Source organism: Dicentrarchus labrax, unplaced genomic scaffold (assembly GCF_905237075.1).
Source record: "Dicentrarchus labrax unplaced genomic scaffold, dlabrax2021, whole genome shotgun sequence".
Lineage (NCBI taxonomy): Eukaryota > Metazoa > Chordata > Actinopteri > Moronidae > Dicentrarchus > Dicentrarchus labrax.
In genome coordinates, this window is record NW_026136713.1 from 10,836,478 (window position 1) to 11,986,915 (window position 1,150,438).

The 1,150,438-nt window shown below is 40.3% G+C and overlaps 58 protein-coding genes and 4 long non-coding RNA genes across 111 annotated transcripts; 36 read left to right on the forward strand and 26 right to left on the reverse strand.

The window, feature by feature from the left end:
* The first annotated feature begins 72,769 nt into the window (after window positions 1-72,769).
* LOC127375121 (serine/threonine-protein kinase 4-like) lies at window positions 72,770-82,182 on the forward strand. Its single transcript, XM_051420956.1, has 11 exons — window positions 72,770-72,867; window positions 73,862-73,999; window positions 74,738-74,822; window positions 75,285-75,388; window positions 76,788-76,871; window positions 78,214-78,275; window positions 78,369-78,455; window positions 78,600-78,654; window positions 78,980-79,154; window positions 79,225-79,241; window positions 80,250-82,182. The coding sequence occupies exons 2-11, from the start codon at window positions 73,877-73,879 to the stop codon at window positions 81,204-81,206; spliced, it is 1,749 nt and encodes a 582-aa protein (XP_051276916.1). The 5' UTR covers window positions 72,770-72,867; window positions 73,862-73,876; the 3' UTR covers window positions 81,207-82,182.
* Window positions 82,183-112,684: 30,502 nt separating this feature from the next.
* LOC127374915 (testican-1-like) lies at window positions 112,685-213,054 on the forward strand. Of its 3 annotated transcripts, none has more exons than XM_051420611.1 (13): window positions 112,702-112,868; window positions 113,413-113,550; window positions 162,020-162,028; window positions 165,241-165,286; window positions 176,591-176,671; window positions 188,013-188,127; window positions 191,704-191,836; window positions 195,138-195,258; window positions 207,603-207,722; window positions 208,080-208,301; window positions 209,170-209,232; window positions 209,799-209,936; window positions 211,620-213,054. In XM_051420611.1, exons 2-13 carry the CDS (start codon window positions 113,416-113,418, stop codon window positions 211,814-211,816), a joined length of 1,380 nt encoding a protein of 459 aa, XP_051276571.1. In that variant the 5' UTR covers window positions 112,702-112,868; window positions 113,413-113,415; the 3' UTR covers window positions 211,817-213,054. The 3 variants fall into 3 exon arrangements, with proteins under 3 accessions (XP_051276573.1, XP_051276571.1, XP_051276572.1); XM_051420612.1 differs by having other exon boundaries at window positions 113,416-113,550; XM_051420613.1 differs by lacking the exon at window positions 162,020-162,028 and having other exon boundaries at window positions 112,685-112,868.
* A 4,483-nt stretch (window positions 213,055-217,537) lies between these two features.
* bicc2 (bicaudal C homolog 2) lies at window positions 217,538-228,830 on the reverse strand. 2 transcript variants are annotated; one of them, XM_051418918.1, is made up of 19 exons: window positions 228,104-228,826; window positions 226,943-226,989; window positions 226,480-226,549; window positions 226,246-226,325; window positions 225,842-226,003; window positions 225,698-225,751; window positions 225,236-225,451; window positions 224,628-224,879; window positions 224,303-224,434; window positions 223,801-223,990; window positions 223,405-223,538; window positions 223,097-223,302; window positions 222,428-222,533; window positions 221,857-221,896; window positions 219,917-220,080; window positions 218,849-219,068; window positions 218,591-218,757; window positions 218,275-218,374; window positions 217,538-218,158 (listed from the first exon to the last, which is right to left on the reverse strand). In XM_051418918.1, exons 1-19 carry the CDS (start codon window positions 228,366-228,368, stop codon window positions 218,028-218,030), a joined length of 2,736 nt encoding a protein of 911 aa, XP_051274878.1. In that variant the 5' UTR covers window positions 228,369-228,826; the 3' UTR covers window positions 217,538-218,027. The 2 variants fall into 2 exon arrangements, with proteins under 2 accessions (XP_051274878.1, XP_051274879.1); XM_051418919.1 differs by lacking the exon at window positions 217,538-218,158 and having other exon boundaries at window positions 218,351-218,435; window positions 228,104-228,830.
* Window positions 228,831-233,106: 4,276 nt separating this feature from the next.
* On the forward strand, window positions 233,107-240,674 carry dele1 (DAP3 binding cell death enhancer 1). 2 transcript variants are annotated; one of them, XM_051418921.1, is made up of 12 exons: window positions 233,107-233,302; window positions 235,017-235,134; window positions 235,582-235,684; window positions 236,730-236,874; window positions 237,064-237,303; window positions 237,420-237,502; window positions 237,613-237,706; window positions 237,880-238,022; window positions 238,146-238,304; window positions 239,209-239,301; window positions 239,525-239,681; window positions 239,825-240,674. In XM_051418921.1, the coding sequence occupies exons 1-12, from the start codon at window positions 233,272-233,274 to the stop codon at window positions 240,079-240,081; spliced, it is 1,623 nt and encodes a 540-aa protein (XP_051274881.1). In that variant the 5' UTR covers window positions 233,107-233,271; the 3' UTR covers window positions 240,082-240,674. The 2 variants fall into 2 exon arrangements, with proteins under 2 accessions (XP_051274881.1, XP_051274882.1); XM_051418922.1 differs by having other exon boundaries at window positions 239,828-240,674.
* A 308-nt stretch (window positions 240,675-240,982) lies between these two features.
* LOC127374008 (amyloid beta precursor protein binding family B member 2) lies at window positions 240,983-281,613 on the forward strand. Of its 6 annotated transcripts, none has more exons than XM_051418914.1 (14): window positions 240,983-241,319; window positions 245,090-246,369; window positions 247,070-247,275; window positions 247,724-247,867; window positions 248,377-248,462; window positions 248,600-248,660; window positions 251,402-251,548; window positions 251,818-251,945; window positions 271,646-271,760; window positions 276,658-276,733; window positions 278,837-278,917; window positions 279,026-279,141; window positions 279,279-279,461; window positions 279,709-281,613. In XM_051418914.1, exons 2-14 carry the CDS (start codon window positions 245,121-245,123, stop codon window positions 279,883-279,885), a joined length of 2,769 nt encoding a protein of 922 aa, XP_051274874.1. In that variant the 5' UTR covers window positions 240,983-241,319; window positions 245,090-245,120; the 3' UTR covers window positions 279,886-281,613. The 6 variants fall into 6 exon arrangements, with proteins under 6 accessions (XP_051274874.1, XP_051274872.1, XP_051274873.1 ...); XM_051418912.1 differs by having other exon boundaries at window positions 240,984-241,319; window positions 247,067-247,275; XM_051418913.1 differs by lacking the exon at window positions 240,983-241,319 and adding an exon at window positions 241,376-241,716 and having other exon boundaries at window positions 247,067-247,275.
* Window positions 281,614-281,621: 8 nt separating this feature from the next.
* On the reverse strand, window positions 281,622-301,861 carry LOC127374010 (putative methyltransferase NSUN7). Its single transcript, XM_051418920.1, has 13 exons — window positions 301,451-301,861; window positions 300,444-300,830; window positions 295,692-295,750; window positions 292,977-293,107; window positions 292,703-292,855; window positions 291,888-292,071; window positions 290,741-290,975; window positions 289,986-290,129; window positions 289,375-289,476; window positions 287,775-287,913; window positions 287,089-287,212; window positions 282,651-282,918; window positions 281,622-282,404 (listed from the first exon to the last, which is right to left on the reverse strand). The coding sequence occupies exons 2-13, from the start codon at window positions 300,793-300,795 to the stop codon at window positions 282,007-282,009; spliced, it is 2,289 nt and encodes a 762-aa protein (XP_051274880.1). The 5' UTR covers window positions 300,796-300,830; window positions 301,451-301,861; the 3' UTR covers window positions 281,622-282,006.
* Window positions 301,862-304,529: 2,668 nt separating this feature from the next.
* Window positions 304,530-311,435, reverse strand: LOC127374441 (neuronal acetylcholine receptor subunit alpha-9-II). The gene is made up of 6 exons (XM_051419728.1): window positions 311,171-311,435; window positions 310,346-310,491; window positions 309,150-309,304; window positions 308,329-308,509; window positions 307,826-308,177; window positions 304,530-307,210 (listed from the first exon to the last, which is right to left on the reverse strand). The coding sequence occupies exons 1-6, from the start codon at window positions 311,217-311,219 to the stop codon at window positions 306,426-306,428; spliced, it is 1,668 nt and encodes a 555-aa protein (XP_051275688.1). The 5' UTR covers window positions 311,220-311,435; the 3' UTR covers window positions 304,530-306,425.
* Window positions 311,436-315,131: 3,696 nt separating this feature from the next.
* ube2ka (ubiquitin-conjugating enzyme E2Ka (UBC1 homolog, yeast)) lies at window positions 315,132-321,190 on the reverse strand. The gene is made up of 7 exons (XM_051419650.1): window positions 320,756-321,190; window positions 319,838-319,931; window positions 319,555-319,613; window positions 319,354-319,436; window positions 318,781-318,880; window positions 316,569-316,697; window positions 315,132-316,467 (listed from the first exon to the last, which is right to left on the reverse strand). The coding sequence occupies exons 1-7, from the start codon at window positions 320,816-320,818 to the stop codon at window positions 316,393-316,395; spliced, it is 603 nt and encodes a 200-aa protein (XP_051275610.1). The 5' UTR covers window positions 320,819-321,190; the 3' UTR covers window positions 315,132-316,392.
* A 569-nt stretch (window positions 321,191-321,759) lies between these two features.
* Window positions 321,760-328,674, reverse strand: klb (klotho beta). Its single transcript, XM_051419616.1, has 6 exons — window positions 327,397-328,674; window positions 325,346-325,859; window positions 324,976-325,244; window positions 324,606-324,862; window positions 323,544-324,475; window positions 321,760-323,046 (listed from the first exon to the last, which is right to left on the reverse strand). The coding sequence occupies exons 1-6, from the start codon at window positions 328,159-328,161 to the stop codon at window positions 322,616-322,618; spliced, it is 3,168 nt and encodes a 1,055-aa protein (XP_051275576.1). The 5' UTR covers window positions 328,162-328,674; the 3' UTR covers window positions 321,760-322,615.
* Window positions 328,675-329,644: 970 nt separating this feature from the next.
* On the forward strand, window positions 329,645-333,387 carry tlr1 (toll-like receptor 1). Of its 2 annotated transcripts, none has more exons than XM_051419622.1 (2): window positions 329,645-329,973; window positions 330,681-333,387. In XM_051419622.1, the coding sequence occupies exon 2, from the start codon at window positions 330,688-330,690 to the stop codon at window positions 333,091-333,093; it is 2,406 nt and encodes an 801-aa protein (XP_051275582.1). In that variant the 5' UTR covers window positions 329,645-329,973; window positions 330,681-330,687; the 3' UTR covers window positions 333,094-333,387. The 2 variants fall into 2 exon arrangements, with proteins under 2 accessions (XP_051275582.1, XP_051275581.1); XM_051419621.1 differs by having other exon boundaries at window positions 329,653-330,069.
* ints10 (integrator complex subunit 10) lies at window positions 333,292-340,730 on the reverse strand. 2 transcript variants are annotated; one of them, XM_051419623.1, is made up of 18 exons: window positions 340,041-340,730; window positions 339,850-339,917; window positions 339,663-339,766; window positions 339,423-339,562; window positions 339,243-339,324; window positions 339,015-339,155; window positions 338,683-338,857; window positions 337,978-338,147; window positions 337,735-337,874; window positions 337,421-337,574; window positions 337,171-337,253; window positions 336,744-336,899; window positions 335,790-335,898; window positions 335,310-335,389; window positions 335,044-335,206; window positions 334,798-334,891; window positions 334,434-334,502; window positions 333,292-333,924 (listed from the first exon to the last, which is right to left on the reverse strand). In XM_051419623.1, the coding sequence occupies exons 1-18, from the start codon at window positions 340,167-340,169 to the stop codon at window positions 333,768-333,770; spliced, it is 2,214 nt and encodes a 737-aa protein (XP_051275583.1). In that variant the 5' UTR covers window positions 340,170-340,730; the 3' UTR covers window positions 333,292-333,767. The 2 variants fall into 2 exon arrangements, with proteins under 2 accessions (XP_051275583.1, XP_051275584.1); XM_051419624.1 differs by lacking the exon at window positions 334,434-334,502 and having other exon boundaries at window positions 340,041-340,728.
* A 53-nt stretch (window positions 340,731-340,783) lies between these two features.
* Window positions 340,784-345,390, forward strand: slc25a51b (solute carrier family 25 member 51b). Of its 6 annotated transcripts, none has more exons than XM_051419642.1 (3): window positions 340,796-340,926; window positions 341,351-341,487; window positions 342,657-345,390. In XM_051419642.1, exon 3 carries the CDS (start codon window positions 342,731-342,733, stop codon window positions 343,664-343,666), a length of 936 nt encoding a protein of 311 aa, XP_051275602.1. In that variant the 5' UTR covers window positions 340,796-340,926; window positions 341,351-341,487; window positions 342,657-342,730; the 3' UTR covers window positions 343,667-345,390. The 6 variants fall into 6 exon arrangements, with proteins under 6 accessions (XP_051275601.1, XP_051275602.1, XP_051275605.1 ...); XM_051419645.1 differs by lacking the exon at window positions 340,796-340,926 and adding an exon at window positions 340,933-341,174; XM_051419647.1 differs by lacking the exon at window positions 340,796-340,926 and adding an exon at window positions 340,933-341,070.
* Window positions 345,391-347,116: 1,726 nt separating this feature from the next.
* On the reverse strand, window positions 347,117-372,537 carry frmpd1b (FERM and PDZ domain containing 1b). 3 transcript variants are annotated; one of them, XM_051419613.1, is made up of 17 exons: window positions 372,194-372,536; window positions 364,495-364,645; window positions 362,094-362,204; window positions 360,224-360,396; window positions 358,526-358,628; window positions 357,972-358,017; window positions 357,532-357,636; window positions 357,252-357,347; window positions 355,984-356,109; window positions 355,665-355,784; window positions 354,994-355,127; window positions 353,740-353,866; window positions 353,264-353,356; window positions 352,940-353,122; window positions 352,399-352,600; window positions 351,226-352,194; window positions 347,117-350,949 (listed from the first exon to the last, which is right to left on the reverse strand). In XM_051419613.1, the coding sequence occupies exons 3-17, from the start codon at window positions 362,198-362,200 to the stop codon at window positions 348,374-348,376; spliced, it is 5,160 nt and encodes a 1,719-aa protein (XP_051275573.1). In that variant the 5' UTR covers window positions 362,201-362,204; window positions 364,495-364,645; window positions 372,194-372,536; the 3' UTR covers window positions 347,117-348,373. The 3 variants fall into 3 exon arrangements, with proteins under 3 accessions (XP_051275573.1, XP_051275575.1, XP_051275574.1); XM_051419615.1 differs by having other exon boundaries at window positions 352,453-352,600; window positions 372,194-372,535; XM_051419614.1 differs by lacking the exon at window positions 364,495-364,645 and having other exon boundaries at window positions 372,194-372,537.
* LOC127374412 (uncharacterized) lies at window positions 365,592-371,475 on the forward strand. Its single transcript, XR_007887029.1, has 3 exons — window positions 365,592-366,036; window positions 366,641-366,784; window positions 369,357-371,475. It is a non-coding gene; the product is annotated as an uncharacterized LOC127374412 (long non-coding RNA).
* Window positions 372,538-373,538: 1,001 nt separating the features above from the next.
* tomm5 (translocase of outer mitochondrial membrane 5 homolog (yeast)) lies at window positions 373,539-374,562 on the forward strand. The gene is made up of 2 exons (XM_051419652.1): window positions 373,539-373,771; window positions 374,259-374,562. Exons 1-2 carry the CDS (start codon window positions 373,651-373,653, stop codon window positions 374,291-374,293), a joined length of 156 nt encoding a protein of 51 aa, XP_051275612.1. The 5' UTR covers window positions 373,539-373,650; the 3' UTR covers window positions 374,294-374,562.
* Window positions 374,563-374,710: 148 nt separating this feature from the next.
* LOC127374397 (zinc finger and BTB domain-containing protein 5-like) lies at window positions 374,711-378,156 on the forward strand. The gene has a single exon (XM_051419627.1). It carries the CDS (start codon window positions 375,875-375,877, stop codon window positions 377,873-377,875), a length of 2,001 nt encoding a protein of 666 aa, XP_051275587.1. The 5' UTR covers window positions 374,711-375,874; the 3' UTR covers window positions 377,876-378,156.
* Window positions 378,157-378,193: 37 nt separating this feature from the next.
* Window positions 378,194-381,467, reverse strand: grhpra (glyoxylate reductase/hydroxypyruvate reductase a). Its single transcript, XM_051419640.1, has 9 exons — window positions 381,204-381,467; window positions 380,746-380,876; window positions 380,314-380,386; window positions 380,071-380,187; window positions 379,847-379,935; window positions 379,637-379,738; window positions 379,315-379,450; window positions 379,036-379,166; window positions 378,194-378,932 (listed from the first exon to the last, which is right to left on the reverse strand). The coding sequence occupies exons 1-9, from the start codon at window positions 381,287-381,289 to the stop codon at window positions 378,811-378,813; spliced, it is 987 nt and encodes a 328-aa protein (XP_051275600.1). The 5' UTR covers window positions 381,290-381,467; the 3' UTR covers window positions 378,194-378,810.
* A 214-nt stretch (window positions 381,468-381,681) lies between these two features.
* si:ch211-203d1.3 (protein phosphatase Slingshot homolog 3) lies at window positions 381,682-394,374 on the forward strand. Of its 2 annotated transcripts, none has more exons than XM_051419629.1 (17): window positions 381,682-382,755; window positions 383,853-384,017; window positions 386,115-386,152; window positions 386,261-386,447; window positions 388,057-388,172; window positions 388,320-388,388; window positions 389,282-389,347; window positions 389,557-389,739; window positions 389,836-389,929; window positions 390,040-390,168; window positions 390,430-390,476; window positions 390,634-390,780; window positions 391,618-391,818; window positions 391,970-392,180; window positions 392,270-392,371; window positions 392,478-392,567; window positions 392,895-394,374. In XM_051419629.1, exons 2-17 carry the CDS (start codon window positions 383,970-383,972, stop codon window positions 393,015-393,017), a joined length of 1,851 nt encoding a protein of 616 aa, XP_051275589.1. In that variant the 5' UTR covers window positions 381,682-382,755; window positions 383,853-383,969; the 3' UTR covers window positions 393,018-394,374. The 2 variants fall into 2 exon arrangements, with proteins under 2 accessions (XP_051275589.1, XP_051275588.1); XM_051419628.1 differs by having other exon boundaries at window positions 381,687-382,755; window positions 392,267-392,371.
* A 44-nt stretch (window positions 394,375-394,418) lies between these two features.
* On the reverse strand, window positions 394,419-396,077 carry mrpl18 (mitochondrial ribosomal protein L18). Its single transcript, XM_051419651.1, has 4 exons — window positions 395,799-396,077; window positions 395,477-395,645; window positions 394,799-395,033; window positions 394,419-394,706 (listed from the first exon to the last, which is right to left on the reverse strand). Exons 1-4 carry the CDS (start codon window positions 395,875-395,877, stop codon window positions 394,629-394,631), a joined length of 561 nt encoding a protein of 186 aa, XP_051275611.1. The 5' UTR covers window positions 395,878-396,077; the 3' UTR covers window positions 394,419-394,628.
* Window positions 396,078-396,659: 582 nt separating this feature from the next.
* Window positions 396,660-406,305, reverse strand: tcirg1b (T cell immune regulator 1, ATPase H+ transporting V0 subunit a3b). 2 transcript variants are annotated; one of them, XM_051419619.1, is made up of 21 exons: window positions 406,141-406,305; window positions 405,050-405,172; window positions 404,651-404,729; window positions 404,400-404,548; window positions 404,161-404,256; window positions 403,969-404,033; window positions 403,720-403,846; window positions 403,495-403,577; window positions 403,309-403,402; window positions 402,888-403,100; window positions 402,638-402,788; window positions 402,062-402,201; window positions 401,774-401,931; window positions 401,597-401,687; window positions 401,370-401,488; window positions 401,034-401,247; window positions 399,760-399,870; window positions 399,594-399,680; window positions 399,375-399,495; window positions 399,007-399,178; window positions 396,660-397,563 (listed from the first exon to the last, which is right to left on the reverse strand). In XM_051419619.1, exons 2-21 carry the CDS (start codon window positions 405,164-405,166, stop codon window positions 397,470-397,472), a joined length of 2,481 nt encoding a protein of 826 aa, XP_051275579.1. In that variant the 5' UTR covers window positions 405,167-405,172; window positions 406,141-406,305; the 3' UTR covers window positions 396,660-397,469. The 2 variants fall into 2 exon arrangements, with proteins under 2 accessions (XP_051275579.1, XP_051275580.1); XM_051419620.1 differs by having other exon boundaries at window positions 405,050-405,187; window positions 406,141-406,293.
* Window positions 406,306-407,256: 951 nt separating this feature from the next.
* Window positions 407,257-413,464, reverse strand: prpf19 (pre-mRNA processing factor 19). Its single transcript, XM_051419632.1, has 16 exons — window positions 413,274-413,464; window positions 412,949-413,098; window positions 412,383-412,459; window positions 411,915-412,056; window positions 411,680-411,753; window positions 411,506-411,571; window positions 411,359-411,400; window positions 411,150-411,224; window positions 410,956-411,031; window positions 410,737-410,846; window positions 410,421-410,576; window positions 410,218-410,287; window positions 409,958-410,131; window positions 409,685-409,767; window positions 408,179-408,284; window positions 407,257-408,081 (listed from the first exon to the last, which is right to left on the reverse strand). The coding sequence occupies exons 1-16, from the start codon at window positions 413,290-413,292 to the stop codon at window positions 407,984-407,986; spliced, it is 1,518 nt and encodes a 505-aa protein (XP_051275592.1). The 5' UTR covers window positions 413,293-413,464; the 3' UTR covers window positions 407,257-407,983.
* On the forward strand, window positions 408,280-409,182 carry LOC127374411 (uncharacterized). Its single transcript, XR_007887028.1, has 3 exons — window positions 408,280-408,362; window positions 408,650-408,695; window positions 409,080-409,182. It is a non-coding gene; the product is annotated as an uncharacterized LOC127374411 (long non-coding RNA).
* Window positions 413,465-414,117: 653 nt separating the features above from the next.
* On the reverse strand, window positions 414,118-420,914 carry LOC127374399 (uncharacterized). Of its 2 annotated transcripts, none has more exons than XM_051419631.1 (11): window positions 420,809-420,914; window positions 420,374-420,431; window positions 418,605-418,619; window positions 418,382-418,512; window positions 418,165-418,300; window positions 417,222-417,506; window positions 416,718-417,056; window positions 416,423-416,604; window positions 415,364-415,465; window positions 415,176-415,274; window positions 414,118-415,090 (listed from the first exon to the last, which is right to left on the reverse strand). In XM_051419631.1, exons 2-11 carry the CDS (start codon window positions 420,423-420,425, stop codon window positions 414,875-414,877), a joined length of 1,557 nt encoding a protein of 518 aa, XP_051275591.1. In that variant the 5' UTR covers window positions 420,426-420,431; window positions 420,809-420,914; the 3' UTR covers window positions 414,118-414,874. The 2 variants fall into 2 exon arrangements, with proteins under 2 accessions (XP_051275591.1, XP_051275590.1); XM_051419630.1 differs by having other exon boundaries at window positions 414,118-415,093.
* Window positions 420,915-423,898: 2,984 nt separating this feature from the next.
* Window positions 423,899-430,822, forward strand: LOC127374402 (uncharacterized). The gene is made up of 7 exons (XM_051419638.1): window positions 423,899-424,154; window positions 425,006-425,272; window positions 426,364-426,651; window positions 426,785-426,945; window positions 427,065-427,163; window positions 427,262-427,300; window positions 429,988-430,822. The coding sequence occupies exons 1-7, from the start codon at window positions 424,046-424,048 to the stop codon at window positions 430,138-430,140; spliced, it is 1,116 nt and encodes a 371-aa protein (XP_051275598.1). The 5' UTR covers window positions 423,899-424,045; the 3' UTR covers window positions 430,141-430,822.
* A 137-nt stretch (window positions 430,823-430,959) lies between these two features.
* Window positions 430,960-438,976, forward strand: LOC127374401 (uncharacterized). Of its 4 annotated transcripts, none has more exons than XM_051419633.1 (8): window positions 430,960-431,802; window positions 433,244-433,510; window positions 435,081-435,362; window positions 435,524-435,684; window positions 435,804-435,902; window positions 436,001-436,045; window positions 436,354-436,401; window positions 437,539-438,976. In XM_051419633.1, the coding sequence occupies exons 1-8, from the start codon at window positions 431,694-431,696 to the stop codon at window positions 437,695-437,697; spliced, it is 1,170 nt and encodes a 389-aa protein (XP_051275593.1). In that variant the 5' UTR covers window positions 430,960-431,693; the 3' UTR covers window positions 437,698-438,976. The 4 variants fall into 4 exon arrangements, with proteins under 4 accessions (XP_051275593.1, XP_051275594.1, XP_051275597.1 ...); XM_051419634.1 differs by having other exon boundaries at window positions 435,527-435,684; XM_051419637.1 differs by lacking the exon at window positions 436,354-436,401.
* Window positions 438,977-440,773: 1,797 nt separating this feature from the next.
* On the reverse strand, window positions 440,774-444,617 carry si:dkey-74k8.3 (transmembrane protein 109). 2 transcript variants are annotated; one of them, XM_051419648.1, is made up of 4 exons: window positions 443,563-444,617; window positions 443,082-443,141; window positions 441,546-441,648; window positions 440,774-441,268 (listed from the first exon to the last, which is right to left on the reverse strand). In XM_051419648.1, exons 1-4 carry the CDS (start codon window positions 443,800-443,802, stop codon window positions 440,913-440,915), a joined length of 759 nt encoding a protein of 252 aa, XP_051275608.1. In that variant the 5' UTR covers window positions 443,803-444,617; the 3' UTR covers window positions 440,774-440,912. The 2 variants fall into 2 exon arrangements, with proteins under 2 accessions (XP_051275608.1, XP_051275609.1); XM_051419649.1 differs by lacking the exon at window positions 443,082-443,141 and having other exon boundaries at window positions 443,563-444,610.
* A 186-nt stretch (window positions 444,618-444,803) lies between these two features.
* Window positions 444,804-455,649, reverse strand: rnf20 (ring finger protein 20, E3 ubiquitin protein ligase). Of its 2 annotated transcripts, none has more exons than XM_051419618.1 (22): window positions 455,633-455,649; window positions 453,283-453,463; window positions 453,106-453,174; window positions 452,878-452,976; window positions 452,624-452,771; window positions 452,348-452,533; window positions 452,108-452,223; window positions 451,619-451,765; window positions 451,430-451,504; window positions 451,207-451,326; window positions 450,931-451,110; window positions 450,680-450,815; window positions 450,437-450,558; window positions 450,140-450,296; window positions 449,660-449,984; window positions 449,024-449,141; window positions 448,678-448,827; window positions 448,377-448,589; window positions 447,844-447,969; window positions 447,555-447,695; window positions 446,564-446,668; window positions 444,804-445,602 (listed from the first exon to the last, which is right to left on the reverse strand). In XM_051419618.1, exons 1-22 carry the CDS (start codon window positions 455,644-455,646, stop codon window positions 445,426-445,428), a joined length of 3,105 nt encoding a protein of 1,034 aa, XP_051275578.1. In that variant the 5' UTR covers window positions 455,647-455,649; the 3' UTR covers window positions 444,804-445,425. The 2 variants fall into 2 exon arrangements, with proteins under 2 accessions (XP_051275578.1, XP_051275577.1); XM_051419617.1 differs by having other exon boundaries at window positions 450,931-451,140.
* A 278-nt stretch (window positions 455,650-455,927) lies between these two features.
* On the forward strand, window positions 455,928-458,954 carry aldob (aldolase b, fructose-bisphosphate). Its single transcript, XM_051419639.1, has 9 exons — window positions 455,928-456,091; window positions 456,810-456,922; window positions 457,012-457,223; window positions 457,327-457,381; window positions 457,476-457,636; window positions 457,748-457,831; window positions 457,959-458,133; window positions 458,222-458,421; window positions 458,681-458,954. Exons 2-9 carry the CDS (start codon window positions 456,811-456,813, stop codon window positions 458,774-458,776), a joined length of 1,095 nt encoding a protein of 364 aa, XP_051275599.1. The 5' UTR covers window positions 455,928-456,091; window position 456,810; the 3' UTR covers window positions 458,777-458,954.
* Window positions 458,955-459,580: 626 nt separating this feature from the next.
* On the reverse strand, window positions 459,581-469,384 carry tmco6 (transmembrane and coiled-coil domains 6). 2 transcript variants are annotated; one of them, XM_051419503.1, is made up of 21 exons: window positions 469,167-469,384; window positions 468,139-468,245; window positions 467,943-468,055; window positions 467,677-467,860; window positions 467,472-467,576; window positions 467,069-467,160; window positions 466,874-466,990; window positions 466,648-466,762; window positions 465,600-465,780; window positions 465,074-465,168; window positions 464,761-464,928; window positions 464,528-464,662; window positions 463,586-464,450; window positions 463,226-463,345; window positions 462,588-462,762; window positions 462,218-462,359; window positions 461,994-462,104; window positions 461,767-461,823; window positions 461,523-461,672; window positions 461,318-461,431; window positions 459,581-460,677 (listed from the first exon to the last, which is right to left on the reverse strand). In XM_051419503.1, exons 1-13 carry the CDS (start codon window positions 469,249-469,251, stop codon window positions 464,433-464,435), a joined length of 1,515 nt encoding a protein of 504 aa, XP_051275463.1. In that variant the 5' UTR covers window positions 469,252-469,384; the 3' UTR covers window positions 459,581-460,677; window positions 461,318-461,431; window positions 461,523-461,672; window positions 461,767-461,823; window positions 461,994-462,104; window positions 462,218-462,359; window positions 462,588-462,762; window positions 463,226-463,345; window positions 463,586-464,432. The 2 variants fall into 2 exon arrangements, with proteins under 2 accessions (XP_051275463.1, XP_051275462.1); XM_051419502.1 differs by having other exon boundaries at window positions 463,226-464,450.
* An 85-nt stretch (window positions 469,385-469,469) lies between these two features.
* LOC127374322 (nucleolar and coiled-body phosphoprotein 1) lies at window positions 469,470-477,814 on the reverse strand. 3 transcript variants are annotated; one of them, XM_051419498.1, is made up of 8 exons: window positions 477,653-477,814; window positions 474,263-474,324; window positions 474,140-474,189; window positions 473,995-474,053; window positions 473,738-473,888; window positions 470,768-472,039; window positions 470,575-470,684; window positions 469,470-470,422 (listed from the first exon to the last, which is right to left on the reverse strand). In XM_051419498.1, exons 1-8 carry the CDS (start codon window positions 477,674-477,676, stop codon window positions 470,390-470,392), a joined length of 1,761 nt encoding a protein of 586 aa, XP_051275458.1. In that variant the 5' UTR covers window positions 477,677-477,814; the 3' UTR covers window positions 469,470-470,389. The 3 variants fall into 3 exon arrangements, with proteins under 3 accessions (XP_051275458.1, XP_051275456.1, XP_051275457.1); XM_051419496.1 differs by lacking the exon at window positions 477,653-477,814 and adding an exon at window positions 475,810-476,075; XM_051419497.1 differs by lacking the exon at window positions 477,653-477,814 and adding an exon at window positions 475,819-476,074.
* Window positions 477,815-484,233: 6,419 nt separating this feature from the next.
* arsia (arylsulfatase family, member Ia) lies at window positions 484,234-487,408 on the forward strand. Its single transcript, XM_051419501.1, has 2 exons — window positions 484,234-484,552; window positions 485,301-487,408. Exons 1-2 carry the CDS (start codon window positions 484,239-484,241, stop codon window positions 486,697-486,699), a joined length of 1,713 nt encoding a protein of 570 aa, XP_051275461.1. The 5' UTR covers window positions 484,234-484,238; the 3' UTR covers window positions 486,700-487,408.
* Window positions 487,409-491,154: 3,746 nt separating this feature from the next.
* LOC127375176 (receptor-type tyrosine-protein phosphatase F) lies at window positions 491,155-549,069 on the forward strand. Of its 10 annotated transcripts, none has more exons than XM_051421049.1 (21): window positions 491,155-491,274; window positions 491,405-495,739; window positions 497,978-498,298; window positions 498,466-498,521; window positions 501,906-502,089; window positions 502,166-502,393; window positions 502,470-502,978; window positions 503,938-504,131; window positions 506,294-506,480; window positions 507,046-507,172; window positions 507,540-507,685; window positions 508,436-508,577; window positions 509,225-509,413; window positions 541,143-541,253; window positions 543,612-543,881; window positions 544,538-545,119; window positions 546,264-546,400; window positions 546,477-546,612; window positions 547,016-547,255; window positions 547,346-547,471; window positions 548,414-549,069. In XM_051421049.1, exons 9-21 carry the CDS (start codon window positions 506,478-506,480, stop codon window positions 548,485-548,487), a joined length of 2,283 nt encoding a protein of 760 aa, XP_051277009.1. In that variant the 5' UTR covers window positions 491,155-491,274; window positions 491,405-495,739; window positions 497,978-498,298; window positions 498,466-498,521; window positions 501,906-502,089; window positions 502,166-502,393; window positions 502,470-502,978; window positions 503,938-504,131; window positions 506,294-506,477; the 3' UTR covers window positions 548,488-549,069. The 10 variants fall into 10 exon arrangements, with proteins under 10 accessions (XP_051277009.1, XP_051277011.1, XP_051277017.1 ...); XM_051421051.1 differs by lacking the exons at window positions 507,046-507,172; window positions 541,143-541,253; window positions 543,612-543,881 and adding exons at window positions 510,962-511,072; window positions 512,260-512,271; window positions 512,720-512,989; XM_051421057.1 differs by lacking the exons at window positions 507,046-507,172; window positions 507,540-507,685; window positions 508,436-508,577; window positions 509,225-509,413 and adding exons at window positions 519,106-519,251; window positions 538,431-538,572; window positions 539,598-539,786.
* Window positions 534,438-566,086, forward strand: LOC127375177 (hemicentin-2-like). The gene is made up of 4 exons (XM_051421060.1): window positions 534,438-535,284; window positions 562,823-562,893; window positions 564,168-564,488; window positions 564,674-566,086. Exons 2-4 carry the CDS (start codon window positions 562,845-562,847, stop codon window positions 564,949-564,951), a joined length of 648 nt encoding a protein of 215 aa, XP_051277020.1. The 5' UTR covers window positions 534,438-535,284; window positions 562,823-562,844; the 3' UTR covers window positions 564,952-566,086.
* LOC127375175 (hemicentin-1-like) lies at window positions 549,573-607,980 on the forward strand. The gene is given in 17 exon segments (XM_051421047.1): window positions 549,573-549,637; window positions 553,653-553,798; window positions 554,359-554,500; window positions 554,865-555,053; window positions 558,097-558,366; window positions 558,779-558,804; window positions 558,806-559,358; window positions 572,138-572,386; window positions 572,481-572,591; window positions 584,879-585,202; window positions 590,188-590,436; window positions 590,531-590,641; window positions 597,476-597,799; window positions 597,946-598,194; window positions 603,928-604,140; window positions 604,274-604,381; window positions 604,646-607,980. Coding segments are annotated over 17 exon segments (3,501 nt in total). The 5' UTR covers window positions 549,573-549,588; the 3' UTR covers window positions 604,834-607,980.
* Window positions 607,981-611,713: 3,733 nt separating this feature from the next.
* Window positions 611,714-615,502, reverse strand: cdx1a (caudal type homeobox 1a). The gene is made up of 3 exons (XM_051419603.1): window positions 615,002-615,502; window positions 613,754-613,899; window positions 611,714-612,387 (listed from the first exon to the last, which is right to left on the reverse strand). The coding sequence occupies exons 1-3, from the start codon at window positions 615,351-615,353 to the stop codon at window positions 612,202-612,204; spliced, it is 684 nt and encodes a 227-aa protein (XP_051275563.1). The 5' UTR covers window positions 615,354-615,502; the 3' UTR covers window positions 611,714-612,201.
* A 4,791-nt stretch (window positions 615,503-620,293) lies between these two features.
* Window positions 620,294-646,374, forward strand: pdgfrb (platelet-derived growth factor receptor, beta polypeptide). Of its 2 annotated transcripts, none has more exons than XM_051419577.1 (23): window positions 620,294-620,930; window positions 630,346-630,423; window positions 630,881-631,201; window positions 631,743-632,000; window positions 632,649-632,779; window positions 633,239-633,404; window positions 634,686-634,866; window positions 635,610-635,725; window positions 635,927-636,050; window positions 636,205-636,416; window positions 636,873-636,967; window positions 637,122-637,254; window positions 638,315-638,419; window positions 638,710-638,820; window positions 639,321-639,477; window positions 639,697-639,863; window positions 640,371-640,483; window positions 640,924-641,046; window positions 641,291-641,402; window positions 642,219-642,318; window positions 642,422-642,527; window positions 643,510-643,802; window positions 644,762-646,374. In XM_051419577.1, the coding sequence occupies exons 2-23, from the start codon at window positions 630,375-630,377 to the stop codon at window positions 644,907-644,909; spliced, it is 3,321 nt and encodes a 1,106-aa protein (XP_051275537.1). In that variant the 5' UTR covers window positions 620,294-620,930; window positions 630,346-630,374; the 3' UTR covers window positions 644,910-646,374. The 2 variants fall into 2 exon arrangements, with proteins under 2 accessions (XP_051275537.1, XP_051275538.1); XM_051419578.1 differs by having other exon boundaries at window positions 630,349-630,423.
* A 545-nt stretch (window positions 646,375-646,919) lies between these two features.
* csf1ra (colony stimulating factor 1 receptor, a) lies at window positions 646,920-657,738 on the forward strand. Its single transcript, XM_051419579.1, has 22 exons — window positions 646,920-647,110; window positions 647,382-647,501; window positions 649,166-649,453; window positions 649,658-649,945; window positions 650,049-650,185; window positions 650,263-650,428; window positions 650,522-650,723; window positions 651,119-651,234; window positions 651,379-651,490; window positions 651,637-651,836; window positions 652,105-652,196; window positions 652,295-652,421; window positions 652,635-652,742; window positions 652,887-652,997; window positions 653,175-653,337; window positions 653,446-653,528; window positions 653,645-653,751; window positions 654,069-654,191; window positions 654,292-654,403; window positions 654,492-654,591; window positions 655,669-655,780; window positions 656,208-657,738. Exons 2-22 carry the CDS (start codon window positions 647,450-647,452, stop codon window positions 656,352-656,354), a joined length of 2,946 nt encoding a protein of 981 aa, XP_051275539.1. The 5' UTR covers window positions 646,920-647,110; window positions 647,382-647,449; the 3' UTR covers window positions 656,355-657,738.
* Window positions 657,739-662,472: 4,734 nt separating this feature from the next.
* hmgxb3 (HMG box domain containing 3) lies at window positions 662,473-674,917 on the reverse strand. 2 transcript variants are annotated; one of them, XM_051419576.1, is made up of 21 exons: window positions 674,729-674,917; window positions 674,050-674,213; window positions 673,746-673,920; window positions 672,648-673,154; window positions 672,407-672,514; window positions 672,103-672,237; window positions 671,725-671,963; window positions 671,209-671,318; window positions 671,038-671,118; window positions 670,742-670,824; window positions 670,494-670,601; window positions 670,210-670,350; window positions 669,498-669,805; window positions 669,209-669,336; window positions 667,187-667,318; window positions 666,852-667,036; window positions 666,417-666,639; window positions 666,142-666,275; window positions 665,566-665,685; window positions 665,153-665,362; window positions 662,473-665,034 (listed from the first exon to the last, which is right to left on the reverse strand). In XM_051419576.1, the coding sequence occupies exons 2-21, from the start codon at window positions 674,187-674,189 to the stop codon at window positions 664,450-664,452; spliced, it is 3,852 nt and encodes a 1,283-aa protein (XP_051275536.1). In that variant the 5' UTR covers window positions 674,190-674,213; window positions 674,729-674,917; the 3' UTR covers window positions 662,473-664,449. The 2 variants fall into 2 exon arrangements, with proteins under 2 accessions (XP_051275536.1, XP_051275535.1); XM_051419575.1 differs by having other exon boundaries at window positions 671,209-671,321.
* Window positions 674,918-676,299: 1,382 nt separating this feature from the next.
* On the forward strand, window positions 676,300-677,721 carry LOC127374385 (SLC35A4 upstream open reading frame protein). The gene is made up of 3 exons (XM_051419608.1): window positions 676,300-676,412; window positions 676,761-676,859; window positions 677,239-677,721. Exons 1-3 carry the CDS (start codon window positions 676,398-676,400, stop codon window positions 677,434-677,436), a joined length of 312 nt encoding a protein of 103 aa, XP_051275568.1. The 5' UTR covers window positions 676,300-676,397; the 3' UTR covers window positions 677,437-677,721.
* A 270-nt stretch (window positions 677,722-677,991) lies between these two features.
* On the forward strand, window positions 677,992-679,393 carry slc35a4 (solute carrier family 35 member A4). The gene is given in 2 exon segments (XM_051419598.1): window positions 677,992-678,036; window positions 678,038-679,393. Coding segments are annotated over 2 exon segments (978 nt in total). The 3' UTR covers window positions 678,971-679,393.
* Window positions 679,384-684,124, reverse strand: si:dkey-201i24.3 (kinesin-like protein klp-20). Its single transcript, XM_051419588.1, has 18 exons — window positions 684,108-684,124; window positions 683,977-684,031; window positions 683,820-683,887; window positions 683,679-683,729; window positions 683,469-683,597; window positions 683,313-683,387; window positions 683,144-683,226; window positions 682,911-683,021; window positions 682,584-682,712; window positions 681,547-681,683; window positions 681,257-681,468; window positions 681,086-681,151; window positions 680,880-680,979; window positions 680,678-680,802; window positions 680,380-680,499; window positions 680,027-680,194; window positions 679,666-679,816; window positions 679,384-679,520 (listed from the first exon to the last, which is right to left on the reverse strand). The coding sequence occupies exons 1-18, from the start codon at window positions 684,117-684,119 to the stop codon at window positions 679,447-679,449; spliced, it is 1,866 nt and encodes a 621-aa protein (XP_051275548.1). The 5' UTR covers window positions 684,120-684,124; the 3' UTR covers window positions 679,384-679,446.
* A 146-nt stretch (window positions 684,125-684,270) lies between these two features.
* LOC127374375 (toll-like receptor 2) lies at window positions 684,271-687,807 on the reverse strand. The gene is made up of 2 exons (XM_051419595.1): window positions 686,710-687,807; window positions 684,271-686,526 (listed from the first exon to the last, which is right to left on the reverse strand). The coding sequence occupies exon 2, from the start codon at window positions 686,497-686,499 to the stop codon at window positions 685,159-685,161; it is 1,341 nt and encodes a 446-aa protein (XP_051275555.1). The 5' UTR covers window positions 686,500-686,526; window positions 686,710-687,807; the 3' UTR covers window positions 684,271-685,158.
* A 128-nt stretch (window positions 687,808-687,935) lies between these two features.
* Window positions 687,936-693,693, reverse strand: cd74a (CD74 molecule, major histocompatibility complex, class II invariant chain a). Its single transcript, XM_051419599.1, has 8 exons — window positions 693,481-693,693; window positions 691,947-692,116; window positions 690,414-690,511; window positions 690,126-690,263; window positions 689,941-690,019; window positions 689,115-689,315; window positions 688,940-689,002; window positions 687,936-688,828 (listed from the first exon to the last, which is right to left on the reverse strand). Exons 1-8 carry the CDS (start codon window positions 693,564-693,566, stop codon window positions 688,821-688,823), a joined length of 843 nt encoding a protein of 280 aa, XP_051275559.1. The 5' UTR covers window positions 693,567-693,693; the 3' UTR covers window positions 687,936-688,820.
* Window positions 693,694-699,432: 5,739 nt separating this feature from the next.
* ndst1a (N-deacetylase/N-sulfotransferase (heparan glucosaminyl) 1a) lies at window positions 699,433-740,217 on the reverse strand. The gene is made up of 15 exons (XM_051419580.1): window positions 740,015-740,217; window positions 712,746-713,768; window positions 710,714-711,196; window positions 709,882-709,969; window positions 709,327-709,481; window positions 708,042-708,227; window positions 706,746-706,874; window positions 705,219-705,401; window positions 704,633-704,729; window positions 704,186-704,309; window positions 703,102-703,276; window positions 702,739-702,909; window positions 702,250-702,359; window positions 701,644-701,746; window positions 699,433-701,515 (listed from the first exon to the last, which is right to left on the reverse strand). Exons 2-15 carry the CDS (start codon window positions 713,289-713,291, stop codon window positions 701,396-701,398), a joined length of 2,670 nt encoding a protein of 889 aa, XP_051275540.1. The 5' UTR covers window positions 713,292-713,768; window positions 740,015-740,217; the 3' UTR covers window positions 699,433-701,395.
* Window positions 740,218-742,199: 1,982 nt separating this feature from the next.
* On the forward strand, window positions 742,200-747,152 carry rbm22 (RNA binding motif protein 22). Its single transcript, XM_051419596.1, has 11 exons — window positions 742,200-742,316; window positions 743,554-743,607; window positions 743,714-743,743; window positions 743,864-743,996; window positions 744,123-744,223; window positions 744,438-744,610; window positions 744,781-744,981; window positions 745,134-745,298; window positions 745,738-745,826; window positions 746,046-746,174; window positions 746,420-747,152. Exons 1-11 carry the CDS (start codon window positions 742,263-742,265, stop codon window positions 746,572-746,574), a joined length of 1,284 nt encoding a protein of 427 aa, XP_051275556.1. The 5' UTR covers window positions 742,200-742,262; the 3' UTR covers window positions 746,575-747,152.
* Window positions 747,153-752,679, reverse strand: LOC127374381 (myozenin-2). Of its 2 annotated transcripts, none has more exons than XM_051419602.1 (6): window positions 752,524-752,679; window positions 751,913-752,019; window positions 750,085-750,245; window positions 749,448-749,529; window positions 748,616-748,799; window positions 747,153-747,756 (listed from the first exon to the last, which is right to left on the reverse strand). In XM_051419602.1, exons 2-6 carry the CDS (start codon window positions 751,995-751,997, stop codon window positions 747,573-747,575), a joined length of 696 nt encoding a protein of 231 aa, XP_051275562.1. In that variant the 5' UTR covers window positions 751,998-752,019; window positions 752,524-752,679; the 3' UTR covers window positions 747,153-747,572. The 2 variants fall into 2 exon arrangements, with proteins under 2 accessions (XP_051275562.1, XP_051275561.1); XM_051419601.1 differs by having other exon boundaries at window positions 749,376-749,529.
* A 1,427-nt stretch (window positions 752,680-754,106) lies between these two features.
* LOC127374370 (soluble guanylate cyclase 88E-like) lies at window positions 754,107-763,003 on the forward strand. 2 transcript variants are annotated; one of them, XM_051419582.1, is made up of 19 exons: window positions 754,107-754,199; window positions 754,344-754,549; window positions 754,735-754,875; window positions 755,673-755,812; window positions 755,974-756,108; window positions 756,396-756,519; window positions 756,622-756,741; window positions 756,878-756,962; window positions 757,372-757,458; window positions 758,259-758,376; window positions 758,966-759,095; window positions 759,267-759,413; window positions 760,179-760,325; window positions 760,412-760,568; window positions 760,644-760,753; window positions 760,880-760,969; window positions 761,621-761,779; window positions 761,887-762,024; window positions 762,200-763,003. In XM_051419582.1, the coding sequence occupies exons 2-19, from the start codon at window positions 754,430-754,432 to the stop codon at window positions 762,347-762,349; spliced, it is 2,298 nt and encodes a 765-aa protein (XP_051275542.1). In that variant the 5' UTR covers window positions 754,107-754,199; window positions 754,344-754,429; the 3' UTR covers window positions 762,350-763,003. The 2 variants fall into 2 exon arrangements, with proteins under 2 accessions (XP_051275542.1, XP_051275543.1); XM_051419583.1 differs by having other exon boundaries at window positions 762,224-763,003.
* A 2,986-nt stretch (window positions 763,004-765,989) lies between these two features.
* Window positions 765,990-775,042, reverse strand: arl3l1 (ADP ribosylation factor like GTPase 3, like 1). Of its 3 annotated transcripts, XM_051419607.1 has the most exons (13): window positions 773,513-773,592; window positions 773,287-773,341; window positions 773,106-773,174; window positions 772,881-772,925; window positions 772,623-772,655; window positions 772,275-772,532; window positions 772,020-772,118; window positions 769,858-771,044; window positions 768,772-768,915; window positions 767,500-767,616; window positions 766,963-767,013; window positions 766,668-766,853; window positions 765,990-766,455 (listed from the first exon to the last, which is right to left on the reverse strand). In XM_051419607.1, exons 8-13 carry the CDS (start codon window positions 769,873-769,875, stop codon window positions 766,408-766,410), a joined length of 564 nt encoding a protein of 187 aa, XP_051275567.1. In that variant the 5' UTR covers window positions 769,876-771,044; window positions 772,020-772,118; window positions 772,275-772,532; window positions 772,623-772,655; window positions 772,881-772,925; window positions 773,106-773,174; window positions 773,287-773,341; window positions 773,513-773,592; the 3' UTR covers window positions 765,990-766,407. The 3 variants fall into 3 exon arrangements, with proteins under 3 accessions (XP_051275567.1, XP_051275565.1, XP_051275564.1); XM_051419605.1 differs by lacking the exons at window positions 765,990-766,455; window positions 766,668-766,853; window positions 766,963-767,013; window positions 767,500-767,616; window positions 768,772-768,915 and adding an exon at window positions 774,904-775,042 and having other exon boundaries at window positions 770,477-771,044; window positions 773,513-773,579; XM_051419604.1 differs by lacking the exons at window positions 765,990-766,455; window positions 766,668-766,853; window positions 766,963-767,013; window positions 767,500-767,616; window positions 768,772-768,915 and having other exon boundaries at window positions 770,477-771,044; window positions 773,513-774,996.
* rgs14b (regulator of G protein signaling 14b) lies at window positions 774,999-786,546 on the forward strand. 3 transcript variants are annotated; one of them, XM_051419590.1, is made up of 15 exons: window positions 774,999-775,105; window positions 778,359-778,380; window positions 778,521-778,672; window positions 778,806-778,898; window positions 780,351-780,494; window positions 780,597-780,761; window positions 780,862-780,943; window positions 781,047-781,111; window positions 781,246-781,464; window positions 781,750-781,826; window positions 782,178-782,304; window positions 782,900-782,981; window positions 783,804-783,847; window positions 784,606-784,684; window positions 785,440-786,546. In XM_051419590.1, exons 1-15 carry the CDS (start codon window positions 775,091-775,093, stop codon window positions 785,709-785,711), a joined length of 1,638 nt encoding a protein of 545 aa, XP_051275550.1. In that variant the 5' UTR covers window positions 774,999-775,090; the 3' UTR covers window positions 785,712-786,546. The 3 variants fall into 3 exon arrangements, with proteins under 3 accessions (XP_051275550.1, XP_051275549.1, XP_051275551.1); XM_051419589.1 differs by having other exon boundaries at window positions 775,002-775,105; window positions 784,606-784,705; XM_051419591.1 differs by lacking the exon at window positions 774,999-775,105 and adding an exon at window positions 775,804-775,964 and having other exon boundaries at window positions 784,606-784,705.
* Window positions 786,547-787,464: 918 nt separating this feature from the next.
* LOC127374386 (uncharacterized) lies at window positions 787,465-793,245 on the forward strand. The gene is made up of 5 exons (XR_007887027.1): window positions 787,465-787,623; window positions 792,198-792,278; window positions 792,461-792,538; window positions 792,622-792,675; window positions 792,853-793,245. It is a non-coding gene; the product is annotated as an uncharacterized LOC127374386 (long non-coding RNA).
* A 2,981-nt stretch (window positions 793,246-796,226) lies between these two features.
* Window positions 796,227-810,977, forward strand: slc34a1b (solute carrier family 34 member 1b). Of its 2 annotated transcripts, XM_051419587.1 has the most exons (13): window positions 796,227-796,296; window positions 797,509-797,582; window positions 797,686-797,868; window positions 798,316-798,462; window positions 800,139-800,282; window positions 802,146-802,257; window positions 802,771-802,966; window positions 803,228-803,323; window positions 803,524-803,590; window positions 803,702-803,869; window positions 804,102-804,218; window positions 807,966-808,090; window positions 809,347-810,977. In XM_051419587.1, exons 2-13 carry the CDS (start codon window positions 797,522-797,524, stop codon window positions 809,938-809,940), a joined length of 2,010 nt encoding a protein of 669 aa, XP_051275547.1. In that variant the 5' UTR covers window positions 796,227-796,296; window positions 797,509-797,521; the 3' UTR covers window positions 809,941-810,977. The 2 variants fall into 2 exon arrangements, with proteins under 2 accessions (XP_051275547.1, XP_051275546.1); XM_051419586.1 differs by lacking the exon at window positions 796,227-796,296 and having other exon boundaries at window positions 797,470-797,582.
* A 32,655-nt stretch (window positions 810,978-843,632) lies between these two features.
* Window positions 843,633-846,363, reverse strand: adra2db (adrenergic, alpha-2D-, receptor b). Its single transcript, XM_051419597.1, has one exon. The coding sequence runs from the start codon at window positions 845,961-845,963 to the stop codon at window positions 844,692-844,694; it is 1,272 nt and encodes a 423-aa protein (XP_051275557.1). The 5' UTR covers window positions 845,964-846,363; the 3' UTR covers window positions 843,633-844,691.
* A 13,163-nt stretch (window positions 846,364-859,526) lies between these two features.
* On the forward strand, window positions 859,527-867,546 carry simc1 (SUMO interacting motifs containing 1). Its single transcript, XM_051419581.1, has 10 exons — window positions 859,527-860,180; window positions 862,506-863,837; window positions 863,972-864,219; window positions 864,374-864,443; window positions 864,665-864,813; window positions 865,115-865,207; window positions 865,378-865,509; window positions 865,903-866,059; window positions 866,282-866,366; window positions 867,202-867,546. The coding sequence occupies exons 1-10, from the start codon at window positions 860,013-860,015 to the stop codon at window positions 867,411-867,413; spliced, it is 2,646 nt and encodes an 881-aa protein (XP_051275541.1). The 5' UTR covers window positions 859,527-860,012; the 3' UTR covers window positions 867,414-867,546.
* A 254-nt stretch (window positions 867,547-867,800) lies between these two features.
* LOC127374374 (CCR4-NOT transcription complex subunit 6) lies at window positions 867,801-883,937 on the forward strand. 2 transcript variants are annotated; one of them, XM_051419592.1, is made up of 12 exons: window positions 867,801-867,952; window positions 869,002-869,123; window positions 869,585-869,771; window positions 870,360-870,445; window positions 870,543-870,722; window positions 870,844-870,912; window positions 871,936-872,093; window positions 872,969-873,123; window positions 876,115-876,269; window positions 876,490-876,723; window positions 878,468-878,670; window positions 878,897-883,937. In XM_051419592.1, the coding sequence occupies exons 2-12, from the start codon at window positions 869,012-869,014 to the stop codon at window positions 879,110-879,112; spliced, it is 1,755 nt and encodes a 584-aa protein (XP_051275552.1). In that variant the 5' UTR covers window positions 867,801-867,952; window positions 869,002-869,011; the 3' UTR covers window positions 879,113-883,937. The 2 variants fall into 2 exon arrangements, with proteins under 2 accessions (XP_051275552.1, XP_051275553.1); XM_051419593.1 differs by having other exon boundaries at window positions 870,543-870,647.
* A 61,385-nt stretch (window positions 883,938-945,322) lies between these two features.
* LOC127374363 (A disintegrin and metalloproteinase with thrombospondin motifs 2) lies at window positions 945,323-1,051,247 on the forward strand. Of its 2 annotated transcripts, XM_051419573.1 has the most exons (23): window positions 945,323-945,642; window positions 947,327-947,736; window positions 994,320-994,500; window positions 1,025,434-1,025,639; window positions 1,033,210-1,033,293; window positions 1,034,954-1,035,110; window positions 1,036,081-1,036,186; window positions 1,036,404-1,036,547; window positions 1,036,827-1,036,959; window positions 1,037,687-1,037,716; window positions 1,038,840-1,038,953; window positions 1,039,053-1,039,198; window positions 1,039,472-1,039,647; window positions 1,041,782-1,041,915; window positions 1,042,008-1,042,131; window positions 1,042,664-1,042,744; window positions 1,042,838-1,043,001; window positions 1,043,140-1,043,296; window positions 1,043,429-1,043,564; window positions 1,043,728-1,043,935; window positions 1,044,313-1,044,442; window positions 1,044,594-1,044,680; window positions 1,047,859-1,051,247. In XM_051419573.1, exons 1-23 carry the CDS (start codon window positions 945,555-945,557, stop codon window positions 1,049,985-1,049,987), a joined length of 5,325 nt encoding a protein of 1,774 aa, XP_051275533.1. In that variant the 5' UTR covers window positions 945,323-945,554; the 3' UTR covers window positions 1,049,988-1,051,247. The 2 variants fall into 2 exon arrangements, with proteins under 2 accessions (XP_051275533.1, XP_051275534.1); XM_051419574.1 differs by lacking the exon at window positions 1,037,687-1,037,716.
* A 128-nt stretch (window positions 1,051,248-1,051,375) lies between these two features.
* si:dkeyp-72g9.4 (uncharacterized) lies at window positions 1,051,376-1,058,539 on the forward strand. The gene is made up of 2 exons (XM_051419600.1): window positions 1,051,376-1,056,312; window positions 1,057,397-1,058,539. The coding sequence occupies exon 2, from the start codon at window positions 1,057,399-1,057,401 to the stop codon at window positions 1,058,209-1,058,211; it is 813 nt and encodes a 270-aa protein (XP_051275560.1). The 5' UTR covers window positions 1,051,376-1,056,312; window positions 1,057,397-1,057,398; the 3' UTR covers window positions 1,058,212-1,058,539.
* Window positions 1,058,540-1,063,597: 5,058 nt separating this feature from the next.
* On the forward strand, window positions 1,063,598-1,064,709 carry LOC127374389 (C-X-C motif chemokine 6). The gene is made up of 4 exons (XM_051419611.1): window positions 1,063,598-1,063,785; window positions 1,063,936-1,064,056; window positions 1,064,171-1,064,248; window positions 1,064,373-1,064,709. The coding sequence occupies exons 1-4, from the start codon at window positions 1,063,722-1,063,724 to the stop codon at window positions 1,064,458-1,064,460; spliced, it is 351 nt and encodes a 116-aa protein (XP_051275571.1). The 5' UTR covers window positions 1,063,598-1,063,721; the 3' UTR covers window positions 1,064,461-1,064,709.
* A 3,815-nt stretch (window positions 1,064,710-1,068,524) lies between these two features.
* On the forward strand, window positions 1,068,525-1,076,479 carry kiaa1191 (KIAA1191 ortholog). The gene is made up of 8 exons (XM_051420413.1): window positions 1,068,525-1,068,768; window positions 1,069,792-1,069,910; window positions 1,070,021-1,070,208; window positions 1,070,397-1,070,508; window positions 1,070,788-1,070,915; window positions 1,074,064-1,074,215; window positions 1,074,389-1,074,570; window positions 1,075,231-1,076,479. The coding sequence occupies exons 2-8, from the start codon at window positions 1,069,883-1,069,885 to the stop codon at window positions 1,075,434-1,075,436; spliced, it is 996 nt and encodes a 331-aa protein (XP_051276373.1). The 5' UTR covers window positions 1,068,525-1,068,768; window positions 1,069,792-1,069,882; the 3' UTR covers window positions 1,075,437-1,076,479.
* A 2,410-nt stretch (window positions 1,076,480-1,078,889) lies between these two features.
* On the forward strand, window positions 1,078,890-1,080,233 carry LOC127375149 (uncharacterized). Its single transcript, XR_007887314.1, has 3 exons — window positions 1,078,890-1,078,930; window positions 1,079,324-1,079,389; window positions 1,080,070-1,080,233. It is a non-coding gene; the product is annotated as an uncharacterized LOC127375149 (long non-coding RNA).
* Window positions 1,080,234-1,084,271: 4,038 nt separating this feature from the next.
* Window positions 1,084,272-1,102,328, forward strand: gfpt2 (glutamine-fructose-6-phosphate transaminase 2). Its single transcript, XM_051420393.1, has 19 exons — window positions 1,084,272-1,084,428; window positions 1,085,523-1,085,630; window positions 1,086,424-1,086,531; window positions 1,087,038-1,087,163; window positions 1,089,113-1,089,171; window positions 1,090,245-1,090,379; window positions 1,091,437-1,091,498; window positions 1,093,477-1,093,556; window positions 1,095,720-1,095,837; window positions 1,096,051-1,096,214; window positions 1,096,598-1,096,693; window positions 1,097,153-1,097,250; window positions 1,097,400-1,097,520; window positions 1,097,624-1,097,781; window positions 1,098,017-1,098,131; window positions 1,098,285-1,098,412; window positions 1,098,597-1,098,764; window positions 1,098,912-1,099,073; window positions 1,101,111-1,102,328. Exons 1-19 carry the CDS (start codon window positions 1,084,422-1,084,424, stop codon window positions 1,101,153-1,101,155), a joined length of 2,058 nt encoding a protein of 685 aa, XP_051276353.1. The 5' UTR covers window positions 1,084,272-1,084,421; the 3' UTR covers window positions 1,101,156-1,102,328.
* A 701-nt stretch (window positions 1,102,329-1,103,029) lies between these two features.
* Window positions 1,103,030-1,118,839, forward strand: mapk9 (mitogen-activated protein kinase 9). Its single transcript, XM_051420303.1, has 12 exons — window positions 1,103,030-1,103,256; window positions 1,108,839-1,108,985; window positions 1,109,663-1,109,792; window positions 1,110,920-1,110,978; window positions 1,111,095-1,111,233; window positions 1,111,647-1,111,812; window positions 1,113,730-1,113,801; window positions 1,114,692-1,114,874; window positions 1,115,339-1,115,463; window positions 1,115,547-1,115,610; window positions 1,116,380-1,116,451; window positions 1,116,642-1,118,839. Exons 2-12 carry the CDS (start codon window positions 1,108,870-1,108,872, stop codon window positions 1,116,776-1,116,778), a joined length of 1,263 nt encoding a protein of 420 aa, XP_051276263.1. The 5' UTR covers window positions 1,103,030-1,103,256; window positions 1,108,839-1,108,869; the 3' UTR covers window positions 1,116,779-1,118,839.
* Window positions 1,117,759-1,121,407, reverse strand: si:ch211-247j9.1 (uncharacterized). Its single transcript, XM_051420305.1, has 2 exons — window positions 1,120,168-1,121,407; window positions 1,117,759-1,119,263 (listed from the first exon to the last, which is right to left on the reverse strand). Exons 1-2 carry the CDS (start codon window positions 1,121,151-1,121,153, stop codon window positions 1,119,026-1,119,028), a joined length of 1,224 nt encoding a protein of 407 aa, XP_051276265.1. The 5' UTR covers window positions 1,121,154-1,121,407; the 3' UTR covers window positions 1,117,759-1,119,025.
* Between the last annotated feature and the right edge of the window lie 29,031 nt (window positions 1,121,408-1,150,438).

The following is a 1,150,438-nucleotide window of genomic DNA, read 5'->3' on the forward strand; positions in this document are numbered from 1 at the left end:
AGAAAAGAATAAAAAAAAGAGAACAAAGCCTGTGAAGGGATGATGGGATAAGGACAAAATGAATGTGAATTTTTTTTGCGATCAAATATTTATTGCCATGAATATAAAGCTTCGAACCAAAAGCACGGCTTGTTTTTAATATGACAACAATAAAAAAAGTGCATACTGAGGAAACAGGGGAACTATATACAAAATGCAGAATAATACTCTGCTCAGAGAGAGAGAGATAGAGAGAAATAAAGAGAGAGAGACAGAGAGAGAGAGAGAGAGAGAGAGAGAGAGAGAGAGAGAGAGAGAGAGAAAGAGAGAGAGCAGACTTGGCTCCATTGTGGCACTGTGGACTGACTCACTGTCTTGAAGTCCGGAGCGAGCTGCTGTCTTCACACTCCTCTGGCTTTCTTTAGAACAGTCACCCATCCAAAACCCCATAGAGACTGTGTCTGTCCCCGACCACCTAAACTATTTAAAGAAATAAAACAAGAGGAGTTCAACATAAAATCTAATAAAAATTAAAACCAACTCCTCAGTGCACAAAATAAGGAATGAAATGTGGGCTGTTAAATATCGGTCTCTGTCCTCTAAAGCTGTTCTAGTGATGAATTAATATCGTTATGATATTGATTTACTTTGTCTTACTGAGACCTGGTTGTCCCACGGGAGTATGTTAGCCTAAATGAATCCCCCCCGTCTATTAATACTCCATTCCTCGAGGCACAGGCCGAGGAGGTGGGTGCAGTTATATGATTCGGCGTTTTAATCGACCCTAAACCTAAACTAATTATAATTCTTTGAAGCCTTGTTCTTAGTTTTCTCACCCAAACTGGAAACACTGCAGCCAGTTCTATTTGTTATAGTGTCGGCTCCTGGACCGTACTCTGATTTTATATCTGATTTTGAGTTTCTATCAAGCTTAGTCCTTAAATCAGATAAAGTAATTATTGTAGGTGATTTTAATATTCTGTGGATGTTGACAATGACAGCCTTAGTAATGCATTTTATCATTAATAGACTCAATTGGTCTGTCAGGTGTAAATAAACCAACTCATTGTTTTAATCCACTCTTGACCTTGTTTTATCATATGGCATTGATATTGACATTTAATAGTCTTCCCACATAATCCTTTCCTATCTGACCATTATTTAGTAACTTTTGAATTCATACTATTAGATTATAAGCCATTAGGCAAACTTCCTACAGCAGATGTCTATCTGACAGTGCTGTAGCTAAATTTAAGGAGGAGATTCCTTCAGTGTTTAATTCAATGCCATGTCTGAATTTAACAGAGTCCTATAACAACTTTAGTCCCTCTGAAATTGATAATCTTGTCGATAGTGCTCAGGCTCACTACGTCAACATTAGACTCTATCGCTCCTATAAAAGGAAATTATTAAAACATAGGAGACTAGCACCTTGGTATAACCACCAAACCCGCCAGTTAAAGCAAATAGCTAGGAAATCTGAAAGGAAATGGCGCTCTTCCAAATTATCAGAATATCGCTCAAATTGGCAAGATGATCTTAAGATTTATAGAAAGGCCCTCCGTAATGCCAGAGGAGCCTATTACTCGCACTAATAGAAGAAAATAAGAACACCCTAGGTTCCTCTTCAGCACTGTAGCCAGGCTGACAGAGAGTCCAGCTCTATCGAGCCACATATCCCCATAAACTTAAGTAGCAATGACTTCATGAGCTTCTTCTATAATAAAATTATTACTATTAGAGAAAAATTAATCACCAACTGCCTCACAGTTATCAGTGGCTCTCCAGTTCAGGGACTTCTGTCAATGTAAACTTAGATGTATATTTAGACTGTTTTTCTGCTATCGTCTTCATCAGTTAACTTCAATCATTTTTCTCGAAGCCATCAACCTGTCTGTTAGACCCGATCCCAACTAGGCTGCTTGAAGTTGTTCCCTTAATTGGCACTTCTTTACTGGATATGATTAATCTTTCTTTATTATCAGGATATGTACCCGTCCTTTAAAGTAGCTGTAATTAAACCCTTCTTAAAAGTCTACTCTTGACCCAGGGGTTTTAGCCAACTATAGACCGATTTCTAACCTCCCGTTCCTCTCTAAGATTCTGGAGAAAGTAGTCGCCAAGAGTTGTGTGACTTTCTACATAACAATAGTTTATTTGAGGATTTTCAGTCAGGATTTAGAGTTCATCATAGCACAGAGACAGCTCTGGTTAAAGTTAATAATGACCTTCTGACTGCTTCTGACAATGGACTTGTCTCTGTACTTGTATTATTAGATCTTAGTGCTGCATTTGACACCATTGACCATGATATTCTTTTACAGAGACTTGAGCATCAAATTGGCATTAAAGGAACTGCCCTAACCTGGTTTAAGTCATACTTATCAGATCGTACTCAGTTTGTACATGTTAACGATGAATCCTCCATAAATACTAAGTTAGTCATGGAGTTCCACAAGGTTCTGTACTTGGACCAATACTATTTACTTTATATATGCTCCCTTTAGGCAACATTATTAGGAATCACTCCATTAACTTTCACTGTTATGCAGATGATACGCAGTTATATCTATCAATCAAACCCAATGAAATTAATCAATTATCTAAATTACAAACATGTCTTAAGGACATAAAATCCTGGATGACCTGCAATTTTCTGATGTTAAACTCAGAAAAACCGAAATTCTTGTTCTTGGCCCCAAAACCTTAGAGACTCATTGTCTAAAGATATAGTCACTCTAGATGGCATTAACTTGGCCTCTAGCACCACTGTCAGGAATCTTGGAGTTATCTTTGATCAGGATTTGTCATTTAACTCCCACATAAAGCAGACCTCTAGGACTGCCTTCTTTCATTACGTAATATTAGAAAAATTAGCACATACTATCACAGACAGATGCAGAAAAACTAATCCATGCATTTGTTACCAAGGCTGGATTACTGCAACTCTTTATTATCAGGTTGCCCCAATAAGTCCATTAAGAGGCTCCATTAATTCAGAACGCTGCAGCACAGTACTGACAGGAACTAGAAAAAGGATCACATCTCTCCTGTACTAGCTACTCTGCATTGGCTCCCTATAAAATGTAGAATTGAATTTAAAATACTCCTCCTCACCTATAAAGCTCTTCTGGTCAGGCCCCTTCATATTTAAGAGCTCATAGTACCCTATTACCCCACTAGAACACTACGTTCTCTGAATGCTGGGCTACTTGTGGTTCCTATAGTCTCTAAAAGTAGAACAGGGCCAGAGCCTTCAGTTACCAAGCTCCTCTCCTGTGGAACCAGTTCCAGTTGTGGTTCGGGAGGCAGACACCCTCACCACTTTCAAGAGTAGGCTTAAGACATTCCTCTTTGATAAAGCTTATAGTTAGGGCTGGATCGGTGGTCCTGAACCATCCCTTAGTTATGCTGCTATAGGCCTGACTATCGGGGATTTCCCATGGTGCACTGAGCTACTCTCTTCTCTCTCTTTCTGCACTCATTCATGTCCCTTTAATGCATGTTACTAACTCCACTTCTCCCCGGGTTCTTGTGCTTCGTCCGCGGTTCTCATGGATCCTGGTGGGCCTCCTGCCTGGTCCTGCTTGACTGCCATTGAATACTGTTGTTGCTGTGCACCTGTCTGTCTCTCTTCTCTCTTTCTCTCTCTCTCTCTCTCTCTCTCTCTCTCTCCCTCCTCTCTCTCCCCCAACTGGTCGAGACGACGACCCCCACCTAGAGCCGGAGGATCTGTCCTAGGTTTCTGCCTTTTAACAGGGTTTTCCTTGCCCTTGTGCCAGTGCTTGCTCTGGTGGTCTGTTGGGTCTCTGTATTAATGTTAAAGAGTTCGGTCTGACCTGCTCTATTTGAAAAGTGTCCTGAGATAACTTCTGTTATGAATTGGCGCTATACAAATAAAATTGAATTAATTGAATTGAATTGAAAGTCACACAAACAACATTTCACACAAATAAACACACAAACAAGCTTTGACAAGTTGTACAAATACCTGCCTACATTCCAGCTCAAGGAAATCCAAGAAAAGTGCGTTCTAAAGCTTTCACCATTCAGGTATTTCAGAGACTCTTTTAACAAAGGGAAGTCTGACATTTAGCCAGAAGACCTTCCAGGTCCAGCGCATCTGCACAATGACATTCCACTAATTGGAAGTTGACTTAGCCATTTTACTGATACAACAGAAAGTAGCGATTTAAATCTTTGACTTCGCTGCTCACCTTCAAGCAGACCTGTGATACCGTGTTTGTATCCAAGCAGGGAGATTTTCCTCTTGTGCTTTCTTCTTTATTAACAAAGGCATGTTTGATGTGGCCTCTGTCCTTCAGCTTTCTTCCAATCCCCAGTTTCTTCTGCAGAAACACGCTTTCCCCTAGTAAAAAAAACATGCCCTGACCTCTGAAACAACCCATTAGCTGCTGTCTGACAACGATTTATTTTTTTAATCCTTTGGTTGAATAGCACTGAAATTTTCACTACAGCAGCACTGAGAGCCAATGTTGTGTGTTCAAGAGCCGGCATACGTAATGACTATAGTGCTCATTTACGCATTCACAAGAAGCAATTTGCCTGCAAAATGTGACTTTTCATTAATATTTAATTAATATTCTTGTGGCTACATCACACTCATTTTTGCTCTTGTGTCTGAAGGATAAGATTTACTATACATAACTGCCTATAGTGTTTAGGGATGCGTATTGCCTTTTTTTTCAGTCAATACGATAACAGATAATTTCCTGCTCATAATAACTTCATAACCTGCAGTTTATTCACACCAGAGGGTAAGAAAGGCCAAGATGTAGTGAGCAAAGATGGATGATCTAATATTCAATAGCTCTGCTCCAACCAAATCTAACTGATATTATTGAACAACAACTGTTTATTTCTGTGTGCTATGTTCATCATAAAACTTCACAAACATACTTTAGCTTTTATAGGACATAAAGAGTTTTGCTTGGCATTAAAATGAAAAGCTAATTATTATTAATATGCATTGGTCTATAATTTAATTAACGGGATCATTTATAATAATATACAATTTCCATTATCCACAGATAATTTATTGGCCCTGACGATTATCGTGAATCCTTAATAGTATTAGAAAATTGACATGGAATTAAAATTTAATAATACAATTGATTCGATTTGATGGATTATGTCTTTACATTCAAAAAACTAATTCTAAAATTTTAATTACTTTGTGCATTTTTTTTTCTTCTACCAAAATAAACTATTCAGGAAATACGAACACAAAATGAAGACAGCATTCTGTGTTAAGTAATTAAAACCAGTAAAGTGGAGAAAGTGGGTAAAACAATTTTAAACAGCGCAGTGCATCCTGAAGTAGGGAAATGCTAATAAGCTGCAGACGGACATGTTGCCAGAGGGCCATCGGACAGATGCCAAGGGGTGACCAGTCGAGTATAGTCTCTGAAATTTCCCGTTAGAGTCACAGTGAGACACTAAAGTGTCTACTGTGCTTTGGTATTAATGAAGGCCCAGCAGAGTGAATGTGAGGCCATTCTTCCTCCAGGCAACAGGGTGCCACTGCTGATTGTGACCAATTACAGTCAAGAGATCTGAAAATAAATAATGGAGCTCCGTGACACTGTTTAAAGTTTTCCAACGTTTGCCTACAGTGATTTTTGCATTGTCAGCTCTGCACGGACTGTTTTAACTGCTAGAAGTCAACCCAGCTACTTTAAACCTCTAACTGAATTCACTCTTTGCAGATATACATTTCGTAGAGATTATATATTTCTGTGGCCAAACTGTCAAGTCGTTTACTGCCATACAGAGAGATAAGGAACCTGTTTAGTAGGTTGATGCTGGTCCAAAATATAGCTACATATTTATTTACTATAAATATAGCACTGCTTACTGTTTGCACTGTTAACTGTGTTATAAGTTAATTTTATTTTATTTTTCAATTTAATTTTAATGTATGTTTAATGTATGTTTAATGTATATTTAATGTGTGTCTTGTATGCTACTGGATACTTGAATTTTCCTCGGGATAAATAAAGTATCTATCTATCTATCTATCTATCTATCTATCTATCTAAGATGTATAATATCATTGGACCTTCAGTATAAAAGCCTCCAACTCATCTGAGCAATCACGGTATTATCAGCCCTGAAGTAAATTATTCTTGGCAACAGTCAATTCTTGCCAATTAGATTCAAGCACACTGAGATGATCAATGCCCACCCTTATCCACACGCAGCAGGTATAAACCTGCTTATCACAAACCTCTCCGTCCATATAGGTATGGGTCAGTAATGGACCAAAGGAGATGAGCTTAACCAAACTGTACCCTCAGCAAGCTTTATTTTGAAAGAGTAACTGGACATTATATATTTATTATTGCTAATCTGACTGCGGAATGAGAACATGCTGAAAACATGACATGGCCACAGTGGACCGGTGTGTATATTTTGTTTGTATGTTTTGGCGAGATACTGTGTTGCATATGTCATCAAGGTCATTAAAATGTTATGCCAAAGGCTTTTGTAAAACATTGATATGGATTGTTTTTTTTTAATGCATTAACACACATGCATTAATATAGATTGTTGTTCAAATTTAGAGAACGAGCAAGCAAGCAAAGAGGCTAAGAGACACGCCTCTAGCTACTCATTATGACTTTTATTCTGGGCTATGAAAAGATATTCAACAGAAATGAGTGAAAATTTAAAGCAATGCAGGTTGGAAATTAATGATATACAGTAAGAAATAGGCATATATAATGTGTCTAGATGGAGTAGCCAATGCCTAGGTGACTGCACTGATGAGGAGATGCACGGTATACATACAGACAAAAACAGCAGCATATAGCTGCCAGGCCTATAAATGTTTAAAGGTAAGCTTATTCCATCATCAGGATAGTGCTTTGGAGGTGATGCATCAGTCATAAAAGACCTATCAGAACAGTGGACAGCTTCAAGAGGCGAGGAAGAGAGAGGGAGTGAGGGAGTATGTGTAAGAGACACATTTCTTCACAAAGCCAGCATCATGTGTCCAAATGAGGGGAAATTTCCCAAAAAAAAGAAGAAGCAGCTAAATAGCTCTCTTTACTGCAAGAGTCAGGCATCCTGCTGGTTTAATGTTGACAGTCACATATCTGTAATAATTTCTACTCTGCATACTGATACCAATACCTTGAATTTGATACAGATTCTCTAAGATTCATTTAACAAAAAGAAAATACATTATACATTACAGTACAATTACTCACTTCAAAGGAGGAAGTGGTTCAAAGACTTGGAGCAGCTGGAGAACTGTTTCCACTCTGTGCACTTTAATCAACCTTGATAACTGGACTACAATGATGAAACTGAATGTCTGCAGTGTTGGACTACATAAAAACTGTCAAAAGGAACATAAATAACAAAACATTATGACAGTACATCAAGTTTAATCCAAAAAAAAAAGTGAAGAAGGGGATGACTGTGTGGGGGACATTTATGATACTGGGAAATAGTGGCAGAGTGAGACCTCTGTGCTAGAGACCAGCTACCCTGTGTCTGACAATAATCCACCATCAACTTCAGTGTGTTTCTCTACTTTTACCTGTGGGTCTGTAAACAACATCATGCCATCGGAAATTCTCTCTGCCCCCGCTTTGGCAAGGAGAGGATGCGCCGAGGTTTCCATCCCAGCGGACGATGAGGTCAACAGACTGACTGAAGAGCAGATACAAGTTAGTTGCACTGGCTAGCTAACAAGCAGCAAAAAGTTCACTTAGTTGTCTGTGTATATAAGCAGCTAGCGGTAAAAATAAATAAATAAAAGCCCTGTGCATAAACATAGTGTTTTACCTGCACGCCTCTACAATGTGTAACATTAGAAAGCCAGATGTGTGCTTATTGCCACATGGATGCTGATGAGTTTTACTCTGTTGGTATCGACATTTTGGGATTTCTTGATACTCTGTAGTATCGAAGCAATCTGGTCGGTGCTATAACAGTATCGAAGTTATGTTCCCATCCCTATCTGTCACTGAAAGGTAAATAGTAATGCCTTACTTCAATTCATCACAGAGAAATGACACGGTGGCCCCCTAGAGTTTACGGCTTTTGGAAAGACACTACATGATCTGGTAAAGATAAAAGATGGTTTGAATATTAAATGAGGGACCTTTTCTTCCTCCTTCCCCAAATGTGTCACACTCCCTCCCCTGTGTGTTTCTGTCCAGACACAACATGGACATTTGAGAAGTATCTGGGGAGATGTTTTAAGTCTGTTTATGGTACTCCATTCACACTAACGTCTTTTAATACAGACTGAACTCTGGAATTGTAGTTTCCAATATAAAAACCATAGTCCACAGCAATTACTAGCTTACTTTTCCCTTTTACAATATTTACTATGCTGAAATATTTAAATACATGCCACAGAGCTGTGAGGGCAGAGTTCACTACTTAGTAAATTATGCCCTGGGCATCTGGACTGCCCAATAACATTTTAATGTAGTTAATGTAAATTGCATTAGAGTCTGTCTATGTGCTCTGACTCTGCAGCTCAGCAAACAGTACTGAAATACTGAAAGTCAATGTGTTCAGACTGATATTTACACAATAACACACACACGCACACATGAGCAGCCAGCAGGATACTTCATTTCACTGGTTCCCTACCGGTATGTGACGCACACAATGCCCCACACACACACATACTGCCCCACACACACACATACTGCCTGCAGGTAATGCCAGAGGTGGCCAGCATTCGTCTCATTTGTGTCTCATCTATCCGCTGAATCATAATAACCACGGAGAAGCAGAAGCATGGCAGGGAAACAAATGGGGAGAGCCACCGAACCATTTGGTCAAATTTAATAAGGAGCATGCAGAGGAGGGCAAGTTTTGTTTTCCAACACTTTTTTTTGTTCCTGGCACAGAAGCCGGAACTAAAATATATTAGATTGATAAATATTCCCTCATTGTACTCAAGTGTGACATTGTACACAGATTTCAAGGTTTCACTTTGAAAAGTTTTAGTAAAATAGATTTTGTAGGAAATACCTTCTTGCTGTTTTATTTTTTTTTATTTATCAACTCAGTCGAGTGCAAAGTTTCAGGCGTCAACTGGGTCTACAAAGACATTTCAGGTTTGGCATTACTGTAAGTTTGAAATGTGCATGATGGTCAATAACCAAGACTGCACAACTCTCTGCCCATTATGTAAAAGCCTGTTAGCCTCTGAGAAACTACAGCCGAATATGCCAAAACAGAGGCCGTGTTAGCTTTTATAATTACATGCTCCTGTAAATACCCTTATGTTGTTCTGCGGAGGAAGATATTTAATCTACTGCCCACATGTTAACAATGTTTGTAAGTCCCGAGCTACAGCTTTCATGTTAGCATGCACTAACAGACCATGATGTCAGGATTCAGGCTAACCCTGGAAATAGCTCCATGTTACTGAAGGGGCTAGCTTTGATCCTACTGTGTGCATTAGCCACGGCTCTATCTGGTTCAGATGACAGGCTGTAGGCTTGGTTATCACACTGCTCCACAATGACCTCTCTCCACGCTTCTGACACATGTGGAGTTCTAATTGCACAAAACGCTACTGTACACCAAAGCTAAAGCATCAGTACTTACTGCAGTACGAACTGTGTGAGAGAAAGACCTGAAGTCCTGTTGTCAACCAACCATTACCATACCAATCCAGTAATGAAGAAGAAATGTGTCATTAGAAAATCAATATGTGAATGTGTTTAGTCCGAATCTTTATGCCAGAATGGTCACAGTGGGAGGATGGTGGGTCAGGTTTGGAGTGAAGCTTTTGGCAGACACTACAGTAAAAGAACAAATCAATACAATGAAAAGACAGGAGGGATGAAAAACAGACAGACTTCCCTCAGTGGGCAACGCTTTCTGTGTGTGTTTGTGTGTGTGAACAAGACCACGTATGAGAAAAGTTGCACTGTTTCTTGGACATCCAGGCTAACAAGGAAGACAATTTGTGTATAGTTTTTATAAATGATGGACCCCTGGCAGGTTGAGCTTCTCTCTCAAAGACAACACAAAAGAGCAGATTAAAATCAACCTGACCCTGAGCCTTTTATTGGCAGACATCTATCTAGATAGTAGACAAAATGTAACACTTCAAACCAAGCTTACGGTGTCATTGTACTTAAATGTTATATATACGAAATTCAAATGCCACAAATTTCCACTAGATGTCAAACTAGAACTCCAGCATCTCAGACCATAACAATGGGCACTACGGCCAACCAGACTCTACAGACAAAACCAGAAATTTTACCAAGAAGATAATTGTAAAACTTCAAACTGGATTGAAACATCATAAAACACCAAATCTTTGTTCGGTTTTCCACCGCATTGGCTGCTATGGCTGCAATAAAACGTTGGCTAATCCTTGGGGACAAATGCGGCTGTCAAAGTACATCCACTTAAAGCACTTTGAACTTTTTTTAACCAGAAACAGACGTAATATCACTATTGCTCGCAACCAGACTCCATAGAATGGTCCATAGTCATTTTGCCTCGCAATAACTTTAACATCATAACAAAGTGAACAGAAACAAAATAAAACTCACCAAAATCATCTTAGTTGTTTTTGTTCCCACTGTTTTAACAACCAAAAACTCTGGTTTGGTCAGAATAAATCCTTAATTCACCAATAAATGCAGTAATTTCAGTTGCTCTCCTCAGTTTGAAACGGAGGGACTAAAATGCATGCACAGCCAGACCAGATTTGTAAACAAAGCACAGAGAGCTGCGATAGCAACACAGGCAAAGAGAGTGTGACGTTATCCTCTATTCCGAACACCAGGACGACACTATATCTTTACCTTGTTAGTTGAATAGTTGATGCTGCTATATTAATGTTTTATACCATATACGTTAATAGTCTGGAGCTTTTGCTCACATTACACAATCTTCTCGAGCCATTGTCATGGAGTTGTAGATGCTCAATTTTTCTGTGCACTTTCACTTTCCCGCTTGTTGTCCATGAACAGAATTTAAAAAAAGCTGATCTTCGGTGTGCTGAATAACATCAGAACAGCTACTAAATGGACCTTGTAGTGAGATTTTTCTTTTGTCAGCCACTTTTTCTGGGGTCAAGAAGGAACTTTCTAGCTCAACTTTAAAGCCAACATAGACATAAAATCAGAAAAATTGTAATTTACATTTACAATTTCATGACAACTGAGAAACATATATCTGCTGATAAAGATCATGTAATATGATCAAAAGCTCCAAAACAGTTTCAATGACCTCGTGGTGAACTACACTACATGTTACTTCCAGTCCAAGCTCAAAGGAACCATTATTACCAAGACAATATAATGAGCTAAATCAAATATATTAAGGGCAGGAAACAGGCTGATCATCGATACAAATAGATTTATGCGAACACAAAATACAAAGTCATGCACCTTTCATCAACCCCTTCACACACACACAGACTTCAAGCTATGACACCACACCATATGGTGATATGGTGGCAGAGCCTGAGGGAGGGAGCAGAGCAGCGAAACATTGAGGGGTACTGGGAGTATTTCATGTCTGTCTGTAGGCTGTGACATTAACAACCAAAGGTGATTTAACTTCCTAATTCATCCACCTCCTTTATTTATGAGCCAGCAAGGCTTTTTAGCGAGCACTGATGGATCTCTCTTGCTCTTTATTCTCCCCCCCGGAGGATCTGGTAGCAGCATAAAAATTGAGAAGAGGGGGAAAGGGAGGTGGAGAAAAGTGGGGAACAAAATAGTGTTGCAGAGGTGTGACAGGGTCATGGTTTGTTGCTAAGTCACCCAGGACAACACATTTCATTTTAGATTAGCCCTTTATTTGGTCCTTGTTCCCAGGCTTCCCTCCATTTCTATCATTCTCTTGCTCTGTCCATTCTCCGACATCCTTTTTCTCATCATGAAGTGTCTTTCTTATCTCAAAGTTATGCTCTCCTCAAGTAATCTGTCTCTCTACAAGGTCTAGGCCTGTATATATCCTTCCACACACACACACACACACACACACACACAAACACACGCACCGTCTGGGTATCTCTTGTCTCTTCCCCCCAGTGTCGCTTAACTTCCCGACGTTTGGCCTGAAGGCTGCTGTGATCTTCACTTCAGACTCTTTGCTCATCACATTGCCTGGAGAGCAGAAGTGTCAGGATCCAACAGACACAGAGTACACACATGCACACAAACAGAGGCATGATTCGTCGTGATTCGTCTACTTCATCTAGATTGTGTGTGTTGTGTTTTCCTATTCTAAAAAAAGGCCAGTTTGATACCATTTATATACCAAATTTGCTTCCTGATCTCCCTACTGACAGTCAACGTTGGTTTCTTCAAACCATGAGCCTGATAGTTCCCTGATCTCAAACACTCCATTCTGCTGTAAATGTTACCTTCATTTCCTGAGTCACCATCCCCTTTACTAAATGTTAACAATGTTTTCTCCAAACTGACTGCAAATCTAAGCTAAAACAACATGTTACTGCCTAAGATAACCATGTATATTAGAGTTTAATGTGCATGAAATAATAGAGTTATACATGATTTTTCTTTGTTTTTATATCAGCACCATATTTCTGCCATTGGTGACCCTGCCACTGAAAAATCCATATATGTCGACCACTACGCTGACATAAATATCAACTTGGGTTTACAGGGAGTAGTTCATTCAAGGAAATTCCACAAGAAATAAATTTGAAAACATCTCAGCACAGGCCATTATACTAACTAAAATAACAAAATTAGTACCAAATGACATTCCTTTCTGAAAAGAGTCAGAATCAGCTTTCAGTGTACTTATACACAGTTACAAGGACACTTTTCAGGAAGATACTTGTTTACATGCATGTGTCATTATGGAGGGGAGTTACAAAAGCACAGTTTAATTTGGAGATTTTGTTTCCAATCCATTCTTTCCACACCTATCAATATTTAACAGCCATGGGATCATTTTCACTGAAATGACAAACATGTGCGCAGCAAACAACACCCCTGATAGTTGTGACATTGTGTGTATGTGTAGTAGTTTTCATTCATTTTCTGTCTCAACAGGTTCCACATCGCTGATTACTGTGACTGGATAATGTGTTATGTGTTTTGTTGAGGTGAGACTGTAGGATTTAAAAAAACAAGCTGTAAGAATTTTGTTCTTCAAGCAGGGAGATGGGAACTCAGCTTGAGGTCACTGTATTTTTTTGGAGTCACTTTCTATGATGTGACCAACAAGCTATCAAAATCAGAGTGGTAAACAAAGAGTAGAGAACACCCAGAGAGCGAGCTACAAACCCTTGGCATATTAAAATTAAATGAGATTTGTTCTTGCTGTGATTCTTCCTCCATTTAATACAATGCATGGTACCTCCCGATACAGATCCGAGGCACTCACTATTGTTTTTCTGACTTTTCTGTCACTTTTCATTTGTTAGACTCTGTTTTCAAAGTTCCATTAGTTAAAATGCTTTCTAATCATGCCTGGAGTTGTGGTTGAGCATGAAATCAGGTTTGACACTACTCAAACCAGAGCCAAGTCAGAGCTACTGCATTTAATTTGCCCAATCACTATCAAAACAACATTTTTAAGCTCCTGTCTTCAACAAAACCAACCCCTGTTGACAGTGACACCCATTTTGTTCCATATCTTATTCCTGGTGGGCCATTAGCAGTAAGGTAGTTGATTTATAGATACAGCCAGTCATACAGAACAGGTGTTTGTGCATGTATTCATGATGAATGATACCACAGATTAATTCCTGTAAAGTGACCAAGCATTTGATCCCATAAATGCTTTCCTGGTTTAGATTCAGCACACACTGGAGGAGTTGTTCTATTTTTCATGTTGAGTATTTTGATGTTAAACAAGCTCTGTTCCAGCTCTTGTGACGTGTAGGGCTTCTTTGCTGGCTATTGCATTTTGTACATAAGAAGAAAGCAAGTGTTCTGTTGCATTTTCTGCATGACCAGGTCACACATACCCAGGGGCAATTCAGAAAGGGAAGCCCTCTGCACGCCTTAGGGTTGAGCACATTTCCTCAGGCAGACTCTCTGCAGAATCCGATACTTAGTTCAGTTTACTTTGGTTTTGTAAACACATGAAACCTTTTAGCAGGCTGACAACTTGGCAAGCCTGAACAGAAACACAATGTATCGGGGTTGGGTTCCACGTCTCTATTTCAGCTGCACATTATATTCAGAAATAGCAGCTAAACACGGACTGATGGTGCATGTAATCCTGTAATCCAGATCTGTCTCACTTTCACCCCTCCCTCTTTTTATACAGTTTATATCTGTGTTGTGTCGTCTAGTTGCGTCTCTGTGCCAGTTTGACTCTCCGGTGCTCCTCTGGATGGCCTGTGATAATGGGACACTGCTTGACATTTGTAATCTTCCCTTTGACTCTTTCACCAGCTAATGCATTACAAATACACAACATGCATACCCCTATACAGGTGCCCAGAATGAAATTACAAGCCAACCAAGTCTTTACAGTACTGAGTTACTAGTAATCAGTACTACTGATACTAGTACATACATATATATATATATAATTTCTATAATTACATTATTAGTATTAGACCTGTACTGTATACTCAAAGCCCTGTCTAGCCTATATTCTTCTGCTATATTAACTGCTGTAAACTGTGCAATATTCTATATCAATCCCATCTGTATAAAAGCTGTATATACAACTCTAATTCTACTTTTCCATATTTCATTATATCTTGTATTTTTCTGTTTTATTTTTACTATTTAATGTGTACTTATTTTTCTTATCTATCTGGAGCTGCTGTAACGTGTGAATTTCCCCAGTGTGGGATCAATAAAGTCTATCTTATCTTAACTACATACACTTGTGTTTTTCTGCTTAAGCTCAGAAAAGTTACAAACAAAGCAGAGTTAAAAAGGAAGGCAAGTACTAAAAAACAGTTGGGTGCAAATAATCTAAATGCGCAACACATTTCAGAAGTATTGTTCTGAGACAGTTATTTCAATTTATTTATTTGTGTTGAGTTTAAGTTTGAGCAGATATTGCCTTCTAGAAGAATTTATTTGAAAGAACAGCTCCATCTAAACCAAATTAAATATTCAGTCTTTATTCATGTATTACTTATTATTATTATTATTATTATTATTATTATTATTAGTTATCCTCCTCATATATTCAGCTGCATTCTTACCTTTAGACATATTCTACACTTTTTCCTGCTCAGCTACACTCTACTGTGCATTGACTAAAGGAATCTCTAAGATAGCAGTTAATTGAAAGTAATTAATTGGACATGAATTACGTAGTCTTTTCCAGGAAACTCCAGGAGAGTAATTTTACAGTTCCAGTTCATATTCAGGAAATTATAGGAAACGATGGGACATTTATTGATGTAAAGCAGAATAAAGTAGATGAACAGCACGTATACATAACTAAATACCAATTATTGAACCTGGTGGAGAGGTTATCATTACTAGGATCCATAAATAAAAGTTTAATTCAAATTTTAAATTCAAACACACATAAAGTATGACTGTGAGACTTAATGTTTGGAATATCAAAGTGTAGATCCAGCAGCAAAACCTTACCTTAAATCCTCGGTCTGAGACTCAAATCTGTTTGATATGCTGTTGGTCATATCAAGTCCCCAAGATGCAATTTTCAATCAGTGTTTAAAAGGACATGCCCCTGGTGACTGAGACAATGTTATCTCCAAACTTTTACGGTCTGATCTGATTTCGGCCTCTGGCGTGAAAGCTACACCACTTATCTCACCATACATTATGTAAATCCTCGCTTGCTGATCCAGGGTCAGCTGAGGGGAGTGGTGGGAGACATGTGAAGCCCTGCAGGATCCGATGTGAGTTCAGCAGATGTCTGGTTAAACCACCCACAGGGCAAGCAAGGCTGTCTGCAAGATACGGCCAAGACTGACCTCAGAGCTGCCTGTCACCTTATCTCCCTCCACAGGGACGCAAACACACACACGCGACACACACACACGCACACACACGTGCCCACACACCCACACACACACACACACACACACACACACACACACACACACACACACACACACACACACACACACACACACACACACACACAACCTATTTCCACCTCCATATATATTTACTGCTTTTAGTGGAGCTTCTCCTTTTAGACTTATATTCAGTATTCAGATGACTTTCTCATCCAGTTTTCTTACAGTAAGTGAAACCATAAAAGAACCTAAACCTTCTAAATAATCACCAACATCTGAAACAGCCAGGAAAAAAGAGCTGTGACATAATGTAATCAAGGAGGAGGATTGGGATATAAGTGAGATAATAAAGGTTGATGTACCATATTGGTTTTTGAAATTGCGAGTTTTGTGTACATGACACAATATAATTCGGCTGTGTGAACCAGATTAGGAAGACCGTTTTATCATTGTGAAGCCAGGAGAGAGAAGAGGTGAAGCTGAGTAGAAAACTAAATTGCCAGTGGAAGCAAAGAACAAGGTGTTCAGGCCTGGACCCCAGCCAATAAGTATGGGGGGCCTTGATAGCGTGTATGCGGCAACAGGGATTTGAAATTAAATTTCAACAGGCATTCAGCACCTTTACTGAATGCACCTCAGAAAAGGACAACATTAAACAATTTGGAAATGTTGAAGGCAAAGGAGTGCTGTGGCATTGTAGGTGAGTTGTAAGCTAGACAGAAGATTTTGAGGGCCTGGCTAATAGGATGTCGGCTGGCTCATTTCAGTGACACCACTGTGCTGACAATGCAGGACAATGCAGCAAAAGAAGCAACTTTACTGTATATAGAAGTGCATTGGCCAATAAAACACATGCAAGCACAATTCCTGGTAGATCACTTTGTAACATCAATGAATTAACACAACTGAGACATACGATAAAAATAATTGTCGTCAGGGTTCTATTACTCAAACTGGATTGTCATCATCTCACCAGTACCTGTAAGGACTCCGCCGACCAACAAATTTTATTTTTTATTTTTTATACAGAGCCATTTTCTTTCATAAATGCTTTTCTGAACATCCTCCAACTTTTATTCACTCTCATTTGTTGCAGCTTTGCATATTCAGAAACAACCAACTATGACGTATGTTTTTTCCACGGCACTGTCTGCAACTAAACTGGTAATGAAAATTTGAATTTGAATCATTAACTGCCATATTCAGCCTGGCAGTGCAACCCAACCTGGCGTACATCTGTCAATATCAGAGAGTGGGTTGGCGTGGTTATGTGGAAGGTTGGCTGGACAGGAAAAATACTCTCAGTACAAAAAGCCAATATTTAAAACATTTCTCAAAGAATAAACAAACTAATTACTTGCCCTCATTCCCTGCTAAATCTCATTTTGAAAACTAAAAACAAATCCAAAATATTTCAGTAATTTCACAAATGATCAGACATCACCTTTTTATTAAATATCAGTGCATTTGATCACCCTTATTCACATGAGCCTTGAGTCTGAACATCACCATTCAAAAGAAGAGTGCAAAGATGGAGCAGAGAAGTAAATGCTAATATTTACTGCAGGACAATAAAGCTGATGGAAGATGAGACTGAAGCCACTAGAGACCAATTATGGAGAGAATGCGAAACTAATAACTAAACCTCTTTAATAAAATATGAATGTATGAAAACTGCTAACAGATTATTCCCAAAAGCTTTAATTGTGTCTGTGTGTGCAGTATATGAGTGTATTGTGTTTATCCACTGCCTTCCGATGCTCATGCAAGACCATCACCATGTAATGCTTGTCTCAAATATGAACTTTGAACTCAATATGTCAGAAATCATATGAAGCATGTAAGCATAGAGAAAAGAGACATCTGGGAGGAAAGGCTGAGAATCAGAAATATGTTGGGGGAATGGAAACAGAAAATTAATCCGGAGAGAAAAGGAGAGTTTCAGCCAGGAATAGAAAATGAAAGAGAACAAAGGAAGAGGGACTATAATGAGTGGAAAAAAAACAGATGAGTGAGACCACAGGCTTAATGCGGTGTCCTCTCTCTGCAACAAAGCAAACTAAACAGATAAGCTCTTGTAACTAAGGCACTGCCCATTTAATAAATTACCCGCCCTGAAAAGAATATTGTACAATGCCAACAACACTATTCACAATAAAACACTGGTGGGGAAGAAAAGTAATTAAAGCGACTATACAAACAAGACAGAGACGGATTATTTAATAAAACAAACAGGGAAGTGTGGGGGAACAGGTCCCCATTTAAACAGAGGTGTTGTACTTTAAAAAGACTTTACTACCCTCCTAGATCCCCTCACACACAACAGAGTCAATACAGAGTCAAGAAATAAAACCAACAACGCCATCCTGACAAGATAATAATAGAAATACATTAGTGAGATAGACCGCGTGCTCAGGAGGATAATACACACCATAGCTCAGTGTGATCAGCAAACTGCAAACAAACTTTTGCACCTCATTAAGTCAAAGTAATTAACAATAATTCCAACCACAATGCAGTATGGGGAATAAGTCTTACCACCTTTAATCTAGCATTAACTACTTTATCTTTGTCCCATGCTACAGTGAAGCTGGTTATTTTGAAAGACTTATAAATGACAATCACTGCAATCATGGAGGAGTTCCACAGCAATCTAGCAATCATCCCCATTAAGGTGTGTGAGCGCATAAAACAAGGTCAAGAGAAGTTGGAGGAGCTATTATGTACTTGTAATTAACATAAAGGACCTTTCACTGTTGCCATAGCAAGCCGTTGTTGGTTGCAGATTACCAACTAAGCAGACACCATCCCGAACACCCACACATGCATTTGATATTTACTTGTAGGATGTGGGCTTAGCTCTCTCACGAGTATACACAATACGCTACAAGAGGTATAACCAATCAAGAATCTATTAGACAAGATAAGTGGTGAGTTTACACATCATCTCTCTTGTAAACAGAAACAGGATCTCATGTCCCACTTTACTTTAGTGGATGTGAAAAGTAAGTGATGACAGCAGATGATGTGGCATGAAGGCAAACTTACAATTCAACATTTTCACCCTGTTAGATATTGTTACTCATATTCCATCAGGACACATACAGTATACAAGAAGGGATGTTAACATGGACAACGCCTATATGCTCACAACTACATTATAATACGCAGTACTGTCTTCTAGAAGTTGACTCTAACAATAAATTCACATTAGGCCACGGATTGCCAATTTGAGAGTAGTTTGTGTTAAGGAATCTCCCCTGAGTCTTTTTGTTTTTACTCTCAGGTTTGAAGATAATAAATGTCATCACAGTCCATTAATTATCAAACTAGGATCACTATAAGTTACAACTAGTCGAAATGACCAACCCTATTTCTTCCCTTGTTGATCTAACTTCCAAAAAATAAAAGTAAAAGTTAAAATATTCTATTCCCCTTTTGCTGGGCACCCCCTACAACCCACTCACTGAAATTCCATTTATATATTGTTTTATATATATTATGGGAAGATATAAGATATTACCATTCCATTTCCATCCAAATGGTACATTTTAACTGAATTTCGAGTAAAACGGCAAAAGAAAAAGTGAGAACAGAGTTATGCGATTATTGGAGTTGGTTCATCACGATAATCAGTAGTATCGTTTGAGATGTGACTGGCACTCTTTTATTGACGTCACCTTGTTGCACCTCATTAAGCACAATAACTCTTCCAAAGCCACCTCAAGCAAGCATAATTTCTTTTGTACATTTTGCAGTGTCCATCAACCATCCTAAATGTATACTTCAAAATGCACATCAAAATGCATTGATGGAGAGGACAATAGAAACAATAGTGACTAACAAGATCCACTGGATCCATTCAGTTTTTTCTGAACTTTAGTCATTCATCATCTCCAATCCAGAAACAAAATATTTTGGGGTCTATACAGATCATTTCAGATGCTTTCTTTTTCACATAATTATTCTCTGTAATGCAGCATATGAAAAGGACACACTGAGAGATGATTTGCAAAGGTGCATAATCACATTCTCAAACACACAGCCAAAATTACTTTCATATTTGGAAAAGAAAGATCCAAACAACACTTTGCCTTCTTCTTCAGACATTTAATTTCTTTCTAGTTTCTCATTATTACTCAGTTTGTCCCTGTCTCTATCTTGTGCTTGAAGTTGCGTTTGCACTGAATTTCATGAAAACAGAGCCTAACTACTTTTTATACGCAAACATAACAGACCACAGGGGAGTCAGTAAATTCTGTCCCTTTTTCTTTTTCTGGGTTTCTCTTCCACTCTTTCACTCTGGTCTGTGTTCATGAGAGCAAATATAGCAGAAAAGGAAAAAGTCACCAACAGAATGATGGACAGAAAGCCGTAGAACAGAAGTAAGGAGAAAGATACACTGACCTGGACGTCAAGCTCGACTAAGCAGAAACTTTTTACAAAATGGACAAGGAGAAACAGACAAATCTCTTTCTTTTTTTCTCTCTCTCTCTCTCTCTCTCACTCACACTCACACACACACACACACACACACACACACACACACACACACAAACAACTCTTGCACTTAGGAACTGACTGGCCGACTGAATTATTCCTGTGGTGCTTACTTTAGTCTGTACCTCTTATTCCTCTCATTGTGTCTCCATCTCCCTTTTCATATTACTCCCCTCTGACTGAGTTAGACTCAATTAACCTTTATGAAAGTGCGAAGGACAATTTTATCATGATATTATAGTCTGATTCAATGAGAGTTCTGACTGAAATTTAAAAGTACATCACCATTTAAACAAGTGAAAGCCAATTACTTTAGAAACCTATTGGAATACATCAAGCTTTTGTTCAACTTTGCGAATTGAACAGAAATGGTGTCAACACAAGACTAATCCAACTGTGAATATGACTGTTCATCTGACTGTGTGTGTATAACCCAGCTTTTTACCAGAGGGTGATTCTAACATGCATGTTTTGCGTAAAAAAAATAAACTGGAAATGTAATCAAAGACTGGATCCGTTGCTCAAACTCCCAAAAACAGATTTATTTTTCTAACCACTGGGGGCAGATGAAAAACTATTATCTCTCAAACAGTGAATTAATTAATATAAGGGCCCTGGAATAATTATAGGCATTCAGTGAGTTATAAAGGAGGCCAGTGTGGAGTGCTGATGTGGGAGCATTTAACCATAAGTTATCATAAAAAAGGTTTATGCCTCATCTAACAAAATGCTTTATAAAATATCCCTCATAATGTAAATCAGGACTGTAAGAGGCTTTACAGTAAAGTCAGTGCAGCTGTGCCCACACTGCACAGTGGTATATAGTTTCCTAAACAAACTACAATACATTGAAAACTCAGCTGCCCATTTGCTCAACCACTCCCGCGCCAGAGATCACGTCACCCCAGTGATTCATTGGCAACAAAGAATCCAGTTAAAAATTCTCCTCATCCCAGACAAGGCCCTCCGCAACCTAGCCCCCCTCCTAACTCACTGACCTCCTGCACAGACATACTCCTGCCTGCAACCTCAGATCCGCCGACACCCCTCTCACTCGGTCTAAGCTCTGACTTGGGGGAACAGGGCCTTCTCCTGTCAAACTTTCCTCCAACATCTCAGACATCCTCCCTCACTCTCCTCTTTCAAAACTGCACTCAAAGCACAACTATTTTATGTTGGCAGTTGTTTATATACTGATATTGCTTTTACTGTTTCTGTTATTGTCTTTTTTACCAAGTGCCTTTGTATCTTTTAGAAGGCTATACAAGTAAAATGTGTCATTATTATACTGTATGTTAATTTCATTCAAAAAAGGCCAAAATGCTTCCTCAACAGATGGTGTCTTACTCAAACATGGTGTTGCTTTTCTGACTATAACAGACCAGTCAGCCAATTCATCACCAAAAGAGGAATTATTTCTTATATATACTTGATGCTTTGATAGTTTGTAACAGAAATAAGCAGTTAAGCAACATTATGTCTGGCCAGCTTCAGCTACAGCTCTGCAGCAATGCCGTGTGACAACATCCCCACTGTGACAGAAACAAGTTTGGCAAGATCCTGCTGTGAATTTAAATATGCTTATCAAAGCATAACAATAGTGGATTAATAACTCAACTGGACCTACTTTAAATTCAATGTAATTTTATTTGTATATCGCAAAATATATCAGAAGGTCTCTAAGGACAATTTTCATATATGGTCGAGACTGTACTCCCTATAGAATACTATAAAATATTACTTGCTATAAATTATATAATAAATAATTTGTGAGGACTGAGGAGAGACACGGAGGAGAACGGTTTCAGGGAAAGGTTGTTAATGTTTACATACGTGATGTTAATCTGATCTGATGAAGGTGCCAAGTTTCTCCTGCTGAATATAGAACAGAGACAAGAAATTTATTTAACAGCTGATTCAAGGAGTCACGACTTTGTGACGCACACAAGCACAGGAATACACACAGGACAGTCACCCCTCCATGTGATCACATGTCCCTCCACTTGCGAGAGTGACAGGCTCTTGACAGACATGTCTGACATAACGGAGATACACGGTGTGGAGGAGGAGATTGAGGGAAGCGTGGAAAAGGTGGATGACGAAGATAAGGAAAAAGCTGTCCTCATTATTTGATTTGTTTGTGCAGAAAAGATCAGAGGGACCCAAATCAAAAGTTGCAGGCACAGGATATATTTACTCTACTGCAGGTGGGAGTGTGTAATTACCATCATTATCTCAGTACGACCACATGATAACAATTCATATAAATCAAAATATAAAAGGACTGGGGTGTAGGAAAATATCGCTAAATATCGTACCTCTATATTTTGTTTTGTGAAAAAAGTCTCAAAAAGTCAAAAAATCTAGTTTTGTGTTTATACCCCAAACTGCTAGATAGAAGTTATGTAAATGTAAATTGAAGGCTGTGAGGTTACCGGCACTGTGATGAATACCATTTTCCTAAAGTTAGTTTAAAAATCTTAATATACCTCCCTTACAGTATTGTAACATATTGCAATATATTGAGTCATAACCTCTGTATCGTGATAGAAACATTGCCCTCTAGTAAACTAGAAGCCTCTAAACACAACTAAATACAAATAAAGTAAAAAATCATTCTCTTGCTCATCCACTCATATATTGCTATCTTTTTTTGAATCGATAAATGAGTTTTTGTTTTCATTTTGTTTTCATGTTAGTGAAATTAGAAAAAGGTTAACCCTAATCCAATTTGATTTGAAACCAATAACACTATCACTGACTGACGTCTGAAGCTGGGGATCTGGTCTGTCTGTTTGAAACAACATAAACTACAAGAGAAACAGAAACAGCTACAGCTATATTGATAGAATATCAGGATGTAGTCTCAATGAAATCCGCCTTGATATTTGTATGTGTCTGCTTGTTTGCATACCGGTGTGTGTGCAGGTTTATCTGGAGACCATCAAAGCACAGGACAGCTTCCAGTAAGAATCCATTAGTCCAGTAACGACCACATCAAGCCCAAACGGCAGCTGTCAGCTGAGAGTCAGAGCGGCCCGGTTAATATTTGAAGACTTCAAAGATAAAACACAGAGTACAGACTCACATCTGTAATGTCATGATGAAAAGCAAACTGGACCAGTTCCATCGATAATAACACACTGACTGACTCAAAGTCTGAATTTTACTTTGGGTTTGTACATCACAGGCTTGCATCATGGTGCTTTAGAGTATCTTTGGAAGCGACTTTGCCAAACTTTCAGGTTCACTTTAATTTAAATGGATCTCATCTGGATTATAAGGATTACTGTGATTTTTTTAAATGATGGAACAGACTTGGTATAATTCATTGCTGAGCCGTGAACAAACTGCGATACACTGTGTGTTCTGACACCTTTCTATCAGAACTTTTTAAGCAGTTTGAGCTACAGTAGTTCATCTGTTGGATCGGACCACACAGGCCAGCCTTCGCTCACCACATACATCAATGAGCATTGGCCACCCATGACTCTGTCTCCAGTTCACCACTTTTCCTTCCTTGGACCTATTTTGATAGGTACCAACCACTACAGACCGGGAACACCCCACAAGAGCTGCATTTTTGGAGATGCTTTGACCAAGTCGTCTAGTCATCGCAATTTGGCCCTTGTCAAAATCGCTCAAATCCTCATGCTGCCCATTTTTCCTGCTTCTAACACATCAACAAAATGTTAACTTTAATATATCCCACCCACAGACAGGTGACATGATAACAAGATAATCAATGTTATTCACATGGTCATAATGTTATTATATATATATACACATACAACTAGTCTTACTATACTACACTTTACAAGTGCATCAAGGACAATGTGGTAACCAAGGCTGACATTTATGAGATAGAACACAAGGATGTATGAAATTAGAGGAGATTAGATTAGAAACAACAAAATTATGAAAAAACAAGGATAGTAGGAACGTATGTAAGCTGGAGGAAGGATGATGGGAGTGCTTAGGAGCAAGACAAAAGGGGAGACGGAAAATGACAACACTGCAGAGAAGCAACAGATGGACAGAGGAGAGGAGATGTGAGGAGGAACTTCAAGGAGGAGAAGTTGAGATGGGAGGAGGAAGAACAGAGAGAGAAGGAGAGGAAGTTAATAAGAGATGCAGCCCATCTGAATTCTATCCAGTATTCATGTCTACAGCGTCGGGATTGACAGGCAGCGTCTGATTCTTATGAACAGACAGGTAACTCTAAATATTAGATGCAGTGCTGAGGAGATGAAGCAACACACACAAAACAACACAAAATATGCATACTTAATAATAATAATCAGTACTTCACTAGCAGATACTCAGAAATACACAAAGGCAGCACATACATTTTCCAATCAATAGTCCATTAATAGATAAAAACGCACACACCTAAGAGTAAGAAGACCGTGCAACTAAATTTCTGACCAGACCCAAACTGAAACTCCAGCCAATGCTCATCCTCCTAAGACACCGAGGCAGAGAAACAAAACGAAAAAAAATCAACATCAAGCTCTTTGTGTTTTCTGACAAAAAAGTGACTGGTGCATCAGTTGGTAGTATTAGGGGGAATTTGTGCTGATAAAGAAGCTCCATTAGCGGTAATTGAATCCATATATTTGCATTGATGAGCTGGGAGGAGACACTAATGAAGGGAGATAAATGAAAACACAGGAGCAGAAAGGAGTAAATGTAATATTTTGATAACATAATAGTACATTTTCTCTCTCTCTTCACAACTCTGAAGCTATCCCAATGGCGATGCTGTGGTGATGGGCCACGTGTTGAGCCAGTGAGGCACATACTCTGTTATCTGTCTGCTCCTATAGGAAAGACATGGGATGAGCTCAGAAGGAAGGAAAGATAAAATGTCCTTTCTTCACTGAGTGCACTACTCTAGTATGCAACCATGACTTATCCTGCTCCAACCTATCATGCTAATTTCCCTTTTCACTCTTTTATTGGACTTCTTCTCTGATAACCTCTCTCTTACTCAGCGTGAAATGACTTTATTTGCACCTGCATTACCAGATCTATGCCACCTTTCTCGTTTCATAGAGTCGTATTTTTTGCGTTAACAGATAACAGCGTACGTTTGTAAGCATCGAACCAAATTGAATTAATATGCTAATTCTCCTTTAACGTTTCTGAGACTTACTGAGAAAAAAGAGTGGAGAATAAAAGGTGTTTTTTTTGGGGGGTGGGGGTCGGTGTAGAAAAATTCAATTAAAGTACAAACAGTAGTTAATGTACCTTTACAGGGAAAATGGGCTGCCGTGTGTGTTTGTGTGTAAATACCCTTGTTTGCTTTAAAACCGAGGGAACAGACAAATCAAGGATTCTGCTCTCTTTCATGTCCTGAGTAAACCCAGGGGGGAGAGAGGGAGTCACACCACACAGGAACAAGACTGAAAGGCAAGAAAATAAACAAACCACGTTTGCCTCCATGAATGATGCAGAACCTCGGGGTAGCTGCTAACAAGTTGCATCATCTCTACATTGAAGTTTCATCAAAGCTGGACCAGTAATGTTGTTGTTTGATTTGACCTTTTCAATATAGCACCCCCAACCATACAAAGTATTGCTGTTTTAAACAAGAGGACCGCCACTTTAGAACACTGTCCCAGGGTTAAAAGGTGAAACATTAACACTTAACGACTTTGGTATCTTCTTCACCAAAATAAATAAATCGGGACAGTTCAACTTCAAGCGGTGAGTTAGAAATAGTTGGTTAAATTAGAGTCGTTCTGCAGCTGGAAAACATTGTTGTCGACTGAACATTGTCTCAACATCAACACAGCAGGAGCATAAGCACAGCTACCGCATTATCACTGATCAAAGAGGGAAGATTTCAAAGACTAATTCCTCCTCAACACGTGCACATGATCAGCTCTCAGACACACAACAGCTGCGATCTCATTTCACAGCAGGTTAGAGGAAGCAGAAAGTCTTTCTTGGGTACAGAGTCAGGACTGAAGACAGAAACAAACACAGAAAGTAAGAAAAAAGGATAGATGGATAACACAGGTAGGCGACAATGCAGCTGACAAGGTCAGCTACTGTACAACAAAGAGACTTCTTTCTCAATAAGCACAATACACCAAATTTAAAGTCAGTTACATTGTAGCTTTAGCTGCATACTGGCAACACATCTGAGCCCAAGATATAATACTGAGCATACTTACTAGTACAGCCAGCAAGTGGTGCAATTGAAATCGAGTAAAAAATAAAACTGTGAAGGATTCCTTAAGAGTGGCTGCCAACAATGGAGAAATGACTGAAACGATGGCATTAGAATTACCCAACAGGGACATGGTCGCAGCTTGAAACGGCATGAAAACGGCTGATAAATGTTGGAATGGGTTTTAAGTTTAAGTCTAACATATTCAATACAACAACAAAAAATGTGTTTAATTACAACTTCCTTGGAATCACTGATTTGGGTATTTTGTAAAACATTTACACAATATAAGTCCACTGGAAGTCAAATTTGAATTATTTCTAGTGCTGCACAAATAATCAAAATAATCGCAATATGACCAAATGCAATACGCAAATCGCAGAAGCAGCAAAACGTATGGAAAAACAGCATCATAAAGAATCACTGCAGTGCTGCGGAGATTCCCAGTCTTGTTCTCCATCTTTACGAAAACGTGCTTGTTTGTTTCACTCCAACAAATGTCACATCATTATGATTTTAATCAGTTTTTCGGTGAAAATTAAATTTGCGATGCAGTCATCATCAAATCATTCCCACACTAATCAAGAATCATATCACAATGGCAACATCTGTCAAAATACTCACAATATGATGTTTTTACCAAATCGGGCAGCCCTAATTATTTCCCAGTCTTATTTATAATCAGTATAGTTATTTTTCTGTTGTGCCATTGTATATCAAAGGAGTGATGCACCAGTCCCTAACAGCATATAACTTCAAATCCTAAAAGCATTTCATTTCTCTCAGCCCACACTCCAAGGTATCTAATGAGCCCTCTTGAGAATATTCCCCCCACTGGATTATGTTCAGTCTGACTAGGGGAGGGAGGCCTGGTTCCAGCTCACATGGTTGAGGAGCCAGACAATGCCAGCAGTCTGTTTAATGCTGTTCTGTAGCAACTCGGGGAGACATCATCACAAGAACATCACAAGAAGAAGAAGAAGAAGCCCTTCCTGGCTGCAAAATGATTGCAAAATACAGCCCGACAGTCAGTTTGCATCAGCAACTGTTGATGATGCTAGAAGTAAAGAGGAATTTTCCTTTTTCTGCTCAGATCTGAATCAGAATGTTGGCCTGAGTCACTTTTGCCTTTCAGCTGGGCTCCAAGAAAGCCGTTTTTATTACACATATCATCAAAGTGAAACTCCATCAGCTGCTGTTTGGAACGCACTGTGGAGTGATTTATTCAACATATTTCACTCACTCTGTGAAGTCTTCTTGCCTGCTTTCCAGTACGGACCACTGGAAGGACTTGAAGGCCTCACAAACTCTTCTGTACTGCTGTACCTAAACAATCCTCTCGGGGCGACTTAGGACAACATTTCCATGCCGTAAATGATTTATCTGATGCAGCTTTTTGCGAAGCGCGGGCTATAGCAACAACAACCACTTAGACAGACAGCGGGCTGAAACTTCCTGTTAAAGCCTGTCAAGTCTCAATTCCACAGGCACTTCAAATCATTAACTACATGAAATAGCTGTGCTTCTGTGTACAGTAAATAGCACTTTTATATGAATGTTATTCTGCACTGACAAACTGGCACTGTGGAAAACTTTTACACTGAATAGCACTTGCTCTTTATGCTTTGTTTGTATTTTTCCTGCTGGATATCGATGCTCATAAAATACAAAAATGAAAATATAATACAACAATTCTTAACAACATTTTCCATACAAAGGCGAGCTGGTGAAACCAGTTATACTGTAGTCATCTGCACTATAGTCAGTAATAAAGGTAGTTTAAACAGATGCTCAAACAGAAAAAGATGTCATATGCAAACTAAACCATATATTTGCAGCAGTGAGGAATGAGTCTATTTCATTTTCCTGTTTTGATTGTGAGTTAAGTGGTGTTAAACAAGAATAGTAGATCCCTGTGTACTTAGGTCCTCACATACTATGTTTACTGTTGTTATGACAATACAGATTCATTAATTTTACAAACATTCACAACAAAAGACATCCGTCTAATGTTAAAGAAATATTCAATCATCCCACGTTCTTTCTTTCCGTCTTCAACCAGATCTCATTCCATATCAACCACTTCTACATAAATACACAGGAGATTATATGTTATGCAAAAGCGTGTGTCTACATGAGTCTCTCTCACATACGGTATTTGTGTCATCTGTACAGATTACTGAAAATAGGAAAACTCTTCAACAAATAAAATGAGAGAGGGGTAAACATAGAGAGAAGAGGGGATAAGACAATGCAAACAACCAGAGACACCACTTACAAATATTAATGTGGCCAAAACAAATTGAGGTCTTATTGCACTTTAATGATTATAAGAAGCTTTCCAGGCAGAAAATAAACAGAAAAATCGATGTTCCCTATAGCCATATCTATCCTGCTCTGACTTAACAGGGAACAAGAGCACCTCTGGTATTTTACTCTGATCAATAATAAATAAACAAGGCCAGTCACTCTCCAGATGAAGGAGGTGTGTGTGTGTGTGTGTGTGTGTGTGTGTGTGTGTGTGTGTGTGTGTGTGTGTGTGTGTGTGTGTGTGTGTGTGTGTGTGTGTGTGTGTGTGTGTGTGTGTGTAAAATGCTGAATATGTATTGCCTGGGAAAGCTTGCTGCTGGGAAAATTACCAAAAAGTAATTATATTATAGTTAATTTATTAAGATGTTATGTATAAAGAACTAAGTAGTATACACTAGCTAAGGTAATAGTTAGAAAAGAACCAAAGGTAAAGTAAAAGTAAAGTGGTGTGTGTGTGTGTGTGTGTGTGTGATGTGTGTGTGTGTGTGTGTGTGTAAAATGCTGAATATGTATTGCCTGGGAAAGCTTGCTGCTGGGAAAATTACCACGTCCCTCTCACTCTTATTGCCTTATTACGAAAAACTCATTTTGTCTTCATTGTGAAGGATTCTCGTTTTGATGCAATGTGCCTAAATTATATAAAGCACACATATCATAGCTAAATGTGAATCAGTGGGTGGTCTTTACAAGCTTTCTTTGGCTGTAGTGTGAGTGTAGCTTCAGAGTTTTTTTGTTTTGTTATGTCAAAGCAGGAAAGGCACGGTGTGTAAATAATACAATTAATAACGTCCATATTGGATTTAGCGGCTTCAGTTTCAGCCTCCTGTTATAGGTCATGCTGGCTCACTGTCACTTTGATAGAACAGAGCCATCATCTGCATTATAAGTTACAGCTCTGCTTCTATGACAAGTCAAAAATGTCTGCTGTGAAAAAGGCCTGTATCTATAAATCTTGGAGAATTAAGATGAGAATCCCGCTTTGACATTTTTCACAGGTTACCCTTTCATTGATAGATGTGCCAAAGTCAGCCTCCTTATCCCAAGTGAAAGACAATTATTTTCGTATGATAAAAGCACTCACTGGAGCATGATTTCCGAGAATATTGGTTTTACTTTAAGCTATGCTGGGCTCTGGGAGTAGTACGGTTGGTTATGTCAGATATCTTGACAAATGGCATGGACTGCTGTGAAATTTGGTCCAGACATTAATATAAATCCTACTGGTCTTTTTTACTAAACAAGTGAAATATCTTAACATCTACTGGTTGGATTAACACAATTGTTGGTTCAGAGTTTCTTGGTTCACTAACAGTGTATCCTTTGGTGGTCAGCTGGTTCTCATTTTTTTAAGCTCAGAGTAGATTGTCTTGGAAACTAGACATTTCACTGTGAAATGCGTAGTTGGCACACACACACACACACACACACACACACACACACACACACACACACACACACACACACACACAGGTGGGACAGGTGTGGTCTTGTTAAGCTCATTCTTCTCTCCTCTGTTGTTAATTTTGGACAGAATGAGTCGAGTGCAGAGGGAGCTGGCTGGTACAATGTACCAGAGATTGGGGTTCAGTCAATAAGCAGAGTAATCAAAAACACAACCATCATCATCACAGCAGTTATGATCACCATAATTATAGAGCTAACACAAGTGGTAATCAAAATGCAGATAGTAGAGTAATTGAATTTGACGGGATATTTTTTCTCTATTCTCTCCATTGTTACTTTTTATCAGAACAAATGACTAATTTTAGAAAGATATTTGCTGCATTTTAAATGACAAACTTGAATTACATGTTTTTCTAAAATGGAGCGGAGGCCAAAATTACTTTTCAGTGAAGACCAGTGCTGGTTTGGGTTGCTTTTAGCAGAAAATAATTGATAACAGATGACAACGGGAACCTTATTTTTTTTTAATTGCTCAGTTGTAAGGAACTGCTTCACTTTTCTTTATCCCTGATGATCCTCTCTGACTGAGCCAGTAAATGAAGTAAAGAATATGACTCTAGATGAAGTCTTCTAATTGGCCTGCTGGGTTACACTGGATCCACACAAATATGTTTTCTCTCTTGACTGTTTAGATGATTAACTAACCTAACTGGAACATATTTGTAAATGATATAAAGAGTAATTTAGAACAAACAAAATGCTCCCTTATTTCCCAGACAAAAATTGTTACAGGGGTAGGTATGGAAATAGGTTCCATCTACTTTTTTGGATTGAAGTAGAGCTGAAAAGGTTGGTCAATTAATCAATTAGCTGAGTAACAGAGAATTATTGAGCAACAATTAATCAAATCATTATTTATGCTATTTTTGTAGAGCAAAAAGGACAAAATGTACAGGTTCCGGCTTCTTAAATGTGCATATTTTTTGGTTTTCTGTGATAGTACTTTTGGGTTTTGGAGTGTTTGGACAATCATGAGAAGCATTTTCACTATTTTCTAAAATGTACTCATGTTACAGTCAGATTAATTGATAATAAGATAATCATCATAGCAGCCCTACATTGAAGCAATCGAAAATAATAACAAAACAGGAAATATTTATGGCAGCATAATTTTGTATTGCAGGATGAACAGTGAAGGGTTGGGTGATTTTTATTTACAGTCATTGTGCTTAAACATGTTATGCTTGGCTTGATATGTTATTGATTGGGACTGTTCCGATGGTGATTTGAGACTGGAAGATAAATAAAATGGCGCTGTGAATTACTGTGGCTTTGAAACCCAGACAAATTCACAACAGTCACTGTGTGGCAGAAGAGAAGAGATTGCAACACAACAACAAAAAAGGCAAAGAAAGCCCCAAAAGCAATAATATCAGGGGTGCTCTTGTTGTAAAGTAGATAAAAACGAATGCCACGTTTCCTCTATAGATGACAGTAGTTTTGTCCAGATTGCAGCATGCTGGAGGCAATCACAAACACAGCGAGATCGAGAGAGAAAGAAAGAGAAGACAAGAAATTAAGTTTGTGGCTGTGGAGGTTGAGGTTAATGAATAAAGTAATGACAAAAAAATCACGTGATGGAAACCATCACATGTCCCACTGGTTCTCTGATAAAGTGTGGATGTGGTGTCTGACCAGACACAGAAAATCACAAGTGACATTCAGGCTGCAGGCCAAACAGCTAATAGGCTCTACCCTGCTTATCAGTATACCGCACTGTCTGCCAGCCCAGAGGACACACACACGCGCACACACACGCACACACACACACACACACACTCAAAAGAAATGAGTGACAGAGCTGAATTTCTAATTCTATATGTATATGTGTGGGTCTCTCAACACAGGGCAGAGCTGATTTGCTATTTTCAGTCACTGTTTCTATTATTTAAAAGATGTATTTGTGTGTATGCAGTCATCTGCGGATCAGGTTGTTCGGGTCACGTCGGTCAGTCGCTGTATTTCATTAAACCAAGTACTGTAAAGTTTGCCAACCACCGACAATTAGAAATATCTTGCTTGTTTTTTGTTCAATTATTTCTGCTGTACTTTTCACTTTTCTGCTGACCTTAGCAGAGGCATTTAAATTCCCCAATCTAGACTGGTATGGGTGATACTGTTCAAGACTTAGCACAAATATGGCTCTAACATGGTGTTTCACAGTCATTCAAATAAATTGCATTATGCTTCCTGTCACAGTTTCAGTGAAGTAGAGTCAGTCAGCGAGAAGAAAAGTGGAAAAGTGAGAGTAAGAAAATAGGCGAAGAAGGTGATAAGATGGGAGGGAAAGGGAGAAAAGCAAAAAAAAGAGGGAAAACAGGCCTTAAAGAAAACACAGCCGTGACAGAAAAGCAGGTAAAAGAAAGGGCAAGGGAAGGGAGGAGGGAGCGTTGCAAGGAAAGAGAGGAGAAACAACAACTATAGTAATGATGCAAGAAGAAGAAGCAGGACAAACAACAGACATTGCTCATCTTTTCATCCCTTATATTCCATCATTCTCATTCTGTCTATTTGCTCAGAGCTACACTTCCCCACACCGCAGCAGCTGCTTCTTCTTCTCATCACTCTCTCATTCCCTCTTCCTATTAAGATAGGATTTGTACATTTGTTCATTCAGCTGCTGTCAGCTCCCAGCAATTAACCATGAATCATTATGGACAATTTTAATTCTCTTCAAATTCACTAAGTCTGGCCAAGAGAAAATAAAAAAAAGCACACATTACAGTAATAGGCAGATTTGAAGTTCATTAACAGAATGAGACACGGAAAAAACAAACAGGAGATTATTTGTCATTAAAATCTCATGTAATGATGGCAACAGAATGAGTGATTATTTGTGCATCTCATCCTCAATGGCTAGAAAAGTCTCCATTTTTCTCCTCCGGTTACTTGTACATTGTAGTCATTATTTTACACGATGCCCCACAAAGACAAACATTACTCTTCTTTACAGTATTGTTATATTTACTGTAGAATACTGGTCCATAAAAAAAACAAAGCACCTTGTTTTCTCAACTTATCCATTCATCTAATTTACTGTGTTTATTTGTTGGTCCTAGGATCTTTTAGTTGGAGCATTAGGATTCATTTCTACCACTAATTAATTATCGTATCTTAATGGGATGGTAAATTGAGATTTCATTAGGAAGAGTTACGTCTTTCAATAAATGAACCAACACGTTACTATCTTCCTTCTCTCCTCTCAATTTCTCTCTCTTTTTTAACTCGCCTCGAGCAAGCGAAGAGATCTCAAACTCAAACTGAGTTTTAAATCATCTTTAAATAACAGACTTTGAGGGAATGAAAAAAAGTTGAGCTTATCAAGGCGCAAAGTCATCTCTTACCGATTACTCTTCCAGCTTCTTATCCATACTTGTGCGCCGAATATAATGTAATATGTGCGTTCATATCCACAGAGCTAGCACAATGTAACACACTTTTACCCTGCAAGTCTGTCTCTCCGAGGGAGGAAGTTATTTTTGGAAGCAAGAAAAACCTCATTGTAATCTGCAGTATGAACCTGTATCCAACTCCATGTGAGATGGAATAATAAGCCTGTAGCTTTAAAAGTTTCCGAACACAGTCCTTAAGCAGGCTGCGATGTCTGTTGACCGACCTCATAAAAATGATAGTGGTGAAATCACACTTGACAGAATATGAGTAAAAACCTGAAAGAGGGAAGGATGCGAAGGGTCAGCCAAACATCAGCCTGAACATCAGCAGGAGCAGAGGTTCAGCCTGCTAACGTACCGGTGTGTGACTCCAGAGTGAAAACTCAAATCACTAGACATCAATACTGACGCACTGACGAAGCAACCTTCAGTGTGTGATGCTTCGAATATCTTTATTGCTCGTGTGCTGTATGTCTGGTGGAAAACACAGCACAGTGCATTTTGAGGTATACTGAGCACGGAAATTAAACTATGTACCAGTTAAGTACTTGAAATACATAATATACATAAGTTTTAGTGTAAAAATCTTGTCAATGCGTTTGGATATTTTCTCCATATAAACAAACAGCTGTCACATCCACTACGTGCCATCAATTTGTTTGTGTGTTAGACTGAGGTAACAGTTTTATTGTACAGCTTGACATGCTGACACCTTCACTTGACTCTTCTTAACAAGGTTTTTTTTTAAACCCTCCTTATACCACTGGAGCGATATCTTATCTGTATTGCAGAGTAAATTAAAATGTCAGTCATACTAGAATGTTAAAGTCATGACTTTTCATTATTGTTGACAGATTTGTGTGTTTGCAAACACCTGAAAAAAAAAACAGTAAGTATGTGCGAGTATGCTTGTGGCTTCTATTTCGCTCATATGAGGTTTCTCTAGTTACTTGTAACATATTTCCAATGTTGGTTTCCAATGATCTGATTTTGGTAACAAAACAAAATAATAATTTCTGTGGTTGTCTGACCTACAACATTCCCATGAGCTCTATCTGAGCTTTCTGTTTAGTGCCAATTAGCAAATGTTAACATGCTAACATCCATAACTAACTTACCTGCTCAACGTCAGTGTGCTAGCATTATCGTGTGTGCAGGAGTTTTCAAGAAAAAGTGGAGCGTGACTGGAGTGGAACTGGTGGTCAAACGTTTGGCAACAGGTCAAGAACCACAAGTTAATGTCCAACAGAAACAGACACTTAATTAGTGGCATGTTTTGCCTGAAAAGCAATAAGAGCCTCTTGCCTGCAGCACCTAATCTAATCAGCTCACTGTAGCTGCTGCTTCTTTTACTGTCCCTCCCTGCAATATTTAAAACTGACTTGCTGACCAAAAAGTACCAAATATGTTGTATGCACCAGGGAGTTAACAGTCACCACTGCTGGTATTTAAAAGACACAGGAAGCTGTAGCTCCTTCACAGTAAAACCCTAAAATTGTGAGGCCATCCTGCAACCAAAAAGACAACGAACATGGAGAGAATGCTGATAAAATGTCCTGACTCCACTGGTAGGAATGACAGGGTGATGAATTTCAGGTAAACCCATAACGAGAAATGAAACATACCCCACTAAGGTTGGCTGACAGCTTTGAAAGATACAAACACACACGCAGGCACATTGAAATTACAGGTCAAACAACAAGGTGACATGTTACATGCTGATTGGCCTTGAGGGAGATGAATGCTTCGATGGGGGATGACATTTTGACTGCTGCAGTTTTGTGGTGTTTCCTTGGAGAGGAGAGTCTCATAATTATGCCCTATAAATCTGTACCTGTACATCAAAATTACATTTTGATTTTAATTAGAGGCTCATTTGAGTCACTTGGAGAGGGGGATAATGATTCAAAACCCTTGATTTCTCTGTTGGACTCTCACTGATGAAGAGATTAACAAGTCAGGCACAACCAGGAGATGACTGGCCACAGTGCCGGTGTGTTTGTGTGTGCACGCGCACTGATGTTTTCAGGCGAAAATCACAGCCGTCTTTATGGTGTTGATTCAAACAACCCCTCTGCCACAAACAAAGCAATGCATGCTGCACACGTGCACACACAGGACAGCGGCTTTGAATATCTTATCGTCTGGTTGCTGCTTCCCACACCAAAGGGAGCCAGAGCAATTTACCTCTGACACAAACACAGTTTGCAGAGTCAGCAACCCACACATGCACACAACCAAGCACAGCATTGTTTACAGCCTGAGTTCTCTGGCATACTTACAGAAATAAAAGGTACAAACTAGAAGAGATACTGTGCTTTTAGAGAAATCCTGTAAAGTATAGCAACTATATCAAGGACAGGACACATCCACATACATACACACACATAGGTGCCCACACATACACACACAGTTTAGTAGTTCTATTTTTTTACAAATAATGGGAGATTAAATTGGATTGCATAATATTGAATTATGGTTCTATTTGTGTATTTGTTTTATTGCACCATAACCAGTTTGATTCTATCTGATAGCTAAACTAAACAGAGCCCGTTCATTTTTTCCACATTGAAACTATGCAGAGAATAAAATAGATGTTATGTGTGGAGAAACTTCCAGAGGCTTATTCAGTCAGAGCAGGCAAACAACCTGGAGCTGTCCATGGTGGTGAGATACAGAGGTACAATAATACTCTAATCTAGAGGGTAACACACTACAGCTGAACAATGTTTTTCAGATGGTGATTACTAGAAACTAATCTAATCTAACTTGCTTAAACACATTCCGAATAAATAGACCATCTTATTAAAGCCATCTCATTTTGTGTCACTAAAGAAACAGGACTTATGTAGTTAGGTTACACTTTGCGCTACATGAATCACAACTAAACATCTTCTTTACAGTGCTCAACATTAAAACTCTCCAGACTAGCAGCACTGCCTTTGCAGTCTTGCTCCCATAACAACAACACTGCAGCAGGAAATAACATAGCTTAGGAAAACTAAGGACTGCAATAATCAGACTTGGCACATCTTTCTGTCAACTTCATCTTTCTGTCCAACTTTCTTTTCTCGAACCTCAACCTTTCTGTCACTGTCATTCTTTCTCTTCTTCTCCTCCTATTTATCGCTCACTACACACACTCGAGAGCAACACAAAGCAACATGGCAGTTCTCTGAATTATTGAAGCAGACATGGCACTCTCTCTCTCAGACACACACACACACAGACACACACACAGACACACACACACACACACACACACACACACACACACAGACACACACACACACACACACACACACACACACACACACACACACACACACACACACACACACACCAAACTTGAATGTCTGCCCTCGTGGGATAAAAGTAGATAATGACCAATTCAATTTGACATGGTTCTAGAGCACACAAACATCTGAAAGAGAGAGACAGACACAGAGGAAGGCAGGACGTAAAGGTGAAGAGACATAACAGAAAAGAAAGACACTGTAGGAGATAAGCAAAAGATTAAAGATTCAACAAAAGAAGACAACAGGGTACAGAAGGAAAGAAATAGGGAAAGAAATAGGAAGATGACTAGAGACTGAGAAGGGAGTTTAAAGTTTCCAACACAAAAAGAACAACCAAGGACAGCTGATTATGTACTTTACTGTGGAACAGACAAGGTTTAGACGGACTAATTTAAAGTGTGGTCTGAGAAACATTAACAATGACCTTCTTGAGTCAGATGTCAATGTGTAACTTTCCGTATTGCTGTAAAAGGCAAAAATGTACTTTTGGATATTTTATGTTGTTAAAATGTGCTTTTTCAGTCTGGATCCTGATTCCAAGCCTTTGCAAATTACTACTTTTACAGTAACACTGCAAAATTAATCAGGCTGTGGCATTAGTATTCCCACAATCAGGAAGGGAGAGACAGTTAGAATAGAGTATAACATGAGCATATTGGCGTAATTTATTTTAACATTTAACTGTGGAGGGAACACCATAAATAGGTGAAAACAGATTAAATTAAATCAATTATAACATTCTCATAAAAGAGATGATCATATCAACATTATTAGAGTTATTAATTATTACAACAATATTCAGCAAAATTAGTTCTTATATATGCAAAAATACCACACAATTCCAGTCAGGAAAGCTAAGTGGGCCAACACTCACTAAATAAATGAGCAGCAGGAATGTGACACTAAGGATTGGGGGACATGTCCCCCTCACTTTTACACTTTAAGTTTGATAAATTAATTAAACTTCCTCTAAACAGTGTCCTCTTACTATCCAACTGCCAACATCCAGATGAGAGAAGCTCATCGTGAGAGTTGATGTTGACACACTCATCTATATTGCAGTAGTTTCAGTTATTATCGTTTGCTTACAGTAATTACATTTTATGAACAGTAGCAATGTACACGCTGTCCTGTTCTCTTGGGCTGGCTGTTGTGGCCACATGCTGCATGTTAGGATGACTGCAGACACTTCTCAGGACTGAAAAAACAAACTATTCACTTAGTTGATAATTGTCAAAAGTTGTTTGAATTTCTTGTCAAACATTATTATATGACATAATTACATCAGGTCTCTGAACATAATTAGGATGATTATATAATGCAGCAAATTATGTGTATTATATTTATGTATTCATACTTTTTAGCATGCACACACACACCATGCATGCTTATTTTGCAAGAAACTAAAACCACATGCAGTGTGCACCCAAACATACAAAACAATATGTGACAACAATGTCACAACTTATCTTTGATCAAATCAGTCTACACAACTGAGTTGCTCTGCTCACAGCTGCTGAGATTCTTTTTAGATTTGTTTTGAGAAATTTACAGCACCTCGAATAGATTTCTGATCTTATCCAAAAACAAATCCACATCAGTCTTATAAAGTAGAGTCACAGATGATTTTACTGGCTGCCTGTCATTATTAGCATAATGCATAATAATAACGATAATAACTTAAAGCAGTCACCATGAAGATGAAATACAGTATGAGAGAAAAGCACTCACTCAGGACAGCTTGAAGCTGTTGGTACTGCAGTACTGCATGCAGGGTAACGATGATAAATGAGTCAGGGAATTAGGTTTTTCCCTTATACTGTTAATATACCTTGCTGTAAAGAACAGAAAGGAACAGAGAATGTGATGTATGTAAGAGAAATAGTTTCTAAAGTGGCAGCAAGGCCCTGTCTACAGCTAGCATCTGTTTTTTACCATTCTGGTCTACTGTAGAAACATGCTGGTTCAACATGGCGGACTCCATGGAAGGCGATCTGCGGCATCTGGAGATAAAAAGGCTCATTCTACGGTAACAAAAAACACAACTACCCCTTTATTCAGGCGGTTATTAACATAACTATTAATATTAAATTACATTTCTGCCAATGCATCCTGAATGTTACACACTGGACCTGGAACTAATTGGACGGAATCTACAGAATCTCAAGGTAGAATGGTAACGGGTTAATCTTAACTTCAAAGGAAACATTAGTCATGCACAACCTTTATGTACTGCTATTGAAATGTTGAAAGAATTGAGGAGTGTTTTTGGGTTGTGACCCCCTGTAACCCCACCATCTCTCTCTGCAAACAGGCTTACAGGCAAGAGAGGCAGAATGTGTGAGCTGGGCTGCTGTATAAGAGAATACATGCAACACTTCCTCAGTAATTAATGTAGCATGAAAGGACAATAACAACAAATTTACCCCCGGGATCAATCAAGTATTTCTGATTCTGATTCTGAGAGAGTGAAGAGCCAGGAGCTTGAGAACTAAAGATAGAGTGGGGGGGTGTACAGTTGACCAAAAAGGGTAGTCCCCTCCCCTTTGAGCTGTAAACTGAATTATATGACTGTACTATGATGAAACACACCAATGCTTATTACCAAATTTATCAAAATCTGCATTTTGCGTGCAATGTTTAATATGTGGATATGACCACCAATAGATCCTCCCTCTCTCTCTCTCACTCTCTACACAAAGAAAAGAAAAGTGTATGAGGAAACATAGGGTTTGCAAAAGCAGCTCCGCAGCAGCCACACAGCTGACAAGCTCTCAGTGTGAACAAAACGAGCGAGCCAGACGCAGCCATCACGCGCAGCAGACGCCATTAAGAGGGAATTTTTCTTTGTCATTTCTTTTGGCAGATATTGTTAAATACGGGCACCATATAACTGAGGATGCAAAAAAATGACATTTTTCCTTCCACATGGACTTTTCATAAATTCATAACTCTGTTGTGCATCTTCTTAAGTGGTGGCAATTAATATACTCCTTTATATCTGTCAGTTTCTTACTCTCAATGTAACCCTGATGCAAAGCACAGGCAGACTGGGCTGCCACCAATTTAAAATGAATACACATTGTTAGGTTCTTAAGCGTTTAAGTGTGAAACCACTTGAGGAAAAGGTTAGCTTCGAGATGTGTCAAAATCTGCTTTTGGATGTAATCGCTGAAAACGACTGGGAGTATAAATATGCAATATCCACATGGGGGTACACACACACACACACACACACACACACACACACACACACACACACACACACACACACACACACACACACACACACACACACACACACACACACACACACACACACACACACACACACACAGTGAAAGACGTTATAGCAAATGGCAGCTCCTGAGAGACTGTCAGAGCTTGGCAAAGAAATGACTGCTGATAAAAGATGACAATATCTAATCCTTGTCGAGGGACTCCGCTGAGACAGGCTCTCTGTCTCTTTTATACATACAGAGAGCAGACAGGTTTGGACCGGGTGGGTGACACACGAGCACACGACTAGACATATGATGCTTAGAAAGACATTATAACACACAGATAGAGATGTAGATGCAGAAGTATGCCTCACAAGTAATGTGCATGCTTTCCTTGACAGCACTTAGGCAAGTAAACAGTGTAACTTCTTGTCACCACTGCAGAGAAAAGGGCAGGAACGAGCAAGACTGAGAGAGAAGGAAGACAAGTAGGGGGACAGGCAAGGAGTAAAAAGCCTCTGAGGAGAAGCAAACAATGAGCTTAGAGACAGACAACAACTTTTCCACCTCTTTAGGATCAAAGTAGGGATGTCTGATTGGCAGCAACAGGCTTTCTGCCACTGTTTCCATGCAGATATTCTGACAAGAGACACTGAAGAGGTGGAGAGGAAAGAAAAGTGTGGAGGAGATGCCTAAGTTACCTAAAGCTCAACAGGGATTTGACATATTCCCTGGTAAACCTCATACACACACACAATGTCCATCCAACTGTCCTTCCCTCTAGCCATCCGTCTAATTAATCTCTTCAGCATCTTCAGGGTCGACAGCAGGGTCTCCTCCCAGTTAGATATGCCCAAAATGCCTTGATTCAACCTTAACTGGTTTCTCTCAACTCTTTTTTTGATGGAGCATTAGATCTACTCTGAATTCCTCAACCTGTACCTATGGGTGAGCACAGACACCCCAGCAAAGGAAACTCCTTTCAACTGCTTGTATGTGCAATCTCATCTGTTCAGCCAATACACACAGCTCCTGACCACGGGCTAAAATGGATTTCAACTGGTAACCCCTCAGCTCCTTCGTCAACACGACTCTCTGGTACAATGGCTGCATCACTGCGGACACTAGAGCAATCTGCCTGTCAACCTTATGCTTCAGCTTACCCTTCCCTGTGCACCGACCTGCTGATTCTCAAAAGCATAAATGTCCAATCCAAAAGAGAGACAAGACAGAACTTAAAAATACAGTATGTGTTACTTCTCTGTATATCTCTCAAATTGTTCAAGGTTGTGATCTTGTCAAAGTGAGACATTACTTGCTATTCTGATTGGTGACTGCTGCTTATGTTCTCCATGAAAGGTTGTAGAGAAAAAAATCCTTTGGTCAGGGCAGTGTTGAAACTAGAGGGTTCCCGGTTCGTCCTTTTAACGCCCAACTGCTCCGGGAAGCTCAGTGACCAACATGTGTGCAACTGTGTGAACAGATTATAACTCTCAGTGAAACAAAGTCACTCCTCAAAGAAAAAAAGAGGATATTGAGGATTACTGGCAAACAGATGAAGAGATAGTGATGACACAGAAGAAAAAGAATCCTGAAGAACAGTAAAAACTATATAATGGAAAAGACTTACAAACTCAATACTAAAATACACTAGGAATAGAAGTGGTGTTTGAAGAAATAAGATACTTACTAGTCTAAATTGTAACCGTAGTTACTAGAATTCAGGACTGTAATAAACTGCATCACTTAAAGGATTACAGTGTCGGTCTGTCTGGTTTTAAATATTGGCGACATGTAACCACAGCAGATTTGCTACCAGGAAATAAGTGTTGTTTCTTCACTTTCCTGTGTATCCACAGGGAACTCACAGCCGTCAATGCATCACTGCTTCCTTGCTATGTTTGCCTGACACATCTTTTCACAGTGCATTTCATCACCTGTATTTGCTAGACATAGTTGAAAATGTGTAGATGGCATATAAAGGAGAAGCCTCTCTTCTGCACTCCTCTTGTGTTAAGCGCCCAACAAATAACATTCATTCTGAATACATCTGAAATTGCTTGCGTCCAACAAACACTCCGAAACCCAAAGATAATTTATTTACTCTGATGTCACAAAGAGCAAAGCAGAGAGAAATTAGAAGCTGAAACCAGAGAATGTTAGGGATTTTCCCCTTGAACATGAACAAAACATGAACAATGATATAGTGAGCTGCAAGCTGCTGACTAAGTAAAAAAATAAGTGTAGTCTCTAAACTTATAACCAAACACATATTCTTGGTATCACTGGATGGCCATGTGTTGTTACACTACCGTATGGTTTGTTTAGTGTGTAATGTGAGTTTGGTTGTGTGTGTCTGTATGGGTACTGTATTGAATCAGTCCTCTCAAGAAGACACAGCTTTGACTTGTGTTTTCCTCTGAGAATTTCCCATGGACCACAAGCATAAAGGTGAGCTGGGTTATCGCTGATCAATACTTGGAGCACATTGAAACTCAAATTGATGTGGATCTTTGATTTTTCTTTACTCCCCACATCACTTTGCCAGTGTGCCATCCCAGCCAGTTGAAATGGATTTTCTTTGAAAGGCGCCTTGTTGACTGCTGCTATAGGCTCATTTAGCCAATGTCCTTTAATGAATGCAGCTGTGGGCTATATTTACATATAGATCAATTCAGACACATGGATGTGCATGTACATAAACATGCAGAGACACTTACAGTGGCTATTATTTCCCACACTAGCACTAAAATATGTTCATGCATATGTTACATTTGAAACTAAATACCTCAGTACACCGTGTGGATGTGCTTGTACTGTACTGTACATAAATAATAATAGTTATTTATTTTATTAGCAATACCTAGAAAATAGAGAAGAATACAAAATGAAATAGCAGAATAAGTTTAGTATTAAATCATTAGAATGTAGTTGGGAGATCTTACATTTGAAAAAATTACATTTACATTTACAAAATTACAAATTGTTTTGACCAGTCATAAATAAATTAATGTTATATGCAATGTGAACCACCAACAAATTGTTATTTACTAACCAACATTTATGCCAATACTGATATATTAGTGACATTCTGTGAAGTAAAAGCTGGTTGAAAATCTCCAGAATAAATAAATAATTAGGGATAGTCAGTTCCCACTCCCTTAATGACTGCTTGCCAACTCTGTGGGGGCTACAATAAGATACCCAGGAAATAAATCTTTGTGTGTGTGAGTCTTTAACACTGCATTTTCTACAACCTTGTAAGATGTTTATACATAAAGGTCCTACCCCATATGACTGTACTCCATGTGGAATGTACAACAGTCAATTATTATAGATGACATCAAAGGCAGCCGGCTTTATTCGATTTCCTAGCTGCTAATAAAATCCTGGTGCACCAAGCCACTTTGGGAAATCTAGTCTTTCTATTGTGTACCAGCTGGTCAGCCCTGTTGAATCCAGATGCTCCCAGGGGACTGATTATCCGATGCCCGAGTCATATCAACCAGCTCACCTCAATGAGAAGCTGGAGAAACTCAGTTCACTCAAGGTACCTCCTGATTGCAGAGCTCCTCATCCTGTCACGACAAGTTATTGCCCTACAGAGAAACCTCTTTTCAGCCGCTTGTGTATGTGGTTTAATTTTTTTAGGCCACCACTCCATGAGCCATGTTTCATCACTTCAATCCTTTCCCATTCCCTGGGGATCACTTTCTGCCGCCCTCTTACCCAGTTCACATGTTTAACAGCCAGAGACACAGAGGGAAAAAGGTAGCTGGAGCACAGAGCAGAGACCACTCACTGATGCTTCAGTATCCTTCCATCTGTCCTTCAAAGCCTCTGATACAATAGTGGAGCATTGGTGTGTCCGTGAATTTAAATGTTATCAGTGTAAGTGGTTTCAGTGTTTCACTTAACCTAAATGTTCTTTATGCCTTCAATTCATTAGAAGATATCTGACACATATTCAACGACAAAAGCTGACTACACACAACACATTCAAAAAGAAAGAACAATAAAAAGCAACACTTCAGCTATATGTGCCTGCATGTGAGTGAAAAAAAAAAACACATTGACGACTATGTGTCAAATATTAAATAATGTGTTTTTCTACTTTGTCTACAGTGTTAGTTCCCAGTGCTGAGATGAAGAACACTGTCGGTAACATTCGTGGCACTGGGGAATGGGTGTCTACTGGATGGACCAACAGACTTGTAGTAAAATAAGCAACTATTTGATCCTAGACCCTGAATTTGTAGGTTTTTTATTTTTAAATTTACTCCCATTAATTAATCAAATATAACACAAAGTCAAATTCCAGTGTGGTATTTCTATTCTTTTATTGAAGTTTACACGGATCTGAGTGTTGAATAAGTGTCTGGACTACAGGGCATATGAAGTCCTATTTTTATTCATGTGGAGATAAATTAGCTTTTCTAAGCATTCAAAAAGTTCAAACATGACAAATGAAATGTTTCACACTAACTGTGTGTATGTGTTTCTTTACTGGCAGTGCCTTTGTGAGTTCTGAATTCTCTGGCTGAGAAAGTGGCAGCTGTGATTTGTAACTATACCTCCCTTTTTCTCTGAGGCTCAGGCTGAGTTTCATTTCATCACTGTTTTATATTTACTTGGCCAGTCACCAAAGAGCATAACCATTGATATAACCCTTTAAAGCTAGTGTGGAGTTCAGCAGTCATGATGGTCCCTATAAAACTACACAACACATCAGGTTTTTACCCTAAAGCTGTATCTGCAGAATTCACTGAATAGCTTTATTGTAGTTTTGTCACAAACACATGCACAGCCAATCCCAGTAATGTGTTTTGTCACTGTAGCTGAGGAAATTATTGCAAAGCAATCCCTATACACACAGTTTGAATTTACACAAAGACTGCCTGACCAGCAAGGGATAGTTAAATCTGTTATGCTTCATTCTGTTCCACAGTGCATTCCTCTTTTATGCTCAGCTCTGTGTCTAAATAGTCATCCTGGGATTTATCCCTGGGAGACATTCTCCCGCATAGCATCTGTGTAGCAGACGTACAAAAACCCACACACAGAGAAACACAGACAGAAGTGAGAAGCTGCCTGTGATTGATATTGTTTGCGTTACAAACATTTGTGCCACAGATCCCTGCTCTCCCTTCACGTCTCATTACATTGTTGCCTGTGACGCTTGTCACAACGACAGAATGGCTGTCACCCTCATACAATGACTGCTGTTATGACAGGAGAAGAGAAGAAGAAATACTCCTCCTGAGGCTTTCCAGATGGATGAGAAAAAGTCATCAACCTGGAGCTGGAAAGAGAGATCTGCTCTGCTGCTACAGCATCGCTTTGGTTTTTGTCCATTTCAGTCAAGGTTTTATGTGCTTTGTTCTTGTAGAACAGAAAATCACAAAACTGTGGGTGCAGTTAATGTAGCTGTGGTCACTGGTTGAGGAGATAGTGAATAACATACTTGACATGACGAATCAGGAAGTGTCCGTCTTTGAACTGAAAGGCTGTCTGTCTAAGTGGGCACTGTTGATGTTATTGATTATTCGGAGCACCTCTCCCTTGTTGCTCAGAGAGCTGCAACCAAAACAAATCTGCATTTAAAGCAGGGCCTCTGGAAATGTTATCAAGCTCCTCTGTGGCCCTGACTGAATCACTGTAGTGGCTTTCTGACATCTGAATCCAGAGATTGTACAAAAAGCTTCAAGCACTGATTTAACATGACTGTAAGAGTTGAGGCTTCGGTATAGAGATACTGGATTTGTACTGTAACTGCTTCATTTTAAAGGCCAGTACAATATGACTGACTTTGGTTCACTAGCGATGCCACGCTCTGGTGTGTACAAATATGCAGGGTTTTCTTGTTACCATCTCAAGGGTTGTATTTTGAAGACAGGTGTGACAGTTGCTTTCTTGTTTAGAATAAAGCTACACTGATTGGCTTAAAAACAAGTGGACATGCCTCCATACCTCCAGCTTCGCAATCAGTCATTTGTCTGATTTTTTGTCTGACATCCAGCAGACATAAAACATCAATTTTCATTTGGTGTTGTGTTTCTGGCCACCAACTCCTTCTCCTCCTGCTTGTAGAGGTTTTAAAGACCTGAAACCAAAACAAGGAGATAAAACAGAATGAAAAGCTGTCATGTGTTGGTACAACTAGAAAAAGATCTGTTTTCGTGGCTTTTTTCTTTGATACCTGCCCAATTTCTCAGAGCCATACAATCAAGAATTTGGAACTTGATCTTGATCCCTCTCCCCTTTGAGCCACATATCCAGTAGATCACAAACATTGCCTTCTTTCGCCTACATGACTTCCTATTTTATCTAATTCACCTGCTGAAATCCTTCCTACATGCTTTCGAAACATCCAGAATGTACTTTTTTGAAGTGCTTTTCTCTGGCCTACCCATAACAGCAACAAAAAGTCCACATTTGGTCCTCACAAGATCTAAGAACTGGCTTCCAATACAAGTGAGCAGTGATTTCAAAACCCATCTTCTGATCTGAAGGCCTTAAATGGATTGCCTCTTTCATGCATCTCTAGTCTTATTTTTCTATATACTCCATCACATCCCTAACATCTTGATGCTGGTTATTTAACTGCTCCTTGATTTAACAGAAAATCTTTTCGGAGTAAAGCCTTTGCCCATCGAGCTTCCCTTCTTTAGAGTAAGCGTCCACTGCATATTCAAGACTCTCTCTCTGGTGAGGTTTTCAAACCCAGGCTGAAAACACATCTTTTCTTTATATGCTATTGCCTATCCAAGTTTCACTGGCTCGGAAATTATCAACTGATTTCATGTTAAACAAGTAGTTGACAAGGTAATCTTTGTTCTGTTGCTATGTGCTTTATTTTTTAATTCCTAAATTCACAATCCTGTTGTTATATTAGCATTATTACCTGTATGTTTGAATGTGTGTGTGTTTTTCATGTGAAGTCTCATGCCTGATGTCATGTTTCTTTAACCTGTAAGGCATGCAAAGACGGGCAATGTGCACTTTAAATAAACTGAAGTTAAGGTTGACTAAAGAACTGCAGATCTTGAAGTTCATTGCCTGTGATTTCAACACTACAGATGACCCCTTTTAAATAATTTGACTGAATATGAAAATAAAAACATATTGATCAGTGCAGGTTTAAATACCTATTATGTGATGAAAGGCATTTGCTTTGTAGCTATAAAGTTACTGATGGCTGTGTTGGGCCACCTAAAAGGCAACAAATCAGAATGCCCTTTAAAGCCTGAAGCTGGATGTTCGCCAAAGCATTGGAACAATAAAGCACACACACAGACACACACACAATCAGAAAAGAGTCTTTTCCCAAGAAGGGTCATTGGAGCCCCTTTGGTGTTGGTCAGAGACCTGAGATAACAGAGGTGAGGATTGTGGAAAAGAGAATAAATATAGTGCAGATTGTCAGGTCAAAATGAGGTCTGTCCCTTCTTTCTTTCTCCTTTTATCTTGGTTCTCATGTCTCTAGTTAAATTTAATGTGAAGGCCTCAAGTAAATAGTTGTGACCTCACATTACTATAGTGTGCACGGAGTGTGTGTGTGTGTGTGTTTACCATGTGTCTGGGGCAGTCTATTCGGCTCACCTGTGAGGGACCTAACAGTCTGTGGTTTTATGGGTTTAATTCCAGTGGGCTGGTGTGAGCCAGTCAGCACTTTTACAGCAACCTATCTGAAGGTGGTCCCTCTTCTAGCTGAATCACCACTAATCTATCAGACACTATCTGCAGACCACGACATTTCACATGAACACATAATCAGAAAAGGGAGGGTTGAAGGTGACAGTAAAGTAAAGGAATGGGACACAGTATAAGGCTATGCAGTAAAGGCTAAGCATGTGCCATTCTCTCTTCTCTCTCTTTCATTATCGAGTGGAAATACTGCTGCTTTTCTCTGGAGTTTCAAGCTGCGGTGATCTATGAGATAGTTGGATGTAGACTGTTATCAGCTACTAAGACTAGGAGGTCCAACACCCTCTTAGTTCAGATGTTACTGTGTACCTAATGGCTTTCTTTTCTGTTGTTGCCTGGTTCCCACTCCTGTTTGAGAGAAGGCTTGCTTTAACAAACTCAAAACCGTCATACATTATCATTCCACAAAAAAGCATTCACATTCACCCCATTCACTTGCCCTTTATACATACAACCTGAAGTAAATTTTCAAAATCAAAGTCTGTTTTCCTTCGCTGTCCGTGTGCCAAAACATGGGTACCCTACAGGCAGAACGGTGCCTGGACATATCTGTACCGACACAGACGAAGATCTGAAGCTGTAGCTAATGCTCTACTTACATGCCAACAACACCAAAAGTGGCAACATAGTGCAATGTTGGACACAATTTTAGTGAATAATGAAGGGGTGGGGAAGTGGAACCCACACCTTTTGAAAATGCTTGTCCATATGAACTTATTAACTCATCTGCCACATGCTGCAACTGCTGATGTGTAAACAGGCGTGGAGCTGATGTCTCACTGCAGAGGGGGCGAGCACCTGTAGTGGACCCTTAAAAGTGCTAATGGAAAGCAGAGGATTTATTATTAAACAGCGATCTGCTGATATTTAAGAATTCTAACCTTTAACAGGCTATTTCAGAACCATGGATAAGGATGAAAAAGTAAGGTTGACTAAACTAGTGAGCATTCAGCCATTGACATTCACTGATGCTGGATGCCCTTACAGCCACACAGCCTACACAGTACAGCAACATAGTCATCCCACACATGACAACAAATTAGGCTACAAGTCTGCAAGCAATGTGTCCTGCCATTAGACCACTACAATAACCAAGCAGATATAGCAGTCTACAACAGAAGCAGCAACAAACAACATTATTTTTTAAAATGACCAGATAGTCAATATCTACGGCCACCCTGTCATCACAAATAATGAATATGAAACAACTTACCAATGGTGTTTTCATCCAGCATGTGTGTATGAAATGTCCAAACAACATGTTTGAACACAACAAACTCTACATACTCCACCATCATCATCATCATCATGATTGCTTTCAACTATCTGCAGCTAACATTTTCAGATGCTGGCTAGTAGAGCTAACAGCAGGACTCCATCATTGTTGAGTGAAAAGACGTTTCTGAGGGAACACATGAGGCAACAAGATTCGTCCTCTGCTAGCAAGATAAACAAAAATACAGCAGGCAGGCTGCAAGCTTTTAAAACTCCCAGTGTTGAGCCTGTGCACATCCAAATCGACCGCCGGGGGCCCTATTAAGGGGGTACTAAGGGGGTGGAATCAGCGACAATACAAACAGGCCACTGTGCGCCCGCTGGTGCTGGCTGCTGCGTACCGTCAAGAACCTCTTAGGAACGGTCAGGGCTCGTCACTGCTGCAGAAGACTGTTCTGAGTCTGACTTTTATGTTTTGCCGCAATCAAGACACAAAAAAAAAAAATAAATTCAACTAAACAACAAAAATGCATGTTCAGTCAGGCAGATTGGGTGAAATGTGGGCCCCTAGAGAACCGTAATTATTATGGTTGGGTGTTGGTTGACCACTGTGTTGATGCAAAATGATGTTGATTAATATGACCCTTAATATGTTTTTTACAATAACCTTCAACTTTCCTCCAATGTGCATGTGTGTGTGTGCCTCCCCCTACTCTCTCAGGCCCTTATTGATTAAATCAATGTTCAAATCAAGGCTGTCAGTCAGTACAGATTAAGTAATTGATCACTCTATGGATCCCTTGATATGTAGCTAAGTGTGCGTGTGTGAGCATGTGTGTGTGCGTGTGTGAGAATGGGGGAGAGCAGGGGACGAGGGGGTCGGTCAGTTGTGGTTTCTTGAGTGTATTTGTTCCTCAGTGATTTTCCTCCTTGTATTACTCAGAAACTTCCCCTTTCTTCATGTTTTATTTTTAATTTTAGGCAGTGACCTCCACATACACACACACACACACACACACACACACACACACACACACACACACACAGATACACACAGTGAGACCTTGTTTCATGGGGAAATGTATATTAGCTTCTGTTTGTGCTTGAATTGATTTTCTGTTGTCCAATTTGCCCACCTAACAGAAACCTAATCTTTCTCTGTCCCTCTTTGTATTAATGACCACAATATGTGTGTGTGTGTGTGTGTGTGTGTGTGTGTGTGTGTGTGTGTGTTTTGTGTTAAATTAGACAGGTAAATGGAGTGAGAAAGGACAGCCTGTAGGCTTTTCTCTGCCTTTAATGTTCTCTCTTTTGTCTCTAAGTGTAGAAAATGTGCAGTTACACGATCACAAACCATTCGTTTGTGATCCTAGAATCTGCAGAGTAAGGACGCATTGATCAAATACTCATGAGGATCAGTAAAGGTCATTTCTAACAAATATTGGTGTTTCAGGATTGTTCAAGCTGCGCTGTGATCAGTGACAAAGACTTCCTGGGGAGGGAGATGATGCAAAATGTGTAATGAATCACTTTAATGAATGCAATGTGTCACCCTTAAAACTAAATTGCACTAAAAAAAATGCTTTCTCAGGCACCCAGTTGGCTCGGTGGGTAGAGCTGGCGACCCATGTACCGAGGCTCAGTCCTTGCTGCAGTGGACAAGGGTTCAAATCCGACCTGTGGCCCTTTGCTGCGTGTCTTCCCCTCTCTCTGCCCCCCTCTCCTGTCTGTCTTCAGCTGTCACTAAAATAAAGGCAATAAAAAGCACCCCACCCCCCAAAAAAAGCTTTCTGAATTCAGTCTTCACAGTACGATGATTGTACTCACAGTAGTCTCTAGAGTTTACACAATGAAGGAAACAGCCAAGGTATTTCTTCTTATAAAAACCAAAAACATCAACAACAACAAAAACAAACTTGTAGTAGTATACTGACAAAATGCAAGCTACTCTCCTGTAAAGGGGGTTGGCTCTTTCAAAATAAGATATTTTGTAGTGCTGTCAGTTAAAGGCGTTATTAACGGCGTTAACGCAAAACCCATTTAAATTTTTTTATCGCGAGATTAACGTTCTTTTTGGCCTCGCACACTTTGTAGTTTTTTTTCACATGCTGTTGCAACAACTAGTAACGTTACAAAAACTACAACGCCACACCGGATCTAGCTAGACCGGAAACAAAACAACAGGCACGCAGCACACACTTGTTTAAGAGTAGTAGACGTTGACGCTGAAATGGATGCCAATAATATTCTGAATTGAAAGTTTACTTTTAAAAAGTTGCCAAATGGTTCCATTGACAAGACCAAAGTGATCTGTGTGTTTTGTCGTTGTGAACTGAGCTATCATCGCAGCACGTCCAGTCTGAAATACCACTTGATGGCCAAGCACATAGCTGTTTTATTTTATTTTCACTTTTCCATGTTGATAAGAGCATTAAAATGAGAAAAAATAATGGGACAAAAAGAAATCAAGGGACATTTAGAATAGACAATGCAATTAATTGCGAGTTAACTATGACATTAATTGATGATATGATTAAATATTTTAATCGTTTGACAGCACTAATATTTTGACTTTTAATTACCAGGCTAACGGAGAACACTAGAAAAAACACTCAATAAAAAAAAGTATGATCAAAACTGTAACCATGGTTACTGAGATATCATGTTTAAGAGGAAATTCTAACATAGTGTAAAGGTATTTTTCACTTTGTTAATGAATGATTTTCATTAATGGGATGACATCTCTGGAATGAGAAAGATGTTTTCTTATTTCTCAAACTCTACCTTGATCTGGTTTGGAAAAGCCTGAGAGGCAGAGATGAATTTGCGCGTGCGCACACACACACACACACACACACACACACACACACACACACACACACACACACACACACACACACACACACACACACACACACACACACTAAAGACAAGCTTCGAACCTTCCTTCTCTCTGACATTTGCTCTGTGGCCAAGAAGTCAGAAACAAGAGAGTGGAGGATTGTAGATCAGCTCTAATGAGCTGATAGGAAAAAGGAGTTTCTTTATAACAATAACTTGAAGAAAGAATCTACACGATTATTATCTTCACTATTAAATTCTTAAAATAATGGGTGAAAACTGTATTGACAAAAAAAAAAGACGTTTTACTTTGACTGACAGTGGTGTACAATGTGCTCATTCGCATTTCCCCCCATTTTCAATGTGTAGGGACATAAAATTTCGGCAAAAATTGAAGATTGAAACTTCCTCGCTTCATCCTCTCCTTCCAAGTGCGAAGGAGAAATTATGGCGGCAGCGAAATACCCGAAGAATGCAACAGCCCTACCTGGAGTCAATGTTTGGTTTGTCTGTGAATATTATTCCATTTCTGCCAAAAGATCATCCCAAATGTTACACTCTGGATCTTTAAAGTGAAATTGATAGAAAACAAAACAGTGATTAGTGGAATTCAGTCATTCAATCCTTACTGCAGTCCAGAAATCCATCGAATTGACAAACTGTGGCCTTTCTCACATCAAGTTGAGTATGGATATTTTCTCCTCTAGTCTATAAACAGAATGATGGTACATTCATTTATCTCCCCATTCTGAAACTTTCATTAGTGACGCACACCTAATCAATGCAAATGTATGGATTCAATTACTATTTTATTTATTACTAGCCACCCCCATCCTCCTACCAATACCGCAAACTGATTAACCATTTACATTTGAGTAAGGACAGAGGTAAGGTATGTAAAACATACAGTATCAGGCACTGAAGTTATTTGGAGAACATAAGGAAGAGAGGAGAGTAGATGGATGTGTTGAGAAAAGCAGATTCAGCACTGGGAGGACAGATGTGTGTGGCATGTTTCTCCCACTATAGGCTTCCACTAAGTTATTAATAGCTGTAGATAGACACACAGTAACACACCCAGAAAGCTGCAGTATAGAAACAGGTGGGCCATTAACAGCTCATAATGCAGGCTCTATACGACCATAACCTGCTCAGTGCTGATGAGATGGAAGAGGAAAAGTCTGTCAGCTAGAAAACAGTGAAACAAGAACTGCAAAAGGAAAGCTGAGACCAGGGGCAACCTGGCAACAAAAAGCAGCCGGGGAATTTGCTGTCAAGCAGCTCAAATTTGATACACAAAATTAATTAAATTCATGATGAATACTCCAACCTTGACAGGGGCAAAAACATATGTGGTGCATTATGCAATATACTTGCCATTCATTCTCTTTCTTGTAATGCAACAATTTGATAGTATGAATGATGTACTGTGCTCTAATTTACTTTACAGTCATAAAATAACTTTAAATAGTGGACCTCTGATTGCATCTGTGATGGTTCCTGCTCTCTCCTCCTCTAACCTTTCTCCTTCTTGTTCAGATTCATGTTCACCTGTAGGAGGGACGTCAACATACCAGAAATTTAGAGTCGATACCAATTCAAGCTCGTTATATTAGCTATCTTATTTGTCTTTTATACAAAAGATATATTTAACATATTTATCTTATTTGTATTATAGTATAAACGTTTTTTCTCTCTCTTTTATATTTGCAAATCTTTTATTAGACTGTACATACTGCCTCCCCTTTATTCCTGTTGTGCTATGTGCCATTGCAATGTAATTTCAATTTGATGCAAATCCAAATGACAAATAAAGTCTGTCTAAGTCTAAGTCTAAGTCTAAGTCTAATTCCAGTGAAATACCACAATTCTCAATGTCAATTTGATACCATGATAAAAATGTCCCAATCAAGATTTTTGCCACTGATCCTCATTTAATATTGAGCATCTGCTGATAACGAGTCCCAATCCAATACTTGTATTTTCCTTAATAATACAATTGAATAGCTCTGCATTGCATAAGAAAAAATGACTGCAACCAACATGTCCCTTACTGTTTTCATACATAATATATTAATATAGCCTATTATATGTATATATTTTATACTAAATAACTAATAAACAAAGTAGGCTACGAAATAGCCTAACAAACTTTCTCTTTAATCTTTTTAGATTTAGTCAATCTTGTCTTGTCGCTGTCTAGGGGGAATTTATTTCACTTTAAAAGTGAACATTTTGTCATAACCTTTATATTGTGGTTGCTATCCCTTTAGTTTCTTTCCTTTGAATTTACCATATGATATCTATGGAAAATGATTTATTATTTAAGTGAGCCAACTTTGGGTTGCAAGGTAAAATGGTAAAACTATACATACAGTCAATTAAACGTGAAAACCACTTAAAACGAATCACACTTTTCAAAGTAATGCCTTGAGTTATACACCAATCAGCCATAACATTATGACCACCTGGGCACCCTGGTGGTCATGATGTTAGAAATGTCTGACACCTTTCTATCAGAACCAGAATTAACCTTTTCAGCAGTTTAAGTTACAGTAAATCGTCTGTTGGATCAGACCACACGGGCCAGTCTTCCCTCCCCATGTACATCAATGAGCCTTGGCCACCCATGACCCTGTCTCCAGTTCACAGCTTTCCCTTCCTTGTAGCACCTTTAATACGTACTGACCACTGTAGACCAGGAACAGCCCACAAGAGCTGCAGTTTTGGAGATGCTCTGACCCAGTCATCTAGCCATCACAATTTGGCCCTTGTCAAAGTCACTCAAATCCTCACGCTGCCCATTTTTCCTAAATCTTACAAACAGAGCAATCATAATAAAACATTTTCCAAGAGACTCCTGTGTTTCTATGTTGAGGAACTTTGAGGACAAAACGTTCACTTGCTGCCTGATATATCCCACCCACTGACAGGTGTCATGATACCCAGATAATCAGTGTTATTCACTTCACGTCACTAGTCATAATGTTATGGCTGATTGGTTTATGACAGCTACATTAGCCAGCAATTCACTGTCCTTCTGTGCACTTCTTCTTATTTTTTAATGTAATTATGTCTCCACTCTCTTTGATGCTACTCACATTAGCTTCTGTCTTTTATTCTCTGTCTTGATCACAGTTTTTTTCTCCACTCTCCTCCCCTTTGTTGCTCCTTCTAGTATAAACAATGTCATATTGCTCAGCACCCTTCTCTTTCCGTTCACAGTCACTTTCAACACAAATTTGCCTTTGACAATGTAATTTCCCTAGAGGGCAGATGCCTCCCATAAATGCCATATCTGTTTTTTGTTTGGGCTGGCAGTTTGTGCATTTGTGTATGATGATGCATGTACTGCTCATACCGATTTTTGGCTTGGCTAAATAGAGCTTCCTGATAACTGCAGAAAAGTGTAAAATGATCAACTCTAAGGAATTAGTCTGATAGGGGAGCCCATCCTAGCAACAGACATAGAACTACCAGAAAATCATGAAATTTTACCGTGGCAAAACTCTTTTTAGGAGTAAATGAAAAGCGTCAAATCAGCAAACAAGCACAACATCCTCGAACAAGGTTATTTATTCAAATCACAGCATTCTTGTCATTTAAATTTAAAATATCATAAAACTCCTTCTCTTTGCTGTTGACATTAAATATTACAGAAGGAAAAACTGTTTGCCATCTTATCCACAGTCAGATGAGAAGATCAACATAAATTTCATTTCTGTCTTAAGCACAGAGATTGGTTCAAGCTGTTTGTTGCCTTGCTCAGCCCAAAGACTGGAAGCAGGGAAAAAGGTTACCTTCCATCAAAAGTGCCTCCCGACAGCTCCATCACTATTCTAGTTATATGTTAGCTAGCAAATGGCAACCAATACATCAGAGAATAACATGGGATTCATGAGCTGGGAGTGGCGACAGGTTGAATACATTACATACAGATACAATTTTTATGCAACTACAGCACACATTCCTCCCTACAACAGCAAGCAAGTGCGGTTTCCATAAGATCATTGGTAGTTAAGTGTTTTCTGCAACTTTTGGAACAGCTACAAACCTTTCCAGCTACAGTGCATCATGCGCTGACTGGACAGAATGACTCCAGCCTTCGACTGCAGTTGTCCAACTTTTTAAAGCCTGGATTGCAGCTTTTCCAAATGCAACGTGATTAACTAGTAAAGGCGGTTTACAAGATTACTCATGGAGAACTTTCCACTTTCACATGGGGACAGTTCTGTATCACTTGTCCTTTACTTTTGTTTCTGCCTATTTCAGCCTCTTTTTTGTGTTCTTATTTTGTTACATCTTTCCCGTTTTCCCTCTCTTCTTGTTTTTGCTGCCTCAACATTTACACACTATTATTCACATGTAAATCACACTTTTTGTTTCAAGAAGACTAGCAGAGATGCTGATCTCTCTATCCTTTTATGTACTTAAAATACTTTGGAAAACAGGGCACAACTTTAGAAGAGAGGGCTTGAGCTAAATGATACTGTAGTAGAGGAAAAGGTAGAAAGGGAATAAAGGCAGTGCTTGTTTTGACAAGCGTGAAAAGAAAGAATGAGTTATTTTGACTGACAGAGTGCAGTCTGTAGCTGACTCAAGGTTTTTCCCCTAATTACTTTGAATGAGGAATGAGAGTGAAGTGAAAGAAGAGGTACGAGCAGAGAGAACAGGACATCAAGGAGAAAGGACAGAGAGAAGTAGGAAGATATAGTGATGTTTGGCTCAGAGTCAGTGTTTGGTGCCTCGATCAGATCTCTAGTTTTAAAAAGAATCAGACACGCAATGGACACCAAACACAGGCAAGCCTTAAGTAAATATTGGCCATTAAAATTTGGGTTTATTTACAGTAATATAAATGGATAGCCTCACTTCAGAGATTCAAAGCTGAGCACTGGACCTAGTTCTAGTCCTGCTGTGCACTTTGCATGTTCCCCACACATCAAGGTATACAGTTAATGTGACCTGGATACTTTAAATTACATCAATGTGTTTCTCTGTGTGATGACCTGTGATGTTACCTGTCACAAATGCATGCTCAGATCACATGATCAAATGACCCCAAAATGGAACATGTGGGTACTGGAAAATGACCCTTGTCAATGAAATAAATGTCTACATCCCTTTAAAGATTAGACAATGGGTTATGGCCCAGGGTTAAAAGTACATGGAAGAGTTGAGGTCTAATTATCTGTATGTATTTTGAACCTAATTTGTCTTTTCATATGCATGACATTCTACTTATTTATCACAGAAATTCTGCATTCACCCAAACTTTCTCCTTTGACCACCTTCTCCTCCCACCCTGCCCCTCTATACCCGTATTTCCACATTTGAACCCCTAAAGAAAATCAGACAGACTACCCACCCCACTTATAGATCTATCTACTTACTACCTCTCATTCACCCTCTCTCTCATCCTTTCCTCTTTCCATTCTCTTGCCTATAGTCCCTACTCTGTGATCTTCCCTCATCGACATCCGTGTCCATGTTATCTGATCTTTCTTTTCCTCGCCTCCATCTTTTACATCCTATCAATCTCTCGCAGACTGGGTAATACTGAGACAAAGTGAAACAAGTGGAAAAGAGCCCATGCGTCCAGTTAAGAAAGAAGAAAGTCCCCCCTAAGGCAGTGGTGTTAACTAATCTTAAGACTGTCTAGGCCTTTTGCCCTTTTATTATACAGCAGGAAGAAATGTAAGTACACTGTATGATGAAACTATATTAATTCTAATAGTAAGCCTTTAGCATTACTTAAATAGCCTGAAGCATTACTTAAATTAAAAGCTAAATGAAGGCTAACTAATTGTCTTTTGAGCAGCCCTTAGCATGTCTTCTACTTTGTGTATGTTTTGAAAGTTTGTGTGTACATACATAAACGCCTCCAAATTATTTGCATCAATATTAGTAAAATTGGCAAAGTCATGCTTGAAGTGCTAACTGATGATGTCACAGTCAGGGTGCCATGTTGAGGCTAAACAGCATTAGAGATTAACTGCCTGCTTTATTCATTTTATTCATGGGCCTGGAGTCTTGCCCATCTCCACACATGGCTTTGCCTGGTTTTAATATTAATGCAAATATTTGTTGTGCAGCATCACACATTCAACATACACACACTCACATACACTCTCACTCCACACACACACACACACACACACACACACACACACACACACACACACACACACACACACACACACACAGTTCTCTGGCTTGAGCGCATTGAGAAATGGGTTTCTATCACGCAGTTCCACTGAGAATAACCATTCAAACTTAAATGATTCCTACTTTAGTGCCAGTGAGAATCCATCCTATTCTGTCTGACTGTGTCACTAATAACACAGAATCCCTCAGCACTGACTAACATTGCTCCTGTCCCATCATTTAAAAGGATAAATCCAATATATACAATAATTAGGGCCCCAGCACTGACCATGTGAAGGACCTATTGTAATTGAAGGAATTATTATTTATTATTATTTTTCCTCCCAAACGAACGCATATTTGGAGGCTTTCCCGTGCTCGAAAACTCATGAAACACGGTACACGTGTCAGTCGTAGCAAAAAGTTTAGTATTTTTAAGGGGTCCACTATGAGCATGGCAAAATGGCCCCTAAGGGGCCCATAAACTGTACCACCCGGGGCCCATTTCACCAATATGCATAAAAATTGGCACACGCATATATCTTATCCAGGCGAACAAAAAATCTGGCGGGCCCGTGGCGTGGAATTTCAATGACTCGCCATGAAAGAGGGATTTGTCATAACTTCTGCGTACATGATCCGATCTCAATGAAACTTCACGATTGGTAAAAGTCCCGCCCTGAACACGTCTATGTGATAATATTCAGTAATAGTGAGAGCGCCACCTAGTGATGAAAGGAAATGTCATTTTTTTCATTCCATGTCCTACTCCTAGCAGGATGATCAGATCTTGCTGAAAGTCAGGAAATGCAAAACATGTTGTTGATGATATTTCATGAGTGTGGTGAGTTTTTGTTAAAAGGCGTGTCTGTGGTGTGGCATCAAATTTTGATGTACCGCCAGAACACACAAATTTGCCATAACTTGAGTGCACATTGTCCATTCAGCTCTAAACTTCACTTGTCTGATAAGAGTTACATCTATGTGATAATATTCACTAATAGTGAGAGCGCCACCTAGTGGTGAAAGTGAAAGAAACTTTGCACCAATTCCGTCGTGGAGAAGGCTAACGTACTGTTTTGGTCCTGTAGATGGGCATCGCAAAATAGCTTAGCCACGCCCCCCAGGATCAGCCCCCAAGACACGTATGAAATTGGTACGCATGCGTATCATGATGGGACAAGCAAAAAAGCCTCTTGGACCCATGACCCAAACCCAACAGGAAGTCGGCCATTTTGAATTTCAAGGTCATTTTCAAAACAAACTGCAGATGAAAAGTTGAGCTATTTGTGACTGTACGTCAAACAGCGTGCCCGTGGCGTTGCGTCGATTTACGACCATTCGCCATAAAACAGGTACTCATAACTTCAGTGTACAATGTCCAATCTCCACTAAACTTCATATATTCTGTAACAGTCCCATCCTGGACACGTCCTCATATCTTCAGTGTACATGGTCCAATCTCAATGAAATTTCACGTTTGATAAGAGTCCTGCCCTGAATACATCTACATGACAATATTCAGATATAGGGATAGCGCCACCTACTTGCAACAGGAAGTAAGTGCTGCATGGCAATTTTGTGTTACGCCGGCACGTGACGGGGCTGGCGCACCCCCCCCAAGTTGCGCTGAGTGCGAGGGCCCGTTCACCGTTGCCTGCAGCTTTAATATTCACATTGTAACTTCCCCCAGTGCTAAAAACCTCAAAGTTTCCATAAACATACAGAGGACGTGAACTTTCAGTTGTTTATGCTCCCTTCACAGGCCTCAGGTGTGGTTGAAAATGTGTCTTCTCTGCACGTATCTAACCAAGAGTTCCTGTCCCTTCACTGTGAGACACACTGAAAAAGAAAGCACAACTTCTGTTATATTAAAAGAAATGCACAATGTTTTCCACCAAAACACTGCACAGTTAACCCTTTAGGTTATTTCAGAGGGCTCTGGCTTGAAAGTGGTTTGAGATAGAGACAAAGTGTAAATGAGACAAATATTGAGAATGACCTAAAGTTTATCTAGGGAGTAAATTTTCCCGTCTAATTTGCATATTATGACGTCATATGGCGGCGGCCATATTGGATTATGTAATTTTCATGAAATACCTGATATTTTGAAAGAGAGTTGAACTTATTTCATCAGATTCACCCCCCTCCATCTATTTGTTATGTTGTCCCAAACCAAATGAACAAGGAAAAAGTAAATTGTAAGCCAACAGTCGTAAACTAGAACTATTACTACACCACAAAACTCATGTAAACAGTAGGCATTTTTTTTTTTTTTTTGTGCCTACAGAGGCCTAATGTGTGCCTATCTATCCAGATGACACTGTTTATAGTTTGTCAGAGTGTGGAACCTCTCATTACATGGCACAGCACACAGGCCTACCCCACACTGATTGCACCTGTACTGTGTCTGATGACGACCTTTAGGACGGGTACGATCGGAGCAAACTATGCAGTCTGGACGATCGCCAGTGTCACGGAGCCAGTGGCGTTCTGTAAGCCTCTGTGGCATTTCTCCCCCCTCTGCTGAACGCCTTCCCCGTACTTTATTTTCTCTCTTGGAGAAGCCCTCAAGCGAAGCAGTGATGATGTCCTGCACAAAGGCCTTCAGTGGCTTGTGTGGACCGGCAGTCATGCTGCTGTAAATCATATGGGCATTGACCATACTTATGCTCAGAATGGCGTTCACTATGCGATTGTACCATTTCTTTGACCGATGTGGAAAGAGGTAGGTTTTCATCCTCTGATCAGCAGTGTCTACTCCCCCCATGAATGAATTGTACCTATCCACACACACAGGTCTGTTTACATCCCTAAACCCACTGTCTGTATGTTTGGACCTGATCCGTTTCCGGACACACGAGTTCCCATGAAGAGTGGACAACAAATGGAAACGCTTTACGTCATGCCATGCACACGCCAACATTTTGCCACGCCTCATGAACACTGGGTCATCTCCTCTGGCCAAGGGCAACTCGGTCTTTCTCAGGGCCTTTGGCATACCTCGCCTTTGGCTACTGACTGTCCCACACAAACCAGTTTCATCATTTGCCAACTCAGTTGCTACAGCTGGTGACGTGTAGTAGCTATCCATGTATAACTCATGCCCTTTCCCTATGTGCTGGGCCATCAGCTGCCAAACTAGAACATGGGTGGCACCTAAATCAGTGATCTCATCACCATGCTGTCCAGTGTACAAAGACCACTGCAGAACGTATCCTGACTTGGCTTCACTTAAAACAAATGCCTTATAACCATATTTGTCCGGTTTGTTCGGATTGTACATTTTCAAGGTGGACTTTCCCTTGAAAGCTATGGTCATTTCATCCAGTGACAGTTGTTTGTGTGGGCCATAGACAGCTGAGAACCTTGAACAGTCTATCATAGCCTGGCTGGCCCCTCTCAACATACTCCTCATTATTGGCAAAGTGGAAGAAAGACAGGATAATTTCAAATCTGTTCCTAGACATCACTTTCCCAAATCCTGGTGTAAAAGTTGGCCAAAATTCTGCCCAATAATCCTCGATCTCTAATTTATGTACCAGGCCCATGCTCAAATGGAGTGACAGGAAGGCTTTCATTTCAGGGACAGTGACATCATACCATTCATGAAACCGTGAACTTGGCATTAGTTCATGAGAGCCTAAATACTGATGAGCATACCGATTTGTCTCCATTGTAATGTGACTCCAGAATTCATCAGTCAGAAAGAGGGACAAAAAATCTATAGGCCTTGAATCAGTGCTAAGCTCTCTGTCACCACGATATCCAACTTGCTCATCAAAGGACTTTATCCATTCCTGATATACTTCCTCATCTCTCAAGTTAGCCCAGCCACCATTACCATCATCATCGTCATCAATTCCAGCCCTGTTCTACCTTCCCCTGTTGCCTCTACCACGTCCACCTCTCCTATGGACACTGCGACTTTGTGTACCCCTGCCCCCCCTTCCATTTTGCAAAGGGTTGACAGACTCATCATCACTACTTTCAGCCCTATTCAGACCCCCCCTGCTGCCTCTACGACACCCACCAGCCCCTTCCTACGTCTCCCCCTGCTATCCCCACTAATGTTGGGAGAAGAGTTGGACTCTTGTTTTTGTGCTGGTGAACACTGCTGCGTCTCACAGACACACCACTCCCGCGCATGGACGCACCACTCCCGCAGGGGGGACGCACTGTGACCGGCGCTGTAAAAAGAGTGAACGCTAACACCGCTGGTCCCAGCGCTATTCTCACCAACCCCGCTACTTCTACTAGCACGCTCGCTAATCGACCGATCATCATCTCCCAAAGGTGGATTTTCCCCTTCAGAATCAGGATCAGCGAATAGGAGACCCATCACTTCCCTAAGCGTCAACTTTTTGCTTGCCATTTTCTCTCAATAACTCCTAAATCCAGCAATACCGCTTCAGCATAAATAGCTTTGTGGCACACTATCTCCGATTTCTCACCCAACAACTCCTCAGTAGCTATTCGCTGTCCTAAAAGTCACCTAATTTGCTTAATTATTTTGTGTGAGAGTGAAGAAACTTTTACATTTACACCCCGCTCTGTATGCCAGGGCAAGAACGGCGGCGCATGCGTGATTCATTTGCAGCCTGGACGCGGAGTGGTGTGTGTCTCCTCTCTGCTCTGTCTGCAGGCTGGGACTGCTGCGCGGGGCTACTGTGAGACTGACCGCCTGTGAGTGCTTTTGGACGGGGGAGGGACTCACGGCAGCACCCGCTGCTCATTGAGCACACTGCAGAGTGATACGTGCTTTCACGTCAGAGTCTCCAAACACCACAAAAGTCTCCAATAAGACCAGTAAAAGTCGCTAGATTTGACGCTAGTCGCTTTTGACAAAAAAGTCAAGTTTGGATGGGATTTCCTCGAACATTTTGCATTGAAGCATGACGTTTTTCTGAGCTAAGGTCTAAGTACGGGATGTCTGCCAACTAGTGGAGGGGAGTATGAATGAGATATAACACTCTATTAGGAGAAAACAGCTGTTTGATTCAGTACCGCGTCCTGTCGCAATTTTGCGACTTTGGCGCTTAAAGGGTTAAATGAGCTGTTAGTATTGTATTTGTCTTTGGGGTTTTCAGTTAAATTGTCTTGATTGGGAGTCTTTTACCTTTTATCTATATTTGCTAAATAACTGCGGCTGCCACATGTCCTCTGGTTAGCAAGTCTGGAGAATGTGAATTTTCTTCCTCAATCCACAATTGTCCACGAAAATGAATCAACTGTAACACCACTTTAAAGTGAACGTACTCTGACAGTTAACTGAAACTAAATCTGTAACGATAATATAAGTAACGGTAGTTCTGGTTTTCAGTCATAATCAATCCCAGATAAAATCATAGTTCTCTTCTATTGGTGGAACAGGTTGATCTGTTGTGGAGTACATGATTTTAGTGGCTGTTTTAGTGATAACTGATTTGTTTATGGATTTGATACAGGAAAACAGGAGAGACATACCAATCAGGATTATACAACCAAACAAAACAAAATCAAAAACAAAATTAAAGCTGCAAGCAGCGATGAACGGGCCCTTGCAATCCACGCAACTCGGGGTGTGCTGCAGCCGCGTCACGTGCAAATGTAACGTGCAGACCACAACATGAATATTTGCACTCAGATGCATTTAGGCTCTTAACAAAACTTGTGAAGTTTGGGTCCAAATGGAGAATCTGTACTGCAGTTAGGTTTAGCAGTAGGGTTAGGGTTTCCATTGTCATGTCAAGGCTGATTTTTGGAGACACCGTATGACCGAATATAAAGATTTTAATAACGTAACATCCTGAAATTCTCTGCGTTGTATTCACCAATTTTGATGTTGTTCCGATCAATTCACTAGGAGGAATTAGTTAAAATAGAAGCCCTGAAATGCCGGAAATGGCATCACAGTTTGACTTTTGATTCAACCTGGCCAACTTTGACGGCACGCCACAGACACGCCCTTCAATGTACAGTCACAAATAGCACAACTTTAAATCAGCAATGTTTTTTGACTGTACTGACCAATTTTGAAGTAGATCTGATAAGTTCCCTATGAGGAGTTAGTTCAAATACAAGGCGAAAAATTTGCCAAAAATGAATACACAAATCAAAATGACCGACTTCCTGTTGGGTTAGGGGTATGGGTCCAAGAGGCTTTTCTGTAAGTCTCGGCATGTTACGTGTGCCTACTGAGTTTCATAAATGTCGGTGAAACGTGGTCCAGGGCTGCTTGGTTGAAATATTGTAGGTGGCGCTATGGAGCCAATTTGCCACACCCATGTGAAAAACGCATATGAGACGTAAGGTCTGACCACTGCAGACATGTGGACCAAATTTAAAGAGTTTTGGAGCCTGTTTAACCCCTCAAACATGCTGTAAGATGTTTTTGGTTGGCAACAACCGCCCAAAATTCATGATTTTTCTTCTTCACAATAAAATCGCTATCTAGTGTCATATTTGTACCATACTTTTCACATATCCTCAGGAGGGCATATAACACGACTGGCAAAGGTTTTGGGTAAATCGGATTACTTTTCGTCACCATATGCGCAACTTACTCTTTTGACCTCAATGTGCAGGAAATTATCATCCTATAACTTGCACATCTTTTGGACTATCGGAATTCTTTATATAACTTTGTGTCAGGCTTGTCCACAGATGCTATGTACAAAAGTTCATGGAGATCGGACTAAACGCCTAGGAGGAGATAGAAAAATAGGTTTTGCAAATTTCGCCATTTTGTGTGGCCTATATCTCTGGATTCAGGTCAATTTAGGGAACATTTGAATATTTTTAGTGTGCCATGTAGTATGTGAAAGTTGTCTCCGCACAGTATCACCTTGTTATTTAAACTGCCACAAGAGCGCCACCGAGTGGCGGATTGTTGACACATTTTTTAGCGAGCCTCAGGGAACCATGGGCAATCATTGCACCAAGTTTCGTTTTTAATCACACGTGCCGATGTGGAGATATAAACTTCTTAATTTTAAAGAGTGCCACCTTGTGGCGATGGCCACAAATTGCGTACGATGCCTAATGAAGACATGGGGAACTATGGACCCAAGCTTGGTGTCAATCGGACATACCAATGTGGAGAAATGCTCCACTTCCTGTTTTGACCATTATCTACAGGAAGTGCTAATTTTTTAACATGCTTAGTTTTTAAAATATATAAATTATTTTCATAACTTTTTTGCCAGGACGGTCCACAGATGCTACATGAAAGATTTTGTGCGAATCGGACAAAACACATAGGAGTAACACCAGAAAGTAGTTTATGGACATTTCGCGCTCTAGCGAAAAAAAATTATAGGCGGAAATGGGCGTGGCCTATATGGGGAGATGCAGCTCCATTCACCAAACGCGTGGATATAAGGTTTTTGAATGTGCAACAAACGATGCAGGAGTTATTAGCCTAAACACACTTTTCTTAATAGTAGCGCCACCTAGTGGCCGACCTCAAAGCAACGCATGGATAAATATATTTTAATGCTATCCGACCATATTTCTTGTACATGTACTTTACAGGGCCGGTAAACTTCTCCGTCCCATGTGTTAATATTTAAATAGTGCAGTGTAAATTAATTTCCTGGAACATACAAAAGACTTAGACTTCTCTTTATTGATCCTTTTGGGATGACTCCCGCAAGGAAATTGAATTTCCAGCAGCTTACAGAACAGTGTAGAAAAATAAAGAGGTATAAAAAAAATACAGTACAAGATAAACAATATAAACAATAAACTCTTTGCTAGATATAGAAAGTAGACAAACAGTAAACAATAAACTCTTAGCTATATATAGAAAGTAGAGATAAGAATAAAAATAAAATAAGATAAAATTCACAGAAAATGAAATCAAATAAGATATAACTGTATAGAGGATACATATAGATAAATAAAGATAAATATATAGGACAGTATATGGCATTGTGTTGTTATACAGTCGATAAGTGGCATTGTGTTGTTAAACAGTGGATAAATGACATTAAGCAGAAATTAGCAGTTAAATTAAATTATTGCACTTAAGTGCTGGATCAAGTTATTGCACAAAAAAATAAGTAAGAAAAAAGTAAGTAAGAAGAGTGTCCAGGTATGTATGAGTAGATTATTATTGCACAGTTTTTGCACAGTTAAGGACGTGACCTCTCTGTTCTCAGGCTGTGTGGTTGAGAACGTGTCTTCACTGCATGTATCTAGTTCCTGTTCTGTCCTATATTTGGTTTTAGTAGCTATATTTTATAATGACAGTGTGTCGCTCAGTCCCACTGAATGAACAGCAACTCAGGATTAAATACATGCAGCCACACAGAGTAACACAGAAGATACAACATACAATATAACATACAAGATAATCCACAGAGGTCACCTCTTGTCATTATATATTTACAGCATTTTCCAAGGTGCAGTATATGGAGGACTGAAAGTGCCACAATTAAATAAATAAATACACCATTAAATAATTACTTAAATGTGTCATTCATTAATTAAAATTGGAATTAAATACATAAATGTGTTATTCAATATGTCATTAATTAATTCAAATACCGATTAATTTTATGTAAAATACATATATAATTATTTCACTATTTACATTTCCATTTCATGGTCCTGCGTTGCAATACTTCATGAATTACTTAAAACTGTCAAAGCCAGCCATCAAAAGTTGGTAGGTGGAACCTAACGCCTGATTGGTTACCCTGTGCATCAAGCCAAGACAAATAAATTCCAGATAATGGATCGATGCAGAGCTAGTGAACACATTCCAATACACTGGGTGGCGCTTTTGGACTACTTCTTCTAAATCTGCAGTCACTCTGTGGTCAATATATCGGTCAGAAAGTGCGGAAATAACTCCAAGAACTTCAATAAGTTCCTCTGCTTTACTCGCTACATGCTCTGGGTCAGCAGCTCCTGCTTCCACATCCTCTGCTAAGTCTAAAAAATAAAATAAAGTGTTTAACTTTGAAAAATAAAGTGTAGCAGCAGCTTGAGTTTCCCTTTTTCTTTGTTAACTGTTTCATATCTTGATTAACAGTCTCAACAAATTTTATAAATGAATATCAACAAATCTTTACAATTGAACAGTTTCTCTTTCTTTCCCTTTTATATCTTTCTATACACTTTCTGTTGTTCAGTGAGAGAATTGAGCTCTAACCTCTCTCCCTCGTTGGGCAGTGAATGAATGGGTCAGGATCAGTGTTGGTCATCTTACTTTAAAAAAGTAATTAGTTATAGTTACAAATTACTTATCCCAAAAAGTAACTGAGTTAGTAACTCAGTTACCAATTTGTAAAAGTAATTAGTTACTCAGCAAAGTAACTGTAATGTTATTTTTTATGGTCTATAATTACATTCTATAACATCTTCTATAACATTAAAGATGTTTATAATCACTGAATAAAGAATAAAACACTATATACAGTATTTTAGAACATTTGGTATTTATTTGAACTCAATAGATTGCAGCCGGCCATATGCATAGAAATAAAAATATATACAAAATAAATATTGAAAATAAAATTCACACATGTTACATAAACATTCTTGCCTTTAACTTCAGTAAGCAAGTAGTAGTGTCGGTACTTCCAGTTTGATATCGCTACCTTTGAATTTCCCTATCTCGTCGCCATTGTCTCAGTCTTGGCATCCACCCACCCAGCCAATCATCATCGCATTTGCAACGGTGTCATCATCACCACCCTGCCCTCTCCCGGCAGCTGATGTGTGGCTGTCAGAAAGCCTGACACCGCTGCGCTTCATTCAACCACATTGTAGGAACGCAAGTAACACGCCACTTTACATTCTCAGTAATGGTAACGGCGTTGCAACGATGGGAAAAGTACTTAATTAGATTACCCCGTTACTGAAAAAATAACACCGTTAGTAACGCCGTTATACTTAAACGCCGTTACTCCCAACACTGGTCAGGATACTGGTTGATTGATCATATTGGGATCTGAGACTGCTTATTTTCTGTGACCTTGTTCAGACTCGAGTGGGTATGTTTGATGAAAACTTTGTATTTTGTCTCATAGTGGCGTTTCACACTGGCACTTTTAATCAGCGCATACTGGTTATGTGCTCCCAGTGGGAAGAATGAATATGAATGAATCTGTCCATTAAAAGCTCGATTTTCTATCCACTTTTCTCTTCTTAGAGAGTGCCATTATTTTTCTGTTGTCTCGCGCTCACTCATCTCTCCGTTTCCTCTCCTTGTATCTCTGACTTTTCTTTCCGTCTGTCTCTCCTCTCTCATCGCTCTCATCTCTGTATTCAGTCGCGCTGTTTAAACAGATTTGATTGGCTGAGCAGCATCACGTGGGATGGCTTAACTAGCATGCGATTGGTCTGTGAGCTTCCTGATCTGCTAAACAAATACCGTAAAGACTAAAAAAGCTGTGCTGGTTAAAATAGAAGCTCCCCATCAAAATTAATAATCCTCAATAATTAATTGATTATAGGTCTGGGTCCGCATAGGACGGTGTCTGGGTCCAGACTCGCCTGTTAGCGACCTCTGCCCTAGAAAGTTCATGAAGATCTTCCAGGCACTCTACTTCAGACCAAAGCAATGGATCAGGCTAGATTTGCGTTGGCCCCACCCTCTGAGTTTGATGGCTGGCTTTGACAGTTTTAAGTAATTCATGAAGCACTACAACGCAGGACCATGAAATGTAAATGTAAATAGTGAAATAATTATATATGTATTTTACATAAAATGAATCGGTATTTGAATTAATTAATGACACATTTAAGTAATTATTTAATGGTGTATTTATTTATTTAATTGTGGCACTTTCAGTCCTCCATAGCAGTAGAATCCATGAGTAAAATAAACGCAACCACCATGAATCTCTTTTCCTCTGTCCATTTTGTCCAACAGTCGTTACAGTAGTGCTCTGAGTACATATTCCAAAAGTTATTTTAAGCCATTTCTCTTGAATTAAGGCAATGTAAATATGGATTTTACAGTAACCAGGTTACAATGGAGGCCTATGTAAATAAATCTGATATTCTGCATCACCTGATATCTCCAAGTAACATGGGGTTTTTATATGCATTACAACACCACAATATGGTCACTAAATCATTTATAACAGTAATTAGAAGCCCTTTCAATTAAAAATACATACTTTAACAGAGATGTTTAAAAGTTGTGCTATTTACGTGGCGTGGAATTTCAACGCCTGTCCATGAAAGAAGGATTTGTCATAACTTCTGCGTACATGATCCGATTTCAATGAAACTTCATGTTTGATAAAAGTCCCACCCTGATAGCGCCTCCTAGTGATGAAAGGAAATGTCATTTTTATACTTTTATGTATATCTTCCAGCGGATTGACAGATGAAAATCAGCTTTTGTGTTAACATTTGAACACTTTTTGGGGTGCGAAACATGGCCGAAAACTCATGAAACTTCAGAATTCAGTTCTGGCGAAGGCTAACGTACTGTCTTGGTCCTGCAGATAGGCGTCGCAAAATGGCTTGGCCACGCCCCCCAGAATCAGCCCCCAAGACACGTATGACCGACATGTATGAAAACTGGTACCCATGTGTATCATGATAGGACAAGCAAAAAAGCCTCTTGGACCCATAACCCAAACACAACAGGAAGTCGGTCATTTTGAATTTCGTGGTCATTTTCTGCATTTTTTTCACGCTGTATTTGAACAAACTCCTCTGAGGGAATTTATCGGATCAACTTCAAAATTGGTCAGTACAGTTAAAAAAAATTGCTGATTAAAGTTGGGCTATTTGTGCATGTACGATGAAGGGCGTGTCCGTGGCGTGGCATAGAAGTCAGCCAGGTTGAATCGAATGTTAAACTGCGATGCCATTTCTGGCATTTCAGGGCTTCTATTTTAACCAACTCCTCCTACAGATTTTTTCGGATTGACTTCAGATTCGATCAATGCAATCTAGACACATTGGTGAAGTTTTGCAGTGAAGAGTCTTACTATGAACGCAGAAGTCTTCTTGCATAGTGTCTGAAACGCGGGACGTATGTCTCTCTACGAATGTAGAGCTGTCTCCCTCAGCGTCCGGTTGATGAGGGTTTGGGCGTGGGGCGAAGTGGTGTGGCATGGCTGCAGCAGGCAACAGCCGTACAGGCCCTGACGTGGGGAGATGGCGAGGTCCTGCCCAACGCTGCTTGCAGCTTTAATTACATTTATGTTTTGTTTTAGACTAGGAATTAAGATAACGTCTCTCCCAACGAGGTGATGCAGAAAGTAAGGGGCATTGTTGACTGTGGTTGATATGACATACACAAGTAATTTATAAAATTGTATATTTACCTTGTCTTCAATACTGTCAGCAAAAAAGATTCATAGAATAGGACCTCCTCTCATTAGAAATTCTTTAGGATCTGATTCTGTGTGTTATCCTGGTGCTGAGTGCAGATCCTTTAGCGCTCTTTTAGTGCTTTCCATGAAAGTCCTCTTGTTTTGTGAATTAAACGTATCCATTTGCAACTTATAATCATGAGCGTGAGCACTGTAAACTTGTGAATGAGTTAAAGCAACATTGTGGAAAAATTGGTATCGTTTGCAATTTTGCGCCCTACAGTGTAACCAGTGCAATTCACTCACACACCACTGTCATAAATATGGACATTGACAAGTAATGGTAAATGGTAAATGGTACTTATATGGCGCCTTTTCTAGTCTTTCGACCACTCAATGCGCTGTACACTACATGTCACACTCACCCCATTCACACACATTCATACACTGATGGCAGTGGCTGCCATGCAAGGTGCCAACTGCTCACCATAACGGAAACTAATCATTCACACACACTCATACACCGATAAACAGCACACAACACAGGTCCAGTGTCTTGCTCAAGGACACTTTGACATGCAGCGAGGAGCCAGGGATCGAACCACCAACCTTCCACCACCCACGTCTGGTCCTTGTTGTTATTTGTTGTCTTGTTCAATTTATTTAAGACCGTTATCAGCAACCATATTAAATATTTGGCCTCTTGCTTTCACTTTACACTGTTTGTCTTGTGACATCCCCACCTTGCTGCAAACTTCCTCAAACCATTCTAGTTTTCTCGCCTTTAATGTGTTGATCTTTCTCGACTTTAATGTGTTGATCAATACGTTTTTTACATTGTACTGTACCAAAGATAAAAGGAAAACTTCCTGCAAACTTCCTCAAACCATTCTAGTTTTCTCGCCTTTAATGTGTTGATCAATGAGTTTTTTTAAATTAAAAGGGGTACTCGACCCAAAACTGTGACTGTGACCCACCTTAATGCAAACTTCCGTGAACCGTTCTAGTTTTCTCAAGGCCATTTCAAAGTTTACTTTTAATGGTATCCTAATGGTCAACTTTGATTCTGAAAAATCCAGACTGACACAAAATCCCAAACAGTCACCAACAGCAGAACAAGCAACATTTTCAGCTCAGTGATGTTTCTCACAGAAATGCACCTTGGCAACAGAGTTATAGTTTCGGATTTCATTTTTATTTTTTGTTTCAGTTCAGTTTGGTTTCAGTTAGTTTTAAATTGTCAGTTACGGTACATGTGCTTATTTTTGTTTAGTTTAATTTTAATTGTTTAAAAATGTTAAGTTATAGTCCAGTCTTTATTGGTTTTAGTATTAGTCTTAACTGACAGCCGTGGCCGGAGACATTAGGTTTTCGGGTCAGTCAGTCTGCCCATCCTTCTTATAAATGAACTGTTGGTCTTAACTGCTGTTCCACATATCAACGAGCCTCATCTGTGCTGGAAAATACTGCTTCTGTGCCTGGCAGTGTTCCTAGCGGGTGCAGCGTTTACCGCGATCTGTGGTAGATCCCAGAATAGATGCAATTATCTTCATATTTCAGAATTAATGACTTAATTCCAGGCTTGATTGACTACGTTATATGGATCAATTGCATTGGTGGAAGTTCTCTCTGATAGACAATGATACACAGATGGTTCATCCAATCACCTGCCAAGTATATTTTGAAGGTGCCGGCCCTATTCCAGTTCCTTTCCAATGACAACTTCCCAGATGGTTCTGTGTATGGTCAAGTTGGGTAATTGTCAAGGGCACAATTTAAGAAGTTTAGAATAGGCATTACAATGCAAACACACCATTTTGTAAAGGCAAGTCACTCACAGTCATGTGACATTCCAGTCTCAATAAATATATGTACCAATGCTTTTCTCGTGCTTCTTGTGTTGACAAATTTGACCACATTGACAAAGACTAAAACTACCATTTGTTGAATATGTTTCTAGTTTTGTAAATACACAATGTTGTTTTGGTTTTCATCTTTTATTAAAGTCTATTTTTTATTTTATTTCAGTTAAAAGTATTGTATCTTTGACATTTTATCAAAGGTATTTTCTAGTTGCCCATTTCTTTAAGAAATAATTTATGTTTTTATCAACTTAAAAATACAAATACTCTTTGGACCATAGCAGTTTTTACCAATGTAATTAGAATGGTACTTTCCCACCATCTGACACATCAATGCACATAATGTATGAGCTCAACAACTCTTTACAGGCTGTGATAGGATGATGCAAAATGACAGCCCTGTGTGGGTGAAGACCTTAATATTTAGTTTCATTTCTCAATAGAAGGTTCACTTTTGGTTGTTAGGAGAGCAGCTTCACTGCTGTTGCTGTCATCCAGGGGTTTTGCATTTTGGTATGTATTGTGCTTGTGTGTTATTATAATCTAAATTATCATATTGAAAGGATTTATTTTCTATTGTTTTGTTTATATCAGACAGATCAAAACAATTTATACAGAGTATCTATTATTAAGTTAAGACTGTGAAGGTAATTACTCAGAATTTAAATGTGATTAGCATTGTAACATATAAAATAATAAAGAAAAATATAAAAAAGGTTCAGCAACAATTCAACAAAATCATTCGTATCATGACAATAACAAAAGGCAGTGGTTCCCAACCTTTTTCCTTAAGGGACCCCGATTCTATCATTGGGTAAATGGATATTACTCATATCAGTAATATTTTATGGATATTTCATATACATACTGTAAGAAATTGTAAAAATTAGTTCCTAGTTCAGTAAAATATCAGTGAAGCTCATCTCTGATGCAATATTCACGTGATATAACTTCCTGTTTTGCAATAACTTCCTGTAGTTAGTGTGTACAGTTTATCAGATGTGAAAATAACAGTACAGAACAACTGATAGACAGGAAGTTTTTGAGGAAGTCTTTACTGATATTCTAAGGAACTAGGTACTTACAATTCTCTCTCTTACTTTTACAATTTATTCCAGTCATACATACGTAACAGGCATCTTTTTCTTTTCTTTTTTTTCTTTCTTTTACAAATGCAGTGTTTTCTTTTCCCTAACGCTTGGCCATTGTTAGCTCTTTGGTTTCTTAACTCTGTTCCTTTCTAATGCAGTATGATGCTGTTTATCAGAGACAGAAGGCTCTGTGAATATAGCTAGTGTTCAGGTCTTCAGAGTTTAGATCTTAAATAATAATATTAGATAATAGATATAGGCATACTGTATATATTTTTTTTAAAGTTTTCAAGAAGGCCTTGTGACCCCTTGTAAAACTTTGACGACCCCTAGTGGGGGTACCGACCCCCCACTGACATAATGTAAATGATGCTATTATGCTATTTGTGTTGGCTTCATCATTTGTGTGTCATTAGGTAATAACAGCAAAGATGGGGACAGAAGAGAGTACCCTGAAAAAGAATGGCTACGAACTAGAAAAAGAAACAGAAAATGCTGTTGTTGCTACAAAGGGAGATGACAAATTTATCATAAAAAAGATCCTTTTAAAGCAGGTAAGTAGACAGTTCCTAAACCAATCTTATCCAAATCTAGAAGCAGAACTAAAAACCAAACTAGAACATTTCTCAAGAAATTTTGAGTGTGCCTGAATGCATGTGAATGTGTATCCCAAGAGAAAAAAAGTTACTGTTTGGGAATGTATTTTGAAAAACGGAGTACATCCCTAATCCGTAATGTCAAGGTCCATGTGTGTGTCTGTTTGTGGCACACTGAATAATCAGTAAACAGAACAACTACATAAGTTGTCAACTAAATCAATCAAATTCGCTATTTACACTAGTAGACTACTATGGTAGTCTTTATGTTGATCGTGTGGTGCAGTGCAAAGTTCATACTCATGGTGACATAAAATTGTGGTTGCCTTAAACCTGCTCAGAGCACCTAACAAGAACAAGCCAGTATCTCCCGTTCTAAGACTGTATTCAGCCTCTCTTCCACGTTGTGCCACGTTATCGCCAAAACTTGCAAAAACTGTTGATATTAATGTGCATTTGTGCTTGCGTTTGCATCCAGTTTCCTGAAAGTAGAACCCATAATTGCATTCATTTCATGTAGTTAGTAGAAAGAGTGACCTGACTTTGCAAGCCCAAATGGGAGGCATCAGGTAGAAGTGCAAACAAAAGGTTTTGCTAAAAGGATCTTGTTTGCCAACTAGGCGTACAACTCTAACTTGTTAGGTGCCCATCACTCTGACTACTAGGCCATTCTCATGGAAGTTGTGTTTTTAACAGACACCTAGAGAATTAATCTCAGAGATAGAAGTCTACAAGACAACAAACCATCCTCATATTGTGAACAGCAAGAACTCTTTTAAAGGTAAGTTTTGACAAATCTGCATCTTGCTGTTATCATAGCCATGTCTGATATAGTTGCCATTTCACTTGTGCATGGACTCACCTCTTCTGTCATGTTGGTAATGTTTAGCCCTCTAAAAAGACATTTATTCAACACACAATGACATTTCAAATACTATCCACATCGACAAACTGAGGAAAGAATACTTAAATTCTAAAAATTCTGTAGTTGCAAACCTGACTAACTTGAGGGGTGTTGTGGAGTCTAATATTGACAAGATTTATCTGTAGCATGTTCTAAAAATAGACGCATTTTAAAAAATAACACGCATCCCGAATTTAAGTTTTAACAACTCAACAGTGAGCTCAGAGAAAATACAAAACCTTCAATAGTTTGTATTTATTTGTATCTTACACTGTTAAAAAATGAAGATTACTTGTTATAAGATACTAACAGAATCTCTTTTCTTCTTTTGCCATAAAGATGAAAACGTATACTATGTAGTGATGGACTACTGTCAGGGAGGGAACCTTGCTACAAAGATCAGAGAGAGTGTGGATAAGAAGCAACCTTCTGAAGAGTCTCAGGTACAGTAGCCTTATGCAAAAGACATTTCAGATTACATCAGTGAAATATACTGCAGCAGGCCTGGAGTATTTTTTTACCTTTGACCTTTGTTAAATACAAATGTATTGGGGCATCATAGCCAAAATATAGGGCACCAAGGGCATGTAACATACACATTAATGCATCAGTAACCCAATAAGATCATATATAATAGTAAAACACTGACAGGGGCCATTTTACTGCAAAATGAGAACATTTTGGTATAATACTTAGATACTTTTGCCTTAGTAAGGTTTAGAATGCATACCTTTTACTTGTAGTCAAGTAATTCTCAGTGGGGTTGGTATTACTACTTTTGCTTAAATAATGGCCATGAATACTTCCTCCACGTCTGGTTAGCACAACCACAACCCAACTGCTGCTGTGTGTTAACAGCCGAGCCTTTCCTTTTAAGGCCTGCTCCACACTGCCTGCCTCTGCAGTGCATGTGCATGGCAGAACATCTTAGTTTTTATTTCAGAGGCCATGTTAACAGATTTTTATACACAGCACCTACTGTATCTGTTTCAGATTAAAAGCTCTCAAACATTTCTGTAGACAGAATCAATTCATATGTTAACAAGGCTTTTAGTGTTTTGTATTTATCAAAGGGAAACTCAATGTAGAAAGATAGGGTGGGCAGCGTCAGCTTTGCAGCAGAAACACTCTCTGTGTGGTCACCTCAGGGGTGCGAGACACAGCAGTTCAGCAAGTCAGCCGTCACACCAACTATAGGAAAACATCTCTGAAGCGCATTTGTGATAGGGATTGACCGATATGTTATTTTCAGGGCAGACTCCGATACCGATTGTTAGTAATCAAGGAGCTGACTTACCGATATTTGGAGCTATAGGCTATACAATAGAAATACAAGATAGATTTCACAACTTTAACAACTGTACACTGTTTATGCAGTCCACATATGGATTAAATAGTGATGGAAGAAGGACTCCAATACTACAGTGTAAAAATACTACACGTAAAGGTCCTACATTCAAAACCTAAAAACCTATCTACAAAACTATCAGCATCAAAATATGTATTATATTACTTGATTATAATGATTGATGTATTAATGTGTTCACTTTACATACTGCTGGGTACAACATACATGGGGTACATAGGTAATACATACATTTATTAATTTATTTTTATTTTTCTAAACTGGATCTGTAACTTATAGCTAGTAACTGAAGTTATTAAATAAATATGGGAAGTGAAGTCTAGGACACTAGATTTGGACACTGAAGGGGCATCTAGAGTACTGGCCATTTGGCCGTGGTGTAATTCCTGCCCTGCTGCAGTAGTGTACATATTTTGCAATTAATTGCCATTCATTTATTCATTGGCCGCTATGTAGTACCATAATGTGTTTTGTAGGTACTGAGCTGGATTGTTGAGATCTGCATGGCTTTGAAAACCAGTCATGATAAAGGCTTGCTTCACAAACATCTGACGCCAGAGGTACTACACATATTACTACGTGTATACGATTAAAAGATTGTGTGCTTCCACAGAATTTAACCATTAGCTATTTTAAACCATCACAATGTAAAAAATATGTATTGATAATGTGTTATTATCATTGAAATTAACCTTTCTTTCTATATATTCTTTTCATTTGGAAAAAAGGGCTTTTGGGCTGTCAAATTTAAACTTCTATTTTTAAGTGTTCTCAGTAATATTAGGGATGCACAATGATATCAGAACGCCATCGATACCGTTCAATAAAGGCTTTAAAATGAAACATCGGCATCTGCAATTTCTCCCGATATGACAGACCAATAGGATGAGGCTTGAATCATACTGTTAACTAGGCTACATGCTTGACCCAGCACAAGGGTGCACAAGCCAAAGCTGGCGTCATCGCATCTGTGAGCATGTATGTCTGCTGTGTGAAGGTCTTTCTAAAGTTTCCAAAATAGATAGCAAAGTGTTCATCATTCCTTTAACATTAAAAATATAATGGCATTCCAATCATTACTACAAATTTGGGAAGAACAAAGGGAGACACCTGTCAGCAGCCTATTCTCCAGTCTGTAAACAAAGCCAAAAAACTTTACCGCGATCCCCCCAGGACCAAAGGCATCAGTCTCATTGAGTGTATTGTTCTGGACAACCAGCTGTTACCGTTCATTGAAGATGTAGGGATTTGTGGTCTATGTTAAGCCACATGCTACATGATGCCCAGGCGCGGGTATTTTTCAGGAGTTGCAAGCTGACATCCTACGTTTGAATTAATTTATTAAATAATATATTATTAAGTTTAAGCAAAGGTCTGTGAAGCATATGTAGCCCTAATAATTAAGGATAATTTGTTCAGCAATGTGAAAAAGAGTACACTATGTCTATAAATGTTCTTTCTTGGCTTTAATTGCTGTTCAGTTGTAGAATCCACTTACTTTCACATCCTAGTGGACGGAGATTACATTTATTCACTTATTTTGCAACTTGTGAAATAGGTCAAACTTGCCGTGGTTGTTGTCAGGGTTGATCATCCAACCATGTTAAAGAAGCCAGAATTTTACAGTTTGAATGTAATTGTGTATATTTCAGGCCAGTGGGCAATCACAATAAGAGTTGGTATTAAAATTGGTTAATTCCACTACAGTAGAGACTTGATGTTCTCTGGAATTTGTTTGAATGTGCATATATCATGCCAAAATGAGTCGGAAAATGTTGGCATATCTGATATCGGTAAAAGTCCAATAATGTGCATCCCTAAGTAATATACTTGTGTAAATTCTTAAAGAGTGACTTAACTAGGCTATTGAAAGTTACAGTATCACCATTCCTCTTTTCATAGAACGTGTACTTCACCGAATTTGGAACAGTATGCTTGGGCGAGTTTGGAAAAATCCATGAAAAGTACTGTACACTGTAATTTTGCTATATATTTTTGTCTGTATATACACACAAACCCAAATACATCAATGCAACATGTTTTGTTTTTTCACACAGTTCAAAAAACACCAAGTCAAATCGGTTGAAAACAATAAATTATCTGGCACCAGAAGTCTTCACACAGGGGACCTATGATGCTAAAAGGTAAAAAGGTTTTTACCAAAATGAGAATGACCTTGATTCCCAACACAACAACGACTCTACTTGGTTTAAAACTATTATTATTATTATTATTATTAATATTATTAATATTATTTATTTATTTATTTATTTATTCTTTATTTATAGTGACATTTGGTCAGTGGGATGCATACTGTATGAGCTCTGTACTCAAACATCAGCGGTAAGTTACCTACGTTTGCAAGTCATCAAGGCATTACGTAATCAATCAATTTAATAAAAGCCTGCTTTAACTTAGTACTGAACAAGATATTGTATTTTCTCGCAATGTGAACGAATGCAATGCAAAAGATTATTTAGGAATGGGTACACAAATATATATGTATGAACATTAAAAAATACAAGAAATATTTATTTTAACAAATTAAACTCTGTTACTGTATATTTCAGATCTAAATAACAAAAAACAATCCTAGGAGAAGACTAAAAAGTAAATAGAAACCAATTATAATTAGTGTTAGAGTTTTCTAACAATAACTCTCCTTCAGTTCACAGCAGAGACTCCAGTCAAGCTCATGCCCAAGGTAATAGGTGGCCCTTACCCATCTATCCCAGATACTTTCTCACCAGAGCTTCGTGAACTACTGAAAGATATATTGGAAAAAGACCCTCAATCAAGACCAACAGCCAGTGAGATCCTGGAGCATCCTGTGGTTTTAAGCTGTTCATAGAAAAGGTACCGCATCTGTAAAGTACTGACAGTCTGGCCCCCTTACACCCATTTGTTTTCAAGTTTGTCTCATAGAAAAGGTACCACATCTGTAAAGTACTGTACAGTACTGGAACCCACTCTCTTAGAACAAACTATATCCAACATTTCATTTTTATCTTGCTAACTTTCCATTTAGAGCTGCACCATTCTTAAAGGGACATTGTGTAGTGTTTTAAGTATTTTATTAACTAAAATCAATGTCTTCATTCATAAATGTGTCCTCATTGGTGTAAAATTACCTCTGCCAATGATCTGACTTATCCTCGTAAGCGAAGAATCTCTTATCTGTATACATTGGACGGGCAAGTCCATGGAGGCTTCCATGTCGTTCCGCCATTTTGAAAAACTATAATCGCTGACAGGGACGTAAAGCACTAGCTTACCTGTCTAGCTAATCCACAACGCGTTTTCGTTCAGAGCCAGCGTCACGTGACTGAAACCAGCTATAACGGAGAAGGAGATCAGTGAGAGGCGCATATATATATTTGGAAAGCAGCACTACTGCTTCTTTCAGTCTCACAAGTTTTTGCATACATTGACCACTGCATGTCAGAGAAGATACTAATCAAATGTAGTTTATGGCCAATTTTGGCAGCAGTTGTGTGAACCACAGCCAACACTGATTTCACAGGGTGCTACAGTTTATTCATTTATTTAAGGATCCCCAATAATTGATGCCATGGCAATCACCTAATCTTTTTGGGGTCCATTACCAACATAAAATCCATAACACATGATGAACATGAATTGCATTAATAAAATTACATGAAAGCTTACATTCATATAAACTCCAATGCCAGTCTACACTGTACATATATGTAACTGTATATAGAATACTAATTAAAAATATAGTACTGAAAACTAGCAGAGTTAAACCTCCAACTATTCAGTCTGTCATTAAAATCTTAGAGTACACTTGTACATAATTTCAGCAAGGTGAGAATAAACTCTCGCAAAAACACATTTTACAGGGGTTTTTAAGTTGCTCTTTATTTAGAAGCTCTGGGTATCTTGCTTTCTGCTGACAAACTATGCTTCTTTAATAGTGCAAAACAACTGTGAAGGAACTCCAGGAAAAGTTGAAACAGCTAAGGGATCTGGCTGACGGTTTGGAAAGTGTCCACACAAACACCACCATCGGGAGTCTGACAGGAGGAGTGATTGGAGCAGCAGGAGGGATTACAGCTATAGTGGGACTTATACTGTCCCCCTTCACTTTGGGAGCTTCTCTTATTGTCACTGGGGTTGGAATAGGAGTAAGTACACTTGGTGGAGTCACTGCTGGTGCCTCAAATATCAGAAATTTAGTCAAAAGCTCCTCTGATCGCAAAGCTGTCAGAACTATCATTAAAGAGTTTGAAGAGAAAATGAAAGCAGTCATCACCTGGATCAAACAGATTAATGAAAGTTTACAGGCAATCAGGAGCAGATTTGAGTCAGCTGATCTCAGCACTGAGCATACCGAGTTCAGTCCAGAAAACCTCGTCAGGCTTGGCTCCAGGGCGGGGAGGGGACTAGGTGGCATTGCAGAACTGGTTCGTCTAGTTCAAGTGGTGAACGTTGGCAAGATTGTAGCACAGACATCCAGGGCAATACGTGTGGCAGAGGTAGCAACAGGTGTGTTTTCTGGGTTATTTTTGGCAGTGGATCTCTTCTTCATTGCCATGGATGCAAAAGAGATTCACCACATTAGACAGGCAAAGGCAGCAGAGAGAAGAGGTGAAGCTAGTTCTGAGTCAGTGTCCGAGACTGAAACCCCCTCTGATCAGGCTTCACTAGTGCCCAGCTCACCGATGCAAGAGTCTGAAGAATCAGAGACACAGGACCAGTCTTCCCAAAATACCACTCCAATCAGATCTGAGCTCATGAAATTTGTCCGATCAATCAGGGAGGCAGCAGACAACTTGCAGAAAGTCTTGGATGACTTCAAAAGCGTCATCTCATCTATCCCTTCACTTCAGAATGAGAGAGAGCATGGATGGAGAGATATGGAATTAATGTAACCAAAAGGTTGGTTGATTGGTGGGTCGACATGCTCTTTGTCTTGCTCTTGTAACTTTCTTCAGTCACTGTCTAATAATGAATACTGCATCATAATGATTTTGAGCTTTACACTTCTTGTTATTTTTTATTTGACTGTCAATAATAATTCAACTCGTGTTAGGCTACTCATTAAAGTAATGTTGAATGTGTATTGTAAGGTAAAACTATGCATTTCTTTTTCATGAAGTTTTACAGTGCTAGCAACCTGAAAAAGGGGACATTTATAGATGGTATGTTTATTATATATTTTGCACCACAAACACAGAATATTGGGCACTGTTAGTACACATAGCATACCACTTTGCTCCAATGCATACTGCAAATCAACTGCCAATGTACAGTGCAATCCTCTAATGTATGATGTGGTTATTTTAAAAAAGTCACAAATTGACTAGTTTTATTCAGGTAGGAGCTCCACAGTTGCTAGCAATCTCAACATTTAGTTTACTTTTTGTCTCTTCTTCAAATATTTTGTACATTGATTAATTTCTTTATTTTTTTAAATACAGTCAAAGCCCTAATGTGTAGAATTTGAAATAGTTTTACTTTGATGGCACTGTGGCACATCCCAGTGCACATGGATTCAGATCTGACCCTGGAACAAATGGGCTTAAAGCCACATATAAACTTCTTTCTACAAACAATAACTTGCTTTTGAAACAAATCAAACAATCAAACAAACTTGTTTTTGAAAAAGGATTGTATCACATTGATATTCTACAAAAAGGGGCTTTGAAGCCCCAAAAGGGGCTTTGACTGCATTCAAATGTGCACGCTTATGGGTCATTTGCCAAGCAAAATCTTTGTACTAGATAATTTTCTGTAAACATGAAGCAATAAACTACAAGCTTTGCATTACCATATTAATGCATTTATAATACATACATTACTGTAAACATCTGTACTGATGAAAATTAAATGCAAGCTGAAACCTGCTGAATGCCTTTTGATGACCCTAATTTCACCTTTTGATAATTGCTTTGCTGTTTAGTAAGTGGCTGACTAGCTCTAACCCATACATAACTCGGGTTAACGTGTTACTTTTAAGCGTACTGACCGAAATACATTTCATACAATTCATGTTAAATACGGTACACTTCATTTAATGCATACCATTTCAGTACATGAGAGCACATCTGGGTCAGGGGATAGAGTACAGAGAGAAAGACAGAGACTAACTTCAGGTCACCCCTGCAACAAGTGACAGTGAGTCAGGACACGCAGGCTTTGTAATGCAAAATCCAGTCCCCTGCAGCAGCCACAGCTAACGATGAGACTAAGTCAAGCATCGTCATCTTCAGGTACTTAATTAGTTAGTTGGATACATTCTTGCTGGAGGTAAAATGAACTGTCAACTCACACACTGACTGGGAGACTCACGCAACTGAAAATGTTCACAAGGTCTAATGTCGCTTGTCCCCTGTCTCACACAGTTCTCACACAGTTCTCACACAGTGAAAAACACATTTATAACTGATAACAGCACAAATAGAGGACACTTTGAGTGCATGAACAGACCAGAGTCACTGTCTCTCCCCATTGGTACCGGTATCGATTCAAATGTGAATGGTACCCAACCCTACACATAACTTTAAAATATGCATTCTTGAGATCTTGGTGTCTGGATGCCACAGTGACTCAGTGGTTAATACTGTCAGCTCACAGCAGAAAGGTCTAGGGTTTAAATTTACCAGCATTCAGTGTTAGGCCTATGATAGAGCCACACTGAGTTTATTTCCATCTATTTCTGCCATACCATGTTTTAGCTTAAGTAATTTGTTCATGGAGAAGCTTTCCTTAAAATTAAAAGTGCAGATCATACAAACATACTCTAGTTGCCCTGACACCTTGATTTAGCTGTAGGGACTCAATCAAGTGAACAGAAAGAACTTTGTACAATCTAGAAGCAGTTGTTGAGGACAAATGTTAATGTGGTAAGACTCACCCATCAATCTGTTCTCTTTCGTACTGACATATTTTCTGGACTGGACTTTAAACTGTTGAATGTAAATGTTTGGTTTAAGAATGTATAATCAAACAGGATCAGACGAGGCTATCATATGTAACAGGGGTTTAAGATCAAGAAGATTGATGTGCCTCTTCCAATAAGAGCGGCTAAAACAACACTACCCTGTTTGCCATTGACCTGGTCCTTGCAGCCGGTAGACGGATAGTACAAAATGCAGTCACTTTTGACACAATAATTGAAACTGGTTTGCCACTGCCACACACACTGTGCACATCTTATCCCACATCAGTCCGCATCAAGTCACAAAAATACCAAGTGAACCCTAAGAAAAATCAGTGTGTCACAGGAAAATATCAGACACTTCACCTAACAACACAACCGCACGACACCACAAACACATGGAAAGGTGTAAACAAACACACCCACTTGTGTACACACATCAGTGCTGCAACAGTTAAAACACTTACAATTAATCAAGGAAATGAAGACAAACATCTTCCGCACTAGAATGTTAAAAGGTGTTTCTTTCTAAACTATTATAGAATAAATGAGAATAAACAGCCAGTAGTAGGTGAGCTGTGGTTTTAATTTGATACTTAATTTAAATGAATTCACTCCTAGTGCACACACTTCATTCAAACCAGAAAAGGCCATTAAGCTATGGAATGTGAACCTCATTTCTCAGTACTTGTGCATAGGAAAATATGGGACCAACCGAAATGATTAAATAACCAAGTAAAGCTTTCATACCAAACGCATTGCTTAATTACTCCTAAGAGGATTCACACTATCTTTTTTCCTTGTATTAGGAGTACCTCAAGTGTATTTTGCATGTATTAAGCAATACTTGTACCAGAAGTGCACTCTGAGGTTTTCTCGACTTTACAGATCTGCAAACTCACTGCCATCTGTGTCTGTCCATTCCACCATCACAGCACCCTGGGGCTGTCAATCACCCGGTAAAGGACAGTGGTCAGACATATCACTTGGTGTGTGTGTGTGTGTGTGTGTGTGTGTCTGTCCCTCTGCAGTGGGCATTCACACAATCATGTGGTGATTGGCACACACACACACACACACACACACACACACACACACACACACACACACACACACACAACCCACGCCATTGACTTTTTCCATTCTTATCAGCTGAGCCATTCTGAATGCTGTGTCTTTTCACAGCCTCTGATGAAGAACCATCACATTTATTACACACAGGCACATACACACAAATACACCAACACACTCCAATGTTTATTTGGCAACCTCGCATCTCATTTATCAACAACAGAAGACCTTACTTCATTTAAACCCCCCTGATAGCGTAGCCAAGGCAACCACCACAGAGAACAGAAGGAGCTGTGAAATTGCTGTGAAAATTAACTTTATCATTTCAGCCCAGCGACTGAACAGAGAAATCATGTGATTCATACAGATCACATGAACTCTCAGATGAGTGTAGAGTTGAAGAACAGGAGATTGTGCTTGACTGATGTGTATTGCTCTGCATGGAATATGAATTGTTATGGGTGCTAATCCCAATGACTTTGAAGCTTTTGGAGAGCTTAAACATGGTTTTATTGATCTGTGTTTTAATATCTCAATGCAAACTTGGTTTAGTCTCCTTTGAACTGACACTGACAAAAGTACCGTAGTCGTTTTCATTTAATGAGGGTATTTGTGATAAAGTTTTAAAACAGGAATGCCTCTGTAGGATGATGGGTGGTGGCTGTCAGAGTCACCATAGCCAGAGGTTGACACTCTATAGGCACTGAAAAATGAATTGAATTTACAAAAAATATTCTTTAGCTTTAAATTAAGAAGATGGTTGCTGTCGAATGCATATGTGCAGCTGTCAGTCTAATCACATTTGTACACCTTTTGACAGTTGAGGAAAAGAGCCACTTTCTGCCTGCATGCACTCAGGCGGTTACCGGTCTAGAGCTCTCCATCTGCTTATAAAGAAACATCAACTGAAAACATACTTCGTTCACTGTCTGACAACATCTGTCCAATGAGAGTCTACAGTCAAGATGAAGCGGACAATAAAATAAATAAATACTGATATTTTGGTGTGCTGCCTTTCTATTCTGAATACAATTGAAATTCATGGCATCAGTAATCTTTATGGCAGAAAAAAAAGCCTAGGCTTTTAGCTGCAATTCATCTTAGCTTCACTGTCTAAAAACTGTTTCCATCACATGACCCACTTCAGAAGATGCCTATAGTAGTCAGGTCAAGGTATTTAGTTTCAATCCCATGCCCTTTATAGAACTGGAAATCTTAACAGATAAAATAATAAAAACGTTTATAATCTATTGAGTACTTAGCAGCTTTCTGTTATAAATGTTGATTTAAATATCCTTGCATATCTCTCAGTCTGTTCATATGTACAGTTAAAAATGTTTTAATGTTTCATGTTACCAGCTTTAGGTAGTTTTTTCTCCTTTACAAACACACTCATTTCTCAGCCTGTGAGATCAATAGGTTCAACAAGAGAACAGATCAAGATACCTCTGTTTCTTTTTCCATCTTTACTCCAACTGTACTAAAAGCTACATTCTCTTTATTTTGCTGCCATCTCCTTTCTTTCTTCTACCAAGCTTGTTTTTTCCTTCTCATATGTCACCTGAATTTGAGTTTGTGCTTTTAGCCTTGTGTAAAATGACACAATGCTCAGAGTCAATAAGCTGCTTTGAACTCTGTCGCCTTGGACGGCTGCCAGTGGTGCCACAGAAAGAATAGTCCTTATTAAGTTTTTCATGCTTTAAAAAAAATTGACATGTCTTTTGTTATTGTTCTTTTGATCCTCACCCTCTTTTTCTGATTTTCTGACATTCTTTTTTCTGTTCTATTCATTGTGTTTGATAGACAGAAGAACTGAAGAACAATTGGCTTCATCTAAAAATTGAAACAAGTTTCATGTTTGCTTTGTGTATGAGAGTAGACAGTCCTCCTGCAGTGTGAGCTAACAATGTCTTCATTTTTCAACATTTCGTTAATTTAGGAGGGGAGATACAAAGAACACATTGAGTTTAAACCTTTGCATGGATGTACATAGGTTGGTGGTCTACATGATGACTGAGAGTATTTGTTCAAAGTTTGTTCTTTTGAAGTTCTGAGACAGTTGTTTTCAATGATGATTAGATTTTTAGATGTTATTTATAATGTTGAGTTCTCTCAAGGCCTTTAACGTCAAACTTGAAAGGTACTAAGCCAAATCTTGCTAGTATTTTATTATCTTTAATATCTTATTATGGATTTTGTTTGTACTATCATGAGGCTATTTGAGGTACAGCTTCTTTGCAAAACAACATTGGTGCTCAGAGGTTTTCCAGGTAAGATAGTTGTTTCAGCTTTTTGTTTTCTTGCTTATTTATCCTGTGTGATTACTTAATATCTTGTAAATGCATCAATTCAGAACAGTAATTTTAACATTTTCACTTGTATCCTTCTGATTGTTACAGTTAATGACTGCTAGTTGATTTTGAATTAAGTTTAAGTAAAGTTCTGTTTGCTGAGTCTTTCAAACTAATTCACTTGGAAACTTACTTTCCGACCTGTAGTACTCACAAAGGCTTTATAAATAAAGAGTTATAGCGATTCACATAATGATTCTCAAATGGCAAACTTAAACTAATTAAATCTTCAAACAAACATTCTTCACAGACCTGTGAAATGTGTGAGACTGTATTAAATAAAAATGTTTTTAAAAGTTTTCTAACCAAAGTGCTATGAAAACCAAATGTTTATTAAAAAAATTAAAAAAATGCACATGTATAAAACAGTAAATTGGTTTTAATTTTTTATTATTGGGGTTTCTGGGCCAGACTGCATACATAAAAACATCCCAGCACTGTGCAGCATTGCATGAAACATGTAATCACCACGTTTAAAATGTGATTGCATGCTACGCTAATGGCGCTGAAGCTATAAATTGTGCTATAGACTTTGTAGACTTTGTAGACAGGTTGAATCTTCTGGATTGTAGTTCAGCAACAATGATAGATGATGAAAGATGAAACAATATGCTCTGATTTCACAGATTCTGCAGTTTTCCATAGCAAAGGCCACTGAAGCTCATGGGTGCTGTAATGTTGAGTCATTTGCCAAACTCATTAAGTGTATTATTTAATTACCCAGGAGACCCCTGTGATACTATGTGGAGAAGCATTGAGGTCATCATAAGTCCACCTTTCTTAAAAGGGAAGGCTAAATAACACACAGGTGCCGTTAGGTTGTGGGTGTGCTAACTAGAGGGGGATAAGTATTCATGTCCATTACTTAAGTAAAAGTACTAATACCAACCGCACTGTGAACATACTTCACTACAAGTAAAGGTTCTGCATATTAAACCTTACTAAGGTAAAAAAAAAAAAAGAAAAAGGTATGTATTATTACAAAATTAGTCGTGACTGTATGTAAAATAGTCCCTGTCATTTTTTTACTATTATATATGATGTTTTGGTGCCCTACTTTTAGGTTGTGATGCCCCAATACATTTTTATTTATCAAAGGCCAAAGTGGCCTTGTCCTAAAAACGACTTCATTCAAGGCTTTACAGTAAGGAAATACTTCAGAAGCTTGTGGCTCCACATACTTTGGTTCTCTAATATGCAGTTCTTGTCTTTTCCTTTCTCTAATACTGTGAGGCAGCTCTTGCCAGATGTGAGCCACTCAGAAATATTCTTGACAGTGTGGGGAGGGGGAAGTTTCTTAGGGAAAGTGGCAGCTGGTTTTGACAGCTTCATAGCAGGATGATATTTAACACATTACTGAAAGGGCAGTGCATATGCGTACTGCAAATAGTCCACCCATCCATCCAACCTGCAGTGCACAATAAGGTTATTAATAAGACATAAGACATAGAAGGGTCTGATACTAATACCTTCTGCAGCTCTTTACTGTACGGTGCATGTGTTTTTGGCATTTTCTGGCCTTGGAAATCCATAGCTCAGTACACACAGATGTGTTAAACACACTTCAGCTGTGTTGGGTTAAAGCTATAGGAGAACATCAAGAGAGCAGAAAGAAGGACTTGATGGGAAGAGAGGGGAAGAAATAAGAGCAGAGACACAAAGATGAAGAGGACAATTGCCAAAGCCATTCCTTGTAGATGATTCTAATGACAGTGAATGTGTCTTTGAGTTTGATGATTATAACCAAGGAGGCAGTTCAGACTTTGTCACTATTTCTATGTTATCATATAGCAGTCATATAACTAATATTTTATATAAATGATTTTCCTAATTTGGCACATGCAAGGACTTCACTGCTTTATCTAAATGCAGTTGCAGACCACAGTCACCTTTAATGCTGTCACTTAAATACAGACCAATGTAGAGCAGCAGCTGTTGTGACTTGATGGACACGTCAACAGGAGTTTTATTTGAAGTTAATAAAGTTAATAAATTGTCAATTTTACTCAACTTATTTCAGTTAGCAAAAAGCCAAGAAATTGGGCTTTATTTTTCAAAAAACGTCTCACTGTAGCATGAATCTATGTCGTATCTGCGCTGCTAACATACTGCATACTGGCAGAGCAAATAAGGCCACCTTTGTATAATATGCCTGTGGATTGGTTTCATTGTTATTGTGAGGAGAAAAGTGTTGAGAAAAGTCACATGGGAAATGTATGGCGGCTCTAGCCAACACCTTCGCCTCCAAGTCGAGTGGTCCCTTACTCCCTTTTCATTTCCTTTTCTCTTATCATGCTACTCATCTGTCTACTTTTCTCAATGCAGATAGCATTTCAGGTTGTTCCCTTAATAAAATACATTTTATTCATAAAACATTTTCAGTGACACAATTTTGTATTTTATGTACTTCTGTGCAATTGTTGTCACTCTATTGTGCCTGATAGAATAGATCGTGTTTTCCTATCCTACTGTGTGTTGTGTACTTTACTTACAGTTCCTTCCTGAAATCTCAAGTTTCTTTTTACCTCACCTAACCTCTCGCGCTCCTCTCCCACCCGCCCCTTACTTTATCTAAGCTTTCTTCCCCTATCTCCTGTTGTCACTCCTTTGCTGCTGCCCCCTTCCTTTCCCCTTCTGTCATTTTTATTATGATAAAATGACAAAGGAATCTCAGCCTAATAGTAAAAATGCCCCTTTTTTTTTTTTTTTTTTTGTTTTACCAACAAACCCTCTCACATTTATCTTAACATGACCTCATCCATTCTGAGGATAGAAAGCAAAGGCTGATTGAAGTGTCAAGAACCCTGGTGGTTTAAAAGAAGGCGAGGAGCAGGAAGTGGATCACAATGATATTACACTATTCCCATGGAAGGGTCAGAGAAGACAAAGAAGCAGAATAACACAAACCAGTGGGGTCTTCCAGTGGTTATAGTGAGAGTGATAGAGTACTGGTATATTAATAAGTGCCTCTGCCCCCACCTAAAATCAGAAGTGGGCCCACTAGTGAGCTGTTCTTTATGAGGAAGCCAAAGACAGATCTCGATTTATCCCTTTGATTATATAGACACACACACACACACACACACACACACACACACACACACACACACACACACACACACACACACACACACACAACCTTGACCCTTCATACTCCAGATCCTATTAATATGAAAGTGTTCCCATCTCTAGAGAATTCACAGACCAAATCCAATGCCTCCCCCCTCCTTTTCAGCCATCATTCTTCTCCTCTTCACTCCTCCTACCTTTTTCCTGAACAGTTCTTTTTTATTTCATGTCATGGCTGTTTTTCCAAACCATTTCCCAGCAATCTCTCTCTGGTGCTTTCTCTCCAAGTTTATGCCTCACTCTCACCCCCCCCCCGTCCCCCGTTTTGCCCTCATATTTCATTCTGGCTCTGCCTCTCATTAGGCCCTCTATCTCTCTTGTCCACTCGTCTCTCTCTCTCTCTCTCTCTCTCTCTCTCTGTATCCTGCCTTACTCCCCCTTCTCTCCACTTTACTGCTGCCTATCCCCCAGTACCATTCTTTTTCTTAACCTTCTCTCACACTCTCTTCCTCTCCCTTTTTCACTCTCCTATCTTCATGCTGCATTAAGTCAGTGAGCAGTGTATAGAAACCATATTAACCCAGAGAGGGGGAGAGAGAGAGAGATTGAGAGAGAGAGACCTAAAAAGAGTCTCAGAAGTTCTCAGTGTGCTGACAGTGACTGCGGGAGGTCATCTATCTTCTGGGTTTTCCCTCTCGCCTCTTCGCTCTCCAGACAGCTAATTCAATATGTTGAGAACAGGATAGAGCACTGTTCCTTTGTCAACAAATTTCATTAAGTAACATTAGCAGCGCTATCAAAGAGGTGACAGGGAGGAAATGATGGATTCAGATTAGAATATTGAAAATGAAAGTGTTGGAGAAGCAAAATGGCTGTTGTGTGTGTGTGTGTGTGTGTGTGTGTGTGTGTGTGTGTGTGTGTGTGTGTGTGTGTGTGTGTGCACACAATCTCATACTTGCCACACTTGTCCCCAGCCACTTAACAGGCAGAATTTACATAACCCATTTGAATTTTCATTATTTCTCTTAGAAGGATTTTGTAATTGGATTTTTTTCCCACAGAAATTCTTAGCCCACACTTGCACAACACAAGAGGAATACTGTTAAATTACTGTACCTTTTGAAGTAGTTAAAGCTAGGTGTGGTTTGCAAATATTCTGTCCTGACAGGGTTATTAACATCTTGTGGAAAAGGAACCACTTTAGCATTGCTTTCCTTACATTCATGTTAACGCTTTCGCAAATGAATCCATCTAAAAAATATTAAAATGGAAATAATTTGCAATCACATTTGCCAAATTTTCACTTCCTAAAATGATACGATAGTACTAAAATGTAAATGTACAATCCATTACACAGATTGTTGCTGAAAGGGCACAGAACGAAGGATGGCATGGTGATGAGACATTTTTTTCTACTGTATTTTAGAGAAACCATAGTAGAAAAACTCATTGACTGAAATAGCACACTTTGACTTAGCTTTTTTTTTGTTTTAATCACTGAGTTAAAAGTTTGTGATCATAGTTAGAAATAAAAAGTTACTGTACTTATTTAGTGCTGGTTGCACAGAGGCCAGTCTGAATCACAGTCCTTTAGTTGGTCTACTTTTTTCTGTCAATTGGTGAAATGAAATATAATAAATAAAATATCTGATTGCCTTCGTCTGCCCAAAATGTAGATTTATGACTTGGCCTGTTGAAACAAAGTTACTAAAGAAGGTCACCACCCTGACTTTTACACTTTTCAGTGTACATCAGCGTCTCACTGTCTGCAGCGGCAATAAATGTTGCAGAATGGTTGCATAAGAATATCCCAAACAGAAAATCCGAACTGTATTGCAATTCAAACAGTTTCCATCCCGTTTTGTCACCTCCTCTTCCCTGTGTTTTTGTTTTTTTTTCTTCCCTCCCTCTCCTCCCTCATCTGGCTCTTTGGCAGCTACAGGGAGCAGTGACAGAGTGAGTGTGTGTGTCTTATTGTTTGTCATGAAAATAGGATTTTAGCAGATGGATGGAGAGATTCTGGAGGAGAAATACAATCTAAAAGAAGTACACACAGAAAGAATGGATTGTTATGGTTACCAGCTTCCTCTTTCCCACATGGGGGAGTAACACACTATTGTCCTTTTGTGTGTGTGTGTGTGTGTGTGTGTGTGTGTGTGTGTGTGTGTGTGTGTGTGTGTGCATGTGTGTGTGTGTGCGTGTGCGTGTGCGTGTGTGTGTGTGTGTGTGTGTGTGTGCATGAGTGCACGTACAAACACATTAGTGTGGTATCTGTGATATGTGCTGGCATGTGTCCTAATATAATTTGAATTCATGTGTGTGTGTGCTTGACGTTTGACTTGTGTGGGAGGTGAAATGGGGAGAGCAGAAATGCATTCCTGTATTGACTACAAAAGAAAAGAAAAACCTGTGCAGCGAGACGCTAAAGGAATGAATCCTAATCTGGTATTTGCAATCAAAAGCAGACATAGCTACCTACACGCTGATATGGAGGGATTATCTTGTTTAGTAGACGCATAGCTGATTGTTTGTATACCACCCTTAAGATGTTAAAACAAATTCTGTGTGTTTTTGAAAGAGTGACTGGGAGAGAATAAAAGACAACGTGTATTTCCCATATTAATGCTGCTCTCCGCCACCTCCCTCTGAGATGTTGAGTGATGCAGAGACAATGAGCCAAATTTCCCCATGGGGATTATGAACAATTCATGTTGTTTTATCTATATTCATATTATTTCATCTTTTCTTCTTTTTATATTATGACTTTATGAATATGTATTCTGTTTTGATAGGGAGCTGTCTACATTTTAGGGATGACAGAAATTCTACTGCCTAGATAGATAGATAGATAGATAGATAGATAGATAGATAGATAGATAGATAGATAGATAGATAGATAGATAGATAGATAGATAGATAGATAGATAGATATCTCTCCCTCTCACATGATTTGACATATCTACAGAAGAGTATCTGAGACAAGACAATGCAAATACATTTGTAAAAATATGATTCACTTTAATTCAAAGAAGATTTAATGCTTTAAAAATCTATATTTTTAAATCATAAGCATATGACTTTATCATCAATTATCATTATTTCCTTGATTTTTATTTTTAGAAACACAGCAGAAAACTGTCTCGTGCCACACAACCAGCAGTAAATGCAGACAGTGATACAGTGGTACTTTTAAACCAATCCCTAGGAATGACAGATTTTAGGGGCCCCAACTCCTCCCAACATTAGCTGCTAAAAGTAGCATTATTTTCCTTGTGCGCCTCTTTCTTTCACTGTAGGACTTTTTCCAGTAGAAAGCTTTGGGGATAAATAAAGTATTTCTATCTATCTATCTATCTATCTATGAGCAGTATGTGACTGGAGAATGTATCCGCCATAAACTATATCACCATTATTTGTTTGTGTTATTAAAAGCATGTTAATGTTATGATGTAGAAGTAATCCAACACCACATGTGGCTCAGATTCTACATACGCACACACACGCACACACACACACGCACACACGCACACACACACACACACACACACACACACATATATTGGTATTCTGCCTTTATGGGTCTTTTTCAAGCACTCTCTGATAAGCTAGCATGAATCCTGAAGTTCATCAGGAACGTTTAATACAAAAGAAAAGCCTCTACCAATTAGTGTCAACTCTCTCTTTATCTAATTCTCACCTTCATTAGTTTATGGCTGAATGATGGAGGGAACAGAGACTGTGCTTGAATGGAGAAGTGTTTTACCAACTTGACTGCTGCCTAATTAATTCCTCCCCATCTTTGTTCAATAGAAACTATAATTATGTGTTTGGTTTGCTGAGAGCTTGGCTGTGGGAGTTAAGAGAGTGGATGAGAAGAGAAACACGATCTATTTCCAGATTTGGACTGTATCAAAACCATTACACTGATTTCCTGTGTTTGCTCTCTGCTTCAACTGTGAGCTTCTTCTTTATGTCAAACAAACTAGTATTGTATCTCTCTCTATCTAGCTCTCTCTATTTTTTAAGTACAACTGTGTTTAAAAGTCTACGTGAGTATGTATAGTCGCTTACACCGATCAGCCATAACATGTTACACAGCTCCCATACACAACAAACTGTGACGCACTGTGTGTTCTGACATCTTTCTATGAGAACCAGCATTAACTTTTTCAGCAGTTTGAGCTACAGCAGCTGTTCTGTTGGATCAGACCACACGGGCCAGTCTTCCCTCCCCATGTACATCAATGAGCCATGGCCCTGTCTCCGGTTCACCTCTTTCCCTTCATTGGACCACTTTTGATAGGTACTGACCACTGCAGACCGGGAACACCCCACAAGAGCTGCAGTTTTGGAGATGCTCTGACCCAGTTGTCTAACCATCACAATTTGGCCCTTGTCAAAATCGCTCAAATCCTCACGCTGCCCATTTTTCCTGCTTCTAACACATCAACTTTAAGGACAAAATGTTCACTTGCTGCCTAATACATCCCACCCACTGACAGGTATCATGATAACCAGATAATCAGTGTTATTCACTTCACCAGTCAGTGCTCATAATGTTATGGCTGATGGGTCGCTGTGTAATATTGTTTATTATCTACCCCTCAACCTCCCATTTCTGTGGCTCTGGTCTTGTTCTTTTTCCTTTTGTTCCCTCCTGTCTTATCTATATATTCTGTTTTTGCTTGACATACATTGCTTACTTTATGTTTGCCTCTTGATTCTGTTTGATGTCTTTTTACTGTTGTGGATAACATGACTTTTGTATCTGCTAATAATGCTTATTGGGGTGAGATTTCTTCTACAAGCCTCAGGTGGGGGTTTAAATCTCATCTGCACAATTTGCTTCCTTTTTCTTGTTTGTGGTCCTGCTGTTGTGTTTACTAGGCAAATAAATAAAGCAAAACAGTTAATTTTATATAACTTATGCTTGCTTTTGATTAGAGGTAGTTGAGAATGACCAGCAATCTCCAATTATACCATATCTTACCTTTACACTGCAACTTTTCCGTCATCTTAAGCCCTCACTGTTTTGACTGCATTGTCTCAATAAATAAACTTTATATAATGCACAGGGATGCAGGATCTCTAAGGGCAGAGTTGATGCTGTCAAATATCATGCAGATTAAGTATTTCTGCTTCATGCTTGCTGACAACACCTATTTTCTTACCGAGTGTGTGTGGTGGGGTGTTTGTCAGTCAAACCTCCCAATCTCATCTTTTACACTCACTTTTTTGCTATATCTCACCCATTTATGTGCTGTCAACAACTTTCATATCCATCATTTCCCAGTCCAGCTATCTCACTTTCTGGCTCCTCTGCCCTGCTCCTATTTCCTTTGTTTTCCTTCCACTGGGTGGTCAGTAGCACGGGACAATATGCAAAGATGACTCACTGTGAAGGAAGGCATGCCAATTTCACTCATTTACTACCATAGACTGCACTATACCACATTATAATTAACCCATCATGCTAAAATCCATCCCACAATATTAATAAAAATATTTTTTTTTGCTGAAATTAATACAATATGGCTCATTTAAGCACGATTACATATAAAATACTAAAGTATTAAACTGTGTCCTAAAAAGTCCTCACACGTTCTATAACAAAAGCCTCACTAAGTAATTTTCATCACAATTGCCTCTTTAATTTGGACATAAGAATTTTGTAAAATGATGACATGATCATATGATAGAGGATTTCAAGAGAATACCTTTTATATGAGCTACTACAGTGTACATGATAGCCCAGGTATCCCATGATTCTGTCTCTATGTGTACATGTAGATTATTTAAATTATTAAAGTTAAAACCATTTTTAGGGAGTTGTAGCCACAGATGTGTACACTACCTCCCTGTTTTCAGGAAGGTTTTTAGATTTTTAAATAACATTTTACATTGTTGTCATATTTGCCATGACTGTCAAATAATTCAAACAATTTTGTCTGCAAACTAGTATGTTTCCTCTGTTCTCTCAAGCTTCTTCCTCCAAATGCAGGTCTAAAACCCATGCAATTTTACCCTTAATCACACACGAGAGCCACAGAAATGTGCCTGCCAAACCACACACACACACACATCGACGAGATGCATCTATTGTGATAGAGGTACAAAACATAATAAGGAAGCTGTGTTAAGGACGGAGCAGAGGGACGGGGAGTGAAGGTGTAGATGGCAAGAAAAGCTTGAAACGATGAGAGACAGTGTGAGACAACACAGCTGAAACATCAGCCGGGATAAGCACTGGCTGGTATGCCAGATTTACTCATAAATCTTGATTGATTACAATATTATGTTAATATGGAACATTACCAGAGGTACAGTTACAATTTAAACTAAAACCCTCACCCTAACAACCAGTATACAGTCTATTCGGTATTATACTATAACAATACACTTTATTAATACACAAGCAGTCACAGTGATTGCCAGAAATGTCCCATAAACAGCGAGTAAAGGGGGAAAATGTCTCCCTTACACACTAATGTGGCAAAAAACAACAGCAACAACAACTAGTAAAAAGTGAGGCCAAAAGACAGGAAATTATAACAGCATAATACATCATGCCTCGCTGTCCAATTACTCAATTTCCAAAGAACTCAAATGTGTTGAACATTGTTTAGTTAAGGTTCTGGTTCAGTTACTAGTGTTAAAAAGAGTCAGAAGCATTTGGGCCTAATACACTGCAATGCAGATACAAAGGCAGAAATTGTGTGTCAGGTTCACTGTAAAGAGCTTCACTATGGATAGATTTTAATGCATCATACCACATCCAGTTAACGCCATTGTTTAACTGGAGCTAATCACAGCAGGCTCTGCAACCAACGAAATAACGTTACAGCTGCATTGTCTCAAGGTTTGAAGGTCAGAAGTAAGCTATTAGCAGTAGGCTAATTCAACATAAACACGCCACTAATAACATGCAAAAAAAACTTTAACTTGACTTACAGTTTGAAGGTCTACTTCGTGTCCAGCTTAACTTTGATGGCTGAGTCGTCCTTCCTCTTTCCAGGTGTTTAAGGTAGTTTTGTCTGAAATAACACAATGTTAGGCCACTTCTTTTGCTGAGACACACTGCAGCTTGCTAGCTAGGTAATATCAATAGAAGGGGTTTTGTCATGTGAGGTCTTCCAGAACAAGTTCAATTAGCTAAAAGTTAGCACCAAAGTTTGTCAGATTTACCTGGCTCTCCTGAAAATAGGTGGGTTTCCTAGCAACGCCATCTTGAGGTTCACGTGCACAGGGGGCCGTCAAAGGCCACGCCTCCTACGGTGGGAAATACATTCGCCTTTTTTTCACTTATTAGAGAAACAGAAAAATGCAGATAGATTTGTTCTGTAGCAGGTTGTACAACATATGAACATAAATCCAAATCCCATCCTTCATGGAAAGGAAAGGGATGCCAAAAGGAATTATCAAAGGACGTGTATATATAGCCTTTTTGCAGCAGAATACATTCTTTTATTGATGATAACAAATATGAATTTGCTTCTGTCATTTAAATGATGATGAGAATGATAAGAAAACAACCTTATTAATAATCATGGCTTTCACATTGATATTTAAGGCACATAAAATCCACAAAATTCACTGTCAGTGTGGTAAATAGCAAAATGATGCTGGTGACAGTTTCTACTAATGGATAGCTGTACACTCATACAGTAACATCCATAAACATGACTGTGGTGTTCAGCTAAATCTTAGCCTGTCCCAGATCAAATAGGTTGGTTATTTACAGACTACACTAAACCTAATCCGGTGTTTCGATCAAATATGAATAGATCGGTCCGGATTAGCAATACTTGGCCTCTGTGTTGGGTCAATGATACACTTGGATGACTGAAAGGCGTAATGGCCGACCAATCAACCTTAATTAATGATCGCAAACATGCAGGTTCAGGCATGGTAGCAAAATACTTTTTAGACATGTCTATAAAACAGAGGTTTATTTAATATGAAATAAATGCATACAAACTTGTAAAAATTGTTATCCAAACACGATATATTGCACTGACATCTGTTCAATCTTCAGTCTATCCCCCAAAAAGGGGTGCAGCCATGACATTTTACTCAAATATTTTACTTATTATTATTATTATTATTATTATTATTATTATTATTATTGTTGTTGTTATTATTATTATATATACTGCTGGGTAGCTTGTGGAACTCCCCCTGGGGATGAATACATTCTTATTGAAATAATAATACTATAATATTTTATATTTGTTGATAACATTTTGTATTATTAATCTGAATCTGGAAAGTGCTAAACGTATCAACTAGATATTCACCTCTAAAATGTAGTGGAGCAGAATTGTAGCAGAAAATGGACACACTCAAGTAAAGCACAAATACCTAAAGGTTGTACTTAAGTACAGAACTTGAGTAAATGTATTCAAATACTTTACACCCCTGACGATCATATGCAGTAGCTTTTAGCATGTACTTCTGGTGTGGTGTTTTTTCATATAGTCCTATTTGATGATTAAGAACCATCGATTCAAGATAATAGTTAATCGTAATTGAGACTTGAGAGGCTCACTTATGACTTTTACTGGAATTACTTTTTTTTAAATACAAAGCAAGGGAGGTGATATATTCATATCCTACTACACATTTTCTCAGTTTACCCAATAAAAAATCACCAGGCTTATTGGAAATTGTGATATCCTTGAGACACATTAACACAAACAATTCACATTGTTCCATAAGAAATAATGATACAATTAAATTTCTCTGTTCTCCTTACAATACCGAAACCCACCAGGACCATCCCTTCTCAACAAACCTCTCTTTGTGTTTTCTTCCAAAAACAATGGGTTACCAGGGCAACAGAAGCATGAGCAGTTCTTTCCAGAAGGCCTAACAATATTAACACATAAAAACATTTTAGGCTACAGTACATATGAATACAGTATTTTATTAAAAGGTCTGTTCCTTGTTTATTTACAAATAATACAAGCACACACAAATAACTCCAAACAATTACAAAATAAAGTCTGTATTGTTGTTCTTAGAAGTAACAATTCTGAGAGATTGCACGAGTGATAGCATTATTAGCAAGGCAGTCTTATCAAAAACCTAAAGATTCACTCAATATCAATAACCATTACATATTTAATTATGAATTGCTAATGTTTGTAATATAATACCTCATCTTTTGGCCCTGTCTTAAAAATGCCAGCCTGTTTTAATGCCATGTAGTGTTCCAGCATAAGATTACTGCTTAGTTTTTGTTAGTATAATGACTGTATGGTTCACTGTGTTTGCGGCTCTTGCTGCATGCAGATGCAGAGACTTGGAGGTGTGGTGGGGGGTCAGCAGGGGCCCATCAATATGGAGCTAGAACAGTGACATTTCATTTTGGCATCAAAATAAAATTTGGCATTGAAAATAAAAAGTAAACACTGGCATTGAAAAACTTGTATTGGAACTGAAATGTGTTTAACAGAAAAAAATATATTTCATTTTACTTTGATATTTTTTGTATTCTGGTTGTTCAATGACAATCTGTGTTTTTCCTTTATGTTTGTCTTTGTTCAGTGACAGTTGTTCATCCTGTTTTTTTAGTGCCATTCATTTTTAGTTTCAACTTTCTGTCACTGTTTTTGTGTAGAAAAAGGGGTTTGAGGGGTGGGGTAGGGAGGGCATGATTTACATATCTGCATACCAATGAGAAAAAGTCACCTCTGAACGTGAGATCAGCTGCATAGAAGCCTCTGATCACAACATGCAGAAATGGCTTCAGGAGTTCACCTGAAATTCCCAAAGTGCAACATTTATGTGAAAAACAATGGCAGAGAGAAACAGAGTGCTTGTACTTTGGGACTTATAGGGGAATTTGTGAAAGCCACTCCTCAGGTGTGTGGTCGAGCCATGCCAGAGGCTTTATGTATACGGTCAGTGGTCTATTTATGCAGTTATGGTGCTTGGAGCAGCCATTGTATCTGTATTGGGCATTTTAATATGGGGCCTCATGGAGATTGATGACTTCTGTTGCCAGCCTCAAGTGGCTTTTCGAAGAATTGCCGTTTTTGTTACTTCCATGTTGGTTCCATTTGCCAACCAAAGGGGTACTTGATATATTATTGTGTCACAACCTGGCCCAAGGCTGGACAAAGAAGGGGAGAACACACATAAGTTGTAACTAAAAATTGCCTACAGCTTATATAGTCTTGTCACCAGAACAGGTAAACTGAATCTTGCTGAGGACCTGACTCCACCCACGAGGCTCTTGGAGGGAGAGACCTGCTGAGAGGGTCGTCACACATTGATTTACACCGGCTCTCCCTCTATCGACTGCCTTTGGGTCCCCATTCCTGTTGTCCTGCTCACAGCAGTCGTGACAGATCCACTTTCTGTGGCTTACCATGTATTCAAGCATGGCCTTGAGTGGCTCACCATCAAGCATCTATTATAGGTTTAAAGCAGATTGGACTCAATGCTCTCTTTCTGCATCTCAAACTCTTGAATGGCAATCTAAGATTTCCTTCACAGTTCTCACGTGCTCAGTGAATTTGAACGAACAAACAAACTTTGGAGGCTTCTGCAGCATTATCCCCTTATATTATAACCTGATCCCATTCCACTTACATTTGTGTAAGAGCAGCAGCAATCTCCCAGGATCAGGAACTTGTTTTTCTTGTCCTTCATGCTACTTGCTTTTTATTACCCACTCTTATAGCCACTGCCTTTATGGGTAGAATCATTAGTTCATTCGAGTTACAGAAACACCTCTACTGTAGACTGCAGTGGCTTTTTTCGAAAGCCATCGACTGGTGATGGGAGCCGATGACCTTCTAGTTACAATCTCAGCTCTTAGCCTTTCACATCCCAATGGTTGTTACTGTAGCTCCTTTTTAAAGTGTAGGTTTGCTTTAGTTATAGGTTGTTTTACTGTAGTTTTATCTGTGTATCCACCATTATATTCTCTGATAACATCTTACTCTAAGAGGGTAATAAACCCACCTTTTACTGGAGCTGTAACCACTGTGGTTTGTAGTAATTTGTTGATATCAGTTTGACCTGTTGTTTGTCAAATGTCTCTATTCAAAATGATTACATTATATTATATATATATATATATATATATATACACACACACACATACATACATACATACATACATATATACACACACACACACACACACACACACATATATACTGTATAAACCTTGTATCAGTGGTGTAAGATGTATTCAGATCCTTTACTTAAGTAAAAGTACCAGTACTACAATATAAAAATACTCCAATACAAGTAAACATCCTGCAACAAAATCCTACTTAAAAGTACTCATTCTACAGAAAACCTATTAATTAATTACTAACATTATTAGATTGTTAATAGCAATGCATCAGTGTGTAAGTAGTATTTTAGAGCACACAAATATTTTTAAACTTGTCCGAAATGTTGTGGAGTAGAAGAATAAAATAGCATAAAATGGAAATTCTCAAGTGAGTAGACGTGCCTCTAAAGTGAATGTACAGTGTATGAGTAAATGTACTTCCCTCTGTTGTCTTGTATGTACTACTGCAGTCTCACTTGTTTATTCTTATTTTAACAGTTGCTTTATGTATTCTCCATTGTGTCTTTTTCCAGCCTCATGTGTTGTTTTGAAGTTACTAGATGCAGATAAGCTGTCAACCTGGCAACCCTGTCTGTGTTTCATTTGTTTTTATCCCTTTTTCTACCTTTCTCTCTTCTCCTTTCACTACTGATTCATTTGCTTTTTTTCCATAGAAAGAGATGAGGGCAAGAGGAAGGCATCTTCACAGGTGGCTCCTGTGGTAACAGAAGGTGGGGATTACATTTCACACCCTGTGTGTGTTTGTACGTGTGTAGAAAGTTATTTCTCAGTGTGTGATAAGAGAATATGGACGATCTAAGCCATTGCCCCAGGTAGAGTTTATCACTGCCTCTAAATCTGGCTAACACACAGGGTATTCATGGTGCATAACAGATCCTGCCAGACTCCACTCCTCACCTGGTCAATTCTTCCTTCTGCTTTCTTTGTATTGAGCATTTTGCTTCTAGGTCTTTCTTTATGAAGTTCTACACATTTTCTCCAAAGAATTTTTATGGCTCAAATCCCCATGAGGCCTGTGTTCAATATAATCAATATAATCAATATATACATATATATATATATATATATATATATATATATATATATATATATATAATCAATCAATATAATGGATGTTCTGTACTGACAACGGCAGCATAATTAAAGTTCTGCTCTAACTGTGCAACCCATGAAATCTCTCCTCTGACCTTGTAAAGGTTAGGATGCTGTTTGTGTGTCTGACATCTAATGTATAAACCTGTCTGACCCTGCTGTGGAATTCAAAGACAGACAGTTAACTGACTGTGTTGTCCCTGTGATGTATCCTTGTATCGGTGTGCCTCTCAGTGCATGAATGTTTTGAACTACAGCTTTCTGAATCATTGCCTAACAAAAGGACCTCTGGCACAGGCAACCATGACATGCCTGTCCAAAACAATTTGGGTCACACGCAGACACAGATAAGAGGGGTTGTCTGAGACTCATCCTGAGCCATGATGCAAAGTCTACAGAGAGCTGAGGCATAGCGATTGAGAGACGGGGCAGTGAGAGTAATATAAAGTCTGAGGATGAAAAAGTGCAGAGAATGAACAAGAGATGTACTTCAGCATGTTAAAGTTGTAGGGGGAAGTGGAGACAGAGATGAGAGAGGAAGCCTGCAGTTGGAGCAATTTTGGGTTGTGGGAGCAAGAAAAAAATGAGAAACTCTGACAAAGACAGAAATAGTCAAAGATGAGTAAAGTAAAAGAAGAGAAAGGAGAATGACAGGCTGGATGATCAGACTCTTGAAAGAACTGAGGATAAACTAGAGAGAAGACTCAAGTGAATAACTCAAGGGAATAGTTCTGGAGGAAACGTGAGGAAATCTACCAACACTTAAATGAGCTGAGGAAAAAATGGGAGGAACGATCTGCACAGAACTGTCATTTCCACATATATCTGAATCTGAAGCAATACATGCTCCTTAGGCCCATAAATGTGAAACTACCTTAACCCCCCCCCCATCAAAATGGATTGTTACCAAGCTTAAAACAAGTGTTTTTCAAAGTTCATGAAAAGTTGGCATGCACAACGGAGATGCATTGTTGGTACAGTAATGACAAATATGCAACTTCATAATAATATCATTTTAATTTAGGTTATTTTCATTATATGTCTCCTATGGGCTTATTTTCTGATGACAGATATAAAGGAGCAATGGTACCACCAGCAAATCTCAACATACATTGAGTAAAGGTCTGTAAAGGTAATTTAGGCTTTATTAAACACACATTATTTGAACAGATTAAAAAGCTGCAGAAACAATGTTAAACTATTAGTTCACTGGATAAAGCAAGATTCTCCAGTAAAGAAATCCTTCTGCCACCACTATTCTTGCAACCTGTAGAAACTGTGTTAATGTATAAATATACATGGATAACAAGCAGGGCTTTATATCCAAGGCAGAGCCAATTAGGTGTTTGAAGGGAATTTGAATGTTTTAAAAGATTATTTTAAAATATTTTGGTGATTTAAATGCAGCAATAATACAATCATAAAGCTTAGCCAGTCAGGAAGACTATCCTGATGCTTACTCATATTTATTTTCATTTCTCTTTCATTTTCCAATTATATCAGCTCACCAAGAATGGTCACATTCTTCAATTCAACAAGTCATGTTTGCTGTTATATTTTAAAACTGTTTCTTTCTCTGCCTTTATCAGCCGGAATTTGAGTGTCAGATACATGCGACCCACCAGCTGTTCACTGAGCTTATCTGTAATCACATCAATCCAGATCTTTAGTTGTTCTTCACTTCTGTACCACCACCAGTGTCTAGACTCCATCAGGGGAATATTTCTGCACAACTTGTAGTGTGATAACTAAAAATACCTTACATATCTCTTCAACTATTCCTGTTATGCACACTGTATCAAAGAAATTAATTGAATTACTCTTCAAGCTCTTCTTTCACTTAGTGTCTCCTGATTGAAGCATGGTGTGAATACTCAAGTGCAGAGACTGATTTGCCAGAATTGTTTACAGGCTTCTGGGCAGGCAGCAGAGGGAACTGGATTTCCTGTGTGGTTCAGCTATATGCAGCAGACTACAGGCCTGAATCAACAACACTAACCATCCTCTGCATCCTGGGTTTTTTCTGTTGCTGCAAAACGCAAACACACAGCTGAAGATCCCGTCTCCTTTGTGTGGTAGACCTCCTCAAGGAATCTCAGTGAGGTTATTAAATGTGCAAATATTTTATATGTAGGATTTACATATGTATATGATATAACATACCTGAGATGAAATATGATATTTACACAGGGATAAGTCTTGTTTTGAGACAGTTTTTGCGTCTTTTATAGTTCATGAGCCAGTCATTTCAGATATGTAGTTTTGTAGACACATACACCAATTTCTTATTCTTTTATTTCACTTGTCTTGCCTGAAGGATCGGTGTGTCATTCTGCGCTTGAACTTTTAAGAAACTGCCAGTTGAATGTTAAACGCCTTCTTCTGGAATATTAATACATTTTCCATCAGGCATGCCAAGATTTCGTCTTTCAGATTGACTGTCTTGGTCCGATGCGGAGAGTGCTCCTAATGGATTATTTTGACCTGCACAAAAGAAAGAACGAAAGGAAAAAATGTAGAGATAGATTGATAGACAGAGAGGGAGAAAAGTCTTCTTAATTGGCAGTCAGACCCTGTCAGAGTCAAATGTTTGAAGGATTGAGTGATTTGTTGAACAGCGAAAGAGACTGATTTAGACTGACAGTATCTGCAAATATGGCACAGGTTTGAAGGAGTTTAGGGAGCCGTTTTTGAACATTAATTTAATCATATTAAACCAGATCTCTGCAGGGATGATATGTGGACACTATTGCAGACCTTCCTTCTTTCCTCTGGTCTTTAGTTTCTTTGTTTTGTTTTTCTGTTTTGATTATTGGCAGCAAGATCACAAAATCCACATAATGCTCTTATGTCAGTAGTAAGATTTGCAGGCAACACGTACTGCACATGTTCTCACATACCACATAATATGATTACACACAAAACAGAACTGTAAATAAAGCTGTGTGCACATATACCTGTCAGGAAAGTTCAGAGATAATAAAATGTGAGGGATCAGTGGGTTTTATAGTCGTTCTCTGTGGATCCAGAGTATAATTAGCTTTCGCGGCTGCAACTTTCCTTTAGAAAACCTTGATAAGGGTAATCTATTTCCTCCCACTCAGAGGCAGCCATGAACCCACCACTGTGGTCAGTAACAAAATTTCCTCTCTGTCACTGTGGTTAGGGAAGACTCTGTATTTTATCAAGCTGGGAAGCAGTGACGACGGAGGATTTTTTCACACCTTTATTTTAGATCATCACGGAGCATTTTTGTTGTAGTTGGTTCACACGGCCTGTAACTCAGCAATAGGAATAAAGAATACTTAAATGTGATCATTAATAATGGCTGAAACTTTTCACAAATAACAGATAAGGACCACTACAAAAGTGTCCTAAAACATTATCGAGTAAATGGTTGTCAATAGTGGTAGAAACATCAGCACACTGTAGTTCCCTTAAGGCATCTTAGTCTGCCTCAATGCTTGGTCAGCATTTGAGCAGCATTTTCAGCATCAATCACAATACACTTACAAGGCTCATTTTAACTAAACAAAACAGGCAAAATTTTCTCTCTTATTTTATTTCAACGTTTTACTATTTTATTGTCTGTGAAGCACAAAGATAAATTCTATAGGTTGTAATAGCATAAACACTCAGGAGTACGAACATGGAATATATAATGAGGTCAAAAAGCATGATTAACACACATAAACTTCCTGATGGGAATAGTTCTCAAAGTTGTTTATATGTGAAGTAGGTGAAGAGGGGGTTACTATGCTTCATTGCAGGTAATAGCTCTGACATGGTGTCAAACATCCCTCCCTGGGGTCCCGGTCTCTGGTGAGAAACTCCCCCTGAGAAGGGCTCTCTAAACTGCCTAAGTCAAGAAACCTTGGTGGCCTTGCATGTTGCCTCTCCACTCCTTCCCTTGAGGAAGGCCCAGCAGTTTTTGGTGCTGTGCTGCATTGCAGTGCATGTCTCTTTCTGTTGTGTCCTCTCGAACAGTGTGCTGCTGTAAGAAGATAACCTCTGTGTCATTGCTGGTTTATAACACTAAACTGTTTTCTCCTCTCATGTGTCCTCTGCTCTTCTGGAATATCTTGGGAGTCTTTAGACTCTGAACACAACACTAGCAGCGAAGGGCAGTGCTGAAAGACAGTGGTTCTCAAGCTGGGTTCTGGCATCCCACAGGGCTCCTTGAGGGAGTTCCAGGGGTCCCCAGAATAATTCTGTTCATAGGTTTTGCACTCTTCACTGTTTATCTGCCTTATAGTTTATGGAATAACAAAATCTTATCAGACAGATATCTTTAAGACTTTATCTAATTAAATACAGGTACGTGACCTGAGGTGTATCAATTTGGCACCAAAAAGATTGAGAACCACTTCTGTAAGACACTGCACCGCATATTTTTAAAGCACCAACAGATTGACAGTGCTTCTTCATGTTCATGTGACAAGCATGATTAGTTAATCAGAGCTGCTTGGACAGTACAGTACATGTGCTCTAAAAGAAGATACTCCTGTAGTTGGAGGCCAAACGAAGCTAGAAGTTATCTGGAATCGAAGTGTCACTAAGTCAACTTGTAACAATGGTTATTTTTTGTTTAAAATAATTTGTGTTCTTATCTATAATTGGCTGTTGTGGTGTTATCAGTGTCACCCCCCAAAGATGTCTCAAAATCAAAACTAGCTGACATATTTTTCAAGTATAAATGTTGCCCTTTTAATCCATTTATTTAGGGTGTTAGTGTTCATATTGTTTTCTTTTTCAGTTTTCTCCCCTCTTAAAACAGCTTTTTAGCTCAACAAAGAAATGGTGTGATAATTTAGAACTACTACAAACCTTGACAAACCAGCTTTTCACACAGATGTGAAGGGAAATGACAAAAAAGGCAACCATCTCTTTGCTTTGAAAAAGATGACATATAAATGCAGTAGTGCCCGAACGACAGAGGAAAACATCAAAGCTCATTGGGGGTTGTTTCTAAGAGTCAGATGTCTGTCGTGATTTAATGTGTTTACATGCTGAACATTATCCTATTATTATTTGGATGCTAAATTAGTCCTGTTTTTAGATTGAGCTAGTCAACAACATATTCTGTTTACTGTCACTGAAGTCCTTGATGAGGAACTGATTAGGATACATACAAAAACATCTATCGGGATGCTGAGACATTTATACTCTTTATCCCATTTGCTGGTGGGTTTCATGCTCTGTGAGTTTTCTCTTTTCATCCTATGTGGAACGTCAGATGTATGATTGGATTTACAAATGCCCCCGAGAGTACTGAGCGGAAATGGGAATTGTTGTGTGATGGAAATGCTGCATTTTGCAACATTTTGCACCGTGCACAGTGGGACAGCCCAGGCAGATATCATCAAGGAGCCTGATATGCTTCATGATCATCGTCCGTTCTTAGGAAGACTGATGGAGCTTTTCTCTGGAGTCACTCAAGTGGAACTGAAGTTCTCATGCACAAGTTAAGTTACAGACACACAGCTCATTAAGAAACAGTCTATCACACCCCACTGCTCACTTTCAAACATCACCCGCACACTTCCCCTTCTTGTCTCTCTCTCACTTGTCTCCAGCACACCTACACACACACAACCAAACACACACATACACACACACAACTTTAATCTCATTTCATCATTCTTGTTTTGGTTCTCTCCCCCTCCCTCTTTTCCTTTCACCATCTGCAATGTGGGGTGTGTACGACAGTAAATTTACTGCCGGGACACTGCTCCCCTTTGCTTTGTTTCATATATTTTGATCTTTATTATTTAGAATTGGCCCCCCTGCAGCTGCTCTTATCCTTCATCATTCAGAGCCCCCCTCCCCTGGTGGATGCTGGGATTTAGAGAAAAAGAGCAAGAGGAAATCAGGGGAATATCTGACTGAAGTGGGCCTGCATTGGATCCTTTGAACTCAGAGAGTGGTGAGTCTCTGGCTAAGCTGCTATAAAAACACAATAACAACGAACACTGGTCAAAAATGATGAAAGTATATGGCACCAGGTTCTCAAAATATCATAATACATTCGAAATATCTTGAGGTTACATCAAGCATGAAGGCATTTTTCCCCAAGCATTTAGGGTTCAGTCAACTCTGAAACCAGCAAAAGCTTTCTGACCTCTGATGCTTACTGTAACACATCCATCAACACACCCATCATGTATATTAGTTTAATTACTAATTAAAACTAACTAACTAATAAACACACAAGTTAACACTATGTGAATAGATCATTGTGCAACAGGTAGCCAGTTCTTTTCTCCAGTATTTTTAATATATTTGTCATTAGCATCAGAATTTTCAGTAATTTAGATAAAACAACAATTTAGATGCATTTAACTTGTCAACTCTACTTTACACAGTGTATTTTGAAGGCCAACATTTCTGCTATTTGAATATTCTATTACTTTATCTTTATTGGTGTTGTGCACGTTGTTAAGTCTCTCTGAGATAGAGCTAAAGGGTTAAAATGGGAATGTAAATAAGCCATTTGGCTTAAGCTGAAGGACAAATGCTCGATCTCATTTCCAAGAATGGGACAAGAGTGTCCCAACTTTACCCAGATTTACTGTAAATGTCAGGGTACTCATTTAACACAGGCTACATAACTGTTAACATATACTGCATATAAATGTCTTCTAAGAGCTTCTAAATGTCAAAACCAAGTGTCTCATAATCATTCAGCTCATAAGCTGCTTATTGGACTTTCCAATTCCACCACTCACAGAGTACTTCACAGAACAAGATGACAGTGAGTGAGAAACTGCAGTGTTTTTAAAGAGAAAAGTCTCATTATTTGCCTGCATCATGCAGACCTTCACTTCCATCCTTTCACTTTATGATGTTGATGTGACAGCTGTATGTAACACAATGAGAATTTGTTTTTTTAAGAATGGCAATAACAACAAGCTGTAAATGTAATCATTTCTGAGCCTTAAATCTCCATAAGGGACTGTGGGCTCCTAGACTTTCACTCACATTACTAAAACACTCCATAACCAACCTAAATCCAGATAATTCTAAGAACATCTTTTATCCCTAATATTAAAGCATGAGGTACAGTGCAATTGTAGATATAAATGAGAAGCAAAACTCAAAATAACATTTTAATGTAAGCACATTTCCTCATAAAAAGGGGGTGTCATTGCTTGGATTCCGATTGTGAGTTAAAAGACTATTTTAATGTAATGTTTTGCAGGTTGTCTTTGCTTTAGTTGTTTCCTCTTCATAATTATCTCTTTGTGTATTTATTTATCAAGCATTTGTCTTGCAATGACCAAAAGAAAAAAGGCTGGAGGTTTTGGACCTGAAAATCACTGCATTTTCTTTAAGTCTTGTGCTGTTAATGATCTCTTACTGAAAAAATAGATGTTGCGATACAATAATTTAGTGTTTCATTCAAAAGATAAGTAAGGTTCAGGAAAAAGACCAAGCCTAACTCATTAATCCTATCACATGCGCCTCACTAATTAAACCACCTGTGCTTCTCTAATTCAACCACCTGGGCCTACCTATCAGAATCAGAACCACAATCAGTTTTATTGCCAAGTAGGTTTTCACATACAAGGAAGTTGCCTTGGTATATTGTTGCATAACAATATGAGAAAAATATAAAGATGTAGTAGAGACAAAAAAAAGAGACAATATATACAAATACAAAAAGACAACATGTACAATTTGACTATTTAAATAAATTAATGAAGACCTGTACAGTTGTGCAAGTTGGCAGTATGAAGCATAAAGGATATTTGCAATGTGCAAGATATAATCCAAGAGACGTGCATTGATGTAACACATAGATTTGATTAGAGATTGGTGGGTATAGGAGTCGGAGTCAGTGGAGGTCCCAGGCCTTGTTGATGAGGCCAGCTGCAGATTGGAAAAAGCCTTGGGGTCCTGGAGGCGTACAGGTCCTGGGGGGATGGCAGATTGCAGCCGATCACCTTCTCAGATGAGCAAGTGATACGCTGCAGTCTGTCCTTGTCCTTGGCAGTGGCAGCAGCGTACCAGATAGGATAGAGGAGGTGAGGATTGACTCAGTGATGGCGTTGTAGAAGTGCATCATCATCGTCTTTGGCAGGTTGAACTTCTTCAGCCACAGAAAGTAGATCTTGTGTTATGATGGTGCCCAGGAAGTGGAAGGACTTTGCACCGTCACACACCAGGTGATGGGTGTGGGTGGGGCTTTCTGGAGTCCATAACCATCTTCACTGCCTTTAGAGGGTTGAGCTCCAGGTGGTTCTGGCTGCACCAGGTCACCAAATGGTCAATCTCTCGCCCGTAGGCGGACTCATCTCCACCAGAGATTAACCCAATGAGGAGGTGTGTATAGAAGTGTTTCTAACCCCTCTCTCCTGTTTGACTCAGTTCTCACAAGCCTCCTCCACAAACCCAGTTCTTCTCTCTTCCTTCTCAGTGGGCAGCATAGTGGCTCAGCAGTAAGCACTGTGGCCTCACAGCATGAAGGTCCCCGGTTTGAACACTCTGCTATCCCAGGTCCCTCCCATGTGGAGTTTGCATGTGTTCTCTGTTTGCATTGGTGCTCCAGTTCCTCCCACCATCAAAGACAAGTGTGTTAGGGTTAATACTTCCATCTAAGTAACTTTTCTTCACACCCTGAGTCTTGACCCCCGGGTTCCTAGCAGCCATATCATGACTTTAATCGGCTCCCCAATGCAATCGATGCCCTTTCATCCCTCTCCTCAACCCCTTTCATCCCTTCCCTGGACCGCACTATGGCATGGTCTTTGTTATCGAGTCTGTCAAACGTACCAGTCATCACAATGCTGAAAAATAAATGGGGCCACCTGTGAGTTTCCCATTTTATTTTTTGTAAACATCCACTCTTAGCTTATGTTGATCCCATAGATGTTCATGCATATGCAGTCACAGCTGAATGCAAATAAATTCTTTTCACAAGTGGCCTTGGAGCACTTCATCTTATCTTGTCTCACTCTGTATCTGTCACAAAACACTGAATAGTGGAGATTACTACTGCAGACCAGAAACAAATATCACCACTAAATCACAATCAAACTAATTCACTCTGAAGCAACTGCTACTGTGAATGACAAACCAATAACTAATAACTACTTTTATATACTGTGCATATAGGTTACTGTATTTGTAAGCAAAACATCTACTGCTACTGGGAATGCACCATTACATCTCAATAAACTTACCAGTAATTACCATGTTTGTGTCCCCTCAAGAAAGGTAGAGAGTAATCCTACCCAAAAAACAAATTTACCATAACTGGCTCGGAGTCATCCATTTATACAGTATATTGTATATGACATGACATGCACAGATAAAGTGATCCAAGATGCATTCAAGCACTAGAACAACAACCAAGTTGTATTTTTACAGTCCCAGTGAAATCAAGAGAAAAAAATATTAGCCTCTGATGTAGTAGGTGTTTTTTTTTAAGTTAAACTAAAATTTCAGCACCTTGAACAGTTCCTCAGTCCGCAGTGTTTACCTGCTTCATTAATTAAATCTCACAGGCCTGCTGGAACAATCCTGATTTGTGTATTTTGAAAACACCACCAGACACCAAAACACTGAGGCATTCATGAAGAGCAAGCTCCATCCAATTAATGTTTCAAACTTTTTGCTCCACACATTGTGGTGAAAACATTAACAGTATTTCATAAATAAAGCTTTTAGATGTCTCTTAAGTCCACACTGCAGCAAACACAACATGCAAAGTAATGTTTATAACTTCTTTGTGTTTAACCTGTTTTATTTTTAATGAGCCCTGACTCTGGACCACAAACAGGAAATAAAAAGAAACACTGCAGTAGGCTCATAACCCATAAGGTTTAGCTTTCCTGGAGGAAACTGGGTAACAAAGCAATCCGGAGTCATTAAAATAGCATAGTAAAATATATATAAATATAAACCTTCCTTGCAGGGGCAGTGGGTTTTTGCAGCGTAGCAGGTCAAAACGAATACAGAATTGAGAAAGGAAACAAGGCTTTTCTTCTGAATCCTGTTCCTGACGAAATTAAACCTGATAATACTTTCCAAAAGTGCAAGCAATACAAAAGAGAATTGTGATGTCAGCCAGAATAGTTAGAATATGAACTACTGAGCTGAACCACATAGAAAGGATATGTGTTGTCCTGCTCACCACAGACACTGAAACGGGCACCAAAGCTTTAGTGAAACAGCAGACACACTCCCCGTCACAGAACTCCACACATCCAGACACACATTATGCAAAGAGAGGGGGGAAAAAGGAGAAACAAGAGTGTTACCAAAGCGAACAAAGCCCAGAGAAAGCCAAAGCAGAGTCGCAGATTAAATATTTAAACACATATCTTTATACCCCCCCTCCCCCCCCTCCAAAAATAAAAAATAAAAAATGAACGCCCTAGTTATGTGGCCTATTTATGAAATGTGTTTTCACTAAAAACAGCGTTTCATGTGGCCTGCCTCTGTCCATGGTGCTTAAAAAGAAAGAAAGAAGAAAAAACGCGCACTTACACCCTCAGCGGGTCTCTTCAGGCGCACACACAGCGCCGATTGTACGTGTCTTAATTGTGTTTGTCGCGGTGGACACGAGCTTGAATAACCACAACAGAGACGCGTGACTAAAATGAAATTTGTGTTTGTACACCCAGAACAGCGCTTTGACACGCGGCTCCCGAAAATCCTGCTTGCGCTCTGCTGGCGTGAACATGAAAAAAATCCCCCCGCTGAAAATCAATGACACGGTTAGTGCGTACTGGAGAGAGAGGGAGAGAGAGAGAGAGAGAGGAGAGAGAGAGAGAGAGAAGAGAGAGAGAGGAGGCGGTGTCTGGTGACCGAGGAGGAGGAGGAGAAAGCTCCCGGTCCGCGCGTCCTCTCAGCTCCCTTTTTTCTGCCGTCAATCCTACAAGCAGTCGGGTACCACCGGAGTGCCCGGGGCTGTGGACTTATTTTTTCCCCCGGGAATCGGAAGTGGACGCAAACAAAACTATCCCAGGTAGGTGAAGCGGCGCTGCCTCGGTGCGGCTCATATCAAACAAGTAGAAACTGGTGAAACGAAAAAGTCAGTAGTTGCCCGTTTGTCTGCACTTTCGTGGCGCTGAGGAAGGATGGATGGAGAAAGCGGATGAAAGCCAAGACAAAGCTCCGTGGGGGCGGCAATTGTGTTGACGCCGCTAATTGCTTTTTAAATTGGCGGAGATGGTGGTGGGGGGGAGGAGCTCGCGAGCTAATCGTTACGCGGTGCCCCATCTGCCGCGGTGACAACTCTCCAATGTTTCTAATCCGATTAGATGAAGGATCAGCCATTTGATAAAAAAAAATTAAATAAAAAATTCGTTTATCTGGTTCTTTCTGCTCCGTTGTGACACTCTGACCCACCGTGCGTCACAATGGGAGAGTTGTGTGTTCTGTAAAGTGCACAACCTCACTTCACTCTGTCCCTGGCACACTTTGCTGCATTCTCCTCTCCTCTGGGCTCTCTGTTTTTCTCACCCCCCATCTTTTGTCTCATATTTTTTCTCCCTGTCTTTTGCTTTCAGAAGATGTTCTTCTTTCTGCTACCTGTCGTGGCTCTCTTGCTGAGCAGAGAAACGGCGGTCTCCGGTAACAGTAACGACAAATGGCTGAGCACCGTGGCTCAGTACAACAAGGACAGATCCTGGAACAGATTCAGAGATGTGAGTTGCACTGAGAGACACAACATCTAGCCAAAGGGGGTCTCATAATTAGCTTAATTGTGTGTGTGTGTGTGTGTGTGTGTGTGTGTGTGTGTGTGTGTGTGTGAGTGAGAGAGAGTGTGTGTTGTGTGTGTGTGTGTGTGTGTGTGTGTAGAAGAAAGAGGGGGAACGCACTCCGCCCTTGATACACCCTGTGAGTACTTGAGCACTTGCCAGCAGGCATAATCCACCTTGTAGAGACTCAGCAGGTCCAAACCCTGGTTGAGAGAGAAGCAGACTCATAGAGAGACAACATTAGAGTTCAGCACATTGCGGAAAAACAACCTTTATAGCTAAGAATTTGATTGACTGAAGGATTTCCTATCCAAATTTACTTTTTACTTGCCAATGTTGATATTTCATCATTTCATTCAGTTTCTTTGGGCTTTTAGAACTGGTGATCAGTCGATCAGCATCAGGAGAAGTGAGTCTGTGACTTATTATGTGCAGCTTTAGTCCAGTGGCATTTCATACAATGCTTTATGTGTGGTCTTTCTGTCTTTATTTTTATGATTTCTCTGAAAAGGAAGGACACAGTGCCTGTTATTTATATAGTCTATATACAGTAGGAGCTAGTGCACCTTTGTGAAGGGGTTTGTGTGTAGTTCAGATGTACATTCTAAATCCAAAATAGAGAATTATCAAGGCTTGTTTCTTCAGGGATATTAGCTTTTCAGAAGCCAGTTTAGCTCTACAGCTGACTGTAGGCCAGCTGACTCAGTGTGCTCAGTGTGTATAAACCACCATGATTGCCGGTGATTTGGGTCATGGTTTGAAACTGCTTGCTCTTAAACTTTGACTCCAGAAGGACCCAGTGAATATAGTAGGTGCTCCACATAGAGAGGCTGAAAGTCACTTTGAAGTCAAAGCACGATTCTCAAGTGCTATCTGCAGTGACACCAACATGTAGGTCTAATTCTTGTAAAAAAAAAAAAAAAAAAAAAGGAACTAAAGCATCTGCTCAGCCAGTTTCTGTGCAGACATATTGTTCAAACTCGAATTTCGGCTGGTGATTCTCAACATTTCAATGATGCCAAATATCAGGCAGGGAAATGTGTATAAGATGATGCACAAGACATAGAGAGAGAACCAACATCCAACATGTCATGAACAATATTGGTCTTGTACATTTCCAAAACATGCTTTCCTGGTTGGACAGTGCATTACCTCCACCTGCCATCTGCTGGTGACTCCTAACTGGGTTTGGATACCTCTCAAGCTCTTGGAAATGTCCGGCCTAAACTGCAGAATGTCAACAATGATAAACTAACTCTCCAGTCTAACAAGTCTCCATCAGGTTGACTGTGCCAGAAGAGTAACCATTTCCTTTCCACTCCGATACCATACTCTTAACATTATGATGTCCTTTGCTGCCTGCTAACATGTTCTCCAGAGATTTCAGTGGACAGTGGGCTAACTTTGGCCTTATTAGAGCTGGCCTTCCCCATACAGTATTGTAGTGGTGATGTGAGCTTGTATTAGTCATGTCTGTATACACTCAGCCAAGGCTCAGCTGCCTGCAGTGTGTGTGTGTGTGTGTGTGTGTGTGTGTGTGTGTGTGTGTGTGTGTGTGTGTGTGTGCGCGCTGCCCACTGTTTATTTCTCGCTGTGGTCTCCTGTGCGAATGAAACTCATTAACAGGAAGCTGTCAGTGGAGGGGGTGGAGGACAGGGGGCATAGAGGTGGGAGGTGGGAGGGAAAGGAGGGGAGATGAGGAGCAATGGATAGGGGAAAAGGCTGTGACATTTATGTTTCATATTTCAAGCAATGCTACCAACCAAATGCAGGAGCTGCTGTTGTGTTTATGTGTGTGCACGTATTGTCTACCCTATCACACAGGGAAACCTGCTGGTCGTAATTTGTCTCCTGCAACATTGGCTGTCTTTTGTCCCACTGTGTCCTCTTTCCTCCTCCATTCTTTGTTAGTCATTTCTCTCCTCCCGTCTCTGGCACCAAACCTTTTAATATCACAGACAGCAAGACCTTAGATTAGGGAAATGTGGTTCTAAATAAATGAATTTCAAACTGCAAAACAACCATACTACTAAATTTGAAGGTGGAGGAAAGCCTTAAGGTACTATAGTTGTGACTGTGATGTGCTCAGTGGTCCCTTTTACACTGTGCAAGTTTTGCCTGTCTCAGATGACTGTTGTGCTGAAATCACTGGTCGTCAATCATAATAGGTGGTCTTAAATCATACTGTGTAACACGACCATGAAGGCGTGTTTAGCTTAGCTTTGCTGAACAGGCTGCTTCAAAGTTCTGAAAATGTAGGACTGAAATGTGAATGATGCCACGACCCACGTTTACAAACTGGCTAATCAGAATATGACTTGAAATTACACACATTACATTAGCGAACTAGCATAATATTTACCTTCATTCTCTCGCCACGGCTGCGTTTCTCTTCCTCCTCATCTTTTTAGGTTTTTAAAGTGCCAGTGTTACAGCACACATGTTCAGGATGTAAATGATAACAAAGGATTCAAATCTGGTGGCCAGTGATGGCATCAGATTAACATAATTTCATAGTAAATGGAGATTAACGTCACCTGGAAAACAGACGGAGCTCACTTGATACTCAAGTGAAAAAAGGACGGAAACAAGAAGACATTTTAGTATTTTCTGTCACTCAGTCAATCTCACCCCCTCCTCTCAATTCTCATTGAGTCATGAACTCCACATTTTTCTTCCACGCTTCTCTCTTTCCTTTTTTTTTTTCTTCCTCTGTCTCTGGAGCGGTGAATGACCCTGTGCTTCCTCAACCATAGCTCTCTCTATCTCCCCCCACCCTCTCCCTCTGCCCTCACCCATGACTCCTCCTCTCCGCTGTTCTCCTCTGCCTGCCATGTTTCACTCTGCATCCCTGATGAGCCACTTGCTCCCTCCTGCATAATGTATGAGCGTCCATTTGTTGGCAGGGGAGCTGGTGCAATAGTTTAACAGTCAAAGTTCAGGTGGCTTATCTTGGAAACATAAGGAAAATGGGATGTGATTTATTATTTTGCAGAGTCACACTCCTAATAACTGGACTGTAATGTGTTGTAAGATAAGTGTAATGCAGACGGAGACACTTTTATTCTAGTCCATTTCTACTGAGAAGGGACATGCAATAGAAATGGAAATAAAATGTCCCTCATTACCATCACATTGTGTCATGTTCAAAAAAAATGTTTCTTCAGTCAAAACAAAACCATTTGTCTGTGTTACTTGCTTGTAGAGCTGATGCAGACATTCATTTCAGATGGTTTGTAGAAACAAAAGGACGTATGTGTGGAATAAATGACACACTGCATTGGCTTCAGACTGAGGTTTGTAAGCAGCTTTGCCAGCTGAGCTAGACTAATAAACCTTTTTCACAGCAGCCATTTGGCGTGAAATAGTAGGATAAACACAGGTGTAACCAATGATATTGATTAAGGTTCTGTTCCATTCAGGTCAAACAGTCAGGGTGCTGCTGTTGTACACGTTGCCTCACTGGAGAGGCTCTGCTACACTAAATGTAACGCACCTTAATTAGCATCATTGGTAATACCCGTGTTTACCATATCTCATGTCAAAATGGCTGCTGTGAAAAAGGTCTGTTCTCCACCATTCTCTAACTGTCTGGATTTGGTCTATAACATGATTAGCTGTCTCATGGAAAAGTGGATTTATTTTATTTTTCTAGTGCAGTGTTTACTGTATGTCATATGGATGGTTTGGAGCTTGTTACCTAAATGTTTTCGACCAATTAAATCTTTTATAATCCTTAAATTCGCTTAACCACCTTTGTTGCTCTTTTGCCAAATCACTTGTTGTTGTAATTAATGCCAACAGTATTTCCATTTCTTTCCACATCCTTAGGTTACAATTACCACTTTAATTTTTCTGAGCTTTTATGCAAATAAAGTATAGCTGCAGTGAATACACACACATTTGTATGCAGCGCTGAGTTCAAGTGTGTTTCTGTTTCAGGCAGGGGCAAGCCTGCAACTGCCTTGTGTTGTTGGCTACATCAAAGTATTCTGGTGAGGACAAAAATAAATACGAGGGGTCCAGCTGGAACAGTGGTAGACACAGCAGCAGTAGTAACAGAAGATCTCAATACCAAATCCAAATCTGGTTGCACCAGCTCGCCGGGCTGAAGCCATCTTGCGTGAATGTGTAACCATCTCTTTATGCTAATGCGCAATACATTGCAAATAATATACATAATGCATTTGTGAGACATTCATGCTCTTCAGCGCTCCTCAGACAGATTTACAGTCAATATATCTATCTAGTATAGTGAATCTGAGGAGAGGTGTTCTGACAGTAATAGACATAATTTTAGCTAATAATTATAGTCCTTGACTCTATGCCCAATTACTTCACCTTGTTCACTTTATGTGTCGGAACTGCTGACCTCAATCTTATGTGGTCTCTGCAGTGAAAGGAGGAAATACTTTATAATTATAATTTATAACAAACCTATTTTTTTTTTTAACATGGTAGAGTTTATTGAAAGGCAAAGTCATAAGATTGATATATTATTTAACACTGAATAATAACAGTTTGAAAGCTCCTGGTGTAATTGCTTTTTATAGAGTAGTGATGTCTGCTAATACACATTATGGTCTATTGCTGCGCTGGCCGGTTCAGGCCAGCTATTTTGGCATGAGTGAGCCTATTATTGGTGGATTTAAGTGGTGAAGGGAAATTATTGGGTGGTTTGTGAAGTAAAGGCACAGTAAGTGATGGAGAGTCAGTGTGTGATCATAAAGACTGCTGGAAATGTCCTGAGTCTGATAAAACATCTGAGATCTCAGCCATGTGTGGGTACATAGACACTGATCCACACACTTGATTCATCTCAGCTCGTCCGGTGTTTTCTGAACTGAAAGGCACTGAAAGTCGGTGTAATGGTATTGAAAAAGGTGTCGTTTTGGTAATTGGTAATCATATCAGTACTAGTATCTAAACATTTCAAACACACTCAGCCCTGGTGTTTTCTCAGGTTGTCTTGTGTTGTATAATCTTGTCTCATTTTGTCTCCTGTCATCTCCCCTCCTGTCCTCCTGTGTCTCTTGTCAGAATCTCTTTTTGCAAACAGTGACAGAAAAGCTGTCATTGCCATTCAGGCAGCCTCAACTTTTATCCTCAAGAGGAAGAAAAGTTGTTATTCACTCTTCTGAGCTTGTTGTTTGTTTCTCCTAAAAGGGGCTTTTCTTGTCCCTGTCCTCATTCCCTTCCTTTTCTGTCTTTTGCTACTAAAATTCTGTCTTCCACCTTGCTTGCATGCTGTCAGGTTTACAGAAATGCACTAAATCTTATTTGTGAGGGACATCGGATGTGTGCTGCATATTTCCTCATATTCGTGTAAATGCATGCCATCCCCAGACTGTGTTCATTAGCTGGTAGACCTGGTGGCAGCTTGAAAATCTTGGCAACTCAGAAACCGCTGTGTATGTGGTTGTGTGTTTGTGTTATGACTGTGTGTGTTAGTGCGTGCGGCCTGTCTCAGCTCACTCTCATGGTGAGAATTAAATGTTGTCATCCTTTATCATTACTGTTCTCTCTTCCAAGACGACAGTCTCTCCGAGGCTGCCAGTCACAGACCCCCGCTGTCTCTTTTTATCAAAACAACTGTGTGTGCATGCGTGTGTCTTTGCATGTGTGTGTACAGCAGTTTTTGAGTTACTACGTGTTTTCTCTGCAATGGAGGCAGCTGCGGTGACACTATTATTTTCATTTCAAAGCTGGTCGGTGTGGTGGCTTGTATTACATGTTCTCCCCTTTTTGCATTTATGGAGGAAAGGGTTTTGCTGAGCTTTCACATTCTTTTTCAACCGCACTCTGCCTCCGGTGAACACATTCACACCTGGGAGCTTCCCACTGCATCAAAATGAACTGGCCGTCTTCTGTTATATCTATGTTTGCTCCCCGGTGTGTTTGTGTGCGTCCTGATTGGCTGGTTGCACAGCCAAGGGGGAGGGGCAGGGTGCAGGTTTAGAGAAGCAGCTTAGACAAGACGAACCCTGGAGTCACCTTCACCTTCTCTCACACGTACACATAAACCTATTGAGTGAATACTTCCCAGCAGACATACAGTATTTCCGTCAATTAAGCGAAGACTTGGCGGAACACCTGTCATTCTTTCTTATCTCTCTCCTGCTCTGTCCTCCATTTCTCTTTTTACTCTTAAGCTGCCTCTGTACCTTCTCTTCAAACCGTTTATCACCTCCTGGCTCTTCCGTCTTTCGTTTTTTACTCGATGAATACCTGATGAAACAGTGCCCTTCAAAATAAACCTTCTCTCTCTCACGCTTTCTGCTCCTTTCATCCCTTTTCTCTTTCCATTCTCTCCTTCTGCGTGCATATTTCTCAGTCTGAGCTATTGATTTCAAATGAGAAAATGCTGATTCTCATCTCTGCACTGAAGGATTGTGGTTGTGTGTGTGGAGAGAGACAACTTTTGTTGCAAGTGCATTTTTCTGTGTCATGTAGTACCTCTTTAAACTGACTAGTGGAACATTTTCACATATCTCTCTAAGTGCTGTCTCTGCATGTGTATGAAGGCCCACACAAACACACACACACACAACACACACACACACACACACACACACACACACACACACACACACACACACACTGCTTCCCATCCACCCTGAGGCTCTTGGAGAGATCGATCAGTAAGTTTACAGGGCCTGGTAACCCTGATTGGAGCCATGATATAATCAATAAGAGTGTGAAAAGACAGGAAGACACACACACAAACACACATATGCAGGCACACACACACTCAAACACACTCAAGGACAATTCTGTCACAGGCTAGACAAAGGTCACTGTCCCCTATGACCAGGATAGATAGGTTTTGAGTGTGTGTGTGTGTGTGTGTGTGTGTGTGTGTATGTGTGTGTGTTTGTGTGTTGGAGGGTAGAACAGAGAAAGACGGACAAGGCAGGAGAGCTAAAGGATTGCCAGTATAATGTTGGCTCACAATAAAAAAGAGGAAATGGGTGAAAGGAGAAATGGTAGGAGAAGAGAGGAAGAGGAGGAGCTTTAATGTGCAGCCCATCAACACTGTGGGCAGAACAGATGGACAGACAGTGGATGGGAGAATGGGTGAAATGTGGAATCCATAATCAATACGTGTGTGTGTGTGTGTGTGTGTGTGTGTGTGTGTTTCATGGCATCCCTTCCAAACCCCCCTCTCTCTCTGTGGGGATTGTCTTTCTGTCCGTCTATCTGGCACTGATATGAAGCTCTCCTGCTAAGCTGTTGATTCTTTTGAAGAGATGCTGTCTGATTCGCTGCTTTTGTTTAAAGATTTACCAACACAGAGAAACCACCCTTGGACCACTGGAAAAATATAGTCTATATCTGTATGTGGATCTCTTACTTTGAGGGATATTTTATTAAAGACCAGATCTATTTTGAACACATTTGAACAAATAGACAAAATCTTTTCTCTATTCTTATAAGAGGGACTGCATTGGATCTCCTACACTGTACATACCAAACTAATCTTTGTATTTAGCTCCTGGCATTACTAACCTTTAGTAACCTACATTTAGAGAGAGGCGATATACCATGAGAATTTCTACATTTGTCTACCATCAGATATTATGCTGTTTATACTGAGGTAAACCCCTTTAATATCTCTGGACGTGTTCAATTATTGTGGAAAATGTATCAAACCAATCAGCCGGAATGCTTCATAGCAATATTTGCCTTTTAGCATTGTTAGGGGCATGAACATGCTGTGGAGATGGCAATGTCGGTATGCTTTTGTACAGACATTTATGGTTCCCAGTAGTAGTAGTCCCTAGTGGTTCTAACTATTGGTTGGATTGCCATGAAATCTGATACAGACATGTACCTCTCAGGATACATTGTGATAACTTTTGACCTGTGAAAGGTACTATATTAATTATTACAAAAATTAAGGGATGAAACTTTGATTTATGACCAAATACCTGCAATACTAATGACATTCCCTTCAGCCTCAGCGGTACTGTCTCATACAAACAACATTAAGTTCAATTCAGTTTACAATCATGTGAAACTAAGAAAAGCTGCATGTCTAGTGAAAGTTCATGTCAGCAGTTTGATACAAAAATTTAATCTTCTGTCTGATCATCAAATTTATTATTCGGGCAAATCATTTGCGCAGTAAAACAGATTCATTCTGAATTTAATTTCCTGTGGTAATATACCGTTAACTGTGCACGCAGTTGTGATCCATATGGCTTCAAGCTGTCCTCACAATATTTCCACTATGTTTTCAGGGTTTTGTGCCGTCTTGTTAGAAAATCTCAGACTAATGACAGCCAGCCTGCTTTCGAACAACAAATGTCTATAATATTGTTGGATTTTCACAGCTGGTTTTGATGGATATGGGGAGAATATCAGTGCATGTGTCTAAACCTGCGTATGAACTAAACTGTGTGTAGTTTCATGCAAAGAAAAATATAGCATGTTTTGATCATCATGCCTACATATCAAAGTAAAAATGTAGATATCTGTCAGAATAATTTAGTATGCTTTTGTGTGAGAGTTTCTGTTGCCATTGCCATTAGTGAAGCTGTCGCCCCCACTGTGCGCCGGTTCTAGTGTATGATCAGATGTTTCCTCCTCGGGGTTTGGCTCCTTCTACAGCTCTACACATGCCAGCATTTGATTTGTCTTTTTGTAATCTGTTTTATAAGTTGAATCTACGAGTGGAGATGAGCCATAGCAGCCTTATTTCCCCGCTTGTTACTCTGCCAAATAGGAAGTTCCTGTTGGCACAGTGATGGTGTTGTTGTGTTAGAAGTGTGGGGTCTTGGGTTCATGCCTGCTCTCTGCTCTTGGATTCATTGCTTCTCTTCCTTTGAACCTTTTGTTCTGAAAGATGACCCTATAATATTACACAACAACAGACATCTGAAATAAAAAAATGCATCTTTTTATACAGCAATAATGTTAAATTCTGTAGTTATGATATCCTCTGTCTTTTTTGAGGTAACAAATCTGAGCTTTTAAATATTGATGATTGGACATGATTTTTGACAGCAAAAAGGGAAGAGTGGATTTAGAAGCCCATGCAAGTCGGGCAAGCAAGAGAATCTTTTTGATCTGTATTTATTTATTTTCTTTACCTCTATCACATCATCTCTTCCTTTGGTGTGGTGTCTCTTTCTTTGATTCTCTGCTCAACATCAACATGCTCACAATGACAATGCTAACATGCTGAAATTTAGCAGGAATAATTTACCATGTTAACCATCTTAGTTTAGGAGCTGAGGCTGTTGGGAATGTAATTTTGCTGTTATTTAGCAACAAACCAAAGAATTGGACAAATTCTGTGCTGATGTTGCTGCAAAGTGAGCACAATTCCTCTGGAGGCAATGAATGTCTGTAAGAAATTTCATAGCAATCCATCCAATTGTTGTTGAAATATTTCAATAAAAATATCAATATCAACCTGCTGGTAGAGGAAAAGTCAGGGGATCACCAAAGTCATGAGAAATCATGCTCAAGGGACCTTTTTTTTGGGGGGGGTTGCCCTTTATTACATAGGACAGCTGAAGAGGATAGACAGGAAAAGGGGTAGAGAGAGCGGGATGACATGCAGCAAAGGACCACAGGTCAGACTCGAACCCTGGGGCGCTGCAGCAAGGACTCAGCCTTTGTGCATTGGGCGCCAGCTCTACCAGAAGCTACCAGGGCACTTGGACCTTAAATATCTTCAGCAACTTGCATAGCAGTCAAAACAGACTGACGTTGCGGTCCCCAGAGCCATGCTGCTAGCATAAAATAGCAAAAAAGACTTTCAGTTAAGGTTTAATAAATAATAATTGTCATTCTAACAATCTTTAGTAGGTGCAGTTAGTATGTTAATGCGAACTATTAAAAAACACACATACTGCACATCCTGATAGGTATGAGTTGTAATGTGAACATGAGACAGAGGCAGGTATTTAGTAGTGTTAACTTTGTTTTTCAGCCATAATAATCTTTTGTATCTTGCAATATCTTGCTGGCACACTCTGGACCAACATTTCCCTTTTTTCACTATCATCTAATGAGGTTATATCTTTTGATTTATAAAGCAGCTTCATGCTTTGATTGATATTATGTGTCTGCCTCTGCTTGTTCCCTGTAATCACAGTCGTTGTTATTGAAATGATGGACGCAACCATCGCTTTGCCCATCGTGATAGCTGATGCAGATGATCATACAAACAGTATTCAAATTACAGATCGGCCTTTTGAATAAATTGTTTGGCTACGTATTGTGTTTCAGGGGGAAGTCTAATCAATTATGTAATGCAGCAGATTTTATTTACCAGCGGGACGTCTTGCTCAGATCACATTTGAAAGTATCCCTCCCAACCCTGAGTGTCACAGTGTGAAATAAATCATGGGCAGTCTGTTTCTCTTTTTCACACCTCCCCAGTCCTCCTTTCGATTAATGTCAGCACCCCCCCACCCCCACCCCCACCCCTTTTCTTTCACTCTGATGTTTATGGTCTCTAAAACCATGTCAGATTGAATTGGTCATTATCTCATTTTCCCCCTGAGGGCAGGGATACAGTTACTGTTTGTGTGTATGAGTGTGTGTGGGGGTTTGAGAGATGTCTTGTCTGCTTCAATAATTCAGGAGGTTTCTGCTACTGCAGCTCATGTGATGCTCCTGGGAGAGAGGGTGAGGGGGGAGAGAGATAGAGAGGGAAGGGGAACTGGAGGGGACGGAAAGACTGACACACAGATGTGGCAGATCGGTAACTTGTAGCTTTTAGTGCCTTTCCAAATTCCTTACTGCATCATTTTGTAGTTCTCTACAGCTAAGTAACTCCCTGCTGCGCTCTTGTTTATGACAGACAAACTCTTGGGAATTGTAGGTAATGGTAACGACTAGTTGGGCCCTGAGGTGTTGAAATGAATACCGCATGTAAAGTCATGGGCTCTCTGTAAGTGTGTGTGGACAGTAAAACCAATAGCCCTCTGGGTAATGTAGTTAGAAAGTGTTTGTTTCTCCTAAGACTTACTGGAACCTAGGTCAAAATGAAGCGACGGCACCAGGAGACTGGTTACTGACAGTTCTGTGAAGAGCTGGTCTAAGATCTAGGATTTATATTGTGTTGTGTTATATATTTATACATTAGGGTTGGGTGATAAAAAATTATATAAACTTCCAACCAGCCACCGTCAGTCCAACAGCCGGCGAGTGCCCATGAATTCACACAATTGCATGTGTGCTGCATGAACTATAGCTGAGGCTGATGGGAATTTCATTAGTTTTGTACCTATTTGGTCATATAGCAAAGTATTTGACAAATTACAATGTTGACCTGATAAAAGCGTTAGAGGATGAGTTAAACAATCACCAAAATGATTCAAAAATTGTACTCTCAAGGTCACATGTTTACATGTTTATGCAAAATCGTATGGCAATCCATCCAATAGTTGTTCATATATTTCGGTCTGGACGAACATGGTTCACCCACCATTGACATCCATAGACTGGCTAAAAACAAAATGTTACAAAGAGACATAAAAATTAGGAATTATATAAAATGTCCTCTTGTGTAATGCATGTGCTTGTGTCCTCCAGTTGTTATCCAGGCATCACATTTCAGCGCAATGTTGTTTTTGTCCGCTCTTAAAGGAAAATAATCCAGTTGATTGTTATACTGGTGTGTTTCTGCTGTCAGAGTGGGGTGAGTGAGTCATTTCTGCTCTGTGTTCAGAAATGAAAGGTTCAGGTGGATAAAAACAGTATTGGACACAATGTTTGACTTTAACCCCTTAGACACACTGCTGCTGATCTGAGTGATGGCGATGGCGGGATTAGAGTAAGTTTTAGCCCATCACTGCCAACTTCACATCCATTTTCATTGGCACTACAGAACCACTTTCCAGTCAGATGCCGTTGAGTTGTCAGAGTAACAGCTGGCTGGATGTCCTGTTTCAGGCTGACTTTCAAACCCAGAGAGACATGAGTAACCAGATTTAAGCCAGATGGTGTTTTTATCCCTTGTATCCTATTTAAACTTTTTGATTTTGAATACATATATACAAGTCTGAAGGATACATTGAAGGAGTGATTTTTAATTTTAAGTATTTCTATTGTAAATTTTGTTTCATAGTGAAATTTTTTTAAATGATACAGTATACCATAATTGCTTATAATAATTAAATTAATTATATAACTAAATAAAGTATGATTAGTAAATGGACTTGGTTTTATTAAAACTGGTTTGTTGTATTAATACTTAGTACTTATAAACATAAAGAGTGAGCCACCAGCATCATCTACTTCAACATCCACAATACCTATCTCTCTCACTCTCCAAGGGACTCACTTGAAGCTGTTTTATAACACAATCTGCATAATCATAATGCATAATCCAGCTAAAGGAAAGTGATTTGTTCAGAGCTAAATGAAACACAAATCTCTAAATACAACATAAACCTGTATACGATCAAAAAAAGATTACCTGAATTAATTGAAAATATGTTATTATACAACTTCTTAAATTTACAAATACTCCTACAAGGGTGTGACTGTTTGTACATGGAGCACCATTCAACAAAGCTTGATTGCCTTGAATCAAACTGAAATATCACACTTACTAATTGGCCAAAAATACATTCTGCTACAGGAGCAAGCAGTTTATTTTTCTCTTTCGAGTTTTTCTCCTGATCAGATCAGATGGATCCTGACTGGGAAGTTGACTTATGAATTTCAAACTCTTTATTCCCCGTGAAACCATTACGTCTACACCAAGTTTGTGTTGGTTTTTTGATGCAAAACAAGATTGTTTCATGTTGATACACCAAAGATTATGTGGTCATTAAGTCATAAAACTTGGAGCAAAGTAATTAAACACTGGGCTGCTGATGGGTCTATGAATACGATAATTAGAATCATGTGCAAAGCAATTTCATAACTCTTTGCAGCTACACAAACAAGATGCTCATGTAATGTGCTGTATGTGCTTGAGTTTTTAATGGGTCATCATGGGACACTGTGCTACCAAGGTGTACAGAAGGTGGCAACATGTCATTTGAATTTGAATGAGATGGCTGTAATTGATGCCCAGTAATGTTATGAGAGCAAACAGCACTCACAAACACACTGCAGACACTGCTGCAGACATGACTGATGAAACTAAACAAATGCTTGTTTGTCATTCAGTATATAGGATTAACCATAAAATCTTTCAGTGCTTTCTTAAGGGTAAAAATACTTGATTCTGTACTTCCCACACAGTATTTTGTTTTATTCAATTAATAAATAAAAATACAGTTTGATCCCAGAAGACTGTTGCCAACTCAATTTTCATGTGCTGTCTTCCAAAACAAAATTGAATTAACAACACATATTCAAATTATATTCATAGGTAATGCTTCAGCAGAGAGATATCACACTGAGAGCAGTCCTTAGTCACCGTGAGGCGAGAAAAGTCTCATTTCAGTAATACCTCTGAGTTGGCACAGAGGGGTGCTGCCACAGACGAATTACAAAATCAGACATGTATAACAACAAACATTAGTTGTTATGTACAGCAGGCTAATTACTGTTGTGTTAAAATGTCCTTAAATTTAGTCCTTAAAATCCATACAGACAAAATTCACCTCCTCTCATCCCATTAGGCGTGCACCAGGAGTTTACCAGCCTGGTTGAGCAGCGTGTAGACAGATGGTAGACTAAGTAGAAGAACAGCTCTTTATTCTAGTTTTGAAGCAATTAAATTTCATTTTATTTTCGGAAAAAACGACCATGGTCTGGATCTCAGTGTGTTCAGTGATAGCTTCCTCCCTGCAGGTCGTGTTTTCTGATCACTGGAAACCTTCATAACAACCAGGGCAATGGACTCAGCTCCCTCATTTCGTGACTCTGCCTCTCCTACATCTCCCATTGCTGTACGGGTGTGGTGATACAGGCACGTTGTGTGTGTACGGCAGTCCCAGTGATTAAGCAGTGGGTGGAGGAAAGACATGGGAAGAATAGTGAAGCCAAATGGCTAGTCATGTCTTCGGGATAAATAAAGGGAGATTGATTATGAGAATGTCACACTTCAATTGATGGGGGGGGGGCAGAGTGAGATAGGTGTGGGTATAAAAATGAATACAGTTATGCATATGCATGTTGCAGGGTGACACAAGAATTGTTTGACAGCTTTAATTAAACTCAGCTGAGTCAGCCTCTGAGCTGCAGCTTCAATCACATTTTAATGAGCCACACACCCAGAAGTCCACATGGAATAAGGTCCGTCTCTTTAAACCTCCCCTCTTCTCTCCGTCTGCCTTTGGTTTGTGTGTGTGTGTGTGTGTGTGTGTGTGTGTGTGTGTGTGTGTGTGTGTGTGTGTGTGTGTGTGTGTGTGTGTGTGTGTGTATTGTGTATACACTTCTAACCTTGAAAGCACCAGCCTTTGGCACATACCCAGTGACATTCTCATGGATTTTGAGTTGGATAATAAGGTGAGCTGGGATGCCGGTGATCAATACTGGGAGCTTCTTTTATCTGGAACTGACAGATAAAACTGGTCCATCCTTGCCAATACTGGCAGACATTTAGCCACAAGTTTTCATTTCAATTGCAGTAGACCTGATATATATAGATACTATCAGATATAATGTAATAAGCATATATTGGAAGATATGCAAATTGAAATTGCTTGTTTTTTCAGGTGTATTGTGATATGCATATATGTATGTTGGAAGAGTTTCTGTCTCTGTAGTCATTCCTCCTGTCTATACTGGCAATTAAAAGCTAAAAAACTTCACTTTTTTAGTTGTTAGTGATAGAGTCCTACCTGCACGCATTTGATGCCAAATTTAGAACAGCTTTAGTTTTTTCATATGATAGATTTCTGTGGTTGTGTTTTTTGTATGTGCTCTCCTTACTGGTTTAAAGTAGCAGGGGTTGGGTTGGCAAAAGGTAATGTTATTTATTTCTGTGCACCAATGGCTGTTTCTTTGTAGAAACATCTGAATCAAAGTCTGACAACAGCTGGTGGGTGGTTTGCTTATGTTTTCAGGCCACTGTCAGTCAACTCTGATCAAACCACACCCACACAGTTCTGACAAAGCTTTTGACGAGATCTGAAGATCGAGATCTGAAGGTCGGGATCTGAAGATGAGTTTAACACTGAAGTGTTAAACTCATGAGTCATATTGTTATGAAGAAATACAAACACCTAGAGTAGCTACAATCAATATTTTTATATTAACAGTGAATTGGATGGAATCACATGATTGCTTGTATGTGAAAGGGATCGCTCATGAACGTATGGAGAATCATGTCCGAACTCTGCAGTTCCCCTTAGCTCTATACAGAACTTCATAGCGTGTTAATCTTTTCGGCCAACAGCTTTGAGATAGTGAAGACTAAAAGAGACTGTATGTCTGTGTTGTGCTCACAGCTTGTTTCTGCTGACATATTGCAAGTTTAAAGGGATAGTTTACCACTTTGCCTTGCCATTAGAAATTTCTTCTGATTGGAAATTGAGGCCATTGTATTGCTTCCTCCAAAGACACAAGACTCTTCAGTTTCAGAAAGGAGAGCAAGAAAAAGTCTACATATTCCAAATATAGAGTACATTTAAACCGATTTAGTTGGCTGAATTAAGTTTTTCTCCTGACCCTGTCTACAGCATTGCATTGCTTAGCTTCCGTGCTGGTACTCCTGTCTGCTTCCTCAAGCTTGGGATGTGCTGAGCACAATCTACTGTAGGTAATACACTGACTGTAGATAAGTACCTCATACAACCCCACTTCAGTAAATCTGAACTATCCCTTTAAGTGATTTTGTCATAGCATAATAACCGTAACCAGTGGAAGAGATGAGGACCACAATCTATAGATTAGAGCAACCGATGACTCTTTTAGTGTACATACTGTATGGGGATGTGAGCACTGTTTTAAGACGCAAAAATAAACCTAGCCTTTAATGTTGTTTACAGTTCAAAGTGAGCTGTTGTCCTGTATTTACTGTCAATCTGATCATAAACTTAGTTGTTGAACCATAACATTTGCGGGATCCTTCCCAAAAGTTTATGTTTTGTGATTATGTTAAAATCAAACATCAACCAATATATCTTTAACTCTAATATATAGGTATTGGAAATTACCCCAAAAATCAGTAATTAAGGGTGCACACACACTCGCACATACACATTTATATTTTATATATAATACAATCAGGCTGACATTTCATATACTTTAAATGGTCTGTTTAATGATCTTCAGTTGATTGCATTTTAAGTAATCAGCAACACTGAACAACTTGCATTCAGTGATATTAATCCACACTGGTGCTCGCACGCACACACACACACACACACACACACACACACACACACACACACACACACCCACCAATCAAATGAAAATGTTCATGACCCCTTACTTGTATGTCTTCTCACTTTTATTACTGCAACTTTTCATGGTGAGAGCTCTGACATTTAGATGGAAACAGCTAATACCAACCCACTCTGGATTTCTCTGTCTGGTTCTCAGAGAGTGGGTGAGAGTTTCTGCAGCTCTCTTTCAGTGAAGGCAGTTTTCTTTTATACTTTTTCTTTATCATTATGTGTGCCTGTATTTGTGTATAGTATGTGTGCACACCCATATGGCACTCAGCATGTTGTTTGCCAGACTTGAAACTCTGTCACCCGAGCTTTAGTTGTTTCACTTCCTGGGATACAGGAACTGCATTACCTTGCCATGATGACTGTAGGATCTCTGGGGAGACTGGTTTTGTGAGCCATCCTGCTGAAAGCTTGGATCTTGGTTTGACTGCACCAGAATGGTGATAATTGGTTCATTTGCTAAAAAACAGAATGGCTGATGGCACTAACACTGTTATTCTAAGGCCAAGAAAGTTTTGCGTGTTCAAACCCAGAAAATCTAATATTTGGTAAAAGGCTGAAGCAGGATTTATGGTCATTGGAAGGGGTTAATAGGAGCGACATGAGACGAATGTATTGTACAAAAACTGTTAGAGGTCACCACTGGCTGAGGTTTGGTTATGTGTAGACTTGGCTAGGTTTAGGAAAAGATCACGGTTTAAGTTAAAATAAGTTCTTTGTTAAGGTTAGTGATTCTTTATCGTCATGGTTACAATAGTCAAGGTTAGGTATAAATAACATTGACTGTCGGTTGTAAACGTGGAGCAAATGTACAATGTTTTGTTTGTATCATCTATCCACCCTGTCCTCGCTAGGCAGGCTTCACTCTATAACAACATCACCTGACTTCCTCCTTTGCTCCCCTCAAAAGTATTTGTCACGACCTCTAACAATACTGGTGGACTCAAATGCACGACTCTGGGACAGACGAAGATGTAGCAAAAATTATATTTATTTATCCAAAATAAAATTCAAACAAAAGGCGCTCTCAAGTATGTGCAAAAAAGTGCAGAACAAAAGCTCACGAGGAGATCAAAAACTCAACACAAGCCTTAATCATCAGATGAAAAACTCTGGTTGGAACACATGACAATACTCTTTCTACCAACTGAACAAGACAAACTGACAAAGACAAAGGGAGACAAGGACTATTTATACCAGGTGTAAGCGAAAACAGGTGAAAGCAATCAGGGGCAGGGCAGACAATTAGGTGGGAAAATTACACAAAGGGAGGGAGTCAGGGTCTGAATTGTGAGGGAAAAAGGTGAGTACAAAATAAAACAGGAAGGACTACACATGAAACACTAAACATGAACATGACTAAAATTAACACACTTGACGAGACACAACAGTATTAAGATGTCTAGAGGGCTTTGTCACTTCAAAGTAAACATATGTCGCTTTGTGGCACAGGCTTAAATGACTGATGCTGTTGTTCTTCTTAGGACTATTTACATTCATTAACTTAAGGTAGGAAAGTCTGCTTTGTTTCATTGCTGAACATGGGACTCTCGAGCGATTGCCGTGTTTACATTCTTTCATTCACTGTGATAGAGAGCAGTGATTGTGGTGAGAAGAAGGTTTGCATTGGAGACGGCTTTGCTAGATGTGTGATACTGACAGGTATGTGTGTTTGTCTGATATTTGTTCCACAATGTTCAAAAGTCAGTAGCGTGTGTGTGTGTGTGTGTGTGTGTGTGTGTGTGTGTGTGTGTGTGTGACTTATTCACATTTCTTACACTTGTGCCTCCATCCTGGTTTAACAAGGACACGCAGCAAGGGAGTGAGAATGAGAGGGTCAGAATTTCCAGACTGTGATATTCCTGACTCAGATTTTAAAGTTGGCCTACTTTTATACTTCTGCAATGAAGGTCAAAGTAAAAGTCAACAATTGGTGAAGGCGTGGGTACAGTATACCTGTGTGCTTGTGTGTATGTAATTTTTTCTTCCTTTGACTGCTGATGTTACTGAACAGAGGCAAAGAAAATTCTTGGTAAAAGTACAGCAAGGTCTGATTACTAAGAACATATTCACTTACTAGAATAAAGATCAGTGTTTCCCACAGGTTGAGAATTAACTTGTGGTGGTAGGTGGCACGGAGTGTGACACGTGGATGGTGGGCGATACAACCTAATATTTATATCATGGTATTTGTTTTTGTTTTTTTACAGTGACAGTATTATATCACAGTATGACAAAAATGAAATGGATACTCTACTCAAAACATGGTTATACATATTTTCACTCTATTGGCAATGTATCTTTGTGTTTTGGGAGGTGTAGGCTGCCCCATAATGAAGGTTAATCTCAGAGTTCGACAAGTGATAGGATGTGGCATCTCAACAGCATGTCTTTGGCAGAAAACAAATATTTGAATAATACATTTTTTTTTATATTTTAAAGAATATAATACCCCTACTTCTAGTAGGTTATTTCTTATTTCATCATTTTAATTCTACTTAATTCTTTACCTCATTTTAATGTTTACTCACAAACTACTCTCACCATGCTTTTCCCTTTTCCTCACTCTCTGCACATTCACTGTCCACGCATCTTTCTCTCACTATCTCCCCGTCCAGCTTGCTCTCACTCACAACTTGACAAATACTGCTGCCAATGTCCCCCAAAAACTTTTCACCCGCAATTCCGTTTTTACATAAAGATAAAAAAATGCTAACCTGTCGGCAAGCCAATGAGTGGGAAACACTAAACATGAAAGCAATGAAATACATCCTTGTACCAGATGGTGATTTGATGGATTTTAGCACTTGCAGATTTTGTGAGCACAAAACATGGAGCCCTGTGTGTTTGTGTGTGTGTTTAATATGTTTGCTAGACGAGCAGCGTCAGGATGTCAAACTGTAACCTAACATATTAATTTGCTTTCTTCCTTTCATGTCTGATCCTTCTCTTTCACTGACGTTACAACAGGTAAGTCTGTATTTTCTGTTTGTTTATTGTGTTGTTGTTTAGTGTGTTTGAGGGAGAAATAAAGAGACAAATGGATGAAGATCTCCAAATCTCTGATAGCTGTCAGCTAACAGTAAACTGTAGCACAAAACGTAGTGCTTGAATTTTAATGGGTGGATTTGTGTGTTTTTGTGTGTGGTGCTATGCATGTTTGCTGGTTGTAATTGTGACTGCAGGGATTTGTGCCATTTATTTTAGCCTGGGTAACACAGACAAACACATCCACACACAACACACACACACACACACACACACACACACACACACAGAGAGAGAGAGAGAGGTCTGTGCCGCTGGCAAGATGGTTTGTCGACTTTGAGCCTGTAAGTGTGTTTGTATGTGTCTTAGCAGGTACAGCCTTGGTTACTACTATACTGGCCTCCAGGCTGGAGTGTGGCAGCTGAGATTTGTAGCTGTGTGCTCGGCTCTCCCCTGAGCCTCCACACTCACAGTGCAGTTTGATTTCACTATAGACAGTGAAAACTCATTGGCCTCTAGTTTGACTGCTGTTAACTGGCGCAATTGGCCAATAGCACTATTTGCAGGGTTTGGACTTGATGATGAAATGTCCCTCTAGCACCACCAAGTTACCACGTCGCAGCGTGTGACAATCCTAATGTGGTCATCTGATCATCTCTGACTAGTGTGTAACCACCTGCCAACTGGCAAATGCGTCTCAGTATTATTTGGAGAACCTCTGGACTCAACACACAGACTAAAAAGCTAGCAAGGTGCTCTATTATACAAACATTCCTTCTAATATTGTACTGACTTATGTACATTAATGTCATTAACTTACTGGTTAAAATAGTATATTATATGGTAAATCATAATAATTAGGTAAATTGGATAGAGGGAAATGAATACACCTCTGCATTACAATTATAATAAATTATAATATTTTAAAATGCTGTTGTGGTGTTGGAAATATTTAGAATATGATAAAGTCACTGAATCCTGACATTTGAGTTCTTTGTCATGGCATGAAATGATAAACTAAGTAAATATAGCACTATGGAATTTGTATTTATTTATGTTTTTATGTTTCAGTACAAGCAATTTCCCACAAGCACAATACTTACCTTTGAAACACAATCTGAACCAGCAGGCTGTAAAGTTTATTTATCAAGAGAAGCGTCTATTTGTTTGGATGGATGCTATCCAAGTAATAGAAAGTCACTATCAAAGCAGTAGGTTACTGGTGGTGCATAAAATTATACTTTTCATGCAGCCTTGCTGTACAGTTGTATACATCTCCTGCTGCATTCAGGTCACAGAAGAAGAAGAATAACAAATGTCCCACTCAGTGGTTAAATGAACCACTTTAGAAACAAACTGAGAAAGGCTGTAGCTCAGGTGATAGAGTAGTTTATCCAATGATAGTTAGGTCTGTGGTTTGAACCCCACCGCCTCTTATGCACATTGACAATGAACCCCAAACTGCTCTTAATTTATGTGTATGGAAAAAGAAATATGGTTTGCTAAAAAATAAGATGCTTTAGACAAAAGGGCAACAGCAAGTACGCAATGTAAATAGCAATTAGAGACAATTAGAGGTGTTTTCTTTCTTATAAGACAATATTGGATCCAGCATTTCCCCTTGATTATGCTGTATGCTCATGTAATTTCTTTTTTTCTTACTTAATTACTTTGAAATAGCGTTTTATTTAGCTAGAAATTATATCATTAACTTATAGCTGTTGCACAAACAAACCCATGCACCTATCTTGTTATCAACAGCTTAACTTTACCAATACCACTGCTATATGTCAGCACTTGTTTGCTCTGAATAATTAGAAGCCGGTGAATTTTGATACAACCCTTTTAAAAGCCAGTATACATTTACTGAGGTTTGATGGTGCCTTTTAAACATGAAACAAATATACAGTAGATGCTTAGAATGGTAACGAAGACAATTATACTTTGTTTATGGCACTATTGTGTTAATAACAACACATAAAACACGAATAGGCTTATGTAGTAACTTTAAGTTTATATGATATCCCTGAGAGTGTGTAGCAAAGAATGAGTATATCCAAGAAAGATGGAGAGACAATGAAATAGTGAAATATTGATGTGACCATGTACTGTACAGAAATTGTAGAATGTAGTAGAAGAGGAAGGGAGGACAGGAACCAAACAGAAGAGTATGAGTTTTGAAAGTGACAGCTCCATTACTGCTATCATCCATTAATAACCAGCCAGGTCATTAGTGTGAGAAATGAATCCAGGCGCTTGCAGAGACAAACAAACACAATGCTAATCTCTGTTCTCAAACAGTGTGTCAACAGCCCGACATAAATGAGGGGAATGGAAAGTGAGTGGAGAGGTCAGGGTGGAGAGAACTAGGGAAGGAGACGGCGAAGATTATGAGGGAAGAGAGACTGCGAAAGACAAATGAAAAACTGATGTTTGGAAATTGATCTAGAAGATATATCAAAAAAGAGTAATGAGTGAGAGAGGGGAGACGCAGAAAAGAGGGAGAAAGAAGGGGAAAGAAGTTTGGACAATGACAGCCCCATTATTTCCAACATATGTGAAGAGCCAGCTAAGTCATTAGTGCTAAAAATGAGTCCTGCTGCACGGAGACAAACAAACACAGCGCTAATCTCGAGCTTCAAACAAGAATGCCAATCAACAGCCACATGTGTTTGTGATGAATGGTAATTAAATTGCGAGAGGGGCAGAAAGAGAAAGAAGTGGTCTGTGGTCTGTCCTACGTGTCTCCTTGCTGCATCATTACCAAATAGGACTCAGCAAATATCACATTTCAGGGTGAAAAGCCTGTTTCCTCTCTTTCGTTCACCCTATCGTTCTAATTCTTATACTTTATTTCACTTTACTCGTTCACTCTCTTTCACACCTTTTTTATGTCTGCCTGTCACTGCCTTCTCTTCTATTATTCTCTTTTATATAATTGTTCTATTATCATCCCCACCCATTCCGTACACACTTTCCACAGGTCTTTCTTTCTCTGTTTCTGAAAAGGAGAATCATTCAATTGTACTTGATGGGTTTGAAGTACAATAGCAGATTTCTTGCTGTTGGGGAAGGACAAAACCTACAAAAAACTGTTTGGGTGTGTCCGTGTGTGTGTACATGCCAGTAGACAACAGCTCCAAACTAAGTCTGCAGGTGTTGCTGACTATATAAGATGAGATAAGACAATATGAAATTGTATTGATCCTCATGAGGAAATTGGATCTTTGCAGTATCTAAAGTAATATACTGTAGGATAGGACTTAACCGCAGAGGTGAAATATAAAGCAATAAATACAACAATATAATACACAGGCAAAATAGAATATAAAAAAATCATGGAGGAGAGTCAACATAGAATCAAAGGCAAACAATAATTTAAACACACGTAAGTGTACTTGTGGGGGTTTATATTATCCATTTTGTTTGCACTTACTGCTTGTTTTGTTTTCCCCAAAAATTACAATTTGTATGCCTGTAGTTCTTCTGTGTGTACAAAATCCTTTTAATTTCCTGCCTTGATGCAAATGCAGCAGCACAATAGTTAGTGTGATGATTTGCTTAAAAGACCCAAGATGAATGTGGTTCACTGATAGCTGTAGAGTAATTAGTTTCTGATTTGCAGATCTAAATGTGACGGCGAGTGTTTAGTTCTTCTGAAATTTCTCTTTGACTTTCTCCCTGACATTATCAAGTGTTGACAGAATATGTTGGCAAACAAATTAAAACACGACCGTAACATTTACACCTTAGATTATGTAGTATAATGAGTTTGGCTTTAATATATAACCTAAAAGTGTGTTATGTGTGGGAAGTTGGTAACATTAGCATATCCTCGCCTCAGTGAAACGCAGACACGTATAATCACAAATGTTTACTTATGCCACTTTTGAGGAAATTACAATGTTAATTTCCTGGAGACTTATCATAACAGCCACTTATCTAACCCAAACCCTAACCTTAACCTCTGACCCCAAAAAAAGGACATTCCATTGACTTACATCAATCTCCTGGAGACTTACATTTCCTGGAGACATACCCTAACCCTAACCACTTGTCTAATTAATTAATTTATGAATTTATTTAATATTCTTTTTCAATTATTTTCATTTATCTTAGTCACCTGTAGGCCATCTTGGAGGCGTGCCCCACCTTTTAACATGTGGGGGTGACACCGTACTAGCTGGGGACAGAACTCCCGCTGCCTTCCTGTGTGGTCGAACCAATCCTGTCCTTTTTAATTAAAATTTATTTTAATTAATTCATTTTATAATTTTACTCATTTTATTTTAATTATTTTAATTCTCCCCCCCACACACACACACTAAGCCTAACCTGAGTTTTTATGAGGTTAGTTTATCATTGTAGGAGTTTTTCTATTAATTGAACCTGTGCCAGTGCACCTTCGAGCTACAACCACAGGCTGTAGATCACCTTCTTTTAAAGTTAAAGTTCCTCGTGTTAAAGTATGTAAAAAACACTCTGCTATGATTTAGAATTAATTTAACATGAAAGAGCAGTGCTCGCAAGATGGCTCGCATTAGAGGAAACTTCAGTTTTAGCCTCAGTCAGATGCAAACTCAGATGAGGAGTATGTTGTGTACCAAAATGTGTAGTGTAGTTATCACCTTTTATTTTGTTTATGTTGGTTGATACCTTGTTGGCTTGTAACTGGCAAAGGCTGACACAGCGTTAGTGGTTGTGAAACATACAATAATATACACTATCTATATTACAGTGTGTTCACATTGTCACATTGTTACTACGTAGTAGATAGTGGAAGGAAGTTTCAGGATCCGGTTAACATCCAAAAATTGTACACTGCACCATGTTTGCTGTCAAAGCTTTCACTGTGCTAGTGCAAACTACCGCTCTCTGTACTGATAAGTCCACTCTGCACTGGAGGTTTCAGGTTTCTTTGGCGGTGGCATTTGCATATTAGACAGTGATTGGCTTTAGAATTTGTTATGTGCCAAAGCTAGCTTGTGTGTACGGACATCTCAGCCTTTAGTAGAGGAATTTGAAAACACCACTCTAGTGGCAAACTTTGGACAGATAAAAGTTCATCAAAATTCAAACATTTTAGTTGACATAAACATAAGAAAAATCTTGAGTTGAGCTTGAACCCTTCCCTAAACTTCAACCAAGTCTTCACCCTAAAATGTAATGATTTACGTTATGGGGGCTTGTGTTTGGTCCCTAAATAGAAGGCAAGTTCCCACAATGTGACTGTGGAAACTGATTTGTCCCCACAATGTGAGAAAATACATGTCCTGACACGCACACAAAGGCTGGCAGTTTTGATCAGTTCGATTCTGCTTTGTGGTGCAGAGTCTGAATTGGATTTGTGTTTGGAGCCAGCCTGCAGCCTTATTACTGCGTTGTCATCACACACAACACACACACACACACACACACACACACATAGACACACGTATAGAAAGGTGTGACCAATTAATTTTTCCAATTCTGGTGGCCAGAGGCAGAAGTGCAGCCCTGGCACCGAGCAGGATGAGCACATTATTAGTAGGAGGAATACAGTATTAGAAGGTGGAGTTGGGGCGAGCTTCAATATAAAGACCAATCACTTTAGCTTTTCTCACCCCCTTTAATTGCAGTAGACAGCTTTCTAATGAGCCAGGAGGAGAGTCTAGGTCATGCTCTCATCAGAAAAACTTTTCTGGGAGCAGTGAGAGTACAATTACAGTAACTTGTGTTTCATTATTACTATCTGTATTTCTTCTTTAATTAAGAGATTAACATACAGGACTTGCTTTCAGTCAGTCATATATGGGTACTTTTACAATAATGCCACTCCTGCTAATACTGTGAGTTTAGCAATAGTCATGCATAAACAGACACCTCCCCATAATATTTCAGTTTATTAACATTATGTATATTATATTTTTTTATAAGAGCTCACCAGTCTGCACAGAAACACACACAAGGTCTATGGTCTTGGTTATATGTTAATTATAAAGGTGCACACAAACAAGCACCTTGCTGCTGTATAATGGCAACAGTATTTAATCAGCTCAAAGGAAAGACCTGAGAACAAGGACTTCCATCATTATTCTTACCCAGTGAAGGCCTCAGTTGCAATAAAAACGGCATTTGATATGCATTAACTAGAGTATTTTAACATGTATATTTGCATGCATTAAACAGGATGGAAAATTACAGAAATTGAAACGAAAGCGACAAAGCTCATATCGCATACATTAAAGAGCTTTATTTTACTGAGAGCTGTGCGTGTGGTCACCCCAATTAAGCTGCAAAAATTGCTCTTTGTGCTTGCCTTTGCGATAAGAGGTGGTGTAAGCGAGCCGATACACAACCAAAATTTCATGCTAAACGGAGAACTTAAATTGCACTTTGCCGCCTGATTTGCATAAACACAACCTCCATCCACCTCAGCGCAAAACGGTTTCATTTGAGACCATGATTTAAGAGCACGAGCACAAAAGAACAGACTTGCGACCAACGACAATGTAACTAGGTTTGGGTAACTATCAACTTTGCTTTAGCAGGAGATAGAGGTCCAAGTATGTTATTTTCCAGCCACAGTCTGGAGCTGGTTCTCGTTGACTTAATCAGAGTACTGCTTCTCTCCGCTGCATTGTCTTATTCTACAGAATATTTGTTAGACAGGTGTACTGACAATTTTCCATTTAGGACCTCTCTGTCATCATGTTTGTCAGCTTGCTGTGATGATCCCATGAGATTGGACTGTGTGTGTAATTGGGGAGCCTGAAATTATTTGATCCTGGTCTACCACTGGAGCGTGTGTGTGTGTGTGTGTGTGTGTGTGTGTGTGTGTGTGTGTGTGTGTGTGTGTGCTGTGTGTCTGTGTGTCTGTGTGTTCTGCTGTTGTCCTTTGCTATCCTTCATTTACGAATAAAATGGATATTGCTTCAATCCTAAATTTAAAAAATGAATGGATGGAGAATAGGGTGAAAATCCCTACTGTGAATAAAATAACCTTGCAATTACAGTATTACACTGCATGTTCCCCATTCAGCCCAGCCCCTGCAGGGATTATTCCTGTGGTATTTAATCGATGGCACTATTTTTTAACTTTGCCTTGACCTCTGACCTCATGTGCCGTGCACTTCACTTTGATTTGTTTACTGTTCGTCTGTTGCTGCGTTCTATGACAAGCCACACTACAGCAGTGAAACACATCCATCCTGGTAGATCTGAGAAGAGAGCAAAATCATCCAGTCTTGGGTGCAGAGGAAACATCTAAAGATTGATTTGACTATCTCTGTGCTGATACAAAATACACATAGCCCAAAATGCTTGTCCAGTGTGTAGGATGTAGCGACATCTAGCCATGTAATTGCAGCTCGCAACTCCGTTGCTTTATCCTCCACTTCCAAGCGCAAAGGAGAAACTACTGTGGCTGCAAAACCCTATCTAGAGTGTTGTCCCTTCTGGGCTACTGTAGTAACATCGGCTCAGTCTATTATACACTAATGAAAACATACCTATGAATATTATATTTCACTTCTGCCAATAGATCCTCTTAAATGTTACACACTGGACCTTTAATTATGTTTTCTTTCTGTCACACCACAGGTACAGTTGTACTAGTAAAATTAATTGTTGTTAGTTTCAGGGGATTTAATTACCATTAAGCCTTATTGCTGTATCAGCTACTAACAGGCCATAACATACACTAAAATGCCCTTGGTTACCACCAACAAGACAATGAGTAAGGCTTTATCTGAACCTAGAAGCTAACATAGAAGTGTATAAAATGTGGCTTAAACTGCTACTGTGTAGACAGGCTTTAAGCTGTAATTGGTTGAGCTCTTTCAGCAGTTGTAGAATCAGGATTATTTTCAAGTACAAAAGCACATTGGTGGCAAGAAACACACAAGATACTGTAAAGTCCGATGTAACATCCTACAGTGAGACACATGACTGATGATACGTCAAAGGGTATTCCATCAGGTATTATAATTAACAACAGTGACCATAAAAATGTACTTGTTGCCCTGGCAACCATTGGCCACAATGTCAAAATAAAAGTGTCAGATGTCTAAAATGTTGTCCAGGCGTATTATTAGAGTAGCTAAGAGCAGTTAACTGAAATTGAAGAGCTTTTGCTGCCCTCCAAAATAGGAATACAACGCTTCTCTAAACATCAGAATTGTGATATGCCAGTACTTCAAATTAGTATACCTGTTATAATTAGAATGTATTATTTTTATGCTCGATTATCATACTGTACATCTCTGCCCTCTTTGTTTTGCTCTTGGGCCCTGAACATTACACTGTCCATTATGATGATCTGAAGTACTCTTACAGTATAAGAGCAAAGTAAAGGCATTTATTTTAACAGGCTGTGTGTTTGCAGTCATGCCTAAAAAATGTGTAATGCAGTGTTCTACCTAAAGCCAGATATAATTGAGGTATTAAAGTGAGTAGTTTCAGCTTCAAGTTGCTTTTGTTGCGTAATAAATAAGATGTTTTGCTGGGTATTTGTTAGGGTGTAGGGGGTCTGAAATCTGTATTTGAAGCAGGCCTCCAAACAGCAAAAGCGTGCATGTTGTCGTCAGCCCGCAGACATATGGAGCTTAATGTGTTGTCACCCAGAGAGATAAAACAGAGCTCATTGACTTATCTACACTTTTAACAAGTGCACTCCAGAGAAAATATAAGCCCCTTTTCATCCTTGTACAAATCTTACACACTTGGATTTTGGCAAACATTTTCAGATGGTTTTTAACACTTGTTTTTTTTAGCAATGAGTTATTTGATAATCAGAATCTTCAATTTGTCAAGCAAATTAGCTGCTGCTGTGTGCTCTTTCACCTCTGTTATCAAGTCTTGTGGGGACCTGTTCTCTTGCAGGATCTGATCTTGCATTTCTCCAGCTTGAATGTATATTTTTCATGCTCTTCACATTGACACCCTGAGTTACAAATTTGTGGAGACTAAAGAAGAAGCAGGCTGCAGCATTCACTTATTACTATGGTTGATGTGAAGGTTTTGGCAGCCCAGCTAGAACTTTACAGTCCTCAAGATTCAAGATGATAAGAGCGTGGACATGTTGTGTAACATCACACCGAGGCACTTGGCAGTCTGGCCGGGACTCACTGTCATGTTGTCAGCGGTGATGGAATGCTCTTGAAGAAGATAAGATTCACATGGGAAAAGAGCAGCTCAGTTTTGGCAGTCCACGTCGAGCTTCAGGTGGTGGGAAGCTGTCCAGTTCGACTCAACATGTCACCTCGGTGAGCAGAAATTCTACCTCATGAAACAGAGTGTGATCAGCACTAATTCAATCTTTTATTTGGCCACGCCTGGACATTATTATCAATTTCCAATTATGTCTTTAAGTAATTCAGCAAAAATCGTCCAGTGTAAGCTTCTCAGATTTGAATATTTTATGTTTTTCTCAGTCTGTATGACAGTGAGATGAATATCTTTGTGGTTTGAAGTGTTTGTACCTCTCCCCTTTCGATCTTTTCAATTATAATTTCCAACATCCTCTTTCAATATTGACTACATCTCTGTCCCTGCTGCATTGACACACACATTCATGCTCAGATGCACACTTACAAACATGCAGCAGTCTCACAGGCATACATAATGTAAAAGAGGCTCCCTTGCTTCACATTTGTAAGTCTTGAAGTTGAGAAAAAAAAAACCTTCAGCTTTAAAATGGAGATAAATACCTTCACATCCATTTCAATTACTTTCCCACTCTACTATCAGCATTTTGATTAGCGTCCCTGTCAGCTTTATGATTATGATGCCGATTATGGTGATCATAACTGTTGTGATGATGGTGATGATGATTGTGTTTGTGATTACTCTGCTTATTGACTGTGGCCGTGTCACAGACGCAATCTTTCAACCGCTCAACTCATTCTGTGAGGAATTTTAAGTCTGAAATGGGGAAGGAGGAGCTTTGACTGGTCCACATAGAGATGATACTGTGTCTCTGTGGGAGGTGTCAAACCAAAGTGGAGGATTTTTGAAAACATGATTTCCATTTAGCGGGTGCATAGATGTGGAGGGGTAGAAATTTTGCATAAAATATAATTGAAAAATAAGTAGATAATCATAAAATATAGATACAAAATGAAATTCTCAGTTGTATGGGAGTGTGGGGGGAGTAACATACTGACTAAATTAGACATCCCATCAGGATTACAGAAAGAAATAAGAGCAGCATAATCGCCCTGGTAATATGGTATTTTTTTTATCATATGGAATATTCTGTCCTCACACACACACTTTCAACATCATCACCACCCCTCCTTAATTTCTTTTGCTGTTTAGAAGCCCCACACCCATCATATGCATCTCTCTCAGTGTGGGAACTCTTGTATAATAGTATTTTGAATAGTTAAAAAAAGTTATTTTAAGCTTGTAAATTGTGTGGACTATAAAATTTGACTACAGTACGTAACTTTTGCTGAACAGTGGCACTGTAGCTGCAAAAGGCAATTTGGGATAATCTTAAAGGGAACACATAAAAGGAGCACAGGTTGAGAGAAGTCAGTGAATTGACTCAGTAATATCAGTCGTGCAGCATTATCAAAAGTTTGCTAAAAATTAGCTAACGTTAGCCACCATAAGCTACTGGGCATACCATGCAAAGTGCAAAGCCCCTGAGTGTTTTGAATTAAGCAAGAGCAGCTCTCATTGTTTATGAATTTAACATTTTATTTGTAAGAGGAAGAATGCTATTATATCTTCAAAAAGTAGAATGGCATGATGCCAAAAAAATCTCTCTGTATCTGTTTTCTCTCTCTCTCTCTCTCTCTCTCTCTCTCTCCTCTGTACACATCAGCACATGCCAATTGCGCTACAACTACATTATAGAAAAGTACCAGCAACAATTTGCAACACCATGTACCAGAAATAAATCAATAAAACCAAAGCAAAAATAATTATTTATAGGAGAGAGAGTTGTTTCAGAGCTTGGGCATACCTTATTTAAAACGCCACTCACATCGACGGCCTTTCTGTGACGCAAACAAGTTAATCACCATGTCAAACTCCACACTGCTGTACCTCACCATCAGCTCACCTTTCAGTTTCTTCCTGCAGATCATTGGGTAATGTGCACATGCAAAGACAACAAGTGCATGGCTTTCTCTAAGCGAGCCTTTGACTTCTCGACCATTAAGTCACAGCACTGTGCGGCTACTGACACATTATCAGAGCGCCGCATCCTGCGCGGCGTTACAGCGGCTGCAGCTGTGTCCGCATCTGGATGTGGCTGATTTGTCATCTGTGATCAGCAGTTCAGATATGAAGCATGAAAAATTCTCCAGGCCCTGTCTCGTTTTAAGAGAATCTGTGGTCTTAGACGTGTACTTTGCAACCTGTGTGTTTGACAGGTGATCGGCTAATTGACTGTCTAAAAAAGAGAACTGGTCGCTGCTGGAGTGAAGTGGGAGATTCATCGGACCCCCGCAGGGCGAGCTTGTGTCCCCACAAAATGTAATACAGTCCACAGTCCGTGATAGTGAATGCCTGTTTTTTCTTTACCAGCTCCTTGTGTCTCTGTACAGGATGCGGTGACCCTCATTAAGCTGACAGGTGATGTTCACTTTACCCAGCAATGACAGCTTTACGCTATTTCCAATGTGGCTCGTGCTGCATTCATGTTTCCTAATTTTGTCAGATAAATATTTTATATCCACAATTCCTTGTAGGGTCCAAGTCGTGTCTCCTCCAAAAAGCAAACATGGGAAACACTTGCTGTTAGCCAATCCGTTAGCTGAAACCACGTAACACTAAATTATGATTTTGTCGTTTGTCCTTTTGTGTTATTTGAACATTGTTTGGATGATGTGTTCCCAATCTCTGTACTTCCAATTTTTCCTCCAAAGACTTTAAAGAAAATTTTATTTTTTGATTAGAAAGTAAATAATCCACCTCGTTCATGTTCATGCTAACGCCCGCCATACTACAAACTAGCCTCACTGTACTGTAGCTACTGCGCTGTGATTGGTCGAAGGTCACTGTACTGTAGCTACTGCGCTGTGATTGGCCGAATGTCAGCCTTTGGCCTGAATGAATTTAGCCCAAATGGGGGCGTGTCACGACACCTGTCAATCACAATCAAATGGAAGCTTACCCTACTGTGCTTGGGCTGAATACATTTAGCCCATTCACAGGAAAAAACCCAAAATATATAATATATCCAGGGTTTCACTTTTTGGTGCTGTTGCTGCTCTAGGTTCTACCAAAATTCAAAACAATATGTTCTAAGGTTTTTAATAGTTTTTCATCTTTACTGTAAAAGATAAGGGGGGGCTTAGCCCTGTTAGCCCATATATACCAGCCGTCCCTGGTGGTGAGAGAACAAAGTAATGATCAGAAAACAACTCACTTCCTCAGAAACGTTTCCTCTTGTTTCACACATGGTGCTTTGTGAATTGGGTGTGAATTGCTTAAGTGCACTCCCGCAAGAAAAGGGTTTAAGCATACACACAAACACACAGACACGTAGAGGTTAGGACCTATAATCACAACAGTAATTTGTGGAGGAAAAGAAGAGCACGGTAGAGGAAAAACAAAGGAAAAAAATCAGCTTGTCAGTGTCGCCTTTGCATGCAGAAGCTCAAGTCTCATTTAACAGCTATCAGGAAGAAATGGAAAGAAGCAGAGGATGTAAGGAAGAAAAGATGACATGATAAATGGGTGCGTTAGGATTTTACGTCATCAGCTCAAGAAGGAAAAGGAAATCACCAGTGAATACAAAACATGACAACAATCATAACTAGCTGCGGAAACATGTCCCTAGTCAGTTTATTTTTCCTTTTGGTGAATAGGGTTCCAAATATGATGAAAGACAGACTGTATGTCATTGTGCATTCTTAATAGATCTTATTTGATGAAGAGTCTGCAGGTAACCCACCTGACAGGGCTACGCAGCATGTTTCAGTCCTCGTACTGAACGTCAAACAGGCTGTCCATCTAAGTGAATGATGTAGGTCTTATTGGTTATTCACAGGAGCTCTCTAAACGTCACACTCCCGACTCCAAGAGCTTCAACCAAAACAAATCTGCATTTACAGCAGGGTTTCTGGAAACACTGTTAAGCTCCCCGTCACCATGACTGAATTACTGTACCAACAGCATGACAGGAAGAGTGTGTGAGGGGCGTGGGGGAGTTCTTTACAACGGTTCACAACATCTCAATCCAGAGAGGTTTTGTATAAAAGCTTCAAGCACAGATGACTGTAAAAATCCACTGAGTGCTCCTCAGAGGAGCCACTGTTGTTTAAAGTGAGTGGATTGCTTCAAGCTTCAGTATCCACTCAGTATCTTTAGCAGCAGCCCTCATGTTTTCAGTCTAATTATACTGATCTCATAATTACACAGCAAGAAAGAAGGATTTTAATAGAAGCATTAAGGCTGACTTGACTGATCTAAGTGGATATAAAACGGTGAATAAGCCACTGAACTCTGTTGCTGCCGAGTGTAGAAATGAAAGGTTTTCCAGTGAGCAGCTGGAGAGACTCAAGTTGATGGTGCATGTAAAAGCACCTCCTCTGCAGCGCGGCTGTAAGACGAAGGACTAGACTGATACTGTGGTTCAGAACTGAGAGAGCAAAGCTTTTACTCACCAAAGAAAGTTCACGCTCGCTGTTGGAGAGCGCATGTAAAATTCAGAATAATCAACATTGCAAATGACTTTAAAATTACAACAGATCAGAGGACACAAAGATCAACTGCTGTGTGACATCGCATTCTAGAATCCAACAGTGCAGTCACATAGAATCAGGACTTAAATAAACAATGAAACTCTTTTACTATAAAAGCCCAAGAACCCACAATACTTTATCAAGGTTTAATATATATATATAGCCTGGGCATCATCTGGAATCGCCTGGGGATGCCTCCACCCATGGAACCAATCGTCACACTGGTCAGTCAGGCTTTGCAGAACAACATTACCTGTCACATAATTCGTATGAATAGTTTTTGTAAAAGCACTTCCACGCACTTACAATTTATTAGTAGCAGTCAAGTATGAATAAACAAATGGAGGGATGTGTTGGTTCAAGGTAAAACCAGGTATGGACCTAGCCAGTTTTCAGAAGACAAGTGGCAAGTGTTCAGGTGCACATTTGAACACAAGATCCAACAAAGCTGTTTCAACAATGAATTACTAGCAAGGATAAATAAATGAATGAATGGATGGATGGATGTGTGTGGTTGCTCAAGGTAAATGTAGGTTTGGAGACACGTTTTAGCACTCAGTTTTCAAAAGCCAAGTGTTTGAGTGAGAGGAAACCAGATCATCCCTAATGTTAAACAACTGAAAGCTGTGTCAGTAATAGCTCTACTCAGTAATATCATACTGGGTCGATATTGAACGTGTGCATCTGCTATCGTATGATTTAAAAATTCAGTGTTTTCCTCTGGTTAGCAGAGGATATAAAATGGTTCTTAAACTCTGGTGAGAGCATATGTACAGCAACATGAGGTAGAATATATTCAAATCCAGTGCATTTCAGAGTCAGTTTAACACTGAATATTGCTGTAAATAAATGTCCTTTCTTTTGTAGTAGCTCTCCCAATATAATTTTTAGATAATTTGTTAGTTTAGGGTAGTAGAGATAAATAGCATTGATGAAAGAACAATAACGCTGTTCTGCACATACATGTAATAGTGTATCTTGTCATTATATTTTGACATAAACAAATTGATGGATTAAAATTATCTTTTATTTGTTCTGGAATGGATAACATACTCAAAATACTCTTCACTGTTTTTTACTGTAAAATATATTCATTTATCCTTCTAAAATATATATGAATAGAGGTTTTGAGAAGAGACGGTTCTGCTATCTAACTGAGGCTATAATTCTAGATCTGGCACATTAAATACCCCCTCCAACTAATGGAGATGTATAACCTTTCTTTCATATTTTGTTTTTGCCCCATGTTGGAACTGTAGAAAAACTGTCCATTTAATAAGTAAAATCTCATATTATTGAGTTACAAAGTAAAATTATTTTATATATTTGTTGTTTGCTATGTTGTTCGCTATTTTGTTATGTTTTCTATCTGCCATCATTTCTGTTTTGTCCACATTCACTGCAAGACTACTGAATATAGGCAAAGGCAGTATGGATCTTAAAAAAACAGGTAAGTACATCAAGAGATCATCAGCAAATAAACTAAGTTTAGATTGACGTTTACCTCTACAGACACCTGTAAGTTTTGAATCTTGTTTGATTCTCTCTGCTAGCGATTCTATTGCCAGAGCGAAAAGGCGTGGGGAAGTTGTGCAACAAAATATGACTTTCTTAATGCTTCCTGGCTGTGCTATACATCATCACAAATGCGTGAACAAAATAATTGGCTTTGTATATGATCAGGAACTGTTGCAAATCCTCGTCTCACCTCTAAAGGGTAAAATAAGGTTTCCATCGACCAATGAAAGCAGAGGGAGGGCGCTTCTCCCAGGAGGGCTCATTAAATTTGATTTTGTTTTCGTTAACTCGGAATAAAGAAGAAAGACCTTTCTCTATGTCATTTCAGACATGGCTCAGGCTTCAAGTAATAATATTAGGGCCCCTCCATACAATACAGTTATTCAGAGGCAGTTGCAGTGTTTTGATGGAAAGTAATAGTTTTGACTAGATCATCACGTATCACCCCTGCAGAGTGAAAGCCCTTCCTTCAGCCAATCAGTGTAGAGATCACTCGGTTGGAAGGGCCAATCCCCATGTGGGCTTGTTAGGGGCCTGTTGTTGTTTGTTTGTCAAGAGGCAAGAGAGAGAGAGAGACAGATTTGAGATAATAGCAGGTTAGACTGATAGAGGCGATGAGGAAAACACAGCAATTTTGTGTGTATATGGTTCTGTCTCTTTCTGTCCTGTGTCTGAAGAGTGTAATGTGTTTGGTTCTGTGCTTCTCTGGTCCAATGTGGGAAATGGTTCAGTGACAATAGGTGAAGAGATAGTTAGAGAAATTGGCAAGGAAGGACTCGCATCTCATCGCTCCATTGATAGGGTTGGGTATTGTCGTCTTAAATATTTATGTCGTCTAAATGCAGGAAGCCATTTAAGAACTTGAAAAATGGCCTAAAATAAGCAAATCATCAAAGAAACGCGTTCAGATTTGATGCTAGCCCTTGCTAATGGCATGGGGGGTGCTATTGCATATGTGTGGATAGTATAGGTGTGCTTGCATCTATTTGGTTGGTCAAAAGGTCATGTGAAGGAAAGTGCAAAGTGGGAGAATTCTGCTCCACCCTTGAAATCCAGAAGAGGCCGACCCCCTGGAACAGATCTGACAGGATTAACCCGCTCAGACTGGAAAAGGTCAAACACCATCTGGGTTCATGTGTCCTGCTGATCCTAAAAGAGCTCTGTTCCTCTGTTGGTTGGATCCGTCTCCTTAATGGAAACCCACTGGACCACAAGGTTGACTGGGACACACCTAATTTACACTGGCACTTACCCTTCTAGTGAATCATCAATATGGAATAATTTGTCTTAGTATGGAAATGTCTACTGCTTCTCCTCACACCATACCAAGCAGGTCAAATAAAATAATTCTATGTAAAGGATAACACTGCAACACTTTCTAGTAAGTGAATAATTACTGTGAATTATTCATGACTTTTCTTCATATTATTCTTTTAATGTTTTACTAATGAGGAAGTTATGATTACTTAATTCTCACCATTTTGATAAACATTTACATATTGTACGTTATCTTGACTGATATGAATTCCCAGTGATAGCTGTAATTAGTTAGTTGAGAAGGAGTTATTTTATAAAGATAAACACTTGAATTCCTGACGATTTGTGCAAGCATGAATACCCGTTATGTTATGAAAGTCACGTAATACCAAAATGTGCAGTAAATCAAGACACCAGCATAAATCTCAGCAGTATAATATTAAAATAAAAAATAAAAAAAATCCCTTACTTTTTCAAAAACTAAGTTGTAACGATGGAATTGAGCCTCAAACAGTGTTGACAGAACAATATCTGTACCGTTCAGTATGAAAAGGATCTAGTGCATTGTTTGTGCAGGCTTTAGTTTTGATGGAGTGAGCTTATTTAGATAAAGATGTCTCCCAGCTGTATTTGTAGTTCTCTGCAAATACGTCTTAGATCAGCCACCATGTTTGCTTCATCTCTCTCCTTTATGCTCTTCTCCTTTCCTCCTTCTGTGTGGTTTTTATCCAGCATTCATCTTTCCAATTTATTCTTCTTCTTATTTTCCTTCATCAGCACCTTTCCCACTTTTCCCTTTGTTTCCCTCACTGACTCTGTTCCTGACTAAGCCTTTTAAACTCCCATGAGACTGTGTGAAATTAGCTCTTGGCGGCTGTGGGTGGTAGAGTTGTGTGTGTGTGTGTGTGTGTGTGTGTGTGTGTGTGTGTGTGTGTGTGTGTGTGTGTGTGTGTGTCAGTGAGTTGTCCTGGTACTCTTCACTACAAACTTTGATCAGACATATTACACGCTGCTGTTTCCCTGTTGTGTTTATGAGACAGTTGGTGTAACAGTGAAGAACAATATTTGTCCAGAGTGCTGTCCTGCTTAAAATACTCTTTCCTTCCCTCAAGCACCAGCAGTGCTGTGTTCGCCTAAAAATACCCACATTATTCGTCCATCTGTGTGTGTGTGTGTGTGTGTGTGTGTGTGTGTGTGTTGGATCTGTTGTTATGGCCAAGTTCTCTTACTGTGGGTCAAATCTTGACTTTGGCCCTCTGCAGTGTTGTTTCCTTGTGCAAGATGCACCCTGAGGTGATAAATATGGAAATCAAGTACAGTATTCTTGTACATACATAGTTTTTCATAAGCACACACAAACCCTTTAATTTTTTTTCGCCGCTAGCATTTCTATTGTGTCTGCTGTGAAATATACATGCTGATAAAGTAGGACACTAATTGAGGATTTATAGTATAAAGGGTCAATTTGTGCGTGAGGATGTTTTCTCTTTTGTCATTCTTCACACAATTACTTCTGTCACTCTTTGTATGCCCAAATGATCGCAACGGGAAAAATTATGGCCATTTGAATGCTCTATGTGTCTTGCCTATCTGTATGATGACAGCCTCTTTGGGCTATTCAGAAGAGCTATGAATACTTTTGTCTTCAGACGTGGTCGGACGGCACATCGAACCAACAAACTCGTCTCAAGCAGGCCCCTGCCTGACATGTGATTATAGGACCAAGAAATAACTAAACATGAATTTAGTTGATTTGTGATGCACTTAAGTGTTTAATGGTAAAGTGCAGTTTGAATGCAAGAAGAGCTTGGTAAGTTAAGCAGAATGCACGATGAATATAAAACCTTTGATTTTGATAGATACATTTTTTTCAGTCCATTTTAAAGCAAAATTACTAAACATTATGGTTCCAGATTCCCCAATGTTTCTACTTTTCTATGTATTAAATTGTTGTTAATTATCTTGGTTGCTGAACAAAAAATACGCATTCATCCCCCTTGGGAAATTATGAAAAATGTACAGGTACATGAATTATGATTGATGATGAGAAAATTATTGTTAGTTGCAACAACTTGCAAACTGTAAATATTCAGTGAGCTGAAATGCAGCTCTTAATCTCCTTGATCTTGAGACCCACAAATACTTAACTGGTGGTGTTGTGGTGTCAGTGCTTTGGTTAGATGAGAACTAAACCAGGATGATTTAGCATGAATATCAGACTTTCTGTTTATAAAGCGCACCATAAGCTCTGCCAACATATTACTGTCTTTGTATATTGATGGGAGTGTAGGTTATATGTATTGTTTTGGATTACGACGGAGCTCAGCTTTTACTGTAAATATAGTTTGGGTGACCTCCAGAAAAAAACAACATGGTGGGGGAAAAAAAAAAGACCATAATTTTTCCATAACAAAGTGAAAAACCGACATGTGTTTATTTCCCGTTCAAATGCAGCGAACATAAAAAACACTTTATGAAAAGTTTAGTGTGAGAGCTTGTCTGGGGCCCAGTGTGGATGTTGTGTCTGCATTCATTTGACTTGCATTTAGTTTGACAAAGCCTTAGAGACAGGTATGTATCTGCACAAAGACACACACACACATTAACACACACACACACACACACACACAGAGTCTTCCCACAGGCTTCCTTTGAACTTTCTACTGGCATTTACTCTGTGAACAGACAACAACACAAGCAACAAGAAGAAAGACAGAAAGTGTCAGAGCAGAATGAAAGCGACTGAAGAAGAGTTGGGAAAAGGGAAGTGAGGAGAAGCTGAGCACAGGACTGTTCTGACTGGTTCAGGACAGCTCCAACATGCTGAGGGAGGAGGAAACTTATTGAAGGGAACTGAGGTGGAGGAAAAAGATGAGGAGGAGAAAAGGATTAAACAGAGCAGAGTAATGCACTTGGAGTAAAGAAAGGACATTTATCTATCCATCCTCCTGAGCTTTTCCCTTGTTTCCCCAGTGGAGCAGACAGATAAGAAAGCCTGTGTATGATTGGCTTAACACTTGGCCCGTCGCCACGGCTGCACTATCACCGTGGGATACCGACAAGAGCTGAGGGATTCTGTCAGATAGGATGGTGTTGAAAAAAGATAGGATCGTTTTGTACAGGAAGTTAGCTGACTGAATATAAATCAGAATATTTGAATTCTGTGTGTGAGCTTGAGCTAGAACAAGAACTTCCCAAAATGCACAGCTGTAAAACGTCTATCATGGTTCCTATTACACACTTTTTGCATAATTTCCTCCACTTTTGATACTTTTTCACAGTAGATCTCTGTTCAGGGTACTAACTGTCTTGCCGAGGGACACACAAAGAGAGAGAAAGACATAGTTGCCATGTGAAAATATTATTTCTGTTGTACCCTCTTGCATCCTTTGCCCTCATTTTTTGTGCTTTACTCATCTGTGTTTTCATTTATCTCCATTTCGGAGACTTTATGGAGCTCATCAATGCAAATATATGGATTCAATTACAGCTAGTGTATCTTTTTAGGTCTCCTCTAATTCAACTAATTGAAGCTACCAGAGAAAGAGAGATGCTCAGCTGCATTATCTTTCTTCCTTTCCAAGTATCACTTTCTGTACCACTTCCACACAGATTATTCAGCTTTGGGTGTTTTCATGTAGTGCAGACAACACGAGCAGAACACAGCAGAAGCAGGTGGGCTATTAACAGTTTGTAATTTTCACCCCAAAGATCTATGTCCTGCTCAACAGTGACAATGTAGCAACATCTGTCAGCTACAGGAGGGAGAGGGAAAAGGAAACTGAAATGTTCAGAGCAAGCTGTTGAGTATTTTTGGTTGGAGCTGGGGGAAGAGACAGCTACGGCTTTGTTTTTCACACCAAGGAGAGGTTATGGAAGCATGGCAGCCACAGGAAAGCACTGTGTGAGAGCTGTGACTATAGCAGCCAGCAGAGTCTATTCATCATCATCTAGCTCATGGCTGCACGCTCGCTGGTGGAGCTCAACTCACAGATAAAAAAACCAAGGGCTCATACTTGCAGTACACTAGTTTGACAAACCTGTAGTCAAATAGACAAAAAGACAAAAAGTAGCACTAGCTGTTGTTTTTTTGCAACCCTCGGCAACATACCTGTCAACATAATCTAATGACATGGTGTCTTATCTATTATTTATTACACTGTGTGTCCACAGGCCTGTGTCTGCCCCAACCATAGATCAATTGGTTGACCTCGACAGGCCTGTGAGATGCTATAAGGCTTACGTGGTAAAGAAACGCTGATCTGACAGCCAAAAGTGACTCAGAACAGTAACAAGCCTGAGACTTAGCTAGGTGTGTGGAGAAAATGTCGGAATCACAAGAAAAGTGTTTCAGACTTTTTTATTTCTTCCATGTCAGGTTCCTTCTGCCTCGGCTTTGATCTAATTTTCCTCAGTTCTGTCTCTGTCACTGTGTTTAACTCAAACGTGGGGCCGATATTTTCTTCAGATTGTCTCCCTTTATCCTTGTCACTTACTGACTCGGTCACTGTTTCGGGCAGTCTGTCAGTCAGTTGTTCATCCATTTACTAGCTCAGCGATGGGGACACACTTATATTCACATTTCTTTCTACAGGTTCTTGACAAACCTATAAGTATTGGCACATACAGTAAATGAAACAAATGAACACAGTAGTAATTATACTAATATTTTAACTAGTGCTCAAATACAGATAAAAATGAAAGATTCAATGTTTCCAGTTTCTGAAATGTGACAACAGGCTGCTTCTCTCAGTTTTATATCATCATAAATGATGGAAATGTAATATCTTTGGGGTTTGAATATCTGGTCAGACAGGCAAACTGGAGATATCACTGGCTGGAAAACTGTGGCTTTTCTGACATTTTAAAGACTAAACAAGAAAAAATAATTAATTCAATCAATAATGAAAATAATTATTTGCTCCCCAAAATGTAACCTTTCTTCTCTATCAGAGAGATGAAATATGTCCTTCCATGTGAGCAAAAAACTGTTTAATGTGATGTAATGTGTGTTATTCTATTAGATTTCAAGTAATTACATCTCTACCTGCTACACAATTCTAACAAGGGTGAACAGGGTGGAGTAAAGGCACCAATATACTCTTCTTAAACAGTGTCTGAAACCCCTTCCTCCCACGTCTTTCCTGTGTGAAAAATGTGGGAGGAGGAGGGCTGCATTCAGCAATTTCTCTCTCACAATGTGACAGCCCTATACTCACACTCACTGCATGCAGAGGTTAGCCAGGTGTTCAGAAGTGCGAAAGTAAGCAGGATTTGAACTTCTCTTTCAAGTTCTCTCTTTTCATGTACAAATGAGTGAAACAGTACTAATGTCTTCCATGTCTGAAAATGAGCACCATTATCTCCATATTTAAATGGTTATCATGTCTCGCCCTTCTCTATGGCAACATACCTGTCACGCCGCCTTGAAGAGGTTGAACAATATGTCACACAAACTAGTTCTATTTAAGCTTCCAGATTCCCCTGGAATCGTGTAGACATCAAATAGGATACAATTTTAGATTTATGTATCCAAAAATGCACTAATTGGGTTGAGCCCAATGTCAGCAAGAGAGGGACATTTTTGGAAGCTAGATATCATTACAACGAGGCTTTTCTTACTCATTATCCTCTTCTTTCCTTCATTAGCTGCCTCCTGTGTACATTCAGTTTGTTACACTCACTTTAGGTAAAAGGGATTTTGTTGTCAAATTATTCCACAAAAAGCTTGCACAACACTATTCAATGGTCCCCTTTCTGCACTGGCTAATGTAAACTCTTCTCATTCATTTTATTCTTTGCATATTTTCAAAAGTTTGGATAGAAATATAACTGCTGATCTCCTGACAACCAGTCATTTAGATAAGTCCAAAGTGTCATTCATCTACACATCTCTCTCTCTGAACCAATTGTTTCTGTCATTTATGCTCTATCTGCTTTGTCACTTTGTTTCTTCAGTATTAAGTGCTTTCTCTTACTGGGAATATGCAAAAATGGCTGTTCCTCAGAGCTCCAGCATCAGTTTTCCTCCTTTCTTAGTCCTCCCTCTCTAAGTTTCTAGTTAAACTAACCCTATCTCATTCCACCACTCCTGTACCACTCTATTGATTGATTTTCATGTTCAGTATCCTACAACTGACAGGAAATGCGAGGAAAAGGAAAGGAAGCCAGCTTGGAGAGGGTATTGGAAAGAAGAAAGAAATCTGAAGAGTGTGAAGATGGAAAGGAGATTCGGAATAACAGGTGGCTCAGTGAAGGTTTTTCCCTCATTAACGTGAAGAGAAAGGACAGAATGAAGAGGAAGCATATTTTTTATGTTTGGCTATGAGCCACATTGTTCAGTTGAGGGATGTTTTCAGCAGTAAAAAAAAGAGGAGCAGGGGAGAGAGGAAGAGAGTTGATGAATGAGGGAGGCTATAAAAATAGAAAGCCAAGGGGGGAAGTAAGCAGGAAGAAAAGAAGTCATTTGTCTCAGTTTAGAGAAGCTGGATTGGCTGTGAATACAAATGTTGTCATTGGTTAGTCAGACCCTTACGTAGCATTACAGTCGGGAAGCAATTCACTGTTGTAATATGATAGAGCCACGTTTGTTTTTAGCCTAGTGTGTGTGTGTGTGTGTGTGTGTGTGTGTGTGAGAGAGAGAGTAAGAGAGAGAGCAGGCGAGGAAGTCTGAGTACACTCCAGTAAACTATTAATTTGTAGCTATCCTCAAATGCAGGTGCAAACTTCTGTGTGTGCGATGGCGTGCTGTTTCATCTTCCCAGCGCCGCATGTAATATTCAGTGTTACCTGTCTGTTCATATGAATGAGATGCTGTCAGTCAATCTTGAGGCCCTAGACACGAATACTGGATAGACTCTGGCGGAGCTGCCCTACAGGAAGGCAGACTCCCATCTCTGTTCTTCCTCTCTCCTCTTCTCTCTCCCTCGTTCTTCTTACTCTGCGCTGCCTGTTCTTCTCACCCCTTCTCCTTCCCCTCTCTGCTTACATTTCCTTGTCATCTTCCTTCCTCTTCCGCAGTTGCCAATTCCTCCATTCCCCTCTTATTTTCTCTTCCTCAATCTGTGCTTCTCTTCCCTTTTCTTTACTGTACATCTCCATAAATCCATAAATTGGATTGAAGACATGGCATCTCACTTGTAAACCAATGCAGTAACTCTGTCATGTATCTTAAAGATTTTACTTTTTAATGTTTTTGCCAAGAAATATGCCTGGGACAATGTGTAGAACATGTTACATGTTGAAAATATGTGATATTGAAATCAAAACGTTATAAACCAAAAAAACATCAACTTAAAGGTCCAGTATGTAGGATTTAGTGGCATCAAGCGGTGTCGAGGTAGATTGCAACTCCCTTGCCAGATGGGAAAAACCATCTGTTTGTCCATTCGGGCCTACTGTAGAAACATTTCGATAAAAAAGGCAGATCCTAGGGAAGATGACTGTAGATATAAAACATCTCATTTGAACAAAAACACAACGATTCTTATTTTCAGGTGATTATACTCTAATGAAAATATACCAATGAATATTATATTCCATTTCTGTCAATAGATCCTCCTTAATGTCACACACTGCACCTTAAAGTTCAGTTTGAATAGAAAGTTTTTTACCTGGGAATCACCGAAACCACACTGAATGTTCTGTGCTGTTATCAACTGCTGAGAAGCTGAAAGTAAAATCCTCAATTCTCTGCTCCATGAAATCTATTTCACCTTTATTCATCTACATTACATCCCCTCACATTTCAGCTCTGAGCAGCATGCCGACAATAGGCCAACAAGGGACTTCTAAAAACCATAAAGTCTGCCTGTTGTGTGCTGCTGATCTCTTGCAAGCTGGGCTGGTTACCAGCCGTGACAGTGTGTGGCTGGTATTGTTTTCACCTTGTGAGTTTTTGTGTGTGTCATCATGGCTAAATGTGATCCTGTAGACACCTACTACAGCGCCAACAACCATAGAGTCTGTCTGTGAACAGATTTTGTCAGTGCAATATTGTCACCACTGTGCAAGATGCAGTGACAAATCTTTACAGGTGTGTAGTTGAAGATTTAATTGAGGGTTGAGAAAATGGATTTGGTCCAACCCATGAGTACTCATTGTATAACATAGTTATATATGTATGTCATTTTTTCCCAAAACCTGTGTCATGACCAGTTTGTTTTTAGACTGAATAACATTCACACATTTATCCAAACAGCTCTGCTTCTACTGTTGGTATAAATTTGTTCAGTTTGATTCTGTCATCATTGTATTGGTGGCACTTACAGATTAGTTTTTTACTCACATTAGTCAGTTAAGGCTACATGACCTCACATTGCTGTGGGTTTGAGTGGAGGTCAATGTTAACCTCAAAGTAATTTAGCAAACCACTGATCCGTAAGTAATCTGTCTATATAAAACAGCTATATAAATAGCTAATAACCCTATCTATAAGGCAAGTCAGTATATTTTCTCTTTGACAAGCAGAATATTCATGATATATATGAACAACAGTACTAGTTTTGGTGATGGTTTTTTTTTTTTTTGACCGGGTTGGTTGACTTCAGTGCACAATTTTATGTTTCACAAATCTGATATTTCTTTTCCTACTAATGAGGACAAAGTTTCTAGAGAGAACTGGCTCATTAGATGTACCATTCCTCTCTCCGGTTGTTTCCACTACAATATTGATGTTCAAGCAAAACTGGATCCTATGGTCCTACTCAGCATTCCTCTCTTCTGCAGAGGCGTAACAGTAAAGTCATCTGATGCAGTGTGTCTCTAAAATCCACTCTCTGCGCAGCTATCTACTCACAAAGCTCATATATCAGCTTCACAGGATGCTGATCAGATCCCAGACCAGTGCTTGTCTATAAGTAGGATGTAGCCTAAGGAGGAGAGCAGAGACTTGGTGGAGAGGAAGGAACGAGAGGAGGAGGAGGAGAGGGGAATGAATTAAAGACTATGGGAAAAAAGATGAGGGAGGGAAGGAATTCGGCAAGTTTCCAGATCCATGAATAAAATGCATAAAGTACACAGTAAATTTTTAATGCTGTTTAGTTTTCACCGAGAGGCCAGATTTGCATCCTCATCCCCTGATTATGACATCTTCAGTCAGCACTCTGGGCATGGCTTTGCCTATTTTAATGTTAATGCGAGTATTTGTGCAAACCAATACCAACTTGAGAGTATGCATGCGCGCACACACACGCACGCAGACACACACAGAGGAGGTTACTTCTGCTGAGAGAAGCTAATCCGGCTGAAGCCATTCCCACTTTGGTTCCTCTCTGAATCAATTCTGTCCCCTCTCTACCTTTTCCTGTCACGGACTTCCTCAGGGATCTGCTATCAGATGAGATCTCAGACCCATCTCTTTAAACTGCAAAGGGGGAAAAAATGGGCTGACCCGCTGTAGACCCAGGAGACAGAATGGCTGTGAAGAGGTCATCACAGAAATGAAAGACTTTTTGAGACTGTCCTCACGACTAAAACGAAAACAGTACTACTTTATTTGTTCATATGGCTTAAACAACCCAAGTGACCTCATGTTGCAGTGCAAATAATGAGTACATTTAAATACACACTAGTACTAGTATTGTATTGAGTGTTGTCATGGTTTTGATCATATTCGGTATATGCTGTTTAGAGGAACCCAGTTATTATTCTCCTTGTATAATAGCTTTCACATTGTCTGCGGTCCGGGTTTGGCTTTTATTCTTTCATATCCAGCAAATTTGTCATTTCTGTCCCGACTAAGTTACCCTAACAGATGAGAATGAACCCAGTTTGGTTGCTGGCTGCCTTGATTCTGCTGCATTTACTTTTTGCTGGATTTTGCTTCTCCATCTGATCAATAGTAATGGAAGATGAAAGCAACGATAAAATGAATCCTCTGCATTACAACTAGGGACCCACCAAACCTGCTTTTTCTCTACAGATACCAATTCCAATACCTCAGCTCAAGGTACTGATCTGATACCCATTTTCTCTCTTTTCCTGTTTTAAAATCTCACCTCAGTGTGTGGAATTATTTTTATATAAGGTAATAAGATAACATAAGGCCAGAGATTGCTGTGGCACCAACAGCTGAGAAACTTTATTAATGTGGATAGGTCACTTCTGCTGGATACCCAATCCATTTAATAAGGTTAGTATCCAATACGGATCAGGCATGTTGGACCAGTGCATTCCTCTTTATTAGTGTCAAACTTTTATATGTGGACTGCCAATACATAATTCAATGAATGTCCTCTTCAGAAGAACAACAGCCTTGGATGTTTGTCCTAATTTTATTTGTTACCACGACACAAATCTGATTTCTGACTGAAAGTCTAACTTTGACACTAGAATCTCGGGTTCACAATGAGCACAACACAGCCAAGTAACCATATTACCAAGTGTACCGTGTAGTTGTCGCTCTCTTCCTACTACATTTCCTCATTGACATTTCTGCCCCTTTTCTTCCCCTGGGGAGACTGAACACTGCGGCCTAGTTTAACTTAATAATCCAGCTGCTTAACAACAACGTCTAATAGAACTACTCACTGCGACATGAAGGTGTTTGAACACAGACATGCAGACAATTAGCCATAATTAAAATGGAGGCACTGCTAAAAAAAACTGCATCATGTAGAGTTTTATAATAAAGGAATCCCATTTTCTCTGACAGCTGTTGTGCTACATTTTAAACTGATTTTAATTGAACTCTAAAAAAGATTTAATTAAACGATTCACATTTTTGCTTGGCAACAAGTTCCTGCATGTGCAGCTTTAAACGGACACGGTTGAAAGACTTCTATCACTGTGTAACTGACTACTGAAATTTCCAGCACCACCTCCAACAAAGACGATATGATTATAACGGCACAGTTTTATTTCCTTGTAATCACTTTAAAGGGTTTGAATGACATTGGGGCAGTGTCGCAGCGAGCATAACAGCCAGTTAATGCTTTTGAGATGAGTGCACTAAAATATTAATGGGGGTCCTAGGCAAGGAAAGGTCATCCCTGAGACTTAGATTGAATAATAAGAGGGCTAGTAGCAACTGCCGTGAACCTTAAGTAACACCAGCTAGTAAGGCACAGCGAAAGTGCATCTCAGGCAACAGTGGTGATGCTGTAAGTGCTGTTATCTGATAATAGATTAAACACTTTCTTTTGCATACACAACGTGTACACACATGCTTGTAGCTGAAGGTTGAAATAAACTCAGCAGCAAACACCACCATGTCGCATATTGTCCAGATGGTCCAGAAATCAACCAGACAACAAGTTAATTTATTCCACAGATTCTGGTTCAGATATAGCCACTCGAGATTATTCAGTGTTAGACTCAAATGGGCTATAATCCATTATGGTGACTTGGTTAGCCACAGTAACAGTGGCTGTTGTAAACAGGTACAGAAAAGGTAAAACAGCGTGGGTTAAGATAGAATGGGAAGCTCTGTATTTTGATTGGTATCAAGTCAACTCAAGTGAATTTTATTTTCATAGCTTAAATAAAAAAATAAGAAATTCACCTCAGCAGGCTTTACAATCTGCACAACACTGATCTAAAAAGGCAGACAACAGTAAATACAGAAGCAGTGAAATTGAGAAATAAAAAGTTTAAAAAGTTTTGGACTACCCATAGAAGACCTACAAATATACTGGAAATATTGCTCTTTACCCGTAAGCCTTCTTCAGGAAAAACACAGTAACTACAAACAAAATGTCTTTTCCATGTAAAGAAAAACTGAAATCAACAATAAATAAGTCTAGAATTGAATACATTGACATCATGATTGAATTTAGACTCATTTAGGTATGTAGAATAATACATTAATAAACAATATATTTTTCATAATCCAGTTTCTTGTGTTGTAATAATTTTGAATTACTAAGATACTAATGGATAGTTTTGAAATAGTACATTTTGTTTTAGCATTAGCTAAGGCTAGCGGTGGCTATATACCTAGCTATCTCTAGTTTTAGATGTCTCTCTATCTCTATAAGTTCTATATCTTTCTGTCACAATTTTACATGCTATTTTCACAAAATGATACATTTATATGGCACATGTTTTATGATAAAAACAGATGCTAAAAAGTCAGATTCCTTTTGTAACTTAATTTTGAAATATGTAATTACTGTGTTTTGTTTTTTTTAAGGTCAGAATATACAACACTGTCAATCCTATACCCTCATTCAAATAAGAAAAACCTCAACAAAAATTCCCTTAACCCTCTCCTCTTCTCTCCTTTCACACAGTTTAGTCCAATAAAAAGGCACTAAATTCATAAAGCTTTTTTCCTCTTGCCTCTACTTTTGCACAACTTCCCTGCCTCTCCATCTTTTTTCCCCCTTTCTCTTTCCTTTATGCTGTGCCTCAACTCTAAGCCTGTACAATTTGCCCTCGATGTGTTTCAAATTACATGCCACATCAAATAAAGCTACAAGCGTGAGTGCAAGTGTGTGTATGTGTGAGTCCTTTGGTATTCTACCACCTTCAGAAGCAGATTCCTATTAAATGAATCTCTGGAGTTGAGCTCAGTGTTCAGAATGAGTAACACAGTGTTGTAATAGATCTGATAGACATTGCATACTGTGCCGTTATCTCTGACCTTTCTTTCTTTCTCTCCTCTCTCCCCTCTATTCCTCTGCCTCTCTCCTCTGCAATCATTTAAAGGAAGCGGAGGTAAGTAAATCCATTGTGTTTGTAATTGAATAATACTATTCAGAAACATACTGCAGTACCTTCCTGGAAGCCCCAGACATTGTAATATTTTGTCTGATACTTGGTTTAAGGCATTGTTGCAGAGCTGGAGTGGTTTAAATGCACAGCCGGTTGGGTGCCACAATGTAGTATAGTATTACATATTAAAATTCTGCTTTTGTTGTTTGATAGGTTTCATAGATGCAAACATTGCTTCAATCACAGTATATCAAGTTTCAAAAGTATTATCAGTCAGTACACACTACAGTTTTCAATAACCTTAAACTCACAAAAATTTAAATTAGACCTTTCTTGGGAATTAGCTAGTGTTCATGTCAGGGAACCTTATATTACATGGGCAAAAGTATGTGGACACCCACACATTATGCCCATATTGATTGTTGATCCGCTCATCCTTCTTCTGGGAAGACTTTCCACAACATTGTGTAACCTTGCTGCAGACATTTTAGCCACAAGAGCTTTAGTGAGTCCAACACTGTTGTTTGATGATAAGGCTTCATCCGGTGTTGGATGGGGTTGAGGTTATCGAGTTCTTCTATACCAAACTCTGAACATAATTTCTTTATTGATATTCTTTGTGCACACGGTCATTGTCATGTTGCTACTGTATAGGGCTGCACATTTAATACAAATATTATCTAAATCATTATATGGACAAGTGCAATATCAAAATTGCAGAAGCTGCAATATTTTGATAAAGGTGAAACGTCTGACAAAACAATTTTTGTTTGCTGAAAGCTCAAGAGAAAAGGGGACCTACACACTGAATTGACGGTCCCAAAAACACAATATATTAGGCATAATTACTCATTTAAATTATTAATTGCATGAATTACAGGTTCAATCTGGGATTCATACCTGGGTTGAATCAGGTGTATGTATACCTTCTTGGTCTCCTAATTAATATTACCTGATGAAGACGTAATGTTGAAATGTTGTAATTCACTGTTCATATAAAAGATATAAAGCATTCCCTGAACAGAACTCGGCTCTGATATTTAATGACCTGTTAGAGTTTACTTACTGTATATATGCATATATAGAGAGAATGGATTATTCAAAGCATGGACAGTCTTTATCACTCTCTAAGAATAAAATTGTTATGATTTAACATTTGTCTAAAATGGTGTAGGCCTCAGTTAGAACTTTGCAGAAATTACTTTTTCCACAGTTACTGTGCACTTTCACAGCCGTGAAGAATCATTTTATAATAAAGAAAGAGCAGGAGAGATGGACAAAATAAGAGAAAAAAAAGAAGTGAGGACATGAGTGAAGGAAGGACCTAAGGGGGAAGCTAATTAGGTTTCATCTCATCATTTCAAACTTTTGCGTTGGCTCAAGTGTCGGCAGTTGTCATTTATAGAACAAGTACTGGATGAGTGGGTCAACTGTCCATTTTCTGTGGACTGTTTCCTATAACTGCCTAATTTAGCCTCTCTCTCTTTCTCACGCCTTCTCTCTCACTTTTATTCAATAATAAAGGAGGTAGAGATCAACGCAGCAGGTCTTCTCTGCCTCGTTCACATAGTGTCACTGACACAGGCTTACTCCCTGCTGACACACATATGGTTCGCCCTGGGCACTACTTCAGATGCAGACACCACCACTGTGTGGCTGTGTGTGTGTTTGTGTGTGCAAATGCATGTTTTTGTTACCTACTGGGGACCTTTTCTGGTATAATCACTAACCTTGTCAAGACCAGTAGTCCTCATGGGGACCAAAGACCAGTCCTAATGCAGTAAAAGCTAATCCTGGTTAGGGGTTAGGAGTACAGTGTAAATTGATGTTAGGTTAAGGTTAGGGTTGGGCATGAATTTGATTAGGGTTATGTTCGTGTGTGTATGGGCAAGTATGGCTCACAATATCACATTGACTTACACTGGCACTTAACAGTCGAGTGTGTAACATTTAGGAGGATCCTATTGGCAGAAATGGAAAGAAATCTAATAGTCATAGGTATGTTTTCATTAGTGTATAAACCCCTTAAAATAAAATCAGCTGTTTTTATTTACAGACGCTATGGGTCACCTTTTGTGGAGGCTGCCACATTGAGCTGCCATGTTTCTACAGTAGCCCAGAACAGACAAGCCAAACACAAAGATAGGGCAAATTTTTTGCACGATTCACGGCCACTGTAGTTTCCCCTTGCACTTGGAAGGGTGAACCGACTGAGTTGCAGTCTGCAACTACACTGCTACATGCCATCAGCTGATCATCACCTGATATACCTGAGCATCAACCTGTTCACATACCAGAGAGGTCTATTGAAATGCACATTGCTTTTGCTGCTGCTATTCTTACTCAGTGGCTGCTACTGCACTGCAAGTCCTGCCTTCATCTACATGTTAGTCCTATGAACTGATTCACAGATTATTAACTAATATTTTCACTTGTTTGTGTGCTATGCACATAACACTAAACAACAATGCTTAAGCGGTATCTCTTTTCATAATGGGCTTTTTAATTGCTCTACAGAATAGAATATGTCTGTAGCTGGGCAGGGAATCTGCTCTGAATGAAACCATTGAATCAAAGTGTAAAAACCTCTTCTCAACTGAGCTTAGCTGTGACAAGCCAATTATTTTCTCTTTTAATATTTTCAGTTGATGAGGCTTTCTCTGTGTCTGCAGACTATACTGTATCTGGACAATAAGAATAATGTGCGCTTGTTAAAATATGGTTTTGGGAACATCCCAACAGCTATAATGTGACACCAACTATCTTTCCCCTCAAAATCCCTCTTCTCCTCTTGACATTTTTTCCTAAGAACAACAATACTTTGAACTGTTTTTCAGAGCAGAAGTCTATTTTGACCTTGACTTTAAATGTTTTTGTCCAAGTTAAACCCCCTTTTTTTAAACTAGAGCCTGTAACTTTCTTTGCTCCCTAGTGTCCTGCAGATTTCTCTGTACTGGATATTTGGGGCCTATTTTTAAACGTCCAAACAAGCTTCTACCTTTACCAATATCTTTCAGTTTTCTGCTGCAATCATTCATTTTTACAAAACACAAGTATAAAAGAACAAAAGAAGAGAAGAATGAGGACAGGATTTCTCAGTAGTGTGGTTTAGTATTTGGGCTGTTCTCTCTGTGCTCTACAAAATAATTCAATGATATTCTCGGCATGGAGTTATTTTTTCATAACCCAGTTTCTTGTGTTGTGTTTCCACTCAGGATGACTACTTCAAAAGCTGGGCTCCTGCCAAGTCTCTAGACCAAGGTGAGTCCTGCTGTTTGTGTGTGATTCTATATTTATATTAATGCATATTGTATATGAGACTTACGGTGGATATTACACCTCAGTTCTTTTTTGGTACTGATCAAAATGTGTCTGTAGCATCAAACTTTAAAAGCTGTCAAATATTGAACGTTTACATTGAATGCTTGGCCACATACTAAACCTTGTTTTATTTGATCAGATACAGTATATAGAGATCTAAATCCAGAAATAAACAACATGAAACATTATTGCAATGAGAGGTTTGACATATTTCATTAAATTACAAAAGCGATTTACAGAAAAATATATACATTCCTCAAACAAGATTTAGTATCAGATAAGTCAACGGATATATCCTCTATTAAATCCAGAGTCATTTTTTGGTAGAAGCTAATTTGGCATCATTACCACAGGACAATCCTTAAAGGACTGCTCATTACTTTTACATTTTCTGTTCCTTTCAAGTTAATTGTAGCAGTCTTTAAAAACATGTGGTCTACAACTGATATTTGCCACAAGATATTTTTATCAGTTTTACCAAACATATCAGGCTCGTTCACTCCCATTCAACTTCAAAGATTTAAAATGACTTTGAAGAGTTCTAAATCAGGTAAAGGCTATCCATCGTTGTTACCTTTATATATCAAACATGGTAAAGTACATCTACACCTTCTACACCAGTGGTTCCCAACCTTTTTCCTGAAGGGACAGCTTTTCTAGTATTAACTGATGACCCCCAACAAAGGGACATATTTTATTTTAATGATATTTCATTTTACATAACAATTACATTACAGAACAACTAAACAATGAACCCAAACAGTGGACACAATAACTACAGGAAGTTTGTGTAAAATGCAATTTGGATGAATTTTGAGCAGATTATTTCCTGTTAATATTGATCAGAGATTAGTTTTCCTTATATGTTAAGGAACTTTTTACGCAATTCTCTGTCTGTGTTATGTTTTTTTTTTTTTTTTTTTAACTGTCATACATTATTAATAGGCCTCTTTTTTTTTGACAAATTCAGTGTTTGAATTGCTGAGATATAGGACTACTGTGTATATTCTTTAAGTCTTCTTACACTTAAAATCAAGAAGGCTCTGCGACCTTTGGCGACCCCTAATTGGGGTCCTGACCCCCAGGATGGGAACCACTGTTCTACACTAATGTTAGGACCTGTGTCGTGTCACAACCAGGGAACAGACAAACTGAAGCAAGAATCGAACGCATAACATTAAACAGGAAATAATACTGGATTTTAATCAGAACCTAAATCATATGCAGGCAGTATAATAAATATTATCAATGGTTAAAACTGTATCTCCTGAGGCAATAAAAGTAGTAAGTAGTAGTAATAAAAATCGTCTACTGAACAGTGATTGATTTAAAACAGTATGGTGAACAGTGTGTGTGTGTGTGTGTGTGTGTGTCTTTTTCCAAGGCCAAATGCTCCTACTTTTAACAGTTACCTAGTGCTTACGGACTTACTATGGCAACAATGCCAAGTCCACTTCATCAATCACACTCAAGTGTGTAATGCTCTTAGACCCCCAGTAACTCTTGACTAAACTCAATTATTACAAACACTCGCTTACTCTCACTCACACTCAAACACTTCTAAGTCTCAACGTTTCACACATACCTACACACACACACACACACACACACACACACACACACACACACACACACACACTGACATGTACATTATGGGAGTTGATTGGACTGCACCTCTCTGAATAGACTTTAAATCTTACTACCACAGAGTATGTTCTGTGCTGTTCGGGCTTGGTTTTGCATATCTAGCACAGTAACTGTAACTCTTCAGGGAGAGACTTGCTGAGCAGGTTTATCTGGGCCAGCTCCACATGGATACTGAGCCTAATGAGAGCAGCCTCGCCTCAGTGCATCAAAATCTAGACTTACTCTCTAGTTTCTCAGAGAAAACTACAGTAAAGACAGAAAGTAAACAGAGCTTCATTCTTCTAACAAGGGACTAAATTCAAATTATGAAGGATTCCTTTGTCCCCAAATCCAGGAGTTGCACATGTACAGAAGCTTGATTTAACAGCTAATGCAAAAATTTACTAACTGGATGTTTTTTATTGTAAAGCTACTGTATAGCTGACACATTGTTGTCCAAACTTGGCGGCTGTTCTTTGTTTCCCACTAAGGCCAAACCTTAAGTATCCAGTGTCTATAAACTATAATATTTTCCCTAAAACTTACAACATTGTTTTTATGCCTAAATCAAACCAAATATTAACCAAAGCTTTGGCACATCTAAAAGCTTCTTTACTTTTCAAAATTGATAAAAATAACTATTTTGGAAGGAACAGATATTAGATAGATAGATAGATAGATAGATAGATAGATAGATAGATAGATAGATAGATAGATAGATAGATAGATAGATAGATAGATTACGTTGTCCTGCTGAAAACACACAATGTTTTGTTGGGCATAGACAAACCTATTTTTAGCGAGAGATGTCAGTAATTACTTTGTTTACATGAGTATAATGTTGTTACCAATAGAACTGATAGACAGAGCTAATTGTGGCCGGGGATGGGCTTTAGAAGCTTACAGTTTTTATAATTTTTTTTCAATATTTCCTACATTTAGAAAAATGCTTAAAATCTTTCCTGAAAACCTTTCCTTCTCTAAGTTTTCTTTAGGCTTTTACACTGCCCACTTCACACAGTACACTACGTGCATTTAAGTCACTGTAACATTTTGAGAAGACATAGTGCAGTGACTTTCTGCTCTTCTGTCTGTGTGCTTTGTTCTCTAGAGAGACGTTCAATGTACTTGAAGCATAGAGCAGCTTTGTGCCAATTAGACTCTTTATGGGCGTGCATAAAGGCATTTTTCTCAATCTTCTTTTTATCTTCACCTGTTCTGCCGCAGCAATGCACTTCAGCTGCAATATGACTGCTCCCCTGCTGCAGAGCTGCTAACGTCACTATGCACAATGCAGTTACTCCTACACAAACAGCACACCTGGGAGTAATGGACAGAAAAACAATTATGCAGCGAATAAATAACGGGAATCAGCCAGACAATCTGGTCCGCTGCTGGAACATTTGCTGTTTTTATGTGTCTGAATTGCTTCTGGTGGGACATCACACTTATAACTGTTAACTTCACCTTCTGACTCCAGCCAGTGTCAGCATAGTAGGCTTTTAATATGAGTCATCCAGTGAGACACATAATAATGGCAAATGCCTGAATCATTTTCTAGAACAAAGCTCATTTGTCTTATTGATTTCTTCATTCTATCAGAGCACATTTAGATTTTTGATGGGTGAGGATCACTTTGTAGATAATTGTAGATAATTGATCATTGTAGATAAGACGTAATAAAAACAGAGTCAGTTTGAGTGTTGTAATAAAATCTGCGGTGTCTGGTCTGATTACAAAAGTCGTGTCTGACTACACCACTTGGTTTGTGGTCAGTGCAGCCGAAAGTATAGCGGCATCAGTCACTACTTGCTGATCTCAGTTTGACTAATGAATCACTGGTCGCCCTTGGAGACTAATCAGCAGCAGGAAGGTTGATGGGGGGAAATCCAGTCCCCTAATGAATCACTTGCTGATTTCCGTAGCCTCTAATGAATGAAATCAGTAAGATCAAAAATTACTTGTTGGTGATACTGAACAGCAAGCTATCAGACTCAGACTGTTCTTGCGGCTTATTGAGGTCCAGCAGTTGATATGTAGCTTATTGTGGAGCAGTGGTAAACATGTGTTCGAATCCAAACCAATCCTACTGAATTTGAGAAAACAGTCTGTAGGTCCAGTTGGCTGCTTAACCTCTCTGAAGTGGTCGTATGTTGCAACTCATCAGTATAGTGATATTATCAACATCTCGGGATTATGCTGTTGATTTAGTTTTGCATGTATTCCTGGTTTCTGTGTAATTCTGTTTCCTGTATCTGTTTGGCGACAGCAGGCCAAACAAAATTTTCAAATAAAACAGGGACTTTTTCTTGCAACAAAATCCTGATTTTATATATAGCTAGTGTGATTTTCCCAGCCTGTGTGGCTGGTGTTATGGAATAATTTATTCTGTTTTTTGTAATTTAAACCAACGTTTAAACCAAGTTCTTTAATTAGCATATGACTATAGTTTTGATAATTGCTTTGGGATGATAAAGTCGGTTTTGCCAGTTTTTATGTTTGAAAAAGGCAATTATTTGGCATATTTGGTCATACTTTTATGAAAGTGTTTGCTCTCTAAGAGGCTCCATCACCATATATACTGCTGTAGAAGCTGTTCATAGGCTGTGATACTGTAAATGAATTTTAGATACCAACAGAGTAGGATGTACGCCAGCAGTGTCAAAGACCCTGTTTACACTATGTTTTAAAATACAGCCGAGGAACATCGCCCTTTTCACCTGAATCTGTCGCGTGTCTCCAAGGTCTCCAGCTGACCAAGTGTGTTCAGATTTTTGTTACTGTCTTCATCATTTCCGTTAGAAGGTCAGAGGGCCCAGCGCATTACCTTACCAGTCATTACCTCAGTATGTCACCAGACAAGCAGCAAATTTGTTTTTTTCGCATGGGCTAGCTAAGAAAACAAAAAGGTTTCACTCCAGCCATGTACATCTGTTCTCTCCATTTTTTCAAGTGTTGCCGTACTGTCACCAAGACCACTACCACGTCCTGCATTTTCCTACATCCTTGTTGGAGACGCATCAGGATTAGCACTTACCCTACAAAAGAAATGCGGTCAAATGCATCCCAGACCACCTCGGCAAGTGGTTTGAGTGATTGGATCACAATGCGTCCTGATGATCTTTGACACTTCTACTGAGTGCTGTCCGCTTGTGATCCGATTGCCCAAGACGCAAGTGTAGACATGTCAAATAGTTACCACGCTTTAGTAGTCTGGTAATGTTTTAAAATAGTATGGTATGGGTGGACCGCTTTTACGTAAGCATATGTGAATACATTTGTGGATTTTCATTTGTGGTCTAATCCAGTTCCCTTTGCTGTCTCCATATATCCATTGTTTATATAATGTGGATGGTGACAACATGGGAGCACATTTTGAGCATATGGTTTGGAAGACTGGAGAAGTCACAAACTTCGCATCCTGTGGAGGTGAAGTTTTTATGTCAGTTTTCTCTGGCAGGCAATTTACTAAACCAACAGAATCTTATACAAAGTGCCACTTCCCACAAAATATATTATTCATGCAGAATACAGTATACCCTGCATCAACTCTGCTTTATGTGTTTCTCTTTCACTGCAGTCACTGTTTTCTCTCTCTCCTTCTTTCTGCTTTTTCTTTAAACATTACTCTCATTTTATCTTAAATTCTTCACTTGTTCTTCTTAATTCAGTTTTTTTAGGCCATCTATCTCTCTGTTCTATTGTTTCTGGCATATTGAGTTCATCAGATGGAAATTACATAATGATGAACAATAGGGGACTGGGAATCAACATACCACAGTGACGTAAACACACACACACAGACGCAGACACACCAGCACAGACTGAAAGCCTTTGAGAATTAGTTGTTAGTCGTTTTAATACATATTTGATTAACATTTGAAGAGGTTTGGTTATTATTATCACATTCCCCATGTGTAATTGCAGTCTTGTCCCTTCTCTCTTTTCTTTCATCAGCTTCTTTTGCCCTGCAGGGAATCTTTAGTAGAAAGACTCACCAACACACTGTCCCTTCCAGCTCCACTTAGACATTATTCATTTTGACAGATACATATGCCTTTTATGTGCACTATCATTTTTGAACTGGTCATGAAGTACAAGTCAACCATGTGTAAGTATTTTGTACTTTGCATTTGAAGGCATGATTTTTGCTTTGCAAAATATTAAAATTTTGGACCATATTGATGAATAATATTACACCAGTTGTGAATGGAGCAGTGATATCAATATTGCAGTAACAATACTGTGAAGTTTACTTGCCCGTCCTTCATTTTGGCTGCTCATTGAACTTCTTGAAACAGTACTCTCCAGAGAAAAGCAAATACTAGTTTGTATTTCAGATGTCGGTCCTTTGGTCAAAATACACAGAGTGTAATATTAAAGGATAGGAAAACAGTGATTAAATTAAAGGGGTTTTTGGAATTACATGGCGCAATATAATGTCACAACCCCTCTAGTCTCCATTATGCATGTGGATCAGAGAATCCCACATGAACTTGTTTCCATGGTGACAGCTCATTGACCTGTCGTTGGACGGTTAACCTGTTAGGCCCCTGTACATGTTGTGCTTAATGATGAGTTCTATAGTTCTGTAAGGAGGTAGCTGTGTGTGGGTGACACTGGCCTGTGTCCCAGAAAACCCAGCTTGCCCCGTGGGTGTGATTAAAGAGACATCTGCTGTGCTCAGATCAGGGCTTCATATGTTCATACTGCGGCAACACACTGCCCAAAGCTGACCCAGGACCAGTGAGTGGGAAGTAATGTCCTGTGGAAAAGGGTAAAAGCTTTACCCTAGATAGTTCCACCGTCAGCCTTGGTTCCACTAGTTGTAATCTTCAGCATTTCTTTCATCAGTATGAAAAAATGAAGCATGGTCCTGGGCTTTACTTTCCATATAAGACACATCCACTACAGCCCTAGCATTTAGAAAGTTAAACGATTACTTTGTGAACGTACAAAAAGCAACAGCTCCAATTAAAATATACCAGCTCCACAGTGTGGGGTTTGTCCAAATCAAAAAAATTCAACAAGGTTATCAAACATTTTAGTTGAAATCTGTGCTGTCTAAAAACGTATATGTATATACAAACGGAGTACGGTCCTCTCAGTCCTGCTTTTCTGACAGAAATAATAAACAATATAAGAAATCTCAACATAGAGAGTGCAACACATTGCACACTGTAGAATAAGATTTTTTTGCATTATTACAAATATGGGATTTCTCCCATTTTAAATCTTATTTCACTAAAACTACAGACACAAATTCAACTTACTGGAATTTCTGGACCTTTCAACCACATTGCATCATCTTTATCAGAGGATGGAGATAGCTCAGATATCTTCCCGTGACCGTGAATGATGATTGTTTATGATTGTGGAATGTAGTTGAAAGCTCCAGAAAAAGCTAGTAAGAGGACCTTGGGTGAAGATTATTTTGTCAAACTACCATTTCCGAGTTCACGAAAGAGTTGAGCTTTATATAGAGAGTAACATATAAGGGAATTGCTTCTCCTTAGGGGTTTTAATTTTCAGTAAACTGCAGCTGCAAAACTTTCTCTAGAGAAGATTTTAAGATTTATAATGAGTTTCACTGTTGAAGCAAAATCCAATATCTTGGGAGTTGTGTCCATCATAACCAGGCAGAGAAATATGAGCACACACACCCACGTCGGTCTTTTTTGTTCATACACTACACAAAATGAGTTCATAAACACGCAGGAACACACACACACACACACACACACACACACACACACACACTTTGGTTGTTGGTTTCGCTCTCCGCCCACCTGTGACTGACTGCAGCAATCTGGAGTGAGAGCGGCTGCCTTGTAGTCATTAAAATATCAGCCATGTCCTGACATTTACTTTTAGTTTTTCCATTTACAAGCAGGCAAAAATACCTGCTGTCAAACAGTCTCATACACTCCCTCACATAAGCTGAAGTCCATTGTGGACAATAAAGCCACACTTTTCTGTCACGAATATAACAGTTTTTACTTCTTTAACTAAGCTGTGATACGATAAGAACCAACTGTTTCTCGAGCCGTGTAAACACACTACTCCAGGTTACAACCATGTGTCCTCCAGGTCTGCTCAATCAAGTCAAACTCTTGAATTTTAATTTATTACTGGTTGTCTACATCTGCATCATTTTCTGCTTGGTCCCATCTGAAATGTTTGAATAGTTGCCCTGAAAAGGCCTTTAAGCCCGAGTAGAGACACAGAGACGAGAAGGGAGAAAGAGTCCTTGGCAACAGATAACAGTTGTACTGTCAGCAAGACCGATGTTAGAATCAGTATTCTGGCTATTTCATTCTGGGTTCTTGTATATGGGCATGCCCAACAGATTTGTAAGGCTGTGATTGCAATGCATTATCCAAAGAGCGGAGTCAAAGGGAGGATTACAAATGGCAACCAGTGCCCCATATTATCACAGCCAGTCCAGAGGAGCACAGGAGAGTCAAATTGGCACTGAGACACAACCAAGAGGACACAGTTCAGACAGACGGAAAACAATACAAGTTAAGTTCACAATTTACATTTTTAGGTGTTTAGCACTCTTGTCCGTTTGTCTAATTAGATTACATAGTGAATAAGTGGTTGCTATGGGAACCATTTTGGCAGCAGAAATAGAAGTCATTTGTGATGCACTCCGGTTTGGCAGTAGCAGCCACAAACAAAGCCTCCAAAATCTGGAGCTTCCAAATTGCCAATCAGCCTGATTAGACGTGACATTGTGTTTTCCCAGCAGAGTGTTCGTCGTTGTTATATATTTCGTCAGCTATTCCTCCAACTCTCTAAGCCTATGTCTCTCTGAAGATATGCTGCCTGTCTGCTCCCATTTCTCATTGGTCCATCTTTAATCTAACCTAACTCTGTCACTGCTTCTTAATACATTCTCATATAACCATCTTTGATCTGCGCCTGGAGGAGCTGAAAGAATCTGAAAGAGAGAAACTGATAAGAAAAGAGACAGGACAACAAACAACAGTGCGCACCTCGGGTCTGTGTATTAAATGGAGTGTGAGTTGGAGCAAGAACAAATATCTCATTTCAGTGTAATGCGCTAAAGGCTTGCAGCTCGCTCTCCAGGCGTTCTTTAAACATTGTTTACCGCTCTGATTTTAATGGCTTGTTGGCCACATCATAAAAAGTGACTCAATATCCACGACCCTCGGCTCAGCTCTTATCTCGCTCTTTCAGAGGGGTGAGCACTCGCAGTGTTGAGTCTTAACACACAAATGGGACTATCAGCTGAAACGCACACGTACATGCTACAGTGATTTCAGGCAGTAAATTAGCCAGTCACAAACACACACACACACACACACACAAGCGGTAATCAATGATACCTGGAGCCTGCTGAGACGCCGAGGAAGGAAATACACAGTCACACCGAGGGTATTGTTAATTTAATGAACAGATGAAGCCAATCATATCAGCAAAGCAGTTAAGTTCTGTTGTTTAGAATGGAAAAGAAGAAATGTTATGGAAGAAGAGGCACCGAGGAACTAGTACCCGGGAGAAATGGTGATTAAGTAAGGGTAAATGTTGGCAGATGGAGCCACACTGAGAAGAGTGAATTGTTACTGCCCTACACTTCCAGTTTAGAAAGGCAGAGCCAAAACCAACAACAAACCCAAAGCAAAATGAAGCTGTGAATCAATGGACTGCAGTGTGTGAACGCTGCTGAACAGGCTGTTTTCAAGGGGAAATACACACAACAGTAGATCACATAGAGGGAAGACTGAATGTGTGTGTTTGTGTTTTGATTCTGCCCTTTGTGCCCCGTAGCGAACAGAGACTCCAATGATCATCGTAAATTAGGATAAATAAAATTCAGAGGATGTGAGCGGACAGCCGTTGCCGTAGCGATCATAGCAGGAGCCCTCAGGCTAAATGCCAGCATGTGAAAGTGACAGTGGCAGCGGAGAGTCTCGAGGGAGGGAGGGAGGGAGGGAGATACAAAGATATACAGATGCAAGGCCTACAGAGAGCACTTGAGAGAGATTGCTTGCAGAGAGGATAACTTGGAGATAAGAAAGTCAGCCAATAATGAGGAGAAGAGGGGTCTGGCAAAGAGGAAAGAAAGGAAAGAGAGGAAGAATAATGAATAGAGGGCATATTGACAAAAAACAAAGTTGGACTAACTTTTTTTTGCCTCCACACACACACAGACACACAAGTCTCCTTACTTTTTCAAGTCATTATATACAGACCATGGTCAGTCCTTGCTCAAAAGCCTTCCTCACTAATAAATACAGTAGATGGATGAGTTCTGAAGTTAATCATCTCAGGGTGTTAATGTCACAGCCTACAGACAGACATGACAAACTTCCTGTACCTCAGCGTTTGGCTGCTCTGCTCCCTCCCCGAGGCTCTGCCACCACTGGCCTGCTTCCATATGGGATGTTGTTCCACAGTTCGTATGTGTGTGCGAGAGAGGATGGATTAGTGTTGTTGTGTCTAGATGGATGGGTGCATTACTTTGCTTTCCCTTGGCTGAGTCTACTTGTTTTTGTGTTCAGTAATGGCGCTGCTGTGATTATTCCGTTTCAGACGAGAAAAATTATGTTTGTGTCACTTTGCAGCACCACCAAGTCTGCCTTGGGATTTCAGAATGTCTTTCAGGACATTAATACAACTATATCAAAACATACTTGTACTTTGGATTGTGAAGTTGGGGACCTTAAAACAACACCAGGAAATATTTTCTTATTTGCTTACTTTCTAAGAGTAAGATGAGAAAATTGACACCACTCACATGCCACAAAAAAAAGTTTTCATCCACTTTGACTGTGTTTGTTTGATAATCGATGTAAACACAGAGTCTGCCTCCCCTCTAGCGGCTCAGAACACAGTCCGCCCGTCGCGGATCTGGGATGATGATGGAACAGGTCTCAGTAAAGATGTGGGCACAACAGTCTCTGATTTCCCATATTTTGGCCAGCTTGAGTCCCATTTCGTCCAAAATGAACATTAGCCAAAAGCAGCCTTAAATCCAAGCTGGGCCAGCATAGCTCCTATCCTGGCTCTCTTCCCTCTCCTCCTAGAGTGATCACAGCACCCACTGGGGTGGCTCATCCAGCCTGTCTGTCCTGCTGAAGCATCTAAATGCACAGCTGTTGCCATAACAGTATGAAGGGGCTGGGAGGTGATTAGCTTAGCTTAGCATAAAATAAGAAGCAGGGTAAAAAAAGTAAAAAAAAAAAACAGCAGCTCTAAAGCTTAGTAATTATTGTATCTTGTTTATTTAATCTGTACAAAAATATTAACATTAACACAACAACTTGAAGTTTTAGGGTGGTTGTAACATATTGTAAAATTTCTTGGCAAACAACAGCTGAGCACAGTGGTTGGTGCCATGCAGCCAGCAGATATGTTAAGTTGTAGTTTTTACATTACTGTTTGTCAAAAGATTAAACATAAAAAAAACCCATATTAAATAGAGAGCTTTAAAGATGTTTTTTCATTCTTTCTTAGTTTTTATGCTAAGCTAATTGACTTCTCTATTAATGACATAACGGTGGAACTGATCTTCTCTTCTTACTATTAATCTAAGCATTAATTCATGTATGTAAATGATTCAGTTTGTTTTGTTTTCTCTTTTTTTAGAGCGAGAGGCTGAACCTGGCAGATATGGAGACCCAGGAACTACAACTCACTCCAGCTTACCCAAGAAGACAGTTCAGGATGGTGAGTTCGGAAAACATCATTTTCTTCAGGGTGGGGAGGTTTTTGTAGTAACCATCCTGTATTTTGTTATTACAGCTGATTTGGTTAATCTGATTTAGCTCCAATATTCTGTATGTGTTGTATAAAGATCTCAGTGCCGATCTGTTTGTCAGTCAGATTACCAGGTTTGCTGAGAAATAAATGCTTTGATAGCCATCATAGTCATTGATAGATAGATATATGATAGATAGTCATTGATGTTCCACAACAGATTGTAGCATTACTTTACATTTTACAAATTGTTCTGCCCTGCTGTCTCAGCTGTAAATCCCATAAAATGGTGGGTATAATACAGAAGGGTTTAGCACAATTAGTTCTCCACCCTATCTCAGGTTGTGTGCGGAGATGTCAGTATGGACGAGAGAGATAACCAAGCTTGCAGCTCGTTGTCTGAACCAGATGGAGCCATGGCTAATGCACACAGGATGATCAAAGCTACCCCTTCAGTAACATGGAGCTATTTCCAGGCTTGAGTACTAACATCATGCTCTCTTAGTGCAGGCTAACATGAAATTTGTAATTTGAGATTTAGCAAGTGGGCAGCAATATAGAGAGGTATAGATTTCCTTCTCACCTGTCAGCTCTGGTGTTTGTGCTCGCAGCTTAGCAGAATTTAACAAACTAACGTGGGTGTAGTGGGCTGAAATCCTCTGTAGTATTGTTTGTTTGAGATTACCGAAGGAAACATCAAATGCATTTAAATAGCCTCTTCTCAGTAACAAAACATTTAATTGAATTTTTCAGTATATGGAAAAGCTTCATTAACTTTTGGTCAGTTTTTGATGTCCACAAAAATTCATGCATGTTGGCATCATGTTTTTATTTCAATCAGGAGAGACTGACATTTTGAATGAACAAATATATACCTAATTGATATGTGCACAATGGAAGTTGAGAAATGTGAAGGGGTTGGTGAAGCTGTGATTAGTAAAGGAAACCCCCTGATGGAGTCTAGACACTGGGGGGGGGTGATGAAGGAGTGAAGAAAATGCTGCAGATCTGGATGTGATGAGGAGTGGACTTCTGATGAGCTCAACCTGGGCACTGGATATGATGAACTGGAGGTGAATGGTGTCGAGAAGGGTCGCATTGATTTCACACTTAAATGACAGCTGAAAGCAGCAGAGAGGACAATGAATGTAAGGTTTGACAGCAGCAACATGATTGGCTAGGAGAGATTGTGGTTAATTCTGATTGGTGTTACTGAAAGAGTAAACGCCCATAGTCAGCTGATTAAGAAGGAGTGTGAGAGGATTATGAATGAATGAGGCATAATGAGATAGTCTTCCTGACTGAACTTGACTGAGCTTCATATCTACTGCACAGCACCTATTATTTTATGTTTTGGGGATTGTTTGCATTTAGTTTGACTAATTGAAAATGCTGAGACATTAAACATTGAAAAACACTGACCTATACTTACAAGTACTTACTTACTTGTAATACATATTACAGATGTATAAGGAAGCATTTGCTAATGCTGTAAAAACCCAAATTAATAAAATAATTTAATAAAAAAATGTCCACTCATTTGAACTTGCTGACATGGCACATCCATAAAACTGTAAATATAGCAGAACAGAGTTAGTTAGTTCCAGAGATAAACATGTTGAGTAAATGAGCGTACTCATTACACTACAAGGCGGCTAGGTTTTGCCACAACAAGGCTCCAAAGTGCTGCATCAATTATATCAGAATTGGCAAATGGAAAACTAAATGGGGAACCAATTTGGTAAATCAAATGCAATTTGAAATGTGACGGATGCACACATTGTGTTCTGTTCGTTAGGTAATTACAAAACCAATTACACGTGTTTTGATGTTATTCAGTGGGAGATAAGCTGCATGGTAACACAGAGTAATCCACAGTATCAAATCCTAGATGAATCTACTAAAAGAGCCGTTGCCATGTTGTGCTGCTGTGAGATTCAACCTGACATTGTTTTTCAATACATCTTCATTTATTTGAGTCAGTTCAAACACAGATGTCTGTGGTAAAGATTTGGTTATTTTTAGTTATTTACAGTTTCTCTTGTTTTTGATGTCAGCTCTGATGAAACCTGTGTCACAACACTGTAGGACTGCGTCTCTTTCAGTTTTCAGGGATTGCTGCTGTCTTGTAGAAAGCTGCAGTTCAGAGATTTAAATTAAAACTTGTGCTTTTGATTGGGAGTGCCTTTGTTCTGAAATAGAGTAAACATGTCAGGCAGGGAATTGTGATAATCTCAGTAGTTTATGTAGAAATGTAAATGAGTCACTGGTGTTGACCCCTCGTGTGCTATAACCGTAGTCATTTTTCATTTAAAATAAGCAAAATGTGATTTTGAATTATATATCGTATGATTCTTCCCTTGTCTCTGTGGTTCGAGTCACTGTGTGGTGTAGTAGTCTTGCTGGAGGCGTAATGTGTTGTTCAGCACATGGACTTTGTCTTCTAGAAAAAGGCTAAAGAAAAAGGAGACAGACAGAGGTGTTTAAACTTAGATAAAGTCTGGTCTTTCTACTATTTGTCACTTTATTACCTGCTGTAAGTAAAAGGATGATCTAATGGACACACAGAGCTTTGGTATCTCATATCAGACACTGCTGTTTGTATATTTGTTTTTGAGTAACATTAATAAAATGGTCACTATGAGTGGATAATGACAGGAGACGGAGCCGTTGAAGTCTGGGAAATACAGGGCTCTGATCTACTCTTGCTCACTCACGCTCACACACACATGCACATACACACACACACCCTTCAGCTTCAGATAAATGAATGTCTCAGTCTAGGACAGTGCAAAAACATTTAATTATCCCTGACACTGAAGGTGAGGCAAGAAGCCAGATCAGTCATCCATTTATGCATGTGTGTGCGTGTGTGTGTGCACGTGTGTGTGAAAAAGAGGAAGAGATCACAGTGTGTCAATGAGCCAAAGAATCAGTCTGTAAGTCAAGTGTGTGGTCTTTCTTTGTGACCTCTCCAGAAATTGACTAAAGGTCAACTTGACACAAACGCGTCGTCTGGCAGCAACACATGGTCAGTTAAAAGCTTAGGCTCTTAAAGCAGAAGAAAACAGACCACTTGACATTGTAAAAAAATAAAAAAAAAGTCTATTCCATTACTGTACAGCTGCAAACCATTCACTTCTAACCCTGCTGTGATCAACACACCAAAAATACAGCAGCTGTAGCTTTAAATGGTTGCCAAGTTTGATTCCAATTCAAAAGAAGAAATTTATTCTGCATTAAAATATGAACATTCAGAAACATTTTACAATCAGGATAGTGATGCACATTGAAGTGACCTCAAGATGTGTGCTTGGTGTAGCTCTGGGGATGGCAGAAATATCTCAACAGCTATTGGATAGATTGACACAAGCTTTTTAGCAGACATTCATGGCCCCCTAGATCCTAATAACCTTGATCTGCTGACTTTTCCTTTAGCGCCGCCATGAGGTTGAGATTAGTGGTTTTGAGTGAAATGTCTCAGCTGCTGGTTAGATTAGCATGAAATGTGCGGAAAGCTGGTTGAGGATTATGGAAGCTGAGTATTTATATTGAATTTAAGGTAATCCAACAGATATCCTGTTTTCAAATGAAATGAAGCCCTGTTTATACCACTATACACTGACCTGAGCCAAGATGAAGACCTTACAACCTGGTTTAAATGTTATCAGGAGTTGTTTCGGCTGACTTCCTGTTCTTTCTTTGTGAGGGTTGACACAGTTAGAGTCTCCAGTATTGTTTGTCTTTCTCTGAGTGTGTGCATGTTCTTTCCAGCACGCCAATTTCATGCAAATTTTACTTTATTTCTTCTCTCTCAGTTCACTGTGATGATGATAGAATTGTAAACACACTTAAAGCAGAACAGGTTATGTATAACTTTATTTAGACTGTGACAATTAGCAACTTTCCCCTGAAATGAATGCCCTCTTGTTTGCGTAAGTTGTCCTTAAATGCATATTTGCTCTTTTGCTTTGAAGCTGTCTTCAAAGACTGTTTGATTATTCGCTTTCATTGCGTTCCTTTAAAAATGCTTCGCTACCAGCAACAGCTTCACAAAACATCCTCTTTCAGGGCTTTTCACAATAAAGTGTGAGTATGTGTGTGTGCGCTATTGGTGCTGCTGTATGTATAATGGCTATGTGGCCGTGATGAATATTCAGTTTGTAAGCGATAGTCAATAGCCTCACTCTCTCCAGATATTTTTCTCCCGTAAGCCACTGTGGTTTCTTCTGACATTCAAACTGAAAGAGCCTGTTTATCTTCTCCATTCCTCAGTTACATCCACAATAATATGATTTGCCCGTGTTTTCAATAATTAATTTTATGGATGGTGGATTCATTCTATCACTGCATCCTCCCAGAGGCCCTCTCTGTGCTTTCATCCCTCCATCATTCCTCTCTGTCATCTCTCACTCCAGTGCCTCTCATAGGCCAAACAGTCGGACCCTGAGGAACGTTCAGAAAGCAGAGTGAGAATCAGATTTTATCTGCTCCTGATCTGTTTGTCTTTCTGTTCTCTTTCTCCATCTCTTGTTTTTCCTCCCTGGCCCCCCAGGTAAAGGAGCCGAAACACCTTTTTAATTAGTTTATCAAAGCCTGAAAGTGATGCTCATTTTTCTAATAACAGTCGAGAATTTGTCCTTTGGGAATGGTTGTTGAAGCTCTTGTTAATTCAATTTCAAACTTGTTTATTTGCTATTAGAAACAGTAGCTGGGGAGAGCAAACAACGGAGAGCAATGGAGCATGGTGTCGATAAAGAGGCACACACACCCGTACTCACAGAAACACCCCGTTGACCTATGTCCAGCTCAGCAGCAATTAATTTGAGGTCACCCCCTACTCTTTGACAGGGCTTGTTGGCTATGTGGCCTCTTCTATTGGACTCTGACTATCTTTATTATCCAATCACTGCACTCCATTCTGGCCTGTGTCCAGTATTAGAGGACACAGGAAGAGTGTTTTATCTTACCCTTCTATTCTCTAGTCACTTAAGGGTAAGAAAAAGGAGAGAAATTCTTGAGCAGACAAAAAGTGGACGAGTAGGGCAATTTACTGTCAACTTTAATTTAATAAAATTTTACAGCTTTAAGTATAATGTGCTTTTCTGCCAGGAATCCACTTGGAAGTTTTACGTTATTATACCCTATGTTCAGGGTTGGATCATCCAGCAACTTTTTAAAGCAGGATTCTTTACACACGTTAGACAATAAACTGCCATTTTTGCAGCTTGCCTTAATAAATAATAGTGCAATGATACAGCAACATTGACACACTAATGCAGTTAACAGCTCCTGTAGACAGATTCTAAATTTGCCCTGTGAAGGCATGGATAAAAACCATGATCTTGTGTATTGCAAAAAATTGCACACCACACAATTTCCCTACTGTATCTCATTGAGATTATCCATTTAAACAAAGGACGTTACAAAGCACTGATTGTGATTTAATGTCTACATTTACTCCAAATAACTTGTTTCCTATTGTTTTTGTGCTGGTGTCCATGGCATACAACTTTCAGTCTTCACTATGTATGCAAGTTTTTGCTACAACTGTAGTTTCTCCTACACACTTTCCAGCCTCTTCTCATTGTCAGGCTGTCCAAACAAACGCGAGCAGTGTTCAGTTAGTTGCAATCTGCAACTTTACTACTAGATGCCACTTAATCATGATTATAAGAAGTAGCTGCAGAGTTTTTAAATTCACCAATAAAAACTATTTGTTAGTTATCAGGTTGTTCCCAATTCGTACCTTACTAACTACTCACAATGTTTGTGTCGCCTACTGTATTGTGTTTCCGGAAGAACCTTTATTTCAAAATCAAATGTCCGGTGTTTGAAAGCTTGACATTTAATAAAATTGCTGCTGCATCAAAAATGAAACAACTTAAATGTAAAGAACAAAGCAGATTTTCACATTTATTATTTCATTTTAATATATACAGGAGCCATACTCTGAATAAGAATGGGTCTCTTAATTTTCTTATGCCAACAATAAGTTTCTAGATCTCCTCTGCCTGGCTGTGTTTGCCCTGTGGCTCCCTGCAGGCTGTGGGCTTGGAGAGAGGGAGGGAAGGAGGTGATGGAAGTCAATATATGAACCTACTTCATCTGCAGTTGGGGAAATGGACACACAATGTGCACAGGAGAGCACTGTAACTGTGGTAACAGCAAAGGCATAATGGTGGTACGCAGCCAGAGGAACTAAGAGGAGGAGCGCTGTTGTACTTCTAAGTCACAAATCTCTTTCATTTACTAAACAAGTCCTGGTATTACTGGTAATAAGTCTACTGCCATTTACTAAAACTACTGCACAAATAAAAAAAAGACAAATACTTTGTAAACAAATTAAAAGAACAGAAGCTCTCACGTAGAATCCACATATCCCTTTACATGCACACAGAGAATTTTAGATAATGTATATGGACATTATTTTGACATTAACTTGATGAAAATTACTTTGACTTTTGGTCAGATGAAGGTTTTTTTTTCCAAAGATGCAGCACAACTTTTGATTTCAGCAGGGAATACATTTTCTTTTATTTACTTGCTGTGCTTGCTGAGCATGAGCTACCAACCAAGGAGTATATTGATTCCCCCCCAGTATATAAAAGCAGATCTGACCAGATGGTAGCTTGGTTGATGCTGGGATTACAGCAACAGCAGAGTATTCAAAAGCATGCAGCAACACAGCAGTGAAATGTACAGCAGCCACGAGGTGTCCATTTTAACCGATTTTGAAAGTCAGATTGTAAAGGTCGTACAACTCAGCATTGTACAATGGCAATCCGTCCCAAAAGAGAGCTGCTGAATGGACACAACTTTCCCTTTAAAGGTATAATATTTCTGCAGACATTAGATGGTCTACATTTTGTACTTATATTATCCCAAATGTTTCCAACAATTCATGGTGCATATGCTTGCTTGCTTGCTACTTATGTGATTAAAGCTGTAGATGCTGCACATAAATAGATTATACTGTATATAAACAGAATATATGAGATCACTTCAGTTTTATGTCAAGGTATTTCCAAATACATTTAAAAATGTATTTTAAACAGAATTTTCTTCATAAATGGAGCACAGCTTTTGTTCATACAGAGTGCTGTAGTCACGCTTGCATTTTGCTGCTCAGCTACCAGCTGACTAGTAACAACCAATCACCCCAACCTCCTCCTAATGGCCACTTCACACTGTGCAGGCGAAAGTTGACAACCGTAAGAGAAATATGATAAAACCACTGGTCATCAATCAAAAACGGTAGTCAGATCACACTGAGAGTCCACCAACAGCTAATTTAGAGCTTTAGTAACCAGATTCTGACAGTGTCAGAAATCTAGGACCAAAATCCCACAGCATGTCTCAGCTTGCATCACTTATTCATCTAATAAAGTTAGATGGATCTAATATTAAATCCACATGGGAGATGCACTTAATTTTTAAGATGGTTGTTATTGTAGAGTCCATTTTTTTTGGGGGGGGGGGGGGGGTCTTTTGGTGGCATTTCCACCAAATGAAACTATATGACCATTTGCTCTAAATGATTTGACTGAAATGCACATTCATTTAACGGGTTTACACCGGGATATAGTGTTTATATTCCAAACAGCTGCTTGAAAATGACAAACAGCACCAAACTGTGTTTAGAGAAGTAAATAAATGTAAATGTGCCCAACTTGAATTCAAACTGAGGACATTTGAGTTCATTTGTTAATGATCTGCTGTCTTGTACCCTCACCACCCTCAGCTGCAGCTCTGCCAACTCTTCCATCCGTCTCACCCCTACAGACTGGTATCCCCGCACCAAGGGGTCATCAGTCAACCTTACATATGGCCAAGGACAATGGACAAATTGGTACCGGTGTCTATGTGCAGAACTGTTGACCTTCCTCACAAACCGTAACTGTAACATTATAGAGGATACACACACATAGACTTCTCCCTATTTGTTCCTCCCTTATCGGCTACCAGTTTCAAAGCACTGCGCCGTCACCGCCTCTCCATTAATGAAGAATCATAATACTTCACACACACACGCAGGCATGAATCCTTTACACTTGTTCATTTGGCAATGTCTTATCAGCAGCAGACAACCTTGTTCATTTACATAAATCAATAACATTTTCAAGGTAAAAATGGGGTTTAGAGTGTGAAAAGGAGTTTTACTTGGCACTTTGGAATGAATATGTATGCAATAAGGCATGTCAAGTTATATTGCTCACGCATATTGACTTATTCACACACTCTCACACACACTCACACAGGGATGAGAATAAAGTCATACTTAAGATTATAAAGAAGAGGGAAATAAAAGGAGATGAGAGACTTGTATTGAGGAAAGTGAAAGAGAGGTGGCGAGAGTGTGCTGCAGTGCTCCTGCATTACAATTGATTGGCTGGTTTAACCGCCGAAGCTGCTCACTCAAGCTTTAAATAGATGGATAAAACTCTCTTTTACCCTACAATCTTCTATTCGCTTCTCTTCCCTGCCTCCTCCTCCTCCTCCTCCTCCTACTCTTCATCATGTCGTTTTCTCCTTTCCTTTCCTGCCCTGTTTTCCTCTCCTCTTTTCTTTTCTCCTCCCCTTTATTTTTCCTCTCCTCTCCTCATCTCTCCTCTCCTCTCCTCTCCTCTCCTACTATATATACCATAAATATTCAAGTCGCATCAATTGAAAACGATTTCACATTCAGGGCATCATTGTCTCTCCAAATGAACTTTTTTACAGTTTATGAGAAAGTTTTATCTTTGTAATCATGTACATGTGATTTGTGAATTTGTGTGTGTACTGTAGGTGGATAAACTTACTTGCTCATTTGTATGTGTGTGTCTGATTTCCAATTTCTCTGAGAGTGGAGGTCACACCCTAATCCTAAATTGTCCTCCAATCCTGTTAACCAGATACGAGCCTCCCTTTTCCTCGATCCTTCCTCTCTCTCCCTCTCTCCCTTCATCTCTCATTTCCTCACAGTGATAAAGTAATTTTGCAGTGAAGTGAAATAAGATGGGTTTCCTGCAGCACTGATAGATGGAGGTGAGGACAGGCCCAAATAAGCAGGCGACAGAAACACGCAGCAGAGCAGACAGCTATCAGGAGAAAGGTTGACATATCATCTCTCTGCATTCTGGGGAATATGAGAGGGCACTCGGGCTTCTTAATGTGTTTTTATATCTGTGTATGTGTTTTACAGATTGTAAGGAAATAAGTGTGTTGCTCAGTTATGACAGATGTGTGCAGTGTACTATGAATCTCTTCCCTTGAGACTATCTAAGCTTCACTATCTTTATTGTGTGTGCTCATTCTTATACCTCAAAGATAAAGAAAGCTCTCCCATATCTTCCAGACAGCTCCAGATATATTTTGTATGTAATGTTAAGAGCTGATATGTGTAGGTGTTCGTTCATTCGTATAGATGGTTGTTGAGATTACAGCGGTACTGCAAGCAAAGACAAGAAAACCGCCATCGTGTCTGACTCTCTGGCTGATTTAATGTTGATAAACCAGCATGTAAACAGCAGCGTAGTGTGCGATCAGGTCAGAAACTAGTTGATGTTCACAGCGGACACCAGCTGTGGCTCAAACACAACCCATTAGGCCCCTAATGGAGACAAGGCCACTCTCATTTTATGATGTTAGCAGCCACATGCTAATGACTTCTACGCTTTGATCTATACAGTACACTCTGTACACTGTATCTTGATTAAATCATCTTTACTTTGTTCACCATGTTGACTATGTAGTTTAAAATTCACTTTGTAATTTCTGCTGTGTTTTTTTCATTTTAAGGGCTTTATCTTTCTTTATTGCATATCTGGTAGAGCATTTGTGATTGACAGGGTCACCAGTCCAAAGTCCACCTGATGTTGGTATGTCTTTATTTGTACTAATGAACTCTAATCAACTGTCAAGCCTACTTACACCTGGTTAACACATCCTGTGCTGTTTGTCTCAGTTTCCTTGACAACAAACTGTGCTTTTTGCTTAATCGCACCCTTGCATCAATCTAAAAAGTTGCACTAACACCTCTTTCATGCACAGTTCCTGGAAATGCACGAAACACTCCCTCATCTTCGCATCAGCCGTGTTTATATTCACATCTGAACCCAACTAAAAGGGAAAGGCATTCCCCTTAAGGTCTCATTTACTAGCCTGATGTGGCTACACATTTTGACAAATAAACACAGGTCTCAATTAGACACCTGGTCTGGATTTTATAGAAATTCTTTGGATGTATAAAACCTTTTAAAGCCCACCGGGTCGCCCACTTGAGGGAATTCTAAGCTGCTTGGATCGCCTACACAAATATAAATTTGTTTGGTTCATTTTACAGAAACCATGTGAACCAAAGAATCAAAAGGATTATATGTAATTTATATGTTATCTAATTTTTTGATTTTATATAAGTAATATTCATACCCACTCTTTCTTATCGAAACAGGGAGAATTACTCGATTCTGGTTACACAAGCATTTTCACCAAGTCCTACATATTTCCTGCACATCTTGAACACTATTCCAACCATCCCCTCCACAGTTGCTGGTCATCTCAAGCATATCGCTCCTACATTTGTTACAATCTTAATTTTCTCCATCAAACTTTGGCACATAATCGGCTCAGACAACTTAACTGCTGAGACGGATCCCCATCCTTCAATACATCCATCCAGATCTTAATGGACGACTACCTCCTCCATGTTCATCCCCTTTCTCACATGCCTTGATCCATCTTAAACATCCAGTACTTCATCATTTCAGTAAACCGTTAAACTGACATTGTTGTGCTATGGTCCTTGTTAGTGAAAAAGCTTGTGTCGCTGTCTTTTTCACCTCCACCTTCTGTTTTTTCCCTTTACTTCTGTCAAATGAAAGTGGGTTTTTGCTGTTAGCCTAGTGTGAAATGACACAATGCTCAGAGTCAATGAGCTGCTTTGATCTTTTGTCACCCTGGACACCAGCCAGCTGTGCCTGGCTGCCACGGCGATAATGTCACTGTAGAGATTGATTTGGAAGAGGATGGGGTCGACGCTCAGAGAGAATAGTCCTCATTAAGCAGCTCACACTGCGGAAAACTCAACGTTTACTTCATACCTTTTACCATTCTTCTTCTCCGTCTTTTTCTCCAAGTCATTATTTTTCTGCCTGCTTCAGTTATTTGAACGTAAGAATCTGCCAGCTGGAAAACCAGAACACCTTGATTATTTGAAGCATCAACTTTCAACTTCAATGCTGGATTGTGCTTTCCTACTCTGCATGTTTCCACCAACTTTCTTTTTTGTTGCTCAGATATGAAGTTTATCCCTGATCTCTCCCTGTAGGTCCAGACGCCACCAAGGACCCCTGTCTGAAGGTGCGCTGCCCTCCTCACAAGGTGTGTGTCAGCCATGACTACCAGACAGCCATCTGCACCAATCGCAAGCAGCCAACTCACAGGTAAGAACCAGTAATGTTGTTAACATTAGCTTTACTTAGTGGGCAGCTATAATGTGGAGCGGGCCATCCCCTAATGACAGGGTTAGCGATTTGATCCATAGCTCCTCTAGTCCAGTGTCCTTGGGCGAGACACTGAACCCCAAATTGCTCCTGATGATCAGGCCAGTACCTTGCATGGTAGCTTACTGCCATTGATGAGCATGTGAATGAGTGTGTGAATGGGTGAATTAAATGAAGGGCTTTAGGGAGCGATATACAAATGCGACCATTTTACTTTCCCATCGTTTGGGGTCTCACAGACCCCACTGCTGTAGGTGTGAAATTAACATTAACAAATCAACCTGTTTTCTACCTTTAAAATATTTTTCATGTTCCACTACCCGATTGGTAGAAAAGTGTTGAAGTGGTCCTCTCCTCTTTGAGAAAACAGTGCTTGCGCAGTTGTCAAAATACAGAAGTACTACTGAAACATAAAAAGTGAGTTTTTAAGGAGAAGTCATGAAGTATAAGATGATAAAACAATATTAATATGTTGTTGAGTGGTTAAAGAGGGCCCCAAACACAATTAGTGTTGTGTTGATTCAGAATCAGTTTTATCTACAAAAGAACAGTGGAGTTTAATGCTTAGTCCTTAATATGGAAATATTACTAAGTTGAAGTGAACACCTGTAACTCACAATTACAATGCAAGGTGGAACCCCTGTATGCTAAAGCCCTCGGGGCAGGTTATACAAATTACACCCACCAGGAGCATGCAATAAAGTAGCATTTTGTGTTTTGTGTGCTAACAGTGTGTAAAAATCCAATCTGCTTCAGTGACAGATATACAGACACATATTCTCAACACCAGTTTGTTTCAATAAAACTCCAATTTGTTTGTGTTTCCAACCTTGTTATGGTGCCAGTTTTAAGGTTTTTCAATTTTTCAGTTCAAGAAGCATTTCCCCCAAAAGATATCTGAATATTTTGTCTGTCTTGAGTTTAATTGATTTCCTCAAGTCATTAGTTCCTTAGATACTTGATTTTAATGCTTTTCTTTGTATTGCGTTAATTACACGTCGTATTTGCTGCTTAATATGTCAAACTATTCACCTGAAACCTGTATTTTCCCAACAGCATCATTCACTGAAGCTTTGGACCATGATATTATTTTATCTACGAGTTAAATTAGTTGTAGTAATTAGCATAACACAGATTTATTGTCCTCTCAGAGGGCAAATCCAAACTGTGTTGCTCTCAAGACATTTGCAAACAGGTGTTGAGAAATATAGTTAATGTACACTATGCCGCAGCATGTATATCTAGGAGATGATTCATCATTGTTAGTCACTGCTGTAACAAAATTGCCTTCTTTAAAATGCACTATACACACTTTTGTGTTACTGTTGTGTTTACTAAAATCCACAAGCAAATAAATTTTGTCCTCTATTAAGAAGGTGTCAATACAAAACTCCCAGGCATAACTTCTTGCTCTTCTTGTTAAAACTGATATAGTTCTGCACAGACTTCCTGACTTCCCTTATGAGGCAATAATGTTTGGCTGCAGGCTTGGATGTCTACATTAGCTGAAAGTTATATTTCAAAAAACATTATGGAGGCTTGCAGTGTTAATTTGTGTGCACCTACGACCTGCTGTGAGGGGGCTGTGGTCCCGTCAAATCAAACATTTTCCATATTAGAGCAACATGGAGACTCTCAACAGGGGGTTGAAGCTCAGTGGTATATGAGGGAGTGAGAGAGAGATCATTTTCTTGTTTCTGTTTGAGATTAATATGTCTATAGATCATATATCCACTCTTCTCTCTGTAGCTGTCTCTCCCAGTGAATATTTGTCATGCATAGACTAATTTCCCAGGCCAAGCAAATCCCACCCTTCAAAACACACTTATAACTTGAACACATACTTGTGCTTCACTGCATTTATGCAAAGAGCACTTGATAAGAGAGTAGGAGAGGCACTGGATTTGGTAGATGAGGGGAAACATCTCAAACATCAACCTAGTTTCATCATACCTTGATCTAACCATATCTGCCGTTTTATTTATTGGTGCAATGTGCATATCTAATCTGCCGTGGCAATAATTGTGGCTCTGACAGTAAGTGTGACACATCTAAAGAACCAATAAAGTGTCTGGCACGCTGCCAGGGATTTTAATCTTCTAGTTTTACAGAGTGTAGATGTCCACAAAGGGAGTGAATAATGAACTCTTACTTACTGTGATGTTATAATCTGTTTGACTTTGGTCTTATATCCAAGCTTTTAATGTTTTTTAATGTTGCTCTTAAATTAGTCCAATGCAAGTTTCACAAAAATAAAGACTGACTTATTTTAAACCTTAAAAGTTAGCCACTGTACCCACATGCTATAGGTATCAACAAACATCAATCTTTAGTTGGATTTGTGTGTTTTAGTATTCCTGTATTATCTTGCCCATATTTCATTTTAATTTCATTTTATACCTTGGATAGTCTGGTTCTACAAAATAGACAGCATACGTTTATACATTTTTGTAAATATTTAGGAAGTCAAACAACTTGATAAGGTCAAACATAATTTATTGTACATTAAAGGGATTTAATCATTTTCAGAATATTCATGTCACAAAGAGATACTGAATTAAATTCCATTTTTGAAAGACATTAAGAAAGTCTATGTACCTATTCAGTTTGCGTTCACCACAGTTGCTTTCACTGCAGTCTGTGGAGGTCCCCTCTTTTAATTTGTAGACATCAGTCAGGGTTATTAATTTTTTTTTTTTTTTTTATTGAACAAATTGAAGTACATTTATATATATATTTGTTTAATATTATGAAAACCGACCTTAAAAGAAAAATGTCTATTGCATTTTATTTTATTATTTATTATTTGTGGTTCACAATGATAATCCACTGTAGGTAATGTAGGAAGGTATGTGACCGAAATGTTGTATATAAATAAATATTCAAGAAATAACCGAGACAGTGTGCAGGAGGTTTTAGATTTAGATTTTGGAGCGTAGGTGTGGAAGAGTTTGTATGACTGTCCACCTGTTCACTTAAGTAACTGATGTTCATTTTGCATCATTTGTTTCATCACATTAGTTTCTGTGTAAAGAGTCTGTCTCTAATTCCATTTCTGCTCGATGGATCAGGAGAGGCAGCAGGGTGTTCAGTGAGAGCACTTAGATAGAAAATTGCTGCAAGATTTGGATCAACCATAATTACACTCGTTATAGAAAAGTCCTCGATGGACCAATCAGGATTCACTCTGCGTCAGCTGACCCTGACAACCAGAAACACTTTCTGCTCAGTAGAAAACTGATTCTAATAGTTTGGATAATATCCCTGCCTGGAAAGTTATTACTGCACTTCAATTTTCTCTCATACATAAATTTATGAGAGTAATGTTAGGGAAAATGCAATATATACATTAGAAAGGTTTTGGTTTCAAGCACTGTAGATATTATTGTTTGTATGTGTTTTCATGTATGTGCAGGAGACCTCGTGTTTGTTTTACTGACATCGTAATTCAGACTCATTAGTCTCTAAGTAGTATTGTTAACTGAGTATTGTTGCCCCTCTCTCTGTCTCTCTCAGTGTGAAACCCAGGAAAGGCAGTGCAGGCCACAAGCACAGGCTTGAAGCTGGTGCTCATGGGAAATGTAGGCTCTGCTCGGCGATCCAGTCAACTCCTGTGTGTGGATCTGATGGACACACGTACTCTTCTAAGGTGAGACATCCGTTTTCCATTTATCTCTCTTTAAGTTTCACACTCTTCTTCCTCACTGCTTTTCTCTCACTTAAAGCTGCAGTAGGTAACTTTTATATAAATATGTTTTTGTCATATTTGCTGAAACTTTCACTATATACGGACAGTAGTACATGAGACAGATAATCTGTGAAAAAAACAGGTTCTTCTTGCTCTTCCTTGAGCTCCTAATGGAATTTGCAAGAATCAACGGCAAACTGGTTGAACATAAACAACCAATCAGAGCCTAGAAACATATAAAGATGCTTTGGGTTGGTGGCTTGAAGTCGGTATTTGATGACCTGGGAATGAGACTCAACAATAAACTATCTTTCTTAAACTACTGTCAGGATATAGTTTCAGCAAATATGACAAAAAGTACCTACTGCAGCTTTAAAGTATGTAATTTTCTCAGCTAATATTATTTATCAATAATTCAGTGTGTTTTCAACCATAAAATCAAGGACAGGATTGCTTCAAGACATACAACAGTGCTTGAAGAGCCACCGAGTTGGATAATTTATAGTGTAAATATTTGAAATTATTCGTACTTTTCTTTCTTTTTCTTGATAGATGATATTTTAATCATCCCAATCTGCCACCTTTTCACCCCTCTGCTTCCCCATCTTTCTCCTGCCCCCTCTTCTCTTCTCTGCTGTCACATTTTCCCATCTGTGTATTGACTCCTGTCCTCCTCCACTGTCTTGATTTCAGCAGTACTTTTCTGTGTTACACAAATGACTGAGAACAAGGACAGCTCTCAGCAGGGTCTTTTCAGCCACTACAAATCTTCTCTGGATGATTTGGAAAATATCTCTGACCTTCATCTTCTCATCTGACTCTAGCTTTTTTTCCCAGCCACTGACCTCTGCTCATAATCTCTTCCTCAGCTACATTAAATTACACACAAACTCTCAATGTCATGTCATGATAGGGAAGAAGGTTTGACCTTTGTGATTAGTCATGAAGGAGAGAGGAGCAGAGGAAGGTCAGACTAAGAGTGAAATCCGTGGCTGGAAAAGACATAAAGAAGTGAGGCATTGTGGGTCTGTCCTTGGATTCTTATTGACATCCACATTTTTTTGGTTGCCAGGGGTGACGCACAATCCAATACACAGGCACCTCATACAAATAGACAATATAAGACATCTCTTGAGTGTCCTGCGCAGCTGAAGTGTTTGTGACAGCAATATTCACAAAATAGAGTAAGCTTTGAGCTTTCAGGACACCTGCACAGTCACTTGCTTAGTATTATTTATTAATTGCAGCATTTCAGTCAGTCATCCTTAAATATATAGTAGTGCCTGAGAAGACAGAATCAATAAAAATCAAACTTTTGTGAGAAGGAGTTCAGCTGCGGTCATGTTTTCTTCACTGGGAAGCTCGCTGTCCATCCACACATCAGCTGTGTTTTTCAGCTCAGCTCTGCAGGAAATGAATGGACTTCCAGACATTTGGTGATCCTGCTGTTTTCGGTTTAAATGTGGGGTTAAGCCTCCACCCGAGGTTTGAAACAGCCTGAGATTAGGAGCTCCAACTCCTTGCGTATGGGGAAGTCAGGACATAGGCTTTCCTAATGACCTACCTGCCTGAAGCTGTGCTGAGGAGAAGTGTTAGAGGAGAAACAAGAGGAAGAACAAAAAGGATGTGGAGGGCTGGGAAGTCCCTCTGCTCTCTGCGGTAATTTAGTTGGAGGGGTTCAGTTAGCTGGTGGAGTGATGGGTCCCTGTGGCCCAACTTAAACTCTGCTCACCAGTGAGCTGCTGGTCTCAGGCTTATTCATGTTTTATTATTACATTACATGCCTCCCTCATCGTAGCCACACACACATACTCTCTCACACACTCAATATCCTATTAAGAGGACAGTGCTCTTTTCTCCTGAGAGGCTTCAGCCCACTAAGTTAAGTCCATTACTTCCCTCCCCTTAAATCATCCTTTCTCTCCCGTCCTCTTCTCTTCTTTCTTCTCTTCTCTTCTCTTCTCTTCTCTCCTCTCCTCTATTTTTACTCCACCAAGTCAGGTGTTAAAACACTGTTTCATCAAAACCACATTAACCCCTGGAGAGAGACAAACATAAAGATTCATGGGGCCTCTCAGTGTGCTGACAGTGACTGGGGGAGGTCATCCATTTCCTGGGCTTTCTCTCTCCCTCCCTCTCCCTCTGTCTCTCTCTTCGTCTCTCTCTCTGTCCCCCTTCCCAGACAGCTAATTCAATATGTTGAGAACAGGACAGAGCACTGTTCCTTTGTCAACAAATTTCATTAAGCAACATTAGCAGCGCTATCAAAGAGGTGACAGGGAGGAAATGATGGATTTGAATTAGAACATGGGAAATGAAAGTGCTGGCAGGATAAGGCTAAGCCTGTGTATTGCATGATATTTGTATAGATGTTTATGCGCAGTCATGGTCTCACCCTGACGAAACGTCGTCATCATCTCGCAAACAGAATTTACATAACTCATTTCAGTTTTCATTATTCCTCTTGGAAGGATCTTGTAATTGGATTTTTTCCCCCCAACTAGTCCAAACAATTTCTTACCCCTCACTTACCTGAAATGAGATTTATACTGTTAAATTACATTCTGAAGTAGTCCATCTTGCTTTTTGCATTGCATTAGATTTGTACTGCAGTGAATAATAGAATGTCACTGGGCATCTCTGTGTCTAATGGTGTGTCTACATGGCTGCCTAATGGACACATCTGTTCATCGAAGATAAATGACCAATCCTGTCTCAGCAAATATTTACTTTAATCAGCCCAACAAACAAACTTAAATATTCAAAGTTTTTGTTGTACTAATATACTGATTATAACAATTCATGATTCTTTGGTTTAGTTTTATTTTCTTTAAAGCGTTGCCCCAGTTTAGTTTTGCACTTCCATAAAGTAAGGCAGACATGAATAAGAACGAAGAACTCAATAGGACCTCTTCATCAGACATTCAATGCCTGGTCTTTGTCTACATCTTTTGAACTCCATGCATATTTGTTGTCTGCAGAAAGGTAGTTATGTTGACTGTTTTCTGGTTAGGTCAGGTACAAGATAATAAATTCAACAGGAAAAAATGCAATATTTTTACCTGTAAATACCTGATGAGGTAAAAATACTGTTTTTGATACACTTTTCCTTTAGATATTATCCATTGTTTTTATATGCCAAGTTATGTATAGTCAGTCAAGTGCCCCTTTTGTCCCTTGGAGATCCCAGCCCTCAAATCTGTGAAATAAAGCCTCCATTAAACTTGTTTCTTTGTGTGTGTGTGTTTTTTTTTCTTTACAGTGTAAGTTGGAGTTCCAGAGCTGTCTGTCTGGGAAGACGATCTCAATAAAATGTGATGGGCTGTGTCCCTGTTTGCCTGGTCAGGAGCTTACCAAACAACCACATAAGACTGAAAAGGCTGGTGAGTACAGCTCTCTCTTTATATAAATAAACTGTAACTTTCTGTTTAGATAGTTTGCTAGCTTGTCATTTAGGGTGTTACATAAGTCTTCTTTGTCACTCTGCTCATTTCATCTGCTGCTGCTACTAAATAAACAGTACGGGCCAGTCGAACCTCTTTTTTGTATTTTTCTGGCAATCTGTACGGGTGTTCAGTATGGATGTATAGATGCTTGGATGGGTAAATAGAGGTGGCAAAGCAGGATAGCTAGACAAAGGGATGAGTGTGCCAATGGAGAAATGGTTATCTGTATTTTAGCTATTTTCAAGTTCGGATAGATGCCTCACAAACACACTGTTATGACTATACCACACACACACACACACACACACACACACACACACACACACACACACACACACAAAAACCTTTCACAGGTAATCCCTCAAATTCTCCGGTGATTCACGGTGTTTCCATTCCTTTCCTGTCACCTCTCCCCTTACTCATGTTATTTTCTCCCCCTCCCATCCCATCACCCCGCTCACCCCCACCTGTTTTCTGACAGCTGCAGGGAGCAGTGACGGAGTGAGTGTGTGTGTCTTATTGTTTGTCATGAAAATGGGATTTCAGTAGATGGATGGAGAGATTCTGGAGGAGAAATGCAATCTTAAGGAAAGCAGCATGGAAAAGGATGGATTGTTATCGTTACAGACTTCCTCTCTCCCAGATGTGGGAGCAGTGGGAGGGTTTTACTTTGTGTGTTTGTGGCGAGTCTATCTATTTATGTGTCTAGTTGGAATATTGAATATTTGGACATACCTTTCATACACACATACATCTTCTGCCCTCTCAGGTCTTCTCCAATCACTCGCTGATTAGGAAGCATTTACAAGAATCCCGAGGTTCATCGGGCACAATTAATAAAAGGGAAAAGTGTCTGCTAATTAATGACGGCTCTCTCTTTATCTTACACTCTCCTTCATTAGTTAATGGCTCAATGATGGAGGGAACAGAGAGTGATGGAGTAACAGAGAAGTGTTTTACCAACTTGACTGCTGCCTAATTAATTCCCCTCCATCTTTGTTCAATAGAAACTATAATTATGGTTTGGTTTTGCTGAGAGCTTGGCTCTGGGAGTGAACAGAATGGATGAGTTTGTGTGAAGAGAATGAAAATCTAGATCTTGGACAGTGTCATCATGCAGCATTATTCTTATTTCCACTGTCTGCAGCTCTGCTAAGACTTTTTTCTTTAAGTTTAGTGTTTAATCTCAGTCTTTCCCTATATTCATATTTCTTATTGAACGCTCTCTTTCTCTCTCTGGCTCTGTCTTCTTCTCATGAATGTCACTGTACTTTTTGGCACATCCTGTTCTCAGACCATCCGTGAGATAGCATGTCCAAATGTTTGTGCATTCAGAGGTAGCAGGGATGAGTGAAGTGTGTGTGTTTGTCGCCTCTCAACCTGATAGAATCTCTCATTAGATCAGGAACACAAAATGGTAAGCAGATGGATGTGGCAGTAGGTGAGGGAAACACTGTGTGTGTCAGATTGTGTTCCTATGGTAACAGTCAAAAGATTGCTAAAGTTTTGGTATGTGCAGTCGCTCCTCTATGTTTATTGATAACCACAGGTTCACACCAGGTTTGAATATTCATAGTCGACTGTTAAATGTCTCTGTTCAAACAACACCTGCACCACTTTTACAGTAAACAGGGTTGTTGTGTTTCCACACCACAGCAGGGATTTCTTGTAATGGTGCATTTAGACTGGAGATTCAGAATATCAGATGGTGTTGACAATATTTAAATGTATCTATAGGGATGTGACATTAGTCAATTTAAGTATGTATCCTGGTAAACAAATAGATACTCTGTAGACATTTCAGTTGTATTGTAATTAATGTTGCAATAATTGGTACAAACACAATTGGGAATACTGGTAAAATACACATTTATCATGGCTGAAATGAGAGAAAATAATGTTTTAAAGACAGGGAGACATTCATAATTAAAATTTGTTCGCATTTTCAAAAAAAATGATGGTTTTAAATTTGAAAGAATATTTTGGCATATTTAAAAATATACTGGTTTGGTTTTATGACATTCCTAATCACCATTTCATCTTGATCTGTGATCCGTGATGAGATTTTTTTATTTTTTATTTTCTGTGTGAATATTTTATCAAACAGGAGAGCTGCATTTAAGAAAGAAGTAGAAATATTCAATTAAGTTGGGTGTGTGTGTGTGTGTGTGTGTGTGTGTGTGTGTGTGTGCATGCTCATCTGCGAGGAGGGCAGATGAGGTAAGTGTCTTGCTGAGTTGACATCAGGGGAAATACAGTTGGACAGCCAGAACTAAGATAATTAAAGTGGCAATGAGCTAGACTGTTTATATCAAGCAACAGTAATCGAATATAGCATACTGTATCCGTTAAAGGTGCCCCCAAAAATTATATATAGATTTAAAAAAAAGGACAGAGCTAGCCTTATGAGACTGCAGCAGAAATACTAACTCAAGACGATGATATATTGCCCATATTAAAATCACCATTATTATGAGTAGTAGTAGGATTTAAAAATACAACTTTGATTGTCATGAATTTCAACTCCCATGCGGAGACAGTATGTCTGGTCCACTACTGTGTGTGAAAGAAAGCTGGACTCACATTCAACAGACATTAGTAGGCAGTTTGGCACCTTGAAAAGAGCTCATTCTCTATTAAGAATTGAGGGAGAGGAGGAAGAGGTGAAGCTCTGTCTTCCCAGCTCCCTCAACTTTGATTGATAGTTGTAGATGATACAGTAAGTGTGTGCTGCAGTATACTGTTTATATGGAGTGCAGGGCGAATATTGGTTTTTATATGACAAGGGAGAGTGGAAGGCTTCAAATATCATACCGTTTGAGTACCTCAGCCTCAACCACACTAATAACCTTTATTTTTCACAGTGTTAGTGGGTGTGTGGGGAACATGTCACTGTATGTTTGTCAGTCATAGTGCTCCCACACTCTTTCTCCTCACTCTCCCATCTCTATCTGTTGCTCATTTATTTTCTGTCTCAAGCCTCCAATCTATCACTTTGCAAAGTGTTGGGTTAAAGTTCCACCTCCACTTTTTGTCTTTCTCACATTTCTCCGCCCTTTTAGTCATTGCACAAAAGACAATGTGGGATGCATCTTTGAATATTACAAATAGAGTTCTACTCTTTTCATAACTTTTGACTTTGGGTCAAATTGGCACAAACTGATCCTGCAAATCCTCTACAGTATTGTAAACGACATAGGCAGACACATAAGACAGAAACTGAGATAACATTGATTTCTTCAAAGATTGGGCTATATTCGCAGGTTAATTGTATATGTTAATTGCTAAATTGTGTGCAATCTTTGTTTTAATAAGTAATTAAGATTTTTCTTAATGATCACATAAACCCTATTTGCAAAATCTGTTGCTGCTGTTTGCCTGTTTGTCAGCAAAGGTTAACACATTGACACAGAGGCACTGAGATTGAATTGGATTTGTCATCCACCCTTGAGGCAGCACTGCCGTGGCGTTGAACATCATCGCTCTCTCATCAAACAATGACTCAAGATGACACAATGTGATCCTGCTGGTGATCCTGTGTAAAGGCCTGTACTGGTTCTGTCAGCTGCTGTTCAACAAAGACATTGACAAAACAAAGAGAACCATTAGAGGCTGAATGGGCTAAATCCCCTAAAAGGAAAAAATTTAATTTTTCCTGGCTGGTCTGTCTTGCAGCTCCACAGAGAGCACGCAGGAGGACAGATTGTGTTGTCCTCTCTTCTGCCTCCACACTTCCTATCCTCTCCTAACACACGCCAATTGCTTAGGGATTTTTTTTTCAGAGTGCTAACCAGTGTGAAGAGTGCCTGTAGAGCATTTTTTTCAGTAAGTCCTATTGAAATTGTCCTCTGTTTTTTAACCGTTTAACCACATTTACGTCATATATTTCAGTCGGAAAATGATACACATGAATGTCTACGTTGTTCCGAGTCTGATTTATCTGAAATTTGTGACGACACAATATCTCCCACTTGGTGAAAAGAATTAATAGAGGTGTGAACAAAGCGGTGGTAAAATAGCTGTAAAGTCACCATTGCAAGCAGTTACATCAATATTAACAATAATGCAACCAACTCAGTTAATTTAAATGAAGCTGTACCCTGTTTGTATTTGGTTTCACTTGTTAATGAACTGCTCTTAATATGTGAAACAGCTAAATTAGCTAATTTAAGGTATTTATCTGTGATAGCAATGGAATTACCCTCGACTGAATAATGCATCAACATCCCAAATCATATGTGGTTCTGTTCTGCAGCATTTACTAAGTACTTTTAGATTCCTATAATTATCCAAACTTTAAAGGCACTACGCACCCACTGTTCAACTGCACGTGTTTTCACTTATTTTGCTTAATTAGCTCTTCTCTCAGTAGAGTTTGACTGTGTAAAGACTGTCTTGATTGACATCTCCCACATGGATGTGGACTTTGGTTACCTTACCTAATAGGCTTTTTTGATAGGAGACACTTGAACATGTCACAGTGGGAAGGCACAGGTATAAATGATCAAATTATTAATGGCTAAATTCAGTTTAGCTGCTTCAGTTTCAAGGTCCATTGTATTGTGTTATGTTAGCACATTGTCACACTGATAGAACAGAGCCATCCTTAGATTTATTAGTCACCCCTGCTGTGAAACTAACACCCCATATAGACCTGGTAATAAATAGTATACAGATAATAAATGATCCGATCTTACCTTTGCAAATGCATTCTCGTTATCCTCATTGAGATAGGCCAATCAGCCACAGACTCCCTTAAAAAATCATGGAGTTTCGTGAGTTGTTGAGGTAGAGTAAACTTTGTAAGCGTTGTGAAATGCTGTCAAAGACAAATTCTTAGTTTCTCTTATAAATTTGGCATATGTAATATATTAAACTATTCCTATCATTGTACACAAAAATATTGTGTCTGTTTGTTCCAGTCTGTAGGCTGCTCTATATGCCTTGTTAACAGCAGATCAGCAGCACAGAGGAGTGCAACGTACACCATCACACACAGAGTTCTTAATGTATATCATTAATTTCCCACCCATCTTGCTCTTATGTTTCACTCAGTTCTGTTGAATAACTTTCATGGCACAGAGTAGACATTTAGAGTGCTCTGTAAATTTATATGACCTATATTTTATACTAGATCTTATCTTTAAGCTTAAACAAATATCTGTATCAATGTAATGTTGTGTACACTTACTAAGCTTACTGTTTCATGCTACAAAATAAACCTAATTCAAAAAAATAACCTAAACAGCAAAATGATTGAAGAGGCAAATAATGTGAACGGAGCTCACTTTGTTAATATATACTTAAAACTTAAACTGGTTCTCTTTCTGGCTCTTGCTTTGTACTTGTCTTCCTTCTATCTGTACCTGTCTCCCTGTCCATGCAGACAGTGTATTACCGATCATTATCTGGGATAACCTTAACTCACTGCCAGTGAGATTGTTTCTGGAGAGCTGATAGCTTGGGGCAAAGAAAATCAAACATACCCTTGTATCTCTTTAATGAATCTGACCTTCTATCTTTCTCATATCTCCTATCTGACTGTCTCAGTTCATTTCTTTCTCCTTCTGTTACCTTGTTAAGAAGTGTCACCTCAGTCCACTACCTCCCATTTCTCCTGTCTCTCTTTCCATCTGCCTTTCATCTTGTTCTGATCAGACCACGCTCCTGATGTCTCAAGGTGATCACCACCCACCTTTCCCCAGTCTGGATTTAGAGCCACTCCTTCTCTTTTATATGACAAACTTAGTTAATCATGTATAAATGATAAAAGAGATCCATGGAGGGATTCAAAGCCTGACTTCCCCTGATGGTTGGAGTTATATATTAGGAAATCTGGAGGACACATTTATCTCATGACCTGAACCAGCCTGGAGGGATTGTCTACATATGTAACTTGGAAAGTTGCATTCAATCACCTCCTAATGGCAGTCACAACCACTACATCTGGTGATACATATTTGTGGCAAACTAAAAGGGAAGTTGCTCGTTAAACTGACAATTCTGACAAATCGATTGATTGATATGTATGATACTGCTTAGATAAACAAGTGCAAATTTGCAATAGGTGCTACCACATACAGGTATACACACAACCTCACAAACACTTGACCATCATGCAAAATTTAACCTCCTGGGGCAAAAACTGTGGCCCCCAAACTAGTAGGAAATCTTTGTCGACTGACTGAGCTATAGAGCTCTTAAAAGATCACATAACTAGCATTTTTAATATCGTCTGTGTGTTTTTTCTGTGTATTTCCATGTCAATACATGTTGGAGTATGTGGGAAGTTTATTTGGCTTTTCTATTCATTTAATTAGCACCTCTAAACAAATTACTGATAATCCTATGATAGCCATTGTTACCTGAATAATTACAGACAAGCTACCCTTTAACTTTTCATGGCTCATGAGAAAGGACACATTAGTTTTCCAATATTTAACTAAAACCATGACCTTTCCCTCACCTTACCCCAGAGGTTTTCAATCTGTGAGGCGCGCCTCCACAGGGGGGCACAGGAGAGTTGAATGGGAAGTGTGGAAGGAGAGACGTGAGGCAAAGATACCGCGTGAGGAGAAAGGGAAGGAAGCGAAAGCCCACTGATTTAGCCCACTTACCAACACTTGCTCCAGCAGTTGGAGCTACAGCAGTGGCAGTGACACACAGGTTAATGGAGACAATGAAGGTTCTTTCAAACCTTTAGCACCTGAATGCAAGTAATCTCAACACAAAGAGATTATACATTACTCAGTGTGACTCACGCCTTGACAAACATAAATCTGCTTAGAAATAATACCAAAAAGACCTGCTTATAATTTTCACATTTTTTTATTTATTTTTTTGTAATCCAAATAATCCAGTGATAGTTGTGTGTACGTCCATGGCTACATTGCAAACATAAATTACTCATTCCTGTTTCGGCATACATAATTTATGCGAATTTGCAAATCTAAACAAATGCAGTCTTTAAAAAAGAAATAAAACATGGATAAAGTTGAGGAGGCCCATTTTCTTTTAAGAGATTAGGGTTGTTGTTGTGATTCAGAAGCACATATGCTGATGCAGCTCAGTGATTAGTGATTCATTGTGATGACTTTTTCTTCAACCCGCTGTCCACATCTTCCCCAAAATCCGAATGATAGCTGCTTCTCCATTGCACATTGTCTTTTCTGCTTAACTCAAAGAAGTACCCTTCTAGCCATCTTATATGTGACTCTATGTCTTCAAATGATCCGATTGGTCTCTGTAAGTTCGTGAATGTTGTTCTTTTTTGCCCGAAAAAATCATCGCATAGCATTACTTTTTCACATACACCTGGTAGTTTGTGTGCGTCAGTCTGTGAAAAACAATGGCTTGTGGGGTTTTTTTTGCTGCCAGTTTCTACTGATTTGAGTTTGCAGACATGAAAGACAGCAGAAGTAAGGAAGTGTTGGGTGAGAGTGCAGGAGAGAGGAAGGAAGAAGGATAAAAAGTACATTCCCAGCCATGATTCAGTGTTTGATATTTGACGCAACTCTGATCGATTCAGCTTCTTCTGTCTGCTACCACTTCATGCCGGCTAAAAGTTCAGACGATCTGTGATGGTTTGGAAGTGGAGCCAATAACATCAGTTCTGGCAACTTTAGCCCTGTATCTCTGTGGATATGATCATATCAGCTGGAACAATTAGGAAGTAGCTGTTTGGCTTAAGGATACAGCAGTTTTCATATTTGAAGGGGAGAGAAGAATTTCTCTCTCAGATCTGACATGGCAGCTTCTTAACCAAAGGCTTCTAGCTGTTCTGATAGCAGTATTTTTATTTATAATTTACAGTTATAGTTGCTGCTAAAACACAAAAGAATCACAGCAAGTTCCTCCAGTCCGTTGAATCTGATAAGGTGCCAGTCATCAACTTTGTTTCTTTCTCATGTTCTTGCTGCAGAATGTTTAGGTTTTTTTCGGTAACACAGGAAGAGTCATGAGTAGTTACAGATGGTTGCCATAGTGACAAGGTGGGTTTACTCTCTGTTTTACACAACTGTTGCATCAGTTATCGTTTCAAAGGGCCTCTTTCATTCTACGCACGGGCCGTAGTGTTTTTGGCAGTATCACATTAAAAAGAGTAAGCCTTTTGAGAATTGAATGCATTACAAAAAAATTGCTATAAATTGAAGAATAGCCAAATTAATTAAAAATATAGCTAAATTAATATCTGCTTCATTGAGCATAACGTGAGATATGTCTACAAAAAGTTAATTAATAATGGAAACGCATTTTGTAAAATGAATAATGGTGGAGGCTTTGCATAATCAGCCAGACAAATTGTTCCTTCAGTGTCGTGGTTTCCAATCTTTTTGCCATATGACCCCTTAAAATTAAGCAATGTCTAATTTAAGCCCCTTATCACATGTTGCATAATATGTCTTTTAGTTGTGAGCAGGTCTAGAGGGATTTTCCTTTTTCAGTTTGTTGGTTGTTTGATTTAAACAATGTTTTTAGGCCTGCAGAGGTAAAACTATCAGCATTTTAAAAGAAAAAAAAGCAATGATTTGACCTATGTTTTCCCCCTTTCCATATCCTGTTAATCATCTCATGACCCCCTAAGATTTATCTTGTAACTTCTTGCAGGAATATCAGCTTCCAGACTGGGAACATCTGATTCAGTGTACAATACTTGAAAAGCAGCTTTGGAAAGTCCAAAATGTTTTTTATGGTTCTGTGGATGGCAACACCGGTTGATTAGTCTGTCGGTCCACCACTTTGATCCAGACTAAAATACTTTAACAACTATAGCATGGATTGGCATGAAGTTTTGATATCCATGATAGTCCTCAGGGGATGAATCCTAATGACTTTGGTGATCCAATTTTAATGTAGCCCCATCCTCAAGTCAAAGCCAATTGTGTAAATGTTAGCATGCTGACACGCTAAAGATGGTGAATATGCTAATTATTAGATCTGCTAAACATCAGTGCGTTAGCTTGATAACATTTGCATTTAGCTCAAAGCACCTCTGAGCCCGTAGCTTTTGTTAAAATATCTGTGTACCATGTTTTCTTTGGCCTGTACAGCCAGTTGAAACAACAAAATGACCAAAATGACTGATTGACTGACTGGAGAATAGTTAAATACTAAATGGCACTTGTGCTTATCAAGCGTCTTGGAGTAGGAAATTAGTCAAACTATATAAAAAGAAAATCATAGTGAGCAAATGTGCCTCAAGATTCAGGTTTAAGAGTAAGAGCAACCTCTGCTCCAGCCATCGAAAAACCCAAAGTCAAACTTGAGTATCTTGATCAGGTTTTCTACTGACAGCAGCAACATCACTTGTTGAGCCTCACATCAAACCCAGTTCTGACGTAACATTGTAATCTTTGTAACTGCCCGTGGAAAAGGCTTTGATGTTGTTTGTGTGTCTGACATATATAAGTCTGCCTGACCCTGCTGTGGCTTGGAAAGACAGAGAGAGAGAGAGAGAGAGAGAGAGAGAGAGAAATGGTTAACAGGCCATTTTATCTCTGTGTGTTGTGTCCTTTGGCGCATGAATGTTTTCAGCTCCAGCTTTCTGACTCATTGCCCAACAAAAGGACTCCTAACACAGGCAGCAGTGTCGGGCCTGTCCGAAACAATTTGAGTTGCACTGAGAGAGAGAGATAAAGATAAGAGGGATCCATCGAGACTCATAGTGGGCCGTAGTGCAAAGTCCAAGAAACTTGAGAGGAAAAGATGGAGAGAGCAGTGGCGTCAAATGTGGAAAAAGTGAAAGAAAGAGAAGAGGTTCATAATAAGTGGATATCAAAGGGAACAACAGAAACACTTAAATCGTTGGTCTCTATAGGGAGATGTGCTAGGAGAGAGATGGGAAATGAAGCATTCAAAGCAATTTAGGTGAGAAAAAGAAATAGAAGAGCAGGGAAAAGTGGTCTTCTAAGTATTAAGAGAAACTGAGTTAGGAACAGCCAGGTAAGTGGCTTCTATTGAATCTGAGCAAACAGTGCTGGGAGGGAGGGAGAGAGAGAGAGAGAGAAAGAGAGATTGCAAATGAACAGGCAATAGGGGGAATGAGCAAGAATTCCTCAAAGGCAACAAAAGAATCACAAAAGCAGAGAGTGCTTCAAAGTGTGGGAGTGGGAACAGAAAGGAAGACAATAAGAGTAAGACTTGCTGTGGGGATGAAGAACGGTCAAATAAATGAGCATGAGGGATAAAGCAAGAGCAATGTGCTACACTTCTGCCACAGGACGGATTTAATTGAAGACAGATAATGTTTAGCTGTTGGTATTTTGCTCCCTTTTTCTCTGCTCCAGACTGTGGAAATGAAGAGCACTCTGAAATGTTATCTGTCTGGTCCTGAAGGGTTATATTTCTCTCTCTCTCTCTCTCTCTCTCTCTCTCTCTCACACACACACACACACACACACACACACACACACACACACACACACACACACACACACAAACACAAACACACCACCTTGTGATTCCAGAGGTAATGTCACATGGATAGCCAGCCCAGATAAATGTTATTTGTCCTCTCCGCAGATCCAGTCTTTTACCTTGGGCGTTCTCTGTTATATAGCACCTTCCATAATGACACAATCCCAGACTATAACTATAACTATAAAATATGTATGCGTGTGTGTTTTTGTGTGTGTATGCACATGTTTGCATCCTTTCTAGGATTCAGGACATGATTTGACAACAGAATGGGGAATATGATTCAACAAAATCTCCTCTAATAAGAGAGATGGCAGTGTAGTATGGAAAGACCTGCTTAAAAATTCCACTGGCTCTGTGGTGTTTGTGTGTGTATGTGTTGTGCTTGTGTGTGGGACATGCCCGTGTGTGTGCCGTGCATGCACCTCCTTTGATGTCATGCTGCAGACGTCTTTATCCACTGACAGCAAAGTGTGGTCTAGGTCTTCACGTAGGGACCAATCTGCTCTGTTCTCTCTATTAGAGTAAATACCTGTGTGTAATTCATTGTGTGTGTGTGTGTGTGTGTGTGTGTGTGTGTGTGTGTGTGTGTGTGTGTGTGTGTGTGTGTGTATGTATGTGTGAGAGTCAGAGAGAGAGAGACTTTGGATGAGATTATCTGTCTGTGCCTGATGTGTCTATAGGATTCAGCGTATTTGCATGTTAGTAACAGAGGGTTTTTCCTTCTTTTGTGATTTCTAGCACTACATCCAAGAATTAGAAGTCATTCTCAGGATAAAATCCTAAAATCCTGATCTGGATTTAGACGTGACTCTTTGAACACCGAAAACCGTCACATATGTTGCCGGAAATTGCCTCTGAATTCTGAAAATAAGTGTGCCACAGGAATATTAACAACCCCCTTCTGTGTAAAGCTTGAGTACGAGGTGGAGAATGGCTCTTGTCCTTCAGGCACATTTATCAAGCTCTCAAAAGAAACAGAATGGGAAAAAAATATGCCAATCAGAAGCAGGAGAGAAAGAGAAAGGAGGACGGAGATTGACAGACAGAGGCGCAGAAGGAGACAGGCAGAGGCAGAGGTCTGCTTGAATTGCAGGCAGACCTTGTCAGTCCCACAGGGATGGCGGAACGAGGGATTTGATGGGCAGCAACAGAGGCTGGTTTATACTTTTAATTAGGGGTATCATTAAATATACCGTTCAGTTTGTGCTCTCTTTGAGTAGTAGCACTGACAGTAGTATCAGCTTGCTTGACGCTGTTGAATCAGCTTTCTTTTTATTTGCGCAGAGGTGTGTGATCATGCATAAAAACACAAACACACACACACAGATCCTCCACAGAGGATAAACTGCGACGATCAAGTGGCCTCTCACTGCAAGACATCAGTTTGTCTTTCCTCTAGGGGGAAGATAACATTTGGGATTTCAAACAAACCTTTGCCCATTGGTTGTGTGTGTGTGACGGAGCGTGTTTCCCACACGGATAAAATCATTAATTTAAACAGGAACACTAAATGGTGAAACTCCAGTGTGTACTGTATTTGTATGTGTGTGTACATATAAATATAAGATTGGGTTCCTATGGTAACTGTCAAGAGATAGCAGCAGGTCAGTATGTGGTATCACTCCACTGTGTTTACTCAAGGAGAAGAGTTGGATGAGAAAAAGAAAAGCGAGAACACAGAGAGGAAAAGTACACAGCAGAAATGAAATGAGCGTTTGATAAGGAGCAAGACATTTTTTTTTTTTTTTGTCCTCTGATGACAGCTGTAGATTGACAGCTTCCCCTCTCCTCATTATTTTGTGTGTGTGTGTGTTTTTCTTTGTTGTGTGTGTGTGTGTGTGTGTGTGTGTGTGTGTGTATAGCCTGCACTGACACAGAGCTTCACAGTCTGGCTGCCAGACTGAAGGACTGGTTTGGAGTTCTCCACCTCGATGCCAACAGAGACCTCAAATCCTCTGACAGCTTCGACTCTGCCACTGGACGTGAGTACATCCTACCACAGTGTGTGTGTGTGTGTGTGTGTGTGTGTGTGTGTGTGTGTGTGTGTGTGTTTGTGTTGGTGTATGTGAGTGTGAACAGCCACGCTTTTCAGTCCTCATGAGGGCTGGCGGTGATGTTGACAGCGACCCTGCTCTGTTCTCTGTAATGTCAACATGCTTGAACATATCTCAGCTCTGCCACTGCACACACACACACACACACACACACACACACACACACACACACACACACACACACACACTCAAATCTGAGTGTTGGAAAAATGACCTGGACATATTCTGCAGTTTGAAAAATGTTCACTTCACCACTTCTTCCTCTTGGTGTCTTTTCTCCTTTAGACTTTGACACCAGCATCTTGCCCATCTGTAAGGACTCACTGGGCTGGATGTTCAACAAACTAGACATGAACTTTGACCTCCTGCTGGACCAGTCAGAGCTGAGTGCCATTTACCTGGACAAGTATGAGCTGTGCATGAAGCCCCTCTTCAACTCCTGTGACTCCTTCAAAGATGGAAAGCTTTCTAACAACGAGTGGTGCTACTGTTTCCAGAAGCCTGAGGGTGAGGAGGGGGAGAGGGCTGAATAAGAAACTGTGGTGACTTACTTGCAAGGCATGTCAATTATCACATGATCAAGCAGGTATTCAGTCTTTGCTGAGGAGAACAGAAACCAATGGATACATGAAAAGCACCAATCTATCAAACTTTATTTAAACACATTTTTTTAAATATTTATTTTATATATTTTTAGTTAGGAATATGGATAGCACTTTTCATACAGGTTTGTGAAATTCAAAGTGATTTACAGATGACTGACAAGCTGATAATAAGATAGCAAAGATGTAAATGACAGTAATGCAATTTGAGACTAATTCACACAAGAAATGCAATTGATGAAAATGATAAAAATAAATAGATATTTATAAATAGATATTGCAATTAGTGGAACCAGTTGTCTTGGTACCAGTAAGATGTGCATCTTAACAAGCTAAACCTTTACGTGGACGATGGATTGAGGAGGATACAGAATGAATTCAGGCAGACTGAAAAATTAGTTGTAGTTCAGTCAGACAACTAACATTTAAAATGTTTATTACAGCAGTTTAACATAGTTAGATTTTGATCTAGGCCCACAGTTGGATGCTGGGGTAGCTGGGAAGTTTTGCTGCCTAAATAGACCGCCAGATTGGGTGGGTGTGCTTGGTTTGTGATTATGGAGAGCGAGGCATGTCAGGTGTGTATAGCAGTGCAGCTCGAACTGACTGCCTGAACTAGCTCGCAGGCGTCGCTCCATATGTGAGGACAGAGGTTATTCAGGAGGATGGGGAAGTACCTATAGAGACAGAGAAAGAGCTGTTTAAGTTAATGTTGGTAGAAAGACAAAACAAGCTCTATTAGTTAAACTACTTTGTTTGTTCTCTGCTTGTAGGACTGCCCTGCCAAACTGAGAAGAGCAGGATCCAGAACCAGAGTCGAAGGAAGAGCCTCATAGGTCAGTGTGGATGATTGACAGCTATCAGTCACTGACCTCTGTCTGACGATCCAACATGGCCACCTGCAATGCTAACAAACACACAAATCAGTAGCATTACATATACAGCACTCACACCATAAAGCACATCCTGACATTTTTGTACGCGTGTCATCTGTCCCCACTGGGCAGATTGTTCCGTGCTTCAGCTCACAACAAAACAGCATGAAAAATGAGCTTGGTCTGGGTCAGATGAAGGTAACAGAACTAGGTGTGTGTTTCCCCGTGTGTGTGGGTTTTTGTTTGCGCGTGTTACTGAAAGTGACTGCTTCCCTTTAAGCAGGATGTATGGTTGTCGTCCTGCAACCTTCACAGCAGTAATTGATTGTTGATCTCCTTCTGTGAATACACAAGAACGTCGGACACAGGACACGCAACCTCTGCTGAGGAGGGATCAGATTCTACCACCCCTTTTATATCCCCATTTTCTTACTTACCTTTTGCCCACTCCTTCCTTCCTTTCTGTTGTTTTACTTCGTCTTTCCTATCATCCACTAACCTCTCCTCCGTCCTCTCTCCATCTTTAGGCTCTTATATTCCTCGTTGTACTGAGGAGGGATACTTCAAATCAACCCAGTGTCACGGCAGCACCGGCCAGTGTTGGTGTGTGGACAAATATGGCAATGAGATTGCTGGCTCCAGAAAACAAGGCAACCCCAACTGCGGTAAGACCGCAACACACACTAACACATGCACACACCCACGTGTTCACTTACAGCTACACAATGGTTTTGGTTTTGTTGTGTTTGCTCTTATTGGCTCCCATTTGTCTTGCTGTCTTTCAGAGTTAGTGCTTTGATCCAGGTGGACTGCTGTACATCTGTGTTCTCTCTCCTTTTTTAATCTGGTGCTGCTACACACAAGAAAGGCTGTAGATCTTCTCTTTAAAACATAACGTACCACTGAAACACGAGAACCCCCACAATTCCTACTTTGTTCTATTTCTATGCTCAGTATCTCTCCGTGTCTCTCTTTATCTTTACCGGTATCTATGCATCAGTGATCATTTAGGAAATAGATAACATTAGGCATGCCTCTGGAGCCAGTCTGGCTGGTTTAATATCAGTCATATGTCTGATCTGCCTCTGATATTCTGCTCATGTAGCTTTGATAAAACACCAGTGCCTTGCAAGTCAAGTAGGAAAATCCATCACACTTGTCAGCAGAGAGCAGCGTCAAAAGATTTGTTATAAACATGAATTTGTTGCAGAGACTGAGTTACACGCTTAAGAATAAGCTCTTGAACTGCTGGCTGATGTTGGCATCGAAGAAGACGCATTTAGACAAAGAAGATATATAATTAAATATTTCGGTTTGTCAGTGTTGTAGTAAATTCAAAGCGGACGGTCAAATAGCCAATAGAAGCACTTTGCCGCAAATCAGTGGCCATGGGATTTGACTGCAACAACGAACAATAATTAGCAAGAAAGAATCCACGCAGACATACTGATTACCAATCAAACAGCCAACTCGCAGTCACAGATTACGGCTCACTCGAATGCCAGTCTAGTCCAAAGCCAGTAATTGCAGCTTCCAATATTGATGAGGTGTCTCTCTGGTCACCACACACACACACACACACACACACACACACACACACACACACACACACACACACTGACAGCAGCAGTCCTTTGTCTCCGGTCTAACAAGCTCATCTAACTCTGGCTGAGTGGCCTCAGGCTGGAGCAGCCTGGAGTTCTCCCATTCGGCCTTGAATAGAACAAACAGGTAGCAATGCTGCAGCACGCCGCTCGATAGCCTAAACACAAGGACACCAAACGGATTTTAACACTGCAAGCGCCATTCAACCAGAGTACCCAGGTGTAAATGGGCTGTTCTGAACTAAGCTCAGAAGGATTTCAAGGTCCCAATTTCACAAAATGCTGGAGGCAGCAGCTGAGATAATGACTCCTGTTCACACTCTAGCTACACATTAGTGCCAAAAAACATTTATTTAACGTCAAAATGTTTACAGGTGTAATTTGATGTAACCGAGCTCAGTCAGACACCACCGAAGCTGGCTAGTTAAGAAACCCCTTGACTCTGTGTTGTGTTGTGTTGTGTTGTGTTGTGTTGAGTTGAGTGGAGGAATGATGTCAGTCTAACAAGACTAAGAGTCTATAGCCCATCTGGCGGCTCTAAATGCTAACACATCTAAATTAGCATTTGCTAATTTGGACTAACCACAAATATCAGAATCAAAGTCAGGTATCCAATAGCTGTTGAGTTTAAAAAAATAACTTGACTAAGGAGCTGTCTGAAACCCAAATATTTTTTAATTTTGAACTGTCAATGTCACACAATCGCCAGCAGCTTCTAATCTGTCTGTCTGTGTCTCCCTACAGATGAGGACCAGGAGACATCGGGGGATTTTGGCAGTGGCGGGGCAGTCATTCTCCTCGATGACCAGGAGGAGGAGCCATCACAGAGCGGACGGAGCCGGCAGAAGAAGAGACGGGGCCGGATTCACCCCAGAGGAGCCATTGAGGACGATGAGGACGAGGAAGATGATAAGGATGACGAGATCGGCTACGTTTGGTAGCTCCACTCCATTTTAATCTGCCATCAGCCGACCAGGAAACTCCGTTAACTCAGCTCAGATCTGAAGCCATTCCAATGTCTCCTCCTCCAGTTACCGTGGCAGCAGTCCATTTTTTTTGGCTCCTGAACTTGCTCTTCTAATCCCTGTCCCTTATCCATATCTCTCTCTTCAGTGAACCTCATCTGACCTCTTCCTTTTCAAGTGTTTCGCTCTTTCCTCAGACAGAAAACAGAGAGCCTATTAGATTTCACCAACAACTGTCGAGACCCTGTCAGATATCTGCTCAAGCTGTCCACTTTCTGCTTCTGCCTTCCCCCCAACTTGCAATCTTTAACCTCTTCTAACATGGACTCACTTCTCTATTTTCTCTATCACTCCCTCTATCTCCTCCTTTCCGTCGTTCTGTCCCTCTCTCCTATCTCTGTATGTCCATGTCAGAGCCTCTGGTAAGTCTGTGAGCCCAGATACATTAGCTGATGTACTGGATGTAAATATGTTTCCTCCAGGAAGGCCAGATTGTGGATTATCTTCCCTGTACCTCCATCAGCGATTCATTTTCATGTTCTGTGTTCCACCGTTGGGCTCCTTCCAGTGTTCAAAGATGTTTCCACAACACGGTCCCAGGCTCTGAGATGCTCCCCCTCTCTCTGTTATTTTATGGAGGATTGTAAATTATTTAAACGTTGATCTTGAATGTCCCAGAAAGCCCAGGAAGCAATGAGATTAATGATGTATTGTCGTTGTTGTTGCATGTTTCTCATCGTGTTTCTGTAAAAGAGAGATTAACCTGGCCAGGTCTAGCTCTATGCATCTCAAACAGAAAGTGATGCCTATTTGGCTGCTACAATACTTTGTTGCTATGTTGATGCTGTCTAGTGTCTTTTTGGTTCTTCTCCCAATCTCAGGAGGTAGGAAGTTGCATTGCAGAGCGATAGCAGTGTAGAAAAGCGAACTGCAATGCCTACAGTCCAAATCTGTGGTGTCTCAACCAGCTATGCTTTTACTAATTGGTCAGTAGGGCTGCTGAGACTGTGCAAGGACACTAGAGGAAGAAGCTGCTCCTGAGCTGGGAGGACATATGAAGTCGGGCGTGCAGAGAAGAGGCTCTGTTCTGCCTCCCAACATTGGATATGTTCAGTGATTTAAAATTGAAATCTCACCATGTCAACTAAGTGAATTTTTATTTGTAACTTTGAAAATTTAAGTAAAGTGGCACTTTGGGTGTCTTTTGAACCTTACAGGTCTGTGTCCATGTGTCTGTTGTTCTCCTGATGTACCATTTCCAGCACAAGCCTCACATTTCATCTTAATTCACCAAATCATGATGAAATAAATACACATTTCTTTCCTCACTGTGAAACCTCAAACACATTTATGTGAGTTTCTCATGCTTTTTGGTTTTATTTTTTCTGAAGCTCAGATTTCTCTGCAGTAGAACAATCGAAGTCCTCCATCAATTCTGACCTTTTCCAACCTTGAGAACGCAGCCTCCCCTGTTAGAAGCAGACATAAATGGTAGCAGCAGAAAATACTCTTATCACTTGCCTCTGAGAGAGGAGAATCACAAAGCCGACAGTGCCCAGAAGAACATAAAAGCTTAATGAGTGTTTTTGTAATATCACTGGCTAATGGGACAGCTGACCCCACTGGCATGAAACAGCCCGCTCAGCACTTTGAAAACACATTGTACCAACAATCGGAGGCTAAAAGGACAACCAAATCTTCTGGCTTGAAACAGCAAATTCAGCAGTTCACAACACACTGTCATACCCAATAGACAATGGGCTTAACTATGTGCATCAAATTATGCCAGAAGCTGTGGAGGGTGTATAATCACCCGGTTCTGGGACCCTGGCTACCACAGCTTCTTCTGTCATAACAAAAAAAAAAAACTGAAAAATTACTGAGACAATGTCCCATTCATTCATCTTTCATCACATGCATAGTCTGCAGCTTTTTTTCTGAATTATATCCACCTTATTTCTTATCTTGTGTGAATTATGGGCCTGACTTCCAGCTATTCCTTTCACTAAAGCTGCGATTGCTAGAGTAAGCAGTATGATACAGGTGTTGTTTTTAAATGGGAAGCCACCACCAGCAAACGGCTAACTTGGCTTAGAGCCCAAACCTACCAAAACCTCTGAAGATAAAATTAATACTATCTAATTAATAATAATTATCCATCTCCTCTATTTAGCCATGACAGCATTTTCCCATTTCCAGTCTTTGTGCTGACCATTGGCCAGTAGCTTCATATTTAACATACAGACATGAGCTTGCTGTCAATCATCTAACTTGTGGCAAGAAAGAAAATTGCCACAAATTTTTGTGGCATTTCTAAAAATGTCCAACATTTTCTTTAAAAGGGATAATTGATCAGATCTGTGGCTTTTGTTAAGCCTTATCAAAGAAAGGGAGACCTGAGAAGTGGCCTTGGATAGCAGTAGCACACACAGACTAACTTAGCTCAACATTAGCCAAATTATGTGGTGACAAGTGAATTTCAGGCACTGACTTGGCTCTATGTATGCTTTGAGAAAGACAAGGTTTTGTTCCACCTCTCTTAATAAAACGGTCTGGCTATATACAGCCATAAATACATCACTTCACTGTTGCAACAGAATCAATAAAGTAGCTAAATATGCTACTGTACATTATACTAAGGCCACTTCTTCAGGTCATCCTCCCTATCTTTGGTTAAAGAAGGCGTGACAGACTGTGTTCCCACATCATTTATTTCTCCATATTTCTGCTAGTTCAGTGAAAGACTTATAATTCATGTAAGGGATCATGGGGCTGAGAATGAGGTGCATATATTCAAATTCACATATTTTTAATGGCAGTTTATTTTTCCTCCTAACTTCAGTCACCACAAGGCACATCTATTACGCACCAGCACTCTCACATGCATGCTTTATTGTTTCTATTTCCCTCCACTCTCCAACTCACTCTCCTGGAGTGAGTTCCATCTTCATCTCAGTGAGGGAGATGCGTGGTTGTGTTTTATCCTCAGGGCACTTTGTTACTCCGTTTCATTTTTCTGGCTGCTATTTTATTATCCACAGATGGTTTCCCTGTCAGGTGGCTCCTCCCATCGGCCCGGGGTCTCCATGGAGACTGGTGATTGGCTTCGAGTGTGGGGGTTTACGCAGTTGGTGGTCTTTATTCGGACAAAAGGGTGCGCGACTTGGTGAAGTGTGCCTTTTAAAGTGAGATGTTTGCTCTTAATGATTAGTGTGGCCCATGACAAAGTGCATAAAAGATAGAAGATGTGCAGGTTTTCACATACAATGAATTTGCCTTGGTAAATTGGTGCATTACAATAAACAAAGAAAAATATAAAGATAAATATAGAGATAATGGATAGATAGATAGATAAAAAGAAAGAACAATAAATACAAATATAAAAAGAGAGACAATATTTACAGACAATAAAACTGTTATTTAAATAAATTAATAAGGAGCCATACAGTTGCAGGAACATGCAAAATACTGTTTACGGAATGTGCAAATTAGCAGTGTGACATATAATAATATTAACCAATAAGATAAAAACCAAACAAAGTGCATTAATGTAACAAATAGATTCAGGGTGCGTGGTGGGTTTAAGAGTCAGTGTCAGTGGGGGTCCTGGGACTTGTTGATCAATTGCAGATGGGAAATAACTGTTCTTGTGGCGGGAGGTCTTGGTTCTGTGCAGCCTCCTGCCAGAGGGAAGTGTGTCAAAGAGTTTGTGTCTGGGGTGGGAGGGGTCAGCCACAATCTTACCTGCACACCTCAGGGTCCTGGAGGCGTACAGGTCCTGGAGGGATGGCAGATTGCAGCCGATCACCTTCTCAGAGGAGCAAATGATACGCTGCAGTCTGCTCTTGTCCTTGGCAGTGGCAGCACCGTACCAGATGGTGATGGAGGAGGTGAGGATGGACTCAGTGATGGTGATGTAGAAGCACCATCATCGTCTTTGGCAGGCTGAATTGCTCAGCTACCACAGGAAGTACATCCTCTGTTGTGCCTTGTTGGTGAGGTCCTGGGTTATGATGGTATCCATCATAACGTTTACTGCTTCATCTACAGACCTGTTGGCTTTGCAGGCGATCTGCACAGGGTCCAGGGGTGGGTCGGTTATGGTTTTGAGGTGGGATGATTTTCACATCAACATTACCATTTATTTGGAGTATCCACCTGACAAATCTCCTATATTCACTCTCCTATTAACTCCACTATTTTTTAAGGCAAATATTTGGTTCTTTAGATACTAAATACTCTACTTTGTTTACCATATAGTCATTAGCCTATCTAGAGCCAGTGCTTGGTTTGTCCCTTCTGGACTACTGTAGAAACATGGCCGTTTGACACGGCAGACTTCATGGAAGATAACCATAGATAAAAACGTCTTATTCTAAGGTAACACAATAATTCCAATATTCAGGTGATTATACAGTAATGAAAACATACCTATGAATATCACATTTAATTTCTGCCAATAGATCCTGCTAGACACTGGACTTTTAAATAAAAAGACCAGGCTGCAAATGGAGTTTGCTCACATGTTCATTTAGCATACTCTGTAACTGAGCCATGTGTCAAGATAGCCACTTTAGCAGGTGAAAAGTCCAAGTGGCTCTCCAAAGTCCTCAGGGTCCAGACAGCTGCTGGCTCTTCCAGGTAGTTTTCATTCTAGCTGTGTGATCAAGAACCGGTTAGACCCGCTACCACAGGAGAGTACAATTAACTACCTGACAGAATAGAAATCCAGCAGTGCTCCAGGGCCCAAGGACCAGCTTTGAGGATCACTGGTCTAAAGCCTGCCTATGTAATTGGCAGAGACATTGTAATAAGCAGGGATCATCTCTCTCTAATCTGTCACAGCCCACCACTTCCACTCATACTCTCTTTCATGCTTAGCTGCCACTGCACCATCCAGCTTGCAGAGCGTCTGAATGGATCAGACCCCCTCATGCCCCCCGGTGGAGGTTTCTTGGATCATTCGCTTCAATGTGGTAACCAACAACACTATTCCAAATTTGCAAATTCAGGGAGAGATTATACCGTTCTCGTTAATACTCTGCCAGTGAGGTCCCTCTGCTAGCACTAAATTGCTGGGTGTAGCCCTCTGCTAAATAAATTAAACAAAAAACTACTCATAAACGGTTCCAGTGGCTTCACTCCTAGCAACAGTGATAAATTAAATTGGAACTTTCAGGTGAGCAGTCAGGCGAGACCGAACCACATTAAAAGGAGTGTCACATTACTCTCACACCAATAAATGTATTTACCTATTTGGCTTTTCTAATTAATTTCTTTTCTTTATCTGATTGTTGCTACTGTATGTTTCAAAGCCAACTTCACCTTGTCCACCAGGAGCCCTAATGCTGTTGCCACTGTGTTTCTTCCTGAAACAAATCCATTATTTTTCCTGGAACACAAATGTGACTTGAATTTCTAAAGACAGTGTGTGACACCAGTGCCCCCTGGTGGTCTAGTCCCTCTTTGAGTAGAAGACCAGTTCACGCTGCAGAAGGTTACATATGGTTTTGAATGAAAAATGGTGCTCTGAGGGGTGCCCTGGTGGCTTAAGGGGTTTAAGGCACTGACCATATAATTGGAGTTCCCCTGGTATGAGTCTGAGTCTGGCTGTGGACATTTTTTTGCATTTCATTCACCATTTTCCTCTCTCCCTCCCCTTCTGGTCAACTCTCGAATAAAAGTGTACATACAATCTAGATGGAAAAACTTTAATAGCAACATTTTATTCATTGTCTCTATCATCATTGTAAAATGTAATTTTTTTTGTAAATATCTATTTACAATTGCATAAATGTAGTGGTTAACATGGACACATGATCGAAGCATAGGAGTGATAGTTTGCATAAGGAAGGCACTTTAAGATGACAAAAGACATCAACATGGTCCCACGTTTCTTTGTGTTTCATACAGATTTTTTCCCATAGAATCAGAGGTTTGGAAAGGAAGACCTCCTTGTCTTGATTTTGTATTAACGCTTTGGGGTATGGCTGTGACATAAAGGCACTGGATTCAAATGTTTACATAATGTTTGCTCCTCTTCAGGGCAACCTCATGCTTATCCGTTTATGGTAAATAACAAGCAGATTAGACCTCTGCACTGGCAACAGCATCACTGTATACGTTTTTAGAGGCTGAATAGCTCCACGTCGGTCAGATGGAGCTCAGAGCTGCTCGGTGTTTCCTTTCACCAGCGATTACTCTGAGCAGCAACTTCCAGATCCATGATTCGGGGTAGACGACCACTTGCGCCGCCTTCCAGATAGCCAGGCTTCACTGCGGGTGTATCTGAGAGCCTCCTCTTGCTCTTGTTCAAGTCTAGATAGGAAGATAAATAACTTAATCATTTTCACAAGAGGAGGCAAGTGCCACCTACCACGTTACCAGATGGAGAAGAAGAACTGAGTCCAATCTATAGGACGTAAGATTCTCACCTGAGATTGCCAATAACATCTTGCGTCTGGCTCCAAAGGTGGAGACACCCACTTCCTTCAGATCTTCATCAGACAGAGTGAGGAATGTCTGGTAGTCAATCTGGATGAGCACAGACAGCAGTTGCATCATGATGCTCATTCATAATGCAGAACAGTTTTGGCTGGGGGGATGAGAGTGTGTGAGCTAGTTTGTTTGTGTGTATCTGTGTTCCTCTGCAGCAAGTTCTCCCACGCAGCCAACCCAACTTAATACCAGGGTATTGCAAATGTTTGCACACAGAAAAAGGATTCATTGCAAGAATCTGCATATGTTTACCTCTTGTTGTTCAAACACATCGATGTATTTAATTAGGCCGAGTTGACTGAGCAGCTCAAGCAGGTCGTCTGTCATTTGGGGTGAGGGGCTCCGCTGGCTGCAGGTTGACGCCCTCCTCGATGAGCACACACCTTCAAAGTAGCTGCTGCTGCTCGAGAAGCTCTCCACTAGACATCAGAGGAAAAGGTGACAAAGTGGCAGAGATTAAGTGGCCCGCTTTGTTTTGTCGAGCTTAAAAAACAGACGAGTCAGACTTACAGGGTTTGTCATTTCTGCTCCTATTCACTGAGGGTGCAAATGCAGGGAAGGAGGAGGTGGATGAGGAGAAAGTACATGGCGGTGAGGAAGGGGAGGAGGAGGAAGAGGAGGATGAGGAGGAGGAAGAGACAGGCATAGATGACGATGTGGATGCCCGTCTGTCCCTCCAGTTCTCAGAGTTGCTCCCATTATACACCTTCCCTGTCTGAGCAGTCCATGACTAGTAAGAGAAACAGAGACATTGTGAGGATATTTAAAATGAACTAGTGTTTCTTTGATCTGCAAACAGTTCACATTAGCAGCTTGTACTTCTGTCACTCCCCCTCTTTCATCTCTCTTCTCTTTGTCAGTGCTAGAGGTCATGAGACAAACAGTTACAAGTGATCACAAATTCTCCTGTGTGCCGAAGGTTTCAGTGGACATAATGTGCATAGATCCAAAGATTTAATAAAGAAGGTGATTAATTATGTTTCTAGCTCATTTCCCCCTCTTGGCTGACCTGTGATAGCAGCCCTCTCTCACTGGAAATTATCAATGCAGTGGGCATAGTGTATGCTTCCTCCCAGCTGCCTGGATCTCATAAGAAAATTGAACACACCAAAGGAATGCCTCTTGCTCTTATTAACCTAAGTGAGTCTGCTTCTCCATCACTGGCTACTGAGCAGTCAGAGAGCAGCCGGTCAGGATCCTTTTTAAGAGAGGGAGATAAACTGAAACAGCTCAGGTAAACTGGTTGCTGAGTGTGTTGACTGAGGCGATAGTATCAGACCCCAGGTAATTGAGCGTACAAATTGGTAGTACTTACCACACAGTGAGATAAATGCCTTAAACTGTTAGAGGGCAATACCAATAAATGAGACTGTGTTGGTAGGGATGCAGTAGGGGTGCTTGTTTTACCGCAATGCAACAAAAAACTGCTTTGGCAGTTTAAAAGAATTAATAAAAGTTCAGCAAAAGTATATAATCAAGTCAGCTCAAATTAAAATTAACAATCAACCTGATCCATGGTAAATTGGAAGTTGATTTTATTTTAGTTTGTTAAAGCAGACATTGATTAGTTAGTTGTACCTGATGCTGGCTGTTAATGGTGCTTAGGTAGGGTTTGTAGCTGCGTCGGCTGATGTTGCGCAGCTCTTTGACCGCTTCAGCTGGCATGGACTTGGAGAAACCAAGGCCACTCCAGGTGTCTGTGGGCGTCCGGACCTCTGTGACCACAGGCTTCCTTTGCATGGCTGACATTACACATACAAACACACACAGAGGGTAAATATCAACATAAAAGCTGCATAAACAGATTTCTTAGTGGCAAGAAACACAACAAAGAAATATCACCTCATGTGTTAGCAAACATTTGCTGATTTACATGAGCGTATGCAGAGTGATATTAGCATTCATTTTAGATTTGTGCTCCTGTGCACTTGTTAAATGCAAATCCAGTCTTATAGCTGCTAAATGTTCGGTTCAGTTGATCAGCTAGTTACTTTATTTGCCTGCAGTTTAGTGGTGGGCAGGAAGCATACAATGATGAGAGCAGTGAGTGTTAAATAAAGTTACATAAAACCAAAACAATGAGCTAAAAAGACACTAACAAGATATGTTGTGCTAAGAGGAACAACAGATTCAAGTGGTAATTCTCTGTGAGTTTGTCATTGCGAGCGACACCTTTCACCAATACACAGTCAATTTGAACCATTGTTAATTTAGAAATATGGATTATAGCACATTGATGTAGCTGACAACAGGGCATATAGCCCCAGTCTGTCCATCATGAAAATGCATTGCAGGTTTTGCATGTCTCCTCTGATATTGTGAATTGGACAAGCTGGGTTCAGGTGTTAAATAATGATTCACAAACCGTGCTTCTTCTTGCCAGCATGTGGCAAACTTAATAAAACTCAAATTGCTGAGACAGATACACACACCGAAATGACAAACAGGTGACCCCGGGCCACTTTTGGCACTGGAACACGATCCATGCGTGAATGTGTGATAAAAACCGTAACAGCGATCCAAAGAGTACGATATCAATAGGATTATAAGTAGTGGGTTGTCATTAGTGTGCATATGTGTGTGTTTGTGTGAGTAAATGTCCCATTCATATACTGGCATATGGGTGTCTTAATGACTGTGAGGCAGATGGCCCATTCAAACTGCTAATTCATAATCCCATAAAGCAACACTGAGGGAATTTAGTACCATTTGGCTGCAGATCTTCCCAGTATCTCTCATTCTGCATGATGGATGAGGTGGTGTTTCCTCTCTCTCTCTGTGTGTGTGTGTGTGTGTGTGTGTGTGTGTGTGTGTGTGTGTGTGTGTGTGTGTGTGTGTGTGTGTGTGTACACGTGGGCATATCAGAGTGCACACTGTGTCTGGACGCATGTGTGTGTTGTCTGCATTGTGTATCTGCCCCATGTGAATTAAGTGGGAGTGCCTGTGCTACTCTATTATAACTTTGGCACAGTGCAGCCCATAAACAGGTCCCCTTCATCAGTTGTCTTGGCAGTGAGCAGCACTGAAATGGGCCCCCTCTATCAAGTCTCTGCCTCTTCTCAGGATATTAATGTGTTCTCTCCATAATGTGCTTGAATAAACTAAAAGGGCTACTTCATCCTAGATAATCATATGACATTAAATCATGTTCTAACAACATAAAGACCAAAACTTGTGCACTTTTACAGAAAACAAAATAATTCTGTTGATTTAGAGGAGCTGACTTATAGTACTTTTCCACTGTGTGTCCCATTCAGCTCCAGAAACAACAGCTTGGTTGTATATAAGTGGCTGTTTGACAAGCAAAACAACAATATGCAGTAAGATTTTTGGACCTAATTCTCCTGCCAAATGTGTTTTTAATATATATATTTATCTGCAGTATACAGCAACTTAAGATCAATAAAAAAAGAACTACTTGCTTAGCAGTGCCTTAATTGTTGCTGCAGAAGCCTGTGCAGAACTCCTGAAAACCACAGTAAGACAGGAAAAAATATTAAACATTTAGGAGCACTAACCTCTGGTCGCCAGCAGTTTCTTCTTTTCATAGTCATAATCCTACAAAGCACAAATAGGAAACAGAGTGGGTAAATAATGCATGAAATTGATTTTTTTTCTATGGTTACTGAGGACAGGCACTGGGAACCTAACACATCCTGCTGCTGTGGCAGTAAACATGTTAATCCTCTATGCAGTAACCTCTGAGAGTGGGAGATGACAAATTCGAAGGGAAGCAAACAACAAAAAACATCGATTCACAAAATTAAATGACACCGGGGTCAGGGATATGACAATAAATAGATAGAATAACATCACAAATAAAATATTCCTAGTGTTTTCTGTCTATCTGTAGCTTATTGTAAATATTCTGCTCTTTATCTCTCTCATACACCCGCCTCCTCTACTTGTAATTATCTCTAAAACATTACTTTTTACTATACTTTCAGTGTCAAGTCTTTCAGGGATTTAAAAAGACTTGATTGTCTTTCCACTGACATTTAGTTGTAGCCAAATAAGGTTGTCCATAGATGCAATGCATCATTTTTGTGGGGGCAAAAAAAGAGACCTACAATTCCTGTTTTTCCTCACCTCAGCCTTGGATGAGTCAGCGCGAACACCCTGAGCCGGCATCATGTCTCTCCTCAGGCTGTTCCTCCGCTCACTCCTCCCTCCCTCAATCTCTGCGTTCTGCAATCTGGCACATTCAGGAGACACACAGACACACACACACATACACACACACAGATCACACAGATAGAAAGGTGAAATTGTGATGGCTATGTGCAACATTTGAAAGCTTATGACTGAGCTCTTTTTCTCCCAGGAGCAACAGCAGCAATACTATAGGAGGATATCAAAGACAGTGTCATGATGCTGTATAATTATGGATCGCACAGTATTACTAAGGGTTTTTTTATCCAGAACCACAGAAACCACAACAGGACTCAGCAAAATGCAAAATATAGATTAAGTCGACAAGCTGTCTGTTCTCTAACTTGGTTTTCTGTTGTTGTTGTAGATTCTTGACAGATCTGGCACATGCAGGTGTGTGTTTGTATTAATCACACTGTAGGGGGCAAAAATCTGCTCCTGGTCAGTGTGAGGACTCATTTTTCATCTGGGGACAAAACCTTGGTCCCCACAAGGTCAACGATATATGCTGTGGTTATGACTTACACTTCATCAGGGCATTAATGTAGGCCAGTGCAGTGCCCTCACAGGAGACAAAAACAAGTGTTTGTGTCTGTGAATGCTCACCTGTATGTTAGCGCCTGCCCTGTTGAATGCCGTCTGCCCTGGACAAAAACCTTGGTAATTTCAGGACCCTGGAGACTCCCCCTGCGACCCATGAATCCCACCCTGCTGACGCTGCTGACTGCATCACACATCTCAGATGATGACATCATCACAACCTTAGAGCTCTCATCGTCCGATTGGCCAGACAGGTCCTCATTTTCTAGGATCTGAATAAGAGGAGATAATTCAGTGCTTGGTTTTGTTTTCTATTGATCTGTCAAGAAGGATTTGTTTTGTACTTAGCAGTTTGACCATAAACGTTGACAAACCTTCTCCAGTGGCCGGCTGTCTGCTCCCTTCAGTCCTGTCCTCCCCTCGTCAGCGGGAGGGGTGAGACCTGGTGGAGGGGAGGGACGGGGCTTGGTACCATTCAGCACCTCTGGAGTGAGACCAGGAAAAGAGCCTGAAATCATGACAGTGAGTAAAAGATCAGATTAGTTTATACTACTGAATAAAACAGGAAAACATAAATACATACACATTTCTCCTTCACCAGAAAACCCTGAAACAAAAACACTGAAGCCACCAGATAATATGTACGTAACATACATGCAGCATTGGGTGTGAAGCAGAAGTTACATATTCTTGTTTTTCCCTTTTTAGAGTTCTAAACACAGAAACACTCTTCAATGGATAAATATATATAAATGTGTGTGCATGCTCACCCTGCTCAGAGAGACGAAGCTGCTGCAGCAACATGTTGAGCCAGTAGCTAGTCAGCCCGCTGCCAGCTAACATGGGGTCAGGGGTCATCTCGGTTACCTTGGCAGTCTCACAGGAATCCAACCCGAGAAGCAGACAGCGGGCCTCATAAAGACAGGAGATGTTCCTTTCCAGACCTTTCACCACCACTGACTGATAAATATACACCAATACAGATTTTACATCAGTATTCTAAGCACGACAGCATGTGAGACGACAGGGCAGAGCAGTCTTTCATCCAAAATGTAAGTGAACATTCAAAAAATACTTCAATAGACATTTCTTATTTAATCCAGTACACATGAAATAAGCAATCGCAACACTCTACAGCATAGTCCTAGATTGAAAGTGAATTGAAACAGATGGAACTGGTAGCCGACAAAACAACACAATTACCGTTTATTCCTCAGATGGGAGCGATTCTAACAATAACAAAGCAGCAAAGCTACATTGATAACGTTGTACCTTGCTGGTCTGTTTTACTTTGGGCTTGACACTAATGAAGACTCCCAGGTTTTGCATCATCTGAGCCAGCTTACAAGGATCTGCCTCCCCATCCTCACGCATGTCAAACATCAAACACACAGGCAGACAGTCCTAGATGTGCACACAAAGACACATATCACACAGAATGTAAAATAACAACAGATAAAGAAATCTTTTTTGTTGTTACAGCAGCAAAGGAAGATACACAGATCACACAGTAACACAAGAAGCATTAATGAAAAAGAAAAAAAAAAAAAACCTCTCAGGATAATACCTGAACAAAAACAACAACACCACACTTTACCATGAGCTGCTGCCGAGCCAGACACACTCCGTCAGGGTTGCCCTGGATCAGCAGGGAGGGAGGGCTCTGAGGAGCACTGAGGTCTGGTAAGATGATCTGGGTCTGGGTCTGGTGCATGACACTCAGGAAGTGAGCTCCGTTCTGCCCCAACAGGAAGACATGCTGCTGGGAGGTGACATCCAGCTGGCTGCTCACTATACCGCCTGTGACCTCTGACCCCAGCAGCAGGTCCATCAGGATGCAGGTCGCCTTCTGACATGATATTATGTGATATACGTTAATTAGAATGTATTCTAATATGTATGAACTGGATTAAAGGACCATTGTGTAGGATTTTGTGACATCTAGTGGTGTATTTGCAGATAGCAACTTCATCCAAAAACTACAGTTGCCACTAAACTCGCATAAAAAACGCCTCCTTGGAAGGCGACACACACCTCTGTAGATATAAACGGCTTATTGTAAGGTGACGAAAACAATGTAATGTAACATTCAAGTTAATATACAAAAATGAAAACATCGTTATGATATTCCATTTCTTCCAAAGAAGCCCCCTAAATGTTTCACACTGGACCTTTAAATTCCTCCCTGAAATGTTGGACACTAACCTTGACAGCAGCTGCATTTCCCTGCAGGCCCCAGACGGTGCAGCAGCTTTCATAGAAGGTGGGTTGTGCCTGAGGGTGGGGAGGCACTGCCCTGAAGCTCACACTGACCCCCAAAGTCTGCACTACCTGCTGGATGAGTGGGGAGCCTGCATCTGGCAGAGTCTGGGGCACCATACTGACAGGGAGGTCAAAGGTCAAGGACAACGGCTGCAGGTCCTAAATCGAGGAAGATTAGATGTAAAACAATGGACAGAGTGTGATGGAGAGCCGCGGGGCAAATATAGAGATGTGACGAAGAAAGACAGACAGCAGCTTTTTGACAAATATACCTGTCTTCTTTATGTCAGCCATTCTATTAATCATTCTATTGATCGCTTTGTTTTGACAGGAGGGAAGAAATTGAGTTTTGAGACAAAAAAAAAAATCTATCCTGGGTAGTCTCAGTTCAGATTGACCACTTACTCTTATCCTCCTCCTGGCTGCCTCCACTCCTTCTATGGGCCCAGCAATGGAGACCTGGTAAAAGTTGAAAAAAGAAATGTTTTTTTTAAATAAGGTTGATTTCAGTTCCGTGATTATCAACATAACTGCCTTGATTAGTGTTACCTGGTTGCTTTTCTCTCCTGTAGCGTTGTGGCGATTGGAGTCGGGGAAGTGGATGTGACAGGATGTTACCTCCATCACCTTTTTGATGTTTCCACCACCTTTCCCAATCACGTGGGAGTGCTCTGTATAGGCCACGTCCATCTTTAGAGTCACCTTGTTCACCTGGATTTTATAGAAACAGTGGTGTCATTTGTGAAGATTACTTTTCAATACTTAGATGCCATCAGATGTCCATGAAGGCAGATTCAACATAAAAAGTCTCTCTCTCCTACAAGTTAAACTTTAATATCTTCCAATAAATTTAAAGGGAAGTAGTGGCAAAGCAGAAAACATGTAAAAACAGGTCTTCATCTATTTATTCTTGACATAATTGTTCAGAAAAATTGTGAAAATACAGTCCGTACCCTGGTTTCCAACACCTCTAGTATCTTCTTTTTGGCTTCCAAAACATTGTCTTTCTTCCCTTCCACCTTCACATGTGGATCTAGATGGAAATATGAGTTAAGTTTAAATGATATACATATGAGTATGTTACAGTAAATGTGTAATGGTAAATCAATTTGTGGAAACATGCAACAGGAAGGAGATGAAACACAGAGCAGTGACAGGGTGTGACTGAAATATCAAGAATTTGTCACCTTTCTTTGACTTGGCTCCAATCTTCAGCTTGGATGGCCACTTCACCTGAGTGTCAGTTTCTCTCATCACCTGTGGAGGCACAAACAATAGGAAAGGGTGAGAAATAAAGACAGAGCTGTCATTGTATGCCACCTAAAGACACACATACAACCAGAACACACACATAAAAACATCCAAAAACACACAGATCTCTTCGATCTAAGAATACAAAGCCTCATTTGCATTTGAAAGACTGCAATTATCACCTCCATAAAACCAGTAATCATTAGATGCAGAGTATGGAACAAATCTTTAAATGGTGGCAGGGATGCTCTTGCTGATCTGTAAACTACATTTAAACGGGAGACTTCATGCACTGATGATTATCTGTGGCTTTCACTGAGGAGAGCTGCTAAATTCTCTTTTTCTTTTTCAGATTTTGGTTCATGAAGTAAATGTTTCCCAGTATGGGGTTCTACTTACTCTCTCAAAAAACTCCTCTCCTGTCTCACCATCTCCATGCTTTGGAGCTGAAAGACACATAGCAAGCAAACATAAAGAACAGATAAAGATAAGCACACATTTTAGAATTCCTACAGTGTGATTTATCACGTTTTGTTGGTCAGCAGGACAATATTCCTCTGTTTATAGCACAAGTGTTCAATATCAAGCATGTGTGTAGAGTCAACATTTGAATGTTGACTTGGCTGAAATTTGCCAAGCAACTGGAACAAGAGATTGCCGGGAACATAAACAATTTTAAAAGGCCATCGCTCCGCAGTGACATTTACAGGGTACGGGGGGGGACTCAGGAACGCCTTCAACCCCCCTCATCACTACGGGTTACGCTGGCCAGAGCTGAGGAATGGGAAGAGAACAGTATGGGGCGGAGAGAGAAGGTGGTGGTTGGGGGGGGCAACCACAAATTAGCCTAGAGACAGCTAATCACATCAATGGCATTTGCTGACGCAAAGACCTCCCACTTGACCAAAAAATTAAATAACAACTGCAAAATCAAGATGGAATGTGTGAAGAAGAAAAAAGCAGAGCACTCCTCAGAGTGAAGCCTCAATTGCAGTCTGACAGATTATCACCTAAAGGGATGAGATACAATATTTACTGCCTGACTGAAGGATGCTCAAACAGCTGCAAAAGCCCAGTCCCTCCTGCACCCACAATAAAACAACACACAGTTATCAGGGTTCAAGCTTTCCCATCAAGAGTCTGTGTAAGGACAGACAACAGACGAACATCAGCCTCTCTCTGCAGCTGGAGCACAGTGTCAGAAAGAATTTCCCCAATAACACAGGGGAGGCATTTGTCATAATCCTGCCAGGCAGCGATAACTAATAGTGGCAGCTACCTCTGCTTCCAAGATAGGAATGATAATAGCAAAAAAGACTTGTGAATGCATAAGCCATTGCAGCTCATAAATCATGATGATACAGCAACAGGAGTTTAGTGGATACTGATGGTGACAACAAGGGCGCAGCCAGTTGAAGGCCTTGACAGACCCACTGGGGTTAGGTAGATGACAGAGGCTTGTGAGGAGGAGCACACAGGGAGGCCATGATGGGCATCAAAAACAGAATCGGCAGATAGTCGAGTTCAGGTGAATGATATTTAACAGCTCAGCTCACTCACCATACAACATGTTCTCCAGCTTCTTCCTGTCGATCCTGAACCTCTCTTCCACCCACTCCGGGTCCAAAGTCTGCCCTCTTGTGTTTTCCTGCCCGGGCCCCCCTTCCTCCTCCTCCTCATCCTCTTTTTCCTCTCTGTCACGCTGGGCCTCGCTGGGCTCAGGCTTTGCTGCTGAGCCGGGTTCTACACTAGTTTCCAAGTCAGGCTGCTGGGGTGCTATGGTGGCCGGGACCGGAGAGCTCTCCTCGGTGGTGGTGGTGGCCATAGCAAGACTGAGCCCTCGTCAGTGTTTGTGAGTGTGTGAGGATGTGTGCATGTGTGTGACCAAGGAGACCGGCAGGGAGAGAGAAAGGGGGAGAGAGGGGCAAGAAACACCCCCCTGTGCCTTTTCTTTAAATCCCCCGCCCCCTTCACTTAATTTAGTACACAAATTCAACTCTCTCTCTCTCTCTCTCTCTCTCTCTCTCTCTCTCTCTCTCTCTCTCTCTCTCTTTCTCCCCCTTCAAGCTGTTTGAGGTTTGAAGGATTTGCTGCTATGGCCTTGGATTGCACAGATGTATAGAGAGTCATTTCTTTACTACAACACAGGTCATGTTTTCTCTATCTGAAGGGCTACAGGCAGACAAACAAAATCTTTGCCTGAGGCTCACTCTGCTTTGTACAAATCCTCAGTAATCCTCAGTTCCACGTCCACAGATTGTGTGAATGTAGATGGTCAAGGCCTTTGATATGACAAAGATACACATCGCAACCCCCCCCCCACACACACACACACACACAAACACACATCCTGGAAACCATCCTCACACCAGCACACACAGCTAACAAAACAAACGGGGCATCCAGTTGGGTTCCGACGCACGTCCATCGATGTCTGCCCTCCCTCCCCTTCCTCTGAATGAGAAGTACGAGGGCTTGAGATTCCAGAGGTCAGGGTGAAGGGAGTGGAGGGGTGTATCGCAGCAGTGAGCGTGCGGTGTTTGTGTGAAGGGGGGAGCTTGCAACAATACTTGGGATAAAAAACCCTCCAATCAGTGGAGGAAGAAGTGCTCAACTTAAACTTAGTTAAAAGTGACATTGGAAAAATACCCTTTCACAAGTAGAAGTCTTCCATTATTAGCAAAACATACTTAAGGTACTCAAAGTTAAGGTACTTAACATGCGGAAAAAATTGTTGTGAGCTTATCAATGGGGGAAAATTAAGAGGAGCTAGCAAGAAAAAACATTAAAAAGGGTATTTGTTTTTTTGGAGTTTTCTCTAATCTGTGAAGTATTTGATCATTTTTCCTCTTTGGGCCTCGACTTTAAAGAGGAAATTGCTCCAGAGTAACAGCTAACAAGTCTGATATCTGCACACTGTCAATTACTGCTGGGCTATTTATTAATTTACAACATAAGCGAGAGTGTGTGGGAGTTTTCTTTTTTCTATTCAAAATGTATTCAAATGTGCAGATACTTAGGCATCTGAAACATGAGGAAACACTGCTTTTCAGTTATAGTTCACAAGCTAAAACGGTTTGGAAACACTGGTTTAGTCTTTAGTCTAACAATGCATTGTATTTTTTGTAAAAAAAAAACAAAAAACTAGTAATAGCTAGTAGCAAAGAGAAAAAGTAGCATAGTATCTCAAAGATGTACTTAAAGATCCCCTCCAGACATGCAATAAGACAAATTGTCTGCTTGGAACAGACAATTTATTTCACAAAAAAATATAATTTCCACTTTAAAAACCTAAAAGGGTAATCTATTCCTTTTAAGTCATTATAAATATGCAAATTATGTTATTTCTAAAGTTTTCCTGCTGGACACAAGATGTCTCCTACTTCACTGTAAAGTCCATTCTCAGTGTACATGCACTGGTGGCTTCAAGTTTCTGCATCACACTTTGATGTTGCATACTGGATCAGAATTGACTTCCAAACTACTTGTAATTTCACAAATCATGCTTGTTGGCCCCGACCATTAAAATCAGCTTTTCAATGAGCACAGAGAGACTTTCCACTTTTAGCAGCTACATACAAACATGTAGTGTCAAAATCTGCACATCATTCTGCACAGTGAAGCTCAAACAACTGCAGGAACAAAAAGAAAAACATCTTTGAGTGGAAGGGGACACTAAAGTGCTTGAAAATGAACTTGGTTATTTTCTACCAATGCATTCAGTAATACCCAGCTCCATTACTATGTTTGCACCCACTCTCTAGAAATTGTTTGTGAGCAGCTAGAAAGTTATAAACTCCAGTGATGGGAGAGAAATGGTATAAAAGTTGCAAAAAACAGCAAATGAGATTTCAAAAATTGCTTAGCACTTATTACATGCCCTCCCCGCTTTAAATTTCTCAAACTTGATAACTCGAGTACAGACTGAAACATGAGTAAAAACAAACTGCTCAATTAGTCAAGTCTTGTGGGACTCTGTTTCCAACTCAATGCCGTGTTTTCCATATTGCCCAGACAAATTTGGCCCTAGGCGACTCAGCAAACATTATTTGGCAGTGCAGAGATCTTGCTAACATTACAAACTACCGCAGGCTAGACTTATTTGCCCGAGGAGGACGGTAAGTGAAAGGCATGATGACTGTGTCACCATGGAAACTGGTCAAGAAATGAATTATTCCAAGTTTAATCTGACTTCACAACTGCAGATCTCCTCCCTCCAGCCCCTCGTTAAGCCCCCATCTGACTGGAAGAGTGTGTGTTTCCAGAAAGTGTCAGGGCGTGCGTCACAGTTTGACCCATGGGCAGAGGAATGAAAAGCCAAACCGTCCAGCAGAGTGACTGATGAGCTCTGGACCGTTTACTAAATCAACCCCTGAACCCACGAGTGAATCCTTTATTCATCTATAGATAGATGATTATGTGCCCTCAGAGAAATTGTGTTTGCAAGAGAAGCAAGAATTAATGGCAAAACATTGGTTAAAAATGGTTTTGATTAGACACCATCATAAAGCCTGGTGGTCTCTATGCCTTATTCATGAGCATGTAAAAACCTCATTTGAAAATAAAATGTAGCTTCCCTCGGTGAGGTGATTGAGTATGAATTATTGACTTTAGAAATTGAGGTATTCAATACATATTCTTTCAAGCATTTATATTTTAACATCGCTACAATGTGAAACTATCTAATGTTGAGGTACTTGTTTTTGAATAGCATTTTAAAAATACAGTTACCTATTTATGCTGCCTGTTTCTCAAATGTACAAGTGAGCCTGTATTTAAAAGAATAGTCTACATTAGTTTGTTTGTTGCAATTCAAACCCTGCAGCACACAAATCAGGAAAATATCCAGCTAATAGCCAGGATGTTAGAGATATTGACACCACCTCTCAAAAAAATGTGACCAGACAAAAACAAAGTATCTAAAATCATTTAATAATTTGAATTGATTATTTTTATTTATTTGTTTAAGTTTTAAATCGTGTTTTTTGGGTTCACACCTTTTCATACCTGCATCTTGTTCCATAAATGTGATGTAATGTTGGAATAAACCCTGAGTCATAGGCCTTTTTCAGGGAAGACATTTTGACAAGTCACAGTAGAAAAAGCAGAGGTGTAACTAATAATTGAATTCCACTGAGCTGCGTCTGTTTCAGGGTCCTGGTATTGTGCATGCATGGCTCACTGTCACACTGTCGTGACTAACTGGGACACTTGAATAGAACAGAGTCATTGTTAATGTCATTGTAACACCTGTGCTTTTAATTAAAATAATGATAATTTTGTTTGCCTTCTTAGGAGCACTCTATAAATGTGTCACTCAGTTATCATCCCCTTTGCACGAAGAAAATAAAATCTGTTTGAAGACGCACAAACAGGAATTTAGACACAACATGTTGCCAAAGCAAGTGAAATTTGCCAGAATGAAGTTCTTGTAGGAAATCTTTATTAATGTGTTTATTTATTTTGATTGGCCTACTTGAATCCATCTATAGTATACCCACTGTGTGCTGAATGAAGGACGTGAATTAATGAAATAATGACCAATGCCTTGTGGAATTATTCAGACGCACAATCAACAATAAACCAAAAACTCTCATATGTATGCACACAGTATCTAATAACACAATATATTGACCGCATACAAATTTAAACAGCCACCAGTCCCAGGAGAAATGCAACAATCGAATTTATGCAAATAAATACATACAAACAACCTCAGATAAATACAAAATATACAAAATATAAATGTATGCACCAGTTCATGTCATGGTACCACACTATGTCTGATTGCATTCATGAATAAATAATATACAGCCTATCATATCTTTATCTATCATCATTTTTTTTTTTTCATTTTCCTGTTCAGTGTTTCAGAAATATATTCAGGGCGTTATTGTTATTGTTGTTATTATTATTTTTTATTAAATATTTGATGAAAACCTGGTTATAGAAGTGAAATTACTGAAACTTCACTTAGAGTACAACTCCACACCCCACACATTCTCTCTCTCTTTCTCTCTCCCTCTCTCTTTCTCACACACACACACTTCAAAATTGCTTTATTGGAATGAACAGCACAACATCAATGCTGCAGCAGAGAGCATCAAGAATCAATGAAGCAGAATAAATATATTTCATAAAAACAATTTTCAAAACTTGTTGTGTGTATGCTTATATTTGTGTGGGTGTGATTTTGTATGAAAGAAATAATCATTAAATAAACAAATAAAAACAATAAGCATTGATGTTATTGCGATAACTTAAACAAAGAAGCAACAACAACAAAAGATAACTATCTTCTATTCTAAACTTTGTTTCCACTAGTTGTTCTCAAGTCAGAGATGGATTTTGTTGCATTTTTGAGGGATTTCTCGCAGTAAAAAGCGAAGTTTCTGCCTTTTGATTCAAATTCGGGGTACATTTTATAGCAGTATTTTTTCTCTTATATTATATAAGTCATATTTTAGGCATTGGCCACTCTCGGGCTGCCATTCCCCACCAAACCACGCGGTGGTGCTGTGACGCTCTAAACCACCTTCTCACACTCAGTTGCGTCACCTGAGACACTTCCGGGTTGCACGCTTCCGACACATCTCGTGACAGCCTTTATTTACTGCTGCTGTAAATAGTGAATCTGTGGCAGTCGGTTCTCATGGGGGGCGGACGACCCCCCACCGATGAATCTAAACATGGGTTTCTTCACTTAAAGCTGCTGTAAAGGACGAACCATGTGGCGAGTTAAAGGTTTCGTTGGACGAGGTGAGAGAAATCCTCCCCTTGTTAACCCAGTGCCATGTTGTTTCTTTACGTAGGTTAATTATTACCAAGTTTTACCAAGAAAAACACGCTTTTTATTGTGATTAGCGCAACTTTAGCTGTCCACAGAGGTTGGCTAACAGTGCTAGTGAAAGTCAGTTCATGTAAAAAAAAATTAAAAAAAATAAAGGAAAAGTCAGTTACTTTCTATTTACAGTTACTACTCTGGTGGTTTATTTTGGTCGATGTCGGCTCCTGTTACTGAGCGACCACCTGTCACAACCGGTCTGCAGAGTCTGTGTGTGTGTGTGTGTCTGTGTCTGTGTGTGTGTGTGTGTGTATGTATGTATGACTGACTGAACTGTTTTACACACAAACACAACCTACCTTACAGTGTCCAGTGTGCACACTTGCATGAAACAGACACACATAGACACACAGACCGTGTATATTTAAATTCAGTGTGCAGACATTGTGTTAAATGCATCTCTTTGTCTTTTTGTTTTTACTTAAAGCTGCAAAAGGTTTTATAAAAAATATTTGCTGAAACTTTGACTCTATCCTGATTGTAGTACACAGACAGACAGAATCAGGTTCCTCTGGCTCGTTGTAGTTCTCCTAATTTGCACAGCTCTGATTGTTTTTGTTTTTTATTGAGGCCTGGTGGATTCTTGCAAATGCCATTATGAGTGCTAGGAGGGAAGAAAAAAAAAGAGAAGCATTTACATACACATAGATTCCTGCACACTGAATTTAAATAGATACACTTTATATGTGTCTGTATGCAAGTGTTTGATGACAGAAAAGTTATTTTTATACAAATTACCTACTGCAGCTTTAATTTTAATCTTCACCTTAATTATTATACCAATGTCAGGATTTATGCATTTTATTACTTTTTAATTGGCATGCCATGTATTAACTTATTATTTATTACTAATTTTCAGTTATATTTGTGTTTTACTGAGCTGTATATGTGTCTGTGCACACATATAGTTGAAAACCTATGTAACATTAGTATTGCACTGCAAACTTAATTTATTGTCATGCTAGTCAGTGTATAAACAAGTTAACCATTCAGATCACATTATTTTGGTTCTTGCCTCCTTTGTAAGACTCATTTGCATGATGAAAAAAATAGCCTATTCCTTACTCTTAATAGGAATATATTTTAGGACTTTGATACTGCAGAAGTGCAGCTGAATCCGGCCTGCTACCACTTTATTTTTTTATGTCCCGGAGTTAACTATAATTTCATAGAAATGAACTGATTAGTGGTTAATTCATAGAAAGGTTCCTGAATAGGACGTTGTGGTTTGGTTCTTATTACGGGCAAAAGTGAGACAGTGTTCACTTCCAGTGAATTAATTCCAATTAGTACTAATGTATTATCAACAGAGTGTCTTTGTCAGAGTGCAGCAGGTCACTACATGTGCAAATGTGAAATTTATCTCCAGTCAATCATACAAATCAGCATAGAAGGAGAGTAAAGTTTCCAGTAATAAACAACTAGTGAGTGAATGTTTACTTGGGTTTCAATGAAGCAGTTCTCCTGAGAAAATCCCTTTTGGAAATCAGCAATTGCATACAAACTACAAATGTGACTAAATAACTCTCAGATCCTAGTCTCTTTTCTGAGGAGCCTCCCTCTCTGGCATCCTCACAGTGGACATTAATGTGTAATTTCTGCTGTTTTTGTCTTCCCACCACCTCTCAGTTCTGCATCGATGCTATGGCAACAGCCCTCTGCGACTGCCACAGAACCACCATGTGGAGGACGAGGTCATCAACAGCTCGACCGTCCTCTCTACCTCTCGACACACCTCTGACATCAGGTACTGTCCACACCTCCAACAGCTTTCTTTTCCACTGTTCACACTGAGTCTGGTATACAAAATCCTAGAAAGAAATAGAAAGGAACATTTTGAGCGTCTCACTTTGATCTCATGACTTCTTTGCCCTCAAACAACTGGCCATACTATTAGCTGATGAAAAGAGAACCTTTGAATCAAGGTCAAACCTCAGAGACTGCTGTCATCTCTATCCTTTCTTGTTCCTTTACCCCTTCCTTGAACCCATTCTTTGCTGGAAGCCCACTGGCTGCCTCCGTTTCAGCTGGTTGCATCACCCAGCAGCATCTGCTGTAAGCATGGACAGGGTTAGCTGAGGGAACAAAGCCATCCGTCTTAAACAGAGTGTCTCTGTGATGCCCAAATATAATACACTGGAAGTAGAAACAGACATGTAATTCTTATATTTTATTTGTGCCGTTTTTCTGTCAGCTCTCAGAAGGAGGAGGATGGAGAGAGGAGGAAGAAACGGAGGACCTTTCAGTTTGGCTATGCTGAGCTTCCACGTTACACAGCTCTGGATGCAGTGGGATGGGTATGGGTTTTTTTGTTTCCTTTTCAAATGTAAAATACCTGATACAATTACTAGTATGTGCAATATGACTTCTGAATGTCAGTTTTTCTTTAAAGAAAGAAGTCACGCAGCTGCTCACTGAGGGTTTAAACAGTCTCTGGACTGATGGGACAAATATTGCATGATGGCCTGTCTTTCATGTTCTTTTTGACAGCTGACTAGTATTAAATAGATGTAGATTAAATTGTGATCAGAATAACCAACTTCAGCTCTCATGACAAAAAGAACAGCCACTAGAACAACCAGTCCACCAAAAATCATCTTTGCTGCACACAAAGCTGTGCTGCTGTTCTCCCCCTCACTTCTCTATGTAATACTCCAAGTGCTGTGTATTTAACGCAATCATACACTTGACTCTCAAAACTAAATACTTTCTAAATATTTAGTATACTTTTGCCACAATGTGAGAGGGCACTCACAACATGATGTGGTTCACAGTATCTCACATACACTCCTTCTCCACACATACTGTCAATCTTGAACTAGCAAATTCATTCCTTTAGCACCACTTAGTGGTCTCACTTGATAACTGCTTTTAAAGTACACAACAGAGGTGAGCAACAGTCTGAAGGTTTTCATCTTAACCGGTGTTACTCAGATGTTGCTGCAACTAAGTTACTACAGTTGTAAATGTGTCATCTGATTACCTTAAGAGCTTCATATCTATTCATAGAGGGGTTACCCTGCATAGAGAATTTCCAAAGGGGGCCACCTCCGTGTGTCTTCATGGAAAATACTATTTTCTAACAAGCGTTGCACTTGGTGGAAATTGGGCATTACCTCAATGTGGTGGTGGTTGCAAATGATTGAGTGTTGATCTAAGAATACAAAGAAATTGTTGTATTTGGCATACACTGTTAAATAGGGGTACAATATAACTGAGGATACAATATTAAAGGGTTCATTTCACCTGGACTTTAATATAATAAAATATGATTTGCATGATAATTGTCATTTTCTCATATAATTTGTAGAACACCTAAAATATATTGCTTGTTCTCCACAGGGTGCTGCAGCAGTTCTGTTCATGCAGTTCTGTAAGAGGATCCATTCCCAGCTCTCTTCAGGGTCCGAGCCGAGTCCGATCCCTGGAGCCCGGACAGCACCCTCCACCCTACACAAATGTGGCTACCGCATCCTGCTGGATATCTGTGAGTCCTTATCAGATTATTGTAACTAAACCCATTAGTCCCACTGATGGTTCACCATTATTATATCAGCTGATGAAACCCATTACAAAGATATTTCTACACAGCAGACCATCTCACCCCTTTTTCCTTTCGACCTCCGGTGATCAGAATCCTGACTTTGTTCTGTTGTTCACTGTCTGTGATCTCCAGTGTCCAAACGTGATGTCCTGCCCAGAGGAAGGAGTGTGTTGTGTCTGCAGGGGGTGCCAGAGAGTCAAAACCAAGATCAGTCCCTGTCTCAGAGAAGCAGCAGCAGCAGCAGCAGCAGCAGCAGCAGCAGTGCAGGTGACACTAGTCTTCACAGCAGTAGTGAGCAGCACCGTCTGACTTCTGACTGCTCCATCTCTGACCTACAGAGGGCACTCCTGCACCAGGATTCATCTATACCCGGTTTGTACTGTACTGTGCTATTCATAGTTGTCAAAAACAGCATTTTAAAATTAAAATTGTATTAACCAAGTAATTTAGGGGCAGGAAACTAAGATCTTTTCCTTCCTGACTCACAGAGGAATCACTTCTGTCAGTATCCTGTCCTCTGCAGAATGATGCCAGCCAAGACAACACAAAGACAACAGATGCTAATGACAAGGTGGGAGACTCCTTTACTTTATGTCAAGTTTATTTTTAAGAAAGCAGCATGTTTTTCTTTATCTTTACAAAGGACTGACTGACTTTTTTTATCCTCCTCTTCATTTTCAGGACATGTTGTCGGGTGAGGAGAGGCTGGCAGAAGCAGCACTGAACCTCAGACATGTGGGAGACACCAGTGTTCCTGTTATCCTAAACATCATTGGTAAAGTCACACACCAAATCATTATCACACATTGATTTATACTCAAGACAATCCATTTTACACAAACCAAATGTCATATGTTCTCTCTTTAACAAAGTATTTTAGCTAAATTAACCCTAATCATTTTTTTCCTCTACTCCTAGCTAATATCTTCATCTCTCTGTTTATGGCAGGTCTAGAAAGTGCCAAGAGTGAGAACTACGAGGAAGCTTTTATATGTTTTGTTGCTGCAGCTCGGCAGGGTTACAGCAAAGCCCAGTTTAACTTGGGTGTGTGCTACGAGAAAGGCAGAGGAGTTAGCAAGGACAAAGAGAAGGTGAGACTCCAGGCAGCACAGTTTAGTTTCTGAGTGCTTCATCATTCTGAAGATCATCGTACTTACTCTTCTACAACGAAAGGAATCAGTCTTAAGATGATTCTCGTGTGTTTTCTTTTCAAGGCTCTGTATTACTACTGGCAGGCAGCAGCTGGGGGTCACAGACAGGCTCAGTACCGCTATGCAAAGTTGCTCATGACCAGCAGGGGGCACCAGAGTTTAGAGGAGCTGAACGCAGCCATCAGCTTACTGGAACAGGCTGCTGCAGCTGGACTCACGGAGGTAGAAATCATGACATAATCTTAGTTCTTGCATAGAATATCTTTAGCAACTGTAGTGCAAATACATTCAACTTCTGTTTAACAATACTTATAGTAATACATTTCCAACAGTGTTTTATCACATTATCTTTATTATGAGATATTACACTATAATATCACTGCTCATTTAAGAACTTGTCTACATACTTCACAGGAGGCATTTTGACATGTCAAAGTAGGAAAAACAAAGGTGTAAATAATTAAATCTATGATGGCTGAATTCCATTTAGCTGCTTCAATTTCAGAGTCCTGGTATTGTTCATGCTGTCACTGTTGTTAATGTTATCAGTAACACCTATGCATTTTGACAAGTGAAAATGTCTACTGTGAAAAGGACTGTTATACATAACTTGTTCAAAAGAGCAAGTGAAAACTGCTCCTGGAAATATGTCTCTTATTCATGATGGTAGATAATAAACACTACAGTCCCCAGGACTTTCTAATGATTATTTTCATTATCAATTACTCTGCAGATCATTTTTTTGATTAAAAAATTCATTGGTTGCCCTATAAAACGTCAGATAAGATAAGATCACAATTTCCTAAAGCCCAAGGTGACAACTTAAAATGTTTTGTTTAGTCCAACAAACGGTACAAAACCTCCAGTTATTCAATTATATATCGTATAAGAGAAAGACCTTATTAGTGAATCTTTGACATTTTTGCTTAAAAACCAACTGACAGTATGTACCGATTATTTTTCTGTCAATCGACTAATTGATTAATGGAGTTATCTCCTCAGCTCTGTTTCTCACTATTTGCCGTGTGTGTGTGTGTGTGTGTGTGTGTGTGTGTGTGTGTGTGTCACTTGGTACTGGTGTATTCTTACAGAAGTGAACCAACTCTATGTTTCTCTCCCTCTGCAGGCTCAGGTCTGCCTGGCCTCGGTCTACTCTCAGGAGCTAGTGAGAGACGGGAGCAAGTCTGTCCAGTACCTGAAGATGGCAGCAGAGAGCGGAGTAAGTGCCCTTCTAGATGCTTCTAGAGTTTTATTTATGGCTTTATTTCTCAGATTTCACCTCCCACTGTACAATCTATCATTCTGCATTAGAAAACAGAGTACCCCCCCGTCCCTGCCTGTCTGTGCACAAATGCCACAAAACCAAGTTCTTGTACATTACAGAATATTGTTCTTGAAGTTGAAAAGGCCAAAATCACATTTATTTTTTCTCACGTGTGCAGGACGACACTGCTCTGCTGTTGCTGGGTCAGTGTTTTGAGAGCGGCTTTGGTGTGCAGCAGAATCTGAGGACAGCAATTGAATACTACAAACGAGCCGCTCGAGCTGGCAACAAGCAGGCTAAGAGCTTACTGACGCCTCCTAATGACATGCTTAAGGGTAAGCACACACTGATATTAGTCATTAGATTTTGTGCATTTGTGAGTGATGGCACTGCATGTGATGAGCATTTAATGAGCCAAGACAAAAGTGCTAATATCTGTGAGAATGAGCAATTTCTCCTGTCTCCCCTTCCTCTTCAGCAGAAGAAGCAGTGCTGCGCTCCATCCGTTCAGCTCCATGTTTCTCTGTAGCCGATCATTGGCTCCAGCAGCCGCTCTCCTCTCTGGCCAGTTGCATGGCTCCCTCCACCGGTCACGCCGTGGCCCTTCCCCTCCTGCCTCACTCCTGGAGCACCGGGAACCTGTGTGCCCCCCCCACGCTGTCTGCCGCGCATCTTCACCTCCATCCCCAAAGTGCTGAGGGAGGAACCTGCCAGTGGACTGTAGGGATAGGATAGTTGACCTTTGGCACAGGCCAAACTGAATAATGTGTTTCATGTGAATGTATTTTCCCCAGAGGAGAAAGGCCAGCGTGTTTTAGGTGTGTACATAATTGTGAAGTCTGAGTTAGAGTGAATAGTTTTTATACATAAAAATAAGTGGGGTTTTTTTTATAAGTCTGAAAGAGTGGTTGGATACAAAGTCTTACAATATTATGTGTAGAATGAGATGGAGGCTTTTTTTTAATTATTTGTTTCTATACAGTACAGTGTTCAGTGAAATAAGTTCTCCTGTGGTTAAGAAAATGTGATCTCGTGCCTTTGGGAGGGGTGAAAATATCAAGCGGTGACTTGTTTCTCTCTCTACTAATGAGGGATAAATTACTCTCTGTGCTTTACATTAGTGTCATATTTTAACCTTCAATAATACTGGTTGCTAAATCAGTGAAATGGTCCATTGTTGTCTATTCTTGTAAGAGACAAAAAGGGAAATCACTACATTTTTTTTATAGTCCAGCATAACTAAGCCAAAGTGAATTATGATGCACTGTGAGGAGGATGTTCTACTGTTATGCGCACAAGTAAAATAAAGAAATAATCCTAAAAGCCTATTGGAGGCTGTGTGGTTACTTTGTTATTCAGTGATGAGCAAAAACAGTATTTCATGGAGCAAAGATCATTGTAATCTGTATTCACAATGCTTTTAATTCAGCAATAGTGAAGTATAGTTAACTGTTATCTCTATGGAAATAACTTTACAGATGGTAAGTTTAAGGAGCACTTTAAGTCAATCCGATTTCAGGGTGTGTTTGAGGGGCAGATCTGATCATGTGCAGCACTATAAACCATTCATATATTTTCTCAGACTACCGAATGACGTAAGACTCCGATGATGTGTGATTTCATTACCTGAGTAGCAAAATAACACCGGTGGATTTATTATGGTTGCGTCTCCTCTGTGCGCCGAGCGTCCTGCGTCCGCGGCTCTGATTGGCCGGCCGGGTGAGAGAGCTCCACAGCGCCGCGCCGCTCCGGGATCCTCTGGCGCAGAGAGAAAGCGCAGCTTTGGCCGCCAGCGAGCACCTAGTCGGGCTGGGAGGGCAGATGATGTGATGTGATCCAATACGGGCGGCCGGCTGCAGCTACGGGGCGGACTGGCACTTAAAAGCGTCTGTCGACCTCGGCCCTGCTCACTACTGTGTGTGTGTCGTCGTGGGAGCGGAGGCGCAGAAGCCCGGAGGCTGACCGTAAGAGCGGTGAGTGGATGTAAATAGATGCTCTCGATGGGATGTGCTCCCCTCCCAGTGCGGCGACGGTGGTGGTGGTGCTGGTGGTGATGGGGCTGGAGAGAGAGGAGGAGAGGGATGCTGAAGATTTACTGCGTTTCACGTATCGACAGCTTTTGCTTCCGCAATATTGGCAACTCCACCTATACATCCTCTGCGATATGGTGGATTTAAAGCTGATCTAACGCTGCTTCTGATACACCAGAGAGGGAGTTTATGGAGGGGGGCTAGATTACTCCACCCATGACATCATCGACTTTTTCAAGTTCATTTTCTCCCCAGCTCGCGCTTTCTCATCTGTTGCATTTCATTCGTGAGGCAGTGGGTGCAGTTGAGAGTTGAGGAGAGAGGCCTGCCATCACAGGGAGTAAGTTGATACAGGATGCTTTCCTCTGACAGGCCGAGATCTCTGTCAAGAAACGATATGATGATGAGGAATCTCCAAAGCATATTATTGACGTGAGGTGATGAGAATGTGATCTTTCATTTAGGGTGACCTTCAGGTGAAATAGTCTTGTCTGTAAATCTGTAGCCTCTACAAGGTGAGCAGACAGTATAAACAACTAGAGCAGATAAGGATCCTGTTTTAACACCTCGCTCCAAAAATAGAGAGGGAACATTTTATTTTGTCTGTCAACAACTTTTATTTTTATTCATCCTTTGTTTTCTTTTTTATCATGCAAGTAAATGTGCAGGAGACGACCTGACTTGTATAATATCTGCTTGTTTTCTGTCATGTATACATTTTACTGTGATGCAAACAACAGGAGGAAGAGCAGCAACAGGAACAATAAAGCAGAAAAAGATCAGTTCAATGAGACATGATTGTTTTATTAGTATGGTTGTATTCTGTCCTGTGACCAGCTGCTAAAATCTCGTGCATTTCATCGTGAATGACCTCTGCTGTTAGAGAGCACAACACATTTATTGAGGAGTTTAAGTACCTCTGTGTGTTGACTGTGCCCCCACTGTCCTGCAAACTGCTGTGTCATTCTCCTCGCTTTCTCCCTCTGATAACCGTTCTTTTTTTCCCCCTTCCTCCCCGCTCCCCTTGCGTCCTCTCCTCGCCCCACTTTGTTTAACTAATGGAGATCTGGCTGCATTGTCTGCTGGGGGGGGAGGGAGGGAGGAGGAAAGTGAAGGCTGCTATCTTCTGATCCAGTTTGTCTGCAACTCAGACGTTATTGGAAAAAAAAGAATAGAAGAAAGGGACAATGGGGAGTTGAAATGCTGTTTGTTTATTACTCCTTGTCAGATTTAGGGGGGTTGTGTCAGGATGTGTAATTCGTCCTCTGAGTCATGCAACATATTTGCTGTGATTTTCAGCTTCAGTGGCTCGTGGCACAATTTGTAGCTAGCCTGGTGGAAAGCTTGTATCTCCAGCTTTTGAGGCTTTTAGCTTGGGGTTGACATCATCTTATTTTGAACGGTTTTTTATAAGCCCCAACATTTATGAAATTAATTTGAGCTGACAGATGACGATATAGTCCATCAGTTAAGGGGGGGAGGGGGGTATTTATGTGACAGTATAAGCTGGTATTCAGATGAGGCCGCACGCTTCAGTGCAGGTAGTTTGTACCTGTTGACTGTGTGTCTGAGTCACAGGCCTGGAGCATGAGCGCAGATTCAGCACAAACAGGTTGTTGTGGTTGTCTGGCTCAGTGACAGAGGGACAACAACACAGCCACCCCGGGAGAGGGGAGCCGATCGGGGCCCCGCATGAACAAAGTGCACTGCTCAGGGATTCTGCTGCTTCCAAAATCCTGCCTATGTGTTTTCCCAAGATCTTGTCGTGCTTTAAAATCTGCTGCGTTTGTATTTTCCATGTTTCTGAGAAAAGGCGCCGATGATGACTGCAGCATTGTTTCAGGTGTATGTGTGTTTATGATTGGACGACAGGATGTTTATACATTATGCTTGCGTGCCTGGACATGTTTTTCTACCTGCGTTCGGCCTCTTAGCAGCTTTCCACAGGGTTGCAGTCAAATTAAGTAATCCAAAAACAGAAGTGACAGTGATGCAACCCATACATGCGCCATGTCTTAAGATCATAATGATTCTCTGCCACTGTCTTTGTTGCTATCCATCTGTCTGTATTCAGCATCGCAGGGATGATCCACCCAGAGATAAAAGAGACATGGCTAGCTAGTTATCAGGCGCTGGCTGCCACTTCTCCTCCCCACAGACTGGCTTACTGCTCAGCCCCAGCTTTGAATGTCAGTCCTGGATGAATAAATCGAGGGTCTGACTCACTCCCAGTATCATGCAAATGCAATCCAGCTCCATCACTCTGATGCAGTGTTGTTTTCAACTCTTCAACAGTGACACTTTGTGTGTCAAAAAGGGCACGAGGCTGGAAAAGAGTGCACCATATTGTGTATCAGTAAGTGCCCCCCGAGACTGGCCGAGCCGCAACCAGAGAGAGCAAAGAGAATTTTATCAGCTTCACGTTCGGTTGTAAGATCAGAGAAATGCAAATGAGTGAGTCTCAGCTTGATGACGTCACCCCTCCGTGATGATGTCAGAGACACATGGAGAGATACAAACAACAGTATATTATATTTTTTGTAGTCTTAATAGTTTAGTACAGCATATAAGCAAACAGGCCAGAGAAACAAAGCTTTTTAAAAATATACTGACCCAGTGACCAACCATTAACCAGCCATACAGATTTAGGCATAAAAGACGCTTGGAAGTACAAGAAGAATGAGTGTTATTGTACTCTCACTGACCCAGAAAAAGTAGGAAGTGAGGAACACTTCCTTCTCTATCTTTTCAAAAATCTATGTTTGAAAAATGTTCCTGAGCATATTCTTAACATTACGGCTCTGAACTTGACACGTGAGGTAGAAGAACTCTGTGGGGTCCTTTTAAAATTGTATTCAGAAAGCTTTGTAGGTTTTATGTTCCAGAAAAATCATTACGAATCTCACTCTCTTCATATTTACTCCTACTATGTATTTCATTCAGTCTAAATCTATTTACATTTACATTTATTTTCAGATCTACATATCATGTCAGTGAAACTCAATTAATTAAAATTAATTTGATTGAAGGCATTGAAGTGTCACAGATTAAGTGGAGCCAGGCTGATAAATTGACAGACAGATATTAGCTCATCACAAATATACTGCATCAGTATCTGTTGTACATATATGACTGCCAATAGATAATAAATAATCCTACCAAAAACGTTATAAGATACATATTTATGTTGATTTATGGGCCTTACCTACATGGCTGCCATAGCTACACAGTAGTGCTCCACTGCAAACCTTCTGCTCACTGCAATCCCCAAGCTCACCATGGTCAATGAAGGAACATCAGCAGTAGTCTCCTATTCAGTAATATATACGGTGAAACAAAAGTTACCTTCCAGTTCTCTAAGTACACTGCAGCCCACTGTTGCTCTGCATCACAGAATTAATTACACAATGTAAACACTGTTATTGTTGGGAATATAATTATTGCACAATGCGGCTGGATCACATATACATCCATCTGGACCTGCGTTGGTTTCCTACTAAGTGAAATCTGATGCTTAACTATAAATAAAAACGTACGCCAAAGGTATCTATTTTGTTAACCCCTTTCATTAACCATAAATTAATCTTAAGGGATCTAAAAATGTAATGTTGATGTAAAAGAAGAAGGATATCGGTATCGATATTGGCCTATATTGTGTAGCACATTAAATTATGCATACATGACTTCTGACAGTGTGTGTCCTCTCTCATCAGCTCTACCACGGCAGTGTATTTCCTGTCAGCCATGATGTCAGTACAAACCCCCCCTCTCTCCCGCTCTGGGTCCTCCCCCTCTAATGTGGGTCTGGCCAATCGCAGTGCCCCCTCTTCAACCCCTCCCACTTCCCTCAGCCTTCGCTCATCATACAACCAGCTGCTTGGACGAGACATCATCAAGGAGTCCATGGAAACCGGAAGTTCGGCCACCTTGCCAAAGAGCCGTCAGAGGTACGCAATGACCAGTGTGCGGAGCGCCATGGGCATAAGTGACAACTTGGCTTTGTCTTCTAAAAACCAACCTGTAACCAGAGGGAGGGGTCTCCCCACAAAGTCCTCCTCCAGTTCTGCCCTCTACTCCTCCTCTTCCTCCTCTTCGCTGTTTAATACCACCAACCCCAAACTAGCCAAGAATGGTGCTAACATGCAGAGACGAGCTGAGAGTCAGCAGCTGGAGCTGAGCAGGGCCAATACAGAGGGTAAAGTTCACAATGATCTGATCAATAACCCCAGTTCTGACTGGCTAGAGTCTGGAAAAGACAACTCACAGCTGCCCCCATTCCGTAGAAGGACCAAGAGCTTCTTGGAGTACCATGAGAAGGGCTGGGATCTGGACCTCAGTTGGGTAAACAAAGAGGACAAGGAGGAGAAGAAGCAGCAGCCTTCCCCAGAGAAGGAGCAGGCCAGCCCTGTCAAAGAGAGGGAGAGCCAGAAGGAGGAGAAGCCCAGTAGCAAGCAAAGCTGCCAGGAAGAGAAGGAGGAAGTGGAGCCAGTGGTGGAGGAGGAGGAAGAGGAAGATGACCCTACACCAACACCAAGACAGCCCCTGCTTCCTGTGGTGGTGGAAGCCCCTCTTTCCTGCTCCTCCTCCTCTTCCACCAATAGCCCAGAGTGGGTCCCAGATAACCAGAACCAGGCTCCAGCCCAGGTCCGAGAGGAGCTCTGTGCTCCGGTTCAGGCTAGTCCACGCAGTCCTGCAAAACCACCTAGGAGCTCCCAGCCCCGGGTGATCAAGGTGGAGCTACACCCAAACAACGAGAATCAGTTCCTGCAACAGTACCCACCTTCTTCTCCTAAACAGGCCCGGGCTGCGGAGAGGAACACCCCTACAAGAAGCCGGGCACCCCCTGCCCTGCCAGATCCTGAACCAGAGACTGGGCTCCCTAAAGTGGGTTTAAGAATGGATCTGACTCCTGACACTCCATCAGAGGATGAAGACTCCAGCTGGACCACCCTGTCTCAGGAGACGCCCTCTCCTCAGACTCCACGGGAGACAGGTCTGTGTGTTTGTCTTTTCATCTGATCTTTCTTTTGAAACAAAATAGCACCTCTATGTCAGCCTTTAATCTCGCCTCTGTTACACCCTCCTTTCACTCCCCCACTTTCTCTCTCCCTCCCTCTACCTCCTACAGACTATCTGATCTGGAAATTTACCAAAAGCCTCTTCTTGAGCAAACAAGTCTCTCCGGCAATACTGCTGGAACCTTTAAGGCCCCTGTGAGCCACCTTATGGCGCAGAGAGTCATTAGGATGGACGGAAGGATAGGATACTGCAGATAGCAGGGTGTGAAAGAGGAAGGAAAAAGGAAAGAGAAAAGAGCAGAGCTGGATTTAGTAAGAGATGATTGCCTTGGATGTAAGGCACAAAGCAATAGTCCGAGAATATGAGGGTATGGAGGAAAATATAAGAAGGCAGACAGGGAAAGGAAAACCAGAAGAGAGAGGGAGGGAGAGATGCCCATTGGGTCCTACTACAGGGGATGAGCCCCGGAGTTGCTATGACAACCGCAAATAAGTAGGGACAGGCTGACCATCTCTGAAATGTATCCTGTCCATCCCTATGTGTGTGTGTATGTGCATATGTCATGATCGTATGTGTTTTTGCAGAGCTCGCCTGTGTGTAGGCATGCATATGTATGTTTGTGTGATACACTCACATGCAATATGTGTTTGTGTATCGCTGTCATCCATCAGCAGATGTATGGGGTGATGGGGACCTGCCCCCAGGCTGGCGGGAGATCTCAGACTCATCAGAGGTCTATTTCTGGCACGTTCCCACCGGCACTACACAGTACCACCGACCTGTTGCCTCTGGCAACCAACACACCTCTCCCGACGTTGAGCCAGACACTGAAAATGACCCACAACAGGAATCACAGGGCTCCCTGAAACCACAAAACGAGGTGACAAGACCCACAGCCTAAACACACCTTGTGGTCAAACATATTTATATTTTTTCAACTGACAACTCCTAATAATAAACTAATTAGCAAACACATTTATTTATAAAGTTCAATCATAATCTTGAGAATAGTAGTTGGACAAAACAGTCTTAACTCAAGGTCCTTGGTTTTAACCACGTTTCAGTGATTGAAAGTAAGTGGACCTTGAGTTAAGATTGTTTTGTAAAAATTTGTTAAATGTAATGACTTTAAAAAAGAAGTTTAACCACAGGTTTAACAGTTTTCTGTGTAGCTGTGGTAAGGGAACCTCCACAATATCAAAGGTTTACACTATAACTGACAAATATATAATCTTTGTCTATTGGAGAGTCGTTGGTGATCAATGACGTACCCGCCATTGTCTGTTTGTCTCTCTATCTTTATCCGTCTCTCTCTCTCTCTCCCACAGCGCCCCAGCAGTCTGATATCTGACAGCTCGGTGGAGCCGGTCCCCTCCCCCTCTGGCTCCTCCCCCTCCTCCTCCTCCTCCACCCCCTCCAATGATGTCACCTCTTCTGGACCAAATCTCAACATCACCACCTGCGCAGCCAAGGTGAGACACAGAGTCACATTTATTTGGGTGTTCACTCGTTGGAACTGCCACTCTCTGTAGAAGTTCATATACGTTTTTGTGATATTTTTAAAATGGTTTTATTGATTCATTTTTGTCTGAATGGGAATGTTGGGAATGGGAAGTGTCTTTTGAAATTTAAAGAAAAAACTCCTTTATTGTTATCAGCAAGAAAATACAGCTTTGACTCATCTGAGTAACATTTTGCTTTAGTCTGCATTTTCCCTAAAAACGTGATGGTATTATCATTATATGTCTGCTTTCACTGCTGCATTTATTAAATTGAAATGAGCACACAGGAATCTTTGTTCAGGTGAGCCTGAAGTGCATATTCAACAAAGATGAATATCTCTCATATGAAGTTAAAATGAGTGTTAATCTCTTCAGTTATTACAAAGCAAAAAGATCAAATAAGTTGGCAAAATAGATTTTAGAATCTGCCAGTGTCAGTGTCTGCTAATGTCTCTTTCTGAATGTCTGTCTTGCTTCAGGAGCTAAAGGACTATCCAGTCTACCCCGATCCCAGTCTTAAGGCGTTTGAAGGAGCCACCCTCCGCTATGCTTCACTTAAACTCAAGTAACAACACACATACTCTAAAGTAGAGAAATATGTATAATTTATAGTTTTTCCAATAGATTTGTGTAGCAAGGCCTGAGCCATGATGTTTTTTTACTTTACTGTGACAATTCCTTATGTCTGATGTGTCTCTGCAGCCCGCCAGCCCAGCTAGAGACAGTGGACCTCAACAATACCTTCTCTGATCCAGAGGCAATGGTAAGATCATAACAAGAACATGTAACAACAACATACTTAACGCTTGAGTATGAAATAACTGTGTTACCAAGACTTTTACTGGATAAATTATAAATATTTTTTTATATTTTTTTTAATTTTTTTTATTATAATTCTAATGGCTGTATGGTGTCACAGTTTGCAGATTTATATACAGCAGACAGGCACCTTTATATTTGACATTTGTTCATGGACACACAATATGTGTGGTGACCAGTCAGGACGAAGTCACAATTACAGACAAAAGCTTCAGATTATATATAACTGAGGATTCAAATATTCCCACAAAGTTATAAGCCAGTGTGCTGAGTAACCATGAACCCAAATACTATTCAGATACTACTCAGTATACCACCTATACATGATTATAACATTTGATGAGCACATATTCCAGTTATTTAGTCTGACCTTATTTGTTAAACGACATATCAGCCTTTCAGGAAATTGTGTATTTGTTGATAAGGGGAGATCACCAGGCTTTGTTTGCAATGATGTAATGAACCTGCTCACTGGCATCCTGTCCTCTTTCTCTCTCTCTGTCTTTCTCTCTGTTTGCTGCAGCGCCACTCAGTGGTTACTTTGTGAACTGAGCTCTGCTGAATTTGTTTAAAGCCAAACGGTTAGCATATAGAAAGGCTCAACCAGCAGCAGACGTGTGGATGGATGATCACAATGAAAGTAGGAGCAGATAGATGAAGGAGCTGAGGAATGAAGAATCTCTCTGGTTAGGTCTGGAAAAAGACAAGACGGGAACCACAACAAAAAATGAAAACTGGGGAGCTGGATGGAAGTGGTCGGTCTGACATTTTTGGACCTTTTTGATAGTAAACAAATTTTACCATTGTTGCAAAGGACATATTTAATTAATCCAACATACAATAGTGATGATACAATAGGGGGTGATATTTTAGATTCCAAAACCAAAGTATCATTTAAGTTTTATTATTGTCTTTTTCCAAAAAGAACAAACTTAAATCACAAAGGACAGAAAATAAGACTTCTCAGATTCAAGAGAAGCTTGAGATCTCAGAGGAACCCAGAAACACTGGGGATAAGTGTGGGAATTCAGATATGATCTCAGAATGTGTGAAAGTTTAATGAGGAAGTAACCAAGAGAGAATAATATGGTCAGTGGCAGAGAGAGGGATGATGTGTGATTGTGTGTGCATGTTTGCTCGACACTGTTACAGGGAATGTATCCTGAGGTTTTCATCAGCGGAGAAGAGCTCCCTGTTGTGGTAGAAAGAATGAAAGATAAAGGGTTAAAGGAAGAGAGGAGAGTGGATAGAGGATAGAATAGCTGCTGGCCTGGGGCAGTCTACACACACACACACACACTCACTCACACACACACACACCAAGTCTTTCATATTTCATGTGTTGTCTTCCCCAATCAAACCTCTCTCAGTTATTGCTCTGATGGCTGGCTTGCGATGGTACAGTAGCTGTCACTGAATACTGTACTGTACCTCTGTGAGCAAGAACAGGAACTTTATTTGAGTTACTTACTGTTTGTTAGTATGTGGCTACTTGGGTTGCGTTTAATTCAGAATTTAAATTATGTGAAGACTGACTTGATTTGAAGAGGATTAAAGGAAAATTTCAATTTAATTAAACTCAGATCTTTTTTTTGTACATTTGGTCATGGTTTCTATCAGTTATGGTGACAATCTACTTACCAAGTTAATTACGAAATCACTGAAGGAGATGTTAAAAATTGTGAGGGGGGAATTATTTTCCATAAAATAAAATAAATTGATTTAAGCCTGCAATAGCCTCAGAACAGGCTAAATAACAGCAACATAAGGCTACTGTTTCAAAATTGAATAATACATTTATTTATTGTAGCACATAAGAATGTAGCACTAGCAGAGCGCTAAATATTTTTTATCTTTTGAATTATTCTCATGATGTCAAAATCAGCAGTTTGCGACTTGCAGCTCTCTCTTACTGGTCAACTGTCCCTTCGCATCCCTGTCCTCTACGCACAACAGACAACACTGTCCAACATTCTGAAACAACAACTAAGCGATAGTCTTTTTGCTATTTGTCTAGTGATTCATAAAGCTTAAACAGAGGGGGCACAAATCTGACGGGGACAAACCCCCTTTAAGACCCCCAGGGGCCAGGCCTGGACAGTGGTGACATTGCTGTAAAGAAATTCAACAGGTCAAAAACCATGAATTATCAGAGGCTCAGACAGGTTTTAAACAAACAGATTAGCCAAACTTTTGTTTGAGAGAATAAAGTTAAATTATTACCCAAACTGTTTGTTCATCATCCATCACAGCTGACAGTCTTGTTTCAACTTTGACCTAACTTACTTGCCCTAATCGTGCACACACAGTTTTCCTGTGCGATGAAGTACTATTCCAACATTTTAGGTGACATTGTTGCCTTTAAAAGTAGATTACTATTTATATAAGTGTGTTATTTCTTACAAAGTGGTTTTTGATAATCTGGCTGAATTTTGGCTTGTTTATAACTTTTCTACTCGTCTGACTAGTCTTGTTTTTTTCCCCTGAAACTATTGTTGGGTCAATGACGCCCTGTTATGCAATCTCACCAGTTATTTTGGTGGGCACAGTGATATAACCAACAAAATGATAAGACCTGAGTTTAATTATCCCTTAAGGATAGAGGTTAGGGAAGGATATAGAGTCAAAGGAATATTGTGATTCCTTAAGTTTAACGAAAACAAATGTGTGTTGTGTTTCTTCCAGTCATTTCCAGTGCGATCTCTGGGCTGGGTTGAGATGGCAGAACAGGACCTATGTGAGGGGAGGAGCAGCGTGGCCGTCCATCACTGTATCAGACAGCTGTCCTACTGCAGGAGGGACATACGAGACTCAGCCGGTGTCTGGGGAGAGGTCAGTGTGTCAGCAGAGGCAGACAGTTACATGCAATATACAGTGTGTATACCAGAGAGGGTTTCTTTCTTGACTTTTTGGCTTGTGAGTGAAGAACAACATGTTATATTTTGCATGTCTCGCAAGTTCAACCACAGAGTGATTTGTCTTCTCATTTTAAACGGTGTCTGTAGAAGAAGAACTATGTTTAATGCTTTTGTAACCCAGTGGGGGGTCCTGACCCTCCAGATTGTGAGCACAAGCTGTAGCTATTGTTTGTGGTCTTGCAGGGTAAAGGGATGCTGTTAGTGCTTCAGGACCGCATGTTGACCCTGGTTGACCCAGACGATCGCAGCCTGCTCCACTCTCAGCCAATCAGTAGTATCCGTGTCTGGGGCGTCGGCCGAGACCACGACAGGTAGGTGGACAAAACAAACATTGTTCTTCTTCTATGACACCTTTCTTTTGTCGTTGTTGCTTGGCGAGTATGCTTGGCTATTTGATCCCTTTCTTTCAGCAATTCCAGATGTATTATGTCTTCTTGAATTTGAATGAGAACACACAAACATGAAATTCATGTTACAAACACACACATAAATGTGCAAACACACAGTATGCACAGTAACAAACTGTAAAATGTATGTGTGGAACATTCTCGCTGTTAGAAGCTGATTCAGGAGTTTCAACTAATCATCAGAGAATAAAATGACTCATTATTATTCAGTGCATATTTGCACAAACTGCATTCAAAACACCATAATTATGCTCATTGCTCCGTGTTTCTGTTCCAAACTGAGGACCTATGGGGCCTTCAGTCATTTGGCAATGTCCCATGGTCTTAACCTTTCGCTATTGAGCTGACAGTGTGCTGAGGCTAGCATGGCTGCTAATGGGGATGGGGGGTGTGTGTGCACCTCAGGGTTTCCATTAACCCTTCAAACACAACCACCTATACATATCTGGAAACATAAGTGTTGATGTAATATACATACGCACATAGATTTAATATGTATGAGACATGTAGTGTTATTTGAGTGTGTGCATATATATATAAAAGCTTAACACATACACACGCCATCCTGATACCAGTGCAGATGTCTTATGAAAATCTCTCTCTAAAAGCTAAGAGACTTTGGGAGGTTCACTTTGGAGATGTGTCACACAATGACCTTACAAATGAGAAGAGTGGTGGAGGTTTGCACTGCAAGAAGCTGTCTGGTCCTGACATGTGTAATCAGCTGTTAAGGGATTGGGTGAAAATGGAGTTTAAAATAGCATCTGTATAAAAGGCTTGATCTCACTTCGCCTGCCCAAACTCGTAGTGTCTTATTACCTTTTTATTTCTCTTTTCCTGTCTCTGTGTCTCTCTACACTGTTTTTTTATGATGTTTCCTTTGTGCTGCCATAGTGTCTGTCACACACAGAGGGATGCTGTGGGATGCACACTCCCACTCTTCTTCTCTCTCTCCTGTCTTTCTCTTTTTTTCCTTTCCTTCAACAGTAACACCACCACAACATTAGCTGTGTGTGTGTGTGTGTGTGTGTGTGTGTGTGTGTGTGTGTGTGTGTGTGTGTGTGTGTGTGTGTGTGTGTGTGTGTGTGTGTGTGATAAAAAGAGGGAAAGAAAGAAAGAGAGTCCCTCCACCCTCCTCCGTCTCAGAGGATTGAGAAACTTTTCAGTGGCTGTGTCTCTCAGCGGTAATGGATAAAGCATGTAGTCGAAAGAAGAGGGGAGGGTCGGCTCAGGCAACCTCTCCCTCTTATCCTTATTTTCTCTCACTCGATCTATCTCTCTCTCTCCCTCTCTCTCCTACAGCATTACAGCTTCCACTCTGTTCATCCTCTGCTCCCACCAGCACTTTAAAATCTGCAGCGTACAGTCTGTACTCATCTGTTTGGTTTCAGGCTCATGACTTTGAATGAACTATAATTCCACCCTGGATGGGAGTGTGTATGACTTAGAAGATATTTGATGCTCTGAGACCACAATGCACTTCTCATATATGCAGTCAATTGTTTTATAGTATCCCACAGTTGCAGGGGGAAAGTGTGCGTGTGTGTGTTTTTCTGAGACAAGAACATATTTTACTAGAGGTTGAAATAGCTTACTCTGGCCACTAGAGTGCACTATACTCAAAGTCTGCATCCTGAGAAGCTCAACTAGTGACACTGAGTACACGTACACCGATCATCCATAACATACCATACCAACAAACTGTGATGTGTTCTGATACCTATAGCATTCACTTTTTGAGCAGCTACAGTAGGACCACACGGGCCAGTCTTTGCTCCCCACGTACATTAATGAGCCATGGCCCTGTCTCTCGTTCACCGCTTTTCTTTCCTTGGACCACTTTTGATAGGTCTGACCACTGCAGACCGGAAACACCCCACAAGAGCTGCAGTTTTGGAGATGCTCTGACTCAGTTGTCTAGTCATCACAATTTCTGATCTTGTCAAAATCGCTCAAATCCTCACGCTGCCCATTTTTCCTGCTTCTAACACATCAACTTTGAGGACAAAATTTTCACTTGCTGCCTAATATATCCCACCCACTGACAGGTGTCATGATAATCAGTGTTTTTCACTTCACCTGTCAGTGCTCATAAAGTTATGGCTGATCAGTGTAAGTATGTAGACACCTCTGTCCATGTGTACTTTTGGTCTGGAGTTGTTTTTCATTATTGGAACATCTCATTCATGTTATTTATGTTCAGGATAGATACAGGATATACTCTATAGTGTGTTGGTGGGGGTTTGGGCTGAGACCCAAAAGTGGGTCTCGGAGTGTGTGTGGACAAAAATACAAATAAATGCTCAGTTTTCTGATGTCTGACAGAAAAGCTGCCACGAATGTCTGTTAAGTGAAAACAGCTCTTTTTGTGGGCCTTACTTATTTTGTGTATAAACACAGTGATGCAGTTATTAGGTTAATTTTATTCATAAAAATCAGGAGCACACAGTTGTGATGTTCATAGTTTATTATTGGAGTAATGTGCTCTGATTGCAGATATGAAAAAATATATATTTTATGTAAAAAGATCATGATGACAGTGTATATATGTTTACTAGCCTATTTGAAAAATAAATTTGCTTGGTGTGAATTCTGTAAAAATGGGTCACGATTTAATGACCATGGGAAGATATTGGTCCCAAGTTGAGAGCAGATGAGAACCACTGCTCTAAAGAAACATATCTGCTTATCTGGAACATTTTGGGGGGAAACGAGAAGACTGAATAGATTAAGCCTGGCTTATGGGGAATGTGTTTGTAGTGACCCATGTGGTGGAGTTGTCTGAACTGTTCTGTACTTGTGTTAGGAGACGATCATTATATTACTGGTATAATTCCTGATGTGTAGGTGGGTTTATTTCTAGCCAAGAGGCTCATTGTATGTCAGTGAATGAAATCTGAAATATATTATAGTTTATTTTATTATTATGATTATTGTTTCTCTCTGTATTATTATTTAATACGCGTGTGGTCTTTGTATGAGTTGGCTCTGGCATTTATGGTGAGTCATGAGTTGATTCTTTTTAACTTGTCGCTTGGTGTGTCTGCCGAGGGCTGGTGCAGTGATAGTGGACTGAGAGGGTGCTGTAATCTCGGTTGGTCTGTGTTGTTAGGTTCCTCTAATTATGTGGATTATGTTTTCTTCTTTTTCTTTAAAAAAAATAAAACAAAAACAAATCTTGTGTGGAAGAACTTGACTGTTCAGGAAACAGCCTTGACCTCAACCCCATCCGGCACCTATGGGGAGTAAACAATTCATCACCCCTGATTGGGAGCAAATCTTTGCAGCCAGGTGCATAAATCTGGATTGGAGGCTGTTATAGCAACATATTAATGGATTCATGGTTTTGGAGTGAGATGCTGAACAATCAAACCATGGGTGTAAAATTTGGTTTTCCACATACTTTCCACTCACAGTGTCCACTCACTCATTCACACTGCATAGTGTGTGACTAATCGTAGCTAATTGACTGAAGGTGGTAGACGTTGATGGGCAGGAAGAAAAGAAGAACGACACCTTTCTGAATTATGTAAAGGAAAGAGGGGTAAAAAAGGGGGAAAGAAAAGGGAGCACAGAATTTAAACAAGTAAGCTAAAGAAAGGGAAGGAGTGAAAGAAAGACGGAGATGTTTTTGAATGCATGGAGGGCTCTCTTTCCGTCTCCTGTCTCTTTCTCTATCCATCTATCTGAGGAATATTCCCAGTCTTGTCCTGAATGTTCTCTCTCTCTCCTTCAGCTTGATTCAATATGAATGAGCCCTCTTGTCTCTTAAGCGGGGCGGGACGAAGGGTGGTTGGTGGGGGGGGGTTAGATTCTCGATGAAGTCATGAAGCTATATCTGGAGCACTCAGCAAGTCCAACTATGTGCAAACCTGTGTGTGCGCGTACACATGTTTGCATGTGTGTATGTGTCTGCACGTGGGCTTGAATTGATGAGGTCATGGGTCTATATCTGGAGCACTCTGTTGGTGTGTGATGGTGAATGAGTGGGTGTGCCTGTGTTTCCCCCCCCGACTTCTCCATCCCCTCTTTCTGTCTGTAATGCTCTTGCGCTATTTCTACTCTTTGTCTCCAGCGGTCTTTCTGCCTCCCTCCTGTGCCATTGGCTGCACAGCTTCGCCTCTTCTTCTTTCTGCCTCTCTTTGTTTGTCCTGTCGTTGCACTTTAGTGGGGTGTAAGCCTTCCCTTTTTTTCAGCTTCAGTAAGACAAGACAGGGAGAGACAAAGATAGCAGCAACTGAGGAAGAGGAGAAGATACTCAAACAGGGAGAGCACGGGGGGGGAAGCAAGAGTGGCAGTGCTTTTGAGAGAGAGTGAGATATAAACAGAGCGATGGAGAGCCAGTGAAGGAGGACGAGGCAGTGCATGCTTCCCTGCTTGCACTAAGCAGGACACAGGAGGACTTTGCAGGACACTCTTCGGACCAGGCGAGCAAAGCAAAGGAAGCCAACCGTAGAGGAAGATAGGCAGAGAAAAGGTGTAGCAGAAGGGAAGAGGAGGAGGAGGAGGAGAGGGAGACGCAGGGGGAGGGGAAGGAAAGAGGGAGAGGGGAAGAGGAAAAGGAGCCCCAGAGGATTAAAAAAAAAGAAGAAGAAAAAGAGAGGAGGCAGACGGGAAGAGATTTACCCCCGGGTTCCACGGCGAAGGGCTGTAGCAATGTCACCGTGGCAGAGGAGCTAACGAGGCAGGGAAGTAGTCGTCTGTAACGGGGCGAGCATGTCTGCCTGTGTGAGTACCCCTATCTCTTATTCATTCACTCCTCTAGCTCTCCTCATCCATCCCCTTTACTTACAGTCATCCATTACTGCCTCTCTTTCTCTCTCAACATTACCCCCGTCTTTCTCCTCTCCTCTGTTGATTTCTCCCAGCCCTGCTTTCATTCATCAGCTTTGCCTCTATTTTTTTTCACTCATTTACTTCTCAGCCTCCTGCTGTGTGTTTGACTTCAAGCTGTGTACTTTGTCTCTCTCTCTCTCTCTCTCTCTCTCTCTCTCTCTCTCTCTCTCTCTCTCTCTCTCTCTCTCTGGCTAGCTGTCAGGTGTAGGGATGTAGGCTGGCAGCAGCAGCAGCAGCAGCAGGTTTGCAGCCGGAGTCACACAGACATGAGCAAGATGTTCAGGGAGCCAGATAAGAAAGAAAAAGCACAAGAGTGAAAGAGAGAAAGAGAGATGAAGTGAGCAAACGGGGGGATTTAGAAAGACAGGATTAAAGAGAGTGTGGATGTGCTGGGGGATCTTTCAAAGTGTATATCACCGCTGTTTGTTGCTGTTATGCACTTTGATATTGCACTTGGGGTGTGTGTGTGTGTGTGTGTGTGTGTGTGTGTGTATTCTGCAGAACCAAATATTACTATTTTTGACATATGCATCTTGGGCTGCATTTTGAATTTAAGTGAGGATTCATAGGAGAAGGTGTGTGTGTGTGTGTGTGTATATATGATAAATGCCTTCACTGTATGCATATTTGCCCCCCCCCACAATAAAAGGAGGAGGAGGAGGAGGATGAGGAATGAGCAGAGAAACACTAAGCGAAGAACAAAAAGCCAGAGTGAAATGATTTACAACATCAGGGCGGCAGTTCCTGCTTGTTTTCTTGTCCTTGGCGTGTGACACTTATTAGGATTGAGATAACACTGTTTAAAAGCTGAGGATGTGTGCTACTGTGATGTTCGCCTTTAATAGTTGCTTTGTATAGCAATGATCTCTGTGTGTGTTAAAGTGAACTATCAGTACACACCGTTCCCACAATTCATTCATATTCATTAGTGGGCAGCAATGGGGTTCTGCTTGCTTATTCCCTTCGGCTCTCACTTATTTCCCCCCAATGCTGACCTTCTGTGGACAGCTGTGGCACGTAGAAAAAGAGGGGAAAGAGAAGAGAAGAGCAGAGAAGAAAAGGAGAGAGAAGAGACACGCAAGCCTCCAGTATCATTAATATTTTAATGCTGAACACACTCTAGCAATCACCTCCATTTATGTCAATGAAGTTAGTTTGCATGTGCATGTTTAGGTTGTGGCAGTCACTCTTCCTGTCCTTCCAGTCACGACATCCCAATTGAACCCATTATTTGCTGATGTCAAGGGCCCGGTAGTTGCCTTAATTAACATGCAGGGCCCCTCTGACGGCCCACAGGGACGGACCCTGAACACCTAGAGCCACTCGATAGACGCCAGGGTGATTGATGGCCTTTCCTCCCCACTCCTGCTCTGATTTGAGCCCCACACCAACCTCTCTCTTGCCCTGCAAGTCCACACTCCTCCATGTCAGCCCTTTCCATCTTCCCACAATCCATCACTCCCACTTCTCCACACGCTCACGCCTCATGTCCAGGATATGTCCACCCAGCCTCCAAGAAACCCTCATTTTCTAAAGGGTCATTATGGCAGGAGCTGTGTTTGAGTCATATGTTACGCACAGAAGACACTCAGGTTCACAAAAACCTTACAAAACATTTCTTCTTCCTCTCTTGCATTTGCACACACCTTCTCTTTCTTTCCCTCTCTCTTTCTTACATTAGCATTGTTAGGCACACCTGCTATAATCCCTGTCTTCCTGACGGATTACTCCTCCTGTTCCTCCTCCTATAGATCCCTTCCTTTGCCCCACCAGCCAATAAATCTCCTCCCGATAAAACCCTCACCGGTCCTGGGCTGTGGCGGGCAGTGATGTGAGGTGATGCTGATGTTCACTGATCATACAGGACTGAGCACAGCAGGGCGCTGGCGCAGTCAGTGTTTGCCTGTAGCCTGTCTATCTATTCAGACTAGACTGTTTAAGATGAATATATTTGAATACTCAACATGTTTGGAAGTGCTTGATGTAGGCTGTTGATTATGTTTTCAGTGGGGCAGCTGTTGATGTGCTTTTCAGAATAAATGTATTAGGTAGTAAATTAATCTCCCCTCAGTTATATCCGAATCAATATCACACTCACAAATAATTTATGATGAGAGTATATTTAAAGGTACACATTTATCACTTTTGATGATATTTATTAAAAATATTTCTGCAGCTCAGCATTAAATTACTTTTACTCATAAACCAATGATTTGCAAATAGATGCAGGCAAGTTTAACTGAATTTGAGGACCCCACAGGAAATAAGAGTCACCATACTTGACCCTTAATTGGCTCACAACCCCAAATCCTTCATTTCAAATGAGGCAAATCTGATGACCTGATCATTAGCAGAGGGTTTTTTTGGCAAGATTTTAGCAAATGATTTGCTATGGAACCCAATCAAGTCAAATTATTTGTTTACACATTGATCAGAGGTAGTTTGAAGCTGCAGAAGTTTATAACACTCTCCAGCCGATGAAGATCATGTGATATGATTGAAAGCTCCACAACTGGAGCTTGATGTTGTTTACCTGAATAAAAACATTTAATAACTCAAAAAGTTTTGTATCACTTGCTCTGAATGTATGTTGCCATTTAAAGAGTTAGTTCACCCAAATGACAGAAACATGTGTACCTTTTGTGGTATCAAGTCATAGTCAAGTTTTGGTTTTGAAATATCCATCATTGAGATTTCTGCCTCAATAATTCAACAGCAACCTGTCCTTCCAGGAACAAAGTCTCTGTTGCTGGTTCTCTGGATGAGCCACATAACACACAGTCAACAGCTTTTATGGGGACTATCAACAGAAAGAGGTTTTAATGAAAATTGTAAATCGTGGAGATGAATACCTCAAATAAAACCCAAACTAAGCAACAGTCGACACCGCCGTTGGTAATTCTTCAATTAATTGAAAAAAATTGCAAAAGAATGCCCATTACAATTTGCTATTTAACAGTTCACAACACCAAAGTGATCAACTTACTGTCACATAAAACAAAGCTAATGTCACCACAGGGCAGAAACCTTGCAGGTCCACAGCTGTTACTTTTCAGGACATTAAACACAAATTGTTGGTTTTAATACTTGTTATTGGTTAAATATATATCAAACCCACAGACAGTGACCAATAGCATTGATTTATTAAAAAAAAAAAAAAATGAAGACATATGGAGATGAAGAGAATATTAAAGTTTCTTCCCAGCAGCTTGAACCAGGGAATGTTTGGTATTTTTGCTTGAAAAAGAACTCAAAATATTAGCCAGTTAATTTTTGTAATTTGGGTGAAGCAACCCTTTAAAAAATTCAGTAGAAAGAGAGCGATACAACTAATTACTGTATCCTGTGTGCATGAAACATAATGATTTATGGCACATGCAGCTAATTAGGTTACATGCATACAGTATGATCCAAACTGCACTGTGAGTAGAGCTCGGCATAACTCAACACCAACTCGACACCAAATCCCTGCGCTCTCCCACACACTCTCCCTTATCTCTCTCTCTCTCTCTCTCTCTCTCTCTCTCTCTCTCTCTCTCTCTTTCTCTTTCTCTCTCTCTCTCTGTCTCACACACACATTAGTAAGTTACTTGAATGGGGGCGTCTTGCTGAAGTGACATCTCACTGAAGCTTTATCTCGGTCGAGAATATCAGCACTTGTGTACAAAGTCACATGCACACAGCCACACACACACTCCACAGCAGTGTGATGTATAAATGATCAAGAGCTGAGAGAACAGCAGGACATCATCTTTCTCCCTCTCTCGCCCACCCAGAATCCTTCTTTCTCCCCCTCATCCCCCCCCCACACACACACACACTTTCTCTCTCTCTCTCTCTCTCTCTCTCTCTCTCTCTCTCTCTCTCTCTCTCTGTCTGTCCTTCCATCTCTCCCACCCACCTATCTCTGCTCTTAAATATGTAATGAAATACGACGACTGTTGACACATGGGTACTGTGTGTGCGTCCTCGGCTTGTTGCCCCTCCCTCTCTCATTTGCCTCTCTGCCACACCGAATACTTGGAATTGGGTCACAAAGCTGTGTGAACATAAACTGTGGTTTTGCGTGTGTTTCTCCCTTTTTAGTAAAACACCATTTCTCCATCAGCTCTAAAAATCTGCACGTTTTTTTCTTAGAAATGATGCAGAGGTACTGAGGGTGAATCAAACTAAAGGCGTAGGTGCTGCTGTAAACAACATCAACTGTCTGCTCAAATCACACAGGCAGCGCCATGTTCTGTGTACGCTGTTTAACACACGTAGACAACAGTTTATTTTTATTTCCACTTGATTTTGTCCTAGTTCTTTACTGCCTTGGGCAATATTGGTGATTGTGTGTGTGTGTTTCTATCTGTCTGTCTGTCTGTGAGTGTGTGTCATGTGGTACCAGTGCCAGTGCAAAGAGCGCCTCCTCCTCCTTCGTTCTGCCCTCTGGCCCTGGGTGCTCATTTTGCTGCTCATCTTGGTGCTGTAAACAAGTTTACAGTGTGGAGAGGTAATTAGGCACAGACATTCTACATTAGGCCTAATGGCTGTGGGCCATGACTAATTCACCAGGTCGCAGAGGGGTTTACCCTGTTCAGTTGTCACACACAGGCTTTAAGTACTCCAGGGCCACTGTGGATGAAGAGGTTTTACTGGTGTTACTTTTAGTGAAATCCAAATTAACTCCAAAATCCAGCTCCAAAGACACTTTTTGTGTCCTTGTGCCACCTCACTATCTAGGGAATTGTTCAACATTTTTGGAAATTTGCTTTTGTACAGAGAGTTAAATGAGAAGATTGATACAACACTTATATCTGTGTCAGGAGATTATTATCTGTGTAGCTTAGCATAACAAATAAAGCCAGCCTGGCTCCGTCAAAAGATCATTAGCAACACCTCTAAAGCTCACTAATTAACACCATGTGTTAGAGAAATGTAAAAAAAAAGGTTTGTGTTGTGTGTTTTAAGTGATTGGGAAGGATTGGTCAGTCTCACTGTGAACACATCAATAGCGCAGGTCCTGAGCTATCATAAAGTTTGGTTTTGTCCCATTCTACCTAGCAGAAGAGGCTGTAAAGAGCTCAATGAATAGTTGTTGACGCTTGTTGACCCTTGACCCCTATATCACCAGAAAGATAAGGGACATGATTTGATTTGAGTAAAACTTACTTTGATTTAATCTTTTCGTTTTCTGTTTGTAATGAGACTGTTCCTGTCAGTTTCACCAATAACCTCACAGACATCATTGATTGGTCGGATTACTCTTCTGTAATTAGCTGTCATATTCGACAACTTCAGAATTCTGATCAAATCCAGTGTCATAATCACAATTTTAAATTTCTTCTCAAGTCAAATAAATCTTCATTTTCAAATAGTCCTAGTTATTCAGTACCACAAAGTACCACAAACCTGGGACTGATGATAATGTTTTTTTATTTTGTTATATTGTAATTATTTTTTTGTTTACTCTCAAACATTGATAAACGGTATTGGCCTCAAACACTCAGTATTAGTCAGGCTCTAATTAAAGTATTGGATATCTAAGCATGTTATAGACACAACTGTAAATACCAGATAGAGGACACTTTACAGGGCCATCAATAGTGCAGTACTGTAAAACTGAGCCAATATCTGTCAGCCGCTTTGTACAATCCTATTAATGGCTCTGTAAAGTGTGTACTTTGCGTCTCTTCTTCCTGGTTTTTATCTTTGAATTTTATTGGGCTTTTTATCACCATATTCTACATACCATTACAATAAACTACAATTAACTTTAGTCACAAGCAATGTTTTCTGTTTTCTGCAAACACAATTAACAGCACTCGGGTCCAGTTTTTAAAAGCAGTTTCCTAACAGCAGTGTTTTGCAATGTTTATTGAGTTTGGACAAATTAAAATGGAGAATTTTCCAGCAGATTATAAAGGTCAATCAAGAGGACTTGAATTGATCTAAATAAAAACTCATTTTTTCAGCACTTACAACAGGAGCTTTAGGGGGTATTTTTCTGGATTTAGTATAATTTTCATGAATATTATAATAGCTGTCATCATCATGTGTTTATTTTGCCTTTGTACTGACTATATTATTCAACTTAAAGAAACTGCAGAGTGCTTTGCTTCACTGGGAAGGATTTCACGCTGCATTGGATGTTTAAGTAAGCTCATAAAACAAAGACTTTCACACAACTGTTGCAAAAAAAAACTGCTTTTTAAAGAAGAATAATTATAGGGGAACAGCTGCTAAATATAAATATACCTGCAAGGCGTTTAGTTATTCTCTTTACAGTGTGATGAAAGGGCTTTCCTCTAAATCACCAACCGTCTGTTGTTTCCACTCTAGCGTTTCTCTCGCATGTCACAGTCCAGCGCTGAATCTGACTGTGAAACTGGATCAGATCCACATCCACTTTGGACTGAAGCCAAAGTCACAACCCTGTCAGCAATCGTGGAGTTACCAGTTCAGTTGCAATCAATAAACATATTTCCCAGCAAACACACACACATACATCGCGCACACACCTGGCCCTCGCTGCATCGCACCGTCTACTTCTTGCTGACAGGAGAGTCACAAGAACTTCCTCCTCAGACATTTCCAATCAGCATTTGCCTGTGCAATTAGCGTATGTAAGTGCATTAGCATAGCGGCCGGCACTACCCAGACACTCTGTAAAGCTGTTTGATAATGGAAGTCTGTGTGAAGTGTGTGTGATGCACTGGTGCTGTGTGGGTTTGTGTGTGAGTGTGACAGATGGTTTGGAGAGGACACGAGTCTCTACTGAGCGATACTGGAAGCTACAGAGCAGAGCAGGCTGGGGACTAGTTACATTTGTGTTGTTTTCTCTGCCTCTTAAAAGGCCTCTTTTACTGCAGCAGTTGTGGACACTTTAGTTTTATTATGCCGTTTTACTACCTGAAGATGCATAGTCAAGTTATTCTCTATAAAGTTTTTTCGAAACTACTTGAATTTAAATAATACAGTATCATCAGTGAAATCCCTGTTTTTATCTACATTAATGAGCACTACATGTGCAAATTGCAATGCTTATGGTAAAACACGAGAAGGGGAAAAACAATACAAAACATCTCTAAAAGCAGTTACTGCTGATGGGCCTTTATTCTACTCCTATTTTGTGGTAATTTTATTTTTAAGGATAACTGGTCAAGTAAACAAAAGTAAACAATGTGGAGTAAGAGCCTAAAATGAAGCTACTATCTGTATCTGTTTATTTCATAAGTAGTTGCCTTATTTTCTGTATAAAATTGTTTTCTACTGCCATTTATGCTTCTTCATAGTATGTGTAAGTTTATCTACTCACAAAATGTACAAAATAGCATCATGTTTTATTCATGTACTTTCATTAATAATCAATAAAAAATCAACATTTGTATGTGAACCACACCTTCAAAAAAAACAAAAACGTGTTTAAAGATATTATATATAACAATTCTCCATTAAAATGTCTATAAACTCTAGACCTATGTCATATATTGTATTGAGTTGTGTACTTACGTTGTCCCAAATGTTTCCCACAATGTTCAAACCCAGAGAAATATGTCTTATATTTTATTCAAGTTACGGTCGCCTGTCAGTGGCATCATCCTCTTTGCATTGTGGTTGTCTGCCAGAAACTGTCATGAATATACTTTTTATCCAGTTTTAAGCCACATTTTCACCATACACTTTTTATATCTTGGTTGTTTTTAACTACACCGATCAGCCATAACATTATGGCCACCTGGGCACCCTGGTGGTCACAATGTTATGCTTCCCTATATGCAACAACAAGGTGTTCTGACACTTTTCTTTCAGAACCAGCATGAACTTCTTCAGCAGTTTGATTTACAGCAGTCTTCAGTCCCAACATGCATCAGTGAGCCTGTCTCTGGTTCACTGCTTTTCCTTCCTTGGACCACTTTTGATAGGTACTGACCACTGCAGACTGGGAACACCCCACATAACTGCAGTTTTGGAGATGATCTGACCCAGTCGTCTAACCATCACAATTTGGCTGCCTAATAATTATACATCAGTTATAATACAAACAAGTTGAGCTCACTGCAGTAGCAGTTCGGCTGACAGGCCCTCTGATACATCGTTTGTCAGTTGGACAGCGTCAGAGAAACACTGATTTTCAACGTTTATTCAGTGTTTTTATCGGTTTTAATCACAGGGTCCATTTGTTTTGCAGAGGAGGAGGCCTCTGCGGATAATTCGACTCCCAATGAAAACCTCTTGAACAATGGACAATGAAGGAAGCCTAACTGGGATAATCAAACTACAGTGATGGCAATGGTGGCACTCCCATGATCACAACACAATCAAACTTTGTCTTTCGTTATTGTTTTGATGTGAGAGACCCCCTAGTGGCAGAAATTACATGTTGTACGTTTAAAGCAAATCTTCACAATCACAGTCTCATTTTCTTATTTAGGTCATGTAGAGTCATCTGTGTGTCTTTTAAATTAGTGTCATAACCAGTTAAAAACTCCTTATACTAGGTTTAAATAAAAGCTGTGCAATGTTAATGGCAATCTTTGTGCACCTTTAAGACAATCCCTAACTTCAGCTCGTCATCACAGCTCATCAACGCTACAAGCAGCAATCAAATCTCAAACAACAGTGGGGGAAAGTCAGGTTTGGGTTGCAGGTTCCTTTACACTAACAATCAATTCTTATTTAAAAACCATTATAAAGGTGGCAAAATCATCCATTACACAACCAACCTCAGCATGAGTGCTCTACAGTGTTTAGATTTCCTTTTCACATTTCTTTTTCTAACAATTTACAGCAGTGCATTTCCTTTGTACATCCTATTCAGTGGCTTTTTTGTGTAATTAAATGAATGGGAAAATCATCATCTAAACATATAAGTGAAATCAAAATATGTGGGATCAAGCATTGAATTATGTGAGTGGGATTTTCCTTCAACTGTACATATGCTAATGTTATTACTACACACCATGCTGTTAGTACCACTGATGGTGGGCGACTGATGTCAGAGCTGCAGACACTGACGGTTTCTGCGCGTCTTTCTTAGAACCAGTTCACCATACATCTGCAGATATGACCTAATTTAATCTCCGGGTTGTACACATCCTCTCCAGCAGAGCCTGCCTCACAGCCATAAGGATCAAAGAGAGATTGGTTGTAGTGAGTCAGTCATCCTTTATTCAGCTCGGGAAAAATGTGGAGCACATAGAGAGAGAGAGTGAAAAAGGAGAACACATGAGTGGTGGGAGTCTTGCTTTAACTCATCTCTCTGCTTTGGTGCTTTCATACCTTTCATCTCATACCTCTTTTTACCTCTCTTTTTCTTCTCCACCTCTCCGTCCACCACCCAGCCCCCAGTGAGTCTCCCACCTCGTTCCCATTCCTCTCTACGCTCCCACCTTTTCATTTTGGCTTTCTGGCCTCCTGCATTCTTCACTGCCCTCTCTCAACATTTTATTTATCTATCGTCTCTCCTCACTTTCCTGCCAGAAAACTCTCCCTACATTTCTGAGGTCTATGTGTCATTCATCTTCAGTTGTTGGTTGATTCACTGCCAGTCTGTCTCTACCATGTGTCACCCTTTCCATTAACTGAGGTCAGGGAAAACTGTTCCTCAGTGCCATAGCAAGCCAACAACTCTGTCTCCTATTTTTCCTCTCTACACTAAAACACTGTTTATGTGTGAAAACAACATAAACACACACTTCCGTTTTCAGGTTGTTTTTGTGTAGATATTAATAGGAAAATTACTATTATTTGCTGTTTTTCCTGATTTGGTTGCCAAACTATAACAGATTGTGTTACAGACATCATGTAGACAGGTGTCGACAGGACACTAAGGTCATGTCCTTGATAATATTTTACCAATTGTAATGCAGATTTACATTATAACACACACATTACACATTTAGTGTTTCTTGAGGCTGATTTACATTAGACAAAATAGACAAAACTGGTCTCTTTTGAAGGCAACGAAATTTAAATGAAGGAAACTTTGTTTCCCTCAGCAGAATTACACACCTGGCACCAGAGTATAATGTAGGAACAAGGAAATTATACATTCAAACAGTTAAATGAATAATAAAATATGTTGATATAAAATCAGGCATATGCTGTTTTGCAGGGGGCTTTGGACTAATGACTTAAGTATTTCTAAGTCCTTGCCAGCCCTGAGTTTTGGACAGACACAGCCTAGTTACTCTGTTGACTCTCAGCTGGTTAAATCTCCATTCTTTCATTCATTCTGTTCCCTCTTGCTCTTCATCAACACCTACACTGCTTTGTTTGTCAGACACCTGCATGGTTATAAACTATGGTTTGATTGCAGCTCATTGAGCAGACAAACAGTATTACCTGCACTCATCAAATCACCTTGAAGGCAAACGAAACATAAATACGACTATATGACAATGTCTGTCTTGTGTGTTCGGCTTTACTTGCATTAAATGCTTTACATTTTGAATCACTGATCATAGACAAAGTTAGACACACCAAAAAGGTAGCTGTGTAATTGTACTGCCTGAACAGGCTGAAGTCATTTTATGCCAAAATCTATTTTTTTCCTGTTTTTGAAACTCGTCAGGTGTGAAAACCCACTGGTGTAGTGTTGACAAAAGGCCAAACCTGAGAGAAAAAAGATGCATGTCCAGTTGTAGTTGGCTTAGTCTTAGTATTGTGCTGCCAAAGTCAAATGAGGTCAGTTTAAGGGTTTCTGGAAGATAGGAGTCTGTTCTTGGTTTGAATCAGCTCTGATGTGGTTCTTCCATCTGTATTAAATAACTTGCAACACTTTAAGTCTGACACTCTCTTGCAAATCAGCTGTAGAGAGAGAAGAATGGGGTGTAGTGTTGAGGTAAATGGAGAGAAGCTGTTGGGCCATTGAGAATTTTGACCCCGAAATCCAATTCCACCAAAGTGTCTGGCAGTGAAAAAAGCATGGAGTCTGAATTTGAAATGGAGCAGAAGGAAGTAGAATGGGAAGTAAATGGACTCATGGACTCAAAAATCATGAATGAAATTCAAACAGAGAGAAAGAGATGCATTTTAATGCAGCGTGTGCAGACACATTTGTATGTGGCGAGCGAGAGCTTTTAGGGAGTTTATACATGTGTTGATTTAGCCTCCATATGTCTGTGTGTTTGTGTTGTTGTGTGTGTGCATGTGGGCGACCACCGGCTGTTTGGAGAGCAAGTTGAAGCTGCAGCTCTGATGCTCTGACTCTGAAGATTCCTGTTTGAAATAATGTGCCAGCTGCTACCGCTCACACACATACACACACTGCTTCTTACTAAGTGGATCATCAAAGAATCAAAGGCAGTCGCTGTTTGAATTAGCCCTCTGTTCTTTATTCAGACTGTGCCTCCTTTGTTGTGTTCCTGATAATAGATAGAAGAGTGTTACAGACTATATGGAAGAGAGCAGCTGTGATAAGTTACAGTGTTGATGTGAATCATTCGGTCTGGCATCTTTTTTTTCTTTTTTGCGGGAAGAGTGAGGAGAGGAGAGATGGAGAGAGCTGTGGAAAGGGAAAGGAAGATTAAAAGAACGAAAGCAAAGAGCGGGATGAAAGAGAGACTGAGAGGGGGAGAAGGTAGAGGGAAACAGGGAGTAGGGGGAGGAAAAGCTGCGGTAAAAACACGGTGTGTGTGTGTGTGTGTGTGTGTGTGTGTGTTTTTGTGTGTGTGTGTGTGTGTGTGTGTGTGTGTGTGTGTGCGCGAGTATGTTGGCACATCTAACAGTAAAGGTGTGCTGTGTCATAATGTAGCGGAACGCTAAGCCACTGAAATGAATACAGAACTGAGCTCCAGTGCACACATACAACACACACATACACACACACACACACACACACACACACACACACACACACACACACACACACCTCACGGGAAGCTAGAGATTGAGGTGAAAGAGTGTCTGTTTCTGACTCACTACGCTGTGTGTATTAACTCTTGTTTTTTCCCCTTGCATTTTCTATCCCACCTTCCGCTCCTGATTTTCTTTTTCCTTTTCATTTTTTTGCTGTAATACAATTTTCTCATCCACTTTCTTTTTTTAACTCATTTATTCTTTCCTTACTATTTCCCCCCACCATCCTCCTCTCATCCCCTTTCATTTCCTTCTGCTTCCCGGGACCCAGAGAAAGGTAACTGCTCTTCGTGGTGTGCTCAAATGTGATCGTGCTTCTCCGTTCTTTTCAGTAATCGTTGTGTCAAGACTCCCCACCCCCTCCTCGTGCAATCACATCTGTCACTCCAGGCATCAAATCAGTGGCTTTGCTTCGCCCAGAGTCACTGTTGCTCTTTGCAGGAGTGCAGCAGCAACTACTGAAGGTCTAAATCACTGCTGTTAAATCATCAGCGAGCCAGACTGGCCATAGGCTATTTCCTATTAAGAGTTGCATGCTGTTTTATAGTGTTTTGATCCCCCAGAGAGGGTACAGAAGTCATAAAAGAACCATTTGTAGTATGCGAGGCAAGGCCACTCATGCTGCTTTGGTGACACACTGCTCAAATGTCCCTGAACGAAGCGCACTGGATGCATACACTCACCACACACACACACACACACACACACACACACTCACACACCATTGCACTTTCCTTTCTGGCCACAGGCGAGGGGAACATTATCGACCCAAAGTGTGTGAGCACACAATTAAGCAGAGGAGACGGGCCGGATAATGGACTCATAAACACAAAGAGCCCGCTGTGATAAATGCCGGCTGTGTTTGCCATATTTCTGTTTATGTCTATGGTTATTTGGGAGTGTGCACTGTATGTGTGTGTGTGTGTGTGTGTGTGTGTGTGTGTGTGTGTATGCATGGAGCTGTTCAGCTGCATCTGGTGACCATCCAGTTGGCTCCTCTGCATGTTCCCACTCCCCTCTTTCACTCTGCTTTACCTGTTTCATTTCAGTCCGGGCTGGAAACACATCCTCCTACCTTTTGTTCTGCTGCTTGTCTCACCTGTTAACAAGGAAGAAATCTTTCATCTTGTGTGTGTGTGTGTGTGTGGGTATATGTGTGTGTGTGTGTGTGTGTGTGTGTGTGTGTGTGTGTGTGTGTGTGTGTGTGTGTGTGTGTGTGTGTGTGTGTGTGTGTGTGTAGCATCTCCCACATGTAGCTATGTTTCATCTCCCACCCACTCTCTGCATAAAGTTTCTTTCTCTGTGGAGCTTCTTCTCTCAGTCTCACCGTCGTACTCGTCATTTTCCCCTGCCATGTGGCACCACTTGGAAGCGCTGGGCTCATAGTTTCCTCAGGACACACATCTGCCTCGCTGTATACTTATGTATACCTGTGCGTGTGTGTGGGTGGGTGTGTGTGTGTGTGTGTGTATGTGTGTGTCATTGTAGCCAAAATTGGCAAGCATCATTTTCCGACAGTGAAACCTGTTGTTTATGGATCAACAGCACACAATATGCCACATGTTAAAGGGGCTTTAAGGTATCTGTTTATCAAATAAACCTCAACTGGTGTACAAGCAATTGTAGCAATGCCAGCAAAGCTTATTGCAGCCTTTAGGTGACACAAATAATGAAGCAACATATTCACAATAAATGAGTGAGCTAATTAGAGCAGAGCTCCAACAAGAAATGTCTAGAGAAGAGGTAAATATATCATGATGCAAAGTGGGGTAACAATTATTTTGTGTTGCCATTTGCTTTTCTAACTTGTGCATGAAATGTCTTGCAACTCATTTAGCTCCCCAACAGCTGACAATGCAAACAGGTGCAGCGAGGGGGTTGGAAAGTTTTTGTTTCAGGACAGAAGACAGTTCCAAGGACAGACTTTTTTTTTTTGACGTTTGCAAAGGGTCACCTCCTGACAACACATAGAGAATGAAGAAAAGATCTAAAACCCTCTCCAACAGAACAGTTCTTCATAAGGGGAATGAGAATAAATGAGAATAAAATCCCTGGGAAAATGGAAAGTAATAAAGATATTTCCAGAGGCCACTGATAATGCCAAAATTGAACCCAACAAACTCAAGAAAAATGTTGAAGGGAATGTAAAATATAAATTGGCAATCATATCCACATATTGGCCCTAAGCTAGGTGCCCTTTGGGAAGAGGTATTTCAAGCCTTTACAGAAGATAAATTCTTCCCCAATATACAACAATGTCCAAAAGTGGCTCTCCAAGGAGTAATATCAGGCGGCTTTGAGAGGAAAAATATAATCTATTTGCTGAAAAACCAGCGAGTAGCAGATATTTATTAAAATTAAGTGGATAACGCCTGCCTCTCCCACATACAATATATGGAATGGAAAAGCGATGAGATCATTATGGAAAAAAAACACAAATTAACAAAGAAATGGAATTCTGTGATGGGTTTATTAATTCAATGAGGTTATTTATCAAATTTCTTAACCCTAAATAACCAACAATGATTCTCTCTCCTCTCATCAGACACACAAATACAAACCCTTACCTCATGATAAAAAGTCCCTTCTTATGGAGGAAACAACCTGCCTTCTTTTTTCTTCATTTTCAGTTTTGTGTGTCCTTTCACATATAAGCTTAAGAGTTAATTGGAAATGTGTACAGAAATGTGCATAAGTCACTGAAATGTAAATAGAAAAATAAGTGTACAGGCTGTAAGATCACCCACCTGGTGAAGTATAATGATTGAATCACCTGCATTATGGGACAACAGAGATGCTCACTTATAGCCCCTTTAACAAAGCAACATGTTTTGGTATGTCTGCTGTAGAGGTGCGTCATGTTTGTTAATTACTTGCATTAGAAATGTGTGATAATTCTTGTGTGTCTGCCGTACCTGTTTCAGGGACTTTGCCTACGTGGCGAGAGACAAAAACACACGGGTGTTGAAGTGCCACGTGTTTCGATGTGATACTCCTGCCGCAGCTATCGCCACAAGTCTCCACGAAATCTGCTCCAAGGTGGGTGTCATTACCATCGCTGCCTCCGCATGAGTGAGCTTATCTGCTACTCTGAAACAAGCTATCAAGCTTTAATTAGGGTGACTATTGAAGAGAGCAGGAAAATCTTTTTCCTGCTGATCCAGTGCTACGTTTTGAGGTTGTAACTCCTGCATGCATGTTTTGGAAAACTAATAGCCAGAAATTCAAACACAGTGGCAGTGCCCTGACAAGATTTCTGTATTTTTCTAGAGAACTAAGAGCTGAGGAGAGAGATACATGGAAGTCTTAAGGGCCAGTGAGCAGAGGAGATAAGATTCAGGTTACAGAGCACATGCAGTATTTCACTAGTGTGTGTGTGTGTGTGTGTGTGTGTGTGTGTGTGTGTGTGTGTGTGTGTGTGTGTGTGTGTGTGTGTGTGTGTGTGTGTGTGTGTGTGTGTGTGTGTGTGTGTGTGTGTGTGTCTGTGTGTCTGTGTGTAATCCCAGATCCTTAAAGGTGCAAAGCTTCAGCATTAAATGAAATCACACATTTGATTCACACGCTTTCTCTCCACTATCTATCTATCTATCTATCTATCTATCTATCTATCTATCTATCTATCTATCTATCTATCTATCTATCTATCTATCTATCTATTGCTGCACTAGGCTACCACAAAGACTAAGGCTCAGGGTGTTTAGTGCCATGCTTCCTACACAATGTTGTACAGATCACAGTTGGTTAAGTATAGGCAAAAAAACTATTTGGTTAGGTTTAGGAAAATATTAGTGAGGTACCTGACAAGTCAATGTCGAGGTTCAGTTTCACATGGGACTGGAACAGCTGTCTCCTTATTGAAAGTCCCGTACTGCTTCTTTTGTGGACTTTTATACTGCACCATCATACACACGTGTGCTTTTCATGTCTAGGTGAGTCAAAATGTGACACTGACACGGTATCCTCTTGTGCAGTGGCTCTCAAAGCTGTTTCACTTGAGGTATCTGAGGTCAATACTGAAGCTTAGTGCAGATTCACTCTTCTTCTTACTCTGAAGGAAACCAGATCTTCAAGTCCTGACACATTCAGTTCGGAGCCATAAGATATTTCTTCTAAATTCTGAATTATATCATATAGGTAACCTCTATGGAACAAAAGTTAGGGGCTGTACACGAGTCCAGTGTTACTTTCAGATTTTGTCGTCAGTCTCTTTAGAAAATTAAATTTTTAGTCAAATTTAGTCATTATATAATTTTTTTTGTAAACAGAAGCTAAAGACATTTAAGTCCAGTTTTCATCAGTGACATTTTTTAATTGTATTTTTTAATATTTATGTCTTCTAAGCTTTTGAGGCCGTAGCTATGTAAGCCATCTTCGTTGTGCACAGTTACCGTGGTTACAGGTGTCATTCTCGTTTATCGCAAGGTTAGTGGAAAAGTTAAGTTGTTCACACAGTGCCCAACACTCTGCTCTGCAGTCATTTAACAGACTGTCTCCCCTCAGTAAATCCCCTCCACTGCAGAGCGGCGCATCATTCAGAGGCTTAAATGTCGGCGTGCTGGATGTTTTCCTAGTTTGTCCCAGAGGTTTTGTTGACACTTCCTCTCTAATTCTTCTTCTAATATTACTCACACAGAGAGAGAACATTATTGAAGGTTATATGTGTCTTATTAATGGTGGTGCAAGGTCAAAGCTAAATCAACTATTTTGGGCAGCGGAGGGTACATGTTTTACTAATCAGGAGCAACAGCGTGATTCTATAGATGAATGCAGGTCGTTGAATAAGACTTTGCTTTATAACAGTAATTAGTCCATTCGCCCATCTTTCACATTATCGTTTATTTTTAGTCAGCGTTCTCGTTTTCAGTGGTTATTTTAATTTAGTTTTAGTATCGTTTTTTGCGATTAAAAATGCATGAGTGACACTTTATTCTGATATCCATTAAAATCATATGCCCACTTACATTGAAGACAGGGAATAGTACCCCATTCAGACTGATGTGGGTCCCACTGTTTCATGATGTATGTATGAAACTACACTGAAGGCTACAGTCTCTGCTTACAGTGACAACCAGAGTGACAGCTATATGAATGGGTCCAGTGTGGGTCCAACTAGCATTGAGTTGACCAGTATTATGTGTGTGTCTACTGTATAAAAGGGGTACAATTAAGAGTATCTTCACCTGGACCCTCCAGAAATGAGCAATGTGCATCTGTCATTTGGTCGCTACACTACTTTGGTCCAGACTCCAGACTGAAATTCATCAACGTCTACTAGACAGACTGAGATTTAATTTTGTACAGACATTCATGGTCCCCAGAGGATTATTCCAACTGACTTTGGTGATCCCTTGACTTTTCCTCTAGCACTTTAGGCTTTTTATGCAATATCTCAACAAGTATTGTATGGATTAACAATACATTGTTGTTGTTTTGTTGACGTTGGTAACTTTGGTGATCTGACTTTTAATCTAGCTCCATTAAACAGTTCAGAATTTAAATTTGCTTTATGATCAAATACATGCAACACTTATGACATTCCCATGATTCTGAGCTGTACTTTGTGTGTAATGCTAATTAGCACATGCTACACTAAGATGTGCTACCATTTAGCTCAAAGCCCCACTATGCCTAAGGACAGCCTCAGAGCCGCTAGCATGTGTGTCAACTCTTGTTTTTCTTGTTGTTTGACAGTTTGACCTTTTCAGACTCTTTCTGTCTTGGCATTAATTGTGTGGTGTATTAAGATAAATTGCCTACATGTGACTATAGGAATTCAATATTCTATATTTTCCTACTGTCAACAAATCCCATGAAAAGACTTTATTTCCTCTAACGAATATTAACTGTATAGTCCTGATATATTCCTCTGTGCATAGAGCTCAATTTTTGTGCAATGTTTTGTGTATTTTGTGCCAACCCCACATACACCATTCAGCTGCCAGAAATAATCACAAGCGAGCAACAATTGTGTATTAATCCGCAGCTGAAAAAAGTGCTTAACACATTCTTTATTTACTCCTATTTGAGTAATGTTTGCTAAATGAGCTTTTTTTTAAAAAAGAAATGTTATATTAATAGCAATTTCTAAACAAATGTGTCCTCAGTAAGAACACATGGACTTGATTCAGAAAGTCACAGTTGGTTTGGTCTATTTTATGGGATTTATTGCTGATAACACAAATATAGAACAACACCTGAGCTCATTAAAATACTTTAAAGTATGTGTGCAGCCAGCTACATCTCCAGTCATACACAATATTTGTACTGATTGCTATCACAAGTATGAGAAGTGCATTGGTCAGCGTTAGTCTGTCTGTAACATAATGAAAGCCAATGAATGTTTTATTGCTAGCCAATGCATACTGAGGTGTAATGTTAATATATTAGATCCTTGGTACTTGTATAACCTAGACATACACTGTATAAGTCACTTGTTTAGAAACCCTTTTCCCTCTCGCACTCCCTCACACGCACACACACACACACACACACACACACACACACACACACACACACACACACACACACACACACACACACACACACACACACACACACACACACACACACACACACACACACACACAAAGCCTTTTGTACACAAAAGGAAACCAGTCTGTCCTCAGGCCAGCAGTGACCTTGTAAAGGATGAATCTACCTGGAAATACAGATTTTCTCTTCTCCCTTAGAGGCATGTTGACCCATTTAGAGAGAAATGTTTTTTTTCTGTTAATTTCTTCTTATCGCCTACTCCAAATTGAAGGAGGAGAGTGTACATATCTGTATGTGTGTGTGACCATGACTCTTCACACCGCCTATTTTAAACATAGCGGTAGTTTTCTCTTTACTGCAGCGGAGAAACTTGGTGACCCGAGTCTTGCAGCTGCGCAGCGAACTGAGCGGGCTTCCTTTGTGTGTGTGAGAGAGCGTGTGTGTGTGTGTGTGTGTGTTGTGTGTGTGTGTGTGTGTGTGTGTGTGAGCAAGAGAGAGAGAGAGAGAGAGAGTGAGAGAGAGTGTGTGTGTCCATGCGTTTTCTTGCATGTTCCCCTGTGAGCAGAGTTGCAGACTCACCATAGACTTTGATTAATGACACCTACAATTAATCAAGTATCTATAGCAGGAAGGGTGCAGTAGTTCGGTGCAGGGGCCATGCAGACTATTCAAGACTCTTTAAAGAGTGTGTACACTGCAGCAGAAGAGCAGGAGGAAAGAAAAAAGAGCTTCTTTTCACACTGTTATGTTTAAATATATAATTTTAAAGAGAATATTTTAAAGGATAAGGCTGGTAAAATTATAGATTTTTCTTATTGTCAACAAAAGATCAAAATAACAATGAATTGATTAAAGTATTACCTGAGTAGCCATATCCTGATACATCTTATTCATCTGTGCCATAAAGCTCCCATTGTTGTGCAACATTAACACAAACACTGTAGTTTTTATGGAGTCAATCCCACAAACACCATTCTGCTGCTGCAAATACTACACCAAATCCAAAATTAGTCCTAAATACGTACACAATTTGTGCCTATTTGAGTAACGTTGGGAAATGAAAATGAAAATATATATTTGTGAAGATCTTCAGAAGAAATGAATGGGCCTGGGGATGAGACAGGGAAGAGAAATAGGAAAGAAGAGATGTAAAGTGAGAAATGGACCAATCCATTGTTGGTTTTAGTATTTTCATGGAATTTGTTGACAGTAACAGAAATCTATAATATCACCAGCCTTATCCTTTAAATTGTGTTTTTTTGTTCATCCATACCTTTCCTTCTCTTCTCCCCATTCAAACTCTGGTTGCTTACCTCTTCTCTCTTTCTCTCTCACCCTTTTGTCTCTTCTCTTCCTTCCCCCTTCTTTCCTCTCTCTCATTTTGTCCTGTTATTCCTGTTTTATCCTCCTGTCTCCATTTTTCTTTTTCTCTCCCCTCGTCTAGATTATGGCTGAAAGAAAAAGTGCCAAGGCTGCAGCTGGCAGCTCCTCCCAGACCGGCTCCGATGTACCCCTACAAGGTATACACACACACACACACACACACACACGCACACACGCACATCTTTTTCTTTGAGTCTTGTTCTTTTGTAGTTCCCTCGTGAGAGAATTGGATTTGTCAGCCGTGTGCTATCTCTCCTGCTGTGGTTTCTTGTCTCGCGTTACAGCGTTCCTCATCTAAAACCATGTACTGTATATGTTTTTAAAAAATGACCTTATCGCCTCAGGAACGACTGTGAACATTTGTTAATAGAAAAGATAGCAGCGTTTGGTTCAATTACACACAGATACCGCTGACTCCAGAACAACTCCTCGCTCCACAATCACTGAGCTTTATCCTCCCAGTGTTAATTCTATTCACTGTTTCCCATTTCGCTAAGTCCCACTGCTTGTTCCTCTCAGTCCCAAGTAATTATAGGAAGAAAGAGAAGAAGCGCCAGCACAATTCATCCTCTGCTGTAACTTCAGCTGGTGTGTGTATCTGCTGAGCGTGGAGGAATGGAGCTCCGGCATCAGAATATAAAAGAACTGTATCGGTTGTTCACTTACAGAGGCAGTCGACCTCATTAAAACCCAATTAGTGCATCTTTGAGGCAAGGCCTGATGCTCCACAGGACCCATCTCAACCCCAGGATCAAAGAACGTATTGGGGAAACATCCCTCATATCTTTTAAAGCTATAACTTGCTTGAACTCATAGTCTTTTAACTGAAAAAAACAGCTTGGTATCCAGTGAGAGGCAATGCCCTTGAAGTAGACACACCGGTCCATTAGCTCTAGAGGTCCATTCACCAGTGGATGGAAAACAGTTCTTGTTCTCGCCCGGATTAGATCTCTTCAGCGTATCTGGGACGGCACAGTCCCGTGTTGGGACGCATTTTAGGAGATTAGCACCGAATGATTACACCAGGATAATGGCCCCGCTGTATATAATATAAAATTCATGTATGAGAAACTCTCACTATTCGTCATTCATGGACCTTTAGCAGTACATACTCTACACTGGCAGCAGCGATGAGGTGAATCCAGCAAAAAGTAATAATCCTTGATTGATTTCCCTTACTCAGTCCATACCGAACTACGGAGATGAGTTTGTGATGAACTGTTAATCTCTGAAATTCAGTAATTAAGATGTGGATTGTTCACAATGGGCTGAATCTCAAAATGAGGATAACCACTGCTTGATCCAGACTTTCTTCCAATATTTCCAAAATGTCTTGCATGTTTGAAGACGTCTTACCACTTCTAAACACAATAGTACCAGGAGTGTCTTTAAATTACAGCAGGTATCATCTTCACATCAGTCAACTGATTGATTTGTTTGATCAGTGCGCCATGGGTTGTTCGTTTTAAAAACACATTCTAAGACTGCCAACATTAGAGTATTCCCGGTTGTTGGAGAATGTTTTTTTGGTGTGTCATGCCTGTTACGACCTATTGTATCTAGGGTTGCACGAATCAAAGTTTTCATACTACAATTATATATTACAGCAGTTATCCACTGTGCTGGATTCAACAATCATTAACATTTCGTCTCAATAATAACTTCATGTTGCAATTGGCCACTCAGTTTTTAAGTCCATTCTCTGTTTTTACCTTTTAGTATTGTGTTGTATTTGTATTATTTTGTCTTTTAGCACAATTGAGAATTAACAATCTTTAAACTATGAAGTTTAACCAACATTAAACCACTTTTAATCTTCTGCATTTTACCTTGTCAAAAACTGTCTCAAGCTTACAGTATGTAGCTAATTGCACAGTGCGTCAATAACAAGGTCCTCAGGGTAAAGGATGTTAACGTCTGTGCTGATTGAAATGCAGGTGATACATCTTTGATCATCCTCATTCACAGTGTACAGCAATCTTCTCTGCCTGCAGGCCGCTGTGTAAACAGGCACAGCTGGGTTTTCATGCAGCAAACTCTGAAATCCTGCATGCCCTAATCATGTCAACAGCACCCTAAAATATTAAAATATTCACCAGTGTTTGTTTATTTCTCTAGTTTAAGCCAATTATCATGTGTGGACTTCTCTTTTGGAACTGCGTTAGATGTTGTTGTGTGATACAATTCCCTGCGGATGATCTGTGAGTGTGTTTTAATGTGAGTGTGTTTTCTCTCTGCAGAGTTTCCCATGCCAAAGACTGAGTTGGTGCAGAAGTTTCATGTGCTGTATCTGGGTATGACATCTGTGACTCGCCCCATAGGTAAACCTGAAGTGATACTGGAACCCATACACACATTATAACACATCCTGTAATAAATTCTGTCACGCACTATCTCGCTGTTCAGACTCTCCTGTGTTTTGTCCTCAGGTATGGACATCATTAATGGGGCCATAGACAGCCTTGTGTCCTCCACAGGCAAAGAGGACTGGACTCCTGTCATACTGAGTATTGCTGACACCACTATGGCTGTCATCAAAGAAAAGGCAAGGGACTTTTAGTTGCTGCCCTGAGGAGTTACAGATAAATAAAAGATGTGAATGTGCTTGTTGATTAGAGAGGAAGATCTAATACAGCAGAGTTAAGAGCCTAAATCTGATTCTCCTCTTGGCTGTCTGTGCAGGAAGAGGAAGAGGAGGTGTTGGTGGAGTGTCGTGTCCGCTTCTTGTCCTTCATGGGCGTGGGACGGGATGTGCACACATTTGCCTTCATTATGGACACTGGGAGCCAGCATTTCCAGTGTCATGTGTTCTGGTGCGACCCCAACGCAGGCAGTGTGTCTGAGGCTGTGCAGGCGGCATGTGTGGTAAGTTCATATTTAATTCTTTCGTTGTGATATTGTGTCATATATGTTGTTTTGTTGTGTAACTCTCCCTCAATGGATATTAAAAGAAGGTTTTGTATTTAAAGGAAAAGTTTGACATTTTCGCAACAATTTTTTTTTTCAAACAGTTTGTTTAATCCATAAAAAAACAGTAACATACAGCTTGCGTAATGTTTCCTCTAAAACCAAGTCATAAAAACATATCTAACCCTGTCCTCTTCTTTTCCAGCTGCGGTATCAGAAGTGTCTGGTGGCACGGCCGCCCTCCCAACGTGCTGGCTCCTCCTCCTCGCCCTCTCCAGACTCTGTGACCCGCCGTGTGACCACCAGCGTGAAACGTGGCGTCCAGTCTCTCATAGACACTCTGAAAACCAAGAAACAGCCATCAGAACTCCCCCAACAATGACCGTCACCAGTGACCACAGCACACCCCCCCGCCCCCCCAGCCGACGCCTGGACGCCACTCACACACTTTTGCCACAACAACACGTAATCAGTACCAGCCATGGTAACCAATGATGTACATATATGTTAACAAACACCACCGCAGATTAAGGAAAGTGGAGCAATCATCCTGAGGAAGAAAAAAAAAAAACAAGAAAACAAATATGTTTGATGAGGAGGAATGGAAAAGCTGGTGTCACTGGGTGAACTTTGACCTTTGAACGCTGCTGTGTCCAAGTGGAAACCCGGCCTCCACTGTATGTGGATTTCTGGACTAGACGGATTACCTGATCACGCACTCGACAGACAGGAGGCAGGATAACCCAGAAGAAAAAGATAAATTTCTATTAAGAGACTGGTTACACTTTCTTTCACACCTCTCTGTAAAAGCAGCCATCAGCACAGTAAGGGCTCCTGCACTGGACCCATGAGACGCCAAGCTACGGGAGCCTTCCTGGACAGAAAAGGTGTCATCTTGCTGTCATGGGATTTTTGACAGATGAATACTAAAAGCAACCAAGACCAGACAGACAAGACCTGTCAACATGCCCCCTACCTCCAAGCGGCATAGAAATGTTTTGATCCCTTCGATGTGTGACAGACTTGAAACAGACAAAAACTTAACATCTCCTTTGAGGATGAATGAAGTGATTGTAATAATGAAGTGTATGTAAATGATTGTATGTAGGAAGAGAGAATTTAGGGCACAAGACTGGAGAGATGAAGACTGGAGAGATGAAGACTGGAGAGATGAAGACTGGAGAGATGAGGTGTTAGTGACAGAAAAGGGAACAGATGTGGGTTTTGATTTTGCATGTTTTTTTGATGGAATATGTTTTATGTTGATGAGTTGAACAAGGGTCTCGGTAAGAAGAGTGGTGAACACACAAGAAATAGATGCTCTCAGCACAAGTCATCTACACTTGACCATGACTGGATTTACGCTGGCACAAAGAAATCTGGCCCATCTCTAACCCACACTTGAATAAAAGGTTAAAAAAGGTAAAAAAAACAATTTTTACTTTCCATTCCTTGATGGATGAGTAGAAAGGTAATAGTTTTTAATGTCTTTTGAAGCTTTAAATTAGTTAAGATTGTAATTTTTTTGCATATATTATAGAAAAACTGAGCGTAAAAGCTCAAGAATGTTACATTGCTTAAGTTCAAATGTTACAATTTCCTCAGGAATCTTTATGCATACACCCAAGATTTATGTTGTAGCAAGAAAGTCCTTTGCCTTTTGCAGATCTGAAGCACTCGTGGCTATGAATAGTGGTACACAGTAGTGTTTGCTCTGCTTGGACAGCATGGAGAAGATACAAATCTGTGCCAGACAGTAAGGGTTAATTATATTTCCTCTTCCTCAGTAAATCCAGCCAGTCCCTCACTAACAAAATACACACACATAAATATGCACACCGCAGCAAAATTGTCTGCTGTCACTGCTATCAAAACCTTTACACTGCTCCTATGGCTCGGGGCCACCACCTGCACTCGACATGAACTCTGTGAATGCAGTCCGATCTAAATGAAAAAGACACACACACACACACACACACACACACACACACACACACACAAAACAAACAAGAGAGATGCTGTAAATCATTTCAGTTCTGTTCTTCACTCATCTCTACACCATGTAAATGTAACCTGTTGTGACAATAAATGCATTACCAAAAGAAAAAAAGCTTTAGCTTCTTGAATATGTCCTTTTAATTTTTCAGGTCAGTGGAACCCCGTGTAATTGCTAAGTATTCATCATGTAGTGACATTCAAATGACATTAGCCCAGCCCTATAGTTATATGCAGTTTTATTATATTCTGAATGTGGCAAGGTTGTTCTTTATGCTACACAAAGACACTGTGATAATGACATTGTATTAATGACAAGTTATAATGGCTCTAGAAGCACTTAAGGTGACTTACATTTTCACATGCTCTATGTAATCCGGCAGTTCAATAACACTGTATACATGTTGGCATTAGACACTACTGACTTTATTTGGGTAAGCATTTGGCACGAAAGTAAATACTTTTTTTTTTATATTTCATTTTTATATTTATGTGGGTTGTTTTGAGCTCAGAAAAGAGGCCGGGGTTTGACCATAGCATCCTTGGAGAGACTACCACTGGAGCGGGACAGGGGTACAGTTTGAGTAGGGCTCCTCCACTTGTTGTAGTTGAAGCTGGGGGTGAATCCCGTTCGGTTGTTCTGAGGTGGGAAGAAGCTGGGGAAGTGAACAGGCGGCAGGACGAGCACCACAGGCTTCAGCACCTCCTGAGGAACTCTGCGGGGACGGACAACCGGGGTCAGCGGGGTAGAAGGAGGAGGGGCAGGAGTCAGGGTGGTGGTGGAAGTTGTAACGTTGAATACGGGGGTGATGCTTTTCTTGCTGGTGCTGTTTTCTAGTTTGGAGGAAGAGAAGGAGCTGGACTCAGTGTTCTTTGAGGCCCGCAAGCGCACTGCTTTGGCTTTTCCTGAAGGACAAAGACAATGAGATAGAAGTTGGAGGTAGTGCGCCGGACCAAACATTGAGAAAAGGGGATGAAGAATAATAGTAACAATAATTAGATATTGAACTACTTCTGTTTAAACCAAACTGTATTCAGTGTTACTCCTCTTAGCCAGGAATAGAGAAGATTGATACCACTAGCGGTAATAATATAATTACAAAATGTCTCCAGCCGTATGTACCCCTTGAAATATAGGACTGAAATACCCACCTTGTGTAGACTGCCGCCTGTTAGTAAATTCGTGATGTCCACACAAAGTAGTGCTGTTGCTGCCCTTTGTCTCTTGGTTTTTGGATTGAATACTAACAGAGAGGTTGGGCTGAGAGGTGCGAGCATGGGTTGTTTTAGTCATCCTGATGGTATGTCCATGCTGATCTTTTCTGGTTAGCTGGTGGTTGGAACCGATCCTGTCCAGTATGCCTTTGGCATTTGCCCTGTCAAGCACTTCGTGTGGTGCCTCTTTGACGACTGGCTCAGGCTGTTGAGAAGTGACAAAGCAATATATATTATTTACTGACCAAATAATTGTAAGGGTGAACATGTATTGGTGAATGAAATATATTTTATACTGAAGCATAAAGCCAGCCCTCCACGTACCATAAATTACTAAATTACTAAACTAACTGACAGGCCACCCAGACACTCCAGAAAAAAGTAAAGAAATATTGTACATTCTTATATTACAATGAAAAAGTAATGTAGAAATGTGTGCCGATGCAATGCTTTATCTGCCCTGTAATCATATATCCACATTGTTAGATGGACTAAGCAAACTGTTTTCTGAAGCCCGTGCCTGCTGTATTTCTGACTATTACCGCCCATTCCCGCAATGTGTGTTTCACTTCCGCCTGCACCTGCTAACATTCAGACAATTCCCGCCTGCATAATAGAGTTCCATTGATTTTGTCTCTTCTATTTTACTGTGTACTATTAATAAAGAGATGTATACCTGTCAGTAATAACATTGCAAAATCACGTTCTCCTCCTCCGCATTTAAACGTAACACAAAGTGTCAATAATCCCTTTACGGGTGAAGAAAAGTGCTTTGTCTTTGAAACAGAGCTCACTTTGACCTGGGAGAATGGAGCAGGTATGTCACCTCAACCCAGAAGTGCCAAATTTGAACCTGGTGTAGTCCAATACTTTTGAACATTTGTACTCCAATTCGTTTCCATCTCTGTCAGTAACAACTGATACATTTGTCAGACTTCCATATGCTTTGTTTTTGTATTGTAATGAACTGCTTTGATCTTCATTTGTTATCTCCTTCCTTCAAGTTAACGCTAAATCCCGCAGTTTATTTTTTGACCACCCGCTCCCACAAGATTTGCAGTCCTCTATAATTTAATGCATACACTAAAAATACATTTGTTTACCATATCAAAAAATAGAGAATTAGTGGTCTAGGTGCTGTACACCATATATAATATTGGTAAAAAAGAGGAGAGGAGAGGAAAGAGAGGAGAGGAGAGAGCCACCATGTCCTTGATGCTGGCTGCAGGGTCACCTGCTGTCTCAGCACCAGCCCACACAGCAGCCAACTGCTCTCCCCAACGCCTGAATTATTCACAGGCACAGTGTACACTATGGGGACATGCAGCCTGTGTGGGTTTATGTGTGTATTTTGTTTTTAAGTGCTTGCTTGTACTTTAATGCAAATGTGTATATGTGTCTGTTTGTAATTCTTTGTACACAGGTGTGTGTACATATATACTGTAATGTGTGTATGTTAATACAAGGAGTGCACTTTGCACATGTGCAATGCACTGTGGTGATACGCTCTGTACACACAGGTAAACATGCTTCAGAAGCACCGCTGTAATGCAGTCTTTGGTGGACGCCCTGAACTTCATTGATGCTAACTCATACGGACAGGGGGCGCTGAATTATTCAACAGACACTCTCCCTTGCCTCCCTTGCTTCCCCCTCACCCCTGTAAATCTCACTTCCTCTCCATCTTCACTAACCAACTATGCCATACTCTGTAAATTTCTAATTTCCTTCAACACTCTGCCAAACTTAGCTGCCACAGCTTACCCTGGAGCTGAACCCATACAGAGGTCAAAATCATTACTACCACTATATCTCACAAACTACATCCAAATTTATGAGACTTATCCTAATCAATGAAGAAAATAAAGTCAAAGTGAAAAGTTTAGGGGATCTGGATTTTAATATTGTCTTAATTCGTCCTTCAGAGACTGGGAACTTTGAGAGGAAAGCCCACCTGTGATGTACTCTGCTTCCTCTGGAAATTAGGCCAGAAACACATCACTTGACTGTGTTTATTGTTCCCAGCTGTTTCTGTATGGAGGCCTCATAAAGAACTTTACTATGCACCGCTATGACAGTCGATGTAAGCCAGACAGCAGTCAAACACTTATATAATTGCTATTTTTATGGCGCTTTTCAGAGTGCCACAATAACTTTTGATTAGCTGAGTTTATTAGAGGCAGGGAGGAAAAAATCCTGTTTGAGGCACCATTACAGCAGTTTGATTATCTTTTCATTCCTATCTGTGGAGGTATAAAACATGATGGATGGCTGGAGAGGAACAGAAACTACAGTGCGAGAGAGCTCTGTCACACCCGGTGGGGTTAAGATGGCTTAATAAGCGTAAGAGTAGATTTCATAATGTGGGGAGAGTATGTTGTCGATTATGAGGATGTGGGGATCCCAGTCACACAGACTCGATGAGAGTTGCGGATGCACCTTTACCAAGCCTGTAGATCCACTGCAACACACTGCACTTACAGCTGGTTAGAGCTGGGCCTACTTCCTGTAACAGTCTTACTGTCTCACTTAACAACAACCAACAAAAATAATAAAGAGTTAGAGGAGGAGAGAGCTTTAGACAGAGAGAGAGACAGGTGATAGTAGAAAGGAGAGAGGGTCAGTTTAGATGAAATAGGAAAACAGAAAGAGAAACTTAATTAAGAAATGAAAGCCTGTCAGAGAGAGCTACAGCGACATCCCAACAGACCTTTTTCACAGCAGCCATTTTGACATGAAATATTAAGGTAAACACGGTTGACACTAATTAAGGTTCTGTCCCATTTAGTGTAGCAGAGTCTTTCCAGTGAACCACCATGCAAAATAGCAGCACCCTGACTCTGTTTGACCTGAATAGAACAGAATCTTAATTAGTATCATAGGTAACAGCTGTGTTTACCCTACTATCTTATGTGGAAATGGCTGCTGTAAAAGAAGTCTATTAATGTTAATAAAAGAGCCAGAAAGATTCTTTCAGGCATTGACTTTGTTGAAACTGTTACAATAAACCGAAATCTAGAGTGCCTAATTTTCAAGTATAATTCATTAACACCTTCTCGGACATATTCACACACCAACAGATCCAGTTTCCATGCAGTGCAATGCTCTGAAGCCAACATCAACCTCTCTCACGCTTCTGATCCTGTAATTTCATCCTGATTTCCCTGATTTCTATTTCTAAACCATTTTGGCATTCATTCACACTCTTTCTGCCACCTTCTCCTCCTACATCTCGCACTTTATTTTCTGATGGCTAATTAGGCTCGGACGACATTCTCATTTCTTCTAGCAGTCTGAACTCTTCACTCCTCTACCTTTTTTCTGTCTTAAGGTTTTGAACAAGTACCTGTCACAGCCTGTGATGCTCATTTTCACCTGATTTCATCTTCAGTAGCCTCGTTCCCTGCTTCTCCTTTCTGCCCAAACAAAAAGACATTCAAAGGGCCCTGTTTCTACACTTAAAAGACAAGCTTCAGTTTTCCAGTGGATGAATTGTTCCTGACAGATAGCAGGCTGCACAGGATACCTGCTTCATCATAATTCCCACACTTGTCTTAAAGCACACCAATAAAACTTCTCTCTGCCGTGTCTGCTTGTCATGAGAGAGCCAATTGCACGAATAGCTTTTGAGCTCAGAAGAAAGCAAGTGAAGTATAAGGGAGTTCCTCAGCAGTCATAAGGGACGAGTCAATGTTTAACTTCAGTGTTCACTGTATTGTATTTATGTGTGTGTATAGTGTGTGTATGCATATAAGAAATTATACTAAAATAAATATGTTCTATTTCAAACACTTTGAATACTGAACACTCACACAATGAACAGCCAGCCAAATAACACTTTGGTATCACACTGGGAAAGCCAATGGTTAGGTCCAAGGCTAATGTTGGATCTTTCCTGACATTGAAAACCAGACAGCTTGCCAGGGCCAGATGCTAAATGAGCTAAATTTATCACTGCTTGTCTCTTTGGCTGCCCCAGCTGAAAGGAGCAGCAGCAGTCGACTGGTGGAGTAACTTTTTGAAGCTACAATAGATTATTTTCAAGAAGTAAAATGATTATATAGAACATGACATCTTGTGGAAGAAGATCTTGACTTTGCATTTTGAGAGAGATGTTGGAGGTTTTGCTAATCCTTCCTTGGCAGCTCCTCAAAAATGTTTATATTGGCTTCAACATTGAGTCATGGTGGTCACTACCATGCCTAATATAATGTTAAACGCTAAATTGACCCTTGACTTCCTGTGGTAGATAAGTCTAGTGTTGAGAGAAATAACATAGTAAATATCGAGGATGCAGATATCATGCTTTCTTTGTGAATTCATTGGGGTTAACCACTGCTTTGCTCTGTGAGCTTTCTGTTTAAGTGATGCTGACCTCTCTGTTGAGAACAGCCAGGAAGCAGCCATTGCTCTCTTCAGAGGGCTCCAACATGAAAAAGGGGTCTGTTTCCTCTGGGCCCTCTGCATGATCAGGAATGCTGAACGGGGATGGACTAAGCCTGGATGAAACACACACAGAAAAATACAGTATACAAAATTACACATATGGGCAGCTGCTTTAAATACAACAATACGTAAATGCGTATAAATCCACCAGTTATCTAGGTAAAGCCAGTGCGATCCATACCAGTAATATTACGTGTGTTTTATTTATGATAGCCTGAGGCTTTGCTAGCACGCCAGACCAGCATACTGCAGTCAGGAGTTAAGGCTACAGGAATGGTAAAACTTCAAAAAGTCTTAAGTTCTTCAAACCACACAAACACACACACACACAAAACATACAAAGTATGTCTATGCCAAGCTGTCTGAAAATCTTTTTCCTGCCCTTTTCACAGCACTTAGACACATAAAATGGCACCTTTGATTATATTTTCACTGAATCACTTTCAGTTCCTGCCTGAGGTGTGCTGAGACTTTGACAGAAGCCTGTCTGAAGGGAGACAGACAAACAACCCAGCAAGGCTGACAGACAGTGAGGCAAACAGGCAAAGAAAGACAATGACAGAGACAGATGCACAAAGTGCACCTGGGTACTAAGGTACAGAGACTGAGGCTGACCTGAAGCTAGCTTGTTTTGGTTGTTCCCCCTCCTGCTCTGAGTGGGCATTGGCTTGCTCCAGAGCTCTGCTCACCACCTCAGCATTCTCCTCTGGGTATGACGAACAGGTAGAGTATACCACTGCCAAAACCTTTGGGACTACACAAAAAATGTGTGCATTAAAGCAACAGTATGTACATTTTCTACCTTAAAATAACACTTTCAAAATTACTTTGATGCTATATTAACTTAAAATAGGGTGAATGGGGCCTCGGCTAATTATTTAAAGACAATTATAATAAATCTGCTTCACTGACACGAGACCACATCCATAAAAAACAAACTGATTTCATGTTCAATTAAAGCAAAAGGACAGACAAGCACACACACTTTCAGTTTAAAAGTTTCTTCTTCTCTTTCTATGACAATTAAATTTGATTATTCAAACTAAACCATCCTCCTCATCAAGCTCTTCCTTTGAAGAAATGTCTCTTTAATATTAATTTCTTTGCGCTGTTTACGTATGTACATGGCTCATCTTATTCAACTGCTGCTGGCTTGTAGATTTGTGAAGCTATAGGCCGTTTGATTTCCTTCATTTGAGCTTTGATTTCTTTCTTGCTCACTAATTATAGCCCGACAGAAACAATTAACACTGAGCTGATAACAAATAAAACCTACTCGGATGTGGCAAATTGGCTCCAAACAAATGTGAAATATTGCTTCTGAGGAAGTGGAACTGAGTTAAAAAGACGAGAGGACTGAGGCGTGACGCAGAAACATTTGTCATTCAGGTGTCCTGTACTACAGCACACCCACCTCACAGCTGGGACATTAAACGCTATGGAGGTGCATCTGTGTGAGCACTTGTCTATGCGTGCACCTAGAGACACTGAAATGAGACCATCGACTCAACCAAGGCAGGGCACTCGATACAAACCCACCATTAATTAACAGTCCTATTAGAAAGTATCTACATTGGCAAAAACGTAGACCAAGGCCGATCGATGGCGGTGTGATTAGAGGAGCTGGTTTTCATTGCCCCTAACAGAAAGACCCCACCTGCTCGATGAACATGACCCAGACCAACACAGAAAGAAGAGCGCTGAACAATACAAGACGGACTGAGGCTAATGACTGTAGATCATGGACACAGATTAACACGCAACTGAATGGGATAAAATACACATAGAACACAACTGAGCAGAGCAGCACGGACTGCAGAATATAACTGTGTTGTGTATAGAATAGAATAAGATGTAAGAATAGAATAAGATGTAAAGTAGGTCCGTCTGTCATATTCAGTTCTACAGAATGTTTGCAATACAAAGCAGATCCCTAATCACTTGTTTAAAATATGCAAGGAATGCTGCAGCAGACTGTGTCTGACCGGCGCAGAGCAACATTAGCATTCCCAATTAAGACTCAGACGATCTCCCAGGGATACCACAGGCTTCATTCTAAAGGCAAGCAAGATTAGATAATTAGGAAGTATAAGCTACATTGTGTCAGAGAAGGTGAGAGGGGCTACGCGCTCCAGAGTGAGCTCATATGGTGTGTGTGTCTGACTGTGTTTGTGTGTGTGCATGTCAACATGAGAGCAGGTGGTTCGACACTCACACTTCAAGGCGTGATCAATATCCTTCCTCTGCTGGGCTACCAGAGCTTCCAGTTTGCTCTGGGCTATGGAGCCCTTTGATAAGTCCTGCAGCAGGTCTGTGTCTGAGAAAAACGAAGAAGTATTTTAGAGAAGAATCTCTGTTTTATTAACTGAGATAACAAGTTATAAGTTATATAAGAGTTATATATAAGCAACTCTAATATAAATAACCTCCACATAAGAAGATGGAAGGGCTTGAGCGGTTAGGATGTGCAGCCTACGAGAGGATTGTGAGTGGATCATCAGTAATTATGTTTAAAACATCAAACACAGTGATAAAATGGAATTTTTTATTCACAGTAATGCTCTTCATCTTCTGTTTAAACACAAAAAAAAGAAGTAATGGGGACTCAGTTGTTTTAGAAATTGTTCTGTTTTATATTTATGGATTAAATCATGGTTTAGTAGATTTTTTTTTCTTTAAACCTAAAATACCACTGTAGCTACAAAACGTTTAGATTTATCGACTTTTTTGAAAATATGAAAGTGGTAGAACTACACAGGGTTAGGGATTTGCATAATTTGCCTTTAGAGAATATGAGTTTGCTGTGGTGCACGGATCGCTATGTACCTCCATTCTCTTGCAGTATGAATTCAACTGGGTTGCTGACTGCAGACACAGAACACTTGGGGGTTAAGAGGATGACGTGCACCTTCTGAAGTCGCTTATCACTGCCGTCCAAAGACTGGAAGTCCTCTGGTATCAGCTTCACATCTGAGAAGAATGCACATAACTTAATGATAACCACAAACACACATTTGCTCAATGCTTAAAATCTGTTCACAAAGTCCCACTATATCTCTTTGTAGAAAAATACCTTGCCTGAGGGCGTCTTTTGTAATTACAGAAATGGCAGCTTCGTCACATGTGCCAAATTGTTTCCCTAATGACTTGCTGAGAAGGCAGCCACTATCAGCATATGATATTTACTCACAGCTCAGAATCATTGTCTGGTACGAGTCTGAGAATTTGCTGACAAAAAAAACAACTGGCAATCATTTTTTGTTACAGTTGTTGGCACTCTGTCTAAATATCCTAAATCTTTGTTGTAATTGGTCAGCTCATGAAACATTTGTCACATTTGTTCAAATTTAGTCACTTCACTTTAAGTGTCCATTTGCTAAAAAAAAGCAGTTTGAAGAAATAATGGACCAGTGTGACCAGTTTCCCATTCTCCCTTATAAATGAAAGACACATAAAGACAAAGAAGTCATTAAAACAAGGACAGTAAACTTGGGTTGTCTGCTTCCATCTCTGTCTGTCTCCTTTTTTCCCTCTCATACTAAACACAGTTGCACCCATGGACACATCCATTTTATGCCTACTCTTGCAGCCCATGGCAGTCACAGCCTGCTGTAGCTCCTCCCTCTGAGCATCTGTACGATCGCTGACACAAACGTAGAGTGTAGGCTGGTTGTTGCCCTTGGCTTTATGTTTCTCTGCAATTAGGGAGGCAGTGTGGGAGACAGTGAGGCCGGAGAAGCAGCCCACCATAAGAACACCTCCTTCCTCTGGCAGCAGGGAGCATACTGCATTTGGGCCCAGGCTGCAAGATTTATCCTACAGACACATTGAGCAAAAAGCATTAGTTTGATAAAGAGACCAGCAGACTGACTTCTAGATTCAGGTTCAGGTAGATACACCCTGGAAACTAATGAGACACAAGCTAGGATAAGAGAAAGTAGGAGGGAAAGTTGCACTGTATGAGAGCAGTAAATAGAATTGAGGTGGGAATTGATGAGAGAGGAGAGGGAGTTTGGAGCAGATGTTGCAAAGCAGGTACTCAGGGCAAGAGGAGCTAAAGAGGAATACAAAGGAAGAAGGAGAGTAACAGTGCAGTCAGATTACAAGAGAGATATCCTTCAATCAGTGGGGTCCCCTCTAGAAATAGTGCTGAAAGTATCCCTGCGGAACCACTGGGCTGGCTTGAGTTTCTGTACTTAGTATCACAGGGTTTGTCAGGAAAGACAAACCAGGGTGGGGAAGAACAAGGACATTTGGAAAGACAGAGGAGAGAAAGTGTGATGGAGGCTCATAAAATTGAGAGAAGGAGTGGTGATTAATTAGGCAGTGGTGTTGAATATTTGATTGAATTTGGCTGCAAAATCTGATTTAATTGTGTTGTGGTGCTGTGTGCTGCTTGCAGTTTGTATGGCAGCTTGACTTTAATGGAAGAGAAATTAAATGATTAAACTGCTCTCCCCCTCCCAGACCGGAGAATTCTTTATGGCAAGAAGTGAAATATGAGAAGCAGTGGTGTGAAATATTTGTATCTGCGCAAACTAATCTTAGTTGGCATAAGGGATCTCAGTCTTATAATCAATTCGAGCAAGTCCATTACCAAAGTGAAATCATAAATATCAGAGAAGATTGATGGGGCTGAGCAGATTTCCACAGCTATGTTAAAGTCTACAGGGAGAAGGCTGCTCTTGTAAGGAACCTCCTATCTCTCTCTCTATGTGCAGCTTGTACCTGGATGATGAGTTTGTGGTCGCTAAGCAGCTTGGTGGAGTACAGCTGAGCCTTCAGCTGAGCAGGGAATACCAGTATATCCCCACAGTGGGGATCCTGGCAGAAGGTCTGGCCCTCCAGCTGCCCAATCGATTTCACCTGCGAGAAGCCCGCACTCTTCAGCACACTTAGGACCTCATCAAGGCTAGAAACAAAGGAGAGGAGGAGGGGGAGATAGAGCAGATTAGAGGAAGCCCAAGAGAAAGGATGAGGGAAGGAGGGAAGAAGGTGAGAGGTGGAAGAAAGAGGAAGACTGTCATCATAGATAATAATAGTGTGTAGAATTGCTATGTGGCCTTTTACAAGACTTAAAAGTAAAATGTGCTATAAGAGCCATTTAGGGTACACACATGCACCCACACACACACATACACACACAACTAGTCCCAACAGGTGACCTTTACAGTCCCAGAGCTTGCTGAGGGTTGTTGCTGATTGAATCTGTCCACAGCAGCAGGATTTACACCTAACTGAATCAGCCTGTCGGGACGCGTGCAAGAACACATATTAGAACACACACACACACACACACATACAACGACACACAGACACACACAGGGGTTTAATTGGATGTCAGCTGGGCACCTGGCCTATAAAACATTAGGTAGCACCCCAAGTTAAAGGTCTGTGTGTAGATGTAATAGTGTGTGTGTAGAGGCTAGCACACACTCTATACATGCTTACAGTGCATTCCTGTGTGCATGTACAGGTGGTAGTTACCTGCTTCTGTGAGAGTGAGTGAGTGAATGGTCTATGTATGTAGATGCTCAGCTGACCTGCTCTTCAGCATGTTGATCCATGCGTAAAGCGGAAGACTGATTGATCTCTCCTGCATGGTCTTCACGCTCTCAGGCAAGATACACTCAATGGACAAGAGATCATGTTTGATCCTGCAGCGGGCCAAAGAGGCTGCCAGCTTGGTTTTAAACCTAAACAAAACACATACAAAAGAAAAATATTTAGATCTATATCTATTTGTACTGCCTTTTAGCATTCCACTTCAAGTTTGGGATCTTCTTTTTTGTCATTATTTTATTTATTTGTCCTCACCTGAGGAGGTGGTTCTCGGCATCTCGAACTTCCCGTATGATCTCCTCGTCCCCCTGGCGTTCCCGTGGGAGGAACTTTCTGTCCTGGAAGTCATAGAGCATGACGCCAACAAGGCTCATCTGATCATCTGGCTAGAGCATAAGAACAAGAAAGTACAGTTAATAGGTGACTTCTGTTTTACCAAAAGAACAAAGAAAAGGGAGGAACAAGCATAGAGGCTGCAAGCCCAATAGACAAACTGAAAAACTTTTCTTAAGCTTTTATTTGGTGTATTATGCCTCAAAGGGTCCGCTGCTTATGGTACATACTGTATCTACAATGTACACAAAACCAAGACAACACTATCTGACATTTTCTGATTCAGTGTACTGGCAATTACTCTATTTTGGTTACCTAATGACTAAATTATCCCGTTTGTAGAAACGAACACACACACTTTGCTCAAGGATGTCCTGCCATGACCCCACTGCTGCCACTTAATTAAACATCGGAGGAAGCCTGAGTTATGTCTCTACCTCTCCTCCTCTTCAATTATCTCCATCCCTTCAGCTCTCTACCCTCTCTCTCTTTTTCTTCCTGTGTCTACGTCCCTCTCTTTCTCTCTCTCTCTCTCCCTCTCCCCCTCTCTGTCCCTAAGGGTGGGAGGGCACCAGCCGCACTAGTGGCAGATGGTGTTCCACGGCTGCAACAGCTTGCAACATTCTCACTACTGGGCTAATGGGCCGAGAAGTTAGAGCGCTACAAGGGTTTATGCGGCAGCTAAGGAATTAGCCAACACTTATTATTCATTCCAGGGGCTATTAATTTCATTTTTGGAAAGGTCGGTTTCAGAAACAGGTTCTGGCCTTCCACTTTTCCTCTCTCATCTCTCTACCTCAATTTCCACTTGCTCTTTACCAAGGTTAAACCCTTGGGTCTGGGGAAATTCCCAGTCATTAAGTTGCCTGGCAACTGTGTCTCATGGTGGGAAGACTGGCCAACAGTAAACATGTGGGCTATGTTTAGTTACCTCAGATGCAGGTCTGTGACATAAGAAATGGACTTGAGCTCGCAATCTTATCACACGAACATAAACTGGATTTAAAAATATTGTTAGTGTTAATGCTAACCTTGGCTAATGGTAAAATTCAATCAAGTATAATGAGACAATGAGACATTAATATGTTCCACTGATGAATTCAAAGTTGATACATGTTGATTTTAAACATTAGAGAGAGGAAACTACAATGTAAACGAGATGTAATTAAAGTTTCATATGGCTCATTGTACACAACACTCACATCTACTTTGTCACTCAGACTCATGGACTCATGTCCATCCTCCACAGGATTTAAGCTTAATTTGCTCTCTCCACTGTGATCAAATGCACCTTGGGCTCTTTCAGGACGCAAGTCTATCAATATCTTAATTTTTCATTCTCATTTTATCCCCTCATGTACCCCCCTTTTTTAAGCCCGCCTATTCCCTCTTTCTCCTCTCTCTATCAAGGTTGAACTTTATAGATGCCGGCAGTGTAAAAGGAGGTGAGAGTGAGTTCTAAAGACTGTCTCATTGTGTCTGGGCTTTATTGTCTCGCCAGAGGGATGCAGAGTAACGACCTGCCACCAACACATAGGGAGACCCATTCATTTCACCCAGGGCCATATTTCACAAAGCTACAGTGTGAATGTACTGTATGAGTCCGTGTTGGGATTGCTTTGCAAACACAATTCATGTGTATTAATGTCTGTATATATTTGCGCCCTCGCTGAAGACATTGGTTGTCTACAATCTGTATACTCGGTGACAGCTTTGTTTTCTGTTTACACATTCACCACCTCTTGCTTTCATTACTCTTCTTCTCTACCAGCTATGTGCACGCAGACTGGCTTTGTGCATGTTTTATCACCATCCAGACTGTTAGGGAAGAACGCTAGAGCAGCCCTCTTTCCACAGCTTCTTTTATGTGGAATGTTAAAAGTAGGGCAAAAGTACATGCCAATCTCCACCAGAGGATACCTCTTCACTTAAGTAGAAGAGCGTTTTTCTTCTGTCTAACAGCCGCTGGTTCACAGAGAATGTGCAGGGAATCTTTTTTATTTTCACGCCTACAAAGCATAGCCTTAGTATCACTAATAACATTCAGCACACTGGTTTGAGGACATATATAGGATAGACACCGTGCAGAATAAACTCAGATGCCACATTCGAAAACACAGCCCCTAGGTTGTTACGGCATTTTGATTTCACCACTAATTAAAGGGATTTTTTGTTTGAGAAAAGTAATAAACAAAAAGGCACATTCTACCACATAGTACCTTTGAGATTTGCCACTCCACAGGGAGCGATTGTCGCTGATTAGGGTGGGGAATATAAAAGACATGAGGTGCTTTGTGAGTTGATGAAAGTAGTGTATCAGTGTAATACATCAATATTGCTGGTCCTGATTAGAGGTCTAGAGACAGAACAAAGACTACATGGAATATTAACAGCAAGACATGAATATTGGAGAACACTGAGCGAAACACTGTCAAAGGATTGTGAGTGAAAAGAAACAGCACGAGGTAAACAAAGCTATAAACAAAGGAACAGCATGGTAAACTCCTAAACTTAAGCCTAGTTAGGCTTTGAATAAAAAGTAAATTGAAAGTAACAGATGTGCATCTCACCAAACTAAGACATTAAACATAAAATACTGCTGTATTAAAATATATGGTCTCTATGAAACTCTCTTACCAGTGGTTGAGTGAGGTAAAAGCCGCTGTCAATCATGATGTCCTCCAGCAGTTCTTGATCTGTGCAGAAACAAAGTTAAAATGGGTTAGGTGTGTAGAAGGATAGAAATGGAGTAATGTGGATTTCCATTACTAATTATGTGTCTGAGTAATAATGATCCATATTAGTCCCATCTTTTGTATCAGGGTCTAATTATCCCTGGAAACCAACCCCAGCTCCTTCATTTGGAGAATGAGATCGAAGCACGGGAAATTACTCCTATCCATTAACTGGTAAAATATATGTGACGAAGGACGAATCCATATCTAATGATGAGAAAAATGTCTAGAAAAAAAAAGAGAGAAACAAGATTAAAACAAAGAGAGGCTCCTAGAGGCACCCCCAAATGATAGTGATTTAATTTGAAAAGATAATTCAATTAGATGGGGGGCAGGGGGGGTAATTTGCCGTGATTAAACACTTATTTGGTGCTTAATTAAAAGTAATCTGATTCTTCATTTGCCTAATTTCCTTCATTTATTGTGTCTGTGCTGAGTGGGTGTGTGTAATCGGAGAAAGATTGACATTAATGACATCTGAAGTAATAAACAGGCTGCATCTTAACATGATCAGTAAAACCAGATGTAACAAGCACACATGGGTTTCATATCAGAGTAGACTGTGTTTGTATGAATGTTGTTATCTTCTTTTTTTTATCCAACACCTGTTGCCTGCAAATAATGTAGTAGTGACCTGATGGGCACACATGATTGTCTAGTTTTACACTTTTATATTATACAGATTAAGATACTTATAGAAACTTGGGTCTGCTACGTTTTTGTGAGTTTTCCTTCCTAGGTTATACAATTAAACTTTGCTTGACCTTCTTTATCAAATCTGGACAGAAGTCTGAAAAAGGTAACTGAACTGTGGTGAGAGCTGCTTATCTGATACGCATGGTTTACAGAGTTTTTTCATCCTCTTCCCTTGGCTGCCATATCATAAAAGCAGCAACTGTCTCACTAGCCAACAGGATGCTTTCTCTCTGCAATATACATAAAAATACACACAGACTTATCTTCCATTCCCATCTGTGAACTGTGGGCTCTCCATTTCAGTATGAGGGAGATAGAGATCTAGTTTATCACATTAGGATCAAAGACTTTTGCTTCTTATTCTTGACAGACAAACCTCTGAAGCTGTGAATAAAAGGTGAGCACAGGACAGAGCCCGTCCACTGCAACACCATGGAAACCACAGCCACTGCTGTTAACTTATCGCAGCATCTCAAATCATGCCAAAAAAACTGTACTCAGGGTCTCGGCCAAATGCACACTGCATAGAGAGCGTGCAGTACTGGACAAACACACACATCAGCATGCAGTTATACATCCACATACACACACACAAAAACAGCCGGGAACACAAATAAATGTTTGCACATAATACAGCTTATCTTTAATTGATGAAACAAATGTTTGCCATCAGCAGTGGTCTAATTTACAGCAGATGCAGGTCAATGGGGTTTACAATAGTGGTCATTACTGCAGAAGGCCTTAAAGATAAGCCCTGAGGAAAATAACCACTCAGTGCACACAGAGCAGCACAGACCCCAGACGGAGCCATGATGGTTTGGTCTGTAGAGGTCATAGTCTTCCACTTGCTATAAATCACACACAGCAGGTTGAGTAAAACGCAGAGAAAATTCAGCTATAAATCACTTACAGTAGACATCTTTACACAGCAGATACAGTGCCTGGGTTTTACTTGTAAGACAGGACAGAATTACTCAAATCAGAACTCCTGACTCTAGAAGTTGATGAGCAAAAAATGACTTGAAATCAGTCTAACAAGAAATTAGTCCTACACCAGCAGGAGGCACCAGTCATTGCAGGACTTGTTTTGAGGTTGTGTGCTTCCTGGCTTCCATCCAGGGATTACACAATGAGTAGTGACTGATGGTGACTATAGTCAAACAAATCCTCAGTGAAAGAAGCAGACCTGAATGCAGGCTCCGCGCCTCTTCAGCCAGGTCTTTGTCTCACAGTATTCCGCACCAGTGCGCCCGATTGAACATTAATCTAACAGTGGACCAGCCAAAAAAGGTACGTGCCATAAGTTATACAATCACCATCGGACTAAATAGCAAATCTATCTTACATACTAACCACCTGCACAATTTAATATTTGCCGAGGTTTACTGATGCTCTGATTGTGGAAGGAAAAAGATGGGTAAGAAGACAGTCCTCTCTCCCACAAAAGGTGGTCCAAATAACCTTTCTAGTCGCACAAAGAATACAGCAGCTACAGTCATCTGAAAAGGGTGTCTGGCAACCCAGTTGGACAGTATGGACAATGAGGAAGAAATACTCAGAGGCCAATGGAAAGAAAGAGGGAGGAGGAGGAGGAGGAGAAGAGGATGGTGTTCTCATGGCCAGTGACAATTAAATCAACTCAATTTCTACTAGTAAAAACTCACACAAACATTACTTTGCGTAGTTTAACCTCTGCACATTCCTCAAGCACCGAGAACACAAGGTATACGACAGCAAGAAATGAAACCATGACAACATAAAACTGCCTCTAGGTCAGCGATCAAGCAGACTGTCACTCAGATATGAAAAAAGGCCTTTTAAAAAGTCGTCATAATAAGGTCAAAGAAATTGAAAGGCCCTGAAGATATAAAATAAAGACAGAATGAAGTGAAGGGGGAGAGACAGAGAACGCAAGACGAAAAGAACTTGACTGATAAGACTTGTCATTTGGGCGATTTTGTCTATGAAATCATCATCACCAACTCTCCTTCCATATTCTAGTATTGACAGACAATCAAAGCAACAGACAAGTGTGTGTCCTCAGCCACCGATACGGAGCTTACTGAGCGGCTTTTTTGTTTTAAGCAGATAAGAGTCATAATCACAAGATCAATACCAGAGCTTATTGCCATTTTACTCTGTGTGTTTTTCGCTGCTGAAGCATTTCTTCTTTAAGTTAACAACTGACCTCAGCTCAATTTTGGATCAGTCATTCCGAGGCTGTGCACGAATGATGTGTCTTTTGTGCGCGTGGGTATGTGTGTGTGTGTGTGTGTGTGTGTGTGTGTGTGTGTGTGTGTGTGTGTGAGACTGCCAGCATGGGTGTGTGTCACTAGCAAATCAATTTCTGCACCAAAAGTCGGGCTGTTCGTTGGAGGAGGAAGGGGAGAGATTTACATTGGCTTCAAGGCTGTGTCATTTCATCTGCACCCAATTTCACCACACAGCCAACACGAGCGAATCGAACATGTGACCAAAATACGTATGTGAACAGGGCAAGACAACAAGCATGCCTTTCGAGCACGAGTAAACTTTCATTAATGATCAGTACCAAGCGGCTTTTCTTATATAACAATGACGTACTGTTAATTTGCTGTGCAAATACACCAACACCTTAAAATGCAAATTTCACATCAGATACAGAAAAACTCCTTCTTCTCTTTTCTTTTAGAGCATGATCCTAAAAAAAAACTAAAATCAAAGATCATAAATAATATAACCAGTGCCGATATCTGCCTATAATAATGTAAGCTATCCAATGATGGCTTTTGTAGCTCCTCTTTTTGTTAAGTTATCTCTGTTACATTGTCCCAGTATCTGAAATTCTACAAATGAGCTAATTCTAGAAATGTCAGACTTGGGGACCTGTAGAGAAGAATTGTACTAACATGTCACCAATAAAAAAGAGAATATCTGTCTTTGAAATAAGCTCTGAACAAAAAGGGGATTACATTTAACAAGAGATGCAGTATATATTGTAATTGTTCTAAGCTCAAGAAGGCTGTTTTTCCCTACAAGGAGAGCTCAAGTTCAAACTCTTGAGCAAATTAAGATGTTTTGTGCCTGCATTAATAAATTCCACATACTGGCTAGTGTATACAGGAATTCTCTTATAGGGTAAAAAAAGGGTGACGGATGAAAACAATGCCCTGGTTATAAGATCTCTAAGTTCTCTCTGATTATTCTAAGCAATCTAGTCGATTTCACCAGATAATGTAAGTGCTATGACCTAGAGCTGTAAAACTAATTTAGGTTACTGCAACAAAGGTGGTGGGGCTTGTTATGATGGATATTCTGAGGTGATCTGCATTAATTGTGGGACATGAAGCCCGAGGCTTATCCAAGTTCAGCGGATGGATGGTTAGAAGGAACAAAATCATTCATGGCTCTGAGGGTGTTCCTGCTACACTGACCTCTCCTTCCACTGAGAACGCATTCAATCGATTCCAGCCATCTTCCTGCACTGACAGCCGGCTCACCTCCCCTCCCTTATCACCATGGTGATTACACACCCCTGTGACTTCGGTCACCCAGACTCCACCCTGGTCCCAGATAACAGATTATGGGCCAAATTGATTTGTAGCATCACACAGATCCCCGCCTAGTCATTCAAGCATTTTTTTTCTCTTCTACTTGCCCTTCATCAATCTATCTATATCCAATTCTACCTGTCAATTAACTTCCCCAGAGCTATTCATTCTCATTATAAATGGCTGTTTGTTTGCCCGGAATCAACTAGGTTTTATTTAATGTACCTGAAATTAATTAAAATAGGGGTTGCTGAACACCCTTTGCTGGTGTCCTCACTCCAAAGTTGCCCAAAACACACAGTTTAAGTGTATAAAGTGTGTGGATATACAGACATGCAAGGAAGGAACATAAGAGGGGAAAAAACAGTAGTGACAAAAGGTTCAAAATATCCAACCAACTTCACTCTACCAGTCACTTCCACACTCACATTTAAGTGTATTGAAGGCCAACTCAAAAGCTGCACGTTGCATCTCCTCATCTTTGACTTTAGGTAACGAGAGCCCTCTCTCGTTGCCGTAATTCACCAACCGCTGGGCTGCAGACTTCTCCAGGTGGTTATTCTGGAAGATGACTGACGCCAGCAGGTAAATTCTGTCTGGAAAGCCCAGCTGACCTTGACCGGTGGTCTGGGGCTCTGGAGAAACAGAAGCGGCGTCACTGCCGGCGGGGTCATCCACAGGAGTCGGGTCCTTGCTGCTCTCAATCTGGGAGCCAGACTTTTTTGTCTTGCATGTGGAAGAGCGATTGGCACGCCCTCCAATGTTTTTATTTTTCACCATCTTCTCAGAGATGAGATTAGTTTTCTCTCTGACACCTGAAAACACACCATAAAATCTTAAATAATACACAAACCACTCACACGCAAGATTCTATGTTTGTGATTTATGGCAATACAAACTGACTTCACCCATATAACGTTAGTTAGCTCAGATATATAGGCATAATTGTGTTAGTTTATTTGTGAATAAATATCCAGCTATATAAATATTATTGCCAAATGTCAACATTATGACCATGGTGTAAAATGTATAATTTTTAAATTTTGATTTAGTACATTTTCTATGGGTTATATTATCTTTGTTTAATTTAATGTTAGCTTACCAGGTTTGTAGAAACTTTTAAGTTAAACACTTAAACAAACATTATGACCTAGTTAACTAACGTTAGTTAACTATTGAATTAAAGCTAGTTAGCTAAAAGTGCCACAGACTGGAGGCACACATTGTTATTTAACATTAAATAAATAAATCTCTGACTCTGTTTTAAAACAAGTGTAGTAGTTAGCTAACGAATAACTAACGCAGGTAAAATTAATGAATGTGTTAACTGCTAAAGTGCTCTAACAGCTACAGTCAGCCAGCACAAAACTAAAACATTGATTTAGATGAAGTTAAGCAGGCGTCTCTGTCTATAAACTACTTAACGTTAACTTACCTTATGAGAAGAGTGTCCTGTATTCTCTGGCCAAAAGATCTGTAGTCTTCATATTTACCGGTGCGAGTGTTTAGTCTATTAACGTTAGCTTGGCTGTTAACCTTGTCTCGACGCAAAGTCTGTAACTTTAAATAAATCTGGCTCCGTTATTAAACGATGGGCGTTTCCACAGATGTTTACTGCAACCCTCCCCCCGAGCTCCGACACCCTTCAGTCTCTTTCTCGTTAATTCAATAAAAATAAACCACGCGTTTTGAAGTCGCTGTTGATATACAGGGTTGTTGTGTCTCCAGTTAAAAACAAACTTTTCTAAATGTCTGTCAACATTGTGGAAGCGCTCTGGATTAGCGTGCTTCCGTCACCACGGCAACCGCATGCTAATTTCAAGGTCCTGTTCTTCACGGATCAAGAATTAATCTCCTTAACGCTGGGTGTCCTCTGGACAACACTGTGTGCTTGTTAAAGTTTTACAGAGCATTATGTCAAATGAAAGCTAGTGACAACGCTGATGGACAGTAAACATAAATGCAAATGAGTTGCAGATGGCCTGCAGCTGCTGTGGTCCGTGAAGGAAGTTTGTAAACAGGGGTGTATAGGTAAAATAGGTATTATGGCTCTTATAACTTCCTCTCCTCTTTGCACCCCAGTTATTCCACCTGAGACAATAAAAGTAAAAGTATAAAGTATTTCTGATTCTTCCATGTTGTTCTCAGTAACACTCATGTTACATAATTTGGTAATGATTCATTTGTATAATGTGTCATTGTTTTGTATGTATATTTGGCCCTAAGACTATTTCTAATGTAAAGTGAACGTTTTATACACTATAAGTCCAGACACCTTTTCATAAGGTCAGTCAGTGACCCTATTCAAATTTGCACAATAGTCCAAAGAAGGTATGTCATTCTGTTTTTATTTTTTAATTTGATTTTAAAGCCTGATAAAGAGCACCAAATAACATGTTAAATCTCTTCCTTGTAATAAAATAGAGAATAATATTAATAATGTAATTTAAATATAAAGTTAGTCTCAATAGAAATTGTGAGTAATGTATCTATTGTAAGTATTAAATACAAAATATACTTGAAATATGCGCAGAATTATGCAAAGTGGCCCCTCTTAGAGTATTATATAGACATGTACAGTATATAATAACATTGTATGATGTAGATTGATGAATTAACATGTCAGCAGCATGTTAATGTTGTAGCTGGTTGAGGTGGTGTAATTTTAACTGCTTTATACTATCGGACAATTAAAGATGACTATATGTTTTGAATGTAAAAATCCTAATCTGCAAAGGAACTATATGTATAGCTGTTAGATAAATGTGGTACAGCACAAAGTACATGTACTTCTCTTCAAAATGTCCTTAAGAACAGTTACATAGTATAAGTAGCCTACTTAGATTCATTCCACCTAGAGTTCAGTCATTGGTGAGTTAATTGTATCATCACAGTGATTTTTCATTTTGTATGTAAATCTAAGTGGCGAGAGATAAATCTTATCCAAGTGAAATTCTGTAAAGTACTTTGTAATTTGCCCAGCAGTCTTTTCCATCAGTGCCTGAGCTGCTATGCCTGTCCAAATTACATGGTTTGCACTTCTCCTGGCCTCCCATGGTGATTACAGCCTGTTGTGGCCCCTGTGGCTTACTGAGCACTAATGGAACGCAATGCAGTCGGTGGCTTCCCTCAGACAGAAAATGCAAGATATTCTCACACATCAGACGGATTGTGCTTCAGAATAACAATCTCTTTGGAGAGGAGGATAAAAAAAAAACTATGACTCCTCTGCCTATTTGATTTCTGCTCAACAGATCCCACACTGGGGAGACTCAACAGAACAATCAACAGGCGTGCTGTCCTGCTGCATTTGACACTGACAAACTCACTTCCATTAATAGCCTCCAGATTTAATTATTTTAATTGTAGCAAGAAAGATGTATAGTCACTTACCATGCAATAACCCAGAGGAGTAATAAACAGTGCACCAATAATCTTTCTCCTCTCAGTAGTAAAAATGTGTGAGTGGATCACTGTAGATGATAGAAGGAATAATTCTGGGATGCACATCTTGTGCACTTACGTTTTGCCACATGCAGCTTCAAACAGTACGCCTTAGGACATCCACCACCAGAGTGGTATGTGGGAAAATGAGCACCCTCTACTGTACGATTAAGGTATTGTAGTGAAAAAAATCTGGGAGAGATCATTACTTAAAAATCATGTTTTATTTTGTTCCATTCTGACTCTTCTGTGTATTACATTCCCAACCAACTGTAGGGGGTCATTTTTAAAGAGGTACTGGAATAGGGAAGGAGGAAAAATATAAGTATATGCCAGTGGTGGAAGAAGTATTCAGATCCCTCGCTTAAATAAAAACACACAGTGTATAAAATACTAAATCACAACTTAGTCAAGTCTGGTCTTCATATTGTCAAAAAATCTCAAGAAAGGACCAAAACCAACAATGAACTGATCCCAGTAACAAGTGTTTCCTGTGTAGTCAAAGTCTGACATAGCTAATTCTGCTGTGTGACATATTGCTTCATCACAATGAACATGAGCACTTCAGTTTATTTTGAGTCAATCCCAAATACACAAATCCCGCTGCCATAAATACTAGCACACCAAATCCACCGCTGAAAATAGTCTCCAAAGAACACACTGTTTGAGATACATTTGCCAGAAACTACAGTACCCAGATGGTTTAGGAAATTACTTTGGCTTTTTCATATAAAGACAAAGGGATATACTTATGACCAGTTTTTACAGATTTAGTATTGTAACAGAAAAGCACATTGTTATTTTGGTCTTTTTATTGGATTTGTTAACATTCATCTGTCTGTCTGTCTGTCTGTCTGTCTGTCTACTATTTATCTGTCTGTCTGTCTGTCTGTCTGTCTGTCTGTCTGTCTATTGATCTATCTACTATATATCTATCTGTCTGTCTGTCTGTCTGTCTGTCTGTCTGTCTATCTGTCTGTCTATTGATCTATCTACTATATATCTTATATAGTTTGGTTACAGTTTTTCTCCATTGGTTTGGCTCATTTCTCGAAACAGAAATTACATTCTCAAAACTCTAAGATCATTTGGCAAAACAGTCAGTTCAGCACAACACCATAGCTCACTTGCAAAAGTGCATATCTCTCCCAAAACAGTTCACTCGTGTCAAAACTAAATTTCTTTCTCATATAAATAGTCAGTACCTTCAAAATGCATCGTCCCTTTGGCATTGTGTGAGCACTGGAAGTCAAAATGTTTAGATGTTTTGTCACTATGGCAGAGGACCATATCCCTCATGTCCACCTCTCAGTCTTAGCCCAGTCCTTCATTCACAATGGTTACTGTACTAGCTTTTTTTGTCAAGCTAACAGAATACAATTGTGTATAAAACTGAAAAAATAAAAAAACAGGATTTTAGGGTAAGAGTAGCCTCTAAGGTTTGACATCACACATTGCACTCACACTGCCAAGGAAAGGTAGCCATTTTTATTCACACACATAAAGTAATCTCCATATCAGAGTAAAAAGAAAATGTATAAAGCATAATATACTGTTATATAAATACATAAACAAAAACAAGGAAAATTATATGTAGCCTACAGTGCTGTAAATAAATACAGTATATGGTATTCATGGTATTATGCTGATATGATTATGTTGACTAATTTTGACGATTGAACAGACTATTGTGCATGTGATGACTTATAGAATGAAATGGAAATTGTGCTAAATGTAGGCTAACTGTACTTAATCATTTGCAAAGATGTAGTAATACATTTGCAATGTGATGAAATCAATGAGAAATACAATTCTGTTGTGAACAATTGTCAAGTGGTTTGGAGGTTTGTCCATGTTGTTTTGAGAATGTAATTTCTGTTTCAAGAAATGAGCCAAACCAATGCAGAAAAACTGTAATAAATCTATAGCAATACATCATATTTATAAATGTATAAAAGTGTTTTATAAAAAGTATAAGATTTCCTTCAGAAATATAGTGGAATTGAAGTAAAACTCTACTTAAGTACAGTACCTAAATTAATGAAACAATCTTAGGTTTTCTTCCTTTCCCTATTGTTATTTATTCTTTCTCCCACCTTGTTCATGTGTGTGTACACACACATTCACTTGACTTTCCAAGTTCAAGGTATGGGGTTTTGGGTAGAGGGGGGTGTCAGAGTGTGTTGTGTTACATAATTGATGCTCCTGATATTACCTTACATCCTCACTGCCCTGGCTGTGCTACAAACAAAGCTTGCTCATTAACTATTCACTGGATGATTTTGAACAGAAAAATGATTCTGCAGATCCGGAGCGTGGACTGACGCTGTAACTCTCAGCCCCAGGCATCCCATTTCACACTAGTGAATAAGACATGTGCTGTCTCCACTGGTCATATTTTAACTTGACAGTAGATCCCCTTACATGTATTCAAGGGTCAGATAATGAAGTACCTGTATATACTTGACAGGGATGGTAATAGACTGTACATTTGCAACATGCTATCAATAGAGATGGTGGGGATTGTATAGGAAGCAAACAAACGCAGGCAGAGTGGTCGCCATCAGAAAACAATGATTGAACAACTATCATTTGTTGCGCCCTTTCATTAGAAGTTATCTACATTGACAACATACATTATTAAAGTCTGTCCCATTGTGCTAGGTTTTAGATGAAGACCAATGTATATAATGTTGCTATGTATAGGATGCTAAATTATCAAGTGTGTAAGAAATCATGGGTTTTAGCATTGCATGTACATGGCCAAAACAATGAATGCAAAGTACATTTTATTTATTTTCAAATAAATCATTGTAATCTATACTGTTATTATTAATAAAGAAAAAGCCACAAAGTCCATATATCTTTCAACGTACAGCATGTTTATAAAACACAAAATAGTCCCTTGGATGTTTTTATTTGACAAAAAAAAGTTCACTGAGTCAAATATATAAAAACCCGTAGCATCACTGCGGTGCCTTGCCAATGATGAGGATGCTCATGAGGAAAACCATGACGAAGAAGATCCACATGAAGAATCTATCCATCACCTTTGCGATCTTCTTCCATTCTGCCCCTTTGGCGCAAGTGGCCCTCTGCTCTCGAAAACAGTTGGCGATATATTCAACATTGCGCACCAGCTTGGTGTCCGCACCAGGGATGCCACTGCCATGGCTACAGAACACGCAGGGGCCAAAGGTAACTGTAGGGCCTTGAGGTGGAAGCTTTTTTTCATCAGGGCAGCAGGGAAGCTTTTGGTCTTCAGGATAGCAGGGGACTTTCTGATCTTCTTTACAGCAATCACCTGTAGGGATTTTACCATTAGAGCCTTCATATTTCCCGGGTCCATAGTTGGAGGGGTGGCTCCTATCTTCTCTAGTGATGTGGTGCTGCGCTTTCACTCTGGGATGGTGCTGCGGCTTGGGCGTCTGAGGTCTGGGGTATTTGTGACTCTGCCAGTCCTGTCGGCTACTGTGGCTCCCTGGTTTGCCATTTGCGTGAATGTGGTGCTGGTGACGGATGTCATCCTGGGGGAAGTGAGAAGACGAAGAAGAGGAGGAGGAGGAAGCAGAGGCACAGTTCTCGCCCACCTCATAAACAAAGAAAATCTTGGACATGTAGTCAATGATGAGGACTTTAGCCCAGTGGGGGACTGGTTTGGCCTCTGCACCACAGAAGTGGATGTTCATGATGAAGATGGTGAGAGACGTGGATGCTGTTACCATAGTCATAGTGGCAATATAGTACTTCCCTGTGTGACAGACAGGTACATAAACAGACAGGAGAGAAGTTTGCTGTTAGAACTCTCACAAAGATAGATACTTCTGACTTTTGTTATAATTCCTCAACATTTGTTTATTTTCATTTGTGGAACGCCATCACTGAATAGCTGCAATCAGAGTGAGACTATGTTCATCATGTCAGATTCACGCGTTAATATGCTAACTGCTAATTTAAACAAAACACCAAGTAAAGCTAAGGCTGCTGGAACATACATATTTGGACATAAATATCAGACAAATTAAAACTTTGACATGATTATTGTGCTATATGTAAGATAAAAGGATCACCAAAGTTATAACAACAAATATGAAGGGAAGCTTTCATTCAAACTACAAATGTCAGTCTCATGGCAGAAGTCAATTCAAGGAATCATTAGCTCATTAGGATACATTAGCTTTGGACAATTCCAGTGTCTTTACACAATCCATCCAAGAGTTGTTGAGAAACTGGACCAAAGTAGTGGGCTGACATTGCCACCCCTAGGTAAGTATAATAATCCTAAAGACGCTATAATCACATAAAACTCCTATACATGTTGGCTTGAACACAATCGTAAACAAACAAACACACTCCTATTCCTTACCTATGAGCGGCACACTCTCAGATGGAGGCATACTCTCAGCCACCATTAGCTGGAACACAGTGAGAGCCAGAAGAACCGTCACTCCGAGGGAAACCTTCTCCCCAGAGTCTGCAGGCAGGTAGAAGCCCAGAGGAGCCAAGAAAGAGATGAGGAAGCACGGGAGGAGGAGGTTGAAGATGTAAAAGGAGGAGCGGCGCTGCAGGAGCACTGTATAGGTGATGTCTGGATACGGGTCAGAGCAACAGCCGTACATGATGACATTCTTGGTGGCCGGCATCCCGTGGCACTCCCACTCCACATTTTCTACAAAGTCTGACAGATCGCCACTGTCCATGCCCATAATGATGTCTACCTGGAATTAAGAGTAATGGATGAGTAGGTGTAGAGGCGGCACGCAAGAAAATACAAATTCAGCAAAAACACACATATATGTGACCACAGAAGAACAGCTCTATATATCAAAGCAAGAATCTCAGTTACCCCCTTATTGCACATGTACAAACCTGGTTGCCATTGTAGGTCCAGGAACCAAAAGTCAGGTTACATTCCTGGCTGTCAAAGGGGAAGTAGGAGACATCCACCACACAGGAGCTCTTGGTGATGGCAGGAGCATCCCAGGTTATCTCTCCGTTGTAGCGCAGCCTCACATTGGTGTCCATCGGCCCTGAGAAGTCATCGTCCGCCCTGGAGGAGGAGAAAAGGTTGACACAAATTGTCACATGTGTTATTTGGCTAGATGGTCTATTACAGAAGTTAGCATGAGAACTGGAGATTGTTAAAAAAAAATTGTTAAAAGTGGGTTTTTTTAAGCTTTTGACACTGAATTGCCTGTTTGTTAAACACACCTTTACGCTCTAATACAGCCCCAAAAAATAAGTTCCTTCCACCCCTCTTATGTATGAATTCAAAGTTTTCTTTTTATTTGAATCCTCTATAATACATTTTTCTTAATATATTTAAATTGTACTTTGTTAACTAAAGAACTTTGTAACTCTGTAGTTGTAAAGAGTCATATAATTTAAGAAGATTATTACTGTAAAAGTATAATTATGATCTCACAATTATTCAGATTACTGAAGCACCCTTGAGTAATGTTCGTAAGGCTGCAGAAGTGGTTAGCTCCCAAGGATGTGTGTCTAATCCTCCCGCTTGCAGGAACCAGTCTTTTAAGACGATGCTGCAGTGCCACAGTGTTCCTACTCTACTACAAAGAGGTTTTGATTAAAATTGCCACACACGACCCTATGAAACAGAAAGATCCAAAATTATAGTATTGTGTGTGTGTGTGTGTGTGTGTGTGTGTTTGTGTGACGTACTGGCGTACTTGTTATAGAGGACGAGGTCAGGCCTCCACACCAGGCTGCTGGGTATGTGGATCACCTCCAGTCCGTCATAGTCCTCTTTATCCCACTTGAGGTATGCATCGTTCCACGTCTGCCTGATCCACAGGTAGGCAATCAGCACCTGGTTCCTCTCATCCTTCATCACACACACACACACACACACACACACACACACACACACACACACACACAGGTCATAATCACACAAGTGAGAACAGACACACACATACACAATGGATATATACTAACAGCAGCTTAAAGAGCGATCCTCTTGGTCTCCTCATTTCTCTGTTGCTCATTAACTCTCTATGAGCATTACGAGAGCAGATACGCTTCAGATTATCACGACAACTGAAATCCAGACCTGTCTGTCAATATCAGGTGGATGAGCAGACGTGGGTAGGTGGGGGGTGCTTTTGGTATCGCTGCCAGAGCTTCGCTGAAGCACCAAACCGAAGAAAACAAACGCTTTGAGTAATAGGACACTCCAATGCACACACTTATTTGTCGTCTGGCTCTGACTCCTGTCTTCTCAAATATGACAGACTGGTGTACCACAGAGACATTACAGTCGGTACGAGAGCTGTATCCTGCCTTCAACCACGCATGCCCAAACACACGTGCACAACCCAAGCGATAATTCACTGTGGGTTGACACAGCACTGAACCTGAACAGGAACCTGAGCCAGCCAGAGTAACAGTAGGCCCGACCTGTACAGCAGGAGGTCTGTCATTCATACACATCAGCACCTACAAACTCTTCCTTTGGTGACTGCTGTCTTTGCAATGATTAAGCGCAGGAGTGCAGTAAGACTAATTTATCAGACATTTTATGTTGATTATTGATTTGTTTATGGTTCTGTAATGAGGAATGAGCTCTTAGTAAATACTGAAAATAGTCACATATTAGGCATCAAAACAATATTCAAACATGACCTCTTTAATAAGAACTTTGTGTGCATGATGGATTCATCTGAAGCGGTGCTATAATATTGGCGAGACAATTCTACAGATATTTCACTTAATCAGTTTAGTAAAGATAATGTTTTAGTTGTGGACAGTGCTGTTGGCTGGTTTGAATAAATATGGTTTATTTTGATCACTTAAACCATACAAACAGTGCATATAATAAACATTTAAGAATTTAGAGGGATCTTGCTGATGAGCTTGTACCCACCATGTCTTTGATCTGGGAGAGGGTGATCTGTAAGGTGACGTTGAGGGCTCTGTCTGTGTCCTCCACAGGCCGCAGGGCGCTGGAATAATTTTCCATCAAATCATTCAGAAGTTTCTGGGCATAGTGACCCTCCGCTGAGTGAGCCACTGTACGGGGAAAGACGTGATCATCAGTCATTTTGAAGTTTTTGACAAACCGACTGTTGTGCTTTCAGTGTGGTTTTATTTACCAGAACTTTTGAGATAATTCTACAAATGTGGAGACCATGAACAACCCACTTGGTTAAACAGTATTATTTTTCCTTTACATTGTTTGAAATGATGCATTTCAGTTAGTCTTAAAACAGTTATGATTGTTTATTATTTCATTTTCTTAATTCCATTCTTGTTTAGGACATAAATGCTATGCATTTGTTTTTAATTTGTATTAGGATAAAGGATTGTAGTTATAATTAGTTCCTTTTTGTTGAACCATTACAATCCCCCTCTATGGAGGTCCAAGTCCATGGAGTTTAGGGCTTTATAAAAAAAAAATTTCATACATTCTCAAACAAATGTGTTTGCCTTCAAAATATTCTTTAAATTGTTTGGTGTATTGGACTGAAAGCCAACATTTTACATCAATGTGACTGCTCTTTACCTGAAAGGCACCGCGGTTTGTGCGTAATTACGCGCACAGCAATGTTGACCGATAAACCTCGGCGGTTTCTGTCTTAACCAAAGGAAAAGCATGTATGCACAAGTTTAAACCAGCACAACGTCTTTAACTCAGTAACAACTGCACACAGACGTTTCATTTGCCTGCATGCAGGAGCGTCTGACTCACCTTCAGGAAGCAGCATCGCCAGACAGATTATTGGAATCATCTTGAGCATTTCTGAACACCCCAAGGATAAATAAAAGTTAACTGCGACCAGAAATCTAACGGTCCTTTAGTTTCTTCCCCTAACAGGCCTACATGATGCCCGTTCAACCCCAGTTGAACTCAGGTGCAGATAGCAGGACACCGTTTCATCTGGACGTCCTCGCGGTCAAGCCAGCTCTTACCGCTTGGCAGGAGAGGCAGCATGTCTGCTGACTGAGACAGGGAATAAAACTCCAGCTATCACATAGCCGCAGCAGCAGACAGAGAGAAACAGGATGCCCACGAATCATCGCCTCACCACACACTGGGCTATTCACCTGTCAATCAAACGCCTGCTGCCCACCTGGCTGCACGCTTCCTCCGACGACATATGGAGGACACACGACGGGAAAATCATCATACAAACCATAAAACTTCATATTATGGAAGTTCTTTAGATGTGGAAAGAAATTATTAGTAATAACTCTAGTCATGACGGCAATTGTAAAGTGACGGCAAAGCTGTCTGCAAGTTGTCTTCTCTACTTTAAAAGTTGCAAATAATTAAATAAATAAAAATTGTTTTTGTTTACAGTTAAATCTGAATGCCAGTCATATGTTCTGCTGAAGATACTGATGCACCGCAGGAAGTACAGGTCAGTCAGGGCCAGTCAGAAAAAAAACATGAGGTAAACATCAGATATGAATGAAAAAGCACATTCATTTTATTCAAAAGAAATAACACAATTTTAATTTATTTTTTAATTTTAATTAATTATACGCCTATATATACCTTAGGGATTTTACACTATTGATCAGAGAAACTCAGCTAGGCCTATTTAAAACATTTAGATTCTCTAGGCCCTCCAGTGGGAGTTGTAGACAAAACTCATTAATAAAAGGTCGTAGATCTCTTTCTTAACAAAGATATTATGCCATCTGCAATTCGAGATGTATCCTCTATTGTTTAAATGGGGCAGGTTTAAATGCTATGGGGGCTTTTTGCAGACAGATGGGAGTCAAACATCGCAGGAGGGTTTATGGATTCATTAAAGTACTAGCTAAACATTAAAAATAATAATAATAATAATAATACATACTGCCCTACAGCAGTACTATAAAAATGTTAATCTAAACGGACAAAACCACACAAAAGTAAATTCAATTTAGGAGCAGTATTGCCATAATAAAGGTTTTTTTCCCTAAAAGGCCATAACCTCACCGTTACATCACAGATGAAATAATTCCCAACAGCAATACTGTGTGAGTCATTTCTATTTTCCAATGTGTCCAAAAATCAAAATGAATCTATTGTGGCATGACTGGAAACGTGTATCCAGGGAGATATGCTGTGGAGGAGTCAGTACTATAGAACCTTTAAAACTTTAATAATCAAGCAACTTAATTTGTTTTGAGCGTGTTTTAACAGCGCAGAGAAGTCACTATCTCAGTGGCATTAGATAAGCCAGGAAGTGTGCTCTTTTTTTCCCCCATGTATTCAGCTCTATGTCGAACAGTCCTCCGCGCTGGGATGCTTGGAGGAGTTCCAGATGGTAGATATACTAGAGAGATATGCCAGCATCCAGTGGAAGGATACTAAATGAGCTTTTGTCACTCGGGATGCCTGGGAAACCTGAGGCTGGTTTAGCGTGCAGCAGGTGCACTGCTGTAAAGTTAAATGCACTCTGATATTGTCACTGACATCCCTTGATGGAGCTACAGCACACACTGCTGTTGATGAGGACACATAAACTCATCAGTGGCGTCTTTTCTCCTGTTTTGGTGCGAGTATGCGGTGTTCAGATTACTGCCAGGGTTTCTTGGAGAGGTTCGACATGGCACAACATGCTACCAAGCAGGCCATCTGTTGTTGTGCTCATCCTCACTGTGCCCACTATCTAAAGGTGATCTGAACATTTTAAGTGCCTGTATCACTTCCTCACTGAGGTTCTAAATGCACAAAAAAAAAGAGTGCTTGCACAACCTTACGCAACTGCAGTGCAATGCTACTGTACAAGTCCAAAGTACAAATGTACAGAAGGGCAAACTCCCAGTATATACATAATCCAATCGTCTGTTCTTCTGCATGCACATTCTTCATCTAAATTGGCTTGCCAGCTCTGTTTGCACTGGCAAGGTTACTCCCTGTAGGTTTAATTTCAGTTGGTCCTGTAAATCTAGTGTCTCACCCTAGTTTTTATTCAAATTAATGCACAGTCAAACAGGCTTATACATACAAGTCTAGGGTTTTCACAGCTTTTTAAGATTTAAATTCAAGCACTTTTCTAGGTACCTAAACCAAACATTTCCAGCCTTGAAGTCTTTATCATCATCTAAATTGTTACTAAATCCAATTGTGAAAGATGCGTAGTTTACAGTATTCCTTTACACCCACAGCAATCAAAGTATATTGTTACTTTGTTTATTTTATGAGCCGTTCTTATTAATGCTGTATGTTTTGATCATTAGTATTTAATGCTTGCTAATTTACAGAGGGATTAACAGAGGATTTATCTACCCATGAACGGTGAGTGAACAAGCCAGGCAAACAAATATGATGAGGGGATTGTTTTATTTCAATTAAAACATTTTTGGTTTAGAGGAGATTTTATGAATTTAAGCATATTCCCAACAAGGTTTGAAATATTTTCCCTCAGTGTCCCAGAATTGTCCTAAATTGTACTTTCGGCTGTCCCAGACTTAACAATTGTCCCAAACTGAAGTTCCTTATTTTCCATTCTACATAATAACTATAATTGAATAACTCTCCCATCTCCCATTATTTCATTGAGTAACTAAGGGCGGCTGTGGCTCAGAGGCAGAGCGGGTCGTTCCTTAATCGGAAGGTTGTGGGTTCGATCCCCGGCTCCTGGTGCCACATGTCGAAGTATCCTTGAGCAAGATACTGAACCCCGAATTGCTCCCGATGCCGTGCATCGGTGTGTGAGTGTGTATGAATGTTAGTTTCTGTTCGATGGACTTTGCCATCGCTGAGTGAATGTGTGTGAAAGGGTGAATGTGGCACGTAGTGTAAAAGCGCTTTGAGTGGTCGGAAGACTAGAAAGGCGCTGTACAGGTCCATTTACCATTTAACTCTGGTCTGCCATGGAAGTTCTGCTAGTTGTTCCTTCCACTTTTATCTGAATAAAACCTTTTTCCTGGGGGTTTGGCCACAATCTGTTTCCATTAGTCTTCTAGTCATTGGTTGAGTTGCTGTTCCTTGTTTAACTGATCGATAAATGCATCACTGCAAACTGCAGTACAAATGCAAACCTGTTTCTGATTGTTATACGGCAATACGTTCCATACACAAACTCACTATAGGGGAATTGTATATTTGAAGTAAAAAAATAAATTAATTAATTAAAATTTACAAAGCTCCAGAGATCCAGAGAGAAAGAGTGAGAGAGGTCAAATGTTCCCCATACGCCACACCGACTGACTGCACAAGAGGAGAGAGACCCTGCTGCTGTTGGTAGTAGACTGCAGCAGAGAGCACCACGCATGGGAATGAATTACAATATACTTAAGATATATTTCACCCCTTTTCCATCATAGTCTGAATAAGTCGCAAAATTTGCCGCTAGTTGCTTTTTACAAAAAGTCGCGAAGACGGTCAGAGAAGTTGCTACACCTAGTGAGAGAATTTTCTGGTCTCTCTTTGACTGCAACGGTTAAAATTAAGCATTTTCCAAACTTTCAAGACTTTTCAAGACTGATCAAACCCTGCATATTGAATTGTAAATACTAACAAGCATAAGCAGTTTCTCTATTTATCAATATTGTGACTGAGTTTAAGCTAGCTGCGATATACGGACAGAATGTCACATTGTTGTCAGGTAGTTTTTTGTTGTTGCTTGCTTCCTAGACAGTGGGAAATTATTCCAGTAGAGAATAATCACACAACGCTGCAAAGACACATCAATAAAAGGACAGAGTGCGGATTAATTTACACAGACTTTAATATCTTTATTTACAGATTAATCATTTTGACATATTTATCTGTTGGCGTAGTTAAGATGATGCAATATTTTTCAAACTCGTTTTTGAACTATTTCCATCCAGACTTGGTGACAAGTTGTGTTACAGCTGAACATGTTTTTTTTTTTGTTTGTTTGTTTGTTTTGTGTTCTTTCAGTTTAAAAACAAGAATCCAAATGTATTCCTGCAGGAGGCCAAAACCAAATAAAAGTTTTAAAAAATGTGGGGGACAGGTGAAGTAAGCCATGTCAAGAACAAGTGTGGGGATTGGGTGCTGGGGTTTGCTGCTTTGGGCTCGTCAGACAGTTGAAGAGGGGGAAACGTGGCATGAGAATGAGTATGGCTACTGTGTGAACACCTCAGTGACACTTGATAAGCTGGTTTCCAGAACAGGGAATAAGACTCTTCCAATTACGGGTGAATAACTCCATATTTTCTATCTGATGCACTACATTTACTAAAGTGAAAGATGTTCCCCAAAAAATCCCCAGTGATGGAACAAGATAATGATTCAGAAGAGTCCAGAAATGTCTATTTACTACTCATTTTAGAGTACCCCCAAAATACTGAGTGTTTATTGTATAAGGATGAGTGAACATAGTGATGTTGGACACAGCACAAGAACATTTTATAAGAGATATCAATTTAAAAATGTGGTATATCTAGGACTCAATCCCTGTTTAGAAAAGCAGCCCAACAGTGTGTACAAATCATAACCATGTTCAAAAGAGCCTCCTAGAACGGCTCAACTCTCTCCTACAAAAAGGTTTTCACAAATGAAAGTAAATGCACTGCATAGGCAAGGATAAGCCACAGCCGCTTCTTGGACACAGCCAGGAGAGCTGGGAGACTGGTGGGCGTGGGCGGGGTCTTAAGTCTGGCATTTGCTTCAAAAGGGGGGGGGATGTGGTTGAACTTCTGATTGTAGCACGGAGTGGAATGTTGAATGGATTTAAAGAAACCAGAGATAAGAGCTCACAGAGCGAACTGGAGTGCGGTACAGCAGAGGTGATGAGCGCGGAGGACAAGATGCCACACAGAGGGGGATAAAGGAGGGAGAGGGGTGGAGAAGAAGGGAAGCGTGGAGGTGAGGAGTCCACTGCGAAACAGAGTGCAACAGGGGAAAAAGACGCCTTGAGACAGCAGGAATTTGGAGGAGAGAGGGTGTGACTGTGTGAGGAGGAGAGATAGGGATCAAGAGGAAGATGAAGAGGGTGTCAAGATTCAGTTACTGAGCAGTAGCTCTGTCGCTGTCTCCACGTCCCAGGATTTCGACGACAACGCCACTATTACTGCATTCTGGGAAGAGAAACAAAAACCATTCAGAGAGCATTCAGTTCAACTTTGCAGCAGAATTCAGCAGTGCAATGCACAGTAGTGCAGGAGGAAGAGAGTCTTACTTTTTCAAAGCCCATGGCACAGAGTTTGTCTATTTTGCGTGTGTACTCCGGACTGGAGACGGGAGCGCCTGCATAGACATGAGACCAGAGCCTCGCTGTCTGTTTGAACATCTCTGGGTTCTGCTTGTACTGTGTGATGAACAAATGTGGAAAAACAACAGCAGGTTTGTGTGAAAGGGGTTCAGCATACCACTGTCAACAGCTAAAACATGGTGCTTTTCTACTTAGTTTAGATCCCCCAGCACATATGTGTCTTCAAGCAGAACAGTAGAGGACTTAAGAACCATCTATAAAATATTTTGTAAATGTTGCTCCACAACAGACTGCCAATAAAATAATTCACAGCACATTTTAAAGCTGCTGAGACATTCGGAGCCAGAGGAACAAGTAGAGCTGCAACCAGTGTTCTGTTTCTACGCTGTGTTTGCATTTCTTTAAATGTAATGCAGATTTCCAATCATCATAAATTGTTAGTATTTAAACTGTAACGTAAATAAAAAAGAAATAAATGACAGCTTTGTCTCAGGTTTTGGACTCAACAACTCACTTCGAAGTGTCAGAATAACCACATAATGTTAATGCAGTGTTTTCAATGCAGCTATAAAAAGAATTTTAAAAAGGTCCGACATCTTCCAACCCACCCTGAACCGCCTCAGGTTTCTTCACCATTTTGGGGCCTCTGACCAACTGCTTAACATTCAATAATGTAAACTGGGTTTAAAAATATCACCGGACAGCTACAAAACAAAAACCATCTTGTACTGTACTAAATATTATCTAACCTTATTTCATTCCTTCAAGTATGTTTCATTGGGATGTGGGTTGGTAAGCGATAGATGACTGTTACTACACTAGGGATTGGTGATAGTAGGTAGGTGTTATAATGTGTTCAGTAGAGTAGGGCAAACAGCTTACTGCCTAAATACATTTCTCAACAGTTTCCCTTTACTAGTATTGCACTGATTGCTTAACATGCAACAATTAACTGATGTGCAACACAGAAAAAGCATAACACATCCACCTATATAAGAGCATGTAGAGTAACAATCCAGGGCAACACACAGGTGAACCTGACATAAACGTCTAAACAAAAACTTCATGACAATTAACATCAGAGTTGCATTAAAGAAACCTAACAGTATAGAAATTAGATAACGGTTACTAAGGATCATCCTTTAATGTCCAACTAGTTTTTGTCCAAACCCATTCACAGGATTTTGATACATCCTGCTGACAGGGGCAGATGTGTGAGGGTTAGGTCCCTGTCATACAGTCCATGTACTTCCTATTGTCAACTTATGGCAAACATGTCTTGAGGTAGAAAAAGCAAAAGGACCTTCCTGCTCTAATCACTCGTTCACAGCAGCCTGGGGCAACAACTTTGGAATACATTTATTTTTTTTGTCAATAAATCATAAAAATCCACATCACAATATCATTGAACCCCAGGTGACTTAATCAAACATCTTATTTTGCGCGACCAACAGTTCAAAACCCAACGATATTCCATTTACTATAATGTAAGACCAAGAAAGGGAAGCAGGCAACATCTCACATTTGAGAACTCGGAACTAACAAATTTGGGGAACTTCTGCCTGGAAAATGCCTTAAAAAAAATTAGTTGATTATCAGAATAGTTGCAGATTAATTTTGTGTCGATCGACAAATCAATTAATTGAACCAGCTCTATAGCAGTCTATGAACAAGCTCCATTCACTAGCTGGAAGTAGTAAATAGTTGGCCTTGGCAGGTGCAACAGTAGCATTGCATCATACTGACACCAATTAACACAATATTTTTGACCAATTCTTCCACTGAGGTGACATTATTTTGGGTCCAAGGAACAATCATTAGCAGTGTGGACATGTCCAAGCAACTGGAGGATTTTTCTACTCAGTCAAACACAGAGGTCCCCAACCGTACCAGGGTTACATTAACAGGACATCACTCTAAATGCTAAGGTTATGAGAGTTATTAAACTGTCATAATAAGTTGGGAACTGCTTGTGTAATCAGTTCAGAAAATTGTATCATATAACTGTAACTGAAGCCGTTACAACAAGGAAGCATTCGAGCTGTATCACAATCACAACAGAATTCCTTGAAGATATTTAGTGTCAGATGGCGGTAAAACAGTTATCCATATCCATATGTTGCTCTGCTTGAAAAATTAGACACAAATCAAAAACATAAAACAGACATGCAAAACCCACCTGATTGGCTACCACTGCGTCCTGTGGATCATCTGGTTCTGCGGCTGCCAGTAAGGCTTGTAGTGACAGGAGGACCGTCCTCAGTGTCATAGCTGCTGCCCTGAAAGAACATACAGGTGACCGTTCAGTGCAACGCCAAAATGACGTCAACTTTACTCCGACAGCGTTACCTCAAAGGTTTCTACTGTTGCATAAGAGCAGTGGAGGTATCTTTTTAACACTCAACATGACACTGGACCAATTAGTTAAAATACCTTTGGCGTAAATATGCCTGCACACTTATTGTTTATAAAAACTGGGATTAATGATAACAACAACTGCTTTCCACATCACCAGGCTCACTCACCTATTTAACTTTGTTGTACCTATGTTTTATATTGTATTGTAATAAGGTTAGAGTTTGTATCAATGCATATTGGTGGTATGTGCACAGCTTTAAAGTTGGCATTAGAACAGTAACTTAGCAATGGCTCTGGCTGTGGTAGGGAAAACACTTACACTACTAGGAAAGTATTTCATGATGGATGTATGATGGATGAAGAATGTCAGGAATGCTGGCGCACAGTCACTCACCACTGGTCTTTGAGAATGTCCAGACATATTGCACCTGTGACTGAGCTGATGTTGGGATGCCAGATCTTTGTGATAAACCGCACCTGAGAGATTAATTGAAAACGAGACAAAGAAAATCATTTGCAGATTTGCACGGTGATGGCAAATTTCTTTAGGAAATATCCAGAAAGAACAGCAGCAACAACAGTAATTAATCCCTACCTTGGGTGGATTGAATGGATACGTCTCTGGAATTTTAATTTCTAGTTGATATCTACCCCCTGGAAGAAATGAGAGGTATAATAATTATTTAAGACTTGTGTGTCAAGCATGCAATAATAAAAAAAAAAAAAAAGAGTGGTTGTTAAGAGGCAAGATGTTTAATCTACATTATTAAAAGGGGTTAAATAGTTAGTTGGTTAGTCATTGTCAGTGACTCCTGTGATCACACAACGACACTGTGCAACCATGCATACAAGTTAGTGTGTCTAAATGAGCCCCTCACCTTCATATGGTGTGTCAGGTGGCCCTGCTATCTCCCCCTTAAGTTCTGTGAAGTTCTCATCCACCAGATCCACCTTTATCTGGTTTTTGCTCGTCTGAAAAGAGTGAAAAAGGGCAAAAAGAAGCATTTTGACTTCAGCAGACTGAAAAGTGTTAAGCTAGCTTGCTGTCAAACTCAAACATGCCAATGCAGCATAAGTTGACACCCCCCCAACCCCAACCCAAACCCACCCAACCCTCTCCTCCTCCTCCTCCTCCTCCTCACACCGCAGCATTAGCCAAAGTTGACCTCAACTTGTTGCACACGTTTTACAGATCTACATACAATGAGGTGCTTTAACGTGAAAGGTGAGACGAATGTAAGCAGATGCAGGAGGACGAGAGTGAGTGCAAACCCCTCCAGCACTCACACACACACACACACACACACACACACACACACACACACACACACATCACTCTTTGCTAACACAGCTAGCATGGTCACCATAGCAGGGCATGGTAAACGAGCCAGTTACGTTAGCAATGTGAACTCGAGGTTTTCCGGCGATGCTCCCTAAAACCTGATATAAAGAAAACAAACAACAACAGCAACGTCCTTGGCTTTAACTACCCCCTCCTCTATAGTGACACACGGACAGCTAGCGTTAGCAGCTACTGGTGAAAGCCGGATGCAGCGCCGTGTCTGACACAGTTAGCTACAAGCTAACAGCTAACAGCTAACAGCTAGGTGATTAGAAAGCTGACAGCTGAGCAGCGACGCGTCATTCAGATTCAACCCTGCTAGTCAAAGAAAAGGTGGAAAAACAAAACACACACAAAAGAGAAAAAAAAGGGGGAGTGGGGTGAGGAGGAGGAGGAGGAGGAGGAGGAGGAGGAGGAGGACAGTAACATTAGCTAGCAAAACGTGACAACCAACCTCTTCGCTTTTGAGCACCTCCTTGAATTCCCGTTTTATCCTCTGTACTGCGATGTTGGCCATGGTTTCCCCCGTGTTTCCCGTCCGGTTGGGGCCTCGCCGCCGTCCGACCTCACTGACGTTAAGCTAGCTCGCTCTGTCTCTACAGTAGCTCTCTCTGCACACTTTTTTTTTTTTTTTGTCTTTTGTTTTTGTTTGTGTGTGTGTGTGTGTGTGTGTGTGTGTGTGTGTGTGTGGATACAACCTCAAAAATTAACAGCTGCAACGTTGTTCACCGCCAGTGTCGTCAGTCCCTGGTTGCCAATGTGGTTGGTATAAATCGCCCCTCAAAAAAAAAAAAAACAAACCCAGCTCAGCGTGTATCTATCATCTCAAATGTGTAACCACACAATGGTTGGTGCTACTGAAAACATTTTAATACCAAACTGCATGCAGTCTGGAGGAGAGGAGGTCATGTGATCTGTATTGCCATCCCGAGCGCCTTCTCCCATTGGCTGCTCGGTTCGTGATGAATTTATTTATTCCAATTATTATTATTATTATTATTGTTGTTGTTGTTGTTGTTGTTAAAATCTTTTAAAACCTTATAATGTGCATATGAATTGTATATATATTGAAAATAAAATAAGGTCAGTGTGTCGTTTTAAATCAGATTTTAATGCATCTTAGAACAAACCTGGAGAGTAAACAGGGGTTTTCCACACAATAACTAATAGATTGCATTTGATCATTATTATTTATTTATTTATTTTACACTAATTTATACTAAAAAAATAAGGAAGTTGGGCAACACTGTTACAGTAAGCAGCCCTCAAGTCTAAAGTATGTATCACATGCAGTCTTGTGAACCTTTAAGAGTCAGTTACTTTCATTTGCTGCAGCAAGGAACTCCTTTTCATCTCATGATCCCAGTTAAACCGGTGTGTCTGTCTCTCTTATACACAAATACATACAAAGATGGAAATCATGGGGTGTATGCTTTTGAAGACAAATAAGGACAACGATGAGTTGAAATTAAATTTAAATCCTCAGAGAAGCACAATTAAGACAGAAAACTCATCCAGGTGTGTTACATGCTCAGGTGTACTCTAATGTAGGCTGAGCCACTACCAACAGCTATGTCAGCTTCTGAAATGCAATATCTCAGTGGTCCACAATCACAGACACTGCTGGACACTAACACGTGAGCTTACATTGGTACCTTTTTGGTATTCTTCCCATTTTTTTAATCAAAAGCCTTCCGTCTTTCATTTTGTTCCTTCAGAGCTTCAAACTGTGACACTAGGGGGCATCATTGTCCCATGGACATTCATACAGTCTGTGACTGTGAAACACTTCTTGTGTTTGAGTAAAGTGGATACCACTTGAAAATACGTGTTTACAAAAATTGGCGCAATCCACAATTAAATCTGACCTGAACTTACCATATAAAATATTATATTAAAGTTACACTTTAGTCTGAACTACACAATATAATCATCACTGACCAACTTTATTTCATTATTAGAATAAGGCATTCACATATTTTCTGCATAATTGAGGCAAGATAAGCCATTAGGTTAGCATTTTGTCTTCTTTATAGAGCTTAAATAATCAATTATCAGCTTTTGTAAAAGAACATAATACATACATACTAATAAAATAGCTTTTACTAACTAATTGCCCTTCATCAAAATAACCCTTTATTACAGTAAAACTAATGGTGACACTTTTTCTTGACAGTAATTGTTGGTAAACTGATCACACATTTGTTAAAAGCACAGATACAATCAATCCTGGACCAGACACAATTATAGATCTTCTCTGTCAATGAGCCATCCACAGTTTGTCTGCTACATTACAGCGTCATTGTCTCTACAGTCAGCGCTTAACAGGTGGACATGAGCATACAGGAACTCCTTCCCTTCTTCTCCTCCTCCTCCTCATCCTCCTGTTCACCCCCCTCCCCCTGCCTTTTGTTTGATTTCTCTTGGTGACGATGACAAAGATCACAAGCCCTGCCAGCATTACAGCTGTTATCAGGAGGCAACCTCCAAACACCAGCATCGCTTTGTTCTTGAACATCCATGCACATAAAGAGCAAGGTTCATGCAGGTCACTAAACCTGCAGGTCTGCGTGGTGTTATCCCCAGGGAAACCGCCATGAGTGATGATTTTTCTGTAGACAGTGATGGAGGCTTTGGCTTTGGATTGGTGGCGGGCTGAGGTAAAGAGGCCAAACTGGGGGACGTGTCGATCTTGCAGCTCCCACACGTAGAAGCCCTGCAGGTTGACTCCATCTAGTTGGCGAGCTGGAGACAAATAGAATAAAGGAGGCAAGTAAGATAAGAATCACCCATCGACCCTTGACTCAAAACAATATGAATCACCCAGATATACGTACATATATGTATTTTACATTTAAAAAAACAACCAAATGTAAAGAATACATGCCCAATGGTGAACCCATGTTAGAAAACAACACCAGTGCAAATACACGTTAGCTAAGGGCCATAAAGGGCAAAGTATGAACACAGAGCTCATCAACACTGTCACTGTACACTGTTTTTCTCTCCACTCCTCTTTTTATGATCTTCATGGTTTCTCATAAAGTCTGGGTTTTATGGTAGGAAGCAATATGACCGTAAAACCTGTATTACCTGTGGAGCTGTGCCACTTTCTCTCAACACCCTGAACACTGCATTTTGTTCCTACTAAAAAATAATCACACAGAGCATTGGATTGAAGGGTAACATTACATATTGGCAGAGTGATTGAGATGGAGGATCCTAAATAATGCATGTCCCACCTTTGAAGGCCTCCTGCAGATAACGCCTGAGAAAGTGTTGCCTGAGTTTGTCCTCCACTGGAGCCTGGTCATCAACGCCACTGGCCGTGACGATGATAGGCAGGGCCCTTCCGTATCTCTGGTTCACCCAGTTCAGGATCTTCCGTAGGCCCCAGGGTACAAGAGCCTGCCCCTGCCTTGAGGAGAGCCAGGTGGGGTCAGAAAGTGTCAAACAATCATGATCAGGGGGTTGTTTCTGCTGAAAATTGGCCTGTGTGTGGGGATATGGAGAGACCAAACGGGTGGTAAAATGGTTCAGGGCAATAAAACTCAATGTCCCTCTCAGCTCTTCTCTCTCAGTCTCAGTAAAGTTAGGAAGAGGAGATCCAGGGAGGCCCATTACTCTAGATCTCTCCTCCAGGTATGCCTTCATTTCTTGCGGGTAGTCCCCCTTGCTATGCTTCTCCTCATATCTACTCCCCAGCAGTGGGTCTAGGAAACGACCAAGTTCAAACAAAAGGAATCTCTGTGCTGCTGCTGTATGCGAGTCCAGGAAGGGGTTTGCAGGTTCGGCCCAGTCAGCATGTAATGCGAGGGATACCAGCGCGCTCTGTTGACTGGAGTGCTCCCTCTCATACAGCCTCCAGGCTTTTCCATGAGCCAGAAGAAGATTATGAGCTGCCTGATGCCTCTCTTCCCCACTGGAATAAACATCTACCAGTCTGTTTGGCTCATTGATGGTGATCCAGTATGGAACCCAGGACCCCAGTTGTTGGTAGCACAGTGCTGCATATTCCTGAAAAGCCTCCACGGTGCTGCTGTTGAGCCAACCACCAGAGGCATGCAATGGCCCAGGCAAGCCCAGATTTGGAACTCTTTTTGTGGGGTGGTAGAGAATAACGACAGCCTTCAGGTCCAGCTTCTTGAGCTCAGTCAGGACACAGCGGTAGTACCTTTTAAATGTAATAATGTGAAACAGGATTATAGCATCAGGAGTTAATGTGTGTAGACACAAAGAGAGACTGAGTCAGATATTGAAATTAAATAGTGATAGTCCATGTTTGTGTGTTTGTGTATTTCTACCTCAGAGCTTCAGTGTTCACATTAGAGAGGTTTCCCTGGGGTAAAATCAGAGACCAGTTTAGGGCAAAGCGGTAGTGAGATGCCCCAGTGGACACAAACAGGCGAAGATGACCACGGATAGCTAAGTAGTCAGTGCACTGGGCTCGTCTGGTGTGCATCATCACCCCTGGGACTGGACGCAATGATCCGTCTCCTGTGAGGTTCCAGCTGTACAAATGGGGGTCAGTAAACTGTGGTGAGAAAGGGTAGAAGTGGACCTAAAATAGTGAAAGAAAAGACATAAAAGAATAGGAATCAGGGTAAATATAACAAAAATATTATTGTTATGTAAAATCCCTCTTTTGTCCTCTCAAACTCTCTTTCTTCTTACCTGTAAGGTGGAGTCAGCAATACCCCAGTGAAAGTCACAGGGGAAACGGCCTTTGAGCTCTCTGGCGGTTTCATCACTGGGGAAACCATTGTCAGTGACAACACGCCTGTAGTACTGAGCAGAGGTTTTTGGGGTCCTGGTTCGGTTTGGTTGGCTGAAGTCAATGTAGAAAAGGCCTCTCCTCACAGTGAAGCCATAATTCCACTCAAATCCATCCACCAATGACCAGGCAGAGTAGCCAAACACCTGCACACCATCAAACCTAACAGCTATAAAAGAAAACACAGCAATAACAAGTGGAAGGATTTTTTTTTTTACTGACTTCATTACATTTTCTACATTTTATTTGGTTGTCCTTTTCATTTCTTACCTTGCAGGACCTGGTTGATAAACCTCTTCATCAGGTAAATGGCCACTGTGTCCTCCTTCCCCTCACTGGCTTCAGAAAACCAGCCTCCCTCAGCCACTAGCACCTTCGGATCTCCATACTCTAGCTTTATCCAGCCCAGTATGCGCCTCAGGTCTGGGGTTACAGTCTGCCCATAGTGGACCAGGCCCCGGCCAAGACGGAGGTTGTTAGGCCCGAAGGACAGAGCAAAAAAGTCAGCTGTTGTCTGCACCCAGAGCTTCTCTTCAGGAGAGAATGTCGGCAAGAGGGCCCCATGCTTGATTTTTAAAGAGACTGGGTAGTCCCCATGACCAAAGATAGGGTTGGCAAACCAGCCAAGGACAGCCTCTATTGACTGCTGGCAAAGTTCAACATTAGCATCTGTGGCTTGGCCTCTTTGAGGTTCAACCCAGTGGGATCCCAAAACAATGGACACTTTACCCTTCTGAGCTGGACGGAAGTGGGTGTTGTAGGTATGCCATGCTTTAGCGTGTGCCTGGAAATTACAGCAGACACAGTGTTATGATGGACTGTACTGTATCTACAACACAATCACAATAGTACAATAGACCCTTTTCAAAGAAGACATTTTGACATGTCACAGTAGGAAAAGCACAGGTGCAAAAAACATTAATAATGGCAGAATTTAATTTTTAGCTTTCGTTTTGGGGTCCTGGTATTGTGCACACTGGCTCACTGTCACTTGAACGGAACAGAAGCATCATTAATGTTAATAGTAACACCTGTGCTTGTGAAGTCAAAGTGGCCTGTTATGCTTTTAAAACACTGCAAGAGCACACACAGAGTACCTATCTCTGCTGATAGCTACACAAACCTCTGAATTTGTTATTTTAATGATACCTTTAGAAATGTTTAATACAAATCTGGATCCGGGTCTGCATTAAATGACAGAGTGAGAGACAACATTGTAACAGATTGTATTTATTTAAGTACTGTAAATTCAGTTGTTGATAAGAAAATAATAATTGCTTTCCCCCCTGTCTTAATGTTACGACGGAGTATTAGGGCCAGACTAAGAGAAATAATGATATACGTTAGTTTACCTGTTGACTATACGGTACGACTGAGACAAACAGCAGCTGCTGGGCTCAGGCTGAGGCTGCTGTTTGGTTGAGCTGGTCACGTCAGATCTTGATAACTCTATCGAAGCTTTTTTCTCATTAAAACGACTTTTTTTCTTGTAATATTATGACTTTTTTCTGGTAATGTTACAACTTTATTCTCGTAATTTCCCCAAAAAAAATTTAATTTTTTTTTCTCTTAGTCTGGCCCTAATACTCCGTCGTATAATGTGGGCTCATTTTCCACAAAATGTCATTCAAAGTTGTGCATCATTTCTTGAGATATTGTGCTAACTAACATATAAAGAAGGAACAAACATAATCAGCTTAGTGGATGTAATAGTGTAATCATAAAAATCTATTAGGCACCCGAGAATTACTATTTGCTCATGCTATCTGCACAATGTTAGCTGTACACATAACATCTGTGCTACACTGCATAACCGTAAGTGATTATTAATGAGGCATATCTCCATGACTTCCTGCGACACATGGTTTCTGTCCAGCAAAAAAGTGCTGATGTGGTGGACTTTGATCTCAATGTCTCTTTAAGTGTCCTGTTTACTGATCACAAACCTGTCCAAATAAAATATGATCAGCTACACATAAAGGAAATAAAAATAAAAAGTGAGCATTAACACTTTGCACTTGGCTGCACCAGTTATATCTTGCAACCCAATAAATCAAACTTCATAGTCTTTATTGATTTAGTTTATTTGCAACAAAATATTTGAGCACTGGTGTAGTCTGTGTTTGCTTCACGGTCTTGTGACCTCAAAATCATCTGCAGGATGCAAACATTCGTTGACAATCATAAACGAATAGAGCTGCAGTTCAAAGTTTACAGACAGTGTCTTCATTTACTGTCATTTACAGCCAGGCAGATTAAGCACAATATGAGTACACACTATATTCATCTACAGATTAATCAACTGACCCTGTCTAACTTACCCTGATCAGGTTGTGGGCCACAATGAGAGAGTTAGCGGGACCCCCTGCTTCTCCAGGAGCGTGCACACCTGTCCCATACCCCTGTACAGCCACCAGGTATGGATTATGCATTGTGAGCCAGTACCTAACACGACTCCCAAATGTCCGGAAACAAAAGGCAGCATACTCTTCAAACAATCCCACCACTGTGTCATTTCTCCAGCCTCCATAGTCCTCCTGAAGGACTTGTGGAAGGTCCCAGTGATAGAGAGTGACGATGGGCTCAATTTTCTTTTCCAGAAGCCTCTCTATGAGACGGCCGTAATGTTCCACAGCAGCTGTATTTGGCTGACCTCTGGCATTCCCATCAGGAAAGATCCTGGGCCAGGAGAGAGAGAAAGAGTAGGATCTTACACCCAGATACTCCAGTGCCTCCAGATCTTCTTCCCAGTGAGTGTAGCTGTCACTAGCCACATCGGCAGTATCGGTTGTCAAATTACCACTGACAGGGGAGTGGGTGAAATGGTCCCATATGGATGGGCCTTTCCCCTCCTGATCCCAGGCACCCTCAGTCTGGAAAGCAGACGTCCCCGAACCCCAAAGGAATCCTGAGGGGAAGCTGCCATGAAGGAAAGACTGGTCCTTGCTGATAGGGTCCGGTTTGGGCTGTTGCCAAACCTTCCTGCCCTCCCCAAAAGAACAGGCTGCCTTGTTCCAACCACACACCAGTAAGAAGAGGGAGAGTAATAGGCACTGACGTGTGGGAGGTGAAGGATGGTTGAGCATACTGAAAGAGTCTACCTTGTTTCAGAAATCCACTTGAAGAGGGTAGGTGGTGTCAGTCCGACCAATTGCTCTGTTTAATATATATCCTCTTGTGACACACAAGAGATCCATGATGGTGGAGGACAGATGAGAGTGATCACAGCCAGGAGAAAGGAACATCTGAAGCGTCGAGGTGCTGTAGTATCCATCTGACCTGGTCAGACTTCCCTATCTCTCCCTCAGTGTACTTGTGCTCCCACTCAGCCCCTCCCTACCACATAATGTTCATACAAAGGTTGACTCATATCCTCACAGGCTTGTATTAATATATTGTTGAGAGGTTTTCGGTGAATTGTTTTTACCTGTAATTTCAGAAAACACAAATCTTTCAATTATATAAAAAATAGACCACTGAAAAAGAGAGGATTAACAGATAAGAGGATATTACTGAGCTGTGAGGACATACACACACAGCCCTAAACGTGCTGTTGATTGCTGTAAAGAACTTTCTTGTGTCAATAATTAGCTTGTACTCTGATCTTAGTTCAATGACTAAGAAGTAGATCACATTGCAGTCTAATTCCCACAATCGCGTGTTTTTTTCACCCCTGTTGAACTAAGTTAACCCAAATAAATTTCACATTTGATTTAATGGATTTCATTTTTCCAATAAGAATTCAGCAAAGAAATGTGAATCGAAATGTGAATTCTGGTAAACATTGCTGTTTAACACAAAAACATACTGTATGAGAGTTGACTATCAGATAGGAATGTGAAAAGTGATCTTTGTGTTCATGTCCATTTGATATTTCAGATGAAAAACAAGGGGGGACGACATGATGCAGTGCAGCCTGAAACTGAAAATAAACAGGTTGTTCTCTGTTGTCTCATGGCCAGAAGCTGCTAAGCACCTCCGCAGTGATCTTCCCAGATTTGATCAAACCACGCCAGATGAGAACAGTGACACCAGCCTGTATGACCTTATTCAATTTAGCTCCACTTGCCACATGAGTAACAGTCAGTGACCCAAGAAAACAGCAGTGCTGCTAGACTAAAAACATTGCTGGGAAGCGTGTGTGTGCATGTGTTGGTGTGACTGTATTTGATAAAGCCTCCCAATCACAATGAAACAGGTCAAAGCCCATCAAAAAAACCCTTCCTTATCCTCCTTCATTAAAGGCAGTGTCTATAGACGTCTAGAGTAAACAGTGTAGTTGCCCAGGATACACACTGCCTCAAGGCATTAGTGGGAGTTAAGTTAATTGAGTTGGGAAATGGTCATCTACCACTCAGACTGACCTCAGTATGGTGGCTATAAAACTACAGGAAAGATGCCCTTGGTTCTTTGTGTGAATGAGTGTTTTTATAATATATTGAACAGAGGACTGACAACTTCAAACACAGCACAACTAATAAGAGCACAAAAAGAACAGTAAGTTATTCAAATTGTAATAGATTTAAATCCCAATAACTGAGTAGACTTAAATACTTTCTCTGCCCTTTAATATTAACTTATTTGTATGCAACAAGCATCTTATCATGAAGTGTAACAAATAAAGAAGTTTATAAAGAAATAAAAACGTCTGTATGGTAAATAAAAAGGGGAAGTGAAAAGAGGATGTATGAGAGAAACGTGATTGAGTTTCATTTCCATGTGTATCCTCTCTGCACCATTACCATAAAGTCTGCAGAGCTTGTATCAAAAAGCAAATGAAAAGAACAGGGGCAGATTCTGACCGTCATTTATGTAAATTTTAATCTCTGCGACTGAGACATTCTCACATATTGAGCACAGATACCTTCAGCTACTTCATGTGACTGTTGACTTGGAAAGTAAGTAAATATGATGGACTGCAACATATCAACTCATTGAAAACTCAACAAATCAACAACAAACTTCTTCTGAAAAACCATCTGACTTCAGTACAGGTTAGTGCACTCTTTTGTCTGTCTATTAACTGTAGCGTGGTTGGATATGGTTGTATTAAGAATTAATTTATTTAGAGTTTTATTTCATCAATTTAAAATTGTATTTTACCACCGCGGTCTATTCAGATTGAGATGACACACAAGTCTTACACAAGTCAATATGAACAGACGGAAACAAAAGTCTAGAAAAGCATAAAACAAAGCTTTAGAAACATAATGGTTAAAACTTTGCATTAAACTCCATTTTCTCAATTGATGTCTCAAATGTGACAATGGATTTACAGAAATGTGTATATAAATTTGTTGCAGGATGTGAGGATGTGGAACTGACTGTTTTGTCCAGGCTATTTTGATCAATGAGGATATGCTAAATAACAAAAATACCAGTTTCAGGCAATACAGCTCAACAGCAACACAAATTACATCTTTTAAAATAACCATGAAGTTGATACCTCTCTAATAAAGTTAAATTATGACTTTGATGAAGGGAGGATTTATTTTAGGAGTGTTGTATTAGACTGAATTTATTTAGGCTTTGTGTACCTAATAAACTGCAACTGAGTGAATGTATCAATAGTAACACAAATGTTTATTTCCTTACTTTTACACAGGCAAACAATGAGGCCTGTGACTACTGCCCTCTGGGCGACTGCCATGTTGGTGGGACTCCAGCTGAGTGCTTCATCCCCTGACATCGTAGACCTCTCATCAAAAAACCTCTCCTCTGTCCCGAGAGACCTGCCACAGACAACAGAGATTTTGGACCTTTCATGCAACCACATACAGCAGCTTCACCGAGGAGACTTCAAAAACACCACTCTTCTGAGGTTCCTCAACATTTCCTGGAATAGTTTGGAGGAGATCGATCGACAGACGTTCCTTGACACGCCACTCTTGGAGAATCTAGACCTGTCGTACAACAGGCTGACGAACCTGACAGGTCAGCAGTACCTCCTCCACACACAGAACCTTGTGGTGCTAAATCTGACCCGCAATGCGTTTCTCACAATGACACTGGGGAGTGAGTTCGGTTCCCTAGTAAAACTGGAGAGATTAGCACTTGGAGCAAAAAACATCAGTATGGGTGATTTCAAGAATATTGCTGAAGTGAAGCTTCATACACTGACCCTTTGCCTTGAGGATGCACTGGGTTATGAAAGAGGCAGTCTGAATGATGTTCATGCTCACAGGCTTCAGATAGCCTCCCCTGGGCATCAAATAATGGGCTGTGATCTGTTTGCTGATGCTCTGTCACTCTTTGTTGAAGTGGAGTTGACAAATTTGACAGAAGGCTACAAAGACCTTAGTAGGCGGATGAGTGAGAGAGCAGAGATCCACACATCTCATCATTATCTCACCAACATATCAATCACATGGGCTGACTTAACTCACTATGTAAATACGGTTCTGCGTACATCTATTGCCCATCTGAGTGCCTCTGATGTGATCATGTCCAAATTGCCTTATATAGACACTGAGGTGGTCAAAACATCTAAAATGAAGTCCTTCACAGCCAGAAGGGCAGTGGTGAATTCTTTCTTCTTTTCACAGGAGGCTGTATACAACTTTTTTATCAATCTGCCAGTTGAGACTTTAGCACTCGTTGAGACTTCAATCATACACATGACGTGCCCCAAGTTGCAGAGTCCCATCCTTGAGCTGGACTTCTCCTTTTGTGCTCTATCGGACACCATCTTCTCCAGAGTGGAGGGTCAACAAAGAGTTGAATGTGAGAATTTGGGTAATGTAAGGAAATTGACTCTGGTAGGCAACAATCTTAAGAGCCTTCAGTTGTTGAGCAAACGCGTGCAAAACATGAAGTCCCTGCAACATCTGGACCTCAGCCTCAACTCTCTGTTTTATGACGGTCTTGAAGAATGTGTTTGGCCGCCAAACATCACCAATATGACTCTGTCGTCTAATGGCCTGACAGACTTGGTTTTTAAATGTCTACCAAAAGGAACAGAGATACTGGACCTCCAGAACAACCAGGTTTCTGTGATACCGTCAACCATCTTGGAATTAAAAAACCTTTCATTTCTGAATCTAAATTTTAACAGGATGCGGGACCTGCCAGCTTGTAACGGTTTTCCTTTGCTGAATGAGCTTCTGCTCAAGTCAAATTCCCTCCACGCCCCATCTGTGAACAAACTGGAAAGCTGCCCCCAACTGAAAACCCTGGATGTCAGTTCGAACCCTTTCACCTGTACCTGTGCTCTGAGGAGTTTCATAAGTCTTGGCATCAAGTCTGAAAAGAAGAAAAGTCACACAGGAATTGAACTGTTGAGCTGGCCATTGGGCTATCACTGTACCTACCCAGAGGTAGTCAGAAACTCCGTCTTGAACAAAATCTCGATCCTAGAGGTGTCCTGTAATGTTGGCCTTCTAGCTGCCGCCATCTTGTGTCCAGCAGTGGTCATGATTATTGCAGTTGTGTCCCTGTGCCATCGTTTGGATGTTCCCTGGTATATAGGCATGATCTGGCAGTGGACCAGAGCCAAACATCGTGCCAGAACGCGACACGTTCGACCCGAAGATCTGGTGGGTATTGAGTTTCATGCTTTTGTGTCTTACAGCCAGCATGACGCAGACTGGGTGCACAATTATCTTCTCAATAACCTTGAAGGCCCCGCGGGAGGGCTCCGAATCTGCCATCATGAGAAAAACTTTGTGCCAGGGAAGACAATTGTTGAGAACATCATCAACTGTGTGGAGAAAAGCAGACGCTCCGTGTTTGTGCTCTCTGGTCATTTCGTGAAGAGCGAGTGGTGCCACTATGAGCTGTACTTTGCCAGCCACCAACGCATGGCTCAAGGCTCGGACAGCGTTGTGCTGGTACTGCTTGAGCCTCTGCCTCAATACCTGATCCCATCCAAGTACTACCAGCTGAAGTCCATGATGGGCCGACACACATACTTGGAGTGGCCTCAGGACAGGGCCAAGCACAGGTTGTTCTGGGCTAACCTCAGGGCTGCCTTACAGGCGGACCTGCCAAATACACCAGTCACAGAACTAGAGGAGTGACTGTGGAAGCAAGACTTAATAAAGATAAGGAAGTGGGAAGAGGAAGTGTGAGTGTGGTACAGTTGGGTGTTCATTTTCCAGTATCCTTTAACTTTTACTTTTTTTGAGCTATGGCATATAATTATTAATCTTGTACCATGAGCTAGAGATTAACTGACTGTTCTTGTAATAATTCATATAATTCCATGTCATAACAACTTCTTTAAATCACATTTAATGGAAACATTTACTTAAACTAACAATTTGATCAAGTTTGTAACAAAAACAATAAACTTTACCCAAGAATATCAAAAAGCAGTTAATTCTTTTCTCAATACTGACTTCCACACAATGTCACAATATGATTAAACATCTTGCAATGCTGTGAAGCAGATGTTGTAGTTGACACCACTAAAGAAGAAAAACTACACACATAGCATGAAAACTTCATGAGCAATATATATATTCAGGAAACCAGTATTCTCTTCAACCCTCTGAAAAGAGAGATCCACTAATAAAGCAAGGAGATGTATTCTTTCTTCAGAGTTCAGTGGCAGATGATAAAGACATGAGTGATGGAACGGTGTCCTGTGTTGGGAAACAGCTGTTGGGGGTCATAAAGTCAGTCCAGCTGCATTAAAACTGTGGCTGGAGTATCAACTATAAAAAAGGGTTCAAAAGTCACAGACAAGGTGTCAAGGAAGAGACTGAATAATGATGATTTTCTCATTGATGCAGAAACGGTGAAGCACACTGAACAGGTTCTCTCCACAACGTGACACCTGTCTCTCCATGGCCAGGCGGAAATCTTCCTTCACTCCTTTGGTGATTCCCCGAGTCACTGTGTGATGCCTGAAAAAACAATACAAAATTTAAATAATTAACACAAACATACATATGGTTAAAAATGTATTATTATGAGATGATTTGACGTAAACAAAAGAGCTCTATTTAGTAAAGACAAAATCATGGAAGCAGCGTGTTACGTTTTCCTTACAGACACAAATCAGCCAGTCAAGATTACACAACAAAGGTTTCATCATCATAAATAAAAACCACATAAAACATGTCCACAAATGAAATGAGATCATGTGTTATGAAAAGGCAAAAAACTAAATTGACTGCACAACAAGACCAACATCATCCTCAAATAACAACAACAACAACAGTGATGACAGAAAGAGGAGCAATGGCTCAAAGAAACAAACGCCGACAGGAAATTAAAGAACGACTAATTCTTGATGTAAAATGACAAGGCCCAAATCAAAACTGGGGAGATGACAAGCCTTGAAGTTGGGAATGAAGGCGGGGTGACTGGTGTGGGGGAGGGATGGGACTGTGGGAGGAGGGGCCTGGGGTACCTGTCCATCGTCTGCACCCCTTGTAGGAGAAGGGTATTTAACTCCACCCCCAGGGCGGGACTAGGGTTCCTGAGGGACAGCAACATTCAACAACTCTCGGTCAGTGAGGGTGCATTCAAGTGTCTTTACTTCTGCAGCAATGAATGAAGGAGTTTGATAGAAGCTTTATTTTAACCATAAACCCCTTCTGTTTCTAACGCCCGCTCCCTTAACAGCATTTTCATGTTCAAAGTACAGTTTTCCCCACAGGCCATGTCTACTTATATCATCAATCAATAGCACTGTTCTCCTTGAAACAGCAACAGAACGGGAGTGTGCAGAGTCACGATGCCAACTGAAATGTTTCTGAATGTGAGGCGCTTACTTGATCAGCATTCCTTGATTGGGCAGCAGCTCCAGTTGAATCCTCCCCCCCTCCGGAGTACGCAGGTATGCAAACTCCTCCAGCATGTCAATGTCTGACATTAATTATGAGCTTATGGAAACTAACATCTAAGAAAAGAGTATACAGACGAAGTAACCACAAAGTAATTGGTCTATATATCGTATTAGCCTATTCGTTCTTGTCATCCTCTATTGTGGTTGTGTGAGCAGTTACACAAAAGGATACTGGTAACATAGTTGAAGAAATTCTCATACTGGAAACTGCCTTGCTGACAGATCTTATCCACTGCTTTTAAAAACAGCATCTCGCCCTGTGGCCATTCGTGCTGCAGGAGCACCACTACATGACCAAGGGCCAGGTCGTCACGACTATCTGTGAAGGCACGGAGCTGATTGGACAAAATGAGGAAAATAGAAAAAGTGGGTTATACATGGTTTAATATATAAATAGTCTAAATATCAGACTTAATGAGCTAGTTAATTAGTGAATACCTTGAAGCAGGCCAGCATCAGCTGGAGACAGAAGGGCAACACAGCTTTGCTGGTGCAGGGAAGCAATCTCAGGTCATTACCTAGATAAGACAAAAATGAATCACTGCATAATGTTTTGATAATCACAGTTGCATACTTCTGTCCCAAAGTGAGGTGTTTATATTAGGTTTGGGTTTTATCAAGGTATTATGGTTATAATCCCGAGGGTATGATTTTCAATACGATCAAAAAGATCCTCTTTCAGGTTGTTTCTTTTTTTTGAGGTTGTTTATTTTCTGTGTGCTTTGTTCAGATTTAAATGGGTATATTCAACTGTCTCCAACTCACTGAGCTGAGTGCACATGCTTGAAATACAATGACTTCTATCACCAGCAGCTCAGCTTTAACTTTTTTTCCTTGTATATTACAAGTTAAAAGCTGTTCATGGGTCAGAATCAGTGACTGAACGATGTTTTTTACAAAAGTAGGAAGTGTTTTTACCTTTCCTCGCTTTGGTCTTGACTCTAGCCTGATCCTCTGGGGTCTTTGTTGGTTCTTGGTTTGGGGGCACCAGCCCAGTGACAACATCAAGCAGCTTCTCACAGGCCATCTAAATAAACAGATACAGTAAAATACAGACATCACATGTGTTAACAGGACAGGGCTATTACACAAACCTTTGTGCAAAACGTCTATAAATGATCTGCATTTATTTTATAATTTGTACTCTGAATCTCGTTTGTAACTGTGTTAGGCCAAAACCTTTTCTGAAAATTATTGGTGATCATACATCAAGTTTTTACATCTGGGAAAGTTTATAGATAATTTAGGTATGCATGTAAAAAGATGCTGTATAATAAAGCTTTGCATGTTCAAATTCAAGGAGTATGAAGGTAAAGTAACATAAACAATAAACATAAAGTACATGTCACTCAGTCAGAATAATTAAACTGAAGTATTTAGCAAAGTCAATATCATATTGTACTAAACGTCAGAATTCTGTAATTTGGACTCTGCTGCAGCTGTGTGCCTCTAAAATTGACTTTAACACCACCTACAGGCCAGTTGGTGTTTTACATCCAATTTTTACTTGTATGTGTAATATGTTAAAGGCAAAACAACCTCCAACATATATAACAGTAAAACATAATAGCGGAAATTAAAATTTCAATATGATGTAAAAGAGATTATATATATATATATAAAATAGTATAAAAACAATATATTTCGAGGCTGGCATTCAAAATATAGAGGAGAAAAAAAAGATGGAATAATTAAGAAATATGCAACCTGTGTGTTTACTGCGGCCCTTTGCTGCGTGTCATCCCCTCTCTCTGACCCCCTTTCCTGTCTATCTTCAGCTGTCACTATAATAAAGGCAATAAAAGCCCAAAAAATAGACTTAAAAAAAAAAAAATTATATATATGCATGTGCTTGTGTGTGCGTTTGTGTACCCTGTACTCTCCCAGTGCGTAGTGGCAGGAGGCCTGCTGTATGAGTGCCCTGTGGTGCTCCAGACTGGCCTGACCTGAGGGGCTCTGCTGCCCAGGCTGGGGCTGCTGAACAGCAGCCATCTGGTGCAGGCTGGAGAGGGCCTTACGGTACTGTCCCTGGAGACACACAAACACACACGCACACAATAACTCATGAGGCACATGGAAAGATATTTTAATATTTATAAATATCTCCCAATTATGTAAATGATATATTGTATTGATTATATTATTTCCCTCAGTTTCCTCCATGTGCTGTCATCAGCTGTGTTATGTTTATCTATTTGCCCCATTCTTTAAATACTATAGAAATTAAGTTATATGCATTGCTTATAATTATCTTGTACAGTATGAAATAAGACTTTAAAAAATATATACTGTTTCTTGCCTGGTATATGATCATGTCGGTGAGGAATATTCTGAACCACAGCCAGCTGTCCGTCTTCCAAGAGGCACAAATCTTTTTGAACTCTGTTAAAATACAATGTTACATTCAAATGCTAAGACTTTTTTCCCCTTATCCCTTGTTAAGGAGAAATTAATAAAGTTGTTTAGAGATTTTTTTAAGCTATGACAATCCCTCTGTAGCTATTGTGGTTGCCAATTTATACATGGGTAAAATAAAAACAAGTGTTTACCTGATTCCAGGCCATCGTGAGAGTGAAGAAGGTCCCAGCTTTCCCTCGCTGTGCGGAAGCTGTCCAGACTCTCAGACCAGTTGGGCATCTCAGTCTTGTTCACTAAAATGTGTCGACCGCGACCTTTTCCCAAGCCTTCCTCATCATCTGAGCTCTACAGGGACACACACGCACACAGAGTAGGAAAGGGGAAAAGACACTAGTCATATAATTTTGTTGTAAATATAGGTGATTAAATGTCACATCATAAAAGTCTGGACCTTTGAGTAAGAAGTTTGTGAAACCCTTATCTAAATGTTTTTATCTGTCCTCACCATGGTCTTCTCTCTCCCATCTGCCAGTTTGCGTTTCTTATGTGCATGTTTCACGGCTCCTCTTTCCACCTCCACGCCGTTATACACCGAGCTCAAGTCCTCTACAAGGATCCACGGCCCCAAACTCAACACATTCACACCTGCCAAACATGAACACATCATTTGATCATTTAACCTTTCATTGAAAAGACAACAGAGATCTAGAAGAACTACAGTGAAATGACGGCAAAGACAGAGGCTGACCCTGGAACAGTGCAGGCTGTACAGCTGAGACATAGAGGAAGGCACTGCGGAAGAGGACGAGTGCAGCACAGATGACCACTTGACTGCAGCAGCGGGACCTGGTGTCTCCTTCCAAACCAGGCAGGTAGCGACATAGCTCCTTTACTCTCTGAAGCATATCCACATAACTCCTGGAGCAGAAGGTACACACACAAACAAAGAAACGCCACTTTTTAAAAAGATTTACACTCACATTCAAAGGGCCAATGCTATTTCCCTATGTCTCTCATTTTTACAGACTTCTTAACACATGCTCGAAATGTCTTTTGCACATATTGAACTCCAAAATTATTAAATTTAATAATATTTTTTTCCAACACTATATATTAGCATTCTGTTTATTACAGACCATTGTGTAATATACTATATATACATGTAGTACTAGCAAAACTGCATCCTTGCATATTCCCACACTACTATATTTGTAAAACATGCGTTGCCTTGCAACTAAATTTCATTATGATGTATTCTGACAGCTGTGTCTCTGTCTCTGATATGAGCTGACAGCAAACTCTATTGATCAATTTATATCAATGACAGCAGACTAAATATTATAAACACTATCAGGTGAACCTAATAAGTGACTGTGTTTTACAAGAGTCACGTGAATACAAAACAACCCAGAAAAACATTACTAGGTGTTTGACAGGCTGACAGATAGACTACCTCTGTCCCTTGTCTCCCTGCCACTCGCAGCGTGCTCCAACCACAGCGAGGATGTCTAACAGCCTCTCCCAAGGCTCTGCTACCACTGACGACTTTTCCGACAGGCCATCAATCACATAACGCTGGGAGCCTCGGGACACGCTGGGTGACTTCAGAGACCCACCTTCTTGAGAGCCTGAAACGAAAAACAAGAGGAACAGAAAACAAATGTCAGACAGGCGGTGAATAGAAAAAATATGTAGGCAGACCCTACTCTTGAGGTTTAATGGGACTAAATTGGGTTAGCGCTAAGAGAAAGGGAAAAGAACAGCATCGACACAGTGCAGCCTTACCCTGTATCTGAACATCAGGTGAGGGTCCACGAGTAACATAGCCGATGTAGAATTCAGCTGCTTTCAGCATGTACTTCTGCATCAGGCTGGCCGGTAAGCGCATGTCCATGTTGTTTATTACCAAAGGGAGGACATCACACACTGGAACAATAAGAAAGAGTTAGTGTGAAAGTAAGCAAGTGGTGTTAGCAAGTGAATGAAAAGCAAGTTTTTAAACGTTTCACTCACCAAAAAGTTTTCTGAAGCAGTTGACAGGAGTCTCCACATTCTCTGATGCCTCCGCCTCCAACAATGTTTCTCCGAGACTGACCTACACGTACAGCAGAATGTAATCGTTGACTGTTTCAGTGCCATTTACTCCAACTTCAAATGTCAACACAATGTCAGGGCTATGTTATCATTACGTACCCCATGTTGGACCACAGACTCTGGAAAGCGCTTAAGAAGCAGGAGCAGCATTTCTGCCTTCTCCAAAGTGTTGAAACACTGCTCTGTGGCTTTCAGTAGCATCTCACACTGCACACGGCCAGGCAGCGTCTCAAAAAGCCCTGAGGGAAACAAGACAAATAAACACTCTTCAGATGTCCAAACATTCACACTCCTGACAGTAGGGATGTTGCAGTGTATAATCAGTTAAATTCCTCTCACCTCGTAGAAACTGGGCATGTTTGTCCTGAGAGTCACTGCGCAGGGCGGCTGTGATGACACTGATCTCTCGCCATACAATGGGCTGATCTGGAAAGTTTATAAACCTAAAAAGGATGGAGGAATCAGACTCAGCAAAGGACAATTATCATTTACAACAGCAGCACAGACATAGTACACTGTAACTCACATGTCATACAGCAGTCTCCCTGCTGAAGCCGTCCTCTCTGCATTGCGTTCAATGATGTACATTTCATACTGTGAAAACATGCCAAACAAGATTCATAACAGATCCACACATTTCACGTGATAATGCTTTAAATAAGTTCATATTAATCCACTGGTCGGACTGTGACTAGCTGAGGTGTACATTAATGATACCTGTATGTTGAAGTCTGCAGGGTAAAGGGTTCTGGCTGTTATGAGCCAGGCTTTGGCGGCACAGGGATCCTCAGAGACCAGCTCCCGGGCTCTTTTCACCAAAAACTCGCAGTCTTTTTGCGCTGACATTTCACCGAGAGACACAAACTGACCCCCACAAGCAGTTCGGGTTGTAGTTTAATGCGTGCGGTTGTATTACAGGCAGGAGTGTCGGTGGATAGACTTTGAAGCTGTAGCCGACGTTAGAAGAGAGAAGAGCTGTTCTGTGCAAAATGTAAGCCTTCAGCTAGCAAGTAGCATATCAGCCAGTTCGCGTCAGCTGTGAGACTTTAAATTAACATCTTCGCTAAAGGTGTTCAACAGCGCGTGCTCTGTTATTCACTTATTTTACACACGTGTTAACAACCACGTCTATCGACAGGAATAAGAAGAAGAGTCCTGACAGAGATAACCGGTCGCTAAATCTTTATTTACCGACACATTTCTGACGTTCAGACGACGACGTCACGCCGTAGTCGTAAAAAAAAAAAAAAAAAAAACGAGGCTGCGTCCTGCTTTACGACCCACGTTCAAAGTCGCACCAAAACAACACGAAGAAAAAAATATCTTACCGGACTAATTCACCCAACATTACCCAGAACTACCACCTGTTTATACCGGACTCTACAATAAACTGCGCAAATGTGAAAGAAGCTCTCTGGAGTCAGCCTCTCAGCGCTGCAGTAGTGCGCATGCGCTAAAGATGCATTTCTGCCGTCACCTGCTGCTCATGGGGGGGGGGGTGGGGTTGCAGACACGACCTACAGTTGTGTCCCAATTACCCTGCGAATAACAACTGCAGTCCACCTGTCCGGGGACGGGACTCACGACCGGTGCACACGGAGAGGTAAAGACTCGTTCATGAAGCCGGTGGTCGACCGAGCGACACGTCAGACGGTTGTTTTACCTCGTGACATTCAGCCGACGAAGAGTCTGCAACCAATCATCAACCTGCGCCTTATGTTAGCCACTTAGCATGCTAGGCAGACAGGTATTTCTCTGTAGCATGCGTCTTTTTTTTTTTTATACCCGACCCTGTTGTCGTGTCAGTGTCAGTTCTTCCTCTCTGTACCTCAAACAAACATCTGACTGTCGGTAAGAAAGCCGAGGAGGCCCATTCCCACTGTGGAGATAGCTGTATTGGCTAACCAGCCTAGCATTTGGGTGTATAGCTATTGGGCTACGCACGCTAGCTCGTCGGTGATTTGTTGATCTTTTAGTTAATTTGTTCATACAGTAACTAATGTTGCTTTGTGTGCTTGTTTTAATAGCACCGTTAAATGAGATTAGACCTCCTGTGTCCGCCCATGCCTCCTGACTGACAGCATACTGGGACAACAGGATACAGGAGTTGAAGCATTGCACACAGAGGGCGTGATCGCCTTGGATTTAGTTGGGAAATCATTACGTAAGGCTCTTCTGCGTAAATCTGTTGAGTTAGTTTAAATATCGAAATCATAGTGGGATTGTTTTACGTTTGTGTTTTAATGTTATCCATAATGGGACAATCAAAGTATTCAAAATAAACTGTATTTCACTCTCTGTGTTAAAACACTGCCTGTAAAAAGTATTGGGATCAAACAGCAATGTGTACGTGCTGTTGAGGTATTAAGATTGTGTTTTATTTATTACATTATAGTCTTATTGTGCTTTCTTTTAAATTCCATAAAAGGCTGTAGGCACATCAGTGGCCGGGTTTGTCACACTGACCTCAAACTGTGTGTAAGGATTTCTGGAGCGATATTTTGGTTGACTGGCCTGACCTCTAATGACCTCACTGCTTTGCCACCACTATCTCCTCCTTGGTCTATTCTTAGACAGCTCCTAAACAACTTGCTTTATGTACTGAGTCTTTATTTTTCTAAATTTTCTTAGGACCTTCCTTTCACTTGAGCTAATTGGTTCTCGCTATTTTATGTGATAGGTAGGGTGTCTGTGTGTGTAGCTTCTTTAATACTTACATACTCTACATTAAACACTTACATACATGGTGCTGTGCAATGTACATGACATGAAGAGACAGTGTGTCTTCTGTCACTCATAGTTTTGCTCTCCGCCCCCTCAGTTCACACTTATCAGTCCGTTAAGTTGCATAATAACTCTTATCAGTGGCCAGTTGGGGCTGCCTGATTATACAAGTTTAGGGCAGGTGGATGAGGTTAAACGGTTCATTCTGTGTAAGCCAACATGGAGGATGTACGGGCCATACAATGTAGACCCGATCGATATATTGTATATTATAGAAAATATTTTCACAAGTAAATTGTATCAGCACATTTTGTTTTGATTAGTCAGAGAAATACATCTCTATCAATGTTTTTGTAAACATTCAGATGTTGTTATGTCGTGTTGATTGTACTTCAGTTGAATCCCATTTGTTCTTTTCCAAAATGTAGGTAAGTGTGTGTGTGTGTGTGTGTGTGTGTGTGTGTGTGTGCGTGTGTGCGTGTGCCCATTTCCATTTTGGACATCACTGTCTCACTCTCCTGTGTTTTCTGTCAGCTTTTACTATCATACCAGAAAAAAAGAAGACATAAATAATAAAGATTAATCGGATATTTCCACTCTCTTTCACAGGGTATATATCTTAACAAAAGAGTGTGGTGCTGATGTAATGCTGGAGGAACAGGCTGTGGAGCACTGAGCCTCCCATGGCTGTTAGCACCATGGACTCTGAGTCAGCCCGGACACCTCAGCCCCAGGCTACCCTGACAAAAGGACACCCCTCCCTGCTACCTGCTGGGGCTCTGAGTGCCAGGCTGGGCCATCATGGGAAGCACTATGTCTGCGGCTCCATTGCAGCTTTTACCAACATCGTGGTGACGTTCCCCATCCAGAAGGTGCTGTTCCGCCAACAGCTGCATGGTGTGTTGGCCACTGAGGCAGTGCGGCAACTCCAGAGGGATGGGCTGAGGAATCTTTACCGGGGCCTGCTGCCCCCGCTGCTCCAGAAGACCACCACAGTGGCCATCATGTTTGGCCTGTACGAGGACTTCTCTAGAGTCTTATTAGACCGGGCTGGTGGCAGCGGCGTGCCAGAGCTGGTCACCCGAAGCTTTGCTGCAGCATTGGCAGGAACCACAGAGGCCATCCTGACGCCATTTGAGCGCGTGCAAACACTCCTACAAGACCATCGGCACCACGGGCGCTTCAACAACACAGCCCACACCTTCCGGACACTTCTGACTGAGTATGGTGTCAGAGAGTGCTACCGTGGCCTCGTGCCCATACTCCTCCGAAATGGCCCTAGCAATGTGCTCTTCTTCGGGCTCCGTGGACCCATCAAGGAGCAGCTCCCGGAAGCCACTAGCCGGGCAGGTCACATGGTTAATGATTTTGTGTGTGGAGGCTTGTTGGGAGCGGCCCTCGGCATCATGTTCTATCCATTAAATGTGGTTAAGTCCCGTGCTCAGTCTCAGGTTGGTGGAGCCTTCCAGCCTTGCAGGAAAGTGTTGCTAACAGTGTGGAGAGAAAGGGGTGGCAGTTTACCCATGCTCTTCAGAGGGGCTCACCTCAACTACCACCGTTCACTTCTCTCCTGGGGTATCATCAATGCCACCTACGAGTTGCTGCTGAAGCTCATGTGAGAGGGGGGGGGGGGATTGGAGATGAGATGTAGAGAGGAAGAGAACAACTGTAAAGGGAAAAATACCTGTATAGAGTGATGAAGCCAGTTTGTTGAGAAGAAAGGAAATTGTAAAGTAAAGCCGATGCACTTGCTGTCTGGCACTATTTTTGGGACGCTGGGGTTTCCATGACTGAAAGACAGCAATGAAGTTGCACTTCTGACAGGGGCCAACAGTCAGTGTGAGATACACCACCTGCCATTGTTACTATTTACTGTTGTCAAAGTGTTAAAAACATGCTTTAGCCTATACAAAACTTGTGCCAGGGTCCAATTGAAATGCCCTCATTTGCTCTGTCTACAAAAATTTGGGGGAGTAAACTGAACTCCAGCGCTTTTTTTCTGCTTCCACAGTTTCAGGCAAACGTTACGTGACTGGATTAACTGTTTTGTAGGAGACGCTGTTTCTTCGTATGTGCTGTTTGCTGTGGTGTGTCTTGTTGACAATATCTGTCTGTGTAAGCAAGAGCACTTCCTCTGTGAGGCTGTATTCTGCCACTTAACTGAAACACTTTTGTACTTTTTGAAATACCCCAAGATTTATTGTCAAGTAGAGTGTCGGTCGTTTAATTTCTCTTCACCTATTCGGCCCATGAGTTGAGGAGATCAGAAGGCTAATACTTTAGAAATGATTGAAATGAGTATCATATACATGTTCTTGGAAATGCTGTCAACCAGACACAGGGGGGCTATTTTAAACAGTTTCTTCTTTCACCCATGATGCTGCCAATTGGAAACTATTTGGTCTTGTTTTATTTCATGAAGTGCTACTAGCAGGTTGTATATGTTATTTGACTTTAGACAAGTGCCCATTGATGTATAAGTCAGTAAAACATACAGTTACACCCAGATCTGGTCTGTTTTTATAATTTATTAGATGGTACAGAAATAATATTGAATCTAGACTTTTGCAACAAATAAACCCGCAGAAAACATTTGCCCTTTATTTAAGATATAATGTTTTAACAAAACCATGGCAGCTTCAGAAGAAAACTTTGGATATTAATTTGACTATGCACCATTGTTGCATTTGTTCAGTTTTGGGCTTTTGATTGTTATAGACTATAAAACTCCTCAATGTTTATTTCCCTTTTTCTAAACTTCAATATTACTTGTTTTATACATGTATCTCCCTCCCTCTGCTCACTATATCCTTCCTTATCTCACGCTTGCTCTCCTCTCTGTCTGTAACATCTGTTGACATAATGGGCTCAGATTTCAAGCTCGAGTAGGTGCAGTCACCACGCAGCAGCTCTGGCTGGGTATGACAGCCCAAAGAGGAAAGGCATGGTGCTTGGACACTGAGAGAGAGACTGAACAGCGATAGCAATGGTGCTGAGAGAAGACAGGGGCAGAGGGTAATGTTCAGTGGCACAAAAAGCTCAAGCTGCCTTGTAAATGGATCACTTGGCCTATTTCTTCAGTTTCTTTTTTCTTTATGACTGCCCACACTGTTCTGTTTCATGAGATCTTTTCAGGGTTTTCTAGGTTTTCCTCTTTGAAAATAAGACTTGGTATTGAATTGGGCTTGGAAAAGTGGGACACCTTCGCTTATATTAAATGCTGTTTATAATTGCCACTCATAGCCTGAAGCACAAGTCACCAAATAAATATGAAAATGTCAAATTAATGATTGCAACCAAATGAAATGTTTCAAATCAATACATTAAAAGTGTCGACAGTGAATATGTCTCTTATGTGGGTGTTTGTGGGGATAAATTAGTTTAAGCTTGCCAAAAAAAATGACAAATTATGTTTTACTTATGTAAGAGAGGCCCTCAATACATTATGAAACCATGACTATTGTGTGTCTGTCAGTTCTCCCTACTTTACAATAACATGTCTCATCTATCTGACCCAAATATGCACCATAATCAGTCACAAGCTTCACCATTACAACCGTCTATTGTAGTCGAGCTGAATAGACACAGCACAAAATGAAGGACAGAGCAAACACTGCACTGTCAGACAATGTTTTTAACATGTGCAGAGTGAGACTTTCTAGATTACTGTGTCAAGAAGTCAGACTGCAGATAATGATCAGATTAAGGGCAATCTGACATGGGGACTTTGGATCAGGGAGGGTTGAGCTGCCGTAGTTACAAAGCCTCTCAGCTCGCTTGCTGAATCTTTTCATCCTCACAAATGTTCTCCGACTATCATCTTAGGTGAAATTTTTATACTCAGATTCATTATTTAACTATGTGTTTTAATAATAAGAGTGGAAGTGTTGCTCTAACTCAGCTGGCTCTGTAAATAATTTAGAGACGTTCCCAGTACCAAATAAAAGAAAGAGAAAAGGGAAAGGAGGACTCGGTGCTACATGAATAGACGAATGCTGCCTTCGTGGAAGTACAGCAACTCAATGCTGGGAAGAAGAAATCCCACAATAATCCATTAATAGTATTAGTAGTGCAGTGATTTTACTAATGGAGAGGTTAATTACATTCCCATGGAACAGCTTCATATCAGTCTCTGTGCTCTTGTTTAAATGTTCACCCTGGGTCTTCTGATCTGATTCGTAGACTCAATACTTATGGAGGGAGCTAATATGACCTGGAAGTTGGTACATGAAATTAGTTAATAACTGTTCTATAGACAAACCCAAACACCCAGATGTTCAACATTGTTAAGGTCAATGTGTAATTTATTCCCAAACAATACATTTCTTGGTACATTGACTTCATTGTACGTGAGTACGGAAAAGTGACGGCTCGTGGAAATACACTGTCCTCTCTGAAAATGAAATGCTGTTGATACAATTTTAGCGTACAGAAACAAAACAAATAGGTGACACAGGCTCTCTTTCCAATTCAGGCCTGCTGGTTGAACAACTAGAGTGACACATGTCGTGATGTTAGTGCTGTGATGGACACTGCTACTGGACATTTGCCTCCATGGTAACTGAAATCTCACACAAGGAGACCAACTTTCTTATTTTTCAAGCATGGCTGCCTTGACAAAAATTTCCCTCTGTCATCTATTCGGAAGATTAAATATACAACCTATCTCTTCACCAACTCTCTCTGAACACTAAAGCCTTACTTCAGCTAATCCCCTTATATTTGTGTAAGCAACCGCTGACTGATTTTGCCTTAATTACCTTTTTGTTGTCGTAGATGGCTCAAGTAAATCCTCCAAATTGGATGGCTCATTAAATGAGTTGGCATCATGTGATATGGACAAGCTGATTAGTGAACACTGTACATCAGCAAACCGATCGAGCAATGTAATCTATTTTTACTGACAATTCACAGACATCAGTATAGACAGGAGTTTTTATATTGACAAATGCTAATGCCATGCAACTTTGCAAAACGTTGCAATCCATAATGCAGTAACTTTTCCCGAAACAAGACAAAAGGCCAACATTCCAAACAAAGAAAGCACCCATTATATTCAGACAAAAACATAATGCAGCTATTGTTGTTTTTAATGTTAGCACAAAAAACAAGAATACAGTATGTGTAGGGTGGGGAGTTTATGTTTGCATAGCCATAAACTAAGGTAGAGACAGAACAGGACACAAAGATATAAATGTATATCTACACTTCTGACCGCAGCATACAGCAGTCAGTCCATCTGTCAGTATGTTATTAATAAGGTGGTGTGCCCAAAGAGGAAACTGTAGTGGGGAACAGTTGTGGCTCAGTGTTTTAAGACTTTGGATCTTTGCTACATCTGGACATAGTTTAACAGTCACCCTTGTGCCGAGTCAAAAACATTTATTTTTTTTAACTACATAAATAAAGTCCCCTGTTTTGCTCCCTGGGCCTCATCCACACATTCACAGAAAATATATGTAATGTCCTTTGGATGAAAACTACATTAATGTTATAATACTGCATACGTTTGGGTAATGGAGTATTTCCAAGAAGCATTCAGTCAGACCGGGAAGGGGTAGAAAAAAACACTTTGCACAAGGGTATGTGTCTCATAAAAAGGTGCAATCTGTAACAGTCAAAAGTGCTCTCCCTGCTTTGTAATGGTATAGTTTTGTATCCCATTTATATGTGACTGTAATGTTGAAAAACTAAATCCTTAAAAAGGTGCGATCCCTGCAAATATAAAACAAATCAGTTAATAACTGTATTTTGCAATTGTGATAAAGTATATATTTTGTCAGTAAAATGTCCTGTTAAAACTTGAAAAATGACAATTTACAGATTACACCTTGTGGAGTGGAGAAATCTTTAAAGCAGCAAAAGATAACATAATACTGTCTCAAAGAGAAGGAAAAATAAAAATTCCAGTGACATCCATAGTTTTTTTTTCCACCAGAGACCTGCACATCACAGACCATGGTGCAAATATTGTAAAAATAAATACATAAATACATACATGGGTAATTCATCCTTACATACATACACATATTGTATCATAAAATAAGAGAATTGTAATAATTATAAAATTCATATGTACAAATGCATAGTCCATATGCGTCCAAGAAGAGGCCAAGCAATGAAGTTTCTTCTCTTCGTTTAGGGTTTTGTTTGGTGTATGTGTTTTCCATGTGGCTATGTGTAATGTGGGTCGAAGTTTGTGTGCTGTGGTGTGCATGGCACTTACAGTACAAGAACACAGGGGTTACACACCAGATCGCTCTGTGCTGTTTCTTCTTGTATCACCTCTAGAGTCAGTGGGTCATTAGTGGGTAAGAGTTCACAGGTCAAAAGTTGAGAGGTACGTGTCCAGGCGTGTCCGAGGTGTCAAGTGTGCGTGTCCGGAAGAGCTGTGTGAGTGCGAATACAGAGGAGATTAGCACAGTGCAGCGTTTGGCTAAGAGCCTTACCCCGTCACTCTCCCCCTGACCCTGTCCAGACCCAGTGAAGCCCACACTCTTACCCCCAACCCCAGCACCAGTTCCAGCTGTCTCAACAGCCCCAACAAACTCCCGGTACAGACCCACTATCTCCTTTAGCTTGTCCATGGGTTCCTGGCTGTCATCGTCCTCATCCCTGTGGACCAGACTCGCATTATGGCAGATGTCACAACCAGGGCAGGGGTTTGTTCGCAGGCAGGCTGCTGACAACTTAACCAGGGCACCGAAGCTGTTAGATAAAGAACGTAGGGCTTCATCAGGAGCCCAACCTACACGTGTGGCACGCTGACACCCAGATGCTAGTCGTCGAGCCTCTGCCTGGAGAAGACTCCTTTCTGCCTCTGTCAGGGCAGCGGTGCTTGTTCCAGTACAATCTGGGCTCGGTCCTGGTGTAGTACTGCCTTCATTTCCATTGTGATTGAGGTCAGGCCCTACTTTTATGCCTGTGATATCCTGCTTTGAGTCTTCACATGTTTGTTGCGGTTGTTCAAGTGCTCCCCTCTCTAAGACCAACAGAAGTTGGTCTATATCTTGGCGTAGGGAGGCAAAACCTCCTTTCAGCCCACCATAATTCTTGTTGGTAAGTGAACGAAGAGGACAACCAAATGAGGTTGTGGGGGAAACCGGACGTGAAACGAGGGGACTGAGTTCAGAGGAGGCAGTGGAGAAAGTAGAGAGCGGGCGGGGGTTGTCCTTAAGCAGTGAGAGAATATTGGGGTTTGGAGGCGGGGTTGTTGGAGAAGACACTGGTGCGGGTTTGGCAGGTTTGGGGCGTGTGCGACGGGAGAACTCGTAAACCGTAAGCTCCTCATCAAAGCTTACACCATCCTCAGTGTCTCCACTGAAACAGTTGGCGTAAACTGTGCGGCAGCCACAAGCCTCCCGTTGCTGTTGAGGGGGAGTACTATCTGCGAGTGAGGAGGTTGGTGAATCACCTCCAATTTGCATGCTGGACACACCTCCCAACCCTACTGCTGAATGGGACCGGGACTGTGGCTGCTCCGATGAAACACTGTCGCAGTGCACACTATTCTCTTTTAAACTCAGATTAGGGTGGGAGCCGTTTGTCCCATTGGCTTTTTTCATGTGTGAGGTCACTTCCTGGGCCTCTTTGATGGTTGCTATGACAACCTCAGCTCCATCCTCTAAAATGTTTCCTTTCCCTCCTGATTTTGAAGTTTCAGTCTCTTTTTCCTTGACAGGGGTCTTGTTTAAGTCTGATAAACCACTGGCTACAGACAAACCAGAGCCAAATCCAGATGTGTCTCCATTGATGGAGCTAGAAGAGGGATAGTCCAGAGTTCCCAAAATCTCCTGGGAACGGGTCATATACCAAGGCAGAGCCTGGATCTTCCCTCTCAGAGCAGAAGCTGGTAGTCTGCCTCCCAGGCTGGTAAAGCTGGTCCTCAGGTCTGATCCTGATCCAGATCTTCCAGGTTCTCTGCTTTCTAGGCCCCCAACACCTTTGGAGTTAGTTGAGGTGAGGGAGGTGGTAAGGGTGAGAGGTGCATCTGTATTTTTGGGTGACAAGCTTTCATGACTCAGAGAGACCCTCCTGGGTCCTGACTGAATGCTGCCATTGCGGCTGCTCCAAGGGTGGATTCCATTTGGTGGACTGACGCTATCCTTAAAGATCCCTTTATTTGGATCAGTTGGGGAAACAGGAGAGCTAGCAGGTAGTGATAAGGGGTGGAAATTGGAGGGAGAAGTGGGTTTGGGTGGTACTGGAGGGGGAATAGCTAGCTTTGTGCCTGAATCAGAGCGAGGGATAGGGGGTAGGTTTGGTGGCTTTTTGGAGGGTAGGGCAGTCCCATTGATTTTCCCCTCAACTTTAGGAGTTTCCTTTTCATCAGAAATGCATGCTTTGTCATTGGAAACAATATGCGCTCCATTCTCATGCGTAAGATCTTTATTCCGTTTTGGGCTGTTTTCTTGCCTCTTCATCTTTTCCTCAGTTTGTGGTGTTGTGATGGGTTGTGGTTGCTTGCTGCACCGCACTGCTGTGATCAGGGGTGACGACAGGGGGAGTCCACCTGCTCCAGATGTGACAGACTTGAACTCCATGGTGTCTGGCTCCATTTCCAGGAGTTCAGAGGACAGACGTCCAGAGGCATCCCCATTGCAGTGGGCGTACGATCTCCCATGCTGCGGCGATTTGGGAGGAATGATCTGAGGTTTGGGAGGCAGCTGGGGCTTAGGTGCCAGTGGTGGTTTGACCTTAAGTTCAGGTTTCTGAGATGGTTTTGGTGGACTGGGCTGCTGGTTGGTAAGTTGATTTGCGGGGCCTTTAAGTGTCTCCACTTCCTTCTTGATTTTAGAAATTTGGGCTTTATTGGCAAGTGGGGAGGATGGCTCTTTCCCTGGAAGACCATTCCAAGTTCCACTCAACCTATTAGCATTTCGCCGGTCAGCCAGCTCAGCGTCTGAGAGAGACAGAGATAAATCAAATAAAAAGGACAGAAAGAGAAAGGCATCAGTGGATTTACACAAATCTTGCCCATACTTCCTTTAATCACATGGATGTCACTGAGAAATCTCAGAAAATAAAACAAACATATACTGTTGCAAACTGCAATTTTCCCACTGCTGGACGAATAAAGGTTTTCTTATCTTATCTTATCTTATCTTAAACAAAGGGCATTCACAAACATGTGACATGGACAAACTGCGAGGTTCTAACAAACATGCTGTAAACAAACCTGATAGATCAGGAACTGGGGGAGTAAATCTCTCCTGTGCATCAAAAAACTCATCCTCAGACTCTGAGGCAGTCTCTTTGACAAATAGAGCTGGTTTGGGGTTGGGTGAAGGTGTCAGGAATAGACCCTCTTCATCCTTGGAGAGGCGATGCTCAACCTGTCCTGCTTTGTTCCTAGGAATTGAGCTTGTCCTTAATGGGACTTTGGGAGGGATCTTTTTCTTTCTTTTAATGGGTGATCTGTCAAAGGGTGTGCTGTCAATCATTCTCAAATCTCTTGAACTAGGGATCTTAGAAATGCGTCTCAGTTCCTCCACTCCCCGCTCCTCATCCTCATCATCGTCATCGTCATCATCGCTAGTAGCCTCAGGCGGGCTAGGGAGGAAATCGGCCTTGGAGAGCTCAGCAAAGCAAAGGCAAGAGTTGTCATTGCCACGGTAATTGAGGTTGGTGGGTCGCAGGGGCCCTTGGTGGCGTTTTGGCTCCAGGAGGTAGGGGTGGTGAACGTCCAAGCTTGGTAGGTCCTCGCTTGCGCATGGTCCACGGAGTAAATCCCGACGAGTTGGGGCTTTGGCTGCAGCACTGCTCTCCTCCAGGGCAGCACTTAAAGAGCCACTAGATAAGCTTGAGAAGCTGCTGGTGACCCGTGGGTCAGTGTGGTACCAGGTGGTCTCCAGGTTCATTTCTTCATCCATAATACTGAATTTACGCATACCACTTCCTGCCGCACCTCCTTCCTCTTCACCTTCATTTTCCTTACCTTCTGTTGTCACTATTATTTTCACTTCCTGTTTGCCTTTGTGCTCCTCTCTCTCCCTTCTTTCTTCCTCTCTCCTCTTTTCTTCCTCCTCTCTTCTCCTCTCTTCCCAGTCCTGACTTGCTGGGTCTGGCCGTTTGTAATTCTGAGAATCCATTGGGTCATCCTCATCTGTTGAGTCATCTGAGTCAGTGCAGCAGCGAGACACGTAACCTAATAACACCAGGAAAGTACAGACAAGCATCGGAAGACAATGTGTTAGTCCACTTGCAGAAAGGAATAAACTTAAAATTTTGATGGTATAACATGACAGGCTTTTCTATCCGTACCCATACTGGCTGGTGACATACCATACAATGTCTATGAAAAGGCCAAAGCCAGAAAGTAATTATTTTAAGTGAAACAATTTTTGCTCACTTGATAGGGATTCATAGCACACGCCCTCTATTACGGCGAACCTCCCACACACACCTTCTTCAGCAGGAATCCGGTGCACCCTCACTTTTGGGCGCCCCAGACGGAAGACACTGACATTGGGATCCACCATGAGTTTGTAGTAGCCTCCCAGCAAACACCCTAAGTCTTTGGCTGCCAGAGAGTCCATCAGTAAGGCAAATGGCTGAGAGGGGGAGGGCATAGCAGAAGATAAGGTAAAGCGGTAGTGATTAAAGCCAAAGGGTAAGGGAGAAAAGGCAATGGAGTGGGAGAAAGAGGGAGAGAGAGTCACCTTTGAGTCCAGTGAATTAGCCTTATATAGCTACCACATACCCCTTTAGGCTGTATACTGCTTGTGTAGTGAAGGAGAAATGCTTGACCTATATTTACTCTAGCGTGAGCTTTGGTGCTAATTTAGTGTGGTGAGTGAATATCCATTTTTCATATCTGTGTCAGTGCCTACATGTTTATGAATAATAGAGTATCCTGATGACCATGTAAATGAATTCAATGTCCACCATACCTTCATGTCGTGCAGTGAGATGCGCAGTAGGCTGACTTTGTCCGACTCCGACAGCAGCTCCACTCGGCTGATGCTGCTGAATTCCACCAGTGTAGAGATCACATTGAGCTTGTGGTTGATGATCTGACTCATCCCATACTTGGCTCCCACCAGCAGGCTGACCAATACCTCTCTGTCCTGAAGCTGAGTGTAGGCAAGAGTAAGAATAGAAAAGGGAAAGGACATAGATTAATGTGTTGAATAATGACATGAGGTAAATTATATTATATTTTAATCATTGGAATTGGTCTTATGGTGTATGCTAAGGACCCTCCTAACCCTTACCATCATCGTAGCTGTATATGATCGTCCCCCATATGAAATGAGCTCCCCCAGCTGAGTGAGGTAGGCCAACCGTGCCTGAGAAGCAGATATTACCTAAAACGCAGACAGTGGATATGGGAGAGGAGAGAAAAATAAGAGTGAGAGCACGGCAGGCAGACATGCAAGGAGACAGGATGAAAGAAAACCAAAGAGAAGTCATGGTTAACTCACTGACCAAAAAAGTGTTCTCCACAGAGAAATATGCTCCAAGGAACACTATCCAAGCCCCGGACCTACTTTTTCCTGTCTAATTAGCCTCCCATCCATCATCTATCTGTCTCCCAACCTGCTGCCGCTCTATATACAACTTTAAATCTCAGGATTAGTCACTGTAAGTGTCAACTAAAAAGTACCCTAAAGCGACCACTAAACTGTCACTATCTATCTCCTTACGCCTCTCAGTGCTTCCTTCCACTCATCCATCAGGCTGTATCTACCTTCTGACGTGGCTCTAGTAGGGACTGAATCTTTTTGAGGTGGTAGCTGATGGCTTTCCTCAGGTCCTTCTCCCTCATGTTGCCCAGCAGCGTGGGAGAGATGAAGCTGTCCAGGCCAAACTCCTTCCTGTCATCACCCACACACACACACACACACACACACACACACACACACACACACACACAGATGAATAAAAAGCACATAAGAACGGTCACTTCAATGCCTGCTAAAATTGTACAGTACCCTAAATGCAGTGTTCACTTTAATTTCCCTGAAACCGTGTAAATATTGGTGCAGCACTTGAAAGTTTAGTCTCATAAACTAGCCGACTTACGTTTTTTGATTCATCGTAGCACTTAAATTTTTCTTTTTGAACTGTACTCGAATTATGTTTTGTCTTGCCATTTGACAGGTTACAGAAATGAATTACACATATGAATCTATAAAAGTAAGGTTACATTAGCTTTTCTGCATAGCTAGCAGTGTGTGCTTGTTGAAGATGTGGGTGGTGTTACAATGTAAAATTTTGTAATGTTGTGACATATGTAGTCTCACGTTTCATCATCAGTAAGCTTACCTAACAGTAAATAAGCTTGATATTTGTAGGCTGCATTAAAACCAAAAACAGACTTCACAAAAATTAAAAAAACAATAGACATATCTGCTGATGTTGCTTTTTCCCCACAGCAGCCGCTAGATGTTACTGAACAGCTATACAGTCATTTAACTGAATCCCCTGTCAGTGAAACTGTAACCATGACTGCATCATCAATTTAATTTGAGGTGAGAAAAAGCCTGCGTCTGCGATAAACAGAGTATTTATGACTGCAATGACGTATATAACTATATTAATCTGTGACCGGTGCGTCAGTGAGGTGGTTCTTTTGGGGAATACATCTTTGCTTATGTGTGTTTGTGTATTTATAGATTTTACATAAGAGAGACAGCGAAAGACAGAATGAGGAACATTTGAAAAAACACTGTAAGAAACCTTTGATGTACACACAGGAAATAGGACAAATACACACCCCTGTTCACACACACAAAACATTTTCCAATCACATTAATAGATTATGCATTGAGTGTGCACCATTATCCCACACATATTACAATGATTGCAGAAGCACAAGCTCAAACCCCTAGACGGCCAAAATTACAAAAAACCTGTAATGAGGAGTGCTGGAGTTAAGGCTGTTAGCGTCCTACCAGTGTGCACCTAAAATTGCATGTACACACAAACACATATGACTCACGTAATGCTCTTGATAGAGGTCCTGGTCTGTCCACAACTATCTAGTCTCTCGTGCATGTGCAGGGCAGCCAGGCGGAGTGCAGTGTTACACTTCATCTCTACTGCAAAACGCTCCTGCAGCACGTCCCCGACACTCTGGAAACACACACCGTCACAGCATGAAGCATTCAGACATTACAAATACACATGCACAGTTCATTAAACAGCATACCCATATACAACTGAAAAGCTTCATATATTTATATTTACTGGTATACAGTAATACATCAACATACACCATGTCAAACATTGCAAAATACACAGCTCATGAGCGTCTTTGTAAGTAAACTAACACTGGGACACTCAAGCTGCCATTTTAACAGCAAAAACAAACACAGCAAGAGGCAAAGACTCCTCTTAGAACAATAAATCAACATGACATAAGTAGCACTCCCAATGCTTTACTGTGGAACAAAATGACCAAGTTCTTAGAGCACACTAGAGTAAGTTGGGTTTGGGTTTTTTAACTGTATGCACATTTAGACTTAGTTTCCTCATGTAAGCAAGGCGATAAAATTTTGTTCGAGGTTGTACAACACAAAGTCTCTAAGATGGAGACAAGGACACAGATAGAAGATGAGAGAGGAGACAAAGGTAGATAGTACTGTAAATAAGAGAATTAGATTATCTGACCTGTAAAAAGAGGTACTCAAAGGCAGAGGGGTCATCCTGCAGCAGGTCCGTGGGGTCTCTGGGGATGAAACACACCCTGAACAGACATCTGTAGTCATGGGAGTCTTTTTTCTGCACCACCTAGTCACAACAGAAAATAGAGGTATAAAGATTAAAGCAAGAATCTTGGCTGGGTTGTACCTTTTTGTCAGCAGGTCTACTGTAAAAGTTATGATTTAAAGTTAGAATAAAAGTAAAGTAAATTACACCTTACGTAAACAGCCATCCACAACTAACTGTATGTTTGTCTGTGGATTTGTGCATCAATAGTTTCCCTTACCTTTTGTATGAGCTCGTCTTCGTGCAGCAGAAGTAGCTTGCTGATGCTGTACTGTTGCTCTAGCACCAGGGCAAAATACTCGATGGCCCGGATGGACAGTTTATCCTTCAGAGTCAGAACAATGTCCTGGAATGATGAAAAACCAACAGTTCAGACCCCCTTAGACAAACAGTGCTGATGGCAGATGGTCAAATCTGATTCCCCTCTAGGTTTCCCTTAGCCTGGGAATACAAACTGAAATACAACTACAAACCCTGCTGCAACAATTATAATGTGCTCATGAAGACAACAACAAACAAGGACCTACTGGTGATGAGTTACTGACCCAGTGATCTAACGCCCATCTCATAGTGATAACTGTATACAGTAAATCTCTCAAGCTGCACATGCCCAACTAGACTTAGAGAAGATATCTAGAGTTACTCACAAAATGCCGCTTTGTCCTCTTAACAAAAATAAATGCTTCTCACTGTAATATGGCCCTGAACCACTGCACACTCGTCTCACTTTAAAAATGTTTAATAACTTCCTCCTCCACAAAGTGCATTATATAATTAATAGTCTTTTGTATTATTCCACGACGAAGAACAGCTAAGAAGAGCCTACCCACACTCTGACAACCTTGAGGCAATCACACCATAACTTGTGGTGTGTTTAATTGCAAAATACTCCCACTTGTTTCAAAGAAGCCTTTCACGACTACAGTAGATCCACTGTTTGGTCTCATATTGCTTATAAGAAACTGAGTGGGCCAATGAAATGATCTTCTGAGGGCTACGATGTAGGCAGCACATTAGATATAGTCAAACTTAGCAATTTGCATTAATTAACAGGGAGGTAACATAATTTATCTATCTAACCATACTATTCTGTTTTTTTATTTTGTGTCTAATTGTTGCTTGTTGCGATTAAGATAGGGGTCTTCAGCTTATTCAGCTTGCTATGGATTTGAACGTATAGCAAGTTTCTTCTCATTGGCTTTCATAGAGCACACTGGTATTGACAAACATGTCAGCCGCTCCAAGAATGATGTTGCCATCTCTTGGACCAACCAGTAACAAGATGCATCATCCAATTACCCATGCTGCATTCACGATTAATCAGAAGTGACCCACGAGTGGAGCCGTTAAGGTCCTTCAAAGTTTCACATTTTTGCCTTCTATTAACAATAAACACCCAAAATGTTTTTACAGTAAGTTATAATTCTAGGTAAAATTTGCCTCTCTCTTCTTAGATTCATTCATATCTAACATGTGTTTAATACATACCTTGACAGTGGTGTTGTTGTCAAACTTGAAGGCCTTGGTCTGTCCGTTCTCTAAATAGACTTTTAGGACGTTGGGCAGGAAGAGAAGAGAGTTTCCCTGATGGAGAGAAGAGCACATATCAATGTGGTTAGACAGGAATCAATATCAAACAATGAAAGATAAAATAGCAAGAGGGCTCCATGACAGCTTTGAAAATAAGACCAAATAAAGACTGAGCGATACAGAAATGGGAGTCATTCATCAGTGGCTCACAATAGCCTTGATTCTGTCTTTTTCCTACCTGAGTGTGCCCGTTGACCACCACCTCCTCTGCGAAGCGCACTTTAACTGGATTATTCCTCAGACGAGCTCTCTTCTCTGCCGACATAATGGATGACTTGGGATTCTGCAACACAAAGACACGTGCCAGGTCCATTACGCGAGAGCTGGGTAGTGGACTAAGACACACACACTTGTCGATCTCAAACCGGTGCAATGACACAGTTCATTCTGAGACCAACAGGCAAGCCAACACAGTCGACACACACGTTTACATTTGCATTTATCAATCTAGAAGCAATGTGAAGGCAGTTAATCCTGTCAGAAGTTGCAAGGTTACAGTCACATGGTTGGAAACACACAGTGAGATTATATTTAAATGAAGGATGGTGTAATGACTTGTGATTGTGTGTGTTTTTGTTATGTTGAGGAGGGGTTCATCAATGTCTTATTTGTACTCACTGTCATGTGCCGCAGGATAGTCACAGTGATACAATCCTCCAAGTCCCTGGTTGGAGACAAAATACACGCACAAACACACACACACACACACACACACACACACACACACACACACACACACACACACACACGCACACAAGGGACATCATTATCTTTCTGTCCTGCTGTCAAGTAAGCACTTTCTCCTCTGACCTTTGCTCTTAACTTGCTAAGCCTTTCTCACACAAGCGCACACACACACACACACACACACACACACACACACACACACACACACACACATACACACACACCCTCCTACATGAATCATCCACACACACACTCAGGAATGTATTCCAGCAAACAACTATGACAACACATTTAGTCACTGGATGGACCGGACACACTGGTAATAGGATGCTGGTTCCAGCTAAACTTGTATTTTTATTTTAGATAGATAGATAGATAGATAGATAGATAGATAGATAGATAGAGATAGATAGATAGATAGATAGATAGATAGATAGATAGATAGATAGATAGATAGATAGAAGTACTTCTACAGTTCTTCTCACCTTAAGATGTTTTCCACCTGCTCGTCGCTCAAATCCTCCATCACTGTATCATTAATCTGCAGCACCTGGTCCCCTGGGTAAAGTATCCCATCTGCAGGACTCCCTACACACACACACACAGACACACACACACACACACACACACACACAATGAAAAGTCAGCGCTTGCATAAAACAAAAACCCAGCTGCGCACGTGGGCTTGTACTTTCATTTCAGATAAAGGGAGATACTCACACTCACATAAATGCACAAACACACACAATATGACACATATGGTTACTCAACATGGCTGACTCAACAGTTCAGCTGAGCCTGGCTCTCCAGGATGTGAGGGGTTACAGTTATTCTGGGGCTCATCCAGCTCGGCTCCGCTCTGCTTTCTCTAGTTATTTATACTCATTTGTCTTCAGGCAAAAGAGCACGACTGAGGCACCACAGTTTGAGCTTATGGTAACACACGTCACACACACACACACACACACACACACACACACACACACAATAACGTACAAAAACATACTTAGTGTATGTACGTGTAAACACATACACCCATGCACACTTTTTTTCTTACACACCCTGTCTGCCCAGCAAAGCCCCGTCTGTCCCTGATTTTTGACCCAGTGACTGCCTCCTACACTGCTTGAAAGCTGACACACACACACACACACACACACACAAACAGAGGCTACACTTGCACACATTCTCTCTCTCTTGCCAGACAAACCAACCCCCTCCCCCCCACCGCCAGCCCCGTCAAGCTTTCATGTCAGCTCTGCCAATATCCTGATCTTTGCGGTTTTTCAAGTTCCCTCCCTTCCTCCTCTTTCTTTTTCTATCCTTCTTCCTCATCCACCACTTTCCTCTCACGTTCACCTCCACACCACCAGGACCTCGCTGACTCCTCCCACACCCAAAAGGCGTCACCCATCCTCCCTCCCCCTTTCCTGCACTCTGCACACTTTCACCCTCATTATTTTGCTGTCTTTGGCCATATTTGCACTTCACACTTTGTGTATTCCCTGCTGGGTCTTCCTGCTGGCATCTTCTCTGTCTATTAAATCTTGTCTTCTGTTATCACTTCTCTCTCTCTATCTAACTCATGCTCTCTTTTTTTGGCAGCAGATAGCAATTATAGAGCTGGTGTGGAGTGGGACCCTCCTCAGGGCATTTATCAGCTTATTTTAAAGGATAGATATAAAAGTAATGAATCAGCATCTCTCTCTCTCTCTCTCTCTCTCTCTCTCTCTCTCTTTATCTATCTATCTCTCTCTCTTTCTCTCTCTTTATCTATCTCTCTATCTCTCTCTCTTTCTCTCCCTCTCTCTCTATATATCTCTCTCTCTCTCTTTCTCTCTCTCATATCAAAGTTGCCTAAATGAAAAGTGATTGAATTTAGAAAGGATGAGCAGGTGGCTCTGTTGTTTCTGTGGCTTCTCTGGCACCGTGCCTTGCAGTTTGAGTGCCAGGAGAGAGTCAATGCGTGTGTGTGTGTGTGTGTGTGTGTGTGTGTGTGTGTGTGTGTGTGTGTGTGTGTGTGTGTGTGTAAATCTGTCCTGCTGCAAGCGGCGCACTGTTGCATAAAGCAGGTGGCCTTTTGGAGAGGAAGCAGGAAAACAAAGTGCACTCATCCACACAGATAATCACGACACACTCTAGACAGACAAACACACATCATCACTGCACGCGCGCCCATGTACCTGGGGCGACGTCCCTGACCAGCAGGGGTGCGTTTGTGGTGAGGGTGAAGCCATGTCCAGTGCTGCTGTCCAGGACCGGGTCCCTGGTGATCTGCAGTGTCAGCTTGGCCTGGAAGTTCTGATTGGACAGACTGTTGGAGCGTTGCGACCTCCCATCGCCTAGCAACCGCTCTCTGAGGAGGTCAAACAGAGTCACAGGTTAGCCGACTGAAGATTAAAACATTGTGGACATCAAGGGATGGATTCAGGCAGATCAAGGGTAGACATGGTTCACTGTTGTGTCCCTGTACACCGTCAGCTTACAAAATCATTGTCCTTTTCATTAGTCTAATGGCTGACTGTTAAAAAGTAGTAGTGAAAACTCAAATTCAACCAGATCATTTTAACCCTTTTCACCTTATAGTTATACAAACTGGTGGTTTTTACAAAGACTTTCAGGCTGCAAATAAAGAATGTTATATCAATGAGTCATTGGTCATTTTGTAGAACATCAGAAAATTGTGAAAAAAGCCCAGTATAACTCCCCTTAGTCTAAGGTGGTATATTAAAATAGTTTGTTTAAAAGAGAGACACAAAACACAAACAAAAGCAGGAAATACTCAAATTTAAGACACAAACTACGGCCGATGCTGAAGGGAATGTCATTAGATTTACAGGTATTTGATCATAAATCAAAGTATAGTAAAAATCTAAATGATTCTATGTCAAAAAGTTTCAGAGACACTGAATATCTGTGGCACATTTCACAGCAATCCATCCGATAGTTGCCAAATATTTCCAACATGAAACCAAAAACCGTTGATAGCATGCCTAAAAACATCAGATACTCTGGCAATGGTGCTCTAATGTAATATACGTTTTTATTTGCCTGGCTACTAACATTAATTAGCAGGCCAAGTACTGTATCCTTCCTCAGATATGGCCATGAGCTCAGAGATCAGAGGTCACAGCCATACAAACTGCTATACATCATCAGCTCAAATGCACCCTGGGAACTCACAGTATCTCTATATGTTTAACTGCTGTCCTGGTCAGCTGCTTGTGACATTATAGGACCTTTTCCCAAGCATGACTATACGGGGAGTTCACTGGGCTTCTTCTCTGCACTGCCTCCTCTGCTGAGAACGAAAACCACTCAACAAGCGAGTGAAGGCCTCTTGAAAGCATATTTGTGGTCCACTCTGGGGTGTGTTTGTGTGTGCGAGAGGGACAGTCAGGTTTTGAAAATGTACTCAACTATGTGTTGGTGTGGGGAACGGATCGATCTGGTGTGTGTGTGTGTGTATGTAAGAAGTCAACTTTATTCTTTCTCAATTTCTTCTTTTACATTCTTATGTTACTTTCATTTTCTTTTTTTAGAGCAATTTCAATTTACTAACAAAATAACAAGTTTTCTAATCTAAAAAACCTACTATTTGTAATCTGTTTTTTATTAAATGATATATACCACACATCCCACACTTCTTCCCCACTACAGGATCTGGCAGAAAGCCTAGAAGTTGGGTGATGCTGTTTCTCTCCACTCTTTATCCAAACTTTATTGTTTAGGTTTTTTTTTTTTCATATATATATTGTTTTATTTGTTATCGACGCAGTGGTTTGTGTGGGGTCGGCATTTTCTGCTACAGTCGGCTGTGTGTTGCCAACATTTTCTACTGCATACTCTGTTGTTTTCCCACCAACATCTACTCCATTTTCTCACTCAAAACACACTGGTCGTAAAGCTACCTTGAACAACTAAAGTGACCCATGAGGTGTCACTATTCATGTGTGAATATTTAACAGTTCAATGGCTAAATATGAATGAAAGTGGGATTCAAAAAGGGTGTATTTTTCAGTCCAACTTTTAACTTATAAAAACATTTTGTACCTGCTAAGTGACTCTCGTGTGCGACGTATTATTGTTCCCACCACTTGCTGCACCCGACTGGCCCCCCGAGCTGGAGACCTGCTCCTACATCGCTCCTTCTCCTCCATTTATCTGAAGAGACAAAGAGAGGGAAGGGTGTGAGTTACAGACATAATCTCAAAACACGGAGCAAAAAAAGGAGACGTGGAAAGAAGATGAAAGGATTTGGAGGGAGAAAATAAGTTAGAAGCTGTTTAGACTTTAGCTGTGTCTCGACGGCTGTGCGCTGAGCGGCAGAATTGTGCTCCAGCTGAAATTAGCATCTGCTCTGTTTTTATATTCAGAGCATGTAGCCTGCCTTGAATACGATGAATAATATGTGAACAGAAAGCAAGAAAGGCCGAGAGAGAGAAAAAGAGAGGGGTGAAGTGTAGCCGGCATGAACAACAACACATGTCACGCACGTTTGCCTGACTGACCTGATTCCCAACAACAACTGAACCATCACACAATAACAGGATTCACAAAGAGCTCGATATAAATATGCTACAATCTGTTTGTTCACTACAGCTCTGCAGCTGTGTGCTTTCTGCTTAGCCTGCCCTTTAAACAGGGGAGTGTTCGGGACATAATGAAGAATGGAGGGCTCAGTCGAACCCCAGGGAGGCAAAGCTGGTCAGCATTGAATCCTGACCAAATCTCAAGACTTATGAGTCCCCTCGACTGTGTTTTGTTCCCGTCAGCCAATCAATATGCTGGCATTGATGCTTGTAGAGCTTCTGAAAACTCTTTGACAGGGTTTATTATATATTGCTGAAAATATACTCTACAAGGGGTGCTCGGTTAAATATGTTCATGTTTCTTTGGTGTCAGATGTAAAGAAAGATCCTGGCAACAAAGATTTTAGAGGGCAGGGGTGTGTTTCAGATCTCAATGTGTTTCTGATTATTTGAAGTATTATTTGTTTGCACCATTACGGTAAAGCAAGTCCCCTTTTTGTTTTTAATTTCAGCAGATATTGTTTTGTTGCTGTCTTGTGATAGTCTTCATCTGCTGCTCAAGGCTGTGTTTGACCCCACGAGGCAAAGAAAAGGGAGGGAAACTTTGGCAGGAACGGGTAGAATAGCGACTTAGATTTGATCAATACAGCTAACGATGATGAATGTTCTCCTGCACCTAATGATCCATACCTTGGCCTCTGCAGCCAGCTGCGGAGAGCTTAGTTTTATCAGCTCTCTGAAATATGGAGGAAACTTCTGCAAGCCAAGACTTTTGTGGAGATCTTAAAAGAAGCACAACAGTTTTCTGGCAATCTGCCACAGATGTATGGGGCATATTAAAACATGCCTTTGTCCAATAAATAAGGGGAGTAAAGTCATTACAGCACAATTAAGTCTTCTGTGTTACTGGGAAACAATACACTCTGCCCTGCAATCAATAGAGGATGTTAAGCAGTGCTGCTGTGAGTAAAGTCGTATTCAAATAGAATACAAAATTATAATTTTTTTTTTTTGGTAGCTAAAACAGCAGGACTTCAGCTCATCTCTGTTAAAGTGATCGCCGGTTGTGGGCCAATAACGACTGGCCTCCCTCAGTAGTAGTAAAGCACGCAGTGTAGGTCTGTCCTTTAAGAGGATTAGAGGCCCTCATTCTGCACGGGCCCTCACTGGTCAGGGTGTCACTTTAGCACCTCCCGCTGATCCAGATTGAGGCAGATTGACGTGGATGAGGAGGGATGAGTGAGGCTCGGTAGCTGACATCTGCATGCGAGGAGCCGTTCGATCATTGAGAGGAACAGATACCAGCGTGTCAATCAGCGTCGTACAGATCATGAACCCTTGCCTCGTGTTGAATGTGCAGCATGCTAGCAGGTGTAGGAATGTATGTGTGCGTGCTGTAGTGCTGCAATCAATGCTGAGTCAGGTGGTGTTTTTGCTGTCATTCTCCTTCTTTCTCTCTTCTGTCTTTTATTTTCTCCTTTCTCTCCTCTCTCTCTCTCTCTCTCTTTCTCTCTAACCCTCACTGCCCTTGCCGAGTCAGGTAGTCGTCTCAGATGACAGTCTCTCTGGGCAGCAGCAGCCAGCCATTTTTTTTATATACATGCACATCCTAAGCACTTGATCAAGGGGTTTACAATAACACCCCCACTTTTAAAACATTTATAAAGCACATAGTTAAGCAAGGGCAAACATGCTGGGTGTATTTTTAGTGTGCATGATTCAACCCTTGAAATGCTTAAGCGTTTAACTATACTCTACATTAATTACATGTAGTAAGCTTCTGGAAAGGCAGAAAAAGATTTGAAATGTATTCTGTCCTCAAGATACCAACACATCCAGGCGCTTCAGTCTTCTCCACATATTTTAAGAAAAGCAACACAATGTCCCACATTTTAACTAAAGACTGTGAGAGCGTGACTCACCGTGATGTGGCTTGTCTCTTCAGGACTCCAGAACACAAATACCCTCTCGCCCTCTGAGACATCAGCTCTGCAGCCCCTCCAGGATTGGCTGAAAAGAGGTGGAGGGGGGTCCTTGTGATCATCAGGGCCAATCCCAATCTGGTGCGGCCACCTGTGCAGAGCAGAGCAATGCTATCAGGGAGACCTGTCAAATCCTATAAACAAGATGCATAACCCCATGACGAGTTTATAATTAGAACGGAGCGTGAAACGGCCACTTATCAAGTCTGTTAAGTTGGATCAGCTGCATCTGCATTGGGTTTAACCTGTTTCTAAGTAACAGAGCTGCATTCCAGTTGTTGATATTTTCCGAGTGAACACGCAAGTGTGTCAAGCAAAGCAGATGTGAGTCCAAAGCAGCTATGTGGTTGTGGTTTTCCAAGAGGCCCCTCCTCTGGTCCCCAAGGCTCTGTCTTTCTTTCTCTCTCTCACTCTCTCTCTCGCTTTCTCTTGCAGCCTCAAAAGCACATGGTGAAGTGGAGTCGAGGCACTCCATCTCCGTCTGGTTGTCTAAATTAAAATTTCATACCGCCCAGTTCAGTTAACAGTTCTTACTGGGGTGGGCTCTAAAAGCAAAGAGGACAGCCTGTGAATCCTGATGTGGTGAAGAGAGAAATGCTGCCAGGCAGTCAGAGATCTTGGCCAATAATAAAAGAGGACAAGTCTTTCATATGAACATCAGGGCAGATATTACTGAAACCTTAGCCGGCCTCTGGTTTGGGGAGAAAAACACACTAGGGGAACACTTTGTTGTGAAAACCCTGGCTGTTGAATTAGGAGAGACACTGAATAAACATTCTTGATCTCGTCTAAGGAAACCGCCTCACTTTGCACTTGAATGTTGATCTGTGAAGTAAACTCTCGGGGCTTTCATCTACAAGAGGGAGCAGAAATCGAGGAATTTAGTCCCATCTGTGCAGCTCGTCCATCAGGCCCTCTGTCCCGCACACAGAGCTCTTTCACAAGGCCCATGTGTCCCAGTGAAAAGCCAGCAGAAGACCTAGACCCACACAGACTGCAGGGCACATGAATAATGCATGGTGCTAATGCAGCTAGCTAGGCCTCCGACCGCCTCCTTCTGCCACTTTGCCAACACAGGCAACAAGAAGAGCGGAGCACAGAAGAAGAGAGAGAGAGACACACGGGAAAGACGTATGGGGGGGAGTTGCAGGGGTGAGCAGGGTGGGAGAAGGGAGGGGGCTCTGAGGGGCTGAGAAAAGGGGAAGGGATACAGAGAGCAGAATTGGTTAAGGCAAAGAAAAGAGAGAAAGGACAGGATATTGGACGGGGGACGAAAGGGGGAGGAATTTAAAGAGGGTGAAGAGGGCAGCGGCAAAGAAACGGGAGAGTAAAGCTGCAGGAGAAGGAAAGAAAGAACAAAAGTATCTACAGTGAGACCTAAAGGACTCTGTCCTCAAGGAGGAGTGGAGAAAAAGCTGATCAATGCAGCATTTCTCCACCAACTGAGAGCACACAAAGCCAGGCAGCAGACATTGATGTATGGTAGGTCGTTAAAAAAATAAATAAATAATACAGCAGACCTGTAGCATTGCTACCATGTGTCACGCTGTTTTTATTCCTCCGTCTTCCCACTACTGTACTAGTGTCTAAAATGAAGAGATTGTCCCCTCTTTCTAATGATGTGACAGCATTTTCATTTGATCCAAGATCCAAAGCCTTGTGTGTCTGCGAGCTTGTGATGAGTCTGCTGCTAATCTGGTTCTGAATCAATAGTAATTGTGAATCCTGTCCTCCGCTGTCGTGTCCTTTAAGTCCCCAAGCTGCCCTCACACAACACAGCTCATCAGCAGGCCTTGTAGCTTGTCTGGCCTTTCACTCATTCTCCCGTCTTTCCTCCCTTTTTTCCTTCCACCAATCTTCACCGTACATGGAGAATATGTGTATATGGTGATGTTAGGTAACTTGTCAATCCCTGTGTTTCGATGTGTGTGTCTTGTTTCTCTGAGACAATGCCTCCACTCCCCCTCTCTGCTCATTTTCCCACACAATGTCTCTCTGTCTCCGACAAAACAGTCAGTTATTCAATCCTGTCGCCTGCTATGAGCACACATGGAGTTCATAGAACTACTCCTCTCTCTCTCCTCAGGGGTGGAGAGGTGGCACTGAACTGGCAGCTTCTGTGCAGCCAGCTGGATAGAAAACAGCCCAATTAGCACTGCTGGGCCAGACGGGGCCACGGCAGGTCACACCAACCTGGACGGGGCCCAGTGAAGTTGCATTAGGAGACAAAGTAGGTGCAAAAAAAAAAAAAAAAAAAAGGCACATATACAGCTGCTGTTCTGTTAAATAACATAATCCAAGCTAATGGATATGACAATCTGACTGACAGGGTGAACTTCTCTGTAACATACTTAAATTCATGTCAATCAGCTGTTCGCACTAATAAATGAAGGCTGGAATCAGGACTGTGGCACTCTGTTAATGCAGTTACAAGCACTCAAGCACACGCCACATGGCATGCACACACACACACACACACACACACACACACACACACACACACACACACAACTCACAGGCCTTAATATGATAAGCAAGTGGAGCGTTACACAATTGGTAACCAGACTCTAGCAGAAGCTGTGCTCACTGACTGAACGACAGATTTTATTTAGAAAGGACCAGTTGGCTGTTATTGACATCTTGTTCCCAATCTGTCCCCCACACACTCCACAGCCAAACACGAAACACCGGACACAGCTGTATCACATGAGGCGTGGGGTAGCAGCAGCAGCAGCAGCAGCAGCAGGGGTTGGTTCAGCAACTCCACAATTCATTTTGGTTCACGGTCACTGCCAAAAAAGTTGGACACAGAGCTCTACAAACATTCAGTCCAACAGCAGCAAACTTGGCAGAAAATCTGTGTGTGTGTGTGTGTGTGTGTGTGTGTGTGTGTGTGTGTGTGTGTGTGTGTGTGTGTGTGTGTGTGTGTGGATATCTGGATGACTTGGGGTGGGTGAGAGTGATTTAGGTTTATGTGAGGCAGCTGGATTGCTTCAGATTTCACAAATGTGAAGTTGTAAATGTTAGGAAGTAGAGCAGACATTGAATACTCCAAAGATTCATTTCTGTCTTGCAAGAGGCTGTGGACGAATGAAATACAGATGATAGTCTGCGCTTTACGGAGGTTAACCCTCGTCGATTGTTACATTTACGTAAATGCAAGGAAGGTTACAAAAGCCAACTTATATACATTTACACTTGTACTGTAAACATACTATTCTGTGCTGCAGATAGTTTTGTGTTTTTCATGATCATATTATATGAAGTTACTGTGCAACCTGATGATAATAAGCAGCGTCTTCAATAATAAATCAATGACATTGGGAGAGGAAGCTTATAATATCTCACCACTGTTCCCATGAAATCAAATATGTAAAGGTTTTTATCACTTTATTAAACTATCCTTAACATCTAAATAACCAGGCTCCTCAGGCTCTCAGTGTGTGCCAATAGGTAACTGTAAGGTGTCCTTTCATAAAACCCCTCTGAATAGATGTGATTTTAAGAGGAACAATACATGTATATATAATATGTAACCACAGATCTCATAATTTTAAACTTGAGTTAAAACAGTTTTTTAAAGAAGGATCATTAATGTAGTAATTAATGATAAATCAGGTGATTTTGCACAGGTAGTCCATAAGGGCGTTACCCTGTACCTTCGTCCCGATGGTAACAACTCATACTCACTACAGAGAGGATGTGCTACACCCCCCTTTCCTCACCCATCGGGACTCACCATTTGGTACAGACATTTATTCCCTGTAGGAGATGAAGTCTAATAACCTTGGTGATTCTTTCTTTCATCTAGCACAACTTATCCAGTAAAATAGCTCAACCTTTTCTAGATGGATTGGCACAAACTCCTGGGACAGACATTCATGGTTAGCAGAAGATAAATCTTGATGAGCTTTCCTCTAGTAGCTACGGAAGCCGAGAACAGCCATGGATTTTTTTTATATTTCATGCACTGTTATATCGTGAAAACAATTATCTCATTATCTCGATATAACAAAGTTTGTTTTCTTGTGATAACGAATTAATTATTTCGTTATCTCGATATAACAAAGAACGGCTTCCAGTCAAATAAACAAACTAACGTAAAGTGTAACTTACCGGTAGGCTGCAGCCACAGCCAGTGGCTACGGAAGCCGTTCGTGGCAGCTCTACTAGGTTGAAATCAAGATGAACACATTATTAACACATTAGTTATCACGAGAAAGCGATTTTTGTTATATCGAGATAACAAGATAATAAGTCGTTATCACGAGATAAAAGTGTATTAAAAAAAGAAAAATCCATGGCCGTTCTCGGCTTCCGTAAGTAGCAACAGCAGATTTACATTTGTTTTTTTGTGAAAACTATTGGATGGATTGTCATGAAATTTGGTCCACAACATTTCATCATCAGGGCAAAACACAAGTTTGTCCATTACTTTTGTTTATGACTAAATACCTGGAGAACGTATTCTACCAGTTTGTTATGTTTGTTTGTTATGTTTATTAGCAAATGCTAGCAGGCTAACATGGTAAACTGAGACAATGAAGCAGGTTAACATCACCTGTTAAATAAATATCAGCATGTTAGCACTGACATTGTGAGCATGATAGCTGTACAGCCGCACAAAGCTGTTTGCGTTGTTAGCACTTGTTTGTGTTTCGTTGTTTTGTTCGAGGGACGGGTGTTGTGAGGAAACGTAGGCTTTATATGCTGTTGCACGTGCTACGTTTCTATTCCCATAAAAAGCAAACATTAACAGTCCCACGCTACTTAAAAATGTGTTTTTCTTTTTATTCCTGCAGTTGGATGTCCGAGCTTCCGTGTGCAGAATGATGTACGCGCAGAGTTTGACACTGGAAGGATGATTTCACATTCATGCAGAAAGTGGAAAGTTTCTCTGTGCTCACTGAAAACCTGATTTTTAATGGGCCAACGAGCATGATTTGTGACACCACAAATAGTTTTGGAAATCAGTCCTGGTCCAGAATTTAACGTACACTTACACTCACATCCACTTTTTAATGAGGTAGGAGGAGTAGAGGCCTTAGACACACATTATGGTTCCAAGCAGACTATTTGTAATTGTCGTAATATATGTCTGGAGGGGATCTTTAAAACAAAGTAATCCACCAAAGAAATGAAAAAAAAAAAAACATTATTACAGTCAGCTTGTTTAAGTCCTTTGATTGCCACTGTTGCTTGTTGTGGTTATTTCTCTGTAACCTGTCTTCCAGACATAATCACATCTCCTGTTTTTCATTCAGCCTGTCAGCTCATTCCATTAGCATCGTGAAGACAGGACTCACCGTGCGCCGCTCATTTCATTTCCCCTTTCATCAGCGACCTGGCGAGGCTTGCGTTCCCCAGTGCACCATTAACTGGTGGGTCTTTTTGAAGATTAATAGTGTGCTGCATTGTGTTACAGATCTCTATAGATGGTTCTGATGGTTCCGGTAGACAGAGGCGTACAGCAAGACAGACAGAGAGAGAGAGGAAGATCTTAATGTCTGAGGAAGGTCTTTGGATGTTAGACGGTGATAGATGTTACAAGTCTGGAAAACTGTCTGCCTCACTTCTTCTGTTGCTGTCTGAGCCAATTTCCTTCAACTCAGTGATCCTTCAAAAACTGCACAATAGAGGGCTTATCTTTAAGTAAAAAGTAATATAAGGGCAGCCAGTAAGTCAGCAGCTACAACAGACCTCTGGGCTCTGGAATAATACTTACGTACAACTTTAATATTTCATATCACGGCGGAGAATAGAAGAGTTATATGGAGCTGATGATTAACTTTGGCTTTATGGTTTTCATACTCTTAATGTTTTGCTATGTGTTCATAAATAGAGTTGGCCTACATTATGGCGCCACTGCCAGTCATTTGTGCCATCACCATGGAGCTGTCACATCAATGAGGTCACGTCTCCTGTTTCCTCTGTAGGAGTAACACTGGTACAGTTTGAGGAGAAAATACACATTTACAGGATACTCTACATCCTTTAATATCCATCTACAAATATATACATCTATCCACAATCACACACCAATGCAACCCCTGACCCATGAATTAATATAATGAATTTACTGAGAAAGCCCAGGATTGATTGATCAGCAGCTTCCAGTTTCCAGAAGCTGCAACAATATGAATAGCATTCCTGAACAGCTTCAATTATCAATTGATCTAATGATCAGTTGGTCGAGGCCTCCGTGCTGGAGCAGCCAAAACACCATCCCAGAAAACACAGTGTGTGCCCTGGAGACACAGAGCTAAGACCAAAGAGGAGGAGAGAGGGAGAGGATGGCTGGCTGACTGCAGTAAGTGGGACAGAGGAGCAGTCAGCGGGGCAGATCGAGGCTAATGCACCCAGGCAGCAAGTCTTTCCTGATGTGCAAGTTCTGCCCGTCGTGTTTCTCCTCTGGCAGTGTGACCTAGGGAGCAGCAACTACCATCACATGTTGTAGCATACATCCCTGAGTCACAGCACAAAGGCCTGCAGCGGTGGGAGAGCACAGCCACGCACAAAACTCTCAGTGCACACAAGCGTGAAAGCAAAAACACCGAGCATCCACAGCTTTATTCCACACAGGGCTGCAACATCCATTCATCCCACAATATGATGCTGTTTATTGAAGAAAAAATAAATAAATACTCAATGATCCAACTTATGTGATGTCTATATGCACACTGAAGGCTGCGATATTACACGTGTCTTAATGGAAACGCAATCGGCGGGTCATATTAAATCATGTCATGCATTAAATGAAGGCCCCAGAACAGCAAAACGCATTGTTCCGGTCTAGTTGTGTTGCGCTTGTCATGCCTGGCACGGCACGGAAGAGCGCGGGGAAGGAACTGCTGCTGGTCAAATGATACGAGCACAGAGGAGGGGAAGGAAAAAAAAGGAGAGGCGACTGTCCCAGAGTGGCTGCACATCGCCTACGCCCATTCACAATGTGCGTGTTTTACTACCCAGACTCCTGGCACCCCCCCACCCACCCACCCTGATGATCCGTCAGGATTTAGTCCGTTCGTTTCCAATCTGTAGCCAGTGACTGTGATTTCACTGCGCACACGGGCAGCATGGCTCTCCACTATCCCCGCATGAGACATGTGTTAGTGAATATGTACAATGAAAATGTCATTCTCACGGTGCACAAATCTGCAGGATTTTTCGGACCGTGGTTCTGTTTAGTTGCCCAGTATCATTAATTAAAATGAGGATGGACAAACCGCGTATCGATCGTGTTTTATCGATCATTAATGCTTTATAAATGCTCCCTTAAAATAATCAATATTTATCATCGCACTGACCAGACACTAACTTTGATCAGTGGTCGCAGCCACGCCACTCAAACCAGGAGGCTTAACAAAGAAAGAAAAAAAAAAAAAAAAAAGGTCAGTCTTTTGTTGCTTCCTTTATAATTTTAATCGGATTTAAATATCTACACCGCCCCCCTCCCTCAAACAGGGACACGCGTTGGCTATATTCAACATTGTGGAGACGACAATCGCTTAAATTATTCATTTCGAGGTAAATATCAGTCCGAAATGGGCAGGAATGGATGCAAGGTGCAGGCGCCTCCGTACACAGCCGGGCGCTCCTTCATCAGACAATAACACCGGGAAACACCGAGAACACTCACCTCGTGATGTGAAGAGGAGACAGACGGACCGGGAGTCTGGGAGGGTTGTCCCCCAAAAAGATCAGCGACGTGGAGAATTAGAAAAGGGGGAACCGAGATGTGTTTCTCTTAAATATCCGCGGCGTCCTCCCCGGCCGGATGATGATGGTGATGTGGTGTGTGTGTGTGTGTGTATGTGTGTGTGTGTGTGTGTAGGGGGGGTTTGGCTATATGCTGGATGCTGTCATCGTACTGGGACTGCTCTCTGCTTAATCCTCGGCCCTGAGCTCAGAAATAACCCACCACCCCCCTCCTCTCTCTGTTCGTCTCTCTCTTTCCTCCCTGTCTCCTCTGCTGTCTGCCTGGAGGACCCCCACCCCTCCTCCGCAAGGTCAGCTACAGCCAATAATAATAATAATAATAATAATAATAATAATAATAATATTTAAACCAAAACTATAATATTTTACTATGTATAAAATCCAGTTTCTCAGCTAACTAATTTATAATATTTTGTCTTAATAAAGGTCGTTTTGACTGTAAACTGAAATAAATCTTCTTTTTAAAATCTTTATTTATAAGGACTATGATTTTATTCCTGATGGTATGTTACATAATCTTTCACCAGTTTATGACCTTGATTGAGCCCCATAATTCAAATTAACAAACAGTCCACAGGCAGGGCTGAGAAACTTCCCCAGGGACCCCACAGGCCCCATATCCATTGTGTCTCAGTTCATTTAATTAATTGCATATTTGTTTGGCAATCTCCACCACTAAATCCAAAATATCAGCTCATGATATAATCTTCTGAGGCCCCGTGTCACAATGTACATCGGGCATACTCCAGGTTATTAACCAGTTTATTAAAAACAGGGGGAGCACAATGCTATTTTCCCCCAAAGGCCCAAAATTCATTTAATTTTTCAGGATATTGTTTTAAGCAGACTTCGACTTATTAGCCGTAGACAGCCTGTAATGCTGTATTAAAGTGTATTAAAGACTATTTTAAGTGGATTTTACTTCCCAAAAGTGTGTACACATTCACATCTGCTACATCTACAATTTCACATCTCTTTAATAACGTTAACAGCAACATAAATAAAACTGATCATACAGGAGATAAAACAAGTTTCAATTTATTTTAAATAAAAGACATTTAAAAAAAAATTATTTAACAAATTAAATAATACAGCTGTGTCGTCATTAACCAAATAAATTAATATCCAAGCTCACCAACCTGTGGTGTAAATATAATGTGTAAATATAATGTGTAAATATAATGTCTACGTTCAGGGGGACACATTTAAACTTCGCCTTCTGGTGTCTCGTGCGGTTTGTCCCTCCGGGCTCACTGTCCTCCTTCGTAACTTCCGTTCTCACGCACTTCCGGTTTAGCTTATTCCATCCATGCTCCCGAAACGGTGAATTTTACAACACGAAAGGGAAGAAAAAGACCCAGAAAACCCACCGCGAAAATGTTCAAACTGGAGGGACTCGGACCTAAAATGGATCCGGAGGAGATGAAGAAGAAAATGAGACAAGACGTCATCTCATCTTTACGAAACTTCCTTATTTACGTCGCCCTTCTCAGAGCCAGTGAGTACAGGCAGATGACATTGACGTGCAGATAAATACCAATAATACTGACTCTTTTAACTGTGTTTACTCCACTGGTCTGTAGGACTTTGTTTGGCCACCTCATGCATGTTTATTCTCTAAAGGAAACACCAGTATTCCCAGTTATAGGTTATTGATTTGTTATTTAATGTGATACAGTGTCTCTTAAGAGTGCAAACATCACAGCAACATTAGCCATCTTGTCCTGATCCCAGAGAGGGTAAAAGTATCTTAAAACGCACTATAAACACTCTGAAAGCCCCTGTTTGAGACCTGTAGGGACCTGTAGGGACCTGTTTGAGACCTTTAGGGACCTGTAGGGACCTGTTTGAGACATGCAGGGACCTGTATGAGACCTGTAGGGACCTGTAGGGACCTGTTTGAGACCTGTAGGGACCTGTAGGTACAGGCTGTGCTGCTAAATCTCTCATTATCTAGAATGAATCTGTGTTTTCTGTGTTTACAGCTCCGTATGTGTTAAAGAAGCTGGACAGCATATGAACAGAGCTGGTGTCTTCTGCCGTCATCCACTGAGAGTTTACCGCATCAGAGACACCGAGGACCATCATCAGCAGGCGGCTGGGGCCTTTACAGCAGATCCTGTTGAAGACGACCGTCGTCTGTCCACCACTGCACCTGAGGAAACACCTTGTTCTCATTTATAGTCTGCCTTTTTCTTCTTAAACATCTTGTGATAGTTGTTGAATGCAAAGTTTGATAGTGTGTACACTGTATGCCTGCCATGTGCACACAATAAAGGGGAAACCATGTTTGTTTTGTTTGTTTGTTATTAGATAGGAGGTGCGCTCAGTCCTGCACACATGTTGAAATGGAAACTGTTAAACTTACAGGTTTTACAGTAACACCCTAAACATGTTCACTGCAAGGTTTGTGAGCATTTTTATGAATGAGTTTTAATATAATCATGAAAATAAAACAACAAAGAAAGGAATGGGAAGTGTCTCACTGTCTGTGTTTAATTTTTATAACATCTGAGACTTACACTACAGCCGTCTGTGTTTAACTTCAGAATTGGCCTTTAAATGTGTTTTTACCTGTGTCTTCATTTATTTACAGTGTATGCCTCAGTGCTTAAATATACAGAAAGGTTTTTAATTTGTGTCTTTAATGACGATTTCTTTGAGAAATTATAGTTGACAGGTTTTTCTGTCATTAACTTCAGTGATGGCTGCCGGCAGTCTTTGGTTGTTCTACAAGCTGTGTATTAATTTAAGAGACTGACACAATACAACATATACAATAAAGTCTTAAATTGATTCTGCTACCAGAGTCTAATTAGAGCAATAAAGACCACTGACAATTAAAAATATATTGCAAACAATCAATTATTTGACTTTTAGTGTTTTTTTAAATCAGATTTTAAACTGGTTGACAATTACCTTGAATGATACAATAAATATGACCTCCAGTGTGCAGTAACCATTGTAAGACAACCATTTATTTAATGAGATTTAACAAAGTACGATAAAAGCTGAAGTGAAATTCAACATAGATGCACTCACTCATATCACCACATGGTGGCGCTGTTGTTTTATTCTGAAAGTCGAAGAGACGACAAGTGATAGAGGCGCCGACTCTGGATGCTAAACCGGGCTGCTCGCTCTGAATCAGAAACATTAGGAACTACTACGAGAACTATATATATATATTATATTATATTATATTATATTATATATTCGAGTTGCGGCGGTAGGAGGAGGACCAGCAGTGCAGATATCGAGGCTGTTCTCGGAGACAAAGCTTGAGACCGCGCCGCATCCTTCCGTGTTATTGTTGGACCCGGCCCGCCCATACTCCAGAGCATCTCCAGGAAACCCGGCTACAGACAGACAATACGGTGCTATTATCCATCACAATGGAGGTAGGCTGTGAAATGTCCGGTCAGTCTGACGCCGGTTTCTGCAGATGAGATGTGGATAACGAGAAGCTGTCCCTGAGTAGCTGGACTTTTTTTTTTTTTTTTACAATGACCTTGGTTGTGTTGTTTTATTTCCAGGAGCACGACGGTCGTTAGGAAATAATACCTGTAATACTAAATAACAATAAACTCCACCACCTATTATGGACTTTCCAGGTCATTTCCAGCATATTTTCAAGCAGCTCAACCACCAGCGCCTCCATGCTCAGCTGTGTGACTGTGTGGTGGTGGTTGGATGCCAGAGCTTCCAGGCTCACCGCTCCATCCTGGCAGCATGCAGCTCCCACTTCAGGGCTCTTCTGAGCTCTAATGACAGCGGGGAAGATGTTGGAGCTGGTGGCCCCAGTGTGATGCAGCTGGATCCAGAGGTGGTGACCCCAGAGGCCTTCTCCACCTTGCTGGACATGATTTACACCTCCACCCTCTCTCTTGGGGCCTCCAATGTGATGGATGTACTGTTGGCGGCATCGCACCTGCACCTCAACACTGTGGTCAAAGCCTGCAAGCTCCATTTGTCCAGGAAGAACTTCCCAGCGTCGCCGCCTAAAGGCTGGAGGTCAGTGCAGCAGCAGCAGCTGTGTCCATCTTCCCAGGCAGAGGGATCAGTCACATCTGTCATGGAGGAGGACATCCGCGAGGAGGAAGTGGGAGTGGAGGTTAGTCAGTCTGGTGGGGTTGAAGACGACGGGGTGAGGGGGACAGTCGGTGGCGAGCAGAGCGTGGCACCCTTTTTGAGACACAAGAGAAAGTCACACGAGGACAGGCCCAGTGGCAGAAAGAGGTCCTGCAGGCTGCCTGAGGAAAACTATAAAGAGTGTTCACCTACTGTTACCAGAAGCACCGTCAGTATGGAGGAGGGAGGAGAGGAGCTGCTGAAGACAGCCCACGGGCTCTGGGAGGGCCGAGGTGAGGAAAAAGAGGAGGAGGTGGAGAAGAAATATGAAGCAACCGGGGGCGAGTCGGAGGAGATCCAGCTACCGAGCCAGTCGGACAGCAGCATGGGAGGTATGGGTGTGTGGGAGAAGGGCGGAGATACAGATGGAGACACTGTGGTCAAAGTTAAGGTGGGAGAAGAAGGGGAAGACGATGGAGAGGAGCCGAAGATGGTGGTGATTGAGGTGAAAAAGGAAAATCTGAGCTCATACTCTCCAGATTTGGAAACGGTACCAAACAATTCTCCCCCATCTCCACCACGAGACTGCACAGACAATTTGGATACGCAACTAAATGATGAGAAAATGTCCACAGCCTGTCCAGCAGAGGACGATGTGAGCTCTTTGCAATCTCAGCTGTGCACAGATCTTCAAACCGATGCACAGAGAGAGGCTGGAGACTTGGGCGAGGACTCAGTAGACGGTGAAGGCCTGGACAGCCTATCAGAGCTGGCCTTTTCCTGCTTCCTCAATCCCAGTAGTGACAGTGTAATGGGAGCTCTGGAAGAAGAAGACAGCCTAGCCAGCCTCACTGCTGCTGCCACTGCCGCCGCCGCAGCTGCCAGTGATGCTCCTGTGGCTGCTGGAGACGAGCCGTGTCAAAACTCAGAAGCTCAATCTTCTGATTCCTCCTCACTGGTTTTTCCAGTAACACCCGTCCCCTTGCAGCAGCTTCTCCCAACTCAGGGTCCTGGTTTTAACGACACACTCATCCTCCAGACCACCCAGAACTCTTTAGCAGAGTTCCTGAGGGGCATCAGACCGGGCCTCAGTTTGGAAACCCCCGTAATGCAACCCTCCAGGGGTGGGAAGAGCTCAGGGCCAACAACCTTCCGTCGCATCGCCCCCAAAGTGCCGCCTGGATCAGAAGCCGGCACAGATGGTTCCTCTGCATCGGCTGGGGATTCTGCTGATCGGCCGCTTCTAACCAGAGCTTCGGAGGACGTTCTCTCCAAGTGCAAGAAAGCAGCTGCCGAAGACCACGTGCTGCTGGTGGAAGGGGAGAAGAAATACGCTTGCAAAATCTGCTGTAAGACCTTCATGAACCTGACTGACTGCAAGAAGCACATTCGAGTCCACACGGGAGAAAAGCCCTATCCCTGCCCAAAGTGTGGCAAACGCTTCAGCCAGTCCTCCCATCTGTACAAGCACTCAAAAAACACCTGTTTAAACTGGAAAGATGATCAGTCATTCTCAGATACCCTGCTCTGACCTGCACTCGACTAACAGACATTTGATGATTCAGTTTGAGGCACAATTCTTTGTGAAAATGCCCTCTGTAAAATTCATTATTTATTACCCCATACACTTGATTTTATGTTACATAAAATTCAATTAGCTTATGTAATTGCTGTTTTTTTCAACCATGCTGTGATTTTGTTTCATTATTCCATGAACTGAAACAGATAAATTGTTGCCAAACTTTTGTGAATGCACTGAACATATTCTCAAACCGCTGTGAATAAATGATGCACTTGTTCATTTGTACTGATCTTAAGTCCATTTTGAACATTTCTAAAACACATTACATTTAAACCACGCCTACAGTTTCTTCTTTCATTCTTCAGACAAAACTTTTATTCTTTACACAAAACTGGAGTGTTGTACTGCTCTGTTCCAGTAGACATGGAGCATTTACATCAGAGTAAAGTGCAAACATAATAAGTACAATGCTAACCTTTATAGCAAAAATGATATTTAGAACGAGAGAGATAACCAACCACATATTCCATTTGACACAAACATTAAGGTTTTTCAGTTCAACTGCAATTTTCCAGTTAAAACTTGAGCATGAATGGTGTGTTGTGATAAGAACTAAGGTCAAGGAGTGCTGATAGTCTGCTCATTAGCCTCTTTTTCAAGAACTTCTATAAATCTCTCCGAAATGTCAAAACCTTGCACTGAGCACTTCCTTACTTCTATATTAAAAGTGCAATCCATTATTAACTAACAGGCTCATCAATCAAGTTAACACTCATAGGATGTAAACATGTATCTGAGCATGTCTGAACTACATTAGTATTCTTACTATTCTTCTCATCCTTTCACATTGGAGACCATTACTAGACCAATACACTGTTGTTATCTGTTATCCATGCAGCACCAGAGGAGGCAGTACTGTAGGCACAGCGGCTCACTTCCAGGCACTAGTAGGTGAGTTCACTGGGCATGTCTGTGCCCTGTAGACCTCCCAGCAGGTTTTGAGCTGACAAAGCTGCCATGATGCCTCTTGTGGAATAGGTGGCACTGCCGATGTGCGGCAACACCACTGCACGATAAGAGAGGAGAGGAAATTTAAAAAATGTAAATGTTACAAAGTGGGAAAAAGAAGTTAAAAACATGTCTACGTATTGCTCATCCTGTCTACTCACCGCAGTTTTTTAGTGTAAGAAGGGGGTGGTTTGTTGGGAGTGGCTCAGGTGTTGTGACATCCAGTCCAGCTGCAGCTATCTGCCCACTGCTCAAAGCCTCGTACAGATCCTCCTGGTTCACCACAGCTCCCCTAAAACCAGTAATTCACCACATCTTCATCCTTGTTAATTATAACTGCAAACATAGCTGGTGTCAACAACACATGACAAACCATCTACACCCAAAGCAATGCTTTCCCCTGAACGCACACCCAGGTTTGCGCTGCTTTAGACGTCTACCTGCTTGAGTTGACAAAGACGGCTGTGTTTTTCATCTTGCTGAAGAAGGCCTTGTCACAAAGCCCCTGGGTTTCTGGCGTCAGGGAGCAGGAAACAACTATGAAGTCGCTCTCAGACACAAGTGTGTCCAGGGGAACTGAGGACGATGAATACAAAGGGAAGAGAGGAAACAGATAATCAAATATATGTAGACCTGCAAACCAAATTTTTTATTAGATAGTTTAATAATAATATCAGATTTCCACATCTTCCTTCCTGTCATATCTCACTGTGCTCTTAATTGTTCCCCTTTCTCAGAATTAGTTTCTGTCCTTTTTCTTACCAAACTCTCCATTCACCTCAGCAGCGTGGGCCTTGGCTGTTCTCCCAGAGTACAGCAGCCTCTTCACTCCAAACGGCATGAGTCTCCGTGCAATGGCCATGCCTGAACACAAACACCATCAGTTTTCACCTACACCTTCGGCTACAGGGTCTAGTTGTTTGATACAATAGTAAATAGAAAAGTAAATGAAGCAATAACAGCAAGTCTTACCAATGCGTCCCAGTCCAATGACTCCCACTGTGCTGCCGGACAGGCCATAACCACACAGCCAGAGCGGCTTCCACGAGCTCCAGCCACCACTGAGTGAGAAAGAAAAAGACCACTGTGCGGCTCAATTAAGGCAATTACTGGTACTCGTGGTTAAAGAGTTACAGGAACAGTCACAATCAGAGTAGACGCTGATCTGTGTAAATGTGTAACTTGGTGAGACTGACTTTTTGACCTCCTCCACGCCCTCCGGCAACCTTCGAGCGGTGGCCAGCAGCAGAGCGACAGTCAGTTCTGCCGTGGCATCAGTCAGGACATCTGGAGTGTATCCGACACGTATACCGCTGTAGAAAACAAGCAGTAATATAACATAGAGGCCACGAGACACTTCATACTCCTAGTCGAAGGTTGGCTTTGTTGAGTGTGAGTTAGGGGGGTTGTTGTTGTTGTTTGTTTTTAATGTAACTTACCGTTTTTTGATTTCGTCAAGAGCCAAGTGGTCAAATCCCACTGACAGAGTGCTGATTACTTTCAGGTTGGGCCCTGGAATCAGAAACACAAATCTAAACACTTGTACACTTAAACACACTATTTCTTCCATTTTATATGTTAAAAAGCTGAAACAATTTGTGGATTGGTCGATTTGTTAAGGGACAGAAAATTAATCGGCAACAATTTTTTTCAATTCATAATTTTATACAATTTATTAGACAAGAAATGCAAAATTAGTAATGTGGATTTGTTGCTTTTCTGTTTCATATCATTGTAAATTATAGTGTCTATAAAAAGTATTCACTCCCCCTTGGAAGCTTTCATGTTTTATTGTCTTAAAACCTAAATTATTATTATTATCATTCCCAGTATTGTATATTTATGTAATCAGCACAATGTCCCAGTTCTACCTGCAGCATCCAGGACCTCAGCATCGATCTTATCCGACAGCAGACACAGAAGACCGTGAGCCCCCTGCACACCTTTGAGAAGCTCCTCTCTCGGCACAGGTTCATCCGAGTCCCACAGAGACACCTCACACCTGTTTCCATGGAGACAGAAAGGGACCAAAAGCATGTAATACAGGCACACAGACTGATATACAGGCGGTAATGGTGGATACATGTGTCCCGGCCCCGAGAGAGAGAGAGAGGTCAGTCACACACTGGACTTTAATTTGACTGCAGAGAAGTGTAACAGGACACCAAAGCGAAATTTAATGGCCGTCTTTAACGCACGGCTGAGTGAGACTGGAAGGAGAAGACAAGTGTGCAGGTACACGGTCAACGGTCGGTCTGCAGCTAGGTAACAAACGCTGCGTCGTCAATGTCAAATAGCCGTTAGTTAGCCGTTAGAAAAGACTGCGTACACTCCAGCCGTTGACAGGATCTTCATCCCCTCCGGCGGGATGCGCCTCGTCAGGAACACCTTCATGAGTTTACCGGCCGTCTGCATCCCCCGTTACCCGCCCAAATGAAGTCCTCTTCGGACAGGAGACCGTGTAACTTTGTTGGGTAGTTGTGTGGGAGGGGAGGGGAGGGGAGGATGGACGTCTCTCTACACTTCAAGGTCTGCTCTACTCTCTGTGGGAGAACTACACTTCACAAGCTCCTCCACACATCAGGAAGTACTTCGTTTTATAGCACTGCGCCTGCGCGGAGATGAGCGCCTATATCCCATCGGTTGGGTCGATGTGTGTCTCTAAAGGATCTTTTATTGGCATTTAGATCTAATTAAATATTAAATATACAGTTAACACAGTTCGTCTTGTCATAGTCTTGTTGGTTAGAATATCAGCTGTGTTAATTAATTGTAAAAAAAAAAAAAATTAAGTTAACATGAATTAATCTTTAGTTTATTAACACTTGGCTCTTTGCCTTGCCTTTGCTCGTTTTATTTATTCATTTATTTTTTGGGGAATTTGTGAATCTCCCGAAGCATCTCATCCCAGTAAGGGCATGTTTATGTTTCTCCTCTGGTTCCGCTTCCTGGGATCATGTAAAAAATGAAGGAGCGGACAACGTCGTAACACCGACAAGCGTCAGCTGGAGGACGCATGAGCACTGAGACTAATAATTCACAACGTTGAACACATGCAACAGCATAAAGTGGTGGTGAGTGAATGACTTGCATACAGCATGAAGTAAAAGTACAAAAGTATCTGCAGTAAAACAAACAAAGCACCAAAAAGTACTCATGTTGCAGAATGGTCCATTCAGAGTGATGTATTGGATTATAATTACTGATGTGTTGATGTGTACATTACTTCAAAGGTGGGGCTTATGTTAATAACTTTATACAGACCCACTGCCTGAAATACTGTAGTGGAAGAAGAAGTGCAGTATGTCCCCCCCCACCCTAGTATAGAAGTATAAAGTATAAAGTAGAAATTGAACTACTTAAGAACAGTTTTATATATACTGTCAATGAGTACAATACAAGAGTAAACCACTGGAATAACATTAGCCTATAATAAGTGCATATTAAGCTTTTACACACTAGAAACATGGGTTAATAAATTCTGATGCACTAATAGACTATTAAACTCCTACAACAGCCTTTAATGACTTAATAACTAGATCACCTGACTACAGCTACACCACACCCCTCACACGGTAACATGTCACCAGATATATCCCCGACACTGGTCATTTTGCTGTGTAAGTGGCGCTGATAATATATAATTATTTTTTACTTCTTTGTGGCCCACTGCGGGTAAAACGTATGACGTCACCGTCCGCTCCCTCGCGGTGCCGTCCTCGCGGGCAGCAGCAGCCGCCGCACTGCTGTAAATGGTGAAGTCCTCAGCGTCGAGTACAGCAGCGGAGGGCGGACTGAGGAGCGCTCCGTACTTGAGGAACAAAACAAGAAGCCGTTTTTAAAAAGCAGGAAATTAGACTTCGGGACTTCGTGTGAAAAAGGTGAGAAATAAAACATATATTTATATACATTAATGTCGTGGACACAGTGGTTATCGACAGCTGTTAGCGCCGCTAACAGGTTTGTTTGGGGTTTAGTTGCAGAAACGAACCGAGGTGTTTCTTTTTTTTTTTTTTTAGCGTGTCAGTCAGGATCAAAACACTTCTTTTTTTTATAATTACTCATCTATTGACAATGCCAGGATATAAGTCAGTGTATAATCTGCACGCAACGAGCTGAAGACACATATTTGCTGCCGTATAAAGCAGGCACTATTCATACCCTGATGATGGTCAGCAGTACACAGAGTCGAGAAACCCCTCAAGGCGAGATTTTAGTGCAGACATTAGTCTCATTATGCTCACTTCCGGTTACTGGTATGTCATTTGTTTTATATCCTTATACTTTAGACACGCTAAATCTGCAAGACTGCACTTTATTAACAGTCATTGCAGCCTATATAATAAGCTCAACCACAATACGAGACAGGCTTTATGTCTTTTCTACTAGTTTGTTTTTAATGTGTGTTTTTTTATTATCTGGCACTAAAGGAATGCAGTTGAATTTCTATAAATGGGAACAATGACAATAAATCCGAGCTTAGATGGGAGATATGTGTAATGTTATAGCTTGATATGTATTGTAAAAGCATAATGTGTTTTATTTTCTTTCAACTCAGTTGTGTAAGCCTTTATAGATTAAAATATAGAGGTGAAATATCACATATTGATTGATCCTGTGAATCCAGTTATATCATTGCTGGCCCAATACAACCAGTTACGACTAAACCTCTGACTATATATATATATATATATATATATATATATATATATATATATGTGTGTTATATATATGTATGTATATATCTATGTGTTATATATACATATATATGTATGTGTATATCTATGTGTTATATATACATATATATATGTGTGTGTGTTATATAACCCTACTTTATGTCTGTTGGGTTAAACAATGAAAATCCTGTAAAAAAAACAACAACAAACAACTGGCATCCTCAGACTTTTCTTCAGAAATCACTCATATAAACCCTTTTTATTGGATGTAATCAAACCGTAATATCCATGTGTTATTTCAGATTGAAAATACCAGCGTGTCGCTCCACCCACCGCACACCTTTGGCTGAGGAACTTGCAGAGCCTGTCGGAGCTTGCCAGGAGCAGCAGGTTTAGTGGAGAAATACCTGTAGAGTGCAATGGCTCTGTTGACCCTGCATAGGATCCCATCCATCTCCACGGCTCCAGTGAGTTCAGTAATCCCCGTGCTTTGTAGTACACAGTTGTTGGCATGTTGCGTCATATACACAGACGTAATATTGTTTAACTTTTGCTTAACAAAGAGTTCATTCATGCTGACCCCTACAAGTTTTGCATGAAGAGCAGTTCTTCCTGATTGTGGATATCATCGCTGCATTTGCCAGAATGATAAACAAGCTGTTTTGTTTTTCAGTTGCCAAGGATGTGATTGCATTGATTACTTACTAACTTACCACAGATATAGCATCATCAATGTGATTAAGCTCCTGTTCACATTCATTACAGTGATATCAGAGAGTGATTGGATCACCTTCTGTCTGTCACACTGCTCTCCGACACTGTAGTTCTTTAATGCTAGGGCTGTGCCGGACGTCATGTTATAACACTCAAAGCGTGTTTTGGTTTGCAAATGCAACTTCAAATGTTTGGCGTCATATTTTATGTCATCAACCGAGAAAAAAACATCCTCAATTTGAATGAAGTGATTCATTGGATTAAATGAGTTAGTCTTTTTATAAACCACCTGTCTTTAATGAATGGTGTAGGGAGCAGCCTAATCCAATAAGGGCTTAAATTAATCATGAAATTCAGATACAGAATATGATTGTTGTTTTTTTAGCAATTTAAGTAATTTACTATAATAGTGTTTGAGCCAAAATAGGCTTTTTATTGTGTTTATAAATGTAATTTATGGTGTTATTAGACTGCCTGTTAATACAGGTGCTGCAGTGAAAATGTTGTTTTTTTAAAATCTAAATGCCAAAAAAATATGAATTTAAGCAGAATATTTCATAAGATAAAAACAAGTTGTACATTTAGGAAATAATTACATCTTTTCTCAAAAAATTTAACTTTTGGATTTTACAATACTCAGGGGAGAAAAGTTTGGATCACACAAGTATGAAACAATCCTACGCAGCCGTGGAATCTAATTTTACAAATGGTATGATACTAATAATATTAGTGTAGCCTAATCTTTATCTGCAGCTGTGCAGGATAAATAGACATGCAGCATATGACTGTTGATTTAGAATTTGAATGTTAAGAATGAAGCTTTGAACTGTTCGGTACAGCCCTGTTTAATGCACACATATGAACACTGTACAGTCAGCCACTGTCTTCAATGTTATCTCCTCTCATTCTGTCACTCTGTCATGAAGTTTATTTAACTTTACGTCCAATGCTTAACTTTTCTTCTGGTGTTTGTCATTGCCAGCTAAACCATAAATGACCTGACTGTGGGTCCAAGTCTCATTTTTTCACAGAATCTTATCACTCTACTATCTTAACTTGTGTTTTCTCCCTTTTTTTTTTCTTCTTCAACCCTCATCGTTCCTCTCCTGGCTCCTGCCCACTTCTCCTCTTTAATTTGTTTTTTTTTGTTTTTTTTTTACTCTGTCTGGACTTGTCAGTTGCGTAACAGGTAATGTTACTGTCTCAAGTTTCTTTCTCCGTAAACCCTTGTTACTACTGCTTCTTCTCTCTCCCTTTCTCTCGTTTCTTTCTCCCTCCGCTCTCTTGCATTGTATTTCTTTTTTAATTTCTTATCCTTGTATAATTTCACTGCCAGTATCTTTGTTTTTATCCCGCCCCCCCTCCTAGTGCACGCTTCCCTGTGCTTACACATCACTCTTTGTGTCTGTCTCCTCACATCACTCTTCCACTGCACCTTATCTGTGTTGCACCACATTTCACCCGAGAAATTACTGAACATTTTTTTTTTAGCCTTTTGTGTCCACACTTTTCAGTAGGAAAAACATCACACACACACACACACACACACACACACACACACACACACAGCCTCCAATGCTCCCAGGAAGTTTGTTACAGCGTTTAAACACTTTATCAAGTTTGAAATGTGCCCTTTTGGGAGCATTAGAAATAGTATGATATGTTTTCTCATATTAATTAGTGCAGTTTGTTCTTTGGGGTGTGCATATGTAAACTCTTTTTCACATTTACACACAACCTGCACAACAGAAATGTTACAGCCAAATGTTACAGTGGAATATATAGTACAGTTATAATCATTAAAACAAACACTTCTTGATGAGGCTTGTGGCTTTATTTTATTTTTTAAGGATGAAAGCCTCCAAAGAAGAGGGAGACTTCAGAAAAGGTAGATGTACGCAAGTATTATTGTTCATCTAATTACAATCCTACCAAAAGGATTCCCTGTTAGTAGAGTACAGCAGCGTTATACTAACTGACTTCTATCCCTCTCTAGGGAGAGCTTTGCCCTTGTGAAGGGGGCTGTCCTCCTGCTGGAAGATGGTGACAGGGCAGACATTAATGAGGAGACTTCTCCAGCTCCAGCGTCTCCTGTGAAGGAAGGGAATAGAGGGTCAGACACGCGCAGCAGACAGCTTCATGCCATGGTTGAACTTCTCAGACCAGAAGATACCATCAAGCTGGTGAGGCGTACCTCGTGTTTACATGCATGTCGAAAATCAGATCAGGAAAACCTGACATGTGCTACACAGAAAGAATGTTTGTGAACTTCCATCAACACGTTTAATCACACAGTTATAACATCAGTATGCGATCTCCTTGCATTATGGGTACCTTGTGACATACACAGGATTGGTATTGGTATTGATACTAAAAGTAATGCCTATATTCTATTTAATCTATTCTTGATTCCACTTTAAATACTTTGAATTATTTATTTTTGAAGTTTCTTTACTTATCTGTATACTTATTTCTGTCCTTGTGCTGCTGTAACAACCAATTTCCCCCAATGTGGGATCAATAAAGGATTATTTTATTTTATTAAGTAGATTAGGTATCTGCAACGCTTTGCCCAATCCAGTTTCTTTGTTAATGTCATTATAAAATTCAATATTGCTGCTAACATTCATTCAGTCACGGCAGGTTGCCAGTCTCAGTTTTTAGTGCCACTGCCCCCCTGGGACCATGATACCAAAAATAATTCCAATAAATTCCAATGCAGTGAGGTTCACAGATTTTGGGACATAAAAGATCTCTGGTATTAGATTGTTACTCGGTCACAAGAGAGAATAACTCGGACAGTTCACCTCTAACATTTGAGAGCACTCCGGACTATTGGAGTAATTAACTTCTTCTGTATTGGAACTAACTGTCAGAGAGTAGCTGCATTTGTAGAAATGTTATTGCATTCATCAGAAACTAAAGGCAATAACATCTCACACACTTGAGATTATTATAAGATGTATTGTGCAGATGTAGGGGGACAGTGTGCTGTGGATCAGTAACGTATTCCTGATGCTTTCCAAAGCATTCCACTTAAAGCACGATCTTGAGATAGACCAGTATGTTTTGCAGGCAGCTGCTGGAATAATTTCTGCTCTAAAATACGAAAACATTCTTGATATGGGTAATCCATCACTCGGAACATTTAGTGAGATTTATTTTTTGTGTCAGTTTTGTTATTATTGCGTGGTAATACAGCTGAAATCATGAAAAAAATCAGATATATAAGATAGCAAACAATAAAAATATTAGATTAAATGATTTATTGTTCAGCAGTCAGCTCTTAAAGTCATGGGTTTAAGAGCTTCCCTCGAGAACTTGAACGCACAACTTTATTTTCAGCTATATTACCATGCATTAGTTATATTAAAGAAATAAAAGTGCGATCAACTGCCCAGAAATGTTTTGAAACCAGAGGCTGTGTTAATGGCAGAAAAAGAAATCTATCAATCTAAGCTATAACATGGTAATTGTGAGTTAATGGGCTCAAATGTACAAAAGAACACAACTGTGGTCCTTTAAGTGGACTATAGCCAGTATCTGTGTTTCCCTGCAAACACAACATTTACTTCCTTGATTTGATTTTCCCAGGAAGGCCAGGGGAAAATATTTTGCACTGTGTGTAATGGGACAGGTTTATTTGGTTTAATGGGTAACTTCAGACTTCAGAGGAAACTGCAACATGTAAAGAACATTAACTTGGCCTCACTCCTCATGCCCTTCTCCTTTCTGTCTCTCACATCCTCTTGTCCCCCTGCCGCTCTCTTCCTCTGCGCTCTCGTCATGCAGGCGGTGCAGTTGGAGTCAGTCAGCCCGACCAGAGTCAGGTATCTGATCGTTGTCTCCACCCTCGGCAACAAACAAGAGAGCATCCTGCTGGGCATGGATTTCCCCAACTCAGACAGGTGTGTGTAACCAAGATGCTGGTGTACAATGACACAAAGAGCGCACAAGATAAGATTTCCATTCAGTTAGTAATTTCTGGTTTAGCTTTGACAAGTTAAACTTCCTTCCTTGTCTTATGTCTCTGTGTCCTCCCTGCTTCTTTGCAGTGATCAGTGCACAATCGGCCTGGTTCTGCCAGTATGGAGCGACACACAGGTGTACCTGGACGGAGATGGGTGAGAAATATTTAAAAGAGGGTTTGAGGGTTTTGTAAAAGCACAAGCAAGGAGTTTATTAGACTGCAGCACAGACGGTGAGGCCTGATGTCTGGGATTCTGGCCAGAGATAATATGAATGAGTAATGTCTCTATTTTTGGAGCAGTATCATTCTCCATAAATTACAATTGCTCCTATCACTCAGTCAGACACTTACATAAGCAAGGAGATCATGTGTTTTTGCAGTGAAATGAAAGGAAAGTAGGGTTGGCTTCTTTCTGTGTGAGTATGAAAAGGTCAGTAAGAGTTTAGCTGCTGAAAGCTCTGGTAAATACACTTCCTGGTTGCACTGCGGTGCATCAAAAACCCCAAATGACCACTCGAGCTCACTTTTACTGTTAATCTGAATGAACACAGGATTGTTAGCAACCGGCTGTAATTTGATTAAATGGTTGAGGCTGCGGCTTGTGGTTACTCATTACAGTGTTTGTTAAAAATGTGGCAATCTATGCTCAGAGGAGGATGTAGAGAAGGGCACTATGAAACTGAGACTTAGCAGCTCTAAGAAACCGTCGGGCTAACACGGTGTGGCGGCTCGTCTGTCGACTGCTGTGTTTGAACTAATCTGCTGTCACGTGCCAAGTGTCATACGAGACGCTTCGATTGGCTGCCGTGTCAAACCAGCATGTTCACCCTCATCACACCTCCAACTGTGCTAATTTCTCTCTCTCTCTCTCTCTCTGTCCTCACATTTTCATTCCTCCCTTCCGTCACAAGAACCATCACTAATTTACACTGAATAATCTCTCTGTCTGTCCAGCGATCAGTATTAGTTCCTCATTCCTCTCTTTCTTCTCTTTATCTTCCCCTGACTTAATTATTGTAGCTTATATTTCTGTCTTTTTTTCCGCAGTGGTTTTAGCGTGACGTCAGCTGAAGAGACCAGAATTTTTAAGCCTGTTTCCATGCAGACCATGTGGTGAGTGAAAGAGCTGCCACCCATGTGTTAATGTTAAAACATTAATGGCACCCAGCATATCACTTCCTAAATTGCCTCATCAACGACTGCATGACTTTCCGTCTCTCTAAATCTTGAGACTGCTATTAACTTCCGTAGCCTCTCTTATAGACTTTTACTGTCCTCAAATATACGCCATCTTCTGTCCTCCCCCTCCCCACTGCTGTAAGGTCAGTGCTGCAGGTGCTGCACGGCTGCTGTGAACGGGCAGTCAAGGCAGTGGTGATCCCAGGCAATGGCCTTGAGTGGGCCCAGCACTACCACCAGCACGTCGAGTCAGACCGCTTCTGCCTCAACGAGTGGGAGGCCATGAACGACCTGGAGTCGGTTCGCAGAGACGGTGATGGACAGACGTAAGAACAAGTACCTCGAAACTGTAGTTAGGTTTAGTACTTGAGTGAATGTGTGTAGCTAAAAATTTAAGTTTCACTTTTTCTTCGCATGGGAAGCTCGGCAGACAGAGTTTCCAACGAGGGACTGATAAAAGAGCACCTGAGAGACATCATGAGGACTGAAGACCTCGATAACCTTACGTCTAAAATGGTAACACATGTGGGCAGATGTGAAGAGGAAGTTGGCTTACATGAAGTCAGAGAACTACTAGAGTGAAGAACGTATCCCTATATAAGTAGATCTTTCCTTTGCTACTTTAGGTGCACTCTGCCCTGGAGACCAGAATAGGCTTTGACATGAGACCTTATAAGGAGTACATTGACAACGAAATCCTGGTCACCATGGCGCAGATGGACAAACCCTCCAAAATATTTGACTACCTTTACCTGGTGAGTGATTGCTCGGCTACAAAGAGAAAAAGACAAAAACAGTAAGTAAGCTTCATTTTACCACCGTCGTGAGAAGTCTTTCTCATGCTTCGGTCAGTACACTGACGGAAGTGTGCTTTCACCAGGATGTTGTCATGTGACTATAACTTCCCCTTTGTGGGAGATCTGTGTTGACAGTGATAGGGAAGGCGACTCTGCAGTCCCTTTCCTTTTTGTCCTCTGTGACCTCGACTGAACCTCTCTTTCGTTATCTGGTTTCAGGGCTCCGAGTGGAACGCAGCTAACTTTGAGGAGCTGCAGAAAAACAAGTCAGTGTGTTCACCTGCAACATTTCCCATAGCTCTGTGTATTGTTGTTGCCCATTTCTGTTTCCCATTGTCTCATGACACGGGTAATACTCAATTGTTTGCTGTGTTTTGCTGAGTCACCGCAGTGTCTCTAAGGTTGTGTCTGTTTGCTTTTCAGTGTGGGCTATATTCTGAATGTAACGAGGGAGATTGACAACTTCTTCCCAGAGTCCTTCAACTATATGAACATCAGAGTGTACGATGTGGAGGCCACCGACCTGCTCCCTCACTGGACAGACACATACAACTTCATCAACACTGCAAGGTAGTCCTGCAACCCTGAACACATCAGAAGACACTTAAAAGCCAAACTTTTGAAGAAGCACACATTTAGATTTGTTCAGTTTCTATATGTAAATATAAGGCTGGACCCAAAGACGGTTAACTTGGCACAGAGACTGGAACAACAGGGAAACAGCTAGCCTGGCTCTGCCCAATCGTAACACAATCTGCCTGCCGGCACCTGTAAAGCACACTAATTGCTGGACTATTTCTTGGCTCTCAGCAGTTGCCAGGCAACCAGCCGAGCCAGGAAGTTACTGTTACTGTAAAGTACATTTTTATTCATATAGCCCAAAATCACAGATCGCAATCTACCTCAGGGAAAACTCACTCAAAAAAACCTGTAATAGGAACAAATTGAAGATTATTACATTATAAACACATTTTGATGAAACAATTTCTGATACATGAAGTTAATTCGTTTTTGAGAGGCTTTTAGGCAAAACAAATTTTTACTTGCAAGCTGTTTCCTCCCATTTCCAGTCTTTCTGCTAATCTAAGGTAATTTAGCTTCTGACTTTAGTTTCATATTTAGTGTACACACAAGGGTTACATCAGTCTTCTCATCCAACTCGGTGGCAGAAAGTTCAGGAGTGTTTTTTCTCAAAATGTTTCAAACTATTCCTTTACATCATGTTAGCTTTGCCTCAGTCAGGTCACTGGGAAATGTCTTGACAGCAGTGTTGCAAAGAGAATAACACAAAAAGAGCGCTTCTGTAGTTTTCAGTTGTTGTAGCAGGATGTCTAGTCACTTCCACTGTTTGTCAGGGAAAGTCCTTGAACCACTGAGGGAGCTTCTCTTGATCTCTGTGTATCGCAGGAAGAGCGGACAGGCGGTGTTGGTGCACTGTAAGATGGGCGTTTCTCGCTCTGGGTCCACGGTGATTGCCTACGCCATGAAGCAGCAGCACTGGTCACTGGACGTGGCATTGGCCTACGTTAGGGATCGCCGCTCCATCGTCAAGCCCAACGAGGGCTTCATGAAGCAGCTCCAGACCTACAACGGCATCCTCAACGCAAGGTCAGGCATTGCTGACGTGAAAATTAGAATTATTATTATTATTAAAAGACAATGTCTATCTTAAGAAAATATCAACCATTCTCGAGTTATTTTTTAGATATTGATTTGTGGGCTCCTGAAGATTGTGCTTTATGTTCCTCTGTCACTCCAGCCAGCAGCGTCACAGCGCACTCTGGAGGCGAAAGTCTAGAGAACAAAGACAAAAGTCAGTACGCAAGGAGGAAGGAGGGGAGGAAGGAAAGCCAGAGGAGGAAGAGGAGTACGATGAGGGACTCGATGAGGGACTCGATGAGGGACTTGATGATGAAGATGACGATGTGGATAGTCCGGATGAAAAAGATTATTCAGAGGAAGAAACAGAGGTAATTAGTTACATCAGTTATATGTTCTTAGCATTTTAAATCTTGCAGATTTTAAATCTTCAATCCTTTTATCTTTCCAAACAAAGCAGGTGTTTGAAGGGCACAACCCTCAGCCTGATACCAACCAGAAACCCGGGCAGACAGAGCCCACAGGAGTCAGCCCTGTTATAACAGTGAATGAACCAGACAAGGTGAGCAGTACATCTGAAGCTGTTTATCTTCACGTATGTCTTCATGTGCAGCTCTCCTTCCTTCGCTAAACATTTGGAGTTTTTGTTTTTTTCTTTCTCTCTCAAGGTCGCTCCGAGTGTTAATCGCAGTGGCAGAATGAACCTCTTCTCCCTCATGCAGTCCATTAGCGAACTAGATGATGTGGATAAAGGACAGGTACGTGATGCTGAGTGGCAGTCTCTCTTTCTCTTCATAGTTTAGCTGTTGCACAAACAAATGGCTGATTTGTAAGTTGTGGAAATGTGGAGGAGCCTGATGTTTAAATGAACTCAGGAAAGAGTCATTAGATACTTGGACCGCTGTAATTACTGCTGATATTTCGACAAGCATATCAGTTTAGTTAAAGTGAAAAAGTTTTTATCAATAATGCCGGAAATGGTGTTTTATTTTAATGATTTAATGTTAAAAAACAGTCAAAATGCGACGCTCACTAAATGTGGCCGCTCTATAAGCTACTCTTCCACATCTTTGTTCTTTCTAAAGATTCCTGGCAGTCCGAGGCGGAGACGTAGTCACGGGCGAAGGGGTCTGATCCACCAGAGAGCATATGTGGATGTTTCACCTGAACCTCGAAGCCTGCCGGACGCCGGTCAAAGCAAAACCTAAAGAGATCAAAAAAGATGGAAGAGCAGGGAGTTACAGGAGGGAGAGTGACCTATAAAGGAGGCAGAGAGGAAGTTCTGAAGGAGACAACACCTGAAGGAAAGTGTGCTCCGGTAACATGCCAAGGTTTTTTTATACACTGATACGCTCTGGCTTTATATTTTAGATTATTTAAATGATGAAAGTTTTAAAGGTCTTTCTCTATCACATTATTATTATTATAACTGATGGTTCAAAGTTAAAAAGGATCTTGCTGCAGTATTGCTATACCAGTGTAAGCCAGAATATCTGATGGTTAAAGTGATTTTCAGTGTATATTGTTGTATTATCATGTTTATTTTCAGTGTTTTTAGAAACATATCTTGCCACATATACGGTCTCTCCCTCCATGTAGCGATCTGCCCTTCTTCATTTATCTGGCACCACTCCAGACTTCATATCTATGCAATTACTGTTCTTTTATGAGGCTGTATGCTGCCAATCCAAGGTAGACGGTTTAAAAATGTGTGGAATATTCTCTCATCAGAAGACGTTAACGTTGTTCACTGAGTGGAGGATTTCACTGTATCCAAGCTGTGCATTATGGACCAAGTCAGGGCCAGTTCTATGGCACAAACCTGTCTGCCAAACAATTTATTCCAGTGTGCCAATGAATATATTTAACTGCAAATCTATGTCAGTATGTTAAGAAACAATGTCACCCCTTTTATTTTTATTCCCTCTATTTAAACACCGGGACTTTATGAGTGCCTTCAACCTGAGAATGAAATATGAACTCTGACTGGTGTTTTTAATGTTTTTACTATGAAGTGATGGCTGCATATCGTATCTATCTTTGCTGTTTCTCACTTGGTTTGATTGCAGTATAAATGTGACTTCCCAAGGTTTTTGCATGTATGCGTAATGCATATATAGCAGCACATAACTGCTGATGACCTGGGTGCATGCGTTTTTCTACCAACATGTGAGAGCAAATTGTTCAGGGTTTTCTCATGTATTTATATTGACACTTAATGGGTCGAGATACATTATTCAGTATACTGTTTTCAGACTTCTGGTCACTAGATGCTGATGTGAAATATTCTTATTTCATGCTGGTGTTACTTTTGATCCAGTGAACCCCCAGCTAAAGCTTACCCCGTTAAACCCGCATGCTCACCGTTAAAAAAACATGCACTTTATAATCCCACAACACACACTGTTCCCACAGCCTGAGCCAACGTCACACTGTATTCTGAGTAAAGAATTGAATACTCTTGTCTCTATGCCTTGTTGTGTTAAGCTCACCACTGTCTGCACCTCTCTCGTTTACAACAAGCCCTGTGAGTGACAAATAAAATGATGATACTCTTACCACCAACCCCTTTGTTTCTTGATTAAATAATACACCAGGGAAGAACTGAGTCTGTTCAGAAACATTTTATCCACAAGAGACAAAGCACAGGGACAAGCAACCTTACTCTCATCACTCATTTTGATTCTCTTTATATCGTCCTTCACTGTAGCGCTCGTCATCTTGATATCGGTACAGTCATAATTAAAAAAGAGCCGAGAGGAAGGGATACACAGGATGTTTTTTGCAAAACAACAGATGTAATAAGATGACAGATAAATTCAGGTATCGATGTATTTCCTTCTGGGTTCACTGAGAATGACTCCTCCCTCTTTCATTGCTGCCCTGAAAGACTGAACCTGTGAATGAGAGAGATAAATATGAAGCAGGTGACGCCTTAAAGGGGGAAAAGGACACAATTCCAACAGCAGATGTAGCTGGTTGTACTCACAGCATCAGAGCGGTATGTCCAGGGAATCTCCCTGTACACCATCCTGGTGATGCCGGCCTGCTGGCATCGCTGTGCCAGCACCTCGCCCACAGCCTGACACGCTGCCACACAGTTTGTGGAAGGCAGCTCCCTCTTCAGTGCCCACTCTTTGGTCGAACAGGTAAGCACCGGGTTAGGTGAGCTGCTGGAGAACACCTTAGCTGTCACATGGTGCTGGGAGCGAGAAAACTCCAACCTGCAAGGATGAAACAGAAGTGAGAGAGGTCCGAGGAATTCAGATCTGCAGGATTAAAGAAGAAGAGGATCCCCTATAGGATTTTGTCTATAGGGGACTTAGATAAGGTTGTATCTATGCATGCATGATCACAGTTTACTACAGGCTAGGGAAGAGCAACACAACATGTTCATTTAAAAAGAAAAGTGATAGTGATTCACCATTTTAGTGCCCAGGTTTACACAACATCAGCTTTCTAACTAAACAGATTCCCCAAACGCAGATGAATCTGATGGACGTCAAACTGGGAGATTTAACACACTCAGCTACTATGATGCACCCAAATCTGACAGGAGAGAAACTGTTGTTGACACACACACACACACACACACACACACACACACACACACACACACACACAGACAGAGACAGACAGAGACAGACAGACAGACAGACAGACAGACCTGTGGTAGAAATGGCGGTGGGGCCAGGTCGTTTTCCAGCCCCGGTCCTTCACAGCCAGGGCCATCTGCTCCAGGTTCCGGGGGTTTCTGTTCACAAAGGTCGGGTTCACGTCTTCATTTTCATCTGCGCTGGGCTCCGGCTGAGAGGCTCCCTGACTCAGACACCGAGCTAACACAGACAACAGTTTTTAAATAACAATAAAGATAGTGTGTGTGGATATTTGAGTTAAACTAACAATATAATAATAATGATACTAACAATAAATACCCCTGAACTGCTCACACACTATGATACAGAAATAAAGGACTGCACTCAACGTACCTGTCTGGGTGACCGGACGACATCGGTGAATTTGACCTACCAGCCGCCGTACACTGCGAGTGAGTTCACTCAAAGCCATCTCCTCCTCCTCGACTGTGTTCACCTCATCAATCAAAGTCAATGTGCCTGGTAACGCGGTGTGTCCCTAACAACCATGGAAACTGGCTCTTTTACTCTCGTAGAAAAGAAACTACCGCGACATGGGAGGTGATACAACGTTATATACCGTCAGTGCATGGGAACCGCCATCTTTGACATTCGGACAACATCCGGTTCGCCAGGTGCTACTTTAGAAGCGGCACTGACGGAAACACCAGCGAGGACGCAGTTCCGTTTACGTGTGTGCACATTTCTGTCCATACAGTATCTTTCATTGGTAGTAAGTAGATTAAAAGAGTAATTTAGTACAATTCTGAGGTACTTGTACTTCCAGTTTAAACTTTTTTACTCCACACCACAGATATCTGACAGCTACAGTAACTAGTTAGTTAGTTAGTTTGTAGATTAGAATAGTTTTAAAACTTTTGGAGGCATTATTAAAAATGTACCTATATACTTTATGGTAGGGTAGTTAAATAAGTTCCATCTATGTCACCTACATTAAAATGCATTTTACATGTTAATGAATCAATAATAATCAAATAATGTGAACTATATATATCACTTTGCCTAATAGGTATTTTTACTTCTGATATGTACAGTATACAGCAATAATATATTTAATGCTATTTTTACACTTTGGTAATGCTCTTTATACTTAGTAAAATATTTGAATACTTCTTCCATCATTAACATCATAAATTAATCATACATAACACAATAAATGGTTTCCTGTTTAGTGAATGACTTCCCACAATTAGATTAAACAAGGAGATCATATTTAATTTCAGTTCAAATTCAATTCATTTTACAGTGCAAACCGGCAGAAAAACAAACAAACAGATAAATGTCCAGGCCAGAGTTTTGTTTAAAATAGTAGCATGATAATGGATGTTATGATCTGTCCAAAAGACTTAGTGGATAAACAAGCACTCAGTCCCAGTAAGGCACATTACAAAACACTTATTACCAATAAATACCTGTGTTGTGTTTGGAAGACATGACAATGAGGGGGAAAAGTATCTTTGGCTCATGAAGATCATTCAGATAATTCCCTGCCATAATTTGAAGAATCCTACAGGACCAGCTTATTAAAGCACAATACACCAATTCAACAATCATACATTCCCTTAAACTGCAGAACAGATTCATTAATTGATGTGGTTTCCCTTTTTATAATTGATGTCTCTAATATATGTTCATACAGTGAAGAGTAACTGATTACTATTTTTTGAGCTACTTAAAGAGTAATTAGAAAGCAGTACAGGACACAGATAGTGAAAGAAATAGCAAGGGATACAAAAGTATTTTTTTTTTCATTTCATATATAATGCATTTGTAATTCATTATATAGAGACTCATTTTCATTCTGCTGATGCAAAAATAACAGTCGGAACCATCATGATCATTGTGCAAGTGAATTCAACCATTTCATAGCCTAAAGACATTATAATACCATGGTTAGGACAGGGAAACAAAGTCATTCCGACGTGTGTAGTTGTAGTCCAAGTACTCAATAATATACATAAGTTAACGTAACCTTTTGGCAATCCTAACTCATCATTTGGCCGATCATATAGCGGCAGATGCGTTGATCAGAGATGAGAAAGAGAAAGGGCTCAGCTTGTAGCCTGTTCCACTGTAGAACTTGTTCTGAAACTCCACCCTGTAAGAGAGACAAGCAAAGTCAACAAGCAAATACAATTTACAGCACATGATCCAATGTTGTCCACCCACTCCATTTCTCTACATCTCTTCACCAACAACCTGTCTGTAGTTTATTCTAAAACTTTTGTTTAAAAATAAAAAATAATAATTTTGGTGATGCTCTTGTATGATACCACTGACATAGACCGTGACATGACAACATTTTAATCCATGTGAGGATGAGAAAATAAATAAATGTGGATCTTCATGGTTTCTAAATGGTTGGTTTGGCAACCTCTGAGTCCTTTCTGTAGCACCTCCACAAAGCAAAATTAATCCATTAATACATAAGAAATATCAAAATGTAATGTCCATGAAATGTGCTGGGCACTTTCATCCTACCTAAAGGAGGAACCTTCCCTGTCAGTAACCTTTATAAAACTAACTTTTTGTCATATTCACTATATCCTGACAGTAGTACATGAGGCAGATAATCAGTGTAAAACAGTACAGTTCCTGTAGCTTCTCCTAGTGCTCCTAATGGCAAGAGTCCACCGGGCCTGAGTGAAAACAACCAATCAGAGCCGACAAAGATGGTTGATGGTTGAGTTTCATTCCCAGGTTGTCAAATACCTGTTGCTTTGGCTCCCAAACCTTTAAACCAAAAGGTCAACTTTACATGCAAGATGGAAAACTCAATAAAAATAAGTAAACTGCCATGACTGCACATTGATCACCCCTGTCACATTGGTCAGGTGACTAGGTGAATGGACAACAGAGTGCAATGTGTGCAACTGTATAACTTTGATAAGTGAAACCCAGGACTCCTCATGTATAAGGAAGGTCTGTTAACATTTAGTTCAAGCCTAAATTACAAACTACTGTATGATGAAAAACAACAACAGTGCAGAGCTTCATGTGAAGCAGAAAGTCTAAGATCTCTCTGTGTACACAGTTATGTTGAATAGTGCCATTAGTTATAGAAACTGGCAGGCTAAGAGTTTATGTGATTTAGGTGAGACTGAAGATGAAGTGCAGTTCATATTTTATTGTTCATTAGACAACAATTTGAGGGCTACACACGGTGCATTTGTTATTATGATAAGTTCTACTGGTTGGATGATCAAAACTTGAGTTGTGTTTTAGGAAAGAAAATTTTCTCTGTGGCTTGTTGGGACAGGAGACAAAGTTCCTTGTTTGCAATGTAATGTTGAAGTTCTGTACTTGTCTGTTCATAATTTCTGTGGGTTTGGTGTCTTAGAAGTTCATAAATAACATAGAATATCTAGCTAACCCTTTTAAACATGGACTCTCAGTGTAGATATCCAGCCTACGTATTTAATCCTGCTTTGTGAGACATGGCCATGGACGTTTAGAGGCAACCAAGACCATCGGCATAAACCTTTAAAATTAAGCAATCCAGTATTTTATAACACCTTCTTCTCCTTCCTCCCATCCTTACCAGTGCAGACGGAGTGCGTGCAGGAAAGCGGAGAGTCCCTCCATAACCAGCAAGATGGAGATGGTCAACACACCGAAGAAGGCGAAAACCACAAAGAGGACTGCAGATCCCACATAGCCCTGCCACCTCAGGGCAATACGCATCACCATCACCCACAACACCTCTGACAGCTCTGCGGGAGACAGACATAACTCACTGTGAGACAGCCACGTGTGTATGAATAACTGGCTGAAAAAAGAATAGTGTGTTTTAGAGAGGAAGTCTGTGTGTGTGTGTGTGTGTGTGTGTGTGTGTGTGTGTGTATCATGTGAGTATGATGGTGTGTGTGTGTGTGTGTGTGTGTGTGTGTGTGTGTGTGTGTCACTAACGTGCGTGTGCCAGACTGAGAGCCCAGAGTCGGAGGTAAGAAGCAGTGTTGGAGATGCAGCCCAGGCAGTACTCTATGGTGTGGATGGCTTGATGCATGAACACGTCGGCCGCATCAAACTCCTGCAAACAGAACAGTTTAAAACACAAGAGTCACAACATCACGTGCATCTCTTACCAGATTTAATATGTTTAGGAAGTTACTCAGGCTTCTCCCTTACCTCCTCTTCAACTGTTCCTCCCTCCACCTCCCCCTGACGAGTGTTGATAGAGCCTCCGTCAGCCACCAGCGGACGTCTGTCTTCCTCCTGATGAACAAAAAATCATGTCAGAAAATACATCCAACTCTAAAGAAAGGGTTAAAGTTCCAGTCGAACACAGACTCACCACTTGACGTCGTCTTTTCTTGAATGAGACGTATTCACACATGGGTTTCCCTAGCAGGAGGACCGGGACAGAACACAGGGCCAGCACCACCAGGACCTTCTGCACCACAATCTACACATGGAGAGTTACAGGAGCAGCTGTTAAGCCTTTGAGCAACACATGCTCACTTTAGCAAGCTATAACACTGGTGTTTTGTGCAAATTATTGTCCATTAATTATAAACAGTGCATGCTTTTCACTTCTGCAAACCATTTTCCAAAGCATACCATGGGGTTTTTTTTTAGGTTTAAGGACTTTTATTTTCTACCTTCCAGATGTTCATTGGTTTCAGTTCATATCTGTAAAGTATGAAAATGAGCTTGCAGAGACATGAAACATTGATATTATTCCTCACAGTGAAGCATTTCATTGTCCTTTCGTCTTGTTACATTATTGTCGTTTAAAAAAAAAAAAAAGAGCAAGAATTAATCGATTTGTTGTTTGATCCATAAAATATCAGAAAATGGTGAAAAATAATGATCACTGATTCCCAAAGTGACGTCCTCAAATGTTCAGTTTACTGTTAAGAGGACTAAAGAAACCAGAAAATATTCATATTTGAGAAGCTGAAATCCGAGAATTAATCAAATATAAAAAAGGTTGCCAATTAATTTAAAAATTGACAACAAATAGATGAATCGATCTCTGTTGTTAATGCAGTTAAAGCATTGATTTTTTAAAGAAGTCTATTGGTGTGATCACGTGTTTATAGACATTCTATTCGACATCTGAGGTTTGAGAGTAAACTGCCAAACAATGTATGGTAACTTAACAATTTTGGATAATTTTCCAACATATCCTGGAAAAATTAAATAACCTTGACAAAAGACAATACAGACTAAATGTTCACTGTGATGGGTTCCATGTCTCAAGCAGGTTTCATGCATCTTCAAGGTGAGTCTTCCAGGAATGTAGGAAAATGCATTCTTCAATATAAAACCTATGGCATGCTTTAAAAATGGCTGGTGGCTATGTCATGCATAAGCAACCACACACACACACACACACACACACACACACACACACACACACACACACACACACACACACACACACACACACACACACACACACACACACACACACACACACACACACACACACACACACACACACACACACACACACACACACACACACACACACACACACACACACACACACACACACACACACACCACACACACACACACACACACACACACACACACACACACACACACACACACACACACCTGTCCTGTATAGAGAGGTGGATTCTCTGGGTTGTCTGTGAAGAGGAACATGTCTATGAAGTGGATAAGTATACTGGGAGCGATTTTGGACTGGGCAGGAGTGTAGGCGATCCACTTGAAGACCACCATGAACACCAGATATCCAAACAGACACACCATGAAGAACAGTTCAGGGATCAGCACAAAGAACACACTGCTAATCTTGCCAAAGTGCCTGGAGGGAACACAGCAACAACAAGGGAAAGCAGGAGTGAGGAAATGTGAAGGCAAGTCAGAATAAATATAAAAAGAAAAAAAATTGACCCAAAACATCAAGTAATAGTAGTAATTACTTACCAGTAGTTGAAGAATGACAAGCAGACTCCAAAAGTCATGTGAATGACACCGATGACGACTGACATCTTCATCTTGTACGAGTTAAGGAAAGTTAGTTTGTTGTTGGACAGCCCCCAAATCTGACAAAGACACAAAACAAGAAAGAATTAGGATGGATGCAGCGACAAACAAGATGACAGCATGAAAGAAAATGGAGTCATGAAGGAGGAGGAGTGTGACAGCCATACCGGGTCAATGCCAAATGGATAGGGGCTGGTGAAAACACCAGACACAACAGGATCCATGGATAAGTACTGGTTCTCTGCCAGGACGGATGAACTGGAAGAAATAAAATATGAATAGGTAAGATGGACAATAAAAACAGAGTGAGAAGACTGGACTTGAGGGTATAAAAACATCCTCACTTCCATATGTTCTTCTCAAACATCGGGCCGACGTGCCACGATGAGCTGAAGGTAGTGAGGCCTCTGCTGAAGCACTCGTTGTAAATGGCGCCCGTGTAGATAGAGAACAGTCCCATCAGCAGAATCAGATACCTTCCTCCAAACATCATCCTCCAGATCTGGAACACACAGACGGATGCTCTTTTGTTTTAGAGTTTACATCTTACTTAAGAAAACATTTCCTTATGTTGAGCGCGCGCAGTGTGTGTGTGTGTGTGTGTGTGTGTGAGCAAATGTCCTCTGAATTACCTCGTTGTTGTTGTTCTTAAGTTTGGGGTCCTTTTCCTCAAGGACCATCCAGAGGGCACCGAGAGTCATCAGTAAACCGTGACCAACATCCCCAAACATCACAGCAAACAGGAAGGGGAATGTAATTATGGTGTACACCGCTGCAGAGGCATTGAGAGGAAAGACTCAACTTTTAAAAACTGCTGTGGCTTCTGGCAGAATAAACTTTTTAGAGCCCAACTAGACATTGGCTTATTGCAGACATATTGATATCGACATATATGTCATCCAATATGCGTAGTTTTTTTCCAGTATATAATGCAAAAAAGTGTTTTTACAGTATTTATGTTAAGCTTTTTGTTTTATTTATTATTTATTTTCTCAGTGTTTGTGTTTTCTCATTTCTGGAATTGGTTGATAATGTAGCCTGTATGTAAAATGTAATAAAGACAGCAGCCTTATGCAGTATATCTTCAGTCTATTTTCATTCCAGCTCAAAATCAGCCATAATATCTTGTAATTTGGTGAATTTCTCCCCTCTAAAATCAGTATCGGTCTCAAAAAAACAATATTGGTTTGGCTCTTATGCTGCTGTACCTGGATTGACTTCACGGTAGGAGGCCACTCCGTAAGCATCGACAATGTTTTGGAAACCAGCTGTGAAAGAGTTGACGGGAAACAGGGTGGGGGGAGGTGTGGAGGAGGGCAGGCGGTTGTAGAAAGAGTCGACCCCACTGCCGCTCTTCCGCTGAGGACAGAGAAGAGGGTTGGATAAGAATGAGGAGTGTGAGAAACAAGGCAGATTTGCACATCTCCAACTTTTCCATGTTTTTCTCTACTGTCTCACCCCTCCTTCTCTCAGAGCACTTTGCAGCTCAGGCAGCTTGGCAGTGGGACACCAGGCCTCAGCGATCAGGCATTTGTCGGTGACGGAGGGGCTGCAGAGATTCAGCACCATCTGCACCGCCTTACACTTCTGTACCCGCACCTTCCACTGGGGCAGCACAGCCACAGCCCGCATCAGCAGCTGCTGCAGGAAGGACTCGGTCTGTGACAAGACCTGGAGAAGAAGGAAGTGAGAGTGAGTGCATAAGCAACATGTTTCGAAAGTACTAAGCATACAAAAAAAAGAAAGAAGAAAACCCACATTACTTCTATTTTTGTGCTTTCTAGTATTTTTAGTTGTGATATAGAAATGACAAAAGAGAGCGTAAATCCTGGTGATTGCATCATTGTTCACTGTTTTTATCATTATGCGCTACACTTACTGATTTAATGTCTTCAATTCTGCCTTGAAGTCCCTGGAGAATCTCCTCTCTCTCTGCAGTGCTCTCAGGGTATGCAAATGTCTGTGTGCGGAAACTGTGAGGAAAGGGGAAAACAAAAAGATATTCAACAGCTTCAACGGACACTGCAGTGTGGAAATCTGAACTGATCCACGGGTATATACCCACCAATCACATATCTTCTTGACTTTCTGTCCGATCTGATCTCCCCAGTAGGAAATGAGGAACACTGTCCATTGCACCATTTCCCCCTGCAAACAAAGAATCCACTTTGACAAAATATCCACAAATCCCTCATTAGATGTTACATAATCATCAGAGACTTTCCCTGAAACAGAAATAACTTTCACATCTATCTCTCAACCATGATCCTCCCCTTCTCCCAGTTCCCACCGTGTCCGGGTGCTCAAGTCGATCCCCCATTTCTCTGAAATCCACAATAATATAACCGCGACATGCCCGCCATAACAACCGTTCAAATGATGGGACCTTCCAAGGATGGACCACCCCTGCCACAAAACTGAGAGAGAGGAGATGCAGTGGGAGACGTGTTAAATGTAGATTAAAAACTCATACTGGCAACCCTCTTGTTCCCAAGCCAGACTGAGCGAATTGTGCCCCTTTTTAGTAAATCAGAGCTACCTGAGGTGGACATCTTGGCGGTTATCAAACAGGCCCTGGCTTTCCAGTACAGGCGGTGGTGGTGCCTGTGAGAAGAATTTGTTTGTAGATTTAGTTTACAGACATTTGTTTGCTCACTCCAGCACCGTAATTTAAGGAAAAGTTCATAAATGATGCCAGAATTGTTGCAGAAATGTAGTGTTTTTTTTCCACCTGCGAGGCTGTGAGAGAGTGTGTCCTGGTCAAGACTCCTCGGTACTGACAGAGCTGGGTCAGCTGAGCCCGGAGGCTGTCTCTGTTTCTTGAGACCTAAGTTAGTTAAAAAAAAAAAAAAAAAAAAACACACAAAAAAAATGTCTCTCAAGCCAAAAAGTTCAACCTCTTTTAGTGCGCTAATGAGACAACAGAGGCTCGTCTATAATTTATCATGTCAGCATCGTTTAAGCGCTCACCTCTTTGAGCTCTCTGGCCAGCCTCTCACATTCCTCCTCTATGGTGATGAGTTCACGGGGCTGAGGGGCCAAAGGTGTCGGGCACGGAGGAGATAGGGGACCCTGCAAGGGTGGAGACAGGGAGCGATTGATCTCCTGCTCCAGGAAGGCTGAAAGGGCAGATAAAGGAGGTCAGAGCAGGCAGGAAAAAAATAAATAAAATAAAGAACGTGGACGAAAATGTTTGTTGGGAATAATGAGTCAGTACTTACTAAATGTTTTCTCAAGTTCCTCGCATCGTCTGACCTCACCGACAAACTTCCTCTGGAAGGCGTTCACATTGGGATTTAACTAAAACATGAGGAGAATGGAGACAGGGTTACTCATCTGATCACTATGAGGAGGAACATGTTGCTGTGACTCAGTGACTCAAAGCAGCCATCAGTTCACCATCTGACCCTAAACTCAGATTCAGCTGTAAATAGATCAATTACTGTGCATTACAGAGAATTAGAACAATGATCGGTTTGTGATATGAGCCAAAACACACAAAAAAACATGGGGAAGAATTTAAGGCATAAATGTGGTCAGACCAATTGCACATTCTGGCCCAAACAGTAGCTAACTAGTAGAGCGTTTCACCACAATATCACAATCCAAAAGTTACTCACGTCTCTAAACTCAACGAGGCCCAACTCTCCCAGCTCACTGACACAGTTGTAGGCCGAGCCGGACTGAAGGAAGAGCTGCACCAGGCACACTTCCTCACTGCGAAACATGGAGCCCATAGTTGCCTGCACGACAAAGTACTGTCGTTTATAGTTGAATGAGAGGAGGAGGAGGAGGAGGGTGGAAGTTAGGACAATAAAAGCCTCTCAGTGACAATAGAGAAGCTTATGAGTGGAAACTGAAAAAAAAAGGGGAAGCATCAGCTCCTCCTGATCATCACAGGATCAGGTGGGATTTCCATTCTTACAGAGGCATCTTTCTGTCCATTTTGCAAGAGTTTGTTCATTTGTTAATAAAAAAACACTATGATACACTAAAAAAAACAAATATACAGTCAGTTACCAGTTGAAAGAGTAAAACTAAGGCACTGCAATAAACTCATCTCATACTGTTCTGGAGAAGTGTGGATTGAAATGTTGTGTCTATTTTGAAGGCTGCAGTTTGCAGTGGAGCTGTACGGTGTTATATTTAGACTAACTTCATTGATATAAAAGAGGTGGAGGAAATACCACAAAAAGCACCAAAAACTACAGCCTCCAAAATGACCAAACACTTTTTTTTTTTTAACCAACAAAACAACTGAACATTGTTTAGTGTATGTATTACAAGTGAATGCATCAAGTTGTAGGGACTGTTACTTAAATAAACTTTAAAGGGAATCAATACAGTTATTTCTAAGGTAACTTTGGCATTTCCTTTAACAAACAATAACCCTCCTGTTTCACCTCTATCATGTCTGGCTCTGTCCATACATTTCTTTTTCTTTTTTCCTGTAAAGTTTCGTTTTTAGTCACACGCCATGACAATGAAACGAGGCTTAACGATTAGAGATCGAACAAAGGATGTTAAAAAAAAAAAAAAACATTAAGTGAAACATGATCGATTAGGGTAATACCACGAGGAGAAAAGACAAGTTGCTCACGGATTTGATTCAGCGTTAAATCGTTAACAATAGCGGTGCACACACGGTGGATAGAGACAGAAAACAGCCTCATGTGAGCACAAAATGAGGCGGAAATATTACATGTCTCACCTGTCTGCCTCCTAAAATCCGTCGGACTCCAACCCCGCTGTCTTTCAGGCTGTCCAGGCACCGTACCGACCGACAGACAGGTGACTGTCTGTGACACAACAGACGTGTTTATGAGAACTTCTCGGTACTGGTTCACACTTCCCGTTCGGCAAAGTCACGTTACTGCGGCCTCACGTGACAGTTGACGTTCGTCTCTCATTTGGCCACGAGAGGGCCCCGAGATTTTAACGTTACTTAAATGGCGGTAAAAGACGGTAAACGTTAGTTGTTGTTTGTGTTTTTTTCGGACCAGTCGATGGTCTAACGTCTAACGTTAGCTAGATGATTATTATTATTATTATTATTATTATTTAATAACAAACGCTTAGTTAATAGATGTCATGTGTGGCGCTGTTGGTTTTGCTAAACACTAGTTGCTAAGCGACGCCATAATTAAATGAGTGGCATGACTCTCATTTAACTGTCCGAAACCTTTCCGCCGTTCAGAAACAAAAACAACAAAGAAGAGCAGTGAATTCAGATTTTGTACTTTCAAGAGCAGCGACATCCGAAAAGTTTCAGAAGTAAGAAAATAATGCATTTTGTGGTATTTCCTGGGTTTAATTCTATGCAATTAAATATCTCCATACTTATTTTTAAACTTATAAAAACATAGCCTGCTTGGGATATGTTGTGTTCAGTTACCATATGGAAGATTAATACAATTACATCTACTTCAAAAATTCAAAATGCATTCCTCACTGTATATTTCTGCATTTCCACATCCAATTAATCCAATTAATTAATGGCATACTGTACCACGAATGCAGTTGTGACTTCTACACATCTGTATCAGCTGAACGTAAAAGGTCTTCTAGTATCAAATTGCACATATACATCAATTTGTAATAGAGCTCACACATAAAAGTAACAAAAGCAAAGCACAAATTTTAGTGCACCAAGGGAGACTCCTACATAAGCATACTATTTAGTTTGAATTGGATCACATGGCCTCTGTGGGTTTACTGAGCACTGTGTGTGTGTGTGTGTGTGTGTGTGTGTGTGTGTGTGATCATTTTAATTCCAGCAGAGGACCAAACAGCCCCTCTCTCAGTCTTGATCTGACAAACAGATGAATGGCCATACAAAAGATATTTCATTTTATTGTAAAAGGGCTGCGTGGCAACAGGTAAAATAGCATGTAATGAGAAATATACAATTGGAAAAAGACAAAAGTTTAAACGGAACAAATGAAACAGGAAATGAAATTGAAGGGAGGTCAAAGAAGACTAAAAATTTTCACAGAGGAACATGAATCTCACACACCTGTTTATTATCTGCTTAACTGTACTGCACATCACTACAGGTGTATTTTATTCTTAACCCTAAAGATACTTGATGAAGCTGGTCTACATTAAGAATTAAAGCAGATTGTGGTCACACCAATTATAGCTCCCAACAGTGTACTACAACACGTTGGAGTTGTATTACAAGCAACTTTAGATCCCCCACACACACACAAAAAAAAAAACAAAGCCTACAGTAAAATCATATTTGCTGGTAAATCACCATCTTCTGTATCTCATTTCACATCATTTACACTTCAGACTTACAATGCCAACAGACATGTTATCCTAAACATGATGCTGTGGTTCTTACAGCCGACAATTGTATGGGATCTCCTGGACATGAGGACAAACACTAATGAAGCAAAGTTAGCGGTGATTTTTTTTCTCTCTTCTTTTCCTACAAAATGTAAGTCTATGCCAAGTCAGTGTCCAGGATAGTGACTGCTCAGACATAGAGACCATTCTATACTCCTCTCAGTTGTCCTCCTCCCTTCAGCCTGAAGTTTATTCCTTTTCTACAAACTGTAAAACTTTAGACTTCTGTCCATTCCTGCAGAGGTCAGGAACTGCGCGTTCTCTCCAAAGGCCACTCCAGTCACCAATCCTGTATGGTCTACACATAGAGAGTAGAAACAAAAAGGTCAATGCTCCAATGTGACATACATACAGGACGAACATTTCACAAGAGATTGGCATTTCCTCCTCCTCACCTGTGAAGTTAAGGACCTCAGACCACTGCTTGCAGATGTAGACACGGATATCAGATCCTCCTACAGCGAGGTAGGTACCGCTCTGGTCAAACACGAGGGACTTCACCTGAAAACAGAAAAAACAAAAAGGAATGAGATTCAGAAGCACAGAGGAATGAGAGGTTGGAGAACAGAGGAAGGAGAGGTTGGAGAACAGAGGAAGGAGAGGTTGGAGAACAGGAAGGAGGTTGGGGGAGGTTGGAGAACAGAGGAATGAGGTTGGAGAACAGAGGAATGAGAGGTTGGAGAAGAGGAGAATGAGGTTGGAGAACAGAGGATGAGGTTGGAGAACAGAGGAATAGAGGTTTGGAGGAGAGGAAGGAGAGGTTGGAGAACAGAGGAATGAGGTTGGGAAAGAGGATGAGAGGTTGGAGAACAGAGGAAGGAGAGGTTGGAGAACAGGAAGGAGAGGTTGGAGAACAGAGGAATGAGGTTGGAGAACAGAGGAAGGAGAGGTTGGAGAACAGAGGAAGGAGAGGTTTGGAGAACAGGAAGGAGAGGTTGGAGAACAGAGGAATGAGGTTGGAGAACAGAGGAAGGAGAGGTTTGGAGAACAGAGGAAGGAGAGGTTGGAGAACAGAGGAAGGAGGTGGAAAAAAAGAAAGGGAGGTGAAAGGAATGAGGTTGGAGAACAGAGGAATGAGAGGTTTGGAGAAGAGAGGAAGGAGAGGTTGGAGAACAGAGGAATGAGGTTGGAGAACAGAGGAATGAGAGGTTTAGAGAACAGAGGGGGGTTGGAGAACAGAGGAAGGAGAGGTTTGGAGAACGGAGGAAGGAGAGGTTTGGAGAACAGGGGGAGAGGTTTGGAGAACGGAGGAAGGAGAGGTTGGAGAACGGAGGAAGAGGGGGTGAACGGGGAGAGGTTGGAGAACAGAGGAAGGAGAGGTTGGAGAACGGAGGAAGGAGAGGTTGGAGAACAGAGGAATGAGAGGTTGGAGAACAGAGGAATGGCAGCAAGGACAAGAGAAAAGATCACAGCCAATGTGCTCAATAACATCTTCGTATCAACTGAGAGACTCTTAAGTCTTCTTAATGACATGAAATGTGTTTATTTGCTTTGTTGTGAGAGTCAGAAGCGAAGATTAATACTTTCATGTCTGTATGATAAATGTGATACTAGAGCCTTAACATGGTTAGCTTAGCTTAGCATTAAGACAGGAAGAAGTGGTAAAACAGCTAGCCTGGTTCTCTCCAAAGTTAAAACAATCCACCTACCAGCACCTTTAGATTTGACTAATAATTACATTTTATCTGGTTCGTTTCACACAAGGTGACGTCAAGACATCATGATGCCACAGCGCCCAGCCAAGAAATAGCTTCTATCTCTCTGCTAAGATAACTTAAACTGCCTGCAGCTTCTTTCTTCACAGACAGACATGAGCACAGTAGCAACTTGACGCTAAGCAAACAAACCTCCAAAAAACTTTTAACTATTTCTTCATATGAGAAATACCTGCATTTATTTACCTCATAGTTGTTGTCCAGGGTGATGGTCTTGAAGTTCTTCAGTTTCCTCAAATCCCACAGTTTCAGAGAGCTATCCTGGGCACCTGGAGCGCAGCACAAGGATGTTACACAATTAAATATAGTTTCCAAAAATGGAGGACTTTAGATGTTTAGTTGGTCAGTGTACATCTTAATATGATTTGTATTTTTCTGCAACATTTCCACCTGATGTAATTCACTTTGCACTGCAAACATTGGCAGCAACAGTGTGAAGCTGCTGTTAGTAGCTCTAACCTGTGGCCAGATAGTATCCGTTCTCAGAGAAAGCAATGGAGGTGACGGGACCAGAGTGGCCTGGGAAGTTGGCCACGTTGGTGCGCTCCTTCAGATCCCAGATCTTGATTTGGGAATCAGCCGTCCCGGTGCCAAAAATAAGACCATCAGGGTGGAACTGAGCACAGGTGAGAGCTGTAGGGACAGACAGAAACATTAACCACCGGGAGCAGGGAGACACTTATTGAGATTGCCACACAAGTTAACATAGAGACACTTACCGCAGCCAGCACTTTCATCAGTGACTTTGGTGAGGACTCTACCAGTCTGGATATCAGAAAAGGCCCAGTACTGCAGGACAGTAAGGAAATAAAATGGTAAAAGGTCAGTGTGGTGAAGCAATTAACCTGTGAAGAGATCACTTTTACTTCAGTGTTAAATACAGCATAAAGTCAGTCAGTATTTTTATCAAGCAAACACACACCTGATCCTCAGAGGAGCTGAGCAGGTAGTCCCCAGTAGCATGTAGGGAGAGTCCAGTGACACCTCCCTCGTGGGCACGCACCACCTGGACACAGTTGCCCCCGGCGACGGACCACACACGGATGGTGTTGTCTGGAGATGCAGAGAAGACCACAGACTGGAGGGGAAAAGACAGAAAGGGATGAAAAATGAGTAAAAATATCAGATCCTACTTAGCAGGTCTCTGAATAATTCAAACAGAGAGCAGTGCAGTCACAGGATTGGTTTTTTGAAATAAAGATTTGACTATTTTTTGTCAGCGACAAAGAAAACATTACCTGGGATGGATGGTAAATGACAGAGGTGACCTTCTTGGTGTGACCCTTAAGCGTCGCCACAATCTGCTCCTCGTTCTTGTCAAACACCACCACGTTCTTATCAGCTCCACCTGGGGAACACAAGAGAGAGGATATCAAATAAAAAGCCTTCAAAATGGCTTGTAATGTGTAAACAAATGACAAAAAGATGCAGCTGAGCACTGGAAGAAATCAATGTACCGGTAAGAACTTTGTTGGTGTCTGAGGGACACAGATCCAGAGCCAGAATACCAGGGACACTAGCACTATGAAGACCCTGAAGACAACAAGGAGCACATGTTAACATCAACTCAATCAAAGCACTGTTTCAGCCTTCTGATTAAAGGGGTAAGAAAATGTAATTTATACTCCAACAGACACTAATCTATACTTACAGCATGCGAGGCCACCTGGCGGTATTTGCTGAGATCCTCAGCTCTAACCAGCTCCTCTGGGACAGTTTTTCCTCTCTGGAGAAATACAGATAAGCAGTTAAAGGGTGTATGACGGTATATGACATAGTAACACAACTGTTATAGAAGAACAAGTGTCACACATTGAGATATTACAGCAGAAATTAGTTAATAAAAGAGCCATATAATACCTTCTTTCTTTCTGTAGTGAGGATGGTAGCTTTGTCTTGGAGCTGAAAACAGAGAAAAAGCATATTGAAACAATCTTAAGACTTGCTAAAGAAAATGGAAAGCTTATAGCCCAATAATGACGTATGTAGGTAAATAAGTAATCTTACCTTCTGGATGATCTCTGGGGTCATTCCCACCTGTTCACTGATCTCCATAGGCTCTCCACCAGCACCCTGAGATACAGACAGCAGAATAAGAGGTTATTAGGAGAGGTACAGCAAAAGAATACCATAAGCATTTCTCAGTATCTTATTAACTGGAATAAAAAGTTGATTACTCACTGCTGCAGCCGGCTGAGAGGCGGGAACTGCCTGAGGGGCAACCAATCCAGCTTGGGGTTTGAGTGTGGCCAGAGCTGTAAAGAGGAAATGGACCCCATAAGAAAAGAATGCTCTCATAATATTGTCTATAAAACCATGTGGGTGTAGAGTGGAGCAGAATCTGGAGAGTGTTGATGTGCTTTACAACTGGATGTACGCCCTGCAACAGAGGACACACAAACTGCTGCCAACCAACCTTCTCTCGCAGCGGTGACCTCTTTGGTGAGTCGAGCGATGACTCTGCAGGCGGCATCGTGTTGGTAGAGGGCGTGAGAGAGTTCTTGGCGAGTAGTCTGTAGCTGCTGCCGCAGGGTGAAGCTATGAAGCATAACAGCATCCTAGTGCGGAGAAGAGACAACAGGGTTAAGGAACATCTCATATAAACTTCAGAATAATCAACTTGGTACATAATTCCTGAAGATATTTTAATATTTTGGTGCATTTTATGTCTCTTTCAGTCAAGTTGCACGGTGCTCTACTAAAGCACAAAGTAATTTAAAAGATTAGTATATTCCCCAACTAAGGTTGACTAGTGTGCAGAATACTTCCTTCAAAGCAAAAAAATAAATTAAAAAAACCACCAAAACCGAAATTCTGGGTGATATTATCAGCGTGATGAAGGTGTTTTGTTGTGGATTTCTCCTCGTTGGTTAACTACACTTACCCATTCATCTTGAAGGGACTTGAGAATGGCGGGGATGCTTGTTGCTGATGGTGCCTTTGGTCTAATAGGATGGGACACTAAAAAAAGAGAAAAAGTTTTAACAATCTTGATAGTCAAATAATCATTTTTAAAGCAAATAATGGCAAACATTCTGTAATTACAGCTTCTTGCTGCTTTTCATTGTCTTATGTCACAGCAAACTGAATATTTGGGGGTTTATTCTCCTGGTTGGATTAAACAACCATCATGAAATCATTTTTTAGGCCTTTCAGATACTCTGACGGCCACATGTTATAAACCCAATGATTTATTAAAGAACATAAAATCAATAAATAATTTAACACCACATCAAACTTCACCCTGCAGACGTGAACACAAAAGATGAATGAACCTTTTTACTTTAAACGAAACTGGACATTATGACCTCCACGAGGATTCATTAAAAACTTACGTTACTTTTTACACATTGTTAACGAGGTGTATCCAGTAGTTGAGTGCAGATCTCCAGCTGCTCCCAGTCCCTCACATCTATCCCCAACTAGAAATATCACGCAGAAGTAGTTTACCTTTGATATCTACGAGCTGTTCCTCGGACAAGGGTTGTCCGTTCATCGGGTCCGTCCCATTCTCCGCGATGTATTTCTCAATCAGCCTGCGTTCAAACACCTGGTTGGACACCGGGGACACACACGGGTGCTCCGGGACCTCGTTGGAGACTAGAAAACAACGCAAACACAGCTTTAAAAAAAAAAAAACACACAACACGAACAACAAACGCGAACTATCCGTGAGGTAGCGGGCGGCATTGCGTGGCCGCTAACGTTAGCTTAAATGAGCTAGTAGCGTTAGCGCGCTGCCTCCGTCGTATGAATGAATTCAACTTTAACTTACTTGCACAAACCAAAGCCATCTTCCCGACGCAGTCCGTGTACTCTCTTCTGGAGGTTGAATTACGCTCGTCCTGTATTTAGATGGTTATTACCGCTAATGTACTGACTTTGCTTATGTTTTACTCGATTTGTAAGTAACACGCTGTCTTTTCATTGCCGCTACAAACGGGGTTCTTCTTCTACGCTTTCTTTCCGTCTGTGAGCGTCCGAGGCTCACAGGTCCTCCACTGCCCTCCACCGGCGGGACAAACATACTGCTCTGATCAATACACCAATAACTGGTGCAGAAATGATGGGTCGATAGATAGAAAATTAATTGTCAACAATTTTTTACGTTGATCAAGCACATTTCTTAATGTACAGCTTTTTAAGATGTGAATAGTTTCTTTGGATTAAAATCTGTTGAATTGTTTAGGTTTTGGATTATTATTATTATTAATAATAATAATAATAATAATAATACATTTAATTTATAGAGCGCTTTTCAAGAAACTGAAAGGCACTTTACATAAGTTAAAAGGAAAAGAAAAAGGTAATAAAAAAACAACACACTAAGAAATTATAGCTTTATCTACAACACTCAACAATGAATTATTCATTAAAAGCACTTCTGAAAAGGGGGTTTTGAGCAGTGATTTGACAGGAGGTTGGCTTCAGAAGAGCAAAGGCTTCGGGAAGGAGTGTGGCGATGGACCAGGTCTGCAAGGTGGGAGGGGGCCTGGAACGATTGTCGTTTTATATACAAATTATTCATTAAAAAAAACCTTCCACACATGAATCAGTAAATGGAAATAATGCTTTGTGACGGCCAAACATACAGTATATTGGAGAAAAACCATCTCATATGTGTGTGTTAAAGATATATTTTATTGTTTGGTAGATGACATTTTCATAGTCCAAAAATATCACAAGCAGCAGTCAAACTATTTTGTCACTAGAGTGATTTGGTAGAACAATATTATCCTGTACACAGATTAATAGGATACTGGTGGAACACGTTACTTTTTACATAATTATTACTACAATTACCTCAAGGGCAAATACACTATATCATTGCAAAAATCAATGACCTGCAGTACAGACATTTAACATAATAATTAAATGTTGTTGCAGCCAGGAATGGTTAACATTATGGATAGAGAAAAACACACCAACTAACTCTCTATTACTGTACAGTACTTAGGAATTCCCTTTTGCAAACTTTTGTATCACAACTCTAATTTCTAGTAGCCCTAGAGATCACACTACTCTCACAAACATACATGTACCATCACTTAGAAAAATCCAGTGCAGCTCATATTGGTCCTGAGGGTCTGGAGGTAGGTAACAGCAGGAGATTTCAGGAGCATCATCAACGGTGTCGAGAAATATATTATGAGATAGGAAGGCTGATGCTCAAACTCATGCTTCAGATAAAATTACATGACAAAAGTGACATGCAATATTGATACTGAACCAGTAAAACTAAGATAAGATGCAAAAGGCACAGGTGAGGTTTATCTTTTTCCGTAACAGCTTCACTCCATTTGAAAATCTTAAACTGTAGTTTCTCGGTGCCTTACGTTTCTTCTTCCTTCATTTCAGCTCCAATTCTGTGTTTGATTAGAAGTTCAGTTTTTCCGAAGTGTAAACACTGCTGGATTCAGAGGTGTCCATATCTAGTGGCAGTGTGGAAAAGTACTCCTGTGTTCTGCTCCAGCTTTCTTTGTTCCCAGCTTTCTTAATCTGGAATTGGACACAGTCCTCAGAGGAGTGGAGGCAGTCTGAAGCCCCAGGCACTGGAAAGGAAATGCTTTTCTCTTCCTCATTAGATGTGTCCTGCTAGGAAGGAATTAAGACATATGTTTAAAAGATATTTCACTCTGTTAACGGAAAAATACTCACAGTTTGAGTGTAGTATTACCTCAGTAGTTGAATTATGAATTGGGGAGCTCTCAGCTGCCAATCGGTGTCCTTCCTGGTTCTGAGCTCTTGGAGTTCCTACCATTACCGGACTGTAACCCTGGAAATAGAAGCAGCAGCACACAAGCACATATGGTTCATGCACACAGACACAATTTACACTAATTTAATTCAGTTAATCGGCCTTACAGAGTGAGTAGGACTGGCTCTTGGAGTCCATTTTCTTGGTGTTCCATGCTGCTGAGAGTGACTGTAGAAGCCTGAGGGCTGAGTGCTGGGTTGGCTGTAGTCCTGCACAGACAAACACACACAGACACATAAAACTCAGCACAGCCACTTGGTTTGGTAACACAGCTGTAGAGACTACAAGGGGCAAAAAACAATACACATTTCTTTATTTTTTAACGGATTTGAGTCAAACATGCTTTGGGGTTTTTTTTAGGTTTTTTAGGTACCTGAAATGTGCAACCATATCACATCATATGACGTACAGATGGGTGTTCGACTGAGAAAAAAAGAACAGAAACTAGACACCATGAAACACAAGAACCACTTTAATGCTCCTTGTCATAGATTCTCCAAGTGTTTCCTCATTTGGTGTTTTGATGATGGTGGAGAGTGTCTAACACTGTCCACAATCTCTCATAGATTCTCACGCCCTTCCTCTCCCCGCACACTCTCTATGGAAGCATCTACATTTGCTATGTTTATGATTACAGTATAAAAACGCTGTCACATGGATTAAATCACATATGCAAAAGCCAAAGAGGTTGTCCTGTAATGGTCCTTTCAATGTCATATGGGTACTTATGTTCCATACTCTCTCTAACTACTCACATGGCATACATTGTCTAATAACCAAAACGAGGCAAGACCAGATTTATTTTTAAAACATGACAAGAAGCTAAAACCTTAGACCTTATGTATTAAAGGACCAGTGTGTAGGGTTTAGTGCCATCTAGCGGTGTAGTTGTTGACTGCAACTCCTTTGCTTCACCCTCCCTTTCCAAGCCTGAAGGAGAAACTATGGTGGCTGTTCTGGGCTACTGCAGAAACATGGTGGTAACAAAGACATAGCAATTCTTATTTTCAGATGATTATACACTAATGGAAACATACATGTGAATATTATATTCCATTTCTGACAATAGATCCTCCTAAATGTTGCAGAGTGGACCTTTAATTCTCCTGCCTGCACAACTACCTCCACCGATAGGTCCACCAACCGGATTCTCCTGATTGTCTCACCTGGATGTTGACCCTCGGAGGGTTGGCTGGCGGCGCGCGGTTTCCTCTGAGGCAAGCGATGATCTGCGTGAGGCTGCAGTATGGGTATCGCTTCATGAACAGGATGAAACCGGCAAGGGACACAAACATGCCAGAAGGGACAGTGATGGACTTGAGAAGTGCTCGCCATCTGCCTCCCCTTTCTGGAGAGAGTAGAGTCACAGAGATGGGACGGATGTCAGTATGAATGGCGTGAGTGAGGAAGCAAATAATTCAGATACAACAAAACAACATTTAAACACATGCTGTCACTCACCGATCACCTGCAACGAGGTGGAGGATACCAGGTTGCCATTCCCATCTCTGATTTCATACAGCCCATCGTGCCTTGAGGTCAGCCTCGCTATGACCACCTCATTGATGGTGCCGTTCCTGCCCAGAGAGATGAGGCCCCTGTAGCGCATGTCATGGTCCGTTATCTGGCCCTCGCGGATCAGCTGCACAGGGCCACGAGGGGGTTTGGGGTCAAAAGGGCCCAGGGAGGATTCATCAGGGTATCGAGTGGGGGTAAAAATGAGATGGGCATGAGGGATAGGAAGAAAGAGGGGCAGGTTTAGAGACTCCTTGGTGAAGCGGGTGACATTAAAGGAGCGCCCTGCATCCACATGCAGGATAATGAACACAAAGGAAGGAGTGCAGATGAGAGGGTGTCAAATGGAAAGGGAAAGATAAAATATAAATGTTACAGTTGACAAGATCCTAAAGTTAAGAAGAAATTCATCCGTCAGTCTGAAAACTCTTATCCTCGGTCTCTGCTCACCGCGGACAGTGAGGGTGCTGCGGGACACGACCTTCCCCATGCTGTCTCTCACAGTGTAGTTGCCTTGGTCAGCTTGCGTCACTCTCTCAGCCACCCAGACCTTCCCGGACCGCAGCAGGCGCCCCCGCCCCACGTTGCTGGTCTCAGGGTCTGTCCGGTTCCACAGCACAACTGGCATGGCCTCAGGTGGAGCACCCCGTGGAGAAAACTCCAGTAGGGAGCCATCTTCAGGGATGTTGTGCTCAAAGTTCTCCCCGTAGTTTCTGTGGTAGGACTTAATGCACTCTGAAGAAGGATGAAGGAGTGAGGGATCAGAAAGAGGCAGAAGGAATGATCGACAGAAATGGAAAGAATATATTTACTCAAAGTGTTTCAATTTTATGCTGCTTTATACTTCCACTTACTACATGTCAGAGGGTACTTTTAAATCTAATACACTGAAAGTTGTGGTTAATAAATACTCTTAAGACTACCTTTTGCAAAAAGAAAGCATATGATAAGCTTCAAATATAGAATGCATTTTTGAAGATTAAACCTGGAGTGCCCTTCATCTTTGCCTTGTAACCCCTGACAAAAAAGTGGTGTATATTTGTTATATTTCTGAGGGTTATGGGTTATTAACATTTTAATCAAAGAGACATTTCCTCTCTAAACTTCAGAATAGATAAAAGTTGAATAAATGAATATGCATTTGTGTAGCATAACTTTCATCTTTAATCATCTCGCAACCCCTCAAATTAGTCTTGTGACCCATAAGTTGGGAACCAAACTACCTGACTGTACATGAAGAGGCCATTTTCTGCAGAATGAGTACTTTTACTTTTTCTTACTTTAAGTACATTTTGCTGATAATACTTTTATTGAAGTACATTTTGAATAAAGTACTTTTACTCATAATTGGGGTGTTTTTACTTTGAAAAACAAGAAGAGGAAACTATCACACCTGAAACAGTCAAACGAACAGTCTCGTAGGTGAATCCAGATGACAGTTTGATGGCATAAAGTCCCTGATCACCGTGAGTCACTTCTTTCAGGACTAACATCTTATCTCTGGTCCACTCAAACCTTGGGTCCTTCACCTGCAGATGTAAAGTAAATAGGTTTTGGAAATCTGTACATGCAACAAACAAACAAAAAAACACAAGCATCTGCACACTCACGGTGGTTTTGTCCAGCAGGATACGTCTCGGCCCCTCAGAGTTTGGTGTAAAAGTCACCATTCTGGATGTCGAGTACACAGGCAGACGAAATTCCTTCCCGGCACACACCATCTGGGCTTCTTCTCTTTCGCCTGTTGAAGTGGGGAAAGAAAGTTAGCAACCTCTTCATATAATATGTTTTGTAGGTGAAGGATGTGTGACATAAATGTGGGATTTGACTCACCCAGTACGACCCAGCCTGCGGGGGAGAGCAGATTCAACATGATTACCTTCTCCAGCACAATGCTTAGAGCTCACATACAATGAAATGTCACTGAGGAAACTATGGTACCACTTTCTCAATAAAGTTTATAATTACACTTGTATTGGGTTTATAAGTAATGAATGACTTTACTAATAGTTAATAAATCATCATTGTTTTTCAGTCAGGTTTTAGAGCTCTACACAGCACCAAATCAGCCCTTGTTAAGGTCGCCAATGACACTTTCTGGATTTTCCTTGCTATTAGATTTGAGCGTAATTTTTTGATACTTAGACAGGTTATACAGAACCATGATATTCACTGTTCCACTTAATTCCACTAACAACCACTTGCCTCACTAACTGAATGCTGGATGTCCCAAAACTTCCCAAAAATTAGTAATGATAAATCAGTCATTCTTTTCAGAGCTGTAATGTTAAACTGTAATTTTTAATTTTTAAAATCATCTTGATGAACAAGTCAAGAAGGTTATCTAGTCATTCTTTTTGTTGTTATATGATTTGCTAGTATAGTAGTATTTTCACCTGGACCAACCAGCAACCTGGATTAGAACTAGCACCAAGATATATGAACATGTGGGGCACCAGGAGAGCTCTCCTGGTAGATCTGGCGCCCCATGTACCAAGGCTGAGTCCTTGCTGCAGTGGCCCAGGGTGCGAGTCCATGCTGTGGCCCTTTGCTGTATGTCATCCCCACTCTCTCTTCACCCTCCCCTTCCCGTCACCCTTCAGCTGTCACTATCCATTTAAAAGGTATAATAAAAGTTGGGTGCCCGGTTAGCTCAGTGGGTAGAGCTGGCGACCCATGTGCCGAGGCTGAGTCCTTGCTGCAGCGGCCCAGGGTCTGAATCCGACCTGCGGCCCTTTGCTGTGTGTCATCCCCTCTCTCTGCCCCCCTTTCCTGTCTGTCTTCAGCTGTCCTATCAAATAAAGGCAATAAAAGCCAAAAAAAAAACTTTAAAAAAGAAGGTATAATAAAAGCATAAAAGCCCATATTACATTTTCATATTCCCCAGTGTTTCCACTTTTCAATCTCCTGTGTTTGATGATCTCATTGTTTGTTTTTCCTTTGCCTCCAGTATTAGCTTTTTTATTTTTCTAGTTTTTAGCTCTTTAATTTGGCACTATTATGTACTGAACCTCTAAAAAAAAACACAACAATGTCGGTATTTATCAGGAACAAAGTCAGGAAAAGGCCGTACCCAGAGGTTAAAAAAAGTAAAAGAATCATATTGTGTAATAAAAGTGCCACTTTTTCCTGACTTTGTCTTTGGGAAATATTGAACCTGGAATTGACTGTTTGACCTCTGATTTACTGGGAAAGAACTGCAGATTATAATTATTATTAGACTGTAATTTATTTAACAACAACTTGAGAGATTATGTTAAAAACCATTTAAAAAAAATAAAAGTAGGTTAATTAATACCTACTTTTATAATTGCATTTGCATTTATGATTGTACATGACTTACTAGCTCTGGCTGTAGGCTTCTTGATAATCGGGATTTATTAATGACTTTATTAACATTTAATAGACAAACCAATGAGGGTTTATCAACATAAGTTGGGAATCAAATGAAACCTGGCAGTCCAGTTGTTTTCTCATAGGAATGGCTTGTAACTGCTTTATAAAGCATTAATAAATAATTATTTAACAATTATTTAAGCCATTACTTACAACGTATAACAACCTTATTAAAAGAGGTGACAACATTATACTCAAGCACTTACCCACAGTAAGAGGAAGGGTAAAAAGGGCAGTGAGTAGGACAGAGAAGGGCATCGTCTCCTGTGAAGACAAGTCAGATTGTTTCATCTACAAACAAACAGTGGACAGCGACGCACACTTGTCTTGTCATTTATCCCCACCCACCGACCCATCCGTCCATCCGAGCCCCGGGACAGGCGAGCATCCATCAACAAGCCACACAGCAAGAGGAGCTGACAGACAAGTGTGGTGATTTATCACCGATACATACATCCAAAAATAATCAATACTGTCACAGTCCGACCCCCCCGCTGTTAGAAGTCATGTCCACTCAGGTGTCCAACACGTCCCCCAGCAGCCGATGGACATTCACAGCAATAACGAGCAGCATTAGACCACCAGTCACTGTTAATATAGGCTGCTAATGACAGTGTGGGACAGGTTTCATCTAAACTCACCTGCAGGATGTGCGAAGAATAAACCCACCGCTGTATATTTATATTAGTAAATGTTTATGTGAATGGGGATAACAACGTCCTCTGCAGAGCGCGCATGCGCATTGGTCCCCCTCTTTTATTTATGGCGATGTTAGGTTGTATTCTCAGCTGCTGCTACGCAACATGCGTCACATATTGCGTTATGTTTGCCAGCCCGCGGGTAGAAATACGCTATTAGCGCACAGTGACAAGGTGTGGTATTTCTAATGGGCTGTGTGCCAAAAATAAACCTAAAATGTTCATGACAGATGCACACTGATGATATTTACTCTCCAGAGAAATGTACTGAATTACAGATGTGAGGTAGCCAATATTATACTTGTGACTCTTGTGATACATTTTAGGCTCATTAATAAGAGTAGCCAGTTGAAATTAGCTTCATCTCGACAAACTACAACAGTAAAGTGCTAAATATGCATCAGTGATAATAATCTAATAAAATCATTTATAATTGTATAACACTTTCCTATCTTTTATCTACTTTTTCAATCTAATGGAGTTTTTTTTATATTGCAGCCTATTACTTCTTCCAGCACTGACCTTATTGTAAAAGGTATTACCAATAATCACAACAGTTAAGAGTCAGGACCAGTTTTAACCAATTTCTAGTTTCACATCAGGTGTTTATACAACTAAAAAAATAACAAACCAGCAAGACTTAAACAATTGTTACATTTCAATATGAATCGTGTTACTTGGTGTCTGTGAAAAGCACACTGAGAAACACATCTCAGTGACACAGTTTTACAATTTAACTTTAGTTTGTCCACTTTATTTAAGTGAACAAAGTCCTCTCACTTATAGGGATGATTTTTCTTCTTCTACTGACTAAAATGTAAGTGTGCATAACAAAGGAGCGGATCCTCATCACCAATCCTCCCACTGCTGCCTTGTGGACTGTTACTTTTATCCCTCAAGGGGAAATTAACCCCATAACATTAATGAAATAAGGCAATCTGTACACAGAAGATGACTGGATCTCAAGGCCTTGTAGAGGGAGGATTCAGGTTGTGTGTGATCGCACAGGCATTTATCCTGTGGAAAGTGAAGATGCTGACACCTTTGAGTTCAGAGACTTGCAAATCAACGTGGCCCAGACGGTGCTGGTGGAGTTAAAGCCTGGTGAGCAACACAGAGGAAGAATGTATGAACAAACTGTTACTGATGATTCAAACTTTGACTTCATTGGGGTGGTGGGGCACCTAACTATTGCTATAAAGGGCTAGTGTGTAACATTTTAGAGGATCTATAGGCACCAGACCTAGGGGGTTAGGGTTAGGGTAACCCTAACCCTAACCCCTTACAAACAATTTCCAGTCACATTTTCAAGCTTTCTGATTTACTGTAAGTGCATGTCAAATTCATACCAAAATATTTCACAAATGCTGTAACTAAACTACAATAAATAATATAAAACATTTTGTCTAAATTGAAACAAGTTTACATGAATTCAAAAGGAAGGTAACCCATTACAAATAAACAAAAAATTGGCTTAACTTAAAATACTAATCAAAATAATAAAACTTAAAAGACACAATTACTTTATAACCTTCATTATGTTGAACTGCCATGTTTCTACGAGAGATGTTCTGATGCCGATACCAGAATCGGAAATTCTTTTGGTAGTGCCTAAAATGCAATATTTGATATCAGTGAGTTTGTGACTACATCCCAGCAGTATCCCATTTGCCATAATTTTCCTGAAATCATGATCAGCCCTACTCTGACTGACTCTGACAAAGTTTTTACTGGAGCCAAGCAATGCAACAGTGATAGCAATCACACAATACACAAACAATAATATATGCAGTATATATATATATATATACTGCATATCTAGTTATTAAAGCATATGTATGGGAATGGTAAACAGTATCTATATATAGTTTCTACAGTAGCCTTTTGCATTTAGCCACCGTAGTTTCTCCTCCATGCTTGGAAGGCAGGTGGTCTTCTGATAACTTCACCACTAGATGTCACACAATCCAACTCACTGGCCCTTTAAGACAGACTAAAAAAAAGAATTGACTGCCTAGGACAATACATTTAAATCTGAATATCTCACACTTATTATAAGTCTGGATATGTCCTTTCTTTCAATAGAAATACACCCACAAATGAGGTGTGATCAAAGATTGAGGCCAGTACAGTTTAGAGTGAAGCAGTAGAGGGTAGGAGGAGTCAAATCAAGACATAAATCAATTCAAGTCTTTTCCTATTGGGCAATTTCTTAGGTCTTGCTATTTTTGCTTTTTTTCTTCTTCTCAGGTGAGAAAGAATAAAGCTCACTCAGTGTATCTCCATGATGTAATTCTTTCAGCTGTTTCATCCGTCATAATCAGGATATCAGTCTAATGGGTATTATTACTATTATTATTAATAATAATATTGGAAAACTGACCTAAGTATCAAAAGTGTTTCTTCATTGTTACACGCAGAAGATTTTAGTGTTGGTGTTTTTGTTTTGATTGTGGTTTTAAGTTAAAGTGGCCCCAAGGGGAAAAGGTGATGTTTTGGTGTATGTAGGTGAGTCTTCCAAAGGTGCAGGAATGAGCTACAATGGTTGTGCGTTTTGCAAAGAACGTGAAATGCGCCTATCTAGTGCTAGTGTTTGGTTTCTCTTATTTGGACTACTGTAGTAACATGGTGGTTAAAGATGGCGGCCCCCTTGGAGGGAACTCTCCTGTAGTTAAAAACGGCTCATTCAAAGGTAACAAAAATGCAACAATTCCTATATTCAGGTGATTATACACGAATGAAAACACAACTATGACTATTATATTCCTTTTCTGCCAATACATCCTCCTTAATGTTACACACCAGACCTTCAAGTGACATTGGGTAAAAACATTATTTTGGGTGAGTTAAATATATAAGAGTAGTCTCATATGTCACATGTTTACAACAAAAGGTGTTTATCTGATTAAATTCCTATACCCACTTCCCTCAGGAACCACTACACCACTGGATGTGACCGTGCGAATTGGGGGAGTTAGGGTTAGGGTTCACGGATGGTATAGGCACCTCCCACAGCACTTGAACGCACAACGGGTTTCCCAGTAGAAACGCCCTGATGGGTGGGTCCTGACAAAGCGCCCCAACTCCGGCAGAAGAAAACAGAATAGATTATGTGAGATACACAACTCTGTGTCTCAATATTGTGCAATATCTTTAGTAAAGTAATCGATAAAACAAATCATGCGATCAGCTGATCGACGACGGTACACACGAGACTCCGGTTTGTGTTTCCAACCACGGCACGTTATGATGCTACTGTTGCTGTTGCTGGGTGCCTGTTTCTGTGTGGGTGAGTAAGAAGAAAATAAAAACTAATATGAATCCTTCTTAAGCGAGACTACGTGTAGGTTTAGGCTGTTTCCCAGAGTAAGAAGACTCAGTAATAAAATATACAATTAACATTAGTAGGTAATTAGTAGGTAATTAGTAGGTAATTAGTAGGCTGCATTTGCTCTGTTACTGTACTGAAACAGTTTTGAGGCATTTATACTTTCAGTTTTATCTTACACTCCCACTCGACTACATCTCAGATTGAAAGATTGTTTACTTTCTCCTTCTACATATATATATATATATATATATATATATATATATATATATATATATATTTTGTTTTTGTTTTTACAGATCTTACAGATTTTATATCATCTGATTTTTCAGTTTCCGTGGCTGAGTTGTGTAAAACTATGTGTGCTTGCTTGGGTTTATGTATGGTCGTCATGTAGTAAAGATACATTTGTGACTTGTGCTGCAACAAAACGGGAAATCACACGGTCTCATTAAATTTATGATGTTGCACAACAATAATTTGTGTAGATAAGATCAGATTTTTATGTAGGACTTACTTATAACAACCTTTACATTAATATTATTGCTGCTTTTGGATCTGAATACTTCTTCCAACACTGTAGCTGGTTAGTCACGATGAGCAGTAGTTGTAATCTTGACGTATGTGCATCCATTGAAAAGTTATTTCTGGATTATAACTTGTTCCCAAGTAAACTAACATACAGATGCATGTTCAAATAGTTGAACTACATAATATATAGAAATAATAATAGAAAAACAATGCAAAAAAAAGGTCTTTGTTGACGTTCACAAGATTTGCATTCAGTGTTTTTCTGTTGACTTCCTTTCTAGGCATCTCATATGACGAGGAGGACTATGGGACCACACTCAGGATAAGGCTGTCCAGAAGGGCTGTATCCCTGGAGTTCACCCCGATGTACAGCTCTGATGTGACAATCTTGTGGAAGCGTGATGACCCCCCAGCCCAAGAGGACCAAAGGAGGAAGGAGATGGGCAGCTACTTTGTGATATATTATTCAACCCAGGGAGACAGTGGCAGCTACAGAACAAAAGACAAACATGGGCTCAGTGTATCTCGCACAAACATTAGGGTTGTAGGTGAGGATTTTTGTCAAGACACTGTGGCTGTATAACTCTTCACTTGGTAGTTTGGACCTTTTAAGTGTGATATCATACCAACTGTAGGTCAAAATACTAAATAACATCAACTAAAAATGTCATGGTCCCACAGTTTTTTATACTGGTGCATGGCCTTATGGGTCAAGTGAATACTAACTAACTAACTTAAATAACTCTAAAATGCATGATAGTCAACCTAAAAAGAAGACTGTATTTGATTTATTTTGAACTCTAAAGTCTTTATGACTTGTGATTTCACTTGAACTCTTTTGACTTGAAAATACTTGATACGTTTCCCCAAGCCAAAAGTTTTAAAAGTATGTTATTGAAAATGGGTACCACAAATCAATTAATTTCAACTAACTTAAACTCTAATAATTTCTTCAGTAAAGATAACAATGGAGGATGCTCCAATTTGTGCAAACCAACACACATAAGATGTTTTTGAATACTACTACTATGACTAAGATACAAATGTTTTGGAACGTGAGCATATGGATGGAAACTTATCTTCATTGAGGTCCAATGTACCTGACATGAATTTAAAGGAGCAGTTCCCCATTTGTGGGAAAGTTGGTTATTCACTTCTTGCTGAGAGTTAGATGAAATGATTGAAGCTGCTCTCTCATATCTGTACAGTTAATATGAAGATACAGGACACGGTTAGCTTAGCTTAGCACAAAGACTGGAAACAGGGCAAATGGCTATCCAAAGGTAACAAAAATCCATTTACCAGCCCTGAAGTGTGATGACAAGCTGCAGTTTTAGTGGGAGTTTTATGCCGGACTAGATTAGGTGTTTCCACTTTCTGTGCCATGCTAAGCTAACCATCTGCTTTATAGTCACTGTACAAAAAGGAGTGAGGTATCTAACTCTCAGCAAGAAAATGAATAACCATATTTTTTATTAAAATGTGGGGTGAATCTTTTAGGACGATCACAGGTGCCATGTGAAAGAAAAAACTATAAACTCACACTTAGAACCAAGACTACACAGGTTGTTTGCTGCTCAAAAGAATTTGGGTTGATAATCACTTTAATATGCTCTGTCTTGTGTGTCCTCTCTTCCAGCAATAAAGAAGTTGTATAAAGTGAAACTTAATGACATGGTCAAGTTCGTTTTCCCCCTGGAACTAAACTCCTGCAACATTCAGTTCTTCCACGAAAGCGACGAAAGAGGGACTGAGATTGTTAAGCATGGTCAGCAGCTGGATTTCTATGACTCTGAATGCACAGGGTGGGAGATGATAAGGCCATGTAGCCTTGGAATAAAACATACCCAAACGGCATGCAGCGGGCGCTATCTGGGCGTAGATCAAAATGGCCATACAGCCTTAGAGGCGACACTGGAAGTGGAGTGTAAGTAACCTGTGTGTTTTAGAATAAGTGTCAGATGACTGTTATTGATTACAGATGTACATACACATACATGATTAATCAATTATCCCAGTTTTTGTTGCCGATACATTTTTTGAAATCGAAATTGTTTCAGCAGCGCCTTTTGATGCATCTAAAATCGGTATTGGAATTGGTATTTCGTTTGCGGTTACTGCCTTCTGTACCTGCTTGAAGTGCTGCTGCTGTGGAAAGAGCTCCTCCAAAAGTGACGAACCTGAGACTCCGGATGAGGAGCCTGCAGTGCAGCACCATCAGGTGAACACATTCTGCATTAAAGTTACCTGACACTCCTGTGTGTGTACATTGATGTTAAGTTACATGTCCTGCTGTTGATACCATGTGCATATTGTGTTTCTGTTTAATTCGACCTGCAGTATGACCATGAGCCTGTTGGACCGAGCCGAGAACCACTGAGTCCTCCTGCTGAAACACACTACCCTGCTCACCCCTCTTATACTCCGACTGGTCCATTGGTTAGTGTGTGTTGCATTTCATAGAAAGAACTTCACCTCCCTTGTTTATTCGCTTCTCTGGCTTCTACTAATGTGTTATGTGTCACTTCACTCTGCAGATACACAATCCTCCTGCAGTGGATGTACCGCCATCTGAGGTATGACCTGTTGTTCATATCACAGATATTTACAGAACAAATTGGGATTTCTTTCAAACCTCACTCGGTATCTCACTATGGGAAGCGCCTCCTGGCATGACCAATCATGGAAGCTCCAATGTCCTGAGACAGACCAATCATCTTCAGATGCACGTGCCTGCCCGTCCCCCTTTATAAACACCCCTGGTGCCACCCAGCAGCATTCTTGCTTTCTTCCCCGTGAAGATCATTTGAGCTGCTCAACATCTTGGTGACTGAAAATTCATTCAACTGCTCTCCGATGCAGCCGCCAAGGTAGTCACCAAGCCTGGATATCTGGGGTCAGGATATTTTGAATTTAATTATTTTGTCAAGAAGGATTTTAATTATTACCAGTTCGGGTGGATTGTTGCATGTTATGGCGGGGTTCCATCCTGAGCTTGGGTTTGGATCAGGCTAGCATGTCGAGGTGAGCATGGCCGCTTTTACTGCTAGTGTTAGCTGTTAAGGTTGTGGGCTAGCTATGGCAGCCACCACATCCTCTTAATGGGACTGCTGGCGGCGGCAAGGTTAAGGACGTGCATCGCCTGTATCGCTGGCGGACTCTGAGTCCTGTGAGCACTGCTGCGCCATGCCACTGAGGATTCTGCTCAGTTGGTGGGGAGGCTCAGCCTTCCTCTTCTCCTCGAGAGGTGGACCTGCACGAGGTGTGTAACTGAGCGGCGGCCAGGTTGGCTATTGACTGGCCCGTGTCGCAGGGCGACAAGGGAGAGGAGAGGGATTTGTATGATGGCAAAATCCTGCCTTCTCATCAGGTCTCCACCAGGCAGTTGCATGAAGGAGATGAAGCGGTATTGGGGCAAGCCATTCCGACACAGAGTTCCCGTCAAGAGTTACTCTGGCCTGGACATCGCTAACAGCGAGGGTCTGGGGCTCGGTGGCGTACCATCTCCATATCAACCACTGATCCACTATCGCCTCGGCGGGACCCGCCCTTCCAGGTCAAATGGAGCTCTTCACCGCCTCCATATACCAGAAGGTGTACAAGTCTGCAGCCCAGTCTATTAATACTCTGAATTTGGTCACCCTGCTCACAGCTTACCAGGCTGAGCTGTTCCAGGACATGGGTCACCTTTTGAATAAGAGCTCCCGTAGTCCGGTTATTTGGGAGGAGATACGTGTTGTCACAGACTTTATTCTCCAGGTGTCCAGAGGCGCTGTACAGGGCTGTGGCCGCGTTATGGGCCTGGCTGTGGCGGGAGAGAGATTGTCATAATGGATTCTCCGTTCAACACGTCACAGGATAAGGGCTTGTTTGGTGAAGCTGATACCGCCATGCAACAGGCCAGCGACCTGAGGAAGAAGCAAGGGGAGGCCTTCGATCTTTGCCTTCCCCGCAAGACAACACCTCGCCCACCACCGCCAACCTGCTTTGGTTTTAAGGCTGCGGTGGCGGGAGCTTTAAAGGCCCCAGATTTCAGGCACCTGAGCAGCCAGCGCACCAGCAGGGCTCCCAGGGCTGCTGCTACTTCAGCCATTATGCCGAGCCGCTCATCCTGCCAGCCTGAAGGGAGGAAGAGGCAGGCGACTTAGGAGCTGTGGTTAGAGGCTCAGCAGTCAGCACTCAGAGAGATCCCTGTCCTTAGCCCCCCGGGGACAGACTGGCAGTTTCCTCTTCCCCTCAAGAGGAGGAGAGATGAGTTGGACCAGTGCCCTGATCAGCGCTGTGCAACAGCCCCTGTTCCCCCTGTTCACAGGCGTGGAGAAGCATGAGTTGCCTCAGTGCTCCCCAGTTCAGTTACCGAGTGAGGTATCTCACAACACTGCCCTACTTGCATGGATAGGGTACGTGGAAGAAATATGCTTGAGAATGCCGCTGGGTGGCACCAGGGGCATTTATAAAGGGGGATGGGCAGGCCCGTGCATCTGAAGATAATTGGTCTGTCTCAGGACAGAAGTGGTGTTATTGGAGCTTCCATGATTGGTCACGCCAGGAGGCGCTTCCCATGGTGAGATACCTCACTCTTTTTTCAGAGAACTGGGGTTACCCTGGTAACCAAAAGATTTCTTAGTAGCTCTCCAGTGTGTTGTTTGTGCTATTGTGTTTCTTTAGATTAAAGTATCCTTGAGGCTTAACACGTGTTGGATGCATTTTTCTTCCTCAAAAAACATTTGCAATGCCAAGTTTTGTTGTTGCATTGTTTCCATCCATGTTCACTAGTTAGCACTCTTGCCTGCCTTTGCTGTTTGCCTTTGTCGATGCACAAGGACAAACAAACAGGAGACACCACTCATAACAACACTGCTCGTCATGGTACCTTTAACACCACATTGATTATGTGGCCACTCAGCACCTCCAATTGACCTCTGTCAATATATCGTGTTGATTTAACTAATTTGTGAGGCTGTATTTAGTGCTGTTGTATTGAAAGGTATTTGTTGAAATCACCTCAAAATGATGATGATCACATCTCTTTGAAGTTTTGAAAACAAAAACTGAAGATAATAAGCTTCCAAAAGGTTAGATTTATTGCAGACTTGTTGCATTGGATTGCATTGACCTATAACAGGTTAAGCTCCAACTGGTAAATCAGTATATTGTGCCTCAGAATATCTGTGGTCATAATTTGACATGAATATTCTCCACGCAGCACCTGTAAAACAACAGAAGCTAATATTTGTGCTAATATTTTATCTTTTTCTCTCAGATTTCAGCTCCAACTGTCCCCTTCCTCTCTGAGCCCGGGGAGCGGTTTGAACTGAAGGGGAAGGCCTTTTCTTCTTCTTCTTCTTCTGCCCCACTCAGCTCGGACTCACCTACCTGTTATGTTTATACCTCAGACAAATTAAACTTCCTCTGAAAGCCCGGATTTTGAAAGGTACACTCAAATGTGTAAACTGACTCTTTAGAGCGACATTAAAGAATTAGTTCAACATTTTGGGAAATACACATTTTCACTGGTGGCTTCCTGTAGCCTCTGCCGGTTGCCTGGCAACTGGTCCCAGCAAAGAAATAGTCTGGCACAGGAGCCCCCCCATAAAACAGCGCATTGTGACTGTTTTTTTGTGGATAAAGAAACAAGTATAACGTTAAATAACAAGCTTTAGAGGGGCTCGTAGGACAGTGGGGCTAACTATTGCTTTATAGGGCCAGTGTGTAACATTTTAGAGGATCTAGAGGCACCAGATCTAGGGGGATATCTGGACCAGCAGCAAGGGTTACATGGGCTAGGGAGCATTGTGTAATATATATAAACAATATATAAACTATAGGTTGATAGAGAGATGACGAAAGTTAGCGTCTTGCTCATGCCAGAGCTTGTTTATTTCTGACACATTTACAAACGATTTCCAGTCACATTTTCAAGCTTCCTGATTTAAGTGCATGTCAAATTCTTACCAAATTCACAAATTAAACAACAAATGCTGTAACTAAACTACAATAAATAATATAAAACATTTTGTCTAAATTAAAACAAGTTTACATGAATTCAAAATAAAGGTAACACATTACAAATAAACAAAAATTGGCTTATCGTGAAAGATTTGTGTGTTTGTGTTTTTGTTTTGGTCTTATGTTTAAGTGGTCCTAAGGGAAAACAAGTGATGTTTTGGTGTATGTGTGTATTAAACAGTGCAGAAAGTATATGTAAAGGAAAGTAATAATAACATTATATTATATAAACATTATATAAACATTATAGATATATGAAGGAATAATTTACATTTAGTGGTGTAGTTGCAGATTGAAACCGTTTGAATACCACTAAGTCTTCCAAAGGTGCAGGAATCAGTTACAATGGTTGTGCATTTTGCAAATGAACATGAAATGCGCCTATCTTTTATCTAGTGTTTGGTTTCTCTTATTTGGACTACTGTAGTAACATGGTGGTTAAAGATGGCGGCCCCCTTGGAGGGAACTCTCCTGTAGTTAAAAACGGCTCATTCAAAGGTAACAAAAATGCAACAATTCCTATATTCAGGTGATTATACACGAATGAAAACACAACTATGACTATTATATTCCTTTTCTGCCAATACATCCTCCTTAATGTTACACACCAGACCTTCAAGTGACATTGGGTAAAAACATTATTTTGGGTGAGTTAAATATATAAGGGTAGTCTCATATGTCACATGTTTACAACAAAAGGTGTTTATCTGATTAAATTCCTATACCCACTTCTCTCAGGAACCGAATGGGGGTCAGTTCACGGACGGTAAAGTCACCTCCCACAGCACTTGAACGTACCACGGGTTTCCCAGTAGAAACGCCCTGATGGGTGGGTCCTAACAAAGCGCCCCAACTCCGGCAAAAGACACGAGAAAAAAACAGAATATATTATGTGAGATACACAACTCTGTGTCTCAATATTGTGCAATATCTTTAGTAAAGTAATCGATAAAACAAATCATGCGATCAGCTGATCGACGACGGTACACACGGGACTCCGGTTTGTGTTTCCAACCACGGCACGTTATGATGCTACTGTTGCTGTTGCTGGGTGCCTGTTTCTGTGTGGGTGAGTAAGACAAAAAAAAAACCAAAAACTAATATGAATCCTTCTTTTGCGGGACTGCATGAAGGTTTATGCTGTTTCCCAGAGTAAGAAGACTCAGTAATAAAATGCTCATAACATTAGTAGGTAGGTCCGTGTATGTTTTGGTCATTGGATTTTCCTTTCAGAAACGGGTATTAAAAAACAGAAAACGAGTGGTTATTTGATTTTCGTTTTAAAATACAAAAATTAATTCATTTTCTATTTCATATAATACAAAAATAAAATCACTAGAAAACAGAAACGGAAAAAAAAGCCTGTTTTTTCATATTCTGAGACCGGATGTTGTCATTTACAGGACGGTGCTGTGTTGAAGAAACAGTAGACTAGTAGACTGCGGTCAATCCAGCCGTGAGTTCGATCTCCGTGGTCAAATCAGCCGCACTTAAATTTAGAGTGTACAAGTATTCTCAGCATTATGGTAAATGCGGAGAAACAGCGTATTTACTTCCGGTTTTCAAAATAAAGGTATTTAGAGCCGTAAGCTGTTGTTGTTTGTTGTGGTTTAACTTCTCTATCGCCTCAATGCACCTCAATCGATTTTCGAACTTTTATCTGTCTGACTATAGTGAGAGACCACAAACTCCCACTGAAGGTTCCCAGGATGGTGACACAGACCCACAGAAAGAGAAATGACTGATTCACTCCACCTGCAAGATTTATTTGCATCAACACAGGATACAAGCAAAACCAAGTTGTCCCAGGATACAACTGACTACAACAAAGAATATCACTCTATTATATGCCTCTTTCCCAAGGGTGTCTATTGGTGACGTCTAATGTCTGATAAACAGTATTCATAACACATCTGATGCCCTACTCTCCCTAAGAAAGCCTTGGTCTTGTGCTTTAGCTCGTGGCACAATGAATAACAACTCTCCTAACTAGTGTGAGACAACCACAATGTGAATACATGAAGATGAACATACATGAACATAAAATATTATACTGTAAGCCTGTAACATTAAACATGGAATAACACAATATAGTTTGCTTCATGTTCACAGAACCTTATTCCTGAATGCATTTTCCAACTACAGTAACTTGTGCTGCAACAAAACGGAAACAGATTATATTTGTTATAATGTTGTACATCAATAATTTGTGCTGATAAGATCAATTTCCGGCGGGCATTTCACGTAATGAACACTTTTACTGCATATAGTACATTAAGCTAAAAAATACTTCTACTAGTAGTTCACCAGCAGTGTACAAAATGAGTTTTTAATGTAGGACTTACTTATAACAACCTTTACATTATTAACTAACATACAGATGCATGTTCAAATAGTTGAACTACATAATATATAGAAATAATAATAGAAAAACAATGCAAAAAAAAAAAGGTCTTTGTTGACGTTCACAAGATTTGCATTCAGTGTTTTTCTGTTGACTTCCTTTCTAGGCATCTCATATGACGAGGAGGACTATGGGGCCACACTCAGGATAAGGCTGTCCAGAAAGGCTGTGTCCCTGGAGTTCACCCAGATGTACGGCTCTGATGTGACAATCTTGTGGAAGCGTGATGACCCCCCAGCCCAAGAGGACCAAAGGAGGAAGGAGATGGGCAGCTACTTTGTGATATATAATTCAACCCAGAGAGACAGTGGCAGCTACAGAACAAAAGACAAACATGGGCTCATTTTATCTCGCACAAACATTAGGGTTGTAGGTGAGGATTCTTCTCAGTTCTCAATTGATCTAATTTCCTTTCTTTTCTTTCTTCTTTTTTGTCAAGACACTGTGGCTGTATAACTCTTCACTTGGTAGTTTGGACCTTTTAAGTGTGATATCATACCAACTGTAGGTAAAAATACTAAATAACATCAACTAAAAATGTCATGGTCCTACAGTTTTTTATACTGGTGCATGGCCTTATGGGTCAAGTGAATACTAACTAAGTAACTTAAATAACTCTAAAATGCATGATAGTCAACCTAAAAAGAAGACTGTATTTGATTTATTTTGAACTCTAAAGTCTTTATGACTTGTGATTTCACTTGAACTCTTTTGACTTGAAGATAATTGATATATTTCCCCAACCCAAAAGTTTTAAAAGTATGTTATTGAAAATAGGTGCCACAAATCAATTCATTTCAACTAACTTAAACTCTATTAATTCCCAGTAAGACGATGTTCAGTTCTACTTTGTTTGAACCGACCTGACAGCACCCAGTCAAGTTGCAGGAGAGAACCATAAAGAAATAACATTTCGTTACTGAGTGCCAATTTGTTCATTGTTTGTTTTGTTAAAATGGCACTTTATTTGGTGAAGAGCAGATTACGACTTGTTTTGGATTTGAAACTCAAGGTTTGGGACCTGGAACTTGACTTGGCACTTGAGATTTACTAGTGACTTACAAAATAATGACTTGGTCCCACCTCTGGTGTTTATAGTCAACATATCTGTAGTATGAACTGAATGTAGGATGAGAGTTTTATTTCTTCCCCACTGCTCCTCCATTCACTCTTCCATTGACCAGTCTGCTGAATTCATTGTAGTGTACCGATTGGCTCCCAGGTACATTGCTCAAACAGAGATTTCTTCAGTAAAGATAACAATGGAGGATGCTCCAATTTGTGCAAACCAACACACATAAGATGTTTTTGAATACTACTACTATGACTAAGATACAAATGTTTTGGAACGTGAGCATATGGATGGAAACTTATCTTCATTGAGGTCCAATGTACCTGACATGAATTTAAAGGAACAGTTCCCCATTTGTGGGAAAGTTGGTTATTCGCTTCCTGCTGAGAGTTAGATGAAATGATTGAAGCTGCTCTCTCATATCTGTACAGTTAATATGAAGATACAGGACACGGTTAGCTTAGCTTAGCACAAAGACTGGAAACAGGGCAAATGGCTAGCCTATCCAAAGGTAACAAAAATCCATTTACCAGCCCTGAAGTGTGATGACAAGCTGCAGTTTTAGTGGGAGTTTTATGCCGGACTAGATTAGGTGTTTCCACTTTCTGTGCCATGCTAAGCTAACCATCTGCTTTATAGTCACTGTACAAAAAGGAGTGAGGTATCTAACTCTCAGCAAGAAAATGAATAACCATATTTTTTATTAAAATGGTGGGCGATTCTTTTAGGACGATCACTAAGCCATGCCATGTGAAAGAAAAAACTAGAAACTCACACTAAGAACCAAGACTACACAGGTTGTTTGCTGCTCAAAAGAATTTGGGTGCACAATCACTTTAATATGCTCTGTCTTGTGTGTCCTCTCTTCCAGCAATAAAGAAGTTGTATGAACTGAAACCTGATAACGTGATCAAATTCCCCCTGGAACTAAACTCCTGCAACATTCGATTCTTCCAAGAATACGACGAAAGAGGGACTGAGATTGTTAAGCATGGTCGGCAGCTGGATTTCTATGACTCTGAATGCACAGGGTGGGAGATGATAAAGCCATGTAGCCTTGGAATAAAATACGCCCAAAAGGCATGCAGCGGGCGCTATCTGGGCGTAGATCAAAATGGCCATACAGCCTTAGAGGCGACACTGGAAGAGGAGTGTAAGTAACCTGTGTGTTTAAAATAAGTTTCAGATGACTGTTATTGATTACAGATTTACAGTCTGTCCTAGGGTGACCCAAGATACACATACATGATTAATCAATTATCCCAGTTTTTGTTGCCAATACATTTTTTTGACTAATCAAAATCATTGTTTCAGCAGCATCTTTTGATACATCTCCAATCGGTATTGGACTTGGTATTTTCTTCATTGTAACGGGCTGCTGTGGCTGCTTGAAGCACTGCTGCTGTGGAAAAAGCTCCTCCAAAAGTGACGAACCTGAGACTCCGGATGAGGAGCCTGCAGTGCAGCCCCGTCAGGTGAGAGCATTCTGCATTAAAGTTACCTGACACTCCTGTGTGTGTACATTGATATAAAGTTACATGTCCTGCTGTTGATACCATGTGCATATTGTGTTTCTGTTTAATTCGACCTGCAGTATGACCATAAGCCTGTTGGACCGAGCCGAGAACCACTGAGTCCTCCTGCTGAAACACACTACCCTGCTCACCCCTCTTATACTCCGACTGGTCCATTGGTTAGTGTGTGTTGCATTTCATAGAGAGAACTTCTCCTTTCTTGTATATTCGCTTCCCTGGCTTCTACTAATGTGTTATGTGTCACTTGACTCTGCAGATACACAATCCTCCTGCAGTGGATGCACCACCATCTTATTCTGAGGTATGACCTGTTGTTCATATCACAGATATTTACAGAACAAATTGGGATTTCTTAGTAGCTCGCCAGGGTGATGTTTGTGCTATTGTGTTTCTTTAGATTAAAGGTGCGATGTGGCGTATTGTGTGTGTATCCTTGAGGCCTAACACATGTGTTGGATGCATTTTTCTTCTTCAAAAAACATTTATATCTTATACTCCGACTGGTCCATTGGTTAGTGTGTGTTGCATTTCATAGAGAGAACTTCTCCTCCCTTGTTTATTCTCTTCCCTGGCTTCTACTAATGTGTTATGTGTCACTTGACTCTGCAGATACACAATCCTCCTGCAGTGGATGTACCGCCTCCGTCTTATTCTGAGGTATGACCTGTTGTTCATATCACAGATATTTACAGAACAAATTGGGATTTCTTAGTAGCTCTCCAGTGTGATGTTTGTGCTATTGTGTTTCTATAGATTAAAGGTGCGATGTGGCGTATTGTGTGTGTATCCTTGAGGCCTAACACATGTGTTGAATGCATTTTTCTTCCTCAAAAAACATTTGCAAAGCCAATTTTTGTTGTTGCATATTTGCCATCCATGTTCACTAGTTAGCACTCTTGCTTGCCTTTGCTGTTTGCCTTTGTCGATGCACGAGGACATACACTCATAACAACATTGCTCCTCATGGTACCTTTAACACCACATCTCTTTATGTGGCCACTCAGCACCTCCTGTTAGTGGTGTCACTCCATTTGTTGTATAGTTTTGTCTTTTTAATTATGCAAAACTAGAAGTAGAAAGTGAGTTTTGCTGTGAGTTTTCAATTGTTCCACCATCTGCCATTTTTTGGGGAACTCAGAAAGCGATGCGCTGCTTTTGTCCTGTGCTCTAAGCAAGGGCTGTCCTTTGGACTATAAAGCATTCCAATGATTTCTCATGATATCTGATCTAGCAGCACACAATGTAAAATACAACTTAAAATCCTCTAAACACCTGTTAATAAAAACAATCTTTCTATAAGGTTGATTTATTAGCTGTGATTTTTTTTGCTTCTGTGCAATTAAAGGACTTAAATTAATTAAAGGAAATAGAAAGTTTATTCTACTATTGCTGCGTTCTACTATTGTTCAGTTTTTTACGTCAATATATCAGAATGGTGTTTATTTAACAAAATTGTGAGGCTGTATTCAGTGTTATTGAATTGAAAGGTATTGTTGACCGGCTTTACATACGATGAGCATACTGTGTGGAAAAAAACACTTCTCAGTAAAATCACCACCACCTGCTACAGTCTCAAAAATATTCACATCTCTTTGAACCTTTAAAAACAAAAACTGAAGATAATAAGCTTCCAAAAGGTTAGATTTATTGCAGACTTGTTGCATTGGATTGCATTGACCTACTGGTAAATCAGTATATTGTGCCTCAAAATATCTGTGGTCATAATTCTCCACGTTGCACCTGTAAAACAACAGAAGCTAATATTTGTGCTAATATTTTATCTTTTTCTCTCAGGTTCCAGCTCCAACTGTCCCCTTCCTCTCTGAGCCCGGGGACCGGTTTGAACTGAAGGGGAAGGCCTTTTCTTCTTCTTCTTCTTCTTCTTCTGCCCCACTCAGCTCGGACTCACCTACCTGTTATGTTTATACCTCAGACAAATTAAACTTCCTCTGAAAGCCCGGATTTTGAAAGGTACATTCAAATGTGTAAACTCACTCTTTGGTGCAACGTTAGAAGAAATAGTTCAACATTTTGGGAAATACACATTTTCACTGGTGGCTTCCTGTAGCCTGTATTTCCCAGCAAAGAAATAGTCTGGCACAGAAGCCCCCCCCCCCACTAAACAGCTAATTGTGAGTGTTGTGTGTTTTTTTGTGGATAAAGAAAAAAGTATAACGTTAAATAACAAGCTTTAGAGGTGCTCGTAGGAGAGTGGCATCAATCTTTTCTATTATTCTTTTAACATTGACACAGTTTTTGTGGGACCTGCACGTCAACTCCTCACACAGCTACATCTGTTCTTCCAGATACTGCAATTTCCACAGTGTTTAACTGGGCCAAAGAGTGAAGACCATTTTTTGCATCTGAGTCAGTCCCATTTATTTCAGTTTTTTAGGGTCTTCTAAAGCTGCATGTGTCACTAACAGAGTATAAAACTTTGTATCCCAGGATCACAGGTTCAAAGCCATAGGCAAAAGGGAAATTTTCACTTAAAAACATGTACTTGAAATTGACAGTGCCTGCATTATGGACAGTAATGTTCTACCTCATGAGTCTCACTTAAATAGAGGTACAGGTTTTCATAGTACTGAGTGAATAACTTTCTCATCCATGCACTTCTGTCAGGGATGCAGCATGTTTTTCCAGACCAGCTTTACTTTTCAGGGAAGAAACAAAGACAAAGTAGCCTTATATCTGCAAACTCTCTGTATTTATATATTATATATATCTATATCTCTCTGTATTTAAAAATAGAAGACATTTCCCTTTCTGTTGGGATTGCTGTAGGTGTTTATATATACTGATACATAGCTAGTGTATTGTGGTGTAGATAAATGTTTTTTAAATAAGATTTATATTATATTGTGTAAAGATATCACGTGCACTGCTGGCCTTTTATTTGTGCATATTTTCAATGGTGGGTCGCACAATGGTATATAAATACCTCTGTGCTGCACTCATATCAATGCAAGTCTAAACTTGACGACAGCAGCAATGTGTTTCTTTCTCCATTTTATCACTCAAATATAGGAAATACTAAACACAACAGGAAGTTAAATATTTATTCCTTCAATAGATATCTGTTATTTAATTTAATTTAAATTGTTTATTTTTGCATGTCACAGAAATACGACATGATATTAGACATTTCTGTGAGCATCTGGTGTTTGTATGTTAGTGTATTTAGACCTTGTGTCAGGTGCATTAAAGCTAATAAAATCCTCCTGAATGATTTGTTTGTACTTGTTCCGCTGTCTTCACGTCTTCACAAACAACATAATTTACTAGTAATTCTGTGACACCGCTACAAGCACCACCCAGCCAACACGTCACCACACATGCAAAAGCTCATCCAAGCATGTAAATTCTTTCCCACCATACCAACTGGTTCACAGAGGGAAGTCAACTGAGGAGGAGTTAAAATACGGCGACACCTTTTGTGTGTTGTAAAGAAAAACTACAGAGCCGTAAATCTGTTTGTTGTATGAGACAATAACCAATTCTTTGCAGACACATTTGTTACCTTTAGATCCTGAAAACCTCTAATGGTTAATCACATAGGATTAAAGTGGATTCATGTCTGCAACGTGAATTTAAGATGTCTCTGTAAATGGAAACAAATGATAAACTTAACACCTTTAACACCATAAAAGAGAGAAAAAAACAACATTCAATAACATTTTGAAATCTATCTTTTAATCACGTAATCTCTAACCAGATTAAATTATAGATAGATTTGGGATCTAAGGTTAGATGTTATACAGGCACCTATTAATTTATTCAATGTAATTATGTTAAATCTGTTAGAATACCATAAGTTACATTACACCTTACATAAAAAAACGTTTTAAACACTATTACACACAGGTATTGAACGTTTTGTTTATGTTGAACTATGTTTTGTCTCCCCATTCTTGAGTCTTAATGTTCTTACCAAAGTGAAATGTTTCTGTATTTAACAAATCCATTAAAGGATCCTCTTTATTATTCTGTCTTGTATTCATTTGCTGCTTTAAAATCAAAGGTGCCATTTAAACACATATTCTGTGCGACTGCGACCTTCTCATATTAGGCATTTATAAGATTATCATCAAGTAATCCTTTTTCTAATACATTCAGGTCTAAAATCCCATGATCATCGCTCTCTATCTTTGTATCTGTGATGATGCAGAGAGATGGTGACACAATGAGTCCTCACAGTTAGCTTCACTGTGGATTCTTATCTGGCCCACTTGGCACTCCACCACAGCAAAGTGTAGGAGGGAAGAGAGTTTTGCTGCTGCAGAGTGAGCTAACTAACAGGAGTGATAATTCTGGCACCAGGGTCAGGTTGTTCCACTCGGTTGGAGTGGCAGTGGGGGTGAAGATTGTTGGTGTGAACCCGGAGGATCAAAAAAGCTTCCAGCTGACTGAGCAGCAGGGAACCAATCAGGCTCAGGGGACTGAAGAGACGGTCAACAGGTCAGCTATAAGCCTTGTTTATCTACAGATGCTGCCGGTCGCTTTCCATGGAGGACGTAATTTCTCTACAGTAGCCCAGAACGTACAAACCAAAAACGGGCAAGGGAGTTGTGATCTGCAATTACACCACTAGATGCCACTAAATCCTACTTTAATCATTAGACCATTACATTTCATACTGACATTTGGCACCCAGAGGATACATCCTAATGACTTTTTATTTAAAGCCACCATCAGATCAAACTTTGTCTAATACTTTAGAATTATTTCCATGCAGAAACTAATGACATTCCCATCCCATAGTACTAATTAGCAAATGTTACCATGTTGAAATACTAAACTAAGATTGTGAACATGGTAAACATTATACCTGCTAATGTTAGCATTGTACCTGTGAGGATATTAGAAGTGCAATTGTGGAAAGGTTTTAACAGAAAGAAGAGAGTTTTCAGTCTGACTTGTGAATCATCTGTGCACACTAGTCTTACTATTGCAGCCTTTCAATATCTTTGTGTGTTTATCCTTGTAAAAGTATTCTGTGTGGGCAAAGGCAAACACAAAAAGAGCATTTCTGATTAAAAATCCCAGAGACTTTATTTCCCATGATAGTTTGACACACATATAGAAACCATCAATTTTAACTATTTTCTTAACCGACATTAACCTTTGTCCATCTTAACTCCTTTCCCCTCCACCCTCTCCGGTCACTATTCCCCTTTCCTCTTCTCTACTGCTTTCAGCCGGCCCTCCAGGCTGCTCAGCCGGTTGTCCACTACACAAGTCTTTTCAGAGCCCGAAGTGAGCAGAGTCAACAGGACGCATCCCAGCACCAGGCCGCCCAGTCGAACCGCCGTGGTGTCCGCAGTGGCAGTCTTGTCGGTCACAATCAGTCCGAAAAGCCAGAGCGACAAGACGGTTTTCACCACCCAGAACACTCGCCTCACCACGCAGATGAACAGACGGAGAACAATGGTCAGCACCCAGTAGCCAATCAGGGCCACCAGACCCCACTTGGCAATGGCGGTCACGCCCTCTGGAGTGAAGCGCGGCAACGTCAGTGCAACTGCGGAAGGAGGAAATCCAGCTTAGGCATATTTTAATGAAGAATAAAAGCTTTCTGTAACACAGGAAGCCACAGAGGTAAACACACACATTTAAAAAGGAGTGGCAGACAAATTGCCCGAAGGAGAGGCAAGGCTGCATATTTTCACTCGCACTTTTATTGCCACAGATTCTTTCTTCAGCAGACAGTTTGCAGTGAGCTACACAAAAGCAAGGCAGTGAAGCCTAAACACAGTCAGTAGCTCAGTCACACACACACAGGCCATCCTAGTACCCACCGTCGAATCCTGTGACCCTGAGGATCTCTGTGACATAAACAGCGATGACGTTCAGGCCGCTGGCAGCTCCTTCAGCCAGGAATCGAATCACCATCTCTAAAAACTGTGGTCGGGTGGAGGGAGGGAGGAGGGTGGAGACATGTTTTTACTTAACACAGTAAAAATGAAGAGAGACAACATTCTGATCACATTAATAACCATGCAGTGAAGACATACAGATCCGTTTACTAAAAACAGAGCTAACCTAGATGTATCCTCATAGCTCTAAATGCACAGGTTCATATAAACAGCAAGACTGATATTCACAGCACCTTAAGATAGAAGAAGTGCTGTATTGTTGACTTGGACAAACAGCTGTGCATGCAAGTGACAGCTGGACAGTGCCCCTCTCTATTCCTGTACAGTCTCTGCGCACCCCCCCCCCAAAATCACAAACACACACACACACACATATATATACACAGTGCAGCCTCGTCAAGCGAGGTCAAGGGTAGCTCAGTAAGCTGGACGAGTATCTTATCTGCACCTGTTGCTCTACACACTGGCACATACGTGAGGACTGTCCAGCATGTCAGAGCAAGAGTCAAGCATCTGTCACTCCATGTCAATGTGTGTAAATCACTCGAAAACACACTTAATCATTTACTGCTCTGTGGTATTATGAGGCTCAGTTTCCCGAACCAACACACTTCAAGGTTTTAATGAAGACTGATCAGTTAATGCCAACAGTCTGGTGTAGCCACAGACCTTTTATAAAAGGTGTGATGCAGCCTGTAAAAGGTAGTTAAAATGGTGTAAGTTTCAGCTCTTTGTTTTCAACAAAGAAAAAGCTGAACATACAAATTGCATTGTGTCTTTCTGTGAGCTTCGAACAGACAATACTGTACTTTCTTTTAGTTTACCTGCAATCTCATATTAATGCATAAAAGCTGACTTGAGGATTACATGTGTGCAGTGTGCAGAGCATGCACATCTTAAAAAAAAAAAACTGAAGGCAAAAGTTAGACAAAGGATATCTGCACATTGTACTCATAGCTCCCACTATATTTACAAAGCAACGTTATCAAGCAATGCCTGTCAAAGAAATGTTGTGTTACATTAAAGTTAACTGATGACCTTTAAGTGCCGTGTGCAGATCTTGTGTTTAACTTTTGGCTTAAGGTTATCTGATTTTAAACTGGGTTTTCTATCTGGGATACGGCTCCATTTCAATTCGGGCACTCATTAAAAGTCTATTTCTCATCCATGGATCATGTACACACCCTATATTTTCCATCAGAGATACCAACTGAGTCATGTTGAACAGTTTCAGCCTACTTACCAACACAGCATCTTATCACTACAAGCGGGCCTATATTGTGGCCTCTCATGCAAATATCACTGTACAGAAACACACGTATGGCAACAGTCATGCTCGTACTCACTGCACTAACTACAGGGTGACATGAGCTAAACAGAGCCACATGAGAGGACTCTGTTTAAGGGACCATGTCAGCCGGGGGCAGGCTATATGGAGACGCCCAGGAGGTTTCTTACCATGGCCACTGTATAGATGTTCTCCTGACCAAGCAAAGACTCAAGAAACAACACTGCACTCTGGGGAAAAGGGAGCCGCAGCAGGGTTGGAAGCAGGGAGACAGAAAAGTGTGAGGGGTGTGTGTGTGTGTGGGGGTGAGAGAGGGGGGATGCATGGATATAAGAAGACATGAAATGAGGGCAGAGAAGATGAGGGGATCAGGGAGGGAGATTAACAAGTTGAGGAGCAAGGGGGAAGAGGAATGTGTGTAAAGGGTGAGGAAATGGATGGAGAGAGATGACAGGAGTTGGAGTTTAAAAATTAGTGATCAGGTACAGTTATTGATCAATAATAGTGACACAGTGAAGTTAGAGCAAACACCTAGTAGCCTACAACAGGATAGATATTAAGAATAAAAGAGGAAAGTGTAGAGCCAGTTCCTGGTGCAGGGAGAGAGAGAAACAGTCGGGTATCAACCGGTGGTGCACCTCCTCTCTGTACCTCAGCAGCTGACCGTATCACGCCGCTTCCCACCACCGACTCCGCGTAATGCTGGACCTCCTGGCAGGTTCCGGTGATCAGAGTATGGAGGGTGACAGGTGGTGGGCTTCCCGCGGTCTGATCGGCCTGCTCAGCTCCAGCCCAGCCCACCGACGACCCGAGCACCAACACACAGATGGAGAGGAATACCAGAGCCATGGCACATCCACCGCGCCCAGAGTCAGACGCACAAAAAGTCATTGTTGGAGAGACAATCGTGTTTAAAAAAAAAAAAGAAAAAAAATGTATGTGCACAGGTTAACGCTGCAGAGCCGGAGCCGGTTGAGCAGCTCGTGTTCAGAGACTCAAAAACAAGCTTGTAAATCAAAGACTTAAAAATGGCTTCTGTTGAGAGCAGTCATTGGCTACGGAGCGGTTTTAAATCAACATGCTTCAGTTCACAATGGGCAGAAAAATATGACCGCGGTCAGCTTCTCGCTTCTTCTTATCCAACTTGTAAATTAGACTAAAATTATCAGGCAAAAAAACAACAACAAGCAAACCCCAAAACAACCCAATGACTCAAAACAATCTGAGTATTTAATTATAAACTTTGGCAGCGCCTCCAATAGCCAATCTAGGCTCGCTCCGCTCCGGCATTAACAGTGGCTATATTTGGTAAGAAACTGTTAAAGGCTTACATCCAGCGGTGGTCGAGATATCTGATCATCAATGAAAATGCAGCAAGGAAGTTAATAAAAAAAACACAAGATGTCAGAAATGTGTCCCCTAAGTTTGTTTGCAGCGTAAAAAGAAAAAACGTTAAAATAAAAAACGCGCTGACGTTGTGAGCCGACCACGAGCCTCCTAAAGCCTCTTATTTTTGAGCTCCACACCACTCAAGTGTTTGGTTCCTTTGTCCCCGAGGCTTGCATCAAACGCACTGCTGCGATGGATTATATTGCACAACCCTTTTTTTTTTTAAAGAAAACTCCCTTGTCGATGTTCCCGCATGACGCTCCCTTCCTTCCAGCGTTTGTAACGACAGTTTCCACTATGCAAACACGTCCACACCGGAGAGAGGGGGAGGAGGGAGAGAGTGGAGGAGAGAGGAGAGAGGAGGAGGGGGGAGGAAGGCGCTCTGCACACGGATAAACAGAGATTTGCACACTGGGACTTGTGGTTTCATCTTGCAGGTCAAATGTTAAAGAAATTCACAGGGTTTGATTAAAAAAAAAGGTGAAATGGAAGCAGAAACTGGACACTTTTAGTCAGTTTAATAACTAGTACAACAGCAATTACACAGCATCGAGTCAGAGGTTTTTTTTTTTGAGATTTTGTAGAGAAGAGGCAGATTTCAAATAAAAAAATGAAAAAAAAGTAATGACATACATTATGTACATACACACCGATGTTACACAAACATCCGCTACACTGGGAAGAATCTTGTTTTCTTGATGCACTAATCTTTGTCTTTGTATATTGGTTTGTGTAGTTGCTTGTTTTCATACACGCGCGCACACATACATACACACACCCACAAACACAAGAAATTGTCTGTGATGCAAACACGCAGAATCTCATTCCCTACATTCTTCCTGCACCAATATCAGAAAAAAACGCAGTAAAGTAGTGGATACTGGATGGGAGAAGCTCAATTCAGTCATTGTTTAAAAGCGTTCAGTTCAGAGCATCACTGCGGCCCTACGAGGCTGGCATCATCGAGAGATATCACACTGATAGTGCCCTGTATTCACAGGAGGAGGAAGAGGAGGAGAAGGAGTACATGTTCAGAGAGGCGAGTCTAGCTCCCGGCAGTATTCGTACTACTGCTTATCTTGCTGACCCCTTTTCCTCGCCAGTATACGTGGGCAAACCGCAGCTTTAGCCGATGTAAATGCGGTGGAAGTCGTTTGCTCCGAAGGCGGCGTTGCACTTGGGGCACTTCCTCTGACGTGTGTCGTAGCGTGTCTTAACGCACTCGAAGCAGAAGACGTGGAAGCACTTTGTCAGCACCGCATCCTTCACCCGAGAGTTGCAGCACGGACACGTTAAACGTGCCTGAGGGGGAAGAGAGAGAGAGAAAAAGAGAGGGGAGGGGAAGGGAATGGATTGAACAATAAACTGAGAAGCCATTTTTGTCATGTGCACAAACATCTTCCAAGGTCAACTGTCCTTAACCGGGACTACTGATGTCAGGAAGACACCACATGATATAAAGGCTAATTATAACCCCGCTGGGACTATGATTGATTATCAAGACGAAGGACAGTACAGAGAATAGCTGACACACAGATCTGGTGGTATGGCAGGCGTATAATCAGAGCATTCAGACCCTTCATCATTATATCAAACCACTTACAGGTTTATGACTCAATCTGATTAGAGCCAGTTAGATTTTAGTAGCTGAAACAGAAACTACACTGACTACAATTGTCATTTTAATGTGTGATGTTGAGTCTTCGCACAGTTGGTCGGAATTTTAAACGTTTTTGTGCGTTCCCGTCAAAAGAGTGTGATCACGCTGACAGCTGGTCTCTTTTGGTGGAAACCGGAGAGATAAAGATTACTGTGGTTCATTCAATAAAACTGCCCACTTACAAGACAAACAGAGCCTCAAGAGTCCCACCAACCTGTGTGTTCAGAACTTAGCTGTTCTAGAGAGTTAGAACATTAATACCACTGTTATGTATTTACGGTAAATATGATGTTACAGCCGACAACAGTCCAGCATATAATGTCCCATAAAATGTCAATTGGTTGTTTTTATATTAATACAAATTAAACAATAAGAGATAACATTAACATGTTAATTAGTGAGTGCTCGTACATACATAACTTTCAGACAACAGAGCCAGACAAGCCATTTCCCTCTGCTTCCACTCTTTGTGCTAAGCTAAGCAGCTGTTGCCTGTAACTTCACATTTAGTATATGACATAAGAGAGGCACAAATCTTCGCATCTAACTCAGAATAAGTGAAAACAGGTTGTTTTCAATATATTTTCTGTCACAGAAACCAACCTTATAGTCATTGATTTCTTCATTTAGGATGTCATCTCCATTGCTGATTTTCTCTGCTGGTTTCTTGGCCTTCTCGATCTTTCTCCTGAGTTTGGAGATGTCCTCCTGAAACACATAGTTAACAGCTGTAGGTAAAAAGAGTCTGTGTTCCATATGTTACTTTCATTTGACAAGAGATGGTATGAATGCAATGCTCTTTAGAGGTCAATATGAGCAATTAGAGCTTTCCACCATCACGTGAATGCACAACACGAAAACAACAAAATTGAAACTGGCAACAACTATTTAGCCTTAATACAGCGAGGAAGAAAACAGAGGGTTTTAATGCATAAATCTAATTTGTCATTTGAAAACATGCAGTTGCACTGAGCTCCTCCCTTCCTCTCTCTTTCTGCACTCATTCATGTCCTATTATTGCATGTTACTAACTTCACTTTTTCCCCGGAGTTCTTGTGCTTTCTCGTCTCACAGGTTCTTGTCGATCCTGGTGGAGCCTCCTGCCATGGTCCTGCTAGATTGCCATTGCCAATACTGTTGTTGCTGTGCACCTGTCTGTCTGTCTGTCTCTCGCTCTCTCTCTCTCTCTCTCTCACCCCAACTGGTCGAGACAGACGACCACCCACCTAGAGCCGGAGGATCTGTCCTAGGTTTCTGCCTTTTAACAGGCAGTTTTTCCTTGCCCTTGTCGCCAAGTGCTTGCTCATGGTGGTACTGTTGGGTCTCTGTAATTAATGTTTTAAAGAGTTCGGTCTAGACCTGCTCTATTTGAAAAGTGTCCTGAGATAACATCTGTTATGAATTGGCGCTATACAAATAAAATTGAATTGAATTGAAATTTTATTAAAGAGTCTTATGACAGTCAGAAAATAATAATTTGTTCTTCCTCTGTTGACTACAATAAGCTTAAATGCATCTTGTTTTTGGTCAATCTGACCAATGTTTGATCAATGTTTACTGCTTATATAATTTTTCACGTGTGTTGTGTTGTTACCTGTGCTCGTCGGGCGTTAAAGGACTCCTTCTCCCTGGAGATGCTGTTCTCGACGACTTCCTCTCTGACCAGGTTGAGCCTCTGCTGAACCTGCTCCAGCTGAGTGCGCACCTCCTCCGACAGCAACGCAGAGTCCTGAGCCTGCCGGACGAACAAAGAGATGTTTTTATTTTACGTCAATGGGAATGTTATTCCTACTCATACTGTACAATCCTTTATGTATATACAGTATAGTGTGTGAATATATGTTTAGGATGTGCATATGTTAATGTCATTAGAGCTGTGTTACCTTGCGTTTGTTCATGTCCAAAGCTTGTGTTCGAAGTGCCAACTCTCTCTCAGCAGTGCTGATGGTGCCCTGCAGGAGGCGCTCCTTTTCCTCAAGCTTCCTCACCACCTGCAGCTGGGCATCGACCTGACAAATGGCCACAATCCCAAAAAGTTATAATAGCAAACAAAGATTGACAAAAAGTCCATTAGTGATAGAAGACAAATGTGACATTTTGAATAAAAAACAAGAAATTGGGCAAACAGATAGAAGCAGACACACGAAAGAGTAATAGGGAAAAGCAGTTTGTACAATATGTGCACTTTTTTAAACTTTTATTTGTTTAGTGACAAGCTAAAATGGTTGTTTGTTGAATATAATCAGTAGGGCAATGGAAACAAAAGTAAGAAACCACTGCAGATGGTTTTCACTACAATTCAATTGAACTGCGTGTTCCTCTGCAGTCGTTTCTATGGTTTTGTATGCCACAAAACCAGCAGGTACAAACCCCTATTCTCGAAGATGGCACCTTACAGTGTCGCCAGGTGGCTCACCTGAGTTTTTAAAGTGAGTAGTTGGTCGGCCAGCTCCTCCTTCTCCTCTTTTAGCAGCTTGTGGATCTGGTTGGACTTGATCCGCTCGCTCATCAGCTTAAAGTTGGCATCGTCTTTTTCTCTGAGCTGCTGCATCAGACGGATATTCTGTTCCTGCATGTCCTCGAAGGCCTGGCCTGTCACATCCATCTCACTCAGCAGCGCGTCCTCCTCCTGCAGGGGGAGCGCGGAGGTGACACAGTGTCAGAGAGTGAAAGGACGCTTTGTTTGTGCGTAAAGACTAAATGAGTAGCTCACACACCTGTTTTGCTATGGAGAGTTTCTTGTTGAGGATGTCGATCTGCTCCTCCACAGAGCGGATCTTCCTCAGAGCTTCTTCATCTGCCATTTTCTTGCCCTCCCTCCTCTCCCTCTCCTCCAGCTCCCTCAGCCTCTGTCGCAGCTCCTCTCCCTGGAATCAATTATAAACTGTAATTCTTGGAAACTTCTACAGGAAACAGATGCTTAACTTTGTCAAATTATACATACAGTACATTCTGCTTCTGAACACCCACTGGGTTAACGTGTGTGTGTGTGTGTGTGTGTGTGTGTGTGTGTGTGTGTAACTGCGTGTAGGTGACTGTTCAACAGTGTGCCGCGTTGATCACCTCTGATTTCGACTTCTTCTCCGCAGCCATGAGCTGGACTTTGTCCCTCTGCTCCTTTGGTGCTGAGCGGTACATGTCCAGCAGCAGCTTCATCTCCCTCTGGGACTCCTGGGCTTTCCTGCAGAGTCAAAGCAAGAACAAAATGATCAGAATCACCCAAAATCATAAAATCCACCACGCAGGGTCAGAAATCAATAAAGGCTTTGCATAAATCATGCTGCAGACAATTATTATGGAATGGTATGGGTGTCATTGTACACAACAGCCTGAACTTGATCCACAGAAACCATAGCATCAACAAAAACAGACCAAAGGAGTTGCTGAACATGTCTCAACCAACTTTGGTGTGAGAAGTATATTATGATTTCAATAGGAAAAACAGGCGTGGTTTAACGCTAGGTGTATAAGAAGTGACCGTTAAAAAACAACAACGGTGGCTGCAAAGAAGTTAGCATCGATGCTGCTGGCATCACATCAGAGGTGGAGAGTATTTCTTCATTGACAGAAGAGCAAAAAACCTCACTGACACAAATGACGACTTCCCCAATTGTTCTGTGTAACAAACCATCTGGTGCAGTCGGGTAAGAAAATCAGCATTATCTGAAATAAAAACTAACTTCCACACATGCTACTTACTTGAGTTCTGTTCGGACAATCTTCAGCTGCTCAATCTCCTTCCTCTTTGACCCTCCGACCATAGACAGGCGCTCCCCAGCCGACTCCTCAGGTTGGCTGCTGCTTCCCGGCTTCTCCTTCTCTTCCTTTATCACACTGCTGCTCCCGCCACCGCGGGTCGGCCTCTCTCTCTCCTTTTCCTTCTCTTTCTCCCGCTCTCTGTCTTTCTCCTCTTTCTTTATAATGTCCTTATCTTTCTTTTCCTCCTTCTCTTTTTTCTCCTCTTTCTCCTCCTCTTTTACTGTCGCCTCAGTTTCTACTCCAGGCTCTGTTTTCACAGAAGCTCCTAAAGAAAGAACATAAAACAATGTGAAGACGGTTTCAAACAGGACAGTACTAATATGTATCACAGTGAAATCAGTAAAAAGCTGTTTTAGGTTTTTATATTTCTAAACAAAAGGGAACAAACATGTCATAGTCAGTCAACTAGACGTTTATTACCGGTGCTGCTCGGTGTGGAGGAGCCGTTGTCAGGCTCTGTCTTGATCACAGGTTCCCCAGAGACGGCCGGGGTGGACGGAGAGGTTGTCTCATCTTTCACGTCCATCTCTGTGCTCGACTGGGATTGGAGGATGGCGTTGCCCTTTGAGGCGCGGACCTGCAGAGGCAACAGATGAATGTGTTTCAGTGCAATGTGCAGTTGTGTTCTTTTTTATTAACCCTATAGGTAAAAGTGAACCATTTCATTTCTTTTGATGGTGAGAGGTGACAATTTCTCTTTGTCTCCTTCTGACCTACCTGGTTGAGCTCAGCTTGTGTTTCTCTCAGTCTGATCTTGTATTTCACCACCTCTCCCTTCATCTGCTGATTGTGGGTTTGCAGTGTGCTGATGAGGTGACGCATCTCCCTGTTGATGGGACCTGAGCGAAAGAGAGAAAAAACAGAAGAACAAGAGATGAAGGCTGGCTATCTTAGTAGTATTGCCTTTTCAACAAAATTCATGCACCTCGTTCATGTTTTAAGCCAGGACCTGTTGGTTACCTGCTTGTTCGTTGGCAGCAAGAGTCTGTTCAAATTCGATGCGCAACATCTCATACTCCTTCCTGACCTGAGCCAGCGTGTCCTCCAGCTGAAACACCTCTGTACGAACTTTCCTCTGCAGAGCCACTTCATCATTCTGCACGCAGAGGGGATGAGAGTAAGAAAGAGGGAGAAAGATCACACAGACAGACACCAACACACACAGACAGACACCAACACAGACAGACACTAACACACACACACACACTAACCTCCATGTGCTCTAGCTGTCGAAGCCTTGCCGTCCTGGTAGTGTTGAGACGAGCACGGGTTTCATCTAACTGAGACTTGAGGATCAGAGACTCATTGTAGAGCACAGAAAACTGCGACTGCAGACAGCGATACTCAGACGTCTCTTTTACCATGCCCTCTGCTCGATTCAGCAGCTCCGTCTGAGAGGGACAGAGGAAAAGAAGGAAGTCCTACGGTTTAATTTAGCTTTAATACTTTCAATAGATTAATGGGCCATTTCCAAATTAAAAGTCCACCTTCATGCTGTTGTTCTCCTGGTGCACATTCTGCAGGTCCTGCTGAAGCTTCTGCAGCTCAATGAGGCGGTTGTCTGCCAGCTCCCTGCTCTCCTCCATCTCACTGTTCATTTCTTCAAACTTTGAATAAGAAAATTGTCAACAGGTATGAAAAGCTAGTTGTAGGAAAAAACAAAATTAAGATTTTGTTATGATCTCTCACTTCACTCTAAAAAATACCAACCTTTCTCTTGTTAATCGTGATGGTGCCACAAACGCTGCTGGCCTCCCCACACACCTTATAGCCTTTGCTGTTCACCTGGGATGCATTACAGGGAGTGTTACAACATACTTCAGTATAAACATCGAAACATTTGCGCAACACTGTTGCATAGAAATGAGACATACAGACGCATAGAGAAGACATCCTCACCCTCTCCAGTATCTCGATCAGGTGCGCATTCAGTCTGTTCTCTCGACGACGGATCTTCTCCATGTCCCACTGGAGCTCCTCGATGAGAACTTGCAGCTCGCTGACGCGCTGGTCTGCTTTGTTAGCTGCTCGACCCAGAGGCCGGGACTGGATAAGACAGGAATACAGAGACTTGACACCGCGCACACACAAGAGTTAAGAGAAACATTATGCTTCTTAAGATATTACTCTTTTTTCTTTTTTAAAAAAACAAATGAACAATCATAACGTACTTTACATAGTGAGCTACAGTGTGATAATGCTTTTGGTTTAATATATAAAGACTTGTTGTGCAAATACAAAACAGCCACCAATTAGATAGAAAGTCAGAAAGGAGTGCAGTAGACACAGCAATTCTCAAGACTTACACATTTACATGCATTTATAACAGTTAAAGGACGGTTATATCTGAGAAATAACATATATAGAATAAGGAAGGAAGGTTTGTACCTCGCTTGTCATGTGACTGTGCTTCTGCTTGAGGTCCTCAGTCAGCTGTTGCAATCGCTCGTTTTCACTGGTCAGGAGGGAGTTCAGTCTGGAAGCTGCCTTCCATAAAGTGCCCTCTGGAAAGAAAAGCAACAATAATAAACACAAAAACAACTCCCACATAAACTGATTTGATGAATTTCACCCTCAGCTGTGCTCTATATCTGGAATTTCATCATGTCTCCCTCCGTTTTATCTCACCGGCTCCAGAGTCCAGCTCTGCCTTTAGTTGGTCCACGGTGCTCTTCAGACACTCATAGATCTCCACCACATGATTAGCCTGCTTCTGGCTGGACTCGACCCTCTCCTGCAACTCAGCCTCCATCTCCTCGCTGCTGCTGCTCGCCAGCGTGGCCAGGAAGGAGTTGGCCGCCTCTCCCTGTTGGCCTGTGCGAGAACAGCAGGGAAAGAGGTCTGTGATCTCTGGGTTGTTGTTCAAATCTCTACGTTTTCGCTCTGTGTCAGCTCCAACTTTACCTCTGTCCTTGGCCCTCTCCTGGTTGGAGTCGCCATCAGGCTCTGGAGTTTCCGGCTTGAGGCTCCGTCCCTCACCCGCCACAGATTTATCAGGTTCGCAGCTTGCTTGGTCATAACGCCTGATGGTCAGTTTAATGTTTTCATCAAACTGAGGGAGAGAGAACAGGATCCCATTTCAGCTCTTTGATCTTTACAGGAGAGTAGAAGTTGTACAAGCAATGTTTACTTTTGCTTCTTTGTCTGAATTTGTTTACCTGATTCCAGTATCTATTGAGGATCAGCAAACTGGCGTCATCGGTGGCTTGCCGGGTCTCCAGTCTCTCAATTCGCTCTCGCAATTCATCCTCAATCACCTGCAAACCAACAAACCAAACAGGATGAACCTTTCTCCAAACAAGAGAGCACACACCCGTAGCTTCCTCTATGTGTGTGTGTGTGTGTGTATGTTAGTTAACAACAATAATATGGAAGAGTTCATTTACCTGTCTTTGATCGAGAGACTCTCCCAGCTTTCGGTTCTTAGTCTGAAGAGCTCTGATATCTTGTTCTTCCTGAAAAATAATTCAAAACATGAGCACAAAATGAATGACACTTTACACTCCTGAGGTTAAACATATACGTGTATTTGCAGTAAAGGTGTGTGGGGGGGGGGGGCTCACTGAGTTGGACACTCCTCCCAGTTTGATGACTGTCTCCACCGCCGTGCTCCCCCCGGCAGCGGCGCTGACACCGGGTCCTCCATCCTCTCCTTCCCTCTCCCTCCGCTTCTCTGGGGGCGCACCGGAGGACGAGGAACCGCTGGGGTCAGCAGGACGCTTCTGTCCCGACATCCTCAGACTCCTGAAACAAACAGAGGCAGAACAATACACAACTGAGACCAACACAAACAGAAAACGTGGAGGAGCGGTTCAGATGGTTCCGCTCAATGAACCACAACGCTGTGTTGTTACATGTAGCTAGCTGACACCAGATTGTCCAAGATAACCGCCTTCACGTTTACTCTGAAACCTCACTCCTCTATCTAAGTGACGAGCAGTCCAAACACATGCACATAAAAGTGATTTATCTCATTATAAACCCCGAACAAGCTGATTAAATCAGGCAATGTAACGTCAGGCTAACGTTAGCCGTTTGCTAACGTCAACTTTAAAACGCTGCGCATGCTCAGACGACCTCGGCTCTGAGCCGGCGGATCGATGCATTTACTTTAACATATTGTCAATATCACTCCCGGCTAATCGAAGTCTTACCGCTTTTAATAATAAGAGTTTAATAAGGAACTAAATTTGTCTGTGGCTGTTGTTGTTGCGGCTCCTCGCCTCTCGGAAACGGAAGTGTTAATGAGCTCAGTGGGACCACCTTCAGCGGACACCGCGCCCCCTAGCGGCGTGGAGGAGATTATAAAACTCTCTGCAACATTTATTCACTCTGAGGCCCCAAGTGGCAAAAAAACAACAACAACTTTTCCATGAAGTGGAATGCACACAGCTAATTATATATGTTATATTCATTATATAAAGCACAGAGACAGAAACCAACCAGTACGTCTACACAGGAATACACCGCGGCCGAGGTTTACTGCACAGATAGTGTGTGGTGATTCGATGAGGGTCACAAGATTACATAACAGTTACAGCCACTTTGATTTAATTTACCCTGTTAGTGACTAAGCCCTGTATATTAAATGCAGTTTAATGATATGGAATTAAATAAGGAATTACTTTGTTTAGCTTCAGAGGGCTGCATTAAGGGATCTTAGCTGACACCAGTGAACAGGGCACTGAAGGCCGATGTGTTTTCAACTAGTGTCACAAAGTCCCCTCTAGCCCTTTTCTCTTTTTAAGCATCTCCAGATACATGCTGAGCGACCCCTGACTGGAGTTTTTGGTGACTTTGTGTTTCAAACGTTGTGTTACAACCCACAAAAGTGAAAATCCCTTTAGATATATTATTACAGCCATTTCTAATGCACATGGCTGATTTCCCTTTATTTAAACTGCTGAGACAAGCTTCACTTGGCTTCACAGTGGAAATACTTTGTGTTGCTGCAGTGTTTGATTGCAACTCCCACAAATCCATGAATCTATTAGAGTTGCAGTGTTTTCTTTTTATATTGTAGCAATTATCTGGCAACCAAAACAACAAAACCAACATTCCTCTGGTGCTATCTTTTTTTTAATTTAGTTCACATACTTGTGAGGGTAAGAAAACGTGTCTCGACAACATTTCGCACTCCTCTGAAACTCTTTTCCTCAGTCAGACATTGTGTAAAAAGGAACTCGTGGACAGAGACAGAACTCTGATAAGCAATATTAAAATGTACATTGCACAGTGCAGAGTCCAGGTTGTGTAAAAGCAGGCTTGTCATTATTTGTGAGTTACAGATCTACCCTCTGTTCAAATACCCCGATCTGCTGAGGTCACTCATGGATTGGTGAGAGCATTACAAACAACCCCTGCATGTTCATTTGGGCCATTCTCAGCAATCGATATGGGAACTGTTCATGAATGACGTGCTTGAAAAGCTATGTGACGCAAAAAGGCAGATACACAAGGTTGCATTAAAAAAAGTAGATTTTGCTGTGGTAACTGTTGGCATATTTGTGCCCAATGCAAGAACTAAGCTTAGACTGGGTTCTACACTGGTGTGATTACACTATGTAGAAAATAGCACTCCCTAAATTTACATTAAACATGACAGTGAATTAATTATAATGACATAAAGTAAAAGTTAATAAACGTTTCTGCTGTAAAATGTGGACAGACCTTACAGCAGAAGTTGCATTTCTTGTTGAAAATTGAGGTTTGAGGTTTAAATCTAATTAATAATGAAAATCCATGTGCAGGGCTTTAAAAAACAAATGAACACTGTACAAAATATATATTACGATGTAAAAAAAAATTACAGTTTGTGTTCTGCAAGAGGACCTTTATATCTGATGTTGGGAAAGATGAAGATTAGATCCTATCGTATCCTGTAATCTACACTTTCAGGACAAAGAAACAAACCTGATTTGCAGCATTGCAGCAGGCCTCTCACATTGCAGTTCATCATTTTCTTACAGTGAGGCAACAGTGACAGAAAGATGGAGGTGGGGCTGCGTGAGGACGGTGTGATGCGTGCCTGTATGCATTCAATTTTATTAACTCGTTCAGGCGACACACGGTGTTCCCTACTTGTTTTCAACTCCTCGGTCCAGGTTCTGACATGAGCCTAAAGTCCACAAAGGCGCATTGATGCAATAAAGCTCACAAAAGGCCGCCCCTGTCTGTCTGTCCGGGCCAATTGCGTTACCGGGGAGACTCACGCCCCGCCACATCACGGGCACCTCCTCCGCAGCACCGATCAGACCATAAATACAGCTTTGTGCACAGTGTTCGGCCTTCTCAATCAGTCCAATTACTGTTTGGAGGCTGTTGGAGCCGTCTGTCACTTCTGTTGCCGTCGCTGTTTGACATAACTCTCAAGTAAGTATGTTTTCAAGTTTCTTTTAAAAACTTTTTGCAGGTTTTCCTTTTGTTTTTATGAAAAGTGAACCATGCCTTGCCTGGTTTCTGCAAAAAATAAGTGCGTGTTCGGGGTTCAGGTGTGCAGCGATGGAAGTAATGTTTCACTTATGGAATTAAGCTGCAGGTTTTTAACAGTCTCACCTTAGTAAAACTGGATGAACTAGTTGTCTTGTGTGTATGCTCGAGAAACTAGGATGTATGAAACGTATTTGCAGTATGGATCGGTGGGGATTTTACTTTGAAAGGCTTGTATGTTATGTAAATGTCGACGTGTGACATCTACTGAAGATTGCAGTAGGCTTCATTGGGTTTGTGCAAATATTTGACAGCAAACACACATCCACGTTAAACCTGCAGTTTATGATCACTTATTGTATGTCTGCACATCTTAGCCTTCATATTATGTTTATTTACACTTCTGCAGAAAATATTGGGGAAAACGTCATGCAGACAACAACGCTCAGTGAACTATGAACTTGTGTTACAACTTATCTGTTTTGAAGGCCAAAGTTCAACCATTTAAGCCAAATATTTACAGAGGTGGTGCAAGAGATGCAGGAAGTTAGAGGCAGTTGTTCATTGTGTTTGATTAGGAAAAAAAGGGCTTCCTCATACTTGCTAAAGTCTTGAAGAGTTTTGGATTTATCTGTGAAATAACTTGTTTTCTGTCCTCTAGGATGACTCATCAGTTCCCATCCTTGTCTCCGGAGCAGAAGAAGGAGCTCTCTGACATTGCTCAGAGGATCGTGGCTCCAGGAAAGGGAATCCTGGCTGCAGATGAATCCACAGGTGAGCCCCCCTGAGATCTCGGTAACTGTTCACTGGCGAGAGGTGAGTGCAGAGTGCACAACTGAAATGATTCCTCCTCTCCTTTCAAGGAACCATGGGAAAGCGTCTCCAGAAAATCAACGTGGAGAACAACGAGGAGAACCGTCGCTACTTCCGTGACCTCCTCTTCTCCTCCAGTCCCTCCATGTCCAACTGCGTGGGTGGGGTAATCTTCTTCCACGAGACGCTCTACCAGAAAGCGGACAGCGGCAAGCTCTTCCCCCAAGTTGTCAAGGATCAGGGCATTGTCGTCGGCATCAAGGTGAGGAACCTACAAGTGGAGCCCAGTTGAATGCACGCACCTTCAGGTCTTCCACATGTTGACCCTTGTGAGTTAATGCATGTGTTTGGTTTTCTTGCTTCAGGTGGACAAAGGCACAGCTGGTCTAAATGGAACAGATGGCGAGACCACCACACAAGGTAAAACAACGCAACTCTACTTAACTGCAAAATCTCTGCAAGTGTAAGCATAATGCAGAAGAACCATAACATTATTTGTCTCATTTCTCTATAGGTCTCGATGGCCTCTCAGAACGCTGTGCCCAGTATAAGAAGGACGGTTGTGACTTTGCCAAGTGGAGGTGTGTGCTCAAGATCTCAGACGGATGCCCATCAGCTCTCGCCATTGCAGAGAATGCCAATGTCCTTGCCAGATATGCCAGCATCTGCCAACAGGTGTGTGTGGCCATATTCTCTACAGAAATTACTTGAATTCATTGTGATAGCAAATATTTGCTGCAAGTAACAATTTTTTTTTTTTTAAATCTGCATTGATGTACCCACCAGAACGGCCTGGTGCCCATTGTGGAGCCAGAGATCCTGCCTGATGGAACCCATGACCTGCTGCGCTGCCAGTATGTCACAGAAAAGGTTGGTTCATGATGGGTTTTTTTTTTTTTTTGGCTTAGTCGGCCAACCACCAGCAGTGAAATATTTCCCCATTGGATGATATTTTTGAAGCATGTGCAGTAATAAATCTGCCTCTTCATCTTTTTAGGTTCTGGCTGCTGTGTACAAGGCTCTGTCTGACCACCATGTGTACCTGGAGGGCACTCTGCTGAAGCCCAACATGGTTACTGCTGGACACTCCTGCGCCAAGAAGTTCACCCCTCAGGAGGTTGCCATGGCCACAGTGACCGCTCTGAGACGCACCGTCCCTGCTGCTGTCCCTGGTGAGTGTCACAAGGAAAGCGGGGAGGACTTAAGTTTCTCAGTCATTTTTAAAGTACAAGTGTAAAGCTGCTTTCTGTGTCTTTTCAGGCATCTGCTTCCTGTCTGGAGGCCAGAGTGAGGAGGAGGCTTCCCTCAACCTGAACGCCATCAACCAGGTACCCCTCCATCGCCCCTGGAAGCTGACCTTCTCTTACGGCCGTGCACTCCAGGCCTCTGCTCTTGCAGCCTGGCAGGGCAAACCCGCCAACAAGGCAGCTGCACAGGAAGCTTTCTTCAGCAGGGCCAAGGTGAGCATCAGGGGTCACGAAGAGCCATCTCTAACCATGAATGAACGCTAATAATTAATTCACTTATCAATTTGTAGTTGTGGACTGTGCACAAAACTGGCTATTAAGTCACTCTTATCTTACATTACCTAGCTTTATACTGACTGGTAAATCATTATAAAAAGCTTTGTGTCTGTTCAGTCTTGTGGTTTAGGTAACCTGGCTGATCATTAACACTCAGATTTGACTTTGCCCCAACTTCCCCCCTCCCCCCCTTCAGATCAATGGCCTGGCTTCCAAAGGAGAGTACAAGCCCACCGGCTCAGCTGACCAGTCCTCCATGAAGTCTTTGTACACTGCCAGCTACGTCTATTAAATACTGTGAACATTAAAAATAAAAATAAATACACGTGGACCAAATATGACAACAAATTCCTCCGCTGGATTTCCCTCTTCCCTACACTACCAACACCAGGGGGAGACTTCTGTTTAAAATATTGAACTACTGTTTGTCTATTCAATAAAATGACTGGAAATAAATTAAGTGACCAGAATGTTGTTGTTGTCATGGGAGTTTTTGTAGTTCGGGATCTAATGCAAATACTTCAGAGCCATAATATTAAACTTATACATTTTTCTATAGGATTTTTTTCCTTTACTGTCAGTGACATAAGTGTGGTTTTTGGCATAAAGCAGCTATTCAGTCATGTCGGAATCACTAATGTCAGAGTCAAATGCATTTGAATCTGTTCTGAGTAGAGCAAACGCATGCTTACTTCATGAAACAAAGACTGGAGGGAAAAACAGTTAGGATGTTGCCAATCTGATTGCGCAACAGTCATGGGGAGATACTGACACATTTAAAGACACAGTCCCGCTGATCAAGGGAGTTGCTCCAGAACCAAAATGTAACAGATTACAACAGGGTAATTTTCATGAGCCAAAGCAAGAAATGTTCTGATGCTAATCAGTTTAACAAAAATATTCATTGTTCATCTGTGATCAAAGCTATTCAATTATACACATTTTAACCTAATTAATGGTGGCCTTCAATTTGGTATTTTTGTCTTCTATATGTAACTAACAATAATTTATAATGCAGTGTGTGTGAGGTTTGACTTACAGAGTGTGTGTTAGTGCACATAGATTTGTGTGTAATATGTCAACAATCTGAGCATCATTTATTTTAAAATGTTTATTTAACAAGACAATACACATTACATTTATTGCACTATATAGCTAAAAGCTAAAGCTAATCCCTTGAAAAATGTTTCCCTGTCCAGGGACTGTCTTTTTCACACATTCACAAAATACATGGCAACAGGTTTACAAGCAGGCTGTTCATATCAGTCATGTAGATGAAAATACTGAACTACAAAAACATACACATCAAGTCACAAGCTTAGAAAAATATGCTGCATGGATGTCACTATAAAAACCCAAATGTATTCAAATATACTGTCACTTCTTTTAAACGTCTGTAAAGTTACAGTCGCAGGTGGATACAGAGTGTATACAGAGGTTCACAGTGATTCTCAAAAGCTGCAAGTAGAGTCTAAACTATGCCAACACTGCACATACTGTAATAATGCAGATAATGTACAGACATAAGGGTTTATGGGGTAACAGTAAGTGACCACAATATATAATTAAAATATAAACTGAGTGGTTATTCAACTTATGGTTAGACTTTTTCTGGGTTGGGGTGTTGTGGAACAGAAAGAAAATGTACTTCTGATTTATTTTAATGTAAATATAGAAGCATGTGCTTCGGTCTGACTTTACCAGTGTTAACTAACAACACTGTATATTATTGTTGGTACAATATACATAAGATTAGGCGATATAACATTACCACAGAGTTAATCAGTTGACTCTATTGATAGTTATCAATACCATGTAAGATCTGTTCATCTTGAGGCTTTAATTCAAAGTAATGTAACATGTTTACTGACCCATACAGTAACAAACATTGCTAGATAAATTAGTGGTTAAGATCTTCCCTTATAAGTGCATGTAAAATAAATGTATTCAGCATTACACATACGGTAGCTGTAGGTAACTTAAAAAAGCTGCGGTGGGGTTATTGGGCTACTGCCTCTAAGTGGAGTAACATTCACGTGCAATATACTGCACAGGATTCTCACATATTTCTTTCACAGAAGAGGAGTGCTGCAAGCAAACCAGTGTTAGTGATTGTAGAACAATGCTTCAGAAAGGTTGATTTTAGTTTGATGTTGTGTCATTCCGTGGTGCCGGTATGTGCTGGACAATGACCTGTTGAAGATACGGAGCGGGTTGTTAGGGAAGAGGACAACAAGAAAACAGTAAAGTGATGACTGACACACAGCTGTGTATGTGAAATATGTCTCTCACGACTCTCTTTTGCATTCATTCGGGTTCGTACAGAAGTGAACAAAGTGTGGAAGAAATCCAAGAATGGTTATTTATTCCTTGTAAAACAAAATATTCAATTTGCAGCTTTAATTTGCAGAATGTTATAAAAATATCCTGTTACATCCTGTGATAAAATATCTGTGGGATGGCACATTATGTTCCCCTCCCTTGTGTACACAAAGTTAATTTTAAAACCCTGGAAGAAACCACAGGCCCCTACTTTACAGATATGGAAAGAAATGATGGGATGATTTTTGAAGAGGGGATGGGTATATGTGTTATATGTAAGGTGAATGAATGTGATATGACTGTCCATGTGTCTCATATCTTGCTCATATGTTTTGTATATGCACTGATACTGATGTCATGTTAGATTGAGACCATCATGGGACAGTATACTATCTTATACATCAAGTTTTATGATATATATTTGTTGACAAGAGATTGTTAGCAAAACCTCATGGTGTAAAGCATGAATTTAAATAAGACAATTATAAGAAAAAAAGGGAAAATGTTTTACCTGAGTGTTTGTGGACTTCAGAGCTAACCGTGCGATGACGCACAAGAAGATGAGAAGCACTGACACACACAGAGAGAAAGTGAACAATATGCTTTCGACACCAAAAAGCTGCTCCTAAAACAAGAGTGAAAGAGAAAAGTTACGCATATACTGTAACAATGTGCATGTCTTCCATTCAGTCTAACAAATGTATGCTGCAACTCACCGCTCTCTGTGAGGCCCAGTCCCTGTCTTCATCCACCCACTTCGCCCTGTACCTTAAGTAGTTAATAGTGGAGAGGCAGAATATTCTGTAGCCAACAGAGACTGCGATTCCCAAGAGGGAAACCACATACATGGCCAAACACACAGTCACCTGGGAGAGATAAGTCCCACAAGATTAGATGAGTTATCAATAACGAAATGAAGATTAAGGGTGACTAAAAAAGATAAAACCACAATATACCTACCATCTTCTTGGATGGGTGCATCTCAGTGTAGATAGACAGGTTACCACTGACAAGAAACTTTTAAAAAAGCAGATGAAAAAAAAAGATTACCACAGTATATTACTTATCCAGCCTTGTTCACACGTCATGTCTCTGTAGTCAAGTCATTTAGTCGAGTCAGCAATTTGATAAAGATTATATTGCAGAATGTGATAAAATCAACTGCTAACAAATCAAATGTTATGTACCAGAAGTCCCTGCCAGAAGGGAATGTAGATTTTACCAGACGTTGGCACACCTTCACTGACCAAAGAAAAGCCCATCAGGACCTCTGCACACCCGAAGATCACAATGGCAATCTGGGAGGGAGAAGAGGAAGTGTGTGTTAAAGTACTGTCCGTACAGCTCTTTATGTATATGTCTATTTCTATACACTTATTTATTACTTATGGCTGTTATTTTGCTGTGTTACCCCAAGAGCTCTGGGCTCTTTTTGGACAAAGCGATGCAGAGGCTTGCTGGACATCAGCATCAATTGATCCACAGCCTTTTTCCCATCCTTTCCTGTTGTTTTCTCCCTAGTTGTTGACTCAGCACCCTCCATGGCCAGTACACTATACGATGTGTTTAGTTGTGTGAGGAGAGAACAAGAATTAATCAAACCACATGTAAACTCTCCCCTTCCACAGCACAGACGGTATTTTGAGACTGCTAAGCAGATTTAAAGAGACAGACTATTTGTGGCGTAGCAGAATTACTCCAGATGCACGCTGCATGCAAGATTATAAAAGCAGCCTTAAAGAATGCAGTGATATATTATTCAAAAACCTGAATTGACCCACCTTGTTCTAGTTTTTCATGTAGAGAAGCAGTGTGAATGATAACGGAAAGGGAATGTAGTGGGTCGTCAGAGGAAGTGGGGTAATTTGAGAGTAGCTTTTTCCTTTTTTCAATAGGGGGAGGAGCTGAACACTTGCAGTTCCTCAGTACAGTCCACACAGTCAAATTCACATTCCCCTGAAATCCAGAGACAGATAATCACATTGCACAACAATGTCAAATGTTAAAATGAAACAGTAGAATTTGGAAATTTCAACACAACAGAACTGTCCACCTAGTATCTAATAAATCTCAGCTCTGTGATGTTAATTCACTCTACACTTTTTTCATTTAACAAACATTATCCAACCATATTTATTTAAACTAAAAGTAAAATCTGGACTTTGAATGTATGCATTATGATGCACTCAGGTTGAAACTTGATTTAAATTTGTTTCATTATCAATCAATCTGCCAAATAAATTGATTATAATGATCACTTATCAGAATAGTTGCTGGTTCAAATGAGTCACTATGTTTCAGTGGAGCCCAGTCCCCATCACCTATAGGACCTACAATTCCACATTAGATGCAAAATACATTCTTCCTTAACTACTCACCATTATTAAAAAAGAGGAACATAAGAGATGTAATGACTAACCTTTTTTTTTTGGGTCGAATTAATAGCTTTACCCCGATCTCACTCGAACGGAAAAGAAGCTCCTGAGTGCAATTTTGAGGAAGTGGAACTGGGAGCACTGTGTACTGGTAGTTAGTGTTTCTCACAAGAGATAAAATTACACAATACAATCTCATTAATAGCACATATTACCCCTATAAACCATGACAGGCTGCACATAACACAACATCTGGAACTGGAATAGAAACACTGATAACATATTTAGCTATTTTCTGGGCCTGCAATCTTCTACATTCATTAGATCTCTATCCAACCACAGAATAATCATCCCCACAGAAGCAAGAGCAACCCTACTAGGTGACATATGACAAAAATCAATACCTTGGAACTGAAGAGAAATGCTGTTATCACTGACAACAATCGGATAGCCATGTGATGGAAGGATGAACAACCACCTACATTTGCTAGATGGATAAATTAGTGTAATATAGACCAAATGAAGGATAATGTGTGACTCTAGTTGTCAACATAATACTCCGTTCATATTCATTTTAGTATTTACACAAGAAATTAGTGGCCGGACCTGAAGCGGGTGGTTGGTGGTGGGAAGGAGGAAGTGGTGGCCTGATCTGGCATCTATGTGATGTTTTTGTACATCGTTGCATTATTCAGCCGTAGGGCGGTTATGTTACAAAACCAATAAAATTTTTTGCAAAAACTTTAATAACGTTATCTAGAGAAGATCTTACTCTCAAAAAACAGTTTTAAGGTGATATCAATTCATTTGATGAATATACAGTCATTAATAACATTGCATTATGGGCATGATACGATAAATACTTTATACTATTTACAGTCATGTAAACCCTCTAGGTGTTCAAGTTTCAGACTTTGATGATCAAAAATACATCAGTCTTCTTCAGTCTCTCAACTGATGGTGTCACAATAAGCAACAGAAAGAAAGTTTGTGACATTGGTGAATGAGTGTAAAGACTCTCTCAGGTCTCAGGTATTAAAAAAATATATTATATTAAAAATACCTACATGGATAACAACAATGAAGATGGTGGTCAAAATACCAGTAGTTTGTGTTTAAAAAGGTATCAAAAATTACTTTAAATATACCAACATTGTTTGTCCATTACACAGATTGCAAAATGTAAACAAGAAGTCTCGTATTTTCAGGTGTGTCCTCGAGGTACCAGTGATTTGTCAGGTGCTTGTTGGTTCAGGAACATGGGGTGTCCTGCAACATAACAAATAATTAGTATTTTAACTTCAGAACTAGTACAGATTCACCCAACAAAACAACCAAATCTTTACCGAGCAATAGGATGAGTAGGACAGAAGGTGGTGCTCCAGGAGATGCGTTGCTCTTCGTCTGATCTCTCCTTCGCTGTTGTACTGAATGGCTTCTAACAGTGAAACTCCGCCTTGCCTTACAAACTCCTCTGCCACCTAAAGGGATGGAATAACTGGTAAAAACTGCTAATCATTCTCTACTTGGGTTAGTCCTAACGGGCAGCATCATAGTTTAAAAGGTTTCACCAGTTTACCTGTGGACCACTAACTACCAGCATGAACAGGACATCCATACTCAGGGTCACCATCTCTTGGTCGGCCATTTTCAGTGTGGCACAGAGTGCAGACAGCAATCCAAGATGAGCCAGCTGGACACAGAACTCCTTTTTCTTGTGGGCAATATTTGCTAAAACCCTCAGGATCTGAGTATAATGAGAAGGACCAGTGAGACGGAGTGTAACATTGTGGACTGAAGGAGCCAAAGAACATAGTTCATCATTATAGAGCTACAATGATAGTTAAATACTCTATGAAGGCAATAATATAAAAATAAAAACTTGTACAGACCATGGTATTGATTCCTTGAGAGAAAGGAAGGAGCTGGATCAGTCCAGGGATCAAGTTCAGAGTCAGCAGAGCAGAGCACAAAGCACTGGAATAAGCTGTGGCAGTAAGATTAGAACAAACTCCAAATAAATATATCAAATCAATCCAAATATCAATCCTCAATGTAAATTCTCAATTCCTAGTACAGAAGGAGTTCCCACCACCTCCACAATTTCATATGCAGTAAAATGAACCACCCACATACATTTAATTTATCATTTGAATCAGGTGTGTATTGTAATTGTAACAATTATTCAGTTTTGTTCAACAGGTTCCAGGTGGCTTGTTACTGAAAATAGAATCCAAACTAAACTCATCATATATCATGAAATATCAACATTGCTCAGGTGTAAAATATTACTTTGTGTGCTTACAGTTGTCCCTAAACCCACTCTGTTCCTGAACCCAGAGAACATGTGAAACAGAAATCCCAGTTTACACAGTTTAAAGACCACAATAAGTGCAGAAGTATGTCTATTATTCGAACCTGTGAGGTTGTTGAGGACCCAGGCACTCTCTCTGGCCAAAGCTGGCTGGGTCTGTAAGTAGGCCTGAAGGAGTGCACACAGAGCAACCACGATACCGACATCACCCACTTGAGAGTTCAGGGTTTCAACTGGGCAGGAGGACAGGAGGTTTCCCACACACCTCAGCAGAGGACAGATGAGCTAGAGAGGAAGAGCACATTGTAAATCTTCATGTCAGTTAAAATACCATACTGGTTATTTTTTATACTTTCAGCCTAAAGATTACAAATGGTGTATACTTTAAATTGTGGTTGATTTACTTTGCCTCCTGCTTTTCAGTATAAAAATCAATGATTCCTTTAGATAAGTAAATCATCAGTGAGTGAGTAGGGCTACTTTCTCATCTTAAATTGTATTATTTTATCATCATTAGAGGTAATATAGCACCACACCACCAAAATAAATTAAAGCATAAACAGTTCACTGTGATGGATCATCTCAAACATGTTTCAAGATCATTCCATGCTGATATAATCTGACACCAACAAGGTTTTAGAAGGTTAGAATTAGGGATTAAACAATACTTTTCTCATGATTTAAAAAATAATAATAATAACAATAATAATAATAAAAGAGATTGAAGATAAATTATTATTTCTCAGACAAAAATCTACAAAATATATTTTCTCTTACATTTGTTTATCAAATTATAGAATACTTTTTTAAATTCTTAGATACAAGATGATGCATATTCCCTTTTCTATCTTAAATGTGATGTCTTTCTGGCTTGATACAGCTACTGACATGAGTGACAAAGGAAGCTGAACAAGCAAAGTCAACAATAAATAGCGCCCTCTGCTGTTTAAAAAGACTATCACTATCATACGATTCATTTTATGTCACATATTTGTATCATGATTTAACTCTATATCTTTACATTTCTTTCTCATATATGTGATTTGTTTTAAAATGGAAAAAATTCAATTGAAAACAACAACAAAAAACCAAGAGAGTGAAAAAGCAAAAAAACATAATGAAATACTGTATTTGATCCATTTATGTCCTTACCAGCTCCATTCCTTCTTCTTTGTTTCCCTCTGCCACAGCGCCACCTAGTGACACTAACAGTGAACTGCACTTCAACAGAGCCCCACGAGACAACAGCACTGTGTTATCCTCAATGCTATGTAGTGAGACAAAGACAGAAAGCATATCATCTATTACTAAGATACATGAAGCACAAGTAAATATAACAGACTTCTGACACCTGCTGAGGATACCCTTCAGCTCTCACCTGCATGTGAGGTAGTGCAGACACCATGCACACTCTATGGCAGGTGCCAGGCCAAACTTTGGGTCAGGAGTCAGGACTGATAACAAGTGTGAAGGTAAGCTGGAGGCCAGGATCATCCTGCAGACACAGATGAAGAATATTATATAACTAACAGTGTTTCATAGGAGAATGAACTGGTGTCATCAGAGTGCTTACGGGATTATTTTATCTGCTGCATCTTTGGACTGGAGAAGCTGAGAGAGGGTGAAGCCCACAGCTTCCACCACCGCAAGGTTATGTCTCTGGTTCTGGACACAGACAGAAACACCAAGAGAGACATGTTAATATTACCTACAAGGTTCGGGGCCACTTTCAATCTATGAAATGCCAGTTAAATTTGGTAAGAGTGTCAACAGCACTGATGTGTTTCATCACAGTACAGTCATATAATTTAGTTTATAACTCAAAACACATGTTTAAGTGTGGACAACCTCTTTAGCACCAGTTTAAGGTTATGTGAGAAATTAGAATGTGATTCAGTTTCTAAATGATTTAATAAAGATCTACTGACATATCAACAAGGCAAAGGTGTTGGTGTAGCTTGGGTGTTAATCTTTACCTCTATACAGCTGGCCAGAGCTGGTATGATTCCCTGGGCCAGGAGTTTCTCTTTTACAACATCACTGTCTGGACATAAGTTACCCAGTGTGTAGAGACACAGCTCCTGCAGACACATGGAACATACACACAAATGGAAAGTCAAAACATCTCCTGGATAATTGGGGGATAATAATGAACACTGCCTGGTATGAGTGGGTATTCACAGTGAACTTGGTGCTCTGGCCAGACAGATAGGTGAGCAGGTAAGGGGTGGCAGGCAGACAGGCCGGTGCCACATTGGTGTGGGCAGAGTGAGACAGCTCATGAAGACACCGAACGGCCTGCAGACGGCACGTAGCATTGGAGCCGGTGAGGAGACCAACCAGAAGATGCATGCTATTCTCCTGCCTAGAAGGAAGACAGATTCATACATGAGAATCAGAGATACAAATAGCTATAACGTTATTTAAATTCCACGTTTCCACCGTACTTGATGAAGGTGAGCTGTGCCGATGGGTCGCGGAGAGCTTTACTCAAGGCTTTCAGGTGGGCCTCCCTCTCCGGCCCGGTGTGTTGAAGTTTGTGGAACAAACTGACCACGTCCTGGGGGAATGATGAGCATATTCAGGTGGTATGTTTTACATGAAGACCTGCCAAAACACGACCTATCTCAACGTCTGTCTCACCTGTTCCCCTGAGTTAGTGTCCATGGTGACCTCCGGCTGGTCCTCATCTTCATTCAGCAGGAGTCTCTTGCTCACAAGCTGTCTGTCTCTGCGGGCCTGTCTCAGTGCTATGGCGGGTCACAGAAAAATATCACATCACTTCTGAGAGTAGCCTGTCTACTTAACTAGATATCATAACTATATATCAACTTATTCATTTTTTCCTATGATTATGTAAATGAGATTATGTTGTTGTCTTAAATATTATAAAACTCAATGGCCCCATGGTATCAACTTGTGTAACATTACACGGATTGTATTTCTTAGAGACCATAACACTATTATTTTATATTAAAATGTTACAAAAGAAAAAGGTCGATGTCTCTGCACTGAATGAAGTCAGGTTGCTCTGAGTAGATTTAGACTGCATGCTTGTTAATTTAAATCTTTATCCAATTAACTACACAGGAGCCTCTCACATCTTGTTTATGGGGTTAAGAAACATTAAATGAAGTTAGCTAAATGAAGACATAACGTTAGTTAGTGTGATTTGATAGGTAACGTTAGGTCAACTGGATGCATTTTTTAGGTGACTGGTATATTATATTTGTTATCTAAGCTGGCTAGTTACATTATTTGACATTAATGTATGAAGCCAAGTTAAATTGAAGACTAGCTGTGCTTTAGGGCGGCGGTTCCCAACCTTCACTAATAATACTTGTATAAAAATATCAGGAAAACTAATCTCTGATCAATAAATAATCAGATCAAAACTCATCCTAATCGCTCGTTTTTACACAAACGTTGGTTCATTGTAACGTTACAGTTTATCAGTTGTTATTGTTGAATATATGCTGCTTCAGGGCACAGCTAACAGGGATCCTAACAAATAAACAAACAGAGGTTAGGTGTCGTTATTTCTCTTGTAAATTAACTGTAAACTGTTTCTCCCCAAACAGCCGTTAACAGCCGTTACAATACGTTAATAAGACACGCTAAAGTTCGATGTAAACACTCCATATTCGAATTTTAACGTTCGAACAACTCACCTTTCTCGCGCTCTCGCCGCTTCAACCGGAGCTCGCTGTCGCCCTGTCGCGCAGCTTTGTGGCGAACTTTGTTTAACCTCCACATTTAGATAATTTAAGGTCAATAACAGTTCAAACTCTTCGCTAATCGCTGGGTGCTTGTTTCTCAGTGGGAGACGTCGCTGTGGATACTGTCAATGGGCTTGACCCATGTTGAAAGTGTTCTTCGGTGGTTTTTGTCCGACCGCAGCCAGCTACTGCAGCGCCGTCTATGGGACACATCCGGTCTGACAACACAACCATCAACTTAAAAGACAGGGAGCATTTACAAAAAACTATGGTTTAATTTGTATTAAAAGCACAATTTACAATGCATATAGGAAATCTTTATCAAACATTTAAAACTTTTGTTTAAAAAAACATGATTTTCACAACCATAGGACTGTAACCCAATGCCAAAATAGGCTTTTAAAACTGTTTTCCATTATTTTTTGAATAAATATAAAACTATTTGTTTTTTTTTCTCCAGAAGAGCGGAGTTCGGAGGCGTATACTGAAAACAAATAAAGGTCCAGTGTGTAACATTTATAAGGCTCTAATAGCAGAATACTATACTATATTAACGCTAATGTTTTAATTGCTCTATAATCTGCTGAAAATGAGTTTTTGTTACCATAGAATGAGTTTTTATCTATAGATGTTTCTACAGTAGCTCAGAATGGACAAACACTGGCTCTACCATAGTAGAGTGAACCATAGTAGTTTGCACTTGGAAAGGGTTGATGAAGCAAGGGAGTAAATCTACAACTACACCGCTAGATGCCAAAACTCTTACACACTGGACCTTTAAGATGTCGGACTATCATGGGAAGAATTCCTGAGACTGTAAGTGTTTATGAAATTTGAAATGTGTTCAAGAGAGACATTATTTGGTTCAATCAATGACTGATGAAAAAAGACTAGATGACATATCATGAGAGGGATCATCCATTCCATCAAACAGGTAATAAATCCCTTTAACATATTCATGCCATTAAAATGGCAATATCATATAAAACAAAAAAATAACAGTTGTGGCATAGTAAAAGAGTAAAAACATAAAACAAATGAAAAAGTTGAAAAAAGTACCAAAATAAAAAAGTAATTTTCTCTTTACAGTTTTAAGCGATCTTTTTAACCATTAAAATATGATTCGAAATCGGATGGAAAAGGATGCGTTGTCTTCATCCTTTGGTTCTGCGTCTTCATGACTCAGTGCTCTTGGAGGATTTCTTTTTCTGTGGAGAATTACAGAAGGATTAGTAAACTTATGATTACTTATCAATGATCCTCTCGCACTAAAATGAATAACACGCTACTCTGAACTGACAACAGTGACATGATCGCTCTGTGAGAATTTGAACTTGTTGAGAGTACAGTGCTGCGACACCTTTTTCTGGGTGTCCCTTGAGGGTGTTTGGAGGGTTTCTGCTGCTGCGGCGTCTTGGACAGAAACTGCTGATGTTTCTGAGCTGTCATCAGATTTCAACTTGCTTTTCTCTGAGAGAAAGACAAATGACCAACATTTATAAATGCTCACAAAAACACATTTTGTTCACGTCTGGTGTTACTTATCTACTCACTTTTCTTCTTCTCTGTCTGAGGACTCGGTGTGTCGAGGTCGGGTGGAGGTAGTGGTTCTGTATCAACTGAATCATTTTTCAATGATGAGTTCTTTTTTTTCTTCTTCTTCTTCACTTCAGTAACCTGCTCCGGCTTTTCTTCTCCGTCGCTGCCCTCGGGTTTATTTGTCGTCGCGTTTTCTTCCACCTGCTCCGACGTCTCCTCATTATGATTGGCTTTGTCCTTTTTTTTCTTTTTCTTTTCTTTTACTGTTTCCTCTGAACTTTCCTCACAATCAGTTTTCTCCTTTTTCTTTTTCTTTGCTTTCTTTTCTTCAACTATCGGCTCTGTATTTTCTTTGACCGGTTCAGCCACCTGCTCTGGATTTTCCTCACCATCAGCGGTCTTTTTTTCCTTCTTTACTTTCTTTTCTTCAGCTGTTTGCTCGGAATTTTCTTCACCACAAGTTTTCTCCTTTTTCTTTTTCTTTGATTTCTTTCCCTCAACTACTGGCTCTGTATTTTCTGTTACGTTTTCAGCTATCTGCTCTGCTGAATCTTCCTTGTCTTCTTCAAATTTCTGCTCTGATTTTTCCTCGCTGTCAGCTTTCTTTTTCTTCTTTACTTTCTTTTCCTCCACTATCTGCTCTGAATTTTCCTCACCATCAGTTTTATCCTTTTCCTTCTTCTTGGATTTCTTTTCGGGCACTATTGGCTCTGTAATATCTTCGTTATCAACGTTACCGATGTTGTTTTTCTCCATCATTTCTTCTTCAGTCTCATTCTGTTTCCCATCTACTTTTGACCCTTTTGTTTTTTTCTTTTCCTCTTTGCCTTTTCCAACATCACCAGTCTCATTTGTGCTCTCTTCCACTTTCTCTTCAGTTGTCTCCTTTTTCTTCTTCTTCTTCTTGGGCTCGGACGACGTCTCATCAGTTTTGTCTTCACTGGGAGTCACAGCTTTCCTTTTCTCTTTCGTTGGTGTCTGTTTTGATGGGGAGACAGTGGCTGCAGCTGGTATTTCCTCTACAGGGTTGATGTTTTGCTCTTGGCTCGGGGTGGCTGAGGAGATCACAGGTGCCGTCTTTTCTGGCATGCTCTTCTTAGGTCTACCAGTCTTTGTTGGTGTTTCCTCCACTTTTCCTTTCTTTGCAGCCGTTGCCCTTTTCTGTTTAACAGGAGTGTCTGTTTTTGCGGCAGGCTTAGCCCGGGGTTTCCTCACTCTTTTTTTCGCGGGCTGCGGTGCAGAGGAGTCCAGAGCGTCGATGGTGTCCATCTTGGCTACGTCAGCCTCTGTGAACAGAGTAAACACGGTGAAGACGCTGAACAAACATGGCTGGCTCGGTGGCACAAACATTTAAAAGAAAAACAAAACATCAATGGCAACCACACAGCTACTGTACATAGCTCTGTTTGTGTGAAATCACTGTTTTCCATGGTGAGGTTGTTCATCATGGGTGGTGCTGTCCTGCCTGGTGGCTGTCTTTCTCACTTTAAGTGAAAGGACCCAGCTCTCCCTCTCTTTTCATCTCCCAACATTTCCAGCATTTTCCAATCCTCTTTACTTTCTCCACCCACATCTCCAGCCGTCACTCTGTCTGCTCCAATGTGAAAACCTCCAACACTCCTAACTTGGAGTCTTATATCTGATCTCTAAATGGTATCATATATATCTATTAGCAGTAGCAGAAAGTGTTGAAGGTCCAGTGTGTAGGATTCAGTGGTTTGTCCATTGTGGATTAATGTAAAACATGGCAGTTCAACATGGCGGCCTCTGTAGAAGAAGACCTGTTGCTCTGTAGATAAAACCGGCTCATTTTAAGGTAACAAGAACACAACCATTTATATTTTCACTTGCATCACCACAATGGTACAATTTTATCTTGCCAAAGTTTGGTGGTTTAACACAACTACTTATGCTGAATTGCTCTTGCAAAATTCGCTTCGCATTGAAAATGAATGGTGCAATAAATCCTAGAGGATCATACACTGAACTTACAACAGACAAAATGCCTCTTCTAGTGCATCTTGTTTCTTCAGTGAAACCTGAAATGTGAACTTCACTGACCACTGGATTCCAAGAGCGTTTTCAATAAGAAGGTCATCAGAGTCTAAGTCTAGGCTTTTTATTTCCTTTGCTCTGTCTTCTTTGGGAATAAAGGCCAAAACATCTCTGCTATTATAGACCAAATCCACCCTGGGAACAAAGCATGATCTAAATTGTGTCAGTGCTTTCTCTTATATATATATATATATATATTAGCAGTAGCAGAAAGTGTTGAAGGTCCAGTGTGTAGGATTCAGTGGTTTGTCCACTGTGAACTAATGTAAAATATGGCTGTTCAACATGGCGGCCTCTGTAGAAGAAGACCTACTCACTCTATAGATAAAAATAGCTCATTCTAATGGTAACAAATTCAATTCATATTTTCAATTGCATCACAAAAATGGTATTTCTATTGCAAGATGCATTTCCCATTGAAAATGAATGGTGCAATAAATCCTAGAGGATCATACACTGAACAAAATCAATGGGAAGGTCATCAGAGTCTAAATCTAGGCTTTTTATTTCCTTTGCTCTGTCTTCTTTGGAAAATAGAGGCCAAAACATCTCTGCTATTATAGACAACCTGTGCACAAAGCATAGGCTCCTACAATTATATTCAGTTTCTGCCATCAGATCCTCAAAAATGTTACATACTGGACCTTTAAGAAATTAGTTAGTCACAGCTATCACTGCAAACAGTTTCTTTGTTGTGTTTTGGCAGAATATATATCGTGCCATAAAGCTGTTCACAACACTTCTAAACCCTAGTGTGCTCACTAAAGTACTCTAGGCTTCAAAACCATCAGTCTAAAACTATCCGGACAGATAAAAAACACTCAGAGTAACAAGGAAAATATGGTTTGTTGTTTCTTTATATTTCTGGGATTCTCCTCATCACCTCATCTTTTGCATACTTGCACACTCTTTCTTTCACGCACACATACCTGTCATTTGCAGGACCAGTTTCTTCCATTTCTCTACATCCAAACTGCTGTCAGAGTCTGAATCATCTCCTCCAGCAGTTGTTTGGGTCTTTGATTTCTTCGCATTTTTTGCAGACTTAACTTCACTTTTTTTCCTTTTCGCTGGCACAGACTGAAAAAGAAAAGAATGAACAGCCCACTTAATAACCAGGACCGGTCCTTGAACCAGTAGCTGAACTTCTGCATTAAAAAATTAAAACAAAATAAAAAAAACTCACCTTCGTTTTTGGTGTTTCTGATTTTTTTGCAGGTTTATCCTTCTTTTTCCTTGCCGTCGCTGGACATAAAAAGTGGGTAGAATGTGTTAGATCCTGTCCATGTTGCATATTTGAGGTTGTAAGAAAAAAACAAACCGTCATATACCCTTAGCTGGAGTCTTGGCTGAGTCAGGCTGCCTTTTCTTTTTCGAGTCCCTGAGAGGAATAGAGACAATACTTAGCACACGTGTCATCACTACCAACAAAATCCAAGAAAGATCACACTCACTTTAACCAGGAATTGTAGATATCCAGTAATGAGGAGTTAGGGTTAGATATGCTTGTCTCCCCCTGCAGATATCAAAACATCCCATAATTAGGCAGTTTATTAGGTATAAGATATAAGACATAAGATTATACAGTTTTGATGTTGATGGCCTTACTAGCACAAGAGAACTTTAATCCCATGTGAAATAGCAGGACAAGCACACATGAAACTAATCACAATCATAATGCCTCCATTCAACCAATTAATGCAATGCAGCAATTCATAATGTCATTAATTACACCTGTGTTTGACACTCAAAAGATTGTGGAAGTGTTTACCCCTGCTGCCCAACCACCCCCAACCCAAAGAGTTTGGGAACCGCTGCACTAAACTGCAGAGGGATTAGACGTTGCTGGGTGTAAACTAACTAACACCTGGATGGATCTAATAAACAGACCACTGGCAGCTCAGTCTATCAAAAAACAATAGTTCTATCTTTAAAAATATCCAGTTTAACATAATATCCTGGTTATACACTGGCAATTATTTTTTATTATTATTATTTTTTTTTTTACTATAATTTAAATACTTAAAATATTTGTGGGCAGCAATGGTCTGGGACAATACACAATCTTATAATAACTTTATTATTTTTGAGCTATTTGTTATTTAGATCAACATTTCTTCGAATCAAACTTGAGACACAACTGGGTGTTGCTAGGCTGATAATAACAGCTCCTCCATGAATGAACATGAATGAACGTGAATGAACAGAAACTACAGAGAAAAAACACAACTAACAGTTTGAAAACAACTTAAAGAAAAGTGTGAGTCAGCAAGGAAAGAGTGTAGGCAAGCACGTCAATTACACTAAATATATATATTCTTTTAGCTTTTCATGACTCATAACTTCAGTATGGCGATAACAGGAAGATAGTTTAGTGGGTGACAAGAGTTTTGTATATATAATGTATACTTCACAGTAAGTGATAGTGTGCAAACTACTGAATGGCTCTCAGGGATGCTCACTTTTTTTTTTTACTGACTGTGACTTACAGGATGCTGACTACAAAACAGAAAGTAATAAAGTGAGAATGTTTATGAAATTGCAATCGAAGGTGTTCACAAGAATACCATGCATAGCCTACTTATATGTTTATTAAAGTGCATTAATGAGAAATCACCATCATGCATTAATTAGACATCAATAAAAACTCATATTAACACATGATCCATGGTAATGAAGATACAGAAGTTAAGTTAATATTAAGTTAATATTTTAGATTCTTTACAAACCATGTTTTCAGGGGAGCTCATGTCCTATTATATATTATTAAGAGTAGTAGTTCACACCCTGGTGATCGTCTAATAGTAAAGTCTGCTAATGTACAGGGTAAGTAAACTTTGCAGGTTAATGATCACAGTTGCCTTTTTCCCAAATTGTAACATTACTGTGCAGCAACTGAAACATTGTTGCAAACACTTCCTATCTGTCTGTCACTATATATTACAGTCAGTATACGTGTGTGTGTGTGTGTGTGTGTGTGTGTGTGTGTGTGTGTACACACAGTGTTGACCTGTGGGTTGTGCCTCTGTAGCTCATCTGCAGCTGAGTGGAAACCATGCTCCTTCAAATATCGGTAGATCAGCTGGATCAGCTCGTGCTTTGATGCGTTCACGGACATACTCGACACACGAAGAAGCCGACGGATAAACACGCAACAGTAACGACTAAAAGTAATTTCATATTAAAACCGGACATATAGAGTCACGGCTAATCCTCTAAAACACGCATGTGAGCAGATTGAACTTTCAACTCAGGATGTCGTTCTTTTTACCGCTGCAATGCACCACGGGAGACGTAGTACTTACGTGAAACTACTTCGGCTGCCGCTGCTGCTTCTTCAGGTTTTAATGAAGATTGGTAAACTAGCCTGTAGGCGCATTATCGCCACCTGCTGGACTGGAGTGTGGAGATGTAGAAAAAAATATAGAAATGATTCCATGATTTCTTTCCAAGTAAATTCTCCAATCTAACATCTAATCCCCCCTTTCTTGACCATATTAGCTGCAGTCTATTAATACATGTGTGACATTTTCCAGTTTATTACAATGAGTGGATATCCACATGTGTGTTTGCCTCTGATATGGAGTGTATGATTTAATGTGTCCTGTTCTCAGACGGGTGATGATGTCTTCCTTTGGGCTCCTGCTCGGTAATCCACCGATGCCCACGTGTTTTCGTATATTGTAAAGATGTCTTCCAGTGTCACATAAGTCCCACTATTCCTGCCAACTTTTGTGCACGTGATCGTTTAAACTGCCTCTATTCAGCCATGGCACAGGCTGTCATCGGTCCATGCAGGGCCGGACTGAAAAATACTGTGCAGAAAAGTCTTCCTGGAGTCCTTTGCAGTTTCTAGTTGGTATCTGTAATCCACAGTGTACTCTGCTTCTACAGTGGGACATTTCACATATATCTGCTTTTTTAAGTTGGACAACACAACAGTCAAAGACCTGTTCTCTTTCCATCTCTTTCTTTTCTGTAACTTTCCAATTTTGGTTAATTTCAGCTCAATAACAGCTCAGTTGCACGTCCTGTCACAGGAAGGAAACATCTGTGAACAGATGAGCCACTCCCTTAATTCAGTCAAGGCCTGTATGATTTGGATTAACCTACTCTTATAGGACATTTTTCCTCAGAGCAATCTGACTTTACTGGAGGAGACCATATTAGTGATCTGATCTGTCTTGAAGACTCCCTGAAGCAGCTGCCTCAAGGTTGTTTCTTCAAGACTTTCTGCTGACGCTTGTTTGGTTTCTGGTGGTTCTACATAATTGAGAACCGCCACGCTGGCTCCAGTAAAAGCTTAGACAGTTGAGTCAAATAACCGATCTGATGGCATGGCAAAAGAGCAAGTTTAAATAAAAATGTCAATCCCAATCATTTTCATTTTATTCTGTTGGAAATTTTGTATCTACTTTTTATTTCAAAGATTTAAAAAAAAAAACTTCGAAACCGTTTGTCCCAAAATAAAACTGATCCCCTGAAATCATACAGTATGACAGGTGACTAAGGAGATATTAAACCTACTACCCAAACCCAAACCTACTACAAGGAGTTTTTAGCTGGACCTATAAAAGCACACAAAATCATCAGAGAGAAGATTGGATATTTCTATAGTTTTATAGTTATTCTTAATGCCTGCCACCAGGTCGGATTCTGTCCAATTCTCCTTGAAATCAATGAAACAAGGTGGTGGAAACACTACTGCTTTTGTCCCACAGGGGCTGCCAGAATCAAGTAAAAGTTTCAATTATATAAAAACACCTGCATTCAGTAGCTCAAGTGAAAGTTTAAAAGTATTATCAACCAAATGTACTTAAAGTTTCAAAAGTAAAAGTACTCACATGCAGCAGAAAAGACCCTGTCATTTCAGTGTTTCAATCTGCAAAGTAACTAATTTACAGTTAATCACAAAATCACAATATTGCTTTCTGAAATACTTGAGTACAGGTTCCTCAACATTAGTATAGTACTTGAGTAAATGTACTTAGTCTAAATGGCAACATCATCTGGAGCCTTTCAATCCTGGATAGCCAGCAAAGCCAGCCCACATATATAGGAAGTGATGACTGTTAGCGCATACTAAATGGTGAGAAACAAAAGGAGGAGGCCACCATAGACCACTGGCTCATATTAAAGGAAATGACAATGACACAAGTCTTAAAATAAACCACCTCTTCTTGTCCATTCTGGCTGTCATTTCAGCTGTTACCCTTGTGGCTCTCGGCTTCTTGACTCAGCTTTCTTCTTTAATCTCTTCATGTTGGAAAAACATCCTTCAACCACAGAGCCACACGATCCACAAGCTTTCCAGTCAAATTGACAAATCAGAAACTTTTCAAAAGTTGCCAGAAAGCTCCCATCAATCAGGTGTTTTTGGATAAAAGCGTGTCTTTTTCCGGCTAGTTGGTTTGGGAACCGAAAACGAAAGGCGTCTGGGCTGCCAGGCTGCCAGGCAGTGGATCTGAGAGAGCTGGTGGTGAGACCTTGGGTCACACTATAGAGGAGAGTACTGGGTAAGGAGAGGGTCAGCAGGAGCAAATGGCTGAAAGAGTCCCATTCATGGAGCAAAACCAGGAAAGGAAAGCAGTGTGTATTCCAAACTCAACGTCAGGGCTCAGTGGGTCTAACCAAGCTTGATTTCACCATCTATGAGGCTGACTCAGCTCCCATTCTCGGAGTGTTGATGGGACAGACCACCAAGGTTTTATGGAAGAATAACTATTTGTGAAATCAGAAATTAAATATTTCCTCTGCCTACATTTCCTATAAATATCACAATATATCAGTATATTGAACTAATAACTGATGTGTGAGAGTGAGGTAAAATTATTAATTATTTGTAGAGCATTTCCCTTGGCTTTGATGACATGTGGCAGTAAAAATGACTGGGATATTTGTACAGGTTACCCTCGTAAATGGCACTCTGTTTCACAGGAAATAAATCTACTTTACATTCCACACGTTTAGCGGCTCACATCTGCGCTCACTCTGCACGTAATTACCTACAACTACAGCCAGTGAGATTTGTTATTACTGGGGACCTTTAGTGTGTCACAACCTGTCAGTGCCGCCTTTCTGGACGGTAGTAAAACCATTTTAAGTAAGATGTATTAATATCTCATTCTAAAAGATTATGACTGGTTTATTAATTAAAACGTAGGAACCCTTTGAAGAAATTTCAAATACACCTACGCACAAAGTCCCATAGTGATTTCTGCTCATTCAGTCCCCTGTTAGATGTCCATCCAGCTCCAGGTGGCTTTGCTGGAGGTTCATAATGAAGTGTTGTGTCTGGCCTTCCTGCCCAGGTGTTGCTGCGGCTCCGTAAGAGCCAAATCAAACACACCTTCAGTCAGAAGCCAAAAACCTGGATGCTGCCTCGCCTGTGAGGTCCCACTTAGTTCAGCATGATATGTGGACACTGAGTGACATTGATTGAAATCATGCTCTTCACCTTGTTTAATCTCTTTACTTTCATTAACACATGCTTATTTCCAGCACTGCAGATCAACTGACTGCAGTGGTCGTTGTGGAGGTTTAGGCTGTTTAGGCTGACATGTTACAAGGAAACCACTTCCGCTGGTAGAGAGAGAGGCCCACGCCCAAATGCACACTTATTGTCTGATCACTGGCATTGTGGTTTTGCCGTTTTGATCTAGAGGGGGAGTGGCGTTTTGCACTGCTATGTTTCTACAGTAGCCCAGGACGGATGAACCAATGCTTGAAACGGGAGAGTGAGGCGAAGGCATTGTAATCTGCAACTACACTGCAAGAAGCCATTAAATCATACACACAGGTCCATTAAGACTTGAATCAAACTTTTTGAGATATGTTGTAATATACAAAGTTCATTCAGTTGTATGATATCTGTAAAAACAGCTTTTTAAATCAGTAGTAACAACAAAACAGAGCAACAGACCAAGTCAGTAAATCACAGTAGTTTATTGCACTAGAGAAACAGCCAACTACACAGCTAATGCAAATAGTGCTTTAGGCCCATCAAGTGAAAGTTAGCCTTAGCTAAATTAAAACTGAATTCTGTAAAAAAAAAAACGTAATTTCATATAACTAGACAAAGCAGTTAATCCAATCATCTTCCATCTCAGCTTTTGAGTCACGTGATTTGTGGTGTGGTTTAAGAGAAATAAAATAAGTTTAAAGTTAAATACGTTTATTTTCTTAAACAATATTGTTAGTTTGTACGGAACAGTATTGCATTCACTTGAAAAAAAAAAACGTACATTGCTGATCTGAATGGGCTTTCCTTCTGAACATCCGCAAAATCCTCAGATGCCTGCGTAGAGTCGACAAACTAATAATAATGCCATCTATATGACTTAAAGACAGGACTATTGCTGCACTACACTTTCCAACTTGGGCTCTGGGTTTACGAGACAAATGGATAGCACCATATCTCCCAGTGTCTTAAACCCAGATCCCCAGAAACCCAGAAGTAAAACTTGATTGAACTAAACAAGCTGGTTATGTTTGTTTCCGTTAAATCGAGCTCTCAATAAAGGAATGAATGCGTCTATTGTATCAAATGCTCTCTAAACTCCAAAAAAAATATTCAGAAAATCAGAAAAAAATTACTCAGAAAACAAAAAAAAAAAAGTACTCAGAAAAACACAAACAATTTCTCCAAAAAACAAACAAAAAAATAAATTGTCATGTGAATGCAATACGCTTCCGTAAGTTTGGACATGAAAGCTGAAAGAACATTGTCCATGGCACCTCACGTTCCCTGAAGATTATCCATTAAACAGATTACAGTATCTTCACTCATGCATCTGCAGTTTTAGGTACTTATGTGGGTTTCTATGGTAATTATTTTTGGGGTAAAATAATGAACCTTAAAAGGTATAAAATGAAGGCATTATAACTGTTCTATCTGTTACACCATTTACAAGCCAGCCTGAAAACTTTAAACCCCTTTCTTTCAACTTCTGTGTAGTTACTCCTGCCTGCCCTTTAATGGCATTTTTTGACATTTACATCAGTGAAGCCTGTAAAGTTAAACTAAAATGAACAGAAAGAGAAAGTATCTTTTGCCCTAAAATTACCCCTGACGAACTGATGTTGACGAAATGATAACAGATGGAAAAAGGGATGTTGAACAACTCTAGAAACAAAGGTACTTTTGTACATGGTCAGTGGTGACATGCTGAATACAGCACTATTGATGTAAAGGTTTTGGCTCTGAGGTTGGCGCACAGGAAGAAAGAAAACCTCCATCAAGTCTTACTCAGATTAGAAAATTGGGGTAAGAGGGGAAGTAATGTGCAGGTTTACTGGCAGGCCTGCGTTGATTAGAAAGGGGGTAGTGTTCATGGTGAAGGGGAGCAGCAGTATTCAGTAACAGCACCTCTTCCTTTAGCCAAAGCCAACATGTGGTGCCGACCGACACAGAGCAGCAGTGGCAGCAGCAGCAGCACCCCCAGTTTCTGCTTCCCTTTCAGTTCATTATTGCATTTCACGGTTCCCCAGAAGAAGGCTAAGAATGTGGTTTAAAAGTGATGTAAAACTGAGAACATGTTTTGAGCGTGTAGGAGGGTAATGCACAACCAACCAACACACCACAGATGTTTGACTTTCTGAAGTAACAGACTTAAACTTAAATTTCCACACATATGGGTCAATGGCAACACAACTGGTTCATTAAACTAGAGTGACCTTCTTTAACATACCATAACATCGACCTATCAACGTTTTTTCAGACGATGACGAGTATTTGGGCACATGCTTATGTTAATATTTGTTTTTGTGTGTGAGTCAGGTGAACTATCACAGTTACACCTCTGACCAACAGAAAACAGATGAGTCACATTTCATAAGTGTGGCTGCCCAAAGATGTAAAGACTCTTACTTCCCTAAGCAACACACACACACACACACACACACACACACACACACACACACACACACACACACACACACACAAACACAGATCACACAGATATGTTCCCCTCCATGGTGTGTCCATGTTATTTCACTCACTCGGGGACATCACTGACTATCTGTCTGCTTCTGCAAGTTGTAATTAAAATACATTGTGAACTTACTATGATCAATAATTTCGAGGTCCCTCTGTGTGATTGCACAACATTTCTCTGGTTTTTGGTGGGATTTTTGCAAAGACCTTTAGCAGTCCAAGCCACTCGGCCGCTCCCTCTAGGAAAACTATATAAATAAACATGAGGGTGTAAAACTTCAGGTGCACCTCAATCATTTTTTTCTTCTTGGTCTTTCCCGGCTTGACCTGCCTTAAACTCAGAGGCTCTGCTCCAAAGATGCCTTTGCTGCTGCTGGCTGGCAAACCTCATCGGCTGCAGTTTCATGCCCTTTACGGGAGGCTCACACTTCCTTTGGCTGCCCCGCGACCTTCATGCCCACAAAACCTCTGTAACCAATATCAATATTTGCAAGGTATTGTATTGACCAATTCCTGACTTCGATAGATTTCATTATCACATATGAACCACAATGAACGTTCAAAGGATGAAAACATTAGGGCCTCTTTTAAAAACTATGAAATATCTTAGGCCTGCAATTACACTGCACAATTTCAGCCCAATAATGGTTGAATCCTACGTACGTGGGTTATCAGGAATCATAATGTTGAATGGGACAGTTTATGGTTTTATTCCATGCTTGTAGCACACTTCACAAGGCCTTCTGTCATCTACTTTGACAGCATGTACACCATACCCCATGACACCACGGTTGTTGATAGTTCTGATCCTTTGTGTCCGTAACATTGACATAAAACAGCAAAATTTAGTTTGATTAATTGATTGATGATTTGAATGTCTTACAAAAATAGCATGTGAGGATTTGAAGTTGTTTAATCATGACACACATGAGAAACTGTATGTTTTTGACAAAGTGGCTTACCATAGTAAAAAAGCAGCAGAATTAGTCCAGGTTTCATGTATCAGTTGACTTGTCTCGCACCCGGTAACAGGAGCAGCTCAACAACTAACATAGTGAACATGATGAAAGACTAAATGTTGTGTCATCTCATCTCGAAAGCTCCAGCATTAGATGTGTTGCATAAAGGACCAGTGTGTAACATCAAGCTGTCTAGTTGCAGATTCCAACTTCCTCATTTCACCTGAGCGTGAAGGAGAAACAACGGTAGTTGTGAAACATGTGCAAACGTGCAATGGGCCTATCTAGGGTCAGTGTGTGGTTGTCACGGAAGGTGACCCGCAGCATCTGTAGATAAAAACAGCTCATTCTAATGATTCATATATTCAGATGATTATACACTAATGAAACATATGCATATAATAATAATTTCTGCCAATAGATCCTCTTAAATGTTACTGGACCTTTCAAAATCCTTGTGGCACATCATCTTTTCCTGATCTACATATCCCCCTTTGTTATTGGCATAGATTTAACAATGCCCTCGATATTATTATAAAATACTCATTCCTTCCTTGATTCCCAGTCAAAGTGATTCTGCAGCGAGATGAATGTCTACAAGATGCCAACATGCACACAGGAGCTGTGGCTGAGGCTGTGCAGTCCCGCTGCTTTCTGTTGACCCGCTGGATGATTTGTAAAGTGGTTCTTTGACGCCTGGTTGGAGATGTTATCAGAGTCTGGGAAGTCTGCTCTGTCTCTCTCCTCAGGTCTGCAGCACTCATAAAACAGCAGTAATAATAAGAGAGTGTTTGTGAGTGCAGTGGAGAGGAGTGAGGGAACAGTGTCTGGGATTGTGTCTGTAGGGCCCCGTAGGGCCCCGAGACTCAAATCTCCCCCACACACCGTGTTTTTTCTGGGTGGGGGTCTTTCTGTAGAGTCTCTGTGATCCACTGCTAAACCAGGTCAGATAGGAAGGAGTTTTCTTTCTTGCTTTCTAGTAATTTGTAAAGTTGGCAGCATGGTTCATTGAATTCAAATTACCATGAAGTTAGAGGATTGTGCATGAGGTGAGGCTTTTTTTTTTGCTGCTTTCATGTTTAAAGCATGCTTTTACACTGAATGAAAATAAATGTGACAAATCTACAGTCATCAAATTCCTAAGATTGTTCAGAATAATATCCTCATTTAACAGAACTGTCAGTGCCTCCTACGTAGATATTAAAAAGAAACCACACAAGATCCAGTGAGAGGTGTAAACTCACTATTAACACCTGGATGTAGTAGAAACATGTCTCTGTGTGTTTGTGCTTGGTAGGGGGATGATGTTATTTCAGTGAGGTAGCAAATGGGCGGGGTCAATGGGACCACTAGGGAAAGTTAAATGCTTTGGCTGAAACAGTCTGGACAGTCAGTGGAGGTGTAGCTTTTCTTTGTAGGTGCATGCACTGAGCGCATATAGTGACATCTGATGAGTTTGAAACTATTTAATCCTCACTGCACAATGATTTGGTGACAATATAGTGAATACTCGCTATTTTGACTGTCACAGGAACCATGGCAACGACAGCTCTGACCGGGTTCTCTATGATGAGCCTGCTCAGCCTCGGGTACCTGACCTGGGACCTGATGAGTCCTAATCAGGTGGAAAACGAGGGAGAGCAAACTTTCGTTGACAGATCTCCTGTCCAGCAGCCTCCTCACATCATTTTCATCATGACAGACGATCAGGGATTCAACGACATCGGCTACCACAGCTCTGACATCAGGACGCCGGCGCTGGACAAGCTGGCAGCGGACGGAGTGAAGCTGGAGAGTTATTACATCCAACCCATCTGCACCCCGTCCCGCAGTCAGCTCATCACCGGCAGGTAGAGGGTTTGTGCTCAGAGTTTAGACTCGTCTAAAACACAAATATGCTAAAGTTTTTCCACAATCTGTTGTTCAAAAAACAAAGACAAAAACTGTAAGATAATTATACATTTATACATTTATACATTATACACATATATAAGCATATAAGCATATACCATTCAATGCAGCTAGATTTTGATTTTTTTATGTTCTCAATGAATAATCTACAAACAAATTAAACAAACATAAAAGTATGACTTGGCAAAGAACCTCAGTGATCATTTTTTAATTGAGATTTCACTGCGATTTGAAACGAAATTTTGTTGTATAAAAAACCGAATTATTACAAATCTGAATGGAAATTATGGATTATTTGTTGAAAACCTTTAGCATAAACTTTAATGTGAGATCTGAGAATAATGTCATCATTTTGATTAAATATTTCTGTGGTTCTGATGATACAAGTACTGTGTATTTTCTTTTTTTAATCTGAATTATACATACCTGAGATAGGTAAAACAAATGTTATAAATAAACTCAGATGAAGTGTCAGACAAAAACAGCACAACAAAAGTGTGGGCAACAAACCTTTTTCACAGCTCTTTATGTGGCTTCAGCTGTCTTCACTCTCACAGTATTTGTTAACCACACATGCAGCCAAGGGAGGAAATGGTAACAACCTCCTTCTACCCTCATCTTGTACCTTACCATCTGATGGATCAGATTATTGTTAACCGACAGGTTTCTTTATCATTAACCCTACAGGTACCAGATTCACACCGGCCTGCAGCACTCCATCATCCGGCCCCGCCAGCCCAACTGCCTGCCCTTTGACCAGGTCACCCTCCCCCAGAGACTGCAGGAGCTCGGCTACTCCACCCACATGGTCGGCAAGTGGCATCTGGGCTTCTACAAGAAGGAGTGCCTACCCACTCGCCGTGGTTTTGACACATACTTTGGCTCCCTAACGGGCAGTGTGAACTACTACACCTATGACTCCTGTGACGGCCCTGGGATGTGTGGCTTCGACCTCCATGAGGGGGAGTCGGTCGCCTGGGGTCAGAGGGGCAAATACTCCACCCATCTATATACACAGAGAGTCCGCAAGATCCTGGCAACCCATGATCCTCAGTCCCAGCCGCTGTTTATCTTCCTCTCCTTCCAAGCTGTTCATACACCATTGCAGTCTCCGCGGGAGTACATCTACCCGTACCGTGGGCTGGAAAATGTGGCACGCCGGAAATATGCTGCCATGGTCTCAGCCGTAGACGAGGCGGTGCGCAATATAACATATGCTCTCCGCAAGTATGATTACTACCAGAACAGTGTCATCATCTTCTCTACTGACAACGGTGGCCAACCATTGTCTGGCGGCAGTAACTGGCCACTCAGAGGACGTAAAGGCACCTACTGGGAAGGTGGTGTGCGCGGTCTGGGGTTCGTCCACAGCCCTCTCTTGAGGAAGAAGAGGAGGGTGAGTAAAGCCCTGGTGCACATCACTGACTGGTACCCCACACTGGTGGGATTAGCAGGTGGCAATGAGTCGCTGACCGAGGGGGTGGATGGGTATGATGTTTGGGAGGCCATCAGTGAGGGGAAGGAGTCACCCAGGTTGGAGATCCTCCATAATATTGATCCTCTGTATAACCATGCACGCAGTGGCTCCCTGCAGAAAGGATTTGGGATTTGGAATACAGCTGTGCAGGCCTCCATTCGAGCTGGAGACTGGAAACTACTGACAGGAGACCCTGGCTACGGAGACTGGACACCACCACAGATGCTTCCAGGTTTCCCCGGCAGCTGGTGGAATCTGGAGCGCCACACTGAACCCCGGAAATCTGTCTGGCTTTTCAACATCTCCGGAGACCCCTATGAACGTTTTGACCTTTCTGAGCAGAGACCAGATGTTGTCAAAGAGCTGCTGGCTAGATTGGTGTACTACAATCGCACTGCTGTGCCAGTAAGGTACCCATCAGAGGACCTACGGGCTGCCCCCGACCTGAATGGAGGTGCCTGGGTGCCCTGGGTAGCAGATGAAGAGGAGGACAGCTGGGACAGTGTCTACCAGAAAAATAACAAGGATTGGAAGAAGAAGCTTAAACTGTCCAAAAGCAGGTCGTTTTTCAGGAGACTCAACACAAGGATCATGTCCAACAGGATATAGAAAGGACATGGTGCTTCGGAAGGACAAAGTCATATGAAGGAGAGTTCTGTTTGTGGATGGAACTTTTTGAAGATGTGTTTGTGTTTGTGTTTGTGTTGAACAAATAACCAAGACTTTTCAGGCTCCGGCTACAGTTACTGTTCAGTCTCTGTAGAAGAACTGATGAAAGAAGTCCGATGAAAGCATTAATTGTTCAACTGGTTTGTATCCACTTTAAATAAAAAATATGTGTGACCCTAAATTTAATATTCAGTTCTGAAAAATTAGGGTTGATTCCATCTTACAAGATGATACAAGTATGTAAGCAAATGTGTTTTGTTAGCGTACAAAAAAACTGTTCTCCAGAGAGTGTGAGAGAAATACAAAATTGTTTTTTATATAATGACAATCACTGGGTTTGACACGGATGACAAGGTGACAAAGACAAATCATCTGCAACCATTTGTAACTATAATGAATACAACTGATGACTACCTCTCTGTCAATGTGACATTAGAATGATTTATTGAAACTCCAGTTCTAAACTTATTCTATCTGTTGATTTAGGTAATTTAAAATAGAAGAATAATATTAGAAGAATATAATTTTTTTACTTGTTGGGGAAAGCATCTTGATAAAAGTTTACAACTCTGAGTCTTTATGCCAAGTGTCCTTTTCTGTTCATCATATTCTATTTATCACATTTTGAATTAAAATTTGCTTAAAGGTCCAGTGTGTATCATTTAGTAGGATCTATTGGCAGAAATGGAATGAAATATTCATAAATATGTTTTCTTTATAATGTGTAATCACAACAATTGTTGTGTTTCTGAATGAACATTTTTTTATCTACAGAGGGAGTGGGTCCTCTTCTATGGAGGCCGCCATGTTGAATGGCCATGTTCATGTACAGTACCAACAAACCACACAGAAAGGACAAACCAAACACAGGCTCTAGATTTCATGGCCACCGTAGCTTCTCCTACGCACTTGGAGGGGTGAGCTGTATTCAAATGCAATTTGCAACTCCACCACTAGATGCCACTGAATGCTATACACTGGGCCTTTAATGGAATTAAATAATATTTACTTTTTTGTATTCAGTTTTTCACAAATGTCATTTTAAATGTCACTTCTTTATAAACCTAATGAACCATTATTTTCACATAAATAATTTTTGAAAGTTACTTTAAAGTAAAAAAAAATATATACTTCATGACATTGTACCAACACTTCATTGCTGCTATCTGATGCTTACCTTCACAGGAACCTTTAAAAACCCAAGACACCATGACTTTATGGTTGTACCATTACTTAAAATGTAAATATTCTAAATGTTTTTTTCATCTTTTCATACACATTTCCGTCTACTGACCTTTGTGTTTTTGTTACTTCAGAATGAGCCTTGAGGGGGTGGTTCCTCTTCTGCCAAGTCCACAACTATTTGCAGTTAAGTGCAATGCATCACGGCAGCAATTTAACCTAGAATCAAATCATTATTCTTGTGGAAAGAAGTTTGGATCATGTGCTCTACAAGCAGACACAAAAAGCATCAAACAGTTCAAAACTGTCTGTTCAGCATGTAGAAGGTTGTCCACAGAAATGGTTGCTGGTCTGGAACACAGAAACTTATAAAGTTGTCCTTCTACACACCGGGATTAGAGTTAAGGTTACCCTAACCTACAGATAGATCTGTAGGGAACTTGTGTCCCCATAATGAATTCTGACATTTTAATTGTTACTTGGCACTGACAGATCTCAGGCCTCTAAGGTTAACTACAAACATCATTTGTGTTTGAACAGTTTCAGTTTTGCAGTCGACCACATTTGCATGTGTGCGTTATTATACTTGTCACTTCCATTTTTTAACTTTTTTTTTTTTTTTAACTTTTTCTTTGGCAAGTTAATACTTCAAAAACAAAATCTTGCAAAATAAAACAAAAAGTTGCCTTGGCAAATACTTCCCATAAACTGTGGCTGGAACATGATGCAATTGTTGTCCCAGTCACACGATGTTACTTAATGCAATCCTGAGATTTGACAGATGAGATTTCAACAAAGACATACTGTAGCCATTTTATAAGATCACCTCACTGCAGCATGATGTGGAAGTGAGAACACTTCATTTCCTGCGTCCTAACCGCTGTACCAAACCGTCACCCCTTTAACATTTCTTGTCATCTTGTACAACCTCTGGGCTGATGCTCATCATCTTTGTTTCATTGCATTAGCTCTAACACTGCTTAGTTCATCGTTTTTCTGGAGAACGAAGGAAGATGGGGCAAGTTATCATTCTTCTTGTGATATTAGCCGGAGTAACGTCAAACGGTAAAACCCTCACTTAAAAAGCACTTTTCAGAAACATTGCAATGATGTGCAAAAGATGAATTATTCATACGGATATTTTTTGAATATACTTTTTCTTTTCTTGTAACTTTCTTCCCAGCTGCTGAGACTATGTGTAATGCCATGCACAACACATCTCAGTGCACTGTTACCCTCGGAGGCTCAGTGTATATCCAAATTATGACCAATGCAAGCGGCTATAAGGTGCGATGTCAAAAACAGCTTCCCACTGCATCCACAACTGTGTTATATATGAACAAAGACAAGGTAAAGATAGAGGGGCCATTGACCGACAGGGCAAAGTTTTACATCAACAACGGGACGCTGAAGATCACAAACGTGGAGAGGAATGATTCTGGACTATACACCGTGGACGTCTTTAATTCCGATGGGGTCCGCGTGCAAAACATTAATATAAACTTGGATTGTCAAGGCAAGTGTTTTGAAATTGAATCCTCATCGTCCAACTTATTTACCCCTTTATATTCTTGTATAATACTCTACAGTTAATCAAAACTGTAATCATCGTGGGGGAATGAAAAAAATACAAAACTCAAGTTTGAATGAATGAAAGCAGAAAACATGAGAATCATCTATCATTAATCATGTTCTGCAGCTTTTTCCAGATTGTTCATTGAGAAACACTTTACTTTGTTTAAAATACCTGCTGATATGAAGGCTGGGTTGTGTTTCTTCTAAGAGCTATTTCCAAGAACTGGTTTATATCTTCATTAGGTGACATTTCCTATTGCTATTCGTATTACTAGTAGTACTATTAATACTGTGTGACTCAAATTTACGGAAGTTGGTGACAAATGTGCTTGCAATTATTTAAAATTCTTTTAATTTATTATTATTGTTATTATTCATTTTTATTATCATGTGTTCATTTTTGTTATCTTGAGAAAATAAGCTTTTTTATCTTGAGATTATCAACCAGTTATCACAAGAAAACAAAAGGTTTCCTCTTATTACTTGTCAGAGATCAGGAGTTGCACACCAGAATGTATGGGATTATTATAGATGTTTATGTCCATGTAAATGTCAATCTTCTGATGTATTTCATCAGTATTGCATAACATTGTCAACAACTCTTTCAGTTTAGTGATCTCTGGAAAACCAAAAGTCGTTTTCTCTTGATAAATTATCTTGTAGAAATGTGTTTTATTTTCCGAGATAACAAAATAATAAACTCTGATCTCTGATCTTAAAACAGCATTGGAAAAAAATAAGCAATTGCAAGCACGGCTGTTCTGGGCTTTCACAGAAAATCTACTTACATATGATAAAAATATAACTGGGTCTTGCATTGCACGGCAGCACATTGCACCTGAGAATATGTTTAAATGTAGACAGAAACTCTCCATTTAGTCTCTGACTATTTTTACATTTACAAAATATAGGCCTACTCTGTGGGTGACCTTTGAAAGAAAGTTCCTTTTTTGCTCTGCTCTCATCAGTGCACATCAGGAACTTTCTGTGTTTGGCAGCTTGGGTGTTATTCTCAGTTTGTCCATTATGATTTTGGCCATGATAGTATTTTACTCCCAAAACAAATAATCAATCAGAGTAAGGTGTGTGAACCTGCTATAGTTTTTATACAACAAATATCAGCCAATAAAGTTAAATCAAATAACATTTTTAGCTTGTCAGTCACCTCAAAAACCTGTAGTCTTTAAGTGTATAAACCAAAAATAAGCACAGAATGTTTTCCTCTGGACATTCATCTAGCTCCTGTACTATAGAGCTGTAGATGTCAGATTATCATTGATACTTGTATTTGGATCTGTTTGTAGAGCCCTTAGTTATTGCATAGTGGTAGTTGGAAAAAAACAGCAGGATGTGTACCTTCTTAGGATATCTTATGTTTTGCAATAATGAAACTACCGTAACCAACCGGGGCACACCCACAGTTGAAGTGGATCTCCCATGTTATGCAGTTTGCCACAATACAGAGGAAGAATACCTTTTTTCTGATTCAAATCACTTTCATATTCTGCATAAGTTAGCTGAGGGAAAATGACCAAAATGTGATATATGAATAACAAAAAAAAAAAAAAATAAGGCATGTTTAAATGCAGTACATGCTGTAAGTCTGTATAATTACCATTGTGTTTTTTTTCTCCCCAGAATCTGATTTGCCCCTCTATATCTACATGGGTATTGCAGCGGGTGCTCTAATAATAGTGGTGATAGTGGTATCGATATGTTGCTTTGTCTGCAAGAAAGTGAGACATGATAAGAAGCCACGTAAGATTTCTCCAGTCTGTTTGTATTTCAGCATTCCACTCATTACCATAATATATTGATGGAAACATCAAAGTCTTTTTGTTCTGCTTTAACTGCACAATCATTGTACTTTATTCTATCTTTTGTGCAGCCACAGTTATATATATATAACTGAGAATAAACACCTTCAATACGAGGACTTTGACGAACTGGACCAAACCGAGGACTGGCAATGGCAAACAACACTTTCAGCATCACTTGTGAGCTGTAAAAATCTTTGGAGCTTTCTTTTTGTGTCTTGAATTAGTGTTGAAAAAGATTAATGGCATTATAATTGTAGTGCAACAGCGGCAGCAGCAGCATATTGTAACACCATATCAGTACATTTGTAAATCACTGTAGTTTGATCTGCTCTTTGTTAAACAACAGCAAAAGATTGCTGATCATAATTCACACACCAGATGTCTTTTAAGGTCTTAAGCATGTACTTGATCCATTTCAAATACTGGGATATTGTTATATTCTATATTTTTGCATTATTATTACCACCATTTTATTGATATAAACAAACCTTTAATAGCACCAGGTAACATCACTAACAATTAAAAAAAGATATATTGCACAGATAAACACAGAACAAAGGCAGACACATTGAACCCTAAACTAAAAAACAAACAAACAATACAAATATACTAATAATAGCACATAAAACATACTAATAACAAAAGAAATGTTACGCTAAAGCCTGCCAGTTACTGCTGCTCGGCTTGGCTGTGTGTGTGCGTATGTGAGCACATGAGTGTGTGCGTGACTCTGCAGGAAGGAGTGAGAAAAAAAAAGGGAACCAAAAAGGAAGATTAAGGAGTGACGTTTTTAATTTACAAATCAATTAAGGAGGTGAAGGAGAGGGATTTAAGACTAGAGAGAGAAAACAACAAAACCGACAAAAAAAACAAAGAAATAATAATAATAATAATAATAATAATAATAATACAAATAATTAACTATATAAGCGGCCCACCCAAAGTAGACATAAAAACACCAAAAGAAAAAACAAAACACATGTGTAGTAGTATGTAATAGTAATAATAATATTAATCAGTATACAAACCAACATTATCATACAGTAAAAATGTGTAATAAAACATCACTGACGATGATTTAGATCTGGTGTGCTTTTGCTGAAATTCATATCAGTCAAAGACTTAAAAGATTACCAGGAACTAGATGGCTGCAGTAGTTTATTTCTAACTGTCCAGCTGGTTATTAGGTGATGCTGAAGCTCATTAGTCATGTTGTGTTATGACGACATCTGCTGGCTGTGTTTGGGTTTCACTTGCATTATGTCATAGTTAACTAACATTACTTTATATATATCTATATATATCTATCTATCTATATATCTATCTATATATCTATATATCTATATATCTATATATCTATATCTATATCGATATGTATATAGATGTTTGTTTTCATAATATACTTTGTAGTTACAGAGACTTCACAGTTGTTTGCAATATTTGTTTAATACTTTTTCTATGTATATGTTGGAAGTTATTATCACTGTAAATATTCACTGAAATATCCAATAACCTATGTCTAGTTTTAATTTACACAGTCACACTGTGTACACATTGTGTAAATGTTTTAATCCAAATGTTCATCCGTGTCAAATCCCAAACCATGATTCAATTGCCCGAATGTAGCAGCCAGGAATAATAAAATAAAACAGAGTTTTGTGGCAGAAGCTGGGTGTATGGTTGCTATTATATGGCAGTTTTATTTATGCTTGTTTTACTTCCTTTATAGTTGAGTGCAAAGAGGGTCTTTCCTGAACATCTTATCTCAGCACACACAATTTGAGAAACTATTTACAAGCTTCTGTTAAAAGGTTCAGTCTCCAACATCAACAAGGACACATTCTCTTAAGCTTACGTAATAATTGTTGCACAAACCAGTGAAAAATAAGCTCTTGAATTACTCAACATGTTTCCAACATAAGTGCGGAAATGAGGAGACAGATAGGCTGCAATGTCCTGGTTTCTATATGATGAAATATTACTGTGATGTTGTTTGAATGAAATGAAACATGAGTGTGGTGATGGCCTGAGACTAAAATGACTTCATACAAGTTTCAATATAATTGAATACAAACATCCTGGGTATGGAAATATCAATACAATATTATATTAATATATTAATTAATATTCGTAGGCACGCCCGCCGATAGGGGGGGACAAACGGGTCTGTTGTCCCGGGCCCAGGGTACAAGGTACCCGTCAGAGAGTCTGAGCAGAATGGATCAGAGACTGATCACACACACTTAATTTCAGCGATCCTGCATTATGGCCAACTAGAATGACCGACTCTGATTCAAGATTCAAGATTCAAGAAGCTTTATTTATCACGAGGGAAATTACTGTGCAACAGTTTCAATACAAAGGTGTTAAAGTAAAGTACTACAGGGTAAGAGTAAAAATACGCTAACATAAAATAAAATAAAGGCTAACATAAAATAAATCAAACAATTAACTAAATAATAGAGTGAACCTCGTACATGTGATGGCGCCTTTCTCAGAGAGGGCAAAGGAATTGCCAGCAGATGCAGAGGTCAGGGAATTCCCAAACTATCTGACATATTCCACATCCCACAATGGAAGGGAAAAAAATCGACAGGGACTGGATAGTATATAGCAGCTCCAAAAAGGCCTTATTTTGCCTACCATGCTTGCTGTTCTCCTTTGAAGTAGAGAAAAAATGAACTAGGGCACTAAATTCCAGAATTTTACAGAAAGCTTTATGAGAGATTTCCAGAACATGAAAGAAACCGTGCACACAAACATTGCTATTGGAAGGAGAGGAAGAGCAGAGGAAAAGGCGAGATCTGGGCGTGGGGGGGCCCATCTAAGATGATCTCGTCCCTGGCCCAGGCAAGACTGTCAGCTGGCCTGTTTGTAGGTATGTTTTCCCAATTCCCATTTTTTCTAATTCTAGTTTTGATGGTTTAAAAAACATTTGTACACAGTCATCATGTACAATTATAGATGAGATATAAACCAGGAACATTACAGAGAAATATAGCTTGAGTAATCAGACCACTGTGGCCTATAGCATGATATGAATGTACATATTTTAGCAACTTGGGTCTGTATTTGTCTTAAAAATAAGGAACTAAAATCAAAAAAATCTGTTGAGTTATACACCAATCAGCCATAACGCTGCCCCATATGCAACAATTGTGTGATGCACTCTGTTTTCTGACACCTTTCTGTCAGAACCAGAATTAACGTTTTGTCTCTGTCGTCTAACCATCACAATTTGGCCCTTTTGAAGTCGCTCATATCCTCACTGGCCCATTTTTCCTGCTTCTAACACATCAACTTGGAGGACATAATGTTCACTTGCTGCGTAATATATCCCACCCACTGACAGGTGCAATGATAACCGGATAATCAGTGTTATTCACTTCACCTGTCAGTGGTTATATATGATTCTGACAAAAGATAAGATAATAATCCTCTGACCGCAGATTGGTTTTATCAAAGGAATAAAGAATAGGGACATTTTGCCTGCATCTCTTCTGGCACTTTCTTTTAGCTGGTTGTAAACAAAACATAAAATTGAAAAGAAATACAAATTGATGAACGTATAATAAAGTCTTAATGCAGAGCCTGAGACATGAACATAATGTTCTGAACATAAATGAGTAACTGACGTGAGCAGTTGGCTGCAATATACTGTTTCCTTTCTGTGAAACAGAAAAATAAATGCTGTTTTACTGTAATCATGTATTGAGTCTGATAATATATGTATGTATATGTTGTCGATGATACTAAAACACCTTTATGTTGGTAGAATTATTTCAGTCCATTTGGCAAATAAATGTGGGTTTAATTATATTATGTTGACCCTGAAAAGCATCGTCGATGAACACATATACGTTTTACAAGACTTTCTGGTTTACAAGATCTTTATAGTAATTAAAGCAGTGTAACTTCAAAGTGGAAATTAATTTGAAACAAAAATACTAGAAACATTTTAATGATGTTACATCAGATATTTTCTGAGCATTCAATTTGCATTCATTTTGGCTCTGCCTATCAAAAATAGAGGAAAAGATAGGTACAAAGTGGTGGTGTGTATTTGTCTGATAACAGAAAGAAAATATGGTTGCAACTGAAGAATGAGAAGTTATCAATAAGCAGAAAACTAGTGGTTTCTGGGGCTTTTTTAGGGTGGATGACTTTGCTACATTAACTGTCCTTCCTTTTTTTCCTCTCAACTGTTGTCACAACGCATAGTCAGGGGAACTTTCTGACGCTGATCACTAAAAGGAGACGTTTCAGGCTGCTCAGAGTGTGCACATGTTAGATATTGAATAAAGTAGAGAGGTTTGTCTGGAAGCTGCTGACTGGATCAAAACACTGAGGAGACATGGAAGCTGCGATTGGACTGTTGCTGTTGGTACTCGGAGTCTCAAATGGTGAGATGTTTAACTTGTTTATGAAGCTGTGGCATCAAGTAAATTTAAAAAGTACAATCTCACGTCATCACACTGGGGCCAAATTAAAACAAGTACAAATTATGACATACAAATTAAATATAATTTCATATAATGTTCAATGACTGCCATAAATCTATGATACTGAAAAAACCTGAAACCTGTTCTAGTGTTTTCTTAACTGATGGCTCGTATATAAATTCTATAAACATATGGCGGTATATTCAATCTTTTTCTGAAATTGAAACTGAGATACAAATAACAGATACAGAAGATATACAAGATGAAATTAATGATTATGATTAAATCTCTCGTCCAAAAGCTTTTTTTAGTTATTAATTTTATTCTCACTCAATTACTGTAAATAAGAGAACTGCAACTAAGTTATAAAGTAAATGTTGAATCCTAATCCTAATCACGCATTTTGGCTCGATTGCACAAGAACATGTCTGCATTAAGAGAGTAACACAGGTATAGTTCACCGATAAAGTTTTAAGTTTAAAAAAAAATCTAAGCTCTAACATTTAGGAGGAATATAATATTTGTAGGTATGTTTTCCCTAGTGTATAATCCCTTCGCTGTGTTTTCGTTACATTAGTTTAGAATAAGCCTCTTTATCTATAGAGGAAGCAGATTTCTACAGAAGCTCACTTAGCGCCTCACAACCCACTCGGTTCCTTCTTACCATTTCACCCTTCCGTCCATTCATCCATCCGCCAACAAACCCCCTTTCTTCCATTCGTTCATCCGTCACCCTTCCTTACGATACCCCTTCATTCCTCAACCTTCAAGCCTTTATCCCTCAACTCTTCATCCCCTCATCCACCATCCCTCAACCCCTACCACCATCCCTCGACCCCTACCACCATCTTGACCCTCATCAGCCATTACGTGCAATAAACCTTTCTAAATTCCTCATGTTCATAGGCGTGGTCTTTGTTAGTGAATATACTACATATATTAATTGGATTATTAGTTGTAGCTTTGTAATGTTGGCTAGTTTTAGCTAATTTACAGTTTTACAGATTGTTAGTTTTGTCTATGTCAGTGCATCATATTTTGTTTTTATGTTAAGAAACATTCTGAAATAAAGGTAATGAATCGGAAACCGATTTGAATCGGAAAATCGATTTTGATTTAAAAGATGCGAGTGCATCGGTACACGGACTAATAAATCGGTCATAATGTAGCTTTAACCGGCCGATGGCCCGATTAAAAAGTTATAAATTGGTTTATGCTGCTGAAAACCGCGTCTCTCTCTGACCATCTCTCGCTCCCTCCCTTTAAACTCTCGTGAGACTTGTTGCAGTTACGTCAGATAGCGCTATGAGTTTGTGAGGGAAAGTTTAAAAAATGGCTGACTCGGGCAGGATTCGCAACGCTCCGGCAAGTTTAAAGTCTAAAGTGTGGAAGAAATTAGGATTTTATTTAAAGAATGGAGTACTGGATAAAAGCTTCGCTATATGCAAAGACTGTAAAACTGCAATAAAGTACTCCAGTTGTACGAAAAATTAAAAGCATTAAGCATACATGAACTTCTTCACTGCGTGTATGGGATGAACATAAAATGGTCAAGTTTGTGTGCACGTGTGAGTGCACCAAGCATACAGTATTGGACACTGTCTCAGAAGAGTGAGAATTCTTCTTCTTTGAATTTAATTGACGTTGGAGAGCTCTTATGTGTTGTTACATGTTAATAAACATGACAAAAACTACAAATACACTTCTTCTCTTGTCTTTGATAAATCTTTTTGAAGGAAATGCCACATTTACAAGTTAATTCATTTTATGAAATGATTGTCTACTTTCAACAAGAAATCCATTGCATCATACCCTCTCGAATTGAGCCATGCCACATCGAATCGAATCGAAATCCTTCTGAATCAAACTGAATCGAATCGTTCCATTTTAAAATGTATCGTTCCTGAATCGTATCGCACCCCATGTATCGAGATACGCATCGAATCGTCTTTTATTGGAGAGATGCACACCCCTAGTACTTTAGTAAATGTACTTACAATATTTACATTACACCGCTGCTCAAAGGCCTGTGTAACTCTCAGTTACACAAGAATAACTTGCTGTTGGCAAACTGTGGTCTGAGAGAGACACAGCTGCTCCACTGTTTCTTGGGGTTGGACTATATCTCATTGTAATTGATTTTATAGACACTGAAGGAACAAAAATTCTTTACTTTTTTTCCCCTAACTTGTGTTTCAGGTGTGGAAACCTACTGTGATGGCAGACAGGATGGAGCTCAGTGTTATGGAGCTTTGGGAGGAACTGTGGTCCTCCAGCTGATGGACAGTGCCTCAGAAATATTTAGATACATATGGTCAAACAAACAAAGGATGATGCTGCATGGCAAACATAACAGGACAGTGTATAATCTGATAGCAGACAGATCTTCATTTACTCCCAGTGATGGAACATTTAGGATCAATGACCTGAGCAGGACTGATGGAGGTGAATATACTCTCATAATCTCTGATTCAAATGGACGCACATCAGTGCAGCGGACTCTACAGTTGATCATTCAAGGTAAAACAAAAAATTTCATAGAAATACATGTTAACTTCTATTGGTAAACTACATTATCTCATATTCTACATACTATATATGTATATGTACCTATTCTGTATTATATGTTGTATATAATGACTAAGATTATGTTACTATGAAAAGTAATCTGAGTGTGTTTCCTTCAGCTCCTGTGTCCTCTGTGCTGCTGGTTTCTGAGTGTCTGTCCAGGGGAGAGATGAAGGTGTCCTGTTCCTCTGAGGGAGGAGAAAGTCCTCAGTACAGCTGGACTCTAGATGGACACACACTGACAGACACTCAGCTCCTCTCTGGAAATAATGAGACTAACAACATCACTCTGAAACCAGACGTCTCAGGAAAACTGGTCTGCTCAGTCAGGAATCACATCAGTGGGATATCTACCTGTGGTGAGTCAGAACGTGAGTGAAGAACAGTTTGATAGTTATGACACTGATGATTAACTGTACGTCTGTTTGTTTCTTATAGGCTTCAGGTTCACTGACTGCAGCTTATCCAACGGGACACACATATTGCAGAGTGTGCGTGTATCCGGAAACACCCAGTGCATTGAGCCAACATCAGCCTCTACCACGATTACAGACACTTCTGAGGGTAAGGAGACTGGCGTTACGGTGTCAGTTAAACCCCCCACTAATATCCCATCCTCCAATCAAACTGTGACTTCTTCCAGCACAGACGACTCATGGCACTTAAGTAAGTAAAAACTAACTCTCCTGTCACATCTATAACATGTATGACATGTAATGTTTGTGTCTCTTTATCTGAACAGATCACTCCATGCTCATATTTGGTTTGCGAGCAGCTGTGGTGATTCTTATATTGAGTGGGATTGCTGTTTATTTTGTCTGGAAGAAGAAGAAATACGAGAAAGCTGAAGGCTCTGCCGTCTCTCGAAAGAGGGATCATCAAGAGAACTCTGTTATAATGGTTGAAATGAGAAGTTCTGCATCTGAACTTTAATTTTCTGGAACCAGAACCTTTGTGTCGCCTCTCACCTGCTGTGATCGGTCATGTGTCTTTATGGACGTGAAAATAGAGTTTAGAGCAGAAACTCTTCTGTTTTTATTCTTCTCAGATTCACTTCTTAGCAGCTCACTATGAATATCATAAAAAGGTCTGTGAGTGTTTTCTGCATTTGTATCAGCGTGGAAGATAAGATAGAACAAAGGTTATGTATTGTGTTAGTGGAGCCGTCTGACTCTTTTTTAAATATTATATTTTAGGGCATTTGAGTTTAATCAATAGTTGCCAGTAGAGGGTGGCAGACTCTAACAAGACAACAGAGAGACAGGAAGAGAGAGAGAGAGAGAGAGAGAGAGAGAGAGAGAGAGAGAGAGAGAGAGAGAGAGAATTACATAAGAGATTCAAATCAGGAACATTACAGAGACATATTAACATCAGACCACAGCGGGCCGATAGCACAGTATGAATGTGCATATTTTAGCACCGTGGGTGCGTATTTCTCTAAAAGTGAGGAACTAAAATAACCAGTTGAGTTAATTAATCTTCTTTCTTGTTATGTGTTGAACTATACGAAAACCATCAGTCAAACCAACAGTTACATAAACAACATCTCCATGAAGCGTTTGGCATGAACTTTCAAGAAGAGAAACTTGCAGTTCTCCTTGGTGAAAGGGTCATATTGAGACATTGTATTAAATTATATTTGTTGTAAATTAATTGTAACAAAAAATATCGTATATGACAACTATGTATTTACTATGTATGAGATATGTTATTATTGTTAATTGCTTTGGAAACACGTTTTTGTTCACGTCAATAAAGACCTTTGAATTTGAATTTGAATTGAATTGAGAGAGAGAGAGAGACAGAGAGCGAATGTAAAGAAAGGAGAAAAAAGAAAGACAGCTATAAAACCAAAAACACAGACACCAGTTGGACCCAATACTACTACATGAATACTTTGAAACTGTAAAACAGAATAAACAAACCATTAGACAAAAGAAATTCCACCACACCAACGAAAGGCTTCAGGAAATTGACCAGGGTCAGTTCTGGGAAATATTGAAACTACTAGCAATACAATAGAATGAAAATGAATGAAAAATATCAAACATCTGATTGTATGTATACCTTACACACTTTAATTAACACGAAAGAAAGAAAACACAAATCATGATCTTCCAGAACCCAGATGTTTTGAAAACAAATACCCATTTACTCTGAACAACACTCAAATTAAAACACACACAAAATTACACTTACTTTGGTTTTACCATATCTGCATCAGGAAGTTTCAATGTGGCAGTAAAAAAAAAAAAAAAAGGACTTAGGGCTGGATAAGCTGATAACTTGTTGTTTCAGGGGCTTTTAGTGTGGATATCTTTGCATTTAGTGACCACATTAACCGTGGTTCCTCTTTTTCCTTTCAACTGTGCTATTTTTTCAACACTCTGGTGAGAGTTTTCACACCTTCTTATCTGAAACTGATCACTAAGAGAAGGCAATTTAGGCTGCTTGGTGTAAGGGGACATGGAAGCTGTGATTGGACTATTGCTGATGCTCGCAGTCTCTCACGGTGAGATGTTTAACTTGTTTAAATTTACACATTGTGTGAATCTCTTTGATATATTAAAAAGTACAGTCTCACATCATCTTCACTGATGTGTTTTACAGCTCAAACACTGATGCACACTAGAAGAAAGTTCATACTAGAATAATAACACATAAATTAATTTGATATAATTTAATTAAATACAATCAAAGATAATGTTCAATTGACTACCATAAATCTATAATGCTGAAGGAACCTAAAATCCCTTCTGGTGTATTTTTATGAATTTACATTACACCACTGGTCAAAGGCCTGTGTAACTCTCAGCTACACAAGAATAACTTGCTGTTGGCAAACTGTGGTCTGAGAGACACAGCTGCAGCAAACCCACTGTTTCTGTGGGTTTGACTATGTCTCATTGTGATTAATTTAGTAGAAATTGAAGGACTATATTTGTTTAATTGTTTTTGGAACTTATTAATTTATATTATTTTTACATTTTTTCAGGTGGGAAAACCTACTGTGATGGCAGACAGGATGGAGCTCAGTGTTATGGAGCTTTGAGAGGAACTGTGGTCCTCCAGCTGATGGACAGTACCTCAGAAATATTCAGATACGAATGGTTAAAGAACAAAACAACATCAGTACTCAGAGGGGGTAGGAACAGGTATGTGTATAATCTGATAGCAGACAGATCTTCATTTACTCCCAGTGATGGAACATTTAGAATCAATGACCTGAGCAGGACTGATGGAGGCGACTACACTCTCATAATCTTTGATTCAAATGGACACCAATCAGTGCTGCAGACTCTACAGTTGATCATTCAAGGTAAAAAACATTTTGCCTACTGGGGAATTTAGTAATATTCATATAAATACATGTTATATTCCGTTGCTAACCTACAGTATTGTTCTTTACTGGATTATATAATTGTATATATTAATTGTATATGTTGTATATAATGACTAAGATTCTGTTACTATGAAAGGTCATCTGAGTGTGTTTCCTTCAGCTCCTGTGTCCTCTGTCCTGCTGGTCTCTGAGTGTCTGTCCCAGGGAGAGATGAAGGTGTCCTGTTCCTCTGAGGGAGGAGACAGTCCTCAGTACAGCTGGACTCTGGATGGACACACACTGACAGACACTCAGCTCCTCTCTGGAAATAATGAGACTAACAACATCACTCTGAAACCAGACGTCTCAGGACAACTGGTCTGCTCAGTCAGGAATCACGTCAGTGGGATATCTACCTGTGGTGAGTCAGAAAAGTGAAAAACAGTTTGATAGTTATGACACTGATGATTAACTGTACATCTGTTTGTTTCTTATAGGCTACATGTTCACTGACTGCACCTTATTCAACGGGACACACATATTGCAGAGTGTGCGTATATCCAGTAACACCCAGTGCATTGAGCCAACATCAGCCTCTACCACGATTACAGACACTTCTGAGGGTAAGGAGACTGGCGTTACGGTGTCAGTTAAACCCCCCACTAATATCCCATCCTCCAATCAAACTGTGACTTCTTCCAGCTCAGACGACTCATGGCACTTAAGTAAGTAAAAACTAACTCTCCTGTCACAGCTATAACATGTATGACATGTAATGTTTGTGTCTCTTTATCTGAACAGATCACTCCCTGCTCATATTTGGCTTGCGAGCAGCTGTGGTGATTCTTATACTGAGTGGGATTGCTGTTTATTTTGTCTGGAAGAAGAAGAAATACGAGAAACCTGAAGGCTCTGCCGTCCGTCGAAAGAGGGAACATCAAGAGAACTCTGTTATAATGGTTGAAATGAGAAGTTCTGCATCTGAACTTTAATTTTCTGGAACCAGAACCTTCGTGTCGCCTCTCACCTGCTGTGATTGGTCATGTGTCTTTATGGATGTGAAAATAGAGTTTAGAGCAGAAACTCTTCTGTTTTTATTCTTCTCAGATTCACTTCTGCTTACTGTGTGTGCAGCTTAGCAGTTACTGGAATACCTTCCCTTAAAAACGTTCTGTGAGTGTTTTCTGCATTTCAAGCAGGAGAGACTTCCTTTCGAATAAACAAATAAATTGATATGTGCACAATGAAGATGAGAAATGTGAAAAGTTTTGGCGATTAGACCCTATCGTGATGTCATCATGTTTGAAGGGGTAAGTGAAACTGTGATTAGTACAGAAAACCTTATAGAAGTGTAGACCTCTGATGAGCTCAACCTGAGCCTCATTTGTAGCACTGAGGAAGCTCTGATAGAATAAAAGTTAAGTATTGGGACCCTAGTTCAATGATCGACAGTGGAGCTCTTTTATTTTTTTATATTTTTCTTCAAAGAGAAATTGTGTTATGGTGGCAAATTGTTTAAACTGTTTAGTAGCTATGTATGTAATGTAAAACCTCTCAAAGCATTTCACAGCGAGACCTTTCATTCAGTCACGTGTCTCAGTCAGTTTAGATAAGCTAGCATTTTGTTGATGTTTTGATCATGAACTGCTCCTCTAATGACTGCTGAGAATTAAATCGCACTTTCACACTCATTATAGTATTAGTATGCTCTACAGAGGAGTTCCTGTTTATGGATAATTCTGTTTTTAGTAAAAGTGTTGAAAAACTGTTGAGAATATCTAAACATTCAGGAAAAATAATGATCAGTAATAAATCATCTTAAAGCAAGTCTTAAGAGACTTTACTCATGTGTTTATTGCTGCAAGGACAAAGTCAGTGTTACGTCCCCAGTTGTGGGGTCCAGGGGAAAAGAGAAGTAACAATTAATAATTTACCCGGGCGTTTAAAGAAGGATTGGAAACATAAGGATTTGTGCTTTTAAACTATTTATTTTAACGTAAAAGGGGTCCAAAACGTAAACACAAAACAACTTCCTAAAAAGAAAGGAAGTGAAAACACACTTAACCAAACAAACCACTAATACAATAAATAAACAACGCTATCCCTCCACTGAGGGAATAGTGGTTACACGCAACACAAGCACCACACAGCTCTGTTTCACACCCGACAGCGACACGCCTCTATGTGGTAGTTCTTTTGGCCCACTGGCCCCGTCTGCTTCTATCACAGCAGCTTTATAACAATCCTCCTGATTGCTCTGGTTCTGCAGGTGTGCCTGACCAGTTGGAGGGGAGGGCGGTACCTGGAACAGGACACAAGACAGCAGAGGCAAAAACATACACACGTAACAGTCAGTATTATATTTTAAGGTGTTTGCCTTTAATGAACAGTTGCCAGTAGAGGGGGGCAGACTCTTACAACAGAGAGAGCGAGAGAGACCCACAGAAACTGGAAGACAGACAGGTGAGGCCGCCCAGAGAGGAGCGTGTATTCAACAGGAGAAATAGAAACAGAGATGCACTTTCTCCTCCACTGTGAGAAGGTATCTTCACTAAGAGACAAAAATATAAGAAAATATCAGATTTTCTAAGATCCTCCTTGGTGAAGGGACAACAGCTCCTCTAGCAGCCCAAAAAAATTATATTGAGTAGGTGTATTAAATGACATGTATTGTAAATTAACATTGTAAACAAAACTGTATACAACACGTATTAATATGTAGCCTATCTAATATGAAATATGTGATTATTGTTAACTGCCTTGGCAACACGTTTTTGTTTGTTGTTTGCCCTTGAGTGAGTGAGAGTGAGTAAGTGAGAGTGAGTGAGTTCAAACCAACTCAACCAAACCAACAGAAATTGCTTCAGACCACAGTGAGCCAACAGTACAGTGCAAATGTCCACATCCCAGCATCAGGGGCGTTTCTAGACCCCCTGGGGGCCCTAGGCAAGAAGGACCATGGGGCCCCCCAGAATCATGATGAATGAAGTCCAGGACTACGGATCAGTAAAGAAATCTTTTATTAAACAATTAACATATGAAATAAATAATAAATAACATAACTATCTGAATGCAAACTTTATATACAATATATAAATAATAGAAAAACAAACATAACTGAAATGTGCAACATTTTCAGAATGATAAAAACGCAACCAAGCAAGAAAACAAACAAACAAGGAATTGAAGTGGAAAGGAAGAACTTAAGACTTGCTGTGACACCTTGGTCCTAAATCCACAGTCCAATAGTAGTGCCTTTTTTTCCTTAAAACTGCTGCTTGCGGGCCTTGGCTTCTGCAAATGCAGCCACTATGTCTTCCATATCTAAGGACCTCCGAACATCTCTTTCTATTGAAATCAGTGCCAGTCCTGTGAGCCTCTCCTGGCAAATGGTTGACCTCAAATAGGTTTTGATCAACTTCAAAGCAGAAAAGCTCCTCTCACCAGAGGCAACAGAGACAGGAAGAGTCAAGAGGAGATGCAATGCAATGCTTAGATTACTGTACAGATCCAGAAGGTTTTCACTGTAAATTAATGGAATAATTAATGAACATCCATTTGCAGTAACAACTTTAATGCTTCATGTTAACATTTTATTTAATGTAACATTTAGGCTATAGAAGAAAATGTATGGATATATAGCATATACTTTATTTATCCCCGAAGGGAAATTCAGTTGTCCAGCAGCTCACATTTAAAAAACATAATTCCAAATACAAATTAGCACCAGTTTGGACAGACTAAACTGACAGCAGAATTGATGCTGGTATGGGTTTTAACATTTGACAACAAATGCTTTATTCTGGGAGAAAATATCATTGGCATTGGCAGCAAAGGACTAACTTATTGTGTGGCTATGAATGTGTTTAGAAGAAAATGAATTCACTTTACACGGACTTTAATGTGCAGTAAACTTTTTTGGTGCTTGGTGGATGACTGGGAGTTTGGGATAAAGTGGCAGGCTGGCTGGCAGCACTACTTTTTTATAATGTAACACACATAGCTTACACATTCCCACTTACCACTGTCACGTTTTTTCTTTTCATCCTCTTCTTGTTTTGTTTTTCTTTTCGTGTGCCCAGAGAGATATGTTCGCTTCATTTTTTCATCTGTGTGTTTGACCGGGACCGCACGTCGATGCCGGCTAGTAAGGGGGCCACATTAGGGAGATTCCCGACGTGTCATTGCAGTGTCTACAGGGGTTTCAAGTTGTGTCGCTGATATGGAGCGATATCAGCCGTCTGTCGGGGCCCCCTTCAGCTCGGGGCCCTAGGCAATTGTCTGGGTTGCCTGTCCAGTTGCGGCGTCTCTGCCCAGCATATTGTCTGTGTACTTCTGTCAAAAATGAGGAACTAATAATCCTCAGACTGTAGATAAATGAGGAACTGATATGACCAGTTGACATTTCAGTTTTTGATATCGCACAAATCTAAAACACTTTCTGGTTTGCAAAATCTTTGTAGTAGATGAAGCTGTGTCACTTCAAAGTCAATAGACACATTTTTGCTGATCAGAGCCCAATTTTTTTTGTCAGTTGCAAAGATTAAGCAAGAGTTTACTTATCTCCCCAATGTCTGTGCTTCCTCTTAACTCCTTTAACTGTGCTATTGTTTTTTACAACACAGTTCCCATGCCTTCTTGTCCGAAGCTGATCACTAAGAGAAGACATTTCAGGCTGCTCTGTGTCAGATGTGCATGTTAGATATTGAATAAAATAAAGTAGGTTCGTCTGGGAAGTGACTGAGGCTGAACACTGAGGAGACATGGAAGCTGTGATTGGACTGTTGCTGATGATACTCGGAGTCTCTCATGGTGAGCTGTTTAACTTGATTAATTTGACACATTTTATGCAGCAATTAAATCAAATATATTCATAAAGTATAGTTAAATATTATATTCAGTGACATGTTTTACAGCTCATCACTGATGCACATTGTAACCAAATTCACAAAAGAACCATGACACATATAATTAAGTATGTTTTTAAGTTTTCCAACGTTGATCTTCAATTGACTGCCAAGGAAACAAATAGCAGATCCAAAAAATAGAATACAAAAGATTAATGAAAGATTAAATCTCAATGAAATTCAAAGGCCCAAAATCTGAAAGATAATATTTATTTTATTATCAATCAATTGGAAAACTTAGTAATAAAGTTAATGTGGAATTCTAATCTAAATCACAATTACAACATGCTGTTACACCATAATAATAATTATTAATTTATTTAATAACGAAAGGAATCTTTTAAGAGGAGGGATTTCAAATTTCTGTTATGTTGTTAAGTGAAATATTTGGATGCTACCACATATTTGTATACAGCTTTATTGCACAAGAACATATTTTTGGGGCTTTTTGCTTTTTTCGGATGGGACAGCTCAAGATTGACATGGTTGGAGAGAGAGGGGATGACATGGAGAAAAGGGCCACAGATCAGAATCAAACCCATAACCCATATTGCAGCAAGGACTCATCCTTGGTAAATGGGGCACCAACTATACCAGGTGAACTATCAGGGCGTCCCTGGGGGATTCTTTAAGGCAGAAGCAAGATCATTTATTCTCACTGGTGTGCTGAGAAACTTACATAAGCTGTGCTTGGTTAAATTATAACAAGTGGGTCTTGCATGGGCTCCACCACAGAAGGAGCAGGTGTGGAGGAAACGGCAGCTTGAAATGTTGCATCCTAGGTCACTGAAGTGAGGTTCTACTCAATGAACACAAACATAGACATGAAAATAGAAATAGAAATGTAATAGCTACGTACTATTTACCAGTATGTAGCTATTGAAGACAGGCATGAAAGTCTTGTGAGACAGAGTTTGGGCTTTGTGTGTGCTAATGTCTTTCTCCCTCTCTCTGTCTGTCCTAGCACTCCCAGAGTTCACTAAAGTTCCTGTCGACCAGATTGGCGTCTCAGGGGGCGTGATCTCGTTTGTGTGCCAGGCAACGGGGAACCCCAAGCCGAGGGTAAGCTGGATGAAGAAAGGAAAGAAGACACAGAACCAGCGTGTTGAGGTGAGTCAATGAGCACTGCTGCACTCTCAGGGCGAGGAGGGCAACTTTATTGTTACTGTACTGTACTATGTCACTAGGGATGTCCAATATCTCACAGTAGGCTATGAGTTTTTAAACAGGTTTTGAAAGTGTTGATGTCTACTAAATGTTAGTGATATGTTTAGTTGCATTGAGCAGTGAGATTGCAGATTGCAACCAACTGAAACCATTGCCTCAACGAAAAACATCTGGGAGAATCTATGGTGGCCACAAAAAATGTGAAGGCTGTATCTAGAGCCAGTGTCTGGTTGGTCCTTTCTAGGCTACTGTAGAAACATGGTGGTTCAACATGGCAGGTGGAAGATGATGGGTAGAAGAGGTCCGCTCCTTTTGTAGATATAAAGGGCTCATCTGAAAGTAATAAAAACACAGGGGGAATCAAGTGATTAATGGAAATATACTTATGGGTATTGTGTTTCATTTCTGCCATATTCTGCCAGTAGATCCCCCCGAACTCTGATTGGCCAAAGTCTCTCGTCACAGGGCTAGATTTTCTAAAGCCTAAAAAGAAAGCCAAGAGGACACGCAGAAGTCTAGTTTTCTTTGAGACCACTTGAATTACAATATGCTGAAAAGTTATTATTGAATCTTTTCCCCAATAACGGCAAAAAAACCAAAAAACAAAACACTACCTAACCAAGCTTTAACTTCAAAACAGGCACTATTGCTTTAAGAATGCACACATCTGACTTATGACTCTCTATCCTACAGGTCATTGAGTTTGATGAAGGTGCCGGCTCCGTACTCAGAATCCAGCCTCTCGGAGTGTCACGTGATGAAAGCATCTATGAATGCGTTGCTGAGAACAATGAAGGCAATGTCTCTGTCAGTGCTAATCTGTCAATCATCCGAGGTGATTCTCTAAATAGTTTTCAAATAAATATAGTAACTTCTGATCAACTCAAATCAATTTCAGACTTGTTTAGAAATAAACATCTTCTTCTCTACTTCTGTTTTAATCCTCACTTCGAGTATGGAAACAGATCATTTAGTTGGTTGAACAAATACTGATGACAGTGGACTTGTTCATCCCTAGTCTCAGTTAAGTATTGAAATATTGAAATAAGACACATGGTCCTTAATAGACAAGCTAGTTGAGTGGGAATACAGTTTATGAGTATCCGGCTACAGGAAAGTTTCTCTAACTAGTAGAATGCTAGTTTATTTGCTGAGAAAGAGGAAGTGAAAGAAGCACAGTGCTTGCTATTCTTGTGTTGTTCTTAAACCTCTTCAGTGCCTCAACACAGTCCTCTCTGAGAGCCTTCTATCCTCAGCTGGTTTGTTATGTGGCTACTGTATATGGCTAATGTAACACTCCTGAGGTGCACTTGTCTCAGTGGTCAAAGGTTAATTTGGATAAGGAAAGTCTTTTGAGATAATAAAAATGTTGAATACAAATTGGATTACATTAGACTCTATTGTCTATTTATTGTTACACTTTTGTATCTTCTTTTATTTTAATCACTATTGTGTTTTCCTCTTTTCCTGTTCTTGTCACAGAGGACCTACTCCCACCAGGCTTCCCTACCATTGACATGGGTCCTCAACTCAAAGTGGTGGAGCGCACTCGAACAGCCACTATGCTCTGTGCTGCCAGTGGCAACCCTGACCCAGAAATCACCTGGTACAAAGACTTCCTGCCCATTGACCCCAGTGCAAGTAATGGGCGGATAAAACAGCTACCTTCCGGTACGGCCCAAGCATTATGTTCCTACATTTTCCCCTCTCATTAACTTGAGCACTTAATTTGATTTCCCAGGACATTTTGGGGAAAAGTTAAAATGGTTGTTTTTGTGTTTTGCAATGTGCCTGTAGTGTCTAATCTTTTTTTCTTCCAAAATGTTAGATTAATATCAAATGTGTGATTAAGAGCACTTTAGCTTTTCAGCAGACTTATATCTCCAACTTGGGAGCACATAAAATTATTTGATAAAGATCCCATCAGGTACTGCAACACTGACTGAAACAACAGAATAAATTAGGAAAAATTATGCTTTGTTTTTGGTCAATGCCAATGTGCATTTATCCCAGAGCCGAGTTTACCCAACTAAATTCAATTCAATTCAATTTATTTGTATAGCCCCAATTCATAACAGAAACTATCTCAGGACACTTTTCAAATAGAGCAGGTCTAGACTGAACTCTTTAAAACATTAATTACAGAGACCCAACAGTACCACCATGAGCAAGCACTTGGCGACAAGGGCAAGGAAAAACTGCCTGTTAAAAGGCAGAAACCTAGGACAGATCATTCGGCTCTAGGTGGGTGGTCGTCTGCCTCGACCAGTTGGGGTGAGAGAGAGAGAGAAAGGAGAGAGAGAGAGAGAGAGAGAGAGAGAGAGAGAGAGAGAGAGACACAGACAGACAGGTGTACAGCAACAAAAGTATTGGCAATGGCAATCTAGCAGGACCATGGCAGGAGGCTCCACCAGGATCGATAAGAACCTGCAAGACGAGAAAGCACAAGAACTCCGGGGAAGAAGTGAAGTTAGTAACATGCATTAATGGAACATGAATGAGTGCAGAAAGAGAGAGGAAGGGAGGAGCTCAGTGCACCATGGGAAATCCCCCGATAGTCTAGGCCTATAGCAGCATAACTAAGGGATGGTTCAGGACTCACCTGATCCAGCCCTAACTATAAGCTTTATCAAAGAGGAATGTCTTAAGCCTACTCTTGAATGTGGAGAGGGTGTCTGCCTCCCGAACCACAACTGGAAGCTGGTTCCACAGGAGAGGAGCTTGGTAACTGAAGGCTCTGGCTCCTGTTCTACTTTTAGAGACTATAGGAACCACAAGTAGCCCAGCATTCAGAGAACGTAGTGTTCTAGAGGGGTAATAGGGTACTATGAGCTCTTTAAGATATGAAGGGGCCTGACCATGAAGAGCTTTAAAGGTGAGGAGGAGAATTTTAAATTCTATTCTACATTTTACAGGGAGCCAGTGCAGAGAAGCTAGTACAGAAGAGATGTGATCTCTTTTTCTAGTTCCTGTCAGTACTCTTGCTGCAGCGTTCTGAATTAAATGGAGCGTTTTTTAATGGACTTATTGGGGCAACCTGATAATAAAGAGTTGCAGTAATCCAGCCTTGAAGTAACAAATGCATGGATTAGTTTTTCTGCATCTGTCTGAGATAGTATGTGTCTAATTTTTGTGTCTCCTTGCTTCCTTTCCCTTCTCTCACTTTTTCTCTCTCTTCCCCCTCCTTTCTTATCTTTGTTGCATGTTGTCATTTTCCAGGTGCCTTGCAGATCGAGAACAGCGAGGAGTCCGACCAGGGGAAGTACGAGTGTGTGGCGTCTAATGTGGAAGGCGTGCGCTACTCTTCCCCTGCTAATCTTTATGTGCGAGGTAGGAAGCAACCTGGCCACAGAGCCAGCACAAAAAATAATAACATCTTCCACTTATAAGAAGAGGTGTAAATCTTCACTCACCTAACCATTTGATTTGATTACAAATCACCTGGAATGCAATCATGCATCTCAATATATGTTATGCATGTGGTTACTTTTTAATCAGCAAGAAGTCAGATACATCTGAACTCCCATTTTATTTAGAAAGTGCTTTCAAAAATCAGACTTAAACAGTATATAAACTTTTACATCAGTATGTATGTGACCCACTTCAGTACACAAACCTTATCAAAACAAATCCTGTGCTGTAACAAAATGAACAAAAGTGTTTTCACATAGCAGTTCTAAGACAGCGCTCTTCCTGAATGTGGCAAACATCATAAACATGTCTCAGAACATAACAGAGCAGACAACAGTAATAACTCTAATACATGGCACTTCCTGCTGAGTTGGCTTCATGATGGGGCACCAGGGGGAAGAAAAATAATTTTACATGAGCAAACTTCCTGACTTGAACTGCAACAACCATGTTGGATGTGTTTTCTTTCACCACCACTATATCTTTATCTGTTAACTTCCGTTCTTTCACGACTTTTAACAGTATCTCCGTCAGATGAGAACATGTGTGACTGTGATAAATGTGTCTTGTCAGCAGCACATGCAATAAAATTCGCCAGTTGTCCTTTCTCATATAATTTGCAGTTAATATTACATACGAGTCAGTCGCAACATAAGTCCAGGCCTCACATTCAATGGTTATTTGACTATCTTTATTCATTGACTAGGCTTCTTTTACTCTCTCTCAGTTTTTCTGTATTTTCTCTTTAATTGGTTTCCTTCTCTAACAAAAGCAAATACTACCACCATAAGAGCCTCTCCCTGTGGCTATAAGAAGCTTGTGAAATTTTTAATTATGGTATGCTTGATTTGATTCCAATGGTGCCTTAATATTTATTTTTTCTTACCAAACATTGCTACTGGGGTGATTGTTTTGGTTCAAAGTGTATTGAAGGGCGGCAAGCAAGTGTACTTTCAAGACAGGTGTCACTGATTGCAGGGACAAGAGGTAAAGATTTAAATGTTGCTGCAGCTAAACCGTTTTTACCCCTCTCTAAAATAGATTTCTCTATTTTTCTCTTCTCCTCATGTTATCGTGTTCTGCACTGTCCCCTTTACATCCCTCAGAGCTAAAAGAAGGTTGGTGTTTTTTCTTCTACTTTTTAACCCACATTTGAAAAAAAATAAATTGTGTTGAATATGTAAAACTTTGCTGTATTTGCCTCTTACATACTATATTACTAATCATTTAAAGGTGGTGTATGTTTTTCTGGAGAAATACCATGAGAAATGTTAAAAAGATATAGAGCTAACAACGACACAATAAGTAATGTAATGTCAGCTATGTTGTGGGTTACAATTGATTACAAATATCTAACGGTGGAATTAGAAACGTTAACACGTGAAAAACAGTCCTTCCACCCTGTGACATCTGTTTCACCTGGACTTTATAGGAATCAAAAAGGTTTGCCTGCGCCTGTTTCTGTAAAAGATGTGGGAACAACAGTTTCTGATCTAACGCTGTTCAACCCGCCCAAGTCAATTTTTGTTTTCTATTCCCTATTTTCTCCTATCTTTATCCAATTAGTGAGAAGAGTCCCACCTAGATTCTCCATTCCACCCACCAACCAAGAGGTGATGCTAGGCGGCAGTGTCAACCTGACATGTGTAGCAGTAGGCTCGCCAATGCCCTACGTAAAGTGGATGATGGGCTCGGAGGATCTGACCAAGGAAGAAGAGATGCCAATAGGACGTAATGTGCTGGAGGTCACCACCGTCCTTACGTCAGCAAACTACAGCTGTGTGGCCATGTCGTCTCTGGGCATAATAAAAGCCACAGCTCAGATCACTGTCAAAGGTGAGAGTTGTTGTTGAGACAAATTCAGACCTGTTGTACTATCTCTCTCTGAGTCAGGTTGCTGCTGTAACAATGTGAACTGTTGATTTGAGTCACCAACAGATTTCTGATATTTTTGTTAATGGATTGTTTTAAAACAGAATACTATACATATTTTACCACTGCCCCTGTGCTGTGGCCTGTGTTTTTTTTTTTTTTTTAAATTAAAGACCTTTGCAGGTGCTTTTTGCAGTCTCTTTGTCAATGTTGTATGTGTCTCTTTCTACATGTTTGTTAAGACAGCACTAGAACGTATGAAACAATAATTTCAGTGCTATGAGTTACAGAATGGAGTAATCAAGTCATTTCGGCTGTATTGTGCCTACAAGTCAATTTTTGATACCAAATCTAATACCCTGCTTCTCCCTCCTCAGCCTTGCCAAAGCCCCCAACCTCCCTCATTGTGACTGAGACCACAGCCACCAGTGTGACTCTCACCTGGGACTCTGGGAACCTTGAACCTGTCTCCTACTACGTAATCCAGTACAGAGCCAAGTCCTCAAACAATGACTTCCAGGAGGTGGATGGTGTGTCAACAACCCATTACAGTGTTGGTGGACTAAGGCCCAACTCTGAGTATGAGTTCCGTGTCTTGGCTGCCAAAACCTTTGGCCGTGGACTTCCCAGCAATCCTGTGGAGGTGCACACCAGTGAACAGGCCCCCTCCTCGCCACCTCTGCACATCCAAGCACGCATGCCGAATGCCAGCACAATGCTGGTCCAGTGGGAACCACCAGAGGAACCCAATGGTCGAATCAGGGGTTACCGGGTCTACTACAGCTCGGATCTGACGACTCCACTCAGCGCCTGGCAGATACAGATTACAGAGGACAGTATGACTACCATCTCAAGCCTGATTCCTGACATCACCTACGGCCTCAGGGTGCAGGGCTTCACCTCTGTAGGTGACGGGCCACTTTCCGATATGGTGCAAGTCAAAACCCAGCAGGGAGGTGAGCAGCAGAGTTATTAGGGGTCAGTTAGTAGGGTCAGAGCAGTAACACTGCGAGAACCCTATTGGTTTACATTACCAAGTTACATTACCACTACCAGTACAGCATTTGCTGCCTCTACCCCAACACAGAGCATGAAATCAGCCATCAACACAATCAGTCTGTTTCCTCCCACTGAGCCAGCAGAAACCCGGACCTTTCTTGTCATTAGGGCACAAGCTTTTGTACCTCACTATCTGTTCCTCTCAATTCAATTCCCTCTAAACCTAGGGACTTAAAATATGAATGTGTTCATTTTGTATGATTAAACCTTAACTTTTACCATGACGGTCACTTCCTGTGACCTCTCTTCAGGATGCATTATGTAGTACATATTTTTCATAGTGGTATGCAGTATGAATTGAATTGTATTTTACAGGCTCTGTCAGTTTCTGCTGAATGTGGAAGAAAACAATAGATGAACATTTACCTGAGAGATGGGTAACGCCTAACTGAGGGTTAGAGGGAACCAGACCGAAGTTGCTTCACTACAAATATAACGTGTGCTTGAGCTCATTCTATGGTCAAAAATGTTTTTTTTAAATGTATTGGGAAATTTATTCATTTTTGAGTTTGGCAGTATCGGCCCTACATACAAGGGAACTGTAATATTAATTATAATTATTATTTATTTATTATCTTTCACAGTCTGAGTCAGACTCATATTTCAGCCCGGGAGTGTCAGGTTTCATTTCACAACCTATTATATTACAGATACTGTATGATTCATTATTAAAGCTTTATTTTTTAGTTCCGTTAGAGTGTACTATTCTCTATAACCTTGTTATTCGGTGCTAATAAGTTAAGCTTCAAGGTGTCAGTTTGTAAATTGGGGCTGGTGCCTAGAGTTTATTTATTTCCCTTTTACTTTTGTTCATATTTGATTTTCCTTGTCAACAGCAAGTTAACTTTATTCTACTGGACAGGGACCAAAAAAATCCATCACCTGAATTAATTCCAGTATATCTGTTTATCTTATAGATGGCAGAAAAACAACAGAATTATTTGAGCCAGTCAGCTTAAAATAAAAGAAGTCTTATCATATTATATTGCTTAGTTACATATAATTGTATGGATGCCTCTTCTGTATTATAAATATGCACATAATGACCAATATTCTGTTATATCACAATTAATCTGAGTGTGTTTCCTTCAGCTCCTGTGTCCTCTGTCCTGCTGGTCTCTGAGTGTCTGTCCCAGGGAGAGACGAGGGTGTCCTGTTCCTCTAAGGGAGGAGACAGTCCTCAGTACAGCTGGACTCTGGATGGACACACACTGACAGACACTCAGCTCCTCTCTGGAAATAATGAGACTAACAACATCACTCTGAAACCAGACGTCTCAGGACAACTGGTCTGCTCAGTCAGGAATCACATCAGTGGGATATCTACCTGTGGTGAGTCAGAAAAGTGAAAAACAGTTTGATAGTTATGACACTGATGATTAACAGGGCATCAGTTATTGATCTGTTTATGTCCCATAGGCTTCATGTTCACTGACTGCAGCTTATCCAACGGGATGCACATATCACAGAGCGTGCGTGTATCCAGTAACAGCCGGTGCATTGAGCCAACATCAACCTCTACCACAATCACAGACACTTCTGTGGGTAAGTAGAAAGACATCCAAGTATTCATAAAACTCTACACTCACATCACACATATACCAATCAAATATTGCTGTAAATCAACTCTCCTGTCAACAATTACTTGACATGTAATGTTTGTGTCTCTTTACCTGAACAGATCACTCCATACTCATATGCAGTTTGCGAGCAGCTGTGGTGATTTCTATATTGAGTGGGATTGCTGTTTATTTTGTCTGGAAGAAGAAGAAATACGAGAAAGCTAAAGGTTCTGCCGTCTCTCGAAAGAGGGAACATCAAGAGAACTCTGTTATAATGGTTGAAATGAGAAGTTCTGCATCTGAACTTTAACTTTCTGGAACCAGAACCTTTGTGTTGCCTCTCACCTGCTGTGATTGGTCATGTGTCTTTATGGATGTGAAAATAGAGTTTAGAGCAGAAACTCTTCTGTTTTTATTCTACTCAGATTCACTTCTTAGCAGCTCACTATGAATAAGTTCCTATAGAAAGGTCTGTGAGTGTTTTCTGCATTTGTCTTAGGAACCTTTTTACTTGGTCACTTGACTGGTTGTTGACTTGGTGAAAGTTTACATATTTACTTAATGTGGAAAGACTGTCTTGTTGTAAAGGTTTCAGTGCACTGCTGCATTTGGAGAGTGCTAAAGCATCCGGAGGCTCACAGCAGTTTATCCTGAAGTCAAGAGTCATGTTTTGAATAAAGCTTATATTGTTATATTAATAGTGCAACTAATTTCAATGCAATTTGGGAATAAGTAACATTACAGAGAAATATAGCATATATGCAGATTGTTTTTTTCAAAGGAATAAAGAAAAGAAAACAATTAGGTATAGCAACAAATAAAAGCCACAAAGACATGAATAAAGTCTGAAGCTGTATCATACCATTTACTACTGTATCTAGAGGCTGACATGATGTAAAAATATAACACTGCAATCATTATTATTAACCATTAAGCTGTCAAAATCACTTGATAACAACTCAAATTCATGCACACTACATTGATTCAACAGTGTATAGTGGATCATGTTTTCTAATATTTTAACGGTTTAATCACTTTTTAGCTTGATAGTTGAACTGAAAACACAAATTTTAATTAAAATGTATCTGAAATTTTGTTTTTTGTAACCAACATCTCTGTGTGTAAATAATTGTGTCCAGCATGCTCTTATAATAATAATCTGCTATGGCGTTAGGTGCAGTATGAGAGGTTGCGGCAGCATCTGTCAGTTTCAAATCCTCTTTTAGTATGAAAGAGGAATGTTTTCATCTCTTCCAGTCAGTCCATCCTACCCTTGTGTCTCTCTCCTTCTGGGCTAAAAGGGAAGTAAAACTAACATTGCTTAATTTTTCTGCTCTCCTCTCTGAAGTTGATCACTTTTCAGGACACATTTTCTCAGTGTAGGATGTGCATGTTTGCTTTTAAGTAGAAAGGTTTGTCTGGAAGCTGCTGACTGGATCAAAACACTGAGGAGACATGCAAGCTGTGATTGGACTGTTGCTGATGCTACTCGGAGTCTCTCATGGTGAGATGTTTAACTTGTTTAGTCTGACATATTTTATAGTCTGGCATCATCTTCAGTGATGTTTTTAACAGATTAATCACTGACGCACACTGGAACCAAATTTAAACAAGACACATAAATAAATTAAATACAATTAAATATCTTTGGTGTATAAGTGATGGCTTATGTTTAACCACTATTTATGTATGAAATTGTAACCAAGAAATTCAAAGGCTCAAAAGCTCAAAATCTATTTTATTGTCGCTCACTGTACGTAAAAAGGAGGACTGCAAACTCAGTTATAAACGTGGAATCATAATCTCAGTAAGAATAAAAACATGCTGTTACAACAGAAATACATTCCCTTTGATATGTAAAGGTTCTTCTAAGAGTTGGGAATGAAAAGAATTATATGTGCATTTGAAAACGTAATTTAAAACATAATTTTATATTCTTCTCCAGTGAACTAGGATTTTTACACATAGGCTACAGGTTTGCTGAAATTTGCTTTAAAGTAAGAAAAAAAAAACCCTTTATGACATTGTAACGGCACTTTATTGCAGGGACACGTTGCTTACCTTCACAAGAAACACTGCATACTATTATACACATGAGAAGCCGAGATGTTGAACAATTGTTCAAATTCTAATTTGAACATTGTTTTGTTCAGTCAGTCAATTTCAGAGGGAATGTATAATGGTTCCTCTTTTTTAACCTTGTTGATAAATAATTCTGAAAAAAGACAAAACAATAATCCTCTGACTACAAAATGGTTATAATAAAGTGTAGGGGCATTTTCCTCTGGCACTTTCTTTTAAGCCCACAAACTGGTTGTAAACAAAATTTGAAATTCTTACAAATTGATGGCCATATAATAAAGTCTTAAAGCAGAGCCTGATACATAAATAACATCCTAATGTCCTCAACATAAATGAGGAACTGATTTGATCAGTTGGCATATTCTGTTTCTGTACCATGTTGTGAATAACAGAAGAAGCATTACTGTGATGTCTGAGGAGGTCGTCTGAGGTTTGACTGTTTGAAGCAGTCCAGTATTGAAATTGATAAAGATAACCTGAGCCCTGATGATGATTATGGCCACTGTGTTAAAGTGATTTCATACATGTTTCCATATTAGTGAATACAAGAATCCTGGGTATGGAACAAAATATTACCTGATGATGGTTTAAGGACCAAAAGAATTGTCAGTAAAGTTGTTTCAGTTTTTGATCTCGCACACACGTCTAAAACACTTTCTGGTTTGGAAAATCTTTGTAGTAGATGAAGCTGTGTCAATTTAAAGTGAAATTTTTGTTAGATCATAATTTTTGAGCATTCAATCTGCATTAATCTTTTCTGTTTCTGTCGAGCGCACGAGTTAGTGTTTACCTGTTTTGAGTTACTTGGATATATTGACTTTCAGTGTCAGCAATAAGTCCTGACAATACTAACAGACATACATCGGGACTCGAACAGCAACACCTAACAAAGTCAGTTCAGTAAACTTTGTAACAGTCTGTTCTTTCTTTCCCTAAAGAGGGCTTCAGTTTTGTGAGTCCAGTCCTTTTTTTAATTGATTTGCATCCCAAGGTAATTGTATGAGGTCACTGTCTTTAATTAAACTCCTTGGACAACCAGGACAGGAGACCTGCTGTTCTTCTTGTAGTCCACCACAAGCTCATTGGTTTTGCTGAGCCTCAGTTGCACCATATGATGATACTCTTTATCTGTCCTCTCTACTCCCTTTAAAAATAGTAAGTGAAGACAGAATGTTGTCCTTAGTGCCTTTTTAACTTTCTAATAAATTTGTTTTCTGAACAAAGGCTGGACTCTGAAGTGAAATGGATCGGTACATTGGTCATTGCCACTGTCAGCCGTGTCAGAAAATGGATAAACGACGGGCATGAGAGTCTTGGAAGACAAGTTTGGGCTTTGTGTGTGATAATGTCTTCATCCCTCTTTCTGTCTTGTACTAGCACTCCCAGAGTTCACTAAAGTTCCTGTCGACCAGATTGGCGTCTCAGGGGGCGTGATCTCGTTTGTGTGCCAGGCGACGGGGAACCCCAAGCCGAGGGTTAGCTGGGTGAAGAAAGGCATGAAGATCAGCTTCCAGTATTTTGATGTAGGTCAATGAGCACTGCTGCACTCTCAGGGAGAGGAGGGCAACTTTATTGTTACTGTACTGTACTATGTCACTGTAATGTAGGGATATCCAATATCTCACAGTAGGCTATGAGTTTTTAAACAGGTTTTGAAAGTGTTGATGTCTACAAAATGTTAGTGATATGTTTAGTTGCATCGAGCAGTGAGATTGCAGATTGCAACCAACTGAAACCACTGCCTCAATTAAACATGTGGGAGAATCTATGGTGGCTACAAAAAATGTGAAGGCCCCATCTAGAGCCAGTACCGGGTTTGGCCATTGTAGGCTACTGTAGATACATGGTGGTTCAACATGGCAGGTGGAAGATGATTGGTGGAAGAGGACCTGCTCCTTCTGTTGATATAAAGGGCTCATTTGAATGTAGTAAAAACACAGGGGAAATCAGGTGATTAATGGAAATATACTTATAGATATTGTGTTCCTTTTCTGCCATATTCTGCCAGTAGATCCCCCCGAACTCTGATTGGCCAAAGTCAAGCCAAGAGGACGCGCAAAAGTCTAGTTTTCTCTCCGCCCACTTGAATTACAATATGCTGAAAAGTGATTATCGAACTGTAACACTACCTATCACTTTAAAAACTATTATTACTATTGCTATTAGAATCCACACATCTGTCTAACCTAACCTTATGACTCTCTATCCTACAGATCATTGAGTTTGATGAAGGGGCCGGCTCCGTACTCAGAATCCAGCCTCTCCGATCGCCACGTGATGATGCCATCTATGAATGCGTTGCTGAGAACACCGAGGGCAATGTCTCTGTCAGTGCTAGGCTGTCAGTCATCCAAGGTGAGTCTTGCATTTTGAAACAGCCTTGAGTGGGAATGCAGTCCAAGTACCTGGCTACAGGATGGTTTCTCTGACCAGTAGACTGCTGGCTCTTTTAAAATCTTTAAATCTTAAACATTTTCTGAGAAAGACGAGATGAAAAAAAGCTCAATGCTTGCTATTCTTGGTTGTCTTTCTTAAACCTCTTCAATGCCTCAACGCAATCCTGTGGGAGAGCCACATTCTTAATTCATTTGCAGACACACAATCAAAAAGAGCAGGTAAAAGACAAAGACAGGAAGTAAAACATCACAAGAGGTGAAAAACTACTAAATAAAACAGGAAATATCACATGAAAGGCTTATTAGACAATAAAATAACGCTCATGTTTATGACAGACATGACATTTACATGTTTATTCAAACCTTCTATCCTCAGTTTGTTTATTATCTGTATATGGCTGACTATGATTTAACACTCCTGAAGTGCACTTGTCTCAGTGGTCAAAGGTGAACTGGGATAAGGAAAGTCTTTTTTGATATAAAGCAAAATGTTGGACACAAATCATTAGACTCTGTTGTCTGTTTAATGTTACACTTGTTACACAATCCCAATGTGAAAATAATTTTAAGATGTAATGTAACATTTAATTTAAAAATATTTATAGAATAAAAACTGATATCACACACTACACAGTTAGCAATTGTTCTAAAATGTCACACCAAGGAAAATCCTACATGTTGTAGAAAATACAGTTTGCAAATTTTCTTTAAAGTGAGTGACCAGATATTGTGACGACCACAACTGCAAAAAGGTGTCTGTAAGACTCAGTCACTGCAGTATAACCATTTATTGTGTCTTAAATCACTCTTGTGTTTTCCTTTTTTTCTGTTCTCGTCACAGAGCATCTACTCCCACCAGGCTTCCCTAACATTGACATTGGCCCTCAACTCAAAGTGGTGGAGCGCACTCGAACTGCCACTATGCTCTGTTCTGCCAGTGGCAACCCTGACCCTGAAATCACCTGGTACAAAGACTTCCTGCCCATTGACCCCAGTGCAAGTAATGGGCGGATAAAACAGCTACCTTCAGGTACAGGAAGCCCAAGGATTATATTGCTACCTTTTACCTTGAGCATTGGTAATTAACTGGTAATAGTTAACATGGTTGTTTTTGTACTTTGCACTGGGCTGCAGTACCCAGTCTTTTTTTCTTACACAATGTTAGATTAATGTCAGAAGTGTGATTGAGAACACTTTAGCTTTCCAACAGATTCATATCTCCAACTTGGAAACACATATAATTGTTTGATAAAGATCACATCAGGTGCTGCAACACTGACCAAAACAACAGAATATGTTGAAACATTTTAGGAACCAAAAACTATGCTTTGTTTTTATGTTAATAACAATATAATATATTTTTTCATTATAAATTTGCACCTGCTTTAGGGGCACCACCAGTGAAGAGCTTTGCAAAAGAAAATTAAGTCTCACTCAGTTTACAGTTCTCCATTACCTTTGATCACACTTTCATCATTACTTTCTCCACATTACACTTTTAAATAAAAGTCATGTCTTACACAAGTTGAACCACCATAGCAACCAACAAATTTAGTGTGACTGATTCAGTCATCATTTCTATTTATTTAATTCCTCCTCTTTTTATCTGTGGATGGCTGAGGCTGGAGAAGAACCCATTTTGTCTTGACAATCTGAATTGGTATTGCAGAGAGAAACAGTTCTTGACAAAATAATGCTGAGAAATTTCAAGATACCCTCCATTAAGAACATTTTCTCCTTTAAGCATTGACACTGACAGATCAACTAATTATTTCCTCCTGACTTCCTTTCCTTCTTCTCTTTTACTCTCTCCTCCCCCTCCTTTCATGTCTTTGTTGCATGTTGTCATTTTCCAGGTGCCTTGCAGATCGACAACAGCGAGGAGGCCGACCAGGGGAAATACGAGTGTTTGGCGTCTAATGTGGAAGGCGTGCGCTACTCTGTCTCTGCTAATCTTTATGTGCGAGGTAGGAAGCAACCTGGCCACACAACAAAAAAAATAATAACATCTGCCCCTTGTAGCTTAAGTTGTTGCTGGGTAGCTAACATGCAGAGAGGATGAGACGGTTTCACAGAGCCAGCCAGGGACAGATGTTGAGAAATATTAATAGGTTGGCCAGAGGGTTGAGTGGGGAAATATTTGCTGATTTATTTGTAAACAAACAATCACATATATTTGCTTGGAAAATCCTCCAAATGATTGATTACAAATATCTAAAGGTGGCATTAGAAACCAATAAATTGTTTTATTGTTTTATTAATTTTATTAATCATTAATTTCACTTTTCCAAATATATCTTTTTACACTGAATTTAAGCCTGCCACTTTGTCTAATATGTGGCCATAACAGAACATTAAATTATATGTGCAAATTTTAGTTCTTTTGACAGTTTATTTTTTTATACTACATCGGTTTGTATAATGAAATAAGAGTTTGCGGTTCCTTCATGCCACATTTATAGGACAAGATAATAAAGAAAGAAAGAAAGAAAGAAAGAACACACTTATAGAATACACACTTTCACATTTTATAGACTTGCTAACCAGAGGACATATGGCAAGACCGCATCCTTATGTAAAGCTTTTTATATTTATATACACCTGGGAAATAATTCTTCAGTGAATCTTTTAAATTTGCGTCCGGGTGAACAGCAGCAACAAGATAGAAAGAGTCTAAGTTGGGCCAGTATGGCTCCCATCCGATTCTCTTCCCTGTTGTCTTGGGGTGACAGCACCCGCCATGGTGAGCCGGTTCCATCCAGTCGATCTGGCTGGGTCCACAGCTTTCCAATAAAAACCCAATGCCTCCCTGCAGACCATCTGTACCACAGGTAATGCACGTCCCAGCAACAAAGCTGAACACAGAACAAAACAAAAAACAGAGAAGTTTGAAGGAGCTACCCTCCATCTGAATGGGCAGCCGCTGCTATAGTCAAGATCTCCTGATCCAGTTGAGTTAAACTGTTTTTTGTCTTAGCCCTTAAAAATTAAATCCAACGAGACATAATTCAATGATGTTTATCAATAGAGCCAAAAGAAGGAATAGGAAGATATTCACCAAAAATAACTGAGTTTAACCTATGGTTGCACTCCTATCATTCCCATTGTGCTCACCTGCACATTTGGATGAAAGCGATCAGTTGTCAAATCTATTAGCTTTCCTGAGTCAGCGTTTAGCCTTGTGGTGTTTTAAGGGACATGATCATTGATGAAATCATAAAAATGTACCATATTCACCTTATACCTTACACCTCTCTCATTACAATTAGTGAGAAGAATCCCACCCAGATTCTCCATTCCACCCACCGACCAAGAGGTGTTGCTAGGCAGCAGTGTCAACCTGACATGTGTAGCAGTAGGCTCGCCAATCCCCTTCGTAAAGTGGATGATGGGCTCTGAGGATCTGACCAGGGAAGACGAGATACCAATAGGACGTAACGTGCTGGAGCTCACCAACATCCTTGAGTCAGCAAGCTACACTTGTGTGGCCATGTCCTCTCTGGGCGAGATAGAAGCCACCGCTCAGATCACTGTCAAAGGTAATGGACTGTTATAAAACTGAAAAAAACACAAATGGCATCTGGAGCCTTTTCTGGAAATTTCCACTGCCCCTGTGCTGTGGCCTGTGTTTTTGCTGTTAAATTAAAGAAATGTGCTTTTTGCAGTCTCTTTGTCAATGAGCCTCAATGTCAGTGCTTGTATGTGTCTCTTTCTACATGTTTGTTAGGACAGCGCTAGAAAGATTAAAGTATGAAACAATAATTTCAGTGCTGTGAGCTATAGAATGGAGAAATATCCATTTTTTGTACCAGATCTAATACCCTGCTTCTCCCTCCTCAGCCTTGCCAAAGCCCCCCACCTCCCTCATTGTGACTGAGACCACAGCCACCAGTGTGACTCTCACTTGGGACTCTGGAAACCCAGAACCTGTCTCCTACTACGTAATTCAGTACAGAGCCAAGTCCTCAAAGAATGAATTCCAGGAGGTGGATGGTGTGTCAACAACCCGTTACAGTGTTGGTGGACTAAGGCCTAACTCTGAGTATGAGTTCCGTGTCTTGGCTGCTAAAACCTTTGGCTGTGGACCTCCCAGCGACCCCGTGGAGGTACACACCATTGCTGTCCACTGAAAACAGTATAATCATGTGTGCCTTCCATCAGTTTAGGCAAATACCTTTTTGTTGATATTTTGATCATGAACTGTACCTTTAATGACTTTAATCATCATCACTATTAGTATGCGTAAGTTTCCCCTCTACTGGAGTTACTGTTGTTTATGAATAATCCTGTATTCATTGAAACTCTCTCTTGAGAAACATTTCAAGAAAAATAATGATCAATAAAAATTAAACATACAGCTGTTTCTGCATTAAGAGGCTTTACCTGTGTTTTTCTCATTAGATATTGAATGTAAAATGTACCTGTTTATTGCAAGTACAATGTCTTTTAATATTTTATGGCAACAGTTGCCAGTGAAGGTAAACAGACTGTAATCAATCAACAGAGAGAGAGAGAGAGAGAGAAAGAGAGGTAAAAGACATGAGGAAGTATACAGATGAGCTTCAAACCAGTAACATTACAGAGGAATACAGTATATATGCAGATTGTTTTTTTTCAAAGGAATAAAGAAAAGAAAACAATTAGGTATGGTAACAAATAAAAGCCACAAAGACATAAATAAAGTCTGAAGCTGTATCATACCATTTACTACTGTATCTAGAGGCTGACATGATGTAAAAATATAACACTGCAATCATTAATAACCATTAAGCTTTCAAAATCACTTGATAACAACTCAAATTCATGCTCACTACATTGATTCAACAGTGTAAAGTGGATCATAATCCGTACTCTTCAGACAATTTATTTTCTAATATTCTAATTGTTTAACCTACTTTTTAGCTTTATAGTTGAACTGAAAACACAAAATCTATTAAAAATGTCTCTTTTTGAAAAAACAAAACAAATATTTTGTAACCAACATCTCTGTGTGTAAAATAATTGTGTCCAACATGCTCTTATAATAATAATCTGCTATTTAATCTGCTCACATTTTCTCAGTGTAGGATGTGCATGTTTGCTTTTAAGTAGAAAGGTTTGTCTGGATGCTGCTCTCATGGTGAGATGTTTAACTTAGAGACCACAATATGGAGTGTGGACTGGTAGCTGGAGAGGTGCCAGTTTCACCTTCTGTGCACTGCTGATGTGCCCTTGAGCAAGGCAATCTAACCCCAAGAAACTGCTCCTGTTGGCATGTCCACAACTGCATGAAGTGTGCATTTCAGCCTGTGTATGTGTGTAAGAAATAAAAAAAGAGTGAAAAAAAGAATTTGGCTCTCTCCTTCTGGGCTAAAAGGGATTAATAAAGTATATATCATCTTCTTCTGATGCTACTTGGAGACTCTCATGGCGAGATGTTTGATCTGACATATTTTATAGTCTGGCATCATCTTCAGTGATGTGTTTTACAGATTAAACACTGACAAACACTGGAACCAAATTGTGGAGGTGGGTGTGGTTTGCGCTCAGCTACAGGAGAGAGAGGTGTGGGAAAGGCTTGGCAGAGCGCCACCAAGATTCAAGATTCAAGATGTTTATTTTCATATAAAACAAAATAAAGCAAGTTTTCCTCTGTGCAATGAAATTCTTTCTTTGCTGTGCTGTCCACCCTGATACCGACGCATTAAGTACAATAAGTAACACAAAAAACCCCACAATACTACCCAATTATAGAGTAGTAAAAAAAACAATATTACAATAAGTACAGTAAGTAAAGAAAATAAAAATAACTCAATATTACAGTAATTTTAAAAGTGTCTGATTTGCAATGAATGCCATGGGATGTAAACAGTTGTGCAAGAGCGCAGTTGTAAACAGAAGTACAGGTGTAAGGTGACGAGGTAGTACATTGATGTGACTCCTGTCAACTGTTCAGGAGTCTGATTGCAGAGGGGAAGAAAGAGTTTTTGAGTCTTGTTGTTTTGCATTTCAAACTTCTCTACCTCCGGCCTGAGGGTAGAAGTGTGAACAGTCCGTGTTGTGGATGGGTGGGGTCTCTGAGCATGGAAGCAGCTCTCCTGTGCACTCTGCGGTGGTAGATGCTCTGCAGAGAGGGCAGTGGTGTCCTGGTGATCCTCTCAGCAGTCTTAACCACTCTCTGCAGGCGACTGTGGTCCGCAACAGTAGTGTTGCCGTACCACGCTGTGATGCAGCTGGTTATGGTGATCTCAACCACGCAGCTGTAGAAGTTGCTGAGGATCCTGGGCGACATGCCAAACTTCCTCAGCCTCCTCAGGAAATACAGTCGTTGTTGGGCCTTCTTAACCAGCTGCGAGGTGTTCAGTGTCCAGGTGAGGTCCTCACTGATGTGGACACCCAGGTATTTGAAAGTGCTCACCCTCTCCACTTCAAGGTCCCGGATAGACAGTGGTTGATGAAGTCTCCTCTTCTTCCTCATGTCCACTATCATCTCCTTTGTCTTGTTGTGTTGAGGGAGAGGTTGTTGTCATCACACCATGCCACTTATCCGGCCACCTCCCTCCTTTAGGCCGCTTCGTCACCCCCAGTGATGCGACCGATGAGTTGATTACCTCACCTGCTGATCATTACCTAATGTCTCTACCTTTATCTCGGATATATTGACTTTTAGTGTTAGCAATAAGTCCTGACATACTAACAGACATACATCAGGACTCGAACAGCAACACCTAACAAAGTCAGTTCAGTAAACTTTGTAACAGTCTGTTCTTTCTTTCCCTAAAGAGGGTTTCAGTTTTGTGAGTCCAGTCCTGTTTTTAATTGATTTGCATCCCAAGGTAATTGTATGAGTTCATTCTTTTCAATTCAACTCCTTGGGCAACCAGGACAGGAGACCTGCTGTTCTTCTTGTAGTCCACCACAAGCTCATTGGTTTTGATGAACCTTAGGTGCACCATGTGACGTTGCTCTTTATCTGTCCTCTGTACTCCCTTTAAAAATAGTAAGTGAAGACAGAATGTTGTCCTTAGTGCCTTTTTAACTTTCTTTACAAGCTTTCTTTTACAAACTAACTTTTTTACAAGCTTCAGTGAAACATTGTTCTGGTAGATCTTCTGCTCAGTTAACACAAAAATAGAAAGTCTGGACTCTGAAGTGAAATGGATCGGTACATTGGTGAAGTCAATGTCACTGTGAAATACAAAATTTGCCAAAATCCAACTGACATTGACTGTGTCAGAAAATGGATGAGGAGGGCAACTTTATTTATTACTGTACTGTACTATGTCTCTGTAATGTAGGGATATCCAATATCTCACAGAAGGCTATGAGTTTTTAAACAGGTTTTGAAAGTGTTGATGTCTACTAAATGTTAGTGATATGTTTAGTTGCATCGAGCAGTGAGATTGCAGACTGCAACCAACTGAAACCACTGCCTCAACTAAACATGTGGGAGAATCTATGGTGGCCACAAAAAATGTGAAGGCCCCATCTAGAGCCAGTGTCTGGTTTGTCCTTTCTGGGCTACTGTAGAAACATGGCGGTTCAACATGGCTCCGAGCACTACGTGATGAGAGCCTCTATGAATGCGTTGCTGAGATCATCGAGGGCGAGGTCCCTGTCAGTGCTAGGACGTCAATCATCCGAGGTGATTCTCTAGATAGTTTTCAAATAAATATAGTAACTTCTGATCAACTCATATCAATTTCAGACTTAAATAACCAACTTCTGGTTAGGTCTGCTTACTTCTGCTTTAAGCCTCACTTTGAGGACGTATACAGATCATTTAGTTGGTTGAACAGATACAGATGATGATGTACTCGTTCAACGTGTCCAACTGTCTTTAATCCTTTCAACCAGTGTCGATGTGACCCACCTCAGTACATAAACTTTACAAATACAAATCCTTCTACAGTGCATTACAAGTATGCTGTAATGAAATGAACATAAATGTTTTGACATAGCAGCTCCAAGACAGGACTCTTCCTGAATGTAGGAAGGAATAACAGCAATACCATCAAACTGCTCAGTCGTTTTTAATTGTATCTTTCTTTGTGTGTTACTTATTCATAAAAAAAATGACCATTAAATTACATTAAACTGTAAACCAAAATAAATGCTTTAAGACTACCCAAACCTTTGTTTCAACATTTGGTGAGCAAGACAGGCGTCATTGGGAAACAAGGTAAAAGAGATTACAGAAAAGGGATGTTTTGTAAACTGTTTTTTACCCTCTCTAAAATAATTTTCTCTATTTTTTTCTATTCCTCATGTCAGTGTGTTCTGCACAGTCTCCTTTACGCCCCTCAGAGCCTGAAAGAGGTTGGTGTATTTTCTCTTTCACTTTTTAACCCACATTTGAAAAAAAATTGAACATGTAAATTTTTGCTGTATTTGCCTCTTACATAATTTAATATAATAAATTGATTACAATCCGTTAAAGGTGGTGTATGTTATTCTGGAGAAAAATACTATAACAAATGGTAAAAAGATATAGAGCTAACAATGACATAGCAAGTAATGTAAGTAATGTCAGCTATGTTGTGGGTTAACAAACTGTTGCTGAAGTTCTTTAGGAATCTAAAATGTAACAAGGATGAGACGGTTTACCAGAGCCAGCCAGGGGCAGAGAAATAAAAAAAAATGTATTTCCTAATCTTGTGACATTTTTCTAAATACATGTCTTTTTTCACTTAGTCTAAAATATGGCCATAACAGATCATAAAATCATGTGTTAAATTGGAGGATTGAGGATTGAGGGTGGGATTCCCCTCTTGTGTTCTCTCCAGAGCCAGCCAGAGGCAGATCTAGAGAAATATTAATAGGGTGGTCTGAGGGTCCCATGGAGACTTTAAGGGGTGGTAGAAATATTTGCTGATTTAATCGCAAACCATCACATATCAACATTTGCTTGGAAAATCCCCCAAATGAAGATATTTGAACTCACTTTACACTATTGTGGCATATTTATAAATTTGATAACAAACATCTAACAGTTGAGACATTTTTCCAAATACATCTTTTTCCACTGAACTTATCACTTATCACCAGTGTGTAGGATTCAGCGACATCTAGCGTTGAAGTTGAAAAATGGAAAATGAGCGAAAACTAAAAACACAATTACTTAAAACAAAAATACCAAAAATTGGGGTAAAGGACTAATCATTTGCACATAAAATGGCTGAACCACAAAGAGGACTAAAAGCAGGGGAAGTACAAAGTCACCTTATTTAGGGAATCTTCCAACACTGGCCATTTGCGTCTGGGTGAACAGCAGCAACAACAAGGTAGTGATGATAATATGGTTTTATTGCAAACAGAGACGTTCAGGAGCTACCCTGCATCTGAATGGGCAGCCGCTACCATAGTCAAATTCCTGATCCAGTTGACTTGAACAATTTTGGCTTAGCCCTTAAAAATCAAATCCAATCAGACATAATTCAATTATGTTTTCATCAATAGAGACAAAATAAGTACATAGTAAAACGAAAATGTTGCAAGTTTGAAGGAGCTACAGGCTGCTGTATATGCATGCACTGTCTTTGCAATGGTAAAAGGAAGAGGAAGATATTCAAAAAAATAACTGATAGAAAAGTCTGGCTCTGGTCCGAGTTTGTGCAGAAATTCTTTGGTTATGCAAACCGATTGTTGCAGCAGCTGTCCGGGTGGCTGGTCTCAGATGATCTTGGAGGTGAAGATGCTGGATGTGGAGGTCCTGGGCTGGTGTGGTTACATGTGGTCTGCGGTTGTGAGGCTGGTTGGATGTACTGCCAAATTCTCTGGAACGCCTTTGGAGACGGCTTATGGTAGAGAAATGAACATTCAATTCACGGGCAACAGCTCTGGTGGACATTCCTGCAGTCAGCATGCCAATTGCACGCTCCCTCAAAATTTGCAACATCTGTGGCATTGTGCTGTGTGATGGAACTGCACATTTTCGAGTGGCCTTTTATTGTGGCCAGCTTAAGGCACACCTGTGCAATATCCATGCTGTCTGATCAAATTAGATCTCTGAATCCTACAACAGTGACTGGGAAAGGGCAGAGAAAACTAACTTTGCTTCTCCCAGGAAATCTTTTTTGTCACTAGCAGATACCTACAATCCCAGGCTGGGGTGCCAAAAGGACAAAGGGATGTGATGATTACATTCCCAGGCTGGGGGGTGGTGACTGTATGGACACACATCTTGCACATTGAAAGAAACAAGGGGAACTGGATTTAACCAGATGAGAAAACAAAGAGAACAGGAGAGAGAGATGGCAGAAAGAATTCTCCTTCATCTCTTATCCCATCTGGTGAGAAGGACAAGATACAGAGAGGTTTGACCGGAGGTACCAACAAACGGACCACAGGCAATCATAGGAGACAGTGGGTGCAGGTCAGAGTATTGAATAGAACACAGGCATAGACACAGAGACACACAAGGAGAAGATAAATGATGACAATGACAAGCCAGTAGTTACATACTAATGATATTCACAGTTAACACTAGACACTAAGACAACTTTAGGTTAACTCTGAGTGTACTAAGTGGCATTGTGAGATTCTTTGTAGACTCAGGAGCAAATGTCTCCATAGTCAAAGCATTGCTTTCAATAGTTTCTGATTGTTTGGGGACTTGAAGTAAGTTCTGATTTGGGGGAAATATAGAGTGCAACTCTATTTTAGACCATGTAAAAGAATATATCACCTCAGCCTTGAAGCTGTTGAAGACATTGTTTCTGCCTCTCATAGATGAAAGAGCCAATGTTGAAGGTAATCATTCACCATGTAATCACCCAATGATGCTTGTAAAGAGACCAAATAGGGGTTGGAAATCATTTGAAGATCTTAGGGGGATAAAGTAAGATGTGAAACTGGACCAACAGTCACTAATGTCACAGGTTCCAGCAGGATCCTGGTGGTGTTGTAGGAAATTAATTTAGTGAATGCAGACTTAGCATTCTTGTGAAACAGTTCTTGTTTGTTTTTACTTGTAAGGGGTAAAAGTGGACACGGATGGCACAGGGTTTCTCTTCAGTTTAATTCTGTCGCTGCGACTGTAGCTGAGGGCCTTGTACATTGGTAGCCACCATGCTATAGTACATTTGTTCAGTAGGTTGATGTTTTTAGTGTGCTCCCATACAAAAAGGGGTTGTCAAACTGACAGTGTCTTTGTTTTGGTTTAGATAGAAGCAACTCATTTTGCAATCAGTGCACTATGGCCTTATCTGGAGGTTTGAAAAGTAGGTCAGGACCACATCTACAATTTAGAAAATGCGTATTGAAAATGAATGATATCATGAATGTGTGGAGATCTCCCGACCACTATGACATCATTCATGGGGAGGACTTTTGACAAGACTGACTTTTAGACTCCTGAGGCAACAACAGCCTTTCATGACTTGTAGAAAGAAGAGGGATAAAAAAGAGTGAGGAAAGTTGAACTTAGCTCCCTTTGGCTAGGATTCTTAGACCCTATTGTGTCATCTAAATTATATGTCCTGTATGCAGTATATCTCTAATCTTTTATTCAAAGCCTGATTAGAACTTCTTTAAATAAAGGAAATCCAACTTCCAGCTAGTGGAGGTATATATGTATAGTGAAAAGACCTTATAAGACCAGGAAGAAAAACCTGACAGCATGCCGTAGACAAACAGCTGTGGGTGGACAGAGGTGCTAGTCAGGATTCCACAGGCTTGTGGAGGAAACATGAGGGATTGATAGTGGCACCCCCTGATTTGCTAGGTCTAATGTGTGTGTCTGTGTGCTTTCCAGGATTTCTGGAAAGTAGGGAAGAGCTCTTCCAGTTGGGAGGGATTAGCCCATGAATTTAACCTCGTTAGAACAATTGAATAGTTTACCTAGTCTAAAGTAGTGCTCATAGGATCTTAATGTAAGGCTACGTGCTAAATTAGTTGACTCAAACTGTATGGCAAATTAGGAATGAAAATTGGTTGAGGACTTTGTTGGGGTTAAACAAGTGAAGAGAAATTTAATGACAATAGATAGGCTTTGTGCTTCTCTTCCGCCACTCTCTGTGTGAAAAAGATCTGATGTTCATATGCTGGAATGTAAGAAACAGGGGCGGTGTAGCAGTGATGGGAATTCAGGCTCTTCTTAGAGAGCTGTTGATTTTTTGTTGCTTAAATTAATTTATTACCAAATTATGTGTAAAACGAATTACTAATGTAAATACATACATTATATAAAATGTTTATTATTTATATGGATTTATTAATATACTCAACATGGAACAGAGGGCTACAAAAATTAATTATAAAATACAGAAACAAAGACCCATCTCAATTAGACAAAAAGCTGCTCCATATGGAATTTTTAACTCTGCACAGTCTACACTCTGCCTTTGAACTGTCTATCAGTAAATTCAAATGTGTCCAAACTTCACTACGTTTCCTGTCACTTCTTTTCCTCACCTTTCCAGTGGGTAGTCTCTGTCTATGTAGTAGTTCTCTCGCTCTCTCACGTCTCCCTCACTCCTGTTCACGTGCTCACTGTGCCTTGTGTGTCTGTAACCCCTCCCCACCTCCCCCTCCTGCTCAGTGTACATACACAGACCCCGCCACACATCTTGACCAATCACGCGGCTTTAACAGAAAAAAACGGGGAAAAAATCTGGATCTTAGAGCCGGATCGTTCACTAGCCCATAGTGGGTGATAGTGCACCGCCCTCCTTCAGCCACACAAAAAAAGAGTGGAAAAAAAGACTTTATTTTGCCGGTCTAAGTCTTAATCATAGACTGTATAAAGGTAAGAAACATCTGCTTCATGTACATGTTTGTTTTCATATGTAGGTAAAAAGACAGTTATATTTATGTCAGTTGTCATGTAAGGAGATATAGAGTACAGACACAGCGAGCGTACAGACTGCGTCGTCGCAGCAGAGCAGGCGCAGAAAAAATGATGGCAAGTAAGTAAGAGTTGGGAGTAGAGCAATTAACATAGCAGGAAATTCCTTTAGTTTTATAGCCTGAAGAATGTTTACATTCGACTATATAAGTGCCGGACTGAAGGAAATAGGGGAATTCGGCCAGAAGATGCATCTGACACACTCACTTGTTTTTGTTTAATAAAGTCCTAAAATAAAGCAAGAAGAGTGGTGGACCTTTTCTTTTTCAGTCATCCACAAATCAACTTTTGGCAGCCACGAAAATACACCACAGTGTTTTATGGGGCACGATCATTGAATAGTCCCACCCAGATTCTCTGTGTCAACCTGACATGTGAGGCAGTGGGCTCGCCGATGCCCTAGGTAAAGTGAATGAGAGAGCAGGAATAGCTGACCAAGCCAGACGAGAGGCCTTCCATCAGTTTAGGTAAAAATCTTTTTGTTGATATTTTGATCATGAACTGTACATTTATTGACGGTTGAGAATTAAATAAAACTTCCACACTCATCATCAGTATTATTAGGTGTAATTTTTCCCTTTACTGGTTTACAGAGAAGTTACTGTTGTTTATGTATAATCCTGTATTAGGGTTAGGATAACTTCAAACAATGTTTAAGAAACTGCTATGAATTTTTCAGGGTCACTTTTCTGCACATTTACAACAATATTTGTCAACTTAGAGATATTTTAAATAGTTAAATCCAAATATTAAATGTTAAACCTAGATGTTAAATGTTAAATCTAAATGCTAAATCTAAAACTAAATGTTAAATTTAAATCTAAATCTAAATGTTAAATCTACATCTACATCTAAATCTAAATCTAAATCTTAAATGTAAATGTTAAATCTAAATCTAAATCTATATGTTAGATCTAAATGTTAAATCTAAATCTAAATCTAAATGTTAAATCTAAATCTAAATCTAAATGTTAAATCTAAATGTTTCGGGTGAAACTAAATATTTAACTAATATGCAAATTCAAAATGCCGGTAACCGGAAGTACCAAAATAAAAGCTTGAGGAGGTCAGTGTGTGTTTATAGTGTCAAATAACCAAAAAACCATCTCATCCGGGGAAATTGACTCTTGGACATGGATTATCGTGATAATAACTACTTAAAATAATAAACACGTTTGGAGAAACTGTATTTGAAGAATACTAACATTTAGATTTAACATTTAGATTTAGATTTAGATTTAACATTTAGATTTAACATTTAGATTTAATATTTAGATTTAACATTTAGATTTAACATTTAGATTTTACATTTAGATTTAGATTTAGAATTAAGATTTAGATTTAACATTTAGATTTAGATTTAAATTTAACATTTAGTTTTAGATTTAGCATTTAGATTTAACATTTAACATTCAGGTGTAACATTTAATATTTGCATTTAACTATTCAAAATATCTCTAAGTTGACAAATAATGTTGTAAATGTGCAAAAAAGTGACACTAAAAATTCATACCAGTTTTTTAAACATTGTTTGAAGCTAAATGTGACAAAATGTTGCTGTTATTTTCAGCGTGAGCCACTTTACAAACGGCTCCCCATAGACATGATTTAAAAATATAACTCTGCAATCATTATTATTAATCATTAAGCTGTCAAAATCACTTGATAACAACTCAGATTCATGCTCACTACATTGTCATACTGATTCAACAGTGTAAAGTGGATCATAATCCCTACTTTTCCAGACAATTTATATTATAACTGTTTAACCTACTTTTTAGCTTTATAGTTGAACTGAAAACACAAAATATATTAAAAATGTCTCTTTTTAAAAAAAACCTAAGTTTTTGTTATCAACATGTGTGTAAATATTTGTGTCCAACATGCTCTTATAATAATAATCTGCTATGGCGTTAGGTGCAGTTTGAGAGGTTGCAGCAGCATTTCAGGCTGTGAATTTTGATTAACCTGAACTTCATTCATTTAGGAATCAGAAATATAATGTATCATATGCTTTTTTAAAATTTTTTTTTTTTTAGAAATTATGACATGAAGAGATGGCATGTGTTTTTTTTTCAATCATTTCTTCGTTAATGTTGGAACATGGACATCTTATCATATCATCTGTCAGTTTCAAATCCTCTTTTAGTATGAAAGAGGAATGTTTTCATCTCTTCCAGTCAGTCCATCCTACCCTTGTGTCTCTCTCCTTCTGGGCTAAAAGGAAAGTAAAACTAACATTGCCTAATTTTTCTCCTCTCCTCTCTGAAGTTGATCACTTTCAGGACACATTTTCTCAGTGTAGGATGTGCATGTTTGCTTTTAAGTAGAAAGGTTTGTCTGGAAGCTGATGACTGGATCAAAACACTGAGGAGACATGGAAGCTGTGATTGGACTGTTGCTGATGCTACTCGGAGTCTCTCATGGTGAGATGTTTAACTTGTTTAAACTGACATATTTTATAGTCTGGCATCATCTTCAGTGATGTGTTTTACAGATCAAACACTGACACACACTGGAAGCAAATTCATACAAGACACATGAATAAATTAAATACAATTCAGTCAGACAACTCACGTTTAAAATGTTTATTACAGCAGTATAGCATATTTAGATTTTGGCACCTAGGCCCTGACCTCATCATTCCCCGCAGATATGTTTACATAGAGATATTGGAGAGTGATGAACAAATATCTTAAACCCCTAGCTGGAGCCTACAGGTGGATGCTGGGTTGGTGGTGGGACTTACAGCGCAGCAGGCAGCAATAGCTTACAGAGCAGCAGCAGTAATACGGATGCAGGGCAACAGCGGCATTGACAGAGCAGAGGGAGAGCTGGGAAATTGTGCAGTTTAAATAGACTGCCAGATTGGAAGGGAGCGCTTGGTTAGTGACTATGGAGTGAGGCAAAACTATTTTGCAGGCTTCGCTCCATTTAAATATCTTTGGTGTATAAGTGATGACTTGTGTTTAACCACTATTTAAAGTGGGATCATATTCTCAGTAACAATAACAACATGCTGTTACACCAGAAATACATTTCTTTTAATAAGTAAAGGTTCTGCTAAGAATTGGGAATTAAATAATTATATTTATGTTTCAAAAAGATATTTAAAATGTACAGATATAAAGCTATAAAATCCAATGAACTATGCGTTTAAAACTTCATACATAAAATATAGAACAAAACTTAAACATAAACAAGAAATACCCTTTATAACATTGTACAGACACTTCATTGCAGGGACATGTTGCTTACCTTCACAGGAAACACTGAATACTATTATACACATGAGAAGCTGAGATGTTGAACAACTGTTGTCCAACAAATTCTATATTGATGGCAGAACATTGTTTTGTTCAGTCAGTCAATTTCAGAGGGAATGTATATTGGTTCCTCTTTTTTAACCTTGTTGATAAATAATTCTGACAAAAGACAAAATAATAATCTTTTGACTACAAAATGGTTTTATCAAATGAATAAAGTGTAGGGGCATTTTCCTCTGGCACTTTCTTTTAAGCCCACAAACTGGTTGTAAACAAAATTGGAAATTCTTACAAATTGATGGCCATATAATAAAGTGTTAAAGCAGTGCCTGATACATAAATAACATCCTAATGTCCTCAACATAAATGAGGAACTGATAGCATATTCTGTTTCTGTACTATGTTGTGAATAACAGAAGAAGCATTACTGTGATGTCTGAGGAGGTCGTCTGAGGTTTGACTGTTTGAAGCAGTCCAGTATTGAAATTGATAAAGATAACCTGAGCCCTGATGATGATTATGGCCACTGTGTTAAAGTGATTTCATACATATTTCCATATTAGTGAATACAAGAATCCTGGGTATGGAACAAAATATTACCTGATGATGGTTTAAGGACCAAAAGAATTGTCAGTAAAGTTGTTTCAGTTTTTGATCTCGCACACACGTCTAAAACACTTTCTGGTTTGGAAAATCTTTGTAGAAGATGAAGCTGTGTCAATTTAAAGTGAAAATTTATGTTAGATCACAATTTTTGAGCATTCAATCTGCATTCATCTTTTCTCTTTCTGTCGAGCGCACTGGTTAGTGTTTACTTGTTTCATGTTTTGAGTTACTTGGATATATTGACTTTCAGTGTCAGCAATAAGTACTGACAATACTAACAGACATACATCAGGACTCGAACAGCAACACCTAACAAACTCAGTTCAGTAAACTTTGTAACAGTCTGTTCTTTCTTTCCCTAAAGAGGGTTTCAGTTTTGTGAGTCCAGTCCTGTTTTTAATTGATTTGCATCCCAAGGTAATTGTATGAGTTCATTCTCTTCACTTCAATTTCTTGGACAACCAGGACAGGAGACCTGCTGTTCTTCTTGTAGTCCACCACAAGGTCATTGGTTTTGCTGAGCCTCAGTTGCACCATATGATGATGCTCTTTATCTGTCCTCTGTACTCCCTTTAAAAATAGTAAGTGAAGACAGAATGTTGCCCTTAGTGCCTTTTTAATTTTCTAATAAATTTGTTTTCTGAACAAAGGCTGGACTCTGAAGTGAAATGGATCGGTACATTGGTCATTGCCACTGTCAGCCGTGTCAGAAAATGGATAAACAACGGGCATGAGAGTCTTGGAAGACAAGTTTGGGCTTTGTGTGTGATAATGTCTTCATCCCTCTCTCTGTCTTGTACTAGCACTCCCAGAGTTCACTAAAGTTCCTGTCGACCAGATTGGCGTCTCAGGCGGCGTGATCTCGTTTGTGTGCCAGGCGACGGGGAACCCCAAGCCGAGGGTTAGCTGGATGAAGAAAGGCAAGAAGATCAGCTTCCAGCATTCTGAGGTAGGTCAATGAGCACTGCTGCACTGTCAGGGTGAGGAGGGCAACTTTATTGTTACTGTACTGTACTATGTCTCTGTAATGTAGGGATATCCAATATCTCACAGTAGGCTATGAGTTTTTAAACAGGTTTTGAAAGTGTTGATGTCTACTAAATGTTAGTGATATGTTTAGTTGCATTGAGCAGTGAGATTGCAGATTGCAACCAACTGAAACCATTGCCTCAATTAAACATGTGGGAGAATCTATGGTGGCCACAAAAAATGTGAAGGCTGTATCTAGAGCCAGTGTCTGGGTTGTCCATTCTAGGCTACTGTAGATACATGGTGGTTCAACATGGCAGGTGGAAGATGATGGGTAGAAGAGGTCCGCTCCTTCTGTAGACATAAAGGGCTCATTTGATTGTAATGAAAACACAGGGGGAATCAGGTGATTAATGGAAATACTACTTATAGATATTGTGTTCCTTTTCTGCCATATTCTGCCAGTAGATCCCCCCAAAGTCAAGCCAAGAGGACGTACAAAAGTCTTCCCCCTTGAATTACAATATGCTGAAAAGTGATTATCGAACTCTAACACTACCTATCACTTTAAAACTAGTAATAGTATTGCTAGGAGAATCCCATCAGTCTAACCTAACCTTATGACTCTCTATCCTACAGATCATTGAGTTTGATGAAGGTGCCGGCTCCGTACTCAGAATCGAGCCTCTCCGAGCGCCACGTGATGATGGCATCTATGAATGCGTTGCTGAGAACACCGAGGGCAATGTCTCTGTCAGTGCTAGGCTGTCAGTCATCCAAGGTGAGTCTTGCATTTTCAAACAGCCTTGAGTGGGAATGCAGTCCAAGTACCTGGCTACAGGATGGTTTCTCTGACCAGTAGACTGCTAGCTTTTTTAAAATCTTAAAATCTTAAAAATGTTCTGAGAAAGACGAGGTGAAAAAAAGCACAATGCTTGCTATTCTTGGTTGTCTTTCTTAAACCTCTTCAATGCCTCAACGCAATCCTGTGGGAGAGCCATGAGGTATATTTTCTTCTGATAATACATACATTAAATCTCTCTCTCTGTGTGAAAAACAAATGATGTTCACATTCTGGAATATAAGAAACATCTGCTTTTATATTCATGGTTGTTTTCATATGCAGGTAAAAAGACAGCTATATTTATGTCTGTTGTCATGTAAGGAGAATATAGTGACCGTTGGGAATAGAGCAATTCCCATAGCAAGAAATTCCTTTTGTTTTATAGCCTACAGAATGTTTACATGCAACTATATAAGTGCCGGACTAGAGGAAAGAGGAAAATTCGGCCAGAAGATGATCATCTGACACACTCACTTGTTTTTGTTTAATAAAGTCCTAAATTAAAGCAAGATGAGTGTGATTATCTTTATATGACTGACTATGATCTAACACTCCTGAAGTGCACTTGTTCACAAAGGTGAACTGGGATAAGGAAAGTCTTTAGATATAAAGCAAAATGTTGGATACAAATCATTAGACTCTGTTGTCTGTTTAATGTTACACTTGTTACACAATCCCAATGTGCAAATAATTTTAAGATGTAACGTTAACATTTAATGTCAAAAGATTTACAGAATAAAAACTGATATTACACACTACACAGTTAGCAATTGTTCTGAAATGTCACACCAAGGAAAATGTTGCAGAAAATACAATTTTCTTTAAAGTGAGTGAAAAAAGACCAGATATTGTGATGACCACAACTGCAAAAAGATGTCTGTAAGACTCAGTCACTGCAGTATAACCATTTATTGTGTCTTAAATCACTCTTGTGTTTTCCTTTTTTTCTGTTCTCGTCACAGAGGACCAACTCCCACCAGGCTTCCCTACCATTGACATTGGCCTTCAACTCAGGGTAGTGGAGCGCAATCGAACAGCCACCCTGCTCTGTGCTGCCAGTGGCAACCCTGACCCAGAAATCACCTGGTACAAAGGATTCCTGCCCATTGACCCCAGTGCAAGTAATGGGCGGATAAAACAGCTACCTTCAGGTACAGGAAGCCTAAGGATTATATTGCTACCTTTTTCCCTCTCATTACCTTGAGCATTGGTAATTAACTGGTAATAGTTAACATGGTTGTTTTTGTGCTTTGCACTGGGCTGCAGTACCCAGTCTTTTTTCTTACGCAATGTTAGATTAATGTCAGAAGTGTGATTGAGAACACTTTAGCTTTCCAACAGATTCACATCTCCAACTTGGATATGTTCATATAATTGTTTGATAAGGATCACATCAGGTGCTGCAACACTGACTGAAACAACAGAATATGTTGAAACATTTTAGGAACCAAAAACTATGCTTTGTTTTTATGTTAATAACAATATAATATATTTTTTCATTATAAATTTGCACTTGTTTTAGGGGCACCACCAGTGAAGAGCAAAATTATAAAACAAATGAATTCAACCAGTCAATTAGTTTCAGAAGCCATGACGATTAAAATACTCAGGTCAACGACGTGTTCTAAATGAGAATTTTTTTTGATTCACCTTCTACAACATAGAATAAATGGAATGAGTGACAATTAATAATAACAATTTAAATAAAGTAAGCAAACAATGTCTGTGGATGATGAAGTATATTATGCAGTAAAGCGCAGCAGCAGAAATGCTGTCTGTGTGGTCACAACAGGCATGCGAGCTGTAGCAGTTCATCAATGCAGCCGTCACACACTGCTCATGCGTCATGCATGTGGACCAACTGTATTAGATATGTCTTACTCTTTGTTAGTCTTTGAACTATCTAACTGCAGAAGGGATCAGCTACTGCATTATGCACCATGCCATTATTCATTTGGACATGAACAATATGTATAGATATTTTTGCTTGACCCCTGTCTCACCCAATACACACAAACTCTCCCACTGAGTGCAATGTATAAGAAACTTTGATCTCACTTTACAGTTTACAGATCCATCTCAACACAGTTTTCCATTACCTTTGATCACACTTTTATCATTACTTTCTCCACATCACACTTTTAAATAAAGGTCATGTCTTACACAAGTTGCACCACCATAGCAACAAAGAAATTTAGTGTGACTGATTCAGTCATCATTTCTATTTATTTAATTCCTCCTTTTTTTTATCTGTAGATGGCTGAAGCTGCAGAAGAACCCATTTTGTCATGACAATCTGAATTGGCATCGCAGAGAGACACAGTTCTTGACAAAATGATGCTGAGAAATTTTAAGATACCCTCCATTAAGTTTAACAGTTTCTGACTCCTTCAAGCATTGACACTGACAGATCAACTAATTATTTCCTCCTGACTTCCTTTCCCTCTTCTCTTTTTCTCTCTCCTCCCCCTCCTTTCATGTCTTTGTTGCATGTTGTCATTTTCCAGGTGCCTTGCAGATCGACAACAGCGAGGAGGCCGACGAGGGGAAGTATGAGTGTGTGGTGTCTAACGTGAAAGGCGTGCGCTACGCTTTCGTTGCCAACGTTTATGTGCGAGGTAGGAAGCAACCTGGCCACAGAGCCAGCACAAAAAATAAAAACATCTGCCCCTCGTCGCTAAAGTTGCTGCTGGGTAGCTAACATGCAGAGAGGATGAGACGGTTTCACAGAGCCAGCCAGGGACAGATGTTGAGAAATATTAACAGGTTGGCCAGAGTGTTAAGTGGGGAAATATTTGCTGATTCATTTGCAAACAGTCACATATATTTGATGGAAAATCCCCCAAATGATTGATTACTAATATCTAAAGGTGGCATTAGAAACCAATAAATTGTTTGAGTTCTTTATCTTTAATCTCACTTTTCCAAATACATATTTTTTCATTGAATTTAAGCCTGCTACTTTGTCTAATATGTGGCCATAACAGAACATTAAATTATATGTGCAAATTTCAGTTCTTTTGACAGTTTATTTTTTTATACTACATCGGTTTGTATAATGAAATAAGAGGTTGCGGTTCCTTCATGCTACATTTATAGAAAAAGATAACAAAGAAAGAAAGAAAGAACAATTCATAGAATAACAGAAAATAAATAAAACTAACCAATATATATATATATATATATATATATAACCCACTCCCTCTGCATGCCTGTCGCTTTCAGGAGCCTTTTTACACCCCCTGGAACCCTACCTTGTATGGATGGGTGGTTGGTGGGATGTTTTTTTAAAACTACGGTATCCCATGGGGGACAAACAGCGTGATGTGCTGGACTTTCAGTATGAACAACAGCGCAACAGTGACACCAAGTGACCTACCAAGACCACTTCCTTATGTAAAGCTATTTATATACACCTGGGAAATAATTCTGCAGTGAATCTTTTAAATTTGCGTCTGGGTGAACAGCAGCAACAAGATAAAAAGAGTCTAAGTTGGGCCAGTATGGCTCCCATCTGATTCTCTTCCCTGTTGTCCTGGGGTGACAGCACCCGCCATGGTGAGCCGGTTCCATCCAGTCAATCTGGCTGGGTGGATTGTCCCAAAGTCCACGGCTTTCCAATAAAAACCCAATGCCTCCCCGCAGACCATCTGTGCCACAGGTAATGCACGTCCCAGCAAAAGCTGAACACAGAACAAAACAAAAAACAGAGAAGTCTGAAAGAGCTACCCTCCATCCAAATGGGCAGCAGCTGCTATAGTCAAATCTCCTGATCCAGTTGATTTGAATAGTTTTGTATTAGCCCTTAAAATCAAATCCGATCAGACATAATTCAATGATGTTTATCAATAGAGCCAAATAAAGATATTCACCAAAAATAACTGAGTTTAATCTATGGTTGCACTCCTATCATTCCCATTGTGCTCACCTGCACATTTGGATGAAAGCGATCAGCCCTCCAATCTATTAGCTTTCCTGAGTCAGCGTTTAGCCTTGTGGTGTTTTATGTTTCGGGCTCCACGTCGTAGGGTGTTAGAGTGGTCTAACTGCATTAGTTTAATCAATTAATGGTTATCAAAAATTATAATTATCAACAGATAATAGAAAATTACTTTAATTAATATTAAAGATTCTCGGGGCACCACCCTTAAATAAGGGAAACGATAACCAATAATCGACTGATCAGTCTCATAAGAATACACTAAACTATTAATTCAGAAGTCAGATAAATAATTCAATTAATAACTACAACCAAAATGATTATTAATAGCTAAAGTGGGAGCTTTGGAGTTCTACATAGAAGAGGTTAGTATCACTCACTCTTGTACGAAATTAAATAGGCCAGCATATATACACAAACATTTAATAAAGAGATATAATAAAAGCAAACGGAGGAAAACACACTATATACAGTCTAACTTAAAGGAACTAAGTTAGAGGGAAAATGTGTGTGTGTGTGTGTGTGTGTGTGTGTGTGTGTGTGTGTGTGTGCGTGCATGGGGGTTGCGCGCCAAAAGGGTGTGTGTCCTTTGTCCTCTGACCAGATGTTTCAATGTATGAAACGTGTTGGTGAGAGACAAAGAGCAAGGAGAAAGTGGAGAGTTTGAATCCCTCTCCTAGTGTGTGTGCTAAGGTTTAGGGCCGAATATGTGTGTGTGTGATCTTAGATTAACAGTGCCGTAAAAAGGGAGATAGTGCATGCAAATACAATGTCTTTGTGAAGCATTAAACTAACATCACCTTAGCACTGTCTCAAAGACTACAGTTACTACAGTAACCTCAGTTAATCAAATCAACATCACAATACCACAGTAACCTAGATAAAACACATTAGCAACATTAACAATAATTAAACAGTCCTTGTTTAGCCGTTAACTCTGTTAAGTTATCTGTCTATGCCCAGTATGTTACCAACAGTCCAATGGAGATGAAAAAGAGTTGCGGTTTTCTCCTGCACCTCTGCTTCGTCCAATTAGTGAGAAGAATCCCACCCAGATTCTCCATTCCACCCACCGACCAAGAGGTGATGCTAGGAGGCAGTGTCAACCTGACATGTCACGCAGTGGGATCGCCGCTGCCCTACGTACAGTGGAAGATGGGCCTGGAGGAGTTGACCAAGGAAGACGAGATACCAATAGGACATAACGTGCTGCAGCTCACCAACGTCCTTGAGTCAGCAAACTACACCTGTGTGGCCATGTCTTCTGTGGATGTGATAGAAGCCACCGCTCGGATCACTGTCAAAGGTAATGGACTGGTATAAAACAGAAAAAAACACAAATGACATCTGGAACCTTTCCTGGAAATTTCCGCTGCCCCTGTGCTGTGGCCTGTGTTTTTCAATTCAATTCAATTCAATTCAATTTTATTTGTATAGCGCCAATTCATAACAGAAGTTATCTCAGGACACTTTTCAAATAGAGCAGGTCTAGACCGAACTCTTTAAAACATTAATTACAGAGACCCAACAGTACCACCATGAGCAAGCACATGGAGACAAGGAAAGGAAAGGAAAAACTGCCTAGGACAGATCCTTAGGCTCTAGGTGGGTGGTCGTCTGTCTCGACCAGTTGGGGTGTGAGAGAGAGAGAGAGAGAGACAGAGAGAGAGATACGAGAGACAGACAGACAGACAGGTGCACAGCAACAACAGTATTGGCAATGGCAATCTAGCAGGACCATGGCAGGAGGCTTTTGCCGTTAAATTAAAGAAAGGTGCTTTTTGCAGTCTCTTTGTCAATGAGCCTCGATGTCAGTGCTTGTATGTGTCTCTTTCTACATGTTTGTTAAGACAGCACTAGAAAGATTAACGTATGAAACAATAATTTCAGTGCTGTGAATTACAGAATGGAGAAATGTCCATTTTTAGTACCAAATCTAATACCCTGCTTCTCCCTCCTCAGCCTTGCCAAAGCCCCCCACCTCCCTCATTGTGACTGAGACCACAGCCACCAGTGTGACTCTCACCTGGGACTCTGGAAACCCAGAACCTGTCTCCTACTACGTAATTCAGTACAGAGCCAAGTCCTCAAACAATGAATTCCAGGAGGTGGATGGTGTGTCAACAACCCGTTACAGTGTTGGTGGACTAAGGCCCAACTCTGAGTATGAGTTCCGTGTCTTGGCTGCCAAAACCTTTGGCCGTGGACATCCCAGCGACCCCGTGGAGGTGCACACCGGTGAACAGGCCCCCTCCTCGCCGCCTCAGCACATCCGATTACGCATGTTGAGTGCCAGAACAATGCTGGTTCAGTGGGAACCGCCAGAGGAACCCAACGGGCAAATCAGAGGCTATCGGATCTACTACAGCTCGGATCTGACGGCTCCACTCAGCGGCTGGCAGAAACAGATTACAGATGACACCATTATGACTACCATCTCAGGCCTGACTCCTGACATCACCTACGGCCTCAGGGTGCAGGGCTTCACCTCTGTAGGTGACGGGCCACTTTCCGATATGGTGCAAGTTAAAACCCAGCAGGGAGGTGAGCAGCAGAGTTATTGTAGTTTTCACTCATTTATATTTTGATTTTTTGATTTTTTAAATTTTATTTTATTTCAGTTTAGTTTCAGTTAGTTTCCAGAGTAGCTTGTTTAGTTTGTATTGTTTAAAATGTTTAGTCTTAATTATTTTTTATTGTTAGATTATTTTTATTATTATTATGGGGATTATTTGTAAGAATAGGTAGGCTATTACAATACAAACACATTAACTCAGTTATGTGAGTCTTCACCAATGCCTTTTAATGCATAGTTGTGCTTACAATTTTGATTAAAACTAAAGACATTTCCTGCATATATTTATTTATTTAGTTTTGTTAGTAACGTTTTTTCCCCCAAAGCGTAGTTTGTATTTTTATAGTAGTTAACTAAAATGTTTAATCAAACCTAGTTTTAGTTTTTAGTTTAGTTTTACTATGATAACCTTGGTGAGCAACCAAACATCTCTGATGTGGATCTGTGTATTAATTAATAAGTGTATTCTATTTTCATGTAAAATCATATGTTTTTTGTGCGTCAGTTTTGTACAGTATTAATGTTAGGCATAATTAGTTAACTGAAGGTCGTGTACTTTATTTGGCTAATTCTGCCTCCTTTTTCCTTCTAGTTTTGTTACTCTAACAGCAGATATGGTTACAGAAACATTACCAGTGTGACCATTTACCTGGGACTCATCCAGTGTAAAACCTATTACCCAGATAGACATGGATGACATGACCACTACCAGTACAGTATTGGCTGCCTCTACCCCAACACAGAGCATGAAATCTGTGTCTCGGGCATCAACACCATCAATCTGTGTCCTCCCACTGAGCCAGTAGAAACCCGGACCTTTCTTGTCATTAGGGCACAAGCTTTTGTACTTCATTATCTGTTCCTCTAAATTTAATTCCCACTAATCCTACGTCAATTTATGCCAAATCTCATTATGCTCATCATGTCAGTATATAACAAACATGCTCTTTTATTAAGAAATAACTAAAAAGGAAAATACAGCTACTCACATTCTCAAGATTTTTCTTCCAGTGATCATTGGACAGTTCCCCTTCAATGTATATATAACATTGCTGTCCATGTCTAATTTCTAGTAGCATGTCCTGCAACAATGTTCTCTTATGCGTTCTTCAGTTCCAGGTCAGCCATACAAATTCCAGGTTGGCGCTGTGTCTGACACCAGCATTGAACTGACCTGGGAACCTGCCTTTGAGACAGATGGAGTTAAACATTATGAACTTCAGTACATAGGCCTCAGTTCGGGCACCGAGGTAAGACTTTCAGTGTTTCATTTAAAATCTCAGTGCCTTTTACACACTTGTTAATATCTTTAATCTCCATCAACAGATGAAGGAAACATTTGCACCCACAAATTCCTATGTTGTGGAAGATCTCCGCCCAAACACAGAGTACCACTTCTACTTGGCAGCCATCTCTAACCAAGGCATCAAAGGCTTCGCCAGCAGTATATTACAGAAGACCAGTATGTAGCCCATTATTCAGTCTTCCATCTTGTTCTCTTTGTGGGTTTTCCAACAAAGGGATTTTCCTGGGTTAAGCCTTAACTTTTATCATGATGGTCACTTCCTGTGACCGCTCTTCAGGTCAATACCAATGGATGCAATATGTAGTACATATTTTTCATTTGAAGTATTCAGTATGAACTAAACAGTTAACAATAGTACAGCTAATGGCCAACCATCACTACTGTCAAAAAGTTAAGAATGTGGATTTTCTTGATTTTTTCCAAAGATGAACATTCACTTGATAGATGGGTAGGATTTTACTGGTTACCGGCTCTTCATTTTAAACTGCATATAATGTGGACATTATATGCAGTTCTGGTTCTGTTAATATCAAAAGTCATCTGTGTATGTTTCCTTCAGCTCCTGTGTCTTCTGTCGTGCTGGTCTCTGAGTGTCTGTCCCAGGGAGAAATAAAGGTGTCCTGTTCCTCTGAGGGAGGAGACAGTCCTCAGTACAGCTGGACTCTGGATGGACACACACTGACAGACACTCAGCTCCTCTCTGGAAATAGTGAGACTAACAACATCACTCTGAAATCAGACGTCTCAGGACAACTGGTCTGCTCAGTCAGGAATCACGTCAGTGGGATATCTACCTGTGGTGAGTCAGCAGTTGAGTGAAAAACAGTTTGATAGTTATGACACTGATGATTAACTGTACAACAGTCATTGATCTGTTTATTTCCCATAGGCTACATGTTCATTGTCTGCACCTTATCCAATGGGATGCACATATCACAGAGTGTGCGTGTATCCAGTAACAGCCAGTGCATTGAGCCAACATCAGCCTCTACTACAATCCAAGAATTTTTTGCGGGTAAGGAGAGTGACATCAATCCATAAAACTCAAATTGCACACACCAATCAAACTATTGCTTCCTCCAACAGAGATGACCTGTGTTACTAATGAAAGTGTAAATGAACTCTACTTTCACAGCAAGCACTTAGAGTAGAAATTCTCTTTTTTTCTCACCTTCACTTCTTAGCAGCTCACTATGAATACTTGTAAGTGTAGAAAACACTCATAGACCTTTTTATGAGTGTTTTCTACACTTACATCAAGTTGAACTGTGTAACTCTTTTCACTTTATTAGTTGCTGACTTGGTGAAAGTGGGTCAGAGTAACCTTGACATATTTACAGATTTACTGAAGTCAAATATCATATTATGAATAACGCCTATATTGTTATATTAATAGTGCAACTCATTTTGATGCTATTTATAAATTATTGTACTCTAGATTTCCACATTGCTGCCCATTAAAAACAATCTATCTCCAAATTTTTTAGATAAATTGAAGGAGAAAATAATCTTTGGAGGATTGTGTATTGAATCACAAATTGTAATTATACTAACTATGTAAATATGTACGATTCAAAACCTGTCAATCAATCAGTCATGTGTTATCCGTCAGTTTAGGTAAATACCCTTTTGTTGATATTTTGATAATGAACTTTACCTTTAATGACTCTTGAGAATTAAATGAAACTTCCACACTCATCATCAGTATTAGTAGGTGTGAGGTTTCCCTTTACTGGTTTACAGAGGAGTTACTGTTGTTTATGAATAATCCTGTATTCAATGAAACTCTCTGTTGAGAAACATTTCAAGAAAAATAATGATCAATAAAAAATTAATCATACAGCTGTTTCTGCATTAAGAGGCTTTACTTGTGTTTTTCCTCATTAGATACTGAGTGTAAAATGTGGCTGTTTAGTTTTGTTAGTCCTGTCTTTTGATAATCCATTTATTCTTTCAGAAACTTTAACTAAGGTAGGGCGTATGTTGGATTGGACCACATGGCCAGCCTTCACTCCCCACGTACATCAATGAGCCTTGGCCACCCATGACCCTGTCTCCAGTTCACCTATTTTCCTTTCTTGGACCACCCACAAACTCACAAGAGCTGCAGCTTTGGAGATGCTCTAAACCCAGTCGTCTAGCCATCACAATGTGGACCTTGTCAGAGTCGCTCATATGCTCACTGCTTCTAACACATCAACTTGCTGCCTAATACATCCCACCCACTGACAGATGTCATGATAACCAGATAATCAGTGTTATTCACTTCACCTGTCAGTGCTCATAATGTTGCTCAAATGTATATTTTATAGTGGGGGGGGGATTAATAAAGTCTGAAGCTGTATCATGCTGTTTACCAATGTATCTGACATGTAAAAAATATAACAGTACAATCATAGTATTAATCATAAATTATCAATTAGTCAAAATCTCTCAAAAAAAATGCATGCTCACTACATCGATTCAACTTTGTATAGTGGATCATAATCCTTATTTTTCAGACAATTTATTTTCTAATATTTATTTGTTTAACCTACTTTCCAGCTTAATAGTTGAACTGAACACACAAAATTTAATAAACATTTTTCTGAAATTTTGTTTTTGTAACCACCATCTCTGTGTGTAAATAATTGTGTCCAACATGCTCTTATAATAATGATCTGCTATGGTGTTAGGGGCAGTTTGAGAGTTTGACGCAGCATTTCAGGCTGTGAATTTTGATTAACATGAACTTATTCATTTAGGAATCAGAAATATGGAATATCATATGTTTATTTATTCAGAAATTATGACATGAAGAGATGGCATGTGTTTTAATAATTTATTATATTATTTTTTAGAAATTTCTTGGAAAATGTTGCAACATGGACAATATCAGCTGTCAGTTTCAAATCCTCTTTTAGTATGAAGGAATAATGTTTTCATCTCTTCCAGTCAGTCCATCCCACCATTGTGTCTCTCTCCTTCTGGGCTAAAAGGGAAGTAAAACTAACATTGATTCCTTTTTCTCCTCTCCTCTCTGAAGTTGATCACTTTTCATGACACATTTTCTCAGTGTAGAATGTGCATGTTTGCTTTTAAGTAGAAAGGTTTGTCTGGAAGCTGCTGACTGGATCAAAACACTGAGGAGACATGGAAGCTGTGATTGGACTGTTGCTGATGCTACTCGGAGTCTCTCATGGTGAGATGTTTAACTTGTTTAATCTGACATATTTTATAGTCTGGCAGCACCTTCAGTGATGTATTTTACAGATCAAACACTTATGCACACTGGAACCAAATTTAAACAAGACACCTAAATAAATTAAATACAATTAAATATCTTTGGTGTATAAGTGATGGCTTATGTTTAACCACTATTTATGTATGAAATTGTAACCAAAAATTCAAAGGCTCAAAAGCTCAAAATCTATTTTATTGTCGCTCACTGTACGTAAAAAGGAGGACTGCAAACTCAGTTATAAAAGAGGAATCATAATCTCAGTAAGAATAAAAACATGCTGTTACAACAGAAATACATTCCCTTTGATATGTAAAGGTTCTTCTAAGAGTTGGGAATGAAAAAAATATATGTGCATTTGAAAACGTAATTTAAAATATCATCTTATATTCTTCTCCAGTGAACTAGGATTTTTACACATAGTCTACAGGTTTGCTTAAATTTGCTTTAAAGTAACAAAAAAAAAACAACCCCTTTATGACATTGTAACGGCACTTTGTTGCAGGGACACGTTGCTTACCTTCACAAGAAACACTGCATACTATTATACACATGAGAAGCTTAGATGTTGAACAATTGTTCAAATTCTATTTTGATGGCAGAACATTGTTTTGTTCAGTCAGTCAATTTCAGAAGGGTGGTATAATGGTTGCTCTTATTTAACCTTGTTGATAAATATTTGTGACAAAAGACAAAACAATAGTCCTCTGAATGCAGAATGGTTTTTATCAAAGAAATAAAGTGCAGGGGAATTTTACCTACGTCTCCTCTGGCACTTTGCCCACATACTTGTTGTAAGCAAATTTTTAAATTCTTACAAACTGATGACCATATAGTAGTAGTAGTAGTAGTAGTAGTTTAAGTATTAAAGCGGAACCTGAAACATGAACATCTAATCATAATGTCCCCAACATGAATGGGGAACTGTCAGCATATTCTGTTTACTTTACCATGTTGTGAATAACAGAAGAAGCATTACTGTGATCTCTGAGGATGTCGTCTGAGGTTTGACAGTTTAAAGCAGTTCAGTATTAAAACTGATAAATATAACATGAGCCCTGATGATGATTATAATATTGATGACGGCCACTGAGTTAAAGTGACTTCATACAGGTTTCCATATTTGTGAATACAAGAATCCTGGGTCACGACCCGGCTCTGGAACTGTGACAAAAACGAGGAGACGCAGTTAAATGACACAGGAACAAAATATTACCTGATGATGGTCTGAGGACCAAAAGCATCCTCAGTAAAGTTGTTTCAGTTTTTGATCTTGCACAAATCTAAAACACTTTCTGATTTGCAAGATCTTCAATTTGAATTAAGAGTTTACTTGTTTCACTCTTTGAATTACTTGGATATATTGACTTTAAGTGTCAGCAAGAAGTCCTGACCACGTGACCTGTGTTTCCTCTTAAGTCTGATAACTGCTTTTTTTACACTGCTCTGGTAAGAATTTTCACACCATTTATCTGAAGCTGATCACTGATGACACTGATGACATTTCAGGCAGCTTGATGTAAGATGTGCATGTTAGATTATAAATAAATATGGAGGTTTGTCTCTACTGAGAGCTGCTGACTGACTCAACAGAGGCTGAACACTGAGGAGACATGGAGGCTGTAATTGGACTGTTGCTGATGCTACTTGGAGTTTCTCATGGTGAGATGTTTAACTTGTTTAATTTTACACATTTTATAAACTGTAGGATCAAGTATATTTAAAAAATAAGGTCTAACATCATATTTATGTATTTTACAGCTTATCACTGATGCACATTGGAACCAATGACACATAAATGGTCTTAATATAATTAAGTAGGTGTATAATATATATTTTCTTTACTTTGATCTTCAATTGGCTGCCATAATTCTATGATGCTGAAACAATCTGAACGCGTTCTCTGGTGTATTTTAAGTGATGGCTTTCGGTGGTACAATTTACACATGAAAGTAAATTCAGCTGTTTTTTTCAAAACTGAAATTGAAACCGGGATACAAATAGCAGATACAGAAAATATACGAGTACATAAAATGAATGATTATGAATAAACCTCAAGAGATGTCAAAGGCCCAAAATCTGAAAGATGCTATTTACTTTACTCTCGCTCGATTACTGTACCTAAAAAAGAGGGTGGCAAACTCACTTAATAAAGTTAACGTGGAATCTTAATCTCAATCATAATTATAAATTATTCAGTAACTAAAGTTTAGCAATTGTTTTTGAATAAAAATTCCTGAAAGTTCCTTTATTATGTAAAATTGTTAGACCTCCGTTTCATTTTTTTTGTTCCAAGAATTTTCAAACCCAGAGAAATATTTAAAGTTATTTGTTCATTAAAAATCAAAAATTTTGAATCTCCTTTCATTATTTCATACACATTTCCAAAAAACACATCATAACTAATTATGTGTTATCTTCGGAAACTTCACTAGAATTTAAAAATGAAATCCGGCTGATTTGAAAAAAACACTTGTACACAGTTTGCTATGGCTGGATGAGGTTAAATTGACTTAAACACAGAATGTTTTACAGAAGAAATATACTTCAGATGCTAAACTTTAACAGTTTTTTAGTCAGGGCCAGAGACAATGGCGGTAAAGTCCCCCACCCTGTTTTAATGACTTCAAGGGGAATCCCACCAAAATCTACCTGGTGAAAGGCATTAAGAATAACTTTACAGAAAAAGCCAATTTTCTCAATGATGGTTTTATGTAGGTCATATAAAGGCATCAGTATTAAATTGAGACTGTTTCATAACTCATTGTAAAAAACTTCTTATATTAGGTTCATTATTAGAGGATTCAAATTAAAACTACTCACCACATTGTATGGCCCCATGGTTGAATATATATTATCATTTAGTCTATAACATAGTATTATGGATTGTAATTGATGAGTAACAAGTTTTAACTAATTTAAACATCTTTGCAGACTACTGATTTGTTTCATCTATGTCAATGCATATTTTTTAAATGTATTTTATATTGTAGTTATGTAAAATATCTTCCTGAAAAGTAATTATAACGGAAGTATAACTGTAAAATAAATTTAGTGAGGTAAAGAATACACAAAAAGTAAAAGTGGCATAAAATGCAAAGTACAAGTACCTCAAAACTGTTCTGTAGCAGAATCTATCATTAAATATAATATAAAATGTACAACTGACTGCCATTTTTACGTACTTTAATTCCACCACTGCTCAAAGGCCTGTGTAATTTTCCATTACACAAGAATAACTTCCTGTTTGCAAACGGTGGTCTCAGCTGCAGCAAACCCACTGTTTCAGTGTGTTTGACTATATCTCACTGACATACTAACAGACATACATCAGGACTCAAATAGCAACGCATAACAAAGTCAGTTCAGTGCATTTTGTAACAGTCTGCTCTGTCTTTTCCTAAAGAAGGCTTCAGTTTTGTGAGTCCAGTTCTGTTTTTTATGAATTAGTCCACTCTCTTCACTTCAACCCTTCAGCAACCAGGATGTTTCTCTTGTAGTAGTAGTAGTCCACTACAAGCTCATTAGTTTTGCTGAGCCTCAGGTGCACCATGTGACAGTGCTCTCTATCTGTCCTCTGTTCAGACAAATGCCTAGAATGAACTTAATTTCCAACCTAACAACAAAATTATACACACGCACCACTTGAATCATTCTTCAGTCAAAGCAGCAACCACACACTAATGTACTTTATACAAATCACGGATGTCCTTAGTACTTTGTTTACCTTTTTAACTTTCTCATATATGCTTCAGTGAAACATTATTTCGGTAGATCTTCTGCTCAATGAACACAAAAATAGAAAGGCTGGACTGGGATCAGTACATTGGTGAAATCATTGTCACTGTCAGATTTAAAAGATGTGCGAAATCAACTCAATAACAGGCATGAAAGTCAAGACAAGTTTGGGCTTTGTGTGTGATAATGTCTTTCTCGCTCTCTCTGCCTGTCCTCCCTTGTCCTCCTCACAACCTAGCACTCCCAGAGTTCACTAAAGTTCCTGTCAACCAGATTGGCGTCTCAGGAGGCGTGATCTCATTTGTGTGCCAGGCGACGGGGAACCCCAAGCCGAGGGTTAGCTGGATGAAGAAAGGAAAGAAGACACAGAACCAGCGTGTTGAGGTGAGTCAATGAGCACTGCTGCACTCTCAGGGCGAGGAGGGCAACTTTATTGTTACTGTACTGTACTATGTCACTAGGGATATCCAATATCTCACAGTAGGCTATGAGTTTTTAAACAGGTTTTGAAAATGTTGATGTCTACAAAATGTTAGTGATATGTTTAGTTGCATTGAGCAGTGAGATTGCAGATTGCAACCAACTGAAACCACTGCCTCAATCTAGAACCAGTGTCTGGTTTGTCCTTTCTGGGCTACTGTAGTAACATGGCGGTGAAAAGAACTCCTTCTGTAGATATAAAGGGCTCATTTGATGGTCACAAAAACAAAGTGGGATTCAGGTAATTAATGGATATTGTGTTCCATTTCTGCCATATTCTGCCAACTCCGATTGGTCGAATTACAATATTCTGAAAAGTCATTATTGAATTTTTGCCCAATAAAGGCAAAAATCTAATAAAAACAAAGAGTACCTACACCAGCTGAAATTCAAAACTATTATTACTATTGCTATTAGAATCCACACATCTTTCTAACCTAACCTTATGACTCTCTATCCTACAGGTCATTGAGTTTGATGAAGGTGCCACCTCCGTACTCAGAATCCAGCCTCTCCGAGCGCCACGTGATGAGAGCATCTATGAATGCGTTGCTGAGAACAATGAAGGCAATGTCTCTGTCAGTGCTAATCTGTCAATCATCCGAGGTGATTCTCTAAATAGTTTTCAAATAAATATAGTAACTTCTGATCAACTCAAATCAATTTCAGACTTAAATGAACAACCATCCTATATTCGGATACCGCATGGTTTCTCATGTTTATTCAAGCCTTCTATCCTCAGCTGGTTTGTTATGTGGCTACTGTATATGGCTAATGTAACACTCCTGAGGTGCACTTGTCTCAGTGGTCAAAGGTTAATTGGGATAAGGAAAGTCGTTTGAGATAAAAAAAAAATGTTGAATACAAATTGGATTACATTAGACTCTGTTGTCTGTTTATTGTTACACTTTTGTATCTTCTTTTATTTTAATCACTATTGTGTTTTTCTCTTTTCCTGTTCTTGTCACAGAGGACCTACTCCCACCAGGCTTCCCTACCATTGACATGGGCCCTCAACTCAAAGTGGTGGAGCACAATCGAACAGCCACTATGCTCTGTGCTGCCAGTGGCAACCCTGACCCAGAAATCACCTGGTACAAAGACTTCCTGCCCATTGACCCCAGTGCAAGTAATGGGCGGATAAAACAGCTACCTTCCGGTACGGCCCAAGCATTATGTTCCTACATTTTCCCCTCTCATTAACTTGAGCACTTAATTGAATTTCCAGGACATTTTGGGGCAAAGTTAAAATGGTTGTTTTTGTGTTTTGCAATGTGCCTGCTGTGTCTAATCTTTTTTTCTCCGAAAATGTTTAAGAACATTTTAGCTTTTCAGCAGAATTATATCTCCAACTTGGAAGCACATACAATTATTTGATAGAGAAAGAGGAGTGAACAACAGAATAAATTAGAAACTAAAAACGATGCTTTGTTTTTTGGTTAATGCCAATGTGCATTTATCCCAGAGCTGAAAACTAAAACGGTTTGTTGACCCAACTAAAGCTATAACTATAATACTATATTACTATAAACTTGGGCATTTAATATGTGGCATTGCAGAGAGAAACAGTACTTGACATAGTGATTGCTGAGAAATTTCAAGATACCCTCCATTAAGAAGATTGTCTTCATTCATGCTTATATTGTCTCACTGAATTAGTCCATCCTCATATGTTAGTTTGCTTCCCTGCTCATTTCTCCTTCATTCAGTCCTTCATGTACTGTCAACTAATTATTTATTACTGACTTCCTTTCCCTCTCACTTTTTTTTTTTTTCCCCCCTATATCTTTGTGCATGTTGTCATTTTCAGGGCCTTAGAAGAACCGCCGGGGAAGCACATACAATTATTTGATAGAGTTGTGTGGGTAGTCATGCAGAGAGGATGAGACGGTTTCCCAGAGCCAGCCAGAGGCAGATGTTGGGAAATATCAATAGGGTGGCCAGACAGTTGAGTGGGGGAATATTTGCTGATTTATTTCTTAGAATGAGGTGTGACTCTTACCTCCCCTTTCCTTTTATTTTTATTTTTAAATAAGGGGTTGAAAACAATCATGCATGAATAAATTTATGAAACTTAAAAACAGAAGCAACATCAACCCCATTTATTTAAAAGTGCTTTCAAAAATCAGACTTAAACAGTATATAAACTTTTACATCAGTATGTATGTGACCCACTTCAGTACACAAACCTTATCAAAACAAATCCTTCTGCAAGTGTGCTGTAACGAAATGAACTAAAGTGTTTTCACATAGCAGCTCTAAGACAGGGCTCTTCCTGAATGTGGCAAACATCATAAACATGTCTCAGAACATAACAGAGCAGACAACAGTAATAACGCTAATACATGGCACTTCCTGCTGAGTTGGCTTCATGAGGGAGCACCAGGGGGAAGAAAAATAATTTTACATGAGCAAACTTCCTGACTTGAACTGCAACAACCATGTTGGATGTGTTTTCTTTCACCACCACTATATCTTTATCTGTTAACTTCCGTTCTTTCACGACTTTTAACAGTATCTCCGTCAGATAAATGTTTCTTGTCTGCAGCACATGCAATAAAATTCGCCAGTTGTCTTTGCTCATATAATTTGCAGTTAATATTACATACATACATACATGCATTTAAAACCAGAGTAACATAAAGAAAAGTACTATCAACATGTGTTCATAAGTATACAGTGCTTTGCAAACGGTAATTACCTTATAAAGGGGAATAGTAAAGGGAGAAGGATGAGGAAAACACACATGCAGCTCTTTCCTTCACTCGTCTGTATTGAATGAGGAAGAGGAGCGCGATCCCCCTACTGGAGCTCCGAGGCAGATCGACGAACCATTAAACCACACAGATAAGGATCTGATCGGATTACCTATCTGCATTCCTCTTCTTGGTATTACTCTATCATTGCATAGTCTTCATATACATTTACAACTACCATAAATTAAATTACATATTCTAAAAATAGATACTATAGTAACTGTGATAATATCAAACTGAAATTAGCTTTTGAAATGAATTATGTTTAACTCAAAATAAATTGTATGTATGAATAAATTGTTATATACAACTTGTCACAAGTGCAGGTATAGCCATTTTGATAAAGTGAGAGTGACTGAGGAGATAAAAAGGATTTCCTTGTAGTGAATTTACAGAAACAGAGTCAACTGCTTGTTGTTGATTTTTTGTTCACAAAGCAATATCCACTTGAGATTAGCAGCTATGGTAAGCATCAATATTTATCTGGGGAGTACTGTACCAGGTAAAATTAAGATTACTACTAAGCAGCAACCATGATGACTGTGTTACTGATTAGCCTCTAACCACATTTATGGTAATCAGTTTTTCTGATTTTCTCTTTAATTGGTTTCCTTCTCTAACAAAAGCAAATACAACCACCATAGAGCCAAGAGCCTCTCCCTGTGGCTATAAGAAGCTTGTCAAATTTTTAATTATGGTATGCTTGATTTGACTCCAATGGTGCCTTAATATTCTTTCTTTCTTACCAAACATTGCTACTGGGGTGAATCTGATTGTTTTGGTTCAAAGTGTACTGAAGGGCGGCAAGCAAGTGTACTTTCAAGACAGGTGTCACTGATTGCAGGGAACAGAGGTAAAGATTTAAAATGTTGCTGCTGCTAAACCTTTATTACCCCTCTCTAAAATAGATTTCTCTATTTTTCTCTTCTCCTCATGTTATCGTGTTCTGCACTGTCCCCTTTACATCCCTCAGAGCTAAAGGAAGGTTGGTGTTTTTTCTTCTACTTTTTAACCCACATTTGAAAAAAAAAAAAATTGTGTTGAACATGTAAAACTTTGCTGTATTTGCCTCTTACATACTATATTACTAATCATTTAAAGGTGGTGTGTGTTTTTCTGGAGATATACCATGAGAAATGTTAAAAAGATATAGAGCTAACAACGACACAATAAGTAATGTAATGTCAGCTATGTTGTGGGTTAACAAACTGTTGCAAGTATTGATTACAAATATCTAACGGTGGAATTAGAAACGTTAACACGTGAAAAACAGTCCTTCCACCCTGTGACATCTGTTTCACGTGGACTTTATAGGAATCAAGAAGGTTTGCCTGCCCAGGTTTCTGTAAAACATGTGGGAACAACAGTTTCTGATCTAACGCTGTTCAACCCGCCCAAGTCAATTTTTTTTCTATTCCCTATTTTTTCCTATCTCTATCCAAGTAGTGAGAAGAGTCCCACCCAGATTCTCCATTCCACCCACCAACCAAGAGGTGATGCTAGGCGGCAGTGTCAACCTGACATGTGTAGCAGTAGGCTCGCCAATGCCCTTCGTAAAGTGGATGATGGGCTCGGAGGATCTGACCAAGGAAGATGAGATGCCAATAGGACGTAACGTGCTGGAGGTCACCAACGTCCTTAAGTCAGCAGACTACAGCTGTGTGGCCATGTCCTCTCTGGGCTTAATAGAAGCCACAGTTCAGATCACTGTCAAAGGTGAGAGTTGTTGTTGAGACAAATTCAGACCTGTTGTACTATCTCTCTCTGAGTCAGGTTGCTGCTGTAACAATGTGAACTGTTGATTTGAGTCACCAACAGATTTCTGATATTTTTGTTAATGGATTGTTTTAAAACAGAATACAATACATATTTTACCACTGCCCCTGTGCTGTGGCCTGTGTTTTTTTTTTTTTTTAAATTAAAGACCTTTGCAGGTGCTTTTTGCAGTCTCTTTGTCAATGTTGTATGTGTCTCTTTCTACATGTTTGTTAAGACAGCACTAGAATGTATAAAACAATAATTTCAATGCTATGAGTTACAGAATGGAGTAATCAAGTCATTTCGGTTGTATTATGCCTACAAGTCCATTTTTGATACCAAATCTAATACCCTGCCTCTCCCTCCTCAGCCTTGCCAAAGCCCCCCAACCTCCCTCATTGTGACTGAGACCACAGCCACCAGTGTGACTCTCACCTGGGACTCTGGGAACCTTGAACCTGTCTCCTACTACGTAATCCAGTACAGAGCCAAGTCCTCAAACAATGACTTCCAGGAGGTGGATGGTGTGGCAACAACCCATTACAGTGTTGGTGGACTAAGGCCCAACTCTGAGTATGAGTTCCGTGTCTTGGCTGCCAAAACCTTTGGCCGTGGACTTCCCAGCAATCCTGTGGAGGTGCACACCAGTGAACAGGCCCCCTCCTCGCCACCTCTGCACATCCAAGCACGCATGCCGAATGCCAGCACAATGCTGGTCCAGTGGGAACCACCAGAGGAACCCAATGGTCGAATCAGGGGTTACCGGGTCTACTACAGCTCGGATCTGACGACTCCACTCAGCGCCTGGCAGATACAGATTACAGAGGACAGTATGACTACCATCTCAAGCCTGATTCCTGACATCACCTACGGCCTCAGGGTGCAGGGCTTCACCTCTGTAGGTGACGGGCCACTTTCCGATATGGTGCAAGTCAAAACCCAGCAGGGAGGTGAGCAGCAGAGTTATTAGGGGTCAGTTAGTGGAGAACCCTATTGGAAGTTTACCAAGTTACATTACCACTACCAGTAACAGCATTAGCTGCCTCTACCCCAACACAGAGCATGAAATCAGCCATCAACACAATCAGTCTGTTTCCTCCCACTGAGCCAGCAGAAACCCGGACCTTTCTTGTCATTAGGGCACAAGCTTTTGTACCTCACTATCTGTTCCTCTCAATTCAATTCCCTCTAAACCTAGGGACTTAAAATATGAATGTGTTCATTTTGTATGATTAAACCTTAACTTTTACCATGACGGTCACTTCCTGTGACCTCTCTTCAGGATGCATTATGTAGTACATATTTTTCATAGTGGTATGCAGTATGAATTGAACCGTTGAATCAATGTATTTTACAGGCTCTGTCAGTTTCTGCTGAATGTGGAAGAAAACAATAGATGAACATTTACCTGAGAGATGGGTAATGCCTAACTGATGGTTAGAGGGAACCAGACCGAAGTTGCTTCACTACAAATATAACGTGTGCTTGAGCTCATTCTATGGTCAAAAATATATTTTTTAAATGTATTGGGAAATTTATTCATTTTTGATTTTGGCAGAATCGGCCCTAAATACAAGGGAACTGTAATATTAATTATAATTATTATTTATTTATTATCTTTCACAGCCTGAGTCAGACTCATATTTCAGCCCGGGAGTGTCAGGTTTCATTTCACAACCTATTATACTACAGATACTGTATGATTTATTATTAAAGCTTTATTTTTTAGTTCCGTTAGAGTGCACTATTCTCTACAACCTTGTTATTCGGTGCTAATAAGTTTAGCTTCATGGTGTCAGTTTGTAAATTGGGGCTGGTACCTAGAGTTTATTTATTTCCCTTTTACTTTTGTTCATATTTGATTTTCCTTGTCAACAGCAAGTTAACTTTATTCTACTGGACAGGGACCAAAAAAATCCATCACCTGAATTAATTCCAGTATATCTGTTTATTTTATAGATGGCAGAAAAACAACAGAATTATTTAAGCCAGTCATCTTAAAATAAAAGAAGTCTTATCATATTATATTGCTTAGTTACATATAATTGTATGGATGCCTCTTCTGTATTATAAATATGTACATAATGACCAATATTCTGTTATATCACAATTAATCTGAGTGTGTTTCCTTCAGCTCCTGTGTCCTCTGTCCTGCTGGTCTCTGAGTGTCTGTCCCAGGGAGAGACGAGGGTGTCCTGTTCCTCTAAGGGAGGAGACAGTCCTCAGTACAGCTGGACTCTGGATGGACACACACTGACAGACACTCAGCTCCTCTCTGGAAATAGTGAGACTAACAACATCACTCTGAAACCAGACGTCTCAGGACAACTGGTCTGCTCAGTCAGGAATCACATCAGTGGGATATCTACCTGTGGTGAGTCAGAAAAGTGAAAAACAGTTTGATAGTTATGACACTGATGATTAACAGGGCATCAGTTATTGATCTGTTTATGTCCCATAGGCTTCATGTTCACTGACTGCACCTTATCCAACGGGATGCACATATCACAGAGCGTGCGTGTATCCAGTAACAGCCGGTGCATTGAGCCAACATCAACCTCTACCACAATCACAGACACTTCCGTGGGTAAGTAGAAAGACATCCAAGTATTCATAAAACTCTACACTCACACCACACATATACCAATCAAATATTGCTGTAAATTAACTCTCCTGTCAACAATTACTTGACATGTAATGTTTGTGTCTCTTTATCTGAACAGATCGCTCCATGCTCATATTTGGTTTGCGAGCAGCTGTGGTGATTCTTATATTGAGTGGGATTGCTGTTTATTTTGTCTGGAAGAAGAGGAAATACGAGGAAGCTAAAGGCTCTGCTGTCCCTCAAAAGAGGGAACATCAAGAGAACTCTGTTATAATGGTTGAAATGAGAAGTTCTGCATCTGAACTTTAACTTTCTGGAACCAGAACCTTTGTGTCGCCTCTCACCTGCTGTGATTGGTCATGTGTCTTTATAGATGTGAAAATATGTGAGTTTAGAGCAGAAACTCTTCTGTTTTTATTCTACTCAGATTCACTTCTTAGCAGCTCACTATAAATAAGTTCCTATAGAAAGGTCTCTGAGTGTTTTCTGCATTTGTCTTAGGAACCTTTTTACTTGGTCACTTGACTGGTTGTTGACTTGGTGAAAGTTTACATATTTACTTAATGTGGAAAGACTGTCTTGTTGTAAAGGTTTCAGTACACTGCTGCATTTGGAGAGTGCTAAAGCATCCGGAGGCTCACAGCAGTTTATCCTGAAGTCAAGAGTCATGTTTTGAATAAAGCTTATATTGTTATATTAATAGTACAACTAATTTCAATGCAATTTGGGAATTATTGTACTGTAGGTTTCCATATCACCGTCCACTGAAACTAATAAAATCATGTATGCCTTCCGTCAGTTTAGGTAAACACCTTTTTGTTGATTTTTTTAATTATGAACTTTACCTTTAATGACTGTTGAGAATAATAATAAAAATAAAACTTCCACACTCATCATCAGTATTAGTAGGTGTGAGGTTTCCCTCTACTGGTTTACAGAGGAGTTACTGTTGTTTATGGATAATCCTGTGTATTCAATGAAACTGTTGAGAAAACATTTCATTTTAAAGCATCTAGAGGCTTTACTTGTGGTTATCCTCATTAGATATTGAGTGTAAAATGTTTTGTTTCGTTGCAAGTAAAGCTACAGTAGCTTTCAATTTCTCAAAACCACTTGAAAAAACTCCAATTCATGTTCAGTACATTTATTCTTTTTGCTTTACAGTGTTTAGTGGATCATAATCCTTAATTTTAAGACAATGTATTTACTAGTATTTAACTGTTTAACCTAATTTGTAGCTTTAAAGTTGAACTGAAAACACAAAAATCCACATCATAATTTTATACAGATTTTGTGTATATATACTTCACTATCTGAAGAAGAATTTAAACTACTGTATTGTGTGTAAATAAATGTTTTGTGTTCAACATGCTCTTATAATAATGATCCGCTAGTGGGTTAGAGACAGATTGAGATTTGAGCATCTCAGGCTGTGAATCATTTATTTATGAATCAGACATATGGTGTTTCATATGCTTATTTTTTCAAAACTGATGAAATTCAGATTTTTTTAAGAATGAATTACTTTTATTTTAATATTGGAACAGGGACATCTTATAAATATCAGCTGTCAGTTTCAAATCCTCTTTAATTATGAATCAGGAACGTTCTTGTCTCTTCCAGTCAGTCCATCCCACCATTGTGTCTCTCTCCTTCTTGCTTAAAGGGAAGTAAAACTAACATTGATTCCTTTTTCTCCTCTCCTCTCTGCTTCGTCAAAGTTTTCCCACATTCTCATCTGCAGTTGATCATTTTTCAGGACACATTTACTCAGTGTAGGGTGTTTCATGTTTGCTTTTAAGTAAAAAGGTTTGTCTGACACTGAGGAGACATGGAAGCTGTGATTGGACTGTTGCTGATGCTACTCAGAGTCTCTCATGGTGAGATGTTTAACTTGTTTAATCTGACAGATTTTATAGTCTGGCATCATTTTAAGTGTTTTAAAGATCAAACACTGACGCACACTAGAACCAAAATCATACAAGAACCATGACACATAAATAAATTAAACACTATTTAATATGTTTTTTCTGCTTTGATTTTTAGTTGTCAAACTGAAAGCTTTCTTCTGTCTATAAGTGATGGCTTGTGTTTAACCACTATCTCTGTATAATGGTAAATTGAAGCTGTTTGTATTGAAATTGAAACAAAGAAATTCAAAGGCCAAAAGAACAGAAATTTCTTTTTTATTCTTAATCGATTACTATGCGTAAAACGAAGGATTGGGAAGTCAGTTATTTAAGTAACACTGAATCATATTTTCAGTAACGATTACCACATGCTCTTACACCAGAAATACATTTCTTTTAATAACTTAGGATTTTGCTGAGAGTTGGGAATGAAATACAAATAAATCCAATGAACTGTCATTTTTACCTGAAACATTTCAAACCTGAAATCACTTTAAAATAACAAACAAATACCCTTTATGACATTGTACAGACACTTCATTGCAGCTACACATTGCTTACCGTCACAGTAAACACTGAATACTACTATGGATCAACAATCTAGTCAAAAAATAAATGATACAAATTGTGATATTATCATAATTTATTTTTGTAAATGTCCAGGTGTGGAAACCTACTGTGATGGCAGACAGGATGGAGCTCAGTGTTATGGAGCTTTGGGAGGAACTGTGGTCCTCCAGCTGATGGACAGTACCTCAGAAATATTTAGATACGAATGGTCAAAGAAAACAACATCAATACTCAGAGGAGGTAAGAACAGAGCAGTGTTTAATCTGATCAAAAAAAAAATTTCCTTTTTTCCCCGGGAAGGAAAATTTAGAAAAAAAAACCCAGAAAGGAAGGAGGGGGGTGAAAAAAACCTTAAAATTTTTTATTTAAAAGGAACCAAAAAAAAGAAACAAACCCTATTTTTAACCAACCAAAAATAAAAAAAATTTTTTTTTTAAAAAAAAAAAAAAAATATTTAAAAAAAAAAAAAAAATAAATTTTAAAAACAGTGTGTATCATATTCTACTAGGGGTTTAAGGTATTTGCTCATCAGTCCCCAATATCTCTGTAAAAAACATATCTGAGGGGAATGATGAGGTCGAAGCCTAGACGCCAAACTCTAAATATGCGATACTGCTGTAATAAACATTTCAAATGTGAGTTGTCTGACTGAACTTATGTTTACATTTTTTCAGGTGGAGAAACCTACTGTGATGGCAGACAGGATGGAGCTCAGTGTTATGGAGCTTTGGGAGGAACTGTGGTCCTCCAGCTGATGGACAGTGCCTCAGAAATATTTAGATACGAATGGTTAAAGAAAACAACATCAATACTCAGAGGAGGTAAGAACAGAGCAGTGTTTAATCTGATAGCAGACAGATCTTCATTTACTCCCAGTGATGGAACATTTAGGATCAATGACCTGAGCTGGACTGATGGTGGCGAATACACTCTCATAATCTTTGATTCGAATGGACACCAATCAGTGCTGCAGACTCTACTGTTGATCATTCAAGGTACTTTTTTTGCCTACTGGGGAATTTAGTAATATTCATAGAAATACATGTCATATTCCATTGCTAAACTACAGTATTGTTCTTTACTGGATTATATAATTGTATTTTATGTATTTAATAATTGTATATATTGTATATAATGACCATTCTTTTAATATGAAGTAATATGAGTGTGTTTCTTTCAGCTCCTGTGTCCTCTGTCCTGCTGGTCTCTGAGTGTCTGTCCCAGGGAGAAACGAGGGTGTCCTGTTCCTCTGAGGGAGGAGACAGTCCTCAGTACAGCTGGACTCTGGATGGACACACACTGACAGATGCTCAGCTCCTTTCTGGAAATATTGAGACTAACAACATCACTCTGAAACCAGACGTCTCAGGACAACTGGTCTGCTCAGTCAGGAATCACATCAGTAGTGTCTCAAAAGAAGAGAGGATATATACCTGTGGCGTGGGAAATCATGAGTAGAAAACTGGTGATATTGATCTGTATAACATGGATGAATATGTAATTTATCCATAGTTTAGCCAGGGGGACTCACAGGTAACCGTGAGTGTTCAGTTACTCTTTTAAAGAAGCAACAGCCTACCATAATATGGTGTTGTAGTGTATTTTTTATTGATACTTTATTGATACTACATTACATTAGCTGTATATGAAACCTTTGACTTGGGTAAGGAGACTGGCAGCTTTAGTGTCCCTTAAACCCTTCACTCACATTAACCTTGTTTTAGATTTCTCCAGTCAGAGTATTGACAGCACCTCAGTATGAACATCAAGAAAAGGATTTTCATTTGCTCTGATAGAACAAAGGTTATGCACTGTAACCCTAGTTCTATGATCACAGCTGGAGCCCTCTGACATTTTCAACCTGTCACTTCTTTGACTTGATGAAATTGGGATCATGACACCCTTCATAAAGAATCAGTCCAATTGGAAAGAATGTTTGTTCTGACTGACTGATCAAACACATGGAAATGATCAGTGAGTTGCTGCCTTTAAAGAGTGCCTGAGGCCCACATATCATCATATTATTATAGAATAAACTGCATGGACAATATTCAATGTTTTCTTTGTTCCCTTACTGCTGAATTAAATGGCATCACGATCAAAGACACAATTAGGGCTAAATGTGCTAATTATATCAACTTTAGGTGAGGAAATCTGTTAATCCTAAAGTAAAATGTGACATAGTAAATAAATTACTGTCATGTTCGCAATGCAATGCATGTTATTTGGAAATTAATTTACTCTAGATTTGAATGTGTTTTGCTTTCGTACAGCTATACCACAATTGATTTTGGCATTTTTAAAAAGAATATGTTGTGTATATGGTGTGCAATTGGTAAGTTACAGGTATATTCACAAATATATAAAGTGTTTGACTTATAGATACTTGTAGATGATCAAATGATGTAATGATTCATTATTTTATTTCTCACCTGATCAGAATTGAAAAATGTCTGTTTCAGTTCCATGTTTCATTGATGTAAACAAATCTTTTTAATCATGAAATATTAGACAGCCAATTAGTCATGTTTTAAGATTGTACCTTTAACTGTTGAGTTTTATTTTGGCCTTGAATAAAAGTTCTTGACTCATATTGGTAGGTATGAGCTGTCCCTCTCCTGGTTTATAGAACATTTGCTGATAATTTTACTCTTAATAAAACAGTTTCTGTTGAGCAAGCAAAACTAGAAGAAGGCATTAAAAAAGCCAATGAAAACAACATTCAGAATTATGTCTGAATGGCTATTACTGCCTCTAGTGGCTTAATTGAAACAGTTCACCTGTCTAGATTATGAATGTAAAATATTGGTTCTTTCAAGTCTTTTGATATTTTTATGGCATTTCCTTTCTTCAACAGTTGCCAGTGGAGCGACACATAATCTAATGAGACATTTGCAAGAGGGAAAGAGAGAGCATGATATGACAACGTTAAATGATACGCTTCAAAAAAGCTTTAGACTACTAGGCCATCAGGACACTTCTGTTATCACATAGCATGAGTTCTTTCTTTGTGAATGAGAAACTAAACTTATGGTATGAGCAACACAACAAACATCTTTTTTTTAGGGTGAAGTTTGAAGCAGTCTAGGATTTACAGTGCAATGAGAATAAAACATCTGCTACTCCAGCTGTAATGGAAACATTACAACTAACATGCTGCAGACTTTTGTTATAGTGTTAAACTGACTTTGTACATTTTTGCTTCATAAGAATCAGATTCAGAATCAGCAGAACCAATGTTGAACTACCAGTTCCCATATCTTCAAATTCCAGTTTGACTGGTTTGAATAAATAATCTTTATGTATATTTGCATCATTCTGAAGCAATGACAACTTAATTTATTGATGTTGAGGATGGCTTAAGATACCTTTAGATTTAAACTTTGAAAGTTAAACACATAATAAGAAACAATGGTTTAGCTGTTTTTATGTAAAAGTATATTAGTACAAAGACACATTTGACTCAATAAACATTAAAAAGGAGAAGAACAACAGAACAGTAAAAATTAGACAAATGAAAGAGCAGAGGCAATGAGGAAGTATTATAATTAAAAACTGGGTGGAGGAATTGTGAGGTTTATCTCAAGTAGTCAACACGTTGACTTTACTTCCTCCCCCCATCTCCATCTTTAAAAATGGTACATGAATGCAACAGCATATTGCCTTCTCAGAGTGTTCACAGCTTCTCCTAATCAGTAACGGGGCATGTTTCAGACATTGAAACAGTGTTTGGACGATTGGTGATCGGATTTGGTACTGAGTGACTAAAAAGTTTTGTGTTAAACAATCATTATTGGGGATATTATGCAGTCACAAGATCAATTATTATCATTCCTTGCTGATGTGTAATGCAGCTCACATCCTGTTCCAAGGTACTGATAAACTATTAACTTAAAAAAAATTATCAACTGTTTCTATGAAGCTATCACATATTTACCAGCATGTGCTTAAAAAAGAACAATGGTCATACGCTGAGAATGTGCCCACCCTTTTAATTCAGAGTACAAGCTGTTACCATCTTGAGTTCCTCGATTGCCACAAAAAACAGGTACAAGAATTCTTTCATCCCTGTCTCCATTCAAGCCCTGAATGCTAATGTCAGGAGGAGGTAGCAGCTGGTGTCAATAAGTCAACTACCTTAGTACTGGGAATGGCGATGGGGATGGTGGTGATGTTAATGATGATTTGGAGACAGTGACAATTATGCTTTTTTAAATATATATATATATTTGATGTTGTTGAAGTGGATTATATTTAACTCTATATTTATGTAGTGTGAGTCATGTTGTGTTGGTGGAGATGTATATTACATTGTGAATGGGTATGTCTTGGTGCTGTTGACAATATTCAATGCTCATTATACTATTCACAGGCTCTGCAAGGTTTTAGTGGACTATAACCTGCTTCCCTCTTAAGTGACTTATATGATTTAATGCTCATGCTGATTGTTGTTTGTTTCTGTTGCTGTATTGTGTGTTTTTATGCCTGATGCAGCACAAACTGCCCATTTGGGACAAATAATAAAATAATTGAATTGAATTAAATTGATAGACAGCAGCTCAAAGGTATATAGTGGTTAACGAAGAGGAACAATAGTCAGTGGGAGAAAGAACAGAATTGCATCTAATCTAAAAGAAAAAACAGATCCTCATTTAGTCCCAGTGGTGGAAAGTTTAGGATCAACAACTCGATCTGAAGTGATAGTGATAGAATATACTCTTAGAATTTCAAGTTTTACAGTGAAAACATAATCAATAATGTTATTTCACAGAAGTTTTGTCAATAAGGCTTTCGGTTTTATAAGAACTTCATAGTAATTCAAGTTGTGTAACCTCAAAGTGAAAATGGAATTAAAAAAAAAATAATAGAAAAAAAATGACCTGATGTTACATCACAGTTTTTCAGCATTCAACTTCTTTGGTCTGCCTGTCAAAAATAGAAGGAAATTCTTTTTTTTAATTTTCAGTTAGTTTGATAAGTGCAAGATTAAGTGCAAAGTTCAGTGATATTCTATATTTGTCTCATAACAGACAACAATATGGCTGTAACTGAAGAATAGTTATGTATTAGATAAGTGGACAGATAACTTGTTGTTTATGTGGCTTTTAGTATCAGCAGCTTTGCAAGTTAACATTAACTGTGCTTCCTCTTTTTCCTCTAACTGCTATTTCTACAACACCCACTAAGAGAAGACGTTTCAAGCTGCTCAGTGTCAGATGTGCATGTTAGTTATTGAATAAAGTAGAGAGATTTTGTCTGGAAGCTGCTGACTGAATCAAAGGAGGCTGAACACTGAGGAGACATGGAAGTTGTGATTGGACTGTTGCTGATGATACTCGGAGTCTCTCATGGTGAGATGTTTAAAGATTTTAATTTTTACACATTTTATGAAGCTGTTGAATAAGGTTTACTAAAAAGAAATACAGTTTGACATCTTCAGTGAATCGTGACACATACACTGATCAGCTATAACATTATGAGCACTGACTGGTGAAGAGAATAACACTGATTATCTGGTTATCATGACACCTGTCAGTGGGTGGGATATATTAGACAGCAAATGAACATTTTCTCCTCACAGTTGATGTGTTAGAAGCAGGAAAAATGGGCAGCATGAGGATTTGAGCGACTTTGACAAGGGCCAAATTGTGATGGCTAGACGACTGGGTCAGAGCATCTCCAAAACTGCAGCTCTTGTGGGATGTTCCTGGTCTGCAGTGGTCAGTAGTACCTATCAAAAGTGGTCCACGGAAGGGAAAGCAGGTTATGGGTGGCCAAGGCTCATTAATGCACGTGGGGAGTGAAGGCTGGCCCGTGTGTTTTGATCCAATGGACGAGCTACTGTAGCTCAAACTGCTGAAAAAGTTCATGCTGGTTCTGATAGAAACGTGTCAGAATACACAGTGCATCAGAGTTTGTTGGTATGGGGCTGCACAACATTATGACCACCAGGGTGCCCAGGTTGTCCTAATGTTATCAGTGTAAATGAATTCAATATAATTATTAAATATAATTAAATAAAATATTCCATTGACTGCCATAAATTTATTGTGACCCCACCCAGGTTACAACAGGGACCGATACCCAGAATAGAACTATACCAGCCCTAGACACCAACCATCTGAGCATTGACACAATTTTTAAAGGGTTCAAGAAAAGTGGGAGACGTGCATTCAGCTCTCAATAATATTTACTAAAAATAAATTATACGGGCAAAAGACCTGAAAAAGAAAAGAGAAACCATAAAACTAGGCAAAATTATTTTATTCCACAATACTAAAATAGTTGAAACAACTAGTGTATAAATAGCAAATGGCTTCACCATAACATAATACAATAAGAGCTTAAATGGTCGCGAGAAATAGGCAGGACAGGGAGACGCTATCACAGACCCCAATAGAAATCACCTTGTGTGCACACTGATCACTACAAACACTACAACTTACACTGCAAGGAAAGTCAAACCTACAAACCAGTGAAGTGACCACTACCCTTCAAACATACTACACTGCATGCAAGGAGGGGTGCATATCCCACGACTACTCCCCGCAGGTCGTCCTACTACCTAATCAAAACAAAAGACAGAAAATACAATGAGATTCAGTTGGTTCAGATTCACAGACAGTCAGTGTCACTACACACAATATAAAAAGACAATATTCAACCATCTACAGATTATTTAAGTTGTACAGTCTGTAATACATTCGCCAACCGCCTTGGCGAACTGGCTCAGGCAAAGCAGCAGTCTGGCCTTAAATCTGCAGTAAGGGGAAAGGAAAACATAACCAAAGTCAGTCTCAGCAGCTGACAACAACATACCTTAGAGAGCATGACCCTCCTACATTACCATACTGGTTTCACTTACCTTGTTCATGTGGGGATCTGCTAAAAAGCAATGCAACAGTTGAAAGGCTCTACTCTGGCTTAAAAGGGGAGATGGAAGAGCTGAGTCTTTGCCTGAAGAGATTTTATCATATTAGTGATATATCTACAATTTAATGAAACCCCACAATTCACTGAGACATACCTCTTCAGCACAGGGCTACAGAGCATGCTCTGTCTGGATCACTCAGGACAGTCACACCACAACTAAATATACAAAAGATCTCATCAGATTTCTAATAAAGCAATATAAGATCTTTCTCCTTTTTCCCTTACCTGCATGACACAGCAATCCTGCCACACAACCAGGCCTAAGACAAAGAGGCGCTAATTGCCCTCACCTGTCCTTATGAAGGTGGGGAGCTCCCTCTGACTCTACCTAACAGGGCGGTGCTTTAGATTTAGATGCCAGCCCTCACACTATGATGCTTTATCTGGTGTATTTTTACGTACTTACATTCCACCTCTGCTCACAGGCCTGTGTAATTCTCAGCTACACAAGAATAACTTCCTGAGAAACAGTTACAGCAAACCCACTGTTTCCTACCGATTTAGAAGGAATGACTAAATTGTTTACTTACTGTTAACTTACTGACTGATGGCAGATAAATGCTGCAGTTTGAAACTCTTATTTGAACTTTTCTAAGGATGTTTTTTAATCAATTTAGGCAAATCCAGAGATCGGTTTCACGTCACAAGTATGAACTTCCACTTTTTTATGAATAATTCTATTAAATTATACTTTTAGGATCCCAGACAGTTCAGATATTTAATTAATCCTGTGAAACCTGAAGTCACTTCATGGTTTAAGATAACACTGCATAACATTGTACCATAATAGAATAACTGTAAACTGACTAAGGCTGGACTTCTCTCGATATTTTGTTGATAATTTTATAGATTTTTTCCAAATACAGCATGAACTATAATTCACTATCACTAGAAAAGTTGTGATCTTTGCTATAATTTAAAATAAAGTTCTGCAGGTGTGAAAAAACACATCATCAGTTTATAATGACTGGATGAAAAATGTGAAATACCTCTGTTAGCTACACCTGAAATGTTTAGTCGTTTAACATTCAGCTCTAACAATAAAGTCTGTTTTCACAGTGTGGTCAGAGAGAGACACAGCTGAACCAAACCACTGTTATTTGTTTAGATCGATAGTTGCATAAGGCCAAAATATTGTCATGGTCATGACTTTTGTAAATTCAATTGTTGAACAATTATGAAAAGAGTTATATTTACATTATTTAATTTATTTTTATTTTTTTAATTTCCAGGCGTGGAAACCTACTGTGATGGCAGAAAGAATAATGGAGCTCAGTGTTATGGAGCTTTGGGAGGAACTGTGGTCCTCCAGCTGATGGACAGTACCTCAGAAATATTTAGATACGAATGGTTAAAGAACAAAACATATACTACATCAATACTCAGAGGGGGTAAGAACAGGGCAGTGTTTAATCTGATAGCAGACAGATCTTCATTTACTCCCACTGATGGAACATTTAGGATCAACAACCTGAGCAGGACTGATGGAGGTGAATATACTCTCATGATCTCTGATTCAAATGGAAGCATATCAGTGCAGCGGACTCTACAGTTGATCATTCAAGGTAAAAAATAATTTTGTCTACAGGGGAATTTAGTAATATTCAAAGAAATACATGTTATATTTTATTGCCAAAACTATATATATCTACTGTATATAATGTACAAGATTCTGGTAATATGAAAATGAATCTGAGTGTGTTTCCTTCAGCTCCTGTGTCCTCTGTCCTGCTGGTCTCTGAGTGTCTGTCCCAGGGTGAGACGAGGGTGTCCTGTTCCTCTGAGGGAGGAGACAGTCCTCAGTACAGCTGGACTCTGGATGGACACACACTGACAGACACTCAGCTCCTCTCTGGAAACAATGAGACTAACAACATCACTCTGAAACCAGACGTCTCAGGACAACTGGTCTGCTCAGTCAGGAATCACATCAGTAGTGTCTCAAAAGAAGCGAGGAAATGTGAGTGAGAACATGAGTAGAAAACAGTTTGATAATTATGACACTGATTATGATCACTCTGTGCATCAGTGATTGCTCTGTTTCTTTCCCATAGGCCTTTTCATCAACTGCACCTTAACTAATGGGACAAACATATCAGAGTGGGTGCTTGAAGCCAGTGACATACAGTGCAATCAGCCAACCACGAGTAAAGACACTACTGTGGGTAAGGAGACTGGCATCATGGTGTCAGTTAAACCCCCCACTAAAATCCCATCCTCCAATCAAACTGTGACTACTTCCTGCACAGATGACTCATGGTACTTAAGTAAGTGAAAACTAACTCTCCTGTCACAGCTATAACGTGCATGTCATTTTTGTGTCTCATTTTTGTGTCTCTTTATCTGAACAGATCGCTCCATACTCATATGTGGTTCACGAGCAGCTGTGATGATTCTTATATTGAGTGGGATTGCTGTTTATTTTGTCTGGAAGAAGAAGAAATACGAGAAAGCTGAAGGCTCTGCCGTCCGTCGAAAGAGGGAACATCAAGAGAACTCTGTTATAATGGTTGAAATGAGAAGTTCTGCATCTGAACTTTAACTTTCTGGAACCAGAACCTTTGTGTCGCCTCTCACCTGCTGTGATTGGTCATGTGTCTTTATGGATGTGAAAATAGAGTTTAGAGCAGAAACTCTTCTGTTTTTATTCTTCTCAGATTCACTTCTTAGCAGCTCACTATGAATATCATAAAAAGGTCTGTGAGTGTTTTCTGCATTTGTATCAGCGTGGAAGATAAGATAGAACAAAGGTTATGTATTCTGTTAGTGGAGCTGTCTGACTCTTTTTATAATATTCTTTATTTGTGATATGTTTCTTAAAAGAGAAAAGTTGAAGTTCTGGAGATAAATTGTTTTCACTATTGTATCTGTATTTGTTTTAGTAGCTACGTATATTTTAAAAAGATAAATGGCATCTAAAGTTGTCTTTAACATTGTGTGTTAAATGCTAAACATTAATTTTATGCCATAAAAATTGTTGACATATTCACATATATGATTGAAGAGTAAATATTAGGTAATAATAATTTAGAGTTTTTGTCAAATCATTAAAAATAGGCCTATAAATCTGTTTTTCTTTAGTGTAAGAATGTAATGCATTTAATAGTAAGAGGTTTGAGTTAGTGGCTGCCCAGAGAGGAGTGCTTATGCCCTCACTTTTCAACAGGAGAAATAGAAACAGAGATGCAATTCCTCTTCCACTGTGAGAGGTTTTCTTCCATTACAGGGAAATAGCCCAAAAAATACCAGATATTCTAACATTAACACCAGAGAAACTTGCAGTTCTCCTTGGTGAAGGGACAAAACATCCTTGTGGAGCTAAATATGTATCTGCCTTCCCCCACCCCCCAAAAAGCTATTGAGTAGTTGTATTAAAGGATATGTTTTGTAAATTAAAGTATTGTAATGCAAAAACTTTTCTCTGTCTGTCAAGTGCAGGAGCAAGAGTTTACTTGTTTACTTTTTCAGGTACTTGTATATATTGTAAAAGCTCTGTTTTAGTGTCAGAAGTAATTTGTTTGTGTTAGATATTGAATAAAATAAAGACGTGTGTCTCTCATGTTGAGATGTTTAACTTGATTAATATGTCTCCTTTCGATTGGCTCAGAGGTGTATAGATACCAGTGGTTAAACAAAGAGGAACAATAGTCAGTGGGAGAAACAATACCACTGAAGGTAATCTTCTGCTTGTATCTGTATCTATGCCTGTTCTGTATTAGAAACTGTGTACAGTGCTTGTTTCACCCAGAAGGGGGCGTGGTCGTTCTGAAGACAAGAAAGTGAGGCATGGCTGCTCTCCTCTATTGGGCCTCTCTGGCTTAGCTCTCGTGTCCGATTGGTAAATTAAATTGTCTATCAAGAGTCAGAGCTGACAGGCTGATAAAACAGACTGAATATAAATCATCTTTTTAATCGCAAAAGTTTAAAAATAAACCCAAGATCTCCTCCTGCCAATAAACATCTCCAGATCAGAGCAGAATCCAGTTGGACTATGGGTGTTTATGTAGTTTATCCAGTTCCTGCTGTGCACCCTTGCACTGCTGTGGCTCTCTATTGCAGAGCTCGTCATTTACATTGCCTGGTTGACTTTGGACGCAATCTACCCGCACAAATAATAATTATTATTCGCCTTGGTTGGACCGCAGCGTAAAAGTCTCCCTCTCTATTTGTGTGAGTGCAGGGGGGATCTCCCTCTGTGGCAGAAAGGCCTGTTTTTCTCCCTGTGGCTTGGTCTGGCTTCCTCATTGCTCTATAAATACAATAACAACTCCTAATATTAATATTATACGGTACTGTAATTATTATTTTTATATATCACTTTGAAGTGACTAATGTCACCAATGTACCATGTATGTCAATAATAATAACTTAAATAATAATAATTCAAATTAAATAAAAAATGTAATTAAAAGTATAAAGATGAAATTGAGACACAGCTCAGGATTAATAATGTGGACTCTGTCTGGGATAGCATAAAAACCATTGTAGGACTCATAAAAGGTAACAGAAGTATCCCTCCTTTGATGATCGTTGTGTGATCAAGTGTTTTAAAGGTTGTAAACCAAGAAAAAGCTCAGGCCTGGATAATATAGGTAGCAGTTGGATTACAGTGTAGCACCCCAACACTCAGTAAGTGCCCAAATTAAAGGAACTCACCTTGGACTTGAATGATGGGGTGTTTGGGTTTGATTTATTAAGGTAGCTACCATGAAGGTTTACCTGTTTTGTGTGAAACCTTTTATAGCCTAATACTTTATGAATAATCAACAACACTGTTAGACTAAGCAGTGGCTCTATTCACATGTACTCTACACTATTTCAAATAACTGACCCCAGACAACTCTTTCAAATAAATAAAATATTTTACTAACCAGTTGTTTTTCAGTGTAACACAAATAATATTTATTTTGTTATTTAACAAATGAACAAAAATGAGATAACACAACTACTCAAATTAGACTTCTTTAAAATAAAATATATTATAGTTGAAATATAAAACTGTAAACAAATGTACCTTTACCAAAATTGGTAAAACACTGTAGAAAATCAGACACTTATAATAAGCAAAATAGAATTGGCAATATCAAAATACTATTCAAAACTATTAAATACTATTCAAAACTAATTATCTCAGGTCTCTAAAATTCCTAGTTCTTACCACTTTAATACAAAAGAAAAAAAGTTGCAGGCCTGTGTGTTGCTCGCTGCAGCAGGGAAATCCTTATCCTCAGTAGCAATTAACAGTCACACAGAAAATCCAACTCATGGTCTGGAATAAGTCCTGGAGAAACAGTACATGAAGAGATGGAGATGAAAGCAAACGGCAGCAGAAGCAAAGTCCTCCTCAGGAAGCATGAAACAGTCCTTCCCGTTCAGCAATGGCGTCCTCTCGGCTAGCAGCTCGCTGGCTTTAGATTAGTTAGCACAGTCACTCTTGTAAACTCAAGCGCCCTAATCCACTGTGATTAGGCAAGAAAGGCACGTTACTGTCCTCAGCTACCTTTATGTTACTTAAACATTCAGCAAGTTATCTACCATATAAAAAACTGTAGGAGTAGGGAAATAATGAAAAACACTATGTACAAGAGAAAAATCAGTAAGAATCCACAAACAACAGATAACACAAATAACACAAATAGTAGCAGCAGCAGTTGCACATGGGCAATAGATTGCACAGTAATTATTGCACATTAATTATTGCACATTATTATATATATATGAAACAGCATAAACCAATGACACAAATCTGAATATTCATGTTTTGTTTACAATACACTTTTCTTCAGCTACTATATAGAGCAGTTTAATGTAACTACTTAATTAACTATTTACACTGTACTTTATTTATTATGAATTTATGTTTATCTCTCGTTTAGTTCAGTTTATTTGCATTACTGAATTATTTAATTAATAAATTCAATTCAATTCAATTCAATTCAATTTTATTTGTATAGCGCCAATTCATAACAGAAGTTATCTCAGGACACTTTTCAAATAGAGCAGGTCTAGACCGAACTCTTTAAAACATTAATTACAGAGACCCAACAGTACCACCATGAGCAAGCACTTGGCGACAAGGGCAAGGAAAAACTGCCTGTTAAAAGGCAGAAACCTAGGACAGATCCTCCGGCTCTAGGTGGGTGGTCGTCTGTCTCGACCAGTTGGGGTGAAGAGAGAGAGAGAGAGAGAGAGAGAGAGAGAGAGAGGCAGAGAGAGAGAGAGCGAGAGACAGACAGACAGACAGGTGCACAGCAACAACAGTATTGGCAATGGCAATCTAGCAGGACCATGGCAGGAGGCTCCACCAGGATCGACAAGAACCTGTGAGACGAGAAAGCACAAGAACTCCGGGGAAGAAGTGAAGTTAGTAACATGCATTAGTGGGACATGAATGAGTGCAGAAAGTTAGAGGAAGGGAGGAGCTCAGTGCACCATGGGAAATCCCCCGATAGTCTAGGCCTATAGCAGCATAACTAAGGGATGGTTCAGGACTCACCTGATCCAGCCCTAACTATAAGCTTTATGAAAGAGAAGTGTCTTAAGCCTACTCTTGAATGTAGAGAGGGTGTCTGCCTCCAGAACCACAACTGGAAGCTGGTTCCACAGGAGAGGAGCTTGGTAACTGAAGGCTCTGGCTCCTGTTCTACTTTTAGAGACTATAGGAACCACAAGTAGCCCAGCATTCAGAGAACGTAGTGTTCTAGTGGGGTAATAGGGTACTATGAGCTCTTTAAGATATGAAAGGGCCTGACCATGAAGAGCTTTATAGGTTTGGAGGAGGATTTCAAATTGTATTCTACATTTTACAGGGAGCCAATGCAGAGAAGCTAGTAGAGGAGAGATGTGATCTCTTTTTCTAGTTCCTGTCAGTACTCTTGCTGCAGCGTTCTGAATTAATTGGAGCGTTTTAATGGACTTATTGGGGCAACCTGATAATAAAGAGTCGCAGTAATCCAGCCTTGAAGTAACAAATGCATGGATTAGTTTTTCTGCATCTGTCTGTGATAGGATGTGTCTAATTTTTCTAATATTACGTAAATGAAAGAAGGCAGTCCTAGAGGTCTGCTTTATGTGGGAGTTAAATGACAAATCCTGATCAAAGATAACTCCAAGATTCCTGACAGTGGTGCTAGAGGCCAAGTTAATGCCATCTAGAGTAACTATATCTTTACACAGTGAGTCTCTAAGGTTTTTAGGGCCAAGAACAAGAATTTCATTTTTTTCTGAGTTTAACATTAGAAAATTGCAGCTCGTCCAGGATTTTCTGTCCTTAAGACATGTTTGTAATTTAGATAATTGATTAATTTCATTGGGCTTGATTGATAGATATAACTGCGTATCATCTGCATAACAGTGAAAGTTATGCGAGCGATCTGATAAATATGACTTAAACCAGCTTAGTGCGGTTCCTTTAATGCCAATTTGATGCTCAAGTCTCTGTAAAAGAATATTATGGTCAATGGTGTCAAATGCAGCACTAAGATCTAATAATACAAGTACAGAGACAAGTCCATTGTCAGAAGCAGTCAGAAGGTCATTATTAACTTTAACCAGAGCTGTCTCTGTGCTATGATGAACTCTAAATCCTGACTGAAAATCCTCAAATAAACTATTGTTTTGTAGAAAGTCACAACTCTTTGGCGACTACTTTCTCCAGAATCTTAGAGAGGAAGGGGAGGTTAGAGATCGGTCTATAGTTGGCTAAAACCCCTGGGTCAAGAGTGGACTTTTTAAGAAGGGGTTTAATTACAGCTACTTTAAAGGACTGTGGTACATATCCTGACAATAAAGAAAGATTAATCACATCCAGTAAAGAAGTGCCAATTAAGGGTACGACTTCTTTAAGCAGCCTAGTTGGGATCGGGTCTAATAGACAGATTGATGGCTTCGATGAAGAAATTGAAGTGAATTGAAGTTAACTGATGAAGATCGATAGCAGAAAAACAGTCTAAATATATATCTAAGTTTACATTGACAGAAGTCCCTGAACTTGGAGAGCCACTGATAACTGTTGATGGCAGTTGGTGATTAATTTTTTCTCTAATAGTAATCATTTTATTATAAAAGAAGCTCATAAAGTCGTTGCTACTTAAGTTTATGGGGATATGTGGCTCAATAGAGCTGTGACTCTCTGTCAGCCTGGCTACAGTGCTGAAGAGGAACCTAGGGTTATTCTTATTTTCTTCTATTAGTGCTGAGTAATAGGCTCCTCTGGCATTACGGAGGGCCTTTCTATAAATTTTAAGATTATCTTGCCGAATTGAGCGATATTCTGATAATTTGGAAGAGCGCCATTTCCTTTCAGATTTCCTAGCTATTTGTTTTAACTGGCGGGTTTGGTGGTTGTACCACGGTGCTAGTCTCCTATGTTTTAATAATTTCCTTTTTATAGGAGCGATAGAATCTAATGTTCTTCGTAGTGAGCCTGCAGCACTATCGACAAGATTATCAATTTCAGAGGGACTAAAGTCGTTATAGGACTTATATTCAGACATGGCATTGAATTAAACACTGAAGGAATCTCCTCCTTAAATTTAGCTACAGCACTGTCAGATAGACATCTGCTATAGGAAGTTTTGCCTAATGGCTTATAATCTAATAATATGAATTCAAAAGTTATTAAATAATGGTCAGATAGGAAAGGATTATGTGGGAAAACTATTAAATGTTCAATATCAATGCCATATGATAAAACAAGGTCAAGAGTGTGACTAAAACAATGAGTTGGTTTATTTACACTCTGACAGAAGCCAGTTGAGTCTATTAATGAGATAAATGCGTTACTAAGGCTGTCATTGTTAACATCCACATGAATATTAAAATCACCTACAATAATTACTTTATCTGATTTAAGGACTAAACTTCATAGAAACTCTGAGAATTCAGATATAAAATCAGAGTACGGTCCAGGAGCGCGGTACACTATAACAAATAGAACTGGCTGCAGTGTTTTCCAGTTTGGGTGAGAAAGACTACGAACAAGGCTTTCAAATGAATTATAATTTAGTTTAGGTTTAGGGTCCATTAAAACGCTCGAATCATAAATGGCTGCTACTCCACCTCCTCGGCCAGTGCCTCGAGGAATGTGAGTATTACTATGACTGGGGGGGGTGGATTCATTTAGGCCAACATACTGCTCGTGGGACAACCAGGTCTCAGTAAGACAAAGTAAATCAATATCATAATCTGATATTAATTAATTCACTAAAACAGCTTTAGAGGACAGAGACCTGATATTTAACAGCCCACATTTCATTCTCTTATTTTGTGCTACTGAGGAGTTAGTTTTAATTTTTATTAGATTTTTATGTTGAACTGCTCTTGTTTTTATTTCTTTAAATAATTTAGGTGGTCGGGGGACAGACACAGTCTCTATGGGGTTTTGGGTGGGTGACTGTTCTAAAGAAAGCGCAGAGAAGTGTGTAAGACAGCAGCTCTGCTTCCTGGTCCTAACTCTGGACTGTCAGGTTTTAGAAATAAACTTCGCCATGTTGCTAGATAAGAGAGCCGCTCCATCCAAAGTGGGATGGATGCCGTCTCTCCTAATCAGACCAGGTTTTCCCCAAAAAGGCTTCCAGTTATCAATGAAGCCCACATCGTTTTCTGGACACCACCTTGACAGCCAGCGGTGGAATGACGACATGCGGCTATACATGTCATCACTGGTCACATTGGGGAGGGGTCCAGAGAAAACTACGGAGTCCGACATTGTCTTAGCATAATTACACACCGACTCGACATTAATCTTAGTGACCTCCGATTGGCGTAAACGGGTGTCGTTACCGCCGACGTGGATAACAATCTTACTGTATTTACGTTTATCTTTAGCCAGCAGTTTTAAATTTGATTCAATGTTGAAAAGCTGCTAAAAGAAGGAGAAACTCCGAGTGCTTAGGTAGAACTAGTCTACGTTTAAATGTTAAGCGGGAAAATAACCGCTGTAACGAGTATAACAAATTTAGATTTTAGCGTTCACTGACAGAGCTACAGCACCAAACAGTGTACACAGAGCAGGAAGTGAACCGGGAATGAGTCAGTACGCTTACCGTAGCACGTCACGACCGAAGTGTGTCTTAATTGAAATAATGATTTGTTTTACTTACAAATTAACTTGTTTTAACCCCTGTACTTTTACAACGGGCTACAATAGTATGTAGAATAAATGTGGATTTAATTAGATCACGTTGATGCAGTTTTACAGTGAACATCACAAATATTACCTGATGATGCTCTGAGGGCTGATAGCATAATCAAATAAAGGTATTTCACAGAAGTCTATAGGCTTTCTGGTTAACAAGACCTTTATAGTAATTCAAGCTGTGTAACCTCAAAGTAAAAATTAATTCAAAACAAAATAGTAGAAAGAAAATACTTGAGAATTTTCTGCCTGTCAAAAATATTTTTTATTTGCAAAGTTTAGTGATGGCGTATGTCTGACAAGAGTCATACCAATATGGCTGTAACTGAAGAATAGTTATGTATGAGAAAATAACAACTGGACAGACAACTTGTTGTTTGGGAGGGCAGCTTTGCAAGTTTACATTAATTGTGCTTCCTCTTTTTTCTCTATTATTGTACCAACACTCGTCAGTGTTGGTGAGTTTTCACACCTTCTTATCTGAAGCTGATCAGAAGACGTTTCAGGCTGCTCAGTGTCAGATGTGCATGTTAGCTATTGAATAAAGTAGAGAGGTTTTCTCTGGAAGCTGCTGACTGAATCAACGGAGGCTGAAAACTGAGGAGACATGGAGGCTGTGATTGGACTGGTGCTGATGATACTCGGAGTCTCTCATGGTGAGATGTTTAACTTAATTTGGCACATTTTATGAAGCTGTTGAATAAGGTTTACTAAAAAAATACAGTTTGTCATCTTCAGTGAATCGTGACACATACACTGATCAGCTATAACATTATGAGCACTGACTGGTGAAGAGAATAACACTGATTATCTGGTTATCATGGCACCTGTCAGTGAGTGGGATATATTAGACAGCAAATGAACATTTTCTCCTCACAGTTGATGTGTTAGAAGCAGGAAAAATGGGCAGCATGAGGATTTGAGCGACTTTGACAAGGGCCAAATTGTGATGGCTAGACGACTGGGTCAGAGCATCTCCAAAACTGCAGCTCTTGTGGGATGTTCCTGGTCTGCAGTGGTCAGTAGTACCTATCAAAAGTGGTCCAAGGAAGGAAAAGCGGGTTATGGGTGGCCAAGGCTCATTAATGCACGTGGGGAGTGAAGGCTGGCCCGTGTGTTTCGATCCAATAGACGAGCTACTGTAGCTCAAACTGCTGAAAAAGTTCATGCTGGTTCTGATAGAAAGGTGTCAGAACACACAGTGCATCAGAGTTTGTTGGTATGAGGCTGCACAACATTATGACCACCAGGGTGCCGAGGTGGTCCTAATGTTATCAGTGTAAATTAATTCAATATAATTTTATTGAATTTAATTAAATATAATGTTCAATTGACTGCCATAAATCTATGATGCTTTATCTGGTGTATTTTTACGTACTTACATTCCACCACTGCTCACAGGCCTGTGTAATTCTCAGCTACACAAGAATAACTTCCTGTTTGCAAACTGTGGTCCGAGAGAAGCAGTTACAGCAAACCCACTGTTTCCTACTGATTTAGTAGGAATGACTAAATTGTTTACTTACTGTTAACTTACTGACTGATGGCAGATAAATGCTGCAGATTGAAACTCTTATTTGAACTTTTCTATGGATGTTTTTTAATCAATTTAGGCAAATCCAGAGATCGGTTTCACGTCACAAGTATGAACTTCCACTTTTTTATGAATTAATCTATTAAATTATACTTTTAGGATCCCAGACAGTTCAGATATTTTAATTAATCCTGTGAAACCTGAAGTCACTTCATGGTTTAAGATAACACTGCATAACATTGTACCATAATAGAATAACTATAAACTGACTAAGGCTGGACTTCTCTCGATATTTTGTTGATCATTTTATAGATTTTTTCCAAGTACAGCATCAACTATAATTCAGTATCACTAGAAAAGTTGTGATCTGTGCTATAATTTAAAATAAAGTTCTGTAGATGTGAAAAAACACATCATCAGTTTATAATGACTAAACCTATAGCTAAAACTGAAATGTTTTGTCGTGTAACATTCAGCTCTAACAATAAAGTCTGTTTTCACTGTGTGGTCAGAGAGAGACACAGCTGAACCAAACCACTGTTATTTGTTCAGATCGATAGTTGCATAAGGCCAAAATATTGTCATGGTCATGACTTTTGTAAATTCAATTGTTGAACAATTATGAAAAGAGTGAGATTTACATTATTTTGTTAATTTTTAATTGTTTAATTTCCAGGTGTGGAAACCTACTGTGATGGCAGACAGGATGGAGCTCAGTGTTATGGAGCTTTGGGAGGAACTGTGGTCCTCCAGCTGATGGACAGTGCCTCAGAAATATTCAGATACGAATGGTTAAAGAACAAAACATCAATACTCAGAGGGGGTAAGAACAGGGCAGTGTTTATTCTGACAGCAGACAGATCTTCATTTACTCCCAGTGATGGAACATTTAGGATCAACAACCTGAGCAGGACTGATGGAGGTGAATACACTCTCATGATCTCTTATTCAAATGGAGGCACATCAGTGCCACAGACTCTACAGTTGATCATTCAAGGTAAAAAATAATTTTGTCTACAGGGGAATCTAGTAATATTCAAAGAAATACATGTTCTATTTTATTGCCAAAACTATATATATCTACTGTATATAATGACAAAGATTCTGTTAATATCAAAAGTCATCCGAGTGTGTTTCCTTCAGCTCCTGTATCCTCTGTCCTGCTGGTCTCTGAGTGTCTGTCCCAGGGTGAGACGAGGGTGTCCTGTTCCTCTGAGGGAGGAGACAGTCCTCAGTACAGCTGGACTCTGGATGGACACACACTGACAGACACTCAGCTCCTCTCTGGAAATAATGAGACTAACAACATCACTCTGAAACCAAACGTCTCAGGACAACTGGTCTGCTCCGTCAAGAATCACATCAGTAATGTCTCAAAAGAAGCGAGGAAATGTGAGTGAGAACACAAGTAGAAAACAGTTTGATAATTATGACACTGATAATGATCACTCTGTGCATCAGTGATTGCTCTGTTTCTTTCCCATAGGCCTTTTCATCAACTGCACCTTAACTAATGGGACAAACATATCAGAGTGGGTACTTGAAGCCAGTGACATCCAGTGTATTGAGCCAACCACGAGTAAAGACACTACTGTGGGTAAGGAGACTGGCATCACGGTGACAAGTATGTCTCATTAATGCACGTGCGGAGTGAAGGCTGGCCCGTGTGTTTCGATCCAATAGACGAGCTACTGTAGCTCAAACTGCTGAAAAAGTTCATGCTGGTTCTGATAGAAAGGTGTCAGAATAAACAGTGCATCACAGTTTGTTGGTATGGGGCTGCACAACATTATGACCACCAGGGTGCCCAGGTGGTCCTAATGTTATCAGTGTAAATTAATTCAATATAATTTTATTGAATTTAATTAAATATAATGTTCAATTGACTGCCATGAATCTATGATGCTTTATCTGGTGTATTTTTCCGTACTTACATTCCACCTCTGCTCACAGGCCTGTGTAATTCTCAGTTACACAAGAATAACTTCCTGTTTGCAAACTGTGGTCCGAGAGAAGCAGTTACAGCAAACCCACTGTTTCCTACTGATTTAGTAGGAATGACTAAATTGTTTACTTACTGTTAACTTACTGACTGATGGCAGATAAATGCTGCAGATTGAAACTCTTATTTGAACTTTTCTAAGGATGTTTTTTAATCAATTTAGGCAAATCCAGAGATCGGTTTCACATCACAAGTATGAACTTCCACTTTTTTATGAATGAATCTATTAAATTATACTTTTAGGATCCCAGACAGTTCAGATATTTAATTAATCCTGTGAAACCTGAAGTCACTTCATGATTTAAGATAACACTGCATAACATTGTACCATAATAGAATAACTGTAAACTGACTAAGGCTGGACTTCTCTCGATATTTTGTTGATCGTTTTACAGATTTTTTCCAAATACAGCATGAACTATAATTCACTATCACTAGAAAAGTTGTGATCTGTGCTATAATTTAAAATAAAGTTCTGTAGGTGTGAAGAAACACATCATCAGTTTATAATGACTGGATGAAAAATGTGAAATACCTCTGTTAGCTAAACCTGAAATGTTTAGTCGTGTAACATTCAGCTCTAACAATAAAGTCTGTTTTCACAGTGTGGTCAGAGAGAGACACAGCTGAACCAAACCACTGTTATTTGTTTAGATCGGTAGTTGCATAAGGCCAAAATATTGTCATGGTCATGACTTTTGTAAATTCAATTGTTGAACAATTATGAAAAGAGTTATATTTAAATTATTTTATTAATTTTTAATTGTTTAATTTCCAGGTGTGGAAACCTACTGTGATGGCAGAAAGAATAATGGAGCTCAGTGTTATGGAGCTTTTGGAGGAACTGTGGTCCTCCAGCTGATGGACAGTGCCTCAGAAATATTTAGATACGAATGGTTAAAGAACAAAACACTAATACTCAGAGGGGGTAAGAACAGGGCAGTGTTTGTTCTGAAAACAGACAGATCTTCATTTACTCCCACTGATGGAACATTTAGGATCAACAACCTGAGCAGGACTGATGGAGGTGAATATACTCTCATGATCTCTGATTCAAATGGACGCACATCAGAGCCACAGACTCTACAGTTGATCATTCAAGGTAAAAACAAACATTTTGTCTACTGTGGAATTTAGTAATACTCAAAGTAATACATGTTATATTTTATTGCTAAACTATATATATATATATATATATATATATATATATATATATATATATATCTACTGTATATAATGTACAAGATTCTTTTAATATGAAAATTAATCTGAGTGTGTTTCCTTTAGCTCCTGTGTCCTCTGTCCTGCTGGTCTCTGAGTGTCTGTCCCAGGGAGAGATGAAGGTGTCCTGTTCCTCTGAGGGAGGAGACAGTCCCCAGTACAGCTGGACTCTGGATGGACACACACTGACAGATGCTCAGCTCCTCTCTAGTAATAATGAGAATAACAACATCACTCTGAAACCAGACGTCTCAGGACAACTGGTCTGCTCCGTCAAGAATCACATCAGTAGTGTCTCAAAAGAAGCGAGGAAATGTGAGTGAGAACACGAGTAGAAAACAGTTTGATAATTATGACACTGATTATGATCACTCTGTGCATCAGTGATTGCTCTGTTTCTTTCCCATAGGCCTTTTCATCAACTGCACCTTAACTAATGGGACAAACATATCAGAGTGGGTGCTTGAAGCCAGTGACATCCAGTGTATTGAGCCAACCACGAGTAAAGACACTACTGTGGGTAAGGAGACTGGCATCATGGTGTCAGTTAAACCCCCCACTAAAATCCCATCCTCCAATCAATCTGTGACTACTTCCTGCACAGATGACTCGTGGTACTTAAGTTAACTCCTGTCATAGCACTAACATGCACAACATGTATTTTTGTATTTTTTCATCTGAGCAGATCGCTCCATACTCATATGTGGTTCACGAGCAGCTGTGGTGATTCTTATATTGAGTGGGATTGCTGTTTATTTTGTCTGGAAGAAGAAAAATACGAGAAAGCTGAAGGCTCTGCCGTCTCTCGAAAGAGGGAACATCAAGAGAACTCTGTTATAATGGTTGAAATGAGAAGTTCTGCATCTGAACTTTAACTTTCTGTCGCCTCTCACCTGCTGTGATCGGTCATGTGTCTTTATGGATGTGAAAATAGAGTTTAGAGCAGAAACTCTTCTGTTTTTATTCCTCTCAGATTCACTTCTTAGCAGCTCACTATGAATATCATAAAAAGGTCTGTGAGTGTTTTCTGCATTTGTATCAGCGTGGAAGATAAGATAGAACAAAGGTTATGTATTGTGTTAGTGGAGCCGTCTGACTCTTTTTATAATATTATATATTTGTGATATGTTTCTTAAAAGAGAAAAGTTGAAGTTTTGGAGATAAATTGTTTTCACTATTGTATCTGTATTTGTCTGAGTAGCTACGTATAAAGATACGTATAAAGATAAATTGCATCTAAAGTTGTCTTTAACATTGTGTGTTAAATGCTAAACATTAATTTTATGCCATACAAATTGTTGACATATTCACATATATGATTGAAGAGTTTAACTAAGTAAATGTTATGTAAATAATAATTTAGAGTTTTTGTCAAATCATTAAAAATAGGCCTTTAAATCTGTTTTTCTTTAGCGTAAGAATGTAATGCATTTAAGAGTAAGAGCTTTGAGTTGGTGGCTTCCCAGAGAGGAGTGCTTATGCCCTCACTTTTCAACAGGAGAAATAGAAACAGAGATGCAATTCCTCCTCCACTGTGAGGGGTTTTCTTCCATTACAGGGAAATAGCCCAAAAATACCAGATATTCTAACATTAACACCAGAGAAACTTGCAGTTCTCCTTGGTGAAGGGACGAAACATCCTTGAGCAGGTGAATATGTATCTGCCTTCCCCCACCCCAAAAAAGACTATTTATATATATCATATATATATATTATATATATCAGATCAACCAGAAAGTCTTATAGACGGTGAAATAACCATTATTGGTTATGCTTTCAGTCCTCAGATCATCTCGTAATATTTTTTATGTTTACTGTTAAACTGCGTAACTGCTGTATAAAATGTGTCAACTTCTCTATTTTATGCAATATCTAACACGCACAACTTACACTGAACAGCCTGAAATGTCTTAAAAGAGTTAAATGAGTTAAGAGGAAGCAGACAATGTGGACTTACTGCTGACACTGAAACAGAGTTTTTACAATGTATACAAGTACCTGAAAAAGTAAAAACAAGTAAACTCTTGCTCCTGCACAGACAGACAGAGAAAAGTATTTTAGATACCAGTGGTTAAACAAAGAGAAACAATAGTCAGTGGGAGAAAGAACAGAATTGCGTCTAATCTAAAAGAAAAAACAGATCCTCATTTAGTCCCAGTGGTGGAAAGTTTAGGATCAACAACTCAATCTGAAGTGATAGTGATAGAATATACTCTTAGAATTTAAAGTTTTACAGTGAAAACATAATCAATAATGTTATTTCACAGAAGTTTTGTCAATAAGGCTTTCGGTTTTACAAGATCTTCATAGTAATTCAAGCTGTGTAACCTCAAAGTGAAAATGGAATTAAAACAAAAATAATGAAATAAAAATGTCCTGATGTTACATCACAGTTTTTCAGCATTCAACTTCTTTGGTCTGCCTGTCAAAAATAGAAGGAAATTCTTAATTTTTATATTTTTCAGTTAGTTTGATAAGTGCAAGATTAAATGCAAAGTTCAGTGATATTATATATTTGTCTCATAACAGACAACAATATGGCTGTAACTGAAGAATAGTTATGTGTTAGATAAGTGGACAGATAACTTGTTGTTTATGTAGCTTTTAGTGTCAGCAGCTTTGCAAGTTAACATTAACTGAGCTTCCTCTTTTTCCTCTAACTGCTATTTCTACAACACCCACTAAGAGAAGACGTTTCAAGCTGCAGGGTGTCAGATGTGCATGTTAGTTATTAAATGAAGTAGAGAGGTTTGTCTGGAAGCTGCTGACTGAATCAACGGAGGCTGAACACTGAGGAGACATGGAGGCTGTGATTGGACTGTTGCTGATGATACTCGGAGTCTCTCATGGTGAGATGTTTAACTTAATTTGGCACATTTTATGAAGCTGTTGAATAAGGTTTACTAAAAAGAAATACAGTTTGACATCATCTTCAGTGAATCATGACACATACACTGATCAGCTATAACATTATGAGCACTGACTGGTGAAGAGAATAACACTGATTATCTGGTTATCATGGCACCTGTCAGTGGGTGGGATATATTAGACAGCAAATGAACATGTTCTCCTCACAGTTGATGTGTTAGAAGCAGGAAAAATGGGCAGCATGAGGATTTGAGTGATTTTGACAAGGGCCAAATTGTGATGGCTAGACGACTGGGTCAGAGCATCTCCAAAACTGCAGCTCTTGTGGGATGTTCCTGGTCTGCAGTGGTCAGTAGTACCTATTAAAAGTGGTCCACGGAAGGGAAAGCAGGTTATGGGTGGCCAAGGCTCATTAATGCACGTGGGGAGTGAAGGCTGGCCCGTGTGTTTCGATCCAATAGACGAGCTACTGTAGCTCAAACTGCTGAAAAAGTTCATGCTGGTTCTGATAGAAAGGTGTCAGAACACACAGTGCATCAGAGTTTGTTGGTATGGGGCTGCACAACATTATGACCACCAGGGTGCCCAGGTGGTCCTAATGTTATCAGTGTAAATTAATTCAATATAATTTTATTGAATTTAATTAAATATAATGTTCAATTGACTGCCATAAATCTATGATGCTTTATCTGGTGTATTTTTACGTACTTACATTCCACCACTGCTCACAGGCCTGTGTAATTCTCAGCTACACAAGAATAACTTCCTGTTTGCAAACTGTGGTCCGACTGATTTAGTAGGAATGACTAAATTGTTTACTTACTGTTAACTTACTGACTGATGGCAGATAAATGCTGCAGATTGAAACTCTTATTTGAACTTTTCTAAGGATGTTTTTTAATCAATTTAGGCAAATCCAGAGATTGGTTTCACATCACAAGTATGAACTTCCACTTTTTTATGAATTAATCTATTAAATTATACTTTTAGGATCCCAGACAGTTCAGATATTTAATTAATCCTGTGAAACCTGAAGTCACTTCATGGTTTAAGATAACACTGCATAACATTGTACCATAATAGAATAACTGTAAATTGACTAAGGCTGGACTTCTCTCGATATTTTGTGGATCGTTTTACAGATTTTTTCCAAATACAGCATGAACTATAATTCACTATCACTAGAAAAGTTGTGATCTGTGCTATAATTTAAAATAAAGTTCTGTAGGTGTGAAAAAACACATCATCAGTTTATAATGACTGGATGAAAAATGTGAAATACCTCTGTTAGCTAAAACTGAAATGTTTTGTCATTTAACATTGAGCTCTAACAATAAAGTCTGTTTTCACAGTGTGGTCAGAGAGAGACACAGCTGAACCAAACCACTGTTATTTGTTTAGATCGATTGTTACATAAGGCCAAAATATTGTCATGGTCATGACTTTTGTAAATTCAATTGTTGAACAATTATGAAAATAGTTATATTTACATTATTTAATTTATTTTCATTTTTTTAATTTCCAGGTGTGGAAACCTACTGTGATGGCAGAAAGAATAATGGAACTCAGTGTTATGGAGCTTTGGGAGGAACTGTGGTCCTCCAGCTGATGGACAGTGCCTCAGACATATTTAGATACGAATTCAAAAACAAAGCAACATCAATAGTCAAAGGGGGTAAGAACAGGACAGTGTTTATTCTGATACCAGACAGATATTCATTTACTCCCACTGATGGAACATTTAGGATCAACAACCTGAGCAGGACTGATGGAGGTGAATATACTCTCATAATCTCTGATTCAAATGGACGCACATCAGAGCCACAGACTCTACAGTTGATCATTCAAGGTAAAAAATAATTTTGTCTACAGGGGAATTTAGTAATATTCAAAGAAATACATGTTATATTTTATTGCTAAACTATATATATATATCTACTGTATATAATGTACAAGATTATTTTAATATGAAAATTAATCTTAGTGTGTTTCCTTCAGCTCCTGTGTCCTCTGTCCTGCTAGTCTCTGAGTGTCTGTCCCAGGGAGAGACGAGGGTGTCCTGTTCCTCTGAGGGAGGAGACAGTCCTCAGTACAGCTGGACTCTGGATGGACACACACTGACAGACACTCAGCTCCTCTCTGGAAATAATGAGACTAACAACATCACTCTGAAACCAGACGTCTCAGGACAACTGGTCTGCTCAGTCAGGAATCACATCAGTAGTGTCTCAAAAGAAGCGAGGAAATGTGAGTGAGAACACGAGTAGAAAACAGTTTGATAATTATGACACTGATTATGATCACTCTGTGCATCAGTGATTGCTCTGTTTCTTTCCCATAGGCCTTTTCATCAACTGCACCTTAACTAATGGGACAAACATATCAGAGTGGGTGCTTGAAGCCAGTGACATCCAGTGTATTGAGCCAACCACGAGTAAAGACACTACTGTGGGTAAGGAGACTGGCATCATGGTGTCAGTTAAACCCCCCACTAAAATCCCATCCTCCAATCAATCTGTGACTACTTCCAGCACAGATGACTCATGGTACTTAAGTTAACTCCTGTCAGAGCACTAACATGCACGACATGTATTTTTGTATTTCTTTATCTGAACAGATCGCTCCATACTCATATGTGGTTCACGAGCAGCTGTGGTGATTCTTATATTGAGTGGGATTGCTGTTTATTTTGTCTGGAAGAAGAAGAAATACGAGAAAGCTGAAGGCTCTGCCGTCTGTCGAAAGAGGGAACATCAAGAGAACTCTGTTATAATGGTTGAAATGAGAAGTTCTGCATCTGAACTTTAACTTTCTGTCGCCTCTCACCTGCTGTGATTGGTCATGTGTCTTTATGGACGTGAAAATAGAGTTTAGAGCAGAAACTCTTCTGTTTTTATTCTTCTCAGATTCACTTCTTAGCAGCTCACTATGAATATCATAAAAAGGTCTGTGAGTGTTTTCTGCATTTGTATCAGCGTGGAAAATAAGATAGAACAAAGGTTATGTATTGTGTTGGTGGAGCTGTCTGACTCTTTTTATAATATTATATATTTGTGATATGTTTCTTAAAAGAGAAAAGTTAAAGTTCTGGAGAGAAATTGTTTTCACTATTGTATCTGTATTTGTCTGAGTAGCTACGTATATTTAAAAAAATACATTGCATCTAAAGTTGTCTTTAACATTGTGTGTTGAATGCTAAACCTTAATTTTATGCCATACAAATTGTTGACATGTTCACATATATGATTGAAGAGTTTAACTAAGTAAATATTATGTAAATAATAATTTAGAGTTTTTGTCAAATCATTAAAAATAGGCCTATAAATCAGTTTTTCTTCAGTGTAATAATGTAAAGCATTTAAGAGTAAGAGCTTTGACTTAGTGGTGTTCTGGTGTTGTTATGTATTAAACTGTCAATCAATCATGTGTCATCTGTCCGTTTAGATAAGCTACCTTTTTGTTGACCTTTTGATCATGAACTGCTCTTTTAATGGCTGCTGAGAATTCAATACAACTTCCGCACTCATTGTAATACGCATAGATATATGGATATTAGTAGGAGTGAGGTTGTTTATGGGTAATTCTGCATTCAGTAAATCTGCCTGTTGAAAACATGTAAACACTCTGGAAATGTAATGACCTATAATAAGCAGCCATACAGCTGTAACTGACCTTAAGAGGCTTTATTCAAACACTCTTCCTCAGTATATACTGAGTGTTTCATTTCTTCAAGTGCAAAGTCGGAAAGTATTTGAGAGCGTTTGCCTTTAATTAAGAGTTGCCAGTAGAGGGCGACACAATCTAACAAGTCGACAGAGAGGGAGAAAGAGAGGAGGAAGACGAGGAATTGTAGAGCTGGGCTTCAAACCAGGAACACTTCAGAGACATTTTGAGCTTTACTGCGGGCTAACTGCACAGTCTGAATATTACATCATTTATTACCTTGGGACTAATTCTCTGACTGCAGGCTGTTTTTTTCTCTAAAGAACAAAGAGTATACCAATCTCAGATATTACGAAGACCCATAGTAGCCAAAAAGCAACAAATACACCTCTGCGTACACGCGCATCACGCGCTGTGCGTAAGGCACCACCAAACCCTGATCATCATTCTTCATAACAATCATCATGTTATGTCCACTGCGCCTCAGTGCTTATTCACAGCGTCAGAGCGAGAGAAAATGAAAACACACACTAACACACACTAACACACACACACACACACACACACACACACACAGGCAGTAGTGCAGTTTACTCCAGTTGACGACAAATCAGATTAAAAAAAAGTATAAAAGCGACATTTCCACCTGCTTTGTTGTTACAACCTTAGTGTAATAGTCTTAATTGTTAGGAACAAGCTCAAAGGAAAGCTCTCTGTATTTGGTCTAACTGTTTATCTCAGCTTGCTACAAACTCGAGAGGACTGATACTGACTGTGTGTGTGTTTGATGTCAGGAATATTATCTAAATTGCTGAGTTTAGTGACTTTGCTGTTGTAAATTGTTCTATTGCTGCTCTAGAAATAATATTTAGTTATATTTCAGAATAAGAATAAGAATCAGAAATACGTTTGTTGAATTTGTTCGTTACAGATCAAATATATTAAAACATAAATAAATTCTAATCCTGACTTTAGGTTTACTTGGTCAGTGAGCATATTTGTTTCACTTTTCTTTGCTAATGTCTGAGTGTAATGTGAAAAAGTACAACCTGTGTGAATTTATTATAATGATCATAGTAATAATTACATGAAAATGCATAGTTTTTCATCAAATACCATCAAATGTTCACATCCGGGGGTCCTGCAGCCAATCACAGTCCAGCGGGGGGTGTTACAGGCTGAGGAGCTGCATTACTAACTCTCCTTGATGACTCCTGCTGCCTGCGTACACCCAGAGTGAGGTGTAGTGTGAGCTGCTTTGTCAGGACCTGGTCCAGAGCTCTATTGTCTGGTAATGTATGATTAAGGCCAAAAAGGGTTTGCTGTTCAACTACTTTTAATTCTTTGCCAGGAAGCCCTGTAGGGGAGAGCTGCCATTTTTGTTACATTCCCCTTTCTCCTGTTTTTTCTTGTGTTGTCGAGAAGTTATGTTTAGAATTTTAACTTTTTTTTATTTTGGGTAGTTTATTTAGTTGTTTTTTTTAAATTATTATTTTATTTCTACTCAGAGCTCGTTGTTTTTGTTTTTTGGGCCATGTGTCTACCTGATGTTGCCTTTCACACTTCCTCCTCTGGCAATAGAACATTTCAAAACTGACCACACTGACACATTAGATTCCTCTGCTAGTTTTATGTTGCTTCACTCAGCCCTTCTTATTGTCAATTTTATACACATTTTATTGAAATTTAGACTAATTATTCACTCTAAAACCAGAATTTAATCTACAGTCTGGTGTGTGTGTAAATAACCACAACATGCTCTTATAATGCTTCGCTGTTAGGACCAGTTTGAGAGGTTGAAACAACATCTCAGGCTGTGAATTCTGATGAACTCTAACTCATCGTTCATTGGGAGATCAGAAAAAAGATGTATCATATGCTTATTTAGTCAGAAATGAGATGGAGAGACTTCAAGTCATAAGTCTTTTATCTTTTTAAATAATTCCTCTGTTAATATGCATAATAACATGGATCTTATAAATGTCAGCTGTCGGTCTCAAATCCTCTTTCAGTATGAAGGAGGAATGTTTCCCTTTCTGCCACTCAGTCCATCACACCCATGTGGCCCTCTTGGTCTGGTCTTAAAGGGAAGTGAAACTGACATCACTTCCTTTTCTCTTTTCTGCCTATAAAAAGATGAATACAACGTCGCTCCATTTGGTCAAAGGTTTCACACGTTTTCCTCTAAGGCTGATCACGTTTCAGGACACATTTCAGGCTGCTCAGTGTAAAATGTGCCTTTTTGTTTTGGGATGAAGTAGAAAGTTTGTCTGGAAGCTGCTGACGGGGTCAACAGAGGCTGAACTCTGAGGAGATATGGAAGTTGTGATTGGACTGTTGCTGATGCTACTCGGAGTCTCTCATGGTGAGCTGTTTAACTTATGACGCTAATAACAAATATTAATATTGGATTTATTATAATGTGAATAAAATCTTCTGCAGCTCTCACTTTTCTTTGTAGCTATTGGCTTCAGGTATAGTCATAAGTTTAGTATCGACGTTCTTCTCAGTGATGTGTAATGCACTGCAAGCTGGAAACCACCTGATGGTTCTGAAGAAATGACCATTTTTGTTGATAAATCAAGATATAAGATTAAGAAATAAGATATTCAGATAAAGAATCAATTGACAAACAGCAGTTTTTAACTGTTATTTGAACTTTTCTAAGGATCGGAAGCTTTCTTTTTAAGATAGTTAAGATAAAAACCTTATTTTCTTCTTAAATCCGTCAAAAGTTTAAGATAACACTGAATGACATTGTATCCTTTCATTGCAGTTATGTCATGCAGGGTTTTTAGTGTGGATAATTTTTGCATCACAAATTTAATTTTCGCTGAAAAAATCGTGATGATGTGAATTTTTGGAGGGGTCTGCACCAAACAAACATTTTTTTTATCTGGAGAACAACATTTGTACTACAGTACATAATAATGCTGTTTTGACGAACATTTCACCTTTATTATTTTTACATTGCACTTGGCCACATTATGATTGCGATAATATTTTGATTAATTGTTCAGCCCTAATATCGTGCCTGTATTGAATATTTTTTTTAATGGAATAACTATAAAACTATTTTAAAAAAGGGTTGAACTACTCTCAATATCTTGTTGATCCTTTCATAGACTCTTCCCAAATACAGCTTGAAATATAATTTAGTATCTCTGCTAATAATTTTAAATAAAATTTATCAGGTATGAAAAAAACAGTACAAGTTTGCAATGACTGGATAAGGTTATCTTAGTAAACTAAAAAATGCTAAATACATCTGCCACAGACCTGTGTAACACTCAGCTGCAAAACAATAAAAGCTTGTTTTCATAGTGTGGTTGGAGAGAGACACATTTGAACCAAACTTATTTGTTTCGATCAGTATTTGCATATGACCAAATTATTGTCATAGTCACACTTTGTAAATTCATTTGTAAATCATATGATCAAAAGAGTTATATTTACTTTTTTAAATTTCATTTATTTTCCAGGTTTGGAAACCTACTGTGATGGCAGAAAGAATAATGGAACTCAGTGTTATGGAGCTTTGGGAGGAACTGTTGTCCTCCAGCTGATGGACAGTGCCTCAGAAATATATAGATACGAATTCAAAAACAAAGCAACATCAATACTCAGAGGGGGTAAGAACAGGGCAATGTTTATTCCGATGGCAAACAGATCTTCATTTACTCCCAGTGATGGAACATTTAGGATCAACAACCTGAGCAGGACTGATGGAGGTGAATACAGTCTCATAATCTCTTATTCAAATGGACGCACATCAAAGCCACAGACTCTACAGTTGATCATTCAAGGTAAAAAAAAAACTAGTTTGCCTACTAGGGAATTTAGTAATATTAACTATCATATTATATTGTTAAACTACATACAGCATTTCTCTTCTTCTATATGAAGTATATCTGTATATATTGTATGTCTATTTTGTATTATAAGCTTTATATAATGACAAAGATTCTGTTAATATCAAAAGTCATCCGAGTGTGTTTCCTTCAGCTCCTGTGTCCTCTGTCCTGCTGGTCTCTGAGTGTCTGTCCCAGGGTGAGACGAGGGTGTCCTGTTCCTCTGAGGGAGGAGACAGTCCTCAGTACAGCTGGACTCAGGATGGACACACACTGACAGACACTCAGCTCCTCTCTGGAAATAATGAGACTAACAACATCACTCTGAAACCAGACGTCTCAGGACAACTGGTCTGCTCAGTCAGGAATCACATTAGTAGTGTCTCAAAAGAAGCGAGGAAATGTGAGGGAGGACACGAGTAGAAAACAGTTTGATAATTATGACACTGATAATGATCACTCTCTGCATCAGTGATTGCTCTTTTTCTTTCCCATAGGCCTTTTCATCAACTGCACCTTAACTAATGGGACAAACATATCAGAGTGGGTGCTTGAAGCCAGTGACATTCAGTGTATTGAGCCAACCACGAGTAAAGACACTACTGTGGGTAAGGAGACTGGCATCACGGTGACAAGTATGTCTCATTAATGCACGTGGGGAGTGAAGGCTGGCCCGTGTGTTTCGATCCAATAGACGAGCTACTGTAGCTCAAACTGCTGAAAAAGTTCATGCGGGTTCTGATAGAAAGGTGTCAGAATAAACAGTGCATCACAGTTTGTTGGTATGGGGCTGCACAACATTATGACCACCAGGGTGCCCAGGTGGTCCTAATGTTATCAGTGTAAATTAATTCAATATAATTTTATTGAATATAATTAAATATAATGTTCAATTGACTGCCATGAATCTATGATGCTTTATCTGGTGTATTTTTCCGTACTTACATTCCACCACTGCTCACAGGCCTGTGTAATTCTCAGCTACACAAGAATAACTTCCTGTTTGCAAACTGTGGTCTGAGAGAAACAGTTACAGCAAACCCACTGTTTCCTACTGATTTAGTAGGAATGACTAAATTGTTTACTTACTGTTAACTTACTGACTGATGGCAGATAAATGCTGCAGATTGAAACTCTTATTTGAACTTTTCTAAGGATGTTTTTTAATCAATTTAGGCAAATCCAGAGATTGGTTTCACGTCACAAGTATGAACTTCCACTTTTTTATGAATGAATCTATTAAATTATACTTTTAGGATCCCAGACTGTTCAGATATTTAATTAATCCTGTGAAACCTGAAGTCACTTCATGGTTTAAGATAACACTGCATAACATTGTACCATAATAGAATAACTGTAAACTGACTAAGGCTGGACTTCTCTCGATATTTTGTTGATAATTTTATAGATTTTTTCCAAATACAGCATGAACTATAATTCAGTATCACTAGAAAAGTTGTGATCTGTGCTATAATTTAAAATAAAGTTCTGTAGGTGTGAAAAAACACATCATCAGTTTATAATGACTAAACCTATAGCTAAAACTGAAATGTTTTGTCGTGTAACATTCAGCTCTAACAATAAAGTCTGTTTTCACAGTGTGGTCAGAGAGAGACACAGCTGAACCAAACCACTGTTATTTGTTTAGATCGATTGTTACATAAGGCCAAAATATTGTCATGGTCATGACTTTTGTAAATTCAATTGTTGAGCAATTATGAAAAGAGTTATATTTAAATTATTTTATTAATTTTTAATTGTTTAATTTCCAGGTGTGGAAACCTACTGTGATGGCAGAAAGAATAATGGAGCTCAGTGTTATGGAGCTTTGGGAGGAACTGTGGTCCTCCAGCTGATGGACAGTGCCTCAGAAATATTTAGATACGAATGGTTAAAGAACAAAACATCAATACTCAGAGGGGGTAAGAACAGGGCAGTGTTTATTCTGATACCAGACAGATCTTCATTTACTCCCACTGATGGAACATTTAGGATCAACAACCTGAGCAGGACTGATGGAGGTGAATATACTCTCATGATCTCTGATTCAAATGGAAGCATATCAGTGCCACAGACTCTACAGTTGATCATTCAAGGTAAAAAATAATTTTGTCTACAGGGAAATTTACTAATATTCAAAGAAATACATGTTATATTTTATTGCCAAAACTATATATATCTACTGTATATAATGACAAAGATTCTTTTAATATCAAAATTAATCCGAGTGTGTTACCTTCAGCTCCTGTGTCCTCTGTCCTGCTGGTCTCTGAGTGTCTGTCCCAGGGAGAGACGAGGGTGTCCTGTTCCTCTGAGGGAGGAGACAGTCCTCAGTACAGCTGGACTCTGGATGGACACACACTGACAGACACTCAGCTCCTCTCTGGAAATAATGAGACTAACAACATCACTCTGAAACCAGACGTCTCAGGACAACTGGTCTGCTCAGTCAGGAATCACATCAGTAGTGTCTCAAAAGAAGCGAGGAAATGTGAGTGAGAACACGAGTAGAAAACAGTTTGATAATTATGACACTGATTATGATCACTCTGTGCATCAGTGATTGATCTGTTTCTTTCCCATAGGCTTTTTCATCAACTGCACCTTAACTAATGGGACAAACATATCAGAGTGGGTGCTTGAAGCCAGTGACATCCAGTGTATTGAGCCAACCACGAGTAAATACACTACTGTGGGTAAGGAGACTGGCATCATGGTGTCAGTTAAACCCCCCACTAAAATCCCATCCTCCAATCAATCTGTGGCTTATTCCAGCACAGACGACTCATGGTACTTAAGTAAGGAATAACTCTCCTGTCAGAGCACTAACATGCACGACATGTATTTTTGTATTTCTTTATCTGAACAGATCGCTCCATACTCATATTTGGTTCACGAGCAGCTGTGGTGATTCTTATATTGAGTGGGATTGCTGTTTATTTTGTCTGGAAGAAGAAGAAATACGAGAAAGCTGAAGGCTCTGCCGTCTCTCGAAAGAGGGAACATCAAGAGAACTCTGTTATAATGGTTGAAATGAGAAGTTCTGCATCTGAACTTTAACTTTCTGTCGCCTCTCACCTGCTGTGATTGGTCATGTGTCTTTATGGACGTGAAAATAGAGTTTAGAGCAGAAACTCTTCTGTTTTTATTCTTCTCAGATTCACTTCTTAGCAGCTCACTATGAATATCATAAAAAGGTCTGTGAGTGTTTTCTGCATTTGTATCAGCGTGGAAAATAAGATAGAACAAAGGTTATGTATTGTGTTGGTGGAGCTGTCTGACTCTTTTTATAATATTATATATTTGTGATATGTTTCTTAAAAGAGAAAAGTTAAAGTTCTGGAGAGAAATTGTTTTCACTATTGTATCTGTATTTGTCTGAGTAGCTACGTATATTTAAAAAATACATTGCATCTAAAGTTGTCTTTAACATTGTGTGTTGAATGCTAAACCTTAATTTTATGCCATACAAATTGTTGACATATTCACATATATGATTGAAGAGTTTAACTAAGTAAATATTATGTAAATAATAATTTTGAGTTTTTGTCAAATCATTAAAAATAGGCCTATAAATCAGTTTTTCTTTAGTGTAATAATGTAAAGCATTTAAGAGTAAGAGCTTTGACTTAGTGGTGTTCTGGTGTTGTTATGTATTAAACTGTCAATCAATCATGTGTCATCTGTCCGTTTAGATAAGCTACCTTTTTGTTGACCTTTTGATCATGAACTGCTCTTTTAATGGCTGCTGAGAATTCAATACAACTTCCGCACTCATTGTAATACGCATAGATATATGGATATTAGTAGGAGTGAGGTTGTTTATGGGTAATTCTGCATTCAGTAAATCTGCCTGTTGAAAACATGTAAACACTCTGGAAATGTAATGATCTATAATAAGCAGCCATACAGCTGTAACTGACCTTAAGAGGCTTTATTCAAACACTCTTCCTCAGTATATACTGAGTGTTTCATTTCTTCAAGTGCAAAGTCGGAAAGTATTTGAGAGCGTTTGCCTTTAATTAAGAGTTGCCAGTAGAGGGCGACACAATCTAACAAGTCGACAGAGAGGGAGAAAGAGAGGAGGAAGACGAGGAATTGTAGAGCTGGGCTTCAAACCAGGAACACTTCAGAGACATTTTGAGCTTTACTGCGGGCTAACTGCACAGTCTGAATATTACATCATTTATTACCTTGGGACTAATTCTCTGACTGCAGGCTGTTTTTTTCTCTAAAGAACAAAGAGTATACCAATCTCAGATATTACGAAGACCCATAGTAGCCAAATAACGCGCTGTGCGTAAGGCACCACCAAACCCTGATCATCATTCTTCATAACAATCATCATGTTATGTCCACTGCGCCTCAGTGCTTATTCACAGCGTCCGAGCGAGAGAAAATGAAAACACACACTCACACACACTCACACACACACACACACACACACACACACAGGCAGTAGTGCAGTTTACTCCAGTTGACGACAAATCAGATTTAAAAAAAGTATAAAAGCGACATTTCCACCTGCTTTGTTGTTACAACCTCAGTGTAATAGTCTTAATTGTTAGGAACAAGCTCAAAGGAAAGCTCTCTGTATTTGGTCTAACTGTTTATCTCAGCTTGCTACAAACTCGAGAGGACTGATACTGACTGTGTGTGTGTGTTTGATGTCAGGAATATTATCTAAATTGCTGAGTTTAGTGACTTTGCTGTTGTAAATTGTTCTATTGCTGCTCTAGAAATAATATTTAGTTATATTTCAAGAATAAGAATCAGAAATACGTTTGTTGAATTTGTTCGTTACAGATCAAATATATCAAAACATAAATAAATTCTAATCCTGACTTTAGGTTTACTTGGTCAGTGAGCATATTTGTTTCACTTTTCTTTGCTAATGTCTGAGTGTAATGTGAAAAAGTACAACCTGTGTGAATTTATTATAATGATCATAGTAATAATTACATGAAAATGCATAGTTTTTCATCAAATACCATCAAATGTTCACATCCGGGGGTCCTGCAGCCAATCACAGTCCAGCGGGGGGTGTTACAGGCTGAGGAGCTGCATTACTAACTCTCCTTGATGACTCCTGCTGCCTGCGTACACCCAGAGTGAGGTGTAGTGTGAGCTGCTTTGTCAGGACCTGGTCCAGAGCTCTATTGTCTGGTAATGTATGATTAAGGCCAAAAAGGGTTTGCTGTTCAACTACTTTTAATTCTTTGCCAGGAAGCCCTGTAGGGGAGAGCTGCCATTTTTGTTACATTCCCCTTTCTCCTGTTTTTTCTTGTGTTGTCGAGAAGTTATGTTTAGAATTTTAACTTTTTTTATTTTGGGTAGTTTATTTAGTTGTTTTTTTTTAATTATTATTTTATTTCTACTCAGAGCTTGTTGTTTTTGTTTTTTGGGCCATTTGTCTACCTGATGTTGCCTTTCACACTTCCTCCTCTGGCAATAGAACATTTCAAAACTGACCACACTGACACATTAGATTCCTCTGCTAGTTTTATGTTACTTCACTCAGCCCTTCTTATTGTCAATTTTATACACATTTTATTGAAATTTAGACTAATTCTTCACTCTAAAACCAGAATTGAATCTACAGTCTGGTGTGTGTAAATAACCACAACATGCTCTTATAATGCTTCGCTGTTAGGACCAGTTTGAGAGGTTGAAACAACATCTCAGGCTGTGAATTCTGATTAACTCTAACTCATCGTTCATTGGGAGATCAGAAAAAAGATGTATCATATGCTTATTTAGTCAGAAATGAGATGGAGAGACTTCAAGTCATAAGTCTTTTATTTTTTAAATAATTCCTCTGTTAATATGTATAATAACATGGATCTTATAAATGTCAGCTGTCGGTCTCAAATCCTCTTTCAGTATGAAGGAGGAATGTTTCCCTTTCTTCCACTCAGTCCATCACACCCATGTGGCCCTCTTGGTCTGGTCTTAAAGGGAAGTGAAACTGACATCACTTCCTTTTCTCCTTTCTGCCTATAAAAAGATGAATACAACGTCGCTCCGTTTGGTCAAAGGTTTCACACGTTTTCCTCTGAGGCTGATCACGTTTCAGGACACATTTCAGGCTGCTCAGTGTAAGATGTGCCTTTTTGTTTTGGGATGAAGTAGAAAGTTTGTCTGGAAGCTGCTAACGGGGTCAACAGAGGCTGAACTCTGAGGAGACATGGAAGTTGTGATTGGACTGTTGCTGATGCTACTCGGAGTCTCTCATGGTGAGCTGTTTAACTTATGACGCTAATAACACATATTAATATTGGAGTTATTATAATGTGAATAAAATCTTCTGCAGCTCTCACTTTTCTTTGTAGCTATTGGCTTCAGGTATAGTCATAAGTTTAGTATCGACGTTCTCCTCAGTGATGTGTAATGCACTGCAAGCTGGAAACCACCTGATGGTTCTGAAGAAATGACCACTTTTGTTGATAAATCAAGATAAAAGATTAAGAAATAAGATATTCAGATAAAGAAACAATTGACTGTTATTTGAACTTTTAACTGTTTTTTGAACTTTTCTAAGGATCGGAAGCTTTCTTTTTAAGATAGTTAAGATACAAACCTTATTTTCTTCTTAAATCAGTCCAAAGTTTAAGATAACACTGAATGACATTGTATCATTTCATTGCAGTTATATCATGCAGGGTTATTAGTGTGGATAATTTTTGCATCACAAATTTAATTTTCACTGAAAAAATCGTGATGATGTGAAGTTTTGGAGGGGTCTGCACCAAACAAAAATTTTTTTTATCTGGTGAACAACATTTGTACTACAGTACATAATAATGCTGTTTTGACGAACATTTTACCTTTATTATTTTTACATTGCACTTGGCCATATTATGATTTTGATAACATTTTGATTAATTGTTCAGCCCTAATATCGTGCCTGTATTGAATATTTTTTTTTAATGGAATAACTATAAAACTATTTAAAAAAAGGGTTGAACTACTCTCAATATCTTGTTGATCCTTTCATAGACTCTTCCCAAATATAATTTAGTATCTCTGCTAATAATTTTAAATAAAGTTTATTAGGTGTGAAAAAAACACAGTACAAGTTTGCAATGACTGGATAAGGTTATCTTAGTAAACTAAAAAATGCTAAATACATCTGCCACAGACCTGTGTAACACTCAGCTGCACAACAATAAAAGCTTGTTTTCATAGTGTGGTTGGAGAGAGACACATTTGAACCAAACTTATTTGTTTCGATCAGTATTTGCATATGACCAAATTATTGTCATAGTCACATTTTGTAAATTCATTTGTAAATCAAATGATCAAAAGAGTGATATTTACATTTTTAAATTTCATTTATTTTTTTAATTTCCAGGTGTGGAAACCTACTGTGATGGCAGAAAGAATAATGGAAGTCAGTGTTATGGAGCTTTGGGAGGAACTGTGGTCCTCCAGCTGATGGACAGTGCCTCAGAAATATTTAGATACGAATGGTTAAAGAACAAAACATCAATACTCAGAGGGGGTAAGAACAGGACAGTGTTTATTCTGATAGCAGACAGATCTTCATTTACTCCCACTGATGGGACATTTAGGATCAACAACCTGAGCAGGACTGATGGTGGTGAATACACTCTCATAATCTCTGATTCAAATGGAAGCACATCAGAGCCACAGACTCTACAGTTGATCATTCAAGGTAAAAAAAAACTAGTTTTGCCTACTAGGGAATTTAGTAATATTAACTATCATATTATATTGTTAAACTACATACAGCATTTCTCTTCTTCTATATGAAGTATATCTGTATATATTTATTGTATGTCTATTTTGTATTATAAGCTTTATATAATGACAAAGATTCTGTTAATATCAAAATTCATCTGAGTGTGTTTCCTTCAGCTCCTGTGTCCTCTGTCCTGCTGGTCTCTGAGTGTCTGTCCCAGGGAGAGACGAGGGTGTCCTGTTCCTCTGAGGGAGGGGACAGTCCTCAGTACAGCTGGACTCTGGATGGACACACACTGACAGACACTCAGCTCCTCTCTGGAAATAATGAGACTAACACCATCACTCTGAAACCAAATGTCTCAGGACAACTGGTCTGCTCAGTCAGGAATCACATCAGTAGTGTCTCAAAAGAAGCGAGGAAATGTGAGTGAGAACACGAGTAGAAAACAGTTTGATAATTATGATACTGATTATGATCACTCTGTGCATCAGTGATTGCTCTGTTTCTTTCCCATAGGCCTTTTCATCAACTGCACCTTAACTAATGGGACAAACATATCAGAGTGGGTGCTTGAAGCCAGTGACATACAGTGTATTGAGCCAACCACGAGTAAAGACACTACTGTGGGTAAGGAGACTGGCATCCCGGTGTCAATTAAACCCCCCACTAATATTTCATCCTCCAATCAAACTGTGACTTCTTCCAGCACAGATGACCAATGGTACATTAGTAAGTGAAATCAAACCAACTGCAATGGATTCATTAGTCATTTTCCATTCTTTGTCAGTCTCCATAAAAACACCTGTAATGTTGGAAAACTTATAGATCTGTGTGTCTCTTTTGTCTTTTATTATTCAAACAGCAAACTGGCCTATTCTGGCCGGCGTACTCTCTGCACTGATAATTCTGCTTGTGGTCGGGGTGGCAGTTGTCTCTGTTCATATGAAAAAGCAAAACAACAAACCTAAAGGTAGTAAACAAAACTTTCTTTTTCTGAACCATCACTCCTTTCAGAGTTGTTTTGCTCTATTTATAGATTAAAAGAATAATTTGACATTTTGTGCAGCACACTTACTCGCTTTCTTGCCGGGAGTTAGATGAGAAGATTGTCTTCTCATCCTCGGCGAGAAAGTAAATACATGTCAAAATGTCAAATTGTTCTTTTCAACAATCCACTGAGTGTCTCTAGTTGTAAGTATGATATATTTGTGGAAAATCTCCTTTTACTCCTCAGAACAAGAGGATGATCAGGAGCTAACGTATGCTGATGTCAGGATCATGCAGCGGCAGGGGAGGCAGACGCAGCAGAGGGCAGAGGTTGAGGTGGAGTACGGCCAAGTCAAGTTTTCAGAGCGACCTCGGCAGGCTGTCGAACCAACAGCAGATGATTGTGTGTACTCCCAGGTCCGTAAAGGCAGGTGATTCAGAGTGCTCAGAGTTTTTATTACAAAGACTGAATCCATGAAGGCAGACGGAGGAGATGTCTTTAGATGCTTAAAGGTCTTTCACCCTAATTTATTATCATTTCCAATAGGAAAAATATAAGCCATCAGAGCTCATAGATATTATTTGTCATCACCTTTACTATACTAATGATGACTGGACATCAAAGCATCTGTTTCATCTGTCTATATAAAAACAATTATACTACAATTTTTTCCCTCTCTTTTTATCTTTATGTTGTACTTCCTTGTTTAACTGATTTATGAGTCTATTTACTTTTATTTCATTGTTTAAACCCTGTAAACTTGCAATAATGATATAACATGATTTTAAGAATAACTTTACAGTATATCTTTACAGTATATTTAGTTTTATTACTCTACGTTGACTGGCAGACATAAACAGTTCAGTGGTCTGAAAAAGTGGCATACATTTATTTTGGTCCATCATCTGTCTGCGCACGTCATCTAAAATGGCTATTTAGGTAATAAAGTTTGCATACTTAAATCCAGATTATTATTTATTAAACAGATGTGGATGGATGAGTTGAGGGTCAGAGTATATAAAAAAATAAACTAGTCTGCTCTTGCTCTGGTAGATTTATTAAAGGTTAGATGCAATGAGTGGGAGTTAATCTCATATTCAGCCGGGCTGCCCGTCTTTGGTTCTCTAACCCAAAATTACGTTGGTAGACAAATTTCTTGCAGGAAGTTCACAGTGTGCACGAATGTGTTTCCATGATGTAAACACTTCTGCTTTTTCTCAGGCAAAAGCTCTCAGTGTTACAAAACGGTGTGATCTTTTAAGATAATTTATCCCAGGGTGTTAAAATGCAAAAATTATAAAAGGTCTAAAGGTCTTTAATGCAATGATAAAAATGACTTTGTTTTAATTGTGCTGCATACTCTCATATAAAAGTTAGTTGGGGAATTAGTATTAGTACTATTTCAGTATATGTAGACATAACCTACACTTCCACTGTTTCTTAAGCGAGTTAGCGGCGCAGGAGGAACACATTTGTGTGTTGTTCTCTTCCTTTTTCTCCTTAACTGAAACAAGCGGAGGAACTGAGAGGGACAAACTTAGAGTTCTTGTCGAATGTAGTAAGGTGGTGTGGTTCGAGAGGAAAGGGTTTTAGCAGTATTTCAGATTGTGAGCAAGAGATGTGTTTATCTTTTAACACCATCAAGTTTGCTATATTTAGTCTGATGTGTTTCCTATGACTTTGTGGCTTCTAGTTCAGAATGTTCCTGCCACAAAAGAAGCATAGATTATTGCTACTCAGCTGTACATTTGACACTTGTGATCTTTTAATAATTTAAAAATTTTAGTAATTTCAAGCTCCAACTTCCAAGTCTGAAGGAGAAACCTATCTATATTGTGGGTATTTATGCAAATTATTTTGGCAAAATGGAAAGTCAGTTGAACACGTGCTACTGATTCGTGATCTAATATTAACCAGCTAGGTTCATTATTAGAAATTCTGTTTTTACCTATCATGAAATAGTACTATATGCAACTGAGGACTAGATCAAGTAGATCAGTACTATAATTTATATCCACTGTTCTGCCATTAGCAGGTGAACAAGGGCTAAATGGTCAAACACAGCGCACATTCAATGACTGGATGAAAGCGTGTTCAGGATAATTTGCACATCCAAAATTCAATCAATTATCATAAGAACATAAGAGAGAAAATTCTTCTTAGCATAATTCTCTTTTCCAATCACATAAAACAGCAGCCCAGCACAGTGTTACATTTTAACTGACTTAAATCAGCCAGTCAAACTAATAAGAAAGTGGAAGCACCACAGATCAGATTCATATAAATTGCTCTATTGACTTATCTAAATATCCCTCACTCTTGGTTCCTTTTCTAATAGACACAATCTTTTTTTTTAAGTTAACCTTTGTGCAGTTTACATGCTCCAACCCACAAGAGGGTGTGCTCGACAGCACAGGCGACAGCGATAAACAACAAGCACAGAAACAAATACTGAAAGGCATGAACTAGAGAATGAAGTCTTTTGCGTTATTTCAGCTCTTACACAGAGGAATGTACAAAGCCACTCATAGTGAACATTTTGTAAAAATATATTTTAATTTAGTCAAACCTGTAATCAGATGCATGTCTGTCAACAACCTTTTGGTATGTGGAGTGGGTTAGTTCAAACCTTTGATCCTCAGGCAGAGCACCCTTCTTTTCTCTGCCTATGCCATACCACCATCTGAAACACCTGTTTGTATAAAATAATGCGATTTTTCTAATTTATGCTTAATTTGTGTGGTGCAATTTTTTTTAAATGGTTTGTAATTTTTCATTTAAGTAAAATGTATTTATTTTTTTCTGAACGTTTTTTTGGAGATTTTTTTGGAGGTGACAACGTTTGCTTTTAGTTGTATTCTTGCTGTGGGTTTAATCAGAAACGGAGGCTACATGATTGGTTTGGTTTGATAGCTTGAGGTTAAAGGTTGACAACCATGGACAACCATTCACCTGATTCCAGAGCCATAAAATTGGTGTTTATGGTTCATGATAGTTGTAGTGTCCTTAGGTTTAAACAACTACCTGATGCCTTAGTTGAACCCTTAGTTGAACTTCTGACTGACATAATCTACCGAGCAAATAATTGACAACACAGGAGAAGTGTAATAAAGTCGCTCCAACAATCCTGTATCCTTTTGCCATCTGATTAGTCAGCTAGTATTGTGTGCATAACATAGGAAATACAAATGGATTAGACTGTTGCATCTTAGCTCTTTATAGGTTTGGTTGACCCACAATAAAACATCTTTTTTTCCCTCATAAAAATCAGGTGATTTTGTCATTGTCATGACATGTTCATGTGACGTTACCTTGCCATGGCAAAAATATTTAACTATAAAACCAAGACTAGTATTTGGTGCCATTTATTCAACGCTGGGCATGCTTTTAATGCAGATGTGCAGATATTGTTCAGATACTCTTGGCAGAGTAGGGATAACTGTTTAATCAGTATTTGTACAGTCCAGCTGCTTACTGTTGGACCTTTGTGAATGTAAAGAAATGCAATGTTGGAAGATATTAATGTTTCTGTGAAAGCACTTGTCAAAAGTCATGAATTACATTAAACTCCTGTGTGTGTGCATGGCCTATATTATTTTTTTTATTCAATTATGGTAAGTTATGGTGCAAAACTGAAATCATCTCAGGTCGTAATTCCATAAAATTATTATATTAAGTGATTTTGTGGGCAGGTGTAGATTTGTGCAATTGGTGCATTCCTTCTTTGGCGGCATGAACTGATCAAATAGCTTTTCTCTGTTGAAAGGTTTAATAAGATTGTGGCGCAGTGAAAGCAAATAGACAGACAACTGATGACTGTGGTAAGAGCCACTGAAGAGAAAATGCAATAAACCTCTGTTCTGAGCATGGTTTTTATACAATGTGCACACGTTTTACAAGCAGCAAAAACCAACACAAACGTCTGCTTATGAACATATGAAAATACAGACACACTGCTGAAAGAGAAAACTGAATTTTTTTCACTGCACGCATTTATTGATAAATAAGTGCGTTGCACAAAGTAGGTGGTACAGTGGTTTATTTTGAAATCATTGACTGACTGGTACTAAATTTACATTGTTACCCATACTGTCAATGATTGCTACATGGGCCACTTTTCCTTCCTCTTCAGTGACTTAAACAGGGACAACCTGAATGCTTACCATTTCTTACATGCACAGTAGTGTACATGAATTAACATTTCACATATACAGTACATAACTCCCAAAAGACTAGAGAAGCAGGGGCTTTTTTCACTTTGAACGTGGGTTTTGTGGCATAATTAGATTATGAGTCATGTGTCAGCTGTTTTTCAGGATGTGGCTAAACTCTGCTGTCTGAGCTTCTTATTCCACAGTCCTTTTTAAACACATTTGCTCTAAGTTCCTTTTTGTTTTCACAATGTTGTAGCGAAAAAAAATAAAATAAAAACACATTTTAAGTCAAAATGGAAACAACCGTCACCAAATGTTTTTTCATGCCATATGCTTTTTTAACAATAAATGTGTTTTTGTGAGTGTTTTCATATTAAAATCCCATTGCATTTACTTCCTGTTTTTTTTTTCTACAGTTTCCTTCCTCTCCCTAACTGAAAACCATTTGCATAGGTGAGAAGTAACGCAGTACAAATACTTTGTTACTGTACTGGACAGTACTAGTTTTTTTTCAGTTATCTGCACAACTACTTGAGTATTTAATTTTTTTTCACGTTTTACTTTTACCCTCCACATTTTTACACCAATATCTGTACTTTCTACTCCTTAAATTTTCAAAACATTCTTGTTACTTTAGTTTTCATGCATTTTTACATCATTGCATACCTTCCCAACGCATTAAAAATACCAAGTAACAAGACAAAACAGACAAAAGAGGGAGACTCAATCCTATTTGAACTTTCAGTGAGCTCTGCACAGAAACAGCTGGTAGCTAACTGTCTAGTATCTCTGCTTCTACTTGAGTAAAGACTGTGTGTGTGCCCATTTGTTTATACTTTTGAATTGTATTCCTATGGTATTGTCTGCTGCAATATTTCAATAGAAATAATAGTAACAACTATAACTCTCTGTTCTCTCTCTATTTCCTATAAATTCAACCGGTAATAGATGAATTAGCACAATTTTACTTCCCCAAAAATAAATAGCAGGGCTGTTTTTGGCCGTAAAGACAGACACCAATTTTCACCTGGATGGTCAGTGTGATTGAGTTGACTTGAGTGTGCATTTAGGTCCGTGTATGGTCCGTGTATGTTTTGGTCATTGGATTTTCCTTTCAGAAACGGGTATTAAAAAACAGAAAACGAGTGGTTATTTGATTTTCGTTTTAAAATACAAAAATTAAAATTGAAATACAAGGCGTTTTTCTTTTTCATGGTCAGAAAGGGATGAGAGAAATTTAAAAAAATATTCGATTTTCATTTTCTATTTCATATAACAAAAAATAAAATCACTAGAAAACAGAAACGGAAAAAAGGCCTGTTTTTTCATATTCTGAGACCGGATGTTGTCATTTACAGGACGGTGCTGTGTAGAAGAAACAGTAGGCTAGTAAACTGCGGTCAATCCAGTCGTGACTCCGATCTCCGTGGTCAAATCAGCCGCACTTAAATTTAGAGTGTACAAGTATTCTCAGCATTATGGTAAATGCGGAGAAACAGTGTATTTACTTCCGGTTTTCAAAATAAAGGTATTTAGAACAGTAAGCTATAATTAAAATATGTTACATTAAAGTGTTTCGTGCGCCCCTGATGAATAAAAAACACTTTATATCAAGTATCTTTACTGCACCAGTGTGGAGAAATGCCAAAATAAAAGTCTCATATTTATGCTTCCAGAGATTGCATATTTGACCATATTTGAGGTACTGTAAAAACATATTGCTCAGTGTTTCCTGGCTACTGATGGTATATTTGACTTTTACACATATGAGACTACAAGCATTTTTACTGTACCAATTTGGAGAAATTGAAGAATTAAAGTCCCATATTTATACCTCCAGATTCCATATTTTCTTATATTTTTGAGCTACTGTAAAAACATATTGCTCAATATTTCCAGGCTATGGGTGAAGCATTTTCATTATACTTCAATAATGCTGCTGTAATCATGACAAAATTTCACACAAATGTTTAATAACATCTTGATAATATAAACACTAAACACTAAACACTAAACACAAAATCCTACACAATTCTAATTTGTTTACTTTTCAAACAAAATGCAATGCCAGTCCACATTCTTCTTATTTTGCTGCTCTGCTGTGTCCATTTGTAGGTAAAAGGGAAAAATAATTAGTTTTAACTTCAAAACACCATTGTACCTACTGTCTCTTCCTCACATATTATTTTTTATATTATTCAGTGTGACAGCTGTTGCAGGTGGTTCCACATACAGTTTACATTTTTACCGTAGCTCAAATATAAGAAAATATGGAATCTGGAAGTATAAATATGGGACATTTATTCTTCAATTTCTCCACATTGGTACAGTAAAAATTCTTGATATTAAGTATACTTGTAGTCTTAGATGTGTAGAAGTCAAATATGTCATCCATAGCCAGGAATTATTGAGCAAAGTGTTTTTACAGTAGCTCAAATATATGAAAATACCACTTGGAGGTACAAATATGGACTTTTATTGTTGAATTTCTCCAAATTGGTACAGTAAAAATGCTTGATATTAAGTATGTTTGTAGTCTCATATGTATAAAAGTCAAATATACCATCGGTAGCCAGGAAACACTGAGCAATATGTTTTTACAGTAGCTCAAATATGGTCAAATATGCAATCTCTGGAGGCATAAATATGAGACTTTTATTTGGGCATTTCTCCACACTGGTGCAGTAAAGATACTTGATATAAATTGTTTTTTTTATTCATCAGGGGCACAACACTTTAATGTAACATATTTGTATTATAGTTTACGGCTCTAAATACCTTTATTTTGAAAACCGGAAGTAAATACGCTGTTTCTCCGCATTTACCATAATGCTGAGAATACTTGTACACTCTAAATTTAAGTGCGGCTGATTTGACCACGGAGATCGGACTCACGACTGGATTGACCGCAGTCTACTAGTCTACTGTTCTTCTACACAGCACCGTCCTGTAAATGACAACATCCGGTCTCAGAATATGAAACAACAGGCCTTTTTTCCGTTTCTGTTTTCTAGTGATTTTATTTTTTTGTTATATGAAATAGAAAATGAAAATTGAATATTCTTTAAATTTCGCTCATCCCTTTTTGACCATGAAAAAGAAAAACGCCTTGTATTTCAATTTTAATTTTTGTATTTTAAAACGAAAATCAAATAACCACTCGTTTTCTGTTTTTTAATACCCGTTTCTGAAAGGAAAATCCAATGACCAAAACATACAGGGACCTATAACTATTTTCTAATTCATGTTGCAGACACTTGACTATACATGGACATCTGCATTCTCACTCTGCTAACCACAATTCACACATTTCAACACCCCTATGTGTCAAAGGAAGCTCTTTTTTTCATTGTGGCTTTAACCAACATTTACTGAAGAAGTCATGTGATCCAGTAATTCGTTAAAATCACTACCTTGGTGCTGATTATGACCCGTATTTACACATAAAAGTCCTGAGATCGGCAAATGCCCACTAGAGATGATCAATGCATCAGCTGTGAAGTGCTTGTCATTGTGGAAGGCAGGAAGTGCAGCATTATAACATTATGTTGATGTGAATCATCTTCATTCATTCTGTGGTACACTTATAAAAACAAAACAGGCTATGTACATATTTCACGCTGTATCAGTCTTCCATATGAGATGCACTTAGTATTCCTCTGATATTGTGTCAGACAAAATGTTGCTGCTGGGGCTGGTGGTGAGGTGGGTGTCAGCGGGTCCGCCCAGCACAGGTGGGGTGGGTGTAGTTGTGGAGGCCTGCTGGGAATGCTGCAGCTTCTTTCGGGTTATCTTCCTCTCTTTGGCACGTCTGTTCTGAAACCAGATCTTCACCTAAAACAAAGATACACACAGACATGAGATATCAATATCAAAAAACATATGTATTTGTCAAGGACTCTTGATAAATGTTAATAAAATATAATATGAAAGAGTAAATAATGCTTTATTTCACTTTCTATTGTCACCAAGTTTGTTATCTCCAGTGTGATGAACCGCAGCTATTTTGCTTTTTTGTGTTACCTTCATCTTGCCCTGCCTACTTCTGCTTTAGTTTAGTAATTTCCTTCTTTCCCAGCATTACTTTGTTGCACTCAACCGCACTCATCAAGCAGAATGAGCAGGCAGAAAAACAATAATACTATCATGAGTGAGGGAGAGTTTAACCATTAATGTGTATGTGAGATGGTTTGTTTGGCCACATAACATTATGGTTTATAGAGGTTTCTGCTGTTTCTTCTAAAGATGGTTTCTCTAAATGGGATTGTTGAAGAACTTTCTGTGCTGTTTCAGAATTAACTCTACATGAGGGAACTGAAAGTGTCCATTTAACGATGACAATAAGAAAACGTACAGCACCAAGCAACTACATGAACCGATAGCAATACCTAATATTTATTTTCGAAAATAGCAACAATGTCAATGCATGTGAGAAAAAATATAACATGCATGGACACAAGTGCTTTCCTATCTGTCACTCTTCACCACTGCCTCCTCCTCCACCTCTGGAAATAAAGATATCTCTGTCACTCATTCCTGAATAGGAGGCACAATTTTCTTTGAATTATTTGTGATCCATGTATTATTGTTTTCTGGATCAAGTCCTTAAATTGAGACTATGCACACTGTATTGTGGAAAGTTGATTTCATAAATCATTCCAACAGACACGCTTTTAGTCCAGTTAGCTACACAGGCCGTGTGACATAGCGTATTTTTGTGCTTTAAGTCTATTTTCTACTTTTTTATAACATAACTACAGTGATCATGTATTGGCCTTCATTTAATACTGTGCCTGAACACACCCTGTGTAGATGAAGAGTTTGGGGTTGACCTTTCCTTTATATTCACGCCTGCTTTTTCAGTCATGTTCATATGATTCTCACCTGTTCTCCTGCATTGTAACGGTACTTCCTCATGTTTCTCTACCCAACTACAACTTCTTTGCACCTTAACTACCTATTTATCTTTTTTATCTTTTCTACCTCAAGTATTTTATTCTATTGTTGTATTTTATTCTATTGTATTTTATTGTATTTAAATGTACCTGGCTGCTATGATGACCCAATTTCACTTCAGGGTTTAATAAAGTCTATCTATCTATCTATCTATCTATCTATCTATCTATCTATCTATCTATCTATCTATCTATCTATTCCACACCTCTCTACCTCTAACTTTGATTTGCTCCAGTCCTCTCACCTGTCTCTCTGAGAGGCCCAGCGTCACTGACAGCTCGGTCTTCCTCCTCATGGTGATGTAGCGGTTGTACTGGAACTCCTTCTCCAGCTCCAGGCGTTGTTGGTCAGTGTACACCACCCTGTACTTGTCTTTAGTGCGAGTCTTCCCTGAATCACACAAAACAACCCTGATTTAGTAAGACGATAGTTTGGATGATTGACTAGCTTAGCGAATGTATTGAACAGGTGTGTTAACCTGCCAGTAGTACAAACAAGAGTGATTATAATGTCAGTGAGTCACTGGTACTGTGAGCCGTCTAAACACGACTAATTTGATGAAGTCTGGTGCCACGTTCAAGTTCAGGCGCCACTTAAAGCCTCATCAACTCTATTAATCACACTAACTATAACTAATGTAAAGACTCCCCACTGCATTGCATCAGTGCTTCTCCTTATCACTGTGAATGGTGTTTACATAGGTGTTTACACAGTCAGCTATTCATTGACACAAATGTTCACACACACTAGGGAAAGAGGTTGACTCAGAGATATTGATCCGAAATCTTGACCATGTGACAACAATCGATCGAGGCAGACCAACACACGCAGACACAAGTAAGGCCTTAAGGGTTCGTCTTTAGAGGATTTTCGGTTTGACTTCTTCTGACTTCCTGTAATGTCTGCGTTATCTAGACAGTTTGTCACCCTTTTGCACCAACCCAGTGGACAGAGAGGGTGGGGAGCTACACTTCTGCAGACTTCATGGCCTCCACTGTTAGCTTTGCATTGACACCTCACAACATTCTGTCGGAAGGGAGAGGCAAAAAGACTGATGAATGTGTGTGTGCAGTCAGCCTGACTCTACTCTGTGTACATGTTGAAATTGGTCCTGTCTATGAAAATGCGTTCTACCATGTCTGTCATCCGTACACGCACTCAACTGCTGGGGTTTAGTTTGCAATGTGACTGCACCAAGCACAAAAAAACAGTGTTAGTTTAAGCATCCTTAATTAAGTGTTATCTCAATGAAAATTCCTGTTAATTTATTGGCATTTAAGATATCTGACTTGTGATCAGCCCAAAGATAGACTAGACCTTCTTCTAGTAAGAGTTTTATGTACATTAAAGAAGCAGTGAGTATATATCAGCCTAATTATAATATATATAAATATATAATAATATATAATTATAGGCCAATAGAGTTTTTAATTACATCATACAGACTAATAGCCTACATGGAGACCTCTATGGTGTATCCAGTATGTCCCACCTGAAATGGACGGTTTGATGGATTCAGGAGGCCTCCTCCTGGAGCTGAAGGGGTCCTGACCGGAGATAAAGTTGTACGGCGTGAACGACCCCCCTCCAGCGGCGGTGGGCGTGCCACTGCCGCTCAGCTCCGGAGAGGAGAAGCTGACCTGCCCGGCGCTGGGGCTTGACCCCGGGAAGCTGTACGGATACTCCTCCCGGGGAGCGTAGACTGGGTTCCAGGCACTTGTCGACGGGTCACCGAGTCCCGGGACGTGATGATAACCGGTGAAGTCATACGGAGGCGGAATGTACTGACTGTTCAGTGACAGCGCCTGAGCCGGGTGCCTGGCCGTCTGTGAGTTGGGGTACATACCGGTATCCTCGTCCGACAGGTAGGGTTGACTCTCAGGTTGACCTCGATGAGTCAAACTGTCTGGCGCATGTTAGTTCTCCCTGTTTATTCCCAGCAGGCTCTGGCGCTCTGTTTCCACTTCAGTCTAAGGTTCAAGCTTATTACTGGCCGGCTACCTGTGCAGGAAGACTACACACCTTTATAGATTTACTGCCAAGGAGTTCAAAAGTATCAATGTGACGTCACGGTATCTACCTGAGACCCACCTGCCTGCTCGTCTTGGCGACGTGAGGGCATTGACCCAGGTTTATCCAGACTACCCCCGGTGGACCGATTTGATTAGGCCCATCATGTAAGGTGTGCGTGTGAGTGTGTACGCTGTGGGCGCGCGCGCATATGCACGCACCTGTGCACGCGTGTGTAGGGCTCATGTGACACGCAGCACTGAGATTGTAAATCTGAATTTGAGTTGAGGTCAGTGGCGGTAGAAGTTATACCAGAATGTAAAACATATTCAAAATCAAAAAAAGTGAAAGTATGTAGGTATTATGAGCACAATGAAAAGTGAAAGTATTAAAGTAGTCATGAATAAACAGCCATGTAAAAAAACTTTCATTTATTTTCTGTAAATGTTATCTCCTCACATTTAAATGCAGTCGTTTCATTGGTAGGTAATTATTGGCAACTAATTTTTCAAACTTAAAAACAATCAATTTTTTTCAAAGTATTTACACTAAAGAAATATCAGAACCACAAAGTTGAATATACATTTATTTTTATCTCTTATGACACCCCCCAAATTCCCAGAAATATTACAGGTGCCTTCAGTGGTAGCTATATATAACTCTGTGTGTCACTCATATAGTGTATAAAGTGTTTTATATAATATTGGTACTTACACATTTAATGGTGTAGTTATGAGGTGGAGCTATATTTTATATGCTAATTATACATAATATATATATATTCATTGTTGCTGCTATTGTCAGTCTGTAAAGTAACAGACTGACAATAGCATGACAGATAAATAGGGCTTGTGGTTTAAAAAGCACAATATTTGCCTGTGAGATATGGTGAAATAGAAGAGAAGAGGCATGTTATGGAAATACTCAACAAGTGCCTTTTAACTGTACTTAGTTACAGTACAAGTGCAGTAAAAGTAATAGTTACATCAGTTACATTTCACCAGTGAGGTGACCTAATACAGTGTTCATCAGAAATAGGTGCTGTGTATGAATGTGTATCCCCTTAAACATGTTTCCCACTGACTGTTAATTTTAAAGACCAAAAAGCAAACTTCCTCATTTCATTTCGTGAAGAAAAAACTTCATTTCAGTAACATTTCCTGTTTCTGAAGATGTGACAGTGAGGTGAAGAAAGTTGTGGGAACCCACAGGTCAAGATCAGATATCACACCAGTGAGTGTGTTATTTACTCAAACCTCAATACTTCATTTAGTGTAATATGGCGATAGTCTGCTACAAATGTATGGCAACTATTCTTAAAACAACCACACGAGGGCAGCAATAAACTGAATACTGGCATGTCATTTACCAGGTATTGAGACCTACAGATACAAACTTGCTGGTTCCAAACTTAAGATGAGTACACACAAAGTTTATTCTTCATCCCACATGTTGGCTTTATACTTTCACTGAGTTCATGTACTTAGAATATCATGCTGTAAAGTATAATGTATATTCCACTTGTTGAGCTTCTCTGTGGGTCCTTGTCCAGCAAGCATTCATAAAAGATTCATGGTAGTATCTTGGTCAGAACACTTATTATTGGCCATAACAGCTATAAGCTGTTAGCATGAAGCAGGCTCATGGTAATGGAGAGAAAAGTGCTACAGGCCTGAACATTAAGGGAAGTGCAACATAAACATCAAAGTCATATCGCAAAAAGCTTGAAATACAATACATCATAGCCACCAAGTAAAAACAAACATGGCTAAAAATAAAGAAATGGTTTTAGCACTTAGCACACAGTATACATGAGATCATGAGTTAATGTACACACTGGACTCAAACATTCAGACCTTGGAAAAGTTTAAATTTAAAGCACTTCTCTGCTGCTGTGTGCCAAAAAAATAAAACCTCGGTCTGTGCTGTACTAATATTTATCTAAATGAGGGGTTACTGTAAATAATAATACATGTATGGAGATTTAGTTTAAACAGTGCAGCATAAACGGTGTTCCCACTGTTCTCTTCGTAGATGTCCCGACCTTCAAGTTCATCGAGGGGGAACTAATAAGAGACCTGTAGCCTCTTTTCACCGATTCTAAAAGCTCACATGTGTTAGAGAGAGAGCTGCTCTAGGTGCCCAGACACACCCAGAGCTTTCATCTTCCACATAAGTTTCCTCTAAGACACTATTACTGTCCACGAGAAGGCCGTTAACAGTATTTATCAAGTGCTAAACCCCTACAGCACGTCTGTGTGATTCTGTTTCACAATGACATTTAAACACTGAACAGTGGAGAAGGGTTTATATTATTTTAAATGCTGTACAACAAGCATCAGCATAATTTTGCACCGTGATAAACAGAAACAACTAAAGCGACTAAACATTACAAGTTGAGACAACTCACCACCCCAGATTCAGTTGTTTTGTTTGATCACAGAGTGTGAGGCGGTGTGTACACTCACCCACTACGTCTGTGTTCAGAATGGCCTAATTAATGGGAAGGCAGCGTTCAAAATTTGGTTTAAGTAATGACTATGGCAACTTTGCAATATCTCATCATACAAGACTGCATCAAGTTAATGTTCTTTGTGGATAAAATTTCCTTTTTGTACATTTTTATTGATTCCTTAAAATCAGATAGGGAAAGTAATTATAGTAGATTTAACTTATTCTTCATCCTTCTGTTGACTGTACCACACTTTTCTCTTTTTTGAATGCCTTTATTAGACTGTATGCAGCAGAGAGCTGACAGGAAATGAGAGCAGCCAGAGGAATGGGATGACATGCAACAAAGGTCCCCGGCCAGAGTCGAACTGGGGAACGTTGTTATTATGGTCAGTGTCATCACCAGGATGCCTTTGGTTTTTTCCTGCTGGGCTTTCTGTTTCATTTATCATATTCTGTACGTAATTGAATTATGACTGTAATTTACGATTATTGTCATTGCTGTTTAATCTGCCAATTATTTTCTATGGATGACTGATAGTGAAAAAGTCTTATTGCTGTGTCTAAACAGGCTAGTCAGTTTACTGTCTACAGTGTTTACATTTGGTATTTTTTGTTTATAAAATTACAATTAATGAATGTTCAAAATAGTTTCAGATTAAGGGCTTACTGTTATTGGCTAGTTGTTTAATGAGTTAATTGTTCCAACTCTAACTTGAGTTCCTCCTCGCCTGTGTTCCTGCTTGTTTTGTGTTGTTTGATTTGATGTGAGGAGTATATTTTAAAGTAGGATGATGGTGATTTCGACTGTTGTTGTATTTTCGAAATGTTGCAGTGTTTCAGGTCAACAATATCTGAATCGAGTTTTGAGGACCATCTGACTATTCCATCTTTCATTGGTACAATGTATTATGGATCTGACTCCAGATCAATCGTTTTATGGTTTCATCCATCTTCATCTATCAGAGGTATGTTGAGTTCAGCTCTAGGTTCAGGTCTCAGGCCCCAGTGTTTCCTGCTTCTAGCTCCCAAGGGCCTCCAGGGGCCCCTGCCTATCAGTCACAGAGAGATAACTTTGCTTTATCTGAAATCCAACAAACACAGGACCAGCATACAAGGTGGTTGCACTAGTTGCTGTCCAGCCATGGCAACAATCCAGATCAGTGGTGAGAGAAACCACTCTTAAGCTGCTCTGATAGGCCGAATAGGCTGTGCATTGTTGTAGCAGAATGATTTAGAGTCCAGTTTATTAAGTGGTTTGCCACTCTGTCAAACTGCATGAATAGACACCACTCCATTGTAACAACAAAATGCTAAAATTATTTCCAAATTGGAAATATATATGTCTTGTAACACTTAAGATATTTACACACAGTGTTTTTCGTTAGGGCCGTGGTTTGCTGCAGGATGTGTGTGTTCAGCTGATAAAGGATTGTGTGTGAGTATTTGCATAATGTGAATTGCATGTGCATTGCTGCATTATTATCTCTTGAAAACATTCAAGTGTAATTGGAAGAACTTAAAAAATACAAGACCAGATTCATGAAGTTAAGTATGTAGATTTAGAACTTATTGAAAGAAGGTGTTAATTATATAAATGGAAATAAATAGATGATAAGGTGGGACAGTCCTGTGTGGTGTTGCTCCCCTCCTATCTAATAACTGGGGTTTCACAGGCTCTCTAATTACTGCTAGCAGGGCTTTTAGATTTACCCTCACAATTAGAGGAGAACATGGTTACTGTCCAATTTAGCCCCTGTTCCCTCCTCCCCTCAGTCTGCCCCGACCCCTTGTTAGAGAGAAAAGGCCCTCGTCAGCTGCAGGGTAGCGTTATGAATTTCAAACCATCCTCACATATCCTGGGAAAGGAGGAAATTAGGGAGAGAGCCAATATAGAAAACAGACGTATTTGCATGGTGTGTGTATGCATGTGTTTGAAAGAGAGAGGGCTGAAAGAGCAGAGAAAAGAGACAGAAGGGGGTGATGATAGAGGGAGGTGTTGAGTTATTTTATGTGGGATGAATGGAAAAAGAAAGGAAATACACAAAAGGAGATGTAAAATGGGTTCACTCCAGCTAAAAGTATGTGTTTAACCTCTTTTACACCTGATTCTGACAGTGTGATTATGTAAGTGAAGTTATTTTCCTGAGAAACTGAGACTTCCATGTTTGTTTCCAAAGCAGGACACCATGAGCTCTGCCAAAACCTTTTTTTTTTCCTGCCTGGACCTCTCACTCACTCTCTCTCACTCTTTCTCTTCCTTTTTATTGTGTTTGTTGTTTTATGGAGGGGTTAGATGCGGTCCAGATTGCTGTTGCCAATGGAGACTGTCTCAGTTCACCTCCAGTTGCTCGCCACTCCATTCATAAACAAATCACTCCAACTCAGGACCTCTCAGCTGCTACTGAACAACAACAAGCAGAGCTCGATCTGTATTTTGAAGTTTTCTCCCTCTATCTTTTCTCTTTCTCTGTTCCCGTCCCTCTATTGCTTTTTGCTCAACTCCCCCTCACAATTCCCTCCCTCCTCTCCCTCTCCAGCTCACTCTTACTCTAGCTTCAGCCGGGCCGGACCACTGACTCTCTCCCTCTGTGTGAATCTGTCAGGGAAGTAGTGTGTGTATGTGTGTTTCTTTTTAAATGTACAGCACTCTTTGGGAGCGGTGGGCAGGCTTTTTCAGAGTGTGAGAGAGGAGAGAAGACCCCCATGGTGCTGTGATTTGACTAAACAAACAGCCAGACTCAGAGCGGTACCTCCTCCAGCAGACTCCCGGGACAGCAGAGATTAACCTCAGACTCTGAACATCTGAGGGATCTATACATCTGAGGCAGCAGCCCCTGTAGGGACAACCAGCTGGAAATCTCTTCTCTGATTTCAGAAGGAGGAGACGGGTTGCTGGCCGGCAAAGCTCCTCGGACAGAGAGGGAAGACTTGTCAATGCTCCTAGGATCAATCTGAAGGTAAGGGGTCTTACTTCTCTGTCACTGTCAGGGGATTTTACTTTTAGTCACGGCTGCTTGGCAGCTGTTGGCACAAGTGAAGATGTATTGTACAAAGCGATGAAAATTCACTTAGTCTGTACTGTGACAGATTCAATTTCATAGCTGTCTGTCAGGATGAGGTGTATGAGAGAGAGGGTGCACCTTATCCTTACAACACCGAGGTGTTGGTCCATATAACTTTCTTTCATTTAAACTGATAAAAAAAAATCAGATTTAATACCTGAAGACAAAAAAATTACTTTTGTTGTGTGATGTTGTTGCCAGTAAGTGAGAATGTGTCTCTGTTGGTGGTATTTGTAACCTGCATACTCAAACGTGTACACACTGGGATTACAATGTGAAAAAGTGTTAGCAACCTGTTCAAACATCAACATGGTGATGGCTTGCATCTCTGTACATAGACACCTTTTGACTCTTTACATAGTACAACTTTAACACTGTTTATCTTCTCACTAAGAGAATGCGTTTGACAAGGTATCCCAGGGTCTCACACACACACACACACACACACCCACACACACACACACACACACACACACACACACACACACACACACACACACACACACACACACACACACACACACACACACACACACACACACACACACACACACACACACACACACACACACACAAACACACAACACTGGGCTTTATGGCACAAGCTGTTTGTATGCGCTCCACTTTGTGCTTCACTGCTAAAGGGCTTGTTTATACAGCCCTCTTCAGTCACCCTGAGTGAACCGACGGTCCTCACCACTAAACCATCAGTCTCTTTCCTCCCCTGTGAATGATCCTAAGAGAATCAATCTTCTCTGCATAGCTACATGGAGAAGCTCATTGAAAAGTCGTGGCTGTGCAGTGATATCAGACCTGGCATCAGTCACTCTTCACCAGCATCCTCTGTAACTGTGGATGGATCTCCTTTTAGTGATAACACATACCAGCTTGACTTTATTGCGTAATGCCTTGGTCAACCTTTTTTCATGTAAATCTCCCATAAAGCTGTGATTCAGTCTCATCTAAGGAATGCAAAGCAGAGCAGACATAAACAATCACTTGAATCATCTCCTTGCATTCATCACAGGAGAAGGTTTAAGTACCTGGAATGAGTTACATTATAGCAATGTGAGCTATTTCATGGCTGACACACATGTGGCATGCATGTCTTTTCACTCCAATTCCCGCCATATGTTTTGCACATGAAAGCCTTCCCACTTCCCGGTACGGCTGCTGCGGTATTTAGTTGTTGGGTTGGTTAACTGCACATCCATCTTCTGTGTACAGATTACCTTTTTGATAGTGGGGGCATCTGAATTAGCTGTAAACAATGTTGGCATGTGTTTTGTGTCTGCTGCTCTCCACCTCTACAGTTAGGAGTTTCCTTTTGAAGTCTTTGATCTCCTCAGTGGATATTTCGGTCCAGGCATTGTCTAGCACTGTTGTTGCAGATGAGCCGCTGGAAAATTGCATACATGTCATACTTTTACCATCCAAGGTATTAGACGGCGTTGCATTCATATCATAGTTTTACCATCAGCTGAACATCTCACAGCACCAACTTCAAAACAGTAGATATACTCTGACAAATCTTTATAGCATGGACTTGTAAAACATAGTAAAGTTTAATTTGTCTCCTGAGCGGTGGGGATTTTTATCCCTGTGCGTCAGCCTACTGGTATGTAGTGAAGCGGCACTCTTCTCCCCAGCCCTGATGCAGCACGGCCCAGTCGGCTCCAATCCCCTGGCCCAGACCTAATCCTTCGTCATCAGCTGTTTCCTGGCTCTCTGGGCTCTCTGAATGCCAGCCGCTCTGAGAAAATGTGGTTCGCGTTATGACCATGCAGAAAACATGCCAGGAGTCTGATTTGGCTCACATGTGCCGATATGTAACAGTTTGAGCTCAGCAGAAAGTTTTGAAACACATTGATTCCATTCTGTCCTCTTGTGATTTATCCTCCGTGAGCTGAATGCGCAGCTGTTCGGCAACAAACTAGTGTGACATTTAGATCTGGATCAAGTATAGATTTTAAAAAGTAATTTTGAACACACTTACATCTTACATCTACATGATTATTCTCACACTTACTAGTGAGTGTATCTGCTTTTTTATATTTAAATATAATACTCTATGACTCACTTTCTGGTGGTCACTGTTTGACTGATTCATAATTCATCACTCATACTTTTGAACTGAGCTGTTGTATGCCTCTCAGTCTTGTGCCCTATCAGTCACTGCTTCTTTAATGCTGTTCTTATACAGTCATATAGCTTTAATGAAAAGCACCAAGTGGTGCAGCGATACAGCATCCTGTACGGCCACCCGTCCATCTGGCCTCTCCCCCTTGTTCCCTCCTTCTTTCCCTCCCACCCACTCACATAGAGCTGACAGGCAGCTGCATCTCATCTTCAGTCAGAGAGCACAGCCACTCCTACAGGACAACTCCTGGAGGAAGTGTTTCCTTTTGAATTATATTACCAAACTTTAAGATGGAAATCAGTCTTATAATGCACAGAAAGGTGTCAGTTTCTAACATGTTACCGAGAAGCTGTCCAAACATATGGGCAGAGTGGTGGAAAGTAACTCAAGTTTGGCAGAGGTGCTGGTTCTATTTCCATTTTATGCTGCTTAATACTTCTACTCCACTACATTTTAGAGGGGAATAATGAACTATTTGTCCACTTTGTTTACTTCATGGGATGATAGTTACTTTTCAGATTTTTATTTATAAACAAAATCTGCAAAACCAAATCGTTACCCACTCTTAATCAATTCTGATCAAACCATACCTAAAGAGTCATAATGGGGCCAAGTAGTTAACTCTTAATAAATGAGAACTATGGATGTTTATTTGCATAGCATTGCTTATTTAGTCATTATTGGTTAATGTTATAGAGAACAGTGGGGGACAGCACTTCTTAGTCTCGAGCTAGCAGTTTCTCCCTGTTTGTAGTCTTTGTGCTAAGCTAAGCTAACTGGCCGCAGGCTCCAGCTAAAACTCTCAATGAAAGACTTCCTTGTAATAGACTACTTTTACATTATGGTATTACTTCTTTTACTCAAGTAAATTTGAGGACTACTTCTTCCACCCCTGTAAGGGTACAATGTCGGAAAGATATTACAATCTTCTCTCTGAATTTATTGCATAAGGAAAACACATATTTTCAGCAGGAAGTTTTGGTTTCCATCAGATTCTTTTAAAGCATCTCTCTCTCTCTCTCTCTCTCTCTCTCTCTCTCTCTCTCTCTCTCTCTCTCTCTCTCTGGAGTTTGTACTGTCCTCGGTCCAAAAAAAACATGCTGGAAATGGTGATACAGTGCTGTGAGAGAGGAGGACAAAGGAAAACTGTTGATTGCTTTTACAAGATAAGAATATTCCACACAGTCAAAAATAGAGACAAATTTGGACTCGGGTTGGCTTATGGTTATGTGCCACTTTCAGAGTAAGTGGTGACATCTTTGAGCTTACAGTGATACTGCATACACATGGCAAAACTGCACATGTAGTATAAATTATCACCCAGATTGATGATGCTCTGTCACTCTTTTCCCCCCATTTCCCCTTCCTTTCAAACATTATCGTGTTTAGGGAAACGACTGGAATTTAAAGCCAGTAAGTCCTAATTGTATTCAGCTGTTTCTGTTTCTGTCTTTTAGGTGGGTGTGGGTGTGTTAGAGTGGAGGGAGTGGAAGTGTGTGTAGGCGTCCTCCATTTCTCACGGGGTAGTTTGGGGGGCTCAAGTGTTCATTGGACGGCAGGAAAAAGGAGGGTAGCACCATGCAGATTATGCTAGCAAATATATCTGATATCCCTGTATTCCCTATGAGCAGGAAGAGTTTGAATTGGCCGTGACAAAGCAAACACAAAAAATACAGTGTTAGACCCAAAGATTTACTGCCCAAGAAAATGGGAAAAATTGACTTCAATGAAAACAGCTGCTTTAGTTTTTGATATCTTAATCACTTTTCCTTCCCAAATGAGTAGAAAATTAGATCATTAAACTGATATCAAACACTAGCCACATCTAAGGCTGTCATTCTACAACCGTCAGTTTTACCCAGAATCCCTTTACATCCCCCCACCACCACTACAAACAGCATTTACAACTCTGTTTGAAAGGGAGCAAACCAAGACCTACAGTTTCCCAAACATGTGTTGCCTCAGCACGAGTACAGAGTCACTCTGGTTGTAGGCAAGACCACTCACAGTCACTGTATCCTAATGCTGAGCCAAATAAAACCAGAGGGAGGTTTCGCAATGCGCCAGAATCTGATAATGCAAATTTGAGATGGTTTTAGTGCAGCTTCAAGCTCTAAAGTTACAGGATACAAGCAGTTTTTTTGGCTGATACAGACATTTTCAAAGTCCTGTGTCCAGCTGTATAACTTCAACTTCTTATTGGGAGCACATGTACTTGTACTAAGTGATCCAGAGCTTTAATTATTATAAACATTTAAGACCTCTTTTCAGACACATGATGGCGATGTATATTTTTCATTTGACCAGGACTGTCAAGAGTGAGAGCATCAGAGGTTCTTATTAAATCTGATCAATATATTTGTGTTAACAGTGGATCACATGGCGTGTTATGGAAATGTGGTCACTTGTAGTGAAGAAACCACAGAGAATTATCATCTGATTATCCCCTCAGATCTACAGAGTGTTAAAGCGTCTTTCAGATAACGGAAACAAATCATGACGTACAGGAAGCCTGTGACTTAAACATAACTGAAGAGATAAAAACATCAGTAAATGCGTAATTTCCATTATTTACACATCAATCATTTGAGATTTTAATCTTTTAATTATGTCATCTCGTTGCAGCGTCTTCTGTTGCAATGGTTTCATGGCATTCGACTGGAGACTTGATTTCTGGAAATTTGATTAAAATTTGCACTACATTTAGATGGAAACTGGCTACTGTAGTGTTACCTTCACAGCTTGTTTCCACTGCCCCAAAGTGGCAAAAAAAATCAAATCAAAATTTTGTAAAATAGAGTATTTTAACAAAACGGATAAAACTAACTGAATTGTGTGGCACTGATATTTCTACGTAAATGAAGACGTCTGATGGCTCACACGCAAGAAGTGTTACTGTTTTTCTCTCTTCTTTCCACACTTGATGACATTTGTGCTGTCCCAGTTGAAACTTTTACTCTGAGCCTGCAAGTGGTAATGTACAGTATGTGTATCAGTCATGTTTGGGGTCGGACATTGAGGCCGCCTGGGGTGGGAGTAGTGCATCGTGGGTCTGCTGCCTAGGGACCAGAAGGTTTTCCTCAGGGGGGGTTAGTCTGTCCAAGCTGAGTGATAAAAATGGAGGTTTGTTTTAACAAAGACACACTGGGTCATTTTTTTCCCACAGAGCTCGCCAAAGTCCGGCTGTTCAGAGATATGTCAAGAAAACCTGACATCCTTCTAAAAAAGAGAGAAGACGAGTATGGCATGTACATTTATTCTGCGCTGCAGCTATTCTAGTGACATGATTTACTACATGTCCTGATAAAGCGTTAGTTCGTAGTCTGTCTTGTTTAAGCTATAATTGTTTGCATTGGAAAGAAATGACCGCACAACTAGAGATGTTTGTTTTACAGATCACAGTTTCCTGTACACTTTAGTATAGTAAACATTACGTCTGTGATGTAAGACTGTGTGTGCCTTCCCTCTGCTGTCCCACTCTATGCTTTGATGTGGTGTTTCCCATAAATTGTATTCCGTATGTCTGCATGCTGCCTTTGCTCTCTTTTCCACTGTCTGGTGCTGTGTGCAGTATTCTTGCGGCGTGTCGATGGTTTGTCATGCTTTGTCATTGGCCTAATTGGTCTGTTTTTGCATGTTGTTTTGTTTGGGTTTTCTCCTTCTTTGTTCTTGTTTTTCCTTGATTCTGAATGTGATTTACATTTCTTCTTTGCAGCTTGTTATTTAAAGCAGTTTCTCTCTTTGTACACATTTTGTTATGTGCAGCTTGCCCTCTTCTCATTGTGGTGTCTCTTGTTGTCTCCATGAGTATTTGGTTAGAGGTTGTGGTGGTCTGCTGTGTCAGTGATGCATCACCGTCTTACACCCACACGAGGCCAGAGAATTTCCCCATACAGGAAGTCAGAGCTCTCCAGCTGCACTTCGGGAGGCTTTTTGGACATCTTTCTCTCTTTTGTTATAGATTACACTTTTTTCCCCCGAACCTTTCCCCCCTTGGGACTCACTGGAGCAAACAGCAAATGTAGTTCACAAAGCAGTTCCCACCTCATTGAGGACTGCTTCATCACTGCCAGATGTTTAAATAAAACATGCAACTACAGTATATATAGATAATCCCTGAAGTGGGATTACAGGCTGCTGTGGAACCGAGCCTGAGCGTGGGCTGCGTACGTCCCGCTGAGGTCGATTTTAGCATTCTTCCTCATTAGCCGGTGACACTTTGAGTGTAGCAGGGTTGTTTATGAAAACTGGCAAGGGTCAATCAGCCACCAAATTCCCAGCATCTGTGGGAAAACTCATACAGTGGGTTAACAGTTTATCCGTCATGGTGATTACTGTCCCATCACTCACGTAAATACTGTTTGTTTTTTTCAGACCTCCACGATCATTGTGGGAATGGAGTATCCCATTTCAAAGATTAAAAAGACAACAATAAACATTTGCGGTAGAAAAATGTTTTTCAGATCTTTTAAATCATCTTTAAGACCCTCTGCAAGATCTCATCCCCAGACCCACCACTTGACTTGACTTGACTTGTGGATATTGTGGCTGTTTCCTACTGCGGTGTCTCCAACACCACTCTGTTGTCTCTGCAGTTCAAACAAAGAGCTTCTTTCTGTTTTTAGGGGTCAAACTTCTGCTACCAAGTGTTTTTATTAAGTTGGAAACAAAGTCACTGAATTGCTGCCAAACCTTCTTGGCAGATTCACTATTGTCGTGACCCTTTTAACACTTCATATTCTTTTATGTTCCATTTCTCGCACAAGGACTTGACCTGGACAGAGATTACCACGGAAGCAAGCTACGTTTTCCACAGTGTTTAGAACTACTACCCCAAAATATCACCACAGTGTTCGCCCTCAAAACTCTATTTGAAGTGGTCTACTGGCTCCCTTTGGCCGTCTGATCCTAGTGAGCACATCCTATCTTGAGGGTCAGATTCCCTCTCAAAGGCCTCCGTTCGGAGTCCCCCACTGCCCATCGGTCAACATTAAACCTCATCGTGTTGCAGTAGCCAAATGTTATTTTTCCGTCCTTTTCAAACACCCCTAAATAAGATTCTTGTTCAGCAAAGAATGGTTTTTTTTTTCTGTTTGATCTCAGATGTAAATCGGTATCCTTCAGTAGCCCTAATGTAGTTCTTTGGCTTCTTTTAGCAAAAATAACATCAGCAGCCAGCCACAATAAGATTTGTTAGTCCTCATGGTGCCAAGTGACATATGCCATTGGCGTCACCGCGTTTGGCTGTTGTCGCTCAAAGTCATCATCACTGACACTGAGGTTACTGGTACTTGTAAGCGCTGATGTATGGCTTCCTCAGTGGATGGTCCCTCGCTGCTGGCTGCTGGGGCCCCCCAGGGATAAGGTGACCCCATGGCTCCTGCCGTCATGACTAGCAGGGTCCCAAGTGTATCAGCGGTCCTGGGAAAGTTTCAGAGAAAAACTGTGGGAACATGAACTGTACACAGACACCAGTGACTGTGTATTTGTGTGTGTGCATGTGAGGGGCTGTCACAGTGTGTGTTGGTAGTGTGTGAAGAAGATTGGGGTGGGTTGGAGTTGTATACAGCATGTGTGTGTGCAGCAATATGGGTGTTTTAGTGCATGTAGCATGTATTATGTGCCAGTAAGGAGGTATGTATGCATGTATGTAACTGCGACGCTCTCTCTCTCTCTCTCTCTCTCTCTCTCTCTCTGCCTCTTGCTCTCTGTCTGTCTTTCACCCTTTTTATTGAAACCAGGAGGCTGGGGAGGAAATGGAACAGTCATGTTTTTGGAGCAACTCAAGAGCTTTTCGTTTTGGGAGCGGAAGTGCCAAAGGCAGTTAATTTAGAGAGACAACGTGTATCTGGTTTGAGTAACCAGCTTTGGGTTAGTCATGAAACTTGTTGTACCTCACCACCGCTGCCAAACTGATTAGATATTATATCTCTTTTATACTTTTGATACACTTTTATAGACAGTTTAAAAGGTGGTGTAACTCCTACTAGTTTCAGATTAGATGGAGAGATGTGGTCTTTAAAACATGTGTTCTATAACATCATGGATAAAGATAGTCAGTTTCTTAAAATAGAGATTGTAAAATTGGATTGCATTATCAAGTAAAAGCGTTAAATGGAGTAAGATTTCGCAAGATACATTTCACAATTTTTCCACTGCCTCCCTCCTTCTCTTCCTCCTCCACCCTCGCTCTTCCCAAGCCTCGCTCTTCTGCCCTCTCTCTCTTTCCCACCCTTCTTGCGTACAGGCCTGTGATCCATCCTTAACTGTTTCCAGACGTTTGTGTGCTGCAGGCCTGAACCCCCATCCTAAACATAATAACAAACCATTCCACCGCTCCTCAATCTTTGCTTATGCCTTCTTACTTTACTATAAAATTGGCTAACACTGGTTAATGTTGAGGATTGCAAGTTGGTACACTAAGTATTAGGCAGCGTTGAACCCAATAACTCTTAGATTAATTATGGGATGTTGATATCATATGTACAATATCCCATTATTATTACAAAACCACAGCAGCCGTTCAAAATTCCAATCCTCCTGTCCCAGCAGCGTATGTGACTGCCCTCATTTTCACTTTTGTTTACACCAAAACCAATTAATGGTTCAGCACGGCTCTAGAATAGCTTGGACACAGCATTGTTGCCAGTGAGTGTGTTGCAAAGCTGCACACAGTGACCCGTTTGTTAGTAGGCAGAATGCTGGTGAACCAGGAACAAAAAGAGCCAGACATTGTCACTCTGTCCTGGTGCAGTGAGGCATCAAATACCTCCAGAGTGAGCTGCATCTGCACCTCAGACTCTGTGTGCCGGCCAGAAACCATTAAAGGAAGCAGCTTGACAACACACTAAATACTTTTTGTTTGTTTCTTTTACAATAAGCAGAGCATAGTTTTATGTAATTTACAAGCAGATTGTACTGAAACTCTCACTTAACCTGACCAGCTGGAGCCCATGAGGGCAGGAACCAATCCATCGTGATATGAAACCTTATGGAGAGATGTTAACTGGGGTGGTGCTGTGTGTCCGTTGGGGTGAACACAAACTAGATTTTCCTGTTGTTTTGTGTATTTCCGCTGAACTGTACTGAATACTTTGTGGAAAGAATGATCTTTGTTTCTTGAATTAACGACCATAAACTTCAAGCATTGTTATCCCTTCTGTTTGTTAGCAGAACAAAGTGCACTGAAGGCTTTGAACATGAGGAGGGTGACGGCATCCACGCTCCATCTGACAGTCACAGTAATAGGTGAGAATTCAATTTACAAGTGTAATAAACAAACAAAAAAATGAAAATCTGAAACAGGATCACAGGTGCTTCTGCAGGGAAGCGTAGAGCTTGATGCCAAGCTTAGGTGGAGTATTTTACCACTAAGCATATCGAAAAACATTGCCTCACAAAGTTATGCTTACTGTGGGGACAGTTTATATAATGTCAAGGGCACTTATATATGATGTATCTTTTTGGATTATTGATTAGCATTGCAGCCTGTGAGATAACACAATACTTTGATGTAAAGGACAACAGCTGCATTAAAAACTATTTTAAATACATCTGTCACTAACATGGCATCATCATCCTCCCACACATCCCCTCTAGACAACTCTTATCCAGGATCTGGCATGTATTGTTGTTTTAACCTTTGACCTCATGCTGCTGTCTCCGTGACCTAAAACCTGACCCTTTTTTCTTGTTGTGTCAACAGCAACCCTCCTGTATTTCTGCGCTGAGTTGCGCTGTCTGGAGATCACACCTGATGACAAAGAGCTTGTCCTTCTCAGGGGCTCCTCTGTCACCCTCAACTGCTCCGGCTCAGGGGAGACTACCTGGGAGTTCAAGAGGGATGATGTGCCCTACTTCCAAGTAGAACCAGATAAAAATGGTGGTCAGAGCTATCAAATTGTGCAAAGCAGCGGCACAACCAGTGTTTTGACCTTGTGGAATGTGAGCTGGAAGCACACAGGGGTGTATCAGTGCATTGATCGACATGCTGGAGAAACTAAGGAGGTGGCTGTTTTTGTCCCAGGTGAGGCCTGGTTTGTTTACCTCTTACTGAACTGTTTAGTGTCATATAGCTTGTACCAAGTATGAACATTATCTCCTTTATAAAACAACAACTGCAGGTTTTAGGTATGTAGGTTGTACTCATTGGTAAAGTACACCCATAAAAGTCATGCCTGCTAAAACAATTCTGAAAACATACTGATTTGTGAGTGTGCTGTAGCATTTTATTGTCCCACAATGCAATATAAAGCTGCAACACAAAACATCTTCAAATTAAAGAAAACAAAACAGTGGTGGGAGAACTCCAGGAAGATCTTGGAAAGCAGAAATATATGTATTCATAAGTATATCACTAGAAAAATATTTTGCTTTGTTAACATCACAAGTAAACTGAGCCTGTATTATATCATTTTCTGTTTGTAGAAAATGCTGATTTAATGTGAACTGTAAAAATCAGGATACTATAAAGATTATAAAGCTATTAGTATGAAGTATGAAAACATACACAACAATTGTGTGATCCACAATCTAGATGATTAAAGAAGTCATATCTCTGTCCACAGACTCAGATGTGTGGTTCATAGAGAGCTCACACGGCATGGTAACAAAGACCAGTGAGGAAAGCACCGTTCCCTGTGTGGTCACCAATCCCAACATCAATGTCACCCTTTATGAGAGGGACACCGATCTGCCCATCAGGGGGCTTTATGTTGCTAGTGAGGGCTACAAGGCACTGCTGGAAGACAGGACCTACGTGTGTCGCGGAGAACTGAATGGGGAGGTGAAAGAGTCTCAGGCCTTCTACGTCTTCAGCATTGTTGGTAGGTGCCCACGTTGAAAAGTTTGGTTCGAGAAACAACTCTTCCAAGAATAAAAATGTGTGCTGAAACTCCTGAGAACCCACAAACACACACAGAGTTGTCCCCTTTAATTCAATCTCAGCCTACACCCAAACTATTAAAGTTAATGAGTCTATCTTTTTAAAGAGCCATAAAAATACCCATAAAATGTCCATCATATGTCTTCAAACGCCTTACGCAGCATAATCTACAAGATTCGTAGCCAAAGTATTGCTCTGTGAGTCCAAAACTATTTAATTCCCATATTATTACACATGCTTTGATCACCTTACAGCTCTCTGGTGCTACTGGAGTTTTTTTAGTGAGCTGATAATGAGGTAAATCTTGGACTTTTGGTGTCAGAGTACAATCGCTTGGCAAGAACAAATTATAGTTAAGTGCTGCACAAGCAGTTTGGATATTTGTGCAGATGTAAAGTTTTTGTTTGCTGAGATGGAACTATAGGAGCCAGCTTCCAATTTCAACTCTGACCAATACTGAGTTAAAAAATTCAGGGTTTATTTTTGTTCAATGATTGATTAGTATTGAAGGAGACTTTTCTACGTATTGTTTTAATAAATCTCATTATTACCACCTCTTCCTTCTCTCCCCCGCACTCTCCCGTCTCAGTCCCAGAGGCCATTGACGCCTACATCAATGCGTCAAAGACCGTCCTGAAGCAGGGCGAGCCGCTGACAGTAAATTGCACAGTGCATGGAGTGGAGCTAGTCTATTTTTCATGGGATATCCCCAACGGAGAGGTGAGTAGGAGTAGAGCAGAACAAGCGCTTTTGTTCAGCTTTCCCTTTGTGATCACTCTCAGGCCTCATGATCAAGCCCAGATTGCATCAAGATGTAGAGACACACCTCAATATTTATCGGCCTGTGCTATTCTTCTCATAACATGTGGTGTTGGTATTGTAATATTCGGTTCTTATTGGGTTCATTTTTGGATCATGACGAAGATCTCCACAAGTTTCAGATTTGTTTGTTCAAAATGAAGTGACTTAAACAGGCAGCTTTACCTAATTTTAATGGGTGTATCTGTCATGATCATTGCTGCAGAACAGACAACATTTGGCAACACTCACCAATGTGTGGTAAACAATATGAGTTTCTTGAAGAAAAAAGCACCTCATTTCATGAAGCCTCATTATGCAGAATTTCAATCATATTCAACATGATATTAAAATGTCACATAATTTCCCTCTCTCTTTAAGGATTTGGAGGTTGAGCCTTTGACAGACGTCCTGTCAGCCATGAACATGCGGTCCTGCCTGATCTTCCCCCGTGCCACAGTGGCCCACAGCGGAAACTACGTCTGCCATGTCCACGAGGGTGTCCAAGACCAGACTGCCTCTGCCATGGTCAACATCACTGTTCTCGGTTAGGGTAACCCACACACATACACACCAAACTAAAACAAACTGATGCTAGACAGATTATTATTGTGTTTTGCTGGCAGAGAGAAGACTGCTTATTATGTAAACCTTTGCAGGTCAAGGTGACTGAGGTGCTTCTTTTAAAGGAAATAAAGATGACTTCTGTGTATTTCTGTTCAAAGTGTGAAATAAACCATTGTCATGGTGTGGATGCCATGAATGATACCTTGAAAAACAGAGCTTCAAACCAGGGGGTACAGCAACTCTATATTTAGTCTTTTGGGAATAAACTCCAAGTACACAATTAATGTTTGTGTAACTGAGTTCTGACTTCAACCATTAACACACAGTTCGTCCATCATCTAAACAAATATGTGATATTGCAAGCAGCAATTTGAGAGCCAATGAAAGCAGGATTCATCACACTGAACATTTCTTCCTCGTTCCCTCTTGTCAGTCACTGAATGCATTGCGTCTGTGAATGCTTATTCTATCTGCAGCGAGGTGTGTTATGTTTATGAAATCCTTGAATAACTTGAACCGCCATGCTCCATGGAGACAAGGACAATTTAGTGGTCCTCTCTGGACATCTCAGTGGAAAAGACAGATGCTGTCTGGCCACAGAAGGTGGTGCAGCAGTACAGTACACTGCCACTGCTATCCAGTAAAATAACATGAATATAATCAATGTAATCTGTTAAATAACTGTAATATAATTAATATGTTTCTATTATCAACAGATCATATAAGTACTTGTATATGAACAGAGAATTATCAACAGACGAATCTTCTCAGATATATGGAGCTTTATAGCTACTTTTAGCTTATTGTTTTGTTTTTAGGGCCTGAAACTGTCCTGGTTATATATATATTACATATCATCGTTGTTTTTGGCCGCAGCCATTTTATGCGAAAAAGCTCTAAAAACCCACTGTACACTACAAAGTTAGCAAATAACTAGTTGAGCATTTAGCAGCTAAACAGACGAATATTTTTCTCAAATTAATGCTATTGCGGCTCAGTGTCTTGTACATGTGTAATTAGGCAACTGTTTGCTAACATGTTGCTAAAAGGTGATATATGTCAGTGTTGTCTTCACATATTGTTTCCACTGCCCCCAAGTGTCAAGAAACGTTATTGCAGGTTGAAGACTTATGTAGGAATACATGGTTAATTAAATTTTTTTATTGCAATATATATACGATTTGTATTTTCTACTATTTGTGCAGAAAATCAAATGTTTGACGAGAATTATGTTGCTGATGATATTATTTTCCCTCCTTAGAGCGAGGCTTTGTGGATGTGAAGCCTGCTCAGAAACTAAACATTTCAGCCAAGTTGCAAGAGAACGTGGAGCTGAGAGTGGAGATTGAAGCCTACCCTCCACCTCAGGTCCAATGGAGTAAAGACGGCGCCATCATCAAGGGAGACAAAACCATCACAACTAGACAAGAGCATGAAATTAGGTGAGACATCCAGGAATATACTCATATGAGTTACATCTAAACATTTAGCACTGGACCTCATTGAGGGTGACAGCCTCCGGAGGCATCTAGCTCTTGTCAGTCATCACCAGATAAGGCCTCCACTGAGAGAAACCTAATACTCTCCAGAGGGCAGGACTCCATCATTCATCACACTGGAACCATAAACACAAGATACCTGTCACAACTCATAAATGTCTTTTAAAATAACCTGTCTAACAGTTTTTAATTGCAGCGCCATGTTTTTTACATTTTTGCCAACACGCATTTAAAGTAATTCAAAAAAGTTCAAGTGAAAGTCAAAGAGAAATATCATCCATGTGCTAAACAAAATCAACCAAGCCTTTGCCCACAAACAAAAAAGAAAGAGAAATACCATTTTAAAAATGTCATCAATTATAATTACTATAATTAGTTTTTATAGTAAACTTTACTGAAATTACCCCCACCCTCATGTACTGAGTCAGTCAGCACATCATGAACAACACAGAACATCTTATGTTGATTAAAAAGCAACAAAAAACTTCTTCCACTTTGCTGAAGTACTGAGTCTCATTTTGTCTGTTGCATGTAAAAGTAGATCCAATCAAATATTTTGCGTCCTGTCAACCATCTTTTATATATTCATTACTCTCCAACCTTTATGACAAATATGTGGCAGCTCATACATATTGGAGAGCACTGAATAGTCATATTTTTTTTTGTCCACATTTCCTCTACCTCAGGTATGTAACTATTCTCACTTTGGTGAGGGTGAGGGTGGAGCAGAAGGGCCTCTACACCGTGTTTGTCACAAATGGAGATGACATAAAGGAAGTGACCTTTGACCTGGAGGTCCAAGGTGAGAGGCTGTTTTAAGAAACTTTATAATCACAGTAACTCTGTATACTGTTTTTAGTTATTTTTAGTTCTTAAAGCATATTACTGATCTTGAAGCACAGACTATTTGAAAGTAATGTTTTTGCATTAACAAAAACACAGACAGACTCTGTTTTTATCCATGTCAGTAATGATTAATGACCATTGCACCCCCTGTGTATAGTTCCCTCTCAGATTAAAGACCTGACGGACCACCACCTCCCTGGGAAGAGACACTTGGTGACCTGTGTAGCTGAGGGGGTCCCAACCCCGACCATACAGTGGTACAGCTGCGACAGCATGCTCAAGTAAGTCACACCACCACACATTTATCTTTGAACTGTCACATAACAAACATTAGGGGGATACATACACAGAAATGTATTTTATTTTCAAATTCTGTGCATCTGCTTTTGACTCTGCACTGCTGCAACTTCCACCTGCTGATCTCCTGTCCTGCAGGTGCAGCAACCAGACAGCGATGTGGCAGCCACTGATACCAGAGCCAGACATACTGACCATCCAGACCAACGTCAGCTTCAGTGAGACACGTAAAACCAGCCAGGTGCGGAGCCAGGTGACGTTCCACAAGCCCCAGCAGATCACAGTCCGCTGTGAGACCAGCAACCCAGCAGGACTCGTCGACAAAAGAGACGTCAAACTCGTGTCCAGCAGTAGGTGTCATGTGAAAATGGCAGAATGTCCCATTTTAGTGTTTTTTATACATCAGTGTCATTTATAGGACGTGTCCAAAGGGAATTGTATTATATCTATGTTTACTCTTTGAATGTACCAGTTTACTATTCAATAGTTCAAACATGATAATAAATAAAATCAAATAAAAAATCACATTTTGGTTCAACTAAACAAACATATGGTGGTCTGGTAAAAAACAAGATTTAGGTGTGAAAAGTTTATATTTTAGAGGCACAGTAAAAGGTTTAACCAAACAGTAAGATAAGACAAAATGTGTGTATTTGTACTTAAGCTATAAATATCAGTCTAGCTGTAAATTCCTTTGCAAAATCATTGCCAACATGTTAATAAAGTGAAGTTTTATGACTGTTTAGAATTTGAGACATCTAAGTTAAATGTTTGGCTAATGCTCTGTATCCCTTTTCCTGTTACAGCACTGTTCTCCCAGGTGGCAGTATTGGCTGCTGTTTTGGCCTTAGTGGCCATCATTATTATGTCTATCATCATCCTCATCGCTGTATGGAGGAAGGTAAAACCATCAGCAATTTTTTAAAGTTCCTCTTCAGGAGTCTTATGTCAATTCAACATGTAGGGAATTAAAATGCACAAAAGAGGTCTTTCATTTTGATGTTTCAGTTCTCTTCTCATGTGTGTTTTTTTTTTTTTTTTTTTGGTGTTCTCAGAAACCTCGCTATGAGATCAGATGGAAGGTGATAGAGTCTGTGAGCCAGGACGGTCATGAGTACATCTATGTGGACCCCATCCACCTGCCCTATGACCTGGCCTGGGAAATGCCACGAGACAACCTGGTGCTGGGTGAGTCCTTGGGAAAACAGGGACAGAGGATAGCATGAAGAGGTGCTCATGTGGACCTGTGAATCCCAGTGAGACAGACATAGGCTGTACAAATTAACTTACCTTGAGTTTGATTTGCTGCCACAATATGCATTTAACATTTGTAGTAGCCAAGTCAAAAATATAGATTTTTGCAAATTACACAAAGTATTTAATGAGGCCTGGAAATTATTAAAAAACAATTCATCATTTGACGTTGAATGAGACAACAAAAAGAACAACTGATAAAAGTAATAAGTCTATCATAATTAATTTATATGTAGATAACACAGATTTATAGTAATCAAGCCTAAATAATACATTTAAGAATGTAAAGCAATTAAAATTGGGATTGCATTTTAATTTATCATTTAGTTTCCTTTTCCCAGCTTTATTATCATTTACATGGCAGACTGCATTGGGATACATGATAGGTGAATTAATATCTATTTATTTACATGTTAAATTACTGTTTTTTATGTAATTTTATTTTTTATTGCTTCGATTAAATTGTGTTTTATTTAACGAACTTGATATATTGAATGATTCCCTTACTTTTTTTGTTGCTTCCTCCTTTTATTATTGATTAATTTATTAATTGTTAATATCAGAGTAAACAGACTTTAAGGCAGCAGTCTGCTTGTTGCTCAGACAAGAGCAAACAAATGAGCTATCACCAGGTGACTTTAGTGCTGTGGGTGGTTTGGGTCGTCTGGGCGAAGTTGAGCCTTGAATACTAAGTTTGTTAAACTTGTCTTCTTGGCTCTAATCCCACCTCATTTTTAAAGTTCTTTTTAGATTTTGTTGTTGATGTGTTGTCAGTAGTCAGCTGCTCCTTACAAACAGGAAGCTTCCTGAATTCACTGAGGCCTTCGGGAAAGCAATCTGGACTGTCTGTTAGAACCTGTTCAAGCCAGTTTCAGATATCACCAGAGAAATTTGTTCTAATATTTTAATGACCAGAGAGGTTCTTCCTTCCTTTTCAGCTCTACCATGTGCTCCATTCACACTCTGTCCAACTGAGACTTTCTTTGTGTTTCAGGTCGCACTCTTGGATCAGGAGCCTTTGGCAGGGTGGTCGAGGCAACTGCGTATGGTCTCACTCATTCCCAGTCCAGCACAAAAGTAGCTGTGAAAATGCTGAAATGTAAGACATACAATGTAAAAACACAGTAGAAAGCTATGTGCAGGCGACAGTAGAGTCCCCTGTGTATAGCTGTCAAATATTGTGAAATCAGAGCCATATTCCTGTGAGCGCAGAGAGAGCGGCAGCCTGCTGAGCTTTAGTTTGGTTGCCAGCCTGGTTCGAGTTTCAGCCAACAGGTCATTGAGCAGTTTGGCAAGGATGCAGCGTGTCCTGATCTCAGTATGTTTGGTTCCCCTGTTCTCATACCTACCTCTACCTCTCTCTTTCTTTCTCTCTGTCACTTCATCCAGCCACAGCCAGGAGGAGTGAGACTCAGGCTCTGATGTCAGAGTTGAAGATCATGAGTCACCTGGGTCCTAACCTCAACATTGTGAACTTGCTAGGAGCTTGCACCAAACATGGTGAGCACCAGTGCTACACTGTGCTAATACATATGATAATTAGGTCATTTTTTATTGTTTGTTTCTGTATTAACAGGATCTTATATCAGTGGTGAGCACTTTCTTTAAAGGGAATGAATGAATGTGTCTCTCATAATATTTACTTTACAAATATACATTGTTTATTAATTCATACAAAGTAACTTTATTGCTTTGACAGCATCTAATTTATTTATGAATATATCAGAAATATAATTGGATAACTTACCTTATACAATATTATTTAAGTTACAAATGTATAAAATTAATTATCAACTAATCTTACATTTTTAAATCAAATTTATATTCATTTAATTAACCCTGTTTTTAGTTAAGATTATTATCAAGGCTTTCCTAAACATTTAACCTAATTTAGCTTAATATTCTTGTTAATGTTCATTTGTGTTGCTGAAGAGTAAGTGTGCCTTGCCTGTGGTTAATGTTTCATTAGTGTTTGGCAATTCTCAAATTCTCCCAATCAGGCCCTCTGTATCTGGTGACCGAGTACTGCCGCTATGGCGACCTGGTGGACTACCTGCACAGGAACAAGCACAGCCTCCTGCAGTACTACGCTGAGAAGAACCAAGACAGTGGCTGCCTCATCTCTGGAGGAAGCACTCCGCTCAGCCAGAGGAAAGGGTGAGAAGAACGGACAAAAAATACCAACAATTTGCACAAAATATCCATTCAGTGCTGCACAAAGGAGCATTTTGTATCCCATCTTCATTTTATTGTCACGTACCAGGGAACAGCCACAGATTCCTTTCTCATATAGAGTTTGATATGATGAAGAACCATGAATAAATATGGATTTAGCTTGAGTTTCAGTGCATTTTCACACTTCATGTATCTCTCCAGCTATGTGTCTTTCGGAAGTGAGAGTGATGGAGGATACATGGACATGAGTAAAGATGAGCCCTCAGTCTACGTGCCCATGCAGGAGCAGATAGACTCCATCAAGTATGCAGACATCCAGCCCTCTCCATACGAGTCTCCCTACCAGCAGGACATCTATCAGGAACAAGGTTTGACTTGAGCCACGTGTGTGTCGATATTGACAATAATCAATTTGCCAGAGTTGTAATGAAAACAAGTGTGAATAATTTAGCTCACTGAACACAGGAAACAAAGAAGAATGAGATACAATTGAAGTACCGTATGATGTGGGAAACACAGTATGGATTTAGGTCAACCAGTAACCATCTGCGTGCTGCTCCCAGTGGAGGAACTCCCCTGTATTTATGTGTGAAAAGTGATATTTTTAATCTGTGATGTTGAAATAGTGCAATGAATCATGAACAGATAATTTGTTTTAGCCTCATAAATCAAGGACAGTTTGCTTTTTGATCTCAGACCAGAGCAAATGTACAGACAAATGTTACAGCATATGAAGGGCATGAGCCTCATTTCAACCCATGCAGTCACAGGACAGCCGGAGTTTCCCCAACAACAAGCCAGTGTCTTCATTCACGAGATGCTCCCCACCTTCTCTTGTTCTTATGTTTGTCATCTCACCTTGTCATCGTGTTCAGGTGGCGGTAGATTGGACCTGGCCATCGGTGACTCTCCCATTCTTACCTATGATGATCTTTTGGGCTTCAGCTACCAAGTTGCAAAAGGGATGGAGTTCCTCGCCTCTAAGAATGTAAGATATGAAGATTAGTGTTCTACCATATGTAGCTAGGGATATTTGATTCAAGACTCCAGATACTGGGAATTTGTTTCCTTTTAAAGGACCAGTGTGTAACATTTACTAGGATTTATTGGTAGAAATGGAATATAATATTCCTCGGTATGTTTTCATTAGTGTATAATCACCTTAAAATAAAGATTGTTTTGTTTTCGTTACGTTAGAATGAGCAGTTTATCTACAGAGGGAGTGGATCCTCTTCTATGGAGGTTGCCATGTAGAATGTATTATATGTGTTTCTACAGTAGCCTGGAAGGGACGAAGCGTCTGAAGATAAACTAAAAACACCTACCAGTAACTCTAAAGCTAACTATTTAACACTTTATGTCTTGCTTGTTTAACCTACACAGAAACCAAAATGCTAAAACAACAATTTTAATTTTATTTCACCACAGTGCGTCCATCGTGATCTCGCTGCCAGGAATGTGTTGATTTGTGAGGGCAAACTGGTGAAGATCTGTGACTTCGGCCTGGCCAGAGACATTATGCATGACTCCAACTATATCTCTAAAGGCAGCGTAAGTAGCAAAACCACTGCACAGATCAAGGTTAAAAAACAAGCACTTCTAAGTGGAGCAAAGCAACTGCAAACTGAATGTAATGTAACGGATATAAAAAACCAAAAATGAAATATTACTGTAACTAAAAAACATCCGCAATGGCAGCAAATAACTGCAAACTGGACTCTTAACCTGGTTGACTGTTAACTAATAAAATATCTCTTTATTTTCTGTGTTTCTGTGTTTGTTTTCTTTCATTCAGACCTTCCTTCCCTTGAAGTGGATGGCACCAGAAAGCATTTTCCATAATTTGTACACCACCCTGAGCGATGTGTGGTCATACGGCATTCTTCTTTGGGAGATTTTCACACTTGGTCAGTCCATGCACACATACATTCACCCAGATAAACACAATCTGAACCAGAACTGGTTCACACAGAAGAGGGATTCATCTTTTTTAATTGTTTATATAGGTCACATTGTAGGATGTTTCACCTGCTGAACTCCTTGTTAATTTTTGAAGTTACATACACTCCCAGACTCCTCCTTGCTCTCTTCTGGTAAACTGTAAATTATGAAAATATGTTTCTATATGTAGAATAAATGTGTGTATGGAAAGCTAATGCAAATTTTCTAATTCCTGGTTGCAAGTATATAGTTGTTCATCTGAAGCCTCATATGAGGTCTAAATCTTATTAGGCACAGTCAAGCTTTGAAATCAGCATTTCCTTGCTCAGGGTATTGTGAGCTTTTTTTTTTTAAAGCCTCTTCCCACGATTTTTTTAAACTACCATGAAAACAAAGGAGACAGTTTATTGCATATGTAGCATAAGCCCTAGTGGTGAAAAACAAACTCACAATCCAGCCTCTGTAAGTGATAACCAAAGATTCTCTGTGCTTCCCTGTCTCAATCTGACATTCATTGGACTTTTTAGATCTTTAAAAGATTTTTATAGTGTCAGTGCATTCTCCTCCAAAAATAAATGATAATAATTTCTCATGTCAATTGTCTTATTGATTAAGACAATGTAATTTTTATTCATCCGTATTTTGAAGTGTGCGTGTCTTCAGATTTGTGATTGATCCTTGTTTACATTTACAGTTTACATTTAAATCTAGTATTTTTCTAGCCTGTGCATGGCTTTTGATCTCTTGGTTAGCCTTTAAGTGATTTGAAATGCTTCCTGCAGGAGGAACCCCCTACCCTGATTTGCCCATGAATGAGCTGTTCTACAGCGCTTTGAAGAGAGGCTATCGAATGGCCAAACCGGCCCACGCTTCTGATGAAGTGTGAGTCTCACTGTAATCTTGCCATTAATGTTACCCCTCCAGTAACTCTGAGATGAAAATGTCGAATAAAAAATTAATTGATGTTATGTTGTTTATGTTGCAGTTATGAAATCATGAAGAAGTGCTGGGACGAAAAGTTTGAGAAAAGGCCTGAATTCTCCTTTCTGGTCCACAGTGTGGGGAACATGCTGACAGATAGCTATAAAAAGGTACTTTATTTATCAGTGTTGCATTAAACAGTGAGTGTGGACTTGTAACACTGTATCACATATTGCTGACCTTCAGACATTATATTATACTGGGATGAGGTCATGTACCAGTTACCAATTCCTTCAACTACTCATTTATTCACTCACTCACAGCCTGTCTGCCCCCTGTTGGCTGGTTGGAGGCCTGGTAATCACTCAGATACTGAAACCAGGCCAACATACATTTACTCAAGTACAATGATGTACTTGTAAGTTCCTTGATATTTCCATTTGGAAAATGTTTTTTTTAAATGTATATCACCATTATAGTTAGTAGTTACTTTGCAGGTTCAGATTACATATGATCAAATGAACAGATTACACTTCCTAACAGTATATAAAGGGGAGCTCTACTAGAAAAAGATACTCTAGAAAGGTAATAACTCCACCTCGACCAACTGCAACATAATAATTCTTCTTACACATTAATCCATTAGTAGTAATAATCCAATAATCTAATACTCCAAAATAAGTACTTTAACCTTATTACTGATACTTTAAGTAGTATTTTACAGATAATACTTATGTAAAAGTAAATTTAAAAGTATTTTTGTCGTTTAAAAGAGTATTTTTTCACTGTGGTATTATTGATTATATTTCAGTAAAGGATCTAAGTACTTTTTCCACCTCTGGGGGATACTTCTTGTCTATGATACTGTTATACTTGTTAGATAACAACTTAATAGTGTTAAATGTTTGAATATAAAGTATGTTATATCGGTTATGTTTGCATGTAAGCTATGTAGCTGCAGTATATATAACACACATAGTAGACACACTGTCCACCAGTTTGATATCCTCCCTGATTTACTTTCCAAAAGTAAATAGTTTAGTCAGCAATGTCTTATATCTACACCCTGCGATCTCAAGCTCACAAACTGTTAATCAATTACATTCCCCATTTCTCAAATAATCCCGATGGTCGATTGTCTCCTGACAACAGAGATACAACCAAGTCAATGAGAACTTCCTGAAGAGTGACCACCCAGCAGTGGCCCGCACCAAACCCCGTCTCTCCTCGCCCTTTCCGATCGCCAACCCAGCATTTGGCTCCCCATCCCCCGTCACCCTCTCCTTCCCCTCAGACCCCTCCAACCAGAGCCAAAGCCCTGGAGAATTCAGACAAGAGGCAGAGACACAGGAAGTCATAACTTCATACAACGAATACATCATTCCAATCCCAGACCCCAAGCCGGAGGAAGTTTTCACTGACATGCCATCGGAAAGCCCTGCAAGGTACGGAGAAAAAGATGCTGCAGATGTGTGCCAAATGCTGGAGTTGCAAGAAAGATGAGGATGTATTTGGTTAACAAGAGCAGTGTTTTTTCCACCACACACCCACTCATCCAGATGTTGAGTGGAGACAATAGCTGTATTCTGGAGGCCGACACGAAGGCATGTTTTTATAGCATATATAAATATGCAGCAAGGCAAGTTGGCTTTAAAGGTTAAATAAATGTTTCACCATACAAAATCAAGATATATTTACACATATAATCAAAGTTACCTTGGAGACCTTGTCAGTCAGTTTGGGAGTGATAGCAGATTCCAACCCTGTGTTTTGAATTTTGGCAGTGGGGCGAATTTATTGCTTACATTTGGATGAGACCTTTAACATTGTGATTTGGGTCTGAGGTCTCTGCCCCCTTATGCAAGAAAACAGAGAGGCACTGTTGGTCCAGACTGTAAATAATCGGTAGATGAATCAAGAATGACAATAGTTGAGTTTTGGATGTTAGTTTCACTTATTTCCCTCTAAACTATATTTACTAATTTAATTACTTTAACATCATATGGATGTAAAAAGTGCTGCCTCTTGTATTATTGATTGCTATTATCAATTTGGCAGCAAAATTGATTCGTCCTAGTAATATACTGCATGTTGCAGAGTATATGTAAGTGTAAGCGGTACACAGGGAGTACTTAACATCTTTCTATACAAAGAGCTGCATTGATATGCACTCTTGATATGCTAGGCATTTGAAGCAAAAGTCAAGCAAAAAGTCAAAATGGGGTAGTATAATTCTTGAGTTAAAAATGACTTGTGGTTGCTGGAAGGAAGATAAAAAAAATTAGGGAAGATCAAGACCAGCACCACAAAGAGACATTAATAAAAACTGTGTGGTGTGTCCTTCTGTGACTCATATGTGACTGAGTGCACAGTGTGAAGTTGTGTGATGTTTTCCTGCCCTCAGCTCTCTGGCTCTGGAGGAGGAGACGGACTCCATGTCGCAGGACACGGCTGACACTCTTCCAGAGGAGGACAGGCTGGAGGAGACCAGCGAGAGAGACGCTCTGCTGGGCTTCTCAGGGACGCCCGAGGTAGAAGACAGTTTCCTGTAGCCACATGTGGGAACCCCTGAGAAAACAGAGATCTTTTCTGGGAATTTCTTTGTTTTTTGAACATGTCTGAAAAAGGGAACGTGACTAAAGTAGAATGTAGCAAAATTGAGACTGAGAAGGCAATCTTTGTATTCCCACTAAGCACTCGAAAAGTTTTGCCGTTCGTTGAGTTGTTGTATCACACTTAGTACCTCTGAAACTACAAACTGATTAGAAATATTGAGCATGATGTTCACATCCAGTCAGTTATTGGAGTTATTGGCTTGCCACAATATAAATACGGTACTCTTTTCACACTCCTATAGAATTAGTTTACAGTAAGTAAAGCTGTGTTTGTTTGTTTTTTCCATTTGAGACTTATGAAGCCTTATTAGAATAGATAGCCATATGTCCCTTTTTGGCTGTTACTACGTTATCCCCCCTTTACTGTTCACAGTGTTGATTTTTAGAAAAGCGGGTAATTGTTTTATTTTTTTCTGAATAATTTTATTAGTTTTAAAAACACAAAATGATTTACACAACACTAAAACAACAAACCATAAACAAATTTAGACACATGAAAACAAAATACTGTCCAAACAAGAACAATATAACACTTCACATTAGTGTAAGTAATTGGAATTATGCCTGAAACGATGACCCCGGCCTCCATGCCTGGTCATGGTTTCACGGTTTCGTTAGCAAGTGAATTAAAACCTTGTTGCGATTTTTCCTTACCGTAAGTACGACCAACAACTGTATTCACAGTATTATGTAAAATGACTTGTAATCCAGACAGATTCTACATGCACTGTTTTACTATGAAAAATGATTTCTTTAGCTACATATGCCATTTTCTTTTTTGTGAGAATTATATGAAATGTATTTGTTTGTCATTTTTTGTCTTATGTAGGTTTATTTCATAGTTCTGTGCCAGATTTGCACTTTATTTAGAAAAAAATGTGGATATTCATAATGAAAATATAAATATACTACTACTACTCAATAAAGATATAATAATTCAACTGAGGATCGACTTTAGACATTTGGCTGTCATAGTAAATCAGTTTCTGTGATGACAGGTGAAAATAATAAACACAGCGTATCACTGCCATAGGACAAGATGGCACACGAGTGCCTTTGTATATAGACTGACAGATTTTTGTCTTGCAGCTATTGTTGCTTGCTGATATAAAGGGCTACTGTACTCAAGAGACCTAGATAGCCATATGTGTACATTTAAAAAATAATGCTTTTAGTCTTTTGTTGCATTGCATAACATTCACTTACACAAAGTTTCAACTTCCAATACTTAGTCCACCATATAAAACAACACATTGTAATTTTCTGTAGCAATTTAAAATGCACAAGATCACTGTATCACAAGCTATGGTACCAAAGCAGTTCTTAACGTTTACAAATGTATTTTTTATATGTGCCATTTTATATGTTGTAAATGTGACAATAAATGTGTATTATCATAGTAGCACTGAGAGTGTGAATCTTTTATGAATCATGTGAATTTTATGGCTCTCATCTAGCTGTCTTTTGCACTGATAAAACAAAATTAAAAAATACAAAAACTAAAGAATTAAAAACACTAATCCCGGTTGAAAAATATTCCTGGTTGGTCTCACTAACATAAAGCTAAATCGTTAGCTGAATTTATCTGAAAAATATTTCCATAACTTACTTGGAAGAAGCTGCACTTATCCATAATGAATTTTTCTCACTCTACTATCTCTCAGTGCTTTTTTCTGATTCCTAGGTCAGATTACTGTGAGCCCTTTGACTTTTTTTCCCTCTCCCACGAGTCCACGCTTTGCCGGCTAAAAAAGCCTGGCAGCCATGGTTTAACAGTGATGGAGATGATTAGTCTCACCTCAACGGATGTCTCAGGAGAATTGCGCCTTTCTGCAGCAAATTGGCACTGGCTCATTAATTTGTTGAGCGTGATATGCTGATCCGCCTCCCCCTACACACACACACACACACACACACACACACACACAGTTCCCTCCACCCTCCACCACTTGCTGTCTGAAAGATTTCATGTTTGCTGTGTGACTTCTGTGGTGAAGAGACTGTAAACAAGCAGAAGGGAGAAGAAGGGCAGAGGCAAACAGAAAGGAAGAAGGGACTCTTGAGTCAGCTCTGGATGCTGGAAACATCAAACCCAGGGAAGTTTTCGTACCCTTCTGTTAGGCTGAAGACATCTACAGGTGAGTACATTTGAAATAAATGAGTGATGCTTCCATACTGCATATTTCAGCTGTATTTTGAGGTGTAGTGACTTATTAATTCCCTAATCCTAATCATGAAATGCTTCCTAAAGTATTTCATATGTTAGTCTGTTTCCTGATTTTAGTGTATTTTTGTTTAGCATAGATTCTTTTTTTACGGGCAATGCTCTGACCAGACAGAAAAGAGAAGTTGAGCGGGATGAGTGATAGCACAACTTCAGAGGTCTCATTTCTCTCTCCAATGCCACAGATCAAAAGAAGAGAGTTTTCATAGCACACACATCAACATTCAACCTGCAGGTTTGAAGTTGATCCAGGATGCAGTCCTACCTCACTCTGCTGATGGGGATTGTGGCCTCTGCGGCTTCAGGTAAGGCCTGACAAACACTGGCTGTTAAATCTAGAGCTGCAGTGTATGTAGTGTCTTTTATTTGTGTTGTTTTATTCACTATTGGAGATTTAAATGTGTAATCTGGAAATCTGGAAACAATGCAAATGGAGAAACTCAAAGAATGCTGAAGTGATTTTTATTAAAATAGTAATTTGTCTTATGTAGAAAGCTTTAAACGGTTTGGCAAACATTGAGTTTTAAATTAAATCCAATTGCAGAAAGTTATATTTCTTAAACAACATACTTGTCTACACCACAACTAACCGATTATTTATGTAATACGCTAAAGAAACATACTTAAACATGACCTCTCATGTACAAAACTCTTATGATTTCATCGTACATTTCATGGCATAAACTCGTGGTCAGTGCAGAGGAGCTGAGAAACACTCTCCATCTGAGGCACACTATTTAATCAGCAGGACAATTGTCTGCAGCATCATGAGTTGTTTTGGGGTCATTCTTGTGATGCTTTCTTTCTCTTTTTTTCCTATTTTGATTTTGGCTTCTAAACACCACATATATGGGTATCACCCGCCAAGCATCAAATTGCAATTTCATGTATTTGCATTTGAGCACATAAAAGCATCTGTTGTTTGGTTTAATTATGGCTGAGTGAATTAGCTTTGCTTTCTGGTGGATTACTGTATGAGGTGTAATTGGGGTCATTTTGAGGTTGGATAAATAGTTCATTTGGTTGATTGAACAAGGAGTTTGAAGGAAAGGCAACTGTTTACGCAGACAATCAGGAGGTTCAGAACTAAAATGCTGATTGGTTTCAAACTACTTTTCATTCCTGCTCCGCTACATTATCTTGTGTACTGTGGTGAATACAAAAAATGCTGATCGTGGAATCTCAGTTCTGCTTCAAGCTTCAAAACACACTGTCCAAGCCTCTAAATAGAAACTTTTATAACCTTTACCGAAAGGGTGATGAGAACGAGAGAATGCTTTAGGTTAACAGGAAAGGCATATCCGTCTATCCAGTGTCAGGAATTTTCACAAAAGTCCAACCTTAAGTAAAATCTAAGATGCAAGGGGTTGTCCAGACAAGTTTCTACAAACTTCCAAATCCTCACAAAAGTCATCAAAGAGAGCACTGTTCTTCATCACTAAAACTTGCCTTAGCATTCCCTAAGGGTTAGGGTTTTTTTTTTTTTTTAGCAGTTTCTCCCTTAAAGATGCCTGAAAAATATTACACCCTTTTCCATGCTTAAAATTCTTGAATGTGCATCATCCATTATTTTTGGTGTAGAACACGATGGCCTAAATAATAATACAACAGTAACAGCTTTGCATGCTTACAGTTTCTATATCCCCATTGCTGAGATAGCGACATTGGTAAAAAGCAGAAGTGAGAAGGAAGGTCCAAGTCTTCTATCCGTTTCCTGAATTTGTGAGATTACTACCGAAATAAATCGTAATCATGGCGCAGACGAGACAGCTCTCTGTTCTCGGTTATCCTGACATGACCAAAACAGAAACAGAGTCTTGAATTATCAAGAAAAGAGAAAAAATACCCAGAAAGCCCGTGGTGATTACCTTGTTCTCACTTTTCTTTTCTTTCTATAAATTCCCATTAAAAAGGTAAACTAAAAAGTCAATAAAAGCACTAATTAATAAATATTTCAATTCCTTCTCAGCGGAATGGAGGCGTCCGGTAATCAAGTTCAACTCTCAGGTGGTAGGGAGTTCTTACGTGGTGGTCGAACCTGGGACCTCTCTTGATCTGAGGTGTGAGGGGGACGGGCCTGTAAACTGGCAAACGAGGCTAGCCAAACACAGGCGCTTTGTGTCCAAGGGCAATGGGAACGTCCGAACCTTAAAGGTGGAACGTCCCTCTGCAGAATTCACTGGAACATACAAGTGTTTTTACACCTCCGATCCGCAGCACCGTGAACTGGCCTCCTCTGTGCATGTGTATGTAAAAGGTGAGCTCTAATAAATAAGAATCCTACTATTCTGTGTAAAGACCAGTAGGACAAGCTTCATAATGTTGAGTTGTTAGAGCTTGGATGGATCAGTTTCCACATTGGTTATACTTTTCTGTGATTGTTTACCAGATTTTCTAAGTAAATCTCCCATTTTTTCCATTGTTCTATGATCTAACAAATCTCCATCCCTTACTTTACTAGATCCAAACCGCGTTTTCTGGACCAGCAGCACATCCTTGCGGGTTGTGAGGAAGGAAGGTGAAGACTACCTGCTGCCCTGCCTGCTGACCGACCAATCAGCCACAGACATGGGCCTCCGCATGGACAACGGCACCAGCGTGCCGCCAGGGATGAACTACACGGTTAACAAGCACCGTGGTATTCTCATCCACAGCCTCCATCCCAGCTTCAATGCTGACTATGTCTGCACAGCCAAGGTCAAGGGAGTGGAGAAAACCTCCAAGGCCTTTTCCATCAACGTCATTCAGAGTGAGACCACTTGGTTGTTAGGAGCGATTATCCAAAGCTGTCTTAGAGCCATTTGATGTGTGCATCAAGTTTGATACTCATATATGATTTTCTCTTGCTCTAGAGCTTCGTTTCCCTCCGTATGTCTTTTTGGAGACGGATGAGTATGTGCGCATTGTTGGGGAGGAACTCAAGATTCGTTGCACAACACACAACCCCAACTTCAACTACAATGTCACCTGGAAATACACCACCAAGTCGGTCAGTATGAGGCATTTTGTTGATTGTTGTAGTAATTATAATTTCAAGTCTGATTTTAATTGTTCTTCCTGCTTCAGAAAGTAACGGTGGAGGAGAAGGTTCGCTCCAGTGGAGAAAATCGCCTGGATATACAGAGCATTCTGACTATCGCTGCTGTGGACCTCGCAGACACAGGAAACATTTCCTGCATAGGCACTAATGAAGCAGGGGTGAACAGTTCAACAACATACCTGATGGTTGTAGGTAAGCAACACAAACACTCTTGCTATGTCTCAAATTGAAAATCCTGGAACATTTATCACCCTCTGAAAACGCACTCTGGATTCTTCTAAACAGACAAGCCCTATATCAGACTGTTGCCCCAGCTGTCCCCAAAACTGGCCCATCAGGGTCTTTCGGTCGAAGTGAACGAGGGAGAAGATCTGGAGCTCAGCGTGCTCATCGAAGCGTACCCCCACATCACAGAGCACAGATGGCACACCCCAACATCTCCCAACACATCCACACAGGAGCACAAACTCATCAGATACAACAACAGGTACAACACAGAGGCCAGTGCTGGTGACAAAGGAGAAGATACCCCATACAAAAGTTGTTTCCAATTGCTCCATCACATTACTCAAAGATGTCAGCAAATTTTAAATTAAAAAAAAACAAACAATCAAGTGTACTACAGGAAGGGGAAGCTACTCCAATTTTACATATGCTGTCAGTGCATTTTGGGTACATTTGACAGGGAACACCAAGGTCATATATTTCCTCAGGTCATGAAACTGCTGCCAGAGGGAAGACCGGTGTTCTCTTTTTAAGTTTTGACTCTATGATGAGACGAGGAACTGCATGAATTCAAACCGCAGAATTAGTCACTATGGATTCTGTAGACATTCCTCTTTTTCTATTTTGTTTAAAGATCCTTTTTGGGGTTTTTTTTAGATACCATGCTAGTCTACAGCTGAAGAGAATGAATGCACAGGAGCAGGGGGAATACACCTTCTATGCCAGGAGTGACTTGGCCAATGCATCCATCACATTTCAAGTCCAAATGTATCGTAAGTAACATAATAAACACAAACCAGTAAACACATTCATGGTGCTGTGGCTTGATTCAGTTCTCTCAAGTAAAAGAAAAATGTATGTCTCTTCCAAATCTGATAATTACTGTTGGTTTTCCATCATTTTCTCCTCTATGGCAGAGAGACCTGTTGCTGTGGTGAGATGGGAAAACGTAACCACACTCACTTGCACCTCATATGGCTATCCTGCTCCCAGAATCATCTGGTATCAGTGTTTTGGGATACGACCTACGTAAGTAGTCAGTGTATTACACTGTAATTCAAAACCATTTAGCCGACACTTTAACCCATAACAGTGAGCAAGGATATAATGTTTTAGTATGTTCATTTGATTTTCGGGGGCCTTTGGCTGACTGTATATGTCTTGCAATGAGGCAGGTGCAATGAAAACCACACGGGGCTGCAGATGGCGATCCCTCTCCAGGCTCCTACAGTGGAGGTCCAGAGGGAGGAGTACGGGGCTGTGGAGGTGGAGAGCGTTCTCACTGTGGGGCCGTCCAGCAGGAGGATGACGGTGGAGTGTGTGGCCTTCAACCTCGTCGGTGTCAGCAGAGACACTTTTGCCATGGAGGTTTCTGGTGAGTACTGGATAATCATCATTTGTTCTTTTTCAGGATGTGAGGTTGTGTATTTCTCAGTTTGTTATTGTACAGTCACATGAATGTTATCAACCAAATCTAATATCTGGTTTTATGAAATCGTGTTATTATGGTCAGCTGATCCCTTTACACTTATAAAGTTGCATAATTCTATTGTTTCATTTTGTGTAGCTCGACATTTCATATCACTATATAGTATACATGGTTCAGTCCATGAGTTAATGCTGATTATTCTCTGATTGTGCAGACAAGCTCTTCACTTCCACTTTGACTGGAGCAGCAGGCATTCTGGCCATCCTCCTGGTGCTGCTGGTTTTTCTGTTTTACAAATATAAGCAGGTAAGGTGTAATTAAAAAGGTAATTACTATGTGACACTGGCAAACTAGGTGCAGTGTTTTTGTTGTTTACAACCATCTGCTCCTGTTTTCATCTTTAGAAACCCAGGTATGAGATCCGTTGGAAGATCATTGAAGCAAGAGATGGAAACAACTACACCTTCATTGACCCCACTCAGCTGCCTTACAATGAGAAGTGGGAGTTCCCAAGAGACAAGCTGAAGCTAGGTTTGCACCATGTTATCCTAAACTGACTCTAATGCACTTGAATGCTCCCTTTTTTAAACACTTGCAGTTACTTTGTGTACTAGAAATGTTTTATTACAAAATTATTAGTGAACATTAACTACCAATTTTCGCTTTGAAATTTGATTGTGAATAACAGATCTGGTTTAGGTTATATTCAAAATGTTTTCTCGTTGTATTTTTTTGTCTAACCAGGGAAGATCCTGGGTGCAGGAGCTTTCGGAAAGGTTGTTGAGGCTACAGCCTTTGGTCTGGGAAAGGAGAAGGATAATGCGATGCGTGTGGCTGTGAAAATGTTGAAAGGTGAGTTGATGTCAGGACCTTGAATTTAACAGTTCACATGAGTTTAGTTAGTTAGTCACTTGAAATTCGTGAAATTCTAAATTATGTGTTTCACATGACAGATAAGATGATAATATGATGATAATCTGCATTGTGTTTCTGCAGCCAGTGCCCATTCAGATGAGAGGGAAGCTCTGATGTCTGAACTGAAGATCCTGAGCCACCTGGGACACCACAAGAACATTGTCAATCTACTGGGAGCCTGCACCTATGGAGGTCAGACAGCATCCTGTATTTGTTCTGTATTATATCTGGTGAAATCAAAATATTGTAAAAGCATGTTTATGAAAGTTCTCCATCGTCCAGGTCATGGGAAATCTAGCAAAGCCAAGCAATCTGCATGCAAACATGTTTACTTTGTTGAAAGAGTAACATGGTGTGTTTCCTCATCAGGACCAGTGCTTGTGATCACAGAGTATTGCAGCCTCGGCGACCTCCTGAACTTCCTTCGCCAGAAGGCAGAGACGTTTGTGAACTTTGTTATGAACATTCCTGATATTATGGAGAACTCGAATGATTACAAGAATATCTGCAATCAGAAACAGTTCATTAGAAGGTACCTTTGTGCAATATCATGATGGAGTATTTGGGAAAAACACCTCTGTTATCTGTGTGTGCTGACCTCCCACTCGGTCTTTCTTCTCTTGTTTTTTCCATCCAACAGTGACAGTGGGATCTCCAGTACATCCTCAAGCAGTTACTTGGAGATGAGACCCAGCCAGCTGCCAAATATGGAATTATCTCAAGGTAAAAACCTTCTCACCCGATCCCAGTTTAAATGGACACAAAGTAGGTCATTATAAAGGTATCAGCAGTCTTTATTCCTGTGTTATTAACATTATTTCTGTCTGATTCTTACCAAGACTCTGTGTGTGAGGAGACTGTTATTGACTGGCCGTTGGACATTGATGACTTGCTGAGGTTTTCATTTCAAGTGGCTCAGGGCCTTGACTTTCTGGCTGCCAAAAATGTGAGTGATTTTACCGCAGAAATAATTCAAATGGACAAACACTTAAAACAGAAAATACTACTGTGTATAATATACAGCAGCAGCTGCTGTGATGTCCCTCGAAAAGGGGAATTACCCAGACAACAATTCCAGAAAAAAGCAACCAAATATGCATGAAAAAATAAGGCTTTTAATAGAATACGATGAACGATGGGTGTGAAATACTTCACTTAGTTATAAGGAGTATTTCATAACATTCTTCAAATTTTGTACATACATTGTCATAGTGTATGAAACTACCACCCTGACAAACTGTGTGTATGTGTATGTGTGTGCAGTGTATTCACAGAGACGTTGCTGCTAGGAATGTTCTATTGACTGACCGCAGAGTGGCCAAGATTTGTGACTTTGGTCTGGCACGTGACATCATGAATGACTCCAACTACGTGGTGAAGGGCAATGTAAGTCGAGATTAAATTAGATCCAATATTTACTTCACATTAACCAAATTAGAGACCAGATAAAAAGACGTTTTTTGTGCTTTTTCCATTGTGTGTGAAGGCACGTCTGCCAGTGAAGTGGATGGCTCCAGAGAGCATCTTCGACTGTGTCTACACCGTCCAGAGTGACGTCTGGTCCTACGGCATCCTCCTGTGGGAGATCTTCTCTTTAGGTCAGAACACATGCCTATGTGCCTTACGTTTACACACATTTATTTCATGATGTGCTTGCTAAAATTAGAGTATATTATTCTCTATTAGGCAAGAGCCCCTACCCCAGCATGGCTGTGGACTCCAGGTTCTACAAGATGGTGAAGCGTGGCTACCAGATGTCCCAACCAGACTTTGCCCCACCTGAGATGTAAGCTCCTCCCTTCAGCAACATAAATTCTGGTTCATACAAATATTATCACTGCTGCTTTTTTTAAACACTTTCTGTTCAGCCAATGTTAATACTCTACTTAGTGTCATCTGATTATCAGTTGAGTTTTACTGGAGAATCAAGTGACTATCAGCTGGGTTTTTACAATTGAGTCAATAGTGAGCACTCAACTTATCAGACTCTGAAAAACAGTGGTATAAATGTTGCGGTTATTCTGGTGAGACCAGCTGCTAACATGCAATTGTAACTAGTAATATTTCAGTTGATAAAAGCTTTAACAATGACTAATTTATAAAAACAAACGCTGATTCTGATTTGTTGACTCCAACATTGGGCAGTTCAAACTGCATGTTTCCCAAATTAATCACGACTGAACAAAGATCCCCTTTTTCTTTTCCAGTCGTCGGCCCTATCTAACATCTGAAATAACTGACACATGAGGTAACCTCATGAACCACTCACATTATTCCTGAGTTTAATTTACTTGCTTAGGGTTATCTCCTAACCCCAAACTCAAAACATAACAAGCCTAAACTCCCAACTTTACAAGCCACCAAAATAAGAAAATAAAGAGAGTGTTTTTCCCAGTATCTCAGAGAGGCCTAACATCTGTGTGTGCTGATTTGGCATGGCTGTCACACCACCCGGAATAACTGTGCTGTGGAAACGCTTGGGACTGAATCTGAGTCAGGGCCTAATCATCTGTTGTTCTGCTGTGAGTCAGGCCTCAGTTCTGCCTGTTAGCCACATGATCTCGAAGCTAGGAAGCCATGTAACTGCTATTTCACGGCAGCAAAATGAGACTGGAGGGGCAGGGGTTCTTATGAACGAGTCTCTCTTATCAAACTGCGTCACCACCTCCATAAGCCTCTCCTTATTTTTCTAATTTGGCTTCATACAGTTCCTTGATTTTACACCACAGAATTTGAGCAGTGAAAATCGAGCGCACAGGATATAAGCCCCTGAAAATGTATACCATCAGTTAATTTTTTTCCAGCGTAATTAATCCATTAAAAGTTTTAAAATGTTTTGATGTATGGTTCACTTTTGTTTCAGCTACATGATCATGAAGATGTGCTGGAATCTGGAGCCTACAGAGCGTCCAACATTTAACAAGATTACACATTTGATAGAAAGACTACTTGGGGACCAACCCGGGCAGGAACAGGTGAGTTAGTGTGAAGCAGGGTGTAGGGACTCCAGTCTGGCTTTGCCAAAACTAAAACTATGCATGGAACAAAGCATGTGACACTCTAGCCAAGATGTCCTCAGAAAACCTCCTTTATTTCATTTAACTCTCCCAAAGACACAACAGATTTAGCTGTGCTGTCAAACCAATTAAATGAATTAGATTGTTTTGTGTTAGAATCTTATTTGGGTGCTGTTTCCAAAGGAGAAACTCACTATATATATATATGTATATATATTTCTAACAAAGAAACATATTCTGCCACATAAACAGAATTATACGTTTTAGATACAAAATATAGTTTGATTGCAAGAAATTGTTCTCTCATCATGCATAATATTCAGATGAAGCCAATATTAGGCTCTCTTAGATCAAATCTCACCATCCTAATGATGCCTCTCCACAGCTAATCTACCAGAATGTGCAGCAGCAGGTCACAGAGGGTGAAGTGTGTGATGAGCCCAAGTGCTGCGACGGCCCCTGTGACCAGTCTTGTGACCACGAGGAAGAGGAGCAGCCTCTGATGAAGACCAACAACTACCAGTTTTGTTGAAAGTCCTAAAAGCCAATCAGTCAGCAAACCAATCACTCATCAGCCAGCATCAGGAAAGTGGGATTAGCTGTAGTCCGTGGCCAGAGTACCACAGCTTGTTCTAACCGCCGGGACAGTTGCAGAGAGTCGCCTTCACAGCTATTTTTTGCCTGTAGTGTCTGCTCGCCAGACAGACGAGCAGCTGCAGCAAGCATGTGACTTGCTTCTTTGCAGACCATGACTAGAAATTGCCACGTCTAATACCAACTGCAGACATGAAAGGAGGAATCATGTCAACAAACCACACAAGCATCCAAAGCTGTACCTTATCCTAAATGTTACTCCCTCACGGACTGTTTATAACTCCTTCTATTATGTATTTGAGGTATAATCTATTACAGTCTATCCAATGGAGAATCTGTCTGTCCTCTCCCCCGAGAGTGTCCTTAATTATATGTTGTGCACAATGTTTGTTACTATTTTGTATCACTGCCCCAGGAGAGTGGATGCCTTGTTTTTATGGCGACTTCAGCCACTTTTGTCAGCAGGTTCACTTCCTTATCATCATTTTTATTGCATGTAAAGTGAAGCACAAACAATGAATCCAAAACTATGCAAGCTCCACATCTTTATGTGCGGACATGACAAATTAGGTTTCATTCTCTGATCACCTTAATTGAACACCTAGACAGTGCAAGTGTTTTTACCCTGGTTTAAACATGCTCAATTGACCGTGGAGAAGGCAAAGAACGCCCACTTTGTTTTCCTTCTCTATGCTTTGGTCATAGCTGTATTTCTTGTGACACACTTACAGTAGCTGTCAGTTGATGGCAACATGTGATTGTTCCACTTCAATCTAATTACTTAACCAGTGTTCAGTATGATATAGGAGCAGGGGAATACAACTGAACTGAGCAGGGAAATCTGTGGATCCGTTATGGATCAGATGAACAATGGTTCATGTTTGACAATGTGAAAGTGTTTTTCTTTTTTTGGCACAACTTACTCTTCTCATTTCCTGTAGAATTAGACAATGTCTATATGTAGCAGTCAGCCTACACTGCCAACTGTATGAAGATTTTAGAATAACATATAAGCTATAGTGAGATTTACAGACTGCAAATTTGTTTGATTCAGGCATTTCAAATGTGCTTGCATCTGAATGAAACACGAGTGAGATGTCTAATAATGTATATATCTCATGATGTAAATCAAGAATTATCTTTATTTTCGCTGAAATGATGTCGAATAGTAGAACATCAGCATTGCATATATGTGTATGGTTTTTTTGTGCAAATGAGACAATCAATGCAAAAGCTGCCAATTAAATCACTGAAAAACTTCAGAGGCGTTGAATGAAGCTTTACCATTAAAAACTAAAAAAGGTTTATATGTAATACTAGAATACGATGTGGTGCCTGATATTTCTAAACTGTGTTTTTCTTTGTTGTACTTCACTGTGTTGATAGAAACTGTGCAGCCTTTAAGTTCTTCTCTCCTCACTTCCTATTTTTGACTGGCTGAGGTCCATTCTGCATTTTTTTTCTGGAACATTTCCCACAGTATCTGTGCACATTGCGCAACCCTGAAATCTTTGTAGGGAAGTATTCATCCCACCACTGAGACTACAGAAAGTCTAAATGCTTTTCCTCCTTTGTGTGGTTTCAGCTAAAATCCTATTTCTTTAAAAAAAAAAAAAAAGAAAAGAAACAGTTTCAAAAGCTTGTTTTTACTTTATGAGGTACCAGACCTTCTAAGTCTAAGGAGTTCGAAGTACATTTTGAATAAGTCTTTGCTCAGTTGTCCATCACGGAACTGAGACATTACAGAGTTTGAGTAAAGCAGAATATTCTCCAAAGTACTTTTGTTACTCTTTCCTTTAGTTGCCCTGTGTAAAACAATTTCAGAGGCATCACAGAATTAATTTCTGTGGTGTTTTAATGATGTTATTAACAGCACAAACACTGATATTTCTCCCCAATAAGATTCCTGTTATGGTTTAAAACATTTAGTTTTTTCAGTTGTATAAAATATAATTAGCTCACTTGCACTGCTACACAATAAGTGAACATTTTAAAATATTTGTGTTGTTTAGTTTAACTAACAGACCTGTGAAATGTTCAAGTTGTTCCTTACTATATTTACTAAGTAAATATAAAGATTAGCTATTAGCAGCAATGTCCTCAGCAGTATTAAAAAACAGAATACTCAGTATGAAAATGGTCAGTTTTGCAATGTTGCTGCTCTAGGTGGTGTTGCACATATAACACTGCATCATATTTAACGCTACTTTTGCATGAAAAACAGAATTCTGCAAAGAATTATGAATACCATGTCACTGAATAACAAAACACTGTAATTCTCTTAGAAACTCAGTGGAGTCAAAGTCAACTGAGCTCTTTTTATACACAGTTCCTATAAATCCACAATCCAGATGACTTTGCTCGAGGGAAAAACCCCACAATTAGAAGCGTTGTGATATCAAAAATGGCGTTGTCCTGAAAAGAAACCTCTGAGAAATCATGAAATGTAGGATTTGGATTTAAGTGTGCGTACATTTATAAACCCCATAGAGACTGTGTCTGTCCCCCAACCACCTAAATTATTTAAAGAAATAAAAACAAGAGGAGTTAAACATAAAAATCTAATAAAAATTAAAACTAACTCCTCAGTAGCACAAAATAAAAGAATGAAATGCAGACTGTTAAATATCAGGTCTCTGTTATCTAAAGCTGTTTTAGAGAATGAATTAATATCAGATTATGATATTGATTTACTTTGTCTTACTGAGACCTGGTTGTCCCACGAGGAGTATGTTAGCCTAAATGAATCCACTGCCCCCCCCCCAATCATTAATACTCACGTTCCTCGAGGCACTGGCCGAGGAGGTGGAGTGGCAGCCATTTATGATTCAAGCGTTTTAATGGACCCTAAACCTAAACTAAATTATAATTCATTTGAAAGCCTTGTTCTTAGTCTTTCTCACCCAAACTGGAATACACTGCAGCCAGTTCTATTTGTTATAGTGTACCGCGCTCCTGGACCGTACTCTGATTTTATATCTGAATTCTCAGAGTTTCTATCAAGTTTAGTCCTTAAATCAGATAAAGTAATTATTGTGGGTGATTTTAATATTCATGTGGATGTTGACAATGACAGCCTTAGTAACGCATTTATATCATTAATAGACTCGATTGGCTTCTGTCAGAGTGTAAATAAACCAACTCATTGTTTTAATCACACTCTTGACCTTGTTCTATCATATGGCATTGACATTGAACATTTAATAGTCTTCCCACATAATCCTTTCCTATCTGACCATTATTTAATAACTTTTGAATTCAGACTATTAGATTATAAGCCATTAGGCAAAACTTCCTACAGCAGATGTCTATCTGACAGTGCTGTAGCTAAATTTAAGGAGGAGATTCCTTCAATGTTTAATTCAATGCCATGTCTGAATTTAACACAATCCTATAACAACTTTAGTCCCTCTGAAATTGTTAATCTTGTTGATAGTGCTGCAGGCTCACTACGAAGAACATTAGATTCTATCCCTCCTATACAAAGGAAATTATTAAAACATAGGAAACTAGCACCGTGGTACAACCACCAAACCCACCAATTAAAACAAAAAGCTAGGAAATCTCAAAGGAAATGGCGCTCTTCCAAATTATCTTCGCTCAATTTGGCAAGATAATCTTAAAACCTATAGAAAGGCCCTCCGTAGGAGCCTATTATTCAGCAATAATAGAAGAAAATAAGAATAACCCTAGGTTCCTCTTCAGCACTGTAGCCAGGCTGACAGAGAGCCACAGCTCTATTGAGCCACATATCCCCATAAATTAAGTAGCAACGACTTTATGAGCTTCTTTTATAATAAAATTATTACTATTAGAGAGAAAATTAATCACCAACTGCCATCAACAGTTATCAGTGGCTCTCCAAGTTCAGGAACTTTAACTAATGTAAACTTAGATATATATTTAGACTGTTTTTCTGCTATCGATCTTCATCAGTTAACTTCAATAATTTCTACATCGAAGCCATCAACCTGGCTGTTGGACCCGATCCCAACTAGGCTGCTTAAAGAAGTCGTACCCTTAATTGGCACTTCTTTACTGGATTTGATTAATCTTTTTTTATTATCAGGATATGTACCACAGTCCCTTAAAGTAGCTGTAATTAAACCCCTTCTTAAAAAGCCCACTCTTGACCCAGGTGTTTTAGCCAACTATAGACCAATCTCTAACCTCCCCTTCCTCTCTAAGATACTGGAGAAAGTAGTCGCCAAAGAGTTGTGTGACTTTTTACATAACAATAGTTTATTTGAGGATTTTCAGTCAGGATTTAGAGTTCATCACAGCACAGAGACAGCTCTGGTTAAAGTTAATAATGACCTTTTGATTGCTTCAGACAATGGACTTGTCTCTGTACTTGTATTATTAGAGCTTAGTGCTGCATTTGACACCATTTACCATAATATTCTTTTACAGAGACTTGAGCATCAAATTGGCATTAAAGGAACCGCACTAAGCTGGTTTAAGTCATATTTATCATATCGTTCGCAGTTTGTACACGTTAACGATGAATCTTCAATAAATACTACAGTTAGTCATGGAGTTCCACAAGGTTCTGTACTTGGACCAATACTATTTACTTTATATATGCTCCCTTTAGGCAAAATTATTAGGAATCACTCCATTAACTTTCACTGTTATGCAGATGACACGCAGTTATATCTATCGATTAAGCCCGATGAAATTAATCAATTATCTAAATTACAAACATGTCTTAAGAACATAAAATCCTGGATGAGCTGCAATTTTCTGATGTTAAACTCAGAAAAAAAAGAAATTCTTGTGCCCCAAAAACCTTAGAGACTCACTGTGTAAAGATATAGTTACTCTAGATGGCATTACCTTGGCCTCTAGCACCACTGTCAGGAATCTTGGAGTTATCTTTGATCAGGATTTGTCATTTAATTTCCACATGAAGCAGACCTCTAGGACTGCCTTCTTTCAGTTACGTAATATTAAAAAAATTAGACACATCCTATCACAGACAGATGCAGAAAAACTAATCCATGCATTTGTTACTTCTAGGCTGGATTACTGCAACTCTTTATTATCGGGTTGCCCCAATAAGTCCATTAAAACTCTCCAATTAATTCAAAACACTGCAGCAAGAGTACTGACAGGAACTAGAAAAAGAGATCACATCTCTCCTGTACTAGCTTCTCTGCACTGGCATGGTGCACTGAGCTCCTCTCTTCCTCTCTCTTTCTGCACTCATTCATGTCCCATTAATGCATGTTACTAACTTCACTTCTTCCCCGGAGTTCGCTTTCTTGTCTCGCAGGTTCTTATCGATCCTAGTGGAGCCTCCTGCCATGGTCCTGCTAGATTGCCAGTACCAATACTGTTGTTGCTGTGCACCTGTCTGTCTGTCTGTCTGTCTGTCTGTCTGTCTGTCTGTCTGTCTGTCTCTCTCTCACCCCAACTGGTCGAGACAGACGAGCACCCACCTAGAGCCGAAGGATCTGTCCTAGGTTTCTGCCTTTTAACAGGCAGTTTTTCCTTGCCCTTGTCGCCAAGTGCTTGCTCATGGTGGTACTGTTGGGTCTCTGTAAATAATGTTATAAAGAGTTCAGTCTAGACCTGCTCTATTTGAAAAGTGTCCTGAGATAGTTTCTGTTATGAATTAGCGCTATACAAATAAAATTGAAGTGAAAAATTTAATTGAGGAATGTAGGTTTATAAAGCAAAGTACATGGTTTTCAGTTCTCATCACATTCAACATCAGCAGTTTGCTATTGAACAGCAAACACTAATTTAACTACATAGACACTGTATGTGCCTCTCTTTACTGTACTTTACACAATGTGGGGCTTTTTTGCTCTGTGGCATTCCACTAACCATGACATGATGTTTGAAGCCACTGTTTGTAGCACATGAAAGAGAATGACAGTAATGCATCAGCGGTAGTTTTGATGAAGATACAAGGGAGCAAACCCTCGTCCCTCATGTGTCTCTCCACTGTCCGCCACTTATGGTATACTGATAAATGCATTTGTAGTCAAAGCTCTGATAAAAGAAGCTTCAAGTGCATAACTTAAAGAACAGAGATGCAAAATCTGTAAGGACTGATTTATTTATTTATTTTCACATCAGCTGTTTACAGGACATAATTGGTTCAACAATATGTTCTTTATCTACATATACTTGGCTGCTGTGATGTCTTTTGACAGACAGGTGTCCCTACTAAACACATGGAGTCTTGGCAAATAAACCCATTTTCAAAACAACCGTCTGAACAGCCTCAGTGCTTCACGTAAGTCTTCATTTTAACTGTTAAGCAAAGCATGAGTGACCAGTACTAAAAAAAACCTTAATCTTTCTGAAGCACTTTATGCAGGTAGATCTACTAAATATTTTTAGTTGAGTCTCAAAAGCTGACTGCTGATTGGTCAACAGGTATGTTGTCCATTGAGAGAAAAAAAAGTAAATTAAAGCGAAGGCCACAAGGTCCATCACCACGTTATGATTCAGTACAAATGACATTTTATCACCACTTTTCAAATGCGAACATCAGTCTAAAAGGCAACAAGTGTCAGATGAGAGGTAAGATTGTAAAACATAAAGCGGACATGTCTCCGAACATAAAAGGGAAAACAATACTTCGTATCCGTCATGGTTAAACATATAGACTACCGCTCAAAGGTTTGGAATCACCTGGCACAAAAGCTTGATTCGGTACAGTCAGCCGGCCGAGAGAACGACTCCATATTTTTGTCGTCTTTTGAGATGTACAAAAATCTCCTATAAATACATGAAAGGTTTGCAAAAACAGAAATGGTCTGTACATGGAGAACAGAAGACTGTACAACGGTTTAAGCAGACTGACAACTAAAAGAACAGAAAGACACAGATACCTCTTAGCAACAGTTAAATAAGAATTTAAAACATCAACTGGTAAAAGAAACTGTAAGCTTAACAACAAAAACTTTTTTATCTTCGTTACAATAGCCAGTATTGAAGGAAAGAAAAGAAAAATCTATATATTGGATTCCAAACTTTTGACCAGTAGTGTGTATTTAGGTTTGAAATAGCTGAGTTATTAAAATCTGGTTTACATTCTTCAAGTCACATGAGGGCATTCAATTAGATTTAAAACTCAATCTTTGTGCATACTTTCATTTCTTTTAAAGGTCCAGTGTGTAACATTTAGGAGGATCTACTGTCAGAAACTGAATATAATATTATATAATAGGTATGTTTTCATTAGTGTATAATCACCTGAAAATAAGAATCATGTTTTCGTTACCTTATAATGAGCCATTTCTATCTACAGAGGGAGCCAATCCTCCTCTACAGAGTCTACAATGTTGAACCGCCATGTTTCTACGGTAGCCCAGAATGCACAAACCAGACACAGGCTCTACATAGGGCCTTTCACATTTTCCGTACTTTTTGTGGCCACTGTAGTTTCTCCTTTATGCTCGGAAGGCGAGCAGTATTTAGTTGGTTGCAAGCTGCAACTTCAGTGCTAGATGCCACTAAATCTTACACACTGGTCCTTTAACTCTTGGCACCCTATTGATAAAAGGACAAAAAAGATTGTTACATTCTTTTAGAAATGCAATTTCAATCTCTAGCCTCCTGACTTTTATTTACTGTCACACTCACTGGTACCGTAGTTAAAGATGGTTCAAAGATAACCTTGTAACCTGTAATCTGAAATTCTATTTCTTTGTTAGCTTCTTCACAGTAAACATTACTGACCACTCTGCATGTTTTCTCATTACCTATAATAAAGGTCCAACCCACTTTATCCACATTCAGCCTACTTCCGCACATCAGTAAAACCTGACAACTATTTTTAGCTGATTGAATGTGCTGTTGTACAGGCTAGTCCTCCAGATGAAGAGTAAAGCAGTCTCCAACTCTGACATCTCCTTTGCTTTTTCTGCTTCCTCGCTCATTGGGGTTATATCGCTTATCGCTGCATCGCTTCCAAACTCTCTCGTATTATCTGCACTTGTGTCTTTGTCTTTGCAGCTAGCTTTTTGTTCCATCCCTCTGTCTGCCTCCTAATTGTCCAATTCTGAATATTTTTATTCAGGAAGTACAACCTCATATGTCTCTGTTCCTCCCTCTTGTGTCTGTCCCTCCATTCCACTTCCTTCATCTTCCTCTTTCTCTGTGTTGATCTGTGCCACTCCCAGTCGGTATAAAGCATCCCTGATCACTACCTCACCAGGTTGGCAGGCCTTCACCACTTGGTTGATCTGCTGGGTCACGATGTCCCTGCTGGTGAGGAAATCAACCAGGCGGTTGTAAAGGTAGTAATACGCGGTGTTGTTAAAAACCACAGGCTGCCGCAGCGCGCGGCTTACCGCTTTCTCTGTGGACTCATTCTCAGCTTTGTCTGTCTGTTCTTTCTGTTCTGCCCCCTCGTTATCCTCCTCTTCCCTCTCTTTCTCCAGCTCAGCCATAAAGCCGACATAGGGCTCCAGATCTCTGCAAAGGATCATGGAGTGGTGCTCTGAAGGGAGAGCAGAAGGCTCCTGGGCTGCTTCAGGGGGATAAACCAGCCAGCAACAAGACGATCTGGTGATGGGGTGGACCTGCTGGTTCTCTGCTACCAACGACAGGTCAGCGCTGTACGGCTGGTCTTGTAGTTCAGCGCACGACACAAACTAAAGGAAAAAAAATTCAGAAAACAAGATTGAATTCACAGGTTTAACTTTAATTGACCACTAAACCATTTGTTTGTTGTTTCCTAATAGACAATTGGATATAATTCAAATCACTCACTTCTGGCTTTTCAAAAGGGTCAGAGAAGCAGCCTTGGTTCCTGCCCCACATTTGGGTTGCTAGTTCTGGGTACTGCATGTCAGCACAGAGCGCCACCTGACGGGCACAGTCACTAACATAGACTGGGGGCCAGTAGCGAGAGGACAGCAGCAGGTCTACGTGGTCTCGAGCCGTCTCTCCTCTCACCAAGTACTTAGAGCCACACACCACCTGGAAATGGAGTAAGTAAAATCCTCTCAAAAGTCCTAACAAACACACAGGGGACACTTGAGTTTCAATTTTTATTTTACCTATCCAACACATACAATTGTTTTTGACCGATTTTTGCATTTGGGGCTTTAACACGCAACATTTTGTGTCAATTTACCTGTTGAAAGGACTGGTTAAAAGACTGGCAGGGCTGCTGTTTTTACCTTGTGGGGGCAGACCTTGGACAGCTTGCCAGCAGTAAGGTGTGCAGGGGGCTGTGGGGCTGTGGAGAGGCCACTGTGGACAAGTGTGTACAAGGAGATCAGGGAGGCCAGCAGCTCATTCTAACACAGAGAGAGACAGAAAGGCGTCTTTTATTTAAACAAACTCCCACACAGATATGAGTACATTAGAGTGAGCAAAGATAAGATTAACACAAACTCAGAATGATGAATGAGGAAACCATCTTTCAACAAAGTTCAAGCAAACCAACTTGCTGAGATACCCTTCAGCAAGACAAAGTCTTACCAGTCCCAGGGTGCGGGGGAGGGGGATTTCCTGTTCTTTAGACCAAGAATTTATCCCATGATTAGTGTATTTACTCAAACAGTAACACTTGTATCTTAGCCAGTATTTTACAGTCAATGCGTTTACTTCCTGTCATTAACATACAAAGGCAAAATCATGTGAACATAATAAGCACATGTTTTTCTCTGTTTGTTTTTCACTCTCTCACACACACACACACACACACACACACACACACACACACACACACACACACACACACACACACACACCTTAGTGGAGCCTGGGGGGATGCTCGCCCCGCAGCGGTCCAGTATTGTTCTCAGCTCGTCCTCACTGTGATCTTCAATCTTGTCGAGTCTCAGCTGACCATCATGAATGAGACGCACCAAAACTGATGGATCTCCTACAACAGGTGATAAAAACCCTTCTTTAAAAAATACTTCTTTATAGTCAACATAAGCCACTGTAACCAATTTTCGAGTCACAAGATTAACAACTAATATTTATAGTTTAAAATCAGTTATAGTATAAAAGAATCAGGTACCTGAGGGCTGTTCTGTGTGTGACAGGACCTTGTCCTTCTCTGTGTTGATAACAGTAGGACTCCTCATCAGTGGGGGAATGAAGGGAGCGATGATAGACGCATCCACCCGTGTGATAGGGATGTCAGTGGGGAAAGTCGCTTGTTCGATAGCCTCACTCTCCATGGTCAGCCAGAAGTCATCCACGAGTACTTCATCGGAGACTGAAAACTCAGGCCAGGTAAACTGTGGACAGAATCAAATGGGTGTAATCATGTGCAGAGGTCACTACACACACATACACACACACACACACACACACACACACACACACACACAAAACATCTTCACAAGCCAACTTTCTCTAGCTTTTACATGTGGAAAACCACTGTATGGTACTGTTCTGACTCTATTTTAGGCTTTTTTCCCCCACTCATTCTCTTGCATTAATATTTCACCTCCACGTTCTTTAGCTCCAGTACGTTGCTCGCGTATCGCTGTGCAATCTCCAGTTTGGGAGCAACACCACAAATGCCGCAGATCATATCGTTGTAATCACGCACTGTCAGACACTCAAAGGCCCAGTAGCCACTCAGGAGAAGCTCCTGAATTTGAGACAACTCCTCTGGACTCAGGGCATGGACTGATGTAAAAGAGGAAGACACAATGAAATTTATAGGAAACATACTGGAATAGATAGAAGAAACATAGTTGCAAATGTTCAAAATGCCAGACAAAATTAAAGTAATAAAGTGTTAGGATTCATGTATGTAGAGTTGAACATAGTGTTTACCAGGGTGGTTCGGGACGTGGTCTAGTATGGTCCTGGCCACCTGAGAGGGGGGATGCCCTAGTTTGATACTGGCCCTGATCTTGAGGAAAAGGTCGATACTAACCAGCAGTCTGTTCCCAATGTTGAACAAACCTGTAAAAAAAAAAGAAAAAAAAAAGATTTTAATTCACAGAGGAAGCTGGCTACAGGCCATACCAAAGTTTAAAAAAACATCTTCCTCAGGCCAAGTCATTTACATGCACTTGATACAGTGTGACTCATTATTGCTGTTACCATGAATACGGGAGCATAATATTGCCTAACTGTGGGCTTCTGCCACTAATAAAACAAGACAGTATGAAAAGCTGCAACCAATAATTACTTACTGTTTATTATACTAAGCAACAGAAAGTTTCTGTTTGGGCATTGGAGATAAATGATGATAATAATAACAACAATAGTTTTTGCAAATTGATACCAAAATGCTGTGTCTGAGATCTTTATTTGCCACATTAATCAGCCAAATATTCAAATAAGCAAAGCATCTTTCAAATTCTTCGGCTGGTATTGTTTAATGAATGAGTCCTGCAAAAACTAGAATTACTACCCATTCAGGTTGCAGTTTACATCCATGTCTGTCCAGACTCGTACAATATATATATATATATATATATATACACTGAAGACACTTAGGGAGTTTATTAAAATGTAATTAATCTGGTAAAATGGAAATTATCACTATATTGATATATGGATGTATGAATCCAGTGAAATATTTTCCAGTAAGAAACATTCTGTTTTCACTTACTATATTTACAGAGGAGTACAGAGGACTGATACAGAGCTTTGTCACATGTTGCAACGACAATCACCTGAAGCTCAATATCAGCAAAACCAATGAGATTGTGTGGACTACTGCTGTATGTCTATTAGTGTGCAAGTTCATTGAGAGAAACAAAAAAACAAGGTCAAATTCCTCCTGGTATTTCTTCACATTTTGGTGAATAAAGCTGATTCTGAAAAGTTGTAGCCGGGACAGGAGACAATGCTTCAAATATGGATGTTGCTGCAAAGAAGCTACAAATTCTAAAAATGTAAATGGCTTACACACACATCTACAACCTGGCAGCACATACAATCTATCCAACCACCACAGTTTAGAGGTGGGCACCCAAGATTAGTGTCACCAATTCAGTATCCAACCAAATGTGAAAAATTGTCACAATCTCACCTGTTCCTGAATTATGGCACTGAATAATGGCAAGAAAAGTAATTCGCATTAAGATATAGCAGAAAAGTTGACCTTTTAGATATAAAATAATCACGTCATCATTTTTTCCTATTTGGAAATGTATTAAAAAAAAAAGAAAAAAAGACATTTATGTGAAATGTTGTCATGATTATCATGTGAATTATGGAATTTTTTAGGTCACAGTGACCTTTGGCCTATGACAACCAAAATATAATCACTTTATCGTTGAGTCCAAGTGGACGTTTGTGCCAGATGTAATGAAATTCTCCCCAGGCGTTCCCAAGATATCGCATTCATGAGAGTGCGTCTGACGAACAGACAAACAATCTGAAAACATAACATGGCCTCTGGCTACAGCTGTCGTCGGTGCAAAGTCATATAAATGGGGAAAAGCACATTTCATGGGAATCTTAGATGTTTTATGTTATACACACGTAATTCCCAGTTTTGGTGCTCCCTTTTGGCCAATCAGCAACACACTGATTATAATTTAGGAAAAGTCTAACCAGCAACTTGTGTCTGACATAGAGACAGTCACCCTAAACAAAAGCAGAAGAATCTACCTCGGAGGAATCAGTGTATTTTTGAAAATGATGAAACAGCAGTAATACACATAATTCCCAGAGGTCCACCCATAATCTGATCTGCTGTGTTTGAGATATTGTGTGTGAACAAATGCACAGAGTTGCCTCTGACTACAAGAGGACAGTGAACCAAGAGGAAGAAAATACTGGTCGACGCTTGATGTAAAAGTAGTTGAACAATGTACGAGTGTAAGGGGGGGCGTTTACCTGGATGCAGGTCAGTGAAGCTGTGCAGAGCCAGACACTGAACGTTGAGACACACTTTGAGCTGGAGAGATGCTGTTTGGATCAGTGTCTCAGTAAGGAGCCAGCAGTCCTCCTGTCCTGCAACAGTACTGGGACATACAAGCACACACACATAAGAGCATACATTAGGGAACAGGACATCAACACAGCATGTCAGTAAAAACAAGAAGCAGGATAGTTGGAACACATAAATAATGAGGGGAAGCAAGGGAGCCGCTCCACTTTGTCATCCCTCTACCCATCTTCTCACCTCTGACCTCCTTTGAAGAGGGGGTAGCTACACAGTCCACAGTGAGTAGCTGCTGATTCATAGAACTGAGGCCACCCAGACTCGACCAGCGTCTCCGTCTCTACACCGCCCTCACGCTCTTGGTCTCCTGGTTGAACCAAAACGATCTGGAGACTGTTGAGCTCCTGGATGAGGGTCAGCGTTTCCTGAAGCTCGGCCTCGCTCTCAGGAATCTGCAGAGAACGGTGCAGTAACTGCAGGGTATTCTGGCGCTGGATGTCCTTCTGCGCAGGACTCAGGGCCTGGTATGGATCGAGCAGAGTCCCAGACTGCGAAAGGAAAGAAAAGAAAGCGCAATTTATCGAGAGTTCTGAGGGGCTTCGATGGAAGGAAAGAAATTGTACAAACAGGTTTGTTCATTCTTAAATGAATTCCCATACTGGGAGAAATGGACAGACCTTGATGATAAGATTAGAAAAACAAAGTTCTACAACTAGAAGTAAAAAAAACAAACAAATACATCAGTTCTTGAAAAGAAAACGGCAAAGATGACTTGACATCAAAGGCCTGTTCTCGGTCTTAAGTCTACATAGATGAATGCTAAGAAGCAACTGCTCAGAGATCCACGGTTGGCCTGAGACTCATAAAGGGGGTCAAGGGGTTAGAGATGTAGCTGGAAACTATTCCTACTGTAACTGCACTTGAGACGAATCTGGAGGAAGTAAGCTTTCACCTTTGCTCCCTTGGCGTTCTTCTGGGTCAGCTCACAACCACATTTAGGGCACACTGCAGGTTTGTGTCTGTTCTTATACATGTAGTCACAGGACGGGTTCTTGCACCGACCCCTTCCTCGTGCTGTAGACAGTCCCAATTCCTAAAAGAATAAAGAAGAGCAATATTTCAAGAGAGAAAGAAACAAAAAAGGATATCCAGAAACAAATTTACATCTGAAAAGGATCATTGCATGTAATTTAATTTAAAAAATTTAATTGTAAAAAATAATAGTAGTATACTGACAAAGCTGGAAACGGTTTGTTGTTTAAAAGGCACAAATGACAGGATATTCACTCTCCTGTCAGTCACTGAAGACACAGGCTGGCTTCCATCTGCTGGAACTGAAGAATCCTTTGGAAACACATGCAGAAAGTGAAGATATTGGACCAAATGTGCATCTTTGCTGTTGCTATTTGTGTATGTTTCTAAGTGTTTGTGTGTGTGTGTGTGTGTGTGTGTGTGTGTGTGTGTGTGTGTGTGTGTGTGTTAACCTGCTTGGCTGTGGTTGTGGGGACAGTCTGGCCAAGCTGCTTTAAAGTGCTGGGTTTGAGACCTGAGAAACTCTCTCGAGGCACTGTGGTTAGAAAATGGCCACATCAACAAAGAATGGAAACCTCAGAACGTTTTCTACTTATAGAAACACAACACTTCCTCTCTGTATAATAAAGGTAGCCTGTGTGTGTCAACTATAAGCACTAAAGGAACATACAATTAAACTATATCCAAACTACAGCCTGAAAGATTAATAAAGTATAAATAGAAAATAAAATCAAATGATGCACAGTACCAGTGGATGATTTATTGTTTGTTGCACTCTGAAGTTTTCCTTTGTCAGGTGGGACAGTTAAGATCTGAAACAAGTTGCGGCCTAGAAACGCAAACACAAGCCAATATGTAAATCCATATGGTGACAGCTTATTTTGACAACAGATATTGTGTGTAATATATTTTATCTCACCTGTGCTATAGTAGGCAGGAAGGATGGGTCTCACAGGCCTCTTTTGAACAGCGGCAATGCTTCTGTCTTGACCTTGGACTGTCGGGTCCTTATGGCTGTCTTTCAACTGGCTACTCAATGACAGAGGGAAAGTACGGCAAGTGAATAAAAACAGCTGCTTTGACAACACACAAAGCTGTCATTATAATTTTGCTCGGTTCATATTTTTACGTTAATGAATAGTATTCATCCAACACTTTTATACAGTTCAGCCTTTCAAATAAACACATCAAAACACTCAAAATAGGGACAATGTGTGTATTTGCTGCAAATGATAATCAGAATCTTAAGACTCTTTCAGCATCAAAAATCAGTCTTAAAGCACCAATCTGCTCAAATTTCCCTCAGTCGTCACAGTCCACATAGTCAAAATGCTTTTGGGATCCAAATAACAAACAGAACATGCTTAATATTTAAATGGGGGCTGACTGTACACCAATCCTGGATTGTGGTATCAAAAACTTCCTGGGTGCTCACTTTGTTTGTTCCTGCTCCTTGGTGCTGCTGCCCTCTAGTGGCTTTCCAGCTACAACTACATGCTGCTTTCTGGAGCACCGTTGAACTCGCCCTTCCTTTTTGCTCCCAGTAGTGCCTGTTTTACTGACATCAGCCTTCCCCTCCTGAGCAGGGGGAGGTGTGGGTTGGCAGCTTTCATTAGGCTTGGTTTCAGCTTTCTGTGGCTTGGACGCAGCTCCTTTCTCCAGTGTCTTCTTTGCCTGATATATAAATGCAGCCAAAGTTAATTGACTTTAACTGCAGGTCCAGACTGGAGGCTGAATCATTGCACAGCTCCTGTAGGTTCATATAAGATTGAATATCCCTAATCTCTTCATTCAGATATGGATTGACACTTACAGCAGGTATCCATTTTCCGCCCAAGTGGCTCCCACATTCAGGGCACGTTGGTGGCTTGTGGCGGGTGACATACACAAATGAACAACCAGGATTTAGACACCTCCCTCGACCTCTCCGGGTGTATGTCTTCACAGACTGCATTAAAAGAGGAAAACATGCAAGTTTGTGTCTCTCAACTGCTATTACCATCCCCAATCATAAGATCTGAATGATTTTCCTGATTGTCTTTTTCTGTGTGCAAACTCTACGCTTGTCAATTTTAGTATTGACATTTATAAAGTGGATGAATAATATGGCTGCTTACCATTTTATATGAAGGTTTGGCACTTTGTTCTATGCTGGCACCTACAGAGACCATCATCATTGGGCCCACAGAGCTGATGCCTGCCAAAGACTTGGGCTCCAGCAGGTTCTGAAGTAAAGGACAAATGACTTCACTGCATTAGTTAAAATACTTTTTGTGATTAAAATAATAAGCTGCATAGATTTTAGCCCTTATAATTCTTAAATAAATGAAGCTCATTCAGCTGACATTTAAATCTCACCTGGGTTGGTATAATGGCAACCACCTGTGTGGTTTCCTGCTGTATCTGATGCACCGTCACCCCGCCATAACCACTACCAGTAACTCTTGTCTCATTTCCTTTCAGCATGACTGCCTCTGCTGTAAGGTTGGCAGAGCCTTGTGAGACATGGGCGTCTGTGGATGCTGTGGCTTTGGATGAAACAGAGGAAGTGGAAGGTGGGGTTCCTTGTGGGTCCGTGGGATGAGACGCCACTGCTGTTTCTTCTGCTATGTTATCAACAATGATGGGCTGCTCGGAAAGTTCCACCTCTTCGGCCAACCCAAGGGGTGTGAACTGGGACTCTTGGGTGAGAGAGACGGAAGGCAGGCCTCCCTCCATTGGAGGGTCCAGAGTCTCTATGCTCACCTCTGGCTGAGAGCCACCCAGCTGCTGATTTGAGGGGCAGCCTTTAGACAACACAAAGTAACTGGCTCTGGGGAGGATTTTGCGGAAGCCTGGCAGGTCTTTGGAGGGGCTGTGAGAGGACTGAGGGAGAAGCACAATCAGGAAAATTGCACAGAATCATTTTGACATTACACTATACAGCAGTGAATTAGGCCACTACTGAGATAAAGCTGCTATGCAAATAGGTCACTTCATTCTGACTTTATCTGTAGTTACATGTGCCAAATGTATTCATTACACATGAAATTCATCCAATTGACTACAACAGTGCTCTGCAGTGGGTATTCATAAAGAAGGGCTCTGATATACTCAACAGCTTATACCTATAATCAAGCACTCCATCAAGGGCAAACCTTTTAAAAAGATTGGCTTTGGTTGACTGCTCGGCACTGACATTAATTTAACTGGTTCAACTGACACAACAGTTCTGACAGAATACACATTACTATCCCTGCAGTTATTGGAATCTATTAAACAGGAAAACAATCATTCTGACTTTGTTCAGCTTATCAGACTTTTCTGTAACTCGTTTTGGACTTTTTGATCATTTACGTGATCAATGATCCTTAAACTGTGTCAGCAGTTTTACTTCATATCAACCACGATTCAGATTCCCTGGTTATGCTCAGACACACTGGTCTGCTTAGATAAAAAGTTGAGGCTGGAGCTTACTGTGTCTGTACCCTCCTTCTCAGACTTGGCCTTCTCCAGATAGTAGGCTTTCTCAGCTACGCTGAGCCTTTTCCAGCTCTCGCTGATACGCTTGTTGATCTCTGACTGTGGCAGATTAGGGATTTCCTGTTGCATAATCTGGTGAACATCAAAGTAGTATAACAGGTAGGCAGACCTAAAACAAACAGATTAGTTTGACAGTACATGTCAATGGGAGAGAAAGGAGGCTTTATGACAGGGCTTTACTTAATGCTTTGATATTTTAACAGCTGTGTGTAAAAGCCCTTTGGGATATGTACATTACCTAGGTTTCTTAGGTTTCTCAACATTGTCTTCTTGAGCTTTGCTCTTCCTCTTTTTTGGGGTAGTCACCTCCACTTGGTTGTAGCAGCTCTCCACCTCCTCAGTCACTTTCATAACTTCAAACACCTCCACTTTCTCCATGATTTCCAAAGACCTAGGGCCAACCTGAAGACAGCATGAGATTAGTTTGTTTTGCAAGGAAGTTGTATCAGATTGCACTGTTTTTTTTTTTCAAAAGCTAGTGTTTTAACTTAATAAAGAAAAAGGAAAAACAAAATATATATTGCATTGCATAGTGCTTTTAATACCCTTATGTGTAAACGATACGATATTGTGCAGAGTCACTTTAGATAACTGGATTTCTAAAGTTTATTATAGCTCACTGCTGACAGGAGGCCAATACAGATACTTTGTCTAATAAAAGAAACAGAAAGTAGGGCAGTATGACTACGGGCCGGTACTTTATGCAGAGATAATATATCAACACAGTGCCTCAGGCGAAATAAAATATCATGGGAAGTTGTCATGCACAGGGCTCTTAAGTAGACTAATAAAGCGTGTGTGGCATGTTAATAACACTGCTCCTTCCATGCTTTAAAAGTAGGTTTAATGGCGTGTGTTTATACTGCCTGCACAGTCACCGAGTTATCCAATGAAATGCCTTCTTATTGAAGCCTTACCTACGATGACCCGAGGCTCTACAATCTGGTCTGAACAACCTTTAGAAGTCGCCGAAAAAGTCAGGCATTGTGCCGACGGTCAGTAATGTTGAAAAGTGCCTGTGTTTCATATTTAATCGAGGATTTGCGATGTATAAATGTCTGTAAAGTAGCTTCGTTTCTCGTCGACTTGTAAAAACATGGCGGTTTGTTGCTATGGTCTTCAACCAATCAAATGCCGGAATAAACAGGTACTGGCCAATCAGCGAAGACGTTTTTGACACGTGAAAGTAACGCGTGCGTCCATAGACCGTCGATACCGCTGACGTTCAGAGTGCATTGACAGTGTTTATTGATCACATTGTGTCAACAAACCTTCCCTTTATAATCAATCAGTGTGTTCAATGAAATACTACAGTGTAATGTCATATTTGAAGATTGGAAACTTGATCAATATGGAACAAAAAAAAAACTCTTTTCGCTCTGAAAATGTACAAATTAGGTCAAACAAAAATAAACACAACATAATAGAGACACCTTTATACATAATACATATATATATATATAATATATATATATATATATATAAGTATTGGAAATGAAAATACAAGATAAATCAAATAAATAGTTTAAGTGAGTTGAAAATAAATATAATCGTCACACCAATCAATAGAATAATAACTAAACTTGAAATTGATTAATAAGGACAGACATAAGGAGAAAAAAAAGCTATTCATTTGACATATGTTCAAGGGATTTCATCAAAAATGTTTCTGTAATAATCACTTTTTTGTTCTTTAACAGCGAGAAAGTGTAACAGTGAGTTAAATTCAATCAGAAAAAGAGGAAAATAAGGTCTTCATCCCCCGACAAAATAAAAAAATTCACAACATAGTTTAGAGCTACTTATTCATAACATCATAAAATATATATATATATCTGGAGATGTTTACACAGTTAAGTGCGTCCAAAAGTACAACATATGTGGTATAACATGACAAGTAGGATCACGAGAAAATAGAGAAATAGAAAAAAATAATGTAATGAAAATAGAAAATGTTGTTAAAATAAGAAAGTTAAAAATGATGTAATAAATAAAGAAAAAGAACATAATTAAATACATTAAAAGAAATAATAGTTACATATCGGCTACAGTTTGTTTTTGAATTTACATATAAAACCTTGCAAAGATAACTATTAAATGTAATACCTCAACAAAGATTTTATATCATAATAAGTGTCAACAAGGCCACAAATAATGTCCCAACAGCAGGATAAAGACACAGAACCATAAAGAGATAGCTTTATTAATGTATACAGGAACATTTTAATTAAAAGCTATATTTACTGTAACCCAGATGAGAGACGATAATTAGTTGAGCCACCAAAACATGTTTTTGAATTGGCAATACTTTAAGAAAGACAGATCTATATCCTTGAATAAATCTTTCAAGTTATTCTGTAAAGTTATCTTTGATATGTTTAGGATTTCTACTGAGACACTACTCCAAAAAAAAAAAGGTTTAATAAACAGTAATTCATAAAGGTGGCACAACAATATGTCTCCATGAGCTACAACTTAAACTCCCAGTATCACCGCACTCAAAACGATCACACCCAGACCAAACTAATCGAGCGAGAACGCGTCTCAGGCCTCTGAGTCGAGCACTGATCACACCACTGAGCGAAAATGGCGGATGACAAGGTGAGTGAGTTCCTGTGCTCTGGCTTTAAATGTATTAATTTCACGTGTTTCGTCAGATGACATCAACTGCTAAACACGGTTTCTCTACAATTGAGTTACCGGGGCGATGGTCGCTTTTAAATTAGATGGATAAATCCTCGGGCTGTGTTTCTGTTTGCTATCCGACAAACTTGGAGAAAAGTAGCTTTTCTGTCAGAGAAGCTCTTCGTGGGAGATTCTGGCAGTAACTGTGAACTCTAGGCCATGTTGTACGGCGACGTTAGTTATCCTGTCTTAAGTTACATTAACGTCGGAGCTGTCGAACTGTGTCCTAATACAAATGCTGCACATTTTTACATTTTATTTTAGGATCCTCTGAAACAGTTAAAAGATCTGACGAAGCTCAAAAATCAATTGGAGGAAATCCAGAGGAGAGTGGAGAACGAAGTGTCTGTGGGAATCCCTCAGGTAAGTGGTTTAATGTTTGGTGAATGTATTTCTAATATATATATAATATATATATATATATATATGTGTGTGTGTGTGTGTAGAAATGGAGGAACATTTGCTCTTTAATTCACCTGTTGTATTATTGACATTCTCCTCACTGATGGTAAGGAAATAATAGGAATCTCGGTATACTCTTTCTCGCTTCCTTTGCCTTTAGTTTAGTGATTATTTACTGTTATATTGTTGATAATATGATGGTTTATTGTGATAAATATGTTACCCTACTTGTACTATAAATGTGTTTACTCATTATTGATGATTTATTCATCATTTATGTCATTTTTATGTGCTCTGACCATGCTTGAAAATCTATTATTATTATTTTTCTCTTGCATAGGGAGGCTCAGTGTTGGGATCTCCGTTTCTGAAGGGCTTTCTGGCCGGCTATGTGGTGGCCAAACTACGCTCCTCTGCCATCCTGGGAGTGCTGCTGGGAACAATCACTGGCATGTACGCGGCACAGAACTATCAGGTGCCCAACATTGAAAGGACCGTGAAAGAGTACATAAACAGCTCGAGAAAAGGACCAAAGTAATTTGGGCTGACTGCTACTCTTACCGGTGAAATAACGGGCACAAGATAAAGAAACACTGTTTACGGCTGCTGGCTTGTCAGCGGCTGGTGACGGATCGGCCTTCAAGATTTGTGTGTAGACTGGACTATGGATATAATTATATAACTAGAATTTCAATTGGGACTCAAAGTAAAAGACTGGATTTTTTTTAAATTTGCATTTTTGTTTTAGTTGAATACTTCTCTGTTTCATTTCCACTTGTATCTGTTTGATGTTCACACAAGATGAAAGCCTTTGTGCCTACAAGGTTTTAATGTTTGGTCCATCAGATTTCATAACTTTTGCTGCCTGGAGCAGTTATCCAAGCCTGTTAGCTCATGTGTAAAACAGGCAGTTTCACCTGTTTACTTCAATACATATAAAGATATATACAGTTATACAGAGAATAGTGCATGTAAGTATTTTATAATTGATATTTAAATTGTTGAGATTTATAGCTGTTTAATTTAAAAACAGCCACAAAGTGAGTTTTTTTTTTTTGCACTATAGTTAGTACTAGATTTGTTAGAAATCAGGATGATTGTGATCCAGAATGTGGGTCCCAGTTCCCCGGCAAGGGATTAGGAGACAGTGGGTGAAAAGGATTCAGTGGGGTGTCCTTTTTGGGCTGATGGTCCTCATTTACGGCTCTCATGCGCCACTCATCGCTCTCACCAAAGTAGACGGTCAAGTTCCTTTCAATCCCTCATCATGTGTTGTTATGATTGAGCTAGCTAAACTCCTGATTTCTTTGGCGACCCTTGTTCTAACTGGGGGTACATCCGCCTTAAATGCTCCTCCACCTCTAATCCTTGTGGCCCCCTATGCGGTCCCTGCCATACTATACGCTCTCAACAACAACCTGGTAGTCCTCATGCAGGCCTACATGGACCCAAGCTCGTACCAAGTCCTCTCTAACCTAAAAATTGCCTCCACTGCCCTGTTGTACTCCTTCTGCTTGGGCAAGAGGCTCCGGCCTGCTCAGTGGCTAGCTCTGGGGCTCCTCATGTGCGCAGGCGTGTGCCACACCTACAGCAGCCTGGATCTTGAGGACCCTGAAAGGGCTGAAGCTAAGGGCTCTCCCAGGCTTCATATCACAGTTTGGGGGCTTTTCCTTGTGCTGGTGTACTGCTGTGTTTCAGGCCTGGCAGCAGTTTACACAGAGAGGGTGCTGAAGAGCCAGAGGCTGCCGCTTAGCTTGCAGAATCTCTACCTCTATGTCTTTGGTGTGGCCATCAATGGGCTCTCCTCCTTCTCCGCTGTAGGGAGTGAAAAAAGCTTTTTAGAGGGATACTCAGGGGTGGTTTGGGCCATTATAGCAGGGCAGGCAGCTAACGGACTCCTGATGTCTGTGGTGCTTAAGCACGGCAGCGGGATCACCAGACTGTTTGTCATTTCCTGCTCCATGCTGGTTAATGCTCTGTTGTCTTGGGTCATCTTAGGGCTGCAGCTTACACCTTTTTTCCTCCTTCCCGTTTCTATGATTGGACTGGCAGCTTACCTTTACTACAGATAGTAAAGTCTCCACCAAACGAACCACAAGGCCCACTGAACCCAAAACGTTGCAGTCTACCTAAACTTCTGTATTCTAGTTTTTAAGCTTCAGATGTGATTTGTTTTCTGCCTTTTTATCCATCTGCCTTCTGACTTCAACATCCGGAAACCAACACTTGTATTTACCATATACCATATTATGTGTCATGTCAGCTGATGCCTAATTTTACAATTCATATGTAAGACTAACTTGTAATCCTGTTACACTGTACAATTCAAATAATAATGCAAGTATTATTATACCTTCAGTGATATATTTCTGAAGAGTGCTGCTATTGTCATCTCAGTGATTTTGTTTTGTATCGCATCCTCTGCCAAGAACGTCAAAGTTAATATCAAAGTGTTACACAGTGTGTTAATGATAACCAATAAATTGTCAAGAACAGTTTTATTTCTCATGATTTACTTTAAGCAAACAGATTCATAAACATTGTTTAGTCATTGTTGTTGAGATAGCGGCTCAGGCTTAGGATCACCTCGCACAGCTAGAGTATCCTTTAACTCTCCCAGTGCTGTCAAAGGAAAAATAAGAATGTTTAAAAGCTGGTGGGAGGAAGAATCATCGCTTGGCATCCCCGTCACATTTAACTTCAGAGGTTAGGGTAAACTCTGTAATAAAACAGCCAGTTTAGTAGAAGTTACGCAACATACGCTGACCTTTACGGAGTTGTTTGTTGTCAGCCTGCAGCTGCTGGTTCTGGGCAGACAGGTAGACGGCATCCTGCACAGCCTCCAGCAGCACACTTCTGTATCTGCCCTCTGACATCTTCCTTTGCTCCTCGCTTACCTGATGAAACACTCTGAATACCTAGAGAGCAGCAAAACAGACAACACAGAAAAACAAACTGGGAAAAGCACAGGTGACTCATGCAAACACATTTACTTCTTGCTGTAGACCGAATCACCTATACATCTATTTGTAAAAGACACTAGTGAAAAATAGTAATAAACTAATTAAATGAAAATGTGACATAATTATTTGAATCATTGTTCTCTCACTGATCCAACAAACCCTCACCTGCAGGCTCTCTTCTCTCAGACAATGCAGCTCTGTTTGGTGCCTGTGGTATTGATTCTGCAGGTCTGTCTCAGCCTGCTGGGCCTCAGCGCGCAGGGCCTCCATCTGCAGCACCAGGATGTGCCTCTCTCTGGTCAGCACCAGCAGCTCTCTCTGGGGGCCTTCCGTCTATCAGAGGAATGGATAAAACCATAAAAAATGCAAGAAAATAACAGAATTAAGTTGCAAATGCAGTGGTTTCCACTGCCCACGATAAATCCACCCTTGCATTAATTTAGACTGACTCAGCATTCTCAGCTAAGATAGATCACAAACTGAATAATGTTAAACAACAGTGCATCTCATTATCTCACCGGTAGCTGTTCCTGTGCCAACTCTCTCTCCATCTTCTCCACCTCCTCCTGAATTAATCTCCCATGGTCCTCCTTAAATTGCCTCCTCCGTTCTTGTGCTTTGTTGTATTCCAACTGAGACTGAGCATTAAATTGGCAAAATAAATGTCTTAGTGCAGCTTGCCCACTCTCACACACATAAATCTTATTTATATGTTTAATAGGATATTCACAAAGCCTTGTAAACACATTAACCAATTGGATGTATAGGTGTACAGTATTATACTTAAAATGGCAGGGCTTAGATGGATTGTGTTACTTGTTGGCAGAGGTCAGATTTCTCTGTCGCAGCCCCGTTCTTCAGTGTCTCCTCTCTGAGAGCCTCCCTCAGCTCCTGGATTCTTGCTACTCTTTCCTGGACTTTCTCTACATTCCCTTTACCCTCTGTGGATATAATAAACACATATCAGTGATGCCACTGCTAGAAAAGTTGACACATTTTTCACATCACAGCAAATTACCTCTGATATGTTCTTCCATTTCTTGTTTCAGCTGGTCTTGTAAATATTTGATTGTGTCTGTACCCTCACTATTATCGCTGCTGTTTGGGGCCCGACAACTCTGCCAAATCAGTGCAAAATACGGTGATTATTATGTTCGGAAAAACACACAATTTGTTCTCATTTTGCTAAATCTGTGTGGAAGAGTAAATAATTTATGTAGAAACCTGTGTTTTCCCTTTTATCTTCTTTGACTCTTCCCTCCTCTTCTCCCATGACTGATTTTTCACAATCTGTTGGAGAGATCACAGAAGTTATTTGAGCTCTGACCTCCAATTAGTCCCTGCTGAAGATGGCGAGAAAGCACTATTTAGTGTTAGGCTCATCTTATGAATTACCTGGAGGTTTTGGGTCAGCTCTGCTAGCCTGTAAGTGTTGTGAACTTCATCTTCCCCCTGAGACATTATCCTGGTTCTTATCGCAGTGATGTTATCTCTGATCTCTTGCTCAGTTGCCCTTGGACACCAGCGGGCGGCGGTGGCCTTAGTCACCAAACTTCTCGCTTTCTGGGCCAAAGCTAAAGCAGAGGGGGTCTCATCATCTAGAAGACCTTGTGGATAAAGATAGTCGTTGTTATGCTCAAAGAATCTAGTTAAGTTAGTGTTATTGGGCTCAGAGGATAACTTACCTTGAGGCTGGATGCAGTAAATAAGGACCGTCCTACTGTTTCCTGTTAAGGCATCGTTTAGGAGGATGTGGAGCAGTTTGTCGCTTGTTGTGGCTTCACATTGGATTCGGTCCACAACCTTCATCAGTGGGTTGACTCTGGAGAGTATTCAACTATTAACATACTAACACCACATACTAATGAATACAATGTGTGTACTAATCTTTACAATATCCTATTTTTTGCTGGTAGTGTACAAAAAAATCAACACACTTTACTGTTGCAATATTCAAGCTGCAACTTTAAAATTGCCACTACTAATTAAACAGTCAGCAAAATGTTTTTCCAAAATGTCAATAGTTATTTTTTCTGTTTTGTGAGGTGTTACTGGAACTGTTCCACATCCACAAACAATTAAAGTGGATATAAAACTTGACTGAAATAAAGTCCTGCCATGGACACAGGAAGCAAATGATGTTGTCTTCATTGTTAATCTGTCTCAATTGACAGTCCTTTTTTACAGCAGGCATTTTAACCTATAGTAGGAAAAGCACAAGTCATATGAATGACATCTGTTCTTGTCAAATGTCCCAGTAAGTCATGGCAGTATGCCAGTGAGGCAGCATGCACAAACCAGGACCCTGGAACTGAAGCAGCTGAAAGGAATTCAGCCAGCCTTAATTTCATTATTTACAACTGTACTTTTCTTACTTTGACATGTCAAACAGGCCTGTTGTTTCAAATATCTTTCAAGGAAAATACTGAACAAGGGTTTATATGTTGTAACCTTATATATATATATATATATACTGCCAATGGTTGTAACTGATGCTTTCCTACTGCTTAAAAGCATTTCCTCCTCCAGCAAAAGCCTTTTTATTAACCAGAAAGGTGGTGAATGGACGGTTCAACCCCTTCCCTTCTTCCTCCTGAATAATCATGTGAGTGATGGGTGGCCACAGTCAGAACAGTGCTTTAACACTAACGGACATTATGACACCATTTTTAGTTCCCCTGGCTGTAATGGATAGCTCACAGTATAGGAGTAAATGACCAACCCTCTGAGGTCAGTCTGGCTGGCACCTCCTGCCAGGCTGAACAGCTGCAGTCTGCTGCAGCACACCTGTGGCTCCACTTCCTCTGGAAGAAGTTTCCACTCAACAGCCACTGAGAACAGGGAACTGCATCTGAGGGAAGTACAGAACATGAAAATGCAGAGACAATAACAACATGCATTCAGTGCAGCCGAGATAAATCTGACAGATGACAATCCAATCACTCATGCGACTGTAAGACATTTAGCTCTATTGTGATCGGCCACTGTAATTAATCCATTCAAAGCAATTAAGTTAATGGGTTACTTGGCCAGAGTTTATTCGACCTACCTGCTGGAAATGGAGCCTGCATTGGCTTTCAGTGTTTCCTTGCATGTTTCATACAGAGTAAAGGCTTCTTCTGCTGAACACACACACACCTCATATAAACCTCCTACAAGACTGAGAAAAAAAAACATTCATTCAGTTAATTGTACAGATTTTGAATGGATAAGCCATTTCAATATGCATTTGTTAGTTATTGGATCTATCTTGAGGTATCAGTGGTCATCATCTGGACTCACCTCCCAAGAGCGGGGTGTGTCACAAGTTTTAGTGTCTGTCTACCAGGGTTCAGGAGATCCACAGCACTGCCATCTGGATAAAACTGTCTGACACATATCAGAAGAAATCCTGCACCATACTTTGTCTAATATGATTTGTGGTTATGCTTTATTATACGGAAGGACAAACCTGAATGAATGACACAGAGATGAACAATTCCTCTTTCATCTGTGACAACATATGACTAAACAGATTTTCCAAGACCTAAGATAGAGTGAGGAGTAAGATTAATAGTGACAAAGCATGAAACTCAATAATATTCAGATTGATTGTTTTGGGCTCCACCTGTTTTATGATACTTTGATCAATCAGAAAACTAATCTTCTCTGTGGAGGCTCCACATATCAGCAGCGCTCCATTATAACCTCTGGATATGGACTCAGTGAGGGGCTGCAGGAGCTCAGGGTGGAAACTCTGCAGGTTTATATTCAGACTTTTAGTTTACCAGTATTTGTTACTATAGCTCAAATGCAATAGTCAAAAGCTCTTCTGTACCTGGATGTTGTCAACAGTCGCAACTTGGTCAAAAGAGAAGGACTTTGCTTCCTGATTGGAAAACAGATTACAACAGCTTGAGCTTTGAGAAACACATTTCTGAATGTTGATTGTAGGTGTGAGTGAATTCAAATGTTTTACCTCATCCTTTTGTGATTTGTAGTCCACACCACGCCCTTCTTCACCAATGTATACACACTCTTTGCCCTCTGTGCATACAAAAACACAAATTTAAACACAAATCCACAGCAACAGCATAGCATAACATACAGATTTGACATTTCTGTCCTTTCTTTACCTTTGACTGTTGTAAGTACAACTCCAACTCTTACTCTTTCAGCTCCCTCACACAACTGGAGAAACATGGAATTTGGTCAAGTTTTTCTTTTTTAATTGTTACTAACGTGGTTGTAAAAAGAAGGTACTTACAGCTGCGTTCATGTTCACAGTGGCCATCCCATAAGTTCCTGTACCACAGCCACTGGGTCACCCGGATTTTATTACACCTTGCTGAAATATTAATGAGCCAGAATCTACTTTCACTTATTCAGGTGATCGGGGTGCAGTTACCAAGAGGGACAGAGAGGTCAGGTTGTCGATGAGCACTTATACATTTTTATTATGTTCTTTTGGATTATATAACAAAGAGATCAGAGTGAAATCATATTACTAACAAGTATAGTATAGTGAAAAGTAAGTTTCATTTGATCATTCACTTTAAATCATATAGATATACAAAGATTCTGCAATATTAATCAATGGTGAGATAAAAAAAAAAACAATAAACAAAAAGAAACTGTGACAGTGTTATTAGAACTGATTTGTTCTCTATTTTACATTTTATTACCCACAAGGGAACCAGCTTCTAATAAGGCATCCATTAAAAGGGGGTTGTAAGTTGTAACTAATGACTTTATTATTATTATATTATATAAAATTAATATCAATTAACAGTTACTGGTTTGATCATTTATAAGGCTTTAGGGATCAGATTTATAAAAGCACATTTGAGATGCCAGGTTGTGAAAATCATTTTGCCTGCTTCCATATCACCGGACATCAGAGCAGCCTATTCCGTCAGTCTGTGAGACTTGTACCATAAAAGGGAACTACAGCTTAGTCTAGTTAACCCTGTGCTGTAAAATGATAAATAAATCTACCTTGTGATCTTGTTTATCATTTCTATTTCATTTAGTGCAGTTATACATGTTGGTAATCCATTAATAAATGTCAAATTAATTGTCAACAAATTGATTTTGGTCCAGATCCTCTGCAGCCCTCTGGAAAAGTAATGCCGAATGCAATCCTATCAGTCAAAGGGATTTTCACAACCTGGCAAAAAGTTGTTATTAACAATAGCTGATAACTGATACAAGGTTTAGTAACTAATTTATTAACTTAATAAATCCATTAGTTAAACCCTTTATAAAGGGTGGATTAGAAAGTGGTACCCAAACAAGAATCCGATCTGCTGGAAACATCAACAAAAATAAATCAGACATGACAATAAACCTACAAAGAGGTTGAACCAGAGAGGAGAGCCATGATGTTGGGTTCCACTGGTCGGCTTCACACATGATTCAGGAAAATAATTCATTATCTGAGTCCCTTGCTGGGCCAGTGGTGTAGCACACAGAAAGTCTTCAGGGTAGTCCTCCACAGACACACTGTCTGCGCTGTCCAGGAAGGTGATGGTCTCTTCTAGGGCACAGTCACACTGATATGGGTTCCTCCCTGCGTGCAGAGTATCAAGCTGTTCCAGTGTGCTCAAACTGACATCTGTCTCTGTTATCAAGACGGTAAGCCGGTTATTGTCCACCTTTAGCACCTGAAGATGAGATAGGTTATCCAGAGAGGGGAGACGTATGAGGCGGTTATTAGACAAAAACAGCTTCTTCAGGGTCTGTGGTGGGTCATGGAATACCTCCAGAGAATTATAACTTAGATCCAGTTCTTCCAGAGATGCAGAGGTTAACTCGTTAACCTCTGTGATTCCTGAGTGGGAGAGATTGAGCATTGTGAGCGGCTTCACCTGGAAGCACTGTGGATAGTGGAGGATGGAGAAATTGTTCCTGCTGACATCAAGCTGAGTGAGGGTGGGGGTGAGACTCAGGAGCGTGCAGAGAGACTGGAGGGAGGTGAGGTTGCTGTGCCTCAGATGAAGGGATTTCAGGTACTTGAATGAAAGAGAGGCGCAATGAGAGATATTCTGTAGACTAGTGTAAGAGATGGGGTTCTCTGACAGATCTAGATGAGTCAGGTTTTCTACTCTTTGAGCCCAAATGCAGTCGGTCTCAACTAGTCCAGAACGAACAAGGCCAAGAGATTTCAGGGGGCCAAACAACCAGCGGTGAAGGGCCTGAAAGGAGGGCTGTAGGAGAGAGGGGTCCACTGTTGTGTCTTCAAGGTAGAGGGTTTTAATTCTAGATGCTTCCTGTAACAATGGAGGCTGTAAATGCTGGACAACTTCCAGAGTGGAGGAAATTATGTGAATTTCGTTCAAATTCCTTGGCAGAAAACTGATCACTACACTGATGAATGAAAAGGAGATGGTGACATTGTTGAAAATTAGTTTATTTATCTGGATCATCTGAAAACCAAGAGTGAGACCAGAGACAGCCATCTCAGATACATCCAGAGTGCCATCTCTCAGCTCCAGCTCCGAAGCCTGGAGACACATCAAATTTTCTGGGTTGAGGATACCCATACTGTTGCACACACAACGACCAGCCCCATCCTCACTAAAAATGCAAGAAGTGGCCGCTGAAGTGACAGTGAGTCCCAAAAGCAGGAGCAGAGTCAGCCTCTGATTCAGTGTCATGGTAGGCAGAAAGCCCGACAGCAAAATCTGAAAATGTCAAGATCCAAAGAAGAAATGTATATATAAAGATAAGGAAATAGAACCAAATTTTTTTTTAATCACAAATGGCATCCTGGTAACATTAAAAAATATTAAAAGGCTTTCAATTGTACCTTCTGGTCCTAAAAATACATGAATTTAATAATGTATGTCTTCAAGTCAAGTACTTACCCACTAGCTTAGCTGTAAATGTTGAGCACTTGTTGCAAGAACTGTTGGCTACTGGACGTTCAGCCTATTTATTCTCATTTGTCTTCTACAGCAACTTCCCTTCTTGTTTCCCAGACCTCTAAAAAAAGAGGAACCGATAATCCTCTCGGATATACAGTACTTCCTCAATGAAAAATGAAAATTTCCAAAATAATTATCATTACCATGGAGGGCAAGTCGAGTCAGCAACTCTCCAGTGATTAAAATTAGTCTTGCGGATATGTAACCCACAAGAATATGAAGAAATAACCTCTCACCAACAGAGATGCTCAAATCAAATTTTCATGCCCTCCCTGTCCAGTGAAAATCATGTATCTCCAAATTTCTTTATGGGTTGAGAAAATTATCCTACTTCTTATGCTAAATAAACTATTTAAAAAGCCTCTTGGATTAACAGGAACATGAATTGTCACAAAGTAGTAAACATGGCTGTTTTTCTGAGCTCAAGAAAAGTTGACTGATTGGAGATACATGGTTCTCATAGGACAGCAATACTACACACATATGATCATCTTAAAGAATAAGAGGCATTGCTGTATATCAAACTACCCAACAGAATATAAAGCAGTTAAAATGAGCATACATGTAAACATCAAATGCAACATACACATTAAAGAAGTAATATTAATCAAAAAATGTCATATATAATCGTAAAACACTGGCAGGAAAACCGTTTCTGTAAAAAGATACTACTACTACTTCACTACCTTCACAGTAAGTGAAAGTACACTTACATGCAAACATACATATACATACGTATAAACAACTGACAGAAATCCACCTGGTTTTCTGCTTTGCTTATCAGATTTAGTTCATTTAATTTGATGAATATTTGAAGATAAGCAGGGCCTTATTTAAACTGTGCCAGCTTGTTAATTTTGCACATTTTGTGTCCGTCTCTCTTGGATAATGATCTTAGAACATGTATGAGGAGGTGAACCTGCAACATGTTGTTGTTTATGAAGTGGAAATGTCTCAAGTGTAAAATGTAATAAGTCTGGGGTGCTTCAGTGAAAAGGGAAAAACCAGAGACAAAACCAGAAACAGATACCAGAAAATCCAGGACAAAGTGTCATCTGCATCTAATCAGGTTCAAGTTTATTTAGGCCTTATTTTGTCTATAGCTTTAACAGTTATTTGATCTCAGTAGGACATGACTCGGGTTGAACATATAACAATGCAAACAATGTGGTTAGGAAAACTTTATTTAGCCTTCTTAACACATACCTACAATACCTACACAGGAAAATCAATCCCTCATACAGTCACAGTGTCGCACACTTCTAAGGGCTGGTTCACCCCAATGAAAAAAATTAAACTTAAAAAGTAAAACAAGTAGCTGGGTTTTCATTGGTGGTCCATGCAGCATTGAAAAACATTCCAACAATTAAACAGCCACATCTCTTTCAAGAAACCGTGTCCCCATTACTCTGAATGGCCCACAGACTACACTGGCAACAGTTTTTATTGGAAATACTACCAAAGAAATAATGCCTATGAAAACTGTCCCCAGTGTGGTCTGCGGGTTATTCAGAGAAACAGGGGACACTGTTTCTGTAAAGAGTGTGACTATATTGTTAAATATAATTTTTCAATGCTGTGTGCACCACAAAAAAAACAATCTCCTCCATTGCAGGGTTCTTGAGGCATACACCTCAGAGATGATATCTTGAAAAATGGGTAAGTAAAACCTAGTAGCGGTAAGGGGGAAATATGTAAAATGGGTGAACCGACCCTTTAAGCATTCCTCAGAGACAGACATGTTTATTACACACACACTTTAATATACTGAAGATGATATGAACATCTAGGATAAAAATGTCAATGAGAACACCCCAAAATCATTCTGTTTTAAAGACAAAAACTGCAAATATTAAAAGCAATAAACTGTAACAGGCCTCTATTGATTTGATTTCAAGCAGCCAGGAGAATGGTTAAAATCAAGAGAATACATGAAAGATTAACTGATTTATGGAATTAAAAGAAATTGGCATGTGGGTCAGCATCCAGCTTAAAATTACAGATTTGTCATGCCCGCGAAGATTGGTGGATCAAAGAAGCATCCAAGACTTTTACTGATCTGGAAAAAAGAAAAACACAGGAAGTGATGAATGATGTTTTAGCAGCCAACAAATGCCTGTCAATAAACACTGAAACTATCCACTAAAAAACCCTAATTGGAGGCACTCACCATCAAAGCTGAGGGTCTTCTGCATCAGCCTGGGTGCAAGCATCACACGGCGAGGCATTGAGCCTGAAATGAACAGGAAAATAGGGCAATTAAGCTACTTTCATCATCCATGACAGCCTTGCATGTGCATGAATCATGCAGCGTTGAATCAAGTCCTTTAATCTGTTTCGTCTACCTCTCTGGCAGTCGGGGCGGCCGCGCATGGTGGTGCCCTCAATGGCTGTGCCAGTCTCATCCACACACCAGCAGTAGCCAGTGGCGTGCCAGCACTGCATGGGCTTGTAGCGGCCCTGCTCGTCACACTGGGGCTTGTAGGACCCGATCTTGCTGGGTCCAGGTGCTGCCTCCATCTGGCATTTGGTCTTGATCAAAGAGGCTGAGTTTAGGAAAAAGTAGAGAACGTTGGGACATTAAAAGCCTGATTGGTGTATCACTGGTGACTGCAGCAAAGTCAAAGTAGTAGTGCTGCATTTTGGGAAATACACTTATTTGCTTTCTTGCAGAGAGTTAAATAAGAAGTAACACTCTTGTGTCCATTAAATATCAAGCTACAGCCAGCTCAGCTGTGACACTATTAACGTGTTTGTTTAATCAGTAAAACCAAAGTGTAAAAACAACAATTCACAGTGTTAGAGGGGTTATGTGCAGAATTATATCTTGGCTATGAACAATAAGTGTAATTAGTCAGCTTTAGAGGTGCTAGTAGGTGGATTTTGTTATCTTCAGACTCAGCCAGGCTAGCTGTTACCCCATTTCCAGTGTTTATGCTAAGATAATAAGCTGCTGGCTATTATTCAAGATACACATGTGAGAGCTGGTATTGATTTCTCATGTATTTCCCCAAAATATCTCTCTTACATCAATATCGTCACAGTTATATATTACAGTCTTTGGACCTTAAACCCCTGACATGTATGAAAACCAGCATCTACTGTCACAGCACCAGTCTGTCTCACAACATCAGCAGAACATTAAACCGTAAAAGAAAGAGTTGCGGTAACCTGGGTCAGCTGTTGGGGGCACAGGTGTCTTCTGGGCCATCTGGAAGATCAGCCAGTAACGCATCCAGGACTCAAAGCTCTGCAGAGAGCAAAATGTTAAAGAAGTCAAACATGACAGACAAGATAATTTACTAATTTCTATCTTAGTTTTAGTAGTTTCTGTGTAAATCTGTGCGCGGCTTTACCTGCCACTCGCTCTCATTGATGTGCTGCTTCAGGCTCTGCAGATTGGCCATGAAGGTCTCGTTGAACTGTGGCAGCTGGGAGTCCTGAATGAGATCCTTCACCTGTTTCTCCACACTGACAACAGTGTCTTGCAGTTTCTGATGGGAGGATACAGAGGAGCCAAATATATGAAGAATGTTCCTTTACATTCATGTTTAAATGTATTAATTCATTATACATCATCAATATACAATATTTTCAGTTTCAAACAAGCTTGTTGCCTCCTTTATACAGTGAAATAAACCTACAGTCAGGGGTGTCTTGGTTGCCTTGGAGTCCTCATCCGTGAAGTCCATCAGCATAGGAAGGCTGCTCATGGGCATGTGCATCCTCACTGGAGCCACCGCTGTAAAAAATAAACAAAATAATTAATTAATTAACAAAGAAAACCAAAACAGAAAATAATTATGAGACTGCAAAAACAAGCTTTGGGGAGAGAATTTCTGTTTGTTTTTTACTGAAAAATGTGTGGATGTAACATTTGAAAAGAACTCCTGATAACAACTGATATCTTTGGGGTATAAAATACACACAACTACCGGATTTAAAATATTACACATTTAACATTACCCACAGAAACAACTTGAACTAAAACACATACAATAAAAAACAGGCAACATGTAAACAAAACCTAGCTTTTCATCACAGCAGCTCTGCTACACACAGTGCCAGATAATATATAAAGGGAACTCCACTGCTTGAGATGATAAAATAGACATACCTATAGCAAACAATCTGATTTATCCCCTCTAAGAAGCATGTAAGGGGATGAATTGTGACTTAGCAGCTAAAGGTTCATATTGTTACTGTTAATCAAAAGAACATACAGTTTATTCAGGGTCCACAATGATCTTTGCTGCTTTTTTCATGACTGATCGCTCGTACGCGCCCCAATACTTTCCTCATTATCCTCATAGCTATTTTGTGTGCTCTGGCAGGCCTGCTTTTCAGCTGCACTGTTAAGTTGCCAAACATGCTGTGATTCCACATCTAATGATGCTCTCTAGGATCGCCCGGTAAAACATCAGCATGATCTGGCTGCCATCCAGTCTCAATCGCCTTAGAAAGTCTCCGCTGCAGTCGATTGCACAGGTGATCAGTGTGTGTTTTCCAGCAAAGAAGGCCGTCCATGTGGACACCTAAATATTTATAGGAGGACGCCTGGGTGAGTTTCTGGGTTTTGATGACCACTGCTCGTGATCATTTTTTATTTTTTTGCAGGGTTCATGTTTGTAACTGATTTCATAGTGTCCCAAAGTTTTTGGGATTTGTTTGAATTCTGTCTTTATTTCTAAAAACCTTTTTCCTATTTCTGCAGTCTTTAATTTATTTTGTAATTTAGGGTTTATTGTTAGGATAATCAACGACATCCTTCTTGTCTACCACTGTCCATGCAGAATTTTATGTAATCAATTATGATAACTGTAGTTTCATCAAGCATAGAATATGGACCAGTCCGTGCACATAAAACAGCCCCTATCGTCTGTCCACACATTAACAGACTGAGTCACTGCTGTGTGAGTCCTCTCTCCATGCCTATGAATAAACCTTGTACTCACACAGACGTGATTTAGACTTTTACTTAAAGAACCTGAAGTAGACCGACCAGCAAAACTTTCATTTCTCTGTCCGGCTTTCAGATCAAGTTCCTTACAGAAAAACTCTCACTTCTCTCTTCAGATCACATCCTCAATTCTACAGGCTCGTCTGACGAAGACTATTACTCAATAATGACCTAATGGACCCCCCTGTCTGATAGAACTTTAACACCCCCCTTTTACCCTGGGAGGAGCGGGTCAGCTGCTTGGTCATTCTCTCCGAGTTCTTCTGCAGCGTGTGGATCTGCTCCTTCTGGCCGAATACCATGTAGGCAGTGAAGACCTGGCTGGCCAGCAGCAGACATGCCAGGGTTGTCAGGCCTGCTATCTTCAAGGCACGGCTGTTGGAGCCCCTGAGAGTAAGAGAAATATAAAAATGATGTGTCTCTTGGACAGAATAAATCAGCAGGGGAGGGGGGATAACAAGTGTTAGGGAGACGTACAGCCACATTTTGACAGACTAAAAGTCTGATGTTACATTACACAAAATGTGCCAAAGAATTAAAGTTATTTGGGGATTTCCAAAAGTGCTCTGCGTGGTACTTTCACAGTCATTTTGTTTTAATACTTAGTTTGGACAGTCCAGCACACACACAAAAAAAGGCCCATAAGCAAACAAACAATCTGATGGTGTTATCCATATTCTAAAGAAAAGCAAAAACAAAGTAATCCCTTGAATTTACAACATTAATACTTACAATAATGTATATAAAAGACAAAAATATATTCAGCCTTTTATCTGTGGCTCATTATTAGCCAATAGAAAGTGAACATCACTTGTTACCAGGCAGACATCTTTCCCTGATGTAAGGAAGTACACACCCAGCTGCTATTTAGAGTCTATTTAAGATGTATAAATCGGTGTAAAATGTTTGTTTCTACTTATAAAAAGGTTCAAGCCCACAACTGTACATTCATTTATTTTACTGTTCTGCTACAATGAAAAGTTAAACTTCAACCCACAAATTGGAAAGAACATGTACTTCCATGTGATGTAAACAATGTCATCATATCTAATCTGATAATTTTATGATTATGTTTTAGTTAAATGTTATTTGGATAGAATAGTATTTAAACTAAATACATGTATAACAACAAAATAGTCAGTAAGGGGAGGAAAACAATGATTGTGATTCATAAAAAAAAAAAAACGTTTTCTACATTATATACATTAATTAAAAAATGTTATTCAATTGTAATACTTATAAAGGATGTTTTAAACTATATTCTAAGTTAAATGTTGAGCATTGGCCAGTGTTTTCCTCTGTGGCGAATTATGAACCAATAGCATGACCTCATCATCACCAGTTACTAGGCAGACAACTTCTCTTGGTGCAGGGTGAAGTGAATGTTACTGAAGATATTTAATGTAAAAAAAAAAAAACGAATTTAAACATAAAAAAGTTGTAAAGAATAAACTAAATCCACTAATTACTTCATGAACTAAGCTAAATCAAATTACAGGTTACAAACCAATACCATCCCATTTAGGAATAACAGAATATATAAAACACAATTTAAACAAATGCATAATGTCAATAAGTGCACTAAACAACTTGAACTGTGATACATAAACATTTTAAGTTTTAACTGCTTGATTCAAACCAAGCTGTACATAGAAGAGCAAGTACTTTATTAGCAAACATAAGCTCATCAGCTACTGCAGAGCAAACAGCTGTTGTTATGAGTATACATTTATAAAGTAAGCTCCTCTCACCCTCTTGGTCTTCCAGAGAGAACAAGGGCTTCCTCGCTGCCTGCCAGACTCCCTGTGGCCAGGGGTGCATCTTCAGAGTGGGCCATCTGTCCCAGACGATTCTCTCAGCCGCTTCAAAGCAACGAAATACACGAAGCACAGCTGTTCAAGTAGATAAATGGTCAAATAAGGAAGGACAACCAGACAGGTTCCTGAGAAAGGTGAAGGGATGCGGAAAGTCCCCCCAGTCTTAAAAGCGCTGGGGGATGGCTCAGTGCTGCTGTGAGAGCGTGCGAGCTGTGATTGGTCAGATTATCATCATCACTTGTTGATAGAGGCAGACAATACTGAAGGAGCATGGTGTATTTACGACCTGCACTTGTTCTATTATATGGTATTTTCTATTGTTTATGCTAACTCTAACTAAGCTAGTATGGTGCATTTGGTTAAAGTAGGTTTAATACTACTACTAGGTGTTTTTAAAATACTACTATGTATTATTACTCAGAGAAATAGTATTACTTGGGAATATTTTGTTAAGTTTTATTTGTATGTATATATATATATATAGTTTATGTTTTCCTATGAGCAAAGTTACAAAGTGCTTTGCAGGGAAAGAAAGAAGCAATCAATAAAAGGCAAAAAGTAAACAAAAGAACTATACCTCTAATACCAACAATAATAGAGCACTAATACATTTGACAATAATAAAATGCTCTTATTCTGAAATATTAGTCAGTAGAAACCATGAAAATGTATTTATTTATTTTATTTTTACGTGTAGCAGTTCATCTTTAATCAATTTGTTGTCCTCTGTTTACTTCCTGTAGCAATAGACGAAGACAGATTCTTTGGTACATTTTTGGTGTTTCCCCAACAAGGAATTAAAACTAAGGTAACATGAGCCACTTGTAAATCTACCTTGGACTAGTTGAAACATCAGAAGGACAAACAACAACAAAAGTCTTATTTTGTTGCTGAATAGGTCTATGCTTCATGTGATTATTAGAGATATTCAGGTTGCTTTCTTCTCGAAAGTACCTCACTATGAAGTGAAACCAAAAGGCAAACCAATCTGGTTTCTGGTTGTATTCAAGCCAGACAGTCCAAGTTTCCAGAAATCTCTGCACAAAAGCACTCACCATCTTCCTGCTTTGTGACGCACAATTAAATAAAACTTGATTTGTTCTGTTAATAGATACTAGTGCAGTGCCCGTACGAATTATGTATTGCTATAGAAAAGTGTGAGGTTAAGTAGCTTTTTCATGGATGGCCAAATGAGGTTGTGTTTGAAGGTGGGACGTCTGGGACATTTAGGACATATTATTTAATTCAATTCAATTCAATTCAATTTTATTTGTATAGCGCCAATTCATAACAGAAGTTATCTCAGGACACTTTTCAAATAGAGCAGGTCTAGACCGAACTCTTTATAACATTATTTACAGAGACCCAACAGTACCACCATGAGCAAGCACTTGGCGACAAGGGCAAGGAAAAACTGCCTGTTAAAAGGCAGAAACCTAGGACAGATCCTTCAGCTCTAGGTGGGTGGTGGTCTGTCTCGACCAGTTGGGGTGAGAGAAAGAGAGAGAGAGAGAGACAGACAGACAGACAGACAGACAGACAGACAGACAGACAGACAGGCAGACAGACAGGCAGACAGACAGACAGGTGTAAAGCAACAACAGTATTGGCAATGGCAATCTAGCAGGACCATGGCAGGAGGCTCCACCAGGATCGATAAGAACCTGTGAGACGAGAAAGCACAAGAACTCCGGGGAAGAAGTGAAGTTAGTTACATGCATTAATGGGACATGAATGAGTGCAGAAAGAGAGAGGAAGAGAGGAGCTCAGTGCACCATGGGAAATCCCCCGATAGTCTAGGCCTATAGCAGCATAACTAAGGGATGGTTCAAGACTCACCTGATCCAGCCCTAACTATAAGCTTTATCAAAGAGGAATGTCTTAAGCCTACTCTTGAATGTGGTGAGGGTGTCTGCCTCCCGAACCACAACTGGAAGCTGGTTCCACAGGAGAGGAGCTTGGTAACTGAAGGCTCTGGCTCCTGTTCTACTTTTAGAGACTATAGGAACCACAAGTAACCCAGCATTCAGAGAACGTAGTGTTCTAGAGGGGTAATAGGGTACTATGAGCTCTTTAAGATATGAAGGGGCCTGACCATGAAGAGCTTTATATGTGAGGAGGAGGATTTTAAATTCTATTCTACATTTTACAGGGAGACAGTGCAGAGAAGTTAGTACAGGAGAGATGTGATCTCTTTTTCTAGTTCCTGTCAGTACTTGTGCTGCAGCGTTCTGAATTAATTGGAGCGTTTTAATGGACTTATTGGGGCAACCTGATAACAAAGAGTTGCAGTAATCCAGCCTTGAAGTAACAAATGCATGGATTAGTTTTTCTGCATCTGTCTGTGATAGGATGTGTCTAATTTTTGTAATATTATGTTAATGAAAGAAGGCAGTCCTGGAGGTCTGCTTTATGTGGGAGTTAAATGACAACTCCTGATCAAAGATAACTCCAACATTCCTGACAGTGGTGCTAGAGGCCAAGGTAATGCCATCTAGAGTAACTATATCTTTAGACAGTGAGTCTCTAAGGTTTTTGGGGCCAAGAACAAGAATTTCTTTTTTTCTGAGTTTAACATCAGAAAATTGCAGCTCATCCAGGATTTTATGCCCTTAAGACATGTTTGTAATTGAGATAATTGATTAATTTCATCGGGCTTAATCAATAGATATAACTGCGTATCATCTGCATAACAGTGAAAGTTAATGGAGTGATTCCTAATAATTTTGCCTAAAGGGAGCATATATAAAGTAAATAGTATTGGTCCAAGTACAGAACCTTGTGGAACTCCATGACTAACTGTAGTATTAATTGAAGATTCATCGTTAACATGTACAAACTGCGAACGATCTGATAAATATGACTTAAACCAACTTAGTGCGGTTCCTTTAATGCCAATTTGATGCTCAAGTCTCTGTGAAAGAATATTATGGTCAATGGTGTCAAATGCAGCACTAAGATCTAATAATACAAGTACAGAGACAAGTCCATTGTCAGAAGCAATCAGAAAGTCATTATTAACTTTAACCAGAGCTGTCTCTGTGCTATGATGAACTCTAAATCCTGACTGAAAATCCTCAAATAAACTATTGTTATGTAGAAAGTCACACAACTCTTTGGCGTCTACTTTCTCCAGAATCTTAGAGAGGAAGGGGAGGTTAGAGATTGGTCTATAGTTGGCTAAAACCCCTGGGTCAAGAGTGGGCTTTTTAAGAAGGGGTTTAATTACAGCTACTTTAAAGGACCGTGGTACATATCCTGATAATAAAGAAAGATTAATCACATCCAGTAAAGAAGTGCCAATTAAGGGTACGGCTTCTTTAAGCAGCCTAGTTGGGATCGGGTCTAATAGACAGGTTGATGGCTTCGATGAAGAAATTATTGAAGTTAACTGATGAAGATCGATAGCAGAAAAACAGTCTAAATATATATCTAAGTTTACATTAGTTAAAGTTCCTGAACTTGGAGAGCCACTGATAACTGTTGATGGCAGTTGGTGATTAATTTTCTCTCTAATAGTAATAATTTTATTATAAAAGAAGCTCATAAAGTCGTTGCTACTTAAGTTTATGGGGATATGTGGCTCAATAGAGCTGTGGCTCTCTGTCAGCCTGGCTACAGTGCTGAAGAGGAACCTAGGGTTATTCTTATTTTCTTCTATTAGTGCTGAATAATAGGCTCCTACGGAGGGCCTTTCTATAGGTTTTAAGATTATCTTGCCAAATTGAGCGATATTCTGATAATTTGGAAGAGCGCCATTTCCTTTCAGATTTCCTAGCTATTTGTTTTAACTGGCGGGTTTGGTGGTTGTACCACGGTGCCAGTCTCCTATGTTTAAATAATTTCCTTTTTATAGGAGCGATAGAGTCTAATGTTGATCGTAGTGAGCCTGCAGCACTATCAACAAGATTATCAATTTCAGAGGGAATAAAGTTGTTATAGGATTGTGTTAAATTCAGACATGGCATTGAATTAAACACTGAAGGAATCTCCTCCTTAAATTTAGCTACAGCACTGTCAGATAGACATCTGCTGTAGGAAGTTTTGCCTAATGGCTTATAATCTAATAGTATGAATTCAAAAGTTATTAAATAATGGTCAGATAGGAAAGGATTATGTGGGAAGACTATTAAATGTTCAATGTCAATGCCATATGATAGAACAAGGTCAAGAGTGTGACTAAAACAATGAATTGGTTTATTTACACTCTGACAGAAGCCAATTGAGTCTATTAATGATATAAATGCGTTATACACATGAATATTAAAATCACCTACAATAATTACTTTATCTGATTTAAGGACTAAACTTGATAGAAACTCTGAGAATTCAGATATAAAATCAGAGTACGGTCCAGGAGCACGGTACACTATAACAAATAGAACTGGCTGCAGTGTTTTCCAGTTTGGGTGAAAAAGACTAAGAACAAGGCTTTCAAATGAATTATAATTTAGTTTAGGTTTAGGGTCCATTAAAACGCTCGAATCATAAATGGCTGCCACTCCACCTCCTCGGCCAGTGCCTCGAGGAATGTGAGTATTAATATGACTGGGGGGGGCAGTGGATTCATTTAGGCTAACATACTCCTCGTGGGACAACCAGGTCTCAGTAAGACAAAGTAAATCAATATCATAATCTGATATTAATTCATTCACTAAAACAGCTTTAGAGGACAGAGACCTGATATTTAACAGTCCACATTTCATTCTTTTATTTTGTGCTACTGAGGAGTTAGTTTTAATTTTTATTAGGTTTTTATGTTGAACTCCTCTTGTTTGTATTTCTTTAAATAATTTAGGTGGTCGGGGGACAGACACAGTCTCTATGGGGGTTTGGGTGGGTGACTGTTCTAAAGAAAGCGCAGAGAAGTGTGTAAGACAGCAGCTCTGCTTCCTGGTCCCAACTCTCTCCTAATCAGACCAGGTTTTCCCCAAAAAGGTTTCCAGTTATCAATGAAGCCCACATCGTTTGCGACATGCGGCTATACATGTCATCACTGGTCACACTGAGCAGGGGTCCAGAGAAAACTACGGAGTCCGACATAGTTTGTTCTGTAATATAGGCCAGCATACATCAGAGAGAGTCAGTCGGTCAGACAGTCGGATAACTGCACAGGTCTCTCACTCAACTTAATAAAGAGAAATGTCCCACAAAGCAACGTTACAGGACCAAACAACAGTAACGTAGTAACTGTAACTATCTTTGGAAACTTATATGAGGAAAAAAAATACCACAGCTGTACGTGGAGAAGCGTCTGTCCTCCTGACTGTCCTACCGACTCTTCCGTTACATTTCTGCCCGAAAAACAGCGTCTGTCACCGGCGAAAAACTCGCGGAGTGTTAAAACATTCTCCGTCTTGCGAGTGAGGTAGTCAGTTTACTGCTGGTGATTATTACGCAATAATTGTGTAATTTAGAGTGAAAAACGTAACTTTCCAGGATTTGGTGGGTCAGGATCTCAATCACTACACATTATAACAGCATCCATGTGATTATAAAGTGTCCGCGGGTTTAGATTGACAGGAGGAGACAACTGGGAAACACCTTCAACACGGGCTCTGCAGTGATTGGCTCTGGTGCGCACGTGAAATTCGGAAATAATTTATGAAATAATTTATTTACGGTATATTTGTAGTCCAAACAAAGCCGACGTTGCACACCCTTAAACCACACAGCAGCCATATGGAAACTCTCAGCTCAGTCTGATCCTGATCTGCAGATATTTGAGCCACACACACACACACACACACACACACACACACACACACACACACACACACACACACACACACACACACACACACACACACACACACACACACACACACACAGAGATTTCTTGCTTTATAGATAGGTAGGAGAAAGGAGGAAAAAAAGATCCAACTATTGAAAAATACAGTGGTGTTTTATTTGCAAATTAAAAAGCACCGACAATATTAGTTACACTGTAAAAATTATTGACAACAATTACAAATCTTTATCATACAGTCCAGGAGATTAGTACCATCATTGCTGTTATGTGTTATCACTTAATACTTTATATGGAGAGACTCAGTACCTGTGTACAATAGTTGGCAGTGAGAGGACATGAGAGGAAACAATCTTAGCGACACATCTCCGCACAATGAAATAATCCAAACTCCCCTCAGTACAGCACTGACATTTCACACTATGGGAATGGGCTGATGGAGAGTGTAAACCCAATTCACACATTCAATAATTTAGGTCTACCGAGGGTTTGCGTATTATGTACATTACAAAGTCTGGAAATTAAAGGACCAACATGTGCATTGTTATTACATCAGAACATTGTACAAAACTATTGCAATAAGAGCAGCTTTTTGTTATCTATGCTTGACATCTAGTTGCAGTGGTAACACCTTGACCGACAACCAAATGTCCGTATGGTCTCACTGGGCATACTGTTGGTTTTCCTGGCAACTTTAAATGTTATTCCCAGAGACAGCTTATCTCCCTCCCCCCCTGCCCAAACTTAAACTCGTCTATTAAATGAAATATAAGACAAAATATACAGTTTTGACAAAGAAAAAAAAGAAACGACGCTGAAAACAGATTTGAAATGCACAATCTTGTTCTGTACACTATCTGAATCTCTCGGACCAGAGTGTTTAATAAAACATACAGTAGCTAGCTTATGATCTTCTTCACAGAGTGTAGCAGGATCCATTTTGTTAGTGTGCTTTCCAGTAACCTGTTCTGTTCAGAATCGATGTTCACTTGAGTTCCTTAAATATTGTGCTTTCAACATCTATCCTACTGTTCCTGCTTTAGCCAATTAAACAGTCATGGAACTGACTACAGAGGAGGCTGAGCAGAACAGTTAAACAAACCAGTCTACTGTACATCTGGCCTATACGAGAAAAACTGAGCTAAGATGTTTAGTTTTGGTACATTCTACAATAATGCATTGCCATCAGCATTATAGAAACGTTAAAACAAAATCCAAGTAAAGAAAACAAAACATAAATCTTAAAAAAAAAAAAAGAAAAGAAAAAAAGAACCCTCAAAAGTCCATGTGGTAATATTTTAATGAAGATTCTGTCCTGGCACTTGTAAATGCAATAACTAGATTCTACCAAGGCCTATCAAGTGAGGCTACAACATGCAGCCTGAGTCAAGACTCCAGATGTCCCATTCTCCTCTCATACAAACACTTCACTTATGTCAAAGGCATTTGCAACCAATGTCTCTCTGTCAATCAGGCTGTCGTTCATTTAGTCAATGTTATGTTGCCTGGTTAAATCTGCTCCAAACACCACAACTTCATAGATAGGAGACACAGGTGATTTTGTGTTCATCTCCTCCACCTCTTTCCCAGAGCTCAAGACTGCTAAAACGCCAGACTTCTTTTTTTCTTTTTTTTTCCTTCCTTTTGATTTTCAAGATGAAGTTCATGCGAAGAAGGGAAGGTTTGATTAAGGAGAGCAGGGGTGTGATTATCAAACACTGAAGGTCTCTCCTGTGCATTACTGCGCCTTTCCTTCTTCTTCAGGCATCAGTGGAGGCCGTCATTAGGGCTTCCACGGTCCTGGTTTCGTCCTGCAGGGGAGTAACGCCATCTCGAAAGTGAGAGAGGGGAGAGCGACCAGCTGCTGAAAGCAACTGTGCTCTCTTCTTGCTCATCACCCACTGTTGTCCTGTTGATTTGGGAAGATCGCGGTTAAGTTTTGAGTTCTAGTTGGGCATCCCATGCTTATATCTCCATATATTTCAGTCTCTTTCAAAACTATTTGGGATCTTCAACATTTCAGGCCACTCGGCCAGTGTTCCCCAGCAGGGTCGAGCTGTGGTTCAGTGTGTGGAGCTGTGGGCTCCTCCTGTGGTGCTGCTACCTGGTGTGGACCAGCTCTTCTCTGAGCCAGCTGGGCAGCGGCTGACCCATCCTGTAGAGCAGCTTGGACAGCTCAATGTTGTGATCCCTATAGTATTCCCTGAGGAACCCCTGGGACTGAAGGAAGGAAAAAAAGAGGCCAGATGAAATCACATGTAGAAGAATATGCTAAAAAACTGTGAAAATGAAACAATGTATAGGTAAAATGTATTTCTTATAGCAAAATTGTTGGAAATATATTATACCTCAGGGTCCATGTCAGGGTACCTGCGCCCTTTACTCTTTCCCAAACACTTGGTTTTCCCTCCCTCCAACAGCTGACACCAGAAGCCTTTTTTAGGGTCGAATCTGAACATAATAATAACATAAAAGAATGTTATCAATTACACATCTTTGAAAAGTTACATCTAAAAATAAAAAATAAAATTAATTAATGTATTTTGGCCATTTTATGTCTTTATCAAATGCCAGACAAACGAGGGAGAGAAAGATGTAACAAAGGTCTCCAGGCAGACTAGAACCAGGGATTTGCGGTTCATAGTCAGCATTTTCACCCTAAAGTCTAAAAAGAAGAAAGCCTTGCAATGGATTGTTAAGCTCTACACAAAAACAAGAGCAGAATCTGGTTTCTGCCATATGAATAAAATTAAGTCTTACACATCTTCCTTGTATTGTTTGCTGAACACCTGAAACTTTTTTCAGAACTGGTTTTGTTGCATATAAATGTGGTGTACAGTGACTGCTCTCTGCCAGCTTCAAATGGAAGCTATGTATCAGTCTATGAATTCATTCAAGCTTGACAGTTGAAGAAATTATACAGTGAGTGACTTAAAATGAAGGATGGTACTCACGCTAGGATCTTGTGGTAGTTGATGATGTTGGCCAGGCCCAAATACTTCTGGATTTTGTCCATGATTGAAGCAGGCTCAGTCTTAAGCATCTGTCCATCCAATACTAACAACTGGGTGAGACACACAAACAGTAACAAATGTCACATCGTTTTCACAATAAATAAAAAAATTCAATGTGTTAAATTGTTGCTGATTCAAAAATACTAATTTTCTTTCTGCTGCTAGATGTTTGTTTTTTTAACAGTGATGAAGAAATGCTGACTGCACTGACTGCAGTTCCCTTGACTTATGGTCAGCTGCATTTAAACAGTGCTGTAAGGACTGTGCAAAAGAGTAAACAAACCCTCTTTACCTCAAACCGTGCTGGAAAACAATACATGCCTGCCACCTATAAAGCTTGATTTACATCCCGACTTGAGCTAACTTGGCTGGTCTGAAACACTTATTGTATACTGCCCACCATTATGTGCATGAATACACCCACGGTACCTGGCTGGAGTGATAGTAGTTGAGCCAGCGCTCCAAGTGGATGGCGTACCAGCCTGGCACCAGACAGCGATTCTGGAGGACCCGTAGTTTGACTGGAGCGTCGTGGCCTGCAGTGATGACGTTATGGAAGGAGTATTTCAATGCCACCGGGTCATCATGGGCTCTTTGGTGCTGTGGGCAGACAAGAGAAGTGAGGAAGAAACGTCTAAAATAACTTCCTACTTATATTACAGTGATTTTTATTCAAAGGAGCCTGTACAGAGATGAACAAAGCAGTGGGTGGTGTGAAATCCGACAAACGTTACAGTTAACAAAGTTAACATTATTAGATGTTTCTCTGCTTTAGGGTTGCCTGTGACAGACCTGGTACCAAGAGTAAGCTCTGTCCGCTGGGTTGATGAGGATGGTGATGATCTTGGCTTTGGGCAGGAGAGCTGCAGCCCTCTGAGCAGCCACCTCAGAGTCGAAGTAGTTGGCACTCTTTTCAAAGTAGTAGTCTGAACTGGTGTTGGAGGGCAAAGGGAAGTACTCCATATACCTAACACACACACACACACACACACACACACACACACACACACACACACACACACACACACACACACACACACACACACACACACACACACACACACACACACACACACACACACACAAACATACAATGTGTTACAAGCAGCCATAGTTGATCTGGTCCAATTTGCTCTCCGTAGATAAGGAGAATTTCTCTGTGTGCTGTGTGGGTGATTGGCCATGTGCAACAGCGTGTTAAAAAAAAAACATCCAGCAACACGGCACAATGTTAATATTTGTGCAGCCCACTCACATACATTTCCTGCCAAGTCAATTTAGTGTTGGACTCTTTATGCCGTGATGCATGAAGCTTCTCATTGATGCAGGTTTTCAAATCAATTAAACTAATTTCTAACCAAATATGTGTATACTGTGTTAATGGGCTTGTTCTTAGGAAATTTATTAATGAGTTGATTTCTTGTTGTTGTCTTGCCATCATTTGCATTTCGATTCTTAATTTCATTTGGATTAAATAAAAACACCCCTGCCATCTCGTGTTCTGCAATTGAATGGGAAAATCAGAATGAGCTATGTTTTTTAACTGTTATTTCATGTTTTTGTAACTTTAAATGCTTTGCACAATATTTCTCCTGAATTTCTAATTCCAAATGCTGACAATACTGTCACCAACAATGCCATTAGGTTATGTACTAGACTGAAGAGTTAGAGAAGAAGAATGACTCGCCAAATTGAACGTAAAAAACAACAAGTACAAACTCAAACCAAAGGAAACATTACACATAAAATCATGCAAATAAACCCAGTAATTATATAACAGGGCTATTTCTGATTATATGACTGGTTAAATGTGGTTGGTAGCCAACTGCTGCGCAGCACTGTTATGTTACTGAGGTTTATCTGTGAGGTTTCGTACCAGTCAATGCCTCTGTGGTAGTTGTGCCCATTGAAGAACTGGATCTCCTCAAAGGTCTCTTTGCTGGGGTAGTTACTGGTTAGGTCAGGGTGCATGCCAAGAAAAAGGTAGAGCGCAGTCGTCCCTGAGAGGGAAAAAAAAGAACAGTTTCGACAAGAAGGAAAAGATAAGGCGCAAGAAAATAACTTTTGAACAAGGTTTGAGGGAGTGTGTTTCCCATTATAGGTACAGTGAAGGTGAACAATATAAAAGAGAACTACAGGTAACAGTGGCACCTTAAAAATAAATCACAATCTACTACTACTATCTCTGATTTTCAAGGAAATAATCACAACCTCATTCATTCCACTCAGAACATGACACGTCTGCTTTGAACTGAGTGATACGCTTCAGATTAAATCATTTCCAAATTCATCCTGTAGGGGGTGTAGAAGTACTGCGTCTCACCTGTCTTCTGAGGCCCGATGACAAGCAGTTTGGGGAAGCGGTCACATGTTTTCTCTTTGGACCAGATGTCCTTGTGCCTTTTGTCCTCGCAAGGATCCTGTAGCCACAAAAAGATAAACAGTCCTTTGTTTAAAGCGTGCTTGCTACAGAATTCTAACAAATATGTAAATAAAAAAACAAAACAAAAGAAAGCAAGTTAACCTTTGTTTACTGAAATGTTGTCAGGCACTGGAGTTAACAAAGGAGATACATTTAATAAAATATGACTGCATGGGTAATGACATTGCTCTCCATCCACCAATAAAACAATGACTCATTACTGAAGTCATACACAAGCAGCTGCGTCTGTATGTGGTATGTACTGCAAAGGATCCAAGCTATTACTGCATAATATCGTATTTTTAAAAGGGATACGAGGTGTTTGGGGTACAATACGCTATATTGTGTTGTTATTGCAACATTACATTACTGGAATATAAGCTGTCAAAAATATACTACCGAATGCAAATGTTGGCTTTACTGCCAAACAAATAAAAATGTAACAAATACATGAATAAAAAAAATATCATCAATATTTTATTTTTACCTGCCAGAGTGGATCTCTCTCTGAGGGGAACAGGCTGAAGTATTTCTGAGCCAGCTGGACAGGTGGCAGGGTCTGCACCTTCAGGTTGGTCCACGTCTGGACGAACATCATCAGGCTTTTAAAGGTGTACAGGCCGAGGCGATCATTCCCATAGTTGGACAGATGGGTCATGAAGATACTAATCTGTGAATGGGAAGGAACAGGCAGAGTAAGATTTATTAAAAGGGGATGGAGGTAAACTCAATATGGTCTAACTTGGGGATGGGTGGTAAAAACTGTAAATGGCACACTATTAGAAATATGCACCATGATATGAATTTAGCTGGAGCTGAAACAATAAGTGTATAAATTGCTTTGTCAACAGAATGAAAATGCCAAACATTTGATTGTTCTGGCTTCTAAAATCTGATAATTGCCATTGCATTTTATCATTTCAAATTTATATTAGTTGCAGCCCTAAATTTGACTTGACCATTTGTATCACTATATAGTATAATGGACTTCAATGGTCCCATCAGCATTAGGGCAGTGCAGCTGTTAAAGGTCAAGTCTGTCTTAAAACAGTAGTCAGGTGTTAATATAAACCTTGAAACAGGATTTGCACGCTGTTTTTCCTCCTGTTCGAACTGGCCATCAAGAGATCCCTTCGTGACACTCTGTCAATGTAAGCGATGTGGGACCAAGTCCACAGTCCTCATTCTTTGGAAAAATACAGTCCTAAGTTCATCTAAATTCAATATGAAGCGTTAGCAGACTGAGGCAAATCAAGTAGATAGCTTTTCAGTTGTCAGACAAAATTTCCGAGCCCTGGTCAGGGCACAATAACAAAGAGATGACACTGATTTTGTTTAGTAAAGTAAAAAGACAGTAACTTTAGAACATATCCACTTGATTTGTCTAACCCAGACTGCTGAAGCCTCATATTAGTATCAGATAAACTTTGGAATAGAATTTTTTACTGAAAACAAGGACTATGGATATTTTACACCGTCGTTTCGGGAATAAATCTCTTAAGGGCCATAACGAACAGGAGGCGTGATTATATTCATATTCGTTCATATTAACGCCTTGCCAATTTAAGACAGACTTGAACAATTGTGCACCCATTCTTTAACCGAGGCAGGGTCACTGTTAAGGCACTAAAAACAACTGACAGCAATTGAATACTTTCCTTTCAGGCTTCAACATTTGTTCTTTAAGAAAAAGTGAAATGGATACATAAATGGTGAGAGCAAACAATGATGACATTGCTTGAACAAATGTTGCTTATTCCACAGTTTGGACATGGCTTGCTTTTAAAAAGTCAGACACTGAATCCGAGGAATTTTCAACATTGCATTTCGGCTCCAATAAAAGCAGCTCTCACAGTAGTGTAAAAAGAGAAAGCACGACACCGACATCACTGCGTGAGTCACTGACTAGTCATTGTCCTGTCCCTCGTTGATATTTCAATTTAAACCACCAGTTAAATGGGTTTCCAAGTGTGCAAGACATAAGCTGTGCTTTGTGGATGTGTATTTGACTCACAGGGTTCAGTAGAACAGTGAGGAAGAGCTCGCCTCCATTGATGAGCTTGTCCAGTTCATTTGGACTGCCTGGGTAGTCTTTATAGAAGATAGTGTGTGTGAAAAGACCACACGTCTGCCTGGGCAGCACCTGTGATACAAAAAAAACACAAAGTCACCAAACCAAAAGGGCAAAAACAAGGGGGGGGGAGAATATCACACATACACAATAAAAAAAGAAGAAGAAATGCATTCACACAAACACACGCACCATCAGCCCTCCACTGAGAGCGGAGCTGTCAGTACTCCAGGCAGTTACCCCACACATTGTTTGCTTTCAATAACATTCATATTATGCAGCTCATCTAGCCAAAGCAAACCTCTTATTCACACTGAGTCTATATGGAAATTCATGGAAATGCGTTTACAGTTTGGAGTGTCTGGGGAACTGAATATCAATCATCAGTAAGCAGTGGAGACTGTCCATTCAGACTGCACTATCTCAAGGACGGAAATAAAGCTCTGAGACCACACAGGCTGAGTGAATGCCAACACTACAAAGGAACTGGACAGAGGCTGCACTGTTTTCTATCAGCAGTGAAGGTCAACCTGGGAAGGAAACAGATAAGATTTTTTTCCCTTCTTTTGAACTTCTTGAATGTAATCTTTTCAACTTTAATTCTGCTCTCATAACTATATTATTCAGCACTGGCTAGCGCTGTGAAGCTGAATAAAGTGCAGTTTTTCTGGGTGTTGACATTTCAGTGATTGGTTATGTGCAGACATTTGCTATGCTGTTGCCAGAGATGTCGGTCTTCATTATGGTGCTGAGGCCTGCTAGGCAGCACTACTCAGACAGGTGTCTAATGCAAGACTGGTTCACTTGACTACGTTATCATCTCCCACTCTGTAGAGGACTACAACAGCCCAGAAACCATAATTAAATGATTGTCTTTCTCAGGACGTCCGTTGCCTCTATGGTATACAGAATAAATGAAAATACAATTCTGATCAGCATCTTTGGGGACAAAACTTAAGAAAAATAGAGGCAGATAGGAAAGGAAGATCGTGGAAAAATCCAGGATGGAGAGATACTGTTGGCCATGAGAGAAGAATAAATACAAAAGAACTGGAGGTGGTGTAGATGGAGCGATAATTAATGAATGAAGGATAGCATATGTAAATGGAGAAAGAGAAGCCTGGAAGGGATTATTGGCTGAAAAGCTAGTGGATGCTGAGAAGATGAGTGGAGGGAAGGCAATGGGCCAGAGGTAACAAGATAATGAGGCCTTATGGTGTGTATGAGAAGTGGTCTTACGCTAATGCCGCTGTGGATGAAACCTCGCCGGAAGCGGGCGGGCTTCAGGTGTGGGTATTCCTCTGTGCTGGTCACCTTGATGCCCCAGACCTTCTTCCAGGCGTCGTACAGCTGCATGTGGACAGGGTAAACGCCAGAGTGGTGGGGGGCCACTGCATAGCCCATGTTGGTGGGGATCCCATGTTCCTAGGGAATGAAAATTTGAGAGAGAGAGAGAGAGAGAGAGAGAGAGAGAGAGAGAGAGAGAGAGAGAGAGAGAGAGAGAGTTAGGAGGCAGGACAAAAATAGAATGAAAAGGTGTGAAAAGAAAGCAAGGTTCACAAACACCCATCAAGTTCCATAAATGTTAAAGTTACAATATAAGCCTTGCAATTAATGAAATCCAACTGCATTTTTGATATCATTTATGTCAGCATATTTCTGCAACAAACATTTAATGTCTTCACTCTTAAGTCTACATAGTTGTTGTTTTTTTGGCAGTGGCAGGGTCCACCATTCCTCCAATGGATTCAGATTGCCTCATTGCCAAAGGGATTCACAGGGATTCACAGTAAAACGACACATGCGTGTAATTCAGCGCAATTTTCGCTGTTACCGTTCGCTCTCTTACAGCTGTATCAGATCCGTATTAAGTTGCTGCTAACGCAAACAGAACATCCTACTGCCTCTGCTTCACATTAAATGTGTGCAACAGGCGAAACACTGTGTGGATTTTATTGTGAAGCAGCCGCAGGAAACTCAATGTGTTAGTCATTGCAATTAGAGTCAAATTCGAGTCAGAAATGTGTCAACAAATTCAGACCATCATATTTCTGTCAACGGATAATTTTTAAAAGCCACAGTGAGCTGTTAGATTAAGAGCTGCAGGCGACAGGCAGCACACCTCCAACTTTAGCAAGAAAGCCAACTTCACGGTGTCCATCAAGACATCAAGAAAGCTGATCACAGTTCATTATTTCTGACTGACTTCTTAATTATGACAACATACATTTGTTTGGCTGCACTGTAAACAGATACACCAGATGCTCTTCTGTTGTATTCCTGAAAAAGTAGCTGTTCAAGTAGTGTTTCCTGTAGCATGAGCCACACTTACTGTTACCTTGTGGTAACCACAGGTGTTTCCAAATCAACCAGGACTGAAATCTTACAGATTATAACTTTAAAAGAGCATAAACATATTTCCTAGGACTGCCCATTTGAACGAGGAAGATGGGATAGACAAGGGCAGCTCTGATCACAGTGCTCACACAAAGCTGTGATCTGACCTTCGCCCTGTGTGACTCACCATGGCAAATTTCTTGTTGAGCAACATCTGCTCGGCTAGCACGGACTGGTTGTGGAATAGATGGGGCTGCATGTGGCTCCACATGTGAGGGAACCACCAGAACTCCTTCACATAGGAAAGCAGCAGGTCGTCTCCCAGGTCCTCTTCATCGGATCCTGACATGACAGAGAAGGGGAGGCAGTCGGGACCAGAAAGGAGGGAGGAGACGAAGGGAGACGAGGAGGTTAACAGAAAAATGAGGGGTGATGGGCAAAGAGGAAATTGGGGAGATAAAAATGGACAAAGACAAAGACGAGGCAAAGGTGAAATGGGGTCAGTGATAAGAAAGGAGGAAATGAAAGTCAGAGAGAAAAAGTTCCAACATTAGAGTGAAGCATGTGGGAGATAAACAGGAGAAGAAATAGAGCCAGGGCAAGAACGAGAAGAAGAGGAGTAGAGAAATTAAAATAACGTGAATCAAAACTTTACAATCTTTTAAGTGTTATCTCTATGCATGCTCATATCTGTACTCGAGTTAACAGTAGCAAAAGGTTGCCTTCAGAGGCTGCTTCTTACCAGCGTGAAAGAATTTCCCTGAGAAGCCCAGATTGAAGGTGAAGTTGGGCACGTGAGTGCGCAGCTCCCTTTGTGTCTCCAGCAGGGCCTTAAACAGTGGGAGGAAAAGAGAATGAGTCAATACACATTGTGCTCATGCTGGTGCACGAGCACGTTAATGAGGAAGCGTGAACACCCAGGCGCACGCATGCCCACATACATATTTTATTCTGCAAGTTTCTTTCGGTAAACATCCAACATCCACTCCCAGTTGCCTCACTCCTCTCCTTCATTCTGTTTGATATTTTTCTCTCCTCTGATTCGGGTGTTTGTTTCATTTGATCTCCATGCTGGATGAGACTCCCAGCACACACCCTCTCTCACTCTCTCAGATTTTTCCGTCTTGTCAGAGTGTGAGTCGTTCCTAAAAGCTTGCTGTTGCCAGTGTGGCGGCCTTGATGCTTCTTCCATAATGTTTTCTTATACCCTCTGCCGCCACATGTGAGGGGGGTCTGTTCTGCTCTGAGGGGACGCAAGCAAGGAGCTTTTCAACATTCTTTGTATGTCTCTGGGCCCCTGAAATATTCATTGCTGTGGAGCTTCTGTGACAGTGTGAGCAGTGGGGCCTGTCAGCTTTGAGCGGCCTACTGGGACAAACGCATTCAAACGGAGAAGAGGAGCAAGAAGAAGGGGTTTCTGTATGACTGGCAGAGGGTAGCACATGCTACGTGTAAAGCAATTTTTATATTTTGGCAAAGGGCTGTTGAAAATACTGGTTGATGAATACATAAGTGAGTTCAGTTTCTATTCTGACAAAGTTTTTCCACTCTGAAACAAATGCAAAAAAACTCACCTTTACATCGGGCACCTTCATGCGAGTGCCCTCTTTGCCCACAAAGATGTCATCTATATCCACCAGGATATAGCGTTCCAAGGACAACGAGAGCCTTTTTCCCGTCAGAAAGGCCACAGCGTCCACAAACACCAGCTTGTGCAGCCAGAAGACCAAGTTGTTGCCAAACAGGACCCTCTGGATACCATCATGGAGCCCCAGGTCCTGCACCACCGACGGGAGCAGAGCGGCGTTCTGCCCCATCGATGCAACACTCTCTGCTGATTGGGTCTTGGCCAGCAACACGGGCTCGTATGTTGAGTGGTTGGACTGGAAAACGGTCCAGTCATCCCCTGGGAGAGGACCTGGCAGGGGCTGCCCGGATCGAGTGATAAAGAGCAGGGGGGACTTGGGGTTGACTGTGCAGTCCTTCAGACCCAAGTTGGAGTGAAGAAAGAGGGGGAAGCCTTTCAGCTGTGCACTGAGCAGACTGTTTTCATTGGCCTGATCAACAGAGAGAAAGAGAGAGTGTCAGAGAAATCACACAGATTCATCATACACCGCAGTGATGAAGACAGAAATGTATTGGATATAATTCCCCAATTTCTCCAATCATGTGTGAAATAAGGAATGTCAGGCCAACTCAAACGTGAAGGCATGAGGCAGCTTCTACCTGCTATGCTCAATCTGCTATGCTCTGAGATTGCAGTCAAAATGAAATAACCTCCTGCTGTGTCCTCTAAGATTCAAAGACTGAGGGTTCAGTGATTATTCATTGAAATTTCCCCTCCCAAATTTGTCATTCTCCGATTCTCTCACATCTCTACTGCCACAGATTCATAAGTCCCACTTTCTCCTGCACATTTAGTTAAGCCTTACAAAAAATCATACCACTGTGTGTGTGTGTGTGTGTGTGTGTGTGTGTGTGTGTGTGTGTGTGTGTGTGTGTGTGTGTGTGTGTGTGTGGATACAGAAAGTTAACAATTTAACACTGACATGCACTGTGTGTCCTGCAAACTAGAGCTCCCACAGATACTGGATTTTTTGTTTAGGCAGGTAACTATATTTGAGCATAAAGAAAAACAGCAAGTTCTTTCATTCTTGGGTTTTGTTGACACAAACTTTCTTTCCTCGTGGTTTTTAGGCCCCACAGACCCCATTAATGTAGGTAAACATGGTAAAATAAAACAAAAACAAATACTTTACATAACACGAACAATAGGGCTCCTTTAAATGTGGAATTTAAGAATTATGAACATGGTATGTACGAAAGGCAACAATTTAAAGTTGAAAATGTTCTTGCTAAGACGACCCGCCTTATGGGGTCCTTAATTACCTCAAAAATAACTTGCACATTTTTGTACAGCAATTACTTGTTATCTGTATCAACATACATGCCGATGCAGATGTATGCAAGAAGCTCAAATCTGGCATACAGATATCTGTTACTGCAAACAGTTTGGTTCAGATAGCCGAGCAGCAGTGTTGTGTGTCCCGGTCATTGGGATGCACACCCTCGCCCTACTTCCTCCTTTCCCAATAGGCAGTAAATCCCACCAGGCTTCCTTTCCTAACCTTCACCTACACCACCATCCATGCCTCCACATCTCTTTCTATATTCTTTCCATGGCTCAGAGATGGTGATTAAAACCATAAGACCTGAAAACAGGCCTTGGGCAAACAGGCTCAGCTAGGGATTACTGAGAGAGAGATGAGGACGAGAAAGAGAGAGAGAGAGAGAGGAAGAAAGAGGTACAGAGTCTGAAGACTTTATAGAAACTGAAACAAAGGAGAGAAAACTAGAAAAAATAAAGAACAGCCTGGGTAAGAAGAGTGAAGGAGACCAGATTGCAGAATAAAGAAAAACAAGAAATACATAGAACATAAGAGAAACAGTGCAGTGGGACTGAGTGATATTGAACCAGGCAGGTCTTTCCAACCCTGCGAATCCCATCTCCTTAGAGACGGCATAGCCAGATGGACAGGGCAGAAGGTGTGAGTGAGAGGAGGGAGAGGAGGGAGGGAGGCAGAGGGAGTGTAGTGTTGTCCTAACCTTGAAGAAGCCAATGATGCCCACTCCATATTCCACACAGTATTTGTCCAGCAGCTCCCGGTTCCAAGCGTCCAAGTTAACATACTTGAGAATGTTCTCATATATCACCAGTGTGAAACGCCCTCTCTCTTTGTCTGTCAATGTGGGCATGTCCCCTTTACCGGGGGAGATCTCAGTCCGGTACCTGAACCGGCCAGACTCCAAGATGGCCACAATCTCCTGACCCAGTTGAGAATACTGGCTTTCCACAAACACCAGAACCACAGGATCTGTCCTGGCCCCTCCGGGATCCACCCCGGGGCCCCCTGAGACGCTTCGCAAAGGTAGTAGCCGGGACGGAGTGACCCTCGGGTCATCGGAGTCGGCGGACGCTCCGTCGGCCCCAGACACGCCCCCTCCCGATGGCTCCAGCTCCCGCTTGACGCCATAGAGGAAGTAGGCGGAGATGAAGACGCTGACGGTGCAGAAGAGGAAGAGGAGGAGGAGGGAGGTCTGCAGGGGGAGGAGACGGACCAGCCGACGGACTCGTGTCACACATCCCAGCATCGTCTCGCACCGCGCCGCTCCGCCCCACCGGTCCAGCAACACGCCTTGGGGACGGTCTCTCTCCGTGTGGATAGGAAATGGCGAGCAGGGATAATTCACAACAAAGTCAGTCTTGTTATGGAGCTAAAAACAAACAGTGTTAAGGTAGCAGCTGCAGCAGCTACTGGAGAAAGAAACGAGACGGTCTCACGTTGGCTCTCCCTCATATTGCAGCGCTGCTTATGTCACCATGGCAGAGAAATAGGGGGCCTTGGACTGCTGGTACACACTTATGCCTCAGAGGGAGGGCTGGCAGGCAGAGTCACTTGTGGAGAAAGATGATGGAAGACTCCATCACCTGTCCATCATGTGAACCTGCCAACCATGTCCCAGATAGTTTTCCCTCCACTCTTTTGATTGGAGAATGATCTCTTGAGGAAAGTAAGGTCACGCAGGTCATCTCAGCAGCACCATTCCCTTAGGATCAAATCTCCTGACCTAGAAAAACAGCAGGAGAGAAGGAAATAATGTTAAAATCTGGGAGCGCAGCATCAGCTCCTATAGAACAAACATATTCTTTTGTTGTGTGGGTTTAGTGGTGTGTGGGAGATGTGTGTATACTGCCAGTGCCAGCACTCAAAAAGTTCACTCCAAAGTAGTCCTTGCATTCACCTACACAAAGTCAGAGCTGCCAATTCCCCCCCCCACACACACACACACCTAACCCCTGTGTGCGCAAACATAACACACAAACAAACAAAAAAATCCCTCGCTCACGCAGCCTCCACACAATCAATAGTCAGAATGTGAGTGACAACAAAGTCTTGAAGCGAACCAATCCACAATTCAGTTCAGGTGGACTGTGTGACTGCATACGAGTGAAGCCATCACCCGAGGGGACAGTCGCCTTCTATTTCCTTCAAATCCTCAACAGTTTCGAGACCAAAAATGGGAAAAGGGAGAAAAGCAAGCTGATGGAAGGGAAGCGATCCAAGAGCAGAGGAGTGGATGACAGTGACAGACAGAGCTGGCAACAGTAGGATGCTTTGCTCCGGGAGAAAACCCCCTCATCAAACTCAATATACATCCCCATACCCTCTACATACCTCTCATAATATACCGGTTCTTTAGTCGAGCTCCATCGAGCCAAGGGTGAAAAGTACAAGATTCGGCATGAGAATGGTGTGAGCTAGTCACTTACAAAAACATCATTTCTCCATTTAGAGACTGGTGGAAAAATGAGACAGGGCATCATTACCTTTGCATGGAAATGTTCTGTCCATTAAGCTGGAGAGCTATCGAAGTGCACACACACGCACACACACACACACACACACACACACACACACACACACACACACACACACCCCTTTATAAAACCCTAGATATTACCCATTAGAGTGGAGTCACAACCCTCTCAACCCAAAGACATAAAACAGTGACCACCAAAACCCATCAAGACTCATCAGACACAAATCAGACATATAATGGATTTGATAAGGCCATCAAAGGGTTTATCAGTAACACCATAAACCAAGGTTTAATTAAAGGTGGGTAATATTAAAAATACAAAAGTGGCCATACTATGCTGAGCACAATGAGTCCTGTGGGCTATAATCATCAATCTGATAGCATTACAATCAATAAATTATTGATTTTTCACAGATACAGATCACACTGATAGGAGATAAACTTTGGATCATTCCATACATTATATTCATTATTTCTAACAGAATTCTATAAAGATAATCCTTGGATAATTGACGTTATTATTCGTGTACACGCAGCATTATATGGGGAAAATCAAGCCCATATGCCTTTAATGCAATCAAGGTCAGCACCCTGGCGAGTAGCTCTGCCCCCTCTAGCCTTCCAGCTAAGCTTAACAGGATGCCTTAAATCTTCCTGCGAGTGCGGTGGAAGAGATCACACTTCTTTTTCTCTGAGTTGTGTCCAAATTTCCTCTTCACAGAGAGGCAGAGTCTAATGTAAAGAGAGGCCGTGAAAAAACAGTGGGCGTTCAGAGAATGTATCGCAGCGGAGCAGACAAAAAGCAACAGCCCTGGTCCCTTGAAGATCCCCCCGGTACCTTGTTTGTTCGTTTCTGCAGCAGCCAGGGTTCGTGCCACGGCATATCAAAGTATGATTAGCCACAGGAAGTGACTGCTGCTGGAAACAGTGAGGCAGAAGAGAAGACGGGGGATACAACTTTTAACACGACGCTGAAGACTAACGCTTCTTTTTGGTCTTTTGGGAAGAGCATTTCAGCGCTTACAAAATAAAAATAAATTAAACTTGATCCAAGTCCATAGTGCAACAACTACTGATTATTTGAATTACTGAGCAGTTTTTCTTTTATTAATTTATTTAGTTTAGCCTGTACAATGTCTTAAAATAGTGAAAAACTCCATCACAAGTTACCAAAAACCAAGATGATATCTTCCAACTGCTTTTTTCTTCAACCAAAAATATTCTGTTCTTATTAAAACGGTGCCCTGTGGATTTTTCTTGTAAACAAAGTTTGCGCTTTCATTCAGTGTTTCTCACACAAACAAACAGTTTAACATGCTCACGTGTAATTTTACAGGAAAATGACTTTACTAATATGCCAATAATGATTGCAAGCACATATCACCAAGCTCAACTCTTTACAAAGAAAAAGGCCATCTTAAAGTAATTTTCTGTCGATGAATCATCAGAATGAAGACATGTTATCTTTGCCTGCAGGGAGACAATGAGCTCTAACATGACCCTAATGGCACTGTTGACGTGGCTTTGAAGCGGACTAAATTGTGACACAATACAAACAGAGCAGGGGCAAAGAAAAACCTCACTTCTTGCCCAATTCGCAAGCAGAGATGACCGCATCCCAATGTTGACCTTCAGACTGAGATACAAAGAGCTACAACCGAAGGAAGGTAGAGAGAGAGAGAGAGAGAGAGAGAGAGAGAGAGAGAGAGAGAGAGAGAGAGAGAGAGAGAGAGAGAGAGAGAGAGAGAGAGAGAGATGGTCTGAGTGGGGGAGTAAGAGAGTAGCTAACACAAATAGATGGAAAGCTAAAGGCCCAGAGTGTGAAGCTACAGCTTTGAGATCAGGCAGGCTAAATAGAGAGTACAATACATTAGAGTATAATGGCGATGCGGATATAGCACTGACTGAAGAGAATAATGGCTAATGGATCTCAAATGTCTGCACGGCCAACTCACCTAATGTGTCTTATACTTTCTGTGCCATGTATACCTTAGAAGAAGCCAAGATACGACCACAAACATCTCTGTCCTCTTTTCTTCAAAGTAACAGATGCAAAAATGCAGCGGGTGGGAGAAAAATCAAACATGAATATTTCATGTTTAGCAGAAGCTGATGAGAGGTATAGCCAGCAGACATATCCGCAAGGTAAACAGCAGCCAAAAGGTGCATAGAGACCAGAGAGTTGCAGTCCGCCACAGAGAGTCAGTGCCTTAACTCATGCATAGAAGGGAGAGGCAGATGGAGACTAATGCTTATCTGATCGCCAACCTTTTTCGTTCCCAACGATGGAAAGAGCTCGAACTGAACATGAGCTTTGTACACATGGCCTTAAAGGTTTCCCTAAATGGAGGTGGCAGACAGACCAATAGAGAGGACAAAGAGCAGCAAAGGGAGTAAGTAACACGAGTGGAAAAGGAGACAAAAGCAGAGGAAAGGACAGCATGATCTACTACCAAACCTTGAGGGAAATATATATATATATATATATATATTGGTGGAGAGAAATGCATGAGACATTTGCCCCTAAGGCGATCATCAATCTCAAGGCTTTGAAAACATCAATTAAGATAGTTCCCTCATTATTTTATAGCAGCTGAAAGATGGTGACAGAATGAAGTGGAGGCATAAACAATAGCAGGTGACGGCCGAGAGGACAGACTAATGCTTTTCCTCAGGGTGGGTGGTCACTCAAACCTGCTCCCTCTGCATCATGGGAAGCAGGCCAGAACCATACTGCTAGATTAATGAGAGACGATGAGGAACGGGGGGGGAAGAGCCTGGTCCTCAGCTGTAACAACTCTCTGGATAAACAACGCTAAGGTTGGCCATATGTAGCCTCACACGTCCTGTTCCCTCTTTCCCCTCCCTCCCCGACACTGCTGTTACACTTCTTTTGAGGTGTGAATGAGACTAAGTGTCCCCGGGCCCGCGAGGAGAGTCAGTACATTAACACTGTCATCCAGAGTCAGACTAGCTGTAGGTGATCCCTTCGACAAATAAACTTTTAAAAAAAAGGAGAGCTAGATCCCCCTGAGCCAACAGTGTCCCCTTCTCTCCCCGTGTCCCCTTCTCTCCCCCTGTGGCCCCTCTCCCCAATCCATACCCTCGCCACTGACTGACAGAAATAAACGATGACCCTCTGTGTTCAATCACAACAGGCCTTGGCAACCGCACGTCCTCCATGGAAACGCCGGACTTACGTTGTGTTCAGAGGCATGGAAGCTGTGCAGAAGTAAATTGAAGGAGGGCAGCAATCCATACAACACTAATCAAAAGGCTACTGTTGTTGTCACTTTTTGGTCTTTGTGTCTGAGCTACTTTTGTACATGCAATTAATACACGATCACAGTGGAAACAGACCCGAGAGACTCATTAGAAGATTGTACAATCCAAATGATCTCACTACAAAGCACACCTGTTTTGTTTGTTTTTATCCCTGAACAAATATTACTGAGCTTTTGGGCAAACACTCTGGCCTTCCAAAGCACAAAAACAAGTTTGGGTCTGACCATCTGAAGTGTACACCAAGGCATGGGTCAAGGTTAAATGGGTAAGAATGACGCCAACGTAATCCCTAATCTGTAATCCTGTTAATCTCGACACTGCAAACAGTACCAAATGTGCTTATGCCAGCTCTGTTACTGTGTGAGATGCCTTGAAGGGATTAAGAAACGAGACACAATAGAGTGACGGAGGCGAGGATTGAGCATTATGTTCAGAGAGAGGTCAAAATGCTATGTTATGGAGTAAAGATCCCGGTCTTGTTATAAGATGTTTCATGTGTTATTCATTTAGGAGGATTTAACCTGAATCAACGGGCGACAAACTTAGAATCTACAGTTTTAGAGGTGTTGTGACTACTGTCAACAGCTACCACTGTGTTGGAATTCTCCACCACAAGCAGCAAAAAAGCAGCAAGACGCTAAACTAAAGCAAATTTCTGTATTTGCATTCAGCCTCCTACCATTTTTTTTTTTTTGCCAGAGATTAAACTTCAAAAAGCAAGAATTTTCATATTTCTTTTTGAAGCACATCTAAAGCAACAAACAGGCACATGAGAAGAGCAAGGACTCGCCTTCATAAAGAGGTTACATTTAACAGCCGCAGTCACAGGTTTTTTTCCCCCCCACTTTCCTTTAAGCCAGCCTTGGCATTCATCAATATAGAATCAATCAATCTGAAATTTGAATTCCATTTTATGCATCCATTGTGGCTGCTACGATTAAAGGCTTAGGCCGTGAAATAGCGTGGAGCACGGCGACGAATTCTCACTCCGGCTTCCGCCTCCCACCCTTCAGACAATCTGAATGCACAAGCAGGCAGCTTCATTTTAGCTGCAAACATTTACACCGACACTTTCCTCTCCCTCTGTCTCATCAATTCATTTCATGCCACTGCGTGAAGGACAGAGGACTCGGGAGGGAAATGTAGTTTTGCCTTCTAATTCTCCAGAAAGTGACTTTCAGACCATTTCCCCTACCAAACCATGCGGCGGAATTATCACATCATTTTTCAGCACCTCAATTTACTGTCCCCAAGACTGAGGCAATTTCACAGAAGAAAAATGCCTTTCCTCAATTCGCCAGTGCCCCTCCAATTACATCTCAAGGCCCTACTTGAAGACCTCAGTCCCAGCACTGTCGTAATTGAAATGATTGCAATGTTATTCGTTGACACAGTAATGGGAGAAAGAGGCAGAGACTCGTCTTCAAATCCAGACAAGGGAGTGCAATCTTTTTCTAAGAGCAATTATGAGCAGAATGGGAAGACAGCTAAAGTGTGTTCAATGACAATTAAAACAAATTGGGGCATTTCTGTACCACTACTGTACTGAATATCCAGCACCACACATAGCAAGGTCCCACCCTCAGACTTCCATTAGAAGGATCATGTCAGATCCTATCAACACAGATATCATCCTCCATGAAGATAACCTGACAGGGCAGAGGCATAATGGCATGATTACACATTCATATTACGTGGGGACGATTAGGACCAAGATGAATAAAAACACAGAGGGTAGAGAATTAAATATAAATGGCACTCTCCGAGTCTCTCTCATCTTAGACCAGATTCCCAAACCTCCAGTCGTTTTTTAGATCTGGGATCTCAGGCAGGAGGGATCTAAGAGTAGCAGGAAGGGTAAAATGGATTACCACACAGTGCGAAAAGCAGTGTGGATGAGCTGTGGGAGCCATGGGGAAAAAAAACTGTGGCGGGGTGGAGACGAAGCGGGGAAGGGTCATTAGGGAACGGTGGAGCCAAGATGTGAAATGGAGACTTTCCTCAATGGTATTACTCCCTTGGGTGGTGGGGCAGAGTGGTGAGAGCGGAATCAACACCTTCATCAATAGCCTCGATCACCTCCACGTAGCACATAAAAAAACACCGTGTGCACACAAGCCCTCCCCGCCCCCCCGCTGATAACCACCATAAGCTCGCTACCACACTACATCTATTTATAGACACTCTGTGCCCCATTTACAGGCATGGGGACACTGGATCTGAACAATAAAATACAGTTGAGAACCATGGGAGACATCATTTGTATACTGCAGACCTTTATTAGCAGCTGAAAAGGAGCCAAGGACGGCACAGGGAAAAGAATACATACAGAAAATACTGCAGTAAGCTAAAACTCCATTAACCCGGATACAAAGCATTATCGATGGCAAATGACAACAGACCCAAACAGCCAAGGTGTCATGTCTGAATTAACTGCAATCTCATTCATGTGATTACGCGTTGGACAGATTAATCAGATACGTAATAGAGAGAATAGACTGATTAAGCCAATGAGGGAGAGAAATAATTGACCCCACTTTGGAGGCTCTGCATATGATTTCATCTTTGAGTGACATTGCAGAGTTTTTAGCCAGCAGCCACAGGAGAGGAGATCCTACGGTGTGCGCCATTTAAATGCATAATAATTTCCTTCATTGGTCTTTTTTGATGGTTTGACATCATGCATATGGATGCCCTGCAGGGATGAAATTATGCCAGTGACATGTTTATGTGTGGAAATTATAGGAAGGACCTGAAGCAATGAATAACCCCCGCACTCCTCCCGTAAAAAAATATAAAAAAAACTTACACTGCCGAGAAAAGAGGGAGCTCACTCTATTGGATTTCTACGGGGAGAAATAGGCTTGTACTGCCTCGGACAGCCAACGCGAGGCACAGGGAGGTGGTGGCAGAGGGAGGAAGGGGTTGGTCATTTATCATTTTTGTCAGTCCTGGTAGAAGAGGGAGGCGGGGCACGGGGGCTTTCATATAAATTGAGTGTAGGTGGAATCAATGTGGCGTTGTTGGTGAGAGCAGGGGGGGGCGAGGGAGCCAGATCAATGCTGGTGGGAGTGACTGTTTGTTCCCATTGTTTATCTACTGTCATCTCAGGACGCTGCTGAAGGACAGGGGAGCATGGCGGGCAGCACAATGTCTCCATTGGGACTGAGGATTCGTAATGGGTCTCTCCTTATACAGACAATGGACATCACTCAGAGGTGAAAGTCATACTGCTCGTGGATAGGGCACGTCTGTGTGCGAGTGTGTGAATGTGTGTGTGAGTTAGCGTGGGAGTTGGGGCGGGGGGGATCGCAGTAGAAAGGGGCAAGTAGAGTTGTCAGTGTGGTTTCATGCTGCAGGGTCTGCCGATCAAATCAGCTGCCTATTCAGCTGAGAAAACCTATCTCGAACCTCCACAGAATCTCTGACTAAAGCACAACAGTTTTATTAAGACTTTTACACCTGCAGCGGAACAGCAATAACAGATTCGCTGACCTGGTGTGAACTCGAGATGCTATCAAACAACAACAGCACTCATGATATCCGCCGATGAATAAAAGACAAACTATCAAACTAATAATAAAACCCCAAGGCATGCTGTAACACGGGCTGTGGCACACACATAAACAATATAACTGCCTAATCTACTCAATCAATCTGGGAGAGACTGGGGTAAAACAGCCGAGCAGAGGAGGAATCTCGGAGCATAATAAGGATGGGTACAATACCTGCTCATGCAATGATGATGAGCTAGATTCAAGAGGCCGCCCAGATACTTTCAGGTATTATGATTCTCAGGGGAGGCCTGCCTCTACCCTCTTTCCCTTTCTCTCCCCCTTTTTACACCTCCCTCTTCCATCTTCCCTTCTTTCATGTCCAGATAAGAAACGGCCCGCACTGATCTGTCTGTGATTCGCGCAGCAGAAATGCGTTCCCATGGGAATATCACGGTGTGGAAGAATAGCTGACACAAGAGATGAGATTCTGTTGTGCTGCCCATATTTTTGCCTGCAAGATCAAACGGATAGGATTTTTCCTCCTACATGAAAACACTTTCCTAATCATCGGCTCCCTTTCAAAGCTCAATCAAGAACAACAGATAAATGGATAGAAGTGGAAATTTGTCTAGAGGCCTGTTTACAGTATGATTTACATAAACAAACGGTACACACTTGACACGTGCCCCCATCGTGGTAATTTCAGGCGCTAAATGCGTGGAAGCTCCGACTGCAGAGACATACCCAGCATCATGATTGGTTTATCGCAATAACAATAATTACACTCCCAATTGTAGCCCCAGTCATGAATCCTATTACAAATCCTGTGTGTTTTTTTTGAAGCTGAGCTCCAGATTTTCTCTTCTCTCTTACACTTTCTGCCTCAGTTGCAGTTTCAAAACACAACCACAATATTCCCCTCCCCTTAAACTGTTTCTTTGGTGTTTTCTGACATTAGTTAGTTTCCAGTCAAAAACTACATTATGAGGACAAAGGGAAATAGATGCTGAGTTATCCCTTGTAGTACTGTAAGGTCAGTCATTAAAGAAAGACTAAATCTGGCACAGCTGTGTATTTGCCAAGAGAAGGCCACCCTTAAAAAGTGAGCACTCTTGCACTGAGGGACAGTAGCGTGAAAGCCACCAACAGGCCTGCAGCAGCTCTGAAGAATTTACAGGGTTTCATGGCTGAGAGATGTGCATTCAACAACTGTTGCCTGGGGGATTCAACAGTCACAGTTTTATAGCACACTGGTAAAGAGAAAGCTACTGTTAAAAAAACAGTCACATGACATCTCGACTAGCGTTTGCCAGAAGGCATGTGGGAGAATTTGAAACAAAGTTGAAGTGGGCTTTATATTGTCTTTACAGTGTGATGACACAAAGACGTTGCTTTTTGGCCATCACACTAAATGCTCTGTTGTAAGCCAACAAACTCATCATCCCCTACCATGAAGTCTGGTGGTTGCAGTACGATGCTTTTTGAGATGCTTCTTTGCAGCAGGATGTGGAAGAATTGTGGAGGTAGAGGGTAAAATAAAGGCAGCAAACACCTATGGGGAAAACTGCTATAGCTTAACATAAAAACTGTGACTTTGGGGAAGATTTATGATTCACCAAGACATCAATCCCAAACACTGGCCATAAGCTACACAGCAATGGCTTTAACACAACAATGTTTATGTCCTAAAGTGACAAAATCCAGACCTCAATCCGATCCAGAATTCGCTGCAGGACCGTAAACTTGCAGTTCATGAAACTTGACAGAGCCTGTGCAGGTCTATAACAGATCTAGATACGTCAAAGAAGCATGAATACTTTTTTTTAGGCATTGTAACCTGCCAGGTTTCCTATCCTCTCTCCCTGAAGTCTCCCCATGTTCCCCGAAATAAACACGGCTCCACCACAGCCCACTGTTATCCCTTTCACAGCTTTAGTCTTAACTGTGGCTCTGTCTATTTCGCTCTACCTGTCCCCAGCCGAGCTGCTTTCCCTTCCTCTGTTCTCGTCCTGGACCAGAGGGTGAGGCATGTGTGGGTGTCACGGAGCTGACAGGTCTATCTGGGCTCTGTCTACTGTGCTGGCTCTTCCCATTTCCCCTCTTCACTGCTGCCTCTACAGCTGCTGTGTATCCTACAGTGACACCAACACACACACACACACACACACACTTTTTACAGAAGGGGTAGCTGGGGCCTGTGCATAGGGTTAAGCCTCCACAGGGCTGCATGCATGATGTATGTCCTGGAACAAAACACTTTGAAATCAAAACAATATTTAATATATTTTTGTTAAAAGTGGTAACTGGGAACGGAGGGGGGTGGGGGGGGTGAAGGTGTATTTATGTGGAAAGAGAGCTATGCTTTTCCTTGTCAGTTCAAGGAAAGCCTGTCAGAGTTATAGATTAAATGCCACTGTGCTGCATCACACACACACACACACACACACACACACACACACACACACACACACACACACACACACACCCACACAACCACCAACACACCAACACCCAACACCACAAACACACACTGGCAGTTTAATGGTCTGTATACGTATGTGTGTGCTCATTTCTGTGGATGTGCGCAAATTTATGTGCTGCTGTGTACATGTGGCTCGGCAGCGGGTTATGGGTCCAAGCACCCAATCTGAAAAGCAGACTGTCACGTAGTGTGTTAGCCATGTAAAATCTAAAATCTGTCTCCTGCCACCCATCTATAAAAGGCCAGCAGCTGCCAAAGCCAATGTGGTTCAGGCACACGCCATCACCATAAACCCTATGTAACACATTTCTCATTTGCTACGCCTCTCAGCCATTTGCTCTCCTGAGCACACAAACGGTCATTTCCACTCTCTCAGCACACACACACAATCAATTTCCACACACACACACACACACACACACACACACACACACACACACACACACACACACACACACACACACACACACACACACACACACACACACACACACACACACACACACACACACACACAGATTGGTGCTGTGTTTTCTCTTCCACTGGCTGTAACAGGTGTGTGGGGGTAGGAAGTGGTAAGCTGATCCAGAGCAACGAAGACCCACTCCTTCCCCTCTCTTGCCAAAACATCCTCAGTCCCGCTGCTATCCTTCACCTCCTGAAGGGTAACTTCCAATCAGTCCAGCAGATCAATACGCCCTAGCCTCAGGATATGAGGCTCTAAAGCTAACTAGAAGCACTTAAGGAGAGGGGAATCTGTATTGATTACAAAAGGGTTAATGGGACCTTGTGTGCTGGCTACGCTTTTTTGAGATTGGAAATGCGTGACTCGGTCACTTAATTGATACAAATTGGTAACACGCGTACAAACTTGACTTCTGTTGAGGATTTAATAGGAGCCTATGGGCTTGTGTTTTGACACAGTGTACACTAAGGTAAAATAAGGCTGAATGAAAGGATGATAATAGCTCCTCAGTCAGAGGAGAGCACGGTGCCACAATGAATCAGTGCAGACTGAACTAGATGACCAGAAAGAAAGCAAACTGGTAAATCTTTTATCTAGCAAGTAAAAATACTGAGGACGATAAGGTTCAGGATGCCATGACATCTTTGCTCCAATATCAATTATTCAGCATCGCCTTTTCTAACCCTTTAATTATACATCAATGTTAGAATAACAAAGGCTAGGGACGCTCACTGTGTTCCTGCTTACAAAGGCCATGACAATGAAACCGGATGGGGGAACTTTAGCCTTTAGGTAGAGGTTGGAGGAAGACGGAAGCAGAAAGGCCTTCGGGCTGCTTTGCCCTGCTGTCGAGCTGTCATTTATGATGTGTCCGCCTCGCCCACTGTGTGATCAGAGATCAAAAGGGTTAACTGAAACTCTGGCCTATAGCCCTGTGCTTACATTATTCAACAGCTTGTTACAACAGCCTGCTCCCTGATCTCACACACAGGGAGACGGAGCTGGAAGCTCCAGGGAGGGGAGCGCTAGGGACGAATAGCCGGATTAAGAAAAAGGGATGACAGAGAGACCGGGCGGCTGGAGAGAAGAAAGATAGGATAGAATGAGGGGTGGACCTGAGGGATGTGGAAAAAAAGGGTGAGGCATAGAAAAAAAAGGGGGATTCAATAGGATCAAAAGAGGTATTGAGAAAAGGGAAGGATGAGAAAGTGGTGACAGACAGGCACAGGTGGACAGAAGACTGTCGGTCCAAATGTCCCTGTTGCTATGGGATACTGATCAGAATCACTGAATATGGACATTTAACCTTATTTTTTGTGTAATTTGTCCGAGGTTTCATACAATAATATAAACATTTTTATTTCCACCCTTTTCAAAACACAATGGCAAAAAATGCAATGGTCCATTTAGCTGCCTCTCAAATATGATGAAACATAATGACGGCGGAAGGCGTTTTTGTGCTTTTCAAACAAAAATGTTCAAATCCATTTTCTCCTTTCACTTCTCCTTCTCAATAAGAGATGCCAGAATATTGGCTGGTAGTGCGTTCAAACAGGTAACACTGCGGTATCCACTGGCTTTAGACTCTTCAAAAATAGTACTCTCAGACACACACGCACAACAACAAAGCAAAACAACATCCATCAGATGAGCACTGAACTGACAGAGACCATGTTTTGGGAGCACCCTGTTTATAGTCCCAGACTCGCGCCACTGCTCAGTGAGCGGGCTCCTTTGTTCATTAATTGATTGGCCTCCCCTGCTGGGCCTCAGTAACTAGGTTACACAGATCCATGAAAAGAAGAGGATTGGCCCCCCCGGTGAAAGGCGGAGGATAGATAGACGACTCCGGGGCAGGAATCCGAGTGTTAATATAACTAATGGAGTGAGGACGACAGTAACTTTATTGAAATCACCCTCATCTAATTAGAGCAAGCAGCTGATGAGAGCAAAGAGGGACGGGAAGGAAGGTTGGATTCCATTATGCAAGGGTGAAGTCACCGTTGTATCAACTGAATGGGCGAGGCTGCGGAAAGGTGAAGGGATGGCTGTGTGTGTGTGTGTGTGAGAGAGAGCGAGCGAGAGCGAGAGAGCGATATGATGTTCATTATCAAGCTGTCAGAGACGGATCTCTCTCACGTACTGACAGGAACTTGTAACACTATCACTTTTTCTTATATAATGGAAGCAGGTTAGGTAAAGTGCGGAGGTTGCGGAGAACATCACACCCAGGTCACTGAGACGTTCGCTCTAACTGAGGAATTAGTACCATGCCACATGATGAGATGAAGTGACCTCTGCGACAAGGGGAAAAGCTCACCAGCTAGAAACACAATGTACTGGTTTAGCTGCAATGTGAGCGCAGTAAAGGGAACCATTTTACTCATTACCAGAAGTTTAACCTTTCGTTTGTTTATGTACAGTATGTATTTCATTACTGTGACTCCTGGGAGCTTATCACTGGCTGATTCTGTCCAATGTGTGTGTGGGCAAAAAAACATTTTTGTCAATTAGCTTTTGGTCAGAAAACAACCAAGAGCTTTAAGCAGTGGAAGACAATTGGCACCCTGCCGTCAGCAGCACAAGTGGTCTGACCTCAAGCCACCATGTCCAACAAAACCATAACCACCAACCAATCTCACACAAGAGGTTAAAGACCTGTTCAGGAAGAACATGTGTTTTTTTGCAGTGATACAGACAACAGAACAAATCCCAGAGGTTAAAAGTGGATGTTTACTTACCAATAAGCAACGCAAATGAGTAAGTACACAGTCAAATAAATCACCCTTGCAAGAGGACCACCCTGACTCTAAATTCAGATTTAAGAGGCACGAAAACCTCACTGCAAACAGTAAATATCTCGCCCAGCTCTATAAATCCTCCCAATAACAGAGACAGACACAGGCTGGGCCCTCCCTGTCGGCACAGGGCGCAACAGCTGAACCAACCGGGGATCTGCATCGGCCCCACATACCTCAGAGGATACATGTTTCCACCGTACACTTTATCCCTCAGGTGACAGGACTGAGCTCCCTCCGCTAACAGAGATGGACACAGGCAGACCAGGTGGTGGGCAATGTGGCAAACAGTGACACTAGCAGCATGGCGGTTATGGGCACTGTGTGTGCTAATGGCGGTCAATATGGGGCATGAGCAGTGTGGATGTCATTGGCAATAGGTCAGAATCCAGAACTAAATCAAACAAGGCCTCAGGCTGCCTTTGAAAAAAAAAAAAAAACCTCTATCAAAGTATGACTCTGCACATTTTTTTGCTGGCATAGTACTTCTCAACCCAAGTAGTGTGTGACAGCTCGCAACATAATCTTAATATATTATTTCATCCTCCCACCCCCGAGCGATGGAGTCATAATGCATTACGAGCTCCAGTGAGGCTGGAGACCCTGAGCGGCAGAACAGTTGACCACTTCTCACAAGAGATGACTTCCAGGTCACATGAGGACAGCGCAGTGGAGATGAGGTTAATATTACTGTCAACGGTAGCCAGAGGGAGAGAGACAGAGAAGCAGAGTAGTAAAGGAGAGAAAATGAAGAAAAAAAATCCAAAGCATTTCACTTGTATTCCTTCAGACTCCAAATTACCTACTGCAAAATTGCAAGGCAAAAGCAGTCCACCTCCCCCCCGACAGCCCCGCTAATGGTGTTGTCTTTTAAACCTTTATCACTAATTCATTACTTCTGATTTTCCAGCACCAAGGGTTGAAGCTTTGTCTTCTGTCTAATTGAGAGCCAGTGGCTTCAGGCCCTAATCAGTCAAACCTACTAACAGCTTTCCTCGGGGGAGGATGAAGTCAAAAACAGCATTATTGTAGCACCAGTGGGTCATTTGGTATGTGTGCAACTTCAAATTACTTTAATTTCAGACTCTCCAAGACGGTGATTTGTGGAGTGGGCAAAATGTCAGGCTGTAATGATTGTTGAGGCAGCCCCACCAGTTGTCCCTTGTCAGAAAGTGGATGCTGTCATTAAGCGGAGTGACAATCAAAGAATATGCCACATATTCAAGACAGGTTTTCGAAGTAAGTTTCGGTAACCATTCAATCAGTAAAAGAAAACTTTCAAAAGGGGAAAAAAGCCATTTTCTTTTTGGCACCACTTCTTGCTCCACCTCACTTCACCCCACTTTTCCCCTCATACATGGAAGCGTACACAAGTCTAATTAGCTGTGTCGTATCCCTTGATGGCTCCGCCATTTCCCCTCTCCGGGAAGATTAACCACCACAACACTAATATCAGCCTTGCCATCAACACAATTAGGTGAAGAGTGAAATGTGAGGCATGTCGTCACATCTCCCCGGCTTCATTAGGGCACACAAAAGGAGACTTGACAACAGACACGCCGCTGCGTCTGCAGGTTGGCGAGACACTGAGCAGGTGTACTTAGCAAGTCAGACAGTCACCATGGGATGTGGTTAGAACTTGTCCTAGATAATGCAATATGGCCAGGTTTATTGTAGGAGGTAGAGGTTATAAAAAGAGCTCAAAAGGCCTGTAGTTTTCACTCGGCTCATCTGTTGATTAGAGCCGAGCCTTGAGTACCAGAGCGTCAACCAGTTATAAGAAATCTACTTTATCATATATATTTTCATTTAATTTAGCCAAGTTCTGTTAACCTTTATGGACATTTACACTGTGTGCAAGTGATTATATTAGATCAGTCAGTCAATAAAAATCCAATATCATTAGGCCAATGCTACCCACTGACATGATTGGGATGAAGATACAATTTTACTCTATCAGGTTTAGTGGTGGGAGTCTATGGAATACTAAAACAAAACCTGCCTCATTCTTCCAATCAACACCAATTTTTGAGCTTGCAGGAGGTTCATTTATCAGTTTTAAGGTGAATATCAAATCAAAGTCAATCTGTGATTGGGATGAAGATGTGTTTTTACTCTGTCAGGTTTAGTGGTGGGAGTCAATGAACTACTAAAATAAAATGTGCCTCATTCTACTTATCAAATCAAAGAATGCCAAGTCAACTCCTTCCCAAGTAGTCCCAGGAAGCCAGAAGTCAGGAAGGGGAGGCATCCATACACTCTGACATGGAGCCTGCTGAAGACAATCCATTGTTTCAAATTGTTCCCAGATGCTCTGTACTTTAAACTGTTGCATTTTCTGGCCATGATTTGCCATTCTTTTAGTCAATCTTGGGGCTTCCTATTATTTCCCGTCAGCCAAGCCACCGCCCAATGCATCCCTAGCGAGTAAGTAAACTTCTGGGACCTTTGGGTGCGTTTGTCTTCTGTTCTGTTACAAGAAATCTTTCAACAACTACTGGAAATTACTGCTTAGATACATAACCAAATGAAAATCCTCAATTCCCCCATGGTCAACATGCTGTTTAATAAACAGCTTGTTTATGCCAAGAACACATTTCTAAAAAAAAAAGACTGAGTATTTGTCATTTGAAGGAATTTGTTTTTGGCAGGTTAAATCATCAAAATTACATATGGGGCTTGGAAAATGAGATCTAAACAACAGAAAGGAAATTCAGCTGAAGAATGTTCAACCATATTCATGATATATTACAAAATATGACCCATTCTACTAATGATATCATTAATTAAAAAGCATAATTAGTCATAAAGTAAAGTAAACTAAAGAGCAGCAGCCCCACCATTAAACATCAAAACAGAGAACTGGAACCTACTATGACTCATTCAGACATACATAAACTACACTAGACAGCAACTCAATCTGACCCATTAATAATTGCTAATGGCATTTTGTTTATAACATAAAGCATGTATTCAATTTTGTGTTGAAACGTTTAGTTGATAATGGCAACAATTTTGATAATTGTTTGAGTCTGATTTTCCTTGTCCTCCCCACATTAAAAGTACATAAAACATTTTGAGGTTCTGGACTGTTGATTGGACATCATTGGAGACTTGGAGTTTGGGAACATGTGATAGGCATTTTATAAACCCAATGAATAATTAATTAATTGACAAAATGATCACATCAATAGGTATCATGTCCATCAATCACAATCAGCAGAGAAACATAAAAATGCTTGTTTTTCATCCAAATGTGAAAAGAAAAAAATCCAACTGTTGCGTACATTGTGATTATACCTGTAATATATATTTTCTAAAATAAAATACTAACTTCAAACTTTAAGACTTACATAAAGTTTGTTCCTTAAAGCACCAAATTCTTAAATTTAAATATATGCAGCATGTTGCTGCAAAGTCAAATCAAATCATCTATCGTATTATATTTTTTTAAAAGTGACAGAAACAGATGCCACGTTAACAAAAATATCTGGATCAGCCTTCAGAAGTCGATGTTGCTGATTCCTTGACTGATGTTTTTCATTTAGGCCTTTAGACCACCTAAAAAGGTTTCCTGGCAGGGAAAACTATTTTTCACTGCATGAAGAACAGACACAGACAGGAAGACAAGCGATATCCTTATGATCGGATATGCTGTCAGCTGACATTAGAGCACATAGCAGATATTTACAGCTTTCTGGAAACATCTGTGGGCTCATAGAGGACTGTCAGGCAGGCAGGGTAAACAACATGCTTACTAGCATCTCACACCCCCGTGCTAACCAGGCCTGTCACTCACATGAATCAAGCTAGTGGCTGCAATTCAGATGTGGATGAAAGAAGACTGCTGGAGCAACAGCCCAGCGAGCGGCTACACCACGAGCAAAAAATAAATAAATACAGCAATTAATTTCAAAAGACAAAGTAGAGGGATTAAGACTCAAAGAAACAAAACAAAAACATAAATGCTCAGCTAATTGAGATGTTTTGCTCAAAGTACTGCAGCAGATCATTTAGTGATAGCTTGAGCAGCAAGTTCAAAAATATGCAGGGAAAAAAAAAAAAAAGAAGAAGATGAGAAAACTGCCACCGAACGCAAGCATACAGACGAGAGCGGCAGAAGAAAACACGCAAAAGGGGAAAACAAGAGAGCTAGAACAGAGGAAATCTAACAAAAGACAACAGAACATAGTCGGAACACAGTGAAGCCGAGCACAACACACCAGAACAGGCTGTAATTGTGTTGTGCGGGACTGACCCCAGCGCATCCCAGCAGGCATTGCATGATGAATGGGCCTGGCGATGACTACATCCCACATCCCTCCTCCTCCTCCTCCTCCTCCTCCTCCTCACATGCTCTTTTCTCTCCCTCTCTTCTCTGTCGCCACTATTAGCCCTCCTTCTGTCCCTCCCTTTGCTCCCCTCCTTTCCCCAAAACCACACTCTATTCAGCTGCTGCCATCCCACAAGATTAATTTGCATTCAGTGCACTTAGTCCGCGCATTGTGCTCTGACACAATGACATATTACAGTGCATAGCACACCTATTAAACATATAGTCTAGCTTGAGGGACGGTGCTTTTTCTGCAAGATGGTTATGATAGAGTACAAATGTGTAGAGCAAGAAGTACGAGGGTACAGCTTGATCAGTTGCGAACACAGAGAGGCTTTGACACACGAGTCACAGCGGAATCATTATAGGAACAGTTAGATAACCTCGATTAATGATTCACTAGACCCAAACTAATAAACTGGGTCAGATTGTGTTAGCAGTGGTAGCAAGAGCACAGAGACCTTCAGGTTAGGCTGCGTGAGAAGAACAGCAGCAGCAGCAGCGAGAGCGAGACGGGGAGAGAACAAGAAAAAGAAAATTAAAGAGAGAGGGGGGAAAAAAAGCGATAGAGGTGTTGGTGTTACTCCACTATAGACCCTGAGGAAAAAGACAGTAATGCATAGGAAATGGGCTTTTTCCTCCAGCTTTCTTTGCTCCTGTTCTCCTTCTACTGTTCCATCGTGCCCACGTCCGAGGGGAGCAAATTTAATTTGCGACACCGTCTCTAGCCATCACCCTTTGTGCCTGGGGACAAACGAAATGGATTCTGGAATTTAAAAAGATGAGTGAAATAAAGAAATAAAACAGGGCACTCAGGAGAAGGCATCAGAGACAATAGCACAGAGGGTGGCAGGGAGAAATGAGAGCAGAGTATGAGGGGAGCGGAGGGGGGGTAGGACAGGAAGCTGGGGGAGCGTTATGTGGGCCAGATATTAACTGTATGGTTATCATAAACCGGCTCAGAGGCCTGACCATCTGGAGAGGCCACAGGGTTACTCAAACAATCAGATCATCATTGTGATAGCGGCCACTGCTGATGGTACAACTTCCAAACGTTGAGGTGGCTGAGGGGTTAACAACACATTACCTCACCCTACTGTGCTCCCTGGGGAGACACCGTATGGGGCTGTGGTGGCGGTGTGTCTTCCTCAAAGCCCAAAGCGCACCTTTGGGTTGTTACTCAACAAAAAGGAAGCTCAGCAGAGTGACATCACCACAGAGACTGAGCCTGTGCACGGGAGGCAAGTGGGAGACAAGGGCGTGGAGAATGGAGACTGGGAAGGCTGTGGACTATGTGGGAGTCACATTACTCCCCTCCAGCTCTTGCCTACCTGTCACATAAGCACTTTGAGGACTCAACAGTAAAGCCACAGTCTTGACAACTTCAAACGCCTGCTTTGCTGGGGTAGATCAGAGGCAATGGAGGGATAAAGAGAAGAATAAAGGAAGAAAGAGGAATCTAAAAATCACCAGGCCTGCTTAACGTGTAGCCTCAACATTGTGTTGTGGGGTGTCTTGAATTTCATTATCAGATTCTTGATTCAAGTTCATCCACTGCTTAGTCCCACAGTAGAAGGGAGAAAAAAGGGGGAAAAAAAGAAAAGAGGGCCTCCACCCCGGTCCATTGAGAGCCAATGAGCTCTGGTCAAGCTGCAGCATAGAGTTGGGGGACTTTACTGAGAGAAAACAAACACAGACCTCTGGCCAGGCACACACAGCCCGGCCCAGACACCTGTGTCCCATTCACCAAACATATCCGGCCACTTAACACTTCACAGAAGGGGTAGGGTGGTGTTTGTGTTTGCAGGCTTGCACACCCCACTACGGTTCCTTAAGTTGAGCTTCTTTACCCAAACAGCCTCTGAGCCTCTCTGTAAGGACCAAATGCTTGAGGCTGTAGCACATCCCGCTGAGAGCAGCCAGCCGTTACACCACCTGACCGTCACAACTGACCCGGTTCAAAGCTGCACCCTCTAAATAAAACTGGCCAAAACCTGGCAAAACAAAGCTCATTCATCCTGCTGTCATTTGCAGTCTCCTGTCGTCCCTCAGTCTAGGTGCCCCAGCTGCATCTGGACTGACCTCAGGGTTGCCAACACCTGTCCTGCAAAGACAGGGACATGTGCATACACAAACACAAACACACACACCTCCCCTACCACCCAGGATGGATGAGAGACAGCAGGCTGGGCAGACAAGGCACCGCCTCGGATCAGTGGAGGGGTACACTTGGAGCTGCCAGCAGCTAAACCTTGGGTCGGCACCATTACAATTCTTTCCACCTCAGCAATTCAAAATGGAGAGGAGCTATGCCATCAGCTGTGGTCAGTTTGTTACGGCGGATTCTAAATGCCTCAATACAATTTAATGAATTGAAATGGAGATGACCCATAGCCCTGGCAATGCACTCATAGTTTCCACCCAAAGATTAAGCTAGATAGCAATGGCTGAGCTGTTTAGAAGTAGCGGCGGCCGCTTGCATGCCACAATGCTTTGTTTGCAGAGAAGCCAAAAGCACTCACAGATGGGAGCAGACTGGACACCAGATGACTTGCTGTGGTGTGGTGCCGTGGTCTGCTTTGGGGCTAAGAGACGGGGGAGAGAGAGACAGAAAAAGAGGGAGTAGGGGCACTGGGCACCAGATGCCCTGCTGAAGTTTATTCTGTCCTGCTGTCCTGGTGGGATGCCACGATGCCCCGGACTGGTCTGATCTCAGGACCGTGAACAGAGAGGCTGCTTTACAGACATGCCTGTTTTTATGTTGTACTGTTGTCCTGGCTAACAACAGTCTCTATCATCATAGGCTAACAAAGGAAAACTGAAACCTCTACATGACCCTGTGTAGGTGTTCGCTCCTGACTTTCCAACAATATTACTGCTTATCATGACAGCACTGTAAACACAAACCCTAGATGGTAAACAACGAACGCGGTCTTCCTGACGGCGTCAGGTCACAGCTGTGATCTTGTTTAAGCTTCAGGAAGAACAGTCAAACAGGGCAAGCAACGACAGCTGCAACTGTTAAGAAGAGGAGGTTGTTAATAGGTACACATCACTGAAACTAATGCAGTCAACAAGAAAGGAGCTATATCTTGATAAAGGTTATATTGTTCCGTTTTTGCCTCAACAGAGCGATGCTGATTCCCACTCATGGTCACCTTAGAGCCTGCAGTTTGTGGTACTGTTTAATACTGAAAGGTGTTTCTCGAATTCTCTCCACCCCATTTATATCAATGCGTGTAGACTAGGGCTGCACAATGTGACACAACGATTGTGATTTGATTCTCGATAAGTGGGAATGATCATTTTTACATCACAATGTTAATTTTTTAACTGAAAACAAGAACAAGCTTTGTAGGCCAGGGCATCTCTGCAGCACTACAGTACTTCATTATTAACAAGACAACATTTTACCTTCATCAAAAAACATCAACTTTTGCGATTTTTACAATATTTTGATTAATTGTGCAGCTCTAGTGTAGACTAAATGGTAGAAATACCTCTTTGTATAACGCAATATAACAGTACCACAAAATGCAGCAAAATGCCCACGACATTGAATCAACCTCTATGCAAACACTGATTATAACCTTCCTGATAGTAGGTGTTTTTTGTAGGGCTGCATTTAGATTAGCAACGTGTACCTAATAAACTGACAGAGTGTATATTTTGTTGATATGAGACTGATAATATAATGCACACATTATATAACGAGTTGGAATATTTTGCATTGTACATTATATGTGTATGTTAATAAATTGTTATTTTTTTAATATCACACTGACAAACCTTCTGATTCTTCTTACACTCTGAATTCATATGTAATTTAATACAGCGTGTTTTTCTGTGGGAAACATGGGAACAGTTTCCACTTATATATGCCATTGTATACTATGTACAACATGCTATACAACTTGAGGCATGCATGAGTGTGACTGTATACACTTCCAAAGGAGGGGAGAGTATGTGTGTGGTATCTGTGGTGAAGCTCAACCTAGCCGGGGCCACCAGACAACTGGGTAAACATACAGCCCCCCGCCCCTGCCTCCACCTGTCTGCCCTCCACTCACATGAGTGAGCTTTCAGCACGAAGCCATATTGGTCCAATGATGTAAGGCTAATGTCTAACGTTTAAACAGGCTGACAGCATAATTTACACATACACTGGCAGAGAAGGGCTGTTCAGCTGTAATAGCAAAAAATCTTGACCCCAATACAACATGCTCCAGGTTCTTCAATATAAATGCTATATACGTCTCACACACACAGACATCTCCAACTTTGAGTCTGAAAAGAGCCTTCAGAATGGCTGAATGGACAAAGGAGGAGGAAAAAATCTAATCGTATCCGATGACTGATAGCACTTATGATGAGGACGGGGTTAGAATATCCCGCAGTGAAGTGGTGCGTTCCCATTACTGCATCTCTCCATCTCTGAAAATGGCTTCATTAACAGGCTTGTGCCAAGAGCTCCCTTGCCGAGTGTATGAACGTGCTGTACCCCGAGGGTCCGCCGAAATGGCTGAGGTGAAGTCCATTAACACTCGACAGCTTGTTTTTTGACCACTAAATAAAACAGGGTATTTTTCCGTGTCTGCAGTATAAATAGCCTTTAGCTTGGAGGCTGGCGAGCACGAATTTCTGGCCTATGGATTGGGTTGCTGATTACTATATAATCACAGGTAAATTTGTAAAGTCCGATATGAAGCACAATGTCAGAGTTCTCAGAAACCCATGGACCCGGAAAACAACTTCATGCCCCAACTTGTCTAGAGAGTAGCCGAGCAGGATCTACTGACTTTTTGGTTATTTGTCAGAAGTCATTAAAGTGCCAATCCCTTTTCAGTATAACTGCCTCTTATGGGGCCTAATCAGAATACATTGGAGTATAATGTACAAAAGACAATTGAGGCTTTTTCCTACTGTGCCGTTCATTGTAACTTGTTCTGGATCAGTGTCACCTAACTGCCTCAAATGATGTAAATGTCTGTATCTAAACGGTGGGGAGTGGGCGGGGGGGGTGTGATAAGGAGAGGAGCTATAAAAAAAACATGCTGTCTTCTGCCGGGGATGAATCCATATCTCACATAACCTGTCCTGCTCTTCTGGCATACTTCCCAATCCCTCAGGCAACCAGAGCTGGCTACCTCTGAGCCTATGACATAGCTCTTACTTTCCCAGCACTTACGCTCCAATCATGTGTCATCTGATGAAACGCTACACCCCAGTCACCATTATTCGTCTGGACACAGGAGCCTCTGGAATGTATCGGATTCCTGCCTCAGGGGGTAGGCACCTTGGAAACATGGTCCTACCTCCACCGGCTTAGCCTCTCCCACTTTTCCTCCTCCCGCCCGCCCCCCCTTCTCTCTCTTCGTCTATCTTTCCATTCAGCAAAATTCCACTAGAGGCCTGCTTGATTTACACTGCCTCATTGCCCATCTGACATGTGCTTGCATTTTTGACATACGACTTCACAATAGAAGGACATGCAAGGGACTGTTTAGAGTTTCCAGACCGTTTTCCAGCTGTCTGCTCCCTCCTTTATGTCAAAAGTCCCAACCAACGGGTAAACAACGCAGTGAACGTTACCCTTTCCCACCATTGATGCTCGGTTACACTACTTTCTGTACTTGAGCACAAGCACAAGAGCTCAACTAGAAATTCAAATTAGAAAACTATTTTGTCCTCAATGGTACAACCACTCTCAACCTATCTCCCCTCTCCAGAGAGCAACAGTTATGCCGTGCAGTACTCAGGCCTGTAGTATTGAGTATCTCTGAGTCACTGGCCTGCGTAATTCAGTCTAGGGAATTATGACAGTGGAAAATCATTTCCCTGGGCCGGGGATAGGAGGCCATGGCTAATCGTTCAGTAATCTGATCTGCCTGCATACTGTAGTCAGCCGCGCCGCTAGCCTCACCAGGCAGTCACACATGTGGACAGACACCCCGAGTCCCTGCCAACAATCTGATGGAGGCTAGCACTATTCAAAAAACAACTCTCCAGGTTTTCCCGAGGATTACAGATGCTATCGGATCATTTGCTAATACTCGGTTGTGCTGTGCTGTTCGAAATGTATTTACTCTGCTCCTGCTCTCCAATACCACTCTCGATAGCACAGCCTAAGCCAGAAAATGCCACAGCCACATTCCAGGCAGGAAAAAAAGGCACCTCAATACAAACTACTTTGCAGGTTACAATAGTACAGTCTGCCTCTTTCATTCTGGCATATTATTCCAAAATCTTGACTTAATGAGGAAACATCTGAGTTTGCCTGTCAAACAGCAGGACATTTTGGGTATACTTCCAATTGTAGATTCCAGTATCTAGTGGAGCCAGTGGTGTTGTAGTAGTATATGAATAAGAACCATAGGGAGCAGTACTGTGGCACAAAGCAGTGCTTATACCCAGCAGAGAGGGTTGGGGGGACTTGAGTTTTGGAAAGATGCCTGGCTTCAGCCCCACTCTAAAGAGAGGTCTGCCCCCCACACACTGAGTGTGGATACAAGGGGCACTGACATGGAAAAATACAAGAGCTGGCATGTTGTTGGGCACTGCAGTTCCCAACAGTTACCTTGTGCAGCATTAAATGTGATGATGGTATAGTTACTGCAGTACAAGTAAACTTACATCTTCCTCTAGGTGGAGATAAGTTGCAATAAAGCAGTCAACGCTATGATTGACAGCTAACAACATCTTCTTAATGTTCCCCTATTAAAGCCTAAAATCTGAAATGACAAATCATCTGTGATCATGTCTCATTCTGATAAACAGCCAAACTCTGCTCGGTGACGTGATTTGTCATATACTGTGATGCCGACAGTATTTTAACAACCTCTATGTGTAGGCATTGTAACCCATTCGCAGCATTTCACAGGCATATCTAAGTGAAGAGATGCTGATATATGATCAAATGGCTGCGGCAGCAGTGGCAGCCTTCATCAACTGAAAGCACTAGATCACAGCATGTTTGGCAGCCAGTGGGAGCAGTCAGATGGAGGGTTAGAACAACCAGACAAACAGTTGGCACAGATAAATGGAACACAACTTAAGATTCAGCTCTCCACAAATTTGACAAACAAATGACAACCACACTCCTTTTTTTAAATCTAATCTGCAAATGGAATAAGCCCTAGATTGTTTTTTTTTTAACAAATTATGGGTGGAACATGTGATAAACAACACATGGCTTGAAAATAGCAAAAGTGTGAAGCAGTGGTCAAATAAATCGCATGTATGACATATAAAACCAGAAGGACAGCACTTTTCACCGAGCACAAAAATGTCTTCTGCAGCTGAGCTGAAATGCAGGGAAAGTCCTTCTGACTTTGCCAAATACATTGTGAGAGTGAGTCATTCTCCTTTAGTAATCTCTTACTCACATAGGTGCACGCTTTCACATGCACACACCCCAAGGCAACAGATTTCAGGCAGGTCTGGACTGCCCCTTTTTGCTACAGAGCGGAGTCAAGTGTTTATAGTATTTAATAGATGCAGCTATCTCGGCGGAGACAGACATTTGCTCCATCTTACACAAAAACAAAGGAGACCTTCTCACTAAAAGGAAGATCTTATTTAAGAAAAGACACAGCATCGTGCAACAGCAGCTATGCCACACACAAACAACACATTAAAAACATTGTAAAAAGAAGACTTAAACTAAATGGATATCTTTGTTGACAGTGACTTTGTTGACTGTCCTAGTTTTTTGAAAATTGGAGAATGCTTAAGCATAGTCAGCATTGTCATTTATGTTTCTGGTTAGGAGAAAAGCCTTTTGCAATCTTATTAGTAATAATCAGCCTGCAGATGATTCCTACAGGTAGCTACACAATAGTCTAATGCATCATCTGTCATAAACACAGAGCCTGCAATCACTGCTCATAATAATTAACTCAGCTTCCCCCCCGAAATCATTTGGACGAACTGAGTAATGTTTAAGCAGTCGTTGCATTCCCATGGTGGTCTTTTATCCACCTCTGTCATGTGCAGTGCTATTAGATGAGGTGGCAGACAGTCGTATCGACCTTTAATTAGAATTTGCACTCAAAATCGTTTTTTTTAAATTGCAAGAGACAGGTTAGACGGATATCGTTTGTGGGCAAATTGCTGCATTGTTGCAAATTTAGTTGAAGCTAACTTGAGGCGAGCGTTTGATTAAAACTCTATACGTCGCAGCTGCTACAAAGTTACAAAAACAAGTTGCTCGCTTGTCGCTGGTACCGGGCTGCATTATGGTCTCCAGCTAGATAAAGGAATTCCGATATTAAATCACACAGCAGAGCAGCCGGACACGGCTCTATCCTGAGCACAAACTTCGACCCGACCCGCTTCGGGGGAAAAAAATCAAATAACGTTAGCCTCCTTTATCTGCTGCCATATGGCCGAGCTGCAAGCTACACCGACCCTCCGCTATACCGCCGGCGCTTTTCATGTTTCCAGCCAGGGGAGGAGGGGGGGAGACTGAGGCCGAAAAACTGGCCTCATTCTCCGTCTGCGCCAGACAACGTTTCCCTGGCCTGGCCTGGGAAGACCGAGCGGCGGGGCTCTCTCGGTCGTGTACTAAAACATGTGCAAAAAAAAAAAAAAAACACCGCGACGAGACTCGTGTTGTGTCGATGTTACTTACCGTGTCTGGGTCTAGGTGGATTTGGGGCAACACTGGCTCGCTGAGATGAATGCGGGATTGAGGCACGCTGGGCGCATGTCGTCGTCGTCGTCGTCTCGGTTTTGCTGTCGGCTGTGATGTGGAAGCGGCACAGCGGACTCGGCTGGGAGAAATCTGGAAATCTGAGAATGCCCCTCTCTGTCTGCAGCTCTGTGCACCGACAGTGGCCCATAACTACCGACAGGAGGCGCCAGCACAGCACATTTTTGTCTCTGATATGCGCATACATGCAAACTACACAACTCCTCAAAGAAATCAGTGCGCGATCATCTTCCTGCAGGGGCTTATCTGCATCCCTGCTCTTCAATAGTGAGATTACAACAGGCCTTGATGTGCTGCGTGTTTCCACTCTACTTGGGTTTTAATTGTGCTGTGATAGTGGGATTATCCTGAAAGTTTTGTGATTTATGTTTCTTAGGAACAAGAGCTCAGGGATAGTCGTGATGATTAGTCACCACACCATGCATGTTACACAACAAGCGCCCATGCAAAAAACAAAAAAACAAAACAAAAAAGGAGGGTTTGGTCTTGCAAATTACATCTCTGTTTCCTAATGAAAAAATCCTGTAATGTCACTTCAAGTACAATGTCATCTGTATTCAGTCATAGTGACCTTGTAATTCAAGGTCCTCCAATTAATACTCAGAGGAACTATAATTGTATTGGATATTTTCAGTATATTTTGAGGGAAATCTATCTAATAGAATACTATTATTGTACTTTACTATTACTATTTAAAGGTACTGATTATTGTAAAGAATGAACAACAAACACCATCAATCTTGAATTACTTACCACCAAACAAATAGGTTATAGGCTAAATGAATATGAAATATAAATATGATTAGAAATGAACAGAAACTAATGTCACAGTAAACAATCAACGCCGCTCTGAGAGTATAATTTTTTTGAATGGCGCTCTTAAAATGTAGTAGTACACCTACACATCCTCTGACCTTGTGACTCATGAGGTTGGTGATTTTGATTACGGAGTGGCTAAAACCAAGACAAAGCCCCCCTTCAAAATAGCTTTGGCTGTCTCATCCACATCACATGAGGAGATAGGGTCACACGACTCATTAAGACAAAGGCCATGCACAGAAGGTTTACTTTGGTGTCCCACTAAACACAGGGCAAGACCCAGACTGTGCACCCAAAAGAAAGACAAAAAAATTCAGAGTAAATCTTTCTTACGGAAATATGATCACAGGAGCATTTGTTGATTAATAATCTGTGTCGCCTAGCTGATGAGCACAGTGCAACTTATTATAGGCCTATCTCAAAGTCACTGAATCTAACTCAGACACAAAGAGAGTTAAGAGGTTTTTTATTTGGAAGAAGCCTAAAAGTACAGCAGACTTCCCTCCTGACCTCCTGAACGGCAGCTGAGCTATGAAAGAGTTACCAGCTCTTCAGGCGCGTATCTAATCCTTGTCCTTTGACTCCACAATTTCACCCTGACCTTAAATAAACATTAGGGACTTAATGCCCATCCGTAATCTTAAACATCCTTCGCCCCACTAATTGGAGTTTCACACCGCAAAGACACCCTGACCTGAATTCGAACAGGTGGATAGATAAACGGTAAGTGGACTACACAATTGGCTTATACAAGCTCACACACGGCAGCCTCTCTCTCTCCACACACACACACACACACACACACACACACACACGCAGTGGTGGAAAAACCTACTTACATCCTGTGTCAATACACATTTTGCAATATGGCCACTCTGATATCGAAATATCAGGGTGCTATTTTATTTATGTAAAGGCTATTATTTAAATATACACTTACATTTTGACATTGCAGCTATTAAGTGTAGAGTTTAAGTTTTAAGTACTTATTTACTTAATATACAAATAAACTAAAGATAATAGTAGAGTGGAAATATATAGTGGTATCAAACAGAAAGGCTAAAATAAAGTGCAAATACCTCTACATGTGAAAATAATCTTTAATTTAATTGCATTTCTTATTTCCACAACACACACACACACACACACACACACACACACACACACACACACACACACTACTTTAACCACACAATTTCCTTCATATATGTATTTCTCTTTACTATTTTTCTTAATTAGGTTACGTCTGATAGTTTCTTGAAATAGGGCGACACCCTAAGGTGAGACGTGGCTCTCTGGCGCGGTGCATTGTGGTCTGACGCCTCTTGTTTGGCCCACACTCTGCAAAATGGCGACGTCCCTGGGATCCAACACCTACAACAGACAGAACTGGGAAGACGCGGTACGTTTAATCGGCTTTACGGTTTGCTGGGCGGGAAGTGTGAATAAAACACATCGGTTTCGGATTAAATTCCGAGAGTGAACGTTTTTATTTAAACCCGCCGGTTTGCCGCTAACTTGGCGGGTTTAGCCAGCGTTAGCCTCCTGTTAGCTAACAGTAAAAGCGTGGCTGCTCTTTCCATAACAATGTTTCCGCCTGTCGACGTTCATTCATAAAGCAGCACAGTTCATCTGAAGCCAGTAACAGTGACATAGAGAGGATAACGCCTGAGATTGGCCTCAGAGGAAACTATCGCGCTTTATGTGGCCTTAACGTGTTTTGTGCTAAAGTTAGCCATCTGAGCTAATTGAGGCTAGCACTAGCAGGCTAACAATAATAATAATAATTTTAATAAAAAGCAAGTTGTGTGAATTTACGTCAGCCAGCTAACAAGTTCCACTCGTTATGCAGAACCGAGCCGATCCGGGACAAAATCCAGCCCGTTGTTTTTGGATTGGGTCCTCGACAATGTGCTTCCGTATCATGAAGATTGAATCTGTAATGTTAGCGCTCATTGAACCGGACTGACACACCATTGGTAACTCTATCTCAAGTCTGATGGAAATAAAGACAACAAATGGTCGATGTTTTATTTCATCCCAGCTTCTCGTTTGTCGCACATCGCACAGACAGGCTGATCTTTGTAGTGGAAACATCAATTAGAGCTCAACTCAAGATGTTACCTTAAACCTTAACTCCTTAATGTATTACTTGAGCATCAAACCTTTGCCTATGTGAACCTCCTATAGGCTTCATTACCCGACTATATAAGGCAACAAATGAAGTTTCCTTCCATGAGACAACAGGGCCTTTAGCCAATGTTGGTTTTATTAAGACACCAGAATATAAACTTTTGCAACCCTAGACTAGGTAGTTGACGTTTGAGCCACCAGAGCTGCTTATATTTAGGTGTTTGGCTGATGCTGTCGCTGGGATGGATTAAGGCAAGGTCATTTTCTGCAGCTTGCACTTGGATTGAAACAGCATCCTTCAACAGATGGCAAAGTATGAGTGAGCAAGTCCCATTGCACTTGCTGTATTCACACATGTAACTTCGCCAAGGTGCCCACAGCAGAAAGTGAAGCACAGAATGTCGGCCAAGTGGCTGCTTCGGATAAAATCAGAGGACTGTTGGATGGATAACAGATTGGGCGCTTGGTTTTTACTAAATGAGTATTTGTTTTCCTTTGTCTCCCAGGATTTTCCGATTCTGTGTCAGACATGTTTAGGAGAAAACCCTTACATCCGTATGGTGAGTGGGCATTGCTGTGTCATCGTGATGAACTCGAGGTTATTTTCTTGTGCTGTTGTCAATTGATGTGCAGATTCAAATGTGTTTATGCTTGTTTTTTTTACAGACCAAGGAGAAGTATGGGAAAGAATGCAAGGTATGTTTTGCATTGATATGTTTATTCTTGGTTATGCAACCTACAATGTTGTTTAACATAAACTTGTGACACTATATTCCACACAGGAATATTATTTATTTTTCATTCTTTGCCCATCAGATCTGCGCTCGACCATTTACTGTGTTCCGGTGGTGTCCAGGGACACGAATGCGTTTCAAGAAGACAGAGGTCTGTCAGACCTGCAGTAAAATGAAGAATGTTTGTCAGACATGTCTGCTGGACCTGGAGTATGGTGAGTTTATGTGGCTGATAATTATAATCATAATTTCGCATGTAAACTTTTCTTTTTTTGGGCTTGCTTAAGCATTTACCCATCTGAGTTTAACCCCCTTGATACACCTTTTTACCTCTTTTACAGGTTTGCCTATCCAGGTCAGAGACACTGGGCTGTCAGTTAAAGATGAGGTTCCTAAGTCAGATGTGAACAAAGAGTATTACACACAGAACATGGAGAGAGAGGTATAATTGCTTTCTGGTTTAGATAAAAAATGATGGTCCCTATGATTTTCTCATAGTTGCGTCGGCTAAAACTAGCTTGTGCAGTTTCCCTGAACACCATTAAATAACGAGTATCAGCTAAACCAAAACAGAACATCCCTTTTGTAGTTTGTTTTTTTCTAAGGTTGGACATTTTTTTTTTTGTCATTCATCCCTCGTGTCTCTTTGTTCTCAGATAGCCAACTCTGATGGCACACGGCCGGTGGGCCAGCTCGGTAAAGCGCCAAGCTCTAGTGATATGTTGCTGAAACTAGCCCGGACCACACCATATTACAAGAGGAACCGGCCGCACATCTGCTCCTTCTGGGTGAAGGGAGAGTGTAAGAGAGGAGAGGAGTGTCCCTACAGGTGAGTGGCACTTTATAAAACAGGCTACAGCTTAAGGATCACAGACTTGGTGCTGTGTCGTCAGCAGTGTGTGCTGGAGCTGATTGTACCTTATCTTGATTTTACATTTATTAGTACTCATTACAATAGGCAAAGTAGAAATCATCATTCTCCTCCTTCTTTTCACACAGGCATGAGAAGCCCACAGATCCTGATGATCCTCTAGCAGACCAGAACATAAAGGACCGTTACTATGGCATCAATGACCCAGTGGCTGACAAGCTGCTGAAACGGGCCTCAACTATGCCCCGATTGGACCCACCAGATGACAAGTCCATCAGCACCCTCTACATAGGGGGTCTGGGAGATACTGTCACAGATGGAGATCTCAAGTAAGGGTTTCTATTTTATAGCATCGCACAACTTCCTGTGGCCATTTAGGGCAGGTTTACTCATTTTGTAGATATACAAGAATGCAATTCAAGGACTGCTACAATTTTAAACCTTACCTTTCAGCATTGATGACATTTACGTCTTATTGCAGGAGTCACTTTTACCAGTTTGGTGAGATTCGCACCATTACCATAGTTCAGAGGCAGCAGTGTGCCTTCATCCAGTTTGCCACCCGGCAGTCAGCTGAAATGGCCGCTGAGAAGTCCTTCAACAAACTCATCATTAATGGACGGAGACTCACTGTCAAGTGGGGAAGGTAAGAAGCTGATCAAGAAGGTAAAATGTGAACAGTCGGATGTCCGTCAACAACCTGCTTCCCGGACACTGGATTAATCCTCATGCACTCATTCATCGTGTATATGCCACCCAAAAAACGGTTCTGCTGATGAGAATTCTTAGCTTTCATACACATGGGAAGAGCTGTGAAGATTTATAATGATTTGCATATTAAACGCTGCGTTCAGACGCACATGTGTTTCAAAGTAACTGCCTGGAGTAATGCTCCCATCACAGGCGCAACTGAAAGTAAAACAGATTCTGAAATATCATTACAGACACAGTAAGAGCTCTACCGTGGCAAAGAATTTGTGTAGAGCAGGACTTCTGAAATGTTCTGTTCTCAACACAATTCTGCTGCAGTCAACGGTGTATAACAAAGTGATGTGATTTATATATAATGTAAATTGTTTTTTTAGGTCTCAGGCAGCGAGAGGGAAGGAGGGCATCAAAGAAGGTGTCAGTGAGATGGGCACCAGACTCGATCCCGTACCTGGACTGCCTGGAGGTGAGTAACTCAGGGAGAGTTGGAATTTGTGTGTGTACATATTGACATAGTTATGTGAGGGTAATTTAAAGTAGTACTTGCATATATTGTGTATTTGTTAAGTCTTGTCTTTTTGGTCATATATAGTAGAAAATAATTGAGGATGATAGTGGGAATTATTGCTGAATTGTATTTGTTTGCCATGCTGTTTCTTTAATTCTATTTCTCTTCGGGTTATAGCTCTTCCTCCACCACCAGCTTTAGATGAAGAGGCTCCTGCAAACTACTTTAACCTGGACCCTAGCTCCTCTCCTGCAGTCATGAACATTGCTCTGCCCCCACCTCCGGGCATCAACCCGCCTCCTCCAGGTAGAATCAAAACCATGATCTCATAGATGCAGCTTATATCACATTTAAAAATGTCATAAAATAATATTTTTTAGATAATCGTGTCAATGTTATACCACTATTAACTTTGGTTATCCTGATCTTTCAGTTTGTTTACACAATTAATGTTTGCAAACCTCATAACATAGCACGGTGTAAACTATTTAAAGGTAGAAAAGCTAGATACCTAATTCTGTGTTCTCTTTCTTTTTCATCTTCTCAATCAGGCTTTGGGCCTCCAATGTTTCACCACATGGGTCCCATGGCTCCACCTATGCCTCCTCCAATGAGCATGAGACCCCCTGGTCAAATCCACTACCCCTCCCAGGATCCTCAGCGTATGGGTGCCCATGCCGCACATGGCTCACGTCATGGTGATTAACTGCTAGAGTGAAGTCATACTGTGATTCGGTGTAATTCTTTTCTATACATCAAACCTGGTCAGGTGCTTTCACTTCAGATTCAGTGTGGCTGAAACCTGCAGACGACTCCTGCGAGAAACGCACTGCATAGAAAGTTTCTTCTTACAGAATAACATCTGATTTATTATGCCACCTGCAGTGCAGTGAATGAACTGAACGAGGACCATCTGTGTCTGGAGAGACAACAACCCGGATCTTACAAGATGAATTTGTCACTACTCGCAGTTAAAAAGTACCAGAACAGCATCTGAACAGTGGAAGTTAAGATAGACTTGATACGTGAGGTTGGGACCATATGGTTTCTACAGAATCCTGTGGTTGGAACCTTTGTACATATAAAATGTATACTGTAGGTTAAACTTGTATTTGTCACATGGAGTAAAATTCTGAGGAACATCTTGAAACCTGTTAATTTTTCAGTTACCCTTTTTTTTTCTTTATTCCACAGCATAATGGCATTTTACTGACTATTGTAAGACTTTCTTTTAATGTTGTTTTCACTTGTCATTAAAATGACACAATTTTGTCATTGATCATCTCAGAGTGCACATTATTTATTAGTACTTTTAACTGTTGTCAAAGCAGAGTTATCTACACCTGCAAAATGAGTAGCAGACAAAGTGGGGACAAAGATGTAAACCCACGTGAAAGAGGGTAGTCCAGTAATTAGACATTGATGGGATCAGGTACAGCTAAGTAATGTAACAAAAATAAAAGGCTAGGTAGAGGCGTTGAGCCTGTGGCAGCATTGTCAGGGACTCTACTGTGGTAATGAAATAATTGCAACATTGAGAGCTGCTAGTCAAACCACTCAGCAGTAGCAAACCACTTTATATATCATGCAGGAGTGTTTTCTCTCCCCTGCAGTGCCCACTGATTAACAGAGGGATCATCTTTTGTAGGAGGAGAGGAGCAAGCATAGGTCAGTGCTTCAGTCTTTAGCTGATCAGCCCTTTTTTCATAGTTCATTAGATTCAGGGCAGTAATCCATTCCCCATCCCTTGGGTGCTCTGTTGAAGTTTGGCCGTTGACACATGCGCTTCTGAGCAACACTGGCCAGCTTCTGGGATTCCACTGCTTCAAAGCTAATCACTGGGATCACCCTCTTGCTGGCCATAGCTCCTCCGAATGGCATGGCAGATCTGAAAGACAAAGAGAGGAGTCTTTAGTAAGCAGGCCGAATGCATTGTGCTTGATGTTCCTGGCAGAACAGGACCCTACTGTATCGTATGACTCCTTCCCATAAAGGGTGGGGGATGAGGAGGCAGGGGGGGCTTTAGATGATACATAATACCCAATCTGGTCATCAGTCTGATTTTAACTGGTCCTTTTAACAGGAGATAACCACCTGGGACTTGGGATGGTTCAAGTTGGGTGTGTGATGCACTCAACCTTCTCTACTTGTGTAGCTGTTGAGTTCAGATTTAATTAAGGCTTCACAATTTTATAATAATCTTAGGGGCGTAAACAGATCCGTCCACAGGGGGTACAGTTCCAGACTGGCTGGCAGAAACCGAGTGATTGACAGCCTTAATTGAGTAAAGACTTGAGTTTGTCTTTCATATATTCCCCATTTCTCCATCTGCCCAAGCTCAACCTTTTGTACTGCCTCGCTGGAGTGATGCAATTCCTTGTGTGCCATGAGAAAGGTGATTCCCTTTCGTGCGCAATATGTCTTGTGGGGGGCATTAAAAGCTTGCAGACCCCCGGTGGATCATCTTTCAAGTGCAGTGGTTCAAAATAGCCATCACGCAGCCACACTCCAAGGAGGTGCAAGCCAGAGACTGGATTCAATTTCTAACTGTGGAAACATGGAGTGGAGCCGAGGGAAGAGATGATTGTGATGGATAACACGGTTAGGTCATCTGTCGGTGAGACGGGTGGGTCTCAATGCCTGTGCTCCTAACTGAGTAGGTTTGAACAAGTCTTGATTTATTTTTTAAATGTTTTTGGGGGTTTTTAATGCCTAATAAGCGATAGTGACAGGAAAGTTAGATTTACCTATTGAAACACCTGTAGTTGGCAGGCTGTAGTCTTTGTGGGAGCTGGGGCAGCTGGGTATTGAGGGCGTTCAGGAGCTCTTCGTTGCCTCCCAAAGCTTCCGTCCATGGGGAGCTGTAGGATTTGGGGATTACTGTTGTGTTGAACTTCTCATGAGGAATGTTCTTCAGAGGGCCAGAATATCCTGAGAATAAAAATAGGGGGTACAAATAACAAAACACTGTGGATAAAGTGAAAGCCACATTCCTTTAATTTAGAGTAATTTATATTCAAAAGAAGCAAAATAAGGTCCCCTGTGTTGAGAAAAACGGATATTCTTTGGGTTTCGAAACTAATTGCAAACCCCATTCAATATCAAACTTCAAGAAAAGCAAGCCCCGACAAAGCACGCACAGATCTAATATACATATAAATTCCTTTGATGTCTCTCCCGTCAACAATAGGAACTACAGTAATTGGATCTCAGTATGAATCCCGGATAATAAACAGAGCTTAGTTCACTGTCAGTCAGATGGGAAGCAGTGCCTTCTGACAGCAAATATGGTTACAGACAACCGCTTTCTGCAAACTGCCAACTCTCCTGGTGCTGATAATAATAAAACTAATTTATTTACTCAGTACATTTCCATATAAAAACTGAACACTAGCAGAGTGAAATACAGTGTCCATGCATTGCACAAGCATTTGGCGTTGCGGTGAGCTAGTCTTATGTCTTGTGGCAGTAATGGTAATCCATTCTTTACCATGTATTACCATTTACCTGGAGCGAGGACGTCAGGACTGCCCTTCTTTGCTACAGTCTTCTGAAGGTTCATGAGCAGGCTATGCTTACCAGGGATGGAGAAAGCATGGTTCTCTTTTCCTCCCTGTGGCTCTGCGGGGATCTGCAGGGGAGGAGCGGCCTCCATATGGACCTGGGAGAGGGGCAAAGTTAGATTTTTGCATACTCGAGAGGATGTGCCAAAAGGCAAACATGCAGAAATAATAATTAGAATAAGAGTAAAAAAAGAAGAATTAGGGAAAAGAATAAAGTATAGAATAGATTTAAAAAACATAAATATATGTAACATCAGAAAAGGTTAAAGTATATTTTATATCTAAATGTAAAATTTCACATTTTTAGGCAGACTGTAATAAAAGAAATGCAATGCAATTTTATTCTCAGAGACGCTTTGGACAGAATGGAGACCGTTAAAGTTGGTCTTTAAGTCTACAAATATTGTAACACACTTGATTAAAGGGACACTCCACTGATTTTACACATTAAGATCAGTTTACTTGTAGCAAGGAGTACTAGCCAGCCTGTAATAACACCAGTTTAATGTTTTAAAAAGTAACCCTGATGATGTTGTGATCAGAGTTGTCTCACCTTGGGTTTGAGACATTTCAACACAGGTACATAATTTTGGATGTGTAGGTTCAGTGGATAGGAGTCAATGTGTGCTACGAGCCATCTCTCAGTTCCTTACATTGTTGTTGTTGTAGGCACCATTGGCAATGTTCTCCAGTGTGAACCTCTCGACTCTCTTCTGTCTCTCTTGAAACATACGAGAACCTCGATTAGATGGAAGGTTGAGTTCCTCCATCATCACATCCTTTGGAACGCTGATCTTCTTCCCCAGGTTCAGACCTTCGACACATTATATAACAACACCTCATTATGTAGGTCCAATACCCACGTTTTCTAATAAACAGTACGAACCCAATATGTAATAAATGTTCTCACATTTTGTACAAAATGTGTGATTTGCACTTTTATTAATGAACTGCATTTTGACTAAGCTGAAGCTTTTTGATGGTCTTTTTAGGGAGCCCTATCTGAAGACCATTGCAGTAGTCATACCTGCTAGAAATAAAAGTGTGAATGAGTTTTTCCAGTTTGGCATTTCACATGATGTCCCAGAGTTTGGCTATATTTGTAACATAACAACAAACTGAACTTGTTGCTTCCTTTATGTGGCTATTTACACAAAGACCAGCGTCAACTACACCATCAACAACACCAAGGGGGACAACACAGGTCGGAGGAGCCTAATTTAATATCTGGGAAGTAGGTTTAATTAGGTTAATTGTTATAAAAATATAACATATAACATGAAGACATCCATTTTGGTTGGTTATTACATAACGTTCCATATACATGTACATTTTCATCGTAAAAACAGAGAAATGTATAATTCAAACAACATTCATTACAAAATTCAGCACATTATTAGAAATGCATAATGAAAGGAAAATGTATTACATGTTGTCAATTTATTACATATACATGCGGTGTTAATGCATAATACAATGTTACAAGGTTCTTTAACAAGTGATTACATTTAATATCCTTACACATTTTTAAATTGGCAGTATTTGGGGGTAGAGAAATTTATTTGCTGCAGTTTATTATGCTGTGTGGCATCAGGCATAGACACATCCTGACATTCTGTTGTTAGTGCCAAGCCAGTGATAACAGTAACTTCCAGTCATTTGGAAGACAGAAACAGACTAATAAGGACCTTTGGCAAATCTTAATGTCTCCTCTGATCTTCTTGTTTCTGTCAAGTTTAAACAGCTGAGGGGCACAGAAATAAAAAAGCCAAATTGTGCGCAGCATCACTAAGTTGGTATCTACACAGCTTTGCTCAAGGTCTCTTCTCATGTTATATCATGGCACAGCAGAGGGTCTGAAATAGCCTCGAGATGATGTCAAGGGGTGCGTAATGTGTGTTGTGGGCCAGGGTTGCATGGGTAACTGAGCATATAAATAGGATCTTTGGATGAAAGACTCAAATAAGTGTGTATGGCCCTCTTTCTCACACATGAAAAGTGTTAGGAGAAGTCTGGGCATGTGCCACCCTTGAGGAGCTGCCTTTGATCGGTGTCTGTAAAATTCAGTTGTTGGAGTCACATTTTGCTGAGTTCAGGGGACTTGGTTTCAGAGCTGGCGGACAGCGCTGGAAAACAAACAGTGCAACTGGGATGGTCCCCGTTGGAATGTTCGGATAAATTCAACAACACACCAGCACCCCTGGGATTTGGGTGCAGTGCGTCGTACGTGTCTCCAGGCGGTGGACACACTTTGATGTCTGGCTCAATTACATCTGACAGCCTTGCCTGTGATCAAATACTAGGAGAGTTTGGATATGGGGTGTAAATACCTACCAAGTTGTTGACGCAATATGTAAACCGGTACGCAGACTAATTAATGTATTAGTTTACTTCCACATTTCATGTATGCGTATGTCAGTTCTGATTCAAAAAATGTTCATCAACTGGAAAGGAAAATCAAATCAGTGCATCCAAACTTACCTCCCCTGGCCTCTTTAGACAGAGCCTTAGCCTGCAGCATCCTCTGCCTAGTCACGTCATCCATGCCTGACTGCATCATCATCATAATCTTCCTCTGATGGACACACCTGTTTCATGTTTCATGTAAATTATTAGAGTGTTTATAAATTGAAGTTTGTTTTATGATACTTTATGATACTATTTTCATATATTATTTACAACTGGAAATCTCTTCTTCTTATAGTAAGTGAGAAAAGCAAGAAAAACACATTTCTATAGGTCCATTTACCATTTACCATTAAGGGTGCCTCCATTTTGTTATGACTAATTTAATCCAGTTATGTGTTTCTCCTATGTGGGTCCAGGCAATACTTTTACGGATATTTTGCTTAAGTTTCTACAACTAAACTACCTTTCTTACTTACTTATGTGAACTGTCTTTTTTGCATTACATAAAAAGAAATCATAATGTCACATTGTAGCAAAACCACAGTGCATCTTGACATTTTAAAGTTGTCTCTCCAGTGTCATAAAAAGCATGATTTTATCAGTTCCCTGTTTCAGTTCATAAGAAATACCTTCTGTCACAGCTTATTTTGATAGTAAATGCCTACTCTCTCCTCAGCCCTTACCTGTGTCTCCTGCCTGTCTGTATGTCGGTTGTTAGAGGTGGTCTGGTTGGTAGGGTGGTTTCTCCCGCACTGGAGCTGGGATGCTTCCACACTCCACTCTGACACTCCTCAGCAGAGAAGGAACAGTCTGTATAAACCTCATCCCAGGATGCCTCGGGGGCTTACCTCACTGGGTTATTTTAGCAGAGGGATAAGAGAGTGAGGATGGATGGAGGGAGTGTTTAGGAGGGGGGTACAAAGGGGCGATTCAGGGTAAGGGGCAAGTATAAAGATTTACATCCTGACCTCGAGCCTCTTTGATAATAAAAATCTGATCCCCCCCCCCTCTCTGTGTGCGTGTGCACATGCTAACAGCTGCTGTCCAGACAGTGACACTGAGCTCTCAGAGAGGCCAAGCACCCAACCTCTCCACTGCAAAGATAGACACACACAAACACAATTTCTATTTTCTCTCTCTCTTTTCTCCCCTCTGCAAAGCCCTTTGTAACTACTCTGCCATATACACTTAGTTCCTTACAAACACACTCGCCATGTGCTTCCCATATACAGACAGTTTTATGGGAGCAGCTGTAAAAATGATGGGGTCGCCTCGATCAGAGGTTGCGATTCAGTTCTCCAGTTGGGGGTTAAAGGTTAAACTCTGTTGCAGTTTGCTCTTCCATTTTTGATGGTGTGACGTCTTTTTCTTTCACACTGCTGTGAGTTATGGGCATTCTTCATACCTCTCAGATGCTCAGTTTTGTGTTGTAATAAATAACAATACAATGTTTTTACTGTGTGTTTTGATCTATTATGGCTCACCAACTTCTGACAAACTCCAGTTGCGAATTCTACATACATTTGCATGTTGTGTTACACTAGAAGTGATGCCTTTTATCTTTATATTTAGTTGCCCTTTTTGAACTCAAGTTAGTTAAAGTCAAGTCTTTATCGAGCAGCCTTTTTTGCCCCACAAATTGATTCATTGAGCTCAGCAGGAGCCTGGAGGGAAAAAACATTTTCCTTATCCCGGTTGAGATTGGATATCGATTTTGCACTGCACTGCTCCACAATGCCACTATCCCCCAGTGGGAAGCCTCCAAGCCTCTGAAAGAAAATGTGGAGTCATCCTGAGTCACAGAAAATCATCTGTAGACACACAATTGAAGTTGAATAGTTGTGGAGCATTAAGGATTTATTTAAGAGTGGTTGTTCAGTAGAAACGGCTATTTTGCTTTATAAAGAGAAACCAATAGGTTAGTAGCCTCCTGTCAACAAATGCAGTTTCAGCTTTTGTGTGGCGCTGTATCACACAGAGCCAGTGATTAGAATCAATCTGTCACTTCCAGTTCATTAAAACCTGTTGTTTATTGCAGTTCATTACAAATGGAGCTATTATGAGACATGTCTATTGGGAATTCAACTATTTAAAAAGGACAATAACAAGATAATGGAAACAGGACAAAAACTTGTGACTGGTGTCATCTGTGTTTGAGAGGTGGCCTCCACAGTGTGTTCATGTCACATAGAGAGAGGTGCACAGCCACCAGGTGCTGACAGCTGACACAAGAACAATAAAGGCCCATCTAGACTCAAGGGCTTGTGTAATTAGGGGACCTTTAAAATCGTTAGTCCTGTTGGCTTTCAGATGAAACCTTATTTGGCTGGCTAGTCTGAGGAAGGTCAAAAGTCCACAGGTGGTGTAGAGAGCAAGAGAAAACAAAAGCAGCAATATTCAGTATATGACTTGTGATAGCTTCCTGCTGAAAGCCAAATGCATTCAAATTCAGGTTGTGGCACTTAAAAAGTCATCATTCTGAACTTTCCTTATTCGCTCGCAGGTGCCTTTGGGAGGACTGTTGGAAGTCAATCAGTTGGGGAGCTGTCTTGACAGTGCTCAGTTTGAGCTTCAATCCAGAGAGACATAATGTACGGGCTGTTGTGTGAGAGTCTTCATGACTTCATCAAGGAGTCTTACGGAGATGATGTGTGGAAGCTGGTCAGAGAGAGAGCAGATGTCAGGTTACACTCTTTTGTCACCCACCAGGTACAGTGTCAATGTTTCTGAAATGAATAATTCTGTATGCATGCATTGAATCGTGTTTATTTGCTTTGTGCATCCAAGTCAACCTGTCTGCCATTTCTGTCACTTTGTCTGCTTTTGTCTGAAGCTTTATAGTCCTGATGTCAAAACATATGTTTTTCTCGCTGATGGTAAATGTGTGTCTGCAGGTATATAGTGAGAGTGTGATTCCCCGTATTGCAAAGGCAGCCAGTGGAGTGACAGGCACACCCTACAATGAGCTGATGAACTCCTGGGGTGTCTACTTCCTGGGCTTTGTTGGGAAGTATGGCTATGACAGAATCCTCAAGGTGAAAAAAGACTCAGAACTGTCAAAACTCTGTTGTCTTTTGGTAGACGTGTGTGAAAATGACTAATCACCCAGTGAACTGTGTATCCTTGAGACTACTATTGTGCTCATGCAAGGTTATGGTTTTGAATTTTTTGCTTTTCTCATATATCTTCTTGTGTCTTATTTTTATGTTGAAATTTCAAAACAAAATCTTTTAATCCAGTTTTAAGAGATTATTGTGAGTGCTTGTGAACACCTCTTTATGTAGTCCTTAGACAATTGAAGAAAGAATATGTAACTTGTGCAAATCAGTCAGTAGAAATGTAGCATGTCACATAAATGTCATTATTATAATGACATTATGTGTCAGTGGATTACACACAATCATTGGTTTTAGTCTCTGTCCAGCCATTCATATCAACCCTAATCTGTTTGGATTGATATTTCTGCAGTACCTTTTGAAAAATTACAAATTAAGAGTACCATAATGCACTCTGCGTGCACTATGCACTAAAGTAGAAGCAAAATATGACACATTTTTCAATTTAGTATTGTACTTTCATAAAGTTGTGGGGCGTACCAAAAATTGCAAGTCACTTTTATCGGTCAAGCTCCAAAAACCCTCAGTCCTGCAATTTTAATAATTTTGTGTGGTTGGTTAAGTGCAAGCCAAAGTAATTTTAAAGACATTAATAGGGGGTTATTTTCTCTTTCTCACTGTTTTCTTAAAATCAGTGGGGTGTCCCTTTAAAAATGCAATAATAAAAAAGGTAGAGCAACTGTCTTAAACATGAAAACCTTTGCTTCTGCCTTCAGGTGCTGGGTCGTCATGTTCGTGACTTTGTCAATGGCCTTGATAATCTCCACGAGTACCTGCGCTTCAGCTACCCCAAGGTGCAGCCTCCAACCTTCTTCTGCCAGGAGGAATCTGCCACTGGAGTCACCCTCCACTACAGGTCTGAGGCGAGGAGGAGGAAGGCAGAGGGTTGGAGTGGGTTGCAGGGGGAAGACTGATAGACTGTCAGGGATCAGACTTAAAAGTATAAGAACAGAGAGAAAGCCGTGTGATGAAATTCTGATAGACTGATATTGAATTTTCTTCCTATGTGACCTGCAGGAGTAAGCGCAAAGGCTATCTGCACTACGCCATGGGTCAGCTGAGGCAGATGGGAAAACAGTTCTACGACACCGACATTCATGTGGAGGTGCTGTCTGAGCAGATGGTTGGAGACTACTCCCATGTCACGATGAGGTCACACACACACACACACACACACACACACACACACACACACACACACACACACACACACAAAGCTTTTTTATACTGGTAGAAAGTAACATTTACAGAAACGAGTACAATTTTGAGGTACTCACTTCCTAGTAGCTACACCTCTGCAGTAAAATTCTACTGTATTATTGTGTCAGTACTATCAATCTAATAATGAGCTATATATCACTTTAGTAAAAGATTTGAATACTTCTTCCGCCACTTAACTTCAAACATTAGAAAACATATTGATCTGTATGTCTGCGCAGGCTGAATTTTGACAACTCAGCCTACCGCTACATCATGAAGGAGGATGAGGAAGAGCAGGAGATTTTGCCCATTACCTCAGACTTCTTCTTTGAAGTCTTCCCCTTTAACATCGTCTTCAGACAGGTAATCCCATTGAGTTAAATTCTAAAACTCACCATGGGCAGTTAATAAATGAAATGAAGCATTAAATGAACGAGCAGTGAGTGCAATTCATTGATTCTTTAGGACATGGTGGTGCATAATGTTGGCTCAGGCCTGGCTACAGTCTTCCCTGATCTGGATGGGAAGAAGATCAATGATGCCTTCTTGCTGGCTCGCCCCCTAGTGGAGTTCACCTGGAACATGGTAAGACATCACTTAACATGTCCCCATTTGAGACAGGAAAGATTCGAATGCTTCCAGCCAGCTCAGATGAATTTTTAGCTACAGTATTTTGCAGTAAACAACGTATCTTAAAATATCAGATATAATCTGTACACAGATCATCTCCCACCCCAACAACCTGTTTGAGATCATGTCCAAGGAGCCTGTGAAGAGAGAGAGGAACCTTCACAACCGAGTCCAGAGTAAGAGTGGGAGCCATGTAAACACTCACAGGGGTGTGTGTCTGGTGGGCGAGGACTCGCTGGCTTGTGGTCAGATCGATTTCACTGCAGTCAGTTGCAAAAGACACGCTCAGTTTCAGTTTTATTAAATTAAAAAAGAGCAGGTGTGCTGTAAAATGGATGTCTGTTCTTGTACGAGAGTTCAAACATCAACTTTAATCAACCTTTGATCCTTAAAACATTTAAACAATGCTGAATTAAAGTCGAGAGTTTAGGAGGTCTTCCAACTGCAGAAATGGAATAGTTTGATGTCTTGATTCAACTTAAATTGATTGAATATAGTGGAGCTGAGCACAGCTCTGGTTGTCATGGTTGGAGGGTGTGAATATAAATGTTTATGGTTTTGATGGTTTACCCTGTTTTTCCATAGATTCTGACTATGAAAATGCCAATCGCTCTGCTGACGTAGATGTGGAGCTCATGGCTTTCCAGTCCATCATTGGAGATGATTACAAAGGTCATGGCCTTTCTGTTATCTAAAAAGACACATAGCAAGACCTGAGCATACAGACACTGAACTAGTCAGGGTGACAGTGACAAAATAAAACCTATTAAAGACACAGACACATTCAAATAGAAAAGAGTCTCAGTTTAAATGAATAGTTTGACAAGACCGCATGTCATATCTGTATATTCAATATAAAGCAGGAGCCAGCAGAAGGCTAGCCTAGCTTAGCATTAAAATGGGAAATAGCACGCCTCTGTCCAAAGGTAACAAAAATGATGCATACCAGAACCTCTAAACCTCACTAATTATCTTATATCTTGTTTGTTAAATTTGTACAAAAACCAAAGTGAAAAGGAAACTGTTTATTGGGGATTATGTGCATGTCTCCTTGTTGACTGGGAGCAATGACTTTGCGAAGTCCTGTTTTCATTGTGTAGCAACAAGAGGACATTTCAGGAAGTCACTGCTCTTGTACAATTAATAGTCCAGCAAAAAAAATGTGCTGGAAGCCATTAATTGTCGTTACCTTTGAACAAAACCAGGTTAGCTGTGTCCACTCTTTATACTAAGATACGCTAATGGGCTGCTGGCTCTAGCTTCATACTGAACATACAGACAGAGTGGTTTTAATCTTCTTATCCGTCGGCAAAGAATGCTGATTTCCTGAAATGTCAAGCTTTATCTTTTAAAAATGCTCAACTTCTAAATCCATTAGGATGCCATTTTTTAACACAGTGCAGTTTTTATCTGTTGCTGAAATTTAACCTAAATATCTGTTTTGCTGGCATTTCATCGCACTCCTCTTTTAGACGGTAACAGCGCTAATGCAATGGAGAGCTGGGGCGATGGGAGCCGCTGCCTAAAACTAAAAGGACAAATGAGATACATGCCAGAGTGGGAGTCCATCATCTTCCTGGGAACCCCTGTGTAAGACACACATATACATACACCCACACACCCACACACCCATAGACATAGATCTTTATTAAAATGCTGCAGTTGAAAAGTAAAACATTCTAAAAAGCAGCAAGAGCTAAACTGAATTACGAGGCTGGAAATAAAAGCCTGGGCAGTGAATCAAATCAGGGGCCCATTCTAACAGCACTTACCATGCATGAAATGAGCTGCTAATTAGCTTGTAATCAGACAGTGCAGCTCTTGTGAGCCTAATGGGAACCCATTTGCAACTGAGAGTGTTTTCCACAGAGTACATTACCAAAACATCTCCCTCCTCTTCTAAAACATTTTGTTTTGCAAGTAAATGATCTTATGCCTGTATTGACAAAACTACTGAAATGTTAAATTCCGTATCACACTACTGAAATTATTTATACTGTAGAAAACTAAAAATAAAACATTTCAGAATGACTGCCTTTTCATTTTTTTTTCTAGATAGCCTACTGCTTGTTATTTCTAAATAGATTCTTTAATTGTTTTAGTACATATTATGGATATTATTGTTTTCATTTGTCATTAACTTTTTTGTTTAACTGTCTGTATTTATGTGTGTGTCTAGGATGGAGAGTCTGAGTGCTATGTTTAAGACCGGCCTGTACATCAATGACCTGAGCATGCACGACTCCAGCAGAGACCTGGTTCTGGCCGGCACACAGCAGTCAGAGGAGCTGAAGAGAGCTCTCATACAGGTTCACTCTGCTCTGAAGTTAGCTGAATTTTATATGTGACCAGCTCATTATGCAAAGTCACTCTGAAGCCCTTCTTTCAGTCTAGATCAACTACCGCCCACAGAACTGAGATAAAAGAAATAGATGAAATTTTACAGTGTTATTCTGTCTTATTTCCCATTGTGAGTGCAGGAGCAAAAGAAGTCCAGTAAGCTGGAGGAGAGTATGAAGATGCTGGACTATGAGATGAAGAAGACGGATGACCTTCTGTACAGGATGATACCCAAGCCAGTGGCTAAAAGGCTGCGCAAAGGAGAGCCGGCTGTCAACACTTGTGAGGTCAGGATTGTAGATTGTGCCGTATATGTGCCACAGCAACAGTTTCAGTCTTTTAAGATTTGCTGCTCTTTAAAACAATAGTTGAACATTGTGGGAAATGTGCTCAATCACTTTCTTGCAGAGAGTTAGATGAGCAGGTCGATACCACTCTCATGATTGTATGTTAAATATGAAACCATAACAGCTCAGCCTGGCTCTGTATAAAGGCAACACAATCCATCTACAAACTTCTCTAAAGTTTACCAGTTACAAACAAGCTGTCATATGTTAATGAGTGAGCTTTAGAGGTTTTGTAAAGCTAGCTGTTGCCTGGCTGGTTGCTGGCTATTGTTTCATATCTATCGCACAGACATGAGGGACATATACAGACACAGTAGTCTTCTCACCTATCTCTCTTTAACTCACATTCGTGTTCCAAAGCACTTTTAAAAAACTTGCCTGATTAAAGATTTAAGATTAAAGATCTTGCATCTATTACAGGGTACAATCTAAGCTGTTTACTGTCCAATGCAGATAGTGTCTGGGTACCTAAACACACACACTTTCACATCCATATAAATCCACTGAATTTTTACTATTTGTGTAGTCATACTATTGGAGACCTTTTGCCATAGTGAAATTCAGGTTGAGTGAGAGTGGCTCTGTGGTGGTGCATAACAGCGTAGGCACAAAAAACTGCCTATAAATGCCTGCCTCTATCACCTCTGTGTGTGTATGCAGTACATGAACCTGCCCACTCATCAACTCTTATCTCTTTTCTCCCAGGTGTTCCCAGATGTGACCATTCTTTTCAGTGATGTGGTTGGATTTACTCGCATTTGCAGCCACATCACTCCAATGCAGGTGGTCTCCATGCTCAACACCATGTACACGCTGTTTGACACACTCAGTGAGAAGCACCGTGTCTTCAAGGTTCGTGTGTGTTTTCCCCTCAGTTTAATATACTTTATGCATAAGCTGCTGTCTAACAGCTGCTCTTCCTGTCTTTTTTTCTCCAGGTTGAGACTATTGGAGATGCTTATATGGTCGTAGCCGGGGCTCCAGAAAAGACAAAGTATCACGCTCATAACATCTGTGACATGGCCCTGGACATGGTGCGCTCAATAGATCACCTGAAAGACCCCTCTAATGGCAACAACATACAGATTCGCGTTGGTGGGTAGAATGTGTGTGGACTTGTTTGTGCGTTTCCGTTTGACCGAGTGAACTAACCTGCTGTTCTGGTTGCAGGGATCCACTCAGGGATGGTTGTGGCAGGTGTGGTTGGACACAAGATGCCACGTTATGGTCTGCACGGTGACACTGTCCACACAGCATCTGCCATGGAGAGCAATGGAAAGGTAGGTGAAAATGAACGAGTCAAAGAGAGATATCAACTGAAGTGAGAGAGAAACTAAGTTGGTATATATAATGACTAAAGCGATAGTTTTATGTGATTTTGTTGTTGTTGTTGTTTTGTTGTTCAGGAAATGCACATTCAGCTGAGCAGCGCCACCTACGAGCACCTGAAAGGAAGTCACTTTATCTTTGAAAGGAGGGGCACCATTACCATCAAGGTTGGGGGTCAAAACTGTTCTACGGCAACTACAACACTCATCACATTCATTACGTTCATTCAGCCACTACGACAACATGTAATGAATACGATTTGCTGTAGAACATATTGTATGAGCTGTCTGTATGAGCTCATCTCCACTTAAAAGTCAATACATGTTATTTGCACAACATACACGACCTGCCTGAAACGGCGGCTGTAATATATGTTGATGGGAAATTTGTGTATCGGCAATCAGACAACACGCACATCATTTCTGAATCTATATAAAATAATAACTCACAATGTCTGGGCTCTGGGGAGTCGGCACACTTGGTATTCAGAGCTGGCAATTACAGTACTTGTTGATTTGCCAATCTGTTTTATCACAGGGTGTGACTTTGAGGTTGTACATTCAGTGATAATGGCAGCAAAGTGACTCCCAAAGGTTTCTGAGGCAGCTGATTACAGGTGCCAATCTCGAGAAAGCAAGACTCACTTTTCATCATGGAATTTTGACTGCTGAAAATCTGCAACCTGTTATTTTACTTGCCTCCGTAACAGAAATTGTTCCTATGACCATATGTCTCTGAATGTTTGTGCATAGAGTATGTTAGACAACCTCATGTCCAAACCTAAACCTCTTTTTGACATTTTCCTTCTCCATTTACAGGGGAATGTTGAAATCGAGACATACTGGCTGAAAGGAAAGAGGGACAAAGACGGGAATGCTCAGGCAGCGTGTCCTCAGTTTGAGACCCAGACCATCAGCAAGGCTATCAGCAAGGCCACCATCGCAGGCCCTGAGGCCACAAGGGATGAAGAGGGACTGGTAAAAATTCAACTAAGACATGCTTGAATGGTATACACTCTCATTTGCTTTATTGCCGCCATCATCATCTCTAATTTCCTTGAGTCTCCTTCTGACTTTGCCCCCAGGTTTTCCCATTGGTGGCAGGGGAGGACGAGGATGATGTCAAGTCTATTCGCTCTCATCGTATCAAGATGGAGATTTCAGGCCATTCTCTTGAGGAGTCGATGGAGGAGTGCCGGGTGGAGGAGATGTCGGTTCATAAGGTGAGAGGGAATATCTGGTGCTAAGACTTCTAGACTTTTGATGACTCTGACTCCGCTACGACTTTTAATTATTTTTCTTTTCATCTATAACCGTCACCGTCATTCCCCTTCTTATTAGCCCTTAGCACTTACTGTTTTGTTATTGGTGTGATAAAATGAGCTGTTCCTTCCCCAGTCCCACTATAAGGATGCTTTGCAGGACGGCCTCCAGCACTCTCACCTGGAACTGGACTCCCCCGAGTCTGACGGCAGAGACTCCATCATGGAGTCCCCTGACTCCTGTGACTCCCGCTGCTCCAAGAGTGCCATGTGCTCCGTGTCATGAACGAATGATGCTATAGCCAGTAATTCATTTTTATTACTGTTTCTAAAGCACAACTCACTCAAAGCATTGAATGTTAGGCCAAATGTCAGATAGGAATGCGGTTTTTGTTCTTATTTTTGCCTTTTTTGGGTTGAGTTCTTGTGGTGATGCCATGATTATCTCTAAGGATGTGCTGTTTGTACATTAACTAGTCTGTAATGCTTGAAATTTCTAGTGGTCTTACATAGTGTTTTTGCACTGTGAAATCTTCAGTGCTTATTTAGCTCTGACAGGAAATGACAGAAATCAATCGCAGCCAATCGCTGTCAATTTCGCACCTGACACGAGACACTTCTCCAATTATTACCTCCCATAAGTCACCTCAAAGTAATTGCCACTAAAACTTTGCTGCATACCCATTGTGTAACATGTGTTAGTACCACTGCCACGTGGTTCAGCTGGACATGAGCTCAGTAATCTCCGACACTGTTTGTTATGCTGCATCTTGTAGATTTGACATCTTGTTTCAGTCCGTGACAAAATCACTCTCCCCTTCTCCCCTTCATCTTGCATGTCTGAATTCATTGTTCTATATCAGTCTCGTCGAATACACACAGCCACGGCACAACGTAAATGCTTGTCAGCTCAGGGAAAATAAAGCGAGATGACTGCTGAGCCGCATGTGGATTCCTTTGTTTTTGTTTGTCTTGTCACTCAAAGGCACTGGTGTTCAGACTCACATTTACATTTGCATATTTTTTATGCTTTTTTATAGAACACATTACTCCATGGTTGTGGATATTTTGTATTGTGTCTATGTGTTGCTCATGATACATATACATTTGTACATGCATCTTACTCAGTAAACCTAGTACACAAACCCTTTATACCCTTGTATTTTAGCTTCAAAATCTGTCGTAACCATATTGTCTAATGTTCAAAAATCCTGCTCATATCAATCAATCAAAAAAATAAAAAATAAAAAAATAAAACACAGGCACAAATCAATATCAATGTTGAACCAATGTCTCAAGTTTTATGCTTTGGTTTCTTGTAATTACAATTTACTTTATAGTGCTACACATCCATACATACCGTGTAATCCTAACAGAAATACATTAATAGACAGTCAAATATATGTTATCATGGTCCAGTGTTCCAGTCAGACAATGTTCCCCACTGACTGGTTATCAGAGGAGCTGCACTTGTAGGTGGCATCCTCACGGTCAAGGCTGCATCTGTTGGCCATTTGCGAGTCTTTGGGCGATGAACTGATGGAGCAGTGGAAACAGAAGGCGTAGAAGAAAGCGAGCAGGAGCAGGAAGCAGACAACACAAAAAATTATGACAATCAGGATAGTGTGCACTTGCATGTGCACCTCCTCCCATGGGAGCAGTGTGGTGGTGGCCAGGGGGCTGGAGGTCATCGAGGTAGCGTTGTAACTGGGTGGAGGAGTCACTGTGGATGACTGAGGCTTTATGGAGGCCAGGAGGGCGACTTCTGGCATGATGGGAGGATGTGAGCCCCCAGTGGCTTGGGGACACTTTGTTATAGCTTTATGGAGAAATACATGTTTTAGTTTGGTTTACCACATGCACAGATAAACACTCACATTCATTTAATTTTTATGTCATTTAAATTAAAGTGGAGTTTAAGGTGTTAATGTGTATTGATAAATCAACCTGCCAAAAACAGATAAGAACAATAGCATAAAAATAAAAATACTTCTTAACACATCTCTGTGTAATAATAATCCATGTTACAAAAATAACATAATCAATTTATCAACACGACTTTCATATATTTAAAAGCAGCAGGTCAATTATCTTCCTCAAAAAACAACCCAACACAGACATGTGTTTTGTTCTTACCTGAAGTGTACTGTGTCCAGTCTCCCTGAGCAAGACTCAGGCTTTCTTTTGATGAGCACAGCTTGGGAAAATGAAAGAAATGGAGGACAAAAGAGGGAGCGTTGGACTGAAGAAGAGAGGTGGCTGGTGGACCACAAATAACAGGGAGGGTTGCCATGGCAACACCTGCTGAGGGGCCACTAGCATGGAAGTGACATCATATCACCCTAAGATTACTAATGTGTTTTGAAGTCTACAAATGGAGATTTAAAGAGATATTAACAGTGAAATTAGTTTGAAACATGCACAGAACTAAAGCTTCAATATGTACACCCAAAAGCACCTGTAGCTTATAAAAATAATTTATTGTCATTTACTGGTATTCTTCTGAAACTGCAGAATCAAACCTTCAATATCAAAAGCTCTGGAACAGCAATTAATGAAATTAGAGTGTGTCAAATCACTTATTTGCAAAGAGCAAAGCCTCCTCATCAGCCCTGGGATTAATTAGGCTCTCTAATACTGCCCCCTGTTGGTAAAAGAAGCAGCACTGAACAACACACTGCAAAAAGCAAACTCATCTTGCCACCAGTCCAGCCCTTGTGCCGTCTGGTCTCTTTCAAACAGCCATAATGATCCTTTAGTACAAGTTGTAATTGGTCCCACACCCCCTGCTGTGCTTCCTCAACAGGAGCCGATGCCTGAAAAATGTTTTAGGACTTGCACCAAATTTTAGTTGCCATGGAGATAACTAATTTTGTTAACACTCAGAGCAAGTAAACCAGAGAGCGGTATTTTTCCTAAAACCACTCATAAATACCAGACAAAAGCAAAAAAAAATATTCATTAGCATAATTTCATGTAGAGTAGGACACAGAACAAAGCCTGCCAGATGATGTGATTTTAGAGTGCTTTCAGATGGTTAATTACAGCTACAGACAATAGACACAAAAGATCCATTAAATCCAACTGCAGCTGAGTAGAGCTAAAATGGTTGAATGGAGGACTTAGCCTACACCAAGGTTAGTCTAAAGGACAAATGTGTGAAGAAAGACCATCAGGCTGTGTGGGCCTTCTGACCACTGTGGTTCCAGTAAAGATGAACCACATGTGGGTTAAGACTGAGGAAGTCTTCTAGATCAATGATCTGAACAACCTTTTTTTGTACATCTCCGAACAGAAGGCGAAGAAGGATTTTACCTCAAAGTTGCTCATGCAAATAGACTATTAGTACTTCTGCTGGGAGAACACAAAGTGTTCACAGCTGGACATTATATGTGTCATATGGCCAACTACCTCTGTGAAAAGGGCTCCTGACAAGCTATAACAGACAAACACATTGCTGCACAGAGACTGCATGCTACGTAACAGTCCCAGAATTAACATATAAAACAAACATTTAGAGAAAAAATCTCCCTGCTGCAAATTAGTCAGCCTCTCTGCATGTAATTTCCTGCACTGTTTGTTCTTCTGTGCCTTGAAGATTTGATATCTTGCTCTGCCATGCGGGTGTATAATTGTAAACTCTTCTCTCTCACTCTTGCTTTTCAATTAGTCTCTCTTTCACTGTACAACTTAAGTGTGCGTCACCATGTGGAAATAAAGCAAGTTGACAGCAGAGGAGTGGATTGGCTTGTTTGGTTTTTTTTTTCTCTTGTCACTCATGGAAGCATTGATATTTCACAGTCACATTGTTTTCTGTCGGTCACTGATTTGAAAATATTATTTGACCATTAATATGTTGTTTGTGCCTGTATGCGTGCATTTTTGGAGATTCCTGATGGCTACATTGGATTTGAAAAGAAAACAGCTGAAATGACTAATTATTTTATTGTCAAAAATCTCAAAACACATCCTTTACACTCACACTGAGCTATGTAACTGACAAACCCCAACAGTTCTACATGGCTACACACTTTTTCTCCAGAATGCACACAAATTCACCAGACAAGGGTTCTTGGAATAAGGGGATCAAAAACATACATTTTTAGGACTGAACAATTATGAATGAATTATGAAGTGTCCAATTTACTTATTGTAGCTAAAATATGTCTTTAAATTAGCTACATTTGCAAAATATTCATAAAAATTACACAAATTGTAAAAACAGAATTATCATTGAAATCTGTGTGGGGAAGCAGGATCTGTCATATGTGGGTGTACTGATATTACATGAAGTGAAATTGATGATGGTTCTCTGTTTGACTCAGTGTTGTTTGGGACGCTGGTTCACTTCTTCTTATTCACAATGTTGTTGCAAATCCAGTTCATGCCATCCTGTCGAGGAAATGAGAATAAAACTGAATCAGTTAAATACAGTAAAATAGTCAAAACCATCAAACTCAAAGAGGTAGTTAATATAAATAAAGTCCGTTCAGACTGATTTCAGTACAACATTGTACAGCAGGAAGGCTGGGAGTACTTTTACATGGTTAATTAGGTTCCATCTGAGGAGAAATCAATAAATCAAAGCTGGGACTAGGTCTGACCTGAACTCCCTCCCCAGACACAGCTGAGCAGGCCTGAATCTGCCACTCACGGTCCCGGTACGTATGCAGGTTGAGTCCCTCAGCGATCTCACTGGCCGGTGACGCTGTGGCCAGATCCTGCTTATTGGCAAAGATGAGCACCGGAACGCCCTTTAGATTCTCCTCGTCAATCAGCTCGGACAGCTCCTGCACACATACAGTTTTTGACTGACATGTTAATTTAAGGTTCTTTTGCTGTCATTCTTGTTCTTGAGTGTATTTGCATGCAGAAATGACAACTGTGCATCAAGCTCACCAGTCCCGTCTCCTCAAACCGCTTCTTGTCTGCACTGTCAATAACATAAATCTGAAAGAACAAATATGTAAGAATAAATTAAAATCCGTCTGAAATGTGAACACAGAAAATTCACAGACAGTTTCTATTTGGCCTTAACAGTTTGCATGTAAAAACCTGAAGGTGTCAGTGACTCCTTTTGGTATACAGCTGCTGTTGTACAGCAGGCAAAAGTCAGTTAATTGAGAATACACGATACACTTGTCAACCTTTCAAAAATGTTCAACAACATTAGAGTTTTACTAACAAGTTCCTTCATCAAGATACAATTACAGTGCCTAATGTATAGTCCTGTCCTGAGTATAAACATCAGTATCAACTGTTTGTGCTGTGACACTTTATATATCCTATTAAACTTCAATCTCATGGATTTTTAATGCACGTAATGCTTTTTGTAGTGGATTTTCAAAAACATAAAGATGAGCACATAGGGAATAAAACAAATGTTTCGCAGGGGGAAATTTAACTTTGAACTGAAACACAATTAAAGTCACTCACCAACAAGTCTGTGTTTTCCAGGTACTTTTTCCAGAAAGGCCTTATCTTCCTCTGTCCTCCAATGTCCCAAACATTAAGTTTCATGCCATGAGAGGCAACACTCTTTATGTTGAAGCCCTGAAGAGAAACACAAAGCCGGAGTCACTGTACTGCACATCACCACATTCAATTTAACACAGTTCCAGAGCGCAGCACCTGGAAAGCCTTGCAAATGGTTATGAAGCAATTCATTAAGCGGCAATGTACTAGAGCACAGGTGTGTGTGTTAAATTAATCACTGTTTGGTTACTCTGTATTGTAACCTTGTTATGTATCAGCAGGAGTTCAGCTAGGTGTTTATAAGGAAATGGTCGCTGTGTTAATCCAAAGCTGTTTTTCATAACACAGCTCCTTTCTGTTTCAGTCGGCGAGGTTGTATAACAACTTTATCCTGAGGGCCAGTTGAGGAGCAAATCTGAGGATAAGACTGGAAGGATCAAGTGCAGTGTATGTGTTTATGTGTCAGGTCTGATTTAGCTTTGTGGTGATTATTGCTATAGCATACTGGACTGCATCCTCTCTGCCTGCTGTCTGATGAGCCCTCACACTTGTCCAGGACCTGGCAGTACATCTGCTCTATGTCTTGTCTTGTGAGAGTAATGTGAGGGTGTTAGACAATCATATAAGAGGTTAGATAATCACATCAAAAGGAGGGTGATAAAACACCGTTAGGATTTTCTCAGAAAATGTGTTGAGAGCAGGAAATCTCCTGCTGAAAGGTTATTTAACATATGGTACAACAGGATGATCTGACATCCGCAAACCATTATTTTACTGATAAGTGGTTAAAGTATGTGTACTGTAAGACCAATCATTTCATTTCACAGCGTGTCAGAAAAGCAAAGGTCATCTGAATCCCATTAATATCAGCGAAAGCATGCGTTGGTCCAGCTGGTCTCACAAGATTAGATACAATCCCCCCTGCCACTTATAGTGCTAGGTTACAGTACCATGAAAAATAATCTTTTGAAAAAACCCACCAGACAAACCGCATCGGCCTTTAAATAGTAGTAACTTGTTATTTAACAAAATATTGATTTAGTGTCTAAAACAATGAACAGGAAATGATGTAATTAAGTGCATCAGCTGTTCATCGTGAGATTAATTAATTAAAATGAAGGACCCAAAAACATCATTTGCAGGCATGTCAGTCAGCACTGTGGCGTACAGTAACTCTCCTTCAGGTCATGATGCGTGTGAGTGTTTGAGTTTTAACATATAACTTCGGCTCACCTGTGTTGGTGTGATGGTGTTTACATCCTCAGAGGCGAGGCTCTTCAACAGGGTGGTTTTGCCGGCGTTGTCCAACCCCAAAAGCACTATCCTGACCTCCTGCTCTGTGGATCCCTTCAGTTTCTCAATGACAGAGAGTAAGCCCTGCATGTGGGGTGGAGGGTGGGATGGGTGGCGGGGGGTAGGGCAGACCAAAAACTTACTGCACAGCATTCATTAGTTTATGTAGAATATACTTCTTTTCTTTTCTGTTTAATGTGATCTGCCATTTGAATTGTATAATATCTTGGTTTGGAATACAAAACCATATAGCTCAGGGGCTCAGCTATTTTTGACATAACATTACTGAAATATATGTATATGTATGTATATTACTATGATAAAGGTTTTTGGTCCTTTCCTCAGGGAATGCGATGTTTCTTAGATACACTCTGGAACATCCAGATAATATCCAGAAGTAAATAAAAAGACAAACACTGTTTTTAGACACGCTTTACACGTCAAAACTGACGTCACTGACCTCTTTCTGATTTGAGGTCAAAGCTCCCCTTATATACAACACCACTGAGCACGCATGCATGCCCATCATGCTCCACCAATCTCCAGCCGACCTTACTGTATAGTACCCACCCCCATTCTATAAGAATTAATCCGTTGCTTCATTTAGAAAAGGACTGGTGTTGATTAGAGGTCCATTCATATAATGGTGCACTGTTTAATGTGATTAGTCTGAAGCAAGGTTGCACAACCACAGACTGCCACATTGCTGACAAAGAGGCACTGTAGATTTAAAGATTTGATTCAAGGTGATAGGTACTACAGTGTGTGTGATTAACTGTACATCAAAGGGCATAAGAGGTTCTATTTAGACGCAGAATCATTATATCTACATATCACAACTAGGCTATTTAGATAATCCAACCTATATAGCAGGGAGTTGTTTCCTAAACAGACATACTGTAAAACCCATATTGGCAAACACCTTTTGAGTCATAACCAACTTTTAAGTAGTTATTTTTATCAAACAAATACAGAAAGTTCACATTTGGCTTTATAAGTCCTGTTCCTCCAGATCAGGTCACTTACCTTTTGAGCTTCTCCCATGGTGGCGTGTTTCCTGTGGCTTGGCTGGAGGGCTGCAGCTACATTCTCCAGTGAAGCTCACACAGGTGTGTTAGTTATCCAGGTCACCCAGGTTAGCTATCCAGAAAAGGTACCAACAGCCTCTTGTCTTTTTCCTCTTCTTCTTTTTCTTCTGTAAACTTAGGTGGGTTAAGTGCTATGTGTGTATGCGATAGTAATGTCTACCTGGGCGTCAATTGCTCCTCACTGTCGCCGTGGAGTTAGCAAGCAGGAAGAGGGGGAGGGTGGATGGGGCTGGGATTAGGAGGCCAGAATTAGCCCTGGTCATCCATGCAAAGGCCACCCCATCTGCCCTCCCCCTTCCTCTGTCCATCCCTCCATCTCCACTTTGCAGTGGCTTTACCTGGATTATCCCTTAGCCACCTGCTATAGGAGGAAACTGAGTAAACACTCCTTCCTGACACACTCACACACAAAAATAGAAAAACTTTCAGACATTTTACCATATGGCTGAGAGGTGGGGGGAAGCTGATATTGGAGAAAAACAAAGACACTCTGGGCAGCTTGAGGACTGGCAGTATGCATACAGTTTAACACATACACTTCAAAGGATTACATCATGTTGTTGAACCAGGGAATTTATTATTTCTGTGCTCATACATCAACTTTCAAATCCCATCAATCCATCTCTCTCGGAGAGGTTTGGATACCATTAACATCCCATATATCCATTACATGCCAGCCGCTATAATGCTGCTCTGTGTGGCTCATCTGCAGTGTGCGTTCCAGTGAGAAGAGCATTCAGTGGGATTAGTTTGAGCAGGCCTCCTGTCCTGTGGCTGGATTAAAACATTTCTAGGCTCTTTTCCTCAACTGAACAGGCTTTCTGGTTAGTGGGCGTGGTTGACGTTAATGCTGTGTTAAACAATGGATACACCCTTGTCCGGAAAAGGCTGTACATAAGCTTGTAACCTCACCTGACCACACACTCTTAGCTTCAAAGACAGAGATTAAAGAGGTTTTCTTTCTATATGAAAAAACTACAACAGAAACTTATCAAACAATATTAGTATTCATTGTTGTTCAATGTGATAGACTTTTTCTTATTTAAGACCCTCTTGGTGTGAATGGAGCTGGAGCACCACTCTGTCCAATCTGTGCCCTCTGTTTCATCCTCTCTTTGTGTTTAGCTGCAGAGAGAGAGCGAGCGAGCGAGAGAGAGAGAGAGAGAGAGAGAGAGAGAGAGAGAGAGAGAGAGAGAGGAGGGGTCACACTTAGAAAAAAGGTACATAGAGATTCTGCAAAACTTAATGAAGTAGTTTCACATTTTGGGAATATGTTTATTTGTTTTCTTGTAGGAAGTTAGATGAGAAGATCCATACCACTCCCACGTCTGTATGGTAAATATGTAGCTGGAGTCAGCAGTCGTTAGCTTAGCATAAAGACTGGAAACAGAGGAAAACAGCTAGCCTGGCTTTGTTCAATTATAACAAATTTTACTTCACTTCCCAGCACTGAGTAGTTTACTTGATAATGAGCAGTAAATTGAGTTTTCCGACACTTATTGCTCATCGTCACTTTGCGTCATCATGTTAATTTTCAAATCTATCAAAAATGCATTGCATTGTGAGATTGTTAGTGGAAAGGAGTGTAGTATACATGCTTTTACACACTCAGTACATATGGTACACTATATATAGTAAATACAGAGTGATTTCTTGGCTAGGGGTAGTAACGTCCTGGAGTCTCCGCGGGTTGCCAAGAAAACCCATAACAAACCAAAACCCTATGTAAAACCGCAGTTTTTATTCTTCAGTTTTTGTGTGAATTAAACAAATCAGATATGTTGTGTTAATTGGTGACCTTTAGAGGTTCTAGCGGATGGATTTAGTTAGCTTTGGACAGAACCAGGGTAGCTGTTTCCAGCCTTTGAACTAAGCTAATTGGCTGCTGGCCTTTTATTTTACAGATAGAAAGCCAAATAAGCATATTTCCCAAAATGTTGAACTATTTAAGCTTTAATTATTTGAAATATACCAGTAACATACACCTACAGCATATCTATCATCATCATTTGCATTCACAAATATGTATTTGGGAAAAGAGATGGTTGACTTAATTGTTTTTATTCTCCACTCTATTAGGCCCCTGAACTGAGCTCTTACCGTTGTCTCTTTTCAGCTTGAACTTCATAGCCAGCCCCATAATCACAACCAGGACCAAAGCGGCAACACCACAGATCACCAGGATCACCACAGTGCTCTCTGGATGAGGACACAATTACAAAGGCAGACACATCAAGGGTCAGAGGTGTGCATTTCATTATTCATATCTTAAAAGCCATTCAATTCAGAAATTGTAAAATTGACTTTTTTTTCTATCTGTGGCTATGTGAAATATGTGGGGAGATGTATACTTACCGTTTACCTTGAATTCATGTGGCAAAGACTCATAACAGCCATATTCACTTTTCACAAAGCAGATGTACTGGCCTGAATTATGTGAAAACACTTTTTCAAGAACCAGTTCGCTTTGATTTTGGCCTTCCGGGATTTCCTTCTCATCTTTCTTCCACCCAAACATCAGAGTCAAATTGAGAAAGTTATGGACACATGTTAGAGTGACACGATCACCCTCTGCTGGCGCTGACCCACTGCTGCTGACACAAACCTGAAAGTCTGATGGGAAGAGTATACTTAAGGGGAGGGAACCAACAGTGACAGTGTTAGGTAATCATAGACAGATATGAAGATATTGTCACAGTTTACCTTTTGTGCAGTTATATTGATTATCTGCAGATGCTAAACATGGAAAGGAATGAATACAGTCGCAGTCAGCATTTTATATAAAACAGAGCATACCTGAGACACTCCCTGTATCCATAAAGTTAATTTTAGAATAAATCATAACATGCAACCTCATTGTACTACCACACTTCATGGCCAATTACTGTTTCTCACGTACCACATGTAAAATTCAAAGGATTTATCTTCAAGCAAACAAATTAAAAGAAGGATGGCACTAACCATTGAGGCATTGTGCTGGTTTGGCTGGGCAGAATAGACAAGAATCTATAGGGAAAAACAGAGATGGAAAGAATAGCATTAAGAAAAAAAATGTCTTTGCCTTTCACCTTGCAATTATTTATAAGAGACAATGTTCATGTTCATTAGCTTCTACATACCATTTCTAGATGTAGTCTATAAACAGAAAGAGAGGTTTCGGTTGATTTCTTTCTTTCTTTTCTTTACCTGTCAGAGGTTCTTTTTTGATGTCACATTTCAGACACTGTTCCTGCCCAGTGTCAGAGCCAACGACAGCTGGAATATAAAACAAATATAAAATAAAAGTGTAAAGCTAAACAGGCATACATATTCAGAGAGAATAAGAAAAAAATATAAAAAACTGTAAAATGAAAAAGTGGCTCCTTACCTATGAGGAGATGACCAAGCAAAAGACACAGACATATCTTTCTCATCACCATTCTCTGTTAGAAAAGACTCATATTAACTTCTAAAAGCTACAAACATTTAAACATATTAGGAGCAGAAAATGCCATCTGACTGAAACATGTAACGTCTTGTACATTAGGTATTAAATATCATTATAAAGCTCGAAAAAATAACATTATAATGCTCAAATGTTTGTCTTGTTTTACCTGTGGTGGTGTTGTTTCCTCCTCATGTACAGCTGAATGATGACTCTGCTTTGCCTAACCTAATAGTCTTTGCATCAGAAAAGGCACAGCAGTCTGATTATAAACACTGATACCAATGCAAATAAATTCATTCCTGGAACATTATATCACAAACAATACCGCTGTTTGTATTTCTTGCAGGTGGTAGCGATGGCAACGATGACAGTTAGGCTGCTGTTGCTTTTTATGTTGTTGAGTAACCTTTAGGTGAAACTGATGGGATTTTTACATTTGTTACAGAAACTGAAACACAGGTCTGCTGGCGTTTTGTGTGTTATCAGCAAAACAGTGGTTTACTTAAGCATGCTGTCGACTGCCTTTGCATACATGACATAATGTGACACTTTTACGGCCCAATTGACTAAACTTGAAGAACTGAAGCTTGGAAATACATTTTTTTAATCCATCCATTGATTCATGCAGTGGCCAGTAGAGTGTGCTGCTGGTTATCAGTCTTTTTTCTTAACATTCTTCCTGTTCACGGTCAGCTGTGGCCTATTCCTCAATGCACTGGGTACACATTGGACAGATTGCAAAACACACTCATAAACCTAACAGCCAAAAGTTAATTTAGAGTTTTAGTTAACCAAACCTGCATGTGTTTGGACTGTGGGAGGAAAACAGGTGTTTATGCAAACTTCACACAGAAATAACCAAACAGGTTTTGGATTCAAATGGTCACCTTAGCAATTTTTCATCAAAGACACTGTACTGTTATGAAAGTCAGGTTGAATCATTGACAGTATAAATAGGCCTGTCATTCTAACCTCAACCAAACCTTACTGTCTAGCCATAACCTGTTGATTATTACATTAATTTAAGCTTAAAATATTAACCTGCTATATATGTATTTGGGCATACAGCATCCAATATATATTTTCAGTTTATACCTGAAGCTTCTTGGGTTATATTTTTAGTTTGTGGTCAGTGGAACTACTGGATAAAAGTCCAATAAATATGCTTTAGTCAGTGATCCCCTGATGTTTCCCTTAGTGCCACCAGCAGGTCAGTATTTTTACATGTCAAATATTCAGTTTATGACAGAACAGTTGTATCTCTGACAAAGATACTGGATATATTAATGCTCTGATGAAGGCCATGAGGCCGAAACATTAGCATATTTTTCTGACATGGTCAAAATAAAGTGGTGTGGTTGAGATTAGTCAACTTTTTCCTGCAACCTACACTTTATGCCTTTCGTTGAGCTGCACATAGCCACTGAGCTCTGATAGCCAAACAGAACCATACCTGTTGACAAAACGTCAGCTAATTGACTTCACCTGGGTTCCTCGCTAGTGCGCATGTCAGAAATCATCGACTAGGTAAGACTGAAGCTGTTAATGAACTCCGACCTGTGTGAAACTTGCAGGGCTGTGTTGGTTTATTGTCATCTCTCTCCTCTTCACTCACAGTACGCTTGTTTCCCTGAAGATGGTCGCTTTCAGAGGACTTTATCACAGGTTCTCCCACCTCGCAAAAGTGGCAGCACAAAAGCAGTTCAGGAAATATGAGAAATGTTGCACCATAACCGCTGGCATCATGGCGGACAACAAGGTATGACCATACATGTCACACGCACGCACACACACGTATGTGCATGCGTGCTTAACATTGTTTGGCAATGCATTTAAGTATAGTGTACAATTTGCACACACTACTTGGAATATATGTGCAGTCTTTTAATTGCTATAGTTGCAGAATAATACCCATTTAATTTAGCACGTCTGACGCAATGTGTATGTATGCTATGGTACACTGCACATAAGTTTATTTATTATTTTTTTTTTTTTACTATTCTGAAGGCTTCAAAGTGAGATTGGAGTTGTTGAAGCCACCTACCACCTATATCACATCAAACCACGAATTTCACTTCTGGGCACTATCTTTAAAATAGTTGAATATCAGGAGGAAGCAGTGTGGGTTGTTTTTTTTTTTAAAATAACTTTCAAGTAAAGGGAAACTATGACTAAAAAGGAGAACAAAACGTGCAAAAAAACCCATCTCGGATGCAGCACTGTAGTTGTATAATCGCTGCTATAGAGCGTATAATGGTTGTAAACTGTGTCTAGTAACTCATACAGTGACTACATCAAAAGCGGAATGTCTGTGTTCCCACATCACAGTGTTTCTCAAGACGTAGGCTGAGAACAGTTTGATCATAGTAACCATACTTCCTCTTTTGTGGCTTGTTGCTATGGCAAGACTTCCCTTCCAGGCAGGAAGTGACAGGAAGACCCAAGTGATGAGTTTTTGAGTGTGTGTGTGAAGAGTGTGCATCATGTTTGGGTGGAGCACTTTACTGTGTCCCTTCACGGTGTGCACATCGCATTCAGTCGACTTCGGCTTGTAGTCTGGTGTCTGGGCCACCATGGCGAAGAACTGCAATGCTCTAGGGATTCCTATTGGCCACATGGTGAGTTGGCAACACTCTTGTTAGGTTTGGTTTGGTTCTGCAGCTGTCCTTTTGGATCCAGTGGTTTGTTTATGCAAGAATACATTTAGGGGAATACGTTGGAGTTAAGTGTGTTGTCTGTTCTGAATGCCTCCTTTTTAAGTAGAATCCTTGTAATTAATTGCCAAACAGGAACGTCTTTTTAAATCGTGGACTACTTTTTTGACAGTCTGCTTTTTTAACCGTGTTCACACTGCTGAGTTGATGATCCAGGTCGGAGTACCAAGAGTACGGTAAACAGTTTTATGTGTTTGCTTGTATCATCTATCCCAAATCCTTCAGCAGTGCCTGAACCAACCATGCTGTGCAGCTACAGTTGGTTGCTGCTGAAAACAGACCGGGCCCGCTTGAGTCAGAAGCGGAAATCAAGCCATGCCTGTTTGCCAATCTGTCGTGTGTAGGCCGAGTTGGCTTTGGTGTACTCTGTTACGTTTCTTGATTGGCTCAGCGCTGCAAAAGGTGTGAAAAGTGTCTATAAAGATGCATTTCAGAGAGGCAGAGAAGACCTGGATGTTGCTATGGTTTAAAAAAAAAAAAAAGAAGGGGGCACCCGTGTGTTTTCTGTGATTTTGGAAATGTTCCTACAATTGGTGCTGCATCAGACTCTCCCGTTTGCATATCTCGTCTCTGCTTGAAAAGGATTTGCAGAGAATTCCTAATCCCTCCGATATTTTTCTTTGCCGTGGTGTATGAGAAGCGAAAGGTGCACAAACAAGGCGTTGATGAATCATCTGCTTTCACTTTGTGGAGAGCGGTGGATTAAGTGTGTGTGTTGGTTTCTCTTGGCAAGTGCGTTCGTAGGCACTGACATGTTGTGTTTTTGGAGCCAGAGTTTGAGCAGTAGAGCAAAAAAAAAAAGAGAAGAAAGTTGAAGAGGTGGAGCCTCAGTGGAGCTCGCACCTGCAGAAACAACCAGCCCTTATCAGCCTTATATGGATAAGATTATCAATTGCCTAGAGCTGTCATCTTTGAGCTGCTGCTGAACAGAATTATTATTCACTTTCTCTCTGCTTGCACTAAAAGTCTCACACACATACATTATACTTTGTTACTGACAGTTTTTTTAAGGATACAACTTTGATAATGTGAATACATTCTTCTTGTGTTAAGGAGCACAGATCACTTCATTGCACGCTGAAGAAGATATTAAATATCAAGTATAAAAGGGGGTGAAACAAAGTATAAGGGATTCAAGTCAAGATAAAACTTCATAGGTGGCACAATACTCAGATTGGTTGTTTGTCCTTTTTCATTTGTATATCAGTAATATGTTGAATTACTTCTGTACTTTCCAGTAACTCAAAGGGCATTGAAGCCGTGAGTGACTGCTTAATGGTGTCAATGTTACTTTCAGGTTTATTTTTATACACTTCACACCCTGATTACCGGTTGCTACTTCATAGAAATAACTTGCATAGACTGACAAACTCACGCACATTCACACCTCTGGGCAATTTTTAGAGTTAGACCATTTAGTGCATGTTGGTGGACTGTGGGTGGGGGGGTCCAGAGCATTGGGAAAACCCAGACAGACAAAAAAGCACATGTAAACTGCACAGAGCAAGGTGTGAGTTATCTTAACATCCATGATTTCCATCAATTTCCGTTCAAACAGATCCAGTTAACCTGCTGACATACCTCCCTGGGGGGGTTTGATCGATATCTATGTACCTCGATAAAATGCAAACATGGTTGTCGGCACAGGTTTATGTGCAAAGAGTTTGCGTGATTCATTGGCAGTATTTATAACAATGAAAACGCTCGAAATGAAACTTTTACAACATGGGAATTTTGTGAGCTCTGAAAGCTGAATGAGAGCTATTGTCATCAGTTTCACAACCACTTCCTGTGAAAGCAGCTTTGACTGATTGCACTACATTGTCAGAGGAAAAAAACAAAAGGCAAAACACATGCAGCTGGTGTTCATATTTCACTTCCTAAATGTACGCCAGTATGCTTTATGAATATATGTCTAGCTTCTGTATAAATACTATTTTGAGTACAATATGTTATGTACATTGTAAAACTGTTGCTGTTATATTAAAATGTACGTCCACACAGTTTTATCAGTGCTGTTTTTTCTTTTGTGATTTATTTTTTGTTTGTTTTACTTTTGATTGTCACATCTGAGACAATGGGTAATGAATTTAAATACAAGTCCTTTTGTTTGAATGATTCAATCAAGTGAATGTTGAATTTCCCAGCTACTACTAGAGGAATTATGCGTAAATACAATAATACTCCATGATTAGGCCTCAAGGTGTATTCCATAACATAAGATTTTTTTTCTGTGTGTGTGTGTTTTTCTGCCTACCTTATCCATCTCTCTCTCTCTCTTTCTCTCTCTATTCACAGAGCCAGGCAGTGTCAGATGGAGGTAAGCAGAAACAACCAGCGTTTTCTCTGAAACTGAAACATGTCTGTGCATGACAGAAGAAAATGTCTCACTCTGTCGCATTCTCAGTCATGATTTTCTGTGCTGATAAATGGGTGTGTCTGTGTCTGGATATGTTGTAGAATTGAACATGACTGCACGAGGCTGTGGAGGCAGCAGCTCCAGCCTTCCAGGAACTCCGGGCGGAGAGGCCGGCCCAGCCAACAGCGTGCTGAGCTGGGCCGTCTCCTTTGAGAAGCTATTGGAAGACCCTTATGGAGTCCATCACTTTACGGTGAGACACACTCAACACACCTTTGTTGTTATTTCAACTAGTACAGGAATAACTGAAGTGTTGCTGTCTAAGAACCACTCACAAGGTGTCCCAAATATGTTCCCTACAAGGTTTGTGTGTGTGTTCTCCACAGGCTTTCTTGAGGTCTGAGGTGAGTGCGGAGAACATTTTATTCTGGCAGGCATGTGAAAAGTTCAGGAAGATCCCAGCCACCTCTTTAGATGAGGTATGCTGACACTTTTTTTTACCTCTTTTACCTCTTTTTACCATCTTCCATGTCATTTGTGACTGATTGTGCTGTGTTTTACTTTGCATAAGATCACTTTATAGTTTTTTGTTATACTCTGTTATAATTTCCCTCAAACCTATTTGTAGACAAGACATTGAATGTTTACAGTGAAGGAAGAATAATGATTACTGTGGATATTATAGAATAAAATACAGATTGAAGAGGTGAACAAATACAAATGTAGATTGTGTAACCTGCAGTTTATATTTTTACTTGTGTACATTTGTAAGAGTTACTTGGCTATGGTAAACTTATGGACAATTTGTATTTGTTAATGTATTTTTGTAGCTATAATTATGTCGTGTACGAGTCTGCTGTTTTTGTTTCTTTTTCATTGCGATATTGCTTTTATAATGTTATACTATTTTTTTTTTTTTTAACAAGCATTAAGTAGCATTAATCAACAGTTCAGTAAAATGTGATTTGAACTTACCTACTTCCAAGGTGCATCGAGAAGGGCGAAAAAGTCTGAGGAGGTCAACTCCAGCAATACTTTTGTTAGAACACCTTCATTGTTAGACCAAACCTCTAACAGTGAAGTTGTTCTATATACAATAAGTGTGGTTCAATCATTTACTGTTGACCTCAGTGACGGATGAAGTTGTTTTTTACAGAGCCCCTAAAGGGACATGGGGGGAAAAAAAAAAAAATGAAACGTTTCTAGTGCGCACTAGATACTATCTTGTGAGCACTAGATCCCTATCTTGTGAGCACTAGATCCCTATCTTGTGAGCACTAGATCCCTATCTTGTGAGCACTAGATCCCTATCTTGTGTGCACTAGATCCCTATCTTGTGTGCACTAGATCCCTATCTTGTGTGCACTAGATCCCTATCTTGTGTGCACTAGATCCCTATCTTGTGAGCACTAGATACTATCTTGTTATACTATTACTACTAAGGTGGCCAGCTGGCAAGCTGTAAAAGCTATAATCATCTTTTAATCTATTTTGTATCTTCTACCTAGGCAAAAGTATCGTTTGCGTGATTAAATTCTGTCTGAAGAAACAGGAAGTGCAGAAATTGACAGGGCTGTTGACTGTCCACACATCAGCCTAGTTTCTGCGGTTGCTCAGCTCTCTGGGGAATTAATTGGATTTTAGTGACTTATTGATTGTATGACTTGTAGAGTAGATGCTTGGAAAGGGTTGATTTGATTCTTGGTACACTTAACAAGGAAACACAGTGCGTGCGCACGTGCATGTGTGTATACACTCAGACGGACTTCTTAGGCAGGTATTGAAAGATCAGATCAAAATCTCAGATCAAAGTGAAAGGGAAGTTTGTTCATTGTATCTCATGTCTCATCCGAAAAATGATTAGGAAAGAAAGGTCAGGTCATATCTAATCTTCAGAAGGTTTCAGTCTGATGGAGGTGTTGTGTTTCCAGCTGAAAGCAGCAGCTCGCTCCATCTACAACACCTACCTGTCAGACAGCGCTCCCTATTCGGTCAACATCGATGACACAGCCAAGACGGAGGAGAAGGACCTGGAACAGCCCACGCCTGACATGTTCAACAAGGCTCAAGCACAGGTTTGTTTGGGGTCCACACTCCCATTTTAGCTCAATAATACAGTGATACATTGTTGTTGCCTTGGCTGACTGTGTGTACTGCTGGTCCCTGCTTTGTGTCAGATATTTAAACTGATGAAGATGGACAGCTACAGGCGCTTTGTACGCTCTCCTCTGTACCAGAGCTGCACCTTGGGTAAAATAGAAGGCAAAGTTCTCCCTCAGCCGAACCGCTTGGGATCATGGGAGGACGTGGCCACCAGAAGCCCCTCGTTAAGTGAGAAGAAGGTAGAGTGACAGGAAATGGACTGAGGGGCAAGCATGAGGAAAAGTGATTCTTATTCTCATTTTGCTGTTCTGGCATTTTTGTCATCACTGTTCCAAACAGAACAAGATTTCAGACACTCAGAGCTTGCCAGGTGGCAAAAGTGCTTCGGAGAAACAGCGACAGAAAAGAGGATCCTGGGGAGGTAGTGCCTGTTAAATGGCAGATTTTGTGTTATGCCTTGATATACATGCTGTGACTTTATTTCACAATTTCTCCCTGGCTCTCTTCTTGTTCTTTTTTAACAGAGTTGCATATGTCGGTCAAGTCAAGCAGTAGTGTGGAGCTAGGCACCCTCTACAGGCAGATAGAGGTCAGTGCGTTTGTGACAATAAGGTTTGGAGCTGTCTTATCGAAAATCAGTGAGATCATGGCAGACATGAATGACAAAAATCTGCTTTAAAGTCTTATGTATTTTATTAAGTCCTTTCTTCTCAATCTGTGTAGAATGGCAGATCAAGTCCCCGGTCTCCAGAGCAGGGTGGTGGAGGTGGGAGTCGGATAGGGATGGAGGGGGGCTACTGCTGTGTCTATCTACCTGATGGCAGTGCGTCCCTGGCACCCACACGTAATGGTCAACCCATCAAAGACATGCTGGCCAGTCTGTGTGAGAAGAGAGGCTTCCCGTTGAAAGATGTCATCATCTACCTTCATGGCAAGGATAAGGTGAACCCTTAACTGCTGTGTCTATAGCACCAGCGACAGCTTTTAAATAAAGAAGTTGTTCAAAAATATCTACTGTGGCACACAGCAAAGTTGTTTTGCAACAGGCGGTATGAGAAAGATGACTACCCTCTTCCTGTTCTAACATCCTCTTAACCTCTCACTCCCTCTTTTTATTTCTGAAAGTTTGTGAAACTTATTTTCAAGTATCCCCAGTTAATGCTGACATCTCTGAAAGTGACTTTAATTGCTCTCTCTCTCCCTGATACACCATTGCTCCTTCTACAGCAGCCCTTATCGTTGGACCAGGACTGCTCCGTACTGAGGGATCAGCAGGTCTCTCTAGAGCTCAGGGTGACGTTTGCGTGAGTCAACTGTGTCACTTCCTTCATTTCTTTTTTTTTCTTCAGTTTTTGTCACCCTAGCAGGCCTTCACACCCACATCCCCACTACAGCATGCCACTTGTCACCATATTAGAGGGAAGCCCTTGTGTTAACACCAGACTGGCTCTCTATGTAGTTACCATTTTAGTCATTTGCATTGACTACATTATCAAATGATCAGATATGGATTTCCTACTAGATATATCTGGCTGGCAGATTGCTCTGTTACTACAGGTTTTGGATGGGTAGATTTTAATGATGCTACATTGCATTTGGCTAAGTTTTACTGTTTGTGCTAACTTTGCGATGACTGAAATGCGTGTGTGTTTCAGGCTGGAGATTGCCTTCACTGGTAAGACAGTGGGGATCATGGTGAAGTCCAGTAAGACACTGCAGGACGCCCTCTCTGCCGTGCTACAGAAACATCATCTCAAGCTGCAAGAGGCCTTAGTCACCATGGTGAGTGTCTGTATGAATGAAACCATAATATGTAAGCAGTGCTAGAGTAGTTCATGGATAAAGTAAATTTGATTAACAGTTACTTTCTCTCAATTATAAAGGAATAATTTAATTAATTGCTTCAGTTTAATCCCTCTGCTAATAGATTGTGACTTCAAAATGGACCGTCATGTATGGAAGTGACAGTAGAGTGTCTGTGAAGCTGAACCTGGATATAACTAATATCTCATTGTAATAATCTTATACTTCTGTGACGTAAGTTCACGTTAATGACTCACCTCCACTTTTCAGTCAAGCAGCAGACAAGTCTGACATTTTCTAAATGTTGTACTAAAAATTCTGTCAGTCTGTCCTCTGAGTCCTCTCCTGCCTGCAGCAGCCGTTGCTAGGCAACAGTTTACGCGTCAGGGTGCATGTTAATATTTATATCAAATCTGTAATTTTAATATGATCACTCAAAATTGAATGTTTTAAACTATTTCGTCAGTGGAATAAGCAATGAGGATTACATGCATTCATGTCTGTTCGGCTGAGTGTGTCAACATCTGTCTGACTGGAGTCCATTCTTTTGTCTTACTAAAACTGTTCGTTTTAGGTTGGAAGCGACGAGCCCGTCAACATGAACGGCACTGTGTTCAGACTGGCCAATAAGACGCTACGGCTTGACAGAACCAAAGGTTAATATACTTGACCTTTTTAAAACCCAATTATTTACTTTAATGCAATCCAGAGAGACTCATGTTTACATCATTTAATAATAAATACATTGCTCCCTGAAAAGCACAAGCAGCCACAGGATGAAAAAAAACTATTTTGCCGATGAGTAAATGAAATGCATTCAGTCAAATTAGATAAAGGCACATTCCAACCCTCCATCCGCTGCTAGTTGTCAGTGATGTGGGTGATCGATTGGTAATGCTTTGTAAAATCTCTTCTGCTGCCAGAAAGCTGGCTGAGTCTTCGAATTCATTTAATTGTTTTTTAAAGGGTCCTAGAAAGTGTTTCTGCATTTCTTGGCCTTTACTTGCTCTTAGCTCGAGGCAAAGACAAAGTCTTTTCAGTGTCCACTTTAGCGCCCTGGTTTCTCTGCGTCTCTGTCTGCATGTTCCTATTTCACTAGTCAGATTTCTTTGTGTGTCTCCCTCAGTCTCTTCATTCTTTTCTGTGGGGTTGAAATGTCTGAGTCCATTTGGTTTGAGTGCTGTGTTCACTCACCTCATTTCCCAACTGCTGAGAGACCAGAACCAACTTCACTTTGGATCAGTGCTCTCAGCCTCAGCTCCTCTCACTGCATTTAGGCAGCGGGGAATAGATTCGATTTAGAGTGGCTGTATCCCAGTAGGGCCAGTTTAATTCTTGTCAAGAATATTTAATCTGGCTGATGTCAATGTTTGACACAGTGGGAATGTTCTGTAGCGTCATCATCAGCCCACTGACTACTTTTGTGCTGGAAGTGAAAGTACTGATATGTATCTTTTTTTTTTTTGTGATTTGAGCAGGAAAAGACATGTACAGAGGAAGTGGTTCAGCTGCAGCGACACAGGTGAGACAGTGTTAATAGACTGACAGACATCTTGTTGCCATCATGAAGAAACTTTTGATTCTGCTTATGTACTATACTAGACTCAAAGCTTCACTGAGGACTTTCTCCCAGCTTCTGTTGTTAAAACTAGGTGGAAAGTTTGAAAAAAAAAAAAACCTGAATTGCTGAACCAATCCAACATCTTTGACATGCAGAAGTTGTGTGCTGTTAAACAGTTTACTACTACCATATTACGTTGCTCAGGACACAACGTATGTTTGCTGCAACTGCTTTGCATTTAGAAATCCCTAGACAATTGATAAGCGCTGAAAGCTCCAATCCCGAGATTACTATGATACTGATGAATCATACATACTGTTTGTCGTGACATAATTGGCTTATTTATTTCAAATAATGAAATCTGAAATTTTTTTTACTTAATTACCTGCTTGAAATTCTAGAGAATGTTAAAAGGAAAAAGGCAAGAGGGTCTTGAGTATTGTTATCTAAATAATATTATAATTTGAAGACGTTACATGATAAAAGGGGGGGTGTTTTGGACACAACCTTTTTATAATTATAATAAAGGCTGACAGTAAATCTGGTGCACTAAAGAGTAAGAAATATAGAAATATTCTTGTCAGAAAGCATCAACACTTATCTCTTTGATGAAAAATTGAACCCTTGTGTGATCTGTAGAATTTGTAGTATACAATGTTTATGGGATTTAAAACCTGTGAAACGTACGTCGATAACACTGAAATCTATTTTGGACACAGGCAGGAGCCGTGAGTGCAGGGGGTCTGGAAGCCAGATCATCGCTACAGATGGACAGAGCCAAGACTCAGCCCAAGCCCAGTAAGAACCGCGACATGGATGGTAGGACATCTGAGCAGTATCTAGTAGGGTTGGGCCATATGGTAACAAGATAGACATCAGAGATTTCCCCAGAAAACCTATGGCAATATTGAACTTACAGATCATATCATCAATGTGGGGACATAACAGTGATCATACCTAATACATTGATTCAGTTTGAGCTTAATATTTAATTCTTGGAAGCAAAAAAATAAATTCTCAAGACAAGGTCCAACACAAAAAAAGTGGACCTCACGTTCCTTAATTGTTGACAAAGCAATCTCTCTTCATGTTTCAAACTCATCCAAGTTTAACATTTTAAAATTATAATTCCATGACAAATGGGCAAACTTCATCTGTTAAGGAAGACTGTGTGAAATGATCAAAAACTCCAGAAAAGGTACAAAATGGACCTAGGGGTTGAGATTTTTAGTTTTAAGGTCAATAATGAACTTCAAATCAATTTTCTTATTTGAATTCAATTTGTATTTCTATATAAAATTGTAAATACCCTGATAGCACATTTGAGCCATATAGCCCAACCCTAGTATCCTAGCCAGGATGGGTTTGAAGAACACTATACTATTTAATTATATATGTTTCTAAAACTTAATCAAGACTAAAATGAGTCTGTTTTGCCTAACTATATTCCCAACTATGAAATGTTAATGCCTTGGGCACATTAAAAAGAGCACAGTGTTCTTTATTCATTTGCAACAAATGTCAGAATTAGCATGATGTTCTGTGTGTGTCAGGGTTTCTGGACATGCTGACGAGGGCTCAGTGCTGCAGGGTTGATGACCAGCGAGGCCTTTTGACCAAAGAGCAGCTGGAGATCCCTCTGTTCCTTCAGCAGGGGCAGGACACGGAGCCAGACAAGCCCAGCACCACCAGCTCCTCCACTGCCGACTCCAAAGAGGACAAAGAAGACAAGACGTCATTAACTCCAAGTTCAGCTGGAGCAGTGGAGAAAACCTCTGACTCTGCTCAATGTGAGCCCAAAGACTTGAGGGAAACAGCAGTTTGAAAGACTTCTGTGTGTGTGGGGTGGACACAGACATGAAAACTACAACATCTCCCGACATCATGTTACTGGACAAAGACAAAAAGTAATTTCTTAGTGAAAAATGGTAAAGCACTTTTTAAATTTTTTTAAATTTTTTATAATTGTTTACAAATAAGCTCTGAGACTGCAGTGTGTTACCATCTCTGCTACTCATAATAATGCCACTAAAGGCAGTATATAAAGAAGAAAGACCATGGCAAGCATTTATAGTGTCATTTCAAAACACTACTACTTAATGGGGAAAAATGTTTGCTATGAATTGTTTAATGTATCCGAAAATGTTTGAAAAGAAGTTTTAGCTCAACCTGAAGCGAATGTGTTTGCTTTAGTGTTCCCTGATGTTTAATGATGTACAGTTTGCTTTTATTTCCCAAAATCTCACATTGCTTGTCTTTGAACTCTAAGCAAAAACATGTTTCTTCACAGGACTGTCCAGAAGGGGAGGGGGGGGGGGTTGAAGTGTATTGCACAATTGTTTTTGCTTTGTGTGAATTAAGTTTATTGCATATTATTACTGAGATTTTAATATTTTAAATTACTAATTTCAATTTTGTGTGCTTATTTGCTACTTTCAAATGTGTGTTTCTGGTACTTGCAAATGCATTTTGTTTGCTGTGATGGCACTTTGAGGAGCCTTGGTCAAGTCCTGTTTTCCTGTCACCACAGGTGACATCTCAGGGTCCAGATCATGAATTAGTAATGTGATATTACAGGTAATGAATCAGACAATGTCGTCATAAAAAAATATCTCACAGGGTGTGTCCAAAGAATAAAAATCACTTATGATGAAATGTGATCATTTATGTCTGTATTTGTTATTGGGGAAATGCGTCAGGTTTCAGCTTTTAGCCCTCACTTAGGAATGTTGTTTTTTTATTTATATATATATATATTTTTTTTATGAATCACTGAGGTCAGTTTCTGGCTTGACAAATGCTACGTGATTTGGTTTTATATGAAGTGCAGCCAGAGCCCACTTCCCCGGTGGACTGGCTGTATGACTCATGCGATGTAAAACAAGGCTGATCTGTGTCTGTCTGTGAAGGTGTCAATTTTAACTAGCTTTGATTACATTATCTTGTGTCTTTGGTGTATCTTGGTGGTAAAAACTCCCTCTAAAATGCCATCATGTAATGATGTCATTTTTGCACAGTGACGGTGGATCATTGCAGGGCTGTGATTGGCTCTTTATGAACGGCTTGTAGCCAATGACTTGCTTCATCTGTCTACGGACTTGTTGCTGGAAGGTGTTTTCCAGTTGAGGAGCCTGGGATGGACTATTATGGGGTGTATTTGGCTATTGTATGGGTTACAAAACAAATTAGATGAGTCATAGGTGGATTCATCCACATAGGTGATGTCAGCAGCGTGCATATTTCAGCGTGACAGCAGGAGGTTTGGGAAGCATTTCCTTCGCCCACCTTGCCCTACATCATGAACTTGTAGACGTAATTAGCCTGTGACCATCACAGAGCTGTGTTAGTAAGCAATAATGTCCAGTATATGATACTTGTTTGTCACACCCACAGCTTCCGACTGCCAGGCTGGAGACATTAACATACAGAACTACGATTTGCACACCTGGCATTGTAAGTGTGTGTGTGTGTGTGTGTGTGTGTGTGTGTGTGTGTGTGTGTGCGTGTGTGTGTGTTTTTTTTTTTTTTTGTGCGTGCGTGCGTGCGTGCGTGCGTGCGTGCGTGCGTGCGTGCGTGCGTGCGTCCATGCATGAGTTGTGCGTCGGCGGAGCTATGAATGGGCAGAGAGGGGTGTGCTCTCGCAGACACCATAGCAGCAGTGAGATGAGGAGTGCCATCTACTCCACTGCACGTCTGCACTGAGAGAAGAAAAGAGAAGGAAGAAGGGAGAAAAGGAGGTGAGTGTCTGAATTTCCCCCAGGCATTTCCCTAATCTAATTTTTTTGGGGGGTGATTGCTGTACTCCTTGCCTCAGTGGTTGTATTTACCTGCCCTTTCTCCCTGCCAACTCCCATCATTCATTCTCTCCTCCTGTCTGTCACTCAGTACATTTCTGTGCTTGATTAAATGTCTTGTGCTGTCTTGAGATAAACCTCTTCATCTCCTCATTCATAGAAAAGCTCATATTTACATTCAGATTGAGTGCCAATGCTTTCTACTATCTCTGGTTTTATTATTGACTGCCTTCACAATTCTACATTGGGATAGATAACAAACCAACAAACCGGTTTTGAATATCTGTAAGTGTTTATTTTCTGAACTCAATACTCTGCTAATGGGAGCTCTGAATGGCACTCACTGTGCCTTTGAGAGTCCTGCAGAGGAATATATAAGTGGTGTAAAACAAAACCCATCCATCAGATCAATGCTTGCACATTACTGTGCATTGAAAATTCTGCTCAGCCGGTGAAGGGCAGACTCTGTGCTTCGTGTGGCAAAAATGAAAACGATCGTGGATTCAGTTGTCAGGTGGGGTACACATGGTCGAGCTGGTAGCTGTGTCGGTTGTCCACTGACTAAACGCATCCAGCTGCGGGGTCTCATTGTGTGTCACACCTGAGCGTGGCAGAACAGACAGCCCATCATCATCAATTACAGGACATAATGTCCTTGCCACTGTGAGCCGTCTTAATGTGCTCTCTACCTGGCTGCTGGTGCAGTTACTGTCCACATGTTCCCCTTGCTGCTCTAACCACCTCTGTGTGTATGTGCTATAACGGCCTCTATAATTATACACAACCTGAATATGTGATCTTCTGTGATTTAGGATGTTCAACAGCACCGATGTGGCGAGGCAGCAATGTCAGACCTGGCTTCAATTTCAGCTCCTGGACTGGAATTATGGGGATTAGTTGACCTAAAAGAATGGAAACTATCTCCTCAGTGTTAAGGATATTTTTGTCAATGTTGGAGATAGAGACATCATAAGTGTCTGTGTCTTCAGCAGGTAGTCATTTGGCAGATGGGCAGACCTTTTTTTTGGCAAAGCTCAAGAAGACAGCAGGAGTGATGATATAGATGCAACTAGACTGTACTGTTGTCTTTGATATATTTTCTGTTCTTGCGAAACTCTTTCTCACACACACTGAAATGAAGCTTAAGAAGTTCTCGTCATGCTGTGCTTCTCAGTTGGGGAGTTAATTAGTGTTGACCCAACACTGAAAGAGTTGAGCTGGGCCAATCTTGATCTTTATAATGGATTTGAATCTTGTGAAAAGATTTTCTTCTTATGCAATGCAGATGCTTACATCAGCATTTTATTATGGACTGTAAAGGCTAAGTACTCTTATTAAACTTTTCTACCTCAGCCTCCTCTTGCAGTGTATCAGTCGAAGTGATGATGGAAGGAGGAAAAGACTGCAAGGAAAAAAATTCTATTTGCCCATCCTTGCAGAAAGAGTTTTGAGTAGCTTTTAAGTCCCTGCATTGCTTTTGTGTGTGTATATGCCCATGTCTACATTATAATGTATGAGCATTGTGTGCATTTGTGTGTGAGTGCCATAAAGAGGCGTAGTGTTTTTGGATGTGTCACCTTGGCTGTTGTTAGCTTGCTCATGTGGATTAATCAATGGAGAAGTGTTCTTCTCGAAGCCACAGGGCTTTTCTACCTCGGCCCCAATGGAGATGTGCTTCTACCAGCTTCCCTCTAGCCTATGCAGACCTCCATTTGCCTCGCCTCCAAAGAAGGGAATCTTCATTTAACCAAAGTTGGACAGACAATAACAGAGGAAAGCAGAGGGAGAGGGACAGGGTGAGGCAAGCAGGCAAATCATTCTCATTTAGGTCATTTCCCTCAGTGAGCTGGTCAGAGAGAGCACTCAGGGCTCACTGAATGTCTGCCCCTCCATCAAGGCTTAGATTATTCTCAAAGGACTGTAATGCACATTTTAGGATAAGTGCATGCAGTACAACAGTCTTGTATACCCCTGGGTGTGCCAACTGAACCAGCATGTATGTGCATAATAGGCCCAATGTATGAAAGAAACTGGGCACACCCCACTGGGTCAGCCCTTCTGGTGCAAATCATTCAGATGCCTAGAGGGTAGGCCTTGTTGAATATCACATATATTCCAGTCCCCAGTGGGATTTTCTAATGGAGTTCCCTGCAGCATCAAATGTGGCGCTACCATAACTGCTGACGTCAGCCGTCACAGTGGGTGAGTGAGCTGCTGTCGATCGGCCCCCATTCATTCTTCATGAGCCCTGGGCTGAATGCGTCCTGTAGAGTATAGCGGGGTCTAACTGGGTCAAAGACAATTCACTGTCAGTTCAGTCAGATCAGAAAGTGATCTCTCTCTATGTTTTATTTTATCTTGGTTCTGTGTCTCACCATGCCCTAACTTGAGAGACTTCATCATTAATATAATGCACAAAATTACTGAAACTCAATCAGCGTCTTACTATGAATGATTGTGTCCGACATGAACACACACATTTTGGCCAAAGTTAGAACAGTTTTGGTAATTTCACCTGAAAGATTTCCACATTTCTGTTTTTCTCTTTGCTCTTTTTACCGGTTTAAAGTGGGTGGGGCTCTGGAAGAAAAATGTGATATCAGAAATTAGCAACATCTGAATCAAAATGACAGTTGATGAGTTATTATCAATCAAATCTGATCAAATCACCTACACATTCATTAGGTGAGATTTTAGTTAAACTCTCACCTAAAGATAATGTTATAGAGAAATAGCTTACTTAACATATGAAGCCAAGTTTCCAAAACACATTTTTAAAAAAGTAATATTACAATTTTTGACAAATTTCAGAAAATCGAATAATCTTGTGGTGACTTGATCAAATAAAGCGAGGTGAGCACAAGTTCCACCTACTTGTGTCTCCAAAGCTTTCAGGAGCAAAGGAGCTCTGGACAACTAGAGCCCAGTCACAGGTCAAGAATGATCTTTCAAACTCGTCCTTTTTTTCTTCTTCATAATAATTAACACATCACTGCTTTATTATGAGCAACATCTTCAAAACTGTCTAATATCCTACCCAGCCATTTGAGTCCCATCTGTGTCTCCACCTTTTAAAGTGCCTTGCAGAACAGGAAAACCAGTAAAACACCCCGAGATGCTGGGAAGCATTTTGATCTGATCTGTCTGGTCAGATGTCAGACAGAAGCAGACACTGTCAGGCGGCACAGATATTTGGAGAATAAAAAAAAAACGTCTCCTGCAAATTGAACCAGACCCCAGAGGTGTTTTGTCACTGGCCAGCAGGACTCCAGACACCAGCTGTGGATCTGGCTGTGACTGTTAGCTGGACTACATTGTGACCTTTCAGTGGTGCAGAAATAGTTTTTTTTGTCCGGTATGGCTCCAACTGTGTGTGAGGGTGTTGATATCTCTCTGTTTCTATCCCTATTCAATTGATTCTTCTTCTTCTTCTTCTTCTTCTTCTTCTTCTTCTTCTTCTTCTTCTTCTCCTTCTCCTTCTCCTTCTCCTTCTCCTTCTCCTTCTCCTTCCTCCTCCTCCTCCTCCTCCTCCTCCTCCTCCTCCTCCTCTTATGGCATTTCTTTAAAGCATTTAATCTGCATCTCTACTATTTTGTTAAACTCAATTTTATTTAATTTGTTTATCTTGAGTTTCCAGGCATGACAGTTCAGTCTGGAAATGTACCCTTCTGGGTCTAAAACCTTAACGCTGGCAGACTGTGAAGCATCTCTGCTGTTAGGACTCATAGGCCTTTATTTTATAACATTCAGTTACAAAAATGTTAATATTTGTCAGCTGAATGATAAGAGTTGAATCAACTTTCAGTCAGGTCAAACATCTGTGTTTTTTTCCCAACATCTTCTTCATGGATTTTGTAACATAAGGCCTACGGCTGAATAATGCAACAATGTACAAAAATATAAACGCATATATGCCTGATCAGCCCACATGCCTGTGGTTATAACACCACCCCACATCTTCTTAAATTCTCCAGGCTTACTCTTCACTTTTTATATCTTTTAATTTGCAATATATGATGCTAATTCAGTCCATCTAGCCAATATAGGTGGTTGTTCATTTTTGGCTATACTTTAGTTGGCTGTGATAATGGCAGATTTTGTTTGTAACTTTTGAAGCAGGTGTTTTTCCGCCTGTCTTTACAAACAAGAAGCAATAATGGGAGCAGCAGTGTGTACATCTCAGTGTGACAATTAAACCAAACCCCAGAGTCAATCCCCTTGAGGAAAATCACTCAGCAAAATACTCATTCAGATCAGTGAAGAAGTGCCAACGGTGAGTCTCTGAGTCAGAGTCGCCATCTAGTGAAGAGAGGCCATAACTGCAGACTTGAGCTCATCTGGCCCCTCAGGAAAGCAAGATCAATCCAGTTTCGCTTTTTGTTACATTTGAATTGCAAAGATAAATTTGCTGTAGTCAGTGAATTTATATCTGTACTTCCTCTCTGAGAACTGTGGTCTTGAATTTTGTTGCATACAACTGCATGGCCGTAATGTTTCTCTTGTTTCTGTCTTCATAGTTATACAACTGCAATCCTAAACCTGCATCAGCACAGAGTTTCTCCTGAGATAAATCAACCATGGAACAGAAGGCAAATGAGGTGTGTGAAAGCCTGATACAATAATATAATATCATTAGAGTCCTTCTGGTTGTGTCTAATAATGGTCCCTCTCTCTCTCTCTCTCTCTCTCTCTCTCTCTCTGTCTCTCTCTCTGTCTCTGTCTCTGTCTCTGTCTCTCTCTCTCTCTCTCTCTCTCTCTCTCTCTCTCTCTCTCTCTCTAGTGTCCCACCACCACTTCTCCTCAGAAGCACATGAAGAACAGGTCCAAATCCACAGAGGAGATGCAACAGACAAAGAAGGTGAGCAGCAGCCTGACATTCATGCCTCATACTTACTTTCATACTCATCAGATCTATTGTGACTGCCCTGTTTTACCTTACAGGCCTTTTCCTCACAAAAATCCCTCCCAGGTAGACCAGAGCTGGACAAAGTGAAGGTGAGTTGTGCACCTGTGTTCCTGTATTTCAATCCATTGGAAAACAAACAAACAAAAAAGTATTAAATGTGGCTTTTTTATGGTTATTTTGAGGCAAGTATGACACTTTTGTGCATTTATTTCTACATCTCTTCTCATCTCTTCTCGTATTCATCAATGTGTCTTTCTGTTTTTCAGGAGTGTCCTGATGGCTCTGATACACCCACGTCCTCAACAGAGGAACTAAAATGATAAAAGGAAGGGCCAACAGGACATTAGCGTTGCCATCAAGCTACAAGATCATCAAAAACACAACATGCATAAAAATGTACATATGTACACAGGGAAACATAAGAAATATGATAGTGGTAATAGTGAACTAAATTATAAAACATGCAAACAATCAATTTGTGATTTGTTGAAGGATACTGTATAAAAATGTTAAATTGAACACACACAAGTTAATGCACACTGAAACAATCGCATGTAAACAAAAGGACACCCATGATGATGCTATTTCATTGTACTGTGAGTGTCGTATACATACCACACTGAATGTGTATTGACAATAAAGTGATGGTGTTGAGTGAATCTGTCTTTACCATGCTCTCAATCACATAAAACATCTCATGAATTGGTGAAATACTGTAGGTTTAAAACACATCATTGAATATTGAACATCTTCATGTAATGACAGAAAGGAGTGAAAGTTGTGAGACGAACACAAAATTTTGCAAAACTGAACCACCATGTTTCTACAGTAGCCCAGAAGATCAGGTTTTTTCTTGAGTTTGACAGCCACTATATTTTCTCCTACACGCTTGGAAAGCTGAGCTGTATTCAAATGGTTGGAATCTGCAACGTCACGGCGAGATGCCACTGAATCTGGTTCTTTGATACAGGCTTTGACTTTGACTATAAGTCTCTTACATAACTTTGTTAAGGGTAAAACCAGCAGAGATATTTCCTCTTTGGAACAGCAGACTAGACCATGATGCCGGTGGTGGAGGTTGGAGGAGCAAAGAGACATAGACTTCAATATCAGCAGAAGGCTGACAGGAAATTCCACAAACAAATCCCAGTTAAACCACAGGTTAAGAGGTTATTTTATCATTACATTGAGAGCCTCGGTGATTAAAGTGGACTAGAATGAAATAAAGCTTAATGGTTTTATTGCCCTAGTGTGGAAACGTGCTTTTAGGTCACCAAAGCATGAAAGCAACACAAACATGCAACATATAAAACAAGTAGGACATAAAACATAGCACACTAATGGAAAATATAAATGAAATATTTAAAACAAAACATGAAAAATTAAAACATAAAATAAAATACAGTGGAGAGAGAATTGCAGTTGAAATAAATGACATAAAAAGGCAGCTTATAGCACCTCCCAGAGGTCAGAGTGTCAAACTGAGGACATAAGGGATGAGAAGTGTCTGGATGCTTGTGGCTCTATTTTTTGTACAAGTGTACAAGTCACTTAGCCTCATCTGGGGTTTCTTTATTATTTTGGCCACATACTCTTACTCATACCTGCAGTTCAGGAGACAAAACCATGATGTTGAGTAGAACATTAAAGTTATAGTTTTGTAAACTTTGATTTTCAAGATTGATGGACATTTTTTGTTTTGGACTGGTGGTCCACAATTGTATGAAGATATTTAAAATTTTAAGAAGTTGGCTGTCAAATACAACAGATTATGAAATCAACACAAATCTTATCAACGTTAATTTCCAAATTAGGACTACAGTTGACAATTGATTAATTGTTTGGTAAATGTTCGAAAATAGGAAAGAATCCTCATCACAATTTCCAAAGTAACACCTTCACTAAGTTTGTTTTATCTGGCAACAGTCCAAAACCACAAAGATATTTAATTTAATATAATAGATGACTAAATAAACAGTAAATATTCACATTTGAAAAGCTGAAACCAGTGGATTTCTGGCACCTTCTTTATAAAGTACTTAAACGATTAATTCCTAAAAACAGTTGGCAGTGACTTTTCTGTGATTTGACTAATGGATCAGTTGTACTCAACAGCTGCTGTTACGCCATCCCTGGAGAGCTTGTGTTGTGGGCAAAATATGCAGCTTTAGTTAAGAGTTTTCTTTTGGAATTTCTTTATGAACAGCATGACTTGTTGCTAAAGTAAAGTTACAACATTACAACAACACTGATGATAATAAAAATGATAAAAGCAAAAATGAAAAACACATGGAGGTCCATGCATCACCTGCCGTACGTCCAGAGATAATTAACTGACGTGATTCCCTTCACACAAATAACAGACTGGGAGCTGAAAACATCATATGGTGTGCCTCATTGCAAGATTAACGGGATAACATGGCCCACTGAGGAGCAGAGGAGAGCTAACAGAGCGCACCCACGGCTTACTGATTGGCAGGTGTTCTGAGTGGCAGGATGACGACCTGGTGGCCTCTGTTTGGTTCATCCCAAAGTGGATCGACCTCCCTCTGAATTGCACATCTGGAGAGCGGATTAACAACATCATGAAGGAGTTGTTGTGTTTTTTTAAATCAAAGAGCTCTGGGACCACGCCAGAGATTTAGCCATGTGTGTGCATAAGTGATTACATGTGTGTCCATATGTGCATGTACGTCTCTGTTTCTCTGTTCCACTGCTTTTCCCTTCGCCACCATTGAAGGCAGCAGTCCTGCTGCCTGCACAACAACAACAGAGCTGTTACCTCCCTCTGGCTCACAGCTCCCATAACAGTTTGGAAAGTAACAACTCAGTTTAGGGGGTTATTAAGTTCTGCTCCTCTGAGTTCACGGACGCAAATCTGGGGTCAGCAGGTTTGGCAGATTTAGTTGAGAGCACTGCTGATATGACAGAACCGTAGCTGGACTAATTATTAACAATTACCCTTTTACCCAGGCCATCACAGACTTCTCCCGCATAGCATGGAAAGACATTGCTTGTGGGTAGTGGGGTGTGTGAGTAAATGTGTGTACGTGTGTGTTAAGAGGATCTCAGAAAATCTCTCTGATAGTTCAATTCCAATCACAACATGCTTGATCTTGAGTTCTGGCAAGGTACCTAAGCACCTGAACATTCTGCACAAGTCAAGCAGATTACATTGTACGTGTTTGAAATACTTCCACTGACTTATCTCATGGAGGAAATGATCATCTAATACCCTGACTTTAATCTTTGCCAGGCTGCCAGCGCCGGGACGAAAACAGCTATGTGAGAATATGAGAGGACTTGACACATTTCTTCCAACAGTTACCACTAGATGTCAGATTTCTCCTGCTCTTACATGTGAAACTGGGAGAACCTCAAACAGCAAGGATCATTAATCACATCAAACAGCCCTCTTCATCTTGGAATCTTTATCTGGACTCAAATCAGGTGAAAAATAGTTGGTTGGGCAAACATCATCCATCACCTAATACACAACGTGCTCTCCATACTTATGCATCATTGAGTTAAGGCATTGTGTTACTGATTAACTACGAGGTCTCTGGTGATGGAGCAGGTTAATCGACAAGGAATGAGATGTTCCTCCTGACACCTACAGACATGGTGGCTTATTTAAAGATGATTCACACTTCACTTTAATACTTTCCTTTCCAGGGGGTCACACACAACACCTGCCTGTTTCAGACAAGGTAAGACACTTCACTGCATATGTCAATATCAAATATTTATGACAAGGAACATTTTCCTCCTAATACCATGTGTTGAAAGCCACACTGCAACAACAACACTGAGGCTTTCTGTTATTATTTCAAATGAATGATTTATTATAAATTGAATTCCGGCCTTTTATCTAAAGCTGTGGGACCCACTAGCTCATACATCCTTTTATAAAATGTTGGGAACAGGTTGAAAACAGGTACTAAATGTTTCATTAATCCTTTTCTTTTTCTACTTCAAGTAAAACTCAATTAGTAAAATATTTGGTGGAGCAAAACAACATTAGAAATATACATGTGAGTCACAGTGACTTGAAGGCAAACTCGCAAATAGATAACTGAGACAGAAACAGAGAGAGTGGCAGACCGGCAAACAGATGAGCGTGGGGCAGACAGATTAGAGGATAACAGTCAGTATACACACACACACACACACACACACACACACACACACACACACACACACACACACACACACACACACACACAAAATGTGCACAAGTGCATTCAAAGTTTATTCAACTGCAATCTAGGGAACTTGTCTTAGATACTCCCACATATAGATAGATGTACATATGCAAACTGGGCCTCTCTGTACATCACAACCTGCAGGAGGATGCCGCACAGAACGAGAACGATGCAGTGGCTGTAATTACTGTAATTTTGACTGCTGTAATTACTGAATTCACTTCCATCCTCTTTGCATTTAAGAGACACATTAGCACTCCCTCCTCCGCTGGAGTCTCCAATATATGGCAAAGTGGCTAACATGAAAAGGGGAAAAGCGGCCTCTTTAAAACCGAGAGTGTGAAAACCTTTGAAGGGAGTTGCTGCTCTATAGACAGCGGAGAGTCCCGTTAAGAGCTGACTTGCAGCTGCAGGAAACTGAGGACAAGACAAGTTACATGGATACTGATGTTTCCTTATTGATTCCGACAAGGCATTTGTTGTGGTCTCAAGGACAGCTGCCAATTACAAACAATGTGGGCTGCCTTTGTTTCCGTCTAATTGCCTGTCTGTTGATCTCAGTAGCGCAGTGAGAGATGGGCTCATATACAGACATGTTGGTCTCCTTTGCCTTCTTTTTACTGCTGCAGGTGGCTGATAAACACGTCTACTCTCACATTTGTTCCCTCTACAATTGTGTCATCCTGTGATTTTAATTACCTCCATGTCTGTGCACAGCATTCAAAGCACCATGTCATCTCGATCTATAACTATAGTGTCCTCTGGACGGAGCACAGGGCTCGACTACAGTGGTAACTTATTAGTTTTAATTCCCATAATTCTGTTTTTTATGTGTTTGAAACGCTTCAAAGCTGATCTTCACCACCTGAGTGTGTACTTGTTCTTCGTTATTAGGGTTGAGGATGCATATCACTCAGCTCTCCTCACAGCCCAAACTCCCGCTGGAGGAGGACAGGGAGTCTGGGCTCGGCTCCACCCTTGACCTCAGCAGCAGCTTTGAGGGCTACAACCGACATACCAATCACCGCTTCAACACACCTTCACTCAGGGAGGCAGACAGACTCCGTAAAGAGAAAGGTACAAGAGTGGCACGAAGAGGAGAATTCATCTCCTGGGTTGGCAGCAGGTCTGATTTCTTTGAAAAGGCAAATAACAACAGCAGAAGCTGAACCACATGCTCATTGGATAAGGACATGCTCAAAAGACACACAGGGCCAGTGGGATAATAATGTCTGGGCAACAAAGGCCAAGTCCTGCTGTCACTCAGCAGTCTTTGGCTGCATATGGGTAATGTAGTATATCAGATGGCTTTGCTCTCTACATGTGAGAATGCATACTGAGGCTATCCTTCTCATCCAGAACACAGAAATCACAAGAATGAGAAAAATAGTGTATGTAATGTACTGTAGTGGCCAGAAACAGCACATTTTGCTCTGATATCTGTGATACACTTTTTTTTAAATCAGGTCAACTTCGGTCTCCAGACTTAGAGCACATGTCTCTGTTTGTTGTTGTTCTGAACAGACAGCCCTCCACAGACCACAGCAGTGAGTCCGAACAAGATAAAGCAGCTCCTCGTAAATCTATCCAAGATCCCTCTCCTATTCATCCTCCTCTTCTTCTTTGTTTGCTCCTTGGACACTCTGAGTTCTGCCTTCCAGTTAGCAGGGGGTAAGTACTATAACCCGCACTGAACCCTCAGGTTGATGGTGACTCAGCCAGTTGATGTTTGACAAATACATGATTCAGTTCATTTCAATAGGCTTCACTGTTATGACATTTGACATTAGTAATATTCAATGTGACAACAGAAGGAAAAACAAACAGTCAAACAAATGGGGATAGTGACGTTAAGTAAAATATAATTATATTTTATATTCATAGATGTCTGTCTATATATCTGCAGTATGGCCCACTGGTTGTCTCTTTTTTGTGGCAACAATGCAAATTCTATTTAATCTAATTTGTCTCTTTCTTAGGAATTCAGGGAAACTTCTTTCAAATTTCTGAAAGAATTCCTAATATTTCCATATTTTTTATGTTGATGTGTGAGAAAGTGTAATTCTGTTTCTACAGCTTGAGCATCACAATGGCAGCACAGCCTGTCCTCTCTGGGAAGCAAGGTCTGCCTGTGTCTGCCCTTTTCTATTGCCAGACTATGATCCCTCAGTCTGTACACTGTCAATGTCTTTTTCAGGTTGTTATCTGTAGGTAGTCTGTCACAACTTTCTCCTTAGGGCAAAATGGGTTTATAGTTTGTGTTGTCAGCATATATCATTCCAATATGTGATTTATTTTTATTTTTATTTTGTAGAATTTGGTTAGGTCTAATCTTAGGTTAGGTCTGAGTGATGGTGTAACTGCTCTGAGGCTAGCTGGGATTTGCGATGTCAGAAGTTGAAAGGTCAGCCTCAGGACCAGTTGAATAAGAGGACTCCTTTCTATGTTTAACTCTTGGTAGGCAAGGGCTTTACCATTATCAACAGGCAGGGTAACTCTTTTTAATATGGCTCCAAAATCTGATGGATCTTTCTTGAATTCTTAAAAGTAAAGGATATTGGCCTAATTTAGCCAGGCATGCAGAGTTTGGGGTATTTCTTTGTACCCAAAGAATACTTTTGCAGAACTCTGTATGCATGGTCTCAATTGGATTCTGTCCCATTGTGCCCAATAATCTTTTAGTAAGAGGCCCCATACTTCACTGATTTAAACATTTTGTCCTAATTGGAATTTGGATTTGAACTGGATGTGTGATGGCACAGAAAGCCCCTTTTGCCTTGTTCCGTCACAGAAGAGCAGTTTCCTATGGAACTAATTTGTAAACCTAGGTAAGTATAGGTATTTATTTGGACTAACTTGGTCCCTCCTATTTTTAATGTTGTGTCATTTCTCTGTAACATTGATCTTTTTGGAAGGGGATACTTCTGGTCTGTCAGGTCTGACACTAATGATGGAGAAGTTCCAGGTTCTGCTGTAGACCTTCTTTAGAAAGAGACAGAATCATCTGCATAAAACAGAAACTTGACTTCTGTTTCTTGAAGAGTGAAACCAGGTGCTGGTAATTGTTCTAATAACAATGGCAATTAATGCAGCCTTGCTTCATCTTTCTACCCTGCGTGTTTATCTCCAATTTTAACTGAGTCACTGCAGTTCACACTGTCCTACTGGGACAGTGCTGTATAATTTACTGCAAAGCTTCATCTACTGACCTTTCTGGATTTGGGGAAACAAGCAGTTTGAATCTTGTTTAACATTGCTCTTGGCAACCCTGTCATGTCTGAGACCACTATTTTTTTTGTTTTGTTTATGTTTGTCTCTGCGTGTATGTGGGCGGCATATTTAACCAGGTAAAGTGGCAGGGGACATTTTCCAGGACAATGCGGTGCTGTCTAACCCTGTGGCAGGGCTGGTGGTGGGGATCTTGGTGACTGTGCTGGTCCAAAGCTCATCCACCTCCACCTCTATCGTCGTCAGTCTGGTAGCCTCCGGATGTGAGTAGGCACATATAAGTGTGTGTGAATGTGCGAGTGCCACTGTAGTCTTTTCAAGTTTTAAATAAGACAGTGAAATAAAGACGTCCACATTGGCTTCATTTAGTCTGAGATACTGTATGTTGTGTGTGTGTGTTTGTGTGATCTATACACTATATGCCTGTGTGTGTCTCTTGGTGGCTATTATTTTACATGCAAAGATATTACAATAAACAGAAAAACAGTAACATAGAAATAAAAACAGAAAACTCTGATGGTGTGGCAATAACAAATACATCGAATTAATTTGGAGTTCATAGTTATAATATCAGTATTCAGGGCCAATGTCATGCTGTGTTCCCCACGGATGATTCAGTAAATTATACTACTTCATTGGCTGCTTGGCATTAAGGACCGAATTAGCGAATATAGCTTTTGTTAAATGCATAAATGTAAGCAAATTAGGACATAGGAAGATTTCGCTTTATCTATACACGTAGTGTTCCCCGGGGAACACGTTCTCTTATCTTGTGATGTAATTTAAAAATAATTCTGGTGTTACACTATATTGATCTTATTGTCCACAAATCCCATGAGAAGACCACAACCAAGACCAAAAAATATGTTGATTTGTTGATCAATACTTTACATCTTCCATACTCGGTCTCCAGTTCTCAACCTCAAGCCCCATTCATTCTTACTAAAGACACAGTCCTATGTTGCATATACATATCTTCATTTTTAAAAAGTCAAAATAATTTCCTGAAACGGCCGGGCTCTGTAGTTTTTGGTAAACATACTTACAACCTTAAGGAGTAAAGAGTGCATTTGTTTGGACTATTTTTGGCTCCGGATTATACGCATTTGGTGCTCTTATGAATATGTCCAGCAGCCGGACTGTGTATGTGGGATTGATTAAAAATAAACTACAATGCCCATGTTCATCCTGATGAATGGAACAAGACAGCTAGTGCAACATTATGGCTTAATAGTTTTTGGACAACAATGGAGGTCTATGCCACATAATAAGCCATATCAGGTTTTACCTAAAATACTTTTACATTGCATTTATTATTGGATTCTGCCTTTCTGTTTCCATGGATTTTTTTGACAATACAAAAAATATAAAATATCATGAGCATTAAACTTTCTATGACTGAATCTTTCTTTTGTGTGATTATTACCACACACTGACTGACTGACCTGAAACTGCCATTTTGAGATTGTAGTGCTGTGGTGGCCATTTGTAAAAAAACATCTGTGAATTACTGTAATCTAGCAGGTTGGACTGGATCAGAGACATAATCAAATCAAACTATTTCACACCCTGTAATCTCTCTCAGTTGCTCATTCAGGCTACAGTTTACATGCCTCATAAGGCCATTACACGGTAAGGTTACAACCTAACGAGTGCAGGCTCTGAGGTCTCCAATCTTTGTCTATTAAGTTCAAATGAATTGTATCAGTATGCAGGAGCTGCTTCTCTGCCTCTAAATCTATTCTGTAAGTGAGCTTGGAGGAAGATAATAGGCAATTATCAAAGGAAAAAAAGAGATGCAGAGGCATGGAAGTATGACTGTACGAGTCCATGCGTGCACTGTGTTCTCTAGGTCATCATCATTAGAAGCATCCTCAACAATAAACACCCCTTCAGAGTGTGAAAGCTAAGCATTCATCCACTTACCTGCAAATCACCTTTCATCTCCATTAAAACTGAAATGGGCAAGGTCACGTGTTGTAATTATGTAATTATATTGTGAATTACCATTCACAATGTAGGCATACGTAGACCAATTTAAATGTTTTTTTGTTTAACTATATACATTTAAGAATTGTCGACTTTCAAGTAAAATGTATCGTTCTCTGTGTGGTTTCATCTCACAGTGCTAGAGGTGAGGTCGGCTGTTCCAATCATCATGGGGTCCAATATTGGGACTTCAGTCACGAACACCATAGTGGCCATGATGCAAGCAGCAGAGAGGACCGAGTTTCAACGGTAAGTGAAGAAAGGTGACAAGGCGGAGGACGAGTGGAGGGGAAGCTGGAGAGCAAGGAAGAAGAAATTGAAATGGAAAAGTGAAGAGGATAAGTGGGGAGATAGAGGAACTAAGGATAAAAGTGCAGGGGAGGAAGCAGAGGAGGGTGTAGAGAAAGCATTAGCAGCTGTTCACTGCCTCTTTGCTTCAGTCTCTATTTGAGTGTAATTTCTGTAACAGTGACAATAATGGCACCAATCCACACTGATCCCACACCACTAACCCTTTGGCATGAAAGATATGGCACTGAACAGATGGCATGTTATTTAATATGTGTCTGGTAAAATAAACATAATTTATTAATCTTTTACAATATACTCACACACTGAGGCAAAACCAGAATGCTCATTACATCACACACATATACAAAAATTGAGCCGTGAAAAGCATATTAACAAGCAATCATTTTGACTAGTTTATCATGCTGATGGCTGACCTTAGTTAACACAGAAAATAAATGTGACCCACTGCAGTGCCTTTGCCGGGGCAACAATCCATGACTGCTTCAACTGGCTGTCTGTCTTGGTTTTGCTGCCGCTGGAGGTGGCGAGTGGCCTCATGGCCCGGCTGTCACACCTGCTGGTCACCAGCTTCAAGCTTCAGCCTGGGGAGGAAGCACCTGAGCTGCTCAAGGTCATCACCGAGCCAGTCACTAAGCTCATCATACAGGTAAAACTATCAGCCAGTCAACCATTTTTGTCACTGACCAATCATAGTTACAATCACAGTAACTAGAAGCCTGCTTTTGTTTACCTCTGTCTGAAATGCAGGAGCCATTGTTTTAAGAATGACTGAATATCTCTGGTGGTAAATCGACTGCCTTTATTATTATAAACTGCAGGCCTTCTGGTTGAAGGACTGAGGGTTTAACCTCACTACTTTAACTCGCTGAACTTAAAAGATGAAAAATATTTCTCCTTTCACCCTCAGCTGGACAAGTGTGTGATCACGGGGATCGCCATGGGAAATGATGACATGAGGAACAGGAGCCTGGTGAAAGAATGGTGCCAGACTGACCTTGTTATGGTAATGGATTGTCTCCAGCACTGTCTCCTGCACATGCAGACAATTGTGTCACACACTGGCGCCAAATAGAGCCTGTCACTGCTGCCAGTGACAACTGTGTTGCTACATTTTGTTTCATCATAGCTGCTTATTTTCTTTCTTTCTTTCTTTCTTTCTTTCTTTCTTTCTTTCTTTCTTTCTTTCTTTCTTTCTTTCTACAGTCCACTGGCAATGTGAGCACTGAAAACTGTGGCCCCAGCCATGATTTGTCCCAGTCCTCACTGAAGTGTGAGTTCAAAATCAATAATATCTGTAACACTCTTGTGAATTGTACAGTGATGCTGATAATTCTAGTACACATTTTATTTTGACTCCTGTCCTTGTCCTGTCACTCTGCAGGTAGGCATTTGTTTGTATCTACGGAGCTGTCAGACCTCACTGTGGGCCTGATTCTCCTGGCAGGCTCCATGGCTGTCCTCTGCACCTGTCTCCTCCTTCTAGTCAAGCTGCTCAACTCTCTTCTTAAAGGCCAAGTGGCAAAGGTCATCCATAAAGTCATCAACACAGGTGGGCATGCTGTTAAGCTGCTGGAGCTTTTACACATTGCATGTAGCGGTACATTTAGGGGTTGAATATGCAGATTGCAGTTTTCAAATGAGCAACCAAACCAAGAAAACCTTTATATGCTGATTTGGGTGCAAATTGCATGAAAGAGGTTGTGTAGAAGATAGTATAATTAAAGTAATGCTTTATTTATACATGTGGGTAATTTCCATCTCTCTTTGCTTTATCTCAACAGACCTGCTTTATCCGTTTGGGTGGCTGACAGGATACTTGGCCATGGTTGTGGGTGCAGGGGTAACATTTGTGGTCCAGAGCAGCTCTGTCTTCACTTCAGCCATGACTCCCCTTGTAGGTGAGTGAGTGTAAGTGAACTTCAAAGCGTAGAAATTAGAAAACCTATGTACAAAATATGTACAAAAAATACATATGCCATACATTAAAAAGAAGAAATATGAGACCAATATGTTAATAATCCCACTAAGAAGTCATACAGTTACAGAACTCTGTGATAGTTATTTTTCTGTTATAGACTTAAAATATGATCTGCTAACAAAATACTTTCACCAAAATGTTATGTAATGCCAACATCTGTTAAGTAAAATGACAGATGTTGCTGTGAAGTAAAATAAATTAATAGATATATTTAGTATTATGAATTCTAATCAATTTAAGTAGGCTTAACAACATTTCCTCCGTTAAAAATATTTGATTATATTCTGCAAAACACCACAACTGAGGATAAACAAAAAGGCACTTAACTAATATACAACTAAATGCCAATTTTTTTTATAATTTAGCTGGAAAGACATCAAATAAATATTGTTTGTTGATGGTTTGTTAGCCACTTGTCCACAATGAGACTAATCAGTGACTGTAATAATTGCTCTGACATGGTGGACTGGAGCTGCTACAGATCTTTACTGTAAGTTTGTGTTAAAGTTTCATAAATTCTTGGTGACCTAAAGTTGTTGCCTTTTCAGTGGCCCTATTCAGCAAGTGGCTGCTAATATTATACAGTATGAAGACAACATAAGCAGGAAAACTTGCTGCATGGTTTTATTTTACCCTCCTGGATATATAAACTGCCTTTCTTGCTCTCGTCCACCACCCACCTCAGTGACCAGAGTCTGAACCAGACATCTCCAATCGCTAAAATACTGAATAATATCAGTTGAACCTTGTACACTGTCATCACCACCTTTTCTTTTTGCATTATATTTGAGTAATCTTAACAACTATTTGATCCCTTTGTCCACCGCTTTATTCTCTCTATAGAAAGTCTGTCAGGCAAGCTGGACAGATTGCAAGTTTTACGGTATGTGCTCTTTGTGTGTAGAAACAGAGGACATGGGACTGATTGGATCACATAACATCCACAAAGTATCAAATCAGATAATATTCACAGTGTAGCAAAGCAGTGAGATTGGATTGTTTGCATTCATAACTTTACTTTTATGAGAGACTGATTGCTTTAGTTTACCGTTCAGATGCTTGCCGCCCACACTGAGACAACCACTTGTTTTAACAACTTGTCTTTAAACTACATTGACAATAGCTCAACTCTCTGCATCCTCATTTTTCCAGTAGGAGTGTGACTTTATGTGTTTTTATTATTCATGCTGCCAAGGCTCTAAGGATGGCAATGTTGACTGGTTGGTCCATTGGTGGCTCAGTTGGTCCACCACTTTATTACACACTGAAATATCCCAACAACTTCTAGAGGGATTCAGACATAAATTTGTACAGACATTAATGGTTCCAAGGACTTAGGAGATATGGCGACTTTTCCCCTGGTGCCACTATGAGGTTGACATTTTTGGTTCACAGTGAAATATATCAACAATAGATGGATTTCCAGGACATTTGGTACAGATATCCATGGTGCCCAGAGGAGGTGTTCTCATCACTCTGGTTATGTGCTTTTTCTCCGGTGCCATCATGATGGTTTTCAAATGTCCCAACAACTTTTTAGATGGATTGCCATGGTATTTATTACCCACATCAATGTCCCCTTCTCTATAACTCTAATAACTTTGAACCTCTGACTTTCCTACTGGCACCTTCCTCAGGTAAAATTTCATATAATATCATCAATAATATCATCCAGTACTTTGGACTGTGAATTGAATCCGATTTAGATCATGTTCCATTCACACAAGCAATTAATCTCACAGATGAGCAACCAAACAAGCTTTTCTTAAGTTCAATTCGTTCTTCATTTTTGTAAACACCACACCCATTTCTCTCTGTCCAACATGACTTTCTGCTCAGTTCGGTTACTTTTCTCCAGTCGGTGTTGGGTGATCTCAGAGAAAGTGCTGTTTGTAACCTAGGGGGTGATCCCAGCGAGTGTCCAGTTTGAAGGTTGGACTGATGTTAGGTTTCTTCTCATCCTGGCCCTGCAGTTATGACTCTGTTTCATTTAGTGCAGGCCTTAAGGGAGACTGTCTCTTGTAATGTCTTATTAAACTCGACTTTAACTATGTTGAGTATCAGATCTTATTCTTGAATGGGCCAGCACTGCGCAGAGGCGGCTATCAGTGATGTTACTTGCCTGGACTCTGCTTCTGGCATTTGAGTTTTGAAATCACAGCCACTGCAAATGTATACTTAGATGATCTCATTTCATGTTTTACATGTATATCAATAAATGTGGCCGAAAGAGAACTACTGCAAACCAGAGCACAAATCAAATCTAGAAGAATTTCCTCTGTAATCTAGCAGCTCGTACACTGGGCTGTTGTTTCCAAGGCCACTGATTTTTCTCCAAGTTATAAATTCATACCATAACCTCTAAACAGACATTTACTGCCACAGTAATAAATTGTTAACTGTACTATGGGCAAAGGTTTACCTGATAGCTCTAGTCATGTATTTATGGCTAATTAATATTAGTGTTCTCATACTAGACAGAGAATAACTCAAATGTCCTTGTTGGCTAATAGCTCTTTTGCCTCCTGCTGGATGAGGCCAAATAAGGACAGAAACCTGCTTATTTCCACTGATCGAGTCTTGTGAAGTTTGTAAGAACATGTTGCATAACCGGCACTGTATGCCACTGGCTAAATGAAGCATGTAAAATCAGTGATGACTGAGTCATCGCCTGCTACACAGTGATAAATGTGAGATGGGAATAATTTCTCTTTTTTAAGAGTAATTGGCTTGAAAAAAAGCTAGAGACTCCAACCCACAGACATACCTCATTAAGTATTTATGTTCATTTTACTTGCTGTTACCATGTCATAGTATCATATATTGAAAACAAACTAGAAAATAACAGATAGAGAGCAATCATTTCAAACAGTTTTGGTACTTTTAGATACAGCCCTAGTTTGGTTGCTGTCAAGCAGCCACTCATTTGACAGTCATTAGTCATCTTATCTGGCAAAGGTATATTTCAGCCTCTATGATTCCACGGTTGCTTTTTCAGATATTTGGCTTTTGTTCATCTGAAACCCCACATATGAATGATTTTATATTTTGTCTATTTATCTGAGATGTAATTGGACTCAAATAGTTTCAATAGTTTAAATTGTTATTTTTAAACCTATTGGGGAGCAGTTTTCATGACTCTTAGCGAGAACATTTATTTTACTGCTTTTTCTGCTTCTAATTCTAAAAAGTAAAAGCAGTGACTTGAAATGCAGCTCAGACATGGAATCCTAGGGAAGAAAGATACAGTTTATCATCACTGATAAATGTCTTCGTTGCATCTTTTATCTTGAGAGCTGATGACTGCAATGCACTTCTCATAAAAGTGTGTCATCACCTAGTTTCTGAGAAAGTAATAGATACTCTACAAATATTTAAACAGTAAGATGACGGAAGCTTTAACATTTCCTGGAAAACCATCTTTATTTAGTGTCACAGGATGATCCAGCTTCCTCCCACAGTCCAAAGACGGGTTAAAAGGTTAATTGGTGACTCCAAATTGCCCATAGGTGTGAATATGAGTGTGAACAGTTGTTTGTCTGTGTGTCAGCCCTGTGATGAACTGGTGACCTGTCCAGGGTGTAGCCCTATGTCAGCTGGGTTGGATTGATGGGTTTACTGTCGTTGTTTTCCTCTGAGGCAGCATGTTTCTGTCATTCCCCCTAAGGCATTGGTGTGATCAGTCTGGATCGGGCCTATCCTCTCACCCTCGGGTCCAACATTGGTACCACTGCCACAGCCCTGCTGGCAGCTCTGGCCAGTCCTGGGAACAAGCTAGCAGCAGCCATACAAGTAAGCCAGTAATCAGCTAGTAATCAGACACAACAGCCATTTTAGAATTGCAGGAAAATGAGAAAATGCTCCATGTATATTTATGAACCTGGATTTATGCACAACCGCAACTCAGTCGATGCTCCAAGAAGAAAAGTGTTATTTGTAGTGAAAATTAGAACCATATCATGTCACTGATTATGTTTATGGAACAAATGTTACATGATGACAAAACAAGTCCTATTTACTCTTTACGAGGATGTAAATAACAACAGCTTTTGGGCCATTATGACGCATTCTGCCCCTAACACATGTTTTTTCAAGCATACACCAGGCTGGGGTTGCAGTTTACATGTCATTTGTCAAGTCAAGTGTTTACAAGGAGGATTTACAAGAGCCAGACGGAAGATTGGAGTGGGAGAAGAAACATGCATTAAATACAGAATGGTATATAATTAAAAACTGATTATTTGAAACAATAATTAAACAGTGGATTTTCAACTCGACCATCAATGAACTTTAAACTCAGTACAGGCTGCAATTAAAGTTTATTTGTTTTCCAAGTCCAAATTAAACAGCATTTTTCTGTCTACTACAACAGACATATTTGCACTGTGTTCTTCCTTGGAAAACTATGGCCCTGTTTACAGCTGACATTATAATGCGTCTCCACGTGCGTCTCGAGTGACCACTTGTGATCGGCTCAGAAGCACACATCGTTTCAATTTGCAAAGAGTGTTTCTGAGGGCTAGGCTTCACTGAATAACATTACTGTTATTTTTCCACTGATTGTACTGAAACTGGATCGTATTTTAGGGAGAAAATATTTTCTGGTTTTTGTTATTTACGGAGTTTCCTGATAGACAGATGACTTTACTTGTAAGTAATTGCTAACTGTAGCTGCAATTAGCCTTGCAGTTGGCAGTCCGGTTGCCAATGCTGGTGTGGTCCTTACTCCTCAGTACCACTGACAACGCGTTGCCTGCCCATGACATGTAGGCTACAGCGCAAGTTTATTTAGTTTGCCTCTCATTCCCTACACATCAGAGTAATACGGAGTATAGTAAGAGTTTGTCTCAGGTGGAGTTGGCCAAAGTAAATATTTTGTAAACAACACTACATTATCATTTCTTTTCTGAGCTTCATGATCTCAGAAATCCCACCTCTGAACTGCGATTATAAGCTCTCTGGAGGGCAGAAACCCGGCGCAGTCCTGGAGCTGACTGCGAAATGAGCCACAGCTTAAGTAAATATATCTTTATCTTCTCTTTATGTAGATTGCTCTGTGTCACCTCTTCTTCAACATCTTTGGCATTCTGCTCTGGTATCCTCTTCCCTTCATGCGTCTGCCGATAAGGATGGCTCGTGTCCTGGGTGAGCGCACTGCCAAGTACCGCTGGTTTGCAGTCTTGTACCTTCTCCTTTGCTTCCTGCTCCTGCCCTCGCTGGTGCTGGGCCTCTCGCTGGCAGGGTGGCGGGTGATGGCTGGTGTTGGGGCTCCTTTCCTGGGCGTGACCATCTTCATTGTCATGGTAAATGTTATGCAGGCCCGCAGCCCCAGCCACCTGCCCACAAAGCTCCAGACCTGGGACTTCTTGCCCCAGTGGATGCGCTCTCTCAAACCACTCGACCGCTTGATCACAAAGGCAACTATCTGCTGCAACATCACATGCGAGGAGGGGCAGGGAGAAGAAGAAGAGGAGCAGATCTCGATACAGACGACCTCTGCTGACCCGCAGAAAGAGTCTGCACAGAAGAAGGCAGAGCTGGCTTATGATAACCCAGTCCTGGACTACCTGGATGAAAGCAGACCAGGTGTACGGGTTCTTAAATTAAAAGGGTTAGAAAGGTGCAACAGCACTCCACTGTAGTCAAACTGGTAAAAGGGGGCTATTTTATACTCCATTTTGTGGATTTATTTTAGGTTTTACAAAATCCACTGTATAATGCTTTGGAAATGAACCCATTTCTGATTATTGATTGACTGATAGTTACAGAAAACTTCCTAAATCTCATGAGATTAGTATGAGAATCGACAGAGCTCTGCAGCTGGAAGCTGGACCAAACAGCCATCTATGGACAGAGATTCACATGTCAACTTACCATCAAAACTCATAATGAAGACGACAAAACAATCTCACCTCAAGGTCCATTAGTTGTTCTGGAGCTTCCTATCATATTGAATGATCTTCAATAGCTGACAGAGTTTGTCCAGTTGTCTTGGAAAAGTAGATCTCTTCTCTTCCATGTTCATCTGCTGACGAAGCTCATATGATATGACCAAAAGCTCCAGAACAGCTGCTAAATCGACCTTAAAGGGATCTTTTGTCAACTGTTTGTCAAGGTCAAAAATGCACATGTAATACATAAACAAGTTATGAAGTGGAGCATGATTTTGTAACAGAATTAAAGGTATCCTATGGAGTATTTTAGGAACGTTTTTTTTGAGTGTTGTTTGAATGCATAAGAACGTGAGAGCATTCAGATTCACATCCTGCCTTTGGTTTCATGTTATTCCCCTGATATTTGGTCGATGTAATGCGGCAACAAACATAGACAGTGATGAAGAAGACAGCCAGCTAATGAGAAGGATTTAATATATTTAACCAGCCAACAATATTTCTTGCCGCAAATGTATTCACAAACCAGTTTCAGAGCAGCCACCACATTCTCCAGTTTGAACATCTTTTGCAAGGGCCGATGATCAATCAATAACCCCACTGTGAATTGACCATTGTGAATGTCCAGTCATGTTTTTAAAGGGTTTATGTTAGAGTAAATATACAACTAATAATTGTTAAAGTTCCTCTTAAAACTCCCAGGATTCAGCACTACTGGGTGCAAAGTCCATCCATTTTGTGTTGTCTGTTGGTGTCAGAAACAGAAATAAAAGAAAATCATGACTGTTGTTAAGGCCAAAGTCTACTGATGAAACAATGTCATTACCAAGTGGATAAATGTTTGCTCATTATGTTAAAATACTATGTACTCAATTGTTATATAAGTGTCAGTGGGCAACTGAACAAACACAGACACTACAAAGGATTCAAAGAATCATCACATTAGCTGCTTGATGTTATCTACACAGGAGCATATGAGTTTGTTATAACCTGTGTGTGTGTGTGTGTGTGTGTGTGTGTGTGTGTGTGTGTGTGTGTGTGTGTGTGCGTGCGTGTGTGTGTGTAAGTGGGAGACAATGCACAATTGTGAGGTGTTATTGAATGTGTGAATATGTGCTGTGTTTTCTCTGTTTCACTGTAACAATTCACTCATTTCAGACTCTCTGTTGATTTAATAAGACAATGCAGTCAGACTCTTTCACTTTAGGTGACAGACAAAGGAATGACACTTTGAATATCGCTAGGTGATAGTACACATGAAATAATACCCTGTTAGTCTCTGCAGGTAAAATTACAGCTTGGTGTTCAGGACTGTGAAAAAGAGAGACTTCATTGTGCGTCTAAAGAATCTTTCAGTCCGTAAGGTTTTAAGTCTTTTTTTTAATATATTTTGAACGATACAACCATCTCCACCACTAGACATGGCAGTCTGGACAGAGTCTGCATCATCCTGCTGAGTCTAATTTGAACCCCCGAGGCATTTGAATGCTGTTGAAGGAAAGGGAGGGTAGCCATAAACAAGAATCTACCATGACACTCACTCCTGCATGCACTCACAAACACACACCCATTGTACAGCACCATTGTACAGCATGTCTGAGTGCTGTTCAGTTGGAGTCTTTTAGGGTTCAGAGTCATGGTCCTGCCAAGTCCTTGTGTCCTGGAACAAAACAGGGCTCACTGTAATCAGTCTCTACATCATTATCAGATAAAAATAGCACCTTTTATTAACACTGATTCACATGTACACACTCATAACACACCCTTTTTTCTTCACTTATCTAGAATCTGAAGAATTGTGTTTCTGTGACTGTTTTTATTTTATTTCATCATGTGATTCTTGTGATCCCTGTGCAATCCCTGTGGAATCAACTCACCTGCACTTATTTAATGTACATGCCTCTCTAGGTGGCGTATGTGTTTGTGTTTTTACAGTAATAGGAAGGAAGTAAATCCTGTTCACCCCTCAGAGACTAAAAAAGTAATTTCTTTCTGCCCTTTAAGCATAACTTTCTTCATGTAGTGCTAAAGTCACACCACATTCTCCAATAGCTAATTGCCTGAACCCTTTCAACCCTCAAGCTCAAAGATTTTGCTTTCAAAGCATTTTGCTTCACTACCCAGGTGCTGATGCAGCAATAATCTATCAAGGGCTATTTCTTGCTGTGTTAGATGTTGTCAAGTGTTTCTCAAAGGGATTAAAATCCACGTTATACACAAAAGTATGATCCAGAGACATCATTACTTACAATTCTGTGAAAAAATTTAGCTTCTATCTCTAAAATGGAAATCTGCAATATTGTCCTGAAACCCAAGCATATTAACAGCGTGTGGAGGGTTTCCCTTTGGGTTGCCTTGTTTGCATAAAGAGTTTTTACCCTGCTACTTCCAGCAATAGGTACAAAAATGTTCAATTTCAAATGCCATCTCACTTTATCTCTAATAATGGCCCGGGTCAGATATAAATATCAGTAATTTATATATATATATATATATATATATATATATATATATATATATATCAATACAAAGCAAAAGAAACCAGATTGCTTGTTATTTATTTATTTAATGTGTACACACTTTTCTCAAACAATGTGGTCAAATACAGTAATAATTTATATTTAAATAAGTTTTAACTTGGTAGACATGACCTAAATAGCCCTAAGATATAATAAAAATAATAGGAAATTAACAAAATGGTGCGATTACATTGTAAACTAAAGGATGCAGGTCTTAATTGTGTGCACAAAACTCAACCATATGTGAAATGACCTTTTTTTTGGTTTACTGGATTCATGAATTCAAAATCAGAAATCTCTCATGAATACTTTCAGGACAGGGCTTAGGTTTCCTGTTCATTGTTTCTGAAATATTAAACGCAGTAACAGAACTGAAAACGATCCATTATTATTCAGCATCTCATGTGAAAACAAACTGTTCTTTCTCTGCCGGTGGCAGTGGCTAAGTCAGCACTGTGTGGGCCTGTTGGGACAACATGTTTAGCCAAACCTGCAGAAGGTGCTGCAGCTGCACTCATACTTTAGCTTACACGTCTTATTCACAGGGCCAAATGTACTCTTACTTTTACATCTTGAGTCTAGTAACCACTAGTAATATCCATGTAACGCACTTTTGTTTAATGTGTTTGCATTTATTCTTTCTAACTAAGGTGTGACCGTGCTTAATGGAATCATGAGGATGCATTTGAATGAGATCCTTTGTTTTCAGTGCAGTAACCTCATACAATGACAGATCTGCATGCATGCACATACTATAGCAGGATTAGATCTTGATGGAAATGGCAGAGCAAGGCAAAATGTATTAAAGTGAGGTGTAATATCTAAAAACCCTTTGTGCTTTAAGGGGGAGCATTAGATGTGTCAGCCACTGCTGGTAAGGTAGCTTGTTAAACAGTCATAGAGGTGAAGACTCAAGCACTTCTCAGTGCAGGTCACCGCTCACTGCAACAACGACTGTGAATTATGTTAAATGTTAGAAGATGTTCATAATTTAAACTGAACTCACACACAGGGGCCTAATTATCACTGCCCTCTTCCTTTGCCATAAAATATAAGAACAGCTCTATTTTTTGGCTGCACTCTGCAGGCAGACAGACAAGTGGGGAAAATAATTGGTCATTAAGTGTTCATCACAAAAGGTGATATCAACAAACGATTCATGAAGTTTGAAACTTAATAATTTCAAAAAGTGTTTAGATATTTTGAAAACTTCTTACCATGAATAAAAAATGATTGGTGTCGGACTGCATGCAAAAGCTTTTCAGAAAATTGATCTAAATCAACCAGAGACGACAATTTTTCTGAGGTTTTAGTTATCCTCTTTATCTGTGCTGCACTCGCATAATTACCTCCTTAGCAGCACAAACACATTCGTATTGAATGCAACTGAAATACAGAGAGAGGGAGGGAGAGAGAGTGAGAGACTAACAAAACAGGTGGAGTTTTTGGGGTAAAACAAGCTCTCTTCCAGTGGGGCAAGGTGGGTGGTTGATTTGAAATATTCACATTAATGTTCTCTGTGTTCCTGCTGTTATTTTGTGCAGGCTGTTAGTGACGGTTGTTTTTACAGCGTGTTAGATATTACTGAATGCCGGCTAATGCAGTCATACTTCACTTTAGTTACTTAGCATACACAGAATGTGTAATTTATACTACTACTTATACTTTAAACAGGAAGTAAAATAGCATTATTATCCTTATTTAGAGCCATTTGCAGCCATTATTTTAAACTATGCAGCATCATGTTAATGCCTACAATTTCTCAAATGTTTTGATAAATAGGTTTGTCTCTATGATGAAAACAGAATTACATATACAAAGAGGGAAGAATATAATAACAACTGTGTGTGTATGCGCAGTGGGAATTGTGCTAACCTCTGGGCCATATGCAATTTGAGCTGTGTTGGGAAATAATTCAAGCTTTGGGTTGACAATAACTCTTGCATAATGTGTTGATAAATTCCATTAATTCTTATATTTGTTTTGTCAGGGACTCCATGACCAGTGTTTACACATTGTGCAAACATGATGCTACAATGCAGCATAAACCAGGGAGCGATGTTTTGTGTACATCTGTGAACAACCACGATAAAACAAAGACACATTTTTCTATTTGCGTAATATGGGACAAAAAAACCCCAGGAATCTTTAGTCTATACACAACACATTGGCTTCTACTTTGAAAACTCTGCCTGTAAACCCGTCTGTTGTTCAGTCATCATGACATGCAGAATATAATATAAGAATATAAATATAAAATATAAACAATATAAAAAATATACAAATATTTTTACATTTTTGATTAATTTGGTCAGCCAAAAAATTGAATATACCAGTGTAGATAATGTCAATATGTCAATGCCATTTTGTATAATCCCTGCATTTTCCCAAATCCCCATGGGAATCATTAATCCAATCTAATCTAATTTAATATAGTGGTATTTAATTTTGTATTCAAATTGTCTTTTAAATGAATTAATGAAACGTTGAGAGAAGACATACATGGCATCACATCACATTATCTATAGAATCCAGGAGGAAGTGATGGTTCCAGTTTTACAAATTCAATGAACTCAACAACCTGGTGCACATGAGATGGTTGACTGAAAAAATGATTAACCCTCTAATTAAAAATGAAGAGAACTCAGGCTTGTGCAAGATAATATTAAATCTGTCCCTCCTGCCCCAAATACTCCCAGTAATTTGGTCAGTGTTGAAGCACATTTAAACTTCATAAAACCTTTCTGGGACTTTAATTAAACTGAATTAAACAAACAAAAACAAAATAAACAGACTGATGGATTGCTATTTACTGTGAGAACCAATATTTTGATCAGTATTACACTATTAGACCATAACATCTGAAACACAACATAGAAACAGATTTAACAGACTAAATCAGAATGAGAATAACAAAGGCAGGACTTTAATATTATTCCTATACGCTATTAACCAGAAAGTGCACTTATCCCTCTAATGTTTAATTTCTTTCTTTCCTTAACTTCTAATTATTTATTAAATGTCATGGCTTCAATAAGTAAGGATTAGTTTAAATGATTTTAAAGACTAAACTGATGGACTGATTCACAAGGGGAGTCACATGGGGACCATATGTTATATTAACACATAATATATGGAGATGATTTACAGAGTAAATTGATCCAAAATCCATTAACTGAGCCCTAACCGATTACTTTAACTCTGTTTTCTGTGCTATAATAACCATTAATAAACCCGTAAACTGTAGTCAAGTACCTTGAGGTTAGTTTTATTAGTTTCAGAGTAAGCAGTCATAAATGGAAGTGCTGTTTAAGTTAATCTTAAAAGATATTGTAACATTAAAGTGATCTCTAATAGGATTTGGGATTAATCAAGTAAAAATTAATATGATTTTAAAGATATAATAATTGTTGGGCCAGTTTATTCCCATCATTTAAATCACTGTGGGATCTGATGATGATGAATAGATTAGGTCACTGTCTGGCATTCTGTGTTGTTTTAGCTGTTAGTCAGATATACAGGAGGTGGCTATGTAGTGTATATAAACCAGAACATTTTAGCAATAATACAAACCAGCAGTCAGTTAGCTATAATGGGTCGAGTAAACATAAACTTTGCTTTATTGTTTTGTCTTTGGACCAACAGCAGTGCCTGGCTTTGTCAGTATAATAAAGACTTAGCTGATGGGAGCCAGCGCATGATAACCAAACACAACTGAACCAACAGACCAGTGCTATAGTGACTTTTACTTTGGGATGTTTATTTTTCTTAGATTTTATTTACCACGGCTGACTGGAAAGTGTCTTTAAAGACAAACAGAAAGAATCAACCACTGCAAACAGTCTCAAAGGAAGTCTATCAACATCAGTAACTCGTAAAATGTCATAACATAACCACATTTAATATGTGTTTTAAATGTAACATAAGGCAGCAGAATTACTAAGACAATGATTTAAAATCCCCGTGTTTATCAGCCATAAAATGTGAGTGACATAGTTAAATATTTTCCAACCATTAGAATGCTGAAGTGTCTGAATAGTTTTATAGAGCAGTGTTGCTGTTATCAGAACATAAACATAGAGCCGGGGTACTTTGTTGGAGGGTTGCTCCATAACAGGTTTTGTTATAGCCATGACCTTTTCAACGAGACAGTTCAGTAGTGGTAAATGGCAGCTTGCGGTAGTGATAGCTGGGCAGCTCTTGTCAACCCTTCTTTCTCCTCTTCAGTTTTTAATGGAATGTACATTTGCTCAGGTTCTCTGAAATAAATGCCTGTGATATAATAACGGGTGTTGTCTGCAATGGGAACATGAATCTTGGCAAAAAAACATTTTCACAGTGGATCTTGCCAGCATCACAAAAGCATCAACAAGTGCCAGGTTAAGCTTTTTAAGAAGCCACTGTAAAACTGTTATTCTGTTACTTTTCAGCAGTGAGTTAGAATAAAGTTCCTGTTTTTTGTAAACCGGTTCCTGTAATCCCATTTAGTCCTCAGATGTGTGAACTGGACTTCTTCTCTTGTACTTTCATTCGGTGTCGTGACCAGGAGTCATGGATGAGTTTGCCTCAGCTCATTTGTTTTTGTGGATAGCTCTCTAATCACATACACATGCACACAATCAAGTATACCAAAACATGGAAAGACACACACCCACACACACACACACACACACACACACACACACACACACACACACACACACACACACACACACACACACACACACAGCACAGGGCAAATGATCCATCAAATTACTGAAAGGGAAGCAGGACAATGTGTTTGTTTATCCTCGGGATCCGAAACCGAAATAAATGACCACTTTATCACAGTCATCCCTAACTCACACAACCATCCATTTATTTTACCAAAAACACGCAAACACACATAGATACAAAGGTTTGCCACATAGTAATAGTCAAATTTCAGGAAGAGCAATAAATCATTAGAGCTGCATGTTTAAATCCACGAGAACATTAAGAGAGAGAGAAACAACATCTATCCCCGACAGGCAAAGTTGGTGGTTGATTTCAACGATATATACAGTATCAGTGCTCTCTGTAACTGCAATGAAATAACTGCAAGCTAAGGCTGAGAATTATTGGGCGAGGAACATTTTATCTTGTGTCTTTACCAAAGATAAATGTGCCATACATGAGAGCGATGAGAGTAAACTAAAACAGTATAATTCAGAAGCTACTAACCCAGACTAAGTATTACTTCCCACATTACCTCAGTTTTGCGCAGAGCTTTAAATGGCCTGGAGTCAGATTATATTAGTGAACCATTAACTCTGTTGGCCTCTCTGGTCCACTAGTTTTGGCTGTTTACAGTTTAGGGTACAAAACAAATTTGTTCTGTATAACTAGTGCCTCTTTGCCTTTGGTATTACATAGATCTGCTGGCACTGTGTCTGTTTTCTGCTTTCCTGGCCAACTAATAGATGTCCATTACTCAAATTAGTACATTTTCATACCACTGGACTTAATACTTGCATTATTTACTGTTATATCATCATTTATCATCTGCCTTGCTATTTTATTGTGAATGTGTCCTTTTTCTTTTATTGCTATGCTAGCTCTTACTTTATTATTATTATTATTATTATAGCACTACTACTTCTATGCTGAAGACATGCTCTTGAAAAAGGCCTAAAATCATCTACATTCTCCTGCTTTGTTCTGTAGTTTGTACTGTTGGAATTTGAGATGCCACATATCTACATATACATATGTGTATACAGTGTATGCTGTGTGTAATGCATTTAAGATGAACAATAATGAGTCAGTTGTTGCATGTTTTCTTTTACCTGCTGGGTTGATATGTAAAATTCTGCAAAGAATATTCTGTGTAACACCAAAAAACAAAGAATCCTGCATCCGATTTCATTAGTATTCCCCATTTTACTATATCTGGAGAATTATAGTCATACTCCATTTAAATATCCATGTGCTGAAAACTAATGGAATTATTACAGACAATTTAAGTGCTCTTTGAACTTAACTCTCATGGCTTTCTACGGGCTTAAGTGTTGTTTTTTCAAGCAGTGTGTGAAGTGCTGTTATATCATCCAGTGTCTGTCAGCGGCTCTACAAGAAGAGTGCTCTTCATTCAAATGGATCAGAGGTTAGACTGCATGTTTTTGATCGTTAAAGGTGAAGTGGCTCTGTCTCCTCTTCTCACTCACTTCTTGATTAAAAGAAAACTCTGTGTCAGTTTCCTCGTCACATACAAACAAGGGTGCGATATAATAATTAGATACAGAATACAAAATAATGATACAAACCATTTAATCGTTTTTAGGCATGATTTATTTTGTGCATCTTAAAACAGTGACACATTGAGAAAATCCATGTCAATCAAGTCCGGTTTGTGATGCCGCCTCCACTTAATTACAAATGAAGACAGACTGCAGACAGGTCACTGCTGCCTTTGTGTCTGTGATCTCCATGAAGATATACAAACAGACAGATGGAGAGAGAGATGTGAGTTCTCTTCGGTGAGTTCTGTCCAAGTATGTTGCTTTTTTTAGGTCCATTACTCCCTGTTGTTGACAGTTTGTTGGCGGCTCTGAGTTAGAGAGGGAATGTAATTAATTTAGCCAAAAGAGAGGGACCCACATGTCACAGGAGTTTTCCAGTAGGACATATCACACTTCTGGTGTGATATGCCTAAATTGAAAGGATCTTCTATTGATGGAAATAACTTTTTACTCGCCTTTTAAGATATCTTGTACAAGACAGGTTCAAATAAATTTCCCCCCTTGGTGATAGTAAACATTTAATTTGTGAACACCAATCTGGTGAAATGTAATGAGCAATTAAGAATAAAACTGCATTGTGTCTTTGCATGACTGTGAGTTATTAATGCCCCCGATTTAACAGCAACTTTGTACGTGCATGTTGGCAAAAACTGCAGAAATACATAAAAATGACATTTATTATGTTTCAAAACATGAAATGAACTCCCAGACTATCTGTTGTAGTAAATATATTTTAAGAACAGGTCTCCTGAGAACATATTTATATAATTATTTACTGGACCAAACTATTACTCAAGCTGCTTGCTAATTTGAGAGAAGCAGAGCGGTTCTACACACAAAATGAATGCATTTTTTCCACTGCAAGAACATCAAGTCCTGCCTTGCATCTCACTGTTTTTTTTTTCCTCCTTCGCCCCATGCTGAGAAAAGAGAGAAGAAATTGCATCATTTGAGTCCTGTGTACAGTCCTGTGAATTCTTGTGTTTTGTGTCTTTTGGACCGAGGGGGGATTTGCTCAATCAACTCCCCACAAAAATATCCTTTTTTTGGTGTCCTGTTGGGAAAAAGGGCAAGGGATACATTTGGGAAACCTTTGTTTCTTTCTTTTTCCTGCTAAAGCTCATCGACAGTACAAAATATGTGTGGCAGGTTGAGCAAACAATGGTCACAAAAAGTGAATTTCCTCAAAAAAGCATCACAGAACACTTCGGTTAGAGCATATAAGAGCAGGGTTTGCCATTCATTTCAGGCACAAGGGTGATTACTCGGGACACATAAAAGCACAATCATTAAAATCCCCCACTCATTTTCCAAGAAGCTGTTCTTGCCGAGTGTGTGTGTGTGTGTGTGAGTGTGTCAGGAAACAGAGCTGGGCATTAAAGACCCATTCACAATTTAAACCATTATGTCCAATTATATTTAAAAGCCACCAAGAGTCTTATCAAGACAATATTTTTGTTTCATTCATGTGTGCAGGCAGTGAGCCAGAACAAGGCTTTGAAACGTGTGAGGTGTCGTGAGGACCAATAGTGAAGAAGCCTGAAAATGTCAACGTATGCAGTGGGTGTGAAACTTTCATTGCAATTAATACGCTGCCCTCTTGGTCCTCATAAGATATCCATGGAGAAAATGGTGGTGTTGGTGGGCGATGGGGGTCAGAGGTTGCCATGACAATCCCAGTGGGAGTCATTTCTAGTTTTGCAGTCAGCACAAAGCATCACTGTGAATATGTGTTAAACTCCACAACAAACACTAGCAGCCTCACTGGCACATGCATACACGCTGTGGGTCTGTTTCTTGGTGAGTAGCTGTGGTAGTTTTTAACACATACTCATGATGACATTCTCTGAAAACACTCTCCACTCATCTTACCCTCGCACTCTTCTCCTAAACCCCCGCCCTCCTCTACCCTCCCTTCCCCTTCCTTTCTGGGTTGAAGTAGGTGCACAATGAGCAGAATGAATCCATTTTAATTGACAGGTTCCTGTTGCACTGTGGCCTGGCTATGTGCAATGGGTAATGCATGAGGGACCTACCTGGTTTGGTTTCCAATGAGGGATGACACTGCCAGGTGCTAATGGCGTGTGTGCGCGTGTGTGTGTGTGTGTGTGTGTGTGTGTGTGTGTGTGTGTGTGTGTGTGTGTGTGTGTGTTTGTGCACACATGCATATGCTCATCTAACCCGGCTTCAAATGAGCACTGGCAGAGCCAAATGTCCGTCAGATGACAGCTTGCATGTCAGAGTCTGTTTATGGGCTCATTTGGCTTTGATTGTGTGCTTCAGTAAACAGGAGTCATGAACAACATTGTGTACAGAAACACCGTCACTTTGTTTCTGGAAATGGTTTCCAAATCATGCAACAGTGGAAAACAGGGCACAGATAACAGATAAGCACACGTGTAAGGCTTTCATCTGATGTCAAACAGGAAGTGCATCACAGAATAGTCCTTTTTGCCTGTATAAATTAAAAAATCATATTAAAATGGAGTAGAATGAGCAAAATGGCACTATAATTTGAAGGATTCTAATTTACATAAGTAACCGAAATTGGGAGACATGATTATTTTCTTACAACGAATAAAAAACCTTTGTGGTCTACATTGATGTAAAAAAGAATTATCTCTCGAAGGATTAGATATCTACAACACTTCGCACTGCTGGGTTGTGCCTTAGAGCAAAGATAGAGATAAAGAAGAGGATTTGCATAAACCAAAAGCATAAAAGATTCATGCGATAAAGACAAGCTGATAGGCAGAAAGGAGTCAAACAGTATTGTAGAAGCAGCCTGTCTCATTGTGTGTGATTTTGTATTTTTCCATGATTCATTTAGTATTTTTTTGCGGGTTTCTACATAAGCAAGCTTCAGGTTTCATGAGCCACCGTTGAAACAGGTGCTGTGTTCAAACTGCTTTATGGCTCTTACCTTCCTGTATGTCCAATGATGACACTCAGCCCCCAAAAGTGATCGTACCAGCGTGTCTTTTAAGCCCCCAGTTGCTTAGCAGGCTGATGTTACAACAAGAGATACTGTAGCAGACACACATCAAAAACAGCGTCTTGGTTGGAAAATAAACTGAGGTCTATTTGAGCTCGCAGTGGGCTGCTGATCGAGACATGTGATATGTGAAATCGCATTAAAGTAGAAGCTAGAAGTGCACAACTGGGAAACAGCAAAGCTTTAATGAAGAGAGATTGAGAGGTAGACGGCTGGGAGATTTTAATGATACACACAGTACTCATCTTTTTTGCCAAAAATTTGTTTTCTTTAAGAGGTGATTGGAAAGGGGATTTCTTATTGTGTGTTTTTGTTCAGTAAGTAAGAATCTATGTAGCAACTTGTTTCTTTTATTCGTCACTTGAGAATACACACACACTGAAAAGCAAACAGAAATCCTCTAATAGGGATAGAAATCTTTTGGTATCTATTTACCCATTTAACTGACACATATAACAGATCATATCAGAGCTTCTTTGCATTAACTTTGGTTTATTCCTTCTACATTTGTTGCTCTTGTGCTCACACCGCCACTGAGATCTTCAGTGTCAGAGTGTGTTCAATCTCAGAATGTTTCACAGGTATGTAAACTGTGTCAACCTCTCATGTCTTGGAGGCAGCGATGGCAACAGTGACACTAGTGTGATAGTTTATGTGTTGGGTATTTTGTGCCTCTTAGCTTATATGTAAACCAGTGTGTTTATATTCTTGGCAGATCTACAATAGCATCAAAGTAGAGAAGTGTGGGACGAAGCCCAATTAACTGTAAAATAATATAGAAATAATAAACTGATGATACTAAAAGAAGCACAATTAAAATACATTATGTGATGACATAAAACACCATAAAATAATGAAAGGTAAAACATTGTTAAGTGTTGGCCATCTTGTAAAGGTGGAGTTAGCCGATCCAAAGCAGAGGAGCCATAACTGAATATGCATGATGGTTTTTTTTTTGGAGCCAGCGCCATACCGTCCTTCTTTTTTACTCTAAATGGGACCTTAATTTACTAAATGAACATCTTGCTGTATGGGATAATGGTGGTATCCATTTGTCTCGTAAACACCCAGCCCGAGTTGGAAAGTGTAAATCTCGCAGCTATCTTGCGACATTTCACAGAGACACACCCCCTTTTGGTCGGAATTTCAGCCGTCCAGCTCGGGGGAACCTCACAGTACACGGAGCTAGACGAGGACGAACGTACGACTTGCAAAACAAAGATGGCAGCGCCCATATTGAAATGTATTTTCTTTGTATTTGTACTACGTTGGTCGTTTTAATGTCGATTTCAAATGCTCCTACACACTTGTTTACATTGCTGCTTTAGTCCGGTCACCAATTTATGCATTGCACGGTGTTGCTGTGCGTGCAACACAATGTAAAGTTTTGTTTTCGAGCTGGTTTGCTAAATAGGCTAATGTATCTAACAATAACACTAGCCTGCCACTGGCCCCTGGTGGCTCCTGGTGGCTCCTGATGGCTTGAGACAAACACCACAGCACTTGTTGAAATTGAAATAGGCGAAAATGGCAAAATATTATTGAAATGTGAGACTTGCAATAACGGAATTACTTGAAATGTTAGTGTTTCTGTAGAAAAACATATTATTATTTCACATTGAGCTTGTTTAGATGAGCCACAAGCAATAACAAGACAGCTGCTGCACTTCTTTCTGACTTGTGATGCCCAAAGACAAACTGGAACGCTATAAGTGGTACAAGCCAGGCAATTACGTCTCTCTACATTCTCGCGGCAGAGCAACTCGGGTGGGGGATTTACGAGACAAATGGATAGCAGCATAAGACTTGAAACTAGCGACTGAGACCATAAACTCATAAGGAAACTGTTTGCTGAGCTAATCAAGTCAGAACTAGGGTCTATTTCAGATATTTGCAGCCCATGGATCTGCACTCTGCTGGCCATTAGAAGGAATGACACTTCTGTGTTGTTCACTTCACAGACCTGGAAGCTCTGTCCACTAATTATATACAGTCAATGTACACCACACTCTAACATCACTGGTGGGTGATGTCAACATACCCAACAGGTTCGTCAGGGTCTTAACTGACCCTGAAAACACTTCTACACACTTCTACACACAACAGCAGCCACTGGAAGTCAGTAAAAACAAGATTTTCAGCTGGTGTTAGGTTACCAGTTCACCAGGAAGCAAAAGCTCACATGAGTCATTGTGTGATTGCAGAAAACCTAGCCCCCTCTCTGGAGCGTAGAGGTCAAACTGACATCTTCCTTAGCAAAACCCACTGAACCCATGAAAGATGAGATCGTCAGTGAGGTGCCATGACGTTTGCTGCCCTGGATTCATCTTAGTGATAAAGTCAGTGGAGAAAACTGACAAAACAAAGATGTGTTGATGCCATGTTCTGAGTTACTGTGTTGTATTTCAGTTATTTTTTTCACTATAAATTCTTTATTTACCTCCAAAGATGTTACATTTATATCATACATTTACAGTACTTTTTACTATCTTGTGACATTTGCCAAGAAATACATAAGATTACAAGACAAAGAATGCCCTATTTTTCATCAAATGAGTGAGCCTCAGTACTTTAGCTAATGAGTAAACTGGTGTGATAGTGGGCGACTTGTGTGTTCCTGTTATAAGGATTAACACAGAGGAGTTTTGTGTTATAACAATTCAGTTTCACATCAACTAAGCACTGTCAACCCTATTGTTTTACCATTTTGTGTTTACATAAGAACTGACTCCTATGATGACTTATTTATGCAATGCTTCAGTACTGACTTCACCCTCATGGCATACCAGTTGCATAAGAAATTACACTTGTGAGCTGAAATGACACCAGAAATCAAAACACAGTATATGGCTTCATGCTGCCAACTGAGAAAATTAAATTATACTCTCTTTCATTGTCAGTGTCATATGGGACTTGAAAAAATGATATCCCATTAGGAAAAAAGAACAGCAGAGGCTTAACACCTGACTCCGGATCTGTCACTGAATATGACACAGGTACACACACACCTACACACATATCCTATCTATTTTATTCTCCTCCTCATTCCTACCTCCTCCACTCTGTCAACAAGGTCTCCCAGGAACAGCAATCATCAGTGTTTCAGCACGTCTGCCCCTGTTGAACGTGCACCACAGCCTCCACTCCATTGAGATGTGATCATTTTGACCTTTTCCGCTTCATTGGACAGGGACCAAGCTTTGGTAGGCAGACCTCCTCCCTCTAAACATTATTAGGATGTCACTCTATTACACACATACACACCATGCACAGACACGTGTAAGAAACGTTTTTAGTGAAATATTTAAGATAGCATAAACAAACAGTGTTAGCTATTTCCATTTTACATGCACTATGACAACTGTAGTGGAGGATGTGCATTTTGAATACGTTCCAAGTTGAAATTGTTAGGTTTCTTCTTGCACTTACGGAAAAAACTAAAACAAAGTATTAAATCCTTAACAGTCGAGGAGGTATATGCCTCTACTTTTGAAAGCGCTACGCTTAAGTCCCATTCATATCTTCAAACGAGCAGACACATTTGCAGCACAGTAGCCTAGTGGTTTACTCTGTTCCCTTTACAGCACAACTGTTCTGGGTTCAGTTTCAATGTCCTCCCCATGCTTGCAAAAGTTTCTGATGTGTTCCTTCCTGGCGTAAGATACTGTCTTTGACTGTTTTTATATTAACAACCTATTGTACGACCCAGCACCAAACAACGGATTCAAAAGTTAGCAACTAGTTGGAGCTGTAAAGCCAGATATTTTAGTTTATGCTTTATATGAGTTGGTGGAGACCAAACAGAGCAAAAAGGAAAGTGACTGTTGGACTTTTGTCAGGTGTTCAGCAACACTAAAAAGTACAGTCACTCTGTTTCTGCTGGATGTGTAAATAAGCAACAGTTTGCTCATCACCCAACAATTTTGTCCAATCGACTTATCATATTCAGTGTTGTGTTTACAGCTTGTTGTCTGTCCCAAAGAGTAACTTAACACCTCCTGAAAAGCTTGTTTTTGCTGACCTCCAGTGGTTTAACTCACATTGTTGCAGTGATGTACAGGTGTACTTCAAGACAACATGACATCACTGTTGGGTGTGGTCAGAGGTGGAGCTTATTTGAAACTTTCGACCAAAGGGGGCAGTGAAACACTAAACTTCAAACCAGCATGAGCCATGAGTCGATCTCATTCTAGGTAAGTCAGATTGTTGGACAATCAAAAGCTTGTCTATTAGATGCAAGAGGCTTTGCTTGGATCTATTTATGTTGGCCGGCGGATGTATGTCTCAAACAGCGTGTTTTTGTTTGTTTCCTTGGATCTCAAAGAGTTGTTGAGATAAGGACTTATTTTTATTGTTAGTTGGACTGTGTATTCAGCACTGACTGTATAATACACCGTGGTGAAATTCAAATTCTTGTGTGTTTTTTGTGTAATTACTCTCATTGCCAGAGGTGGAGACAAAAGTTATGCAATGCAGGTCCCCCCCCCCGTCTGTGCAATGTGTACAGCTTTTTACACTGACCTCTACCTGGCCCCAGATTTACTGTGTGATTAAACACATTAGATACTAGTTAACAAAATACAAAGATCTTGACACAAGGAGCTTCGTCAGAACAAGACCTCTACATTAGGTAAAGCAGGACTGTTACAAAAAATGTACATATTACCAAAATAAACCCAATTCAATTAAATTAGTACAAATGAGTTGATTGGCAGTAAGCCTAGTGCTGTCTGGGCACCCTGAAGCTCTGGTGTCCCGGGGCGGTTGTCCTCTTTGCTCTGTTGGTGATCCAATGCAACCTTTTAGCCTTGGAGGAACCAAGAGGCCATAATTAATATTTTTTCCCATGACACGCACACAACAGACATACCCATTGTCCCCTCTGAACTGTATGAACTGTACAAACCAGACACTGGACAGTAGCCCAGAGGCTGCTGCAGCATTAGCATGTCCATGTGGGAGTGCTGTCAGGATGAGGAGGAGGCCTGTACCCTTGATCTAAGCCCTTCTCTTCTCCCTCCACACTGTTCCACCAGCTGCTTTGCATCTCTGTCACCAACAAGCAGAGTAAGAGCTGATGTACACGCAATGCTGGGAGATTGTGATGCAAATAGACTGAGAAGATGTTTACGTACAATTGTTTGATTGTATCTTTCCTCTGAAGAAGCTTTTTCTCCAATTACTGTGATTATATCCAAAGTCCAGAGTTGTGCTCTATCATTTAGAAACAAGTACATATATCCCAAAATCACAAAGCTTTTCATTAAAAGACTTTACCATTTGTATGTCATATAATACCCTCTGTCCATCAAATATCCTTATCATCCTATCTCTTCATTCAGATTAGGAAATATCTCTATTTGTCAGTCATTACAGTATATGTGTTATATGTCAGTGTGTATGACACATCAGAAGTACTTTTATTCAGGTATGAAGGTTACATATTTTAGTGTCTTGATTTTGGTTTACAAGGCATAATTTGAAATGTCATTAAGTGGCTATACTGCATTAAGTTTTCAACAGCCCACTGACAACCATTAACTCCTGTCTGACTTTGTGAATATGTAGTAAATGGTGGGCATAAAATAAATTACTCATTGTGGAGAAACTCATTATTAGTTCAAATTCCTAAAACAACCTTTGCTTATGTATATTAAGACAAGGATGTCTAGTGTGAGTTATTTCTGTCTGTCAGGAACAAAGGTATTTGACATTGTTTTAGGGGAACAAAACCTTGTAGGAAAGAGGTCAGGGAGGATAGATGGCACCCATTTCCTAACCAACGTTCCTAAGCTTCCTGACGTCAACATTATTTTATTTTACCATGTAATCTTTTCCTAACCTTAACCACAGTGGTGGCGGTTTATAAGTCATATTCATCATATTTGTAACAGTGATTCAGCAGATAGGCGCGTCAGATCAAAAAACACTCATGTAATTTTTTTACGCCAATTCCAGCAACATATTTTATGTTTTTTATTTTTAGTTTAGAGGACTTGTAACAAGCCATCATGTGGGAACAACTTCAGCAGACACAATAGTCAGAAAGTAAATCAGTAAATCACAAAAGTAAGAAAAATAATAACATGCAGTGCCTAAAGTTTGAATCAGGGAGCAGGTGCAGGCTTAGTTGGAGTGCTGAGGAAAAACAGGCAGCCTGGCCAACATCACCAATAACTAAGTGCCAAAAGGCTTCCAAACTGTGACACTCTGGCCCATATATAGCATTGGACAGGATAATTAATATACAGGGACATCTGGAGATGCTTTAGGTCTGATGAGGATTCCTGTTTGAGGGCCAGTTAAGCATCCCGTCAATAAGTACAGAAGAGGCCAAAGACGAGACTTCCCATATTCAGAGAGCTAAATGAGGTTCTCGCTGCAGTCCAACATATCGTATTATGTTTCATTCAATTTAACACTCCCTTTAACTGTGACACGACTGCACGTAGACTTCATTAAGCGTGACAGAGACAGCAGGTTTGGTCTTTTAGATTAAAGCTCTCTCTCTCAGCAGAGGCATGCTTGAAGAGAGATGTGCTGCAGATGTGATGTTGAACTTTGGAGTGTTTGATACATGCGGTTACCACCGAAAGCTTCCTGCTAACTGAACGCAGATGTCTCAGCACAGTAAGTATGTGTGTAAGAGTTTTATGAGAAAGAAAAGAGAGTATGGTCTCCCATAAATTCATGTGAGTGACTATGAGTTTGTGTGACCTTTATGTGCCTTTACACAAGGCCTAATTTTTAGACGCCAAACTTATAACATGATAATAATAACATGTATCGTGTTTCTGTAAAATAACATAACCACAAATAATCAAGCTTTGGGTATTTTAATACAGGTCAAATCTAAATACAATGGCATGCAATGTCACAGAGTAGTGTAGCAAAATATATTTGGGTATGTTATCTTGTCTTGCAGGCTGTGTTGTCTGAACAGAGCTGTATACATTATTTATATATTTTACAAAATAGACAATGATGAGTAATAAATGTGGATATAATGTGAAGAAATATACCAAGTATGACCTTTCACTTATTGCTGCCAGTGCATGGCACAGTGCATTTACCTAAACTTAAATTTTTTGGCCAGTTGGGGGCAGTGCAGCAGGCAGTAAACAACATTGAGATGAGCTGATGTAGAGAACATGTTAGCAAAGTGTTGGCTATATACACGTCAGGCAGACACAGGGCAACGTTAGCATTTATTATTATGTTATCGTGTTTCTGACCATCAGATGAATGTCAGTGCAATATTCAGGTGATTTTTACTCACCGATTCCTGAGAAAAACATCAGGTTCTTAAGTTGGGAAATGCTCCACTATGTTCGCCAGCTAGTCATTAACTTTATCTGACATTTGGTGGATGGGTAGCGTACACAGGTTCATCAGAGCTTTTAGAGCTTTTTCGCTGCAGCTGGAAAAGAGGTTGATGAAAGCCATGAGCCATAACAGTAAAGTTGTGGGCCATTAAAAACAAAACAATGAGCTGACAAATGCCGAAATGGTCCTTAAAGGTGCAGTGTGTTGGATTTAGTGGCATGTAGCGGGGTAGTCCCTCGATTCACCCCCCTCTTTCAAGCATGAAGGAGAAACTACTGTGGCAGTGAAAAACCCCTATGTTTGGTTTGTCCCTTTAGGGCTACTGCAGAAACATGGCGATTTAGCATGGAAGACGACCTGTGGCGTCTGTAAATAAAAACAGCTCTAAGGTAAGGTAAGATTCTAAGAGAGGTACTATTCCTATATTCAGATTATACACTAATGAAAACATACCTATGAATACTAAATCCTTCTAAATGTTACACTATGGACCTTTAAAGTTGAGGGGAGCTGCAGAGGCGGGGGAACATTCTCTGTGCGTCTATCCACATTATACACAGCAAGTTCATTCACTTTTATTCTAAAAATATTAACTTGAGCAGCTTTAAAGACTCTTTCTGAGGACACACTTGCTTTTTTGGCAGCATTGTCCTGCATCACAATCACACAGTTACACATGCTCACATAGTCTAGCAGTTCATTTTTGAGATGCTTTGAATCTTAATTGGGGGCTGAGTGCTTTACTCTACCCCAGCATTTTTTTTAGTCAGACAGAACTCATGGTTTCCTTCCAACGAAATGCTACAGCAGCCGAGTCCATTAATTAAGCTCCATCCACTCACTGCTCATCATTGTTCTAATAAGTGAAATCAGGTACTTTAGTGTTTGGGTGGAATGAAAGCTAGAGGGTATCTGGACTTGTTGTTAGATGAGAAGACATTTCATTACTATTTGTTTACTTTTTTCAGTTTTCTCATTCAGTTTGTTTATTTATTTATTTTTTACAGTTGAGTGGTAGTGACATTTCTGGACAAAAGCTCTTGTCCTGAATTTGCATTGACTTCAGCCTGTGCTCCTGTTTCACTAACCTCTCTCTCTCTCTCTCTCTCTCTCTCTCTCTCTCTCTCTGCGTGTGAAGACCGCAACAGAGCCACCGGCCATTTTAGATTTATTACAATTTATGTCAAACAATGAGCCCATGTGTCCGCTTCCCCCAACCTCGTTCTTCAATATTATTCATCATCTGCATCTGCAGTAAAACCATATTCATTCTGGGTGAGCTCCTCAAGCTCTACAGCACAGCAGAACAGCACCACTGTCTGAGGATTTTGAATTGAATCCAGGCACCGGGGATAAAATGCCCCCAATTTCTACATTGCTGTCATTGTCAGGCATTGTATTCTAAGCCACACAAGTATTGCATAATTCATAGGTAGAGCACAGGGCCCCATCACTGTAATAAGCCAGTGTTACATGAATCTTCACCTCCACTTGCAAAGAACAGGATGATATAAAAAAGAAAATAAATTCTTAAACTCAGGATACCTGCATACATTTATTTCACTCAGAGAACATTTTCTACAGTTTTTTAACATGTGGACACTGTCCACATATTTAGCTCTCCAGTAACTTGGCTGAATGGCAAATGTGGTCTGTCGGACTCTTGGTCCACCAATTTGATCCAGACTGAAATATCTTAAATCATAATCTATCATAATTTATTCTGTTGGATGGACTGCCATAACATTTTTGTACAGACTACAGGTCTCTAGAGGATGAAGCCTACTGATGTTGGTGATCCTGACTTCTAGTGCCACCATGAGTTGGACATTTTTACTTTTTACTGGAATGTCTTGATCAACAACATGGGTTAACAAAACTTAGGAGGAGACAATTTAAAAAAGAAGAAGAAAAGTTTCTGGTCCAGTGGGGGCATTATAATTAAAGGTCAGAGTTCCCGACTGATGTTTGACAAACATCACACCACCACTAACACAAATCTAGATACACACATTCAGCTTCCTTCATAAATTAAAATGGATCAGCCTAATGAGGGCATATTAACTAAAGGTCACATTTTTAAACTCAACATGAGACTCCACTGGTGAGATTTTGAGAAAACAGCAGGGTATCACATAGTCTGGCATTATTGTGATGCTTAAAAAAAAAGTTGAGCCTCTCGTAAGTGTGAAAATTAGAGGTGACATGTTATATAGAGGAAACATAGTGTGTGTGCCAAACTGAGATATGAACATTTCAAAAACACACAGCTGGGATTCCTCTTCCATAACACTTTTACTATTTTTACATTTTCTGTGCACTGAGGGGACAACTGCTTTTAATAAGGCAATTCTATATTTATTAATAACATTAAAGATTAACCTTGAACCTTAAAGGTCCAGTGGGTAACATTTAGGAGGCTCCATTGCCAGAAATGGAATATAATCTGCATAAATATGTACATTTAAAATAACCTGAAAATAGGAATTGTAGTGTTTTCAATGCATTACATTGAGTCCAATATGTTGAACCACCATGTTTCTACAGTAGCCTGGAATGTACAAACCCAACACTGGCTCGGGGGGGGGGTTTCATGTTTTTTGCAGAATTTGTGACCACCGTAGTTTCTATTTCACACTTTGAAGGGGAGGGTGAACTGAGAGAGTTGTGATCTGTAACGACATCGTTAGATGCCACTAAATACAAACGGGACCTTTAACCTTGATTAATCCATATTGGACCTATATACCATATAATCAATGGCATTTTTAGATTTGGGTCATAAACCAAGATATTGTTTTTATGTTTGAGTACATGGGATTGTTTTTTATTGCAGCCAATGGAGCTCTCCCTGCTGGCGATTACATAGAATGCAGGTTTAAGACACTTTCACTTTGGCTTTACTTCTCAAGTTCTTAATGAATGAATGAATGAATTTGATGTGATGCAGGTCACCACACAAAATGAATCTGAAAAATAATAATAGTTATAAATTAGAAACATCATATGGTTGCATAAAAGTGTATGTCTTTTCTCTCTTGCATCCATCCATCACCTGACTGGTAATTTACTTAATCATCCTCTCTTCTCTCCTCTGTTACTCTTACATGTTTACCTAGCTGATTTTGCTGACAGAGCTGCAGCTCTCTCAATATTTTTGTCTCTCACCCTCTCTTTTCACCATTCTCTCTCTGCTCCGGGATGAACTCTCTTCCACCATCTGCCTGCTAATTGGAGCACGCAAGCTGTCCCCTCCCCACACCTGTTCCCCTTTCACGGAGCCTGGTTCCCAGTAGCGGCAGAGAGATTCTGCCTACTAATTTAGCTAGCAGTGAGCATTGCACCCACATTCACTTCACAACAACATAACAAGGTTATGGTCACCCACGTCTCTACCGCATGCAGGAATTATTCCTAAATGATTTGTGCCTCATGTGACTGGATATATGAAACAATTAAGTATGTTTTTTTTTTTTTTTATTGCTGCTGAACAATTTTTACTCAATGTGTAGCTTTAAGGATGTGTCTTACTCATCAGTGCAGACTTCCTTGGGTTTTACACACTAAAAATGCAAAAAGGTCAGAGAGATTCCCTTGTGGTAACTTGCTTCCATACTTGAATATGCCATAACTACATTCCCTCTGTGCATGTGTATGTACTATCTGTAGGTTCACAATAATGATGTATGGCTTTTTCCTGAGGCTATGTTTACAGGTAGTTTGTCTTAATTAACGTACAAGAAGTACTGCTTATGGTCCCCTGGGAGGCCATACGAACAGCACATGGTATTAACCAAAGTCGGATCCAGCACAGACACATATGAGTCATGACTTCTACACACGTGAGTCGGGAAAACGCTTAAACTTTGTCATTTCTGTCTTTTACATAAGGAAATAATGTGACACTCTCAACCTTTATTTCCTGTCTCCTTACAGACATGAAAAGGGGGGGGACTAAAACCCGCCCAGGAATCAATCAGAGACCTACTGTCTTTATCAAATGGCAATGTAGGAATTGTTGTGGAGTAAGTGTGTATGTGTGCATGTAACGGAGGACATGAGGGATTAAAAGTCTCCCACCTACTCTTTTAACAATAATCTTTCACACCATACTATACAAGCTTAATTGGTCCGTAAGGTGTTCATCACTCGTGCCCTCTGACATGAGGCTCAACCTTTATTGGTCATTAGCACTTCGGCCCATTAGCAGCGTAGTGTTCAATAGCTCAAGTCCCTGTGGGCCTTTGTTGTGTGGTGGACTGCCTTTGCTACACAGAAACTTTGGGTAAGAGATTAATTTTAGAATAAAAAGGGAATGGAGAAAAGATACTTTGACCTTTGTGTTAAAATGTCCTGCGTGGAGTGCAGTCTTATGGTGTTTTACTGAGCATTAAAGTGCTGATGTCCTAGCAGATGAAACACTGTGAGGTGAAAGAAAATCTTTAGAGTTCAACAAAAACTGCGACCCCAGTGGAAAATTGCATTTTGCAACAGTTTAGGTCAGGACCCAAAAGCTGATTCCTCAGACATGATGGTGGTTAAAAGGAACTTTAAAGGAAAGGTTAGACTCGCTTACAGTCTGTAAACTGCAGGTGGTCACTGCAGGACCGGTGAGTAAAAACAGGCAATAACATATATTAACAAAACATTCAGGCAAAATTAGAAAATGTACAATTCCAAACAATTACATTACATTATAAGTACATTTAAGTAGGACTTAAACTTGAGTATTTCCATTTTATGCAACATACTTACTTTACTAAATCTCAGAAGCAGATATTGTACATTTTACTCCACTACATTTGTCCGACTGCTTTTGTTTTCATACCCTTTCTGTCCAGGGAAAACCATGTATCTCCATTTGGTGAATTTCAAGGTTTCTGACAGTGTTTCTTAATGGGTTCAAAAAATTCTCCTACTGCTAAAAAAACCTTTTAACCACTTATTAATCTTAATAAGGCAAGAGCAAGGATTTTCCCTAAGATACAATACTGTCTCACAGCCATAAAACATTAACCTGTATTCACCCCGGGTAGGTTTTCTAAGCACAAATAGTTGTTTCTAGGACAAACAAGCTGCTCCTCTGAGAATTGTATTATAGGACAGTAAAGTGTTCCAACACCACACTCGAAAATCAATACGCACACAGACATATCTTCTAGTACACTCAACTGTGTAACTTTTGCAGCTTATTAGAACTAATATATAGCACAGCATAGGTTCTCAATGTAAGACAAGTTGTTCAATAGCAGCAGTTTGACTTGTAATAGTAGCAAAGGTGTTAGTGATAACATTAACAATGGCTCTGTTCATTCAAGTGTCCCAGTAAGTCAGCATGAACTATACCAGGTCCCTAAAACTAAAGCAAAATGGAATTGTGCCTTCATTACACCTGTGATACATCAAAATGTGTCTATCTGACAAACAACTGCCCGCCATATAAGTTAATGAGGTGCAGCTGTGCAGACAGGTGAACAGCAGGAGCAGGAAAACTTGACGATGACATCTAGTGGGCAGGTGAACCATGGCTGGAAATGTCAACAGACGGTGAGTACACACAAGAATCCCACACTGTGTCCAAATTTAGAGGCTAGACTGAAGTCCGCATTTCTAGACTGGTAACAGGCCCACAAGACCTGTCCCATTTCACTGGTTGAGAAATGCAGCCTTCTTTTTACTCCAAACTGCAGAACACATGCAGGATGCAGTGGCCTCATTGGGGCTTATATAACCCACTGTGTCAAGAAATACTGTCAGGAAATATCACATGACCATAATACTTAACAAGTCAAACAGGTTTATATAGTTAGGTTTATATCATTTAAAAAATAAATGGTTAAAAGTTGGTACAGGCTAACTGCTGAACACTGATGTGCATTGTTAATCACAGAGAAGCTGCAGTAAAATGGTAATATTGTACAATTGTGGGTTTCACGTAGACCTGATCTCCATGCTTTCATTGAACTGCTGAAATGATGGCAGATTCTTTTCATATGATTATTATTATGTTAGACTGAATGCAGCTGCCATTGCTCAGGTCTGTTTTTAAATGTGATAAACTCACCATAGGTACAATACCAAGGTCACCATATAATGAAAAGAGATGAGACAGGATTTTGTGGTGAGATTAAAAGTTTTCCTTTGATTTTATATATTTTCTCTTTTGCATTCAGTACTCGGAAAAGGAAGCGTAATAGATAATCGACATAAAGTACCCAGCCTTCAACAGCTCCCTCCTCCACTAGCTCCATCTCTTCTGAATCCGAAAGACCGATGTGCTGTCAGACCACCCTCCACAGACAGATAACGATAAAACTATCATACGAGGTCAGACTTTCTCAAGCAACACCTGAAAGTACCTTTTCTACATACCTCTCTTTATTTCCTGAACTCAATTAATGAGCTTCTATTCATCTGGTAATTCCCTGCACAACCTTAAAATACCAGATATCAATCAGCTAAAAGTTAACATTATTGCAAGTTGAAGCTTGAAAGGATACTTATGACCTTGAGAACACAGTACAGCAAAATGGTCCTGGAATGTAAATCTGTCAAACATCCAAAGAAGAGTTTTATTTATTATTTAAAAAAAGGATAATTGAACAGAGGGATGAGCAAAAAGAGATGGAGGCAAGTAGATGCAATAGAAAGGGGTCTGAGGTCATGAAAATAAACATTCCCCTTGTTTGGACTATTTTGTGTTGTTCTCTCTGTGGGACATTAGTCTTTTTCCTTAGGGTGTCTTCAGATAATGTTTCATTACTCCTGTATTATTCCTCTTGCTTTATTTTGATGCCACAGTGGAATTGTGACAATCTCCATTACGTATGAGGGACCACTATCTCGCACAGCTGTTCTCTCCTCAGCAACCGCCTTCAATCAGCCCCTCTCTTTGATTTATAACTTCCTGTTGTCCTTGAGATTGCTGCATTTCACTACACTGTCTGTGGAACTACAATTTGAAACTCCAGCTCCTCTGGTGCTTGGGAGCGCTGACCGCAAGGCCTGGCTATGGGGTCTAGAATAGTTTGGAGTCAGGGGATGAGATAAAAGGGACGTCTGAATGGAAAACAAAATGACTTTCCTTCCTGACTGACTGCGGGCAGGTTGGAGGCCTGTGAGAACTTACCATCTCTGCATGATGGTTGTATGTGGGTGACCTGAATGACTTCTGGCCCCTCAGGGAGTGGTGGGTGGGACCAACACTTTAATTAATTGTTCCATAATCTTGCATCTGGATTAGCTTGATTAAAATAGCACATAACCTCCGTATCAGACTTGTCTGTCCACACACGATGATAAATGAGTGTATGAAGCAGAAACATAACAGCCAAATCTCAGCTGGGTGATTGTCTTGCGGAGTGAGTGTCAGGCCTCATTAGGCTGCGTTCAGCTCAGGGTCACTGAGACTGAGGTCAGGACCAGGGAAACCCTCCTCCACCCTTCCCACATCTTCCACCACTTCCTGTCCCAACAGCTGGCTCTTCCCCAGAAAAGTGATGATTTATCATTTCACAGTCTTCAATTTCAATGAAGAATTAAGCATAAAGAAAATATGTTTTTAAGGAGGACACAGGCCATAAAAACTTTGCATCAGTCCATATTGCTGGACTTGATTGTTCTCAATCTTAAAAAGCTAGTTTATCCTAGCTAGTAATTGACTTTTTTTTTTAATTATTAGAGATTTTAATTATTTTCAGCAGTTTGTGGGCTTACGTGATTGTATTATCTTTAACTTTCCTGGATGTATATCATTATATTTACAAATGTATTCTACTGTTGATTTTCACTGCTGCACCAACCAGAGGCTGTGGCTCTGGAGACTCATGCAGCGCTTTAGTCACATGAGTCTACACACAAGTGTAAAAATGTAAAGCCATTACCCACCAAATAAAAAAAATTTTTTAGCATTTTGTCAGCTATATTTTGCTAAACCTCAATAGTGGTGGCTAATAGTGCACGGACAGATTTGTTTGCTTTCCCAACCAATGCTGCTGGGTTACTAGTATGCTTGATCTGCAGCAAGAAATTATCATTCTAAGGCTCAAATATGTTTTGTGGCTCCAGACACTTTTTCTTTTCTTTTTTCTTTTTGGTGAAAAATGGTTCTTTTGAAAGTAAAGGTTGCTGTCGCCTGAACTAAACCAAATAGAAAATGGATGTTTATCGTGGTGTTGTTGGAAATGTCAAAGCCACTGTAAAAATACATGCTTTGCTTGATTAAACAGCTAAAAAAAAATCACTTTAATTGACCTTTATCGACTTCCAGTGTTCATTTTAACTCCAGTTTTCAACCTGACTCACAGTATCACACTCATGTAATTGTTATTAATTTGATTATCCCTATGCCAGTACCCACTGATGCTTTGATTTTTGATTGTTCTTTTGGCTACTTGGGGGCAGCACAACAAACTGTAAACACAACGCTGACATATTATTACCATATAAATTTGATGTGGTGATTGCGTTACCCAACAGTTGATTTGTAGCAAAATTAGCATTCATTTGGAGTCGTGTGTTTAACATAACAAATGTAAGTCCTATATTCACTCTTCTTTTATCTTTGTCTTTTTCTCCACCAACACCTGAAGAAAATGCTCCACTATGTTCACCAACAAGTTGCTAACTGTGCTGGGCAGGTAGCGTACAGTGGGTTAATCTGAGGTTTTTTTTTTGGTAAGAATTGTAAAGCAGTTTAACCCACATTCTTTCTGGATTCTCACATTTAAGCCCCTAAATATCTGAAAAATAGAGCACGAAATTGGTTCCACAAATTCTCAGAGTCAATTTGATCCTACTTTAAGGGACAGAAGTAAAAAGCATGTTATCCTCTTATTATTGTAGCTTAAAAAAAAGTAAAAGAAAAACTCCTATCTCTTCTAGGATTAGGAGAATCAGAGAGCTGTGCCAGTGCACAACAGTTCCTAGCTAATGGCTACAAGGCAGTGACATACAAACACTTTTTTTTTTTAAGTTATTTTTTTGGCCTTTTATTGCCTTTATTTGATGGATACAGCTGAAGATAGAGAGGAAAGGGGGGCAGAGAGAGGGGATGACACGCAGCAAAGGGCTGCGGGTTGGATTCGAACCCTGGGCCGCTGCAGCAAGGACTCAGCCTCGGTACATGGGTTGCCAGCTCTATCCACTGAGCTAACCGGGCACCTTGATACAAACACTTTTTATAAAGGATTTATATACTTGAAATGCTTGTCAACAAAAGAAAGCTCTCACAATAAGCTTGAACAATTCAATTCACAACATGAATCTGATCTGCTCCTGTTGCAGTTGTTCTTTTTGTTTTATAGATTAGGCTTTAGGTAGTCTATAATTGCTTGAAATGAACTAGGTAGTTTGTATATTTTGTACTTTGTTTAGTATTTACTGCTGCATACTGAAGTGGATGACCATGAGACTGATTTTTAGATTGAGTTTGTGTTGTTGTGAAGCCACAGTGAGCCACAAGCTTCTGTATAAAAAGCAGGTTGAAAGCTTTATCTGTCATATCCAGCTCATTGCAGTTCGTATTCAGTGTGAATTCCTGAACTGAATCCAAGATTAATGATGAGCAACTCCCAAGTCTGCATGATTAACACACCTCCTGGTGTGGAGTGTTACAGTCTCTGCCTGAGTCCTACCAATGGGTGCACTCAGTTATTTGCAGGCCCAAGGCAAATTCAAGCATGAGGACCTTTTAATTACACCCTCAGCGTTTACACCCACCCTTCCTACTCACTGAAACTGGGGCAGAGTAGAGAATGTGCTGAAGGGTTGCTGGGACGTCTCCAGCCTGAGAAATATATGCACACTGTGTTTTTTTTTTTTTTATTCAACTCATACTTGTTGTCATTATCTTTATTTATAATGTTCATTCTCAGTTGTCTCCAGACATTAGTTGGAAGGCTGCACAGTTAAAATTGTTGCTGCTGCAGGTGCCAGCACTAGAGCTGGCACTATAAGCAGTTGATTCTATGACATGACACGTTTTCAACAAAGCTTTCATTTCTTTTTCTCTGTGCCAAATAGGTAGCGTTCATTTTCTGAATTTATTATTTTTGATTGTCAGGAAAAACACTAATATGGATGAACATAACCGCTGTGAGAGAAGACCAGTAATTGTTTGAGGGCCTGACTGAGGGTGACTGGGACTCTACGCTGAATCATTTTAATCATACCAACAGGTCGGGTGTTCTTTCGAAGGTGAAGCTTACATTATTTTATATTGTTGTATTTTCTGTGCCTCTTTTGAGCAGCAGTGATCTACTTTTGCATGATGGTAAGACAAGTCCATTTCCTCTTTTTAGTTTCCATAATATCACAGGTCATAGGTGTCCTCTTAATGGTGTGGTTACATTAGAGTGTAGGAGGTGCGTGTAGGTATTAGTGTTTTTTTTTTTTTTAAACAAATGATAGGAAGAGAGATGCACTGTGGTCCAGCAGGGCATACCAGGAATCTGCTTCAATGCAGGAACACAGGGAAGTAGAGTGTACCAAGAATAGCACCTTTCGTCAGAGGTTGTGAGAGATATATGGTACACAACATTTCCGTAAAAAATTTATCAGCTCCACGTAAGTTTTGTTTGGATTTAAAAATATAGCCTGTAAATGCCCACTAGAAAGAAAAGAAGATTTAATATCACACAAACTGCTGATGAAGCATGTTCACTTTATGACATAGAGTGTGTGGAGATTAATACAATATCCACTGATGTGTAAAGACAAACAGCAAGTGCATATGTACATCTGTACTGTGGCCATCGGTTTTCTGTGGTCTTCTGTGGCATTCAGGTAAACTTGAATAGGAAAAGCTGCTACAATTCCTTGAATGTTAGTGGATGAATGGAGAATAATTTGAAAGTGCAACTTGAATATTAAGTGGAAAGATACTGGAGGGAAAAATCTTTGAATGAAAATATTTTCTAACAAAAATGCAGTACTCAGTGAGGAATGAAATATGAATAGAGATATAGACACACTGTTTTTTCACATCTCTCTCTGAATTACTACCATTTACTTTCATAAATATTTTAGGCACATTTAAGGGCTGAAACTTTTGGTAACACTGTCTACAACATTTGCTGTCTGCATATAATGTGTTATACTGTATTGTGCTTATAACAATGTATGTTATAGTTACGAGCACTCAAACAAGTATCCATAATCATAACACATTATAAAACATTGTATGAGAAATTAAAAGTTCAAGTATCATAATACTTCATAACTCACTGATATTTTCCTTTTATAAGGATCAGAGTGGTTAATATTCTCATAGTTGTAATACATTCTAATTATTTTATATTCTATTATAATCCCTATTATAATGCATAATAATGTGATTATAATGCATTATAAAATCATTATAATGTATTAAGACTATATTTCCTGGGGACACAATACATAAATGTCCATATTTCCATTGTCCATCATTAGAAAGTTGTGTCAAATTGGAGTATTAATTTTCTGTTATGACCTATTATATAATGTTTTGTGCGTTGCTCTAGCATAGATTGAGATACAGTGTTCATTGTTTTAGGGGGTGGCCCAATGTGCCTGTCAATCATGATGTGAAACCACATTTTTATAGCATCAAATTACTAATTAAACCAAACTAATCAGAAAAATGAACACTCTGACATTTAGTGTGATAAGAACCGACAGAAACGTCTTTGGGAAAATTTTATTTTATGTTCACTTTGATATTTTAGTTTGGCAGTTGGACACTGAAGCAAACGTAACTCAAACAGGAGTAAATAGAGCATTAAGTTATGGACTTTTTTCAGCTGCGGATTACTACACATCTTTTTTGCTCGCTGTGATTAGTTCTGGCAACAGGACGATACAAAATAATATAATATTTTACCGAGTGCAACAGTGTGACACACTGTTGTTAATAGGTTTGGACAGTGGAGCTCTATAGCGCAGAGGAATAAGCTATATCAGGCTTTGGATACTCAGACAATAACAGTTACATGGATAGATTGATTGTTGCTCTTCTAATGTCATGGTGACTATTAATGAGCAGAATCTCCCCTTGCTTGGTCTATCAAGAGACATGGAGGATACACATCTCCATATGTTTGCACATAGAGTCACAAACTCACAGGTCAGTGATCTGAGTGTTGTCTTTAAGTTAGAGCTGCAGATTTCTGATAACCTTTGACACCTCGAGTCATATACTGGCTGTTTGTGGTAAACAGGGCGATATATTAGAATGGCCTGGAGACGGTGAGCTTGGTCCCACCCTTGCTTCGACGTGACACCAGCTGATTTACACTAATGATAAACTGGCTCTTCTTCCCCAGATACACAGCTTCCTGGGATTGACGCGAGTTTTGGCCTTGCTCGCCTCCAACCCTTATCTTGTTAGAGACAATTGAAAAAAGCAATTACCTGCAGATGCCGCATTGTGTCTGACAAACAAGGTAATGTAGCAGAGGACAACAAGCAACTGCTCTCTTCATCCTTCTCTCTCTTGTCCTAAAAGGCTGCTTATTTTCTACACTGCACCCATCTTGAAACATTTATAAGCACATCTCCTGTGACCACTGTGACTGCAAATAGCCTTGCCCACACTGCTCGGTGACCGTAAACAACCCTGGCAGCCGACTCTGACCCTCCACTCTTCCTCCCCTTTAAAAAGGAATAAAGCTTTCCCTTCAGCATCCCACACAAGGAAATGTTTTTACTCAGTCCAGTTGGTCTGTTGCCCTCATTAAGCCTTCAGAAGAGGCTTTTTGGAGATTGAGGGTCGCTGCAGTTCTGCCTCTCTTCCTAAACTAGGCTCCAACTTTGTTTATAGTCTGGGATAAATGAAAGGCTCAGTGGATGGAAGTGCAGACTGAAGGGGCCCATCTCATCTACACTAATTTTGTTCTGAATAAAAATGCAATTAGGAGAGCATTTATCTCATGAATAGGGAAGGACTGTGAGGGATCCGTGTGTAGTCTTGTGTGACAACGTTTTTTTGACATGGAAATGAAGATGATATAACACGCCATGCTACTCTTGGTCTCTCAGTTTGGACTCAAAATATGTAACAGAGCTGAAGTGTGTGAGGAGACATGCCTTGAAAGATTACACATGACTTGAAGGAACTGAAAACACTACAGCTAATTAAAGACATTGTTCCACAGTCTCGCTGCAATGCAGCAGTTGATTAGAAAATATAATTGGATTGCAAAGTGAGACTTAAGGGAGATGCATGTCTTGTCAGATAGCAATCAGTAAACTATCATGATGAAAATTCCATATGTGTGTTCATGTAAACATTTCCTTCTCAGATAATGCAATGATAATGTATTGACAGTGATGGCCGTGGTCTCGAGAGAAATTTAGTTACATATACAGTAACATGTACACAACAGCATCCCATTAGGTTACACATGTCCCAATTGACATCTTTCCCATCCTGGTAATTCTTCAAAATGAAAATGAAGGTACAAAGCTAATTTTTACCGCCTCGTGTGAGTGGGACTCAGCTCCGACGTTTCATTTGTTTTAAGAGCTTGTGAATCCCTTTGAGATACAGTTTCCTTCCTCACACCGACCCCACTTCTCTTAGTCTAATTCTGTTCATGAATAAAATGAGAAAATGAAAGATACAAACTTTACTCTTGTTTCCCCTTGATGATATTTTACCAAACACCCTCGTGAATACAGGCACACTTCATACAAAAAAAAACACTTCACTGAACTTTTTAGAAAATTCTTTTTAAGCATGACACCCCTCAAACAGGGTGATTATCTTTGGCAAGGCGCCAGAGAGCCGTAGGAGTGCTTTGAAGACATTCCTAGGAGGATATAAATAGTATTTATCCCCAGCAAACCCCATGCAGACAATAGGCTGATACGGAGCTGGTCTGTCTTCTTCTCACTAACCAGAGTTTTCCCAGAGAAGCACAGGCCCTCTCGTGCAAGCTTCATCAGATTTGCAACATTTCGCAGACACTTTATATCTCAGATGCATCTTGAACCAACCACAGTTTGTGGTTGGAAAACAGTGCTGTGCTTTATTTATTTTTTTCCCATAGAGGTTGAAGACTCTTATTTCTATATAAAGAGATGGAAGAGATGGGAAGTTATGTGATAGTTGAAATCATCATTTGAAGGACTTTGTCCTATAATGATTCAGCTTTATACAGCAGAGGATTACAGTCGTAGATATAAAGCTCTCTTGTTGAACCAGGGAGATTTGGTGCTGGATGAAAGTCCAGCTCCAGCTGCAATAACTGTGTCCAGAGATGTTATTTTTAAGAAATGAGTGAGCCGGACTGTTTGTGTTTTGGTTATATCACCTGTGAGCATCCTTTCTCTGGCATATTCAGTAATTCAAATCTGCTGCACTTTTCTTTTTCTCACCTTCCCAGTAACATTTTATTTAAAAAGAAAATTTTAAACAAGAATTTTACAACACAATGAAAGTAATGATCGCTTGACAATGTAACCCCAATCTGATCTCTGTCCCATGACACTGAAATCAGGTTGTATAGCAGAATTGTGATCTCACAAGGTTTAAATATTTACTTACAAAACACTGAGGTATTGTGAGGTAGTGAAATGAAATACACAGATTTACGCAATGGATTTAGCACACACAGGCTGCAGCTTGGCCATTGTTCTGGTGCAAGGTGGTGCGATGGTGTGGTGAGGCTGTGAGATTGGACTCTTACGTAAGTTTGGGGGTTCACTGATAAGAAATGGCTGAGAGCCCCACTGTAGCTTTAACTGCAGCAGGCAACGATAAATGTATCTGAATAACCTGTGATAAAGCCACACATTTCAACCATCCAACATGCTTTACTTCATGACAAACCTTGTTTGACCTATAAGATTTAATTTCTTCTTTTCCACCATAACACATCCACAGCTTACCTGCTTGTCCCCATGCTCATATCTTATAGATTAATCCTCTATTTATCTCAACACAAAACAACCAGCGACCAGCACTGGAATCCAGCTTCCTTCATGGCTTTAATTTTACTCTGAAGTAGCTCTTTCCCCCAGCTTGCTGCAGCATAAAACATTGATTCAATACAGGGATTTCTTGATCAAAGGTGCAGGTTTCCAGGACTTATTATACAGTGCCTTATATATTGCAACTTTGCATATCCCAAGTGGCAAACATATATCTAATGATTAAATAACTGACCATGTTTGATGCTTGCAACACTGAAGCGCAAAAATATTTCTCTTTTGTTTTGCTCAACTTTACATTTTATTTATAGACTTTTAAATTTGTACACAACACTGGATCACTTTTTTCCAATATGATAGTAGTTACATTAAAATGATTTTGAGGAGGGGAACCAGTAAGCCAAGAGAATGAGTTTTAATAATATAATTCCTCCCAAGCACTGTTGAGTAAGAGGCTAAACAGATTTGTCCCAGGAACACTTTCTGTGTTCATGTGCGTTTAGAAGTTCTGCATATGATTTTCTTGAAGGATTTCCTGAAATCCCTGTTGAAAATAGTGTATATTATGGGGTTTACAGAACTATTGCAGTAGCCAATCCAAAAGAAAAGGTTGAAAAGTGCGCCAGGGATGTAGCAGCTGTCTCTGCAGATAGCATGCAGGGTGTAAGTAAAGAAGAAAGGGAACCAGCAAAGCACAAACACCCCCATCACTACCGCCAGCACGAAGGTGAAACGTTTCTCCCGCATCTGGGCCACTTTGGTTTTGTTGGCCGCGGCCAACTGTTGTCGCGCAGCTGGGTTCTTCTGCTCCGGGTAGAGCTGTAATGCCCGGGCCGAAGCCCAGGAGAGACGGCAGTTCTGAGGAGGGCAGCAGTCTGACCCCTCCACCTTCCTCCGCTTGGTGAAGCGATGATTGCGGGGTTTAGTATCCGACGGACAGCAGCTCTCCTCCAGGTCGATGTCATCCAGCTCCCCTTGCTTCTGCTGGTGGCTGCCGGAGCTCTGGCTACTGGGGCTCTCCATCTCGAAACGATCCTTCCTGACGAAACAGGTTTCGGACTGAGAGGGCTGCCTCTCCAGGCCGTTCTTGGCCACGAACACGGTGGAGGAGCGCTGCTTGGCAACCTTATAGATCTTACAGTAAACCAGAATCATGATGAGACCTGGCGCGAAGAAGGACACCAGGCAAGAGGAGAGGATGTACCAGGTCTCATCGTTTAGCAGGCACTCTCGTTCATCATGTTTGGTCATGAGAAGAGGAGGGAAGGAGATGACAGCAGATATTATCCACACGACAGCGATCACGGACTTGATGCGCTTAGGTGTCCGCTTCAGGTTGTAGCTGACCGCCTTTGTCACTGACCAGTAGCGGTCCAGGCTGATGGCGCACAGGTGCACGATGGATGAGGTGCAGAACAACACATCCAGAGCCAGATAGAAGGCGCACCAAGTACTCCCAAAGTACCAGTAGCCCATGACCTCATTGGCGAGGGAGAAGGGGATGACCAGTGTGGCCACGAGAATGTCCGCTGATGCCAGAGAGACCAGAAAAAGGTTCTGGGGCGCACGGAGAGCCCGGCTGGTCAGCACCGCTACAATCACCAACACGTTACCGACAATGGTCACCGAAATGATCACACTCACCACCAGGATGATGAGGGCAGTGGCTGCCTCCGTATGTGGCAAGGCGAGAGGTGCGTCCGTGGTGTTCACATCGTTGGAAACGTTTTCCACTGACAGATTGAATTGGGTTAACTCCATTCTGCCTCCAACTTGTCATTTCGTATCATGTTTGTTGTTTTGCAGCCGTTTGCTTTCCAAAACAGCTAAGATTGGGTGCGCTGCCTTTCACTGATGGCATGGCGATACGTTGCGCGTAACGCTCCTGCACAAACGCATCTCCTCAAATGGCAAACCATTCATCACAGGTCCTCTAAATAGTTCCGACGAGCACACGAAGTTCCGAGAATATCCGCGAGAAGAATACAGTTCACAAACCAGGGCACCACGAACAAAGTCGTTCCCCTGCTGTCACATCTCCGTGCGTAATGCTGCTTTAGCGTTTTGGAGAACAGCATCGCTTTGGAGAAGCAGGGAGACGCACACTGTTGGTGGAATGAATGCCCATACGGGAGTGAGGTGACATCACTCCCAGGACCAGCCCATCTCTAAACTTAAAGGAGAGAGGCATAGGAGAGAGAGAGAGAGAGAGAGAGAGAGAGAGAGAGAGAGAGAGAGAGAGAGAGAGAGAGAGAGAGAGGGCGCATTCTTTAGACAGTGGAATTTGAGAAAGGCCAGCCCTTGGGCTTGTTGTGTTTGATTTCATACACTCACTCATTGTTGTTTTCCTTTCTTTTAATATTTACCTTTTTCTCAGCATTATATGTCTCAGCATGTGACATATAATGTACGTCACAGTATAACATTCTTGTGTTCTTGTGTACCACTGTAGCTTTCCATTGCAATCGTTTCAAATGATTATATTGCACTGACAGCGCCATGACAGCGATGTTTAGGGGGACATAACCATCAAGAGTCACTGATGGATATGTTGGAAAAACCGCACAGCTGGAGTTTACTCTGAACTTTACCAGCCCTGCAGGGCCACCAATTAGGAGGCCATAGTGGTCAAAGTAAAAAGGCTTTCATGCAACAGTGATTGATTGATGAAATTTGTGAAATTTAGTGGTACATTTTTTAGGGTACACTTCTCAGATGGAGGCTTAGGCTTGTTTCTATGCACCCTCACTCTTTTACATTATTCATACACTGGAATGTGCTCGAACATAGAGGTGACCATAATACCTGCTACTGCAAGGGTTACATATTTTTGCTCTGGAGGTCTAGTTATATAAGTGGTGGAGTTATGCAGTCGTACATACACCCAGGATATTTACCCTTCAGGAGTGATTTACAGAATTATGTGCGCGCACACACACACGCGGGGGTCAGTTAGGGGTCACTGTGAAATAAAACTATGAAATAAAATTGCTGCTGAGCTGATGAGCTGACTGTAGCTCTGCTCACCAGATGCACTTCACTAATTTTGGATTAAAAAATAAATACATTTGTAAAGTAAATAGCATGAGCTGGAATCCTGTCAGTATGGGATTTGCAATCCAGCAAAAGGTCTTCGATGGATGCCAACATAAATGTTTATGTATGTGTGTGCATCTGTGTTCATCCTTGAAAGTGAGTCGTCTGGCGGCTCAGCAAAAACACCTCTTATTGGCTACAGAGAGATGAAACACAGAAGAGGATTTGGAGGAGGACATGTGGAGGTGGATTTCGGACAGCCTCTCTCGCTATGATCTCACTCCCCGGCATGAGCATGAAAAACAGAGAAGATCATCTAAAGGGTGACTGTCAACATATATCAGTGCTCTGTAGAAATCCCCTTAAGGATCTACCTGCTGCATAAAAACAAACAAAAAACACTGACCTCATTAACCAGCATCCTCCAACACACACATTATCTTTATAGAAGCAGAACAAAAAGAGTTTTGTTGTGTCTGAGAGTAGAACCTGAGGGGTTTCCAAGAAATTACGTACAATTTTAATTATTACAAATGAGCTAGTATTGTTATGCAACTCTTTGATGGAAGATGTAATTACACACATTTCCTCTGTTTTATTGCATTTTGTTCTAAAATTAAAGGAACATTAACACATTTATTGATTTTTTCCAAAGCAGAAGACAGACCAGACAAATCCAAAATGTGATATATACTTTTACCATGGCAAAAAAAAATCAATTATGCAGCGGGTCTGATTTTTTTCGACTTGCAGGTGTTGACAAAATCTAATCAAAGCAAGTACAAAATGTTTTGTCTGTGTTCTGGCTTTACTTTCTAACCAGAAATTGCAGACAATAGTTTAAGAGAACAGAATTGTCTCTACAAAACTGTTGTCCTCTCTTATCCAAAATGTACAATTATGTAACGCTTTTTTGCTAGATATCTTTTGAAGCTGAAAGTCACTTTAGAAACTTCTTAGTATGCTAAGGTAATGCGCTTGCACAAACAGACACACACAGCCACACCCACATACCCTCCTCCAGTTCATGCTCATAACAAAACATGCATATGTATAAACAGTGCTGCACATGTATACCACAAAAAATAAATAAAGAAAAGAAAATGCATACACAAATATCCATATATTCTGTATTTATACACAAATTTTTTGACTTGCAGTCCTTGTTTTCTTTATTTAAATTTTCTCATTGTATATTTAATTGTTATGCACCAAGATACCAAGGTAAATTCCTCATATGTGAAAACTTACTTGACAGTAAAACTCATTCTTGAAATTATTTTCTGATCTCAGGAACACTAAATATGAAAAATAATTACGCACATGTTCCTTCCAGCCTTCCGTACTTTCTATTCCGAGCAATACAACAATGCCCAGCATCCTGTCACTTTGGATCCAGCTTCCTGTTATGATCCAGCCGTCACACCTAATGAGGGGTGTATACGCAGACATGCCTGTCCTGAGGTCCTGGCCTCTGTCTGGCTAAAGGTTTTTCCACAAATTAAGAAATTACACAAATCAAATCTCTCATCAACCAATAATTTCCCAAACAATTTCCCAATATGGAGTAAAAAACTATCCTTAAACAGGCAAAACTAATCAGCTATTCAGTTTGTTTGACAACTTCAAAAAAAGGCATGACCCCTGTCTGATGGAGATTCATTTAATGTCACATGTTAAAATATAAGAAGCTCTCTGAAGCTACTGAAGCGTTTCGGAGCAGCACAAACATTTACCGAGTCACCCAAATGGCTTAAATCTCGTCATCTCATCAATCATTAGATTTGCACCGTGATTTGACAACTTGTTCCACTGCCAGCAGGTAATGTTTTCAGTAATGTGATTTTAGTGATAATTACTGCCCCCAGAAATTATTCATTAGCTTAGCAGTGATTATTAATAAGCTTGCTGAACACCATTTCACGGCCAAATCAGTGTGCTTATTATAAGCTCCACAAACACTCTTTTTCTCACTTACTTGTGGATGTCATTTAGCCTTAAACCAAAAGTGTGTTGTATATGTCAAGGCTTATAGGAGATAAACAAGAGAGGTTGCCACTTCTGATTATGGGTAGAGGCCTTGTGAAAATATGGTATGCTGACAAATGATGACGCCGATAACACTGTTTATTGGGCATACAAGACTGTGTAGATGAAAAGAATAGATCACTGAGAGGGCAGACATATTCAGAAGAGACTGATGGCTGTGTTTCTCTGGCTGCCTCCATCCTCTTACCTTCCTGTTTTCTTCTAAGGAGGCTGCTTAGGCTGGTTGCGAGCAGAACCCACTGCTGCGTTATGTAACGTTCCAGGAATAAATGGCCCGCGGTGGTGTGTGAAAACCTCATCTCAGGTTGCAGGTGATTTTACATAGTAAACATTTTCTTCAGAAAATTCAGCCTGCAGAAATTCAGCCAGGATGATTACTTAAATACTGTGTATGCATAATTATTTGTGTACGCGTGTAACAGGATCCTTGGCTCTTGTTAAAGTGTATATACTTGTAGGAGATAGCCTACAAGGGAGTGGGAGAGGACTCTTTGTGTGTGTATGTGTGTGTGTGTGTGTGTGTGTGTGTGTGTGTGTCACAGCCACACTGTGATTCACATGTTATTTTTTCAGAGATCACACATCTTTTCACATCTCCCACCTTCTCCTAGTGTTGCTATTGTTGTCAGTAGGCTTGGCGGGTCTGGATAAATACATCACTATTGACCTTTGTTGTGTCCCAAACAAACAAGATTTCCCTCAGATTTTTGTCCACAGCTTTGGACAAAACTGCACTGGAATTTGAAAGCGTGGTCGGATTAATGAAGCATTGAAGGTCACACATGTCAGCACATTCCCTGATAGTTTCACCTCAAAGTATAAGAGATTTCAGCTGCAGTTTGGTACGGCAGTTTTTTGAGGCTCAAAGGGGAATAAATGTATCGGCAATCACTTCAATTTTTAAACCAAGTTGGCTCTTTTCAGTAATTTCAAATACTTAAACAGACATGATGTAATTTCTGCTGATCTTGAATATGTTTAAACTAGAACTAATCAATTAGTTTCATCAGCTGCTATCTGAATTGGAATGAGGTATAAAGGGCTCCATCTTTGATAAAGAGCTGTAATAGTTGTGTACACATTCAGCAGAGGAAGCCGCTTTTAAAATTTACTTCCAAGACCACAGAGAATAGGCTTCCTGCTAAAACACTTCAGTGACGATCCTCCATCTCCTTTTAGGGAGCAAAAAAACAAATTTGTGGCTGTTTAAGAGTATCTGATGTCCAGGGTGTTTGTGTGTGATTTGGTTAACTGCTTTGTCGACTGGTGGCCGGGCTTAAAATGAAGAAAGATGGATGAGTAATAGGAAGTAACAAGTGAGTAAGCAAATCAAGCCTTATTTTGTATGGGACAAATTCACAAGGCATAATAAAGCCCCTACATCTAATAATGTTGGCCACAAAACTTCAGAATGCACTTATTGTCCTCATTTACTGAACCAGTGAAGCAATGACTCATTATGACTCACAAGATATTATTTGGTCATTGTAATAAACTATTAAACATGAATTATCAGATGACGTATATTAGAGGGATCATGGGTCGTGAATGTTCTACTAATGGGATTTCATTCCTTTAATTCTTTAGTGTATTTACACTGAGTATTAGATCAAAAGGTGTAATGGTGTAATGCTAATTACACTTGAGAAAGCACAGTTGTGTTTGTTTGATTAATGAAAAATAGATGGAAAACGTTGCTATTCTTAGATCCACCCATTCTGCAAATAAGTGCCTGATGACAGGGCACAGAAAAGGCCATATTGTGACTGGAGTCAAATCTGTTCTTGGTATTTTTGTCAGGAATTTGGTTAAAAAAATCAATGTATAAATAATCAAAAAGTTTACAACCTTTTGACCTGCTGGCACTACAAGACAAATCAGGGAATCATCAACATTGTTTAGATACATGACTGACTGTTAGCACTAGAACAACTACCATTACTAGAAAATTATTGAATGTGACATACGGGTATGGCAAGTCAAACAACTCACAGCAGTTGATACTAATATGTTTTATTGACTACATTTTATCATGTTTGTGATCTGACTCAATAAAAAACAGATGGACCACTTAAATATATTTTTTTGTGCTTCAGGTGTACTTTGTAGAATGCTTACTGAAAAGTGGTGCATGCTGAACTAAGATGCTGAATATGGTAAACATTATAGGCTACCCTCTAGCAGCATGTTGACACTGTGAACATGTTGGTGTTAGAATTATTCAGGTTAAAGTACTGCTGCATCTGAATGCAGCCTCACAAAGCTGCTTGACTGTATAGACTTCCTTTTAATAAAATTCTAAATCTTCACACTTTTTTACATGTAAGATAAATTAAAGAAGTATTTTTCTGTTCAAAAAGTGAAGCCCCGCCTCCTAGGAACAGACTCAACAGGACCATTACATACCATGCCAATTTTCCCTCTCATGTCAAAGGATTTGTCGTGGACCTCCAGAGCTTTCTACAAAAGGTAAGGTAATTAAAACGTATCACAGCGATCACTGTATGTGCTCCTCTTTTGCGCTGCATGTCGTGGTTGTCTGGCAATTTTTAGACGTGCATAAATATTACCATATTTTCAACTTTTCAGCACAAGGCACGGAGTCGCAGCTTTCTCTTTATAAGTAGGCCTAGAGGCAAAGAGCTCAGTCAGTCACAATCAGTTGGAGATGTGCGAAGACAAATAAGTGTTTAATTTCAAGTGACAGCAGAGGAAAACAACAGTTCTAATTAAACACCTTTTTTAAATGTAAACATTCGATTTTAATAGATATCTAATGCTCTTCCAGCCAAACGTGTCATAGTCATTTAATCTGAGATGTGTGAGGAAAAAATTGTGTTTCATTTCATTTATATTGAGCGCTCTGTGATAGCATCAAAAACATATGGTGGACCAACTAATAAAAAAATCTATTTTGTAAATAAATTGCTACTGTTTTATATATGTTATTTTTCATTTATGTGTGTTTGGGAGCAGCCTTTCTTTGATTTAACTCTAACAAAATAAGCTTTGATTCCATTCTTGCAAGCCTTTTCGATAGAGCAGCTCTCGCATCTCTTTAATGGTCAAGTCCTCACAAAAGCAAAAAAGTTTGTTCTCTCGGAGGCAGGCATTATTCTTTGCCTTTCTCCAGATTTCATCTCTCACCGTACGATAGGCAAAGAGAACAATGATCCCTCGAGATTTGCGGCTGCCTCGTCTTCCGAGCCTTTGTGCCAAGTTGATTCCATCAGCAGCTGATGTTCCTAGTCCAGTGCCACATTCTGACAGATCTCAGAAACTCTTTGTTTTACATTCCTCGTTGTCATGTTCAGGCACATCATAAATCCGAAGGCACAATCTTCATTTATGTTATTCTGCCTCTGCAACTTGCTCTTGCAATGATTCCACCTGTTGTTTCTCAGGTTTCTCTTTCAGCATACAGTTTTCTTCCTTAATGTCATTGTTTCTTCTGCAAGATCTTTGATGAGTTGTTATTGATAATTTGTCCCAGCTCTGTCCTTTACCCTTTTCGGGATGATCATCTGTAGGCCGTACAATGAGGTTTGTGGTTCATTTAATTTGTGGCTTATTTCCTCAGGCTGTGAGATTTCTCAGTTCATCATCTGGAATCCACAGTAAATAGGCTAATAGTTTTATTTTTTGTGACTTATTATTTATTCACCAATTTATATATATATTTTTTTGAGAGTAAGATAGTTGGGACTACAGTTAGCATTTTGTTGTACAACATTATGCTGTAAATGATGAATGCATCAATCTTGTACCTTGTAATCTACAAAGGTAAGAGTGTCATCCATTTATCTTTCACGTGTACATTCCTGATGATGAACAACTAATGAATTGCTGCGTTTCCCCAGAATGCTCTGCGATTCCCACCCTCTATAGAGAGAAGCTAGTAGTAATAACACCACAAGGTTAGGCATTGTCCTCATGGTCCCTCTCCTCAAATGTCAGCTGTGAAAATGAAGCAATTTACCTCGAGACTATTCTTGTTAACTCTTAATCTCCGCAATTTGCCACTTTTCTTACTCTGCTGTGTACACATTCAACGTATCCCTCTGTATCCTGACACCAGGCCAAGTGCTCATTAGAGCATTCATTTTGGATTTCACCTTGGCCTTGTTCACTTTGTCTTTGTATTGTTTTTTTGCAGAGGGCAATTGATATTGTGCCATTCTTATTATCGCAGAAAACATCTCTGTTTATTAACCGTGAGCATTTTTTGCTGGCACGCAATGCTGCACATTATTTACGGGAATGAAAAACTGGAGAAAGGATAAGAGGACCATTCTGGTATTTTTATCTTTACTTTATATCATGATTGATTCACTAGTATTGTTCTGAGTTGAATCAGTTGCTATATATATATATATATATAAAATGATTACAAATTAAGCCAGAAGACAAACCGTTAAATACAGAGCAAATACTAGCAGTGGTGGACTCTTTCTGGAAATTAAAGGGCACCAGCATGCAGAAAGTTGTGATGCATTTATGGGGAAATTGCTTAGTCAGGGTTAGGATTAGAACCCTAGAGGGCCCTTTGCCATGCTTTGGAAAGGGGTGAAAAGCCAGAAGGCACTTCATCACATTTTCTCCACTGGAAAGGCACCCTAGAGGGCCTTTTATCAAGTGGTTAAACCACTGGGGCATCCAAGAGGGCACTTTTGTGGCATTGTTTCATATGCTGCATACTAGTTTGTAACAGGCAATACAAAAATAATAACAATACAATAAGATCTAGGGTTTTACATCAACTTTATTTTAATAGAATCTTCATTCGAGGCATCTGATAACTTTTTGTAGTATAGTAGTAGTATGTGTAGTTTAGTATAGTAGGTTTGTAGTGTAACCAAGCTTCTACTCACACATCAATGAAATGAATACTGGGCAAAAAAACATCTTTTCTTTGAGTGTTTTTTATTTATATATATATATATATATATTTACGGGAGCAAATACAAGAGAACAAACCCCTTCCCTGAGAGAAGCACTGTGGTGGAATAAGGCATCTTGAAAATTGCACTTGTCCATTTTTTCCTGATTCCAGAGGTGTTTACAAAACGGCGAATGCCAAAATATATTTTCAGTCTTCTGACATAGCATCCAGTATATAGCTACAGTATATAGCTGTCCAGTGAAGGATCCTGTTGTGACACCTATCAGCCTCTGGGGTCACAGATTGCAGAGTGAGTCATCAGGCTCTGGTCCACCATCAGCCTCCTCTGTCTCTGGACCTGGCACGCTCTGCCAGTCAAATGAACCTTGTTAGGGTCCACAGGCAGAGAGAAAACAAAACAGGTGACTGACACAGTCCTGAATTTGATGGCAATGTGAAGCATTGTGTGTGGCAGGCATGGTCTGAACAGCTTAAGAGCATGACATAGATGTGGACAGCAAAACAGTAATGTGAGGAGGTGGTTGTTGGATACTTTTCAGACAGCATTCTCGTGTTACCCATCCCTGTCTAACTTTGTCAGACTTCTTTCTCTAGCTGTCTCTTTCATGTTCTTCTGGTGACAGTTGACACCTGTTAGTTATGTAAGCTGTTGTTTCCCTTCACCCCCTCTATCTTCTTCTACCTATCGTTCTCTCCCTCTCTCGCCACGTCGAATTTCTATGAGATGGAACTCTCTGCCCTGACCATCTGGTGGGTTTTTTTTTTTGGGTTCTCAGCCGTTTCGCTTGCCATGCTGCTCTGTGGCAACGAACCTGTAGCTCTAGCACTCGTGTCCTTTTCTCCATAGTCACACAAGACCACAGGAATGCACTACCCACCGGCATCCATGTCCAAAAACTACTGTGACTCTGGCAAAACAAGCCAGCTAACTGGATGAAGTCTGACCATTATCATCACATGTAAATAATAATGGATTTTGTGAGTCATGAGCACATCCATTTACATGGTATCCAAATAATGAGTTTCCCTCTAAAACTTCTCAGATGGTTTAATCAAAATAACAGTTTAAGGCACAACATTCTCACAGTCTTCCTCCTAAAATGGGAACCAAATGCTGCTTACACTTTCATGGATCCATATTAAACAATGTAAAATCTAATAATACATCAGTCACAAGGGTTGTTTTTCTGTGGAGCACCTGCTTTTACTTTAGTTTCATTTAGCTGATAATATCACAATAACGCTATGTACTTCTCCCACCACTGTTAAAGACAGCCTGTTTTCAGTTTTCTCTCTATTATTTTTGAATATCAGTACAAGTCTTGTGTATTATGACCTATTAATCCATTTAAAACATTATTCCTCTCTTGAAAACTACTGTCACTCTGTTCCAAGAGTGTTCGGTTCCTACAATATTTGATGCCAAATTATAGCTTTTTGAGGAGTTATGCATATGCAAGATTTGTCTAGCAGTCTGCCACAAGGTGTTAACGACACTCAACAATTACAGCAGTGTTTTTCTGAGACTGTGGATTTCCCTCAGAAGATATTTGCTCTCCAATTCTTTCTTCAAATGTTATTCGTTCTCCCTTAAATGTGATAAGACAGCAGATGTGACCCATGACCTAGTGCAGTGGAGAGTGTTGGCTAACTCATCTATCAGTGTCACAGGGCGCCTAGACTGTCTGGCTGGGACAGGAAGGGATAAACACAGTTAAGAGTCTTCAGTTCACACAGATAGTTGTCTTACTGAAACTGAAACTACTTGTCCTTATGCTGACTGGTGAATCTATTGCTGTTATCTGCCTTTTCTGCTTAGGCTTGTTGCTGAATAATGGTATTTTTTTATATCCTATGCGCCACCAAAAACTTCAATTGTTTATCACATTTATTTTACATTCTTCTGTGAAACAAATTATATACGGTATGCTTCTCTATCAGTCAGTTTTAATGCTTTAAGGCATGAACTCAATTCATTTACTGATTCTGCTGTTTAAAAATGTCTGGAACTTTAAGATAAGACTTCTTCTCAAAACTTTTGGAAATAAACTTTGTGGGGTTATAATGTTTCCATTGCAACAGTGAAGATAATAACTTCTCCCAGCATGCTTTGCAGGCCTGTCTCAGGTGAGTGTCCTTGTGGGCCTCCATATTCTGTGAGAATCTATGCTGACGCAGCCCAAAGCAAAGGACAATATGAAAATTACATTTGTTTTCTTTTTTCTGTTATTAGTGCATCTCAAGGAAAACTATAATTTTCACATATGGTGGATTTAAATTAAGGAGAGCATGTTGTGTCAGACAGCTGGTAAAGCCTGAAAGTTTGACTGAGGAGTTTGTTGATTGCCGATATGTGCATTGTACTCAACTAACAGACAGCAAGCTGCAATAAGTACGTCAGACTGAGTCTCATGGGTCAGTCCTTCACAAAAGAATGTTGCACGAGAAAGTACAATGGCATAGTTTTAGGAAACAAGCTGATTTGCTCTCTAGCCAAAAATGGGATTAAATGATTGATATTACTTACATATTTGTCTATAACATACATTACAGCCAAAAGAAGTTTAGCTTTGTTTAGCACAAAGACTGGAAACATGGGGAAACAGCTAGCCTAGCTCTACCCAAAGCCAACCAGCATCTCTGAAGCTCACTATACGTATCTATATATATACGTATTTAAATATTTTTTGGCAGGTACAGTAACCTCCTAGAGTCTTGTCATGAGGTTACCAGCATCCATGGGAGACACCAGAAAGCTAATATAGTGCCACACACAACCCTCCCAAAACCACAAATTGTTATTTTCACATTATATTTCCCATAAATGTATCTTTACATTTATAATATACATGCAGACAGTAGTCAAACAGTAGACAGTTATTACAAAATTTAGTTAGTCAATTAAATTCCAAATGATGAATGTTGATGTCACAGCCTGCTTTGTAAAGTAAGAGCTATTTACAGATCTCCTCAAACGTGTCCATCTAAAGCCAGCTGGCCTCATATCAGACCTAACTGGTTCCCAATGCAAGTCACTACTAATGAGTACAGACATGCTTTAGTTCACCTTTTAAAACAGGAAACCACATGCTCTGTTGCTGATAAAGTATTTCAGCCTTAATCTGTGTCCATGTATGGGCAGCAGAGTATTTGGAGGTTCATCTGGGATTTCAAACATCTTTATAGCTCTCCCACTCTGTCTAATTGAACTTGGACCACATTTTCCAGCTGATTTAGGTTTGACTTTGTGACAATATTTGTGTTCTAAGAACTAATGAACTGCAACAATATAGACCGCCGTTATTAAACAGACAGTACAATAACTTGCTTTTATCAGACATTTATAGCATAGTCTGTTTCAAACTGAAGCAAAATGTGCGCTCCCGAACTGATCACGTAATGACACTGAATACAGGTAAGAATGATTTCCAAGGCACAGAAGACACTTGTTGTGCACAGCCTTTACCACTAACACAGACACATTATTTCTTTCTCTCCATAACTATCCTAATAAAGTCTTCACATTGCTGAATAGGTGTCAGAAGGGTTGCGTATGTCTGGTTACGATGACTCATCCTGCCAGATATTCCTCACAGGGTGTAATGGTAGGAGGCATCTGAGGTTAATAGCTCCTTTCATCCAATTACATGACAATGTAGTATCAAAATTCATATTTCTTTGGAAAACAAGCACAAGTTGGAGAATATTTGTTTTCCTGGAATATCTCCTGTCCACAACAGATGTATTTAGAAACAAACAAACAGAATTCTTTTATTTTTATTTTGCACAGATATCGTGCTTTACACAAAAATGATGCAACATTATAAACAAGGTTGTAAGCTGGCAACAGTTCAGTATGCACATTTCCTACAGCTTAAGCAATGTGCTTATCACAATTACAGTTTTCTTATCAACTCAATGCACCAGTGTGCGTATATGTGTTACAGCTGCCCATCAAAAGGAAGCAGCTTTTAATTATGGTACGCACCATGAAAACACTCACAGCTATCATCTGTGTATATAACAGGGAAGTAAGCTGTAAAATACCACGTAGCTTTGGGTTTAATGTGTCATTCTGTGGCTGGCTTACAAATACAGAAATGCATTACATCTGTTTCCTGCAGCCTACCTCGACCCTGATCCCGACCCTGTGTTCATATCATTATAAAACAAGGGCTTGTAAGGCACTTTTTCATGTCCAGTGAGTATCAGAAATGCATCCCCAGGGCCAGAGAAGTAAGAGGGGAAACAGAGGAAGCATTAGGGCTGCAGTGCATGTTTGGATAAAGTGTGTTACTTATTATCAACAGAAGCACAACAGACAGCTCCTTTGCAAACAAAAAATAATGTAAAATACAGCTAAGTTTACAAAAGCTTAAAAAGGTGAATAAAAACTCAACTGTTCCTGCTGTCAGGAGCTTTGTCAGGCTCATTTTTTATAGAAATTTCTATTCACAATGTTTGACTGCTGCAAACTGTCCTCTGTGCATCGACTTTTGACAAATTTCAGAATCTTTCTGCACAACACGAGTGCACTCCAGTGGTGATTTGTGACATTACACAAAGTCACAAAACCTACTGTAGATAGGAAAGATTTTATATTTATTTTTGATTGAAAATTAGGACTATGGCATACATGAACTGCATCTGGTGTTTTAGGTTTAATGTGGTTGATCTGACTTGAGATAGTGAGACAATTCACTTATCTGATACAGAGACTGGTGTTAAACCACACTGACTAGAGCAAACAAAACAAGCAGCTGTTATTGTAACAAAATTGTCAAACAAAAAACAGAAAGAAAATAAGTTTTAATAAATTTTTTCAATAAAACTTATTAATTTGCATTTCTGTCAAACTGTCTAAATGTTGTAAAAGGCCTTTCTAAACCTTTTTTTTCTCCACAGCAGATATTTTCTTGTTAAGTGTTTCACCGTTCACTAATAAAACATAATTATAGCCTATATAGATCGGAGGCTCGTTATGGCTCTTATTTTAATGCAGTGGTTCTCAGTGCTGTTGCATATAGAGCCACAGCAGGAGTGTGTGGATGACCAGGGGTAAAAATATAGACTGAAACTATAAGTTAGATTAAAATTTTGTTTGATGAGGCGAAATAAACAAACTGATGTTATGCTGCTGACCTTTATTTCACCAAAAAACAAAAACAAAAACGTGGATCCTTGTTTATTAGTTGCTTCCCCCTGTCATAATTAATGATGATAAAACTGTGTATGAACTGTAGGTTTAGACTTAGACTCACTGACAGTAACATACAGACTCCAGTACAGCAGGTGGAGATATTCACAACTTGCACGGTTAGTTGTCATCCGCCTTACTGCAGAAGAAACATGACAACAAAAACCAGGAAGCCTCAACATTTCAGATGTGTCAGTTACACAGTTGAACCAACCATATGGACGTCTTGTTGTTGGATTTGATATTTTGGATGTAGTTTAGTTTTCACGGTAGCTTAGTTAAGTGAGTTAACTTTCGGCGTCCCGTGAATTATGAAGATACAATCCAATTCAAACCCGCCGGGCAACATCAGACGCATGTAAACGCTGTCGATCTTAACAGGGAAACGCCACAGGTCGTAAGGTTACATGTCTTACGAGGGGAGTTATCTGGTCTTTCCTACACAACACGATGGGGGACGACACGTTAACGTTAGCTCCTTCTTCTTCAGGACTGTGGCGAGCGGCGACTATCATGGGTCCGCTTCGGGGGACGCTTTAGTGAGCTGGCTTACTGGTTGTTTTTGTTTTGTTTTGTTTTGTTTTTTTACATTAGCGGCTGAAGTTTCTGTCTCGTATGAGGTTGAATGAGTGTGGGGGAAATGGATGTGATCACCCTGAGCTCTGACAGTGATAAAGACGATTCTGATGTGGAAATAGTCGGTTCCTACAGCAACATCATGATCAAGGCTGACCCGCTGCCGCTCTCGGCAGTGCGAGTTGACGTTGACGCAGTGAACGTCAACGTCCCAACGGTAAGCTGACTAACGACGCTCGCTAATTAGCCCTTAACTACCAGCAGGTTTGCCGACCGCCATTAAAAGCTCAAAGAAGACGTCGCAGATATTAGTTAAGTTAGTTAACGACCTGACAGCGAGAAAAGGGAACAAAAACAGGCTTCACAGGTAGTTAACGACAGTCTGCTCACTAGCGCCGCCCTCAGCCATGTTAATGTTAGCTAAACTTCAAATACAGAGACTTTACGGTAGCTAACGTTAAATCTCAATTTGTGCCGGCTCGTTAAGGTGAGGTTTACAGCTTTTACAGTGTGTATATAACGTTATATATAAGCTTTAGAGCTAATATCAGGAGTAGTTTTTCACTGACAGAAGTATAGGAAATATGTTATTGAGCTTGTCACAACTTTAATTTAACAAAATTAATATATAACTTTATATATATGCCATACCTGGCGAGCATAAATCTTCACCTTTGATAAGTAATGTGCCCATTAGTCATTATGTAACTTTATATTCATATGTTTGCTATAGTTTGTGCTGCTAAACATTTTTAATATTGTTTTTCATACTTTCATTGTTAATATTAGCTATATCGCCGGTAAGTAAAAGTTGATAAGTATACATATCTATATATACCACTGAATTGTTGATGTTGAAATACTGATATAACGTTATATTATGATGGTAAATCTATTTTTGAATTGTTCATAGATTAAATGAACACAGAGAAATGTCTCATTTGGCTGTAAATTTAATCCATCAACATCAGATGTCTTACTAATATTAATCCAAAATTCATATAAACATTAATATGTTGCTGTAAAGCAGTCCTGCACATTGATTTGCAACATTGTTCACAATTGTCTTATACACAGTATTTCCCAAACTTTTTGTCTGGGGACCCACTTTTTAAAAAACAACAAAACCATGGTGACCCAGTTCACAGTGAGAGGAGCACATTTATCCATAAATAAACATTCCTCAGCATTTTTACTTTCTGTTTTATTAATCATGTCATATTTTTATGAACAGGTAAAGCAGCCATTTAAAGAGATACATGTTTAATTAATCACTTGGTTTTATGAATGTGTTATTGAAAACACAAGTTAAATACTTTATAAATAACACCTAATGAATGCATTTAGGCTGAGTTACTGTATCAGGCCACCTAATTGTTTTGATTTTCTCTCAACAACAATGTACACATTTTAAATACTATAAATGAGACAAAATTGTGCTTTTAGCAGGAAGAATAAATTCTGCAAATTTATTCTTGACCCAAATAAAATCTCCTGTGACCCACGTTTGGGTCACAACCCAGTCTCTGGGAATGAATGGCTTAATACGGCCTGAGATATAAAAATAAAAGCTGCATAAAAAGGACATGGTAAAATCTTTGACAGTTGACAGCTGTGTATGTGTTATAATGGAAGGTCCTTTAAAGTATATCAGGTTGACAACTTCTTTTACTTTTACCACATTGGCCAAGACAGAAGACATGTTCTGAGCTGACAGAGTGCAGGACGAGAGGAGGCAGACTCTGTGTCTACATCAGTGAGGCTTGGGGCTGTGTGGATGGACACGGTTCCTTTTTATGTGCAGATAAAACCATATAATCATCTCTATCTTAGTGCTCCGGTTTACATAACCCCAAAGATGCAAATTCAAAAGATGCACTGCAAGATGAATTCCTGGGTGTATACATGTATGCATGTATGTATGTAAATAACTGTATGTATTAGTTTATTTTAATTATCTTTTTGCCTCTTTAATGTGTGTAGCATGAGGGAACTGCAAACTTTTATTTCGTTATACAACCTTTTGTTGTAAAATGTACTTGATTCTTTGAAAAAAGGAGGTTGCTGTTCTTTTACGGCTACCTATAAAAGTATCACAAGGGAGCTATTAAAGCCACTCAGTTAACTTGGATCAGAAACATGGCTTTCATGTGTGCCATGGGCCATTTAAATAGAATGATGCTAGTTTGTGTAAGATTAAGGATTTGACACATTGCAATAATCATAAAGCAGAGTCACATTAACTATGAAGAAAGTGCAGATTAGATTTTCTCCATTTATTATAAAGTTCCACATACATACAGTGCAACATAAAATACTCTAATATTGATGGCTCAAAATAATTTGACAGACAAAATAATTATTCATTTTCAATAGGTTTGTAGAAATGTGTTCATACTGACATTTTGGAGTTTTCCAATTCCTTGCTTTTGAGAGAATCAGACACTATATTCTTCTCTGTAATTATGTCAACTAAAACCACAGCATTTATTGACTTATTTTTCTATTTATTTCTCCATTTTTTTTTTTTTTTTTTTTTTAGCGTTTTATTGACCTCACAGATCCAAGATGGACTCTTCCAGAGCTGAAGTTGCGTAAAAGACTAACTTCCACTACCACGGCATTGGTAGACTTAACCGAGAGCGACGTAGCAAATGTGACAGAACAGGAGACCGAGAATTTGCCACCGGATGACTGTCAAATAAAAGAAGAAACTACAAGTAAAAGTCAAACTTCATGCGACCAAGATTTTAAAAGCTCTTCAAAAGACCCACCTCTATTTGCACTAAAGCGGAGCCATTTGGATTCTCCAACACCGGACCAAAAGCAGACTGATGAAACACAACATTACACACCAACTGTGAAATTAAGACGATTGTCTTTTCTCGAAACTCATGTCACAGAACTGAAAACGTCAAGATGGTCTGTCTACTTAGCCAAAGATTCTACTCAAATGTCACTGCATCCCAGGCAACTAGACAGTAAAGTTAAAGCACCAGAATGCCTTAATAATAATTTGAGGACAACTACCCCATCAAATGGTACTCACATGGAGCCTTCACTGGATGAATCTCCTCCTAAGGTGATTGAATCACTTGTCAGACAGGAACAACTAGAGAACGGGAATGAAATTACAAGCATAGTACTGTTAAATGATAAAAAAACTCAGCATCTGGAGAGCCCAGCTAACTCTCCCTGCTTGGATAAAGGGAGCTCAGTTGCAGCCTCAAAGGAGCACATCAGTCATGAAGATGAGAGGAATGACTTTTGCTCATCCATGCTCATCACCTCTCCATCATCCCCTTCATCTCAAAATAAAGCACAGGGTTCCCCCCAAAGAGAAGTCAACTTGGAACAACTCGAGTTAGACCAAGCAGACTTGAGACAAAGCTGTCCTTCTGATCACTCCTCTGCCCACTGTCCTACCACTGAACTGAACCCCTCTGAGCCTTTTGACTTCGACTCTCCGTCCCACACAAGTCCCATATCTCATACCCATATGAGCCAAGTCGAGCCAACACCCACTTCTGAAGATACATTAGCTGAGAATACGCCTGAAGGGCAGTCAGAGGATGCTAAGGCTGATGAGGCTTCAAACAGCCCAGACCTCTTGCACTGTACCGTCCTTAGTGAATCTCCTTTGTCAGTGTCTAAAACTGAGGACATGGATGACAGATCTGGGGCTGGGACATATAGAGGGGATATGGGAATGGACAGTCCAGTGTCTTTTCTTTGGCAACAGGAAAGTGATGGAGAAGAAGTGAACGAAGAGAGCAGATTTGATATGAACTTTAGGGAAGCCAGTCGAGAGGACAGGCATTTTGTGTGCCCAGTTACACTCAGGAAAATAATGTCTGGACCAGCTCAAGCCTTGGTGAGAGACAATTCTGCAGATGTTTACATTTGTATTTTTCTGTTGCTGCCATTAACTGCTTACGTGTGATTACATTCTAGGCTTAAAAGTACAGCATTTCTTTTCTTTTTTTTATGTTTTTTTTTTTTCTGAAGATTGAAGAGGAAGACGAAGGTTTTGGAACTCCAGAGGTACTATGCCGTCAGAGCCTGAGCCTGGTTTACAGTACCATTGATGAGAATTACCCAGAAGGTACTTTGCAGCTCTTGTCTGACCTACTACAGCCTGGTTACTATCCCCCCAGAGATATCACTTTCCACCTGCTACGTGGCATTCTGCTCGAACCACAGTGTCCTTATCACCTGTGTGTGCAGGCCTTTAATCTGCTGATCAGGACTCAGAGGTAAGGGAACCATAGGAATAAGAGTTGATTGTAGTGTATTATTTGTAGCCCTTCCAATGTAAAGTCTTTATCTGTCCTTTTTGGGCTCTCTTTTATCTTGTCTCACCCCTTTCCATCATTCAGTTCAGAGATTAGAGTTTCTTTCTGATTTCAGACACCATATGGCAGATAAAAACACAGCTCCGTGGGACTGGGAGCTGTTGACCTCAGTCGTGGCCAATCAGGTATTACTCCAGGCAGCAAAATGTGAATACACAGTAAAGCTTGGTGATAAATAAATATACAGTACCATCAGCGTTGTTGAGCCAGACCATATTGAATGGGATTTTGATTGTAATATTATGAAATCACAGAAACTTTGCAGACTTTGTGCAGACACATTTATAGTTGAACATTTTAATAAACTGACATGTCTCTACCTGTGCACCTGTTGGACCATACAAAGAGACATCGATGTGAGGTTGTGCGCATGCTCCTGGAGTACGTTGTGCAGACTTTGGAAGATGACTTCCAGGCCAAACTTTCTTCCTCTGCCCTCCACCACTCCATCGCCAAGACAACATTGTCATGTGATCAGCAGTTCCCACGCGTCAGGTGAGTTTGGTAAACAGCGGTCTGTATTGTAAAGCAAGATTAGAGGGTTGGTCAGTTTCATTGCCGTTACATTACCATGATAATTTACATGTTTTGTTGAAACTGTTTGGAAGCTGGAGTTTTGTGATTTAACAGTATGTCTTAACAGTGGCATCCTATATGAATACACTGCTCTTTTCTGTTGATCTTGCATGTTACTGGATGTTTGCCAAACCCCTTTGTGTAAATGAAACTGCATTATGAAATTTTTTTTTAATTTATTATTATTTATTTTAAAAGGTTTTTTTTGTTTGTTTTCCAGGGATGTCATCAAGTGGCTCTTTTCTGCCATTGTGAAATCAACAGAGCACAGAGAGTGTAGAGAAGCAGCCAGAGAGAGAGATGAACAAATTAGGTGAATTAAAAAGAAAGAGTTCATATTTTTTAATAACGGGTCATTAACTTGGGTGGAAGAGAGCAACAAGAATGCAACCGTACTCAGATTTATATGCATGTTATATCATTATGCCTGTATCTATGCCTGTCTTTTCCACATTCATGTTGTTGTCCCTTTCTCCCCTGCAGAATGGTGTCCATCTTTCAGAGGATGTTGTCTTTGGCTCTGGAGGTGGACCGTTCTCCAGCTCTAACCTCTGCCAAGCTGTCCCAGGAGCTCTTTCATATGCTCATCGGCAACATACCTCTACGAGCACACAGGTGAGAACGAGATATGAGACGAGTGAAGGAGGCAGGAGAAGAACCTTTTTATATCCAATAAGATTCAAGTGTGAGAAGGAGAAATTATTTTCTTTAATGTACAAGGAATACTCACAAAGCATTGACTGCCAGTGCCATTATTATTTCTTTAAATGATGAATACATTTTAAATAGTCGCAAAATGATCTTTAAATTCTACAGATTAGTTTTAAAATGTATATCGTAACAGGACACATTCACAAATGGAGAAACAAAAAATACTTTTGAAATATTGATTTATTAATTAATGAGAAAGCAAAATTCATTTTTTATTTATATTAACACACAAACCAAATATGCCTCTTTTCCCCAGTTTTCGAAGCTATCACTGACTAATGTGTTTCTGACACCCAGGATGTTGTTGCTGGAGAGCCTGCAGAGCAAGCTGCTGAGATGTAAGCTGTTAGAACATCTGTTGGACTATGCATGCCCACAGAAAATCTCTCTGCCCATGTCGCTCAGTCTTCTGCTTCACTTTATGAAGAACTGCACTCTGGCACCAGATCCTACGGTGAATATCACTCTTGTATCTTGTTTTCGTCTTTAACTAATCAGCCAACCTTCTTTTAAACACATCTGATTGTAATGTATGGATACATTTGCTAGAAAAAGATTTTGAAATTAAAGTTTTCCTATTTGGAATTTGGGATAGTTTTTCAAGTAGATATCTTTAATTAAGTTAGCCACAACGATCAAACGTTCAATGCAACTGATCCATGACTGTATTCTTCAGGATGGTACTGAAAGGTGGCAGAGGTGGGAAGAGTTGGTCCATCTCCTCTGGATGTTGCTGCTTAGCTACAACAAAGCCATGAAAGGTGAGATGTTGGTAAATACCAGTGTACTGTGCTGCAGTAATCGCAGCTATAATGAGGAAATATTAAATTAAACAGAACATAATATTTGTTAGTGATGATGGGAGTTTGTCTTAGAATGATGAAGCAATATATTTGTCATTCAACAAATACTAAAATAATATGGTGAGTCAGGTGATTTAAGAATCAAAACCAACGTCTTCAGAGACTAGGCCAGCTCTTCACTGTCCTGCTGCCAGGAAGCAGACAGTGCTCGGAGCCTGTGGGAAACCTCAGACTCCAGTGAATGTGCAATATGTGGTGTGATACCATATGGGATTGTACTGAACTGTTTTATTGCCATACTTGTTTTTTGTACAGCAGAGAAAGAAAAGAGGGTGAAGCTGAAGTGAAGAAAGAGCTGGATTATCCTGATTAACTAGTCAAATGTTATTCCCTTTACTCTATTTACCAGGATTATTTCCCCACTAGTGTATTTCTGTCTTTGCCTCATCTGTTGTGATGTAGTCTCATAAATAATTTTCTTTATGTTGTACAATGCGCCAAATTGGAGTGATACAAAATATAATAACTTTTTAAAACATTCCTGTGCTTATTTTTTATGTGTTGAGGTCGCCTGTATTTAGATTTTTGTGTTGTCATTAAATTGAAAGTACATCTGTGATAGTCGCTGGAATTTAAACCCTGAGTGCCTCTAAGACATAAGTTATATTAGCTGTTTGATACCTGTTACATCATATACCTCAATATTAAAACATTTCAACAATAAGTGACATTTCTTTCCTTTCCTAAACTCACTTTGGTTTACTCCTAACGTCTTTCCATCTGTTACATCCAGGCTACCTGTGCAGCTCAGTCTCGGAACAAAGAGGCAGAGTTGGCACCTTGGTCTACAAGCGGGATGATATGGTGTCCAAGCCCGTCGTTCGTGAAGCTGTGGAGTCCTTCTTGTCCAGATCCCAGGCTGACCTTGGCCAAGCCTTACCCCTCCATGTGGAAGAATCCCTCACTTATCTACAGGACCACCTGCTAGATGTCTGTCAGTGTTGAATTAAAAAAAAAACCCAAAACTCTTTGTTGTGTTAATTTAATATTTATATTTTGTATGAGCTGATTGTTGACTTGTGCAATTTTTTGTGTTTTAAATAAAGGCAGTGCCTTGATGGCTATTTCAAAGTTAAAATGTGTTAACACCTGGCTTCACTTAATTAATTATGTCTTCTAACCAGCATAAAACATGTATCAGTTTGTTTTTAAGCACATACCACCATTACATCATTACTTTGTACACAGCTATTGACAAATTGCTATGTATAATTTCTTAATAAGCCACAGCTAAATTGATCTGTGGTGTCCTGTCCATCCATCTCACGGTCCATCACTCATCACTTAAGGATTTTATTTACTCTGGCTCAACAGCTGGTTGGACCGTCAACGCGCCGACCAATAGGATCAAGCGCCGTTATCGGCAGAGAGAAAAAAAAAAAATCCTTACAGTCGCCATGATACAGCAGCGGAAACGGGCGAGAAGTAGCTAGAAAACAAAAGAGAACACGCAGTCGTCCTCGAGATTTGGTATGCTCTTGCAGGTAAAAACGGAATCCTTTCTTTTAGACCTGAACTGTTTTCACTCGTTTCACCGCAATGCTACTGAGATGTTTAAAGCGCCGTGGCCATTTTCCGACGTTGGACTTCTTTGAATAGGAAGTCGGTCAGCTTCGAATAATTGGGATCTGTTAGCTTTTAGCCAGCGAGCTAACTCAAGCTAAGCTAAATAGCTCGCAATTGCTTGCAAACCCAAAGCGTTGTGTAGCCGTGTGAAGCTCGTTTTGCTCCCTGTTTATCGCCCCGACAGCGATCCTCGCCACTGGAGGCTAGCTGACAGCTAACTAATGCGCGGTTCCGTGGCCTTGTGTTAATGCGCAAGTCAGTGCTTTGCTATTATGTAAACAACAATTTGTACAGTATCTTTCAGTATCGTGTTGTAGCTTTTGTGCTAACCCACTCGGGCAGGGCGTTAAAGTCAGCCAATTCCTCAATGTCACTAACTTGGCGTGTCCGTTTTTCATCTTGATAGTTAGCATGAGCGAGCTAGCATTAGCTATTTAGCGTTTGTTATGTATAGTTTGATAGCTACCTATTTAGGTTAAGCTAGGCTAATCAGCTAGCGACAGTGAGAGGGAGGAAAAAAAGCCTCTAATCTTCGTTAGCGTTGGTTATTTGTGCTCATTTAAAAAAAATATTCGTTTTTAACTCTTAACAAAATTAAGCTTTACACAGTTGCTAACAGCCAAGTTTAGCGTAAAAAAAATATTGCACCACGTTGCTCATTTTAATGTAGATTATTATGTAACTCCAGTCAAATCACAGCTTTCTTAGGAACCTGTTTAAATGTTAATAATATTGCCGACAGCAACGTGTTAGTAGAACTATAACTTGGTTTAAAAACGTGCTCTTTTGGTTGGTAATGTTTAAATATATTTTGGTAACTTGGCTCACTAAAATCCTCAGTGAAAATGTGCTTACCTGTCAACCTAAACCAATTCAGAATATTTCAGCTTTAGCTTCAGGCTAAAATGAACTATTTGCTTTTACTCTGTGTATGAATGACATTTAAACATTAAATTATCCTCTGTAGTGTTATAGGAATGCCCAAGGAAAAATATGACCCGCCGGATCCCAGGCGGATGTACACAATTATGTCGACCGAGGAAGCAGCAAACGGGAAGAAGTCATACTGGGCAGAGCTGGAAATCAGTGGTGAGTCTTGTCAGGGAGAGTTGTAGGTTAAGTAGTTGGATTGAATTTGTACCTTTTTTGTTGTTTTCATAGAGCTTATTTATATAAAACAGTTTTATCCTATATTATGGGATTTTTCTGTGTATGTCCACCTTTCATGTCACGCTACTGGGCTGCTGCTAAGAATTATCTTCTTTATCAATTAATCTGCTGGCAGATTGCTGGGCATATTAAATTGTCAGGAAGTAGTGTTAAATGTCTATCTTCAGATTTCTTGTTTTATTCATCCGAAAGATGTTCAATTCGTTATCATACAAAAGAAAGACTATCAGCATATATCCACATTTTAAACATAATAGATGCTGGGACCGGTGAATCTCACACTGGGCTTTTCCGGGGAAATTCATTCCAATGTTTTTCCTTTGTTGGTTACTGGGACTTAATTCTGCTGTGTGTTTGTCCTTTTCCCATTGTTTCCGCAGGCCGAGTAAGGAGTCTCAGCACAGCCCTATGGTCTCTGACCCACCTCACTGCCCTGCACCTCAGTGACAACTCATTGTCACGCATCCCGCCAGACATTGCCAAACTACACAACCTGGTGTACCTGGATCTCTCATCCAATAAGATCAGGAGCCTGCCGGCAGAGCTCGGTAACATGGTGTCTCTCAGGTGAGTAGTTTCAGGTTGTATGTTCACTCCTGGATTTGAACATAATGGAAAGAAGTTGCTGTCACAGGGCACTCACACATGCTACGCACTGCTGCCACTCATTATGACAATATGAGTTTTTCATTTAATTATAGATCTGTTGGATATCTGCCATTTTGTTTCAGGCTTTGCCACAGACATTCAGCAATGAATTAAATGTGGATATCTATTTCATATAAAGATAACAATGCATATCATGATATAGGAAATTTTCTGTAAATTCACTAAATAAATAAATAGTTTATATAAAATGAATGTAAGTAAGAGTACAAGCGGCTCATTTTGTCCACCTTCTGTTCACAATTACCCCGTTCTGTGTCACATTCATACTCATGTTGACATGTTTGTTTATGTTGCCTTCATGGAAATTGCGGAAGAACACAAAGCGATGTCCCAGTGACAAAAAATATTGGCAGTGTGATTTATGACATAACATGTGAAACGCTAGACATTTTTTTTAATGTCACACAATGTATTGTCATATCGCACAGCCTTAGTGGTTTCTCAGGACAGCTGGTTTCTAATATTAAAATTCCCCTATGTCCACAGGGAACTGCTTTTAAATAACAACCAGTTGCGGATTCTGCCATTTGAATTGGGGAAACTGTTTCAGTTACAAACACTGGGGTTGAAAGGTGAGTGGGCTATCAATGTGTTTTGTAGCCATTCCAGCCTTGAAATCCCATTGTTTTCTTAGCAATGATTCAGCCCGCGTTGCTCTTCCTTCACCAGGAAACCCACTTGCACAAGAAATTATGAGCCTCTACCAGGAACCTGATGGCACGCGGAGACTGCTCAACTACTTGTTAGACAATCTGGCAGGGGCTATCAAGCGCAGTGAGTCCCCCTTCTCTGGTAGTTTTGAGACTGGAACAGGAATTGCACATTTCCCCAAAAGATGGCTTCGACAGGGTACATAGATTGGGACATTGTGAACTACAGCATAAGTGCCCTTAGCTTTGTTGAAGTATTTTTGTTTGTTTGTTTGTGTCTTTACCCATATTGTACCACTTTTTCCCCTCTCTCTGCTCAGTACCAACAGAGCAGCCTCCAGCTCGGTCATGGATCTCACTCCAGGAACCAGACCGAACACGGGCCTCAGGTAAGGACAACATACACAAAACGTGACCTTGAGCACATCAAGGTTCAAGATAATTTGTCATTGTATAACACGAGTGCACAAAGAAATGAAAGTTGTAATTCCTTCACGCTATGCACACATAGAGCATAACAGATAATTACATTTGGATTAAAGGAATAATACATTAGAACAAAATAAAATAATATACAGATATGTATACATATATTCATACCTGTGTAGACCCAGGAAATAATTCTACAGTGCATTTTTTACATTTGCGTCTGAGGGAATGTAAACAGCATCAACAAGATGGTGATAATGCACATACTCGTAGTAGTCTTCCTTGTAATACACAGCTGTTCCATAAAACCAGCTTGTATCCATAAAAATTGATGGTCAACCACATTTAACTGTTTTTGGAGGAAAATTTACAACCCGAAAAGACAATTTTTTTTTAATTGCATCCATGTGCAACTTAAGAGTAGCAAGGATCCAAATTTCGGTTTTGCGCTAGTAGTGGGAGTACTTGACCCAAAAGCAATACTACGGACACTTGCAATGTAATGTATGCCGACTTCCTGTGGTTAAAAACTAGCAAAACTAACTTATCAAACATTTTTTGCAAAAAGTAGATCTCACGCAAACACGAGTATTCTACTGTTTCCCAGGCATTCATGTTGATTGACCCTGTTGGGGGTGGTCATAACTTGTTTTGACTGACTCAGTGCTCTGTGCTGTTGAAAAATGCATATGATTGCACCCGTACGTCAATGTGGAATTTTAGTAGAAATGGTAAAAAATACAATCTTTTTGGATGGTGTCAATCTGTTTAGTGTGTTGCCCAAATTTTGATTTTAGGTTTAAAGTGGTGAGTTTACCCTTTCATTTAATATTTAATCTTACATACATCTTAATACAAGTGTGGCAATGTCCCCACCCCACCATGAAAATATCTGAGGGTCAGCTTCTTTAACATTTTTAAGATATACCTTTTTTTTGTGTGTGTGTGTGTGTGTGTGTGTGTGTGTGTGTTTCTCCCCTCAGCACTGTTCTCTGTGATGTGCTACAATGTGCTGTGTGATAAGTACGCCACACGACAGCTATATGGCTACTGCCCCTCTTGGGCTCTAAACTGGGAGTACAGGAAGAAATCCATCATTCAGGAGATCCTGGGCTGCAATGCAGACATCATCAGTTTGCAGGTGAGCGATGGACATCAAACCATGTGTTTAGGTTTTCATAGAAATTAATGTTTTTTTGTATGTCAGTGCTTATCCAACAAGATGGGAAAAAAGGGGGGGTTGGATGGTGGTAGTGGGACGTTTTTGTTGGGACGTTTTTGTTGAGACAAACGCAACACTTGTAAAATCTTACACAGTAGATGCTCCCTTTATGATGCACCATGCTCGGTGTTAACGCTGACCATGTGTGGCCATTCTCATCCTCCTGTAATAGGTTAGAATGTTTTGCATCTCATATTAGGAAATTATTATTTGATTATTTTCTGATATATATGGAGGTGAGTGGTGGGAGGGTGTTGTCATCTGTATTGCTCTATATTATGTTTCTTCAATTTATGTTTGTTTTAATGTGCTGTAGTACTTGTCTTCAATAGTCTTTCTTTTTACAAGTAAAACAAAAAATAGGGTCATAAAAGCTTGAGTTAGAATAAAATATTCCCAAAAAAGGAATCTGATAATATATTCTTAAAGTGTCCATGTAACAAGTAGCAGAGTAAATGTCTTGCACTTTAAAAAAATCTAAGGACACAGATACTTCTTTGTATTCACCCATGCAGAATTACTCCCATTTGCCTTGTTTGCTGGTATTACATCTTCTTTTCCTTAGTGCATTATTTTTCAGCCGTTAACATTTTTATTGCTTCAACTTGTGTATGTATATTGTATGTGTCATTTCAATGAAAAGCTATCCTACACTATCTCTTACTCTTCCCAGCCTTGTATTAAATATGTTTAATCTAGAATTGCAGTTTTGTTCTGTTTTTGAATGGTTTGTTATACTTGCATGTTAGCCTTTCCTGTTGTCCATCCTGAAACATGTTATTGGCTGATTGCAGGAAGTTGAGACGGAGCAGTACTACAATTTCTTCTTGCCTGAGCTGAAGGAGCAGGGATACGAAGGGTTCTTCAGTCCAAAGTCACGAGCCAGGACTATGTCTGAGTCGGACCGTAAACACGTGGACGGTTGTGCAATTTTCTACAAGACGGAAAAGTACGTACCTACAGTTTTGTACTTTTTGTATTGCTTGTTTACTTGCCTTAATGGGACATAGAATTATTTGTTTAATCTTCGTAACAGGAAAACATACATTCATACAAAACATTGTAGCTCTAAGCAGTCCATATCAAAAAGGTTTCAAATAACTTAGTTCAAGTTCTACCTTTTTTACAACAAAAATAAGACTGCATTTCACCTAAACTGTTGAGTATTTGTTATTAATTGATATAAAGATGGATGTAGGCGTTTTCATTGCACTGTGTAGTTAGTAACCTAATGTCCAATATAGTTATCATATGAGGTAACCTGTTCCCGAAAGGATAGCATGTAATATTGTTGCCTAAGCGATTAATACAGCTTGACTGGTGTACGGTAATGTTGATCACTAATCTTGGGTGATTAAACAGATGCAATAATTCTGACAACGAAATTAAGTATAACTTACTGTAAGCCTTTCATTCCAGGTGCAGGGAAATTACAGGGAAATATAAGTTTGAGATATACTAGTTTGTTGAGTGTATCAGCTGGGTGTAGCTACCACTCCTGACCTACCTAACCAGTTTTATTACCTTGCAAATGAGAAGGTCTGCCAGGGTTTTATTGTTGCCTTCATACAGCGATAACATTGATTGTACTCCTCTTGGCAAAGCATTTGTGTCAAGCTGCCCATTATCTATATGTGTACCCTGCTTTCACGAATACAGTTTTAGAAATGGTTCATAGTTAATTCATTGCTGAATACAAACCTTAGGCCAGTGGTTAGTTTTTAGATTGCTGTAATCATCAACCCTTAGTATCCAATCTATAAGTTGGGCTCTGTTTATAACAGCACGTAGATTTTACTATTAATTGTTAGGGCTGTAACGGTTCTGAAACCGAGACTGAAATCGCCACACAAGTCCACGGTCTCGTGTCGCGGATCTGAGAGACAGAACCGCGACACACTCGCTCCCTGGACTGTTGAGCTCTCGTTAAGACAGTGTAACTGCGGCGGTGGCGGCAGCCCGTGGGGTGGTAGCGGTATACGCCTATATCGTATTTGTATTGACAGTAGGTTATTCTAGGTCATTTTCCACCTTATTTTAGTGTTTATTTACTACTTTAATCTGCTTCCTTTCTCTTCTCCCCACACTCACACACAGCACACACACCTAGCCTGGACCTCTGGTCACTCACGGCAAACACGCCCGCTTGCTCCGCCTCATTCTCTCTCTCTCCCTGTGTGTGTCTCTGCTGACTTTCTCTATCAGCAGTACGTTTCATGAACTCACCCGTGATTCAGTTTTCAAGTGCGCCGCATGTGGGTCCAAATCAAAACTAGCGTTAGTGAGTGACATCTGCAGTGGTGCATTCACTAACGCTCCGTAATGTAAGATTTCTGCCGTATACGCTTAATGTAATATCAGATAACATATCTCTCTCTCTCTCTCTCTCTCTCTCTCTCTCTCTCTCTCTCTCTCTCTCTCTCTCTCTTTCTCTCTGTTTCTCTGCAAAATGTGGAAACGGGGAAAACCGCGGTATGAACCAAAAATTGAGGACTGAACCGTGGATTTGGTGAATCGTTACACCCCTATTAATTGTAGAATATGAAAGTGGTTGTGGGTTCTCGTGCTTTTATCTTTCTGCCTTTGCTACTTTTAAAATTTTGCACACATCAGATTTCAACACTGGTGGGATATTTTGAATAGAAGTTGAAATTACAGATTGGACTAGAAGGTTAAAAAAGGTGGTCATTTTTGTTTTGAAAGCAGCACTTAAACAAAATGTCCATAGTGGTCAATCAATCCTGAGCTGTTCAGTTGTGATACACCTTTTACACAGTATGTTTACAGGTCTTGTTGTACTACTGGATAAGGGAAAACCATTATAAAATGTATTTTGTGACTCAGGAGGAAGCTGTGTAAAGACAGATGTCTGTGTCTTTAGAGGCTAAAAGATGTTTTTAAAAATATTAAACTCTGGTGGTGTGGAATCAGAACGAAGTGAGCTGACCAGACTTTTGTAGCCTGCTCCTCATCTCTGCTTGAGTCTAGCGACTCAAGGCTGCATTAGCCACTACTAGCATAACAGACCTGAATCTCTGACTGAACTGTTGGCAGTCAAGTTGCATTGTGGGTTATTAAGGTGCCTGGTTTTACAAGGATAGTTGTGCTTTTTCCTAGTTGACTAGTTGTCGTTAGATAAAGTTATTAGTCGACTAGACATAGTACGTTTATGATATTATAGTATTTAAATGTATAGACTTTAACAGCTGCCTGTGAAATGATAACGGAAAAAGCAGTAATGATGGTGTCAGAGCAACCAGCAAGGAGACTGAACATCAAGTTTATTTCAACATGTTATAATGTCACACAACTGTTGTTGTTCAAAACATGGAATAAATAACTTAAAACTTAACAAAAAAAAAGATCCAATGTATAACGTTATCAGTTATCACTTAACATGCTTCAAACTCGCTCCTCTTCCTTAGTTTGATGTCTCTCCTGTCGCTCTGTCACCCAGTGTTTGATTTGTCCCTTGCGGACTATGGTAGAAACATGGATCACATAGCAGATTCCAAGTGACCTGCACCATCTGTAGATTAAAATGGCTCATTCTAAGCTAACAAAAACATAACCATTCCTGTGTTCAGGTGATTATACACTAATGAAAACATGGTTATGCGTAGTGTTTTCCATTTCTTCCAACAGATCCTCCTAAATATTAGACACAGAACCTTTTTTAAAATGACGCATAGAAGGCTGAAGCTTCACCCATACAGCAGCTGGCTGTACTGATTTATAGTGATAATGGAACACGGTTCAGATTTACTGTGTTATCATGCGTGAGCCATTGTGGGACACAGTTGCATAAAACTGTGAGCTGATGATTATTATAAATCATTGTAAATAATGTGCTTGTCTCTATTATTAATTTATTCCCACCACTGCTAACAAAACTTGCATTAAGCCTTCTCTTCTCTTGTCTCCCACTGTTTATGTCCAGGTTCAGCGCAGTGCAGAAGCACACAGTGGAGTTCAACCAGCTGGCCATGGCTAACTCCGAGGGCTCAGAGGCTATGCTGAACAGGGTGATGACCAAGGATAACATTGGAGTAGCTGTCCTGCTCGAGGTCCGCAAAGAGATGATGGAGCTCTGCTGTAAGTAGACACCCTATTCTGATCTTTGGCCCTTCTTATTTGCGTACTTGGCATCTCTAGATCCACTGCATCCAATTTTCTTTAAAATCAGCTAGCACTGCTGATCTGGAATTGACTTTGTCCATGTTGCATAAATAACTGTTGGCAGTGAATTTAATTTGTCTTAATTCTTCTTTGCACCACTTCCCCGTGGTTACCTTTTTTCCCCCTCTCCTTTCAGCTGGAAAGTCACTCCATGGCATGGAGAAGCAGCTGCTCCTGGTAGCCAACGCCCACATGCACTGGGACCCAGAATACTCTGACGTCAAGTTGGTCCAGACCATGATGTTCCTGTCAGAGGTGAAGAACATAGTGGACAAGGCCACGCGCAGCCTCAAGTTGTCCTCCGTCTCTGGTGAGACCAATGCCATTCCACTGGTGCTGTGTGCTGACCTCAACTCCTTGCCTGACTCTGGTAAGTAAGCAAGGCTAAATAGGCCTGTGCTCGATCTGATCAGAGTTTGTATATAAAAACTGTACATTCATAGAATATACTACAACAATAGTACTATAAATAATAGTATCTCCTGGCAGGGTGCCCTTGAGCAAAACTGAACCTTAACTGGATGAGCACAACCATGTGTTTCATAGCTCTTTGGCAATTTAATAAAAAATAAAAATAAAGCTCACATTACTGTTAAAATATTTGTATGTTATAACTATAATATCTTATAGTATGCATAGCCCTATTTGCAATTTTTTTTATCTAATGCTAGGGATGCTCAATATTGGCTGTTCTGCCGATATTCAATATTCCGATATTCCGATAATATTCCAACTCTCAATTTCCGATACCGATATCACCCGATACCGATATCTGCAGGCTTTTTACACCAAAACTGTTAAAGTAACAACATAACATATCTCCTATTGTGGAATTAACACATTATGCCTAATTTTATTGTGATGCCCCACTGGATGCATACATAAATGCAACATGGCATTCCAAATGTAAACACTGTCTGCAAAATAAGAGAACAACTTCAACTTTTATTGTTTTAATACTGAAGAGCGCTAATGCTAATCGATAGCTAAGCGCTAGCTTTGGTTAATGTGTTTAATTGTATTATGCACCTGAAGGAGTGCTAATGTAAATTCCAAGCCAATTGTTAGTTTGGTTAAGGCACAGCTCATAGAGTAAAATGCATTGCACTTATTTTGTGTTAATATTAAAATCATTCAGCTTTAAATTGTTTGCTTGTTAGCCACGGTTAGCAACCAACCAGTCTAGTGTGTAGTTGTTATACGTCATCTAGCGCGCACCGGTAAACGTCCCATGCTGCGTTCATGCAGGCTCGAAAATGCTGAAGTCTACAGAACAAACATCGGTTATAAAAACCCGATACCGATAATTCCTGATATTACATTTTTTAGTGAATATCGGCCGATAATATCGGAGGGCCGATATTATCGGACATCCCTATCTAATACCTAATGTGAGTGATTGACTCCACAACCTAGACCAAACAATCAGTTAATGGAGAAAATACTCGATGAGTTGATTAGATTAATTAAATGCGATTAATTGATAATGTAAGGGATCATTAGTTGCAGTACTAATGTTGTTGCAGTTTGTTAGCATGTGATAAGCCAGTCCTGAAATATACCATACCTAGACCTTTTTGCCCACAGAAATATGTACTTACCTAACCTTCATGCATCTAATTTATAAATCCATTATCTTGGGCAATTTGCTCCTTTTTGTCACTGTGACCTTGTTTCTTTTACATGTCTCAGTCTCTATGCTGAGGTGCAGCAGTTGAAGGTTAAGTTGTCCTGAAAATTTACTTAAAATGTATTTCCTGCTTAAATTTTCCTGCATTCTTCATTTTAACCCACAAATTGACAGAAGGGAAGACATGATTTGTATTACTGTGATTTACTTTGATGTTTGTTCCTGCATATGTGGCAGAAAAGTGAACCAGATACAAAATTGTTTCTATACACAAACTGTGGCATAGCTTTCTAATGCAGGGGACGATTTAATAATTGCACTTTCATGTTACAGCGAATACTGCTATTAACCTACAGGGTCCCAAATATCTGCCTATATGTTAAGAGTAGGAACAGACTTGCCATGGTCTGTTGGGAAGTGAAGTGCCACTTGACTTTTTCTTGATTCTGGTGAAAACAACTTCTCATCTCTCCGCTCTATTCAGGCGTAGTGGAGTACCTTAGTTCTGGTGGAGTAGACTGCACCCACAAGGACTTCAAGGAGCTTCGTTACAGCGACAGTCTGACCAAATTCAACTGCAATGGCAAGAACAGCACGTCCAATGGCAGGATCACCCACGGCTTCAAGCTGAAGAGCGCCTACGAGAACGGCCTGATGCCTTACACCAACTACACCTTCGACTTTAAGGTGATTGTACTGACAGCATATATGTTTGTTGTTAATGGTGTTGCTTGTACACAGAGGCAACCTTTTGCAGTAATTTTCAACTTTTAGTCTGTTATAATAAACAGCCATAGAATACATAAACATGATAAAAGTGGGATTAATGTTTCCTAGCATCATATTAAGGATATATTCTGCTGCTGCAAACATTTCTGTTGAGGTAACACCCCTCTTATTCTTCTCTCCTCAGGGTGTCATCGACTATATTTTCTATTCCAAGCCTCACCTGAACGTGCTGGGTATCTTGGGCCCCCTGGACCCCCACTGGCTCGTAGAGAACAATGTCAGCGGCTGCCCACATCCCCACATCCCCTCCGACCACTTCTCCCTCTTCGCCCAGCTGGAGCTGCTCCTGCCCAACCTGCCCCCCCAGGTCAATGGGCTCCATCTGCCTGCACGCAGGTAGTGAGTCCCTGCCACACCACCAGGGGGAGCTGCAACCACAGCCTCTCCCTTTCCAACCCTCCTCCCTCCCACTACCAGCTCTTCCCTCCACCACAACGGAGGAGGAAGACAAAAAACACAACCTGTAAAATATTCGTACAGTGAGGTCTGGCCGACAGGGATTTCGTATAATGTTATAGATATTCTATATTTTTCTTTTTTCTTTCTCCGTTTTTCTTTTTTGTTCTTTTTTTAACTGCTCAATTCAGTCCTGTTTGTGTATCATATTTTGTGTTTTGGACTCCCTTTCCTCCTCAAATCCACCCACCCCACCCACTTTGCTTCTGTCTTTCAAACTAGAGGGAATGGTAGCTCATTCAGCTTTGTCACATGGGGCACTGTTTGGTTTAAGAGCAAGGGGAAACTTAGAAGTGGCTGAGGGGTGACATTCACCTGAAAAGCTTCATAGCTGATTGTCTGCCTGTCTGTCTGTCCTGTATAAATTTGAAACCAGCAAAGACAGCAGACTTGTCAGTCTCAGACCTCCATCATTGGCTTGTGCTTGTTTTCCCCTATAATCTGGGCAGCCAGCATAGTTTCTCAGTCTTTCTAGGATACACTCAGTTGAGTCTGATGTCGTTGGGTATGAGGCAGCTTTTAGCTGGTAGTTAAGCGTCCCTGGAGGTGGATGTAGCGCAGCTCGTATGAGGTAAGATTTCCTGCTGTCATTCTGTGGTGCTGAGGCCTTTTGTGTGGTCACGGCCTCCCGTGGTGCTACAAGATAGTCTACACCTCTGACCCCGGCCCTGGCGCAATAGCTACTGAACCCAGAGATGCCTCAAGAACCAGACGTCCGAGAACTACATTAGCCTGATTTCACATGGGCGTAATGTAGTGATTAATTTGTCAAGGACGGATATGGTGAGAAACTGAGAGCAGCTACCATCCTGTTTGCAGACTGTTTCACCCCAGCTTGTATAGTTGTTAGGCTAGTCTTGTGCTTAGGAGCTCATGTGGCCCATGTACCACCAATTTTTGGTCAAGGGGCAAGGGATTTAGGCTGATGGGCAAAGCGATGAGGGGCTTTCACAAAATCTTTTCTTTGTCTTGATTGCTTTTAGGCAGAGAGAGCGAGTAATGGCTAATACACAGGAGTAAAACCAGCATTCCTCTCACTGTCTGGAGTTGCCACTCGACTCCACACATGCAAGCTTACACACACAGACACACACATACACAGAAAAACACAAACACATAACACAGGTAATTTACAGGCAGATCTGTAGCACTGTCTCTGAGGCCAGTAGTGACTTTCCCCAGCCATAAATTCCATACACAAAAGCAGTGGTTTTTTCACAAGTGTTTGTACAGAATAGAAATCTAGACTCAGTCTTTACATGATTGTATATGAACCACAAAAGACCTGTTTTCTGGCGTTTTTTGTACTAAGAGTAAATTATGATCAGATTTGAAAAAAAAAAGATTGTATTGTAAACTATGGCTAAATTTTTATCCAGTTAATGTTAAGATGAATTGATATTACCAGCTTGTACAAAAGACGTAAGAAGAGGTTGTTCAAGGCGTTCGCTGTCACAATTTTGCACTCCCTAGAGATTAACTGTAATTAATGTATCCGTATTGTGTTCTTTTATTTTATTTTTTCCTCCCCCCTCTCTCTGCTGTTGATTTAATTTGCCGGCATATTGCTGTGATTGTAAATAGACACTGAGTAAACTCTGCCTGTTGCTTCTTGCCCATTAACAAAGCCATCGATCCACACTGCTGCCATCAGTTCAGACAAAAGGACACGCAAGGATGAGTCGCAGCCCACCAGTGACTCCACATCTGTTCATCTATAGATTTCACACGCTCTCCCACTAGTGACATGTGACTGGTACAACTTATATAAATCCCACATGTACAACAAAACATCGTGCCTCACTGTAGCAGTTGTCGTTGTCTTGCACTATATACATATGTTGAACGCCTGAACAACCTTTTCTCCTTTTATTTTTAAATACTGTTGAGACATTTGTGAAGATTTTATGTCCTTTTATTGGTTTTTGTTAATGTTGATTTCCTTTTTTATGAGCTGTGACAATGTTATGATGATGTGTATATCCTTCCTATTCATTGAGCTCTCTAGTAATCAGGTATGCTTTCTCCACCGACCCTTTCTCCTCTCCTTAAGGAACATGAGTAGGATGTCTTATCGTTATTAAATCCCCACACTCGGATTGTTTTGCTCCCTCTTTGTACCTTAGCACAGCTCCATGCCCAGACCCCCAGAGTACGTAGTCCATAGCTCCTTCCCTGGCCATGAATTTTAAACCCCTTTAGCTCGGTCCATCACGTGTCCATAACCCTATACTGCCCCCCACCCCCCACCCAGTTTCAACCGCCCAACCTCAGACCTTCCCTCCCCACTATATTACTCAAGCTGTGTCTTTTAAACCCCCCCTTGCTCAACCACTTTGTATAGTTCTCTTACCCTCATCACTGCAGCTATAGTGCCATCTGTGGACCCCCTACCTCTGTATTGGAAAAGGTGAAAGGCCCACTTTGCTCTTGCTTCTGGATGAACAGGGGGAGGGAGGGGCAGCGAGCTCAGCTGTTTCTCTGAAAAGCCGGGCAAACGCGTTGCTATGAATCAAATTTGTTACATCCAAAACAAACAAGTGAAATCTGTCGCTGGTGAGACGCTTATTTCAACAGCCACGCTTTCACATGGATACAACGGATGATGAGCACTTAGTAGATTCAGATGCAGCTCCCCTCACCCCCCCGTTTCATCGTGTTAGCGAATAAAGATCTCATTACTTTAATGGATATGTTTAAATGACATTTTTAAAGCAAGAGGGGAAGCAAGTAAATAGGAAGTACAAGTTTAGTCCTCAGATCAAGGTCTCTTGTCCCATTTATTTTCCCCCTACATGTTTGTTTTTTAACTTTTTTGTTTTCCAGTGGAAACCAATGTGTCCAGTTTGATTTCTTTTTTTCCTGAATGGCATTAGTATTGTAGTAGATTTAAAGGCTAGCTTTTTTTGTAAAGTGTGAATAAAAGATGTATCTCATGTTTCCTTTCTAAAAAGATATTGAATTGTGTTGTTGATGTGTAAATCATGAATTCTATGATGGTGTTTTGTTGCTACATTGTTTTTACTTTTACTCAATATGTCTTTCCCCATATACTCTTATTCCCATCACAAACCAAATCCTCTGTAGAAATCATGATGAGACGTTGTCTTGATGGGTTGATTTAGAGGGCTTGAATGTTCCTGGGGATGCCTCGTAGAATGAAGGATTTAGTGCTTATCAGAGGGAGAAGTACCAACATCATTGGTATCGGTAAAAACTTTCAGAACAGGGATATTCATTCGTTTTTTTTATTTACTTTTCAGCTTTATTTTGGATGTTGCATGGCACTAGCTGGAGAGTGCTGGTGCCTGTAGATTAGGGCAGCAGAGCTGTCTTACTAGTGGCTGCAGTTCAGTACTAGAGAACACTGTTCTGACTGGTGTAAAAATGTGTTTGTAAGACTAAGCTAATGACCTGCCGCTGGTCGCTAGACTGGTGCTGTGATGATTTTGAGTACTAATAGTCCATCTCACTCTGTTCTTGTGCATCACAGTGGTTAAATCTGTTCCACTAGCTAGCTACTATTGATAGTCACTGATTTGACCCTTAAATCTTTTCCATTGTTGACCCCCCCCCCATATCTCCTCTTCATCACTCTCTTGTTAAACCACAGATTATGGCTTCTGACTGAGAATCTGGCAAACCGCAGAGCTGAGTTATGTCACTCTGTAAGCTTCAGCGAGTGATCGCGTTGTTGGCTTTGTACCTTCCACTGTTGCATTGTGTTTCATAGTTGGCTTGTTAGGCGTAGAGTGATTTCCCAGGCTGCATCTCTTTTTGTAATGGTGCACACCAAAGCTGCTTGTAGTTCAGTTCTGTTGTAAAGCGAGTTCTTTCACCAACCAGTCACTTTTAAAAAAGATTATCTGAAATCATCAGTCTTCATGAAATGTTAGGGCTGTAAGGAAAGCAAGGTACTTTTGTCCTTTTCCTTGAATCACATGAACATGTTGCATCCATATTCATACTTGTGTCACTCTTGTTGGAGTTTGGTTTCTCAAATTATTTTAAATGCACCCTTTTCCAAAACAAAATAAGAAAAAAACTTGGCAATAATACCCAAACATTCAGACACATTCAGAATGGGTTTTTAAATATGTTATCTGGAAAAATGTAGCTATTTCATCTTTCAAACTGTGGTCTTTTGTTTTTTTCCTTTTGAACTCTCCATCTTTAACCCTCCGAGACTGTTTTGTTACCTGAACACCTCTTTGTTTATTCCCCCCCCATCCCTTTTTTTTCCCCTCATCCATCTTGTATATTTGCTCATCTCCTTCTCCCTGCCGATCTAGTTGTAGTTGTTCAATGATCAGGATTGTCTATCTGTAGTCAGCTGAGTACATATATTGATCTGTGTCACTGTGTTTATGCACTGGACCAACTATTGTTTACCATTCATGAAATACCAGCAAAAAAAAAAAAAAAAAAGAATAATGGCAAAAACACTTGCACAATGTTGTAGAATGTCCATTAACCCAGATGAGAAATCAAGGCAGCTGTTTTCAAATCAACACATACTGTTTTAAAAAGAAACTGAATGGTAAACAATGCTTTCTGTTGTACCCCTTAGCCGTCCTCTCGATTCTCTTTGGACTAGTTTTGTTCTTTTGTTTTTTCCGTTTGACTACAGGTTCTGCTTGTTTCCTTTACACCTACCTATGTATTTTCCTACTTCTGGTTGAAAATAAATTCTATATTATCTGTTTCAAGCTGTGTCACCTTTTATTCTTTGCAATGGATATTGAAAATAAATTCTATATCTGTTCTCCTTGTATTGCCTCCTTTTGCTTCCTTTTTTTTTTAAATATTCTTTCCAATCTTTCTCTGATTTTTGAACACTAGACAGCCCAACCGGACTATAGATGTTATTTTTTCTCTCCTCTTTCTCAGTCCAGTGACCATATGAGCTATTTCAAATGTAGAAAGCGTGCTGCAAAAGCAAGTGGACTGCTAGCTCCCACTGCACAGTGACTACAGTTAGACTGAGGCTTTCCTAAAGTATAATTATGAGCTTTGTGTGTTGGTTGATTTTAAAGTGTGCAAGTGTGTCAAACAGCTGGCGGAGGCTGCATTATGAGGCCCGAGAGTATACAGGTTTTCATTCCAAATAAGTTCTAACACCTAATTAAATGTAAGAATATCAGTGGGGTGTTTGGTTGAAATTAAAACCTGCGCTCTCACAACTCTGACACAGACTTGTGGGTTAGAGAGGCCAACTGGGTCGAAGCCTCTGTGTCAGCAAGTGCACTCACCACCTGAAGTATCTTTTAGTAAGACGCTGAACCATTACCAGCACCACGGGTGCTGTTTTGCAGCCGAGCCTGACCTTTGATTTTCCTCCAGAATGGCGAATGAAAAGAGAATTTCCCACTGGGGATCAATAAAGTTTAACATTAACATTTAATACCTAAAACTGCCCGAGGATGACAGTTTGTGCATTATCATTTGTAGACACACGGTGGCGCCAAAGGATCACCTTTGTAGAGATACTGAAAACTGATCCATCTCATCTACTTGAAGGAGTTACTAGGTCTGAACGAGTCACTGATGGCTCATAACATCAGCTGGAGTAAATTTAGAGAGATCAGGGGTGAGACGGGAATTTGAGCAAGAAACTTTAGTTAGGACACAGCGGGAGCACAATAACTATACTCCAAGGTTTAATCAAATGCCAATTGAGTATATAGGGCATAACATTGTGTACCATTTGTTATGAGTGGTGTAAATTAATGTATTTGGATGGTTTGTATACTAATTAGAGATGCTAGTGATAACAGTGGAGTTCAGTTAATTCTTGAGTGAGTGTTTGTGTTGTCATTTTAAGTTCATTAGATCAACTTCAAATTTGTTGACAATAGTTGTGATAGTTGATGAAGTCATAATAAAATAATTGACTGAATCTATCAAGCAAATATGAAAAACATTCACTGGTTCCAGCTTCTCAAATGTCTTATATCATTGTCAGTGAATTAAAGTTTGAGTCACGTTGGACTCTGGGGGATTGCGCTGCATGTCATTCTGACCCTTTATAGACGACACAATTTGTAGATGAATCAAAAACATGGCACCCTCTACTTCTTTATAGTCTGTATACTCCCCTTGCCATAAGGATAAACAAAGTACCCTGCCCTTTGTTAAAGCCTCTTAAATGACCTGTGTGTAGAATTTAGTGACATCTAGTGGTCTGATTGCAGATTGCAACTTCCTCACATCACGCTCCTCTTCCAAACACTATAGAGAAACTATGGTAGCCGTGAAACACTCAAAAACACTGCCAGTGTTTGGTTTGTTTGGGTGGGCTACTGTAGAAACATGGTGGTTCAACATGGCAGAATCCATTGAAGGGAAGGCGGCTGTAGTGTCATAACCATGCCTATATACAGGTGATACAGTATTTTTTACAAAATACACCACTTGTTTTTACTATAAAACACAACACAATATATATTTGTTTTGTTGTAATTGATGTGTAATGCTATTATTTCCCTAGTTAACACATGTATGACTGTGTGGGATGGTGAAAATGCTGCACATGCACAGAGAAAGTTTTTGTTTTCTCAAGCATAAGCACACAAATTCTCTTTATCACACTGCATGTGTGTGTATGTGTGTTCTTTTCTATACTTTATAGTCGCTATAACTTCTATAATAACACTTACTTTGTCATCTGCTATTTTACAGCTTTTGTAATAAAGTAAAACAGGGCAGTGATTCACTTTTCCTAATGGTCATTTCAGGAAAATACTTCAAATTGTGTGCTGTAAAATTTTTATCTAAGGGGTTTTCTCTGTTTTAAACACATGAACGTGCCATTTTTTTACCCTTAAGACAACAGTAGGATTAACCTATAACAAAAATCATCATTACTTGTATCCCCCAATCTAAGTAGAACTACAAAGTGTACCTTAACAGACAGTTTAACACATGTCTCTCTTCATCATGCTCAGCCTGCCATGAAATAACACAGTGCTGGAAGGAATTCTACACAACTAGTCTATAATCAATTTGGTATTCATTGAAGTCTATTGGTTTTGTTTGTTGACTGCTCAAACTAATTACAGTTTGTTGGACTGGTACATTTTGCAGAGCATAGTGGACTTCACAGTTAAGTGCTGCATATGTGTCCATGAAATTATTACCAGCTAACAGATCTGCAGGGATGTGAGCCACCATCTCTCCTCCATAAAGGAACAGAAGTGCTTACAGAACCTGACAGACTCATGCACAAGTTGAAGCAAATGTTTAACAGATACTCACAGGATAGACGGGCACAAATAACAATAAAATGATGTGAAGTTCTGCAGAACAAAATAATGAAGAATCAACATTCACTTTTAGCATACACACACACACACACACACACACACACACACACACACACACACACACACACACACACACACAATAATAACGCCTATTGATGCAGCAGAAGTTGCATGCAAAGAGCCACAAGGCTTCCTATTTTTACCCTGAAATGGACTGTGACAGTAAATATGATTCTCACCTGATTGTGCTCATATGGAAACCTGGGGCTTTTTAAACATGCTGCCGTAATTCAGTTAATCTGTTTAAAATGAGACTTAGGAAGTTGGAAGAGAATATCAAAGGCTATCCAAGAGGCAATTTTCCCTCCTAAGGCCGTGAACTATTTCTTGTTTTGAATGGAATTTTTTGGCAGGAACAGCTGTCCAAATGTGTGTTTGTGTGTGAGGGGACCTTAGAGAGGACGAGGGAGTTTGTTGTTCGCATAGAGAGAAGACAGATTCCTCTTTACTTCACCCCAATGTTTGTGGACTATCTGTCTTGTGTTGACGTGGCAGCATGATTGCTAAGCCTGTAAAGTCCTTTGCAGATGTAGACTCTCTCTATCTCTCCTCTCTTGTTCCTGCTTGTTTTCTTCCTCCTCTATATCCTCCCTTACTCCTCCTCCCCCACTCAATCATCCTTTTTTTATCCTTTTTCTCTGGAATTCCCACCAGTGTGTGTGTGTGTGTGTGTGTGTGTGTGTGTGTGTGTGTGTGCATAACTACTAGGCCAGTTGCCTGTGTGATGTTCAGCCAACTCCTCCTAACACGCTCTCAGAATACTTCTTTGGGTTCCATGGTTGTGGATTCAAGTTGTTAAGCTCTAGAAATGAGCACATGAAATATAGCTGTGTTTGTGTCTAACTGCGGCTGGACCTGCCAGACGCAGACACATGGCCAACACAGCAGTCCGGGCCGGCACTCAAACCTGAAATTTCCTGAGAATTCTTCTGTGGATATCACCTCAAGACTGACCTCGACTGCGAACTTGAACAGTGATGGAAAACAGTTAAACCATTTGGACCAATTGGCAATAGCTTTTATGGAGGGAATGCCACCTGAGCGTGTGCTGGTCTGTAAAACAGCACATGGTTGTGTCAGTGCATGTGTGTGTCTTTTATTACTCTTGTTAAACCAAGGGGTGTGGTTTTGTCCTATTAGAGAGGACGGAGAGACCTGAGAGTTATGTGTATTGGCCAGCCGCAGCTTTGGGTAGAAGGTGTGCACTGTAAAACATTGTGAGTTAGATTAACTTTAGAAAAGTTGATTTTGCTAAATTCAATTATAGTCTGCTTGGAACAATAATGTGTGTCTGATCTGTTTTTGTTTTTTAAAAAAGAAAAAAGTCTACATTAAAATCCGTAAAAACGGCACCTCATTAAAAATGTCAGAACTTATGAATAAAGGATGTCACCATACCAGAAATTTAGTAGTCGACACCAATACCAGTGAAATTCCACAATTCTCGATACCACATTATAAAACAAAAACAAAATAATAAATCCTATGTACTTCAACATCATATACTCCTTTTATTAAGAACAATTTGAACATCATAAGAAATAACAACAGCTGCTCCTTTTCTAATAGATTGTTTTCTTATTATTCACTACTCACAAACTACTTTAATCTGGTCACCTTGCTTTTCCCTTCAGTACTCTTTTCCACACGTGCACACACTTCTGGTCTGTCTCACACACACACACACATTGATTTGCCTCCCCTCTTTCTGTCTAACTCCCTGTATGTGGCTCTGTTGAATTTATTCAGCAGTGTGTTTTTATAAAGACGCCAACAAAACACGACTCTTGTTTGGGATTTTTTTCACCCGCGATGCTTTTTTTAACAACAGCAGGTGAGTCGTGTGTAGCCGAGGATCGTTCTTAATGACGTACCTTATCAAAATGATGGAAACCAACGTGGTACCGAAGACATCAGCACTAACTGGGGTGTTCACTGCTGTTCACTCTTGCTTGTGCCATGCTTGTAAAATATCCACTGTTTCTGTGCCAGAGACAGTCTGTCTTTGTGTTTCTCTGAGCAGGTGCGACTGTCACTAGACTGTACAGGAGGGGGGCCCCCCTTAGGTCTGGAAGAATTGAATCCCTGGTACTTACAGTACTGTAGAAAAATGAGTATAGTCACGCATTCAGAACTTTGGTATTGACTTGGTACCAAAGTGTTGGATATCATAACATCCCTAATATGAATATGCACATTTTGTTCGTTGTTTGCTTGACACACGATGTGTCAAGTGATAACAGAAGTGTTATCTTCAAGTTTCTACATCACACTTAGTAACATAAGTTGTATATTAGACCAGGACTGACTTCCAAACTGTTTGTGATGTCACAAATCATGGATCGTAGGTCTTGCCGCTTACGATCTGATTTTCAGTGAGCACAGACTAAAAAAAAACACTTTCAGCAGATCAATGTGAAAATATCCTTCCAGTGTCAAACTCTGCACATACATCATTCTGCACAGTGAAGCTCAAACATCCAACTGCAGGAACAAGAAGAAAAACATATTTTTGAATAATTAGTCTTCTCAGAAGTTATTGTAGTTTGATACCAACTAATTTAAGTTCACTGAGACACTGGAGAAAACAAATCAAACATAAGATATTAATTTAAATCAACAACTACTTACTCACACTGAAACATTACATTTGCTTCTGATTTACATTTTCACTTTAAAGTGCTAGACAAAACCGAAAGAATTATTCTTTTCTACTGGTACTTGTGTGAGTTCATATATACCGCGTCTGCACTGGTACGTACCAGGAAATAACCATATGCGCTCTAAACTCTAAACTCTAAACCTCTTGCCCCCTTCTGCCTACTCACCTTTTATATGTTGCAAAACTAACTGACAGCCAAATACTAGATGGAAGCATTACAACCTTAAAAAGTGTTACAAACTCACTCAGTACTGTGTGACAAAAGTTTAGCTTGCAGTGCAGGCTTAGACTGACTGGTACATCTTTTTCCCATGGGGCTTACTGTAGCAGTATGTGCTCGCCACTGAGACCATTCAGTACTACAAACCCGTACATTCAACTCAGCTGCTGCTGCTATCAGCTCTTGTATTATTCTGTTCATGTATCAGAGTCAGAGAGACAGTAGACTTGATTCTTGTTAGCATGTGCAGATTTTTTGTCGAGTCTCAGTGCTGCAGTTTGGTTTAGTTAGACAACTTTTAGTGCCTGTTAATAGGCATATTGGAGGACAGCTCAAGATAGGCAGGGAGAGGGAGAGAGATAGGGGATGACAAGCAGTAAAGGCCCACAGGTTGGACTTGAATTCATGGCTGCTGCAACAACGACTTTTCATTTAAAGATCCAAACCTGGGTATAGCGAGGCAATATAACACTTGAACCTCATGCTTTTAATGTTGGAACCAATTTAGTCATAGGTGGTGAAAACACAAGACATAAAGCTGCTCCCACTTTATGAAATTTTAAGTGTATGGAGACTGAAATACCAGCCTTCATTATGATTAGCATTGTTTTAATTGTTAGGAGGAAGAACCATGACTTGGCTTATGAATTAGACCCACAGCAAGTTTCCAATATGTTTTCTAGGGTCTCTAAATAGTTCTAACTCTCAAACAATGCTGGGAAGTCTTTAACGACAATGAGCTCAGTGATTACTCAGCGGCACATTCATTCAACTCATCATTTCTAGTCAGATGAACTCAGCATTGTGTGTAGGTGCACAGCTGTGCAGAAAGCAAAACACTCTGCCAGTAAAGGTTGAAGACAGCAGATTGCCTTTGAGGTTTTTACTGGAAGCAACTGTGAAAACCAAAAGTACTGGTAATGCAATGACTACGATAACAAATGATAAGATTAAGAGTAAAAAGTATTGTAAAATTAATGATAAAAGATTAGTTTATTCAACTAAGACAACAGAATTCCTGTGTTTTACAGTGTGTGTGTGTGTGTGTGTGTGTGTGTGTGTGTGTGTGTGTGTGTGTGTGTGTGTGTGTGTGTGTGTTTTAGGGCTTTTTCCTGTAAGAGCAGGGTGGCCAGGTGGCATCCTGGCCAGATGTGATGTATTAACTGAAGTCACCTGTTGTCAGGGGTACGCTGAGGTTAAACTCACCAGACTGAGAAACTGAAACTTCCCCAACTGCTGCCTTTTGTTTCAACACTGTTCTGCTCACATGTGAAGAAGTAATTAATGGAAAACAACATGCAGTCTTTTTTCAATGTTCTGTCCAGTTCTCTTTGCTTATTCCTTTATTGTGACTCATCCAAAGCGAGTTTTATTGTTTTTTTATTTGGGACGAGCCTCCTTTAGCATATTTTAAGATGTCATGTGCTGTTTATGTCATAGGTCATAAAAGACATCATAAAATGTCTGCACAAGGCAGACAGAATCCAAACTTAAATATGTTTCCTGCAGACTTGCTTTGCTGCACAGTATTTGGAAAATTTATGTTTTCAGCAGTCAACTCTAACATAAATAATACTGGTCTGCTGAATGCACTAACTGGGGCTCTGTTGTGGCTCCTTCTGATTAAAGTTATCATCTTAAAGCCTACCAATGTAGGCTTATATGAACAGAGGAAAGTAAAGCAACCTTGAATTAACACTGGTTATAAACTCTAGGAAGGAGAAATCTTGTCATGAATATAATCATTTTTTAGAGAATATATCACACGAGGTCAGCTTGTTTTCTCTCCAAACTTACGACAGAAGAGCTACAACAGACGTACAGACCTAATTGAAATGGAAGATGCGCCAACCAATGAGCACACCTGCCTGCAAATGCACACATGAACAATCCGTTCACCAGCAGCACCCCTGCCACCACCAACATATATTATCCACAAAGAGCACGGAAAAACAAGGCTGTGCGCCTGTGAAGTCATGCCAGGAATTCACAGCACGTATTTTGTGAAAAAACAAAAGAAAAAAACCTGCCCTGATTTTTCTCAAAATAATGCAATGTGGCGTGTTTCATGAGTTTATTCGTGGTCGAAGTTGAGGTCAAACTTGCAAAAATATGCTTCCTTGTGTGTGTTTTGATGGATTGTAGTAAAATTGCAAATATTCATGGAAAATTATTTTTAAAAAAATTGGCAATTGCTAAAGACTTTGCAGTACTTTAAGGGTGTTTTTGCAAACAAACAATGTGAGGCTGGAGAGAGTCTCAGTGTGTGTGTAATGATCCGAAGTTGTCAGAGACGGTGCTGTGTGGCTGAGACAGACTGATTCAGCTGAGTGTGTCATGGCCTTCCCTCCTGCTCTCTGGGATTAGACTACCTGTTGTGGGGAGGGGGAGGGCGAAGGGGGGAGGCCCAAGTCTTCTCCACGGATACCCTGAAATAAGAAGTGAGAATTGGACTCAGCTCAGTTTTTGTCACCGTCTCTGTTCCTCTCCGTCTTTGTCAATAAGTCTCGTAGCGTGGAGCATCTGGCGACTGAACACAGTGCGTTGGAGCAGGGTCGCAACCCCTCGTCTCTCTCCAGTGAGCTGCCTCCATTTGACAGTCTTTCTCTCTCTCTCTCCTTCTCTCTCTCCCTCTCTCTGTCTCCAGTGCTGGCAGTGCTAATTGTTCTCGGGACTGGGGAGCATTCGTCTGTCACTCGAGGCCTGTACACTCGCATCTGTGGGTCACAGGCTCCAGCGAAGACTGGAGCGTAGTATGACAGCTCCTGTTTTTTTTTTTGGTTTTTGGTGTGTGTTTGTGTGTGTCTGTCTTCAAAGCCTAATGAGTGTGAGAGTACACGGTGATGGCTGGAGCCTCGGTTCAGGCAAAAATTATGGTGTGTTGGAAGGAAGAAAGAAAGAAAAGAAAATGCAAATCAGTTAAGCAATAGGTAGTTGTCAGAAGCAGCATTATTATGTCTGCGAAGCGCCTTCACCTGAATGGAAGAACAGTGACCTCTGCCAACCACAGTGCTGCATTGCATAGTAGTTTAGTAAAGGAATAGTTCTATGCTTATTTGCTTTCTTGTTGAGAGTTAAATGAGAAGAATACCACTCTCAGGTCTGTAGGGTAAATATAAAGGTGGAGTCAGCAGCCCGTTAACTTAGCTTAGCATAAACAATGGAAACAGGGAAACAGTTTGCCTGCTCTATCTGAATGGTAACAAAAACCGCCTACCAACACTATTAAAGCTTAATCCGTAATATCTTGGTTGCTTAATTTGTACCAAAAAAACTTAAATTAATTAAACTTTGTATAAAAAATTTGCATTTTTACAGGGATTGTGTCCGTGACTACGTCTTAGCCTGCCACAGTGACTTACTGGAGTCTAGTCATTAGTGTGAGGTTACCAGGCAACCAGCTGACACTTTATTGCAGAAAAACTGCTTTTGCCAACCCCTCCTCCATTCTCCATTCTCCATTTTATTTTCAGACAATGCTTATGTATTCTGAAAGTTTAAATTTGTTAACATCGACCCCACCTGTGCTGAAGTTTGTAATTGCAGCCAATGGTCAAAGGCCACTGTTGAGCAGGTGAAGGTGAAATTAATAAGTGTGTTTCTGAATGTATCATATTGAAGCCAAACACAAAAATATTTGGTGGGCAAAATATCAGCCTTCAGATTCAACTTCAGCTTTGGACAGAAAACACTGTCACAAGTCTCTATAGTGATATAACTATACATATTTCACCAGATAATGAGAACAGAACAGAAAAAGTTTTAAAAGTTGTAAATAGCCAGGGACTAACAGCAAGTATTTTCTACGTAATTGCCAATTAGTTATGAATATGGATGCTTGATGGGCTGTTTAATAGGCTTTATAAACACCTGAGCTTTATAGCTACAGCCTGGTAGGTCTCATATTGTTCATGATATGAAGCTTTTACTTCCTCTGACCCAGTTTAAGGATGGTTTAACTCCATGTTTGTTTCAGCACTGTGGCCAAACCACACTGAATGAAATTGACATGCATTTGCTTGAAGTTTGGCAGGAGATGGACAAGAGGAAAGCACCGGCAGGAAAAGGGAGGAAGAAAAGGAGGAAGAGGGAAAAGGAGAAAAAGCTTGTGGTGTTTGTGTAGTAAAGGACTGTGACCTTGACAAAGCGACCGTTTCTCTATAGCTGCTCCTGCAATAAATAACTTGAATGAGGTTTAATTGTGAGCATCCGATTTAAGCTGCAACCACTGTCGCTGCTGCAACAGTTATTGTTGATACTGTTGCTGTCAGAGCTTGTGGGAAAGAACTGAAGTCTAATGCGAGAGGTTGCTGGCTGCGGTTGTCCCTTTGTTTACTGTTGTTTAGTCTCTGGTATTTATAGGTACAGTGCTGCCTGTTTCAGCTAATTATACTGTGGACGCCATAGGGATGATTGCAGTAATGACTGGTTGGGACACAATCAGGGAATTTTTGTCTGTGTGTGTGTGTGTGTGTGTGTGTGTGTATGTTTTTTTGTATATACGTCTGCCTGCATGCATGCACATGTGTATTTCCCTAACTGCCTGCAAATGTACATGTGTGTGATCCCTTTGGTGCGGCGCCTTGAGGAATTTTTCATGACGAAGAAACATATTTCATTCTCAGCTATGAAACTGCCCATCTGATAGGAACTCAGGTCTCCTGCAACCTCCGCAGCTCACTTAACATGCAGAAACAGACCCCAGGAATGTTCTTTAATCAACCTTAATTATAGTTTCCCAGATTCTGCTGCTCCCAGGTCAGTTGTTAATCCAGGCTTCTGGTTCAAAAGTTCAGAGTGTCGTTTGTTCAGACAGCGAGGGCCTCTGAACACCTCCTGCCAAATACTAACCATCCTAAACACCGATGCAGCTTACATTCATCACAAGGACCTTGTCTGTGCACCTACATATCAATGCCTCGCTAACGGGCTGAAGTTAATCATGAACAATGGTTGAACTTGAACTGGAATGCCCTCTCTGTGTTGTTGTGTATGTCTGAGTGTCTCAGTTCAACTAAATACAATTCTGAGTATTCTTGGCATTTAGTTTTATGTTTTTTGTGGTGTAGCCAGAGAACGCAGACAGTGACAGCTAAGCATGCTGAATTTACAGATCTCTAAGAGCGACTGCTGTCTGTGTTGTGCACCTGTCTACCTCACACTTGCATGTAAACAACAAAGATTTCTGATCCAGTGCCACGCAGGGGAACATGGACAGCTCATTCAGTTAAAAGCCTGGGAGATAATTCAGCCCAGATCCAATCAAAAACACACACACATGTGGAGTGCGGATGTTATAGGAATAGTTTGGAAGTACAGCTGACACGTTTTCAAAACACTGCGTGCTGGGTTGAGAGTGTGCTGGATGGGTCAGTGAGGTTTGACAGGAGAAAAACAGTCTGGTGTGAGCTGGAGCTACACATTTCATCCTGTCTGACTGTCCGCACACTCAAAACCTCAAGAGGCTTCATGTTTATACATGAATACTTGGGTTTGAAACAATTTACTGAAGAGAAGTGAAATCATAAAATAAGCTGCCACTGCAGATAGGTGATATTTCCATTCTAGCTTTATAAGGTTTAAGCTAAATAATTGTATGGCTTTACCAAAATAATGTAAATATTGACATGTGGTTGTGTGAATGCGTATGTGTGTGTGCAGATGACCACGACTGATACTAGATTTTTAAGCCGACATTTCCTGTTGACTGATATTCATTTTTAACATAAACAAACAATAATTTTTGGTGAGGAACCTCTTAAACTATGGTTCCCAACCAGGAGGTCGGGACCCTCCCAGGGTAACTCAGAGAGGTCACAAGATGATTCAAGGGAAACAACAATATACAATATATCCATAAAGTTACAAAAGAAAGCAATATTCAACTTTTCACATCTTCAAGTCACTAAAATTATTCAAAGTAAACTGTCTGAGAAGAAAAAATATAATCATGATAATCTGTGATATGGGTTCACAAGTAGACATTACTTTAATGTGTCTCTATCCAAAAAAGGTTGGGAACCTCCAAAAATATATAATTCATTCTTGACTATGTATATGAAACACATATCTGTGATAAAATATTCAAACTCAAGATTCACATGCAAGCATTTTAAGACCTTCCTCAGCAAGTAGAACTTGTTTAGGTGTCATCACTTGAAAGGCGTCAAACTCATCAACCAGGAGTCAGCGGACAGCTGGAGAAAGATCAAGGACAAACAGAGACAGGGGTCTTCCCATATGCGAGTACTTGACCAAAGTTCAAGTTATGTGATTACCAGAGTAAATTACAAACAATAAACTGTTTATTATATATTTTCTCACAGACAATAATTGTTTCTGATTCTGACCTGTAATAACATATAGTTTTTCACCAGTGACTAATTCATCTTTATGTATTCAGAATTATTTATCCAAAGCCTGTATTCTTTTCTATGTGATGAATTTCTGTACTGCCTTTTTTGTTACTTATTGGCCAGCATGTACACTGATACCAGCATATCTGTGATAAAGTGGCAGATATTATATCAATATATCAGTTGGGCTCTAGTGAGCAACTGAACGTGCATATGAAACTAAGAAATGCAACGTAGGGACTGTGATTTGATGACAGCTATGACAAGGAATGAGGAGTAAAGAGACAAATGAGTTGGGCAAGTTTCATAGAAACTTTCAGCCAGTGTGTGTTTGTGTGTGTGTGTGTGTGTGTGTGTGTGTGTGTGTGTGTGTGTGTGTGTGTGTGTGTGTGTGTGTGTGTAGTTGGAAGGCATTTGTCTCTGAATATCGATCACTATTGACCAGAGCAACATCTGAGAGCAGAGGTACTGACAGCTGCCTCTGTAGCCGGTCGCTGCTTTCATTTCTTCATTTCATTATGCAGTCTTTGTTGCTTTATCATGATGTACTACTTATCTTTCTCTGCTCATTATGGCCTGCAGCAGTTCTCAGGGTGAGTGTGTGAATGAGTGCATGTCAGCAAGCCTGTATGTATGAGATTGCTTGCGCTACTTATTGTATTCATCATGCTAACAGACAGTCATGCAGCCTGCAACAAGCAGTTTAATCTTGACATAATATTGCCACCACCTTCTGTTCAAAACCATGACCAGATCATCAACAAATTAGATCACTATTTAAGTTATTATTCTGCCCATCATGCTTGTTCAAATAACACAGCATTGAGTTCTTTGGCAAGGCATCAGCTTCTGCTTCGGTGCGAGTTGACAAGCCCTGGGCATCCAACCTGGATACCAGTGCTGGTGTTATGACTGATGAGACATGCATGGTATGCTAGCAAAAGATGCTGCCAAGTAAGGTTCTCACATTCCCCCCCTGGGCACTGCCAATCACTCTGATGCTGTGTTGGTAAATTTAAGCACAACCAAGCCTGACACTGGAGTTTGGGCTTTAAAGAGATGAGTACGCAATATCCAGACGTGGCTCCGCAGTCAAAAAAGACGACTCACGGGTATGCTTGGCCTCCACTCCAGGTCTGTTGTAGAGGCAAAAGGTTAGAGTCAGATTGTTGTGTTCTTCATCACTCGGGGGTGAAGGGAAGGGCATTATCAATCCGTAAACCAACTTTGTCAAGAAGGGATTGACGAATAATTTGCTGAGAGAGGGAGCTTGTGAGAGACGGAAGGAGGGGAAGAGCTGAGGTGAGAAGAGATAATGATGCAGCTGGCGTGTGAGCCCCTGAGAATTCTGGGAAAAGCGCATTTGTGTCCCGTGGCTAAGATCACATGACGGCTCTGTTGTCATGAGACTAGGTGCCTGTATCGATGAGTGAGTCTGACTTCATCCTCCTTTGTTTATTATCCGACATTGTCTTGATTCAGCTTTTAGCTCATCCATCAACCTGTTTGTCTTTCATGTGTTCATGTTGCATTCACGGCGAGTGCAACGCAGCTGTTTGTGTGCATGCACATGTTTGGAATTCTTTGAAAGCCAGGAAACGCACAGATGGACACTTTATGGCTGTATTAACTTCTTTGGGAACTGATGGCTATCCTCTTAATTTCCCACTATAGTCCCTTGTGTCAGTTGTTGCTTCAGCTGGTAATGGGCAGCTTCAAATGGCAGTGTTGTGCTCTCTTTTGAATACTTTGTAAGCTAAAACATACCTTTCAGGTGAACGTCCCACCATTGCAGATGGTAAAGAGGAAAGCACACCTGCAAATTAGCCCAGCAGAGGCTGGTGGAAAGCAACAGAGTCTTCAGAAAATCCACATTTCCTCATAGTGCGGCACAGTCGCTTGTGTAACACAGTGACAGACAGCAGAGAGGTGGTAAATGTCTGTTGTGTAAGCAGCGGGAGCCTTTGAACTACCTCCTCCTGTTACAAAACCAGTAGGGGCACCTGTACTCGCTGCCCCGCCATCTCTTTAACCCGCGCCTGGTGACTCCTGAGTGTTTGTTGTCAGAAACCAGTCTATTAGTTTGACCCTGTGCCTGTTCTCACAGAAATGGCAGCCTTTTTCTTTCCTGGCGTCGCTCGGCCCCGCAGCTCCCCACCGCCAGCGTGAAACAGAAATGCCAGGGAACACTGAGATGGCTCACTCTGTTACTCTGACCTCCAAAAAGTTGAAAGAGAGATGCTACCGAGCGCAGAGTCAGAGCGGAGGATGATAGATGGCTCTAAGCAGTCTAATAGTGTTGCCCTCCTCTACGGAAAGAGAACAAATATCTGCCAGGGTTGAATGATGTGTGTGGCCTCTGCTCCCATCATACGGTGCGCCAGGTTCTCTCATGTGGTTTTCCTTTGGATGTACTGTAGACGCAGAGAAAGAGAGAGCTGTGTGGACAAATAGCACGACTGAGAGGCATGGGTAGACTTACAGGCAGAGGGAGAATGAGATGAGACAAAAAGCAAAAGAAAATGCACCAGGGACAGAGGAGGGTTAGTGTGACATTGAGAGGCCGAGAAGAGAGATCTCAGCTCTGTCAGGCTGCTTGTCTTCACACAGTGCAGATAGATGGTCCATGGCTCTTCCCTGGTCTATTGATCACCCTGCAGGATATCTTCTTTACATTGACACGTGACAGCAGGTAACGTCTCCTAAATGTCATGTCATGCCACTGTTCTGATCTGATTGCAAAGATTTCTCCTACACGAACACTAAACTGGACTACAGTTGAATTATGGTTTTTGTAAACGAGTCCATCTTTTCTACACTACATTCTCTTAATCTATACCCAGGCCACAATCTTTGATCTATATTTTAGACAGTCAGAGTCCGTGTCCAGAATAGATAAAGGTATCACAAACTTGGCACGCCTGTCTCGTAAAGGCTGGCAACTTTGTTCATAAATTATTGCATGCTGGGGCGAGCAGTGGCCCTGAGGGTTTTGGAGGAGACCTTTAGCTGAGCTGAGACTGCTTTACACCTGTAATATAAATTAAGTGAGGGCAGAGGAGTGGAAGGAATGGACACCTGCACCTCTTCCATGAAGCAATAGCTGCAACCTGACTTTCAGGGCTCATGATTTATTACTAGATTGAGTAAGATTTGAAAAATTTTAAGATTTGAATCCTAAAGTCCTCCTCTGGTGATCTTATAGACAGTTTTTAAACAAGCAAATCGTCACTTTACAAGGCAAAGTAGGACCATGAAATCCTACCAGACTACCCCTGCTGCTTATCCGAACTTGATTCTGCTTGGGGGTTTGACTGCTGGAGATAATCTTACATTGCTGTTTGAGATGGACTATTTACAGAGAAGCTCAAATATTTAAATAAGGTGATGAGGTTGCCGAAGGAGGATCTTTATGGATTATATTTAAATTTTCATCTCTATTGAATATGTTTCTATCCTGTGTTGACAAAAACCAAGAGCAGACTTAAAGTTTTGCTGGTAATAATAGTTGTGGCCCCTTTGATGCTAAGCTGTTGTCAATTTTCTTCCCAGATCAATTGAATCTGAATCTTTCAACAACATAAGCAGAGCACTTGGAGAACAGCAGGAATTCTGTATTATGGGACACAAACCAGAAGGGCTTGTTGTGAAAGTTTCCTTCTGCTCACAATCATGCTCATCCTGGACGCACAGACTGTTGTACTGGCTTACTGGCAAGAAGTTTAGCCTTCCCTCTTCAAAACACACATGAAGAATATGCAGCATCTGTGACTGTAACATGTTTTATGTAAAATTTATATTTTACATTATCAGTAATATTTAACAGTACAACATACTGAGTCTTTTTAAAAATTAGAGTGAGGTTAGAAGATCAATGCAACTCTCCTGTTTGTGTGTTAACTAAAGGGCTGGAGTCAGGAGGCAATTAGCATAAAAACTGGTAACAAGGGAAAACAGCTAACCTGGATTTCTATAAACATGTAATATGTAACATTTCCACATTAAAGATATAATTATTAAATTAAAATGTCTATAAACACTAGCCCAATGATATATATTTTGTTAAGTAATCCTAACCAGGGAAGCTAACTGCAGTGATGGAAATGGTGGTGAAGACAACAACTCCCATGATCCAATGCTACTTCACAACATCATCAAACTATGCCTTTTGTTATTTTTCCTATGTGAGAGACTCCTAGAGGCAGAGATTACATATTATACATTTAAAGTATGGCTGTCCTTTAAAGGTCCAGTGTGGAACATTTAGTAGGATCTTCGGAGAGAGCCAGGTTGTTTCCCCCTGCTCCAAGTTTTTGTGCAAAGTTAGGCTAATTGCCTCACGTCCCTAGTCCCATATTTATAAATGAATAATCATATTTCCTTAAATGAAATGTTCCTCTAGATGTGAGCTCACTATAAGATGACATGGAGCCAAGGGATCAGCAGCAGTGTTATGACCTCAAAGTCTGTTTTTATTACATTTTAGTTTGACCTCCACATGGATGTTTTCACCCTCAGGAGTTTTTTTTGGTTTTTTTCCTGGCCCTCCCAGTCTAAAGTCAAAGTCAGCGAAGTCGAAAATAGCTAAACAGTTTTAAATCAGTCGGAGAATCTCTCCAGAATGACATATCTACAAATTGTTTGACTCTCAGTGTGATCAAGTTATCAATAACATTAACACCGACTGGACTGGATATTGGCTTCTTAAAATTTGTGTGAACAGTGTGTGGGGGAGAAAATAGAAGTCTGAGTCATGGCCCCCTTTTTCCCCTTCCCCCTGCTGTGGATGTTTGCTCATCGTGGGAGAAACAATCAGCAATTCTGGAAGCTTCCACAGGCCCCATTAAAAAATCATGAATCAATTTGAGCTTGTTCAAAATTTCAAACAGAGCTTTCATTAAAAATTCACTGGGACCTCTCTGTCTGTCGCTTGTAAATACATCATTGGTATTGCTGTGGCTGATGAGGGCTGCCTCAGAATGAGCCCAGTGCTTATGTGCTTGATCTTTGACTTTGGTGTCAAGGGCAGAGTCGTGGACTTGGTTCACATAAGGTCTTCCCCCAGTGGTGTTTACTGCTGAACAGCAACTTCTCCAAACACATTTAAGAACTGCATAGCTATATTTCTTGGTATCCATTTTAATTTGACTTTTACACTGTTATGGTTCCAGTCACTCACCTCAAGCATCCTTTTATCATTGAAAATCACAAATGTCTAATGGGAACAGCCAGGTGTTAAAAATGAAGTGAGCTCTGTAAGATGTGAGCACTTCCTTACCTGCAAACTCTCTCATCCTCTCTCTCTTCCACACACGCACACACACGCACACACACAGCCTCCCTGCTTTCCCTGGTTTCCATGGAAACCTGTGGTGAAGGAACAGAGATTTCAAGGACAGGTATGTTTGCAAATGAGAGTTCCTCGGATCATATGTCCACTGAGCCACTATCATCAGCCCATCTCATCCCGCAACACACACTCTGGTTCTCCGATACAAACAGGGTGCCGCGTAAGCTTCTGAGTATTATTATGGAGAAATTTGAAGTTGAGACTAAACATGATGCTATTTGTGTGTGTGCCTGCTGTGAGTTTGGTACATCTGCAGACCATGCTGTGTTTGTATGTCTGCTATCATGTGTGTGTGTGTGTGTGTGTGTGTGTGTGTGTGTGTGTGTGTGTGTGTGTGTGTGTGCACGCGTGTGTGCACGCGTGTGTGCGTACCACGTGTTTGGCTGCCTCATGTACAAGAACAGATACAAACACAGACATATTCCAATATGGTCTCTGATTAGGAGACCAGACTGTCCTGACTTCACTCTCACCACAAAGCATGAACAACTGTCAGTAAATAACAAGAGCTTCATGAACAATGCTTTCAACACATGATGTTTTGGAAATTTCAAAGGACATACCGAGGACACAGCTTCCACATTTTCAGTGTTTCACACTGCGTGTCTTCATAACTTTAGTGGGTAATGGGAACACAATATTTCACTTTAAGCACTGTGCTGTTTTCATCTCACAGAAAGAAGTGTATTGCCATTTGTTTAAGTGCTGGAGTGCATCTATGACATAAATGGTAAATGGTCGGTACTTATTATATAGCTTCTTTCTAGTTTTATGACCACTCAAAGCGCTGTACACTACATAACACATTCACCCATTCATACAGTGATGGCAAAGGCCATCATGAACAGAAAGTAATTCATTCATACAAAGACACTTCAACATGCAGCGGGAGGAGCTGGGGATCGAACCACCAACCTTCCAATTAGTGGATTACTAGCTCTACCTTCAGAGCCACCGCCATCCCGTGCAGTTGTGGCCCTTGTCTAAGGTTTTGTAACCACTGTTCCTACGGTTGCAACTTTATATAGATTAGTCAACTATAACTAACCACACAATCAAATGTTAGACTGACTTTATGAATAGTTTCATCATGTTGAGAATATTACACAGCAGCCAGCCAAACATCTAACGTAGTGTTAGGCAATAGCACGGATGTAATAGGTTGTAATTAGCATTGTATTAAAGGGTAACTTTTCAACCTGGACAATATTTTCCAATTTTTTACTGTCTAAGAAACTAATGGGGACTACAGCTTTTGAAACAGGTCCAGTATTGAGCGAGAGGGCTGCAGCCAGCAGCTACAAAATTGGCTGCAACATAATCCTTATGGGAAATTGGCCACCATCAATGTTCGTCCACTAAAAGTGTTTGGTTTTGCCAATGATGGGCTCAGATTGTTATTATAAGAAACTGCAGTTATATCTCTCTGTTCAAAGCCACCGGACTCCATTGACAAAAACTGAAATTTTACCTTTCTGGATCATTAACATTTGAATTCGACATAAACTAAATAAAACCAAAACCATCTCTCTTAGTATTTCAAATGTTTCCACTGTTCCAACAATCATCACCTCTTGTTTGTTAGGAGAAAAAAACACTTAATTCACAGAGTTAAATATGAAAATATTAACATATTCAGACCGCTCACTCCTCTCCTGATATTTTCGCATCTAGATAAAAGTTTTCTTTCAGGAAGATCATAACAGTGGTAAAAAGAGAGTGAATATTGGACCTACATTTATCAGCAGGCCAGAAACACGACTCCAGATCAATGCTAATGTTGCTTTGTGTCTGCCTAGTTTAATACTTGTTTGCTAATGTTCCATATAACAAATTTATATAGTAATAATATGCCAATGTTCTGTTTTAACCTTGTTCCACTGCCCCACAGCGACCACAATTTCATTTAATAATTAAAATAATAAATTAGATTATGTATATATTATATTAAGAAACACAACAGTATATAATGCTTCTATTTTTATGTTGTATTTTATGTTTGTATGATACATAACACTAACATATTACTACCTAACCACGATATTCAGTGCGCCCTCACATACAACAGCCCTGCGTTTTTGTGTTTATTTGAATATGAGTCTATTTGCATGTGTGAATCTCTTGTGTATGTTACAGGATGCACTGAAGGACATGACTGCAGTAACACACACATGTATGAACAGGCTGTTCTGCCCCCATAGCACTCCATACCATATGTCACCCCTGGAGGAAAAGCTTGCATGCTGCCATATAAAGTGGGTATGTCCTGCACTATACTCAGAACACATCTCCCCATAAGAACACATTTTTTATTTACCTGTCACTATGTGTGTAACAAAAAATAGACCTGCGCAACAGGAGAAATAATGAAGCAGAGGAAACTCGCTGCCATGTCTGGTCGCTCTCATCACATATGCATATTTGCATGTGCGTATGATTACATGTCTACACTCTGTGCACATGGATCTGCATTTGTAACTCTGTCACTTGTTACTTGTTGAAATGTCTCAATGTTTCAGTGTTTTAATGCTGAATGCATATCGCATTGTTTACTTGTTTGCACTCCTCCGGCAGGAGGTCTCATTCCCCCCCCCCCCCAATCGCCGGTTGTAATGTTAAAAGGCTTGACGTTGTCTGGGCGATGGGCTGATTAGTGGCAGAGCTGCGTTCTCACAACCTCCACACACGTCTGCATGGCAACCAACTTGTTTGTCTCCTTCCGCCTCTTGTCCTTCCTTCACTTTTCTCCAACTCAGGGTCATAGCCAGCGATTAACGCTTTGTTAGAGAGAGAATGTGTATGTTTGTGCATGTGTACATTATATAATTACACTGTATATGACACAGAGGCATTATATTCAAAATTCATTAAACTCCATATTTTTTTAACCAGGTTTTTGAGGAAATAATGCATGTTCTAAGGGCAGGCTCATGTTTTTTTACTGTAATTTATGATGTGTATTATGGCAAAACTTGATTGATAACTTTAGTTTTGAGAAACGTGCTTCAGCTTCAACTGCTCACTGGGCTTAATTAGTTCCCCAGAGGTCGACAAAGCGTTTTAATGTCTTTCAGGTCATTGTTTTGGTTTTACAGCACGCAACTCCACTATTCCAGCAGCTCTGATAAACCCATTGTGCGCTATCCTGCCCTGCACCAAACAGGCAAGGTTAGCAATTAGCTGGTAAACATAGTGAAGCATTTTGCAGCTAAAGAGACAGGTATTTTTCTCAGGAACTGGAGTTTGAAAGAGTGGACATTGGACTTACATTTATCAGGTAGCTAGAGGCATGACTCTAAATGTAGGCTAATGTTGCTTTATGTCTGCTAAATCTTTAAATAGGCAACTTGTTTGTTATTGTTCCCATTTACAGTGTAATTATTATCTTGTCAGTGTTGTGCCCAAGTGGCAAGGAACACCAAAAATTAAACTAAACTAAAATGAATGCAACAGAATCAAATGGGACAAAGATTCTTGCCTTTAAAAAGCGTGAAAGATCCTTTTTTTAGAAGTGGAAAGCTCACTTTCTATCTGTAGTGTTAGTGGAAAAGCTCACGGTATTGACAAAATTATCTGTTGTACCAATTAAAAAAAAAACACCCATAGAAGAGATTGAATCAATAAAACTGCATAGGTTTGTGAGCCTCTTTTTAATCGGAAGATATCTGACTATGCTGTGGACTTCTTCAAAAAGTAGATTCATCATGATTTTAAGAAGGTTAAATGTTTCTTCTATTATACTGCATTTAAGCCCAACAAGAAGCTGCAACAGAGAGAGGGCAGAACAAATTATTTTCAATAGGGGGAAAAAAAGAAGAAAAAAAGAAAGGAACCCATTGTGAATATGGGGGGACTGAAACATGCAGTAGCAGCATGGTGCTTCATCATTTTAGGCTTTCCTGTTTATGACTGCTTCTGTCTGCCTAAGTCAACAGCCAGACAGGGAAAAAGTAGACCTGGTATGTGTTCTTTTTCCATCATACTCACACTCTGTTTGGGTTTTAATTGGCTGTTCTTCTCCCTTCTCTCTCTCTCTCTCTCTCTCTTGCTGCACTCCTCTGCTTATGCCTTCACCCTTTCCTTTTTTCTGTCAGTCCATCTTTCTCTCTCTGTTTTTCTTATTGTTTATTCTCTTTTCTTTCACCCAACTATTTCTGTCAGTCTGTCTGTCTTAGTTTCTCTCTCCTTTACTGCAGAGGCACTGTATTTGTGTCAGGTCTTGGCATGGGTGGCATACTTCCATATGGAAGTGTTCAGGAGATGATATAGAACATATGTGACCCTAGCTCGCTGGCTGGGGACTCTGTGGAGATCACACCGTGTCATTAGTGGTGGTGAGAATGCCAGCTCTGCAGTGCAAGGGAGGAGAAAGAAGGATAAGGACAGATATAATTAGGTTAAGGAAGGGGTAAAGGGTGAAAAAGAAGGAAAAGAACAAGAGATGGTGCTGAGTACATTGTGTCCTTTGAGAAGCTCTGTGCTTGTGTGTGTGTGTGTGTGTTCTGGCCCCTAGCTGGTTAGGTCGGAGCGCTGATGTAAGCCGAATTTGGCAGAAAGGCCAGGTACACTCTCACGCTTCGGTGTGCATTCAGTGTTTGCTTTGAACCTGACTCCATTGGGACCAACTTTAACAAACTGATTTTGTCTGAAACTTTGCGTAACAAGATCTGTCAGGATCCATTAACCTACTACTCTAAAGAAAGAGAGTGTTTAGTTTAATAAGATCGCATCATAATATTTATCTAAATGATAGCTTGCTAAATCCAGTGTTTCACAATGTCGTGAAGCCATGCGCTGATGTCATACAGCTTCCACAGACCTCAAAATGAAAATCAAGATTCAATCACCGCATTTTCCACATAATGCTTCACAGTGTATGAATCTGTTTGGGTTGTTGCTGTCATAGCCTGGCCTGTGGAATGATTCGGTCAAGCCACAGTTATTTCGGTTCAGCTTGTGAAAGTCAGCAGGGTCTAACTTTATTTCTCACATTGTATGAGAAATAATGCTCATAGAAAGCCATTTCATTGCATTTTCTGTACTTTTGGTGTGGACTGTAGAGCCACACAGGGAGGTCTGACTTACATTATACATAGTGGAGGGGAAATTTAACTTGACTGCACCTCGGTGTTTGTTACACAGAACAATCTTGGAAGTAGTCATTGGAAACTTTTTGGAAAAGGACAGGAACTGTCAAAAAATACTCGGCAGGTGATTGGATGAACCATCTGTCTATTACGGGCGAACTTCAACCAATAACCTCAAAGAACCATATTACAGAGTCAAACTCTTACCGAAGTCAGTCTGGAAAGCGAAAACAGATTTTCCATCATGAACGCTTTCGGTGCTGTCTTTACTCTTCCTTCAGTGAAATACTCTCCACTTCTGATATAACTGATGCTAGTAGAATCTACGCTAACCTCTTCCAGCCCTGATTGTTGTTTTTGAGCAAATAGTTACTTCTCACATGTTGTCACACATACCGTAGCTTCCTGTAGTTCCTCAGGATGCTGATCGGTCTAAACCACTGCGGTTGGTGCATAGATTAAATTCTCGTTTTATCTTGTGAGTCCAGCTGCTTCAAAAAGTTAGGGGGAAATATCCTTTACGCAGCCATGGTGTAGATGTGACAGAAATCCAAATGTATTTTATCAAGTGTATGGTTGTACATAGTGTTCTTGCTACACCTCACTTTTCTTCTGGAAACAATACAGCTCAATTGTGTAATTTGTTTAAATTTGAATTCACTGCTCTTTTTTCCCAACCCTGTTCTATATATAACTTTATTTAAATGTCTCACTGAGATTAACAGTCTCTTTTACAGGAGTGTCCTGGCTGAGACAGCAGCAGCACATTGAACATAAAACTGTTCTGTAATTGTAATTCACTGAATGCATGCTTATCTGAAATGTGAGGCTATATCTTTACTTTGTCCCTAACTGAACTCCTCACATCGTGCAGCTATCAACTAACTATCTAGCTAGCTAGCGTACAGCACTACAATACAGAAATGAAACTAAACCTGTGTTTCTTTACAACAACCTGATTAACTGTCTACTTTCTGTGCATGCCATCATAAAGCATCTTCACCGTCTTTGGTGAATACATTTCACCCCCCCTTGATTTAAAGCTCATAAATTTCTTTAACGGAGGACTGTCAAAAACATCAACCGCTGCAGGCAAAACCAGAGACCTATCATGAGAAAAAGGTGCATGTACAGTAACAAAACCATGACTTACTCTCAAGAAGTGGAAGAAGTTTTCTGAAAAGCTGCATCAACTCTTTTCTTGGCAATTTTGGGGAATTGGGAAATTTTACTAAGTGACTTGCAGTGATCGAGTAGTGTACAATGGATCTGTCTGAGTAACAGGTGCCTGCTGCTGTTTTAGAGTTTCAGTAAGATTGAACCATACAATAAACTTGCAGCATATTCAGCAGCAATTCAGCAGTTTTTGTGAACACATCAAAGATGTTATTTTCTCTACAATATATTGCTGGGCCCACTCACCTCCTCTGTGCTTGACATCAAGACGTAGGTCTCCAAAACCTACCTCACAACTCCATCAGTGGTAAAACAGAAACATTTTTCTCCTTCCAAATTTTTCAAATTGACTCTACTCAAGTCTTTGTAACATCCTCATCAGCAACACTACAAGCACTCTAACTTACCCACAAGTACGAATTCGGACCCTTACCGTGCTAGACATCTGCAGGTCTGCTTGTGTTACTCTCTCTAACAAACTGTTTGATGATCGTGTAATCCATTATAACTTTACTTTGCACAGTATCACTTTTACCGCGCCCGCTCACATAAATATATCGCACAGGCAGGTCCTCGTTGACTGTATTCTTATTGCATTAACTTCAGAATGCTTCTACTCACTTTCAAAGCCCTCGGTGGACTTCAACCCCAATTTTATATGAATAAATATGTACCACCCAGATGCATCCACTCCTCATCTGCAGGCCCGCTCACCATCTCTCAGCTCTGCAATCCTTTCCCTCATCATTTGTTTATGTCTGGCAATACCATCACGACTCTACAATGTTCCTTTGAAATATTACCTTGGGCTCTTCAAAAGCACATAACTTATGCTTATTTTTATTATTAAAGGTACCGCGTGTAGGATTTTCTGGCATCTAGCCGTGTAGTTGCAGATCGCAACTGCCCTCCCCCTGCCAAGCACGAAGGAGAAACTACCAAGACTGCGAAAAACACGTCTTTAAAAAACGTCTTTATCTACAGCCATCTACAGGTGGTTCAACATGGCGGACTCCATGGAAGGCATCTGTAGATATAAATTGCTCATTCTAAGGTAAGAAAAACACTTCAACAACAATTCCTATATTCAGGTGATTATGAAAATATACCCATGCATATTATATTCATTTTCTGCCAATAGATCCTTCTAATACTGCAATAATATAGTAGTAATGTTACTATTAGAGGCATGAAAGCAACAAAAACATTGGAGCAATATAGGTGCCCTTTTTAACAGAAAGGGGGACTTTTAGTGTTGCCTTACATAAAGACCTGTGACAACTGCTACTAAATGTGAAAAATTGAGTTATTAGTTATTGCCATTAATCACATTAAAGGAGTAAATCCTGGTAGGTAGGAGTACGTGTTTCATGATAAATAACAGCTAATAGCAGAAGTATTCCTTGAAGAGTCTAAACTCTAAGACACAAGATTATAATCTGTTTTCATCCGTCAGTTGCTATAGAGAGATGGAAAACAGTTTTATGTTGTGGGACATAATCTTTTTTTAATGGTACAGGAACAGAAAAGTGTGAATAGAAGTGGGGAAGAAAAGATAAATGTAACTGGATAGACAATAGCCTGTGGAGTGAAACATAAAGCTGAATATGTTCATGGAAATTAAGAACATTTTAAAGGGGAACGTTTGAGCTAATTAGTGGACGGAGTGTATGTAATATAGTATTAAAAAAAGATCTGTATGAAAGAATGAGGGTCAGAGAGAGCTAGACAAGACAGTGAAGCAGAAGTACTATCCAACAGAGAGAAAGATGGCGGCAAAGAGAGACAGACAGAGCTTGTTTGCTCAGGCATTGATTCAGGGCCCCTTGAGGCTGCGTCTTCCATTTACCAATTTGTGTCTTTCCTTCTCTCATCCTCACCTCCGCCCATCTTTCCTCTCTCTGGCGGATCATTCGTAGGGAACAAACAGCGCCGCTCGGGAACACCGGACCCTCGGTTGCCGGGCAACCACACACTGACTTGATGGAGTGGAGGCAACTTCAGAGGCCTCTGTGAGAACAGTATCAAGGTTGTTATTAGACCTGAGTCCCCGATAACCCCCCACAACACGCACACACAAGTGTAGCACGAGTGTACACACATGTAGACAAACACAACACATCTGGAAATCTGCTAGAAAAATGCAACCATAGTTTAAAGGATGTATAATCTGTACTAAAGCAACTGCAAACAGATGCATGTACCCCCTCATCATATATATTAGTGACAGAAAAAGCAACAAAATAGCAAAACTTGTTGGCTGACTGCTATTACAGTTCATATGTCCTGTATTTTACTCTTCTGCTGTGGACGTTAAACTTCTCTTTCGCCACCCTCTCTGTTTTTTTTATGAGGTATAGTGGGAGGACTTCCTTTCTCCTCCCTGCTAAAGATGAGTGTGGCTTTGATAATAACAGAGACAGTTATTAATTAAAGGGGGAACGGACTCACTGCTCCCCTCTTTAATCCACCACCTTGCCACATGAGGTTGAGATGTGGACGGAGAAAATATGTAGTCCTATGTGCATATGTGTATGTTCGTGTCAGGCAGTGACCAAATCTTTCCACTTTTTGCTTGAAGTTTTTGCACGTGTATCTTTGTCTATATGTGTGTATGCATGTGTGCCTCTTTGTGACCAGGATTGGGTGGCACAAGCTACTCGTATATCCATTAGGCTACTAGGTCTGTGCCTCCTTTGTAAGTTTTTAACTAGCTAGTTTCAAACTAGTGACTAAACTAGCATCATGAGCTGTAGCTTAAAAAATTACACATAAAAAATATATTAAACTTACTACAACCCTTCTAGTATTACTGTGTTTTTTATACATACATGCGTACAAGGAGTTAATAAGCTAGTATTCGTGCAGTTTAGAATGATTGGGAGATGTTTGATTTAACTATATATTATATATATTTGATTATGATAACATTAGTAGTAGGTAGTTGTAGTAGTTTTAGGTATGTTACGTTATTTTTGTGAAATCCCTTTCTCTCTCTATTTAGCATTTAGCATGCAACTTGTTTAAATTTAGTGCTGTGTAAATCTTGTAGTAAACACTGTTGAATTTCTCCCATGGGGGGATTTTATATTTAGGCTAAATTTGAACTCCAGAAGCTACGAGGTGCTACCAGCTCAGCAACACAAAGATCCCTTTACCGAACAAGTAAAAACTGTATATAAAACAAATAGAAGGAAGGTTTTATTCCATAAGCCATTAGACTTGTGAACAGTCACAATACAACAGTCAGTTTACCTTGTGTGTAGACGGATAGATGCACCTGCACTTTCACATTATTCTAATCCTTGTGTTTATCTTCTAACATTTGTCATACTTGTATTTTTAGATCTAGTTTTTTATTGTATGTAAATTAATGGTGTATGTCTCCTTCTGTTCGCACATTTGCTTGATTCAAATTTCCCCTTGAGGGATGAATAAAGTATTTTTATATTGAATTGAGAGATGTGGGTATGTCCTTACCCAGCCCTGACTCCAACACGACACACAGAAACAGAATATTGGATTTCTGTCAGAATAGTTGGGGATCCCTTAAAAGCTTGTGTGCAGAAGACAGACACAGAAAGGGGCATAGAAAGAGAGACAGGCATCACTTAACACTTGGTCACTGCTGAGTCCCTTTGTGCCACTGGGAATGCTCTTCATGCTCCCTTTTTCTCTACTACTGAAACATACTCCTTTATATTACTTTTATTACAGTTTTTGAATATTCCTGCTGGGAAACAAAGAAGCTAAAGTATGCCTTTATGGGAAAGTTAATGCATTTGTTACTAGCCAGAGGATATGCTCCAGGTATAGGGAGCAGTATGAGGAATCTTGGCAATAAAACCGTGCAAGGCGGGGATCTTTCAAGTTTGGGAATGGTGATTAAAGGAATGTGGGGCTATATCTCACTCATCTGTAAAACACGAGGTGTGGTGGGATGTGATGTCTGCTACAGGAGCTTTGAAGATTTGAAGCCAGAGAGCAGTCCACCCTCAGCTCTGATACAGTAAAATGACCATAGTCTACTATGTTCACAGCAGTTAAAATAATTGGACAAACAATTTAATTTATTTTAGTTACTGGAAAAAACAAGTCAATTCCAAAACTAGAACAATATCAGTCATTTAAAAGACAGTTTCAGCTGGCCTTATATTCAGTCCAAATGAGCCCCAAAGGAAAACATTATGTAAAAAAAAGAAAATTATCTGCCAGAAGAAAAGAGGTGGAGACAGAAGGCAGTTTTCTTTTATAATGCCCAAAAAGTATGAAAAATGTATAAATAATTTCACCCCACCAAAATTCCATCTTTTTCTTCTTTTCCACGAGAACATATTCAAACTTTCTTTGGTGAAACTGTTAACATGGAAGAACTGGCAGAGGAATATATAACTGCTCTTTTTAAAATCTGCTTGAATATATAAAAGCTTTTCTAGGTGTTATTTGTATTCTTTTATTTATTCTTCATTTTTAAATAGTGTAATACACAGTATTTCTTATTTTCTTTACATTTATTGTGTATCACTGTTATTCTGTATTTACCATATATATATATTTTTTTACTTATATGGCCAAAAGTATGTGGACAAATTAACTTTACATTCACATCTAATTTCAAAGCCATGGGCATTCATTTGCTGTCACTACACCCTCTACACTTCATGGAAGGCTTCTAACAAGATCATGTTGAAACAGGCTTTACCCAAGATTGTTGTCACAAACTCTATTGTCAAAAATTATTGTTGTGTGCTGTAGCAATAATATTTCCCTTTACAGGAACTAAAACCATGAAAAAAACAGCCCCAAACCAAAAGTACACTAAAGGACACGTTATCCACATCCCATATACATATAGCTCAATGTTAGGGAACATGTTTTTTCAATCAAAATGTCATGCCAATAAATATTCATTAAATTGAACTGAGTTGGAATAAGAGAGAGAGAGATTAAATGGATGGCAAACACACCTGCAGTACAGCTGCCATGGTTGAGACACATATAGAGAAAGTGGAAAGAAAGGCTGGTAGGCAGAATGGTTTACGCTTGAAGGCTGTTGCCATTATACACACAGAGAAACGTGCAGAGGTGTGTTGCTTGTGGCTTTGTGTCTTTGTAAGCATGCATGAGTCTGTGCGTTCATTGCATCTGTGCACAAAATGCATCACTGCAATGACCCTCTGCCCCCTCACACAGAGGCAGCTTGGCTTATACAATTCCATCCTAATTCATGTGGATGAGATAATACCTCTTCCAATATGAGTGGTGTTGTTGAAGTGACCTGGTCTACCAAGGTGCTTTTCAGCTCCCCTCTAATACCTCCCATCATCCTCTTAGTGGGCCATAGGTCGATTAACCACGATGAAATGTTCCAAAGAGAGGCGTGTAAGGAATGTGTGTGTGTGTGTGTGTGAGCGTCTGTGTAAGTTTATGTGTTATGGAGGGGAGCTGTGTGAGGGGTTGTGGAGGCGTTGATCTATCATAGTGATTGTGTGTGTTTGTGTCAGAGTCAGGGGATGCTGATTCTTGTAGCCAACAGGGGGTGACAGATTCCATAAACCATCAATAAAAATAATTTTACATTTTGAATATTATAGCAAAGCCATGAATTGAATTACATAGACTTTGGCTTTTCATTTAACCTTAAGATATGTTCCTTCCTGAAGCCCTTTGCTGCATGTCATCCAACTCTCTCTCCCACCTTTACTGTCACTCTTTAGCTGTCGCTATCAATTTAAGGAAAAAAAAAAAGATAAAATATTAAAGACATTATGGGTAGTATTCTAAGAAAAGTATACATATAGAAGACATAGAAGTTGTTAAAAAACACAACACAATTCAGTTGTCCATAATCAGGATCAGTCCAAGCGACAACCAGTGGCTCTACCCGATAATTTGACATAGCACGCAATCTCATGATTGTTGTTTTTTTAAATAATAAACTCTTTTTCCCTTTTTAACATTTTCAGTGAATTAGTAAAGGAATTCACTGACAAATTAGACTCAAACTGTTGCCTTTGGAACAAGCTAGAGATTTGACACAGCCACTGGACTTGCCCATAGACTCACCTCTTTTGTCGAGCTTTGGTATTTAGCCCTCTTTAGGAGTTTAGACGTCTAAGGCCTATTGAAAATAGGATTTGTTAAAGGTCACTAAAAAAACAAAAAAATCTAAACAAATAACAATATTGGATTGTCTGCCGTCCTTTAACCTTGCAAGGCAGCTGGACTTGCAAGATCACAAAATAACGTGAGATCTATGCAATCTATGTGTTTATGGGCAGTACAGTGGTACCAGACACAATCAGGGTCCTATGAGGAATACTGGCAGCTAAGCCATGAGCTACAGGCATGGTTTAACACTATGTGTGTGTAATGATGTGTAGGAGAAGTGACTGTAACAATAGCGGCTGCTAAAGAGGTTAGCGTAGTTCTAAGTTATATTAGAACTGGGGAGTATTTCTTCATTGAAAGAAGAGCAAAGAATGGCAATGAAGGGCTTTCTCAATAAAAATGATGTTTTTGCTCTTCTCTTGACAGGTTTTGGTAAGAGTTGGATTACGTTATATGGTTCATTGAACTGATTGGTTGAAGTTTGGTCGTGACAGACAGTAATAGACAGATGCCAAGTGCCTGCCTTTTTCATAATTTTTTTTCCAACAACAACATCTCAGGTGATTCTGTGTAGGGTTGCAAAGGGGCGAAAATTTTCCGATAAATTAAAAATAGAAACTTTCCATGGAAAAATAAGCTGGGGAATTTTGGAAACATTGAAATAGGCGAAAATGGCAAAATATTATTGAAATGTTAGTGTTTCTGTAGAAAAACATTATTATTTCACATTGAGCTTGTTTAGATGAGCCACAAACAATAACACAACTGCTGCACTGGTGGCGTCCATGTTCTTTCTGACTCGTGATGCCCAAAGACAAATGGAACGCTATAAGTGGTACAAGCCAGGCAATTACATCACGTTCTCACGTCAGAGTAACTCGGGCGGGGGATTTACGAGACAAATGGATAGCACCATAAGTAGTAGCCCAAACCGTTGACCTTAACACATGACGGTAGCTAGCATGCTGCCTTTGATTTACTATGGCTATGGTTATATGCGTACAATACAATTAACCCAAATAGGTTAATAGCAATGGGTTATGTATTTAACACCCCCCCCATGCGTGTGTGCATGTCATTGACAAATATAGGGATCTCACTAACTAAATAAATAAATGTGTGTGCAATAGATGGCACAAAGACACAAACTGATCCCAAGATCGTCCCACAAATCATCCTTGTGGAAAGGACCTGTAGACTCAGATCTCAACAGTAAAATTTCTTCTTGGAGGTAGGACACAAACCAGTTTAGTCCAACCAGTGCTTATGAGGGTCAAGACATACAGAGTGATCAGTAATAATAAATGCAAAGAGTCTCAAAGAGACAATTCTTGAATCAGTCAACTGCACACACAGGAATAGGGGTATCAGTTCTGTACCCAACGGTACATTTGTCAGAAAAGTACCCTGTAAGGTATGAATAAGGTCCTCAGGGTGATAACTGGGGACCTTTGTTTAATTTTAAAGGTACAAAATCATGGTTGACAGAAAGGGGTACATAATCAGTGATTACAAAATCTTGATTGAAACAGAGAGTTGGGTTTATTAAAATAAAATAGGCCACTAGTAAATTTCCATTCAATTCTTGATCTGTGTAGCCTGGGAATAATTTCATTAGCAAAGAACTAGGACAGCACTTCCATTCAACTTAATTTTCTACACGGACGTTTTCCGGCAAGACGCCCTTCTTCAGCGTGTATTGGCAAGTTGACAGCGGTTCTATTTGAGTGATTTTGAGTATCAGTGCGTTGCTGCAAAAGAGAGACTTCTCAGTGAACCTTCCCTGAATAAATAAAGGTTAAAAATATATATGATTATCTCTGAATTTAATGGTATGTTTTTGACATATAAAGGTACAAAATGGCATGTCAGGCTGTACCTCATTAGGTACCAATTCTGTACCTTTTCAACTTTTGTACCAGGACATAAATGTAAATTTCTTTCACTAGGGGTACAGAAATGTTCTTTTAGAGGTGCAAAAATGTACCATATTCAAAAGTACGGTGCTTGTACCCTGCCAGGGTATGTGTGTGTCTGTAATTGTTTACATTATATTATAAAGATGAATACTATCAGTTGCAAAAGAGTAGAAATAGTACAGTTTAGTATAGTTTTGAGATGATATATAAATGATAGCATCCAAGTCTCGTCGCGCTTTGAATCTACTGACCCTGAATTATCTGTTTTCTGTCATCCGCTCCCTCTGTGTGTCTATCCATCCCTCATCACTCGCTCTCTCTCTCTCTCTCTCTCTCTCTCTCTGACTCTCATTTTCCTCCTCCTCTTCTTTGCCCTATGCTCAGGGACACATCCATTCAGGGACATTGACAGTGTACTGAAACCTACTGACTAAACAAAGGTTCAGGTAAGGTAAAGGTATGATTATTAGATTGAAAGATGGTGAAAGATGAAAAAGAGAGAGAGAAAAATGAATGTTCAAATAACAGAATAACAGACAGAGAGTTCTTCCCTGAGTGGGACATATTGGACTTGTATCTGAGGGAGGCCTCCCAGAGAGAAATGTCTCCAGATTGCTCCTGACACCCTCTATTACAGGGTTATGTGGTTGTCAACAGTGGTTTGAAAAAGGGGTCAATGTGTGAATGGAGGTGTTATAAGAGGGTGCTAAAAAACTGAGACTATTTCACACAAAACATGAAGGCGAGAGACTCCCCATTTACCACAAACTCATCTCTCACTTTCTCTCACCCAAACCTCAAATGAAGCAACACAACTCTCCAGCTGTTGCTGAAAATGTTCCAGCGTGTGACAAAATGTTCTAAATCCTCACTGTTATTTTATGGTGACAGACATAAAACTAATCACAGTATGATGTGTTATTTATTGCATTTTTGGCTCCACATAGATCAGATCAACTCTGCCACTAGCATGCCTGCGGCAGATCAGCCTTTTGGCGGGGCCTGTTTTACCATGGCGACCCTGTTCATTTGCTGCGGAGCCCTAAGGGAGGCAGAGAGGAGTGAGGTCAAGAGGAATTGGAAATCTGATCCCCCTCCAAAAACAGTGAAATGACATTCCAATAACCCTGAGACCCTCGCTTGGACCTGCCTCAGATAATGACCTGGGGCCACAGTGTGTGGTGTGTTTGTGTGTTTGCATTTTATTAATATAAAGAGTGTGTATGTACATGCATGTTTGTGCTTGACTGTATGTCTTGTGTATATGAAGCATGTATAAGCCACTAATCACTATTCCAGCATAAAAAATTCAGCCAAGCTGAGAAGCAAGTGCTTTTTTAAAACAAATTCATATGTACAGACTACTTTGTGTGGGTTCCCTTGTAAAACCAGAGATAGACAAGCAAGACAAATCAGGACTTTCTTTGTTTGTGGCTTCAACATAAAATACAATTATATGGTGAAATAAGTAAAAACAGCAAGTTGTGAAGCGGCTAAAAGATCAAGAGTTAGACAGTGTTTTGTGGACAAAGGCAATAATGAGCAGCTTCTGTAGCAGTGTTACTCTGATAACCCCTTAAACACAGCTGCTTGGGATGTTGGACATCACCAGGACATGCAGTATGTGGTGTTTATGTTGTGTTTGGCTAGACATTTTCAGGAATGTACTTTGCCTCAAAAGCTTACTAAAACAATGTCATCATTGCCATTACATTGCTAGTCAGAGTAGTGCTCAAATGCCAAATAGTTGAGCCATTTATGATATCTGAAGAAAAGTGTGTATGAGTGAGAGAAAGAGAGAGAGAACAGATGACATCTGTGATGTTTTTATGTATGCAGAACCCATCTATGACCCAGCACACTGTCTGTTTTTCCATCTTACATATGTGTGTGTGTGTGTGTGTGTGTGTGTGTGTGTGTGTGTGTGTGTGTGTATGTCCAGCTGGCAGAGGACTCTAGAGATTCCGGGAAGTTATAAGTGGAGTAGGCGTCCATTTTATGCTTGAAGGTGGATTTGATTAATATGTGTGTGTATGTGTGTGCGTGTTTGTGTGTGTGTGTGTGTGTGTGTGTTTGCCGCAGGGTGGATTCCCCATCATTTCAGAAGCAGCATCTAGTGTGTTACAGGAGAAAACAAAAGCTTTTTGTAAGTTTACTCCCACAAACATTGTGTTTAGACACTTCGTCTCCACAAGCAGTATGGCCTCTAAAGAAGAAATGATTATAAAAATAAAGAGTTTGAAAAATTAGGCAGAATAAACATAACATGTAAAACATCTTCTGCTTCACAATTTCCTCAATACTGACCTAAAATTGCATAATCATGGCATTCCACTGTTGGGATGTAAGCATCATTTTTCCCAGAGTAGGTCAGGTTTCTGGTTGTCAGTCGCGCCTGTGGACCGCTCCAATTTTCCAGTGCGGTAAAGCCAGCAACACTTTCCCCCTAATGTTTTGTATGCTTCTTGGATGAAAAACATTTTATGGCTCCTTTAAGTGTCAGCTCAATGTTTCTAAATGCCTTTCAGATCTGATATAAATAATTAGTAACATCTCAGAGTAAAGTACCCCACAATATCGGCTGAATGGAAGACAATGCTAGTCTGAAATGGATGACTCACCGCAGCTGGTCAAAAGCAGACTTAATATTTTTACTGCCTGGAGTATTTCACCCCATCCTTTCGAGTTGAGTTTGTGTGGAAAATCCCCGTTATGTTGTGGGACCTCCTGGAACACATGCTAGAGTAGGTTTTGACATTTAAAGTGAATTTAGGGAGGTTACAAATGAAAGTGATGGTAGATTTTCTGTATCCATTGTGCAGCAGATGCACCAGGCAAGAGCCAAGCCCAACTGTGTAAATCCACTCCATCGCGGCTCATTTACTCTCTAAATCATTAGGGGTGTCTGGAGAGGAGACAGGGTTCCCCAGACGGGGACAGCAAGCCGACAGAACACAAACTTCAGGCAGGGTAAGTGGCTTCTGCTGTATGTTTACACTCCTCAATCGATGAGTGTTGCATAACTTTTGGTCGGGCACTTACCTAACCGCTTGTCCCATTTTCCCCTCTCCCCTCTGAGGTGCTGCCTCTTCATCTGCAAGGAAAGCCAACCAATCACATGGCCCAGAGAGCTCTGACCACGCCACACTGTTCCCTCATTCACGCATGAGCTCCCTCCTAATTGGCAGCTAAGACAACATGTGGTTCACACTGGTATCTAATTAACAGTTGCAATTGAATAATTGATTGGAGGAAAGGAAAGAGGGACTGGAGAATAAAGTTAAAATGCCCTGGGATTCTCAGTTTCAGAGGAACTTAAGGTCTTATACTGTGTATAATATACATAAGAAAATACATATGTGTATATATTTAAGTCTGTCATCTTGTGAGATCTTTCTTTCCTGTCTACAAATACCTATGTACTTCATCCATACAGGGTCATATAATAGCTTCATTTAAAAGGGGAAATTCTCCATTATCAGATTTGCAGTGCTCATGTCATCATTTATACAATGTATACAATAACCAAGTATGCCAAGTAGCCTTGCTGATTACTTTTGTATATTTCATTGACCAAATCTCAGTTCTGTTTTATTCTATATATACTACGTAGATCATACACACTGGAGGTGCAAAACAAAAACCCTGTATAAGTTATGTAAATAAAACATCACCCTACTACTAACTGTGAAAGAATACATAAATGATAATCAAAGGTAATGCAGAGCCATACCTGACAACACAGCCAAATGCAGCAGAGAAAAATGTCACAACACTGGCTTTCTTCTGGTTTCTCGAAGTCATTCAAGTCATCGAAATCCAAATCCCAGATTTTATCTACAGCAACAATGATCTACGTGATTGCACCGCAAGAAGAAAAAGAAATGTGGACTTCGCCTTTAACAAATTATTTTGCACGCAAGAATTACATGAAACCAATTTTAAGTACATTATAGTGTCTTAAATATATCTTTATTTCCCTCTCAATGGTTTAACATCTGTCCACTGCCAGTCTTGCAAGAGCTTTAGCAACCGGCTTTACTTGTTTATATTTTTCTATTTTGTTGTGACTGTGGTCTATACTGATATTCTTATTGATCATATGTTGTGCGCTGTACTCCATTGTACATTAGGAGTCTATAGTCTGTAAGGGTGAGCATTTCACTGGGTCCAGCTGGTCATCTCCAGGGACATTTTAAGGCGTTTTTCACCTTTAAGGAGATGCCAGACACAGTGAGCTTGGTAAATACGGGAGGTGTGCAGCCGAATACATTAGTGGACAGCCAACACAGACAGGCAGGGATTTCATTTGCTCTGTGTGTGTGTGTGTGTGTGTGTGTGTGTGTGTGTGTGTGAAAGAAAGTCTACAGGAGAGAAAGGAAGAGAGATGTACATATCACATGTACCGTATGAGTGTTTGTGTACACTCTGCATTTGTGTGGATAATCCATCCTTGGTGTGTATACACATTTGTATAATGATCAATACAGAACATGTTCTTTGTGTAGTCCTGAGTGTTAGTGGAAATCAGTTCTGTGGCGAAATGTAAGCTGGAGGTTTGAATTGGGTTTACTGATGTCAGACTCTAGAGCCGTCTCTCTAAATCCCCTCCCAACGTGCATATGTGTGTGTACGTGTGCGTGTGTTTGTGTATGTGAGCGTGTGTGTAATTGTCACCTATCCCCTGCCTGCAGAAAGGGCTTTAAGGATTTTAATTGAACACCGCCTGTAGATGCAAAGTGTATTTCTCCAGAGAGAGTGACAACCCCTTTAATGTTCTCTGTATTCTATTTAAAGGTACTGGGTTTTGAAAACAGAGGACTAGAAACCTCCATGACTCCCTGTTTGATGGTAGGTGTTTTAATACACAGACTAAGAGAAACACTAAATCCATGTTATTAATGTATTCTGATGCTGTTAAAGGCTTGTTTACTTCAGTAATAGGACTTTTGTAGAGAAAACTGGGCTTTGTCTTTCAAATGTGTTTGATTTGATTTTTAATTAGACTGTAATCCAACATAATTGAAGTCCAGATTATCAAATCAATCCCACAATCAAACTGAAATAACTCAGTTACTTGTAAGAGATAATTTGAGCTGGTGGTTGACATCACATTAAGGTGGATTAGGGTACACCTGGCTGCTCGTACCTGGAGTTCAGGTATCACGGTCTTGTTATTACCACGCCATGATGTTTGATACTCTGCTGCTTTTAAAGAGACCAGCATTACTTTTTTATTTTTTTACTTAGCATGCATTGGATGTTCCTGGATCTTTTCCCCTTCCCATGCTCTGCTCCATACTTAAAACATTGGCTCTCTGAGCTGAGCGCTTATGTAACCCATCCAGTCATGGTGCAATCACTTATGGGACTGTGTGGACAACAGTGGAGTCCACTGCAGAGATCTCTGGCATACACTCTAAACTGTCATCCATTGAAAGCCTCATCAATGACTTCTCCAGCAACAGACTAAGCTCCAAGAGTGGCTAGCCACTTTTGAGCCACCCGGCCCAGTCTCGGTTTCACAGGGAGGCCTTCTCTTGGGCTTTGGTAGTAAAAGACTGACCTACACATGGATACGGACGATATTCTGCCACTCTTTGGCCATGATGTCACTCATTAGTTTGTGGAGGATGATTTTGACTCATTGAGAATTAATTGTCAATCACAAGGTATCCACGCCCAAAAGCAAACACAGCTTTATCGTCTATCGTCTACTCTAAATTCAACCATAATTTACTAAATAAACATCATAATCTATGCAAGAAGACTTGGAACTAGCCATTGAGAACATAAATTGTTAGGAAACCGTTTACTGAACTGTTTACTGTTTTATGAACATAATCTTTTATCTTACTGCAACTGCATTGCTGGAAGATTTTCGTATGGAGAGAAATTATTTTGTTTTAAAGACGACTTCTATCTGAATTTTAAATGTGAGCACATGAGAATAGCTTAACCCTGGTCATAGTTGACAAAGAAGAACTCCAGCCACAGTAACAGTAACAACAAGAGCACACGCCCGTGTGACTGTTGCTGTCTATTGAACCTATGTGTTAGTGTATAGCAAGTGTTTCGGGCTCTATGCTGTATATTTTGGCAGCCGTTGGACCATGATGAATGAGCATCGGGATTGATCCGGTGTTTTTACAGCTGGAGAGGATTGCATTTAGGAATGAGGAGTGTTTACAAAAACATCCAACCCTAGTTTGTCTTCATTAGACAAATAAATATTGCCGATTCCATGGACAGTATGTTAGTCTCAGTTTACACACACACACACACACACACACACACAATAACACTAACTCACACTGATAACAACTGGTAACCAATCTATTAACACCACCTCTGGGTGCAGCACTTTCAAATTTTGCTTAAAGATTCAATTATTTTCAAATTTCCTTGTTTTCCTTCTGCAATTTTGGTGGGTGTGTGTGTGTGTGTGCACGCGCGTGTGCTCTGCAGTAAGCAGTAGAAAGGGCTGGAGGTCATTTGGCAGTAGTGTCAGGTGTGTCTGGCAGACAGCCTGCTCCTCACTGGGGCAAACCCTGTCTCTAATTCAGGCCCAGTCTGTTATTGGCATATGGATATGAGCCAATAACAATAATGTAATACTTACGCCTCACACGGTGGATATTACAGCAACTGACACAACCTTATCAGTTGTGATCTAGTAGCTTTTATTGCCCATTTTTCATGATATTTGGGAATGAGAGCACCGTGGGAGATCGGTGAAGAGAGGGGCTGAGGTGTGATTAAATCCCACAGCATTAGAGGTGGATGCTTTGTTATCTGCTTCACTATGCTGTGTGCCTGGAAAAATCAGTTATAATGCAAGTGTGTAATGATTGTGTTTTCTTTGGTCAGCAAATTCCTGAGCAAAATGAGCTAGATGGGCTGCGTGATGCCTACTCCACAAGCAGAACTAACTTCCTGGCTTGGCGAAGACTGACCTCGTTTGAATGAAGTGGAGGATTTATTAAATTCAGTGTCACGTTAAGACTAATTACAAAAAATCATGCCTCCTTTAAGTTCTTATCAGTGTATTATTATTTCTCAAAAAACAATCCCTTGCCACACAAGTTTACACAATACACAATGCTGAATTGCTGCCATGTAAATCTCTTTCGGTATTTTGCAGTATATACTGCGACTACCGTAACTATGGAGTAGGTTAACTCACAGGAAGTACGGTGTTGGTATAAACCTACCATTAGCAAATTATCCTGGGCTTGTCGCTGCCCAAGACGATTGTAAATGGTACAAAAGAAATACAAACAAGCCAGAGTGTTTTTCCCCCCGACAGCACAATGATAATGGGTCCAGCCAGACCTCCAGCTGTGGCACAGTGCTAAAATAAAGTGTGGTCTGGCTATGTGAGACAAAGGCGATAGCTGCTAGGAGTATGGCAGAACCTGTAACAGAAAAGGCGTACGAGAAAGGTTTCTGATGCTCCAGATAAAAAAAGAACCTCAGTGTGCAGAGGAAGGATAGTATAGCAATACAAAATGTGGTGCTTTTGTTTTCTCCTCACTCACTCACTGTGAAGGTCACGTGATTCTGATGACGCTTGAAATTCAGAGTGAGGCAGCAACTGAAAAGCAGAATGGATGAAATGAAAAGATGTTCTTGTTTACTCATTGTGTCGTCTCAGTCAACATGTGTGTGAAATCTGGAATCGGACAAATCATTCTTATATTATGGCTAAAAAGCTATTTTGAGGTCACAATGACCTTTGAACTTTAAGTTAAAAGTGTCACCAACTCTGTGTCTGACTGTCCAACTGTGAAATATGGTCGCAATCTTCACCTCTGTTCCTTAGTTATGGTGTTGAAAAATGGCCACACTAGTGTTTTTTCCAGGATATTATGATATCACAGTGAAGTTGACCTTTGAACTTTTGGATAAAAAAAGGTAATCACTGTCATTGTTGTATCCCACTAAACATCTGTGTGAAATGTTGTCAGAATTACCGCATCAAAAATGTGTTTGTCAAGGTTATTCCAAATTATCTAATTCATTGTCTGACCAACTGTGAACTATTGTCATCAATTCTGGTTATGGCCAAAAAGGTGTTTTGTGATGTCACACTGACCTTGACCCTTTGACCTCCAAATTCTAATAAGTTCTTCCTTGAATCCAAGTAGATGTTTGTACCTAGTTTTTCTTGTTGTTGTTGTTTTTGAGTGGGGCCTGCAGTCTCGGTACATGGGGCGCCAGCTCTGCCAGGTGAGCTATCAGGCTGCCCCAGTTTGTACCTAGTTGAAGAAATTCCCTCAAGGCGTTTCTGAGATATTGCGTTCACAAGAATGGGACGGATGGATGGACAACCCTAAAACATAATGCCACCAGCCACAACTATCACCAGCATGGAGGCATGAAAAGGAAGCAATTGATAGCGAGGACAAACCTGGATAACCATTGGTGTAGCTTTTACTCACCTGTCGACATGTGTTTGTTGTAATTACTCTCTCTGCCAGAAGGGGGAGACAAAAGTCCCACACTGCAGGTTGAAGCATTTTCAATTCTTTCAGTATTACTTTAATAATAATTACCAATTTAAACAATAAATAAATTAAACAAGTAGATGCATTAATCAAGTAGGTTGATGATGTCATAGTGAAACGTTATAAGTGTCGTCTTACAAACTGTTGTGACATCATCGACCTACTGAATACACCTGAGCAATCAACAGGCACAGCTGCTACTTATTAGCTTTTGTTTCCTAACACCGTCACCTGCCCCCTAATGATGGTTTTAAAGTAAAACAAAAAGGCTGACGCAACAAATATGCCTCTAATGACAGGGGATCTCCTGGTAAGTGCCTTTCTTTTCTCCAGATGTTTGAATACACCAATAATCTATATGTGATCTTCAAACACTCACCTCTTGTTCGTTCAGGGAGGACAGCAATGCAGCGCTCTACAGTGTGTGCCAATGTACAACAAAGAGTAACAGCGTACAAAACATTCAGGTGGTTCAAATGGCAAAGGTCTGTGGCGGCAGGTCATATCAGCTGTCGCTAATTAATCTTAATCCCATGAATTACTTGATGACAGGCCAAGTTAAACTTGTCTGATGTCAGGTTTGTGTGCTCTCTGCGACCAGGGGCCAAACTCAGCCAAAGATCCTTTGTGAAGGAAGAAACTTCACTCTTCACGCTAATTTTGTAGTTCCCATAACAAAGAGTAATATGCCAATAGCTATTGTTATTAGATTATTACTGTTATTGCAGATATTTAATCAACATTATATGTCATCTGCTACATTTATTTTACTGTGTACACTGAGCATCTTTGGCAAACAAATGTCTTTTGCTATGAATTGAGTAACTATCTTATCTCATCAAGTGGTTAACTCACTAACTAACCAAACTTTTAACTCAACCTTTTATGTCTACAGACTTCAGCTGAATCTTTATAATTATATTGTTATTTATAAGTTCTTCAAAAGTTAAACACTAAACCTAAATGGATTTAGTAAGGATTTGAAAGGATTCAGATTTAAGACTCAATATTGAAATCCAATTTACTAGCAGATTTGATTGTACATTTAGATAAATACAGCCTCTTCACTGTTTGAAATGGGATTCATCAATGAAGCACATGCATTCCCATTCTTTCCCAAGTAGCCTACATCCAAAATTCTAGTAATCTCTAAGTTAAATGAATTTTTCCTCTGCATCTTGTACTTCTATATTAGTGATGCATTGACGTTATTTCTCAACAAGCAACTACTGTCTCTCTAAATTTGCGTTAAAGATAAAAACTTTAGTGGCCCGAGATTAATTATTCATCACATGTTCTTTCAAGATAGTTGCCCAGATTTCCTATCTTCTCCTGGCCTAAATTGTTTTTTTTCACTGTGTTACATATATTGTGGTTAATTAACAAGAGGGAGATGTGGTGTCAGACATATCTCAGATTCTGAATTACAATTGTAGGCTGCTCTAAGCTAATTTTCCTCACCTGCTTGTAATTATGGTCTGAATGATATGACATGAACGCAGTAAGAAGTGTTACAGTGCATTGCAGCAGTTACTTTCATTTAGGATGAACAATATCTACTCAAACATCTTAAAATACTCTTGCAGAACAATTTGCTGCTGTCCATCTGCCGACCATCTTGTGCTAAAAAAAAATATCTTTAGCTTCCTGTCACCAGCACAGCTAGCTGTAAGCAAAGCCTGGTTGTTATTAGCAGTTAGCATACTTAGCTGTTCTGGAAAGTTAGTTACCAGCCATATTTTTAGTGAAGGTGTGTTATGAAGAGCATGTGGACAAATAAATAGGTCTAGGAGAGGTTTTCATATTGATACCTCTTCACTGGAATTTGCTGTAGCTAGCTAACGATAAGCAAGCTGACTACCGTTACAGCTGCCATACTGCACGAAGGAGCTAGCCAATAATTTCAGCCACTTTCCAAATCTAAAGGTGGTGAGGTTTTTTTTAAATTTAAAGGGGAACTTGGCAACTATTTCAACTTAATAAACCCGTTTAGAAATCATTTGGATGGTTAAATGGCCTGTTCCGGTGAAAATGGTGACTTTCCCCGCTCCCCCTAGCGTCCCCAGGCGGAAAACCAACCTTGCAACTTTGGGACTACCGTTCCGTTAAGTTGGAAATAGGAAGTATCGTGAGAAGCGAGAACGAGCGAGAAACACGAACTGCTTTACGGCAATAACACATAAACGCACACACCCCCCTCAATACCGGTTAGCCACGCCGGCTATAAGAACAAGCAATGATGAATGTATTACCCACCTCGGTAGACATTGCTCCACACGAAAAAGTTGCCCGGCAACAAATGCACATCAGCAGCGGTAGAAAGGGGGAGGAGGGTGCTGCAAGTGAGTTTTTTATGACAGTGTTTTGAAATATACGTCCCAGACCTCTAGGGGGTGCTCGTTGAGAAAACATGCGACAACAAAAGTGAAAACCAGAGAAGAAATGGCTAGAGTTGCCAAGTTCCCCTTTAAAACATTTGTAAAATATAATTCTTTATGTTCATAAGCAAAAATCTTTTGCAGGACATTTTATGGTTAACGTTAGTACAAAGGCTATTTAGAAGCTACACAGTGTTTAAACATGTAATTATACATTTAGTGGACAGGGAGTATAAAAAACTGTATTCAGGGTTAGGTGATTAGAAATTATAATTATATCGTTGTCTTTGTTGCATATTTTTAATATTTACAGCTTATGAATCGTCAGTTATGTACAGCTTTGCAGTCTGTTCATAACAAAAAAGATTTTATCCTAAGCTTTCATAGATGTGTCGCATTAAATTACTTCTTAGTGGGAACAATCATTCCTCTTCAGTAAGAAATATACATGAAACAGGCCAGCAAGGTTTTATCACAGTGCTGCTAGCCCGTTCCTTTGACATCAATGAAATCCTCAGTATAATATTTAAATTAATCTTACAAGTGTTGCTGTAAATCTGTTCAGAATTCATCTATATTGAATTACCTTTGCATAATATGCAATAGGGTCCAGTTTCTGTAATCACATTGAATTTAAAACGCTGGAGCAGAAAATGAAGGTTACAACAGGTGAAATCAGAGAGGCGTTTAACAGTCAGCGTGGCTGGGCTTAATCGTTTTAAAAGTGTGCAAATAAATTGAACATAGGTTTTCCTATTGTCGCAGTAAAGACCTATATCAGATTCAAGGTAAGACTGGTTTAGGTTGAAAAGATTACTGTGAATAGCTCAAATGATTATAAAAAAAGGTCTAAGTGTGTTATACTTAACTTCCATGTCGTACAGATTCAAGGGTAAAAATGATGTCTAAATATATGAATGGGAGGAGGATTAAGTAGCTGAAGGCATGACCTTGGTTAAACACCTTTTCTTCAGAAAAGCATTTTGACAAAAAGTACTGAAGAGAGTCTGCAGCTGTCTACAGTATGTGCTAGAGCTGTATGGAAAGTGTACAGTAGGCCATGTGTTTTGTGTTTGTGGATTTTTCTTGTTGCTTCCAGCTGCCAAGAACTTAATGCGCTTTAGTGTCACAAGACACCGGTGATCTTTATCTACAGACAGTGTGCATGTGTGTGAGATATTGTGTAAGGGTAAGTCTGTGAACTAATATGAACTCTGGATTGGCCTCAACTTTTGTGGATATGGAAACTAAATGGCAAATACTGAAGGAATTACCAGTTCATCTGTTTATATTTCCACAGTTCCTCCTTCTGTCTCCGTCTCATTCGCTCCATTTCACATCCACTATACATGATCTCTAGAAGTCTGGGGTTGCTCAAAGATGCTGGTCTCACCTCTCAACTGTCTCAATTACAGAGAATGTGTGGAAGGTATGTATGATGCATGCAGGTCTGTTTTTAAGTCAGGAGTACTTACTGCACTCTGACTGAACTCATACATCACCTATGCATGTGTCACCTGTATTTTCCTTTACACCTGCCGTGCCCCCTTTTTCCAGCTTGTCTCCACTCCATTCTGCCCAAACTTGCCAAATAGCAAACATTGATCCAACACGAATCATTAGCCTTTTAATCCAACTCTGTGCCAGGACATGCCGGTACTTATAAGTTACCTATAGGCCTCAATGGGATTTACCTTGTCACGATCCTGACAGGGATTTTCATTTCTTGCATGCTCTGTTCACCTTCATCCACACCTCAGGATATTTCTCTATGCAATGACAAGTTGAATGTAGCCAAAATCTCCACTGTAGACAAATTTTACTTCATCATCTCGCCTTTACACGGTTTTGTTGTGGGCAAAGGGATCAAGACTGCCTCAAATGGCTTTCTGTTTTTTGTGCATTGGCCCTGGTTTTACACATTCACATGGCAAGTATTGATTTTTCAGTAACAGTTATTTTGAGGTGACAAGCGCTGATTTCAGAGTTGTTTGATGGCTCATAAAGCTGAAATCAGTAGCGGCTGTTGTTCAAAACTACTAGATGTGTTGGTGTGGACCAACTGTACATATAAACATTGACACGGTGGACATTATAACGTTAAGGAGCAGATTAATACTGACAAAGAGAATAGAAGATGTGTGATTCTGCAGCTGACAAGGACGTCTCCTTTAGCACCTCTTCCTGTCTGTTATTCAGAATCTCTGTCAATTAAGTCTAATGCAAGAGACCGGCCACATTTCATTATACAAAGCTGCATATCAACACAAGGCTATTTCCTACGGAGATCTTTAACTGCATTTTTAATCATCAAGATCATTTTTGACGTTATGATCTATGACTTCCTGGAATTAGCTCCGGCTCTACATCAACTAGAGAGTGAAGAAGTTAAATTATTTGGAATGACTCGGAGTACATTTGAAGGGTTCATCAGAATGTCCTGTCGCCTTGGTGTATAAACACACACACACACACACACACACACACACACAGATGGGTACATACAAACACACACCCTAAGATTGTGCAAAGTAGACAACGACACACTAACAGCTAACAAACACACTTGAATTGCAGCCTTGGCAACTGTTTTTCTTTCTTTTTTTAATTAGAGCAAAAGATCAGAGAAATACCAAGTGTCAATACCGCCGAGAATGAGAATATGGCAACGGCGACCTTTTAGAGCTCCCTGATCTTTTATAATGTCAGGGATGGAGCATCTTGTTCTTTCCTGCTATAAGTTTATGCCCCTTGCCACGCCCCCACATGGAAATATAGAGAACTGTCGACTAATAAGGACCGTAACTATTTTTCACTACCTATATTTAGTTTTCCTCGTTGGCGGAAATAGTCAGTTGGCATCAAACGTGTGGCTGATCTCAACAGGTCTTGAACTCTCTTGTTAGACTATGTCAACAGACTTTAGTGGCTGTCAACAGTGTGTAGATAGAGGAAGATAAAATAATAAATAAATATTCTGTGTTTGCTGTGAAGTGCAGCTGTAAACACCACAGATTTTATGTCCTTGTAAAATTGCCACCGTGCATGTTAATTTCCAAAACAAAAGCCAGAGTAAAGCTGTTAAATATTGAAAATGTGGGCTGTGTGGAAAAAGACTTATTCCCTTGTTTTTTCGTTTCTTTAATTGGATTCAACAACAGCGATGCTATGAGGCACTTTTGCCACACTCAGCCCCGGTGGCCACATGCTCTTTTCCCACATTCCCAAAGCAGCAGGCAGAGGATGAGATAAATCACCCAGCCTAGAGGCCCACTGGCTGGGATCATGTCGATCTGTGCAGCCCTCGCCTCTCCTTCCTGTGGATGAAGGTGTTAGCGGTTAGCAGGAGTGTTAGCCTCAGGCTGTGGGACTAGGGAGGATTTCTGGTGGCGCTGGTTCTGGGGTCAAATGGAAAGCAGCCTTATCTCCTAATCCTGTTAAATAAATGGGCTGCATTTATGTTGTCAGTAGCCTGGAATAAAAAGGACAGCGTTAGAAGATATATAATCACCTGTAAGATAAATGCGCTCTTTGCCCTTCTCTGTGGATGGTGGTGGAGGTGGTGAAATGATAGCTAGGGAACTCTATGAGCCCTCCACCAGTGTGTTTGTTCTTCTTGTGAAGCACTTATGACTTAAAGCAATACGTTCACACCGTAAAAAAGACTTTATCTCCATAGGCTTGAGTGATATTGTAGATTGTCTTGCTAACATGATAAGTCTAGCAGCTGGAGAAAAGCCAATGGAAGAGATAAAGATAACAACAGCAAAAAGGGCAAATTTATCAAAGGCTGCATCAGAAAGATTGAGAGTGAAAGAAAAACATTTCTCGAGTAAACAGTAGACACGGGGAAGAGTACCAGTGATGTGTGTGAGCGCACAAGTGTGTAACTGTTAGGTGTGTGCATGTGCTGCTCCATGTGTAAAGCTCATACAGTATATGTGCATGCTCATGTGCATACGTGTGTGTGATCTCATGTCCATGCATGGCTGCCAGTAGAGTGGGTTGGCCTGGCTGTTGGCCTACGTTTGTTTAGCTGTGAATTCTTCCTCCTGATCCAGTGACTCACAGCCTGTGGCTTAGGCAGAGTTTGTGTGCCCAGAAAACACTAATCTGGAGCACACAGACCCAAGACCACAGCATCACTATTACTTCATTGCTTTCAATGGACGTTCAGTTACCGAGAACACAAACAGGAGTTGGTGAATGTGTGAGCTTCATCTGTGAAAGGTTGAAACTGCTTTGAAATGAGCACTGAGTTTGTTTGTTCGTGGAAAGAAGTTCAGTCATGTATAAGCCAGTCATATCATATCATATCATATCATTTCATTTCATTTCATATCATATCATTTCACTCTTTATAAGGCACTTTTTGCAGACTCCCTCCAGGAATCCAGCCTCCTGTCTTTGTCTGCACTGAGGAGGCTGTGCGGGCTAAGTCTGAGTTACGTCTGGCTTTATGTGATGGCTTTCATAGAAAGATATATCTCTACTCATCTGCATTTTATTTGTAGAGCAAAAGCAGAGCCCTTTTCCACCAAATACAGCTGTATAATCATTTGCTGCAATAAGCAAACTGTTCAATCAGCATGTCGTGAAAAATTATAGTAAAGATGAATTTGTAATAGATTTTACTAACTACACAAACCGACCTTGCATTCAAAAGATGATTCAGTAAATAAACATCAGTTTCTATGATTCCTTACACTATGTCCTGTTGCATTACTAAGCTGATCAGCTGATAGAGGGTAGGGTTAAAGGAAATTGCAGTTTTGACCTGGGTCTTCATTTTGTAGGTTTTGGCCAATTCTCTTGGTGATAATAACAGTCCATTACTACTTTCAAAGTTAAATGCTGAAATCTGGAAACACACGGCCACATGCTAAAAAGAAATCTGACAGAGCAAGAAACATAGACAGTCAGATAATCATACAGTTTTAATTCCGGGGTCAGTGACTGTATACTGGGAAGAGAAATGGTAAAAAAAAATGATTATGCAAACTGTCCACTCTAAACATCAGTTGCAGTTAGCAGGCAGTATTTCTGGTTCATTACTTTCCATGAGTGAGTACAATGTGCATCGAAGGATTACTATTGTTTTGTTTTATTACACACTAACTGTATGTGTTTTTTGTCATCTTATTGAGATGCCATGTTCCCAGAGCCCTGCAGAATGGTTATTACTGATGGACATGGTGACCAATACTACTAATAATTTTCCTTTAATTTGTCTCATGTTGCTACCCTGTACACACACAGCATACCGTACGCCTCTATTGGTAAGTCTCTGTTTTTCTCAAGGAAACTTTAGCAAACTTCTGTATGGCAGCTTCTATGTGAGGGCTGAATGTTTCTCCTGCTTCTAGTCTCCTGACAGTATAATCAACAGGTACTCAGTTCTGAGGACACAGCACCCAGTTACTGAATGTCAACCACAAAAATTATACAGCTTTCTTGCCTCTCTTGCACTTTAATCACAGTACTTTTTTGAACTCTCACACAGAAGTTGAGTTAAGACATCTCAGCCTCCCTTGCTGATGTCATAAGTCTTTCCGGTAATTTCTTAAACCTTAACTGTAACAGCGATGAAACAAAGCCAGTCTGAGGAGCAGTCATAATGCTGCTTCTGCTGTCGAGGCTGCACAGCCAAAATCGTTTGCCTTCCTTGGAATTGCACTGCACATGTGACTTATAATTTCTGCCCAGAGCAACAGCCCTGAATGAATATCATATATTAGGAATGTATCATTATTTTGGAATTGCGTGACAGTCATTGGTGGAGCTAATGAGAGAGAGAGAGAGAGAGACAGACAAGAAAAAATGAGTGTATAAATAGCGTGGTCGTGTGAGAAACAGACTTTGCAAGGCCAAAGGGACATGAAGGGGGTGTGAGGAGCAGTACTGGCAGTACATGCCGTTATTGTGTGTGTGTGTGTGTGTGTGTGTGTGTGTGTGTGTGTGTGTGTGTGTGTGTGTGAGACCCAGATGGACTGTACTGAGGTTACTTGGAGAGAAGAAAAGAGTCGTGTTGCTTGGGAAATGGACTTGCCTAAAAAAACCTGTTGAATTTGCTACATCCTTCTAGAAAAACACTGCACTGCACAAGATGTTGTTGTACTGCATTGTAAGCTGTCAAACTTGTGCTGAAGTTCGGGTTAGACTAAGGAAGGGTGGGAGAGAGAAAGTTGGAAAAATAGAGAGAAAATGAGAGAGCTTGAAAAAGAAGAGAGGACAGAGTAGTGATACAGGGAAAACTTATGTTTGCGTTATACTTGCATTGGATTTGGTGGAGGAAAACTGCTTACCCAATGAATGTTAAATTAAAAAGTAAACTCTTAAACTAGATCCATTTGCACGCATTGCATGCATGCTTTGACCACACACACATGCACGCACACGCGTAAGGATTGTTGGGTGTTATACAAGTGGCCAGCTGGGTAGGAATCAATCAGGTAAACTAGGTCAGGGGAGGAGAGGAGAGGGAGATGCGGGAGGTCTCAGAGGAGCAGGCCTTTGTTCCACATAGGAGGTGGATACAGAGAGATGTATCAACAAAATGCCTCTGGCCTCTCCCTCAGGTGCAGAAAACACATCAGGTACCCAGTGTGCGTCTGCATATGATGCATGAACACATGTAGACACATCATTTCTCCCATGTGTTTGGCGGTGCCTGTGGTGCAACACATGTGTGTCCGCGGGTTACACAACATCTGATCCAGACTCCGTTGATCTCCCTCCGTCTCTGAGGCGATGCCTTCAGACCCTGAGCTCAGTATTACTGAGGCATTACTGTCCTGACCACTCCTTTTCCATGGAAACTCCAATAAGAATCCACCGTGCTAAGCCCCATCCAGATAGACGGATGACCATGTTATGTCCTCAGTAACCTAATAAAAGCACCACGTAACGCTCAGCAGCTATGAACAGACAGGAGCAGCATTGGATAAAATCTATTCAGAACCAATTTCTGTGTATCATTCCTAATAACTGGTGTTATTGCATCCACAGCGTTTGCCCGTATATATGGAGACATAATGAAGCGCAGAATCAAATCAATGAAATCCACACACTTTCATGTAATAGAAAAGATGCATTGTAAGTTTACATGGTTATTCATGCTGTTCTTTCAATTATGCACTGCCGTGTTCTCAGGATTTATCAATATTTATTTTTAGGCGTTGAATTTTAAATCATAAGTTATATAATAATTTGATTATACATCGACACAAATTATTTTGCATCCTCAGTCTTAGTGTGTGTGTGTGTGTGTGTGTGTGTGTGTGTGTGTGAGTGTGTATATGTGTGAGACAATCTGCTTCTTCGCATGAGCTGCAGGGCAGTTCCATAAAGTTTAATTATATGTTGCATTCCCAGTGGAAAGGCTGAGATTAAGCTAAATTAAATTGTGTTGGGGTGCATAAAATGTTTCTGTGCTGCGGAGGATATACACACTCTCACACATACGCGCACACACACACACACACACACACACACACACACACACACACACACACACACAAAGGAAGCATGCCGTGCTACAAAAGGGGTAGAAACCATGGTACCGATGTCAGCAGTGATTCACAAGTAGTAGAAACAGTTCTGGTAGTGATTCGGATTCTGATCATTATGTCTGTGTGACTACTGTCTGCCTTGTTTGCTATTTTGACTGAAGAGTGTGTGTGAGGAAACCAGTTACTTACTAATTTTCTCTGCAGTTTGGTGCAGGCTGTGAACCACAGGTAGAAGGTGAAAGAGCTCAGGTGTCCTGACCTCCACACCTTGATCACACCACTTTTAGCATTAGCCCAGCACATGCAGTACATACTGCAGAATCACTGACTGAACACACATGAAACATGCCCCATCATTTACATATAAACACATTCATTAACACTTAGTACACATTTTGTCCAGATTCTCACATAGGAACTCTTCGGCCCAGTTCTTTCTCCCCATCCAGTCTCATCAGCTCTAAATTTGAAGGATCAGTATGTGTTGAACAGCAGTATTAAAATGTTTGGTCACCCACTTTTGTTTGCTGGGTTTGGTCCCTTTTGGTTTACTTTCATAAGTTCTGGTATTCAAAATATGGCTCAGTGTGCAATGTGAGTGTCCCACTATTTTGAAATGGTATCAAAACATGCCATGAGCTTAATTAGGATTAGGGCAGTGATTATGTTTTATTATCATAGCAATAATAGTATGACACATTTTACATTTAGCTATGTTAATCCGAGGATAAGTAATTATAATACAGAGACAAATATGGATTGGAACATGGTGTGTTTTTCACCACACTCTGATTGCTCGCTGTCCTCTTTGTGTTTTATTTGCGGCTGGACTTGTGATGACTTCTATTTCTCCCTCTTTTCCTCAGTCTTTCCGTATTTTTGCATTCTTAGAATAGCATGAAAGAACAGTAAGTGAAGTCATTTTTGGTATTCAGATTGCATGTGTGTTTGTTTGAAAGATTGCATGTGTGTGTATAATTAGAGATCAGATTCAGTCATGATGTCTTCCATGTGGGGAGTGTCTGGTCATGGTGGAAGTCATTAACCTACTGACAGATTATAAATATCTACTGGCGGAAGAGAGTGATCATTCCCGCTTTATGAGTCAACTTCATGACGTAGATCCTAAAGAGCAACAAAATACAGATGTTACTTGTGTGGTTTAAGTGACATGTCACTTTTGAATTTGGGATATAATCTTCCAGCAAGCCTATTTTCTTGTCTACTAATATATTTATTTGTTCGGGACCACTGCACTTATGCACTAAACCAGCAGATTTTTACAAAGCTGTTTACATGTGAAAATGATGTGCGTTTACAGTCTACATCTAGAGATTTCAGATCGTTTTGCATACAGATCACCGTCCACCCAACATCTGGTCAGCAATGGGAGGGTTACTCAGCTTACTCTCTGGCTGTTAGGTTCTGTTCTTTGTGTTTTATTTTGGCTATACTAACAAGTCATTTTCTTTTACATATTTTCCTTTGTCTGTTGTCATACAACTGAGCAAGCATCAACATTTGGTGACAGTCAACATAAATACAGCTGCGTGACTTTTAAAATGAGTGATCACAGAGGACCATAGAGGCCACACAAAGTTGTTTTCACTTTACTGTGACATAGCCCCCAACCTGTCCCCAATCTTATAGTTTCTCACAAAGATGCATAGCTGCTGTTTAAAGATGTATCCACTCAGGAGAGCGTTTTCATAAAGTTCTGGTTTTGGGTAAGAAAGATGCAGGCTTAGTTTGAACAGAAGGCCAAAACAGTGAAAAGATAAGTTTTGAAATTTAGTCGGCTTAGTGTCTTTGTTTGCACTGGTAATTCAGTAATGATTGCTGGGTTTAAACAGGAAGCCTCAACAGGCTGTTGCCTTTCCTCTTCTCCTATTCTAGTATTGTTTTCTTTCTCTTCTCTCCACCACTCTTGCTCTCGTCGTTAGACATCTTGGCCATGTCCTCGCCTCTCCCCGGTCTGGTCCTCCATTCATCATTCTCTTTCTTCACTGATGCCCTTATTTGTCAGCCAGCCACCTCCTGTGCTCACCCTGAAACTCTCACTCTGTTACCCTTTGGCCTGAGACCCCTGACCCTGCTGACACTGCTACCCAGGGCACAGGCCACAGGAATCACCACCCAGTCCTGCTGGTTTTACACACAACTCAGTCTCAAGCATTATTTGCTTTCCGAGAGCAATTTGAAAATAGTTTTTTTGCCCTTACAACACATACAAAATTTGAAGTGACAGACATGGTGAAACTTTTCTAAAATTCGTATTGAGACATGTTAAGATTTCCTTGGATTTCCTAAATAATGCACATTAAGATTTATACTATTTCAAAGAAAATGAATTAGCAGGAAAACAGCCATTACTGACTGTGCCTTGTCTTATTTTCTTCTGAAGCACTACAAAATAATTAAATTCATACACACGTCACACAAGTAGCTCAACTGTCAATGAGCTCAACAGACCGTTCCTAACATCTCACAATGCACATGGCATTACAATCATATAGCTTCCACTGCGTCTCATTAGGTGATATCCTCACACACTCCGGCTCCGATGTAATGGTTAACACTGGCTGACATCCTGTATGTTGATATCAACTCTGCATTTGATTAATAGGCAAAGAATTAATAGAGTCCACTACACCAGGGATAACATACACACTAGTCTCATGCTTATATATTAGTGCTGCATCAGTAAGGAGGCCTCTCTATCTTTGTGTCAGTATAACACCAATGTCACACCAATCCCTCCAGAATTGAATGGTTTACGTGTGACTGCGCCAGCCTTGACCCTGAACCCACACCATGCAAGAGAGGAGAAGAAAGGTTTCCATTCAATTACTGGGCCCTCTTTCCCCCTCACACTCTGCAGAACTGATAATGTACCTACAGTACATGCGTGTGTGTGTGTGTGTGTGTGTGGTTGTGTATGTGTGTGTACTTGTGTAAGTGTGTGCACACGTGTGGCTGTACTATCATACTTCTCCTACTTCTGAAAGCTGGACATGCCTCTGAGGGATTATCCCACCTCGTGTGCAGCATTGTGACTAAAAGTTCCTTTTGTCCACTTTATAGAGATCTTAGCCACATGTGTATTTGTACCTGCTCTTAGACGCTGGAACAGGAAATAAAACGTAGCCAGTGTCAACACTAACGGGGCAATGTACAGACACTTGATGTGATTTCAGTTGACTTTAAAGTCTCACAGTTTTTTGATTAAATACCTTAAATTAATCTTTGCTTCTTGCACTATTACCAATTTTTTTCCCCTATCAATCCTTTGGTGGAATACATCCACGCATACTGTATTGAATGAGCTAAATTACAATATTTGGACCATTTAGAGTATTTTCAAGCTAGGTTTGATGGCAGCTATTTTGGCCAGCACTATCTTGCTTTACTTTCAAATATTTTAACTGTTTCACTGATCTTGGGTCTGTTTCACAAAAGGAATATGCAAGTTCTGCTGACATGCAGATTGCAAATAGTGTGAATGTCATGTTACACAAATGATTGTCGCTTGCAAATTGCAGGTACATTCTGCAGGTAAGTGCTGCAAATTGCTGTTTGCATGTTTCAAAGTTAGTGAAACTTTTTGTTCCCTGTAGTACATTTGTATAATACATTTCATCATCATCGAGTTAAACAAGTTCAGCACCCATGTCCACATATGAAAGTGATATCAGTTTACGATGCTATGTATGTGCAAGTGGCATTAAGTTGTGTTGACTGTTGTCTTCCGCCCATCCATTAAGGACACAGCATGTAGATTTTTTTCCCAATGATGCCACGAAACTAATAGCTAGTAAAAACACTGCTATGGGCTCATTCATGTGGAAGTGACTTCTCCCAGGAACACACTAAACTATAAAATCTATCACTGAGAATTATTAGGTTAAATACTTCCAGATTTCACAACTATTACTGTGAAAGCTCCATTAGAGTTTTCTTTTCTCTCTGTTGTTGTGTTTTCTCTGTCTTGATCCTACGACAGTAGCTTTAAGAAGAACCCGGTTCAGTCTTTGCATTACTTCCTTGAATAGACTTTCTTTCTTTCTTTCTTTCTTTCTTTCTTTCTTTCTTTCTTTCTTTCTTCCTTTCTCTCCTCTCCCTCCCTCACATACACGCACATACTTTCCCACCGATAATTACAGTACAACAATAGTACTTCTCATTCTCGGGCAGGACCTTGAGCTTCCTGTGGTCAAGTTAAATTCAGTGGCCACTGCCACAGAGGTCAGGGAGCAGAATCTGTCTCTGCTGGCATTGCTTCCTCTCTGTGGGATGAGGCGCTGTTTGAACTTGAGGCAGCCTGGGAAAATCCACTTGTCCATTGCCCTGGTCACTGGCACATGCCAGGTCCAAACAAAGATTAAAATCATCCAGAAAAATAAAAAATGTAATCCTAATCTTCTTAGTAGAGTGGAAGATTAAGAAATATTAATTTAGTGCTGGACAAGAGAGGAATTTAGAAGAGAAAACAAGATAGCTTATTTCCCCAACAGCTGTTTGAAGATTTTTTTTTTCTAGTGTACTGAGCATACTTTTATCTAATAATACCATAAAAATGCACTTGATTACTCTTTTTCAGTAGAGCTGTGTTATATATTGGTAATTCAGAAAGAAGCACGCCTCCATGCTCCAGATCCATGGCAATCACTTATCAGAAAGGGCACCTGGGCCAATCAGATCAGTTAAGGGCATAAAGGGAAATAGGCCACAGGCACCCACTGAGAGCTTAGATAACATATGGTGCATAAACAGTCAATAGCAAAGGCGGAGTGTGTGTGTGTAGGGATGTGTGTGTGACCGACAAAATAAACACACACCTGAAGGTGGTCCTGCAGTGGACGGCGATGTATTGGCATTGCCAGTGAATAATTAAAGGCACTATTGACCTGAGGGTCGAGCTCCATGGGCTTTCACAGTACTCCACCCAATGAAAAGTGAAAAGTATTGACAAAATCAGTCAGTTAACCTTACTGTGAAAGCATAAAATTGAAATCAGTGTATGAAGCAGATTGGTCGATCCATTTCCCAGTACTTTCTTTGTTTCTACATCTTTTACTGATACAAATTGTTCTCAAGATACTTGCATATATATTTGCATTGACTCTGCAATTAGATGAACAAAATGTCTTCCCACCTGGTTATAGTGTTTGGAATTCATTGTTTGTGTCTCGAAAATCAATACTGCTGTCCTTGTTTCTCTCTTTTGCTTTTAACTGTGGTTCATGATGATCGATATTCTTGTTGAAGGTGCAGACACACATTACAATTGTTGATCTGATTGGAATTATGATTTAGACATCACCAGTAATCACCAAGGTTGGCCAAGTCCTTTTCTATCTGGGCCAGTTGGCATCTGGGGATAAAATTAGTTGGTGTGGTGTTTTTAAAGTCTGTTGTAAGGATTTTTACGACTGCAGATGGAACTGTGAACTTCACAGGATAGAGTTGAAGCATAATAATGATAAAACTGGCACAAATTCAGCAAGGAAATAGCGTGATATGCACAGATATTTTGGTGCAGAAGGCTGAAGTCCACCTAAAAGTTTAATTCACCTCCAACTCTCTTCAGTTTACACTCCTTGTTTCCTATACGTCTCTGCAACATAAGTGAACAAAGCAAATTGTTTATGTCCCTTTCTATTGATACAGTCACATCGTTACACTCTCTGGCTTAACAACTCTTACTGCAGTACGCTTGTATGTACTCACACACCTACAATTCCCTGTGCGTTGCCCTCCATGTGGAGTTATGTGAATTGACTTTCAGCAGCCACCTGTGTCGGGGGTTCATGGCTTTGGCCTGATGTGCTGTCATGAGGCTTTGATGCCTCATCATGTACCCTTTCTGAGACACTGGGAACACCTGTCCTTGCACTTACAAGGCATGCTAATACATGCGTACACATGGTGGCCTGCTGCCTGACCTTGCTAGGACAGCAGGAGTCATTGGAGAGACAGGCCATTGCGGCCCTGCAGGACACAATATGGCATATGCTCACTCCGTATAGGCCTTAACACATGCAGCATAACCAAGTTGTGAGTGAGAAAAGGTGCATAATGCTCAGGCGGAGTACACCAACAGCGCTTACAGCACTTAGTCAGACCAACAAAACGCAAATTTGAGCAAACAAGAATCAGCTCATCTTTTGATTTCAAAACACCTTTTATTAAGAACATCCCTTAGAAACAAGATGACATTCCTTTGCTGTTGGCAACTGAAGGTAATTATAATAAATGAATAATACAGAAGTGCATGTGTGGGTTTTATTATTGTTCTGTGTTGTTGCATTCTATCGTACAAACAGTTTTCTAAGAATTTGCTTGAATGCCACTACACCGAGCTGACTGTAAAAGTGGAAGATAAACACTTAGTGCTGTCAGTTAACATGATAACTTGTAATTAGAATCTATATTAACCACATACAGCGCTGAAACAGTGCAGTGCATTGAGAACACAACAGATTTTCTCCACTTGTCTCGTCTGACCATGTAGCTCTATTTCTCCACTCACAATCTGTTTGCACATGCACAGACAACGGACATTTGAACACCCACCTCCCAGAGAAACACACAAACACGTGCCTGCACTCACACACACACACACACACACACACACACACACACACACACAGACACACACAGACACACACAGACACACACACACACACACACACACACAAACCCCCACCCTGCCAAGCCTAGCAAAAATAACCTCCACAAACACAAGACTTGTGTCTGTTTGTCTGGGAAGAGGGATATTATTGTCTGTCTCTCCCCTGCTCCTTCCAAGTGCACTTTTCAAGGTGCAGGGCTTGGTATCTCCATGGCAACAGCAAAACGACCAGGAGCAGTGGGAGGGAGGAGGTGGTGGGCGGTGGGGATGGAGGCAGGGGAGAGGGGCGACGGGGGTGGTAATGGGGATGATGTGTGGAGGGGGGTTCCTGTGGTCACAGATAGGCATGCTGGGTACATAGACTTGGGAACACTGTGACATTTTCATGTGTCGTGACGACGCGGACTAAAGGCAAACAGGGTGTGGCTTTTCTTCTGGAGGTATTTGTGTTGTGTGTGTGTGTGTGTGTGTGTGTGTGTGTGTGTGTGTGTGTGTGTGTGTGTGTGTGTGTGTTCCCAAACAGCCCTGTGGAGATCTATGCACTGAGAGCCCAGGTGTGATCTCAATGCTTGGTGAAAGATGACCTCTCACTGTACACCACACACACACACACACACACACACACACACACACACACACACACACACACACACACACACACACACTGTTTCTCTCAGTGGAGGGTCAGTGTCAGTGTTTGTATTGCAGAGACCTCCAGGTATTATTGGACAGTGTTTACATCTGCATGTGTCCATGCTGGCCCAGATATGTCCACCCCTGTAAATTTTTCTCCTCTGCCCTCCCTCTCCCTCTCTCTTTTGACCTTTAGTCCTCTCTAGTTACTTTTGGCTGTCTCTCCATCTTTTGTCCACCATCTAGATCTCCTTTTTTTCAAGCCTGATTCTCTATCTGGATCTTTTTCAATCTGAATTTTTGTTGCTTTCCAGTTTGCTCCTCCTCTCCCTCTGCCTATCTACATAGGGCCTCTGCAGGTGTAGCTCCTCTGCAGCCAGGTTCAACGATAAAAAATAAACTTCCACACAAGTTTAACAGCTGAGTTAAAGGTGGGGCATGATGTTGAACCAGATTTGTAAAGGGCATTTGTCAATTTACACTATTATTTTCTCTCTGTACATGTTGTAGGTTTGAAAAAGTGGACCTCATAGGCATATGTGGTGGACAGTAAACTCCCTCAATGATTTATGTTCAGTGTCAGTGCAGGAAATAGTGTGATGTTTATTGCAGCGAAAAGTAAAGTTGTGGAGGTTAGGATAGAGGAGGAGTACAAGTTTTCCTTCAGCACTCGGTTCGTGCAGTGTCTCATACTAGTCGTGAGCACTTGAATTTTGTTATGACCTTGTTCTTTTTTCTAACCTTAATAAAGTGGTTTTATTTGCCTAACCTCAACCGTTCTTAAGTTGCCATGCACAGATTTAGAAAAATAATCAAGTATAAACCACAGGCTATGAACATTGTGCAGTGAGTAACTAACACGCTGTCTGGTATGTTGGCAAAATACCAAACTAATTTGATTTTAGTGACGCTAAATAGTTGCAAATGAATGCAATTTGCAGGTGATACGGTCGACAGAGTTCTAAAACGGCGCAAGTTATAACAAAAAGATTAAACTGATCTAAGTCGATAGAATTGAAAAAAAACAAGCTTGCATTCAGAATGGCTTCACTCCTACTACGTTGCTGGCATACAAGTCCTGAATAGTGCATAGTAAGAGACTGGATGATTCAAGAGACGGAGGTGGAAATTTATTCAGTCTGCTCTCCAGAGCTTTCTGTAAAAGTTCAGTGATGATGTGGCAATTGAGGAATCCCTGGAGTTTCACTTTATCCGGTTGTTCATGAAACCACTCCTAATGAGGGGGCATGGCCATCACAGAATAGAAGAAAATCAAGGGTCAGTGTTGACGCCACAACGTGAACCAGTGGAGTGTATATATGGACATACAGTCTGTGATATCGATCATGGGTTCCTGAAAGCACAATTTTAAGTTTTAGTTCTGATTTACTGCAATTTACTGAGAAAAGTGCTGTAAGGACAACTGGAAAATAGTTTGATGTCACCTCACATAAAACACACATTTTGATAGACGATTCTAATTTCATAACTAGCATTACAGCCCTCCAAGATCAACTTTGTGTTTAGCATTTTGTTAAATGTCAAGCGTGGATTAGGCTGCAGTAGAAATTCATTTCAAGTCAACATCAACACCAAAGGCTCAAGGGTATCTCCACTGTCTAAACTCATACATATTATCTGCTCAGTCATTAAAACCAAAGGAAAGTTCATGCAATATATATAGTAAGCAAAACATCAAATAATTGTTGAAATCACTGTAGTTTATTCCAGTCTTTCGCACTGAATTTCAAAGTCTGTAACTAACACATAAATAACCAGCTCAGTATTGACATGTCAGTCTATGAACAGGGAAGAACAATTATTCACATTTGTTCCAACAAATTCACGAAAGTTCAGAACTGAGGTCTTTTAACCAGGAAATAATGATAAAATTATAATTCCCCAACAGCTGATGGCAAGGCCACCAAGACAATTAACACTTATTTAGTCACATATTCACAATTTTCAATTCCCTGTGGCTTCACATTAATTATTAGGTAACATTTCTTACAGTCTGCCTTTGGGTTGCAAGTAAGCTACACTACGCTAAGCTAACTGAACTGTGCAGAAACATCATCAATGGGCCTCTGCTCTTAGAACATAAAGACTCTTAGTCATTGACATTAAACAGTGCTTTTCACTTTGCTGCGTTTCTCTCTTTTTATTTTAATGTAAATTGAATATTTTTTGTTTTGGACCTTTTTAATGTTTTGTTTTTTTCACTTGTATTTATAAACTAAATGATGAATTGAAAATAATCAGCATATTAATCAAAATGGAAAAATAATTGTTAGTTTCAGCCCTTTTAGGATTTTCAGCAGTGTTGACTTTAGGATGATGTGATAGGCATTAAAACGTATCCAGCATTGCAGGAGGAATGTTGATTGATCTCCCATTTGTATTTAGAGTGAATGGCAACACAAACCCTTTAAAAAATCCTTTCACTGTCAACCCAAAAGCTCTTGCAACTCAGATACAAACACCATGCTATGTGTCTCTCCGTCATTTATACACGGCAATATGGCTAAGTAGAACAGAAGGACCAGTTTTCAGTAAGTTGTATGACGTAGCAACTGTAACTAAGGGTGTGTGCATAAAAAAAACCAAAAAAAACCAAAACGCTTAGTTAACCAGGAAGTCAAACTCTTCAATTAAATGTAAATATATCTGTAAATCCCTAACAGTAAAACATTACTGCACCTGTAAACTATGCTGCACATACTATATATACTGTCATTTCCACCCACCTCATGTATATAAAGAAACCTGCACGTATGTTTTTATTTCAGCTTTGCACTCTGCAAAACTACTGTCTACAAATGTTATTGTTTTTTGTTTGTTTATATATACATACATAGTAGTTTATGTCTACTTTGTTGAACTTGTCCTGTTTATTTATGCTGTTAGTCTGTTTTTGTACATTGAGAGCAACATAAAACCAGAGTCAAATCCCTTGCATGTGTGCACATACCTAAGTGATCTTGATTCTTGATTGGTTAAGATTACTCAACTTTGAAACGAGCCCCCATGCCCCCCAGCAAATGACTAATGTATCTCTGTCAGTGAGCTTTACCACATGCTTGACCACTCGTTATGATGTCAAAGGGTCACTCATTATTATGCAGTTTGTCATTGTTCTGCAGTTTGTTAATGTCACACTGCTTTGTTATATCTTTTACAGTTTGTGTTGCCAGTGTACATGCATGCTGACACTATTTTGCTTCTCTGCGGTTTATTGCTTTGCACAGCCTTGAAAATGGGCACAAAAGTGAAAACCAACAGAAACCAAAGACTATAAATAAAATCAGAGCTTTTTTTTTTAAGTTGACATACTGCTAATTGGGACTCAACAGAGTCACCTTAATACCTGATTTTGGTATCACTTCAAAGATACTTGTCAGTTGATGTTTTAGATGTATTTCACTATGTCCCTGTTATTATTGTGTTTTATTCTTTTAAAAAGAAAAGAAAAGAAAAAGTTAAGCAAAAACAAAACTGTGTTAATATAATTGGTTTTGTTCATATCAAGTTGTATGATGGCCTTATGCTGCTCATCAGTGTTTACACCAATGTAAGATTAGTGGTCAAGAGGGGTAAATGATGTGCTAAATGAGGGCAATGCAGGTTAGGGCTAGTAAGACTTCTCTTTTTTTTTTTCCTGTGTGTAAATTGGACCCTTGGGCCCTTGCAAAAACTGAGTGCGTTTCCGGCAGTCGGCCACATGGGGCGCTGCCGCTCGAGGACGATTGACGGGGTATCCAAAGTTTATGCAAGGCTTGCAGCACACCGGGGACCGGCGGAGGGGAGAGTTGAACAGTAGTTTTCATCCCAGAAAAGAGCGTCCAAGTTGCAAAAAATCACTCAGTGGAGGTGTGATAAAGCAGCATGCCCGTTAATTCCACTGCATTTGTTGTCGATGAGAGCTGTCAGCGGGCCTGTCTGTCAGTCAGTCCGCAGCACGGCCAGCGCTCTCAGAAATATCCTCTCATCACACACACACACACACACACACACACGCGTAGGGAGCGTGTGGGCGCCCGGTGTGTGCGTGTTTGTGTGTGTGTTTGGGGTGGGGGGGTGGGGGGTTGTCAGAGCACTAAGTCAAAGTGGGGGAACACGCACAATGAGAGAGAGAGAGAAAAGAGAGAGAGAGAGAGAGAGAGAGAGGAGTTGCGAGAAAGAGAGAAACATAGAGGAGGAAAGAGAGAAGGAGAGTTGAGTGAGAGTGTGTGAGTGGGGAGAGAGAGAGAGAGAGAGAGAGAGAGAGAGAGACCTCGGCGGAGAGGAAGAGAGAGAGAGGGGAGGAGAGCTCCGTCTCTCCCGGTGCACTTGGCAGTCTAGTTGCGGGCTGCTGTGCTGTTGCTGTCGTGGCGTGGCTGGTCGCGCCAGGCGGGGAACTTCACCACACTGGAGCCCGGAGTCCCACTCTCTCACCTGCGCAGTTCGGAGCTGCCATGGGTCTCTCGCCTGGATTTACTGTCCTAATTATTCTACCGGCCTTTCTGCTGCACACCAGCGGCCTTTACATCGCCAGTAGCGTTGGTACGTACAGTACAGTTAAACGTGGTCAGTGTTTATGTTGTTTCTCCGTATCTGCTGATCTCTCATCAGCAGGGCTGCTCGGGGCTCTTCACGCGCTCTACTGAAAGTCTGGAGCTTTAACGCAGCGGCAAACCCCCCCCAAAAAAAACTGTCCGGTCTCCCCTTGTGTTTTTAATCTTTGGCATGCTTTTTGCAGTTTCTGCAAACAACATTGCAGGACGCGTTTGCAACTTCTGTGTGTCCTGCTGTGGTGTTTGCAGGGTCTTTCCGGAGGTTCCTCAGCGGTGCAAGCAGTGTTGTGATTTGCTTTCTCCCATCCGCGGGATAATGTTATCTGGGGTGTAAAGGGGCATCAGATGCACCAGTTTACTGTCGGATTTTGCAGGGAAGTAGCCTAACATTATCTGATTCGGCCGCTGTCGCATCTATCGATCTGTCACAGGACGCTGGAGTCGGATGTCAGTTTATTGATCACACTATTATCAAATCATTCCTCTAACACGGGGGCTCAAGAAATATTAACAGTGTGAGTTATATTTTTATACAGTCAGCAAACTTTATAAATTACACATGACAGATGGATAACCTAATAATAATAATAATAATGATAATAATAATAATAATAATAATAATAATAATAATTATTATTATTATTATGATAATAACAAGTGTACCTGAGGACCACGTATAAGCTGATGGAATAACTGTCTCTGACTGTGATGACATTGACACCCTAAAGTGGCCTTGGCTCAGTGTGTATGTGTGTGTCTATGTGTGTGTGGGTGTGTGTGTGGGCGCGGGGAGCATCTCTTAGGTCGCCTTCAAAACGCACCTGTGTTGTGACTGTCACTTGTGAACAAGAGAAATGTTCTTCAATGCAAAACAATGTCAGACGCGTTAACTGCCTTTTAGGCGTAAATCCGTGTGCCTTTGACTCATAGTGCAGAAATTAGCATGTAGTTCAGATACAATAATGATAATTGATCATGATGATGATAGGATCAATGATTCCAACGTGCATGATAGTCATTATATTTATAAGAATGTCAGTTTCATTTGGCAGATCAGTATTTTTGTACAGTCGGTGTCGAGGTTTTAGTGATATTTTTTCTCGGTTCTAGCAGCCTGACAGTGAGAAAGCAGCGTGAGAAAGCCGCAATTAGCATCTTGATCTTGTACTGGCTTTCCTGTTGGCGGTGGAAGGGCACAGAAGGTGTCAGGAGCGCAGCGCGCACTGCTGAGGCTGCCGTTTCCAAACGAGCACTGCCGAGCACCGGGGTCGCCTCTGGGTTCATGGGTGGGGCTGTGTGTGTGTGTGTGTGTGTGTGTGAGAAAGGTTACTGTTTTTATTTCTTTTATTTATTATTGTGCTTCTTGTGACGCAGAATCAGGAATAAACAATTCCATGCTTGACATTTTTCTAATTCCTTATTTTTCCCCCCACCTCTTTTTTCCATCCTCCCCTTCAACCCTCTACCCATGACTCCCCATTTTCTCCACTGTTTATTCCCCATGCTTCTCCCATGACGTCTCCTCCTCTCCCCCTCCTCTTCAACCTCTGATGTTCTCCTTTCCCACCCTTTTCCACATTTTCACATCTTACTCACCAAAATAACATTGTTTCCCTATCTCACCTCCCCCCCCCCCCCCCCAACTCCCTCCCTCTGAACTGTCCTGATCCCAGACTCCCTGCAGCATGTCCTGGGGGAGTATGGACTGGTGAGGCCGATCAGTGTGGACGCAGAGGGCCGCTTCCTGTCACACGCCGTCTCGGCTGGCCGCATGGCAGGTGGACAGCCCCGTAGGCGCCGGAGGAGGGAGGTAGGAGTAGGCAATGATGAGTGGGAAGAACCAAGAGGAGAACCCGTGGCCTATCGGGAAAGGCTTTTCTACAACGTCACTATCTTCGGCCGGGAGTTCCACCTGCGCCTGCACCACAATGCCAGGCTGGTGGCCCCCGGAGCCAAGATGGAGTGGCGTGATGATAGCGACAGCACCCGGCACTCTGAGCCACTGCACGATGAATGCTTGTATGTAGGTGACATCACAGACACACCAGGGGCCACTGTGGCCATCAGCAACTGTGACGGCCTGGTGAGTGGACAACCCATGTTACCTGTGCTCTGCTCTTATCCCTCTGACCGCTGTAGGGTTAACTGAGCCAGTTGTAAGGAGACCTCTGTGTTAAAATATAGATATGACGTTACAAACAAATAGCAAAAGCAGGAGATTTTTGCCCCTTGACCCTGTCGCCGTCCCTCATGAGTCGTTCTGGTTGACCCCATAGCTCAGAGGTTGTCATGGGGTCAAACTTATGATTTACACTGCTGTTCTCCCTGGTGTCCTCTACACTGGTTGTAACACCAGGCTTTCCATGAGAAATACCTGAGTCATGTTTTCATCCCTCTGTCCTCTGCCACTTTTAGTTTACTCATGTAAAAAGGGGGGGAGGGATTATTAAACGAGCTCACTGATGTTTCACAGATAACCTCGGTATTTATGACTACATCTCAGCACAATGTGTTTTGAATAACATCAAACTGTCTTGTACTGCTCACTTCACATAGATACACAAGCACTGGACAAATAGCGGACACTAAAGCAGCATTTGAATTGAAGCTGCCACCATAAAATATTTTGGTTGCACAACAGTTGTTCAAAGAGCCTGAATTGTAGATGCTTTTAATAGAGCTGACAATGAATAGAGGAAAAGGAAAAGAGATGGCAAACAGTTGGTGAATGGCTGTCGGCAAGGGAGAGAAGTGAGATATAGACAGTGTGAAGAATGTGCACAGGAGCTGCTGAGATGAGAGGATGCAGAAAGATGGAGACCGGTGCCCGAGGACGAAGTGGAGGGGATAAGTGCGAGAGATCGCCTCTGGGTAGAGGTAAAAAAAAAAAGACAAGTAATGGGAGTAAAAATGGGCAAGGGACACGTATAGGGGATGATGAGATTGGGGGGAGGAGTTCCCCTCATTAGGAAAAGTGTTCATTAGTCAGCCATATAAGCCTACCACTGGAGCTGAGTAGCAGCGACTGGATCCGTTTAGGGTTGAGGACACAGGGGACTGAGCAAGCAGCTGAGAGAGCAGGCAGGCAGCCAGGACAGCACAGGCCTGACATGCCCACTTAGCCTGACACCATCCAGCAGCAACTCACTGCTGCTTGCTCCAGCCTGTCATTCCAGGGGCTATTGGCAATTTCTAGGAAAGGTTATTGTCAAAGTGTAATTGGTTACAGTTTACAAATCACCAGTTAGCACCGGCCACTGGTTTGTTGAATGTCTGACTGCAATGCCAGGCATGCTGGGATTTTAAAGGCTAGATTCACATGTTTTCGGGTCTGTCTTACATACCCTAAAATATTTGTCCACAATTTGTCACAAACAGATCCCTTCCTTATGTGACTCCAATTAGGGACAATCCACACTTCTCCTTATGTACAGAAATGCATTCTTAAAGGTATCCTCTATAGTTTTTGACCACTAGTAGTGCTATAGAGCAATGTTTTTACAAGGGGGTCCCCATTTTGTTTGCATCATGCACATGCACAAGGATTGAAACGCACGTCAGTTTTACGTTATTCCAGTTGGTGGTGGTAACGTAGCAGTGCTCAAAGGCCAGGAAGAAGATGATCGCGAGCTAGCAAAATATGTAATAAAAATAATCGGCTTTGAAAAACACTGAATGTAAATGTAACTTTTTTTGTGCACAGGGGCCCTTTAAGTAAAGCGAAGGTAATATGAGACTTGAGCAACCGGAGAGAGATAAGTCAGTGGGTATCTTCCAAAGTTATAGTCTTTTTAGTACAACATTCTCTCTTTATTATACTGTCCCTCTACTGCAATTCAGCAAGAAATAACTGACAGAAGCAACAAACAGGGAATTTCATGTAGTTTTTGAAAATATTCACTTTATTTGTGACGTCTCATACTGGCTTCAATCAAACCTAAGAATACATTTTTGCACAATATAAGAGTACAGTGCGTTTTGAGAGAGTCCCAATTACTAGAGTTGCATTAGAAAGGGATCTCTTCAGGGCCGGTATGGACAGAAAGAATAACCAAAAACTGCTCCAATATACAAACAGTATGGGCATGTGACTGTTGTTTTATGACTTTAAACAATATGAAGCTATCCTTTAGTATCATATTTGTTGAGAGTTTTTTTTGCTGAAACATATGTATGTACAATACTTAAAGTTACTTTACTTACTTACTATTACTTTACATATTTAACCCCCCATAAATATGTAAATGTTGTATCAGTGCTGTATAGTCTCACCAAAAAGAAACTTGTAATAATCATATTAGTGTTGTCATAGTGCTGTCTGCTTATATTTAATTTGCTTCTCCCCGCCCCTGAACAACACATGTCATTACTAATCAATTCTTACAACCTCCTCAGGCATGCCAAGAAATACAGCCAAGCCCTGTCAGGCTTTTCCCGCATCTGCCTTTTTAAACCCAGCAGAGCCACGTAGCCCAGCTCTGCCCTGCTGTGCCCACTTCCTCAGTGACCCAGACACCTGGTTAGTGCCTTTTCTGCCCTGTGTTGCCATTCACAGCCAAGAACCTCTTGCTGGCTATGATCCAGGGTGTGTGGTGAGTAGAAGGAGGGAGGACAGGGGCAGATAGGGTTCAAACCAAAATACAAAAATAAATAAATAAAAATAATAAAGAGGCAGAGGAGGGGAAATGAAGAGGGCAAAGGGTATAGATTTCAAGGAGTAGCAAATGACCAGAATAAATAAGAGAAGATGAGAGCACAGGAAAAAAGGAAAATCTCTGAATGGAGAAATGACCTTTGGAGGGAATTGGATTTCTGTGAACAGAAGCTGTGATCAGCTGGTTAGTCCTTTGGATGGTTGAGAGGAGGCAGTGCACAGTTCAGTGGTGTACAGACTGTGCTGTGTGTGTCTTTGTGTGTGTGTACATGTGTCTTTACTAAATCGGTGCAGTGCAAAATGAAATTAAACTACAGCTGAGACTGTGTTTCGGTGTGTGTGTGCAGAGTGCAGAAAGGGGGACTGCATGAATCAAACAAAAGCTTAGCAGGTTTCCACTTTATGCATGAATGTTGGTGTGTACAGTGTAGGTATGTGTATGTCTGTGAACAACTATTTGTTTATTTGAATCATGGTAAATGAAAGGTGTAAAAAACTAAAATGAACTTAATTTAGAAGAATTGTTTTAGGTTGTTTTTGTGCAACATTAAGGCTATCCTCTGCTATAGTAATGCAAAGGCATAGAGGCTTGCATGTTGGATAAAACTAAAGTTTTGTTGAACTGCTTCACTGTAAGCAGCCATTTTAGCAAAAAGGTAATAGGAAGAAACACCTGCAGTTTTAAAAGTTGAGCCAGTTTTATTCCTGTAATGCTTCAGGATCTATGACAATTTGGAGAAAGCAGGTTGGTTTCAGTATGGTAGTCTTCATGGAGAAGCACGCTAACAATGGTGGAAACTTACTGATATTTTTTTTTCTCAATTCCTTAACTTAAATTCTGAATAAATGTATTATTCATGCATGTATGTCTGCATGTGTGTGTGTGTGTGTGTGTGTGTGTGTGTGTGTGTGTGTGTGTCTGAACCTCTGGCCCCTCTTGTGGTCTTTCCTTAGGCCTCACCTAGAGTATTTGTACAGAGATGTGGAGGCCGTTAGCTGTGTTGGCCTGATTTTGTGCACATGTGGGTGTGAGGTCAGGTGCAGTCGTGTGTGTGTGTGTGTGTGTGTGTGTGTGTGTGTGTGTGTGTGTGTGTGTGTGTGTTTGGGATCTTATGTGAAATGTGAGTGCCATCATACCTCCAGCTTTTTCCTCTTTCTAGAAGATACAGAGAGACATAGAGATGGGAGATCAAGGGTAACAAAATTATGGCTATTCCATTTTTTACGTCATAAATAGTTAGTCATTGTGACATCCTGAAGTAGTCAAGTGGGAACTGTCACACTGTTCACAGTGTGCTTACACTGTCTGTGGGTAGCACAGTCAAACTATTAGCCAGAGATTAATTAATTTTCACTTTGGAAATTTATTAATTTTTATTATATAAATCAGTGTCACCCGTCCCTCTCCACTAAAAGATATGTTTCTCTTCTTGTTCCTACAGTCAGATGTTTGGGCTTCACTGTGCAGAATGATATATGTGCAGAGTTTGACACTAGAAGGATGTTTTCACATTAATCTGCTGAAAGTGTAAAAGTTTCTCATCGGGGCCTAAGATCATGATTTGTGACATCACAAAGAGTTTGGAAGTCAGTCCTGGTCCAGAACACAACTTACGCAACTGTGATGTAGAAACCCGAAGCGAATGGACTTTATAGTGAAGTAGTCCTGTGTCCAGCAGGAAAACCTTAGAAATTAACAAAATGTGCATATTCATAGATTGTGGATTTTTTAATGAGGTAGAAAGAGTACATGCCTTTTTAAGGAGTTTAGGGTGTAAACTATACTTTCTTGTGGAAAAAAACATATCAGACACACATTATTGTTCCAAACAGATGGTTTTTATATGTCGTAATACTGGTCTGCAGGAGATCTTTAAGCTTTTTGGATTTTCATGAAAGACGATTCTTCTTCTGTTTATGAGCCGTGTTTCCTAGAGCATAGTCATGTTCTTCCTACACACTGTTTAGCTTCCCCTCACCCAGTCATGATTTAACAAGGTAAAGTGGTCTCATGCTTTAAGTAGCCAAAAACACTGACAGAAACAGAAATTCTGTTGAGAGTGATTAGAATTTCATTTGACCAATTCTAAACTTTGAATGCTCAGCATGCATCAATGTGACCCAGCAAAAGTTGAAAAAGAGAAACTGGGTAAGACAAAAAAGAATCATGAATAGAAGATCTTCAGAAACATGTAAAAAGTAAATTGGAAAAGTGTGGATAGCCAGAAGGTAATAGAATGACATTCTTTTAAGTCACAAAACATCTTCCACCTGGATGTACTTAACGTTCAAACAAAAGCATAAACCACAGCCACAGAAAAACATAAATTGTGATGTTTAATAAATACTGACACACACACACACACACACACACACACACACACACATACACACACACACATAAACTCATACTCTCATTGTAGTGCAACACATCCAGATATCTATCTCTAGTGTGCGGCATCCAGTCTTCCAGATGGGCCACAGCACCTGAGATAATCAGTGAGTTCTGACAAATGGTAGGGTAGCTTCAGGTAAGTGTGGGAACAGAGGGTCACACAGGTGTATGGAGCTGATAGGTGTGCACGAAGTCTAGAAGTGAGATCCAGCTGGCTGAGAAGTGATCTTGTGTCTCAGAGTTTATAATAGACATTCTGTGTGTGCGCGTTGTCTGTTATCTTAGGCTTTGCTCCTAAAATTCAGGTGGGTGCACACACCTGGGTATGACATGACAAGCCCGTGTGTGCCACAGCTGTGATGTACATTTTACACTTTAACACATACATGCAATAAACACGCCGCACACCTTTGCTGAAGTGGGAATCATGTGCTCCGACACACGTGAATACACCTACAGTATGGTCAGACGCTCAGACACACTGCAGGGACAGACAGCAGTGAAGTTCCCCTGAACCATCTTTACCTCGCTGCATGAGAAAAAACCTGTGCACACATTTCTCGTATTGTCTCCACCCCTCGCCTCTCTCGCTCTCCTCTCTCGCTCTCTCTCTGTCTTGTGTTTCTTGGCCAGCAGCGGTAGCAGCAAGCAGGAGAGCTCGCCTAATGATGGTATTAAAAGAGTCAGGAAAATGACAGAGAAAGAGAAAGAAAAAGAATGTGGCAGACAGCTTTTTGCTCCCCAACACCCACAGATTCAGAGCTCCGGCAAAAAAGAAAGAGACAGCAAGAGACAGTGTTCCTTTAGTGAGCAGTCTTAGTCTGTTTTTAGCAGCAACTCTGCTCCCAAGCGTTGATCAGACAAGTGGTGTTGAGGGTTAAGGGTATTGCCCGCAGTCTATGCAGAAAAAGTTTAAAGCCACAAAGATATATTAAGAATTTTCTACCTAGAAAATATGTATTTAATGCCTGCTATTTGTACAATATGGGCACCATCATTTGCTGTCAGATAATCCGGTGCAGGTGTAGCCCTTTGTATATTCTGAAATGCCATATTTATGTATGGCTGTGTGCTTCAGTCTGTTCATGTGTGTTATTAGTGCACAGCAGGAATGCTGGAAGGCGGCTGTGTTATTTTGGTGCTTTCATTGAAAGAACTCAAACATCAACAGCAAGGAGAAATGCCAAAAGCATTGACAGGTGTTTTATTTATTTCTTTTCTGTGGGCGGATGCTTGGAGATGGCAATCTCTTTGCAAATACTATAAAAATCCTCTTCAGGGTGACTAATTTAATGTAATGATGCTTTGATTGCAATGTCTTTCAATAAAAGTAGAAAGGTTGTAAAGTTACTTAACATTAGAAAGCCACTAAAGACACACAGTGGTCTGCATGCATACATCACACTTGCAAATCTGTGCCAGCAGAGGGCTTAATCATGTGAGAGTGTGCTGACAGAGGGGCAGGCCAATCACAATAATAGCCCCAGAACTACACTAAATGCCAGCGACATGGACACTTGCGCCAGCCATGCCCCTGGAATACGCTCAGTCATTACCTCCGCATTAGGAGTCAATAGAGAAGGCAGCCCTGGGCTGAGCCAACTCATCCATCCATCCATCTAGCCAGCCAGCCCGGCAGTTAAGCTTGGTCAGGCGTGGCAGCTCGCTGGGCCCTACAGTGTGTTATTCCACCCCGGGTCACACGATAAGCAGCTCTCAACTGTAATCAGCTCAAATTGAAATGATGACATCAATTACAGCACGGCGCACAACTGTTATTGACCCTAGCCCTGGCTGGCTGCGTAGAGTAGGCTGTGTGTAGGGGTGATGGTTGAGGAGCTCACGCAGGAACCGCATGGCTGGAGGGAGGGCCGGGTGTGGAGAGGCCAGACTGCTGTGGCATGGTATGAATGGAGAGACAGCGAGAGAGAGAAACGTGTTCTCGGTATCTGATTGCAGGTTCCACCCTGCAGTGTAGCTCCACTCAAACACACAATTACTCAATCTAGAGCTATTATCAGACAGAGAGAGAAATAGAGGGAGAGAGGGAGAGAGAGGGGGGAGGCAGACAGAGAGCAGGCCCATTTTGAGGAACACTATACAGAGCAAAGGAGTGCTTTTACCAGAGCTGTGATTACTGCCGCTCACTCAGTGCACTTAACCAGCCCCCTTGACTCTCTTTCCTCTCGCTCTCTGTCATTCACAGAGTGCTTGCTCAGAGCGCATGGTTTGTTTGAGTGGTCGAAATAACAGGATTCATCTGAGAAAATAAAGCAGTGGAACCCCAATGATTAAAGGGAAACACCTCTGTGATGTCATGATTACAGCAGCTTATTTTGATACTAAAATCAGCTCCGACACTCCGGAATGTTATAGCAGTGCGGATGGAATGATGCACTGTGCACATGATGTCATAATGGAATGTGCGTTTCCTGGATTCTATGATGTCACTGTGAATTCCAGACTCCAGATTTCAGAGGGTTTACAGTGGTGATCAATTAATTGTCTTCTCAGCCAGTCACGTTGCTTATGTCATACCATTGAAAGAGCTGGGCCAGTCTCTGTTTTATTACCATACAGATTTTAATGCAAACATGCTGTCTCCTACCATGATTGTGCACAGTGGAAGGGCAAACCCCTCCAAATACCAAATGAATGCATTAAAGCATTTCGAAAAAATTTGTCGTTCGTGACTTGCACATGTTGGGTAGCATTGCACAGAAGGGATAACAACATTATTCTGCAAAGTCAATGGAAATAAAATACGTAATAAAATAGAAAATAGACCAGGCCATGTTGGAAATGTTTTTTTCTTTGCCTGCCAGACAGCCACCACCAGCTCGCCTGTCAGTCAGTCAGTCAATCAGTAAGCCAGCCAGTCCCACAGGCCACAGGGCCGTGCAGGAAACTGATCGATGCTAGCCACATCAGCAGTTCTCTAGCTAACAGGCCCCGGCAGCCTCTGTGGAGGATCTTGGAAACAGGACGAGACATCCTCCTCATGTTCCAGCGTCTGAACAACCCTTCTGCCTGCCTACCCCTGGCTGACCTGGCCCATGTCTCCTGTGGCCATGCTGTTTTACCTGCACAGGTGGCTTTGTACTCTTAAAGTTTCCCCCTACATAATCCTCAAAAAACAAAACACAACATGAGAGAGAGAGACAGAGAGAGAGAGAGAGAGAGAGAAAGAGGAAGAGAGAGAAAGAGAAAGGAGGGAGCGGGAGTGAGGGAGGTATGGTAGGTGGAGGAAACCGACAGTAACACAAAGGGGGAGGGAGGAAGAGCGTGGTGGAATCTTAATGTGCCCAAACCTGAACAAGAACAACAGCAGCATCGTAACTGTCACCACCTGCTCGGACAGAAACAGTGGAGTATAGGAAAAAGGGGGGGCGGGGGCTTCTTGATTATCATGAAGAATTTAGCTTTTTTATTGTCTCTTCCACTTAGGTCACTTGCCTGCTTCCAGAAGCTTGTACACTTCTCTGACTTATCATGGATATTTTATGTTTGCCAGTTGTTTTCGCTGCATGAGTGCATACTTGAACCCCCCTACACTCTAAAAATATGTGTGCATTTTGTCCTAGCCTGATCTAATTAGTGGCATTTGTCCTTCCTCTGGCTTGAATTGTTCAGCTGTCTCGTTTGTATTTTCTGTTTGCATGTTCCTTAATGGAACAGAGTCTGTCTGTCTGTCTGTCTGTCTGTCTGTTGTTATCTATGGTTGAAAATCATTTTGCTTGGCACTTGGTGCAGCAGGCAGTTAAGCGGCAGGAATCGCACCTCATAACAGAACCTCACACCCTCCTCATCTTACTAAGGCTGCCTGTTTTTGTTTTCTGCAATAGAGAAATAATCACTTTTTCTCTCCCAGAGTATTATGTTTGGGGTTTTTTGCTAGTGCACGAGGATCTCGGGAATTGTTAGTGTACCAGCATATGTAATATATTATATAATAATATATTGTATTCTAATAACTGACTCTGTGGGGGCTGGAGGGAAGCAGCAGAAACAAAGAAACACATCTAGCACTTTGATCACTGTGACTGATCATCTGCCAGTGTGTACAAGGAGAGCTTTGGATACTGCTTGACAATTATATAATCTGTTTGCCAAGATGTAATGGAGACTTTGAGATGACCTTGTCCATGTATAGCTCTGTGTGAGATTGAGTTACTGTAGAGCTGGGCTTCCAAGGTGTGCTGGATGTATCCTCTGGAACAGGGACAGGGTCAAGCACCTTATCACCACAAGCAAACGCAGGGTGATAAGTAGGGCTTGGTAATGTGGCAAACATATTATTTTTTTGGTTCAATATCGATATTTATCACAATATAAATGAAGCCATTATTCTGTTGAGTTTAAAATTGCCTTTAAAATTACCTTAAAGTAGATTACGTCCTGGGAATCAGAACGACTGCCATATGATTTCCTAGAAGCTGCTCAGTTTCTGTGTTCAGACTGGGTTATTAGTACATTGTCAACATCAACACTGAATTAAAGTTTCTAAAATTGTATTGCTGTCAGTGTTTGTATGGTTTATATTGCCCAGCCCTTTTTGCAGTTGTTTGATTCAAACCCTCATGTAGCGTCTGCTCTGTTAAAGTTTCCAGCCCTGACCTCTGGCCTCCTCAGAAAGAGGAGAGAGAAACGAGCAGCGATCAATAAAGAAGAATGTTAGTAGTAAGCTGTTTCCTATTGGTGTGCATGTTTGTGCATTTGCGTATGGCCTGTTGAGGCCTACTATGTTAGGAGTGTGTGGTGTCATTTGTGTGGCTTAGTGTGGCACAAAGTGTTAAGCTATTACAATTGGTTAGAAGGAGCAAAAGATATATTATAAAATAGCTCTGCTGTCAGACTTAGTTTATTATTAGTTATGGTTATGGCCTTAGCCAGAGTTGTGCATCCTTATAACTATTATCCTTACATACGCACGCACGCACGCACACACACACACACACACACACACACACACACACACACACACACACACACACACACACACACACACACACACACACACACAAAGCTCCTCTTAAAGTGCGATGATTGACAGCATCACTTGGAACACAAAGGGAAATGATTTTTTTTCTCACAAGCTAATCCTTTGCCGCTCTCTTTCACACACACTGATACTCAGACGCAGACACACTGGGGAGAAGGGACTTATTGTCAGGTTGTGCTCTATCTCCACAGTTCATTTCTAATCCTCTTTCTCCCTTTCTTTACCATCTCCCCACTTCCACCCACTCAACCACCACCACCACCCGGACTGTACTCTAGTAGCTCTGTCCTGAGGCTAGGATCCACCACACAAGTCCCCATTGTGGCCAAATCAGGGAGACTGGCAACATGGTGAGAGTGGAGAGAGACTGCTGTATGTGAGGCAGGCTAGATGAGGAATGAGATACAATTGAAATCAGACACACTGGAGAGGAGAGACTAATGGTGGAATAGAACAGAAGGGGATGTTCTTTTTTTCCTTGCTTTATGCTCTAGTTGTCCTCTCCTCTCCTCTCCTCTCCTCTCCCAGCAGCAGGGTGTATGCTCGCAGGGCGGGTGTGGCTGCAGCTGACTCTGATGCGATGTGACAGGACCCTCCTCTCTGTCCTTTTTGCTGGTGTGTGACAGCATGAAGCCGCCATCCACCTCCGTCTCTTTTCCCATCCCATCTCCTCATTTCTCTCACCGGTTGGGGACAAAAAATATTTCTAGGTCTAGCTATGTCCCCTTCCTCTCTCAGAATGTCTCTGTCTATATCTCTCTATTTGAATGGTGTGTGTGTGGAGACATGTATGAAGGTGTGTGTACCATTCTCTGTCATCTTTAGCACATTTTTCGATTCAGCTGAGCAATGAATAAGGAATAAAAGCAGTTCAATTATGAATCCCTTAAAGAAAATGTAATCAATAAACAGTCCAAATAAACTTTAGTAATGATTAAACATGAAAGGAAACCTGTTCCATCTGATCTCAGTGGACTTGCATTTAGTATGGCAATTTCAAGTGTTGAATATAATATAAATAATATTATATTAGGGGTGAGAGATTACATTCAATCTGTATTTTTTTCTAATATTTAGGCTGTGTTTGCGGCATATGCATTTCTTTTGAGAGCAGCGTGACCTCCCAGTTAGCACTTCTGTAGCTGTGTTGGCCTGTTTCCATGGCCACTCTGTGTTGACTGAGGCTCTATCTGGTCAAGGAATTTCTCAGTTTAGGGTCAGCCACAATGGCCAGGCAGTCTTAAATTGTGTATAGCCTGTTTATGTCCAATTCTCTCTTTTTTCCTATTTCTTCCCAATATAGCAAATATTTTTTATGTGATTTTGGTCGTTGTGTTGTGTTTGGGCTAAAGGAACTGAGGGCTTTCCTGAGGCGGTGAGCCGCAGGGCCAGTTGACAGATGTAATGGGACCAGTCACTGTGTTTATACACTTATACTGAGGGTCCAAGTTGTGGTAGGTGTCAGGGATTACTGGTTTTTATGGCCCATTTTTGAAGCTTGAACAATAGTGGGTATAGGCTTCAGTCAGGCCAGCGTGCATTATGAAAAAGCTACGTTTTAAAAGAACAGTTTTGTAAATTGATGAAATTATTTTACGCAAATGTAAAGTTCAAGGTAGTTGTAATATCTCTAGTTGTGTCATCTCACCTTGTCTGCCACCAATTTATACAGTTGAAATATCGAATTAGAAATGTATTTTATTCAAATACAGTCAAATACCATGTCTGCATAATTTTTTGAAGGATATTCTGTATTGGTGTAATTTTAAGATGGAGGGGATGAGTTGAGCAAATAATAAGTAGTCAGTGTTATTAAGTAAATATTGCCAGAGAGAACAATTTATAAAGATTGTTTCACAGATCGTCAACACACAACAATCGCAGAAGACAGGAAAGTAATATTAGAAACTACCTTACACCTGTTAGTCAGCTGCTAAATCACAATTCTCTATTTTTGGGACTGGAAATCAAAAGTAAGTGTTTCCTACTATCATAGTATGACTCAACACAATCAGCTCTAAAATTGTCATTGCCTCCAAATGTTTCGTGGGATTCTGTATTACTCACACCGTCTTCCTTGTAGTAGTGTTACTGTAGGGTTGTCACTTCCATGGGTTTCCCGCCAAATTGGTCTAGTTGGAAAGCAAAGTAGTCCAATACTTCCTGCAGACGAAGGTGACCAAATAATTATAGCTGATAAGGTAAGGGACTCTTTTTGCTGAGGCAAAATATATTTGCTGATTTTTACAAGGGAACAGAGGACAGCATAGCATTAGGACAAACAAGAAGGATTCTTTTTCATGGTATTGATAGTCTTTCAAGTGTCTAAGTTATTCTCTTTCTCTTTATTTCTCGATATGATAACAGTTATTGGTTGCTGTGCGTGTGTCTTTAAAACTGCAGCTTTAATCACCATTAGAAGTGATAAATCAGCCTCTTACTACATGCGTGTAGTGTGTTGATAGGCCTAGAGGTGTAGAGCCAGACAGAAACATAGAAAGGTGCTCAGATTAAGTTGATACTTTGGACTGAAGCACTCTTGTGTATGATGTGTTTTATTTCTTGCTGCTTCTCCTTCCTCTACCACCCATCCATCTTTATCTCTCTTTTGCCCTCTCCACATCTCTCTCCCTCCCTCCCTCCCACTACAATGCGTAGAGGTCATAGCCCCAGCTGAGCCACAAGCTGTTGTTGCCTTACACTGACTTACTCTACCTGCTAATATGTCCAGCAAGCCCAGTTTATCACATTACACTCAAGCTCTGCATGGCGAAGATCACCAGGGCAGCTTCAGTTCTTTAGTAGAAACGGCAAAAAGGTGTAGGATTGAACACTTCATTACATACACTCACAGTGACAACAACCACACCTGGACTGGCATTAATCATTTTTGTGTCCTTAGTTGTTTAATGTTGATGAAACCTTCTATGTTAGGCAATCAGCGTTGTGATGGTTTTGCATTCCACCCCCACACATAAAATGGTAATGAATGTTTGTGCTCCAGAATAGAGGTACAGAAGTACATTTTGTATGAAAAAGTACATTTTGTTCAGCTTTTGAAACACTCTGTGTTTGTTCGGGGTCAGACTGATTTAAAGGAAGAGTGTGTGAGGTAACACAAGGCACCAGCAGAAACACCTGCATGGGTCAAAACACAGTGTAGACTCGCTAAACGCCTCGCTCAGTAAAGACTTAGGACTTTTTCCTAGCGTTCGTTGCTAAAGCTGGTTGGGCACAGTTAGAGAGTTAAAAAAAAAACCTGCATTGCAGAACCAAGCTTAAGTCTGTAGGGCGGTGACATGCGGAACTTAACACTGTTTGTTGAGCTTTGTTTTCGGTAAGGTGTGCATTTCTTAGCAGCTGTTCAAGCAAATACTTTGCATTTAGAAATCCCCAAATAATTGTTAGGCGCTGAGATCTCTGGTCGTCTATCGCGAGACTAAACACAGTGTGACTACTAAACACAAACTGCAAATGAACTAGAAAAATGACATTCCAGAGAGGGAGGTGTATCTTTAATGTGATGCCCCATTAACAAGCTTGTATGCTCCAAAATGTACTATTCTACTCAACCTTTTTTTCTCTGAGGGAGCAGTTAATGAAGAGAGAGTTTTGTAGGTGTACCAGAGGATTTTCATTTAATGTAAAAGCTTTCATGAACTGCCTTTGAATGTTATAAAATATCAGGGATTTTTAATTTGAATAGATGTTATTCATTTAATAAAATATGACAGCCAGGATCTTTGTTTGTTGAGTGCGTTTGTTTACTCTCATTTCTTCTCAAACGCTGCTGGACATTGCTGCTGTCTTTCTGAGGCAGCTGTTTCTGAAGCTCATCTCTCAGTGTCTACTGGAGGAGGGGGCGGGTGAGGCAGGGGTAGGGGGGGTAATTTGGTTAGGGGAGGTAACTATGAGATATGGTGGAGAGGAAGGCAGGCTTTTTGACACAGCCACTCGCTGGTGCTGTGCTGTGATGTATAATGGCAATACGAGTGAGCTCGCAGAGAGCAGAATGGCCTGCACGAACCGCACACACACACACACACACACACACACACACACACATGCACACGCACACACACACACACACACACACACACACACACACACACACACACATACACACACGCACACGCACACACACACACACACACACACACACACACACACACACACACACACACACACACAGTAAATTGCACACAAATTGAACCTATGGGCTTTTTTTTTCACCATATGAACTACCAAGCACGCTATTGTGTGTTCCCAGGATTAAGGTATCCGCTTGATGTCAGCGAACATATTACATGAAAAAGAATAATGTGGAGGACGCCTCTGTGAGAAATTGTATGAAATCCTTTTCCACAAGGAGCTCAAGTCATTTTTGCTCTCTTTCAGAATATGATAGTTTAAGTGGCTTTTGCTGAAGCCCTGGCCAGCAGTGCGCAGCTCAAAGCAGACGTGAAAGGGGGCCGATTTCCTCCCAGACGATGTGATTGTATAAAACTGTGGCTGTTGACTCCGCTTCCAGGCCCCAGTAATTGGGGGCAATAGAGGAGCCTGGTGTTTCCCCTCTAGATGAAATCTCTGGTTTAGCTCAGACAGGGTGTGAATTACTGTGTCTACTGTATTCCTCAGCTCAGGAAGAGAATGATGCACGTGTGTCAGTGTGTGTGTGTGTGTGTGTGCGCACGTAGAACATCTCTGACGGTGTTTATGGGTGCACAAGCACGTATTTATTTGTTTGAAAGTAGTGGGATTCCCACGTGATTGACTTATTTTTCTGGTGGTGACTTTTCTCTGAGGAGACTCTGTATAAATGTCATTTTTTTCTGTATGTGTGACTGCGTGTGTGCAGGTGTGAATAATGCTGTAGATGGGAGACAGGCTTTAGACTCGCTTGCAGATCTGGGATTAGAGATTTATGTTTTCAACCTGATATGTTGTATTATCAAAAGCCTGTGGATCAGATGTTGGAACGGGGACGCTGTGTAGATGTGTCAGTGTTTTAATTGGCACCCACAAGTGTATGCAGTACAACATAGACTCATGTATGCATTCACACACTCACAGAGCCTCAGGCTACATCCTTAACCCTTCTTCCTTGTCCCCTGTGTGTGCTTGCATACGCACATTATATTTCAATGGCAAGGTGTAATTTTACACTGTTTAATGATGAGACATTGAAACGAGTAATATGTGGCATATAACATTATAACAGGCTAACAAAGGATGTTTTTATTTGGATCAAACAATTTAGAAATTGGTGAGACTAATAATAATATGTACTTATTTAGTAGAATTCTCGTCTGATTTAGTAAGTAATACAATACATGTAATGCAATTCAATAAATATAATACTACAATGAGAAATAACTTTAGAAAGCTAATATTGTTAGACTGTAATATTGCTTAGATTGCATGTATTTTAACATCATCCAGGACAATATGTTGTAATGGAGATAGTGGCACTACTACACATCTCTTCAGCTTACATGACAACCCTGTGCTTATACATGGTGTCATTGTGAAACACAGTTCCACCTTGTTTTCTTTCTAAAAGTCGAATAAATTCAGCACCACAGTAACACGACCAGGTCTTGTTCAGCTGTTGCCTCATAATCTGCACTTTAGTTGTCTTGTTGTTGTCAATCCAGTGTGCAATGCAGTGTAAGTGCTCTGCCTGAAATAACACTATGCTTCATTAGTAATGATTCAACATAATAATTTTTAATCAAGTCATATTATAAGTGAAATGTCTAAATATTACACGATTAATGTTCTGTATGCTTGTCCAACAAAGTTGCTTTTAAGAGGGAGCAGTCTTCTTAACTCTACGTTTAACAAACGTTTCTGGAGCTCGTCTGCTATGAGGTCGAAGAACCAATCCACATTGAGCATTAAAGCAAAAAATATTTGGCTCTGCTAAAAAAGGTTCCTTCTGTACTTGACCATTAACTGTACATCTCCAAGTATAGATTCAGAAATTAGCTGCTTTCTCTGTTCTTCTACTTTCTCCACAAACCCAGTTATTTTAACAAGGGACTCCAGGGACCGCTGCACACTTCTATAACAATAAAACTGTAGTGGATAGACTTACTCTTTGCCGCTAGAATATTTGACCTTCAGTAAGTCAGACTCACACTTGTTTCTTTACATTCTCAGTAAGTGTGTGTAGAACAGGACATAAGGCTGTTTTTTAAAAAGACTTTTTAAAACACACAGTTACAAAGTGCTTCACAAACAAACACATAAATATATACACACATACATACATATATACATACAGATATATAAATACACAATCATACACATATAAAAATATATAATATAAATACTAATATAGGGATGAAAAAAAACTAGAGGAAAAGAAGTTAGAAAAAGAGACATTTTGTACTTTAAAGACAAGACCGCAAAAATTGTCACAGAGGATGTCCTCCATTTCCTCAAGGAGAGTGGGGAATCTAGTGTTTTAGCAATGTGTAAAAGAAAACATACTTCCTACTATAATACATTGGACATTATATAAAAAACACAATAAGTTGCAGTTCATAAACAGTTTGAAATTGCTTCAGGGTGGATTTCACCTTTAATTCCTCATGGGGTAGGAATAGGATGTGGAATAGTGGGGGAAGGGTTGACACATCACCTCGAAGTTGTGTTCAAACCACCTCCATGAAACCTTAGAATACTTGGAAGCAGGCATACATTGACGTCTCTGCTAGTCTTGTTGTATCTCACCACACCCAATGACACACACACACACACACACACACACACACACACACACACACGCACACACACACTTAGACAGCTGTATACGAATGCAATTCTCACTTGCAGGAATGCATATCATGTTAGAATTGTGATGTGATAAAAATAAAGTCTCACCGTCATTGTGGGATATTTGTGTGTATGTATGCAGTGCATATGTGTTCAGATGCGTGTATTTTAGTGTAAATGCACGTTAACCGCTGTGTGTGTGTGTATGACTGATGGTTTACAAAGGTGCAAAGATAAAAAAGTCACACAATTTTTTCCTCCTTGAGTTGCTCTTGCCTTTTTCTGTCCCTCCGCTTGATGGATCCAAATATTACAAGTGTTTTGATGCCTGAAGAGGAAAGCAATCTCTCTTTTTCTCTCTCTTTCTCTTTCTCTCTCTCTCTCTCTCTCTCTCTCTCTCTCTCTCTCTCTCTCTCTCTCTCTCACACACACACACACACACACACACACACACACACACACACACACACACACACACACACACACACACACCTCTCCAGGCATAGAGAGTGAAGCTCAGAGCATGCCTGGGAATATTCTTTCTCAATTTGTGTGTCAGTGCTGTGGATACACGGGTGCTGGCGGAGGCCCTCCTTTGTCATGGAAACACCAATTTTTAATCTTGGGTCCTTAAACCAATGAATTCAAGCCTCTCACATTGGCTAACAAACTCACTGACTGATGCATGCTCCCTGGTATAATAGATGCATCAGAAATGTCTGTTAGATCAGACATGCACACGTTATATTGTAATCAGAGCGTGTGCAAAGATGCAGAATGAGACGAGCTGAGGTGCAAAGTATCAAACAACACCTGGATTGTTAATAACATGTGGCTGGATTAGTATTGGGGCGAAGCATGCTGATAACAGTTAAAGCAAAGTGCTAACTAAGACTTGGAAAGGAATAATATTCCCTTCACAGCATATGAAAAAAAAAAAACTGTGATAGACTGGAAGGATTAGCAAAACCATTTGTCACAGGACATGTTTTGTGAATCTAAAGTTATTTTTTGAGTAATTTCAGCCTCTTGATTATTAAAAGATTAGTAAGTAAAAATATCAGTTGTCTTAATGAAACCTTTACAAGTTTCACTGCTTTTAATATATAAAAACGTATTTTGGAGCATAAGATTGTGTCCTTAATTGTGTCATTTTTGACAAGATGTTACCGTCGACCAACTAGACTTTGGCCACACCCATTATCTACATTTTCACAGGCGGCTCCGACGGTATCCCTGGCTACCGCTGCATGGTAACCTTGGTGATACCGGTGGAGATATGCTGCAGTCAGTGGGCGTTGCCAGGGCGTGATATGAAAGCATAGCTGGAGCAGTGTGTGTATGCGTGTTTGTGTGTGTGTATCTGAGATCCAGCCTCTGCTCGAGCCTTCATTTTGACGTATCCTTTGATGACGGCATTGGCATTCGAGCAGCCACACACAAACACACACATGCACACACACACAGGAGAGGGGAAGGGGGAGAGATCGAGGGAAAGCTGTGAAATATGAAACAGGAGCATCTAAGTTCAGGTACACTCTTGCATAAACATCTATTAATTAATTGTAGAAGCCGGCAGCTCATAAGAGAAGTGTTTTTTTTTAATAGTTTATATACTTCTACTGCTTAAACTGTAGTGTGTTCCTGTCTCTCCCTGTGGGCCTGTGAGGCCAGAGAACCAGTACTTCTCTATGTGTGTGATTTATGGCCAAATAATTGTGCCTCATCAACAGTATTGCAGCAACAGTAGCAGCTACACTGCTACATCCCCTCTGCATGGCCACAATTTCTATATTTGCTTGGCTATTAGGATTTGATAATAGGCTAATCAATAGATAAATTAGCATTTGGAACTACACAGTGTAAAGATAATGCAACTGCATGTGCAACTTTGAATTGCTGTACTCCTTGGGGCGTAATAAATTAAATCAGTTCTTAATTTTTTGGGGGGCTAATTTAGTTAAACTTCCCAAGTCTTTCACACAACAGCATTTGTTTTCCCATTATACTAAATGTAACCCTTACAAACTGTACATATCCAATGCCTTCACAGTATGGTCCGGGTCAAATTTGACTCGATACAAGAAAGTCCTCATAAAAAGTGTCTATACCATATTTTGAACTACAGATCTATTTAGAATATATGAATAGCCTATCTTACTAGTGATGGGAATTGATAAGAATATAACAATTCCGATTCCATTATTGATATTGCTTATCGATCCGATTCCTTATCGATTCTCTTATCGATTCTCATTGGGTGAGGGAATAAGTACAAATTAGTTTTTTTGTATTAACTCGCTTTAATATCTGATCAGAAGACAAAGCACAGAGTATACACCAATTATGTGTAGCAACCTCAGAACAAACCTAAAAGTAGGTGAGCTACTTCTCAAAGTAAAGTCCAGGGACCCATAGCCTAGGGCAGTGTTTCTCAACCAGTATGCCATGACACGCTAGTGTGTGCCTTGAAAGATTATCAAGAGTGCCTTAGGATTAGGAAATTGTTAATGTTCACATTAATTGGTCCAGACAAAAAAATAAATGTTTGGCTTTTTAAGCCCAACTGCCATTATGTGCCATAAAAACTAAAAACACAGACTGAAAACAGTCAAGGAAGGGCTTGTGCCTTTTGGAATATTAACAGTGCTCATTTGGATTCAACTTGAAACAAAATTCAACTGACAAAAAATACAAAGAAACACAATTCACAATGAAATGGCGCTCACATTAACTAAGTAGACAGGGCCTGTCCTGCCTGGAGAGTTTAAAGTTACCTTCGGCATTAATAACAGATGGCGTCCCATTAGCTCCGCTGCTGCTTGACTCACTTGTGTCGCTAAGTAGTAGTGTATGAAACACGCGACAGTCCTGCAAATGAATTGCATGCTGTGTGGCCAAATGTTTCTGCATATTGGAGGTAGTTCCCCCCTTTGACCAAATGGAAACTTTACAAGTGTTGCAAGTGACCGTATTGTCGTCTTTTTGCGTGAAATATTACCAAACTTTAGAGCGGTTCTGCCTCAACGCCATGTTTGCTGCGTTCTGAACCAAAACAACGCAGCGCGATAACAGCTATAATGATTTAAATATATTAGTGTATATAATATTATATATAGTGAAAATGGCAAGAACATTCTGGAACAGTTATAATATAACTACATAACTATCGCAACCATTGGACACTGTCCTTACTGCAATATCATTATATTAACAATTATCAATATTAATTTAACATTAACATTCAAAACACAACACATAAAAGATGTTTGTTGCAAACTAGTCAGTGCATTCAATGCAGTAGTAGGAAACTTTGCGTGTGTGGGACTTGCAAATGTGCTTCCCACATTTGCTGCTGGTTGTACCTCTTTTTTGGAGAGCAGAGGTTGTATCTCCTTCTCTTTTGTCCCTTTGTGTTGGTTTCTTGTGTGACTTGATCAGGGCCAGCCTCAGATCCCTACACACATTGATTTGATTCTAATTTGTCTAGTTTTAGATTATATTGTTACATTGCAGGTGCAGATGCAGGTGCAAGTCTCTGTGTCAAGGCACCCTCTGATTCTTATGTGCACTATATATGACCACTCCTATGCTGTTTTACTATTTCACTGTTTTGAGGTTCCGCCATGGCCCCCCAAGACCAGCAGGGTCCCCCCCCCAACTCTGTCACCACTGTCCCATAAAAATACACACAGACATAGAATATACAGTTTCACAGTTTCAAGATTCCCGAGAACAACTATTTTCCTTGATTTGACCCACTCTAGTGGGTCTAAAATCCATCTCACTAGATCAGCATCAATGTATAAAATTTTTTAGCACCTGTGCAAAGTATAAAATTTAAAAATATTTTTTTTTTTGTGTATTTTGGGTCACTTTAGGAAAAGTCATACAATTTCAGGTTAAAAGAATGACATGCAGGGTATTTTTACTGCTGTCAAATGTCAAAACGGGTCAATTTTGACCCCAACAGTATGTAAAGTCAGGTGTCTTCCACCTTGAGAGTTCAATAATGATAACATAACACGTGACAGTAAAAAAATATGAACACCAATAACAACAAAGTGAACTGACATCTCCTTTTCATTTTGCTACTTTGTGCTAATCCTACACACTCCTGCCTTTTAATGTGCATAATCCCCCCCCGTGTTATCTCAGGCTAATGTACAAGGAATAGCACAGCAGAGTGGAGGAGATGCACTCGCAGGCTGAAGCTAGCAGCTTCCCAGAGAGGGTTGAGGCGGAGGCCAGCAATGTTCACTCGTCTGTCGAACACGCACACTGTCTGTCTTCCACCAGAGAGAGACTCCCTTGGCCTGGACTGCCTTCATCAACACATTAGCAATATGCTGCGGCCAGCGTTTTCGACTTACTACAACAACACACAGACGCTATCCAGAGACAGAGGGAAAAGTGGGGAGGAGGTGTGAACAACATAGTCACTGACTACAGACAATATGTAGATGACGTTATTGCCATTCTGTCTATGTTTTGCCTTGTTTCCTCGTCTTCAACCTTGCCTCCACTCGTTTCCATTTTCTTTCTCCTCTCCTCTCCTCTCCTCTCCTCTCCTCCTTTTCCTCCCTCCCCTAAAACGAAAGAGGTCATTACTAGATTCCCCTCCAGGTTCTTCATAATCAAATATTTGACCTAATGAAGGGATTTAATTACTGGTTGCCCAGCACTGTAGGTGTCAGATTACTGTTCCCCCTTTTCATTTTCCCTTCAATTTATCACTATCCTGACAGCAAGGGTGTGTACGCATGTGCAACTCTGTGTATGTGTGCGGTGCCTGAGTGTGTGAAAATATTCTTTGAAGCAGCATGTTGAAGGAGTGAGTGTGGACCTGTGTACAAATTTGTAGTTAGTTGGCCACTTGAGACTGTGATAGCAGAATGGCTTGTTGGAAATGGCATCTAAACTATGTTAATGCACATAGTTTTTCAGCACAAGCACAGCCATACTTTACATTCTTTCTGTGAAGTGTCCAAAAAAAATACGATGATCATAGCGGTGCACTGTTTGCTATTCAGTTGAGAAGGCCCAGACGCCCCCACCCCCCAAAAAAACTGTCTTCTTCATGTTAATACACAGAGAAGTTGCAATGCATACAAATGAGAGAGAGAAAAAGTGCATCTTTATGTGCATGTAAGAGAAAGAGAGCATGTACATGTGTTATACATACATGTGTGTTTCTATGCATGTGTGTTTGTTGGACATTAGTGGGTGTGGGGTACACAGCGGCGGCCCTCCCAAGCGTAAAATGAACAGCAGTGGAAGGGTTATGTGAGTGTCCAGACCGTTTAGATTTAACTATGAATTAATAACCAGACAGGATCACAGCGCTGGAAGAAGGGCAGGCAGCTGAGGGGGCGAGACGAAGGAGAACAACAACAGAGAGAGGACTGAGGGGTGGAAATTACTCCTAAAGCCATTCTCTCAGGCCGTTGGTAGGTGCCAGAAATTATTACACAGGGAGGACATCTTCACTGTAAAGCCTCAGCTTGACTTGTCCTCATGTATACATACAGTTTATATAGAGACGATGTAAAAGGGGGGGAAATACCACGCATAGGCACCTAACCTGCATTAACATGCTAGGCAACTTGTTCTAGATCACTGGTTGATTTAAATTAACCAACAATGTTGTGACTTTGACAAGGCCGCAGTGAAAAGACTTGGCGGGCATTGCTTAACATGAGGTGTTTGTCATCCAGGACAGCTGCTACCACCCATCTTTAACTGCTGTTTACTATTGAAAATGACTAATTCTTCATATTTACTGGGTTACACTACAGACAAACATTCTTGAGTCATGAAGTCTGAGAATCTGACAGACTTACAAAAACACAAATGTTTTTGCCAGACAAGTTAAAGGGCCAGTGTGTAACATTTAAGAAGATCTAGTGGCAAAAAATAGAATAAAATATTCATACGTAAGTTTTCATTAGTGTATAATCACCTAAAAATAAGAATCATTGTGTTTTTGTTACTTTAGAATAAGACGTTTTTATCAACAGAGGGAGTAGGTCCTCTTCCATTGAGGTTGCCATGTTGAACCGCCATGTTTCTATAGAAGCCCAGAGTGGACAAACCAAACACTGGAGCTATATAGGGATTTTGGCACCATAGTTTCTCCTACATGCAAAAGTGAAGCGAGGGCATAGTAATCTGTGACTATACTGCCAAATGCCAAGGTCGGGAACATCCTTCTCAAGGCTGCACGCAGGAGAGAATGTGGTACATTTGGAGACCTTTCCTTTTATTCTTGATTGGAAGTATATAAAAAGTTTATTTTTGTCTTTCCCCCTTTCCAAAAGGAGTTGGATTGACCAATGCAGGGATTGACATTCCCTGCATTCATCTGCAGAGATTATTAGATTATCCATGTTTCTTTTAGTGAATACCCTGCCCCTCTGTGGCTAGGTACACTATATTTATTTCAGGACAAAACTGTTAACTTCTTAAAAATCATCACCAGTGTACTGTATGTTCTGTATGTGTGAAGACTGAGAACTCAGCCTTGGGGACAGCACCTCTCAGGATGGTGCAGCTGTTGGATGAGACACTTCCAGTACAGCTTTTCCAGGAATTAATAACAAAGATATATTTGCTTCTGATCAGATTTCATACAGGTGCAGGAAATTGAATGTGTAATAAACACCATATCCCAACTTTCCAGCTTAAATATGATACATTGAATTACAGTTATCACAGAGAAGCACCATGATAGTGACACACATTTTGGGAGTTAGTTGAGTCCTCAGCCATTCACAAAGACGTAATGTGAGTCAAAGGCTGGTCTGTAGATCCAGTTATGCTCCATTTCTTCACAACACGCAACCATTTTTCCACAGCCCCTATCTCAGCCTATATCTCCAGTATCCACATCAAGCCCCCGAGGCCTGATCCTGTTCTGTCATTCCCGTGTCTGGCTCTGTAAGGGTTAAATAAGTGTGAGGGGATTTGAGGGAATGTGGCAGTATCCCCAGTCCCATTCCCTTTCCCAGGCCAGTCCAGCATTTATTAGGCTAACTCCGTCTAATGAGTGCAGCCGAAGTCATGTTGGCCGTTGGATATACGCAGACATGGAGCCATTAAGTGTGTGAGAGTGTGCGTGACATAAATGGCGAGCATCAATAAACTGCAAAAAACACATGTATGCCTGACCTACTGACCTCAGTGTTACCATAGCAACCACGAGGAGTGGGTGTAGTGATGTTAGATTCATTTCCTGGAACTCATAGTCTGTGATACTTGCCTTTAAAGGTTGCCGTTCTTTATCCACGCTTTCATCTGCAGCCCCATGTAACCTATTCAAAATCAACCGTGTAACTGTGAAATTGAAAACAGCTTTGTTTCTATGTTTCTGTTCTCTGTGTCTAAATAGTTGTGTCTTTTCAAAGAGGCCGGTTTCATTTGAAAGCAGTCCTCTGTAACCTTACAGCTCGCAGGAATATCAATAGCATTACCACTGTGCTTTCCTTGACACATCTTGAAGCATCTCCTCCACACAGATCGCACAAGATTCTAGCTGATAGATGTTGTGATTCTTTTCAAAAGGCCGGCTGCTCTGACATATATCTTTGCTGTGCACGCTGTGCCCTTCTCTCTAGTGTCTTGCCTGCTGTGCAGAGCTGTTATGGCTGCTATTCACTGGGTGGCCTTCTACAAGGTTTCTGGCATAAAGACGATTTGACCTCCAGTGTGCTTGTGTGTTTGTGCGAGTGTGTGTATGTGTGTGTTAGCCCTTGATTACTGAAAGACATGTGGCATAGGGTTAAGCAGAAATGCAGTAAAGCAATGTTTGCGTTTGCCCCTACCAACTGTATCCTCACAAGTTACCATACCACCAAGTTACTGTATACAGCCTACAGTGTTTTTCCTGTTCACTGAGCACAAAGTTGATGCCCTGACCATAAAAAAACAACCACATGTTATAAAACTGATGTTGTAGGATTCATTAAATACATTTTGCATCAGGAGTCATTCATATATAGGTTGCAAGGCTTGTTTGTGTCTGCCTGCTCTCCCATCTCTCACTCTGATTGGCTGCTTGACCACAAACAAATTGGTGAGGGCAGAAGCTGAGTAGTCAAGGTTGTGTTATTTGCTAAATGACCTCCTAAACATGACCTACTCATCACCAAGCATTTACTCTCAGTTAGCGGGATGAGCTGGAGGGCAACAGTTTAGCCCAGTATATGTAGGAGTTCCTTCCATATCGGTTGATACAATACCAGGAAGTAGTATGTAGTGAGGCAGGAAGTAAGAATGTGGAGGTCAGGGTCGGGGATTGTAATCCAAGGTTTTACAAAATCGTCCAATATTGCCATTCTTGTCTGGTGAGAGGGTTTGAACACTTACAGCGCCAAACACCCAGCTGAGTTGTGCAGTAGTTGATCTCAGGAAATAGGCGATGTGCATGATATCCTCTACCTGGGTGTAGGTAACTTTATATTGTGATAAATATCGTTTTACTGTGAAGGGTCTTTAAAAACAATTGAGAAATTGTTTATGGATAAAATAATCAGACAGTTATGTTTTACAACCTTAAGATACTTTACCACATTGATGCAAAAATCACAGAAAATATTTCGATGAATAGTCTTGCTAACCATAGTTTCAGTATTGCCCACAATGGCTTAATACACCTGGAGATATTAAAATCACTATACAAACTCACAGTATATACTGTCATATCAGTGACCCTAGTTGATGCAAGTTGAAGTCTGTCATGCTTGAGCCCTCTCATCACGAGCTACACCTCATTAAACACATCTGTATGGGTAATTCATAGCTATCATAGTTTGCTGTATAATCATCATTTGATAATAAAACAATTTTCCTATCAGGAAGCAGCAAGTAGGCAAACGTATTTCAGTGTTAGTTTTATGACATTTCAGTATTTTATCCTCTCATCTCACTCAATCTTTCATTCTCCCGTCTCCCTCATTTTCCCTCATGTTCATGATTATCAGAAGCACTCCATTTTGATCAGCGCGAACGTCAGTCATCATACTGTATCTAGTTCAGTCCTTGAATGCACCATCGTGTGATTTCAAGCTGTTTGAATTGCAGCCTGATGTAAGTGGGAGAGGGTACTAGAGTTACATGATAATCTTTTGACTCATGTTAGACCAATGTATGAGTAAAATATATATATACAATATATATAGTACCGTATATAATACTCTAATTAGGGCTCCACCTAAACAAGGCTGGTGCCCTAATTTTGACTTCATATGCGGTGTACAACATTTTTGTGTGAATGGATATAGTCATTTACAGTAGTTTTTTATTTTTCCAGTTTACTTATTTTGGTACTTACTTTGAAGTTTGGCTGTCCCTAAGTGTCATTTATCCCTGCACATTAAACTGCTTGAATGTGTAAAAACGATGGCTGATAGATCTGGTTTTAAAGCTTGTAGACCTCAGAGGATCGTATCTAACCTCCTCACTGTAAACAGTGTGTCAGAGGGCTTAATAGTTCCATTTCCAAATACTCCCTGTGGAACTCGAGATCTGATTTTATCACTTGCTATGCTCTGGATTTTATTTTTCTTGTGGAAACTTGGTCTGATGTTGATATTTCTCTGTATGTGGCATGTTCTCCGGTATATCTGTTTCTTAATAGGCCGGGGTTGTCTGGTCTGACTTGCTGTCATCTAACGATTATTACAATTTTATTTTACTACATACTATTTAGACAGTTGACAATTGTTTGAGTCACTTAAGTTTCAGCTTCTCTAATGTAAAGTTCTGCTGCTTGTTCAGTTTTTTATATCATTATAATCTGAGTAGTTTAGTTGTTGTTGTTTTCTGAATTAGGAGAACAAAACAAGCTATTTTAGTGTGACATCTTCAGCTCTGGGAAATGGTGATTTTGACTACTTTGACACTTTGACAGATAGATCCGTTAAAATCAATGAATTGATAAAGTAATAATTAGTTGTAGTCATTTACAAAACCAGGGGGAAAAATGGTAACCTGACTGCACCTGATGATTTGTTACACAGAACCATCTGGAAATTTGCCATTGGAAACTGTTTTGAAAAGGGCAGGAACTTTACTGCTCTTTACCTCACTACTCCGCATACAATTGGATGAACCATCTGTCTATGACCGTCTATCACAATGGAACTTAAACCAATCAGATCACCGAATCATATAACGTGGTCAAACTTTTACTTAAGTCGTTCGGGATCAGAGCAAAAACATCTTTTACATCAAGACAAGCCTTCAGTGATATCTCTTCGTTCAATGAAGAAATAGTCTCCAGCTCTGCAGTTCCTAGCAAGATTAAAAAATGGTAAAATTGTTATTTTTTCTCTTTTGAAACGTAAGTTTTTTTCTGGTCTGAACACCCACAAAAAAACAAATGGGAAATTCCTCACTGATTTTGCTCACTAGCCATTAACCATTGAGACAACGATCTTGCATCTTTAGTTAAATCCTTAGTAAATATGCGTTGAATGACTAATATGGTTCATCCATTATAGAAATTTTAACAACCCCCTTTCAAGCCTACATAAGGTGAATATTTAATACTAAAAAGGTATACTTTCTTTCACAAATATAGTAAAACCCTCCTCATGTTACGTTTTTCATGCCAACAAAGACAAGAGGAATGAAGGCTCTTAAATTCCTGCCAAACACACACATAGATACACACACACAGAACCATTGGCAGGTAACTTTCTGTCTCACAATCCAGTTGCCTCTGCTGCAGCGCCAAGGGTGCCAGAGGCCTCCCGGTTGCATTTGAAGTGCAACAAGCCGCTTCTGTCCTCATACATGTCGCAGATGGGGAACTTGGCATCAGGAGAGAGAAGGGGCGTCCCAGTGATATCGGTCACACGAAACAGAAACGAGTACAAAAACATGGACCCGTAGAAAGAGAAAGTATGTGGCACACACACAGTCGGCCACAGTTTTGATAACCGATTAATCGTTTTCGGTCATTTTCAGTGGTCTTTTTTGTCGTCTTTAAAAGAAAACTGATTATCTTTTGGTTTTGGTTGTTGGTCAAGGAAAACAAGTCAACTTGTGTGCGGGGAAATTGTGAATTGGGTTTTTTTTTATTTTCTGAAGCTTTATAAACCAAAAGGTTGACAAATAATAAATATACAAAATAATCAGCTCACAAAAAGGATTGTTAGTTGCAGTCTTAGGCGGATCGGTCTTTTATCTTTATAAAGGATTGTGTTGATTTGTATTGTTGATTGTTTTTGTCCCTCTTTTAATCCCAAGAACCTGTCATTTAAATCAATATTTCTTTTGTAAATATCACCAAGAATTTGCTCAAAAAATGTATGTAGAGATGCTTGAACAAATGATCGTAAAAAAAACATCATATTCACAGACAGAAAGTACAGACAAGTTGCGTCTAGATACACACAGCACACTTAGGGAAACACACACACATAGTACATACACACAGTCAGACAGAGGAAAGATCAGAGATCAGATGTACACAGACAGTTCAGTGCAGACGGTGCCGCTCACATCTCTATTGGCGTCTGGGCCAGAAGAGGAGACATCAGGTAATTAAAAAGAAAAGTGAGAGAAAGAACGGGGGGGGGGGAGTGGGAGGGAAGGAGAGAAAGAGGCCAGTAGGGAGAAAGATAATGGACAAGCTCATGCAGCTTCGCCTGAAAACATAACTTGTCATTAGCAGTGCCATCAGCGACCGCCATGTTAAAGCCTGTGGGTTCTGCCATAAAGCCGTCAAGTAGGTAAGACACAGAAAGTTCTCCTGGAGGGGGATGGCTGCCTCTTTTTGTTATCATTGTCACCATCACACACACAAACCATTTTGCTTGTGTGCATTTGTGTGCATCTCCATGTGTATGGTACAGTATGTGTGTGTGTGTGTGTGTGTGTGTGTGTCCACTGGTTAAATATTAAGCTCCAACTGTCAGGCTTGTTCAGTAGGAACTTTGCTACTAGGCACATCCACCTCGGGCTCCCAGCAAGCCAGAGAGGAAAAATGAGAGGGAGAAGGTGAAGAAGTTCAATCATTTGCTGTTGAAGGTAAAAACAAAAAACACTACTACAGAGAGAAAGAGAGTGGAAATTTCACAGGGAAGAAAGAAGTGACAGATTTCAGTCTCTCTTCCCACATCCTTCGCTCCAGTCATCTGTCCAGTCCGAGAGAGAAAGAGAAAGTGAGGAGGGGAGAGAGACACTGAGCCGTCATTATGAAAATACAGTATGTTTTCATTTTCTGTTTGTTTTCTGTTGTCATGGCAGCGGTAAGTGAAGTTAGCTTGTGTCAGGTGCCTGTTGGTTTGACCCCCATCTTTGAAGCTGACAAGCGCTCGGAAAACACACTGAGGAGTTTGGATGGTTCACTTTCACACACCCACACAGGCTCATGCACATGCACAGGAAAACCGAGCACACACACACACACACACACACACACACGTGGTAAATCACATCTCAAATGCTAAGCTGGCATGAAAGTGTCAAAGTCGAAGCTGATTGGGGCCTGTCAGTCATGAGGGTGTCATCTGTCTTCAAATTTTATAGATAGATATGGAATGAGTGTAGAAGGAAGGCATGCAAAGAAGAAGTTGCGAAAGAGACGGTCCAAAAGCAAACCTGTCATGGAAAGAATTAGCACAACATTGAAATAAAGCCCTCGTGTGAATGAATGAACACAGAGAAAAATAATGGTTAGATGAGACACTGCAAAAGCAAACAGGGAAAAGTAAGTTTGTCTCTGCACTTCTTCATCTTTAAACCCTCGCCTGTAAACAAACTGAAGCAAAGGTCCAACATGCCGGGGCAAAAATGAATAAGTAAAACAAAAAAGTCACACATGCACATTATTCATGTGGTGCTGTCCATTTGACTGCATGTGCAGTTACCTCAGTGCAGTGAAGAGGTAGAAAAGTGGCCCAGCTCTCTCTCTCTCTCTCTGCTCCAGCTGATTTGAAGTGAATGAGTCTCTCGCTCTGTTCGCCATTCTAAATATTTCAGGAGTTCAGGCGCCTGCGCTTAGCCTAGCCACAGCGCTAACATGTCATTGACCATTAGTGCTAACCTGGTGCTTCTGCTTCTCAGCTTTATCCTCTCCCTCTTTTGTTTCTCACAACTTTACTTTCCTCCCTTTGCTCCGTTCCATGTGTGTTATGCATGTTAAAAGACATCGTGTAAATAAGGTGTTAACAACGCCGAAATCAGCTGTGTGATGTTTATTATGAAGGATAAAAAAAAAGTGTGAGCGCTTGAGAGGCAACACTTGGTGTGCTTTCACACCTCACCTGTGCAGACCATCTCTGGTGAATTTGTTTGGTTTTCATTTGGGTTGGCGTGAATACTGTCAGTTGAACTCCTAAACGACCATAGTGACCACACAGTAATTATCCTCCCAGAACTCGACACCAAGGCTTGAGAAATATACTAATAAGTATAAAACAAACTAAAAATAACTCATAAAACAAACAAACAGTGTATTCACATTAGAATGCCATTGACCAAGTATTCTGCAAAGAAGAAACCACATGCAGTGCAAACATTTTATATCACACAGCGGTGGCGATGTTCCTTTAAGCTAATGTTACAACTGCAACGTATAAGTCAAAAAGAGAACGGAAATTTGTCAACCCAATTTGTCTGACAAGCAACGTTAGCTAGTTATCGTAAGCAGCAGTGTAATGCACAACTCTTAAGAACTACAAAATGGCTCAAATAAAACCTACAATAGCCATATGGCATTTTGAATATTGTGAGAAAAATAAAATAGTGAAAGCAGGTCACCTAGAGGCATATCTGTCATACACAAGATAAATTAATATGAAAATGATTTGTTGAAGGTTTGGATGCTTTCAACTGTTGGTCTGAATTCTTCATTCAAACAAAATTAAAATAATAAATAATTGTAATAAAGAAAAATATAAATCAGAAGTGCCTCCTGTGATATTATTATACAAACTGCCTCTTTTTTGTCCCAGTTCTAATTATGATATATGAGTATACAGGCACAATACTTGACTAATAAGTTTTACAATCTGTTTTCTTTCAATCTTATTTTTTTTGACCACCTGACGAGATAAATAAGCACATACGGTTCAGTGAAGTGTTGCATGACTTGCTGTCAGTCACCAGATTTTGATTTCCATGTGGGTTCATGTGGTGGTGCTGATGTAGGATTAGGTACCTGTCAGTCGTCGTGTTTACTCCTCTTGGTTTGTTTGTAATTAGCCAGTGTGAACACAAACTGGACCAGAACTAAAAGGCAACAATGTATTGTTTTTTTCCCCCTTGATGCTGACCAAATTAACCGAACTGCAGGTCTACAGAAATCAATATGCTTTAGGGCTGGGTATCAAGTCAGTATACAGATTTAAATTTGCTCTTGGATCAGAGTATCATAAGTATCAAAAGCTGGTAATGAATGATTTTTTAGGTTCGTACTCTGCTTTACTCCTTCTTTGATCAGTCAGTTTCTCATTCAAATCATGAATTTAGCCAATTTTAGGCTAAAATTTTAAGTTTTTGTATAGCTTTGTTTAACCAGCTTTTAACGCTAGAAAAGAGACCCTAGAAAAACATGTCTACAGGTGTACAGCAAGTTATTCTTCTGTTATCAGTACTGAGATAAAGGTGTCTGCAATAGGATACAAATGTTTAAATGATATCCATCCTTACTTTTTACTTATAAAATGGTAAATTGAACTTATAAAGCATCTTAGTGAGGACCCAAAGAGTTTCATTTGACCTCCTGAACCTGATGATTTTCAGAGTAGGTGGAGATCATGTTGCAGTATGTGTTCAGAGGTATACAAATCAAGATTTAGTAAAGGTCTTAAAACAGACAATGGTTACTCAGGCTAAACTAAACAATCCCCACAAAATACGCACATATATTTTAATCACTTTATTAACCTTTCTTTTCTGTTTATTATATGCCCTCACTCACTCACTCACATAACACAGAGGTTGGATCAATCAAGAGAACAACAGGTCCGACCTGTCAACTGAGGCACAGTCTGAGTCCAATCGATCCAGAGGCAGATCTTATTGGTGTACACTCTATTTGGGCTTGAATACACACGCACACACTGTACAGACACAAACACACCACAGACATACAGAGACGTGAGTCATAAGCTCTAGGTAGGAATCTTTTATAGTGGCTTTGGTCCTAGTTGCTAATCCATCTCTACCACATAGATGCTGTTGTGGGGATGTCTGTGTATTAGTCGTGCATGTGCGTGTAGGAGCGAGTGTCTGTGGAAAATATCGAGGGAGTTGATGGATAAAACAGGCTCCTTTAAGAGTCCCAGTTCTGCGCTTAACCTGCCAACAATTTGCACTGAAATAAAAAGATTTGGTGAACATGGAGAAGATGGAGAGGTTGTGGGGACTGGGAGAGAGATATGAAGCTGTCAGTGCTGCCCTCCTTCTTTTTCTCTTTGCTGGATGTGAATGACCATCAGACTCTTTCATCTCAAGAAGCCTAAACAACTTGAAAGCGAATTGGTGTGGGACACATTTTCTTGACCGTTTCGTCCATGACCAGCAGTGTGTTTCCCTAAAGTGTTGCTGCCAAACAATTGTCGTAAAGAGTCACACCGCCAGAGATGTAGTTAGAAGTGTTGTTGAAATCCACCTGATTGCAGTCACACTGTGCTAATGAGGAAACTACTGTGATGTTTATGGAAATAAGTCTAATCTAATCCTCATATGTTGAGAAATGCTTGAGCATGTAGAGTTTTTCTTTAAATTGGAAACACTTATCTCTGATAAAATATTCCAAACTCATCTCTTTTTGGGAACTTTTGGTTGTGTCCCAGTGGCCTGACCCCATCCCACAATGCTGACGAAGGCTGTGGGATCTGTCACAAGCTATTGAGTGAACCTTGAGTTTAGAATATTTTATCACAGTGTTTTTTTTGTTTTTTTGAGTTGAATAGATATAGGTCAGAAAAAGTTAAGTTAAGTTCTGATGCACTGGTATTTCACCACCGGATATCATGTTCATAAAGGCTTTCATTTGTTTGACAACACGTTAAGCTTAAGAACTTTATAAAGTGATAACAGGCCAGGGTGGTGTGTCTGTCACCTTGATTTTGTGTTTTGTGCCCCTAGCACTGATTAATGCAGCTTTGTATGTTATGTTCAAAAATGTATTTGAACACAACACTTGTAGCCTAATAGTAAACTCACATTAAATTATAAAATGAGTGTGATTGCATTCATTCAAGGTGCCTCTTTATTTTAAAAAAGACAGCAAACAGCCTAACCTTCATTCACAATTTGTACATCACTGTACTTTCAGCAGCTTGATAGCTTTGAAGTTCATGTAGAAAACAAAAATTGCCTAGTTTACTGATTGAGCAATGTGGAATGTAGTCTGTGGCACTTTTACACTGTGGATTTTGAATTTGGTAAGACCATTGCATTCTCACTTTCAAACAGTAGCAGGCGAACACAGACATGGGTATTAAGCTGTGGGGAAGTAGTAATAGTAATAGTTCTGGGGTGCAGTGCAACAGTCCATCATGCTAGGATGGTTAAGCAGTGACCTCTGCTATATTTTGAGAAACACATCCCTGGATCGTTGCAGTTCAAGCGTGTCATCCTGCTCACACTTTTAGACAATATTGCTAACTTTGTCTCAAGGTCCCTCTTTAGATTTTGTCACCAGGATTAATTCCAACACCATCTTTTGCTCATATTTTCTCGTGTGCCACTCCCTTTTTAGGCCACCCAAAACTACATCTCTCCAGCTGTGTGTCTTTGGTTCTGTTTGACGATTGTCTATGTTAATGTGAGGTCCAAGTCTGTCTGGTGTGTCTTAGCTAATTAAAGCTGAATTATTGATACTCTAGTGAATTATTCAGAGGGGATAATTAGATATAGAAAACAATGGTAAACACAGGTACATCCGCATAACAGAAGAGGAGAGAGAGACATGAAATGGAGAGGGAGAAGGGGACGGTATGGCCTTTATTCCTCTGGCTCTTTGCCAGCCCTCTCACTCTCTGTGCCTCCCCCCTCCTGTTTCCTTCCCTTTCCTCCATGTTTATATCATTCACATCACTCCTAGCCTGATGTCTCTGTCCTTGACTCTGCAGTGTTCATCTCTCTCTCTCAGCTTCACCCCTTTTCTGTCCCTCCTTCCTCCCTTTCCATCATTCCATCCTTCCCCACTCAGCTTCTTCCTCCCTTACCTCCTCTTTCTCGCCTGTACCTGCTCTTTACTCCTCTCCTCTGTGCCGCACCCATTAGACTTTTTCCTTCTCCCTGTTGCTATGACATTAGCTAGCTGTAGCAGTGTCAGGCCGGTCTTGAGGGATGAGACTAAAGAGCTAAGTCTTGCTCTTTTCATTTAATTACTCCTCCTTCTCTTTCTCCACACCTCCCTCCCTCCTCCCAGTCTTGTTCCCCTGTATATCACACCCTTCCCTACTCTCCCTCCCCTTCTTTGCTCTCCCATCCTAATGCTTCTTTGCCTATTCCTTTTTTTCCCTACCTGATCCTACCTGTCTCCATGCATGCATCCTCTCCCTCATGTTCTTTCTTTCTCTGTCAAAAAGAGAAGGAGGAGGAGGAGTAGGAGACTGGAGGGACATAACATCACACCCACATCATTCCTATGAAACAGTTTGGATCTTGTGGGATCCTACAAAACTCCATCCATTTGCCTCTTCCTCTTGTTTTGGTGCAAATCCACATAAAGTGAGTCTACGGATTGTAAGCGTGTCGCTAAATCCAGCTGTGTGCACACGTACACATGCACACTGTGGTTCTGCAAAGTGTTGTGTGTGTGTGTGTGTGTGTGTGTGTGTGTGTGTTTCTGTGTGTTGGCCTAGGCTTGACCTTGATTACCACGGTGACGGTGAGACTCCTCATTAGTGCTGGACTGGAGGAAACAGTTGGGTAATGAGGGAGCAGTATTGTCCTTAGGCACACAAACACACACTCATACATACACACACACACACAGATGCCAATGCACCACTTTGTATTAGTGCTTGCATGCACCTGCTGACACCTGCGCTTATGCAAGATCTCATACATAAGCCTCATGCACAGACACACACACATGCTCGCTCGCACACACACTCTTTTCTGAGTACATCTCAGTCTCATGGCCCCCCACTCAGTTGTCTCGCCTCACCTTCTGTTTAGTGTTTTTTCTCTCCCACACACATTCTGCCTCTACCCCCCGTCTCTGTCTTCCTCTCTCTGTTCTGCCCACCAGACAGACCTCGCAGACCTCGCTGCCCACTGAGTTCCTACGGGCCTCGAACATCACAGTGTCGCCCTCTGGTGGTAGCGTTCACACGTCTGAGGGAAATGCCTTGAACTTTCCAATACGGAGTTTCATGAAAAATCATATGTAAGGCTACACTGAAAGATCAAAGTAGAAGATGTGACTTTTATTTAATTTGTGTCATATTTAATTGATTTTAAATTCACAGAAAAACTTTTTGTTTCAATTTTTATAGCAGTTGTTCCCTGCTGTATTTATCCTAAAAAGCCTATTGTGGTTAAATGAAGATTTTTCTCTAGAGCAGCCCAATCAGAGTGCAGGTCAACACGTTCCTTTCACACTTGACTTTCTTTGTCACTGTCTGGAATGAAAAATCATTTGTTTCAAAAGATTGACCACCAATAATTTTGAGTTGTGTATCTGCCCCATTTGTATACTGTATGTGTGCCATACGAGAATCTAAAGCTTTGACAGGCCTAGCAACAATAACTTAGAGTGGTGGGGTAAATGGTCAGTTCCTCTATGGTTCTGTGTCAGATGTGTGCCCGTAAATCTAAATGAATTGTCATATGATGTTGAGGCTGTTTCAGACATTATATTGTAGAGTTCATTGTATAATCGCACCTTCTGCTTGGCCTTGGTTTATAGTTTTTCCACAACTGACCAGGTCTTCCCTTCACATTCACATAATGTAAGCTGGTTGCAGTACACATACAGTCAGCCAGGATCATTTTATACGGTGTGCACAGACACATACTTCTCTTGAGCTATGCACTGTAAATAGATTCTACTTTGTGTCTATGAGCTCTCATACCTATCTGTAGCTCTACAATAAGAATGAAAGTGAGAGTAAGAGTGTAATGGAGTTGGGTGGAGAACAAAGAGGCTCTGTGGTCCTTGTGGCCTAAGTTCACTGACGTCCCCATTGTTTGCTTCTAAAGGCTCCAATTTGCTTCATGCACCAGCCGTCCGCAACGAATCAAGTATACATAGTTGGCGCGCTCTTGTCCTTGCACTTTCATGAAGAGAGTTGTCATAGTTTTGAAAAAGAAACACTGACATGCTGGTGTTAAGATCCTCCTTTTGCCTTTATGTAACTGGAAGTTAAGTAAATATCATATCATATATCAAATATGTGTATCAACAACAGTCTTTTGGGTCAGTTTTAGGCCTTTGTAAATACAGTAATTTGAGGAGCTTACTTAGTAAAGGTCCATTTTAGAGGCACAGCCAGATTTGTTAAATAACAGGACACTGGAACATTACGACATCAATTGTATACGTGTACTGGCTGTAACTTCTGCAATGATTAAACTGATGAATGAATGAACAACAATTCCTTATAGCAGCTTTCCTCCTTTGATGTATCTTTCCAGCTTCTTGATATACATGTCATATCAGTAAACATGGCTCCTAAATGGCAGTCGAAACATCCATTTTGAGTTTTTTCTTTCAACATATTTCATGGGCTCTTAGATGTAGAACCTGGACATCCGTCAGAAAAACAGATGGATGTAATCTTTTTCTTTGAAGATATCATGACGGTATGACTCTTAAATATGATTTTTGCTTTTCAAGAAGACATTGCTGGCACTTCACACAGAGGCACTGACTGTGGGGACCTCTGATCACTTGGGATCCTGGTTCCGTGCCCAGTCAGTTAGGTAATCCATCCATGTGGAGGAGGGAGAGAGCCCTGAAGAGAATAAATTATGATTTGTAGGAATTTTGAGACAGTGAGTTTCAGATGTCTTTGTGGTTGTTAAGAATATAGTTTAGGTCTCCTGGTTTTAGCCACAGGTATAATGTATCTGGGTATAATTTGTGGGATATTATTGTATGTTTATTCTACCAAGAGGGAACATGAGATTGTCAAAGAGTGAAGACGTCTAGAGCATGCAAAGAAAAGATGAGGAGGGTGCCCGGATAGATTTACCTTGTAGAGCTGGCCCCCCACGTACGAAGCCACATGTCACTCAAGCCGCAAAGCGTGGCCCATGGGTGCAAATGTAACCTGTGGCCCTTTGCTGCATGTCATCCCCCCTCACTTTTCCCTATTTCCTGTCTATTTTCAGCTGTCCTATCTGATAAAAGGGAACATCCCCCCAAAGAATATATTTTTAAAAATAAATAAAAGAATAGAGGAGAAAAAGAGGGGCTTCATGTTATGTGGGTACATAACCAGTGTTGAGCCATAACTCATTACTAGTAATAATATTACAGTAATACCATTACTTTGCCTAGTAACTAGTAGTAGTAGTAGTGTAACTAATTACTAAATCATTTCAGTCATAATATTACAGTTACCCTCCCAAAACATAATTAGTCATTTATATAGAATGGAAACAAGTAATGGAAATGCTGGAAATACTGGATTACTTTGATTTTAACAAATAAACCTGTAAAAAGTCTGAATTTTGAAGAGAAGGGGCACCCTTACCAATTCGGTGGGGAGTGTCAGAAAGTAATATAAGTACTAGTGTAACTAATTGCTGTTGGCATGGAGTAATGACCAAAGTTATAATATTACTTTTGAAAAGAGTTATAAATTACATCTTTTGAGTTACTAGCCCAACATTGTGCACAACAACACTATGTGCCTAGACTGACACATTCATCATCATCTGCTAATGAAGGACTGGTTGAAATAAAATCAAAAGGCAAGTCAGCCCAATCCTGTGATCTCTCCTGGCTGGCCTCAAGAGACTTGCATTTGTGTGAGTGTGTGCATGTATGTGTGTGTGTGTGTGTGTGTGTGTGTGTGTGTGTGTGTGTGTGTGTGTGTGTGTGTGTGTGTGTGTGTGTATGTGTGTGTGTGTGTGTGTGTGTGTGTGTATGTGTGTGTTGCCCGCATGTGGGGTCAAAAGGGTGGAGAGCAAGGGGCGACTCCCAGCAATAGGAAATCTTTGATTGGTGCTTGTTGCTGCCCCGACACGGTTTGATTGGCTGTCAGGTCCAGCAATCAGAACAGTGAGCAGGTAGGGGAGGGTCTTCACTCTGCTCTGTTGCTAGGTTACAGGTATACCCAATAGATGTGGAGATATAGAGATAGAGTAGAGATAAGGATGGGGATGGGTGTGGATCTGAGCCTGGATCTGTGTGTGTGTAAGTGTGTGAATGTGTCAATGTGTGTGTGTGTGTGTGTGTGTGTGTGTGTGTGTGTGTGTGTGTGTGTGTGTGTGTGTGTGTGATTGTCAGCATCAGGGAGGGTCGATAGGACTGAGGGTCAGCAGGGTGGAAGGAAGAGTGAGACAGAACGGGAGTGACAATAAATGAGAGATACAGAGGGATTTGTTGAAAGTGAGAAGGGAAAAAAAGCTGGTTTATTGTGTTTTAGTGCAGAGTCTTGTTCATACAGACAAACATAATTTATCCACATTCCAGCAATCCAAACTGACAGCTTATCCAAACAATTGAAATGGACTGAATATGGAGAGATCTTAAAATGCTAGAATTTTCTTGCTGTTTCATTTTGTTGTTTTTAAACACAAATGACACCAGATTCTTCATTTTGGAATGTTTGTACAGGACCCAGATAACCTCAATGTCACATTTTCCACGCTGACTTTCTCAGAATGTACGGGTTAAGAGATGTAATTATGGCCGCCAGCAGATCCCAGGCCTGTGGTTGGTTTGTAATTCATTAAAGTGCTGTTGTATTAATCACAGACTGCTCTAGACAACACTGCTCTGAGAACAGCTGTTCAGCTGCACTTAGATTGCAATCATAGAGCGGTCAGTCGCCACTAATCGGGGTCATTTATCAATCCGAAAGACCACACACACAAATGTGAACACACTGAAATGCACACGCACGCGCGCACACACACTGATCGATGGCTGGGCTAGGCCGGTAAGAGGGATTGATGGGCGCTTGGCTGGTGCTCTTTCGCGTGTGTTTGTGTGAATGTGTGTGTGTGTGTGTAAAAGTGTGTTGGCATGAGCAAAGCGAGGGTAGGGAGCACACAAAGGCTAAACATCTGTAAAGATTAACCTCCGGTTGATTACGATGTGTGTCTGTCTTGTCACTTAAAAACTACTTTTGCTGCACAATAAATCATGGACCTTTTATTTTACATATTTTAGACAAACTGTACTTATTGGCAAAAGTTTGATTAAACTTTGAGCTTTCTGCGAGCTTTTGACCTCCAAACATACAACTGCCTAGGTTCACAGAGATGTTTACATTTAAGTGATTTATCAGAAAAAGTTTTAATACTATTGCACAACCACTATCAAGAGGAAGTCAAACAATGTCATATGTGCCTCGTAGAAATCACTTACACCCCTAAACCTGTAAAGTAAATGCAGGTCTCATTTCGTCAGCCTCTTGAATTTGTTTTCAAGTAATTTTATTATGGAGATCTGTGTATTCCACAGTTTACACAAGTTAAAATTAGGATTTCCAGGCCTAAACAAACATTTCCTTAGAGATTGCCTCTGGTGCACTGCCCCAGGGTCTGTTTGGAGTTCTGAGCTTTCCTTAATGGCACTTTGGCATTGTTGGGGGATGCTGTAAATGTAACACAACATCAGCCGCTCTGAACCTTTTACTCTGGGGCTGGAGTAAGTTTGATCCAACAATATATCAGCTGTAAGTTATACAGCCTCTGGTCCTCTGCAGTGAAACTGCCACCTTCTTTAGAAAGTACCGGACCTCTGCTAATACCTGAGCCACACTGTGAAAAAGACAACATAAGAGACGAGTGTGGATGCTTCTGATGAGTGGATCTTGTAAACATTCCCTACACTTGTCCTGACTCCTCCATGTTGGTCAGGCCAAGAACATTTGGCTGTCTGGGAAAGCTGTCAGACTGCTGAGAGAAAAAAGAACGAAAGGGTGAGACAGAGAGAGGAGAGAGATGAGCAACGGGGGAGGAGGAGGAGGAGGAGGAAAAGGAGGACCTTCGCTTTATTTCAGTGCTGAGCTGATTATAGAGTAAACAACGCCCCCTAATTCGTAACTTCACTCCTCTAGTTTTCCTCTCTATCTCTGTCTGTTGTCCCACAAAATACTTCCACACATCATTCTGGTTTCCACTGCTTTTCTGCCAAGTCTTTTCTCTAAATTTCTACTCTTGTTAATTCTCATCTGTCACTTTCAAATTGTCAAATTTTTACCTACGACTTCTTTTCCCCATCACCTCTTCCCAGCTGGTTATCACACATTTTGTCTGATTTAACTTCTCTGCTCATTCTGTCTCTATTTCCTCTCCTTTTCCCATCCTCATACTGCTGATTCATAATCTCTGTTTGGACAGAAAACAGAGGGATGGAGCTTCTGTCCTGATGAATAACAACCGGAATTGGGAGAGATAGAGAGAGAGAGAGAAAGCGAGAACGGGATACGGAGGCAGCCTCCTTTGCAAACTGTCTGTCTGGCTGGCACTGAGTCTCTCGGTCTATCTGCCAGACTGTCAGCGACTGTGTTTCTGTCTGTGTCAACGCTCTTGCCCTGAACCAAAATTTCCACAGATCATGCGGTCAGGCTAACCAGGTTTGGCTTACTACTGCTATTCTTAGGGCCGTGCCATCCAGAGTCTGTTTAAATAATATGGCCTGCACTCTGTTGTCTTTTGTCTGTCTCCTTTTTCCAACACCTGGCCCTGTCTTCACTCTCGCACATTTAGAGTGCCTCTACCACTTAGCATAATGAAAAACGGAAAGAGATAGAGTAAGGGGGGGATAGGATACTAATGGAATTGTAAGAAAAAAATTGAGGGAGAAGCAAAAAGAGCAATGGAAAAGAAACAAGGAAAGCAGAGAGCAGTGGAGAAGCAGATTATATGCCAACAAGGACGGAAAAGGAGATGAAGGAAGAGCACAAATATGGAGAGGAAACTGAGAACTGGTCGACCGAAGTGCACTAGTGGGGGTCTGACTCAAAAGTAGGAAGATTTTCCCGCAGATAAGAGAGTAAGGACTCAGTGTGGCATTGTGAGGAACTTGCAAAGGGCCTTTCCTTTCCATGCCTCCTCCTCTTCCTTTCACTGCTGCATTTTTTTTTTATTACCGTATTTCTTTTAGGGGTCGAAGACAGTTGATGTGTATATGGGCCGGACTCGAGAGTTAAAAGCCAAAATGACCCAGGCTCAGTGTGTGTGTGTGTGTGTGAGAGAGAGAGAGAGAGAGAGAGAGAGAGAGAGAGAGAGAGAGAGAGAGAGAGCGAGTGTGTAGTTTGGCTGACATACTGTGATCAAAAATGTAGGTCAAAGATGAACAATTTGCAAATGAGGTGGAGAAAGCAGGGAAATAGAAATAGAGGGTGAGTGGGACAGGACTACCAGGCATGTATGTAGTTTTAGAGTGACCATTTTTAGAGACCACTCTATGTAATGAGCTGAGCAGGGTGACAGGAATGGGGCTGTGTCACTAAGTCCTGCACGGCTTAAATCACACTGGCATCTGCCTTCAACACACACAGACGCAACCTGACAGTGTCTGTGAACATGTGTGCCTGTGTGTGTACGAGTGTGTTTGAGCAACCGACAGGGGACAGAAATAGGTATGAGAAGGTTTAAATATGACAAGGCCTCCCTCCTTTCATGTGTTTACATTTTGATAAATCTTGTTTGCCGCATTTATTCCCTTCATCCTCTTCGCGTATCCTTGATTAACATAATTGGGCAATTGCCTCGCTCTTCAGGACGTAAGCAAATAATTTAATTCACTTAATAAATCTGTCTTAATGCTTAACCTTAATTGCAGGTCTCTCCCTCTTCCCGCTCCTTCTGCTCGTCACCTTTTCTCCTGCGAGAGTAAAGCAGCAGAGAGGGAAGGTTTGTCAAGGGTCATAAATGTCTTATATATTTAGCTTCCCTGAATGTTTTGAATAGCTCTGCTTCATGCGCCTTCATAAATTTCAGATAAATTTACTGTTTTATTTTTTGCCAGAGCCATATTCGTAATCCAAACACAAAACTTGGTTTTCTTAGAGCTTGGTGTGGGAGCATAAAGGCACAATTTGCTGCTGATGCGATTAAATAAAACGCTGTTAAAATTTGTGGTGACGTCTCCTCTTAATCTCTCTCTCTGAAGTGTGTCGAATTTTTCAAATCAGCCTTACTATTGTATGAGCCCGATTCTCTTATGACTCAAAGGGTGAATGAATTGGTGGGTTACACAGTACGAGTGAGTCACTATCAAAGCTATATTTGTGCGTGGATGTGTGTGTGTTTGTTTGTGTTTGTGCTCATGTGTGACTGTGTCTGCCCTGCCTGCCTGTGGATGAATGTGTGCAACTGTGTGTGACGTTAGCCAGCAGTAGCAGGGTTATGAATCAGATCAAACACACACATAGTGACACCAGATCAAACACACACAAACACACACTGCCAGTGGTGGACAGAGCTGAAGGGCCCCGACCGGGTGTTACTTTGATCCTCACAACAACATCCGCTCTTCCATTCCAACACTGCTTTTCTGCTGCTCATCTGTCTCACGTGCCCCCCCAGGACACTTACCCAGGACTCAAGTTACTCCTTTCAGATCCTCAAATAGAGCTCGGTGTGCCTTCAAACACAGAGGATCCTCCTGTTGCAACTGGACACTCAGCGTGTAGGATCCAGATTTGGAGTCTGCAGATGTGCTTCAGGTCTCAGAGGGAGGGTTGTGGTTAGTGTCAATGGCTGTGAGAGTAATAATAACTCAGTTATATAGGCTGAGTTGTGAGCATGTATGGTTATTTTGTTTGATGATGAGCCAGATGTGACTATATGGCCCTGGTTGCACTTTGCAGAATGTGCTAATGTTTTCTCTTCTTTAATATCTGTGATAATTTACTGAGATGTAATTTGCACCATTATTCCTTCTAAAGGAGATTTACTCAAGGAAGTGTATGAATTGACTGAAATATGAGATCTTACAGCTACCAGTAAGAGATCTTCTCAGTTTAGTTCTTGTTGACTAGTTTGAGTTACTGTGAAGCAGCAAAGTCATATCACTTTGACAACATAAAAGATGTGTAGGATTTAGTGGCATGGCACCTAGTGGTAAAGTTGCAGATTGCAACTAACTGAACAAACTCTCTTGCGTGTGTATTTGATGACCATGGAAAAGAGGATGGGCTGTGAAGGAGAAAATACGGTGGCCACGAAACAAAAAAAATGCGTACGGTTCTCATGACTGCCATGGTTTACTGAGTAAATTAATTTAAACTTATGGTAACCAAGTGATGCAGAACAACTAATAGTATAGCATAGGGCAGGTTGACTGTGCTTTTAAGACATGACAAAACATATACTGTAATAAGCTTAAGTCAAAGGTCTCACCTTTGGCATTATTAATGGAGAAACCATTGGCGTATGTATAAGACAGGCAGGTAGTGTTTTTCACCACCATGTTGTTTACAATATTGTCTCGACTATATGCAAATGATCAGAGGTTGCGGAGGCAAGGAGACTAAAACCAATAAACATGGAAATATATAATAGGAATCTATATGAACAAAATCAGCCGTGACCTTTTCAGCCAGATGTGTAATGATACTTCGAGTGTGTGATGTGAAACTCCTTTATAATCAGTGAAGATGATGATAAGATGCAGAAAGCAACTGTGTCAGATTTAAGTGTCTCGTGAGGGGAGCGGAGCTAATAAGCTAAATTTTAACACGTCAAACCCAATAAAACATCTTCAGGCTCATCACCCAAAGGAGCACTATGAATTTACTGTAATAAGAGAACAGCAACTAGCAAAGCAGCTGATGCCTCTGCAACAGAACAGACAGGCTGTAGAATGATAATCCTAAACTAGCATTTACAGAAGAAATGGCAAAAATTCATAGCAGCAGAAGGCGTGACATTCTATCATCTCCTGTTTCACCTTGAGCTAAGACACACCCGACCTGTTGTTTACTTACCACATGTGTTAATAGCGCACAATGCTAATATAATTATATTTCAGTATTAAAAGTAATCCAGGTGATTACTTGGTTTCAATAACTAATTACCAAAGCATCAGATTCCATGATGCAGATTTGGCAACCCCAAATTTACAAGGCCAACAAAAAATCCGAAAGAAAGAAGAAGATGAAGTTTCGACTTTAGTCTGATATTCAAGGTTCATCCTCAGTAACCTGTCATCAGTTTCATCAGTTTTCCCCGTACAGTATTTGTTTGGCAGTGCAGGATAAAGCTTGACTGATGTTGCCCAGGTGTTGTTACCTCGATGCCTGAAGCTATAAAAACCTTGAGTGACTTGACAGTAGACAGGAAAATAACAAGCTGAAGTTAGGGGCCGTCTTAAAAGTGCATGCAAAATGTCCAAGACAATTTTTACACAGCTTCTACATTAGATTCAGTATAGACTTTATTTGTTTTTCTGAGATACAGTTAATTCTTCATCATTTCAGATAAATGGTTAAAGAATGTTATTTTGTAAATTCCAACCTCTTCTTCTTGTGTAATTGCAGTAAGATGCAGTAATACAGAAACAGTAACTACGTATTACACCGCTACGCACAACATGTCATCATGGCTGATCTTTGCATTTAGATTATCTCTATGTGGCCCTTAGCCCTGTCTTAGAATAACCCAACTAGTGTTGGCACATTAAGGCTGGTAGTGTACTGAATCTGAATCTGAATTTCTCTCAGTTGTTCTGGACACAGTGTTTGGACAAGCCTCCCTGTAATCCCCTCGACTAGGACTTGGCTTCTCCTGCTTTAGAGGAGATGAAGACAATGCTTCTCACTATGGAAATGTGTGCAGACTCTTTGATGCTTTATTCACTTCGGCTTTTCAAAGGACGTGTCCAGTTCTTCACTCACACCTTCCCCTCTCTCTAACCCTCCGCCCCCACTATACCGGCTCTGATCGATCCAAGCATGTCTCCCAGTCCCACATGTCATCTTTTTTCTTTGACACAGCTCTCCTCTCCCCTCTGCTTGGTATTCTGGAGTGGGAATGCATGCACCATCGCAGATCCATCAGCTCCGATCGGAATGCCGCACCACGGCTCGGGGAAATGGAGGGATGAGAAGAGAGAGAGAGGTGGAGAGAGAAAAAGGGAGTAGGGAGGGAGCAAGAGAGAGAGGGCAGGTCAGTGGCTTGTCGACATCCTTCCGGGACCAAAGCCTCAAACTGATGGGGAGAAAGAGAGAGGGAGAGGGAGAGGAAAAGAACAAAACTAAAGGCTAGAAAAGGAGCTTCTTTTTTTTCTGTGGGGCCACTTTCATTAATATCCATTTTCTTTCAAATCAGCCTCTCTTCAAGGAATAAAAAGAGCATACAAGTTCTTATACCCCATTTCCTTTAGAGCTCAAAGGATTCAATAAGTAGTATGTACTGAGATTTTAAGAGTCTGAGTGCTTTCAGAGACTAAAACTACTCTCATATTTGTTGACACAAAAATCACCAAAAGAAAACACAAGAAAAGACATTCTCTTTTTGTCGTGGCATGGTCAAGTTAAACCTAAGAACAAACTCTGACCGCTTTTCGGCATCAAGCTTTTGCTTCCTCTGAAAAACCTCTTAGAGCTGTGAAACCTCTTAGATAATATTTTCCATCCATCCATCCATCCATCCATCCATGAAATGTGTTCGAAAGCATGACTGTACTCATGTAATAATGTGCAGTGCTTGTAGGCCTATGTCTGTCTATAAAATTCATATCAGTTCAGGTTGTAGATTAAATGTGATGTACAGTATACTCCTACAGATGTAATGGCCTAATAGAGTCAGCCATTTGTAGCTGGTCATTGTGCCCCAGGGTGGGATTTCTGACTCTTTCAGCGCAGTACAGTCTACACACATCTTTTCATTGCACATTCCTCTGTAATGTATACTGTATTTTTTTGTCATTTTTTTTCCTCTCTACAACTCGCTCATCATCCCTTACTTCTCCTGTCAGAGCAAGAGGGAGACGCAGACAAGCGCTGATTGTATCGATGTTGTCTCTCTTCTTCATTTATCGCTCTCTTTTTTTTCGCTCTTCCTCTCCAAATCCTCTCCATCCTCTCTGTGTGTTCTCCCCCATGACTTTCCTCTACAGCAGTGCGTTGCCTTGGTAATTACCAGTTGTCTTAAACAGACAGATGGAATAAGAGAGAGTGACGGGCAATTTTCCCAGTGCCTGTTTTCCCCGTGTATGCATGAAAACTCCTTTTTGTGCGTGTGTCTCTTCTGTATGCATACTTCCTCGCCATCTCTTCAACTGTCTCTTTCCTCACTCCCCTTCTCCCTGTGAGTTTGCATTTGTGCACAGCTCGTGTGTATTTGTGTGAGTGTGTGTGTGTGTGTGTGTGTAAAGGCAGACGTGGGGAATTACCTGACAGAATGTGTTAGTCCAGGATGGGAGTGGGACAGTCTCATCTCCTGCTGTTGTGTTGGCCATTTTAGATGCCAGGTGTCACTCCGGACCTTTGCGAAGGCCCCAGGAGGGATCACTGCTGTCCCCTTCTCTTGTCTTTTCTCCCAGCATGCCCATAACACAGCAGTGGAGTAAAGAAAAGGAACTCTTTAAACTGTCAGGGAAAGCTAGGATGTGAAGAGGAGGATGGAGACGAGAATGATATGAGGGACTGACACGCATTAACATGATGTCAGAGTTCACCTACGCACATTCATGTCATCCAATTAATTTTCCACACTCTCTTTCAGGCTGGTATGATCAGGATGGAGCAAGAAGAGTTTTTTATCGAGCCGGTGGAGAGGGGCGATGGAGTGATAGAAGAGGAGGAGGCGGAGGGAGGTGGAAGAGGAAGGACGCACATCGTCTATCGCTCCTCAGCCGTAAAGAAAGCGCCCATCGGCAGCACAGCGGCAGACTACCACTCCAGAGGTCAGTCTGTGGCTCCCACTGTGCCCCCCTCGACTTTTATGCACCCTTCACTGGATGATTCTCATGCACACTTTAGCACTCTGCTCTGTTTAACTCCATCTTCTCCAGTAGCCACATGTGGAAGTGATTTAATGCCCTTGAAGTCCCTCTTCATTTACACACTTAATTTAAAGCCTATATAAGTATAAGTATTCATCTAAACTTTTTGTTGTCATTAATGTACTCTGCAGTAAATCCTGAAACACTATACCGAAAATAACAAGCATCTTAAACCAATCTTCCCTCATCCACACCTGGTTATATAATCATATCAAACTATTGTATGCAAAGACAGTGAGTCACAGCGTGAGCATACCCTGCTGTCAAAAAGATTACACCTACTCACACTCAAATGCATCCTCCTGTCACTGCACTAATTTTCCAGTGGTAAAGGAGTGACATATGGAGACATGCATGTTTGACTGGTAAGGTAGCAGCCTTCTCTCTTTTATAGAATTATATGCTGCCTTAACAATTAACAGCTGGCACTCAAGGCTTTGGTTTCTCTTCATGTCTGCCTCCATTTTCCACTCTACAGATGAAATAAATGAACTGAAACAACAAGAAGGGCTATTATTTTAGAGGAAGCATAATACTTAGACTTTGGCATAGCATGTAGGCTCTAGGATTAAAGGGAGGGAAGGCAAATGTGTATTCAAAAAGGCTTTAATACCCAAGGTCTGAACATTATCACTCAAGCAAAATTATATTTCATCATAAAAATCCATCTATTCATCTGTTTCTCATCTCGTATTACTCCCAAATCTTATTTCTTTACAATTAATTAACAATTGTTGAACTTGCTTCAAGGAATTGTCCTTGAGTCAAATGAATTAATCTTCATTTAATAGATAACACTTGCATGTAGTGTCACAGTTTATTATTACTCACTTATTAGTCTGCAACTTATGTCAAACTTAAATTAATACACCGACCATAGAAAATTCCATATATAAGTTAAGTATATGAGGAAACCTGAAGCATGAAGTGTATTCAGTATCTGCAGTAAGATAAATGATAAATAATATTAAGGGTTTTATTTAAATTGCTATGCTGCTTATTATTCAGTTCACCTAAAATATTCAAAGATTCAGGGTTATTTTATTGTCATTTACAACGCAGGGTTGTAGAATGAAAAATATGTAGTTCCCTTTCTGCTTCTTCTGAAAATGAAATAAAAATGGATTAACGAGTCGTAAAAATAGAAATGACTAATTTGTATGATACACTGTTGAGGAAGATGAGGAGTAAGAACAATATATACAACCCAGGAAAATTTTTTATTTTTGCTGAGAAATTACATCTACCTGATTTTATTTTATTTTATTTTATTTTATTTTGTGTGTATGTGAAGTTTTTGAAAAGGTGTAAAGAAAGAAAGAAAGAAGAAAGAAAAAACAAATTCCCTGAAACACAAGATTTACATTACATTATAAAACATTACTGCAATGCATGCCTCAGGCTTGTGTCAGTAGAAGTGGCTGTCCAATCACCATGATTGATCTGATGCCTACAAGTCAATCAATCGTGACCCCGACCGGTGCAAGAGTCTGCATCTCAACTAATCACCAAAGCAAAAAAATATTCTCAGAGAATCAAGTTTCCCATGTTGTACAGGAGCCGAGTCGAAGCGCTTTATAACGAGTGTATCGCAATAGATGTGATCTGTGTCTTCCTATTCTGAGCAGTTGACTCAAGAATGTCTAATAATATACAGAGAGAGAGAGAGTTTCCATAGGAACACCCAGTGAGGACAGACTGCATTAGAGTAACACAGATCTGCACCCACTGTTACTGATACCTGGCAGTACATCCACATACATACACACACATGCACCAACTGAAAAAAAACCTATACAGAAAGTCGCACACACACACACACACACACACACACACACACACACACACACACACACACACACACACACACACACACACACACAGGATGTAACCACACGCGGCTTACACAACTCCCTTGATCATACATTTACACTTCTGAACACACATTCATGCACACAGACACACGCACACACACACACAACACGTCTCACTGCTCCTTGTTGCCTTTGAATCCTTCTTTCTAATGAAGAGTGGGGTGCAGATCAATAGCGTAGGATAGAACAGGCCACAGTGTGTGTGTGTGTGTGTGTGTGTGTGTGTGTGTCTGTGTGCGTGCATGTGTGGCGTGGGCATGAGTTCTGTGGTCGTCTGGCTTTGAGTGCTGGGATTTTCAAGGCTAAGCAGACAGACAGACTGACAGACAGACAGACAGACAAGCAGGCATGTGCTGTTCCCAGCAGCATTTGATGTGAATCTCTCTCTCTCTCTCTCTCTCTTCGTTTCTCTTGTCTTTTTCCTTTTTATCTTTGTCTTAGCTATTCTAGACCCAACATTATGTAAACACAGGTTTACCTTCCAGTTGTTACATCATGTCACTGTAAAATCACAGCCACACGGACACATAGGAAGCACATTATAGATCCTACTGCCTTTACACTTCTTTTCCCCTCCATTCTCCTGTTGAAAACCAAATCCGATTCTTTCCTCTCCTCTTTCATCCCCTCATATTCTCTTTCTCAGACAATCACTCCCCCTTGTAGATCAATCAGGGACATTAGCAAATTAATTAATAATCAATCAATCATTTCTGGAGATCTCCTTCGCCAAGCCTGCTTAATTCACAGCCAGTTATTGAATGCTGGACTCATTTCCTGGCTAAAGACAGAGGGAAGGAAGTTATATTTAGCAAGGTAATAGAGGAGCTCAAAAAGGAGAGAAAGAGAGATGAAGAAAGAGCGAGATTGATCGGTTTCTTACACCATAAGCTGAGGAGGTGTGAATCAATGTCCTAAGTGGAGAGAGCAAGCTTTATTATTAATGTGGCACATTCGTCAATTAATCGCTGCGGCAATAGAAAACGAAGGATTGCCATTCATTTTTTGCTGGGGCGGACAGAGCTCCATCCTTCAATCTGTCTTTTCTTTGCCCCTTATAGTTTCATTTTATCTCCCTCTTTTATCTGTGATTTTGATCAATGTCCCTCTGTTCTGCTAATTGTATTTCCTGTTCATGGTCTCTTGCTACCTTTTTGCCCCAAACAAACTCTTGTCTTGCTTTCTGGTGTCTGCAGACACCCCCACTGTGAGGGTGGGGTTTAGTATTTTGTCTGTCTGTGTGGATGTGTTGCTTTAATTGTGTGTATACAAGCATGTGTATGCATGCCATTGCAGTGCTGTGTCCAGGGTACTGAGACATGCCAAAACAGATGGACTACCACAGGGCTTTTTCCCATAATCCCCCTCACCTAGTCTGCTGGACTAAACTCCCACATAAATGCATAAAACTCACCTTTTTATGTGTTATAATTACGTTATAAATAGATGTTTTCTTATTTTTGTCTTACTATTTACATATTTGAGCATTACAGAAGTATCATGTTGGGCTGTTATATTTTGGTAGCAAGGTAACTGTCATTCAGCTCTGTTCTGAACTCGTATACACAATAGGTTATAGAATTGCTTTACAAACATGTAGTCCTTTGCAACTGACTTGTTTTCATTGACATTTCAGAGATCTGTATTGTTCTCAGGGCAGAAAGGCTCCCTGCAGCCTCTGGGGCAAAGCGATTGCAATTAGGTGGTGGACTGGGCGGAGGACTGAGGCAGCTACACAGGACCCCATGCATCTGCGCAAAGCCAGCATTCGCTTTACCCCTCAGGCGCTGCTGTTCTTGCATGTTTTGTCATGTACTGTATTGTGCTTTACTGTTCTGCTGATGTGAGTCGCCGTTAGGTTTGCCACATCGCACAGCCCGATACAATGACACGTCAGCTTGGGCCTGAGCTGAGGGGAAGTTGGAGAGGGTCAGACAGAGGTCAGTGGTGGTAGTCACTGTAGCTTAATGTCTGCCTCTTGCATCCAGAAAATGAAGGGGGCTCCCTCGAGAACCCACTCTCTCTCTATCTCTCTCTGTCTCTCTCTCACTTTACTCCCTCCTCCCTGCTCTGTCTCTGCTGGTGTGACACAAGGATAGTCATACGGTGCAAGGGTTTTCAAGAGGAGACTTGTGACTAAGCACTTAGAGATGTGAGCACACACACACACACACACACACACACACACACAAACACATAAATGGCCTGAACTCTTCAGGATGTAACAGTGAGTCCCAGAAGATGATTTTCAGTACAGCATGCCTCTTGTTTGAATCCCAAATAGCCATCTGAAAACGCCAGAAAGGTGACATTTTTCTGATGTCATTATGAGGCTTATTTAAGAGATTGTGCTAAGAACATTCTTAAGAAGAGAAAGAAGGAAGAGAAGAAAGAGATTAACAGTACATTTATTACTAAAATGTCCGTTGCAAACATCCAGTTCCACTGTCCTACTGTGGTTGCACATTGATGGGCGACTTTTCTGGTGTGCTCACTTTTCCTTTTACAGCCAAATACAGTGATTTTCAATAGATTAACTTGTTTCCAACCTGTCATGATTGTTTGACCACTATCTTTGTATTAAACAGGACATTTCCTTTAATTGCAAATTCATTGCATATACACAAACAGGTTCCTCAAAATACCTCTCATCTCCTTTATAACTGCCAGATGCATCTTTCCATTTCCATTACCTGGCCCAGTTCCCTAAAGTAACATGTTCCCATTCCAACACAGTCTTCCCATTCACCCCAAAGCAAAATTGGCTGTCTAAGCCCTAGTATGAATGAAATCAGGAGCCGTGTGTCCTGAGTGCCTTTAGGCTGCTTTTTAAAGCTCTAAAACCAGTAGTTTTAGAGGAGAATTCCTTCACCGTATATAGCCTATGTAAACAATGTAATTTGCCATGGCTTGTCTGAGTCTGAGCATTTTTAGCAAGAAAAACCCAATGTTTAGCGGCAAATTCTAGAATTTGGAAATATAAACTTCAGTGAACCATTATGGTGTGGATAAATATGGGCTGTAAAGCTGAAGATAGCAGTCCAAAATGTAAGTATAGCCTATCCAGGAAAAGAAGGTGTTAATTGGAAAGCATTCAAGTAAGATTTCCACAGGATTCAGTGTGTGAAAATAAATGTTTCTTTTATCAAAAACATTTTCTGCTTGATTTAATTCCCCTAACAGAAATTGTATAATGCGTTTTGTGTCCATCAAATAAAATAGGTCAAAGGTACCAGTCTAAGATGAGCTGGTGAACCAGCTCTGGCCACATTGCTGCAGCAGCTGCCGCTTATTTCAAGTCGACAAAGCAGCGGCACCATACTCACAGCTTGCATTACTTACGGAAGGTGTGTTTTATGTATGTAATAATGTGTAATGCTTTATTATAATATGGGTGTAATATTGGGCAGTGGGTAAAACACGCACTCATGCAGCCAAGCAGAAACATACACACACGAAAGATCAAACACATACTCAGGCGCAAATACTCTCACATGTGTGCTCTGTACACACACACACACACACACACACACACACACACACACACACACACACACACACACACACTGATACAGTATATATGTGTGAATGAGTGCTGGCCCAGGTGTGCCTCTGGGAGGAAATTACAGCGTTAGGAGGGGAAGTATTCCAGCAGCCAGCTGCTTCCTCTCTCCCTCTCTGTGTCCACTGGCTCTATCCCTGGGGAGCACGACTGGCTTTTTACCACACTCAGCATATGTGTGTGTGTTTTGTGTGTGTGTGTGTGTGTGTGTGTGTGTGTCAAGCATTCCTGCATGTATGTGTGCTTCCCTGTGCACTCACAGGTTTTATTTCTTGCCTGTTTCACTCATGACTGATTGACAGCTTTGGTGCGTCCACCGGTGTGTGAGTTTGTGTTTGGACGTGTGCCGGCGCTGTGTCCCTCTATGTGTGTTCTCCCTCTGGCTCGTCTGACTCTTCACCTGCTAGTAAGCTCCCAGCAGGCCCTCCATTGAGCCATCACTCAGTGTGCCACAGTGCTGCCTTTAAACAGAGCAGGACTCAAGGGATAATAGCAGGGTGCGGCTGACCTCTGCTCCAGTCTGCAGCCACCGCTGCCGCACCGACCCACATGCAGTCTGTGTGTGTGGGTTTCTGTCTGTCTGTGAGACAAAGAGTGAGTGAATGAGGAGAGGATGAGGCGGAGAAGAAGAGAGGGATGAAAGGGTAAAGTGTTATTACAGCCTTAGTGATTGAGAGAGCATCACTATAATCATGGTGATCATAGTGTTTTGACAAGATTAGCACCTTTCTGAACCTTGGTGCTGCTTCTGATGTTGTGTTCATATTTTCATTGCCACGTTCTTGATCCAGTATCCAGTGAAAAAGTGTGTGTCCCTGAATTTTTCTATTTATGATGAACAGTGATGATCCTGCATAACATGGGTTCAGGGAAAAAGGTTGTGATTGTGATTAACAAAGCGATAGTTCCCAATCCTGCGTCGGAACCCCTCAAGATGTCACACGATGATTACCTGTGTAGAAAATACTGAACTAAATTCTTATAAATATGTTAATTCATATGTTAATATATACTTTTTTTATACTCAGCCCAGTATCTTTTGTAATTACGTGCATGATGGACAATTTTGAACCTCCACGGCCAATGTTCAGTGCCAATGCAGGAAGCAGTGTGTGGTAGCAGTTGTAGAGGTGGAAAGTAGGGGTCTTTAACCATACTTTAACCATTGTTTATATGCCAGAACAATATTTCCCTAACTACACCCTTCAATTCTGCTCGCTGCCTCCCTCTCAGCATTCAGAAACCTGCAAAGGACAGTGACTATTGCACCTATCTAGAACCAGTGTTTCGTTTGTGCCTTCTGGGCTACTGTAGGTGTATGGTTAAACATAACGAACTCCATGCAAGTTAACCCGCAGCATCTGTAGATTAAAACAGCTCATTCTAAGGTAACAAAAACATAATTACTCTACTCAGGTGATTATACACACATGAAAACATACCATTACTTCCATCATCATCATCAGAAAGTAGTAAATCATATTTTAGATTTAATGTGTGCATACAGAAGCTGGATTATGAATGTGCAATAGTATAATATAGTATATAGTATCATAGTATCTAAATCTTGATATATTAAGGCTTAAATGCAGGTAGAACTGTGTGACTACAATTAATCGCAACAGACCTCCCTGGAGGTGGCCAGTGTTCTGTGTTAGCATCAGTTATGTAACCAGCCAACCTAAGGGACAGAAGCTCATGGAAGATGAGATGGCGTGTGACTTCCTTCCTCCCACTACTGTCACAGTGCTGCAAACACACTCTATACACATGCACACACACACTCGTGCTGTGTTAAATCTGGCACTCCTCAGAGAAGTGTGGGAGCCACAGCCATCGCTGAATAAGCTACCTTGATGTCCACGCTTGAGCAGGAAAATTTGACATTGTTTTCTAATGTTACAGCTTCTACACAGATGGTGAAAAAAAAACCAAACAGAGGTTTTTTCTGTTTATTTTGGCTGATTATAGCACCTCTCAGGGCATTGATGGTGATCTCCTTTTAGTTTAGTTGTATCTGTTGGGCGAGGACAACTTGCACCTTTATCATCTTTGTAAGTACACAGGGTTTAGTGACTCCCAGCACATCTCCACCCAACAGCACCCTGAAATGAAGTCTAATCAGCCAGAATAACTGAAGACACCTGTGTGGGCTTTAAACTGTAATGTAATGGTCCCTTGTATGAGCAACCACTCACTAAAACACAGTGTAGGTTAATGTAGTAATGTGTGTTTAAAGAGGATGTAATACTATGGCAGCTGATTCCGAGGTTAATGGAGCCTCTCATGTGAACAAGGCTTTCATCGCTCTGGAGACCCAAATACATTCACCACTATCACAGCAGTTTCCTCATTCTGTGTGTCGGTTTGTTGCGTGTGTGCAGTAGTTATCTACTTCAGTGGGGAGTGAACATGTTCATCAAGTGCAAAATCATTAGAGTCATGGTGGAGTCTGTGGTTTTTCCCTTTTAGGAGTATGTTTGTGATCAAATCTATGTGAACATTTTTTCAAAGCCAGAAACATGAAACAACAAAAATGTGGCAAGACGTTCTAATATCATATCTAATTTGACAGATGAATCTTAACTCAAAGACCACTTACTAGTTTTTTCTGTGGCTTTCAACCGTATGATCTTCATCTGCTGATGGCTGAGGTGTCACGAAGATGGAGCTGTTGGACATGCAAGTTCAGTAGCTGTTATGATTTCATCCACAGCACCGTTTGGACTTCTTGACTTTGTAAAATTGTAGTAGCTGCTGACCTCTCATGTCAAAAGATTGTTCCCCAATGACAACAAAGCAAACTCCATCTGCTGATGAAGAGCATGCGATGTAGAAATAAAATAAAACTCACTAAACCCGTCTTTGTTAGTCTTTTGACAGTCTTTCCAACAATGACTAATGATAGTTGATAAAAGTAAAAAAATTAATTCAGAGTAAGATGTAAAAATATTTGTAAAAAAGGCCACAACGTTACCATTAATCCTTGATAATAAATGCACTTGTCAAAGTATATCCACTAAAAGTGGTAAATGGATGTATTTATATAGCACTTCTCTGACGACCACTTACTCTTACTTTCAGCAAAGTTTAAGAGTAACCTTTAAGAGCAGTTCTCAAGTGATCACATGCTTAATTATATTAATTACAGGCACGTTCAATCTGAAATGGTGTGTCATGGGCTATGAGGTACATAAATGTGCAATCAGAGTCCTGGATTTACTTCACATTTGTATCCATATCCATGTTCATGTTGTCCTTTATTTTAAAAATCTTACTCAGTGTTATGCAAAGGTAATTGCTATTTAAATTTTTAAAATTTTATTTGTGTGAAATCCTTTATATGTTCACTTGTTTGTTTGTTTGTTGAATCAGTCTAATATATGAATATATAAATAGGAATACATTTTAAAAGTGAATTAGGAACATGTAAGATTGTAAGGAGTATGATAAGTCAAGACTTTTTACTTAAAACTTTCTTTCTTAAATTTATTTCCAAAAATCTAAATTTGATCAATGCATCATTCCTTCAACTGTTAAGAAAAGAAAAGGATATTTCTTGCTGACCTTATAGACAATTTAAGCTTTCTTGTCCCTAGCTGGAATACAAGCTTAATATTTAATCTTCACAGACAAAGACAGAATATGTTGCTATTTGTGTGCACAATGGCAATAATGCACAGACAATCTATGTAGATTGTCAAAATGAAGTAAGCACCTCATGGCTGCTGTCTGATTAGCCGAGTGATGTGTGGTGGTGGGAGTTGGTTAGGCTGCAGTTCATTTGCTGTTGCGCACCCTAGGGAAGTTTAATTGAATAAAACACTGCTTTGTGCTTCTTCATTCAACAATGGCTATAATACTAGCCATGAGCACTGAGGACAGACGCACTAATCTATGGCTCAGACAGTCAGTAGGTTAAAAATGGGTAGGACAGGTTATGGATGGATGTTTATTTTATCTGAAATGTGATGAAGAACTGTTGGAGAGAGAGAGAGAGAGGGGGGGCAGGGAAAGATAAATTCCAATCCTCTCCATCTTCCTGTGTCGTCAGTTCTTTGCTCCCACTGAGCTGCCTGATATGTCTTGTAGCATTAGTCTGATGTGTTCAGATTTAGCTCAAATAAAAGAGGAGAATGGCTGTAGAGAAGAGAGAATGGAGAGAGGGAGGAGAAAACAAGGCCTGCTTAGAGCTTAGCAGGAACTGAAAATACACATTTGTCATAGTGTTTATTGGACCCAATGAACCGGAGTGACTGTCAAATCCAGATGGGTCATGTCCGTACAGTGTTGATCCCTGACCTTTAATGGCGTGTGTGTTTGTGTGGAGCAATTACCGTAACACAGTGGTGGTAGGAGGCAAACTGCAGGCTGGGTTATTAGTCTTCATTTTTCAAAGCTACAATAATCTAATGATGCTTTTTAATTGTGTTTTCCTCATCTCGCAGGCTCTGTTCACATCCTGTATATAGTGGCTGCAGCAATATGATTTAGTCACTCTGGGATGGATGAAAGCCCATGCATTGCCATACATGGCCTTTTATCCATACCATAGTTTATTGCAATTGGATATAATACATTGAAATTTAATTTACAATTCATATTGTCCAAATTATTGTTGATGTTAAAGCAACAATAAATATTAAATCACTGTCAGGGATGAATTTGAAGTGATATGTACAGTAAGATTACCGACCCAAATGTTTGCGTGGAGCAGTATCTTTCTGTCAAAGAAATATAAAAGGAACGGAGTGGTTAGTTGGGCCTCCTTCTGTTGACTGAGTTTTGAGTGTTTATGTGCGTGTGTACATTTCTTATTTTAATCCAAGAAGTGTAACATTCTTAAACTGGATGGCTGGACATGCAGGACTTTGACTTTAAAGACCATCATGCGTCCAAAACACGATTATAGTTAGGGAAAGTGTAATTTATTTAAAATCAATGTGTCCTGTATGTTTACTTTTATACCAAGACCAAAACCTTTCCCCCTTGACATTAACCAAGTGTTCTGAGTTTCTTAAACCATGAAAACATTCATCATAAAAAGAACACAAAATAGAGCCAGGAAAAAAAACCTCTATGTAGCCAGGCATATGATGGCAGGAACAGCTATGATATATTGCTATGAAAACACAGTACTTTCACTATAAATGTTTCCTTCTCGTGCTGTTAAAAAGTGTAATCTGTCTCATATTACATTGCACAAAAATGTATATGATAATGTAAGTTTTGGTAAGGAAAATGTTTTTGTGTGAGAAAATTGCAAATAATCTCCTATTAACCATATTAAACACTACATAAATCAGATCAAGGTCTGTTTAAAGTGTTTTTCTGGGGAAGCCCGACAAGCGGGGTCACCAGTTTTATTCAGTTTGTTCCACTGTGGGATGATCTGTATCGGAGGAGCGTGAAATAGATATAATTGAGTGATAATTTACACAGTCAGTTGAAGCTGAGTGTGGAAGCCCTTTTCTTTTATGTAATGTGTCCTCTGCAGCTGTGGTCACAGTCACGCCGAGACAATTACGGTGCACACTGGCATGTCTTCGCTGCCGTGCTCTTTGCGCGTGTGTGTGTATTGTCACAGAGAAGCTTATGTGCGAACTCCATCTCTCCTGCCATATGTGTCGTCCTGTAGTGATGAGAAGGAGATAGATCAGCCACCACAGCAGATGTGCTGACGGCAGAGAAAAGTTAGTTCACTTCCCTGGCATATTACCCACGGTCCCCCTGTGATCCTTCTCTTTGTCCAGATTCCCTGCCATCGCTCAGAACTCTGGGAGATTTCTGAAATGATTCCCAATCAAGCTGACAAACCCCAGTGTTCTGGCTTGTGATCGTATTTGTGTGTGTCTTCTACTCATACCCTGCCCATAACCCTCCCTCTTCTCCTCTTTGCTTTCTTCTTTTGACCTTTATTCCTTGACTTTTTCCTCCTGTCCCCCCCACTTCATTGAACCATCTGTCGCTTCACTTTCTTTTCTTTTACCTCCTTCCTTCTCTTTCTCCTTCTCCACTCCCTCATACCTTAAAGATAAAGTGAACACCAGGATGAAAAGCAGTGTTTTACTGCCCACTCTGGTTAAAAAGTCTGTTGCATCTCGGACCAGCGTCACTGCTGAGTTTGGTTGGGTGTGCTCTGTTGAATCTCAGTAATGATGAAGCTACCAACAGCAGCCAGCTAAGTAATCTTAGCAAAAAAAGACTCGAAACAGAGGGAAACAGCTTTACTGGGTCTGTTCAAAGGTTCAAAAATTTACACGGTGTGTCATGTTTGTTTAATCTGTACAAAAACTCACCTGTAAAAACAACAATTTGTAGTTCTACGGGGGGGTTATGTGCCAGACTATTTCTTACCTCAGAGCAGTTGCCAGGTAACCAGTGGAGACTCCAAGAAGTCACTGATCCCAGACAAAAATAGTCTGGTCTGGTTTTTACACTTCGGTTTGGTACGGATTAAATATACCAGATAAAATGTGTTGACATGGGTTGATTGAGTCAACAATTATTTGATTTTCTTTGGAAACTAAATACTAATATTGTGATGAACTGAGACTGGGACCAGGATTAAAAGTTGGTATCAAAAAATAACTGCATACTAACTCAAAAAATAGATGATATGCATTGTTTAATGGCAGACTCCGCCACCAACAGACTCATCTCAAAGTCGCAGCACTTCCTTCTTTCTAAAACACATAAGGTCAATATAAAGAGATAATTACAGAAAGTAAATACATTAAATAGCTATTGTTGGAAAATAAATAGCAATTTCATGACAATCTTAAAGATTATAAAGTATAAAGTTACACTTTAATCTTCTCACTCCTTCCCCAGTCATCCTGCCCCTGAATACCCTTTGGCCTCCCTGCTGTAATGACTTTGAGCCAGGTTTGAGATCACAGCATGTCTGACTATGCAAAGAATGACTCACATACAGTACAGTACGGGCCAAGTTCAGTTCTGGCTCCTGTTATTCCACGTTTCCTCCCACTACGTCTCTCTGCATTTGGATTTGTGTATGGCATCAGTATCACTAGAGCATAGTAGATGTTGTTGACTTTCTCATAACTCCACTATAGGTCATATTCTTAACTTGGGAATGTTAAGCATGATAAATATGCATACCTGGGATGTTTGTGTTGTGTTTTGACTCTGTCTTATAGTGTATCTGTGGCCCACATGTGCAGGTTGTTGTCTTTGGAGATAAACCAGTAGTAGTCAGCAGATTTCAAAGGTTTCTCTTATTTGGAGGAAAAATAAGATGGAAGACAGAAACAGGACAGCGAATGAGCCGAGGACAGATAAGAGGAGTAAAAAGAGATATGGGAGATGAGAGGCGAAGTGCCTTCTTCTTAAAATCCTTGTCGCTCCAGTTGAAACCTCAGAGGTTGAAGTTCATGGCAGGCCTATCTGTAATTTAGCCGTTAATATGATGTTAAAACCATTAAAAGGAGAAAACAGGGGGGGTAAACAATTAAAGTCTTCTTTAAATAACTGCTGGGAACACTGTTAAATGTTTCACCAACAAAGCTGTCATTGAGGCCTTTCAGAAAAAAAAAAAAAAAAAAGAATCTGCATGAGGAGCTGTATTCAGATTTCAGCGAACAAAACAGGAATACAGCTTTGGTAAAAGCAGCCACACTGTCACAACCTCTCTGTGTGGGTTATTTTTACTCTGAAAGCAGATAAACACGGCAATTACTAATGTTTAGCTGAGCTGCTGTAAAACCAAGCCTGCTAAATCCTGCTAATTAAGTCCAGAGAGGTAAGAAAATAAGGAATAATTCTGTTGAGATATAAGAAGACATTATTTTTTTCAGTCGAGAAGTTCTAATCTGCTTTAATCACAGCTTTGATGGGTTTGTGGCTTTAATGACTCTACACTATTGACACACCCACACAATATAAAAATGAGGAGATCCCTCAGTACATTTTGTTGTGTGTATTTGTGTGATGTTTTTTGAAACTGTTATTTCATGATATTAGCAGCAATATTTATCTCCCGTTGCAAAATGTGCCTGGAGCACATGAAAAACACACACATAGACAGACAGTTGTGTCTTCCTGTGGCAAGCGTGTTGCTCTGTCTGTCTGGGTAGTCAGGGCTGAGATTGCCAATAAATAGTGGCCGGTGGCCTTCAGCATCACCAGCGGGGGGAGATTTGTGTCCTCGTGCCTGATTGGTCCAGGCCTGAGGAAGAGAACAAACCATCTCGTTAATCAGGGAACACTGTGGGGACACAGTGTGTGTGTTTCTGTGCCACTCACACTCGGTGCTGGTGGCACATTGTCAAAATGCTGTGTGTATATATGTGTGTGTGAGAGAGAAGGAGAGAGACAGAGAAAGTGAGTGTTGTGTGTGTGCAATATTATGTCAGGCGATTGAGACGCCAGCAGTGCAGAGCTGAGCTGATGGATGACAGATGACTGGGTGTTAAAGGCCGCAGGAGCAGCCATGACTCACACACACGTGTGTATGTGCAAACTCCTAACTGCTGAAGCTGTCACATTACAATCCTACCTGTACTTACATTCCTCCTAGCACCAATTTTCACCTTTATGGCTGCCAAATAAAGTCTAGTGTTATGTCAAGTTTGAGTATCATCACTCTGTTGTCTATTAGAGGTCTTAAATAATGTGCTAAATTGTCCCCTTTTTTCCAAATAGTGCACATTTCAGTAATAAGGAAACAGCAGACATTATTTTCAGATTGATAACTTTTTCAAACTGTGTAAGTACATTGTGTTCCCCTAAGGGTTGAAACTCATAATAACTGTGTTTGCTTTCTTTGTCCTGTGTGCCTAACCGTGTCAAACTGCCAGGTTTAGGGGCTCACACCCAAGCTGTGAATGTATACCTTATGGTGCTGCAAAGCAAATGTTGGTTCTGCTTTTAATCAAAAGCAACAAAATCCAGCAAAATAAGAATTCTGCGATTGTAATGAGCATGTGAGGTATAGTGTTGGGCCAACATATGGAGAACAGTAGTGATGATGAATAAACACTGGATCATGGGATTTACATTTCAGTAAGCTGATTTTTCTCTCCACTCTAATCACATATTAGCTCACACGAAGTACATGTAAATCCTCATAACAGAAAATGTATCGGCGTAGCTTTTGTGCTGTGTGAAGAAATATTCCATCTTTGATGCATTTCCAGTAAGATGATTCCTTAGAATAGCACCCAAACTGATTGATTGATTGTATTCTATAATTAAAAACACATAAAACACTGCACTGGAGTCATTAAAATTCACTGAGGATGAAAACATACATGGACAACTCCTTTTTTGCCAAAGTCATGATTTTTTCCCTCAACCTACTTAAATCCTGTGTTTGTGTCATCTATTGAAAGTTGCACTTCAATCAAACTGAATCACAACAAAGGAGCATGCTTATCTGACTAACCAGTTACCCCCATTATTTATATTCTTCCAAAAATCCACAAACATCCTACTAAATCCCCTCTCCGGCCAATAGTCTTGAGAAGAGGCTCTGTTACTGAACCATTATCACATTATGTTGATTTCTTTTTAAAAACTTTTTAAAAAAAAAGTTTTTACCCTCCTATCTTGGAGACACAAACATTTACTTAATTGAGTGATTGCACCTGAAGCAGAACACAATACTGGTTTCCCTTGATGTTGCATTCCCAATGAAAATGCTTTGAACTATGCAACCTATTACATAAAGAAACACAAAGTCCTCCTAATGCTTTCTTATTAGAATGGCTCCACCTTGTTCTGAGTCACAACTACATGCAATATTAATCCAACTGGCTGGGACCACATTGTGAACATCAACAGCACCATCTGTGACTGGACTGGTCATGGGGAAATGGGACCAATGCCCCCAATAACAACCCATATCACTCACAGATAAAACTGTTCATTGGCAGCATGACGGTTATTTTTGGAGGTGGCACAGTGGGAATTGATGAATTTTGTGTCATATCTTAACAGCAGCTCAAGTTTCCTGAAATTCACCTGTGAATACAGCACTAACAAAATCAATTACTTGGATTTAACCATACACAAAGATGAAACTGGAGCCATTCTTACTTCTATCTACCGTAAAGATATGTAGCGCAATTTAATATTGCATGCTGCTAGCAATCATCTCAAACATCTAAAAGATAATATCCTAGTCGGTCCGTTTTTAAAGCTCAAATGCAACTGTCCAGCTCTTAAAGATTTTTACTGTGAAAAAAAAAAAAACCCATCATGGCCACTTCAAGAAAAGAGGTTATGCCTCCAGCTCTATTCAGAATGCCGTACAACGTGCCAACAACACCTCTTGCTCTGATCTCCCATCTAATACATGAGCCGGGTGTTTCTCGACTGAATAAAATTATTGTGCCTAAATAAAAATTACACTCAAGAGACACTGGCATGTTCTCCAAGCAGAATAATCTAACTTCCTACAATGACAAAGGAATACGGTTTATTCAGATGTATCTTTATTGCCATCTAGTGTATGGTCTTAATAGGCTACTGAATCAATGATATTGTATGTTATGGGGTTTCAATCTGATTAATTATATACTATTATATATTTAGCACCTCACTGAAGTCCATTGTTCAAGTGCAACCTCCTCTTCCAAAAAAAGCTCACTTCTTTCTCTCTTCTTAGCAACGCAGTTTTTGTGAACAACTGACGTTGACTCAAGTGACATCACTTAAGGCAATTTATCTGACATAACACTTTATATAATGTTTTGTTTTTTTTCCCCAAGAACTGCAAACAGTTCCCCTTTAAAAGTGACACGGTGATCACGCTGATATCTCCAGTTTATTGTGGCATTTTCAGAGCAAAATTATTTCCCTTTGTAGTCACCTTGGGAAGAAATTGTAATTCAGCTTGCAAACTTTTACAATAAAAAGTAGCAGATCACATTTAACCTTCAGCAGCTTTTGTTGTGCTGGACATTTCAAGAGTGAAAATGAAAAGGCCTGCTTCTCTATAAACTTAGACTGTGAGTGCACATCCGAGTCTCTACGGCTCCTTGATCATGACAGAAGACGCCTGTATGATCCCTGAAGATGCATAACTCTGCTATTACATGATAAAAGAGTCTATTATTGCTGTTATTACACTAAATAAGCCACAAAACCAGCATAATAAAATAATAGTTCGTCGTAATGACTTTATGATAACACAACTTCTAAATTAGCGACCAAATGAAGTGCATTAAAAAAAAGTCAGTTTGTTGCATCGGTTCTCTTTCTCCTACCTTTTTATATCTCCCTCCCTTACTTATTCCACCTCTTGTGTTTTCCTTTCCTTCCTTCAGCTCCATCACCCATTCTGTCCTGGAGGTAGCCCCGGGGCTGCCAGGTGTGTGTGTGCATGTGTGCTGGTATGTGTGCATGCGTGCTCACCTGCAATTTTTACAGCTAGTTCGCAGTGAATCCACATCTTACTTTAAAGTTTGTTGCGTTCGGAATTTCTATTAACTTGTTTGTTGTTTAAAGATCGTGCCTTGTGTCCATATGTATCCTTATCCAAATAGCACCTCAGACAAACTCAAAATGAGTCCAGGAAGAACATACCTTAACCATCCTCTGACACAAAGAACATCCAAAGCAATATTGTGGCGGGTCAGTCTGTGAAAAGAATTTTCCAACACCTATATTCCCCGTCTGACATACTGAGAAGCCAGCCACGGGGTCAGAGTCAGCGCAGGGAAAGGTGATGTGTGTATTTGAACGAATGAAATATTAATAGTCAGCCAATTAAAATAGGGGCGGCCGGAGTGTCCCAGGAATCCAGAGCAGACGTTAGCACGGCGCTAATAAGATGATTTCCATTAGCCATGGCCAGACAACGCAGGTAACCGCAGCCAGGGCCAGAGAGACCCGGGGCGGGTGATCGGTGAGTTGAGGGCTCATCGGGAACTGAAGTCTGACTGGCTTGAAGTGTGGAGGAGGTGTACGATGGACAATAGCAGGATAATGAAGCGTATGCTGCTTGGGTCGTAGAGATGTATTTTTGTAAATGTGAGTAAGTGATAAAAGATTGGGGACGACTGCTTCTTTTCAATTCCTTAACAGTGTGTTCAGTTACCCTGTAACTGCATTACAATCTAAAGAAACACTGATTACCTTTTCTCTTTCTCTCTCTCTGTGTTCTTTCTTTTCTTCCCTCTCCTTCCCTGTCTCTATTCAGTACAATGTAATTCATCAGGGAAACGGGACTTTTGTAGGTTCCTTGGCCACATAACAGCACACACATATGCAGCAGTGTGCATATGCACACACAACAACATAAACGCAAACACAGAACAGATATACACATATACAGCTGCAAGAAGAGCAGCTGATATACTGTCCAGTCCCAAGGCATCTTAAGCAAATACTTACTGTAACAAGCAAATAATTTAACTTAAAATATGACCATAAGTTTTAAGTCAGTGCCAGTTGAATTTTGAAATTAGTGACTACCTTATTTTGGATTGCTTTCTATTTCCCACGTGTGCTACTGTAATTCGCTGATTCATCATTACTAAAGGACACACAGCTCATCATATAACACTCCTCTTTCTACCCGCAGCCTCCCTTTCTCTCCTCTTTCATGGCTAACTACAGTATTGCTATTCTTAGCAGGGGGACGCAAAGTTCTCCATTACAACCCAATGGATACTGATGTCTACTCATGCTTTTTGTTGGCCCTAGTGTGTGTGTGTGTTGTGTCTAGTACTAAGATGCCTTAAGCCAGTGGCATCTCACACGCCTCATGCATGGCTTAACTGAGCGAATGCCCGTCTGTGTATTTGTAAGTCCATGCATTTGTATCTATGTGTGTGTGTGTTGCTTAGCCATGTTTAATTCTTTTTCATGTGTGTATAGTTAATGCTCATATTATCCATACACCCTCCGTACCCACTTCTCTTCCTTTCTCTGTCACACACAGAAACACACACACTGACATTAACTGACAATGCATTTATCACCATATATTAACCTTTAACATTCTCACTGTTATGTAATTCAATGTTATTTAATTTACCTCAGTAATGCAATGTCAGTAATCCTTTTGGAGTGATTCACGGTGTAATATGCCAGTGACAGGCAGAACAAATACTTGGCTCTTACATTGTGAGTAGGCACACTTCCATATGTGTACGGACACGTCAACACGCACACACACACACACACACACACACACACACACACACACACACAGTGGTATTCACAGAGTAATCAGCGCTGCAGCTATTATTAATGAGAGAGAACCAGGTCATTAATATTTAAGCAGTGTCACTGGGGCCACTGCCATGAGAGTGTGTGTGTGTGGTCTGTTTTAGTGAGTGTGTGTGTGTGTGTGTGTGTGTGTGTGTGTGTGTGTGTGTGTGTGTGTGTGTGTCCACATATAGAAGAGGGGCAGAGGGACTATAAGGCAATTTCCTCAGGCAGCGTTGTGAGACCTACTCCATTACAATAGGATAGACAGAGATGGAGACATATTACTCCCTTAAACAGAGAGGGGGAAGAAGACCGAAACAGAGGAATCTGATTTTGCACCTTCTCCTCTTTTCCCGTCCTCTCCTCTGCTTTTCTCTTTTTTTCTCCTCACTTCTCCATCAGTTGTTTTTGTTCTGTGGAGGATGAAGAGGCTCGAATGGGAAACGGCAGATATCTCATTACATCACACTGGATAGGATGAGCCTGGGAGCTTCCTGTGTCTGTCTGTCTGTCTGTCTGTGTGTGTGTGTGTGTGTGTGTGTGTGTGTGTGTGTGTGTGTGTGTGTGTGTGTGTGTGTGTGTGTGTGTGTCCGCACTGCCAGCATGAACCCTTCTAAATGAACACTGTTGGGGATTGCGACTCTTTGGTCTGTGTCTAGTCCTCCACACTGGGCATGCTCTGGTGACAACACACACACACACACCTACACACACACACACACATACACACACACACACACACACACACACACACACACACACACACACACACACATGCACTTTGTCTCACACCCACAGACCAACATAATGGGGTCTAAGGGTGAGGGTGTGAATGGTTGAAGAAAGAACTTAACATAAAAAGTGTAAATAATGACATTAGCTCTTGCCCTCTCTCTCTCTCTCTCCCTCTCTCTCATCCCCACAGCCTCTTTCTGTGTCTAGGATTAGTGGGTATTACTTGCTCTGCAGAGCGAAGAGAATGAGACAGGTCTTACTGCCAGTTCCTAGATTGGGAGAGCAGGAAAAAATATTCCTTTATAATAACCTCTCTTTATTAAATGTAGCTGGAGGACATACAGCAGCCTGTCAAGCCCCCCGAGCCTGTCTTCTGTATAGTTGCAAGTAAGTTGTCTGTATGGTGAATCCTACAATTATGGAGAGGATTATTGCTATGAATGGGATTAGTGTAAATATGAGTTGTATCCTAAGATAAAGCAGGAAAGAGTGTCCTTCGTCAAACCTATCCATACAAAATAGTTACAGTTTTCAGAATCAACTTATATCTTTTGTCCCCCACAATCCCCCATGGATCAACGTGATAACTGTCTGTCCATCATGCAGTTTTCAATTTGACAAAACTTTGGGGAAGGATGTGGGTCATTCCAGCTGTTGAGGTTGTACTGATTGGTGTGATGGGAGTCAAACCACCTGTTATGCTGGCCTTTAGAAACAGGAAATTCAGGCAGTGAACATGTTTTGGATTGGACAGACACCACAGCTCTTTTCTTTTCTACCCTGTCAAGTCTGTCCATATTGTACTTTTGTTACTTGATAGTGTTCCTATAGCATCAGACATTTTGACTTGCAATTATTGTCATGTAATGCAGCAGGTGGTGATCTTATTAGTTACATCAGTATTTGTATTTTGTTTAAAATCTGAATGTTGTCTTTCACAGAGGTCTATTTAATTTTCATTTTACATTTTTTCCTCTGGTCATTTGGGTCGTGCAATGGCTTGGCACCACTTTAAGGGGCCTAGTCTATGCAGAGAATGAACGGGACTTTAACTTCCGGGAAACAATGAATGCCTGAAATAACTCTTCCTACTTTGCAACTTTACTTCCAGTCCAGAAAATGAAAGTGCATCTTCAGCCATATCTTCTGTGTTTTCTCTTCCGTCTCAGTTTCAAACTTCATTAATAAAAGAGCTGTAAAGACCACACAGAAATAAATGACACATTAAGCATTTTAAACTCATGTAGCCACATGTTCAGTCAGTTTTGGTTAATGCTAAATAGATGCAGAGAGGAAAAACGACTCACTAGTAAGTTTAAAAACTTTGTTGTGATACCATCAGAGAGCCCCGGTGGTTGTTCCCTTATTGGCCATCTGCCTGTGTGTACAGTGATTTGATTACCTGGGAGCTTCATTAGGATAGAGAGACAGGGAGGCCGCGTTGGTAGCTCCCCTATCCCCCCTACACAAGTATAAAGTTACTTTTGCACGGAAGAGGCTGCACTGATTAGCCATATGCCTGGGAGGTGAGGGGGGTTGTAGCCTCACCCTGTGCCATATGTGCAGAGATATGTCGTACTGGGGGAAAGGGCGTGCTTTCCCCCAGTGCATCTTTGCATTAAGATCCTATCTTTCTTGGTTACCAACAAAGCACTGATAAACTGGGCATTAATATGGGAAGCCTTGGCGAGGGTTTTCCAGGAAAGAGCTGATGCAGGAAACTGTATGTCAATCAACAAATTGCACACAGATAGACCAGCACATGGCTTCGAAGTCAAGCAGACACATGCCGTACTGATGATTGCCAAGGGCCTAAGGATGGACTTGTTTGTGTGATTTCTCTAGCATGTTTTGAAGCTTCTTCACAGCTTGACTTTAAACCTGTTCTTGTCCTGTTTTTCTCCCCTGTTGTCACTTTTTCTGCACAGATTTAGCTTCTGTGGCCATGTGTTTGTTTGATAGACATGCACAGTGTTTCTGTCCAGTGGAGCTAGTTGGAGGTGTGATCTTTACATAAACATACCTCAGCTCTGTCAACATTAGCCTCTATTAAAGAGTGTTAGCTGATTATGGTTTTGATTACATTTTATCAGCTTCACTGTCAGCGCTGCTCCCTGTACGGAGCCGGCTTTGTAAGAATGATGAATGGCTCTTTTAATTGTTTCTAATTGATAACTGCTCTGAAAGACTTTGTTATGAAACACCGCCAATTTAGTAACACCGATACACTGTAGTGCCTTATTAATTCTCTCCCATCTGGCTCGAGCACTGTGCAATTGAAAAGAACTCCGTCTGTGTGTTTGTGGGCCGACTAGGCAGTAATAACTCTTGGTGTGAGAGCATGCCAGTTTTTAAATGCCAAAACACTTTTATATTTATTCAACTCCCTGTGTCCAAGTCTTTGGTGTATTCAAGTACTCCATGCTTTAATTGATTAAAATATCACAATATCTCTGCTGATTTACTACCCTGTTTATGTAGCTAGGTTAGAGATGGTGTATAACTGTGTTACAGCCTGGCTTATGTGTTTATCATTATCATTTATGATGAGGTGATATTGGATGATAAATCCTCATCCTGCCGCCCTATGGCAGGCAAGCTCGGCTCTGCTGGTGAGCGGCTCGAAGAGAACATTTGCATACATATTGTCTCACACCTTTAGATAGACTTTTTCTTCCTCTCACCCACTCTTACGCCATATCTACCCTTTCAAAAGCACTTTCTAAGGTACATTTAATGAATAAAAGAGGAAATGAAGGAAGCAGGAGAGGAGAGGACTGTAAAGAGAGCAGGATACTTGAAGGAAAACTTGCAGGTGGTCGTTTGTCAGCAGGTTTTCTAGACTGAGACACCTGTAACCTGCTCAGTCATTTGGTATTTATGTTGGCCATTCACACAGGTGAGCTGTTGTAGTAGCTTGTTTTATTTGGCTGTTCCCACCTTCTTTGCCTATGGGACAAGTATTTACTGGCCCACCTGTGGTTGTCTTGTCAAAACATCCAGGTGTTAACAGGACACAGAAAGACAGAAGGATGTAGATATATAAATAAACTTAAAGGGAAGCAGTGACTAGACTGTTGGCACACCTTGTCTGACACCTCTGTTTCACTGCAAGTTGGCCATTTGAAGCATTAACACCAGGGCAATGCCATTTGCACATTGCCCAAGTGTATTTTAGCATGACACAAGTCTTGTTTATAGTGTGTTAATAGTCTGTTTGATTGTCAGTAAACTTTTACAAACCAGCTGACTTCACGAGCTGCCAAATGGTGCTAATTAAAAAAATAAAGATTCTGGGGCTTTTCACAAAATGAAAAGGGAATCAGTGTTTTCTTTCAATAGTCACAGGATGGTTTGAACCCAATGCCCAATTCAGCCATCTCATTATTACCTCTCCCCTGTCTCACCTCCATTGCTTTTTTTAATCTGGTCTCTGTCATGCCTCTCCTTTTCCACTTTTATTTTTCTCCTCTTATGCCCCCCCCCCTCTCCTCCTCCTACATCGCCTCCTCCACTCCCTCCATCCCTACAGTGCTCAGGTTGACAGATGTTTGGCTGGCTGGCCTGTCATAATAACTGTGGTGCTGGGTGTCTCAGGTGGCTGGCGTTGGCTGTTCTTTGAGTACTTCACAGCCAGGAAAGGACAGGACAGGACATTTCCTGGGGCTATGGGTGAAAGAAGGAGAAATGAGGATACGAGCAGGGAGGACAGAAGAATCTTTACATAAGATCTCAAAACATATTTACATTGTTACAGCCCAGTCAAAGAATAGTGAAAATGCAGTCCATCTCACAGCCAATCAGTGGCATACTTGTCAACCCCTTGCAGCCTGATGAGCCAGTTAGAGCAATTTGGAATATGCTAGAGGGCAGAGGTGACGAGGTAGCAGTAGAAGTAAGAGATAAAAGTATGGATGTAGACAATCCTGAGTCTAAAAATTATATACTTCAAGTTTGCTATGCCAAATACAATTGATGTCTGGATTGCTTTGATTGGGAATGGTTGTCCAGTCCAGTTAGGGAGGTGGTGAGGTAGAGGTCAGGTTGAGTTGTTGGATGTACATAAGCTCAGGACGTCACTATAATCAATATTTTTATATTAACAATGGATGGCTATGTGTAATTTGAAAGGGATCACTTGAAGTGTTGTACCCACAGAGAATTAGCAACCAAAAGCTTTGATAAACCCACACTACCCGCCCAGCACCAGACATCAGACAAACAACAAAAACTGAGCTAAAAGGAGAATGAATGCTAATGTTGCTCTGTGTCTGCTGGATTTGTAAATAAGCCACTGTATGCCTTTTAAGGTGATAATATGTCAGTGTTGTGTTTACATTTTAAATTAGAACTTTTTCTCCTCATAGAAACTGTCCTAGAATATGCATAGTACCACTCACATACAAAGGAATCTCAAATGCCTATAAATAAAAGAAGTCATAAAAAGTGTAGGGTTCACAAGGTTTACCAAGGCCACAATCTTTTGAGTTGCCCAAACATAACCATAAAAACGTCCATCATGCTTTAGTTGCAGGAGCAAATATTACAGGGAAATTATACTTACGGTGTTGCAGGTACCTTCAATATAAACATGTCCTCTTTATGTTGATAAAAATATAATCCAGGCAGCATTATGTTTCCTACAAACATATTTGCTGACAAAAATGAGCCGTATATGAACATATTTTTAGAAGACAGGGTTGATATATACTGTAAGATTAGAGGATGATGTTACAGAAGAAGAGGTGACAGGCAGAGAGGGGTTGCAGGGTTGGGGAGAGAGGTGGCAAGGGGGCCACAAACCCTTCAAGCCAGCAGGAGGCTGTCTCTGCTGAGATTTATAGGTACTCTGGGAGCCGGACCTTGCGCTTCACTGTCAGCCTCTCTCTCTTTATCTCCCTCTCGATGTACACAACGTTTCCCAGCAAGATTGAGCTATAGCTGTGCAAGTTTTCTTAAAGTAGACAGGCAGTGGAGCTTGATAAGACTGTATTAAGAGATGTAGATGAAGAATGTGCCTTGTCTGCGTACGCTTTGGTCTGCATAGTGGTGCTGTTATGTGTTTATCTTCCCCGCCCTGCCATAGCTGGAGATGTTTTCGTACTTTTTGATTTCATAAGAGACCTTTATAAATGTCTGGCTTTCTGAGGCAGATGTAGACAGACACGGGAAAGGACAGGCAGACAGGCACTCAGACAGGTCAGTTTCAGACTGGATGAGACCTGCAGTAAGCCCTATATCAGCCTGGCTTTGCTGTCTTATTGGACACTAAGGCTCTCCAGTTTACATCGAGCTCTGTAGATCCAACCAGAGAGTGAGGAGAGAGAGAGTTTGGGGACATGATTGATCTTTGCCAACAATATTGTCTCTGTGGAAGGCAATGATTGGATTACTATGTTTTGAGATGTGTTTGTGATGTTTACATGGGCTGTTCTTCTTTGCTGTAATTATCGATGTAACAAGACGCACTCACCAGGCTCCTTGCAGCTTGTGAGAAATATCGCCACTCAATTTAGGCTCATTTGTGACAACATGTGCCATCATGAGTGTGAATTCTGTCAGTTTCAAACCACAGTGGAGGGTATTTGATTTTGTGGCCTTGCATAATGTGATGTGTATAGGTAACAGTGCATACACTGTAGACTTTATAAAGAAATAGCTCTGCTCGGCTAATGAAACCATGGTACAGCAGGGCACTGGTGGAATCGGTGTGCACCACAGCACCTCCCGAGCAGCCAAAAGCCCTGTGCGTTTCTGACAGACAGACAGTTATGTAAGAGGGGAGAGCTAAAGGTTGCCTTGTCTCCTGAACCACCAGAAATCCTTACAGACACGGAGCAGCGACGAGGATAGGTGGCCCTCTCGCCTGCTGATTATAAAGGCTGCTTCATGCAATATTAAAAATGGTCTTCTACTCCACTTCAGGGAGCATAGATGGATATAATGCATCAGCCACAATATTATGGATCTTTGGACATGAAACTCACAGCAGAGGCTCGACCACTCAAAACATCTCATCAGCATTATAGAAATCACAGTTAAAAATAAACAGCCCTAACCTAAAGCGTTTATTAATAAATGGGCAAAGTTCAGTGCTTGATGTTTGAATAATTATTATGGTCTTCAGGGAGCTGTCCATGTAAAAATGTGCCAATCTAAATAATTAACAGCAGTATGATTATGGGAAGCATAGTTCACTATGTGTTCCACACTCTGTAGCCTTTACAGCTGTCATACGGCAGCTTAGAAATAATGAGCATTCAGTATGGGGACATTGTGTGGGACAGCATGGCATATAGCTACCTGCCCAGATGCTAGCAGCAGCGTTAAAAGTCCGCTGTCCGAGCCACTTGTCACCATGACATCCCATAAAGCTGTCACCAGGGAGACAAACTGTCTATGCCCTGAGCTATGTGACCAAGACGTGTCTGTAAGTAAATTAGTTCACGTGTGTGGTTAACTGTGCCTCCCTGTGGAAAGACTGCCTTGAACTCGGCTAAGCACCGCTGAGTTCACCATCCCCACACCAACCACCCTACCTGCTACCACTCATAAGTAAGGACTGTCTCAGAAAAATAACCAAAATACATAACTTAAGATTTAATTCACTCCTGAGGGAAGACTGTGTGTAGGCAGACACCATCAAAGTCACTTGAGTACACAACTAAATGTCATGTTATTAATACAATAATTAAATGACTATTTCATAACAGGTAGCTTTTTCACTATGAGAACTGAAACAAATAATTTCCACATCTCTGCAACCAATACAGCAAATAATCAGTCTCAGTAAACAGTCTCATTTATAGTATTGCTCTTACTTACTCGCCTCCACACACCTTCTGACCATTCTCAAATATCGTCCTCTACCTGCCTGTGATGACTTTAGTTGAGCTTGTATCTTGTTTATTTTCTATGTCTGCTGTTTATTTTATTTTTTTACTTTGCTACATAATTCACAAAGCTCTTTGTCACAAATACATGGCAGTTATTTTGCTGTGTTGGTGGCTGAGTTGTCAAGACCACATAAACTGAGGCCAATTCATGACCTAGACAGGGTGAGAGTCAAAACCGGGACCAGATAGTATACAAAGGTCACTAATATGTAAACTAATATTGGCATCTGTCCCAATCCAGCTCCACCAACAGACTTAAAAACTCTTTCGTCCCCCTGACCATCAGACTGTACAACAGCTCCTAATCAAGGCAGGGAGGACAATAGACAATAGGACAATTTCTACCTCCATTTGCACTGTTTACTTCCATTTGCACTGTTTACTGTTTTGCACTGTTTACTGTGGCTACTGTGTTATAAGTTAATTTTATTTAAATTTTTAATATTATTTTAATATAGGTTTAATGTATGTTTAATGTATGTATGTTTCTTATGCTACTGGATACTTGAATTTACGTTGGGATAAATAAAGTATCTATCTATCTCTATCTATGTATCTCTGGGTGATGGGTGAAAAGATTTTGGTACAGAGGCAGATTGATAATGTTAGCAAGCTAGCTTAGCAAGTATCACTTACCCTTAGCTTACCTTTCTTTATGTGCCAACTAAGTTTGACATCTCTTTTCAGAACAAAAAATTCTGCAACTAAGTTATTGGTTGCATTTAAAGCAGGAAGTTTTCATCCAATCACAGTAATGACATTCACATTTTGGTGATATCCCTGCAGTTGTGGTCTTGACAGGTCTTGAAATAAAATCCTTAGACCAAGTAAAAATGGTGAATAGGTTGCTGAGATGAGACCAAGACCTTCAAAGTGGTCTTCAACTTGAGACCCGTCCTGAGACAAAGACTGATCTCAAGTACTACAAGACTGACTGGAGGTCCATGAAACACACTTACTGTAACGTGCAAACTCATCCAAACCTACACCTACCTTGATCACCATAAGGTCAAAGCCAGTCATTATACAGTAGCGCTCCTGAATGCAGAGCAGAGCGATGTGCCACACCTGACTGCCAAACAGTCACCTTAAACCAAAGACTGCTGCTCAGTAGTAAGATGTGGTTTGACCTGAATTATCATCCCCATTCTCTCTCTCTCTCTCTCTCTCTCTCTCTCTCTCTCTCTCTCTCTCTCTCTCTCTCTCTTGTTGTGGCTTATAGTCTCTCCTTACTCTCTTGACCACCCCTTTTCGCCCCACCTCGTATTTAGCGGGCAACCAGACATTCTTGACATTTCGCAAAGGTTGAAAGACAAAGAACCTTTGTCTCCTAATAAGGCCGTGCTCTATACCCCACCTGAATGAGAAAACTGTCAGAGAGAGGGGCGGCGTGGGTGAGGAGGTGGAGGAGGAGGGGGATGCAGCGTATATAGGGATACATATGGGAGCGTTAAAATGCAGATGAGGATTGGGAATGGGTGGGTAGGACAGGAAAAGGAAGGAAAGTTTTACCTAGGAGGGGGCATGAAGGGTTGTGTATGCATGCAGGTAAAAGGTGTAGGAGGAGTAAGAAAGCAAGAAAGAAGGTAAAAGTGAACGTTGTTATGATCAATCCCCCATCTGTAAGCTGAGAGTGATAACAGTTAGGTTTCAGAGGCTAATGTAAGCTGTGTGAAACAAGCCAGCGCACCCTGATGCTTCGGCCGCAGTCACACAGACAGACTCGGATGCTCTACAAGAGAGCGATATTCTCTATCACTGCTATAGCTTGAAGCGGAACTCACAACACCCAAGGTCCTTCTGGTCTCTTCTCATCTCTCTCTCTCATCCATCACACCCCTCAGCTCTACCTCTCACCTCCCTCATCGCCTCCCTCAATCTCTCTTGCACCTTATTCCTCCACAGTTTTCTCTGAAAAACTTGCTCCAAAACAGCTGAGGCGAGAGAAAAATAGTGTTCTAGCAGAGTGTAAGCAAGGACAGAGGTGCAATGAAACGGAGAGGTTTAAATAGTTAGAGCTCACAACCTGTTCGAGCCCCTTGCAACCTTTGGTTTAGTCGCATCTTGTTCCTCACTCTGCCAGTGTCACTTTGAGTTATGTCTACCTTATTCCTTCCAGTTAGCATACAGCTGTGGCCCCGTGTTATGCAATGTCCCCGGATTGTCTCATTCGCAGTTTTCAAGGCAATGCAATTTTGCGAAGGCGCAGAGTTAAAAGTGAGAACACAATAGTGTTTGTTTCTGTGTTTTGTCTCAACATTACATAAGCAAAAGGTAAAAATATCTGGACCTGTCTTTAAAAGCAGATGGTGTGGTTATGACATCAGGCTCGTTAAAGGCAGCTATAACTAGGAAGAGCCAAGGGTTGCTGTGAAGTACACTGCTTTTAATCCAGCTTCCACTTACTAACAAGGAGAAGAAATGTTCAGTGTGTGTGTGTGTGTGTGTGTGTGTGTGTGTGTGTGAGAGAGAGAGAGAGAGAGAGAGAGAGACAGAGAGAGAGAGAGAGAGAGATGAGCTATGAAACAGAAGTACGTGCTGCAAAAATCTTTAAATTCTCCTCTTATAGTCTCTTTTCTTTCTCTATATTAGTCTTCATCTGTGCCCCCCTTTCTCCTGTTTCTCTCTCTCTCTCACTGGAATGTGGGCAGATATGGGATCATATTCAGACTTCCAGATTCATTCTGCTATAGCGACTCAGGAGCCAATATTAGCCACGCGGTCGTTGTTTTACCCATGAGCCCGTTGCCTTGGAAACGTTGCATAAGAGGGAGTGGGAAAGCGGGATGCCCCTTGCTGATTGGGAGACAAGGTGGCAGATCTCTCTTTCTCTCCCCTTATCTTCCCTGTATCTTCCTCTTGCATCTTGTTCTTTTCCCTCCACTCAACACTTCTTCTAATCGCATGTGTCAAAACACTAGCGCTCCAACTGTCCCCTCATGCCACGTGTTGATCAACTCATCACCCAGCACTGCTAAATAAAGCAGCAAAAGCAGTCAAAAGCAGCATATCTGTTACAGTTAGTCGGCCCAGCACCCAAGCTTCAACTAAATTAAAGCTCCTGTTGGAACAGTGATTTATAGCCCAATTGGAAATGTTTGTCCACACAGTGCTCACACACCAGCACCTGCACACACACTTGCACACACACCGCTCCATGAGCTGGCCTGTCCTTGGCTGAAGTTAGGGAGGATAGTGCTTTGTTGAATCCACTGAGACCACATGTTCAAGACTGCATGACTTGTCCCTCCATGGCTTCCATACGAGCAAAGCAACGCTGTGTCTACATACCAGGAGGATGAGAGGGAGACGGGGGAATGATGAGGGAGGACAGCGAGTGAGGGAAAGATGGCCTTGGCTCTTGAGACAGGACAATTTATCTTCTGTATCCTCACTGACTCCGTCCATTTTCCAAGAAAAGAAAGAAAGAAACAGGATGGATCAGACTAGACATTTAAACTTTAAACAGTCATTTAAAAGTGAGGCCTGCAGTTTATCCAAAAATGTCCAAATAATATAACAACATGCTGCGTGACATACCTGTGTAGGCAAAACCAGAGAAGTGATAAGTGATCCGAACAAACCAGGGCTGCTGTAGTTTGCACACTCTCCGATAGAATAACCTCAAATTGAGTTTCTAGTGTAATTTGCATTTTTTCCAGCATGTAGCAAGCCAAGAAAAGAGCAGGGTGGGCAGCCCCTGTGTGAGGGAGCTGTCTTAATCCATGTGTTTAGCAAGCACCATCTGCTGCTTTTATTCAGATGGGAGTAGAAATATTTGGTTGATTAGGAGAGGATCTGTGTAGGATAGCCGCACCGTTACCACCGGTTACAAGGGACACACATGCTCAGTTCTGTCAACTGGTGTCTTGGAAAGCAAACAGAAGACAGACGCACAGACATCAACATGCAAGCGCTCCAATAAGTACACATGTGCATATGGATGTGAATGTGCGACACACGCACACTCTAAGCACACAACAAAAGTGTTCACAATAGCGTAACGCCATACACAGAGGCAGACATGTGGAGGCTCCCACAAACTGAGCAGATTTGGAAGAATGCAAACACTTGCAGACAGATTAACAAGACATTTCTGCTCAGTGAGGTAATGGTAAAGAAAGAGAACAATGCACAACAATATGACCTATGTTTGGTAATTGTCAGGATACACTTAACTCTGCTTTTTTATAGATACATGTTAAAGTTCCTTTGTGAGTTGTTTCTTTCCAATAAAAAATGCCACATGGTACAGATCTACCGAGACTGTATGATTTAGAGTCTTTGAGTTTAGCTCATTAAAATATTAATCTGTGACTACAGATAATTCAGGTTAAATCCACTAAATAATGCTGGTTGACCCTTTGCTTGTCCAAGCTTGGCTGGTTGCAGTTCATCACAGATTACATGCTTATGTTATTAAAATACACTCTCTCTGTAGAGAATTACACAGAGAGAATTAGTTGTATGCTGTTTAATTAGATTTGTTTACCAACATTTCATCAATAATTCATCATTATACCTTAAAAACTTCCATTGCAAATGTTCATAGCAAAACTTGTGTGTGTATTTCTATCTCCAGGTGCTGATCTCGGTGGTCTGATGGACCTGGAGTCCCTGTATCGCGGTGTGGAGCAGAGCATCAATCACACGCGAGCGGGGCGAATGCGCAGACAGAGCCTGGACAGGGCCTACAACATTGAGGTGCTGTTGGGTGTCGACGACTCTGTGGTCCAGTTTCACGGAAAGGAGCATGTACAGAAGTACCTGCTCACCCTCATGAACATAGTAAGTGTTGGTGACTCACACAGTTAGATACACTCTCTGAGTGTCAGGTAAACTGCTGACTTTTAAAGTTATTTTAGAGCTCAGGTATCACATCACACGCACAGTATGCTGTACACACGTCATACCAAATGCCCCAAAATTACATTTGTTATCTTGCTTAAAAAAAATCTTTAAATGGAAAAACTGGTCCATTTGCGTTAAATGGGAAGTAAGTCACAGAGAGGTCAAAGAAAGATGGTAAAAATCACACACACACACCGACTGAATGAGGATTCAATTCCCTTCCTACATGTTCTCATCCAGCAATCAGCCGCGGGTAATCCTTTCTTCTTTATCTGAATATGATGAGATTTCATTTGTTTGAGTGTGTGTGTATGTGTGTGTGTGTGTTAGGTGAGCCCTGTGCTCTGAAGGGGCTCCTACATATCATTTCATCAGGCTTTGTGTCATGTCATCATTCATTGTGTGTGTGTGTGTGTGTGTGTGTGTGTGTGTGTGTGTGTGTGTGTGTGTGTGTACGAGAGAAAGAGAGATAGAAAGAGAGAGAGAGAGATGCAGAAACAGCAGGCTGTATGCTCCAGGCCACAACAACACTTAGCCAAGCATTCAAACTCCCAGTTGTTTTTACGTGTGTGTGTGTGTGTGTGTGTGTGTGTGTGTGTACATGCATTTGTGTGTTGGTGTGACACTGAACACATTGCAGACTTTAATCTTTGCAAATTAAACCTGTGGTGAGAGTGCTGTTTGCACGGGTTTGCGCGCATGCACGTGCACATTCGTGTGTGCGCATCTGTTTGTGTGCGTGCCCCTGTTTGCTTTTGCTTGTATTGAGACCCACTGCGCAAGGAACCAATCTCCGACTGTTAAGCAGGTGCAAGCACACAGCAACAAATCCTACCACACCTCTTTGTCTCAGCTCAGCGCTTGAGAAAGAACAAGAGCCGCTGTGCTCTCTGCCTCCCCTTTTAGATATTTGTTAGACAATATAGGAGAGGGGGATTCGCATCCCTGTCGCAGCCCCCCTCTAATCTGTGGGGAAGCAATGGAGAGACAGAGGGAGAAGGAGTATTTTAAACAGCGCATTCGGAATAAATTACTGACAACCAGATAAACAGAAATAAATAAATAAGAGCTGCCTCCCACGCGTGGCATCTGGGCGACTTTCTTCTTGAAAGTTTGCTTTGCTCACTTCAGGATGGGTGTGTTCTCTTTCTCTCTCTCTCTCTCTCTCTCTCTCTCTCTCTCTCTCTCTCTCTCTCTCTCTCTCTCTCTCTCTTTCTGTTTTATTTCTTTCCCTCTCTGTCTTTCTCTGGTTCTCCCAGTCTCACAGCAGCACTGAGTCGCTATACACTGAGCTCTTTTGCATTGTTACTCCTCCCTGACTTGGGTAGTTTATGGCAACAAATGCTCAACAATGTTAAAAAAAAAACTTTCTAAGTATAATGCGAGAGATAACACCGGTTTATGAGAAGACATACAAGTTAAATTTAGGATAAGGAGAATGTATATTTGTCACAGGTGTCCTCTAAAGGCATTCATACAGACGGACGGGTTTTTAAGTTATTGTAATAGTGTGGCACAAAGAAAGATAGAAAATACCTTTCTTCTCTTTATTTCCCTGTCCTGGAAAGGATACATTAAGAGGAAATAAGGGGCGTTGTTTTCATGATCCTCTCCTCTCCCGCTCTAGTATTTTTCCTACCTCTACCTGTTCTTGTCTCCCTGAATTCCTCAATCCAGTTTTCCCCCTTGCTTTCAGGCTGAATTGAGTGAATCTGATAGAAAGGCTTATGTATGCGTGTGTAGTGATCTTGTATCTTTTGTTGCAGCAGCTGTTACACCATTGTAAAGCCACCTTCAAAGGATAAATAAAGCGCTCATGTTTCAGTACAAAAGGTTATTCTGTAAAACCACAATGTATTTGTAATTTCTCACAGTTTACTTCATCTATTTTTTTTTTCTAATGACTGTATGTCTGTCTTTCTGTCTGTCTGTCTGAATAACAAATGAGCTAAGGGTCAAGGTAGACAATTTGGTCTGGCATGCGTGTATGTGTGTGTGTGTTTGTGTGTGTGTGTGTGTGTGTGTGTGTGTGTGTGTGTGTTGGAGGATAGGGGCGGCACTGCTGTCTGCAGGACATCAAAGCGCTCCAACAGAAAACCACTAAATCCTGTCTGTAAAGTGCAACAGGAGTGTCAAAGTGTGTGTGTGTGTGGTGTGTGTGTGTGTGTGTGTGTGTGTGTGTGTGTGTGTGTGTGTGTGTGTGTGTGTTAATGTGTACGTTGTATTGGTAATTCTGCTTCCCACTCCTTTCCCATGTGTTTACCTCCCTTCCTCACATTGTATGTTTGTTCAATTGCATCAGTGTACAAGAATGGGTCGTACCACATGGCTTAATTATTCAATAACCATTTCATAATTTATCAATGGATGAGAATTTGCTGACTGACCTCATAACCTAAAATCTCACTCAAACATTATCCAGCAAGACTTTTGTTTATTTAACTAAGTGTGTATTGTAACTTGACAACAGTAACAATGACAGTTTGGAGGACCTGTTGCCTGACTCTGATCTAAGTCTTCACTAATACAGTTAATATAATATCTGGCTACTTTGCTTAAGAGTTAATGTTAGTATCTGAAGTGTGGCTCTATACCTGTACATTTGTAGATAGAAGAAAAATATTGGAATTGTATAGATTTACAATAATGTACATTTTACATTTTCTGTGTAGACGCAGTGCAAATAATTATACAAAAATATACATATATGGTAAAACAATTACCATTGTCAAATAGGTGCAGGCAGGATATGAGTGGATTGTGATGAAAATGGGGTGTATGTATGTTGGTGTGTGAAGGTAAAGAGAGAGAACAAGAAGGTGGCACAAGATGAGAAAATTAATAAATAAAACACAGTAACTACAGGACAAATAGAAAAAGGAAGGGGTGGAGTAATGGTGGGCCGAGCAGGTAGCTCTGTGTCTCGACCCCAGGTGACAAAGTGGGCTGATATGGGCTCTTAAAAAATAAGCATGTTGTTGCAACAGTGTTGTGGTAAATCCTGTGAAATATGTTGTGTGCAAAATGCCAAGTGGAGGCTATTGTGCAGTAATCTTCCTGAGGCGAACAACAGTTATCTGTCTGTCTACCTGTCTGTCTCACCTATTAATGGAGACCTTTAGAGAGGTGCTGCAAACTGTTAATCACCCTCTCTGTGGATATGAATACTGCTGATGAGAGAGGTGTGTGTGTGTATGTTTAATTTTAATGATACATGTTAGTATACTGAGGTGTATTTTGTCTGCACCTTTACGTCCTCAGTGTGATAAGCATTATTTCTGTAGGAGCTGTCAGACAACGATGCCGATGGTTCAGTCTTGTCTCTACCAAAGCTCCTGCAGGCAGTGAAAAGTCATATTAATAAGTGGTAGGAAGAGCTGGGAAAGGTGAGGTAGTCCAGGTAATAATAGACACCTTGTTAGCTAGAAGTGTCACAGATATGTAAGGAGCACTGTCAGACTGAGAGCTCAAATTCTGGATCTCGGTTTTTAAATATTCTTATGTGTGTTGACAAGGAGATGTAGAAAAGCTGTCCAAAGTCTTATCTAATTTATGTAGCACTCCAGCCAGATTTTATTTGATGACTCAGTTCTGTCTCATCAGCAGCTGAGAGTGTTTTTAATGCATATTTTAATACAAATTTTAATTGGCCCATTAAATGGAGCTCGCTCTCCATGGTAAGTTGATTAAAACACATGAGCTCCGAGTATGAAAATACTCCCATTATTACACAGTTAGCTTGAATATATTTTAAGGCTTTATGACTGTGCATCCTTTAGTCTTATTAAGGGCAAAAATATTACAAATCCAGACAGAAATAGACAAATTCCTACTGTATATGCCATTTGAATATATAGGATAAGGTATTATTGTAATGTGTAAATGTGCTGTAGGTGTGAACCTGTGGATGAGGTGCCAACCTCTCGCTGCCCTGTGACAGAACTGCTGGTGTCTTCTTGGTCTTCAGTCTGAATTATCCCTCCTGTATTCTTTCTTTAGGAGCATTTACCGCTGTTTGCTTTGTTTTTGTAGCAGGTAACATCTCGGTGCCCTTCTTCCTTTACATGATTCATATTTTAATTTAATCTCTAATGCTGAAATTGAAAGTTATTGTTTTTCTGATGTCACGAAAGGTTTATTTACATGTAAACACGAGGGAACAAACCTATTTCAAATTTGGATGCACATAAACAACCTTATTTTTCATTTTTGAGTCAAACATTTAAAGTATGCATATGATTCAGGTTGTTAACCAATTACTGATTACTGTGCCTGTGATTTCACTCCCTTGCTCCTCCTTTGCCAATTGTCTCTATACCTTCTCTCTTTATTTCGCCCTCCCTCTTGCAGAGTTAAGTGACAGGCCTTGGCTGCATTATTTATAGTAATGATTTTGTGCCTTGCTGACCTCTAGGCCTGCATTTGTTAATGCACAGACAGACAGACAGACAGACAGACAGACAGACAAATCTAGGCTACCTTGGATGTAGCCTGGGTAGTAAGTAATGACACCTGATGTTGCCCTTCAGGACGTCAGAGCACAGCCAGCAGCATTAATGAGGGACATGCTTGTACAGTTGTTAACAACTGTGCATGTGTGTGTGTGTGTGTGTGTGTGTGTGTGTGTGTGTGTGTTTATCTGTGCATGCATAGGTAAGCACATTTCAGTGAATATGGGGGTGCGTTTCGGATTATGAATCACTGTGCCATATCTGTCCTGTAGTGTACAGCTGAGTGTGAAGTGTCCATCTGTATGCAAGAGTTAAAAAGCATGAAAACAAAAAGTTGCTGAAACGACACTACGTTGCCTCGGTGTGTGTGTGTGTGTGTGTGTGTCTCATTAGAGTGGAACTTGTGGTGTCGGGGTCACCTGGAAGTCAACCGCCCCTAATTGGCCAAATAGTTGTCAAGGAAACGGGCTGGATCAGGCCAAGTGTGAACTGACCCATCCAAGTGCCCATGTCATCGCAGACAAACAAAAACACACACACACACACACACACACACACACACAGTCATGTGTTTGTCACTTCCTCACGTACACTTCAGCCTGCCAAGATAACGAGGGAGTGAGACAAATGTTACCGAATGAGAGAGACAGAAATACCAGTAGGTAGCCAGACAGACAAGCAAGATGAAAACTGCAGACACACACACACACACACACACACACACACACACACACACACACACACACACACACACACACACACACACACAGTCTCAGACAGGGTTAAACTGAGAAGACAACAGGACTCTCTGTATTTGTTTGGGGGTTACTCTGTATCTTTTTTAATGTGTAAAAGGAGCATCCAAAAACCATGGATCTGAGGGTTGCTGCAATAAAACTTTTCCCTGTCCTCTCTCGTGTCTCTCACTCTGAGACTGATCCCACTCCTCCGTCCTTCACCTCAGGAACAAAAGCTTGTTATAAGATACTGAATGTATTTTTTAAGACCATAGCTTGATGCCCCTTAACCTTGTATATTGTGTAAGGTAGAAAGTACATATTTAAGTTAATTTCCATTTTATGCACATTTGTTTAGTATTTTTCACACTGTACTGTAGCTACTGTTACTTAAGTAAAGAGTAAAAAAGTAATCCGAATATTTCTTCCACCACTGTATCATACTCTCGTCATATCTAAAATGAAAATCTTATTATTCAAGATAAACCCCTTGAGATGTGTTTTAAAACATGTCAGAGTAACACATGGACAAGAGCTGCATGATACACAGACTCCTTGAGGAATATAAAAAAGTCCATCAGGACTAAGTTTCAGTAAATAATAATAGAAGTAATGAATTGTCCTTCAGGACTTTTTTGCTCACTTGACATATTTCAGTTTTGGCTTGGAGTTTCAAATATGTGGCTGTTGACTATCAAGGAGGTTTACTAAAAGATACATTGAAGTTGCATTATGGGAAGTGTTTTTGATCTATAAAAGAGATTATAATATTAGATTATAAATTCACTTTATTTTACGGTTTCTGAAAATGATGTTAAGTTGTTTATATATGCTTATATAATAAAAGAGATTTAGGCTATTCCAGATAGTTTGGGTTAACAAATTAGGATTCTGACTTGAAGGATCACTCCGCTGGATTTTTCCAAATAGGATGCTGGAATTTCCGACTTTACACCACGTATTAGGTTACTCCAAATGTCTCCTTTTTTTCTTTAAAAAACCTTTTGCTGCAGCAATATGCCACATTTGTTTTCTAAGAATGCATCGTTTCCATTCCTTTTCAAGCTCTTTCTCTTTTCTCACTTTGCCTCCGTGCTCCTTTCCCCCACTCTGCTCGGCTTCTTGTCTCTTTCCCTCTGCTTCTGTCTCTATTCGTAGCATTCCTCAGCTCTACCTTTGTCTCGCTGGGTGTGTCTGCAATTTTGTTATTCATCTCTGTACCTGTGTGTAGGTGTAGTGTGTGTGTGTGTGTGTGTGTGTGTGTGTGTGTGTGTGTGTGTGTGTGTGTGTCTGTGTGTACAGTATGTGTCTCTCTTTCTCCACAGCTTGTCCATCAGCCATCTCATTACGATGTCTGTTTTTACATCCCTTTGCCTCATTAGGCACCGCACACAACCACTGAGGACAGCAGGCCTCAACTCCTGCGCCAATTTACCCTTCTCTCTCTCTCTCTCTCTCTCTCGCTCTCTTTCTCTTTCTCTCTCTCTCTCTCTCTCGCTCTGTGTGTGTGTGTGTGTGTGTGTGTGTGTGTGTGTGTGTGTGTGTGTGTTTCACCAGTATAATGCTCTCTGCATCTCCCTTGTCAAACATTACCTTGTTTCCTTGCATTAGGCTCTTTCCTTCCTTTGCATCTTTCTTCCTTCATCTCCATGTGTGCTCATGGGAAACTGAGTTCCACTCACTTCAACTTCCTTTTCTCTCTTTTGTGGTTCCTTTATGTCTTCTCTGGTCTCTTTTATCACTGTATTCCTTCTGGGAAAATTTTGTGTTTAGTGTGTTAGTTATAATACATTTATAAGAGCAACTTTTGGGCTTCTAGGTTGTGAAAAAAATCTCTTTGGTTGGTGTTTATTCTCCTCCAGCATGCCACTTAATTTTAGCATATAGCTAGCTCTTCATCAAGAAAATCGCTCCCAATGGACCAGTTACCAAAATCAATTTTTTAAAGGGATAGTTTTACATTTTGTGGAAATACATTTTTTTGGTTTAAAACAGAAAGAACATTTACAGCAACAGATTTGATGGATCATTTTTTTTTTTTTCAAAAAAGCTTTATTTATGACTTACTACAATTTATAATATTAGAGCTGATGGCTTATTACACAGTAAGAAAGCAATTAATGAATTATTTCTACCATCACTGCGAAGTCAGAGTCGTTCTCATTATTTGATCTCTGAGCATTATTAAAAGATGTATTAACCATTAAAATTAATTAAATTAGTTGCAACTTACAAACCCTTTAGATTTTAGATAAGATTGTGTTGTGTTTCATCTTCTGAGATTTGTGTTCCCTCTTGTGTTTCTCTGTGTGACTCCAGGTGAATGAGATCTACCATGACCAGTCTTTGGGAGCAAAGATCAATGTGGTGCTGGTGCGGATTATCATGCTTGGCTACGGCAAGGTAAGACCTGACAAGACACGAGTTCTACTGAAAAGTCGACTGAGACAATCGCTTTAAGTACCTACAGTAAGAACAGCCAAGTCGTGTAAACACACACTCATAAACAAACACACAGACACATACACGTGTGCACACATCAGCACGCACTGATGCCCCAAGCCTGTTATTCCAGTGGACTGAGCAAAAGAGGAACTAAAAGCATGCAGCATCCCAGGGGAGTGTTTCCAAGTCGCACGCCTTCACAGTTCAGCACCAAAGCACACAGAAACTCTGCCCGTTATGCAATCAGCCTTCCTCCCAGTAGGCTGCAGCACAGAATCATGGGAAGTCCAGGCAAAGATAAACAATCAATGATAGCCCTCCCTCATTCATAAACAGAGAGACCGGACGATGGGTAGCATCCTTTTCTTCTGGACTGTAACTCTATCTGCCTGTCATTGCTGAAGGGAGGAAGAGAGAAAGAATGGAAGAGAGGGAAAAAGACAGATAAAGCAAGAGAGGGCAGGGATCACCCAACAAATGATTTTATTGCTTGATAGGTGCTCTGTGATACACTTATGCTGCTGTAGCCTTATCTCTTCCTCTCCTCTCTACATGTCTACAGTCCCAGTGGAGCCCTGGAAACACACACACACACACACACACTCACACACTCCTACATTGGTCATTCTGGACCAGCCCCTATGCAGCTTCGGCCAAAACTCCGGCTGTCCATCATCCCCAATTACCGTGGCAACAGAGCTGCACCCAGACAGCCTGCAGATTGGCTATGTGACCCTGAATGCTGGCGCACCCACACACCCACACTTCACACACACCCACACAAACACACACACCAACACACTATTACAAATACATCTTTAAAGATCATAAAAACACACTGAAACACACACAAGCACCTGATGAACATGATAAAGCACACACACACGTACAGTGCACTCTGTTTAAGGGGTGTTTGAGCAGAGGCAGGCCATATGTCTTCTCTGCAGCACACTCACACTACACTCACTCTTTGCCGTTTGATTCAGCTGTGCATTGTGTATGTGTGAAAACAGCGAGGAAATGTAGAAAGCGAGGCGAAAAGGAAGCAGTCGAAGATGGAAAGACTCGTACAGCAGAGTGTAGAGAGGAAGGGGTAGGGAGCAGAGATCCTAATGAGGAAGAGAATGAGAGGTGAAGGTGAATGGAAGGAATTGCTGGCATCTGAGTGTTTGTGTGGGTGTTGATTTTATGCATTTAATCATAAGTAAATATTCTGTAATTGGACATGTTTTTGACTATTAGTGCATAGCTCATTAATAGCTGGCAGCTCTGTCAGTTTCATGTTCATTATTGAGACCATCAAGATTACGAGATCCTAAGAATTATTTTGTGTGTTTGTGTCTGCTTGTGTGGTCTGTGTGTGTGTGTGTGTGTGTGTGAGAGTGATTGAGTGTGTTGTACACCTCAGCAATTTGCAAGATGTGCTGACAATATACAACATTGTGACACTGCCCCCTACAGGGATAAATAAATATGTTTTAACAGAACTTAAACAAAAAAAGTCTGTTTAATTCCTCATTTTTGTATAATCTTTACACCTTCTTCTCTCTTTACCTCTCTCTCTCTCTCTCTCTCTCTCTCTCTCTCTCTCTCTCTCTCTCTCTCTCTCTTATTCCAGTCTATGAGTCTGATTGAACTAGGAAACCCATCTCAGAGTCTGGAGAATGTGTGTCGCTGGGCCTTCCTGCAGCAGAAGCAGGACACAGGGGACGCCGAGTATCACGACCACGCCATCTTCCTCACACGACAGGAATTTGGCCCCACGGGCATGCAGGGTAACGAAAGACACGAACATATAACTGTCTGAACACTTCTTTTTAGAATAGTGTACATACATGAAAACTGTGTGCCTGCCCTCCTGAGGACCTAAAACTCATAAGTACGCACAGAACACTCCCGTCTCCCTTCCTTTGCCTCATACAGCTACACAGTGCACTGTGGGTTTGGTGGTTTTCTGTGCAGCAGAGTGCAGGCTAACAGGCAGGCCCAGGGGAGAGGCCTCTAAAGGCAGTGGCCTAGCTATCCAGAAGCCCTTCAGCTGCCCTTGGGCTCAGCCTTCAGCAGCAGAAAATCAATAGGCAGAGCAGGGCCAGCCACAGTCCCACAATTAAAGGCAGTACGGGACAAACAAGCACACAGGGAGTTGGAGATTGGCATATGTAGGGGTGGAAGGCGATGGTTTAGGGTTAGGATTAGACACACAAACATGCACACGTTTGGGTAGGTGTGTGTGTGTGTGTGTGTGTGTGTGTGTGTAAGAGGGTACTGTATGTCTCTATGTGTAAGTAATATACATGATGCATATCTTTGGATAGATAAGTCTCAGATTTAAGGTCTCACATATCCCTCGACTGACATGAATGCACATATTTTGAGCAAATGTGTATTTCAGTATATGGAGTCAAATTAAAGAGTTGCCTAGATACAGACTTCAAATATTGTGCAAATATAATTCAAATTAAGAAAATGTACTCAAATTAAATAATTTGATAATATGAACTGGGTGAGTACAGGTAATACAAGGTTATACAAGTTGTGTACAATTTGTATTAAAGTTTGTGTTGGAAGAATAGACTAAAATATGCAAAACTGAAATGAATTTAAACAAAACTGATTGTCTCGAGTCTGTTTCAGCATCAATTTCAAAGATTGCAGAGGTTTTTGCACTCTCTAAGCTTTCACTGCAGCACAACATTGAATCTACAAATCCTGATGATTTGTGTCTCTCTCTTCCTGGTTGCCTAGGTTACGCCCCAGTGACGGGCATGTGCCATCCAGTAAGGAGCTGCACTTTGAACCATGAGGATGGTTTCTCCTCTGCCTTTGTGGTGGCGCACGAAACCGGACACGTGTAAGTGCATTTGCCATAATGATGTCTTCAAGCCGGCTCTCACAGGACAGCAAAAGACTACAAAGCAGTCACTTATAAGACCGCATTGATTTATTACAGTTTTGGTCCGTTGGTCACCTCAGCTAATATCTGACGAGAGAATTGTCTACCTCTCTCTCTCTGTCTCTCTCTCTGTCTCTCTGTCTCTCTCTCTCTCTCTCTCTCTCTCTCTCTGCAGGCTGGGGATGGAGCACGATGGGCAGGGGAACCGCTGCGGAGATGAGGTGCACATGGGCAGCATCATGGCTCCGCTGGTGCAAGCTGCCTTCCACCGCTTTCACTGGTCCAGATGTAGCATGCAAGAGCTGGGACGCTACCTTCAGTGAGTCACACACACACAGACTCATACTTTTTGAGTGATTTGATTATTTGGGTTTTTAAACTTTCTACCTTTCATCAATATTTTAGACAGAATTTACATCTTGTGGATATTTTGTAAAATTAGTTGTTATCATCCTAAAAGTTATTATATATATACAGTATATATACTATATATACTTTAATTAAAAGTAGTACAACTTGTGTGTTTTCATCAGATTAATATAAAATAATGAAATAATCATTAGTTGCAGCCCTAATTTAAAAAAAAAAATGTTTGCAGTTCCTATGACTGTCTCCGTGACGACCCCTTTGACCACAACTGGCCATCGCTGCCTCAGCTTCCTGGTTTGCACTACTCCATGAATGAACAGTGCCGCTTTGACTTCGGTGTGGGCTACACCATGTGCACCGCGGTAAGAGATCCCCATATTCTGAAAGTCATTTCACTAACATAGCTAGAGTTAACTAACTAACTAACTGCACTAACATACTAAAGGCAACTTTTGTAATTGTTGCCGCCGATCAAGCTTAGCATCACTTTACTTTCTGAGATGATGAAGTTTTTCAGAGTTGGGGTAAAGTCGCTTTGAATTCAGTCTGTTCAGGTAATTCAGAATTAGCTGAATTTCACAGTAGAAGATGCATTTTTATGAAGGTTTTCCTAGTGAAGTGAACCCAGCACTGACATCTATCTCTGATCTACACTGTAATAAGAGTCACACATACACACTATTCACATTCTTCTGATGTCCTCTGCTTTCCCCTCCCGGCCACTGGTGGGATTGGCATCTTGATTAAAAGCAGGTAATTGTTTTTTATAGCTTATTCTTTTTTTCTGTTATTAATGTTAATTATGAAAAATAATATTTAACTTAACTCGTTCCATGATACCAGAGTGCCTTTACATGAACCTGTCACAAGTAATATTTATGTAAACACGAAACATCACACAGTAGACGTGATTCACGCAGCTTCAGCATCTTGCCAGTCATCTTACCTTTCCTCCTGTCACCCTCACCCTCTCTATTACTGTGAAGCCACTGTGACACGCTGTTGCTTGATTGACAAAGGGCTTGTTCAGGGGCTTTGCACACATTGCTAGATTACCCTCTATTCTCTTGTCAAACCCATTCCCCTCAGCTACAAAAGGCGGGCCAGTCAGGAACGCAGGTAAGGTAACCCCACCTTCCGGAAGACATGTGGCCCGTCATTTGTTTTCTCAAATTTTCTTTTCCTATTTGTCCTCTGAAGTTGTAATTGTTTGTAATGTTGCTCCTTACTTTTCTTTTTTACTGTACTTTGTTTCTCTGTTCTACCCATCGTCATATTTTGGACGTTAGTCTGCAGGATTCTAAAATGCTAATTTCTAGAAAGTGGCAGGTAAAAATCCCTGAAAACACTGTGACTCTACTGGTTCCATGGCTATGGTGCAGTTCAACAGCTGAACTGTATCATACCCCAACTCTTTTCCTGCAAATCTGTGTTAAATCACAGCAGTGCTGGCAGGAAGAGCCTCATTATATTGGCACACTCACAACTATAAACGAGTGGAAAAGGTTGGAAAGATGTCTTTCCCATCCAAGGGGAAACGGCTGAGCCAGAACAGAGGCTGTTTTTCCATGTTTCACGTCAGCTTTTAGGATCCTCCAGTCTGATGTCATTGGTGATTACCTACCACAGTCTAGCCATTGATTGTGACTCGCCCTCTGACCTATAAAGGTCCCCTGGGGTCATGGTGGGTAGGGAAGTCTGTGGAAAGGAGGGAGGAGGGCACAGCCCCTCAGACACTGGACTGCTGGTCGGTTTGGTAGTATCCTCATCAATGGTTCATATCAGAGAATTTGGTCCTTGATCTGTGTCTAGGGACATTTTAGAGGTCAATGAGACCTCACCTTTTGGCCTTTTAACCTATTGCCCTCTGCTCTCTGACCTCCCTTGTGACCTAATTAAACCACGGGCTGTCTCATTCTGAGAGTCTTGTCTCTCTTTCTCTCATCCTTTGGTTTAGTTTGCATGAATGGCTGTGTGTTTCTCAGTGGAGCGAAGTGTAGAGTGCAGTGACACAATACAGGGTCGGTGTTGTTATCGTTGCGTATAATACTGTTGTGGTTATTGTTGTAGTGATATTTCTCTTCTCATCTCTATTTTTATTTCCTGTTTTCAGTGTTTAGTCTCACTCCAGCTGTCTCATGATGGTTGACTTGTATTATTGAAGGTCAGTCTGTTACTCAGTGTGTGCGCTGTATGGTAGGGCTTTTAATTGTAAGAAGGAGTCTCTCTCTGTGCCCTGCAGTATCGCACATTTGACCCATGTAAGCAGTTGTGGTGTAGCCACCCAGACAATCCCTTCTTCTGCAAGACCAAGAAAGGACCACCCATTGATGGGACCATGTGTGGGAATGGGAAGGTATTTATACACTATTGTACTTGAACATATAAGAAAAATAATTTGAAAGAGCACTGTATCCAAATAGCAACCGTGTCTTGTGTTCTTGGCCCCTTGCAGCATTGCTTTAAAGGTCACTGCATCTGGTTGACCCCTGACATCATAAAGCAAGATGGAAACTGGGGTACATGGAGCGAGTTTGGCCAGTGCTCCCGCACCTGCGGTGGAGGAGTACAGTTTCGCACACGCGACTGTGACAATCCTAGGTATGAAACTGTGTTTCCCTGTGTGTATGTGTGTGTAAAAAAAATGAGAAATGAAATAGCAAGTTTTGAGTCAGTTAATTATCCTAAATTCAGCTAATGCTCTCTGCAGTTAATCGCTGATATTGATAGTGACAATACCAGAGAGGCAATTTACCCCATTAAGTTGTGTGTGTTAAATGTATCATTTCTAGTCCAAGGCTAATGAATTTTAGAAGTGAAACACAACACACATTCTGAATGATGTATGTGTCCTTTGCCCTGTAACCCTCTCAGACCAGCCAACGGAGGACGTACCTGCGTGGGGGCGACTTATCAGTTCCAGATGTGCAACACCAACGAGTGTGAGGATATCTACAGTGACACACGAGAGGAGCAATGCCACGCTTGGGACCCTCGCTTTGAACTCCACAGCAACAAGCACCACTGGCTGCCTTATGAACACCCAGACTGTGAGTGTACACCCGCAAATAGAAAAAAAACTAAGTAGTTTTGTGGAGAGATAGACACAGAAAGAGACTGTCAGAACCAACATACCAGACTGAGAATGACAAACCCCTGAGTGATGATACACTGTGGAAGTTTTAAATACAAATGAAAGCCAAAACAAGGAAGCAAACACAAAATTCTTGAATGCGGTTGGGTCTTAGAGGGTTTTATATATAGGTTTTGTTCTGTTACAGTCATTGACATCTGGCTGTCCTGCTGAGTCTGAGTACAGCTTTGAGCTACGACTACGCCCTCCCATAAAAACACACCATCTCTTTGAAAACCTCTTTAAAAACAATCTTCTTTGAATTCTTTCTCCACCCAATCGCTGATGTCAGTTGAACCTCACTGACTCCCTCCTCCATCTTCCTCTCCATCCATATATCAGTTGGCACTATACAGACAAACTATCAGATTCACAATGGGATCCCATCCTGGAATTCTCCACTTAATCTAAAAGAAATCTACAAAATCTCTTTAAAATGTATGTGTGTGTGTGGTTGTCAGGCTAACCCTGTCTCTTAAGTGGAGGTGTCACTGCCGTCCTGATAGGTATTAAATTATCATCCAACAAAAGGGCAGCCCTCGAGAAAAGTGCTGAGCTGTCTCTATATCTACTCGGAGGTCACGCTACGCACACTGTGCTAAGGGGGGCCTTGCTAAATTGTTTTTCTCCGTTCTTATCATTTCTAAATGCCATATTTTTCAGCAAGGTTTTCTCAGTCTCAAATTACTTTTCCATCAGTGTGTGTTAGAGTGCGAGCACACATTTGCGTGTGTGTGTGTGTGAGAGAGAGAGAGAGAGAGACAGAGAGAGAGAGAGAGAGAGAGAGAGACAGAGAGAGACAGAGAGAGAGAAAAGTGAACAGGGAGGTGAAATTGAATTCCATTCATGGTCTGTCATCTCCTGAGTTTCAGATGGTGCGAGGAGAGAAAAAGTGTTTCTGCTACGAGTGTGAAATTGTAGTATTTGTTTAGAGGCGTTTGACACACTGTTGCTTTTTTGTCTCTATTTGGGTCTTTTCCCAAGTCAACAGATATTGGCTACTGTAAATTACTCTTGAGCAAAGAAACATGAAACGTAAGGCTGCCCCGTATGTGTGGCTGTTGTTTCAAGGGATTCATCAACCCTTTTGTCTATCATACTAGATCAGAAGCCCCAAATCGTCTCCTGTTTTCAGTAATTTCCCACAGATGTCTCCAATGTCTACCTTCAGTTTCAAAAATACAACGATTTCTTACCCTTTAGTTAACACCTTGAGCCTCCTGAAATCCTAAAAAAAAATAAGTTTGAGGGTCTGAGCTAATTATCTCAATGTAAATTTATTTGCATGTTAAATGTTGAAAATGTACTAACAGTATAGTAACAGTAACAGTGTATCTTGCTGGTGCCTCAGCTGCTGCACTGAAAATATAAATACAGGCTAGCTAGTGTATTTATCCTCATTCATCCTCATTGCACTTGAAGTCCAGTAAACATACAGTAAACCATTCAGTATGCATAATAAAAATCCTCTTAACCACCTTCATATCCCTTTTTATGGCAGAGAGGATGGTCAATTGTGTGATGATGAATAGCTACTTGGATTAGGAGGCTAATATAGACATACTCTGTTTTGGAGGTGTATATAAATCTATAAATATATTATAAATCTACTCGGATTCACAAGTGTAATTACATGGCCCCCCTCGTATTTCGCACACTGTTGAAGTGAATTCATATATTGTTTCCATGTGTTCTCAGTTCAGTCTGTTTCCTCCACATATTATAATTCTACGGTAGCACGTCTGCCACCTGCTTATTAGTGTCAAAGAACCATAAGCCAAGGTCTCTGGATTATGTCCATCTGTAATAAACGTGATGAAGTAGGAGTGTTCATTCTCACTGGGATGAACTGCCAGGTTTTGTCTCTGGAGGCTCATGTAGTCGTAGTATGACTCACACAGACAGACACAATGAGACAGAACGTCACGCTGACTCATGGAGTGCTCATTCAGAAAATAAAAAGTAAACACATGTTGGTTGTAAAAGATGATATCATCAGAATGGATTTTAAACTTGCTGACATGTTCATTTTTGTTGTGTTTTTCTCCAAGCTAACAAACGCTGCCACCTGCATTGCCAGTCCAAGGAGACACGGGATGTGGTCTTCATGCAGAGAATGGCCCTGGACGGCACACGCTGCTCCTACAAGGACCCTCACAGTGTGTGTGTGCGTGGAGAGTGTGAGGTGAGTTACGTTATGTGTGTGTGTGTGAAAGCGAGACAGCTGCATGTGTTTCAGATCTACATGTGTTAAACTTTCCATGTCCTCATGAACAGAAAGTGGGCTGTGACGGCGTGGTCGGCTCCTCAAAGCAGGAAGACAAGTGTGGAGTGTGTGGAGGAGACAACTCCAGCTGCAAAACCTTCAAAGACACCATCACACGTACCGCCAAGAAACAAGGTAAATGCACACCAACAGTCACAGTAACCCTTATCTATATCTAGGACAGACTTGACTTAGTTCCATTATTGCAGCAGCTGTCTATCATGCTGGTAAGTGCATTATAAATAGTTGGCAAGTGTCCTTTGCTTATAGTCTGTTCTCCTCAATCTTTAGTTATCTTCAGCTAAACATTGCCCTCTAGAGGAAGATTTGTAACAGTGTCCAAACCTCAATGAGATCTGAGTTGACATGTTTCCACGTGAGTCGAGCATTGCCAAGAAGTTACGTCAAACCTCGCTCTAGCTTATATTTATTATATAACTCTTGACGTCGGGATAGACCTACATCACAGCGGCAAAATTCCCAGAATCAGATGTTTATTCTGGATGAAAATATTCACAACTTCAAGGGTTTTAACTAGTGAGCAGGGATACATGGTTCCAATGAGTGTGAGCTCTTTAGTGGATTAGCTGAGGCTCTTAGTCAGGAAACTGTAAAATGAGCTTTTGATGATGTTCGAGTCACGAACCAGATGTGTGTTTCCTTTCAGGTTTCCTCAAAGTTCTTGAAATCCCCAGAGGAGCGAGACACTTACTAATCCAAGAACTGAAAGCAACCTCACACACTTTAGGTATTTGACATTGTTTTTTGTGTATATATGATATTGTATGCAGGTGTGCTGTATAAGTATATTATAATAGGTATATTTCTTACTCATCTACAGCTGTAAAGAACGTGGCATCAGGACTCTTCTTCTTGAACGGGGAAAATGACTACCCAGAATCCCACTCCGTCATAGAGAAGGGTGTGGAATGGGAATATGAGAATGACAATGACAAGGAGACACTTCAGACCACTGGTCCTCTAAGACATGGAATTCTGATCATGGTACACATTTGAAATGAATAAAGATAGTACTGAATATGGTTATACACAAACAAACAAACAAAAAATATCAAAATGAAAATGAAATGTCAGTTATCTAAAGTTTTCTCACTTATTTTATGATGATCTTTTTGTTTGTAGATGAAACTACATGGAGATGAGGATGTAAATTTATCTTATAAGTACATGATGAACATGGACAGTGACTCTGCCATCCAGAACAACATGCTGGTAGAAGACAGTGCCTACGAGTGGGCTCCAAAGAGATGGTCCTACTGCTCCAAGCCCTGCGGTGGAGGTACAGTAGAGCAAGGAAAAGACTTGTTGTGAATCTGTTGGGTCTCTGAGATGAACTATGTGCATTTTGCATGTGTGTCTTTATGTTTCTGTGCTTACATTTTGTTACTTTTTCCGTCCCCTCTCACTGTAGGGAAACAGTACCTGCGATACGGCTGCAGAAGGAAAGTTGACAGTAAGATGGTCCACAAGAGCTTCTGTAACAAATCCAACATGAAACCAAGAGGAGACACCAGAGACTGCAACCAGAAGCCCTGCCCTCCACCCATGTATGCATTATATTGAAGGCACCAACTGTAAAAAAAATAACTTGTGAATCAAAACAAAACAGCCAGCCCCCTTTTTCCTCCTCTTTCATTGTTTACTTCAACATTTTGACATTTTGAATGCCCTTAGAACTCCTGTTTCTCTCTTTCCCGTGATGTTCTCCAGTTGGGTGACAGGGGAGTGGCAAAACTGCAGCAAACCATGTGGAAAGACAGGGATGCAAATCCGCTCGGTCAGCTGTGTCCAGCCGTCAGATGACAACACCACACGCTCCATCCACAATAAACACTGCAACGACAACCGGCCCGAGACTCGCAGACCCTGCAACAGACACTCCTGCCCCACCCAGTGGAGAGTCGGACCGTGGTCACAGGTATGCAGGCTGAACGGGAAGCAGAACTCGGACAGAAAAATGGAAAATAATATTTGGCCGATTTGCAGGGAAATACTTGTACTGATATTTTTGTATTAAAGCCCAACAGCTGGTATATTGGTAAGACATTCTGTGTTTTAAATAACACAAGACTTTCTCAGAACTGTATTCTTGGCAGGCTTGGCAAGCATCTGAGAAAGAGATCATGTGATCATCACTGTTACTACTTACAGTAAACCAAAGATAATGAAGACAAAACATGTTCATGTACTTCCTTGCCTTTGTGCTTTACATTTTCTGAACTTGAGAAAATGTTATGTCCACATTTTCCAAGTCATTTGATATAATATGTTTGCATCCATTTCCTTTATCTCCAGTGCTCAGTGACATGTGGGAATGGAACCCAGCAGAGGCAGGCTCTGTGCCACACCAGAGACAACACCATTGGCCTGTGTCTGGACAGTAAGCCTGACACCATCAGAGTCTGTCGCCTGGATCCATGTCCCAGTGAGTGTTAAGGAATCTCTAGATTGTTTTAGCAATATCACCATGTTTTCCAATTTCAGTGATCATTTGTTAAAAACTGAAATCAGTACAGAAAAAAGGAGTTTCCTTACCACCCTAACTACTTCATCGGTCTGTCCTCTTTTCTCTGCAGAGGGCTCATCAGACCTCAACAAGAACGGCAACATCCTGATCCAGTGGCTGTCTCGCCCCAACCCCAACTTCCCGAAGATCTCCTCACGTAAAACCTCCCTCTATAGTTCCCAGCCTGGTCTCCACAGCGGCAGCCGCAGCTGCATGTCTGTCCTCTGCTGGGCCCTGCCCATCTCTGTCCTCCTGTCTCTGCAGGGCCGGCCCCGGCTGGCCCCCTGACCCGCCCCTCCCCCAAGCCCCGTGCCTGTGCCCACGCCCATGAGCGAGCGGCAAAGCTTTCGCTTCTCTTTTGGGGGGGGGATGTTGCCTCTCTCTCTCTGTGTCTGAGATGGCTCTGACTGGGGGGGAGGTCTCTGGCTCCTGTGTGTGCTAGTTGGTTCTCTCTTGCTCTGTCTCTCTCTCTCTATCTCTCTCTCTCTCCTTTGTGGAGCATTGTGTTGTAACCGCTGGCCAGTCGAAAACTCAAAAGATCAACAAAAAAATTGATGTGAAAAGGATTCGAAGTGGCAAGGCGAACAGGTTTTCATTGGCACCTCCTGAGACGTGTCGAAGAGCCGTTCATGTGTGAGGGACCCCCCTCTGCATTTGGCGGCCATGTTTTGCGCGAGCTAGCTGCGTGTTGTCATGGGTTACCACTTCAGAGATGCAGTTGCGCTTTTTTCTTTTTGTAGCGCACTGTCATTGTGGGGAGAAACAGGTGTGAAAATAAACAGAAAAGGTATATAAATATCTATATAGAAAAAAGTTATAAAAAAATATGAAAGCTTTATTGTGAATGTGATCTTGTCACAATGAGGACATCTTTGCTAAAGTGCTCATCCGACATCCTGGTTCCATTCGGGGATGAGAATGGCGTCTCATTCTACGTTCCATTCTCAGATTGACAGGAACTCAGCACAGGGACAGGAAGTGACATCAGTAAACCTTTTGATTTTTTGGGGGAGGGAACTGTGAGGTGAAAAATCTTGAAGTAAAGGATAATTAAAAAAAAAAAAAAAAAACAGGGTAGTCTGACCGCTTGAGGTTGCTTCCCATTTCACCTCATCATCAGCCATCCTCTCTTTGACTGTTATACTAAAGTTCAATAAATGCAGCTTATTTGTGCTTGCAGACTTTAAACAAATACATCTATAAATATATTTGTATTTATATATACCTATAAATCTAAATCTATATGAGTAACAATAATATTAATAATGTTTTACCATGAATAAGCTGTAGCTTATTTGCCTAAAACCTTTGGACTGCTATTGATCGCTTAGATCCTTGACTGTTATGTGTATTTTTTTATTGATTTTACATAAATACAGATAAATATTTAATAAAGGTAAAGTGTTTCGGGGGAAGGGGTTAGACCTATATTATGCAGGACTTGGTCAGTTAGTTGCCTCTCCATTCTCTCAGATGGATCAGTGGTTTACTGTCGCTTCTTGTTTTCTTTAAGGATAGGATCACGTTTTGTCATGCACATTTGCATCCATCACCTGTATGCATGTGTATATATGTGTGTGAGTGCATCTGTGTGTGTGTCTATGTGTATATGTGCATGGATGCATGTGTGTCTTGTGTGTAAGCTAAGATGAGTGAGTTAGTAAATGAATATATGTCTGAGAGATATATTAGTCTTGTCAGCGAAAGTGCGTCTGTGTGGTTGTCTTTGCATGTGTGTGTGTGTGTGTGTGTGTGTGTGTGTGTGTGTGTGTGTGTTTGCATGTGTATGTGCGTAAGGAAGCTTCATCATTCGGGCTTTTACACATCGCGATCAGATACAGAAATACCTCATAAACTTTGATTTGAGAGCGTCCGATGATCTCATTTTATTTTGATGAACATTAACCACATGAACAATGCCTTATCTTGGATTGAATGTAATGGCATTTATCTGTGAAAGAGATGGCTTTACTCATTCAAAGTTTCACTCGGAATAGAGGCAGCTTCAAACCAACTTAACAAACTCACACCCGCCAACCATCAAACCTACCAAGGTGATGTTGGACCATTGTCCGACTACTGGGAAGGGTTTACAAAGGGCCTAGGGTATCGACACATATGGCATCTAGAAAAAAAAAAAAACACTTCAGACTTGTCATTGTATTGTGATCACATATTTCTGTTGTGACTATGTAGCGAGCTATCCAAGGTTTCCTTCTGCTGGAGTTGGACTGTATGAGACCAAGCCAGACCTAGCAGTGCGACTGTATATAACATTGGTGTTGACTGTATTTAATAATGTTCATGACTGTTATCTTCTTCTATAATATTCTATACTATGGGTAACTGTTTTGTGGCTTCACTGGCCTGCTGCGTGGGGCTGGCAAACGTTTGGCTAACGTTGAAGAAACATTCAGATGGACTACGTGCACTGCGTCTATATGCACTTTGATTTATCAGGGAAATTTTATTAATGTTTTGTAAATGTTTCATATGACACTTAATGTGCCATTCCAGTTTTTACATCATCATGGAAATTATGTATTTTATTTAAACAGCCCATATAATTTATGTACTTCATGTTTTTTTTTCAATCGATAAACAGATTGACTGGTTGATTTCCAAGTAATGAAGTGTTTTACCAAAGTGACTGTGAACTTGTAACTTTCGATACAGTTGAATTATTTTTCTTAAGAAAAGAATATATCTATATATTGAGCAGGGGGGGCGTACATCTCATTGTTTCAGTTACTGTCATTCTCAACAGCAAAGTTGTATCAATAAAAATGTTTTAAAAAGTGTGATCTTTCTCTCACCAGGAATGTTCACTGGCTAGATTCTTTGTCAGAGAGAATGTCAAACATTGCCAGGCATGGTACAAAAAGGGTACAAGTCAAGTAGTACAGGATTCAAATAGAAAAATGATGCGCACCTGAGGGAAAGGAAACACAGAGATGCATGAGGAAGTGTCAAAAAAAGATATCAGATGTTTTAGATGAACATGAAACAACACAAGACTGGCGACCCTTCTTTTTCCATTTCAGTTGCTCTGGACTAATCTCATGACTGCTCTTGATGTTTGGGTTTTTCTCCTCTTCCTTCCTGCATCCTCTGCTAATGGTCTGGCTTTACTACTGTACTCTGCACGGTGTGGAACCAACACACACACTCACACACACACACGTATGCATGTACTTTATGTATGAACAAACATGCACACAAAGACTAACGCTAATGTAAAGACATATATCACAGCAATCAGACAAACACACACTTCTTCATAGTCTCGACTCCTGGCTGTGCCCAGTCTCAGCTCTCTGTTCTCTCCTTCACAGGCCAGCGTTGTCATGGAGACCGCTCAATGTTCTGTCGTATGGAGGTGCTGAAGCGCTACTGCTCTCTACCGGACTTCCAGCGCATGTGCTGCAAATCCTGCAGCAATGTCACCATCACCGAGCTTCTATCCAACTCCACCTCCAGATCCACCCCCATCACCTCCATCCGTCCCAGTGTAACAGCTCTTCCACCCACCAGCACCTTTAGCTCTGGCTTCACCACCATCCAACCCACCACAGCTGTCATTGCCACCATTTCAGCTTCTACTATCAATGCCAGGACCACCACTCATCTTCCTACCTTCACCACTGCTGCTCTTCATTTCACTCCTTCCACACTAAGTGCTACACAAATTATCACCACTCCAGCTGCCACCAGTGCTCCTGTCCTCCCCACTACCTTTTCCATGGCAACCACTTCAGTTATTACAACCTCCCCCAGTGTTATTGTTCGTCCTCTGCCTCTGCCTGCCCCAGACATAAACGAGAACACAGATCCACAGTTACAGAGCACTACAAATAGTCCAACAACATCTGGTATGATAACTACTGTACACCTTCCAGCAACTACCCGTCCAACTATGACAAATCCAACAGAAAGCAGTACAAAAACCCTGCTAAAATCCAAGCCCAAAAAGAATATTCTGCCAAAGAAAAAGCCCAAAAAGGTGATTCCACCAAAGCTCAATCCAAAAAAGAATACTGCGCTAAAAAATACAACAAGAAAAGATGTTCCACCAAAGATCAATCCCAAAAAGAAAGCAAACACTACTCCCAAAAAGACTACTCCACCAAACACTACTCCCAAAAAGACTACTCCGGCAAAAACCACTCCCAAAAAGACTACTCCGGCAAAAACCACTCCCAAAAAGACTACTCCGGCAAACACTACTCCCAAAAAGACTACTCCGTCAAAAACCACTCCCAAAAAGACTACTCCGGCAAACACTACTCCCAAAAAGACTACTCCGGCAAAAACCACTCCCAAAAAGACTACTCCAGCTAAAAATACTCCCAAAAAGACTACTCCAGCTAAAAATACTCCCAAAAAGACTCCCCCTATAAAGGCCACTCTTAAAAAGACTACTCCTGAGAAAAAAACCAAACCCACACCCAAAAAGGAGGCTCCACCAAAGGCCAATCCCAAAAAGAACACTAATCCAAATACGAAAGTTACAAAGCAAACACAAACAAAGACAAATCCTCAAAAGAAACCAAAACCAGGGCCCAAAAATGCCATAAACACTCAGGCAAAAAAGATTAATCCAAAAAAGAAAACACTTAAAATGTCATTATATTATACTACAGCTCCCACTCCATATACAAGTCCAGAACAACTGAGAGAGCCCTTTTCTTCCACTATCTCATCCAGCACTAGTGTGGACGTGACTGCTTCAGGCATGCCTTTGCCAGAGTCCAGAATCAATGTCACGTACATCAGTAACAACACAGCAACTACAGATGAAACCCCACTGTGGTATCATGATACTTTAGCCACAACACCCACCACTTCTGATGATCTTGTAGCTCCAACTGGAACCATTCATTTTGAAGATGTTAACATGCATAGTGGAACTAGGCCGTATAGTGATGTCACAATGACGAGCAGCGGTGATGTCACAGTAACCAGTGGGACCATTCTAAGTGGCGATGACATCACAGTATCCTACAGCAATGTGGGAGTCATCAGTGACACCATGGTGCTGGACGACGGTCTCATCATGGTGATCCCGACCATCAACAGTGAGGACATGACAGACCTTGCTTCCTCACCCTGGCTGGACTTGTCTGAGTACATCCCCGTGAGCATCTCAGTTCCCACGACGACCTCAGACCCCGCCACAGCCTCACCTCCTGCCACCGTCACTCCGACAACAGAAAAACCAGCCATCGCAACCATCACCACCTCTACTGTAAGACCTCAGCGAAGACCAGAGACCAGTGAGAACAACTCCATCGACGTAATATACAACAGGATCATTGGCGTGGACAACGATATCTCCCAGAACAATCTGATCCCAAAGCGTCGGGTCAACCTCCGAGAGAGAACCAGGAACAAACGCATTCAGGAGCTTCTGGAGGAGAAGCGGAACTTTCTCCTCAGGATGAAGAGAGGCCATGCAGTATGATGGACCAAGCCTTCTCATTTCTCTTATAGAGATGAATGTTTTTATTTTACAGACTTTTGTAAGCCCTGTTTAAGCCCCTCTGACCTGCCATGATGCTTTCTATCAGGCCTTTCCACAAAAAAACAACTACAAACTCTCTGTCATATCACTATCATGACAATCAGGACTGTTGCAGAGAGAGAATATCATGGCCAAATGTTTGAACAGTTGCTTTGAATAAAGAAAAGCCCTTTAGAGTACAGACTGGTGCGGATTTGAAGCAAATTGCCTTGCCTGTGTAAACACAATAATGAGAAACAGAAGGGATGAAAAGTGTGCATCCAGTTTGACCAGCACTTTACAAAGCCATGCTTCTATCCCCCAAACCACCCACAGTCTTGTTTGAGGATTCAGTAATGATGTAGATAAGGCGTAATGTAGTTTGTAAAATCATATTATCCCTACTGGCACTTATGGAGCAACAAAATCTACCACCTAGAATCCAAATCCACATCTCCATATTATATTACAGCCCAGGACTGCAGCTTATTTCCCCACAAACACATATTAATACCTCTCAGCTCCCACTGTAGGACAAGATAAAAATGTCTCCTTTTTAAGTGGCCAGCACTCTAAATACCCTATACACACTGCAGATTGGAGCTTCTGGAGGCCTGAAAGCTCTATGGTAATGTTATACAATCAGAAAGTAAAAGTTTCCTTTTGGTTTAATTAAATTGTGGAAGTTTACACTGCTTGGACTGTGTTGCCTTTTCCAAAGCAAACGTCTGTCTGACTGCATGGCATCTCTCATCTCTCAGGAAGTTACGATACAGAATGGAAGACTGGTGAGGGACAAACACTTGGTGCTTCCTGAATTGTGATGATATATTTTAATATCTCATTAAGCCAGGTGAAAAAATAGAATAACTTAACAGAAACATTTGATTGCATTTTTCTTTCCTTTTTTGTAACAGTGGGTCAAGTATGGTGCTTTTTTTTATCAGTGTTGCTATAAGCAATACCATTCATTTATGTATAAAAAAACCCACAAAAATATAATAAATAAAATAAACAAGCCTGTTTGTATTAACTGTATCCAAGGAGACTCTTTGAGGGCCAGTTTATTTTATTTTCTAAAAGTTTTATTATTGGTACATCTCTAACTTGCAGCAGCTGCAAAAGTACCTATGGATCTTTCTGTACGATATCTGTACATATGAAAAAGAACTTAATGTTTAATATTTATTAAAGTTTAAGTGCCTGTGGTATTTTGCAGACTGTCAGTGTTGTGTGACTTTTGTTCCAGTTAGAGTTGTCATGCTGCCCTTCTTTATCTTTTTGGTGCACCACGTGTTATGTCACTCAATCAATCCTAAATAAAAAGAAATGTAGGTCACAGCTACTGTGAGCCTCACTGCTGCATCAGTTCTAACCCAGTCATATAAGAATTAACTCAGTTTGAGTCAGTCCATCGTCTAATTATCAATAGCATGCTTACAAGCTTTTACTGAGTCTATATTTAGCTCCCAGTTGCACAGTAGTACAATATCAGACACATAGGGGGAGACATAGAACTTGTATTCATGTTCACTGGCTTCATTTTTGTGCTTACGTAAGCCACAAACCTTTTTATGGCCTCTTTTTACCTTGACAGATTTAGAATATCAGATTCATAGCACGACTGTATTTCAATTGATGTCATTTCCAAAATAAAATGTCACTGATTGTTAAAAGTGAGTCCAGTAAAGATATGCTCAGTCACTTAATTGTTGATGGAGCAGCTCCAGAGGACAAAATATCTGACTTCATTAGGGTCGTTCTCACCTGTGGAAAGATTTAGACCAGGAAAGGACTTGCCTAAATCCGTTTCATGGGAAATGCATACAATAGTGATTTGATTTGCTTCTGAAGCAGCATGTAGCTATTGATTCATATTTGTTTTAATATAATTTTTCTTTAATTTGAGTACTGAGAGATTCCATTCACCTCTTTTTTGTGTTGGGGTTGGAAGATATTCAAAATCTTTGCAAATAAAACACAAACTGCAGGGTTAGATATGCTTGGGGTAAGAGGGAAACTGTGTATGTATGTGTTTGTGCGGTTCTGTTTTGGGTGAACTGACCCTTTAGATGAGCCCCAGGATAGCCTATTTTTATTAGCAGAAATCAGTCGTAAACACATTCAGTGTGATTTCCTGCTCTTGCTCTAAGATTAGGCTCAGCATCATTGCATGTGGTTATACTCACAGATCAATTTGTGAAAAATGTTGAGTCACTCCATTGGCCTATTGACAGTAAAACATTGAGAGAAAAACACACGAGGAGCATCAATTTGTGATTTCCTAGATATGCAAGACTTGATATTTACCCATAACTGTTTACATCTTTCATAAGCCAATCAGTTTTTTTTTTAAGTTGGTTGTTTTCCAACGCTGGCTACAACTGACCTCTGTAAAGTGTCCTCAATGATCTTGTTACCGTCATTAAAGCCACTGTGTCTCTCAATACCTCTAAACAACATGACTGGCAACAGAATATTAGATTACTCATAAATTCTTGTCAGGAACGGTGTGCAGAAAATTAGGACTGCATGGTCAATAATGATAACTATCAGTTTGCATTTTTGACCCTGGGGGGGAAACAAAAAGTGTTGTGTACTCCAAATAATACTGGAAAAGAAATGACTAAGGTCTTAACATTTGCACCCACAAAAGTTCAGCTGATACTTGGGGGAAACTGTCTAAAATACAGAGGGGTATTTGTGTAATGTAGGGGACATATTCAATATTTGCTGACATTTGAGTCAAGTGCTCAGCTTGTTACTTTATTCAGACTAATTATGTTGGATTAGAATGATACATAAATGAAAAGGCCATTTTGAAAGTTGTACATAGCTCAAAGCAAATTCATAAAAATACACAAGTAGAGAAATATGCATGGGATCTATTCTTTGTGTGATATTATCATAAACAATCTTTTTCTGGTCTTGTGAGATAAATTGGATCCTCGTCTTATGAAATCAGGTTTGTCTTGTTTACTTCTTAAGACCCTGATGCAACTGGTTTCTCCTGACTAATTTTGGATTACTTACCCCTTGTGCTTCACACTAATACTCACAGAAGGTGTCAATTAAAAGGTACAATAAGAGAGTACATCAGTCTAATGAAATCCACTAGCCCTGCAATCAGTGCCGCCATGGTGAATCTCTATTACTGAGGCTGTGAGAAAAGTGCTGAACCAATTATGTTGATATTTTTAGGCAATACTTTGCAGTTCTGTTGCAATGGATAAAATTAAATGTATTGCCATGTGATTGTGTTTACTGTAACAACATCATATTGTAACATGCTCATCCACTTTGATTTAATTTTTTTGCTAAAAATATTTCAAAACAACTCTTGAGGAAACTCCCCTCTCTGCCTTTCAGAGGATGACCATTTCTCAGAATCCCTCTGGCAGATGGCAGCTCAGTTGTGAAAATCAATAACAGGGCTCCACAATTAAAGCCTTTCCATTTATCCATCCTTCAACTGTGTCTACCGCTCTCTATACCTACACACTGAAGCTTTTATCAGACTTAAAACATAAGCATCCTCATGTATCAATCTAATTATTCTTGAACCCATTAGTGGAGGAGAACTGAACAGGACTTATTCCTCCTCTTTTGCCTTTTTTTTAATAAAAAGATGCCATTTCTGAAATTATTGTGTATATATATATCTTTCCCCTAAATTTGCAGTATTGTTGAAATATATGTAGACATTGTATGTCACTGGGATGAACTGCTCAAACATTATCACTGCACTCTGTGATGAGATGGAATTTGATGTTGGAAGAGTATTAAATCTTGATTTCATGGCAGCTACAGAACAGTAGGCCTCTTTCACAACAGACATTTTAATATGTGAGAGTAGGAGTATATAATCAAATGAATGATGGATGAAATTCATTTAGCATTACATTTTCAGGGTCCTAGTATTGTGCATCCTGGCTCACTGTCACACTCACTGGGATACTATAATAGTCATTAATATTTTTAATATTATTTTGTATTAATAATTATAAGTAACACCTGTGCTTTTCCTGCTCTGGTATATCCAAATATCTGCTGTGAAAATAACCTGTTTGTGTGTTAAACCAGTATAAAGAAAATACACAATTGTTAATCGTTGGCACTTTAAATGTAATTGTCCAAGAATATGACTTTACATTGGCTAATATACACAAACTCATCAGTGTTAGGCTCTGGGTTGGTGTTCAGCTGAGAGCCATTAAAAAGCAACTCAGCCCGTCCTTTAATATGCTTGCTGATAAGACAGCTATTTCCCTTTTAACAATGCCAGCATAACTGGTGTTTAAGCTTGTGTTTGTTGTTTCTTTCATGAATGTACATCCTGCCGTTTTATTTAAGACTCCAGCCTTGTGGTCTGATGTTGTGCCAGGTGTTTGTCATTAGCAGAATGCACACTGATGAATGCAGTCAGTGTGGTCCCCGTGATTCTGTTGAATGTTTAACTGAGCAACGACACGTGCCGTGGTGTGCATGCGTGTGTGTCTTAGAGGCAAATTTAGTTCCTTGTGACTAGTCCATTAGAGATCCCTAAAAAGTCAGGAATCTTTTTATAGGTTGGATGCAAAGAAAATGAGACTCATCTGACTCATCAGAGCTCCTGCTGCCCCCGACACACACACACACACACACGCACACAAACGCACACATGGAAACAGTCCATTAAAGTCTCATCCCCAGACACAGGGCAGCATGTTGAAGAGTCTAAAGCAGTTTTTTTTTTATTCCTGTTTATAAACCCTCTGGTGAGCAGTCCTGTGATCCTACACAAAAAAATACACCATGTAAAATATTGATAATAATGAATCACATCACAAATATATTCAAATGCACATTTTTATTTGTCTAATAAAAATATCCTTGTTGAAATTAATTATTACAAATGTTATGTCTTTGTTTACAACCTCATGACGCCTGAATCTCACAAAATGTCATATGCCCTCGAAACCACTTACGCCATAAGTGTCAGAGAAACAAGCTTCTCAATGGAAAAGAAAATCAATTCCATTTTAAACAGTAGTCAAAATCTGAGCTGTGTAAATAAAAAGCATTGCCTTCATCCAACCACCTGCTGCCCCAGTTTTTATTATCAAATCTCTCACAAATAACAGCCAATTCTACCACAAAGCTGCCCAGTGGATACTCTTTATGTTTATGTAACTGCCTCTTTACTCCTGCCCCAAATCCTCAAAAATAGGTTCTAGAAATTGTCCAGTTTGGTACTAGCTGAAATGCTTGTTTGGGGGTAAATTATCTGCTTATTAATTGCTTCTAAATGCATTCTTTGCCCTAAATTTCTCAATGGGATTCAAGTCTTAGTTTACATGAACTGGAGTCTAGAGGACCAACATTACTTCAGTCGCCTACATCATAACAGTTTGTAAAAGATCAAACAAGTTCAAAGTGTCTTACAGATTTTAAAGTAAATGCCTGAGAAATTCATCAAACAGAGGGAGATTGTTCTTCCTAAGGTCAGTGGTCCTGTGATCTCAGCTATGCGCGCACGCGCACACACACACACACACACACACACACACACACACACACACACACACACACACACACACACACACACACACACACACAGATGAAATTTGAAGCAGATTACGTGCTTCAAACAATTACGGTCCAACATGTTTACAACAGCTCCACAGTATGTAGATTTATTGTCACAACGCATCATATATTTTGGTAGATTTCTCAAAATTACAGGGGGTGACTGTATTCACTTAGTCAGTCATTTCTTGAAATAGCATGTCTTGAAAAACTGAAGCAAAAATAAACCTCCATCTCCTTTCCTGCCTCTGTTTTTCTGTTTTGTTTTTCCCTGTCTCCTCTTTCTCTCTCACTCTCATCACCTTACTCTCTCTATCCATTTAGTCTCTCTCTCTTTCTTTCTCTTCCCTCTTTCTCTGCTTCTGTTTTTCTCTCTCCATCAATACAGTCGGCCAATGACAGTGCCGTGGCTGAGGAAATGGATGGTGTGTCTATTTTTAGAACCAGGGAAGGAGGGCAAACCAAAAGTAAGCTGGGGAGAGAGAAGGAGGGAGGGAGGAGGGATGTGAGGAGAAGATAAATCTGCATTCTACTGCTGCCTCTGGTCAGAGTCAGTTGGAGCCACTGAGTGCGCTCAAGGAGAAGCAGCATCCCTGGTTGGAGACACAGCATCATAAATTAAAAACATATTCAGCTGCAAAAAGGCTGCAGACTGATATTCGAGATTGGAAGAGCAGAGAAAAGAAGAAAAGACCAGCTGGACTCGACAAAGACAAAGGTAAGTGGGAAAGCAAATTGTGCAGAAAAACCTTGCATAATTACTGAAAATGCATGAGGTGGAAATACACAGGGTGCCTATTCTGTGCTTCAGCCCAGAGCTGCTGCCGTGGAACCATTTTTAGCTGCTGTATACCGAAGGTGTGGTCTAAATTTAGCAATGGCTACACCTTGGAAGAAACTAGGAGAGGCTGGCATTTTGGTTTGGCTTGCACTATTTTTGGCATGGAGGTTGGGACTAAAATATATTGTGGGCTACTTTCAGGGTTATAACAATATGGGGTTACATAAGAAAACACAAGCTGACACATTCTGTGGCTCTACATGACTGAGGTGCCTTTTAAAATAGTAATCTATTTATGTTGCCTCTTGCTGCTCCTTGCTGGGATTGTTTGTATTTTGGGCTGTTTGCACTGCCACTCCAAAGTAAGCAAAGAAGAGGTGAGGAGGAGGAGAGGAAGGCTTGTATGTGTATTAAATTTGATTGATACAGTCATGGACAAAAATAGATGCTTGTGTTTTGAATTGCTACCAGCTACTAACAGTTATTTATTATGGGAACAATGTCCACATCTAAAATTATGTCATCGGAAAGAACAACACACAAAGGACAGAAAACAAACAGATAACACATCAAAATATGTGTTTTTGTCTGCTATTGGATACACAATAGAGTGCAAGAACATGTTACAAATGTTACATCTTCAGTTATAAATCCTAGAAATGCTGTTTTCTTGGGTGGATAGAGAGCACAGATGTGGTGATAAATAATACAGCAGAACCTGACAGTAAATACCTTTATTGCACCTGGTCAAATCACATAATCATTTCAATTTGAGCACTATCAGCAGTTCATGGTCCACTGTGATTACCACATCCACTGTGTTTAAATTGGCTTTTGCAAGAATAACATCAAAAGATAAAGTGAATTTACTGTAAAGCTGAAGACAAATCAGAAGCAAATGGCTTTCTTTGCTCACACACACACACACACACACACACACACACACACACACACACACACACACACACACACACACAGATTTTGACTCTAAACATGACCTTCTTCCTGTTCTTTCTCTCAGCCATGCGGCCGCGGTCCAAACTGCTATCCAAGAGAAGACTCCTGCTGCCCACAATCAGAGAGGGCACAGAGGAGACGGTGAAGGATTTGAATGAGGCCAACACACTTCACATTGCTGGCCACGACCAGGCTGTCTCCTCAGAGGACTACCTCCTCTCCATCTGCCACCTAGCCCACCCCACCTTCCCCACCAGGGAGGTTTCCCCCAATAACATCAACGCACGGCAGCTGGATGCTGCTCACCAGAGGCTGCGTCTGTCACGGCTCAGTGGGACGCCATCAAGCACCTTTGAATTCACCCCCACAGAGGAGGCACATGGTATCGATATCGAGGGAGAAGGGAAACAACTGGATGATGAGTTCATGTATGGCAACTCTGATCCCCTGGAATATCTTTACGGACACCAGAATGACCTCTCAGGAGGTGTGAGGAGGGCATTTGTTGAGGGAAGGTTTATAAGGCAACGTGGGAGCATTTGGGAGGGTCAGGCTCGCTCCAGAGCTCAGAGCATCCCCCGTGCTTTAAGTCCTGACCTCCCATGCCAACGCAAGAGCAGTTGCCCCGACTTACACACCAGCACAAACACTCCTATTCCAAACACCTCCCCTAAACACTGCTTGTCCAGGTTGGAGGCCAGGACAGGGAGCCCGGCAGACAGAGAGGCAGAGGGGGTGAGACAGAATCCAACCGTCAAACCATCCCTCATCTCTCAGTGGATCTCTGACTGCAGGTTAGCGTGGAGGGAGGCACATGTGCGAGCCTGCATGCTGCCTGCCATTGCTGAGATACAGGGCGCAAATGGACAGACATTGTAATAGAATGATATCCCTAAGTAAAGTATCCCAATCTTGTCAGTGCATGACACATTGACGTTAGGAGATATGTAGCTGTGTATTATGCATATATATATTTATATATATATAAAGGATATGATTAAATACACATTGAATCATACAGAGGCAAATAAATATTGCCACGATTGTCCATCTGTAATGTTATATCAATACTATCTATGCTTGATGTATGCTGGTGATCATACAATATCATGAAAACAGACAAATCTGCAAAATCTTTTTTTACCTTCCAGTGTTTTGTGAACTAAGTCTGAATCAATTAAACATTTTTTTGATACTCTCAATAAAACTGCCTGATTTCTTTTCTATGTGCCATGATCAGTGTTTTCTTGCATGTGTAAATCCTTTGAAACTGAACTCCACTCTCAGCTCTGCTGGTACAAGGCGCTGGAGTTTCTATGGTAACTGTCGTGGGATCCTGCTCTGGTAAACAGTGTGGAGAAACACAGGCTGAGAGGAGATGACACCACTGAACCTAAACATGCAAGACTGCATGGACTGCACGGTTGCTGTACTGGTGCGACTACATCGTCTGTCACAATCATAAGCAGGTAAACTGTAGGATAATGAGCTGACTCGTGAAGTAACTACTTCACATGAAAACATTTAATCATCACAAAGAGAATTTTGTTGTGGAAAGAAAAAATATTGGCTGTGATTAATAAGAACTGTTTTTATCTGAGTATAAGTTTAACCAGACAACGCACTTCAAATACATAAAGCAACCACTGGATGTAGTTTTGACTCTTAAACACTAGAGTGCAGGCTTATGTCATTCACTGCTTTGCATAATGACATTTTGTAACCTCAAATCAAGCCATGGCAGGTGACAAAATACATATTTAATTGAAAACTGGAACATCAGTGGTTGTGGTAAAAGTGTCAGTTTATCAAAATAACCATAATAAAAACATATTCCTCTTGGTATTAATCCATGCAATTAGTCCTGGTTTTATTTTTATACATCTTCCTCCATCCCAGTACAATGAAGGTAAATCAAATTTTGTTTGTGCTGATTAAAAGCTCAAAAAAAGAGAGCAGAGACAATGTGATTCATACAGTGAGAACAGTTTTGATTGGAGCTACTTTCTTTTTTATCATCCCTTGTTCCTTGTGTGGTCTGGGGATTATAGTAACAGGGACACTGTTTCTGGTAAGTGATGCTGCTGCTGCTTGCTGTTTCAAATATAAATGTTTTATTCTATGAGCATCATGATGCCATTCACTTGCTTTGAATTGGGGGTCTTCAAGACAGATATCACAAAGCCTACAAGGCCAAAACAAACTCCAAGATTAAAAACAGCACAGTAAGTGGTAAAATAAGTTGCCTGTATTTTGGGTAAATTTACCAGCATCAAAACCAATTGCTGATTAGTAAACACTGAGACGTGGAAATAAAGTGGAGGAAACGTCAGAATGAAGGGGGGAAACATACACCGCACTGATGGTTCACCACCTTCACTGTCACAGGAACATAGTCGTTTAGGGGCTGGAAGATCTCGAACACTCTCTGTTTCTTTTCACACTTATCTCAGCATACCCCATTGAAAGGTGAGGTCTATTTTTACCCGTCAGACAGTTAGTCAAGACAGTTAATGCCACATCAGTATACATTGTACATTCAGACATTTTCACACATTTTTCTGCAGGTTGTTTCAGGCAAACAAAGCAACTGTCTTATTCTTGGATGATTCCCCTTGTGAGGTTCATTACTATTACTTTTCTGCCTCTGAGGCAACAAAAAACCCATTGTTATTTGTAAAACATAATTCTTACCTTCAGTTATAATGTATTTGAAAATCGTCTTAAAAAATTTAAAATATGGGACCTTCAACAAATAAAGAACCGGCTTGACTGTCCTGTCAGGGGAATCGACCACACTTAGGAACCACACAAAAGGAACCGTTTCTTTAAACTGTCAAATGGAACTAATGTGTACCCTTTTGACCTTCACCATCAACTCTCTGAGAGAAACTCCGCTCTCTCTGCACAACAACCTGAGGCAATGGGTCACTTAAGGAACAATGCAGAGTTGTTTATGTATGATGAAACTCCACAAGTCTAGAGAAGAGTCCACTTCACTTATCTGTATAAAATAATATACAGGCTGGTCTCAGTTTGTGTATTTAACCAATCAGGATTTGCAATGCAATACTTCTGTTTCTCAGAAATGTCCTGACCCCTAGTGGAAACCACTGGACTAAACTACTTAACTGAAGTAGTTAAATTATCTCTGGCAGATAAAGCAATAAAATGCTACTTTCAAATTGATGCATCAGTATTAACAGCTAACAATACTTTGACTTAAACAGGAGGTTGGAGTAGGTAGGAGTTGAATTCAAGACTTTTACTGGAGTAATTTAACATTGTTGTATTACTGAAGTTAAGAATCTGAGTACTACTTCCACCACGGATTTTGTGTATGTTTTCAGTCTAGCTTTTGCACTGTAACAGTATTTCCTTATAGAGTTACTGATAATCATAGAAATCACTTTTAAACCGAATTGAGAAGTGAAACTACACGAGGATGTAAACCCCACATTGGTAGAGGAAGAGACTCTGCTGACGTTATTAGTTCCTGTTGGTTCATACACATGGTCACATTTTGTGGTGTGGGGTTTTGGTGAAGAGCTAAACTATTCACGAAAAGGAAAAATGAATTATTAAAGATATTTATGGTTGGTAACCCCCCACATATCCAAACCCACACAGCTAATAGGGCAAATGCAAAAAAAAACTATTTTCCATCTACCATGCTGGTCATATGTACACAGCCACTGAAAGCTGGACCGCAGTGTCACCTCTTTTTGTCCCTGTGCCTGTCAAAGTGTATGAAGGAACAAGCTGTACTCTACTGACACGAGCTGGTGCACTCCACCATCCCCAATAAGTAAAATCCATGAATTATTAACTACAGGGAAATATAAAACATTCAAGCTTGCTAAGTGCAGCCTGTCTGTCGGAGTAAAAATGGAGTTCAGCAGAGGTGGCGGGGTACTGTACCACTGCAGACACCTGCGTCCTTACCTAATCCCCCGGTAATGTCAACCAGAGCTTGTGATATGACTCACAGTTTTCTACACTCCTACTTATTTTTGTTGTGTGTTGGTACAGGTCTGGATTTAATTTGTGTTATAAGCCCTTTTTTGTGACAGTAGTTTTAGAGAAGTCACTCTGATGATCATTATTTTGTCTTTACATAATGGGTGAAAGTCCCTTTCACTGCTCTTTAACGTTGGGGAAGACCCCTGTGTCTTAAATTAGAACAATTTGGCTTTGACAGATTTCGGAATGCCACAAACTTTTTTTCAAGGTTAAGAAATGTGTTTCCATAAAAACTACATTTTAACTATAAACCAATTTTCAAGTCCAGACATGAAACAGTAACAGTGCAACTGGTGAATTTAAAGTTACATTGTTGGATTACATGTTCCCACACCTTTCAAGACCCACTGGATTGTCTTAAAAAATACCCTGTCAATTCATCCATATCAGAAAATAACCTATTTTCACCCTTACCTCTGTTGTTTTCTGGCAATGCATACTTTTGGTTTTACTTAACCAGGTTTTGAGATATCAATCACACCACCAAGGAGATAGATATCTCACAACCTGGGCATGTGGAACCAGAACTTTCAGCATGACTAGAAACCATTGTTTTTCTTTACTCATTTTTGTAGTTTGTGTGAATCACCCCCATAAAACAAGCATGTTTCTGAAAGTTTGGGGGATATGTGGCTTTCACAGGACACAACCCTGTGACAACATTGCAGTCACTTTCCTTTGCCTTTAGGGTCCTTTTATCATTCTTTTTCATGCTTACATGTTCCCTAATTTGTTATTACAAATGGTATAGCACATTACAGAAAAGTAGGACTAAAATAGGAACACTATTTTTCACACTTCATCCTCCTTTTGTTTCATTCTATCTGATGGCACGCAGCAAAGGGCCGCAGGTCGAATTCGAACCCTGGGCCGCTGCAGCAAGGACTCAGCCTCGGCACATGGGTCGCCAGCTCCACCCACTGAGCTAACCGGGGACCCTTTCATTCTATCTTTGTGACCAAAATACAGAAGAAAAAAGAAGGATATCAGAAATAGAGAAGGAACGTTGTGATGGGATTTTACATTGTCCAGAAAAGTGAAAGAGGACATAAGAGTGAAACTTTAGACCATGCTTTCTGCAGAAACCAAACATTTCCTTTCAAGCCCATGACCTAGGAGGGCATATCATGTTGTGTTAGATGTTAGATCTTTTAAAAGTCCAGTGTGTAACATTTAGGAGGCTCTATTGTAAACAATGGAATGGAATAAAATAATAGGTATGTTTTCATTAGTGTATAATCACCTACCTTTACACGTATTGTACAGAATGTGCAATATCAGTGTAAATGTCTATGTGCTGCTGGTGTTAATATCGGACAACTAGATATAATGAAGAAATTAATATCTGAATCCTACAGATAAAGTTGTTAATACAGATTTTTTTCCCACCACAAATGTCATAAGAGTGTAACTACCACGCAAAGTGCAGTGGAAAGAAATGAGATCATTTCTTTCCAAGCATACACACATTTGATTTGGAGCTGTAGATGCTAAAGGTGTTAACCACTGATGCACACAAATAACATACAGAACCCGATGTCACAAAGATCCCCAAACCCACACTTTGTGTTTAAACTTAAAAGATTGTGTAAAAAGAGAGAGGCTATAACAATATACCAAAATAAAGAGATTTAATGTGTCATTCCTTTTTCTTTATTAAAATATTTTATTGTCACAAAGACATATTCTGATCCCATTTGTCTTTTCTTGATTGTTTTGTTTGTTTTAGATGAGATAATTGTGTGAACCCCATGTACTTATATGCAATAAATCAGGTGGATACAAACGTTACTTTCCAGCACTGTACTCACTCATATTACCTGATAACTTTATATTGCAAATAGGTAGAAATGTGAAATGAATACACATGTGACCCAAAAGAAATCATTCACTTAGATATTTTTCATAAATATTTCTTACATAACTCAAATGTTTGGATATTTGTTTTACCTGGTATAAATATAAATAAAGTGTGCAAATTACTACTATTATATTAGCAAGTCACATGAAATATACACAAACAGCGTACAGAGTGTCATATGCACATGCAGGTTTATTGTATTTATTTTAAAATCTAAAATCTGGTTAAGTAATAGTATTAAATGTGGGAGAAGGAGAGTTGTATGAGTGAGCGTTTTTTTCTTGTGGTTTTTGAAGTTTCACTTTCCAGTCACAGAAATTTCCCTTGATCACAGGAAGGATGAGGTATGTGTCTAAGAGTATTTAAGACGACCCTCCGCCTCTAACCATCACAGTTCATCTGTCTGCAGACTTTGCTTTATAGCTAATCTCTTTAGCTGCACTTACTACAGCTCCTTTTTACCATCTTCACACCAGTGTCATCTTGACCAAAGAGGAAACCAACAATGTCTGGCATCATGAAAGTGTTTCTGCTCCTGGCTGTCATGGTCTGCATCTCTAAAGCCCAACGTAAGTTTTTATATTTTTCCTGATTTAAAACTTTAAAACATGTAATGTGAGGTTTGTTTGTTGAAAATCTGTTTTTTTATACATTTGATATGTAATGGTAGAAAACATTTGAATGACATTAAATTATTTTTTCTCTGTCTTTCGCTCTAGTCCGTGAAACAGGACAGCAGTGTCTGTGTCAGCGTGTCAGAGGACCTGTTGGCTTGAAGTCTGAAATTAAGGACCTCCAGATCTACCAAGCAACCATCTTCTGTCAAAAAGTGGAGATTGTGTAAGAGAAACTAAAATATTTTATTAAGATTGCAGTAGTGTGGGATGTTACTACATTAATGTGTCATAATTACAAAATGACCTCACTCATTACCTCTACTGTCAATTTCAACAGTGTCACCATGAAAAGCGGCTTTCGCTATTGCCTGAACCCCAAGTTGAATGCAGTGAAAAAAGTCCTGGCTAACATCATGTGAGTATATTTACAGACGTTTTTGATAGAGATAGAAGACAGTAAATAACAGTGACATAATGTCTTTACCACTCTGGATTAATGTATCTAATGTGTGTCCTTCTTGTCTTATTGTAATTTCTAGAGCCAAACAGAAAACTACTACAACCAGACCCACTGAGTTCACTTCCACTTCAACCTCCCCTGGCAAAACCAACACAGCTCGCAACTGACTCTCTTTAACTCCTTGGATCAATAAGAAGCTTAAATGAACCTATGACCCCCAACAAAAGCACCTTCGATATGTATATGTGAAATGAGTGAAACTTTTTGTCTATTTATCTTCTATTTATACTAATGTGCACATATAGTATATCTCCGTTCTATTTCCTATTTGTTTTTGTAAATAGATGATTGTGTGTGTTTTTTTTCCGTTTTGGTCATTTCAGTGTTTTCTATAATAAAAAAAGAAAACAAATCAATGGAGCATTGAGTAATTGTTTTCTGTTCCAAGTCCGCTTTAATTGTGTCCTATATCAACAGTGCTATCTTGTGGTTCAGGGCTGCTAATGCAGCAAATACATTTCCTGCAGTATGAGGTTGCCAAAGACGTCTATCAGTCTGTCAGTCCTTACCTTGCCAGATCCACACATTTTGATAAAAGAGGACTTCATAAAGCATAACCTTAAAACTAGCTGAGGAGTTTTGAATCAGGATCAGTCAGCTGCTGCAGGTTATGTACCTTTTCATGTTAGTGTTTTGAAAATAATATAACACAAATTAGCTTTTAAATCCATATGATGGTTTTGGAGTTAATAAGAATCCACTGAGCTAACCAACAAATCCAACTGTGGAGATGTTGGTTTCAAAAAACACAAAAAGCCAATGGGTGTGGAGGAAATTATTTAGTAAATGAACAAATAAATTATGATAGTTGTCTTTACTCTATTTAATAAAACAGGATGAGAAAAGAGTGACAGAGTCAATCTATTTCAGCTGAATGGACAGAGCTGATACAAAGTAGTGTATGTTGTAGGTATCGTTAAATGAATCATAAAATTGTGCTATTCAGGTCATAGATGTACTGAGAAGAAAAATACATTGGCTCATAATAAATTGCACAATAATACATGATTATAGAGAACATAGAAGAAATAATAAATTTTGCATCAACAATGTGCACCAGAAAAAACAACACCAAAACAAGGAAAATCGTATGTGACATAATTAGAATCAACATGACAGGATAACAAAGTCTATTTAATCTTCTATCTATGGCCTTTAGGGTTCAATAAACCTTTTCTATTAGAAATGTTTGCCTAACAAGAAAGGTACCCATGTGAAAACTATATGACAAGTTAGTTTCCTTGCTCCAAAATATCAGGTGTTAAAGGAGATTGTGTTATTTCTGCCATTTAACAGAGGGAATAACAACTACACATCAACATATAGACACAAAAGTTGGACAGTTGTATCATCTGTTGGTTTATTAATTTCACCGTGCTCTCTCTCGATTGTGTTTTCAATTTAAAATTCCGATTTGTAGTTTTATAAGGTTCACAATGTAATTATATTTCAGAATTTAATTAAAGAAAAAAGAGACATAACTGAGAATAAAATGAATATGTCTCTCTTTCTGTATCTTGCTTACTCACCTGCACGTCACGTGCATCAGTAGGTGTTGTGGAAACAGAATGATGATGACCTGTTGCAAACCCAAACTGTTGAAGGTTAACAGTCTTGAAGAATTGAAGCACTGGGAAGAATCTACTTGAAACCTCATTTTGTTGAAAAGAAAATTATTGGATCACTTGATTATTGTGGAAAACCGAAAATGGATTGACTATGTCCCTCTGCAGACCACACGCCAATCAATGAGAAACATCAGCTGGAGAGAGTCACCAATGAGTTGGACAATAACCATGAAGGGAAAACAACTTTTTATGATTTTTTTGATTTATGATTCATTGATCCATTCCCTTAAAATCATTACAATTTATCGTGAGTGCTTCCATACTTTTGGGGAATTTAGCTCATTGTGTTAAAACTCTACACGCAAGCCAACGAAAACACAACACTTGGAGATAAACATCTCTCTTTTGTCAAAATGAAACTCTGCACACTGAAGTATTGTATACAAAACACAGCTGTCTTTAGTATTTTGTATACCTTTATATCACTTTCTTATCACTTTGTAAACACACTAAAAGAAATACAGTTTCTCTTTTGCCAATGCAGGTTTTTACAAGAACAAAAAACACAAAGGAAAGTAGAATTACAGTACAACAATCAATATAATATGTTACTGTAAACTCATGGAAAATAATTACAGTAAAATTACAGTGCAATGGTTAAAGAAATAGTATCATAAGAGATCGGGTGGTTGGTTACAGTATGGATCCAACCATCTGTTAGGATCTAGCAACATCACCTCATCCACATCACTGTAAAAGCTTTGTCAGTAGAGAAGAGTACTGACAAAGAGTCACTTTTTGGTTATAGTTGTAACATGTTTTGGTTTAGCATCTGTGACTCACTTAATTTATTTGCTAGAGTTCAAACCTTTATACAAAGTACTCACATTTGTTTACTACCAGTTCAGACCTCTGCAAGAGTTTAACAGACCTCGTGAGTTGGTTTCAAATACACGGTGTTCCTTTGGTACAACCTACCCACATGCTGGGTAAGTTGTAAGGATTAGACAAAAGAAGAGGAAGAGAAGAGAAGAGGCCACACTAAGTGAGATGTTTCAAAAATAGGTTCATTGAAATAAAAAAGCAATCCAGGAAAATGTCTCTCTCCTTGTGGTGTGTGTGTGTGCGATACCAGTAGTCCTTGTAGGGACCAAAACCCTGTCCTAATGAGACAAAAGTCATTTCTGAGGTCCTGGTCCTGGTTGCAAAAGACGTGTGTGTGTGTTTGTGCATGTGTATAAGTCTAGTACCACAAACTTCCTTAATGGTGTGTATGCTTTATGAACACTCTTCTATTTACACAGTTTACTTGTGTAAATAACTTGTAGGTCTAATAAAACAAATTCAATCACTGTGTTTCTTCCAAGGTTAACACATTAAAAGTTACAGTTCAAGCAACTCAGTAGAGTAAACAGTGGTTAAGTGTCCATTAATGCAGCAATTACCCTTATTCTAATATTTGATATCAGTATTAAAGGGCCTCTTGTGTGTTGATTGCTTAGTAATATGTGTAGTACAGTTGTAGTTAGGATATGGATAAGCATTTTTTATTTGAATTGTTGCTTATTTAATCCCAAACATTTAATGTTACGAGATTGATATTAATTATCTTGATATTTCACATTTGAAATCAGGTTTTCGGGTGCTTTAAGTTGTTAGATAGATAAAACCAAGTACTGCAGGTCAAGAAGCACAAATAGACAATAATATGAAAAATCTTATAAAGACAATAAAAGACAACATGTACAATATGACTATATATTGTTGGCTATGACTATTTCAAATCAAAGCTGTAATGTTTAATATTATTACAAATGATTTGAACCAGCCCCAAAAGTGCCCTGTACGGTGGTCCAGTATCCAAGGTGGAGGTGTAGTACTTATCACCAGAAATCTATCAATACTTTGTGCATACTGGTGCCCCACTGCATGTAGCTGGTGCCCTTTTTTATTTCCCCCCCACCCCTGCCCCTCGGACAGCCTGAGTCTGCCACTGTTGCCAAGCATTAAATATCAGAGGGAGTCACACTCTAGGGTGTCTTACGTTCACCGTTAATGGGTCTTACAAGTCCTGACATGTATCAGTTACCAGAGGACAGGAGACTCTGGGATTACAGGGTCAGTAACAAACCATGTGTTCCCACTCAACTCTGACAGGGGCGGCTCAGATCAGTTGAGTCTCATAGGCTAATCCTCTACACCCATCACACACCCATCTCACACACACTCAAGCTCTGGCATTTGTTCCCTGCATTTTACCCCAAACTTAACCTGTAGCTAAGTTTTTTTGTTTTCCTTATGGGGACCAGCTTTTTGATCCCAAATGGCAGTTGAGTGAACAAACAAACAAACAAACACACACAAACACACACACACACACACTTTAGGAATTAAAAATGCCTTCATTAGGAGTTCTTGCTGCGATTGGAATTCCCCCCTTAACGTTACAGGAGCCTATTGCCTGACCCTCTCCGTTTTGAAATATGACATTTAAATGGTGTTTTCCCTCACACTTGTTGGCATTGTTGCACATAAAAACTCTAACACTTAACATGCATATTGCACCATACTTCTCCCCAAACATGCCGCATGGCTTTAAGTTTCGGACGATCACTTCCGCCGGCTCTGTAACCGGCGAGGTGCGTTCACTGGTGCTCTGAGGACGTCTCTCAGCGCTTTGTTTACCCTTTGCATGTCCAAAAGTCATGGATGAACCAACCGATGAACAAACACACGGTCGGCTATCTGTTCGTTCATTCTGTCAAAGCGGTGCGACTGCGACCAAGAAATCACTGCAGCTGTGGAATAATCTCAACGGGAGAGAAGAGGAAATATTGACAGGTTGAGGTAAGTACACTGTAGCACTCATGACAAGCTATTCTCATTCATGTAAACGCCGCAAATGACTGAACAATATTAAGAAACCAACAAGCTATACCTGATGGAATTTAATACATGTTGAGATTATGGAGCACAATTAATGGTTTAAATTCTCGATAGTGTTTTAAGTATTTAGGTGGCCTCCCTTAAAGTAGCCTAAATGTTATTAAAAATAATAGTAGACGATATTCCCACATCCGCCCATGGCGTGTTTCGGTTCCTTTTTTTTTTTTTTTTTTTTTTGCAAGTCACTGTATTTGGCTCCCCACAGCGCTGACGTGAACAACAGCAGACATGAGACAGCTGTCTTTAAAGTATAGACTATAAATTGCCGCCCACCTAAATCTGCAAAATGTGACAATTCTGACAGAATTTTAGTTTTCAGTTTTGCGATGGCGGACGGTCCTGACATCATTCATTTAAGTGGAGGTGGGGGGGATTGCAGGTGGACACCAATGGAAAGTGAGGTCAGACAAGGCTGATAAAGCACACTGATAACAGACATAAGGTTCGCCATAATACAAGAGGACTAATGAGAGTGTCTTTCTTTGTATTTTTTTATGTAAGAAGGAACTGGCTGTGCAGACTCCGTTCTATCAAACAGACAGCGTTTCCTTAATTCAAGTTTCATTTCCTTGTGAAAAGGGGACTGCTTTTTCTCCACAATTTGGCTGTTTTTCTCTGCCACGGGAAGAAGAGAGGCTGGTATGTGAGGGTGACTGTGACATAAACTGATATTAATGACAGTGCTGTAACTAGACTCTGGTTCTATTTCGAGCAGGTCAGAAACGGGACACGATGCACTGTGCACAGTAAATACAGCCCTCCGGTGTGTTATTCTCTGACTTAACCTGGGTTAGGTTAATGCATGAATTTATTTATTAGCCTCACTTCTTCATCAACGTGTTGTTGCACTGCACACTATTACTACCAGAGGAGCAGGCCTTTCTACCCACCTTATGATGTGACACTGTGTGTGATGTCATGAAGTGTTCAGATTTGGAGTTCAAAGAAAAGCAGAGTGGACCTTCAGTCACCCTCCAGAGTCTCCTGTGGTCGGGCCCACTGATCTGCTGTCAAAATGGCATCAAGACAGGGAGACATTCCAGGTAATTTTAGATTTAGATACTGTGTACCGCCATGTGTGAGTGTATCCAAAAATATCCTTATGCAAAACTAAACACAGTTCTAACATTTCCCTTTCTCTCCCATCCTTCAGCACTTGAGTCTGGTACGTCATCCGGTCTTTTCGGTGCTTTTTCGTCTCCGATTGGAATGACTCGGCACAATATCAGCTACGACGAGCATATGGATTCCCCCATGCATTCACCACCTCCAGACTTGACTGTCAATATGTTGTGGAAAGACCCCATCATCCCACAGCACAGGTTCAGGAACATTGCAGAGGTGCTTTCCTGTTTGTTCTTATGGTCTGATCCAAAAATGCCTGCCTGAACAGATTGTTGTTTGTACTACCTTGTGTGAAACTTCTTCCTGATGGTTAGGTGCATGCCTGGACACATTCAATTTGCTCGCCTATTTGTTATGTAACTCCTTTGTAGGATAATCCTAACAGTGTAAACTTGTGTGACTAGGAAAGCGAGAGTGGTGGGAAGTTGCTGACTTTTGAGGCAGCAGCACCAGCCAAGTCTCCAGTGCCTGTTGTGAAAGCCAAAGCCACCTCTTTAATGAGCTCACTTATGATCAGTAAGTCAACAATCCTATTTGTGTGAGTAATTTCATTTGAGAAAATGTATTTTCATTTTATATTAAACATCTAGACATACAAGTTACATAGACACAGATAAGTTTTTTTAGAACACGTTACAGCATTATGTAAGCTTTATCAATGATTGTCAAAATGGCTGCTGCCTTGTCTTCCAAATATGGATAAACAGTCTTCAGAGTATCAGTGGGCTATAATGAAGTGCAGCATATTAAAACACTGACTATTTATACTGTTATTGTATGCCCATCTTAACTTAGAGCATACCCAGGAGAACCTACAGAGGTTTGAGCACCAGGCAGGGCTGACAGATGCCGGGTATTCTCCCCACAAGGGGCTCTCTGCCGAGGAGACGCGCTTTCACCGACTTGGTGACAGCACACTGCCAGTGAGTATGAACAAATGTGAGGTAGACGCCTTGACATGCCAAGGAGCAGTTTCTCTCTGCCCTCAAATAATAATAAATAACTGAACAAATATCTGTGTGACAGGCGGGTTAGAGAGCAGCGCAAGTGGGAAAAAAGGGAAAGAAACACCTACACACTTGCTAACTGTTGGTTTATTACAAAGTGTAGACCCCAATGAATGGTCTGACCTTCATCAAATGATAAATGCAATCAGCTATATTATAATATTATCTCAGTCTCAGTCATCAAAATATAGAAAACAAACCCAGATGGCAAGTTTATTCCTAATAAGATTATTTATTGTTGTTAAATCCTGGAGAGCTGACTTAATGGAAAAGGGGTTTTCTTGGGCCATTCACTTCATTCACGTTTACTATCTTGCCATAACATTTTAGCTCATAACTAATCATGGATGTATCTCTAGCAGGCCGATATTGAAACATATGAAATACAGAACATTTAAGCAATCTCATTGTATTTGCTTTTTGAATGTTATAGTATTTTATTGCATTTATTTAAATTAATTTAAGTTTTCAAAAATATTTCAGAGATTTCTCTGCCTACCACTAGAGGTAGCTCGTGTACCACCAGTGGTACATGTACCTCATATGAGAACTAGTGATTGAGCACACAGTACCTGTGACTGTGTGGATGCACAAAGGTTGTGTTTTCTTTTCAGTCTAGATTTGTCCAGTTTCGCTGCCCACTATAGCCCACCCCCACATGCTCACGTTTCAAGTGCTATCAACTGACCTGTCACACGTACTGTTATTGTAGCATTTGAACACAGTGTTGTGATGTTGAACACACGGGATCACGGGGTGTCAAGGTTCATTTATTTGTTATTTTACAGCCCCGGGTTACACAATGAAATCTAATTTATAGCCCCTTTGCGCCATACACATATGTAAATATTTAAATGAGAATAGAATAAAACAATGTGTAAAGTTATATACATATACATGTACATATTGTGAAGACTATATTCCTACTGCAACAATTAGGTGTCTGTGTAATCACTTAAAATAAACATTTATAATGGTGAGAATGTATGATAATAATACCATATTGCTGTAGCCTGTTGAGTGACTGCAAGATAAACATGGAACATCTTGGTAAACAAATTACGTAATAACCAGCTCGGCACTGGTTCCATAGACTGGAGCTTGTATCTGTGATGTTGCCAGGCAACGCCCTTAAATGAACCGAGCCCCCTTATTTTCTCAAACGGACCAATCACGGAGCTCCTTACAAAGAGACATTTTGAAGGCCCGCTGCTGTGTGTACAGACGGTATCGTCTGTGCTTTCGAGACATTATAGACCCTTAAACTTGTTAAAACAGCTAATTATGGACAAAATGAAGGAATCCATCGGACTGGAACGCCAAAGAAATCTTATCATAAAAAGGTATGTCGAGAAATGATTGTGTTTAGTTGTTAGTTATTGGTACATTCCGGCCGGGGAAGAAGGCCGTGAGCAAAGCACACTGTTAGCAAAGCTGGCATTTGAGCTAACCCGAGTAAACAAACTATATCTAGCGCTTAATATTATTGTAACGTAAACGGTCAATTATCAGCCAAGCCATAATACTGTGCAGCCCATAACTGAGTCAGAAGCAAAGTGACCTACGTTGACTTAAGTTTGCTCAGTAACGTTAGCCCAGTGTGTAGCTTAAAGGTTGTTAACAGTAAGTTAGTTAGCTGTTCTGTGGCAGGGTATCTGAGCCTCCTGCTAACCTTAGCGGTGCACTTAGCGTTCATATTGCTGTATTATTAATAAGAATGATAACGTTAACTTAGCTAGAGCGAAGGAAATAAACGCTATGTCCTGATCTAACCTCAGCCCAACCTTAGTTTGTGCCCCTCGGATATAATCATGTAAACTAGCATAATGATAATAAATAAAGTGGAACGGTAGTTCCTCTTGCTTTCACTTCTGCTAGGTTTATTTATATGACACACTAGTCCTAGTTTTGCCTGCCATGTGCTATCATTATTTGTTTGTGAATGTAACGTTATTTGTAATAAAAAATATACCTAACTTTCTAATGCACCTAATACCTTTTATATTACTTGTAAATACCTGCACTGGGTCTAGCATTGAACATGTTTGTGTTTTGTTTGGCTTTTCTCTGTCTCCACTGCTCCAGCACTTTCTAAATCATACAGAAATAGGGTTTCAAAATCAATCTTGTTGAATCCCGATTTGCAATACTGTCTGAGGTTCAGTAGAGGTGGGGCAGTGATGAACTCTCAACAGGATACCAGAAAATACACAGGGAATTTAAATCCACCAGGGTGCTTCCTGTTGTTCATGTGCACATTGGCAACTGCGCTGAGCAGAATGCAGGACTACATATTCAAGACAGATGGGAGTTTGAAAGGACGCTCAACATGATGAATGGAATATATCCGCGTTGACTGGAGACTGAATATTGAAAATATACTTGCAGATATCATTACTGAAATAAACCTAAATATCAAGGCAGGTATGGTTGAAAATGCATTTGTTAAGAGTTATCAGGATCTAAAAGTAGCTTTGCACATTTTTGTGTTTGAATAGAAGAGCAATGATGCAAAATCGGAGCAGATTATATTCACTTGGACCGGTGTTTTTGCAGGTGTTGCAGAGAGAGCAACAGTTTTTTTTTTTTTTTTTTTTTGTTGTTTCAAGCGGTGTATAGTCTCTGCAGTAATGGCCTTTTAAAAAAAACTAAAAAAAAAAAAAAGCTCAGTGCTTATGTTATTAAAGCTCATTTTTATGTTTAATAATGTGGTACATCGTGAATCACCATCATTTTATCTTTATAATTATTATTATTAGATAATTATTATTTTTGTCTCCCCTCTCTCTCTTTTTTTCCTCCCACACCACCTGATCACAGGTGATAGTCTGAAGATCTTCGACACACTTAATTATTTTTGATCAGCAGGTCCACAGAAACACTACTGACCTCTTGCATTGTGTATTCAGGGAGTGTTTGCTTTTTAAATAAGATCAATTCTGTGTCACAGTTCTGCTGCTTGTACAGAGTGCGCAAGTCAAATATTAACAACCAGCTAGCTTTTTTTTAATCCCTTTCTGATGTACAGGCTGATCATGTATGTCTGTTTTTCTTGTCCGTGCAGAAGTTGAGAATGCCAAGCGGGGACTTCAAGGAGGACAGGCTTACAACATCAGCACAATCCACCCCAAGTGGCACCCCTTCTGTCACCCCCTCCGTCACCCCCAGTGTCACCCCCTGTGTTAGTCCCCACACATCACCGGCTATTAGTCGCAGGTATGGATTATGCTGCTAAATTTTTAGCTCAAATTTAAAATGTTGTGTTAAAATGGGTGGAACTGACCTAATCATAACATGCTTCATTTCCCAACATGGTCATATTGGGTGCCATATGGCATATCCTGTTTGCTTGTATGTTCATGTTTTGCTCTTGCTTGGTGGGAATACAGGACCTGGTTCCAGCTGAGTCCTGCGCCTTTTCTTGCCATCCCAGAGCCCAACAGTAACCCCAGCACAGACATGGGAGGAAATGAGGGAGGAGGAGGAGGAGGAGGAGAGAGGTGGAACTTCTTTGGAACTCGATCTGTGGTACAGAAGTCCCCCACTGACCCAGGCTCTGAAACCAGCACAGGTTAGAGATTTACACCCAGTCCTGCATCTGGATCATGACTGTATTGCTGTGTTGCAGTATTTTTATGTTATATTGTTGCACAGTAGATTGTATAGTTTCCTGTAGCTGTAGGTTGAACTCTGTGCCACAACAAATGTGGTGAGGCCCTGGGTTTTGCTCTTTGTCTCTGAATACAATAGTGCTGGTTCCACTGCCACAGATGCAACTGAATAGCTCTTGAAATCAGTGGGGAATTGCCAGTGACATGGTAGGGCTATTGAAGCCACAATATGTGCTCCTTATGTGAACAAAAGGGATGCCTCACCACCCAAAAATTAAGATGCACAATGGGAACCTCCTTACAACTTATTAGACTGTTATATTGTTTTAACACAAAAACCTATTATACAAGTAAAACATAAGCATCATTAATGTGTTCTGAGGCTTGTTTCACTTCTGACCACACCTGGGTCTGGTTTAGAAGTTTTCTTTTTTTTTTTTGCACCTGAAACCACACCCAATAGTGATGTCACATGGTCCTGGTCCTCATTTATTATCATTGTGCATCACTGCAGCAAGGTGAAAAGTGAAACCACTGGAGATCGGGGGGGTTAAAAGTTACTTATGACACTAAAGCTGATTTAATTAATGACAATCTACCACTTCCCCTCTCTACTGCAGGCTTCTCACTTCAGTCCTACTTCGGCATGCAGAAGTCCTCTACTATGGATGGCAGTAACACGCAGGTGAACTTCAAGGTGGATGACCCTGCCAACTTCATGCCCCCCAAGATTGAGATCTCGGGCATTGAGGCCAAGCGGGCGCCCCCTCGGCCACACAAACTTAAACCTCGGGACATGAATGTTTTAACACCTTCAGGTTTCTGAAGCCAGACCAGCTGTGTAGTTACATCTCTGTCTAACCTCTGCTCATTTGTTTTCCCGTCTCTCTCTCTCTCTCCTCCGCCTCCCTTCAAATCCACTGAGGTTGAGAGGAATCAGGACCACCTTTAGGGTTAGCTCACCAGCCTCTGTGACTTCACCGCACTGTTACTCCTCCCAGTGGACCTACATAGATGGATTGCTATCTTCTATTAGTCCACACCCTCCCCCACCTATCTCTCCCAACTCATTGGTCCAAATAAAACACCATATGAAGTAACTTAATTTGTCATCCCTAAAGATGGCACTGCTTTGTATTATTATTGTTGTTTTGTCATGTAATGGGTGCACTGGCATGCATTGCCTTGCTGTCCTCGTTCCATTGTCAGTGCTGGCTCGAGAGTGAAGTTATTGAAATATCTTGTCAGCCCTTTGCTCAAGTTAATCACTGTAGCATCGCCAATCATACTGACCAGCTATTTCAATTCATAATGCTCAGTTGCCTAATTTGTATTTTTATTTTTTTTTATTTTAAATAGGCTCACTGATTTGTAGTTGTGTAGTGCTTTTGTCTGTGAGCATGCAGAGTATAGTGTGGTATGACTGATATTGTGCCTAAACTTGCAGCGTGTTTGCTTTCTTGCCATCTAAGCTCAGCTTTTTTTCCCTTTTTTTTTTTTTTTTTTTATGTGCAAGAGCATCTTATTTTACTTTGTGAGAGTATGACTGCTGACCTGAAGTGATTTATTTTTTATTATTGTTACTTACAACTTAAGTATTTTCAGATTGTTCTGCTTTAAATCAACATTGTTCATTCTAAATAGTAGTGGCTTTATTACATTTTTATATTTCATCTCAATATAGTTTCAACATGCTATAAAAATACAAAGCATTGAAGTGGTCATTTTTAATTTATAATTTTTTCTGTGACATCACAAGAACCCCTGCTGTTTTATTTCAAAAAAGTTGATGAATTCCAGTAAGTAACTGCACAAGGAGATTGTCTCCCACTTACGTCTGTAAATAAATCTGATACTAACAAGCAAAAATGGTTCTCTGTTTCCTTTTTTATATGCAAACATGGAAATATAAGTACATGGTAAAATCACCCTACTCCCTTATACTGTGCGCATTAATTAATAAATTGATTCCATATATATTCACACTGTTAGGGAAACATTGTTTTGTGATTAGCATATGCAGTATTGTAGCAGTTACGTCTCAGATGAAGGGTGTTGTTGACGGAGTTTTCAGTGTCACACAGGATTTCCTTATGTATTTATGGTTGCCTAATAAACTAGCAGAATATGAACTGTGCTGAGAAAGTACAGCATAATCATCGGACTGAACTGCTATTTAGGGTACACGGGCAGTGATTCAGACACCTGAAACATAAAGCAGGCATAATATATATTTCTATATTACATTTTCCTTGACGTGGAAATTGGCACCAATCTTAATTTTCCATTGCCATGCTATCAGCACATGAAGGTGAAATTTGACCCCTCTGGTGTATTTTTATGCCCACCTTGAGTTACAGTATTTGGCCAGAAGGTGGTGCAATCAGCTCAACATGGTAAACACAGGGTTTTATATTCATTAGTTTGACTTTTATATTCCATGTGTTATACCACTCTAACTTTGATTATAATCAAGAACATTAATTAATATGCTCAAATCAAATTAAGTAGCAATGATAGCCATAGTAGCCATAATTAAAAGTGTGATAGATAATCAGGAAATTAATTTTCCCCCACAGACATTAAGGGCAGAGGTATCTTTCTGTTGACTAGTCCACCAGATCATCTGCTGTGTATACACTGATTTAATCAGTCTGTGAGACTGATGTTATTGTAGCAGCAATTATATTGTCAGCAATACTGCACAATAGCTGAATATTATTAACTACCCAACCAAAGCAAACATCCAGGCCACCAGAAAAAGAGCCAGTAGGTAGAAACAGTAGAGAGCAGAGTCCATACATACCCTGAAGGCTTAGCAATGAACTGGATAAGTTTACAGCCTTGTTAGAGGTCTTAGCAGTTATTGTCTGGTGCTCTGTTTAATGTGTGTGAGTGAGAGAGACAGCAGGAGTGTGTCTTTGTGTGTGCATGTGGCACATTTATTACAGGGTGTGCCTGTTGCTCTTGTTTTGTTATTTTCAGAATCGTACCAGGGTGCAGAACATATGCAACACATACAGAACATATTACATGTTGAGTATAAGTCAATAATGAATCTTCCTTTAGATTTAGTGCTGTAGTTGTTACAAAAGCAAGACTGTGACTAGAGGCCAAACATCCTTTCTCATCAACTTTAAACTTTGACTTTCTTTTATCTAGAAATTAGTTGGCGCTCATAAAGGGAACGCTCCTTTGCATAATTACAGGCTGCTCAGTGTCCGCTTCTGGTTTTCAGATGGTGCTACAGGACAGAAGGTTAACATCAGATGAAACAGGCAAGTGCAGACAGAGAACGGTCAGTCAAAAGCTGGAGGTCGACAGTCATTAGTGGCAAAGAAAGAGATATACAGACCAAAACTAAGAGGCAGAAGGAAGATGGGATGAAGAAAGTGTAGCCATGGAGAAAGAAATTTGGTTTAAAGTTTTGGTAAAAGTGCAAAAACAGAGATATTCTGTCTTGGTTCACATTTCTGTGGGAGGCATGCATCATAGCACATAAACAACTGGGCTGCGATGACTTTGTCGCTAACACTAAACCAAAAACACACACAGCAGTAACGCAAAGGCAAGAGAAACAGTGGGTGGGGGAGTCTGGGAAATGGGGAAATAGAGAGCAAAGGGTGGAGTGCTATGACATAATACAGATGGCTCTCTCTTTGGGTCCGACATGACGTGGTTGCGTAGCCCTCTCTTTCTCGGGTCCCTGCCCCCCCGCTGCTCTGATCCCACACAAATCATTTAGCTCACTCACAGATGTGTGATGGTAAGCGCCGCCCTGCCGGAGTGACCACGCACCAAACAGAAACACCTCAGCCTCATCTGCAATCTGATACGACAGAGTCACTTACTCATCCATAGTCCATTTTGAAAAAAAAGTCTAGCCAAATTCCTTCCTTAACAACCCTCAAAACAGTGACTTTTCAGCCCACTAATTATAATTTAATTCCTCACACCCCTATGACACAATGATGTGGGCACAGAAATAGGAAACAATTCCAGTGCCAGTTTACAAGAAACCACAAAATTTTTTTAAGATCAGCGTGCTCCAGTGATCCAGGTTTATGTGTAGCTATTAAAGTCTAAATGTGCACTGTAGGGAGTCCAGCTTTGAGGAACACTGTGTGAACTTTCATCTGATACAGGTAGGAGTTGTGGATCCACTTTATGTCAGTGTGACTCCAAGAACATGCCAGGAAATCCTCTCACCACCTCTTGAGTGCATAAATTCAAGCAGGAGATGACAAAGCTGATACCTGACCAACACAGTAATTATCCTCAAGTGGTGGTCAACTCTTCTCAAGGCTCCTGTGAGATTAGGTATGTGTTACCTTTGAGTTTTCTTTATCAGAAGTTACTTATTAATTTATAAAGAATATCAAGATGAAACAAAAGAAAGCTACTGTGATAAGATAATAATATCTACAGACTGTCACTGGAATTACACTTCATTTACAGCTTCATATACAGTATTACTTATCCATTAAACTCCCAACTTGTTTGTGTAACCAGCGACAACAAATGTCACCAACCACAGTGATGACTAATGTGGTGTAATTTAGTTAATCACATGATGACACAAACAGCTGGTGATATAACTTGACAAGGGATTTGAAGGGGCTCCTTTTTGTGATGTTTGCTGCTGGGTGGGACTCCCTGTGTCGTATTCTACGCCATCTAACTCCCAGAACCACATCTGTGGCTGATTCACAGTGAGCTGGCCCGGAGGTGAACCCAACAAGCTGAGAGGGACCTGACAAAGCTGATGGCTGTTTTCAGGTACTGTATCCTGTGAAAGTAAGCATCAACCATGCCTACTACCTAGGGATAGGGTTACAGTGCTATGGCTATTAACACAGATATAGGTCACACACACACAAATCAGATCAGTGTGCTTTTGTTATGTAATAACAAACAGTTGAAGGCCTACCTCATCATTTGTGAAAGATAGCTCCATGTCCCTGAAGAGCCCCTGATAATGGGAATGTGTAGCCTCTAAGGGCTGCAAATGTCTAAGCAGGACACAGTAAATACTATTTTGAATTTTTCTCAAGTGTGAGGCAAAGTAAGTCTCATATTACCCATGTCGATTCAAAACTTGTCTTAAAAATCATATGTGCAAAACCTTTTGCTAAAAGCACAAGAGATTTCCTTTCTCTTTCCTGCTGATCTGAAACTATCAAAAGGTTGTAAACCTCTGTATCCTGCACTCAAAAGATAAACAAAAAAACAATGGAAAACAACAGACTCAACAGACAACAGACTCTGTCCTCAAAAATGGATGGCCTTAAGGGGATTGGGAAGGCACTGCTTGGTTTGGCTCTTTGTTTTATATATTGTCTTTGAGGGAAAAAAAAGAAAAGAAAAGAAACAGATCAATAGATATATTTAACTAAAAATGTTACCTGTTTCACATAACCCAGTTTCTCTTTGCTTTTCTCCTGCCATCCCCCACTAAGAAAGGGAGAGAGAGAAGCAGAGTGTATTGTTTGGCCCTCCTGTACTGACCCCCAGGGCCTAACATGAAGCAGATGTGGAAGGGAAGATACCCCTACAACAAGGTCTGAACAGTCATTTGGAGGTGCTCCATTCACCAGAGTCACATCCGACAACCAACATTCATTTCACACACACCAAGAGAGCTGCTGATGTCTGAAGAGAAAATACGAGAATGTGCCTGTGTGTGCGTGCTTAAAAATGAAAGGAAAGCGTGTGAGATGATTAATTTCTTGGGAGTGCTACTATAATGAATGAATTTAATACCTACGACATGTTGTGCAACTGATCAAAGTACATAATATATTATATTCTAATGCATGTTGTTCAGGCTGCAATGTTTCCTCTTGGAATCTAGCCAAAGATTAAGGTGTCTCCATCTCCATTCAGCTCTATGGCTCAATCACATCACATATACTGTACATCCATGTATTATGCCTCAAATATCCTGGTTTGTTTGTATTCTACCTGCTATTTTTTGTTATTGATACTTTATTTCAGTTATGAGTGAATGAGTTGATGGATAGATTAATTTGTTTTTCTGTGACATGGGTGTCAGACTTTGTTCAACTGCGATTGCTATAATTCTGTGGACCTGCCCACACTTATTATTGGTGTATCCTCATGAATATTTCTGACATTGTCACTGCTGTGACATCATAACCTGGTATTCAACTGTAATGAGTGGGTGACAATTTGAGAATGTGACTCATTAATGTATAACAATCAAGTACACAAATAACCTAACATACTACACAACATAAGCAAAAAGTCAAAGTCTCGAAAGATAAAAGTTAAGACGAATCAAAATGTTGAAACTCCCTGAAATTCGTTGATTAACTGTGGCAAAACCTCGCTGTTTGCCCATCATTTTATATCATCGTAGTAGTTAAGGAACCTTTGATCTTTGGGGTGGATCTCATTGGATAACAAAGTCATGGTGCACAGGTAATTATACTTATTAATCCCTTAAGCCAGGAGAGGAATGCAGTCCTCTGGCTTCTGTCACCGGTTCTCACTCATGCACATTCACAGCACACCTAAACAAACCTACACATCCCCACATTAAAAATCTCAAAGCTAACATGTGCTATTTTTTTTTATCAAACTTGAATCAGCTGCTGTAGCCATGTACTAATTTATTAAACATTTTAAAACCAGCAAATCAGTGAGATACGCATTTTTGGCACAAACATATTCCCAGTAAAGTAATGCAGAATTTGGGCGTATGTAAGTAAACAGTTGTAAACCACATGCATTTTAATTCAAATCTATCAGTTACACTTCAACACTGACAAAAGATAAGAACCAATATTTTTATCATAAAGTAATGCTCAGCAACTTTCACAAAGGCTTTTAAAACTCTATAGGCTCCAAGAAATGTCTAAAATCAACAGATTTTTCTGTTAAAAACGTTTTTTAATACATTTTTAAAGCACCCTTAGTTATGTGTCCTTGGACTCTTGTGTTCTTACTTGTTTCACACGTTCAAAGAGCTATGAAACTCCTCATAAAACTGTGGGATGCTTCCTTTTGTTCACAGTGTCAGCAAATCTCGCTTCTCCTGTGCACGGATTGAGGACATGTGCCTTCATCTGCTGTGGTGTTTGCCTCTGGCCTGCTCGCTGTGCCACCTGCAGCTTTCTTAACTATTGGTCTGAGAGCCAATACTTCGTAATAGTAAACTGTCTTGAGGTTCTGTTTTACATACAAAGACCAGTGAGTCCTGTGTAGCATTTTCTGGGAAGTTGTACGGACAATAGACCACTTGTAAAACAGTCCATCCCTGTTCTCCTTCATCATGCTCACATATGGTGTGATGCAGTTTGGCTAAAGCGAGGTCAGGCGTGTGACTTGGCGAGACGCTTACACATTCCTCAAGCAGAGACGTGGACAGTAAGTGGACATGATGTGGTCAGAAAAAAACACGAGGACCATTTTCAAACTACTCTGATTCTGGTTTTGTTCCTTTTCTTTTGTCATTATAGGTCTTCCTCCCTACACACCGTCTCAAAATGCCTGTTGGTACCCATTCAACTGACATCTTTTATATGTTTTAAATATGCCAACCACTGTCCAAATGTACCTTACATAGATTATGAAAACCATAGTTTATACAAGAATTGTCCCTCAGATTTTATCTTCTGCAAACGCCCATTATGCATACACAATAAATCCATATAAACCTGTCAATTAGTTTCTATTAATTGTTATTGCTCTAAATGTTGCCTGGCATCAGATCTGAGGACCTTCGTACAGGGAAGACTGGAAGGAGTAGCAGTAAGCAATTAGGTTTAAAATGTACAGATAGGTGCGTGACGTCAGTGCTGGGAAGCTGTTTCAGTTGGACTTTCGTTTCGATAACCTGGTAATACAACATTAGTGCTGTAACAATTTTTTAGTACAACTGTGTCATTCAGTCATTTCAGTTCAATCAATGGTTTTGTGATTTTGAATTTCACAGGACTGTAATTACTGTTACATTTCATCTGGGTATATCTGTTTCATACCTGAGACTATAACTGTTTGATAACTGCTTCCCTGGTATTCATTTAATCCATAAAAAGCTTTCAGTCTAACGACAGGCTATCAGGTAACAAATGTTCCAGAGTCCAGGATTTATTCAGAGGTGATAAGGAAGCAACCTGTATCAGGCAGGGTAGGAACAAAAGAGGTGAAGTAGCCTAAATATGGCCAAGTCGGCCAGTTTCTGTTTGTCCGCGTTTTACTAGAAGTTTTACTTTGTATGAGTTAGTAGGAAGTGTGTGAAGGTTAAAATACCACTCCTGCCCCTATGCAGAAGAATTTGTAATTCTCCAAAACATTTGCAGATTCCTTCCAAAAACAGGTTAAATAGAGGACAATAGTTTTTACATCAAGTTCTTGGGTTTCACTCCCTCTTCAACAGAACTTAGCAGCCCCTCCTGACAAAGGTGTGAGATAAAGACTGTATTTTGTACATTATAACCTGGAAATGAGTGATACACAAATTAGGAAATAACTACATGATAAGTAACTTAAATATCAAGACCTTAACACTGAATCAAGGATTGACTACATGACCGAAACCCATTCACACTTTTTGGGTTGCTTTCTCTATAGTTTCTTCTCAGTGCCTCCCAGAATCCAAACCAATATCCTTTTTGTGGAGGGTGGAACCATGCAAAGTACAGGACTGCCAGACAAGTGGATGTATGATGGCTAGCTTTTTACCACCTGGGCCAGTACAGTTTGAATGCATTGGCCAATGGGGCCTGATTCTGGTGGACCCGAGTGAGCCAATTTCCTGCTCACAGTGCATTCAGCAGATTACAAAAACAGCCTCAATTAATCCCTCATTCTGGGGATTGATACAGGAAGTTGTTTCACACAGAAGCAGTGGATAAAGATAAGATGTCTAAAAATCATAGTTTTCCATGTTGATGAACAAGAATTATTAGTTCAATAATCGGTAAACCCCATGGTCATTCCTAAATGTGCCAAAGGACTCAAATATAATCTATACTTCCTTATTTATTTTTATTTTTGTGTTCTCTGTGCCACTGATGCAGTTATCTAGGAATGAATATGCACTTAGCAACAGAATATACATAGATTATTTAATGTAGAAACAAATGTATACAATTCCTACCGAAATATTACGTTTTCAGTTAGATTAATTACTGTTGATTGCAGGGATTACATGTGTATAGTGCATGTGAGTTGATAGAAAAACAGCTTTTATTCAGACTCTTAGGACAAATTAGGGAGCAGGAGAGAACAAAAAGCGAAATATTTTGTGAAATCTGAATGTTACTATTCATCCTCTTCATCAATATTCCTGCTAAATAACGCAGGCTCTGTTTCATTAAAACTCTGAGTCTCCATTCACAGCTTAAAAGTTTGGTGAAAACGAGGACCAATACCTTGATCGAATAAATGATGGAAGAAATAAATGACTGACATGTGAAAATAATTTTAGTCATGTGTCAAAGTTGGCTGACAAATGAGGTAAACCCTCACCTATGGTTTTGTGTTTGAATGAAAGTCGACCAACTCTTGAATAACCGGTTGGTTGACAACTAAATGAATTAATAGGCGCCTTTCCAACTTTGACAGGTGACGTGGTGAATACCTTAGTGGCAGCAGAACGGCGTTGAAGCGACAGAGGAGCTGACAGAGGAGGTGGGGCCGCCGCCTCTCCAGGAAACACTATTTAATGAATAGTGGGAGTGTGCAGCGCTCGGGATTTAACACAGCAGAGGCAGAAGCATCACTCCAACCGGGAAACTACAAGTCATTTTGTCTCAGAAACAACGTCGGTGAAGCTTGAATCATGTGTGGTAAGTGTGTTTTTTATCGAGTTTATATCTTTCTTAAACTTGTTGGAAGGAATAGCGCGTATTACGCACGGGCTCCGGACCGATGTCATGCTCAGTGACACAGCGAGGAATTCGCAGTTATCATATCATACAGTGGGTTCTCATAGTTATTCTCTTCTATTCTTCTCGTTGTATAAGTGGTGATGAAAATGGTGATTCTGAACTGCAACTGTTGGATAAACGCCTCTGTTTTGCGATCTGTGTGGATGCTCGGAAGAGCTTTTAAACTGCTACGTGTCAGTGTTTTCACTCATTGGTGGACGACAGGACAGGCAAGTCATACCGGTTGATGTAAACAGGGGAAAAAAATGCAAGAGATTTTTTTTTATCTCGCCCCCATGAAGTGACGCACATTCAACAGCCAAAACAACCACAAGTTGACCCAATTTGTAATTGTCGCACATTTTGACACCCCCCCCCGGACGAAACTGGGACGTTTACAGCCGAGAGTAAATCTCAACAGTACTTTGGCCTTTCCTCGTGTCTGCAAGGAAGAGGCCAAGGCGGTGGGGAGTTTACAGCAGCCTGCCTGTACCTGGCTGATCCAACACTGCGCGCAATGTGCGTCCTTCAATGGCCAGCTGTGTGCCTGCGGGAGCGAGCTGCCCGGAACATTCCTACACACACACACACACACACACACACACACACACACACACACACACACACACACAAGGGCAGGCATATAAGGACTCATACTGTATAGTTTAGCATCAACTTGACTAACTCATATTTAATATAATGAGACTCCATTTCTGGTTTCTCCTCCAGCCTGTTGTGAGTTCTTGTTAGGTGAATATTGTAAAAATAATACAGCTGGCAGCTTGGAGTTCCCTCATTGATGTTCTTATCTTAGCCATGTTCTTCATTAATCGTCCAGTGATGAACCAGAATGTGATCTTTAAAGTAATCTAACAACTACTGCTTGTTTCAGTTTCAATATAATAATGATAATGATGCCACTGTGCTCTCTGCAGTTGCGCAAACTCTGCCTACAAGGTTTGAGAATCTCAGAGGATTCAAAGTTCTGTTTCTTTTTTCTCCCTCTCTAAAAGGGATCTTTGCCTACCTGAATTACCAAGTGCCTCGCACCAGAAAGGAGATATTTGAGACGCTGGTGAAGGGACTGCAGAGACTGGAGTACAGAGGGTACGATTCAGCAGGTAAGACACTCAGCTTCACAGCGTTGCCGCATACACACACACACACACACACACACACACACACACACACACACACACACACACACACAGAAAGAGAGAGAGACCATGCACAAAAGCTTATAGTACTCCTTGGCAGCACCTGTGTGTCATGTTCTTAAATAATGAAATCTAAGCAACATTTGACAGCATTCAAAGCATCAATTACTGTAATTAACCCTGAAATGCATGAATCTCTGGCAGCTAGTACTGCACTCTCATGTTGGATCCCAAAGGACATGAGCACACCCTGGTTCTTTGCACTGTTCTGCTGTACATGTGGTAATTTATTTTAAGGTCAAAATCATAATTAACTTGAATCAAATGAAGATAAACTGGTATAGCAGAAAACACCGAAACAGCTGCTTGAAAGAATGAGGTGGGGGCTATGCAGAAACACGTTTAATCATAACACCTAAAGAATAACTAGAGACATTCCTTGTAAGCATTAAAGTATTGTAGCTACCACTACAACTAAAAACTACTTCCGTGACGTCTTACTAACATCCTGCCACCTGGAGATTTAATAATGTTCACACACAGACTTTGTGTTTGTTCATCCTATTTGAGCAAGATGGAGTCACACCGATAGACACACACCCACAATAATTTACACCTCAGATTCTAACAATAAATTCTGGATCACCTCAGATAAACTATCCATCTGCCTTTTCACAATGAAATTTGATTGTATGGGAGACTTAGTGCCTTTCTTAGCTCACTATAAAGTATCTATCTTATTTATCCTTGTTTGCAGGTATCGCTGTGGATGGCCCTAGAAAGTCAACTACTGACATCAACAGCAACGCCATCTGCTTGATCAAGAAGAAGGGGAAGGTCAAGGCCCTGGATGAGGAACTATACAGTGAGTTTATGCACATTTGATTCACATTTCTGATGAGAGTTTAGATTGTAATGTTTATTGCCCAGTATTTAAATTTATCAATATATTATTATATATTGTCCTACTGTCCTATTGTCCATTTAGTTGGTGAGAGTTATTTCAAAATCCTAATAACATCGTTGTTTTTTTTTACCTCATTTGAAAAATAATCCTAAAAAAGTCAAAAGCACTATGCCCCCCTTCATTAAACATCTGGTGCTGTATTATTTTGTTTTTAAAGTTCCCTGCAGTCAAGGGACTGATTTTTTTTTATGCTTTAGCATTCCTTAATAGATGAGCTATTAAGTGTGAACTAATCACATAAACTCATAGTGACTTCATAATTTGTTAATAGTGAGCATCAGGAATTCATCCTGCATTAACTCAATGCATAAAAATCATCACAAATCTTTTAGTTAAGCATAACTTGTAAGTATATGATTTGTACCCTTATTATGAAGTATTACTGTTGCGTTTTGCTTGTTCAGAGAAAGACTCGCTGGACCTGGATGAGGAGCTATGCACACACATTGGCCTCGCTCACACTCGCTGGGCCACACACGGAGAGCCAAGCGCTGTCAACAGCCACCCTCATCGCTCTGACAAGGATAATGGTAACAAGTACAAATGTACTTTGATGCATGCTCACATACAGTACTGTATATAAATGCATATAACACCCATGCTTAACCCACTATAGATATATGCAAAATATACTGTAGTAATGTCAATATTAATGGCTGTTTCAGGTTTGCACTGAAACACAGAAGCTACATTTGATCATCAGGAGAAAAAAAAGAAAAAACACGGTTGACTCTGACCTATTTTTTCATTTGTCATCTTGGCTGAGCATCAGAATAAAAGGTTAAGTTAGTTAGTAATTAAAACACGTTCACACACGCTGTATTTATTTTTTATGCAGACATTTTTTTACAACGCCAAAAACAAACAAATATCAATGACATGAGTATAACAAAAAAAAAAAAAAAAAAACTGCCAGCTCACAGAAAAGTGGTACATATGGTGGTTACCTAAGTGGATTGAGGGTCAGAAAAGAGTCCATGGAATGAAGACCAAGTGAGTTCGAGCGAGGCCCTAGACGAAGGCTAGAAAACTAAAATCCTGGTGGATCACAGCACAATACAATAATACAAAAATTTACCTAGAGTCCCGTCTTACACTTATCACAGGTGGCAGAGACAAAAGGAAAGATTCTGTCCAGTGTGGTCTTAGAAAAGCGCAGCTCGTAAATGACTTTAAACTGAATGAGTCTAGCATTGATGGAACATGCTTTGATCCTATATAACTCTTTCGCACATAACTGATCTGAAATCTGAGTCTCTATGATGTGGAAAGAAAGGTTCTCCAGAGGAAAAAAACCCTACAAACTGTGAAATTAAATGTTTGGAGGTAGGGATTCTAGTCATAAGATCTTAAAAGTTTAGTTGTTTGGGCATCATATCGAAGTGAGGTAGAAACTGCTAACATTTCTAATTTAAAGATACCAAAAGTGACCAGGAGGTAGTTTAAATTGCACCTGAAGATGAGCAAAAGATGTAGTAAGATGCTGAATAGATATTAAATAGTTAATGTGAGATCCTAAATATACTTATCTGACCAATGTGAAAAAACAGTATCCATTAGGCCTGACGTAAAGCTGCAGTAATGGGAATGAGTCTAAACAGTGGCTCTGATTGGTTGTTTTCATTCAGGCATGCTCTGGCATCACAGGCCTAATAATATTGTCAGAAGACAGGCATCTTCAGCTTTTAAAAGTGCACCTTGTACATTCGGAGAAGGAGGTTAGTCTAGATAAAGAGCATAATTATTTAGCCTTTTATTTTAAAGAAGGAGGATGTGAGGAAAATGAGTACGTTTTAAAACGTGCATTTATGGAGTAGTACCAGCTTAATAATATTATTAAAGAAAGAGAGATTGTCATCTTTCATAATTTTAAGCTCACCAATCTAGAGTCGAGACCGTCATACAGATCACACCCTCTATTCTAACCAATTATACACAAAACTCTTTGTCATTAGTGTACCATGTCCAGGTGTGTCAATAATGCACCTTGGCTTTAGACCAAAATATGTATGCTCATAAAAGTCCAAAGTGTGAGAGTACATGTCACAGAAATGTTGTGCTACTAAGCAACTTATTTATGTTTTATTAGTATACTACATTTGATAATAGGCCCATTATTACTTGGGTATCATTTATGATAACTTATCGCCTTGTTTCTTTGTGCCTTTTTGTTGTAAATTTGGCTGCTTTTGCTGTCCGGCTCTACCACGTCATTGTGGTAAGACTGGATCTGTGTTATTTTAGTTGCTGCTTTGCCTATATGCTGAAAGCAACATTCTTTACATAATAAAGACCTGCCTTGGAATACATTTCAATGCTATTTTTAGTTTGTTCATACCTCTGACAAAATATAAGGAGTCTGAATCCAAATTAGCTTCATCAGGAGAGATTATATGAGTGGTTTTATTACAACTTCAAGACAGGTTTTTGACCTTTACCCCCCTTGTGTAATCTATTCATTGTTGCTGTCTTTTCTCAGAGTTTGTCGTCATTCACAATGGCATCATCACCAACTACAAAGAGCTGAAGGAGTACCTGGTAAGTCATCTTATCATCAGGAATTCCTCTTGTACAAACAAATGAGTTACAATCCTGTTCAGTACCATTTTTAACCCTGCCCTTCAGGTGAAGCTCATATTACAATCACAGGCTTCAGGTTTTTCTTCTCAGTGGAAAACTATTCGATCTCTGTCTCTTTGAGTCATAAATACTATTATTATAATATGTCAGTGTAGGTCATGTAGTTATGTTTACAAGTTAAACAAATGCACATTTTTGACTGTATAATTTACAATGAATATTCAGTTGGGTTTGTTTTGCCTGTCCACTGCACAGTAACCACTGTGACCTACAAAACAACAATATCATATTTATGTATTTGCATAAGAATTCAAAAAACAAAACAAATGAACGTCATAAGATAGCCAGAATACATTACAATGACAAAGTCTAAATTACTCCAGCTACCAGCACATCTATCTATTAAGACATTATTCAGTATTTCTGATTAACAAAGGAGTCATCCCTCTGCAAGATATAAAGATAAAGAAACACTGTTGGGGATAGTTTTTGTTGATGTAGGGAGACCTTTTTGTGACAAAAGCACAACTTTAAGATGACAGTGCCAGCAGAGTCTGTTCAGACTAGACTGTTGCACATAAAACATTCAGTGTGAAATTACTTCATCGGCCCATGCATCTTAAGTGTGTAATATCATCACTTTAGCCAATAAAGTATTGAAGAGCAACCTTGTCGGTCAAGGACAATTTCATTTAATTAAATTAGGTAGTTGTTTACACACAATAATATGAGACGAATAAGACTAATAATTAGATGGATGCTTTGCCAAAACTGCTGTAGTTTGAATATAAATTTAGTTTTGTTTCATGCAGACAATTATGGATTTCTACTGATGAGGGGAGCTATAATTTTGACATTTGTTTTTACAGTAAACCCTTTGAATATATGAATAATCAGCAGTTTGATTGATGAGAAGAAACCAGAATAAAATATTCAGGCGATCCTGCAGTCGTGCAGAATGACTGACAGTATGTCCTCAGTGAGTTTATATTTATAATAATAATGCAAACTGTATCTCGTACTGTCCTCAGATCACCAAAGGATATGAGTTTGAGTCAGAGACGGACACAGAGGTCATCCCAAAACTGATCAAATATGTTTATGACAACCGAGAGAATGATAGTGTCACCTTCTCCACCCTGGTAGAGAGGGTCATCAAGCAGCTGGTGAGTATAGCTCACACATAGCAACACCATGCCACAGAAACACACCAACCCACTTCACAGCAGCGCAGGTAGTGTTAGCTTGTTCATCTCTGTTTCGTTGTAATATTGCAAGATATCAGGTGTTCACTTCTGTTTCTTTCTTATGCCAGTGAGACTTTTACGTCAGCTGCATTTAAGGGATGGAATATTTTTTTAACTAGTTTTCTGGTAACTATGAAAGGTAGCATCATATAGCTTAGCATCATAAAATGTGTCATCAACCGGTCACACACACATAAACACACACTCATTTGCTCATTCTGCAATGGGTGAAACTGCTTAAATTTCCTGTCCATTACAACTCGGTACACCATCACAAAAACAGTCTCTATAGCAACCGCCCTAGCAGCATCACAGGTGACATCATCACTCGTAGAAACAGTGGGTCTTTCGAGGTGAAATTGAGCAAGCCTCTCTTTTCCATTGTGTGACTTTCGTACCTCAGAGCTTCACACTTTTGGCTGAAGCGAGTTCTCTTTCCTCAGGAGGACATAGGAGGCAAAAGCAGCCATTTTGGATTTGGAAGTAATGGGAACCAGATAGTTAGACCCACTAACAGCCTCACAACCATGACACCCTCCCCTCTCCTCCCTCTCCATGCTTACCCCCCCCCCCACACACACACACACTTTCAACACCACACACAAACACACTCATAGCCAGTTCAGCTTCTAACCACCACAGACAGCATTGCAGTCATTGCTTTCGAAACACAGCTGATGTTATACAATGGAGGTCTTATTTCTCCCCCCACCCCCTCCCGATTCTACCGCTTCCCAACGCCCACCCACACCCCCACCACAACTACCAAACCCCAAAGGGCCAGAAGAAACATTTGTTTGTGTTCAGAAAATGTTTCTCTTAAAGGTTATTCTTTCCAAGAATGCTGAACTAGCTTTGCCGTTACATTTTCATGCTCATATTTTGAGCTGTTTCTTCTCCGATTCCCCTTCAGCATTGCTTATTTCAGTCTTTCATATTGTAAACTCAGTGTTTCCTCTGGTTCTTTCCATCTCAGGAGGGGGCCTTCGCTCTGGTGTTTAAAAGCCGTCATTTCCCCGGAGAAGCTGTGTCCACCAGGTTAGTATACACACACACACAACACACACACACACACACACACACACACACACACACACACACACACACACACACTCTCTGCTCTGACATTTCACTTCATACTTTAGTCCAGTATATGTGCAGTGAGCCAGACCCATTGGAGATGACTCAACCCTGTTGTTACCGCTGTGAAGCAATACCAAATATGATTTTAGGAGACTCATTTTATTCAGTCATTGTGGATTATCTTAGCTAACACCCATTACATGAGATATGTTGTGAGTCTGGAACGTGCCTTGCTTTTGATAATAGCCAAATTGTGCTGTTTTTGCATACGCATGTGTGAATGTGTGTAGATTCCCGTCCGGCTGAATGCGTCAGTCCTATCTGTGTCTTAAGACCCAGGCAGAGAGGGGAGTAGAGCAGAGGTTGGATTCAGGTTCCCCCTCTCCCTCCTGGGCCTCTGGCTTCTGCGCCGCTGGCCTTACTCCCTCTTCTCTGTGACTCATTAACGAATAGACTAGAGAGTTTCCTGTTTCGTGTCGGGAAAATGCCCCTGCCAGAAAGACTCCTGGTTAATCACTTCTTATCATTTTATTTTACTTTATACCTTTCTTGGGTCAGTGACCCATCACAGAGGAGGGCAAAGGGAGATTGCTGGAGAATGGGAGTAAGAGAGGGTAAAAAGGAGGGCAGAAGGGCAATGGAATGAAGAGAGATTAGAGGGCCATTACGGGTGGTTTATGCAAAAAGGTTTTCCAGCAGTGCCAACGCAGGAAACTTTGGCATCTCATTTGTCTATTGTGTGCTGAAGAACAGATTCTGGTAGCTGATATCAGTGTCTTTTACAGCTTGGGTAAATTCATTATAGTGTTGTGGGTAATATGTTGGATAGTCATTACTGTCTCCCAGGAAGGAGGGATGGAGGAATGTTTGTAATTATCTAGTGATTCTAGTCACCACCCACCCTTTGTCAAGGCGCAGCCTCCTGGCAGGACTTTTGCTCTCTACTCAGCTTCACTCACTTCAATCTGTTGTTCTTCCATTCTCTTTCCTTCTGCCACACTTTCTTTAACTTCATTACTCCTTACTTTTCCTACATCCTTTTGCTTTGTGTCTTTCCCTCCCTAAGGGTAAATATTGTATTGGACAGCGACCACATGTTTCTGTTTGAATGCCTCCCTCCTCAAGCCCCACACCCCTTAAAACAACCAGTGATCTTACGTCAGCGTAGCCATGCCCGAGAGAAAGGCTGAGCAGAGAGAAAAGAGAGATCAGACAGAGAGAAGACAAGAAATAAGGAGAGGCCTTTTGGATACACAGTTTCTCAAGAGCTGGTGTCATAATAATTCACCATGATGTTTTGTTTTGCCTTGCCACAAGATGACTGTGTAAAGGTTTCATCTATTTTAAGGTTAGTCTCCTCACACCCTCCTCCCTCACCTGTCGAGCTACTCCTGGTTGCACCCTTTCTGTCGCTACAGCCAACAGGAGAAGCCCACATGTAATCAGTAGCCAATGAGGAAGCAGTGACTCGGTCCAGGAACTGGGAACAAATCCTAGAAGGATGTAGACAAATGGAGGATTGGTTTACCTGTCTAATGTTCAAGATTAGACAGAGATTTATAATAAGTGGGAGGTGGTCTGAGCTCCTGTCTGCACATGGACAAACTCAACCTCAGGGTTGTGTAGAAAATGTTGTAAAAATAATTTTACAGTGATTGACTTTGAGGTTGTACAGGGGAGAAAATATGAATAGATGGAGGAAAAGGGAGGAGAGATCATAAGTGCCAGGAAACTTGTTTTGTTTGGAATAATGCAGTAGGATAGGATGTCAGATTACCTCAACATTCATACACTTACAAAGCACCATGTGAGAGTGTGTATCTGACACTGTTGTGTGTCCACAAAGTCTAATCCCCTCCTGTCTCCCACCTTATCCACACTTTCTCTCCCTCCTGCTCTTCCTCTGTGCCCCGCTTCATTCTTGTCCCGGCAGGAGAGGAAGTCCATTGCTCATTGGTGTGCGAAGCGAGCATGAGCTGTCGACCGAAAACATCCCCATCCAGTACAACAGTGGTGAGCTCTGTTTCTCTCTCTGTCTGCCATTATCCGCTTACACTGCACCCTAAATCTCTGCATTAATTCACGCTCGCAGACAGACATACTGTAGGTACACACATTTCCCCAGCAGCATGTAAAGCGTTGATACATGAACTGAATGTAAGATTTATACACCTGAGAGAGTATTTGTAATTTATCAACATTTTAAATGATCTGGCTGATAATCACCTAACAGTATCTGTGTCTCCGAGCTGCATAAAGATACCCCAACAAGTTTATTGTCCATAGGTTTTCAAATAAAGGGATTCTGACTTCAAAGCCAAGAAGTATAAAAAATTTAATTATATAATTATATTTAAATAACAACAATGAAATATGTACTAAGACTGACCGCACTAATAGGAAGTTATGACATAGTTCCCTGATTTCTGAGTGTTTTGAACAACTATATTTATTTACTGTTCAAGAACTATACTGTGGAAAATATGTCAGTTATCATATTGTGTGTTACTTACACGTTCTAAAACTACTTTTAATGACATCTTTAAAGGATAAGGCAGGCGAAAACCCAAACCAACAATGCGTGCATTCTAAACACTTTCTGACTTCCCCAACCTGTCTGTGGTTCTCGGCCCAATTCATTCCTACTGAAACTTTAAATCTTGAAAATGGGTTGTAAATAAATATTTAAATTTTCGAAAAAAGACTAAATAATTTGCTAAAACACCCAGGCGCTGTAGTTTCGAGCAAACTCAAACAAGAGTAAATATTGATGGGGACTATTTTCAGCCACTGATATGTGCTAGTGAGTATTTACAACAGCAGGGCTGTGTATGTGGAATCAAGTCAAAATAAACTACAGCGCGTATGTTTATCGTAATGAATAAACACGTCAACCAGTGCAACGGTGGGACTCATTGATGTGTTTTAATAATTAAACAACAGAGCTCTATGGCACATAAATCAGGCTACACAGGTATGTTTGTTTGTGTATTTATTCTTGGTTTTGGTCTTTTCATAAAAATATATTACCCACATATACTTTCATGGATCATTACAAAATTATGCTAAAGGTTAAAACAGTATTCTGCAAGATTTGCAGAGCCTTGTACAGTAGCCTCAAAACATGTATCCTTTTCTCAGATGTCCTGTAACTGACTCAGTCAAAGAGGTGCTCTTAACTAAGGGTAAAAGTAATACAAGATGTTTTGTGGTTCTGTAATGTATGGTGAAATAATTCTGTTACATTTTCTTAGAAAGCCATTTGTGTTGCCAGGTTTTTCTGTGGGTATTGATCCTTTGGAAATTAATTTGGATACTTCCTGCAAAGAATGTTGTTCTCAGTCCCAGAGTTCCCAGCAATACAGAGTTTCTTTTGTAATCTTTTGGATACTCTTTATAATGAAAGCATCTGACACTATGATTATTCATTGTTAGCAACAACTTGATTGCTTGTTCCATTTTTGCTTCTGTGTCTGTACTGTATGTGGGACTTCACTGTCTTATCAGATAAGATATTATATATTATATTATGGTTCTTAACGGATCGCGTGAGACTACTCCAAAGTTCAAAGGCCCCAAAGGTGGTTTTGGGTCAGAAGGGAACAAAGCAGGGTGTGTTGTTTTAATAGTGAGAAAAAATCCTTTCAATTGTCTTTGGCCCTCTCTTTCTATAACATTTTATATAGTGACTAATCTCTCTGTTGTCACACATCTTCCTTAAAAGCCCATTGTTGTTTAAACAATATAAAACACCAGAGAAAAATTACCAGAAAAGACCATATTGACTCTTTGTCATGCCAGTGTGTACAGTTTGATGACAAAAGTTACAAATTCTGTCTGATTACAAATAATATTCACTGATGATTGCCATCAGGTAGTAACCAGTCACACCAGTTTCAAGTCATGTTCATTTGTTAACATGTAGCAATGTGGTCATTTCTTTCTGATCATAATGTGTTCTTCTGTTATCGCTTGAATATTTCACCTCAGACATTTTCTGATCTCATCATGAAATCAGAATTTCACGACATGAAAAACCAATTTCCACAGCAGTGACCCGACTACATCTGGAAGTTGAGAGGAAGAATTCAAGCAATGAGCACATCTTGATTGTTTTAGACACTCAAAGTCACTGTGCGACCTCTGACCCTTGACCTCTGACTTTTGACCCTGTAGCTCACTTCAAGGAAGGGGTCCAGGAGAAGAACAGCCATAACCGTCTTGACGGCTCCACGGCCATCAACTCTGTGGGGGATGGCAGAGCTGTGGAGTATTACTTTGCCTCGGACGCCAGGTGAGATTCCAAATGTCTGTGTGTTTTGATGTGAATCTGGTATGGGACCATATCATTGAATTCTTATTTGTCATTTTATTAATGTTCCTGACTTCTCCCCTGTCTCTCTCTACCATATATATATAAGTATATAAAGTTCAGTGCCTTTTTTAAACATCAGATCAGTGGACATCATCATCATTTCACTTGTATACATCTTCTCTGTACCCACAGTGCCATCATTGAGCACACCAACAAGGTGTTGTACATGGAGGATGATGACATCGCAGTGGTGACCGGCGGCAAACTCTCCATTCACAGGTTGAAACGACAGGTTGGTGAGGATCCAGTGAGGGCAATCCAGACCCTGCAAATGGAGCTGCAACAGATCATGAAAGGTCAGACAATAGAGTTAAATAAAGTTATTTGAGAACAATACATTGGTTTTATTTTATTTTATGCAAGTAGTAGTTGGAAATTTTAAAGAACACAAACATAACAGCGTCTAACAAATCCTACAGATTACATTGAAAACATACTGTATGCATGCAGTGCTACTGAACAAGTGTTCTAGTTTGTAAAGTTATACTGACTCGCCCTCTGCTGGCTGAGAGTGAAAACACAATAGTGTTGTCAGACTGTTCCAGCACAGACCCTACCTCCATATACCTCTGTTTTCTGTCTTATCTCTTCAGGGGGAAACATTCAGAATTTCCCCATATATTATGAGGAGTATTGAGCAGTAAGTCTGATCTATACAGATGTGCTCCTCCCTTTCCAGGTAACTTTGAGGCCTTCATGCAGAAGGAGATATTTGAGCAGCCGGAATCAGTTGTCAACACCATGAGGGGCCGGATTTGTTTTGACTCCAACACAGGTGACTAGTGATCTTACAACCTGCCCTGCCCTTTAAGGTTTCAGGATATGCAGGGCACCTTAACCCCTTCTATCAATATTAGCAAGAACTTGGTTTATTTGAACAAGGTTGAACAATTTTGAAGAGAGAACTAACACATGTATCCGCACATTACCCCATCTTCCTATTTAAATACCCACCCATATCTTTCAGCATTATAACAGAGTAAACACCAATAGTACTAATAAGCATGAACACATGGAACAATCCCAAAGATTTGAACTTGGTCATAGTCGCCTAATTTACTTACTAATATGTACTAGCTATTAGTTGTAGTCAGTATATGCAACATGGCATTCTATTGGAAGATTTGTTCAAAATGTGTACAGTAACTAATATTACTCTCATCCCATGAGGACCTGAAACATGCAGTGAATCAGCAGTATACTGGTTTACCTAACGTGTCTTCTGTCTCCTCAGTGATTCTCGGCGGCCTGAAGGACCACCTGAAAGAAATAAAGCGCTGCAAACGGCTAATAGTGATCGGCTGTGGCACTAGTTTCCACGCTGCAGTGGCTGTGAGTAGAGCTATCAAAAATTCAGTTTAGCACAATGATGATCATTTTGTGAGAAGCTATCATTAGTAGTAAAGTTCAAGACCTGAAATTGCTGTTTGTCTGGAGGGTGGTGATGGTGAAATTGCTGCTTTTGTTTGCCTACTTTTCAGACCAGACAGATTCTCGAGGAGCTGACAGAGCTGCCTGTCATGGTGGAGCTGGCGAGTGACTTCCTGGACCGCAACACACCTGTTTTCAGAGACGATGTTTGCTTTTTCATCAGCCAGTCAGGTGAATAACCCATTCAAAACCTGCATTATCGCTTTCAACAGTGGCCTTATTGTGCTGTATTCTTCCATGTAAGCATATCTTTTCATTCCCTCTGTTCCCTCAGGAGAGACAGCAGACACCTTGATGGCATTACGCTACTGCAAGAACCACGGTGCTTTGACAGTTGGTATAACCAACACTGTGGGCAGCTCCATCTGTAGGGAAACAGACTGCGGCGTCCACGTCAATGCTGGGCCTGAGATAGGAGTGGCTAGCACAAAGGTACACTATGGTTTATATTGTACATGCCATTTATTTATAACATCTTTTGAATTTGGAACCTTTTCTGAATTTGGCAACAGCAATATGCAAAACAGACAAGTGCAACACTTTGCATTCAATATCATGATAGGATTAATCTCTTTATAAGCGTCATGATAACACAGAATTTATAAGCTACATACACTGTTCAGGACAGCTTAGGGTTATATGAGTGTTTCTTGTGTATGTGATCCAGGCCTACACCAGTCAGTTTGTGGCCCTCGTCATGTTTGCGCTGATGATGAGTGAGGACAGGCTCTCCCTACAGCCTAGAAGACTGGAGATCATCAACGGCTTCAGGGTGCTACCAGGTCAGTCCAACAAACTCCAGTAAATCACAAACACAAAGCCTTTGCCTTGACAAATCAAGACAAAACAAAACTTTTGTTTAAAAAATATACACTAATTTCCACACTGTTATAATAATACCTCTCCACATTACTCATTATTTTACTCTCCTATAGAGCTGATAAAGAAGGTGTTGTCCCTGGATGAGAAGATCAGGGCCATTGCCAATGAACTTTATCAGCAAAAGTCTCTTCTGGTCATGGGCCGAGGTTTCAACTACGCTACCTGCCTTGAGGGGGCACTGGTGAGTTGAGAATGCCACAGTAGTCTGCCAAAACACTGCAATTCACTTCCGCTTTGTCTTCATATTTTATGAGGACAAAGCATTCGATGAAATAATAGAGTTGTCATGTTTTTGTGTAGTGTGTGTTATGTTAATATTTAGGAGAGTTTACTGAGCTTGTTTTATTCTTATTATTCTAATGCAGAAAATCAAGGAAATCACATACATGCACTCCGAAGGCATCCTGGCTGGGGAGCTGAAGCACGGACCTCTGGCACTTGTAGACAAAGACATGCCAGTCATCATGATCATCATGAAAGACGCCTGCTACACCAAGTGCCAGAATGCTCTGCAACAAGTCACTGCCAGATCGGTAGGTCCTGGTAAAGCACATTATACATGTACTAGGCCACTGAAACACACACACATTGACACAGGCACCTTAACACACATATGTAACAAAATGAATTGACCGACTGATTAATGTTAACGTTCTGGCTCGTGACGCTCTCTCCATCAGGGACGGCCGATCATCATTTGTTGCCAGGACGACCCTGAGATGACTAAGAACGCCTACCAGACCATCGAGCTGCCACATATTGTGGACTGTCTGCAAGGCATCCTCACCGTCATCCCCCTGCAGCTCCTCTCCTTCCACTTGGCCGTCCTTCGAGGATATGACGTAAGTAGTCAACACAATCTTTCACTCAAGCTATCTTTATAACTTAAAGGTCCAGTATGTAACATTTAGGAGGATCTATTGGTAGTAATGGAATACAATATGTATAACTTTGTTTTCATTTTTGTATAATCATCAGAAAATAAAAACTGTGGCAATATCCACAAATGATACTGACAGGAGGTTAAAAAACTGCAGTTCTATGAACAGCCACTTGAGGCTGGATACAGAAGTGAGTCAATCTGTAGAAGCCCCCATATTAGAATTCCCAATTTGACAACCTGGTACAAAAAAATCAGTTTTGGTAGCTAAATTCCCCATTCATAATAACTCTATGGGGGATGAATTTTTAAATAACAAACCCATTTAGATTATATCAAGGCTTAGAGTTATGCATTATTAAGGATGTTCCAGCTTTGAGTGACAGGTGGGTCACATGCAGCTGTTTTCAGTACCCAGGCTTCATTCAGTATGCCTCAGCTTCACCCATGCTCCACATCTTTTCCCATTTCTGGATTAGCCGAGAGCCTGCCAAGATGGTGAAAGCCAAAACTGACAGCACTGAGCTTCACAACAGCTCTTCATAAACCTATAGGTGTCTATTTTTAATTATACAGTCTGTGGTTTTTGTTACCTTAGAATGAGCTGTTTTTTATCTACAGAAACTGTGAGTTGCCTTCCACAGAGGCCGCCGTGTTGAGCCACCATGTTTCTACAGTAGCCCAGTCCTTAATAAGACAAAATCCACTTTTTGATCTATTGGAGCTCATAACGTCTAATACTGATGCCTTTATATAAGCTACATAAACAAACAAGATCTTCAGCAAGAACATTGGCTATTTCTCTGTTGTTATTGTTACTGCCTGCCACTGGGTTGGATTGCCCTTGAAATCAATGAAACGAGGTGGAAACACTACTACTTGTGCACAGTGGCCACCAGAATCAATGCCAAACGACAGGTTACCTTTAGCAGCTTTAATTATTTATCACCTGATTATGTAAAGGTCAGTAAACATTGTTATGTCAATGTCAAGATTGTGAAAATCTTTTAGGAATATGACATTTAAATTCACATATATTCTTAACCATCTTGCGCTTGTATAATTTGCTATTCAAATGCTTTCAGTTATATCTATTTGTATATGGCTTTGATATTGTTGCATATTATCACTTGAAGCAGTTCAGTCTATTTGATGAAGTTGATGTATTTGCCTGATTCTTGCAATTTGTGGGTTGTATCCACATAGTGGAATGCACTTACTGTCACTTTGGATAAAAGCATCTGCTAAATGAATGTAATGTAAAATTTGTGAATGCATTGCTACTGCACTGTAGGCAGTACAACATAAAATGTATATCTCAGTGTGTCTTTGATTTAACAATAATTATGAATATCAAAGTATATAAGTCTAAGTATATAATTTCAACATTTCAACAGAATTTAATTTACATGCAGCACAAGACTCTGGGAGACTATTTTTGCCTGCAGTTAATTAATTATTAACATTCTTTACTGTGGTGGAGACCAGCTTACCAAGCCGCACTTGCTAAAGCCGTATGTGTATCTATGTGTGTGTGGGCAGTGTTTCGCTTTGAAATGTTTCGAACGATTGCTTTTACATATGCGTAAACCAATCTGTTGCCTTAAAAGACATCTCTCTCACCAATGTGGACAGACGCCAGGTCTTTACATAGTTTACACAGTTATGGCATGTGTAATATCTTTCCACCACTAACTTGTCTTATCATATGGACATAGTGACTCAGGGATCAATGTGTACATTGTTTTTTTCTTGTTACACCTTTGGTAGAGCTGATCTTGTCTGTAGCACCATTTCTTATCCACCTGAACTTGTTAATGTGTCTTTGTTTAAGCGTGGGAAGGGAAGTGCATGTTTCCTAGTTTAAATACAGTGAATTTCACTTTATGTGACACAGCACTTTAACCTAAATACAAATTGCTACCAGTGTTATATCAAGTAATACAAAATATGTACAGTACAGCCACAGCCCTGATCAAACTGCTTTCTCTTTTTGCAGGTTGACTTTCCCAGAAACTTGGCCAAGTCTGTGACCGTGGAATAAATGCAGTTTGCAAAGCACAGGAGAGGAGAAAGGAGGCTCATAGATTTACAGTGCAATTGTGCAATTGAACGTTTTATTGTGTGTGTGTGTGTGTGTGTGTGTGTGTGTGTGTGTGTGTGTGTATGTGGTGAGGTTGGGGTGAAGTAGGAGGCTGTATACTTGTATGTGTGTGTGTGTGTGTGTGCGTGCAGATGAGGGTGTGAGTGAGAGAAAGTGAAAGAGGGAGGTATACGGTACAATGACTTTATAAAAACAAAAGAAATGTGAAGTCTGACCAATACACTGCTGAGGAAGTGCCAGTGCCATAGAGGCCTCGCGGAACAATCTATGAAAACAACATTCACACATCCAAAGCAACATGCTGTGCCTTTTGTCTTATCTCGAGTTGAGCCAAAAAAAAAAACACATACAACAGGCTTAACAGAAAAGCATTGATATGGAATATTGAAGTGTTTACAGTTGTGCAATATGGGGACCAAACGTGCATTATGAATGTACACAGTATGGTGATTAATTCTCTTCTTGTTTTATTAATTTTCAATCTATTGGGGCCTTCTTACCTCTCTTTGCATAATGGGAAATGTAGGAATTTAACTGTTTCATTCCAGAGAGTTCTTTGAGTTATGAATATATCAATATTGTATATTTTGTTGCACATTCATGCCATCACTGTGCCTGGTGGGTCATTAACCCATAATTTCAATATTTCTAGCAAAAGTTCTTCAATCTATCATATTATTACTTGATTCTCTTGATATTCTTTTGCTCCTTTTTATTGTTTTTAATTTTAATTTAAAATATATTTTATATCTATTCTGTTTAACAGAATTGCAATTTCCAAAGTCAGTTCATGGTAGAACAGGAACCTTTTTTCCAGATTTTCTTTATACTTATTCGTGTCATAGGGTGGAGCCTTTCCACAAAAATACATGAGAATTATTTAAAGAGCACTCATGCAACAAAAAAATAATGAACGTGACTTTCAATAATACTTTTGTTTTGTCTGTCATTTGTAAGGGTTTATAATAAAGATTATATTCTGTATTTATCTGATTTTTATTTTATAGGGGCTTAAGAGAGGGTTTGATTTATATCTTTATGATTGTATTTTATACTGTATGTTTTTTAGACATAAACAGGCACTATCAATCAATAAATAGATGAAGCATTCTATTCACTGTGTGCAGTCCTTATTTCTCCTTACCTGGAAGTGTTTGTTGTAGTAAGTAAAATCAGATTTTGATGCTATATTACTAAACTTGTAGCTTTATACTTGTATGTTCTTAGATTACCATTATGAGGTGCATAAAAAAAGGACTAACTCAGTCTATGGATGCGTATCTAAGATATATTGCAGACAAATACAGTAGAATATTATTGTTTATTTTACAATTCCCTCAGACCTCAGTTTGCTGGATAGTTAATCCATTTAGTATGCAACAATTGTGCATCCTCTGCAGAGGTGGGATGTTAACATAGGCACAGGGGAGTACTTCCTACTTCTGCTTAAAGAAATGCTACAAGATTATAAATCATGAGGCACTAAGGGGGGAAATAGTTAAAATTAGCTCTTCTACCAGCTATAACAGTAAAATGTACATGTTAATGCACCAAATAATAATACAATACTATACCATGACTCACACTGACAGGGGTGATTGTGTTGTATAATTTTTACTTTTACTTGGCAGATAAATTCTGTATTTTGTGTTTTACTTACTCCAAGTAGCCTTACTTTTCGTTATCCCACCACATATATTTATACTGATAGTTATAAAGAATAACATGCAGATTAAAAAGTTTTCCACAAAGTTTTTGCGGATGAGAAAAAAAAAAAAAGTTAGCGCCCACGTATGCGTGATGACGTCACCCGCATGCTGAGTGGGTACTGGTCTTGTTGTGGCGTTTCCCTTCCTCCGCACCCGTCCCTCTCCGTGCTGCCGCTGGAGTTAGCTGGGGGAAAACTGGAGGAAGGTCTATCTGTCGTGACAGCCCGTCCTCCGAAACTTTTCCGTGTCTAGGCTGTGCCCGAAGGACGGAGAGAGTGTTTTATCTGTGTTTTCGATGCATGGGAGTGCCCTGGGAACGGCGAAGGGAGAAGGTAGGTCTCGCCGCCGCCGCCGCCTCCTCCTCCTCTTCCTCCTCTTCCTCCGCTGTCCGTTGGTCCGTCAGAGCTTTCAGTTCAGCCCCCGGCCCGACTACCGCATTGCTGTCGACAGAAGTGAAAAAGGACGGGGAGTGTAGGCCTAGGTAACTTTGTAACCCACCAAACGCGACGTGGATTTAACCGGCATTTGTGTTAGGAGAGGAGGGGGGCGGGGGGGGACTTAGGTTGTGAGTGAACCGTTGATTTCAGTTCAACCACCGAGAGCCAGCGGTGCTGCGGCCGCGGTGTGTCACATACACGGGTGACTTCATACCTCTCTCTCTCTCTCCCCCTCTCCCTCTCTCTCTATCTCTCTCTCTCTCTGTGTGTGTGTGTGTGTGTGTGTGTGTGTGTGTGTGTGTGTGTGTGTTAGAGTACTTAATGTGGGCATTATAAGAAATGATGAGTTTCACACCTATGTTCTTCCACAGGGCGGTCAGCGTTGCACAGCTCACCCACAGACCTAATACAGCACGCTGATGTAACTACAGCCAAATGAATGACATGTCTATAGGCCGAGTATGCTGAGGGTTTTTAAAACCAAATACGAAAACAGCTGTGGATGCAATGACCGCTAACGCTAGTGCCATAGCTATTTCCAGCTATTTTATTTGGCATGGTGTGTCAGAGGCAAGTTCCAGCTTGTCAACAAATCAAAGCACCATGAGATTAGTCTTGTCATGAAAGTCTGAAGCATGTCAAAGCATAAACAGGGTGCATTGAGTTGTTTTAGAGTGCAGTGGGATCATACACTGTACGAGCAACACGTGGTACTAGCAGCCTTTTTTTTTTTTTTTCCATTAACACATCTTCAGCATCCTTCATCCTCTTCAAGAGACTGGTCTTGACAGTCTCAGCAGACCTCTCTTGTGCAGCTGCAGTAGTAGCAGTAGCCTGGATGTAGTTTTAGCTTCCCCCTGTGTGTTTTGTAACTCTGATGAGAGACTGAGTCTTCGGGCCATGCTAATCTGACATTGTAGCCAGCCCACTGACTCCCATCCAGCTGCCAACCCAGAGCCAAGGCCACGTCAGACCCCAAGGCTGGGCTGACTGAACTGGACAGTAGTCATGATGAGCTTGGGGATGAGGATGTTTGTGTGAAGGTCATTTCTCTTTCTCTTCTTCTTCTTCTTCTTCTTCGACTCCTTGATAAGAGAAGTGTTGAAATGAACTAAATCACATCGCTTTGTAAGTAATGAATGAAAAATGGCCTAAATAATAAGGGTGTATGTCGTATATTGGGGCATTTTGTCATTTTAAGTCTGGAATTGTTCTCTTTTCTGTCAGTTCATCTATAACACTGATAAAACATAGTTAAGGTAAATATGAGAATTACAATTATTTTGGTTGATATTGGAGCGACTGTAGTTCAGTTGCTATCTCGGTTGAACAGGTCGATCCTTGATAGTCGGGTTGGGGGTTTGATCCCAGACTCCTGTTGTCCACATGTTGAAGTGTCCCCAAGCAAAGACTGAACCCCTTATTGCTCCAGATCAATGTGTATGGGGGCAAATGTAACCCGCCTGCCAAATGACTTTAATTTATTTTGGGCTCTATGAATAAAACTGACTTGACATGAATTTGATGTAATATTAAAACTAATATTTTTAATAAATCTTTTCTTCCCATTTAATCTTCTGTGTGTCTCTCTAGCACAATATAAATGAAAATGCACTTACATGGTACCGGCAGGCTGTCTTTGCAGTTAAAGTGCTCTTGCATTCAGCCTTAATGATGTTTGGGAAGCAGACACTGGTTAATTACAGCAATTCTCAGAAGAAACGTCTGTGATCAGCCTGTTTGTAACTATGCGGTTAATATTGTGACTGATAAGGTGTAATTAATCATTAAAGCAAAAATCTGTTATTACACAGTTAATGGTCGGCCCTAGGGTTGGTATCTGATTTTTGTGGTATTACTGTCTACCAAAATGGTGTTTTTGAGACCGATTTTAGAGAGGGAAAACGGACCGTTACCAATATGGCAGCGGATACAGTTAATTTTGTAGCTAGATGAAAATAGACCACCAGCATGACTATGCAAAGTTACTCAGAAAGCAGCTTTCTTAAACAAATAACTCTTATTACAGAATATTTAATTATTATATTATGCTTTAACATGTTAAATAATTTAACATATTACTACATGGTCAACCAATTCTAGAAATGAACACTGAAAAAATAAAGAATAGGTAAAATAAAACAAATAGTTAAACATCAGTACTGTAAAAAACAAGACTTTTTACATTATATACTGGGAAAAAACATATTGCATTTGCATATCGGATGAAATATAAACCGACACGTTGGTCTATAGGCCAATGTCGGCTGATAATATATAATAATAATAATAATGATAATAATAACAATACTGTCATTACTAAGGTCAAGCAATGTGATAAAACATTTTTACTAAATATGTAAGTGGTGGTATCAGTAGTTAAGCTAAGTTAAGTGTTTTTCTTGTGTCTTTATATCCTATTAGTCTTTGATTTGTCCCACTTGTAGCCTACCTGCAATAGCCTAGATTTCCTTCGAGGGCATTAACCTTAGTCTACACTAATCAAATCCCCTTTAAATTCGAACAAACTCCTCAATGCCTGCTGGCCAGCCCAGACCTATAACAACTGCCTGCTGGTGTTTGTCTGGCTTTCTGAGCTTACATGCAATTTTCACCTCAATTTGCCTGTTTCTTGTCAGCGTCCGTATATCTGTGCTGAGTCAACTCTACATTTAGCCCATGTCGTGCGTAGCTTGGCAGCAAGTGAAGGCTTGTACATAATGCTGAAATTGGGTTTTGGTTATGATTAATGACCCCTTCACAGGGTTCTTCAGCTTGATGTGTGTGTGTGTGTGTGTTGTGAATCAGTGCACCCAAACGCTGAGGTAAAAAAAAATGCTGGAGAAAAAGTACCTCCAAGCTAAAGTAGCAGCGCCACTATTTCCCTCAGAGGCCAATGTGTTGCTGGATGCACAAAGTGTTCATGTGCTGTGTTGAATCTGTGGCCTAGAATCCATGCTGCCAGCATGTCAATGAAAACTTAATTTTTATTCTAACTGAGCAGTTGAGGTATCTTTGAAGAGGCCACAGGGAAGATGGAAGAAAACCAGAAAAAGTCAAAAGGGTGAGGGAATGTCAGAAGCATAAAAGAACGACAAAGGAAGACAAAGCCAAGGAAAATAGAAAGAGTGAGAGAAGCACGAAGGAAGTAAAGGTCTTTGCAGCTCTCTCCCCTTGGGTGTAGTGAGAGAGCCAGCTGGACGTACATGTGAGAAGGAGGAGAAAAAGCTGGGGAGGCAGAGGAAGAAAGTAGATGAGGAGATGGATTCATTTTTCATCTGAGTAATAGTGCGGTTGCAGACCCACACCTACTACATCTGAAGGCATATTTCTGTGTTTTACAAAGCAATGCAGAAAAGAAAAAGATGGCATCTTCAAAAGAGATTAAAAACCCGGGATTATAACAGAAAAAAGAAAAAAATCACAACAGACCAACAGGAAATAAACCAAAGAACCAAGATTACAAACAGAGACTCTGTGTGAGTAGATAACACAATCAAATGAAGACACACTGTAAACATGCTGGGAAATACCTGAACAAGATGCATAAAATAACAAGGGAAATGAAACTGAAGGAATGAAAATGAAACTGAATGAAGAGGGGAAGTGGGAGGGTTTGTATATAGTTTGTGTATTTGTGGTAGCATATGCTAATGTGTGTGTTTAAATGATCTAAGATAATAATGCGTGTCTAAATGGAAATGTATTTTTTATCAAATTACTCCCAAATCGCTGGACTTCTAAGGCTCGTTTTGCCATTAAAGCCGCAGTAGGTAACTTGAAACATACACAATGCAAAACCTTCCGAGTCTCTCTGGCGGCTGTTTTCAGTAACCAGACTTTATCCAGCCCGGCTCCACCCACTCATGTATTTGCCCATTTTTGGATTAGCCAGGAGCTGGCAGTCAAAACTGCCAAGCTGGGGACTACCAGAGCCACCACACTTTGAGCTTCACAATTGAATGTAGTGACAGTTTCAGCAAATATGACAAAGTCCAAGTTACCAACTGCAGCTTTAACTGATCGAACTGTTCCTGAGCTTTTGCACCAATGCATGTATAAAAAATATATATTAGCTACGGCTGCAACAATTTATCTATTGATGCTTGTTAATTACTAAATAACTTAATAATAATAAAATAGCATAATAGTTTAAACTTAAAAATTATTAAGATTTGTTTCTTTAATCACCAGTCTTAATGATTCTGTTACTACTAATAATAATAATATAAACTATCAGTTAATTTGGAAATAATCTATATAGTCTGTGGAACACCTATCACCTTCCCAGCCACCTTAACAGTGCGGTTCAGGTCGGTTTTTTTGATCCTTTCTGTTCATAATTCATCCCTTTTTCCACTAATCCTTTCAATCTGAAGGCAATAACAGTCGAGTCAGTCAGCTTACAGTTGGTCCTCTACTCACTGATGTATCTTACTGCACGTCCTTTTGCTGCTGCCAAAGCTGAGACTGAGTAGCTTTACCATTCAAGAAGCTTGAGGTGTCTTTTTTTTTGGGCTCTATTCGATTATAACCTCTGCCCTGCTGCTCCAGTCTTTTTAGCACTTTATCTCTCTGACCATGAAAACCCAGTGAATGCATGTGTCCTTGTAACCTGTTAAACAGAAAAGGCAAAAATATCAGACTCCATTTAACCTGTGGCTGTTTTCTGAAGGAATGAAACAGCCATGACTGCTCGCTGTTGCATAGCTACATAATTGTGTGTCCTCTCCCACACACACACACACACACAAACCGTGGCCAAGAAAAATACTCCTACACTTTCTGCCTGAGGAATCAATGCTAACATTGACATATTTTTTTTATAAACATACGAACGCATTATGTGTTAACATCTCATGCTGATGGCTGCACATGTGCTTGTTGTGAAGCTGGATGTAGATCAAAGAATAATGAACATGCTTAAGCCTAATGCTGCCAGCATCAGTGTGTGTATGTGTGTGTGTGTGTGTTATGTATGTGTTTACTGAGCATGAGTGTCAGCATGAGTTTAGAGATGGCAGCGAGGGCCTCAGGAACTCCAAGCTGTCAGTTGCCTCTGTTCTCCACCACACACACACCAAAACATTTACAGCCTCGGCTTCAGCTCCAACCCACTGTTACCTTTGTCAGATGAACGAACTGGGCAGAAAGCGGTGATAGATTGCTTGGCTTTAGACTGGGCTAAAAGTGAAGGGAGTGATGCCAGGGACTGACAGATGGAACCATATTAGGCCCTGCCATTCACTGTGGATCATTTGTGTGATTCAGTGGACTGAAAAAAAGGTTTCAAGTTCTCTCGCTTACAATAACCTCATCACACTGATTTAGGATTATTAACAGGCTATAGCTTGTTTACCATTTTGCACGGCCATTTGGAGATGGGAGATTTTATAAATGCCAGGCATGAAGCCAGTCATGCTGTTTGGGCGTTTATCTGTTTTGTTTTTTTTCTGTGTGTTGTTGCCTCCCTGCAGACAGTGCTGGTGGTCCTGACTGTTCAGCAGGATGAGTGAGGCAGAGGGCCAGTTCTACAGCGTTCAGGTGGGAGACTCCACCTTCACTGTACTCAAGCGTTACCAGCAGCTCCGTGCCATCGGCTCCGGGGCCCAGGGCATCGTCTGGTGAGAGACTGTACTTTATTAGCAAGTTGGTGGATTTGTCACCAGCCTAGGATGTTATTAATACCATGAGATCCTCCGAATTAAGTTAACTTTTGCCCTTTGTGGTGGGCCCCTAGTAGACTAATTTCACTGTAGGAAAATCACAGGTATGAATGTTAAATTGAATGATGGCTGGATTCCATTTAGCTGCTCCAGTTTCAGGATCCTCCTGGCGAACATACACCGTCACTGCCACACCGTCATGGCTTACTGGGACACTAATATGTGTTTAATGCTATCAGTGACATCTGTGCTTTTCCTACTATAGGAAGTCAAAATGTCTGCTGTAAAAAAGACCTCCTATGGCAATGTTGGTCTGTCTGTGTAGCACATAAATCCAGAGCAAGATGTCTTGATAACTACTAGCCAGATTGCCATCTTCTTTGAGCAATTTGATTACCTGCACTTTTTGCTTTTTACAGCCCCTTTTTAGTGTTTGAAGTAAAGAAAGAAAAAAATCTATTTTACCTTTTTACCTATTTTAAAAGATGACAAAAGATAGCTTCTTTTTTCTTCTTTTTCTTTTCATCAAGTTGATAGTAAGTCAGACAACAGCTTTGCTCTGCAGGATGCATTTAATTTCTTCCTTGCCAACCTGTGTCTCTGTCTGTTCCCTTCTCCATACAATGTGTGACCAGCTCTGCTCTAGATACAGTCCTTGGTATACCGGTGGCAGTGAAAAAGCTTTGTCGGCCCTTCCAGAACCAGACCCATGCTAAGCGTGCCTACAGGGAGCTGGTGCTGCTCAAATGTGTCAACCACAAAAATGTAAGACTTATATTTAACAGATAGGTTAACATTTGATACAAAAGGATAATAGTCAGGCGCCCAATATGTACAATAAAACAGCTTTGTTTATACCATACCATTATCAAGATATGGTCTACATTGTTTCTTTTGTTCCTCAATATCCGACTGATGTTTCTTTTATGTCTTACCACTTAATATATTGTTTATTATAATGTTTGTTTTGTTTTATTTATTTATGTGTTTATTTACTTATTTATTTATTTACTTACTTACTTACCTCACTTACAAGTGGAGGGACAAATAAGGCCTTTGTCAGGCAGTTGATGCTTGTATCTATGTTAAAATTACTCATATTTATTAGCCTGTTATGTACAGTCTGTGTACGGTCAATCTAACCTCCAGTATTAAAAAATAAAAGCTTGATCAAAAAAAAAAATACGTGAGACTTTAGCAATGTGAGTTACACACATCGAGTGGGTAGCAGCCAAAGTAACATAGTAATATTTTCCCTGGACAGTGTTTCTGTGCTGAGCTGCAGTAGCGGGATAGTATACTAAAACCACTGTAACGTTGGAAGATACCCACTTGATTTGATTAACTCAGACTGCTGAAGACTCAATATTAGCCTCAGCTAAAGTTTGGAATGTATTTTTCCCCAGAGCGAAGACTTTTTTTTTATCCTCCATCATTTACAGCCTATTGGAAGCGCATCTCTATGACAGACCTAAAAACTATCCTTTAATGTCGTCTCTTTTTCCTATCTTCCTATGTGCTACATGTTTGCTGCTGTCGGTCAAATTAAAATATAGCTTGTACCCTCACATCTTCTCATGTATTGTCTCATATTGTTTTCTTTTGTATTTAACTGATGTGATTCACAGTAGGACTTCAATATGACTGGCAGCCATAGCACAAAGACTTTAATTGTCTGTTGAGATAAAAAAATAAATATTTAAATAATGTACAAACTTGAGAAAAAGAGAGGGTCAGCTCACTGCAATTTGAATTAAATCAATTCCTCAAAGTGATAGAATCCAGACAAACCCACTTAGTGCTCTGCCCTCAGTTGACTATCTCTCCACGGAGAAGTGGATGTAGATGGGAGAGTAACAGAGTGGACTAATGGCCTGTCTCTCTGCTTGCAGATCATCCGTCTGATCAATGTGTTCACGCCTCAGAAGTCCCTGGAGGAATTCCAGGACCTGTGAGTGACAGTGGACCGTTTTTTGGCTGTAACAATCTACACTGGGATTCAGAGATTTCTTCTTTTTCTTTTTTTTTTTTTTTTTTACCACTTTACCTTCCTTCCTCATCTTTTAGGTATCTAGTGATGGAGTTGATGGATGCCAGTCTATGCCAGGTGATCCACATGGACCTAGACCATGAGAGGATGTCCTACCTGCTCTACCAGATCCTGTGTGGCATCAGGCACTTGCACTCTGCTGGCATCATCCACAGGGTAACAGGACAAGGAATAATTATGATGTGGTCTATTATATTAAAGAATCATTTAAAGCAGCATTTCACTGCCCTCTCTGGTTGAAAGTCAGAAGCCTGCTCTGTTGAACCCAACAATGATGTCACAGTGTACTGGCACACCCTGGAGTACACTTCTACATCACTGCTGTAAGGCCAGGTGTTAAACCATCTGGTGTCCATTTGCTCATTAATTAGCTATTTAATCAAGTAGTCAGTAGTCCTTTAGTAGTCCTAAATATTTATTACCATGTGAAAAATAATATTAAAACATTTTAATATTTGGAAGAATGTCTTTAAATCTTTTGGTCCAATTGTTTAAATGCGACAGTTTTCTCCAAAATGACGGCATCTTACTGTATAGACATAAATACCTCATATTTTCTTTCCTCGCAGGACCTAAAGCCCAGTAACATTGTGGTGAAGTCAGATTGCACTCTAAAGATCTTGGACTTTGGCCTTGCAAGGACGGCCTGCACTAACTTCATGATGACTCCCTACGTGGTGACCAGATACTACCGCGCCCCAGAGGTCATACTGGGCATGAAGTATAAGGAGAATGGTAAGTATAACCAAGCACCAGTGTTAACAACAGTAAAGATCTTATCTCATATCTATAAAACGTTGCCATGAGCTGAGAGGAATAGATGAAGGAATAAGACCACATTGTCCTACAACACTCTGTTGTACTCTAGTATAATTATTTTTAAATTTGCAATTTACAAAGGTATTGCGATGAATTGAATAACATGACATTATATGCCAATGATATACTTTCATGTTCTTACAACAAGAAAATAATAGTTCAGGAATTCTAAATGCTTTAACACAAAGGGGAAACTCTTTATGTTATTGTTGAGCAAATTATTCACCTTTATGACCAACTGATACTGTTGATAGGGGCTTTACCATGTCCAATGCTGCATTAAGACATGTACAGTAGCTGTGGTTCACTATGGGACCTGATACAGTATAACAAAGAGCCATCATTACTGGTTGATACTGGCTTATCAGACATTCATTTGAATCTTACATATATGACAATATGCAAAAAAGATATTACAGAACGTAATGCAGAGGAAGCATGAGGTAATTATTACATAGTTTGTCAACAGATACTTACTAAGCAGCATTTGAGTGAGCAAAGAAGCATATCACAGCTGAACAGATGGTGCAGGCTGTTAAGAATAATAAGTTAACTTGTAAAAAGACTGACTGGAGTGCACAGTCACAAGTCTTTCATTATTATTACCATTTGCTTAAAGTGTCTCAGAAACCACAAGAACATCAGCAACCAAAGTAGGCAGACAAAAACTCACCTTCAGGCTGTTTAGTGCATATATCTAGCAGCTATCTTGAATTTTGGTCATTGATGATGACAATGAATGTCCTTACCATACCACTATTCTGCTGCAGTGGACCTGTGGTCAGTTGGCTGCATAATGGCTGAAATGATCTCTCACAAAATCCCCTTTCCTGGAAAGGGCTGTATCCTTCCTCGTTTGACTTCTTATCAGTGTTTTTCTCTAAGTGGAGGCGCAAAACCCTCAGGGGATGTGGATGTTGAAGTTTTAAATCAGGAATAGTTTATTCAGTTCTTTAGAACAAATCCAAGTGAGATGAAAAGAATAAGGAAGTGCCAGGAGCCATTGTAGTCTTTGGGATAATGTCCTAGCTAAAGAGGTGCCTAAAGCTGTCAGTTTGTGCTACAAATTAGAACATTTTTATAACGTGTCATTTGTCTACAAGACTAAAGTTGTTCATATCTTTTCTTAGCTTAACTGCAAGGTGAGCCGTGAAACATGACACATCACAGAGGTAGGATTACAAACAGGAAGTAGCCAAATTATTATGTGGTCTGGCCTAACAAGAAAGTCCTTTTGCCCAGAGCTACCTGTTTAACTACTCTGTTAGAGCAGTCACAAAGAAGAGTGTAGGCTGTTCAAAGTTTAAACTTATGATTTATGCATTGTGTTTGTAAGACTTGGCCTAAAGTGGTTTGCATCATCTAGAGACGTTATCAGAGCACAGAAACCTTTCAGCTTCAGTGAAAAAGGAACAGAGAGAAGAAATGAGTTAATGGCTGTTTGCCACATATACACGCTCTAAAGCAAACAGTCAAGTGTGAGAGAGAGAGAGAAACTACATCCTACTCTGCTAAGCGCACACAGGGAACGTGATGGAGAGCAACAGCTGCGTAAACTGATAAGCAGAGCTGCAGAGGCGAGAAGTAAGGCCTGTGAGGCTGCGTCTGGTTCCCAAGCCAGAGAGAGAAAAGAAAGCCAGTCTGAAGATGAATATGATGAAAGCATCAGGCCACAGCTAGAGGATGGACTAAAATAACAAGAGCTTTAAACCATGAAGCGTTGTTTTCATCTGTGCAGCCTCCATATGTCATGTATATTTAGTGTGCATTATATTATGTGGTAATTATTTAATATCTTTTGGGTTTGTTTGTTTGTGTCTTCTCTGTTCCCAGTGGACATCTGGTCAGTGGGGTGTATCATGGGAGAGATGGTAAAAGGCAGCGTCATCTTCCAGGGCACTGACCGTATCCTTCACTGCTCTCACCGTCTCTGTGCCACTTCTTCCATCTTTCACCCTCCATCTAACTTCTATTTAGAACAAAATATCTCATTCATCTTGACAATTTTTTTTCTTATACTTCCTCTGGCACACTTGTCTGTCAAGACATTTTCCTGTTATACCCTCTAAACATAATCTGTTGAATAGGACCACTCTAGATTTCCAGCACAGACCAATTTAGAGAGCATGATTCATTTGTTTTTCTGCCCTCTTGATGATTATTAATCTGTGAAGTTGTTTTTCAGATCACTCTAATGCCCTTAATTGACAGAGGGAATCAAATTGAAGCGATTCAATTCATTTGCATTTATATTGGCCGTTTCTCTGTTTCTTATGGGTTTGGTCACCTCTTCACTCACCAGCTCCTTTAGTGGCACTGTCCATTTACACCTGAGTAGCTGAGAATGGATGCCGGCCGCAGTGTGATTCTAGGATAGATTGCTTTTCATCGGGGGGAAGTAATAGCCTTTTACTGAAATTGTAAGTCAGCGTGCCGGCTGAATGTGCATATCTGTATTTTTAGCCATGCTGGACTGTCGGTCTAACTCCAGACTATAATATCTCAACATCATAGACATGCATGATTCGCAGATCACATTTAATACATTACAAACTGTGCTGATTACTAAGTTTGTGCTAATTAGCAAATGTTAGCATGCTAAACTAAGATCTGAACATGGCAAAAACTACACCTGCATCTGTAAAAACATCAGCATGCTATCATTATTATTGCGAGCAAGTTAGCATGAATGCAAAGTGACTCTGCACCTTATCAAACGTCTCTTTCATTTTCTGATACACATACATGCCCATAATGCCGCTTTTGCAGTTTTCCATAACAAGCATGTTGTCTAGACATCGACCAGTGGAATAAGGTCATTGAGGTTCTGGGCACGCCCAGTCTGGAGTTTATGAACCGACTGATGGAGACCGTCAGGAACTATGTGATGAACAAGCCGCAGTATCCTGGTGTCAGCTTCGCCGAGCTTTTCCCAGACTGGGCCTTTCCTTCTGACTCAGAACATGACAGACTGAAGAGTAAGAATTTTTGACACTAAAGTACATTTGTTTATCATAACTTTAAATGCACATTGTTACAGTTTCAGCATAGATACTTGAGAAGATTTCATGGTTTTTAAAATCTCTTACTAAGGGAATTTCCATAATGTATAGATTTTATCAAAACAGAGGCTTTTATCTGCAGTATATTGATGTAATGAGACATTTCTCAACAAAATTATATTAGAAAAGGAGCTGAAAACCCTTATACAACTAGCTCAAAGAATGACCATGCAGGTCAAAAGTTTCTCTGCCCGAATCTGTGGCATTTAGAGTTAGAGATCACATTACTGAAACCAGAGAACAAATCTTGACATTCCCAGAGATGTTACCCAACACCACAAGGGGAAGTAATCAGCTCTCATGAAGACCGCTTAAATGAAGTGATGTCATCATGAGCCTCTTTCCATAGTAACACTGTCCCTCCTCTGTTGCCATAACAGCGAGTCAGGCACGGGACCTGCTATCCAAAATGCTGGTCATTGATCCTGAATGCCGCATCTCTGTAGAAGAAGCCCTCAATCACCCATACATTCACGTGTGGTATGACCCTGGGGAGGCTGACGCGGTGAGGAGACTGTTCCAGTGGTGGTACACTTGCAGTCGCTGTGTTTGACCTTGCTGATATATTTATTTCTCTTTGTTTAACAGCCTCCTCCCCAGATTTCAGATAAGCAGCTGGAAGAGAGGGAGCACAGCATCGAGCAATGGAAAGGTAGGATGCGCTGCCCTCTAGGGAAATCTGTCAGCAGTGCAGCTTAACAGCCTGTTCATTTTTACATTCAAGTTACAAGAAACTAAACCTAACCCTATTAAGGATCATGTTTCTTCTATAACCATATGTACATATACTCTTGGTGGACTGTGCAAAGCATTTGAAGTTACACTGAAAAAATTACCGTTGTTTATTTTGACTTTTTTCATAATTTTTTGCCAGGACACTGTTTCAATTAGATCCAATTAAAACCAACTAAGATACTTGGTGTAGGTTGATATGGCAATACACAAACATGGAAAAAAGTGTAAAGGTAGCAAAGGAATCCAACAATCCTGGAAAGTTTGTTTGGACTGAACACTGTCAAAGTGTGCTTTACTTGAGAAATAGACCTTTTTATGCCTTGTGCATGAAACCGACTCAACAACTCTAAAGACAAAAAAATATTTTAATTTTGTGTCTACAGTTGTGGTAGCTAAAATATGTGTAGGTAATGTTATAATTAAATAATTACTTAAGAAAATAGTGTTGCTGAGTTTTTGCTGCTTGTCTTCCTGCACAAAATTTTTAACCATTCCGGCTGCACACAAACGTCACTTTTCTTTCTCACGTGGAAAAATCTTACAAGAAGTTTTATTCTGAAAAATGTGTCACTTGTCAACATTTTTTCTTTGTGACAAATCGTTTTAAAACCCAGCGTCCTAACCAGAAAATAGGCTACATCCTGAACACACAATGATTGCACCTAATATTTTCTGGTTTTCTACAGAACTCATTTATGAAGAGGTGATAGACTGGGAAGAGAGGAACAAGAACGGACTGATGAAAGAAGATTGCTCAGGTACGTACATGCTCTGTCTTCATTTATCATCTGCGATATTGGGCAATCCACTGCTGTAAGGAGTGGTGTCAGATCACAACTAGCTCGAGCTCGCACCTGGTTTCCTGGTTTATTAACTCTAAATAATGTTCTTATCTGTACAACTACCTAAACGTATGCCCTGGTTCTCTCCATGTGTGTCATGTATCAGATGTGGTGTCCGGTTCAGCCTCCCAGTCCTCATCAGCCAACGACATCTCGTCCATGTCCATGGAGCAAACCTTGGCCTCGGACACAGACAGCAGCAGCATTGACACACTGACGGGGCCGCTGGACGAGAGTCAGTGAACACAGTCCATGGCCACGTGTGTCTGCCTGTCTGCTTGCCTCAGTTCCCCCTTCCCATTTACAATATCCAAATATCACTTTCCTTTCTTCTCTTTACTCTCTCATCTCCCCATTTTCTTAAATGTTTTGTCCCTTTTTTTAAATCATGTTTCTCTCCGTTCCTCTTTAACCTCAATGAATAGGTCTATTTTTCTATTGTTTTTCTGTGTGTGTGATGTGGCGGATCTTGTTGATCGCCTTCAACTCCAGACTTTGTTTCTTTTTGGACTCCTGCCTAGAGGTCAACGCTATCTATTCTATCTGTTGGGTCAAAGGTTTATCTTTCTCTTCCCTGTGGGTATTGTTTAAGTTCATCAAGTATATATGATGTACGCATCCATATGAATTTTCAGGTTACCAGGAGTAGGTTGGGGATTGTTGTTTGTTCTGTATGCCTGTATTTTAATAGTTTTATTTTTTTAAGTTGAGACCAGAGGTTATTATCATCAAACTAGAGCAGACACGCACTGAACATAGACCACAGCTGCCAGCTGCTCTCATGCATGTTACGCCAATACGAACAAAAGCTTATCGCACCGACCATCTGATGTCCATCTGATGATCAAACACTCATCCAAAGTTTGATCGATCCTTTAGCTAGCTCACAGTATTGCAGATCTCCACAGTGGTGCTTTCTGCACAGTGTTTTAATTAATTGGCTTGAGTGATGTGGATTATGAGCTTTTCCTCCTGACAGCTACGGGAAGCTGTGCTTGCAGTGTTACAGTTTTATTTTCTGATATAATGTACTGTATGTAAAGATGTCATAATCTGACACTCACAGTGGCTGTAGACTCTTTCACGGCTAATAGATAAGATGTGCTTGTTTTGTTAAGAGACTCAACATATCTGTAGAACCATATATTGAAATCACCCCCATTTGACAAAAGGTACTGACTAACAATGTGTATATCAAAAAGAATAGATCATAATCCTGTAAATCTGGGAGAGGCAAAAAGATACATGTAGTATTTATTTTTGTGTTCTTGCAAAATGTTGCACACAATCACATTGAGGCCCATGTAAGTTAAGCCTCGTGTCAAAGCATTTCATGGACAAATCAATGCATTGGCTGCTCCTTTTCTGAACCATTCCATTAGTACTGGAACAGTAACAAAATTAATCATGACTCAGACATCATGTAGAACACACGTAAAGGCAGTAAAACACAAATAATGGTGTTGAACTTGCATGAAGGCATTAAAAATGCCATTAAGATACAGTAGTTCTTGTTATAAAAAATCCATTCAGGTCAGTTCTTTCACTTACAGTACCTTGATGTTCTTGGTTCTGAAAGCCTGTTTGATGCAGATGTTGTATTTTTTCTTTCTTTCTTTTTTTGCTTTGTAAGCCTGTGTGTGTGTGTGTGTGTGTGTGTGTGTGTGTGTGTGTTATCGATGATGTACTGTGCAGCGCTCTCCTTCATGATGTCCGTTGAATCGTTCTTAAAGACAGTAGTCACCTAGTTGCAAAGGCTGCGTCACTGGAGGAAGTTGGCCCCTCAACAAAAAGCAGATGTGGTTTAAAATGAGGATGTGACTGTGGAGTCCTGAATGAAAATCTGCTGGACCTTGGAACCCAAGATGGAAACTTGAAATGAACCTTGGAGCTGCTTTTTGCAGAACTGATTGCACAGTGTAATGGACATGCAGAGAAAATGACACTATGGAGTCACTGAGGACTTGAAGCACCATGTTGTACACTATATTTTCCTTTTATAAATCATGACCTTATTCTTTCAGTCATGCCTTAAATGACCAGAGGAGTGGCCAATTCACTCCCAAAAATCTTATCAGATAAGGACTGAGCATTACGATGCTCAGAACATCTTATGTGTTTACCATGTTTTAAAAAAAAAAAAAAAGATCCATTGTATGCACTGTACATCTCACATTTTTTTGTTCAGTTTGTTTCTCCTTTTATTTTCAGAGATGTCCTGTGTGATTGCAATGACCACAATATAATCACTTGGCCAACATATTTTGCCCTAATGTAACTAATAAAGTGGACATCAGTGATTAATTTTCTTTCAGTGATGTTGTTTTGTACATTTCTCAGATTCTTAGTGAAGACATTCTGCATCGATCGTGACAAATTACTTTTCTAGATCCTAACTAGAGTTTAAAGACTAGCCAGTCTTGTGCCTGTTGTCCTTCACTTTGCACACACTGTTCATATCATCACACTTTTTTTTCTTTTTTCTTTTTCTTAAAAACTCTTGACAATACATTCTGTCTTCTTGGCCTCATTGTTGAGCTCTCCAAAGGTGTCAAAGAACTGCTCCATCTCCTTCTGCAGAGTTGCATTGCGTAGTTCTGCGGCAGTCCGGGCCCTTTCAGACTCCACGATCTTAGCCTGGACAACCTGGTACCAGTGCCGCTGCTGTACGAGGTTTGCTTTCAACCGAACGACCTCTACCTGCAACTCTTCGTTTCTTTGCTCTAGGCTGGTGGTAAAGGCACAAGGAAGTTAGGGAGAAAGACAAGAATATAGAATGACTGGGTGTTGATTGGTTACAGCAGGTTTGATTCTTGGTGCCTGATACATTTAGATAAGACAGAACAGGTGGCTTACAAGGTTGAGTTAAAGTGTACAATCAAATCTATTGCTTTCTGTACTCTGTCGAGCTAAAGGAATTGTGATTTTCCTTATGCCCTTGCGAAGCAGTACCAATGACCTTACACTGAGACTTGCTCTATCTATATCAGTAATAAATGAGGTATGTGTTGTGTCTAGGTCAGCAGCATGGCCCCTTAAATTAGCTCTCTTTCCAGTGCCATGAGCTGTTTCTATAGGTCAACCACACAGGCTCTGCTTTCTTTATTAAAACCAAAAAGCTATTTACCAATAAGCACATTGTGAATTTATCTTTTAGGAGTTTAAGGTACATCCAAGTCGTTAACATTAAATATGTAATAAGTTGAGATTTTCACAGTAGACAGTAACAGAGGTGGTTAAATAGAATGTAAATAAGGACTTTATTAGTAATAATATTAATACAGTCTGTGTGCTTAATATAGCAGGCCATGGAGGAATTTTGGAAAAAGTTTAAAGTAATCTAATAACAGTTGTCAGTGTGCTGTGAACTAAACAGGATATAGGGTGAAGTTTGGGGTCAACTGAGGCCCTGGAACATTGTGTTACCCTTCACTGGAAATATACCACGGGCTGGAAAATTCTCACAGGAAAGTCACTGACGTGAAAGTGTAATACTGAAGCCACGAGCATGAGCACATTCAATTTAGGACATTTCATTTGTCTGTTACATGCTGTGCCTAATCTCTGCAAAGTGATTATGTGCGCTGTGTAGTTTGAAATGGAAATGCAAGACAAAACAACATGAACATTACCTGATTATTCGTGCCTCATACTCCTCCCTCTGTCTGACTATTTGCTGTTGGATGCTGGTGAGGAGGCTGCGAAGGGCACTCGCGGAGGGGTCAGCCAGGGGTACGGGAGGGGGCACCCTAGGGGACCAGGATGGCTGCTGTGGGTGATGGGCTTCAGCTGGGGGCCACAGAACATGGCACTCAGTTTGGGATAACGGAGGGGAACTCGCTGCAAGATGCTGTTGAGGAGGTGATACTGGGAGCTTGAGGTGCAGCATCTTGTCCCCCTGCTTAAATCCAGAGTCCAGCTCTGGCTCCTGTTCGCTCTTCTTATCTTGGTCTGGATTCTGGCCCTGGTTACTAGAACCACTTTCAGCAAGGATGATCTCACAGGAGGACCAGGGGCTCTTGTCTTCACTTGCTCCCTCATCATCCATCAGTCCCTGGAGCTGCTCAGGGGCCCATGCTCGATACATCTGCTCCTGCAAGTGCTCCTGGAAGCTTGTTTCCATGTCAAAGACCTCTTGGAGGCTGTCAGGGGTAACAGCTTCAGGGAGGTTATCATACAGAGAGAGAGCACTCCTGTGCTCCTCACTCTGGGATGGATTGGGGCTCTGGTTCAGATGAGCTCTGTTCTCAACTCCCCTGGTACCTCCCTGTTCTCCTCCTCTCTCCCCGCCTATTGTTCTGTTTACGCCTGGATCCAGCTCTGCTTCCCAGCCTGCTCTTCCCAGGCCACCTCTCCAGCTGCAGTAGCTGTGATCTGGCCAGGCGCCAGTCCCTCTTCCCCCACTGACCAGTGTGGGAATCTTAGCTGGGGCCAGACCAGGCAGAGGGCTGCAGGGGCCTGGGAGTCTGGTTACAGCCGGGCACACAACCCTACTCTCCATTTCCTTTACCCTGGCTCTCCCTCGCTGGGCAAAAGGTGGGCAGTTGTCGTACAGGGGGTCCGTGGAGCAGGAGCTGGCTGTGGTGGGGGTCTCAGTGGGAAGACAGTGCAGCTCCATGATCTAACCAGGCACATGGGAGTGCTGAGAGCCAGAGATAACTGCCCACCCCTCCTCTGTCTGCTGTAACTTGGGATTCAAGCCTTGGATTGGGGATTTGTGAGCGGGGTACAGAACCTGTGCCAAGTGCTGTTGTGTCGTGGGAGAGGAAGGTGTAGGAACCCTCCTCCCCCTTTGGCTGGCTCTCTGCAGTGAAGCTGCTGCCTAATGGTAGACAGGTTGCAGTCTGCGTGTGTGTGTGGGGTGCGTGTATGTGTGTGTGTGTCTTTAAGTAGGACTGACATCAGCTGTTACTTTAGCACAGCTTCTGAGGGAGGGACCAGGGTGTAATATAGTCTCATTCCTAAAGACAGTCACACATAGCTGCAACCACAGAAATAGACAGTGGCCATGCGCACAAAGTGTGAAGCACACACAATGAACCCCATAATCTGCACACAATATTACAGTGCCATCTGCCAAAAACACAAAACGTAGAGATTTGACATAATACAAGCTTTTTAACAATTAAAGAAATGCTACAGTGCTTATCAGGATTAATTTTGCTGCACGGTCCTCTTACCTCAGTTGGGTCATTGATTTTCCTTCTCTGTTTTAACGCACTCTGTCTGCAACGCTGTAGGATGTGTTAACAGCCAAGTGCTTGTACTGTGGACAGAAGTTCACTCCGTGGAATCTGCCAACGTGCATTTATCACAGCTTGGACAGCTCAGCACCAAACCAGTGACACATCATATAGTTTCAGCTGGCATTCTCAAATCATGGAGGTTGCCTATTTAACCCACACTGTATGGTAGAGAGGAAAATTGTGCTTGAGCTGTGTCGAGGAAAGGTTTTATGTTATTTCAGGGGTACAAGTTAAGGACACAAAGGGATGATTGGGAGAATCTGCATGAGAGAGAGAAAATTAGAGAACTGGCTAAATATCTGCAGACACACACTCACTTCCTCACTAGTGTTGTGGTCAGTGCATCTTAAAACCACAAGGTGGAGCTATAGACAACAGTATTAAAGCCTCCACTTTAAATGGGCGGTGTACAGTGAAATCATTTAAGACATTTTGAAGACAAAGTGACGTTTCAGAGCAACAGTATCCAGAGAAATATGATTTAATTTCGTGATCAAATATATTTTTATCGCTTAGGATAACGATTTTGTGAGCTGTTTGCCTCCTATGCATTATTTTTTCAGTTTGATGACTTTTTGATCCATGTTGAGTCGTAGAGACAGTAAGTTGTTTTTTTTAGCCTTATAAAGATCAAATAAGGCCTATTGATCCTCTATTGTTCACACAACCCAGTGAAGAACTCTTTCATTAGCGTGATGCCATGAAGGAAACACTATAAAAGGCACTTCCTCTTGATCAGAGGGAACATCCATATAGACACGTCCTTAAATCACCTCCAGTCAAACGACTACAGAGAGTATGGAGGAAGTGACGTCTCTCAAATGTTTTTTTAACCACACGTGCTGCCTATTTATTTTGAGATTACTCTACATTACTGAGAACAAAGTGTTCCACAAGAGCTTTCGACTATCGCTGCAATGCTTCAAAAATCAAGGACACGCTGCAAACTTTATTTCTGCATGGGCACATTTAGCAGTCAGTTGTCCGTCAACACTGATAAACTCCACTTTTATCTGCCCTATGTAAATTGCCCTGCATCCTTCAAGGCTGCACAGACAGTAGAGGAATCACAATGTTTTATCTGTTTGTAGACGTGCGTTGCAAGATTTAAACGGGGCATAGTTTCCTCCCTGCACTGTCCTGAACTAATACAAGAAAATCTTTGTGGAATTTGAGAAAAGTGTTGCTGTAGTGCTCAAGGTGAGACCAGAAAATGCTCTGAAAGAAAACAACCAGCTGGAATACCAGACATGTGCTTTAATCTCCCTCATATCCCTCTGAGGCTTTGCCCTGACCTCTATCTGTCATTGAACAAAGGACAACCTTGTCGTCTTTAACCCCTCGCCCCCGAAACCCCGTGACTTATCACAGCTGGATCTCCGCCACACAGAGATTAAGTTTCCTCCAAGACCGATTATTGCCCCCAACCCTTCCTTCTCCCTTCGTCCTTCTCCACTTCCTGTACATCTGCGTAGTTGTTTGTAGCCATGGCGACAGGATCCATGGCAACACAGATCCCCATGGTTCTAAATAATAAAGGTGGATGGATGAACGAGGGGCGGGGGGGGCTCTGTGGCTATTTTAGCAAGTGTCTCGATGGAGAGTAATTGAGGAGGGCCCTTGTTAACAAGAGACCGGGTCTGCTTAGGCGAAGCTTCCAGGGGTGACACAGCCAGCCAGCTTCTCTTTGAACTGTTGAGTGGTTATAGAGGGGCGTAAGGGAGGTTATATATAGTTCAAGATACAAATCCATCACTGAGTATAAAACTATAAAAGACAAATCAGGGAAAGTGTGGCTGTGGATGTTGTGTGAAGGAGTGACAAGAAGTCGAGCAGCTAGGCAGCAGCTTGGACTGCCAAGGAGAGAGGAGAGATAAAAGAAAGGCAGACAGCGTTTGTCTGTAATGCGTTGGTGTTTTCCTGCATGAAGGTGTGTTTTTGAGAGATTAACATGCCTGCCTCTCTTTCCTCTGATCCCCAACCTCTCTCTCTCTCTCTCTCTCTCTCTCTCTCTCTCTCTCTCTCTCTCTCTCTCTCTCTCTCTCTGTGCATTAAAGCTGCAGTGCTACCTGAGCAGATTATATACCGTTTCTTTGCTGTTTACTCATGTTTTATTAAGACAACCGTGCTTTCCTATGCAGCAGTCACCTCAGCGAGGAGTCAGACTTTGATGCTGCTGTTGTATTTATTCTATTTTTTTATGACAATATTAACAGTGGCGGAAAGAAATGTCATACTCAACTACTGTACTGTGCAATTTAGAGGTACTTGAACTAGAGTATTTCCATTTTACTTCCATTATTCATTATTATTATTTTCCATTTTTTAACAGTTGTGATGGAATTGTATATATTCAAGGTAATTTCTTCTGAGCACTTTAAGAACTCAGGAACTAAAAAGCTAGTATTTTGTTTACAAAAATATTTTAATATATATAGTCCAGTAAATCAGAATAACAAGTTATACTATAGGGTTCCTTTTTCAATGCTTAAAATAGATTTTATAAAGAATGAAATTCATATGATTTTATGTAACCACAATAATATGTAGCTCCATTTCTAGTAAAATAATTTATTTAGTTACAAAATGCTTCACGCCTTAACATCTGAATATCTAATTCATAGCTCCACAGCTGCTTTCAGAATTGTTTTTAGGGTCCCCATTTATTTATTTATTTTTGAATTACCATGTAAACCATTCAGTGACCCCTCGTGGCCTGATGCATGTATTCATCTGCACTGATTATTCAGGTCTCTGTGTGTTATTCAGGGATGGCTCTTCAACTTTCTTCTCATGCGAACAGAATCATAACTCTGTGTCACGAAGCGCCTGTGCCTCGCTCTCATCCATTTTAAACAAGTGTCTTTTTCAAGGTTTAATTCAACACAGTGGATTATTTGAGAACATGAACAAGGTGTCTTCAGGCAACAAGAGGCCCACACTCACGTGCACACACGCTCCTGCTCTCTCTCGAACGATCCCACATAGATTTATACATTGGAGATGTGCGTCACTGGTATCCATGTGTGGGTAGGTTATGTTGCTGCCATACTGAATTGGATTATATTGCTTTTTTTAAAAACCATCTCTCCACACTCTCAATTAAAACCCTTGGCGCATTTTAACTTGTGACACTTGTGTCCACAGGCTTTACAGTTTCATTATAGCTCATATCATTAACATTTTGATTAGATAGCTTTTACTATCATCTCTTGAGGCAGCTGTGCGATGTGATTATCTTCCCAGTAATATGATGGTATACATTTGTTTGCAGGATTTTTTATCATCATGGAGCATCACACATTTTGACAGTCAATTAACAGACCTGGCAGAGTTACCATGGGAACAACTTCTTTTAGAGTTGACAGAACGGGAGAGAGTGCTCAGGAGCAACACCTTTAACAACCAACCTGTCTTTGTGGTTAACTGCAGCCCCAGGCAACTGAAGCATGTGTTATATGTATACATGCAACCGCTACTTTGTATCACACAGCTGTCGTCCTACAGTGTGGTGCAGACAGATGTTACACTTTACTCGAGCTGAAAATGAAATGGCGAGGAAGAGACTTTCAGTGGAAATCCCTTTTGAGCTGGGATGTTATTAGAGTGTCCTGCTGTCAGATTTCTGGGCGAACAGACAAAGAGGAAATCTGTGATACATAGAGTAAAAGCAATAATTACACATATTTTGGGCGGATAGAGAGAAGGCGAGGAGACATGTGAGGAGTAAAATGATGGAAACAAACAGACGATGAAAGGAAGAGACAGAAACAAAGTAAGCAAAATAAAAGTTCAGTATGGTACAGCTGAAAAAGAAGAGCTAAGAGACGAGAAAATATTTGTGTGAGATAGAAAACAGAGCAGCACACAGGCCAGGACATGGAAGGTAAAAAGAAAAACGCAGCTGATTTGATGACTTATTCAGGGTTTCTCTAGAGCGCTCTTCCAGGGGTCTCTTTGAAAAGGAGCATGTTTGAAGTGTCTGCATATGTGATAGTCTGTCTGTCAGTAGGGGGTGAAGGTGGTAGAACAGACAGAAAGACAGATACAGACTGTGAGGAGGTGAGATAGCAAAGGAGGAAGAGGAGAAGGGAAAGATTGCTGTAAATAGAGTGGATGTGAGTGAGGAAGACAGCATATCAATGCGCTCCTCTACACTGTGGAGGTAGATAGGAGGTAGGTAAGTTAGAGCATGAAAACGGGTTATTAAAGGGGCTGAAACTGATCTCTCACACTAGATTAGTGCAGAAAAGAAATGCTAAAGGAAGGCAGGAGACCAAGATGGGATAGAAAATGCTTTTATATGAACAACAAGGCAGAAGGAAGGAAAAAGATGGGACACAGCATAGGAATGTAGGAAATAAAAAAATGGGCGAATCAATAAAAAAAACAATGAAAAGAAAACAGCAACATGAAAAATGATCCATAAAAGCTGCGAATTGATGTAATTGCACCTTGGGAGCTGCAGGGACCATCAGCTTTTCAACGCCCTTGTGAGGAGTAAGGACATATCCGACCTTCTAGCTGGCAGCTAATGGGCAAACAGAGGCCTGACAGTTTCTCAGTTTAACAGGACGATCTGGGCTCACAGTGTTGGCTCCCATGCCTGCACTGTGTGTGTGTGTGTGTGTGTGTGTGTGTGTGTGTGTGTGTGTGTGTGTGTGTGTGTGGCTGAGCACACATTTGAAACAAGTCCAGTTTGCACAGAGCACCAGGAGAGCTCGGCTCATTGGCCAGCCCCGCGGTCGCTGTGGGAGACGGTCCTGGGACGGCTGATTGGGTCTGGGAGAATAAACAATGAGGATGATGGGAATAGCCAATGTGAGGGTCAAAGGTCAGCAGAGTGGATTACACGTATGAGCTGTCACCTTCCTCAGTGTTCCCTGGTATTTTCATACACACACGAATCGCACACAGAGCACACATGCCTCAATGTAAGTGAATGCATAGCAATTATATATGAGCACATTATTCTTGGCTTTTTCCCAAGTGTGTGTGTGTGTGTGTGTGTGTGTGTGTGTGTGTGTGTGTGAGAGAGAGAGAGACAGAGAGAGAGAGTGAGAGAGAGAGATAGAGAGAGAGATAGCGATAGATAGCGCTGAGGCAGCACTGCATGTGTACTCTGTCCAGGTTATGAGGCCTTCAGGCAGCATGTGTAAGACACCATTTTACCCATGGACCTTTTCTATTAATAGGCTTGAAGAAAGCCACAGCTCATATTTATTTATACAACTGATACAGAGATAGCAGAACTGAGGGATGGTATACTGCAGATAAACAGGGATATGTGTATTTATGAGTCAGTGTGGCTTTGTGAAGGGATGCGGGGAGACTGCAGTGTTTTATGGATGTATTTTTTTGCATCTCAGTGATCGCTCTGCTTTTACATTCTACAGGGGTTTAAACAGAAAGCATGAAAATGATCATTATGACTCCACTGGTGACGATTATATTAGTACTGATGGTGTGTGGCATGCTTGTGTGTACTGTAAATGTGCTTCTGTTGCCAGAGCTTGCAGGCTCCCATCCCCCTCTGAGAACAGCGGAGGAAGGCCGTTTTTGTGCTGTTTACAGTGTAAACGGACAGGAGCTGTGCATGGTTTTCTTTATTGTAGCAGACACACAGAACCACTGCTGCTCTATCTCACGCATCAGCATATAGGCTTGAGTTTCTCTCAAAGGAAATTTATGATTTACTACAACTAGGCTCTTTTTTTTGTGGTATTTTTGGCCAGTATCAATCCTTTATTGTAAGAAAGTAAAGACTGAGAACTTTGAAAACGGAAATGTTATTTAGAAGTACAATCTAAAGTGAGCATTCCTGAATTATTGGTCCCAATGGGGGATCACACAGGTAAGTACAGTTATGTCAACCCAAAAGTCAGCCTGTAAATTGCAATGGATAATAATTTATAATAAAAATGTGTAACATTTTGGACGATCTACTGGCAGAAATGGAATATAATATTCATACATTCATTAGTGTTATTATTGTCACCTGAATAGTGGAATCTTTGGGTTTTCATTACCTTAGAATGAGCCATTTTTATCTACAAATGCCACAGGTCGCCTTGCCTGTATGTGAAGCCAAACTATAAGTGAAACACACCTCAGCAAACTTGTAAATTCCATTATCTTTTTTTGCACAGCAGGCTTAAGTGCATATATTCACAATCTAAACTCAAACCTTTGTATGTCATTTATAGGTTTAACTTCCCAATACTGTATGCATGAATTTATATGTTAATTAAAACGTGGTTTGTTTGGAGCTTTATTGGTGTGATCCCTGCAGGTGAGTCATACACACATTCTCCCTCTCTCACTCTGACACACGCATTGTTGAGGTTGTCACAGCTCACTTGAGCTCTGGTCCCTTTATCAAATATGTTTGCAGCAGAGTGACTACAGGGGGAATGAGCTCTCCTTTTGGTCAGTTTGACAACCTGAGCTGAATATTAATAATACAACTGTTACAACAGGAAGCCTTCGAGGAAGTGTATCCAAATTCCTGTCACATAACTCTAAATACTACGGATGTAACGATACACTTCATTTACAAGCCGATGCAGTTCACAATACTGGGTCCGTGATATGCAGCTGAAGACATTCATTATTATGAATGACTGAATTATAACTGAAAATGTTTCCTTTATTTCTCAGACAAACAACTTTTTTTAAAGTGAAACAGAAAATATAACCCTGTCAAAATGTGATCATATTTCTTGACATGTCTTGTTTGTAGTCTTCTTCCATTTTCTGACTCAGGGAAGCCAAAAAGATGGAAGCCAAAAAGATGCCACATCCTTGATTTTAAACAGGATAGTGCATCCTGAAAGTCTTTCTGTCTTCACCTGCGTCCGCCATGTCTTTGTGCATTGATACAGACAGGTCAAAGTGGATTCATTTTTACTTACCTATTTGAATTTTCACATATTTGTATTGTGATTTCACTGTGTTGCGATATATTGTTAAAGTCCTACTAAATACAATTGCCCCGTTCACTATCGGACTTGATGTGAACATTTGCTTCCGGATCAAAACTTGGTGTGACGATAAAGATGACACAAAAGCAATCAATCATCAATCATTATTTGACCTCCAAAGCTGACTGCTGGTTGTTATCTCCAGCTGTCTGTTTTCTTGGTTTATGTCTTTTTCTGCTCCACTGCTGCCAGAGCAAACTAAAGAAGAGACTGGATAGCAAAGATGAAGCTGAGTGGAAGCAACACTTAGAAGAGCCAGCGGCATATGCTCCATGTCTCTATTTCACACCACTGTCTTCCTCAGTGGGAGGGCTGATGATCACATACTCAACTGTCTACTTCTACATGTGATTCTGCACACCTACCACTTCCAGCCCTGCAGGCACACGCATTTGCTATCTATAGAAAGATTGTTTGCTCTTTAACTCAGGCTCAGAGGAGACCTGTGCTACAAATGACAATAATAAAAGATTCACAGAGCAATCGTTTGCTTCCTTCTCTGGATAGTCATTCAAATTCCTGTGAGGGATAAAGAGTTTTATAGTACACAATGAGAAGACCAATACTCCATCTGTCACACATAATTCCCGACGCATTGTCAATCCCTCCATAAGCAAATATCCAGGTATAAATAGAAAGAGTGTTATCTTCTACAAGATGTGGTTATGAGAGAGGAGGGAGACCATAAAGCAGGGATTTAATAGGCAGAGACTGTTCTTTTAATGTACCTGCTGCTGCAGAGGCCCACATTAATCAGATACTCTTTAAATTCTCTCACACAATGACAGGAAATAGGCTCATTCAAGCTTACAGAGTATCCACATAAAATCAAATTATTGAATATAATGCTCTCTTTCTCGTCTCGCTCTGTCTCTATCTTTCTGTCTCTCGTTTGCACACATGAGTTCTCACTCCCTGCTGTCTCCACCCAAATTCTACTCTCTCTTGTCTTCATGAACAGACTTTTTGAAGATTTGGAGATTTGGTTCCCATTAGGAAATGTGTCAGGCAGAACAATTGAAATATTCTTTCTATTTGCATCAGAGAGGAAAAAAAATAGAAGGGCAGTAATTCGCTTCTCCATGTAAAGGAGGATCATTTTAGGATCTATCGGATGTGTTGCCCATTTGCACTTTGAGTGCAAGAATGAAGAGAAGTGACAAAGAAAGCCAGACATCTTTAATCTATTTTTAGAATGAAACATTGTTGAGTAAAAACTGCACACAGCAACAGCTCGAGGGCACTCACATTTTAGTGTCAGCTCACGTCTGATCCACACCACTCCATACTGACAGTGATTTATACAGTATTATTACATGTTTTATGGATAGTAGGCTACATCATTCACACTGTCCTCTGTAAATTATCTCTATCACAGCCATTACAGCCTTGTTACATGACAGTCAAGAGGCTGTCGAGGTTGCAATTGTTATAACAGTGTCCTCTTTTGCTCTGGCTTGCCCACCATTCCTCTGTCCCAGCAGGCCTTTTTCACTGCAGACAATTCGACTTGTCATAGTAGGAAAAGCACAGGTATTACTAATAACATTAACAGTTGGTCCATTACATTCAAGAGCACCACTGAGCCATGACAGTTAGCCAGCATGCATGATACAAGGAATCCGAAACTAAATGGAATTTTGTCATCATTTTGATTATTTACAGCTGTGCTTTTCCTACAATGTCAAAACATATTGTGGGCTATTCCACAATATGTTGTCATTTTTTTGTAGCTTACCGTCTTGGCACTTGAGCTGTTTCACCTCTATTTCATCACAATTTGTTTCATTTTCATGCAGCTGTGAGGAGGTCCTCTCACTTCTTTAGTATTTCATAGTGCGACAATGGTGTCCATCAACAGCACTGGAGAAATCAAATTTAGTATGCGTACTATCATCTTCGGGCAAGCTTGATTTTTACTCTTCAGCATTGCGAACGCACCTTGTACTGAAAACCTGCTTAGATGTGGATGTCACCTGTGGACACCAGACCCCCTGTCATTGGTCAGATTGCAATGCAGAGGACAAGTGGCTCACATTAACACCCTACAAAAGCACTCCTTGAAGTACAAGGAGAGCCTATTCTTCCTTTGACTGTGTTGATTGTATAATTCGTGTTTTGTGTGAGAGTTAATTGCACGGAAAATCTGTGTGCACACATACAACTACAGTAAGTACAGAGGGTCAAAGTTGAAACACACAGTTGGTCTGCAAAATAGTGCTAATTTACAGGGGGGACACATTGCTTCATTATTTCAGTGTTTGCTTGTGTTTTCTCTTCCAAATGTGTCCAACCAGAGCACCTGATTCTTCATGTTTCTTATCTCTTTGGATGGTTTATGTACAGAGTTAAAACAACATTTATTTTTGAAGAAGGATTGTCAGGATGAGTTTTGTTTTATTGGCACCATACTGTCAATGATTGGCACCTTTTATTCGATCTTTTGTCTTGTTTCCTACAATTGGTGTAAATATTGTAAATAGTAATCTATCTATCTATTAGAGACATAACAAGTCTTCACTTAATACAATCCCCCCTATTGACATGAAATAATTATTTAAATAACAGACCCAAAGAAGTTCGGAAACAACTTTTTAATATTATAGACGTCATTGCTTTGTAATATTTTCAGAGTATTGTAATCATTAAAACATGTGTTTTAGGGACAACCACTGTCTATTATGTACCTGAGCTTCTCCTTCCACATTCTTTCTTTCTATCAACAAAAGCTAGACAGTGAGGTATCCTCTTACCTTGGTTTGTGTTTCATAAGAGACCTCATTAAAGGAGATGCAACTCCCAGTCTCACTTATCCTTAATGACTATTCCCCTGGATCTTATTAGGCCTCGTATTCAGGAAATCAATTAGGACCCAGAGAAAGATTACAGAGACTTCTGATCAGGCAGCAGTTAAAGATGAGATGTGTAGTCATTATTTAACCATTAGATCCACAACGAGACACACAAGGAGTGGAGGACGCAACAAGCCAGCCTCAATACTGCAGACAGGGTGGTAGTGAGGATGGAAGACGGGCAGAAAAGAGGGAGAAAAGCTAGAGCTCTGTCAGAGAGAGAAAAATCTAAATTGGCCTATTGAAGAGAGCTGGAGGGAAGCAGAAGAAGGGAGATGAGGGAGGACAGAAAGGCACAGAGTATGTGGGCCAGGTCTCTCTAAAGGTTCCTGTCACATTAGAAAGGCTCCACTGTCTACAGTGCCTCCTCTCTAAAGGTACATCTCATTTGAATGAGCTATCATTTTAGACTGTTTGACTTCTTAAACCAAGATTCATAGCTTTCTTATCGAAGAAACCAAATTCAATAGAGCACAGCTCAGTGTGTGTGCAATATGAAAATGTGTCCAGAGCTTTTCTAAAGGTCTGTTATGTGATTTGGCCTGTCTCCTATCCATAGTATTTTACAGACAAAAGAGGAGCCCATGCCAGCCCTCCTCCTCTTTCCTCTCCATCCTCTCCTCCTTCCCCCACTGCCGGTAGTCATTTCTCAACTATCCATTAACTGCACCAAATAGATGCCTGGAGGAGGAGGAGAGGAAAAGGTCCTCACTTCTGTTAAAGGGATTTTCTGAGAGATGGAAGGACACGGAGAGAGGCAGAGAGGGAGAGTGAGGTAACAATGAATGGTTAAATGAGAGCGAGGGAGCGAGAGAGATGGGGGGATGGCTTTAGATTGGAGCGAAACAAGAGGAGGTGGACGGATTGCTTTCAGCTTGGAGAAAACATGATGTAGAAAATATCCTGTGACCTACTTTTGAACACGTCAGTCATTATGTTCCTCTCGGCCATTTCCCTGTCGCTGGTCACTCATTAACTCTCTGTATAGTCTCTTATTCACTATGCATGAGATAGGACCATCAGTCAGAGCATGGAGCACTCTGAACTTGCTATTCCATAGAACCCATAGAAACATAATACCGCCGCTTCTTTTTAATCTAACTCAGTATCGGCTACAGTCCTGGAGATTTAATTTTGAGTGATCATTTTAACCAAGCAACTAATATCTTGTTAACATTCAACAACTGCACTTCCGATGACTTTTGATAGCTTACCTCTGACTAAAGTAATAATCTGCTCAAATGTTACTGTCCAGTGCAGTAGTGGATACTCTATTAATATTTAATTCAGTATTCAGGACAGAAAACTGCAGCATTATGATTTCAGTTTTTCAGAAATAGCAATGAAAGAAACCCTCTATGAATAAAATACACATAGAAACAAAAGTTAAGCCAGAACTTTACTGTATATTTGGGCTGGTCTCCTATTGTAATATTTTCTGTTAATGTGTAATTTTGGAATTATGAGATTCTAAATAACATTTGACTTACATATTAGCTATAAAAATGAAATTACTCAATTATCTGTACACCTGAACAGAAAGTATAGGGACACTCAAACTTTACTCCTGTGTGGGATTGCTCCTACAACTGCTTCCACTCTTCAAGGACATTTTTCTACAAGGCGTTTGATCTTGGATGATGGGATTGGCTCCAATTCAGAAAATATGTGAGGTTGGGCACTGATGTTGGACTTGCCTCAAAGTCTGCATTAAAAAAAAATACAACTTAAAAGTGTTGGATTGGTTTGAGGTCAGGGCTCTGTGCAGGCCAGGCATGCTCCAAACTATTTCTTTGTGGATGCTGCTTTGTGCAGGGGACAATGTCAGTAAGTACATTACTGCCTAGAATATAAACAAAATAGCATTAAAATTTCTTTTAAATGACAGCCCTAGACAAAAAGTATTTTGTATGTGAACTTAAATGTCCAACACATACTTTATACACGCATGAATTTAAAGTTCAACAAACCACCTTTAGTAACCTATATTAATATTCTCTTGTGTCGCTTCCGGCACACTTCTGTGCCATGGCCCTTTTCGCTGTCTCACCTTGTGAGAAGGTTGACATAGAGATAGCCTGCAACATTTTCTTTCTCTTGTCAGGGAGCACTTGTGGTCCAGGGAAACATAAATATTCTAAAAATGATCACCCTGAAGTGCAGTGTGAATTTATAGATAACTCATGCATCAGAAACTGGGCCGCATGCACACCACACTGCACACCTCTGGGTAATCTCCGCAGCTCAGTGCTGTCACCCCTGGGACAGAGCAGAGGTTCAACATCTAATACTGTCAAATGGAAGGCAGACTCACACACTGTGCATCACCTGATTCCCATCACCACGACATAAAGTCCCAGTTTGTAGAAATAGATTGTCAGAATGCTAGTTAACTATTAGACCACAGCCTGCAGCATCTGGGTGTTGGAAGGGAGGGCTTTCTGCTGGTGGACTGCCAGAGCCAGACGGCTGGGAATGGCCTGGATCTAGATGTAGATCTGGGTTCAGACCCTAGACACAGCCAGTCTGTCTGCCTTTCTTGGCCCCCAGTGCTTTCAGCTTCCTCTAACCTACCAGAATGAGGTAATGGATGAGCTAAATGCTTTTAGGTCTCTTTTGTGTTTATAGTTTTTGTCTATTTTCCATCAACAACCTTAAAAACATTTCCTCTGGCTAAGCTTATTGACAACCTGTGCTCTTGCAAGCCCTATTTTTGTTTTTATTTTTTACACTTTACACATACATTAATGACACATTGATTATGGGAAAGTTAAATGCTTTCAAATTGCCCATCAAGTCAGTATGAATGTGTAATGAGCAGCAACAGGGTATGTTAACCCAAAAGGACGGGTTCAAGCTCGGTCTCTGGCAGACAAGGTTGCTATGACTACACAGTATTTGCATAACTGAGGACCTGTTAAGGAGAAAGGCCTCATCCAAAAACAAAGAATGGCACACACACAAAAAGATTAAGATGTGAAAACACTAAATACAGGTACATGAGCTAAAGATAAAGTCCAGTGTATTGTGAGATGGAAATTGTATTGTCTTGTTTTTTCCTTTGTTTTTCTATCCAGTTATAATGATGACTTATCAGATATGACAGCAGAGGTGGAAGGGAGTAAAACATAGATGCAGGTGGGCTTTGTAAATCACCAAGGGCTGTGGAGAAAAAAATCTCACAATAATGAACCATGTTCAGAGAGAGGGTACATACAGTAAACAAATGGTGTACCCTAAAATGAATTCTCCTATGGTTATTCTCAATGGAACAACTGGTGAATTGACATGATTGTATTTTGTTCCCTTGTGGTTGTATGTGTGGTATGTCTGACCGTGTCTGTATCTGTGTGTTTTTTCTGTGCACAATGTATCTCCCACCTAATTAAAATGTAATATATATGAAGGCTAAGCTGAAAGATAACAGGACCTCTTGGGCCTCGCTGAGATAGAAAAAAGATCTTTCCATCCTTCCTCTCTCTCCCCTCTGACTTTTATTCTCACACATTCAGCCTCCCCCCGCTGTCTGCAAACATCTCTGCTTCTCCTGCACAGATGTCCTTCGAATACGCCTACATTTGATCACATTCCCTGCTCCTTCCTCCCAAGCGGCATTCACCCCCGCACCTCCTCCCTGCCAGAGCAACCTTCATTACAACTATAGTTTTCCAGATGAAAACAGATCTGTAGTATTGAGCCGTTGGCTTCCCGTCCCTCGCCTCAAATGAACTGCATTGGGATACAACTAATGTTAAAATTGAAATTTATGGTATGAAGCAGCGCAATGCTTACAGGGAACAAGTGTCAAAGTTCACGTTGGTGGATTGGTATAGACAGCATTTGACATCAACACCAGAGGCTTGGCCTGGTGTCCTTGCTCACATTTCAAGTTCAAACATAGTTCAAAGCCAATATAACCATAAAATCCTACATGATCCCTGATCAGTATAGATTACCATAAGACTTAAAACTTAGTAATTAGAGGTATGTAGTGTTAACTGTGCATTTTTTGAATGCATTATGATGAATAAAATAATAATCAGATAAATAGATAAAAATAGGAGTTAAAATGAACTTGCGAGTCATTTTATGTTCTCTTTTTTGGACTTATTGGATACCATTTTCCACAATCTCTATGACATACATATAAGTCAAAGCAGCCTTACAGATAAATTCTTATTAAAAAATGTATCTTTAATGCCATCCACCTGACTGGGGGACAATACAACATATTCATAAGTTTTATTTGCTTTGAATGGTGCACACTGCGCAAGTCTCATGAATGTCATTGAGACATGAAGTTGTCATAGAAACAGTTCTCTCTTGACTGTGTTTGAACATTAGTTGACAAGTTCTTTGTCAGTGAAGATGTCAGTCATTCATGCGTCTGTACACACATTTTGTGTTTCTTTCGTCGTTGGCCTCCTCAAGCAGATTGTTTCACCCTTAGAAAAATCTAATAAGCATTTAGTTTATATATAAAATACCCTGTGACAGAGGGCTGAATGACTTGGAGCTATTTACATGTGCATGTCAGCTTTAGCATACAGGCTAATTCATCAACTGTCACACAGACTGGCCCCCCTGCAGCTAGCTATTATAATGCTAATGTTATGGATTGAGATTGGATTGCCATTTTATTTTGGTCAGCTCAGGCATTCCCATAGTAATGCCATAGCAGCTCAACTTAAAAGCCAAAACAGCACTGACAGAGGATAAATGAGGCGGATCCAAGCTGCCTCTCATTTATATGACAAGACTAAAGATGCTGTTCCCTGCAGGCACAGCAGTTTTGCATCCCACTCTGAAATGGGTTAATTGACAAAAGATGGTCTGTCTGTGTGGTTCAGAACACATTTAGTGTAAAATACACGTTACTTCAGTGACAGAAAATTGTACTCTACCTGAGGCATACACCGATCGGCCATAACATTATGACCACCTGGCCACACTGGTGGTCATAATGTTATGCAGCCCCATCCACAACAAACTGTGACGCACTGTTGTTCTGACACCTTTCTATCAGAACCAGCATGAACTTTTTCAGTGGTTTGAGCTACAGTAGCTGGTCTATTGGATCGGACCACACGGGCCAGCCTTCGCTTCCCATGTACATCAGTTAGCCTTGGCCAACGGTTCACCGCTTTTCCTCCCTTGGACCACTTTTGATAGGTACTGACCACTGCAGACCGGGAACACCCCACAAGAGCTGCAGTTTTGGAGATGCTCTGACCCAGTTGTCTAGCCATCACAATTTGGCCCTTGTCAAAGTCGCTGAAATCCTCACGCTGCCCACTTCCCCTGCTTCTAACACATCAACTGTGTGTGTGTGTTTTGTAAATTTGGAGGAGTAACATGAGACTTAAATTTAAAAATTGCAGCAGCAGAGACCATAACCTGGCTCTTACTCACCTTATAGGTCAAGCTCAAAAAACACTGGGTCCTAAATTTCACCCATGTGGACATTTCTTTCCAACTCTATGCCACCAGTTTGTAATGTCTGTAAAGTTTTGTAATCTTATGAGGACATTATCAATTTATGTGACATAATTTTATGAGTCATGACAAAGTCCCCTTCAGAACCACAGAAACAATTATACAACAGGCTGAGTAGTACAGCCTATTTCAAGAAAACTGACCTTTATGTGTGAAACGGGTGGAGTTCCCCTTTAAGATTCAGTGTAAGTTAAAAGACCAACAAGAGAGATTTGTTAGGTCATAAAAGACTGCAATATTAATGTATTACTATTCCTTTATTAATGTTTCAATTAACACACACTCACAGCAAGTGAAAAATGTCAATTTAAGCTGAGAATTAACATTGCACAAGATCCCCCTCCAGTGAAGGGCCACCATGTTCACTGCTTGTTCACACTAGCTTACTTAATATAGAAGAGAAGCATTGCACAAATTGGATAAAGCTTCTGCTGCACATGAAAGTCCCTACCAAAATAGATCTTTAAAAAGTTAAAGTTTGGAAACTCCACTGACACCAAATAGTCTGAAATAAATATGATGAAAAAGAGACAAACTCAGAGACCCCTACTGATGAGAGTAAAAAATTTAATATAATTTAATTTAATTTAATTTAATTTTACAACAATGTTCATTATGCTCATGATGATGTCATTTACATTAGCGCTTCTTGGGCCATACATTTTGGGAATGAAATGCATTATGCCAGTAAGGGTCCTAACAAGTATAGTAATATGTGCGTGTGTGTGTGTGCTAGTGAGACCACACACCGGAAATGTCAACATAATGAAGTACAGACTGATGATGACAAATTGGAGGGCAGAAACACATCCCTCTGCAAAACGAGATTACTGAAGCATTACACATACGAGGTGATGTCACATTTAAAGGGTTGGTGCAGGTAATGAGGAAGTCATTATCAGTGCTTCTCGGATGCAAAGAAACACATAGGCTACAGTATATACTATATATATACACCTTTTACACTTGCTTTAGCAAAGTAAACGTCTGATTTCCGTGCCAGTAAAGTTGTTATGTAATGTACAGATATACAACTTAATACAATTTCTAAACTTTGATCTCATAGTCCTTGTGTAGTGTTAAAGATTTAGCTTTTTGTATAAAGTCAGAATAATGTCAAAACTGACATAATATGTACACTTGTACATCACTTCCATCATTTGCATGTATTTTAATTTTGTCACATTGTAATTTTTTGCAGTTGGTAACAAAATGTTCTGCTAAGTCTGCAGATTGTTACATTCTCTACCCATAAAATATTCAACTTTTCAGTCTGTGATAGTAAATGTGGAGAGCTCAGCAATATTTTTTGGCAGATAAGTCTCTAATCTGTTTATATTTTGTTCAGAAGAAATGAGAACAAAGTGAGTCTCAGTTTTCACTTCTCACTTCCTCTGTTTTTGGCCAGCCATGATTTTCTTCCAGACTGTAGTCACTCACTGACCCTGTTCACACACTCCCTCTCTCTCTCTCTCTCTCTCTCTCTCTCTCTCCTCTCTCTCTCTCTCTCTCTCTCTCTCTCTCTCTCTCTCTCCTTCTCTGCTTCCTTCTACACCAGATCATGTAATGAATCACACAGAAGTACAATCAGCCTAAAACATAGACCATAAATCTCTCTGAAACACACACACACACACACACACACACACACACACACCTACACACACACACACACAGCAGGTTTCTTGTTGAGCGGGTGAAGCACGGAGGCTTTCTCCACTACTCCATAACAAGTGTGTGAGCACTGCCTCCGGGCCTGCAGAGCTCCTTCTATACATCAACCAGGGGTTGGAGGAGGACATGGATAGCTTGTGTACACCAAATGTTCTGATATTAAGCATGAAAGCACTCTATCTGTGTGCATGTTTTTGTGTTTTTTTCTCTGTGCAAGTACACAGATGTTACTATCTGCCTTACCTGTCCATTTCTATAATTACTTTCCCATTTCTGCGTAAGAAGGAAACGCATGTCTTTCCAAGGGGCCTTGTTCAAATTAGAGCCCACTTATGGGAATGGTTTCATGATTGAGATGAGAGAGAGGGAGAACAAGGGGACAGGGGCTAGTTATCCACTTGCTGATGTGGGACCTCGTGTAGGGAGCAGAATATAACAGAGACTAATCTTTCACCCTAATACAGCACTACCAGCTGCCTCCCAAGCCCCTGCAATGAAGACAGATGATAGTGAATGGCTATGATCAGTGGGAGCGGGAATTCATTTGCTATGTAAGAGAGCGGGAGAGAACGAAAAAAGAGCGAGAGAGGGTGTGTACGTATGTGTGTGTGTGTGTGTGTTCCAGCTGTAGAGCAGTGATAGAGAGGAGTGAGCCCTGCTGTTTTCACAGGCCATTTCCCCCAGGCTTTCTGTGTGCACAGCTGAAGTCTACAGAGACACCACAAAGATATAAACAACTATTCATATAGCTTAATATATTCAAGGTAATAGATGAAGCAAACATAAGGACTCTGCGGTTGAAAATATAGAAGGCCTGCTGGTAAAGTCACATTACAATAAAAGTTGTAAATGTTACTTAAAGTAAGCTCAAGTTTGTTCTTCTTTGAGCAGATCTGTGCTAAAGTACAGATTAAAACTATGAAATTTATGAAATCATGATCATAATGATTGCAGCAGGCTAATTCAGTCCAAACTGTATCTCAGAAACTGCTGAATGGACTAGGGCTGCACAATTAATCGAAATATCATCCAAATCGAAGGAGCTGCATTTTTTTTGATAAAAGTATAATGTGTGAGAAAACAGCATTATAATGAATATATAGTGCTGCAGAGGTGCCCTAGCGTACAGCTCTTGTTCTCCAGATGTAATGTTGGTTTGGTACGGACACCCCAATGCTCTTTGGTGCAGGCATTCATGTCACCCACAAGATGAATTGTAATAACTTTCCACTCAACTCGCCAGTGCCAGGTCAAAATTTCAGTTCTTCCAATATTTTAGTTTTGGACAACCTCACAAAGCTGCTAACATGGCTCTATACTCCTTGTTTTGTAAGGATGAGCTCCACACAAAGTTTGCCAACATCACACAATCATCACCCACAGTCTTTCAAGTATCAACAGCTGCCTGAAAAGCAGGGAAGCTGAAAACTCTCCCTCCTTTTCTTTATGTTGCCCATTCATTCATAACACAAGGCCACTGAGTAAAAAGTGATTTTATGATTGCACTGTGGTTTACATGATTCAGGCTCCCTGCTTGTGCTGTGTTCACCACCTAGAGCTTTGTAACTTATACCAGTCTTTCTCATCACAATCAAACACAATAATCCTCCTTGTAAATGCAATGTAATGTAATGTGAATTATAATGAGTCTGATTGTGGCAGCACTCTAAGCTCCTTTATAAATGCAGCCCAAGGCCTTGGCAAAGATTCACACAGGCCATCTGGGTACATGTGAGGTGCAGCTGATGCCACATTACCACTCACTCTCTCTTCCATTAACAATAAATTCAATTACCGGTTAGGAATCAAAACGAGGTAAAATTAATTTCCCTTTTTATAGCTGGTTAACAACAGCTAAAGACAAATAAATAAAATAAATGTTTATTCAAAATTCCGAAAATATTCTATTTTTTGTTTGGACAATAATCCGTGAAATAGGGAGAAGCACATCTTTGGCTACTGTGTTTGTTCCCATTTATTATCCTCATGTTGTTCTTGTGTACTAACAAGGCAGCTAGAGATTAACAGTCACTGGTCTTTAATTCCCCCAAGGAAAACATGAATGACACAGAACAGGAGGTTAGGTAGTTATGCAATAAATGGAATGTCAAATTGGGAGATGCCCTTTTCAAATGCTCCCTCTGCTCTTTGCACCTAAGGGATATTTCAGAGACCTGAATCTGCTGACTCATTAATGCGAGCAAGAGAATACTGCTTAGTACACACTCCATGGGAACATATACACACTAACACACACAGGTTTTTCTGCGAGTAATCCCCTAGCTATGTCTTCCCCAGCCTCAAATCAAATTGAGCAGCCGCCACAGTGAACACCACAAAAACAATTTGGCTCCCAGTTAGCTGTGGAAGTGGTGAACAATCATCAGATAACTGTGGCTGGAACATTTGCAGAGAATCTGACACCTCGCTTCAATACAGACTCTCTCTGCTCCGGGAATACACACTGAGAGATGTACTGGAGACAAAGAGACAGAGAGAGAGAGGCTGGGAATGACAGAAGTGCAGAAACACAGAGATAGAAATGTTCACAAACAAATATGTAGCTCACACACACTCATGCATGCACATACAATGTGTTCTGTAGCAGCTCAAAAACACAGATAAGCACACATCCTTAAATGCAGGGGATTCTAAAAAACCCAGCTACACGAGAACAGAAAATGAACACCCTCTTATCACCCCATCCCCCAATAACACAGCTCACACATGCCAGCATGAGTGGATTTGAATAGTATTTTGGAAAAGCTGCCCTGACTGATTGGTGTGGGTAGCAGTGGGCACAGCATCTTCAAAGACTCATTGTTTAGTGATGAGGTAGGCTTGAAAACAAATCCCCGGGACGGGGGAATATAAACCTTTGTGCTTCATCCACATACATATACGTTTTCTATAGAACTATGACAGCTATCCTGTTATGCAATCAGCTGTGTATTGAAGCTGTCAGAGTCTTTAGCTGGCTGCGAAGACACTGTCTATACATAGACGCCTCTTTCTGTTCCTCCCGCACTGGGCCTACACACTCTGACTCACCAGTGGCCCCACACTGATTCTCCAGCAGCATGTATCTTAAAGGTGCAATATGTCAAGATTTTAGTTGAAAAAAGATTCAAAAATAAACTTTAAAATTATCATCAGAATGTGAAGCAATAACAGTTTTGAATGTTATGTCAAAGACGTCTAGGTAGTGTGTTGCAGCGATATCGACTGAAGTTTGCATGCTAACCAGCTAGCTTTGGCCGTCCAATCTCATAATACCACTCGGTACCTCAAGAGGCAATAGAGTCTAATAGTGTAGCTCAGGCCTCCCATCAAAGTTTCAGCTGAGAGAATCTACTTAATCGACCAAATAGATAAAAAAATAAAAGGAAACAAAAAATACTTATATTCCTTAATAAACAGAAACATACAAACTGTAAACCTTTTTCTCTTTTATCAAAAATATGAATTCCCTTATGAAGTCATCATAAAGCACATTTTATTCCAACTCGACAGAAACAAAATTAAAAAAAAACTGACTTGGTTTGTCTTTCCACTGTTCATCCAACATTCACCAACTCTGGTTTGGTCCAAACAAACCCATAAAAGGTCCAGCCTGTAACATTTAGGAGGATCTATTGGCAGAAATAAAATATATTATTTATAGGTATGTTTTCATTATCATTTGTTATTTTGTTATCATTATCAACCGTTTTTATCTACAGGCACCACAGGTTGCCTTTCATGGAGTCTGTCCTATTGAACCGTTTCAACAGTAGCCCAGAATGGACAAACCAAAAACTGGCTATAGATAGAGACTTTTGCGTTTTTTGCAAGTTTCGCAGCCACCGTAGATCCTTTTTAGTATCTATGCTCAATACTATGGTGGCACTATGAGTGCAAACCTGTAAGTGGTGAGGCTCTGTCCTCTATTTTGTGACTTTTGAAAAATATTATTAAAGGAAGTCAAGTGGGATGTTCTCAGTAAATCCTGGCACAATGAGAAAGGAAATGTATTGTAACGCTGGTAAAAAAAAACAAAAAAAACAAAACAGTTTTCTAGCTCTTCACCATAGTAACCACTCTGGTCTCTGCAGGAAGGTGGGTCATAGCTGAAGGCTAAGTGGAAATGGAACAAATATATGCACTGAACTGGGAAGGCTCATGGAAGTTTAGTGTAATTTCCTATTCTTGGTCTGTGTTAATGCATTTTGACCTATGTCCTTGGGATGTATGCATTTCAATAGTAAGTGTGTGTGTGTGTGTGTGTGTGTGTGTGTGTGTGTGTGTGTGTGTGTGTGTGTGTGTGTGTGTGTGTGTGTGTGTGTGTGTGTGTGTGTGTGTGTGTGTGTGTGTGTTTGTGTGTGTGTTACATAAGAAATCATAGAAGGATTAAAGAGAATATAGCCTACTCTAGTACGATTGTCACACATCTGCCACAGCTCTGTAGATGAGGATTGTCCACTCATATACAATGAAATCACTGGATCAATCTAATTAAATGACACAATATGCTAATAAACCAATGAAAATATAACTAAATTTAAATGAATCATGGTGAGGGAAAAGCTGTGGCACTGAATGTTATGTATATTTAACTCTTCCTTTAATATGAGATGAGTGATAAACAGTGAGAGTGGGGCAAGAGTGAGCTGAATATTTAGCCTGAAGGAACATCTTTTATTGCTATACAACTTCAAGTTCCAGCATATTTAACATCTCCACCAACACAACACTGGGTGGGGTACATGTGTACGAACATACATAAAATATGTACACACACAAAAAGACACACCAAGCCCACATCACAAATTTAGAAATACAGTTTCTGTTTCTCCATGGGACCTCTTTGTACAAGGCAAAATATGTTGTTTTTCATCCTCCACAGTTCCTTAGGATTTTCCTCCTCCTCAGCCTCCTCCACCATTTCTTCCTCTATTTTTCCTACTCTGCTTTTTTTTTCCTCAGCTCACATCCATGCTTTTTATTTATTGCCTTACAAGAATCGCAGGTCTTCTCATCATGACACAAGCAGGATGAATAACATAAATGCTGCCTGTGGATGAGAGCAAGCTGCTAAATGAGGCTACTACTCTAGTGTACACTAAAATAATATAGTATATGTGTATTTTATGTGTGACCAACTGCAAAAGAAACAACAACCAAACAGTTACTATCAAAAAAAGTGATTGGATATACAAATAAATAATAAAAAACAAATAAATTCCCTACAACATTATTCTGTTTGAAATACAATTAAAGCTAGAAAAATTCCTTTTAAGGGAGAATCAATGGTAAATTAAAAAAGTATTCAGATCTTTTACAATAAGTAAAAATACGTAGAAGTAGAGAAATACTACCAGGAAAATAATATAAGGTCCAGTGTATAACAAGTATAATATTTATAGTTAGCTTTTCATTATTATATAATCAAGTGACTAAATTAGAATCATTATGTTTTTGTTACCTGCAAATGAGTCGCTTTTTATTTATTTATCTGCGGAAGCTGCGGGTCGTCTTCCATGGAGGCCGCCATAATGAAACGCCATGTTTCTACAGTAGCTCAGAACAGACAAACCAAACACTGGCTGTAGATATGGGTGTTTTTCATTCATTTTGCACCCCCATAGTTTTTCCTTTGCACTTGGAAGGTGAGGGTGAAACGCGGGAGATTTAATCTGCAACTACACAACTAGATTCCACTAAATCCTAAACGTTGGACCTTTAAGGTGTCAGAATTAAAAGTAGTAGCTGTAAAAGAGTGATCCCTTTGTAAGAATGTTATATTATTTTTGATATATTAAAATATATGCAATGTTAGAGTTGAAGTGTAAATTATAAATTATCTTAAAAACTTTATATAAGTAGTTTAATTTGTAAAAATATGTGTTATTTTCTAAGACGATTGTAATGTTTGTAAAGTATTAATCTACAAAGTTGCCAGTAGCTGTAGTGAGGTAAAAAGTTGGTATTTCCCTCTTCCCTCGATATAGATTATTTCAAACAGGACTGTATGCAGTCTCACTGTATAACTGTACTTAAAAAAAAAAAGATAACAGTGTCCCCTGCAGTGTTAAAATAGGGGTGTATGCAGAGTAGATAGCTAATGGACAGCCTCTTTCATAGCTGCCAATCTATGGGGGTCTAGGAGAAGACTGGGGTGGGGGGCTCTTACCCAGAGAGCCTCACTTCCATTAAAGTAATTAGTGGGTAATCAGGATGGGGACACTGCTATCCCCCCTTGTGCCAGCCCTCACACAGACCTGTTGCTAGGAAACCCAACAGAGGGCCCATGGAAGGACTATCAAAAACAAACCAGCCTTGTGCCTGATAATAAATTCCCTGCATCATGGAAGGTATCACTGAGTGAGACGCTGGCAAATACGGACTCGGTAATGTGATGAACAGTTGTAAAAAAAGAGCTGAAAATAGCTTTCCCCACAGGTGAGAAATAGGTTTTGAGATGCTGAGGGATGGTATTAAATTCATCATATGTGTGGTTTTATTTCAGGCAATCTGAAATACATCCATTTCAGTAATGGCGTGTTAAAGAAGCAAGGGAAGTCGGGAGAAGCTATGAATAGACGATGATGCATGTTGTGCTTTCTTTGTGTCTCCATAGTGTTATCAGCGCTATTGTATATGGTGCCCTGTGTGTATCCATCCCAGTAATGATGGAGCAGCATGTTGGTAATTATGGAGAAGAGGGGAAGACATGGGTTAATTATCACACATAATGAGATGAGATGTTTCTTCTTCACACATCTTTTCAATCTCTCTTCCATTCTCTCTGCCTGCTTTCCTTTCTCTAACTCTCGCTACCTCTCTCTCTCTCTCTCTCTCTCTCTGACCACCCTCTAGATCTGCCCTCTCGCTCAGCCTCGCTGTAATTATTATACATTTGCTTTCGCATTGCTGATTCTGCTGTCTTTCTGAATTCCCCAAGGGGTGTGGAGTGAAAAGTCTCGCAGACCTGGACGGCTACTGGCTGCACTGGGTAAGAACAGAGTGCACAGCAAGACCAGGGAGAAAGAGAGGTGTGATAGCATAGAGGGTGCGATGAAGCGAAGGTCGAATAGTCTCCTGGAAAGAAATACTGAAAGTGAGGCTTTCATCATGGGTATGATTCACTTGATCAGAATCAGCTACCAACAACAGCAGGGATAGCTCACAGCATGAGACAGAAGTTTGTTGTTGACTGAGTAAAATCTAGGTGAATTCTGTCCCCATGAGGGATAACCCGCCACTGCCCAGTAGCCAAAACAACAGCAGAGTACTCAGCACGTGTTGGGGCATGGTGAAGGTGACACACACACACACACGTTACAGACATACACAAAATAATCCTATAGCTCAGACTGCGCTGTCCATGAGTCATACTGTAGCAGCACTCTCAGAGCTGCTCCCTTTGTATAATGTGGATCTCGAGGATCATAGTCATACACCCACTCAGTGCCCCTGAAGAGTTCTCTGCAGCTGTCCATGACTTGGAGCGCTGCTACAGTGATCTTAAGGCAGCAGCAGGCAGAAGTTATATACAGTAATATTTTTCTAGTGATGTAAAGCCACACATGTCATGAATGACAAATTATAACTCACATAAATGCATCCGTTTTCTGAAGAAATGGTTTTAATGGACTGTATTTTTGCATGTGTGGACAGTTAAATCAGTCTAACTCAATGCTGCACATGTATTTCCTCCGTCAGGCCACATTCCTTTTTCCCTGCTGCGTGCCTGTCCATGTGTAGGTGGGACCTGTGCGGCTGTCTCTGTGGATGTGACACTGTAATACTGAGGTATTTTCTCTGCAGAGAGCCCATTTTTGCCTTTTTCCTTCGCATGCTGATAGGGTGCTGTCAGAATTAATGATACATATGCTGCTGACTGGCAACTACAAGAGCAGTCACCAGGATGTGCGCAGGCATAAATGTGCTTTGTGGGATGAATTTCATATGCAAGATATTACCCACAATCCCTCACCTTTGACAATGCGTTTTATGCTTCTGTCTCTGTTGAATGCTGACAAAACCCCCATGGTAACAGCTATGCTGGAGGAATATTGTTATATATTATACACCTTTTATTTAATCTCATTTTAACTTGTAAGTGCTGTAAGTAGAGGATCAAAGAAACTTAAGTGTATTTTCTCAGATCATGTTGAACTCTACATAATTATGGTAAGACAGTGATATTTCAAAATTAACATTTGGTAAAACTGTCTATAAAACTGATGTCTATAATGCATTATAATGAATTATAATCATACTTACTCAATACATTGAACGAATACTGATGTCCAAATGAGTACTTAAGTAGTGGTGTTATGATACTTATAAGTCTTTATAAAATGCTTTATATTGTGTCATTGTGACTATAATTATACATTGCTAAAAAAAAGCAGTACAACACATTTATATGTATGTTCATAATATATAATAATGCATTACAGACAAGGGTGTCATAATGTGTTATTGTTATATAGAGCATTAGGAATATTTATGAGTGCTTATGACTATAATTATACATTAATTCATAAAGAATGTTACCTAATATTTTAATGCAACAACTGATACATGTTTGAGTCATACTGTAAAGATTATACATGTGTTATGGTGCATGTGTACGGAAGCGTATTGCATTCACTTGAAAAATATTTTTTTTGTCTGTTTTTCGGAGTGATTAATTTTTATGGTTGGTTTTTCGGAGTAATTTTTTTTCTGAGTTTAGAGAGCATTTGAAACAATAGACGCATTAATTCCTTTATTGAGAGCTCGATTTAACGGAAACAAACATAACCGGCTTGTTTAGTTTAATCAAGTTATACTTTGATCTGGGTTTAAGACACTGGGAGATAGTCCTGTCTTTAAGTCATATAGATGGTATTATCATTAGTTTGTCGACTCTACGCAGGAACCTGAGGACTTTGCGGTTGTTCAGAAGGAAAGCCCATTCAGATCTGCTAGACATAGCAATATATACATAGCAAAAGTGACCCGGTACGATAGATAGTTGAAGATGGGGCGTATATGTGCGGGCAGGAGTCACCATAGGTGCAGGTTGGAGGTTCTCGCGGGAGTTCGAAGTGTCTCGATAATTCAGAAAAAAAATGACTCCGAAAAACAGGGGGGAAAAAATTTGTCCAATAATTCCTCTCGTGCATTTGAAAGCACTTCCAATTCGTAACTGGCTCCTGATAGTCAACCATAGCCCTGAGGCAATGTGCATGTGTATGCAAGTAACTCTGTGTGCCCACTCATTGCAGTCCTTGTGGATCATAGGGGTGTACGAAGTGTAACCAGTGAAGCATCCTCCTCGTGTTGTTACACCCCTCACCATGTCTGAGCATCTAAAATTATGTTCATTATCCACCCATAATTAAACATGTCACATACCTGCTGAACAAAACGGGTGAATTGCTGTCAAATGTGACAGGATGCAGCTGTGCATGTTTGATCATGTATAGGGTATTTTTGTTCGTGCATATACATACCAAAGAGAGAGTCTGTCTGTGTCTGTGTGTCTGTGTACAACCGCCGGCCCCTCATGACTGATCCGACAGTCACACTTGTCCACCTGTTTTTTCCTTCATTATCACAGCAGACGGCTCAGTGTCTCACCTTGTTCCCTCATCTGCTTCTTCTTTCACATGTCTAGTTCCCAACAGGGAGGTAATGTACTCACCTTCAAATAACAGCACACAGCAAATATGGCACCACGGACATTTTGGGGAATAGAAGAGTAACATAATACTGGTCCAGATCTACAACAAGAACAACATAGAAGTGGTTAGGAAGAAGAGGAGATGAAATAGATGAGAAAATTACATTAACCGAGAAACCATAAAAATTGTAGATTAAAGTATTTTTTGTGGTCTGTGGAAGTGAGAGACTTTCAGTGAGTTATCTCTGCTGCTTCTTGACCTAATCTGAAACGAGAACACAACCTTACAACTGTGAACACACAGGAAGAAGTACATATGATAAGAGCTCGATGAGCACTTTTTGTGTTAGTGTTTGTCAGTGTGTATGTGTGCTTGCTCACATATTCCAGTAGTGTTTGTCATCTGTTCTGTTTTGCTGTCACATCTCCCCCATGGGAACTCGCTTTTTATGTTGGGGAATCTTGAACATTTCCCCAGAATTCTTTTACTTTTTCATTGCTCTGTTTTATTTTCAGAATATCAGCCTTCTTCAAAGACAGAGAGGATTACAAAAATCTACATTATGTAGTGTGTTGTAGGGCTCCACTGCTGTTTCTGCAGAGATCTAACAGAAAAAAGGGCCTTAGAAGAAGCAATAAACCAGTGATTAGACTAACCAGCCAATGTACCCACACATAAATACGCTTTAGCTGAATATGTGTATGCATAATGAATGCTGGATTATGCCAAAAATAAACACAAACTATAGGGCTGCCCCCTAATATTTGACTAAATGGTCAATGAGAAGTTTCATTAGTTGAATAGTTGCAATAAAAACAACATCCAACCAGAACTCTGACTCTGGGGACAACAAAGTTTGTAGCAAGTTCATTTGTAAGTAATGTTATACATCATCCATTGCGTTCATAAGTCTGCAAGTATTTGTTTTTGTGGAGTTGGAAGTTATTTATTCCCATGTTTCGAGTAATGGAACTGGTGGGATGTTACACTGTGTTAACATGCATTAACAAAATGGTTTTTTTATTCATTATTTTTTTATAATTTTTTCCGTTAGCGCTTAACAGGTGGCTGTTAAAAATCTCTCTATATACTCAAATAATGAAATTAATATTATAATCATGCAATGACTAGTCTAATGGCTTAAACTAATGACTACTAGTTGACTATAGGAATATCTCTAGTCCGGTGCTGCCCTAAAAACTGGTTAGCAGCCAAGGTATATAATTGGAGATGGGAGTGTAATTGCAGTGCAAGTATATACACCGATCAGCCATAACATTATGACCACTGACAGGTGAAGTGAATAAATCCCAGTGGGTTAGGCAGCAAGTGAACATTTTGTCCTCAAAGTTGATGTGTTAGAATCAGGAAAAATTCAACAGACAAGCTACTGTAGCTCAAATTGCTGAAGAAGTTAATGCTGGTTCTGATAGAAAGGTGTTAGAACACAGTGCATCACAGTTTGTTTTGTGCAGGGCTGCATAATATTATAACCACCAGGAGGTCATAATATTATGGCTGATTGGTGTGTGTGTGTGTGTGTGTGTGTGTGTGTGTGTAGGGCAGGTGGACAAGTGAATTGCTCCGTGGCCTTGTGTAAGACATCTACAAGGTGAGGTAACCCTCAGGAAGCTGATAGGCTCCACTGACTCTGATTACTCTTTGTGTGTGTTTTTTAGTGTGTTTGTGTGTTGGTGTGTGCATTCTGTGGATAAAGTCCGATGAGGTAATGTCACACTCCATTATTTTCAAATAGCTCCCATAAGCATGAATGTGTGTCTACATTTGTATGTGTGTGTGAGAGGTCTCCACAGAGAGCCTGTGAGGATGGACTGGAGGCTGGTGCTAACAGAGCATGGAAGCAAAGACTCAGCAGTGTTAAGATTACTGAAGTGGAGGAAAGAGAGGTGGGAGAGAGAAGTAAGTTTAGGCCACATCTTTCTCTAAAGGTCCCTGTCACATTAGAGAGGCTCCATTGTCTGCCTGCCCTGTA

Excerpts from the sequence above, each read along its gene's own strand:
- LOC127374363 (XM_051419573.1), top strand. The coding sequence starts at position 945,555 with ATGGGTCTCTCGCCTGGATTTACTGTCCTAATTATTCTACCGGCCTTT. Across the intron at positions 1,036,960-1,037,686 it reads GCTACACCATGTGCACCGCG|CTACAAAAGGCGGGCCAGTC; the intron begins GTAAGAGATCCC and ends CATTCCCCTCAG. Across the intron at positions 1,042,745-1,042,837 it reads AGCAACCTCACACACTTTAG|CTGTAAAGAACGTGGCATCA; the intron begins GTATTTGACATT and ends ACTCATCTACAG.
- arsia (XM_051419501.1), top strand. The coding sequence starts at position 484,239 with ATGGCAACGACAGCTCTGACCGGGTTCTCTATGATGAGCCTGCTCAGC. Across the intron at positions 484,553-485,300 it reads AGTCAGCTCATCACCGGCAG|GTACCAGATTCACACCGGCC; the intron begins GTAGAGGGTTTG and ends TTAACCCTACAG.
- LOC127375121 (XM_051420956.1), top strand. The coding sequence starts at position 73,877 with ATGGGGACAGAAGAGAGTACCCTGAAAAAGAATGGCTACGAACTAGAA. Across the intron at positions 75,389-76,787 it reads AACCTTCTGAAGAGTCTCAG|GTACTGAGCTGGATTGTTGA; the intron begins GTACAGTAGCCT and ends TGTGTTTTGTAG. Across the intron at positions 78,655-78,979 it reads TCTGTACTCAAACATCAGCG|TTCACAGCAGAGACTCCAGT; the intron begins GTAAGTTACCTA and ends ACTCTCCTTCAG.
- LOC127374381 (XM_051419601.1), bottom strand. The coding sequence starts at position 751,997 with ATGATGATGATGCAGTCAGGCATGGATGACGTGACTAGGCAGAGGATG. Across the intron at positions 748,800-749,375 it reads TCCTGACGTCCTCGCTCCAG|GATATTCTGGCCCTCTGAAG; the intron begins GTAAATGGTAAT and ends TTTTATTCTCAG. Across the intron at positions 747,757-748,615 it reads AACTACAGGTGTTTCAATAG|ATCTGCCATGCCATTCGGAG; the intron begins GTAAATCTAACT and ends TTTGTCTTTCAG.
- LOC127374441 (XM_051419728.1), bottom strand. The coding sequence starts at position 311,219 with ATGCTCAAGATGATTCCAATAATCTGTCTGGCGATGCTGCTTCCTGAA. Across the intron at positions 309,305-310,345 it reads TCTCCCAGATCAAAGACATG|GATGAGAGGAACCAGGTGCT; the intron begins GTGGGTACAAGC and ends TGTGTGATGAAG. Across the intron at positions 308,510-309,149 it reads GACCTCGTCCTCTATAACAA|GGCGGACGATGACTTCTCAG; the intron begins GTACGCCAGTAC and ends CTCCTCCTCCAG.
- arl3l1 (XM_051419605.1), bottom strand. The coding sequence starts at position 773,338 with ATGGTGATGAGAAAGATATGTCTGTGTCTTTTGCTTGGTCATCTCCTC. Across the intron at positions 772,926-773,105 it reads CAAAAAAGAACCTCTGACAG|ATTCTTGTCTATTCTGCCCA; the intron begins GTAAAGAAAAGA and ends TTTTCCCTATAG. Across the intron at positions 772,533-772,622 it reads TCAATATAACTGCACAAAAG|ACTTTCAGGTTTGTGTCAGC; the intron begins GTAAACTGTGAC and ends TCTTCCCATCAG.
- cd74a (XM_051419599.1), bottom strand. The coding sequence starts at position 693,566 with ATGGCCCACTCTGAAGATGCACCCCTGGCCACAGGGAGTCTGGCAGGC. Across the intron at positions 690,512-691,946 it reads GCTGACCCGCTCCTCCCAGG|CGGTGGCTCCAGTGAGGATG; the intron begins GTAAAAGGGGGG and ends TATTTTTTACAG. Across the intron at positions 689,316-689,940 it reads GCCCCCAACAGCTGACCCAG|CCTCTTTGATCAAGACCAAA; the intron begins GTTACCGCAACT and ends TCCTAAACTCAG.
- prpf19 (XM_051419632.1), bottom strand. Across the intron at positions 411,572-411,679 it reads CCTCTCAGCCGGCTGCAGCA|GGTGCTGGTGGAGAGCCTAT; the intron begins GTGAGTAATCAA and ends TCTGTATCTCAG. Across the intron at positions 410,288-410,420 it reads TCAGCTCCTCTGAGGATCAG|TACTGGGCCTTTTCTGATAT; the intron begins GTGTGTGTTTGC and ends ACTGTCCTGCAG.
- slc25a51b (XM_051419641.1), top strand. The coding sequence starts at position 342,731 with ATGGCTGTTAGCACCATGGACTCTGAGTCAGCCCGGACACCTCAGCCC.
- si:dkey-74k8.3 (XM_051419648.1), bottom strand. The coding sequence starts at position 443,802 with ATGACTTTTTGTGCGTCTGACTCTGGGCGCGGTGGATGTGCCATGGCT. Across the intron at positions 443,142-443,562 it reads TGATACGGTCAGCTGCTGAG|AGTGCAGTGTTGTTTCTTGA; the intron begins GTACAGAGAGGA and ends CCTTTTCCCCAG. Across the intron at positions 441,649-443,081 it reads ACATCTATACAGTGGCCATG|TTTTTAGAGATGGTGATTCG; the intron begins GTAAGAAACCTC and ends ACCCGACCACAG.
- LOC127374385 (XM_051419608.1), top strand. Across the intron at positions 676,860-677,238 it reads TGTCTGTGGGAATCCCTCAG|GGAGGCTCAGTGTTGGGATC; the intron begins GTAAGTGGTTTA and ends TCTCTTGCATAG.
- LOC127374370 (XM_051419582.1), top strand. The coding sequence starts at position 754,430 with ATGTACGGGCTGTTGTGTGAGAGTCTTCATGACTTCATCAAGGAGTCT. Across the intron at positions 756,742-756,877 it reads TGGAGTTCACCTGGAACATG|ATCATCTCCCACCCCAACAA; the intron begins GTAAGACATCAC and ends ATCTGTACACAG. Across the intron at positions 760,569-760,643 it reads CAACATACAGATTCGCGTTG|GGATCCACTCAGGGATGGTT; the intron begins GTGGGTAGAATG and ends TTCTGGTTGCAG.
- mrpl18 (XM_051419651.1), bottom strand. The coding sequence starts at position 395,877 with ATGGCTTTGAGTGAACTCACTCGCAGTGTACGGCGGCTGGTAGGTCAA. Across the intron at positions 395,034-395,476 it reads CACCGCCATTTCTACCACAG|GTTGGAGTTTTCTCGCTCCC; the intron begins GTCTGTCTGTCT and ends TCATCCTTGCAG. Across the intron at positions 394,707-394,798 it reads GGACATACCGCTCTGATGCT|GTTCAGTCTTTCAGGGCAGC; the intron begins GTGAGTACAACC and ends TCTCATTCACAG.
- pdgfrb (XM_051419577.1), top strand. The coding sequence starts at position 630,375 with ATGAGGAGGGTGACGGCATCCACGCTCCATCTGACAGTCACAGTAATA. Across the intron at positions 636,968-637,121 it reads TCATCGCTGTATGGAGGAAG|AAACCTCGCTATGAGATCAG; the intron begins GTAAAACCATCA and ends TGGTGTTCTCAG. Across the intron at positions 637,255-638,314 it reads ACGAGACAACCTGGTGCTGG|GTCGCACTCTTGGATCAGGA; the intron begins GTGAGTCCTTGG and ends TTTGTGTTTCAG.
- csf1ra (XM_051419579.1), top strand. The coding sequence starts at position 647,450 with ATGCAGTCCTACCTCACTCTGCTGATGGGGATTGTGGCCTCTGCGGCT. Across the intron at positions 652,422-652,634 it reads AAGAGACAAGCTGAAGCTAG|GGAAGATCCTGGGTGCAGGA; the intron begins GTTTGCACCATG and ends TTGTCTAACCAG. Across the intron at positions 652,998-653,174 it reads GGGAGCCTGCACCTATGGAG|GACCAGTGCTTGTGATCACA; the intron begins GTCAGACAGCAT and ends TTTCCTCATCAG.
- kiaa1191 (XM_051420413.1), top strand. The coding sequence starts at position 1,069,883 with ATGGCATCAAGACAGGGAGACATTCCAG. Across the intron at positions 1,069,911-1,070,020 it reads AAGACAGGGAGACATTCCAG|CACTTGAGTCTGGTACGTCA; the intron begins GTAATTTTAGAT and ends CCCATCCTTCAG. Across the intron at positions 1,070,916-1,074,063 it reads TTGGTGACAGCACACTGCCA|AAGTTGAGAATGCCAAGCGG; the intron begins GTGAGTATGAAC and ends TTGTCCGTGCAG.
- slc34a1b (XM_051419586.1), top strand. The coding sequence starts at position 797,495 with ATGTCTGTGCACAGCATTCAAAGCACCATGTCATCTCGATCTATAACT. Across the intron at positions 802,258-802,770 it reads GAGAGGACCGAGTTTCAACG|TGCCTTTGCCGGGGCAACAA; the intron begins GTAAGTGAAGAA and ends GACCCACTGCAG. Across the intron at positions 803,324-803,523 it reads GCCAGACTGACCTTGTTATG|TCCACTGGCAATGTGAGCAC; the intron begins GTAATGGATTGT and ends TTCTTTCTACAG.
- LOC127374389 (XM_051419611.1), top strand. The coding sequence starts at position 1,063,722 with ATGTCTGGCATCATGAAAGTGTTTCTGCTCCTGGCTGTCATGGTCTGC. Across the intron at positions 1,063,786-1,063,935 it reads CTGCATCTCTAAAGCCCAAC|TCCGTGAAACAGGACAGCAG; the intron begins GTAAGTTTTTAT and ends CTTTCGCTCTAG. Across the intron at positions 1,064,249-1,064,372 it reads AAAGTCCTGGCTAACATCAT|AGCCAAACAGAAAACTACTA; the intron begins GTGAGTATATTT and ends TGTAATTTCTAG.
- si:ch211-203d1.3 (XM_051419628.1), top strand. The coding sequence starts at position 383,970 with ATGGCTCTGTTGACCCTGCATAGGATCCCATCCATCTCCACGGCTCCA. Across the intron at positions 388,389-389,281 it reads GTGTACCTGGACGGAGATGG|TGGTTTTAGCGTGACGTCAG; the intron begins GTGAGAAATATT and ends TTTTTTCCGCAG. Across the intron at positions 391,819-391,969 it reads AACGGCATCCTCAACGCAAG|CCAGCAGCGTCACAGCGCAC; the intron begins GTCAGGCATTGC and ends CTGTCACTCCAG.
- LOC127374399 (XM_051419630.1), bottom strand. The coding sequence starts at position 420,425 with ATGCCCTTCTCTGTCCTACTCACTGCCCTTTTTACCCTTCCTCTTACT. Across the intron at positions 418,301-418,381 it reads TCCTGCTGGACAAAACCACC|GTGAAGGACCCAAGGTTTGA; the intron begins GTGAGTGTGCAG and ends TTACATCTGCAG. Across the intron at positions 417,057-417,221 it reads CAGCACCCTCACTGTCCGCG|GGCGCTCCTTTAATGTCACC; the intron begins GTGAGCAGAGAC and ends ATGTGGATGCAG.
- grhpra (XM_051419640.1), bottom strand. The coding sequence starts at position 381,289 with ATGCAGACGGCCGGTAAACTCATGAAGGTGTTCCTGACGAGGCGCATC. Across the intron at positions 379,739-379,846 it reads CATTGGACTGGGACGCATTG|GCATGGCCATTGCACGGAGA; the intron begins GTAAGACTTGCT and ends GTTTGTGTTCAG. Across the intron at positions 379,451-379,636 it reads TGAGGTGAATGGAGAGTTTG|TTCCCCTGGACACACTTGTG; the intron begins GTAAGAAAAAGG and ends CATCGTCCTCAG.
- frmpd1b (XM_051419614.1), bottom strand. The coding sequence starts at position 362,200 with ATGGAGGAGAAGGAGCGATGTAGGAGCAGGTCTCCAGCTCGGGGGGCC. Across the intron at positions 355,785-355,983 it reads AAGACGAGCTCATACAAAAG|GTGGTGCAGAAAAAAGACTC; the intron begins GTAAGGGAAACT and ends TGTTGTGACTAG. Across the intron at positions 353,867-354,993 it reads ACCTCTATCAAGAGCATTAC|GAAGGAGTTTGGCCTGGACA; the intron begins GTGAGTCATATG and ends GGGTGATGACAG.
- LOC127374008 (XM_051418912.1), top strand. The coding sequence starts at position 245,121 with ATGATGTCAGTACAAACCCCCCCTCTCTCCCGCTCTGGGTCCTCCCCC. Across the intron at positions 246,370-247,066 it reads TCAGACTCCACGGGAGACAG|CAGATGTATGGGGTGATGGG; the intron begins GTCTGTGTGTTT and ends GTCATCCATCAG. Across the intron at positions 276,734-278,836 it reads CTCCGATGTACCCCTACAAG|AGTTTCCCATGCCAAAGACT; the intron begins GTATACACACAC and ends TTCTCTCTGCAG.
- LOC127374010 (XM_051418920.1), bottom strand. The coding sequence starts at position 300,795 with ATGGTGAAAAATAAAAACATTGGAGGGCGTGCCAATCGCTCTTCCACA. Across the intron at positions 290,976-291,887 it reads ACCACAAACTCATCATCCAG|GATAAATCTTGCAGCCTGGG; the intron begins GTACAAGCTGCA and ends ATGTGTCTGTAG. Across the intron at positions 282,919-287,088 it reads TGGCTGTTCTCAACAGAGAG|CCTGAGCCAGTCGTCAAAGA; the intron begins GTCAGCATCACT and ends ACTTCTCAACAG.
- dele1 (XM_051418921.1), top strand. The coding sequence starts at position 233,272 with ATGTGGCGAGTTAAAGGTTTCGTTGGACGAG. Across the intron at positions 235,685-236,729 it reads CTCTGGATGCAGTGGGATGG|GGTGCTGCAGCAGTTCTGTT; the intron begins GTATGGGTTTTT and ends TGTTCTCCACAG. Across the intron at positions 239,302-239,524 it reads AGATGGCAGCAGAGAGCGGA|GACGACACTGCTCTGCTGTT; the intron begins GTAAGTGCCCTT and ends TCACGTGTGCAG.
- LOC127374322 (XM_051419496.1), bottom strand. The coding sequence starts at position 475,926 with ATGTCCGTGAACGCATCAAAGCACGAGCTGATCCAGCTGATCTACCGA. Across the intron at positions 474,054-474,139 it reads AGCCAAGACTCCAGCTAAGG|CGACGGCAAGGAAAAAGAAG; the intron begins GTATATGACGGT and ends TTTTATGTCCAG. Across the intron at positions 473,889-473,994 it reads CAGAAACACCAAAAACGAAG|TCTGTGCCAGCGAAAAGGAA; the intron begins GTGAGTTTTTTT and ends TTTCTTTTTCAG.
- LOC127375176 (XM_051421049.1), top strand. Across the intron at positions 509,414-541,142 it reads GATAAAACAGCTACCTTCCG|GTGCCTTGCAGATCGACAAC; the intron begins GTACGGCCCAAG and ends GTCATTTTCCAG. Across the intron at positions 546,613-547,015 it reads CAGTATATTACAGAAGACCA|CTCCTGTGTCTTCTGTCGTG; the intron begins GTATGTAGCCCA and ends TGTTTCCTTCAG.
- cdx1a (XM_051419603.1), bottom strand. The coding sequence starts at position 615,353 with ATGTACCCCAACTCACAGACGGCCAGGCACCCGGCTCAGGCGCTGTCA. Across the intron at positions 613,900-615,001 it reads CATCAAACCGTCCATTTCAG|GGAAGACTCGCACTAAAGAC; the intron begins GTGGGACATACT and ends TGTGTGATTCAG. Across the intron at positions 612,388-613,753 it reads TGGGCCTCTCAGAGAGACAG|GTGAAGATCTGGTTTCAGAA; the intron begins GTGAGAGGACTG and ends TCTTTGTTTTAG.
- LOC127374401 (XM_051419633.1), top strand. The coding sequence starts at position 431,694 with ATGCGATCAGCTGATCGACGACGGTACACACGGGACTCCGGTTTGTGT. Across the intron at positions 435,903-436,000 it reads ATACTCCGACTGGTCCATTG|ATACACAATCCTCCTGCAGT; the intron begins GTTAGTGTGTGT and ends TTGACTCTGCAG. Across the intron at positions 436,402-437,538 it reads CGCCTCCGTCTTATTCTGAG|GTTCCAGCTCCAACTGTCCC; the intron begins GTATGACCTGTT and ends TTTTTCTCTCAG.
- simc1 (XM_051419581.1), top strand. The coding sequence starts at position 860,013 with ATGAGTGTGGGGGAAATGGATGTGATCACCCTGAGCTCTGACAGTGAT. Across the intron at positions 864,220-864,373 it reads CTGCTGATCAGGACTCAGAG|ACACCATATGGCAGATAAAA; the intron begins GTAAGGGAACCA and ends TTCTGATTTCAG. Across the intron at positions 866,060-866,281 it reads CTCTGGCACCAGATCCTACG|GATGGTACTGAAAGGTGGCA; the intron begins GTGAATATCACT and ends TGTATTCTTCAG.
- rnf20 (XM_051419617.1), bottom strand. Across the intron at positions 451,766-452,107 it reads ACAGTCACATGACAAGCGAG|TCCCGGCCTCTGGGTCGAGC; the intron begins GTACAAACCTTC and ends TGTCTTATCCAG. Across the intron at positions 450,816-450,930 it reads GACAGCTAGAGCACATGGAG|AATGATGAAGTGGCTCTGCA; the intron begins GTTAGTGTGTGT and ends CTCTGCGTGCAG.
- aldob (XM_051419639.1), top strand. The coding sequence starts at position 456,811 with ATGACTCATCAGTTCCCATCCTTGTCTCCGGAGCAGAAGAAGGAGCTC. Across the intron at positions 457,224-457,326 it reads GCATTGTCGTCGGCATCAAG|GTGGACAAAGGCACAGCTGG; the intron begins GTGAGGAACCTA and ends TTCTTGCTTCAG. Across the intron at positions 457,637-457,747 it reads ATGCCAGCATCTGCCAACAG|AACGGCCTGGTGCCCATTGT; the intron begins GTGTGTGTGGCC and ends TGTACCCACCAG.
- LOC127374402 (XM_051419638.1), top strand. The coding sequence starts at position 424,046 with ATGCGATCAGCTGATCGACGACGGTACACACGAGACTCCGGTTTGTGT. Across the intron at positions 424,155-425,005 it reads GGGTGCCTGTTTCTGTGTGG|GCATCTCATATGACGAGGAG; the intron begins GTGAGTAAGAAG and ends CTTCCTTTCTAG. Across the intron at positions 426,946-427,064 it reads CTGCAGTGCAGCACCATCAG|TATGACCATGAGCCTGTTGG; the intron begins GTGAACACATTC and ends TTCGACCTGCAG.
- LOC127374374 (XM_051419592.1), top strand. The coding sequence starts at position 869,012 with ATGCCCAAGGAAAAATATGACCCGCCGGATCCCAGGCGGATGTACACA. Across the intron at positions 870,913-871,935 it reads AGACCGAACACGGGCCTCAG|CACTGTTCTCTGTGATGTGC; the intron begins GTAAGGACAACA and ends TTCTCCCCTCAG. Across the intron at positions 873,124-876,114 it reads ATTTTCTACAAGACGGAAAA|GTTCAGCGCAGTGCAGAAGC; the intron begins GTACGTACCTAC and ends GTTTATGTCCAG.
- bicc2 (XM_051418918.1), bottom strand. The coding sequence starts at position 228,368 with ATGGCCACCACCACCACCGAGGAGAGCTCTCCGGTCCCGGCCACCATA. Across the intron at positions 226,990-228,103 it reads GCTGGAGAACATGTTGTATG|CTCCAAAGCATGGAGATGGT; the intron begins GTGAGTGAGCTG and ends TGTGTCTTTCAG. Across the intron at positions 218,758-218,848 it reads GAGCAGAAATGACAAACCCT|TGGAGAGCTTCTCGAGCAGC; the intron begins GTAAGTCTGACT and ends TCTGATGTCTAG.
- ube2ka (XM_051419650.1), bottom strand. The coding sequence starts at position 320,818 with ATGGCCAACATCGCAGTACAGAGGATAAAACGGGAATTCAAGGAGGTG. Across the intron at positions 319,437-319,554 it reads ATCCATTCAATCCACCCAAG|GTGCGGTTTATCACAAAGAT; the intron begins GTAGGGATTAAT and ends TTAATCTCTCAG. Across the intron at positions 318,881-319,353 it reads GACATTCTCAAAGACCAGTG|GGCAGCAGCTATGACACTGA; the intron begins GTGAGTGACTGT and ends ATGTTCTTTCAG.
- gfpt2 (XM_051420393.1), top strand. Across the intron at positions 1,087,164-1,089,112 it reads TCGCTCTGACAAGGATAATG|AGTTTGTCGTCATTCACAAT; the intron begins GTAACAAGTACA and ends GTCTTTTCTCAG. Across the intron at positions 1,098,132-1,098,284 it reads CGGCTTCAGGGTGCTACCAG|AGCTGATAAAGAAGGTGTTG; the intron begins GTCAGTCCAACA and ends ACTCTCCTATAG.
- si:dkey-201i24.3 (XM_051419588.1), bottom strand. Across the intron at positions 682,713-682,910 it reads GCAGGCTCCATTTCCAGCAG|ATGCAGTTCCCTGTTCTCAG; the intron begins GTAGGTCGAATA and ends TACTTCCCTCAG. Across the intron at positions 680,980-681,085 it reads AGATAAAAGGGAAAACACAG|AGTTGTCGGGCCCCAAACAG; the intron begins GTTTCTACATAA and ends CTGATTTGGCAG.
- LOC127374375 (XM_051419595.1), bottom strand. The coding sequence starts at position 686,499 with ATGACACTGAATCAGAGGCTGACTCTGCTCCTGCTTTTGGGACTCACT.
- tomm5 (XM_051419652.1), top strand. The coding sequence starts at position 373,651 with ATGTTCAAACTGGAGGGACTCGGACCTAAAATGGATCCGGAGGAGATG. Across the intron at positions 373,772-374,258 it reads CGTCGCCCTTCTCAGAGCCA|CTCCGTATGTGTTAAAGAAG; the intron begins GTGAGTACAGGC and ends CTGTGTTTACAG.
- tmco6 (XM_051419503.1), bottom strand. The coding sequence starts at position 469,251 with ATGTGGAGGTTAAACAAAGTTCGCCACAAAGCTGCGCGACAGGGCGAC. Across the intron at positions 467,861-467,942 it reads GCACAGCTCACCTTCATCAA|GCAGGAGAATAGCATGCATC; the intron begins GTACGGTGGAAA and ends TCTTCCTTCTAG. Across the intron at positions 464,663-464,760 it reads TGGTAGTTAGTGGTCCACAG|GTGGCAGAGGAGTTTGTAAG; the intron begins GTAAACTGGTGA and ends CCATCCCTTTAG.
- LOC127374915 (XM_051420611.1), top strand. The coding sequence starts at position 113,416 with ATGTTCTTCTTTCTGCTACCTGTCGTGGCTCTCTTGCTGAGCAGAGAA. Across the intron at positions 191,837-195,137 it reads GACACACGTACTCTTCTAAG|TGTAAGTTGGAGTTCCAGAG; the intron begins GTGAGACATCCG and ends TTTTCTTTACAG. Across the intron at positions 208,302-209,169 it reads CTGTTTCCAGAAGCCTGAGG|GACTGCCCTGCCAAACTGAG; the intron begins GTGAGGAGGGGG and ends CTCTGCTTGTAG.
- adra2db (XM_051419597.1), bottom strand. The coding sequence starts at position 845,963 with ATGGAGTTAACCCAATTCAATCTGTCAGTGGAAAACGTTTCCAACGAT.
- ints10 (XM_051419623.1), bottom strand. The coding sequence starts at position 340,169 with ATGTCAGCGCAAAAAGACTGCGAGTTTTTGGTGAAAAGAGCCCGGGAG. Across the intron at positions 335,207-335,309 it reads TGATGCTGGCCTGCTTCAAG|CTCCGTGCCTTCACAGATAG; the intron begins GTATTCACTAAT and ends TTGTCCAATCAG. Across the intron at positions 333,925-334,433 it reads GGGGTGCAGACGATGGACAG|GCATCACACAGTGACTCGGG; the intron begins GTACCCCAGGCC and ends TTGTTTTTTCAG.
- mapk9 (XM_051420303.1), top strand. The coding sequence starts at position 1,108,870 with ATGAGTGAGGCAGAGGGCCAGTTCTACAGCGTTCAGGTGGGAGACTCC. Across the intron at positions 1,109,793-1,110,919 it reads AATGTGTCAACCACAAAAAT|ATCATCCGTCTGATCAATGT; the intron begins GTAAGACTTATA and ends CTCTGCTTGCAG. Across the intron at positions 1,114,875-1,115,338 it reads AGAACATGACAGACTGAAGA|CGAGTCAGGCACGGGACCTG; the intron begins GTAAGAATTTTT and ends TTGCCATAACAG.
- LOC127374397 (XM_051419627.1), top strand. The coding sequence starts at position 375,875 with ATGGACTTTCCAGGTCATTTCCAGCATATTTTCAAGCAGCTCAACCAC.
- klb (XM_051419616.1), bottom strand. The coding sequence starts at position 328,161 with ATGCTCAACCATCCTTCACCTCCCACACGTCAGTGCCTATTACTCTCC. Across the intron at positions 325,860-327,396 it reads TGGCCCACAACCTGATCAGG|GCACACGCTAAAGCATGGCA; the intron begins GTAAGTTAGACA and ends TGTAATTTCCAG. Across the intron at positions 323,047-323,543 it reads TCTGCAGGAGGCCTTCAAAG|CTCGCCAACTAGATGGAGTC; the intron begins GTGGGACATGCA and ends ATTTGTCTCCAG.
- hmgxb3 (XM_051419575.1), bottom strand. The coding sequence starts at position 674,189 with ATGGAGAAAGTGGAGGTGTTTGAAGTTATGAAAGTGACTGAGGAGGTG. Across the intron at positions 666,276-666,416 it reads ACACACAGAACAGCCCTCAG|GAGATCCATCAGTTTTGGTG; the intron begins GTACCTGATTCT and ends CACCTGTTGTAG. Across the intron at positions 665,363-665,565 it reads CCAAGGTCTGCCCCCACAAG|GTGGTGTGTGGCTCTAAGTA; the intron begins GTAAAAACAGCA and ends CTCCATTTCCAG.
- si:ch211-247j9.1 (XM_051420305.1), bottom strand. The coding sequence starts at position 1,121,153 with ATGGAGCTGCACTGTCTTCCCACTGAGACCCCCACCACAGCCAGCTCC. Across the intron at positions 1,119,264-1,120,167 it reads TATGAGGCACGAATAATCAG|CCTAGAGCAAAGAAACGAAG; the intron begins GTAATGTTCATG and ends CTTTACCACCAG.
- tcirg1b (XM_051419619.1), bottom strand. The coding sequence starts at position 405,166 with ATGGGCTCCATGTTTCGCAGTGAGGAAGTGTGCCTGGTGCAGCTCTTC. Across the intron at positions 403,101-403,308 it reads GAATTGAAGACATTAAATCA|GTCTTGTCACAGACCGAGTC; the intron begins GTAAGTGTAGCG and ends CTTCTTCTCCAG. Across the intron at positions 397,564-399,006 it reads CACGCACTCCGTCTGCACTG|GGTGGAGTTTCAGAACAAGT; the intron begins GTAAGGATGGGA and ends TCTCTCTTACAG.
- tlr1 (XM_051419622.1), top strand. The coding sequence starts at position 330,688 with ATGAGGCCTGTGACTACTGCCCTCTGGGCGACTGCCATGTTGGTGGGA.
- ndst1a (XM_051419580.1), bottom strand. The coding sequence starts at position 713,291 with ATGCTGGGATGTGTGACACGAGTCCGTCGGCTGGTCCGTCTCCTCCCC. Across the intron at positions 711,197-712,745 it reads GCATCATTGGCTTCTTCAAG|GCCAATGAAAACAGTCTGCT; the intron begins GTTAGGACAACA and ends TCTGTTGATCAG. Across the intron at positions 703,277-704,185 it reads TACCACAGAGGCATTGACTG|GTATATGGAGTACTTCCCTT; the intron begins GTACGAAACCTC and ends TGTGTGTGTTAG.
- rbm22 (XM_051419596.1), top strand. The coding sequence starts at position 742,263 with ATGGCGACGTCCCTGGGATCCAACACCTACAACAGACAGAACTGGGAA. Across the intron at positions 743,997-744,122 it reads TCTGCTGGACCTGGAGTATG|GTTTGCCTATCCAGGTCAGA; the intron begins GTGAGTTTATGT and ends CCTCTTTTACAG. Across the intron at positions 745,827-746,045 it reads CGTACCTGGACTGCCTGGAG|CTCTTCCTCCACCACCAGCT; the intron begins GTGAGTAACTCA and ends TTCGGGTTATAG.
- si:dkeyp-72g9.4 (XM_051419600.1), top strand. The coding sequence starts at position 1,057,399 with ATGCGGCCGCGGTCCAAACTGCTATCCAAGAGAAGACTCCTGCTGCCC.
- LOC127375177 (XM_051421060.1), top strand. The coding sequence starts at position 562,845 with ATGGAAGCTGTGATTGGACTGTTGCTGATGCTACTCAGAGTCTCTCAT. Across the intron at positions 562,894-564,167 it reads GCTACTCAGAGTCTCTCATG|GTGGAGAAACCTACTGTGAT; the intron begins GTGAGATGTTTA and ends ACATTTTTTCAG. Across the intron at positions 564,489-564,673 it reads TCTACTGTTGATCATTCAAG|CTCCTGTGTCCTCTGTCCTG; the intron begins GTACTTTTTTTG and ends TGTTTCTTTCAG.
- rgs14b (XM_051419591.1), top strand. The coding sequence starts at position 775,920 with ATGGCGAAGAACTGCAATGCTCTAGGGATTCCTATTGGCCACATG. Across the intron at positions 778,381-778,520 it reads CCAGGCAGTGTCAGATGGAG|AATTGAACATGACTGCACGA; the intron begins GTAAGCAGAAAC and ends GATATGTTGTAG. Across the intron at positions 780,495-780,596 it reads TCAACAAGGCTCAAGCACAG|ATATTTAAACTGATGAAGAT; the intron begins GTTTGTTTGGGG and ends GCTTTGTGTCAG.